General features: G+C 41.1%; 2 protein-coding genes and 2 long non-coding RNA genes across 11 annotated transcripts; 2 read left to right on the top strand and 2 right to left on the bottom strand.

The window, feature by feature from the left end:
• Positions 1–67,532: 67,532 nt before the first annotated feature.
• On the top strand, positions 67,533–72,589 carry LOC122466348. Its single transcript, XR_006291774.1, has 4 exons — positions 67,533–67,584; positions 70,892–70,956; positions 71,370–71,460; positions 72,495–72,589. It is a non-coding gene; the product is annotated as an uncharacterized LOC122466348 (long non-coding RNA).
• A 9,408-nt stretch (positions 72,590–81,997) lies between these two features.
• IMMP2L (inner mitochondrial membrane peptidase subunit 2) lies at positions 81,998–878,493 on the top strand. 8 transcript variants are annotated; one of them, XM_027833115.3, is made up of 8 exons: positions 82,065–82,292; positions 108,853–109,089; positions 109,552–109,639; positions 116,411–116,548; positions 129,171–129,274; positions 653,307–653,372; positions 745,274–745,376; positions 877,826–878,493. In XM_027833115.3, the coding sequence occupies exons 3-8, from the start codon at positions 109,607–109,609 to the stop codon at positions 877,943–877,945; spliced, it is 564 nt and encodes a 187-aa protein (XP_027688916.2). In that variant the 5' UTR covers positions 82,065–82,292; positions 108,853–109,089; positions 109,552–109,606; the 3' UTR covers positions 877,946–878,493. The 8 variants fall into 8 exon arrangements, 7 of the variants coding, with proteins under 7 accessions (XP_043405453.1, XP_043405456.1, XP_027688918.2 ...); XM_043549521.1 differs by lacking the exon at positions 745,274–745,376 and having other exon boundaries at positions 82,060–82,292; XM_027833117.3 differs by lacking the exons at positions 653,307–653,372; positions 745,274–745,376; positions 877,826–878,493 and adding exons at positions 401,095–401,150; positions 402,006–402,741 and having other exon boundaries at positions 82,064–82,292.
• On the bottom strand, positions 122,324–134,045 carry LOC119564938. Its single transcript, XR_005223706.2, has 3 exons — positions 133,492–134,045; positions 127,471–127,619; positions 122,324–123,068 (listed from the first exon to the last, which is right to left on the bottom strand). It is a non-coding gene; the product is annotated as an uncharacterized LOC119564938 (long non-coding RNA).
• Positions 489,951–548,103, bottom strand: LRRN3 (leucine rich repeat neuronal 3). Its single transcript, XM_007070965.3, has 2 exons — positions 547,667–548,103; positions 489,951–501,353 (listed from the first exon to the last, which is right to left on the bottom strand). The coding sequence occupies exon 2, from the start codon at positions 500,990–500,992 to the stop codon at positions 498,866–498,868; it is 2,127 nt and encodes a 708-aa protein (XP_007071027.2). The 5' UTR covers positions 500,993–501,353; positions 547,667–548,103; the 3' UTR covers positions 489,951–498,865.
• Positions 878,494–904,157: the final 25,664 nt, after the last annotated feature.

The following is a 904,157-nucleotide window of genomic DNA, read 5'->3' as shown; positions in this document are numbered from 1 at the left end:
ACCCTGTTAGAATCCAAACAGTCCAAAGATAAAGGATCTCTCTTTGAATCAGTAGTTATAGCTTCTTTTCACAGGCAACAATCTAAGAAGTGTCTGTACCCACACAATGGCCAGTTTCTTTGAATTTAGCTCTCTTCATTTGCATTCAGTGAGTTATTTAGTTACAGGGATATACATAATGGAAATGCTTGTCATTACATTATAATAGGAATAGATAAGTGAAAACAATACAAGTAACATTCCATTAGTTTTTATGAAGTTCTAACACCTGATACACTCTTACATTAATACACAATTTGATCTAGGGTTATTTAATTACTAGGTATGTATAATGTAAATGTAATGTAATAGTAAACAACAGGATAAACATAGGCAAAAACAATACAATTAACATTACCTCTGATCTCTATTAACACACAAGTGAATTGGCCTGAATATATACTAATACATTTAACTCCTTTGATAGTCACACACAAGTGAATTGGCCTAAAGCTCTGGCCTGAGCTGGTCTGTCAGTGTCACAGTACAAACACCCAGTTAAAATTGTTGTCAATGGTTTCATGATTGCTTTTCAATATTAACCAACATCTGTATAACACTTGTGATGGTCTTACTTCCAAATAAGGCAGTCAGAGTGTATCTGGGATCCCATAGTGGTAAGTGCAATATGAACTGGCCAGTTTTTTAGCAGTGCAGTACACTGCAGTTCAGAAGCTAGCTCTCTGAATTTCCAGTTATCAGAGGGGTAACCGTGCTAGTTTGTATCCACAAAAACAACGAAGAGTCTGGTGGCACCTTAACAGATTTATTTGAGCATACACTTTCCTGGGTAAAAAACCCACTTCTTCAGATGTATGGAGTGAAAGTTACAGATACAGGCATAAATATATATTGGCACATGAAGAGATGGGAGTTACCTTACAAGTGGAGAACCAATACTGAAGGCCAATTCAGTCAGGGTGGATGTGGTTCACTCCCAATAATAGATGAGAAGGTGTCAATGCCAAGAGAGGGAAAATTGCTTTTGTAGTGAGCCAGTCACTCCCAGTCCCTATTCAAGCCCAAATTGATGGTATTAAGTTTGCAAATGAATTGTAGCTCAGCAGTTTCTCTTTGAAGTCTGTTTTGTTGAAGAATGGCTACTTTTAAATCTGTTGTTGAATGTCCAGGAAGCTTGAAGTGTTCTCCTACTGGCTTTTGTATGTTACCATTCCTGATGTCTGATTTGTGTCCATTTATCCTTTAACGTAGAGACTGTCCGGTTTGGCCAATGCACATGGCAGAGGGGCATTGCTGGCACATGATGGCATATATCACATAAGTAGATGTGCAAGTGAATGAGGCCCTGATGTGACTGGTGTGGTCCTATGATGGTGTCACTAGAGTAGATAGGGGGACAGAGAAGGCAACGGGGTTTGTTACAGGGATTGGTTCCTGGTCTAGTATTTCTGTGGTGTGGTGTGTAGTTGCTGGTGAGTATTTGCTTCAGGTTTGAGGGCTGTCTGTAAGTGAGGATTGGCCTGCCTGAATTTCCAGTGAAATTTCCAATGATGTTGATGGGCCTTGTGGTGGCCCTCTGCACAGGAGTGAATTTCACTCATAAAAATGTAGCCTTAGCTTTAAATTTAATGCAGATTCTGCCCTCTAGATCTGCATAAAGAGGGGGCCTGCTGCAAATAGAATTTTTCCCCTCTACCATATGGAAATGGGGACTCATTCCCCTTATTCCCAGACCTCAGAGAAGCCTCTTTAAATGGTACCAGTGTCTGGTGCTGAGAGAATAGGCAAAGACTGAGGGGGCCAGGCAGGAATGGGTGGACAGGTATGTGTAAGTGAGTGGGCCAGGAAGGAATTTGGGGGGTGGCGGCGAGTGAGAGAGAGTGAAACACATCACATCATTCCTCTTCAGGCCTTAAGGAACTTTCCTTTAAAAAAAACAAAAAACTACAGCCTGGACTTTATTATCTTTTCTGCACAGCCTCTCTGATCCAGAGGTGGCAGGGTCAGGCATGGCCAGGGTGGATATTTGGAAGCATCACTCCAATACACCCAGGGTACTGGCAGGCCCAAGCTCATGTGGAAGCTTAATACCTCATGACATAGTGATTAAAAAACTAGAATGATTAACATTAACATAGCACACGTTAATTGAATTAAAAGCAGGTTAACTGATAGGTCTCCATGTAATGTAAACAGGGAATCGCCATCAAATGAATGTGTTTCTAGTTAGGTCCCCCGGGGTTCTTGCCCTATGCTTTTTAACATACGTATGAATTACCTGGAAGAAAACATAAAATTATCACTGATAGTGTTTGCAGGTGACTCAAAAATTAGAGGAGTAGTAAATAATGAAGAGGACAGATCACTGATGCACAGCAATCTGGATAGCTTGATAAACTGGGCACAAGCAAACAATTTGTGTTTTAATATGTATAAATGTGTAAATGTATACAATTGGAACAAAATGTAGGCCATACTTACAGGACAGGGACTCTATTCTGGGAAGCAGTGACTCTGAGAAGGATTTGGGGAACATAGTGGATAATCAGCTATACAGGAGCCCCCATTGCAACACTGTGGCCATAAGGGCTAATGCAATCCCTGTATGCATAAGCAGGGAAATGTTGATTAGAAGTAGAGAGGTTATTTTACCACTGTATTTGGCACTGGTGCAACCACTACTGCAATACTGTGTCCAGTTCTGGTGACAACAATTCGAGAAGGGTGTTGCTAAACTGGAGAGAGTTCAGAGAAGAGCCACAAGAATGATTAAAAGATTAGAAAACATGCCTTATATACTAATGAAGTTCAATCTATTTAGCTTAACAAAGAGAAGGATAAGGAGTGACTTGATTACAGTCTAAAAATATCTAGATGGAGAACAAATATTTAATAATTGGTTCTTCAAGAAAGGTGTAACACGATCCCGGGTCTGGAAGTTGAAAGTAGACAAATTCATACTGGAAATATTGTTAACAGTGAGAGTAATTAACCATTGAAACAACTTACCAAAGGTTGTAGTGGATTCTCCATTTCTGACAATTTTTAAATCAAGATTGGAAGTTTTTCTAAAAGATCTGCTCTACAAATTCTTCTACAGCCTGTGTTATATAGGACGTCAGACTAGATGATCGCAATCGTTCTTTCTGCCCTTGGAATCTACAAAATAAAGGAGCTCTGCATAGATGGCTGTGGCTTCCCACAGATCCCTGTGGATCCAGGCAGACCTGGCAGCTTTGGTTGTAGGCTTCATGGCTTTTCTGTAGTGGAGGGACTAAAGCCCAATAAGAGAATATGAATAGAATTCTGCAAATGGACCCTCAAAGACAGTTCCTCCCAGCACTATCCTCCACACAGGATATAGTATGAGATGGGCTAATCTGGGCCACTGTTATAAACCACAGCCATAATTTTTTATTAGGTGTCCTTATAAGGTCCCTGTGCTTTTAACCCAGTTGTTTACTGATATTTAATTCAGCAAACTACATTGATTGGTGGTTTTTGTAAACATTAACGTACAACCTTGACATTAGGTGGACCAAACATTTGAGAGAGGTCTGGGAATCACCTACTGAAGGTTTAGACCTGCATGCCTCAATATACGTTCAATCATCGTCAGCTACATAGAGTGACTATTCCTTGGCAGTGGCATTCCTCTCCTTCTAGTGGTGAAGAAAACAGTAAAAATTCTCAGTTGTGGATTATTTTAATATGGAACACTTTGCATCTGATAGCACAGGCTGCCACCTCTGCAGACTGCTGTACATCTAGCGTACCTGGTGCAAGCCTCCATAGTATGGATGGGTAAACTTTCTGTGCCTAATTTAGAAACCACAATGACCAAAGGAGTTTGATAATGCAGTTCTAATTTGATGCTGTTGGTTTTCCTTTCATAAAAGAAATTATGGGAAGAAAGGAAAGGAAGGGAGGGAGAATTGGAGGTGGAGGGTCAAAATAAGGAGCAGATAAACTCACACTGAAGAGATAATGATGCAGGAACAACTTTGAATCCGGGAAGCCTCACCCCAGCTGGACATGCTTCAGATGGGGGAAGGGCTTACAAGGGAATCTCTTCAGCACAGCAAGGTGGCAGGTGGAGAGAGTTAAACCTGCACTCGCTGCCATGGAGGGACTATGTCAGAAGGGTATCCCCAGGATGAGGACTGCTGCATGAAGCCAGGACTCCCCAGCCTGCAGAGGCCCAGGGGCACCCCAAGGAGGGGCAGTACAGTAGGAAGAGACCATGGGGAGGGAGTTAGCAGGACCACAGGTAGCTTCGTACAGTTGCCCAAGAGGGGCCCTGGGTCAGAACCCGGTGGAGTGGGAGAGCCCGGGTTCCCCTACCACTAGATGAGGCTGCCACCTCAGACTCTAACTGCTAGGTGGGAGCTCACCCACTCACAGGTGGATAATGAAGTAAAGTATTTTTTCAGTCAACCCAAAAACACAGAAACAGAGGATGAAGCTGTGGAAAGAGTTGTGGGGATTTGGGGGTTTTTTTGGGGTGGAGAGGGGATAAATAATTCTAATGAAAAAAAACGAACCCAGTATAGTAAAAACTGTATAGTGTCTATGCTATAGTAGAGTAGGCCACTGTCATAAATATAAAGGGAAGGGTAAACCCCTTTAAAATCCCTCCTGGCCAGAGGAAAAATCCTCTCACCTGTAAAGGGTTAAGAAGCTAAAGGTAACCCTGCTGGAACCTGACCAAAATGACCAATGAGGAGACAAGATACTTTCAAAAGCTGGGAGGGGGGAGAGAAACAAAGGGTCTGTGTCTGTCGGTATGCTGCTTTTGCCGGGGATAGACCAGGAATGGAGTTTTAGAACTTTTAGTAAGTAATCTAGCTAGGTATGTGTTAGATTATGATTTCTTTAAATGGCTGAGAAAAGAATTGTGCTGAATAGAATGTCTATTTCTGTCTGTGTGTCTTTTTTGTAACTTAAGGTTTTGCCTAGAGGGATTCTCTATGTTTTGAATCTAATTACCCTGTAAGGTATCTACCATCCTGATTTTACAGAGGTGATTCCTTTACCTCTATTTACTTCTATTTCTATTAAAAGTCTTCTTGTAAGAAAACTAAATGCTTTTTCATTGTTCTCAGATCCAACGGTTTGGGTCTGTGGTCACCTATGCAAATTGGTGAGGATTTTTACCAAACCTTTCCCAGGAAGTGGGGTGCAAGGGTTGGGAGGATTTTGGGGGGAAAGACGTGTCCAAACTACATTTCCCAGTAAACCCAGTTAGAGTTTGGTGGTGGCAGCGGATATTCCAAGGACAAAGGATAAAATTAATTTGTACTTTGGGGAAGTTTTAACCTAAGCTGGTAAAAGTAAGCTTAGGAGGTTTTCATGCAGGTCCCCACATCTGTACCCTAGAGAGCAGAGTGGTGGAGGAACCTTGACATGGTGGCAGAGTGGTGGGATTAACCTGAAATCATTTTGAGATCAATTTGAGATTTTTTGAACTAGAAATACAGATTTTAAACAGGAAATTTTTTTTTCCTTTGGAGCTGCTGGAGAGCAGCTTGTTTTTCTCTGCTTTGGGGTCAGAGGAGAGACAAAAGGGGATTATCTTTGTGAATTGCAGGTTTTCTTTGCCTGGAGGCAGGGTACTTAACTCCTGCAGGGAAATTCACAGTCTTGGTAAACCAGAAGGTTTTTTTTCCCTAAAAGTAAATGGGGGGGGGGGGTGTTCTACCCATTTGCCTAGAGACAAAAGTGGCAGAGGCTTTTTTTTTTTTTTAGGATTTTGATTTTTTTACAAGGAGCACCGGTTTGAAAAGGATTTTTTTCCCTTTAGGCTGCTGGTAAGCAGGTTTCCAAGTAGTTGGAGGTTTTTTGCTTTGGCTTGGGGCAGAGCAGAGACAAAGGGAATTGTCTTTTTCTGTAGGCTGACAATCACTATCAGAGAATAGGTATTCTATTCCAGCACAGCAAAATTTTACAGCCAAGTTTTGTTTGTTTATTTCTGAACCTCGGGTGTAAAGTTAGTTCAAAACAGAGAGGTTAGGATGACAAAATCCACAGCTCGACAAAAGCTGGAATTAGCCAGATTTCAGGCTGAGGAAAAACAAAGGGAACATGAAAGACAGATAGAACTCATGCGGCTGAAGGAGGAGGAGAGGGAAAAAGAGAGGAAGCATGCACTGGAGATGGAGAAGGTAAAGGCTCAGCAGAATATACCAACAAACCCTAGCAATCCTTCTCCAGGTACCACTCCCCATCCCAGAAAGTTCCCCATCTACAAGGCAGGCAATGATACTGAGGCCTTCTTAGAAAACTTCGAAAGGGCCTGCCTTGGGTACAACATCTCTACTGACCAATACATGGTAGAGCTGAGGCCGCAGCTCAGTGGACCCTTAGCTGAGGTGGCACCTGAAATGCCTAAAGAACACATGAACAAGTATGAACTGTTTAAATCCAAGGCAAGAGTCAGAATGGGGATAACACCCGAGCAGTCTCGTCGGAGGTTCAGAGCCCTAAGGTGGAAACCAGACGTGTCATTTACCCGACATGCCTACCACATTGTGAAACATTGGGATGCCTGGATATCAGGAGCAAGTGTTGAATCTCCAGTAGATGTGCCCTTCCTAATGCAAATGGAACAGTTCTTAGAGGGTGTTCCTGAGGAAATAGAAAGATACATCCTAGATGGGAAGCCCAAAAGTGTAATCAAGGCAGGAGAGATTGGAGCCAGATGGGTGGAGGTGGCAGAGAAGAAGAAAACTGGTCGCAGTTGGAGCGGAGACCAGAAGGGACAACCCCAGACCGCACCCTATTACCGGGGGCCGCCCAAAGCCCCACCTACCTCACAAAGGACCCTCCAGACCCCTTATCGTCCCACCACTCCGTTCTCCAGCAACCCACCTCGCCCCAGTGACCCGTCAGCTGGACGATGTTTTAAATGTAACGAGCTGGGGCATGTAAAGGCCAACTGCCCCAAGAATCCCAACAGATTACAGTTCATTGCACCGGAATCACACCAGAGGTCCGCAGGCCCAGATACCTCCCAGATACCCTTGGAGCGGAGGGAAACTGTGAGTATGGGCGGGAAGAAGGTCACCGCGTGGAGGGACACCGGAGCACAAGTGTCAGCTATCCATGCTTCCTTAGTGGACCCCAATTTAATCAACCCAGAGATCCAAGTGACAATTCAACCCTTCAAGTCCAACTCTTTCAATCTGCCTACAGCCAAGTTGCCTGTCAAGTACCAGGGCTGGTCAGGAACGTGGACTTTTGCAGTCTATGATGATTATCCCATCCCCATGCTGTTGGGGGAAGACTTGGCCAATCATCTGAATCGGGCCAAGAGGGTGGGAATGGTCACCCGTAGCCAGGCTAAACAAGCCGTGAGGCCTAGCTCTGTTCCGGAAACTTCTATCAGGACCCAGTCAGAGATGATGGACCCGGACCCCAGGCCAATGTCTGCAACAGCAGTAGTGGATCCAGTCCCAGAGACCCAGACGGAACCAGTCCCAGAACCAGAACCAGCCAAACAACCAACACCAGACCCATTGCCAGCACTGAATCCAGTACTTGCAACCTCAACACCAGAGGGCCCCACCGAACCTGAACCGGCAGCAGTCAATAACCCAACACAAGAGGCTCAGCCAGAGCCTGAACCCCAACATAGTGTCCCAGCGGAAAGTGGTTCACAGTCAACGGAAACAGCCCCATCCCCTACATCGCTTCCAGAGGGACCAAGCATAGGTCCACAATCCAATGAGGAACTGATGTCTCCAGCATCAAGGGAACAGTTCCAGACCAAACAGGAAGCAGATGAAAGCCTCCAGAGAGCTTGGACAGCGGCACGGAGCAACCCACCGCCTCTCAGCTCTTCTAATCGATCCAAGTTTGTTGTAGAAAGAGGACTTTTATACAAGGAAACTTTCTGGGGGACACCAGAAAGACTGGCATCCTCAGAGACAGTTGGTAGTTCCAACTAAATACCGGGCCAAGCTCTTGATCTTAGCCCACGATCACCCTAGTGGCCATGCTGGGGTGAACAGGACCAAAGACCGTTTGGGGGGTCATTCCACTGGGAGGGAATGGGCAAGGATGTTTCTACCTATGTCCGGTCTTGTGAAGTATGCCAAAGAGTGGGAAAACCCCAAGACCAGGTCAAAGCCCCTCTCCAGCCACTCCCCATCATTGAAGTTCCATTTCAGCGAGTAGCTGTGGATATTCTGGGTCCTTTTCCGAAAAAGACACCCAGAGGAAAGCAGTACATACTGACTTTCATGGATTTTGCCACCCGATGGCTGGAAGCAGTAGCTCTAAGCAACACCAGGGCTAAAAGTGTGTGCCAGGCACTAGCAGACATTTTTGCCAGGGTAGGTTGGCCCTCCAACATCCTCACAGATGCAGGGACTAATTTCCTGGCAGGAACTATGGAAAACCTTTGGGAAGCTCATGGGGTAAATCACTTGGTTGCCACTCCTTACCACCATCAAACAAATGGCATGGTGGAGAAGTTTAATGGAACTTTGGGGGCCATGATACGTAAATTCGTAAATGAGCACTCCAATGATTGGGACCTAGTGTTGCAGCAGTTGCTCTTTGCCTACAGAGCTGTACCACACCCCAGTTTAGGGTTTTCCCCATTGAACTTGTATATGGCCGTGAGGTTAAGGGGCCATTACAGTTGGTGAAGCAGCAATGGGAGGGATTTACACCTTCTCCAGGAACTAACATTCTGGACTTTGTAACCAACCTACAAAACACCCTCCGAACCTCTTTAGCCCTTGCTAAAGAAAACTTACAGGATGCTCAAAAAGAGCAAAAAGGCTGGTATGATAAACATGCCAGAGAGCGTTCCTTCAAAGTAGGAGACCAGGTCATGGTCTTAAAGGCACTCCAGGCCCATAAAATGGAAGGGCCATTCACGGTCCAGGAGCGCCTGGGAGCTGTTAATTATCTCATAGCATTCCCCACCTCCAACTGAAAGCCTAAGGTGTACCATATTAATTCTCTAAAGCCCTTTTATTCCAGAGAATTAAAGGTTTGTCAGTTTACAGCCCAGGGAGGAGACGACGCTGAGTGGCCTGAAGGTGTCTATTATGAAGGGAAAAGTGCTGGTGGTGTGGAAGAGGTGAACCTCTCCATGACCCTTGGGCGTATGCAGCGACAGCAGATCAAGGAGCTGTGCACTAGCTACGCACCAACGTTCTCAGCCACCCCAGGACTGAATGAACGGGCATACCACTCCATTGACACAGGTAATGCTCACCCAATTAAAGTCCAACCTTACCGGGTGTCTCCTCAAGCTAAAACTGCTATAGAACGGGAGATCCAGGACATGCTACAGATGGGTGTAACCAACCCCTCTGGAAGTGCATGGGCATCTCCAGTGGTTCTAGTTCCCAAACCAGATGGGGAGATACATTTTTGCGTGGACTACCGTAAGCTAAATGCTGTAACTTGCCCAGACAACTATCCAATGCCACGCACAGATGAACTATTAGAGAAACTGGGACGGGCCCAGTTCATCTCTACCTTGGACTTAACCAAGGGGTACTGGCAGGTACCGCTAGATGAATCCCCCAAAGAAAGGTCAGCCTTCACCACACGTCTCGGGCTGTATGAATTTAATGTACTCCCTTTCGGGCTGCGAAATGCACCCGCCACCTTCCAAAGACTTGTAGATGGTCTCCTAGCGGGATTAGGAGAATATGCAGTTGCCTACCTTGACGATGTGGCCACATTTTCGGATTCCTGGGCAGACCACCTGGAACATCTACAAAAAGTCCTTATGCACATAAGGGAGGCAGGACTAACTGTTAAGGCTAAGAAGTGTCAAATAGGCCTGAACAGAGTGACTTACCTTGGACATCAGGTGGGTCAAGGAACTATCAGCCCCCTACAGGCCAAAGTGGATGCTGTCCAAAAGTGGCCTATCCCAAAGTCAAAGAAACAGGTTCAATCCTTCTTAGGCTTGGCCGGTTATTACAGACAATTTGTACCGCAATACAGCCAAATTGCCACCCCACTGACAGACCTAACCAAAAAGAAACAGACAAATGCTGTTCAGTGGACCGAAAAGTGTCAGAAGGCCTTTAACAAGCTTAAAGCAACACTCATGTCTGACCCTGTACTAAGGGCCCCAGACTTTGACAAACCGTTCCTAGTAACCACAGATGCGTCCGAGCGTGGCGTGGGAGCAGTTTTAATGCAGAAAGGACCTGATCAAGAATTCCACCCTGTAGTTTCTCTCAGCAAAAAACTGTCTGAGAGGGAAAGCAACTGGTCAGTCAGTGAAAAAGAATGTTACGCCATTGTCTACGCTCTGGAAAAGCTACGCCCATATGTTTGGGGACGGCGTTTCCACCTGCAAACCGACCATGCTGCACTGAAGTGGCTTCACACCGTCAAAGAAAATAACAAAAATCTTATTCGGTGGAGTTTAGCTCTCCAAGATTTTGATTTCGACATCCAACACATCTCAGGAGCTTCTAACAAAGTGGCTGATGCACTCTCCCGTGAAAGTTTCCCAGAATCAACTGGTTAAAATCATCCTTGAGATGTGGAAAATATCGTTAGTCTTTATGTACTTGGTAGTATATTTAGAGATGCATATGTCTTATTAACTCTGTTTTTCCTAGAGCTCCAGGAAGAAATCCCAGCTAGTGTTTCACCCTAGCTGAGATTTTGGGGGGCGTGTCATAAAAATAAAGGGAAGGGTAAACCCCTTTAAAATCCCTCCTGGCCAGAGGAAAAATCCTCTCACCTGTAAAGGGTTAAGAAGCTAAAGGTAACCTTGCTGGCACCTGACCAAAATGACCAATGAGGAGACAAGGTACTTTCAAAAGCTGGGAGGAGGGAGAGAAACAAAGGGTCTGTGTCTGTCGGTATGCTGCTTTTGCCGGGGATAGACCAGGAATGGAGTCTTAGAACTTTTAGTAAGTAATCTAGCTAGGTATGTGTTAGATTATGATTTCTTTAAATGGCTGAGAAAGAATTGTGCTGAATAGAATGTCTATTTCTGTCTGTGTGTCTTTTTTGTAACTTAAGGTTTTGCCTAGAGGGATTCTCTATGTTTTGAATCTAATTACCCTGTAAGGTATCTACCATCCTGATTTTACAGAGGTGATTCCTTTACCTCTATTTACTTCTATTTCTATTAAAAGTCTTCTTGTAAGAAAACTAAATGCTTTTTCATTGTTCTCAGATCCAACGGTTTGGGTCTGTGGTCACCTATGCAAATTGGTGAGGATTTTTACCAAACCTTTCCCAGGAAGTGGGGTGCAAGGGTTGGGAGGATTCTGGGGGGAAAGACGTGTCCAAACTACGTTTCCCAGTAAACCCAGTTAGAGTTTGGTGGTGGCAGCGGATATTCCAAGGACAAAGGATAAAATTAATTTGTACCTTGGGGAAGTTTTAACCTAAGCTGATAAAAGTAAGCTTAGGAGGTTTTCATGCAGGTCCCCACATCTGTACCCTAGAGTTCAGAGTGGGGGAGGAACCTTGACAGCCACCTACCTTATTCCAGCTTAAATGCTTCTGGGAGGGAGTAAGGTAATGGCCCTAATGAATAATTTTAGCTTCATGTTTTTCTTTACATTGAATTGTCCGGGGGTTAGGGGGAGTGGGAATGAAGAGGTGATCATCATAAATTACAGGAGAAAAGAGTCCAAGCCAGTTTTATGATGTTGCCTGTCACTGTTAGAGTTCTTCATTCCAGGAATAAGCTATGTGCTCGCTCGCTTTCTCACTCGCACGCATTTTGCCATAACATTCTCCTCTCAGGGTATTTTAGAGAACAATTCAGCCTCCAAATACAATAGCAAGAAATGGCTGCTGTGATACAGCTCATAAACTGTTGAAATTTCTATGGTAGATTTAAATACGTGTTTTATATCATTGATTTACTATTACTACTGGATCCATTGGTGTACTTTAATTTGCTCCATTTGTTTGAAAATGATATAGCAGGGTGACATATTATACCTCTGCATATTTCTGAAATGTTAGTAACCCTGTTATTTCTTCTCACTGTTCATGGCTTCCCTAGAAGTGTCTATTCAAGGGAAGACTCTCATTTAACAGCAACCCAGACTAAACTCTACAGAGTGTGTTTCTGAGGATCATTTTTGTGGGGGATGCTCCCAGTGCTTAATTTATAATGAAAGAGGTTCCGGGGCTCAAGCAATTTTTACTTTCATAACTGATGCAGCAAGCGGCCAGAGATGTCGGGGCTATGGACTGCCAAGCCAGGAGGTGCCAGGACTCAACCTTGGCTAGCCCTGGCACAAATTAAGCACTGGATTCTCCACAGGCATGTGCAGTCTCCTAGGATGATGATGACAAGGGTCTTTTAAAACATCAGCCAAGGGAGGCAAGGGATGTTTGCCTGTAGAGCGCACGCATTTAAGAATGTGTGTGTTGGGAGAGAGACTGCTCAAGGGACAGGCATTCTAAAATATATCAGGTCAGTAACCTAGTCAAACAGGATAACGTGGTCAAGGCACTGCACAGACAGTGCTTAAACAAAGAGTGAAGCTCAGTACAAAGTGTGCCCTGAAAGTGGAAATATTTGCTCTTACAGCCTGTTATTCCCCAGGCAAAAATACCTAGGGGTGGGGTGGGGTGGGGTGGGGATGAAACAGTTTTCAGAGGGAACACGAAGGAGCTGAGCTCAGAGCAAGCTTTCTGCACTCCCCTGACCCTTGCCCTCCTTCCTGGTCTTCCGGCCAGTGCATCCTTCAAGAGAGGCAGTACTTTGCAGGAGTGCCCAGCAGGAGTGAACAAATGGGTTTCATAGAACAAACTGTCATGTGTGCTTTGAAGCTCATTGCCTGCTGTAATCCAGAGAAGCTTTGCTGTCTGCTGTGAGAGGAGGATTCACTGCATGAGCACTATCTTCAGTCCAGATGGTAACTGAAGCCCACTGCTAGTGATGGTCTGACCAGCATGCTCCTGATCATGAGACACCCCTTCTTTCTGAGACACCCAGTTCACCTGCATTTGTACTGTGGCTGCAATAGAGCAAAGGGGTCTGATCCAATGCTCATTAAAGTCAATGGAAAGATTCCTATTATCTTCAGTGGGAGCTGGATTGAACCCATGGTGAGCTGGGAGGAACCAGCTGCTACATAATGAACAGGCTTCCCAACTGAAGGAAAGGCACAGGCTAATACTGAATACAATACACTTTGTTACTAACGTTTAAAAAAAATCAACACACTCATGAGCTTTTTTAGCTGATGTATTACTGGGAGAAGCAACAAATAGTTAACGTGCCATGCTGTTCTTAGTCTATTATGGAAGAGCAAAATAGTGTACGTTGGACAGAAGCCTTTTCATATTGCCAAAGAAAGCTTTCACACATTTGCTGTCGCTTCCCTCCTTCCCTGGATCTGTACTGCAGAACTGAAGTAGGTCCTGTCAATAATCCTAAAGCCGTATTTTCAAATGGATTCCAGTCTGAGTTTGTTATAGTAGTAAAACCTGACCTGCATGATGATAAACCAGCAAAAATCAAAGCAAGGCAAAAACAGGGCTTCACACATATAAACAGAGTCATCCTCAGTGTAGGGGTCTTTTTGCAATCTCTTCACGGTAATAGTTTATTTCCGGCTGACTACAGTGTTTGATACTTTCAAAGCAGTGGGGCGTGACTGTGTTCTCCAATAGTTTCAGATCTTTCAAAAGAGTTGAGAAATTATGAATATCATGTTAATTTTTGCCGCCTTGTAGAATAATATCAAAGAATGAAGGTTATTGTCCTGATTTAACATCTTAAGTTATTTCTGTATCCATGGGTTTGCAATTTCATACATTTCCACTTCAGTTAAAATTCATATGACAGATTTTTCTCCCACCTCCACAGGAGAAAGAGAGAAGGATTCCTCCGGTCTCTAAGTGGGCTTAGATATTTGGTTGTCTTTTCTCCCCAGAGATGCAGGGCAAAGGGTTGTTCTCAATTCTCCTCACAGAAGATCGGGAACCGAGACAGGGTCTTCTCTCTGTTGGCCCCCACTTGCACAAGAGGAAAGTTATCTCCCGAGGCCAGCAATGCATGTGAGCCTAGCCCAGGGCTGCTGCAGACCACAGTCCAGAACAGTTGTTTTGCCTAACCTAACTCTGGGCCTTGAAAGGTTCGAGTTCAGTTACAAATTCTTAATGCATAAAATAGATTTGAATTTAGGAAAAATGTGTCTGCCCAGCCCTAGTAATAAGTAGCTGGTGTCTAGTGCAAGGCAGGAAAATGTGTTTGCAACTGACAGGTTATCCCCTTAATGCCTTTTAGTGAACTAGTTCATCCCCTCCTGCATTAAATGCCTCCAGAGAGGGCTCTGTGGGAGGAGATGGGTATCACAGAGATTTCATAAGAACAGCCAGACTGGATCAGACCAAAGGTCCATCTAGCCCAGTACCCGGTCTTCCAACAGTGGGCAATGCCAGCTGCCCCAAAGGGAATCAACAGACCAAGTAATCATCACGTGATCCATCCCCTGTTGCCCATTCCCAACTTCTAGCAAAGAGAGGCTAGGGACACCATCCCTAACCATCCTGGCTAATAACCATTGATGGACCTATCTTCCATGAATTTATCTAGTTCTTTTTTGAACCCTGTTATAGTCTTGGCCTTCACAACATCTTCTGGCAAGGAGTTCCACAGGTTGACTGTGTGTTGTGTGAAAAAATATTTCCTTAAGTTTGTTTTAAATCTGCAGCCTATTAATTTCATTTGGGGACACCTAGTTCTTGTGTTATGAAAAGGAATAAATAACACTCTTATTTACTTTCTCCACACCAGTCATGATTGTATAGACCTCTATCATATCCACCCTTAGTTGTCTGTTTTCCAAGATGAAAAGTCCCAGTTTTATTAATCTCTCCTCATACGGCAGCTGTTCAATACCCTTAATCATTTTTGTTGCCCTTTTCTGAGCCTTTTCCAATTCCAATATATCTTTTTTGAGATGCGGCGACTGGATCTGCACGCAATATTCAAGATGTGTGAGTACCAGGGATTTATATAGAGGCAATATGATATTTTCTGTCTTATTATCTATCCCTTTCTTAATGCTTCCCAACATTCTGTTTGCTTTTTTGACTGCCACTGCACACTGAGTGGATGTTTTCAGAGAACTATCCCCAATGACTCCAAGATCTCTTTCTTGAGTGGTAACAGCTAATTTAGACCACATCATTTTATATGTATAGTTGGGATTATGTTTTCCAATGTCCATTACTTTGCATTTATCAACACTGAATTTCATCTGCCATTTTGTTGCCCAGTCACCCAGTTTTGAGAGATCCTTTTATAGCTCTTTGCCGTCTGCCTGGGACTTAATATCTTGAGTAGTTTTGTATCATCTGCAAATTTTGCCACCATTTATTCCTACCATTTCTTTCCTATCTTTTAACCAGTTACCAATCCATAAGAGCCTTTGGTGAGGGACCTTGTTCAAAGGCTTTCTGAAAATCTAAGTACACTATATCCACTGGATCCCCCTTGTCCACATGCTTGCTGACCCCCTCAAAGTATTCTAGTAGATTGGTGAGGCATGATTTTCCTTTACAGAAACCATGTTGACTCTTCCCCAACTACCATATATACTTGTTCATAAGCCGAATTTTTTTAGTGAAAACGGGAAGCACCAGAGAAGGGAGTCAGCTTATGAACGGGTATAGAGAGGGAGAGGTGGGACACAGCCCCTCCCCCCAACAGAGGGATCAAAGAGAGGCAGCAGAGCCAGAAGGGAAGAGGCGGGGCCAGAGTCTCTCCGTTTCTGGCTACACTGCTCTCCCCCGAGCCTCCGAAGCAGCTGCAGCTCCGCGGCTGGCAGGCTGCAGCCGTGCCGCTCTGCCTTGCCCCCCAGAGCAGGCTCTGGCTGCACCGGCTGTGCCACCCGACCCAGCCTGCTGGAACATGCTGCGGCTGCACCATCCAGTCTGACCCGCTGGAGCAGGCTGCAGCCGCACTGTCCAGCCTGCCGGAGCAGCTCCAACCAGGCCAGAGACATCCTCCCCTGACCCTCCCCAGATAAGGTAGGAAGGGATGGGATGGGGAGAGTGTGGGAGTCCTGGGCTAGGGGTGGGGTCATGTGGGGGGTGGTCACAGGGGTTACCCCCCTGAATCCCAGCTTCTCCCCCCAAAAAATTTCCCCACCGGTTGCTGCCCCGGCCCATCAGGGTAAGCAGCTGGTGCGCCGGGATACTTTGTTTACTTAGGTTTACCTCCATGCCTGCAGACGCTCGAGGTAAACAAACCATCTCGACCCGCCGGTCGCTTATCCTGATGATCCGGGAGCCAAAGTTTGCTGACCCCTGAATTATAGGGACGGCTTATGAATGGGTCATAAAAATTTTCCATTTTTACTTACCATCTTGGGTGGGTCAGCTTATAAACGAACCTTATGATCGAGTATATACGGTTAAGTTCATCTATGTTGTCTGACAATTTTTGTTCTTTACTATAGTTTCAATCAGTTTGCCCAGTACTGAAGTCAGGCTTACCGGCCTGTAATTACCAGGATCACCTCTGGAGCCCTTTTTAAAATTAGCGTCACATTAGCTATCCTCCAGTCATTTGATGACTGATTTAAATGATAGGTTACAGGCTACAGTTAGTAGTTCTGCAATTTCACATTTGAGTTCCTTCAGAACTCTTGGGTGAATACCATTTGGTCGTGGTGACTTATTACTGTTTAGTTTATCAATATGTTCCAAAACCTCCTCTAATGACACGAATCTGGGACCGTTCCTCAGTTTTGTCACCTGAAAAGAATGGCCCAGGTTTGGGAATCTCCCTCACATCCTCAGCCATGAAGACCGATGCAAAGAATTCATTTAGTTTCTCCACAATGGCCTTATCATCTTTGACTACTCCTTTAGCATCTCAATCATCCAGTGGTCCCACTGGTTGTTTCCCACATCAGTCCTTCCAGGGGCAAGATTTGTCCTCCAATCCCCTTGGGACAAGGTGGCTGAATCTGTCCCTAAAACTTGGCTGATTCTTGGGAGCTCAGAGCCATATATGCTGACTCTGACCCCTGCGGGAACTCTGCCTGGCACCCTGGAAGCACAGCTCTATTCAAGCCATATGGCAGAGATTCCCTCTGGCTACAGAAGTCCCAGGACCACCATGGGGGTTATGCAGAAAAAGACATACGGCCTTGGGGTGATTTACCTTTTCAGGGCAACGTCTGGGTGGCCCTCCAGGGAAACTCTCTAGCCTGTCCAGTCTCTATTTTACTCCCCTATGTGCACTCCCATTCATAGGGCCTGTGTATGGGGCAATTGTACCATGCTTGGATCTGGGGGCAGAGGAGTAGGTGGAATCCAGACTAGTGTATATAAAATTACAACTGTTAATCATCTGTTTATCTAGTTTATTTTAGTTGTTTTTATTGTAACAGCTATTGATGAAAGCGTTTCATAAATGCCATTAACAGATAGTTGGCACAATTATTTGTCATATCGTTCATGATAATAGTATTACTATAATCCTAACCCTTTCCTCACACACCTCTTCCCTCTTTTTTGCTAGCCTCACTCCTCCTATCATACCCAGAATTAGATTGTAAACTATTTGGGGCTATAAATTGTGGCGTTTTCACTTGTTCTTCAAAGTGCCAACATGCTTTTGGGTTACTGTAATAATAATAATAAATAATAATACGGTATGGTAGGTGAATCCGTGCAGATCGCATCACAAGCTGTCAAAAATACGGTGTAAAATTATTATGCTCCTTTTACTTAGGAAATTACTGCTCCTTTTCTTTGAAAAATGCATTTGGAGTCCTGCATTTATTTGGGTTTGTGAACTCGGCAGCTCCTTGGATTTTGTTATGGTTCTTTTGATTTGGTGTGGTTATTTTTTAAGAACTCATCTGCCATTCTTTCCAGGTGAGTCTTGAGGAGTCATTCTGAGATCCTGAGGCAGCTACAGTGATGTCTCTGCAGAAAACCCTTTGGCTATTTTGCTCATTAGTGACATTTTTATTCCACACAGAACTAGCTACAAGTATCTGACTGACCAGTAATACTCTGAGCAGGCAATAATATGCTTTCTGAAGCAACAGAAACAACAGCACATGGCAGGGTCAGCTTGTTAGCTATGTTTCTCTAATTAAAGACTTTACACATAGTGTAAAGTAAAAATTAGCTGTCAGAAATTTCATCTGATCATAATTGATCATCATTAATAAATCTGTTCCAAACCAGACTTCCAAAATCAGCTATGATCATGTAATCTCAACTAATGAGTAAACTAGTTAGAATAGCTGTCCATGACTGGACACTCTACCTTACACAACTAGAATAGAAATAATTCCTGCCTGCAGGGACAGATGCAGAACTATCTTGTAACTAAGGCTGTCAATTAATCACAGTTAACTCAAAAAAATTAATTGTGAATAATCACACTTTTAATTGCACTGTTAAACAATAGAATACCAATTGAAATTTATTAAATATGTGTGTGTCTTTCTACATTTTGAAATATATTGATTTTAATTACAACACAGAATACAAAGTGTGCAGTGCTCACTACATATTATTTTTTATTACAAATACTTGCACTGTAAAAATGATAAAAGAAATAGTATTTTTCAATTCACCTCATACAAGTACTGTATTGCAATCTCTTTATCTTCAAAGTGCAACTTACAAATGCAGACTTTGTTCATTGTTATATAACTGCACTCAAAAACAAAACAATGTAAAACTTTAGAGCCTACAAGTCCACTCAGTCTTACCTCTTGTTCAGCCAATCACTCAGACAAACAAGTTTGTTTACATTTACAGGAGATAATGCTGCCCGCTTCTTATTTACAATGTCACCTGAAAGTGAGACCAGGTGTTTGCATGGCACTTTTGTAGCCGGCATTGCAAGGTATTTATGTGCCAGATATGCTAAACATTCATATGCCCCTTCATGCTTTGACCACCATTCTTCCATGCTGATGACGCTCGTTAAAAAAATGCATTAATTAAATTTGTGACCAAACTCCTTGGGGGAGAATTGCATGTCTCCTACTCTGTTTTACCGGCATTCTGCCATATATTTCAGGTTATAGCAGTCTCGGATGATGAGCCAGCACATGTTGTTCATTTTAAGAACACTTTCACTGCAGATTTGACAAAACGCAAAGAAGGTACCAATGTGAGATTTGTAAAGATAGCTACAGCACTCGACCCAAGGTTTAATAATCTGAAGTGCTTTCTAAAATCTGAGAGGGAGGAGGTCTGGAACATGCTTTCAGAAGAGTTAATAGAGCAACACTCTGATGCAGAAACTACAGAACCCAAACAACCAAAAAAGAAATTCAACCTTCTGCTAGTGGCATCTGACTCAGATAATGAAAATGAACATGCATCGGTTCTCAACACTTTGGATCGTTATTGAGCAGAACCTGTCATCAGCATGGACACATGTCCTCTGCAATTGTGGTTGAAGCATGAAGGGACATATGAATCTTTAGTGCACCTGGCACATAAATATCTTGCGACACTGGCAACAAAAGTGCCATGCGAACGCCTGTGACAGTGTAAGGTGACAGTGTAAACAAGATGCGGGCAGCATTATCTCCTGCAAATGTAAACAAAATTGTTTGAGCGACTGGCTGACCATGAAGTGGGACTGAGTGGACTTGTAGGTTCTAAAGTTGTACATTGTTTTATTTTTGAGTGCAGTTATTTTTTTGTACATAATTCTACATTTGTAAGTTGCACTTTCATGATAAAGAATTGCACTACGATACTTGTTAGGTGAATTGAAAAAACTATTTCTTTTGGTTTTTACAGTGCAAATATTTGTAATAAAAATAATAATATAAAGTGAGCATTGTACACTTTGTATTCTGTGTTGTGACTGAAAACAAAATATTTGAAAATGTAGAAAATACCCAAAACTATTTCAATAAATGGTATTCTATTATTAACAGTGCGATTCATCGGGATTAATTTTTTTAATTACTTGACAGCCCTACTTGTAACATTAGAATGGTTTCTTGGACTGGACGGTCAGGACTAATCTTTTGGCTGTGGTTATAGTTTCAATCTTTGACAGAGGTCCTGTGATTCTGCATGTATTGTGGGTATAATACTTGACACAGAGGAGTCAGGACCTCCTCTTTGTCTAGTGCTAGGGGAATCTGTGGCCTCTTCAGATGATATATTGATTTTACATAAAGCAGTAAATACTAAGGTTGGATTAGCCCAGACTGTCTCTGAAAACCATGAGATAAATAACCCTGATACCTACCTTGCTTTCCCAGGGCAAAAGAGGCTTCCATTTGGAAAAAACACCAGAGGTCAATGGTAGATTATAAATAAGGTCAGATGATATGTATTATTGAATATTTTAATTGTCTCAAATTTATTCAGGTAAAACCACTTTTCTATCCTTATGCTTATATTTCACCTTCCTACGTCCATTTGTCTCTGAGGGCCAGTATTGTTTTATGTTTGGTGTTTTATTCTGAAGAGTTTTCAGAATGCAACTGGGAATAAATGATCATTTCCTTACATAATATACAACAGGAACCTCTAGTTTGTGTCACTAGAATGTTTTGGCTTTAGGCTAATTTCAATCTACTGTATATTGCTTTCTTTAAGTTCTAAAAATCATCCAATCTAATGGATATATGAAAAATTTATATAAGGCCTGGTAGTCACTCAGAGTGAAATTGCAAGCTGTTTATAATGAACCTATACCATTCATAACCAGGTAGTTCAAAGGCAATCATCTTCCACAAATTACTCTTGAAATGCTCCATATGAGGTTGAGAAGTGAAGCGATCAAATTGCAGTTAGCACATAAGTCTTGGAAGGTATATGAAAAAATTCAGAAACAAATTGATATGACAAATTAGAACTTCTAAAATGCTCTTAGGTATACATGGGCCAGACAGTCCAAAGTCATTTTGGTGCAATTTACAAACATATTTTCCAGGGAGTAAAAGAATTCAAACCCTTATAGCATGCCACATTCTGCAATGGCTTTTTTTCCCCAGAATGGCTAGTATTCTTCTGAAGTATTGCAGGAACTCTAAAAATATTGTTAACGCTTTGAGCATAAAACTCTATAACACTGAAAAGCTACATCTCATCAATACGGAATTCCAATTGAAATGTGAACTGTAAAAGCTTCAGAAAAAGAAATCTTTTAAGTTTAATGATTAGCCAAATAACCGTTTGAAACTAAAGCACCTGAGTTGTGTTATGTTAGTGTAGTTATACTGGTGAGGGTCCATTGACTTCAAAGGAGTTATTCCTGATTTGCACCGGGGCAGACTATGAGCTGATATTTTTTAAACAATTTCCTCTTCATTTACCTTCTAAGTCCTGAGTTTAGTTTTCTCTTTCCCTTGGCATGATTCACAGATTGCAAAGCCAGGAAAGGCCATAGTGATCATGACTTTCTGTATAACACAGGCCATAGGACTTCCCTGAATTAATTCCTGTACCACAGATGGCACATGAGTTTGATGTGTCAAGTCACTTCATAACAATCTTTTAAGAAAGTGGCACACGGATTGATAAATAGTTATTAATTTCAAGAAGGTATGTAAATTAATGAAGTTTGGGAGTGCTGAACTACAGAACATCTTTTAGAAAAATGTGATGATGTCACAGCCACCTAAAAATTGGAACTCTATTGTGGGTAGGTATATGTTGATCGGTGGTTGGGCAGACAGCACCAATCAGACAAGTGGAGAAGTATATGATTTGTAATTATTTTGCTAAATGTACATTGTGACAAAGTTCCTCCCCTACCTTGGTGCGTCTTGCTCTTATTGGTGGATTTGCTCACCTTGGAGCTTCACGGCAGCCCTCAGCTTGGCCGTTTTCGTGAACCCACAGTCCAGGTCAACTCCTGTGTCTGACCAGGAGTTGGGAGGTTTGGGGCAGAACCCAGGGCCCTGTGGAATGCAGCTGTCTAGAGTGCCTCCTGGAACAGCTGTGCGACAGCTACAACTCCCTGGACTGCTTTCCCATGGCCTCCTCCCAACGCCTTCTTTATCCTCACCATAGGACCTTCCTCCTGATGTCTGATAATGCTTGTACTCCTCAGTCCTCCAACAGTCCGCGTTCTTATGCTCAGCTCCTCACACATGCACCACAAACTGAAGTGAGCTCCTTTTTAAACGCAGCTGCCCTGATTAGCCTGCCTTAATTGATTCTAGCAGCTTCTTCATTGGCTGCAGGTGTTCTAATCAGCCTGTCTTAATTGTCTCCAGAAGGTTCCTGATTGTTCTGGAATCTTCCCTGTTACCTTATCCAGGGAAAAGGGACCTACTTAACCTGGGGCTAATATATCTGCCTTCTATTACTCTCCTGTAGCCATCTGGCCCCACCCTGTCACAACATTTTTAGTCTACATGTATATTCCGTTAGGGTGAAATTCACTCCTGTGCTACCCAACATCTATGCACCTTGTAAGTGCTATTTACATTCTTGAAATAGGAAGTAAATGGCACTTACATGGTGCACAGGCCTTTTGCTAGTTCCCTGAAAAGTAGTGAATTTTACCCTTACTGATCTGTGATCTTCAACCATTTTGAAGAACCTCACTAACCTTTACTTTATGAAATGTCACACTTTATAATCAGCACACAAACAGGTTCTCTCCTTGCCTCTCAACAAAGATGTGTCATGAAGTCTCAGATTACTATCATTGCATTATTTGTATGAAGTATATCACAGAACATTCACTAATATGTTACAAAGTATTATTATGAATGATTAAATCTAAACTTCAGCTGACAAAATACTATGCATGAAAAGTTTGTGTGTTGCCTTTTCCTGGCTTTTTTATTGTTCATTTTTAATTGGCAAGTTTTTCACTGTGGGTCTCCCATTCATGACCACAAATAAAGGAGGTTCAATTGTATTTCAAATGCTTTCAGTTTCACCTTTAAAGTATTGGGTTTTTTTCTGCTGTTGATACACAATCCTAGGGATCAAATCTCATTCGACCACAACAAAAGTTAGCATTTCTGATTCTTAACACAAAAAACATTACTCTTTTAGTAGAGGTTATCCGCACACTGATTTAGTTGCAGGATTGAAGTCAGTCACCCAGATTCTCACCTCAGTGATGCCGATGTAAATATGGAGTAACTTCATTGGACTCAGTAGAGTTACCCTGGATTTACACTGCTATAACTTGGAGTAGAATAAGGTATAATATGAAGAGATCTGCAGGACATTGACATTTAGAGAGAAATCCTCAATTAAATCAGCCATCAATGTTAATTTGGAGTCAATAGAATCAAGCAGACGGTGTGAAACATTTGCATTACTCATACATATCTGGTGTTGGAGGATGGAAATGCTTCATGAATATGGCATAAGGATGTTTATACAGCTACAAATTCATGAATAGTGCAGAAGGTAGCTAAGGAGACAGCTACCTGGCACTTGAACGGAGGGAATAAATCACTGGATTCTACCCTGAAGACATCTAAGTTAAGTAGTGGAATCTTCATATTCGTTTGTGGCGGGGGTAGTAAAAAACTGTGTTGTGTTAGAATGTAACCTGGAGGAGTCATGGTAACCGACGCTTTGTTAAATACTCTAACTGGGATTCACAAGGGGGATTTAGGTGCTGACGCTTCTAATTTAGAGGTGCCCTGCCATTTACTGGAATTCACAAACCCAAATAGGCACCCAGGATCTCTATACAATGCATGAGGAGAATTACTTACTAGATGTATGCCCCTCCATTTCATACAGAACATAGGTCCTTCAACACTGTCTTTTATCTTCAGTGAGCTCTTCCTGCAGCCCTTGTCCCAAAATTCTTTCCCTTGTGCCTCCATATTACCTCCAACCTACTTTCCCCAACATCTGGGTTCTTATCCCCACCAGCTGCCTCCAACATCTGTAGCTTCACCACCCAGCCCTGAAAATTATGACCCTTACCCACTGCACTCAACTCCCATCACCATGCAGTATAGCTATCCTGAAGTGCAGCACTCATTACACAGCACTCCAGACAGGAGGGCTGAGTATGATAACAGGACATACGCAAACCTGTGATTGTACCGTTCCCCACCCTACCCCCTTGCCCTTTGTGTTTCCCAAGCAGTTGTGTTTCTTTTGAATAAATGAACTTTTTTCATTAAATGGACTTTTTTGCTTTGAAACCATTCTTTTTTATGGCATAATGTAAAAGATATTTTAGCCAAGGAAAGCTATAGGCACTGCAAATCAGTGTATCATACATAGTAAACACAGATTCCTACTAACATTGGAACCACTGCACTTCACTCCCGTGCAGGGCACCAGACATTACTGGTGGCTTTCAGCCTCAAATTGCTCCCTCAATGCATCCCTAATCCTTGCAGCCCCACGCTGGGCCCCTCTAATAGCCCTGCTCTCTGGCTGTTCAAATTCAGCTTCCAGGTGTTGAACCTCCGAGTTCAATGCCTGAGTGAATCTTTCACCCTTCCCTTCACAAATGTTATGGAGGGTACAGCACGCAGATATAACCGCGGGGATGCTGTTATCGGCCAGGTCCAGCTTCCCATACAGAGAGTGCCAGCGGCCCTTTAAACAGCCAAAAGCACACTCCACAGTCATTCTGCACCGCCTCAGGCTGTTGTTGAACCGCTCCTTGCTGCTGTCAAGGTTCCCTGTGTAGGGTTTCATGAGCCACGGCATTAAACGGTAAGCGGGGTCTCCAAGGAACACAGTGGGCATTTCAACTTCCCCTACGGTGATCTTCTGGTCTGGGAAAAGTGTCCCAGCTTGCAGCTTCCTGAACAGGCCAGTGTTCTGAAAGATGTGTGCAACATGCACCTTTCCAGGCCAGCCTGAGTTAATGTCTATGAAACACCCACAGTGATCCACAAGCGCCTGGAGAACCACAGAGAAATAGCCCTTCCTATTAACGTACTAGGAGGCTAGGTGGGCTGCTGCCAGAATTGGAATGAGTCCCATCTATCGCCCCTCCGCAGTTAGGGAAACCCGTTTGTGCAAAGCCAGCCACAATGTCATGCACGTTACCCGGAATCACGGTTCTTCTGAACAGGATGCGATTAATGGCTCTGCAAACTTGCACCTACACAACTCCAGTGGTCAACTTCCCCACTCCAAACTGGTTAGCGCCCGATCAGTAGCTGTCTGGAGTTGCCAGCTTCCAGACTGCAATAGCCACCCACTTCTCCACCGTCAGGGCAGCTCTCAATCTCATGTCCTTGCGCCGCAGCGTGGGGGGCAAGCTCCTCACACTGTCCCATGAAAGTGGCTTTTCTCATCCGAAAGCTCTGCAGCCACTGCTCGTCATCCCAGACTTGCATGACGATGTGATCCCACCACTCAGTGCTTGTTTCCCGAGCCCAAAAGCACCGTTCCACGGTGGTGAGCATGTCCGTGAATGCCACAAGCAATCTCGTGTCGTATGTATTACTTGCATCGATATCCTCGTCTGAGCCCTCACTGTCACTTTGGATCTTAAGGAGTAACTTGACTGCCAAACATGATGTGCTGACGAGACTCGTCAGCATATTGCTCAGCAGTTCAGGCTCCATTCCCGCAGACCGAAAGGGAAGACAGAATATGCAGTACAAAAAATGTTGAAAGATGGTGCCAATTGTGGGTGGAAGTAGAGGGATTGCCGGGATGCAAACCGATGCATCAGGGGGCGCTGGGACAGCACCGAAAATGTCCTGTCCCCCTTCCCACAAGCCAGAATGGGAAGAGGTGCTCTGTGGGATAGCTGCCCACAATGCACCGCTTCCAATGCCACTGCAAGTGCCTCAAATGAGGACATGCCAGTGCGCTTGCAGTTGTCAGTGTGGACAGACTGCAGTGCTTTCCCTACTGCACTCTGTGAAGGCTGGTTTAACTCAAAGTGCTCTACATCTGCAAGTGTAGCCATGCCCTAAGTCTCTAAGGTGCCACAAGGACTCTTCACCTGGTCCTAATTGAAAGCCATTTCACACACTATCAGCAGATACTATACTCAGGTGATGAGCCTTTGATCTTCAGGCTCTGAAATATTCTTTGCTAAGCCTTAAAGATTTTATTCTGAATGAACTCTACTCAAAGCCTGCTTTAGGGAGAGCTTTAAAAGCTTTCAAGAAGAAAAATATCCCTGTGGAACTTAACGAATACAAGCAGATTGGTAAAAATGACCTGCAGGTACTGCCATCTTGGTGAATTCTTAATGACAAATCTGAAAGCCTGAGCTCAATGTTTCGTTATTGCTTTGATAACGAGGTTGTGTGTTTGTAATACCTCTATAGTTGAAGGTTCCAGAACAGCTTCCAGATGCTTCCCTATTTTACATATATTCTATTCTTATTATCTGATCTTGTGAGATCTGTGACTTGGGGTATGACTACGCTGGCAAAGTTTTTTATTAAAGCGCTTTAATTACAAGCACAGTTGAATGTCTACACTAGCTCCGTGTCGCTGGAGCACATCCACATTAGCAGCTCTTGCAACGACACACAGAGCAGTGCACTGTGGCAGCTATCCCGCTATGCAACTGGCTGCAGGGTGCTTTGGGAAGGGTTTGCAATGCCTCATGGGGCAGGTACAGCCTCACATGATGCAGGTTTCTCAATCCCATTGCCAGCTGCTTTTCAACTGAAGTGGGAGATGGGGGGGGAGATTGTGTGACAGTGAGCGTGTGTATGGGGGAGAGGGGAGAGACAGTGTGTGTATTGGGGGACAGTGTCTGCATGCTGCCTCGTAAATTCAGAAGTAACCAGTCCTGAGATGGGGGAGAGGGAGACCCAACCTCAGCCCCCTGTCCCCCTCCCTAGCTCTGCACAGCACAGTCTCTCGCTGTCACATACATACATATGCACCCCTGCCTCTGTTCCTATTGTGGGAGACAGCAGGAGCATTCCTCATTAATTATTTGCTTTGTATCCCAGAGCAGAGCAGCACCGCATGCCCTGACTGCCAGAAGGGAGCTTTGAAAGGGGAGGGGCCCATGCCTGCACGGCTGCTGAGTTCAAACCAATGAGCAGAGCGGTCACTCCAGGTATTGTGAAACACTTCAGGAGGCCAATTACAGTGATAAAAGCAATCAAGACATTCACACTGGCACTACAGTGTTAAAGCCTCAGTGCAAAAACCTTTAGGACTCTCTTCGGGATGGTTTTATTACAGCACTGCAACTAGGAGTTTTGGCACAAAAAGTGGCTTTTTAGTGTGGACGCCTCTGTTGTTTTAACTCAAATAGCTGACTTTTGGTGCAAAAACTTGCCAGTGTAGACCAGGCCTTGACTTCTTCAGTGGGGTTTTGTAGGGTCACAAGGGTTTGCTTTCCTAGAGCTGATTGCAGGCTTGAGGCCACAGGCTGTGCCTGAAGAGGAATACTTGTGGAAAGTGTGTGGGTGCAGGTTTGTTTTTTGTTTTTTACACAAAGTGAATGGGGAAAAACTTTTACAACTTCAAAAACACGCAGGGATTTCTTTTTTTTTTATCAGCTCTGTAGCCGCAACATTTTGAGGGTTGAAAAAACTAAATTTGGCATGGAAATAGCCCTCATTTCATTTGATTTGTCCATATTTAACATGAGTTTTTGCCAAGCTTGTGAAAGTGTGTGGCAAAGAAAGAGAGTCCTGGCCTGCTTTGGTGTGACCATACTGACCATAATATCATTAAATTTAACATCCCTGTGGTTAGGAAAACACCACAGCAGCCCAACACTGTAGCATTTAATTTCAGAAAGGGGAATTACACAAAAATGAGGAAGTTAGTTAAACAGAAATTAAAAGGGCCAGCACCAAAAGTGAAATCCTTGAAAGCTGCATGGAAACTTTTTAAAGACACCATTACAGAGGCTCAATTTAAATGCCTAACCCAAATTAAAAAACAGGGAGAACCAAAAAAGTGCCACCATGGCTAAACAAAGGAAAAGAAGCAGTGAGAGGCAAAAAGGCATCCTTTAAAAAGTGGAAATTAAATCCTAGTGAGGAAAATAGAAAGGAGCATAAATTCTGGCAAAAGATCAAGTGTAAAAATATAATTAGGAAGGCCATAAAAGCATTTGAAGACTCAAAAAGTAATAGCAAAAAATGTTTTAAGTGCATCAGAAGCAAGAAGCCTGCTTAACAACCAGTAGGGTCACTGGACGATCAAGATGGTAAAGGAGCACTCAAGGACGATAAGGCCATTGCGGAGCAACAAAATGAATTCTTTGCATCAGTCTTCACGGCTGAGGATATGAGGGAGATTCCCAAACCTGAGCCATTCTTTTTAGGTGACAAATCTGAGGAACTGTCCCAGATTGAGGTGTCAGTGGAGGAGGTTTTGGAACAAATTGATCAACAGTAATAAGTCACTAGGACCAGATGGTATTCACCCAAGACTTCTGAAGGAACTCAAATGTGAAATTGCAGGACTACTAACTATAGTCTGTAACCTATCAAATCAGCTTCTGTACCAAATGACTGGAGGATAGCTAATGTGACACTAATTTGTAAACAGGGTTCCAGAGGTGATCCCAGTAATTAGAGGCCAGTAAGCCTGACTTCAGTACCGGGCAAACTGGTTGCAATGATAGCAAAGAACAAAATTGTCAGACATATAGATTAATATAATTTCTTGGGGGAAGAGTCAACATAGTTTCTGTAAAGGGAAATCATGCCTCACCAATCTACTAGAATTCTTTGAGGAGGTGTGATGCATGACCAGAAAGGATTAAGCCTCCTGCAGTATAAATGACTCAAATTCAACCCTTAAAAACATATGGGGAGATGATGTTTGTGTATTTACATATATATTGGCAGGGGTCAACAATGTAATTCAACAGTCCCCATCTATGCTGTATTCTGTTAATTCAGAGATCAAAAGAACTGTAAACACAGAATATTGCTGTATTCATCTCTCTTTAAAATGTATAGCCAATCATCTGCAAATGGTGTAAAAACAGGCAACTGACTTATGTTAATTTGTGTAGCTAAGTACCGGTGATGGACCTACTTCAAAGTTGCCACGATTACCTATTGTAAGTCAAGGGACTCCGACCTCTCAAAGAAGACTTGAAATTGTATAAAAGATTCATAGACACTAAGGTCAGAAGGGACCATTTTGATCATCTAGTCTGACCTCCTGCACAACGCAGGCCACAGAATCTCACCCACCACTCCTGCAAAAAAAACCCTCACACCTATATCTGTGCTATTGAAGTCCTCAAATCGTAGTTTAAAGACTTCAAGGAGCAGAGAATCCTCCAGCAAGTGACCCGTGCCCCATGCTACAGAGGAAGGCGAAAAATCTCCAGGGCCTCTTCCAATCTGCCCTGGAGGAAAATTCCTTCCCGACCCCAAATATGGCGATCAGCTAAACCCTGAGCATATGGGCAAGATTCACCAGCCAGATACTACAGAAAATTCTTTCCTGGGTAACTCAGATCCCACCCCATCTAACATCCCATCACAGGCCATTGGGCCTGTTTACCATGAATATTTAAACATCAATTAATTACCAAAATCATGTTATCCCATCATACCATCTCCTCCATAAACTTATCGAGTTTAATCTTAAGGTCAGATAGATCTTTTTCCCCCACTGCTTCCCTTGGAAGGCTATTCCAAAACTTCACTCCTCTGACGGTTAGAAACCTTTGTCTAATTTCTAGTCTAAATTTCCTGGTGGCCAGTTTATATCCATTTGTTCTTGTGTCCACATTGATACTGAGCTTAAATAATTCCTCTCCCTCTCCGGTATTTATCCCTCTGATATATTTATAAAGAGCAATCATATCTCCCCTCAACCTTCTTTTAGTTAGGCTAAACAAGTCAAGCTCCTTGAGTCTCCTTTCATAAGACAAGTTTTCCATTCCTCGGATCATCCTAGTAGCCCTTCTCTGTACCTGTTCCAGTTTGAATTCATCCTTCTTAAACATGGGAGACCAGAACTGCACACAGTATTCCAGGTGAGGTCTCACCAGTGCCTTGTATAACTGTACTAAAACCTCCTTATCTCTACTGGAAATACCTCACCTGATGCATCACAAGACCGCATTAGTTTTTTTCACCGTCATATCACATTGGCGGCTCATAGTCATCCTATGATCAACCAATACTCCAAGGTCCTTCTCCTCCTCGGTTACTTCTAATTGGTGCGTCCCCATCTTACAACTAAAATTCTTGTAAGGTTATGCATTTAGGGATTAATAACACTTCTCACTATTAAATTTCATCCTATTACTATTACTCCAGTTTACAAGGTCATCCAAGTCTTCCTGTATGATTTCCCGGTCCTTCTCTAAATTGGCAATACCTCCCAGCTTTGTATTATCCGCAAACTTTATTAGCACACTCCCACTTTTGTGCCGAGGTCAGTAATAAAAAGATTAAATAAGATTGGTCCCAAAATTGATCCCTGAGGAACTCCACTGGTAACCTCCCTCCAGCCTGACAGTTCCCCTTTCAGTAGGGCCTGCTGTAGTCTCCCTGTTAACCAATTATTTATCCACCTTTCAATTTTCATATTGATCCCCATCTTTTCCAATTTAACTAATAATTCCCCATGTGGCACGGTATCAAACGCCTTACTGAAATCGAGGTAAATTAGATCTACTGCGTTTCCTTTGTCTAAAAAATCTGTTACTTTCTCAAAGAAGGAGATCAGGTTGGTTTGGCACAATCTACCTTTTGTAAAACCATGTTGTATTTTGCCCCATTTACCATTGACCTCAATGTCCTTAACTACTTTCTTCTTCAAAATTTTTTCCAAGACCTTGCATACTACAGATGTCAAACTGACAGGCCTGTAGTTACCCGGATCTGTAAACCCCTGAGTTTACAGATTCATTAAAAATTCTTGCTAATGGGCTTGCAATTTCATGTGCCAATTCCTTTAATATTCTTGGATGAAGATTATCTGGGCCCCCCGATTTAGTCCCATTAAGGTGTTCGAGTTTTGCTTCTACCTCAGATATGGTAATATCTACCTCCATATCCTCATTCCCATTTGTCAGGCTACCATTATCCCTAAGATCCTCTTTAGCCTTATTAAAGACTGAGGCAAAGTATTTGTTTAGATATCGGGCCATGCCTAGATTATCCTTGACCTCCACTCCATCCTCAGTTTTTAGCAGTCCCACTTCTTCCTTTGCTTTCTTCTTATTTATATGGCTATAGAACCTTTTACTATGGGTTTTAATTCCCTTTGCAAGGTCCAACTCTACTTGACTTTTAGCCCATCTCACTTTATCCCTAAATGTTCTGACCTCAGTAAGGTAGCTTTCCTTGCTGATCCCTCCCATCTTCCACTCCCTGTATGCTTTCTGCTTTTTCTTAATCACCTCTCTGAGATGCTTGCTCATCCAGCTTGGTCTACAACTCCTGCCTAAGAATTTTTTTCCCTTTCTTGGGATGCAAGCTTCCGATAGCTTCTGCTGCTTTGATTTAAAATAATCCCAGGCCTCCTCTGCCTTTAGATCCACAAGTTCTTCAGTCCAATCCACTTCCCTAACTAATTTCCTTAATTTTTGAAAGTCAGCCCTTTTGAAATCAAAATCCCTAGTTGCAGATTTATTTTTGTTAATCCTTCCATTCAGTTTGAACTGAATTAGCTCATGATCACTTGAGCCAAGATTATCCCCTACAACCATTTCTTCTATGAGGTCCTCACTACTCACCAAGCCAAATCTAAAATGGCATCCCCTCTAGTCGGTTCAGCAACTACTTGATGAAGGAGTCCATCAGCTATCGCATCTAGGAAAATCTGAGCCCTATTATTATTACTAGCACTCGTCCTCCAGTCTATATCTGGGAAGTTAAAGTCTCCCATGATCACAGTTTCCATTAGTATTTACTTTATTAAAAACATTAAAAAGGGCTCTATCCATATCCAGATTAGATCCCGGCGGTCTATAGCACACCCCAAGCACTATCCCAGGGGAGGCTCTAATAGTTTTCTTCCCCAATGTAATTTTTGCCAAGACGGTCTCTGTCTATCCATTCCATCGCTTCTTATTTCTTTACATTCTACCTCATCATTGATATACAATGCTACTCCACCACCTTTGCCTTTATTTCGGTCTTTCCTAAACAGCACATACCCTTCAATAGCTGTAGTCCAGTCATGACTACTATTCCACCATGTTTCTGTTATCCCTATAATATCTGGTTTCACTTCCTGAACTAGTAGCTCTAGTTCCTCCACTTTGTTACCTAGGCTCCTCGCATTGGTGTACAAACATCTTAATTTTTGCTGTTTGGCCTTGCTCACATTCTGTACCCTATTAGGCACGGTCATTCTACAGCCAGTATAATCTATTAGACTGGTCTCCACACTGCCCTTCCTCCTTTTATACATTCTCCTACCCACGGCTGTATCCTTTCTTCCTTCATTTTCTTCCCTCTCAATGCTAAAATCCGGCGTGGAGATTACCTGGACATCTCCCAACCATCTCCCTCAAATTCCTAGTTTAAAGCTCTCTTAATCAGTTGTGCCAGCCTCCATCCTAGAAGTCTATTTCCTTCCCTACTCAGATTCATTGAAGTCCATCCTGAGAGAACTGTCCACGAATGCCTCCCGGTGGCCATACATCCAAAGCCCTCCTTATAGCACCACTGCCTAAGCCATCTGTTGATATGCATAATCTTGTCACACCTTTGTTGCCCTTCTCTAGGAACAGGCAGAATCCCACTAAAAATCACCTGAGCCTCGATTTCCTTAAGCGTCTTCCCCAGCCTAGCATAGTCTCCCTCAATACTTTCCAGCGAGAATCTAGCCATATCATTTGTTCCCACATGAAGGATAATTAGGGGATTCTTTCCTGCTCCCTTTAGGATCCTGTTCAACCTCAGGTCTACATCCCGTATCTTAGCACCTGGAAGACAGCACACCCTTCTATTCTCTGGATCAGCTCTGGTTACGGGCCTGTCTATTCTTCTCAGTAAAGAGTCCCCGATCACATAGACCTGCCTTTTCCTGGTGACGGTGCTATTCTCCAGTCTATCCCCTGTTCCCTCTGGCTGCAAGTTCTTTCCATTCCTATTCTCCCTTGTAATCCTCTTCAACCCATCCTGTATCCTCCTGGGGCTCATATTTGGTGTAATCTCCATTGACTCTTCCCCTTTTCTTATAGGACTAGTCGCTCTTCTCTTCTTCCTTGCCCTTCCACCTTCAGTGACTACCTGCTAAGCCCCTTCTTCATTTTCCAACTCTGCAAACCTGTTCTTGAGCTCTATTTCTCCTTCACTAGCCCATCTTTTCCCCTGCCTGGTTCTTTTAGTCACATGCTTCCTCTGACCACTTTCCTCACCCAGTCTCCCCTCAGAATTCCTCAGTCCTGCTTCCATCTGCAAGTCTGAGCTTTTTCCTTCAGATACCTCATGTCTTTGCTCCATAATCTGCTTGAACCCCTTTCTAAACTCTACCAGACTTTCCACCTGCATCTCCAAACCTCGGATCTTTTCCTCCATCAGCTCTATCAGACGGCACTTCATGCAGACAAAACTCTTACCAGGTACCCCCTCCAGGATCATGTACATACCACAGCTTCCACATCCAGTCATCTTCATTGTGTCTTCCACTACATGAGTCACTCCCACTGCTGCCTCTGTATCTGTCATAGCCTTCTCACCTAGGTCCTGTTTGTGTTTCCCAGATTAACCACACCAAAACACCACCACCTACAGCAAAAACAAACCCGAAACAAGCACCACCAGGCAAACTCGCACTGAAACTCCCGTTTACAGCTCTGTTTGCTGACTCCTGTGTAGCTGTCTGTGTCACTGTCTGACTGGCCGCTACCTTTATAAGACCCCTAGTCAGAGAAACCCCGCCCCCTAATCAGGGCTCAGCTTCTCTCCCAGCACAAAGCCCCTACAAGCCTCTACACATACAAATACAAAACCAAATACAAATACCTTCTCCTCCAACAGAACTCCCACTGAAACTCCCCGTTTACAGCTCTGTTTGCTAGCTCCTGTGCCACTGCAGCTGGGTCCTGATCCTGTCATCTCAGATCTGCTTAAAGTTCATCAGTTTGAGTCACAAGATTGAGATCCCAGTTAAGCTGGTACACCCTGAATATAATATTGGACATTGGACCATAACCTAAAGAACTATTTGCAACTACAAAGCTCACCATCTCTGCTATGAATCTGAACCTCAAGAATTGAACTCATGTCTGTATGTATATTGATCTTTTAACCATACTCTCTTTTCTTTTTTAATAAAATTTAGTTTAGTTAATAAGAATTGGCTGTAAGCGTGTATTTGGGTAAGATCTGGAATATTCATTAACCTGGGAGGTAATGTGTCTGATCCTTTGGGATTGATAGAACTTTTTTGTATGATGAAGTAAGATTTTCATTAATCCTCATCATATCTGACTTGGATAAGTAGGTGGGTTATTTTCTGCGGCCCACCAGCTCCCCGCGGCCCCCCCCGCCCTCCCAGCATTTACCTAGAGCGGCTCCGGCCCGGTGCGCACCAGGAGCAGAGCAGGCTCCCTCCCTGCGGTTCCCCGTTCCCGGCCAATGGGAGCTTCAGGGGAGGTACCTGGAGGAGCAGCCAGGGCAACACACAGACCCCTGTGCCCCGCCGCTTCCCCAGGTCCCAGCCGCTTCCCGGAGCGGCGCGGGGGCAGGGCAGGCAGGCAGGCAGGCAGGGAGGGAGCCTGCCGTGCCCCCGGTGTGCGCCGTGCTGGACCTGCCCCCCGAACCCTTCCTGCAGCTGAACCCCCTGCCCTGAGCCCCCCACTGAACCCCACACCCCTACTGTACCTTGACCCCCTGCCCTAAGCCCCCTGCTGCACCCCGCAAACCTCCTGCACCCCAACCCCCTGCCTTGAGCCCCCCCCGCATCCCGATCCCCTGACCTGAGCCACCTGCCGCACCCTGAACACTGCCCCCCTTCACCCCAACTCCCTACCCTGAGCCCTCTGATGCACCCTGCACCCCTCCTGCACCCCCTGGGGGCAGGGAGGGGGCGGAGTTGGGGTGGGGATTTCAGGGAGGGGGTTGGAATGGGGGCAGGGAAGGGGTGGGAAGAGCCGGGGCAGGGGCAGGGGGGCGGGATGGTCAGTGGCGCAGCCCTCGGGCCAATGTACTAGTCTTCATGTGGCCCTCGTGGTCATTTGAGTTTGAGACCCCTGGTTTAGAACTTTTCATATAGGCCTGGATGAGGGGTAGCTAATAAAGAACAATACATGGCTAAGAGAAAGCTGGGGTAAACAGATAACCTTGTGTGTTTCAAGTCAGTGAGTGGAGTCAACATAACTCTGAATGTAATTGGGCATCCTTATCTCAAGTTATAGACACATGAAGTGCTGAGAAAGGCGTCACAGTTAACTCCCTAATGCAGGGAGAAGATAGCGGTACAATACCCCTCAGATTCCAGACAGAGTTCGGGGAGAGGCCTAATATGATTGACATGAGTTATGACACCCTCCCCTCACAGATGTATACCAATCCTAGCCCACAGAAATGCAAGAGTAAAATTATAAACAATTGTTATTGTTATTAAGTACTAATTACTGCTTTTTCGCTTTAAATCTTCAGGAATGTACCTGTTGGTCAACCGGGAGAGCTGCTACCTCATTTCCTTGGACCCCAAAATTAGCATTTAACCTATACACTTCAATAGACATAGTTTGATGGTAATTACCTGTGTCTCAGCAATATGTTAATTTGAGCCATGGGCAGAGCCATTATGTAATCTTTTAGACCATTGGCTTATTGTGCTTATCTTGTCTTGCTGCTAGAACCTATCCAGGGGCTTGGAAAATCCCATCCCCATTGCTTCTCTCCACCCAATGAGCACCCTATATAGTCTATTGTATCAGTTGTTCTGCAGTGTCTCTGAGCCTAATAAGCAAAGTGACACTCTGCCAGTGCTGTGCGTAATAAACTCCTGTGCTTGACTCTACACGGTTCCTTCACAAAATAAGCTGTAATGAGATAAGAGGGAAGTTCCTCTCATAGACTGGTTAAAAGAAAGGAAACACAGTGTAAGAATAAACTGTCAGTTTTCAGAATGGAGAGAGGTAAATAGTGGTGTCAGTGCTATTCAACATATTCATAAATGATCTCGAAAAAGGGGCAAACAATGACGTGGCAACATTTACAGATGATACAAAACTACTCAAGATAGTTCATTCCCAGGCAGACTGCAAAGAGCTACAAAAGGATCTCTCAAAACTGGGTGACTGGGCAACAAAATGGCAATGTTGATAAATGCAAAGTAATACACATTGGAAAACATAATTCCAACTATACATATAAAATGATGGGGTCTAAATTAGCTGTTACCACTCAAGAAAGAGATTCTGGAGTCATTGTGGATAGTTCTCTGAAAACATCCATTCAATGTGCAGCGGCAGTCAAAAAAGCAAACAGAATGTTGGGAATCATTAAGAAAGGGATAGATAATAAGACAGAAAATATCATATTGCCTCTATATAAATCCCTGGTACTCACATATCTTGAATATTGCGTGCAGATCTGGTCGCCCCATCTCAAAAAAGATATATTGGAATTGGAAAAGGTTCAGAAAAGGGCAACAAAAATGATTAGGGGTATGGAATGGCTTCCATATGAGGAGAGATTAATAAGACTGGGACTTTTCATTTTGGAAAAGAGACGACTAAGGGGAGAATATGATAGAGGTCTATAAAATCATGACTGGTGTGGAGAAAGTAAATAAGGAAGTGTTATTTACTCCTTCTCATAACACAAGAACTAGGGATCACCAAATGAAATTAATAGGCAGCAGTTTTAAAACAAAAGGAAGTATTTTTTCACACAACGCAGAGTCAGTCTGTAGAACTCTTTGCTAGAGGATGTTGTGAAGGTCAAGACACTAACAGGGTTCAAAAAAGAAGTAGATATGTTCATGGGGGATAGGTCCATCAATTGCTGTTAGCCAGGGATGGTGTCCCTAGCTTCTGTTTGCCAGAAGCTGAGAATGAGCAACAGGGGATGGATCACTTGATGATTACCTGTTTTGTTCATTCCCTCTGGGGAACCTGGCATTGGCCACTGTTGGAAGAGAGGATCCTGGGCAAGATGGATCTTTTGTCTGACCCAGTATGGCCTCTCTTATGTTCTTAAATGCATGCCTGGACAATTAGCATGGTGGCTGTATGCTAGGGTGTCTTAGTTTCGTCTACTGGTGCAGTGCACCATTCTAGTGCTTTAGTGAAGACACTACTACGCCAACAGGAGAGCTTCTCCTGTGAACTTAGTTAATCCACCTCCCCAAGAGGCTGTAGCTATGTCAGCGGTAGAAGCTCTGCCGTTAGCATAGCACTGTCAACAAGAGGGAGGGGGTTAGGACAGTATAACTACGTTGCTCGGGGTCACACTCCAGTGACATAGTTGTACCGATAGAGATCTATAGTGCAGACCTGGCCTTAGGCTCCTAAGCTCTTTTGAGGGGTGGTGCTTAGGTCACACCACCTGTCCCCAGTATTTATTAACTAGCTTAGGTGGCTCCCCACCTAGAATGTTGGCTTTTGTGGATTCCATTCTTATGTGCCTCTTGCCATGCAGTGTATAGGGACCCTAACTTGGAGCTGTGGATTCCAATAGGCAGCAGAGCCCCTAAAGTTAGGCAGTGCAACTCTGATCCTAAATCTTCTTTGAAGATCTGGCCCTATGTACCCTTTGTCTCCTCTGGCAGCATAAAGAGAGCTGTAGTCAGTAGAAATGGCCACAAAAAATAATCCTTGTGCAAGGGACATCCCCAGCCAGTTTAGCACTGTCATAAAGGGCTCTACACTGGTTCTTCTCCCAGCCCACAGTGTAGTGAATGGATCGGGGCATTGCCATAATGATGTACGCTATGGCTATTCTCTGCTTCCTAGGGCCGATTGGAAACAGAGTGTAAGTTAAAGCAGACAGTTTGCTCTGCATCCCTCCTGCTTGTAACTGAATAGCTTAATAGTGATTTTTTTCCTTTCTCTAGTTCCATGAGCCAGAAACATCTAAACACGAGAAGCTCCCCCTATCCCACCACAAAAGTCAGTGGCTGCCAGCCAGATACTTCAAAGGCAAATGTTATGTCCTGTTGAGGTTCAGTGGACCATTGCAGAAGGAAAGGTGAGCGGTGACGCCAGAGTGAAGACAAAAAGTGGGAGAAGACTGGCACCACCTTAGGTGACAAAAGGCATTCCACACAACATCCACTATCACAGGCATCCCCATCTAAACACAAAAGAACTTTGTTTCTCAATTCTGGAACAACATCTAGATCATGTGAGGCTACTGATGTTGCAGAAATTGCCAGTGAGGGCCCAAAACATCTTTCCAAAGAACAAATGAATTGCACTAGAGCTGCTGGTGTTCAGCACCTGTGAAAAATCACATTACTGTTGTTTAAGTGCCTAATGTTAGGCAGCGACATTTGACAAATTTGGGTAAAGACGCTAGAAAAATATTGCTCAACATACAGGATTGCTGTGCTTTGACATGAGCTTTTTTATGCTATTTTAACAAAAGATTTTACTGTTCTACCAGTGTGTGATAAGAATGTGATGTGTTCTGCAATAATAGAAGGCCACGTAGAAAATTTCCTTCGATGCCCATTCCAGTATATTATATTATATTATATTATACATCTTAAATACCAACTGGGAATTAAATATTTCTCGAATTGGCTGTTACTAAGGAATTCGGTTAGGTGAGCTGGCCTTTGTTTCATACTGAATATTATGGGAACAGAAACACACTTGCTTTTTGTGCAAAGTATGAAAATAATAAATATGGATGTTTGTTTCCATTCAACCTCTGTAGCATAAGACCAGCTTACACTGCAGCAATCTTTAGCCTGAAGTCCCCTTTAAGTCAGATAGGTAGAGGTTGCAGAATTGGGCTCCTGCTCTCCAAGGTTATGGTGAGTCTCATGATTAACTATTTCTGACTCTGTATTTATTTTGGTGATGATGTCATTCAGAAGTGCTGTACATTGTGGAAAGGACCTAACACTTGGAAGCTCAATACAGACCCCAAAAAATCCCATACATCCCCAAAGCTATAACTGTTCTTTGTATTTATTGGTGCAAAATAGATGTCTCCAGTATGGGCTTCTTTCAATGCCATTATGAAGTGAACATTTATGGAGGATATCTCACATGGGAGATCAAAGTTGCAATTTCAAAAATGGTTGCTGAAAGCCATTAGAGGAACTGGGGTTCAAACTGTATTTGCTGATCTGATTTAAAACAGTTTTAAGCAGCTCTGGCTAACTTGATTCCAGCAGGAATTTAAATTCGTTCAGCAAGCAAGATGTGCTTAGAGCCAGGATGTTCTGTCACTTTGCATCAGGGCCTAGAAAAATCTAGCCTATGGAAATGACAGAATAAATGTAGCTGCCAAGTTTTCTAAGCATGGATTCCAAAGTGTAACATTGACTGTCATTTATAAATGTAGTGAATTGAATGTATTACAGGGCCTGAATTAAGCAAAACATAGGCAATTCAAAATAAATAAAGCCCAATGTGGAATAAGTGAGGCACAACCATCTTTAAAGCACCTTTTTATAAAGGCCTTAGCCAGGGTCACATTGTTGACTCGGAATTTATTATATCTGTCCCCTCAGCTCTGTTTCCTTGGGAGAACACTTTGATTAACTAATATACTATTGTGCATGTGTGAAAGGCACTTGTTTCACATTTGTAGACAACAATATTGGACACGTCACTGCTTTGTGAAGTGGAAGAGGGGAGAGTTGGGAGTAAAAGAGAGAGAACTGTTGGTATCCTCCTTGGTATGCAGCACTCAGGATAAGTGTCAATTCAGTAGTTCCACAGGAGTCAGGGCACAGTAGGATTTCATAATTGTACAGCTTAATGGTTCCTGTATATTATGAAAGACTGCTTCAGCCATTTGACACACCCACACTCTCAGTTATTGCTCCAGTTGCCTAACCCCCACATGCACCCTCCTAATTTTCCCACTCCTATTTACCATTATTTAGCCATTCAGGTTTCAGTTTTTAATTTACTCATACTTCCACTGCTCGATCTTTCTGCCTCAGTAATTTTCACCTTGCTACCCTTACTCCCATTTTACTCCCACTCTCTCTTTAAAAGCCTTCTCATGCTGATTTTATGAAATATAGTAGAAGTAAAAGTGTTGTTTTTCACAGAAAAAACCCCACTTTTCATGGAGCAAAATCACAAATCTTACAGGGCAGCATTACATTTCATAAACACATTTTTAATGAACTGCATAGGAAATTAATTTCCATTCACTTTTTAGCTTGTTGGAGCTCATAATGGGGCCCACAGGCCTTTTTTTGGCTTCGTCCTCTGGGCCAGTACAACTTCATCTCAGGTTTGCCTGTAAAAATACCTGTGAGACAGAATGAGGAGTACTTGTGGCACTTTAGAGACTAACATTTATTTGGGCATAAGCTTTCATGGGCTAAAACCCACTTCATCTGATGCATGCAGTGGAAAATACAGCAGGAAGATATATAGATATAGATATATACACACAGAGAACATGAAAAAATGGGGGTTCCCATACCAACTCTAACGAGACTAATCTATTAAGGTGGGCTATTATCAGCAGGAGAAAAAAACTTTTGTAGTGATGATCAGGATTGCCCATTTCAAACAGTTGACAAGAAGGTGTGAGTAACAGTAGGGGAAAAATTAGCATGGGGAAATAGTTTTTAGTTTGTGTAATGACCCATCCACTCCCAGTCTTTATTCAAGCTTAATTTAACCGTGTCCAGTTTGCAAATTAATTCCAGTTCTGCAGCCAAACCGGACAGTGTCTACGCAAAAGAATTAATGGACACAAATCAGACGTCAAGAATTATAACATTCAAAAACCAGTCAGAGAACACTTCGACCTCCCTGGACACTCAATTACAAACCTAAAAGTCGCAATTCTTCAACAAAAAAAACCTCAAAAACAGAGTCCAACAAGAAACTGCAGAACTGGAATTAATTTGTAAACTGGACACCTTTAAATTAGGCTTGAATAAAGACTGGGAGTGGATGGGTCATTGCACAAACTAAAAATTATTTCCCCATGCTAATTTTTCCCCTACTTTTACTCACACCTTCTTGTCAACTGTTTGAAATGGGCTATTCTGATTATCACTACAAAAGATTTTTTTCTCCTGCTGATAATAGCCCACCTTAATTGATTAGTCTCGTTAGAGTTGGTATGGCAACCCCCATTTTTTCATGTTCTCTGTATATATATATATATATATCTTCCTACTGTATTTTCCACTGCATGCATCTGAAGTGCGTTTTAGCCCATGAAAGCTTATGCCTAAATAAATTTGTTAGTCTCTAAGTGCCACAAGTACTCCTCGTTCCTTTTGCTGATACAGACTAACACGGCTACCACTCTGAAACCTATAAGATACAGGAGACTTGCACAGAGGGAGAAGAAATGGTGTTGGCTTCCTGAAGGCAGCTCTTAGCACATCCTCATGCTGAGATAAACTGTTTCCACATCTCTCAGCTGTTTTTACATACATGAGCAATAAACAAACATGGCAGAAAATTTCGGTGGCACCCAAGTTCATATTATGTGTGAAATCTGGGATCATTCTGAAAATAATATAACCCTAAGTGAAAAATAAATCAATACCCTCTGAAGGGGTCTACAGGCCTGTTCACATATAGGGAAGGCCTACAACCCTTTCCACCACACCGCCTCTTGATGGGTCAATAGGATTATGTAACTAAATTGAGCGAGGTTAGATGATTGGGAACAAATTCAGTGGGAACTCATTGCACTCCAAGGTCCAATGGATGTGCAAAAAAGAGGAAACGAAGGAAGTTGCTAACAGAGTGGGGGAAAATCTGGATGCAAACAGTGAAGAACCTTTGTTGTTCTACTAACCCCACAGTGGGTGGACTTTGTTTTGTGCACTATTCTCACTGAACCAGTGGGTGCAGCCTGTGAAATATATGCCTAAAAATATGTGCTTTGTGGACTATATGCTAACCAAAACATGATAATTTATGCTAGTGGCCTGTGGTTGGACAAAGGCCTTGTGCAGAACATTGATTCTGAAAGAGGTCAGTATTATTGCTTGCTACAGGTCAGATAAATGAAGGCAGCTTCTTAACATTGTATCTCAGTTAGAAGTGTGTCAAAAGTGCTGTTGGGTGTTCGGGTTTTAGCACCTATTAGATTTTGATTAGGGCTCTCTTGGATACTTGGTTTTAATGGAATTTGAGGAATTAAAAATGGCTTCACAAATCATTTTTTAATCTGATGAAGCAGGGAATGAAAAACAGGTCTGCTGTCATCTCTGAGTGTTTCAGGAAAATTGTAAATAAAGGAACAAGTCAATGGCTGGTTCACGCTTCATCAACTGCCTAACAACCTGTAACCAGTTAATTACACGTCTTTAAAATGCCCATACAAGAGAAATGAGTCATAATTAAGTTTCTCTAATGAGGGCAGGGGGGAATAGTGATTACTGATGCCAATCAGGTGAGATTTAACTCCTTAAGTAGTCCCTAGCAGAAAAGAATGTCATAGGAAAGGAATCTCATAGCAAATTAATGTTGACTATCTTGTAGTAAGGGTACAGACCACTGGTATTCTAATCTTAGTTCTGACAATGTCTCCTCCCCCATTTGCCCTTCGCTTTTAAGGAAGTCACATCATCTCTCTTCCTTAATGTCCCCAGCTGTAAAACACGGATGATAATGCTTACGCAGCTCAAGTGCATGTTCAAGATTAGTGAATTAATGTTGGTAAAATAAGACAAGCAGATATGCTAAGTGTCATGTCTGAGTTATGTTCCTATTCCTGAATATTTAGGATATTACCACTCTTTACAGAAAGTCCACACACACTACTCCTTAGGGCTGTGGTATTTATATATTTGTCTGCCCTTTGAATTTTGTGGATCTGTGTAATAACTGTGGGTCAAGATTTTCAGATCCATGCTCCTGCCATTTACACCTTCCCCATTTCCCTCAATAAAGAGGTGTTTGCTTACACATTTTTATTCCCCTCTGCCTGAGAATCAACTTCCTAGTCTTATTCTTACCACTTTTTTTCTTCAGTGTATACAATGCCTAATATACACCAGAGCAGTAAATGTGATAGCCAATAGCTTAGCAAGAACGGAGGAATACAGCTGTACTAAGGTTCTCCCAATTGCATTTTTGGTACTTCCACACAGAATTTATAACCTACACCAAATCAGGGTGGAATTAGAGTTCTTTTGGCCTGCATCTGTTTTCAAAAACTGAACCATAGTAATTGCACCAGTATAAATACCAATGGTTTAGGTCCTGCCCTGTATCTACTCTAGCACTTACTAACAGTCCTGGCTGCCCTTCACCTGCACCCCAGAGAGCCCTGCAGATACAATTTGCCCTGCAGACAGGCTGTGTGACTGCTGGTGGCCCTGCATAAAAGGCTACAAGTGTATAGAATTAGCCAGCGAGAAGTTGGGGAACCCAGGCCTAGCTCCCCTGAATGCTAACTGTGGTGTTTCTCACAGGTTTTAATGACACTCGCAACCTGCTTCTCATTTACACTAAGAGTATGTCTACACTGAAATTAAACATGCATGGCTGGGCCATGTCAGCTGACTCGGGCTCACAAGACTTGGGCTACACGGTGTGTAAATTGCAATGTAGATATTCAGGCTTGGGCTGGAGCCCAGGCTCTGGGACCCCGTCAGTGAGGAGGGTTATTGGGGTATATTTTGTTGCATTTTGCTGAGTATGAGGAGTTAGATATACAGCCACATTCATGAAGAATAGTATACCATACATCAAGTTTTTTATAAAAGGAAATAACTTGCTCTTGGGCCATCAACAGCATTATCAATATTTCTTTCCTAAAAAGTGCGGGGGGGGGGGGAGTTCTCTGTAGTGTCTACATTACTAACGCCATTGTAAAGTGTAAACTTCTTCTAGTTGGCAGATTAAAACATGATTAGCAGTTGTAAAAACTTTGCGGGATGGGGGAAAGAAACTGCGTGGAAATGAAGAAGAAAAATATGGTCCTCCTTAGGGCTAAAAACTACTAGAAACTAGTCTTGATCTGCTAGACATTAATATCTCGCTGGACTGTATGTGCTATCGTCATATGTGAAGTTATGAAGTTTGGCTATGTATGTGTTACTGAAACATGTGAGGCTGAAAACACCCACAAGCAGCCTTTCACATACAACAGTAAAAAGGCCAAACAATGTTAATGGCATGTTGCAGAAATGCACACAAGCACAAGGGTTACCCCAAGAACTGTGTACAATGGAAACCTTTCAGAGATAGCACTACACAATGGGAACTGTTTGACCACCCAGGTCACAGCAAAAGAGCTTTCCAGCAAGTGGAAAGAAGATATAAAAGGGCGAAATGACATTATGATGGGACCTCACTCTCCCTATTACAAACCTGGAAACATCTGAGGAATAAAGACTGAACAGGGGGGAAGTGATAGTCCCAGGCTAAGGGATTTCTAGCCTGTGTATGAAAACCAGGGAAACTCAAGCTGCAAAGCCAAGGCAGCTTGTACCTTAAGAATCTGCCAGCCTGTTTATCACTTGAGGTGAGAATTTGTTAATTCATATCCTAACTATCTAGTATGTTAAACTCAGTTTGCAGTTTTGTTTATGTAGCGCCCCCTCTCCACCTGGTTACCTCCTTTAATGCCAATCCGCTTACAGGTTTTGATGACAGGTCTGGGTTCTTTTGGATCCCGCCACCCACTCACCGGGGTGTATTTTCTTTCTCTTTTTTTCCTATGAAATTATTTGGTGGTGCCTCCATCCCCCTTGCCCCTTCCTGGCAGGGTCACCAGGGCAGCTTGGGCGGAAAATTCTATCTACAGAGTAATCCCCTTTTACTTGCAAAATAGTTGGAGACTTCCAAGAAATAACACAAACACATAAAAATATATTCAACACAATAATTATATTAAACAGGAGACAAATACAACATAACAGGGTAAAACACTATTTTTAGGGTCACCGGTGCCCACACTGCAAATACCCGTGACTTGATGTAGCAAATGTAAAATTAGTGTCCCGTTGGTACGCGTACTTTGCTGGGGCCCTTGATGACCTATAACCACAAAATTCTTCTCTGCAGTGGTTTAGCAGTGTGGCTGACTGGGTTCAGTACAGCCCAAAGGACTCACAAGTGGGAGAAGGTGGTAAATATCTCCACAGGTGTAATATGCAGCAGGTTATAAAATCCTCAAACCCTTACTCCCTGGCTTGAGGACACAGTTCAGGAAGTAGCGGGTCCCTAAAACAAATTCCCTGACTAACTAACTAAAAGATGGTGCACTCACAAACTCCATGAATGATCCTCAGGTTTGAAGATGACTCTGGACTCCTCAGTCACTGCAGAGGGGCTGCTCTCTGCTGGTAAGGATTCTCCCTGCGTCGGTCCCAGGATTTCCCCTCACCACAAAGGGGTGCAGGGCTCAAGGTGTAGGTTACACAACTACACTAACATCCAAACTATAGCCTCCTAGGCCAGCCTCCAGTCACACACTCAGCAGGCAGCTTCCCTGGCCTAGCAGACAGAGCAGAGCTGACCATGTGGTTGACTGGTCTCACCTAGAGAGCTGGAGGGCAAACTCAGCCTGGCTGGGAAGTTTCCCAGCAAACGCTACAAATTGGGAATCATCAATGGGGAAAGAAAAACCCAGCTGAGGGATCTGCTGTCAGGTCCCTAGAGGCTGCCTTCTCAGGGGGAACCCTGCATGCAGGCCTGGGACTCACCAGCTCCCTACACAGCCAGTCCTGCCCTTTTCCTGGCTGGCTCCAGACTGACTACAAAATGGCTTCTCCCTGGGAGGGCCTCTCACTCCCTATGGGTTGTGGGGCAGACTCTGAGTTCGCCTTGGCTCCCCCTCCCTACCAGGGACAGTGTGCCTCTCCCTGAGCTGCCAGCAGACAGAGTCCCAGGAATCTATGTAATCTCCTTGGGGTTTACATTTATTTACTAGGTAATCTGCTTTGATCTGTTTCTTATCACTTCTAATCACTTAAAATCTATCCTTTTGTAGTTAATAAATTTATTTTATGTTTTAATCCAAACCAGCATACATTTGACTAAAGTGTCTGGGGAAAATCTCAGCTTGGTTACCACAAGTGTGCATTGTCCTCTTCACATTGAGGGAGAGGCAGACCGGTTGTTAAATCCATATACTGGCCAGATTTGACCAGGGCTGGATGGTACTGCTGGGAGGCTCATGGTTACCGAGCCTGCATGTGACTGCAGCTGGGTGTGTCCCTACCTGTGTGAATGCGGGTGAAAGTGCAAGCTTGGAGGGCTTTGTAATTTGTCACAGCAGCACAGTGTGAGCGGGAGCCCAGGCTGGTGGGTCAGAGAGCTCAGTGGTACCCCAGTTGCAGTTGGCACTCCCGGGGGGAACCTGTCACAACCATAATTAGCTATTGTAGGGTAGACAAAGCTTAAAACATGACAGCTGATTCCTAAGTATCCCAATTAAGGCAGCTAGGTCTTGTTTTCAGTGCATGGAAGCTTAAAGAGCAAGCTGCTGTATGACAGTAGAAAGACAGGGAAGTGTCTATAAAGAGTGAGTGGGTACAGGAAATACTGTAGGTTATTGGAATCCTCACTCTGGACAATAAGGCATTTTATCGCTTGGTTTAAGTTACCAAATTTTAGATTATTTATGTTCCACACTAGCCTAAGGGAAGTAAGTATTTCTTCTTTGACTTAGATACAGTCATGTATTCCATGTGGGTGTGTACACTCCATGCACCAGAGCCAGAGAACTTTGCCTAGCAGTACCTGTAGGGTGTGGCACTCATGCTATGTGGCCGTAGCCACTCCCCTGGCCGTATAAGGATGGTGCCACTGACCCCTTCAATTCCTTCTCATCACCCAGGGCTAGAGTTGGAGCTCTGTGTGGTGTCTTCATGTCACACTTTCACTCTCAGTTCTCTGGAAGCTTTTCTTGTATAGAGTAGTAGTAATCTCTTAGTTTTATCTTAAGTGTTAGTTTAGTGTTAGTAGAGTAGTTGGTTTCCTTGTGTGATGCCCTCACCACGGTTCAAGCATTGTTCGTTATGTCGGGGGGCCATCCCCAGCAGTGACCCCCCAACGATGTGCGGGGGACGGGGGAAGTCCCGGATGACTGGAAAAAGGCTAATGTAGTGCCCATCTTTAAAAAAGGGAAGAAGGAGGATCCTGGGAACTACAGGCCAGTCAGCCTCACCTCAGTCCCTGGAAAAATCATGGAGCAGGTCCTCAAAGAATCAATCCTGAAGCACTTAGAGGAGAGGAAAGTGATCAGGAACAGTCAGCATGGATTCACCAAGGGAAGGTCATGCCTGACTAATCTAATCGCCTTTTATGATGAGATTACTGGTTCTGTGGATGAAGGGAAAGCAGTGGATGTATTGTTTCTTGACTTTAGCAAAGCTTTTGACACGGTCTCCCACAGCATTCTTGTCAGCAAGTTAAGGAAGTATGGCTGGATGAATGCACTATAAGGTGGGTAGAAAGCTGGCTAGATTGTCGGGCTCAACGGGTAGTGATCAATGGCTCCATGTCTAGTTGGCAGCCGGTGTCAAGTGGAGTGCCCCAGGGGTCGGTCCTGGGGCCGGTTTTGTTCAATATCTTCATAAATGAATCTGGAGGATGGTGTGGATTGCACTCTCAGCAAATTTGCGGATGATACTAAACTGGGAAGGAGTGGTAGATATGCTGGAGGGAGGGATAGGATACAGAAGGACCTAGACAAATTGGAGGATTGGGCCAAAAGAAATCTGATGAGGTTCAATAAGGATAAGTGCAGGGTCCTGCACTTAGGACGGAAGAACCCAATGCACCGCTACAGACTAGGGACCGAATGGCTAGGCAGCAGTTCTGCGGAAAAGGACCTAGGGGTGACAGTGGACGAGAAGCTGGATATGAGTCAGCAGTGTGCCCTTGTTGCCAAGAAGGCCAATGGCATTTTGGGATGTATAAGTAGGGGCATAGCGAGCAGATCGAGGGACGTGATCGTTCCCCTCTATTCGACACTGGTGAGGCCTCATCTGGAGTACTGTGTCCAGTTTTGGGCCCCACACTACAAGAAGGATGTGGATAAATTGGAGAGAGTCCAGCGAAGGGCAACAAAAATGATTAGGGGTCTAGAGCACATGACTTATGAGGAGAGGCTGAGGGAGCTGGGATTGTTTAGTCTGCAGAAGAGAAGAATGAGGGGAGATTTGATAGCTGCTTTCAACTACCTGAAAGGGGGTTCCAAAGAGGATGGCTCTAGACTGTTCTCAATGGTAGCAGATGACAGAACAAGGAGTAATGGTCTCAAGTTGCAATGGGGGAGGTTTAGATTGGATATTAGGAAAAACTTTTTCACTAAGAGGGTGGTGAAACACTGGAATGCGTTACCTAGGGAGGTGGTAGAATCTCCTTCCTTACAGGTTTTTAAGGTCAGGCTTGACAAAGCCCTGGCTGGGATGATTTAACTGGGACTTGGTCCTGCTTTGAGCAGGGGGTTGGACTAGATGACCTTCTGGGGTCCCTTCCAACCCTGATATTCTATGATTCTATGATTCTATGATTCTGTGCTTGTTGTGTCTTGGCAGGGGACAAAATAAAGAGAGGTGCTCAATCTTTAAGTTGTTCACAAAGAGGACTCAGGTGGTGAGAGACTTGCAGTTGAAGCGGCACCTTCTGGAGCAGGCCTTGAGGCCCACTTTGGCACTGAGGTCTCATCTGATCAGCAGTTACCTTTGGATCCTGCAAGCGATGCTGCCCCATGCTTGGGCTCAGGCATTTCTCCCAAGAGGAAAAGGGGTTGTTCACCTTCCTCTGATATGGCAAAGAAGAGGTTCCATAAAATGAATCAGGAAAATTCAAAGGCTCAGAGACACTTCTCCTCCTCCTCTTCTTGGAGGAGGGCTGACCATCTTCCTACTCCCTCTGGCATGTGGAATGGAACAGGTCTGTCCAATTGCTGCCTGGTACCACACCAAGAGCAGCAAAGGCCCATACCATCAACTCTAGTTCTGGCTATGGGGCATCTGAGTACGGTACTGACAACATCAGCACCAGTGCCAACACCATTCCAGGACTACTTTGCCTCTCAGTCCTGGACTAACTGCTGGCTCAGGAGTTCTCTGGTGCTACGGCTTTGACTAGTTCATCCTCCGTTGTGCCCCTGGCACCTTCTGGGCACGTTGCAGAGCTGCTAGGTCCATTAGCACGCAGCATTCACTACCTGAGCTATTGACTATGGACTCAAGGCAGGCCTGACACCAAAGGTCCCCTCCATGCTGGTGCATCCTTTGACACACTCATTGTCTTGGCAACAGTTCACCTCTCCCAGTACCAGGTAGGGCTGTGCCACTGGTGTTGATGCCCCACTCCTCTTCAGCATTAATTGCGCTTCCTCATTGGGTTTCAGATGAGTCTGACTGGCTGTTTGCTCAATCAGGGCTGCTCCCCCATTGTCATCACAGAATTTCCAGGATTCCTCAAGATCCAGGTCGGAGTAGTCCTCCCACTTCTCATCAGATTGGCACCAGAGATTGCCCTCAGATCACTATCAGTACCAAGACTGGCATCTGACCCACAGTTGGGACCAGGGGTCTTGGCCTGGTCACCAATGCTTCGTCTGTATACCCAGTAGCCTCCATGGAATCCCAGGAACATTCCTCAGTCCCTGAGGTCCCGCTCCTCAACCCACCCCAGAGAGAGGTTACGAGTCCTGACAGTGACTCCTGCTCCCAAACAATCTCAGCTACAAGTGACTGCTGAGTCTGTTAACCCTGGATGTATGGGGCTCTTCTGACTGGATCCTATGGTACAAGAACAGGATCTGTCATTGGTGCAGCAAACCGCCCCCTCGTTTTCTCTGGATGACTCTACCATGCTGGAACCTTCCTCTCCCTCAGTGTCTGCTGACTTTAAGGTGTATCAGACCTCCTGAAGTGTATGGCCATTACCTTGGATATCCAGGCAGAATTCCTGCAGGAAAATATGCATAAGCTGCTGGATATTATCCAATCATCAGCTCCATGGAGAGTAGCCCTCCTGATAAATGAGACTGTCCTGGAGCCTGCAAAGGCCCTCTGGAATACCCCAGCTTCATTTCCCCCTACAGTGAAACATTTGGAGAAATGGTGCTTCATTCCCATGCAAGGATTTGAGGGTTTCTACTCCCACCAGACTCCTAACTCCCTGGTGATCACTGCAGCAAATGACAGGTCATGGCGGGGAAGGTATAAATCCACACCAAAGGACAGTGAGTCCAAGAGGATGAACTTGATGGGGAGAAAGATTTATACCTCCTCTTCCTGCAGATGGTCATTGCCAGCAGGCGTTACTCTCTAAATATGACTTTGTTAATTTGGCAGTCACATCTATGTTTGCAGACAAGTTGGCAGAACTTCTAGGAAAGAGTTTAAAGTGTTCATTTCAGAAGGCTGTTTGGTGGCCAGTACTTTGTTGCAAGCAGCTCTGGACATGGCAGATGTGGTGGCCAGAATTATGGCATTGGCTGTGACCGTGAGGAGGGCCTGATGGGTGCAGAACACTGGCATTGTACCCAACATGCAACAGACTACTGAGGACTAATTGATTGAAGGTCAAGTTTTGTTTTCAGAAAAGACCACCAACATCTTGCACTCTTTTAAAGGCTCCTGAGCTACTTTACGTACTTTGGAAGTATGTACTCTGGCTGTGAAGAGAATCAACTGTAGTGGTCAGCAGCTGCAGCAGCAATGCTGCTCACATTGTTTTTCCAGACAATCCTCCCTTCTTGTGTGGCAGTGGGACTACACTAAAAAGAGTCACATATCAAAGGAGAAGGTTCTCTGTTTCTGGGTTTAACTAGCCACCCCCACCAGCGTCTAGTAAACACCCATTTTGATTCATCTTTCTGGATTTAACTAGCCATCCCCACCAGCGTCTAGTAAACACCCATTTTGACTCATGTGTCCAGGACAGCGATGCAGTGGTAACCTCTCCCTTCTCCATCCTCCCTATTCAGGGACAGGCTGACCTGCTCTTACACTATTAGGCACTCGATTACAACAGACAACTGGGTCGTCAGATTGGGTTATGCCATACAGTTCCTCTCCATCTATCCTCCTCAGCCTCTCCCACAATGCTTCCCTCTTTAGGGACTGCTCTCATGAGATGCTGCTTCTCAAGCAGGTTCAGTCTCTAATTACACTGGGGGCCCCAGAGGAGGTTCCCTTGCAGCATCAGAGGCAGGCATATTCCCTGGTCCCCAAGCCCAAGGAAGGGATAAGATCTATCCTTTACCTCCGCAATCTCAACAAATACATCAAATACATGAGATTCCATCCAGTCACCCAACAATTATCCTCCCTGCCTTGAATCATGACTGGTTTGCTACCCTGGACCTGCAGGATGCTTATTTCCACATAGCAATTCTGCCAAACCACAGGAGGTTCCTGAGGTTTGTTGTAGGTGGCTGAAACTACCAGTACACTGTGCTGCTTTTTGGCTGGTCTTCTGCTACCCAGGGTTTTACCATGTGTATGACTGTGGTATCAGCATAACTCTGAAAGAGGGGGAATTCATATCTTCCCATATCTGGATGACTGGTTATTGAAGGGCAAGTCCAGAGAGGAAGTTCTCTCTTATGTTCACTTCACATTACATCTACTTTATTATCTAGGTCTCATCCTAAACAGTGGGAAGTCAATGTTGGCTCTAACTCAAAGAGTCAAGTTCACTGGGCCCTAATAAACTATGAGCTCGAGAGTGTTTCTACCAACCAAGCAATTCCAGGCAATCTGCCACCTCTATCTGGAGTTGCAGTCACAACCCTCAACCACATCCTGAGCATGATAGGCCATATGGCCAGTCCAGTATTCCAGGCTGTGCCTGCATCCTCTTCAGATGTGGCCAAAGTTGGTCAGTCATCCAAATCACTATCCCTCGTATATGATGGTCCAACGGCCTCCTGCAATCCTGATGGACAATTTAGGACAAAGTGTGCCAAGACATTCCGTTTGCTTGCCCTCTACCGACCTGGACAATAGTCACTGATGCCTCCTTAATAGGTTGGAGAGCGCATCTGGATTTGTTGGAAGTTCAAGGCCTGTGGTCGGACTGAGAAGTTTTTCTGCAGATCAGTGTCCTGGAGCTTTGTGCCATCTGCAACGCCTGTCAGACCTTTCAGGATCACATCAGGGGTTCTCATACTCACTGACAATACCACTGTGATATATTATGTGAACAGATGGGGAGGAGCACACTCCAGCATGTTTTGGCAGGAAGCAATCTGTAAGAACTTGTGGGACTAGAACCATTTCAGCATTGCCACTGGAAGCTTAGGCTGGGTTTCTGCTGGAGGACCCTGTGAAGCTAGGACCTGCAGGAAGTACTGTCCCGCAGGGCCTGAGTGGCTGCCCCTCACACCCCACTGATTGGCTGAATCTAGTATTTAAACCAGGAAGCAATCATGGGGAGCTGTCTGAGCAACAATGCAGACTGCCTGCTTGATTCCACTCCAGACCTTACTTGCTGTTGACTCTAGACCAGAGGTGGGCAAACTACGGCCCGCGGGCCCCTGAGCTCCTGGCCTGGGAGGCTCGCCCCAAGCCCGTCCCCCGCAGCAATGCTGCCGCGCTGCCAGCACTCATGCAGGGCAGCGCGGCAGCATGTCCGGCTCCAGCCAGGCAGCGTGGCTGACAGACATGCTGCTCTCAGCGGCATGGTAAGGGGGCCGGGGATCCTGAGGGGCAGTCAGGGGACAGGGAGCGGTTGGATGGGGTGGAGGTTCGGGGGCGGTCGGTCAGGGGATGGGGGAAAACAGTAGGCGGTTGGATAGGGCAGAGGTTCTGGGGAGGGCAGGGGATGGGGAACAAGGGGGGTTAGATGGGATGGGATCCCGGGGGGGTGGTCAGGGGACAAGGAGCGGGGGTGGATGGATGGGGGGGTTCTGAGGGGGGCAGTCAAGGGCGGGAACTGGGAGGGGTCGGATACGGGGCGGGGGCCAGGCTGTTTGGGGAGGCACAGCCTTCCCTACCTGGAACCCCGATGTGGCCTTTGGGCCAAAAAGTTTGCCCACCCCTGCTCTAGACTCTGGCATTTTCTTCTTTCTTGCTTCTGTGTCAGAAAACTGCCTTCCCTGTGGTGCTAACATCTGCCAGGAGAGTGTGAGAGTTGTAGGCTTTAATGGCAGAGACTCCTTACGTGCAATTTTCCAAAGATAAAGTAACCCTGCAGATGCACCCTGGGTTTGTATCAAAGGAGGTTTCCAAGTTTCACTTGAACCGAGTTAAATATCTACCAGTGTTCTTCCCTAAGCCACATTCAACCCCAGAGGAGCAATGTCTTCACATGTTGGATGTCAGCCAATGTTTAGCTTTTTATCTGGATAGAACTAAGCCTTTCTTTTCCTTGCCTCATTGGTTTGTTTTATATGCACACCAAACGAAGGGTCAAGTGGTCTCTTCAGTGCATACCTTATACTAAAAACTAGCATAACACCCAGTTGCTATGCTGATTGGCACCACACGTCTACATATTGAAGATTTTTTACACCAGCCCCACTACACATTTAGCATATTGAGGAATATATTCTGTAAAATATAGTGGTTAAGACCATGTTCTGGAAATGGCTTGTGTTCATATTTGATTGCAGTAATTAACATTCATAATGTATTATTTTAGAGAAAAAAGAAAGCACAGGGAAAGTTTTGAGAGGACACAATTTGGTGAGTGACGAGGAAGAAAGGAAGCTAATAGGATAAGAGAAGAACAGTTAGTTACTACTACTACTAATAATAATAATAAATAATAAAAATTGATTCACACAGCGTGCCCTCCCCACCACCATCCTTTGGGGCCAGTACCCAGAGCCTTCTCTAGCCCCCCCCACCCCAACCAACCTCTTTCCCTAGCCAGTCTGCCTCCAGTTGCCTGCTTCTGCCACATCCCAGTCTCCTCCCCCGACTTCCCCAGGGCTGCTATCTGGAGTCTCCTTGGTCCATCACACTGCTAGCTGGATCATGGTCCAATAGCTTCACCTCTTGGCTCCAAGTTCCAAACAACTCACACAGACACCCTGCTTTGCTGCCCAGATCCCAGCCCATAACCATTCCTTCTCCTGCCAGCCCCCATCTCTGCTACTTGGCTCACTGGGGGCACAGAGGAACATTTTTTGTGGGTGGGGCAGCAATACCAGGTGACTCGGCCCAGCCCTGCATGTCCTATTTTCAGTTTAGGGAAATATGGTCCCTCTGGGTGAGGTGGGCAGGGAGCTGGCAGGTGATTGAGGAGTTGTGGTGGTGGGGGTTAGGGGAGGGAAGCTGGGTGGGGGGCAGTTGGGGGGTTATACGCCTACAATAATTTTATTTGACAAAACCAAAGTTAATACTCTTTGTAAACTCAAAACAAATTCAAAACTTAAAACAGTTGTCTGAAAGTGTTTTAATGCTATTATTTGCATCTATTGGACATTTTATCTCCATCAAAGTCTCAGATATATTACATCTTTCTTTGAGGTTATTTTTAGGTTATACAATGGTTTCATTTAATGCACTAAAAAATAAGCAATAGGCCCTGGATATATTACACATCATTGTATGTGTTCATTGAACAGGGGCACGTGTGGTATGACCAATGTTTCTCTGGAGTCTGGATCTTGACAAAAAATAATTGACTAACCCGCCCTAGTGTATATTTTTAGAAAAAATGTCCAATCTTGATTTAAAAATTGTCAGTGATGGGGAATCCACCAGAACCATTGGTAAATTCAGGGCTTGCCAGGGATGAGTCCTGGCATCTCTAGGCTTGGTGGTTCATAGCCCTGACACCTTTGGGCTTGCTGCATCAGAATGGAAACAAAAAATTGCTTGAGTTACTCTTTTATTAAAAATAAAAAAATGGTAAATTGTTCAAATGGTTAGTTACCCCCATAGTTAAAAATTTTCATCTTATCTCCAGTCTGAATTTATCTAGATTCAACTTCCAACCATTGGATCATGTTATACCTTTGTCTGCTAGACTGAAGAATCCATTATTAAATATTTGTTCCTTAGAGGTACTGTGACAGGCTTAGGCCAGACTTGTACTATTCCAAGTTACTACACCACCCAGATCAGCTCCTCCTTTATCCAGTGACGAGGATCATGATGAAATCTACTCCTCCTATCACTCCTTGCTAGCCACAGTTACCAGACAAGGTCCACCAGAACACCATGAATACCACCCCGACCTGAAACTCAAGGGTGCTACAGACACCCACGGATACCACCACCATTGCCATTCCCACCACAGTGGCCTTACTGGGACCCACGGGTGGCATACCGCCAATACTATGCTAAGCCTCCCAGTTCACACAGAGAGAGAGAGTGGGGCATTCCCCATCACCTTCTATACCTGGACCCTCTGAACCTCTGGAAGAAGCAACTGAGGAATTGGAGGAGACTTCAGATCAAGAAGTCACCTCAGCTACCAATTTTTCATCCTCCTCTTTGGATGAAGACATCATGCCCCTCCGGCAACAATTCCACCCACATGTAAAAGGGTCGATAAAAAATATTAGGTTTCCATTTCCTTAGAGGGATTTTTGTTCTCCCATCCCACGCAAAACTCTTTGGTGGTAGAGGCTGTGAATGAAAGGGGCAGACAACATCAAACCAGAACCACTCCATATGACAGGGACTGGAAGCAGTTACTCCTTTTTGGACATAAGGCCTACTTGTCAGCGACCCTACAATTTAGGATTGCCAACTACAAGGCATTGATGGCCAAAAATACACAAATTATTCAAAATGTCTGAATTTATTGATTTTTCACCTGAGGACAAAAAAGAGGAATTCAAAGCAACCATCTTGGAGGGCCACCTTCTTGCTTCAACAGCCTTACAAGCCTACCTGGACTCAGCAGACATGGTGGCATGTTCCATCGTCATGTCTGTAGTCATGCAACAAGCTTTCTAGTTCCAACTCTCTAGATTGCACAAAGTAGTACAGGTTTAAAAATTTTGTTAAAGCTAATTTAAAAAATTATATAATACACAGATTAAGAAAAGAGCGTCTGTACATCTGGGTATAGTGCTTAGATTATCCACAAATATGTTTGTTTTTAAAGTCATAAGATACGTATAGTGCATAATCACCAATAACCCAAATTTAGGTGAATAAATTTAAGAATATAATTTAGATATTAGCATCCAAGTCATGAGTGATGAACCTGAATACAAGTTATACAGAAAGTTGGTTGTGAAAAGCAAATATAGCAATGAGTGAAGATTGTCCCTCAGTAATTGAGAATTTAGGGTAGGTTGTCCATTTAGAAAATACAATCCATGGGGAAAGTATTTCAGTTACTTTCCCGGCTGCGCTTCTCATCAGAACTCCAGCTCATCCCTCCTGATATTGCTGATGTCTGGTGATGTGATCTATGTAGGTGTCCCTCGATCACCTGATGGCATCCGACACCATGAGTTGCCGCATCAGCCGAGCGTAGCGCTGACCAATTATGCATTCTTTCAACACTTGCTCATTGCTGGGGTCCCATTAGCCCAGGGCTCCAATGATCAGCGCATGTGTCTGAATCTGGTAACCCTTAACTCTCAAGGTTTCGGCCAGAGGGGCATATTTCTCCACCTTTTGAACTTGGGCATCGTGGAAGGCCGGGGTCCTGTTCTCAAAGAGCACTGTGACATCCACCATCATGATCTTCTGGTCCTCGTTGGTGATGATGATGTCCGGTTGCTGTTGGCTGCCAGTTCCAGGGATGGCAGAGTTTATTGCCACCTTCCCTACAAGTGGCGGGATGGCTCTGACTAGGTGATCTTGGATGGCATTATGTCGCAGCTGCCAGATTCTGGAATGGGGCTTGCAGCTACACAGGACGTGAGGTCGTGTCTCGTTGGCATAGCTGTACTTCCTGCATCGCTTGTCCTAATTCCCATGACGGACAGCTCCGTTCAGCGGAACACAGTTGAGCCGGGCCCTGTGGATGAACCTCCAGTTGGCAAATCAGGTGAAGCTGCCCCCAGGGAGGAAGTGGTTGCTGGTGTCCCACTTGCACGTTACCTCAAACACCTTGCCCTGATCCGTCTTCCACTTCAGGTTTTCCACATACTGGCAGAAGATGGCATCCTTCAGGGTCCTCACCAGCATGATTCTGGCTCTTGGAGTGATAATTGTGTGGTCCATGTTCTTCACCTGTGGCACCAGGACTCCCAGCTCATGGCGTTCCTCGCACCACGTCCAGCGGCAGCTGATACGCTTCTCCAGTCGTCACATAGCGTTGCGGGCACGAGTCCAGAGCAGAGGAAAGTCTCTCCTGTCTCTTCCAAATTTGCCTTCCAGAGGCAAAGCAAAGTCTCTCCTGTCTCTTCCAAATTTGCCTGCTCAGGTAGGTGGCGACATCTTGGTTGGATGGGGTGCTTGCGATTCTATTCTTGATGACATTCTGCTCAGCACTTTCTGTGATTTTTCTTACCATGGCATCCGGGCACATCAGAAGACAGAAGGTGTGAGTGATCACTGCAACGTCACAGAGATCATCCATACGAGGGACACTGGTGCCGCCCTGCCTGTGCAAGATGTACACCAGTTCACTGCTGGCTCTCTGGGGAAGAAACATCCACTTCTTCACTAGCTGCCTGATGGTGTTGTCTGCCTTGTTAAGAAGTACCTTCACCACGGCAGATCCCCTCAGGACGAATGAGATATGGGGGATCAGGAAGGTGTTCAAAGCATTGATCTTCTGCCATGGTGCCAGTAGGGAGGAGTTGATCCTGGCCACATCTCTAGGATCTCTGCGATGGTATCCTCAGGTGTCTGATGGACGCAGAAACCCATGGGCATGCTGAGATGTTGGTATGCTTGCCCATCTCGAGGAAGATAATGGGTTCACCCTGGATCTGAAACAGTGTCGCCTGGACCAAGTCCCTTCTACTGCCATCAATATGCAGGGATGCACACTTCCTAGCATTGAAGCCTTGGAACTGCTCCCAGGAGCCTCCTGCTTACTATGCAGAGTGGGGGCATGGGGAAAGAGGTGCTGATGACAGGGTGTCCCCCGTATCCCATCTCCACAGAGCGTGGGGGCATGGGGAGGACACGACAGGGCTCAGGATGGAGGGAGCTTGCTGGCAGCTGCTGTTGTCTGAACTTGCTGATCTACATAAAAGGGCAGCGTACTTAAAGTGGACTTAGCATACTTAAAAGTATACATCTCTGTCTCTCTCTCTCTCACACACACACACACACACACACACACACACACACACACACACACTCTGTCTTTCACACTCATCTCCCCACACATATTTGTATTGTTGTTGTTGCTTCTTGATACTTCTTTCAAAGTGTTATTTTAGTTTTTTGACTGGTTTATGCATTTCATGATTTTTATTTCTCTCTTACACTTAAATTTAATTCTTGGAGTAGTGAGTTCTAAAATGTCTAACCTGTCCTGGCTGGAGTAATTATCCCTATGGTAACTTTTAAAAATATATATATTATATCTAGGTTTTTGGTTTCTACTGGTAGCGCACATCTGCATTGTGGAGGAAAAATCCAGTAGGCCTAAACTTCCCAAGTAGGCCTAAACCTTTGGTAAAGCTAACTGCGTGTGTAAAAGCATAAGTAGAGGCTAAGGAAAATTCCATTGTGGGGCAGTTGCAACAGAACAGCTTAAGAAATGTAACCCTAACAGTTAAAAATTAGGAAAGACCCATTAACTACAAAGAACAACCTGTCAATAACAGGAAAAGCTTGTTTTGCTATATCCCAAATAAGGAAAGCTGCTGTTAGAGCTTGCACTATATGCCAAATAAGGAAAAATGCTGTTAAAGGAAGTGTGCTTAACAAATTGTGGTTTTCAGCTATATAAACTCCAGTATTTTCTGCTTACGCAGAGCAGCTATGGCTGACTCTCCCTGTATACATATACTTGAATAAAGATCCTCAGGTGTTTCTGATTTCAAACACAACATGTGGTTAATTTTCCACCACAGCATATTACCTCGATATAGTGCACATAACAAAATTCATTGATGAAAAAAATTAGAGGGAACACTCATACAAAGTACTTCCTTTTGGCTTGTCAGCGGTTCCACAGTTATTCTTGAAAGTCCTTGCGGTAGTGGCAGCTCACCTCTGCAGCCAAGGGGTCAATATTCCCCTATTTGGACAACTGCCTAAATTCAAAGCCTTGATTCAAGAAGAGGCCCTAGAATCTACCCAAAGCATAGTAGCTCTCTTTACACACTGTAGCTCACGAAAGCTTATGCTCAAATAAATTGGTTAGTCTCTAAGGTGCCACTAGTACTCCTTTTCTTTTTGCGAATACAGACTACCACGGCTGCTACTCTGAAACCAACAACAATCAATGTTCTCACCTGTGGAGAGACTGGAGTTCATCAGGGCCTACCTCGACTCTCCAAAGGCTGCAGCCTCTCTGCCTCAGCACAGATTTACCACTCAGAGCAATTAAGTTGATTAAATCCAAGCCAGCCTGCAGACATCTGCCAGGCCCTGCCTCCAACTATTAGGCCCTAGTTCAGCAATGACATTTGTCATCAAGCACAACAGACTACATATGCAATGCCTGCAAGGCTGGCTCAGGGCAGTATATATTCCACACAAAGTATAAACAAGCATCTTATGATGCCAGCCAAAGTAAAGAACTCTCTACACTGGTGGACTGAACCACACAATGTCTGTTCAGGAGTTCCCTTTGTACGGCCCCTCCCCATCAATGATACTCACAATGGACACCTCTCTGCTAGGCTGGGGGGCACACCTGTGCAACCACAGTATGCAAGGTTGCTGGTCCCCATCAGCAGCAACATTACACATAAACCTACTGGAGATGTGGACAATCTGCAGTGCATGCTCATACTTCCTACCCATGATTAGGGACAAAACCATGAAGGTGCTGACAGACAACGTCGCTTGCATGTTTGGCTACAGAAGATGGCTACAGAAGAGTGATAGAAGGCAGATATATTAGTCCCAGATTAAGTAGATCCCTGTTCCCTGGGTAAGGTAACAGGGGCAGTTCCAGAACAAGCAGGAATTTGCTGGAACCAGTTAAGGCAGGCGGGCTAATTAGGACACCTGGAGCCAATTAAGAAGAAGCTGCTAGAATCAATTAGGACAGGCTGGCTAATCAGGGCACCTGGGTTTAAAAAGGACCTCACTTCAGTTAGGGAGAGGTGCGTAAGGAGCTGGGAGTGAGAGGATATGCTGCTGGAGGACTGAGGAGTACAAGCGTTGTCAGACACCAGGAGGAAGGTCCTATGGTGAGGATAAAGAAGGTGTTGGGAGGAGGCCACGGGGAAGTAGCCCAGGGAGTTGTAGCTGTCATGCAGCTGTTACAGGAGGCACTGTAGACAGCTGCAATCCACAGGGCCCTGGGCTGGAACCCGGAGTAGAGGGTGGGCCTGGTTTCCCCCCAAACCTCCCAACTCCTGATCCAACACAGGAGGAGTTGACCTGGACTGTGGGTTCCACCAGAGGGGAAGGTCTCTGGGGCTGTTTCCCCTACCCACATGGTGGATCAGCAGAGACTGCGGGGGTGGGTTGTTCTCCTTTTCCCCATGCTGGCCAGTGATGAGGTTATCTGAGTGAACGGCAGATTTGAGCCAGGAAAGGGGCCAAACTGAGGGCTGCTGTGAATCTCTGAGGCGAGCAAATCCGCCAATAAGCGCAGGACCCACCAAGGTAGAGGAGGAACTTTGTCACTATATATATATATATATATATACAGATAAGGAGAGAGAGCGAGAGAGGAGGGGCATGGTCACACAGAAGCAATGTGACTATGGAAATAGTACATCTGCCATAACATTGACATCTTAGCCTCCTACCAACCAGGATGCCAAAACATCACAGCAGATGCACTGAGCAGAACCTTTTCCCAACACCACGAGTGGGAAATGAAACCAGGGTACTGCAGAATGTATTCAGATGTTGGGGGTTCCAACTATAGACCTCTTTGCAACAAACCGAATGCTAAGTGCCCATACTTCTGCTCCAGAGTGGGACTCGGACTCCGTTATCTCGGCAATGCCTTTCTCCACAAATGATACACATCTGCTGTACACTTTTCCCCCACCCCTCTCCTAGCCAGGGTCATACAAAAGATAAGGACCAACAACTCCAGAGTCATCTTGATAGCTCTCACATGGCCCAGACAAACGTGGTTTCCTTACCTCCTGAAGATAGATGTGTGCCCACCACACACACTTCCACACTTCTCCTGTCTCAGGATGCTGGCCAGGTCTATCACCTGAACCAGGCAAGACTCTACCTGAAGGCATGGCTACTCCAGGGTTCTGACACAGTGAAATGACCTGTGCAGAGGAAGTAAGGGACATTCTTTTAAACACCAGAAGTGTTTATGCAGTATACCTACCTTCACAACTGGAAAAGATTTCATACATAGTGTTAGAATAGGCAAACAATGGCAACTACCTCTCCTCTACCAATGGTATTGGATTACATACTGGAACTTAAGAAATCAGGTCTCTCCATTAGTTCGATTAGAGTACGCCTTGTGGCAATCACGGCATTCCACTACAAAGTGGACAAGTTCTCAATCTTTGCCTACCCTACCAACAAACCTTTTCTCAAGAATCTTCACAACCTCTACCCTGAAATACAAGCCCCCACTCCCTCATGAGACTTCAATCTGGTGCTGCAATGCCTTACAGGGCCCCCTTTTGAACCACTAGCAACGTACTCGCTTCTACACTTCTTGCTATCTGTCTGATGAGTGGGAGAACTGAGGGACCTCATGGCACATCCCCCATACACAATATTTTTCAAAAACAAAGTTACTCTATGACCGCATCCCAAGTTCCTACCTAAAAATAGTTTTGTCATTCCATTTGAATCCACCCATCCATCTGCCATCATTCTTCCCAAAACTTCATGGGAACAAACAAGAAGCAATACTTCATACCCTGGATGTCTGAAGGCTGCTAGCCTTTACACTGAAAGGACAAAGTCTTTCAGAAAGTCACAGTCTTTCCATCACGGAATGATCTAAGGGAGATGCCATATCCAAACAAAGGCTGTCAAAATGGGTCTCTGGTTGCACTGACTTTTGCTATCGTCATCAACAGATACAAACCTCACCAGGGACCCACACACACTCCACCAGAGCTTTTTCTACATTGATAGCCTTCCTCAATAATGAGCCCATTGTGGACATCTGCAGAGGAGCAACCTGGGTCTCTGCCCATACATTCACACTGCACTATGCCATAGAGCAGCACTTGACATCAAACAGTATACTGGGATTTGCGGTTTTATCATCTGCCATGACTGCAACTCCAAAGCCCCTCCCTTCCACGGAGGGACACTGCTTTACAGTCACCTAAAGTGGAGCACCCCCAGGGACAGTCCTTGAAGAAGAAGAGAAGTTACTCACCCTGTGCAGTAACTGAGGTTCTTTGAGTTGCTTGTCCCTGTGGGTGCTCCACTACCCTCCTTCCTCCCCTCTACTTTGGACTTTTCATGCTAGAGACTCTGCAGTAGAGAAGGAACTGATGGATGGGGGGAGGGTTGGTCGCACATTGCTATGGAGCCGCCCTAGGCAGCATGAGATGGGGACAGTGCATGTGCAGCCCAACCAGGTCCTGCTACTAAAAATCTGCGATTACAAGTGCAGAGGCACAGATTTACCTGAAGTGGAGCACCCACAGGGACAGCCATGTTGAATAATCTCAGTTATTGCACAGGGTAAGTAAACTTCTCTTTTCTTCCTGGTCACTGATAATGTTACTCCTGGGGGAATTCTGTGCCATTGCACAATGCAGAATTTTGCAGAAATTAACATGCACACAGAATTTCCTTTCCCCCACATAAATGGACTGCAGTGCTGCTGGCCACCACTAGGGGCCACTGGATCCTGCAGAGCCCAGATCGCACCTAAAAGACACTCTGCCAGGGGGAGGGAGAGGGAACTAGAGCAGTGGTTCCCAAACTTTTTGGCATCACGACCCCTTTTTAATTTTTGAGAAACCCTCACGCCCCCCCACCTCTCCTTTACCATCATCCAACCCCCCCCTGCTCCTTGTCCCCTGACCGCCCCCTCCCGGGACCCCCCAGGGATTCCATCCCTTATCCAACCCCCCCTGCTCCCTGTCTCCTGACTGCCCCGACCCATATCCACCCCCCCATCCTCTGACAGGCCCCCTGGGACTCCCACACCTATCCAACCCCCCCCCCCCCGCTCCCTGTCTCCTGACCGCCCCCCAGAACTTCCGCCCCATCCAACTGCTCCCTGTCCCCTGACTGCCCCCACCCTGGGACCTCCTGCCCCTTATCCAACCCCCTTCCCCCAGCTCACTTACCAGGCTGCTCAGAATGGCAGGACTGGCTTATCGGAAAACCTGGGAGGTGGGCGGGTGCAAGCTGCGCTGCCCTCGCAGCGGCATAGCCACAGGGGAGGGTGAACAGGAGGGGAGGGGCCGAGGGCTAGCTTCCCCGGCCGGGAGCTTAAAGGCCGGGCAGCCTTGCGTCCCCCTTGGAATTTCTTCACGCCCCCCAGTTTGGGAACCAGCGAGGTAGAGGGTCCCTGGCAGCTGCAGTTCCCAGCATACCCTGTGGGAAGGGGACAGTGGTGCGCAAGAAACTCCATGCATGCCAGGGACCAAGCATCAGGCTGTTTCTCCCTCTGCATCCTGGGCTCTGGGGGGGAGGGGATGTGGGTATCTGGGCAAGGGGGGGTCATGTCTGCGATGGGGGGGGAGAGGGTGAAGGCATCTGGGCAAGGGGGGGGCGCAGCTAGGCTCAGGGGGGAGAGGGTACAGGTATCTGGGCTGGGAAGGGCATGACTGGGCTCTGTGGGGAGCGGGTTTGTGTGTATTGGCTGGGGGGCACCATGGCTGGGCTCTATGGGGAAGGGGGGAAGGGAGCAGAGAAACAGGAACTGGGTTATCATAGGGGTTTCTTTAACTCTACTCCTTGGGTATTTTTTGTGAGTGTCTGTTATAGACATACTTGCTGACAGGTATTTTGAAATAAATTACCAAAATAATTGAAACTGGTAGGATTGTGTGTTATTTTGACAAATAAAATTTGCAGAATTTTAATTTTTTTGGCATAGAATGCCTCCAGGAGTAAAATGTTAAATAGTGTAGGGTCAAGAACTGATCCCTGCAGGACCTCACTAGAAACAGACCTGCTTGATAACAATTCCCTATTCACAGTTACATTTTGAGACCTATCAGTTAGCCAGTTTTTAATTAATTTAATATGCACCATGTTAATTTTATATAATTCTAGTTTTTTAATCAAAATATCATGTGGTACCAATTCAAATGCCTTACATAAGTCTAAGTATCTCACATTTATCAATCACATTTGTAATCTCATAAAAAAAAAATCAAGTTAGTTTGACAAGATAACCTAGTCTGATCCCCTGCATAACACAGGCTATTATAATTTCACCCAAGAATTCCTGTATTAAGCCTATAATTTCTGGTTGAGTGAGAGCACATCTTTTAGAAACCCATCCGTCATGGTTACAGTATAAACTACACTTTCAATCCCTTTAGTTCTTTGCAAGTGCATCCCCTAGCTGACATGCCTGGCTTCTTGCACTTCAATCTGGGTGAAACCACAAGATTCAACCACTCTGGGACTTGGTCTCCAAACATCAGCCTGTCCATTTTTTCCAACAGTATTAATGCAACAGGCCCAACTTGATTTGGCACTTGTAAGCCCTTTCACTTTCAAATGAAAGTATTATTTGTTCACCCAAAGGTACATAGCACATAGAGTGAGGGGTAAAATAAATACCCCCCCCCGCCCCCCCTCCCCCGTGTCTCCCTAGACAGTCTCTGGCTGTTCACTCAGCCTCCACCATTTTCTAGGCCAGGGGTTATCTAATATTAGATATCCTCCTTTTGATCCTAGACTTAGCCTTGGGAAGAATAAACCACTCTCAATTTGACTAGTGCCAGGTAGGTATATTCCCAATAAATAATTTCCCAATTGTATCCTCAAGGACTTTTATGTGTGTTATTGTTTTACCTTTCTTGATTGATTCCTTTAAGAATCTCTTTTGATGTACCTGGATAGCAAGTAGCCCTTCAGAAACAAACACAAAGAGAGATGCACCATATTCATTAAAAATAATACAGATATTTCCCAGTTTGTCACAACAGCCAATCTTCATTTAAAGAATTACAATGGATTCCCCATCATTTTATCTCTTTGTCAATTGCCTCCACTCTTAAAATTTTGCAATTTATTTTCAATTTGAATTTGTCTGCTTTCAACTTCTAGCCATTGAAGCTGTAGAGCTGTGAACACATACTTAAACAGGCATTGGGCCAGAGAGAGTGTCAGACTGACTCTGGGCAGGGTACTCACCCAGGATGTAGGAAACCCAGAGTCCAGACCCCCTGCTCTAATTAGTTATACAAAGTGGAATAGCTTTAACAGGAAAGATTGAGGGAGCCCCACATCAAAATAGTCCATAGCTCAGTGGTTAGAGCACTTATCTGGACTCCAGCTTTGGTATTGACTTGACTTGTCTTTGAACTTTGACCACCTCGCTTAGACCTCTGGCCTTCAAGTGGACTCTGGCTATGGTTCTGATTTGCATTTGTCTGTGGACTATGATCTCCGTTTTGACCCATGCCTTCCCCGGTCTGTTCCCAGACCTTGATTCCAGGACCACCCTTGGCCCAGGCCCAAACCTACATCTAGCTGTGACCCATGCTCCAACCACTAGGCCCGATTATTGGAAGCAGAGCCTGACACCTACAGAGTACCCTGTCTGCTAGGCTAAAAGATATGAGGGATGTCCTCCTTCTCTAGCTGTTTTCTGTGGAGCGAGATGGCCTCTGAGCACATCTACTAGATGGGGCCCCAAATGTGACATAGGCAAAAGAGCATCTATTCTCCCCTGGTTTGTGGATCACCAACTGGGGCTTAGGAGTCCAAGCAGAGAGGGAACTTTTACTGCAAAACTTACTTACTGAGTGAGTTTAGGCACCTACAGGGTTAGGCAGTAGCTTAGCAGGGGTTTTATGAATGCCAACAGGGCCTAAAACCAGGACTTAGATTACTAAAGTGGCAGTTTGGGTATATAGGGCTAAATTTTGAAAGGGTAATGGCAAATCTCAATGTCTTTGTTCATTAATTCAAACTTGCTACTTCATTAACTAAGATAACTTGACTTCTCAGGAGAACAAATCAAAAGTATCCATACAAAGGAAGTTAAAACACAAAACATGCAAATCCTCAAACTAATATTCTGAAAACATAATTTAAAAATAAGGGGAAGGTTGTTATGGTAGCTTATAAAAATATCCAAACCCAGTAAGCATCTAAATGAAATGCACAAAACCTGGTGTTTGCATATGTATTAGACATAGGCCCTAGTCCTGTGTTCCTTATTAACGCAAGGAAAATGCAGGATTGGAGCCTTATGCAACAGGTACTGTGTAATATGTTCAGAGCACTTAGGAGTCACTACTCTAGGTGCAAACAAATATGCATTAATGAATTAAAGCTGGTAAAAGCTGAACAAAACTGTTTTTTATTTTTCCAGATGGCATGCTATTTATACAATTTAAACAAAGCGTTTGAACTGAAAAATGAAAGTAGAAAGTTGAAACTTCCAGGAACTAAATTGGTTTCATCAGAATTGCCATGGTAACTGCATTTGTGAGAAACATTGTTGGCAGAGTCAATATGTATTTTATTCTCTCTCTTAATAACTGATGGATCCAGGGTGCAACCAGAATAATTCCTAAGTAGGAGTGCCCAGAATTCTCCCTCTTCTGTGCTGCATCCAGCTCTTTTCCCTGTGCCACTCCCCATACCCAGTTCTGAGTGCTCTCATGCTGCCTTTGCACCTAGCCCCACACTCTCCCTCCTGTCTGTGTGTGCGCGCACACACTCACTCTCTCTCCCCCCTTTGCTGCTCCATACCTAGCCCCATGCTTTTCCCCCTGCTCCACGCACACTCCCTGCCTGTTGGTCCACACCAAGCCCCGTGCTCTTCCACTCACATTGCCCTACACCTAGCCCTGTGATCTCCCTGCCCCACACTCAGACCTGAGCTCGTACCCAGAGAGGCAGTCAGGCTGACGAGAAGCATCCCCACTAGGGGAGAGGCTAGTTCTGGGAGTCTCCGATCCCATCCTCCTTCTGTGTCTTTACTTCCCCGGGAAATGACAAAAGCCTGCATCCAATCTTCCCACCCTCCTGGGGACTGATTGTTCCCCATCCACCCCTGCCCACTCCACTTCTCCCTGAGGGCTGGGGGTGCCTGGTTCCCCTGGGTGCCGGGAGGACTGCAAACATGGGAGGAGGCAACGAGGTGCACAGAGTCGCAGCACCACTAAAATTTGGTTTGGTTTTTCCTATGTCCTAAGAGAGGTGAAACCGAGTGTGACATTTCCCAGGTGCAACCTGAACACTTCAGCCTGGGATGCGTTTTATACTGCTTTGCTAGTGAACAACAAATCCCTCCTGTCATAAATATAAAGGGAAGGGTAACCACCTTTCTGTATACAGAACTATAAAATCCCTCCTGGCCAGAGGCCAAACCCTTTCACCTGTAAAGGGTTAAGAAGCTAAAAGATAATCTCGCTGGCACCTGATCAAAATGAACAATGAGGAGACAAGATACTTTCAAAGCTGGTGGGGGGGAACAAAGGGTCTGTCTGTCTGTGTGATGCTTTTGCTGGGACCAGGTCAGGAATGCTCTTCAGAACTTCTGTTAAATTAGTAAGTAATCTAGCTAGAAATGTGTTAGATTTCCTTTTGTTTAAATGGCTGATAAATAAGCTGTGCTGAATGGAATGTGTATTCCTGTTTTTGTGTCTTTTTGTAACTTAAGGTTTTGCCTAGAGGGATTCTCTATGTTTTGAATCTGATTAACCTGTAAGGTATTTACCATCCTGATTTTACAGAGGTGATTCTTTTACTTTTTCTTTAATTAAAATTCTTCTTTTAAGATCCTGATTGCTTTTTCATTGTTCTTAAGATCCAAGGGTTTGGGTCTATGTTCACCTATGCAAATTGGTGAGGATTTTTATCAAGCCTTGCCCAGGAGAGGGGGGGTGTAGGGTTTGGGTAGGATTCTGGGTGGAAAGATGTCTCCAAGTGGGCTCTTTCCCTGTTCTTTGTTTAACAGGTTTGGTGGTGGCAGCATAGGGTCCAAGGACAAGGCAAAGTTTGTACCTTGGGGAAGTTTTTAACCTAAGCTGGTAAGAAAAAGCTTAGGGGGTCTTTCATGCAGGTCCCCACATCTGTACCCTAGAGTTCAGAGTGGGGAAGGAACCTTGACACCTCCACACTCTGCTCGCAGCTGAGAGCAGGCAAAATCACTCCCAGCTGAGTATATGAATGCTGTGCCCAGCCATCCATGTATCACATATAGGACAACACCCACATATCCCTCAGTCCCAGCCTTGCCCCCCCAAGAAATGTGTCTTGTTCCATTCAATAGCCCACTGGACCATACAAACCCATAAATAGCTTGTCGTTCCTACAATAGGTAATGAATATGCACCAGTCTTGTTGTCTCAAGTGGAGGTATCCCAAACACTTCAATCAAACACAATAGTTTAGATAAACCAATAAAACAAGTTTATTAATTAGAAAAAGACAGATTTTAAGTGATCATATGTGGTGATGCATAAAGGTCAGAATTGGTTACAAAAGAAATAAAAAGATAAACATGCAAGCTAAGTGATCTTGAAAACAAACATAAAAAAGGAGGGGGTGGGTTTCCTCACCCCAAAGCTTACAGCAGTCCGTGCTAGCTGGGAAAGCCTTCCCCTGGTTCCAAAAGCTTCCTTTATTCTTTCACATTTGTAGTTGCTATGAGCAGAGATGGGGAGGAGGTAATTTGTGTGTTGTGAGTTATCCATTCTTATACCTTTCCCCCCCTCTTTTCCAGCTGGGGTGTAGACAAAACAGTCCTGTGTACATGACATGCAAAATGTCTTTTAGGTGAATTGTAAGTTTCTTGCTTATACCTTTTGCATATTTGAAATTTGAGCAGTCTCAAAGATGACATGTATATTTTTTGTTTACAGTCTCTCCTGCTGGCGAATGGTTGTTTCAGCAGTTAATAGTTTTCTAACACCTGTGCTCAGTCCTTTGTTGTCTCTGAGGAGCTAGTCTGTGGACATTCCCCAGAATTGCACCATATTTCAATAACGCATATAGTAAAATATCATAGATTTACACACAGTGTTGTTACACACATTTTAACAGGATAATGATATTCAGCAGATTATGAGCTTTGAAATGCTACCTCACAATGCATACTTTGTACAAAATATATCATAGCCATATAAAAGTGGTGAACATGGGGTAACAGTGTGTCACACTGAGTCAAATTTTCAGCTCCAGCCAGAGACCTGGCAGGGGGAAGGCTGAGTTCCCCAGCCTTAGAATCATAGAATATCAGAGTTGGAAGGGACCTCAGGAGATCATCTAGTCCAATCCCCTGCTCAAAGCAGGACCAATCCCCAATTTTTTTTGCCCCAGATCCCTAAATGGCCCCCTCAAGGATTGAACTCACAACCCTGGGTTTAGGAGGCCAATGCTCAAACCATTGAGCTATTCCTCTTCCCCCCGTATCTGCACCCATCACCAGAAGTGAATGAGGCTATTTGATTGTTCTTTCTTTCTTTGCCAGATTTCCAAATTGTTTCCTTCCCTCCCCACCATTGCATCCCTGGTTGGAGTTATGATTTGGGTGTCACATAAGAATTTGTTCAAGCTCTCTTGGATTTTTGAATAAATATCACGTCTTCAAAAACTATAATAGAGAGCATGTTGTACATTATGTGTTAGTCCTAATAATGCATGAATACAATGTGCTACTCTTAGATGAGACAAAAACATTTTGTTTCATTCTGAGGTCAGTTGTGAAGCAGGGCTATACTACGTAGGGCTGATATCTGCCTCTAGGCAGGATTTATATACCCACGCATTTTGCAATTCTGCAGTGCAATGCTGGATGTCTTTCACTATATTTGGGCATGACTGATTTCATATTTTATATGTACATTCTTCCAATACTCAACAAAACACACCATGGGAACACCAACTTTAATTTTTAAAAAAGAGAGAACCTCTACACCCCTGATAAATGTCATCCTTGATGTTTTAGACAGCCTGCCTACTAATGTACAAGGAAATGTCAAGGGCTTTTACAGTTCCTTGCATTCTGTCACAGTGAAGCAAAAAAGCTAAAAGGATTCTCTGATTTATGGTGTGATCCACATCAATAGGCCTAAGTGACAGTCGAGTTACCACTGCAGAGAAAACATGCAATATACAGTATGTTGCCTCCTGTTGAGGCCTTAAGCTCATTTTCTTTTCAAAAGCAAAATTGCCCCACAGTCCTCGGCAATGATTTCAAATATCATTGAATTCTCATCATGCCATTTCCATAAAAGATTCTAGGTTTTGGAGGAAGTGCTTTTATGATTTCACTAAGTTTTACATTTATATGATGTCTCTCGATGACAGGAAACTGAAAAAAGACAAACTGTCAGAACTAGCTACATCAGACCTCAGATTTTGCTTCTCTAGGAAGCAAGTTTTTGACACTGGATTATCATGGTATCAGAAGTGTTGCTAATAATTAGTTAGTTGACATTTCCATGTAAGACCCTCGGACCTTATTATCCCGGCAGTTACACACACACCACTCCCGTTGACTTCAATGAGAGTTGTATGTGCACAACTGATGAGATAGTAGGCTCATGAGCATTGGAACTTAATGAATGGGCTATTTCAAACTGCATTAGACTGAAACTTCTAAGTAAATGTAGTGATGTTGCTTAGTTCCTTTTCAGAACCAGTGAATTGCACCGCACCTTACAACCTAGGCTAAGATTTTCAAACATGGCTAGTTATTTGGGGTATCCAAATTGAGATGCCATCAAGGGGGCTGATTTTTTGAGTTCTTAATACCTTCTGAAAATTAGGCCCTTTTGAGATGTTTCAAGCCAGGCACTCAAAAATTGAAGCATGCAAAATCACTCATCACTTTTGAAAATGTTGCCCATAGGGATGCAGCTGATTAGCCCTTGTGTGTTTCGTCTTTCCTCCTCCCCCAATTTGGGAACGGGCAAGGTAAGACAATTCTCTTTTGCAAACATATTTAGGGAGGGTGGCTTCCCCCTCACATTCCATTTAGCAGCAGGAAGACACTAAATGCTATTGACAGTAGTGCTGGGTGAATTTTTTGGGGAGTGGGGTAAAAGTTTTATGGTGAAAAATGCAGATTTGGTAACACCAAAACATTTCATGAATTTGTATCAGCTTCACCAAATTATTCATGTCAAAAACCCTCCCCCTCAAAAATTCCAAAAAACTCACATGTTTCTTAAGAAAATGTCAAAATGAAACATCTTGAATTTTTGGTTTTTAAGTTACTTTTTGTTTTAAATTTGTTAACTATTAAATCAAAACCCTTTACATGGTTGAACTTTAAATGAAACATTTAGTTGTGAGCCAATGAATAAAAAAAAAGTTTATTCACCCAGCTCTGTACCACACATGTACAGGAAGAAGGCTACGGTGGGTTGACCTGTCCTGCACCTATTGAATGAAGATAGGTGGCCCACTCCCTTGACGGTAAGTGTTGAGGCTTGCTTGTTTGGTTCTTTCCCAAAATTAAAACTGCAAGGAGTAAATCAGCTTCTGAAGATGCCAGGTGGGGGAAATGTGCTGACTTGCTGCCCTGAAAATGTCTGGAGACATTTGAAGGGAGTTTGCAGAGCACTGTCACAATTACTGTAAGGGTAAAGTGTGTGAAGAAACACAGGGCATATTGGGAATTTGGGAGAAAGGATGTCCAGTTGTCAATGACATTCCCAAATCTTTGAGTATTATTTTCATAGCAATGCCTCCTCTCCCTGCCCCCGCCCCCCAAATAAAACATACAGGTTTTTCATGGCTTGAGCATTCATAATGGAAATTTAATGCAATTCTAATTAGGGTCTTGCTTGCTGTTAAATACAGTCCATTTACCACAAACAGTGTGTGTGGGATAGCGCCAGGTATAACTCACAGAAAGCATGTATGTGTTTAAATTAACCTGTGATAGAGTGTTGGAAGCTAGCAGGTGAGCCACTGAGGCATCAATTAGCTTCCTGGAGAAGGATGATTGGGGATGTGCAAACTAATTGGCTGATCAGGCTGGAAAGCTGGGTAAGCCAGTTAGTCCATGCGCTGAGTGGTATAAGGAGGACTAGGGTGACCAGATGTCCCGATTTTTATAGGGATAGTCCTGATATTTGGGACTTTTTCTTATATAGGCACCTATTACCCCGATTCTTCACACTTGCTATCTGGTCGCCCTAAAGAGGACATAGGAAAGAAGTATAAGGGGGAGTATAACCAGGGCTAGCTGAGCCCAATGTGTTCAGACATCTCAAGAATGGGAACCCTCTGTTCCTTCCTGGCCTGGCAGGAAATGGTTAAAGCACTATATATAATACTGCTGCATGGGACTGTATTGGTAATGGGAATGTAAATAAATCATATGAAGTTGCTACCCAATGGAGAGAGTCTGAGAGGTTTCTGGGGCAGTTGGGGATGAAGTGTGCCTTGTTACACAATCTATTAGAGAAACGACATTTAAATTTTCTGCTATGCTAATTCTCTAGCTCAGCAACTTGGAAATTCTGCTGTGTTGGTGGCGTTAGAGTGGTTGGTGGAATGAAATCTGAGAGCTAAGCATGGAGAATTAGGATGTTGAGAGGACAGCTGCGTCTCTACGAGAATGTCTCATACCAGTTGCTCTGTAGAATGAAAATATAGAAGCACTACTCAAGTCCTATATGCTCTGATATTTAATATGTAAGGAAAACATTATCCCCAAACCTACTGTATCTCAAATATACAAACTTATTATGTTTTCCTCAATCAATTATTTAGTTATTGGAGTTTTTCCTTTTCTTTACTCCATCCTCACTTTTTCTTCCTCTGATGTTTATCTTCATTTCCTAAGGTAAATCTCTCTCTCTCTGTATCAAACTGTCTTCCTCTTTCAGTCTGGCTTCAGAAAGCAGTTTCTCAAAGAAGGAAGAGGAGATTTTGACGGTCAACATGATTGCAATTCTTCCCTCTTCCCATTTAAGTGTGTAAGTAATTATAAAGAAAATCTTCAAAAATATGCTTGGTTTTTATTTCATGGTTTTGTCAATATCTGGATAAACAAATGATAAAAAGATACCAATTGGTAGACAGGGATTGGAAGAAAGGAAAATGTGGTAGATTTAAATAGTGATGAAGTAAACAAAATAGGAAGATAGTTGAGGAGGAAAAGCAAGGTGTAGCGTGGAAAAGAACATGAAGAATGGAGAGGAAAGGGAAGAAGTGGAGAAATACAACAGAAGAACATCAGATACTTATATTTAATGGTTTAAGTGAAACACAAGTATCAAGTTTTTTTTAAACTTTGAAGGCAAGATGGTATGGCTTCAGGGAATGAGCACAAGACTGGGTTTCAGGACTACAGCAGAGTCAGTGTCAGAGCTATGTTTAAAACTCAGGGACTTGCATGCGATTGTCAGAATAATCAGACCCCTGACTTCTGATCCCAAACACTTTACTTTGATTCCTCTGAGGCTTTAGGTAACTCACTTACCTTCTCTACCTTCATTTCCCACTCTGTAAATTGGGATATTAATGCTTACCGACCTTAATAGGGTATTGTAAGGACTGATTATTAAATATTTGAAAAATGTTCAAAGTTTAATGTGCTTTACTGAAGTGTTTTAAATATTATTAAAAGTTGAGCAACTTATTTTACAAATTATACGTACCTGCCTGACCAAACACCCTTACTTGGTTAGGACACACACAAACAGAGATGCTTCTAGAATTCATAGGAGTCCAAAATTTGTAGGTGTCACCTAATTTTGAAGTTGTATTTGCTGACATGGTCTCTGTTTTGGTTTTACAAAAGCCTTTAAAATACTGATTCTATCACCATCTTGTCTCTTGGTAGTTCTTCCTCCCCATGCCCCCAGACACTGTAAACAAGTCTCCAGTTTTTCACCATATAACACCCTTTGGGGAGATCTTAAGTGACAAAACAGTAGCAATGCAACCTGTGTGGAACTTGGAAGGAAGAGCACAGATTGCAGAAAGGAAGAGGTTGGAGAAAGCACCAGGAAGCCAATCTGTGTGCACAGCAGCTCTGTAAATGGCTTTCTTAATAAAGAGCCAGTTTAGGTTTAGAAATATGGAGTCCTCTCGTGTTGTTACCCAGCATGTGGCATATGAAACATGGTGGTAATGGTCAGTCTAGTGAGACCCACAGCAAGAGTGTGTTATTAACAGGAAAACAAGCAACGCCTAGATACAGAGCAAACAGGCTCAGACTACTAGGAATGCTGGATTTCCAGATATTGCAGCACAAGAATGGAAACAGTGGAATTAATTTTTTTTTTAAAAGGAAGGTAATATAATTAATGTCAATCAACATGGATTTATGGAAAAATAAATATTGTCCAACTAACTTTGTGGGGTTTTTTTAAATGAGATTACAAGCTAGGTTGATAAAGGTGATAGTGCTGATGTAATATAGTGGGATTCCTGTAATGCATAGGACTTGGTACCATGTAACATTCTGATTGATTTTGTATCTTTCTAGGATTTTTTTTAATGTGGTACACATTAAATGGATTAAAAATTCGCTAACCGACAGGTCTCAAAATGTAAATGGAGAATTGACTGGGAGTGTCTCTAGAGGTGTCCCGCAGGGATTAGTTCTTGGCCCTACGCTATTTAACATTTTTATAAATGACCTGGAAGAAAATATAAAATTTATTTCTTTTAATGTTAGCAGATGACACAAACATTGGGGAAGTGGTAAATAGTGAAGAGGATAGGTCTCTGGTTCAGAGTGACCTGGATTGGATAGTAAGCTGGGCACAAACAAACAATATGCATTTCAATGCATCTGATCACAGTTTAAAAGTATGTGCGTAGGGAACATAATTTGATAATGGGCTCTTCCATCTAGCAGACAAAAGTCAAAAACTAAAATAACAGCACTTTGAAAGAATAAAATTACAGAGATATCTGTGCATTGCAGGAAGTACCAACAAGTAACAACAACAACAACAACAATATAAGTATGTGTTGGGGGGTGAGGGTGAAAGAGACAGTGTGTGAGCTCAGGGAGTGTGAGAGAGACTGCCCGCTGCCCCTTTAAGAGAACAGCACTCACTAGTCTGAAGGAAAGCTCCTTCAGACACAGCAGCAGCCGCCAGCAGCTCCGTCCCTCTCTTGGTGAGCCCTGTCCCCCCCACCCCACACACACACACCCTGCTCTGTGGAGATGGGGTACATGGGCAGGGGACACCCTGACAGTGGTGCCCCTCCACTCCCACCCCAGCAGACAGGAAGCTCCTGGGAGCAGCTGCAGGGGCGGCTCCAAGGCAGGGGGCAGGAGCCGAGGGGCTGCAGACCTCGGGGGAAGGGCACCCTGTTTATAACAGCGCCCCTGACCTTTGCTTAGTTCGCCCGTATGTAAGGCCGGTCCTGAGAACAACTACCAGGTGTTGTGGTGGACTCTCCCTCACTGGCAGTTTTTAATTTAAGTTTGTATGCTTTTCTAAAATATATGCTCTTGTTCAAAGAATAATGAATTCAGGGAAGTTCTATAGTCTGTGTGTATGCAAGTCAGACCAGATGATCACAGAGGCCTAGTTTCCAACACCAATTTCGGTTCACTGATTTCTGATTCAACATTTTATTTCTTTATTTACCAAGCATGATCTTAACACAGTCCTTAACAAACTATGTCAAATTCAAAACATAGTTTTTCTCAACAGTCTTAGTGACCAAACTTCTTAGGTCAAGACCCCTTCTTCTGTTTTATGGATGCTTCGTTTGTCCCTTCTTGTGCACTGAAACAATGAACACAGAGAGAGAGAGATAGAAAGAGGTGTCTTGGGTGTCTGCCCCTTCTTTTTATAGTCCTGTCCCCTCTTTGAGGAGCGTTTCCAGCTGGGAGTAAAGGTAACAGGCAGTCTGTGTGGAAGGGTATGCCATGCTATTTCTTTCCTAAGATGTAGATTTTTCACTCTGACCCTTTATCCTGCCAAAGAATGGCCACTTAGCAGGTAATGGCCCATTGCCCTTGTTTACACCTGACTGAGGGGTCAGCTTGCCCTTTGTCTGTGAGGAACTGGTTTGGCCACTCCCCAGAGTTGGAACATGTATTAGTAACACCAGGCAGTGGAATCTTAACTTTACATACAATGTTTCCACGCATATTTTACCTGGTCACAGTAGATTAGCACTCTCACAGACTGGAGTAGTCTATCTACCAGACATTCAGGCAAGAACTATAATCAGAAAACTGTAGGCACATTTTGCAAGGTACGGCATAACTAAGGCTGCGCCTTTGTCACGGAGGTCACAGAAGTCATAGATTCTGTGACGGTCCATGACTTCTGCAGCTGCCGGTGTGCCTAGCCAGGGGACGACCTGTGCCGCTCAGGCAGCTACTGAGCCAGTCGCACAGGCTGCTGCTGGGGCAGTCTCAGGCCACCATGCCCCCCTCCCTCAGCAGCAGCAGGAGTTTGGGTGTGGGAGGGGGCTGGGGTATGGGATGGGGTGAAGGCTCTGGGCAGCGCTTATCTTGGGAGCTTGGGTGCTGCTGCGGGGAGAGAGAACTGTGGGGAGTCCTCTCTCTCCACTGTAGCCCTGGGGCATCCTGCATCCCGGCCCCACCCCAAGTCTCCACCCCCAGCCAGAACGCTAACCCTCCCACACTCCAACCCTCTGCCCCAGCCCTGAGCCCCCTCCCACAATCCAAACCCATCAGCACCCCGCGCCATGAATTTTGTTATGTGCACCAATATGGAGGTGATGTCACGCTTTGCCTCCAGCATTTATAATGGTGTTAAATATATAAAAACATGTTTTTAATTTATAAGGGGGGTCACACTCAGAGGCTTGCTATGTGAAAGGGGTCACCAGTACAAAAGTTTGAGAACCTCTGTCCTAGGCAGAAGCGTGGCCAGGCGGCTCTGCGCACTGCCTCCGCCCTGAGTGCTGGCTCTGCAGCTCCCATTGGGTGGGAACAGCAGCCAATGGAAACTGCAGGGCTGGTGCCTGCAAGCAGAGGCAGTGCACAGAGCTTCCTGGCTATGGCTCTGCCTAGAAGCTGAGAGAGGGGGATGTTGTCACTTCTGGGGAGGCACGGAGCCAGGTGGGGAGCCTACCAGCCCTGCCAACGCCCCCAGCACCAGCAGGGGTCCCGGGCTGTGCGCCGCTGCCCCCCCTCCCGAACCTGCGGTGCCCCCTAGGCCTCCCTCCAGTACTCACGGCGCCTCTGGGCCGCCCCCTGAGCACCTGCAGCACCCCCAGGCTGCCCCCTCCCCCCCCGCAAGATTTACTTAGGGGCACATAGTACAAGTTATGGACAGGGTATGGGCTGTGAATTTTTGTTTACTACCCATGACCTGTCCATGACTTTTACTAAAAATACCCGTGACTAAAAGGTAGCCTTAGCCATAACTGACATGCTATGTACAGACAATAGGCCACAGTACATCACAGCAGAATTAAAATGGTTTAGTACTAAATGGAAACTTGAACACAAGATATCTTCCCCTGGGTACCCCCAAAGCAATCAGAAGGCAGAGTCAGCAGTAAAGACAGGCAAGAGACTGATGACAACAGAAAACTGACAGAGGAAGGAATCCCTATCTGGCAATGCTGGACCATCACAATATTCTCTCTCAGGGATTAGACAGTAGCCCAGCATAGGGATTGACAGGCTGCAGAACAAGGACTCTGCTTCCCATGGGGGTCATCTGCTGCAATCCAGTCGAGGAGCAATGGACAGGATACAGAAACAGTTAAAAGAATGCCAAGCTAGGCAGGCAGCCCGTTACAATAAAGAAGCCAAGGACCTGAGGCTTCTATGCACAGATGAGCAGGTCTGGTTTCAACCATCAAATAGCCACACAAAGAAATGGCAAAAGGCAATAGTCCAAACTAAAGTTGGACACAGGTCATATGAGGTAGCTAAGCTACAATCTCTAGCTACAGGTAGAGAGGAAACTGAGGACAATGGTGTACTTCTGGCAGACAGCTGGTATACTCAGACAAGACCAGGGCCAGGAGGACTTAGAAAAAGCCTCAGCCATCCTTTGGCCTGATGTAATCGGGAAAAAATGTGGCTCAAGAGCAATAGAGAGAACCAACAGGACGCCATCCAACAGAAGGAAGACAGCCATAGCGTGGAAGCAAGTTCCCCACCAGTAGCCGTAACACAAACAAGAAGTAAGAGACTGCTTCAAAGACCAGCATATTTGAAAGACTATGAGACCTAGCAGACAGCAAGGGGCTGGAAGTAAAGTCATGTCCCTACAGTGGGCATGTCACCAAATGTCTGCATAAAAAACACAATAATCGTTGAAAGGAAAGCTATAGCAATCAGCATGGAAGTTGGAGGGAGTAGCACAGACTGCAGGAGGGAAGAGTTTGGAGGATGCACCAGCGAGCTTGTCTGTGTGTACCTGGCTTGAATGCTAACTGCAGTTTTAGCATCTCTATAACTAGTTCTCTTAGTAAAGAACCAGTTTAGTTTTAGAAACATGTTGTTATCCAGCAGATGGTATATGAAACAAAAGGTTTCACTTTATTATCAAAAATTTAAAACTTGCTTTCCAGAGAGGCTTGCATTTTATGTTTTAAAGCTTCCAGCAGTTCTTTCATAGACAGCTCTCCTGCTGCGGAAGTGGGGGAGGATCAGTACCTCCTGCAGTAACTGTGCTCACACTTCATTTTTAGCATCTATAGCTATATCTATGTATGTTGCTTAGGTCTTCCTCATTCTCCAAAAATTCAGGCCGTTCACAGTACTGATATCAGCTATTTAATAGAAACAATGTTGAAATAGGGGAGACCAGTGTGGCCTACTGCAGGGGCCTTCTCTCAACCTTTTTTGTTCTGAGCCCCCCTCCCCACCCAACATGCTATAAAAACTTCATGGCCCACCTGTGCCCCAACAACTTTTTCTGCATATCCAGTAGGTTAAAATCCAGGGAGGGCATTAGGGGGTAGCAAGCAGGGCAATTGCCTGGGGCCCTATGCCACAAGGGACCCTGCAAAGTTGAGTTACTCGGGCTTTAGCTTCAGCCTTGCGTGGTAGGGCTCAGGCTTTGGCTTCAGTTCCAGACCCAGGCGGTGGGGTCAGGCTTTGGCTTTCTGCCTTGGGCCCTAGTGTGTCTAACACCAGCACTGCTCTCTGGTTTATTTTGGCGGATTGCCTGAAACCTACTCATGGCACCCCAGAGGGATGCTGACCCCTAGTTGAAAGCTGCTGACCTACTGGATGTAACATTTAGGGTTACCACCTTTTAAATGCAAAAAAAAAAAAAAAAAAAAAAGCCACCCCCACCAAGGCAAGCCTGCTGCAACCCCAACCACAAGGCAACTCTGGACTCCCCACCCACAGCTTTAACAGCCACTTATAGTATCTAGAGAGATAACACATATAGATAAGATTGCTATCATTACCATAACAAGTCTCCTCACTCTCCTGTAAGGTGACCAGACAGCAAGTGTGAAAAATTGGGACCGGGTGGAGGATAATAGGAGCCTATATAAGAAAAAGACCCCAAAATTGGGACTGTACCTATAAAATCGGGACATCTGGTCACCCTACTCTCCTGTGACTCAAAATCCTGTCGCACACACACATGTGGTGCGCTTGCGTGTGTGGGCAAACAGCTGCTGTATTTTCAACAGTTTTGATCTGTTATCGCTTAAACTGCAGCAGTGGAAACACTGCAGCACCTTTAGCTGGACACAGAAACTTTTAATATTAGATATCCCAGTGTATTGTGATACTAATGCAAATCTTTAGACCCACATAAAAATACCCTGGCAGATTACTACTCAGGCAACTGGCAAATCAGTAAAAAAAACCAGACAGGCCAGTCAAATATTAGCCAGGTGGTAACCCTAGGACAGGGGTGGGCAAACTTTTTGGCCCGAGGGCCACAGGTGGGTATGGAAATTGTATGGTGGGCCATGAATGCTCACGAAATTGGGGGTTGGGGTGCGGGCTCTGGGGTGGGGCCAGAAATGAGGAGTTTGATGCGGGAGGGGGCTCCAGGCGGGGCAGGGGGTTGGGGTACAGGGAGGGTGAGGGCTCCAGTGGGGGTGTGGGCCCTGGGGTGGGGCTGGGGTTGGGGGTGCAGTAGGGTGCTCTGGACTAGGACCAAGGGGTTCAGAAGGTGTGAGGGGATCAGGGCTGGGGCAGGGGGTTGGGGCACAGGGGTGGGGGGGTTGTCAGGGGTGCAGGCTCTGAGCAGCGCTTACCTCAAGCAGCTCCCAGAAGCAGCGGTATGTCCCCGCTCCCGCTCCTACGTGGAGGCGCAGCCAGGCAGCTCTGCACGCTGCCCCATCCGCAGGCGCTTGGGGCGGGGGCAGCGTGCGAAGCCCCCTTGCTGCCCCTACACGTAGGCAGGGCTGTCCTTACTCATACGCAAATTACGCAGCTGCGTAGGGCACCAGGAAATTGAGGGCACCAAATTTCCTGGTGCCCTGCGCAGCTGCATGCTGCTCCAGCCCCTGTTCCTGCTTCGCCCCCAATGTGCCCTTCCCCAATGCCCCCACCCCTCCTCATGCCGCCCTTCCCCAACGCCCTCGCCCTCACTCCACCCCTTCTCCAAAGCCCCCACCCGTCCCCACTCCACTGCTTCCCACACCTGATCTGACCCAGCCCCACCCCCACTCCCCTGAGGACTGCAGCAGGGCCGGGCCTGCACTCAATGGCAGCAGGAAGTGCAGCGCTGCTGGTGAGTGCTGGGGGGCAGTTCTGCCTTGCCCTCCAAGCCTGCCCCTCCCATGGAGGCCTGGGGCCAGGCTCCTCCCCCCCCACGAGGTGTGTGTGTGGCTGCATAGGGCCCCAGAATAGCTAGGGACAGCCCTGCATGTAGGAGCCAGAGGGGGGACATGCTGTTGCTTCTGGGAGCCATGCGGAGTGGGGCAAGCCCCTGACCCTGCTCCCTGGCTGGAGTGCCAGAGCGGGGCAAGTCCTGGACTCCACTCCCCAGCAGGCGCTTGAGGGCTGGATTAAAACATCTGGAGGGCCGGATGCGGCCCCTGGGCCGTAGTTTGCCCACCCCTGCCCTTGGAACCCTAGATGAGGACTCTGGAAACCTGGGTTTTATTCCAAGTACTGCCACTACCTGGCAGGGGTGTGCACAGGAATAAAAATCTGGCTGCTTTTGGAGGGAAAATTTCTGTTCCCATTCCCCTCCCAGCCAGATGAGCCGGCTCTCCTCCCGCTCCCCGATGTCCCCAGGGCTGGAGGAGCTGTCATCTCCCATTCCAGCAGAGTTCTGTGCCCCCACTAATGGGGGGGGGGGCTATGCCCCTGCTTGTACCCCTTTGCACACACCCCTGCTGCCTGGGTTTTATTCCCAGCAACCCACTTCCCTTATCTGTGCCTTCCTTTCCACAACAGTAAAATGTGGATGATACTTAATTCCTTTGCCAAGCGCTTGGAGATTTACTGAAGACAAGCACTATTTATTATATTTCAAAAATTGGTGACAACTTGTAACAAAGGTGTCCTATACTACTACTGGTAAGAGGCCAAGACTTCTAGCTTGGTGTCAGCCACCTGCACAAAGGCTAATACTTTTGAAATGTGAAAAGGAGCAGTGCCAGTGGTGATTCGCTCCGTCACTAATAGCTCAGTAACATGCAAACAGAGAGAGCTCTGGCTGTGCGTGCTGGGTCCCCTGCCACACACGCCCACCCTGAATTCTGCTTCATAGTAAGCCTGAACTGTTTGACAAGCTGGCCACGCTAGGGCACGGTCAGGTGTGGGGACAGGCACCAGAGGACACCATTGGCCGTGAACACTCTATTATGGGAATTGAATGACAAGGTCAGAGAAAGCCGCTGTAGACAAATATTTTCCCCACAGGTGCATGCTGCCGTGCTAGGGCCTGTCCTGTTTGCTGCAGCATGAGCCAAAGCGTGTGGCAGGATCAACAAGCCTCTGTTTACGCTGCCATGATTTGGCTGGCGGCCCTGGCCAGGAGCCAGCTGGCTGCAGCAGGTTTCCTGTTGCGGGGAGCTGTGGGGCTGGCAGGCCCCAGGATGCGGAGTTAGCTGAGGCCCGTTGTCCAGGCTGAAGGTGGGGGCTGCCCTCGAGCCCCACCCTGTGCTGAGGGGCTGCTCCACCTCGCCCCGTGCTCGCGCATCTCCAGCTACCGCGCGACACAACCACCGGCCCCACAGCGCCGGGGGGCTGAGCCTGCGCCGCACTGCTGGTCACGTGACCGAGACTAGGCGGTTCACCAACCCCGCGGCCCCAGCCCCCTCTGGAGGACACGTGTTACGCGCACGTAACGAGCGCGTTCCCGCACCTCGCGTCAGTAGCTCGTTCAAACTGGGAGCGCTGAAAACTTGCGGTAAGTGGCGCCGCGCGGCGATGAGGGGGAGGAAAGCGACGGCAGCCGGGAGGGATCAGAACAGTCTGGGCCGCTAGCGGCGCGCACGCTGTGTGTGGGGGAGGGGGCCTTTAGATAGGCGGGGAGGGAGCGGAGTTCCCGGGTGGGTGCATTCGGGGGACCCAAGAGAAGAGGAGGAGGCCGGGGGGTGGGTGGGTGGCGCTGCGGCTGTAGTAATAACCCGGGGAAAGCTGCTCCCTGGCCAGGCGCGGTGCTCGCTCCGTTCGAGCGCTCGCCGCGGCGGCGGCGGTCGCCGTTGTCCCCCAGCGGAAACCCGGGAGCGGCTGCAGCCAAACGGCCCCCACCGACCCGCTGGGCACTAGCAGGCGCCTTGAAATAACAACTCCAGCGTCACGCTTACACGTCACCGGCAGCGGGGAAGGGTCACGACCCGAGAACCCTGCTTAGAAGGTGACCCGAAAATAAATCGTCTTGACAAATGGTTTTATGGGATTTCCCATGTGCACGCCACGGGAACATTTTCTTAAGGACCCAGCCCAACCAGAGCAAAACTGTCCCTTTCTCCTCTACAGCGTATTAGAAAGTTTAGTCTGGCGCGAACATTTGGAGAGCGCGGCCTGTCTGGTCTGGCGACCCCTTCAGGAAGAGGCGAGTCTTGCAAAGTATAAGACTGCAGTGGGTGAGACTCAGCTCATCCTAATCGCTGGCAGAAACACAGGTGCTACAGTGTATCAAACAGTAGGGGTCAGAATGGCATGTGGGCTGCTGCCTGTGATCTTAGAGACACTGCTCTTGTTTGAGAGGTCGTTTTTGTGCTGGCCCACTCCTGCTTTGCTGCCTGCCAGCAAGTTATGTTGTGTTGCTTCAGCCTGCTGGAGTATACAGCCAATTCATAGGAAGTCCTGTAAGTGGGATTTTTAAGAATACATCCTAAAGGGTACAAAACACTGGAAGACCTTCAGAATTGTTCTATATATTTAAAAACAACCCCGCCACTAATCTGACTCCCCCTCCTTGCTGACAGGATCAAGTCTCTAGTAGCTGTTATGTCACAGCAGGACCCCTCCCATCCTTTGAGTTTCTCTGCCACTTACCCTGTTAAGATTCCTTTTTGGTGTTTGACTTCTCTCTCTCTCTCTCGATTTTTTTTTTTTTTGAGAGAAAGAAAGTGTTTAAAGCCAGAGTTGGAGGGGAAAGGAAGAAAGAGTGAGCAAGAGACCAGATGTTGTCATGTTGAGGTATCCTCCTGCTCCCTGTTTGCTATGGTTCATTGAGACACATTGATTAGAGCAGAGGCGTCTGACAAAGGAGTTGCCACTGATAGAGGAGGCGGGAGTAACAATACCCACTATTGGAGGAACAATACAGATATAGCATTATTTTAATTGGAAAAATGGCCTTTATCGTGGGATGTTTTAACAAGGGGCTTTTACTATAGTTTCAACCAGTTTCCCTGGTACTAAAGTCAGGCTTACTGGCCTGCAATTGCTGGGATAACCTTTGGAGCCATTTTTAAAAATTGATGTCAAATTAGCTATCCTTCAGTCATTTGGTACAAAAGCTGATTTAAATGATAGGTTACAGACTACAGTTAGTAGTTATGCAGTTTTACATTTGAGTTCCTTCAGAACTCTTGAGTGAATACCATCTGGTCCTGGTGATTTATTACTGTTTAGTTTATAAGTTTCTTCCAAAGTCTCCTCTTCTGACACCTCAATCTGGGACAGTTCGTCAGATTTGTCACTTAAAAAGAACGGCTCTGTTTTGGGAATCTCTCTCACATCCTCAGCTGTGAAGACGGATGCAAAGAATTCATTTAGTTTCTCTGCAATGGCCTTATCACCCTTGAGTGCTCCTGTAGCATCTCGATCATCCAGTGGCCCCACTGGTTGTTTAACAGGCTTCCTGCTTCTGATGTGCTTAAAATTTTTTTTGCTATTACTTTTTGAGTCTTTGGCTAACTGTTCTTCAAATCCTTTTTTGGCCTTCCTAGTTATATTTTTACACTTCATTTGCCTGAGTTTATGCCCCTTTCTATTTTCCTCAATAGGATTTAACTTCCACTTCTTAAAGGATGCCTTTTTGCTTCTCACTGCTTCTTTTACTTTGTTGTTTAGCCATGGTGCCACTTTTTTGGTTCTCTTACTGTGTTTTTTAACTTGGGATATACATTTAAGTTGAGCCTCTATTATGGAGTCTTTTAAAAAGTTTTCATGCAGCTTGCAGGGATTTCACCTTTTGTGCTGTACCTTTTAATTTCTGTTTAACTAACCTCTTTTTTGTGTAGTTCCCCTTTCTGAAATTAAGTGCTACAGAGTTGGGCTGCTGTGGTATTTTCCCCACCACGCAGATGTTAAATTTAATTATATGATGGTCACTGTTACCAAGCAGTCCAGTTATATTCACCTCTTGGACCAGATCCTGTGCTCCACTTAGGACTAAATCATGAATTGTCTCTCCTCTTGTGGGTTCCAGGACTAGCTGGTGTCAAGAAACTTTATCTCTGCATCATGTCCTGAAGTGACATGTACCCAGTCAATATGGGGATAGTTGAAATCCCCCCTTATTATTGATTTTATTTTAATAGTCTCTCTAATTTGTTTGAGGATTTCACAGTCACTATCACCATCCTGGTAAGATGGCTGGTAATATCCCTATCGGTAATATATATTGGTAATCAGAGTAGCAGCCTTGTTAGTCTGTATTCGCAAAAAGAAAAGGAGTACTTGCGGCATCTTAGAGACTTACAAATTTATTTGAGCATAAGCTTTCGTGAGCTACAGCTCACTTCATCGGATGCATGCAGTAGAAAATACAGTGGGGAGATTTTATATACACAGAGAACATGAAACAATGGGTGTTACCATACACACTGTAATGAGAGTGATCAGGTAAGGTGAGCTATTACCAGCAGGAGAGCGGGGGGGAATAACATTTTGTAGTGATAATCAAGGTGCGCCATTTCTAGCAGTTGACAAGAACATGTGAGGAATAGTGGGGGGGGGGGGGGAATAAATATGGGGAAATAATTTTACTCTGTGTAATGACCCATCCACTCCCAGTCTCCACCAGAAGTTAATGGTGTCCAGTTTTCAAATTAATTCCAATTTAGCAGTCTCTCGTTGGAGTCTGTTTTTGAAGTTTTTTTGTTGAAGAATTGCCACTTTGAGGTCTGTAATCAAGTGACCAAAGAGATTGAGTTCTCCGGCTGGTTTTTGAATGTTATAATTCTTGACGTCTGATTTGTGTCCATTTATTCTTTTACATAGAGACTGTCCAGTTTGGCCAATGTACATGGCATTGCTGGCACATGATGGCATATATCACATTGGTAGATGTGCAGGTGAACGAGCCTCTGATAGTGTGGCTGATGTGATTAGGCCCTATGATGGTGTCCCCTGAATAGATATGTGGACACAGTTGGCAATGGGCTTTGTTGCAAGGATAGATTCCTGGGTTAGTGTTTTTGTTGTGTGGTGTGTGGTTGCTGGTGAGTATTTGCTTCAGGTTGGGGGGCTGTCTGTAAGCAAGGACTGGCCTGTCTTCCAAGATCTGTGAGAGTGATGGGTCGTCCTTCAGGATAGGTTGTAGATCCTTGATGATGCGTTGGAGAGGTTTTAGTTGGGGGCTGAAGGTGACGGCTAGTGGCGTTCTGTTAGTTTCTTTGTTGGGCCTGTCCTGTAGTAGGTGACTTGTGGATACTCTTCTGGCTGTGTCATTCTGTTTCTTCACTTCAGCAGGTGGACATTGTAGTTGTAAGAATGCTTGATAGAGATCTTGTAGGTGTTTGTCTCTGTCTGAGGGGTTGGAGCAAATGCGGTTGTATTGTAGAGCTTGGCTGTAGACAGTGGATCGTGTCATGTGGTCTGGATGACAGCTGGAGGCATGTGGGTAGGAATAGCGGTCAGTAGGTTTCCGGTATAGGGTGGTGTTTATGTGTCCAGGAAGTGGATCTGTTGTGTGGACTGGTCCAGGCTGAGGTTGATGGTGGGATGGAAATTGTTGAAATCATGGTGGAATTCCTCAAGAGCTTCTTTTGCGTGGGTCCAGATGATGAAGATGTCATCAATGTAGTGCAAGTAGAGTAGGGGCATTAGGGGATGATAGCTGAGGAAGCGTTGTTCTAAGTCAGCCATAAAAATGTTGGCATACTGTGGGCAATGCGGGTACCCATAGCAGTGCTGCTGATTTGAAGGTATACATCGTCCCCAAATGTGAAATAGTTATGGGTGAGGACAAAGTCACAAAGGTCAACCACCAGGTTTGCCGTGACATTATCGGGGATACTGTTTCTGACGGCTTGTAGTCCATCTTTGTGTGGAATGTTGGTGTAGAGGGCTTCTACATCCATAGTGGCGAGGATGGTGTTTTCAGGAAGATCATCGATGGATTGTAGTTTCCTCAGGAAGTCAGTGGTGTCTCGAAGATAGCTGGGAGTGCTGGTAGCGTAGGGCCTGAGGAGGGAGTCTACATAGCCAGACAATCCTGCTGTCAGGGTGCCAATGTTTGAGATGATGGGGCGACCAGGATTTCCAGGTAGAATACCGCTAGTGGTGTGTGTCTGTGCGGATTTGTTCTTGTGCTTTTTCAGGGAGTTTCTTGAGCAGAGGTGTAGTTTCTTTTGGTAACCCTCAGTGGGATCAGAGGGTAATGGCTTGTAGAATTTGGTGTTGGAGAGCTGCCTAGCAGCCTCTTGTTCATATTCCGACCTATTCATGATGACGACAGCACCTCCTTTGTCAGCCTTTTTGATTATGATGTCAGAATTGTTTCTGAGGCTGTGGATGGCATTGTGTTCTGCATGGCTGAGGTTATGGGGCAAATGATGCTGCTTTTCCACAATTTCAGCCTGTGTACTTTGGCGGAAGCACTCTGTGTCGAAGTCCAGTCTGTTGTTTCAACCTTCAGGAGGAGTCCACCCAGAATCCTTCTTTTTGTAGTCTTGGTAGGAAGGTCTCTGTGGGTTAGTATGTTGTTCAGAGGTGTGTTGGAAATATTCCTTGAGTTGGAGACGTCGAAAATAGGATTCTAGGGCACCACAGAACTGTATCATGTTCATGGGGGTGGAGGGGCAGAAGGAGAGGCCCTGAGATAGGACAGATTCTTCTGCTGGACTAAGAGTATAGTTGGGTAGATTAACAATATTGCTGGGTGGGTTAAGGGAACCACTGTTTTGGCCCCTTGTGGCATGTAGTAGTTTAGATAGTTTTGTGTCCTTTTTCTTTTGTAGAGAATCAAAGTGTGTGTTGTAAATGGCTTGTCTAGTTTTTGTAAAGTCCAGCCAGGAGGAAGTTTGTGTGGAAGGTTGTTTTGTTATGAGAGTATCCAGTTTTGAGAGCTCATTCTTAATCTTTCCCTGTTTGCTATATAGGATGTTGATCAGGTGGTTCTGCAGTTTCTTTGAGAGTGTGTGGCACAAGCTGTCAGCAAAGTCTGTGTGGAGACACTTTTTAAAAAAGTTCTTTCATGCGGCCCTCATGGCTGCTAGCCGAGGTGGGACAGGAGTGGGCAGGAGAGATTCACATGCCCCTCCCGGCAATATTGCTCCATCCTGCTGCTCCTAGGACCCTCCTAGGGGTTGCACTCGGCAATGTGTCATTCATAAAACTTTTGAGGTCTGTGCCCTGGGGGCCATTCACCTCGGGCAGCTCAGCTCCCTGCAAGCGGTTCCCTATCCTTGGTGTTGCTGGTGCAGCCGTAGAGGAGAGACCCGTGCAGCCATGCTGCTGGCTCTGTCTGCTGCAGGCTCCGCCCCCTGCAGCTCCCATTGACTGGGGGAGAGGGACAGAGATACCATCACTAGCTGCTGGGCGGAGTCGACCATGGAGGCAGCATCATTAGTTGCGGGGCAGAGTCAGCTGTGGCGGCATGAGGCCAAGGGAGCGAGGGAAAAGGGTGGGAAAAGGGCTGGGAGGTGGCGTGACTTGTGAGGCTCCAGTGACAGCGCAAGGGGGCACGCTGCCTCCGTTCCCCCTCCCCGAGCGCTAACTCTGTGGCCAATGGGATAAGATAAGGTGAAGATAAGAAGAAAGGCATTAGGTTCTTTCTAGCTGTTGGCGCTGCAGGTCTGTGTAATGAAATGGGGCCCTTTATTTACTTTTTTACCCAGTGTCCCATGTAATGTTGGTAGGTTGTGTAGGAGAGGGCCATCTTACCAGGAGCACCAGAGGGCACTGAACCTGATGGGAGCATAATCCCAAACACACAGGGAGGGTTAGAACCACCCACTGCCCCATCTCATTAGGATAGTAGCCATGCTTCTCAGCCCCTGCATCTGACCAGTGGGCAGACCATGATTGTGCCGCCTCCTCAGCCGCTTTTGTGCCCAAGAAGGCTCAGCCCAGCAAGGTCCTTCTGTCAGCAGAGCATGTGGTGTGGAAAGTGGAGCATGAGCTGCCTCATGGTAGGATGGTGCTTGGTGATCACTGAGAGACCAGGTTTCTATTCTTGGCGTTGCCTTTGCCAGTGATGTCTTGTGTGACCTTGGGCAAGGCCTCAGTTCCCCTGCTGTCCCAGGAATAATAATACTGCCCCCCCCCCCCCCCCCCCCCCCCGTGTCTGTCTGTCTGTCTCTCTCTCTCTCACACTCACACTCTGCTTGTAAACAGCCTTACAGAGAGATGTCTCAACCTAAAAAAAGGAAAATTGACGACGAACACGGCCAATTCCAAGATAAGTGGACTGTTGATCATTTTGTCATTGAGTACAGACTGCCTCATGCCTGATCTGCAAAGACAAAGTTGCTGTTTTAAAAGACTACAGTATCAAACGACATTACACAACAAAACATGCACAGCAATATGATAAATATCGGGGAGAAGAGAGAGAGAAGATGGTCTTACAATTGAAAAAAGAATTGGCGAAGCAGCAGCAGCTTTTTCAGAAGGCGAGAAAAGAGAGTCAGCAGTTTTGGCAAGTTAGGTCATGAGTGAAATGATTGCTAAGTGTGGGAAGCCATTTACTGATGGTGAATTTATTAAACAGTTCTTTATTAAAGTCGCTGAGATTGTATGTCCCAATAGGCTGATATTGCTAAAAACATCTCTCCTATCTCCAAATACAAGTAGCAGAGCGTATTCTTGAGCTCTCTAAAGATATTGATGGGCAGCTCCTCGAGAAAAGCAAAGCTTTCCACGCATATTCAATCTCAATTAATGAGAGTACCGGTTTTGTTGACAGTGTGCAGCTTGCCATATTTGTGAGAGGCGTTGATGAAAACGTTGCAGTAACTGAAGAATTGCTCAGCTTGTCAACAATGTGTGGTAGAACAATGGCCAGTGAAATTTTTCACTGCCTCACAGAAGCACTGGAACAATATGGTCTGCCATGGCACTTGTTAGCAGGCTTGACCCCGACGAGGCCCCAGCAATCATTGGTGAAAAAGACAGATTGGTGGCACTAGTACAAAGAAAGATGGCCGAGCAAAATGATGAGCAACAAATAGCATTACACTGCATCCTTCACCAACAAGCATTATGCAGTAAATCTTTGAAGTTTGACAATGTCATGTCAGTTGTTGCGAAAAGTGTGAATTACATTTGCTCAAGTTGCTTGTAGCACAGACAGTTTTGTGCTTTCTTGGAAGAAATTGAATCTAAATGCAGTGATTTGCTGTGCTTCACTGAGGTGCGCTGGCTAAGCAGTGTTCTACTTTAAAGAGATTCTTTGAATTGAAAACAGAGGTGAAAAGATTCATGGAAGAAATTAAAATGCATGTACCACAATTTGAAGATCACAAATGGATGACAGATCTTGCTTTCCTTGTTGACGTAACAAGAGATGAATATGCTAAACCTGAAGCTGCAAGGTCCAGGCCAGCTGGGGACAGCAGTGTATGATGATGTGAGAGCATTGACAACTAAACTAAAATTGTGGAAAAATCAGATTTCTCAGGGGAATCTCACTCATTTCCCAGTATGCAAGTCACTTGTGGAAGAGCTTGGCTCTGAAATACAGTTCAGTGGTTCTGAATACACTACTAAGCTTGACCTGCTTTTACAAGAATTTGATCAGCAGTTTGCAGATGTCAGAAAGCACAAAGAAAGCTTCGCTATGTTTGCTAATCCATTTTCTGTTGATGTGAAAACAGCACAATGTGATTTACAAATGGAACTCATTGATATGCAGTGCAACAGATCTTTAAAGATTAAATTCAGAGAAACCAAGGATGTCACCGAGTTCTTCAGACAGCTACCACCATCTTTCCCAAATCTTTGCAAAACCTTCAGAAAAATCATGTCCTTGTTTGCCAGTACTTACATTTGTGAGAAACTTTTTTCCACAATGAATATAAACAAGTCAAAATATTGAACACAACTATCTGATGCACACCTTGCAGCAATCCTGAAGCTTTAACTGTACAGTCACTGAGGCCAAACATCAACAAAGTGACAGAACTGAAGCGTTGTCAGGTGTCTGGCAAACACTAAAAACTCTCTGGCAGGTGAATAATTATATAAAGTTGTATGACAGTTTTAGTATTTCTAAGAAATTCCAAATAAAAAATACAATATAAACTTTTTCTTTTCTGAACACCATCGTCAGTGACATTATTGGCCCGCTGGGAGGATTTGAGGACTGGCACTGGCCCTAAAGTAAATTGAGTTTGAGACCCCTAAATTAGACTTTGAATAAAAGAGGCTTGCAAAATAAGAAAAGAAGAAACCTCACAGGAATTTTCAGAATAAATTAGCAGAATGATTGATAGAGAGGCTTTGGAATTATCTTTGCTGCTCCAGCCTGCATCCAACATCTGTAATTCTTTAAAACTAAACAACATAACTACTACCATTATGATCAGATTTTCAGTCTTTTAAGTAATTTTACTCAATTTTTAATTGTTCAATCATTTTGCGTAATTTTATGTGGTTATTTAAAGAAATTTACAATATTTTGTTGGAGAAATTATTGTATGCTGTATACATAGTATATACAGAAGTGAGAAATATCCAGCTCTGTTAAGCATTGTGCAGTATATGAACAGTTATGAAAAAAAATAAACTCTTCATATTCAGATTGTCTTTTAATGATAAAACTGGTAACTAGCTACAGAGTATTCCTTTGTTCTGAGCATAATTGGAATTTTGATTTGGGATGTTTGGTAAGGACCCTGGGGTTCATGTGCAAGAGGTTTCAAATGGTTTCTGAAATACCCATATCTCCTAATTTGCCTTTGGTTCAGCAGTGGGTTTTCATCTTAAAAAGATAATTCAGTATGTCAGGTGGACACCATTGCATTATGAGATCATTCAGGACCTATTAAGCATAGTGTTGCATTATGAGATCATTCAGGACCTATTAAGCATAGTGACAGTTCTAATTAATGTCTGAAAACTACATTTCCCTACTAACTGATGTTGTTTATAGAGGCTGTTTGGATTCTACCCCTCCCCCATCCCCCAAGTTTTGAAAACTTGGCAGGAACTGATGAGTCTTCAGTTTCTAAGCAATTGCTTCCTTTGTATTGAGGATAAATTTATCAAAATGTGAAGGTCAATTTTCTAAACACTACAAGAACTAAATTAATTGATAATATATATTTCCATGGGATACGTACTAGGAATTATAATTAGATAAATTGAACAATGAAACCTTCCCGTTAATTAGTTATCAAACAGCTTCATTTCAGTCATTGCAGAGTAAATATTCTTGGATGTACAGACGTGTTTCTTTGTTTTACAATTTGTTTATTTTTTAAAAAAAAAGACTGCCATCAGTTGAGGAAAATATAGTCAATTTGAATAGATTGGCATACACGTTAGAGGATCTAAAATATTTGGAAAATTGTGTGGTTCTAACAGTTATATATATTTCCACAAAAAAATGCACAATATTCTGCCGTCTGAACCAAAGAGATCAAATACTTCTAACTGGCTTCTCACTGATCTGTTGTTCTGATCCTTCAATATGAAGGAGAATATGGCATCTCCCATGTTATGAAGTAGGATAATGTATCCTTTGCTTTGTGAAAGAAGTGCTTGCCATCCATCTGACATATTTACAAATGAAAAATAACAACGGCGCTTTGCTCTTGCCTTCCTTCTAATGTCAGGAACATAACTTCTGGACTCTTTAATTCTCTTATGTGTTTTTCTGCAAAGTTAGTATCATACATTTCCCAAAGAATATTTACTACTAATTATTAGGCTTGAGCAAGGTACATTTATCCTTCAGTGTCAAGAAATGGATATGACAACTGGCAAAGCATGCGTCTTGCCATGAATGTCAGATTCAAAATCAATATGGCAGCAAATACCGCTATGCAGAATGCACTGTGGTTGCTATTGCAATCTCATAGTGCCCGCTAATGTTCAAGGATAAAATTAATAAGTCACGGTAAAGGAAATATTTAAAAAAAAAATCAAAATTTGATACAATCGTATGACTTAAGAAACTAATCTGTAGAAACACTGAGTTCCATATTATGACAGTCAATTTGGCATCATTAGCAAATAATGTACAGTAATAATTTGTACCTTGATATCTTGTTGCGAGGTGCATGGAAAATATGTTTTAGTGACTTTATTCTGAGTCTGTCTTTGGTCTTGTATATTCCTCAAGTTTATCCCATTGTGAAATGTTGATAAAAATTTAAAAAGCCCAAACTCCTTCATTACAGAGGTTCTGGGAGGACTAGTTAATTTTTGTAAACGCTCTGCAAATGGAAAGTGCCATCTAACTTGGCATACCCTGTTAAAGAAGTATGGACTGAATGAATGGACTGTAAGGTGGATCGAAAGCGGGCTAGATCGTCGGGCTCAATGTGTAGTGATCAATGGCTCCATGTCTAGTTGGCAGTCGGTATCAAGTAGAGTTCCCTGGGGCCGGTTTTGTTCAATATTTTCATTAATGATAGAGGATGACGTGGATTGCACCCTCAGCAAGTTTGCAGATGACACTAAACTGGGAGGAGAGGTAGATACACTGGAGGGTAGGGATAGGATACAGAGGGACCTAGACAAATTAGAGGATTGGGCCAAAAGAAATCTGATGAGGTTTAACAAGGACAAGTGCGGAGTCCTGCACTTAGGACAGAAGAATCCCATGCACCACTACAGACTAGGGACCGAATGGCTCGGCAGCAGTTCTGCAGAAAAGGACCTAAGGGTTACAGTGGACGAGAAGCTGGATATGAGTCAACAGTGTGCCCTTGTTGTCAAGAAGGCCAATGGCATTTTGGAATGTATAAGTAGGGACATTTCCAGCAGATCGAGGGACGTGATCGTTCCCCTCTATTTAACATTGGTGAGGTCTCATCTGGAGTACTGTGTCCGGTTTTGGGCCCCACGCTGCAAGAAGGATGTGGAAAAATTGGAAAGCGTCCAGTGGAGGGCAACAAAAATGATTAGGGGACTGGAACACATGACTTATGAGGAGCGGCTGAGGGACCTGGGATTGTTTAGTCTGCAGAAGAGAAGAATGAGGGGGGGATTTGATAACTGCTTTCAACTACCTGAAAGGGGGTTCTAAGAGGATGGATCTAGACTGTTCTCAGTGGTAGCAGATGACAGAACGAGGAGTAATGATCTCAAGTTGCAGTGGGGGAGGTTTAGGTTGGATATTCGGAAAAACTTTTTCACTAGGAAGGTGGTGAAGCACTGGAATGCGTTACCTAGGGAGGTGATGGAATCTCCTTCCTTTGAGGTTTTTAAGGTCAGGCTTGACAAAGCCTTGGCTGGGATGATTTAGTTGGGGATTGGTCCTGCTTTGAGCAGGGGATTGGACTAGATGACCTCCTGAGGTCCCTTCCAACCCTGATATTCTGTGATGATCTAACTTAAGCGTCATTTATTGTTTTCTTCCTTTGGTACAATTTTTAAAATAAATGTAACAACATTTACTAAGTTATTAAATTGTCATACACATTGATCCCTGTAGGCCACTTGCACAGGAGAGAGGCTTGCTTTAATATTCTCAAATATTAATTGTCCATAAACCCAGGAGAATTCAGAAACTTCCCATCCCTCTCATGTTATGTGAAGATTTGTTCCTTGTTGCAAAATGTGCTGGAAAAGTCTGATTCAGAGATTTTCATGTTTTGAGTTGGCAGTCTTTCATTTTCATTTGCTTCACAAATATTTACATATTTTTATTTAAGCAAAGGTAAATGGGAAGTATTCACTATTTGGCTTTTGTTTTGTTTTGGATTTGCCTAAATTTGTTCTCAGGAAAGTCTATGTCCAAATTTGTTTGTTACAAACTATGAAAATCACTATTTGCAAGTGTACAGTAGAACATACAAAGGCTTATGCCTTAATTCTGTGAATGTTTCAGTTGCATGGAACATACCATCATGGTCCACTGAGCCTTCTGCATTGTTCTGAAGCAGCCAAACAGAACCTTTAGACAGAGACAAAATGGTGGCTGGTTGGCTGCTGTGGTCTCTGCTCATCTTCTTATCAGAATGGCCCAGGAGAAAGTGCACTCTCTGGGAGTCAAATTATGAATGTAGTCAGTGGGAGTTTTGGTAATAGGACCAAGATTTCACCCCATGAGTTTTAGATTAACCTCTTCTGCTGACTGGTGTTAAAGTGCACAGAACTATTATAGCCCTTATTATTGAGCAGGGCTTCATGCTCTTCCTCTAGGAGGAAGGCAAGTATCAGCTTCATCTCTTTTTACAGAAGGCATAACTGAGTGGTTGCACAAGATCCTTTCTAACAGAAGTAGGCTTAGAGCTCAGTTCTCTATGGATATGTCTACACTGCAGTTATACGTCTGCAGCTGGCCCATGGCAACTGACTCTGGTTAAAAAGAAAAGGAGTACTTGTGGCACCTTAGAGACTAACCAATTTATTTGAGCATGAGCTTTCGTATGCTCAAATAAATTGGTTAGTCTCTAAGGTGCCACAAGTACTCCTTTTCTTTTTGCGAATACAGACTAACACGGCTGTTACTCTGAAACCTGACTCTGGTTAAGGGGCTTGTAGTGGGGTAGTCACCTGCTGCAGACCAGAAAGGGTTAAAACCAGCCTGGGAAAGGGCTTCCCCTGGAGAATGAGAAGCAAAGGCTGATTGGAAAGGCAGCCACAGCTGGGGCCATGCCCCAGTTAGGTTGCAGCTGGCCCTATAAAAGGCCAGTGAGCGAAGCTTAAGACACTCTCTCTAGCTTTTGAGAGGGAGGGACCTGACTGCCTGGGAGCTGAGCAGGGACCTGGGGGAAAGGCAAGAGGGGCTGGGGAGCTCAAGCCTGACAACCCCCCAGGCTGCAGGGCCTTGTGTGGAGCCTAAACCAGGTTCTGGGGCAGCCCGGGGCTAGGCAGAGGCAGCAGGTCCTACCCCCCGGCCCTTGCCAAAGATGAGTGGCCATTACATGCTGCAGTCGGCCCCAGTGAGCGGGGGCTAAATGATGGCTGGCAGTAGGCACTGAGGCAAGGTGGGATTAGGGGGTTGGCAGCGGCAACGACATTGGCCTGCAGAGGGTGCTCCGGAGCTGGAAAACTAGCTAATTTGCAGACAGCCATCAGGAGGCACCCCAGGGGTGAGTCATGCATCGTTACAGGGCTGTTTATGGTTTTTGCTGTTTATGGGGCTGTTTATGTGGTGTTGATGTTGGGCCTGAGACTGTAGCCTGAGCTCTGGGACCCTCCCACCTCAAAGGGTCTTAGAGCCCAGGCTCCAGCCGAAGTCTGAACATCTATATGGCAATTAAATAGCCCCTTAGCCTGAGTCCCACAAGCCAGAGTCAGCTGGTGTGGGCCAGCTGTGGGATTTGAATTGAGGTGTAGATATACCCTTATAGGGAACGCCTAAGTCTCATCAACTTAGGCACACTGCCACAGCCAGTTTGTGGGCAGCAAGACCTACTGGTTAGAGCCAGAGTCTGCAGTCATGAGACAGGAGTCAAGAATTGGCTGGGTCAGGATATTGGGAAGTCAGAACCACAAGGTAAAAAAAGGTAAAAGTTTTGTCTTTGTGAGATTAGACTGGGGGTCAGCAACCTATGGCACGCGTGCCAGTTTTTAACGGCAATCTGCTGTCTGCTGGGGACAGCAGTGTGCAATTAAAAATCCTGCCCGGCCCACTCTTTTCCGCCCCCGCCCACTGCTCTCTCCTTGCAGGGCAGGCAAGCTTCCCCCTCCCCGCCTCTTCCCCCAGTGTTCTGGGTTCCTGCCCCTCCTCCTCTCCGTCCCTGCGGCTGATCAGCTGCCGGCCCTTGCTACGGAGGGGAGAGGGAAAAGTGGAGCCGCAGCGCGCTCGCTTTCTCTGCTCCGGGGACGTTGGGGAAGGGGGTGGAATCGGCATATCCCCTCCAGCCCCCTGCCGTGAGCACCCCCACAACCCCAGTCCATACTCCACAGCCCTCTGCCCTGACCCTGAACCCCCCATACTCCACAGCCCTCTGCCCTCACCCCTGCACCCCCCCCCCACACCCTAGCCCTGCGCCCTGATCCCTGCACCCCCCCACAACCCCAGCCCTGACTCTGGCACCCCCCCCATACCTGGCACCCCCTGCCTGTGTCCTGCACCCTCCTCACACACTCCAAGCCCCCTGCCCTGACTCCTGCACCCCTCTTATTCCCACCCTGAGCACCAAACGGGAGCTCCTGCACACACACCCCCCAGCCCTCTGCCCTGACCCCCACACACCCTAGCCCTGACTCCGGCTCCCCCCCACATACCCAGCCCCCCTACCCCGTGCCCTGACTCTTGCACCCCCCACATCCACATCCCCACCCCCACCCTGAGTACCAAATGGGAGCTCCTGCACACACACACCGACATTCTCACCTGCACCCCTTGCGCCAAATGGGAGCTGCTCAGGTAAGCGCTCTACACCCAAACCTCCTGCCCCAACCCTGAGCCCCCTCCCCCGTTCTAGCTCCTGGCCAGACCCTGCACCCCAACCTGCTCCTTCACCCCCAGCCTTGTTCTCAGTGCACTCCCACACTCACCTCAGTGCAGAGAGAGGAAGAGAATGGGCCAGAACCAGGGAGAAAGTAGGTACCTACTCTATGTGGACAGGGCCGGGACCCCAGACTGGCAGTGGGCTGAGCGGGGCCGGCAGCCGGGAGCCAGCGGATGGAACCTCAGACCAGTAGCGGGCTGAGCTGCTCAGCCCACTGCTGGTCTGGGGTCCCGGCCACCAGGCCCTCTCAGCCCGCTGCCGGTCTGGGGTTCTGGCTGCCGGTCTGGGGTTCTGGCTGCTGGCCCCTTGCCAGCCGCGGTCCTGGCCGCAGGCCCCGCTCAGCCCGCTGCTGGCCTAGGTGAATGGAACCCCAGGCCAGCAGCGGGCTGAGTGGGCCGGCGGTGTAAGATCAGCATTTTAATTTAATTTTAAATGAAGCTTCTTAAACATTTTGAAAACCTTGTTTACATATAACAATAGTTTAGTTATATAATATATAGACTTATAGAGAGAGACCTTCTAAAAAACGTTAAAATGTAGTATTGGCACGCGAAACCTTAAATTAAAGTGAATAAATGAAGACTCGGCACACCACTTCTAAAAGGTTGCCGACCCCTGGATTACACCATATTGAGTCCTTAAGGTGGCTGGTGACTTCTGTTTGCTGCACCAGTGAATGTCCATAATGTTCCATAGATGGACTTTAAGAATTCTGCTGAAACAATTTCAGGGCTAGCTGCACCTTGAATCCCTCTCTGGTGCCTCTAAATGCACCCCCTGTCAGGTGTTAGGCCTATTGCCTTAACCTATCTTTGGGAGAATCATGGGATTCCATCTAGAAGAGACTTGGTCTCCTGCTATAGCGCCCTGTGTACTAACTGATTTTCCCAGCAGAACAAGCTGGGCTTGGAACTTGCAAGACCTCCCTCTGGGAGCTGTGAGCAGGAGTTAATACAGTGACCAGGCAGCTTTCTTTTAAAAAAAGTGTTGTTCAATCTTAGCAGTAAGAACACAGAAAAGGATTTAAAAACAACTAAACAGTGTATGCTCATGACTATTTTACCTGAGGTTTACCATCCCCTGAAAGCTTAGGAAGGCCCAGCTGCTTCAGACCCACTCCGCAGGGCCTGCATGTGTTAGTCTGCCCCTTGTGAGTAGCTCATTGACAGCTGCTCTTGTCCCTTTGCCCCATCAACTTACTTTTTGACAGTATCAAGTCCACTCCCAGCACTGGCAAAACAGCTGTATAACTTTGGGTTGGAACCAAAAAGTCGTATCTTCACAGCTGGAAGCCCAGTTATTATTTCTTAACCTTCTGACCCATTTACTAGGAGGTGTTTTATCTGAACCCATAGTGTTGTGTTCCTGCTTGTTTCCTGATAGCCCTGTTATTAAACTAAACTAATGCATGCAGTAAAATAACACTGTATTATTATACAGTAAACATTCCCATAAGCCAGTCACACACAGTACTCGTACATTAATACAGAGCAGTATTCCTGAATTATTCTGTATCAGCATCATGCCCCGCACACGTGCCATTAGATAAATTGGTATGGTAGAAGAATAGGGGGAAAACTATAGGAGGAAAAAGATTAATAGGCCTCCTTTTGGAACTAGAAAACACTCCCAAATGAAAACTTATGTAGAACTAATATATAGTGACAAAGTTCCGAGCCTTTAATTGTGGGTCCCTCACTTCCTGGTGGATCCAGGGGTCTCAGAAACTCACTAAGACCCCAATGTGACCTTCCTTTCACAGTGTAGTGGCAAGAGTCACAGCCTATTGAGTTACTTTTGTCACAGGCCAGTATGGGAGATGGAAAGGGGAAATACCCCACAGTTTTTGTTGCTCCATAGAGCTTAGTAGGCACAGTTCGGCCTCCTGAATGGACCAAGTCTTCCTTCCCCTCTCAAGGGGATCTCTGTAGAGCAGTGGTTCCCAAACTTGTTCTGCCGCTTGTGCAGGGAAAGCCCCTGGCGGGCCGAGCTGGTTTGTTTACCTGCCGCATCCACAGGTTTGACCGATCGCAGCTCCCAGTGGCCGCGGTTCACTGCTCCAGGCCAATGGGAGCCACTGGAAGTGGCAGCCAGTAGTCCCTCGGCCTGCCTACATATATAGCTTCTGTGTGCCTCAGATATGCACCTTCTCATAAATGAGACAATAATTGTTAAATCTGTATGCATGCACCTACACCAGTGGTGGGCAACCTGTGGCCCGTGGGTGTCACGCAGCCCGTCAGGGTAATCCCCTGGTCGGCCGCCAGACAGTTTGTTTACATTTGCCTGGCCGCCCGCAGCTCCTAGCGGCCACGGTTTGTTGTTCCCGGCCAATGGGAGCTGTGGGTGGCTGGGCAAATGTAAACAAACTGTCTGGTAGCCCACCAGCAGATTACCATGACAGGCCACAGGTTGCCCACCACTGACCTGCACAGTGCAAAATATTGAACATGCCCGTGGTCAGACTACATGATCATAGTTGTCCCTTGTGGCCTTAAAGCGCCTATGAAAGATGACAAAAAAGGCACAAGGATGTAAAGAGGCCACACAATTTTTCTTTTAAGGTAACTGGTTAACAATTAGCTTTATCTCATTCATTACAGCTACTAGAATAGCAATTAACTAGTTTTGCAAGTTGGACCAGTCAGACTTAAAGCAGAAAACTTCTGTTTTCCACTTGTTTTTATATTTCACAGCATGTAGCAAAACCAAGCTCACTTTCTTTTCTGTTGTACTTTTGTATTTTGAAATCTTTCCCTGTTTTCCTTGCAAATCACATAGATGTGGATGCTTCCACAGTGACATTGACGTGCACAAAATTATTTTTCTTCTGATAAACTGACCAAAAACCAGACATTTAATTGGTTTGTGGAGATAAGGTTGTAGCCAGTGATTTTAGTTTATTATTCATTTATTGTGTGATTATAATTAACTAACATGTAATGTCATATATAATCGTATGTTACACAGAGTTAAATTGTAGGATTATAGAAGTATAAAATTGATCATTAGTTAGATATCTAATACATGATTATTCCTTCTAAGTACGTGGGGATGAAATGCAAGGCCAACAGGCAGAAAGATTTTAGCTTAGCCATACTAGGCCTTGGAGCTAAGAAATGCTTGACATAAGTAAGTGACCAAAGAATAACCTGATGCCCTAAGATTACGGGAAGAGATGTACCAATGGGTGATACTGCGGAAAAATTAACAGTAAAAGTAATTACAAGATACCCGGTAATCACATTTTTCTAACACATACCCTAACTGCAAAGTGCACTAAGTGCAGAAATGCTAATTGGGTATAGTCAGAATTACATTATAAAAGAGGGTACCCAGAGTGGGAATATTGAGCTCCCTATAGGAAACTCCAGCAGGAACCATCCGTCTACTGATGATCAAACCATGAGAGACTCATCAGACCCTAACACTACTGTTAAGGATGTGAGTATATTTATATTTGTAACTTGTGCATAGGTCTGTAGAGAATTTCTATGTGCTTGGGTATTCATAACTTTAATTGTAACTTTAATAAAACTTGTAAAGGAGATTAAACCTTCTACTTGTGAATATATGTGGTCGTCACTACCCTTGGTCCTTGTGTTCCTAGAGACTCTAAGTCTATGTCTACACTTGCAGAGTTTTTTCGCTGACAGTTTTGTCGGTGCCAGGAAAGTGCTAAAAGAAAAACGCTGGTTTGTGTTCACAGGCGTCAGAGCATGTTTACATATGCAGCACTTGCATAGCAGATGAGAGGAGTGCACTGTGGTAGCTATCCCATTATGCACTGCTCAGGGATACAAAGCAAATCATTATTGTGGCAGGGGTGGATATATGTTTGTGACAGCCGCCGGAAGCAACCAGTCCTGAGGCAGAAGGAGAGGGAGACCCTGACTTGAGTCCCCGCCTCCCTCCCTGATTCTGCACAGCACGTTCTGTCTGCCTACCTCTGTTTGTATTGTGGGAGGCAGCCGGAGCATTCCACAATAATGATTTGTTTTGTGTCCTGGAGCAGTGACAGCACCGGCTGTCAGAAAGGAGCTAAAGGGGAGGGGGGGCGCATACGTGCAGGCAGGACTGCTGAGTTTTAAAGAGTAGCCACTCCCGCTCTGCATTGTGGGACAGCTCCAGAGGGCAATTAGACCTGTAAAAGCAATCAAGAGTCTTCACTGGCACATCAGCGCAAAAGCATCAGTGCAAAAAGACTCTCGTTGGGGTGGTTTTATTTTTGCACTGAAACTCAGCAGTTTCAGCGCAAAATGTGGATTTCCAGTGAAGATGCTAGCATAGTTTTTGCACAAAAATCTGACTTTTTGCACTAAAACTGGCAAGTGTAGACATACTCTTCTACTTGCTTTAGATTTAGACAAACTTTCACTCTGTTAAGCTTGAAACTGTTACTCCCAGAGCCAAACCCGCAGTGGTGTAATACCACATTACCTTGTAGCCTTTTATTTTATTTAAAGTGAATTTTGTAATGTAAATATGGTCACTTGTTTTTGACCTAAACTAGTTATTTAAGTGGAGAAGAGAGGAAGAAACAGATTTTTTAAAATAAACTGATATAATTTTTGGTTTTGTAGTTGTTTCACGTGTAGGCTGTGATTGCTTGCCTCTTCTCCCCCAGATGCTTTCTTGTAAAGGAACATCGGGGTCATTTTCTTTTCTTTGTGGATGACTGCTAACACCGTGTTTTTACTGCTGTACTTCCCATTGCACTTCTGAGAGTAATTTTTAAGTGCTTATATTTGCAAATATATTGTAACTTGGGGCTTTCTGCATATTACTTAATGGGATTCTGCAGGCTGCTTGATAAACAGTGTCTTCTAATGTGCAGGCAAGCGTAGGGAATCAAAATAACATTTATATGTAGAGAGCAATCTAAATAGCATCTCTGTTCCATATGTTGTAGTACCCACTAGAGGCTCATTATAATCTTGGACCTTTTGTGCACCAAACACTTCAGTCCAGATAATGCTGTGCTCCATCTGCCCTAATCTCTGAGTTGCACAATGTGAACTTCTTTGTACTTTGACCTGTTATGTACCAACACTTGATCCTTGCTATTCTGTGCAGTGTTGTGATTTTAAACAAGTTTTCTGTACTAAATCTCGAGTTAGCAAGGTTGCTGTTTTATGATGATCAGTTGTCTATTACTTGTTTTTACATTTTAAAAAAAAAGACTAATTTGTAAACATTGTGAAAAGGGCACACATTTCCAGGTTATTTCTGTCTACCCTTGCTATTCAATAATTGTTCCTGCAGCAGCATTTTCATGTGCTATGACTTGTTAATATATACAAGGTGCTTCTGGCTGGTTATCGATCCAGAATATGTGCTGTGTTCGTTGAATTGTTTGAAGTCCTCTAATTTATTTACTCCCCCCCTAAGGAATGACTCTTTGGAAGGGTAAATACCTAGCCTGTTCCATTGACACACTAGCCACATTTTATGCCAGCAGGGAACTAGCCTAAATCTACAATTACTTGTGTGCTTCAGGAGCTACATAAACTCTTCTTTATGTATTTCGGGAAGCAGAAGAACTTTCCAGTGTGAAATTTTGAAATCAAAGTATCACAGAAGGCTATTAGATTTTAAAGTTTTCTATAACTTTTGTTTTATTCACTAATATGAATCACTTCTTGTGACTATTTATATGGAGATTTTTTTACAAGAATGTATTTTCTTATTGTCCTGAAGTTTTTTTTTCTGTGAAATTTAATAAAAACCCAAACTGCTCAAACCCATTATCACTTAATGATTTATGTTGTGAAACATCATTAATTTAATCTTTCTATAAGTATTTTGATACACTATCTTTTGTTGTTGAATTTTTATGTTAAGAAGTTGTTTTGTGCATCAGACTTGCAAAATATCTGTTTAATATGGAAACTGAATTATCTTTCATTGCTCTTAGAGTAAAAAGCCTAGTAAATTTCTATGAGCTGTGCAAATGGTGTCCAAATAGTTATGATTAGAGTTAGTTGGGAACCAGAAATTCCATTCTGTGGGAAATTCCTATATTTAAAAAAAAAAAAAAAAAGAAAATTCTGAAAATTGTCAGTTTGGGACCATTGAAACATTTAGTCTTGAGTAATGTTTTTAGATTCATATACAGGGTGGATTTGATTTAAATCACTAGTCAGGAAGACTCGATTTAATCATGGATTTCTACATAAAAGTGCATTCTTGTTGGTTGTTATAATCTTAATGCATATTCTTCACAACTCAGATGTCGGTTTCATTTTTAGAAGGTACACACTATACATTTTTAAAGTGATCTTTTTTGAAAATTTTTCAGATTAGTTTTACAGCTATGCCAGAAAATGAGTGATGGTTTGGTTATTTCGTTTACCAAAGGTAATTGAAGCAGATATTTATGAAGTCATTGGGAGGTGAACTATCTCCAATTCAACAGGTTAATGATTAATATTTGGAGGATTTTCTTGCCATGCTGTATTAGGAGGAGAACATCACCAGACAGACATTTAAATTGTTTTATTTAACTAAAACAACATTATGTATTCTGGATTTTTTTTCTTCAGCAGCAAACATGTAGTAATTTAGCAAAACAAGCATATGCACTTTTGAATTTAGTTAAACATCCAAGTTTTTTAAAATCAGGTTTGTTTTTGTTAAAATTGTTTTTAACTAAAAGAGTTAAATACATTTTTTTTTTTTTAAATATTTCAACTCAACTATGTCAGCCAGGTCATCATGAGAAACTTAAAATATTGGCTTCTACAGCTAACTCAGTCGTCTTCACCTTCATTTTCCTGTGTGTTCATAATCTGGAAAAGAAAAACAAGCTTTCCTGCTTTTTCAGGTCCCAAACGATTTTTCAATTTGGAATGAATTAGTTCAAAGGAACAAAATATTCTTTCTACACTGGCAGAAGCAGCTACTGCTGTTAAAAGTGAGATTACCACTTCAACAGTCTTGTGGATCCAAGTGCTTAAGTGATATCCACCAGTTCATTGGTGTGACTTTCTTTAAAACGTCATCAGCAAACATATCTTTCTTGAATGGTTCACCCTTAGCTCTGAAGTTTATTATAGTTGGCATTATGGAGGGAGGATTGCTGGATGGTTGCCTGATATACATGTCCGTGTCATAGCCAGCTCCTTTTCTTCAGCAGTTAAGGTTTGATCCTGTACCGAGTATTGAGAATATTTGCAAGAAAATGAGCTGGGAAATAGTGCTGTCCCATTGTTTGTTTGTTTTTTTTTTAATGCTTGTAATTTAACTCTGTCATTGCATATTTTTCTTTTTAAGATCTCACTCAGTTTCTTCCAAATTTCAACAGCGTCCTCAATAAAACAGCTATTTCAAGGCTACAGAAATAGGCTTCAGGGTACTCAAAATCTGTTTGACATTTCTCTTAAGCCCAATGTTGAGAACTTTGGGTGTGACAGTGCCATCTATTTTTTCATGATTTTTTTTCACAAACTGTCATCAGATTAGGCCAGTTCTTGATATAGTGCTCAAAACAGTCCACTAATGAATTCCATCACATGTCTTGTGGGAGACTTAGCTTGGTTACTCCCATTTTCTCAGAGCAGCTGCTTCAGAGTGGTTGTTATGGAAATATTTTGCAATTTCAACAACATTAGCCTTTATTTCTGGAACACTGAAGTCTTTGGCTAGGAGGTTCATCAAATGAGCACTGCAACTGTATGTTAGCTTCGGACTCTCTTCTAAATAATTTCTTCTCATCTTGGATACACTGGCAGCATTGTCTGTGACCAAGCTGCGTACTAGACATTTGAACCCCCCCACCCCCAGTTTGTTATAGCTTTTACTGCTGCTACTTGTAAGTATTCTGCTGTGTGTGCATTTCCTGATGTATCAATTGTTTCTGTAAGGAAGACATTCCCTTCTTCTGTTATCACACAAACACGTACAACAGGATCATTGTGGACATTGCTCCACCCATCAAGACTCAAGTTAATAATTTTACCCTCTAGACCTTTTGCACACTGCTCAATTCCTCTTTTATACACTTTGTCCAGCAATTTTTCCTGCGACATCTGCTCTGTTGGGTGGACTGTATCCTAGTCTTAATGACTGAACCATGTTAATGAAGTATGCGTTCTCAATTATACGGAAAGGAGAGTTTGTTGCATAAACAAACTGGGCAATATTTTCATCAATTACCTCGTTTTGTAATCTGATGGTTCTTATGGCAAATTTATCTATGGCTGTTTCTGGATGATGGAGATTTTTTTTTTTTTCTTTTTGCTACGGGTGATATACTGTGGCTATGTGACATACATGATGTGACTGAAACACTATGATTGGCAGATAACTCTGAAACTATAGAAAATGATGGTGATCTTGAAGGTGGATAGTGTTCAGAATCCTGTATGTTGAGGATGGATTCTCCTAAACAAAATAAGTCAGTGCAGTTATTTAATTATTATTACCATACCGCTCATTTAGTATTACTCATTGCATTCACTGACACTCAGTACTACTTTAAAGGTGAAATCATAAAAGGAAGATCTGCCTATTTCAGCTATTTATTTTTTCACAACTGCATCTAAAATGATAGTACCATAGAGTAACAATTATATTTTTTGCTCAAACATGAGAATTGAAGAATAGTCCAGAAGGAAGACAGGGCAGTCCTTAAGAAAGAAGTATGAAATAAAAAAGTTTATCAATCTGAAGATCCTGCATGTTGAGACATGTTCCTTCCATCATATTCAACACAGCTTTCTCCTGAGAAGGAACACTTCTCATGATGTTGTTTCGTACAGGCAAGCAGGCCTTGCATTTCTTTTTTGCACTGTTTGCATTTTGCATGCATGCCTCTCTTACCCACAGGTAGAGGAACTTCATTAAAATATTCCCAAACTGTGTCTCTCTTATGGCATGCTGCCATTATAGGTTTTCCCTTCTAGTGAGAGATCTCAAATCAATGAAGGCTACACTCAGAAAGACCTCAAGACGTCTGGAATATGCTGCTCAAACAGTTTCACTTTTGTTTCTACTGCCTATCCCTCCCTTCTCACATTTATCTCCAGACTTCTTTTCCTTGTCCTGATGTATTCCGCCCCCAACAATCTTCTGTTCATTGAACTTTTTGAAACTTTGCACTTTTAGAGAGAGGTAAGGGATTGACTCTGTGTACACAAATTTGCAGAGGCACAATAGGGTTGTGGTCTGTTATTTCTCACCTCTATATATTAGTTATTTATTTATTTTAAAACATTTTTGCTGTTAACAAGCATGTTATCTCTGGAGAGACAAATCCACAGTTTGAGAACTGCAAAACTAAGCATCTCTGGTATCTTCTAGACTGAGCACTGAGTCCCATTGGGTAGATTAACCTAAATCTATTCAGAAGCCCCTGGAACCCCATAAGATTGGGGTCCCTAATCCATGAACTCTTGGAACTCATTTACAGAATTTTTCTTAAACATTACATGAATATATTGCCTCCTACTATAGAATTAGAATTTATAATTCCTATTCCATGATGAGATATCTTTGAGCTATAATGTATCTTACCTAAAACTATCTTTAGATAGATTGATTTTTTCCTCAAAAAGCATTTTATCAAAAAAATCTGATTTAAATTAAATCCTGTTTTTTTTAATTTAAATTGATTTTTATCCACCCTAGAGTTCTCTTGTAGCACCTGCTCCTAAAACTCCATATTCATTTTCACCTTGATTCACAAGTCCAAACCTAAAATTCTGTACTGTTTGTACTCCTACTGTGAAAGTTATCGGTCTGCTCACATATACTCTTAGTTGCTGTCCATATGCAACTAACATATACTCTTAGTTGCTCTGGGCAAGGGCTTGATGTGAGATGCCCTGCTGCTCCCATTCCGATAATATCACAGGTCCTACAGAAAATCTGTCAGGACAGAACTCTGATCATCCTTATTGCTCCCAACTGGCCGAGACAGTTCTGGTTTATGGATCTGCTGAAGCTCTCAGCTTGGCCACTTATTAAAAATCCGCCCATTTCCAGACCTTCTAACACAAAACAAGGATACTTTTGAGCATCCCAGTCTGGAATTGCAGCTCAAAGCCTGGTATTTGGATGAACATTGGACATAGAGTGCTAATGTTCCAGAATGGTGCAATCCATTCTCAGTCAAAGGAGGAAAGTCTACTAGGAGATGTTATTTAGCAAGATGGAGGCGTTTCCTCTTAACTTGCATTGCTGAGCCCATCTTCAAAATCCTGCTGGGTCCCTGCTGTGCTGGAATATTTATTTACCCTTAAGTCTTTGAGTCTCTCAAAGTTTGAGTCTCTCTTTAGTTCTCTTCAGGTTCACGTAGTAGCAATCAGTGCTTATCATTCTCCAGTGGATAACTGCATGATCTCCATTCACCCTGCTACAGCTACATTTTTAAAGGGGCTTTGTAGCACCTTTCCAGCATTAGTAAATTGAGGTCCCATTGGGGCATGAGCTTTCATTCTTTTGTTTCTCACTAAATCTCCTTTCAAAGCTCAGGCCACATGCTCTGTGGCCTATCTGTTTATGAAAGTGGCCTTTCTCATTGCCATAACATCAGCCAGAAAAGTCAGTGAGTTGGGGCACTCATTGTGGACCTGCCATATACTATCTTCCATAAAGAGAAGGTCTTGCTATGGCACCACTCAAAGTTTATCCATAAAGTAGTTTCTGAGTTTAATATGATGAATCAAACCATCCACTTGCTAATATTTTTTCCTAAACTGCATACTTCTGATGAAGAGAGGATGCGTCATTCTCTGGACATCTGAAGGGCATTGGATTTTTCTCTATGAAGAACAAGAATTATTAGGCACCTAAACTGTTAGTTTCTGTAACAGAGAGCTCAAGTGGTTAGGATATATCTTGATATATATAAGTGCAGAGACTTTCAAAATGTATATCTGACTGTATTATCCTCTGCTACCAACCAGCTCACATCTCTCCCCTGCAGGGGGTGAGTGATTATTCCACCAGAGCACAGACAATCTCTGCTTCATCTCTGAGAGACGTATTGCTACTAGAGATATGTAGGGCAGCTACCTGGCGCTCCTTGCTCACCTTCATGAGACATTATGCTTTGGTTAAGTCTTCTACTGCAGATACAGCTGTGGGAACAGCAGTACTATAGTCAGCTATCACTTCTGTATTATTGCACCCACCTCCTGTTTGACCACTGCTTGTTAATCTCCCATGTGTGGAATACACATAGAGACCATCACTTGTAGAAGGAATGGAGATTACTTACTTGTAACTGGAGGTTCTTTGAGATGGGTGATCTGTATCTGTACTGCACTACCGGCACTCCATCCTCTTTCTCTGGATTTGTAATAAGAGTAGGAATTGGAAAGTCATCAGTCCACACTGTCCTTTCTACCCTCTGGAGCACAAGGAGAGCTATGGTGCACATGTGGACCAACAGACGCTGCTTGCAAGAAAATTTCAGATTCAGGAGCATGGTGCTCATGTGTGGAATACAGCTAGAGACCAAACGTCTTGGAAAAACTTCCAATTACAGGTAAGTAACCTCCATTTACATATAAAACAAAATCATAACATGCTTTTTAGAGACTCAACTTGACTAACAGGTTAACCTCCAGTTTAAAGAAGTTTATCTCACCCAAAGTTCTCTCCAGCATTAATCCTGGGGAAATTCTGCACCACTGCGCAATGCAGAATTTGCGCAGAATTTGCACAGAATTAATGTTCTACATAGAATTTCATTTTCCCCTGCAGAATTGGTGCTGCAGAACTGCTGGCTGCCACTAGGGGCCACTGGACCCAGCAGAGACCAACTCTCCAGTTCGTAAATACAGGACACTGCCAAAGGGGAGTGAGAGGGGGAGCTGGAGCGTTCTGGGCAGCTGCAGTTCCCAGCACATCCTGAAGGAAGGAGGAGGCATGCAGCAAACTCCATACAAGCCCAGGACCCAGCATCAGACTTTTTCTCTCTTGATCCCTGGGCTCTGAAGGGTAGGGGAGTGTGGTTGTCTGGGCTGGGGTGGCACTCTGCGGCTGGGCTCTGGGGATAAGAGGTGTGGGTGTTTGGACTGGGGGGTTCTGAGAGCAGGGGGTGTGCGTGTTTGGGCTGGTGGCGGTGCCCTATGGCTGGGCTCAGAGGGGGGAGGGGTGGTAAGAGGGGTGTGTGTGTCAGAGCCTGAAGCGGCAGAGTTTTTCCTCCAAGATCTGCCCAGCTGACAAATGATACACGCAGACGGAGGTGCCCAGCAAAAGCATAATAGAGAAACAGGAACTGGGTTGTCGTAGGGGTTTCTTTATCCCTGTGCGCGTAGGGGAATCTTTTTTGTATTGTATTGTTATGGACTTGCTCACAGATATTTTGAAATAAATTACCCACATAATTGATATGGGTATGGTTATATAGTGTTATTTTGACAAATAAAAGATGCAGAACTTTAAAATTTTTTGGTGCAGAATTCCTCCGGGAGTATCAGCATTTCCAGTGAAGCCTGGTTGAGATCACACTTTCATGAAGAAATTTTGCTGTCCATTTACTTCCTGGGTGAGGGATACTGGGATGTCGTCTTTGTCTTCCAAATATAGAAGAGCAAACCTTTAATGTGCACCTCAAGATATGGTTCTCTCCTTCCACCATTTTTCTTGTTTCTGAAGTTCTCACAAGTCTTCTTGTTTTCATTCAGTTCAGACAAGTGATAAGAGACCTGTTGTGAACAAGGTGACTCAATTTACATGTAAACAGATAGATGGATACACATCTCTTGTCTGACAGAAAATCTGTTTTTCACCTATACTGGTGACCAACCCCCAGACACAAACTTTAACAACATATTTTCAGTGTATATGCATAACTCCTTATGCAGCATCCATATATGTGTTTCTCATTGATATTGATGACCAGTGTGACACCAGTATTCATTTAAGAGATCAGATGACATGCTTTTTGTGAGCTAGAATGTACTTACCAGACTCGGGACATTTCTGTAACCCAGTGGTGGGCAACCTGTGGCCTGTGGGGTGCACGCAGCCCATCAGGGTAATCCGCTGGCGGGCTGCAAGATGGTTTGTTTATATTGACCGTCCACAGTCACAGCTGCCTGCAGCTCCAATTGGCTAGGAATGGCAAATTGCGGCCTGCCAGTGGATTACCCTGACGGGCTGCCTGCGGGCTGCAGGTTGCCCACCACTGTGTAACCCTTCTGCATCCTCTTTCTAGTTAGCATTAAGGTTCTTGAGTCATAGTATGTTTGGCATGTACTGGGAGGAAGTGAGCAGAGTGCCCTGCAGGACTCCTAAGCTTGTAAGGCACTATTGTGGTGGGGAAATTATGCTTTATGGTGTGATTTAGGGAGCAAGGAACCCAGTAGAGTTTAGGGGTATGTCTAGAGACAATGGGCTTGACTAAATTGGGATGAAAAATGTATCCACGTTTTAAAACACTAGTAAGTTGTATTTTAATGTATTAGTTGGACAAGATAAATGCTAGTGGCAGCATAGTCTGCAACTCAGCAACTTTAGTGTGTGTTAAAGTCTGCACTGCCTTATCCACATTAGAGTTTTAAAATGTGATAACGTGTTAGTAACAGCCTTCGAACAATACATCTTTAAATTCTAAACTAGGAATTTGTCTTGACTATCTCCATGTTTCCCCAGGCTCCTTTGCTTTCATGAATTAGATAACCCAATTTTCTGGCCTCACTTGGCTCCTTAAGTTCTGAATCTTGACTCCTGCTTCCTTTCCCAGCTTTGCCTCCCTGCAAAACTTCTAAATGCCAATGGATGCATTGTGAGCCTTACTATGTCAGCAGGAATCATGGATCTGATGTATACTCTATTTAGGTCCACTTCAGCTCCTGATAACGTTAAACAAAACAAATGCAAAAAAAGGAAGCATATCTTGTACTGGGGGCAGGAGGCAGGTGATTCAAGGAAGCTCAGTAGGGAGCCAGGAGGGTTGCATGCTCTACCGGAGCGAGGAGAAACCTGAGGCTTTTGACTTCTGCAGGCATCTTAAGCTGGGTAGGGAAGGAAGGAACGTGCTGGAGACTTGCAGCACAACTGTCACTGGAGCCAGGGGACTTTGGAATCCTGTTACTTGTATTGAGCTCAGCTTCTGGTGGTGGCTGCTGTTTTTCCATGAGTCACATGTATGCATGGTAACATACAGTATATTCTTAAAGCACTTACGTCTCGCATCAAATCCCTGAAGCTTAGTCAGTGACTGACAAAAATATTTATTCCTCCCACCCCCAAAGTAACTAGATAGTGACTAGGATATACATTGGGAATGCAATATTTTGTCTTAACAACGTTTAGTTTTGCTCTTAAGTCCTTTAGTCATGCTGGTTTCAGAGTAGCAGCCGTGTTAGTCTGTATTCGCAAAAAGAAAAGGCGTATTTGTGGCACCTTAGAGACTAACCAATTTATTTGAGCATAAGCTTTCGTGAGCTACAGGTCACTTCATGCTGGTTATTAATTATCTCACGTAACCAAGAGTGTGTGAGGTGCTTTAAAACACAGATAAGATATGATCATAGGCCAAAAAAGCTTACAAACTAGTATTAGGCATGAAGCAACAAGTAAGCAACAAGACATTAGGGTGGGCTTGTGTAGGAAGGACAGGGGAAACACCAGTAATATCATGTAGTTGGTGAAGGCTAATGCATACGTTGATGGATTAAAGAAGTATTTTTTTTATAAATGTATTTGGATAGTTTCTTGTAGGTATCACAGAAGTGTGTCCTCAAGATGGATTTAAACAAGGAGAGGGTAGTAGTCTGGCAGAGCAACTTACAAAGGGTCATCCGTGCATAGGAGTTGGTGGAGCTGGTGGTGGGGGAAGTGCACAAACAGGGTATTAGGGCTGACATCACTGGAGGAGTGGAGTGGGTGGGAAGGGACATAAGAGCCAAGACTGGATATAGGGAGGTGTAGAATTATGCAGGGTCTAGAAAGTGAAGGCAGAAAACTTGGAAGTGATGGAGTGGAGAAGGGGGAGCCAGTGAGGGGACTGATGAAAGAGGGTGGTATGACATGGTTGGTTTGATGGGCAAGGAAGGTGATCTCAAAGGCTGTATTTTGTATGGAATAGTTCTAGGAGTGAGTTTCAGCTGATTCAGCCAATGGTTTGTTCTAAAACAATAAGATGGAAATACAGTATTTGTTAAATTTGTTTAGGATCAGTAAGTTTTTAACTTTGTGCTTCACAACCTGTTTCAGATACTTTGCGAAAGTAAATGAAGCAAATTGAGAATGATTTCAGAGAAAATGAGTTAATGAACTCTAATGTACAGGGAGAAAAGTCACTGAATCGTAGAGGTAGACATATTAAATCTGTACATCAGTTATGCCTCTCTTATCACCAAGTATCACAGATGGTGATAAAGATCCACATGAGGAAAATCATTTGGAGAAGAGTTTTAAATCTCATGGAAGGCTAACATCAAGAATGATAGAAAAGATATTTCAGTCTTTTGGGTGAAAGATCTTATCATTGATAAAATATTGAAATCTGTAAAGAATTCAAGTGAACATAGGCGGTGAGTTACAGGGGCCTGTGGTGCCCGTGCTCCACCAATATTCAGAGCATGGGGACCTGGCTCCACCAATGTTTGGGGCTGGGCCTCTCCCTCAGCTCTGCCCACTGCCTCCGCACACCTCCCTTGGTACGTCCCTGGGCAGCGGCTGGCTGCTGTTCCCCGCGCAGTTTTCCCTTGCTGGCTGGCTCCTTTCATGCTGTGCCCACCAGCACCACTCCGGCTAAAAGGAAGCGGGGCAGGCTGAGGTGGCGGCTGCTGCTGCTGTGGTTTGCGGAGGGAGGAGGCACATGTGACATGATGGCAGCCCTCCCCCCGGGCCCTGACCCTTCACCAGTCTTGCACCCTGAACCCCTCATCCCCGGCCCCACACTGCAGCCCTCAACCCCGCACCCTCTGCCCTAGACCCCTCCCACACCCAACCCCCCCATCCTAGAACGCTCACCCCCAGCAGAGCCCTCATCCCCCCACACCTCCCCACATTGTGCAATATAGGGAAACTGTTAAACGCTTACTGTTTCCAGTCCATTTTTACATTATTTAATAAAAAAATATCGGCTTACAAGGCAGGTGTGTGGGGGGGAGACTTGGATGCGTTCTAGGCACCACCAAAAATTATACAAACCTGGCGCCCAAGCAAGTGAAAAACGTGCTTATCATTTATTTTGCAGAGCTGGCTCTTGTTACACAAGTTTAATACTTTATGAAGCTACTCTTCCATGTCTGGGACAGAAATGCAATTTGTAATATTATTTAATTAAATATACTTTGACTGTCTTACAATACAAATAGTCTGTGTAGCACAACTATGTTTCTGACAAGGAGTGAACAATAAGAAATTATAATATATAACTTTAAAAATTCTAGGAGTACTTGTGGCACCTTAGAGACTAACCGATGCATCCGATGAAGTGAGCTGTAGCTCACGAAAGCTTATGCTCAAATAAATTGGTTAGTCTCTAAGGTGCCACAAGTCCTCCTTTTCTTTTTGCGAATACAGACTAACACGGCTGTTACTCTGAAACCTTTAAAAATTCTGTAGTTAAGAAGATTGAACCAAATTATTAAAAGAACTACAATATTTTCCTCCAAAAATACTTTGTTCATTCCGCATAGTCATACTGGATGACTCTAGATTTCAGAGGAGGGCCCAGTCTATTCTCCTAACTATGCACAAATAACTCCTATTAAAGTTAGCAGAGTTGCACACATGGCGAGGAGAATAAATCTTATGTTTTGAGAGTTCGGTAAGTTAAAATGCTTCTTAAAAAGTAGCTTTTTCTAGAACAGTGGTTTCCAAACTTGTTCCGCCGCTGGTGGGCCGGGCCAGTTTGTTTGCCTGCCGCATCCGCAGGTTCGGCCGATCGCGGCTCCCAGTGGCCGCGGTTCGCTGCTCCAGGCCAATGAGAGCTGCTGGAAGCGGCATGGGCCGAGGGATATACTGGCCGCTGCTTCCAGCAGCTCCCATTGGCCTGGAGCAGCGAACCGCGGCCACTGGGAGCCACGATCGGCCGAACCTGCCGACGCGGCAGGTAAACAAACTGGCCCGGCCCGCCAGGGGCTTTCTCCGCACAAGTGGCGGAACAAGTTTGGGAACTACTGTTCTAGAAATATGGTATACTGAAAGTGCTGAAGATAGAACTTTATTTAACCAGAGAAATGGGCAAAACACAGGTATAAATATCTTCACTTTGCTCCCCCAGTGTGCTTCAACACTGGGTTTCGGGGAACACTTTTAGGGATGGAAGGATATTTCAGTCGTATTCATACAGTCATTTGTTTCTCATCTGTGAGAGCATCAAAAAAAAGTGCTGATTGTGCTGGTGATCTGTGTGAGAGAGATATGGACACATGTATATTTAGCAGCTGGACTGAGGCCATCAGTTGTATTTAATATATGAATTGCTCTTCTGTAAGTGCTGACATATTGCTTGGTTTTGTACATGACACAAATGTATTAGTCCCAACCCCAAAATCATGAATCAAGCATCCTCAAAATTACAAGTGACTCAAAGTTAGAGATTTTTTTAAAATTAAATTTATGTTTTTGATCTTTCCTGATTTTTTGAACTCCCCCATCCACCTCCTCTGTGTGCGTGTGTGTGTGTGTGAAAATTACAGTGTTGCCAACTCCTGCAAATTTATAATAAATAAAATGATTTTGGCCTTAAGTGCAGAATCTCTCACTTTAGAACCAAACGGAGATTGGGCACCATACAAACACATAGTAAGAGACAGTGCCTCTCCTGAAGCGCTTACTGGTACTGCAAAGCATGGTGATGAGTTTGTGATATGGGAGAGGGAACTGGGACTCACCAAATTCCTCTCATATAAAATCTACCAACTATCTATTAGATGGAAACAGAAATTCAAACTGGATGATTGACAAGGGAAATTCTGTGTTGCTTATAGCAATGCCCTGAGGTAGCCAGTCCCCATTAAGGGCTAATGACATACCTTTTGAGAATGAGGCTTGCTTTCTGGAAAAATAAGTTTATAAAATCAAGTTCTGACTTTTTTGGAGTTTGCACAAGCAGGGTCTTTCGCACTGTGACAGTTTAAGACAGGAAGCCTGAATTTAATATGGTGGAAAAGTGTAGTCAGTATATGGATTCAAAGAGTGAGGTGATGTCGTTAAAATACCAGGCAAGGAAGATGCACTTGGCAGCTGTGTTTTGTGGAGTGGTAGGTGATGGGATGTTACAAGGATGAAAGAGGATAAAGTTTCAGGAGTCAAGACAGGAGACTTGGATATGAAGTGGTGACTTTAGAGTTGAAAAGTCTATTTCATCACCAGCCTACTGAGTTGTCCAATCTTACACTCTGCTTTTAACTTATTAATGTTATGGCAATAAATCAAGGAGTTACAGCAGTGCTGTATGTCCGCGTGACTTATATGACTAATTACATTGGGCTGGTGTCTGAAACAATTGCAGTGGTGTTTGCTACACACTTTGTGTATGTGTTACTGTACGACATTGGGATGAACTTTTATGTCCTGTGTTACAAAATGAATTACATCTTTCATATGCATAATGTAACTCTTTCTCTTCTTAGCCATAGATTTCATAATCTCCAATGGCAGGGAAAAAATATTTGGAAACACTGACATTATACTCTGATTCATTATGCTCCAATTTATTGTTTCCTTATAGTCAATAAGTTTTTGCTACAGATACATAACTGGGTTTTATCTGGCTATATTGCTGTTAACCGGTTTCAGAGTAGCAGCCGTGTTAGTCTGTATTCGCAAAAAGAAAAGGAGTACTTGTGGTACCTTAGAGACTAACCAATTTATTTGAGCACAAGCTTTCGTGAGCTACACTGAATGTATCCGATGAAGTGAGCTGTAGCTCACGAAAGCTTATGCTCAAATAAATTGATTAGTCTCTAAGGTGCCACAAGTACTCCTTTTCCTACTGCTGTTAACAGTTACACTAAGCAAATGGCTTGACTATTACTCATTATATCAAATTTACCTCTAAAAGTAAAATCCACATAAAATGGTTAAAATAGATAAAAAGTTAATGAGAGAATGCCAGACATCAAACTCCATTTGTCTATATCAGCAGATACATAACCTCTGTTTTAATCACTGCACGTTTCTGACTTTTTCTTCTGTTGTATGCATTCATCTTTTCATAGCAGATGCTGAGGAGCACTGACAAATTATAGTTCATTGATCAATAAGAGTTCATTGCTTGATTATGATGAAAAACCCTGCTATTATTTCAGACTTGTTTTTACAGCGTTTCCATTTTCTTCCTTCATCTTTTCAGATTATGGCACAGGCTCAAGGCATGGGGAGGAGATACATTAAAGCCTTTTTTAAAGGCTTCTTTGTTGCTGTTCCTGTGACAGTGACTTTTCTAGATAGAGTGGCCTGTGTAGCAAGAGTGGAAGGAGCATCAATGCAGGTAACAAAGCTTTATTTACTGTTAAATTAAATCCATGTTTTTAGCAAGGCCTGTGTCTCAATTTTAAATAACTGATAACCCAGTTTTAAAGGTGGAGGGTGCAGGTGAGAAGGATTCTCTCTCTCCCCGCCTTCCTGATATTGTGTAGTAAAATGAAATGTATGGACAGGGCCTTACGTCATGGAGTGGTCTGCTTTCTAATATGTCACACGGGTACTCTGTAGTATGGCAAGAAAAGGCTCTTGGGAGTAAAACTTCACAGAATACTATAATGCCAAGGAAAGCAGAAAGGTATTTTTTCAACAATAGATCTTGCTAAAATTTTGGCAAATCCAGACATACTCATTTTACAGTAGTAAAAATTTCAGTGTAGAATTTGGGGTCTGTGGAGGAGTTGTTTGTTTATGAAATGTTCTATTTAAAACACTATGCATTTTAATTTTAAAAGAAAAAACAACTATTACCAGACCTATTATTACTCATGACTGTGTACAGGTATCATTTCAATAAGGAACCTGTGGAACTAGTTGCCGGGGGATGTTGTTAAGGCCAAAACTACAATAGGATTCAAAAAAAAATTAGATAAATTCATGGAGGATAGGTCCATCAATGGTTAGCATTGCCAACATGGTCAGTGATGCAACACCATGCCTTGGGTGTCCCTAACCTCTGACCACCAGAAGCTGGTAATGGACAACAGGGGATGGAACACTTGACGATTGTTCTGTTCATTCCCTCTGAAGCGCCTGGTATTGGCCACTGTCGGAAGACAGAATACTGGGCAAGATGGACCATTGGTTTAATACCCTGTATGGCTGTTCTTATATTCTTAAGCTGGAAAATAGATGGCTTGAAATCGTGCTAATACTTATTTTATTTATTGGGAAAGTGATAGTCCAATGGGGTTATAGTGTATGCTCGTGATATAAACTGGTGTACTAAAGCACATGAATATTCTGATATTTTTTGCAGTGGAAAGGGACATTGAAAAGGAAAGAAAAGATTGTTGCTACTGAAAACCACCGCTGCTTCCCCTTACTGTGTTGTTGGGACTTTTCAAATGGATGCTGTTTCAATTTTGCAATTCTGTCAGAGTGACTCTCTTTGTCCGTTGCTTCATTGCATTCTGATGACCATATTCCAATGTGTGTAGCTGTAGTATCTGTCTTCTTCTGACAGTGCAATCGCCCGTCCCCCAGTGAAAATTACCTTAGTGTAGCAAGGGGATTGTCTTCTCTTTCTTCTTTAAGGATAATAGCGACTAGGGGTGAATCAACTTCTGTTCCATTAAAGTTCCTGGACTTCTGGAGTAGATGAAGATCTCAGGAAGAGCAGAGACAGGTGTTGGGAGAGAGGAAGTGGTCTTGGGGAAAACTCAAGCTATTGTTTCTTTTAGGGCCCAGGACCAGGAGTCTTGTAGTGTAGTGTGGGGCAAGGCCTTCCCTCTCTCCCAGCCAACAGGATAAGCTCTGGGAAAGAGAGCATTATATATGCTTCCTCTTCTATCATAACGAGAGATGCTAGCAGGCGACAGCCTGCTGACTTGGGCCAGCCCAGGAGGGAAAGGACTGAGTTACAAATGGGCCAGCTGGGAGAAGCTGGCTAAGGCTGCAAGGGGCCTGAAATTAGCACATAAGTCCCAGAAGGAGGGCTGTGGGACTCCTGAATGAGGGAGAAGAAATGTGCTTGAATACAGACTCCAGAAACAGGACTGTGGGACCCCAGAACATAGGAGAAGAGACCTAGGTCTTGGAGAGCAGATTTTACTTTTAAAACACCATGCGTTGGTGTTTCTGAAACAAAAATTTCATGGTATTTCCATTTCATAGGAAACTTCAAAAATATTTGGTTTACCAAATTTCGAAATGTTGACATTTCCCACTAAACGAGTTCAAGTTTGCCAGCTCTACTTTTGTTCAATAGCTGAAAAATGTATGTTAATTTTTTAGCCCATTGAGTCAGGACCTCAGATTTACATCTCCTGAAAGGCATTATCTCCAACAATATAATACATTCTAGCCCCAAGCTGGAATACTGGTTTACTGCTGATTTGGAGGGATGAGTGTTACGAGCCAGTCCACGTGATCTTTTGTATAAGATAAGTTTGAATAACACAAAAAACATAGTTCAAAACAAAGTTATACTTCTATGCTATATAACATATCTCACATTCTTATGTCATGACGTTTTTCAGAACACTACAAACCTTAACTAATTTTAAACATTGTAATAAAATATTCAGTGATTTTGATGTGAAGGTTTATTAGATCCAAACAAGACCAATCTTTTAGCAGGTATGTTATTTTAAAGAAATGTATCTCTCTCTCATACTGCAGAGCTTGAGAAAGGAAAACTACAAGTCACTGCTTTAGAATGCCATTTCTTTATCTTGCACTCCAGAAAGTGATTTATGTTGAATGCATTTAAAAGCTATAGGATAGGAGGGAATGTGAAATTCAGTCAGTGTGTAGCCTTATTCACCAATAGCATCAAAAGCTCTCACTGTATGATTTCCAAGATTTGATTTGTACTAGACCGCTTAGACTCCTGGCTTTTTGCACTCATCATTCTGGTTCCTGCTGAGTTTGAAATTAAAAGTTATGTCAAGAAGCAAGGAATAGGGCTTTTTCTTTTCAGATTTTCTGCTTTTTGTTTTTATTTTGAACTTGGAATGTGTGTAATGTTGCTTCATAATCACTAAAGATTGTAACTCTTTTGATACTCTGGCAAATAGACTGCGTGGAGGTCCTCAAGAAAACAGATATTCTCAATCATTACGGCAGACTTCACGAATTTCATTGTTTCATGTTGATTTCACATTTTCACAATGTTGAGAACTACCTGGTGGAACCTTTCTTCGGCTCAGTCACCTCTTTGTGGGTATTCATCACTAATCTGTAAAGTAATGCACCATTCAGTGTTTTGTTTTTTTTTTGACCACACTTTACTGCTTCATCATCTGACTTTTTTTCTTTTTAAATGTCCTTTTCTTTAAACCTCTAGTTGAGGGCTTGTTTCTTAGACGGTCAGAGTTTTATGTGCTCATTTAACATCTTGTTAGTAATACTGGACTTCAAATGGATTTGTATTAATTTACAGCATTGAATAGATGTGACACAGAAACAGCTGGTGTGAAAATTTAGTAATTTACTGTTACGGATCTTGCAGTTTTTCGTGTAATGTTGACTATACACTTATTTTATAGGGTTACTGTCCTATATAAATGAACCTTCATTTTCAGTCTGTATCTGTTCATGGCTTCTCCTGTTGAGTTACAATGCTTTCTGTTTGTCTGATACATTAAAGTTTCTTTATACTTCAGTGGATTGATCATGTTTTTCCTAATGATGTGGAAAAAGGAACCCCCTGATGGTTAATGAATGTAAGAATTCATATATCCAAATTAGCTGCTTTGAAATGTTAGATTACAAAATGAGCTTGTGATTTTATTTCCAAGTTCAGCGACAAACAATTGAGTGTGCTAAACTAGGAATTTAGTGTGATGATCAATAACCTCAGACAAAGTACACCTGCCACTGTAAACTCTACACTAGCAAATATTTTTGAATATTATAATCCATTATGCAGTGTACCTGTTGTAATTACTTATTCTATGGCAATTTCTCCTTACATTATTATTGTAATATTATGATTACCATGCCTATATGCTGCTTTGAATATTTCTCCTCTTCTTCAAGCTATAAGAAAATAAGCCTTGACCTTCTGGTGTCCACCAGCAGCATAATAAATATCAAGTTAATTATTATTTATTGTTAAAGGATGTATTGCTTCCCTCTTACTTACAGAAGCTTGTGACCTGTGAGGCTCCCATCATATGACTGGGACCTCAATTTACATGCTTTTAGTATTAGATTAGTTAGTAATTGGAGAGTCAAAGTGCTGTGTGACTTCTGCACCCTTGTTCTAAATTAAGACCTAGGTGTCCCATTTACACTGAGCTATTAAGGCAGGAGCTTGAACAAACTAGAGAGATTTCAGACTAGAGATATGTATGCAACATTCTTGGATTTTGTTTCCTTAAAAATAACAGCATTTATGGGTCCATTTGTTAACCCTCTTTCAGAAGTAGCGTTAGGTGTGTTTGTGGATTTTTTTTTTTTTGAACTTGGAGTTTTACTGCTAATAAAAAAGCATGGAGTGTAAGTTACCTGTAAACACAATTTTATATATGGTGTTAGTGTTCATGAAAGATGTCACAATTTATACTGTTTGCTAGAAGATTTATTATTGTTTGCGGGATACTGTAATGGTTAACGTGCAATGAAGGTCTTCTCCTTCAGTTTCTCCTCCCTTCTTCATGCCTTCTTCTCCTAAAGAACTGTTTCTATATGCCTCAGTAAGATGTCATTTCATTATATCAAGATGCTGTTGTGGGGTACCAAAGCCTGTTATAAATTTCAGTGTGTCCCTTGGATGTAATGTTAAAACATAGCTATTAATGAATTGGGTACCAAGCCTCTGCCTCCAAACAAACCATGTCAGCTATACATTTTTAAAAACAGTATAATTTTCACAAACTTGGTGTAAGTTTTAGAATGCTGTGGAATACAATGATATTAATATAGCAACATCTATTTAAAATATAAGAGCATGTATAATGTCATTGCTCATTAGAACAGAAGGCTGGGAGGCAACTGCCAGGCTGTAACTTGTGTGTCACTGACTTGCTGTTTGTCCTTGGGCAGATCAGCTTACTTTTCCATGCCTTAAAATCTCCATCTTTAAAATGAAGATAATACTCACTTATCTCACAGGGACCAGGGGTTGTGAGTTTTGATGAATGCTGACTTCGTATTTTGAAAGCTGTGTAAGCATAAGTTGTGAAATGCATCTACTCTTGGAGCCAGAGGCTCAAATTCCAACTGCATCGAACCCACCCTCCACCCTTATTGGGTTTCTTCACACGAAGACTTAGGCTATGTCTACATGCTGACCATTTATGTTGGCAAAATATATGTCACTCAGGGGTGTGACTCCCCCCGAGTGACATAAGTGACACGTCTCCCACTGACGTAAATACTGCTGCTCGTTGGGGGTGGTTTAATTATGTTGACAGGAGAGCTCCCTCCCATCGGCATAGAGCAGCTACACAAGAGATCTTACAGCGGCGCAGCTGCATCGGTACAATTGTGCCATAAGAACGGCCATACTGGGTCAGACCAAAGGTCCATATAGCCCAGTATCCTGTCTTCTGACGGTGGCCAATGCCAAGTGCCCCAGAAGAAATGAATTGGACAGGTATTCATCAAGTGATCCATCCTGTTGCCCATTCCCAGCTTCTGGCAACTGTAAGCTCTCTAGTTTAGACATAGTCTTAGTGTGCAGCAAGCTAGGGTATGAATGTTTCAAACAGCGGTATGTCAAAGCACACTATGGAACTTTTAGTGCATGGCAGCAGGGTCCACACAGTGAGTTAGTGCACATTAGGCTAGTGTGCTGTAGATTTACAACCTGGCTTTCTGTGCACTAAGTCTCCATATAGACAAGCGCTTAGGTAGATAAGTTGAGTACCAGACAGTGCACTTGTGGGAGTCTTTTAGATGAAACTTTATGTAGCCCTCCCCACCGCTTTCCTCCCTGGGTTACTTGGGAACAGCCAACGCTAACCTGTGTGCCTGGGCACCTGATGTTATTGACATTAAAGGAGATCCTGAGTATCCCAGTAGTGATGTTGGATAGGTGGGAATCCTCTGTCCACCCCTCTACTGCAGTCCCTTTACTCCTAAAGGAATTTAAAATTGGCAGTGCCTCCACCTGGCTGGCCCCTGTACACACTCAATGGCGTGCCTTGGGAACCTTCAGGAATAAACCTATTGTTGTAATAGTAGTAACAATAATCTGTGGCATGGGTCTAAGTCAAAAATACCAATTACAAATAATATACATCCAATATACTAATATTAGAGTTAACGTACCTTTACTTAACTACTTAAAGAAACAGAGTTTCTTAACTGACTGAGATTAAATGCCACTACTAATTTAAATCCACAGGGGACAGTTGAATAAGATCAATTAATAAATATAGTGTAGAGTAATAAATGAAACTTATCTAACTGGCATTTACACTGTCACCATTTACCCCACCCCGGAGTGCAGCTCCTTGGGATTTCAGAGTCCTAGACGCTTGCGTGGACGTGCTTGAAGATCTGAAGCTGGAGACAGCACTCTGTTGGTTCTGTGTATCATCCCAGCCAAGGCAACAAGCTGCACAACCCCTCTGAAGATTGGAGTTAGCCCCACCAAATATCAGCAGCTCTTGGTCCTGGTCCGATAGGAAGATCACTCTGCCTCTTTTCAGACTCAGTCTCTCTGCTGTGCCCCTTCCCTTGCAAGTACTTTCCCAAACATGAGTAGGGGTTACTCACAGCTCCTTCATGGCAGACCCACCTCAGTCAGCTCCAGGCACAGCAATAGTCTTTCCCCTGGCTCCAGTGAAGCTACAAACCATCTCTGAAGCTCCTTGCTCGATCAAAGCCCAGCAGGATTTCTGCAGCAGCTCCTGGTATGGACAGGTGTGACAAGATTATGACTATCAACAGATGGCTTAGGCAGTGGTGCTATAAGGAGGGCTTTGTGATGTATGGCCACTGGGAGGCATTCATGGACAGAGGACAGTTCTCTCGGGATGGACTTCATCTGAGTAGGGAAGGAAATAAACTTCTAGGATGGAGGCTGGAACAACTGATTAAGAGAGCTTTAAACTAGGAATTTGGGGGAGATGGTTGGGAGATGTCCAGGTAATCTCCACGCCGGATTTTAGCATTGAGAGGAAAGAAAACGAAGTAGGAGAGGATACAGCCGTGGGTAGGAGGAAGGGCAGTGTAGATACCAGTCTAATATGGTTATACTGGCAGTAAAATGACCGTGCCTAATAGGGTACAGAATGTGAGTGAGGCCAAACAGCAAAAATTAAGATGTTTGTACACTAATGCGAGGAGCCTAGGTAACAAAATGGAGGAACTAGAGCTACTGGTGCAGGAAGTGAAACCAGATGATATAGCGATAACAGAAACATGGTGGAATAGTAGTCATGACTGGACTACAGGTATTGAAGGGTATGTGCTGTTTAGGAAAGACCAAAATAAAGGTAAAGGTGGTGGAGTAGCATTGTATATCAATGATGAGATAGAATGTAAAGAAATAAGAAGCGATGAAATGGATATGACTGAGTCCGTCTGGGCAAAAATTAAATTGGGGAAGAAAACTATTAGAGCCCCTGGGATAGTGCTTGGGATGTGCTATAGACCGCCAGGATCTAATTTGGATATGGATAGAGCCCTTTTTAATGGTTTTTAATAAAGTAAATACTAATGGAAACTGTGTGATCATGGGAGATTTTAACTTCCCAGATACAGACTGGAGGACGAGTGCTAGTAATAATAATAGGGCTCAGATTTTCTTAGATGCGATAGTTGATGGATTCCTTCATCAAGTAGTTGCTGAACCGACTAGAGGGGATGCCATTTTAGATTTGGTTTTGGTGAGTAGTGAGGACCTCGTAGAAGAAATGGTTGTAGGGGGTAATCTTGGCTCAAGTGATCATGAGCTAATTCAATTCAAACTGAACGGAAGGATTAACAAAAATAAATCTGCAACTAGGGTTTTTGATTTCAAAAGGGCTGACTTTCAAAAATTAAGGAAATTAGTTAGGGAAGTGGATTGGACTGAAGAACTTATGGATCTAAAGGCAGAGGAGGCCTGGGATTATTTTAAATCAAAGCTGCAGAAGCTATCGGAAGCCTGCATCCCAAGAAAGGGGAAAAAATTCATAGGCAGGAGTTGTAGACCAAGCTGGATGAGCAAGCCATCTCAGAGAGGTGATTAAGAAAAAGCAGAAAGCATACAGGGAGTGGAAGAAGAGAGGGATCAGCAAGGAAAGCTACCTTATTGAGGTCAGAACATGTAGGGATAAAGTGAGACGGTTTAAAAGTCAAGTAGAGTTGGACCTTGCAAAGGGAATTAAAACCAATAGTAAAAGGTTCTATAGTCATACAGATAAGAAGAAAACAAAGAAAGAAGAAGTGGGACCGCTAAACACTGAGGATGGAGTGGAGGTCAAGGATAATCTAGGCATGGCCCAATATCTAAACAAATCCTTTGCCTCAATCTTTTATAAGACTAAAGAGGATCTTAGGGATAATGGTAGCATGACAAATGGGAATGAGGATATGGAGGTAGACATTACCATATTTGAGGTAGAAGCGAAACTCAAACAGCTTAATGGGACTAAATCGGGGGGCCCAGATAATCTTCATCCAAGAATATTATAGGAATTGGCACACGAAATTGCAAGCCCATTAGCAAGAATTTTTAATTAATCTGTAAACTCAGGGGTTATACCGTATGATTGGAGAATTGCTGACATAGCTCCTATTTTTAAGAAAGGGAAAAAACGTGATCCGGGTAATTATAGGCCTATTAGTTTGACATCTGTAGTATGCAAGGTCTTGGAAAAAATTTTGAAGGACAAGGTAGTTAAGGACATTGAAGTCAATGGTAAATGGGACAAAATACAACATGATTTTACAAAAGGTAGATCGTGCCAAACCAACCTGATCTCCTTCTTTGAGAAAGTAACAGATTTTTTAGACAAAGGAAACGCAGTGGATCTAATTTACCTAGATTTTAGTAAGGCATTTGATACCGTGCCACATGGGGAATTATTAGTTAAATTGGATAAGATGGGGATCAATAGGAAAATTGAAAGGTGGATAAGGAATTGGTTAAAGGGGAGACTACAACGGGTCGTACTGAAAGGTGAACTGTCAGGCTGGAGGGAGGTTACCAGTGGAGTTCCTCAAGGATCGGTTTTGGTACCAATCTTATTTAATCTTTTTATTACTGACCTCGGCACAAAAGTGGGAGTGTGCTAATAAAGTCTGCGGATGATACAAAGCTGGGAGGTATTGCCAATTTAGAGAGAGACCGGGAAATCATACAGGAAGACTTGGATGACCTTGTAAACTGGAGTAATAGTAATAGGATGAAATTTAATAGTGAGAAGTATTATTAATCCCTAAATGCATAACCTTACAAGAATTTTAGTTGTAAGATGGGGACGCACCAATTAGAAGTAACCGAGGAGGAGAAGGACCTTGGAATATTGGTTGATCATAGGATGACTATGAGCCGCCAATGTGATATGGCGGTGAAAAAAACTAATGCGGTCTTGGGATGCATCAGGTGAGGTATTTCCAGTATTGATAAGGAGGTTTTAGTACAGTTATACAAGGCACTGGTGAGACCTCACCTGGAATACTGTGTGCAGTTCTGGTCTCCCATGTTTAAGAAGGATGAATTCAAACTCGAACAGGTACAGAGAAGGGCTACTAGGATGATCCGAGGAATGGAAAACTTGTCTTATGAAAGGAGACTCAAGGAGCTTGGCTTGTTTAGCCTAACTAAAAGAAGGTTGAGGGGAGATATGATTGCTCTCTATAAATATATCAGAGGGATAAATACCGGAGAGGGAGAGGAATTATTTAAGCTCAGTACCAATGTGGACACAAGAACAAATGGATATAAACTGGCCACCAGGAAATTTAGACTAGAAATTAGACAAAGGTTTCTAACCATCAGAGGAGTGAAGTTTTGGAATAGCCTTCCAAGGGAAGTAGTGGGGGCAAAAGATCTATCTGGCTTTAAGATTAAACTCGATAAGTTTATGGAGGAGATGGTATGATGGGATAACATGGTTTTGGTAATTAAATATTCATGGTAAATAGGCCCAATGGCCTGTGATGGGCTATTAGATGGGGTGAGATCCGAGTTACCCAGGAAAGAATTTTCTGTAGTATCTGGCTGATGAGCCTTGCCCATATGCTCAGGGTTTACTGATCGCCATATTTGGGGTCGGGAAGGAATTTTCCTCCAGGGCAGATTGGAAGAGGCCCTGGAGGTTTTTCGCCTTCCTCTGTAGCATGGGGCACGGGTCACTTGCTGGAGGATTCTCTGCTCCTTGAAGTCTTTAAACTATGATTTAAGGACTTCAATAGCACAGATATAGGTGTGAGGTTTTTTGCAGGAGTGGTGGGTGAGATTCTGTGGCCTGCGTTGTGCAGGAGGTCAGACTGGATGATCATAATAGTCCCTTCTGACCTAAATATCTATGACAGAGCGCCACACCAGCAGTCTGGCTCCTTTCCCCCCCACCCCAAAATGGAGCCCACTGCCTGCTCTCCCCGCACTCCCTGGAAGAGAAAGTCTCTCAGCCTTTGCCTAAGGCATCATGGGAGTTGTAATCTCTAAGGCTGGATTGCAGCACACAGGATCTTCCCAGCTGGAACACTCCCAATAAAGTTCAGAGGCCCCTCTAATAAAAGGGCCCAACAAATAAAAAATAGGGTCTGTGCATTCTACATAGACTTCAGAGATTCTATGGCACTTTCAATTAGATTAGGGGTTTGTGCTTTTGTCATTGCTCCAATATCCTTTCTTCTCACTATCATGCAGGATGCTACCGTCCAGTTCAGAGGTGGTTGCTACCCTCCAATCCAGAGGTGGTTGCATTTCAGTGGCCTGAATATAGTTTGTGAATCATTTGCAAAGTAAAGTGCTATGCAAATGTAGATATTATCCTTTGATGAAAGACGCTGCATAAATGGAAAGTATTATAAGTAGGAAATAACATTTAAAAAATTCTGATGTCCACTGAAATATAGTTGTAATAAACTGATTTCCCTTAACTGGTGCTTACTGTACATATAGTTTTTGTGAAATAACTATGATTATATTTCTTTCTAAACATTATAGGTCAAATTCCATTGACCTGCATTGGAGTTTTGCCAATTTACACCAGTGGAAATTTGACCCTGTGAGTTTAAACCTGCAGATAAAAAGGAAACTATCTTTAGTAATTAGTACCCGACTAAAATAATGTATCATAAATAAATATTTTATACCTTGTTCTGATGCTGATGTCTATGCATGATCTTCATTCTTGTTAACGTCAGTATACCTGCCTAAAACCTTGGTGGATCCATTTTTGTCTTATGTCCATAAGCTAATATCACACAAGTCCTATTTGAAATAAATTTTTGTCTGCCTCTGTCTGAAATAAAAGAGGAATGAGGAAACACTGTTTATAATGAATAAAAATGGCATCTGATTTTTAAGCAGCTTTATAAATAGAAAACAGAGTCAAGGAGAGGCGGGTGAGAAAATAGTCAATCATTACAATTACTTTAGTGAAGCTGAATTCTTTGTCAGAAATTCTAGGTAGTCTTTTGATTAGCAACATAATTTGTAAATAATTATTGTGAATATAAGTAAACTGAGGCTACACTGAGTGATGACAGGTTGATGAGAGCTCTAAGACAATGTGTTGTGAGGACTTCATTTCAATGCATTGTGCCCATTTGTTGTGATCATCATAGATATATCCAGTGTGAGCTGGAGAGCCCCAGAAGCTAATAGCTCATTGTTGGTGGAATGCTCCACATAAATGTCAAAGAACAGAGAATTGTAAGGTGGAGTCTAAAGTCTTTTCTGCCACAGATCAAGATACATGTCAGTTAGCACTGTAACAACAACATGACACCTGGAGCTCATTGAATATTTTCTGATGGAACACTTCCATTGGAAAATGCTGATTTGATAGAATCAAGACATTCTGCTGTAGCATAATGATTGTCAAAACTTTCAGTGGAAACCAGGTAGGCCGACTAGCCTTGTTTCCTGCCAGCCTGGGTGCTCCCTGCTTCCCAGAGCAGCTGGGAGGAAGCTGAAAAATTCCATTTTGGTTGTCCTGTGCCTTTTTAAAAAAATGTTTTTTTTTTTTTTTTTACTTTTCCTTCTGATTCAGGACAAAAGATTTTTTTTCAAAATTTTCCACATGATGGAAATGCCATTTTTTCAACCAGCTCTGTTGGCGACTGTCTATTATGTCCTTGAAGAAGAGGTTAGCAGTCTCAAAGCTCTCTCAAGAGGCAGGTATTTGGTTGGACTGATGCCAACCTGACTGAGTACATTCACGAACTCTAAATCTGTCAAGCAAAGAGGCATGCTAGCAGATGACCTCCATTACATATTTCAGGGACAAAATGAGTGATACTTGATACACACTATGGTGGAATGGCTCTTCTAAAAATGGTGTCACTTTTCATGAGAAGTTGTAGTGCAAAGCATTCTTGATTCCTGTTTCTAAGTAACAGCCGTGTTAGTCTGTATACGCAAAAAGAAAAGGAGTACTTGTGGCACCTTAGAGACTAACCAAGCTGTAGCTCACGAAAGCTTATGCTCAAATAAATTACTCCTTTTCTTTTTGATTCCTGGTGTATCCTAATAAGAGTATGGAATTGCAGTTGAATTACAATTTGCATATTGTGCTGTATTGCAAGATGTACGTTGTACTTTACTATAAATATATGGCATTTAACTATATCAGCACCTAATATAAGTAAGTTCCACTGAACATACTCTTCTCACCGGTGATTCAGATTCTGGTCCCATAAAACCAATGGCCCAAAAAATTTCATTAGCTTTAATGGGATCAGGATTGGGACCTCCCAGGAAATGGGAAGGAAGCTGGAGAGGAGGCGTTTTAGGAGAAATGTTGAATTTCTTACTTTTAACCTAAAACTGTTTTTTCCTCTTTCCTTAGCCTTCCTTGAATCCAGGAGAAAGACAGGTATCTGATGTAGTGCTTTTAAACCATTGGAGTATTAGGAATTATGAAGTGCAACGTGGAGACATTGTGTCATTAGTGTAAGTAATTTCAAATACATTCAATTCATATTTATGCACATCTTGAACCGTCAGCATTGTAATAGGTTTCATCTGTAATGCCACGCTGTATTTTTGCATGCTGGCAATAAAGCTATAGAGAAGATTGATCATGTGAGCAACAAATGCATTATTATTGTAAATTTTCACCATACAAGAAATCTTCAAAGGGTTCATTATTTGCTTGAAAGGAGAAAAATGTCAAGTACTGTGTGTTGTTATATAGATGTTTAGAAGAACTGCCAAGAAAAAAAGACATGTGCAGTAAGGTATTTGAGATTTCTAATCAAGTAGAGTGATCAGTTCAATGATAATTATAGATCTGGAATACAGTAGGTAAAAAAATACATGGATTAATGGAGTATATGAAGAGAGTATTTTTTTAAGTCATGTTGCTTTATGGATATATTTAATTCAGGAGGAAAAACCTTCTGTTTTCTTACTGTTTATCACATATCACAGTAACTTTTTTTTGGAAAAGTCTAACTACCACATTTAAGTTTAAGTAAGATCACAAAAACCAGACTTCTCTTTAAAGTACAACTTTATAAAAAATGGTTTACGAATTAGAACATGGAGGCTTATGTATCAAGCCAAAAGGTGGCACTGTTTCTCTGTTGAAAATATTCAAGACCATTAGAGGACAAAAATTCCATTTCAGTCTTAATGTAATATAGAAATGGAATGTCAAAGTGTGTATCACTGACACAATGATATAATACATTCTCATAGTATATGCTTGGATGGCTTAAGCTTAAGGTTTTTAGTTTTTATAAGTAAAATGTACAGTATATAGACTTCAACTGAACTTGTCTTCTAAAGCTAATTTCCTTAGATTCCTTAGGTTTACATCTGTTTTAATGGACCACGTTGTTATGGCTACCTGTCTACTGAGGTGGCAATTAATATCTAAATTTTACTACCAATTGTTTAAGCAAATATAAAAAAATCTACTTTAAGGCATGCTGTTCTTTTGTAGGATTATTTTGGATTTATTTTTCTGGTTCTTGAATGGGCTACTGCATTTTCTGACAGATTTTTCTAAATGCTTTGACTAAAGTAGTATATTATTCATATTTGAGACACCTTACATTTTATGGAGGGCCTCCAAATTAAGGCCAGTTTATTGACTGACTGCGTGGAAGCAGATTCTACATGTGTGTACGTACTTCTGCCCAAGTCATATCTTAGAGGTTACTTTAAATACAGTAGTGTATCTGGTTAGTAGTCATTGGACTGAATAGAAGGTCAGTGAGTTTAACCAGGCACAAAGTGGAATAACAATGTTACGCAGTCATTATGCTTTTAAAGGTTCCCTGCTAAAGTCTGATCCATCTGCATGGATTACTTTCATTTTGTCACACAGTTGCCCTGTTTTCGAAACCTTCTTGTTACCAGCCTTTTACACGCTGGGTTATATAGTTGTGTCCTCATTATTCTTTTGTCTTCTGTTTGACAGGGTTGTTCCCTCAGTTAGTTGGTGGTGGAAAGAATATCCACCCATGTGGAAGAGGTCACATAGTAGCCATGCAGCTGTACTGAGTTTTTTTTTCTTGGGAAGTGTACAGAAAGCACAGAATAGTATGTTCAAAAGTCACTATGAGGAAAACAAAGAGATGAAATTTAAGAAGATTCAGTATGTTTTTTTATGTAGAAATATTAAAGGCTTCATATGTCATTACTTAATTTAGAGAATATTATATGGGTTCATTAGAAATTGAGTTAAACTAGTATGCTGGCCTCTCCAAACTTTGATCCAAATTTTGTGACTTATGCCAATATATCATTATTCATTTTAAAATCTGAGTATAACAATATGATGTGGTGAGCCTTGTATGATGTAGTATCCAGGTGAAACGAAATTGTGCAGGCACATGTTTATTAATTCTAGAGAATTAACTTCTGGTACGTGAGTCTCTTTTATTGAGTAAATGTGTTAATTTCTTTATCCTACTCATCTTGATTCCCCACCTACAGTTATATGATTCAGTGGTCACTACATATGCTGTGTGTGTGTAATTTTACTAGCTTATTCTTGCATTGAGTGTTTGATATGGGCATCGCTATACTGCTTGTTAGAGGACTCCTTTGGATTCCGAGATTACAGGTATGTGTCGCTACACAGTTTACAGAATCAGCAACTGCAAGTACACCCACATGATACATAGTCACTGGTTGTAGATGAGATGCATTATACAGTGGCATCAATCCTTAAAAATATAAATTGACATACATGGCCAGATTCTGGCTCTGGGTGTTGCTCTCCTGTCTTCAATGTGAATGAGTAACTGTGAGTTACTGATGGAAAAATTTGGTAGTAGAGATGAAGTTTGTGTAGTTTGAGGCTTGTAAACCTAATGTGATTTCATAGTTTCCTTTTTAGTTTTAATCCATGCTTATAGATGGATGTGCAACCTGTGTTAGATATATATTAGGGCTGTCAAGCGATTAAAAAAAATAATCGAACTGTTAATAATAGAATACCATTTATTTAAATATTTTTGGATATTTTCTACATTTTCAAATATATTGATTTCAGTTACAACACAGAATACAAAGTGTACAGTGCTCACTTTATTTTTGAGTACAAATATTTGCACTGTAAAAAAAACAGTATTTTTCAATTCATCTAATACAAGTACTGTAGTGTAATCTCTTTATCATGAAAGCTGAACTTTCAAATGTAGAATTATATACAAAAAAACCTGCATTCAAAAATAAAACAATGTAAAATTTAGACCCTGCAAGTCCACTCAGTCCTACTTCTTGGTCAGCCAATTGCTCAGACAAACAAGTTTGTTTACATTTGCAGGAGATAATGGTGGCCACTTCTTGTTACAATGTCACCTGAAAGTGAGAACAGGCGTTCTCACGGCACTGTTGTAGCCAGTGTCACAAGAAATTTACATACCAGATGTGCTAAAGATTCATTTGTCCCTTCATGCTTCAACCACCATCCCAGGGGACATACATCCATGCTGATGATGGGTTCTGCTTGATAACAAGCCAAAGCAGTGTGGCCCAACGCATGTTCATTTTCATTATCTGAGTTGGATGCCACCAGCAGAAGGTTGATTTTCTGTTGGTGGTTCAGGTTCTGTAGTTTCCCGCATTGAAGTGTTGGTCTTTTAAGACTTCTGAAAGTCTTAAATTCTCCACACCTTGTCTCTCTCAGATTTTGGAAGACACTTCAGATTCTTTAACCTTGGGTCAAGTGCTGTTGCTACCTTTAGAAATCTCACATTGGTACCTTCTTTGTGTTCTGTCAGATCTGCAGTGAAAGTGTTCTTAAAATGAACAACATGTGCTGGGTCATCATGCGAGACTGCTATAACATGAAATATATGGCAGAATTTGTGGCTAAAACAGAGCAGGGGACATACAGTTTTCCCCCAAGGAGTTCAGTCACAAATTTAATGCATTATTTTTTAACAAGTGTCATCAACATGGAATGGTGGCCAAAGCATGAAGGGGCATAAGAATGTTCAACATTTTTGGCACGTAAATACCTTGCAATGCTGGCTACAAAAGTGCCATGCAAATGCCTGTTCTCACTTTCTGGTGACATTGTAATTAAGAAGAGGGCAGCATTATCTCCTATAAATGTAAGCAAACTTGTTTGTCTTAGTGATTGGCTGAACAAGAAGTAGGACTGAGTGGATTTGTAGCCTCTGAAGTTTTACATTGTTTTGTTTTTGAGAGCAGTTATGTAACCAAAAAAAAATTTACATTTGTAAGTTGCACTTTCATGACAAAAGTTTGTACTACAGTACTTGTATGAGGTGAATTGTAAAATACTATTTATTTTATAATTTTTACAGTGCAAATATTTGTAATAAAAATAACCTTTGATTTCAATTACAATACAGACTACACTATATCATGTTTTGTCAGAAAGGCGTCACAGTGCAATGCAGTTTGAGACCCCCGTGATATAACCATATACTTAACACTATAACGTATAACAATAATTATTTAACATTTATCATAACCATATATTCAATATTTAACCTTTAATAATTAAACATTAGACAATTTAACAGTTAAACACTTAACACTAATCATCCAGTAAGCACTGGCCAGGCGGTTACTAGATGGGTAGGGGAAGATCTCACTCAGACCACAGAGAACCAGCTTTATTTACAGACAAAATCCACACATTCTAGGAATAAAAAGGTAAAATGGAAGAGTAGACTTACACTCCTTCCCTTTGTGTCCCTCTTATTCATCTATTAAATGGTCCTTCTGTTCTGTCAGTAACAGAGTGCTGTCTGCTCCAGCCAGTGGCTTCCTCCCTGCAAGCTGCGGCTATTTCGGAGGTGAGGAGCTGCCACTGAGGTGAACACTGGTTTCTGGTGGCAGATATGAAGCCCGCTTGGCTGCTGCTGCTGTGGTGGCCTCCTGCTGGCTGGGTAGCTGGAACAGCTGTTGTCCAGGACCACTTTGGAATTCCATGATTGCTGCTGCTGCTGCTTTTATTGCTCCTTTACAAGCAGCTGCTTCTTTGCAGAGTTCTACTGCTGCTGCTTCTGAGGTGGCTTCTTCCTTGCAGGTATCTCACAGCTTCTTGTTCTTCCTCAAGGTCCCGATCCCACTACAAATTTAGCCTTTTGGCTGTTGCTCTTGTATACTGATTGGCTGAGCCTGAGTGACCAATCAGCTTTCAGAGATTAGCATATGTGAGTTTGGCCCTGCCCAGTCACATGTGCCTACACGTAATGGGAAGTTTCATATACTCCTATGGGCTCCTATACATTCATATGGGATTTTGCTGAAATATTCCCCATCGGAAGTGATGCACTATTGTATCTCTATTACATCATCTGGAAATGATGCAACACTGTTCCCCTGTTGCACCATCCCTATACATTCCTATGGGGCTTCTATGTACTCCTATGGGATTTTGCAGAGTCATTCCCCACGGGAAGTGGAATTTACCATTGCGTCACAGGAAGTGAAATTATTACATCATAGGTAATGGCTCCCTGTGTCTCTTAGAAATGGAATCCTCCACTACATCATCCCCATATCTAAAATTTTGGTCAGCCATTTTGGATTTTCTAAATTTAAACTATTAATTCCTATTTATTAAAGCTTTAATTTAAAAACTTATTACTGTTTTAAGCATTCCAGAAGGGTCCTGATTCAATCACCACTCTATAATTGTCCAGCTAAGAGAATTATAACTTTTTCTGATTTTTAAACCCTTTCTGAGGTATTTCTGCAAGTTTTTATTAAAGGTGTTTATGAGGTAATTCAGACTGCTAGAGGCAAAGATCTTTTTCTGCAGTGCATATGTTAAAACATAAACAATGCCTTTCCCCCCTCAATCTCATCTAAGCAGAGCATAAATCCTATAAAAGGTGAGCCAAATTTTCAAAACCATGTTTGAGTCGGTTCAAATTTAGGAAAAATGAATTCAACCATCACTAAAATTTGGCCCTTAACTTGGACATTACTGAATTACTAGGCTGTAATTTAAAATGAATAAGGTCTAATGACAGATTTTTTTCTGGTAATTAAATGAATCTGAAGTAGGAATATGAGGTAAATTCATTGTGTGTGTGATACATGTGGCTTTCTGCCATGGTGCTTTCCTTGCATATTTATGTCGGGTAGCCTGTATCTAAAAATATAAAGCTTTGTTTTCTTTTTTTTTTTTTTAAATGCATCTAGGTTATCTTCAGTGGTTAGAATCCAAGAACTTCATTGATGTGTACACAATTAAAAAAAAGAGGTCATATTAATGGTAAAATAGTCCCTGATCCTGCAATAGGTATCATGGTGACCTCTGTGCAGGTAGAACTCTGAACCTATGTGGAACACCACTGAAATTAATAGGCTCCACTCACACATAGTGTACTGCAGAATTGGAGCCTATTTTGCCATGATGCCTAGTGTAGGTTTGGGGATATCTTGTGTAATATTTTTGTTTAAAAAGACGTTGCCAAGGAATGATTTATAACACTAACATTTACTTTACATGTGTTTGTTGACAATCTCTGGTGACTGGCAATGAAATTTCCCCTCCTCTCTTCCAGAGTTACTGGTATTTTTAATTTATTGTGGAAAAATATGGTTGGAACATTTGCTTTGGAGCCTTCTCCAGTGCACACACTTAGAATTAGTTTTATACGGGCATGGCGAGAAAAAAAAGGGTAGGTCAAATTTTGGGATGAGTAAACTTGACATTATACTTTTTTAATTCAAACTTTAAAAACAGCAGACATATAACATATTTTAATATAGATCTCTCTGTCACAGCTTCTTGTACTACTACATTCAGTTCACTAATGGCTGGGACAGTTTGACTCAGCTTAGTAGTAGAAATAGCATTGCTCTGATTCCAAATGCTGAATGTAGAAACTAAATTAACATTCAAAATGTTGTGCTTAATTTACACACTTAAAAACTGCTCATTTTACAGGGACTTACGACTAAGGAAGCAGATTATAAACCTAGGCATGCAAATGAAATCTTAAAAAAACATTGTGTGCACACTTGGATTCCAGTTGAGCAATTTTCAGGAGCGCTATCTAAAGTGAAAAATGAAACTTCCTATAGTTACAGCATGAAGTCATCCATATGGACTGCTATATATATAATATATATTATTATAAGGGACAACCCTGGAAATATTGAAATAAATGATCTAAAAGATCTTGTTGATGTGTAATTTATATAATTATATAACCTTTACTAGGCTTAGGAAATAAGTTAATGAAAATATTTACATAACACCATTTATCTGGAAACTTTCCCAGATAGTCAGCATTATGTACTTCATGTCCTGAACTACTGTGAAATATTGATGTGCACTACTCCATAGCTTGTGTTTCCCTGCATACTGTTAGTAGCTGCATTTCAATACTCAGTAAAGTATTGAGGAGGGTAATAATTATTAAATAAATTATAACAATACCTACCTCTTATATTGAACTTTTTTTGTAGCTCCTGAAATGCTTTACAAAGGAGGGCAGTATCATTATCTCTGCTTTACAGATGGGCAAACTGAAGCAGAGAGGCATAGCAACTTGCTCAATGTCACTCAGCAGGCCAGTGGCTGAGCTTGAAATTCAAACCAGACCTCCTAAGTCCCAGTCCAGTGCACTGTCCACTAGGCCACACTGTCTCTGGCTGTAGTCAAAGCAGTTTATAGATTTCCTAATAAATTCTAACAAAACCTCTGTGATAAAAGTATGTAGATAGCATATTTGAAATATTGAGTATTATAATACTATATACATTTTACAGACCGGGAAACTGAGACAGGGAGATTTTTCTTGTTTGCGGCTCATGTAGCATGAGTTTCAAAGTCTTCTAGTCTACAAACTCCCAGTCCCATGCTTAATCCACTACACCACTCTGCTACCTGTGATTCCATTTTGTATATCAGTTTATCAAGCACTTTGGGCTCCTGTTCAAATGTACACTTAAAGAATAACTTTAGTTACTGTTTAAATACAATCGTCAGATCATTGCAGTAAATTGCAGCAACTATTTAACAGTTTACATCAAATATGCATGACTAATTAGGTGAGGAAATGAAGAATCTTGTAGAATTCAAGCTATAGATGGAATTTTAGGTATGCAGAAGCCAAACCAGTGCCCTGTGACTAATTTAGCTTAACTACTTACATGTGAGCAAATTCGTAATTAAGAAAATAACAACTATTACCTTCTTTGGACTTGCCGAGAAAAAGATAAAATATGAAAAAAGACCATTTTTAATAAAAGTAAGAATATTTTACTAGGCAAACACACAAAAGCTGTACTGCCTGTAATAGAAAAAATTCATCATTTATAACCTTCTGAGTCATATGTTCACTAAACACAATGTCAATTCACATATAACTAAACCTATGAGATTGTCTGTTTATTTTTCTTTTTGAGATATGACTATTATACAACATGATGAAATTCTGTTTCATCTAGGAGCTTTATACAGTAAATTCAGATAGATAATTGCCTCAGCATGGCCTAGATAAAATTTGATTGTGACTTCCATGCTTTTGAGAGTCTTGCCCATGCACCAGAATCAACTCAACATTAATTTTGTGATTTTAAAAATATAGTATTTGGGAATCATTTGAAGGCACAAAGATGCTGAATGTAAAAATGCTGAGTCTCTTGTGAAATCATCATAATATAGAGTTGTATGAGTGTGTTTTTTACGGTTATTTTGCTTGTCAAATACTTCTGGAGATAGTCAGAGTGCATGGAACCCTGGCCATTCTGTCCCTGTGTGATCTGCTATGTCTCTATAGGTATGTCTACACTGCATCTGGGAGTGAGCCTCCCAGTCCCGCTCCACAGAGTTGTGGTGACAGGGCTCATGCTAAAAATAAAATATGTAGACATTGTAGCTCAGGCTCTCAAGTCTAGGGGTGGGAGTGGAGTGGGCTTGAGAGTCCAAGCTCTAGCCCGAACTGCAAAGTCTACACTACTGCTTTTAGCATGCTAAGGTGAACCATGCTAATGCAAGTCTCTGGACCTGAGCTGGGAGGCTCACTTCTGGATGCAGTTATACACATATCTGATATACTTGTACCAGTTTGAGTATATTTGTTACAGGTGTGTTTGTGACAATCTCTGTTGCTCTCTATCTGACTTCTTTCCACAGGTCAGAATTTCTAAAGGTAGTTGCTATGGTCAGAAAAATGGTCACAATTATTAAATCCCAAACATTTTGAAATAAAGTTGAAATTTATGATACAAACTGAGAAATATGTTAGGCCTTGTAAATTTCATGGAAACCAACATTTTGAGTGTTCAAATCATGAATTTACAAAAGTTTCCTTCCTTGTCATCAGTTTCCACCACCCCCTATATAATGTTCATAAAAGCCTATATATTTTACAGTTATTTTATTAATGAGTCTGTGCCTAAGAAGTAAAAAAAATAATCCATACAAATGTATTTATTGAAAGGTACATTGAATTTTGATCAACCATTGCTACTCTGAACAGTCATTCATATTTTATTTTTAGCGTACTACCATGAGTCCTGTCACCACAACTTCCAAGACTGGGAGGCTAAAGAACCTATATAAATGTAAACTTAGCATTTAGAATGCAGTGTGATGATCATAGTTTATGCTTTATTTCTTAAGATTTCAGAAACTTTTTTCCTGTCTCAAATATTCAACTAGAATACCTCTGCTTGACCTTCTGGAGTCTGCCTATTTCTGTTCTATTATTGTTTGTATTTAGGGCTCAATATATAGTCTTCTCGGATGCCGGACACTGCATGAAGAAGCTGTGCTGACATAGAAGTGAAATAATCTCTTTACTTTTTGGGTCTTGGTGACCTCAAAAGATCCTCCTCTTTTCTTCTCTTTCTTTGGCTGGAGACAGAATTTTCATTGTTTTTTCCTGATAAAAATCATATGTGTAATTCTACTTTTATTATCTTATCTACTTTATGGTCTTTTCTTAGATTAGATATTATGCTGTATATTACAGGTTTTATAGAGTTGGGGAAAGACAAACCTATTGTACCTTGAATTTGTAAAGTGGGTAAATTCTGTTTCCCAAATAATGTTTTCAAGTACTGTACACAATCCTGGGTTTCATTAAAAAAAAATGTTAGAAGCAGGCGTGCTCTAGACAGGCAATTTTTGTTGTACTGTGGAAATTGAAGTTACAGAGGGGAAAAGCTGCCCCAGTTAATCTTCCCTCTTCCTCCTTTCCTCCCCCTGCCCCTCCGGCCAAATGAAGTGAGCAGGCTTTACCAGGAATATCACTTGACTTGATTGCAAGAATCTTTCCTTATGAGTGGAAGGCTGGATTCCTTGAGCCAAAAAGTACCATATGTATGGACATGCTGTGTTTAAAGATTTTTTTAAAGTTCACAATTAATCCTTAGAATTGAAAAGGAGGTAGTCTGTTTCCTGTTAGGTTCCTGTTAGGTGCGGAAATGAATTGTAGATTTAGAAAACTTGATGAAAGGAATGACTGTAATGGAATAATTTGTGGAAAGATCCACTTTCATAGCATGACAGATGGAACGTATGCCAGCCAGTGAGACTACCATATTGTGTTCTATTTTATTTCAGTTCTTGTACTTGACTGGTCATCCAGGTATCTGCTTGCCACTTACTGAGAAAAGTTAAATAGTAAATTATCGCTGGTTGCAATTTTTGTTATCTTATTTGTTAGCACACATTACGGGTTGATAAATAACCGTCACTTCCATGGTTAAGCTCATCTGGGGCTGGCTGAAGCAAGCACTTTGCCTGTTGTTGAAGCTGACCAGAACATACCAATCAATATTAATAGAAGAAGCAATTGTCTTTCTACTGCAGCAACCTCTATTAGATAAAATGATTACATCAGTCATTTGGTATAATAGGTGTAATATAACAGAGAACAGAACTTTGTAAAAGGATCAATATCCTCTACTTCAAAAATAAATGTTGAGGCATTTCCTGTAGCAACAGGAAATGATTACCTTTATTAGCCTTATTCCAATGATATCCCTTAAATAAGGGTATGTCTACACTTATTGTGGATGAATGCTGCGGTCAATAGTGAAGACCTGCTAAATCGACCGCAGATCGCTCTCCCTTCTCTGATACTCCACCAGAATGAGAAGCATAAGGTAAGTTGATGGGAGAGTGTAAACACTGCAATAAGTTGACCTAAATTACATCGACTCCAGCTACGCTATTTACGTAGCTGGAGTTGCGTAACTTAGGTAGACTTAACCCCGTAGTGTAGACCTTCCCTAAGTATACGGACCTGAGTTTGATAGCCAAAAATTCCTGTTTAAAATATATGACTGTGTATACTAATTACCAACATGTGTATATTTGTTTATGGCTGGCTAACTTCTTTACTGGGAGATCGCAGGCTGCAATCCTCATCCAACTAAAGTACTGCTAATGCAGTGGCTGAAGTGTGCTGGAAAAACTATCATTTATTATCACAGTGTGTTTAGTTATTGCTATTATTGCGTGTGTGTGTGTACAGTTTTTATTCTCTCTTTAAAAGGTAGCAATGGGTAAAAAATAAAGTTTTGAACAGGTATACTAGATATAATACAATTATTTCACTTGGTATTTCTACACAGACTGACACCTGTAGACTAATTCAGTCATAACCTCTGGAAAAACTCCCATTGACTGACAGGGTCAGAATTTCACCTGAGGTTTTTATAACCTCATGTGTACAAATGCGCACTTGCCATTACAAAGATTTTGCTTCTGACCTGACTGTGCTCACACTGAAATAAATGGGAGTTATGCTGTTGTCTTCCATGGCAGTATTCAGTTGTGAATGAAAAATAAAAGGATAAGGGTTATATTAAGTTCCCACCAGAAATGTAATTGATTCTAGGAAGTGGGATAGAGGAGAGAAAAAAATTAGGTCTGTATGTGACCATTTGTATGAGCTCAGATAAATGTTATAAGGTGACCAGGTACCATGGTGGTGGGAGCAATGTAAATATACAGGGAAGACCAGCAATTTTCTAAATCTAACTTGTGAAATGAAATCAGGTTCTTATTCTTTTTGGTCTCCTTTAATTTTTTGTCAGTATGTGGGGGGAAAAAATCCAAAGAAATCTACAAATGAAGTAACTTTTATTATTCTTTCTGTTATTCAGTGGAATAGTAAGCAATATAGAATGGGGTTTTCTCTCTTGTTCTTGATGACCAGCAGTCATAGTATTTTGAAGATAGTGGGTCTAAATGGGCAGCCAGCTGTTTGAAATATTGCAGAGATTACATCTGTGATTTGACTGGCTGGAAAGCCATCTGTGATCCTGTTGCTGTGGCTGACTTACAGCATGATGGTTGACTACTCTTTGGAAGTCATGTTGTGCAAATGGAGTTTAAAAGCTGTCCTGATTTCGAAAGATGTCATTTTTACTTTTTGAAATATTTATAATTTAGATCCTAGGAACTTGCTTTGATTTCAGAGGAGCCTAATGCTATATAAATGCCTGCTGTGCTGTATGTACAGTAAGGTAACAGAGTACACATCTTAGACATTTTTTTATCCATATAAAGAATGTGGGTAATTTGGTAGCAGAATTTTTAAAATCAGATAAACCAATAAAATGCTTTGCTGCAGCCAAGTGTGTACAGATTATTTACATAGAGGCACTGGTATGCAGGTACTCTGTTAAAAGTTGTTTACTTCAGTATAATGGATAAAGCATGCTGTGAAGCCATCTGGAATGGCTCAAGAGCATGAGTACCAAACTCAGGGCAGACTGTTAAGAAGCCGGACACAAACTCCAAACAGGTCGGGAGTTCTGTACTTAGATTTTGCCAACCAAGTATCAAGTGTAAATTCCCCAGTCACTGTAATAGGCTAACCATGGAGTCACAGTCAGTTGCCTTGGGTATTCTGATCTATCTTGCCACCCAGGCACTCTTTCTTTTATGATAGATGGTCCCTCACACCAAAAATCACAATTATTCAGATTATTCCCAATTAGAAAGGACCAGTCACTTACCCCAGATTAACTGCAATTTAGATCTTACACCAAAGAAAATGCCTGTAGCCAATCCTATGATTAATTAAAGATTTACTAAAGATTAAGATTAATTTACTAAAGATTTATTAAAGATTAAGAAAAAGAAATGAGTTTTTTACAAGGTTAAAGCAGATAAACATACACACAATGAGTTAGTTTTATGTTTAAAAAGGTGTTAGAAGCTGCTGTAATATGCAAACTGTATATGTCCTTTAGGGCTGACCCAGGCTCAATAGCTGGGGGTTCCTTTCTTATGCTTAGAACAATTGCCCTCCCAAAATCCAAGCAGTATAGAGAGACAATTTCTTCTTTTTGGGGGATTTTTATTTGCTTCCCCACAGAGCTCAAACTGATGGGATGTGTTCATGCTAATGTCTCCTCTTCATGGAGGGGTGGGGAAAGATTGCAATTAACAAAGTCTTTGTTCTTTGTTTCAGAATGGCTCATTTGGTTTCAGTGGCCGTTCTTGGTGGGCAGGACCTAGCACCTTCTGTAGGAAGCAAGCATTTTACATTAATTAAAGCTTCTTTCCTGTTTCATGACTCAAACAATTACAGAGGATTACAATGCAAGCACTTATTATTACCTTTATAATGTGGCATGTACAGGTATTATAAGTGAGATTCATACATGCAGCATCCTACAAGTGTTTCATAAAGTCTAAACACATTTTTATAAATTTAGCATGTGTTTTAATAATGGTAACATACAGGTGAACCAGACTGGTTCCAGCTATATGTTTGTCAGTGCTCAGTTGAGTCCAAGGGACCTTGGCATGAGCTGGCACCTGGTCTGCCAGAGTGTCACACACAATCCTGCACTCAGACTGGCAGCTAAAATGAGTACTTCAGCAACAAATTGAGGATTTCAGTGCCCATAGGAGTATGTGGTGGTCAGTTTAGGTGCCCAGATAAAAAAAACCCACAATAAATAGTAGCTTTTTATATTAGAATAATAAGGGGAACATTGACTTTTTTCTCTACACCTTTGTAGACTTTGTTAAGAGCCAGATTCAGTCCTGCACTGAGCTCCTGCAAGTGCTGGAGAGGGACCTGAAGTGGGGCAGAGAATCTGGTCCTAGGGGGTTACTTAAAATATAGAAAAGCTATAAATTTGCCTCTTTATTATAATAAAATTCCTGGAGTTTTTTTATTTTAAATATTCCTTTTAGCTTGTTACAGAAGGAGCATGGGCCAAGATCTTCCCTCCTTCACTAGATCCATGGGAGGAAACTAACTCTGTATACATTTGGGTGAGAGGGAGGGAAGTCTATCCTCTCTGTGGCCCCTAAACCATGCTGAGCCCCACAGCTACCTGAATAGTGATCTGTGCTCCAGGATTGGCTCTGTGTGCCTCTGACAGCCCCACCCCTCTGCATTGTGGTGAACCATGTTGCTGGGGTCAACCCCAGCTCCAGCTGCCCTCTGCAGAAAAGATTATACAGTCTTCAGTGGCATAGCACCCTTCCACGTGGAGAGGAGGTGAAATATGTGGTTGGAGAGTCTCCTTTGCGCAGGTATCTAAGGGTCAGGAGCTCGGCTTTGTCCTTCACTGATTGTTCCAGGGTGCTAATACCGTCCTGCATATACATGAACTGCCATGTTTTTTCTGTGCAATGTAGTTGTAGCTGTATGAGGCCCATGATATTAAGAGACCAGGCTTCTGTTTGCCAAAAGCTGGGAATGGGTGATAGATCACTTGATGATTACCATGGGCAGCGTGTATCATAGGCTGGGGGAGGCTAAGCCTCCCCAAATAGCCCCGCCTGGCCCCGACCACGCTCTGCCCCAAGGCCCCCTCCTGCTTGTTGCTTCCCTCTTGACCCCAGTCCAGGGAGGCTGCTTCCTTTCAGGGAAGTGTGCTAGGGATGGGGCTAGGGTGGCTTGGGCTGCTTAGCACTTGGGGGCCCCTGGGCACTTGAGCTGCTTGGGCCATGGCACCTAGTGCTCAGGGGGGCTGGAGGTGCTGGGGCTGTCTGCCCTGTGGTCAGGGCAGTCTGGGGGTGCTGGGGCCATGGGGCCTGGCACTCCAGGGCTGAAGGCCCTGGGGTGGGCGGGAGGGGGGGCTGGCAGCGACGGGGGGGCCTCTTGCATGTGGAGGCTGGTAGAAAGTGATTTGGGGAGGCAGTCACATAGCACTACAGGTTGCAGGACTCAACTGCCTACCTTTGGGCTCTGGATCGGAACCCCTACTCACTCTCTGATGAGGCTGGAGGCAAAAAGCCTATCCCTCATACTAGAGGCTCAGGACTAAGAAGTTCCCATATCCCAGAGAATCTTGACTCTGGGGCTTTGGTTGGGTGAAGATTGAGGCTCTTTACAGAGCAGTGGAACTAGCCTTTGTTGGACTCTTTACATACCTCGGAAAGGGTGGGAAGCAACTTGTGTGTCAGATGGAGGGCTGAGTCCCAGAAAGATCACCACAGGACGGGAGCAGCTATCAACAGGGGCCACAGAGCCAGAATGTCATGTCCTTGCCCAACCACTAGGTGGTACCAGTGGGGAGCAGACCTCTTTACAGGTGTATATATGGAAATTGCCAAAAAAGTATCTAAAATTAAATTCTGAGCTACTCAACTTCTATCTTACCATGCAGTTTCATCATTGAAAAACTCTGTTGTATATCTCACGTTCTATAACCTGTGCTTGTGATCTTAATGTTCCTCTTAAGCATAATCTGAGATGCTGCCTTCTCAAAGCATTTAAGTCCCAGTGGTGCCAATGAATCTCCAAGTGCAAAGATCTGCTCACAAAGAGCAGCTTCCTGGATTGTGGCCCAGTTGTTCCTCCTTTTCATTTATTTTAAACGATTTAAGAATTAAATTCAAAATAAAAAAAATCTGTCTATATGTATGTACCACTACAGCAATCCAGTCTGAAGATTGTCCCCCGAAAAAGGATGGAAAAAATGGAACATCTTTTCCTAGCGATGATAACCCTTTTGAGATCACCTCATTTATTCTCGTTTCTGTGAATTTACTCTCCTCTGAAGCATGTCAGTCCCTTGATATCAGGGTTTGCATTTTCCATTGCTAAATTGCTATACAAAATATATTAAAATATTCTGGAAAGGATGGCTCCAATGGCACCAAAGGGTTAATGAAGAAATGCATGTAGAGGGTTTATAATTTGGTTCACTACACTCGGAAGCTAACATGGAGTAATCTCACTTAAGCAACGAAGCATGAACTTTTAAACAAAATACTCAGGTGACTTTAACAGGAAAACAGTAGTTCCCTTGAGGTAATGCTGCTATAAGAATGGAATTGCTTCTACAGTTTGTCGGTTTAAAAAAAATGGATCCTAATAATGTTTTAGTCATGTTTATACGGTTTGTTGGTTTTCTTTCCATACAATCATAGAAATACTGATCTGATATATCACTATATGTGATATTTCTTCACACAGTACATTATTCCAGAAATGACTTAATAATTTACATATCTTCAAAGTCTGTTGCAGCTGACCTCATATCTTTTAGATGAGAAACAAGCTTCCCTTAGGCCATCTTAGTCAGTTATATTATGACCAATCATAAGTATTAATTGCAGGATGTTACTTCTAGGAACCATTCAACAAGTATATATGCTGGGAAAATGAATTCTGCTTACACATCAAAAACATTTATTTGAAGATAAAAGAAAACCCTGGGTCAGGAACAGTAGTGAATAAATGGTCAGTGTGAATATTTTTACATGTAAGAAGCGAGCCTAGTCCTTATTTTGTGTTATGCTGTCCCCTTCTCAAAAAACAAACACAAGACAGTGGCAAAAATCAAGTTTAAAATGGTAATTATGATCATTGCTATATTTTCTAGGCAAGTGATATTAGCCAATAGACATGAATGAAAAATTCATCTTGTCATTGTTTTTAATGCAAATAGTTAGTACTGGAAACCTACTCTACCGAAATACATGCATTGTACATAAAGAAATATTGGTAATGAATGGAACTGGTAAAAACCAAATGAAAAAATCAGCTGATGCAAACCTCAGCAAAGGCTGTATATTTTTATAGCATTGTTTGTAGATTAAACATATTTTAGCAATGGAGATTTTTAAGGAATGAACGAGACATAACTGTGTTGTCTTTTTTATAATATTATCCGTTAGTGTCCAGTGTCTGATATAACTTATACTGACTTTAATTCAGTGGTTTTCAAACTTTTGTGTTGGTGACCCCTTTCACACAGCAAGCCTATGAGTGCGACCCCCCCCCCTATAAAATAAAAACGCACTGTTTAAATATTTAACACTATTATAAATGATGGAGGTGAAGCGGAGTTTTGGGGCGGAGGCAGCCAGTGCACGGCCCTCTACATAATAACCTTGTGACTCCCTGAGGAGTCACAACCCCCAGTTTGAGAACCCTTGCTTTAATTAGTTCTTTTAGGGGAAGCATTATCTCTCATTATGGGAGTGATGACTTCTAGGTTCTGTTCCACTCACATTTATTTGTATTACTGTGGTGCCTAGAAGCCCTAGGAATAGATCAGGACCCTGTTGTGGTAGGTGCTGTACAAATACAGAACAAAAAGATGGTGCATGCCCCAGAGAGTTTACAATCTAAGATGAGAGACACCAGATGGATAGAGACATAGATGGAAGAGTACAAGGAAATAATGAGCTATTACTGACCAGAATGATAGGCAGAGGTCTCAGTGCACTAGCAGCCTAACTGTAAAGTTTTTTTGTAGGCATCATGACAAAGGAGAAATTTCAGGAGAGTTTATAAAAGAATAATGAGGTAGCTTTGTGGAAGTTTATGGGGAGCTCCTCCTAAGTATGTGGGAGAAAGCATCAAGTAGCTTTTTTGAAATTTTAACAAATGGAGTGTGAAGGTTAGCATCATTGGCCCATTGTAGGCAGGAGCTCACATCTCAATAGTGAATGAAATGATCGGTTGGGTGTGTATAGGCCATGAAAGTGAAGGCATCCAGCTTATGTTTGATGCAATAGAAAAGGGGGAACCAGTGGAGGTATGCAGCAGCAGCATTCTCAATGGATATGAGTGGGGGAAGAATTTGTAAAATTTGAATTTCCCAAGGCCAGAGAAAAGGATGTTTCACTAATTGAGTGTGAGATGATAATGTGGATGACAGTTTAGCTTTGTGGATGGATAAGAGAGGCTGTATCTCAGAGAGATTATGCAGAAAGAATTGGCAGTATTTAGAGAGAGCCTGGATGTGAGGACAAAGAGAGAGGTTTCTTATGAGCCAGAGTGACATGCAGGGTGGAGATGTTGATCACGAAAGGAGGCAATAGGGAGGGCTTGAGAGGAAGAGTGATTAGGAGCTCTGTTTTAACCATGTTAAGCTTGAGCTGATGGCTAGACAACCATGAGGAGACATCCAAGAAACAGGCTGAGGTTTTAGTTTGGACAGAAGACTGCTCTGGAATACAAAGGTAGATCTCAAAAAGAAAAGGAGTACTTGTGGCACCTTAGAGACTAACCAATTTATTTGAGCATAAGCTTTCGTGAGCTACAGCTCACTTCATCGGATGCATACTGTGGAAAGTGTAGAAGATCTTTTTATATACACACAAAGCATGAAAAAATACCTCCCCCCACCCCACTCTCCTGCTGGTAATAGCTTATCTAAAGTGACCACTCTCCTTACAATGTGTATGATAATCAAGGTGGGCCATTTCCAGCACAAATCCAGGGTTTAACAAGAACGTCTGGGGGAGGGGGTAGGAAAAAACAAGGGGAAATAGGTTACCTTGCATAATGACTTAGCCACTCCCAGTCTCTATTCAAGCCTAAGTTAATTGTATCCAATTTGCAAATGAATTCCAATTCAACAGTTTCTCGCTGGAGTCTGGATTTGAAGTTTTTTTATTGTAATATCACAACTTTCATGTCTGTAATCGCGTGACCAGAGAGATTGAAGTGTTCTCCGACAGCCTCAGAAACAATTCTGACGACATAATCAAAAAGGCTGACAAAGGAGGTGCTGTTGTCATCATGAATAGGTCGGAATATGAACAAGAGGCTGCTCGGCAGCTCTCCAACACCACTTTCTACAAGCCATTACCCTCTGATCCCACTGAGAGTTACCAAAAGAAACTACAGCATTTGCTCAAGAAACTCCCTGAAAAAGCACAAGATCAAATCCGCACAGACACACCCCTGGAACCCTGACCTGGGATATTCTATCTACTACCCAAGATCCATAAACCTGGAAATCCTGGGCGCCCCATCATCTCAGGCATTGGCACCCTGACAGCAGGATTGTCTGGCGATGTAGACTCCCTCCTCAGGCCCTACGCTACCAGCACTCCCAGTTACCTTCGAGACACCACTGACTTCCTGAGGAAACTACAATCCATCGGTGATCTTCCTGATAACACCATCCTGGCCACTATGGATGTAGAGGCCCTCTACACCAACATTCCACACAAAGATGGACTACAAGCCGTCAAGAACACTGTCCCTGATAATGTCACGGCTAACATGGTGCTGAACTTTGTGACTTTGTCCTTACCCATAACTATTTTACATTTGGGGACAATGTATACCTTCAGATCAGCGGCACTGCTATGGGTACCCGCGTGGCCCCACAGTATGCCAACATTTTTATGGCTGACTTAGAACAACGCTTCCTCAGCTCTCGTCCCCTAATGCCCCTACTCTACTTGCGCTATATTGATGACATCTTCATCATGTGGACCCATGGAAAAGAAGCCCTTGAGGAATTCCACCATGATTTCAACAATTTCCATCCCACCATCAACCTCAGCCTGGTCCAGTCCACACAACAGATCAACTTCCTGGACACTACAGTGCTAATAAACGATGGTCACATAAACACCACTCTATACCGGAAACCTACTGACCGCTATTCCTACCTACATGCCTCCAGCTTTCACCCTGACCACACGACACGATCCATCGTCTACAGCCAAGCTTTGCGATACAACTGCATTTGCTCCAACCCCTCAGACAGAGACAAACACCTACAAGAGCTCTATCAAGCATTCTTACAACTACAATACCCACCTGCGGAAGTGAAGAGTTCCCAGAAGAGTTCCCAGAAGTCTCCTACTACAGGACAGGCCTAACAAAGAAAATAACAGAACGCCACTAGTCGTCACCTTCAGCCCCCAACTAAAACCCTCCAACGCATTATTAAGGATCTACAACCTATCCTGAAGGATGACCCAACACTCTCACAAATCTTGGGAGACAGGCCAGTCCTTGCCTACAGACGGCCCCCCAACCTGAAGCAAATACTCACCAGCAACCACATACCACACAACAGAACCACTAACCCAGGAACCTATCTTTGCAACAAAGCCCGTTGCCAACTGTGCCCACATATCTATTGAGGGGACACCATCACAGGGCCTAATAACATCAGCCACACTATCAGAGGCTCGTTCACCTGCACATCCACCAATGTGATATATGCCAGCATCATGTGCCAGCAATGCCCCTCTGCCATGTACATTGGTCAAACTGGACAGTCTCTACGTAAAAGAATAAATGGACACAAATCAGATGTCAAGAATTATAACATTCATAAACCAGTCGGAGAACACTTCAATCTGTCTGGTCACGCGATTACAGACATGAAAGTTGCGATATTACAACAAAAAAACTTCAAATCCAGACTCCAGCGAGAAACTGTTGAATTGGAATTCATTTGCAAATTGGATACAATTAACTTAGGCTTGAATAGAGACTGGGAGTGGCTAAGTCATTATGCAAGGTAACCTATTTCCCCTTGTTTTTTCCTACCTCCCCTCCCCCAGACGTTCTTGTTAAACCCTGGATTTGTGCTGGAAATGGCCCACCTTGATTATCATACACATTGTAAGGAGAGTGATCACTTTAGATAAGCTATTACCAGCAGGAGAGTGGGGTGGGAGGAGGTATTTTTTCATGCTTTGTATGTATATAAAAAGATCTTCTACACTTTCCACAGTATGCATCCGATGAAGTGAGCTGTAGCTCATGAAAGCTTATGCTCAAATAAATTGGTTAGTCTCTAAGGTGCCACAAGTACTCCTTTTCTTTTTGCAAATACAGACTAACACGGCTGTTACTCTGAAAGGTAGATCTGTGACCTGCCATAAGAATATAAGAACGGTCATGGGGGTCAAACCAATGGTCCATCTAGCCCAGTATTCTGTCTTCGGACAGTGGCCAATGCCAGATGCTTCAAAGGGAATGAAAAGAACAGGGCAATTATCAAGTGATCTAATCCCCCTATGTCCAGTCCCAACATATAGTAGTCAGAGGTTTAGAGACACCCATATTGCATCCTTGACCATGTTGACTAATAGCCATTGATGGACCTATCTTCCATGAATTTATCTAATTATTTTTTGAACCCAGTTATACTTTTGGCCTGCATAATATCCCCTGGAAATGAGTTCCACAGGTTGACTGTGTTGTGTGAAGGAGTACTTCCTTTTGTTTGTTTTAAACCTGCTGCCTGTTAATTTTATTGGGTGACCCCTGGTTCATGTGTTGTATAAAGGAGTAAATAACATTCCCTATTCAGGTTATCCATGCCATTCATGATTTTACAGACCTCATGTTCCCCCTTAGTCACTTCTTTTTTCAAGCAGAAAAGTCCCAGACTTTTTAATCTCTTCACATATGGAAACTGTTCTATACCCTTAATAATTTTTGTTGCCTTTCTATGTACCTTTTCCATTTCTAATGTATGTTTTTTGAGATGGGGCAACCAGAACTGCACACAGCATTCAAGGTGTGGGCGCACCATGGATTTATGTAGTGGCATAATGGTATTTACTGTCTTATTATCTATCTCTTTCCTAATGGTTCCTAATATTCTATGATGTCTCCAAGATCTCTTTCTTGAGTGGTAACAGCTAATTTAAATCCCATCATTTTATATGTATAGATGGGACTATGTTTTCTAATGTCCATTACTTTGTATTTATCAACATTGAATTGCATCTGCCATTTACTTACCCAGTCACTCAGTTTTGTGAGATCCCTTTGTAACTCTTTGCAGTCTGCTTCGGACTTAAATATCTTGAGTAATTTTGAATCAAATGTTGCCACCTCACTGTTGACCCCTTTTTTTCAGATCATTTATAAATATGTTGAACAGCATTGGTGCCAATACAGATCTGTCGGGGACACCACTATTTATCTCTCTCCATTCTGAAAACTGATAATTTATTCCTACCCTTTGTTTTCTGTCTTTTAATCAGTTACTGATCCATGAAAGGATCTTCTCTCTTATCCCATGACTGCTTAATGTGCTTAAGAGCCTTTGGTGAGGGACCTTGTGAAAGGCTTTCTGAAAGTCCAAGTACACTATATCCACTGGATCATCTTGGTACACGTTTGTTGACCCCCTCAAAGAATTGTAATAGATTGGTGAGGCATGATTTCCCTTTACAGATGTCGTGTTGACTCTTCCCCAGCAAAATTATATTAATATGTGTGTCAGCACAAAGTTGAATTTGTGTTTGTGGATGAGATTACCCAGAGATAATGTGTAGCAGGAGAAGAGAAGGGACCAAGGATCCAGCCTTGTGGAACTTCACCAGAAAGTTGGAGGAGAGATGAGGATGATCCTCCAAAGGTCGCTATGAAGGAGTGATTAGAGAAGTAGGAGGAGAACCAGGAGAGGACACTATAATGGAAACTGAGACATGACAAGATTTCAATAAGAGCATGATCAACAGTGTTGAAAGTGTCCAACAAGTTAAGGAAAATGATGGAGTACTGGTACTGAGTTTTGGCTAGGAGGAGGTAATTAAAGACTTCGGGAGTTTCAGTGGAGTGCAAGGGGCAGAAGCTGTGTAGGAGAGGGCCTAGAATAGAATTGGAGGACAGGATCTCCAGACGCTGATTTTAAACAATGCGTTCACATACTTGCTGTATGACCTTGGGCAAGCCACTTCTTCCTTCTCTGGTGCACTTTCCCCATCGTAAAATATATATTACACTTCATAAGCAAAAATCTTTCTTAAAATTATTTAACTTTTGGAAATTTGTAGCTAAGGTTCAAACTACATCTTAACTCTTTCTACGACGGTCTGACCCTTGCCTATCTACCTCAGATTCCATTAGCATTCCACATATAAAATGGAATAGATTCTCTCTCTCCTGCTGTTGTTTCTTAGGCCTTGTCTGCACTACGCAGTTTTGTCAACAAAATGTTAGCTTTCGTCGACAAAACAGTGGTGTAAACACTGTGATGCTCCTCCCACCGATGTAACTCCCCTACAATGACAGAATAAAATCACTTGGATGAGTGTCATAGAGCTTTTTGCAGTGTAGTTAGAGTGATGCAGCATCAGTGTAGATACTGCACTTGCTTATCTCACCCTGACTGGCTGCCAGGAGGTGTCCCACAATGCCCATCTTCATTGTTCTGGTCAGCAGTTTCAAATCTGCTGCCCTGAAGGTACACAGATGTGCACCTTTCCCCCATTTAAAGGCATGGGAATTTTTGAAATTCCTCTTTGTTTGCTTGGCATGCACAGTTCAGACAGCATCTTCCCAGCTGACCATGCTGGCTTTCTGCAGCAAACGCTCTCCCGGATGGAGAACACCGGAACTGTTGGATCTGCTGAGTCTATGGGAGGAGTAGCAGCCGTATGACTCTGTATTCGCAAAAAGAAAAGGAGTACTTGTGGCACCATAGAGACTAACAAATTTATTTGAGCATAAGCTTTCGTGAGCTACAGCTCACTTCATCAAGCTGTAGCTCACGAAAGCTTATGCTCAAATAAATTTGTTAGTCTCTAAGGTGCCACAAGTACTCCTTTTCTTTTTATGGGAGGAGGCTGTGCAGTCACAGCTTTGCTCCAGCTGTAGGAACTTTTGAAACTTATGGGCTTATTGCTTGGAGAAGGGGCATGAGAGGAATACACAGGACTGCCCTGCTAAGAGCAAGGAGCTGAGGCAGACATACCAGAAGGCAAGACAGGTGGCAAAGACATGCTGTTTCTATAACAAGCTGCATGCCATCCTCGGTAGCCACCCCACCTCCACCCCCAGGAGCCCCGTGCATACTTTGCGGGGCTGGAGGCAGCGGCCAGTGTATTCAACCCTAAGGACGAAGTGGTGGACGAGGAAGTGGGAGCTGGAGGATGATGTGGAGCACACAACAGGGTATTTTGTTGTCCGGTGTGTCAGGATCTCTTTTCTACTCCAGAGGGGTCTAGCCAATCCCAGCACTCTGGCTCTGGCATGCAAGATGCAGGAGAGGGGAGCTCCGGTAACTTGCTCATTTTGCTTTGATACTGCACGGTGAGAGGAGATTGAGCTCTCATGTACTTTGTTGCATGGTAGAGCAGGGATAAGGGACAGAAAGTAACAGAGCCTGTCCATCTATGTAGTGGGGCCACAGCGGAAAATTTGTTAATGTACATGGGGATGTCCCTGGAATCCTCCATTGTGATATCTCTAGGAAACTTTCCTGTAGGTTTTCTGCAATCCTCTTCTGAAGATTCCTTGGCAGAGCTGCCTTGCTTTTCCTCCTGCTGTAGGAAACTTTGCCGCGCCACCTGGCAATTATTTCTGCAGGGATCAGAGCGGCACACAGGAAAGCAGCATACAGAGCCGGTCTGAAACTATACAGAGGCAGGAGATGCACTCTTGCATCCTGAGTTACCTTTAGGAGTGAGATATCTGGTTCAATTACCTTAGCCTGTGGAAAAGGGTACCAATATTCAGAATAATCTCCCTAGTCACTTGTAGTAACCCCCTTCACAAACCATCCTTTGTCCCTTCTTGCCCATTCCTCTTGCCACCACTTCCCTCATGAACTCACCATATTTGGGACTCGCACCAACTTGTGTGCTAGCTCAGAGTCAGCGAAAAAGCTGTGTGTAACTTTTGTGATTCATGGCTGTGAGCGCACTCACAATACTGTTTCTGTTCATTATTTCTTTGGCTTCTGCAGATGTGCCTTTGAGGACCCACTCCTTCACACTGGCAGAGCACCTTTGTCAGATAAGGTGGTGAACAAGGAGGAGTAAAGAGGATATGTTTTGCAAAGTGCTGCAGTCATCAGATGCATCACATAGCGAAACAAGAGCATGGAGGGAGACAATTTAATGGAAGACTGAGGCTGGATAGCCTGGAAAGGACTTGGGGGCAGGAGTGGATGATAAAGCTCCTGGAAGGCCAGACAGAGACAGGGAAGTTCCTCATTACTCTGCAATCTAAGCACATTCATGCATGATTTTCCCTGTGGCCACTACAGAACTCCTATCCATACCCTCCCGAAAGTCCTCCACTGTAGTCCTCTTGTGTTCCCTGACCCTCACAGTACTCTGTACCTTCAGTGGATAGGAACCGGTTTCCCAGCAAAAGCTGGAGTTACACACAGCTGTGAGAGCCTTAACTGTGAGACTGTTCCTTATTGTCATGTCCCCTGTTTCACCAAAAATTCGTGTTTTGTCCTGTTGTTAAACTTGAGCCTTCAAAATAAAATGACTGTTTCTTTGTGACATACGTATAGCCACTATGTTTCAGTGATAACACTGCCTGATGTAAATAGGAATATTTGCTCACTACAGTTAACGCTCAGGAAGCGAGCACTACAGGGTTAATTCAACGTGACAAATAATCATTGCCTGGCTAAATGCATAACAAAGACACATTACAGGGAATCATTGTCAAAATGCTCCTTTAAAGCCTCCATGTTTCGAATAGCCTCCTGCTGCACCCTGTGACGAGTTGGATCACAGAAACCCCCTTGGGATTGCCACCTGATGTGCCAAGACTACTTCTGCTCCTGCTTTCCTGCCCTGTCAGCTTAGGACTTCAGTGCCCTGCCTGGTTTGAGCCAGACCGGCTAGCATGCTGCAAACCCAGACCCAGGTCTGAACCACGTCCCCTAACAGCTGTAGGCTTAATTGAAAGCAACTTAGGAAGTGTTCCTGTCCTTGACACTCAGCTGCCCAACTCCCAATGGGGTCTAAACCCTAAATAAATCCTTTTTACCTGTATAAAGCTTATACAGGGTAAACTCATAAATTGTTTGCCCTCTATAACATTGACAGAGGGATATGCACAGCTGTCCCTCCACCCCCAGTATTAATACATACTCTGGGTTAAGTAAAAAGTGATTTTATTAAATACAGAAAGTAGGATTTAAGTGGTTCCAAGTAGTAACAGAACAAAGTGAATGACCAAGAAAAATAAAATAAAACACGCAAGTCTAAGCCTAGTACAGTAATAAAACTGAATACAGATAAAATCTCACCCTTAGAGATGTTTCAGTAAGTTTCTATCACAGACTGGATGCCTTCCTAGTCTGGGTACAATCCTTTCCCCTGGTACAGCCCTTGTTCCAGCTTAGGTGGTAGCTGGGGGATTTCTCATGGGGGCAGCCCCCTTTGTTCTGTTCCACCCACTTATATATCTTTTGCATAAGGTGGGAATCCTTTGTCCCTCTGGGTTCCCACCCCTCCTTCTCAGTGGAAAAGCACCAAGTTAAAGATGGATTCCAGTTCAGGTGACATGATCACATGTCACTGTAAGACTTCGTTACTCACTTGCCAGCACACAGGAAGACTTACAAGTAAAACAGAGCAATCTGCATTCAGTTGTCCTGGTTAATGGGAACCATTAAGATTCCAAACCACGATTAATGGTCCACACTTTGCATATCTACAGTAGGATCTCTTAGTTATATTTCATATTTCTAGTTTCAGATACAAGAGTGATACATTTATACAAATAGGATGACCACACTCAGTAGATTATAAGCTTTGTAATGATACCTTACAAGAGACCTTTTGCATGAAGCATATTTTAATTATATTCACACTCATCAGCATACTTTCATAAAATCGTACAGAGTGCAACGTCACACACCCCTCTAATTGCCTTCGTATCTGGCTGCTCAAAATCAGCAGCCAGTCGTCCACACTGGCGAAACTTTTCCCCCTTCACCTTGCAAATATTATGCAGAGCACAGCAAGGATCACTGGAATATTTTCCTCTTTGAGGTCTAACCAGCCAAAATGACAGCACCAGCGACCTTTTAATCGGCCAAAGGAACATTCAACGGTCATTCGGCACCTGTTGTTGAAGTGCTCATTGCTGCTGCTTAGGTTTGCGGTGTAAGGCTTCATGAGCCATAGGAGCAAGGAGTAGGCAGGGTATGCAAGGATCACTATGGGCATTTGCACATCCCCCATTGGAATTGGCTGGTCTGGAAAGAAAGTCTCAGCGTGCAGCTTTCTATACAGTCCAGTGTTCTGAAAGATGCATGCATCATGCACCTTCCCTGACCACCCTGCATTGATGTCAGTGAAATGGCCCTGCAAGACCATGCAGAAGTAGCCCTTTTGGTTGATGTACTACGTCGCAAGATGGTCGGGGGCCAAAATTTTGATATTGTTGCCCGTTCTCTGGGAATGTGGCCAAGAAATAACTACAAACAAAGGTTGAACTAGAGCAGTACTGAGGATTGATTTATTACTTGCTTCCCTTATTTGCGCAATTATACTCTCACACACATCCCATTCATACTGCTGGCAGACTGCAGGCACGCGGATGTTGGTTTTGATTTCGGGTGGCTGAGACTTTCCAGGTTCCACAGCTGCCCAGAGATCGGCCCGCTAGGCGACGAGAGTCCCCGAAGTCCCTTTGGTAATATTTTGGTTTAAGCCTTGCGATTGGTTTCTTACACTATCTCACTCATTCCTTGCACTAATTGGTTGTATATTCATAAGTATGAATACAATTGGTAATATAGCTTTAAGTAGGCATATAACATTACTGGGGATTTTTCACTGCTTGTGGTTTTGACAGGAAACTGTGCAAATTGCACTTCAAGAGCAAGGTAATGACATTACAGGAAACCTACACAGACTGCATTTGAAAGAGCAAAAGGGGGGAGTTGATGCGGGGGAATGGGCTGCCCCTCCTCCCCATGGAACCGGAGCTGTTGCTGTCTGGGGAAGGCCAAGCCATGGACGGGGCCGCGTCCGGCTACAGATATGCGTTCCATCTATCACCCCGCCACAGTTAGGGAAACCCATTGCCTCAAAGCCATCAATTATTTCTTACACGTTACCAAGAGTCTCATTTTTTGTAGCAGGAGGTGATTAATGGCCCTGCACACTTGCATCACTACAACCTCCACAAAGGACTTTCCAACCCCAAACTGATTTGTGACTGACTGGTAGCAGTCTGGAGTTGCCATCTTCCACACAGTGATCCCCACTCGCTTTTCCACAGTGAGGGCAGCTCTCGTTCTGGTGTCATCTGCCACAGTGCTGGGGTGAGTTCTGTACACAGTTCCATGAAGGTGGATTTGTACATCCAGAAGTTCTGCAGTCACTGCTCGTCATCCCATACATGCATCATGATGCAATCTCACCACTCAGTGCTTGTTTCCTAGGCCTATAGTGATGGTCCACCGTAGCAAGCTGCTCTGTAATGCCAGCAGCAATCTTGAATTATTTGTTTCCATGACAAACAGCAGGGCAGGCATCACTGATTCACTCTCTGTTTTGCAGCTCATGAAATACTGCAGGCGCGCTGTGTTCATAACACTCATCATCAGACTGGTCCGCAGCGCAGAAGCCATGCGGTCAGGCAGAGGTGGCAGGCTCACAGTTTACAAGGGCAGTTAAAAAATTATGTGAAATGAAGTAGGAAGCTCATTGAATGATGGGACGGAAAGACCTGCATCATGAGATGGCATGCATGACCCCATGATGTACCACAATCTGTTCCAAGAGCTCCCAGCAGCCGAGGATGACAGAGGGTGGCAAGTTACACAGTGGGATAACTACCCACTATGCAACGCTCTCTCTGTCGATGTGAAAGCAAAGACTGTGGATGTGAACCGCTGACACAAGGAGTATTGTATGGACGTGCACAACCGATTTTGTTATAGTCATTGACATAACTTAAGTTGACTTAACTCTGTAGTGTAGACATGGCCTTAGTATTGATTTATATTGCAGTGCCACCCAAAGGTCACAGAAATTCCTGACTTACCCCCACCATTGTTCTTACTGCTTTGGAGAAAGAGCCCTGAGACTCTGGCCACATGAAATGTATCTCTGCACTCTTATGAGTGCAGTACTTCACTGAAAGCACTTTTAATTTTGGTTATTAGTATCGACTGTAGCTGTTGTGAGGCCTCTCTTTGTTCAGTTTGTAGGGTGGATGGAATATAAGGAAGGACTCTTGTACATCACAGCACGCATTATCTATGTTCTGGATTTAGCAGTATTCTGGTGTGGTAGTCTGGGAATGCTGCACCCCACCAACTCCATTAGACTATGATGTCTCTGTTGAATTTAATATGAGGATACCTTATTCAGTCAATGCTGTACTTCTTGTATCTTTATTTTTGCTATTCAACTTAAGGAGTTTTACACTGCCTCTAAATTTTGTAAGTGCTGCAGAATTTTGTATTGAAAATACATGACTGCATTGTAGGAACTGTCTTGGGAAACTGGAGACATTCTGACACCTGGAGAGGTGCAGGAGTCTGCTTGGGATTATAAAATAAGATTATCTGGACGTTTTTGAAATGATCATCCATAAAATAACGTAAGAATGTTGATATTTACATTATTATCACTAAGCTTTAAAGTTAGCACCCCATTGAAGTGAAACCATCCTGAGACCCTAGTTCTACTCCCTCTGAAATCAAGTACACACCTCTAGGGAATTTCAGTGGGAACAGGAATGGACCATTAGGCTCTGATCCAGAGGCTGCATATGTCAATGGAAAGGCTCCTAATGACTTCAGGGGCTGTGGATGAGGCCCTATTATTTCAAGCTGTCTGCAGACCCTGTCAGAAATCACTTCACTCCAACTGAGTAAACAACATTGGAAGACTTTTTTCACAACCATAAATGACAAGCTTCATTCAAGTTTATAAATGACAACTTGGATTCTAACACACTGTTTTGTGGCAAGGGTTTGGTAGCTTTATATAGACGTGTGGCCTGTATGGGAAACTTACATTCCAAATATAAGATTGGAAAATATGAAAATGGCACGGAATAGTGTGTTGCCTATATAAAATGCACAGGCTACAGTGGAGTCTCTGGTCTGTTTTGAGGTGGTGAATGAGGAGAAAATGGAGAATGGTGAGAATATATACTGTATATGGCAATGAAGACATGATGTAAACACCTAGAGGATAATAAGGTTATAAGGAGTAGCCAGCATGGATTTGTCAAGAACAAATCATGGCAAACCGAGCTAAGTTGCCTCTTCAACAGGGATACTGGCATAGTGGATAAAGGGGAATCCGTAGATGTGATATATCTTGATTTTTAATAAGGCTTTTGACACAGTTCCATATGACATTCTCATAAGCAAACTAGGGAACTAGTAAATTACTATAAGGTGGGTGCATAACTGGTTGACAGACCATACTCAAAGACAGGTTTCAGAGTAGCAGCCGTGTTAGTCTGTATTCGCAAAAAGAAAAGGAGTACTTGTGGCACCTTAGAGACTAACAACTTTATTTGAGCATAAGCTTTCATGAGCTATAGCTCATTTAATTGGATGCATCCAATGAAGTGAGCTGTAGCTCACGAAAGCTTATGCTCAAATAAATTTGTTAGTCTCTAAGGTGCCACAAGTACTCCTTTTCTTTTTACTGAAAGAGTAGATATCAGTGGTTTGCTGTCAAACTGGGAGGGTATGCTAAAGGAGTCGTAGAGGGGTCAGTATGAGTCAACATTTTCATTAATGACTTGGATAGTAGAGTGGAGAGAATGCTTACAAAATTTGATGATGACACCAAGTTGGGGGGGTTGAAAGCACTTTGAAAGATAGGATTAAAATTCAAAACAACCTGGACAAATTGAGAAACTGGTCTGAAATCAACAAGATGAAATTCAATAAAGAAAATGCAAAGTACTGAACTTAGGAAAGAAAAATCAAGTGTACAACTACAAAATGGGGAATAACTGGCTATGCAGTAATACTGCTGAAAATGATCTGGGGCTTATAATGGATCACAAATTGAGTATAAGTCACCAAAGTAATGCAGTTGCAAAAAGGCTAATATCATTCTGGGCTGTATTAACAGTGTTGTATGTAAGCCACTGGAGATAATTATCCCGTTTAATCACCACTGGTGAGGTCTCAGTTGGAGTACTGTGTGTGTCCAGTTCCGGGCGCCACACGATAAGGAAGATGTGCATAAATTGGGGAGAGTCCAGAGAAGAGCAACAGAAATGATACAAGATTTAGAAAATCTGACCTATGAGGAAAGGTTTTAAAAAAATTGGGTATGTTTAGTCTTGAGGAAAAAAATACTGTGTGTCGGGGGGGGGGATGAGGGGACCCTAGTAACAAAAGTCTTCAAGTACGTTAAGGGCTCTTTTTAAAGAAAAGAGTGATCAATTGTTCGCCATATCCATTAAAGATAGGACAAGAAATAATTTGTTTAATCTGCAGCAAGGGAGATTTAGATTATATATTAGGAAAATCTTTCTAACTGTAAGGGTCATGAAGCTCTGGAATAGGCTTCCAAGGGAGGTTATGGAATTCCTGTCATTGGATATGTTTTTTTAGACACATACCTGTTAGGGATAGTCTAGATTTACTTGGTTCAGGGGGCTGGACTAGATGACTTCTCGAGGTCCCTTCCAGCCCTACATTTCTTAAGATTCTATAATTGTTGTCTCTAGATACAGCATTAAGAGAGTGGTCTGGTTGAAGGATTGGCTTTATGTGAGTAGTAGGTGGAGAGCTAAGGGACTTTGGGAACTGCTGAGTTAGAGCATATCTTTCAGAAAGTTATCCAATGTTGAGTTAAAGATTTCAAGTAACAGAGAATCCAGACTTCACCTTTCATTAAGGGTTCCTTCCTGTGCAGTTTATATTAATATTATGAGTATTATATTTGTTTCACATGCAACTAGAAAGTTTACCTTGTAGTTCTAGCATGTCATTGTTTATCTGTATGGCCATTTCTCATTATTTCATGATCACATTAGTTGTATAAATCTGACATTTGTTGAATGTCTGGGGAGCTACTGTGAAAAAGAATCTGGATTTGAAGATAGTAGAGAATAAATACTTAAATAGTACCTCACTTGCCACAGAGATATGTAGCTTAGTGCCCTTTGGGGCTTCAGTGGTTAAAAATGCATATCTTAAAGCAAATAAAAGTGACACCTTGTGAACATATTTCTTGTGTCACATAGTGTTTTATATGTTTTGCTTTAAGGGACAAATTAGTGACATTTTGAGACAGAACAATAACTTGGATGTTGCAAGAACTAGGGCAACTGTAATGAGAGAAGTGCGGTACTGCAGAATACAATCAGAAAGTACATTGTCAGCAAGCAAATGATAATAGCATCTTGTATGCCCAGAAGGCCTGCTGTGATATTTGTGTCTGCTTATGATCCCCTTTGCCCCCAGAGCAGTCTGTTTTTAAATTTGGTGCTGGGTATGACCTTAGTAAAGAAATGCTGTTGGAACATATTTAAATGCATAATTGTGCATGCTGTGTTCTTCAGTGCTATAGGACGCTGACAACTAAGTTTCCCCTCCCCTCCCACCCCAACAGGAGATTTGTATTAGTGTGCACTTTTCCTGAGTTCAAAGACTTCTCTGCTTAACATTAAATGTGAAAACTTTAATTAAAAATTATGTTTCATATCCTTAATGAAGTAATATTTTGGTTGAAGCCTTGAGAAAAGAGTTCAAATCCTAGTTTCATTTTTTTAATGGTTTGATGGTCAGACATCATGTTAGAAAATGTGTTAACAAACATGTTTCAACTAATAAAGTGTTAAATATGACACAGCACTTAGTGTAGACAAGGAAAAATCGTGTTTTAAAAAATCTTAACTAGTTGTGGTCAATCCTAGTGGACCACAACTTGTCCTTGTCTAGTTCAGTGCTATTTAACATTACCAGTATTTAACATTGCCATTACTTAATACATATTAGTTAATACATTTTTAACATGGTAACTTACCAGTGTAGATAAGGCTTTAGATATTACAGTGCTTGTGAAACAGCCGGAACAGTCTGTATGAAATTCTACAAATAACAGTCTATGGGTTTGTCTACATGGAGTTACATCAACAATCAGCTAGCAGCTAAAGCGGAGTTTTTGTGGGAATTTGGTTTTCAAAGAGAGTGGTGATTTTGTGTTCTGACGGTGCAGTTATTTGTTCCAGGTGTGTGGCTTGCTTCAGTGCTTGCTGGTATCCCTTAACAAGGGGGAAGTACTGACCTCGTTTGTCTCGGTTTAAAACCCAGCCACTAGCAAACATGTGAATAGCTAGCAGCTAACTGTGGGGATTCTTTGGAAGTTTGTAAGTGGGAGATTTGCTCTGGGAAGTGGCGGCAGAGAAATTTTTTTCCTTCTCTCTTGTTTCTTCCAGAGGTAGGGTCTAGGTAAACAATGATGGCTACTTAGGCGGTACCAGAAGTGAACCAATGAGGAGAGGAGACAAATAATATGGTAGGCTACAGGAGCTGTGGGATGTACAGGGTTGCCAAATTTGGTTGGACAAATTCCTGGTGATTTCATCATATGATATCTTTAATTAAAGATTAATCTTTAATTCCTGGAGACTCCAGGACAATCCTGGAGAGTTGGTGACCCTAGAGGCACATCATCCTTGAGTGGGTATCTGATAGAAGGTACCTATGTATGAAATGTCACCTGATAGCACTCATGACAGAGAAGATTCAAGGATTAGCAATACAGCTGGAGATGATGATGGAATTCAGACAGGGATTTGTAGGTATAATGCAGGTGAGGAGAGAGGAGGTGATGCAGACAACTCAAAATTTGTGGACACTTCCCAGGGGAAAAAGGACCAGACTGCCAGAAGAGGAGAGTGATCCATGGACGAGCGTGACCATAAGGACAAGGCAGAAGAAGAGACTAGCTAGTGGTGGTGAAATTGAGTTCAGTTACATGTTTTCTGCAGTGGGGAATGAGGAGGCGATACAGGCAGAAGGTGAGGTGGTGAGGAAGAAAAATAGGCACACCAGTCCCTACAGATGAGAAGAAGAGGTGATGGAGGTAGCCAGAGACCAGAGGCTAAGGAAAAATGAGGGGACTGAAGAGGGGACTGTGAGACAAAACATAACACAGATTCATACCAGCACCAGGAAGAGACAGATCTATGTGGTTGGGGACTTCATGCTCAGAAGAATTGATAGGACTGTCACCAGACCAGATCCAGAGAAGAGAAGAGTGAACTGTTTTCCAGATGCAGGGGTGAACCAATAAGTGGTTATACCATTTTAGATTTGGTAATGGTGAGTATTGAGGACCTCATAGAAGAACTGGTTGTAGGGGACAACCTTGGTACAAGTGATCATGAGCTATTTCAGCTTAAACTAAATAGAAGGATAAACAAAAATAGATCTGCAACTAGGGTAATTGATTTCGAAAGGATACATTTAAAAAAAATTAAGGGAATTAGGGAAGTGGACTGGACTTGAACTCAAGATCTGAATGTGGAGGAGGCTTGGAATTACTTTAAGTAAAAGTTTCAGAAACTATCTGAAGCCTGCATCCCAGGCAAGGGGAAAAAATTCATAGGGAAGGGTTGCAGACCAAGCTGGATGAGCAAGAATCCAAACAGGTGATTAAGAGAAAGCAGAAAGCTTACAAGGAATCGAAGATGGGAGGGATCAGCAAGGAAAGCTGCCTCTTGGAGATCAGAAAGTGTAGGGATAAAGTGAGGACTGCCAAAACCCAAGCAGAGTTGGACCTTGCAAAGGAAATTAAAACCAACTGTAAAAGGTTCTATAGCCGTATAAAGAGAAAACAAGGAAAGAAGTGGGACCACTAAGTATTGAGGATGGAGATAATCTAGGCATGGCCCAACACCTAAACAAATACTTTGCCTCAGTTTTTAATAAGGGTAATGAGGAGTTTAGGGGTAATGGTAGGGTAGCTAATGGTAATGAGGATATGGAAATAGAAATTACCACATCCGAAGTGAAAGACGAACTCATACAGCTTAATGGGACTAAATCAGGGAGCCCAGATAATCTCTATCCAACAATATTAAAGGAACTGGCATATGAAATTGCAAGTCCAATAGCAAGGATTTTTAATGAATCTGTGAACTCAGGGGTCATACACTAAGGCTGGAGAATTGCTAATATAGTACCTATTTTTAAGAAAGGGGAAAAATGTGATCCGGGAAGCTACAAGCCTGTTAGTTTGACCTCAACTGTATGCAAGGTCTTGGAACAAATTTTGAAAGAGAAAATAGTTAAGGACATAGAGGTAAATGGTAATTGGGATAAAATACAACATGATTTTACAAAAGGTTGATTATTCCAGACCAACCTGATCTGTGTCTTTGAGAAGATACTTGATTTTTTAGACAAAAGAAATGCAATAGATCTAATCTAACTGGATTTCAGTAAGGTGTTTGATACAAGTTCCACATGGGAAATTATTAGTTAAATTGGAGAAGACAGCTTAATATGAGAATTGAAATGTGGATAAGGAACTGGTTAAAGGGAAGACTACAACGGGTCATACTGAAAGGTGAACTGTCAGGCTGGAGTGAGGTTCCTCAGCGACTGGTCTTGGGACCAATCTTATTTAATATTTTTATTAATGACCTTCGCACAAAAAGTGGGAGGGTGCTAATAAAATTTGGAGATGACACAAAGTGGGGAGATCTTGCCAGTACAGAGGAGGACTGGAATATCATACAAGAAAATATGGATGACCTTGAAAACTGGAGTAATAGAAATGGGATGACGTTTAATAGTGCAAAGTGCAACGTTATGCACTTAGGAGCTAACAAGAATGTTTACTATAAACTGGGGATTTATCAGTCGGAAGTGACAGAAGAAGAGACAGACCTGAGTATATTCGTTGATCATAGGATGACTACGAGCTGCCAACGTGATGTGGCCATGAAAAAAGGTTAATGCATTCCTGTGATGCCTCAGGCAAGGTATTTCCAGTAGAGACAGGGAAATATTTGTACTGTTATACAAGGCACTGATGTGACCTCATCTGGAATACTGTATGCAGTTCTGGTCTCCCATGTTGAAGAAAGATGAATTCAGACTAGAACAGGAGCAAAGAAGGGCTACTAGGATGATCCGAAGAGTGGAAAACCTACTTCATGAGAGGAGACTCAAAGAGCTTGGCTTGTTTAGCCTAACCAGAAGACGACTGAGGGGAGATATGATTGCTCTCTATGAAAACATCAGAAGGATAAATACCAGGGAGGGAGAGGCGTTATTTAAGTTAAGCACCAATGTGGACACAAGAACAAATGGATATAAACTAGCCATCAACAAGCTTAGATGAAGGTTGAACTTAGATGAAGGTTTCTAACCATCAGAGGAATGAAGTTATGGAACAGCCTTCCAAGGGAAGCAATGGGGACAAAAACCTAACTGGCTTCAAGACTGAACTTGATAAATTTATGGCAGGGATGGTATGATGGGACTGCCTAAAATGGCATGCAGCCGATCTGTAGCTGCTAGCAGCAAATATCTTCAATGGCTGGTGATGGGACACTAGATGGGGAGAGCTCTGAGTTACTACAGAGAATCCTTTCCCAGCTATCTGGTTGGTGGGTCTTGCCCACGTGCTCAGGGTACAACTGATTTCCATCTTTGGGGTCAGGAAGGAATTTCCCCCCAGCTCAGATTGGCAGGGAACCCGGTGGTTTTTTTCCTTCCTTTGCAGCATGGGGCACGGGTCACTTGCAGGTTTAAACTAGTGTAAATAGTGGACTCTGTAATTTGACATCTTTAAATCATGATTTGAGGACTTCAGTAACTCAGCTAGAAGTTATGGGGTCTATTACAGAAGTGGGTGGGCCAAGGGTCTGTGGTTTACAATGTGCAGGAACTTAGTCTAGGTGATTATGAATGGTCTCTTCTGACCTTAGTGTTTATGAGGTGTGGACATGATGCTGAAAAGGACCCTGATGGAAGTGGGGAAAAATTAACTGTGCTGCATCTTGGGATGAATGACACCGCTATATTCCCACTGGAATGGATCAAGGATGACTACACTTGGCTGGGTAAGATGCTTAAAGAAGTGAATACTTCTCGTCCCTAGAGAAGGAGGATGAAGGTGTTATATTAAAAAAAAAAGATCCACAGGTACCTCAAGAATTGGTGCTGTGGGGCTCGTTTTGGGATGATTGACTATTGGGATTCATTCACAGAAAGAAGACTCTTCTTGACTGGTGGACTCCACTGGAGTGATTGGAATGATTGATAAGAAGGGCTTTAAACTAGGAGATGAGGGGAGAAGCATGTGAGGGGCAGGTCACTTGCCAGTATTATCTGGGTATATCTCAATCATTGCTCTGCCATTACAGGGGCCTTGGGCATTGACGTGCCTTGTTCTCTCCCTGTGACCCATTATAATAGTGTGATCTCCTTTGGACTGTAATACTTTGGTCTAATTTTGGTTGTTGGGTTTAGTGTGCAGGTTATGGTGGCCTGTGATAGACAGTAGGTCAATGTAGATGACCTGGTGGTCCCTTCTGGCCTTAAACTCTATGACGTCATGTTAGAACGCAGCCATAATGAGTCACGTTAATGAATGAATTTAAACATGACCATTTCTACCTATACTGAGTGCTAAGTTTTGTTTAAATTTGAGTCAGCAACCATGTGTCAAAACTGAGTTCTGATGTGATGTAATTCTGAATTGCGCACAAGCCCACAGACTCAAGTGGTTTAAAACAAGAATGAGTAAGAATATAAGAGAAGGTCAGAGACAAACAAAAGAAACTGCTTACATAACAGGAATTCTGAATCTCTGCTAGTCTCATCTAGGTTCCCTTTAGGATTAGTAACAGTGACTTTAAAAACAGTACTTTACATTTCTGTACCACACTTCCCCCTTTCACCCAGTCTGTTCTCAACACACTAACTATTGACCCTTATTTCTGTTAAATCCCTCTTTCCTGCAGCACCCACCCACTATATAGCTATAGAGATTTTCTCAGTTGTCTCCCTCAAAAGCTGGTTTCCCTCATGACAATACAGAAAGTTCTGATTCAAAGTAGTCACTGTTCTTTTGTTACTGTTTGAGAAGTGAATATTATTTGTTGAGTGGTATGCGTATAGGCTTTTTCTAGTTGAAATCAGGTTGAAGATCAGGTGCAAAACAAAATAAAATCTGTAAAATGTATGAATGAAGTTAGATGTATTTGAAAATGTTTGTGTTTTGTAAAGGCTCTTTTTTTGTTGTTGTACTAAGGATTTACATAGGGGTTGTAGCTATATGCAAGACAACTCAGCAGGGTTTTTCAGTTCACAGAATTTGCTAATATAGCAACAGTTAAATGACAAGGGAAATTTAAAGTTGAAGGGACTCTTCATCTCATGATTTGTAAAAGCTCTCTTGGGATATTGTTCCAGAAATTTCTGCCAGTAACCATATTTACTCATATGCATTGCTTGAGTGTTACTATATTCAGCTGTATACTGTTTGCTAGAGCCCTTGAGGTAGTACGTTGCACCAACAAATATATTCTCTAGGTACTTGTGCCACTGTTAGCAATCATATGTAACAGCCATTGGCATTCATAAAACATACAGTGAGCATTTAGGCTTCTGATTAGTACAAAGTATTACTTTAGGCTAGAAACATGCCATCTGGGTATCCTTAATCTATTAATTTTAGTCCTGCTTTGTGTGATATCTTAATGCCATTGCAACTGTGACTGTGTCACAGGTTTAGTAAAAGTACTAAGCTTTGTTTTCCACAGTCTTGCAGAATCACATGGCTGCAGTTGACAGGATAGAACAGAATTAAAATAAATACAAATACAAATGAATAATGTGCCATTAATTTTTTGTAGTAAGCTGTATCTTCAGGAAGATAAGACTAGTGTAGTCTATTTATGGAATATTTTAATGTGGATAGCTTAACTCTTTCCTTCCCCTTTAAAAAGCTGTGAAAACAAGTTATGTACTCTGTAACTGGCATGATAGCTAGTTACTTTGTCAACACATGAGACACCTGAGTTTGAAAGCGGCTTCAGGATTTTGATCTTGTCACCAGTGGGGGCAAAAATGTGGCATCTCTGTGGTATCAGCACTACAACGATGCAAAATTATTCTTACGTTGATCAACTTTGTTGGGAACTTATGTTTCAACATTACGACTCAAATGCTCAGCTGGTGTAAATTGGTGAGGTTCTGTTAAGATCAGTGGAGAAATATTGATTTTCACCAGCTTGACTATCTGTCCCTAAGTCCAGTGGCACTGGAACATTTTTTAATAGTGGGGGTGCTGAAAGCCAGCCCCCTTACCCTTGTCCACCCCTTTTCCCCCTCAAGCTGGGGCTGGGAGCAGGGCTGTGTCTCTGGGATGCGGGGACCCAGACAGGGGTAAAGGGGCCGAGGCTGGGGACATAGCTGGGGGTGGGTATGGGGCCAGAGGTGGAGCCCCGGGCGCGGGGTGGCAATCTGGACCCTTGGTGCGGGGACATCAGCAGAGCCTTGGGCGCCAGGTTGCAGCCGGGACCCTGGGTGCGGGACTGGGGGCCAGGACCCTGCATATGGGGCCGGGAGCGGAGCCCCGCATAAAACCTGGGGGTGCTGCAGCACCCCCTGAACCCCTGCTTCCTATGCCTAAGTCCTCCAGTCAACTCCCTGTAGCTTCATTGTTCATAAAAACGCGTTAAATCTCAAACAATATTCTGATACAACAAAAAACATGAACACAAAAGTCTTTTCATTGATTAAGAATATAATAAACCAAAACTTGGTAGATGCTGGTTTGAAATATGATCATACAAAGCGCTATGTTCCAGTATCGTTAGGATTGTGATATCTGCTAACAAATACAAGGTCCTTTGCATACTGATTTGGATAATGCTTATTTTATGTATATAGTAAATGCAGTATAGCCTTTCATTCTGGACCAGTAACAGGGTATTACTGGTTAAAAATGAAAGGCTAGACTGAATTTGTTATATACATATAACAATAAAATAGCTTATTAGGTAAATATTCAATTTTTATACACAGACAGTTCACATCCTGAAGCATTTACCTGTCATGCAGTATCGGAATGGCTCCAAAATGTCACTGTTGTCCATCATGTAAGGACTTATATATGTACACATTATAAAATCATTCACTGCATATTTCCAGTATTTCATAGGAGTAACCTTCCTTTGCCTATAAGTCATATCATCAAAGTGTGGGAGTCCCAGGTGTGAAAAGCTTTGCATTTTATAAGGTTGATATTTATTGATGTCTACAAAGGTCATCTTGCTTTGTGACAAGACAGATAATTTGGTTTTTTTTCCCCACAAGCCAGGAGAAGCTTTTTAGTATTCCTTTCTTTTAGGGCTAAATTGAGTATAGTTTTAGCATAGTTCATAATCAAAACAATTTTAAACAGTTAAAGCTGAAATGTTAAGTAAATTTATTTGCATTTGTTTTGCAGTTTATCAAATATTGTATCAAAATCCAAGGAGGATTTGATTTAAATCATGATTTAAATCACTAGTCAGGAAGACTCGATTTAATCATGGATTTCTACATAAAAGTGCATTCTTGTTGGTTGTTATAACCTTAATACATATTCTTCACAACTCAGAGATATATGTAGGTTTCATTTTTAGAAGGTACACACTATACATTTTTAAAGTGATTTATTTTGAAAACTATTCAGATTAGTTTTACAGATTGTAGAGAGGTTAGCTGGGGCTCGTCTCTCTCCGGGACGGCAGGGAACCACACCGCCTCACTAAATTGTGGAATAGGTCTTGCGGGGAATTAGTCCGGCCACAGGAGTCATCCCCTGTGGCTTTTGTGAAGGTGGAAATACCATAGTAAGCCCAGGCCTAGGTCAGGGCGGGGCACTGGTGAGTCAGGTGCTCAGGCCTTCAGGCAGGGGCTGAGCAATAACAGTATAGAAACAGTAGGCCCAGGCCCTAGGTTCCAAAGGGCCTGGGAGAGGGGGAGACTGCTACCTGCGAGTTGGGTGGCAGGGGGATGCAGGCCCTCCCACTCCACTGCGTCCCAGCCTGGGGCCCTAGCAGTGGCAGAAGACCTGCTGCTGAATCAGTGGCGATCCTGGCCGCAACACACTGACATGGGTTCTGGCAGTGCTGCAGCCAGACTAGGGTTGGCTGCCCTCAGGCTACTTCCAGACAACCCATCCTGAGGTACCTGGGTCACAGTGGTGTCCTCAGGGGGGTCCAGCACCAGGGGTTCCTCAGGATAGCTGGCCAGGGGTGGACTTGGCAACTCCTTCTGGTAGCTAGCGTGGGGCAGGCTCGGCGGCTCCTCCAGGTAGCCAGGCTGGGGCAGGTCGGGTCAGTCCTCAGGTTTTCCTCAGGCCGCTGGGCTTTCCCACTTGCAAGCTAGGCCAGAGGTGTCTGGCCTCCCTGGCGGCTGCTTCCTCAGTGAGCCCTGAGGTCGGGCCTTTATACTTCCAGTGCAACGCCTGACCCTCTCATGGGGCTCCCTGGCTCTGCCGACTCTGGTGACTGGAGGGGCTTGTCTCTCTCCAGGGCGGCAGGGAACCACACCGCCTCACTACACAGCTATATCAGAAAATGAATGATTGTTTGGTTATTTCGTTTACCAAAGGTAATTGAAGCAGATATTTATGAAGTCATTGGGGGTGAACTATCTCCAATTCAACGGGTTAATCATTAATATTTGGAAGATTTTCTTGCATGCTGTATTAGGAGGAGAACATCACCAGGCAGACATTTAAATTGTTTTATTTAACTAAAACAAGAACATTATGTATTCTAGATTTTTTTCTTCAATGCAAACATATAATATTTTAACAAAACAAACATATGCATTTTTGAATTTAGTTAAACATTCAAGTTTTTTAAAATCAGGTTTGTTTTTGTTAAAATTTGTTTTTAACTAAAATAGTTAAATGAAATATTTTTTAAAAAATAACAAAAATTAACTAGACTATGTCAGCCAGGTCAACATGAGAAACGTAAAATATTGGCTTCTGCAGCTAACTCAGTCGTCGTCACCTTCATTTTCCTATTTGTTCATAATCTGGAAAAGAAAAACAAGCTTTCCTGCTTTTTCAGGTCCCAAACAATTTCTCAGTTTGGAATGGATTAGTTCAAAGGAAGAAAATATTCTTTCTACACCGGCAGAAGAAGCTACTGCTGTTAAAAGTGAGGATTATCACTTCAACAGTCTTGTGAATCCAAGTGCTTAAGTGACATCCACTAGTTCACTGCTGTGACTTTCTTTAAAACATCATCAGCAAACGTATATTTCTTGAATGGTTCACCCTTAGCCCTGAAGTTTATTATAGTTGGCATTATGGAGGGATGATTGCTGGATGTCCATGTCATAGACAGCTCCTCCTCTTCAGCAGTTAAGGTTTGACCCAAGTACCGAGTATTGTGAATATCTGCAAGAAAATGAGCTGGAGATAGTGCTTGTCCCATTCGGTTTTTTAATGCTTGTAATTTAACTGTCATTGCATATTTCTCTTTTTAAGATCTCATTCAGTTCCTTCCAAATTTCAACAGCATCAGCAATAAAACAGCTATTTCCCTGCATTTTGTTCAGGACTACAGAAATAGTCTTCAGGATACTCAGCATGTGTTCAACATTTCTCTTAAGCCTGATGTTGAGAACTTTGGCTGTGACATGCCATCTATTTTCCACATGCACAGTAGTTGGAAATTTCTGCCCTAACTGTATCCATAGGGCTGGCTGTGGTGCCCTCTGGAGTGGCGCTCCCATGTGGCTGTATATCAGGTGCCGCTGGCCCTGTGCCCTCTCAGTTCCTTCTTACTGCCCATGACTGTTGGTTGGAGCGCCTTGTCTTGCATTGAAAGAGCAGTAGCGGTTTTCTTCATAGCCTTTGTTCTGGTTGTTGTATATAGTTCTTAGTAGTCATAGCGTTAAGTTAGTTAGTAGAGTCACGGTTGTGTTTAGCATGCAGCAGGCCGATGCCGATCAGCGATCACCATGACAGTTATCTCAAGTGTCTGGGAGAAAGCCACAGAAAGGACAAGTGTCATATTTGCAAGAACTTTCACCCTTGGAACCAGAAGGAGTGGGCTATCCGCTTGAGGGCCCTCCTAATGGAGGTTGCTCTTTGCCCCACGTCGGAGCCCTCCACCGTGGATCTCATGCCGAGTACATCGGCTTCGGTGTGCATTGCAACGCCAGCACCGGTTTGCTTGGCACTGCTTCCCATCACTGGTGCCAGGGAAGCAGCAGATAAAGCGGAGTCCCTCAGCACCGAAGGACAGAGGGTTACAGGCAAAGGACCTGTGTCAGGCTGTTTGCCAGCTTCAGGGCTTCACAGGGGTACCACTGCAGTCAGATCTCCCAGCCCGGCCAGGGATCCACCCAGCACCCCGGACCTGTTGTCTCAGAACCACGGCAGTCATTTGCAACCCAACCTGGCAGCGTTACATCTGACGGCCCGGCTGCTGCTTGGCTAAACATGCAGGAGCAGCAGTGTTCGGCTGAGGTTCAGCGCGTCCTGTTGGGAAGTAGGAAGCCCTCCACCAGAGCGACCTACCTGGCCAAGTGGAAATGGTTCCCCTGCTGGATTGCGTACAAAGGTGTTTGTCCTGAGCGGGCTTCACTGTATCTTATTCTGGATTACCTCCTGCATCTCAGGCTCCAGGGTTTGTCCCTCTAGGTCCATCTAGGTCAAGGTCCATCTAGCGGCTATCTCAGCCTTCCATCCGCCGTTTGAGGGCAGGTCGGTTTTTGCGCAGGATATCACGGTCAGGTTTCATAAGAGCCTAGAGCGCCTCTTCCTGCAAGTCAGGGACCCCATCCCGCCTTGGGACTTGAATCTGGTGCTCTCACAGCTCACGAGTCCTCTCTTTGAGCCTCTGGCTTTCTCCTCTCTCTTTCTCCTTTCCTGGAAGGTTATGTTCCTGGTCACAGTGACGTTGGCCCGCCGAGTATCTGAGATTCAGGTGCTCACTTCAGAGCTGCTGTACATGGTCTTCTACAAGGACAAGGTCCAGCTAAGACCGCACCTGGCTTTTCTTCCCAAGGAAGTCTCTCCATTTCATTCGAGCCATGACATTTACTTACCCGTCTTCTTTCGGAAGGCCCAGAAGTCGGAGGAGGAGCGTAGGCTACATGCCCTGGATGTCCGGAGGGCTCTGGCCTTCTACATTGACAGGACCAAGCTATTCCATAAGTCAACGCAATTATTCATCACTGTGGCTGACAGGATGAAAGGTTGCCCTGTATCCTCTCAAAGAATTTCTTGGATCACTACCTGCATTCACTTCTGCTATGACCAAGCAAAGGGGCCACCCTCTGTGGTCATCACTGCTCACTCTACCAAGGCACAGGCCTCTTTGGCAGCCTTTCTGGCCCATGTGCCTGTCCAGGACATCTGTAAAGTGGCCACCTGGTCATCTGTCCATAGTTTTACATCCCACTGTGCACTGACCCAGCAGGCCTGGAACGATGCTGGCTTCGGTAGGGTAGTACTGCAAGCCGCTAAGCTGTGAACTCCAAGCCCACCTCTGTGGATACTGCTTGTGAGTCACCTAAAATGGAATCGACATGAGCAAGCACTCAAAGAAGAAAAAACAGTTACCCACCTTTTCGTGGCTGTTGTTCTTTGAGATATGTTGCTTATGTCCATTCCATTTCCCGCCCTCCTTCCCCTCGGCCAGAGTTGCCAGCAAGAAGATATACCACCTCATGGGAGCGCCACTCTAGAGGGCGCCACAGCAGGCCCTGCGGATGTTGTTAGGGCAGAAATCTCAGACTACTGTGCAGATGGGCGTGTGCACACGTAAAATGGAATGGCCATGAGCAGCACGTCTCGAAGAACAACAGTTACAAAAAGGTAGGTAGCTTTTTTTTCTACCTTATCAATTTTAAAACTGTGGTCACAGAACTATCAAACATTCAATTTAAAATAAAGGCTACACATTCTTTTTCAGAAACTAAACACTTTAAATTTTATCAATAATATTCAGCGTAATTATTAAGGGAGTACAAACTGAGTCAGAAAAAAAAAAGAGTGTCATTTGAATTCATGATTGTTTTAGGACTGAACCTGAAATGAACAAAGATTGTAAAATATTGAATTAACTCACCCTCAGTTATTTTTCAGTGTTGTGTGCCTTTTGTATTTTTGGAGTCCTACCTGTAAGGTTTCTCATTCAGTATAAATACTAAGATACAATATGAACCATAGAATTTAGTTTTCAGATCAGTTTATAATTGCCGTTTGACTGTGTAGGTCATATTTTATTTTCCAAACTCAGTGTCCATTTGTACAGTACAAAGGTTTGTTCTGGCTTTAAACAGTTTTAAAATAGTTCAGGCTAACAGAGTTTAAAAACTATTTAGTTGACCAGGGTAAGCTAGACACAACCATTTTAAAAGCATGTTTAAAATTTTTCTGCCAGTCAGATTTGAAAAACAAAATATCTAAACACTGTTCTAAAATAACGGCTGGTCTTCAATGACCAGACATACAGTGTATACATTATTTTGAACCAAAACACTAGAAAATGAGCTCACCTCATTGATGTGTAAGCTCAAGAGTAAAAGGGGCTTTTATATTGATCATCAGGGCTTTGAGTTGTAAAATTCATGGGGGAAAGGTTTTTTAATTATTTCAAAGATAAATATATGTTACCCTTTTTGTGAATAACTGTGCTAATGACAAAGAATGGTATATTAGTGAAATGATAATCAAAGGCAATGATAATTTGCTGGACCTCCTTGACTTTAAATGCAGAATAAAGGTACTTTACTGGAGAATTTGCCTCTCGGTGTAAATCTAATTTGGAATTATTCAGTTTCCTAATAATGAACAGAAAATTAGCAATGAATTTGCAATGCAGGGTGGCAGTAAAAGAGGCTAATATAGTTTTGGGCTGTACATTCACAGGCATAACATAAGGTAAGAGAGTTTCTCTATTCAGTTCTGTAGTGACTGTCCCTGGAGTATTGCATTCAGATAGGTATTAATAATCTGAAGTGAGCTCACAGAACAGCAACAGAAGTGATCAGGAGACTGACTTAAGAGGAGAGTGTAAAGGAACTAAGCGCCTCCAGCTCTTGGCTCTTAATGTTCCAACTGCATCTTGGCCCAGGTCGGGCCCAGACCTCATGGAAAAGATGTCACTGGTAGAGGTGGGCAAATAGCAGATTTCTTAGTTTGATGACAATTCCAAAAAAACGGGGGGTGGGAAGGGAAAATGTTTTGTGTCGAACCAGAAAAGAAGTTTTTATAAGTTCTTAGTGAATTGTAAATTTTAAAAAAATGTTTTGGGTTGATGTCAAACAGTTAATGTTTTTAAATTAAAAAAAAATTAAGGACATTTTGAAAAAAGTAATATTGAATAAAAAAATCAAAATGTTTCATTGAAAAAAATATCTGACAGGATGTGTCAGTTTATTTGGAATTCTCATTGGGGTATTTTTTTTTGTCTTTTTTTGCCAAATGATTTGGTGAAATTGACATTAATTCACAAAATCTTTGTGTTTCCAAATCTGAATTTTTCACTGAAAAATTTCAGTTGGAAAATTTCACCCAGTTTTAGTCACTAGGGCAACATACTTACAGACTTCTCTTCTGTATGCAGTTCTACAGAGCTTCAGTTTTTGGACCCCTTCATGGCAATCCATTGCAAGTGGGTAATGAAGGCTGGTATCACTGGCAGAGCAGCGTAGTGGACATCTACAGCTTGATAGTATAATAATAAAAATATATTTGGTTAGACTTCATTTCAATTTATCTAAGGTGTGTCCATCTAAACATATGGATTCTTGGATAAAATATTAGTAAAACTACTCTATGCAAAGTGCAAAATGGACTACAAATCTAAATACCTTTCCCCAGACTGTACCCAACAGTCAACCCTTCATCCCACCCTGCAAGAAAAAACATGGGAGAACAGATAAACTTTGCAGCTGTGTGAAGTGTGAAGCTTACTAAATCTGTATTCTGGTGGGGGGGGAAGTGCATTTCAGAGCTGAGGCCTCTTCAGCAATATCATCCCTTCTGTGTAAAGCAGAGGGCTCTTAGCCCAGTACCTTAGCTGATCAAATGTGGCATGGTACTCATAGGATGAGGAGCAGACTTTGAAAAAGCAAGGACCTAAACTGAGGCCTTGTTCTGCTTCAGAAATGATTAGTTAAAAACAAAATGGAAAAATGTGTGATATTGTTCACTTATTCCTCAAGTCATCTTTTCTACATTGGCCTGAGAAATTCAGTCCTGTAAGCAGAAGCTACCATATTTGTATGGGGTCTGAGTTTATTATTATTATTATCTATTTGTATTGCAGTAGCGCCTAGAGCAGGGGTGGGCAAACTAGGGCCCGCGGGCCGGATCCAGCCCATCAGGGCTTTGGATCCAGCCCGTCCGGGCTTTGGATCCGGCCCAGGGGATTGCCACCCCTGTGGTGCTGCGGGCCCCCCACAGCTCCCAGAAGCAGCCAGCACCACGTCCTTGCGGCCCTGGCGGGGTAGGGGAAGACAGGGAGCTCCGTGTGCTGCTCTCGCCTGCAGGCACTGCCCCCTGCAGCTCCCATGGGCCGGGAACGGGGAACTGTGGCCAATGGGAGTTTCGGGGGAGGTACCTGCAGGTGAGGGAAGTGCACGGAGCCCTCTGCCCCTCCTCCCCCAGGGGCTGCAGGGACGTGGTGCTGGCCGCTTCCGGGAGCGGTGCAGGGTCAGGGCAGGCAGGGAGCCTGTCTTAGCCCCGCTGCGCGTCACTCCCACCCCGGAGCCGCTCCAGTAAGCAGTGCTGGGCCAGAGCACGCACCCCAGCCCTCTGCCCTGAGCCCCCTGCTGCACCCCACACCCGCCCTGAGCCCCCTTGTACACCCCGCACCTCTCCTGCACACCGCACCCCCTCCCATACCCCACACTCCTTCCCTCACCCCAACCTCCTGCCCCAGCCCTACATTCATGGCCCTCCATGCAATTTCCCCACCCAGATGTGGTCCTTGGGCCAAAAAGTTTGCCCACCCCTGGCCTAGAGGTTCTAGCCCCTTTGTGTCAGTCACCTTACAAACATTTAACAGGAAGATTGTCTTGGACCCAAGAGCCCAGTCTAAGTACAATACATGATTATAGACATCAGGTGGATACTACAAATAGATGTGGGGAGCACTGGGTAACAGTGAGATGTTAGAACAACATGATAACTGGTAATGTAACTTTTTGTCAGTCTTTTTTTAGGCATCATGTCAGAGGTGAATTTTAAGGGGTGATCTGACAGGAACAATCTGATGTCCTGTGGATTTTTATGGGTCTTCATCCTATGCATAAAAGAGAGGCATGGGATAAAGTGTAAAGGGGCAAATGTAAATGGGCAATCCAAACTGACATTATTGGCAAAACAGAGGCAGTGATTAGCATGATTAGGCTTATTTGAGTGGTAGCTGTAACTATGCTAGAACCGAACTGTGCACATTTGCTATATTTATGTGCACATACAACTTTCTCTAGTAAATTACATAACTTATAGCAGCAAGAAACCATAAAATGGAAGATCACACACACTATAGCTGATCTTTGTTTTTAGTCTCTGAATATTATAAACATTTGCAAAATTAGCACCTACTCAGAAAATAATTACAAAAAAACCACTTAAGCTGCAAAGATGATTTCTGAGCTGTAGACATACCACTTGCTCACCACTTTTCCATGTGATCAGTAAAGATAGTTCACTTTGTTCCACTTTGTAGATTAGTTTGCTGCAGGCCCAGTATCTGTGACCTACCTGGCACTTGTTAGAATAAAAAAGAGCAGGTTGACCCAGAGGCGGATTGAGTAGATGGAATCCTTTATTGCGATACTTGATCCCCTGGATCCAATTGTCCAACAAGCACTAGATTAATTACATCACACTCTTTTTATTTAAGTTAATATGTAAACACGTACATCTGTTACTGCACCCCAAAAACCCTTATTAAGTAATAGAAACACCCATACTGTTAGTATACCTACCCCTCTCCATTGTTTGCAGCATTACGCATGTCATACAAGCATTTTTATCTTGAAAATATATTTCTTTGCAACAATCTGTTGCCATAAATTTCCCGCAATTTGCAGTTCTCAGGGGAGGGAAGAAGGGCCATGAGCAGTTCTCAGTGGAGGGAGAAAGAGGCCATGACCCAGGGCTCGCTTATGTAACTGGGAAAGGAAGGGAGGAGGAGATAACACTTCTTTATCCAAAAGGTATCCTTTAGATCCCCACATTTTTTATGCAGCTGCAACACTTACCAATTCTTAACAAGGAGAAGGGAGGGGAAGGGGTAACACTTTATCTATTAAGCGAAGGAATAGTGCGTGCTTGGGCCTACTCCCTGATACCATGCCACCACACCAGCGGTTTTCCTTGTCTGTTAGTTACCCCTAACATATCCCAACAGTACTGTGAAACTGTAACAATGGCAGATTTGTGCTGGATAGGGCTCTATAAAAGGGATTCACCACAAATTAAAGCGCTGAGAATTGTAGAGTTTTAAAATTCCTTTTAAGTTTTGTATCAATTCATTCAATCTCTTTCACACACAGCCATAGGACTTTATTTATTTCAGTGGCATTTTATTTCTGTATTAGAGTTAGAAAGCGTCTAAACTTTCTGCTTAGGCAGTACTGTATAGCTAGTGCTGGTAGAGTTAACAAATTGTATTGTCCATCTTCAGCACTGAATAGATAATTTTTAAAAAAGTAGACATAAAGATTGATAAAGCTGTATGACACTTTAAATCTCCTATTTGACTTCTGTTTTTTTCAGAGTTTGTATTTTAATAGGCAGATTCTTCTCACTTTTATCTCACTGTAGCCGTGAATAGCAATTTTGAGTGTTTCAGTCCTTGACTTGCCAAATGTCTAATAGTTGAATTCTGGACACTTGAGATTAAAGCAAATTTTCTGACAAATTTGGCAGTCAAATTCTAAGAATTCTGGTATTTTTTTCCTCTTCCTCCACCTCACACTAGATTATTAAAATATCTAGACTTTATGAATTTGATTCTGTTCCACTTATTTGATTTCCTGGATATTCCTGACTTATTCCTAGTGTGAGTGAGAGGAAAACCAGGTCCTATACCTTTATTTGGTCCTTTATTAAACTAATCTACACACACTCTTATGTAAATTTGCCAAATTTAACCTGATCCATCTGAAATTTCACTGGCCTGGTCTTAGATTTTTCCGGAGAGTCTAAGGCCTTGTCTATATGAACACTTAATCTGTGGCAAGCTGGAGTATAAATCTACACTGTACTAGCCTGCTGAGCACTAATTGTCTGTGTGGACTCTACTGCCACGCACTGAGTTTCCTAGTGCATGTTAATCTACTCCCATTTCAAAGTGTTATAGACCAAACTCATTACTGAACTTCTAGTGTGCAGCAGTATTGTTATACCAATAAAATAAAAACCAGCAGGATCTTATTAAAGGGGAAAAGGCAAAATACCACATTTATTGTGAATACAGACAGAATCATAGTAAGCAGTTAGTTATAGCTATAACATTCCATTCAATCTCATATTTATTCACACATTCATTCATACAAACACACACACACAGGTTCTGCAAGGTTGTTATCATAGTTACCAGCCTTAGAGTTGCTCATGCCAAGCCACTGGCCAGGTGGCCTGGACATGAGGAGGGAGCAGGGCCTTGTCAGATGCTCATCTGATGCTCCTGGAAGTTGGTTTGCAGAATCAGACCCCAAAGTTCTCACTTTCTAGAGTCCGTTTTTATAGGAATTTCTTCCTATGCCAGTCTATGGGAATTGCTTCATCATGCTGTTGCTGAATCAATCAGCATACAGCACATTCCTGACGGCTCCGTGCTGCTAGGTGTTATCTTGTTCTTTGGCTCTCCCATTCTTGAGGCTGTTGGGTGGATTCCAGTCTGCCCTCCGGGGGTCCTCTGGTTTTTTCCACTTGACGCCTTCTTCAGCCGATGGACATTGGATTCTTAGGCTGGCACCTCCCTGATCATTCAGTTATTATCCACACCAAGCATCCATCCACATATATCCTCTATCTCTATTTTAATCACAATTGTTAATACAACAAAAGGGCGGGGAGTCTCTGGGTGCTGTTTCTGTTGTTACAGAGTATTGCTTTGAGTCTCTCTCTGTGTGAATTGCTTTGAGAACAGACTTTGTCTTAGAATGTACTAACGCAATTAGCAGCTTGCAAGTTTCACACATAGAGGGAGAGAAACAGTACCAAAAACCAAGAGACCTCTTAATTAGTAATACCCTGGAATTTAAACTATGGGGAATCAAACTCATTTGTGATTTTAATACAGAACTTCTTTAATATGATCCAACTGTATGGTGCATATGGACACTCAGTGCAGGGTAGATTTATACCCCAACTTGCGCCGAACTAAGTGTTCATATAGACAAGCCCTGAAACAAAACAGGCACAGATGTGATAGTATCATGAATATTTTCCCAAAATGTTTGTTTTTGGTAAATTATAACTCAAAAACAGCTTGGGTTACTGTCTCCAAATATGTTTTAATCTTTTGGTCTCTCTGTGGGCTGGTGCCTTCAGTTATGGCTGTGAAGTTTGAGATAGATAGAAGGAATTATTTAGTAATTAAAAGTGGTTTCTAAGTATCTGTGGGATCTCACAGAATTCTGAACTCTGCATAGCCCCAGATACAGATGTTGCTAGGGGCACGGGTACAGTTGTTTGTAGGATTCCAGTTATATGGGGAATTCTCTTGAGGCTGCAGAGCTCTGAAAGTAACCTTATGGGCCATTAGGAAGTCAGGGGAAATAGGGTCTTCACCCATGCGCAGTCCTCTAGACGGCCTGGTGAAGTAGTGGAAAACATAAGGGAGCATGGTCTGAGAAATGTGGGGTTTCCCTTAGAGCTTAGGGGTAAATTTTTCACAAGTTCCTAAATCCCATTTTCAAAAGTGATGCAGGCACAAAGGAACCTATGTCTCATTGAAAGTCAACAAACTGAGGCTTTTAATTGCCTGCATCTTTGGAAAATAGAATTTAGACTTTTAAGTCACATAGGCACTTTGAAAATCTTATTCTTGCTCTAATCTACTTTAACATGGTCATATCCTACATAAGACCTAAGTATGTGACAGATATGGCAGTTTCCTTCAATATCTTTGGGAGATCTTACTGCATTAAGTTCATGTATTCTTGTGGGCCAGGGATTGTATGTAACCTCTTAAGGGGGGGAGATGTGACAGATGTGAGACCTGGGGTTCAAGGGACTATACTGAACAATGTGTCAGCCAAGAATGGAGTCTTGGAATAAAAAGCGTTAAGTAGTTTTCCTGGGGAATTTCTAGTGGGAGGTGAAAGCAAATTCCCCACCTCAGGTTATGCAACAACCCTGCCTTTTGAAGCTTCAGTGTGAGGAGTGAGCCATTGTCTGCTGATCACCTGTTACATAAGGCCAAGATCAAAGGAATGTAAAGGACCACACCATGAAAAGGAAAGATGGAACTTTTCATGGTTGTTCTGGTTCTGAGTAAGAGACTGTAATGAACTTGTAACTGTGGAGAAAAACCAGTTGTGAGTTTTGAAGGACTGAGACATACCAAATCCTGAGGCTGGGGTTGGGGTGGTCCCTGGTAAGCTTTTAAGCATGTGTGTAGGATCCTTTATTATTTTTAATAGGTTTCTCTGTAATGCTTTCTCTTTAAGAATAAATGTGTTTGCTTATAAAGAGCTGTGAGGTAACTTTGTAACTACTGGCAGTTACACTGTTCATAGCCCATAGAGAGAAATCAAAGCGAAAACACTTGCCTGTTTAGGCAGTCTGGCTTGCTGGAAATATCACAGTAGAGGCAGGGAACAGCCTTGAACATGCCCACTCAGAAGGGAGAGAGATGTGGGTCTTGTTTGAAGAGAGGTGACTGCTGAGGAGTCAGTGGCCTAGAGTAGGTGCTCTCAAGGAATTACGAAGGGGGAATACTGGTGCAGTTGCCCTGAACTGTGACAGTTACTACTAGAGCTGGCCAACACAAGGAATTCCCATCCTGTGAAAAATGTCAAGTTTCCAAAATTTTTCAAAAGTCAAGTTATTTGTGGAACTGAAAATTCTGAGGTATTTCAGAAACTCCAAAACTTTCTTATTTTGATGTTTTTGAAATGTAATATGCAGGCTACAATCCACTACTGCCTGGGCTTGTCCGCCTGCCATGCTCCTGGAGCTGGTTGGCCCCCGAGACAGATGAGTGGATTGTGAAGCAATCAGGGATCCTGGGGAACTAGGTGAGTCTACTTGCCTGTTTTTCATAAATTTTTTTGATGGAGTTGACACATTCCCACCAAACCTTTTGATTCCATTGAATAGTATTTTCTGATGGAAAACTGTTAGAAAATTTTCCACCATAGGGTATGTCTGCACTAGAGTTAAAGACTCGTGGCTGGCCTGTGCCAGCTGAGTAGGGCTAAGGGGCTGTTTAACTGAGTTGTAGATGTTTGGGTTTGAGTTGCAGCCCAAGTTCTGGGACACTCCCACCTTGAAGGGTCCTAGACTTTGGGCTCCAGCCCAAGGCCAAACATCTACACCGCAAGTAAACAGCCTCTTAGCCTGAGCCCTGCGAGCCCAAGTCAGCTGGCACAGGCCATATCCTCAAGGGCCAGAAGAAGGTGTAGGTAACACCAGCTTAGCTACTCAAGAGTCACTTAGATTTATCTCTGAAATTGTCTCCCAAAATGAAATGTCCTATGAGTGTTATGTTTGGGAATGCCATAATAGGGCCTCTTATTGTTGAAATTTAAACATGAATTTAGTGGGAAAAGTTCAAATAAGTATTCCTGGCAGGATAATTTACCCACTACTGTTGTTAATAAAATTTGACAGGTAATGTCTCTCTCCATCCTATAGTATGTGAAATATCTCTTTTTTTCCTCTCCCTACACAATTCTGGGACCTCCTAGTGTGATAGTCAGAAGATTTTCCTTAAAGTGACAATCACTGTGTAGTCTGTTTCAAAAAGTGATATAAAAAATAAAACGAAAAAGAGAGTATGCCAGCAGGAGTCTTTAACGGTACCATATGTTTTTCTTCCTGCCATGATAAATCATCTGTTTAATTAGTTCTAGTAGTACACTAAATGGGTAGTGTTGGCTGTCTTTCATACTGTTTCCATGCTCAGATTTAGATGGGTTGTCTTGTTTGTATTTTTTGTTTTTTAAGTTGTTAAGTTGATAAACCACATGGGGGAAAAAGGTCATAACTTCATGAGTGATCCCTTGGATCACAGATGCTGACAAACTGAAACCTGAACATTTTAAATTGGTAGGCTGCTGTTATCACGCTAACTGAGCCCATTAAAGTCACACAAGAGAGCATAACTTATTATGTAGCTAAGCTGTGACTTTTTCATGGTTTCATTGTAAACATGACAATTTATGGTTGGCATTAATGGTATTAAGTTGACAGAATTAAAGCCACTGTTTATTGATACAGTTCAGTAACTTGATTTAATTAGTTTCTCACTGAACTGATCTAAGAAGGATTTGGAGCAGTATTTTTGTATGAGTGCTTTAAAGGAAAACTCAACTTTTTGTGTCAAGATAAATAGAGAGAAACATTTAATTTAAAAGTGTACGTGTTAAATGCTTTGCTACTTAATATTTAAGCAGTGTGTAAGCTAATTTACACTGGGGGCTGTGCAGGCCCTTGTCATAGCCAGGTGATGGGTGGCCAGACTTATTAGAGCCAGAGTCTGTGGTACAAGACTGGAGTCCGGCTGGGTCAGGATACCAGGAGGACAGAGTCAGGAGACAAACTGGAGGTCAGAATCACAAATCAGATGCCAGGAGTCACGCTGGGTCAGGATGTCAGGAAATCAAACTGGGGGAGCGGAAGAAGGAGCAGGTAGCCCAAGACATAGTCCAGAATAGGGTGGAGCCCAATTGTTCAGCTAGCTTCCTGTGCCTATTGCTGGCTTAAGTAGGGCCAGCAGGACAATCAGCTGCTACCTGACTCTCTCAAATTGGGGCTGGGCTCCATGGGTCCCAGGTAAGCAATCATCAGCAGGCTGCCAGATGGAGAGTTGGAGCGTGGCAGACCCAGGTTCGAGACCTGTGGGTCATGACATCAACCCCCACTCCTAGGGGAGCCCTCTGGGTAATGTGGGTTCAGGTTTCTCTGGGTGGCTCCTATGGAAGGCTCAAATAAGGGCAGAAGCATGAACATTTTTCCTCTGGCTCCCACGTGCATTTCTGTGGGCCATAACCTTCCCAATCTATCACATACCATAATTTGCCATTGGATCTTAATGTCGAGGACTTCATGTATAATATATTTCTCTTGACCTTGTACCTGTACTGGTGTGGGGTGGTGCTTGGGATCTATGGGGAAATGTGCTCTCAGTGAATGGTATCAGAAGTGGACTCTAAGGGATGAAGGGAGCTGAAACTCAAAGGTGACCAGGTTGATTTGTCAACAAGATGTCAATAGTCTAGTTTCTGGGAGGGTCTGTCTGCGTGGAGGTGTTCTGTTGAAAGCCATACCTTTTGTCCCATGGAGTAGGTGGGGGCCCTGTTGTCTGTGTTTGTCCACATGCCTTTTGTAGTCCCTCTTTGCCTCTTCAAGGTGTCTCCTCACTTCCATTTGACGGCAGATGGTAGGCAGAGGAGGGGTGCAAGTTGACTCCTAATAAACACAGGGTCTCGTTCCAGAAGCAGGCAGTAAACTGTCGTCCCAGGTCAAAAGTGATATGATCCAGGAGGCCATGAAGACAGACTATGTTGTTCATCCAGAGCTGGGTGGTTTCCTCAGCAGAGGGTAAACCTGTGCATGGAATGAAGTGAACCATGTTAGAAAAGCGATCTGCCACTCTGAGGATCCTCGTGAAACCACTGGATTCTGGTAGTTCCACCACGAAGTCCAAGGAAATGGCTTCCCAGGGCAGAGATAGGGTGTCCAGGGGTTGGAGGCGACTGCAGGGATTCTGGCAAGGGATCTTGGTGCAGGCATACAGCTGGCAGGAAGCTATAAAGGTTTTTATTGTGGAGCACCTTCGGGGCCACCACAACAAACGGGACATTAATCATTGGATTTTATATCGCCTAAGTGTCTTGCTAAATTGAAGTTGTGGCCCAGTTGGAGACCCACCACCCTTGCAGGTCTAGGAGGAACATAGATGCGTCCTTCACAAACGTGATCTCCTGCTGGGTGTCGTGCAGTCCTTGGTTGACAATGGCCAACTCGGATGGAATTACAGAGACAGAGGTATAGTGGACAAGTGTGATCAGGTCCTGATGACAAGTTGCGTTAAGAAATTGGGATTTGAGAATGTGGGCTGGTTCCAGACTGGGGCCTTGTGGGTCAGGCCCATATCTTTGGGACAAGGCATTTGCTTTGCTGTTCCCTGTTCCAGGGTATAAGTTAGGATAAAGTTGAACCAGAAGAAGAATAGGGGCCATCAGAGCATTGGTTCAGGGCCTTTGCCCTGTGCAGGTACTCCAGATTCTTATGGTCAGTAAACATGTTACGGGCCCCTTGTAAATAGTGTTGCAACTCTTCAAAGGCAATTTTAATTGCCAGGAGCTCCTTGTTCAGGATTTCATAGTTTCACTCAGCAGATCTGAGCTCCCTTGAGTAGTAGGCGATAGGAAGCAGTATATGCGTGGGTCCATGTCTGTGGGAGAGGACTGCTTTGATCGCTGCATTAGCGTCGTCGGCTTCCACTATGAAAGCTTGTGTCATGTCAGGGAGGGACAACATTGTAGTGGCAAAGGCAAGCTTCAATAGCTCATATGCATGCTGAGCCTCAGACTACTAATGGAAATTGGTGTTTTTTCGGAGTATGGCAGTGAGGGGCTTGTTTTGTTTGGAAATATTCTAAATGAAACTCCAGCAGAAGTTTGCGAAGCCTAAAAAATGTTGTAGGTCACACACGTTGTGGGGGGCTCCCTAGTCACAGTCAGTCTGGACCTTGCACGAATCCAGCTTGGTGCCTTGTGGAGACAGGATGAACCCCAGGTCTGATCATACATGTTTTCTAGTTTAGGGTAGAGACTGTGTTGTCGTAGTCTCTCCAGGATGGTGCAGACGTGAATGGTGTGTTGGTCCAGGTCGTCTGAGAATATAAATGTATCATCTAAGTACGCTAACAGGAATTGTCCAGTAGGTCTCATAGCACATTGTAAATGAAATGCTGGAACGTTGCTGGAGCATTAGTCAGTCCGAATGGCATAACTGAATATTCGAAGTAGCCGTACCAGGTCCAAAAGGTGGTCTTCCAGTCCCCACATTCTTGGATATGGATGAGATTGTAAGCTCCCTGAAGATCCAGCTTTGTGAATATGCAGACAGCCACCATGTGGTCCAGCAACTTGGGGATCAGAAGTAGCAGGTAACCGTTTTGGATTGTTATCTGATTAAGGGCTCGGGTAATTGAGACAGTGGCAGAGTCTGCCATCGTTAAAAAAAAAAGGACTGGGATGCCAGCTTGTGAAGTTGATTTGCAGATGAACCTCTGGGCCAGGTTCTCTTGGAGATATTCTTGCAGTGCCGCCAGTTCAGGCTCCAACATTGCTTATATCTGTCCAAATGGGTATCTACTCCTGGGGGGATTCAGCGTCACTGTGTGCATCCAGAAAATGTGTTCCCCCACTGATTTCTTTGCTTCCTTGCAGAAAATGATGGGGAAGCAAAAGGAAACCGCACTGGGGAAGGGCTGGGGATGTCCCTGGGCATAGTTTGGGGGCCATTGCCCCACCAAACAGAGGTGAGATGTGGAGGAGCACATGGGGACATGTGCCACTGCCCCCACTCCATTTCTGCAAGCACATTGCTGCCTGGCTGAAGGAAGGTGCTGCTCAGCTGGCTGTCGCTGACTCTGCAACTGGACGCTGCCTCCTCGGTCCTGGTGCTGGTTGTGGTCCCCTTCTGTGTGCTGGGAGTCATCCTGTTTTCTGTACAACAGTGAGTTCTTGTGGTGGTACAGGGAAAGGGGTGAGATGGAGGAAAGAGACAGTGGGGAAGGAAGCAGGAAAGGATGGGGCAGGGGACAGTGGGGAAGGGGGATGGGATGAGGAAGAGAAAGGGATAGGGGAGTCGGGAGGGAAGTGGTAGCCCGGCATGCCTTTGGCAGCAGCTGCAGCCTCCCCATTAAGCAGGCCTATCAAACCCCCATCCCGATGAGCCCCACCTCCCCTGCACCCAGACTCCCCTGCACCTAGGCCGCCCTGCAGAGTTCTGATGGGAAAGTGATTTTTTATTCTCCCCAGGGAATGAGGGGGTCATGAAGGGTCAGCCAGGAGTTGCCAGGGATCAGGGGAAAATGCAGGGAGTGCATCACATGGAATTGTATTTTTTTCTCTGTTTCCCTGAATAAGGCCTGTAGGGTTACAGTCTGGTCCACAACTGGACCTGAGGACACCAGAGAGCTGTCAGTAGTTTTGATTGTCTGGACTGGTCTTGCGTAGCTGGGGATCTGTAGGGCCTGAGCTGTAGCTGCATCCATGAAATTGTCTGTCACTCCTGACTCGGAGGGCCAGTTGGAGGGGAATCTGTTGGGGGGTGGGGGTCCCCCAGGAATGTGCACCTGCAAATGGGAAGCTTGTGGATGGAGATCAGGGTGTGCCTCAGTGAGGAGTAAGGTATGGGGAAATTCTCATCTCTCAAGATCCTGGCTGGTTACCCTGACCAAGTCTGGGTAGGCTTCTTTCCCCATGCTCTTCGGCGTTCATACTAGGCAGGCTGAGATGACATGGCCAGTTTCACCACAGTAGAAGCACAGATGGCACTGGCAGTGCTGTTCATTTTCTTGAGGTGTCAGTCGCTGGTGAGTCAGACTGGCTTGCATGGGTTTGGTGGGTGATACAGAAGCTGGAGTCATGGTACGTGGTAAGGAAGGCTGCAGGCAACCTCCTTTCTCCTCTTTTTGTTCTCTGAGACTATTATCTGTGCAGATGGTGAGAAACACAAAGGCATCTAGCCCCATTGGCATCTCTACACAGGCCAGTTCATCTCTGATTTGTTCCCACAAGCCCCCTCGTAACTGGTACAGCTGTGCTGCTTCGTTCTTTGTATCCATTGTGAAGCAGCGTAAGTGTGCTGCATAGGAGGCCACTGTGCCTTGCTCCTGCCGGAGCCCCTTTAGGGCAGCCAATTAACCTAGAGGCTGCACCTGCAGGAAAGCCAGGGAATGCTAATGCCTAATTGGCTGATGAGTCCAGCTCGGGGAAGAGCAGGGCCAGGCTTATAAAGCCAGGAAGCTGGCAACAGTGGCAGCTTGCAGGGAAGTAGTCACTCCCTGGGAGAAGGGAGTGTGTTTGAGGCTACAGGGTTCAGTAGGCTGTAGTTACTCCTGGGAAGAGGGAGTCCAGGGAAGGTGCAACAGGGCCTGAGGGAAAGCAGAACCACAGTTGCCAGGTTTATGGTCCCTGAGCTGGAATCTGGAGTAGAGCAAAGGCCTGGGTTCCCTGCCAACCACTGAGGATATGGTACCATCAGGCGGTAAGTGGGAATACTGCCTGAGACTGAGGATGTGGCAATTAGGCAGTGAATGGGAAGACTGCCTAAGTTGGCTGAAAAAAGAATTTGAAACCACAGAAGGGGAAGAACCAGCAGTGACAGTGGGAGGCGTAGAGATACCTGCAGAACTATATGAAGCAGTTAGCTGAAGAGCAGCATTATTTGCTCAAGACTCTCCAGGAGATGAGCAGGGGCAGAGAGGCTGGGACAAGAAAAGAGGCCCCAGGGTCAGGAGGCTAGAAGCCTGAGCAAAGCAGTGTTTCGCTGGTGGACAGAGGGGACACCTTAAGAGAGAGATTTTCTTATTGGGAAAATAAGAAGTCTCGCCCTAAGGGGAAAAAAAGCAGGAAAGCCTCAAGGGGACTGGAGATGAGAACCACAAATCAGATGAACGGAGTCACACTGGGTCAGGATACCAGGAAATCAAGCCAAGGGAGTAGGAGCAGCAAGCACACAGTCCAGAACAGGGTGGAGCCCAGTTATTTAGACAGCTTCCTTTTCGGGCTGCTGGCTTAAGCAGGGCCAGCAGGCCAATCAGCTGCTCCAGGACTCCATCAATAGGTCTGCAGGGGTGGATCCTCAAACTGGGGCTGGGCTTAATGGGTTCCAGGTAAACATCAGCGGGCTGCCAAATGGAAGGTTGGAGCATGGCTGCTCATATGAAGACCCTGAAGACCCAGATCTTAGACTCATGGGTCATGACAGTCCTCGCATAACCCCAGAATACAGGGAGCACAAAAATGGTTTTAAGCCCCAAGTGCAGGAAAAGAGTAATTAAGAATCAGTGATATAGTGGCAGATTCAGGATTTGATCTCAGTACTTGACTATCAACCTTGCTCTCATTTCTCTTCACTGCAAAACTTTTATAGACTGATGAGGTGTGTGACTGGTAGATGAAATTAGTGCCCTCCTCAATTTGTATCTCCTTTGTGTTCAGATGGTGCAGTCTTAAGACCTGGTCTACGCTGCAGAGTTATGTAAGCTGCCTTGCATCACCGTCATTCTAATTATATAAGTGGGCCAGGTTCTGACCTCACCTACACTAATGTAAATCTAGAGCAACTATATTGACTTCAGTTAGGTTACTCTTGATTAACACAGGTGTACATGATCAGAATCTGGTCTTTCATCTACATTCTATTCATGCTAGAATAAATTGAAAAGTTGTTCTTGTTTTTTTTTGTTTTTTGCACAAAATACCAGTTCTGTTTTAAGGCTCCCAGCTCCCATGGAAAAGCCCTCCATCCCAGTAACCTCACTGAAGTCAATATAGTTGCTCTAGATTTACGTTAGTATAGGTGAGATCAGAACCTGGCCCAAGAGGTTTGACATTTGTAATAAAAAATTGATTCAGAATATTTTGAGTTGGCTGTTTGTAAAGCAAATTAATTTAATAAATATTGTTGGAGCTCAGGAAGGTATTAAAGTGATGATAATATATGTGGACCAATGAGAAAAATTAGTGTCTCCTGAAAGGGACTGGTCCGCACAAGCTCCTATAGATGTCAATTAGAGTAATTTCCCATAGGGGTGATTTTATAATATTCTCCCATCATCTCAGCCACAGATTGATAGAGCCCTGCAAATCTGCGGATATCCCGGATGGATGTGGATCTAAATTTTATCGAGAACCCTGCAAATCTGTGGATATCCACGGACCATGTTTGTGGATCAGATGCAGATACAAATTTTGTATCCACATAGGGCTCTACAGATTGGAATGTGGGGTAACTGTGCCTAAAATGGTACCGTTGGTTTACAGCTTTGACATGGAGCTTTCAGCCAGGGGGTGGAGATAAGGGCTGTCAAGGTGAAGATTAATCAGTTTGATGATCTGAGATGTGGTATCACCCAATAACCTCCACATAGGGACTGGTCTCTGGACATTATTCTAGAACTGTAGTATGTCTCAACACTCTACATGAGTGGGGGAAAAATGAGACTTGGATTGGCCTGGAGCTGTTTTAAGAGGTGGGTGAATTACCAGAATTATCTTTGGTCGGCTCTAAATCTTCTGTCGATTGGATCAGGATCCTTCTATTTCCCATGTACTGTGCCCCAGCCCATCTGTCATCAGTATTAGTCAGTCTGGTGCACTGCTAGTTTCCATGTAGGGCTACTAAGAACCTCATTACTGTGTAAACTGGGGCAAGGATTTAGTGCTAATCTTTCTGTCTGTAGTAAGTACTACCTGCAGAAGGCTGGCAAAGAAGTAATAATCAGCTACAGATTTACAGAGTCAGATTTACACTTTTGAACATTTAAATGAAGAATGTTATTGGAAAGTAAAATATGGTCCTGTGAAGTAAGCAGAAGAATTGATAAATTGAAAACCAGAGGACAACTGATGAAGGAAAGTTAAAAAGACTTCATGAAATGACTAATAGAATAAATTTAAGGGGATGCCAGAGTTACACAAGGCTAGTGTACCATTAAGTCGGAAATTGCTTTTAATGGCATTGAATTATATGAAACTTAAAATGGCTTGACAGAGATTTTGCTTGGCATAACAGCATTGTCAGTGAAAAATCCCAGTCATTCTGTAGAGAAAAGTGCACACTTTATTTTATTCTGCTATACTGAGACTACAGAAGAAAATCAAAATACGTAATACCTTTAAACAGAATACTGTGATGCTTGTAAACCTGGAAGGTTTAAATTGAGTAGTCATCCAACATGGTGGAAGTAGTGGAGAAAAATGAGAGCTGGGAATTGGTTTTTATTGTGCTTGTCTTCTAGACAGATCTGTAAACTACCTAAGTGTGAAGTACTGTGTTTGAAAATGTTTTGGATCATGTCACATCTACTGTGGTTTACATAGATGAAGATTTACTTAAATGACGATGTCAGAGTTTTTCCTATTCTCTGGTAAATAAAATTAGACCTTTTAGGGTGAAGTCTGACCTCACTGAAGTCAGTGGGAATTTTCTGTTGACTTCAGTAGGGGCAGGATTTCACCCTTCACATTTATTAAACCAGAATATGGTTATTTGCTGGATCAACAAAGAGGCTTGTAGATTTGTCATTATTTTTTGAAATGTGATAATTCTTTTCCTTCCAACCTCACTTCTTTTTTGCCTATTGCAAAACGTGATCTCCACACTAACAATTAACTTTTAAATCAAATTTTATTAAACAAGTAAAGAACATTGACAGTGGGGGAGAAGGTGTTAGAAGTTGATGCGGCCATGTTTTGTATGTAGATGTGAAGTTCTGTGGACTACTGACAAAGTGGAAAGGTTTCACTGTGTGGTCACTGAGAAATAACCATGCATCCATTAAGTAAATCAGTTCTCTTCAGCCAGTCAGAGTGCAGGAAATTGTATAATTGAGAAATTAGTATACAATTATGGGTCAATAACTGCTCAGCATTCTTGCCTTCTGCCTGAGGCAGTTCTGTTTTCGTATAATGCAAGGAACAGGCTGGAGATGTAACTATAAAGACAATGATGAACATGAAGTTAAAACAATTAAAATGATAAAATACTCTACCCAAATATTATGCTATAGTTGATCATCAGGTAGTACAAAGGGTATATGAACAATTAATTTTTAAAAGCCGTAGCCAAGGCAATTGTATAGCAGAAAAAAGTACACTTTAATGTGAAGTAACTTAAAACAGCTTTGACAATGCTGTCTTTGTAAGTCATGGGCTTTCCTGCATTAATCTTTACAAAGCTGTGCCTATATTATCAGAATGAAGCATAATGTGGCCCCTATCTCCTTTCCATCTGTGTGCCCAACTCTTGTGTATGTCAGTGGGAGTTATGCAAGCAGTAGAGTATAGAACCAGACCCCATGGCTAATGTCTGCTGTATTCACGTTTGTGATGCAGAGAACCATCTTGTGCTAACTGAAATGTATGCAAAATAAATGTATTTATTCTGTATCATGAGCCCTGAGACTAAACTGATATATGGAACTTATCTGCAGTACTTGATTATCTACAGAATACTGACTGGACTCCTAAGTCTAATTTTGCAAAAATACATTTGCTCAGTTTTGCACACTCTGAATGTATGTGTAAGGTTGGGGTTGAATGCATGCAAAAGTATGTGTGCTCTTAGGAAATGTAGGCCTCAATGTCCTGAAACAGAGCTCAGAGTAAAACCTGGAAAGAAATCACTGTGATCGGACTCTTTTTTGTTCCATAGTTCTGTTCAAGAAATTGAAGGAATTTCACTGGGACATTATATTATGTGAGATAGCGCTATATACTCCCGCATATTTTCCTATAGTGCTTGGAAATCAGAGTTCATGTAACACTGTGCATACAGTAGAAGATATGAATAAAAGTGACATAATCAATCAAAATTTAAAATCTTACTACATTTTATCTTGCTAGGGATTCTAACTGTATTGGCTGTTCTTTTTCATCCTTATTTTGTGAATGACATTTTCAGCTTAGCTTCCCTAGATAAAGAACGTATGTATTTTAGTTTTAAGCCAGAAACAAAATGAAATGGACACTTTTTTCCCAATATGTTGGAAAAATGTGAAGCAGGGAGAACAACTTTCCAAATGACTTAAATATGAACGGGGAAACAATAACTTTTAAATGTGTTTGAAATATCTTGAATATTTGGCCTCTTTTGCCTACTCCAAAAATACTTGGGGTTTCAAGTGACAAACTAGCTTGTGCAGCAAAGCACGTGAAGTGATATTGACATTTTCATATTGGTACACAGGAGGGAATTTTCACACATTTTTGGGTAGATTGTCTTTGAACTGCAGTCAAAGAAAATAGAAACAGCACAGACCTTGCTCATTTTGGACAGCACTGTGTTCCCTTGACATATAAACCTACTAGAGAATGTAACAGATTCATGCGTTGTGGTCCTGGGGTAGGCTGCCCCCCGCCTAGACCCTCTTTCAGTCCCCCAAAGTGAACTCTTTCAAGTGGCAGGCCTGTGCCCCTAGTTCTCTTTAGGGTGAGATCTCGTGATCCAACTACTCTCCCACTGGGTTTCTTGGTTAGACTCCTGTGGTTACCAGCTATGTTATTTAGCAGGACTAATGGGCTTCGCACCTGGAAGAGTTTTTCCTCTGGAAGCCTTTGACAGCATATGTTTGTGTAACACATTTGCAGTGAGACAGAAAGTGTTTGCTCTAAAAAAAAGAAAAAAAAGCATGATTTATTTTGCCCAAAAGGAATGCAGCACTTAGAGAAGTGGAGTTCAAATAGCAGAGACCTTACTATATATTCCCTTACCTAAACTTAACCTTTAAACTTCGACTGCTGGATAGCAGAAACATTCCTGAATCAGCACTCAGATCATATCCACATAGCTCAGGTGGGTCCAGCTTACACCCCATCTCTGAGGAACAGCCTATGCCAGTGGTTTTCAAACTATTTTTCTGGCGATCCAGTTGAAGAAAATTGTTGAAGCCCACGACCCAGCAGAGCTGGGGATTAGGGGTTTGGGATGTGGGAGGGGGCTCTAGGCTGGGGGTGCAGGCCACTGTTCCCTCTAAGCTGTGTGCACGCACACAGATTCTAAACCCCGTGCACATGGCGAAACACCGCACACACAAAAATTTGCACAGAAGCACAACAATTTGCACAGAAGAATTTTTTTGCCCACACGGCCTGTCAAAAATTAGAGGGAACATTGGTGCAGGCTCTGGGATAGGGCTGGGGATGAGAGGTTTAGGGTGAAGGAGGGGGCCCTGGGTTGGGGGGGGGGGGCTCAAGGCTGGGGCAGAGGGTTGGGTGCAGGAGGGGGTCAGGGCTCTGGCCTGGGGGTTCAGGCTCTGGGCTGGGGCCAGGGATGAGGGTTTTGGGGTGCAGGAAGGGGCTCTGAGTTTGAGGGGCTCAAGGCTGGGGTAGGGGATGGGGGCATGGGGTTGCGGCACCAGCTTACCTCTGGCGGTCCCCAGTCAGCAGCACAGCCGGGGTGCAAAGGCAGGCTTCCCGCCTGTCCTGGCACTGCAGACTGCGCTGCGTCCCAGAAACAGCCAGTGGCAGGTTCCTGGCCAAATGGGAGTATGGAGCCGGTAGTTCGGGTGGGGGCAGGGTGCGGAGCCCTGTGGCCTCCCAGCCTAGGAGCTGGACCGGTTGCTTGCCACTTCTGGGGTGCAGCACGGTGTTGGAACAGGTAGGGACTCGCCTGCCTTAGCCGGGCAGCACTGCCAGTTGGACTTTTAATGGCCCGGTCGCCAGTGCTGACCAGAGCCGCCCCGACCCAGTACTGGGTCCCAACCCACAGTTTGAAAACCACTGGCCTGTGCTGCTTGCAGTCTTCTCTCTTTGTCTCTTAAAGAAACATTCTTTTTCACTGATACATCCATGGCCACCTACTCTCCCCACTTCCAGTTGATGCCCCAGGCTTGGCAAAACAAAACCTATTAATGGTTTGGTGTTTGGAAGTAGCATCTCCCGCTAATGGTTCTATTGTTCTCTTAGCTGGTTTGAAGGCGTGTACCTGAAACTGTTTTATCCATTGCAATACTGGGTCAGACAAATGATCCATCTAGCCCAGTATCCTGTCTTCTGACAGTGGCCAGTGCCAGACGCTTCAGAGGGAATAAACAGAACAGGCAATCATCGAGTGATTCAGCCCTTTTTGTCCACTCTCAGCTTCTGGCAGTCAGAGAGTAGGGACACCCAGAGCATGGGGTTGCATGCCTGACCATCTTGGCTAATAGCCATTCGTGGACCTATCCTCCATGAACTTATCTAGTTCTTTTTTTATCCCATTATAGTTTTGGCCTTCACAACATCCCCTGGCAACAAATTCAACAAGTTCACTGTGCATTGTGTGAAAATATACTTCCTTTTGTTTGTTTTAAACCTGCTGCCTATTAATTTCATCATGTGACACCTGGTTCTTGGGTTATGTGAAGGAGTAAATAGCACTTGCTTATTCTCCCCATCAGTCACGATTTTATTAGATCTCTATCATATCCCTTCTTAGTCATTTCTTTTCCAATCTGAGAAGTCCCAAACCTTTAAATCTCCCCTCATATGTTCCGTACCCTTAGTTATTTTTGTTGCCCGTTTCCAATTCTAATATATCTTTTTTGATTTGGGGGAGTGGGGATCTGAACTGCACGCAATATTCAAGGTGTGGGTGTACCATGGATTTATAAGGTGAGTCCCTTAATCACTGGGCAATTGGCTGGTATGGGGTGGGGATCTCTTAATACACTGTAGAATACTGAAAGCAATGTAACATTCCTTTCTATCAGTGATTTTTAGTCAAACTCCAAAAATATTACTAAAATAAAAGCTAACACTGGAAAATTATATAGAAATACACAGATTAACCTTTTGTCCCTCTCATTTTGATGTTCTGTAAGTGCAAACTCATGCAGCTCATACCTCTGGGAACTAAGTAAGCAGTGTTTTCCTATGTTACATTGGGGAAACTGAGTTAGAGGTCCCATTACAAGAGTCAGGGCCAGATTTTTAAAGGTATTTAGGTACTTACTAGTGTTTTGAAAATCACTGAACTCTCACCTCAGATGCGGAGGTGGGATTATAACTAGAGCTGAGAAAAAATTATTGGACAAATAGTTTATTTGCCAAGAATTGTAGTTGTGGATCACCTGATGCTATTTGCCGATGTGACTGAATAGTTTTGTAGAAAAACATTTGAGCTAGATTCACAAGGGCACCCATATGCCATAGGAGAAGCTGGTAGTGGCACCCCCATACCCAATATACTTGTGCTTATGGCATTCATATGGCATATGGTTCTGTAGCAGGGAACCAGGTTTCCCCCCCATCCGAGGTGAGTCCCTTAACCACTGAGCTATTTGCTGTTATGGGGTGGGGATTTCTTAATCTTTCTTGTGGAAGCTGTTCTACTTTGTATAAAATACCTCAGTAATCATTGGGCATCCCAGGGGAGTGCCCTAACCACTAGGCTATTAAGTAGGATGGGGGGCATTGCACCACCACCTGCTGTTTTGTCGATCTAGTCCTTCCTTTCATTTGCTTTTTTAAAAGAAGTCGAAAGTGCTTGGAAACGAAATGTTTCATTTTGGGTTAAACTGAAATTAATTTTTGTAGGCTTTTTTGATTTGCTGAAAATTCTGAAAAATTTCAGTTTCAATTCAGATCAAACCATTCCCCCTCCCCCCCCCACCCCCACCAGATACAAAAATCTGGTATTTGTCCAGCTCTAATTAGAGTACAGGAGCCACTGACTTCCAGTCCTGTGATCAGACACACCTCTCTGGTAACCTTAATTAGCCCCATATGAATTACTTGTTTTCCCCAGACCTCTTCTTTCTTGTGGGCCACTATATACTACTAATAGTATATACTACTATACTAATATACTACTTTTGACCACAGGGACTGGTTGAATAGCCTTATGAAAAACTACTTTAGAGATAGTGGCAAAGAGTCCTGTGGCACCTTATAGACTAACAGATGTGTTGGAGCACGAGCTTTCGTGGGTGAATACCCACTTCGTCGGATGCATGTTGTGGAAATTTCCAGAGGCAGGACCTGCATGCATCCGATGAAGTGGGTATTCACCCACGAAAGCTTATGCTCCAATACGTCTGTTAGTCTATAACGTGCCACAGGACTCTTTGCTGCTTTTACAGATCCAGATTAACACGGCTACCCCTCTGATACTTGACACTTTAGAGATAGTAATCTTTCTACTATCATGTGTGAAGCTTCTTTGAATGCTTGTCTCAATTTCCTTTTAAAGAAAGGCACTGTGTAAGAATACTTCTGCAAAACATGAGCAGTGGTGTGGCATTGTTATACTCCACAGCATTATTTGGAATCATTTAAGAATATAGGTCAGTTTCAATTTAACAGGGTCTAGAAGCCAAACATAGTTTATTACATCGTTTGAGTAATTTGCATAACAATGCTAAAACAATGAAAAAATCTGAAATCTTCATTGATAAAATGGGGAAAATAACATACCTACCTTACTGAGGTTTTGTGCAAATTAATTTGTTGTTTTATACATTGCTTTCAAGATGTAAAACTATTTTATTAACAAAAACAATGAGAAATGACAATGTCAAGCTTGAAATTACTATCTGAATAAGTTTAATGAATGTAAATATTCTGGTAGGATTACCTTTTTTCTCAGAGACTCCCAAAAAAGACAATTTACAAATTATGAATAGTTGATGGCATAAGAGGCATCAACTGTACTAAACCATCAGTGCTTGCTTTTTATATCAAGGAGGATGAACATAGGGCTAGATTTACAAAGGTACTTAGGTGCCTAACTCCTATGCACCCTGCTGTCTAATGGAATTTTCAGCCAGAAGTTAGATGCCCAGCCCCCCCAGCACAATGCATGGGAGAAGTGAAGTGCCTAAGAAAGGGATTTTCAGAAGCCAGCAAGCTAAGCAGAGATTTGAAACTGACTTTACGTCCCTAGGTCTCTAGGAGTGCCCTAGTCAGCAGGCTATTGAGTCAGTCTCTCTTTCTTTCTGTACAAAAGACAGCCAAGGCGAGCAGTTTGGGAATTTTTTGGGCTTGGGCAAGTGTGCATTTGTGTCCACAATATCTAATAGCTTGGTGGTTAGGATACTCTCTTGGGAGGCGGGTGACCCAGTTTCAAATCCCTGCTTTGCATGTTTTGGAGTAGGGACTTGCACACAGGTCTACTGCGTCCCAGATGAGTGCCATTACCACTGGGCTGTTAGGTATTCTGGTGACACAAATATGGATGCATGTCCAAATATCCACACCCCTGAGTGATGCAGGTAAGCTGTCCTCACCGCTGGTTTAGTGTAGTGTAGATGTGCTAGTTCAACAGAAGAATTCTTCTGTTGACCAGTTCTTAGGGAACTGGCTTAACTATGCCGATGGGAGAACCCCTCCCTTTGCTGTGGTGAGTGTCTACACTGAAGTGCCTCAGCTGTGCTGCTGTAACGTTTCAAGTGTTGACGAACCCTAAGCAACTTTGTGAATCTAGCCCATAGCTTGTGAAGCAAAGGATGACTGTAGCTTCTTGCCCCATCTGTAAGCCACACTTTGTCCTAATTGGCAAACAGAAAGGTCAAAATAGCTACCCAAACAGGTAAGTTGCCTGGTCCACTCAGGTTGGACACAAGGCTTGGACTCACAGCCCTACATTTCTCCCTTCCCCCCCTCTACAAGTCAGGGTGGAAGAGGGCCACTGATGTGTTAAATTTAAGCAGTCTCCACCGAGGAGTGTCTCTGTCCCAACAAGACACAGAATTCTACATATCCCTTTCAACCATCTCTGCCCAAACGGAATAATAGATTTAACCCACTGCAAAGACTGTATAGTCCCCCAAAGTTGAAAAGACTTAACACAATGAACCGGATATGTCTGAATGTAATTCTGGCTTGACATAAAAAGAAAATAAAATGCAATGGTTAGGAAACATAACATGCATTCCGCAGGGAAATGCATAACATTTCTTAGGGACATGGATCACGAGCTTGCCCCAAACCTTGCACCGCATGTGTGGGTGGGTGGGAATGAAAACCCTGCTGCAAGCAGGAGAGCTTGAATGGTTCTTCACAGCTTGTCAAGCAAAATGTAAAGGGGAATGCAGTTCCCTCCCTCCCAGCCAATTACAGGGTTCCTTAAAGCCTAAGGAATGACCTATGATAAGGTCCCATACAAAGCTATGCTGTGATTGGTGGGAGGGGTGAAGAACCCCCCTAGTCCAACCATCCTTGAGCTGTAAGCTTATGTGAAAGGTATGGGGGGGCTGAACTGAATTCTACTGACAGAGTGTTGCTTATTTCACAGATCAATAATTGTTCATTAGCAAAGTGATTCCACTTTGGTGTTTAGAAACAATACTTCTTGTTTGCCCAAAGAAATATCAGTTTCTTCCCAGATAATAGAATAAGTGTGGCAGAAGAATGAGGGAAAAACTGAATGCTAGAATAATGTGCTTGAAATTTAATGAGTCCGTAGTTTGCTAATTTAAGGGTCTTTAGTCTTTACCATATTTTAAGAATTATAGTCAAGTCACTGTGTCACTTTGACATTGGCATCTGACAGACACCGAAACATTTAATTCAGAAAATAAAGCACACATGGACTCCATTTAGCATAGTCTGTTTATGAACTGCTAATATGAAAGACCATTGTTTTTATCTTTTTCTTTCCACAATACTTTGCAAACTTCATTCATTGTATGCCCGAATAAGGTTTCAATATGTATTGTAGTAGGATAGTTAGTGAGTCCATCTTTACAGTTATTGATTTTTATTTGCATAGTCATTTGTTGACAGATACTAGATAGGCATTGCATGTTGCTCAACCAACAAGTGTAATGTACTGCAGTTTAAATTAACAACTCGATTAATTCACAACTGCTGGGGCACCCCCAGTCATTTTTATTAAATCAGGCCAAGCAGAGTTAAAAGTATGTAAAATCTCAGGTACTGCTTGATTATCCTGTTGGGACGATCAGGGTCCAGACATCCCAAGGGGAGAATGTGGGGTCTGAATCCCAAAGAATAAGCAGTTGAATCAATTGCCTATGTACAATGTTACTGTGCTATAAAAATATACTTATGAGGAGAGGCTGAGGGAACTGGGTTACTTAGCCTGCAGAAGAGGAGAGTGAGGGGGGATTTGATAGCAGCCTTCAACTACCTGAAGCAGGGTTCCAAAGAGGATGGAGCTTGGCTGTTCTCAGTAGTGGCAGATGACAGAACAAGGAGCAATGGTCTCAAGTTGCGGTGGGGGAGGTATAGGCTGGATATTACGAAAAACTATTTCACTAGGAGGGTGGTGAAGCACTGGAATGGGTTACCTACGGAATCTCCATCCTTAGCAGATTTTAAGGCCTGGCTTGACAAAGCCCTGGCTGGGATGATTTAGTTGTGGTTGGTCCTGCTTTGAGCAGGGGCTTGGACTAGATGAACTCCTGAGGTCTCTTCCAACCCTAATCTTCCATGAACCTGGGATCCCCCCCTCTAGCTAGGAGGGAATGCTGGAAAACAGTTCAAAGACAATAGATAAAATCATTTTTCTAATACAAGTTATCTAATATGGAAATGTAAACCCTGAGGTTGCATCTTTATATTTATTTACTGAGTAACGTTTGCTCTTCCTTACTATTTCATCTTTGAATATGTAGTTTTTCTATTAACCCTTTGTTAATTTTTACCCCAAGCAGGCCTCTGTTGTGCAAATTGTGTGGAGTGTGGGGGCCAAAGGAAGCTGGTATCTAGGGGGACAGGTTGCACACTTTTTGGGGTGATGAACCAGAGGAGAAAAGTCTGAATGTGCGGTAGTTAAGAACTTGGGAAGGGTGGATTTGGGGAGATTTAGGACTGGAAGGGCTGTTGGTGTCACCCTGCAAGGAGTAACTAGGCTGGTGGAAGCCAGGGTTAGACTTTGTGCTTTTGGGCAGGCCACTGGGGGAGGGCTATGAGCCATAGCAGCACAGCGTTAAGGCCCCCCAAGTTTATAGGGCAGGCAGTGACAAAACCTCTTACTGATCTGGGTGATCCCCAAAACATCATATCAATGCTTTCTTAGTAGTCCATTAGAGTATCAGTTCTTCTATCACTAACAAAATCACTCAAACAACTTCCTTGGTATTGATAAACCAATAAAAATGTATTATGGCTAATGAAGTCTGAGTGGCAAATAAAGTCTCTAACAGAGAGAGTTAAAAGCTGATCTTTACTTTTATAGGTACAATATTCCTTCTGAAAACCCACAAATCATGTACAATGTATGCTGCAGCATTGAAACATCCTTCTGCTGCCCTCTGTCCCCTCTTGACCTGAAAGAGAATGGCCTCAATGTCTTTTCTGTCTTTGGCCTTTCTTACTGTTGTTTCAGTGACATGGACTGTTGTTTGCTGGAAATTGTATTGAGAAATCATCTTTTTTCTCTTAGAACCTAGCTGTGCTGTGGTATTGCTATGCTGCTGCAAATAGCCAGTGTCTGATGTGCTTACCAGGGTAGATAAGTGTATCACGGTAAGTGCAAATACTGTTTTCCCCGGTTGCAGCATGTGTGTCAATGTAGTTATACCAGTACAAATTTCCATAGTCATTACAAGCCTGTAATCTACCCAGGTATAGAAGGTAAAAACTTTGTCACTGCTGATCTGAGTTGATGATCTAAGAGGAAACTTCTCTGGGGCCCCCATGGTGGCTCGGAGCTCTGGAGGCTGCACCACCTGCAGGGGCTCGGAACTCGAGGGCCCCCACCACTCATATTAGAATTGCATTAGAATGATTAAATATTTTCATGGTAGGAGATGTACAGTAAACTGAATCCAGCTAACTTACGAAAACAAAGCTATAACCTTGCTGAATTATTTTCTGTTCCAGGGATTTTTCAGAATGCTGATGTAGTCAATAAAAGGGCAGTTTCATCAAAATGCATCATTTTTAATTTTTTCAAAAACCACTTCAGTTTAAGCATACCGTACTCAAATTTTCACATGAAGGTGAGGAAATCCTTTAAGCCATTTAAAATTTATGAGGAGACTTGTGATTTCATTCATTATGTTGACGATATGCACAGATTCTTTTGAAAATGGATTGGACCAAAAAAAGGCGAACAGACACTGCTGTAATAGCTCTACCCATAGTATGTGCTGTATTATGAGAGTTACTTTTGCTTATATGTTACCCAAGAGGACTGTTTAATGTGCTTGGTTATATAGATCTGCAAATTTTTAGCTGTGGCTGATAGCCATATTGAGCCATAAATCTGCTGTTGATATATTGCTTCTAGGCAGACTACTCTCATTCTGATAGAAATGGGGTCAAGAAATTGATTTCCTGCTTTAGAATAAGACTCATTTTAGTTTAAAACACAATAAATGGCTACTAGATACTGTATATGCAAGCAGATATGTGTTATAAATATTATATATGCAAAAGAAAAGGCTTTTTCATCATGAGGTTTCTATCACTGGTTGATTAAAAGTTTACACATGGAAACATCAGAGAACGCTTTCTGAATAAAAATAGTATATATCATCATCTGATACATTTCAAATGATGGAAAGTTGTCAGTGTTTATTAACATTTCTGCTCAGTAATGAATGGCATATTTCAGTACAGCAGCTATTTCAGTATTGTGTCACTATACCATATAGACAGAATGTGCTGCGGCTGCTATTTTAGCTTGTCTGTAGCTAAAGTACTGAAGATGAATATTGCCTTAGTTCTTTGTACAACCTGACTACGAAGGAAAAAAGGCAAGTGTTAAAAAGATTAGGGCCTGAAAATTTATCAGACACATACCAGTCAAAAGCACATAGGAAAGGGCATTGAAAGAGGGAGGGCCGTCTATGAGACTGAGGCACAACAGCTTCAATGTCTTGGCAATCGCTGTTTCCTGAGTGCAACCCTTCTGCCAGGTGGAGCCAGCAGCAGCAAGGGCCGGGTTCAGTATCTAGGGGTTCCTTTTCAACAATACAACACAAAACTGGCTCAAGCCCCCACCCAGTGACCTGGCAATACTTCCCCTCTCACAAGCACAGAGTTTGATTATAGCAAAAACTTTTAATAAAAGGAGGGAAGTAACTCAGCATTAATTTGGGAAGACACTGCAACTAGGGTTCATAAAAATAAACCATGAGCAAAAGACCCACTCCCAAGTAAGTTGGGCAGTGTCCTTTCCCCCTCAGGTCCTTAAGTCCAGCAACCCAAAAGTCCCTTTAACATGCCCCACTCACCACTGCACCCCACTCACAGTTGCTGTCCTTGGCCAGTGCAGCCCCAGAGTTCAGAGGTTCAGCCGCAGAGTTCACCTCCCACCCTGAGTGGAAGTGGGGGGCCAAGGAGGCACCTTACACGTTCCACTGCTCCGGCACTCACTCGTCGCCCCAGTGGCCGCTTGCACACCTCTCTGTGGGGCTCTGCTCTGGCCCTCCCCACCAACCACCCTGCTGGCCACGCGTCTCCATCAGCCACCCGGTTGGCCATGATGTCTTAAGGGCCACCCCACTTAACACAGCTCTCAGTGATTTCAGTTGTTAGTGGAGGAGTCTCACTAGCTGGTACACACTGGGTAGTCTCTTGCAATAGAGACTCTGTTCCAAAGTAAATATTTAGATCTAGGTATCAGCGATTTCAGCTTTACAGCATGTAACAAGACTCTCAATTGAGTCTAGCTCTTTTATTATACCATGGAAGGATCAAAAGGTGTCTAAAACCCTTCAACAGGGCCCACAGCACCAAGTGCAAGTAACTATCCCTACCTTCTCTCAATCATTGAGCTTTGGAACCCATGTCCCCTGCCTAATGAGTGCCGTTCAGTTGAGGGTGAGTTCCTCTGTTGGGGTATGCCAGGTGCAGTTCTGCTGCCCTCAGTTCACACAACAAGGGTAACAACGCTTTAGTACTCCTGCCCCAATAACAAGGAGACTGGGGATCCGACACCAGCCACAAATGATCATTTGGGTAAGCAATCCCATCATGCTGAGCACCTAGGCAGGGTAGGTGTGTCCATGCAAACGAGATCAGCTCCTGAAGTCCTTGTCCACAGCTCACCATTAGATGTCGGGGGAGAGCTCATTCAGACTGCTTACATCAGCAACACTAGTCAGATTGACATAATTCTGTTTAGTTTCACTTCTGTCTATAGTGCTCTGAAAAGCAGTGAAATTTACTATGGTTTTGCCATGTCCACTCTGCTGCTGCTTGATAAGGCTATAAGTGGCAGCAGAGAAACTGTCGTTGTCAGTCAGCAGATTCAGGAAGACTTCGCTATATCAATTTAAATTCAGTTCACGTATGGAATGGTATCTGTGTAAACGTGATGGCTGGAAATTTGCTTTTTATAAGGAAGGTTAAAGTGTGCAGAATATATTGAACTTTAGACCTTTTCTCTTCCCAGGGAAAGAATCCTTCTCAAGTGGGCCAAGTGGATTTTTTTTTCAAGCCCTGTAAAAGATTGCCATATTAATTATATAGATGCTCAGTGAATCTATGAATATATATTTGCCTTTTCTGAATATCATTTAAAAATTTATATAGACAGTATTTCTCTATCATTACTTTTGGTTTAGATTTGTTTCTATTCTGTGTAGATTCCCTTTAAACAAAGAGGGAAAACTTAATATATTTTTCTTATGAGTTTTCCATTTATATTGGTTCACTACTGTGTGAATTTTGTAATTGAAATTCCGTACTTTCTGTGAACTAAAGGAAGCATACTGTCTTCTTGTGACATCATATTTATTGGCTGGAGAAATTGTTATATGACAATAGTTTCTAGCCAGGTAATGGAGCATGTCAGCAATGTTTCTTTGACTTAGTCTAATTCTGTTTTTAAAAACCCCCTCTCTACATGGCAGCTTTTGAAATTATTAAAGCTGTCAGTGACTTCACATTTTTAGTAAACACAATGATATTTCTACGGACTTGTCTGTATGGTCAGTGAATGTGTGGCTAGCTAAAATGTAAATCTGTAGCACACAAGCCTGCTACAGTCTGGCCATGGGGACTCTGCTACTACACACTAGAAGTTCTGTTGTGTGCTTTGATCTACTCCCATTTCAAAGTGGAGTAGATCAAAACATGCTATGCATCTTCTTGTGAACAATAGCAGGGCCAGCATTAGTGTGTGGCAGATTACTGTGCTGCAGATTTACATCCCAGCTTGCCATGCACTAACTCACCAGACAGACAAGTCCTATCTCAAAAAATACAGTATTTTATACGTTCAGTATGCATTGTTTTTCAAGATGAACAGTAAATACCAAAGATGGAAGTGGTATTATTTGTAGCATGCTGTAAATGTACATAATATTTACAGAACATAAGAGACCAGGCCTGTTCCCCCAAAGAGTTTATGACCTAAGACTCAGTCCTTCAAGGAACTCCACACTGGTTTAGTAGTGTGTCTGGGTAGAATTCCTCATAGGGTTGGATCATTATTCTAATGACTATAACATTTTGGATAACAGTGCAAATGCAAGAAAAGATGGGGAATCTGTGGGTTGGAAGATCATAATAGGAGGTCTGACAGATTTGAAGGACAAGATAGGAAGATAATTACATCATCAAATGTAATTATGGTGGGGTGGGAGGCTGTTGCAAGCACAGGGGCCTGTGTTAACGAACACCTTCTATAGTAGTTCTATTCACTCATGATTTATTTTCCTTTCTTCAGTTAAAAATATCCAGAATCAGAATTACAGGATTATACAAAAATAGCATGTCAGATTCTGGATCATCATCAAATTTATCTTTTCCCTTTTACTAAAACTGGGGCATCCAAATTACATTTTTTGGAAACACCTCTGTGGATTTTAGATTATTTGAAAAATAAGATGATGCAATTTTTCATTTGGCTGAAAATGATACTTTTCATAACCATCAAGGAATTATATGTAAATTAAAATCACTTCATTAATTTTCCCTTTATGTTTCAAGTCCCTTGAATCTGTTATTTTTTAGTCTTTTTTGGTGTTCATTTTGGGTGACCTTTAGTAAGGTAAAGAAAAAAACATTGCTCAGATTGGGACTCCATTTTTATGCTAAGATTATTATAAGCCATAAGGAGTTCTGTTTTTGTCACTACTTCAGTGGCCTCAAGTAGTAGTTTGGAATCAAGCCTGCTGGATCATAAATGCCTGCAACTACGTTGAGACTGTATACCGAACCTGATTCTGAAAGGGGCATGGAAAGCTGAGCCAGTCCAGTTTTTAGTAGAAGAGGTTGAAGTCATTGAAACTATATGATTGGACTAGTGAAAAGAAAGAAACCTTTATAGAAGTAAAAATTCATATTAACTGAAATGGACTACTGTTTCTTAGACCTATACGCTACTAGATTGTGTCTAGAATTTGGAGATAATGGTATAGTTTTTAGTCCCTGAAGGAGTCCAAGGTAATTTTAGAAGAAAAGAATAAAGTTAGACTTGTAAGCCTACAGAGTGCCCACTTTTGACTTACCCGCTGACTGACAATGTTTCATCTTGGTTGGATTCATCTGTGAGTGACCTATATATATGTTGGTAACTGAGTAAGCTTTAAAGTTACAGGGCACGTGCTTTATGCTGTATTTTAAGCTATATACTTTGGAACCTGTATGGTACATTTTGTAACAAGATTTATTTATGTTCCAAAGTTGTCTTAAGTTTATGGCTTAACGATAATGACTTAAATGTATATATTGCTTTCATCTGGCACTATCCATAAATTCTTTAAATAACAATGACTGAAGAATGATGCAGCGTAATTTCATATGAATAGCAAAGGAGAAAGAAAAATGAAAAAACTCCCTTCTTAAGTTGGCTGAATCAAGGAAGGAAGGAGACCTGAGTCCTTTGCAGACAAATCAACACAATTCTTAAATTTGCATTTGATTCCAAAATACTTGGGCAATGGCTGCGTTGTAAAAGACTGTGTGGCAGAAAGTGAAATGTAATTCAGCTGAAACCACACTGGAGTATTTAAGGTAGATAGAAAATGTGCTCTTTATAGTTGTCAGAGTCTAGATGCCTGGTTTAACATTTCTTATTCTAAAGCATATTCTATTACTTTATGATATTTTTGAATTGATGGCCAACTTCTATAGGAGAATATGGGGCCAAAATCACTGTCAGTTTTAGATGCATCCTTTCTTGTACCCCGGATAGTACTCTGCTCGATTGTTGTTGGACAGTATAGCCCTAGTCGAACCTTATTTGTATGCCTTTCAAAGTGGTATTGTTGGTATGAATATTCTGAGCTTTCCTTGCTGTTAACTGTAATAATGACCTCACAGCACATTAAGCAGTGGGGGCCATTTTCTGGCTTGTTGCTCAAAGGTGTGTGCCCTTTTAAGCACTAGAGAGCTGGAATGGCTTTCTGTTGCAGCTGCAGAACAGGTCAGTGTGGGGACGCTGACCCATCCTTTGCCAGGTGACCGGAAAGTGGAGGATACTATATAGGTTCATGTTGACGCAGGAAAGGCATCTTTTTCCTGGACCAGGCAGAGCAGCACCCACCCTCCCACCCATGGATGTGGTGAAATACTAGGTTTTGTCAGGATCCGCTGTGGGCATTGTGCTAGTTGCTCCTTTCTTAGAGGACTGTGAAGGAATTTTCCCCTCACTGTCAGATTAGCCAAGGTGAAGTGGGGTTTTATTTGCCTTCCCCACAGCAGGTTTGGGGGGCTTAGTCGGGGCAAACATGAGATAGGAGTTAGGCTGTGATGTCACAACTCATTATGTAAACGTGGGGCGGATGTCCAGTGCAGGTACTCTGTGGGGAAGAGATAGAGTGATCAGATAAAATGGATTGGTAAAAGTTTTAAAGGAACTGTTCTTTAAAGGAGCAGAAATGGGGGCGTTCGAGGCTCCTGTGCCTGATATGGCAGGGAGCCTGCCTCCCCCCTTAATCCTCATTTGAGGTGGGGGGATGGTGATGTCCCAGCAGTGGGTAAGGAGAACCAGGATGGGTAAAGGGGGGGGGAAGCTAATGGAAGTCCCCCAGGTATATATTGAAATGATTATGGAATTACCTACACTGTACACTTTTATCGGCCAGTTACTCCCAGACATTTAAGAATAAAATTGTGGCCTAATTAAACCACATCCAGTGTCTTTTTCCAGCATAACCAGACAGTTCCCTTTGAAACTCTCTGTTCCCTTTAAAGCATGTATTCAGGGTACTATCTAAGGATATCTTGCTACCATTTTTTTCTGTTTTGTTCCTTCTGGATTCTTTGTGAGTGTCCATTTGCTGTATTGTTAAAATTTTCTGAACTACTGTATTAATTTAAAATATTTTTGAACACTCTCTTGATTTTGTATGAAATATCAGTCAAAATTAATTTTTAACTGATGGACCATTTGAAAACTCAAGTGTCAGTCAGAGACATGGCCTATAACAACCGTGGCTCCTTCATTTAAGTGGATTAAGTGGATGAGGTTTAAAAAAAATAAACAAACTGATGTTTGTCTGAGGAGGCAGCAAGCTCAGCTCCTAGAGCAGAAAGAATGTGATGCTTTACCCAGTGGCAATTACTTTAGCTAATCAGTGAGTGCAATTTAAGAGCTGAAAAAGTATTTTTTCCCATGCTTAGCTGGAAGAATGGTGTTTATTGTACATAGTCTTGAAAATTTAAGGGAATTTTGGAGGAAGCACAACTGGTAGGAGATGTTCACAATGACCTCTGTTGTGAATGTGGTGGACTCTCTCTTTCCTCAGAGTGGAAAAAAGCCATGGGCTAAGATTTAAAACAAAACAGGAACCTAAATGTAGGTTTTAAATAGAGTTGGGCAAATTTTTTTGACCAAAACTGTTTTTTGGTTAAAAAAAAATGCAGATTCGATGACACCAACCCCAGATACCAAGAAATCTGTTATCTATAGTCAGGCACTCAGATACCCCAAAACGTACTCCAAAGAGAAAGTCTGGGATACCTAAAAACACTTAAAACTGCCTTCACTAAACAAAGACGCCCTACCAGAGAAGAAGATTGCATCATTGAATGGGCCACCCAAATACCCCAGGAGAATCTGCTTCAATATAGTGGGTGGAAACCCCACAAACTGCAGATCCCTAGTTATCACCTGCCACCCTACACCAGAATCCATCATCAAAAAATTACAACCAAGACTTGCTGGGGACAACATCCTGAAAGAAATCTTTCTAGTACTCTCTCTTCCGCCCAACCTCTCCAAGTTCATCATCAGAAAGAACCTCCCTATGGACCAGGACACCCGAGCTCAAAGTTGCACCCAGATCCTGCTAGAACAACAGATTCAAAACCTACAGACATATGTACATAGGTATGATGATCAATACCCCTCACAAAAAACCTTTCAAGATCCATGGGTTATACATATACCTATTCAACTTGTGCTGTACCTCATCCAGTGCATCATATGCCCCAAAAACTATGTGAGAATCACTATGCTCTTGAATGAACCCTCACAGAATAATAATTAAAAAATACACTATTACACATGGGCAGACCCTTTTCACAGAGTGATCATTCTATATGTGAACAATACATCTGGGTGTAAAGTGGGCTTTGTCACCTCCATAAGAAAAATTTCTAAGTAACCTCCTACAAAAAAATTATAGAAATGTTGTTGTTGAAGTTAATTGTATATTTACTCTAAAATCTTCGTTCAGAAAAGTCTCTAGGGAAAACATGAAGTTGGAAACGTTTTGAAGCTTTTGCTTATTTCTTAAATGTTGAAATGGCAAACACTGTTGTGAAATTCATTCTTACAAATATGTTAGCTAATGCAAAGCTTCAAATATAATTTCCTAATACCATTGCTATGTAAATGGTAAAATACTTTAGGTATCCACCTGGAATCTAATAACCTTGCTAAACTAAATAGCCATTTAATTATTGAAAATTTGTTAATAGAAAATTAATTACTGGCATTGCTCAAGCAACTCCTTCCCCCAACTCAGGAAGACAAGAAGAATCATCCTTCCAATATATTCCATGTAGAATCAACAACTCATTTAATAACTATTTAATCTAAAGACTGTGTTTAAGAATTTTTAATTTTAAAATATAGTTTTAAAAACAAAAAAAAGTCTATATAAAGAACTGTAGTATTTTGGCTTTTCTCAAAACAGAATTTCATTTTTATCAAACTAATAAAATTGAAGGAATATCTCAGAGAATGGGCCGAATGAAAAAGAAGATAAAACAAACTTTAAAAGTGATTTTAATGCTTTCCTGCCACAAAATGAATAAAGGCAATTAGAAGAGGGTTTCATACTCGTTAGGCAGACTGCAGATTGAGGAGCTGAATGTGTTACCTAAGGAAACCACTAAAGCATGAAGTCAACGAAAAAGTGACAGCATTCAACCTGAATCTAAGCAAGCCTGAAAGAGGTGTGTTTTCCTATAATTTTCATGGAAACAGGAAAGAGAGGAAGTATTAAATATATATATATATATATATATTTGAAGCGAGCACCCCTCATACAGACCCAACACTCTGTTTAAACAGTACTCATCAACTTATCCTGCCCACCAGTACAAGCAAGCTGCCACAACAGCTAAGAAAAATAGAGAAGACTCAAGAAAAAAACAGCCCAAGGAAAACCTCCCCAAGCCTTAAACATGGATTTGTAAAAGAAAGTTACCTAAAATGCTGCCAAGGTATTAGATTTAAAACTTTTGCTATGACTTTATTGGGGTATGGAAATGCTGTTATAACTCAAAATATTAACAGTTTCTCCTGTTAATCACCAAATGGTTCGACCATGTATTCCTGGAGATAAGACAAGGGCTAAATATTGGTAAACAGAGAGATAAGGGGATTTAATTGAATTTAAGATTATTAAAATTCATAATTGGCCTGTCTCCAAGACAACTCCTTATATGGTTTCTTCTATGTAACTGATTTATTTCCTTTTATTTCATAGAATTTAGTTAAGATTGCTTACTTTACCTGATTATAAACTGTCTCATTATTAATAAGAATAATAAAACAAGTTTCATCTGCCTTTAACAAATTATTTTGTCCCGCCTCTTCTCTCAGGCCCCACCCCCCACTCACTGCAGCCTCCCTCCCTCCATCATTTGCTCTCCCTCACCTCACTCACTTTCACTGGGTTGGGGCAGGGGGTTGGGGTGAGGGTGAGGGCTCCAGCTGGGGGTGTGGGCTCCAGGGTGGGGCCAGAAATGAGGGGTTCAGAGTGAAGGAGGGGGCTCCAGGCTGGGACAGGGGGTTGGGTGCGGGAGGAGGTGTGGGCTCTGGCTGTGGGTACGGGCTCTGGGCTGGGGCCGGGGATGAGGGGTTTGAGTGCAAGAGGGAGCTCTGGTCTGGGGCCGAGGGGTTTGGCATGTGGGAGGGGGCTCAGGGCAGGGGGAGGGGATTGGGGTGTGGGAGAGTGTTAGGGGTGTGGGTTCCAGGAGGGATTTTGGGTGTGGGAGGGGGCTCAGGGGTGCAGAAGGGGGTGTGGGATATGGGCTCTGGGAGGTAGTTTGTGTGCGGGAGGGGGTTCTGACCTGGGGCGGGGGTTGGGGTGTGGTGGGGGGTGCAGGGTCCTGGAGGGAGTTAGGATGTGGGAGGGTGTTCCGACCTGAGGCAGAAGGTCTGGGGTGCGGGCTCTGGCCAAGTGGTGCTTACCTCAGGGGCTCTGGTCAGTGTGCAGCAGGGCTAAGGCAGGCTTCCTGCCTGCCCTGGCTCCGCGCTGCTCCCGGAAGAAGCCAGCATGTCCGGTCCCTAGGTGGAGGCACGGCCAGTGCCTCTGCGGGGTGCGCACTGCCTTTGCCTTCAGGCACTGCCCCTGCAGCTTCTATTGGCTGTGGTTCCCAGCCAATGAGAGCTGCAGAGCCAGCACTCGGGGTGGGGGCAGCATGCAGAGGCAGAGAAATGGCGGCTACTTCCGGGAGCTGCATGCAGCCATGGTAGGTAGGGAGCCTAGCTTAGTCTTGCTGCACCGTCGACCGGACTCTTAATGGCCTGGTCCTCAGTGCTGACCTGGAGCCGCCAGGGTCCTTTTCAACCAGGCATTCCAGTAGAAAACCAGACAACTGGCAACCCTAATCTGAAATAGAGGAAAGACAGATATGGTTGCAATACTCAGCTAGTCAGAGCAGTAGGCTTTGTTATCTAAAAAGAATCCTTGAAGCTAACTATATAAGAGGTTTACTTTTTGGAAGAGAGAACCGCACCTCTGTGAAGGGAACTTCAGAAATACATTGGTTTACTCTGTTCAAACTATTTTTCTTTAAATTATTTTAATTATTTTGTAGCTGTGTAAAGTAGAATATGGGTTAGTAACTCTAGACAGGTAATACATTTATTTTTGTTCACTAGAAATTGAATAAATAGACATTCTGGAAGGAGACTTCCCCCCAGCCCAAACTCTTATCATTTATGCATCCAGTCAGCATTGCTGCCCACAGCCCTTTCACACACATCTGAAGGAAAAGACAGGAAAACATCTGGAATATAGCTTTGATCACAAGAAAAAATATGAATATCAAATTTCTGCTTTTTTAAAAAAAATTTGCACGGAATGTATTATGCACCAAAATGTGAAGTCTGTATTATTTATGAATAGAGAGATGAACTGGAATTTAGGAAGACATACTGGGTGATAAACAGGTCTCTTCTATCTCTTACTTGTATTATTCTGATTTATTTCACCCTTGACTTCAAGAGAAGAAAATTGTACGCTTCTGGCCTACTGTTTAGAGCATTTGGCGAGTGCCACTTATATCTTTATTGTCAAAAACAAATATAGGAATATATACACTGTATTGCCAACCCCAAGCATTCAAAAATCATGACTCATGTCAAATCGTGAGATTGGCTTAAAATTCATGATACAGTACTTAACAAATAATAAGTGGTAGGTTATATTTTGTTGCTTTTTGGTACTGGAATATTTAGGGTTCATGTTTTCAAGCTTTTCTCTGTTTCCATAAGGGCTAACAACTTTTTTTTTTTTTAATGAAAACTGAGCTTCTTAACTAATAACTTGATTTCAGCAGCTAAGACTCTAACAAAAGCACCAGATATTCTGAGACTCATGAAAAAATTGCAAGAGTTGGCAATAGTTTATACAAAAAAATTCAGAATTTCAGCAAAATCTTGAACAATTTCTTTAAAGAGTGCTGTGTCTCTGGTGTAATGTGATGATTACTTGACCATTTTTCAGTGTGCTGCAGCATCTAAGGTATTCAATAGAAGATGACTATATGTAGGGTATTTAAATTGTAACCTAAGGTTGAATTATAAAGTTATACTTAGTGCTCCTAAGCCACTTGAGGAAAGTAAGCCTGCAAATGGCATGTTTTCACTGGGGGAAGATCTACTGGCCCCGGTATATCTAGCTATTTATACCTGAAATGTGTTGTCATAGAGTTCTTGATATTATCCTAAGGTTTCTTCTAAGAGGAAACAATGGTTAGTATAGTATATGGTTAGTTTTAGGACCCTAAAACTTTAAAATCCTGATTCATGAAGTATACCAGGCTGTAATACACAAAAACAAGATATCAATTAAAATTTTAAAATATTTAATATATCTTGTTTTTGTAATATTACAGCTTGTATATATGATGAAAAGTTTGAGAAGCATATTATAATCAGGATTTTAAAGTTTTAGGGTGAGTTTTTTTAAAGCATTCAGTATTGGCCCCAGTGAAGTCAATGGTAAAACTCCCTTTACCTTAAATGGGAGCATTTAGACCAATGCTGATTAGTGCTTTTGAAAATCCCACGCTTCACTATTAAAACAAGTAGTGTACTTTTGGCATCAGCATATGTTGAATACATTGAGTATTCCAGTGCTTGGTCCAAACGTAACACTACTATTTAATCGTTACTTATAACACCTCTGTTGTTTCAGTTTTGGGGACTTTCTTACAGCTCAGCTAGTGCACCTAAATCCTGATTTGGAGCACCACATCCCCTTTTCTAGTCTTGGCAACCTAGCCAATCCTCAGCTATATCAGTACGTATCAGTCCTGGCTTAAAATGTACACAGTATAATAATATACTTCATGAAATAGTGAGAATTCTTTTTAGTAGGACTCTGAAGGGGTCACTCAGAGTATTAACAGCGATGTAGTCCTCTGAAAGCCACTGTGCTTTTTATTACAGCACAACCTGGAAATGCTAGCTGTCTCTTTGTTTGGACATAGTGCCTGTACCCTTTACACAGTCTATTCCAGTAAGTGCTATATCTGACATTTCAAGGAGCAGAGTTATACTCGGTGGAATGTAAGTCCAGAGGGAGGGAGCATGGGTTAATTGAATGTTAAGCCCTTTCAAGATGGGCATTTCTATCCCTGAAGACCTACTTAAGGTGAATAAAAGAATACTTAAAGTTGCAAATTTTCTACTTAGTGACTGAAAATAAGCTGTGCAAGCACACATGAGACCCACTAAACCATAGTTGCCAAAAAGTTGTGAAATTTCCACAAGCTCTAAATGTCTCATCAGGTCAGTAAGGCCGCTGAGTGGGCATATATTATCTGGAGGGTTATTTTCCCCTCTTGTTCTTGAATTTTAACTGTGCTGAGTGCAGCTCCATTTCCTGTTATCAGTTTTTCATCATTCTTATATTGCAGGCAGCCATTCAGTGTAAGATACTTATCAAGTTAGAGGAAGTGGTTTAAGTATTCTTTTGTTTGGTTTTATAAAGCGTAGGCTTTCTAAATGAATTCTGAACTTTCCGTGTTGCCTACTGACAAATACTGTGCATAAGAAACTCATATTATTGTAGGTCACTGAATTCATTTTTAAAATGCCAATTGACATAATTCCTTTAGGGAATTGTAAGTTGCAGTTCATATTATTGTCTAGTACAAATGTGGAAATTCATTGTTTTAGAAGGGATCTCATTTGTACTACAGAAGCAGCTTAACATGAATCAGGTGAGGCCTTTCCAGCTTTTAAATACTACTAAATGGATATAGCAGACTTACTGGAGTTTTCCACTGTCACTGCCTATCTAGCATTCATTAGAAATTTGGGATCACTTTCCTTACCTCTGGCACAGAGCTTCACTACTGTGGTTGATTCTTGTATTTTGCGTGAACAAAAATGGAAGCTGAAGTATCCATAATGGCCTCAGCTGCTTAGTTCAAAATGAAATCTGGGGAACTAAACGCATGGAGAAAAATTACAAAAGACAAGCTATCCAGAGCTATTTGTGTAAATGAGTGGCTTTTGATTGGAAAAGCTGGGGATACTACTGGTATTCGTTATATCCTGCTGACATCTTGCATGCATTTAGTTTCTGACAGATAGTCAAATATAGTGCTTGCTAGATGAGAGACGATAGTTAATAAAATTTGCTTGTGACTTTATTGAGCAGTGCCCAGTAACACTCTTAAAGGTCTGTCAGCAATTCTATTATAAACCTCCATTTTCTGAAGCTTAAATATTGGCTGTTTTTAATCGTTAAATTTTCAGGATTGATGTTTAACTTGCCAGCCTAAATGCACTTTCCCTTCTTGCCTGTACTTACCTGCTTCAGCCTATCATCCCTCATCAAAAAAACCCAACCCCTTAGTAAATATTGTGCTTTTAAATTAGGAGTCATGGGCGTGATTCACCATGCTGTTAATCCAGTGTATTGCTGGTGTAACGTTAATCTTGTGTGCATGTGTGAGAGAGGGAGGGAGGACTATGGCAGTTGTTCAACACTGCGCAACAAATTTGGAACAGAAAGGGACAATGCAAACTGTGTCCAGTTGAAAACTAGAACTTGGCTAGGACTCCAGGGTTAACACATCTCATCTTGTGAAAAATGTTATGGGATCTTTAATAAACAAATGATGTTGCTTTAAATTGTATACTTTATCCGAGAGGTCCCCAACCTTTCCCATACCAGGATTTCTTTTTCCTACCAGGTACCTATGAGAATTCTCTCTTCTCTAGCCATGTCACCACTCTCATTTAGCAAAATAGGAAGGGTGGGGTGGTCACAAGCCCCTTGTACCTGTTTGAGAACCCTTGTCTTATCCAAAAGAAGTACTACAAAAAAACTATTTCTTCACTTATTTAAAACTAGCCACACTAAAACATTAGGTAATGGACAGCAGAGAACAGATCTACAGTGCCAGGGAGAAGGAATGGATGATGTAGCTGGTCTTCTCCAATTCCAGTTCCCATCTCTAATTTGTAAGATGCTGTCCTTGAATAGTTAACATTCTTGTTGGAACATTCAGCAAAAAGGAAGGGCGATATTAATAATGGGCATTGCATTTTCATTTTATAGTCTGCTTTTTAACTGAGATTACTCAACTTAAAAAGTTTTATTTTAGGTTTTGATTGCAGCACATTTAACAGCTACTGCTACTTAAACTTTTATAGCATCTTTGCATGCCAAGGCATTTCAGACCATTTTTATGTTAGCATTTAACTGGTGTTTCATTCAGTATAATTAATAATTATTTAAAATTGGCCTAAAGTCAGTAAAAGAAATATTTGCTCTCTTTATGCTGCTCAGGCAGCGCAATGGTGATAGAAACCTCCTTTAATTCCCTGTTGAAGGTACCCCCAGCATGGAGGAGCCCCCAACATATACAGAGCTGGAGTTAGAACTGATTCCTATGTTGACTTTCTTTTCTCCTTTTGGGCCCTGGCACAGGAGATGGCAAAGGGTAAACTTAAGTGGGGAGGAGAGGCCAACATGTGATGCAGACCAGTAATCCTCAGCTGCCATATGGTTCCTAGGGAACCATACTCAGCTGGCGAAAGTTAAAAGCAGCCGCCCCCACCCCTCCTGCAAAGCTACTGTAACTTGTGCAGAAGATGGAGTTGTGGCAGAAAATCAGGTAGAGAATAATCAGCTCCCTGACAGTCCTCTTCCCTTGGTTGTGGAGATCAATAGGAAAATGAATTCTGCACAGCCAACACATAAGAAATCTAAAAATGATACATTTTGTGAATGGTGATGTAAAAAGACATTAAGAACCTGACTTTAGCTGATAACCAGTAAAGTAAGATGTCTCTTAACTCAGAGGCGATTAGACCTTGTTTCTATAAAAGGTTTGTAAATCAGCATACCCTTATTACTAATAGAAAACTTCACTAGCAAACTGTGCAGCTGGACCAAGACAGGGATTACATGATTAAACCTTTTAACTGTAGTCAGAATTCTAGCTGCTGTGTGTGGTAACTGTTGCCTACTAATCAAATGAGTTGGATTGCCAAGAAAAAGAATTACGATAATCTATTTGGGACACTATAAAGGCATGGTCCAGAATCTCTTCATCATAAAAGGAAAGAAAAGGCTGATAATAGTTCCGCATTAGGAGCGTTTAATATAAAACAAAATTCATAGACATATGTGCCTCTTTGTCCTCCAAGAGGCTGATAAAATAGCAGAAGCAGATGATCTTCAAATAAAGCTGAATAGTAACCTTTTTCATGCTGCTAGCCGGATTCCTACAACTAGTGGCTAAATTGTAGCTGTTTGAAAATGTTAAAGAAGTAGGCTCATTATTACAGACTCCAGTGTATTCATATACTCTACAAAAAAGAAATTCCACTGAAGATTACAGTTGAATTACTATTAAAGAGAATTGAATGCATTTAGCTGTAAAATAAAGAAATATTACTGCTTATGAGAACTCTGGCAAACTGTACATTACTGGGTTGCATGATCTTTTTCTTCTTTAGAAAGATTCGTAGTTATTTCAGATAGCGTTGTAATGTAAATGCTCAATGGTGTAGTGCAATAATTGAATATATTTTGTGGTCCTAACGTTGTGTAGGTAAAACAGTTCTCCTGCAGAGATGGTTAAGTGATGTAGCAGTAATTTAAAGTAAATAAGATCTGATAATGAATAACTATATTGTTTTGTCTTGAGAATATTTCATAACATTTTAGTTGTAATATTTTCAACATAATTCTCTGCCTGTTTTCATGGGATGTTTCCTACGTAAAATATTTTTAAAAGCAATATTGTATATTATGCAACTGTATAAAAACAACAGCTGGGGTGTGTCTTTTGCAGAATTGAAGATGTGTTTATTTAGAAAGAAATGGTGATTGATTAGAGACTTTTTCAAAGGCTGCTAACCTTTGTGCAGTATGACAGTCTGGTTTAGAATAGTTTCATTAGTTTCTGTAATTTGTAGGCAGAAGCATGGTCTAATACTGTACTTAAAAGCAAAGCTCTGTGAGCCAGAAAGATCCTGGCTCTTTTTAATATATGTGGAACACTTGAATCCCTATATAACCTTGAGCAAGTTTATTAAACTATTTTTGTCGGTCACATGAAAAACTCACTTTAGAAAGCATATTTGGGGTAGCGTGACTTTGAACGGAATTACACCGGACCCTCACTAGAACGTGTGTCTATATAACGCGAATTCGGATATAACGTGGTTGGGGCCATGGATCCCAAATTTAAGTACTGTACAGTACAATTTTTTTGAGTATAGATGTGATAAATCGACCGCTGAGCGCTCTCCTGTCGACTGAAGTACTCCACCAGAACAAGGAGCGCGAGCGCAGTCGACGGGAGAGTGTCAGCTATTCACGCTTGATCAAGGTGTTATCGCCATTTTTAAGCAGTACTATCGACGGAACTTGGTACGACAAATGATAGAAAGTGAGTTGTCTGTCACTGATTTTCTGAAGAAGTTGACTATAAAAGACTTCTTTTACATTGGTGACGATTCCTGGAATTTATTATACGCTGAAACGATAAACCGCTGTTGGATAGTGGGACTGAGAGAGTTGTTTGGCCACCAGGTCCTGGAAGAAAATGAAGAAAGCAGATCACAGTCTGATGAGGACTTAGACTTTAAGGGATTTACAGAGTAGGAAGTTGGAAGAACGGACATGGAGTGGATGCAGGAGGTGTGCCAGCAACTGTCCGGGCTCGGGGTAACTCTTCTGCCACAAAATATTGAGTCCTGGATAAGAGGCGACGATGAAGCAGAAGAATTTTGTCCCGTTGCTGAAAGTCGAACGGATGAACAAATTTTTCAGGCAGTACAACCAAACAGCATTCCAGAAGCTGAAGAATTGGCCTTTGCCATGAAGGAAGAAGAGGAAGATGAAGTGGACATCATCCCAACATCAACTGCAACCATAGCCGGCTTAGAGACTGCTTTGAGATGGTTTGAGACACAAGACATTGAGCCTATAAAAATTATGTAGCTACGTAGTCTTTTGCAGTTTGCTAAGCGGAAGTGGCACAGCAGCAAGAAGCAAAAGCAACTCACTGCTTTTTTAAGAAAAACTATTCTAGTTTATTGTAATGTCTACTTTAAATCTCTAATAAAGCAACCCTTTTTTTTCTCATTTATTGTTTCCTTCAAGTAGGAGTTTATTTTCTAAGGTTTTCTATACTTTATGGATGTGACATTTACTGTATACAATAATTTCATTTTAACGCGGTCCCCGCTATAAAGCGGTACTTGGCATGGATCCCAAATCCTGCGTTCTAGCAAGGGTCCAGTGTACCACAGGAGGTTGTATACTCTGAATTATGAGTTGTGTTTTCTCTTCTGTTTCCTGCCACCTTTCTGGAAGAAATCCTGAACACTATACTAAGAAAAAGCTGTAAAACATAATACATTGTAAAATCGTAGTTACACAGGAAAAACTATAGTTTAATCTCTATTTAGCTCATTGAGATGAACCCTAAACTTCCACCTAGGGTTTTCCTTAACCAGCTAAATCAAGATAAAATGACAGTTTACCCTGTTTACACTAGGATTTTACATGTTAATATCACATTGTAAAATCTTACCTTTTCTAAGTGTGGACCTACCCAAAAAGAAGAGAGTGTAAAGACTTAATTGCTACAACACTAATTTAGTGTGGCAAAATCCCAAGGCCTCAGAATAAAACCATATTATAAAAATCTTTTCCCCATTGTGTAAAACATGCATTGTGTATGCAAGTTTAGAAATACTCACTATTTTCTATGATGTGATAATATATTGTACATACAGTAGTTACCCATCTTGGAAACATAGAGGCTTTTATTATATATATATAATATATATAATATATAATATATTTATATAAAACAGATCTGTAGAGTAGTATATATAAATATATATATATATATAAAACAGATCTGTACAGTAGTTAATCTAATAGACTGTATTCAGCTCTTCTGTCTTTAAAAATCTGGGATAATTTTGAAGAACCTCAAATTTACTCAGCTGTAGTGATAGCTTTTTCACACTCAGGTGCAAAAATAAGGTTATAAGTGCTTTTTTTAATCTGAACTGAAAAGTAATTTCAGATAAAACTAAGCATTGTTAAAACACATTTGATAATTTATATTTTGATAAAAATTTGACCAGCCAAACAAAACACAGTTGTAAGGTGAAAGCAGCTTTTTAAAGAGGTATATTTATCAGCATGTAGCAATGTGGCCAATCAGCCACAAAGTGTCCTATAATTTAGCTCTGATCTACACTGGTGGGGCGGGAAATCAATCTAAGTTATGTAACTTCAGCTACATCAATAATGTAGCTGAAGTTTGACGTACTTAGATCGACTTACCATGGTGTCTTCACCGCGGTGAGTCGACTGCTGGGGCTCCCCCGTTGACTCTGCCTGCACCTCTCGTGGTGCTGGAGTACAGGAGTCGATGGAAGACTAGACTAGACGCGATAAATCGATCCCTGTTGGATCGATTGCTGCCTGCTGATCCGGCAGGTAGTGAAGACATACCCTTAGTCCTTTTATTGTGAAGAAACAAGATGCACTTATTTTGAAGATGCCTTGAAGAAGTGTGAAAAGTTTGCTGTCAGGGTTCCTTCCCCACTCTGAACTCTAGGATACAGATGTGGGGACCTACATGAAAGACCACCTAAGCTTATTCTTACCAGCTTAGGTTAAAAACTTCCCCAAAGTACAAACTTTGCCTTGTCCTTGAACAGTATGCTGCCACCACCAAGCGTTTTAAACAAAGAACAGGAAAAGAGACCACTTGGAGACGTCTTTCCCCAAAATATCCCCCCAAGTCCTACACCCCCTTTCCTGGGGAAGGCATGATAATAATCCTCACCAACTGGTACAGGTGAACACAGACCCAAACCCTTGGATCTTAAGAACAATGAAAAATCAATCAGGTTCTTAAAAGAAGAATTTTAATTAAAGAAAAGGTAAAAGAATCACCTCTGTAAAATCAGGATGGAAAATACCTTACAGGGTAATCAGATTTAAAACATAGAGAATCCCTCTAGGCAAAACCTTAAGTTACAAAAAGACACAAAAACAGGAAATACATTCCCTCCAGCACAACTTATTTTACAGGCCGTTAAACAAAAGAAAATCTAACGCATTTTCTAGCTAAATTACTTACTAACTTTACAGGAGTTGGAAGGCTTACGTTCCTGATCTGTTCCCGGCGAAAGCATCAGACAGACAGACCAAACCCTTTGTTCCCCCGCCTCCAGATCTGAAAGAATCTTGTCCCCTCATTGGCCATTTTAGGTCAGGTGCCAGTGGGGTTACCTTAGGCCTGGTCTATGCTACGAGTTTAGGTTGAATTTAGCAGCGTTATCTCGATTTAACCCTGCACCCGTCCACATGACGAAGCCCTTTTTTTCAACTTAAAGGGCTCTTAAAATCAATTTCTTTACTTACCCCCGACGAGGGGATTAGTGCTGAAATCAGCCTTGCCGGGTTGAATTTGGGGTACTGTGGACGCAATTCAGCGGTATTATCCTCCGGGAGCTATCCCAGAGTGCTCAGTTGTGACCGCTCTGGACAGTGCTCTCAATTCAGATGCACTGGCCAGATATACAGGAAAAGGCCCGCGCACTTTTGAATCTCATTTCCTGTTTGGCCAGCATGGTGAGCTCACCTGCACAGGTCACCATGCAGAGCTCATCATCACAGGAGACCATGCAGTCCCAGAATCGCTGAAGAGCTCCAGCATGGACCGAACGGAAGGTACGGGATCTGATCGCTGTATGGGGAGATGAATCCGTGCTGGCAGATCTCTGTTCGAAAAGACAAAATGCCAAAATATTTGAAAAAATCTCCAATGGCATGAAGGCAGAGGCTATAACAGGGACCCACAGCAGTGCCGCGTGAAAATTAAGGAGCTCAGGCAAGCCTGCCAAAAAACCAGAGAGGCAAACGGCCACTCCGATTCAGAGTCCCAGACATGCTGCTTCTATGATGAGCTGCATGCCATTCTAGGGGGTGCAGCCACCACTACCCCAACCCTGTGCTTTGACTCCGTCCAAGGAGTGAGAGGCAACACAGAAGCGAGTTTTGGGGGCGAGGAAGATGATAGCTCACAGCAAGGAAGCAGAGAAACCGTTTTCCCCAATAGCCAGGATCTGTTTATTACCCTGGACCTGGACCCTGTACCCACTGAACCCACCCAAGGCGGGCTCCCGGACCTTGAAGGCAGAGAAGGGACCTCTGGTGAATGTACCTTTGTAAATATTATACATGGTTTAAAAGCAAGCGTGCTCAATGATTAATTTGCCCTGGCATTCACGGCCAGTACAGCTACTGGAAAAGTCTGTTAACGTGTCTGGGGATGGAGCGGAAATCCTCCAGGGACATCTCCGTAAAGCTCTCCTGGACGTACTGCCAAAGCCTTTGAAAAAGGTTTCTGGGGAGGGCAGCCTTATTCCGTCCTCCATGGTAGGACACTTTAACACGCCAGGCCAGTAGCATGTAGTCGGGAATCATTGCAGAACAAAGCATTGCAGAGTATGGTCCTGGTGTTTGCTGGCATTCAAACAACATCCGTTCTTTATCTCTCTGTGTTACCCTCAGGAGAGTGATATCATTCTTGGTCACCTGGTTGAAATACGGTTGTTTTAGTAACCTGACATTCAGAGGTGCCCATTCCTGCTGGGCTGTTTGCCTGTGGCTGAACAGAAATCTTCCCCGCTGTTAGCCATGTGGTGGGGGGAAGGGTGAAGCCATCATCCCAGAGAATTGTGTGTGTGTGTGGGGGGGGTTTAGTTGGGTTTCTGCTGCATGCCCCTCCTTTTAAATTGCCAACCCATTTTAAACGGCCAACCCAACGGCTACTTTGTATGGGAAATGAGAGCACTGCTGTTTGAAGCCCTTCCCACATGTTATGAAGGTTAAAGAATCCAAAAGACTGTGGCTTACCATGGCTGCCTACAAGCCGAATTTTGCTGCCCGGCCCTGCGTGCGTGATCTCTCACACAAAACTGGTATACATAACCAGCTGCATATGTTTCTCCTTCCCAGAGGCTAGTGAAGATTAGAAGGTGAAAAAAACGCACTCGTGATGAAATGTTCTCTGACCTCATGCTGTCCTCCCACACTGACAGAGCACAGCAAAATACATGGAGGCAGACAATCTCAGAGTGCAGGAAAACACAATATGACCACAAGGAGAGGTGGCGGGCTGAAGATGGTAGGTGGCGTCAGCTTGCTGAAAGAAGGCAGGATTCAATGCTGAGGCTGCTGGAGGATTAAACTCATATGCTCCAGCATATGGTTGAGCTGCAGGAAAGGCAGCAGGAGCACAAACCGTTGCTACAGCCCCAGTGTAACCAACCGCCCTCCTCCCCAAGTTCCATAGCCTCCTCACCCAGACGCCCAAGAAGGCGGTGGGCCACCCAGCCGCTACACCCCAGAGGATTGCCCAAGCAACAGAAGGCTGGCATTAAATAAGTTTTAAAGTGCTGTGTGGCCTTGTCCTTCCCTCCTCCACCACCCCTCCCAGGCTACCTTGGCAGTTATCCCCCTATTTGTGTGATGAATAAGTAAAGAATGCATGAATGTGAAGCAACAGTGACCTTATTGCCTGTGCAAGCGGTGATCGAAGTGGGGAGGGGAGGGTGCTTAGCTTACAGGAAAGTAGAGTGAACCCGGGTGGGGGGGTGGTTCCATCAAGGAGAATCAAACAGAACTTTCACACCATAGCCTGGCCATTCCTGAAACTGGTTTTCAAAGCTTCTCTGATGCTCCACACACCCTTCTGTACTTTTCTAACTGCCTTGGTGTCTGGCTGCATGTAATCAGCGGCCAAGCGATTTGCCTCAACCTCCCACCCCGCCATAAACGTCTCCCCCTTACTCTCACAGATATTGTGGAGCACACAGCAAGCAGTAATAACAGTGGGAATACTGGTTTTGCTGAGGTCTAACTGAGTCAGTAAACTGTGCCAGCGCGCTTTTAAACACCCAAATGCACATTCTACCACCATTCTGCACTTGCTCAGCCTGTAGTTGAACAGCTCCTGGCTACTGTCCAGGGTGCCTGTGTATGGCTTCATGAGCCATGGCATTAAGGGGTAGGCTGGGTCTCCAAGGATAACTCTAGGCATTTCAACATCCTCAAAGGTTATTTTCTGGTCTGGGAATAAAGTCCCTTCCTGCAGCTTTTGAAACAGACCAGAGTTCCTGAAGATGTGAGTGTCATGTACCTTTCCCGGCCACCCCATGTTGATGTTGGTGAAACATTCCTTGTGATCCACCAGTGCTTGCAGCACCATTGAAAAGTACTCCTTTCGGTTTATGTACTCGCTTCCTTGGTGCTCTGATGCCAAGATAGGTATATGGGTTCTGTCTATCGCCCCACCACAGTTAGGGAATCCCATTGCAGCAGAGCCATCCACTATGACCTGCACATTTCCCAGAGTCACTACCCTTGATATCAGCAGCTCAGTGACAGCGTTGGCTGCTTGCATCACAGCAGCCCCCACAGTAGATTTGCCCACTCCAAACAAATCTGGTGTATTTCTTGTTTTGATCCACCTGATCTATCTTTATACATCTTGCTGGCAGCAGACGGTGCAGTACGACTGCTGGCCATCGTCATCTCTGGGGTGCTCAGCAGAAGACGGTGCAGTATGACTGCTGGCCATCGTTGTCTCCTGGCTGCTCATTAGAAGATGGTGCAGTAGGACTGCCGGCAGGACTGAATCGCCATGAGATGAAACTTAAAAGGGAAATGACCTGGCTGAGTCACTCCCATGTTTGCCCAGGCGCCCCGACTGACCTCACTGAGGTCGGCTAAAAGAGCACCCTGGAGTACGGCGACAATGGCTACCAGTCATACTGCACTTTCTGCTGCCAAAAGGCAATGAGCTGCTGCTGTGTGGCAATGCAGTACCGAGTCTGCCAGCACCCAGGAGACATACGGTGACGGTGAGCTGAGCGGGCTCCATGCTTGCCGTGTTATGGTGTTTGCATGGGTAACCCAGGAAAAAAGGTGCGAAATGATTGTCTGCCATTGCTTTCACAGGAGGAGGGAGGGAAGGGGGTGCCTGACGATATGTACTCAGAACCACCCGTGACAATGTTTTTGCCCCATCAGGTATTGGGATTTCTACCCAGAATTCAAATGGGTGGCGGAGACTGTGGGAATTGTGGGATAGCTACCCACAGTGCAATGCTCTGGAAGTCGACGGTTGCCTCCATACTGTGGACGCGCTTCACCGGCTAAATGCCAACTAAATGCACTTAGAGCATTTGTGTGGGTACACACACAATCGACTGAATAAAAACACTTTCTACAAAACCAACTTCTATAAATTTGACCTAATTTCGTAGTGTAGACATAGCCTTCGCTTCTTAACCCTTTACAGGTGAAAGGATATGTCCTCTGGCCAGGAGGGATTTTATAGCACTGTATACAGAAAGGTGGTTACCCTTCCCTTTATATTTATGACAGTTGCCCCTTTGAGAGATTATAATTTAGGACATAGGCAGATATGGTCAGAGGAACCAAGCCAAAGTGAAAAGCCTTTTCTATGCTATTGCATCTGTAGCCATCCTCAAAGTACTTTCCATGTTAGGACACAGACTCTCAAATCCTGTGGGTAAACGTTATTTGTAGGAACCTCATTGTATGTGGAAACATTACTGTATTCTGACAATTCACAACCACAAAATACTGCATTCCAAATGACCAAATACCAAATTCTGCATTCCCTTCTCTTCTTTCAGTATTATATGTACAGTAACCTTTAGTATTGAATTGTTGATTCTTTTTAAATGACTTAATTGTTGTAACATAAATCGACAAAATCTGGGAAATTAAAACATGCTACAACCAAGGTCCTAGTTTTTTGCAGTTATTGCCATGGAAATCAGAGCTGGCCAAATAAATTCTGTTAAAACTCAGTAATTACGTTCAGTTTTTTCTGTGCTGTATTCTCTTTTAACCCATATTTTCTTCTCTTATACTTCCTGCCGACTCCTCCCCTCCCTCCTTTTCAGCTGCTGCTTAGCTCAGGTTAATAGAAATCATATGATTAACATCTATGGATAGCTATTCATAGGTTGACAACCCTAATAATTCTAGCTGCCCTTATTATACATGTCTTTGCTTCAACACGACATGCACCCTGAGGATTCGAGCTGAGCTAATATCTCACAGTGAATAATTTATTTGACAAATTTAGCCTCTTTCTGTTTGTGCAACATTTGCAAACAGATTGTGACTTACTTGAATTTATTCATTGTTGAAATTTGACATCTTTTGAATTTTATACTGTTGGGATTGCACACCAAAAGTATTCAAAATTGTTTTGCTAAATTGTGATCAGCCAGTTACATCATATGGTACCGTTTCCTTTTTTCTGATTGGATGAGCACATAAGCTTTTTTAGCCTGAATACTACCATATTAGATTTTAAAATTTGGTTTCTGTGGATAATTATATTTGCTTTTTTAAAGTTTGGTTTAGATCAGTTCGAGCAATATTTATGAAAAACAAAGATGAGATACAAAGTTGTCTAAAGTGCTTTAATATACAATTAATATTGGTTGATATTTCTTGTACGTTTGTCTCAGTTTGTTTGAAAATTAAGAACTTTGGATGATATGGTGCCAAGGACAGGGCACCAATAAAACACTTTAAAATTGGGTAACAATATTCCAGCAACTCTCTTCCCAAGCACCAGAGAAATCTACGTAACATTTCACCCTCTACCAGCCCACACACTTCCACTTCCAATGTCATTAACCTGCTTGCAAAAGACAATAGCACCTAACATGTAAATGTTTTTCTTAATCAACGCCCCTCCCCCAACATAACCTTACGTAAAAGCATGTGAAAGGACATTTTTATGTGCCCGTGGTCCCAAAATCCCAACACCTATCAGACTGTATCTTGATTTTTTTTCTTACTGAGGTCTCGAGAAGAAGCCAAGGTTGAACAAAATCAGCACAGTTTAAAGTTAAAAGGGCCACAACAGTTTGCGATGTTCAGTTTTTAGGTTATCTCTGACTTAAAACGGTCCCCCATATGAAATAGCCCTAAGACAGCCTTGAGTATCAATATTGAGATGACCCAACATTCTAAACCACTTTAGCTATGACTCAGTCTAAAATTATATATTTAGTTTCCAGTTGCTGGAGATTGAACATCTGTGAATGCTTTACAAATAATAATGAAGTCTCACAACACCGTTGTGGAACACCATTGTACAGATGGCAAACTGGAGACGTAGAGTTGTTAAGTATCTTGACACTTGGAGGTCTGTGGCAGAGATTAGAATATATGGGTCTGCTTTTCAACAATGCTCAGCACCTACATCTTCGATATTTCAATAGAAACCGCAGATTATCAGTGTGTTAGAAAGTAATGTGTGTGTCTCCAGGTGTGTCTCCTCTGTGTGTCTCCCTTAGCCACAAGACCAACCTTCCTCTCCTTTGATTCTGACATTTTAGGTGTCTTGAATTCTGATGTGCGGCATCTACAAATAGGACCAGTTCACTAAAGCACATCACAGCTCTCACAGTGTTCTTAACTACCTTGGATTTAATCTGCTCTAGTAAACAAAATTAAAAATTTCAACATCCTCATCTTAACATTCACATCTTCAAAAATACTAAATGAGTTTTCTTTAAACTTGACTTGTTTGCTGGATCTCATTCAGATATATGAAGCAATGTGGACAAACTCTGATCAGCTATTCGATTATCTGTTGTTGTTTTTCTGTTTTCTCTCCCTCCTGTTCCAACAATGGAATGAAAAAAAAATGTCCAATCTGATTCTGTTGATCCTTTAAAAAAAATAAGCTTGCCTTACGCAGAAACCAAACCTGGAACATTTCAGTCCAAAAGGAATTGTTTGGGAAAGTTATAAGCAATTGAAAAAGATGGGGTATGATGGAATTTGCATTTCAGCCATAACTATGCATACATAATCTTTTACGAGGACTGCTGTTACCTAACACTTTGATGTCTTCTATTCCCTCTGGCACCTCACAAATAGTCTTTGGCAGTACAAAATGCAACACCACTGACACCATTCCGTTATATTAGGAAACTGGTTCAACTATCTATGCAAATAAGGCTATTTTTTGTTATTAGGGAAGAAGACATGAAGACCTGATTTTTTTTGTAAAACTAGTTTAGCAGGTTAGTTTTGCCCTCTCAGGCAGCACTTTATTTCCAGTATTTTTAATTTCTGATGACATAATGCAATTTCATAATATTCGAGGGGCAAACCAGATACCTGATTTTGGGATTAGTTTACTGCTAATTAAAGGACTAATCTTTCTGTCACAAATTTACTAGTGAGTTTGTCAAAATATTCAATAGTTCAACAAGCTAAATTGGCCAGGAAAACTTGATTGGGTATTTTCCATTCCACGTAACTTTGGTGCTTATTTTTAAGAGCCATGGGAATAGCTGTTAGTATATGTATTGATTACTAGTCTGCTGATAATATAAGTCAGCTGTATAGCAGAGTAGTGATTCAGGAAGTTAAATTTCAGTGTACTCAAATTTAAAGGGAGGAAAACCCCACCTGAACAATGGATCTGTTGAGTATTTTCATTCTGTTATAGGAATTCTTATTCTATTTCTTTGATGTATAATTTTGTCATTCTGCAAGAGTTCATAATAAATGTGTGTCACAGTCTTACAGATAATCATTATTTAACTGCAAGCATGCATGAAAAGTCAAGAGATTCACAATCTGATTTCTCTCTAAAACTTTAGGCCACTGTGAGATGATTAGTCTTATTATAACTTGGATGTAAATGATATAATTTAACAAACAAAATACTATAAAGCTTGTTGGTGCGGTAGTAGTTAAGTACTAATGTAGTAAAGCCACCACAGCTGGCTTCCCATATGAGCAAATGACTGGTTAAGATCAGCAGCAACCATGCCTAGGAAAAACAATATTGTCTTGATGAGAGGTGGTGCAATAAAATCTCACTCTTCCATCTATTATTCTATGGGTGCTTCACCTGAGAATGTGTGTGCACCCATGCACTCTTGATCTGAGATTTTTAGCCAGCAGTGTCTATGGGTCTGTGCCTGCAACCTATAGATCCTTGTGCTCTGGTGCAAAGATATATGGAGGTGCTGCTGCTGTTCCAGTTCCTTCTCAGCCATCTTCAACTCCAGATGGAGCATTGGGTATCTGCTGGTTAGCGCTACAGCTTTATTCTATTTTTCTCCTTTTGTAGTATTTCTTTTATTTAATTTTATTACTTGTGAACAGGGTCTCTTTCACCTTTGGTTTGTTTGCAGCCTTTCCCTGCTCAGGTTTCAAAGACCCCTGGTTTCAAACCTTGTCATACCTTCCACACGTCTTGTCCCGTCAGCGATGGGCATTCCAGCTGCCTTGGAGAGTCCCATGTCCCATTGAAGAGCAAGGTCTGAGGGAAGATAGACTGAAGCACCTCCAATGGAGCGCTCACTGAAACCTGTGGGATCCGATTATCCCCATCCCAGTACATCAGCCACACTGACTTATGAGGCCTTAGTAAGCAGAGCCCATGGACACCTTTGGACACTTGGAAGCATTAGAAGCATTCAAAAAGAAAAAGACTCCATTATCTTGAGAGAGACTCCAAAAGGGGGGAAAAAAAGGGGGATAAGTCATCTTCAAGGCCAGGGAGCAAGTAGACCTCATGTCCCGGTGTACATGCAGCCAGTGCTTCCATGACACCCAGTATTGAGACACCACTAGCAGCCCCATGTGGCACCATTGTTGATACCAGAATCGAAGCCCTCCCATTATTCCTGCAGAAACAAGGACTATAAGAAATCATCCTCGATACTTGGTCTGATACTGTCTTCCTCTTGCTGTGGTCACAAAGAGCATACAGACCATTCAACCAGACCATCTTTGATACTGCTCAGAGTCACTGTGGATTTCTGCCCAAGCTCATTGGTACTGACCAAGTTAATGTCACATGAGGACTCTGAGTCATGGAGGAACCCCAGTTTCCTTTTCTAAGGCATACCAAGAGAGAATACTCACCAAAACTGAAGCTGGAGTATCTGTCAGTGCACCCCCTAAAGACTTGACCTCCAGTACCAACTCAAGTTTCCAATCACACGTTGGCCACTAGTACTGACACAGCCCCTGGTACCGATCTCAGTAAGTCCTCCATTGGATATAGGAGACGACATCTTCTTCAATTCAGATATTTCCATCCAGGACTCCATCACCTACCCATTCCAGCTCTCCTCCCTACAGGTGTTTCCAGAGGAGGCGATCCCAGAAATGAACTGTTGTCCCCCATGTCAACCCTGGCACTAATATTCCCTTCTCCAGTGCTTCATCACAATGGGCTTTTGGCTCCTTATGGTGATGAGTATTATAGGGGCCCTGGTACAATAGGACCAATACAGACCAACAGCCACCAGTACAGGAGGATCCTGTCCAGAAGCGCATGAACTAGTGATACAGAGGAGACATCGCAGTTCCACAAATCTTCCTCCTCCTCCTCATCTGACAAGGCAGTTATGGCCTGCCCTCCCCCCCCATCCTATACAGATGATTTCAGGGCTTTTCAAGACCTGATTAAAAAAAATAATAGTAGAATCTCTACAGAACCCCTTGGAGGAAATACAAGAACTGCAACATTCCTTGGTGGATATTCTGCATACCTCCCCCACAGAGCAAGACTGCTTTGTCCTTAATGAAGCATTACTCTCACGAGCCTATACAGCGTGGTAGACACTGCTACCATCCTGCCCAAGTGCAAGAGGAATGACAAAAAGTATTATGTACTGTCTAAGGGTTTGGAATATTTTTTTTCTCACATTCCACCCCAAATTAATGTCCAAATTAATAGCAGGGAATACTTGGGGCAGAGGGATACAAGGGCCCAGATCTCTCTGGTTAAGCAGAGTATGGTCCCAAAGGCTATGGCAGAGATTGTGGGGGTGGGTGAAAGCAGATTCCTTGTACCACAAGCTAAAATCCATGTGGTTTGGGAAGGTTTGGAAAGTGTTTTGATAGAACATCTCCTAGTTGACCTGCTTCTTGGTACTGATTTTTTCCGTGTAGCTCAGGTTAAAGTATTTGCCTGCAGCAGGAGGGAGTTTTATGCTGGGACTCCTGAGGGAAAAGGTAAAGTCTCAGGAACTGCTGAGAGAATGGAAGAGTCTCCTTGATTCTTCTGACAGGTTTCAGAGTAGCAGCCATGTTAGTCTGTATTCGCAAAAAGAAAAGGAGTACTTGTGGCACCTTAGTCTCTAAGGTGCCACAAGTACTCCTTTTCTTTTTTCTTGTTTCTTCTGTAGCAGGGAGAAGCCACATGCTTCCAGTTTGGAGGTTGGTTGAGACCAACTCCTGCACTGCAGCAGGAGGCAACACCACATCAGGAAGGGTGTAATGCCTTGCAGGGAGAGAACTGTCCAGATTGTTAGCTGCCAACAGGTCACAGATAAACCAGAGATAAACCCGGCTCTAGGGAGCATAGAGAAATGTGTCCCAGAGGAGAGCCCAGAGAAGGGGCAGGGGATCTCAGAAACCACTGAGGTGGGTGAGGATTCCTGTAACACTCCAACACAGGGAAGCAGGGTGCTTCCAAGTATAGAAGCACAGAATCATAGACTTTAAGGTTAGAAGGGACCATTATGATCATCTAGTCTGACCTCCTGCACAGTGCAGGCCATGGAATCTCACCCACCAACTCCTGTAACAAAGCCCTAACTTATGTCTGAGCTATTGAAGTCCTCAAATCGTGGTTTAAAGACTTCAAGGTGCAGAGAATCCTCCAGACAGTGACCCGTGCCCCATGCTGCAGAGGAAGGCAAAAAAACCCAAGGGCCTCTGCCAATCTGCCCAGGGGGAAAATTCCTTCCTGACCCCAAATATGGCGATTAGCTAAACCCTGAGCATGTAGGCAAGACTCACCAGCCAGACACCCAGGAAAGAATTCTCTGTAGTAACTCAGATCCCACCCCATCTAACACCCCATCACAGGCCATGGGGCATATCTACCACTAGTAGTCGAAGATCAATTAATTGCCATAATTAGGCTATCCCATCATGTCATCTCCTCCATAAACTTATCAAGCTTTGTCTTGAAGCCAGATATGTCTTTTGCCCCCACTGCTTCCCTTGGAAGGCTGTTCCAGAACCCCACTTCTCTGATGGTTAGAAACCTTCGTCGAATTTCAAGTCTAAACTTCCTGATGGCCAGTTTATATCCATTTGTTCTTGTGTCCACATTGGTACTGAGCTTAAATAATTCTTCTCCCTTGGTGCTGTTTATCCCTCTGATATATTTATAGATAGCAATCATATCTCCTCTCAGCCTTCTTTTAGTTAGGCTAAACAAGCCAAGCTCCTTGAGTCTCCTTTCATAAGACGGGTTTTCCATTCCTCGGATCATGTACCTGTTCCAGTTTGAATTCATCCTTCTGAAACGTGGGAGACCAGAACTGCACACAATATTCCAGATGAGATCTTACCAGTGCCTTGTATAATGGTACAAACACCTCCTTATCTCTACTGGAAATACCTCGCCTGACGCATCCCAAGACCGCATTAGCTTTTTTGACGGCCATATTACATTGGCGGCTCATAGTCATTCTGTGATTGACCAATAATCCGAGGTCCTTCTCCTCCTCTGTTACTTCCAAGTAAAGCGTCCCCAGTTTATAACAGAAATTCTTGTTATTAATCCCTAAATGCATGACCTTGCACTTTTCACTATTAAATTTCATCCTATTACTATTGCTCCAGTTTGCAAGGGCATCCAGATCTTCCTGTAAGATATCCCAGTCCTCCTCTGTATTGGCAATACCTCACAGTTTTGTGTCATCTGCAAACTTTATTAGCACATTCCCGCTTTTTATGCCAAGGTCAGTAATCAAAAGATTAAATAAGATTGGTCCCAAAACCGGTCCCTGAGGAACTCCACGAGTAACCTCCTTCCAGTCTGACAGTTCCCCTTTCAGTGTGACCCACTGTAGTCTCCCCTTTAACCAGTTCCTTATCTACTAGTAGCTCTAGTTCCTCCATTTTGTTACCTAGGCTCCTTGCATTGGTGTACAAACATCTTAATTTTTGCTGTTTGGCCTCGCTCACATTCTGTACCCTATTAGGCACAGTCATTCTACAGCCAGTATAACTTATTAGACTGGTCTCCACACTGCCCTTCCTCCTTATATACATTCTCCTATCCATGGCTGTATCCTTTCTTCCTTCATTTTTTTCCCTCTTAATGCTAAAATCCGGCGTGGAGATTACCTGGACATCTCCCAACCATCTCCCCCGAATTCCTAGTTTAAAACTCTCTTGATCAGTTGTGCCATCCTCCATCCTAGAAGTCTGTTTCCCTCCTTTCTCAGGTTAAGTCCATCCCAAGAGAACAGTCCTCTGTCCATGAATGCTTCCCAGTGGCCATACATCCCAAAGCCCTCCTTATAGCACCACTGCCTGAGCCATCTCTTGAGCATCATAATCTTGTCACACCTTTGTTGCCCTTCTCTAGGAACAGATAGAATCCCACTGAAGATCATCTGAGCCTCGATTTCCTTTTGCGTCTTCCCCAGCCTGGCATAGTCTCCCTTCATACGTTCCAGCGAGAATGTAGCCGTATCATTTGTTCCCACATGAAGGATAATCAATGGATTCTTTCCCTCTCCCGTTAGGATCCTCTTCAGCCTCAGGTCCACATCCCGTATTTTAGCACCCAGCAGACAGCATACCCTTTTGTTCTCTGGATCAGCTCTTGTTAAAGGCCTGTCTGTTCTTCTCAGTAATGAGTCCCCAATCACGTAGACCTGCCTTTTCCTGGCGATGGTGTGATTCTGCAGTCTATCCCCTGTTCCATGTGGCTGCAAGTCCTCTCGATTCCTATTGTCCCTTGCAATGCTCTGCAACCCATCCTGTATCCTCCTGGGGCTCATATTTGGTGTGGTTATCTCTACTGACTCTTGCCCTCTTCCAACAGGACTATCTGCTCTTCTCTTTTTCCTTGCCCTCTCACCTTCAGTGACCACCTGCTGTGCCCCTTCTTCATTTTCCAACTCTGCAAACCTGTTCCTGAGCTCTATTTCTCCTTCACTCCCCCATCTTTTCCTCTGCCTGGTTCTCCTAGACACATGCTTCCACTGTCCACTTTCCTCACCCAGCAGTATCCTCTCAGAGTTCTTCGGTCCTGCTTACATCTGCAAGTCTGAGCTTTTCCCTTCAGCCTCCTCATGTCTTTGCTCCATCATCTGATCAAACCCCCTTGTAAACTCAACCAGAGTCTCCACCTGCATCTCCAATCCTAGGATCTTCTCTTCCATCAGCTCTATCAGGCAGCACTTCATGTAGACAAAATTCTTTTCAGGTACCCCCTCCAGGATCATGTACGTGCTGCACCTTCCACATCCAGTCATCTTCATTGTGTCTTCCACTACTTGGGTCACTACCACTGCTGCCTCTGTGTGTGTCATAGCCTTCTCACCTAAGTCCTGTTAGACTTGGAAACACAAACCAAACCAAAACACCCACCCATAGCAAAACAAACCTCCAACGAGCATGAAAACGCTGCCAGAACACCACACACTCCCTTCACTAGCCTGTCTGTTCCTTTGCCTGGCTCTTATTCTTCCCCAAAAACTCCCACTCAAACTCCCCTGTTTACAGCTCTGTTTACTGGCTCCTGTGCGGCTGTCTGACTGGCTGGCTACCTTTATAGGACCCCTAGTCAGAGAGGCCCCACCCCCTAATCAGAAAGATAGATTTTAAGTGATTATAAGTCAAAGCATAACAAGTCAGATTTGGTCAAATGAAATTTTAAAAGCAAAATGCACTGATCTTAACCCTTTCAATGCCCTTACAAACTTAGATGCTTCTCACCACAGGCTGGCTGGTTGCTCTTCAGCCAGGCTCTCCCCTTTGATCAGCGCTTCAGTCACTTGGTGTGGTGTCTGTTGATTTAGGTGAGAGAGAGAGAGGGGGGAAGAGCATGGCAAATGTCTCTTCCTTTTTTCATGTTCTTTCTTGCCTCTTGGCTTTGTCCACCCGCCCCCCACTTCAGAGTCAGGTGAGCATTACCTCATCGCAGTCCCAAACTGACTAGAGGAAGGGGGGTGACTCACTTGAGAGTCCAACAGATCCTCTGTTTTTGCCTAGACCAGTGTCCTTTGTTCCTGTGAGGCTGGGCTGGGTTTGTCCCATATATGCTCTGATGAGGTGTGAACTACCCGTCTGTTCTTGGAGAGTTTTTGCCTGGGCTTGCTTTAAGCCATGAGGACACATTTTCAGACTCATAACTATATACATGAAATTAAAACCTATTACATTACTATAACATTATTATAACAACAATGCTTGGTGCATCTGAGCCTTCCGAAGACACCCAACATGACAAGCTTTGCATTAGATACCACACAATCATATTATAAGGATGAACATGGGGGTGCTGGATGTTGCCCCAAGGTACAGAACATCACACCTCCCCACTTAGTTAATCAGGGCTCAGCTTCTCTCCCAGCACACTGCCCCTACAAGCCTCTTCTCCTCCAATAGAATACCTTCTCCTCCAACAGAACTCCCACTCCAAGTATGGGAGGGGCTGAGACTAGCTCCTTTCCAGCAGAAGGCAACATGCCCTCAGGCACAGGGCCAGGAGAGGTGTTGTCAGTGATTAAGGAAACTGTCCCAGTTGTTAGCTGGCAGAGTTTTGCAGTGAATAAGAGACAGAACCCTTCATAGGGAGCACTGAGAAATGTGTCTGAGTAGGGGGCCCAGAGGAGGAAACTGGGGAAGGAATAGCGAGGGTACAGGAATGTCGCCTCACTAGTCACGTGAGGCAGAATGCCGAGGACGCTAGGAGGACAGCTGTGTCAGCATCTATGCACCAAGGCACTCAACCTGTGACCCAGGTTTTGAGAAGGAGCTGTGTAACTGACCTGCTGGAGAGGAGGAGTCACACAGCTGACTTATCAGGGACAGAGAAAGCGGTGGCGGAGTGTACCCTAATCCAGGGCCCAATTTTTCAGGATGCTATTTCTGATAAGTTTTTGGAAAGTAACTGTGTCTCTTTTAATCAAGGTGCAGCTCCAATGCCAGTGATAACAGAGGGGTTGGGACCAGGAAACTGCCAGGTGGTAGTTTGCCAGAATACGAATAACCCAACTGACAGAGAAGGGGTTGTTCTCCCCAAGGCTGGTGAGACACAGAGAGCAGTTATGGGAAAGCTGCTGGGAAAAAGTTAATCTGATTTAAGGGTAAATGCACCTAGCCCAGAGAGCACAGATCACAGCCCTCTAGGGGGCAGGGAAGGACTCAGTGCTGGGACGAGGAAACACATGGTAACCCCAAAAGGGGAGCTGGATTTTTTGCATATGTACAGTCCTTGGGTTGGGAGACCACTCCCCAAATGGCCAGCCAATGTGCAGGATCCCCCTGAATGCTTATCTTGCTAGACCCTGAGGTACCAAAATTCCTCAGGGAATTAGAAACATAATTAAATTAAGAGCCCACACAAAGGGGAACCCTGGAGGGAAGGAAAAGCCAATGACTGACTACATGGGAGAGAGTCAAAGGACACCATGGGTAATGAACAAGCTAACCTCAAACTAGAATATCTGAACAGAGGGTGTGGATTCATAAAGGTTCTTGTAAATGCACATCTAAGATAAAAATGTAGGTATTAACATTAAGTTTTGGGGATAAGAATTTTGACATGGATGTTAAACCTTATGATGATGCTACTTTTCAGTTAATACCTCTAAACAGGTTTAAAGCTTAGCACAGCAGAGAAACCATAAAAAAACCTGGTTTGCTGTGTGTGAACAGGGAAACGGAGGCACACCACTTCATGGCCCTAATGGCTGGATTCCAAAAGAACTATAACACAAACTGCCTTTGAGGTAGTCAATGACTAACCCTCTTGCAGTAAACTAAGTGGGGAGGTGTGATGTTCTGTACCTTGGGGCAACATCCAGCACCCCCATGTTCATCCTTATAATATGATTGTGTGGTATCTAATGCAAACTTGTCATGTTGGGTGTCTTCGGAAGGCTCAGATGCACCAAGCATTGTTGTTATAATAATGTTATAGTAATGTAATAGGTTTTAATTTCATGTATATAGTTATGAGTCTGAAAATGTGTCCTCATGGCTTAAAGCAAGCCCAGGCAAAAACTCTCCAAGAACAGACGGGTAGTTCACACCTCATCAGAGCATATATGGGACAAACCCAGCCCAGCCTCACAGGAACAAAGGACACTGGTCTAGGCAAAAACAGAGGATCTGTTGGACTCTCAAGTGAGTCACCCCCCTTCCTCTGGTCAGTTTGGGACTGCGATGAGGTAATGCTCACCTGACTCTGAAGTGGGGGGCGGGTGGACAAAGCCAAGAGGCAAGAAAGAACATGAAAAAAGGAAGAGACATTTGCCATGCTCTTCCCCTCTCTCTCTCTCTCACCTAAATCAACAGACACCACACCAAGTGACTGAAGCGCTGATCAAAGGGGAGAGCCTGGCTGAAGAGCAAGCAACCAGCCAGCCTGTGGTGAGAAGCATCTAAGTTTGTAAGGGCATTGAAAGGGTTAAGATCAGCTTACAATGCATTTTGCTTTTAAAATTTCATTTGACCAAATCTGACTTGTTATGCTTTGACTTATAATCACTTAAAATCTATCTTTGTAGTTAATAAATCTGTTTGTTTATTCTACCTGAAGCAGTGCATTTGGTTTAAAGTGTGTCAGAGACTTCCTTTGGGATAACAAGCCTGGTTCATATCAATTTCTTTGTTAAACTGATGGACTCATATAAGCTTGCAATGTCTAGCGGGCATAACTGGACACTGCAAGACGGAGGTTCCTAGGGTTGTGTCTGGGACCGGAGATACTGGCTAGTGTCATTCGATTGCACAATCCAAGGAGCAGTTTATATGCCAGAGGCTGTGTATGAACAGCCCAAGAGTGGGGGTTCTCACAGCAGAGCAGGGTAAGGTTGGCTCCTGGAGTTGAGGATTGGAGTGACCTAGCAGATCACCGGTCCAAATAACACCAGAGGGCAACGTCACACCTTCACACAAAGAATACAGATAAGAGAAAATAGAATTTTTGTAAATATATTAAATATATTTAAGTGCAGTCATTGCCTCAATCTGGAGTTTTGTGTCCGTGTCTAATTCTTAAATTCTACCAGCAGCCAAAGTTGGCTGGGAACTTACACAGCAGTTACTCAAAAGAGTCTGTACCTGCTCATACAAATGGAAAGATTTTTCTTGCTTTTTCTTTTGGAAGGCTTTAATTTACTAGGCTGTTGTGAACTGATAAAAACCGATTTTTGTACTGTGTTGTGAAATTTAGTGGCTTTATATTTGTTGGTGGAAGAGTAATAAAGTGTGGGACAAGGTAACCATTACAATTTGTAGGAGCAAATAAATATACAGTCAGTGTTATAATAAAGGCTACAAGCAGTAAAGATGACTTATGCAGAAGATTCTTGCAACAATAGTGTGTTGTTTTTCTGGAATCTAACACAACTGAAGATGTTGACAATGCAAGTATTGATGAGATCACTTGCAAGTGTTAACTGACCAGCATTGTGATTGGGTTCAACTGAAATGTTAGAATGTTAAGTATATTTGTATTTAATAGGTAATATATTTTAAAATAGTATTTCACTGAATTAACACTGACACATTTCAGCTAAAAGTGGTTTGTAGAGTTGTCTAATCTTTAAAAGATCTTGCTATCATTGTATACTTTGTTCCTGTCTGTAGAGATAAGAAATCATTGGTCAGTGTGCCCAACACAGAAATATCCAGGTAGGGGTGGGGAACATCTGTACAGTCCCTTCTGAATTGTTTCATTAGGGTACAGCCTGCAAATCTTCGGATCTTTTGAGCTCTTCCTGCGGTACAGGGATTCCTACTGATTCTGAGCCCTCCTGGCCTCTGCACCAATTTGACAGGCAATGCAGCTCTGTTGGATACCCATGAGTAGAAGGAGTTGTGCAGTCTGGCTGTGTTAAGTGTTAGCATTGCTGCTGGGTGTCAGGGAATCAATGTGTGCTTGGCCCAGGCACCCCTTTATGACATCCCAGAGAGGAGCCAGTTCTGTATGAGTTCTTTCCAAGTGTGGATCTGAGGGGAACAGTCTGATCCCATGTTAGCACCTTTCTGTTTCTGCTTGAAGGGTGCTAACATGGCAGTAGTGCTGGAACTATGGGTGGTGCCGCACCCTCTGGCTTGAAGTAGAAATAAGAAACACCAAATACATGGTTTTCAGCATCAGCACTCCCACTCTAAAAATTGTTCCAGCACCCTGTAACGTGGTTTCCGTGGCCAGCATAGATAGATCTGTAAGCAGTACTGTATTTTTGTAGTCCATACTAACCTGAAAGTTTGTGTTTAAACATTTTTCTGTAGAAGGATGGTATCATTGTTTCTAACCTCTAATAAACAGGGCCTACATCAAGATTTCAGGGAGTCTGCCTTACATTTTCTGTGGTCATTTCCTGTTCATTATCAATAATGTATGTTGTGTGCTTTTAGTTCTTTAAAATAGGTTCACTTCCCACCTTTCAAAGTAGTTGATTATCCCTGGAACTGGAATATAGTGTACTCTTGCACTAATGTGAGCTATGTTATTTTTTACAATGCTGGAGGATCCATGAGTCTGTTTCTCAAACTACATAACCATCGTATTAGACATCTACTCCATTATGTTGTTGCGTTTTCAAAGATCACAAGTCTATCATCTGGGTAGTCTGAATACATTTGAATTCACCTTTGCCATGGTACTGAAGAAATCAATACTGCAGTCCCACATATAACAAGCGATGTAGAAATCAGATTCAGGACATCATTGTGCTGATTCAGAAAGAATTGATTTGTTGTGTATATGGAGTTTTTTTTTTTTTTTAATATAGATAGATGTTAAAAGTTAATTGAAATAGTGAGGACAGTTAAAGAATATGAATCTACAGTACACATCTGCCTGTCAAATAGAATCAATGATCTTATTTCTTATACATTTGTTTATTTTAAATGAATGCTTGATGTAGCTAATATGATAAAGTTTTTAAAAAAGATCTTACAAAATACATATTAGGTGCAATTATTAGAATTTTAATCTCTTTACAGTAGATCATGTAAGTAGAGATTTACTAATAGTTTATTAGCTTTGCCTTTGGCTGATGTATATCTTTAATTTAGTATAAATTGTTTAACATGTTGCTTATAATGTGACCTGTAAAAAGCATGGATAGTCTATCTTCTATCACACTTTTGTTTTGCAATGTGTGTTCACCAAATCTAGTATTAGTGTTCATGGGTATGGGTTTAAACATTTTGCACATGATTTTTCAGTGCCTCAGTTTTAAAAGCAGATATGTTATGTGCAAAATAAGTGTAATAACAATCATAACTTAGTATTTTTCGTTCGAAATTGAGGCTGAAATTCCCTTCTTTCAGAGGGTCCATACAAGGCTGTGTGGACTTCTGTATGTTGGTAAGGAGTAGTGGGGATTTGACTGCTGTTACCATAAGTTCCTTCCCACTCTCCCCTTTAAAAGGCTTTTCAGTTCTTCTTTGAGTGATTGCACATGTGTATTCCACTCTAGGTGTGCACGCACCCTGAGCACAGTTTCCAGAAAGTTTTCCCTCAGTGGTACCCATTGGGGTGGCTCGAAAGCCCTCTGCTGCCATGCACCTATAGCTCTGGTATAAAGCACTCAGCTGACCCTGTGCCCCTCAGTTCCCTTCTTACCTCCCATGACAGTTGCTGGTACTGCTATCCTTGCTTTGCAAGCTCTTTCAGTGATGGTCTTCCTATTTCTGTACATAGTTAGTGGTAGTAAGTAGTGGTCAGTTTTAGCTAATTTTAGTGAAGTTCTGTAACTTTGTGTTTTAGCAGAGTTTTTGTCCATTCCCCAGTCCCGATGTATGCCTCAGTCACCAGACTTTAAGCCCTGCCCCTCCTGCAACAAGGCTATGCCCCTGATGACCACACTCAAGCCTGAAGTGCCAGAGAGAAGCTCACCCAGGGGAATGCAGACCTGCAGACTGGCAGAGACTTCAAGCCTCGTACTAAGAAGGACCAGGAGGCCAGGATGAAGTTTTTGTTCATGGAAATGGCACTGAGACCTCCATCTGAGCCAGGCCGCTCAGACTCTGCACTGAGTGCCTTGGCGTTGGCAATACCGGGTTTGCCATGGTGCTGGGCCCAGAGTCAGAAGGGGCCCTGGCCAGCCTAATCCCCTGGCCAGCCAAGCCGGCCAGGAAAGCTACCCCCCGCCCCACCTCTTCCCACCCCTGCTCTGCCCCAGCCCTGCCCCCACTCTGCTATTTTACACCCAGACCTGATCTCTCAGGACCACAGTCAGCTGCTGCACCCAAACCTGAGCTCCTTTCATCTAATGGCCTAGAAGCTCCATGGCGAAATCCCAGAGAGCAAGCTTGCTCAGAGCAAGTTCGTCAGGTCCTACTAGGTAGTAGAAAGCACTCCACCAGGGCTACTTATCTCTAGAAGTGGAAGCAGTTCTCTGGGCATCCCAACGCAGAGTCTCGCCCATGCATTCATCAGTACAAGACATTCTTGAATATCTATTGCACCTGAAACAACAAGGCTTAGCAATTGTCTTTATCAAGGTTCACCTTGCAGCAGTGTCAGCTTTCCACCCGAGGGTGGATAACTGTTCTTTTTTTCAAATGATGTCTGTCCGATTCCTTAAAGGTGTAGAAGGGCTAGTCCCTCAAGTAAGAGAGCCCGTTCACCCCTGGCAGCTGAACTTAGTCTTATAGAAACTTATGGGACCACTCTTTGAACCTTTGGCAACTTGCTCCTTATTATACCTCTCCTGGAAAGTGGTTTTCTTAGTGGCCACCACTTCAGCCAGAAGAATTCTGTGCCCTCACATCAGAGCCTCCATGCAGAGTCTTCTTTAAAGATAAGGTTTATTTATGTCCTCACCCCAGTTTCCTACCGAAAGTGATTTCACAATTTCATCGCAACTGGGCTCTCTATCTTTTACCCAAAGCCGCATGTAAATAGGAATGAACAATGTATTCACTCACTGGATATTAGACGAGCCCTTGCTTTCTACATAGGAAGAACTAAACCATTCTGAAGGTCCACAAAACTCTTCATAGCTGTAGCTGACAGGAGGACGGGTTTCCAAGTATCTTCACAGACAGTTTCATCCTGGATCACTTCATCTATTTGTGCTTGTTACAATCAGGCAGATGTTTTACTATCAGCTAACCTGACTGCTCATTTCACAAGGTCACGAGCATCACCGTCCGCATTCTTAGTGCAGATCTCTATTCAGGACATTTGTAAACCAGCCATCTGGTCACTGGTACACACATTCTCCTCCCATTACGCTATCACTCAGCATTCCAGAGATTATGCCATATTTTGTTGAGCTGTTCTCAGTCAGTGTGTCCATGAACTCTTATCCCTCCACCTATTCAACTGCTTGGGAGTCACCTAGAGTGGAATGCATACGTGCAGCCAGCTGAAGAAGAAAAAATCATTACCGTACTAATCTTCTGTAACTGTTGTTCTTTGATATGTGTTGCACATATCCATTGTGCAACCTGTCCTCTTGGCCCTCTACATTGGAGTTTTCTGGAAAGAAGGAAATGACAGAGTGTGGGTTGGCTGGGCATTTTATACCGGTGCTATAGGTGCACAGCAGCAAAGGGCACTCAGGTTGCCCCAACAGGGACCACTGAGGGGAAAAATTTCCAACAACTGTGTTCAGGCTGCACACATACCTAGGGTGGAATGGACATGTGCAGTACATCTCAAAGAAGAACACTTACTGAAGGTTAGTAATCATTTTTTCTCTTTTCTCCGCTTGCACTCACCCCTCTGTACCTTCCTTCCTACTGACAGACAGCTTGATGTCTTTGCGCCCATCTCCAGCTCCAGCTGGTTTCTTCCAGTGGTCAGGAAACCTGACACTTTTACTTGCCCAGGTACTGTTCCTGTCAAGCTTCTGGGCAAGAGAGGAAATTGGGCTGAGCTTTGTTTTTCTTCCACATGGAGGAGTTGGAGAAGGAAGGAAAAGGAGTAACTAGAGGATTATTCAGAAAAGGGCTTGGAGGGGAAGTTGGGAGGGGAAAGAAGGTGCTGCTATTAGAAGTAGAGAAGAGATGGAGTTGGAGGGGAGCCTGGAACCAGAGAGAACAAAAGAAGACAGGTGATACTGGGAGATAGCAGAATGTGGAGCTTTGAACTATATATCGGAATAGTCAGGGGAAGGTGCACATGAAGGAGCCTGCAGTAGGAGGTGGGGTCTCCCTGCGTCAAGAGTCTTACCATCAGATGGGAGTAAGAGGTGGGTACTCACTGATAGTGAAGAGGCAAGGGCAGCATGCTCCACATGCCCTCGATGGTGAAGTACCTGATTTATTGTGGCATCTTGAGACACCATCAGTGGTGCCCTTTATTATTGTGGACCTCTGAATACAAATACAGATTGTCAGATTCATTTGATCTTTCTTACATACTGCATTTTTTATGTTTGTTTGGATTTCTTAGATCCCATTTAGTTTTCAGAGCAGATGTCATAAACGAATACATGGCATTTGAGGCACCTCTTAATACATTAGAACAATTGATACTTTACTAAACGGCACTCATATACCATGGTACTCCTTACAACATATGTTAACTTACTTATATACTATATTTTATTTTCATTTTCAATAGTCTTTTAAGTTTGATGAAGTTTTTAAAAATGAAGTTAGTAGCCTCAGTGTCTAAGGAGGAAAGTTAGCCTATTTAACAAATAATCAGAAATACACAATGCTCTGAGAGCTACGCAAATGGGTACTATGATGGGGCAAGGCCAGATGGCTATAGAAAAGTAGTGGGAAATAGATATATTAGCTCCAGGCTAAACAAATTGCTGGTACCAGAATAAGTTAAATGGCAGCTGCTCCAGATCAGTTAAGACACCTGGGGCCAATTAAGAACTTTCCAGAAGGCAGGGAGAATGCTAGGTTGATTGGGACACCTGAAGCCAATCGGGGACTGGCTGAAACTAGTTAAAAGCCTCCCAGTTCGTCAGGTGGGGGCGGATGTCAGGAGCTGTGGGAGGAGGTTGCGCTGTTGGAGAGACTGAGCAGTACACACCATATCAGGCACAAGGAAGGAGGCCCTGCGGTAAGGGTGAAGTGGAGCCTGAGGAAGTGGGGGCTGCTGTGGGGAAGTAGCCCAGGGAATTGTACGTGTCATATTTCTAAAAAGTCAGCTACCATAGCTGATACTATTAGGGCCCCTGGGCTGGAGTCCGGAGTAGAGGGCGGGCCCGGGCCCCCACTGATTAATCACTGAGACTGGGAGACAACAGAGACTGTGCAAGGGAGGATAGCTTCTCCTCACCTCCCTCGCTGGCTTATGATGAAAATGGCTCAGTAGACTGTGACCCTTGTGTCTAGAGAGAGAAGGGTTACGTGGAGGGTCACAGTGAGCCTCTGAGGCTAGCAAAATCCGCCAGGAAACGCAGGACCCATGGAGACAAGGACAGAGCTTTGTCACAGTACTTATTGCAACATCAGAATGAATTCTGAAGACCAGTTATCTAATGAGTTTGTAATGATTTATAATACACAGACTGTCTTGTTGATTGCAGTATTCTGCAATTAAGTAAGCAGCTTTGGGGTGAGTAAGGATGGAGAGCTTTATTCTGTCCTTGATAATGCATTGCAGAAAAAGGATTTTGAAAGAAGGTAAACAAGGAAGCCATGTATGTTGATTCTTTATTTAAAGTTCCTTGAAACTAGTATGAAAAATTAATGTTGTTTACGTGAGACATCGGGGAGAAATTAAGGAGAATCAGAGAAATATAGGTCTGAAAGGGACCTCAAGAGTTCATCTAGTCCATTCCCTGCATAAGGGAGGGAGGATTATGTATACCAGGATCATCCCTGACCAATGCTTGTCTAAAGGTAAGAATAGGATTGTATGAGAAGGCCTAGTGGCCTACTCCCACTATCTGGTGTGTTCAGGAGGAAGATAGTTCTATTTCCTTCCTCTGGCATCCTCCCTTCTCTCTGTGGCACATAGAAACATGGGAATCTCTTACTATATGTCCTTATCTCTCTCTCTTTTCTGTGCCCATCCTAGTCTTTCCACCCACCCTCTTTCTGAAATTCCTCCGTATCTGTTTTTCCTATTTTTTCTTTGCCTACCCGACTTATATTGCTGGCTGCAACAGATTTTGGTGGTCTTGGTTTTCTTCCCAACTCCAGATTTTATAGTTTCTCTGCCTCTCCATCTCATCAGAAGTTATGGCCTCTCTTTGACTCCTTCAGGAATTGATGTGCACTCTCTTTCTCTCTTCCCACCCTCCCAACATACACACAGGTCTAGAAGATCTGAGTGCTGCGGAAGAGTAGTGCAGCTTCAAAACAAGGGGTGATTTGCTATTACTGTGTTAGGTTACAAGTTTCAGAGTGGTAGCCGTGTTAATCTGTATTAGCAAAAAGAACGAGGAGTACTTGTTAGAGACTAACAAATTTATTTGAGTATAAGCTTTCGTGAGCTACAGCGCACTTCATCAGATGCATAGTTAGTAATTCTTCTATTGCTCTCATGGCCTTGGTGCCACTCTGCATTCTATTCTAAAATCAGACTTTCCAGCAGGAATACAGAGGAGCATATGAGGCAGGGGAAGTGGAAAGCAGTGAGCCAGTATTGCTAACTCTAGTGATTTTTATCACAAGTACCACAATACTTGTTTTTTAATGGTGCCCATTAATTTCTTAATATGAAATTACACCCTCACCCAAATGGGTCCCACCACAGAGCAAGCTCCACATGTCCAGAAGCAACTCACTGGCCAGCATGGCCTTGTGGCTGAGTTGCTCGGCCTTCTCCTTAGTCACTGCCTCCTGTTTGCTACTTCTCTCTGGGTCTTTTGTGGCCTAGCCCTCCAGCCAGGTCACTTAAAAGTTCAGTCCCCCTACTGAAAGTCCCAGAATAAATACTCCTTTTAACAATACTTCCACATTAACACAAACAAAAGTATTTTGCCATTCCTGGGTTCAACTCACCAGTCTCTGCCTCTTTGTGGAACACTGGGCTCCTGAGCATGAGTAACTCAAGCAGCTATTGTCTCTCTCCTTAAGCTCTGTATCCTCAGTTCTCCTCCTAGAACAGGGTGTACCTTAGCCTGGTGTAGGGCTTTAGCCAGCTTCTCCCTCATCTGGCCTCACTTAGTCCTCAGGCTCAGAGAGTTTGGCAGCCTTCTTGTGCTGGTGTCTTCTTTGTTATGAGGGAGTAGGTAGCATATATGTAGGCTTGGAAGGATTGGATTTTTTTGGTAAATGTTGATTTCACCATCCACGCATAAATGGATGATTTTTTTTACAGATAAGCAAAGTAAGAAAAACATTGCATGAAAACTTTAGTAGAGTTTGATTTAAGGCTGTTTTCTCCATATATTTTGACATATGTTGTTGATGGTTATAAAGCTTTAACTTTTGGTATTTTGGAATGTCAGCATCCACTGTCATTAAATAATTATTTAATTTTCCACCACTGTGAAAATTCAGATAAGTAAAAATAGAAAAAAAATGCTTACAACCCATAATTTTGCACAACTATGAAAATTTAAATAGATAAAAAAATTAAATGCTTAAAAGAAACAGTAATATTATCCATTGAAATTATATATATAAAAATCAAATTAAGCCAAGCCTACAAATTGCTAATCTCCATCTTCCAGCTCATTCTCAATTGGTTGAGTGAGAGAGGAGTCTTGCAATGTGCAGGACATAGTGGATGGAATTGTAGCAATGGGGTTCCCAAGCTGCGGTGGAACAATAAATTACATGCATGTCCATATTTTGGCACCTGATCACCTTGCCACAGAGTACATCAATAGAAAGGGCTACTTTTCTATGGTTATGCAAGCATTGGTGGATCACCAGGGATGCTTCACCAAAATGTTGGCTGGCGAGGGAAGGTGCGTGATGCTCCCATCTTTAAGAACACAGGACTGTTCAGAAAGCTACAAGCAGGGACTTTCTTTCCTGACCAGCAGATTACCATTGGCAATGTTGAAAAGCCAGTAGTAATCCTGGGGGACCCCGCCTACACCTTGCTCCCCTGGCTCATGAAGTGATACTCCAGCCACCTCGAAGGCACCAAGGAAAGATTGAACTACCAGGTCAGTAGGTGCATTTGTATGTGCTTTTGGTAGACTGAAAGACTGGTAGTGTTTACTCACAAGATTGGATCGCAGTGAAAAAACATCCCAGTGGTTATAGTTGCCTGCTGTTCCTGCATAATAACTTGTGAAGCAAAGGGGAAAAAGTTGCCACCACAGTGGAGATGGAGCCGCTATCTACTGAGCGAGAACAGCCATACACAAGAGCTATTAGAAGAGTTCTAGATGGAGCTATATGGCTCAGGGAGGCTTTGAAAGAGCAGTGAGCCACAGTAATTTGTTGTGCTGAACTGTGCTCTACCTGACCCTGCTGTTTTGGGGCCTGTTAGGAATTGTGTGGTGCTTGGTGTACATCTATAAATATAACACAATCAGTGCACCTATTAAATTTTCAGTGCCTGCTGTACATTTATGATTATTACACTGTATTTGTTATGACCTTATATGTGGTATCATCCTGTACAGTAACAAGTAAGCTTTCAGAACTGCTAGGTAGTCTGCAGTATATAATGTGAACGAGTAGAGAGGAATTACTTTCCAAATAATAGTTTTATTCAGTGCAAAGAAAACTCTGTGCAATTTAAAAGCAAATACACTAAAAACTTAATATATTAATGGCACAGAACTTAACAAGGGGAAAGAACATTCATGTCCATTTTTAACTTCACATACAACAACCACTTTCACAGATCTGTGTATGGGAACCTTGGTTGGCCTTAATGTCCCCCGGAGGAGTGGTAGGCGTAGGAATATGGCCCTGATGCCATGTGGAATGCTAATGTTGTGTGTAGCGAGGTGCTGTAATTAGAGTTCTCTCTGGATTGCAAAGGAAGGCAAGCCCGTGATTGTTGAACATGTAGGTCCACAAGAGTCTGCAGCATCTGTGTTTGCTGTCAGATAAGTCCCATTACGTCCTAAGACTCCTCTCTCTCCTTTTCTTGCTGGGACTCCAGGACCTTTCTCCTGTCCACTCTTCCCTTCTCCAGGCTGTCTGCCGTGTTCACCCTCTAGACCCTTTGCTCTTGGTCTGATGCAGCGTAGTTCTATGACGTAGTTCTATGGTAGCAGCGTAGATAAAACACACATAGGTACCACTGGCAATATAGTCACAACAGAAAGTGAAAGTTAAGATTCAGAACTCCCTTCCCGTGCTCCCGAAAAGTTTTAAACAAGTGCTTGTGCACTGTGCCACTCACCGCACCAGCCAGAGTGAATATGGGCCTGCTTGGCTGCTCCCTTGAGTCTGTCTCTGATTGGCTGCCTCCTGTGCAGCCTCCCTAGGGATCTATTAACCCCTTAGAGCCCAGTGTGGGGCAGACACCCCACCACAGTGACACAAAAAGTGGCTGCGATTCTCAGAGCCTGGACCAATTGACTGGCTTGCAAGGCTCATGCTATGGGGTAAAACTAGCAGGACATGTTTCTGCTTAGAATAAGCATCTGAGATCCTCCTCCACTACCAGGTTTCAGAGCTGGGAATCGAGCTGGAGTGGGAATGTCTACACTGCTATTTATAACCCCGCAGCCTGAGCCCCATGAGCCTGAGTCAATTGACCCGGCCTCTGAGACTCAGTACTGAGGGGTTTTCTTTGCAGTTTAGACATACCCTGTGAGGGAGATACAGGAGGCAAGTGATGATTAGATTTACGTAGGGGACAGGAGAATGTGAGAGAGCATGGAAGGAAAATATAAGTATCCTGTCTAGGTATGAAGAGCACTACAGTGCTAGAAAGGCAGCTCCCCATACCCTAGGGATAGGAGTGTGTTTGTGGTGTCCCCTCTAAGTAGCAAACTGGTAGGCCTGCATTTTTGTGTGTGTATTTAAGATGGAATATGGAACCTGAGATGCTCCCATGCAAACTGGGGGTGGGGAGCTCTCCCTAAAGGTGAAAAAAAAATCAGAAGATAGGTGGAAAGCATAATGTATTATTTTTTTAATATCATGGTTTTTAAGTCCATCTCATGATTTTGTCAGTTTGACTTATGATGACTGAACGCTTTTGGTTGATAATAACTGAGTGTCCATCCATATCTTGACCATTCGGTATGTCAGGAGATGGTATTACTCTTCTTATGGCAGGTAGAAGCAGCAAATAGAGCCTGTGATGGGTATGTAAAACTCAGGATAGTCATAGAACTATTGGAACAGTTGGCATGTATTGGTGCCTACCATGAGAATTTAAAGTAGTTAAGCGGATGGAGGATGAATAAAAACTCAGCACGCTTACAATTTATATGTTACAACTAAAAGTCTTAGGGTACGTCTTCACTACCCGCCAGATCGGCGAGTAGTGATCGATCTAGAGGGGATCGATTTATCGCGTCTCGTCTAGACGGCGATAAATCGATCCCTGAATCGACGCCTGTACGCCATCTCAGCAGGACGAGTAAGCGGAGTTGACGGGGGAGCCACCGCGGTCGACTCGCCGCCGTGAGGACGGCCAGGTAAGTCGAACTAAGATACTTTGACTTCAGCTAAGCGAATAGCGTAGCTGAAGTTGCGTATCTTAGCTCGGAAGCCCCCCCCCCCCCGCTCCCTCCAGTGTAGCCCAGGCCTTAAAAGGTGATTTACATCTTTGATAAAAGACTAAAGCCAAACTGGTCATCCCCTCAGAAAAGACAGTCCATGCTGTTCTATTATGCTAAATTATTTAAAATATATAAGACCTGGTTGCTGATTGATATCTTCTGACTTTTGCACAGTATATCGAATGGATCAGGGTTAGTTTTCATTGTCAAATTTAGTGGTCAAAATTAATTTTAAATATAGTAAATGTGTGGCAAATGATGTCTGAAATCCTTTGCCTCGCTTCGATTTTAAAAATTATTTTAAATTGTATATTCTTCCAATGCTTGATGCTCACACAAACCTAGTTGCCTGAAGCAATGGTAGAAAATAACAAACAAATCAATACTGTAAGACTGTGTTTCTCAATCTTTTTGATACCAGGGACTTGCTTACTGCCTTCCTAAATTGTGTCAGGGAGATCTCAGGGACCAGCTCCAGTCCATGGTTTGGTTGTTGAGAAACACTACTGTAGAATACGTGGTTGCTGTTATATGTGGTTGGACATGCACAGTTTTGTGTTACAGTATAAAAAAACAATCCTGGAGAGAAACTGAATATGTTATATTAAAAAAAAGAAAGAAAGAAAAGCAAAAGCCAAGTGCTTCTCTTAGCCAGTTCTATACCACTTTTAATTAGCTTAAAATATTGAACATGTAGAATATATTTATATCTTGACAGCACCCTCATTAAAATTTTTTTCATAGCTTGACACATTCCACTGTGAACTCATCAGGGAGTTTTGGTATCACTTAATTTTGAAACAAATACTTTAACGGTTTATTCATTGGATCCAAATTGTTTTGTAAATCTAGTGTTTATTAGAGTGGCTGATAAATAGGACCTAAGGGTTTGTTCTCCCATTAATGTGTGGGGCATGTATGTTCAGAACTTCCATTAGTACTAATAGGAGTTACTGTACCTGCATAATACCCCATACACTGAAACAATAAATCTCTAAGTCTTCATTTTCACTTCTTAGAAATATCGAAGTTCTCAATGCACAATTTTAAATCTAAGTGTTTAGTATTGGAATTCTTAGTTGTAAAGGATGTGCCCTTCAGGCCTGGCTTAAAAAAAATCTAAATAGGTTATTAATTCATTCTAAAAATATTTTCCTGCATATTTTAAATACATGCATAATTTACATGTTGTAGTGTGCAAAACAGTTCTGGCATGCAATTAACAGAACAGCTATATGTATATAGTAAATATGGCAGGCGACCAGCTTGGCTTAACAGTGAAATCCTTGCTGATCTTAAACATAAAAAAGAAGCTTACAAGAAGTGGAGGACTGGACAAATGACCAGGGAAGAGTATAAAAATATTGCTTGGGCATGCAGGAGTGGAATCAAGAAGGCCAAATCACACCTGGAGGTGCAAGAGATCTAGCAAGAGATGTTAAGAGTAACAAGAAGGGTTTCTTCAGGTATGTTAGCAACAAGAAGAAAGTCAAGGAAAGTGTGGGCCCCTTACTGAATGAGGGAGTAACCTAGTGACAGAGGATGTGGAAAAAGCTAATGTACTCACTGCTTTTTTTGCCTCTGTCTTCACCAACAAGGTCAGCTCTCAGACTGCTGCACTGGGCAGCGCAGCATGGGGAGGAGGTGACCAGCCCTCTGTGGAGAAAGAAGTGGTTTGGGACTATTTAGAACAGCTGGAGGAGCACAAGTCCATGGGGCCGGATGCGCTGCATCCAAGAGTGCTAAAGGAGTTGGCGGATGTGATTGCAGAGCCTTGGCCATTATCTTTGAAAACTCATGGCGATCGGGGGAGGTCCTGGACGTTTGGAAAAAGGCTAATGTTGTGCCCATCTTAAAAAAGGGAAGAAGGAGGATCCTGGGAACTACAGGCCAGTCAGCCTCACCTCAGTCCCTGGAAAAATCATGGAGCAGGTCCTCAAGGAATCAATTCTGAAGCACTTAGAGGAGAGGAAAGTGATAGGAACAGTCAGCATGGTTCACCAAGGGCAAGTCATGCCTGACTGATCTAATTGCCTTCTATGACGAGATAACTGGCTCTGTGGATGAGGGGAAAGCAGTGGACGTGTTGTTCCTTGACTTTAGCAAAGCTTTTGACACGGTCTCCCACAGTATTCTTGCCAGCAAGTTAAAGAAGTACGGGCTGCATGAATGGACGATAAGATGGATAGAAAGCTGGCTAGATCATCGGGCTCAACGGGTAGTGATCAATGGCTCCATGTCTAGTTGGCAGGCGGTATCAAGCGGAGTGCCCCAAGGGTCAGTCCTGGGGCCGGTTTTGTTCAATATCTTCATAAATGATCTGGAGGATGGTGTGGATTGCACCCTCAGCAAGTTTGCAGATGACACTAAACTGGGAGGAGAGGTAGATACGCTGGAGGGTAGGGATAGGATACAGAGGGCCCTAGACAAATTAGAGGATTGGGCCAAAAGAAATCTGATGAGGTTCAACAAGGATAAGTGCAGGGTCCTGCACTTAGGATGGAAGAATCCCATGCACCGCTACAGACTAGGGACCGAATGGCTTGGCAGCAGTTCTGCAGAAAAGGACCTAAGGCTTACAGTGGACGAGAAGCTGGATATGAGTCAACAGTGAGCCCTTGTTGCCAAGAAGGCCAATGGCATTTTGGGATGTAGAAGTAGGGGCATTGCCAGCAGATCGAGGGACGTGATCGTTCCCCTCTATTCGACATTGGTGAGGCCTCATCTGGAGTACTGTGTCCAGTTTTGGGCCCCACACTACAAGAAGGATGTGGAAAAATTGGAAAGAGTCCAGCGGAGGGCAACAAAAATGATTAGAGGACTGGAACACATGACTTATGAGGAGAGGCTGAGGGAACTGGGATTGTTTAGTGTGCGGAAGAGACGAATGAGGGGGCATTTGATAGCTGCTTTCAACTACCTGAAAGGGGGTTCCAAAGAGGATGGCTCTAGACTGTTCTCAGTGGTAGCAGATGACAGAACGAGGAGTAACGGTCTCAAGTTGCAGTGGGGGAGGTTTAGGTTGGATAGTCGGAAAAAACTTTTTCACTAGGAGGGTGGTGAAACACTGGAATGCGTTACCTAGGGAGGTGGTAGTATCTCCATCCTTAGAGATTTTTAAGGTCAGGCTTGACAAAGCCCTGGCTGGGATGATTTAGTTGGGGATTGGTCCTGCTTTGAGCAGGAGGTTGGACCTCCTGAGGTCCCTTCCAACCCTGATATTCTATGATTCTATGATATATTGCCATTCTGGAAATCACAGGCATATTGGAAACCTTTGGAGATATCTAAAGAGAGTACTTGTCCTATGGATGGCAGAGGAATTTGATTAAAAGTTGGGAAATTAGCCAAGCTAAGCAACTTAAACTTACACTTTTTCTAATAAAAGAGCAAACTATATTCTGACATTGCAAATTATAGATGACACCATGAACTTTATAGGAGTTGCATTATCTACTGTGGCCAAAAAAAAAAAAAAAAAACGGTGAGGAGGACATACTGAAGTTTCAGAATACCACTATAAATATTTAATATGGTAATCTCTTCCAAATCATGTCCTATTTTCAACTCCTTAAAAAACATTTACACCAGAAAATTACATTGGATTACAACATAACCTGAAGGAATTGTAGCATCTAGCATGGTGTTAAACACTCAGCAGTATAGACAGGGACTGGCATGTTTTACATGGTGTCAACTGGTCAGTTTTAACCTTAAGGGCAACATAACACTAAAATACAAATTCACTGTTTGTTGACATTTGTTACTATACAATACTATCTCAGTATATAACATGCTAATCTGTGTATTTTAGTTTGTAGCTACATTTTAATAGTCCTAGCTGTGTTTTTATTCAGAACTAGACTGTTATTTCATATGTATTTTAATTTGTTCCTTACTTTTAAAAATCCATTTGCCAGTTTTGAGGCCAACATTTCTTTCTTTCTTTTTTTGATGTTGAAAAGTTAGTTGTAACCTGAACTGTGGAACAGCTAATGCTGCTCTGCAATACTAATTTATATTTGTCTTAATGGGATTATCAAGGGACTCCCCTATTCATAATAGTTGTGAGATGGCAACAAAAGCAAAATAATTGACTGAGTCCCCTGAAGCACAACAGAGCATCCTTTCAGTGCTATTTTTGTGCACTGTGTGTGTCTGGCTGGAGGAACCTTTAATTGTAAATTGTTCTATTTTTGCTTTCTGATATTTTCTCTTGCAACCATAAAGGTCCTTTAATGTGGCTTTTGTTAGAGTTGTATGATACTTTTTTCTGGGTCTATTTGATCAAAGACAAAATTGGCATGTGGCATGGTAAGAAAAAATAATCCATCTTTAAAAGTTGCTTTTCTTTTAAACCTCAACTGCATGATTAGAGGGCTGGCCTCAGAAAGGAAGGTCTTAAGTTCTCACACATTTGCTGTCAATCTAGATCAATGTGCAATTATTTCTATTTTAATTCTGAAAATTATTGAACTCCAGCACTTGGTAGTGTCTATTTTAGTATAATTTTCTGGTGAATGCATCTCCATGTCTATTGATAACTGTGCTGCCTTTTTTTTTTAAAGGAAAAGAGAAACAAAACAAAAACAGCAGATGCACAGAATAAGCAGCAGTAATCAGTGTTGGTACATTATACCTCATTAACCATACTGAATTGTAAGTTTAAAGTATTGGAATTAATGTCTGTTGCCTGTTCATTCTGCCTTGTTTTATCCAAGTCTCAGTTATGTCACCAGGGTGAGCCACCAAGTCTTTTATCCAGTTATTTGAACCCCTGTTTATCTGAGTGTCAAAATAGTTTGGATGAATGTGGTTGTAATGAGTAAGTTTTTATATAAAATATTGTATTAACCAATTGAAAAAAGGGGTCACCTGTAGTGAGGTAGCAAAATTTGAGGATGACACAAAATTATTTAGGTTAGTCAAGCCCAGAGAAGTCTGTGAGAAACTTCAGAGGGATTTGAAGTTAATTGTTGATAAATACAAAGTAATGCATATTAGAGGGAAAAAATGAGTTAGTCTTATGTCTTATAGGGTTATAAATTAACTGTATTGAATCAAGAAAAGGAGCTGTCAAGATATCTGCTCAGTGTGAAGCTATGGTAAAAAAAGATGTTAGACTGCATAAAAATGGAATGAAGAATAATGTGGAAAATATTATAATATCAATATATATATATATATCATTGGCACAGCCTTATCTGGAATACTCTGTGCAGTACTGGTTACTCTGTCTTAAAAATGGATATTGCAGAATTAGGGGCAATGAAAACTCTCATATGAAGAGAGATTAAAATGACTGGGATTGTTTACTTTAGAAAGGAGAGGAAATAGAAAAGGTAGATTGGGAACTCCTGTTCTCACTGACTTAAACACCAGAACAAGAGTACATGCAACTAAACTAAAAGGTGGCAAATTCAAAACGAATAAAAGGAAATACTTTTTTACATACAACATAATTAGACTGTGGGATTCATTGCTCTAAGATATCACTGAGGACAGAAACTTAGTAAGATTCAAAGAGGATCTGGATATTTATATGAATAACATAACTATCTAGAGTTATAATCTTTAATGATAACAAAGGAGTATTGAAAGTATTGAAAGAAAAAAGGTGAAATGTGGATGTCTTAAACCAGCCTCTAACTCCTAAGAATAAGGATGAGACTGTTCTGGGGAGCAGCTTACCCCACATCTGCCTTGCAGTGGGGTTTCTTGCACTTTCCTCTGAAGTATTTGGTGTTGGCTGCTGTTGGTGACAGGACATTGGACTAGATGGACCATGAGACTGATGCAGTATGGCGTGTGTGTGTAATGGACTTTCCTATCCTTACTGGTTGGGTGGTAGGTGAGATTTGTGTGATTTGAGAGAGAGGCTGGGGTAGTTAGCAATTGAAACAAAGTGTTTTTGTTGGGGATGGTGCCACCTTTGTGTGCTCTTGTCTCACAGTGGGAATGAACTAAATAGGGCTAACTCTCAGGAAAATGCATTTCAAAGCCTGGGTGGAGGGTATCATAGGCTGGGGGAGGCTGACGTGGCCCTGCCCATGCTCCGCCCCCAGGCTCCCTCATGCAGTTACCACTCTTCCATGGCCCAGGCTGATTGGGGCACCTGGGACTGTGCCACCCGCAGCCCGGTACTCCGGGGCTGGGGGCGCTCGGGTGGCCGCCGGGGGGTGGGGGGGGAGAAGGGGAAGGGAGGGGCCTCAGACAGAAGAGGAGGAGCCGGGGGCTAGCCTTCACCAACAGCCGGTTCACCAACTGCCCATGTTTCAAAGGATGACTGAACTATAAAAGGGAAAAACACCTCAAGTTCTCTATCCCTGTCCATCTCTCTTTCACCTAAGAAAACAAAAGAAACAGTATTTGAACTTCGGGAGCAGATCCTAGGCTGAGAATTTGGTCAACGATGTTACTGGAACATACAGGGCTGGCCCTAGACCAAATGGCACCCCAGGCAAGGAGCATCTTTGGCGCTCCCCCTCCATTTTTTAAACTTTTGAATACCTTATTTTTTATTGTATTCATAGGCAGTTTGACAACTTTGGTGCACAATTTGCATGTGTAATTTAGCCCTGTCATATGAAACAATAAATTTGCACTCTAGGATCTGTAAATCTGTATTTATTCATGCCATATATATCACGAAATAAAAAAAATTGTTTCCTCTAAGCTTATAGAGACTTTTTAATTTTAAGAATAACTGAAATGTACTAATATCAAGAAATTTTACAGTGCACCAACAGGGGGAGGACCAATATTAAGTAGTGTTACAGTAGGTGACAGCCAGAATGTTAATACTAGTCCTTTAGTTCAAAAGGTCGGTTTTCTTGCCTTTGCCCTCATGAACTAAAGCACAGCATCAGAGAGATCCAAAGACTGGCCAATGGCATTTTGAAGTGATAGAAGAGCAAGCGATGTCAGTCTCTCTTTGGCCATTGTTGATCGAAGATATGTTTTAATGGGCCTGAGCTTCGAAAAGCTGCGCTGACCACTCATTACTATGCCCAGCAGTGTGAGCGGAGTCCTCAAAGCTATTCACACATTAGGAAAATTTTCCTTCAGCTCTGCGTTATGATTGAATTGGAGAACTTGGGGTGGAGAGTGCTTCCCGTGTTGCAGAATGTGATGGATATTGTCCAATTTGATATAGAGGTTTTTATCGTTGATGTCCAAACATTCCCTGTGTGTCAGCATCTGCCTAAGGTCCGTTAAGATTGTCCTTAACAATTGTTAAGAGTGTTTTCCTGTCCACCAGCAGCTTACTAAGGTCATACAAACCATCCCAGGTCTTTTCGTGGTGCTTCATTTGTCCAAACCTTTCTTCAATGGACACTCAAGCCGTGTCAATAAGTGAGCAAAAACTCTCCCTCTTTAATTTTTCTTCCAGGCTTCCCATCACCTCATCTCTGCCCTCAAAACCAAACTATCTCTTCTTCCGATGAATACGAGTTTCCTTGAAGATAGGTTCAACTCCTAAGTTTTAAGCCTTTTCTGTGGCAGTAGTGATGGCATCTTCAAATCCGTTGTCTCTGTAGGCCACAACAAAATCAAGGCAGCTTTTCATCAAAGTAGTAGTGGTTGCGAAGTCCACCAACTAAGTTTGTAGTGCCTTCCTTACAACATTTACTTGGAACATTAACTTGTGTCAAACCACAACTGAGACCAGAAATCTGAAGTCAGTGATCTGGTTTGCCAGGCTTTGCTCCTTGTGTCAGATTCTGTCCTCGGTTTTACTTGACTGTGTCAGTTCCAGCAGGGCATCGTAAACCTCAGTCACTTGGTACCTCACTGACCTTATGCTGTCAATGCAGCTCTCCCAGCGAGTGTCACTTAGTGACTTTATGGTCAGATCTGTAACATTGTATATGAGGATCTTCCACCTGATAGTTGAGGCTGAAAACAGGATGTATATCCTCAGGGCCGGCCCACAACATTTTGACACCTGAGGCGGGGAGCTCAAATGACGTCCCAATGCCCCCTCGCTTGGGCTAAAACTTTGAAAGTTTTTAATTCTGCCTTCTTCCTGTTCTACTCCTCACATGGTACTGCTCTGCTACCTACCCAAATAAAGGAGAACTAACAACTTAAAATGCCTTGTTCAAAAATTTTAAGTAACACTTAACTTTTACATGCCTGATCAGCAAATGTAACTTTTCTTGTCTGCATAGTAAACATTGGCATTTTTATCTGTTTGAATAATCAAAGTGGTGCTTTCCATGCCTTCTTGGTTGCAAAGATTTGAACTGCTTCCTGAAGGTCCACAGTCTGGGTCATGCTCTATTGAGATGGTTGCAAGGCCACCCAGCCTCTCCTGTGTCATTGTGGAGCATAGATGTGTTTTTACTAACTTCATCTTGGAGAAGCTGCGTTGGCAACGGTTACAGTAAGTGTTAAAAGTATGTGCAAAGCAACAAAAGCATTTGGAAAGAGGGTGGTAATCTTATTTGTGCACATATATTCCAGAACAGCCTTTGGAGTTGATCCTGCTGAAATGTATCTTGAAAGGGCTTTCAGTTCATCACCTAAATCACTCAGTATCGCGCATGTCATCATGTGTCAACACTGTCTCTAGTGCCCTGCATTGCTGGTGTAGGTCTTCTTCAGGTATAGTGAAGAGTTTTGGAATGTCATACAACATCCCAAATATACTGCTGTGTTCCTTGAGCTGCATGAAACATTCTTCAACTTACTGGATTGCACAATCTAGCTCCTGGTTAAAGAATTGAACTTTGAATTGTTGTTTGGGGTCCCTTATGGGATTATCCCGTTCCTCGTTATCAAAATGTCCTCTTCTTCGGTGACTTTTGTATTCTTGAATGGGTGGGAAAATAGCTTCAGTGTGAAGTTCCTCTGTCAACTTCTGTGCACTCTTCGGAACGTTTTGAAATCCCTCATCTGACCAGTAAGACTGTAGGTATGACTTTGCTTTGTCCAGTTGTTCCATTACTCCAGATATATCAAAGTCAGCATCTTGGAGTCTCTTGCTTATACCATTTTTTTCCAAACAGTATGTCATGCCACAGCACTAAGCCACACAGAAATTTGAAGTTATGTATGTTTCTGGTGATTCCATTTCCTTCTGCCACTGTTCTCCCACGAACAGTTCCTGTCACAGCATTATACTCTATAATGGCAACTATGGCATCATCTGTATTCCCAATTTGGTGTTTGCTAGGCTTTATCGCCTCTACTTGACTTTCCCATCGTGTGGCACTCAGTGGTTTCAGTGTCAGAGAGGATGTTCCCAGATGTTGCTTCAAAATTTTCCATCAGTGGGTTGATGCAGAGAAAAATACATAGACGCTTTGAATTACATTAGAAAATTCAGCAGCCTCACTAGAAGCTGATGCTGCATCACTGACCACCATGTTCAATGAATGAGAACTGCATGGGACAAAAAAAGCTCGAGGGATCTGTGTCTGCACGTTTAACTCTCGGATCCGTGTCTGCACTTCTCTGTTCTTTCCTCTCATGTTGACACCATTATTGTAGCCCTGACCTCTCATGTCAGCTACCGCAATTCCCGTATCTTCCAGCTTTTTAAGAAGCACTTTTGTCATACCAGCTCCTGTAGTATCATCAATGTCAATAAATTCTAGAAAATGCTCTCTGACAGTCACCATTGCAGGGACATTTTCACTAGGTTCTGTTGTTACAAAATGCATTAAAGTAATTTGTTCCGTATGGCTCTTGTCAGGTGTGCAGTCCAGAATAACAGAGTAATATCTTGCTGACTTCAGATCTGCCACAATCTTCTGTTTGACTTTTGTTGCCAGTAACTGTGTGATCTCATTTTGAATTGTTTTTCTGAGGTAGTAGTGTGTGTACATTTCTTGGGTGGTGACTCCTTCTTAGATGGTCCTGGAGTACAGCATCAAACTCAGCCATCAGCTCCACAGTTTTAAGGAAGTTTCCATTGTTTGGCACATACAGCTGATCTGAAGTGCCACGCAGTGCTAGGTTTTGGGAAGCAAACATTCTCACAATGGCAATGTGCCTTTTCAGAACATTTTGCCAGTAAAGAGACTCTGATGCACAATCTTCTCTTGATGCTGATCATCTATGGTGGCCTTTAACCTTAGTCTCATCTCAAGCTCTTTCCATCTACGGAATGCTCTCTGGTGATTTGCTGCCTTTTCATGGCATGCCAGATTTCTAGCCAGATTTTTCCAGTCCTTTCTTCCTGTAGAACCCAATGTGGCTGGAACATTAGACTGGAAGAGTTTGCAACAAAAACAGTAGGCAGCATTCTGGGTTTTTGAGTACATAAGCTGTGGCTTCTCCACTTCGTCACCGTTGGGGATTTTACGCCAGTAATATGTTGGATGGAAACTTCTATTTTCATTGTCTTTGGGGAACATGAAGTTTTTCACTTGCTGTGGCCCATGCTGTACAAGGAAGTCCCTCAGGCTACTGCTCAAGTGGGTCCACAGTCCTGGATCATCTAGACTTCCTAGACTTAAGGAACTAAACTCAGCAGCAGCTGTTTCTTGTGTCTCCACCATGCTCTTCTCTGATCTCCACTTTTCTTCAGGAATGTGCATGGTTACATCCATTTGAGATGGAGCTATGGATGCTGCAGTAGCTGCCAGGTCACCTGCACTCTGACTAACTGGAATATCAGGCATCTCCTCACCACTCACATCCTCACTGGGGCCGGAAGGCTCACCGTGAACATTTGTGTCTGTGTATCTCAGGAGACAGCCTTTCTGATTAGATAGAAAAGCTTCCTTTGCTTTCTTTCTTTTTCTGAATGCTGCCCCAGAGGGGCGTTTTCTTCTTTCACTCATGACTGCTGTTCTGTGCCAGCTATAGTGGCTCTCAACACTCAGTTGAAGGGGACAAATACGCAGGTTGATAGCAGGGCCTGAGTGAGGGAAAATATCTTAAGTCTTAAGGGCCGAACTGGCTCCTACTACGGCAGTTGACTGCCTGTTCTCCTCAAGTGGGTTCAGGGAAGCAGTAGGAAAAGGAAGCTCCCTGAGAAGCTGGTGTTAATCAGTCCATGCTTGTGGGGGTGCTAGAGAGGTACCTAAGAGCCTCCTCCTCCTCTCTCTCTCCCTGCAGCTCCTGCTGCTTTCTGTTATTCCCTCTCACCTTTTCTCCTGCCTGCCTGTTATGTCGCTTTCCTCCAGCACAGCACTCCACCATCTCCATGCATTGAGAGCAGAGAGAATACATATGCACTCGCAGCAGACACAATTTTCTACACTCTGGGTCCTACTGGTGCCTCCCCACAGTCAGGCACTTGAGGCGGCCGCCTCAGTTCGCCTCATGGTAAGGCCAGCCCTGTCTGTTTTGGGCTGCCTAATTATACTTTTACACTTGACTTGCCAGAATTGATGTTTCTTTCTATTTTCCTGGATAGGATTTGACTTCCAGTTTTGAAAGGATGCCTTTTTGCATCTAACTGCCGCTTTTATGCTGCTGCTTAGCCATGGTGACTTTTTTTTTTTTGGTTCTCTTGCTGTTTTTTAGTTGTGAAGAGAATTCTGCTAATGTATGAGGAAGGAGATAAACCTTAGATAAAAATCTCAGTGAATATATTATCTCAGTAGAAGTATATAAGTCAGTCTGCTATGTTAGAGTCTGCTGGGTCAGTAATTGTTTTAATAACTAATGTGAATGGAATAGAATCCATATTAAGGGCATCCTCTCCATATTAGAATCCAGTTTTTCAAAAACTCATATTTTCTTTTAGAACAGAACAAAAGATCATCTATAGCTACCTTTCAGGAGGAAAAAAAAGTAAAACTTGGTGAAAATCCTTCCAGTGCTTTCCACGTCTCAGCATAATAAGCCATTCAATCTGGAACATGTTTTGCCTTTTGTCGAATGAGAAATTTTGAAAGTAGTGATTCATAATGGAAATACTGGCACATTTACAATTACTTCTTGCCATAAATATGAAGCAGCTCTGCTTGTTTTTTTAAGGAGAGAATACATTGAGGTTCCTCATTTTCATCTATTTCCCGTACCTTCTGGAATATGTGCGTTCCCTTTGAATGCCAGCCAAGCTCTGAGGCTTTTATTTGGTTGTTTATTTTTAGATTTTTAAAATGCTTCCATCATAATATCAATGAGTTATTGAAAAGACAAAATACAGTTTTCGTACACTTTCCATGTCAGATACATACCAGCTACCAAAATCACTAATATTTAGTGGAAAAATCTGAGTTATATGCTAGATGAGTGAACAGAGAGGACTTTTATGCATTATTGTTAATAAATTGATTTCAGATGGTTGATGCTTTATTATCTATTTGCTCACTTATCTGTAAACGGGGGTTACAAGGGTTATCCAAGGAGATTGATGTATGGACACCAAATGGTTTAATTTAGAATATGACATGCTAATCCAGTGCTGTTGATTTTTGCATCTGTAATCCTTTATATTCTCCTCTTAGTATTTCTTGTTTGAATAGTAGGATTGGCTGTTAAGTGGCAGGAAATGCAACAGCAGCTTTAGTGTGGTGTGAAATGAGCAGCTTTTTATGGGAAAAGTAATGCTATCTTTCACAAACAGGTGAAATAAAGCATTATGATGTGGGATTGCTGCAAATGATAAGCATAAATAAAAATCTTTTCAATACATAAAATATTCATTATATTCATGAAGCAGACAGTGTTTAGAACTTAAACAGTTTCAAATAACCACCTCTTTCCCCTATATTGTTCAAGTAGAGCAAACTACAGAAGTTCAGAATTATTCAAAGATCATTGCATTCTATTAGTTCCATACTGAATTTAATTTTAAAAGATTAGCTGCAGCAAGGTGAACAACTTACCATTCCAAATCAATGTTGTTAGTTAAGGGATTTTATATTATTTCAAAACAAATTAATTGTGCATTGTTTTCTAACACGATGAAGAACCTACAGTTATTTAAATGTTAATTATTAGGTTGGAATGTTTTGTATTACACCTATGATAATACAACTTCTGTTTATGCATCGAATACAGATTTTGAAAAAAAGTTATGAAGTTTTAAGTTGTCATTTTAAATTTTAATATAATATTCAAAGTAATACTGTAAATAATATATTCCTAGGTACAGTTGATGTATGCAGTGTTGTTGTAGCAGCACTGTCAGCTCTAGGATATTAGAGAGACAGGGTGGGTGAGGTAATATCTTTTATAGGACCAACTTCTCTTGGTGAGAAAGACAAGCTTTTGAGCTTACACAGAGCTCTTTTCAGGTCTGGGAAAGGTACTCAGAGTGTCACAGCTAAATAAAAAGTTTAGCATAAGTAGTTAACACACATTTCAAGGTGAAATGGCCCAGGCATAAGGAAGGAGTGGGTTACAGATTATTGTAATAAACCATAAAATCACTGTCTCTATTCAGTCCATGATTTTTAGTATCTAACAAAGTTAAGAATTTAATCTCTCAGGCTCATCTTTTGAAAGTGTTGTGTAGCTTTCCTTTGAGGATGAGGACTGATAGGTTAGATACAGAGTGATTACTTTGTGAAAAGTGTTCACCCACAGGTGACTGGGTGTTTTGTCTTTTATCATTTTCCTGTGTGAATTCATTTGAAAGCGTAGTGATTGCCTGGTTTCACGCACATAGTTCTTGTTGGGTTATTTAGTGCACTGGATGTTACACTATACCACATGTTGCAACAAGCATGTGTGAGATCCATAGATCTTGAAAGGGGTATTGCTGGAGTATTGATAACTGTAGCAGGGGAGAGATGTCTTTGCAGGTTTTGCATCTGTTTTTCTGACAGGGTCTGGTACCACTTTGAGTTGGTGTGTCCTGGCCTGTGGTGAGCTTGCTTCTGATTATGAGCTTGGAGAGGTTGGATGGTTGTATGCTCATTGAGCTAGTGGGAGTATAAATAGCAGTGCAGCCACTTGACACCTGTGGGTATGTACTTGGCACTGCTCAGCTGGGTCTCTGCTGCCACTATACATGCTTCTGCGGCTACACTGCTATTTATATTTGTGTTAGCTCGATGAGAGCTAGCGCAAGGATGTGTAAAACAGCAGGGGAATCACACGCCTAGCTCACAGTGTAGATGTAGCCATAGTCCCATGTCTTCCCTCCACTCAAAGCAGGAGGTTACTCTAGGCCAGGGGTTCTCAAACTGGGGGGTCGGGACCCCTCGGGGGTCATGAGGTTATTACATGGGGGGTCACACTCAGAGGCTTGCTATGTGAAAGGGGTCACCAATACAAAAGTTTGAGAACCACTGCTCTAGGCCTCTCCTCTCTCTGTTTCTAGGCAGGAGCTTTTTCCATTATGATTTTTGTTTTTACATCCTTTCTTTTACATCCTCTCTTTACATGCTCCCTGCCTTTCTAACAGGGAGAGGATTTTTAGAGAACAGGCGTATGCAAGAAACCAGTATTTTAGAAGAACACACAGCAGTTGTAGAAGGCCCAGCTAAGTTCAAAGGTGATCTTGCATGCAGTCCCACTGCACGATAATGCATGCCCTCATCCAGAAATGTGGGAGGCAAACCCTAAACTGTGTGGGGCAGAAATCAGCAGCAGGAGCTGGCTTTGCAGTACCTCCAAGCCAGCTGGCCATGGCTATTCAATGCTCCAGGACAAGGTGAAGGATGGTAGCAAGGGCTGACTCCAAAAGCAGCACTGTCGCAGTCAAACTTAAGCTGCTTTCAGCAGTAAGGCATGGCATTTTGGAAACAAAAATCCAGAGATCCTTGGGTGTTTTTGCTGTTTTGGCAGAGGTGAAATATGGTGTCCAGGAATGTCTCCAAGGGGGTTTATAAGGCATAGGTGCATGAAAAACCTGTGATTCAGGACCCCACCCCCCAATCACCAACAACTGACATAATAACCAGGTATTTTGTGCTAGCTCTTTGTCAGGGTTTCAAGCCAGTCCTGGCTGTGGTTGGTATCTGGATGTCTGCCCTCCCTCTGTCTGAGGGCAGCTTTGATTCCCCCAGGCTATAAAGCAGGAAACACTGTTTTCAAAAACAAACCAAAAAACCCCACTCAACTTCTCTGTATTTGGAGAGTTAGTAAGTTTGGGGGGCTTATCTATCTGAAATCCTTATGTGCAACTTTTCCCCACATGAGATGATTCTTAGGGCTGCACCAGAATTTTGTGTCCCCACAAAGTTTTTCACATGAGCCCCACTATTTATTTGTGTTCCTTGTGTGCCAACCCTTCCACAACTAGCAGAATCAGTTGCAAACTTTAAATGTAGTCAGGTCATTCAAATTCTGTATATGCAAAACTAATCCTTGATGAAAATCAAATGTACTTTCAGGATTATTTTGTTACCCTAAGAAAAAAGGTGAAGAGCATCCATATCCACTGATTTCAGATGGATAAGTTCAGTAATTTGTCAGGCCTACACATAGTTCATAAAAGATCACCCTCCTGCTGTGGGGGCTCAATTAATCAGGCATGTAACCATTCCTGTGCAGAACAGCACAGTGCTCCACTCAAGTAATGTTGCTGTACGGCTACCTAGTCTTCAGAGTATTCTCTTATCCATCACTTCAACATAGATATGTTGTCTTTGTCTGATATGACTTATGAACAGAGTTTTGCAATCTCTCTTGGTTTTCCTTCATTAAAACCCTTCATATGGTGTTGGAAGGAAAATGAAGAAAATGGAAAACCAAACAAAACTCAAATAAGAGCTGATTTTTCCTCTTGATTCCGTTTTCTTGATGTTTTAAGTTTCCCTCCAATTTGTGGAGATTGGTGTTACAGCTGCCTACTTCACATTGGTAATGGATCATGGAGTGCCAGGTGCCCACAAGGGAGAATGGTAAAGTTTACTTACCCCATTTATGATTTTTCTTTCTCTGAAAAGGGCACTTGTTGCTCTCTGAGACTCCATCCAGAATGACTCCAAATTTTGCATTAAATTCCAGTTAGAGGGAAATTATCTCAATCATTCGTTTTCCCTTATGGAGCATTCATACAGAAAGATGGAGAAATCTTGGGATTCCCTCATATTCAGATGTGAGTTTCATTTCCATTTTTTGTATACTGAATGAATAAGTAGATAAAGTATCCTGCCTGGAGAAAGCTAATCTTTTGTACTGTTTATTAATCAGAATTTATCTTTTGTCTTCTCAACCGGTGCAGTTGGTTGATGAGTTAGAGAGGCAGTCCGTTGTGTGAACAGCTGCACTTGCAAGCAGTACAGGTAGAGGGAGAGGTTTTTAAAAAAAGGAGCTGCATGCTTGGAATACGTGGAGGAACAACCCAGTTGTAACTGATCACAGAGCACCACTTATCCATTTCAGAGATGGATAAATTATGGATAGTTAAGTAAATTTCTCACAAAACTTGTTACCCCCAAGAACAGACTGGAGATCCCAGAGTAGCCCTCCTATTCCTGGTTCCCACGTTGTTGACCTTTATTAATCGCTTCCTGCACAGTGAAAGGAGGGGGCCCGCCCTAGTAGAATTGCTAAGATTTACAAAGGATTTCCCTATGCCCTTCAAGAAACTCCCCAGAACAGACTAGGGAAGTTTGTAAACTTGTAGTTTTACATCAGATAGCAAGTGAAGTTAATAGATTTTCATAGATTCCAAGGCCAGAAGGGACCATTGTGATCATCTAGTCCAGTGTTTTTCAACCTTTGTCTGCAGATCCCTATATGTAAGGGTTGGCGAAGGTTATCATTACCATAAAACAGTGGTTTTCAACCGGTGGTCCATGGAGTCTTGTGGGTCCGCAGACTATGTCTAAGATTTCCAAAAGGGTCCGCATCTCCATTCAAAATTTTTAGGGGTCCGTAAATGACAAAAGGTTGCAAATCACTGATCTAATCTGATGTCCTGTATAACACAGGTCATAGAATTTCCCCAAACTAATTTCTAGAGCGTATAGTGTAGAAAGACATCCAATCTCGATTTAAAAATTGTCCGTGATAGAGAATCCACCACAACCCTAGATAAATTTTTCCAGTGGTTAATTACCCTGTCAAAATTGTATGCCTTATTTCCAGTCTGAATTTGGCTAGCTTCAACCTCTGGCTATTGGACTGTGTTATAGCTTTCTCTGTTAGATTGAAGAGCCCATTATTATTTGTTTTCCCCATGTAGATATTTGTAGATTGTTACCTTGTCTTTGTTAAGCTGAACAGATTGAGCTCCATGAGTTTATTCTTGTGGCTCTTTTCTGAACCCTCTTCAATTTCTCCACATCCTTCTTGAGTTGTGGGTGCCAGAACTGGACACAGTATTCCTGCTGTAATCGCACCAGTGCCAAATACAGAGGCAAAATAACCTCTCTACTCCTACTTAAAATTCCCATGTTTATGCATCCCAGGATCACACTAACTTGTTTTGGCCACAGTGTCACTTACATTCAGCTGATTATCCACTACAACCCCCAAATCTTTTTTAGAGTCCCTATTTTCCAGGATAGAGTCCCCCATTCTGTGAGTACTGCCTCCATTCTTTGTACCTAAGATGTATACATTTACATTTAATTATATTAAAACACATATGGTGTGCTTGCCGTCAGTTTACCAAGTGATCCAGATTGTTCTGGTGGATTCTCTGTAACTTGAAGTCTTTAAATCATGATTTGAGGACTTCAGTAACTCAGCTAGAGATTATGGGTCTATTACAGCAGTGGGTGGATTAGGTTCTGTGACCTGCAGCGTGCAGGAGGTCAGGCTAGTTTATCATGATGGTCCATTCTGGCCTTAAAGTCTATGAGTGTATCAGTGACCTGTCCTCTTCATTATGTACCACTCCCCCAATTTTTGTATCACCTGCAAACTTTATCAGTGATTATTTTGTTTTTTTCCAGGATATTGATAAAAATGTTTGAGGGGAGGGCCAAGAACTGGTCCCTATGGGACCCCACTGGACACACCTGCTTGATGTTGATTCCCTGTTTATAAGTAAATTTTGAGACCTGCCAGTTAGCCAATTTTTAATCCATTCAATGTATGCTATATTAATTTTATATCATTCTAGTTTTTTAATCAAAATGTCATTAAAACCGCAACTACAAGCTGCCTTTTTCACGAGGATTTTACTTTGTTAGCTTAACAGAGTACTGAAGACAAGTCTAGAATGCAAATACTCTGATAGTTTCGCTTTCATTACTTGAACTGGATTGCATACTGTAAGTGTTTTTACAAATAGACAATTTTTCATAGTACCGCTGGAACTAGTTTCCTTGTTTGCCTTATTTTAATCCTTTCCATAACTCTCCTAAACATTTCAAACCTCTCTAAAATGTTATTCATCCAATTAAAATCTCTGTCTTCATAATGACCATTACACATAGATTCATACTTAAAAATTCAGAGAACATTGTTTCTGCTTTCTCCAGAAGCAGTTTTTTGCCTCCTTGCTGTAGTGAAATTATTTTAGTTTTTTAGTAAATTCAATAGCCCAGTCAAGTGCCGTTAACTTCCATTCATGGTCTTGATTTTCAAGACCCAGTCCAGTTGGGCAGTACAGGCAGTTCTCGGACTTACGACACAATTGGTTCCTGAAAATTGCGTTGTAAGTCGAAATATTGTAACTCGGAATTACAATTTACTCCATTGCGGGACCGAGCATCGTAAAGTCGAAACCAATTGTACTTAGTCAAATCAGGGTGTCGATTCAGAAACGTTGTAAGTGCCATTTGTCATAAAGTCGAGGACTGCGTGTATATCCTGGGTGTGTCTGCTGGTGTTTGGTGATACCAGATAAATCAAATTCCTCAGATCCTCTTCTTATATAGCTGGTGTCACTTTATTTTTTCTTCACCTGAAGAACTTGCATTGAAATCAACAGCTTGATATTTCAGTTTCTCTTCTAGAGAGTACGTTCTTCTGTACTATTTAGAGATGGTCCACATAAGTCAGCCACTGAAAGTCTCCATCTTGGTTCATATTTCTAATAATTCATTTGAGGTGTGGTGTTAAACTTGGATAAATTGTTGTGACGTTTTGGGGACCCCCCATTCCAGTAAGGCAATCTGTCACCTCCTACCCTTTATCCTTGCGGGTCTCTGTTCTGTGTACCTGTGGTTTTGATCCATGACACCAGTCGGCAGGCAACAAGCATAAGGTCTTACCCTGGCTGTCACCAGCTCAGTTCCTGAGTTCTTAACTATCACACATTCAGACTTTTCCCCTTTGGTTGATCACCCTCGAAAATGTGAAATCAGCCCCCTCCCCCCCACTCCAAGATACCAGCTTCATTTGGCATATAAACTCCACACAGTTTGCACACCAGAGACCTGCTGTGGATGAAAATAAACAAAGTTTATTTAATAGAAAAAAACGGAGATTCAAAGATGAAATAGTAAGGGAAAGCAAACATATACAAGTTACACAGGAAATAAAAAGATGCAACTTCAGGCTTTACACTCTCATATTAGATAAAATTCCTTTTCTAATCTTAGTTACCTATTGCCTTAAAACAGTTTTCCAGCACACTCCTTAGCTGTAGGAGGAGTTCAGCATTCCTGGACAGCCTCCCTCCTGGAGACAGTCCCTCAAGTTTTGGTTAAAAACCTCAGTCTCAAGCCTGCTTTTTTAAAGGCTTTTTCCTTCTTTTTCTTCTCTCTGTGTATGGTTACTCATGGTTAGTTAGAGTGGGGAAAGTCTTCCTGACTTGATGTTGGAGAGCTCCGATGTCTTTCCATTAACTCTAATGATCCACCATTATCTTTTCCTGGCTGGACAATGGATAGTTACTTGAAGCTGGTTTTGTGTAAACAACTGGTTTGGGAGGTGCAGTTCCCTGCTTGACTGCTCACCATCCTGCTGTGATATGGAGCTGAAGTTGCACCACACCACACCACAGATTTTGAGCCCTTTTTTAAGGTATATGAATACTTAAATTCATAACCATCATCTGTATACATATTGTGATGACCATCAAGTTCAGAACATTACAAACTTTCATAAAGAATTTAATATTTTTAATGAAAGAAAAGGAGTACTTATGGCACCTTAGAGACTAACCAATTTATTTGAGCATAAGCTGCATCCGATGAAGTGAGCTGTAGCTCATGAAAGCTTATGCTCAAATAAATTGGTTAGTCTCTAAGGTGCCACAAGTACTCCTTTTCTTTTTGCGAATACAGACTAACACGGCTGTTACTCTGAAACCTGTCAGTATTTTTAATGGTACAGTAACAGAGTATGCAATCAGTTGGTTTAACTGCTTATTTCTGGGGTGTAAACCATCTCTTCTCCCCTTGTGGTGTCTGGACCCTGATTTTTACAATAGTTTCCCAAGCAGTTTTGTCTTCTATGATAGTAGGCTTCTATATTACTCAAACAGGAATACTGATCTCTCCTTTCTGAGCCTTGCAGCATCTTTTGGAGTTAGTGGATAGATTACAAGAGAGGCAGAAACATTTTTTTTTTAAAAGTTATTTTACGAACTTAAATTCATAACTCTGCTAGACACCAAAAATCATGGTCTCAACAGATGCACTAGTTTTATGGCTCATTACAACAATTTGTAACCTACTAGCCCTTCTTTGTCCTATGACTGCAGAAGTGTTAATTGCTCACTTCATTTTAAGTGGTTTCTTTCAACAACTTCTTTTGCAGTTTCTTACATAAACTGTTAATTCCTAGGGTGATTAGGAATCCTCTTCTTTGACAAATGTTTCTCAAGGTTTGAAACTTTTAGAAAGTTCTAGTTTGATCAAATTGTTGGATTTTTTCCCATATCCTGGAGAATGTTTTTATCTGTTTCATTCAAACTGGTTCCTCTCTTGATCCAATTTACAAGACTAATTTGAGCTGTTTAAAACTTTATATCTCCAACTGCACTTTCTGGGTCTCTATTCTCAGTATAAAGAAAAGGAGGACTTGTGGCACCTTAGAGACTAACAAATTTATTTATTTAGTCTCTAAGGTGCCACAAGTACTCCTTTTCTTTTTGCGAATAGAGACTAACGCGGCTGCTACTCTAAAATATTCTCAATATAGTTTTTGCATCCAACTGACTGGATTTGATTTCAGCCTTAGCATCATATTGCATCTGTTGCCGGCTCATCTCCTATGTTGCTAAAGCTGCTTTGATTTTCTTCTGCCCAGCATTTATTGCCTCCTCTCCAGATTTAATTTTTTCCATCATGGAAGTGAAATTCTCTATTTCTGTTCAAGCAAGAACCGCAGAGCCCTAATAACTCAAAATTTCTCTCCCTGGAAATACTAGTGTGTCCTACCACTTATACCAATTGGCACAATTTCTGAGTGGGTAGAACAGTTTCCTTTTTGGGAGAAAGGGTATTTTATCATAATTTACTTTTACTACCTGTAGTGAATATTAACCCTTTCAGTTGACACATTTCTAATATAGTTCATAATAAAATCTGTGAATATCATAATGTATCTTTGCCATGGTAATTTAAATCTCAAATATGGCTGTTATGGTCTCAGATGGACGAGGCAGACCTTTATATACCAGTAATTAAGAGATGGTTTAATTGCTAACAGAACAGGAAAGTGAAATTAAAAAGACTATTCTGTTCTGAAATAAAACTGGAAAAATTAAAAAAAGCATGATGTTTTTGTGTATGATACCCAAAATTTAAGATTTTGTTTGTTCAGTAAGTCTCAATTACATTCCACAGCCAAAGTCTCTCTCTTTAAAAAGAAATTTTCATTAGAAGCATCTTATAAACAGTGACTCTATTGATGTGAAGCTGTTGATGAATAGGTGCGTAAAGAAAACTCAGACTTTTCTCTCCTCTTATTACAAAGATTATGATAGAATGTGTGTTAGGAGATATAAAGATTTGCATTAAGGAAAATTATAATGAAAATATTATGAGGCTATTTATTCCAAGTGAGTTGTACTATTGATTTTAATGTGTCCAGTTTTTGTCTCTCTGTTTTAGCAGAAAAAGAAAGGATCTAGAAAAAGATCTAAAAAATGACTGGACGCATGCAGAGATTTCTTTACGAGGAGAGATTGTAAAGATTGGGACTGTTTACATAGAGAGGACAGAGAAGTCTGAGGGTATATGATGGAGAGATACAATCTGGTGAATGTTTAGGGAAGGTAGATGAGACACTGATATTTTATATAATACAAGAATATCCATAATTACAGGTGAATAGGATAAACATTTTCCACCCCAAGATTTCTATCATTTTCTCCTAAGCATCTTCAACTGGTCACTTCAATGATAGGAGACTGGACTAAGTGTATCCATTGGTCTGATGTGGAATGGCAATTCCTATGTTCCCATAAAATTCCCTTCTGAAATTGAATTCTTCCTGTACTTTCAGACATCACTGAGGGAATGAAGAAGTCTTCTCCATCCTTGTCTGTCATGCTGTTGGCCAGAATGGTTACCTTATGTTTTTAACTTAACTTTTTTACGAGGATGGGTTGTTGGCCTATTGCCCATCCTGCAGCCTAAAGATGTAGTGCTCTGCTTTTCATCTGGTTCCTACCTTTTGACCTGTCTGGCTTGGGTGACCCTGAAAAGCCCACCAGCACAGTTCTCAGGGTCATTGGAACACATTAGTATGTTAGTGGCACATTATTCCTGATAAAACTGTTCCTGATAAAAAATTGCATTTATCAAAAGTATATAGTAAGAATGACGACCTAGACCCTAAGTTAAAGTGGGCATTCACTTTCATCAGAGATGTCCGTTGGGTGAAGTAATGTCTTTTATTGGACCACGTTCCCTTGGTGGAAGAGGCAAGCTTTTAAGCTTCAGAGAGCTTTTCTTCAGGTCTGGAAAATGTACCAGTGTGTCACAGCTAAATACAAGATTGTTAAATATAAGGGTTAACATGTTGGAAGAAACCACTTAAAATGAAGCTGGCAATTAACACCCTGAGGTGATAGGCCAAAGAATTTCATTCTCACCCACAACAACTTCACATTTAACAATAAACACTTTGTCCAAACCATATCAACAGCCATGGGTACTAGGATGGATCCCCAATATGCTACCTCAGGGAAGAATTTCTGCACTACAAAACTAATAATAATATACACCTCTGTCCTGATATAATGTGACCCGATATAGGGCGGGTTCGCATACAACGTGGTAAAGCTCCAACATGCTGCTCTGAGCAGCGTGTTAAGGGTGCTGGGGCTGAGGGGTTGGATAAGGGGCAGAGGGTCTTGGGGATGGTCAGGGGCTCCCCTCCCCGGGGTCTGGGAGGCAGGAGCTGTTGGGGGTGCAGTTTTGGGGGCCCTGCAGTCCCAGAGTGGGGGATTAGTGGGGGGCTGGGAGCAGCCTGCTCTGCTTCCCTGGCCCCAGCCGTGTTACTTGGGGGAGGGGGCTTGGGGGAAGGGATCCCCCTTGCACTCACTGGCAGCGGCAGAAGTGGAGCAGCCCAGCCCCAGCCCGCTTCACTCCGCCAGCTCCCAGCTGCGGCGCTCCGCTTCCCGCCGCAGGTGAGTGCAGGACCTTTCCCCAAATCCCCCCGCACCCCCAGCGACACGGCTGGGGCCAGGGCAAGGAAAGTGGAGGGCGCCCTTTCCCTAACCTCCCGGCATTCACCAGCGGCCCGGCCCTGCCGCAGGTGAGTACGGGGGCGGCGTCCTTTCTCCAACCTCCCCGCACTCACTGGTGGTGGGAAGCGGAGCACCGTGGCTGGGAGGTGGCGTAGTGGAGTGGGCTGGGCCGGGTTGCTCCGCTTCCCGCCACTGCCAGTGAGTGCCTGTCAGGGGGCAAGGGTGTGGATAGGGGTCGGAGCAGTCAGGGGACAGGGAGCAGGGGGGTTGGGTAGGGGGTGGGGTCCTGGGGGTGATTAGGGATGGGGGTCTCTGGAGGGGGTGGTCAGGGAACAAGGAACAGGGGGACCAAAGCAAGTTCGATATAACTCAGTCTCATCCTTAACACGGTGAGATTTTTTGTCTCCCGAGGACCGCGTTATATCGGGGTGGAGGTGTACTTGAGATACATCAGTGATAGTATCATCCCTTGGACTGATGACCTTAACACCTTCATAGATTTCCACCACAACTTCAACAACCTTCCCCTCCCCCCCAGCCATCAAATTATCTCTAAACACTTGCCCATCAGTACCATCTTCCTGGAAGCCATGATCAGCTTTAACAATGAAACCCACAGACAACTATATACAAGAAACCCATGGATCACCACACTTACTATCACAGATCAAGTAACTACCCCAGATACTCAAGAAATCTGTTATGTACAGCCAGGCACTCATATTCCACAGAATATTTTCCAAGTAGAAAGTCTGAGATACTCACATTAAAACACTTAAAACCATCTTCACCAAAAGAGGACACTTTGTCAGATAAGTTTATTGCATCATGGTATGGTCCACCAAAATACCCCAAAAGAACCTGCTTCAACACAGGAAACCAAAAACACTGACCACACACCCCTACTTGTCATCTACCAACCCACACTGGAACCCACGTGGGGTATTATCAAACAATCACAACCCCTTCTTGATGGGGACCCCATCCTGAAAGAAATCTTTCCTGAACCCCCTTTTCTGACCCTCAAACAACCCTCACCCAACCATATGAAGCTCATCATCAGAAGCAAGCTTCCCACAGACCAGGATACCCAATTCAAAGCAGCACCAGGCCCTGCTAGAACAACAGATGCAAAGCATGCAGACAGATCTCCCTTGCTACAGAGGTCAACACCCTCAACAACACACCTTCCATGCGTCCTACAAATGCCTATCACAACATGTGTGGTGTACCTCTTCCAGTGCATCAAATGCCACAACAACAACTGTGTGCGTGGAAACAGACAACCACTACACTCGAATGAACGCAACCAGAAAAATGATAAAAGACAAAAACACCCTATCATCTTTTGGTGATAGGGTGTTTGGTTCTTTCAGAAAAGAACACTTTTCTGAACAGATCACTCTACATCTGACCTCTCAGTCTGCATTCTCAAAGGAATCCATCACAACACCTTCAAAAGATGAACCTAGGAACTTAAATTCATATCTCTGCTAGACACTAAAAATCATGGTCTCAACAGTGGCACCGGTTTTATGGCTCATTACAACAATTTGTAACTTACTAGCCCTTCTTTGTCCTATGACTGCAGAGGTGTTAGTTGTTCACTTCATTTTAAGTAGTTTCTTCCAACAAGTGTTACCCCCTTATGCTTAGCAATCTGTCCTACCTGGTATATAGCTGTGACACTCAGGTATCTTTCCCAGACCTAAAGAAGAGCTCTGTGAAGCTTGAAAACTTGTCTCTAACACCAATATAAGTTGATCCAATAAAATATATTACCTCATCCACCTTGTCTTTCTTATATCTCGGGACCAACGCAGCTACAACACACTACAGTGTACCATTATAACAATCACATCTTAGTTTAGTTTGCTGTAGATTCATCACAATGGTATTTGTAGCTTAGGGATAAACTTAAAAGAAAATGGCATTGTTCATCTTGGTGGACAGCACTTTGATACACTTAATTACCTTAATTGATTTAATTTGAGTAATAAAAAAAAAGATAAAATGTCTGGCACCAGAGAATTTTAGTAGTCTGTAGATAAGGGAGGGATGGGGCAGGAACACAACATCTAGTTAAAATAGGTTAATTCAGTTGATATTGTTCAGAGTTATAAAAGCACAAACTAATATCTGACATGAATGCATTTAGGGTTGTTAATGTGACAATTACACATGGTTAAAGGCTACACAAATTAGGATGTTTTAACACCATGTAAGGTCATCTTAATCTGGTATGGATGACTTAATTTCATAGGCATTTGCAGATAGTTAATTTTGCCTTGTTGTTGCTTACCAGGAATGGGGCTTCATGCTGAGTCAGTTTTTCCATAGGTACATGGAAGATTTTGGATTTTCTTTTTTAACATAAAAAGAAAAGGAGTACTTGTGGCACCTTAGAGACTAATCAATTTATTTGAGCATAAGCTTTCGTGAGCTACACCTCACTTCATCGGATGCATACTGTGGAAAGTGTAGAAGATCTTTTTATACACACAAAGCATGAAAAAATATCTCCCCCCACCCCACTCTCCTGCTGGTAATAGCTTATCTAAAGTGATCACTCTCAAATAAATTGGTTAGTCTCTAAGGTGCCACAAGTACTCCTTTTCTTTTTGCGAATACAGACTAACACGGCTGTTACTCTGAAACCTCTCCTTACAATGTGTATGATAATCAAGTTGGGCCATTTCCAGCACAAATCCAGGTTTTCTCACCCCCCCCCCCCCTCCACAAACCCACTCTCCTGCTGGTAATAGCTTATCTAAAGTGACCACTCTCCTTACAATGTGTATGATAATCAAGGTGGGCCATTTCCAGCACAAATCCAGGGTTTAACAAGAACGTCGGGGGGGGGCGGGGGGTTAGGAAAAAACAAGGGGAAATAGGTTAGTCTCTAAGGTGCCACAAGTACTCCTTTTCTTTTTGCGAATACAGACTAACACGGCTGTTACTCTGAAACCTTTTTAACATAGTATAGACAAAATAGAGTGTTTGTTTCCCCAAAAGATGTTGCCAACTGCACAAGAGTGTTTACAGTACAGTGTTAAGCAGTAGGTAGAATGTGTTAATCTTTTAAAGAAATTGCAGAGTATATTTTTAAAAATTATATTAAATAAAAAACCTACTGAGTGGAAAGCCTTTGAGTTCAGTGAAATAAGTTTTCTAATTTCACATTATCTACATTTGTCATACTTCTGTAATTTTGCAATCCATAATATTTTCTAGGTGTGGTATCTCACACTACATATAATTTTAATGGAGAAATATTTGTGGCTAGATGCATTTGTATATTTAAATTCATAAAAGGTGCCTATACAGAATTCTCTGTACTGTATAGTCATTAATGCATCCAGAACTCAGTTCATAAAGACCTTCCTCTCCACCAGAATAAATTTTCTCCTTTTCTGTTAATTCCAAAACCCTAGTCAACCCTCTGTGACAACCCAAAGAATGCCAAGGAAAATACTTCATCCTCACTGTGCCCTGAAGGTAATCAAATCTTGGCTGTGTAGGACCATGGAGAAGTTACTTCCAAAGCTGAAGATCCTTCACAGAGCACCATGCTTTAAGACCCCTCCCGTTTACACCTGGATCCATAATTGTCACAGAACAAGTGCCTCAGTTCTGGCTGGGGACGTTCCATGAAAAGAGGCATCATACAAAGAAACAAAATCCTGTTGTGATAGAGTAAAGCATAATGGGATGAGTTACAAGTTTGTTGTTTCTAATGCTTTTTAATACTTAGAGGCAACTCTAGGAAGCCCTGCCACTTGAGAGCTAATTAAGGGGAGCTGGGTTTATGTAAAATTTAAAAGAAGGGATTTTTCTCTGAGAGGAGAGAGACCAAGGAGTTGTGCTGACCAAGAGTAGAGAGCTTTGGGGAAGCATAAAAGCTACATTGTATGGCTTTGGCTTTTTGTATTTTTGAATTTACTGCTTGTAAAATTTTGCAGAAAAAATGCAGCTAGAAACCTTTGTCAAATTTGAGTCAACCGAGAACCCAGATAGTAAAATCCTACCGCAGGAGGGTGATTTTGTATTTAGACTTGAGCTTCTGGTGTACTTTTTTTCTTATGTTCTACCCTGGCTGTGTGACAGATTGATATATTATAAAGCCAGAAGGGGCTATTGTGATTATCTAGTCTTATGTCCTGCATAGCTCAAGCCATAGACATGTATTGGGTACTTGATCTGAATAAACTAATAGGTCAAGGGAACTAATTCCTAGCTACTAAGATTAAGGGAGGAAAGGCCAGCTGCAAGGAAGAGAGAAGCTAAGGGGATGTGACTCATGATCCAGACATGTTGGGAGTTAGGAGAGTGACAAGAGTCACCCACGAGGAAGGATTTAAGGGGCTTACTATACCCTACTCAAAAGATAAATTGACATTGTATTTGAAATATATTGTGCAATATATTTTCCGCACAGAGAAATAGGAAACTATTGGAAGTCTAAGAGCTGGTCTAGTCAAAAGTAGTAGGTTACCCAAAAGGAAAAGGAAGGACAAGTTGAACCCAAGGTAAAATTTTTTTTATTTAAATTGTTCCCTTCTTCCAATCCAAAGATGTCTGAAGTAACCTTACACACCAGTATAAAGACTTGCAATTTACTTCTTTCTTGATTGAGTCTCTCTTTTTCCATGATGGAACAAATTTTGTTTTATTTAAGCTAAATGAAGCTACTGACCATTTTGCAATGATTACTACTAGCTGTTAACATTTTCTGACAACTGAGGAGAGGTTGCAAAGAGTCAGAGCCTTAACTCAGTTTTGACTCTTGGTCAAAAACATGGATTAGAGAGTCGCAACCTGGAAGGCAATCTTGGCACTCTGACTGCGGTCATACCAAAACATGGAATGCATAAGAAACTAAGAAAAACTAGACTGAAGGGGCAAAAATGGTAGCTGTAGAGCTTAAAATCAACACTGTAGACTTCATCAACAGGTAGCCTGTGCAAATCAGAGCATAGGTATAATGTGTACTCCACCAGAGCACAGGTATTATGTATACTGCCTATGAAGGGCAACCTATTACTGAGTTACCTGCAGTTTCTCAATGGTTTTAAATTGTAGAATAATCCAGCCCTGTGGTGGCCAAGACATAGATAACTGTGGGAAAGTCCAAATCCAACATAAAAGGTCTAAACCTTCTTGTCACATAAAAATGATAAAAGCAGTCTTGGCGACTGCTGCTGTCTGGGCATCAAGGAGCAGATGGGATTTCAGCATGACCTGTAGGATGAGAACTGGAGTAACAAGTGGCAGGCATGCCACCTCTGTGCTGTTCCTTCTGTCATTTCTTCCATTTGCTTACCCCAATATATGCACGTTCCTTCAGGCTTATCTGGGCTGAGTCTCAGCCAGTGAGCTCTCAGCCAGACTCCAAGCTCTACCAGCACCTAGGTAAGTTGCTCAGCTGCACCAACTTAATCAGGAGAGAGCTGAGATTCAGTGTTCGTTGTCATCCACAGATAGTGAACATGTCAAAACCAGCAAATTTTAAAAAATACTTGATAATTTTATTTCATTGTATATTCAGTCTCTTTTCTGTTTATTGTACAGTCGGAATCAAATAGACTTGAGAATTTTTTAATATATTCACTCTAGTAATCGCAAATGAAGTATCTCTAATCTGTTTTATAATGAGTTTTCCTGTTGAATTAATTCTGTCAAATCAAGTGACTAGATCATATAGTTCAATATTCAACAAGGCTTTGAACATACTCCTTTGGCTTTAACCACTGCATCACATAGCTGTAAACCTTTCGTCTTCTGTTTTGGACAGTAAGAAGGAATGATTTCAGATGACAATATTCACTTGGCTCTATGCTAGGAGCAATGTGTAACTAAATAGACTAGAGACAAACCCAGCAGACTGTGCTCTGATTCTAAAATTTTGTTTCTCACTCTCAAGAAGTAATGAACAGTGAATTAACTCAGGCTTGGAAGAAGATTGGCTAATTAAACTTGTCTGAATATGTTAAAAAAAAAAAAAAAAGTATAGTAGCACAACTTGATCCCAGATATTCAAACTTGTGTGAAACAGAAGCACATTAATAAGAGACCTGATTTTCAGGGATGCTGACCAATTGTAGCTCCCACTGAAGTCCACATGGACTCGTATATCACTTAAAAATACCCCTATAAAGAAACATGCTCAGGTTGTAGGATATTATCTGATGGTAGTCTTAGATTTCTCATGGTGCTCCTGAAGTGTCCAGGTATTACTAGGTTGAGTTCTAATGACAAAACTTGGTGAACTTGAACTTGATTCTTGGAATCCTGAAACACACTCTGAGCTGGCATCGCAACATAATCATATTGGTTCAGTGCTGCCATTATGACAATGTTACAACATAATAATAATACCTAACTCTTATAAAGAACATTTCATCATTAGATCTTAAAGCACTTTACAAAGGAGATCAGTATCATTATCCCCATTTCACAGATGCCATCACTTTTGCAGATGGGATACATCAAATAAATCATATTTGCAAAGATTTGAGCTCAGTTCAAGGTGGAATAATTAGTGTATAGATGTAGTGGGCTGGAGAATAAGACTGCAGTGTGGTCTGATATAAAATACTTTTTGGTGGGGGGGGTATTAGGAAAGCTGTCATGTCAGGTGTCATTGAAAGAAAACTGATGTTAAAGTAGCTGAACATCATTTCACTGAGATGTGGCAGCCTAATCATATTCTGTTTTATATTAATAAATCAAATGGGATATATTGAGGGGCAATGTAATAGCTGTCTTCCAGTGTATAGGCCTTTGAAGTGTGAAGTGATGTGTAATGGATGTGTGATGCAACACTGATAAAACTGAGATGGACTTGTCACTCTTCATTCACTTAAAATATGTAGCTGAAAGTTTAACACAATATTGAAGGATTTATCAAAAGATAACGCATTGCTGATGCACTTATTTAATAGGCTTTAGTATACATCTATCCTAGGTGACTAGCAGTCATTCACCTTAAGGTGTGGAGCTGAAGAACCTTTTTAAAAACTCAAAATGTACAAGTGTCATGATGGCGTAAGTTTTATCTGGAAGCATGGTAGAAGTGGAGAACAACATTATCTCAATGAATGTGGATGCTCTGTGTGTGTGTATCAGGAGTATACTGCAGTACATTGAAGGGGGGGAATATATATTTCCCTTCTTGACGTTTACTTGATGGGATACAGTCTAGAATAATATCAACCATTTTCTTAAATTGTATGTTTAATTACGTGTCTTAAAAATGTTTTCAAAAGCTTAATCAGTTAATTTAAATGACTTAATTACTTTTTTAGTTTTATTTTAGATCAACGGAATGGTAATTTAAAACTGACATTCACACTGGTGTGGATGGGCCACACAAGGCTCTTGATGCAACTTGAGTGCATGGAACAAGGGTGAGCCACCATGGCACATGGCACAGGTGCTGCATGCTGCAGAAAGAAAAGGGAAGTGGTTTGCCAGAGTACTTAATAGGGTGTTGGTGGGGTGGGCCAGGTAATTTGTGCTTATGCAGATCCAATAGCCCTAATATCCCCTGCAAGTGACACAGATGGGATGTGAACACCGTTCCAGCCTATAGGCTGGAGTATTGTCTCACGGTGTACCGTGTTGCAGCTCCATATCCTTGTCCCAATTTAGAGGCTCAGCTCTCACCTCCAAAAATCATGCTTCCTGCACTTAATTTCACCCAGGATGAATAATTCAAAATAATTATTCTTGGTAAAGTAGAGTATCCATTTTTTTGTGTTTTTATATACAATTCGCCCTTAATCCGTTTTTCTTTATATATTATGTATCATTAACTATCAAAATCTAATATTGAAATAATGCATCTTAAAAGTCCAGGATTCATTAAACTGAAAGTTGAGGCTAACTCTTACCTATCCCACTGTGCATAGCTATAGCATCTGGTAGCACAGATAATAAAGTGAGAACTCAGTTTTGGGGAACCAGATGGCTCAGGAGACTATTAACGGGGTATATGGAGCCTTTAGCTCAGGTCAGTAGTAGTGGGAACATACCTGTGTAAAATGACTTGATCTCAACTCTGACTTGAATGGACATGGAAAGTGCACTATCTGAATCTTGGAGTGAATTCCTTCAAGTTGGGGTTAAAGCACATTTGTGAGGTAGCATAAGTAAGCTTTGTCTGTCTTGTGTTGTTTTGGTTAAATAGGAGGCTTCTGGGTCTGATCTTTATTTACACAAAAAGGCCTCAAAGCGAGTGTAAATGTAATTTAAGCCCATTTTAAGTCCCCTTGCACTGCCAGAGTGTCTCCAAAGCCATTTTTTCAGTATCTTGGATGAAAAATGAAATTCATTTACAAAAGATTAATATTTGAAACAACAAAGAAACCCTTATAGATCTATCTTCTTTTGGCACATTTTGTGACACTTCAGAAGTGTTCAACGAAGTTAAAGCTTTGCAAACAAAGTTCCACATATTATTTTATTTATATATATAAAAAAATAAAAAAAATCTTTGTGTATTCCATATTTTGCCAAAGTGTTAAATTTGATCATTAGGAACTAATGTCCTGTAAATTCCAGAAGGCAAATCTAATGTTATCTGTAACACAAGGCTTATTCAAACAGTTGTTTACTGGAGAGCAGTGGACCACAGAATATGCCTCTGGTGTCCAGACATAAAACGATCCTGTGCAAGTTGAAAATACACTTCAGTCTATGTTTGATTCTAAATGAAGCACAACCAAAACATTTTGCTGTAATGGTGGGTCTCATCAGCGCTTTTTTTATATGCCTGAAATTAATTAGTTTATGGATGTGATAGTGTCAGCCATGCAAAGGAAATAATTAAATCCCAGTTTGATTGTTAATTCACATTCTTGTTGTGATCACCTATTGAAAATTGAAATTGTCTCAATTTCTGTGCCTTTAGTTGGTAACTGTTAATTTTTGAACAAGCTAATGTTTAGTAAAGCACATGATACTGGCAGATGAAAAGGATCTTGCATTATGTAAGAATTGCTGCAGAGAAGACACAAAGAGTCTGAAAAGCGAACAACCAAATGCTGTGAAAATATCCAAGAAATATCTCTTATGCCACTGTAAGGATTTTCACCTTGGTTGATTTTAAACAAGATATATTCCAAATTCTGGAAGCAAGGATAAATTGCAGTGTGGGTGAGGCATTAGGATATTGAAATACCAAATTATATTATTTTATTGCTTTAATATAGGCTGTATGGAGTTTTAGAAAGACAGATTTTTCCCTTCTGTTTTCGTTTATTTGAAAATAGTCTAAGGCTTTAATACAGTTCAGTGACATAGTTACAATAAGGTTTTGTTCTGACTCCACTGTAAGATAAAGAGTTTTAACCATGTTGGGGGACTAATGTGATTTTACAGGGTCATGGAGATTTTAAAGTGTAGACTGGGCATAATGGTATCCAATTTGTAATTGGATCTTGTTACATGTATTCCCTCCTTATACAACTTATACAAGTCTTTTGGACTTGGAGTCAAGAGATCTAGGTTCTATTCACAGCTCTATCATTCAACTGCTGTGTGGTCTTGGTCAAGTTACTTCAGCTCTTTGTGCCTAAGTTTTCTTACCTCTCATGTGGTGATAATAATACTTAATAGAGTTGTGTAGGGACCAGAATTTATGATCTACATAACATTTCAAATTTCTGATTTTTTTTAAAATTCTGAATAGGAAAAAAAGCTGGGAAAGCAAAATTTTCTGTGAAATGGAAATTTTAGAAAAACTTCCATTCAGGAGAACAGAAACAGAATTTAAAAATTTTTTTGAGTGGGGATCAAAAGCTGGCCGGGGAGCTGAGTAGCCCAGGAAACTAGGAAGCCTGGCATCCTGCTAGCCAGGTGGGCGGACTGAGAGCCAATGCAGCCTGGTAGCTGGAGGACTTGCTGGTGGGCGAGCTGGCAGGAAACCAAAGAAGGAAGCAAACAGGCTGGCCTTCCTGACTTCTATCGAATCAGCATTTTCTGATGGAAATCTGTTCTGTTGGAAAATATTTAACCAGCTGTAATGCCTTTCTTTGTAAAGAGCTTTGAGATCTACAGATGAAGAATGTGGTATAAGAGCTAATCTGATTATTTTATTGTTAACTTTTTTTGTACCATAAATCTGTTGAGTATGTATCACTTCTGTTTTGCTTTATTTAAAAACTGCAGTGGAAAAAAGATCTAAAAAATGCACTGTCAGGAAAGATTTTGCACAGGTAGACAACAGAATAGGGGACCTGTTAGGTCCCTTCTTTCTATAACTTCTATCTGATTCTATGAATAAAATCAATTGCTGAAATTTATTTACCTGTATCATTCTGAGAAAAACTAGAAACATAACTAAGAGAAAGCAACCTCAGAAATTAAACATCCAACCTTCCAAATCAAGTTTTGTGACTTTTTCCCAACTGCACAAACTAATTAGTAAAGGAAAAATATAACTTTCATAAACTAAATTAGCCACCTAATTGAATTGATACAGTCCTATGACATAATCACATTAACAACAAAGTGAAACATAGACATTTCTCTTGCTGGAGAAAACCAAACATTTTATAGGCTTTACTTCCTCAGAAGCCTGTAGATCACTGCAAGGAAAGGAGAGTTGTATTCTGTTTGTTCTGTGTAGAATTAGATTATATCTGAAAACAGAAATCACTATTAACATTTTCAGCTATTTTTAATGTTTTAAGAACTCCCCAATGAAACGTAATGGTAGTTTAACTTTATTTGTATTCCTAGCATCTTTTAATTGTGATCCTAGTTGCGAAGATCTTTCATTAATCTATAACTCCAGCATCAATTTCTGTTTAGTAACCATGACTACACGAAGTCGGAAATGTCAGCTGTATTAAATATTTTTCTGCTGCATATTTTTAAGGGGGTTAGGGGAGGAGAAGGATTTCTTTTTTGCTTTTTTTAAAGAACATAATTATGTACATTTTCACCATGATTTACCCACCCGTGAGCAACTCCTAAACTACTCCTGTCGTATTATCTTAAAGTAAGCTGGCAAACATTGGTAAACTATAGAGGAAATGATTAGAGTTATTGAAAACTTTAAATAATTTACCTTCAGAATAAAAAGAAAATATATATGTTAAGCTATGAGAAGCCAAAATCACAACCTCCAGTCTAAAATGCTAAAGTAGTTCAAATTTAGGGGTGGAATGAAAGAGTAGTTCAGTTTTGAATCTGAACTGCTTGCCGTTTATATTTTTGGTTTAAGTGTATTATCATAACTGTAAAGAACTTAGTTTCTGGTTCCAATTTGAATGCAGGTGAAATCCTGCAAATCTTCTGACATTTCCACCGTTTTGGGGTAAAATTAATTAGACTGATTTACAAGATTTTGGTCCCTCTGTGAAGAAAGTGGGAGTTACCTGTGTTATTTTTATGAATGTTTTGTGCATCTGTATTTAACCATTTATTGTATGGTTTCCTCTATGGAACATCATTGTTCTAGGGAGTTCTCCACATACACCCAGGAATGAGGCAAGGACTAATTCAACTGCCAGAGTTCAAATGGACAATACAGCAAAACCACTACTGACAGTTTACCTCCTCCGACTTCCCTGGAGAGATGCATTAAACCAGATTGACTAGGTTCAGGTGTCCCAGAACAAATACAGGGACTTTGAAGTGGATATAATACTGCCTGTTTCCGGGTGGAAAAAGCTGAGGATAAAACTGAAGAGCAGAGGCTACAGGGGTGTAGTTTCTCTTTTCCAGCACTAATACTGGGGGAGTGGTCGAAACAATGGCAAGCTATCTAAAGTTGCAAGGAAAGACTGAAGTTTAGGTAAGATAATAGGCATGTAAACCTGTTGTTTTAAATCTTCCTTCCCTGTTGTGTTCCTAAGGATAAATAAACAATACTTCATTTTGAACAAGCTGTTATCTGTCATTACTTTTCACACTGTTCACATCTCCTGGAGGAAAGTCCATAGCGGGAGCCAAAACCCACTTGGACCTGCTAAGGGTTTGTGGTAGGTGGACAGGAGTGCTAGTCTAACAGTGGAGTGAATTGTGGGATATCACCCTGAGAGAAGCACAGGTAATCACTAGGAAAGGGTGCCGACAGAGCAACTGACTCAGTGGTCAATCAAAAGTACAACTCACCCAGGAAATGCAACAGTAGCAAACGCCGAAACCACGTCCTAGTCCCATCTGAGCCTCAGACCTCAATATAGTTCCTGATAATAGTTGCTCCTCCTCTCATCCTTAGCTAACATTACAATACAAACAGCAGTTCTTTTAAAACAATAATACAGCTAATCAAACATAAGACAATGGTTATTTTTGAAGTTATTTTTACTAGCACAATGCTATAATATTAAGCAGTTCAAGTCATCTAGAATTAAGCGAAAATGCTTTGTTTCAAGTTAAAATATATATTATGCGGTTTCTATATCAACTACCCCTCAAATTCAGAGAGATCTTTATAACTGCACATACTACATGCTTCTTTTTAAAGATCAGGGGAAAAGGGTGTGGAAAAAATTGACAGTAGATACATAAGCAGCCAATCACTCCGATTGACAGGTGCAGTGGGAGAATATTTTAACCTATTAGTGTCATTTGAAGCTTCTGTAACATTATTTGTCAGTTTAGGTTTTGAGGGGATATAGCACAATATACACCTAAATATGTTGTGTACTCTGAGCAGGGCTGGCTCTAGGCACCAGCAAAACAAGCTGGTGCTTGGGGCGGCACATTTCTAGGGGCAGCGTTCCGGTGCCGGCCATGCCCCCCCTAGAAATGTGCCTCTGCCACTCCAGCTCCCCTCCGCCTGCTTCCCTGAGTGTGCCGCCGCTGCTCTGCTTCTCCCCCCTCCCTCCCAGGCTTGCTGCGCGCCAATCAGCTGTTTCGTGCGGCAAGCCTGGGAGGGAGGGAGGAGAAGCCGAGCGGCGGCGCGCTCAGGGGAGGTGGCAGCGGCGGTGGTGGAGTGGAGGTGAACTGGGGCAGGGAGTGGTTCCTCTACCCCCCAGTTACTTCCTGCGCTCCCCCCCACACCCTCGCTCACCTCCACTCTGCCTGCTCCCCTGAACGCGCTGCCTCTCCCTCACCTGAGAGGGAGGGGGGAGAAGCGGAGCGGCGGCTTGTTCCGGGGAGCAGGCGGAGCGGAGGTGAGCTAGGGTGGGAGGTTGCGGGGGGAGCCACAGGAAGCAATGGGTGCGGGAAATGCGGCACGCCCAGGGGAGGAGGTGGGGCCGGGGATTTGGGGAAGGGATTGGGATGGGGCAGAGTTGGGGCGGGGGCAGAGGGCACATGAAAAAAAAGCGGGGGCAGCCAAAATTTTTTTTGCGTGGGCCGGCAAAAATCCTAGAGCTGGCCCTGACACTGAGAATATATTATCTGTATGTATAGTTTTTAAATGTAAACATAATACATCTTTTTAAATTTTATTTTCAGTTTTACAATATTATCTAATTCAACAGTGTCTTCAATTTTAAGTCTTCATAAAATGTATTGTACAAAAATACTTAGCACTTCAAATACTTTTATCTTAAATTCTTTATGAACGTTAATTCTGACAGCATTTCCGAGAAGAAGTCAGTGTTAATCTCGAAGCTGACAATATTTCTAAATATTGACTTGTATCCAACCTCCCTTTTTTGGGAAAGGCCACTGAGAGTTTTGGTGATGCAGCTTTGGCAATTTCTGGAGATTTCAGATTTCCTTAACCTAAATCAATCAAAGCTCAGGAATAGGTGCGGTAGAAAGATTATGTTGGTGGTATTGGCATATATATGTCCTAGCAATGGTCAAAGATGAAGTGTCTGTGCTGATTCTTTTAGATATGTCAGTTGCCTCTGATATTGATTACCACAATTTTATTTTTGTCCCTTGGGAAGGTTAGTATTAAACTCAAGCAACCATCTTCTGGTGTTGACAATCTTGTTAAATCTCCTGCTGCCTCTGCAGCCGCCTTGGATGTAGGAGAAATAATAGAGTGTGGTAGGAATGGGCCTGAGTAGCAATGGAGCAGATTTTATGTGGGAGGAGAGTAGGATAGGATGTACTTATACCCTTAGGGTGACCATATTTCCAAAAGGGAAAATGGGACATTGCTTGGGGCTAGCCTGAGGTGGCCCCCCCCCCCCAATGCAGGGCTGGCCCCAGCTGCTTGCCTAAGCTCCTCCCCCCCACACACCTGTGCAGGGTTGCCCCAAGCCGCTCACCTGAGCCCCCTTCCCCATGTAGGGCTGGCATCACTGCTTGCCCGAGCCCTGCCTGCCCCCCACCCAAGCCCTTCCTCCCCCCCTGTGTGGGGCTGGCTTTGCCACTCACCCCCCCCACCGCATTTTTCTCCGCACCCCACTTTTTGACAAAAGTAGGCATTTCTCCCACTTGCTCTTGCCCACTGATCAAGTGATCCACCTCTGCAGCAGGGGAAGAAGGGCCATTATTAAGAGGGATGCAAGTTATGGAAGCTCCCAGCTGACTCTGAATTGGTGAGGCAGAACCATCTCCCCTCTGTACCTGTGCTGGTACAGGGATGTATCTGGCCCACTGAATCCCAAATTACCCTAATCTGTCACTGATATTTGTTAACAATGCTTTTCTGATTGATTAGCACTTGATGCTTCAAGCACTATGGAATTTGGCCCCATGATCTTTGAGTAGGGTGGAATGGTTTCCTCTTTATTGTCTTGTCTGTGTTATTTCATTCTTATTTTCTCATAGTGCCTGCTTACTTCTGCTTTTTTTCTGCTTATTTCCTTAAATTTCCTGTTCCAGGCATCACAGTCTTTCTTTAATTGATTTTCTTTTTTTCTTTCTGTACGGTAAGCCAGATTCTGAAAACTAGAGAATGTCATTGTAATTAGTGGCAAATATCCCAATTATTAATTTGGGTAACGTGCCAAATGCTGGGTCAGTCAGGGTACTGTTTGGTCCAAGCCTATATGTTTGGGTCATTGGCTTGTTAGGGTATAAGTTATACAAGTAGGTTAACTGGAAAAAGTACCATTTGGAAAACAATATTTAGCATAATTTCCTCAGCACGGAGTTGGGTTACAATGTTTTCAAATACTTTTCAACACTACCTTATATCTTATAATATTATGGGCCAAATCTTGGGGCTTGAGTGGATGATTAAAAAGGTACAATGATGTCGTAAAGCTCACTTTTACATTCTCCTGATACGGATGTGCAGGGCTGGTCCCACAGTATAGGTAAGAGCATTCTGAAGATGGCTCCAACTTACTCTGTCTGGTAATGGCCCCAGCGTGCTGAAACCAGAGTTGGGAATCACCATAGCATAGAGCTGTCTCATTCTTCCCTCCTACACTGGCAGCAGGGAGGTGGCCTCCATAGGAACTTTTATGTCACCAGATTGGAGTGATCATCCTGGGCCAGATATATCAAGGGTGCAATGCAAAGCAGCAACACTGCACTAGTATGTCTGACCCCTGGTCTTTAAATTCCAGTATGCAGACTAACTCCTACATATATCCATCCAGGGAAAAACTCTCATGACCTGAAAGATAGTATAGATTCAAACAGCAGGGACATAGGTTTCCAGATAGATTTCTGTCTTTTGTATAAAAAATGAGTCCTGCAAGGCTGCAAAATCACTACAGTTCCTATTTGTACCTGCAATGGCTACCTAAAATACATTTAAATGAGTGGATCAGATCTCATGGATCTCTTCATTATAAAAGAGTCATGAACTGTTTTCAATGTGTGTAAGTTACTGTGATGGGATAAGGGTCAGCTCCCTCTCCACTCCACTTGGTCTAATGGTCCCCCACCCCAACACACACAGTCACTTGGCATGGCCCTTTAAAAGTTTGAGAGGTTTTATATGCAAAGGAAATAAGAGGTTTTGGTGGAGAGGATATGTTTTTGGGCATAAGACATGTTTTGGAGTCAGTCAATTCCTGTTTCTTTAAGGGCCTGGGACCAGAAGCCTGGCAGAGTGAGCTGGGCAGAAAAAACTGGATCACCAAGAGTTAGAATGTGGAAGAGAGAAGAACAACAAAGCCCTTACTGAGAGTTGGAAGATATTGTCAGTCCCAATTAGAGTATGATGGAAATGAAAGGATCTGTCCCAAAGAAAAAGGAAGATGAGCGTCCCCATTTGTACCAAACATATCACAGACTACTTTGCATACAAAAGGAACAACAGTGGCTTTGCTGAGTGAGCTTCTAAGGGCTGTAGCTAAAACAGCACAATTTTTAATCTGTTTGGGACTCTGAAAGGAGCTTGAACATAGATAACATCCTTAATTGAGAGGGGGGGCTCATCTCCAAAAGATCAGGAGGTAGCCTTTACAAAGTTTAAGCAGGATGAAGCCCCAATTTTGCTGGGTACATTAGAACTGGCTCTAGGGACATGGTCTGAAGGCCCTGAATACTGTGAATTATAATGCGCTAAGGAGTACAGTTCACCAGATGAGTGCTTGTAATAAGAGAAGAAGAAAAAAAGCTTAATTTCCTCATATTTTTGTGAAGAAGATTAGAACATTACTAAGAACTTAATGGACTTTCTTGCAGCAACCAGACAGGAAGTACCCTCCCACCCCCGCCCTGCTGGAGATCATGGGCTGGTGTTAATTTTGATTGAGCCCCTCTTTTCGATATAGATTGCCTGTGTGTATGTGTGTGTCTGTATGAGAGAGAGAGAGATGTGGTAATCTGCCCCCTTAAGGGTAGTGGTACCGAGATATCAGCTTAGCCCCTATCACCTGGCATGGCCTTTAAAGGTTTTAGGAGTTTTTGATATGCAAACACCTAGGAAATAAGGAGTATTGATAGAGAGGAAGAAGTCCCTGGGAATAAGTAGTGTTGTGGAGAAAGTCAGTTACTATTTCTTTCAGGGCCCAGGACCAGGAGCCTTGCAGAGTGGGAGGAACAAGGCTCCCCTCTCATCCAACCAGTTGGGGATCAGCTGAGAGAAGCATAGAATATATGTTTCCTCCTCTCTTATAGCAGGACAGACACCAGCAAGACAGTGTTTGGCTGCTGAGCTCTCCTAGCCTGAAGGCGAAATAATTATTTAGGTGAAAAGGGCCAGCTGGAGGAGAATCTGGCAGAGGCCTTACAGCTGACCTAAATTACCAAATAACCCAAGTTCCAGGAGGAGGGCTGGACTCCTGGCTTAATGAGAGGCAGAGAGTGACTCTTTAAAATACAACCCCAGCTCCAGGAAGGGACTTCTTGAACAGGGGCAAGAAGCCAACTCGGACTCTTTATATGGACGTAGAGTGGACATGAACTCAGCAATTAAGGAAGTGAGTAATTGATTAGAAGAACCTAGGGGGCCGCTGTGTGCAGTGTACCTACAGGGCCACAAAGAGGCATGATGAAGGGCAGCACCCTGTCACAGTTACGTATCCAAATTCTGCATCTTAATGACCTGTTCATCTTAAAATTGTCTGTGTCACAGATGCCCCTTCCCCTTCACTTTGTTATTTCAGATTGGGAAGAGACAAATAGTTGTAGAGAGATTTGGGTTTTCTGCTTGTTTGATCAGACACTTAGGGGATTATGAAGGAAATCTTTATAATAAAAAGTGAACTCATCTATAACGTTAATTTCAGTAAGTGGTCTAGAGCCTTCTGATTACTTTTTCCTTTTCCAATCCATCAAATGAACTGTAATTTCAAAGAACAATTTTCATATTTTAAATCCTTTTGATTGTAGGTTAGAAGCTGAACCATGGCTAAGGAGATTCCACAACCTCCCTAGGCAATTTATTTCAGTGCTTATCCACCCTGACAGTTAAGAAGTTTTTCCTAATGTCCAACCTAAAGCTCCTTTGCTGCAATTTAAGCTCATTGCTTCTTGTCCTATCCTCAGAGGTTAAGACGAATAATTCTTTTCCCTCCTTCTTGTAACAACCTTTTATATACTTTTAAACTGTTATCCTTGATGACTTCCCAAACAGCCAGTACAGACCAGTACTAACCCATATTGGCATGCAAATTCTAGTTCTCTACTCAAAACTGGCACTACACTGGATTTTCAAAAGAGCAGACTGGGCCACTTTCACTATGACTGAAGGCAATATAATCTCCCGCATCCCCCCAATTGTGAAGATTTTTGACCATTTTACTGTGCTCCTAATATCCACTGAAAAAAAGAACATTCTCCAGGGACACAGGCCATTATACACTGCTTGTTGGACTGCAGAGAGCCAAGAGCTCCTCCACAAATAATAAAAGTAAAGAGACACAGAAATTGGAAAAGCTCTTCTGGCATCACTGGATGCAGCAAGGCAGAAATGGTGGCTTGAATGTGTAGAAGATCTAAACTTCACACTCCAGCAGATGTGCCTGGAATTTACTGAGACACCAGGGGGATGCAAATTCCACATATGCCACTAGGCTGCAGGTGACAGTCAATCCCATCTCTGCTCAACTTTTATGGACCCCAAACAGCCAGTGGACAAGCAGTATTTCAGACAAGTCCAGAATCAACTCCCGCAGGTGATGTCTAAACATAGGCACCAGCTCTGTGGGTGTTCTGGGGCTTGAGCACCCATGGGGAATAAATGGTGGGTGCTGAGCACCCACGAACAGCCTCCCATCAGCACCTCCCCTCCTCCCAGCATCTCCTGCCTGCTGGCAGGCCCTCCCAATCAGTGCCCCCCCGCCTCTCACCCACCGCACTCAGCTGTTTTGCAGTGTGAAGGAGCCTGGGGTAGGAGCAAGGACGCGGTGCTCAGGGGACAGGGCGGAACTGGAAAGGAAGAGGCAGGACCTTAGGGGAAGGGTTGGAGTGGGGTGGGTGGCTGCGGCAGATCCGGGGGTCGAGCACTCCCTGTCACTTCAGAAAGTCAGCACCCGTATGCCCAAATGTGCTCTACCATCCCACTGGTCTGGACTCTTCACAAGTAAATAGATCAGTGCAACCATTGCAGCCATGAAATTGGGAAATGCAGTGGAAAAAGATGGTATCTGTCCCAAGTTCCTATATAATCTGGGTCCACTGGCATGGAAATGGATGATGCAGCTTTTCACTAACATCTTAAAGACCAGTCAGACCCCTCACATGTGGAGAGAGGTCAAGGTCTTAAAGCCTGGAGAACCTGCAGACCACCCTTCTAGTTATAGGCCAGTCTCCCTCCCACAATGTGATGAGCATATGATTCTGAACCAAACTGGGCCAATTGTGGATGCCAGCCTACCAAGGAGCAAGCTGATATTCAAGTGCACAGAAATTGCTGCAATCAGGTGCTGGCCCTCACTATAAACATTGAAGCTGGATTCCAAAAAAACTCAGGATCGGTACTGCTTTCCTTGATCTGTCATTGACACATGACACAGACTGGAAGAATGGTCTGTTGCTGAAACTGGCCAAAGTGATCCTGTGTGTGTGGATTCTAAGGCTGCTGAACACCATGCTTAGTGGCCGAAGGATGCGCATATATCTTGGAGGTCAAACCAGCAAGCCACACACTTTGAATAATGGGCTACCACAAGGTTCTATACTTGCTCTGATTCTCTTCAGTGTATACATGAGTGATATGTCTGAAACAGTAGTGTAGAAATGTGCGTATGCTGATGATTTGGCAATCACAACTCAGGCCCGTAGCGTGAAAGAACTTGAAGTGACCTTTGCCTCTGACCTTAAGACCATGGAGGAGTACTTCCAAAAGTGGCAGCTGAGACCAAATCCAGGCAAATGAGTAGTCTGTACTTTCCACCTTACAATAGAATCACACAAAATAGTCTGTCGAGTCTTGTGGTGGAACTGTGCATTATGATCCAAAGCCAACATATCTCGGTGTCATTCTTGACTGAACACTGACCTTTCATGACGATCTCAAGAAAATAGCTTCCAAAGCAAAGACTTTTGTGTCAACATTATTCATAAGTTAGTAGGAACAATTCGGGGATCAATTGCCCCAGTGCTACGGACATTACCCTGGTGTACTCAGTGGCAGTGGACTGTGCGCTAGTGTGGACAAGAAGCTGCCATACCCAACGAGAAATAATTGGCTTAGTTTGCAGCAAGGCAAATTTGTTAGATATTAGGAAAAACTTTCTAACTGTAAAGATAGTTAAGCACTGCTACATGTTATCTAAGAATGTTGTGGAATTCCCATCCTTGGAGGTTTTTAAGGACTAGTTAGGCAAGAATGCGTCAGGGATGGTCTAGGTATATTTGGTCCTGCCTCAGCAGAGGAAGAACGGACTAGATGACCTCTTGAGGTCTCTTCCAATCCTCTGTTTCTATGATTCACCAACTCAGGAGCTACATTGTATCCTATATCGGTGAGCCCAGAAATGTTCCATGCCATGAGTGAACCAGGGCCAGGTTTTGGATCATAAACTTTCAATAGTGTGCTTCCTTAACCTTTTCAGAGGCATCTAGCTAGTGATATTGGAACTGTCCTTTCAAGTAAGGTCAAAGGGTAGGGGAAAGAAATGTTACATAAGTGGAAGAAAGAAGTGGACAGACCGAGGCCAGCAACTGAGCTCCGTACTAATGGAGCTGCCTTAAATGTTGAATTTGTGCTTCGTGATTAGGCTGCATGGATTGATGCTGAATCACAGCTGTTTGTGGAGTCTCTGCACTGGCACTCTTGGTGTTTGGATTTTTAATGAGTCAAGCTTCACAAATCTCCTGTGAAAGGACACAGTTGATTTCTTTTGATCCCTTAAACTAATATGTCACTTAATTCAGTTTGCTTTATTTCCTGAAATGAATAGAATTATCTTGTACTGAGGTGAGTACTGATTTTGTTAGCAGTACCTCTGTGGTAAGTGTTGTTTAAATAATAATAATTCGGTTTGAAGAAAGGATTCCATGTACAAGCCAAGTCCAAAGGGGATAACAGTATCCCATGATTTAAAATTAATTAGCTGTAAATTTATGTAGCAGTGATCTTAGATTAGCATTAAAATCAATCTTAGAATTGTATTCTGTTAGCATTTACTACCTATAGAATTGATTAATGGATTGTTATTTTACATTTTATTTCCAATTTAATTTTACATAAGATAAATTACATTAAATAAACTTGGGAATGAATGGAAACTAATCATAATATTTTCAATACATTATAAAAATAAATAGATTTTTTAAGATTTACCTTTGTGTAAATTTCCTGGTTTTATTATAGGTGATTCTGAGATAATTGCTGCATCCAAGTAATGTATTTCACCCTAATTTATTCACTCTCAATCTGAATGTAGCTTTTCTCTGGGAATTTCCTTGGCTTTTTATTTAATAACATCATACATGAATAGTAAACAAAATATCCAAAGAGATTGTTACCATGTGATATCTTTAATGATATGAATGTGGAGCAGTGATCTTACCTTTTTTAATTTTATGGCCGTATTCACTGGTATGGTCAGGATGTTGTATGTTACTGTGGAGCAGCAAGAGCATAATGGCCAGCTAAGCTTGGTTTTCAGGCTGTTTTTTTCATTACTAGTGCTGCCCAAAGCAGCTGGAATGCATTCCCCATTATCCTCCAATCTCCTGCCTCCACATTCCCCTCTGCACACAGTTGTTTCCTCCTCTGTCCTGTTCCCCAGCACTTATGTTCTGTATCCTACACACCATTTAGATTCTCCATCTGTTTTTTACCCCACATTCTCCTGTGCATATACCAGTATCCTCCCTCATACCTCCGCTGTTGAATAGGTCTGGTAAGACAGCTTTATAAATGAAATATTTGGGATCAAATATATTTTTGGTAATTTTTCATAACTGAATGTTTATGTCTACAGAGGTTGGTGCCCTCATACAAGATGCTCTTATTCAAAAGGCCACTGTCTTCCGTTATTTCCAGTGAGAGTGAAATCAGCAGTCATCTTTATTAAGAGCAAGTGTGACCTCAGTACCATTGAGAACAATAGGAAATAGCCACTTTGAAAGAGGAAAGGTGGCTTTCTCTGTAGTGGAACACACATCTAAGCCCATACTAAAGGAGAAACTTTCACTTGTGAATACAAAAAGGAAAAAATGATAATTTAAAAGACTATAATGCTACCATTTTGGATAGGGATTATTCTTTATACCTAGCAAAGTGGTAGGATCCCTGTGTTAAGTGCAAAACTCAACTCAACCTTAACTGTAGAACACCAAAAAATGCTTTCATAATACTTAGATAAATTTTATGCCTTACTGTACTTGAGGGATTGTAAATCATATGCATCGTGCTTGAAGAATGCTAGGATGGGTAATATTCAGTCCTGGATGAGTGACATGTTCTGTGCATAAGTGTCACAGTTTAAAGGTCTAATATCTCATAGCCCCACAGGGTTAAAAATAAGAGCTTTATGCCAGTGGGAAAGGAAACGACTGCACTTTCTAACTGGATGCAGCAGTTGCTCCTAGGTATGAAAGATCTTGAGACATAAGACTTAAAAATCAAAACTTAAAGAGAATTTATTTTAGTACATTTGTAGAGGATTTTATGGCTCCCTTTAAGCCGTGTACAGTTGAACTAATGGTAATTAATATACCTGTTGGCTGTGTGTCATTGATTTTCTGCATTGTTTGTTAAATATGAAGAAAGGGTTTCAAAAGGAATATAGTATATTAAGTATACAGTTTATATTAAGTAATTTCAGAGTGATATACATTTACTCATAGTTTGATGTATTGGTAAAATAGATGAATACTTTTAAGAATAACATTGGACTGATCCATTTTTGGATACTTTAAAAAACATCCTCTATGGTGTTGTAGCCTTTTTAAGTTAATATTTGTCAATTTCTAATTATACTGTGTAGCAACTAATTACACTATGTTAATCCTGAAGTACATTGGAAATGGATACCTTGAATATGAAGTGGAATTTTACAATCTCATAGTTTATTTTGGTAGTTTCATATATTGTTTGCAGATATTAAGGAACACAATTAAGGTTGGTGTAAACTGGATGGAGTAATGGTGGAGAACTGACAGCATCCCAAGTAGTTAATTTCCACACTTAATTTTAAGGCGTGAAATATTTGTAACGGTGTAATTTTTTTGAAACACACTTTCAACTATAACACTTTTTTAAACGACTTGTTTATAGATTTCTCGGATTGTGACTGGGTAATCAAAGTTTTAATTAGATTACACTGCACATAGAAGAAGAGCCCTGCCCTGATAGATCTAATTTAAGCTCATTGCTTCTTGTCTTATGTTTTTTTTGGCACCAGTTTTCTAGTATTTTCTGATACTTAGATAAATGTGTGTGTAAAGTAAGTCTGAGGGCACAATGAAGTTGTAACAGTTACAATGTGGAACAGTTACATGGGAATTTGTGTAACAATTACTCAATGCTGTTTTGGGTGCAACCAGGATAAAAGAATCCTTTAAATTGTCTGTAAAAATTGGCAGTCTCCAGGAATCACTGCACCATATGTGAATCCTTGGGTGCAGCCCAGTCAGATATTGTTGTCCCCTTACGTGGGTCAATGGTGAGTCTGTCAGGTGAGATGATATATCCCACAAATTCCACTGTGTCCTTATCAGACTTGCATTTCTCTAGCTTCACGCAGAGGTGGTTCTGGTAGAGAGTCTCCAAGTGCACAGATGATGATTGCGGAAGTCCTGACTAACTAGGGGAGTCCTTGCATTCATTGGGGATCTTCTGTGCTTGGACAAACTCCAGATCCATGAAATTGCTTGAGGATTCAAGTCCATCAGCATCTCCATATTGGTGTCAGGCATTGCAGGGTGCTGGCATTGGATAGGGAGTTAGAGATGTACTGGACACTGATTAGTCATCACCAGGGTCCCAGTATATTGGTGCAGACTGCTGGCGAGAGGAGAAGGGCACCATCCCAACCCACATACCCATATTGGGACTGCAGCTTGGTATTTCCTGACCAGAGCACAGATCAGATCTTGGCAGGGCAGCTCGATGCAAAGTGTCCTGGTTCCCCATAGTATAGGCGTAGATCTGATGCCCAGCATTGGTTCTTTTTTGGGTTGGAGAGGAAGGGCCAGACTATATTCTGCACTTGCAAGATGACAACTTGGGCCTGCAAGGTCTGTAGGGCTCCCACTATCTCCATCAGAGAGGTATTGGCCTGTGTAGCATCCATGCTCACCGTATATGCTCTAATTCCCATATTGTTTGGTTTTTTGGGCTGCTTGAACTTCCAGAGATCTGGTTGGGGCAGGAGTCAGCCCTACTGATTAGAGCAGGAGTCAGTGGCCAGGACTAGGAGCCCAGAGACAGAACCAGAGGCCAGATGTCAGAACCAAGGGTCAGAGCTGGGGTACCTGGAGTGAGGCAACACATGGGCAAGGCTGGGGCCAGGGCAGGACCAGGGCTGAGTCCAAGGTGGGAGCAAGGTTGAGAACAAGTAGGTACAGGCACTATTGCAGCCATGGGGCAAATGCTATGAGAAGTCACCAAACTGCTGCTGGCCTGAAGTGCTGATCTGCCGATTTTTCCTACAGTAGGAGTCAGATAGGGCAGCCAATCAGGCAGCCTACAACAGGCCAGCTGCACTCATTAGGTTGCCAGGAGACTTGTTCTGCTGCAGGCCCTAATTCCTGACAGGGAGCAGGTTAACTACACAAGGAAATATGAAATTGACTATATACCAAGTACTGTCAAATGCAAAAGTTAAACAACCTGAAAAAAGAAAGAAATGCTTCTTGGTAAATTATTTCAGTTTTAGTAATCTTATATTTTACAAGTAACAGTAGTAGTACATAATTTTTAGGCAAAAATGTAGGGGGGGTTCAGTTTGATCATGTCCCTTTTATTAAAATCTCTCTTTACAAATTTTATATCTGAGCTAGCTTATATGACAGATATGCTCAGAGTTAGTTATATTTCTAATATTGAAGTCTTTCAGACTCCCAGTAGACTCCCACCCAAGTCCTGAGTGCATGTGAATTGGCATACCTCTGCTGAAATTAACAGAGCTACCTGATTTATTGAACCTGAGGATCTGATTTATTGAGTGTTTTGAAGATGCTGCTAAATGTAGTCTTCCAACCTGCTATGTCCTTCTCTTGTCCAACTTCCGATGAAATAGATAGAGAAAGTGGGCCTGTGAGTGTGTGGCTTTTTCTCTTCTGTTTGATTTTGTTGTATGTTCTTTTTCTCATTACACTGGGAACCATTAAGGAACAGATAAGATAAGCTGTGTGTATATCAAAAGTATGGAAATATTGACTTTAGTAGGTCAAATTGATCAAATTGGTTTAATAATTGTTGAGCTTAAAGTGGCATATTGTATACTTATAAAAATTATAGTATGTAGAAGTATTGTGTGTTGCGGGTCAGTACAGACTGCATTCTGTCTGGATAATATTTTCTGTTTTAATTTAATAATTGAATCCCTTCTACTGCATATATTTAAATATTAGTTGTCTGTTTTTAATTGTATATTCATGCAATTGAATACTTTCAGTTTGTTTGTTTTTTGCACAATATGTATTTTATGTCATTCATTCATAATTCTTTGGTTATACATATTCAGTAGTTTAATAAAATCCTGGGTCCAGTTCTTCTCCCACTGAGGTCCAGAAGAGTTTTGTTATAGGCTTCAGTGAGAGCAAGATAGTGTTATACATATCAAATGTTAGGTTTTTAGAAAAGAGAATGGGCATTGCAATATACTTTCTATATTCATATACTGTTGAGATCTGAACACTTCATGAGTTGCAGAGTAAGACAAAGTGTTCATATTTAATGGATGAAAATAAAAAATTATCTGCTGTCATGTATTCTATGCTATCCTCTGTGTGTTTGGCTATGTCTTTTTTTTTTTAATGAGTTTTGAGTACAAGCTGTTTGGATTAGAGGTTTAGACTAATAGAACATGTCACTCAGGGGGTAAATAAATGGTTTATAGTTCATATAGTTTGCAAACAAAATGTAATTGATTCCTGATTTTTAATTTATTCCTGAATAAGTACATATACAGTGATAGGCCTTAAAAACGTACTAATTACTTATTTGTCTAAATAAGTATTTGCAGTTAAATAACCTCAATATTTGCTTCATTTAAAATATTTCTTATAGGAAATATGAGAGATAAATGCGGTGCTTATCTTAGGAAAGTCTGGCAAGTTTTTAAAGCTCATCTCTCTAGATGTATGTTTATAGGGTCAAAGTCGGACCAGCATGGAGAGAGTAATTGTACAACCCCAGAGTGCACACGTGTTAAGTAAGCTGCAACTTTACAGTTGTGCCACCTTTGGGGCACTTTTCTGCCTTAATACTGACCTTTTAATAATAGAATGTAAATAATTTAGATTAGAGAGACAAAGTGGGTAAGGTAAACTTTTATTGGACCAATTTCTGCTGGTGAGAGAGACAAGCTTCTGAATTTACACAGAACTCTTCTTCAGATCTGGGGAAGAGTTCTGTGTAAGCTCATAAGCTTGTCTTTCTCCCCAACAGAAGTTGGTTCAATAAAATATATTATCTCACCCATCTTGTCTCACTAATATGCTGGGACCAATGCTGCATACAACCATTTAGATTGTCCACTGACAGTATCAGATTGGTGGTATGAGCTACTAGATCTCTCTGCTGCATTAGTAAGATGATAGCCTAGACTGCTGTTGTGCACACAGAGAAAACCTGGAAGAGCAATTCAGGCTTTTTCTGCAGATTCCAGGTATTTGCATGGTCTGTTGGTACAGAGAGACTGGCAACATCAGCAATGCTGCTCTGCTAGTAGCTGAGTAAAGGCATTGGTAGATTTGGTAAAATGCTGGGCTGGACTAGGCTGCTCTTCAAATGCATTCTGTGGGAACCTGGAGGAAGGGAATGCATCAAACAAGCTGCCTAAAAAGGAAAGTCAACAGATTCTGATTACTGAAAATCCAAAGCATTAGAAGAGGAAGTTCTTATGTTGTAAAGTTCTCTATAGTGGAGAAGAGTAAGCCTAAGGCTGCTCTCAGATGGAGGTAAACTGGGGTCAGATAGGGTGCTGCAGTGGAAAAAACCCTAAACTGCCTCCATAATGGTAGAACAAGCAGACTGAAGCCATTAGTAGTGTCTAGACCTGTAGATGCCTATATATGAGAAATAATGTTAAATTTTGTAGGTTAGCTGACATGGCATTGGAGCATCTTTTCTTTTTAATGAGCATCTCATAGATCACACCAAGACATACTGATCACACCTTGCTTTGCTTCTTTCTGTGGCCAAGAAATCAGACACTCTCTAGGAAGTGCCCAGTCACCATTTTTCTTCATTATTATCTCTTCAGTGGTGTCAGTTGGTATTGTTTAGAAAGGCTGTCTCCCCCTAACTCTGTCCACAGGGATTGTAAATTATTCAGCTGTAATGTCTTGACATGAACATTATTAGTATCATTGGATTTTTAGGGCATTGGAATTAATGGTGGAGAAGGTAAAGAAGATCCTTGGTCCTCTCTATTCAGGCAGGGCTGGATTTACACCTTATGCACCCCTAGGCACAGCATCTTCAGTATCCGCTCTCCCCCCACCTACAGCTGACCTTTGTGTTTTAGAAAGGTAAGGCACCCATAGGCACATGCCTGCTGTGCCTAATTGGAAATCTGACCCTACTCAGGAAGACTTGGTATTGTCTTAAGTGTTTGCAAATATGAATTATCATTCATAGCATTTGCTCCAACCCCTCAGACAGAGACAAACACCTACAAGATCTCTATCAAGCATTCTTACAACTACAGTACCCACCTGCTGAAGTGAAGAAACAGATTGACAGAGCCAGAAGAGTACCCAGAAGTCACCTACTACAGGACAGGCCCAACAAAGAAAATAACAGAACGCTACTAGCCATCACCTTCAGCCCCCAACTAAATCCTCTCCAACGCATTATCAAGGATCTACAACCTATCCTGAAGGACGACCCATCACTCTCACAAATCTTGGGAGACAGGCCAGTCCTTGCCTACAGACAGCCCCTCAACCTGAAGCAAATACTCACCAGCAACCACACACCACACAACAGAACCACTAACCCAGGAACCTATACTTGCAACAAAGCCCGTCGCCAACTGCGTCCACATATCTATTCAGGGGACAACTCATAGGGCCTAATCACATCAGCCACACTATCAGAGGCTCGTTCACCTGCACATCTACCAATGTGATATATGCCAGCATCATGTGCCAGCAATGCACCTCTACCATGTACATTGGCCAAACTGGACAGTCTCTACGTAAAAGAATAAATGGACACAAATCAGATGTCAAGAATTATAACATTCATGAACCAGTCGGAAAACACTTCAATCTCTCTGGTCACTCAATTTCTGATCTCAAAGTGACTATCCTTCAACAAAAAAACTTCGAAAACAGACTCCAATGAGAGACTGCTGAATTGGAATTAATTTGCAAACTGGATACAGTTAACTTAGGCTTGAATAGAGACTGGGAGTGGTTGCGTCATTATATTAAATAAAACTTTTTCCCCTTGATTATTCCCCCCCCCCCCCCAACTGTTCCTCAGACGTTCTTGTTAACTCCTGGAAATGTGCTGGAAATGGCCCACCTTGATTATCACTTCAAAAGGTTTTCTCTCCCCCCACCCCACTCTCCTGCTGGCTCATCTTAAGTGATCACTCTCCTTACAATGTGTATTTTTTCATGGTCTGTGTGTATATAAAATCTCCTCACTGTACTTTCCACTTTATGCATCCGATGAAGTGAGGTGTAGCTCACGAAAGCTTATGCTCAAATAAATTGGTTAGTCTCTAAGGTGCCACAAGTACTCCTTTTCTATAAGCATATTAACTGTGATGGGCTGATGTGCGTCCTCCTTGGGGCCAGTGCTTTGTGACCACCCTGCTAGAAATCTTCAAACTAAAACTGCTGTAGAGATCTGAATAACTGTTCAACCTACTGACAAATGTAAGGGCCGAGAAGCAATTGGAGATAGTTGAGGACAAGACACCAGTTGTCAGGTTGCTAATGACACTATGTACTGCAGCACACATTCCTCTGTGCCATATGGGTGACTGGCATTCCAGATCCTGAAATTGCAGAAAATTATTAACACTTTTTTCTTAGCTCTACAACGTATATTGAGCCAGTGAGTTCCATAGTGCTAGAAGTATCCACTTGAGTTCCTTGCTGGCTTCTGGTGTCAGCTCCCAAAATCCGTCCCTATGGCAATGAGACAATGCATCTGCTATGCTGTTATGAACCCTGGGCACATGCTTGGAAGAGGAGCAAATGTTAAGGCTTAAACATTGTAGCCATACCCATACCAACCTCATGACCCTCTATGATCTGGCAATTGATAATGTATCACTACCATGTCGTTGCACCCAAATCACATGCTTTTATTAGCAAACTCCATTCCCCAAATGGCCACTGTAACCAAAATGGGGAAAAATTCCAGAAATTTCATGCCCCATACTATCCTTTTTTGTGTCCAGGTGGAGGGCCATTGCTGAGTGCAAACCCCATCACTCCCAAAGCATCCAAGTGGATTTTTAAATCAGCCTCCAGTAACCATTCCTCTCTTCATAATGACACACCTCCAAATCCTTCTCCATCTCTCTTGTAACTCTTATAAAATGGTGAGGTCATTCTATGCCTGTGATGGCCGCTGTCAGTCAGGCACTGAATGCCTGCCCCGAGGCTACTACCTGGCAGACAAAGTTAAAGTGCCCAATAATAGATCGCAGCTCACAGTGTAACTCACTTGGTTCCGACACCTCTCCTAGTACTGATACCTCTCCCAATAGCTCCTGAAGCTTATCCTTAGTTGCGATATGCCAGCCCTCTTGTCGAGCTTGATCCGCAGGTAGGTTAGTGTAGTGGAAGGTCCTTATGTTTTTCCTCCACTAGGGGTAACCTCAATTTTTTAGCAAGAGTCTGAAAGGTGTCTAACAGGTTAACACACTCATCCAACTTTACCCTGCCCATCAACAAAAAATCATCTAAATCATACATTACTTGCTGTAATCCAGATTCCCGCATTACTGCCCAGTGTATCAATGTACTAAATTTTTGAAATGCAGACCACAATATTGCACATTCCATTGGCATATCTTTATCAAAATAAAATTGTCCCTAGAAAGAGCAATCCAAAAAATTGAAGTCCAACGGATTCACTGGCAGCAGTCAAAAAGCAGACTTGATATCACACTCAGCCATCATTTCCCTTGAATCACAAGACCTAACCATGCACATGGCCTCATCCGTAGAGGAATAGCGCATAGAACACAAAGGTGGGTCTATTCCGTCATCAACTAAGTTACCCCATGGGTATAACAGATGATGAATTAATCCATATTTACCCAGGTTGCCAAGGCAACCTTAATTCAGCCCCCTTGTGTGTATACTTTAAGATATAGTCTCTAATTACATGATTAATTACAATTTTTTCCACAGGACCTCTGCCTTATCCATTGTATAAGACAGATGGTGCTGACTGAATGGGCAATTATTTATTTCTTTTTAGGTTCATCATTCAGTGTGTGACACACGCCTCATTTACTACATGTCATCCAGACTCTGCACTGAATACCGAATTATTAATGTTCTCATGGGCTTTACTGTGTGCTCTCGTTGTAGCACTGAATGCTTCACAAACAATTAATGGATTTATCTTCACAACCCCCCTGTGAGTTAGGATTTACTATTGTCCCCATATTACAGATGGGGAGCTGAGGCACAGATATTAAAGCAAAAATTGTCAAAGATAGCCACTAATTTTGAGCATCTAAATGTTACTTGGTTCAGGAAGAACATTGATAGGAATTTACCAGATGCTCCCTGGCTGGCAACTCTCACAACACAATGACAGTTAAAACAGGAGTTTTCTCCCTCTCCTCTCTGGTGATCAAAATGAAAAAAAATCTGCTCCAAATTTCAGGGTTTTTTTGATACCACCCGCCTTTCTCCTCCCCCCACCTTTTGAAATCCATGGGCTGGCTCTGAACTGTCTGTCTCATGAGCACCAGCACTAAAAAGGCTTGGAACTCCTAAAGGTGGCATTTGCCTGAAAGCCGAGATGGATGATCCCAATAGTTGCAAACTCTGGGATTATTTGCATAAATCTCTTCTCTTTTCTGTACTCAGTTCTGCAACTCTTTCTGGTGGAGACACAATGTTGTTGGGCTCTTTGTTTCCAAGAGGCAGGCTGATCATTGCCTTGATAGGTTAACCTGCTACACAAAGCCAGTAAAGATATGCTCATGCTAATTGGAAGGCCAGAGATACATCATGTCTTATAACTGATATCCTGGCCTTCATAGATCTCACAAAGGTTTTAACCTGCTTATCAGAAAGGGTGTTTTCCAAGTGCTAGAAATAATTGGTTTCCCCGCAATCCTCCTCAGGCTAATTTGATTCTTTCATGATGGCATGAAGGCTACAGTCCAATATGCTGGTAATCAGCTTGACAGCTTTGAAATCTGCAATGGTGTCAAACACTCATGTGTTTTGGCACCAATACTCTCCAGTATATTCTTCTTTTTGCTGCTTTGTCATGCTTTATCACCTAGCACTGAATGTATACATCTCCATACAAGATCAGACGGAAAACTCTTCAACACTACCTGTCTAAGAGCAAAAAGCATATCAAACACTTGGTGATAGGAGAACTTCTTTTTAACGATGACACAGTGCTTGTTGCATACAGTAAAGAGGAGCTCCAGCAACTTTGCAATTGCTTTGCACTAGATGGTGATGAATTTGGACTATTAATTATGGCACAAGGTGTGTTGACTGTACCAAAAGTTTCAATAGCTAACGCCACACTAGAAGTCATGCACAAATTCTTCTATCTAGGATCAACTGTATCAAATAACTTATTTCTTTATGACAAGATTAGTTCTCATTTGGGCAGGCAGCTGCCACATTTAGCTAACTGACCAACTGTGTGTGGGATAAAAGGAAGTGAACATTGAACACCAAGATATAGGTCTACAAGACGTTTCTGAGCATGCTGCTATGTGGGGGCGAGACCTGGACTGCGTACAGTAGAGTCGAGAGAAAGCTAAACACCTTCCACGCCCACTGTCTTCATCATATTCTAAATGTCAAGTGGGAAACCAAAGTTCCTGACATTGAAGCACTTGAGAAAACAAAATTGCCAAGCCTAATTACTGTTCTCAAACACAGATGTCTCTGTTGGCTTGGTCATCTGCACCAGATGGACACATTCCAAAGGATCTCCTGTATGGAGAACTTTCAGATGCCTTAAGGCCACTGAGATGACTCTGTCTCAGGTTTAAGGACGTTTTCAAGAGGTACTTGAAAACTTTTAACATCGACACCGCAAGCTGGGAAGATGCAGCTAGCAACAGGCTATGATGGAGAGCTATGCTGCACCAGGGAGTCTGAGGCTGAAGAGAGGTGGTTGAGAGAAAGGAAAGCGAAGAGAGTAAAGAGGAAAGTGCGTTAAGCCTTAAGCACTAGTCGTGCGATGGCTTCATCCTCTGGCCCTGTATTTAATGGCTGCACTGTTTGTGGCAAGAACTGTCGCTGGGAATTGGGCTTTCTAGCCACTTGAAAGCTGCAGCACAGTAAGTGAACTGCTTTGGCACTTACCGCGTCGTTTATCCAGACAGACAGTTGTGTAGCCACAGAAATTTTGCAATGCATTTATTTCAGCAATTGAATAATGAACAGTATCTAGTTTACTGAAAGCAGAATAACTGAATTTTTTCTAATTTGGTATCCATTTCTGTTTAAATTTAGTTGAAATTGAAATAACTACAAGAAGTCTAGAATATTTCAGGATATATACATGTACTCAAAGACAAAATATTTATTATATCATATGGATTAAATCCCAAACCATTCATGTACAGTATTGCTGTGCCAAAATTATTTGATGCATATAATGCTTCTAAAGCAAAATTCAATAAATGCTGTAATCTCCCTGGAATGGCATTTGAAAAAACTCATAAATTTAGAGTACACAGTTAAGTCAGTGAATTCAAATTAATGAAATGGCTTCCCACACAAACTCCATAGTAATTTACATATTAATTTCCGCTGATGTTTTTTTAGGGATGTAACAGACTTGTACTAGTCATATTCGATAAAATACAACAGATTGTGAAACAACAAACAGTGAGCAGTTGGGTATGATTTATCTTCTGTTCCATCAGATCCTTATTTTTCCCTGAAAATGCTTTATCTACATTATTAATGTCTGACAATTGTTTTATATTTTATGCCCTGAAGCACAATATTTCTTTTTTTTGCATATTGGCTGCTTTCGTAACAAATTACATTTATTTTTCATATTATGACAAACATAATAACATAGAAAATAAAGCAGGACATGTAGAGATGGGCACTAATGCTAAGCAATTATATGTTAGTGGGCAAAAGATGTACTTATTTTAGGATGCAGAATAGAAATGTAATTTCCATTGGTTATCATATACTTCCATTCAATACCATTGTGTTTGTTTTACCCCTGACTTTGAAAGTTTCCCAACAAATGTGGGGAAAGAATTATGTGGTGCCAGAGTGAAATGTGCTAGCAAGGTATTTTCTTCAGAAGATAGCTTACCTCAGCTCATTTCTAGTAACCTCCTACAGAAGTCAGGTCTCTTATCAAATGAATTTTCTTGTACAGTACTACTTGTTTTCTAGGCATTTCTCCAACTGAGTGGCTGTATAGAATAGGTTAAGTTGTATGGGAAAAGTGCTTGTTGTGAAACAATAGGTTGGGCTCCATACAAAATCTTTAGATAATCTGAAATTGCTAAAGCTTTAAAATATCTATGATTAAAAAATTAAAGTAAATGCTGTAAGCTTAAATGACAGCTAAATGTCAAGTAAGGTAAAGATCAGTGTTGTTTTGTTTACTTAATGAATGTCTCAGCATTACATGAACATTCAAGCACTTACTGACATGTAATAGCCATCCTCTAGAGGAGCAGCACTATATATATCTTATTTAGATCTGCACTTTGGGGGGGGCGGGGGGGTCACACAAAGACACTGGGAATCTGAAAAAGATCCCGGGAATGAAATACCCTACTCCTCTGCTGATGTGAACCTCTTAGGAGAAGGACATTTCATAAAATGTCCCACACTGAAAAGAGCAAGTAGGGGTGGTATCAACAAATGTTTGGCATTTGTTCATATAACACTTGGTGAAAGGTATTTTGAGAGATTGGGAAGAAGATACAACATGGGTCTTTAAATCCATTTTGTCCATGAAATGTTCTGTTGGCTTTTGTTTTTCTAGTATCGAATCATTAATAGACTTTTTTTCCCCTTTGGCTCAAAAGATTTTATATCTCATCTCTTTTTACTATTTGTCATTTTATAACACATTTTTATTATGAGACTGTAACTTTTGAATTTCAAACAGAAAATACTTAATAAGTTTTATTAGGGCAGTCAAAGAATTGCAGTTAACGCACACGATTAACTAAAAAAAAATTATCGCGATTAAAAAAATTAATCACGATTAATCGCAGCTTTAAACGCACTGTTAAACAATAGAATCCCAATTGAAATGTATTAAATATTTTGGATGTTTTTCTACATTTTCAAATATATTTATTTCAGTTACAACACCAAATACAAAGTGTACAGTGCTCACTTTATATTATTTTTATTAAAAATATTTGCACTGTAAAATGATAAATAAAAGAAATAGTATTTTTCAATTTACCTCATACAAATACCATAATGCAATCTCTTTATCATGAAAGCGCAATTTACAAATTTACAATTTTTTTTGTTACATAACTGCACTCAAAAACAAAACTATGTTAGAGCCTACAAGTCCACTCAATCCTACTTCTTGTTCAGCCAATCACGAAGAGCAACAAGTTTGTTTACATTTACGGGAGATAATGCTGCCCACTTCTTATTTACAATGTCACCAGAAAGTGAGAACAGGTGTTTGCATGGCACTTACGTAGCCGGTATTCCAAGGTATTTCCGTGCAGATCTGCTAAACATCTGTATGCCCCTTCATGCTTCGACTACCATTCCAGAGGACATGCTTCCATGCTGATGACGCTCGTTAAAAAAATGGTGTGTTAATTAAATTTGTGACTGAACTGCTTGGGAGAGAATTGTATGTCTCCTGCTCTGTGTTTTACCCGCATTCTGCCATATATTTTATGTTATAGCAGTCTCGGATGATAACCCAGCATGTTGTTCCTTTTAAGAACACTTTCACTGCAGATTTGACAAAACGCAAAGAAGGTACCAATGTAAGATTTCTAAACATAGCTACAGCACTCGACCCAAGATTTAAGAATCTGAAGTGCTTTCCAAAATCTGATTGGGACAGGGTGTGGAGCATGCTTTCAGAAGTCTTAAAAGAGCAACACGCCAATGCGGACACTACAGAACCCGAACCACCAAAAAAGAAAATCAATCTTCTGCTGGTGGCACCTGACTCAGATGATGACAATGAACATGCATTGGTCTGAACTGCTTTGGATTGTTATCGAATAGAACCCATCATCAGCATGGATACATGTCCTCTGGAATGGTGGTTGAAGCATGAAGGGACATATGAATCTTTAGCGCATCTGGCACGTAAATATCTTGCAACGCCGGCTACAACAGTGCCATGTGAATTTCTGTTCTCACTTTCATGTGACGTAAATAAGAAGCGGGCAGCATTATCTCCTGCAAATGTAAACAAACTTGTTTGTCTGAACGATTGGCTGAACAAGAAGTAGGACTGAGTGGACTTGTAGGCTCTAAAGTTTTACATTGTTTTATTTTTGAATGCAGTTATTTTTTGTACATAGTTCTACATTTGTAAGTTCAACTTGCATGATAAAGAGATTGCACTACCGTACTTTTATTAAGTGAATTGAAAAATACTATTTATTTTATTTTTACTGTGCAAATATTTATAATAAAAAATAAAATATAAAGTGATCACTGTACACTTTGTATTCTGTGTTGTAATTGAAATAAAAATATTTTTTAAAATGTGGAAAACAGCCAAAATATTTATATAAATAGTATTCTATTATTGTTTAAGAGCACGATTAATCACGATTACGTTTTTTAATCACTTGACAGCTCTATTTTTTATATATTGGGTTGCTGTAAAAAGAATAGAAAAGCTTAATTGCATTTGAAATACATATTAGGTAAACTAGGGAACTAGGCAAACTTCTGGCTGAACGTTGTATAATTCCACAGAATAGAGACTGACAACCATATTTTACTGAGCTATTAGGCACAGTGCATCAGAGTGAATTTTAGAAACTAATAATACCTTATGTGTAATCCATCTCCCACATATTCTAATTATTTACAAATAAAAGGCATCCCTGGTTACCCAGAAGGCTTAATCTCAATTTCACTTAGTTGCCTATAATGGTAAACTGTTTCAGAGTAATACAGTTATTAGTTTACCCTTGCAACTTTCATTAACTATTCATAATTGCCTATCCTTCTTGATGTTTGTGAGATCAGTGAGTAACAGTTTCTCTACTAGATAAAAACACAGTTCAGTGCAATGTGAACAGAAAGATGTAAATTAGACTAATGTGAAAACTAAATATTTCTAGCATTTAAACATTATTTTCTTCCTGTGTAGACAGAATGTAAAAGTCAGTTGGCTTCTTTATCTCCTTGTTGGGCTTTGTCAGCATAATTTGCATATTAATTTGTGTATTTTTCTTTTTTGATTTATTCCATATAGCATGGCTTCCTGCACTAACCAAAGGTGGAGTTTGTTGGATACATCCTGTAAAAGAGCCAGATGGCTGAGTGTTAAATATCCAGGTTTTATAAGCAGCTTCCATGTGCCTATAAAACATCATCTCTGATAGTTCATTAGGTGGTAAGCTTTCAAATGCCATTAGGCTGAGCAGATGGATATCAGGTCTAGTCTTTGCACAGATAATGGATAAAATTGCAGAGACTAAAGAATGCTTTTTCTATGAATACAAGGTAGAGCTCAGGAAAAGATTAAGCCAAATAATTACCAATTATGATGATGATTTTGTTGATGACGGCTATGAGGACAGTGCAATTTTCTAAAGATTTCTAATTTGGTGGGGGAAAATGGTACATATCCTTTACTGTGAATATAATATGGATGATATATATCTATATGTAGGTTTCATATTGTTGCTTTCTATACCTTTCTACCTTTATGTGCTTTCTACCGCACAGAATCATAATAGTGAAATGGTTATGTCTCCATAATGGTCACCTTAAGTTTGAACAGGAGGGGCAGGTTGGGTTTTTTTCAGTAGGGAGTCACAAATCAGGCTAATTACATTTCATCATGTCCTGTTATACTCACAGTCATTTAGTATATCTAAATACAATTTTTACTAAATCAGAGTGTCCTTCAGATTTGTTTTAAAGGCCCACATTTCCAGAAAGATAAAACACTCAAGAACAGTGACAGTAAAAACAAAAAGAGAAAACTAACATGCTTACAAATGTTTTCTTCCCACAAAGGTGCTCTTTTTCAGTATTAGTTGGATTCATAATATGGTGAGGGACCTGAAGCTCTTAAGATGGAAATTATTTGGAAACACATTTGAATTAATGTAGGTTTTATCTAAATTGAATTGTTTTGTAACTTCTCTAGGAAATCAACCACATACAGGAATATTTAAAATGAACTTGGGAATGGTGATCATTAATAACATAGACTACAAAAGACTTTTCTGAAATTCATTCTTAAATATCTGTAAAATTCAGTGATATTTATTATAACCAAATGTTATCTTTGGGTGAAGTTAAAATGTGAATTTTGAGATCATTACAACTTTTATTTAATTGGACAAAATTATTTGATGCCAAGCCTCTACCTTTCCCTACCCACTAGTTTAGGATGCAGGGAATACTGGGTGCATAGCCCCTATTCATCCCCTCTACCCCAATACTTGAGGTGCAATGTGGGAAGCTCCATTCCATAGAGGCATGTTGCACTTACACTTACTTCATTTTGAAGTCTTGTTAGTCTGCGTCGCAAGCTACCTCCAAAATTAGTGTTTCTAATTTGGACTCTGACTTCATACTCTAGGTATTTCCTTCATTTAATCTGTACCGTGCTACTTTTTCCTTTAGCAGCATGTGAACTCCAGCAAGCACTTGGAGCTACTTCTTCACCTGTAATTGTTGTTTGTGTAATTATCCTGGCTTCAACCAGCGTATGGAGTGACTGTTTTTCCAAAATGCATATCCTTCACATGATAGCACTTTGCACTGTCATTGAAGTAATTGGGTTGTTACCAATCAGAAATCCGTTTTACTCTTGATATGAAAATTGTATTGTACATGTCAGTAATGAGACACATACTTCACCAAAATTGTATTTTCTGTATTGGAGGATAGATTGAACATACAAGCAGATCCCATAAAGTATGTCTAGGGCTGTGTTTTGTTTTGCTTTTGCTCATACTTATAACTTAAATGACATATTTATGTACAAAACACTGTGCAAATAGATTTATGAATAAAAGAAGTGAGACAGTTTCTTTGTCCACTAAAGTTTGTTTGAATTTATCATGTTTGATAAAGTTTTGCACATACATAAAAAATGATGCACATTTCAAGTGGTTTGGGGGAATCCTGATGACAAGATAACGTCAAACTAATCAGAGTACAGAAACAATAAGGAAACAATAAGTGGCAGATTGATAAATACACCTAAGTATAAATAAATGAATCACATTTTTGAATTATAGAGTTTTCTCCTAGAACATTGAAAGGAGATTCTATGTAGAACTGCTGAAGATTTAAATAAGCAAATGAGATTTATACATTGTGTTCTTACTCTAGTTTCTCATGCAAGTATTCCTTATAGATGTTTCCATAAAATTATATATCAGGGATCGGCAACCTTTGGCACGCGGCCCATCAAGGAAATACACTGTCGGGCTGGGGCGGTTTGTTTACCTGTAGCGTCCGCAGGCTCGGCTGATCACAGCTCCCACTGGCCGCGGTTCACTGTTCCAGACCAATGGGGGCTGCGGGAAGCGGCGGGGGCTGAGGGATGTCTGTTTGAGTGTGGCTTTGGAAAAACTATGGATAAATATATAGTCTGGTTTAGATGAAACAGGGATACAAATGTAGTTAAAAAATCAGGCTGTGGCCTTAAGGCCACTTTGTCTTTGAAAAATTGGGTATACAGAGGTCTTGCTATCAAGGCCTGAAATTTGCCAACTCTGCTTGCTATGGTTATTGCTATGAGAAAGACCATCTTCTGACAGAGGTGAGAGAGAGACCCCGTAGCTAAAGACTCAAATGGTGGATCCAACGGGACTGCTAATACTTTTATATGGTCCCAAAAAAGAAGTGTCCTTTACCAGAGGGGAAAGACAAACAACACCTTTTAGGAATCTGACAACCATGGCGTTACAGAACACTGACTTTCCTTGAACTGGAGAATGGCTTGTTGAGATTGTTGCTAAAGTGGACCCTCAGGGAACTGTTAGAAAGTCCAGAAGTTTTAAGGTGTAACAGATTCTCAGTCTAAAATGTCCTGAATCTTGGCATAGATGGCTAAACTCCCTGAAATGCAGACCAGATCAAGAAACACTTCCATGTAGCCAACAAAGCTGACCTAGTGGACTGCTTTCTACTATTAAGCAGGATCTGTTGAACCATCTCTGAACAGCCCTTTTCTGCTTGATCTAACCCAGGGGTTCTCTCTAACTGGGGGTCGGGACCCCTCAGGGGGTCGTGAGGTTATTACATGGGGGGTTGTGAGCTGTCAGCCTCCACCCCAAACCCTGCTTTGCCTCCAGCATTTATAATGGTATTAAATATATTAAAAAGTGTTTTTAATTTATAAGTGGGGGGTCACGCTCAGAGGCTTGCTATGTAAAAGGGATCACCAGTACAAAAGTTTGAGACCCACTGATCTAACCATTCAACATCCACGCTGTGAGGCACAAGCTGCTCGGGTCTGGATGCCATATTTGACCATGGTCTTGTGACAGAAGTGGAAGAGGACATGCAAATTGGGTTGAGAGACTGTGAAGATCAGAGAACCAGCACTGTCTTGACTATGCTGATGTAATGAGGATTACCTTGGCGCAACTTGAGGATGATCTGAGGGATTGGGGGAAAGGCATATATTTAGCCTCTGTCCCAGACTCTGCAGAAAAGCGGACCTGGATTGTGACATTCCTGAGAACGAACTGACATTTCTTCTTGTCCTGTGTTGTGAATAAGTCCCCAGACTGAATTCCCCTGGTACTGAAGATGGTCCTCAGCACACTATTATTTAGGTACCATTCATGAATCCAGGAAAAATTCCTGCTGAAATAGTCAGCCAACTGATTCTGGGAGCCAGGTAAATGAGTGACAAGGGGGACAATGTCATCTTTGATGCAAAAATGCTAGCACTTCATTGCTTCCTGACAGAACTGATTGGATCAGGCCCCACCTCGTCTTTTATGTATTACATTGCAATTGTCCTGTCAGTAAGTATCTAAACCAGCAAGTCGCTGATGTTAATGAGGAAAGCCTGGCAGGTGTAGCAAATCATTCAGTGCTTAAGGAATTTGTTATGTAGCAGTACCTCTTGTTCTGTCCATAATGCTTGGGTTCACAAAGTTGCTAAGAATACATCCCAGCGTATCACTGAAGTATCAGTAACTATTGCTTTGGCCAAGGAAGGATGAGAATAAAGGCATACCTCCACATACATTGCTCTGATCTGTCTACCACACTAGGGACTCTAGGACTACAGGATGAACCTGGACCAATTTGTCTGGAGGATGGTGATTTTGGATGACAGACTAACATCAACTACCTCTGAAGAGTGCAGAGATGCAGCCTTGTATAGTGAATTATGTAAGTACATGAGGCCACGTGGCCCAGATGCCTTAAACATAGACTGTGTGATGGAGTGAGACTTGAGAGACAGGAAAAACTGGCGAATTGCCTCAAACCAATCTTATGGGAGAAAAGCCATTGAACTGGTAGAATTGAGTAGGACCCCAATGAACTCGATTTTCTGTGTTGGAACTAATGTGGATTTTCCCTTGTTCAGTGCAAGATCCAGACGATAGAATAGACATAGTATGAACTGGATGGGGCAGAGAATCTGGCCTTCGGATCTGCCTTGCGCTATCCAATTGTTGAAGTAGGGGAAGACTGGAATCCCCTCCCTCCTCAAATAAGCTGCCACCACTGCCATGCATTTGGTGAATACACACAGAATGGAAGACAGGCTGAAGGGGAGTATTGCCACATGGAAGTAAGCATTGTGAAGACCGAGGGTAGTGAACCAGTCGTGATTTAATGAGGGAAGGATTTTTTTCTGTGGTGACCATGCAAAATCTCATATATTTTATGGATTTGCTGAGATTCCAAGGTTGAGTATAGTTGTCAAACCCCCATTGGACTCAGGGATCAGAAAATACCATGAATAAAATCCCTTGCTCCTTTCTTCTATGGCCCCTGAAATGAGTAGAGTCTGAATTTATAGAAGGGGTGACTCATGAGATATGTCTCTGAGAGGCACGGGTGAAAGTAGGCCGTTGACTGGGTGGGTGGGTAAAAGGGGCAGCTGTCCCGGGGCCTGGTGATTTAAAAGGGCCCAGGGCTCCCACCTGCTGTCGCCACTACCACAGCAGCAGCTGAAGCCCCGCCCCCTTTTAAATCGCCGCCGGAGCCCTGGGCGGTGCAGGCCAGGCAGCACGATGGGCTGGCTGGGGGAGGCTGACCCCAGCCCAGCCCCTTCAGCTAGAGGCTCTGCCCTTTCCAGGGGCCCGGAGTCAGGCCCCTGTACTGGTAAGTCTTCTGTGTTACTTTCACCCTTGTTGGGAGGGGTCAGGGTAGGTGGGTGGGGCAGGGGGATGGGGAGGAATTGGATACAGTGTCCCAGTTGAACAGCACTTTAAGTCTCACTTGACTGTGGTTATGGCTTCCCAGACGTTGAGGAAGTGGGACAGTAAGGCCCAAACAGGAGCAAAATGACAGGAAGATCACTCCTAAATGGATTGCTATCCTTGAGGTGGAAGTCAAAAGGGTTGCTTCTCAAAAAAATGATTGAGGACTAGTTGGCTGGCTGGATTTGGAGCCAAAGGGTCTCTTCCTCTGCATCTTATGCCTCCTCTTGGAAAAATCACGTTGTCTAGAAGTATAAGTATGTAGCCTGTAATACTCCTGGGAGCATTGTTGATACTGCTGTGATTGCCAGGCTCTATACTGCCATCTTTTTGTGGCTGGAGTATAGATTCTAACTGTGGTGGGATCCACAGGGTGCAGCCTGGGACTGTGGGACTGCTGTGCCCCCTTAATTTTCCAATCTGGGCTGTCTCTCATAATGTTTTGCTAGTGACAAGCAGCAAACCCCTTTAGGTGCTGTTATCACTCAGCACAGTGGAGCCCCACAGCTAGCTAGATTACATGAATGCACCCAGAGCCACTCATGAATCACACAGAGAAAGGCACCAGCCACATCCCACCCATCTCCCAGCCTTGTATCTCAGGAATATATCGTCTTGCACTGCTCAAGACCCTTTCTTGAGCAATTGAAGTTTATTAATTGATTCACCTCTTCATCGATGGAAGGTGGATATACACCAGCCTTTGTAAACCTGAGCAGATTTATCAAGCACTTCAGGCAAACTCACTGGTAAAGATCAACAGTAAAACAAGTTTATTGATTACAGGATAGATTTTAAGTGATTATAAATGTATAAGATTATATATCAGCAAAAATGTCAGAGTGGTTGCCAAAATAAAATAAAATATAAGCACTCAGTCTAAATCTTAACCCTTATCGTACTAGACAGCATTAGATCAAACAATGTTCTCACCCCACTGGATCTTACAGTCCTTAATATACAGTTTGTCCCTTAAACCTGGGCCAGTCTCCCTTGTTAAAATCTTTTGTCTTCTCAGCATCATTGTTGCTTGCAGCATAGGTGGGGGAAGGAGAAAAGGGGAAGCACGAGGCCACTTGTTCCTTTTTATACCCTTTGCCCATGTGCTTGGAGAACATAAGTCCAGGCATGTCTGATGGGCATTGATGAGTCACAAGGTGAAGCAGTATCCCAGGTGTGTCTCCTGTGAGTGAGTCATTTAATTGTAACTCCTCTGCTGGACAGTGGCTGGTGATGTTTTTTCGGCACCCGCCTGGGCATTGGTTAGCTCGCTTGTCCTCGTCTCTGGGGATCTAATATCTGGGTTATTCCCCAACTCACAACATATTTTAGGGACAACCATACAACACATTCTCATAACTTCATTTGCATTAATGATAAAAATATGTAGAACAGTAGGTTTCAGCGGATCATAACCTTTCCCATGATACCTCACATGACATGTTTTATATGCAATATCACAATTATATACAAATGATGAATATGTGGGTTACAGGGTGCTCCCTTGGGGTGTAGAGTGTCACACTAACTAAAAGAGCATAGTACAGGAGTCCTTTTATGAGTGTAAAGTCTCATCAATTTTTTTTTAGAGCAGAAGTGGGTGCTGCAGTCATGTGCATTGATTTCAGGCTCAATAGCCATTCCGCATATGGTATTGGAGTCAATGATATGTTCCTGTCATGTTACCAGGGAAACATAGGTTGAGATCATGGCTGTAACCTGGGTACCTCAGGATTCCCAGTGATGTTGCGAGCCCTTCTTCGAGGAGGAGGAGGAAGTTTCTCATGGATCAGGAATGGCTCCAATTTGTTTTATGGGTCCTCTATTATGCAGGCTGCATGGAGGAAGATTGGACTCTCTTTATCCAAGGAGAAGAATCTGAGTCCAGAGGCCTGTCAGAAACTACCATAGCCTCTAGAACTGCCTGAGTGACTGGGCAATCAGATGAAGCAGACTTCATGTGGCTGAAGCAGACCTCATCACCTGCTACATGAGGTGCTGTTTGAGATTCAGAACTCTTATCAGCATTTTTTTCTTGAAAGAACAGCAGATACTGTACCTCTTTTTAATGTGTCCCTTGCTGAGACACAAAGGGCAATGTGTGGGTGGGTGGGTGGGTTCAGTATTTGTAATAGCTACCCCATGTGACAGACATATTAAAGCCTGGTGAGTGAGTACCACCAGGCTTCACATGAAACTAACTAAAACTAACTACTGGGTACTAACTACTAACTAACTATTCTTAAGAAAGACAAGGAGAAAACTTGTTGATGCAATAACTGTGCGGTAAACCTCCCGGGGAGTTCCAACTCAAGCCAAGGCAGTGAGAAGGAACAGAGGGAAGTCAGGGTGATACAGCTCTTACATAGCTTCAGGGGAGGCCACAAGGAGGTGCAGAGCACATGCGCCCCAGCTGCAGTACGCTAGGTGTGTGCACACCTGAGTAGAATATACATCTGCAACCAGTCAAAGAAGAACATACTTTTAACAGTTACAGGTGGCTATGGAGTTTGGCAGACAATTCACAATGAATAATTTATTCTGTGAATTTACCTCCTTCTCTTCATGAATTATCCATAAATAGGTAATTAATTTTTACACATTTGTTGACTATTCATAAATGTTTAGCTAGTTGTCTATGTGAATAATTTTCTGACTGGAGACTGACTGCTAACAGTTTTGATGCAAGCATTTGTTCTTTGTGATTTGTTCTTTTTACCTGGGGGTTGAACTAAGTCACAAGCAATTGTTTCTGTTTGCTTATTGAATGATCTAACTTTTTCAAAATGGGGGAGTACCTGAAGAATATAAACCATGTTTCCATTCTTTCAATGGACTGGGGAAGGAAGCATTTTTGGGAGAGAGATATTAAGAATTAAGCTGGTTTAGAGATTTTTTGAAGTTTTAAAATTTTCCCTGCTGTCCTTTGTATGAGAGAGCACATTTATTGTCTTTGGCACTCAGGTTTATTCAGTCTACATGTGCACTACGTTTTTCCCTGTGCATTTTTATTTAGCTATGCATACATCTGCATTACAGCCCTCTTTCCTTTAGAGTGTTGGGATTTAGTTTTTTCAAAAGCCAATCAAATTCTTTTGCCAGGGTTTTGATAGTGCATCTTATATCACTCTGTTCTACATACTTGCGCTTCTTAAAGGGACAATGATAGTTTGCCTTTTTTTAAAAAATAGAAAAGAAAATTAGAACAGATATCAGATCTACCTTTATTCTTTAAATTCAGCTCAGATCATCACAACCATTTCAAGTTTCTTATCTACTTTAGATTTCCTGGTTGACTAGAGTAGTATCCAACAGAATCTTTCGATTGGTATACTTGCGAGATAGTTGTTCAGATTATAATGTACCAAAACTAGCTGCCTCCTATAAATGGATTTGTTGTGTTGCAGCTATTAAAATCTTACTTTTCCATTCATGAGTAGATAAGACACCACCCTTGACCCCTCAGGTAGGATCTAAGGGTCTGCAAAGACGTGAGCCTCTATAGACTTTTGAAAAAAGAATCCATATTTGCTTTGGAATTGGACTTGTGTACTTATAGTCTGTGTCCTGGAACTCGTAATATTTTTGGTGAAGTACAGAAGCAGGCATGAGTACAGTTATGCAATCTAAACATATAGACAGTCAACTACAGGGTATATCCTGAACCAAGAGCTCAAAAATCAGTTCGTCTGAAGCCTCCTTACTATTCTTCAGTTCTATGAATTACATTTACTGCGTTTTTAATCTGATTTTTGCTACTTTACTTTGTTTATTTGATGTTCTTCCTGCTTTAATTCTTTACACTTTAGAGGCTTTGATACCAGACAGCTCAAATTTTCCAGAAGTGATAGTCACTTCTAAGAGTGCAACTCTCCCTGTTATGTCTACGTGTTTTTGTGTACATCAATGTGTGCATATGCATCAGGTACTGTAGTGTACAAAATCAGAGCCTGTCCTATTGACTTTGGAAAAATTGGGCTTGTTTTTAAAACGGGCCAAAGTCACCTGCAAGCTTGGGGTGTTTTTTCTTTTTCATATCAGGTGTACCAGTTGGGACACATCTATAATATTTACCTTTACTGTTTGTAGATTTTAGTGATTAGCTGTGTCTCTTAGTTTACCACACAGCATCATTGTTTATGGTTTGTCTTTCATACTGATGCCATGAGGGATTAAAATCCAGATGGTTTCACTTGACTTCCTCGTTTATTCTGTGGAAATTCAGCAGTTCCCAGTCCAGTAAAAATTAAGTACTGGACAAGTGTGTCCTCTTAATTTGTCTAACTTTGTTTTGACTGTTACAAATTTAATTAGTCTGAACCAAGAGGTTCCCTGTATTCCAATTCCTCCAATAAACTTGGGCAACATATATCAGAATTTGAACTTTAAGTATAAGCATAGGCTTAGCCCTATTTTCACTAATCACTAAGCTGCTTTAGGATACGTGTTTCAGAATGTCATCAAAAACGTTTTTAAGGGCTTGCCTACATTTACAAGTTGTACCACTTTAACTATACCAGTAAAGTGAAAATGGTACAAACCTGTTAATGTGGATGTGGTTCTATTGGCATAAAGATGCTTTATGCTGATGCAGCTATACTTATACAGGAAGGGGAATACTGCTATTTTAAAATAATATAACAATTTTTTTATTTAATAAAATATTTAATTTAATTTAATGTATTTAATTAAATCATACCTAACTGAAACTGTGTGTGAAAGAGGCATATATATGTTACTGATATCATTTGATGAAGTTAATATATTATCATTAAATGCAAGAAGACATCATATTGTAGTGGGATTCCATTTGAAGTGTTTTTATTTTATTTACAACTGTTTTTCCTTGTAAAAACTGACTTATTTTGCAAAAGGTTAAGGAAGGATGATAAATTGACTTGCGCTTTACTTTGTCATTTGGCACTTTTTAATTAAAGAACATATGGACAGTTTATGAGAACTGATGGAGATGTGAGGATTGCGGCAATAATTAGTGCTTCCATAAATGCTATCCAACTAAATCCAACCAGAAGGGTCATTCATTAAAAAAGTATTTGTGGCTTTGAAAGCTTATTCAAAAGCTCGTGGGACATGTTGCAATCTTTCTTGTCTTTAAGTGGTTTAAATGTATTATTGCCCCCTTGGCTCGAACTGTTAGACATTATTTGGGACCTTACCAGGTTATTTCCCAGGATATTAGGAAAAACTTCTTCACTAGGAGGGTGGTGAAGCACTGGAATGGGTTACCTAGGGAGGTGGTAGAATATCCTTCCTGAGAAGTTTTTAACATCAGGCTTGACAAAGCCTTGGCTGGGATGATTTAGTTGGGGATTGGTCCTGCTTTGAGCAGGGGGTTGGACTAGATGACCTCCTGAGGTCCTTTCCAACCCTAATTCTATGATTCCCTTATGGGGAGAAATGGATGATAGAGTCAGATATCTGTTTGGTGTAATCCTTTTATTTATAAAGAGCGTACACAATGTCCTGTTTTCTTGAACACAGTAGGAACAAACTATAGTAGTCAGTTACCTTGTTCAGAAACCCAGGTCTGCTTTCTAGTCAGTGTTGTGCCCCAAGGAACTCTGGCTCTGCTCCCTCTCGGAGTCAGAGTCCTGTCTACTTCTCTGGTTTTCTGTTTGCCTTTCCCTGGCTTTCTGGTTACTCTTTGCCAGATGCACAAACACAGATGCAACAATTCAATTCCCCAGACCCTGCATTTATAATCAATCTCAGGGAAACACGTCTTTTTGTTTCTGAGTTAGTTCTTGATCAGGCCTTCCTAGGCAGCCCAGAGCATTGGGTGGTGATTTCTCTTGTTTCAGGAATTGTAATCCATAAAAGAGCTTAATTGCTTCTTCTGATTAGCTTGATTGAAGGGTGGCTAGCAGGCTTATCAGCTTTAATGAGGTCTGTGATTGACTATAGATCAAAGACATGCTTTCTAGCAGCCATTAATATTTTCCAGTATTTTAGCTCACCCATCATCTGCATGAAGTTTAAAATGGTGATACCCTTAGTGACCGATTCCAGACAGGAAGAAAATAAATCATTTTACAAATTAAAATTCGGGTTAGTGATGTCAAAATACCCCGACAGAACAACACTAGGTAAATCTATAAATAACTACCAATCATTTAACAAATTAAAAGTTCTATGATTCGTAGCTATTTATAGATTTACCCAGAGTTGTTCTGTCAGGATATTTTCACATCACTAACCCATACCAATTTTACTCCCATCCAACTTTCCTTGGAGCTTTTCTCTCCCTGCCTGGTTTCCTTTCAGCCAACTGAGAGATGTCTCTTTCAGTGGACCCCTGATCAGTATTTATGTTTCTGTGGGGTCTTGCTGAAATAAATGTCAATTTTTTAAAAATCTCTGTCACAACTCTTCCATCCTCAGCATCCACACTTACATTCTCATTGTCTGCGGGCAGCCAAGCTGAGATTCTGTCCTGATACCTTTTCAGATCATTCTTGTGAGTTTAGTCCCAGGACCCAATTGTATTCTGTACACCACTTCATTTCATAGATTCATAGATATTTAGGTCAGAAGGGACCATTATGATCATCTAGTCTGACCTCCTGCACAATGCAGGCCACAGAATTTCACCCACCACTCCTACAAAAAAAAAACCTCACACCTATATCTGTGCTATTGAAGTCCTCAAATCGTAGTTTAAAGACTTCAAGGAGCAGAGAATCCTCCAGCAAGTGACCCCTGCCCCATGCTACAGAGGAAGGCGAAAAACCTCCAGGGCCTCTTCCAATCTGCCCTGGAGGAAGATTCCTTCCCTACCCCAAATATGGCGACCAGCTAAACCCTGAGCATATGGGCAAGATTCATCAGCCAGATACTATAGAAAATTCTTTCCTGGGTAACTCTGATCTCACCCCATCTAATAGCCCATCACAGGCCATTGGGCCTATTTACCATGAATATTTAATTACCAAAACCATGTTATCCCATCATACCATCTCCTCCATAAACTTATCAAGTTTAATCTTAAAGCCAGATAGATCTTTTCCCTCCACTGCTTCCCTTGGAAGGCTATTCCAAAACTTCACTCCTCTGATGGTTAAAAACCTTCGTCTAATTTCTAGTCTAAATTTCCTAGTGGCCAGTTTATATCCATTTGTTCTTGTGTCCACATTGGCACTGAGCTTAAATAATTCCTCTCCCTCTCTGGTATTTATCCCTCTGATATATTTATAGAGAGCAATCATATCTCCCCTCAACCTTCTTTTAGTTAGGCTAAACAAGCCAAGCTCCTTGAGTCTCCTTTCATAAGACAAGTTTTCCATTCCTCGGATCATCCTAGTAGCCCTTCTCTATACCTGTTCCAGTTTGAATTCATCCTTCTTAAACATGGGAGACCAGAACTGCACACAGTATTCCAGGTGAGGTCTCACCAGTGCCTTGTATAACGGTACTAAAACCTCCTTATCCCTACTGGAAATACCTCTCCTGATGCATCCCACGACCACATTAGCTTTTTTCACAGCCATATCACATTGGCGGCTCATAGTCATCCTATGATCAACCAATACTCCAAGGTCCTTTTCCTCCTCCGTTACTTCTAATTGATGCGTCCCTAGCTTATAACTAAAATTCTTGTTATTAATCCCTAAATGCATGACCTTACACTTCTCACTATTAAATTTCATCCTATTACTATTACTCCAGTTTACAAGGCCATCCAGATCCTCCTCATTTATTCATGTCAAGACAGTATCTGGTCCCTCCAGATGTTTATCCATCTGAGTGTCCCTACCCTTTCTCCTAGGACTGTGGCTCCCAGACCAGGTGCCTTTTAAAAGTTTACTGCTATGACCTTACATTGTAGTCTTCTCATTTTATCAGAGGATATCCTCATTTTTTTCTCTAGCAAAGATGTGAACTTTTTCAGTTTTGGATTGTCGGGTTTCTACAGAGTCCAAAGGGTCCAAATTCCTTTCTTCCTCTTCAGGTACTCCATACAAGAGGTTTTCTAGGGTTCTTAACTCATGCACAAATATGAGGAGTGCTTTCTACTCTCAGTGACTTCTGTTCTATAATCCATCAAAAGGATGTGGATAAGCTGGTCCCAGTCCCTTTGGTGGTATTCTACAAATGTTGCCAGCTGAACTTCCAGAGTCAAACTGAATCTTTCCACTATCTGATCAAATCGTGGGTGTTTTGGGATGGTGAGAGTTTTATGGATCCTTAGAATCTCACACATTAGATTCAAAATTTTTCTCTTGATTTGCGTGTAACTCACCCAGAATCTGAGATCTGGTGAAACATTCATTCACTATTACCTTCACTACTATCACAGCCCCTTGGTTTCTTATTGGGTAAACTTCAGGCCGTTGTTTGGGAAACTTTTGGCTACTCTGCAGTCCACTCTTGCAGTCCAACATCTGCGGTTCTAGTGGATGAACCAGGAACATTTGTAGTACTGCAAATTATGGGCCAAGAGGAGACAGCAATCTCTTCCTGAGCGCACTCATTCCACCAGAGCAACCAAGTCCTTGCTATCTTGCTTAGGGGAGTGTTTCAGTTCTCCTTCTAACAAGGGTGTCTGGACAAGGCATCAGTATTACCATGCCTGTGCCCAGCTCTGTGTGTGACTGGGAAATCATATCATTTCATTAATTCCAGCCACCTGGTGAATTGCCCCTGAGGATTGCTAAATCTAAAGAACCATAGCGAAGATTGGCCTGCCTATAATTTATACATTTCCTTCTTTTTGGAGCATTTTTTTTTTTTTGCTGTACCAGCATTTAACTTAACTACTTCCCTTAATTATTGCATTTTTGCCACTATCCCCTGATTTACAAATCAAATGTATCATTTTTTCTAATTGTTCGAATGTGTCATGAACCACATAGAATACCTTCTTCAATCACACACATTAAATATAGAACTGTACTTTCAGGGCTTATGGCAATCAACTTCCCTATTTCTCTTTAGCAGCTACTTCCTTTATTGTTGGGTTGCTGCAAGGAAAGATTCAGGTTTTGTGACAAATTCCACACCCTTTTGGCGTATCCTTGATCTCCTTTCACTGATCTTGATCTGTAAGTCCAAGTCCAGTTAAGCATTTATAAATTGATTCATTGCTAATTATCCTGGAAGTCCTCATGGATATCTGGATATGCCAGGAACACAGGTCTCCTTAGGTCCTCTTCCAGTTCAGGTGTTTCTTTTCTTCTCCTTCTAGCTCTTAGCTGTGTCTTGGTGAGCTCGGATTGATTGCTTGATCCAAACTTCATATTAAGAGAGTGTACCTTATCTGGCTAATTCAGTCTTTTTTCTGCCTGTAAATTCTGCAGCACTATCAGATCTGGGCAATTCAAGTTGGCTGCTAGAAACTGTTCACTCTGTTCATCACCCAGCTATACATTTGGGCTATGATGTTGATCTCAAGTGAATAAGCCTCCCAGGGAGTTTTCCCCTGAAACATATTTATATTACCTGGGCTGGGATAGTCTGACCCCCTCCCTTCAGGTCTCGGTGGGTTACAAAGGAGGTAGAAGCATTGTAATCGTCCTGTCTTGCCAAGTTCTCTGACTGGCCGAATTCCCCATACAGGCGGCAGTTTGTGATCCTTTGATTTCCTTCTCAGAAATTTTTTTTTCAAGCTACTTAAGTTTTTGCTGCAGCTCATCTCTGTTAGCAAGTTCCAAGTTGGCCAAAGATTTTCTGGTGTCTCCTTTTCTTGCAGAGCTGTGCCAAATGGCACACATTCTGTGCCTCTCCTAAAAGTAGAGCAAAGACTTTTAGTAAACATAGGTTTCAGAGTAACAGCCGTGTTAGTCTGTATTCGCAAAAAGAAAAGGAGTACTTGTGGCACCTTAGAGACTAACCAATTTATTTGAGCATGAGCTTTCAGAGCTACAGCTCACTTCATCGGATGCATACTGTGGAAATTGCAGAAGACATTATTATATACACAGACACCATGAAACAATACCTCCTCCCACCCCACTCTCCTGCTGGTAATAGCTTATCTAAAGTGATCATCAAGATGGGCCATTTCCAGCACAAATCCAGGTTTTCTCACCCTCTGCCCCCCCCCCCAGACAAACTCTCTCTCTTGCTGGTAATAGCCCATCCAAAGTGACAACTCTCTTCACAATGTGTATGATAATCAAGGTGGGCCATTTCCTGCAGGAATCCAGGTTCTCTCACCCCCTCACTCCCCTCCAAAAACCACACACACAAACTCACTCTCCTGCTGGTAATAGCCTATCCAAAGTGACCACTCTCCTTACAACGTGCATGAAAATCAAGGTGGGCCATTTCCAGCACAAATACAGGTTTTCTCACCCCCCCACCCCCATACACACACAAACTCACTCTCCTGCTGGTAATAGCCTATCCAAAGTGACCACTCTCCTTACAACGTTGTAGGGGGGTGAGAAAACCTGGATTTGTGCTGGAAATGGCCCATCTTGATGATCACTTTTAGATAAGCTATTACCAGCAGGAGAGTGGGGTGGGAGGAGGTATTGTTTCATGGTGTCTGTGTATATAATAATGTCTTCTGCAATTTCCACAGTATGCATCCGATGAAGTGAGCTGTAGCTCACGAAAGCTCATGCTCAAATAAATTGGTTAGTCTCTAAGGTGCCACAAGTACTCCTTTTCTTTTTAGTAAACATAGTCTCACCAGAATGTCTGGAGGCATTTTGAGCCTGATCCTGTGCCCCACTGAAGTCTATTGGAGTGTTTGCTTTAATGAGCACTGGATCTGACACTGTATCTGATAAATAGGCATAATGTCTCTGGCCCATAAGGTAGCACTGTGTATGTGTGGAACCTTCTCCCCTGTCCCCCGCATGAGTCCACGTGTGGAATTTATATGGGTCCCTTTGCATTTAAAATACTTTATTTAATCATAAATAATATATATTACCTTCAGCTATAGAATACAAAGCTTAAACAGACACAAAGAAAATATATTGTGAGTCTGTTTTTTCCTTTGAGGTTCTGGTTTTACATCTTAGTTTATTAATTATACTTTTACATTAAAATTTTAATAGTTGTAAATTATGTATCATGTCCTTAATGCAGAAGGGGGCAAACTACAGCCCGGCTCCTGAGCTCCTGGCCCAGGAGGCTAGTCCCAGCTCCTCCCCGCTGTTCCCCTCCCCCACAGCCTCAGCACGTTGCAATCTGGGTGGCTGGGCAGCGCAGTTGCAGAACCATGGCCTGACCAGGTGCTCTGGGCGGCACTGCTCTAGCGCCACCAGCCACCGGTGCTCCAGGCAGCGTGGTAAGGGAACGGGGGGGTTAGATAGAGGGTAGGGGAGTTCGGGGGTGTGGTCAGGAGTCGGGGGTGTGGATAGGGGTTAGGACGGTCAGAGGGCGGGGAACAGAGGGGCTGGATGGGGCAGGGGTCCCGGGGGGCAGTCAGGAATGAAGGGGGGCAGTCAGGGGTGCGGAGTCCGGGGGTGGTCAAGGGACAGGGAGCTGGGGGTAGTGGATGGGCTAGGAGTCCCGGGGGGGGGCTGACAGGGCACAGAGGGGTTGGATGGGGCAGGAGTCCCGGGGGAGCCGTCAGGGGGTGAGAAGCGGGGGGGTCGCATAGGAGGCAGGGGCCGGGCCATGCCTGGCTGTTTGGGGAGACACAGCCTCCCCTAACTGGCCCTCCATACAATTTTGGAAACTCTGTGTGGCCCTCAGGCCAAAAAGTTTGCCCGCCCTTGCCTTAGTGTCTATTTATGTACATAACAGATTATTAAAAGCAGTCATAACTGGGAAATTATTAGTGCTTTTTCTGTTTAATCTTTCAAAGTTAAATTGACAACAGTCTTACAAGGATGTGACAAATTATTATCTTTATTGGATTATTTGCAGGTGAGATTCGAAGCTTTATTTGATTAATCAGTACTTGAATTAATTATGCACCAGTTTGTAGTCAGCAAAATTAAACATAACAACTCCAGGTGTGAAATGTTGCCTGGTTTTTCAAATGGTAGTTTCACCTAGATAATAACTACTTAAGTATGGTACTTCTTTGGTATTCTTCTTTATTCATCTGAGCTTGTGCAGTCCTCAGACAATCTGGTTGCTTATCACAGCACTACACAAAGGAATGATGCTCGCAGTACCTGGGATGCAATTTATAGAAATTATGTCTATATGTTTTAAGATTTCAGACTAACATAAATGATTATTGGAGAATCTATTTTGGCTCCATAAAGTCCCTCTGTGAAGCTTCCCTTATGATATAATGTTTCAAAGTTTATGACAGATGTACTTTTTCTCATGAGTTCTAAGTAATTTTCTGTCTTTTGTATGATGATATTGTTATAGTAAGATTGGCTGGAAGAAATCTGGTGTATTAAAATCACAGCAGTTCATTCTCCATATCATTAATTTCATAATATCTTTTTCTGTCCAGCCAATTTTTTTCTCTCTCAATCTTTGTCTCCACTTACAAAGATTGAAAGAGAGAGAAAATTGTAGAGAAACTGATATCTTAATTTCCTTCACAAATCCTTGACAGTAGTTTTTGAAATTTAACATTAGTTTGCAGATTTCTTGCTTCTGGGATTTAATAGATTTTATATTATGCTTGTTAAATTTCCCTGCTGTTACGGAGGGAAGGTTATTTCTAAAGATGTAAAATCTGTAATTCCTTTGTGTTTTATTTCCCAGACATTTAGTATTTTATACCACAAACTATCTCCAACTAACCAATTTAGTTTATGATAGCTCTTTTGTTTTTTAAAGACACTGGGAACCTCGTGAGAAAAATGTTAGGAATAATTAGAAGAAATAGCTGTGGACACCTCAACAATGGTTTTCGTAAAACATTGTCTATAAAATTAGACTTTTGGTCGCTTCTCATTTGGGTTAATATGGCCTTTCACTTTCAGAAGCATAGAAGATTAGGATTGGAAGAGACCTCAGGAGGTCATCTAGTCCAACCCCCTGCTCAAAGCAGGACCAACACCTACTAAATCATCCCAGCCATGGCTTTGTCAAGCCAGGCCTTAAAAACCTCTAAGGATAGAGATTCCACCACCTAGGTAACCCATTCCAGTGCTTCACCACCCTCCTAGTGAAAGAGTGTTTCCTAATATCCAACCTAGATCTCCCCCACTGCAACTTGAGACCATTGCTTCTTGTTCTGTCATCTGCCACCACTGAGAACAGCCAAGCTCCATCCTCTTTTGAACCCCCCTTCAGGTAGTTGAAGGCTGCTATCAAATCCCCCCACACTCTTCTCTTTTGCAGACTAAATAAGCCCAGTTCCCTCAACCTCTCCACGTTAGTCATGTGCCTCAGCCCCCTAATCATTTTCATTGCCCTCCACTGGGCTCTTTCCAATTTGTCCACATCCCTTCTGTAGTGGGGGGACCAAAACTGGACACAGTATTCCAGGTGTGGCCTCACCAGTGCTGAATAATCACTTCCCTCGATCTGCTGGCAATGCTTTTATTAATACAACCTAATATGCCGTTAGCCTTCTTGGCAACAAGGGCACACTGCTGACTCATATCCAGCTTCTCGTCCACTGTAATCCCCAGGTCCTTTTCTGCAGAACTGCTGCTTAACCAGTCGGTCCCCACTTTTGTCCATTTCTAATGAGCTAATAGAATATTGGCTGTGAAAGAGGAACATGGAGAGCTGTTTTGGGTTCCTTTCCTGTCTTTCCCATCTAAACTATTTCTTGCATCTCCTTTATAGCAACTATGCCAGCACTTTTGATGTTAGAATCTCAGTGCTTAATGTAAAGCTCTGGGGGATGTTTTTACCAAAATTTTCACGAGATTCCAGAAAACTGCATATTGCAACAAGAAATGAAATGTAGAGTACAAAATTGCTGGTAAGTTGCATAAAAGACAGTGGCTCACTATGGATTTCAAGGAATTTTGACATGTATAGTATTTGCATATTTTACTGGCCAAATTCAGACAGTCCATTCTGGTACATGTAAGGGTAAAAAGAGGCAACTAGGAGTGTAGTATCCAAATGTTAAGTCCCACTCTTGGCTCCTTAAAACTTAGAGAGTTTGTACTCTAGAAATCTACTATGGACACAGTATCAGACGATGTAGTTTGCATGAGTCCTGGGGGTGCTGATGTTGTGTTTTTTACACTATCTATTCTGGAACTAGCTCGGTAGCTGCTTCACATTTTACACAGATTTTTCCTGCCATGGGCAGCTGAGATATGGGCTCATAATGACATTGCTTTTGCAGTATTAATTGTACTCCTGCACTCAGGAAAATTGGTGCAAGGCCTGAATTTGACCTTATAACAATTTACAGATTTAGATAATTTAATATATTAATAATTCATTTCACAGGCACTAACCTAAGTGAGCAGTGACTGTGAGAGAGACTGGTAAAGTATTTTGTTTATGTATAGCTTTTTTGGTTTAAAAGTACTTTAATTGTATATTGTGCAGACATCCAAAGACTTCAATAAATGGACATATTTTATTAAATGAATGTTCTAAACTGTGTATTTGGTTTGGAGAAGGATTGTTTTCTCCTTTATCAACTCTTTCATTCACTGTTATACACAATTACAGTATTTCCCTTCCTCTCTTATACTCTTTTAACTATTATTAACATTCTTACAATATCTTTGTTGTATTTGGCCTCATGGGTTTATGTAGTCCATTTAAAGACAAAGATACATTTTAGCAATAGAATAAATTTGGCTTATTTCTGTATGCATGTGGTTGTAGTAATGTAGGCACGGCATCATGGCAATCCTTTTTCGAGGAGCACTTTCTCTGGTGACTTCCTAGACTCAAATAACCTTCCCCAGAATAGAGTTACCCTTTTGAAATGAATTGGTTTTCCCAGTGTAATGGAATGGCAAACTATATTGTACTATTCAGCCACTAGGTGGCGCTGTGTGTAAAATACCTCATTTACATAAACCTCATCCATATCTGACATTAAAGGATCTTATTACAGACACATCTGGTTTGTATAATCAAGCATTGTGATCAGTCCATATCTGGTACAGAAGAACAGGACAGCCAGCATAACTTTCTTGGCTTGGCCCTTTCTTTTTTGCAAAGCCAAAGACTGGTAGGTCTAAAGTGGCCATTTTGCATCTCTCTTCCAATTAAATGTGTCTCTTATGCTTTCCTCTTCTTATTGCTGAGGAGATGGCACATTTTCACAGAGTATAGACGAAGAAGAAAGAAAAATAACAATATTAAAGCCCAATGTTCGTTATATGACACAACGTGGCTGATGTGATTGAAGAGCCATTGGCCATTATCTCTGAAAACTCGTGGCGATCACGGGAGATCCTGTACGATTGGAAAAAGGCAAATATAGTGCCCATCTTTGAAAAGGGGAAGACAGAGAATCCGGGGAACTACAGACTGGTCAGCCTCACCTCTGTCCCCCGAGAAAAATCATGGAGCAGGTCCTCAGGAATCCATTTTGAAGCCCTTGGAGGGAGGAAGGTGAGTAGGAACAGTCAACATGGATTCACAAAGGGCAAGTCATGCCTGACCAACCTGATTGCCTTCTATGACAAGATAACTGGCTCTGTAGAAAGTGGTGGACATGATATACCTTGACTTTAGCAAAGCTTTTGATACGGTTTCCCACAGTATTCTTGCCAGCAAGTTAAAGAAGGATGGATTGGAAGAATGGACTATAAGGCAGATAGAAAGCTGGTTAGATTGTTGGGCTCAGTGGGTAATGATCAACAGCTCAATGTCTAGTTGGCAGCCAGTATCAAGCGGAGTGCCCCAGGTGTCGGGTCCTGGAGCCAGTTTTGTTCAACATCTTCATTATGATTGGGTGGGTTGCACCCTCAGCAAGTTCACAGGTTATACTAAAATGGAGGAAAGGTAGATAAACTGAAGGGTACGCATAGGATCCAGAGTGACCTAGACAAATTGGAGGATTGGGCCAAAAGAAATCTGATAAGATTCTACAAGGAAAAGTGCAGAGTCCTGCACTTAGGATGGAAGAATCCCATACACTACTACAGGCTGGGGACCGACTGATTAAGCAGCAGTTCTGAGTATTACAGTAGATGAGAAGCTGGATATGAGTCAGCAGTGTTCCCTTGTTGCCAAGAAGGCTAACAGCATATTAGCTGCATTAGTAGGAGCATTGCCAGCAGATTAAGGGAAGTGATTATTCCCCTCTACTTGGCACCAGTGAGGCCACATCTGGAGTATTGTGCCCAGTTTTGGGTCCCGCACTACAGAAAGGATATGGAGAAATTGGAGAGAGTCTAGTGGAGGGAAACGAAAATGATTAGGGGCTGGGGCACATGATTTACGAGGAGAGGCTGCGGGAACTGGGCTTATTTAGTCTGCAAAAGAGAAGAGTGAGGGGGGATTTGATAGCAGCCTTCAACTACCTGAAGAGGAGTTCCAAAGAGGATGGAGCTAGGCTGTTCTCAGTGGTGGCAGATGAGAGAACAAGGAGAAATGGTCTCAAGTTGCAGAGGGGGAGGTCTAGGTTGGATATTAGGAAAAACTATTTCAGTAGGAGGGTGATGAGGCACTGGAACGGGTTACCTAGGGAGGTGGTGGAATCTCCATCCTTAGAGGTTTTTAAGGCCCGGCTTGACAAAGCCTTGGCTGGGATGATTTAGTTGGGTTTGGTCCTGCTTTGAGCAGGGGGTTGGACTAGATGACCTCCTGAGGTCTCTTCCAACCCTAATCCTTTATGATTCTATTATTTTATTACACGTAAAATCCCTATTGCCTATTTATATTGTAATACACCAATTTATTTCTATAAAGTACTTACTGTACAGAGTTCTGTATTTTGGATATTTTGTTTTGTTTGTCAAAACAGCAATCCTAACTAGAAAATGTTTTATTTGCCATATTTCTTTAACCAATAAAAGTAAATTTACTATGATTATGTAGGATCCACAGCAAGTTATCTGCTTTTTTTGCTTCTCTTGCCCAGACCCCAGGATCTCTAATCTTTCTAGTCCCCAGAGTCAACAAAGATTTCTACTCCTTTTGGTCTTCTTTTAGATTTTTAGTACTTCACAGTAAAGCAAGTTCTCAGATATGCAAATGTATCCTAAAATTTTCTTTTATGAAATTCTAATATACTGCATCTAAAGACAGGACCATAGAAAGCTCCAGGGGTTAAATCTTGGCCCCACTGAAGCCAAGGAGAGTTTTCACTTGGGGGGCTTCTGTGGAGTCTGCAGGTTTGGGGTTGGAACAGGCTGGAAATCACTTCTCCCCTCCCCGTCACTCCAGAGCTTAGCTGAGGGGTGGAGAGGCTTCCCTGTGCCAGTGCTGTGCAGGGTGTTGGCACATGCAGGGCTTGGATCCTCCTGGGTCGGAGGGTCTTGGGCTTTCCCAGGGCGGTGGCCCAGCCTTTCTGTGGACTTGGACTTTCTGAAAGTCCAGTTCCACTGTATTCTCTGGATCACCCTTTTCCAAGTAGAGTGAAAAATGTTGCAAATATTTATTGAAGGGGGGTTAAATTATGGATGGTTTGATGGGGCATCAGAGTTTCTCCTACCTTTTCATTCATCCATATGTGGCAAATCGAAAGTAAAATAAACTAACAAAAATCATTTACAATTCTCTCTTTTTTTCAGCTACATATATACTATATGATTAATTCATGCTCTGAAAGAAAGTCTCAATGGGCCATCAAATAATGATATTTGTCACTTCCTCTCTTAACTTTAAAGCTTTTATTTTCATCATGCAAGCCTTGCACTCGATTTCATTTTTCCAAATGAAGCAAGAGATTTGTCCTGGGTGTAATAGCTTCAAATCAAGATGTAAAACATGCTGCTTCTTTGCGCCTTGTTAACACTAAGATGTCACATACCCCTAGCAGCATGCTGGGATAGCACTGACTGCTGGCAGCACACTCGGAAAGCACCAACTTCCAGCCACACACTGAGATTGTGCATCATCTTGTAAACCCTGGGTTAACTTTGCATATTTGGTGCCTTGGCTTAGTTCCTGTTTCTGCCTCACAAAGCAGCAGCTCTAGGTTTTTACCCATCAGTGGTAAATCTAACACTAAACATTATTTTTCTGAGCTTTCTTAAAGTTGCTCAATGCTTTTTTTGCCTCGGTCTTCACAGACAAGGTCAGTTCCCAGACTGCTGCACTGGGCAGCACAGTATGGGGAGGAGGTAAGCAGCCCTCAGTGGTGAAAGAGCAGGTTAAGGACTATTTAGAAAAGCTGGACAAGAAAAGCACGCACTACTTCAGCTTTTTCCACATCACCTGTAGCTAGGTTGCCTTCTCCATTAGATAAGGGTCCCACGCTTTCCCTGACCTTCTCCTTGTTGCTAACATACCTGTAGAAACCCTTCTTGTTACCCTTCACATCCCTTGCTAGCTGCAAGTCTAATTGTGCTTTGGCCTTTCTGATTACATTCCTGCATGCTCAAGCAATATCTTTATACTCCTCCCTAGTCATCTGTCCAAGTTTCCACTTCTTGTAAGCTTCCTTTTTGTGTTTAAGCTCACCGAAGGTTTCTCTGTTAAGCCAAGCTGGTCAGATGTCCAAATATTTCATTATATATTTCCTTAGTGGAAATGTCTATAGTCTTTATATTCTGAGTAAACATTTAAAGAAATATTTTTAATATGCATTTTCATGCATGTTTTACAATGGCTGCAAATGTATATTAATACTGTATGATTCCTTGCAGTGACTAAAACTCACAGTTAGACATTAAAATTTAGACTCCTCTATATAATATCTTTTAATGTTTCCTGGTTAGCTTTATCATTTACCACTAAAAATGAAATTTAGAACACAAAACATCATGCTTAAAGCTTCAACCACACTAAAACAAGGAATTAAGAATTAAGACTAAAATAGTAATGTGTCAGTAACACATTTCACTGTACCAAGATATTTCTGAAATCTCCAATCATTGAGTAGTATTGTCTATCACATGTGCTGTTAGAGTAGAAACTATTAATGAAATCTGTCTGGTTTAGGTTTTTACGTGGTGCCTGTCATGAAGGTATCTAAGCACTATATAAAATTAAGGTATACAAAAGCCTGGAAATAAAAGGTGTTTGTTTCTTTTTACTCCTCCAGGCAGAGGAGCATGACTTTATTGTATACAGTTTTTTTTTAAAACAATTTTTATTTAATAGATTTAAAAAGGAATGTGAACCAACACAGAATGTTTGCTTTTATTCTGTGGAACACTTTTTATTGAAAAATTGTGACCTATGCCTTGAACTGAACGCTGTCAAACTTAGCTCAGTCTGATCTCCCCTAGCAAAAGGTTTCGCATCCAGGATCCTGCCTGAGAGCTGAGTCTGGGTTTTCTGTGTTATCCTGTGGAGTGTAGTTATTTTGGGGTTTGGGTTAAGGTGGCTTCAAAAGGTAGGCAAGTCCCAGTCTGTTCAGTGACCTATGTAAAATATAGGTTTAATTTAGTTGCTCTGAGAAAGTGTGTCTGCTTTGTGTGTCTATTTCTAAAGCTATGTTCATTACTTAAGAAATATTCATCAGAAGAAATTCAGGCTAAAAATATGAGACATTATCATCCTCAAATATTTTAAAATGTTTCTTTTTTTTGATATGCAGCAATATGTTTCACAGAGATAGTGAGACACAGAAATGATCACCCTAATCACATAACTATCGAAGTGAGAGATGCCCCTGCAAAGGAAACCATCTTAAGCAGTGAAAGCCCTCACTTCTCATGTTTCTTTGTAGTGGTTTGGGTAAGAGGAATATAGAAGTGTGTAACATACAGCAGCTGTAGCCCAAATTCATTGAAGTTGTCAGAACAGAACAGAGCAATGCAGGTTTGATAATGCCTCAGGGTGATGGGCAGCCTTTGTTCTTCACTCTGTCTGGTGAACTGTAATACACATTCTCACTGTATGCTGAATATGATTTAATTACTTCATGTAAGAGCAGCAAAACTGAATAGGCTGACTTGTCTCTTTCCACATGTTTACATTTTTAATCCCCATGTATTTAGATAACAACATGACATTTTGATTCTACTGTGTTTCTAAAACATCACCTACTTTACAAAGAAAGCTTAAAAACTATAGTTACTGTAACAGGTAAAGAAGCCAGACTAGCTTCATCCCAGTCTGTTAGCTCAGTATCTTCAGGTAATTGAAAATAAGGACAGAATGGTACAGTTATCTGTTTATTTTTCTTTTACTACTCTTTTTATGTTTCAGAACATGTAATGGTGGGTACTTTTGATACTTGTGACACAATTTGCATTTTTTGTTCATATTTACTATTGTTTGTTTAAGGCTGATTTACAGAAACTGCTGTGTTCATTACAAATGTATTTTCTTGTCCAACGTCATGAAAAGATAAATGCTGTATTAGTCTTGTGGCTTATTATTTTTCTCACTTTTGAAGATGAAGTGAGAATGGAGCAAAGTCACATATGCTTAAAATGGAGCAAAGTCACATTTTCAGAGATGGCCTGTGGGATTTCTGGCACAGCATGACAGAGCTGCTTCTTTGATTTGCTTGTTTTTGGGGGAACTAACAATTATAATAATGGAATTGCATCTAAAAGATCCCATTTTTTTCAGCAAATAATATCATGAATAATTACATAGTATAGCAGATACAGAGTGATAGAACAAAGTTGCTTTATTTGTAATCGGGGATTGAAAAATCCACTTGCCCACTTGTTGGTGAGCAAGAATCTTTCCTGGGCATGTGCCGTCAATTTTAGAATTTAAGATTTTATTTAAAATAAATATGTTTTTACCTCTTATATTTGCACACAAAAACTTCTACATGTAAACCAGTGCAGTGTCATCATCCTGTGTCTGCAGAACTCTGTGGGTATCAGTGAAACTAGATAAGAATCAGATCAATGTCACTATACTGCAGTTTGAGAAGCTATGAGAACAGTGGAGGTAGACACAGGAGCTATGCACTGCGGAAGAAGATTCAAAAATGGAAGTTGAGGTAGAGCTGGATTATCAGAGACCCTCAGACCATTATCTTGCAGCAGCCAGGCAGCTCTAAGGTGGCAAGTATGAAGAAGGTAGAGAGGAAAGAATGGATACCACCCTGGTAGGAACTGCAGAACCTTCCACTTTCACTGGAGCTAGAGTGGGAAGGGACATTTTTACCTTGGTATTGCCCCTAGGCAGTGGGGACTCTTGTCCTAATTTGTTCCACTGACTACTAGGTGCCTTGTACATTTTTAAAACTATGTGCATGAGGGATGGGATGGGTCAAAGAGATTGTTGAGGGGAGAAATGGGGGAGAAAAGTCAATGGGAGGGTCCACAATGCTGAAAGAGGAAAAATGAACACAATGACAGAGAAGGACAGAATCTTAAAACAGTTGGCAAACAACTGTTGTAGCAGGACACCTCCCCAAAAAGATAAAGAATAAAAATAGGAAGTGGAGGGGAAAGACTTTTGGATTCCATTCCACTTTCATATTGCCTGAAACGCTCTCAATAAAAAACTCCAGTACCAAAAAGGGCTTTCATTTCCATCTTCAGCAGATAACCAGAAGTAATACATACCCAACTTCTTCAACCTTGCAATCTAATGTAAAACCTTAACAGTGACTTCATATCATTTTATGAACAATGATCTCATATCAATTATATCAACAAATCAGCACATATGAGTATCTTACATTCCATGCATTAGGGAAATTATTCTGCCATAGCATTTCTGAGGCCATCCCGCAGTGGGTTCAACTTTGTGCACATAATTTCAGTTATAAAATGCTCTATAAAAAACACTACCTGTACATAAATGTTGTATGCTGATTCCTTGATTATTGACTTGCACATTACAGGAATTATACAGTATTAATATACATTTTCAGCCATTTTGAAACATGCATGAAAATGCATATTAAAATATGTCTTTAAATGTTTACTCAGAATATAAAGACTATAGACATTTCCACTAAGGAAATATACGAAGAAATAGTTGGACATGTAAAATCCCTATACCTATTTATATTGTAATAAAGCAGAATTCTTTCTATAAAGTACTTACTGTACAGAGTTCTGTATTTTTGACATTTTGTTTTGTCAAAACAGCAGTCCTAACTAGAAAATATTTCATTTGTCATATTTCTTTACCCAATAAAAGTAAATTCACTAGGATTATAAAGGATCCACAGCAAGTTATCTGCTTTTTTTGCTTCTCTTGCCCAGACCCCAGAATCTTCTAGTCCCCAGAGTCAACAAAGATTTCTACTCCTTTTGATCTTCTTTTAGATTTTAAGTACTCCACATTAAAGCCAGCTCTGAGATATGCAAATGTATCCTAAAATTTTCTTTTATGAAATTCTAATATACTGCAACTAAAGACAGGACAACAGAAAGCTCCAGGGGTTAAATCTTGGCCACACTGAAGCCAAGGAGAGTTTTAACTTCAGCGGGGCCATGATTTCTCCTCGGATGTGAACATCATTGAACTTTGGACCAATCCCAACTTTTATGTTCCAAGTCCATATCTAGAAATAATCGTAACTATTGTATGTAGTAAGAACATAAGAATGGCTATACTGTTGGGCCAACAGTCCAATAGCCTGTCTTCTAACAAAAAGAAAAGGAGTACTTGTGGCACCTTAGAGACTAACAAATTTATTTGAGCATAAGCTTTCGTGAGCTACAGCTCACTTCATCGGATGCATTCAGTGGAAATTCCACTGATTTCCCACTGAATGCATCCGTTGAAGTGAGCTGTAGCTCACGAAAGCTTATGCTCAAATAAATTTGTCCATCTCTAAGGTGCCAGAAGTACTCCTTTTCTTTTTGCGAATACAGACTAACACGGCTACTCTGAAACCTGTCTTCTAACAGTGGCTGGTGCCAGGTGCTTCAGACGGAATGAACAGAATAGGGTAATTATCTGTAATACTGTCTCAGCATCTGGCAGTCAGAGGCTTAGGGATACCCAGAGCATGGGATTGTATCCCTGACCATCTTGGCTAATAGCCATGGATGGACCTATCCTCCATGAAGTTATCTAATTCTTTTTGGAACCCAATTATACTTTTGGCCTTCTCAATGTCCCTGGCGACAAGTTCCACAGGTTGACTTTGCATTGTATGAAGAGGTACTTCCTTACGTTTGTTTTAAACCTGCTGCCTACTGATTTCATTGGTTTCAGAGTAACAGCCGTGTTAGTCTGTATTCGCAAAAAGAAAAGGAGTACTTCTGGCACCTTAGAGATGGACAAATTTATTTGAGCATAAGCTTTCGTGAGCTACAGCTCACTTCAACGGATGCATTCAGTGGGAAATCAGTGGAATTTCCACTGAATGCATCCGATGAAGTGAGCTGTAGCTCACGAAAGCTTATGCTCAAATAAATTGGTTAGTCTCTAAGGTGCCATAAGTACTCCTTTTCTGATTTCATTGGGTGACTCCTAATTCTTGTGTTATGTGAAAGTGTAAATAACACTTCCCTATTTCCTTTCTCCACACCGTTTATGATGTTTATAACCTCTCTCATAGTCCCTGCCAGTTGTCTCTCTTCTAAACTGAACAGTCCCAGTCTTTTTAATCTCTCGTAATACGAAAGCTGTTGCAAACCCCTAATCACTTGTGTTGCTCTTCTTTGTACTTTTTCCAATTCTAGTATATCTATTTTGAGATGGGATGACCAGAATTGCACACTGTATTCAAGGGGTAGGCGTCCTAAGGATTTATATTGTGGCATTATGATATTTTCTGTCTTATTTTCTATCCTAATGGGCCCTAACATTCTGTTGGCTTTTTTGACTGCTGCTGCACACTGAGTAGATGTTTTCAGAGAACTATCCGCAATGACTCCAAGATCTCTTTCTTGAATGTTAGCAACCATTTGGCCCCCCTCATTTTGTATGCATAGGTTGGATTTTTTTTTCCAATGTGCATTACTTTGCATTTATCAACATTGAATTTCATTTGCCATATTCTTGCCTGGTCACTCAGGTTTGTGAGATCCCTTTATAACTCTTCACACTCTACTTTGTACTTATCTATTTTAAGTAATTTTGTATCATCTGCAAACTTTGCCACCTCACCATTTATCCCTTTTTCCATATAATTTATGAATATGTTGAACAGCATTGTTCTCGGTACAGACCTTTGGAAGACCTCTGTCCACTGTGAAAACTGACTATTTATTGCTCCCCTTTGTTTCCTATCTTTTAACCAGTTACTGATCCAAGAGAGGACCTTCCCTTTTATTCTGTGACTGCTTAGTTGCTTAAGAGCTGTTGGTTGGGGCCTTGTAAAAGGCTTTCTGAAAGTCCAAGTCCACTATATCCCCTGCATAACTCTTGTCTATGAGCTTATTGTTACCCTTAAAGAATTCTAATAGATTGGAGAGGCATGATATTCCTTTACAAAAGCCATGTTGATTCTTCTCCAACCTATTGTGTTCATCTACGTGTCTGATATTTCTTTTCTTTAGTATAGTTTCAACCAATTTGTCTGGTGCTGAAGTTAGGCTTACCTGCCTGTAATTGCCAGGATCACATCTGGAGCCCTTTTTAAAAATAAGTGTATATTAGCTGTCCTCCAGTCATCTGGTACAGAGGTTGATTTAAGCAATAGGTTACATACTGCAATCAGAAGTTCTGCAATTTCATAATTGAGTTGCTTCAGAACTCTTAGGTGAATATCATCTAGTCCTGGTGACTTTTTACTCTTTAATTTATCAATTTGTTCCAAAACCTTCTCTTTTGACACCTTAGTCTAGGATAGTATCTCAGATTTGTCACTTAAAAAGAATGGCTCAGGTGTGGGAATCTCCCTCATTTCCTCTGCAGTGAAGACCCAGGAAAAGAATTCATTTAGCTTCTCTGCAATTGCCTTGTCTTTTCTGAGTGAACCTTTTAGCACCTTGTTCGTCCAGTGGCTCCACTGATTGTTTGGCAGCCTCTCTGCTTCTGATGTACTTACATTTTTTGTACTGTTCTTGTGTCTTTTGCTAGTTGTTCTTCAGATTCTTTTTTGGCCTGCATAATTATTGCTTTACACTTGACTCGTCAGAAGGGTTGTCTACACTTACATTTTATAGCACTCAACTTGCTGGTTCCAGGGTGTGAAAAATCACCCCCCTGAGCGCAGCAAGTTTGAGTGCTTTAAAGCACTAGTGTGGACAGGCTCCGAGCGCTGGGAGCCATTCCCCTCATGGAGGTGGATTAACAAGAGCACTAGGAGAGCTCTCTCCCAGCACTTGCGCGTGACCACACTCATGCTTCAAAGCACTCCCACGGCAGTGCTTTGAAGTTTCTAGGGTAGACGTAGCCAGAATGTGTTTGTTTCTTTTTTCCTCAATTGGATTTGACTTCCATTTTTTGAAGTGTGGCTTTTTTATTCTAACTGCCTCTTTTGCTCTGTTTAGCCATGCTGGAATATTTTTGGTACTCTTGTTGTGTGTGTTTTTTTAATTTGGGGTATACATTTGATTTGAGCCTCTATTATGTTGTTTTTTAAAAGTTTCCATGAAGCTTGCAGGCATTTCAGTCTTGTGACTGTTTCATTTCATTTCCATTTAACTTCTCCCTGATTTTTGTATAGTTCTCCTTTTTGTAGTTAAATGCTATTGTGGTGAGTTTGTTTAGTATTTCCCCCCTACAGGGATGTTAAATTTAATTATGTTATTGTCACTATTACTGAACAGTTCAGCTCTATTCACCTCTTAGACCAGATCCTGTATGCCAGTTAGGACTTAATCAAGAATTGCCTCTTCCAAGAATTGCGTTCAGGACTAACTGCTCCAAGAAGCAGTCATTAATGGTGTCTAGAAATTTTACTTCTGCATCCCACTGTGAGGTGACATGTACCCAGTCAGTATGGGGATAGTTGAAACCCCCTATTATTATTGGGTCTTCTGTTTTTTGTATCCTCTCTAATTTCACTGAGAATTTCACAGTCACTGTCACCATCTCGGTCAGGTGGTTAGTAATATATTCCTCCTGCTATATTCTTATTATTCAAGCACAGAATTTCTATCCATAGAGATGCTATGGTATAGTTTGTGCTGTAATCTATCATGAGAATGAAAATTTAAAAAAAATGGAGTGAAGTCAGGAAGGAAAAGACTACATAAAAAAAGGAAGAGACATAATTCCTTAAAAAATTATTAAATTGAAAGATAATTGACAGTATGTTACAACTAAGTATGGTGTATGACAGACATTACACAACTTTATTACATTAAGTTGCAGCGGTCATTTCTCAGGGGAGGCTGGGAGGTTGGGATTGCTACTCAGGTGTTTCACCCGGGTTCGCAGATTTAATCCTCAAGCTAGTAGGCGTTGGGTATTTTTTCAAATGATGGTGACAATCTGTATCTGACTGGACATAATGTATTCTGTAAAAATTGATGTGTAATATTTCATGATGATATAAAATAGCATTTAAGAACATAAGAACGGCCATACTGTGTCAGACCAAAGGTTCATCTAGCTCAGTATCCTGACTTCCGACAGTGGCCAATGCCATGTGTCCCAGGAGGAATGAACAGAACAGGTAATCATCAAGTGATCCATGCCCTGTCGCCCATTCCCAGCTTCTGGCAAATGGAGGCAAGGGAGACCATGCCTGCCTAACATGGCTAATAGCCATTGATGAACCTATCCTCCATGATTTATCTAGTTCTTTTGTGAACACTGTTATAGTCTTGGCCTCACAACATCCTCTGGCAAGGAGTTCCACAGGTTGACTGTGTGTTAACTGTGAAAAATACTTCCTTTTGTTTGTTTTAAACCTGCTGCCTATTAATTTTATTTGGTGGCCCCTAGTTCTTGTGTTATGAGAATAACACGTCCTTATTTACTTTCTCCACACCAGTCATGATTTTATAGACCTCTATCATATCCCCCCTTTAGTAGTCGCTTTTCCAAGGTGAAAAATCCCAGTTTTATTAATCTCTCCTCATATGGCAGCTGTTCCATACTCCTAATAATTTTTGTTGCCCTTTTCAGAACCTTTTCCAATTTCAATATATATATTTTTTAAGATGGGGCGACCACTTCTGTACGCAGTATTCAAGATGTGGGCGTACCATGGATTTATATAGAGGCAATATGATATTTTCTTTCTTATTATCTATCTCTTTCTTAATGCTTCCCAGCATTCTGTTAGCTTTTTTGACTGCTGCTGCACATTGAGTGGATGTTTTCAGAAAACTATCCAAAATGACTCCAAGATCTCTTTCTTGAGAGGTAACAGCTAACTTAGACTTCATCATTTTATATGTATAGTTGGAATTATGTTTTCCGATGTGCACTGCTTTGCATTTATCAACATTGAATTTCATCTACCATTTTGTTGCCCAGTCACCCAGTTTTGAGAGATCCTTTTGTAGCTCTTTGCAATCTGCCTAGGACTTAAGTATCTTGAGTAGTTTTGTATCATCTGCAAATTTTGTCACCTCACTGTTTACCCCCTTTTCCAGATCATTTATGAATCTGTTGAATAAGACTGGGCCCAGTACAGACCCCTGGGGGACACCAGTATTTATCTCACTCCATTCTGAAAACTGACCATTTATTCCTACCCTTTGTTTCCTATCTTTTAACCAGTTACCAGTCCATGAGAGAACCTTCCCTCTTATCTCATTACTGCTTAGTTAAAATTTGTAGTTAAAATTTTATTTATCAAAAAATTGTATTTTAGCTTTTGAAGACAACCTGGAAGAATGTGACTCCAATAAAAGAACCATGGTGCTCAGGCAGGTGGATGTTTTTGATTCGTATCTTATAAAAATAGCCACTGTACTTGAGCTTGCAGTGGTTGTGGCTGAATTTACAAGCCATACAGAGATGTTTGCTTTCATATAAGAGAGCAAGACTGTGACAAAGAATTGATTTTCCTTTTTTAATCTTATAACCTGTCTGTAAATATTGATCATGCTAAGTGCATTGTAGTCTACCTCTTTAGGTTAATTTAATTAAATCTTGCATTTCTATAATGCCCTTTAATACAGAAAGATCCCAGAACACTTGACAAGTCTAGATAACTGTATTGACATCAGTGCATTATGATGGGATTACACCAGCCTAACCAAAATAAGAATTTGTGTCTTTGATGGGGCAGCTGCCGCACACAGGTAGAAGAAAGGTTAAAGGGAGGCTGCGCAGAACCCAGCCAATTAGAAGAGGGCTTATTGAGCCAGCCAATAGGAAGAAGGCTTAGTGGAGCAGCCAATCAGGGCCAGGCTGGCCCATATAAGGAGGGCTACTGAGCAGAACAGAGGCAGTCTCTTCCTGGAGGCCAAGGAGGAGGACTGGCTGCCCTGTAGGGGGGTTGAGAGAGAAAGCACCACGGAAAGAGCAGTACTGGGCAGGGTTAGTGAAAGCAAGACGGAGCTCCAGCCTGACAGCTGCCAGACTGAGGCCCTGACACAAGGGCAGAGAAGCTGCTAGGGCTGCCGGGAAGTGGCCCAGGGAAATAGATGGCGGAGTAGGAGGGGGGCAGTATGTGGCCTCTGGCTATAGGGTCCCTGGGCTGGGACCTGCAGTCGTGTGTGGGACAGTCCTCAGTCCTCCCCACTTGCCACCGAGGGGAGTGGCCGGTGCATGGACTGCAGTTTGCCCCGAGGCAAGTGGCTGGACTGAGGACTGTTGGGTCCCCCAGAATTGGGGAGGGAACTTAATGGGGCACAACTGGAGGGCTGTGTGCAGAAAAGGACGCTCTGGTCTGGGGAGTGACATGGATCCTAGAGATGGAGGCAAGAGTGACGACGGGTGAGACACCACTAGATGAGGGTGCTCCGGCCAAACGAGAGCTAATTCCCAGGACGGCCAGCAGGAGGCGCTGCGGTGGTGACTCCCTCCCCATTACAGTGTGTTTGTGTTTTGGTACGTCTTGTAAATCCATTCTTACTGTGCATATTGTAAAGGGCCATGACCACTTACAGCACTACATAAATAACAAAAATGTAAGACAGCTTTGCTAAGCTTCACTCATCCATTTTCTCGGGGGGAGTAATATTTCTGACAAGTGAATAAAATATCATTGATTTTTTTTATTATCATTGTCAACTTCATAAGAGTGGAGAAGTAGGGGTTGTGCCTGGACTGGTAAATTTCCAAGAGAATTTTACAAGGTTGACATAAAATAAATATTTTTTTTACTTCCCTTTTCCCCTCCACACTGAAATCTAGCCAACTATAGATTTGAAAACAATTGTTCTTTTATTACTCATTGCAACATTTCACAATAATTTAGGCCAAAGAAGTGAAGAAGAATGTATCTAATTCAAATTATAATGAAATTCTAGGTAGGCAGAAGGTAATTACAAGATTTGTACTTTTGAGGGCACTAGTGCTGCTACTACTACTTTTGAAAAAAGTGCCAAAGGTGTGACAGCCACCATTCTGAGTAACTGTGAGGACTGATCTCCATATCTGAAAGAATGAGTCTCCACAGCTGGAGCTAAACGGCCAGGCTCTGTAACAGATCCATATCCTCTATGGATTAGGCACAGATATGGACATGTAGTACAATCTGAACTGTGGGTTACAAGGAATTTGGAGGAATTTAATTTTGCCTCTCATCCAATTGTAAGATGCTCTTTGGGGAGGACCGGCTTTCTGTTCTGTGTTCGTACCGTGCCGAGCACAATGGGGTCCCGATCTGTGACTAGGACTCCTAGGCACAGTGGTTATACCAATAAAAATAATTTATTATTGCTCATAAAAAAAATAAAATAAGACGCCTCCAACAGGACAGCAGCTGCTAATACTGGGACTAGGACTTCAGTACCGTCTGTGGGAAGAACCCCACCTACTGAATCAGTCTTCTGTTCCAATAAAACCTGGAGATTTCAATGGGGCGATCTCTTCCAAGTACTAATGTATCCTAGCTTTGCTTAGCCTGTGAGATTTGACAAGCTAAGATCATAGCCTGACGTTGGAAGAAGCTACTCAAAATTGACCTTAAAGATTATGCTTTTAGCTTAGAATCTAGATGCTTAGTTTATTGCAACTTCAAATGAGATTGAGGTAAGAAAACTCTTTGATTTATTTTTTTACGAATTGTAATTAAATTATTCAAGGAGTACAAATATCTGCTAATAATACAATGCTTTTATACAGTTTTTTTTAAACTTCCTGTAGTAATGAAAAAGCACAACAAGTGCTGATATGTTAAACTACAAACTAATTAAACAGAGGTTGTTGAGAATGACCTTTGCCTGTGGCAGCACTTGTAAGATTCAATTATATTTAAAGGTAAAATATATAATTAATCAACTTGTTTGAAAGGAGTCAGATTGGCTTTCAGTAGCTTTCAGGTGTTTTATCTTGTCTTGTACCCTAGGGAACATACTTCAGTGTTGTAACTTTATGTAAATTTTATAATTGGCATCATTGATTCCTTTATTTATCCTTTGCCACATTAACAAGGCAGGGGGCATCAGTTTTCCAGAGTTCCATTCAGTTCTAGGCCATAATTTATTAGTCTTACTCTTCTGTGTCTTCTTTTGCCCCATCTGTATGAAAATACTTTATTCAGCCCATTTGCAAGACTGCTGCCCTCTTTACATTCAAATTCCTCCCATCTTTCCTGTGATGCCTAAAAGAAACTTGCTAAATTGTCACTCATGAGCATAAGTTACATGCCCTGTTTATTGATATTGAACATAACCATGCACTTCTTCTTCCCCTCCCCCATCCTGCTATCTACTTGTCTGTCTTTAAACTGTGAGCTCCTTGGGACAATGAATGGTATTATGCAGGTACGGTATCCCTTAAGAATGCTACTCTCTAAGGGTGGAATGTAACTTACAACAACATCCTGTTTTCACTCTTGTACAGCCATGTTTGGCATTGTTAAAAATGTGCAAGTACATACCGTTGTTAAGTTATTCTGAATCTCAAGGACTTCAGCTCTTTCCATTTTTCCATTTTCAAACTGAGAAACCATATTTACGTTTGTAGAAAATACAGTGAGCACTAGAACTTTTGTTGTTAGCCTTGTTTTGTGAGGAAAGTGGATGATGAGGATCTTTTTATGGCTATTCCAAACAAATCAATACCAGAATGCATTGCTACCTTTAAATGGCTAACGCCCTACATAACTATACTGCCAGCTGCAAGAAGTTTAATCATGAAAAAAGCTTGTTCATAGTAGCAGACTACAAATATCCTTTATGAATTGGAACCTGAGCCAGGAAAGCTTACCAGACAACTGATGCCTACTACATTTTTTTTTCCAGTTTAACTTCAAGGTTGACAGATGCCATCATAAGAAATAATCTGATGAACATCATAAGAAATAATCTGAACTATTTTTAAACATTAATGCATTCTAACTGTAACTACTCAAGGAAAAAAAATCTGGCTGCTACTGTGGTTCACTCAATGAAACCACCTGAACAATGTTTAGTGATGGTCGAAAAACCAAACAACATATTTGAATGTACTATAAAGAAAGGGGCAGGAAGTAATAATTGCTGTTGTTTATTATTTTGCAATGTACAAAAGTGTGCTAGGTACCTCACAATGCAAGTAAGAGGACATAGTCCCTTTCCCAAAGAACTTTTAAGACATGATGTAACAAAGGTGAGAAAGTATTTAACAAAACTGTAGTTAGTACCTGGGGGTGAAGGAAAATGAAACCTCAATAAGGTTGTGTGGTTATCTCCATTAGACTGTTGATAAGTCATTCCTTCACATCTTTGGAGTCAGAAAACACAGGTTCTTGAAATGGGTACCTATATCTTAGGTCTGGTATCCATAATGAATCCCCTAAGGTCACCTGTTCATTAGAGCTAGTGGAAAAACAGAATTCCTGTCCTGTAGAAAATGCTAAGATTTTAAAATTCCATTTTGTCCTGAATTGGGACAAAACATAAAAATGTTTTTGAGAAATGAAATATATTCAAAAAAAATTTGTTTCTACCTTATAAAAATGTTTTGTTCTTCAAGTATGTATCAGTGTGAATCTCACTGTGTGTGGGTTTGTGTCTCATGCATGTGAGATCGGGGTACTTTAAATATCAGTGTCCATCAGGGCCTGCTTGTTCTCTCATGAGAGACCATAAAGGGTGGGGCAGCTGTGACCCTCCTTCAGTTCCCTTTTACCATCCATGTCAGTGAGATGAACCTGTATCTGACTTGCTAGTCTTTAGCCCTGGCTACATCTCAAAATTCTTCAAAAGCTACAGGAGTCTTTTGATCCAATGATAAAGAACCACCATGAGGGAAATTGACCTCTCTGGACTGAATATTGATGGTCAATGCTCCTTGTACAGGCCATCTTAACATGCTGGATTCTAAACCTGTGGGCTTCAAGCCCTGCCCATCCTGTGACAGATTAATTCTGCTGAAAGATGGGCACAGCAGATGTCTCTTCTGTTTAGAAGAGACCCATATTCCTGTTGCTCTCTGCACATGTTCTCACCTTCCCCAAACAGATCCAGAGCAGAAAGGTCAGCTGCCTCTACCTACAGGACTCAGCCACCATCATACTAAGGGCTCATGGGAAATTAGAAGATAAAAGCAAACACCAATCTCTGTATTTAAAAAAAAAATCTTGTAGTAAAAGAACAATACGTTTGCAAAGTCAAACACTCAAAAGTTGAGAAATGTCAAGTTGAAAGTTGAAACATTTAGATCCATAGCACAGACCTCTCTCTCGGTTGATCTGATGAAGTAATTAATAGTAGCAGATTCTGTTCGGCTCTGTATCAAACAGCCAGTATAGGGAAATGGACATCTACTTTGACAATGGATTTCCCAGATATTGGCTGGGAAATGCAGCAAATACTGTAGAGTAATGTTGAAACTCTGGAATCCTGGATTCAATTTCAGGTTCTGGAGGGGAGTGACTGCTCAAGTGTTTATAGACACTTTTGCTGCTCCTCTCCCAGTTTGTCTCCACCTGTTCCTTTTTCCCCACAGTCTGTTTGTACCCCTCTGCTTTCCCCACCCCACACACATCTGCACCTCCTGGTCTGCCTCTGTCTGTCCCAACCTGCCCTGTCCTCCTCTCTCGCACTTCCATTCAAGCAAGTCCAAGTACGGCCAGCAGTGGGGAGTCTGGTGACGTTGAGATTACAGGAGAGACAGTCTCCACATTCATGGTTCTCAGGCCCAGCCCAGAATGGACCCCTGGCATGCAGAGGAGTAATTGGTAGAAAAGTCTGCTGAGCCCCTATATACTCTGTGGCTCCGATGAAGCGTGCGTAACCCACTAGTCAGTGTGCTATCTGTAGGGATCCTAGAAATCTGATTGCCATGGAAAAATGCAGAATTTACATTTTTACAGAGACTCTTTAGTTTTTACGTTTTGTAAAAAATAAAAACATATATTAACTACAATGGAACCCATTTATCTGATCTAATTGGGACCGGGACCAGATCAGATAAGCAAAAATTTGGATAATCTGGAGAATGGGCGAGGCACTTTAGCCCCAGGCAGCAGACCTCGGGCTGTCAGTCCCAGGCAGGAGCCCTGTTGCTGAGGGATGACAGCAGGAGCCCCGCCTGAATCCCCATTCTCTGGATTATCTGAATTTTTGCTTATCCGATCTGGCCCCAATCTCAATTCGATTGGATAAACGTGGTTCCACTGTACATTGTGGCTAGGGAAATTAATGTTCAGCATTTCATTTTAAGTGCAGAAAAATGTGGATTTTTAAGTTTTGGGGTTTTTTATTGGAGAATTTTGTGTTTTTTTTATCATGGAAAACTAGAATCCCTGGTTATGTGTCTCCCTCTGTGCTTGATCCACAGAGGATGTTTTCTGTTACAGTTCTTAGCTAGAGAGCCTGGCTCGTTAGCTCAAGTTGTAGAGACTCATGCTTTTAGCTCTGGAGATTCCTCGTTCAGTCTGAGGTGTTGATCTAGTTGACAGCAATTATGTGTGCTCAGTACTGTCAACATCTAGGAGCTGTCACGGGATGGAGCATGCTCTGTGTAGATGGTCTTGTCAGAGAATAATACTTCAGCCCATGCGTGCCAGAGATGGCCCTTGGCCCCTGAGCAGAGCTGGGTGGTGTTAATGGCTGGAGTCCCTTCCCTGCTGGTAGGACAGAGGCTGAGCCAAATTTGAGTGAATGGCATTGCTCCCACTTCCCCCTCCCCACACTTTTGCAGTCCATCCAGTGCCCCTGCTGCAGTCCCTGTCAAGCCTCTACTGAGCATGTTCAAACTGTGACTTTCAGGGGTTTATAACTTGTCCAGATTTGGGTGGATTTTCGCAGGAACATCAAAAGGTATAACCTGACAGAAGGGGGACCCCCTGCCAGATTTCAAATTCCTGCTCCAAAGCACAGAGGCCTTCAAGATTCTCAGTGAAATGGTTGTAAGAATCTTATAATATTGGCAAAACAATGTATTTTTCCCTTACCTCATTGTCAGAAACAGCTGAGCCATTTTAGCTGAAACTTTAAAAATAAATAAATAAAATCAACCCGAAGTAGGGACATATCATGGAAAATTTCAGTCTAAATGGTTAAGTTTGGTAAAGTTATAAGCAACTGAAAACAGGGTCTTATAATGGAAAATATTGAAAAGAGTACTTTAACTATGAAAGAAATGAAGAAATATTTAAAATTACCCTGTGTTTTATACTTATAATATAGAGAAGTTACAAGCTAATTATAGTCTTTCTGTGCAGCAGCAAATACTACAGCAGTGGTGTTTCAGATGACTTCTCTTATTGGTGTGAAAATAACAGTTAAAGAATACAGTGACAAATCTAGATGAATAACTTTGGTCAATAGTTTATACGCTGCTTGCTGGAACTGAAGGCTAACGGCTGTCAACCACATCTATATGTGGACATAATTTTGGACACAATTCAAACAAATATCCATCTGAATTGTTGGAGTCTGTTTTATAGTTCCACATAGGAGTGAAATATGTTCACTGGCAGGTACTACATTGCGTCAATTTGATCTTAATGCTTCATGATACTATGTTTCATGATACTATCATAGGGTGTTTAAAGGAACTTAAGCCAAATACACCTGTCAGTAATTTCCCTAAAATCCCTTTCTCCTTTTCCTATCGTTATTTCATTAGGAAAAAAAACCTAAAAAAGAATCAATACTATTTATCATTGTAAACCCTCTGAGCAAGGACTGTCTTTTCATTATATGTTTGTACAATGTCCCTGTCTGGAGCTTGCTACTACTAATTATAATTAATTATCCCTTTCCTGTTAATTCATTCTGATATGAGAAATCCCATTACAAATAAATCAGGTCTGTTTTAGGTCCTTTTATCAAATGATAACTTTTGAAATTGGATGTAACAATAATTAGCGTTTCCCCTTTATTTTCATATGTAGCTTACATTCTCTAATTATGTGGAAGGGATATTTTTCTAAGTAAAACATTTAGGGTCATAGTCAGGTTGTATTCAAATTTGTGGGGGAAATGGCTAAAGATTAACGATGCAGAAGCAGTTTTCTTGTGGCCTGTTTTCTAATTTGTTTGCGGTCCCATAAATTGGTGCTTGTCCAGAATGGTAATAGGGTATGGAGCCTTTCACCTCTGGGACTGTAATTAGGGCTCACTGCATAATGTGATTGTGTGGCTCCAAAGATTGCAGCATAATAACTGTTCTTTTTGATTTTGCTGTTTAATGTGCTGTGGAATCTAAGCTTTCATTTGTTTTTAAAAATAAAGTCTCTAGCCCTGATGATTATCCAGATAGTCCCATAGTGTCTGCTGGGTTTAGTGTGGAAGGAGAAATGGATGGACAAAGAAGTAAATGATGGTGCTTACCTAATTCTCAGACCTGCCGTCTTCTGGCCCTGATGCAGTTTTAACCATGCCAGCTGGTAATGGCCCCTCAAAGGCAATCTGTCAGCTGAGAACACAGTAGCGCTCCTGCCATCTCTCCTGGTATGTTCCCTATACAAACATCAGGACTGGTAATGATGTAGAAGCTTGTTAAACCAGATGAGGACTTTCCTAGGCTAGGCGATTTTCAGCTTGTGAAATACAGCCTGTTTGTGGTTCCTATGCACTACTGGTTTGGGGCTGATAGAAAAATCTGCAGGACTTCCAAAATTTGGTGGAATGTAAAGGAAACTAAATGTAACCTGAAAGTAAACAGAAGGAGGATTGCACTGTATTCTGGGTGAAGAGTGATGGGGAGAGGGCAGGGCTCAACTGCACTAGGGTTCCTGCCAAGTAATTCAGGGTCCCTGCTGCATAACTTGCATCTAATGACGTGTAGTACATTGGGCCTCGACAGTCATTCAGAATTGGACAGCTATTACACATTACAGCTGGTCAGTGATGTCTGTGAGATGAGTTGGTTATCTCAGTTCAGCTCCTAGGAGATAAATATTGACATCACAAAAAGTATCAACACCTTTGGTATAAATACTCAACCTTGTGAGGAGACCAGCAGAGAAGCCAATGGTTAACGGCCTGGAGTGTGAACTATCTTCTTGCACCTGGCTGTGGCCCCTTCAGGACTGGGTTGAAGCATACCAGCATGGCAGTGGGGGAGCAAGAACTTTCATTTCTGCAGCCAATGCTGTGCTTGTTCTGTAGATAAACAGTTTTGATTTCCAGTGCTGTCAATCTATCACTTTACATAAGCAATAAAATCCAATTTTAAAAGCCCATATGGAAATGTACTTGCATTACGTATAAAACCAATCATGGTGATGTGATATATCAGCAATAGAATTTCAAAAACTAATACTGAAGATAAGCACTCAAAATGGAGAAGTTTAATATTGGATTTTTTAAAAATAATATACTGTATATCAGGGGATTTGCCATTTTGAAAAACTGTAGTTGCCCTTTTTATTTTAGTGAAAGTTATTTTAACATTGAGCATTGATTTCTTACCCTACGACAACTATTTAGCATTTAAAGAAAGCTTCTAATTCTGTTAAAAAATCTGCATCATATGATTACTTTAATTCATGATAATAATCCAGACAGACTCTGACTATTAGATCAGTTTTAGTAACAGTGTTTCCCAAAGGCCAATCTTAATTTCTGAGTCATTTGTTGAAGTGAAGCTCTAAGAGTATATCAGAATCCTTAGTCGTCATGTTGCATTATGCTTTTCCAGCATATTCAGGTTTTTTGCTTCAGAACCAACAGTAAGATTCAAGAGGACCAATTTATGTATCTTGTTCTCCATAACATTTATGATTTTCTTTCAGGGATATGCATTTTCAACATCTGGTTGTGGTTTTTTTCCCCCCTCCTTGGCTGCCCAGCAAATGTTTTGGGCTCTGCAGAAAGCCTTTGTCGAATCCCACAAGACTTCAGCTGAAGGTGCTGATTTTCTCTTTTTAGAGAAACTCACTTCATTTGTGGAGAACAGTGAACGTCCAAGTCCTTGAATATCTGTACTTAACTACTATTACACATTTTGAACAATTACCATGTAGATCTATCATTTTCATTCAGGGCTGGATCACTCTAGTTCTGAGGCAAGAGATACTAACCTTTACGTATGCATAGATGGAAAAATTAAGTACTGCTTGTAATATTGTGTTCACATACGTATATAATGTAAAACAAAAAATACATTATCTCCCTTTTAGATGTGCATTATATTTTTCTAATTATGCCCATGTAAGGTCATCATCTTCATTTAGTGTCAGAAATTAGTTGTTGGAAAACTTTGAGAAATTATCCGGCGCAGGACCAAATATCGTCGATTCATAAATTCCAAGGCCAGAAGGGACCATTGTGATAATCTAATCTGACATCCTGCATAACACAGGCCATAGAACTGCCTCAAAATAATTCTTACAGCATATCTTGTAGAAGAACACCCAATCTTGCTTTGAAAATTGTCAGTGATGGAGAATCCATCATGACTCTGGGTAAGCTGTTCCAAAGATTAATTTCTCTGTTAAAAATTTACACTTTTTTTTCCAGTCTGACTTTGTCTAGCTTCAACTTCCAGCCATTGGCTCATTTTATACCTTTGTCTGCTAGACTGAAGAGTCCATTATTAAATATTTGTTCACCGCATAGGTGCGTATACGTAGGCGTGCGTATGGGGTGTGCCGGGTCTGCCCAGGCACACCCTAATGCAGGGGTCGGCAACCTATGGTACGCACGCCAAAGATGGCATGTGAGCCAATGTTTAATGGCATGCTGCTGCCTGCCGGGTCCCAGCCGCTGGCCCCGCTCAGCCTGCTGCCAAACTCAGGCCAGCAACGGGCTGAGCAGGGCCAGCGGCCGGGACCCCGGCAGGCAGCAGCATGCCATTAAAAATCCTGCCCATTCTTCTCTGTGCCACACCCCCACTCTTCCCCCAGCATGCTGGGTTCCTGCCCCTCCTCCTTTCCCTCCCTACTGCCGATCAGCTGTTGGCCCTTGCGAGGGAGGGGGAGAAGTGGAGCCGCAGCGCACTCGCTGCTCCAGGGAGGAGGTGGAGAAGAGGTGGGGATGGGACTTTGGAGAAGGGGGGTGGAATCAGGACATATGCCCTCCAGCCCCCTGCCGTGAGCCACTCTGGGCAGGGGGCTGGGAGCACCCCTATGACCCTAGACCACACCCCCAGCCCTCTGCCCTGACCCCTGCACTCCCCTCACACACATCCAGCCCTCTGCCCTGACCCCTGCACTCCCCTCAGACACCCCAAGCCTTCTGCCCTGACCCCTGAACTCCCCTCGCACACACCCAGCCCTCTGCCCTGACCCTTGCACTTCCCCACACCACAGCCTCCTGCCCTGACCCCTGCACCTCCCCACGACCCCAGCCCTGACTCCAGCACCTCCTATACATACTCAGCCCCCCCACACCCCATGCCCTGACTCTTGCACCCCCCACACTCCCACCCCCATGCTGAGCACCAAAGGGAGCTCCTGCACACACACCCCACATTCCCACCTGCACCCCTCGCACCAAATGGGAGCTGCCCAGGTAAGCACTCCACACCCAAACCTCCTGCCCCAATCCTGAGCCCCCTCCCTCATTCTAGCTCCTGGCCAGAAAGGAGCTAACCCCTAACCCCCAGCCTGCTCTTTCACCCCCAGCCCTGTGCTCAGTGCACACCCACCCTCTGCTCAGTGCAGAGAGAGAGCAGAAGAGAATGGGCTAGAACCAGGGAGAAGATAGGTACCCACTCTATGTGGGCAGGGCCAGGATCCCAGACTGGCAGTGGGCTGAATGGGGCCTGCAGCCGGGACCATGGCTGGCAGGACCCGGTGGACAGAACCCCAGACCGGCAGTGGACTGGCAGTGGGCTGAGTGGCAGCGGGCTGAGCCGCTCAGCCCACTGCCAGTCTGGGGTTCTGGCCGCCGACCCCTTGCCAGCCGGGGTTCTGGCCGCAGGCCCTGCTCAGCCTGCTGCCGGCCTAGGTGAACGGAACCCCAGGCTGGCAGCGGGTTGAGCGGGCCAGTGGCATAAGATCAGCATTTTAATTTAATTTTAAATGAAGCTTCTTAAACATTTTGAAAAACTTATTTACTTTACATACGACAATAGTTTAGTTATATAAAATATAAACTTATAGAAAGAGACCTTCTAAAAAATGTTAAAACGTATTACTGGCACGCGAAACCTTACATTAAAGTAAATAAATGAAGACTTGGCACACCACTTCTGAAAGGTTGCCGACCCCTGCCCTAATGTCTCAAAAAAATAAAAAGTAGCTTTGTGTTTTAATTTAATCGCATGATACATTCTTTTAGTTTTAAAGTGTCGATTGTTGTCTTATGGAATAAGCACCTAATTGCATAATATAGATGTTGTAGAAATGTATAGAAAGCCCGTGTTCACTCACAGCATGCGTCCCCACTACTGCAGCGCCGCATTACCATTGGTCCTCCCTTCCCCCTCCGACTACTAGAAAATTCTTTGACCTGTATAAGCAGCCGCATCAGGCGTGCCCAGCACAGTGTCTACCTCGGACTACCTCTACCTCGGACTCCTCGGTTAAGAATTTACATAGAATCATAGAATCATAGAATATCAGGGTTGGAAGGGACCCCAGAAGGTCATCTAGTCCAACCCCCTGCTCGAAGCAGTACCAATTCCCAGTTAAATCATCCCAGCCAGGGCTTTGTCAAGCCTGACCTTAGAAACCTCTAAGGAAGGAGATTCTACCACCTCCAGATTCTACCACATGAAGATAATGCCGCCACCAGTTCCATAAACTGCAATAAATTGAGTAGTGCAATAAACTGAGTAGTGACCAACAGAAACAGACTTTGTCTCTTAGTTCAGGTCAGTGTAGTTCCTATTCAAAGCCATCAAACATTCCATCTGATGACCCAGTCTCTGATATTCCAAAAAATAGATTAGAATGCCGGTCTCAATTATCTAGAGGTCCGTATCAGCCTAGATTGAGCATGTTTCCTAGAAGTAAAATAGCCAATAAACAAAGAAGTTTTCAGTCCAATTGGCATGAAAAGTATAGGTGGTTAGAATATAGCCCATCAAAGGATGCAGCATTTTGCATTTACTGCCGTTTCTTCTCCTCTAATGATGCAGCAAAAAAGGTCACACTGATCCAGCATTTATTGATAAGGGATTCAGAAAGTGGCATAGGGCTAACGAATGTTTTAAAAACCACCAACTGTCAAAATCTCTTGTGTTGAGCTGTTCTTCATGGTCAAGTTTTAATGAAGGAAAACCTACTGATGTATTCTTGGATGAGGGCAAACAGGCTTATCTGTGTAAACAAGAAGAACAGTGCCATAACCAAAGTGTAATGGAGTGACTGACTGACATTGTTCTGTGTTTGGCGAAAGATGGGAGACCATTCAGGGGTCACAATGAAAAAGCTGACAGTTTTGAGAGTCCTGTCAATATGCTCCAAAAATATGATCCCATAATGGCAAAGGACGTGCAACAATCTCCTCGAAACACTACCTATCTGAGTAATCGCATCCGAAATGATTTAATTGTAGCCTTGCACAACGTTGTGCAACAAAAGATTGTGTCTCCACTAAATGGAAAAATGGTCTCAATAATTGCCGACGACACTACTGACTGTGAACACCATGAACAGATGTCCATTGTGACGTGGTATTTTGACAATGAAAAACATAGTTCAGTTGAACATTTTGTGTCTGTTCAGAGACTATTAACAGTTGATGCTCAGTCTATTTTTGACCAGTTAAATGACGTCCTTGGCATTCTTAAAACTGACTGGTCATCAGTGATATCTGTCTGTTTTGATGGTGCATCTACTATGTCTGGATGTACTGCGGGAGTTCAAATGAAATGTAAAGAAAGAAACAGTGAAATACTCTATGTACACTGCTATGCGCATTGCTTGAACCTCGTCCTAGTAGATGCATGCACTTCAAGTAAACAAAACAGAACTGTCTTTGATTTTTTTGGTGTTATTCAGACTCTTTATGCCTTCATGGAGGGGAGTCCTGTGCGACATGCAGTAATGGAGAAGATTTCACAAGAAGTAGGATCCCAGTCGAAGACTTCAAAGTCCCTGTCACACACAAGATGGGCATGCAGAGCAGAAGCAGTGGCTGCTGTAAAACAAAACTACTCCATCATTTTACAAGCTTTACAAGAGATTATTGAAACAACTCACCTTGCTGACGCTAAAATAAAAGCCAGGGGCCTTATCCATGAACTAAATTCATTCGCGTTCATCTTTGCCCTTCACATGATGCATGCTATTCTCCAGATGGTGGTAAAAGTGAGTAAGGCTCTTCAAGCACCAGATCTCAACTTACTTACTGCAATGACAGGGGTGAAAAGCTTGTGTAACTCTTTGGCTGCGATGAGAAGTGTCCCAGAATATTTTCAATCTATTTTCAATGACAGTGTGAAAATGTGTGTAGAGAATGATATATCGATTCCTCCAGTTAAGAGAAAAACGTCCACTCATATTGATGATGCGTTTGAATCCCAGTGCCACTTTGATACAAAAGAGGAGCAGGAAAAAATAACTTCATTTTACCCACTCCTAGACTCAGTGATTACCGGCATTGACCAGCGATTTGAAGAGGAGACTTGTAAAATTGTGACTGCAATGGGAAAACTGCTGAACTTAGACATTGGCAGGGACGATATGAGAATCATTGCCAACAAATTTGAAGTGTCCTTGGATGAGTTGGAAGCTGAAGTCAGATTGCGTCGGGGTTATTACGGATCTGTTCCTAAAGGTAGCACTACGAACACCACCAGAGAGTGGCTTGATTGGCTAAAGGAATCGTATCGGTCTTCGATGTTCTAGGCCTTTTACAAATATGTTCAATGCTTTGCAGTCTTACCTGTTACAAGCTGTTTATGTGAAAGAGCCTTTTCGAAACTAGCACATGTAAAAAACAAACTAAGAAGTACAATGTCCCAACAGCGCCTTGACTCACTCATGATTTTGTACGTTGAACAAGAATTGGCTTTGTCAGTTAATTACAATGACATGATTGAGGAATTTAAGTCCATAACACCTGGTGAGCGATGTCTCATTCTATAGGACAGGAAGATGAAGAAAGCTTAATCTGTTTTGGTCAATTTGGGTTAGCTCATTATCTGCTTAAAGGTAAAGATCATGAAAATTGACTGTATCTTTGTATACGCCTGGTTATCACTATAGCAAAAATTTGGTATTTTGTGTCTTATTTTTTAAGTTTGTATTTTTTAAGTAAAGTTTAGTTGTTAATTTAAAAAAAATTAAGTTGAGTTAAGTTTTAGTTTCTTTAGTTTGTTGATGAATAAAAATAAAGTCCTTTATGATTGACTATTCAATAAATGTTCGCCTTGAAAAAAAAATTCCCTGGGTGCACACCCTAATTAAATGTGCTGCGCCACGCCTAGATATGTACAGACTGTAATCAAGTCACCCCCAACCTTCTCTTTGCTAAGCTAAATAGATGGAGCTCTTTGAGTCTATAAGACATGTTTTCTAACTCTTTAATCATTCTTGTGGCTCTTCTCTGAACCTTCTCCAATTTACCAACATCATCCTTGAATTGTGGGCACCAGATCTGGACACCATATTCCAGCAGCAGTCACACAGTGCCAAATACAGAAGTAAAATAGCCTCTCTACTACAACTCAAGATTCCACTGTTTTGGACACAGGATCGGACTGGAAGCTCATGCTTAGCTGATTATCCACATGACTCCTAAATTTTTCGCAGTCACTACTTCCCAGAATAGAGTCCCCCATCCTATAAGTACGACCTAAGGTCTTTGTTCCTAAATGTATATGTTTACCTTTAGCCATCTTAAAACGCTTAATCTTTGCTTGAACCTCTCTTATGAAGCAATCCAAATCGCTCTGCATCAGTGACCTGTCCTCTTCATTATTTACCACTCCCCCAGTTTTTGTGACATCTGCAAACTTTATTAGTGATTATATGATGTTTTCTTCCAGGTCATTAATAAAAATGTCATATAGTATAGGGCTAAGAACTGATCTCTGCAGGACTCCACTGGAAACACAGCCGTTCAGTGATGATTCTCTGTTTTCAATTACATTTTGAGAGCTATCAATAGCTTTTAGTCCTTTTAATGTGTGCCATATAATTTTGTATCATTCTACTTTCTTAATCAAAATGTAATTGCGTACCAAGTCAAATGCCTTACAGAAGTGTAACAATATTATATCATCACTATTACCTTTATCAACCAAGCTTGTAACCTCATTAAAAAAAAAAATCATGTTAGTTTGACAGGATCTATTTTCCATAAATCCATGTTGATTGGCATTAATTATATTACCCTTCTTTAATTCTTTATTATTCTTGTCCCATATCAGCCGCTCTTGTCCGGGATCAATGTCAGACTGGCAGGCCTGTAAATATCTGGGTCATCCTGTTTACTCTTTTTAAATATCATGAATAATAGAAATGTACAAATATTTAGGATTATGTTCTGTTCTTCTGAAGGTCCATGCGCCTAACATGCCTATTTGTAGGATAACTGCATATGATACCCGCCTCAAATCGATCTGCTCTTCAGTTTTCACTGATTTTCTGTTTGTAGATATGGATGGGATTCCCAGATCTACACTTCTGCCAAACATAGTCAATGTTTACCCATATGCCCAGATATAGGGCTCTTCTTAGTCATTCTTGTGCCTACCATATGTCTTGCTCTGGCTTTCAGTTCCAAATGGGATTTCTTTACATTTCTTTTACACACATAACATAACACAGTGACTTTGGTGATATATGAGGAATAAATCATCTTTCACTGAAACTGTGGGTTCTGACTTATCATTCAATTTATGTATGAGTAAGAATTTATATGTTGTTCCCAGTTTTTGTACCTAGAGTTGCCAACTTTCTAATTGCATACAACCGAACACCCTAGCCCTCGCTACATCCCCCCCTCCCTTGGTGGCTTGCTCTTCCCACCCACACTCACTTTCATTGGGTTTGGGCAGGGAGTTGGGGTGCAGGGGGGAGAGGGCTCCAGCTGGGGGTGCAGGCTCTGGGGTGGGGCCAGGGAAGAGGGACTTGGGGTGCAGGAAGGCACTCCAGTTTGGGGGGGGGCTCAGAGCTGGGGCAGGGGTTGGGGCATGGGCTTACCTCAGGTGGCTCCCAGTCAGGGGCGCAGTAGGGCTAAGGCAGGCTCCCTGCCTGTCCTGATTCCACACTGTGTCCCGGAAGAGGCTAGCAGGTCCAGCTCCTAGGTGGGCGGAGGGCAGGAGGCTCCATGTGCTGTTGGCCATGGTTCCTGGCCAATGCGATTGCGGAGCCAGTGTTCGGGGTGGGGGCAGTGCATGGAGCCCCGTGCCCCCCCCCCCCCCCACCTAGAAGCCAAGCCTGCTGGCTCTTTCCGGAGTGCAGCACGGTGCCAGGACAGGTCGGGACTAGCCTGCCTTAGACCTGCAGCACCCCGACCAGACTTTAAATGGCCCAGTCTGCGGTGCTGACTGGAGCCGCCAGGGTCCCTTTTCAACCGGGCGTTCCGGTGGAAACCAGACTCCTGGCAACCTTACTTGTACCCTAAACATAGTTGTTAAGAGTCACAAAATACATACAGTCCAAAAGTAAGCAAAGTATCACACTTGACTATTTATTGCAGTATTTTACTGAAGGGATTGCAATATTTTTGGTACTTCTCTTAGTGAAAGGAAGTATTGGAAGTGTGCCTCGTATTTTGTATGAGTACTCTTTTGTGGTCTCTCAATCTTTATGCAGCTTGCAACCAGAAAGCCTGGTGATAGAGAGTGAGGGAGATAGAAAAAGCACAAACAAACAAACCTGTCCTCATAAGAGGACCAGTGTTTGCTATCTTATCTACCATGAGGCTGTACAACAAACAGTGTTATGTTCTCTGTGTTGTTCCATATCTGGGATATTTTGCTTCTTCTGTTCTTTCCCACATCTCTCTCTCTCTTTCTCAGAATAACTGTTCATATATGTTAGCTCCAGACCCCCTTCCCTCCCCATTTATTTTTACTTCTGCCCTCTTTTGTGGTCTCTTTTGTACATTCACCACATCCTGGATCTTCCACCTTGCAGGGAATAAGAACTCTGTCCTCTGTGCAAGGCCCACTGTGGCCCCTTACAGTTGCTGTCAAGCTTGTCTCCCTCTAGTATAGCTGGTTATCTGCATGTCTCTATGACATTAATAGGCACCAGCACCAGAGAGAGCTGCACTTTGCAGAGGCCCAGGAAGGTAGATCTGGTTGGCATTTGCACTCCTAAACTAGAAACTAAACCCACAATTTAGGGGAACCATTTGCATGAAGACTTGTGGGCAGTTTAATTGAATTGCTCGTAGTAAGAAAATATTTAAGTCATGCATGTTTCATCTTTACCCATGTTTACTAAATAAGGCTATGAGAAACTTTTATAACAAAACCTGAAATCAGGCAAAGCTCAGTTTTGTTACTAAAACAAACCTTTTAAATATGTTTGTGTTAAATCTCTCACTAAGAGGTGTTAGGGCCTGTTGTGGGACATCCCGTCTTCCCACTTATCTGTGTTGTAAATTCTGGTGGGGCCCAGTGGACTGAAATTCACCTTCCCATTGAAGACACCTTTCCACAGAAGGCTGCTGCCCCCTTTCTCTCTTCTGAACTTTCAGGTGGTGGCAACAGGCCTGATCCCATCTCATGTCTTCTTGGAGAAGTTAAAGCAGGCTATGCTCACCTACTTTGTCTAATATCTTCTATAGAGTGTGAGCATCTTGTCTGCCTATGGAGTGTGAGCATCTTGTCTGCCTCATCCCACTTTCTGTGTAAATGTAAGTTGACCGTACTTACAAAAGACAAAAGTATGTTTCACTCCTCATATATGCTGGGATCACTTCTACCATCTTTTGATTCAACCCAATACAGGTATATTTATCAGAGTGCAAGATTTTTTCTAGTAACTTAGTGGTCTGAATTAGTCTATCTTTAATTGTCATTAACCTTCTCTTTGAGCAAATGACCAGTTTAGTTATCATCTAAATTCATTTGGGTTTTCTCTTCCATGCAAACATTTTTCATTGCATTACATGCTTGTTCCACTGAACTGTTTGATCCCCTGAACAGGGCAAATTGTGTTTACTATAGCAATATGCCTTAAACAACATTTTGTAATTTTAAAAAACAAATAGATGTTTTGATTCGTGAAATGAAAAACCAGGACATTTCAGGTGTCCCACAAGAAGTTAAGTGGATACTATGGCATCATATGATAAACAGGAATTGGGCACTTTACATAAATAGGACCTGTTGAAATTTAGAATAGGGACTGTTAGTAAGGTAGCAAAGTCAAAGGAAAGGAGAGAGTGCTGGAAGGCTCCCTAGCAGCTGGAGGTAGGTGACATCAGGGAGAGAAGCTGACAGTGACAGGAAAACCTTTCGACCAAGATGTGGAGTGAAGGAAGCTGGTGTTTGAACCTACAGGGAAAGGTTTATGTATTACCTTGTAAATTGATAGTACTGCTGCTGCTTTTGCCGCTGGTGGGACCTAGTAAGAGCCTGCTGCTATTTCCCCATAGAGCCTTGAAAGCACATTGTCCTGTTAGGCAGAACGCTCCAAGAAAAAAAAAAGTCAGAGCAGAGTAACTGGTAGGAGCAAAAGATGCTGAGCAGTTCCACTAAGTCAGATGGGGAGCCTCCAGGGGAAGGGTGATGAATCAGTGGACAATGTCATCTGGGAGAACTGGGGTTGGGGAGAGAGGAGGAGGGAAGTTAGTAGCCACCAACAGGGCAGAGGCAAGCCACAAAGACTCTGTAAAAGAGTGGATACTGCTGTCATTATTCTGCAGATCTTCTAGCCTCTAAGTGTGATCCTTTACTAGGTTCTAAAATTTCAATTTAAGCTTTCCTTCTTGTGCATACAAATTATAATGGCATGATCTCTTGTTGAATGATAATATAACTTGCACCTACCATTCTAGTCTGTATGATTACCAATGTATCTGAAGCCCCCCTTGCGAAGGTGCATAGGTTATGTGATCCATATCTTAAAGGAAAAATGGAGAAAGTTGACATCAAGTTTGTGTTTTGAGGATATTGGGAGAGGAAATGGGATAAAGCAAGGAGTCAGGTACCAGTGTGGACCATATGTGGAGGGTAGTATGTTGTTTATACCCCATGGCGTAGTGGGGAAGGCTGATCTCTAGCTTATAATTAATAAGAGTGTTCAGAATTTTTCTGAAATGGTGGGGATCTGTGCCACTTACATGAAAATTAGTTGGAGGGTTTGTTTGTTTTTCAAACTTAACTTCAGATTTCCTGACTTTCAAATAGGTGTGTTTCTATGTGTTTTCAGCAGTCTTATAATCTTATTTTAAAATTAATAGAATGAGTTAAGTTTATAAATAGCTATCTAAGTAATTTTTACTGTACATTTCTTTATTTAAAAAAAACAGAGCCTAAATCTTTTAAAGTGTATTTTCCTCTTCCTTCTTAAAATCATTGTAAGTATTAATTTTAGAAGGAGTTCTTATAGAAATGAATGAAGAAAATGCCTATTGAACTTTATACTCCTACATGGGCTGGCTAAGCATTTACCATTTAGTGACTTCACCAGTCATTTATTTCTCTGTGACCTTTGTTTTAGTATCAAAAGAACAAAGACTCTCTCAGTTTATGCTAATATGGGCTTAAAAGTAACTGATTTAGATATATATTTTACATATAGAGCTCTGCTTCTCTTTTAATTTTCAAATACTTGCTTCCACTCCTAATTATGAAGATTATTTTATTGTAAAACTGTCAGTGTATTGCACAGTTTTTAGCTGATTTGTTCTTGAGATTTATGTGAACAGATGGTAAGGTGAACATCACAGCAGCACCTAAAATATGAACCGTGGCTTGAAGGTCTTATTCAGGAAAAGGACAAAACTAGTGTTGTATAACTGACAGAAAATGCAATGGTATGTAAATTTTGGAACTTCATTAATAAAATAAAAAAAATCTTGTTTTGAACAGCTGTTTGAAGTCAAATGACTGCAGTGGGAACTAGTTTAATTTACATAATGATTTCATAGGCTAAAATATTAGCTATCATCTCATTGATTGAATTGTCTATTCATTAATGCAAAATATTTATGCAGTTCTTACAAATGTCTGGCATAATCCTTGCACAGAAAGACAGACTGAGTCAAATTGAGAGTGAAAGTAAAACATTTATATTTGATATATCTATGGTGTTGGATTAGTTGCATATCAATTTTGGAAGTATTCATATCCTCCTGGTTGTAAGTGTGTTTGCTGTTTTAAAGAGAACATTAAGTAGTCTCCTTTGTAAATTGATGATTACAAAAAACAATGTTAGAAAATAAAAATCCTTCTTGTAATTTTATGCTAATCCCAATTCCAAATTAATGCATTCTCTGAACTAGTCCTCTCAGTCTCCTTGAATGAGGATTGTTCTGAAGAATTTGTAGTGTAAGGCCTGGATTATGCATTGAGAATCAGTAGTATGGATGGGGTCTACACATTCGTGGCCGTGCAAATTGCATCACAAAATCTGGTCTCTGCTGTGAAATCTGGTCTCTGACCACCCAGTTCTGAAGGCAGAGTGGAGAGCAGCGGCTGCTGGCTGGGCACCCAGCTCTGAAGGAAGCACTGCCACCAGCAGCAGTACAGAAGTAAAGGTGGCAATACTGTGACCCCCTGTATGATAGGCTTGCAACCCCGTTTTGGGTCTGGGCCCTTAGTTTGAGAAACACTGTGGAGAAATCACACATTTTTCGTGGGTTGGTCACGACATAAATGGGAAATTTCGTGGATGTAACCCATCTGCAAAATTTCCAATTTATGTTGTGGACAACCCACGAAAAATGTGCGATTTCTCCACAATTTAAGTAGACCCCTAAGCATGGACCACTGTCCTTCTTGTGCAGTCCAATTGAGTTCATTGGCACAGGAGTCTCATCAAGGCCACACTGGCACAGGGATCCACTCTCATGAATTTCAGAACATAATCAGTCCTTAAGTGATCTCAACTCTCTTTCTTCATGGAAAATCCTAAATTTCTCATTACGTTTAAAAAATAATATGCTTACAACAAGTAAAGTGGAGATTGTTAACTATTTTCCAATGAATTCTCAAGTAATCATTTGTGTATGTGAGGGTGGATTAATCTGGTAATACACCAAATAATTTATCATTGGTATAAAACTTTCTGGGAAGTCTGTCAATGCACATCTAATCTTTCTGGGCTTCCAATTTTATCAAAAGTATTATTCCTCTGGATACTGCTTTCTTCCATTGATCAGTTATGAAGTAACAATTAGGGCATTGAGAAAATGCATTAATGTGTTTTGAAATGTTTCAAACTTCCAGATAAACTATTTTGTTTAAAATCAAGACAATTTCCCCAATAATTTTTAGAGTTTTTCCTTTTTTTCCCTTTTATGCAATATACTCCCTCAAAAGCCAATTGGAAACACATTTTTACATTCCCCAAAATATGTAGCTTGAATTAAGAAAGGTTTGATGAAGGGCAGAATGCAATAGCATCTAAATCATATTCATTAGCTAATGGCAAAATTAGCCCAATGGCATCTAAATCAGACTCATAAGCAACTTCGTGAAGGGATCTTGTCTCCCTATGTGTCTGAAAAGCACCTAGCATATTTGATTCCTAAACTTGCTACTTGTTCAATGCCAGTGGAGGGGGTTCACCTACACAGAGCAACTTGTAGGATTGGTGTTTTTACAGCTCAATTATTTAACTAATAATCGTAACTATGCATTTCATCCTTCTAAATCTTGTATTAAGTATCATACGGCTTATAGAGCAAAATTAATATTTCAAAATAATTACATTTACTATTTTCGTAGGACTGCCCTTCAGTAAAATCTATGTGACAATATTTGATTTATTAAACATCACATTTGTCCTGGAAAACAAATCACATCTTACATATATTTTGTTATTTTGATCATATTCTAAATGCATGAGCATCAGAACGAATATAAATGTGACTGAGCAGAAACAGAATTTTTTGGAGAGTAAATTTATTCCTGGGATCAACTGATTTGAAACAGTGCTCTCACTTAACAGACATAATACTTTTTGGTGTTTGCTTTTGAAAATTATGCTTTTGAAAGTTATGTAACTAGTAACAGCACTTAGATATCACAGTGATAGGCACTTCAGAAGTACCTAAGGCATGGTCTACACCTGAAACGTAGGTTGACCTACCTACATTGGTAAGGGCTGTGAAAAATGTCATGCCTTATGTGACGTAGTTAGGTTGAAATAAGTCTTCCATTGACCTAGCTACCGCCTTTAGGAGAGGTGGATTTACTACAGTGACAGACTGATGTCATTCATCTCTGTAGCACTTGTAGTGTAGGCATAAACCACTGCACATCCTTGGGAAGAGGATAAGTATTTCTCTGTTTTGCATCAGTTAAACTGTATCTGAATTAGTAATCCTATCTGCACCTTTTGGATAATTGTAGGGGATTCATTAAAGGGCCACAAAGATACCCAACTGATAGAATTATTATGGAAGTTATGGAAGTTTATGTATTATCTGATACAGGTCAAGAATACAATAAATAAGAGAATTTGATTTGATTTGCTACATAGCACACTTTGGTAAGTAGTTTAGATGTGAGTTTAAGTGTCTGACTCAAAGAGAATTAAGTGAACAAAATAACAATTTCATGTTGCCCTTACAAAAGGGAGATACAAAAAAAAAAAAAATGAAATCATTCAGTTCAGAACTAACAAACCCAGAAAAACAAAAAACCTATACAACTGAGTACAAAATCCTAAAAGTACTAAAAAGTAATCCAGTGATAAAATCACAGGTTCCTTAACTTTTTTAGCTCTGCCATGTAGTAAATTCTATCTGTAAGGATTAGTGTTGATCCAGCAGTATCTCAGGGGAAAGTTGTTGATTTCTGGCACCAGTAAAGTTCCGTATGTGCATGTTTGCAGATTCAGTCACAGTAGTTATTTGTGGATGCCAAGCACAAAATAATCCTTTTTTGCCATAAATGTGTTTGAAAATGGTGGCAAGCAGTTCAAATGCTAGCAGGAATAGGGTCTTTGAAATATATTCTGATAGGAAAGAGTGTTTGGGACAGATTCTCAGCCCCTGCTTTGCTCCTTTTTTGCCACTCAGGCATTGTAAAGGTGTGGTGACTCACCATTACTATCTTGCCAGTTCCTACGACAACCTTCCTGCAGCTGTTGGCACAGGGATGTATATGATGGGAAGTAAAGAGGGAATGTTGGGGGCTTCAACTGTACCCTGGCAAATAATTTCTTGGGTACTACTGCCAGCTAGTGAAAATTACTTATTCCAATCATTTTCACTACATATTATAGACTTGGTAAGGTGGGTAGTATTATTCTTGTTAGCATAGTTCTGTTAAACAATCCAAAGGCACATTGAACCCCAAAACTATACTAGCTACAGCCATGTTGGAAAACATTTGTTGGAAAACAGTACCATGATTTATTACCCAAGATAAGGAATTTGCAACATGTCTGTGGCCACCTAGCACTTACACACTTGTCACTTTGTTCGATACGTTGGCTATTAAGAACTTCACAGTGATAGAATTTACATCATCCTTCTCTAAAACAAAGGCCACTGCTGATACCATTTGAAGTAGAGGAGAAACATTCTTAGTGGTGAGCCTCTTAGGATAGTTAAGTGGTTTTGATTCAATCCAGTAGAAGACAGAGATACAAGTACATCCTAGTTACTTCATTAGTCTCTTCAGCTGTTTATTAGCTGAACAAAAGCAAGTAATATGCAGGAATGTCATAGCTGTGAGTAGTCTGTAAACTGACTATATATATAATATTGATAGAAACCTGGTAGCATATTTTGCTTTCTTATATTTGATTCTGTTGACAGAGAATGCACTCTGCCAACATGATTAATGACTCTGATTAGGCAAACCTATGTTCTTGCAGAGCACAGACATAATTATACATTTGCAAAAACTTTCCAGTACTAAGTACAGTAGTTTTTAGGAAATGGAAATCTCATTATCATATAGGGTGCATTACACTATAACCCTGAAATAATGCGACGTTTTTCCAGCTTGTGGAATTTTCCACAGTATATCGCTTGATAATTTTGTCACTTGATATGGAGAAATTCAGCAGAAGAATGGCAAGACACATGTGAAGGATGACTTATGTCCTCAAAGGAGTGAATAAAGGAGCCATGCCAGGGGTGCACATCTTACACATGATAACCAGCCTGAATAATAGATCATCAGACACTGTTAAGGTTGATAGGCCCTAAGTTAATATAACTTTAAAAACTTTTATTTTGTGTGGTTTCATGCCACTAAAAAGGAAAAGAAGACATATTATTGGGCAGCCAAAACGTAACAGTCGCATAAATATTTTTCTCACTGAATAGCTGTTTCTTCACGTAAATGTGAGTCAGCTTGTTGGATCATATTAAAGAAGTTCTGTATTAAAATCACAAATGAGTTTGATTCCAGGGTTTTACTAATAGTTTAAATTCCAGTAAATTTACTAATTAAGAGGTCTCTTAGTTTTTGGTCTCTTGTTTTTACTGTTTCTCTCCCTCTCTGTGTGAAACTTGCAAGCTGCTAATTGTGTTAGTACATCCTAAGACAGAGTCTGTTCTCAAAGCAATTCTTTGTAACAACTACTACTCACACAGAGAGAGACTCAAAGCAATACTTTGTAACAACAGAAACAGCACGCAGAGACTCCCCACCCTTTTGTTGTATTTATCTCGCTTTGTTAACAATTGTGATTAAAATAGAGATAGAGGATGTATGTGATGGATGCTTGGTGCGGATAATAAATGAATGATCAGGAAGGTGCCAGCCTAAGAATCCAGTGTCGATCCGCCTAAGAATCCAGTGTCGATCCGCCGAAGAAGGCATCAAGTGGAAACAACCAGAGGACCCCTGGAGGGCAAACTGGAATCCACCTAACTGCTTCAAGGATGGGAGAACCGAAGAACAAGATAACATCTGGCAGCACGGAGCCATCAGGAATGTGCCGTCTGCTGATTGATTCAGCAACAGCATGATGAAGCAATTCCCATAGACTGCCATAGGAATAAATTCCTATAACAATGGACTCTAGAAACTGAGAACTTTGGGGTCTGATTCTGCAAACCAACTTCCAGGAGCATCAGATGTGCATCTGACAAGGCCCTGCTCCCTCCTTGTGTCCAGGCCACCTGGCCAGTGGGTTGGCATGAGCAACTCTAAGGCTGGTAACTATGATAACAACCTTGCAGAACCTGTGTGTGTGTGTATGAATGAATGAATGTGTGAATAAATATGAAATTGAATGGAATGTTATAGCTATAACTAACTGCTTACTATGATTCTTTCTGTATTCACAATAAATGTGGCATTTTGCCTTATTCCCGTTAATAAGATCCTGCTGGTTTTTATTTTATTGGTATAACAAGCTGTGATGTTTGCTGTTATCCAAAACACTTCTGTTCTTCTAGAGTCTAGATGGCTGAACCATCTTCTGAAGATATTTAGTAGCTCTGTACAGTGAGACACCTGCCAGTGGCTCTGGAGGGACAAGTAGCTCTGAGGGAAGAAGTAAGTCATATTTGGGCAGTGGACTGCTGATGGGTGTCTGGAAGGTCTCCAGTAATTATATCGCGGGATGCTAGCATTGCACTGGTCCTCCTGAAGTCTCCATCAGCTCTGGAGAGGGAGCAGGATCCCTGAAGAGTCTAGTTGATGGTGCGAGGGTATGAGGTAACCATGGGAAGTGCTGAGTATGTGGTATTGGTTCAAGACTTTGCCAAGGTCCAGGTGCAGAGCTGCAGTTTCTGAGGTCAGTGAGAATCCTACTTTTGCCTTGCAGTTTGTAGTTATAAAGTTTCTGGCTGATGTTGTATGTTTCAGCAAATGGTTATGGCCAAAAATCCTGTTTGTTTTGAAGGCAGTCAAAGCTATCTAAGCATATTCTCTGCCACCTTTCCTTGGGCATACAGTTTTTTAGATGCTGCCAGCCCAAACTACCTTCTAAGAATGTATATGGGAAATATCAACATAGTATCTGAGTTCCTCACTAATATTAGTGAATTTATTCTCACACATCTCTCTGAGGCAGTGAAGTACTATACACTTTTACAAAGGGTAGCTGACTCACTGAAAAACTTGATGGCTTGCCCATGGTCACAAGGAAATCTGTGGCAGATATGGAACTTGATTCCCAGTCAGGTGCCCTAATCACAAGACCATCCTTCTTCTCTTGTTTCAAAGTAATATGTGAAAGAGGAAGTAAACTTAGTGGCACAGTCTCAGTTTTGATGGGACCCCACAAATGCCCCTCTGCTCATCCTTCATTTGGAAAGAGCACCAAGGATTTTTGTGTACAGGGCCAGGATGGAGATGGATGACATCAGTCTGCACACAAAAAATGAAATGTGACTGTAGTACCAAAATTATAGACAATAAAGGAGAAGGGATGCAGATCATGATAAGTGAAGACTATGTCAGAGATCTTCTGACTAATTCGAATGAATTCAAGTCAGCAGAGCCAGATGCTATTCACCCCACAGGGCTAAAGGAATTAGCTTAAGAAAACTTGGAGCCAATAACAATATTTGCAAAGTCATGGATGACAGGAGAGGTCCTGGAAAACTGGAGAAAGGCTAACATAGTGCCCATCTTTAAAAAGGAGGAGCCGGGGAACTAGAGACCTGTCAGTCTGACCTCGATACCTGGGAAGCTACTAGAGCAATGTAAAAAACATTCCATTTGCAAATACCCGGAGGATGAAGCGGTGATCACTAGCAGCCAGCATGGATGTACTAAGAATAAATCATGCCAAACCGGCTTGGTTTCCTTCTTTGACAAGATAACTGGTTTGGTGCATAGGGGGAATGCAGTGAACATAATATACGTAGACTTTAGCAAGTTTTTTGACACAGTCTCACATGACATTCTCATAAGCTTGAAAAATGTTGGCTCAGTAGAACTATCATTAAGTGGATACATAATTGGTTAAACAACTGCAAACAAAGGGTAACTATTAATGGAATGATGTCAGATTGGAAGGAGGTCTCAAGTGGGGTTCCACTGGGATCTGTTCTGGGTCTGGTGTTATTTAACATCTTTATTTAACATCTGTGTTCCTAGATGTAGGAATAGAGAGCATACTGGTCAAATTTGTAGATGACACAAAGCTGGAAGGGAGTTGCAAACACTGTGAAGGATAGAGCTAAAATTCAAAGGGACTTGATAAATTGGAAAACTCGGCTATAGACAACAAAATGAAATTCAACAAGGACAAATGTAAGGTGCAATGCTTAGAGAAGGAAAACCAAATGCACAAATACAGAATGGAGGATAACTGACTTGGCAGCAGCACTGCGGAGAAGGATCTGGGGATTGTGGTGGATCACAACCTCAACATGAGTCAACAATGCAATGTTGTTGCAAAAAAAGCAAATCTAATTTTGGGTTGTATTAACAGAAGCATAGTATGCAAGTCACGGGAAGTGATAGTACTGCTCTACTTAGTGCTGGTTAGGCCTCAGCTGGAGTACTGTGTCCAATTTTGGTCACCGCTGTATAGGAAGGATGTAGAGAAACTGGAAGGGCAAGCAACAAAGGTGATCAAAGGGATGGAATGTAAGCCATATGAGCAAAGTCTGAAGGAACTGGGTATGTTTAGTTTGGAAAAAAGTAGATTGAGGGGCGGCATGAATACTTGAAAGGCTGCCATAAAAAAGATGGAGAAAAATTGTTTTCTCTTGACACAGAGGCAGGACAAGAGGCAATGAGTTCAAACTACACCATAGCAGATTTAGATTAAATTTGAGGAAAAACATCCTAACTATAAGAACAGTAGGACAATGGAACAAACTGCCGAGGGAAGTCATGGAATCTCCTTCACTAGAGGTTTTCAAAAAGAGGCTGGATAGCTATCTGTCTTGGATGGTTTACACACAACAAATCCTGCATCTTGGCAGTGCATTAGACTAGATGATGCTTGTGGTCCCTTCTAACCCTATAGTTTTATAATTCTGTGATAGTGGGAGCTAATGCTGCTTGAACCATACTTTCAGGGATAGGTTGGCACAGTTATCATAGTTGACTCTGGCTTGATGGACCAGGTTTCTTTCCTTGGGGATCACAGTATTTGCAAGTTGAGAGGGTCTCACTGCAGTGACATTTGCTGTCCGCAACTATCATCCCTTCCAGAGAATATTTTCAGGAAACTCCTTGATGGGAACTTCACTACTTTCTCTGCCGCTCTATTAATCAGACCATTACTTATTGTTCTTGGCACACTATGCTCAAGACAGGCCTAGGAGTGGAATTAACATAGTTGTTTCAGGCCCCACAGTATGCCAACATTTTTATGACTGACTTAGAACAACGCTTCCTTAGCTCTCGTCCCGTAATGCCCCTACTCTACTTGCGCTACATTTATGACATCTTCATCATCTGGACCCATGGAAAAGAAGCCCTTGAGGAATTCCACCGTGATTTCAACAATTTCCATCCCACCATCAACCTCAGCTTAGACCAATCCACACAAGCGGTCCATTTCCTAGACACTACTGTGCTAATAAGTGATGGTCACATAAACACCACCCTATACCGGAAATCTACTGACCGCTATACTTACCTACATGCCTCCAGCTTCCATCCAGGACACACAACACGATCCATTGTCTACAGCCAAGCTCTAAGATACAACCACATTTGCTCCAATCCCTCAGACAGAAACAAACACCTACAAGATCTCTATCAAGCATTCTTAAAACTACAATACCCACCTGCTGAAGTGAAGAAACAGATTGACAGAGCCAGAAGAGTACCCAGAAGTTACCTACTACAGGACAGGCCCAACAAAGAAAATAACAGAAGTCCATAGCTGTCACCTTCAGCCCCCAACTAAAACCTCTCCAGAACATCATCAAAGATTTACAACCGATCCTGAAAAATGATCCCTCACTCTCACAGATCTTGGGAGACTGACCAGTCTTCACTTATAGATAGCCCCCCAACCTGAAGCAAATACTCTCCAGCAACCACACACCACACAACAAAAACACTAACCCAGGAACCTATCCTTGCAACAAAGCCCGATGCCAACTCTGTCCACATATTTATTCAAGTAACACCATCATAGGACCTAATCACATTAGCCATGCCATCAGGGGCTAAATTCACCTGCACATCTACCAATGCAATATATGTCATCATGTGCCAGCAATGCCCCTCTGCCATGTACATTGGCCAAACCAGACAGTCTCTACGCAAAAGAATAAATGGACACAAATCTGACACCAGGAATCATAACATTCAAAAATGTAGGAGACCGCTTCAACCTCTCTGGCTACTCAGTAAAAGCCTTAAGGGTGGCAATTTTGCAACAGAAAAGCTTCAAAAACAGACTCCAATGAGAAACTGCTGAGCTTGAATTAATATGCAAACTAGATACCATTAACTTGAGTTTGAATAGAGACTGGGAGTGGCTGGGTCATTACACAGAGTGAATCTATTTCCCCATGTTAAGTATCCTCACACCTTGTCAACTGTCTAAATGGGCCATCTTGATTATCACTACAAAAGTTTTTTTCTCCTGTTTATAATAGCTCATCTTAATTAATTAGCCTCTTACAGTTTCTATGCAACTTTCACCTTCTCTGTATGTGTATATATATATCTTCTTACTATATGTTCCATTCTATGCATCCGATGAAGTGGGCTGTAGCCCACGAAAGCTTATGCTCTAATAAATTTGTTAGTCTCTAAGGTGCCACAAGTACTCCTGTTCTTTTTACTCTCTCTATACTTTCACAAATACAAAATTAACATATGGGTTAAAAATTGTGTGGTGAGATGGGAGGAATCCTAGGACACAGATAGTGTAATCTTAAAGGTTGACAAGCTGCTTCTCTGATATTTGTTTAAACAGAACTAATATAACATTAAAATACTGTATTTGTTTGTAGGTCTCCTCAGAACATTTTTGTAAGTGGTCAGCAATATTTTATTGACCTTACATAATGACCTTGGTTACTGCAGGGATTCCCATGGGTAGATTGTTCTAGATTAGTATGAATGGACACAGAACAAGCACATTTCTCCAAATGTGATCAGATTCAAATGGAGTGGAAGAAAGCCAGATTTAATTCTGACACATCTCAAGATTAGAATGTCAATGCAAATGGAAAGGCAATGTTGTGCCTTGGTGTTGCTGGTTTGGAGTCTGTGGCTGGGAGATGTCAAGCAGACAAAGCTGTAAATGATAGAGTGTGAGTGCTTTACATACTGATGGGGAAATGTTGGTGTCTTTATTGTTTGCACAGTGTTAATACTTTAAATCATTATACCTTTATGCTTTCTGTGGGCAATCAGGCAAAAAAGGCTTTTTCTATCTTTGTTCCTCTCTCTTGGGAGAGATGTCTATTTGCTTAAAGACTGGTTATTGAATTGAAGGTTGCAAAACAGTAGTTCAGAAAACAAGCGCAGCAGTATACTCAAACATCCTCTTCTCTGGTTTCTGGGATTTAACTATATTGGTGATTTATTTCTGTTTGTTAATTAGAATATAACAGCTATTTTAATTTGGAAAGCTTGTTAGTAACAGCCCAACAGCCCTCTGAGTAACAGTAGATAACCTTCTCTGTCCTGCTTGGGGATTAGCGAATGCTACTTTGGGAGCTTGATTATTATTTTAGTGTAAATGAGTCCAACAGCAGCTTGTCCAAAAAACAAAAGAGGGTAGGGATTTGGGAAAGAAGCAGAAAGATTCTGCTTTTGGTTATTAACTACACTCATCAACCCAAATTAGCAGCAATAAAACCTTTCATACTTCATAAACTGCTAATAATTTAAAACACCTTTATATCCATGATTTTTTCTTAGTTCTATGGATGGGTTATATTGTTTTTACTTACCATGTAGGAATTTCTTATTGTTAAGTTTGAGGTAGAAGCTGAACCTATTTTTAAAATACCCCTTAGACATAGAACTTGTTCAATAGGAATATCCTGGGTAAACTGAAAAATAGCTGTTTATTTTTATAAACACTTTAAAAAATTTTATGAACAATTGTTAAGCAGTGGCATACAGTTTTTGATTTAGACATAGACTGGATTTCCACACTGGTCTAAAGGAGAATAAATTATTGCTCAGACCTGAACAAATTAGGGGTATAGGTAGTAATATATTTGTTGCCTGGTAAGCAGAAAATTTGTACTTGCATTGTGTGTAATTTATTATTGAAAATTTCTCCAGAGCAGAGGTGAGAATGAGAGATGTTGACAGCCTATGGTGTGTCCATCCTCTACTGCGGGGGTGGGCAACCTACGGCCCGGAGGCTGCATCCAGCCCTTCAGACGTTTTAATCTGGCCTTCGAGCTCCTGCTGGGGCATGTGGTTGTGGGCTTGCTCTATGTGGGCTCCTGGAAGCAGCGGCATGTCCCCCCTCTGGCTCCTACGCATACATTCAGTCAGGGGGCTCCGCACACTGCCCCTACCCCAAGCGCTGCCCCCGCAGCTCCCATTGGCCAGCAAATGGGGCCAATGGGAGCTGTAGGGGTGACACCTGCAGATGGGGCAGCGCGCAGAGCTTCCTGGCTGTGCCTCCACATAGGAGCCAGAGGGGGGACATGCTTCTGCTTCGGGGAGCTGCTTGAGGTAAGGGCTGCTCAGAGCCTGCACCCCTGAACTCCGTGCCCCAACCCTTTGCCCCATCCCTGATTCCCCTCCCGCCCTCCAAACCCCTCGGTTCCACCCTCCTGCACCCCAGAGCCCGCACCCCCAGCCAGAGCCCTCACACCTCTGCCCTGGCCTGGAGCCCTCTCCCGCACCCTGAACTCCTCATTTCTGCCCCACCCCAGAGCCTGCACCCCCAGCCCTCCGGCCTCCAGCCTCACCCCCTCCCAAACCCCAACCCCCAATTTTGTGAACATTCATGGCCCACCATACAATTTCCATACCCAGATGTGGCCCTCGGGCCAAAAAGTTTGCCCACCCCTGCTCTGCTGGGTAGGCAAGAAATAATGTCTTGGGTGTAAGTCTAACTTTTTCTCTTATCGTGGCTTTGGTAGTGTTCCCTGGAAATCTTTCGGTAGTTATTTTTGAGATATACTCACAGGGATGAAAGTAAGTTAAAGGACTTACCGGTATGCCGGAGTCCTGAGCAGGGGCGTGGCCTCAACCGAAAGAGGCGTGGCCTCAACCGGAAGAGACGGGGCCTTAAATCCCTGGGCCCTTTAAATCTTGATTTAAAGGGCCCAGGGCTCCAGCTGCGGTAGTGGCAACGGGGCGCCCCAGGCCCTTTAAATCACTCCCGAGCTACCAGAAAGAAGTAAAGGTTGGATTTTTTTTGAAAAACCAAAAGGCTTTTGCTCTTCAGAGCCACACAAAATCCAATACATTGGTACAAGCTAATGTTATAGCTACCACATACAAATGGAACACAAGATGGATAAAATCCCCTTTGCCTCTGCTGACAGCAGTCAGTTCTATAAGCAGTGCGGTTACTAACCCCCAATCACTTCCACAAATCAGACTTCAAGAATTATAACATTAAAAAACCAGTCAGAGAACACTTCAACCTCCCTGGACACTCAATTACAGACCTAGAAGTCGCAATTATTCAACAAAAAAACTTGAAAAACAGACTCCAACGAGAAACTCCAGAACTGGAATTAATTTGCAAACTGGACACCATTAAATTAGGCTTGAATAAAGACTCGGAGTGGATGAGTCATTATACTAACTAAAAACTATTTCCCCATGCTAATTTTCCCCCTAATGTTACTCACACCTTCTTGTCAACTGTTTGAAATGGGCCATCCTGATTATCACTACAAAAGTTTTTTTTCTCCTGCTGATAATAGCTCACGGAAGCTTATGCGCAAACAAATTTGTTAGTCTCTAAGGTGCCGCAAGTACTCCTTGTTCTTTTAACGATAGCAGTTGCTTGTACTACAGCTATAATGTGCACACACTCTCTCATGAGACGTTGTGTGTGTTCTTAGTTGTACTGAATTTTTGTACCTCTAATAAGGAAATGGGAGAAAACACTGAATGGTTTCTAAAATGTAATTTTACGTTATTCTTGGTGGAATCTTAGAAATAATGACTGTTACTTCACCAGTTTTTTCAATAAACAAGACAGAATAATTGAATATACTTACAAAACATCTGCAGATGTTCATTACTTCAACTAAAAATGAGTATAATTAATTTTATACCCTTATAGCCTCAAAATTAATAGTCATTTCTTATCACGCAAATTACTAATACAAATACCTCTACTCCAAACCTCTGTCTCCTTCTGTCTGAACCAAAATCTCAACCTATCTCTCTGATCTCTTTTCATGGATGATTAGACATAGGCTCAAGCTCAATATGACTAAAACAAAGCTCTTAATCTCCCCCCTAAGCCTTCCTCCAATCTCATTGCTTGATCACAATATTACCACCATCCTGCCTGTCACTAAGGCCCATAACCTGGGCATGATCTTTGACTCTGCATAACATCTCCAAGATATGGGCTTTCCTATCCACCCACACAGCTAAAACTCTCATCTAGGCTATCATAATCTCACTTCTTGGTTACTGCAACATCCTTTTCTCTGTCCTTGACAAATGCAATCTTGCCTCATTCATTTCCATTCAGAATGCTGCTGCAAAGATCATTTTCCTACCCTATCACATTGACCATGTCAGCCTTCTCTTTGCATCTCATTGACTCATATGCCAGAAGGGACTCTCATGATCATCTAGTCTGACCACCTACACATTGCAGGCCACAGAACCTCAGGCAGAATCCTTCCTTTGACTTCCCCTTCTCTACCATCTTAAACTTAAACTACTTGTCTTCACTTTCAAGGCCCTTCACGGCCTGGCTCCACCCTACCTATCATTCAGTGTTGAGATGTTGACTCCAATTTCTGATTGGCCTGTGTTACCATCACCCATTCATTAAATTTTCAAACAAGCACCTTTATGCTTTCTCTCATGCTGCCCCTCATATTTGAGAGGATGTAAACATCTGCAGTGCTACTTAAATGTCCTCCTTCAAATCCCTCCTTAAAACTTCCTTTTCCATGATACCTAAAGAAAAAATAACAATGGTTAAGGCGCTGGTGTGCTGATACCACAGTGTATCATGCTGACCAATATTATCTTATTGTTTCTTTGTTCTCCACTTTCTGTCTATATCCATGTGTTGTCTGTTGTCTTATACTTAGATTGTAGGCTGTTCCTTGCAGGGGTCATCTTTTTGTTCTGTGTTCATACAGCATGTAGCACAATGTGGTTCTGGTCCATAACTGGGTTCCTATGTGATATGGTAAAACAAATGATGATGATGATGATATAAGATAGAAACCTCAGACATAAATGTGCTCTTACATAAATTTGCATTAATGTTTGATGTAGTTTTGGACCAATTTTTGAAAATCTTAACAAGACTGCACACTAACTTCACAAATATTTTTCAGAACCTATTGTGGAAAGACACCACATCTGAAAATAAGTTGAAGATATCTAGTGTGCATGCTGCAAATACCTAGCAAACTTAATTTAGTTTTCTATCTAATCTATAATAAATATATGTAAAATTTAAGTGCTATATACACAATTAAGAGAATCAAAATTTCAACCAAACCCCAAATCTCTTCATCCCTCCATTTTCAATATTTTTAAGTGACTGTTGTCACTAGTTTGTCTCCAGAAGGTAAATATTACCAACATTCTGCAGTGATTGTTGTGGGCAGGCTTGTGACAAAGATAGGTTTTATATTGGATTCCAAAGGTGGAAAGAATAGGAGTCATCCTGACTTCCGGGGCAATGAGTTCCGCTATTGGGGGCTATTGCCAAAGAGGTTAGTATCAGGATCTTTAACAAGGTCTGAAATTGAAAGGGGAGCCACTGTAGAGCAAAGGACACCCTCCTGATACATTTTTTCTGGTGTTTCTTAGGTGATAGGTAAGCACAGAAGGGGAGTAGAAGGAGGCAGTTGCTGAGATATTGGTACGAGTCTGAGTGGTTCTGTGCAGAGCATTAGGAGAGCGAGGGGAAGCCTGAACATGATGAAGAAAGACAGGAAAGTAATGGAAGAACAAGGATCCATCTCATGGGGTGAACTACAAGTTTTCTTGTGTTGTGCCCATTACTTTTTTTCAGTCAGATGCATGAAAAATAACTACTACACCTTAACCTTCCAAAAATAGAAATTGGGAGACTGTTCTGAGTTAATTCAGATCTGGCTAGTGAAACCGTTTCAGAAACCCATTTGAATCTAAGATAAAACATGTAATACCTGCTGTGGGTTTAGCAAATAAATCCTCTCATTTCTCAAGTTTATTTTGTAACTGACAAAAGAAAATTCACGAGAGTGAATTTGTAGATCTTTCTGGACTACTTTTATCTCCCTATTAGTGAGGTCGATACCCAAGTACACAAAAATGGAAACTTAAAGTGGGCAAATGTGGCCTCATGAAATGAGATTCCCAGGGCTCTGTGGTCATAGGGGGAGTGAATGGGGCAGTGAGCTAGGAGTAGAGTAGCAGGTTGCAGAACAGTGCCTACCTGATTAGGATGGGATGGGTTGTGTCACTCAGAAAGAAGATAAGGTCCTGCTAGGAATATAGGGGGTAGAATCTGTCTGGAGGATTTAGGAATGATTGAGCAAGGTTAAAGCACCTCTAGAGCTGGGTCTCACATTTTGGTGGATCATAGCAGCATTTAGGCTAAATGCAGCTTGATTTGGTCCCCACAGTCCTTCAAATCCAATTGCTGTCTGGGAAAAAAAATAACAGTACCCTTGAAAATTCATTGGAAACATAATTGGATTTCTTTTGTTTTAACTGTTTTCAATCTGCATTTTCTTTTCAAGCTTATAAACTATTTTTCATGGAGAACCTCACCATTTGATCAATGAAAAGTTAACAAGTGTAGTACTCCTTTCCCATTATTTTGTTGTTAAAAATACAGTATCTTGTCTACAAATTATTGAGAAGAACAGTTAAATAGTAGCTTCTATCATTCAGAGGGTTTATTTAATGATGCAATATGCTCAGTTAAAGTAAAGTTTGGATTCAAGGCAGTTTGCAGTTAAACCAAGCCATTTAGTGCGACATTGCTTTAAAAGTCTGATGTGTCATTTTCATAGGTTCTGAAAAGAATTATTAGAAGAGCTGAGTTTGTACCTGCTGAAACCGTGCAGGCTAGTCCCAAATATATAAGCATTTGCAATATGCCACTTCCTATGACATTAATAATAGTCTGTAAACTATGTCTGACAATGTGCTACATAATTGTGGAACAGTACGTTGTGGGTCGTAGGCCTAAGTAAAATGATTTAGTGTTCTCTGAAAATGTTGATGGAAGCAAACAATTCCTTTCAGTATTTGAAGCAGAATACAGTTTTTTGGGGTTTTTTTGAGTTCCTAAAAGGATGGGGGACTGGGGGTGGGAGGATTTTGTTGTTCTTGTTACCAATTAAGATATTCTTTTTTTTAAAAAATGAAAAGATGATGCATTTTATACCCATGACTGCAATCATTCAGTATATTGTGTAAGTAAATAAGCTGGTATACATAAACACATAATGAGTTTTTAATTTAGAGAGAAAGGAATCAGTGGGGCAAAGAGAAGATGTAGAAGTTGGAAGAATTTGCCTTGTGGAATAACTTATGAATCACTTGAATAAAAACCCAGTGGAACAAGCCTTTGTTGGACAAAAGAATGCAAATATATTAAAAATTAATACTTCAGTGTAATTTGAAACCAATGGTGCCTGAATTGTTATGTGCCAAATTAGGTTGCTGTAAACAATAACAAAATGGTTGAGTGTTCAAATGAATTCATGGAGTTATTTAAACTTTCATTAGCATGTTTAATGAGATGCAGTGAAAGTGGGAAATGTGTAATTTTGTGACGGGTGACCTGAATCAGTCTTTCCTGCAGCATAATATGTTTTTGTATTAATTTTAACTTTAAAAGAAATAACTTAATAACACTACTATAAACAAATTATAGGATTACTTTATTGTGTTTATTCTTAATGAAAGAACAGAACGTCTCAAAGAGCTTGTGTTGGATCCCAGGTAGGTGTACTGCTATTAGGAATAGATTTTTTTAAAAAAACTTTGTATAGAGGAGAAATTTCACGGCAAGTTTAGGAGCGTTAAGGGATAGATCCTGTCTTATTAAATATCTTCATTAATTATCTGGTAGGAGACCAAATAGCTAGTAAATTAAATTCTCAGATGATGCTAAAGTGGGACAAGTTGCAAATACTAGGGAGGCCAGACAAATTATATAATGTGACCTAGAAAGGCTGCAAATATACAGAAAATAAAAAAATGAGTTTTATCTCTCTGGATAGTGCTTGTTAATAACTATAATAACTTTTCATTTCAAACTGATAAGGAATGCTGACATATCTATAACTATACATTTGTCAACTGTAAAGTACATATATTAATTTAGAATTGGAAATAGTAATAATGTAACCTACCTAACCATCTAGATCACTCCGTTTGGCTCCCACCACTTTCATAATAGTGAAACTCCCCTTTTTCAACCTATTCTCTAACCGTTGCTCCCTCTCTTCATACTTATAAACGCAGTACTACATTTGACACTCAGTCATGACATCCTTCTTGATTTATGACACAATTTTCTGGTATCTCAGTCACCTTGTTCTCCTTGTTTGCTCCTACTTTGTCAAACACTTACTTTTTGTGACCTGTGCTTGACACTCTGCTAGGCCTTTCTGAGGATAGATCTCTCTACTAGGAAATCTCTGAAATTTCAGTATTTCATGGACTCCCTTTTTTCTGTCTCATCTTTGATACGCTTCTGCTTTCACTGAGCTCTATATATCCCTTCCTGGGTTTGACCCTTTATTATTTGAATATGATACTGAGAAAACACAGTCTTAGGGGTCAATACAATGCTCTTGATACTTGGACTCAGAATGCTGGAGTTCCCATGTCTGAAGGATTATGGTGGGAGCTCTTTAATAAGAATATCTTACACTTATATGCCGCTTTATCTTTGACTACAAAAAATAAACTGCATCCTAGATCCAAGTGGGGAAGAGGCAGTATTAACTTCCAATAAACCTATGTCCAAAGTGCAAATGTTTTATGATTTGGAGGTTTTTCTTTCTTTCTGATTGAGGATTTGAACTTTGAAGTTCCTAAAGAAATATTCATATTCCCTTTCTATATCCCCCCCGCCCCCTTCAAAGAAACCTTTGCAAAGTATTAGGGAGGTTTTCAGTTTAAAAATTTGTTGTGTCTGTTTTTTATTTCAAGAATGCTTCATGTGTATATTTACTTGAAAAAGTATGCTGTATACTCCATATTACATTAACATTTCTGTTATGTAGGTTTTTAAATCAACATTAACTTTTTCGTTATCCAGAATCCACTAAATGTTTTTGGTTTATCTAGGGGTTTGTATGTTTGCTCATCAACATGATATCTGAGTGCCTTCTACAAGAAAACACAGGGATAGCTCTCCTCCAGCCTTGCTGGCAGGAACAAGCTTAAAGCTATTTGGGGGTTTTATTTTATTTTATTTTATTTGTTTTATAACTATTTAAGGTGTGGGGATGCTGATGTGTTTGAGAGGGTTAATGGGGGAAAGCTAAGTTGAAGAGATGGGTTTTGGCATTGTGTTCTGAATGTGATCATTCTTATTTTACTCTTTATTGTTTATCCAGATATAATGATACTTAATGCTTATTCAACAAATGGCTGATCCTAGATATTGTCTATCAGCCAGCTTGATGTTCTCATTGGGTTTCATATGCCAAGGCAATAACATTTTGATAGTTTTAAAAAATGTGAAGGTTATGGCTTTAATAGTTATCAGAATGGACATTTAATGTAGGTGTGTGTGACCATCTTTTGTTGTAATTGTAGATCATATGCTAGGTGCTAACCACTGTGAGCCAAATTTTCCCCTTGACTGCAAAGGAAGCATATGAGATTGGGTGTGGGAATGCAGAGTGCATTTAGTACCTGAGCACTAATAAGGGAAGTAGTATGCCTATGTAAAAGCATAATGTCTTCTGGATGTCTGTTTGGAGTACACTGGCTAGTGACACTTCTTACGCTTGTACAACAGAAGCGGCAGTGCTGATCAGCTGGTGGCTATTAGGTTTGGGGCCATCTGTACTTCCCCTTGCCCAGGAAACTGCTTCCCCTGGGGTATGCCAGGGAGTTAATTGTATGCTATCCCTGGAGCATTGGCAATACCTCGCAATGATTCTCAAACTGTGGGTCATGACCCCAGAGTGGGTCACGACTCTGCTTTGATGGGATTGCCAGCGCAGAAAGCCACAGGCAGGAGCTCCACAGGTGGCAGGGGGCTAAAGCTGCAGCCGGGAACTCTGCGGTAGGCAGGGAGCTGAAGCTGATCTCTGTGCCTAGTGGGGCTGAAGCCTCCCACCCGGAGTGGGGCTGAAGCCCCAAGCACCACAGGGCTGAAGGGGGGCGGGGGAGGGAGGGTTCTCCATTTTTACTAGTAGGGTTGTCACGATTTTTTAAGTCCAAATGGGATCACCAGCACAAAAAGTTTGAGAAACACTAGGCAATAGCATTATGCTGTCTCCTGTACCAGGAGTGCTGAAAAGGAGAGCGTTAATGGAATTCCTGAATTTATACAGCTCAGCCATACTAGAACCATTTGGTTATAGTATACCAGAGCTGATATAAAACAATATTTGTTATTTTTGTTAGACCTCCTTTGCAACATGGATAGGGTAGGAGTAATTTTTCCAAAATGTATGTGTAATGGAAGGCAGATAGACTGATACGTTTTGTCACTGAAAACTTGTATTTGTGTGTATGTGGGAGCTTATTTCTGTTCTAAAAACCTGTATTGAAAAGGTGCCACTTATATTATTTTTACCTCTGCATTTGATGTATTTTCCTGTTTGAAGAATCCATATACAATTTTAGGAGACACAAGAAGAGATGAAAACTTTTAGGTTTCTATATGAGCACTAGTAACCAATTCGAATTGCTGCTACAGAATTCCAATACACTAGACCCATCGATTATCTAATCAGTAAGATACTGTGTATTTTGACAATCTGCCATTGAGACAGATTTATTTTACCCTGAATACAAAAAGTTGTTTCTCTAACTGTTGCCTCAAAGGATTTTGTCATCTGTGAAAGCTTTTTCATGTATTTTTCTAGCCTTTTCCCCCAACTTCACAGATGAGACAAGCAATGAGATTAGATAAATGTTACTGTGCATTAAGACGAAAATCAAACAATTAAAGATATTCTTAGCTATGTTTTAAGTTGTGTCCTTCCTAATAGAATAAACCTTATAGCATATAGTTAAATGTCATAACTAATGTAACCTGCAAAGACATTAGAAACAGCTTATCTCAAAGGTCCAGTGACAGACTTATTCAACAGTATTCTGTCTAATATTTAGCTGCAGTACATTTCATCTGAGCAGGCACTTGGGTCTCATGGTGATGGGTATTATGTAAGAAACTAAAGAGAACAGAATAAAGAGACTCCATCACATATTTTGAAATGCCAAGATAAAAAACTTTGTTTAACTGTATTTAAGGTTGAAAATACCTGTCATTTACTTGAATATTACCAACTGCACAATGAGGCTTGTTCTTTTGTTTAAAAAAAAATAGAGACGAGATTATAATTTAAATTTAACCTTCAAAAATAAAAATTCAAAAGCAAGAATATTCACAATAACAGCCATGCAAATTACTTTAAATATTCTCTATTATTACTGTACTGTGAACAGCTGAAAATCTGAGACAATGGTGCTGCCCCTCCCCCCCCTTGTTTTTTTAAACAAAGCTCTACATTCTTGTGAGGCTTTAATGCTAGAGTTTGTGATAGGTGCTTTCAGTCCTAATTGTTACTTAATGTTTATGTCTGGGAATTTTCTTTGGACTTTGTAATAAGTTGTAGTTACCCTTTTAATGGGGTTCCTTGTTTATTCAAGAACTAACAGAATTCTGCGACTTGCAGTCTAGGGCCTGTAGGCATGATCATGCACCATTAAAGCCAGAGGGGTTTTTGTAGGGTTGCCAACCCTCCAGGATTGTCCAGGAGTCTACAGGAATCAAAGATTAAACTTTAATTTAAGATTATGTCATGTGATGAAATCTCCAAGGATACATCCAACCAAAATTGGCAACCCAAGGTTTTTGCCATTAACTTAAATTGGAGCAGGAACAGGCCTCTGTGACTACATGCTGGAAATGAAGCTTGCTGGGGGTTGGGATAGAATTATAGAAGGAAAGCTCTTTGCCCAGTCATGGGAGATCAAAGAAAAGACAAGATTTGGAGTGACTGTTCTTTTGGAAAAGGCCTAGGAGGGAAAGAAGGAACCTGGGCTTGGAGTAAATAGTGGTGTAAAAGCCTGCTTGCGAGCACTGCACTGAGGGATAATTTATGATTTAGGGGTATGGTGAAAGCAGGAGAAGAAAATGGATTGGAATGAGAGATGTTATATGGTTTTAGGCTAGTATGTGCAGCTTCTCTTATTGAGGATTGCAGGTCCAGGGGTCCAAAAGAGGATGGCAAGAAACCCCTTCACTCCCCTGTAAAACACCTTACACGTCCCTAGGCACATCTTGGACTGTTTAGCTTGAGGAATATCAAACAACTGTTTTCTTGTTTGGAATTTTCATTACCTCAGATTGAATGGGAGAATTTTGTGGTTTAGAGGGCTAAATAACATTAACTACCTAACCACTGAAGGGAAACTGAGACACATCCATACTCAATGCTAGACCAATGCTAGACTTCCAGAGCTGGATTTCCAATTAGGCGCAGTAGGCACATGTCTAGGGGTGCCTTACTTCTCTAAAACTGTGTAGACCATGAAGGTCAGCAGTAGGCAAGATGCTGTGCCTAGGGACGTGTAAGGTGTAAATCCGGCCCTGCAGACTTCTTAAGGATCACAGGAGTGGGGAGCTAGGATACTGTAGACTTAGAAACCTTTCTGTATATATATATATATATATATATATATATATATATGGTTGAAGTGTTGACAAGACCTTAATGGTGTCTTGTAGCCAAGCTTAGGTCTTGCTCATGATAGCAAGTTACAAAACACTGTTAAGACCCTTCTATGCTACAAAAGAGAATTGTACTGTAACCAGATCTTCTGACATGTTAGATCTGCAGTGTAAACTGGGCAAAAGAATGGCAGAAGAGTCTTCCTCTTTGGTATTTTTGGTACCAAATTTACTCCCCCCTCCCCCCCAATGGTTGTATACTTAGGATTTAGCTTGTTTTTGGCTTTCGTGATAGTTTTCAGACTTATACTGAAATTGTTTTGCCAAAGTAATCTCATACTGTACTGTAAAGGCATCACTGTAATGGGGACTACCCTGGCTTGTATAGAAATCATTTTTCCAGTGCAATCCAACATTGTAATGGTATAATCATAATAGAATCTATATGGACCGGCACTGAAATTGCTTTACTATTGTAATCTCAGATCATAACTGTGTTTTAAACTAGGTTTCTATGGGCAGGCATTGGAATTATTTTGCTATCACTGTGAAAATGTAATAGGTTCTTCAGAGTTACTGTATTTTGAAGTTATTTTGCTATTGCAATCTTGCATTGTAATGGCATTGTAATTTAATTATGATGTTGTCAATAGCATTATGACTAAAAAAAATATGAAGCAATGCGACATATGCTCACCAGCTGTTTGTCAAACTGAATTGCCTTAATGGTTTATATTTTCCAAATTGCCAAATGGAACTAGTACAGTTTAAGCACATGCTGCCAGCAGAATTTTATTTTTAAATATCCATCATGTTTTGATCTAGAATTGGCAAAAAGATCCCAAACTGTGTCCAAGTTTGTTCCCACTTAGAAATTCAAAACTGAGATGACAAATTTAAGCTTTAATAAGAATTGCCATAGCTTAACCAATAAAATAAATACTCAGTTAATTCTAATTCAGCTTACTAGACAAAGTAGCAGAAAAAGAATAAAATCTGTTCTCCCCCTTTTGTCCACCCACCAAATAGCATGCCAGGGTTAAGAAACAAATCTTCAGGGGCGTTCTTTTCTCCTAACTCACAATAACTATGGGGCAGCCTTCATTGCATGCTTTGGTGGATATGGAGGCTCCACTGGGTAATCACTTCTACCCATTGTCGGTAGGAACAGTCATAGTTGGCTTCCCACTCCCCTCGCCCCCACAATAGTCCATTTGAGGCTGGACCAGAGCTGTTGGGAGGCAGCATTTGCTTAATATGATCTCCAATTCCCAATGCAAGGGCAAGTGACCCTTACACTCTCTTCTCTTTGTGGTAGTCTCCCCTGGGGCCTCCTTTTGTGGCCCAGTTAACATCATTAGTGGAGAAGTGACCTTGGATAGTCTTCATTAGCCTGATCTCTGTAATTAGCCCACATAGCTTAATTCTTATTCACAACAGGAATATCTGAGAGATTTCCCAATTCCCTACTATTTCTATGTAACAGGAACGATCAGCAAACGATATAATTCCGTATTCAGGTCCTGATTCACATCTAAGGGTACCTGAAAAGATGGAATAGAGTTAGGTCTGATCTATCTGTAAAAGTTTTGCCAGCATAGGGATGTTGGTCAGGGGTATGATTTCTTTTTACTGACATAGGTATACCAATGAAAACTCTGGTTCTGATACAGTTATACTGGTACTGTCCTCCAAAATATCTGGTTCTTGCCACTATCCAAGATAGGCTATCAAACTGGATGGTGCTCTGGTCTATTCTGGTAAAATGGATGGGCTTTGTTTTTTTTAATGATAAGATAAACCAATACTATACTTTGCTAGTTTTGAAAAATAAAAATGCAATTAAGATGAAGTAAACTTAAGGACAGAATACTTAATTAGAAGAAAATGAATGTACATAACAGGCTAAGCAGAGTATTTGAGGGAAAAACAGATAGCTATAGTAAGTAAAAGATGTTGACCTGGATCCTGCAATGACTTTTGTCTTAACTTTATGCACATGAATAGTGGGACTATTCACAAGCATAAATCCATGCAGGTTTGGAGTTTAAAAATACAGGTTTAAAATTGAAAATTTAATTTTCTCTCTTCTTAGAAAACAGGGAAGCCTTCTTTTCTTCTTTTAATTGAATAGAGGTATGTTTCTCTTACAATTTATGTAAATTATGGACTAATTTTGGTTGTCTGATTAAACTAGAAAACTCTGTGTTGTAGAATAAAATTGACAACTATAATATAGTGAAGCAAAATTAGGGTTTTAAGACAACAAGGGATATTTTGTAATATGATATGCTCACTAAATGAAGCATGATTAATATAAAAGGAATATGGTAGATGTGGTTTGAAGAATTTCTGTTTCCAATACATCAGATATTTCTGTACTTCCAAAGGATTGCTTTATCCAATCATTCCTCTAACTGAGCCTCTGGAGTATAAATGAAGCATTGTATCTGTTCTCCCTCTTATTTTATTTTATATCCTGAACTAGTCCTATGAAAGGTAGATTCGGTTATTGTTTAGTTGAAATGGAATTACTGCAATTCCACAAACAAATTGGACCTCATTTAGATGCACTTTGTTATAAATAATCTTGGAGGAGATTGGATTTCTCTCCTTGCTGATGTTCTTCAGCTGTAGATTAAACTCACAGCATCTAAAAGGGACTGAGTTATTGCTCAATTGAATGATCACTGAACAACATACACTTGTCCTTGTTCTGCCATGTTGTTATCATCTCTATTTCCCTAAAGCATATTCAGCAAAGGTTATAGTAAAAGAATCTCTGTTTTCTAGGATTTTTTTTATTGTTTATCCCAACTTTTTCTTATTCAACTCCATGATTCACAGCCCCGATAGTGCATAATTCTTCATTATCTGGAAAGGAAAGCCATTTCATAGATTGGTTAAGGGCATTTTCCACAGTCAGGTCAGCTGGTAACCATATTTCACATTCAGCGTTAGGCCACTTTGAAATTTAACAGTATGTCTTTACGAGCTGCTGGAAATCCTGCTGCCTTTACATTTTCCATTCTAAATGTTTGCACTTGTTTATTTGGGTGTGTAAAAAATGCTTGTTAAAAAACACACACACACACCGTGCCCGGAGATCTTTAGGACTGCTAACTAATATCTTATTTTCATCCTGAGGTTGTGTGGTAGTGAGAGCGACAATGTAAATTCTTATACTTCTAAGCCAGCTACCTCTAATCTTGTGTTGGTTGGGCAAGTTACCTTCCAAAATACAGTACTTCTAATCTGAGCTATTTTTGCAAAGAGATAATCATGCTAATTAATGTTAAATTATATTTTGTGGTTTGCTGATATAACCTTTCATAGGGGAAAGTACACATTTAATTTAGCTGAGCGTAAAATAGTATCACAAGGTAAAAGAGCACACTTGCAATCATTTAGCTAATAATTCCCACAAAAAAGCAAGTTTGTACTGTGTATATATGAGTAGCAAATCTGGGATGTGCTAGATGCATGTGTTGATCAAATTAGTTTACATTTTATTGCTTTTTGGCATCTTCCAAAAAATTTTTTTTACAAGGAAGTGGAGAAGTGATAATGCCTAATTAAAATGTAAAATAATAAAACAATAGGAGAGTGGCTTTTCTTACTGCTGAGTTAGCTGATTTACAGTGTGTGCTCTCTTTAAGCATTTCATAGACAGCACTTGGAAAACTAACAAAGCACAGCTTCTCTGTTTGTCTCTCTGAGACATACCAATAAATCTGATCAGATAAATAATGTGATGTTAATGTACAGTGTACTGCTGCAGAGACTTCAGTGTGGGTTTTTAATTGTCTTGACAATATCAGATGTGTTTACTGCAGAGGAGAATTTAAGAAAACATAATTGAACAAACCATTAATATGAATCAAATTGATAGGCTACGTGTAGGTGCCAAATATAAAAGGCAGGATGGCAGTGTGAAGTTGTTGAAAGGATGTGGAACTGTTTCCAACATAAAACAATGTGACTGTCACAAACACAGTACATCAGCTTTGTTTGCATTAAAATATGGTGTTCTTCTTCAATTGATTGTCCACACAGATTCCATTCTCAGTGTGCATATACCAGATGCATATGAGATTGGATTCTTTTTAATAGCCGTGTGACCACTGTAGCCAAGGGTATTAGGAGCAGGGCTGCCTCACTGGCCTCTCAATTCCTTCCTACCGCCCCTTGCTGAGAGATGAAACTCTGTGGTGGAACCTCTTAACCAGCAAGAGATTTTTTGGCTTTGTTATTCTAATTCCTAGTAGTTAGCTAGGTAGGTAGGTAGTAGACCCATTAGTTTAAAAGCGAAAACAAGTTTAGATAGAAGTTCCCTGTGGATAGGGTTTCTGTGCACTTTCCCCACCCTCCTGTACAGGGCTAGACCGCCTTGTATATGAGACCAAGATGACTGAAGTAATGACATAACTAGAAGTGGAAATATGGGTGGGCCTCAATTTATAAGAGAAGGAAATGACCTGTTCCTGGGACAATTCATGGGGTTGGAGGCTGAACTTACCTACAGTTGCATGGAGAAGTGGGTCTTCGTGTTTATCTTGGGGCATAGCCACAAGTAGGCCTGGGAAGGCGTGGAGGAAGGGGATGGGGAAGGGAAGGGAAGGCTCCTGGGCTGTATTGCTGTGTTGGGAGGTGGCAGAAAAGCACCTGCCCCACAATGAATCCCTGCCTTGTCCCTGGGACAACTCCAGGGGTTTGGAGACTGAAACCCTGGCTGGGCTGGGCTCCAAACTTTGCTCATAAGGGATACTGCACCTTCTCCTGCATGCCTGTGGGCAGGACTCACCTCCGAGCTGAGTGTAGGATCAGTCCAGGTCCTTGGACTTGGACAGACTCTTTCCTCCCCTTGCTCCAGATCTTCACCACCAGCTGTATTCTGGAGTCAGACTGAGCCTGGCTAAGAGAAGAATCTAGTGCTGGGATGGGTCAGGAGCCCTAGTGGCCCAGCTCTGGCTGTGGAGAGGAAAGGGACCAGGCGTGCTGCCTCCTCCCCTTTTTCTGGAAGCAGAAATATTGAACAGGGTGGGCAGGAGGCAGGAGGCATCGGGCAGGAGCAGATGAACTTTGGGTAGGCCTGCATGCTAATTGGGTGGACCATTGCCATGCCCCAGGCCAAAGGCAAATCTCCAGGATTCAAGATCTTCCCCTCCTGTGACACAGCAGTGCCCATCAGTGATGGTCATGCAAGGTGTTGTCTACTCTTAAGCAAGGGCACGTGCCTGAATGCTGCCTGGTGTGCAAGATATTCTGAAAGCACACCCTGAAAGCCAGTGAGAGAAGACTGACATTAGATGTCCTGGAGACCTCTATTCAAACATCCTCAGATCCAGGTAAGCCAGGTGGGAGACCTTCCTCCCAGCCAGTCCTCCGGTGACCTGTGAGCCACACCGCCATCCCCCTCCAGCTAGGAGGCAGAAGGCCTCTCCTAAGGCTTTGACTTACCAGAGCCTTAAGACAAAGCCTTGTATAATCTCTAAAGCAAAACCAGCACTGACCGTTGATTCCTAGAGTAATTACCATGCTGCCCCTAGTACTGCCCAACCAGCTGACCCTGTACCAACCACACCGACACCAAGGAACCCAACACTGAGCTCATTGGCACCAAACACCATGGAGCGAAAGGAATCTGCATTCTAGAGCATCTTTACTGGTATCGATGGCCTCATCAGCATCATAATGTTTCTTGACATGAGAAGAATTAGCAATGGGACTGGTGCTGGATTCCCTGATCATAGACAAACACAGAGGCAATCAACAGGCCAGGTCCATCCTATGACTTACTGGTGCTGGCCATCGATGTAATGAGACTGGACTCATCAGGCACTGTTCCCCACCAATGGAGGATGATTTTGCTTTCCTAGTGTCTTCAGACAATTGCAGCAGACCATCTTCATCAGACTGTGACCCAGTGGGTGTTGAACAGACAATCCAAGGAGGAATTCACAAGAGGCACTCACAGATCAGCAGATTTCATTAAACAAACACTGAGCTGGTCTCCACCTATGTACCCTCCTTGCCCCTCCCTCAGCCCAGTACCCATATTAACCTTGGCCATATTGGGCCTCTTAGGGAGTAAATCCATACATCAGCTGCCTCAATGAACTCCAAGCCAAGAACATCCTTGCCCAAACACCTGCTGAAACTGGCCTTGATGCCCACTCCTCAACAACTCATAGTAGAGGAAGAACAAGAAATGAGTGTGGATGATCTTTTCCCTGAACACTAACAGCCAGTGCCCATATCCTTCTTGTCCTGGCACAAAGCAGCCAACCCTCTATCCATACCCTCTTTAGACAAGTTGAAAATCATTTAGGACTTGAGTAGAAGTCTAGTAGATACTCTTGACATTCTGTTCAAGATCATACAAGAAAAAAAAGCACAACTTGTTGGACATTCTCTCCAGTCCCCTCAATTAGGTACAATGGCCCTACTGATCGATGAGTGGTTGCTAAAACCAGCTATCTGGCACACTCCTGCATTGAATCCTGCCACTTCAAAATGTGCTGATGAAACAGATGCCAGGAAAATGATTTGAGTACTTTTTTCCAGCGCCCCACCTGGGATATTTGATCACCCAAGCTGCACAGGAGAGGTCAACATAACAAACTAGGTCAATCTCCAGAGAAAAGAATCCTAAGAAACTGGACCTTTTCAGATGGAAAGTGTATTTCTCAGGATCTTTAACTCAGAGTCACTACCTATCAGGTGCTCCTGGCAAAGTACAACTTTCTGCTATGAGATCAACTCTCCTCATTAGCAGACAAACTCCCTAATGGATATCAGGAGGAGCTAAGATCCAAAGGGCAGCTCAGTGCTAGAACTGTGCTCCTGAAGGCACTGGACATGTCAGACATGGCAGCTAGGACCATGGCAGTATTGGTGACAATGAGATGGTTCTACTGGCTGCAAATGTTGGGCATCCCTGACCATAGAGGAATTGCCACTTCAGGGAGACAACTTCTTTAATCATGAACCAGATAAGGTGTGAAAGATGTGAGTGATGGCCCAGCTTCTAGGCATAACACCACCACTGCCACCAACAGCCTCAATCATGACGGAGGGGTGGCTGGGTCAAAACTGAGAGAGGCTGCAACTCCACAGGCCAGATCCCAACACCACTAATTCAGGTTTGGCTGGCCCACCCACCCCAATCTCCAGGCGGCAGGAAAGTGCGGACAGGGTGTTGTGATCGTGGTGAAACCTTTCCCCATGTTGAGCAGACGGGTCTTGATGCTGAGTGGAGCTGCCTCCTACTTTGTATCCTGGGCATGGTCTCTTTCACTGCTGTAAGTAACAAGGACCAGCCCTGGGGCCAGCATGCATAGCAGGTCCTGCACTTAGATTGTGCCCTGGCCTGGGCTCCTCAGTCCGCCTCCCAAGCACTCATTGTTCCATGCTCTCTTGGTATTTATTTTTTGTTTTTTTTTTAAAATATCACACTTACACTAGAGTTTAGTATAGGGCAGCCATTGAATCAGGAGGATACATCCACCCCAGCCTCAAGGTCAAGAAAGACAAATCCACACTGGCTGAGACACAAAGCATCAAATTAATAGGAGCAGTGTCGGGTTGCTAGGTTAGCAAAGGCATACCTAACGGCAACAAAGATTCCCAACAATGACAGATATTGTATGGCAGCTTCACACACAACCAGTAATGCGAGTGAAAACCGCTCTGAAGCTTCTGGGACGCGTGCTGGAGTGTACTTATGTCATGCATCAGACCAGACTTCTCCATTGTCAATCAACTTTTAATGAAGACCAAAACATCAGTGACCATAACATCAGCCAGGAGAATAGGGGAAATCCAGGCCCATATGGCAGATCCTCCCTATACTGTTTTCTACGAGGACAAGGTTAGTTTAAGACTATACTCTACGTTCCTGCCTAACATTGAGTAATATAAAAATCCGAAACAACCTGTTCATTTCCTGGTCTTCTTTCCTAAACGTCATTCTTCAATGGCTGAACCCAAACTTCACACCTTAGATGTGGTTAAGTTGTTGTCTTTTTACTTGGATAGGACCAGATAAATTAGAACCTCACCAAGACTATTTGTGGCATTTGCCGAATGGATAAGAGGACAGCGGATATCCTCAGGGAGACTAACTAAGTCTGTTTTGGACAGAATATGTACCTGCTATTTTCTTTTGAATATAGAGCCATCTGAACATGATAAATCCAATTTGACTCAAGCTTATGTGACTCCTCTTTGAACTATACTTTCGACTGAGATTTGTAGATCAGTGTGGAGTTCAGTCCACATGTTTACCACTCTCTATGCCTTGGTACACTTGCCTCTAGGTCAGATGCAAGCTTTGGCAGAATGGTCCTCCAGTCGATATTCCAGTAGGATGTCTCTTACCTACCTCCAAGAATAGGATAGTGCTTGCTATCACTCAAATAAGAAAGTATTGTTACTTACCATACAGTAATCATAGTTTTTCAAGATGTGTTGACCACACATATTCCATGGCCCACTCTCTGCCCTCGCTGTTAGTACCTTGGCAGTTTTTAGGACACTTGGCAAACTCAGAGGCAGTTGAGACCAACCCCCCACTTATATTTTCAGCTATGATGGTTGCAAGGGCTCCCAGGGTGCAGGTGTGGCCCTAACAGATGCTGCTGTTCAAACAAGAGATGTTGTCCACCCAAATTCATACCTAGTTACTGTAGGTCAAGTAACCATACATTTTGGTATTACCAATACCACTGAAACTCTCTAGCAAGCCTGTAAAGCACTGTGTGTGCACACACATGGATGCAACAGTGCATATGTTTTCACACTACCTTGTGAATGCACTTCCTCTGAGCAAGAACAACATCATGTTGCACTGTCACTGTGTTGTTACTCTGTACTTTTGCCCTACCAGCAGCCCCTGGTTCCATGCATACTACAACCCACCTAGCCAACTCTTCCAAGCTACATAAATGCATAAATAATTAAATATGTATTTGTGTGTGTGTGTGTGTGTGTATACACCGTGGCGGAGGAAGTAGTAGGATTTGGATGTAGGTGAATGTGGGGCAAAGAAGAGGAAGAAGTTTAAAAAAAATCACCACCAACATATGGATGCTAGTGTAGATAGTATCAGAAAATGGAGAAGCAGAGACTGTTTGGAAGGTTAATAATTTTAATAAGTTCATTTTGGGGCATTCAGTTTAAGATGACAAGGAGACATCCAAGAAGTGGTGTTAGAGGCATAGGTTGTGATACGGAATGGGATAGTAGATAGGTCTCAGGGCAGGATGTGGGGGAGACAGACAGATATGTGAGTCATCAGCAAAGAGAGATGGTGGTTGAAACTATCTGATGAAGGAGATTGTTCAGAGGCAGAGTGCAAAGTTAAAAGAGCAGGGATACAAGGACCAGGCCCTTCTTTGTAATTATCATGTCAGAACAAAATAATTTTTTTCACTCATTTTTGATTGACTAAAGTTCATGCCTAGGAGTTTGAAGCATGACAGGCAAAGGTGTGAATTTTTTTCTTACCTCAGTGCAATTTCTATGTTTCAGTTTTTTCAGTGGTCATGTCAAAAACATCTAACTTTAATAAAACAGCCTTTTCCTATTAGAAGAAAAATTCTTTTAAAAACATTTTTGATTACATGTCTGACTCAAATTGCAAACCCACATAAAATGTCAAGTTATTGAATTACCCTTCCAAAAAGAACAGACTTTTAAAGTAATGATGGGTTCCAGTCAGGGTGCTTAAGCAGAACTAGTAAAGAGCCTTTCATTCTGGCATAGTATGACATTGTATTTGTATGGAAAACCCAGCGGCCAGAATGCAGTTTTAAGGCAAGCTTCTGTAATGCATTATCTAGTGTGTAAGCCTACACAAATACTTAACTGGATATTAACAAGTACTTTAGAAAGATACCTTGCATTAAATAGAGAACATTTTGTTATGATGAAAAGTCTACAAGACAGCTCTTAAAAGAATACTGGTGTACCTCTGTCATTCCTTAAAAAGGATAGATATCTTTAAGAGAGAAGATTTTTTCCAATCAGAATTACACACTGCAGACATTACTTCATCTTAAATATTATGTGTAATAAGAATTACTCATTCTCTGGATTAAAAAGAAACTGATAAGAAACATTTGGACATCTATATTTTCTCCACCTAGTCTGTGGTGCTTACAGCTCCCATTAATGGTCATGACACTCCTCCCCGCACCCCAGTAGCAAGCATCTAGAACAAGGCAGAAGACTACTGGATTTTGTTAGCTGCATGAGCCATGAATGTATTTGAGTATACAATGGGAGGTTTTGGTCCATCTTCTTTATGTGTTGGTATGGTAGAATGATCTGGGGGAATAAGCACAGACCTAGATGTTTTGATTTTGGACATTTTTACAAAAGCAAAGGAATAGATTCACAAAATGCTGGGGGAGGAAGCGGTCATTCTCACTCTCTTTCCCTGGCTCAATGACTATCCATTGTCATCATGAATGACTGTGAAGTGCCACTGTGAACAACAGTGAATAGTCATGGGTCCAAGGAGAGAGAACGAGAATCACTCTACAGCCTGATAGTTCCAGAACTCTCCTGAAATGTAGGAGACTCAAGTTCAAGTCTGAGTTCCAATGACTAATTTTTATATGCAATGGAACAGCTTCAACAGGAGAGGCTTGAGAAAGATCTAAAACATCCCACAGCCTTCTTTCCTGCAACATGGGAGATCCAAGTTCAAATCCCTTCTCCACATCAGGCCTTCTTTCCTGCAACATGGGAGATCCAAGTTCAAATCCCTTCTCCACATCAGGCAGAGTGGGGGCAATTGAATCCATATCTCCCATGTCTCAGGAGAGTACCCTAATCACCCATTCCCCATCTGCTTTGTGAGTCTAGTCTTTTGCTTTTGTAAAAATGCCTGAAATCAAAACAAAAAATATTGGGTCGAAAGGAAACATTGCTTCAATCCAACTCAATATTTTTTTTTACTTTACTTTGCTAGGAATTACCCATTTTTGATTCGATCTGAAACAAAACGTATTTTTTTTTTTTGGAATTGCCAGTGAACCAAACAATCTGTTGTTTGTCAAATTCTACTATCAGGCTTCTTGGGCAAGTCATATTTTACCTCACTTTCCCCACCAGTAAAATGTGGATAATACTTAACCTAACTGAAAGAAGTTTGGATTTAATAAATATTTGGATTAGCTGATGTTCTTACACCTGCTTCGAATGTGCAAAATGCTTTTGCACTGTTAAGTCCTTAAGTACAGGTTTTATACTATTTTGGATGGGGTCATAAAACATTTGTCTGAATTTCACTGGAAACAAATTTTTGGCTACAGGTAATTTCCCTAGTTCATCTGCTTCAATTTGCACAGGTCTCATGTGGTTATAGGGAGGATAAGAGGACCTTACTGCCCAGTGTGGCTTTGTAGGACTGGGACCATTTTTGCTCTGAATATTTATAAACTTACCTTTCCTAGCAATTATAATACTAGTACATAGCAAGATCTCTCTCATATGGTATATGGCAGCTAAAGTGATACAACGCAGGAATATTTAAAAGGTATGATTTACAGTGCACCTATGTCCTGGTTTTTCACTAGGTCCTTAGCTTGATATCTCTTTGTATAAATGCTTATTCCCAGCATCTATGTGAATAGATGATACCATTTGGATGAAACACTGATTTCTGACCCTAGCTTACAATTCCCACTCTGCACTAGGGATCCTTGTTTTTAATAAGGGTCCTGAGGGCTGTGGCTTGCAATGCAGGCTCTGGCAGCATGCCTCCATTGGAACTGCACTGTCAGGAAACATGGCACTGTTGAAGAGCTAAGGCTGGCATGCAGCCATGGGGTCTCCAGATATCCTGGATGCTTTGGGGGCAGGATTCATAACCTTTTCTGTGAGGGGAAGGAACAAATCCCATTGCCACGATGAAACAATTGGAGACAAATCTATGAGGAAAACTTAGTGGGAAATTTCCTTTTCCTTTTGCTCTTTCCTATGGGAAGAAGCAATACATACTTTAATTTTTGTAATCGTGCTTCACTTTTTTAGCTTAGAGGCACATAGAGAGTGAACGTTGTAATAGTTATGAAGCTCCCAACGACAATGTAAGAGCGTGAGTCCCAACCCTAGGGCAGACTGTTAAAAACAAACAAGGCCAGAAACCCCAAATTGGTTGTGAGTTCTAAACTTAGATTTTACCAACCAACTTCACCAAATGCAAAAGTCTGCAGGCACTTTAAGAGCCTTAACATGGAGTCATAGACAGTCCCTATGGGTACTCCAGTCTGTCTTGCCACTCAGGTGAGCATATCTCTGTGATAGCTGGCCCCTTACACTAAGAATCACAGCAATATTCATGTTACTTCTAATCCCAAAGGATCAGTCACTTACACCAGGTCAATTGTGCTGTAGGTCTCACATCAAAGATAGCACGTGTAGCCAATATTATACTAAACTATATGAAGATTTATTAAATAGGAAAAGGACATTAGAGAGTTATTTGCAAGGTTAAAGCAAGCAAACAGACACATGAATAAGTTACAGTGTTAGGTTTCAAAAAGTAATATAGGCTTCTATGATTAGCAAGCTCTATTTGTCCTGTAGAGCTAACCCAGGCTAAGCAGCTGGAGATCTCTTGCTTATGTCTAGAAACTCCTTGCCTCCCATAATCCAAGCACAACAGAGATCCTTAGTTCTTTTGGTTTGGGGTTTTATCCCCCTCCTGCCATGTGCTCTGAGCTGCAAACTCAGCTAATAGGAGGAGTCCACTTGAATGATTCATCTTCTCAAGGAGGAACGTAGAACAATAATAAGAGTCTTTAGTCCTTTTTGTTGATGGTTTCTCAATCCAGATGTAGGAAGTTTCCAGTTTTAAGATTCAACCCTAGCCTATCTGGTATCAATGGGTCTCCTCAGTAAGGATGTGTGTAACAATTTCTGTAGAAGAGCAGCTCTTCATGCTGATGTCCTTCTCCTGTATGGAGATTCATACAGTCTCAGAGGCTCACAAAACAACCACTCAAATATTACATTACAATATGGCACACAAATAGTACAAATAAGATTAATGCATGTAGCAACTTACAATCATTCAGTAGTCTAAATACTAAACACTTGCTTATAATTCTGCTACTTATTTTAATCGATATTAATGCACAAGTGAGCTACATTAATTCCAATGATATACCTCCGTATCCAGTGTTACATGGGGACCTTGGCATGAAGTGGCACCTGGACTTCTAGCGTCACAATAGTTAGTAGCATTGGAGTGACCTTTATTTCTTCATAATTGTTAAATATTTGTATAAAAGCAGATGATTAGCATCTTAAATTTCAAAACTAAAAAAGATTTGAAATAACTATAGCATTATATTTGAAGCAAAGCAGCTGACTAATCATTTCTTGTTTTTTATAGACATCACGAAAGAGAAGAGTTTTAAGTACTGATTTGAAGGATGACAATGAGCTGGTTTTGTGGATATGTATGGGGTGCTCCTTCCAATGCCTAAGGTGCAGCATGGGAGAAAGTGCTATTGGAAAAAATTTAAAATGGGCAATGGAGACTGGCATCATTTGTGGAGTGAAAGTGTACTGTATAAAAGAAGTTGTATGGTTTGTGGACAGGTTGTAAAGGCGTTTTAAAAGTGAAGACAAGTAGTTTGCGTTTGATGCACTGGTAGAGAGGGAGCCAGTGGAGGGATGGCATATATACAAGATAGTGAAGCAATCAGCTAGAAAATGGTATTTGCATGCAGTATTTTGAATAGGTAAAAGGTCAGAGAGAAGGATGTTTTAGTAGTCAAGATGTGAGATGATAAGGCCTGGACAAGAGATTTAGCTATATGGATGGACAGGAAAGGTAGATCTTACAGAGAGTATGCAGCTATTTAGCTATGTAACAGGATGTACTCACCGCTAGTGGTGCCTCCTCCTGGCTATGCTGAGAATTAGATCTGGCCAGGCATTGCGCCCTACTCTGGTAGTGTCTATCCCATCATCCTCTCGTCCTGCGGACCTCTCTCATTCCAGGAACTGTAGCCTCCTCTTTGTGACTTGGCCCTCCAGCCGGGTCACCATATGTGTTCCTCTTCTAGGGGTGGTGTAATGAAGTCTTTCCAGGACAAATTTTCCCAGGCAGTCTGCTTTGCTCTGCTGGCCTGTGCCTCACCCCCAGTGGCTGGTAGGGGAACCCAGGCCCACCCTCTGCTCCAGGTTTCCAGCTCAGGGGCCCTCCAGTCAGCAGTCAAGGCCTGCACTGTCCTACCTTTCTGCATTCCCCCTGAACCTTTTCCTACCTTCCTGGGTTCACAGCCTCCGAACTCACGCCTCTCAGGGAGTAACTGTGGACTACCCTTTAGCCCCAAATGCATCTCCCTTCTTCCAGGGAGTGACTGCAGCCTCCTCTGTTGCCAGCTTCCTGGCTTATATAGGTCCTACCAGTTCCTGCCCAGTTGAGCCTGCTTCCAGTCAATTCCCCGCTCCCTGGCTCCTCTCCAGATGCAACTTGTGGAGTTAATTGGCCCACCTGGCCATCTTAACCCCTTCCAGTCCTGTGTGGGATGGACACCTCCTCACAAGCTAACTGTGATTTCTTTTATTACAAAATATAGAACCAGACACATTTCTGACAATTATTTCTAAAGGCAACTCTTGCTTGTAGAATACTGTATTTATTTTAATTTTACAATCTTTAGGGTTTAAATGAGGTACATGAACAGATGTGAAAACTGATTGTTCAGTGCAAATTTTACAGTAGCTATTTACCATTACCACTGCCAGATATATTACTTCCCTCTTGACTTTTGTATGTACAACACATCTGTGTGCTAATACTGTGTATCAGAGTCTACTGTGATGATGAGCATCAGAGAAATGCCTATACTTACATTAATTAAATAGAATGTTTCCTGGAATATATTTCATTTTCAAATTGTATGAAAAATTATCCTGTTATAAATTTATGCAGTAGTATATAGAATCATCATTACAGGCTTTGCAACTTGTGAGAATAATATGTTATATAGTGAGTAAAGGTCATCTGGGATGGCCACCTTTTCTCTTGCTTAGCATACATGCTTATGCAGTCTGTGTTTGGAATTAGTGGTGAACAGCAACAAACTGATTGATTTTAAAAAAATCCTTTGTCTTCTCTCCCTCCTTGATTTTCTTTCTTCTTTAATAGACTCTAATAGATCAGGTGTTAATATGATGATAAACGTAATGAATGTCATCTTTCAGTATGCAGTTTTCTTCAATGTGTGTATGGATGTAATTATTATGAAAAGTCAATAAAATTCTAAGGGTTTTTTTTTAAAAAACTGGAGAGCAAAGCTCTGTGACTTTATAACAACATAATGTTGTAGGAAGTGTAAGAATAGACATCTTTATGTCTGAATGCAGTTGATTTTTAAAAAATTGAAGGATTGGCAGCAATAATTTTGTTGGTATCTCAAATGAATATTTGTAAAGAAATGAGCTTGAATTGACATTAATAGTATTTACAGATGTATTTAGTGTTGTAAAGTCATTCTTGTGCTATGAACATAATGCTCAATTATACTGGCACTTTTATGTTGTGTAGGTAATTTTCTTACATGCAGTGATCCTGTGTTCTATAATATAGTACGAATATGGGCTCAGATTTTCAGAATTGTTCAGTACCGATAATGGGGGCCAGATTTACAAAAGAGCTCTGCTCCCATTTAGCCTCCTAAATGTAGTGACTGGGCTTTCAAAAGTGCTTAGAACCCAGCTATACTCTTTGAGAAGCTGTAATTATTATGGCTGTACAGAGCTGTGGTATACTGAACCCTTAAGGTACTCAATAGTACATGGGTTGAGCCATGACTTGCAGGTAAGTGCTCAAGGCAGTTCAGCTGCTAGCCCTTGTAGGCGCTAGCTCTGGTGAGTTCCAGTAATCACTCAGACACTTGACTAAAGGGAAGGGATATTTTTCTAGGGATGCCAGGTTAAGACAGAGCTTGTAAATACCATAGGTACAGTGAGTTAACCAGTTACACGTCAAGATAAAACATAATGATTCGTAGCTTGGTCCCTGGGAGTAGTCCTATAGAGGGATACAGCTCCACAGGGTGCCCTTTCCTGTCTGTTCCTTAATTAGAGGCAGTTAGGTATCTGTGAGTTTCGAGGCCAGGATCAGTCCATGGTCTGTGTCATATTGTTGAGGGCCCCTTTGGGTTATCTCCAGGGTTGCTAGCTTTGTAATATTTAAAAACCAGACACTCCAGTAGGAGTGCCAGACCCCCCCCCCCCACACCATGCCTCTTCCCCCCAAGGCCCTGCCCCCACCTCTTCCCTGCCCTGCCTCTTTTCCCAAGGCCCCTCCCCAGTTTGCTCCTCTTCCCTCCACCCACATCACTCACTGCTTTTCCCCTCTCCCAATCTATCCAGGTCAGGAGGGACTCACCTGCAAAGCCGGGGCTGGGAGTTGCAGCTGCCCAACACAGGTAGGAGGTGGTGCCAGCTGAGTAGGGGTCCTTCACGGGTGATGACCTGATGCCTTCCTACCTCCCCTGCCCGCAGTAACTGTACTTTGGGTGTCCAGTCAGTGGACCTGACTGGACACCGTCAGGTCCCCTTTGCAACCAGACTTTCTGGTTGAAAACTGGTCAGCTGGCCACCCTAGTTGTCTCCCTACTGTTGTGGCAGTCCTTTCTGTACAGCTCCTGCTAGCAGTCTGCTAACAACTCTGGGGACAATTAGGCTACAAGGCTTCTCCGCAGCTCCTGGTTGTATATAATTTCCTTTTGCAAGAACTGTGCCCCCCTTTCTCTTGGGTGTCACAATCAGAGCACCCAGACGTTACCAGGTTCAACTAATCTCCAGTGTATGGGGCGTTTGGCTGCCATAGTGTTCCTAAGGGTCTCATCCCTTTAAGAGTCTGGGGTGGCTGCTGGCATTGTGTCATGAGAAAGAATTTGCATAGCAAGCATTATTTATAGTTGAAACTGAGTATTAATATATTTTATGCAAGTGATTCAAATCCAGTGGTAAAATTTTGCTCACTAGATAACTAATTTAAAGAGCAGTAGAAATATCAGCAAATAACATTCTACATGATTTTTAAAATAGGTCTGCTAGGTAACTGAACATAAATGGCCAATAAAATGTACTATTAATAAATCTAAAATTATAAACTGGTTGAAATATATGGAGTAAAAGATTTGATGGTAATAATGAAACAAACAGTGAGTGGACCTGCTTGTAGAAGGTGGAGTTTCAGCCTTAACTCTGAATTATCAGGCTTTGTGAGTTTAAATCACAGCTTAATGTTATTGTTCTTTGTGTGATTTGATTTCCAGTGGACTGCTGAGAGGATTTCTGTGGCTGAACTCAGGAGACAAATGGAACCAAGTCATGTACTACTCCCATGTTCTGGGGAAGTCTTTTAAACATTATTTTTATTAAGCATCTTCTTTCTTTTTTTAGTCAGAGGAAAAAGCAAAAGGCTGTTTCCTACTCTACAGGATGGATCTAACTATATTAGTTTTGTGAGGTAAAGCTTTAATTCTTTTGAAAGTCAATTTTTGTCTTCTTGCCAATAGTTGTGTAAAGGACATAAGTCTCTGTTTGCATAAGTGAGTACAACTCCTTTGATTTCAGTGTAATTGTACCTGCTTTCACCAGCAATGAATTTACTCTGAAATATCTGTGGAAACTCTTGCAAATATACTTATTCTGGTCTAAAGTTCCAGTCTGGCAACCAGTGTATAGTTTCTTTTAGGGACCACTCTGTAAGCTACTAGTGTGGGAGATGTATCCTAGGGGTCACTTCATATTTAAAAGCTTCTCTTAAAGTCAAGTATTCTGTACAATACAAATGGAAGAAGTATTATGAGCCAGACTAATCCCTAGAGAAATGTAAGTAACATCAATAAAATTCTACAACAGATAGTTTTGGTCCTGAGGGTTCATCTCTTTCTGGTGAAAAGCTCCTCTCCAGCACTCACCCTGAATTATTTTGCCGCGGCTGTGGAGATCTTTAGGGGAGAATTGCATGTGTCTAATGGCTGAAGTAGCCTGCTTGACTCTCGTAGGTGATGAGGAATCACCAGAGAAGCTGGATGAAGTAGATCCTCAAGCCCTCCTGCACAATACAGAGATTTGCCGCTGAACTGAAGGATCATGCTATATAGGGGAGGTGCACGTTCTATGAGACCTCCTCAAATTTGATTGCTCCTCCCCAGTGCTGCATTTTCTTTGTGCACATCTGAGTGAGTTATGCTATAAAAAGGCCCTCTGCACCTACAAGAGGGGGCATGATTTCTCTGTGTGACTAGTGATTTTGGGAGTTGAAAGCGTTTTCACATGAACATCTTATGAAGTCTCAGTTTCCAGCCAAATTCTTATCTTATGAATATGTAGGCATTTGTTTCTCTTCTTTGATAGATGTATTTCTTTCCCTTTTGTACATTGCGTGCCATGAAATTAGAACATTTTTGTCAAGACAAAAAAAGAAGAGAACAATTTCCCATCTACATTAGTATTGCTTTTAGCTTTTTTATTTTTGAAGTATAGGAGGTGACTCTTTTCTTTTTACTCTTACATTTCATCCACAAGCAGGGCCGGTCTTCTCTCATAGGTGGGTGACATCATTTTTAGTTTAGCAGCCTGGACAGTTGTTATGGGAGATATTTGATGTCAGAAAAACACTGATTGCTTTAAACTTCTGCAGTTAGATTACTATAGTTAAGGTGGGAAAAGCTAAATAAATGGCTTGGATTATTGGATTTAGAGAGAGAACAAATGCATAGGCAGGGCTGCACATTTCGCAGTGTCAATGTCTGCAACCTATTCTGTCTTCAGCAGTTGTCTGATATTAATGAGTTATTTAACTCACAATTGTGCCATTTAAACAAAGCCCCAACGTGGTGACAGGCAGCACCAGGAGATATTCTGTCTCATAGAGATGCATGCCTACTTCTGCATTTCTTTATGAGGTGCAGCTAACATCCTCAGCCCTTGCTGTTGGTCTGTGCATGGGGAGGTATAACCATGGCTCTATCTCCTCCTGTTCCCTTTAAGGCACAGGAAGGGTATGGATGGAGCAGTTCCTATGTACAGGGGAGTGCAGCTCTGCTTGGCCATTATGTGGGTTTTTTGTGCTTCCCCATCCCCACTGTACATCCATGTAAAGGCCAAATAGAGTCTCTCTAAGTGAACACAATGGCCTGACAATAGACATGACTGTGCTGCTTATCTAACATTAGGTGTCTTTACATTTTCATCTTTATATTTTCAACTTCCAAGGTTGAATTGAGAGTTCACTTTCAGTGAGCAGCTGCCGTAGTTCTGGAGTACATGTTGCTGGCTTGAAAACAGCAATAACACAACATGCTATGATTTTCCAAGATATAGCAGTTTTGTGGTACTTTAAAAGTATTCAGTGGATCCATCAGTTCTTCATGGGTATTTTCTGTTGCATTACGTACTTAGAAAGAAAAGTGTAATTTCTATATCTGAAGAGACAAGTAAGATGTATGTCTCTAATTTCCAAGATTTCTGCTGGGAATCAGTTGCTGCTGATTTTTATCTGTCAGCTTGCCCGTGGCCCCCTCAAGGGACGCCCAAATGATAGTACAATCCATCAGGAAAGCATGATGGTTGTCATTGTTAACATGTCATGTGCTGGTGACACAAATAGCAACAGCACACAGATAGTCTCTGTGAGATTGGTGTGGACATTTACCACATTATAAACAATGGGAGTTTTTAGAAGTTTTTGCAGTCTGGAAGAGAAAGCTATGAATTAGTTAAGAGACCACTTTGGCATAATCATAGTGATTTGAATAACTGGATAACTCATATTGGTTTAATGAAAATATAACATATCATTGAAGAACTAAGGAAACTTTATATACAAATACCTCAGTGTTTATAAAGAATAGAAGGAGAAAATTGATAAAATGCAAATACCAAAAGGAATCTTACCTACTGGTATGCAGTGTAGCAACTTATCTATTACATCATTTCTTGGGAAAGCTGGTAGTCTAAAGCTCACTATTGAAACTAGAGTTCTGTCTTACTCTTGTGCTACCTCCAACATTGCCTAAAGCCAGTTAAGGCCCTAGTCCAGCACAGCATTTAAGCACATGAGTAAATTTAAGCATGTGAGGCGTTGCACTGCAGTCAATGCACATGCTAAATGCAGTGTTTGAAGTGGTCTGAAAAAAGTGGGTCTGTCATTTTCTACAAAAATGAAAGTGCGATTACATCTGCCTCTCCCCATCTGCTCTCCCTCCCTAGCCCCCATGTCTATCCTGCCCCTGTCCTCCATCTATTTTGCACCATATCAGTTCCCCCCCCCCGGCTTACTTCTGCAGATCTTGTGGTTCTTCAGCCTGGGGGGCTGCAGCAAGGTACCTTCTCCTCCTTCCAAGGCTCGGTGCTACCCGGAGGAGGAGGGTGGAGCAGAGGAGCTGTTTTTTTTGTTCAGAGGAGGGGAGGGAGAAGAGGGAGCCAGAACTGGCCTGAGCTGATCCCTTCCCTCCTCTTTTGAGAATCTTTAACTCCTGAGGGAGTGGGAGAAAGCTCTGTCTACTTTCAGCAGCAATTATAAGTGGCTGCTCTTCTCCAGGATGTGGGCAAGTGGGGGAAGCAGCCAATCAAAGGGGTGTACCCCTCAGCCATCTGGCATAAATTGTAGAAATTTTATTTCACAGGTCTGTGAAGTGGCAAAACTCCCATTGATTTTAATGGGGCCAGGATTTCGCCCTATAGGTCTAGGGTCCAAGTGAACACCACCTCAGCTATAAAAAGACCCAGATCCTTGTCACAAGAAACTCCTAAATTCAAGGACACCCAGGTTAAATAAAAGTTTTGAGCTGTCACTGATTGTTACTCAAGCACCTGTAACTGACTTTCACCAAATAAAATAAGCTATCATCTTACCAATCATTGCATGCATATTATACAGTTAGCCTTCAAAATATTCTCTCTTCCAGAAATGCTTCCTTTTATTATCTATACTCACAGTTACTTTTAAAGATAGAGGACCTTTTAAACATTTGTCATATCCTTATATGCGATCTGTCTCTGAGTAAAACATGCACGTTTCAGGAATATCTAAGGTTACACCAAAATAAACAAGAAGAATATTGCTGACGCATGCCTAAATCCCCATAAATTTCAGTGAAAATATCCCCCAAATATTTCTTAACTTTTATTAATTATATAATAATGAGTACATAAAACCTATAGGTACCTCGTCCATAGCTTTTCAGTTCTCTCATGACTAAGACATTTATTTTCATAAAGAGTTGTGATACTGGTATGGATTGTGAAGTTTAAATGGGTATGACTGTACAACTTCCATCTTTTTGCTAGATAATTAAGGCACAGCTGGCAGCCCAATGGTATTCTTTGTTATTTATTAAATGGAGAAGTAAAAGAGAACACAGAAAATATTGTTGCCTTTGAATAGTTTTTTCCTCAGAAGAGAAAAAATGAACAGTACAAACCCATTATTAAAAACCTGTTACTCTTACATATCTGAAGTAGATGCCATATGAATATGAAAAAAATAGGTAATTTACAGATACAAAAATAATGAGCTCTGTACAGTAGTGAAGGCTTCTAGTCATTTTCATTTGTAACAAATCTTCTTGTTTATAGTATATAAATTACTTCTCTAGAACTATTTCTTCTTTTTTTCTAGCAACATTATCCTGAAATTGGTAGTTTGCTGCCGGAGATGACTAGTACACATATCCTTTCACAAGAAGAGAGTAGCTATTTAGATTAGTCAAATATAATAATCAAAGATACAAATCCATGAGTACAGTGTAGCTGATTATTGATTCTGTTGTTATATTATGTGTGAAATATACTGATAGAGAGCATCAGCATCATTTTGCCATTGTATTCATGTTACTAATAATTTACAATACTGAATTACAACCAAGGGAAGACTTGCATATCCTGAGAATAGGTGCAGATTAGTTTTTCTGGGTATAATACAGTAGATTTATGGAAAATGCTCTTTGATCTAGTATTCTGAAAATGTTGAGCACCTTAGTTCTATTTCGTTCCTCTAAATTAACATGGAAACTACATAATTATCTTGCAAGAATCACATTGAACGAGTTTCTCTAAGAATTTGCAATTGGTTTAATTGCCTCTTGGATGCAATTAGTGCACACCTGTGTACAGATACTAGCAAACCTTGATATAAACAATAGTACAAAGCAGCATACTCCATTAAATGAACTATTCTGTTCTCTATATACAAAAAGCCCCTCATTACTTGGTGATCTTAAGAGTCAATTTCAAAATGCTTATTGATTGACTGGACATCAGCTATTAAAACTAAGCATTTTGAAGTCGAAGGGCCTCTTTTCTGAATGATTTTCTACTGATGATATACTTACTATTGAGATTTGAACTGTTCCTAGAATAAAACAGCTAAACTATTTACCTTTTTTTATGTAGAATATGTATTGAAATCAGAAATCACTAGGCAGGACAGGCATTTATAGTGAACAGTTATATTTTAATGCATTTTCTTATCAGCTGTATTATGAGCTATTGGTTCACAAATAATGACTCTTTCCTTCTATCACTAGCACCACTTTTTAGTAATTAATTAGGCCAAGATTATCTTTCTGTCCCTAGAGTTAAACAACAGGAGGCTTGCAGCAGAGATGGAGGGACCCCATTTCTGAAATTCATTCCTACTTGTGATCTGCCAAACCTGAGAATGGGGACATTTTAACATGTTTTTCATAAGGCATCTATTATTAAATATGGTGAATTGAGAGTAAGGCAAGGAGCTGTCTGGCTTTGATTCCAACTGGCCATTTTGTAACTGTACTATACAGTTTATTTCTATGTAGCACTGTCATGCAGAGCCTTACAAAAAACAGGATATTGACTTAAAGAAAGACACTCCTAAACTTATGCCTGAAAGTTTTAAGGCAAGATTTCAAAATAAAAGTAATACTCCCTCTTGGGAGGAGAGGAAGGAATTGCAAGTGAAAGAACAACCTCCAGCTAAAAATGAGCTGGGATGGTGAGTAGAGCAGGAGAGGGAAGAAAAGGAGAATGAACATATAATGTCAGATCGGAAGGGTAAGATGAAAACCAGGAAGCCAGTTTTGAAGTAGATTCAGTTATAGCAAGCAAGTGGAGAGTGATGGAAGATAAGAGTGATTTGGTCCCTTTTCCTAAATACATTTTGGCCAGAGCATTTTAGGTTCTAAAGCCATATTGTTCACTTCAAAGAGAAGACAGTAAAAGTGGAAATTATAATAAATTCATTTAAGAATGTAAATTATTTTAGGCAAGAATATAGATTCCAGCCGGAGCAAGGTTGTAGTACGAATGAGTTCTGGCAAGGTTCCAGGAGTGGTGAAAGGAGACTCTCAGACAAGATGTGAATGAGAAAAGAGACTTTACCTTGTGAGATTGAATCAGATATTCCTATATCTGTACATTAAATATATACAAATTGATTACTACCATAATATTTATTCAGAATTAAGGATTTTGAAATAAATAGGTGCCTACTAAATACCATGGACCAAACATATTGTCCCTTCATACCATGCAAAAACTCTGATTTACATTTGTCCTTTTAGTTTTTAAATATTGCTATATACATTTTATAATCATTGTTTTAAGATATTTAAATTTAATAAACTGTGACTAATAAGTGTTCATGGAAACCTAAAACTTTGCTTATTTAAAATTACTTAGTATTTCATTAGTACAATCATTTGATAAGTGGCATTACCCTAGCTTTAGAAGAGGGGAAACTGAGGTACAGAGAGTTTAAATGACAGCAAAACCTTATCTGACCTATTTTATTTTTAGTTTACATAGTGGTGCTTTTTGGTGAACACTAAAAAGAATTCTATATTGTCACTTTTTGAGTATTTAAGAATTTTAAAATCAGTCTTTCAGTTTCTGACATTTTTCTGTTAACAAATGTGTGTCAATGCATAACACCAGCTTTGTTTTTGTTTTAAGCTATGCACACTGAGGCAGGGCCTCAGCCGTAAGGCAATGAATGTTTAAAGCATTTATGCATAAAGTTGCCTCAAAGGATAATTAGATTATTATAATGGTACTTGCTTTGAGATAGCTAATTAAAAAAAAATCTATTGCTCCCAAGCCTAATTATTTGAGTAATGATAACATATTAGCAACTGTGAAACTTCAGTTACTGCCAGCCACGGTTTAAAAAAATAATTAAAATAAGTAAATATGGTAATCAGGATTTCCCCATAAGATCCTAAAGGGGGGCAGCTTTACTACACTTTCATTTAATACTCTTCCATATTTCTGTTTCTAAAGTACTTCTACTCCCTATAATCCTGCACATCCACCTGGTAGGCTCATGTACCTTTATGGTCAGATTCTCTGATGTGGTATGCCAACACCAGAGGATTTTGGTCCTAAAGCCAGCATATCCAGCCCTGGGAGATGATTTCATGGCACCCCATTACACTGCATTGTTTTCAGTGACCAAGAATTAGTGTAGAAGCTCCTATGCCACCCCTCTCTGCTTGCTGATATAGGTGGTGAGGCCTCGAGGCACCAACACTATACTCGTGGCTGCCATTTTGACCATTAACAGCTTGTATATCTATGAAGACTGCTCTAGTTTATGTCTGCGGACCAACCAGCACATAACCAAACCAGGACTGTGGGAGTACAATGGTGTAATTTATGTCGTCTCTGGAAATTAACTTCCACCATATGCTCCTCAGCTATAGCATAAACATAAAAATAAACTGTTCATGGTTTTTGTTTCGTTTTTAGTTTAAAGCTTTCTAATTTTTTCCAATCATAAAGTTGAGGCCATTTCAAAACATTTCTCCACCCTTCCCTGATCGCTTCAGTGTGAACAATCATATTGGACATAAAGGAGAAAGCAAGAAAACTCAGGTTTCATGGATATAATGTAATTATAAGGTTATGCTTTATAGCTGTGATCTCTTCATCTTACATAATTTAATCATTGTAGACATGTAGTTAATGACATGTAGTTAATGACAGCTGTTTGTTTAACAGTCATCCATGATGTCAGAATTCTACCAATCACTAAGAAACTGTCACTGTCTTGAAATCAGACTGTACAAGTATCAAATCAGCTGGAAAGTTAATCTTCTGCGAATATAAAGATAAATGGAAAAGGACAAAGTAAACGCTTTAAAAGTAACATTTTTAAAATGAAGTCTTGTGATATCCAGAAAACTGGAACAGAGAAAAGAACTTCTCAGGAGCAGTTGTTCTAAGCTTCTGATGTATGGGTATTTAGCACACTTTTTTAACCTTCTTGAAAAAGCAGCAATTTCTAACAAAGTCCTAAAGCACAGTATAGAAGCTCAGTTTTTTTTTCTGTAGCCACTCTCAGTCTGATGGTTGGCTAAGTTAAAAAGTACACCTCTGAGGAAGATGGTGGGTGAAATCCTGGCCACATTGAAGTCAATGGCAAAACGCCCATTAACTTCAATAGGAGCCAGGATTTCACCTTGAATCTCTATATTTGCATCTATCTACTATAAATATGTTGGAATTTGTAGTGAGCATGAGGAGAGCGTTCAATATATAGCACTTACTTTATACTCTACTTAGAAGTACTAAATGTTTTTAAAAAATGAAGGAGGCTTCAAAAGGATTTGACAGATTACAGGCTGATGACACTACTATTGCAGTTTCAGTGGAAATATGGCTTGAAGTAATTTAAAAAAAACCTGGAAAATACAAAGACAAAATTGAAAAATGATTTAGAGAAGCTACCACATTATTCAGCAAACATGACTGATACCAAATGCAAGGTCTGAAGACTTAGCCAAGAACAGCCTGAAATGTGAACAGTGGGACATGATCCTGGGTTCTTCCTTCCTTCCTTTTCTAGCATTTAAAATTAAAGATCCAAGTTTCTTCTCCAGATCTATAATTGTGAAAGAGATTGTGTCACACTTTGTTGCTTATAATGGTAGGAAATGGTGGAAGCAAAATCGCCAGAGACAGCACAATTGATGTCAGGATTTTGTCCAACCTGCTCCTCGTCAGTCAAGCTTATTATTGCCACATTCAGATTACCTCAAGTGAATTTTTGTAATAGCTAGGGTTGCCAACCTTCCTGGATTGGCCATGAATCTCCTGGAATCAGAATTAGTCTCCTTGTGGCTACTGAAACCAATATGGGAGATTTTAATGAGCTGCTAAACGTCCGGTCGGCAGCGCAGCGGGGCTAAGGCAGGCGCCATACCTGCCCTGGCTCCACGCAGCTCCCGGAAGCAACCGGCACATACTACACACAGGGGCAGCCAGGGGGTCTCTGCACACTGCCCTGCCCCAAGCTCCCATTGGCCAGGAACCATGCCCAATGGGATCTGCGGGGGCGGTGCCTGCAGGCAGGGGCAGTGCGCAGAGCCACCTGACCGCCCTTGAGCCTAGGAGCTGGATGTTCTGGTTGCTTCTGGGAGCTGCCTGAGGTACGTGCTGCCGGACCAGAGCCTGCACCTCTCACCCTATCCCGCACCCCAACCCCCTGCTTCAGCCCGGAGCCCCCTCCTTCACCCAAACTTTCTCCTATAGCCTGCACCCTGCACCCCCTCCCACACCCCAGCCCCCTGCCCCAGCCCTGAGCTCCTTCCTGCACCCAAACTCCCTCTCAGAGCACACACCCCAAACCCCGCCCCAGCGCTGAGCCTGCTCCCACATCCAAACTCCCTCCCAGAGCTGCAGCCTGTCCCGCACCCGTGCCCCAGCCCACAGCCCCCTCCCACACTTCAAACCTCTTGGCCCCACCCTCCAGCCCGGAGCCTGCACTCCTTCCCACACCACAAGCCCCTACCCCAGACTGGTGAAAGTGAATGAGGGTGGAGAAGAGCGAGTGACAAAGGGACGGGGGATGGAGTTAGTGGGGGTGGGGGCCTCAGAAGGGGCAGGGTAGGGTTGCGGCCTCAGGGAAGGGCAGAGGGCAAGGCAAGGGTGTTTGGGCTTGTGCGATTAGACGGTTGGCAACCCTAGTAATAGCCTTTGTGGTGAAAGTGAAATAATTTGGCGAAAGTGTAGCTAAAGACATACACAAAAAGTGGCAGGTTTAATTTAGTAGGCTGGGGAAATGATTATTTGTATTCTTGTGTTTTGCTCACAGAATTGCAATTTTTTTCTTGGAATAAATATGTGTATGGAATGAGTTACATTCGGTGTGGTTTTGTGTTTCCTTTCAGAATATCTTTGTGGTGTATTTTCAAGTCGCTACCTGAATTTTTTCAATGTCTTTTGTTCAGAAAGGACATTTTTTATCAGGTTGGGGAAAGTATCAGAAGAACCCTGATTGTCACTGATGTCTATCTTTTGGCTAGGACTGAAAGTTTTCAGTGCTAGAGTATTGACTTTCAGCATCAGCCTTTTGGATTGGAAAATATTCAGCATCAGCACTATCACGTTTAAAATTTGATATTTCTGGTGCAAAGAACCTTTTTTCTTTCTAACATGCTAATGCAGAGGGAACTTACAAGTTTTAATTTTGGTGTTTAAAACTTTCCCTGCCACTGATCTCCTAGTCACTGTTCTCCTCTTGCTCCAGGCTGCCACTGCTCTCCTCATGTGAAACCATGTTGTGGTCCTTGTCCATATTCCATCCTAGATAACTTACTTCATGAGATGTTGATCAAATCCTCAAAAACAGTTCTTGAATTTAGAAGTAAGCAATCCATATTAGTCCCTTTAGAAGGCTGACAGGCTCTTTCTTTTCCCTTCAGTATATGCTTCTCTGCATCATCTAGCATCACTACTCTTTAATTAGGACTGGGGCCAGTTTTGCATATTTTAGAACATGTTTTATATCAGTTGTACTTTTACCTCAGTGAATAGAGAGAACAGAAATTCTCCATTGATTCTCATTATTCTGTTTCTTAATGCATTATTTATGTTCCACATATAAGTCTGTGAAAATTATGCTGTAAACATTAGAACTTTAAACAAATTTACTGAAGGGATTATGCAAGAACTTGATTTAAAGATAGTAGTAGTGGGATATGAAGTAGGTGGATACAAAATAAGGCTTCCTTCTGAAATAGTTTTTTTGCAGAAAAGGAAATAATTATTTAAGAGTACTTTATATAGTTACTCTTCAGATAAAAGGATTTGGAGGTCTAACATGAAGAAGGCTTTGTCTTTGGCAAAAGAAGAAACACGGAAATTATTAATTGTAATTGTACAAAATATGTTTTAATAGAAATGAAACCTGTGGTAAGGGTTTACTAATATGTGTGTGTGTAAAGGCAGATTTACATACACTAATATAAGGAGATGTCTTTGGGTGTTCTCTTTTGGTACCTCTTGCACAGGGGCACTGATTCAATCTATATTTCAGTGCAAATAAAAATGAGCTGGTTGAAGATTTTATACGGTTGGCCCAAGTAGATTAAACAAACCAAGAAAAGGGTCATGTGCCTAAATAAAAGGACCTTTTACTCCAAGGTATTACTAAGGAATTTGAAAGATATCATTGTGCTTTCTACTGTGAAAATTGAACAGCATAAGATCAGGTTTATTAATATCTAAATGTATTACATAACTTGATATGACTGCAGATAACCATTTTGAGAATATGGGCTTTGCAAAAACGATGTTGAATGAATCAGACTAGAGAAGAGATTTTAATCTTCTGTTCCTTTTCCTGTAATGTTCTAAACTCTCATACTGTATATATCAGTGAAAGGAATGTTATACCTTTATTAAAATCTCAATATCTGCATTTATATTTATAATGTTAGAAACATAAAATTGAAGCCTGCAAGTTCTGAAGGATATAAAGTAATGTTTTAATAGAGATGCTAAAGTGCTCCTTCCAAGAGCCAATAAAACTGAAAAGCATTCATTATAAATGTAATAAAAACTTATGAGTCCCATTTTATTAAAACTACTACCGCTATTCCTGCTGGATCTGAATTACTTAAGGGACAAACCAGTGACATCTTGTGTCTAGTAATGTGGTTTATGTCTCAGATGATGTCCAGTGAAATGAGATTGGTGGCTTTAACATGATCTCCTAATGGACAGCCCTTTACATCATAAGATTACAACTCCCAGTGTAGAATACTCAGTTTCTGATTATAACAGGCTCCTGACTGCAGACCCTGAATTACTTTTCATTTCTTGATTTATGACAGGGAAAGTGTATGCTTTTCATAAGTGGTATGTTAGCAATATTATTTGCTAGATTCCTAGAACTTATGATAGGTCATATATATAGTGTAATCCATACTAGGTTGCAGTATTGCTTGACTCTCTAGAATAATACCACTTTCAGTTGATTTGTGGACTATGTGATGTTTATAGCATATTGATCCCTTGACAATTAACATGACATGGACTATCTCATGCTGGAGGGTCATTTTTTAAATTTCCTTCCCGAAGTGTCTATTTCCATAGATTTTAATTATCAGAAGTTTTATATGTGGACTGCTTCTCCAAATTTCTTTTTATTGGGACCATTTTCATACTCGTGTAACTGAAACATGTCAAGTCAAATCAATTCTGGCATCAGATCAAAGCATGTGAAATATTGTGTCAAATCAAATCACATCTGGCATCAGTGAAATCTGCTCAGACATTAGCATGCCCAAGTTCAACAAAGGGTGAGAGAAGTGGAAGTGGGAAGTGGAAGTGGAGGATGGCATCACTATGACTGAGAAATAGTGCTGTTCAATAGGAATGTCCCTAATCATCAGGCTGGCCACATGGACCAGGCTAAAGAGCTCTAATTTTCCACCTGTCCAAGTACCTTGGCTTTGGGGGATGGAAGAAAGAGGAGAAGAGGAAGAATGGTGGAGGGAGGAAGAGGAGAGTGATTTTTTTCAGGAGAGATGATAAAGGAAGGAAGAGCCGGCCCATCTATATAGCACTAAGTGGGAAAGAGAGAAGAGTGAGGTGCTGAGGGCAAAGTAAGAAAAAGAAACAAAAGACATGCACAGAATATTCAGAATAGAAATCCCATCATGGCGGGCAGCCGAGTCTGGAGGCATGAGGAATAAGGTAGGACTATGAACAGAGATAAACACAGAAATGGAGCAGGTATTGTGTGGTATAAGATAGCGAATACAGTAAAGGGGCCTGGAACTGGGAAAAACTTGTAAAAGTGGAACAAACTCAGACATGTGAATAGTTTTCTTTCCCCCACCTCTTATCCTGTAATGTACTCCTTTTTTCCTTCTCCCTTTCTGTAGTGGGGAGGCTGTCTGGCCGAGGAGGTAAAGGCCTTTATTTACCCTTCACTATGAGATATGGTTGGTTTTACTGTTCCTTTTGGTTCCAGATACTTACACTATGGGGCCCTTACTACCTGGGTCATATGTGGTCAGACTTACAGCTAGATCATAAAAGACTCCTATTTAAAGGCTTAATACATGAGTTTCTCATTTTCACTCTTACTGGTGAGTGGATGACCGCCCACTTGCTATGACAACATAGAACAATTGACCCCATGTGTACCGTGACCAAAACTAGGAATCCGTGTTGTCCCATGACACTGATTGAACAGCCACTGTTTAAAGTAGTCCGTAATCCTCTTCTGAATTCAACCAAGAAATGCCATTGAAAATTGTGACGGCTTAATATTTTTTGTTTTTGCCGTGTAAATGATGACATTGAAAAAGGGGACATAAGGAAACTTCCCAAATTTTTGTGGAACCACTGGTTCATCATGGTTCCTTTATGTGAACAGTAAATACCAAGGTACTTTATTCAGTGAGTGAATTTTTTGTGGCACAAAAGGTTCAATACAGTGGATCCTCCTTTTCTTGTAAAGCTAGAAGAAATTGTCGGTGTATTAAATGAACTCTTTAAATTATGTCCTTTGTGGTCTGAGAGACCAGCATAGAGAAGAACCAATGTATATTAGGGAGGAGAGTCTAAGATGCCATAATATGGGGACAAACCACACTAGAAATATGGAACAATCATTAACAGAAAGTGAAATGGTAACTTTCTTTTGCTGTTTATTATGAACTTTATCAATAACTGTAAATACACTGCCTGCTAATTTGGAATAATTTTAAATACATTTATTAATTGTTTTGTCACATGCAATGTCTTTCAATACTTTTTGCCTAAATTTTGGTATGCTGCCTGTCTGACCAATGTTTTATTGAACGCAAATGGTGACTGAGTTTAATAGTGTTAAATTTAGGGACTGTTGTAGATTTGACTGTTAGTACAACAAAGGACTCAAGGATCTTATCCAAGGTTGCTTTTGTGCTTTTAATGATCTCTCTCCGACATTTACTTTGACTTTCTTGTTAGTTCTGTGTGTGAGATGGGGCTAAAATGCATGCAGTCTATTAAAATATATTTTTCACTGAAATATTGCAGTGTGACCTTTGAATTTATGTAATTCAAAAAGATAATTGCTTTTAGATGCTTAAGTCTGACACTGTTAGGATCAACTCTATTAATATGTTGCTCGTAGTTCCATACTGTTGAGTCTCTGTTAGTCCCAAAATATCTAATTTTGAGAGTTGTTGGGGAAGTTGAGGGGTTATATTTTACTGAATCTAATCTTTTCTGATTAAAACTATTTTTAAACAACTCAGCATGATGTAAAAGTCAAGCAAACAGAAAACATGTAACTAGAATTGTTCAAAATTGTAACCTATGAAATAATGTAAAGACTGGGTTGCAAGGCAAAAATCTACCCTTGTGTAGCAGTTGACAAAAAGATTTTGATTGAAAATCTGCAGCTAAAAATTGTTGAATCATTTATAATTAATGAGCATATTGCCCTTGTTCCATGAATAGCAACTTTTGAAAACTATCCTGATATGTCTTTGTGCATTCAATGGATCTTGATGTTGTTTGGAAATTAGTGTTTAGAGTCACCCATTTTTCTATCAGTCCAATTTGTACCAGATGTACAGTAGCAGCCATCAAGTGAAATAGAACAGACAACATTCCAAAATCCATTCCCTACAGTGCATCTGATATTCCATAGGTATTAATGAAATTTCAGTTTCCACTATCTTTATCACTGAAAACGGTGGTGAATAACCTCAAGTAGACAGATTTCAAGAGAGCCTTCTAAGTGTACATCAGAATAAGTGCAAAAATGAAAACTTTGAGTTACTGCCCCAGGGAAATTTAAACCATTTCTGACATTTCACACGTATTAAATACTGTTCTGTTTTGTTTCATTTTCTTTAACAAACTGGATGCAGGAAAAATAACCACATTATAATAAAAGGAGACATGTTTATACCACTTCAATGCATGAGTTTTTTAACTCATCATCCATTATGGAAAAAAGGCGGTAGACCTTTTGCTTTGTATGTATTCTGCATTTATGGATGTTACATTTCTAAACATTTAAGTCTAAAGTGTCCACTGCGATTTCCTTACCAAGCTTGGTTTATTAGAGCCTAAATGATGTTTCAACATAAAAACAATGTTTAAATTGACCAGTTTATTATGGGCGGTTCTCTACTATTTTGGATTAGCTGAGACTCAGTTTAAAAAAGATACTCAACCAGATTCCTCTCTCTGGACCACACAGCTTTCTCATTCCTGCTTAAATTTGCTTAGCAAATTGGACAGAATGTGACACTATTAAAACAATTAAATATTAAAAACAAACATAAATATCAATGTTAATCATAATTAGCATACATGTTGTTACAAGACTTTATACATTATCATACTTGTGATTATCATAGGGAAAAGAAAATGGAAATTGAAGAGAATGAGAACGGTAACTTTTTCACGTAGTGTTGTCAGTTTAAAGACTTTCAGCAATGGTTGATGGCTCCTTACCTTTCCCTGGTTGCTCTGTGCTTCCGTACAAATTGGCATTCTCTGTGTACTGAATTAATGAACAGAAACCCTTTGGTATACTTCACACACACACACACACACACACACACACACACTCACTCACTCACTCACTCACTCACTCACTCACTCACTCACTCAATTTATGTAACTAGGGATTTGGGGAAAGATTCTCAAAGGACTTGTGATTTTAGGTGCCTTTGTTTTTGCGTGCCCAACTTGAGACACCTTAAAAGGTAGAAGTTCAGCACTTTCCAAAAATAAGGCCTCTTTAAGGTGTGTCAGATTGGGCGCTCCAATATTTAGGCACTTCAAATCACAAGTCACTTTTGAAAATCATTGCCTTAGCATATGTGCGGGCAAAATAGGAAGGACAGTCAGTCATTCAGACACAGCCATGTAATATTAAGTGTACAGCAGATTACTGTTTAATAAGACAGGATATAGAACTGTGACCTGTTACTTGATTTGTCCTCTAGAGATCTATGTCTTAGAAATAGATTAACATGCAGTGAAGCAGGAGCATTAAGGCAATCAATGAAGTTTTAGAAGGCTATTGTGAGATTTGGGCTAGGAGACCAGGAATCAATTCATGGGTGGAAGACTACAATTAAAATAAGGGGAGGACTAGGCAGAATACGTTTAGCTGAAATAAATTACTGTATGAAGGAGAGTGTTTGGGTCCAGTTGGGAATTAGAAAAGCCAGTGAGCATGGACAGCAGAATGAATTAAGTCTGTTTCAAAATGGTGATACCTTCCTTAACACTTATTACCTGACTAGATGTCTCTCTCTTTGTCCTGAGTCTTGGAAGCATATCCTTCTCTCCTTTCTCTGATACCATATGAACCATTTCCTAGCTACCGTTGCAAAGCTAGAGAACATGCAACTGCACTGCAAAAGGACAAAAGAGGCTCACATTCTGCCTGCCTTATACCTGCTGCGGTCCTGCCTTTACTCCCTGAAAGTACCCTAGGCTCCTCTGCCAGTTGTCTTTTACCACCTGCAGGTTTCCTAATGTGTATCATTTCCCCCTCCTTCCCCATCACCCTGCAGCTTGTGCGCCTCACTGGCCATGCAGAGTAGTTAGCTCAGGTTAGGTTAGCACGGGCTGGCCTAGTGCAGTGGAGCATCCCCACATGCCAGCACCCATGTGGCTACATCCGCTCATTTGCTGGGCTGGATTTCTAGCAGGATGTCATGTGATTCTAGCAGGATGTCACAAGGTGCATTAAACTAGGCCACTCTATGAATTAATTTGCAGTGTATTGTGGAAAAACTTGTCTGTCCTTCCTTGGTTTCTATGTGGAAGTACCCTTATAGGTTTTATGGCTATCATACTACAACTTTACCAGAAGGTTGGTGTAAACTTCTGGCCAACTGGCAGCATGGGAGAGGGATTTCCTGAATGGTATCTGTGTTCAAATGCTTTGGAAGTTCAGCAGAAATGGAGGGGGCAAATGTGGAGTTAAAACACATTTCAGAAGAAGGGAGGAGTTAGACGAGAGAATACAACCCAGGTAGAGTTGTGGGATAGGACAGGAGGACTAACGTTACCCACGCTAGATCATCCTGCATTCTCTCGATGTGCCAACTTAGGCTGAAGTAAAATCCAAGCTCAAGCCTGTATCCTTAGCTGTGCCAGTTAACTTGGGCGTAAATCACCCTCAAGCCTGCTTTAGAGATTTTTCTGTGTGGACGGAAGGGGGGTTAGAGTGACGCCTGGGCTAGTTCTTCAGTAAAGATGTACCCACCGGGGGAGGTAGGACACAGTGGTAGGCTGAGCAGAAGAAGGGTTTGGGTTTTGTTGGCAGTATGGTTGGAGGGACCAGTTAAGTATCAACCCTACGTCATCTTTTAGCATCCTAAAACATTTCCTGTGCCCAAGCACATTATTCATGTTACTTGCAGACAAGACTAACATATCTGCAGCCATCCTCACAGCTAAAACCTGAAGAATGTAGGTTTTTATACATTTGAAAAAAAGTATGCATTTTAAATAAAACTACTTGGACCTGAGGAGAGAGGCAAAGATGGAGGGAGGGAGAAAGACTCTGAAACTAGTTTCCCTGTCTAAGCCCTGGAACTGCATCACCCTCCCACTCTGTTGCTTCTGTGCCACAGCAAGCAGCTCTGCTCTGTGAGGGTAGATTTAGGTCACAGACCCTTGTGTTTTGGTAACAGGCATCCTTTCCTCTGCTCTCCTCTTCTCCCACTCCTACCAGCAGTCTGGCCCCAAATTTTGACGTCAGGTTAGTTTGTGGCTAATATTTGTGCCCAGAGGAGAAGGGTTGTGTCCTGGGGAGGGGGTGGGGGGAAGGGGGGGGAGGGAGGGTGTGCTAGCCCCATTCTCAGTGGACCTTGTTGGTCAGAGAGGGCCTCTCATTATACTTGAGCAGATAGACTGAAACTGGGTCCTCACAATGTGCTGCTGCTGTCATTGGGGCTGAGCAACCACTTGGGTTACAGGAGAGAGTAGAGCATTGTCCAGCAGAACCAGTGTCAGCACTAGATATGGACAAAAGTAGGGCCTGTGTGACATGCAGACAATTCTAGCCAAAGGGCATGTGTCCTGCACCCGAGAGATGGATAGGCCATCAAACCCTCCATCCTTTCCTTCAATATGGGCCAACCCAATTCCTGCCATCCATACTGCTGACCCGTTAGGGCTGTCCTTTCTGGGGGAGCTAGTCCCTCTGGAGCTCCCCATTTTCCAGAATGTGATGCTGTTGGTGTGGTCATATAACAGTCACTGGACAGCTTCTTTGGAGAGTTGTGTTTTGTGCTTGAGAACCTACTAGTTCCAGCTCTGCTGCCCAGCCAACCTCCTCCTGAGGCCCCAGGGAATAAGACCACTATCTTAGACATGAATGATACTTCAGATCTGTCTTTGTCCTTCTCAGGCTCCCAATCCCATAAAAAAGAAGTCTTCAATAAGGTATGAAACATCTACCAGGATTTTCAATGTATCCCTCTCTGCATTTCATTTTACTCCCCATCTGACTCTCTTCCGCAAGAATTTCAATTTAATGCCTTCTCACAGCATTTGATTAAGCTAACCATTAAGCTTCTCCCTAGGCCATTTCATTTTAAACCTCACCCCTCCAGGCATTTCATTTGAATCCCTCTTCTCGACATTAAAAGCCTGTGGGGGGTAGTTCCAGGAGCCTCCCTCCCCCAATTCTCTGTTAATAATGGAAACCTCTTCTTTTTCTGCCCTTCCCCACTGGCTTGGGAGAGGGGCAGCAATGGGGCCTCTCCTCCTGCCTCCCAGGCATGGGGTTGGAGGGAGGGTCACTGCTGCAAGTCAAAGCACGAGGTGCAATTAGAAGCAGCAGCAGGTCCCTAGCTGGTTGTAGCATACAGAAGTATTCCTAGCCATGAAACAAGGGAAGGGGAGAGAGCATTATCTGTTCCATGTGCTAAGGCTCCAAGCTATGGCCCAGAAGACAGGGGAAATGCAAAAGAGTAGCAAACAAAAGGGACTTCCTGTTAGATTAGGGGTTTTCCCTATGTACCTGTAGGAAGGTAGGAAAAACCTTCTCTACAAGGAAAACCTATAGCTTTGGCAGGTCTACATGAGGTGTCAGGGAATGTTCTTATAAGCAGAGGGCATAGAGGAGGGTAGGGGTTGGAGGCACTGGACACAAGATAGCGCAAGTGGGTGGGAACATTTCATTTACGGGCAGAAATATTCCATAACTTTGAAGTATGAGGTATGGGCCACAATCAGAGATATGATATTGGACTAGACAAAATACTAGTCCTCTCCAGTGGGACAGTTCCTCCACAGAGAATAATACAGAGGAAATGATGATAGAAGTGAGAAATAGAGAAAATGGTATGGAGATGGAGAGAGTGAGAGTAAGAAAGAGAGAAGAAAGATGTGAAATCAGGAATAAAGTAAGAAAAGATAAACTCGCAGGTTAATGAATTTTACTTACTTTATTACCGTTTCTTTTTTAAATGTGGTTCCCTGACATACACACTCTGCCTCTACAAGCTTGGGGAGAAAAGAATGCATGGCTATTCTCTGCATTTATACTAATACTTCTGGCTATTCTCGATTCTGTAGTTAAATAATTTGAGAGGAGGTTGCTGCGGTCTTGAAAATTCCCTCTTTCATTTTTATCAGAGTCATTTAAGTGAGGAGTGTCCCTGAAAGTGGGAGGGTTTAAGCCTCCCAAAAACCCTCGGGCCAACTTTGAGCGCAAGAGTCTGAAGTGACTTCAGAGACGCTTTATTATTATTTGCACCACTTCTAACATTGCTTCAGATCCATGGTTTCCCATTAATCAACTTTATCCCTATCGCTAGAAGACACAGAGTATAAGTATTTTATTGGCTCAAGCATGTCTGTTACGACCTTTAGAAGAATGACTTTCCAGTTATCTACATCACATTCTTGTTGCAGATTTTCCACCATCAGATTGTTGAAATAAGAATTAAAGAATGATGCTGAAGTTCCTGCTCCAGGATGCCACTGATTACTTTCCCTTTTGTACATTGTCTAAATCAAATCCACAGCATCACTGGTAACAAAACCATTATCTCAGATATACCATTTAACAGCAGCAACAAAAATCAAAGGTGATAACTGTTGTGGCAGACATACCTTATACATAGGGCTGAATTGGGAAACAAAAGGTGGCGATACAGCTCCAAGAATTAGACCCCCTGGCCTGACAAAGGAAGTTAGTGGTTTTTATGGCCCTCTAATAGCTTAAAGTTGCCCATCCTTGATATGAATGTTCAGAATATGATCATGCATGTTCCTTGGGCTCCAATGGGCTTCCCCTAGGGAGCTCAACTGGACATCCAAGTTAACACTTGAGTTGAATGGGGCAGTTTATATCTCTCAGAGCTATTGTTCCAGGATCTCTGCAGACTCAGATAGATGTCTCTGTATTCCTTACACTTGGCGCACGTTTCTGAGGTTATGGCTACATTTACAGCGCTACAGCATCACAGCTGCTACTACCTCCCGGAGAGGCAGTAGCTGGGTTGATGGAAGAATTCTACTATCAACCTAGTGCGGTCTATACAGTAGGTTGACATAGCTACGTCTCTCACGGGGGGTGGATTTTTCACATCCCTGAGATAGATGTAGCTATCCTGATGTAAGTGTTCAGTGTACACCATCCCTGAGGTTTTCTTCACAACCACAGACTTTCTTAAAAAAAAAAAAAAAAAAAAGAGAGAGGGAGAAATAGAACTGAGATTCTGGAGAACAAGAGGGCAGCTTCAGAGAGGTGCCAGTTCGCCACCGCTGCATATTAGCCCAAGCTGCGTCCTGACTGTACACACAGAGAGTAAACCGGAGTGAATGTGACTGTTCCAGTCTTGTCCTGTTCTGAGACAGATATAAAGCCTGTTGCTAAAAGTGGACTCAGAGGAGTTTTTACATGTTAGTTTTGTCTGTATACAGTGTCGATCACAGGATATTAGAAAGACGAGGTGGATGAAGTAATATATTTTATTAGACCAGCTTCTGTTGGTGAGAAAGACACAGTTCTTCTTCAGGTCTGGGAAAGGTACTCCCAGCATCACAGCAAAATGCAAGGAAACCTGCACAAAAGATGAGCCTGGGAGGTTAACTGCATTACTCTGTTAGACAGTTACCAGAGTCACTGCATTTACAACAATCTAACCATGGGCAGCAGGTATCATAGGCAGGGGGTGGCTGTGCCTCTCCAAGCAGCCTGGCGTGGCCCCACCCACGCTCCACTAGGCCCTCTCCTGCCTGCTGCTCCCTTCTGTGGCTCTGGCCATGCCACCCGCCTGCCCGGGGCTGGAGCCGGGGCCGCTCCGGCCACACTGCCCACCTGCCCAGCGCTGGGCCTGGGGCTGCTCTGGCCATGCTGCTCACCCACCCAGCGCTGGGGCTGGGGGTGCATGGGGGGCAGCAGCTGAGGAGGGCGGTGTGCTCCAGGCTCCAGTCGGAGAGCAGAAGAGGCGGGGCTTCTGGCACAGGGGGAGAGGCACGGGGCTAGCCTTCCCCAAGGGCGCGTTAACCTAACCCACTAACCCCCTCTTTTTTGTCCTATCACTACAGAGGTGTTAACAGAGCACCCTACCTTCAATGGTCCATTAGGATTGTGCTAACTACTTACGCTAAACAATCTGTTCCACCTTGCATTTTGTTGTGACATTGTTAGTACCTTTCCAAGAGCCGAAGAAGAGCTTTCTTAACTCAAAAGCTTGTCCATCTCACCAACAGAAGTTGGTCCAATAAAAGATATTACCTCAGCCAGCTTCTTTCTCTAGTTTTGTCTGTCACTTTCAGATCTCACTAGTCTTGCTACTCTCAGCTGATTATTGTTCACTGAGTAATCATTTGAGGCACAAATTGCCAGGAATGTAATGAAGGCAACACGTATTGTACTTTACAAAAGTGAGTTAATTAAAGCCTGGAGATGGTTGAAATTTTTTTGAGAGAACAATTTTCCATCAGAAAATGGAGTTTCACTGAAATCAAAATGTTTTGCAAGAACATGTTAACTTTAACAACATTTCTGATGTGCAAAAAAGAATCATTTTGACGTCTGGTCATTCTGATTTCCTGTGTTGTTTTGATGAGATAACATGTCATTTCATTTAGTTTCAACTTTATTGTATTATAATAATTTTAATATTACATTTAATTTTAATATTATATGTTATTGTATTACCTTATCAAAATGAAACATTGTGATATTATCAAAACAAAATGATTCAACATTACCAAAATGAAATGTTTTGATGTTTCTGGATCAACATTTTTTAGCATTTCCATTCCATGAGAAATTTTGACTTTTCATTCCAACTGTGGAACAAAAACAAATTTTGAAATATCAGAATTTTCAGTGGAATGGATATGTGATTTCCTGACTAGCTCTACTGGAGCCCAGCTGGAGAATTGGAATGAGGTCCCAACAGATGCTAGCCAGATAAGTATGTCTTAACATGATCTCACCTACAACTGCATATGATTCTTGACACATTGGAAAAAAAAATTGTTTGGGGAGTTATTGAGCAAACACTACTGAGGCAGAGACAGGGTAAAGAGATGAAAGGGAAAGAGAGAGGAGCACAGAGATTAGAGTTAGGATAGATAGCAAATGGGCTGATTGTACAGAAACTTGTATCAAAGCCCACAACAAAATTGATGGGATCCTGGAACTGTCTTATGAAATTGGGCCTTCAAAAGCCTTTTGCCTTTTCAAACAATTAGAGGTATTTTATTAGTAATTGTATTAGCATTTATGTAGCAGTTTTCATCTTCAAAGCACTTTGTGAGCATTTGTGAACAGACTCCTGTGTGGAAGACAAATATTACTTTCCCCATTTTAGAAACTTCTTATCTTAGACTCAGAGAAATTATAGATGGAAAAGATCTATTAGATTATCTTGTCCATCCTCCCGGCAGTGCAAAATTATTTTCTAATGAAGTTTATTTTTTAGTGCTTTGTCCAGTTTAGGTCAACTTACTGCGGTGTCTACACCGCACTGGGCCGATGGGAGACACTCTCCCGTTGGCTTACCTTTCGCTTCTCATTCCGCTGGAGTACCAGAGTCGATGGGAGAGCGATCTGCGGTTGATTTAGCGGGTTTTCACTAGACCCACTAAATCAACCCCCAATGCATCGCTTGCCGAGCGTCGATCCCCTGTATGTGTAGACATGCCCTCAGACATGAGTTTGAGTCTGGAATTTACATATATTTTCTTTGAAGATTTCATTAGCACCCCTAGATACATAACACTACCTACTCAGCCCATTTTCCAAGATGTTGCCCCAGTAGGTTTGTACTCACTTTGAAAATGCCGTTCACGTCCAAATTCTTGCTTGGGAGCTGGAAAATTGATTTGCACACCTAAATGTGTTTTTTTTTTTAGTCATTCAGTGAACACTGCTTTTGAATATCTAGCTCATTCTGCTTAGTGTATACAGTCTGTCTCTTTTGGTGCATGTATGTCTACTACTCATTTTCCAGATAGAGTATACAGAATGCTGTATAGTTTGATCCTAGCTTTTAGGTCCAACACAATTGGTGTTACTTTCTATTTCTCTTATTGATATTTCTCTATTTAAACAATTTATTTTTATGGTGTTTATAATCCCTCATTTTAATAGGATAAAATTTTGGATGTGTATACTTTTGTTTATTTTTAATTGATACTAGTGGGATTTCTGCATAGAAAGACATTGTATTGCAGAATCACTCTGGCAGGTACAGCTAGGGAAAAGTCGTGTCATATGAGTAAGGGAAAACTTTTTTCCCCCCTCCCTCAGATGAGACTAATCTTTCTAAACATAAAAAATAATAATGATCAAATTTACAATGAAATAAGATATAACAGGAAGTGTTGGAAGCCATATACATTCTCGTTAGGGGAGGCAGAGAAAAAGTATTTTGTTGTCATACTAGAGCCTGAAAAATAGATCACACACTTGAAGAACTCACTGAAAAAAGACAATTTCAAGCAAGCTACCCTGAAAAATAAGGAAATGATATAGCTAACACCAAGTAGCTCAGTGTTCAGTGTTCTTAGCTGCTGGCCAGACATTTAATTTAGCGTAAAAAATGGTGTGAAACTGTGCTTTAGAACATAAATCCAGTATCATTGTTTGTTTTGACACACTGACAACCAACCACTTTAAGTAATTTCAACTGGTAATAATAGAAAAAATTATCTCATCAGTAGACACACCACCAAAAGCTGACATTTAGGAATGTCCTATAAATAAAACCTAATGATACATGTACACAGCTTGACATATTGAGGCTAGTCTATGGTAGCAGTTTGTGTGCGCAAGCATTTGGATAGAGGAAGACAGCCTTTTATTTCAGAGGATAAGTCTTCATAACAGGTTTCTTTTAGGACAGTTCAAGAACACCAGCACCTTAGGTATGACAATATCTGGGGTATTAGTATACTGGAACTTTTCTAGATAAAAATAAAAGATGATCATAAACATACAATCCCCCAACTTGTTTGAAACAATACTACATCAGTGCACACTACCAAGATCTACATCGGGGAGTTAGAGCACAACATACTTGTGTGGTCTACAAATCACACCCCCATCGTGTGGTCTCCAGGGTCATGCAGACAAGTCCAAAGATTCATGGGAAGTCTGTGAGCTGGATGAAATGCTATACGTTTGACACCCCTGACTTACATGAATCAAGTCATGGAAGAGCATCTGGACAAGCAAGCACCATAAACAACATCTCAAAGTCATTTTGATTTGGGTTACATATATGCTTGTATGTAAACCTAAACTTTCTGGGAGATTTTCCATTGACTTCAGTGGACTATGGATCAGGCCATTTTGGCACTCTTTATCAGTGGTCTTGTAGCAAGTATTGAAGTATCTATGCAGCAGATAATGAAAACATTAAGAAAAGCTCTATGAAAATATCTCTCTCCTCCATTTATTAAGTGATAGTGCAGTTTTACTTATAAATGTTGGGCAAATTTCTGTCTGGCCAGTCCAGGAAGCTTTTCACTTTTTCATTAAAAAAGAAGGAGCTTATATGTAAGAGACTGTGTAATCTTTTTGTAGTAGTAATTGATGTAGTGGCTTAACACAGCACAAGGATGGTGTATAAAGCCATCTGCCTTTAAGACCTGTAATTCAGCGGCTGCTATATGGAAACCAGAACAGTGGTGAAATCTGTTTTTTTGTAATTGGTTGATGGGATGCAGAGGAAGGGAAGACCAAAAATTTTTTGGGCACTACTAAGTGAGCATGCCAAGTTTTAGCATGTGACTCCATATTGGGGACACTGCAGTCTGAAAGTAGAAACAAGGCAGGTTGTTGGGCTTTCAGTGAATTTGGCTACATTTATTTAAATGAAGAAAAAAGTAAGCCAAAAGGTAAACACATTTTGGAGAGAAATTGAATTCTCCTTTATGGCCTTCCTTGTGCTGATCTCCACTGTCAAAATCTTGTGCCTTGCCACATACCCATACAATCCAAAGTAATAAGAGAGCTGGGATCCAAACAGACGAAACATTTTATTTAACCAGTAATTCCAATAAAAGGACTTGACCGTATCAGGAAAAAAAATCCTTAGGACTGTTGTATTAGAGTCTTAAAAATCCCAAATCCTCTCAGGCTTTATTGCTTATGTTACTGGAATGTTTGTATATTCAAAGGATAGAACTTGCCTTTATTTATCTCTTGTCTGTGCCTTTAGTGGAGTTGCATAGAAGTAAATGAAGGTGGTATTTAGTGCCTAGTCTTTATTAATGTTTTCTGTTACTAAATACATGAAAGACAGATTTAGAAAGGTGAGTACTGTAAATGATTACTTTTATATATTATTGGTGCCCATGGAGAGTCTCATTAACACTCACAGCTTGGAAAATTCCTGCAACTATCCTACTGCGCTCTGGAAAACACGAGTACTGTGCAGACTTTATTTTTTATGCTTCTGTGTTTTGTATTAGTGACTGACAAGGCATTATTGCAGCCTCTTTAAGGCAAGTAGGATGTCATATGGAAAAGAAATTGAACATAGGCTGCAACTGTTTCCTTTTATTCTTTTTATGAAACAGTTTGCATATTTTTAGTATAAATAAGAGAGATTGGTGAGATGAAATGTTTATATCAGCCTTACTAGTTTATATGTCCTTGAAATCTCTTTGGTGATGTCTCTTCTTCAACAGTTGCTATATAGTAAGTCTGAATCATGTGCATACTCCAGCCGGAAATTCTACAGATACTGGACTAGTGTAAGAAGTAATCAATAATATGGAGGCAATGATAAAAAACCCTCAATGCTTTCTTCTCAAGTTAGTTTGTAAAATTATATTTGTGAATAGAACATGCTTTTTGTTTTCTCCTTTTTGACATACTCTACACTAAATGACACTGGTAAGTAGTGTGTGTTTTTTTCTAGTTTTTCTACAGTTTTGTATTTAATCTCTTCCACCTTACTTTAAAGATATGCAGACTAAGTATCTTTACAGTAATGAAGTGAAAATGTTTGTGATACTTCTTGTAAACAGTGACAAGCAGCCCATAAATCCATGCCCCAGGTCAAAGTCTGGCTGAGCTTTTATCTTCCTGCAGGCTCAGAGCAGTATTGCCAACTGCAAACATTCAGAAATCATGAGGAATATCCCTGAAGACCGTGAGATCAGCTTAAAAATTGTAATTAAAAATAATAAATGTGGGTTATTTTTATTTGCCTCCTGGTTTTTGAGCCTTTAGGCTGGTGGGGTACTGAGTGGTAGAAAGTGGCCCAGGGAGGCAGCCATAAGTCACTTGTTCCCCCCCCCCCGCCCCCGACGCCCCGCTGTTCCTCAGAAGTTCTTGTCAACTGCTGGAAATGGCCCACCTTGATTATCACTACAAAAGGTCCGCGCCCCTCCCTCCTCCCCGCCGCTCTCCTTCTGGTAATAGCTCACCTTACCTGATCACTCTCCTTACAGTGTATATGGTAACACTCATTGTTTCATGTTCTCTGTGTATATAAATCTCCCCACTGTATTTTCCACTGAATGCATCCGATGAAGTGAGCTGTAGCTCGCGAAAGCTTATGCTCAAATAAATTTGTTAGTCTCTAAGGTGCCACAAGTCCTCCTTTTCTTTTTCCTGGGTGTTGGACATCATTGCTTCTCACGGGGCCCGGGAATGGAGTCCAGTGGAGAGGGAGGGCCTAGGCTCCCCTACCAACCACCTTGTTATGGAGGGCACAAAAACCTGTTCTTCCAACCCCCCATTGGGGAAATCTGGAAAGGATAGAGACTTTGCAAACTCCATGCTGGGACTGAACAACAACAGGGGTCACTAAGCAGACTGAAGGTCCTCCCCCACCCCCGGGCAGCTGAACTGCTCAACTTCAGCTGCATAGGTAGCTCCTGTGGCAATAGAGGCTGGGCTGGATTTCAGGTGTTTTTGAGTTTGTTCTTGATGAGGATCATGAACAGTGTTCTGTGTATTCATTTATAAACCGGACATCTAAATAAATTATCCCTGCTCAGACAGGCTGTTATTTAATCACATGCAATACTTTCTGGTGTAGAACAACACAGTGGCTAGGAGTCCTTAATCTTATGACTAGAATATACTTTCATGAGATTGCCTTCATTGGCCATAGATAATTATAAGGATGGAAAATGTGTTCATAGGCAGACTGTTTTGCTCTTAGGCAAAATGTCAAAAATAATTATTGATATGCAATACACTCTCCAGAATTAAAATGTATAGACATACTACATATGTAGTAAATTCTCCCTGTTCACAGTACATCACACAGTGTTTTTATAGTGTCTTATATTGTGCCTGAGTTTAAAAGAACACTTTGAAATATTAGAAATAAAACATATTTAAAATAAAATCTCCATTTTATGATTTACGCAGGGTGGATTTTTTTCAGCTTGGAAAAATGAAAATAATCTACCAGTTTTACTTTTGTTTATACTAAATTTCTACTCCATGGTACTTTCTGTCTCTCACGTGGTAGCATATGTGAGAAAGTGGGGATTTTTTGTAATATTTTAAAAAATACTATGTGTGCCTCAGTTTCCCCCTATATTTTGTATTCCCCAGTAGGGGAAAAAAGGATTGTTTGCTCCCAGTGCAGGCTAAGAGATGTATGTGTCATCTAGCTCTCCGAGTGGACTGAATGGATCATTAGCCACGGCCAACCCATATTGATGGAAAGTCCAATCAATGGAAAGTCCAATTGACATCTAGCAACCAACAACCCAGATGGAGGAAAATTTCCCCACTTTTTAGCAGGGAAATGGAGAAGAGGCCCTAGCCTGAAAACAAAGGACTGAGAAGTGTGAGAATAAGAGCTGGCTTCTGGAAGACACTGGGGGCTCGCTGGCCTGGGAACTGACTAAGGGAGGAAGTCAGTGAGAGAGACAGACAGCCTGAAAATGCAGTTCACAGCAGCTTGGCTAGTGGACTGCTCTGGAATGACCAGAATGGCCTATGTTTTAACCTTAATTTCTCTATGCTAATTTAAGGACTTCCTGTGCTGTGTTCCAGTTTACTAGTAACCCCTACTGTTTTGAAAATGTGGTTTGTGTTGCAGTAAATACTTGATGAGGTGCATTAAACCCCAAGTACAAATAGACTCTACCAGGAGTCTGTCTCAGTTGAGCTCACTGAGCAGAGCTCACGGTGTAAAGCAGGAGTGCTGAAGTCCCCGAGGTTCAGTGTCAAGAGGTAATGAGTCTGTGTAGTCTACCCTGAAGGAGGAGTGGGATCCCCTGGGGTCTGTCACATCAAAAGGGGTTTCTCTAAGAGACTACTCCGTGTTGGGGTTGTAGCACCAATATTGTGGACACATGACAGCATAACAATGCAATCCTTGGATTACAAACACTGCAGGGGAATGGTAATTTGTTTTAAAAATGGTCTCCACTGAAACATAAGGAGAAACAATAATGGAACCATAGCTTTTCTCGCTTGGGTTTTTCTAAAGCTTGTTTTAAAAACTTAAATTTGGGGCCAAATTTGACCCTCTCTCTGTCTCTGCATTAATGCTCAGTCTATTTCATAAACGTATTTCCTCTATGGAAATTGTGCAAGCAATTAAAAACAACTTATGAAAACTCTCTTTGGAAAATACTCCTGGGATAGAAAGTGGCTGGCACTGGGCAGGGCGAAAGAAAGAGCACTCTCCTCTCCCGTCCTCCCCATTTAGAGGGGCAAGGCACAATCCCAATCCATGTATGCCCAAAGTTCATGGACTTGGAGCTAGGCTCCTCAAAGGCATTGGGAGGTGTAGCACAGGGACAGGGCCTTAGTTCTAGTGCCCATCCCCTGATAGCCAGGGAATTGCATATTGCACACTTTTATAGGGCATTGCAGCTTCTGTTCTGCAATAACACTCCTCCAAGGACCCAGAGGCTTTCCATTTGGGTCAGTGAGAATGATTCAAGGAGTCCTGCTACTGCTTGTTAGTCCACACAGCCAGTAGATTCATGGGAAGTGAGTTTAGTCTGACTGTTATATGTTTTTAGCATGTTTTAATCGAGAGACGTTAATATTAACCTTATGACAGACCAGTGTATTTCTTAAGAATATCACTTCGGCTCTGTGATGAAATCACCTCTTAATGGTCTCTTTGTTAAGCTAAATAGATTGAGCCGCTTGAGTCTATCACCATAAGGCATGCTTTCTAATCCTTTAGTCATTCTCCTGTCTCTTCTCTGAACCCCAGTTTATCAGCTTCCTTCTTGATGGTTCCCCGTGTAGAGTTTTTAATAATTTTTATGTATTCTCTGTTGATTTTCTATCATTCTAGTTCTTAATCAAAAAGTTGTACTTTACCAACTCAAATGCCTTACAGAAATCTAAGTATATTGCATTAACTTTTATCAATCACATTTGTAATCTTATTAAAACAAGATATCTGTTTTCCATAAACCCATGTTGATTGGCATTAATTATATTATCCTCCTTTAATTCTTTATTAATCAAAGCCATAGCCACTGGCTATAGCTAAACAACCTGGAAACTGTTTCTTCTCCTACACATCCATCTGATCATAGGATCAATATGACTCAAAATCTCTTTATAAAATAAATATATACTAGCTATATACTAAAAAAATACTATTGGTATAAACACAATCAGATTTCTAAACTAGACAGATGTTTAAGTTAGCACAGAAACTTTTCTCCATCATAACTTCTTATTAAATTGATGTTGTTGTTACTTTTGTTCTCACAGCTTTTACAGTAAGATTGTAGATACAGGACAGATGTCATCAGATCAACCAGATTTTTAAAATGTTTACAGATAAAACTTCCATTTTAATGGAGATATTTAATGGAAAATATTTTTTTTTGCTGTTAGACACTAATTTAATATCATTTTAAATATATTCTATAACTAACTATAAATTGGCAATGTTTATATATCAATAGTGTGAACATGCTTCGGCTACATAGTTCCTTGCCCACCAATCCTTTTTTTATCATTACAAACCTATAATTATTATTTGAACATACATTGGTTTAATCATTAGATAAAAGGAAAATATTTGAAGGATAGACAATAGGGGTAGAAAACCGTAAGAGAAGTTGTTCTGTCTGTTTTCATGTGTTATTTGTTTCATCTGTTTATTTTTATATTATCCAAAAACAATTTTCATATTGCTTGATATTTTTCTGTATTATCTTGAAACTTGTACAGTAGTTGTTTGTATGAGGTTGTTCACATGTTCTGCTAGTCTTATGATTCATTCTTCTTTGCTGTTGCTGCACCTCTTCACGATATTAATGTTATTTAGAGGGGAGTTTTTTGGAAGCTGATTCTTATCCACTGTATATTCTCTACCATTCTCTATATTCTCTCTTTAGGTTTATTATAGTCTGAAGTGTACAAATTGTATTATTACTGTTATTTCTGACTGTAACTCTTATTTTGTAACAAAATAGAGAGGGCATGCCACAATGTTTGTTCGGCATCTTTTGCCAGAAATCATGTATTGTAGGAAATGTTTGTACAGGTTTGTGAAACATTTGAAATGAAACTCTCAAATCAAGTAAATCTTTCAAGTTTCTTTTGAGACCTAAACATAGCCAAATGTTTGGGTGTTCAGAAGCCACACCCATATCTAAAGTTCCCCAGTGACCACTATCTTGAAAATGGGGCAACTGAAAGCTGTTGATTGAAATCTTGATACTGAGCTGAATTTTGTGACTTGAACTCATATCTGCTGTTAGATTAACCTGGGCTCAATTTTAAGCAAAACTGAGCAAATGTATATTTCTGATCAAACTTTGATCATCAAAGCCAAATGTGGTGTACATGGTTTTAAACAGGAAGTGAATTTCAGTCCAAAGTCTTGAGAGAGTTTTTTATCTGCTTTCAAGTTTCTGAATCTGATTACTCATTACAAAACAAATGGGGTGGATGCCTATGCTAAGTGTAACCACAGGTAAAGCTAGATAACTGAGCAAATCTAAGTCCTACACTCAACTCAGTGGCATTTATCTGTCTGTTGTGTGGTAAGTTTTAAAAATTGCATACAATCCACTCCAAAATTTCAGGGTATGTTCTAGGTACCAATGGGCAAAACTCTATTGATATTGGCAAAAAACAGAAAGCTTCAAAAGCTAAAGTGAGGACCACACTGTGCTCTTTGGCATCCTCTGTTAGTGTCTACACATATTAGGCTAGAGCTTACTGGAAGGTTACATACACACTTTGTTGCTCATGTAGGCTGAGCTCTGTTATCTAACATTTCTAAGTGCAAATGGAAGCCTGGCTAGGGACCTGGTTGGTAGAGACCGGATTGGCTGGAAGGGGGGGAAGTGGTCTGGCTGTTGGGAGGGCTGGTTGAAGTGGGGATATGAGGTGCAGCTGGGTACACAGCTCAATGTACATGAGCAAAGGAGGGTGTGACCCTTCGGTTATATCAGCTGGTGGCTGTCTGAATATATATGAATAAGAAATAACATGACATCAAAAATAGCAGAACACTGAACTTTATTTATTTATATGGAAAAATATTTATGAATCACTTTCTGTATTATTTGCCCAACTCTGTATGTGTGTTAGTATGTGTATTAACACACAAAAAGTGTCACAGTGCTTATATAACAGTGGTGAGTGCCTTATAAAACACATAGATTATATTTTTGTTATGGTTGCTAATAGATTTGTATATCAGGGAATATTGCAGTTTTTTTAAAAAAATCCTTGTGACCCTTTTTCTCATTTATACTGAGGCCCCTTTACGCTGCTCTGGTGGTGTAAAGGGGCCTTATAGTGGGCATAAATTACATTTATAAGACTACAGGCCTTGATAAGTCTTTGATTGACATAGGAGATGAGATATTTGACAATGCTCTGGACTCAAGCAGCAAAAGCAGGGAAGTTCTTGTAACTGCACACGGTGACTATGGTCTCCCCCCTCCTTTCACTGCTACAAAGACAGGTTTCCTTTAGAAGATCTTGTTTAAGTTAAAGGTTTAATAAAGTTATGTAATCTTGGTCAGAAGACTGTAATTCTTAACTCCATGTTCATTGACCCTCTTCCATTCACAATATTGTCTTATATGGGTTCGTTCACATTTGGTGTGGTAGTATTTTTCAGTCCTAGAAATTCTCATTCCCAGCCAGACACATTCAGAAGGACAATAGAATGGTCCTGCTTTAGGATGTGGTATTTTGGGGCTAAAAAAATGACTTAGGAGATGGAGTATCCTTATTTTTATGCTTTTTCTAATTATAGGATCTGCAATTCACCCTTGTAGTACCTGCTGTAAGAGCAAATGGCTCCTTTTAAAAACAGAAAAACAGGTGTGCAGAGGAAAATAAGATGGCAACTTATCAGGTCATGTGTGCCTTTTAGTGTACTTCTGCGTAAGAAGTTTTGTTAGGAATAGAACCTTCTGAAGAGAGAGTTTGAAATCCCACAATTATCTTTCCATTCCATGGCTTGGATTTTTAGCTGCTGGCTGCTTACTCATGTGGAAGCAAGCACATTTTACATTTAAAAGCACTTTAGCTTTTGCTTGGATAAAGTTTCTCTTGCAACTGGCAAAGTCAGACCAACCCCAAAGCTTTAAAAATAAATGTACATTTGCTGTATTTTGGATAGACAGAATATGTAATTTATAAGTAAAAAGCATTTTTTCTAAATTTCCACAAATTAAAAATAATTTCACTTAAATCATCACATTGGGTAGCATTGAAAGTCTTTTTAAAATCACATTCCTAGTAAAGACTCAAGTTACAAAATGTGGATGCTGACTTGGGTTTTGAACCCTTCCAACTTTTGGCAGTTTTCAGAGCTGGAGCTGTAGGCCTAAAACTTGTAAATATTCATGCACATGCATAAAATTAAGCATTTGAATAGTTCCTTACTCACTTCAGTGAGGCTACTCACATTCCTTAAAGTTAAGCTCCTCTAAGTGTTTGGAAGATTAGCGTTTTATTTTGGACTGTTGTAAAGGTCACTTGCAGATTTTTGATTTTGGCTTTGGTCTGTAACACCTTAAACAAATTTTAAAAATATGAAATGTTTTTTTCCAAATAATTATTTACTTAAATAACCTCTGCATGCAAAATGTTTTTTCCCTGTGAAAGGTGACCCTCACTGGCAGTGCTGGCCCGTGGTCAAGCAGGGGTGTGGCTGGTGGTCCCCCTATTGTCTACAATTCCACCTATTGGCGTCGGTCTCTTCTTTTGCGGCTCACCCCTTCAGTCAGGTCACACATTCTAGTTCAGGGGTTCTAACAACAAAATTTTTGGTGGCCTCAGAGTGTGGCCACCAACATGCTGGTGGTCGCGCTGATAAGTTTTCCTAAAATACTTAATTAACTTTAGGAAAAACCAATAAATATGCACATATACATGTCTGAATCATAATTTATTTATGTAGGGTTTTTTCAGACTCCGTAATAATCATAATTTACAGTTGTCGCTATTCTTCACTGGACCTAAACAGAATAGAAACACAAATAAGGTGCTTTGCATGTTCTTATCTTTTTGTTGTTGTTGCTTCTTTTGCTTTTTTGGTTGCGCTTTTTTTCTTCTAAGACTTGCTAGCTGGTAAGTCTTCTGCTGTGTAAAGTGATATTTGTATGTTTGTTAACAGCCCCGGCAAGCCCTGAGACAGATTAAGCCCTGGATGGGGAGGTGGGCAGGGAGGCAGTGTGGCCCAGGGACAATGACGGGGGTGATGAGCCTGGGGCCAGAGCCTGAAACCAGAGCCTGCCACCACATGGATGGAGCCCGCAGCCCTGTGGCCAAAGCCTGCCTCCCCTATCCCAGGGAAAGTGGGGAATTCACCAGCTGCCTGCACCTCCAGCGTTTGTGTTTCTGGAGGGGGGCAGGGCCCAACCGCTGCTGGCGGCCTTGGGAGAGGGGCCACTGCTTTGAGGTCCCCCCCACACTCACAGCCCCAGAGGCTATGGCCACAAGAAAAAGCCCTGGTGGCTGCGTGCGGTCTTGGTGGCTGCATTTGAGAAACACTGTGGTTCACCTTTTTTATGATATACATAGAAAAAGTTCAATAACACAGAAGTCTTTTCATGCCTGCAGGAGCTTCGGGACTTTCTCCTTAACTCTGGGACCTGGGGTCTGGACCCTTGTGTAGTCAGAGTCTTCTCCAGCTAGATTCCCCACCGATACGTAGACTCCTATTGTTGTCCTACTTTCAGGAGTTAGTAGGGGAGCTTGGGCTACCCTCTCCACTGGGCTCTGATCCAGGGCCAATTGTGGACAGCTAAGTTCTGCACATTGGAGTGCTAAATAGATGCCTCCCTGGATCACTTCTTACCTGAGGTCCCCGCCGTCCCTCTTTTTTTCCTCTGATGGGATAAATTAAAGGACTGAATTGAAAATAAAGTTTCTTCTGACCTTCCCAAGCAAACAATCACCAATCACTTTTGCAGGTGTGCTCATGTCAGTGTGGTCAGGTCTTAGGCAAGAAGAGACCCTGGGCCGTTATTTCCTAAAGCTAAGAGCAAAGGTCTGTTCCCTTCCACAGCTTGCCTTCTTCTGAGCTGCTCTGCTTCCCTTTTAAGGTCCACCTTCAGCTTGTGCTGGGGTGGCTGGGAAGGGCACCATGGACCCAGAGCTGCTCTTTACCCTTGTTCTCCAGTGTGGGGTTTGTACACCCTATCACGTCCCCCCCTCAAAGCCCATTATTTCAGATGAAAAAAATTGCATTCTGAGACCCCACCTCTCTTCCTCAAACCAGATTTCCCTCTGTCTGCTGCATATTTCTAGAAGTGCTATTAGCTCCTCTTGAGGTTCAAACATGCCCTCTAGAACGCATCAGCAATTGCTGTGTATTTGATAAAATCAGCTATTGTGCATATGTGCCAATATGTTCAATTGCATGGCTGATTTCTCAATCAACAGTATATAGCAATGTACACTGCCTTTTGGCAAGCAGGAGTAGTGAGCAAATTGGTCTTTATTGTTGTTGTTTTTTATGTACATTCAGCATGGAAATGATGATGATGTAGGCTACAGAGAATCTTTAGATATTAGCACCCAAAATGTGCAATGCACTTTACAAACAGAGCCTGTTTTAGTCTTTGGAACCTGGAGGGAAATGTGAATATAGATATAAATATTCAATACAAAGTGTCTCTGTTTTAGCTCAATTTCTTTACAATCCCAAATATTATGTAGGAGCTTCATATGGTACCACCTTTTTAAGACCAGGGCTGTCTAAATTATTGTATAGTATTGAATTGATCAAACATAGTTGCTTGAATGAATTATAGTTATTTTGTGTTTTTAGTGCATCTTACATCTTTCTGTTTATTAACTAAAATAAATTGAGAATACGGGACTGTCATTTAAAGTTGTAATGGTTGTAAATAACCATAAACTCCACTTTAACACGTACCTCATGTTTCTAAGGAAGGTCATTACTCAGGTTATTGATTAGGTGAGTGTGTTTAACTATTTGCTATTAGGAGACTCCTGTGTCACCTAAATTCTGTCAAGTCAAGTGGCATGAGCTAGGCAGTGGCAATGAATCTTACTGACTGTTGTGCCATTCAGTGGCTACGTGAAAATCATCTGTTATGCTGTCTGAAGAAGGGTTTCTCTTCACACAGGCCTTATCATCCATCCAGAGAACAAATGATAGTTTTAGCTTGGTCAATACAGTATAATTTCCACTGGGCCTTTGATCTAAGAAATTGTTTTCAGTTACAAAGTTTATATTTTTGGTCAGGGAGATGCAAGGAAATGAAAGGGAAGAAAAAAGAGTTAATGAGTGAGCGAGGTGGCATCGTAGATATAATATACGGGTAGTATACTTCTGGAGACCTGGGTTCCAAAGGGGATTAAGTCACAGGTAAAATGAGTTTGGTCTCAGTTTAGTCTCAGGTGAACATTCATCCTTGTCAAAAAGCTGCTACATATGTTGGTATGATTTTAAGTCTCTCTTCAGAAGAAGCTCAGAACGGATAAGCAGTTGTATTGCACACTAAGGCCCAGAGCCTGTAAACACTTGTGTGATGCTTCACTTTCTTGCCATGAGCAACCCCTTTGATTTCAAAGGGGCTATTCACAGTAATAAAGTTAATAATGGGCATAAGTGTTCGCAGGATTGGGGCCCAAAACTAAGATCCAGAGTTGGAACATTTTGAAGAAGTGGTACAGTTTTCCTTCGTTATGCCTGACTCTGGTAATTACCATCAATCTCACCACCATTAGCACCTTCAAAACAAAATTAAACTACCCTCGAAAAGTCTGGCATAAAAACAACTGAAGCAAAGTTAGTAATCTGAGATCACATTTTCTTCATTACACATTTTTATTGCCTCTGGATGAGGTGCTTTATTTTGCTTTTATTTTCTACTATTTCAGTATGTTATAATGGTTCTTTTTATTAACCTTTCGACTTGTTATATGTATTTTCAATTTACATGGACTGCTCTATTTGAGTACTGCTGTGGAAAATGATTTCAGAGCATATGCATTTCTTTTGATCATTTTCTTAGAGTCAGTGTTTTGTTAAACATGAAAATAGAAGGTGCATTTTTTAATATATGTATTTGCTGTCTGGAACCTAGTAAAAATGAGGTCATTTGGGAGTACAATTTTAATTAGAAGTTTAATTTTGTAAATACATTTTTATTCACAGTCTAATTGCATCATAGCCCTTGGATAAACAGAATCAGTGCTGAAGGAGAGACTGTACTTAGATGAGTGTGTCCAGAGACTTTTTATCACCTAACTGTTCTTCAGTGGAGTACACTGACATCCTTTGTGTATGGCACATGGTCTAATAACAGTGCCTTGGCAGGTTACATTTTCCTTTCTGCCACAACAGCAGCTGTACTTATTCTCAACAAACCAAAGTGAAATTTTAGATCTTTAGATATTTCATTCCATGTTCATGCCACCCCTTGTGCAAATTGACTTTTAATTGTTCTACGCTGTGCTATACCTATTTAAAATGTATTAATATTGTTACCCTTACTGACCCGAACAGTTAGCCAATATTCTGGGTCTTGCGGGTTGTTTGTTAGGAGGAAAAATTGATGATAAAGGCAGGTATTTCTTTGATGCAATCTTGTTTCTTTACAAAGAAGACAAAGTCCTGTTTCCCAGAACACATTAGGAACAAACAGTAAGCCGTTTCTTTGCTCTCATCTCCAAGCTTCTTTCAGCCAGCACTTAATCAAAAGTGCTCCCTCTCTTCCCTTTCTCTCAGGGCCACCTTACTAGTCCTTCTCTGGCTATCTGCTTGACTTCTAGCTACTTCTCTCTGCCTGCTTCTTGGTGCTTCTGCTCACCGACACATACAGCTCCATCAAATAATACCCAGTGAATCACTCTGCCCACGTAGGTCAGTTTCTGACCAACCTTGCATGTGGCCTGGGTTTTTTGGGTTGTGGCTCATATTGCTTCATATTGCATATTGTCTTACTCCAGAAAGGAGCTTAACTGCTTCTAACATTTATCCTGATTGAAAGCTAGCTGTCATGCCCACCAGCTTCAGTGACATTTTTCCTAATCTCCATCATAACCATTTGAACTAGGTTTCTTTTTCATGTAGCAATTCTGGTTCATTATTTCACTCTTAATTTTGTCCTTTATGTTAATTGCTAACTTTTATATATAGTATTTATCACCCAAGTTAAAAATGAACTATAAACTGTTCACTTTCTTTTATACATTGCATCATGACATTGTAGTCTTTCCATTTTCAGACAATGAAGTTGCCACTTCACAATTAAAGAATGTTGGTTGTATCACTTGTGAGTCCAGTTAAGAATGTAAGCTTTTGTGATTTCACATTCTGCCATGGCTAGAGCAGGTGTGCTATTGTTGCTGGCCACGATGGGTATACTGAATGAGGTTGCCATTGCAGTCATATCAGATGTCGTGTTGCACAAGCATGCCAACACTTATTATCAATCCAGCATATTTTCTTCATTGTTGAAAGGTCTGATCAGAAGCTGTACTTGTAAAGTGCTCTGTGTCAGTCTATATGGATAGTTGTTTTTGAGTATGCCTATTAAAAATATTGTCCATTTATACCCTTTCATTGTTGCTTTTTTTAACGTTTCTTATCCATTACTAATAAGTGATCACTATAGTCAGTGCCTAAAAGCTATCACTACTGCGAGAGTGAGTCAAATCAGCCTTACTCTGTAGGAAATAGGTTTAGATTTGACTGAGATATGAGCATTTGAAAATTACCTACCTCATACATATGGTACAGAGTTTTCGGTTATGCATATTAAGTGGGCATGCAAGAAAGGGTGGACAGCACATATAAGTGAAGTACTTAACTCCTAATTTATAAGAATGATCCCAACCAAGACAAATGTTGTGTATATCTTGGGAAGCCCAAGTTTTGGCAAACAGAGCCTTCTCTTACAAGTAGTAGAATAATGGTTTATGGAACTCTGCACAGATCTGGGTGACAGGAGGTCCTGCATTCTATTGCCCCTCTTTCCTGACTGGTTTAAATAATTCTTTGCACTTTGTTATTCCTATTGATGAGGACTTATGCTGCTAATGCTACCTCTTGCAGTTTCACAAAGAATGATCTCCATTTTACAGATGTTTTAAAAAATAAGATTTACACATGTTTTTAAAGTGTTTAGAGAGCTACAGATTACAAAGCATCTGGTAAATGAAAGGCATCATCATTATTCAGATTTTCTAGTTGAGATAAAGGTGCTGAGAATTTGATTGCCCTGGTGGTGTTGTGGAATGGTCGAGGAAGAGTATGTATTTAAATACATATTTCAAATAGATTCTTCTATGCAAGAAGGGTAATTCAGTGGGCATTCAGCCTTCTTACAGCAGAGGGATAGAACCAGAACAAGCTGCCCTGGGCTGCGTGGCAGTGACCCTGGTGCTGAGAGCCTGCAGGTTTAGTTTTGCCTCCTCATTTCCCTGCAAGCTCCTGCAGAACCCCTTGGTGAAAAGCGTAACATTTTCAGCAGCTTAAACTGAAAACTATTTGTGGATTTGGAAAGATGAGGTCCTACTCAGAGTGTACAGCCAGGCTTTTGCAGAGATGAAAAAACATTAGATATTATTCCAGCAAGCTCAGTGAATAGCTCCGAACCAACCCAGACAACATTGCACATGTTTTCAGAAATCCTACAGGCCATTTCACATGTATATCTAAAACCTTGACCTGACAGACCAGACTGGTGTTGGAAAAATGCTTTACAATTTTGTATTGCATAATCTGAGAGGAAGTTTTGTGGTCACATAGAGACTATGTCAGATGTACATAGTCATGGGGCCAGAATAAAACTTGCACATTCAGGCCAAGATTTTCAAGAGAGACTAGTGATTTTGTATGCCTCAGTTCTTGAGTGCCCAACTTGAGATGCCTTAAAAATCATGACTTTCAGAGACTGGGTGCTCAGCACTTTCTGAAAAAATCAGTTTGGGCAAAATCACTGGTCACTTCTGAAAAATTTTGCTTCAAGCTAAATGCTTATACTTTCTGACTTTGAGTGCCTTAACTTTGTAACCTTAATATAGGTTGGTTTTTTTTAAAGCTTCAGTAGAAGGGACACCGTCAATATAAAATTCACATACTATCTGAACATTTGTTTCATATAATTACAAGTAACACAATCATTTTAATTGAAAAAGATTAGAGAAAATATCTCTCTTTTTCAAGTGTACATCTGACAGCACTTTTTATCTAGTCATTTTCACTGTTTCAGTTAGTGAGTTTCCCTGTCTTTTTGTTTGTGTGGGTCTGTCATCAAGTCTTTCACTTCCAGAGAGTCTCCTAGTGTCCAGGTATGGTATTGCAGGGATTGTCTAAGTCTTGTTTTTCTAGGGACCACAACAGTCTGTCATTGTATATGACCTAGCTCTCCAGCCAGGTCACTATTCAGTTCTTTCCCTTTTCGGGGTTAATAGAAAAATCCCCCAAACAGGAAACTCAAAGCCTAATGGCTTCAAAGCCCGTCTCATGGCCTCTGGCTGTTCTTGGCTTCTTTTATCTTTGTCACTCATGCTTCCCATCTTGGTCTAGAGAAGAGGTAGGGGAACCCAGGACCACCCTCTCCCCTGGGTTCCAGCCCAGGAACCCTACTTAGGTTCCTCCAATCTCTCCACCATTTTCTCTGGGCTACTCCTACCTTTATTTCACTCATCAGCATCGTCATAAGATCAGCAGGCTCTGTTGCCCCCACCTTGACACTGTGATTTTTCACAGCTTCTCCTGGGACAAGCTCAGAGGCATCACCTACAAGCCAGTATCAGGATCCTGACAAAGACAGATAGGACCAAGGGTCAGAACAAAGTCAAACCTGAGGCTGGTAGTAGCAGAGGAAGTCATAGTCAGATTCCAGGCCAGGGTCAATACCAAGAGTCAGAGTCTGAGTCTTGTTTCAGGTTCCAGATTAAGAGGCAAAGTCCTAATCAAACCAAGGTCAAAGCCAGGGGTTCAGGAGCAGGAATGCTCCTGGCAGCTACAGGAGAGCCATACTGTTACCTGGATACTTCCTAGGACACCCCTTAGGGTGGAAAGACAATCAGGAACCATGAGACTATTGCCTGTCAGACCCCTTGAGGCAGGACTTCCCATGGTCTGTGTCCAAAGAAGGTTGTGGGCAATGGAGCACAAGGTGGTTACAGCTGCTGCTGTGTGGCAGCATGGAGGTGTCTTTTACCTATCAGCACTGCCTACTGGGCTTAGGTTCTAGACCCACTAGAATTTACACAGATTGTATTACTAGCAGTTCTTTGCCCTTAGCCTTAAGACAGTCATTAGCTTTCTCCTTTGAATACAGGTTCCCCTTCAGCCCTCTCTCTCTGGGACTGGGGTTGTATCTCAGGCTTTTTTGCCTTAGAATAATCTGTATTCCTCTCCTTTGAACAGAGGTTTTCTCTCTGGGACTGGGGTTGTCTCTGTCCTCTTTGTCTTAGAGTAATCTATCTTACTCTCCTCCCAACAGGAGAGTCCCCTGTCCCTGGAGCTAGGGGTGTGCCTCAGGCCCCCTGCCTTACATTAAGTCAATTGCAAGGCAGCTCCCCTTTACTGAACACTCTTCCTTAATAATCTTCCAGTCTGGTGGGTTCAGCAGGCCAGTATTTTGCTATCAACATCTCTCTGCTGAGAGGGAGGAGGCAGTCTTTACGCTGCTCCCCTTCTCCTAGCCCCTTCTCTTTGTTTGGGTGAGAGGGAAGCCTTGCCCTGTCCTCTCTGCAAGGTTTTGGGCCAATTTCCTGATTCCTTCCCCGAGCACCGTTCATTCTCAGGACTCTTAGCTCTCTACATGTATGTTTTGGACTCTTCTAAACCCAGAAAGGGCCAAGCCAGGTTGCACAGTGGGCTGAACACTAGACGCTGCTACCTTCTATGGTGGACTACACCATCTCTGGGTCTTTCTCACAGGAACAGTAGAGGAAGCATTTAAAAAAGAACACAAAACAGGATTACTGGCAGTAAGACTCAAGCAAATATAGTACCCGAAACTACTTTTAACTCATGTTTTAAAATCAACTAGAGAACAAATTAAAGATGGGCCAGATTTACAAAGCTACTTAGGTGCCTAAAGGTGCAGATAGGGACCTATTAGGATTTATGAAAATGCCTAAGCAATTGTGGCATCTACCTCCCAACTCACTGAACTCAATGGAAGTTAGACATCTAACCAACTTAGATACTTTTGAAAATCCCAGTAGGTCCCTATCTGTCTAAATACCTTTCTAAATCTGACTTAGTGTTCTGGACCAATGTTCATATTTATGAGTGTTGCCTACATGGCACTGAGACCAACATGCCTCAGTACAGTGCTGTTCATCTTGTCATTACATACCCAAGAGTGACCAAAGACATTTCTCATGAAAGTGTTCTGACACTTTGAGATTCAGTTAGTGGTAAGTCTATATCTCTGGGTCGTACAATATAATATTATGGAAAAAATTTCTGTTGTGATTGTTATGTTGCTATGTGTGTATGTGGAAGGACAAAAGCCATGTTGCTTCCACCCATGAGTGTGCAACTCAACAAATGCAGGGCAACCTTTTTGCAAAAAGGTATCACAGTTATGACAAATGCAAGGTAGGTAAACTTTGTCACTTTGTTTAACAGTGTGCTAATAATGCTTAGGTCTGTTTCAACACACAATATGTTTTTGTTTGGTGCTGGTTGGTACATAACCTCAATCTATGAAATGCAAATTTTAATGCCACGGTTTACAAGAGCAGCTACAAAACAGGATGTCATTATCGGCAGGTCTTTCTTTGAGCACACAGTTATTCACAAAGGGCTTTTCCTTTAATAAGTGCTTCTGACACCTCTGTTAATGCACTTAAATGAGATGTATTAAAAAATCTGCCTGAGTGGATTTTAAACTTCAGTTTCAGTGATAGGTCATGAGTTGCTTTATCTAACCTTACTTTAAAGAAAAGTCCAAATAACTTATAATACCAGGAGGGTCACATTGTTTTCCCTGTACAGGCTCATCCATGCATTCAACAGAGTTTTTGGATAATATAGATCATTTTATCTGAGGATATAATTTTTCAAGGCGCCTCCAGGAAGAGCTGATAGTTTCATTTTTTATCTAGTCCGTTGCAACTCTGTCTGTGTTTTTGTTCACTGGACTCTTCTTGCAGATATGAAGAAACAAATATCATATCAGCAGTGCTTCGTTGTGATAGAAAAATGACACGATGACAGAGAGGGTATGGTATCCATAGAATTGGCCATCAGTTGGTTGGCAAAATTACTTGACAGTAATTTTCCTCCACTTGACAGTCGAGAGAAACCACGAGTATTATCATCATCATTAGAGCCTTTTTTTTTTTTTTGGTGATCTCCTGATTGTTGCAGGTCTACTTCTTGTTTTTAAAATCCTTTTTCTTATATGTAAGCGTAAAGGCTGCAGAATGTTGGTGCTACTGTATCATTGTGAAAAGTTAGAATGTTTTTGGCAATCGCCACCCTGCACTGAAGCAGGGAGGAGTTTGGCTGGCTGGCCAGGAGAAGAAGGCAATGCTTTCTGGCTTGGGGGAGGAGGGGAAATGTAGGGCTGCTGAGAAAGCAGTCAGCGTGGTGGATGACTCACCACCTAAGAATGAGGGGTTTGCAAAGGTCAGCTGGGCCTGGCCCCTCCCCTCTTTGGCCAGGTACAGTGGGGGTTTTTTCGCCTTCCTTACAGCAGGTTCAGGTAGGCTTTGTTCATGCATAGCATGGGTGGTAGGCCATATGTCGCAACTCTTCATTTAAGTGTATAGCGGATGTTCAGTGCAGGTACTCCATAAATTAAGGCACAAAAGAATGAAAAAATGGCTTGGAAAAGGAATTAAGGAGAGGTGCTTGGTAATCGAGCAAGCCGGGGGCAGCTGGGGACTCCTATGATTGGTACAGCAGGGAGCCAACCCCCTCCCATCGTTATAGTACACCTTAACCCCTCCTACTAGGTGGTGTGGTCCCGGCAAGGGAATTGCTGGAGGGACCTGAATGAAAAGTGGTGGGGGGAGCTGGTGAAAGCTCCCCCTCTCCCCCCCTGGAATTAGTAAGATCCCAGCAAGGGAATTGCTGGCAGGCCTGGATAAATAATGGGGGAGCTGTGGAAGCCCTCCCACCCCCAAATTGTCTGGAATTGGTAAGATCCCGGCAGGGAATCTGCTGGAGGGACATAAATTTTGCACCTGCACTGCACACATTTTATCCATCGGGTTAGTCCCAGACATCTGTCTAATAATAAAGTTGTGGCCTGATTAAACGCATATCTAATGTCTCCTGTCATTCTTTCGGCATAGCCAGACAATGAGCAAACAAGCAATCAAACCAGCTGACTTACAGCAGCTGGTACTTTCAGTGTTTTGTTTCCTGTAACAAACTTGTTAGTTGTCATGTTTCCAGGAACAAATATACCTTGATGTTGAATTTTTCAACTGAATTTGTAAACTTCTCAGAGGAACTATTTTTTCATTTGCTGCTGTGGCATTATTTCTCTTGGTTGTAATAGGGATATACATCAAGGCAGTGACTGCAGGAAATCTCAGTTTTCTTGTCCAATAGCACCCTGCCCCCTAACATCTACTCTGGTTCTCCAGGGAACAGAGCAGATAATAAGCTCTTCATGTGATCAATGCTAAACGATCGATAATGAAGGTTTATGGGTCTACATTACCAGAGACTGTTTTTCTTTTTACATCGGAGCTCATTCGTCTAAGGTGGGTCTCTTCTACAGGGCAGTGCAACATGCTGGCATGGCTACGTCATCATGGTTCTGCCATTCAGTTTATGTAATATGTAATGTAGTTCACTATTCTCAGGTACACGTTGTTCTGGCTTTGAATTAGTATGAGGATCAGGCTGCAGAGTCTTTCAACATAATATCAAGAAAATGAAAGGGAGGTAACAAAAACACCAATATAGTAAAGTTAATACCAGTATTCATGAAATAAAGTTCAGTTTTAGGGCACTAATGGATTTACTGGCTATTTTTCAAAAATCTGATTAGATGGAGAAATCTGATTAGATTTAATGATTAAAAAGCGTTTAAAACATTAAATAAATAAAAACAGTTTATTCATAGTTAAATGTAGTTCATCTGTTAATGTAGAAATACTAGTGATAGAAATTTAGTGGATATCAATAACTCTCTCTCTTTGCAGAGAAACACATGAAAGAAAACCAAGCTGGCTTTGCTGCAATTGGCAAGGCTACTTTCTTTTCTAATGATGTGAGGGTTTAAAATGTACTGACCTACTCTGAGCTTACAAAACTGGCTCCCATCCAAGTCTACTGTTGATAGTTACTGCTGTACTCTTTACTTAGTAACATACTTAATGGGATGATTGTAAATTTGGACTTCCAGCTTAATGAGTTTAAAATGCTTAACAAAAGGAGCAAGGATTCAGGTGAAGGGTACAAAAAAGAGAGACAGACACCCTAAAAAATATAGGTTTGTTGTACATACCAAAATAAAGTTCTGATGATTTTATTACCTTAGAAGTGTAAATGTTTTTTGCCAAGTGCAAGTTTTCTTTTAACAAAGTTGTCTTGGATAAAAACAGCATTGAAAGTAAAATTAATGTGTTGCTTCTGCAATGTCAACAGACAGCAAAATTTGTCTGGTAGAAATCAACAAGGGAATCTCTCGTGATAATGAATGTCCTTCATTCTGTTAGCCAGTTTTTCAAGTAGATTTCTATTTAGTAATGGTAGTCTATGAGCTTGTTCAATTAACTAAGTAGTGTCTGCAAAGCACAGAGAAAGCATAGGAAAAGATCAGTGTCTGTGGCATAAATCAACACATTATAAAAATAAAAAAATCTGTTCTTTATACCTGGGGGAGGTAATACTTTAAAAAATAATAATTCAAACTTGTTCAAATCTGGATTAAGTTTTTGATCATTCCTTTTTCTCTAAGTGTCCCTTTCTATATACAGATCTCAAGTTGTTCTCCTCACAAGATGCTATCTTACTTTTTCAAATGTATTTAACAAAAGAGCTTTTGCTAAGTTTCAAGTCTCAGATAACAACAGAGATATTGGTTGGAGGTTAGTTTGCCTTCACCTTTTATTGAATTTTAAAAAAATGTACCAATAGACTGAGCCTACAACATGAATCCTACATTTTTAGCAGCAGTTTGAACCTAAATTATGTGTTGTTCTTGAACTTTGGTAGATTTTCCATCATTGAAGTCTTTAAATCAAGACTGGATTCATGGGCAGCGGGTGAGCCAGCCTTTGGGGGAAGCTAGCCCCCCAGCCTCTCCCTTTCTGCCCAAGACCCCACCCCTACTCCTACCCTTTTCCCCCATGTCCTCCCACCAGTGCCCAGAGCACCCCCATTGTGACCGCCGGCTTTCCCACCGCAGCCCCAGCTGTCTGAGCACCCCCAGCCCTGGAGTGCCAGGTGAGCAGCCCCAGCGTCCCCAGCCCCGGAGTGTTGTGTGGGCAGTGCGGCATCAGCACTCCCAGCCTGAGTGCCGGGTGGGCAGCATGGCTGCAGCACCCCCAGTCCGAGCCCCGGAGAGTTGGGTAGGTGGTGCGTGGGCGGGGCCATGCCAGGCTGTTTGGGGAGTCTCTGCGTTCCCTAGCCTATGATACCCACTGCCCATGACTGGATTTCTTTCTAAAAGAGACGCTCTCACAAGTTGGGTTCAGTGGACGAAGTACTATGGTCTGTGATACACAGGAGATTAGACTACACAATTGTAACAGCTCATTGGGACTTTGATTTTTGTAGCAAACTAGCAATTCTACAGTAGGATGAAAAGCATTGAAATACAGAGGTATTCTATTGACTTAAATAGAAATATTAATAATATCCAATATCGCATGGCCGTCCTTGATTACATGTAATACTGTGTTTAATTCAATAACAATCACTGTATTTCAATGCTTCTCCAACCATTTCTAGCTACCCTAGAATTTCCAATTTATTGCATAATAAATTGTTGGTGTGTAACAGAAATCAAGGCATCTTGCTATAGAAATTCAGTCCAGTATTCTCTTCACCCCTTTCTCTTCTTCTGTTTAGGGGCTAAGAGGGGACTCAGGAACGAAGGAGGACATGGGGTTTGTTCCACCCTTTTCTTCCCATTTCAAGTCCCAGGTCCTTGTTGGTATCCCTCTGGGAGGAAGTGAGTAAAGGTACATGATCCCCCCTTTTCCTTCTTCCTCACCCAGCAGCACCTATTGGTGTTTGTAGGAGCTACATGGCTTTTTCCTGAGTGGATAAAAATTGATTTTTTTAAAATAGTAATATATATATATATATTAAAATTGGTAGCCTTTATAAAATTTAAAATAAATATGTTTAATTTTTTTTAAAAAATTACTATGACAACCTACATTAAGCCCTAAACTTACTAAAATGTTAAAATAATTTAAATAAAATAAAACCCAAACAGTACCTGTTTACTGCTGAAGTTTTAAAGAAAATCAGACCACTCAACTGGTTAAAGTTGCTTGCTATGCACATGGAAATAGAGTTTGTTAAGTGCTAACCCAGCTTTCGGCAGTAGTGATCTCTTCTGCAGGAGCAGAGAGAATATATTTCTCATTTCAATTTATCCAACTAGTTTTGTTCAATGACTAGCTCATTCAAAGTTGAGAAAGTAATTAGGAGCTAAAAAGCACGAAAGCTTGTTTTCTTCTTCCAATCTATGAATAAAAATTAGGTGTGATACGATGAAATCTACTAATTCTAAAATCTTGAAGGATGTGATGACCAGTCATAGTTGCTAATTATAGATAATACATCTTTTATTTAATAAATCAATTAGTTTTAAATACAAAACATGTTTTGATAAACTTCCTTTTTTTTCTTTTGTATCCAGAATATTGAAAGTAGTTTTATTTAACTAATAGAAAACAAATTTTAAATGTTGTCTTATGTATTTTTAATTGAGCTCCAATTTTCATCTAAATGCAGCTTGACACAAATCACTTCTCTCCGGCCACCAGCTGCCTGTGTGCCCCCTGCTCCTCCTGAGACCTCCGGCCTGCCTTGGCACCACTCGCCGCTGCCTGATGAGCAGCGGCTGGGCTCAGACCACAGGGGTGGGGGGGCAGCCAGGGGATGGGGCTGGCCGTAGGAGCTGGTGCAGAGCCCACAGGCAGGGGCGCTGGCCGGGATAGGTGAGCAGAGATGAGTGTGCAGAAGCTGCAGGGCATCCAGGTGGCTGCCGATGGAACCATACTCCCCCCTCACCTTCAGGCGTGTGTTCAGCCCACGCTGGTCTCTGCCTGCTTCTCCGGGTCAGCCAGCACAGGGCCACATCAAATTTTGAAAAACCACATGTGAAAACTGAAGCAAAATCCTTAGCAGAAAAGTTTGAACAGTACAATATTGCTGTTTTTACCTTTTTGTGGAACCATTTACTTCAAAGAATTAATGCCATCAGCAAATCGCTGCAAAAGGTTGATACAAACTTGTTGAATGCTGCACAATTGTTAGCCTTGGTTACAAGTTTTGTCATAGAAGTTCAAAATGACTATAGCTCGGTGAAAGCAGAGGCACTAACATTAACAGAAAATATAGGTTCCTCTGATATAACTGTTGAGAAGCATAAAAAAACCAGGAAGTTATTTTTCGATGAAACGAGAGACAATGAAATCAATTTAAAAGGGAAAAAGAAGATCATGGTTGAGACAGTTAATGTTATTTGTGACACAATAATAGTGCAGTTGCAGAGTAGAGGTGAATCTCTAAAGAAAACTGTTGATTTATTTTGCGTGTTTTTTGACAGAAGTATGGACGAAAATGCTAAAAGACACTACAGTAAGAAATTAAGTGAATTCTACTGAATGAACATAGACATAAATCTTTTTGAAGATGAAGTGAAGCATTTCATTCATTTAATCGAAAATGATGAGGTTCGTGCTTCGAGATCACTAGTTGATTTGTATAGACTTGTACGTGACTTAATTGATGATTTTGTAAAGAAAAAGTATAGAAAAAAGCTATCGGAATAAATTTTTTTTTCAAATTGAATAAGTTTCTTCAGAGGAAGTTAACTTTTATTTTTCCATTCATGCATCATTTATACTTTTTATTTTTACACATTTTTCACGTTAGCGTAATGCAAATACAAGCTTTCATCTAGACCAGAAGTTCTCAAACTGTGGTCTCAGAACTCCATTCAGGTGGACCGAGGAAAGGTTATTATGTCTTTTTTTTAATAAAGCACTCTTATCCAAGGCACTTTAAATAGTTAGCTAATGATACAAACAATATTTGGAAAGATCATTAAGTGATCTGCCGAGACCCTCAGCACTTTTCAAGTGGTCTGTGGAAAAAAAGTTAGACTACAAAAACAATCAAGGTACCTCACTTTATTTTCATTTACTTCCTATTGCTTATAGTATAGGAGGAGGATGAAGAAAAAAAGAATGAAAAATGGGGATGGGGGCAGAGGAGATAAGAGAGAATGTTCTTTTTCTTGGCTGGGTCCTGTGGGGGGCCCCAAAAATGAAGGCCCAACTAATTCTAAATCCGCCACTGCCAAATTCATTACACTGGAGATGAATTTGACCATTTTAAAAGCCTGTAACAAAGGTGGCTGTTTCAAAAAGCACTTTCAAAGTAGCAAACTTGAAAGTCGCTCATCTAGATGAGGTTTAAGAACAATTATAAATGAAAATGTGTATTCCTATTTTGGCCTAATCAAAATATGGCAGCTGTAAACTGGGGTCATAATTCGTTCTTGTAATTGGTGAGGCTGTTGGTAATAATGGATATTATGGAAGCAAGTGGATTGTTTTCTCACGAGAGTTTCTTACATGATTTATTTCCTTCATCTGATGCTATTTCTCATCTGTTTGTTTTATGTGATTAAGGATATATGTATATCATTTGCAGTTCTAAACCGTATCACTTTAGTCATTATGCTGATACTTAACACAACTGTGTCTTACTCTGAATTGCAAATCACCATGCACAAAGAACAGCAGATGAGTTTTTTGTTTTGTTTTGATTTTTTTTAAATCCGGGCTGCGGGTTGCAAGACACTTTAAATCTGGGCTGCTGGTTGCAGAACAGTTTCCATAATAACTTTCTTTTCTTGATTAACATTCTGATCTTCATCTTTTAGGTGTAAATTTCCCATGATTTGACAGTGCCTGAATGGTCATGAATTTATTTGAAAAGTTTGAGCGAAAATTGTTGAGCCATTTTTGAGAAAAAGGAGAGTGGTATAAAATACACTTTCCCCCTTATTGAAAAAAACAAAAACAAAATAAAAAATCAAACTTTTTTTAAAACCACTCTAGTGTTGAAACAGCTGTGGTTAGAAAAGTTATTTGGCATATTATTGTGTGTAGTTAATGGATCAAGCCCCAACTACATCAAAGACTGAATTTCTATCTATGAACCACTGTGACCGCTGAGCTCCTCTGGGATAGTGCAGATTACAAAGCCTAGGATGAAGCAGATCAGAGCTGGAGACAAAGCACTCTGTTGACCAGCAATAGAACGGTCTTCCAGTGGAGAAGAGATGAATCCAGAGTCTGACCATGTTTGGGAACTATGTAGCAAAAACTTCCTCTTTAAGAAAGACTTTTTACCATAAGTAACACTCACAATTTGAACAATTTTAATTCCTAAGCTCCTCTCAACCCTTCCCAACCAAAAAATCCTCAAAACAACAACCCTCCCCCCCAACAACCTACCTCAAGCAGAATTCTGACCATGTAAAGGGAGAAGTGCCATAAAACAGATAGAAAGAAAGAAAAAAAGAAGTAGAAAGGAATTGAAAGAATAGGAATAAATGGTCAATTTTCAACATAGCAAAATATTAACAGTGGGGTGATGACCCAATTTGCCCACTAAGGGTTCTGTTGTTTGGGAAGGAGGTGCCAGATCAATTTCAGTGTTTACAGATGAGCAGTGGAACCGTATATGTTGCCAAATTAAAATGAACTTTAACCACTTAGTCCAGAGAAGAGCAATGAAAGTAATTAGAGGCATGGAGAGACTTCTTTATGAAGGGAGTTCAGAAACATTGGAACTGTTTCATTTGGAGAGTGGATGAATAATACAATTTATGAAAGAGGTATGCAAAATAATGAACAGCATAATGATAGTAAAGTGAGCATTCTTGTTTACCTTTTGCCAAGAAGAAAGGTACATCCAATAAAACTGAAAAGCAAGAAATTTAAAATTGATTCAAATGGAATTTTTTTTACACAAAGCATAATTAACTTGTGGAATGCATTGCCATAAGGACACGAAAAATTGTTGAGTTCAAAAAAGAATGAGATATTTTTATGGATAATGAGGACATCTTGTTAAAGTAGTTGGGATACAAAAAATATATAGGTCATAAGCCAACCACTAATTGGCAGGACATAAGAAGAAATATCCCCTTGGGCAGGTTATTTCAGAATTGTCCACTAAACGGTTTCTTGCTCCTTCCTCTGAAACATCTGGTACTGGCCACTGTCAGAGAAGAAACTGGGTTAGAAAGATGGTTTATCTGATCTGGTATAAAGAAACTGTGAGGGTTTTTTTAAATTAGAAGTACTGTAGCACTGCCTTGCAAAATTCTACTTGTCCATTCACCATGCGGAAGCTTCTGTTGTTGTTGTTGATGCTAGGTAAAAGTATATTTGTTTTATGATTAATATCTGTCATCATGATAAAGGGTAGGGGAATAGAATTTATGCTGGTTGTTAAATTTTTGTGACAGTATTTCAAAAATGCTGTAGCATAATAGATTGCATTATACAATATTAATATATAACCCTTGAAATTTGTTTTGTATATTTTCTTTTACAGTTTTTAAATTATAGACAATGCAATCTACATATACTGATTTGACCAGTTGGAAAGAATCACATTATTTCTCTTAGTCATACAAAAAAGTAGTAATCTTATTTCATAATTTTCTGATTCTATGCTGGAGCACTTTCTGTGTCTGAATAGCAAAGCTGCAGTAAAATATTCATTTTTTAAATAGAGAAGAAAGAAAGCATTAAAAAGCCTGCATACTATAAGGATTCTAACAAATAGTGATTATAGTAATGTCTTGTAAAGGTACTCACTCACAAATATACTGATCTTTTCTTGGGCTCATACTGGTAGCAGTATTGGTTTCAAATATTTATAACTATAAAATATGTCTATCATTTAGGCATGCCTTTTTTCTTTTGTCTAACACAATTCCTTTGCATTATAGTATTTAGTGAATGGCAGATACTGTGCATTCATGCTAGTGTATATTATTGCTAATGTCTATTCCTCTGTAAACAGATTCTTCTGCTGCGAAAAAAGTGTTTGGTATTAATAAGTAACCAACTCACTCATAATTGAAACCAGCCAATGTATTTGTGATATTAGGGGTAATCTTACAGTATCTTATCTACAGTAGTGTGGAAAATTCAAGGAAAAGGTAGAATCATTTTAATAACTTTTGACACTTACTTAATATTAGTAAAAGACACTTTCATCCCAGAGTATTATATACCTGGACATCACTATTACTACTACTACATACACCTCTAACCCGATATAATGCTGTCCTCAGGAGCCAAAAAATCTTACCGCGTTATAGGTGAAACTGTGTTATATTGAACTTGCTTTGATCCACTGGAGTGCGCAGCCCTGCCCCCGGAGTGCTGCTTTACCGCATTATATCCGATTTCATGTTATATCTGGTCACGTTATATCGGGGTAGAGGTGTATTTCCAGATGTATCCCACTGTTAAGTTTACATATAATTTTTAGTGAAAATTTGTTTTCCCTTTGTTATATTTTTTCTCTTTCTCTTCTCTCACTGTATATATATTTCTCTGTCTATATTTTTAAAAAAAAAAAATGTAAGTGAACAATCCCATTAAGCAATAGACAGTTACTGAAATTTCCCTGGAGTTCACAATTATTGGCAAGCAATAGTCACAAAGGATTTTTTATTTGACATTTAAGCAGTTATTCAAGAAAGCCAAAGTGCTATAGTTTGGTTTTCATTTTAGGGGACTTTTTAAAACAACAATTTTGTGGGTTAACTATGGCTACCAAAGACATATTCATTTGCCAGAGATAATCATTGGGGATGGACACTGTGAAAGTTGTTTTCCACAGTTGTGCCTTTACACTGACTTGCCAAAGCATGGATTTTGAGTCTTTCCTGAAAAGAGACTGTCAGTCACACCAAATGGTTTTGTGTGTGTGAGCATTTTGGGTTTTGGTGTTTTGGGTTTTGTTTTTCTTCTTATGGCTGTATAATAATAATTAGAATGAAAGAAACTAGAGGCATGCTCACCTTTTGTCACATCTTCTTTGGTGCCATCTGTGATGGGGTGGACTAGGCCCAAAGGCCCCCTATTGGAGGGTCAGGGTTCTGCCACACCCATCCCAGGAAAGGAGCAGTGGAGAGGTCCTCAAGTGACCTAGAATGGTTTTGAGGAGGCAACCAATCAGAGGGGCTGCTGGATGGCCAACAGGGACCAGGAGAGCCATATAAAAAGATGCTGCAAAACAGAGCACAAATTGATTGTTGCTTGGAGCTGGAGAAGAAAGGACTGCATGTCTGGCTGGCTGGAAGAGCAGCAGAACCAAAGAGGGGCTCCTGGCTGGCTGCTAGGACTGAGCCAAAGACAGTGTTCTAGCAGGGACTGGGGGAGCAATGAATGAGCTCCAGGCTGGTTGCGGGGACTGAGTAGGGACTGAGCCAGGGAAGGGCTGCAGGAAGATAGTGTCTCCAGGGAAGAAGCCCTGGGGATATGGCCCCATACCGGGGCTGGGACTAGTTAAAGACTGAGCCCAGGGTGGGCTAGAGAGACACCACCAGAAAGACACCGAGATAGGTCTTGGTGGACTGTATAGCCCCAGAAGGGATCTGTTCTGGCTCATATGCAGACAGTGTGTGTGACTCAGTTGGAGGGCCGAGTTGCTTAAAAAAACCCGCCTGAGAACCATCTAAAGGGGTCACTGGAACTGAAAGAACACAGATACACCCAGCCAGAGGGGGCGCTTGCGAGGGTTGGGTGCCGACCCCGTTACACCATCACAATAAAAGACATTTGGACAATTTAGCAGTTATTATCATAGGATCTATTTCAGTGGTCTGTTTCAGTGGTGGGCATGAAATGCAGCTCCCATTGGCCAGGAATGGTGAACCGCGGCCAATGGAAGCTGCGGGTGGCCGTGCCTGCGGATGGTCAATGTAAACACTGTCTTGTGGCTTGCCAGTGGATTACCCTGACGAGCCACAGGGTTGCCCACTACTGATCTAGTTGGTTACATTTTCAAATTCTTTGATCTAGAAATTGCATTTTTGTAATTTTGATTATGTAGAGCAGGGGTCGGCAACCTTTCAGAAGTGGTGTGCCGAGTCTTCATTTATTCACTCTAAGGTTTCACGTGCCAGTAATACATTTTAACGTTTTTAGAAGGTCTCTTTCTATAAGTCTATAATATATAACTAAACTATTGTTGTATATAAAGTAAATAAGGTTTTTAAAATGTTTAAGAAACTTCATTTAAAATTTAACTAAAATGCAGAGCCCCCCAGACCGGTGGCCAGGACCCAGCACCGGGTAGTGTGGGTGCAACTGAAAATCAGCTTGTGTGCTGCCTTTGGCACGTGTGCCATAGGTTGCCAACCCCTGGTGTAGAGACTTCACTGCATGGTACATGAGTCAAATTTTAATAAGTTTCTTACATCAAGATTTTTCCCCCTCCCTACTTTGTGTCCTCTACTTGTACTAGATTAGTTGCTTTGCTATGTATCTTTCTGTTTCTAGCACTACCATTTTAAGAAATAATAGCTTGTTTAATGGGTGTCAGCTCAGCAGCCATGAAACACTTTTCTTCCTATTAGATGTCAAAAGAAACGTGTTCCACTGCTGCTGAGCTGATTCCCATTAAAATAGCCATTATTTCTTAAAATGGTAATGCTAGAAGCAAAGTGATACATTTGGGATGAGTATTTGCATATGAATACCCAGAATGCGCTTCCAGTTCACATCTAGTTCATAAGTATGTATGAACCTGAGTTAACCAAAACATTTGTTTGTTCATTTATTTGTTCTTTCTTGATTTTCAGGAGTGAGAAAGATGTACAATATGGCTATTTACTTTTAGAGTCCCTGTCTTTTGGGGCTATCGGTTGTCCTTTCTTTAAAAAAATAAATACTCTGTAATTTCATGGTACAATAAATCATTTTTTACTGCGCTGCAGTTCTTTTTTCCAAATTCTTTATTAAAACTATGGATACTTGTGATGTTCAGAGCTACCAATACATGTTTCACAGTTTATTTACTAATTTAATAAAAAGGCTAAAATGGAAGAACATTTTTAAATACTAATAAGGATCAGTTTAAACCAGGCGTTTTCAAACTTCATTGCACTGTGACCCACTTCTGACAACAAAAATTACTAGATGACCCCAGGAGGGGGGACTGAAGCCTGGGCCTGCCCAAGCCCTGCTGCCCTAGATGCAGGAGGGGGTGGTGGAGCCAAAGCCCTACTGCCCTGGGCAGGGTTGGGGGACAAAATCCAAGCCCAAGGGCTTCAGCCCAGGCAGGGGGCCTGTTACTTGAGCCCTGCTGCCCAGGGCTGAAGTCCTTGGGCTTTGGCTTTGTCCCTGGGCCACAGCAAGTCTAAGTCAGCCCCAGCAACCCCTTTAGAATGGGGTCCCACTTTGGGGTCCCAACCCACAGTCTGAGAACTGCTGGTTTAAACCAATGGTAGGAAAGCCAAAACTCCCATTGGCTGCAGTGGGGCCAAGATTTCACCTCACGGTTAAAATTGACACAGTGTCTTGGTTTTTGTCTTGGTATTGCAGCATATGTTGTGTGTGAGGATCATACATCTTGATCCTGTAGTCACGTGAGCAAATGCTAAATTTTAGTCAAGTGAGTAGCCCCCAAGTCAGTGGTTGCATGATCAAGGCCACGCTTTATTCTGAGGAACCGTGAATATATTCCTATAAGAGATGAACTGATTATAGCGTATAAATCTTAACTCTGAATGCTATTGCTTTTGTTGTTTTAAGACAGAACATTAACATTATTTAGTAGTTGCTGTTTATTTATTACAAGTAAATGGTTGAAAACAGTAATGTAACCCTACAGAACATATGCTTCTATAATTTTTAATATGGAATATGGAGAAGAATAGAGATTAAGTAACGATTGTCTCATTGTACTGTGAAATTACTGGGGATCCTTTTTTAAAATAAAAGCAAAAAAGCAATGGTACGTGAGAGACTTGTTAGTAAGAATTTGACTGGGAGAATTACTCAATGGAATGTCTCCAGAGTATCAGAAAATGTGATTTCTAGTCCAAAGAATTTGAATAAGGATTTGGAAATGTGAATTTGTTTCTGCTTCATCTAACCAGATTCTGTATAATGTGGTGTGCATTTAGGAAGAAAATCCCTGGTTCTTAATAAGGCAAGAATTCATGCTGAGTGGGATATGAGCAGTCATTTAGGGAACAATTGATTTTACAGAATCTTAGACTTGGTAACTTGTTGGAAATTTGTGCATTTATTATACTGGGTACCATAAAGAAAATATGAAGTTCACATTAGTGTCTGTTTTATTAGATGAGAATTTAAACGTGAAATTTGTTCCCTCTTTAACCGTAGAAATGTTTTTTGTTTACCAACATCTGGAAGTTAAATGAGATAAGAAGGATTTATAGAGATTAGATTAATAGAGAATATGGAGCTAATTATGGATTTAACTGTTGAAGACCCCGTAAAGGAGAGGATCAATAGCAAAGGAATATTCATTGCCAGTCTCAAAAAGGAGCGGTTGACTTTGGGATGAGGAGAACTAGATTCCTGAAGACTCCAAATGTGCCAGGTGACCAAGAGGTAATGTCAAGATCAGTGGCAGCACTGAGGCCAGGAAGACGCAAGATTCAAACAAGCAAAGGCTGTGTCTGGTTTTTTGGTGGGCACAAGGTAGCAAACTCTAAATTAGTATAGTTTATTATGTGATTAAAATGATTAATTAGAGTAATGTCAGAAGATAAAATGAATACTGCATACTTTTTGTTGGATGCCTTTTTAAATTTTGAAAAAGGTGGCAGGGTGGAAAAACAATTAAAATATTGCTCCATTAAACATGCTCCTCAGGACACAATTGGTTTGTGCTATCAAGTTGAATGGTTAGTTACAAGACCTCAAAGGTAGTAGTACAGGTTGTTCTCTTTGGTGGCAGGGACTTCATTTGCATGTGGAGAAAAGAAAAATGATTGGAGCTGCAGTCTGTTTTTGAAGTCTCACAGGAAAATAGGCAAAGTGACTCGTCAGCAGGCATCAGAAACAAGGATCCTAAAACTGATCAATCTTGGTCGCCTGTGATGGTGATGTTGCAGTGTGAGTGCACTATGTGTTATACCTATGACAGAGAAAGTGAAAAATAATTTGGAAAAATCGTGAAATGAATGATTGAAATATTTGGAACTTGGAATGTACAGGTCTCTTGTTATTTATACTTTATATATAGTGACAGAAATTAAATCTGTAAGAGAGCATGTTTAATGCTTAATCTCAAATACTTTTGCCTGTGATAGTTTTATTGATTGAGTTGCTTTAGAAGAGTTTGTGGCACCTGTATTCTATGATGATTTGTTCATTAGAAATACATAATATAGAGATATTCTGCCTGTTTTAGATTAGTGTTTCATGGCATACCGCTCCTTACATTTACCATAAAAGTAGGAGTAAAATATATATCAGTGATAATGATGAGCCAACATAATCTATTTGTGTGTCTGTGTATTTGCTTCGAGAGGTTGACAGAAAATACTTGACCTTGAAAGAGAAATGGGGAGTGGGCAAGTGAGATTTTTTTTTAAAGTTTTGCTTTAAATTATTATAAAGTTTTCAATTTCTCACAACCCCGTTTTCTTTAGTCATCCCCCTGGGGTCACGACCCACCAATTGAGAAGCATTGGTTTAGATAATCCCTCCAAGGCATCCTTAAACAAACTTTTCTAAATTTATCAGAGACATCTTAATTTTTCTTTTCTAGAATTTCCCTTTTCACCATCTGCTAATACTACTACTTCGGACCCGATCATATTCTTACCTAGCCACTCTCCCTATTTTATTCTTCCCAACAGCTGGCCGTGGCCATTTGTTCTCCCTTCTAGCTCATAGACTTTAAGGTCAGAAGACCATCATGATCTGTCTAGTCTGACCTTCTGCATGTTGCAGGCCACATAATCTCACCCACACACTTCTGTAATAGGGCCAATCCGACCCAGGGGGAAATTTCTTCCTGATCCCAAATATGGCAATCAGTTAGACCTCGAGCATGTGGGCAAGACCCACCAACCAGATCTAGGAAAGAATTCTCTGTAATAGCTCAGAGCCCTCCACATCTAGTATCCCATCATGGCCATTGGATATTTGCTACTAGCAGTCACAGATTGGCTACATGCCATTGTAGGCAGTCTCATCATACGGTTCCCTCCATAAATTTGTCAAGCTAAGTCTTGAAGCCAGTTAGATTTTTTGCCCCCCATGTTCCCCTTGGAAGGCTGTTCCAAAAAGTCACTCCTCTGGTGGTTAAGCCTAAAATTTGTATCTATTTGTTCTTGTGCCAATATTGGCACTTAACTTAAGTAGCTCCTCTTCCTCCCTGATATTTATCCCTATGCTGTTTTTATAGAGAGCAATCATGTCTCCTGTCAGCCTTCTTTTGGTTAGGCTAAACAAGCCAAACTCTTTGAGTCTCCTCTTATAGGGTAAGTTTTCCATTCCTCGGATCATTCTAGTAGCCCTTCTCTGCACCTGTTCCTGTTTGAATTAATCTTTCTTAAACATGCTCCTTTTTTTTTTGTCTTTTCTTTTTTTTTTTTAACAAAGGCTTCTTTTTTGTTTACATGTTTTTAATCTCTCTGGTAAAGCAGGGACTTTTTTGCCCTTTTGCTTATGTCCTTGAAAAGGAATAAATATGCTCTGGATGCTAAGTAGAACAAACTTGAATATGTTCCAGCATGCCTCTATTTTGTTGCCTTTAAACAGATTTTTCCAATTAATCCTTTTAAATAAACAATTTTAAAATAAATCTTAAAGTTCTAAATATTTTTCTGGCCACTTCTGGTGATCACTCAGAAAATCACATAACCATATTATGATTGCTTTTGTTGTGTAGTCCCTGAACTTCAAGAACCATCTCTAAGTAGCTCCTTAGAATCTGTGATAATGAGATTCAGCAGTGTGTCCGTTTCATTGGCACCTTGATTAGCTGTATGAGAAAATTCTCTTGTGATAACTAAGGGTTCTCAGCTTCCAATTGATTAAAAACATCCTGTAATGGGGCACACATGGGGCATCCCATGCAAAGCAGGAAGGGACTAATAGGCTACAGACACCTGGAGCAGGAGGCAGGCCTCCAGGAAGGGACTGAAAAAAGAAGAGCCCTGCTCTATTGGAGGGAGAAGGCAGAAAGAGCAGATGTAGAGCTCTCACAGTGAAAGAGAAGGCAGGTCATGACCAGACATGCGCCTAGCAGATCTCCTGGAGGAAGAGTTTATGATTGTGTTGCTTCAGACTTCCTTTGGACTTTGAGTGCCCTACAGAGGTAGAACTGTAAGTGACCTAGCTGGAGGGCTAAGTTTCTACAGTACAGAAGATGTAGGAGAGTGGGCTGAGCTGCAGAAGAACAACTGGGAAATTGAAGCTAATTGGCTGTTGAACTGCACAATACGGGAAAGGAGCACCCTGATGAAGATGTATAGTAACACCTACTAAGACACTCACTTTTCCATTTTTAGCTGCCCTTCCCATTTCAGCCATTAGTTCCAAACTGAGAATTTCCTCCATCACTGCAGAGTTATATAAAACCTGCAAGTGATCTGACATTTCTTGCCCCTAATAAGTAGATTCACTTGCATTCACTGTATCACTAATTGCCAATTGGTGCCATTTGATACATTTAGCATTGTATGTTTCCTTGTTACCTTGCCTTTCCCTAAATTTTAACTGACAATCTCCACAATTTTTATCCTGTTCTTGTTTCTTATCCCATCTGGTTTCAGTAATATTCAATAAGTCGGTCTCTTTGTAGCTGATAATCCAGTTTCTTTCTTTTGGTGCTAAATATTTAAGTCAGGCTTTTCAAAAGTGGTCACTTACATTGGATGCCCAGAACATGGGAAACCCCAGGTCTGAATTTTAGAAGAACTAAGCACCCACAACTCAGCACTCACAAATCAGGGCTAGGTGTTCAAAGTTGGGCACTTTGAATACGAACCCACCCTCTTCTTTCCCGTCCTCTACTGTTTCCCCTCCTCATTTTTCTGATGTATGTATACCTCAACCCCCTTTAACAACTTCCTCGTATCCTCCCACACCCTTAGCTTCCTACTTTCAATCCCTCTCCCTTCCCTGCCTTCTTTCCCTCAACTTTTAAATACACTGTTACTTTCCCTGTCCTAAAACAATATCGGAATGACCAGCCTCTTTCTACATATTGACTCATCTCTTTCCTGCTTTTAATGTCTAATATCTTGGAATGGGCTGTCTTTTCCTACTGCTTTGGTTCCCTGAGCTGCAGATCTCTCCTCCATTACCTCCAGTCTACTAGCTCTGCGTTTCACTGAAACTGTCCTCACATGAATTTGTAAATTTCTTTGCTTAGTCTGAAGCTTTTTTCTCCTGCTCCTTAATTTGTCTGCTGTCTTTCATGCTGGCAGCCACCTGTTTCTCTCTGGAGACGTTTTCTTTCTTGGGCACCTGTGACTCTCTTCAGTGTTATGAATGGATCATCCACCTTTTCTCTCCTGCTTCTCCCACTTCTTTTGCTGTGCTTTTCACCATCGACCTCAACTCCTGTTTTCCGACAGTGGCCAATGCCACGTGCCCCAGAGGGAATGAACAGAACAGGTAATCATCAAGTGATCCATCCCCTGTCGCCCATTCCCAGCTTCTGGCAAACAGAGGTTAGGGACACCATCTCTGCCCATCCTGGCTAATAGCCATTGATGGACCTATCCTCCATGAACATATCTAGTTCTTTTTTGAACCCTGTTATAGTCTTGGCCTTCACAACATCCTCTGGCAAGGAGTTCCACAGGTTGACTGTGTGTTGTGTGAAAAATACTTCCTTTTGTTTGTTTTAAACCTGCTGCTTATTAATTTCATTTGGTGACCCCTAGTTCTTGTTTTATGAGAAGGAGTAAATAACACTTCCTTATTTACTTTCTCCACATCAGTCATGATTTTATAGACCTCAATCATATCCCCATTTAGTCGTCTCTTTTCCAAGCTGAAAAGTCCCAGTCTTATTAATTGCTCCTCATATGGAAGCCATTCCATACCCCTGATCATTTTTGTTGCCCTTTTCTGAACCTTTTCCAATTCCAATATATCTTTTTTTGAGATGAGGCAAACACATCTGCATGCAGTAGTCAAGATGTGGGCATACCATGGATTTATATAAAGACAATATGATATTTTCTGTCTTATATTATCTATGCCTTTCTTAATGATTCCCAACATTCTGTTTGCTTTTTTGACTGCCACTGCACACTGAGTGGATGTTTTCAGAGAAATATCCACAATGATTCCAAGATCTCTTTCTTGAGTGGTAACAACTAATTTAGACCGCATCATTTTATATGTGTTATATTTTTCCAATGTGCATTACTTTGCATTTGTCAACATTTAATTTCATCTGCCATTTTGTTGTCCAGTCACCCCGTTTTGTGAGATCCTTTTGTAGTTCTTTGCAGTCTGCTTGGGACCTAAGTAGCTTGAGCAGTTTTGTATCATCTGCAAATTTTGCCACATCACTGTTTACCCCTTTCTCCAGATCACTTATGAATATCTTGAATAGAACTGGTCCCAGTACAGACCCTTGGGGGACACCATTATTTACCTCTCTCCATTCTGAAAACTAACCATTTATTCCTCCCCTTTGTTTCCTATCTTTTAACCAGTTACCAGTCCACGCAAAATCCTTCCCTCTTATCCCATGACAGCTTACTTTGCTTATGAGCCTTTGGTGAGGAACCTTGTCAAAGGATTTCTGAAAATCTAAGTACACTACATCGACTGGATACCCCTTGTCCACATAGCTTGTAGACCCCTTCAAAAAATTCTAGTAGATTGGTGAGGCATGATTTCCCTTTACAAAAGCCATGTTGACTCTTCTCTAACAAATTATGTTCATCTATGTGTCTGACAATTTTGTTCTTTACTATAGTTTCAACCAGTTTGCCTGGTACTGAAGACATGCTTACCAGCCTGTAAGTATCAGGATCACCTCTGGAGCCCTTTTTAAAAAGTGGCATCACATTAGCTCTCTTCCAGTCATTTGGTACAGAAGCTGATGTAAATGATAGGTTACAGACTATAGTTAGTAGCTCTGCAATTTCACATTTGAGTTCCTTCAGAACTCTTCGGTGAATACCATCTGGCCCTGGTGACTTATTACTGTTTAGTTTATCAGTTTGTTCCAAAACTACCTCTAATGACACCTCAATCTGTAACAGTTCCTCAGATTTGTCACCTAAAAAGAATAGCTCAGGTTTGGGAATTTCCTTCACATCTTCAGCCATGAATACCGATGCAGAGAATTCATTAGTTTATGTACAATTGCCTTCTCGTCCTTGAGTTCCTTTAGCATCTTGATCGTCCAGTGGCCCCATTTGTTGTGTAGCAGGCTTCCTGCTTCTGATGTACTTTAAAAAAAATGCTATTACTATTTGAGCTTTTGGCTAACTGTTCTTCAAATTCTTTTTTGGCCTTCCTAATTATAATTATTTGCCAGAGTTTATGTTCCTTTCTCTTTTCCTCAGTAGGATTGAACTTCCTCTTTTTAAAGGATGCCTTTTTGTCTCTCACTGCTTCTTTTGCTTTGTTGTTTAGCCACTGTGGAACTTTTTTGATTACCATACTGTGTTTTTTTAATTTCGGGTATACATTTAAGTCGAGCCTCTACTATGGTGTCTTTAAAAAGTTTCCATTCAGCTTGCAGGGATTTCACTTTTGGTGCTGTACCTTTTAACTTCTGTTTAACTAACCTCCTCATTTTTGTGTAGTTCCCCTTACTGAAATTAAATGCTACAGTGTTGGGCCGCTGTGGTGTTTTCCCCGTCACAGGGATGTTAAATTTAATTGTATTATGATCACTATTACCAAGTAATATTCACCTCTTAGAATCATAGAATCATAGAATATCAGGGTTGGAAGGGACCTCAGGAGGTCATCTAGTCCAACCCCCTGCTCAAAGCAGGACCAATCCCCAATCAAATCATCCCAGCCAAGGCTTTGTCAAGCCTGACCTTAAAAACTTCCAAGGAAGGAGATTCTACCACCTCCCTAGGTAACGCATTCCAGTGTTTCACCACCCTCTTAGTGAAAAAGTTTTTCCTAATATCCAACCTAAACCTCCCCCACTGCAACTTGAGACCATTACTCCTTGTCCTGTCCTCTTCTACCACTGAGAATAGTCTAGAACCATCCTCTCTGGAACCACCTCTCAGGTAGTTGAAAGCAGCTATCAAATCTCCCCTCATTCTTCTCTTCCGCAGACTAAACAATCCCAGTTCCCTCAGCCTCTCCTCATAAGTCATGTGTTCCAGACCCCTAATCATTTTTGTTGCCCTTCGCTGGACTCTCTCCAATTTATCCACGTCCTTCTTGTAGTGTGGGGCCCAAAACTGGACACAGTACTCCAGATGAGGCCTCACCAATGTCGAATAGAGGGGAACGATCACGTCCCTCGATCTGCTCGCTATGCCCCTACTTATACATCCCAAAATGCCATTGGCCTTCTTGGCAACAAGGGCACACTGCTGACTCATATCCAGCTTCTCGTCCACTGTAACCCCTAGGTCCTTTTCCGCAGAACTGCTGCCTAGCCATTCGGTCCCTAGTCTGTAGCTGTGCATTGGGTTCTTCCGTCCTAAGTGCAGGACCCTGCACTTATCCTTGTTGAACCGCATCAGGTTTCTTTTGGCCCAATCCTCCAATTTGTCTAGGTCCCTCTGTATCCTATCCCTGTCCTCCAGCGTATCTACCACTCCTCCCAGTTTAGTATCATCTGCAAATTTGCTGAGAGTGCAATCCACACCATCCTCCAGATCATTTATGAAGATATTGAACAAAACCGGCCCCAGGACCGACCCCTGGGGCACTCCACTTGACACCGGCTGCCAACTAGACATGGAGCCATTGATCACTACCCGTTGAGCCCGACAATCTAGCCAACTTTCTACCCACCTTATAGTGCATTCATCCAGCCCATACTTCTTTAACTTGCTGACAAGAATACTGTGGGAGACCGTGTCAAAAGCTTTGCTAAAGTCAAGAAACAATACATCCACTGCTTTCCCTTCATCCACAGAATCAGTAATCTCATCATAGAAGGCTATTAGATTAGTCAGGCATGACCTACCCTTGGTGAATCCATGCTGACTGTTCCTGATCACTTTCCTCTCGTGTAAGTGCTTCAGGATTGATTCCTTGAGGACCTGCTTCATGATTTTTCCAGGGACTGAGGTGAGGCTGACTGGCCTGTAGTTCCCAGGATCCTCCTTCTTCCCTTTTTTAAAGATTGGCACTACATTAGCCTTTTTCCAGTCATCCAGGACTTCCCCCGTTCACCACGAGTTTTCAAAGATAATGGCCAATGGCTCTGCAATCACATCCGCCAATTCCTTTAGCACTCTCGGATGCAACTCGTCCGGCCCCATAGACTTGTGCACGTCCAGCTTTTCTAAATAGTCCCTAACCACCTCTTTCTCCACAGAGGGCTGGCCATCTACTCCCCATGTTGTGATGCCCAGCGCAGCAGTCTGGGAGCTGTCCTTGTTAGTGAAGACAGAGGCAAAAAAAGCATTGAGCACATTAGCTTTTTCCACATCCTTTGTCACTAGGTTGCCTCCCTCATTCAGTAAGGGGCCCACACTTTCCTTGGCTTTCTTCTTGTTGCCAACATACCTGAAGAAACCCTTCTTGTTACTCTTGACATCTCTTGCTAGCTGCCGCTCCAGGTGCGATTTGGCCCTCCTGATTTCATTCCTACATGCCCGAGCAATATTTTTATACTCTTCCCTGGTCATATGTCCAACCTTCCACTTCTTGTAAGCTTCTTTTTTATGTTTAAGATCCGCAAGGATTTCACCGTTAAGCCAAGCTGGTCGCCTACCATATTTACTATTCTTTCGACTCATCGGGATGGTTTGTCCCTGTAACCTCAACAGGGATTCCTTGAAATACAGCCAGCTCTCCTGGACTCCTTTCCCCTTCATGTTAGTCCCCCAGGGGATCCTACCCATCCGCTCCCTGAGGGAGTCGAAGTCTGCTTTCCTGAAGTCCAGGGTCCGTATCCTGCTGCTTACCTTTCTTCCCTGCGTCAGGATCCTGAATTCAACCAACTCATGGTCACTGCCTCCCAGATTCCCGTCCACTTTTGCTTCCCCCACTAATTCTTCCCTGTTTGTGAGCAGCAGGTCAAGAAAAGCTCCCCCCTAGTTGGCTCTTCTAGCACTTGCACCAGGAAATTGTCCCCTACGCTTTCCAAAAACTTCCTGGATTGTCTATGCACCGCTGTATTGCTCTCCCAGCAAATATCAGGAAAATTAAAGTCACCCATGAGAACCAGGGCGTGCGATCTAGTAGCTTCTGCGAGTTGCCGGAAGAAAGCCTCATCCACCTCATCCCCCTGGTCCGGTGGTCTATAGCAGACTCCCACCACTACATCACTCTTGTTGCTCACACTTCTAAACTTAATCCATAGACACTCAGGTTTTTCTGCAGTTTCATACCGGAGCTCTGAGCAGTCATACTGCTCCCTTACATACAGTGCTACTCCCCCACCTTTTCTGCCCTGCCTGTCCTTCCTGAACAGTTTATAACCATCCATGACAGTACTCCAGTCATGTGAGTTATCCCACCAAGTCTCTGTTATTCCAATGACATCATAATTCCTTGACATCACCAGGACCTCCAGTTCTCCCTGCTTGTTTCCAAGGCTTTGTGCATTTGTATACAAGCACTTGAGATAACCTGCTGATCGCCCCTCCTTCTCAGTATGAGGCAGGAGCCCGCCCCTCACAGACGTTCCTGCCTGTGTTTCCTCCCGGTATCCCGCTTTCCCACTTACCTCAGGGCTTTGGTCTCCTTCCCCTGGTGAACCTAGTTTAAAGCCCTCCTCACTAGGTTAGCCAGCCTGCTTGCAAAGATACTCTTCCCTCTCTTCGTAAGATGGAGCCCATCTCTGCCCAGCACTCCTCCTTCATGGAACACCATCCCATGGTCAAAGAATCCAAAGCCTTCTCTCCGACCAGATCCTGTGCTGCACTTAGGACTAAATCAAGAATTGCCTCTCCTCTTGTGGGTCCCAGGACTGACTGCTGCAAGAAGCAGTTATTTAAGGTGTCAAGAAACTTTATTTCTGCCTGCAGAAGTTCTCAAATGGGGGTGATGAGATTATACAGGTGGCATGTTGGGTGAGGAATATGATTTTGGTTCGACTTGAAGGATGTAGTGAGAAAACTGAATAGTCCATAATGAAAGAGAATTCAGTACTCAAAGTGAGAGACATTAGGGCTTGGGCCACTGTTTTGGCAGAAAGGATACCATTGGTTTGGATATGGGCGTGAAGGAGTGAATGTGGGTGAATTATGCCAGAGTTGTGAACTTGGATGCTAAAAAAGCTAGTGGAATTATTAAGAGTCGATGGTGTAGTGGAAAGAGGAGATTTCCTTTGACATGTTGAGTCTGAGGCCTTGTCTCCCCAGAGTTTGCTGATATAGCTATATTGTTATAGCTAGACTGGCAAATCCTCCTATTGGAAACAGATTATGCAGGCAAAAGAATCCTTTTGCTGGTATAGTTTATACCACTTCTCCAAACATAATAAGCTATAACACTCTGACTGCCTATACTAGGTTCTTTGCAAGTATAGCTCGATTGGTTGGGGTACTAGATCCTTGAGTCACAAATTTCCTAGAGGGAACGATGCTGTCTGTAGCACCTTCTAGACAAGGTCATACATTGCTCCTTTTCAAGAAAATGAGCTGCCTGCCCTGATGAATCCTCATATGTGCTAGCAGGATGACTTCTCCTCCCCCAATGTGGTTCCTACAACTGAAGAACATAACTACCCAGTATGTGAAACTAAGTATGGCTCCCCAGCCACCTGAAGGGAATTTATTGTCTTCCAACAAATACATGTAACAGATGTTCTCTGACCATTGGTTTAATGAATTGCTAAACAAAAAAAACTTCCACTACAATAATCTGGTAAATTTTGGCAGCCTGAAGGACCTTTTCAAAAAAAAATGAAGGAACCAACACAGCCTACCTCCCTGAATTTGTCAAATAACACTGAATAAGTGGTACATAAAACTAAGAACAAGGAGCAAAAACAGTTTTAATCAGAGAGATGAGTGTTGGAATGGCCTGGGTGATTTCCTGTGTTCTCATCTCTTCAATTACCATTCTTATGCTTAAATTTCCAAAGTTACTTCTGACTCTTTTCAGTTTTGAATCTACAACTATATTTCTGACAGACCAGTCTAGCTCTGTTGATGAGACACATGTTAGTTATCAAATAGTGACAATAAAGTCCAGCCTTATTGACTAGTAAATAGGTATTTATTTGAGCAGCACAATTCCGTTTGTTCCTGTGCTGCCATTTGGAACTCAAACCATCCTCTGTTTTTATGAACCTTTAATTATTAAACCCTTTCAATGAAAGTTAGATGCCTAAACTTCTTAGGTGTTTTTGAAAATCTCAGTAGGCCACCTATCTGCATTTTTAGGTGCTTAAATACCTTTTGAAAATCTGGTTCTGTCTTTTGATCAGTTATTTATTTAACCAATGATTGTGAGCCAAGCGGGCTGGATAATAAGAACTCTACCATCCTCATACAGACATCATACAAGCTGAATGTATATAAAATCACTCTGAGCATGGTGGAAGTATTATGTTGCAGCCAGCTTGTGAAAGCTCAGGGACATAAAGTGAGCTTTGGTTTACAAGAAACTTTGGTTATCAGGAGCTAATTACTTAAATAAGCTATGAACTGTGGAACTGGAATGCAGACTTTTCAGTGCTGCCAGAGTTATTGTTTGCAAATTTGGCCAGGGAGCGTAAAACTCTTCACAGTGCTCTGGCTGGCTCTGAACAGGTAGGGCTGTTCATAATGAGGAATAGCTTGAGAAGTCTACTATTGTGTATCATCTTTTTTATATTATCAAAGAAGGAGTCTGCTTGTGATTATACCTGAAATCTGCACTCGAATCCATAACACAATACAGCCCTTTTGTTTCATGTTGTTCATACCATTGTGCAGAATTAAATAATAAAGAATAGCACAGGGAGAGATAAATTAATAGAGAGAGTAGTCAAGGAAGAAAAGAGATGTTTCAAAAGAGAATTTTAAAAATAGAGGAGTTAATGAGACAGAATGTAGCTGTAGAGAAGAATGTCATGCCACCAGTGGTGAGATTGTGTGGAAGGGCAGACAGGAGAGCAATGCTAAATAAATGGAGGGAGTGAGGAGGGTAATGGAGATCAGTTTTGAAGATTTTAGAAAGGAGGAGGCAATTTTGAAGTGGATTCCTTAGTGACTGGGGAGCCAACAGAAAAAACTGAAGGCAGAGATAATGTAATCATATTTCTATGTATGTGTGAGTGGGTAGGTAGCAACATTCTGCAGATTTGGGACATAGCTATAGAGGAGATAGCTGCATTAATCAAGGTATGGGGAGATAAAGTCATGCAAGTGGATGAGGATTATAGGAGAGCTTGAGTTGAGGCAGTGATGTGAATGTGCTATGTTATAGAGGTGGTAATAGGAGATCTGCAGGAATTAGGAAATTGGAAGAGAGAAAATGTTCAGTTTTACATTGTCCTGAACACCATTGTTAGTGGGTTTGAATTTGTGCCCTTGTATGTGTGCAAACGTATTGTATATGCACATAATTTGTTAATACTTAACATTTATTGGTTTGAAAACTTCTTGGTATTTATGGAATTAAAAAGTGTAGAATCTTAAATGTTAAGGTTGGTAGGCACTTTGATTTTCAAACTACACAAAAAAATACAGAACTGATACAGCTTATCAGAACCATTTTTAGTCTGATGAAGCAGAGATTAATAACAATAATAAATGTTTAGAATTTTATTTTTATCACCAGCTGTCACAGTATTTTTATTAGTAAAATAATTTAAGAAGGTAAATAGCCACCTCACCAACATATTTATCTGTTGCTTTTTTTTTTCAAGAAATATTAGGGCGGAATTAAATTAACAAAACAGACTGCTGCTGTGAATCAGTCTAATTTCACTTAATCCCTTTATTACTTAATAGATAAACTAGACTAGAACATAATGTTTCTCTAATAGTAGTTTAATGAGGATGGATTCCTTATTTTACAGAAAGCAACTTCTGAATGGCTATTTTTATTTTTGCAAATTTATTGGATTCTTTGCATATACTTTAAAAATGATATTTCAGCCAACTCTGTGTATTGTATGTAATGTATTTAAATGTGGTGTATGATAGGACTCCATGATTTTTCTCTTGTGGTTCTGTGTAAATATGAAGTCATTCTGTCATTACTATAACTTCATCAAAGCATTTTTTTTCCTACTGTCTTTGGTGACCTCCCAAACAATAGCTCAGTTTCCTTGCTGATAGAATGTATATAAGCTAAATATATTTAAGTTTAGCTAAAATTCAAACTAGAGGCAGAGAGAAAAACACTAAGTAAATGTTAATTATCTTGAACATCACTTCATACTTAAAATAGGAAATAAGTAGGGCTGTAAAGCGTTTAAAAAAATTAATCATGATTAATCGCACGATTAATCGCACTGTTAAACAATAATAGAATACCATTTATTTAAATATTTTTGGTATATTCTACTTTTTCAAAGATGTTGATTTCTGTTACAACACAGAATACGAAGTGTACAGTGCTCACTTTATATTTATTTTTTATTACAAATATTTGCAGTGTAAAAAACAAAAAAAATTGACCTCATACAAGTACTGTAGCGCAATCTCTTTATCAGGAAAGTTTAACTTACAAATGTAGAATTATGTACAAGAAAACCGGCATTCAAAAATAAAATAATGTAAAACTTTAGAGCAGGGGTCGGCAACCTTTCAGAAGTGGTGTGCCGAGTCTTCATTTATTCACTTTAATTTAAGGTTTCGCGTGCCAACACTATATTTTAACATTTTTTAGAAGGTCTCTCTCTATAAGTCTATATATTATATAACTAAACTATCGTTGTATGTAAAGTAAACAAAGTTTTCAAAATGTTTAAGAAGCTTCATTTAAAATTAAATTAAAATGCTGATCTTACACCGCCGGCCCGCTCAGCCCACCGCCAGCCTGGAGTTCCATTCACCTAGGCCGGCAGCAGGCTGAGCGAGGCCTGCGGCCGGGACCCCGGCTGGCACGGGGTCGGCAGCCAGAACCCCAGACTGGCAGTGGGCTGAGGCGCTGCCACTCAGCCTGCTGCCGGTCTGGGGTTTCATCCACTGGCCCCTGCCAGGCAGCGTCCTGGCTGCCGGCCCCTCTCAGCCCGCTGCCAGTCTGGGATCCCGGCCCCTGCCCACATAGAGTGGGTACCTACCTTCTCCCTGGTTCTAGCCCATTCTCCTCCTTTCTGTCTGCACTGAGCTTAGGGTGGGAGTGCACTGAGCACAGGGCTGGGGGTGAAGGAGCAGGTTGGGGGTTAGGGTGCAGGGTCTGGCCAGGAGCTAGAATGAGGGAGGGGGCTCAGGGTTGGGGTAGGAGATTTGGGAGTGGAGTGCTTACCTGGGCAGCTCCCATTTGGTGGGGGGTGCAGGTGGGAATGTCGGGGGGGGGCAGGAGCTCCTGTTTGGTGCTCAGGGTGGAGGTGGTAGTGTGGGGGGTGCAAGAGTCAGGGTGTGGGGGAGCTGGGTATGTGTGGGGGCATGCAGGAGTCAGGACAGGGGGCTGGAGGTGTGTGGGGGGTGCTGGAGTCAGGGCTAGGGTCGTGGGGGGGTGCAGGGATCAGGGCAGAGGGCTGGGAGTGTGGGGGGGTGCAGGGGTCAGGGCAGGTGGCTGGGGTGTGTGTGGGGGGTGGTAGGGGTCGGGCAGAGGCCTGGGGGTGTGGGCTAGGGTTGTGGGGGTGCTCCCAGCCTCCTGCCCAGAGTGGCTCACGGCAGGGGACTGGAGGGGATATGTCCTGATTCCACCCCCCTTCCCGAAGACCCCGTCCCCACCTCTTCTCCACCTCCTCCCCGGAGCAGCGGGCGCGCTGCAGCTGCACTTCACCCCTTCCCTCGGAAGGGCCATCAGCTGATCGGTGGCAGGGAGGGAGAGGAGGAGGCGCAGGAACCCAGCACACTGGGGGAAGAGGTCGGGGAAGGGGGAGCTCGAAGAGCGGGCAAGGGCGGGCAGGATTTTTAATGGCACGCTGCTGCCTGCCGGGGTCCCGGCCTGGGTTCGGCAGCGGGTTGAGCGGGGCTGGCGGCTGGGACCCGGCAGGCAGCAGCGTGCCATTAAAAATCGGCTCACGTGCCATCTTTGGCACGCGTGCCATCGGTTACCAACCCCTGCTTTAGAGCCTACAAGTCCACTCAGTCCTACTTTTTGGTCAGCCAATCGCTCAGACAAACAAGTTGGTTACAATTTGCAGGAGATAATGCTGCCTGCTTCTTGTTTACAATGTCACCTGAAAGTAAGAACAGGCGTCTCAGGAGAAGAAGAACTGTTATAGCTGGCATCGCAAGATATTTACGTGCCAGATGCACTAAAGATTCATATGTCCCTTCATGCTTCAGTCACCATTCCAGAGGACATGCATCCATGTTGATAGGTTCTGCTTGATAACAATCCAAAGCAGTGCAGGTCAAAGCATGTTCATTTTCATTATCTGAGCCTGTCATAAATATAAAGGGAAGGGTAAACCCCTTTAAAATCCCTCCTGGCCAGAGGAAATCTCCTCTCACCTGTAAAGGGTTAAGAAGCTAAAGGTAACCTCGCTGGCACCTGACCAAAATGACCAATGAGGAAACAAGATACTTTCAAAAGCTGGGAGGAGGGAGAGAAACAAAGGGTATGTGTGTCTGTCTATATTCTGTCTTTGCCGGGGATAGACCAGGGATGGAGTCTTAGAACTTTTAGTAAGTAATCTAGCTAGGTACGTGTTAGATTATGATTTCTTTAAATGGCTGAGAAAAGAATTGTGCTGAATAGAATAACTATTTCTGTCTGTGTATCTTTTTTGTAACTTAAGGTTTTGCCTAGAGGGGTTCTCTATGTTTTGAATCTAATTACCCTGTAAGGTATCTACCATCCTGATTTTACAGGGGGAATTTCTTTATCTCTATTTACTTCTATTTTTATTAAAAGTCTTCTTGTAAGAAAACTGAATGCTTTTTCATTGTTCTCAGATCCAAGGGTTTGGGTCTGTGGTCACCTATGCAAATTGGTGAGGCTTGTTATCCAACATTTCCCAGGAAAGGGGGGTGCAAGTGTTGGGAGGATTGTTCATTGTTCTTAAGATCCAAGGGTCTGGGTCTGTAGTCACCTAGGCAAATTGGTGAGGCTTTTTATCAAACCTTGTCCAGGAAGTGGGGTGCAAGGTTTTGGGAAGTATTTTGGGGGGAAAGACGTGTCCAAACAGCTCTTCCCCAGTAACCAGTATTTGTTTGGTGGTGGTAGTGGCCAATCCAAGGACAAAGGGTGGAATATTTTGTACCTTGGGGAAGTTTTGCCCTAAGCTGGTAAAGATAAGCTTAGGAGGTTTTTCATGCAGGTCCCCACATCTGTACCCTAGAGTTCAGAGTGGGGGAGGAACCTTGACAGAGCCTGATGCCACCAGGAGAAGGTTGACTTTCTTTTTTGGTGGTTTGGTTCTGTAGTTTCCACATTGGAGTGTTGCTCTTTTAACTCTTCTGAAAGCATGTTCCACACCTCCTCCCTCTCAGATTTTGGAAGGCACTTCAGATTCTTAAACCTTGAGTCGAGTGCTGTAGCTATCTTTAGAAATCTCACATTGGTACCTTCTTTGTGTTTTGTCAAATCTGCAGTGAAACTGTTCTTAAAATGAACAACATGTGCTGGGTCATCATCGAGACTGCTATAACATGAAATGTATGGCAGAATGTGGGTAAAACTGAGCAGGAGACATGCTATTCTCCCCCTAGAAGTTCAGTCACAAATTTAATTAACACATTTTTTTTAACAAAAACAACGAGGAGTCCGGTGGCACCTTAAAGACTAACAGGTTTATTTGGGCGTAAGATTTTGTGGGTAAAAAACCAACTTCTTCAGATGCATTTTAACAAGTGTCATCAGCATGGAAGCATGTCCTCTGGATTGGTGGCCGAAGCATGAAGGGGCATCTGAATGTTTAGCATATCTGGCACATAAATACCTTGCAAAGGCAGCTACAAAAATGCCATGCAAATGCCTGTTATCACTTTTTTAATCTCTCATATATGTAAACAAACTTGTTTGTCTGAGCAATTGGCTGAACCAGAAGTAGGATTGAGTGGACTTGTAGGCTCTAAAGCTTTACATTGTTTTGTTTTTGAGTGCAGTTATGTAACAAAAAAAATCTACATTTGTAAGTTGCTCTTTCATGATTAAGAGATTGCACTATAATAATACTTATATGAGTTTCTTTTATCATTTTACAGTGCAAATATTTGTAAAAAAATAATATAAAGTGTGTAGTGTATACTTTGTATCTATGTTGTAAATGAAATCAATATATTTGAAAATGTAGAAAAAACATCCAAAAATATGTAATAAATTTCAATTGGTATTCTATTGTTTAACATTGTGATTAAAAGTGTGATTGATCACAATTAATTTTTTGAGTTAATTACATGAGTTAACTGCGATTAATCAACAGCCCTAGTAATAAGAATACAGGGCAAAATTCTGCACTCAAATATATAAGCACAACACCTGTTGAAATGTGCATGCAAAAAGAACAGAACTGGGCCCTTGATCTACAAAATGAAATAATCCCATGCTATAATGCTTGCTATATGGAATCTACAATAGAATGGGGGGGATGAATACAGACAAACAATGACTGTATGTCATTGCTGTTTCAAAAATGGACTTTCATACCGAATGTTTTCCTTCTTGGTTTACCCACGTGGATCATACATCCCTAGCATGAAACTCAGATTACAGGCATCAATATTATTTTGGGGTCACATGCATACCCATTACATCTGGTCAGGAATTTTCTGATGAATTTATTTATTGAGAGCAAAACATTTTGTGGGTGTTTTTAATTTTATGAATTTTCAATTTTGGGAAAAAAAAGAAAAGAGAAAAACAACATTCTGATGTTGAATGGTTCCATTTTGACATTTTCTGAATAGAATGTTTTAATTTTTATTTCTAAACTACTTTTTGTTTTGAAGTGTCTTTTATATTATAAATATTTAAAACATAAAACTGATGAAAATACTTTCAAACTTGTGGATTTTCCATTAATTGCAGGAATTGATGGAAAGGACAAGCACAGGTCCTGCAATGCATACTAAATGAAGTCCAGAACAGTAGTATATATATACATGGTGCTTGAAAAGTGCCAATTTCATAAACCTGAAAACAATAATGAGCCAAAGCCCGCTGGGAGATAGAATGATGTGAATGATAATACGTCTTTAAGAACACTTTACTAGATACCCCAACAGCCACAATGCTATAATGAAGAAAGAAGACCATATTGGTTAAAAACTGGCCTGGTTTAGAGGGGAAATGAAGACAGCAATAAAAAAGTACTATATAATAAATAGAAGAAAGGGGAATTTGATATTAATGAATATAAATTAGAAGCTGTTCCTTATTTGGGGAAAAAGAGTTATGTAGTCATATCATATAACAACACTCTTTCCATACCGCTAATATAACAGGAGGATGTTAAACGTCAGATACTAAAGTTAGAATTTTTTAAATCAGCAGGCCTGGATAACTTGCATCCCAGAATTTTAAAAGAGTTGGCTGAGGAACTCACTGGTCTGTTAATGTTGATTTTGAATACTAGGAAAGTTCCAGAAGACTGATAGAAAGCTAATGTTGTGCCAAAATGTAGAAAGGGTAAATGTAAATTGTGTAATTATAGGCCTCTCAGTCTGACATCAATCTCAGTGTTGGGGTACAATTACATGCAACTAAATACCAAAGCCCCAAAACCAAATCACCTCAACATTTGTATCAAGAAGGAAAAAAACAGACAAGGTTTGGTCGTTATACAAGTACAAGCTTTTGGATTTTGTTATAATAAAATTCCCTGACAAATCTATGTTTGCAGAAGATAAAGAAATGTTGATCATTAAAGAATCATAGTGTGCTCTCCAAAACCCTCTTTTTTCTAATAGATTAAAGGATAGAGCTGGGTAACATACATGTATTGAAATAAATCTGAAGGATTGTTTAATGTTAAAATTAAAATCAAAATGTGATAACAATATTTTTAATAAGTTTTAATAATGGATAGTGAATGAGTATAGATAAGTTAACACTTAAGACAAACCATGGCCTGGCATGAGTGTGGTTTTTGCCAGTTCTTCTTTCATATAAATAGCTGATTTGTTTAAGATGATGTTATTGATGGCAAAATAATTAATGTGTCACGTTGGAAGATGTAAGTAGGAGGTATACAAACATGAAATGATAAATAAAAAAACCCTTTTGTGAGAACGCTCAGGAACAGGGTGACCAGGATGACTCAACCCAGAAAAATGCAAATGCAGTAGTAAAAATGTAGAAGTTAGGGAACTCAAGCTTGCACCTACATAATGTACAGGTTATTTAATGTGGGTAACTTGTTAAATACTGATTGGCCATTGCTCAGCTTTCCTCCAATTTGAAAATGTGTAATTTTCCAATGAATGTGGGCCTAGAACTGGACAAACACTGGTCCAGAAACTGAAGGACCAGACCAGGAGGCGATTATCATGGAAGGTGCAAGAACTTCTTGTTGCCCCATAATGAGGTAATTTGGGCCCATTTACCCATCTTGTCTGTTATTTGTCTGTGATAAATGTATGTTCAAAATACTGTAAATGATAATAATTCTGTCTGAAATTGTTTAAATAAAGGCAAAAATTGTTTAAGCCTAAATTGGGTGGACTTGTTACTCAGTTTCCCACCTTACACTCCCAGGTGAAATAATGGAGTGGCTCATATGGAACTGAGATATGAGAATTAAACAAGGGTAATATAATTAATGCCAGTCAACATGGGTTTATGGAAAATAGATCCTGTCAAATTAAATTTGATATCTTTTTTTGATAAGATTACAAATTTGGTTGATAAAGAAAATAGTGTTGATGTAATATACTTAGACTTCTCTAAGGCATTTGACTTGGTGTATCATGACATTTTGATTAAAAACGAGAAAGATAATAGATTAACATGGCACATATTAAATGGATTAAAATTTGGCTAACTGCTAGGTATAAAAATGTAATTATAAATGGTGAATTATCACTGAATGGGTGTGTTTCTAGTAGGCTCTCTCAGGGATTGGTTCTTGGCTCTATGCTTTATAATATTTATACTCATGACCTGCAATAAAACATAAAATCATCACTGATAAAATTTGCAGATGACACAAAAATGTGGTTAATAATGAAGAGGATAGAACATTGATACAGAGTGATCTGTATTGCTTGGTAAACTGAGCTTAAATAAATGTATACACCTAAGAACAAAGAATGTAGGCCATACTTATACAATGAGGGACTCTATCCTGGGAAGCAATTGGGGATTGTGGTGAATAATCAGTTGACCATGAGTTCCTATTGTGACACTGTGGCCAAAAGGGCTAATGCAATCCTTGCTTGCATAGGGGAATCTTGAGTAGGAGTAGAGAAGTTATTTTACCTCTGTATTTGGCACTGGTGCGGTGTGGTGTGGAATAGTGTGTCCATTTCTGGTGTCTGCAATTCAAGAAGGATGCTGACAAATTTGAGAAAGTTCAGAGAAGAGTCATGAGAATGGCTAAAGGATTAGAAAACATGTGTTATTCTGGTAGACTCAAGTAGCTCAGTCTATTTAGCTTAACAAAGAGAAGGGGAAGGGGTGACTTGATAACTGTCAATAAGTACATACTTGGAGAACAAATACGTAATAATGATCTCTTCACTATCAGAGAAAGGTATAACATGATCCAATGGCTGGAAATTGAAATTAGACAAATTCAGACTGGAAATAATGTGTAAAATATTAATAATGAGAGTAATTAAGCATTGGATCAGTTTACCAAGGGTCGGGGTGGGCTCTCCATCACTGAGGATTTTTCTAGATGATATGCTCTTGGAATTATTTTAGGGAAGTTCGATGGCCTATGTCAGGAGTGGTCAAACTGGGGCTCGTGAGCTACATGCAGCAATTTTACTGCTAAAGTGTGGCTCACAGAGCCCCGCACGTCTGTCCCCCGTCCCCCGTTCTCCATCTACCAGACTGTGGGAAGCTCATGCAAGCAGGAGGGTGTGATGGGGGGCGGTCTCAGGACTTCTGTACAGCGGGCTGCACCTGCCAGAGTTTGGGGCTTCAGTAGGATCAGGGCTGAAGTCCTGACTGCCGACAAGCACCTCCCACGAGACTGAAGCCCCGAGTCCTGGCAGGCGCACCTTGGCTCTCAAACTTCTGAACATTGTTGTATGTGACTTGGAGGGTCAGTAAGTTTGACCCCGCCTGGCCTGTGTTATTAAAGGATGTCAGATTAGATGATCACAGTGGTCCCTTCTGACCTTGGAATCTATGAATCTGTGCTGTGTGATCACTGGCAACCATATTAATTGTTTTTGGTGCCTAGGAGAAGGCCATATCCTGGACAGATTTTCTGTCTGCTTTGTCGTCTTCATTAGAATCTAAAAGTTTGGGAGGATTGCCTCTATGTTCTATCAATGAATAAGGTTCTTGTTGCCCAGTCAACCAGTTCTGGTATTGAGCATCCAGTGCCACTAATGTTGAAAGATGCTTTCACCCCAAAATTCTGGTCTCTGCAAGTGGCTATTTTGGGACTGGAAAAAGTGGAGTTTTGGTGCCTGGCTTCTCCCTTATTGAATTAGGTAGGAGCATGATGTTCTTTTGTATCAAGCTCTGTGCAGGAGCTCAAGAATCCAACTCAACATTTCTTTGGGATTTTAGCATCAGGACACAATTGTTTCCATCTGGAAAGAAAAGAGGGAGGCATAATGCCGACAGATTCCTCTGCTCCCACACAGTGCCAAGGAAGACGAGATTTTTTTACATTTACATTTGCATTGAGACCTAATCCTTCTCCAACACTTCAGTATTAATGGAGATTGGTACAGATGATGCCTTGGCATTGGCTCCTTTGCTATTGTCCCCTTTACTGAAAACTGTGAAGGCTTTGGTATAGACCCCAAAAACATTGTCTAGGTGGTGAGAGGAACTTGTTCCAGTTATGCCTCCATGGATTCTTTCCGGTTTGGTCAATCCCAGCAAGGATCCTCCTCTTTCTTCCCACTCTTTAAATGTCAGTACTAGTGCCATTCTTTGCAGAGATTAAGACTCTTGTTAATCTTACACCTGGGCAATTCTTGAAGGGGAAAACACAATTATTTACCAGAGTAACTATGGTTCTTCAAGATAATTGTCCATATGGATCGGTGTTCTCTGTTAGCCTTTTTGTTACTTTTTTGTGTCTTCTTTGAGGGATTTCTGAATTAATGGAAGGTTCTAAATGGCAGTTGGGATAATATTCCCATCTATACCTCAACATGAAGGGAGAGAGTGTGTGGACACTGCTTGCTAAGAGCTTCTGAATTTGCATGCCAACAAGGCACACTTCTTGATAGTGAGAATCCTTGTGGACAGTCATCTCAAAGAGCTACAATTGTTATGGGAAGTAATGTCTATCTTTTGGACATCAATGCCAAACTTCCTTTCACAGCTGAGGTAGGGTATGTGACTTTCCCAGAAGCGTAAAGGCTGTTTGGAGCACAGCATGAAATTATCAACATGAATGAGGAACAATAGCTACTTTAGGGTAAGGCAGATGGAGTTGTTTTCCACTCTCGTAAACCGTAACGTTAGAAAGAACATCAGATATTTTAAGACCTGGTAAAGCCCATCTGACCCAAACTGCCTGGCGTTTTCAGCTTTACCTTACTCCCACATTACTGTCACTATTTTTGTCTGAATTGCATTGTATGTTTATGCTTTGCTTCCTTATACGGTGCTTTTTCTCAGTCACTGATTTTAACATTTCAACCAAGTGTTTCTTTTACGGATTGCAGAACTCATTAAGAGGTTTACACTTTTGCTATTCAAATAAAATGTCTTTGTTCTTTTGGTGGGGAGTGGAGGAGTGGAGCGGAAGGGAAATACTGAATTTGAGTGATAATTTATTTACTGAGTCAGACTAGCATCTTCCTAACTGGCAGTAAACATACCTTATATGGTGCTTTTTCTCAGTCACTGATTTTAACATTTCACCCAAGTGTTTCTTTTAAGGATTGCAGAACTTATTAAAAGGTTTACACTTTTGCTATTCAAATAAAACATCTTTTTTTTTATTTGTTTTTTTGGTGGGGGGATGGAGCGGAGCGGAAGGGAAATATGGAATTTGAGTGATAATTTATTTACTGAGTCAGACTAGCATCTGTCCTAACTGGCAGCATGGGGGATGATGTGACAGTGCTGGCAATAATGCTACTGGGAGATAAGCTAGGGAGCAGAAGGGATGTTGGAAGGTAGAGCAATTGAGCAGCTGCATCAAGGCAATACTGTCTGCAAGTAGAGGACTGTGAAATAATAAGAACTGGGAGAGAGAAGGTCTGGACAAGTGAGAATAAGAGATTTGCAAAAGTGCTTATTAGCAAGGAATGAGAACTGTTCAGTTACAAGTCAAGACCCAAGAGGATCTTGGAGGGATCCAACAACTAATCCAGAAAATTTGAGGGGTTTCAATTTCTATTTAGCTTGTTAAGGTTTTGTATCCTAATAACTGAGGTCCCCTTCTCCAGAGGGGTTCCTCAGTGCAAGACGATACCATGATGTCATCTGGAAGGAGGGTCCCAACTATGGGGTTGTTTCCCTAGACCACATTAGACCAGCTTGGCTTAACAGTAAAATCTTCGGTGAGCTTAAACACAAAAAGAAAGTGTACGGGAAGTGGAAACTTGGACAGATGACTAGGGAGGAGTATAAAAATATTGCTTGAGCATGCAGGGGTGTAATCAGGAAGGCCAAAACACAACTGGCGTTGCAGCTAGCAAGGGATGTGAAGGGTAACAAGAAGGGTTTCTACAGGTATGTTAGCTAGAAGAAAAAGGTCAGGAAAAGTGCGGGACCCTTAATGAGTGGGGGAGGCAACCAATGACAGATGATGTGGAAAAAGCTGACGTACTCAATGCTTTTTTTGGCTTGGTCTTCACAGACAAGTTCAGCTCCCACACTGCTGTCCTGGACAAGAGAGTATGGGGAGGAGGTGAGCAGCCCTCAGTGGTGAAAGAACAGGTTAAGGACTATTTAGAAAAGCTGGGTGTACCCACGTCCGTGGGTCCAGATCTAATGCATCAGAGGATGCTGAGGGAATTAGCTGATGTGATTGCAGAGCCATTGACCATTATCTTTGAAAACTCGTGGTGATCAGGGGAGGTTCCGGGCAATTGGAAAAAGGCAAATATAGTGCCCATCTTTAAATAAGGGAAGAAGGAGAACCCGGAATCTACAGACTGGTCAGCCTCACCTCAGTCCCTGGAAAAATGATGGAGCAGGTCCTCAAGGAAACCATTTTGAAGCACTTGGAGGAGAGGAAGATGATCAGGAACAGTCAACATGGATTCACCAAGGGCAAGTCATGCCCAACCACCCTGATTGCCTTCTATGATGATATAACTGGCTCTGTGGATATGAGGAAAGTGGTGGATGTGATGTATCTTGATTTTACCAAAGTTTTTGATATGGTCTCCCACAGTATTTTTGCCAGCAAGATGAATGGACTATAAGGTGGATAGAAAGCTGGCTAGATTGTTGGACTCAACGGGCAGTGGTCAATGGCTTGATGTCTAGTTGGCAGCCAGTATCAAGCTGAGTACTCAAGGGGTCAGTTCTGGGGTCAGTTTTGTTCAACATCTTTATTAATGATCTGGATGATGGGATGGATTGCACCCTCAGCAAGTTTGCAGATGACACTAAGCTGGCGGGGAGAGGTAAATATGCTGGAGAGTAGGGATTGTCCAGAGTGTCCTAGACAAATTGTAGGATTGGGCCAAAAGAAATCTGATGAGGTTCAACAAGGACAAATGAAAGGGGGGTTCCAAAGAGGATGGAGCTTGGCTGTTCTCAGTGGTGATAGATGCCATAACAAGAAGCAATAGTCTCAAGTTGCAGTGCGGGAGTTCTAGGTTGGATATTGGGAAACACTATTTCACTAGGTGGGTGGTGAAGCACTGGAATGGGTTATCTACGGAGGTGGTGGAATCTCCATCCTTAGAGGTTTTAAGGCCCAGCTTGACAAAGCCCTGGCTGGGATGATTTAGTTGGGGTTGGTCCTGCTTTGAGCAAGGGGTTGAACTAGATGACCTCCTGAGGTCTCTTCCAATCCTTATCTTCTATGATTCTGTGATTCTAAGGTACCATAGTTTGATGTTAGTTCTGTTTATTTGGGCAAGTTAATTTTAAGGGTTAGTGTTTGTCTGTTAGATCTCATGTAAACAAATCACTACAGCCCTGATGCTCCAGAAACACATGCTTAAGTTACATGCATGCTTCACTTTATGCATAGGAATAATAACAGTGACTTCATTGTGACTACTGGCACACATATAGTCAAGTATGTATGTAAGTGTTTGCAGGATCAGACCTTACAAATATATTGTTAAAAATGTGCAGCTGTTAGAGAATCCATGTTGAAAGGAAGGAAGAGGAGGCCAGGCAGCATCATGGAGAATGCATGGACATTGCATAAGGGACTTATGGTCAGCAGGGTTTATCCATGGGTCCTCAGGCCCAGTGTAATTAGCAGGCTTACTTTCTTCGTGCGGCTTCATACATGCTGAGTGGAGAACTGAGATCTGTTTAAACTCTTGATTTTTTTAAAGGATATTCCCTTCCAGGGATTTCTCTGGAGAAGGGGAGAATATAGTCTTAAGTAATATCCTTGGTTCTGAAGGTTTAAATCAGACCTTTAAAGTTAGTTTAAGTTTTTGGTAGATTAAGTGCATTATTCATTTATTATAGGTAAATTAAATTATATCTTCAGGGTTATTTTTGATGGGTAAATTTGCTTTTTCTTACATAGAGAGAGACAGTCACAAAATTGGAAGTATTTTATGACACATGAAAGCACACTTTATTTCTAGATATTGAAAGAATGAATGATGTAGTATTTCCTTTGTGTAATAAAGGCAGGCTGCCTTTGTACTAAACTATCTTCTGTATGAATTACAGCAGGCAGAGGCAGGGTGTTTACTAGACAGAAGGCAACATGTTGAAAGAAATTCAGAGCTTCTGTTTTGTGTTTGTTTATTAAACTGTCACCCTCTCATGCATGTGCACAATAGACTAAAGGGGAGAAACATTTAGTGAAAGGAATCTGTTCATTCAGGAAGAATTAATGGTTGTATACCGGATTATAATATATGTTTATGATATCACCACATGTATACAAACACAAGAGAAATATCTCTAAAATGCTTTTAAAAATCTTGGAGGTGTGACGATTCAAGCTAAACTTTGCTGATTCTCATAAGAACATAAGAACGGCCATACTGGGTCAGACCAAAGGTCCATCTAGCCCAGTATCCTGTCTTTCAACAGCGGCCAATGTCAGGTGCCCCAGAGGGAATGAACAGAACAGATAATCATCAAGTGATCTATCCCCTGTCGTGCATTCCCAGCTTCTGGGAATTTGAAGCAGCTTCTTAAATTGTTTGACTCTACATTATTGCAGCTCTCAAAACACTCTACGCCCATTTCCAATCAACTCAAGTTAGATTTAGAGATGTTGAAAAGTTAGTGAGGGTCAAGGAGAATGGAAATAAAACTGCTTTTGACACTGCACCTTCATCACTCAGAAAAATGAGATTGTAATTTAATCTCTCACTAATTCTAGATCCCAGAATATTTTCCTGTTATTTTTGGTTTCATGGCTCTATTAAGCATGATTGCATTAGCATTGTCTGAGATTGGGAAGAAATATGGCATAAAAAGTAAATTTGGAGAAAAAAAATCTAATCTGCTACTATATATGTGCATAAAGTATTTTTTCATTGGCTGTGGAAAATAGTAGTGATAGTATCTTATTGTGGACAGTTTTTTCTGTAGCACAAGCAAGGGAAAACAATATGGTAGACTGTATGACAAGAACTGGTAGAAGAGGGTGTGTTTTAACCCTACCCTAAAGAATAAAATATTTCCACAAGGATTTTATTACTGCAAATTAAACACACAGTTATGTGTTGTGACTGCCTAAAAACTACTGGATGATTGCTTTAAAGATTTACGGAGAAAATTATGCTCTTATATTACCAAATCTGCCCCCCCCCCCAGTATATGATGTGGAATAAAGGCTTGTGTAGCTTTATACATACACTTGCAATAGTAGGTCTGTAGATGTCTCAGTCTATGGTAGAACTCCCATTGTCAAGAGCTATGAAATTGAAGATTAGAGACAGCATGTAGATCCCTGCCCAACAAAGTACGTAAGCATGTGTACAGTGTTAAGCATGTGAGTAGTCCCACAGATGTAAGTGGGACTATCCATGTGCTTAGCATTATGACCATGTGTAAGTGCTTTGCTGGGTTTTCTTTAGTTAAACAGGCTTTTTCATTTTATATTTTCCATGAAGCAAGACTTTGAGCTTGTTCAATATATTTTTCTGTAACTAGGAGTAAAAGGAAATTCCATTGCCACCATTTTTCGGTTTTGCTCAGGTTCTGATTGCTCTGACAAATGCTGATAATAATTACATGGGAGGCAGTGGGCAAAAGCTGTACCACTGCATGCTTTTTCATAGCAGAAGTTAGCCAGTGCTTTCCATTATTCTAAAAACATAGTCCAGATTTGTGATCATTTGGGAGCCATCTCTGTAGTTTTCCTTTCTTCAGATCAATCCTTTTCTTTCTACTGGAGATTGGAAAGCTTTTTTCTATAACAATTGCAGTTTTGTATCCCTCTGTGATAGTGTTGCAATCAACTACATGGAATTGCATTACTTTTGTTTGCAGTTTTTTCTCTTAATTTGTCAAAAGTGGCTTTTGAAAGACATTGCCTTAACCAAGTAGAAGACCATTTTTGTTTTCAGAAAATGTTGTGGTTTTAGCAATGAAATATAGTTTCATAGCAATGAGGCTTCTTGTACTCTGTGTACTATCATATGTTCAATCAGCCACTGTAAGGTCAGTTTCCTTTAATCACTGGCAAGTCCCACTATTACTTTTTGCCATATATACATATATATATATGCATTTTTTAATTTGCTTTGTCTTTGTTCTAATGATATTTTGCATTATGCATTTACTGGTGATAGCTTGAGAATTCTAGCGGACTTTTATTCATGAATAGAATTTAATCACATACATTTTATTTACTCTTTGCACACTGTTTTATAGAGCTAGAGAATAAGAAGTCACTCAATGAAGTTAATGCCAGAAAAATTTCAACCATATAAAAACACTTCTTCACATAGCATTTAGTCAGTCTGTGGAATATGCACAAGGTTTTAGTGTCAGATGTTGCAAGTGGGTAATTTTAAAATAAAAATAACTTTGTAGTCATGCAAGCTAAGATAAGAGTAATCGATTTTATTGCTTCAGGGCACCTTCTGGTTGCAGGAATCAGCTGGTCAGATGCATTGTGGGATTTTTGTCTTCCTTTGAGGCATTGAACAATGCCAGAGGAAGGCCACTGGACTTGATATGGCAAAATCCATTTCCTGTATCCTTCTGCAGAAAGCATAAGAGCAACAGAAATATTGATAATTAAACTAGATTAATTTAGACTTAATGTTCCTCATTTCAGGAGTAGCCTTATTTTGTTTGTCAATAAATTGCCATGAACGCCTATAGCACTATAAGTAATAATTATTAATGACAGCGTCAAACAATGCATTCAGACTTCTCTTGAGTAAACAGAAGTGACTTTGTTTTAGAGAGATTTCTTTGTATTGCTTCCAAAAAAATACATTTCAATCTTTAGTGATGGTGGCTGTTATTAATTTCTTTTATTGAAACCATTGCCATTGCAGCGGAGTGCCTCACAAATATTAGTAGACTAAGGCTCACAGCCTCCCTGTGTGGTAGGAAAGTATAATTGCTGAATAATAATGCCCCATTTTACTGATGGGTAAACATAGGTTTCCCTACTGTCAATCTTTTGTGTTACCCCCAGTTTCATCCTCTCTCGGGATGCAGGCTGGTTGTCAAAGATGCTTTCTTTATAGCATTTGCAGCAGAGCAATATGTTCTGCGTACTAGAGGATATACTTAAATATTTCATTGATGATACTAATAATATTTGCACATGGTGAGTAAAGGATAGGTTTCTGGAAGGGAACGAGGGCTTTGAAATTGGGCATATATTCATATATAGTGTATTATTTTATAAAGCAATTTTCTTTTAACTAGAACAGTTTCAGTCATACTTTAACAGGGCACTGAACAACATTAAAAAGCCGAACTTTTAGAACCCCTTCTTAAAGGGAAAGCAGGCTGTGCAGTGTGGGGGAAAGGGAGGGGAAGCAACTGGGAGGAAGGAGCAGGGAATGCTAATTATTGTTATTATTATTATTATTATTATTATTTATTATTTATTTGTATTACCATAGTGATTTGGAGCCCTAGTTTTGGTCAGGACCTCATTGTGCTAGGTGCTGTACAAACACAGAACAAAATGACAACCCTTGCCCCAAAGAGATTATAATCTAAGTATAAAACAAGAGATGGATATAAGATGACAGGGAATTACAAGGAAGCAATGAGACTATACTGGTCAACATGGTAGGCTGTGATCTCAGCACATCTTTAGCCTAGCCGTTGTCAAGTTTTTTTTGTTGGCATAATGGGAAAGGAAAGTTTTAAGCAGGGATTTGAAGGACGATAATCCGTTAGTTTTGCAGGTGTTTATGGGGAAAGCCTCCCACGCATAAGAGGCAGCATTGGAGAAAACAAAGGTGCTTGTTTTGGGGGCAAAAATTGGGGATTGGACCTGCTTTGAGCAGGGGGTTGGACAAGATGACCTCCTGAGGTCCCTTCTAACCCTGATAATCTATGATTCTATGAAAACTTAACAAGTGGGCAATGCAGGCTGGCATCATGGGCCGATTGCAGGTGGGAGTCAACCTTTCAATACTGAATGAGAGCTGTTAGGTGGGGTGAGACCTTGACAGTGAAGACAAGTATCTTAGAATATGGCAGAGAAGAGGGAGGCAGTGGAGGGATACAACAAGAGACATGACATCGTCAAAGCGACGGGGTAGGACACTGGTCTTTGCAGATCATGACCAGAGCTTTGGCTCCACCCCCACTTCCGCCCCCTTTTTAAAATGTAAAAATGTTAAAAACCTTATTCTTAGTCAGAGTCATCTGAGAGACCAGAAAATCATGTCTTGGGAAACAGAGGTGTGTTTTCCCATCCACTGACTCATTCTTTTATTGATAAAGATCATTTACAATTTGTGAGTGTATAACTTAAACATATATTTAGGTGCCCTTTTAATCAGTGTGTTGGGTGTATTTTTATCTAATCCAGGGCTTTTGTGTAATAACTGGAGTTATATTTTGGCTGCATGTGACAATTATCTAAACTAAAATATATGTGAGCTGTTTACTAGCATTTAAGCAGTGTTTGCCCAAATGTATGCCAGAGTTCTCATATGAAATGCAGCTACTAGGAAGTAGAGTTTTAACCTTATATCAACAGAACACAGTATTCATCGATGTAGTAATATCAGCCCAACAGAAAGAACTTGGGTATTATATGTGTTGTATTGAAAAACTGCATCAACAAGACTTTTCAGTCTTGTCTTGGATAATGCCATTTCTGATATCTTAAAACCAGCTACTGCCTTAACATCTTCTATAGTTGGTACCACATTCCAAAGTGAGGTTTACTTTACTGGTACTGCAGATATTCAAATATGAAGATAAGGAAAATAATTTTCAAATCCTGCTCAGCTTCTGTATTTACTAGTTTGAAACTACAATAACAGTGGCTTTAATGCACTGGATTCCTGAAAGATAACTATTTAAAAAAAGAAGCAAAGCTGTGTAACATAATCCCATTTCCCATCCTTGAAAAAATGAAATATAACCATGTAGTGGTTTGTGCTTACAGTGTACAGAATAAATATGCTAGTTAGAGCAAGATTAGGTAGAAAATAAGACAAGAAAACTTTGAAGTGTTGAAATCATAATGTGGTATTAAAATATAGATAATTCTCGGGAAAGTTCTGAATTTGTGTCAACTATGCAGTTTCTGGTCATATAATGTAGACCTATCCTAAACACACAATTTCAGAAAAAAAAATTTAGTCAGTAGTTTGCTGATCCATGTGATTTATTCTGCCTTTTCTTTTACTGTGGCAATTTGGAAGCTGTGCATTCCCAAGTACTGTCCAAGTCACTCACTGTGCACTGAGAAACTCAGGAATATAATTTCATGAAACTCAGAAAAGTCATGAACTGGAACCATTTAGAGCATATTACACAAAATCCTTGGGTAAATATGAAGTAAGGCATTCATCATGATGTAACAACCACCATTGTAGAGTTAAGATTGCCACTGAATTTCCACAATAAAACTGATTGAGCCCCCTCCTTCCTCCCCACCCACCCGGTCACCTAAAATCCACAAACAAAGAAATACTAGCCTGAAAATTGGATTATATCTGAAGCTAAGTTAAGCCGGAGGCCCCTGAAATAAGACACCTTAAATAGAGGTGTACACCAGAGTCCAAAAAAAGAAAAGGAGGACTTGTGGCACCTTAGAGACTTACGTATTTATTTGAGTATAAGCTTTCGTGAGCTACAGCTCACTTCATCGGATGCATTCAGTGGAAAATACAGTGGGGAGATTTATATACACAGAGAACATGAAACAATGGGTGTTACCATACACACTGTAAGGAGAGTGATCAGGTAAGGTGAGCTATTACCAGCAGGAGAGCGGGGGTGGGACCTTTTGTAATGATAATCAAGGTGGGCTACATGGCTGCTACTCTGAAACCAGAGTCCAAAACATTCTCAAATTTTATTTGCCACCTTACAGAAGAAGGCGGGAGGAAGTGGGCAGAGACAGACAAAAACGTAGATAGATGGAAGTAGATAAATCTAATGTACTGGATTCAGTTCATCAAGATCTAATAGATATGACCAAAGATTAGAATGGACTAAACTTTAAGGGCTACACAATACAGATAAGGATCTACTAGTAAGATTTTAAATAGTAACATCAGACTGGATTGTAATTTTGGATGAGTTTAAAATAGCACAAATTAGCGCTGAACAGCTAAGCTTTCATTTAATAAAAGGAGGGGGGAAATGTAGCCTTTAGCCATATAGCAAAAATCCTTAAAATGTAAATTGAAGTTAATCAGTTAATCTCTCTAAAAATTAAGACACTCAAAAAGACCTATTTAATAGAAAGTTTTTTCTAATACTTTTTGGCAGATTTTAGTTTCAGAACAGAAAGTAGAAGACATTTAAAATTAATTTTATTGCATTCATCCATTTGACAGGGACCATTTCACTTAAGTGAAAAGTCAGTTAAGACTGATTTTATGGTATTGCATTCCAAACTCTAATTTATTTTTAGAAGCAAAGTTGTGTGTAAAACAATTCTATTCTCTATCCTTGAGAAGCTGAAATTTAAGGACTAGTGTGATTGCCTTTTACACTGCCTCCTTTCTCTGCTTTGAGATTCCTCATGCCCTTTTTGAGTCCCCCCACTAGCCCCAAGAACCTCAGGACCTCCTAGTGTGCTCACTTCCTATGGAACTTAGGTAGACTGTAGGAAGTGGGTTAGTGTGATGGCAAATCATGGAGCTTGGAGGGGAAGGACATTCGTGAAGGTGGCTATAGGTAATTCCAGTTGGGTGGGGAAAGTGGTGGAGGAGGGAGAGCAATGGGAATCGGAGCATGTGGAGATAGTGGAAAAGAAGAGCATATGGTGGTGGCATAAGGTGGTGGTAGAGTGGGGTAATGCTCCCCTTTTGCAGGTCCTTTGGTGAATGCCTATGATCTTGGAAAGTTCAGCAGCACCCCACTGCCCTGCTGTGAGCCTGAGTGTGATTGTTGAACCAAGCCTCATTAGGCTTAGAAACAACAACCACCTTTAATGATTCAGACCCTTATTAGGCATGGCAGACCCTGACAAACTTAAATAGCATTGTCAGATCCCTGACAAGCCTAAACAGGATCATTGGGAGACAGCCTATTCTACTTATGTTCATCGGCAGGCCAGTGATGTCATTTTATTTTGGGAGCTTAGAATCTTCCTTAAGACTTTCAGGGAGACAGGAGGGTTTGGTTGAGCACTGGAAATCCTGGGCTTTCAGGAATGTGGGTCTGGGGAGGGACCCCCATCAATTTCCATGCGGGGCAGCACAATGAGCCCCTTCAGGATAGTCTGTGGCTCGTACACTTACTCACATGGAGCTGTATTTCTCTGCACATCCTATTAGGGGACTGCATGTGAAGAAGGAGGAGAGTCACAGGAGGGGCATGAGCAACACCTCTGATTGGCTGTTCCCCATAATCCTCTTGCTCTCCCCTTTCAGTAGGCCATATAAGGCTGCTACAAAGTGTGCACCATCGAAAATCTGCAGGAGAGAGGCTTCACTCCTGCATATCATGGAAGAATAGAACTTTGTGTCTGCAGATCTTATGAAAGAGGCATTTGTTAAATAGCCTGCTCCCACCTCTGCATAACGTTTCCTATTCCCCTCGGCCCTAGATTAGAAATATTTTTGAAAAATTAGAAAGCACCCAGACAAAAACTTTTGCTTTTGAGTTGAGGTTTCAAGTGATTTTAAGCATATACTATCTCATGAGCATTGCGTTAAAAACAACCATTAGTTGTGTGTTTGTACAGCTCCTAGCACAATGGAGTCCTGGTTCATGACTAGGATTTCTAGGCACTCTGGTAATACAAATAATTAATCCTATTAATACTGATAGAAACTAGGAATTTAAAAATAAAGCTTTCACTACTTAAACAAGATGACTCTCACTCAACCAGCCACAACTTTAACTGCACCATTGGACTTAGAGCAACGTAGTAGTAGCCTAAAGAGGAAAATGTTATATAGGAGTTTTTAAAGTTAATCTTATAAAAATATGCCCAATGCAACCATATGTAAGTGAAAGTTTGAGGAAACAAGGCAATGAATGGAGGCCAATGACTATATGATTTATAATGGTACCATAGGAATCTCCTTAATGAATGTCTTTTCAAGATTTTTTGTTAATTTAGTTCTTAAAGGAGTTCAGTGCAAGTGTGGTGTAAAAAGCATTAATGCTATCATTTCTTGGCTAATTTATGTGTGTGTGTGTGTGTGTGTGAGTGAGCATGCACGCACACACTCGTGGTATGGAAATGGATGGAAGAATGAATGAGACCTCCAAATATTATGCCTTTTTGCTTTAGTGGTGTTACTTGTGCATTTGTATTGTGTTAGCTTTTGCAGCTCAGCTCACTTGTGTTGTATCTGCTGGACTAGAGTAAAGTTGTGGTCGCTCTTTGGGTGAGAGTCCATACCTTGTTTGAGAAGTGTAAATTTAATTTTTAATTTCCTTTCTAATTTTTCTTTTTTAATTCAGAAATTCATGAAAGCTAATGAATTTACACTTAAATCACAGATATATACCTTAATACCATTTTGTCAAAATTGTGAGTGGAGAATGTACTATTGTTTGTAATGTGGTTACCGGCTCACTGGGCACCTCCTATGTACTACATACCTATGCACTGAACTGGAATCTTTTTTAAAAAATGGGGAGTGTATCTGCTGGAATGAAATCCTGATCTATTAAAATCAATGGCAATTTTGACTTCTCTGGGACCAGGTTTTCACCTGTGGGTCTTAATCCATCACATTGTTGTGCAGTTGGTGGACAGGAGGGAGGGTAAGGTTTGTTTTGCTCTATTACAAACATGAGTGGAAGCTACTTGTAGTCAGAGACTTGTTTAAAATCTTAATGAGCTGAAATAAATCTTAAAAGCTTTGCATGGCCTCGCCCTTACGCCCAACCTGGAGTTGCAGCTTGCAAGAGATGTTAAGAGTAACAAGAAGGGTTTCTTCAGGTATGTTGGCAACAAGAAGAAAGTCAAGGAAAGTGTGGGCCCCTTACTGAATGAGGGAGGCAACCTAGTGACAGAGGATGTGGAAAAAGCTAATGTACTCAATGCTTTTTTTGCCTCTGTCTTCACCAACAAGGTCAGCTCCCAGACTACTGCACTGGGCAGCACAGCATGGGGAGGAGGTGACCAGCCCTCTGTGGAGAAAGAAGTTGTTCAGGACTATTTAGAAAAGCAGGAGGAGCACAAGTCCATGGGGCCGGATGCGCTGCATCCGAGAGTGCTAAAGGAGCTGGCGGATGTGATTGCAGAGCCATTGGCCATTATCTTTGAAAACTCATGGCGATCCGGGGAAGTCCCGGACGACTGGAAAAAGGCTAATGTAGTGCCCATCTTTAAAAAAGGGAAGAAGGAGGATCCTGGGAACTACAGGCCAGTCAGCCTCACCTCAGTCCCTGGAAAAATCATGGAGCAAGTCCTCAAGGAATCAATTCTGAAGCACTTAGAGGAGAGGAAAGTGATCAGGAACAGTCAGCATGGATTCACCAAGAGCAAGTCATGCCTGACTAATCTAATTGCCTTCTATGATGAGATAACTGGCTCTGTGGATGAGGGGAAAGCAGTGGACGTGTTGTTCCTTGACTTTAGCAAAGCTTTTGACACGGTCTCCCACAGTATTCTTGCCAGCAAGTTAAAGAAGTATGGGTTGGATGAATGGACTATAAGGTGGATAGAAAGCTGGCTAGATTGTCGGGCTCAACGGGTAGTGATCAATGGCTCCATGTCTAGTTGGCAGCCGGTATCAAGTGGAGTGCCCCAAGGGTCGGTCCTTGGGCCGGTTTTGTTCAATATCTTCATAAATGATCTGGAGGATGGTGTGGATTGCACTCTCAGCAAGTTTGCAGATGACACTAAACTGGGAGGAGAGGTATATACGCTGGAGGGTAGGGATAGGATACAGAGGGCCCTAGACAAATTAGAGGATTGGGCCAAAAGAAATCTGATGAGGTTCAACAAGGACAAGTGCAGAGTCCTGCACTTAGGACGGAAGAATCCCATGCACCGCTACAAACTAGGGACCGAATGGCTTGGCAGCAGTTCTGCAGAAAAGGACCTAGGGGTTACAGTGGATGAGAAGCTGGATATGAGTCAACAGTGAGCCTTTGTTGCCAAGAAGGCCAATGGCATTTTGGGATGTATACGTAGGGGCATTGCCAGCAGATCGAGGGACGTGATCGTTCCCCTCTATTCGACATTGGTGAGGCCTCATCTGGAGTACTGTGTCCAGTTTTGGGCCTCACAGTACAAGAAGGATGTGGAAAAATTGGAAAGAGTCCAGCGGAGGGTAACAAAAATGATTAGGGGACTGGAACACATGACTTATGAGGAGAGGCTGAGGGAACTGGAGATGTTTAGTCTGTGGAAGAGAAGAATGAGGGGGGATTTGATAGCTGCTTTCAGCTATCTGAAAGGGGGTTCCAAAGAGGATGGCTCTAGACTGTTCTCAGTGGTAGCAGATGACAGAACGAGGAGTAATGGTCTCAAGTTGCAGTGGGGGAGGTTTAGGTTGGATATTCGGAAAAACTTTTTCACTCAGAGGGTGGTGAAACACTGGAATGCGTTACCTAGGGAGGTGGTGGAATCTCCTTCCTTAGATATTTTTAAGGTCAGGCTTGACAAAGCCCTGGCTGGGATGATTTAGTTGGGGATTGGTCCTGCTTTGAGGGGGTTGGACTAGATGACCTCCTGAGGTCCCTTCCAACCCTGATATTCTATGATATTCTATGATTCAAAAGCACAGGTTGAAAGGGGTGTGAGAATGGGTGCATCTGAGGAGATATGGGTTTAAGCGCAACCCTTCACATCAAAATGAGGCACGTATCTACGTGCCCCACCTGTTTGGTCTTACTCCTGTTTCTGAGTAGAAGTAACTTGATGGCTGTGCAGCCGTGCTCTCTTTAATGCAGGTGTGGATTTCCTTAGATCCCTGTTGTGCTCATCATGCTTCATCTTGTCCTTATAGGCACAACTGTGTGCCCGTACTGTGCAGAATCTAGAATTGACAAGTGGGGAGCCTAATTTATGGCAATGTTTGAGCTTATTCTGTAATTGTTTAAACAAAGTGGCAATGTGGTTTTTGCACATACTTAGTTATGGGGTTGTAACATTCTCATTCTGAGCCCAGGCCTTTTTTTGTTTAATTGCTGTTGAATAGTTAATACATAGATCTCTGTCACCATCTTACCATAGAGCTACTCAAAGAAATATGATCTGAGAAAAAATGTAGCCTCTGTAATAAAACCCTGAAACAAACTTCCAGTGAGTAAATATAAACATTAAGATCAGATACAAGTTTTTAAATGATCCCATCTGCAAACGATTTTCCCATTTAATGTTTATGGTCAACAGAATTTCATCAAAGAAAATGTGACTCTGCTTACTCACTTTCCTGTCAGTTTCAGGAAAATCTCAGACTAAAGCAAATTTGCACTCTGATGGAATCCTACAAAACTATAATGATATTGAAATTTATGATACCTGTATAATGGGATAGTGTTATTTTCCTTAGTGTCTAAATCAACCAGTATCATTTGTTTCCTACTAGTAAACCCTACAAGTTACCATCAAAATCCAGGGTTCTTTAAACTTTCCACTCCTCAGATCAAATCACAAGAGAGAGATCTTTCCTGGGACATCCCTGCTCCCAACGCCCCTGCTCCCAGCCAACCTATTGCTTGGTTCTCAAAACATTTAATTCTACGGACCACCACAAAGAATTCCGCAGGTCTCTTGTGGTCCATAGATCCCACTTTTAGAATCACTGATCTAATGGATAAATCTCATAGTCTTTATGCAGGTAATACTCCCATTGAAGTGAATGGATATATGCTCATTTAAGGATAGGAGTGCCTTGCCCTATTTAAAAATAACACATAGCACTTTTTGTTGGTATACATCAAAGTGCTTTTCAGTGGAAGTTAAAGTTCATTAGAACTGGGAAAAATGAGATGTGGAGTGGTGAAGTGACTTGCTCAGGGTCACACGGGAGGTGAGTGGCAGAGCCACTTTATTGTAAGGAATTTCTCCTTCTCACAAGAGATTTTCCATCTGAACAGCTAGAAATAGAGTTATCAATCTCTCTAATTTAAATGTTTAAGTATATTTTCATATAAAATGATTGGTGTGATTTTGACCAACATTTAGGTATTATATATGTCAGGTATCAGGGTTACAGGAGAGAATGAATGCCCTCCTAACTAGCCAAACAAACATATTTTCTTCACTAATAGAAAGTCAAGACTAGATTTTAAAGAGCATGATGATTTGGTATGAACAGATGTATTTATTCAGCTGAAACAAAAATATTTTTTTTCGTTTCAGTGCTTACCATTAGGTGTTCATTTAGTGTGCTAGTTCACACCATTGTGCTGAGTTTCTGTTGCTTGAAACAAATGAGATTCTCACCTCTGACCTGTATCAGTAACATGTTCTAAATGTAGCTAGATTCCAAAGATTAACATACAAGATACATGAGCAAGTTCTTGCTGACCTATACAGTACTTGCATTGTAATAGGTCATATTTCAACTCCTGTGTTTTTGATAAATAGCTTGGCTCTAAAAGCTCTGTCCAAGGTTCTGAAATCTCTTATGATATATGAGCATGTCTAGCTGATAAATTCTGATGCCAGCCTGTGTGTGATAGTGATTCATCAGGTTTGTAAAATTTGTGTTCAGCAAAACGTATTGAATTTATAAAGATCCAAATTTGGGATATTTTAAAATTAGTACTGGCGTGTTCTCCTTTCTAGTTTTAAACATCTTTCTGAAAATAACTTGCACATGCTCACAAACAACTAGGATTTAATCAGAAAGTGTCAACTTTAACTTGAAAGTAAGTTATTCATTTGTAATATATCAAATGAGATGATTTTCTGTATTAGGAATGCTTACAGACCAATGGCATTATGCAGCAGGCCATGAATAAGTGGAAATGTTAAATGTCTGTTTGCTAGTGGACACACACAAAAATGAACAAGAAAGCACTGGAGAATTTCAAAGTTAGGGTTCTGACCTACACAAATGCTGCCAATAATTCCAGAGAAATGTTTATTTCAGGTGAATTCAGAAGATAAAATCTATTTGATTACAATACTTTAAAAATATTAAAGCATAGTAAAAACCAAAATGCCTTTTGTCCTATTTTTTGTTTCATATGCAAGAGACTTACATGTTATTTTAATAATTTTTAATTCCCTAAATGTACTGTTTTCATTCCCTAAATGGAAACTCCATTTTTCCTTCTGGCTTAGTTCTCTGTATTTGTATACACAACCACTAACTGGAATATGGTATCAATTTTGCTGCTAGGTTCTTCATCTGTCTCTACCACCTGGAGGTCAACACTCCTTTAGCATGTCATATCTCAGTTTTGGACTACTTTTTCCACTGAATCCAGGAATAGTCAGATTTACTCCATCCATATAACAGAATTAGGATTTAAATTTAGAGTCAGCAACAGTGTCCATTTGCTGTTTCAAGGCCCAGCCTGACTCCTAATGAATACAAGGGGAATTTTGCCATGAAGGCCATTGTGAGTGGGATCAAGCATTCATTTTATTTCAGTGTACATCATTCAGCTATTTGCATGTCACATCTTCAAAGCTGGAGAGTTTAATAAACCTTTAATTGGTGATGGTTGCTGTTGTATCAGAACAGAATTGTGCAGACCCATAGAGAGATCCTAAATGTCAACAAGATTGCTAAGTTCTGTTACAAATTGTGCGAGTTTTCTGTGTACCAAGAAACGTAAACTTTAGACACTGTTAATAATTAAATTGGCCTTTTTATTGCAGCCAAAGTATTGGATTTACATTATTTGAGTCTAATAATTAAATCCAATCTTCAGGCACCAAGTGAAAAAATAAATCTAATTCGCTGACAGCAGTAGGTCCCTGTATGTTTCTCCTTTGGGTGAAGAGGTGTGTGTGTGTGTTTGTATGTGTTTTAATGACCAACAGGTAAAATATATAGTTATTACTTCTTAACCGTATGGATAACTGCTTTATACAGGTATTTATTATGTTGTTTATTGCTGTTATACAGCCTAAAAAAACAGCAAAAATTTCCTATGCGGTCAAGCCTGCATTTCAACTGGAAAATATATAAAGAGATTTATAGAGAGAGATTTTATAAGACATGAAAATGAATTTGTTTATTGTCAGAGAGGAGCTCCCAGATGGATTTTCTTTTTTTAAGAAACAAACAAGCCAAAAACTCTTTTGCTTTTAATCAAAAATGTATTTTTCCTCATAAAAAATGTTTCACATACTCACTGTGTCTACTCTACAGAATTTGTCCATTTCATTACACCATGTGTCAATTCTAATTTATCTGGTCACTGCAAAAACACGCTGCTAGTGTGTGTAATACAGCACAGGAAGAGGTATTGCTCAGTTCTACTACTCTTACTTAAATAAAAAAAATACAGAAAATGTTCTTGGCTACTTGCACTGTATTCCAGACTGAAAAGTCACATGGAAGTTCTAAAAAAATGGAGTAATTGTATTTGGTTGGCACAATACCCTTAGAAGCCAGTTAGTTAAAAATCTTTTTTATGCTGAATCAGTACATATTCCCATTTGTCAACACCAGCAGCAATGCCCAGACTTCTGATCTCTAAAGAGTAATACTTTTTTTTGCCTTTTTATTTAGCACAATTGCAGTCTTGTGCTTTTCCAACATTGGTGTTTACATTGATGTTTCATGACATATTCGTTGGTACTCCTATCACAGTTGCTTTTACTTCCAGTGCTGTGCTTTTGTCTTTGCCAGTGTCCCAAAGACTGATTAGAGGAGGATAAAATTCATTGAGTGAAAAGGATTGTTTCTTCAGGTAATTCCTTAAATAGCTGTGTCCTGCATCGCAGTTAATTTCTTGTGAGATGCAACTGTAGAGATATACCACACAGATGACTCCCAAAAGAACTCCAAGGCAGGCAAGGAATCCTGTTATGTTGGTCTTTTCATAATCTTTCACTGCAAGGTCCAATCCTTTTGTGGTGACATTGACACATTGTTTTTTATTCTGCTGGTAGATGGTGGGAATGTCTATACAAATTTCATATTCAGTTGATGGATTTAGATGAGTAAGATTATACACCTTTATATCAGATGGAATTCGAACACTCTGTGCAGCCGGAGAGTTCTCGGTCTTCTGAAATGCAGTCCATCTAATGCTGGATTTCAGAATTTTAGAACTTGCTTTCCAAGACACCAGAATAGAATTAGATTGCACTTCTTTTATTTTAATCTTCAAAGATCCATTGCTGTCTTGGGGGAAGGAACCATCCACTTTCATCATAACTGATTTTAAATCTGCTCCAACTAGATTAGTTGCTATGCATGTATATAGTCCACTTTCTTTTTGTGTAACATCACTTATGTCTAATGTTCCTTCAGAATGGACATAGTATTTATCAGTAACCATATTAGGCAAAAGTTTGCGACCTGATGGTGTTATCCAGTATATTTCAGGTTCTGGTTCTGCTGTTGCTCTGCAGTGTAAAGAAACATAGCTGCCAGTTTCTAAATCCAGAGTTGAGGGAAAACTTTCAGGCGCTATCAGTGGGAGGCAGATTTCCATCATTTCCCTAAAGTGTACCTGCCTCACATTCTGGCCTTGAAATTCTGGAGGATCCACACAAAATAATGAATCTGGCTCCATGAATCGAATGTTGGTTTTATTCATGTTAATCCAGCGGATGACACAATCACATCTGATTGGATTGCTGTGTATACTGATTTCTCTGAGGTTAGGCAAAGAGTCTATTGTATTACGGTATAGGGCACTAAGTGCATTACTATTGAGCATGAGTGATTCTAGCTTGGGAAGTTTATAGAAAGCGTTTGGATGGATGTATGATAATCTGGGGTTATTGGTAGCTTCTATTTTTCTTAAGTCTGGCAAATTGTTAACAGCAAGACTATCTATAGAAATTAGTTCAGGCATGTTATTAATTCCCAATTCTTTTAGGTGCAGCATATTGCTAAAATCTCCTCTTCGTATTCTGTTAATGGGATTCTTATTTAGATCCAAAAATTTGAGATTTGTAACCTTTTGAAGAGCAACATGGGGCACTTTAACAAATCTATTGTCATAAAATGAGATGCTTTCTAAATTGTTAAGGCCAACCAATGCATTATCAGGTATTTCAGTGAGATTTATGCCTGCTAAAACCAGGCTGCACAGATTGATAAGAGGCTTAAAGTTCATTTCTTCGATTCTGATGATTGGATTTTCCCCAATCATGAGAATCTCAAGGTTAGGAATAGCTTCAAACCACTTACTGTTGATCATCTGTAGGCTATTTGAATTGAGATGAAGTCTGAGAAGATTATCAAGGCCTATAAAAGCTCCTGATGCAATTGTGGAAAGCAAGTTGTGATTAATGTAGAGTTCTTGTAAATTGTTCAGTCCAGACAGACATTCTTCAGGCAGCTCAGTAAGTTTGTTTTCCTCAAGGTACACCGAAAGAAGCTGTGGCATCTTTCTAAGGTTAATATTGATCACTGAGGATAAATTGTTTTGAGATAAATCAAGACCAGTAAGGTTCACTGGGAAGTCTACTGAGTGTTCAATTTTTGCAATGTTGTTTGTCTGTAGAAGTAGAACCTGTGTGTTAGCAGGCAGTCTCGTTGGGAAATTAACAAGGCCTAAATCATTACAGTCCACTGTTGGAGCTTCCATGTATATGGATCTTGGGGTAAACCAAGGTCTGATCTCACATGTACATGACTGAGGGCAGTCTACCTTTTCATCTACAGCTTGTACAAATGCAGTGATAGCTAGGCCAAGAAGGAAATGAATTTTGAGTGGCATGTCCTTCATCTTAGCTCAAGTCTTCAGAAAAGTAAATGGCCTTTAAGGATACCACAGATGCTGTTTTTAACTTCAGTAAGAGCTAGTCATTTGATAAAACAAATACTTGCATTTGTCAAATGATGAATGCCAAAGAAGCACAAAGACTTTTTTCCTGAAAATAAGTGATAACCTCGTAACCACCTTGTCCAATGATAACAGGCATGCTGTGGAAATGAAGGTCACTGTCTCCTTGATGCCATAAAACTGATAAGATTTGTGATGATGAAGCATGTATAGATGGTCATAGAAGATTAAGCAATTCATTTATTTACTAGTATTAACTTCAGATCCCATGATTGATTAGTGTTGGCAGGAATGACAGGATGACCTAAAATATAAGAAGAGGAAATAATTAGCCATCTCTCTATAATATTAATTATTGCACATAAGAAAATAAAATGGCTGTGGTTTCTAGAGTATTGCAGTGGCATCTATTCAGCATAAATAAAGTTAATATAGTAATATGTCTTGCAGCTTGTCACTAGGGTACTTAGCTCTCCAGCAAGCTGAAGTTCCAAAAAATAAAAAACAAAATATATCACTGAGATTTTTCCACATATTTCAGGCTATTTTAGAATATTTTTCTTTCCTACTGTTATCACTAAAAGCAGACTCTGCTATATTGGCTTTGAAAACTTAACCACTGAGATAAATCTTGCAGACTATGAATGTTTACTCTTTGAACACAGAGTTTATAAATATAAAGAACACAATTTATATGTAATCAAGGAAAAAGGAACAGTTGCATTAATATACACCCAAAATGAGTGCATCCTGAGACATGCCCATGAGATATTTATACAGTAACATACAAAATTGATAATGCCTGTGTTTTATCTTTTCCTAATTGTTTTATAGCTGCTATTCTGGGAACAAGCTTGATTTTTAAAGATATAATTGGAGGGGAAAGTGTACTTTGTAATAAATTGTTTGTCATATTGGAAATTCAATCTAATTACTGCCCGTCTTATTTTTACTTGAAAAATCTTACATTGCATTAGGATATCAAAGGGAAAGTGCCTTTATTGCAGTCAGGAAAAAAAAACACACTTAGCTGATAATGCTTTCAACTCAGAGTCTGAGCTCCACCATTAAGGTGCCAAGTCTCCGCAGTCCTCACTGACTTCAGTGGGTACTGAGGGCTCTCACTGCCTTCTGAGATGTGCTTATCTTGTAGAATTATACTTTAAAATATAGCCTGTCTCCAGATGAATGGTAGCTCTTTCCCTCTTAAAGAAACTTCTTTGAGCACATTCAAAACTATAGTGTGAGAAAGTTTTGATGTTTTTATGCATGAAATGGGACACATACTACTGCATTTATTTTAAAATAGCAGACTGTGTACCAAAGCTCACCATACAGTGTTTGTCTCTGGAATCAACCATACCTTATACATTTATTTTTCACTTTGTCTTTTACTTCTGGTATTAAAATTCACAATGGCATAGTTTACAAACACTAAGATAAGGTCAGTGCTTCATTGATATTGATAAATGCATTTTGAAATGTCACTGGTATGGACAGACGGAAACACTCCACGCTTGGCAAAAGGTTCCTGTCTTCAGAGATGTAAAGCATATAAAATCTGAAATAGCATCTGATTTGGCTGTTTTCCTGCCATTTGTTGGCACCAAGTCCTTATCTATAAAACTGACTTTCAAGTTACAGATAACTAGTATGTGTTCTGCTAGTGATAAAAGCTATCTCAAATTAAAATTGCTGAAGTAAGCAAGAGAGGCATACTGCGGTTTCTCCGTCCTTTCCTTTTTCTGCTTTAGAAGGAATGCCGATTGATCTTGTGTCAAATCCACTTATTTAAGATCTATGTTACTGCCTATATTTTCCTTTTTTAAAAATATTTGCCTTCTCTTTCTTATTTGCATCTTATCCATTCAATACTGTATATAATTTTAGTTGCTTGCATTAACAAATATATGTGATTTGGTTTTTTTGTGGTACAGTGGTGGCTCTTACAAAGTTGTCAGTTTTATTTAAGAACAATAGATAAGGTTGCTTTAGTATCTTCAGCATTCTCTTCAACTTCCTCATGCTTACTCCAGCAAATACCTTGATTACTGTAAATACCATAGTTAAATAACTGCAAGTAATTAATAATTATCTAAGACATTTGGCAAGTTTTTGAGGTCTGCTCTTTGAATACATGTAAAGATTTTTCATCACTTAACTTTACAATATCACTATATTAATAAAATGAACAGAAAATGTGTGAGCTAAACATACAGAAAACAGTCTGCTGCTTTGGAGTTTTATAATACATTTTTACGGCAATGGTCCAGATCATCCTGAAATGCAAAGAAACCCTGGTACAAAATAAGATAATTAAAATATAATCTGTTCCTTCATTTCTTGAAATGAGGTAAACTTTAGATTTACAAAGAAATAAACATATGCCTGGTCAGTTAATTCTTGTAACTATGGGCTTATCTAGATGAAGAGTTAGTGTGCGAAAAGCTGGGTAGTTAAATATACAGTGCACTAGCATGCTGCACACTAAGTCTCCATGTGGACCCTACTACCGCATACTAACTGCCTAGGTAAATCCTCACATTACTAATTTATAGTCTGGAAGCATAATGGAATAAAATCTCATTCTGTGGGCAAGTTAGTGACAGAAAGGTAAGGAGATATCATTTGATTCAAAAAAATCTACAGAATCCATAATTTCAGTGAAGTCACCCTCTGTGGCATGGCAGGGGGTGGCGCTGTCACCCCCCTCCAACCCCACCCCCAGCTCCAGCTCTTCTCGTTGGTGGAAACTTTGATAATACAATGTGGTCAGAAATGTGTTGAGTTGGGTGTCATTCAAAAGCCCTTTTTCCCATGAGCACCATGGTATCAAACATGACAAATCTAGAACACGTATGTAGATATAAATTAGAGAAAATGTTTTAAAATGAACACTTTTAATTATACTTTAACATAGGGATGCATTGCCCACATAAAAAAAAAGACATTGATTTTGGAAATCTTTGAGAAGACACCTAGCCTTGTAGGGCTGAAAACATTTATTCATCAAAGTCATCATTGGTGTCGTTTTCAGCTAGGCACGACTGCTAGACATGTTGTCACACTGAGCCTCATCCATGCCACACTTGTACATCTTCATACAAGGCGGGCTGTTGGCCAAATATTTGTAGAGTGGTGAGCATCTGGTCTTTGCACAGGAGCATTTTATTAACTGAAGGATTGTTTAAGGAGTGCATGGTATTTCACGCATAACTGCTGTGATCAATCCACCCTGCAAGACCCATCCATACCCTATGGTGGGAGGGGAGTAGTTTTGGATGTGCTTGATCATGTGGAGCCACTATATTGCTTGATAATTTTCCCTCTTGATAGCAGATATAAATGCACCCTTTACAAGTGGCAGTTTTTCTCCAGATACTTCTTGGAAAACATCCACCAAAGTAGGTCTACATGTGTCATAATTTTGGTCTTCAAATGGTAAACTTGGCATATGAATGCCTCCTGTGCATTTATTACCTCATCAGTGTCTTTCTCAGCTATTCCGAGCACCTTCAGAACAAGGAGAGAGTCTTTGGAGGCTGAATCAAAGGCCTTCCAGTAAGATAATTTCCTTCCATTAGTGTCACATCCTGAAAGGGAATGGAAACCTAGTAGTGCTTTGAATGGTGCAAGTGATAGGAACACATCTCTGAGGAATCTAAAATGATTCAGTTCCCCAGCAACAGACACTAAAACAGAATATTAATGAAGTCTTGGGTAGTGTCTAGCACTGGAACGTCTATGTCTTGTGAAAAGATCTAGAGTTTTGTAGCACCTTTCTCTGTGGCAATGATCGCATGCAAGATAATTTTAGTGTCAGTTTTCTCGTGGGAATTATGAAGAAACTCCACTTACCAGTGTGAGGTAGCAGCTTCATTTTGCCATGCAACAATGAAATTCTTTGAGCAATTTTTCGCATGTTGGAGCTTTTTCCTGCAACGTATGCAGTTAACTAGACCTTCATTGGAGTATCAGACAGTGACTTCTTCATTGTGACACTGGAGATGTTCATGGAGTCAATGATTTTGTACTGGACAGGTGCAATACCATGGAATCTCTTCTTTTTGGTAATATTTTAATTGATTCCTCTGCATACATGTCAAACACAAAGTGGACTTTGTCATTGGTCCAGTATTTTCTCTGTAGCTTCATAATGAAGTGTTCAGCCAAGTCTTGGCAGGTATTAACAGTTTCTGGTTTGTTGAGAGCTCACACTGCAAGTGTACCATTTATGATTGCTTCACTGAAAGGTCTCTGCTGGCATAAATTACCCTCACACAGGTGTCATCAGGTGCTGGATTAACAAAAGTATGAATGTGCATTAGTTTTCTTTTGGCCTGGCACATATGCATTGTTCCACTGCATTGGAATATCAATTGTGTTTCTATGCAGAACTTGTACTTTCCCAAAGTGTTATGTAGATCAACATCATGATGGGATCTCAACCTGACCAGGAGAAGAACAAACGATGACATGTCTGTGGTTCGCTCTGTAATTGCCCTGCTACCTTCATTCTGACATTTTTCTTTGCATTTGAGCACAACTTTAGTTTGTTCTTTTTGATTGGATCCCATAGATTGATAAATTGCCATTGGTAAATGCTCCCCTTGCCAATGGCAATTTTTCTCTTTTTGTCTGTTTCTTGGAAAACATCTGCCAACGTTCGGTAAAGTGCCACCAAGCATTGTGTTTAACCAGCTTCTCCGCTGTAGTATTCGCCAAAGATCCAACTACTAGTGAATACTCTTTGGCTCCCCATTGATGCCTAAAAATGACTAAGACCAAAGTAAAAATAAGGACTTTGTAATAAATTACTTTGGGATTGTTATTCATTATGTTTGGTAATGTATGTAATGTAACTCTGTGCATACCATTTGCAGTTGGATTCCAGTAATTTCTGGCTGGATGCTGACATCTTAACCAGTGCCTTATTACAACTCTTTTGTTATAATAAACAAAGCTGATAATCAGTACCACTGAACTGCTTCTTTTTTTTTTTGCCAGTGATAGCAAACCAACTTGGAGCACTCTTTCCATTTATAATCTGTAGCATTAAAAAAATTAATAAAGTACCATATTCTAAGCATTAGCTGATAACACACTACTGTCAGTTGAGGGCCACAATTTAACTTTGGAAAGGTTTGACATGCTTGTGTTAAAAATCAACTTTTTAAAAATTATACTTTAAAACATTTTCTCAAAGATATATTTACATAATTGTTCTAGATTTGTCATGTTTAGCACTATTGTGTTTTTTGGAAGGAAAGAGCTTTTGAATGAAGCCCAACTTGACTCATTTCAATTGACATTATATTTTCAAAATTTCTATCAGCCAGAGGAGTTGGATGCGGGGGCGGGGGGAAGAGGGAGTTCCCCCCATCATGCTGCAGAGGGTAACATCATTGAAATTATAATTCTCTAGATTTTTACAAATCAAATGACACCTCCCTTATCTTTCTCTCATTAACTTGCCCATGGAATTATACCTACTCCCAGACTGTTAGGTCCCAGTCCCGCAAGCTGAGCCTTGCACGCAAACCCCTGTTTCTGTGTACTGCCCCATTTCTAATGGTCCATCTGCAGGGATCAGCTTGCAGTGCCACGTCCTTATAACCAAACTATGTTTCAAAATCACAGACGCAACTCCCTATGTTAAAAACAAGGTTAAAAAGATGGGCCCAGTCCAAAATCCCTGCTTGGGTAAACTTCCTATTGATTTCTGGTATTCTACTTAGGGTTTTTTATTACAATAATTTCTGTGGAATTCAAACCTTTTTATAAGGATGAAAAATGCAAAACTAAACTAGTAGTATTTGAATAGTCATTGGAAATTTTACCTAACTGAGGCCAGATTCACAGAGGGACTTAGGGAAGTCCCAGATTTAGGTGCCACTGGTATTCGTAAAACTCCCACTTAACTGCTGCTGAAGTGTATTGGTGCCTAAACTCAATTGGTGCCCAAGATTTTTCAGTAAAACTCCCCTAGATGCCTATATTCCTCACTCTGGGAGTGTGCACTGCTGCCTCACTCTAAGCAGTTGGATACCTAGCTCCCGCCTGAGCCCCAGAGCAATCCACATGCCTAAGCCCCTTTGTGAATGTAGCCTTAAGGGCTACTCTACACTATCAGTGCTAGCTCGGTGCAGCTATACTGATGCAGCTGCGCCACTGCAGCACATCTGGTGAAGACGCTTTATGCTGATGGGAGAGAGCTCTCTGTCGGCGTAATTACTTCACCTCTGCGAGAGGTAGTAGCTATGTCAGTGGGAGAGCATCTCCTGATGACATAGTGCTGTCCACACCAGCGCTTAGGTTGGTGTAACTTGTGTCACTTGTGGGGGTGGCTTTTTCACACCCCTGAGCAATGTAAGTTATATTGACATAAGCAGAAGTGTAGACCTGCCCTAAGTGACCTCAGAACTGGGCCAAATCAGTGTTGTTGATAATCATTGAGTCAAGCCAAGTCCATTCATTTTCCCCAAAGATAATTATACTCCTACAGTTAGTGTAGGGGTTAAAATTAAAAAACAAGATGCAAACTAGGGGGACTAGATTTTACTCTAAGCTTTTGTATGGGTAATTCTTTAACTTGTCATTTGAAAGCAATTATTGTGTTTCGGCATTTGTTTGTTTTTTCCACGTGTTGTTACAAACCGCTCTATCACTTCGATAGGAATTGCAGGAAATCTAATTGACATTGTTCCACTAGAGACTGACACGATTGATTGATTTCTAAAAACCTGTGTGAGAGGTAACACAAGGACTGGTTTCTTTGTTGTGATTCAGTGAAGAGTACAAATTCAAGTACCACTTTCCCTTGAGCTGAGAAAGTATTAAAACATGTTTGACTCATTTAGTAACACTTACAGTCACTTTTAATATACAGTCACTCATCCCTGTACTGAGGCCAAGCAAGCACTCAGTAAAACAATCTTTTTGCTGATAGCTTATTTGAACTTCTTACACTTGATAGTTAATTGCTCTATACTGGGGTTAAAAAGGCAATGGTATGAATACCATGGCTGAGGATGTCAAAGGAGCCTAAGTGAGTATGTCACCCATCTTTCACTGAGATTTAATGAGTTGGGTACCTGCACCACTCAGACCCCTTTGAAACTCCCAGCCAAAGTGAGTTAGGTGCCCAACTCCCATTGGAATTCATTGGGAGTTGGGGGTCTAAGTCACTTAGACTTTTATGAAAATCCCAGCCATATCTGGAAGGGGGAACCAAAAACCTCTCTTTGTGTTTTATTATAAATATGAATACTTTTCATTTAGACTAGGTAAAATCTTTCACCTGAGGATCACCACACTCTTTGCAGACATCAGTTCAGACTCACTTAGGATAAGTGTTGTTATTCCTTTTGTACAGGACATTGAGGTACGGAAAGATTGTTCTATAACCAAAGTCCAACAGGACACCTGTGGCAGAGTCAAGGAAAGTACCTAAAATACTTGACTCTCAGCCCCGAGTCTTAACCACAAAACTCATCCTTAGCAGATACCATGTTTCATTTTAAAAGGCATGTGGTTTTGGTTTTGAATAATGTTACAATTTTGACAGCTTTGAAAATGTTCCTGGGCAATTTCTGTATCTGAAATGGAGTTATTATTTATTACTAGTATCATATTAAATATTTTATCTAGTACTATGCGTGTGCAGGGTGCTTTACTTAGTGCCCATCCTGGAAACCCTTATGCACGTATTTATTTTTATGCACATGAGCAGCCCCGTTAACTTCAGGGTTTGCACAATCAGGATCATAATGTCTAGGACATGGTCTCTGCCCCAAAGAGCTTACTGACTGACATCTAGCTGCTGCAACGACTTACATTCATGCTTTGCTTTTAATACATGGGTAGTCGGCTTGATTTTAGAAGGATTATTTGCATGAGTCAAGTTAAGCCTGTGTATACATTTTTGCAGGATTGAGCCTTGATTAATCATGAGAAGAGAAGATGCTCAGGTAATAACATGGGTGGGGGAAGGAAATAGATAATGTACAGAACAAGGCTATCGGGGCGTTTGGGTGGTAAAGTGTGTGTCAGGTTAGCGGGTTTTTTAAAAAATATAATTACATTTTTATGTATGACTTCAGGTACCATAATGAATGGGAGAGCAGCAAATCCCTGGATTCCTAATGTAGATTTTCTGGTGCTACACTATGAAACCAAACCACAGAATCAAGTTGTGCAGCATTCATGCATTATGTATAAAATGATATGTAGAAGGTTAAATGTTTCTTACTCCGGCCACTGTGAACTTTCTTTATGTCAGCTGGTTGTATTGATTTTTGGGTGGGAGGGGTGTTGGGTATGATTATTTTCTAACCATGAACAGAGGTGTACAAGGGACTTCAAAGTCAGAAGTCACCTGCAATTTACTGTTTAAAAAACTAACCTGCATATAAATTGATATTTTGCATTCAACATTAGAGTGTGAAAATTTCATTTTCCTTTAAAAAATGAAGCCTTACTGCATTAAATGTTTATATGGGAAAGTAAATACTCTGTAAGGCTTCACTTTTTAAACAATATAAAATGTGCAGCCTCTTTAACGTTGTATGCAAAATACCACTCTGTGTGTGTGTGGGTGTGTGTGTGTGTGTGAAAGAGAGAGAGAGTATTTATGCTTCATGTACCTACTCAAGGTTTATATTGCATATGCAGTATTGGATGAACTATGAAAATAGATACCCAGGTGTACTGGGAGACTTCTTGTGAAAGCTAATATGCCTCTGGCAAAGAGATTATCCAGTACTATTACCTGTCAACTAAAACTCATATACTGAGGAATTATCAGGTTTGTCATTTTCTTGCTGTAGTGCAGTTAGATGCTTCCTGCTTAATACAAATTTATTAGATATGTAGATGATTTTATTCTAAGGTAAGAGTCTCCTGAACACCTTGACCGGTACTCCCTGTCTCCATTAAACATTGCCAATAATAGTAAACAAAGGGTACTCTCCCCACCCCCTCCAATTCCAATACAAATTCCAAACCAAAATTGTCCTACTGAAAATTATCATTTTTTGGTATTAATTACTTCTGATTTTTTGAAGCTGAAATACTTTGGTAAATTAGATCTTTGTGCAGCCCAATCTGGAGTTTTTGGGGGAATTATCCACAAGGCCTTGCTTAGTTTTATTCAATCCATATTCACACAAAACTCCCATTTCAACAGGAATTTTTCCTGAATAAGGACTGAATAAAAACTGAGCAAAATCTTTTGGATTTGTCCGTAATAGAAATGGATAAATTTTAAACTTGCAATTTTGAAAGTAGTAATAAGAAATACAAAGAGAAACCGAAGGGCTAGGAGAATTTATCCTGATCCCATGAACAATGTGTAAGGCATTTGCTAAATTTCTTAAGAACACACTCATTCAAGTAGTGCTGCTTCATCAACATTTAATTTAAATGAAAAATTACACAGTTCTATTAAGTAGGAATTTTCATGTGATAGCTTTTTGTTTATGAGCTAGTGAAGATCTCTCATGTCTTTTATGTTATAAAGAATGCTTAATGCAAGTGAATAGAGTAATCAGTAACCGTTCCTTTAGTGTGTATACAACATTTTCTCATCTAATTCAGTACAGACATATAAGAATCCAAAACAGAGGCGTCCATGATGTCTGCTGCTATTTGCCTAAACCTTTAAGTATTGTTTATAATTTTAATACTGTCTTTATTTACTTAGGAATCTAACTTGAATCTGTTCCAAATCTTTATGGGCAGGTTTGTTATCCTTTTTGGAAGTCCTTTACCACTGGTTGAAATCCACCCAGACTCCTTCATTATAGTGATGTCTGTTGTTTTTTTAAACAAATACGTTCAGTACTCTTTGAAAGTGTGTGACCCTTTTCAGACTAATTATCTGTCCTGTGAGCAATGATTGGTATGCCTCAATTAGCTTTGTTTCACTTTCTGTCATTGATTCACAAGGGGGCGTTACCATTGTTTGAGCTGGGAAAGACATTCAGGGAATGGATAAACTGAAAGTCGTTTCTCATCACTGAAGCAACAGACAGCTAAGAACCAAGTCAGAGTGGACAGAAAGGAAAAGAAGCATGTCAGGCTTTGGCAATCTTTCTTTTCCACTTCAGCAGTTAGAGAGACAGTGATAAAAAGTAAAAATGCAGCAGTTACACTGTAATATGCCCTTTTGGCAATAAGGCAAATATTTCAATTCACAAGGACCAATTTTGAGGTGGCAAGCATTTTCAAAACACAGCTGTTTATACACAGCTACCTTTCAGATATGTCCTGAGAGAGGCATTTCTCAATTCCTGCCATTACAAACATTTTCAGCTGTTTCACTGGACAACAATTCTGAACGTGTCACTAAACCAGAAACAAGGGAAGGGAAGATATTGTACCTTGCTTTATTATAATTATAGCACTATGTAAAGGTTCATTTTTCTAATGAAAAGTGGAAAAGTTATGCATGTCTGAGTTGAGATAGATGGAATTTTGCACATGTTCAATTGCTGAGAATATGTGCTTCTTCCTCATTTTTCCTTTTGAACACACAATACACACTTTCTTTAGGTATATTTCTTGTTGTTAATATTATAAGAAAAATTAAGACTAGAGAAGTATTGTTAACAGGAAGCAACCTTTTTATTTACAACTAAAATCCCTATTTATTTGATGCATTTGAAGAATTATGTTTGGTGTGAGATTGTGATTTTAACAGACAAAGTGGAACAGGGATTTTTGTGATGAGCTATGAGGAGTGCTAAGGTAAGTGATGCAGTTTCAGGGTAAACCAGCAAATGACATTTTATTCAAACAGATATTTTATAATAGGCCTCGTCCTGGGATAAGGGATGGATTTCACCTGCTCAGTCCCTTGTGCTTCAGCTGCTTAAAGTCCAGTTACTTTGGCTTTGTGAAGAAGGTGAAGTGGATTTCAACCTAACTACATTGCCTTGCTTTCTTTCCTTCTCCAAGGTTGGACATGGGAATAGTTTATTTAGAATCCTGCTTCTTTTTATGGCCATGATCCTAACAGTTGAGGAGAAAGGGACTGTTATATGTTCTCACTTGAAAACCATGGGTCAAGATTTTCAGAAGTGACCATTAATTCTGGGTATCTCAATTTTGAGATGTCCAACTTGAAATTCCTTAGAGGTGCCTGCTTTTCAGAGGCTGAGTGCTCAACACTTTTTGTAAATTAGGCTTCTTTCAGGTATCCTTAGTTGGACACCCCGAAATTGAGACACCGAAAATCATTAGTCATGTTTGACAATTTTAGCTCTGGTTATTATTGTTGGTTTTTTTTAAAAAGTTGGTAAATTTCAGGTTCTGTCTTCAAATGGTTCATTTGTGAAACTAGAATTTGCAGTGCTCGGCATTTACTTACATTGTGGGGTGCAAAGAAGACAGCAAAACCCTTTGTATTCAGCAGATTGATATATACTAGAAGGAATTTATAGGGCTGAATTGTTACTTCAGCATGTATGTTTAGTCTTACTTTGTTACCCTCTTACTTCATCCTCTTTCTTTCTCTTTCCTTCCCTGGTCTAGATTTTGCCTAAGGGAAAGCCAAAGGCTTAAAATGTTTTATATGCGAATAAGACAGGATAAAGAAAAGGAGTACTTGTGGCACCTTAGAGACTAACCAATTTATTTGAGCATAAGCTTTCGTGAGCTACAGCTCGCTTCATCGGATGCATACTGTGGAAAGTATAGAAGATCTTTTTATACACACAAAGCATGAAAAAATGGGTGTTTACCACTACAAAAGGTTTTCTCTCCCCCCACCCCACTCTCCTGCTGGTAATAGCTTATCTAAAATGATCACTCTCCTTACAATGTGTATGATAATCAAGTTGGGCCATTTCCAGCACAAATCCAGGTTTTTTCCCCCTCCCCCCCCCCCCAAAACCCACTCTCCTGTTGGTAATAGCTTATCTAAAGTGATCACTCTCCTTACAATGTGTATGACAATCAAGGTGGGCCATTTCCAGCACAAATCCAGGGTTTAACAAGAACGTCTGGGCGGGGGGAGGGAAAAACAAGGGGAAATAGGTTACCTTGCATAATGACTTAGCCACTCCCAGTCTCTATTCAAGCCTAAGTTAATTGTATCCAATTTGCAAATGAATTCCAATTCAATAGTCTCTCGCTGGAGTCTGGTTTTGAAGTTTTTTTGTTGTAATATCGCAACTTTCATGTCTGTAATCGCGTGAGATTGAAGTGTTCTCCGACTGGTTTATGAATGTTATAATTCCTGACATCTGATTTGTGTCCATTTATTCTTTTACGTAGAGACTGTCCAGTTTGACCAATGTACATGGCAGAGGGGCATTGCTGGCACATGATGGCATATATCACTTTGGTGGATGTGCAGGTGAACGAGCCTCTGATAGTGTGGCTGATGTTATTAGGCCCTGTGATGGTGTCCCCTGAATAGATATGTGGGCACAGTTGGCAACGGGCTTTGTTGCAAGGATAGGTTCCTGGGTTAGTGGTTCTGTTGTGTGGTATGTGGTTGCTGGTGAGTATTTGTTTCAGGTTGATTCCCAAAGGATTTTCATTTCTTACAATAAAAATGTTAATATTTTGTCATATATACATTTATCTAAGCATGAAAGTGAGGCATATATAGTGTTGTATAAAAAAACGTATTTTCTCAGAAGTTCAAAGAAAAATAGTCAGAATGTTCAAAAAATACTTTGGAAGGAGAATTTTTCCAAATACTTATAACTTTGGTTTTCTTCTCTAAGTATGTTATGTTAACAATGCTGTGCTGTATGAACATTTCACCACCTAACTGACTTCTCTATGTAGCCAGTAAAGGCTACAGAACAATTATGCCAGATATAGTACCACTGTGGATTGTGTGGATCTGTTATTGGACCAATTTCTGTTGGTGAAAGAAACAAGCTTTTGAGCTTACACAGAGCTCTTCTTCAGGTCTGGGACTAACATGGCTACAACTACACTGCAAACAACTGTGGATTTAGACAATTATAGTTTATTTTAATTTAGGTGCATCCATAGAGGCTCAGCCTTCCTTTGCCAGTCATTATGTCGGTATTGGAAAGCATTTATTGGCAGTTACCAAGGCAAGTAATAGGCAGGGAAACAGTCAAGTTCTCGGTGTGGGTGATTGTAGCCAGTTATCAGATTCTTCAAGCAGATGGCCAGCACTAAAGATAAGAGAGCCACTTTGGGCATGATTATATAAAGGCACCAAATCCATACAGGAGAAATGAAGTGCTTATGGCTGTTAAAATAGTCCAGTCAGTTTCAAACAGTGGCTGACAAAAAGTATATTTGATGTTTTCCTCTTTATGGCTTCTAAAACATGAATGATAAACATGCACCTAACATCTAGAATTGGATGCCCTCAGGTGGCTGCACTATAGATAGAGGGAAAAAAGTCATTTAATTTGGTTATTTGATTTGTGTTTATCACATTACATTTCCCCCTAAATATATTTACTTCTGAATTTTGATTTATCACTCAGCCAAACACAGATCCTTAGGCACTATAACAAAGTAGCCATCATAGCAAAATTTGACTTTATTTTGGTTATTGCTTCACTTATATATTTTTTCAAAGACTAGGGTTTAGGTTTAAAAGAAGGGTAAAGATGTATTTATTATTTGACTATTTGTGTCATGTTCATTTAATTTATTTTATATTGTCAGTGTTTTTAATGTCTGGAATGGCTTTCAGGCCCAAATGTTTAGTTATTTTCCCTTGCAATAATGGATGTAGTGCCAGTTTGAGTCAATTTTAGAGAGAGGCATATGATGTTAAATATCTTTTTCTTTAAAGAGAGAAATCATCTCCAGTGCATATTGTATTGCTTTAAATTGGAAAACCCTTAAAGACCTACAAAGGCATTGTGACTATAATTTGTATCAACAGAATCAACACCCCTTAATGTTTTGTCTCAACATTCTACACAGTTTAAGGAATGTAAATTGAAGTTCTTCGTAAATTGTATCTTTAGGCATAATGATAAGTGGAAATGTCCACCAAATAGCACTATTAAATTCATTTTGATGTGTTAAAAAATAGTGGATGAAAAATAATGTTTTATGTGACATGTATTTTTCCCTGTAATTTAGGTCCAATTTCTTTTACTTTATAATTTGGGGTATAATTTTATCCTGAGCCACAGGGGCAAACAGGTTTACAATGGACAGTTAAACACAAATAGGTATTTTTAACTTTGCTTTAGGCATTGTGAAGAAGTGGATTGATGAAAAGACAGTTATGGGATGCTAAAATTGACAAGTGATCATTTGTAAAGCAGAAATTACTCATTATAATATTCTTTGCTAAGAATGGGAAAAGTAAGTTCTGGTCTCTGCAGTGTTTTACATTAGTTGGAGTGATTTATTCATGCTCATAAATTACCAGCTGGTAGAGATACTGTCATTTCTAATTCCAGAAAGAGTTTTGATTTGTATTTATTTTTAATTATAGTTTTTGCTCAGCTGAGCACTTAATTAATAATAATACATGTTCAAGTTGATTTTTGTACATGATTAGCAAAACAAATGATGTTTCCAAATCTGAAGTTATTGTCATTTCATGCCTATATGAATATATTCAAACTCTTCATCAGCTCTAATCCACAATGTAGGATTATTATGGTTCCTTTCGTATTGTCCCAGGAACAGATACATTAGAATGTAAATCCTTTCTATTTTTTAAAAAAAAAGAGCAAAAGTGAAGGATAAATATACTATATCGCACATATATCTAAATCCAATATCACTTTTCTAGATTTGGTATTGAAGGTGAATTAATCATACACTTCCAGAAACATTGACTGAATCTCCTTAAAGTCTTCTTGCTTTCCTTTTAAACTAAAGGTAATTTGAGTCCAAGTTTGCTAACTCACTTAACCCATTTTACCTCTCTGTGATGTTCAGACTTACAGCCAATTTCCTTTTTTTTTTAGTATAATCCTTTTAGTACTTGCTCTTAAAAGGATTTTTTTCTGTGCTTTGTTTAAATTGACAGGATCACTCAAATCCCTTAATATTAGATGATTTGGCTCACTAGCAATGTCACTGGCCAGGATCACTTTAATTTAATTTGTTCCCTGAAAGGCCGAGGACATATCCATATCATAAATTTGTATTTGATTCTCAGCTGTTCCAGCATTTATCATTTTTACTCAGTCTTTCTGCATTTTGGACACAATGTCTGAGCATGATCTATAGTATAAATTCTAATGTTGGGTCTAATGTGCATGTTCTTGCATAGTTTTGTACAGTATTTTACTGTTAATAAGTTTACCTTGACCCATTGTGTTATCAGTTTGTCAGTTCAAGATTTAGGGATAGATTCTCCAAATTTGTGCACATAAGTGAACTTACACATTGGTGTCATCTTAATATATGATGCAAATACCTAGGCACACAAATAAGCTTTTTGTGCATGAGCATAGCCAACTGGGTATTGCATGCCCATGCATATATTAGGCATGCACAAATGTATGTGTGTAGGTGCGTGTACCTAACTTTGAAAATATGGCCCTTATTACAAATCAATAGGAAGGAAGTACACTAAGAATTCTGAGTTTGGTGTTATATGAAAATACCTCACATGTTTAGTAGTGGGAGTGGGGATGTTAAAGTGAACAATCTTGTTATTTGTTGTGGGTGAAGTGAGAGAGATTAGCCATTCAGATTATTCTTTCTGTTTGTGCTTGTAAAGGTGAAGCCAGATAGTGGATCTAGATAGAATGTTGGGACACCAGTAATGACTATTTATTCATGTCAAAGGACCACTTCTTATAGAACTGTCAAGGAGGATGGATTATGTCAAAGCCTTGTACCAAGCCTTCATTTCTCCATTTTTATTTTTTGTTTCCACATAATTGGTCAAATTCTCCTGCCCATCAGTGGAACAATTTGTCTGAGTAAACTGAGCTAGGTTTGACTTTAGGTATGAGTGATCTTGTTCAGCTATTTATGATTGATCTTATTCAGCCATTTTCTCTGACTTTCTTCTTGTTTCAAGTTACTATGTCTTTCAGAGATTTAGCTACTGTAAATTCACTGTGAAGAAATTATCCAACAAAATTAGCTCTTTTTTCAGTTTGCAAACTATTTGTAACCATGTTATGATTTTTACTCATATTTGCATTTGTGCAAATGGTTTATGCAAACATACTTCAGCCAATATATTGTTCCCAAGCTGTCTGATTCAACTCTGTGATTGATTTATTTACAATTCATTTTTCATGATATGTACTATTGGTAGGGCTGCAGATTTGTCTCAGCATTTTTTATCAAAAATTTCGGACTAGTTATGGTAAATTTAGTAAAAGTCATGGAATTTAGAGCAAAAATAGTGTGTAAAGTCATGGGGTACCATTTAAAGTGCGGGGGCTACATGGTGCATGTCAAGTCCAGCCCATGGGGGGGCGGGGTCGGAGGCCCTGAGGGACTGGGATTTGCAGAGTGGAGCCTGGTCCACACTTACTTCACAGCAGCAACTCCTGTCACTCAGGATTGGTCAGGTTCTGCCCTCCAGCCCATTCCTCTTGCCATAGTGTGCAGGTGGGGCCTGCTCCTGGGCAATGCCTCACCGTATCCCTCCACCTTCCTGGCCCTGGCACCACTGGATTGCCTGCCCTGAGCTGGTCTGTGGTGGCAAAAGTGTTTGGGCCATGTCCCATGTGGGCCTACTGGCTGGGCAGCCTGTGAAATCCTGGGCATGAAGAAGAATCCCACAGAGACAGAAAAATCCCAATATCCATGACATTTTTACTACCATGACAATCCTGCAGCCCTAAACTTAGTCCCCAGAACCATGTGGTATTCTTTCTGTTACCTAAGTGATTGTCTAAAACTTCACTAACAAGAGGAGAATGAATAAGGAATACTGATGTTTTGCATGTTGACTACCTGGATAGTTTTAAGAACAGCCATTTCACAAATATTCCTGAGAATGAAAACCATTAATATTTGTGAAAAGTGAAAATAAAAGGTCATAGACAGAACTGAACTCAGCAAATATTTGAAATTTCCACTCTTCCCTTCCCTCAGCTTACAGAGAATAGCAATATGTTCTTTTGTAAACCACTTTGCCATCTGTGGGTGACAAGTGCTATATGAGATCTAGGTTTTATTATTGTTGGTACAAAATATAGTGTGCCCTAATATATTATTTGTAAAGGCAGGTGAATAGAGGGCACATCTTTTGAAAAACTCAAGAACTGTTCCTCTCTCTGTGTCCAAATGCTAATATTATGGAAATGATCTACACTAAAAAAGGGCTCATAAACAATTCATTACAGAAATGCTATTCCAGTTCTCTCTTAAAAATATCTATATTTAATAGATCTTGGCATGTTGTTCTTGCTCTTTGAATTCACAAGCAATCTTCTCCAGAATGTATAAAGCTGTTGTAAGGAAGAACTTGACTGGCAAATATAGTGAAAAGTCTTATAGTTCTTTTATCAGGTGCCCCAAGTATATGCTGTACCATCCTCAAGGGGGAGGCATACACAGAGGAAGTATATACTATATTGAAGGTAGCAGTAAAGGGATTGTCATCAAGTTTGTATTGCTGATTAAATTGCTCACTTTTGCAGAATAAAAAATCATTGCTGTTTTGAAGGCCATAAGGAAGTTTCTGCACAGGTGTTCAGAGATGTAATGTATATCCAAAATGGAAGAAACATTTTAGCTACACATAATAAGCTAGATGAATCCCTCCTTTGGGAGGGGATCCTGGGAGCAGGAAATTTCCACGAGTTTCCCTTCACAGAGATGTCCCACAATTTCCTTGGGATGTTGACATTTGCCTCTATTATTTCCTGTGGAAAAAGCAGTGGTATGGATCCCAAATCCCACATACTCCCAAGATCTTTTAAAGGCATAAGGCTCTCCACGTAGAGGCCCTCTGTCTTGTGCACCAGCTTCTGCTCTCACGCAGCCTGGCCCCAATGAGCAATGTTGTCATGGACTTTCCACCCTTTACATAAGGGAAGAGTGTCTGCAAGCCAAGCCAATGAAGTATCATAACTTTCTAGTGCACTACCTGTGAAATTTGGAGAGTGACAATGCTCAGCCCTCTTAGGCCTTCCTCTTCCTACACATCAGTCTTGGGGAGCAGGAAAATGGTGTCTCAGAGGTAGCTGATCCCGCACCTTCTCCCGCCCACCCTTTCATCCAGGAAGAGGAGATCCTTTTGGAGAGATGATTCCTCTGCACATGGAGCCTAAGTGGGTTCAGTCTCTTGCAATAATGGGGAATAGCGCCTAAAATAGTAGGCCTAAGTGAATTATGAATGTTTAAAAAATAGCATTACTTGATGGAAAGCTAGGTATTAAATACAGTAGCTAGCCCAGCAATGCCAGCAAATATACAGTAATTCTCAAAGCTGAAGTTGAAGCAAGTAAACTGGTACATTTAGCTTTTCTGTTGTTAATCTCTTACCATTATATTTCTGACTTCCCTATCCTGGTATACTATATCTCCTAGAAAAAGCAAGTTTTGAAAGTATCTCCATAGTTAAAATTGATAATGTGGAACATAACTTAATGTACAGAGCTGCTTAAGCTTCCTAACATGTATGTTTTCATGCTGTGACAAATCAGATGAAATTTTTTCTGTGTAATGGGAAGCAGTGACAATTAACCTCTTTGACCCTCCTTCACTGCCCTTTCTGTATTGGCCTTGCTCATCAAGATTCCATTGCAATCAATGAAATGGCAGAATGTTGCTGATGCAGTACACTCAGAAGCACAGCCCGTGTGTTTGACATGGCATTCCTGGACTATTCAGCAGTAGTCAATTGGGTGAAATTCTACAGCTGAATGACTGGGAACATGGAAAGTATGTTAACTCATTTCTTAAAAGTGATAGGATCTTCTGCTTTTCAAACTCCCATCCTTCATGAGAGACAACATGAGATAAAGAAAGAGCGAAAGAAATATCAAGTAGAGCTTGAAAGTTATTTCAGCTGTCAGTAGAACAAGAAATGATCTACTTGACCCTTTCAGACATTATAAATCTGAAGATAGTGCTCAGGGATAAAAAGCCATGTGGGTAAGGCCTATAAGAATCTGGGCCTTCAGCATTCCAGGATTTTCAGGGTTATTGACTTGATCAATTAAATCACGGTTAATAAATGTGATGTTAACAATATGAAAAATACTCTGAATATCATTGATAAAGGTTAGTCTAAAATTGAATATTATCAAAGAAACACTCCAGAAATTAAACAGTTGTAGTTAAGGATTATGAACTATCTGCATTTGTAGTGTTTTTATCCAGGTGAACTGCTCCCACAATAGGGCTTTCAGAGTATTAGCTGTGCTTCTGCCGGTGCAGAATTGTGATGGAGGCCAGCTTGTTCCCTCTTCCCTTTTTCCCATCTCCCTGAAGTGTGATAGCTAACAAGCAGCAGGTCCTTTATGGGGAAATTGGGAAGCCAACAGTAGCTCTTTCTCACCCTTGCATAGGGTTACAGGTGGCAGCTTGCCCTACTGGTAGTGCTGGAAGTTGTCTGGTGGTGGGAGGGAATCTGTCATTTCCTTGTAGTCACTCAGTGTGTGAATGACTGTGGAGCTGATATAATGCTGGCAGGATTGTGGAAAATTTGGGAACTTTCCAGTCTCATCTACACTACCTTGACATGAAATTAAACTGTCTGCTTACGGTGTTGCTTCTCTTTATCCTACCCATGACCCAATCTACTCTGGGGTGAGCAAAATATTCTTGGAGGCAGAAGGGTCTTTCTGATCCCTCAGAACTACTTTCTCATACTCGTGAGAAGCAGACACTTAGTTACTGCTGATGGGGAAAAGAACCTGAGGATTATCTGTGGTGTCACAGTGAAGAGGCAGGGCTTCACTTGGTTCCTAGGAAGATATGGGAGAGAATTAGTAAACAATGATATGGGGTAAAAAAAAGGGAATTTTAAAGATCAAGATGGGCCTTATCCTTACAGTAGACCTTTTAAAATGAATTAGTTTACTATTTTGGTCCAGCTGCACTTAAATTTTCAAACTCCCACTACTTTTGTAAAAAGAAAAGGAGTACTTGTGGCACCTTAGAGACTAACCAGTTTATTTGAGCATGAGCTTTCGTGAGCTACAGCTCACTTCATCGGATGCATAGCATATCGTGGAAACTGCAGAAGACATTGTATACACACAGAGACCATGAAACAAAACTTTCATGGTCTCTGTGTGTATATAATGTCTTCTGCAGTTTCCACGATATGCTATGCATCCGATGAAGTGAGCTGTAGCTCACGAAAGCTCATGCTCAAATAAACTGGTTAGTCTCTAAGGTGCCACAAGTACTCCTTTTCTTTTTACGAATACAGACTAACACGGCTGTTACTCTGAAACCTGTCACTACTTTTGTGTATTTTATCCCCTAAAGTCATAGAAGATTCTCTGCACAGTCCATCAAGTGCATTGGATCAGACTGGGGACTGGTTTGTGCTAATGTTGCCAACCCTCCAGAATTGGCCTGGAGTCTCCAGGAATTAAAGATTAATCTTTAATTAAAGATGGTCATGTGATGAAATCTCCAGGAATACATCCAACCGGTATTGGCAATATAAAAATAAATGCGGCCCTAGTTATACAAATAACTTGCCATATGCAGTATCAGAATTCATCCATTTTATTAATATTTTTCTTCCACATTTTCTACTGTCTAGCATGTGCAAATTAAATAAAAAAATCATATCCTTTCTATTAATATTTCTGCTGCAGTCCATTTGTGTTGCAGATCTCAAACATGGAACATTTTGTGAAAAAGAAGATAAATGTCTGTGTGGCCTGTTCAGAATGCTGGATTCATAGTAAAAAAGGGTTTCAGCAGAGAATGAGCTGATAGAATGTGGTTCCATCCACTTTGCACTGTAAAGCTTCTCATTGCCCATCTTAGGATGAATCCTTGCTTTGTTAGCTCTGATACTTCTTATAAAGGTCAGTGTTTAAAACAGATCATTTTTATGTTCTGCCTTAGTTAAGAGTACCCTGTTACATCACACAAGAGGTCATTACTAATGGTTGTTAAACAAGTTTTTTAACTAAGGTCTCAAAATATATTACTGAGTTTTTTCAGTTACATAAATCCCATGCTTACATGTAAGAAATCAAACCAGAAGATTATTTCTACATACTGATAAGGTTGCAATAAGGCTGGCTCTCCAGCTGAAAATATTGGCAGCGTTATGTTCTGTGCAAGCCCTGGAAGGTTGCAAACACTGGCTTCACAGCAGGCTGAGCTATTCAAAGGATAGGCTGGTCTGCCTTAGAAACCCCTTTCTTATGTTATGAAGCTGCTGTGGAGTAACAGAGCTTGTGAAAGGTACCTCCAGCACTTGAGTGCTGGGATCTCCCAACTCAGCTCCCGCAACACTGTCATCCATGCTGGCATTACCTGATTAGATAATACACTGTCAGGACCGAAGAACTCTTTTGATACTGTATGTCATTCCACTTCACGGGCACTGTTAAAAGGATAAATGGCATCTAGGTCCATTCTATGAACTAGATTCAGCTAAAAGTGCCCAGAGTAGCTTGTTGTTTGGCTGTCCTTGCCAAAGTGCAGCTAGGCGGTCTCCCTCATTTAGGAATACTTAAGCTACAGCTACACTATGAGTTAGGGGTGTGATTTCTCCCCCCCCCCCCCCCCGCATGTACTTATACTTGTGCTAGCTCTCATCGAGCTAGCACAAGTATAAATAGCAGTGTAGCCACCGTAGCACTAGTGAAGGCATGGCTTAGCTATGCTGAGTACATACCCACTTGGGCTATGTTGCTGTTTAGACTCATGCTAGCTTGATGAGAGCTAAAACAAGTATATGTACACGAGCAGGGAAATCACACTCCTGGCTTGTAGTGTAGGCGTAGCTTCTTCTGGATGAGGGGCAGTAGGTTTGCTTCTCCTGTATTCCCTTTCTTAACCTTCCTGGATGTCTTCTTTAAAAAGAGACCTTAGACAGGGAGAACTTAATTCCTTCAGGCACTGCTTGAAGCTTTCCTCTTGGTTGTCAGCCAGGCAGGAAAGACATTGATCCTGTGTCAAAGCAGCAGGCATGCCTGTGAGTATGCTCATTGGCGTCTCCCAGTGCTGGCCCCAAGAACTTGAGTACCAAGTGCATAATCAGACTCCGGAATTGTGAAGGAGAGGTGTGGCATTATGCATGCGAGGAGCAGGGATGTTTCTCCTCTCTGAATACAGCTAGGGAACACACAGAGCCCCAGAACCTCACTGGCCCATCAGTCTTGCAGTTGTTTTTTGGCCTTGGTGGATCCAATGTATAAACATTGATGATGTATAAACGTAATCCTTTTAATCCAATTACAGTAAGAATGTGTGCACATTCTAATGAAAAATCTCTCTTTCTCTAACACAGCTTAATCAACAAACTAGCTGCTTTTTTCAGACTGTTATTAAGGTTTGACATTACTAACATTAATTAATTTGGTAATTAGTTTAGGCACATAGATTTGCAACAGCCCCATTGCTAGCTTACCACCATTGCACCAATCATACTTTCAGTAGAAAATTCACTGTCAAGGTATTTTTCATAATTACTTTTAATTGTGTTATCTCTCTTTTTAATAATAACTTGGAAGCATGAAGCTGAAAATGGTTTCATTAAAAAAAATCCTTTTACTCCACTGGTACCTCATACTGGTTTGTTTTTGTAAGGTTGCTCGTAAGTGCTGGGCTTCTGGCCTCCTTTGTCATAGAAAGAGTATTTCAGGATTAGATGGATTTAGCAAATAGCTACATGAAAAAAAGTAGGTAATTATTTGGCTCTATCAACCTTGAGAACATCCTTTCACAATAATAATTATTATAATAAGTCTATACTAAATATGGGTTGTTGTGCACAAAATCACTACCTTTGGATTTCAGTGACTTCTATCTGCTGTGATGGAGCTAAGAGGGACACTGACTCTTATAGTAATGTCATAGCTGTCTCGTAAAATAAACTTTGTCAGCAAAATTAAAAATAAAATTTGGGGAGACTGGATGGCTCAGGCAATAGGTAAAGAGCATTCAGATGGAGTCCTTTAGGGCACTTGACTCCAGACAAGGTTAAGAGTGATGTAATTTTATTCCAACTTTTGAAATTTTACTGAACAATTTACCAGCCAGATGCCAAGACAGAAGATCTGTCCTCCCCCTGCCCCGCCAGCAGCACTTCATGTTCCTGGGTGGGGTGTCCATATTCTTTGTCCATTGTCAGCTGCAGGGTTAAGAAGAGTTAGTCACTCTTCTCCCCAACCCAACTCCTGTGAGTTTTTTGTTTGTTTTAAAATTTGGTCTGATGTGATAGTGGATGATGCATGCATCTCAGCTGCTGCTTGGCTTTCTAGAAAAGCAGCAGTGTTATAAGAGATGAGTATGAGTGTATTTCATTATTGTTGACTATAGAAGTGTGAGCACTGCAGCATAAAACAGATGAAATATTGGTAAATTAAACTTTGTTGCTCCAAAACACTATAGGCAGCAGCAACTAAAAACAGGAACTAATTTCTTTCTGGATTATGTGAGTGATTAATAGCAATTATTCATTTGATTTTTTTTTATGTTCATAATTTGCTATTTAAGCTGTGTAACAATAATTTCTATTTGAGTTATTATCTAAATGAAGGACCCATTCTTCATAAACTACTTCCCATACAAAACAAATTTTGTTTAGTAACAAAATAACTTTCTTTCTTGATTGAACAATTTCAGCTACAGCCCCAAAATTCACTTTATTTAACCATTTGTGTGAACAAAACTTTGATCGTACAAACAATTGTGAAATGCAAATAAGATGGTAAAAGCTGCTGAATTTCACTGTGATTCAGGAGATTCTTAAAAATGTTTGCAAATACTTTGTCCCAACTATTCACCCAGCTCTGAGCTCCTGCCCTACACCAGTGTATCTAGAAACATTTGGAAATTATTCCTAGAATTTTGTCATGAAATAAACCATAACAGAATGGACAATTGCACAGTGATTCTTCTGCCTTGAGAGATGTTCTTCACCCAGTCCAAAACAGTACACTAATACCAAAGGGCTCGATTGTGTGTGATCATGTATAGCCCACAGTGAGGGTGGTGCTGAGCTTCACTTCTCCAGGTTGAGGATATGGATATAGAATGCCTTCTGGAGCCCACATGGGCACAGAAGCCAATACTACAACCCTTGATTTCTTTATGTGCAGACACATAAGGGCCAGGCACAATCTGGCCTTAAATCACTGTAGACTTGTTTTTGCTTGCTACCATTGTGAAATAAAGCCTAATTACACTAAGCACAAACATAGCAGCAGAAAGAAAATACAATGTGTAAAACTGTGGGCCATGAAGGCTCCTTGATATGGATGGAATAGGATTCCAGAGATAAATCCTTTAGAGGGTTCATTTTACCTACCAAATTATTGTTCGCTAGCTTTGAAATAACAAGTCTATGACCTTGACATTTAATCAGAGCAAGAATGGCATTTATTGAATCTCATATTCAGGATTATTATTTCAGTAACTTACCAATTAATGTAATTTTTTTTCTTGAAAGCCAGAAAAATGCGCAATGCTTGTTGTTTTTGTACAGACTTCCCACTCATCACCTCATATGCTAGTGATTTCTCTTGGATATACTTATTTGGTCACTTTATTTGTAAAATACAATATAACAATATTTTATCATAAGTACAAGGCATTTTTCAGAATTTTGTGTGAGTAACAAAGGAAGCAAATGCTAGAGACTGGACAGCTATAACTTTACACAGTTTCAAAAGGAAATAAGATTAACTTTCTACTGAAATTTAAGGAGAGCAGATAGTCCTACTGAAGTGGCATTATATAAGGACTAGAAGAAGGAATGTGCTATAGACCTAGCACTGGCTGTGCATAGGGTTACTGTTCTTGAATGATTACATATAGATAGCTCTAGGCTATGGGTCAGATTCAGGCTTAGAAGTACCTAAAAAGCATGCGGGGAACCACAAGATGCAATCTTTATACCCTCCCACAAAATCCATATAGTTTGCACTCTGCAAGTCCTCTGGGAACCATGGAAAGTGTTAGATCCTAATTCACTGAGTACCCCCAACCCCACTCGTCTACTGAGATTAATCATGCACCTGATTATATGTGATCTCCGTGGGAAGTTGTGTAGGGTTTTTTTGGTACTCACAGGATGGCCTGAAAATGGATCTACATTAACCGTACTTTTGTAGTATTAACACACACACTAAGTTGAAATGGGTGCATGTTTGGCTTTATATGTCTATTCTATATATGTGACTAAATTTTGAATTAGGCCTTAAAACCTCATTTAGCTGATGAGTGATATGTTTTGCTCTAACAAGTACTGTATGTACTATTTGGTAGAAATTTCAAATGATATAGTAGTTTGACTTTGGTTTCACTCTTTTCAATAGAAACTTTGATTATATTTTACTAGGATTTATAACCATCAGTAATTGTTTTGCATCTTAATATATAGAGAAGTAGGTTGAATAAATGCATAGCATATTAGAAATGCCATTAAGCAAATGATTCTACATGGAATTGCTGAATTAATGAATGCTTTACCTCTCTTCTGAACAAAACACAAATTTTCCCCAATTATTTTACAATTGATTTCTCTATATTGTGGCCCAAGGGAATGCAAAAAGTCCATTTGTATGTATTTTACTATTCTGTTTCTTTAGTTTGATTAAATTAAACATCAAAAAAATTCATTTTATTATACACTTCTGAAGGTGAATTAGTATGTTTTTCAAGAGTCTAATGACTTTTTATGGTTCTCTGTTTTCTAGACAGGCACATTCTAAGACATTGAATCTGCATTTCTTAATTATGTTTATTGCTTATTTGTCGGCAGCATGGACTTACATATTCTGTTTGTGTGGAAATAAAGGCATGCGCCTTTCACCTTTAGACTACAAGTTTGAATCCAGCAAGTGTGGTAGCCACTGCATGCTGCCATCATCAGATGGCTATTTGTGGTCCTTATGAAATGAACTTCGTCTTAGTCCAGTTCCTGGACAGATTTCCACATCAAATAAACCATCACTACAGTTTTGTGCTAATTGGCAAATTGTCTTGAGAGAGACCAAGTGTGGAACAGGCATGGAAAAGACTGTCCTCTCACTCCGAGAGGTGAGCCTACCACAACATGGTTGAGGCACATTCGCAGAGCAGCATAAAGAAGTATGTTTGTATTCTTGCCAGGAATGCCATATGTGTTGTGGTTTTTTTTAATTCAGTCTTGGGTGTTTGTATTTTATGCAAATTCCAGGCAGTTGGCTGCGCAGGCTGCGTAGACTGTTGGTCCTTCATCAGTTGAGACTGAGCCGATCACAACACGTCTTCCAATCTTCTCTCGCTCTGGCCATCCTTCACCATGCTTGTCCATATCTCCTTCTTAGGAAATCATCCCACCTCTTTGGAGGCCGACCACATGGCCGTTTCTGTTCTCACAGACACGACTCGGATATAGCTGCCATCCATCTGTTGTCGCTGAGTCGGGCCATGTGTCCCGCCCACCGCATTTTGCTCAGCCTGCTTTCAACAACAACGTCTTGCACTCCAGACTGCTGCCTAATTATTTCACTGGGGATGTGATCGCGGCACGAAATGCCCAAAAATGTTCGTTCCATCGCCGTGTGTGACAGACAGTTGATGTTCTTCAATCTTTGTCAGCGACCATGTTTCACTGCCATATAACATCACTGGAAGCATGGTCAAATTAAAAAGATTCGCACAAGTTGTTTTGCTGATCTTTCCTTGGAAGATGTCCTTGATGTCATTGAATGCGCACCATCCAGCTTTTTTTCTGTGCGACAGTTGGCCTTTCTGAACGTGGCGCATGTTGACTTCCTGGCCCAAATAAACGGCAGTTGGTTAAGTTTTTTAAAAGTCCTTTCTCCCCTAGGGGTTGCTATGGATAGATGCAGAAGACCTGTTTCTGAACTTTGCTCCCCCATCTACATGCCTCAGCCACTAGACTCATTCCTCTGGCCCAGAGTCTCTGAGGACATAGCAGAAATCAGCAGAGGCAAGGAAAGTAGCCAGAACAGCTGTATTTGCTCATCTTCTTGCCCCTAATGCTGCAGAAAATGGGGAATGGGGAAGATTCAGGGGGGACTGATTATTTTTCCCTCTTCTCATTTCAGCATGAAAGGGGCACAGACAAAAGCAAAGGGATTATAGGAAGATAGGCAGTAAACATATATGAGAGATGGATGGGGGAACAAGATGGGGATAGAAAAGGGATACAGTGAGGTGCTAGTTTGGAAGCAGAGATGAAGAAGCCTGAAACTACTTCCTCTATGGGGAAGCTTAGAGGAGAAGCAATGCCCCTCTCCTTAAAAGAGGAGAGAAGACCTGAGGCTTCCTGTGCTGAAAGAGAGAGGGAGTGTGTGAGAAAGCCACATGCCTCCCCATCTCCCAGAAAAAGAGAAACAGGAAGATACTTCCTGAAGATACTAGAGGAGAGAATATGACTCCTGACCTCCTTTTAAAGATGCTGAAGTCCACGTACATAAGTAGGGGAAGAGCGAGCATACGCTTCTCCCCTAGCAAACACATGCCCCGCCCCAATCTGAGGTGGCCTTGGGCAGACACATCTTATGAAAGATTTCAAAGGTTCAGATAAGTATCCTTTACTTCTAGATGTTTATCTAAACCCACAGCTTTTACATCCTGGTCCTAAAATTTTAAAGTATATATTTAAAATATAATATATAAAGTTATTTAAAATTTACTTAAAAATCACCTGAATGGACACACAACCTTCTGGTGTCTGGGGACCTGTCAGTTCCTAGACCCCAAGGTTATTTGGAGTATTATGAAGAAATGTTTACATGTTGGCAGTTAGGCTTCCTTTCTTGTATCTCTCCTCTGGCTAAAAAGACTTCCCTCTCAAATGACTAGCAGTCTGGCATCTTTCATGAGCCTGAAATTCACAAAACCAAAATATATCTTCCACAGCATGATGTAGACCCAGGTTCAACAAAATATGTCTGTGCATGGTCTCTGCATGAAGACTTTGAGAAATTAATAAAAACATTTGCCTTTCAGTAATTGGTCATGGTGGGTCAAATTTTCAAAAGCACCCAAGTCTCATTTTCAAAGTAATGTAGTCTCTTAGGAGCTTGAGTCTCACTGCAAGTCAGTGGGATTTAGGAGTACAACTGCCTATGTCACTTTTGAAAATGAAATGTAGGGATAGATTTTCAAAGGCCTAAATAGCAGTTTGGCACCTAATTCCTTGCAAGTCAATAGCAGGCACCCAACTGCAATTTGGGCCTTTGAAAACCTGCTCCTTAAGCCCCTGAATCATGATTTTACCAATATGACCATTTTTGGTAAATATCCCCTTTTAATTTCCAATAGGTTTGACAGGTTTCAGAGTAACAGCCGTGTTAGTCTGTATTCGCAAAAAGAAAAGGAGGACTTGTGGCACCTTAGAGACTAACCAATTTATTTGAGCATGAGCTTTCGTGAGCTACAGCTCACTTCATCGGATGCATACTGTGGAAATCGCAGAAGACATTATTTACACAGACACCATGAAACAATACCTCCTCCCACCCCACTCTCCTGCTGGTAATAGCTTATCTAAAGTGATCATCAGGTTGGGCCATTTCCAGCACAAATCCAGGTTTTCTCACCCTCCGCCCTCCCACAAACAAACTCACTCTCTTGCTGGTAATAGCCCATCCAAAGTGACCACTGTCTTCACAATGCGTATGATAATCAAGGTGGGCCATTTCCTGCAGAAATCCAGGTTCTCTCACCCCCTCACAAAACCACACACACAAACTCACTCTCCTGCTGGTAATAGCCTATCCAAAGTGACCACTCTCCTTACAACCTGCATGAAAATCAAAGTGGGCCATTTCCAGCACAAATCCAGGTTTTCTCACTCCCCCACCCCCATACTCACACAAACTCACTCTCCTGCTGGTAATAGCTCATCTGAAGTGACCACTCCCCCTACAATGTGCATGATAATCAAGGTGGGCCATTTCCAGCACAAATCCAGGTTCTCTCACCCCCCCCCCCACACACACACAAACTCACTCTCCTGCTGGCAATAGCTCATCCAAACTGACCACTCTCCCCACACTGTGCATGCCAATCAAGGTGGGCCACTTCCAGCATAAATCCAAATTTAACCAGAACGTCTGGGGGGGGGGGGGGTAGGAAAAAACAAGGGGAAATAGGCTACCTTGCATAATGACTTAGCCACTCCCAGTCTCTATTTAAGCCTAAATTAATAGTATCCAATTTGCAAATGAATTCCAATTCAGCAGTTTCTCGCTGGAGTCTGGATTTGAAGTTTTTTTGTTGTAAGATAGCGACCTTCATGTCTCTGATTGCGTGACCAGAGAGATTGAAGTGTTCTCCGACTGGTTTATGAATGTTATAATTCTTGACATCTGATTTGTGTCCATTTATTCTTTTACGTAGAGACTGTCCAGTTTGACCAATGTACATGGCAGAGGGGCATTGCTGGCACATGATGGCATATATCACATTGGTGGATGTGCAGGTGAACGAGCCTCTGATAGTGTGGCTGATGTTATTAGGCCCTGTGATGGTGTCCCCTGAATAGATATGTGGGCACAGTTGGCAACGGGCTTTGTTGCAAGGATAGGTTCCTGGGCTAGTGGTTCTGTTGTGTGGTATGTGGTTGTTGGTGAGTATTCGCTTCAGGTTGGGGGGCTGTCTGTAGGCAAGGACTGGCCTTTCTCCCAAGATTTGTGAGAGTGTTGGGTCATCCTTCAGGATAGGTTGTAGATCCTTAATAATGCGTTGGAGGGGTTTTAGTTGGGGGCTGAAGGTGACGGCTAGTGGCGTTCTGTTATTTTCTTTGTTAGGCCTGTCCTGTAGTAGGTGACTTCTGGGAACTCTTCTGGCTCTATCAATCTGTTTCTTCACTTCCGCAGCCAGAGTCCAGCGAGAAACTGCTGAATTGGAATTCATTTGCAAATTGGATACTATTAATTTAGGCTTAAATAGAGACTGGGAGTGGCTAAGTCATTATGCAAGGTAGCCTATTTCCCCTTGTTTTTTCCTACCCCCCCCCAGACGTTCTGGTTAAATTTGGATCTATGCTGGAAGTGGCCCACCTTGATTGTCATGCACAGTGTGGGGAGAGTGGTCAGTTTGGATGAGCTATTGCCAGCAGGAGAGTGAGTTTGTGTGTGGGGCGGGGGGAGGGGGGGGGGGAGAGAACCTGGATTTGTGCTGGAAATGGCCCACCTTGATTATCATGCACATTGTAGGGGGAGTGGTCACTTCGGATGAGCTATTACCAGCAGGAGAGTGAGTTTGTGTGAGTATGGGGGTGGGGGAGTGAGAAAACCTGGATTTGTGCTGGAAATGGCCCACTTTGATTTTCATGCAGGTTGTAAGGAGAGTGGTCACTTTGGATAGGCTATTACCAGCAGGAGAGTGAGTTTGTGTGTGTGGTTTTTGGAGGGGGGGTGAGAGAACCTGGATTTCTGCAGGAAATGGCCCACCTTGATTATCATACGCATTGTGAAGACAGTGGTCACTTTGGATGGGCTATTACCAGCAAGAGAGTGAGTTTGTTTGTGGGAGGGCGGAGGGTGAGAAAACCTGGATTTGTGCTGGAAATGGCCCAACTTGATGATCGCTTTAGATAAGCTATTACCAGCAGGAGAGTGGGGTGGGAGGAGGTATTGTTTCATGGTGTCTGTGTAAATAATGTCTTCTGCGATTTCCACAGTATGCATCCGATGAAGTGAGCTGTAGCTCACGAAAGCTCATGCTCAAATAAATTGGTTAGTCTCTATGGTGCCACAAGTCCTCCTTTTCTTTTTGCCAATAGGTTTGAGTGTATAGGGAAAGCTGTCAAAAGCTTTGAAGCCACTTAGGGATTTTTGAAAATTTTAACACATCAATGTCTGGTACCGATGTAACATTATAATAGAGCAGTAACAAAAAGGGAATGCAGAAAACAACTATGAGATTGGACAAATACACTGTCCCTCCCCATTCAACACTCTTTATTATTTTCTCTGAGTGTCATATACATTATTAGACATAATGAAATTTTGAAACGTTTTGAAATACAAAACACTGATATAAAACTAGCCTTTCTTGAACATGCTTATCATTAAAACTCTTGGGAAATATGTGTACATGTGTCACTTAATCCTCATATCTTTGCAGCATAGAGAGATTCTGATAAAAGTACATGGCAATATTTTTTTTTTTTAGACACTGCTCTGTCTCACAGACAAGCTGAGTAATCTGTGGCAGTTGCTAGGGTAACCAATTTTTGTGATTCACGGAGTAAGTCTAAGAGTAAAACACATGTAAATTGACAATGAGCTACTGCTGTTCTGGAAGACAGTAACATATGTACTCTTGTTTTGTCAATTTGTTTTCTATTAAAATACCTATATAGTATATACATCTCAATATGCAAATGATTGCTCTTTCTCATATTCTGCCCTTTTTTTGCACCACCCATTCCCATGTTGCATAATTGGGGAGATCTTTTTATGCTCATTTTATCATTTTATCTTCAGGTATTTCTATGCCCTCTCTCACCTTGCTATCTAAGCCCCAATCACATGTAAAGATTATTAGTTGAATAATTTCTTTCAGGAAATAATTGTTCAGAAAAGTATTCTATAGAACATTTCATTTGTTCGTGATTAGGGACCAAAACATTAAGGGCTCGGTTGTGCCCTTGTCCTGATCAGTAAAGGGGAGTAAAAGTCCCCTGCGCAGTTACACAGGACCTACCCAGATCATAGGTCTGGATACAGAGATGAGATCAGGAGGTTGTGCTTCTATTATCACCTCTATGAGAGCAAAGCAGAGAGGTGCGTGGACTAGGAGGAGCCATGTCTCCATATACTCATGGTGCACACAGTGCCCTTATTTTAGTAATACTGACAACAGACTTGCTTAATGTAGGAATATATATAAATAATCAAATAAAATTATTGGGCAAATAATTAATGTCTCAAAATATTTAAAAAAAATAGCATGAAAAGCTCCCTCTCCATTCCCTACTCCCAAAGTAGTCACTAATAGAAGAATACTTCAAGACTGTTCCCCCTAAAATTAGTGCTAAGTACAACTCATTACAGTGAGATATATCTTAAAATGGAAATGAAACTTGTCTTACAGTATGGATACCATTATTGAGAATTCTGGAATTTAATGTTTGGGACTAATTTCTCCCCTGATTTACACTCCATACGGCGTTACATACACAGTGGGGTTACAAGTACTGTACTATAAATCAGATCATAATTTGAAATCCTTTGTGTAAAGTAAAATCTTGTCCCTTTTTTTTTAATGTTGGGAATAAAAAGATATTGATTGTCTACATATGGATACTCTAAAACATAGAAAAAACAACAAGGAGTCCTTGTGGTACCTTAGAGACTAACAAATTTATTTGGGCTAAATTTATTTATTTCGTGGGCTAAAACCCTCTTCCTCAGATGCATGGAGTGAAAAATACAGTAAGCAGTATATATATCACAGCACATTAAAAGATGGGAGTTGCCTTTCCAAGTGGGGGTGGGGGGGGGTCAGTGCTAACGAGGCCAATGCAATTAAGTTGGAAGTGGCCTATTCTCAACAGTTGACAAGAAGGGGTGAATATCAAGAGAGGGAAAATTACTTTTGTAGTACTAACGAGGCCAATGCAAACTTCAAAAACAGACTTCAATGAGAAACTGCAGAACTGGAATTAATTTGCAAACTGGATACCATCAAATTAGGCCTGAATAAAGACTGGGAGTGGATGGGTCACTGCAAAAAGTAATTTTCCTTCTGGTGATACTAACACCTTCTTGTCAACTGTTGGAAATGGGCGATGTCTACCTTGATTGTATTGGCTCATTAGCACTACAAAAGTAATTTTCTCTCTCTTGATATTTACCCCTTCTTGTCAACTGTTGAGAATAGGCCACTTCCACCTTAATGGAATTGACCCCCCCCCCCACTCCACTTGGTAAGGCAACTCCCATCTTTTCATGTGCTGTGATATATATACTGCTTACTGTATTTTTCACTTCATGCATCTGATGAAGTGGGTTTTAGCCCACAAAAGCTTATGCCCAAATAAATGTGTTAGTCTCTAAGGTGCCACAAGGACTCCTTGTTGTTTTTGCTGATACAGACTAACACGGCTACCACTCTGAAATCTAAAATTAGGTAACTCTAATTGTATTGTTCATATCTTTTAAATAACCCTAGTAGAAGTATATATACTGGATGAATCTTGATATTGGAGATGACTTCAATTGAGAAACCCAGTTGGCACTAATAAGTCTGTGTTGGCAAGATTTTTTATCTGACACACCCAACAAACAGCTCATTGTAGCCTTGGGTCATGTAAAGTGCAAAGTGGCTTCGATCTGTTGACTGGATTAGTTAAAACACGAATGTAGAAAACCACAGGCTGGCATGGAGTTTAGACCTTAATATGAATATCAGTCCAACAGTATGGAATTATACTTATGCTAATGCCACAATCTCAGCCTTATGTGTAAAACAGAAGTTGATCCAGCCAAAAATTATTGGAACAGGCTGAATACATAGTAGAATGGTGAAGATTGTTACTAAAGGCAAAGTCACAGCTCACGAAAGTTGATGTTCAAATAAATTTGTTAGTCTCTAAGGTGCCACAAGTACTCCTTTTCTTTCTTCAGGAGTCAGACTGTTTCAGAAAATGGTCAGTGCCTGCTCTCTGAATAAAAACAGTACATTCATGTCCAGGCTTTTAAAAATGTCAGTGTAGAAAGGCATTCAAACAAGTTATTGTACAACATTGTGGGAGGTGGAGAAGAAGCTTACAGTGACAGGTTACCCCTCTCTAGAATGGGAAATACAAAAAATTCTCTTCTTGTGAATAAACAGGTGTCAATTTCGTCACAAACATAGGAGCAGAAACCCAGAGCCACAGGACTCAGGTGCCTAACTCCCACTTGAGGTGCTGCCTATATCTAAACTTTAGGCTTCACTGAGATCCTCAAAGCCCCACTTGGTTGCTGCCAAACCCTAGAGGTGGCTAAAACCCCTCGACAACTAAAGTTCCATTGTTAAAGTCCCAGAGGCACCCAAGTTTCTGCCTCTGGGCATGCGCACTGTTGCCTCAGTCTCGGTGCCCAGTCCCTATTTCACACTTAAGCTGCAATGGGATCCTTAAGCCAGATGTAACTAGTTGTATTCCTGACTATCTTGCCTGTGAGGCCTGAGCCAGTAGGCATGCTCAGAGCATGCTTAGACCCACACAAAATGGCCAGTGGGGTGAGGGGAGGAAGAGGCAGAAGTGAAACTCTTAACCTTTAGCCTTCTCATTAGTGGCTTCACCTGGGATGTCGGGGACCCTGATTCAATTCCCCCTGCTGCCAGAAGAGAAGGAATTTGAACTTGAGTTTCTCTCCTCCCTGGTGAGAACCCTTTTGCAAAGCCTAAGTCCCTTTGTGTGTTTGGGCTAAATTGTCTCTGTTCTCAGATTATTCAGTGCTGCCTCTTTGAATCTGAGACCTGAATTATGTAGCAAGCCCCAAGGAGAAGGATCAGAAACATTGCTTTCACCTGTTCCAAGTATATTATGGCTCCCATCGGATTCCTGCCGTGCTGGGATACCCAATCAGTCTCTGTTGCCTGACAGCTGAATCAAATTTGCGGGATGAAACAAATGCTCTTCACTTACCCCATGGAAGGAAAGGACTTTAGCTTTGGGGTTCTGCTGTGTAGGATTTATGTACTCGATCGGAGGCATACAAGCACATACATTATAGAATTACTATAATTCCAAGGCCTTAGCTTATGAAATACTAAACTGACTTGATCTGATCCTTAATACTGGGATTCTCAGAAAATCCCCTGTTCGTTTTGGGTCATATGGATGCAATAAAGTATATTATCTGTCTATCAAAAAGTTTGTTTTATGAGCAGTCTTTCTGCGAACAAGATTGATTTTACAGGAGTTAACATTTTCCTCAATCATGAATATTGGTCAGTGGCATATTGCTGCTCCTGAAAGAAATACATTTCAATGCAGTGACAGGGTTGATGTCATCTATGAAATTTGGTCAGCCCTTTGAAAGTTTATGGTTAGCCTCTGCAAGAGAGGTTAAAAATGGTGTCCAAGGCTTATTCTGTAGCTTGTACACTTATGATTTCCTAGCTCTTATCAAGTAGTCTTGTATCCTGACCCAATTATAAACATTTCTCTGTCATATTTGTGTTGAATATTTATGTTTTTTGTTTACATATAATATCAGTTGATTTTTTTTCTTAACTGTAATGTCATATACCTTATTTAATATTATTGGGGTGAAATAATTACTGCGATTTTGTTATTTGGAAAAAACAATAAAAAGCAAATTAAAGATTCTTAGGGGCTGATCCAAATCCCATGGAAGTCAGTGTAAAGATTCCCATTGACTTCATTGGCCTATGGATCAGGCCCAGAGAGTGTCAGAGTAATGATGCAGAAGAGCTCTTAAAAACCAGAAACTGAAATATAAAGAACACTCCCTCAGTAACATTGTGATTTCTCCAATCAATGCAATAGTAAAAGAACTTTTATTCAGAAGTAGAGAGCCAGATCCCTGGTTAGTGGAAATTGGTACAGCTTCGTTGAATTCGATGGAGGATCTGGGCCAGAGCCCTAAAAGCACTTGAAAGTTTGGAAAACATATGGATAATTTTATAGTTCAACCAATAATTTTTTAAAAGTACACCCACATTTATTACAGTGCTTTGTATAATATGGCTTACTATTGAATGCTACTCATTAAGGCCAACATTTTCAAAACTGGATGTCATTATACTCCTAAATCCATAGTTATATGTCCAAATAAAAGTAATTTTCAGAAGGAGTGAGCACCAAAAATCCCACTGAAATCAGTTGAAACTTCAGATGCAAATCTCTTTTATTTAGATGCAAATCTCTTATTTAGATGCCTAAATATAAATTGGGAGCCTAAATTTAGACACCCAGGTCTGAAAACTTTGGCTTGTGGCAAATACATGATTTTAAGGAAATTATTGTAAAATAAAGTTATTCTATTTCTGTCAAGTTCTGCGATAAAATCATGTTTTTACTGGTGCATAATGTAAGCCTTTCTATTCTTTTTAAAGCATCTTACAACTGCTTTCAGGAGGCAATAGTAATAGGAATCCAGCTGAGAAAAGATACCTCTTATTACATATGTGTACACTATGGATTTATGTAGGTGTCCAGTTTAGACTGAACAATGAAATCAGCAGGAAATACAGAACCTAATGCTGTCTCGGAATAGGTAATAATAGACATGATATCAGCAATGGCACAAAGATCAAGGATAAGCAATCTGATGTTACTCTGATCACCCCTGCAAATATCCTGTAAAAATATACCCTAGAGTTTGCGTATATCTTCGATATAATCTACTATACAGTGTTCTTGTCACATTTACTAAGCATCTGAGCTCACTTCAGTCACCTTTACTCATGCTAGGTAGTGTCTTACTTGTGGCACAATGTAAGTAAAAGTAGCAGAATCAGATCTTATGAGAATTGTTTCTTTATAGAGTTTGGGCCTGATTCTCAGGTTACTAGAATCAGTTTTGCACCAGTGTAACTCCAGTGGAATTATGGCTGACTTACACAAGAGTGAATGATGCAGAATTAAGTCCTTTGTGTAGTATTTGTTTCAGTATTGTAATAACATCTTTTTGAAAGACCAATGAGAAGGGGTTTGTGATCTGATACATGAAGAGCTGAAGGGGTTTGAGTGCTACTTCAATCCCTCTTCCTCTTCCCAAAGGACATAAACTGTTACCAGAGAGGAGAATTCAGGCTGATGGGGAGATGAGAGGGCTTGGTTCAGGCCAGGTTTGCCAAAAGATTCAGAGTAAACCTGAGTGTAGAGTAAATAGAGGCGAAGTTTCATTGCAGGCTTTTGGCATAACCCTGCTTTCAGTATGCAGGGGAATCAAGTTTATAACTCTCATTACTACGAACGGAAGTATAAGGGTAAATCCTTTGTATACTTTCTATAACTACATTTCAATATACTGCTGGAGCACAAAACTTTGTCTCATATTAGGCACCTGGCCACACAAATGTGACGTAAAAGTTGGTTCTTCCTTTTTATGGTGAATTATTGTAGCTTTCAAAAACTGAAATATCCATGAGTGCCCCTCCCCACCTCACCCAGATATTCTGTTGGCTGTGGAAATAATGAAGTGCTTCACTGAAATATGTTTAACTACAGTGCATTGAAATATGCAATATAAAATTAATGAAAAGTGCTCCTTTAGTGTAATGCTAAAGTGTGAAAGCTGTACTGATAGTGATGTTACAGTACTGGACTCATATATGCTCATTTTTGAAATTTGTGTTTCATTCCTCATGAATTATTTTTTCAAGGCTAGACACATATTAAATATTGAGGAGGTTTGGTCTTCCTCATTGAGAATGTAATACTTTAGTAACAGTCGGATGTTCTATTGGCTGCCTTCCTGCACAACTGTTTCCCTCACACATGTGAAGTAAAATGCGCAACAGGCAACCCAAAGTAATCAAACTCCAATTAACCAAAAACTGATTAACTGAAGGCTGGTTATGTTCCCAGGATCTCTCAGAGCACAGCATCTGAAAAACCAGATGGTGGACTCTTCTCTGGATTCTGGGGATGGAGTTCCCGAAGGCAGGCCTTTTAAAGCTGGCTGGCTTGACACCTCCCTCCCTTCATCTGAAATCCTGTTTATCTGAAGGCTTTGGATGTCCTCTAGACCTACGGAGAAATAGGATTGCACTAAAATGTGTGAAATGACTAGGATTTTTCCAAACAATGAAAAAAGAGACTTCTTTGTGTTATTCTTTTGTGTCTGCTACCTTCCTGTATGAGTTCAAATGAAGCAGCATGATGAGTTCTGCTTTCTTAGATGGAAAAATGATGAAAACACCAACAGGTGAAAAGAAAAGGCTCTTAATGCCCCACTCTTGCTTCTATTGATATCATTCGGACTTTTGTCATTTATTACAATGGAAGTAGGATTGGGCCCAGTGGTGGCAATTCTTAGGACCATCTGTGAAAGGATTTTAAATTGCTCTGCTTGTTATAGACGTTTTAATGTTAATAGTTTCATTTTGTTGGTTTTTTAGCATAACATTCTCTTATAATTAGCTTTACACAGAACTCAGTTAAAATGTTGCTAAGGGGAAACAGAAACCAACACAATTAGTGAAAAACAAGTATGAATAAAAGAGAGCAATTTCAGTTAAGGCTTCCGATGATGTTTTTTATCCAGCTCAGTTGTACTGGGATACTTGAACATAAACCAAAATCACCCGGAGTATACGAAATTGCCCACTTTAGAGACAACATGATAGAGGGCCATTTGTGCTGTAGTATCTGTTGCTAATGAGGAAGAATTACGAACATCAACATGAGTTGTTAAGCAAAATTTCCTTGGCTTATACCCCTACTAGTATTGTTTTATTACTCCCTTTTCATTTCTTTCCATTTTGTGAGTTGTATTTAGTAATATAATGTAATTTGTATTGTAGAAAGAAAAATGTACATGTTACAGAATCTGATAATCATATTTAAGGGTATGTTTTCCAGTGGGTGGAAGCCCAACTTCCTCACTGGTGGGTGCATGTTGTGTCTGTATGTTAGTGCCAGCTACAAAGTGGATACAAATGTGACTTACTTGCTCCTCTTCCTACTGGATTTGAACTTGCTATTGAATTGGAAGGGATGGTGAGGTGTGACAAAATGTTGGCACACATTTTGCTCGGAAAAGATAGTACACATTCTGAAAATGTAACTCTTAAAACAAAATGCATGGTCAGGTGTGAAGATTAATATTTTATAGAAAAGCTGAAGAGTTCACACAGTGCCTTAATTGCCTTATGCACTTAGGATAGTTAGTGCCCAATGTTACAGTATAGCTGCACAGAAGGGGCTGGGCTTAGGGAATTTGGTAGGGATCTCCAGGTCCAAACATTCAGAGAATTATTGGGTCTCTGGAAGGGAGGAAGTATGGCCAATGGATCTGTAATTACATGGATCTGCTAGCTATTCTCTCTGCCGCTCATGGATGTGGGATACTGTGACTTTGCTGACACTCTTCGGGACAGGATCCTTTTCCCCATGAATATCTGCAGTGCACAGCCTTTAATTGGGCTATATGGTAAGTACAAAATGTTTCCCTTATTGTAATACACGTGACAAGCAACTGAAGTGTCAGAAGCTGGTATGTGTGTGTGTGTGTGTATGTATACATATCCTTCTGACACTTCAGATATATGTGATACCATATATAAAAAAAATGTCTGAATAAACTACACCAAAGGAACAGTCAGGAGGATGCATAATCTGAGCAGTGTGTGCCAGGTGAATCTGCTTAGCCCTATATTTGCAGGTACATCATTTTTGTCTGTCCTCACATCTCAGCATTGTCCCCATAAAGTAGCATTACTATCATTCATCATTTTGCCTTTCTTAAGGCAGCGTGATCTCTCCACACTTTATCAAGTAATAACCATGCTAGCAAATTCTGTTAAAGGGAATTAGAGTGAATAATGAAATCACCTTATTGCGCACGTGTCATAAAAATAACTATTGTACAAGCTCAGCAGTTGTTTTTCAACTTAATACCTGGCCATGTGGGAAAAAATATACTCTAAAGGGCTTAGTCCAGTAAAAGTATCTGGGATAAACTCTCAGCACCAGGCATAGAGAATTAGTCACACCACTCCTATTTATTGTTAACTGGCATTAATGGGAGTTATGAATCTAATCTGACTCCCACAATGCTGGAAATGGAACTCTGCCTGTCTGCAATATTTTATTTTTCATATTAATAGATTTTTGTTTAGAGCTTTGCAAGAAAAATAAATGAAAATTTGACCCATTTAATTGTTTTCTAAGCTTTAAAATTGGGAGTGGGGGGAACAACTTTTAGGAGTCTGGCTATTTTCCATGATGAACACCTAGAAGACTGCTGTTTTGTGAGGGTTATGAGAGCAGCTAGAGTTTGCTGTTTTGGGTAGAGGGAAGGTTTCTGGGAGTCTGGGCCACGTTGGGATTCTTGTCTAGAACAGGTCCTGACTGGTCCCTCTTCCTTCCTAAATGTTCTACTTCCCTGCACTGCCTGCTCCTGACCTCTCCACCAGGACAGAACCATGAAGGAGGAGAGTGTTTGCATTGGGCCATCAGGCAGATGGTGAAGAGGATTCAGCACACTGCTGCTGGAAATGTGTGTGATTAGGCGAGTGTCAGCACAGGGAAGGCTAGGGATAATGATGGGGGAAAAGATAGCTCAGTGGGTTGAGCATTGGCCTGCTAACCCCTGCATTGTGAGTTCAATCCTTGTGGGGGTCATTTAGGGATCTGGGCCAAAAATTGGGGATTGGTCCTGCTTTGGGCAGGGGGTTGAACTTAGGTGACCTCCTGAGGTCCCATCCAACCCTGATATTCTATGCCTGCTCTGGAGGAAGCCCCTTTCAGGGGTTGATAGGAGAGCCAGGGAAGGTAGAGAAGCACTTCATTAGGAAATAAGGGAACAGGAATGGGACAAGGGAGAGGAAAATATATATAAAATCCTTTTAAATTTAGAACTAACCTTATAATTTTGCAAGGATTGAGAAAACTTCTCTTTACATTTTAAAAAAATTTACGCAGGTGACAAATTTCACACTGATTTTAAGCACAATGCAAATTTACATGGCATATGAAGGAAAGAGAAACTCAGACCTAATGTACAATGCAATATTTTGTTCTATTCACAGCAAAGTTATGTCACAGCTGTGAAACTGAACCATAGGTCTTGATTCAGGAAAGCACATGTATATGCTTAAGTTATCCTTACTCAAGAGAATGCTTGGGTGCTTTCCTGTACTATGGCCATAGTGATGAAGCTAACCAACCTTATTGTCATTTGCAATTTCCTCTAATTGTATAAAATCATGCTAACAGCCCACTAATTTGCTGAACTTGGTGTTAATAGCACCACATTCCCTGCATGAGGAATTTCCCACAAGGAGATTTCTGTTTTCTTTTCAGTGACACTGTCCACTCTCTTGTGGTTTTCGGTCCTAAGAGGCTCAGTAAAGCATGTCCCAGTAGATGATTTTCTGGTGTTTGTGTATATTTGTGTCTCTGTCTCTCTCTGTGTATCTATTATGGTGCATGTTGTTGTTAGTCTCTAATTTATTCAGCAAGCCTTTGCAGAAATTGGCAGCCTCATAGATAAGAATATTGTATAAACAGTCATTTTTTTCTTAATGCAGGTAGCTGGATGTCCAGGGGATTCTTGATATAGTTGAACTTAAAGCTGATATTTCAATTTTTTTCTTGGAAGACTTCTTTAGAGACTTTCATGTATTTCCTGGCAGAGTAGTTGTTATTCACATGAGAAGAAGCCTCCAGTAAAAGACTCCTGGGATAATGCTAATAAACCGTAGGCATTTTGAAAGATTTTTTTTGTCAACTTTTTTACTCAGATTTGCGGACTTTACCTCCAAAGACAGAAGCTTAAGGAGTAAGGGAGATTAAGTATTTATTTTGTACTAATGTTGTTGAAAGCTGTTTCTCAGCTTGATTTAAGTAGAAGGGGGCAGATTCTCTTCTGGCATAATTCTGAAGTCATTGGAGTTACACCACCAGAGAATTTGGCCCAAAGATTGCATTTAATGCCATAAATAGTAGTAACAAAAATAATGTGAAGCCCACAGCCTTTGGTTTTGGACCAGTTTACATTAGATCATAGCTTTATGACCCATGGCATAGCAGCTACAGAAAATGTGCTGTCCAAAAGAAAATATGTTAATGAATAAAAATGTTAGATCAAGAAGAAATGTCTCCATATTGCACTATACCAAAATTTAATTTTTTAATGTAAAATCGTGTGCTTTTATTTATATTTCCATTCAAAATTGGGTCATTTGAATGTATTTATAAGCGTGAATTGCTTTCAAGGCAAACCGATAAGTAGAACTGGGAGTGGGAAGAATGAGCGAGATGCAAGAATAAGCCAGTTTCCAAATGTTTCATAATTTAAGACTAAGCATATAGTTGAAGGGAAAACAGCCTAATAAATGTAATCATGTTTATCAAGTGATGCCTTTGAAAATGTCTTTGAATAATGGAAAAGGATTGCTCCTCCAACAGCAAGTAACTGGAGTCTATGGTTTTTCTTTGTTGTTCACTTTATACTGGATTTTAGGTGTTTTACTATATAGTGCCACATTTTATGTGTATATAAATAAAATTTTATTATTATTTCACTTTTTGAATCTTTCAACATAGCTCTCAACTAGTACAAACTGGAGTCCTATCTGGAGAGGTTAAAGTTAACAAGCCTTTTGAGAAAATTGCAGTTACTGTGTATTTCACTCTCACCATATTGTTCTTCCTCACCAGTTAGGACCCCAGCTACTTTACCTAAAGCCTAAAGTGGGAATAATCCAGTTGAGATCCAGGAGGGATCCTCAACTGATACAAATCGAAATTGCTCAGTGTGTGCCAGTTTATCCCACTGGAGGAAATGGCCCTATATTAGGGAGGTTGATATCAGTGATATCTAGCATGTCTATTACTTTCAAATTGTGTCTTTGTAACCTTACAGTTCATCTAGACCAGTGGTTCTCAACCTATTTATCATTGTGGGCCGCATATGCCTGTTATGTGGGCTGCAGGTTGAGAAGCACAGCGCCCCTCCCAAAAAAACCCCAGCCCCCTATGTTCAGTGCCCCCTGCCCAGAGACACCTCCACAGAGCGGGGCCAGGCAGGCCCTGGGTGCTAGGACAGGCAGCCAGGACCTGAGTCCCAGCTGCCCAGGGCCAGGAGCAGAGCCCAACCTAAAACCACGTGGTGCTGCAACATCCCTGCAAACCCCTCATTTCCAGAGACCCCACACACACATTGCCCAGAGCACCCTCTCCCCCAAACCTGCCCAGAGCCTCACTCTCCTGCACCCTGCCCCACTGTGGCATTCACCAGCCCCCTGCTGGCAGGAGTGCTCCCGCAGGCTGCCACATGCTGTCTCCCCTCAACCAGCCCTGCCCCCAGCCAAATCAAAGCACAAATTTTGAATTTTTTTTAGCACACAGATAGGCCGCAACTGTATGCTAATTTGGCCAGTGGTGGGCCGTGGGTTGAGAATTGCTGATCTAGACTGTGGATGTCTAAAAAGCGTTTTTGGTACCAAAAACATTGAGGAATGCTCATTGTGACCTATAGATGACTTACAATAATAGCATTCAGCTGTTTACAAACTGCTCAGTTGAATAAATAAATAGCATGTACTGCATTTTCCCACTTACAAAGACTTACAATGAACAATATTGATTTCTTTCTCATACTGATGCACCTAATGACATCTGCTGCACTGTTTCTTCTTATGTTCCAATGGCATTTCCACTCAGTAAAGTAAAACATTTTAATTGCTTACTGAAATTTCTTCCCAAATCTATATATGTAACCACAGCCCTCTTATTAAAAGGAAATTTACATTTTTTTTTAAATAACAGTTTGGCTTGAGTGTATTATACAGGAAGAATTGTATAGGTATATTTTAAAAGGTGACCTTCTTTTGAGAAATCTTTTACTTCAAAAAATACAAAAAACAAAAAACAATTTTATGAGTGATTTATGTCAAATCAATTTTCCATTATCCCATTTTGTAGTTTGTCTTTAGTAGTATTTTCAGAGTACAAGGTAGAATAGTTTACAAGTGTCTCTGATAATAATCTAGAGATATTAACTATGCCTTCTGATTTTTATGCTTTTCTTTACCTTAATACGTTATTGGGTAGAAGAGGGATACATGAGTTACTGGAGTCATTGAACTATATTTCTGATGCCCCATAACCTGCTAAAAATGTCTTAATACAATGCAAGAAATCAAATTATGTTTAATTGTCTCTATCTGGAGGCTTTCCTTATTGAAGCAAGATAGTGCTTATCTGACACCAGACTGTTTGTTTTTTACTGCTTATCTTATTCTATTACATTAGCTTCTACAAAAACTTAGCTATTGAACGAGCTCTCTAACTGGCAGCTATTTAAAGTGATAGTAGTTCTTTTTGACCAGCAAAACAGAATTATGTTTGTTCCTGGAATCCATATAAAAATTATTCAGATTAGGTCAAATTCAGAGAAAGTAGGTGCAACTGCATTAATTTGAATTATTCTGATTTACACAAGGTCTGAGTTTTGTCCTCCTCTGTCCCCTGTTAATCACAAGGTGGTTGCAGTACATTAATATTTTTATAAAGCTTCTTATGCTAAACCTATTAATAAGGATTATGCATGATACTTTATTATATGCATTGCAGGTGGCAGCATGTTACAGATGGTCTGGTCTAATATGGTACAAACCAAAAATACCCACATGCTCCTGGGTACTCCAAACAAGAATTGTGATGTAATTCCCAAATCGACCATCTCTGAAAGGGGGTACTTCGAGGGTTGCGATAACAATATCAGCCAGTCATTGTGTCTCACACTGTGATATTATACTTTAGGGAGGCTTTAGGGAGTATTAACCATAATATAGGGTCACCATACAGTTTGGCTGGGTTAATGGGTAAGAATGTCTTAGTTGTTTATCAGGACATCTGTGTTTCCTCTGTACTCATGAGTGCAATGAATGCATGTTTCAAAAGCTGGAGTATCTTTGTAAATAGTGTAACAGTATGTGAAATAGTATATGTGGCAAAAAAGAACAGTGGATCTTAGGTTTAAAGTTATCAGGGTTAACTTTTAATGGTATTGATTATGGAAAATGTGAATGCAAGTAAAGATTCAGAACTCTGGACTGTGACATATAATTCAGAAAAAGTTTTCATGCAATAGTGCTCTCCATGTAACAAGAAGAAACAATACGAGTTCTTTCCTCATTGCACTGCCACATATTGTACCAGTATAAAACACAGGGTTGCAGTTCTCCTTTAAACAACTAAAAAACCCCATGCAGTATGGCTGAAAAGGTAGATTTAAGTAATAAAAGGAGAAGTTATGTTGTATGATAAACCTGTATATGTTCTAAACAGTCTTCCATTCATAAAGCAAGTTTGCCCATAACAGGAGCTATGCTTCAGTACCTTTCATTTTGCACTCTGAAAAGAAACCTTTTATTAAGCTCGTATATTTTCCAGAGGAAAAATAAAATGCTGTGGCATATTGTCAGAGCTGCTTTACTGTCATCATTTACAAGGGTCATCTGAATTAATTGACATCTTCCTGTACATATTGTTACACTACCCCTTTTCTGATATATTTATGAGAAGGTGACAGGTATGCAGCAGTTGACTGTCTTTTCATGTTTGTCTTCACTGTAATTTGAGAAACAAACAATAACTCTGAAGTTGCAATTGTACAAGCAAATAATTACGTTGCTACAGAGGAGCAGATTCCTGTTGGTGTTTTTGTAGGGTGAACGGGGTGAACTGCTTTAATACCTACATGTTATTCCATAAAACAGAAAAGCTATGTAGAAAGCTTTGGAAGCATACATTAGACAGCCAACCTCCCCTTTGCATGGCTGTGAAGTAAAATCTCTTAACCTAGCTTTCGCAGCTGCCTAAGTCACTGATCCATGTATGCTGATGGACTTTACTGAACATGTTTTCATCTTAAGGGAGTTATACTAAAGGCTTTGCTTATATTGGGTGAAAGGTATGACACACAAGTACACATACTAAGCAACACCAAAGCAAGCATGATATTTCATATTGATTATATAGAGAATTTTTAGCTCTTATTCCCCAATCTGTTCCTCTCCCTGTCTCTCTCCCCCCTCCCCAAACATCCCCTGTGCGAGGCTCTTCTCATTCTGATCAGCAACGCTGGGCAAAAACTAGACATATGAAAACAAAGACATTTTCTTACAAATAAACTGAAAAGCCTTCTTGTAGAAAAACAGGCTAGGGGAAATATAGCAATTGATTTGAACAACACTCTTCTCAAATGAAAAATGTACTTTAGAGCCAGCCTGCTGTGGTCTTGTTAATTACCAAAGAAAATTAGAACTCTTTTGTTTAATGTTATTCTTTTTACCTAGTATGTGTCAGTTCCAGCTACAGTAGCAATCAGAGCTTCACACTGTCCCTTCTGACTGTTAAAAAGGGATATATTTTTTAGGGGAAGTCATTTGCCACAATCCCTAAGATGTAACCTGGCAGAAATTCAATAACTGTTTGTGATATGCTCATTCAGCTTTGGTGCTCAGTGGCTTTAGGTCCTGACAGACAATGGCATTTGCCTTAATCCAACCATTGGAGAGAGAGAGGAAAGAATAGCTGTCCTGTATCTTGTTTTATTGGTTTCAAAACACAGGGCAATTGTGTAATTTGATTTTGCGTTGCAAGGACTGGGGAAAATGTTTTGTTTTGTTTTTTTAAATCCTTTGATGTTCTTTCAAGCTAACAAATGCACACATCTCAGAGACCTGCAAACACATTTAGATCATCTGTGAGCCAAAAGGTGGTTGCATTTGTATTCTGAACGTAAACTAAAATTTGGAAAGAGTCTAATAGAATAAGTTGAAGAAAACAAGAAAGCAGTGATTGTGTAAATGAAAATATAAACTGTAGAACACATCACATTATATATATATAAACAAACTTACCCTGCAAGAGTAATTTCAGTGCTGGAGGACTTCTGCATCTGTATATTTGGATTCCTTAGTGCAGGTAACCACATACTTGTGTTAATGCCAGGGTGTGAAGAGTTGCATGTATATATAGCATAGGATACATTTATCTATAGATATCCTACAAAAAGAGAGAATCTCTGTGCTGCCAGCTGAGATCCCTTACATTTGCCAGAGCTCTGTTGCCGGCTGGCTGAGGCTCACAATCCAGTGAAGAGAAAGATGCCTGCTAGCTCTTCTTATTTCTCCTTGTTTCCATGGTGGTTAGAGCTGCATCGTTCACCCGATCAGTTGTCACACTGACATGGTGCTGCCTGCTCAGCGGTCATTAATAACTGAACATCCTCCACTCCCCAGAGAGGAGCCAATAGCTTCAGAGTGCCAAGATGTAGCACTCGCAGCTGCTCCAGTCTGGTTGGCTGAAAAATCCTGTCTGTTATATGACATTGCTGCTTAGGGTACGAATAAAGGGAACAAGTCTTTATATGTTTCTGGGTATCTCTTCTGATTCGGGAGGGGTATGGAGCAGTGCTTTCATATTTTTGTGGGACAATGTAGGATATTTAATTTAATCTTTAAGAGATAGAAGGAGGGTATCTATGCTCAAAGCAACTGATCAGAGATCACTAAACTTCTACCCAGGTTGCTTTAGTTCAAAAGACACCACGTACAGATTGAAGTCATTTGGTAAAGCGTTTTCTTTTTCCTGTATCTTTTGCTGTTTTAATTTTGGACAGTATAGATAATTTACCAATCTCTCTTCCCCCCTTTTTTAAAGATAGAATATTAAAGTTTTTTATGTGAATTGGTTGGCTAAAAATCAATTTTACACATGTAAAATGTAGTATTAATAAATGAACAGATTTGTTTAAAAAAATCATTGGGTTTTTTTTCCCCCTCCTGTCCAGTTCACTGGTTATTGTATGGCCATTTAGTAAAGTGAAGCAATTGACTGCACAGAATTTTCTTTTTTTTCCTCCTTATAATATTTTCTTTAGTACTTTGGGGACTATTGCAGAGGCACAGACACTGTGTTTGTCCGTATCTCTGTAAACAAAAGGCAGGCAAACTATAGTATGCATCTGTGCAGGCTTCTGAGGTTACAGAACAGTTCAGAAAATGTTCGTTTTCTGAAAATTTATTACCACTTTATTTCCCAAACAACAACAATTAGGTGGATCTTGTTTAGAAAAAAACCTCCTCGTTACGAATACTGTATCATGTAAAGAAATGACTTTGTAACGGGGGACAAAGAATAGTGGAATATAAAGACCTGTTTATCAACAGGTCAAAACTAGAAAAGATAAATCTTGCATAAATCTCCTACTATAACCCTGACTGAGATAGACCACCCTCTAGTGGAATAAAATGAAATGTGGTTTTCATTTCATTTTCTTCAGCTTTGTTTGAAGAAAGATTGACAGTCATGTCTAATTGCATGAGGGATCAATATTTGTTTCCTAAATGAAACAGCAACAAAATGCCACAGTACTATTAAAATAATAGTTATTGTTTTGTGAGCACTAAGTATCACATTGAATCTTAGATCATAGGCTTTATTAATTCCCCGAGGAATTGGTTTTATGCTTTATAAAGTTGCTTATTTTATAACATGTGATTTAAAAATAGTGCTAAATACTTGGAATAAAAGTCACTTTGGAATAACATGTTAAGAGCAAATAGGTGCAAAACCCACACATTGCTTGCTGATACTTACATTAGTAGTAGATATAATGACACACACATCTTGATTTTTCAAAAATATGTCAATGCTAATTTATTTTTAATGATGAAAACATCTTTTACAAGTTGTTTAAAGGTATGTGCAGGTCTCTTCTTACTTTTATATACATGCACGTGTGTGCGCACACAATTTCAATGAATCATTCAAGAATACTAAGGAGCTGTACACTTCAGTTTTCTAAGTAACATATAGTGTGTAAGAATCATGCAAAAACTGATGCAATGATTTGATATATGAAATTCAGATTATATTTTTACTACATAAGTGTTTCATTTTGGTTGATTGATATGGGCTATATAATTGGAGGGCTAAATAATTAAATCAATTAGAGTGCACTTGCATAAGGAAAGTAAGTTTTGATATGTAATTAAAATACCTCCTTGATTGACATGTATATGAAACTACAATTTAACTGATATTTATATAAGAATATACTTTTATTTATATCAAAGAAGAGAAATAATTTAATTTTCATTTCAGCTAATACCAAAGATTTTTTTAAAGATGTTTTCAAAATGCTTGCAACGTAAACTACTTTTTATAACTGATACAATTATGATGATTAAGGTTCATTAGAAGCTCTTTTCCTGCTGATTTCACCAACATGTTTGGTAGTTTTAAAATAGCAACGTAATTTATTTCACCAGATTTATATATAGTTTATTAGCTTTCACTCTGCAATTTTTTTCATCAGACTGTGAGTTGAGGGGCAGAGTGAGGGAGAAAATAAGATGTGCAAACACTAAAATGGAGTTTGTTTTCACTGGGTTTTGCATACTAGATGAGTGAGACATCAGAACAAACCCAATAATTATTGGTTGAAATGGAGAGTTAGTTTGATGCAGTAGACCAAGGGTAATTAATCTGGGAGTTGTAACCACTCTTCTCTATAGTGAGGGAGGGAGGTTGAAAATTTTTTGTTGTTGTAACACATAGTCATAGTATGGAAAAGGTTGAGAACCACTTTACTAGACTATTAATGTGTTGTATGTTTATAGTTGTTAAGAGAGTTGATGGTGACAGAACTTTTATTACTGCCATTATTTGGAAATTAGCTCTCTGAATGCACACAGAACTGTGTTGAAGAGATAAGCAGAAGTGCTTAGAAAGCTTAATGGAAATTACATACTAAAAAAATATGTTAAAAGACTGTTTTTTAGGTTGCAAAGTCAAACACTTGAAAGTTAGGAAATGCCAGATTTAAGGTTTCCATGCAACCTTGATTCTGCCTCCTTTTGCATCCAACTTGTGAACTGCATGAGGCAGCGGTTCTGTGGAAAACATAGTTTGTGATTGTGTAAGTAATGCAGAATAATGCAGACACACAAGGGGGTTGAACTGAGGTTGCATGGGCAACTGTAAATCTGACATTTCATAACTTTTGAGTGCTTTTGCAATCTAAGCAACATTCTTTTAATGTAGGTTATGTATATAATTTTCTAGGTGTTTAGTTGTTTAAAGGAAAAAGATAGAAATAAATTCTACTTTTTACAACTATATGCATCACCAGCAGGGTTTGAAACCTGAATCTTCAGTACAGCTTGATCTACAAAACTAACTGTAGCTGACCACAGGAGAAGCCTGTTATCTTTGGTGGGGAAGGGGGAAATGGGCCACTGGGGCTATGTGCTGAGTCTGGTTGGGGAAACTATGCCCAGCTCTTTCTGTCTCCATCCTCCCCCAAGAGTTGAAGGCTCTCCTGTCATATGGGGTGTCCCAGATGGAAGGGTGGCCACTGGGGCCAAGTACTGTATTCAGGGAGGGTTGTGGTGAGGAATAATGACAGCTTTGCCTGGCCCACTCCTCAGTCTTTCTCTACAGTTGATTCAGCAGCTCACAGGAGTTTCCAGTACAGCGGGTGTGCTGCTGTTTGTGTGGTGGCACGGGCCCAGACTTAGAATGTTAATGTTCACAAATTATTGTGGCACTTTGGCAAAATTTTCCTGAGGAACACAAGTGAGGGAAGGGGAATGGCGATTTTTAATAGTTTATATTTCAGCCAAACATGAACAGATTTTTAAGTGAAGAAAAAAAAAAAGCCATGTTTCTAGCCCCAAAGCTTTTTCTGAATTTCAAAGTGTTGCTGGTATTAGAGCTTCTAAAAATGCTTGCTAGAATCTTTTATATGGAAAGAGTTAGGCAACCTAAATATGGGTGTTGCCACCACCTCCTTCTTTGGCAAGTACTAAGGGTTACTGATCCTAAAAGGGTGGCAATTAAGCAGAAGGACGCAAGAAATTTAGTCCACAGTCCTGTAAAAGGGATCCCCTATGGACTTACCATTACATCCATGTAAGGACTCATTAACTTCAGTGGGACTCTGTGTGGGTGTAAGAGCCCACCCAAATATATGTCTTTGTAAGAGCTGGGCCTTAGTGAGCAGCACAATAAGGGCAAATTTCATATATGTTTAAATTTCATATAAGATATGTTTAAATCTGAAGGTGACTTAAGTGAGGTTGAATATGGATTTAGTTAATGATCTGTTGCTTAACTTGATAACCATGAGAGTTTTGCATGTTTCCAGGTGTGCTCAAGTTCTTAATCAAATGGCAACTGTGCTTCATATGTTGGAATTCAAAATAAAGACTTAGGGCAAACTCCTGGGTTATGCCAGAACTGCAGTCTACAGAGCGCAGACAGGGCAAGTTGTCTGCAAGGTTGACATGAAGGCATCTGTCTGAATGTGTTCTGCACTGGAACTGGTCTGGTTCCTGGAGCAGCTTGGAAAAATATCAGAGCTACTTTAATTTATGGCCAAATACCCCAGCCCTAAGTGGGGGATCCATCCATATTCCCTTTCCTTAGAACATGTCCCTTAATTGGGGCTGAGAGGGAGTGGAATAGAGACTGCACCGCTTCTCTGTGTCACCTTGGAATTCCCTTATTCAAGGGGAATCCAGAAGGAGCTACAGTGGTGCAAAGCAGCCAGAACATATCGGAATTTAAGAACCAGAGGTTCTTATGTTTTCAAGCACAGTGTACTCCTTATTACACTTTAAAACTGATTTTGCCTCAGCTGTGTTTGACATTAGATCTTTGAAGACAGAAAGATCTTCTCAGCCACTTCACAGGGATATAACTGAGATGTTTGGCTCATAATATATTAATAATATTAATGAATGTATAATTTATAAGCACTGGACACTGAAGGATTTTAGTTCTCTCGAGACAAAGGCAGTTCAGCTGAAAATGAAACACAAGAATGCTTTTTCCTCGGACAAAATTATTGGATTTGGAATAGGACCCATCCAGAATGTAAAGGTTCTCTCAACAGCCTCAGTCATACTGTATTAGATTCAACAGAACAAAGCCAGCAAGTTCTCTTCCTTCTCCAAAATTGACTTTTCTTACACACACACACACTCACTTTTCATCAGTTTGCCTATCAGTCTGACAAAGTATATAATAGTGATTATAGAGCTGAAATGTACTAGACATAGAGACCATTTTCCAGGTTTCTCCTCCAGAGAGGGCCTTGTTGTTCTATTCAGTATTCTTAGGGGCAGGTTGTCAGGTGGCGTAAATTGTCACATGCGCCATCCTTCTGAAAAAAGCATATCTTCATTGCCCCATTCATCCCTCTCATTATCCTAGAGTTCTTCATCACAGATAGACCATATCAATTTGTGGCTGTGCCATTTTGCCTATCATCTATCCGTGGGGTATTCAGAAGTTGATGATCAACCCTCCACCTTCAGTTTTGGTACACTCCTGACTGCAGTGCTGCATATCTTTCATGCTCACGAGCTGTGTCAGAGCAGTAAAAGTGGAGGGAAGGTCTGATCAAGGAAAGGAGAAAGCCTCAATCTTCTTGGCCTTTTGGTGCCTGTGTTGGGAGTAGAAGGTTGGAATGTTTCTTTTGATCTAAGTCACTTCAGAGAGAAACCACTGTTCCCCAGCAAACAGTTCTCAGTGGCTCAGCCAGTATGTTTGACAGTTCAACTACCCTTTAATGTATGAGGATGTGATGACAGGTTTAGAGGCCTTTAAAAGAGACAGGAACCTCAAGTCCTTGAGATTCAGCCTGATGCTGTTGTGGTATATCTTTGGGGATTCATGTGAAAAGACCCAAAAGGATAAAACCTGCAGCAACAAGAAACCAAGGTGGAGTCTTATCATCAAGAATTTCTCTGCAAGGTTAATTACTACCCCCAGTGGCATTTTGAGGTATGCTCTGATGTGAACTATGGCTTGAGAGGGGATTAGGAAGTTTTTCTTCAGGTTCATTATGAAACTGTGCTCTTTGAGGACATATGCCATTTGAGGAGGTGGCATTTATCAGAAGGTCATCTTATTGATGGTAACTTGTATCTTCCCATTGCTTTTCCCACACCATTAATGAGGTGAATCAATGTGAGGATGTAAAGTTCTTTTCGTTGAATAACCTGAGAAGTAAGGATGGGTCACCAGAAGAACCGACTCAAACCTATTTGCCTAAATGATAGTTTGGTTAAGGAGAAATCAGAGGGACCTCAATTATTTTCCAGACTCCCTTCCTTCATCTTCCCTTCTGCCAGCATCCAATAATTATCCCACCTCTTAGTTTTCTCCCCCTGTGCTGGTTTGCTGACCCATCCAACTTCATCCCAATAAAATGGTCAGCCGCCTTCCCCTGCAGGCCTTGAGGACACCTTCCTCTCATCCCCCTGAAGCCCACTTATGCATGACACAAATTTGAATGATATTTTGCAGAATTCACCTGTGTCTTTTTTGAGTTTTAGCATCTACACATTCAGCGTTGATGTGCTCTTGAATGCAATGTACACCAGCTTTGAAGGAGGAGATTAATGGGACCAGCAGAAACCCATCAAGGGAATCTGCTACAGATCTTTTACTGATGTAGGGGAGAGGAATGAGAGTTTGCACTGAGTTCTGGATGAAATAGGAGAAGATGATTTTCTGGGCGTAGTTGTGAGGGTTCACATCTTTCCCAGATTTTAGCAATGTAGTTAAATTTTTGAATAGATCAGGAATGCAAACAGGTGACATGCTAGGATATTCTCACCTCAGTTATAAACTAAGTGTGTATACTTATTTTTTTTGTTGGTAGGTAATCCAGAAATGTAGATGTAATTTAACTCTGTCACAGTCTTTATTCTGGAGTATTGATTGAGTTTTTATGGGACATTTTCCTCTGCAATATTAAGCTTATTTGTTGTGTACCTGTCTGTGTTGGTTGTCACTCCTAAGGACAGAATTTCAGATGTGATTTTCCTAGCTTTTTTGGCTAAAATCAGATTAACGCTATTTTATCGTAGTATTCTCGCTGCAATGTTATGTAGGGAGATAATAGCAATTCTAGATTATTTACAATTTGCAGCTGTCTTTATGGGAGCTATATTGCTGCCTTGGAAACCTGTATAAACAGGACCACATTCTAGATATTGTAGAGATGATATCCTTATGATTGTATTTACTTTTACTTCTAAGCTCAAAAAGAGTAAAATAATGATTTTTCCCTTATCAATAGCATAAACTCAAACTTACTTCATGGATAATTGTTATGGCATGAACAAGGCAAAACAAGGAACAGGCAGGATGAGTGCAGCACATGTTGAGAGTATGGTTAGCTCAGACTACTAGATTAGATCAAGTACAGTTTAATATATATAAATGTAATGAATGTTGAAATGAATTGACTAGTAATTATGGTACATAATTTTGGGTTTTCAATCCACAGATCTAGCAAATGATTTTTTTTTAAAAGGACACAAATATATTACACTTGTATTTTGAAGAAGGACATATGTTTAATTAGCAAAGCAATACATATCCCCCCACCCTCTATAATTTTGCCATCACAGACTTTAGGGATTCTCACAAGCTGCATGATGTTTTCTGTGAGCCTATCTGTGCACTAATAAACTGGGCAGGGGAGGGACTTACTGGGAGAGGGCTGTTTCAAAGGCTTTCACACAGTTCCCATTACTAAGGAAACCACTTATTTTGTCTGTACATGCTTTGAATAGAACTCTCATTTGAAGTCTGGTGCTCAAACCATGAGGATTGCATTATGGCCCTGAGAAAGAAATGGGGAAAACAAAAGAAGCTTAAAATACCACAACTTTAACGAATGCAATCTAACAATATTGTGCAAGAGGTAGGGTGTGTGTGGCTGGATGTGTGCGTACACAATATTTCACAGATCCTTTAAAAATTGAAGGCTTTGCCTGACCATGTGTTAGTAAACAAAATAGGTAAAGCAGACTTTTTGACCTATACTCCTTTTCTCCCTTGCTATGACACCGCTGAGAAATTCAACATGCAACTTGTGTGGCTCCAAATATGGACCGTGAATGATTTGGGGTATGACTGCACTCCAGCTGGTATCATGTCTTCCGGCCCGAGTGGACAGACACATTCTGTGAGCTTGCGTGCAAAAAACAGCAGTGTGGATGGTTGCTGCACAGGTGGCAGCATGGACTAGCTCCCCAGGAACAAGCCTACCGGACTCCCTGGAGCCTTACTCCGGTAGTTAACCGGGCTGCCACCTGTGCTGCAAAGTCCACACGCCTATGTGTAATGATCTAGCTAGAGCGGAGCTAGTGCATATCTGTCTTCTGGGTTGGGAGGCAAGCTGCCCCCGGCCGTGTAGACATACCTGTACTCTCTGAAACGAAATGTGATACCAGTGTGAAATAAAAGAAGGTGCTGCTGTAATAACAAGGGCAAAATTGTGGTTATCATGCTGTCTGTGGATTCCACAGCTGATCGCACATTCTCTCGGAGATGAGTGTCTGAATGTTTTTGGCAACAGTGCCCAATCCACTGGTAAGGGTAACTGCCAATACACACATAAATACATTTACATTCCATCAGGGTAAGCCAAGCTTCCAGATGCCCAAAAGGTTCATCCAGGTCCCAGAAATGTTGGCCAATGACTCTGAATCAAACCCCATCTTAAAATTCAATTCAAATGTCCCCCTATTATTGACTGCATAGTGCTCAGTTAATATGCTCAAACGTAGGCATTTGAATCTGAAGGCATTGACTCTTAAGACATATTCTGCTATGTACACTCAAAGATAATGAGTGTTCATGAACTAAAGTAGGAAGCATGTAATCAAAGAATAGTGCAAATGGGTTTACTTCCTTCTTTCCCCCTTCCCTACATGAGGTGAGTAGTGGGGAAATCTTAGCATGTGCATCTTGACAAATAAATGTTCTTATTCAGCTTTTCCAAAGTCAGTGCCTGAATTAGCTTAGCAAACATTACATAAGACTGAAGACACAGACAGAAAAAGATATCACATTACTTAAATCCTTCAGTATTGTCCTCGGACTTTTACATGACTTCATGGAATCATATAACATCAAAGATGGTGCTAGGTTTGTCTACAGAAGCTGATTTCCTCTGAAAATACAAACATGCGCTACTAATGCTAATTTTTTTTCTGGTGGAGGTGATGACTGTTTAATTTATTTTGAAATGAGAAGCCTAAAGCTGCCAGCTGTTGGGGGCGTCTGATGTGTCCACAGAGTATTTACTCTAAGTATATATTTAGTAGTTCAGGTGACATTGTTGCTGACAAGAGAATTGTTCTGAAGCGAGTATATATAGAGTAACTGGCTTTTCTTTCCCCACAATTAATAAGCAAATGGTCCCATATAAATTTTCTTTTAACTCCCTGACTTGTGGAAGAGAGGAAGAATGACAGCTGTGGTGAAGATAAAATGTCCTTGGGCTGACTCAGTTGAATATTTCTGGGTGATATAAAGTAGACGACTTTAAATGACACAGAGCTGTATTGTATCTTCTAAGAAATATCAATTTTTAACATTCTAGGGTATATTTGTTGGTTTACTCCTAGACTGGTTATGTTTGTTTTCTGTTTTCTTGTTGTGTGGATTCAGAACGTGTCTCCTGGGACACTAAAAACACCGATATTCATTATCATTATATTTCTGCTTGCAGCAAGAAATAAGGGCACTCCTATTCTAAGGGTACTCCTCAGGATACTCCTGTTCTATAGCCACTACCCCAGCACAACAATGGCGCTGCAGCTGTGCTGCTGTAGTGTGGACACTTCCTACGTTGATGGAGGGGATTTTTCCATCAAAGGAGGTTATCTCCCACTTTGAGAGGCGATAACTAGGTTGATGGAAGAATCCTTCTATCAATGTAGGAGTGTCTATACCAAGAGTTAAGATTTACCTACCTACAGAGCTCAGGTTGGAAAATTATTCACACTCATGAGTGACATAGACAGGTCAATCTGATTTTTTAAGTGTAGACCAGGCCTGAGTGTATGGTAACACTGATAATTGCCATTACAAGCTAATCCCTGCATTTCCAAGACAATGCATAGGGACTTAGCCCATGACTTCCACCAGTATTGTGGCAAAGGAGATGAAACTAATAACTTAAAATATCTGAGATGGAAACCCATAGAAAAGGTTAACAGCCACTTCAGATACAGCTAGCACAGTATTATTTGGTGATAGGTGCTGTTGAACTTGAGACACCGTTAACAGTAGATTGCTGACCCTTGAGTTTGGGAGAAAGGTTTCTGGTAACTTATAAAGAGAGACAGTCTGTCTGGAGATCAGATAAACATGGACAGGTTAAATTGTGACTGGCCACCTAAGTTTGCAGTGAAGGATTTTTTGAAGGTGTAAGGGGGGCTGGGACAGGGGTGTGCCTCAGTGGTGGTAAAATGTTTTTCAGGAATAGCAAAATAATGCTAAGGCCAATCTTGCTGCTCACACTATACTCTTGGGATGTCCCAGTTAACTGGTGGAGGAGGTTATTACTTGTCACCCTACCTGCCTACTATTGTTATATTTTTTTTTCTTCACCAGTTCCAGTGGGTCTACGTCTCATGATTCTGAAGTTGATGATACCAACTATCTAAATGCCCTATGTCTGTATAAGTTTTGAACTGCTCAGTGCCTTGAATAAATTAAGATACTACAAAGTGTTCAATAAGTACTCCAAAACGTTGTCATCATTTCTTTATAAATTATATGGAGAACCTCAGTATATTTACTTACTTACTTTCCATTCTTATTTTTGTGTTTAAAAAATGCTCTGTAGAAGGCTTCTGTTAAACTGAGTTCAAAATTTTATGATCTTGGCTAAGGCAAGGCACAAGTGTTATCCGTTATTCTAGATAGTTTTTATTGCTTTCCCAAGCCATCCTAAGTAACAAATGTTTTTTTTCAATACTGAAAGTACTCAAACAACAAATGAAACCTTTGTCCTCAAACACAAATCACTAAAGAGTTAAGTGCAGTAATCAACCTGCCTCAACACAAAGCAACTGGACAGGGTGCAAAAAAGGTCAAGGTATTAAAATCAAGTATCCTATCAAGCATGCAATTTCTTACACCTATTAGTAACTGTGAATTACTAACTCTTCTTGTGTTAGCTGAATGTAAAAGTGTCATGATCATTAAACAATGTGATAAATAAATCCTTTGAAAAGAGATCTAGGGTAAGAAGGCTCAGTAATACTTTTTGTTACAACCACCAAACCTCTCTTATTTTAGCATCATCTGAATCGTGTCATTATTAAAATCTTCATAAACTTCGTCAAGAGGTTCAAGAAATAGAAAGATTTTTTGGCAATCGAAAGTTAGTTTGTAATTGTCTGAAGACATTCTCTATGATGGTTATGCAGACACCTTGCTTTTAAATGCTGCACAACATCTGTTTCAGATGTTGACACTGCAAAATTAAGTCAACCTAATTTACATCAGCATACAGCCACTGCAGTAATTACATCGCTTGTGTGTGTGTGTACACTTTGCTCCTTGTGTCAGCAGAGCATGTCCTCACCAGGAGCACTTGCATCAGTTGTACTGTGAGTGTTGGGCATTGTTGTATGGCTTCTGAAAGCCAGTAACAGTCAATGTAAGCAATGCAGTGTCTACACTGACAATGCATCAGCCTAACTACATCAACATTGACTCTATGCCTCTTGTGGAGGCGGAGTTATTATGTCGGCGTAACAAGGCATTTAAATCAGCAGGAGCGAAGTTTTAGTGTAGACACTTACATAGTTAGATTGATCTAAGTTGCCTTGCATTGACCTAACTCTGTAATGTAGACCAAGGCTCAGTGGCTTGATTCGTAGATGCCAAGGCCAGAAAGGACTTCCATGATCTACTCTGGTCTCCTGTATGAGACAGGTGATAGAATTTCCCAAAAATAATGCCTAGAACATATCTTTTAGAAAAACATCTATACTTGATTTAAAAATTGACAGTGAGAGAGAATCCACCATAACCCTTTGTAAATTATCCTAATGGCTAATTACTCTCACCATTAAAAAAGTACACCAGATTTCCAGCCTGAATTCGTCTAGCTTCAACTTCCAGCCATTGGATTGTTATACCATTTTCTGCTAGATTGAAAAGACCATTATTAATTTTTTGTTCCCCATGTAGATATTTATAGACTGTAATCAAGATGCCCCCTAACCTTCTCTTTGTTAAGATCAATAGATTGAGCTCTTTGAATCTACTACTGTAAGGCGTGTTTTCTAATCCTTTAATCATTCTCGTGGCTTTTCTCTGAACTCTCCAGTTTATCAGCATCCTTCTTGAATTGTGGGCACCAGAAGTGGACACAGTATTCCCGCAGCAGTCACACCAGTGCCAAATACAGCAGTAAAATAACCTCTCTACTCCTATCTGAGGTTCCCCTGCTAATGCATCCTAGGATCTCATTAGTTCTTTTGGCCAGTGTCACACTGGGAGCTCAGTGGAATTAGGCTTTGAGTACATTTGGCTCTGCTAAAGAGTGGTCTTATGGAAATTAAGCATTTAGTTTCCTGATGAGAAGATGCTAGCAATAGCAGCAATATGGCATTCCTTAGGGCTTGTCTACATTGGAAGTTATTCTGAAATAGCTATGCTTGATTAACTGTTCTTGATTAACTCCATATGTGGATGCTTTTATTCCAGAATAAAAGTGCTCTATCCCAAATTAGCATAATCCCGTCTGTTTCTCCTCCCTCCCAGAAAAAATGCAAAGAAATAAAGCACTCTCATTCTGGAATAAAAGCGTTCATACATGGAGATAATCAGTAATAATCTGCTTTTGCCTGAGTGAGGATTTAAGGATGAGGTCCAATGACATCATGAAAAGTGAGAAATGGTGGCTTGTGTTTAAGTTGTTTCTCCTTGTGTCATCCTGCCAGTTCCCAAATCAGATTGTAAACTCTGTGAGGCACGGTGCTTGTTATTTTTATGCATTTGGAAAACAAACGTACTATGTGATATAATAAATAATAGTGAGAAACACAGGTAAATGTAAACTCTGAGTAAAATCCTAGCTCAATTGAAGTCAATGGAAGTTTAGCCATAGATTTCAATGTGGTCAGAATTTCATCTGTAATTTTGGCATAAGCAGTACTGTGACAATCTGAGGAAGTTTGAAGTCCATTTCCTGAGGGATCCTAAACAGGAAGAGAGATTGGTTTTGAAAAATGTAGCTCGTGGGTTTATTTGCTCCATCTGTATGTGGGTAGATTTTGATTTCACACAGTTTACATTCGCCTCTGGCATGCTTTTTTTTTTTCTTTCTTTTTTTGTATTGTATTTCCAATAAATTTGCCAGAGCACACAGAGATATTTGCTGGTTGGGATCATCTAATTTTTCACCTACTAGATACACAATTGTGAGTTTTGTATGTGCGATACCTATGAATCAAGTTGAAAGCCTTTGAAGTCCTGGCTTCATTGAAGTCAATGGTAATTTTGTTATTGACTTGAGCGGGACCAGGATTTCACTCTCTGGTTTTAGCCCACTTTGAAAATTTGGCTCTTTAAGTCTGTGAGCGAGAGTTTTGCTTTTTCTCTGCCTCTCCAATTGTATACTTTGTTTCTATATCATGCTTTCTCCAGTTATTCTGGAACTTTATCATTCAACAAAGTGTTTAGATCCTCCTATCTATCTAAGTACATCTAGTCATACCATTAGTTTAAATATTTCTAAGGCACATGCCACCTTGGAATTTAAGCACTGAAGTTGCATGGACCTACCTCCCCTTTGAATACAACAACCAAAAAATGATTAGTTTTCAAAATGTTTAGTTCTGCTGACCATCCACCACCTCTGTAGTTCAAAAATTCAGAGGCATAGGTATACCCAAGGCCTCTAGAAGGGCACAAGTACTTGTGTCAGGGCGTTTGCAAAGGATAAAAAAGGGAAGCAGCATTATTTTTCATAATGTACAGTTAATTCTCTTGAATTTTTGAATTTTTAAAAAGTTGCCTCATAAATATGTAACATTGGACTAGAGGATTAAGCCATCCTTGCTATGTACTTATATTGTTAGCTAACAACGATAAAATGAGTTTTATATCTGCTTTTGGAAAATATATATTTTTAAAATGTCAATTTAGCTTGTTTCATTTACATGCAGTTTATTTAATCTTTCATGTTATTCTTAATAGATCTCTTCAAGCAACTATGGCTTTCCCCTTTGCATTTATGAATTTTCTTTCAAAATAAAAAGCAATTCTTTCGAAAGTTTTCAGTTTTGGTGGCTATATGTTCTAGCTATCATTCCATTGCTAACTTTTCTCCCCTGTCAAACAAAGTATGAGATGCTTCACTCAGTGCTGTGATGAGGCTGTTCTTCAAGTGTGGAAGGGTCTATTCAGAGTGAGTGATTTCTGGAAATACTTTGCCAGGCTTGCAGTTAGATCTCTCTATTGTTTTTAGTATAATCAAAGAATCTACATTGACTAATGGAGCCACTAATATTTTATATGGAACGGTTCTTATATGTTTCTTCTTACGGTTCACCTTCTTTCTGATCAAATTTGATACTATATTATCGCAGGCCTGTATCTTAGGCTCTTTATTTCTCTGTGGATGCTCTTTTCCAGTGAGAATTTTTATTGTAGTTCTATACATAAAACATAACAATAACCTTATTTTTTCTAACCATGACAAAACTTTGTGCAGAAAATAAAATCATTATTTTTTGCTAAACTTACTTAGGAATAACTCTAGCTTCCAGTGATATCGTGAAGGAATTTATGTAATTCATTCTCATTATGAAGAGCTTAGATCCTCTTGTAATGGGTCCTATACAAAACATAAGATTGATAAATAGATTCTTATATATGAGAAAAGCAATATTTTGTAATATTTTCTATAATACTGCAGTAGCACTTTTGTAACTTATAATGATTTGGACCATAACTGGAGAATACTGTGGTACAATATTTTTATAAGGTAGTGCACATTCTTTGTCACAGCCTTTGTTCTGCTATTTCTGGTTTTGTCATTCGTATCACTTTATTATTTCACTTTCATACTATTTTTTATGAACTATTTGTTGAACATACCAGGTATTTAAATCCTGAAATTCCTTTGTTTTCAATGATGGAAGCATTAGTGGAATGTGAAAGCGTAGGAGCTATAGTAGAGGCAGGGCCGGCTCTAGGCACCAGCTAAGGGAGCTGGTGCCTGGGGCGGCAAATCAGAAGGGGCGGCACTTTGGCCGTTCTTGGGGCACCACTCCTTCCTCGGCGGCACTTTGGTTTATTTTTCTTCTTTGGCGGCTGCTTTTCTTTCTTTTTTTTTCTTTTTGCTTTGCTGCTTGGGGCGGCAGAAAAGGTAGAGCTGGCCCTCAGTAGAGCACTGAAATGAACTTACTTTTCCTGCTACATTTTTCAAGGCTTCATTAATAATTGGCTTTATAGAATGGTTTAACTTAAATTTAAATAATGGATGGTGACAGGATCATACGTGAATTGGGTTATGAAATAGGCCCCTAATTATTTACAGAAAACATGGAAAAGCCAATCAAAAACTACAAAAAGTAAAGTCTTCGGAAAATATTTTGGATACCAGCAAGATTACTTACTACCAGCGTTCATGTCAGCATTCTTACCATGTGACCTGCAAAATCTCTATTAAAACAAAGTTGAAGATTGAAGTGCATTATGACAACTGCGTGGCTAAAACCCCTAAAACTAATAAAGTATATTAATACAAAACAAATCTTCTGTGCCCAGGGTCAAAACAAGGAACATTCTCAGTACTAGAGAATGATTTTGTTTTTGCTGTATTATATATAAGAAAATAACTTTACACTTATTCTGATTTTCCTAGTAAGAAAAAGTGGGTAGGACATTTTTCTTTTTTCAGAGCCTGATAATGGTTCATGACTGAAATGTAGGCAAGTAATCTAGTGACAAGGATGACACTGCTGAGAATAAATAAAGCAAGTGTTGAGATAGGGAAAGTAAAAGTTTGGAATGTGCCATTCAGTAGCACATAAAATAGTATGAACTCAGAACTTTAAGATGTGTTGATGGTGCTGGGTGCGATGATTCATGATTGACTACTGTGTTTAGGTATCAGAGTAGCAGCCGTGTTAGTCTGTATGCGCAAAAAGAACAGGAGTACTTGTGCCACCTTAGAGAATAACAAATTTATTGGTTAGTCTCTAAATAAATTTGTTAGTCTCTAAGGTGCCACAAGTACTCCTGTTCTGTTTTCAGGTAGTTGTTACTTTCTCAAAATTTGATCTGAAACTTTGCCTGTTTTGTCCTCCTCCCCAATATGAGTTTTCTTGTTTTGTTGATTCCCCTGTTTTTAAGTGAGGTGGGCATGAGGTGAAAACATCTTTGTAATGTAACTTACATCTGAGTTGCAATAACATTTATTTTGTAAATTCAAATTGACACAATAACCAATTTGTTAAATTGTTGAGGAAAAACACAAGTTTCTTTACTGACTGAACTTACACAATAATCTATGCCAATGCATTCTATTGTATATTTCACAAATATAGAATGGTAGTGTTAAATCAGTAAGAAAAATACTGTTCTCATCTAAGGGATATGTGATGGTCCTTATATAAGAGGAATTTGGTGGGTCTCTGTACAGGAATGGTCAAATCAGGGTTGAGCCATGCTGGCAGGGTATATCTTTCTGTTTATTATAAATAAGTTGTTATATGCCCTCGTCACCATGATATCTGAGTGTCTTCCAGTCAGCATTAAGATTTGGTATCTGTGGTTTGTTCTTTCTCTCATCATTTCCCCAGGGGAAGAATAGTGTGTGCAGGGTCGTGTTTTGTTTTTGTGGGTCTCTTTAAAAAAAAATAATAATAAAAAGTACCCACTGCTATGTGTTTGTGTTATAAATGGCAAGGCTGAAGAAGTGTGCCTTACACTTTGAGCGGACGGTGGTGAAACTTGTGAAGGTCCTCAGTGCCTGTGGGAGTTCATTCTGTAGTCTCAGACCAGCTGCCAAGAGCGTTCTGTCTCCTGCATAGATGAGCTTTACCTGTCTGGTGAAAAGTTACCTTGAGCCTGTGGAGTGGAGTTGTCAACCACTTTCTCCACCTCATAGCTGTGCAGTAGGTGTGAAAAAGCTTTCCCTGCTGATACCCTATAGATCAGTGGTTCTTAAACTGTGGGTCGGGACTCTAAAGTGGGTCGCAACCCCATTTGAACGGGATTGCCAGGGCTGGCTTAGACTTGCTGGGTCCCGGAGCTGAAGCCCCAGCCCGACTGCCCAGGGCCGAAGCCAAAGCCCGAGGGCTTCAGCCCTGGGCAGCGGGGCTCAGGTTACTGGCCCCCTGCCTGGGGGTGAAGCCCTTGAGCTTCAGCTTTAGCCCCCCGCCTGGAGCGCTGGGGCTCAGGTGGGCTCAGGCTTCAGTCCCCCGTCCTGGGGTGCTGAAGTAATTTTTGTTGTCAAGGTGCAATGAAGTTTGAGAATCCCTGCTATAGATAAACATATGATGTCATTTACCAGGGTTATCATTCTGATGCCTTTTAACATTGCTAATGTTGGACAATTTTTTAAGCTGAAGTTCTTCTCTATGCAAATATGTAAATTAGCTCATAAATAATTTGTATAAGCTATCCCACATAATGCTGCGCAAAACTCTGCAGTTGTGTTAGCAGCACGGTGTCCATGCTATGCTTTAAGGCAGTGATTCTCAACCATTAACCCTATATTACAACAGAAAAATGTTCTAGATTTCTTCTCCCCTAGTTCTGGAACCTGCTTCCCATCTAGTCATAAAGAAAGAGAGAGTGATAAAGACTCCTCATGACCTGTTCGTAGGCTCCCTGGGGGTTGCGCTCCTATGTTTTATGGCATATGTTTAAGTACTTTAACTAGTTAACCCAAAATGCCACACTATCCTTGTCATGCAATGTGGGTGAAGTAAAGTTTTGAATTTCCTGAATGCTTAACTTGTGAATTTCCTTCTTGGTAAATGCATTTCAAACACTAAAATTCTAAACCACAATACTGCATTTTACACTGCATAGTATTTTATTTGGTTTATAGTCAGCAATTCAAATACAATCACTGAATACTTTGCTAATTATTTTGCTATTACCAAGTGCTAAAACCTTTAATGATAAAAAGGGAAGTGTGAAAGGAAAAGAAATACAAAATAAAGAGAACTGCATTGCAGTGGAGTAAAATATACAATGTAGGTAGTTCCAGTATCACCGGAGTTGAATTGAACACATTTTTATTTACCATGCAACTTTAACCCAGTATATAACTTGCCATAACAATGAAGCAAAAATGGAGGAAGGGGGAAATCATTCTTAAATTAGCACTTTTCAGTGTACAAATCTTACCATACTCTGCCTTTCAAATAGTGTAGGCTCAAACTACAGTATTTCTAAAGTGGTATTGATAAATCAGGTAAGCAACAATAGTGTCATGTGGGAGGGTGTTGATGGCTGCCAGCAAGCATGTCTTTACTATGGACAGCCAGCTTCACCTTGCTGAAGCTAATAGGTGTGCTAGCCACCTATCCTTCAGGCTAAATGACAGAGCAATTTAAAGACCTTTTGAATAGAGATAGCTGAAACAACAGAAGCCATTGCCCAAGGCACTGCACCACATGGTAAGGTGGGAACAAGAACTAACTGACAGAGAATAGGGCCAGGTCTACACTACATCCCTGAGCAGCGTAGTTATACTGACATAACTGCCTCTCAGAGAGGTGGATTAACTATGCCAATGGGAGCAGCTCTCCCCTCAGTGTAGGAGCATCTTCACTAAAGCACATTGCCCGTGTAGCTGTGTGTCAGAATCAGACAAGATCAGAACTCAGAGAAGATGTGTGAATGTGGCCCTCAGAGGAAGCAGAGAGAGAGAGCTCCTTACGGACAGAGTACTGACTGGAAAGCAGGCTTGGATTTCTGAAGAAGAAAAGCTGCCTCCTGCTGCTTGTTCCTACTCTGTTCAAGGAAACAGGACTTTGTGTACATCCTTTGCAAATAAACAGAATTGCACTGAAGAAACGCCCAACCATCAGCAATTTCTCCTCCTAATGGAAACAACTCAGCAAGGTCCTGAATATTGACTAACCACTCAGACCAAAGGATAATAATATTAAAGATGACCTATAAAAGAAAACGAAAAGGGTTTCTGCCTTGATTTTTGCTTTTCTTTGGCACAAAACAGGTCGGAACTATTTCTGGGCGGGGGAGTTTATTTTCTAGCTTATGGCTTTAGGCTGATCAGGAAGGGCTGATCAGACGGTTGCTCCAGCCATGGGTGAGGAGAGTAAAAAATTTTTTTTCCCAAACAAACAAATATTTGCTTGTTTTTATCATTAGAAATACAGGACTGATTTACTCTTTCTAGAGACATCTAAAGAACTACATAAACAAGGTTTATGACATCACAGATATCAAGAAATTGATTGAGAAGGGAAGTTATATTTTTATATACCCATTATACGATATACTACATATAGTCTTTTAGTCTGACCTTTTTGCTGCATGAAGTCATGGTAATCTCTCATGCTTATCTGTCTCACTGTGTACATAGGGGTCAGTTTTTCAAACCTATATATACTTACAGCTGTTTGCAAAGATCACATTTTATCAGTACATATACATTAGCTTGAAAAATTGAGTGTGTTCTGTAGCTTGCAGCACCTACATACACGAGACAGATAATCAAACAATTTGTTTACTCTGAATTGTCAGTAATAAGTTTGGGTTATATTCATCTTGGAAACAAGTGCATATTTATCTTAAACAACCTTTGATTTGTTGGCCTGGTTGAAGTTTATTACTCCTCTGTATGCAAAAAATAAATCAGCAAGTGTGATATGTTATAGACTTTGGTTTTTCATTGGTGAAAGAGATGTTGGCAACTTTTCCAATAGCTTAAATAATGAGGTGATGTTGGCCACTTGTACAGAATTTAGATTTTGGCAAGAATAATCCTTCACCACAAGTACGTGTTAGCCTGCGTGTAGGTACCGTAAGTTGCGTATACAAAAACTCTGTCGTGATGCTGCATTTACTGAAGTAAGCTATTTAAAAAAGTAAATGGTGTGGAGTTGGAATCTCAACTAAAATAAGGTACAGGAATAGAAAATAAAGCTTAAACTGGTAACTATGTCTTTGGCCAGTGGAGAGATTAGTGTTCATGCTTCCATTATAATCCTTAGTTTTCCAATTTTCATAATTTTCTGAAAATTCTCCTTTATGATTAAATCTGTAAATGGTTGGTATATCCCAGAAGTGTGTGTGTCGCTGCGCTCTTGTGACCATGAGAATCTTATTTTTTTCATTCCCTGGCTTTGCTGCATTTAAATTTCTAAACTTAATGGTGCATTAACACTTCCTTTTTGTACTTAATATGTATTTTGAGCTATACGGTAAAGTTATTTAGCACTAGTTTATGATTAGTATTCCAACCCTCTGAGGTGATTGTTTAATTAAACATCAAAGCCTGCCAATATTGTGTCTCTGGAGATTAGAGAGAGAGGTAGGATACATTCAGAAAGAGAGGACTAATTCAGAATTCCATAGTAAAAATGAGAGATAATCTTGACTAGAATTTTTATGTACAGCATAATACCCTTGGGGGTATGCATTTTGAAGATTTAAAGTGCAACTATGACTCTCTATGGACAGGGACTTAAGACCCAATCTTACAGACACTCATTATGGGCTGAGTTAATATTGCTTAGTGCTTATATAAATGCCTTAGTAAGTGCTTTCAGGATCTGGCCCCTTCATTATTGATCGTAAAGTGTTTTACATGGCTGGATGAAAGGCAAGAAATGTATTGCATTAAAGAATTGCAAAGTAATTAGTATTTATTAGTTATAACTTACTTTTATATTGTCTTTGTCTTGCGAGTATCCTGATGTTTGTGTCTCTTTAAAATGTTTTTTCCCCCATAGGCTGGGGAGCGGAGCAGGTGAGGTCTGAAAGGCTCACCAAAGGGTTTGTTCCATAAATTCTCTAACTGGAATCTATGGTCTCTGAGCTCTTTCTGTTCTTATACCTAAATTTACTCCTGGGCAAATTCTGTGCCACTGCATGTTCACAGAATTCAAGCCTCACCTTGTACACCCATACCCCCCTCCCACAGCCCTCCCACCCAAAATCCACCCTGCTGAACCTCAACCCCTGCATCAAGAGCCCCCCTGTACCCAGGCCCCTGCCTCTAGACCCCCACCCCTACACCCCACTGAGCCCCCTGCATGCGAATCCCCACACTGATGAGCCCCACCTTCCTGCATCTGACCACCATGATGATCACCCCCATACCCAGATCTCCACCCCACTACCCCACTGAGACCCAGCTAGCTGCTCCCAGACCCAGCCACATCAAGCCCCACTCCCCCAGCACCCAGACCCCCCCCCCCCGCTGAGTCCTCCACACCCAGACCCCCTCCTGCTGAGACCCACCCCCCTTCACCTGGAACTCCTTGCAGAGTCCCATTACCCCTGCACTGAGAACGCCCCAACAAGCCTATGTTCATCCAGATATCCCCCACACACACCTGGACCCTCCACCGAGCTACCTGCACCCAAATTGTCCCACCCCACACCTGGATCCCCCCACACTGACCCCCTCCAAACTTGGATCTTGCCTTGTTGAGCCTGCCTGCCCTCACCTGACACAGAGGAGCAGGGCCCTGGGGTATTTCTGTGGCAGGCCAAGCCCTTGCACTGTCAGGGTCAAGTGCAGCCTCACCTCTGAGTGCATGTCCCGGTGGTGGGAGCTGCAGGGTGATCTTCCACCTCTGTGCAGCCAGTGGCCTGTGCTCCCTACTGCCATGTTGGAGCCACTACATTTATTTATTGACAAATAAAACTTGCAGAATTTTAAAATATTGTGTGCAGAATGTTTATTTTTTGGGGGGACAGAATTCCCTCAGGAGTACTTAATTCTCACAGGAAGTTATATGGTCACTATGATTAAATTACATTAGGGAAGGGATAAATCGCATTCAAAGTAGGAAGGATGGGCTAGCAGATAGGGCAGTTAATTGGGACTCAAGAGTCTTGACTTCAGTCGCTGGCTCATTCACAGGCTTCCTGTGTGACCTTGAGAAATGTACTGTGAACCTCAGTTCACCATCTGTAAAATTGATATAGTATGCCCCTAATTCACAGCATTGTCATAAGGATACATGCTTTAATGATTATGGGTGCTCAGATATTATGCTGATGAGAGTCAAATGAGAACTGATTTAGATAGGCTATATTTATCAAATACCAACAACCCAAGTCTTGACTAGGTAAGATTACTGGCATCACATGTGCTTATCATAGCACATTTTAGACATGCTATGATTAGTCTGCTGCTCCCGCTTGCTGCTGCGTACCCCTCCGCACCGGCACTCCTTTGTTAATCCTATCCCCAGCTCCAGACAAGCAACCCTCTCACTGCCCAGACCTTTTTCTCACTCCACTTCTTCTCTATGGCATGCACATCATAATTAGAAATCATGTGATCTTATTACTGTGATTCTTGTCTGTCCTCATATCAGTCTCCTCTTTCCTGTTTGTCTCATTCATGATGATAGATCTAAAGTCATTGTGTAAACTCTTTAGGTCAAGGACCATTCCTTTGCCTTTGATCTGTAGGGCAGCTAGCACACTTTTGAGTGCTTTGTAAATGATGAATGATGAGAATAACAGAACCAGTAATCCCCTTCTCCTCAGACTGACCTGTTACCTCTCGCTACCCCATCTCCTTCCATGATGAAGGTTTGTATTTGTGTTAACTGTTCAGCCAATATCAGTGGTCATTATTTGGTATTCAGAAGAATGATTGCACCACACCTTTGGGGGCGAGGGGGAGATTTGTCTGCCTGGCCGAATGAAGGGAACAGTGCGTTATGCCGGGGGGAGAGGGGGAAGAGGAAAACTGCTGCAAAAAAAAAGAATGGGTCCGCGTGATCGCTGATCCATCCCCTGGGAATGAAGGGTTTAAAAAGGGCAGCCCTATGTCTGAAGCCTCCCTTTTTCATGGAGCAGGCTGGGGCAGGACCCACCCTCCCCTTTAGGTGTAAAAATACCAGGTTTGGTCAAAACCTGCTGTGGGCATTGGTCAAGACCTACTATGGGGGCTGGGAAGGAATTTTTCCCTTACCACCAGATTGGCTGAGGTGAAGTCTGGTTTTTTTCGCCTTCCTCATAGTAGGTTCAGGAAGGGCTCTGTTCATGAGTGGCAGGAAGGGTGGTAGACTGTATGTCACAACTCATTCTATAAGTATGTGGCAGATGTACAGTGCAGGGACTCCATAGGGAAGATATACAGAGACCGGAGAAATGGAGTGGAAACTGACTTAAAAAGGCGGTGTTCGTTAAAGGAAGGGAATGGGGATGGGAGGGTTTCTATGATTGGTGTGGCAGGGAGCCAACTCCTCTTTCTTATAGCTCACCTTAATCCTTCTACAAGGGGGCGGGGTGGATGGTAAGGTCCGAGCAATAGATTGGCTGGATGGAAAAAGAAGGGGAGCTGGTGGAAGCCCCTGGGTAATTATGGAATAAGCGGGGTTACCTGCACTGTACACGTTTATCTGCCAGTTAGTCCCAGACATCTAAAAATAAAGTTGCGGCCTGATTAAGCCCATGTCAAATGTCTGTTGTCCTTCTTTCGGTATAGCTGGACAATCCAAAAATAGTAGATTTGTCTCATCTTTAAATCATGTTCTATGTCAAATAAGTTTATGTACCAAATGAATGGAAGAATATAATGTCCTAGTGGGGGAAAAAATGGCCAAAGCTTTTAGCTTTCTCTTTCATACTAGCAGCCTGTTCTATTAGAACTGAAGTTTGAATTAGCTTCAGGCATGCTGGCCGACATATCTCTACGCAGCGGTATGAGAAAAAACTCTCAAATGGATATTAATGTTGTTGTAGAATGTCTGTAAAACTTGTATGTGTACAATTTATAGTAATGTTTTCATTAGTTGTCTTTCTTTTGAAACCAAGATGACTGGAAATTGCCTTTGACTAGGGTGACACCATGAATTAGAAAGGACATGGCTTTAATTTCTCATTGAGACAGCAGTGTGTTATTTTAATATGGCTTTGGAGAGAAACAAAGGAAAGCTAATTAATGTGTTTATGTAAATTCTACAGATGACAGTGTTAAGCCACAGTCAGTTCTGCTTTTCCAGGGAAGGAAATTATGGTAGTCTTGTTCATGCCTGTTGTAATAATTTGGGGCCTACCAAAACAAACAGTTTCAAGAAATATGAACCCTCTGGATTTCAAAGACAAAGCAATGAGACAAAACGCTGAGGAGTAAAATCATCTGACAAACTGATTTCACACTGACTGTAGAAAGAAGGATATTACTTCAAGTGCTGATCAGTAATTGAACTGCAAAATGCTGTGCTGCATTACCATGACAATAAAACATGAAAGCCTTGTCTACACTAGGTTCTTTTCTGAAAAATTTCTCATGGTTGATAAAACTGGCGAGTAGAAAGGAACTAGTGAGAAGCATAGCTTCCACTCCCTTCCTGGACCCAGAGGAAAAGCTCCCCCTTCTCACTGTGTGTAGCTGCTAACAGAATAAGAGAAGCTCTTCTCCCTGGTTGGTGCAGTGAGAGCTCCGCCTCCTGTTTCAACCTATTTTAACCCTTGGATAGACCTCCATCTGTGGTAAAATGGTAGAAGTGCTGTAGACAAGGCATGGCAGCTACTGGTCTTTTTTCCACCATATTGTACAGACCTCTTTTGAGCAGGTTTAGGTGACTTTCTGCTAAAATACCAGCCGGTGCCTGGTGCCCCGGCTGCACTGGTGTGCCTGTTGTTTTTATCACTGATGTACCTGTTAGCGTGTCAGCAACGGTCGGAGGTTTTTCAGGAAAAAATGGCTAGTGTAGGCACATCCTATGATGTATTTATGAGGTTAGAAATCCTCAGTTGTATCACCAAAGAGAAATGTAATTCTATATAGAACTCTGAATATACAGGGCCATTTGATCCCAAGTGTAAAAGGGCACAACTGTCTTGAAGTCAATGAAGTTGTGCCTGCTTACACCAAGGCTGAATTTCTAAGGTGTTGCAGTAAGACAAATTGTCCTTGTGTCCTGGTCTACATCAGAGTGGGGGGATTGATCTAAGTTATGCAACTTCAGCTACGTGAATAACGTAACTGAAGTCGACATACTTAGATCGACTTAAGGTGGTGTCTCCACCGCGGTGAGTCGACTGCTGCCGCTCCCCCGTTGACTCTGCCTGCGCCTCTCGCAGCACTGGAGTACAGGACTCGATGGGAGAGCGCTCGGGGGTCGCTTTATCGCATCTAGCCTAGACATGATAAATCGATCCCCGCTGGGTTGAACGCTGCCCACTGATCCGGTGGGTAGTGAAGACATACCCTGTGTGTGTAAGTTACTATGCTTGTCCTAATGAAGGGAAGCTACTTAACTGGACCTTTTCTTTATAATCTGTAGCACAACAAGCATGCTCATACATTGAATTTCTTTCTTTTTTTCTTCTAAAATTGTATTTTATTACATTTAGTGAAGCGTTCATCAGGCTTGTAATTATTTTATCTTTTCTCTAGATGGGAAGTACTTTGTTGTGTTTGGTCATTGGCTGATAATGTTTAAATGGTGATCATAGAAAGAAAACAAATTGAATTACTGTACTGTCAAATATTGACATTAATTCTGTGGATAACATTAATGTAGCTTTTTTGCATAATTGGATATAATACAGGTGAGAATATACATAGTAAAGCATGTGTAATTGTAAATGTTTCTAATTTTATTGTAACTGTTTAGCTTTTGTTAATAACATGAATGTTCTCAAAGATCAGCATCAATGGTAAATGGACATTATACTCATGCACATACAAAATCAATGTTTTGATAATTTAAAAATCATAAACATAGTTATAAATTGGTAGGTGAATAAAATGCAAAATGTTAAATTAATTCTAAAGTTTGTCTGTTGTTAAGCTTCAAATGAAAAAAATCCCAAATTAAACCCCATACAACCTCAATCAACTTTGAACAACCCAAATTTCGGCTACCAAAAATAGTGACACTGAAAATATTGTGAATCTCTACAGAAATAATGTTCATGCAAACCCTATTGAAAAGGTAATACGGAGGATGAAATGAAGCATCTGAAATCATCATAAAATTCTGTGTCTCTCATTGAAAACTGAGAACCTTGCAGCTGCAGAGTTACAAGCTGACAAACTGTGACCCTCAAAGCTCCTCAGTGTCAACTGACAAAGGGTTCATTGTCCTGTAATAGCAAACCTGACAAACTCACTACTTCTAACACATTGTTGCCATAGTATGTGTCTGTAAAGAAGTTTGTGTAAGGTATCTAATGAAAGCTTATATTATTCTAGTCATCATAAGGGTTGTGTGATGTATGTATGGGTGATAATTGTATGTATGTTTGTAATAATAATGGGTTTAAACCAGGTAACAAGGCAGGGTTGATAAACAAATTTGTCTTAGCCCTGGTCTACACTGGGGTAATGGTGGGGATCGATCTAAGTTACGCAACTTCAGCTACGTGAATAACGTAGCTGAAGTCGACATACTTAGATCGACTTACTGTGGTGTCTTCACCACGGTGAGTCGACTGCTGATGCTCCCCTGTCAACTCTGCCTGCACCTATCGTGGCGCTGGAGTACAGGAGTCGACGGGAGAGTGCTCGGAGATCGATTTATTCCCGCTGGATCGATCACTGCCCACCGATCTGGCGGGTAGTGAAGACATACCCTTAGACAAAGGAAACTTGATTTACCTGTCTGCCTCGGTCTCTGATGTAAATCAAGCAGTATAAATCCAAAACACCAATGGGAGAGACATTTGCATGTCAGGCAACAGGAAAAGCCAGGTTGACGGGGGGATGTGAAATTAGCATGGGAAGACACTGGAGACTAAAACCACATGGGTTTGTCTTATCTCTGGGGTCAAAAACAATGATTTTGGGGGACATATAAGCAGAAGCAAAAAGACATTTTGTTATCCATTGCACTGAGGAAAACTCTTGGATCCTGGTTTTGATTGAAAACCAGCAAGCTCTATAAACAGATTTTCTGGGTGAGAAAACTGCTTTAGCCAAAGGATCGTAGCCTGCTAAAGTTATGTTTCATCTCTTAGAAGTGTGTTATACCCAATTCTGTTTTCACTGTCCTTAGCATCACTTAGCATCTCTGTTCTTTATTAATAAACTTATTATATAGTCACCTCAGTGTTGTAATATTAAAGTAAAGTGTGAATTCTTCCCTGAACCAAACAGGCTGGTATGCTCACTGTCTCTCTGAAGACAGAAAACTTTGTAATTTCTGTGACTGACTGGGGCTGGATACTACAGGGGAATGCTTTTCAAGGTGGCTGGTGATTTGGGTGCACCTAAAATTAACCTGCAAGGGGAAGTAAAGACTGGTAGAGCTTCTGAGTAGATCGTTTGGGTGGCTAGCAGATTGGCGTGACAGGGACCTGACATCAGTTTATCACCAGCTTGCTGAGGCAAGAGGGTAATGAGGTGATTCACAATCCTGGGTGCTCCCAGAAAGTGTCATAAGAACAGCAGTACTGGGTCAGACCAAAGGTCCATCTAGCCCAGTATCCTGTCTTCAGACAGTGGCCAATGCCAGGTGCCCCAGAGGAAATTAACAGAACAAGTAATCATCAAGTGATCCATCCCCCGTCGCCCATTTTCAGCTTCTGGCAAATAGAGGCTAGGGGACACCATCCCTGTCCATCCTGGCTAATAGCCATTGATGGACCTATCCTCCATGAACTTATCTAGTTCTTTTACGAATGCTGTTATAGTCTTGGCCTTCACAACATCCTCTGGCAAGGAGTTCCACAGGTTGACTGCCATTGTGTGAAAAAATACTTCCTTTTGTTTTTTTTCAATCTTCTGACTATTAATTTCATTTTGTGACCCCTAGTTCTTATTATGAGGAGTCCCAGTATGTTTGAGCAGATTCTATTCTTGCAGTTACATTTTTTGTAATCGCATTGAGTTGCACTTGGCCGTGGTTCACCGTTCCTGGCCAATGGGAGCTTTGGGAAGCGGTGGCCCGGCCCGCGCTGCTTCCCGCAGCTCCCATTGGCCAGAAATGGCGAACTGTGGCCACTGGGAGCTGCAAGCGGCTGTACCTGCAGATGCTCAAGTAAACAAAGTATCTCGCGGCCCGCCAGGCACTTACCCTGAACAAGCCGCGAACCAAGTTTGGGAACCCCTTCACTAAGGTAATTGAGTTTGCCTCAGTGGGGACGTTGGCCTGTTATTTTAGCAATGCTTCCAATATTTCTTGTTCAACCAGTAAATTAACTTGTACCACACCATTAAAATGGTGATTTTTTTTTTATTGTGAAGAGTTCTATATAATAGAGATTGGGATAAACATGCAAACTAATGCAGGGGCCGGGGGAGTGTGGAATCTGAAAGTATGTAGGAAAAGTGACGCACAAAGGTATCCTTAGAGTCACTTACAGGATTAGATATAGATCATTAGATATAGAGGCATTTATATCTGATTCAAAAAGCATGATGCTCAGCCAAATGAAATCCACTGAGATTTACCTGTCACTACACTGTAAGTAGCTAAGAAATTTAAATGAGTCTTGAAGAGGCAATGAAGTTCAGGACCAATTGATACAGAATATAGACACTGATGAACTAAACTAATGTATTAATAAAATCCTCTCTGTACTTTATGCAGTGAATATAAACTTGAGAAAGATCAGACCTGTTAAAGGACATTCAGTTCCTCTGAATTTGGCTGTGTTTGAAGGTCCTGGAATGGGATCAATACATTGTTTCCCAGGTCTCTTAGAAACAGTGGTTGCGGCCAACATATTTTATGTTGTTCCCAGAAGTACCATCCCCATAATGCATCTCTTCTAAGACTGAGATTGTAGTTGTAGAAACCCTTCTCAGCTTGATGCCATGATGTCATTCATCTCAAGGCAGCATTTTTTTACTTGAATATCATTGATGTGGATGTTTGATATCCTTGGTACTGCGTGCAGGCATTTACAGATGTGCAGATCAAAATACTCTGTTTTGTCACTTTTTTGCAACATTTGTCATTCCAAAATTCTCAAGTATATATACATTAATAATAGTTTTGGCAAGGGACAGAAAGGGTGATGTGATTTACCTCTCATACAGTGTACATTAGGATCAATTCTATTTCAATGAATAGTGTTTCAAAGTAATCCTGGTGTGAGAGTATAATCAAGCCCAGAAAGTGGAGAATCCCTCATTTAAAACTGCTTTCATGTACACTAATTAAGCTATATTTTGTATTCTCTTAGACATGTGCATTCCTACTGACTGCATGTCACTGAGAACAAAATATTTCCCAGGGATTTTACATATACCAATAACTTGACACTTGCAATGTGTTACTTTAACTGGACAGAAGGAGCTATCATTCTGCCAGTGCAACCGGGAGACAGCATTTGAATTGGGGAACATCGGCTGCCAGTTGAAATAGGCTAAAACCAAGAAAATAAATAAATAAAATAATAAAACATAATGGGAAAAATCTCTCTTCCACAGAGTTTATGTTTTTATGAAGTGAAAAATCAATATGTGTAGGAACGTTAACTTTATTACATGTTGAAACATTAACAGAGTGAGAGAGCTTGGCTTAGTATGTGCTTGGCTGGAATAAAGATGGCTGTGCTGAGTGTAAAGGACTTGAAAGATTTTAGTCCACAGAGCTGCTTCTTTCCCAGGTGTGCCATTTGAGCTTTTGCCTATTACTGCAAATTAGCACTTCAGCGATTGTTCCTGATACTATAGATCCATCTAATTTCACTTTAAAAATGAGATGCCTTTTCTGGGTCACTTTTCCTCAGCAGCTGTAAAGACCTTAACTATTTTTTTTTAAAAGATGCTAAATGTAAAGTTAATTTGTTTAACTTTTAAGGTTTCAAGACTCCATCAATAAGTGATGTTTTATAATGTGTTTGCTCTTTTTTCCTTCTTTTCTAAAGCCCAGAAGTTATCAAGGATTTTTTGATGCTAGATTTCATGTCAATCACATGGTGACCCATAGAATCTAGAATCCCGCAGAGGTTACTTGACTGGCTGTTCTGTGTCTTTGAAAGGTAGTGCTGCAGTTCCTATCTTCTTAGCTTCTCAATTGTATGATCGTCTGCTGGGTTACTACTCAGGTCTGATTCTATAAATAGCTGTTATTGTGCATATTCTTACCCCTGCGTGGAATGACAAGTCACTAGGATTCTCTCTGGGATTGGAATATGTGTGATAGTAACTTTTAGCTAGTCCACAAAGGGACTTAGGTGTTTATGGCATTCTGTGGTGCAGTCCAGACCACTGAGGGGCTATGTCACCCTTTCCCTGGGGTGCCTCAAAATGCTCTGCTGCTGTAGCTCCCAACCTGGGCCCCTCACAAAGAGCAAAACAGCATTCAGGTTACACTCGGAGTGTCTATGTATAGCCACAGCCCTGGTCCAGCAACTCGGACCCCAGCAGTCTTGAGTAAACACCAGCCACACTCTGGCTTCCAGCAGCCTTGGTTACTACATGCAGAATGACCCCAGTCCACTCCCAGTCCCAATTTTCCCCTCAAAATTGTGTGTTCTGCATTGCCGTCCCCTGGACAGTTCAGATATACTAGGTCCTTTGCCCCTCTAAGGGGCTCAGTATACGACAGTGTGCTACCCTATATGGATTTACCCACATAGTTCACAACACTGAATTAGTTTTGATTAGAAGATAAAACAAGTTTATTTAACTACAGGTTTTAAGTGAGTACAATTATAAGGCATTTATGATGGGGTGTACCAGGCCCTTTGAGGCCTCCAGCTGGAGACCTTGATGTCCTACCACCACCTGCCTCAGGAAAGGAGCAGTGAAGATGGGTCCTCCAGGCCTGCTTAGAAAGGCTGCAGGGAAGTAGTCAATCAGAATGCAGCTGGCTCAGTTAAGAGGAGCTACAGGGCCTAAGCAGGTCACTTGCTGGCTGGGACCAGAAGGGGGAAGAAGGACTGGATCACAGAGAAACTCTCCAGGCAAGGAGGCCTGGGAGATACCTTGTTCAAGCAGCAAAAAGACAGAGAACCCAAAAGGTGATGGGACTGAGTGGGAAGCAGCCCGGGGAAGGCAGCAACTATTAAAGGGAAACAGTATGTAGCTGCTGTTTATAGGGTCCCTGTGTTGGGACCCAGAGTAGTGGGCAGGTTGGGGTCCCATCACTGGGGAAGTGGCCTGAGCCTTGAGGAGGGGATAAGGCTTGCTTAGAACCCCAACTGAATGAGAGGACCTAAAGGGACATCAGAGAACCACTGAGGACAAAGAGTCTCCAGGGACAAAGCTGTGGGGACAGTGCTCTAAAGCAGTGCAGCAACAGACTTAAAAGCTGGCCCAGAAGGGGGTGAGAACTGAAACCAGAGACAGGGTTGCACATAATCACAAGGACACAGTGATAGGCCTTGTTGGACCTTTGTTACCCTGGAAGGGCTGAGCCACTAAAAGCTCGCCTGATGAGGGCAACAGCCAATGTGGGGCACCAGGAACAGAGAAAGGAAAGAGTGCATTATTTCACCCAGCCAATGAGGTGCTCATGAGAGGTGAGTCCATCACAGCATTAAAGTCAGAAATGGTTACAAGAGACTAAAACTAGTGCTAAAACTTAATCAACTAGACTTAGTTCAAGGTGAAGTCCCTTACCACATGTTCCCAGTAACATTGCTGACCAAATTCTCAGGCCAGGATCTGCTCCCCAAGTCCAAAGGCTGTTTCTTTTGTCTTTTTGGGTGAAAGGGAGAGAGACTGATAAGGAAAATACCTGGAGTGCTTTTGCTCTTCATTTTCTCTTGAGGGTTACTCCGAGATAAAGTTCCTTTCATCTGTGAGTATGGAGACAAAGAGTCTGGTGGTGAAAGAGGTTGCATTCTGTTGTTTGCTAAGATGCAAATCTCTTTGTTCCTGCCCCACACTTTCTTCCCAAAGAATGGCCATTTGATAGGTGATGGCCCATCAACTTTGATGACACCTTCCAGAGGCATCAGCTTGTCCATTATCTTTGAGAAACAGGTTTACTCACTCCCCAGACTTGTTCGGTAAACACACTTCAGTCATGATTTCCACTTATGCTTGAACTTTACATTTAATGTTGCTACACCCATTTCAGCATATTATTTACCAGTGAGTTATACCTTTTTTTCAAATGATACATCACAAGGCATATTTTAGACAAAGATTATTACATTAGCATGTAGGGTATGAATACAAGGGTGCAGTCCATCAGTGTTTCAAAGCTGAGAGGAGAACAAGGGTTTTGAACAGGGGTTTCCCACCCCTCAGGTGGTGCCCCAACCACTGGCCTATAGAGTCATTCTCACTCAGTGGCCCAATGCATATTTATTATTTATGAAAAGTGGAACAGCTTCAACAGAAGAGATTGAGAGACCAACATCAGAATATCCATTGTCCAGTGACTAGGGCACTGACCTCAGAGGTGAGAAAACATCCTGTTTAAATGGCTTCTCCTCATCCTGGGGGAGGAGGAATTGAACCAGTCTCCTGCATCCTTGCTGAGTTCCTTGATCACTGGCCTAAAGGGAGAGTTCCTCCTATTTTTTGTGGAATTAGGCAGTCTCTGAATATGCCTACTGGATTGGGACCCACAGGCAAGACATCTAGTGAGCTTAGGCACCTGTCTGAGTCCCTTTCTAAATCTGGGCCAAAGCAGCACTGTGAAATGACAACTTTTTGAGATTTAGACTAAGATGGAGAAAAGGAAAAATAAAAATATTTCAATTCTGGCCGAACTGAACTGGATATTACTCTTTCTTAGGTCAGAAAAAAAAGTTATTTTTTTTAATTTTCTAAGATTATTTATTTATTATGTATGCTTCTGCACTTTCAGATTCCAGCTGGGAATTGGAGTGACCAAGAAACCACACAATAGAGACTGTTTTTATGATCTTCCAAAACAAGTGTTGCCATGAAATCTCTCAAGTATCTATTCTTGTGAAATGTTCATCCTTGTTTCCATATCACAGGAGACTAGATGAAGTTTAGATAAGTATACATAGTTTGATATCTATCCAAACTGAATCATCAACTCTTTCAAGGTTTCAGACTAATTCCTACAGTTGTAGTTGGCTAATCAAGTGTAAAGAAGTCATAACACTTTCCCATACTGCTGTTAGTATTCCACAGCAAGAATGAAATTTCTTCCATTAATGTAACAGAAGTTGCCTCTAGTGGCAAAACATGGTAAACACTTATGAGTCCAGGCTCTTGAAAGTGTACTTAGTACTGTAAAGAACTCTTATATTTTAATATTCTGGATGCCTCTTAAACTCTTTTCTTTTTAACATATATTATTATGCAGATATATTAGATGCAAGTTTGCAATGTTATATGGCTGCAAAATTAGTTAATGTAATTTTCGGCTGTGTAGCAGAGCACAGCAGGACCCCCCCAGCTCCTGCCTCTGCTAGGTCCACAAAGTCACTTTGAGACCCTAGGGCTAGTCACCACTGGTACAGTTTATTCACAGGCTTTTTCCCGCCACCGTTTTACCATGTACAGTTGGCCCTTCACTGTCTGCAGGCAGGAGAGAAGAGCTATCTCTCTGCTTCCACTCCCTGCCTTTCCCCTTTCTTTCTGCTCCCTCTGGCTTCCTTCCCCTGAGGCTTTTATACAGCATCCGGCTAATTAGGTGACAGCTGTCTCTGCTTCTGCAATTAGGGCCAGGTTATCTCCAGCCGGCTCTAATTTATCCCCCTAAATGGGAGCTGGCGTGACAGAGGGCTGAATCAGCAACACTTTGCCCAGCACCCTGTCACAGGCTGTATGTGTAAAGGCATCATTAAACAGGAAGGTAATAATTCCTCTCCATGTCATTCTACTGTGACATCACTTGGGTTATTGTTTTCAGGTCTGGCCACTGTGCTCCTGAAAAGATATTTTTATAATTTGGCTAAAAGATTGCTAATTGGGTAGAGGATTGAGGAAGATAAATCTAGAAATAGTAGGTGGATATAAACACCAACGATGGAGAGGAATTATTTAAGATGTTAACAGGGCAGCAGTAATTAGTTGTAATTCATAGGTGCCAACTCCGTGGGTGCTCCAGCCCTGGAGCACCCATGGAAAAAAATCAGTGGGTGCTTAGCACCCACTGGCAGCCAGCTCCCCCCTCCCTCCCTCCCAGTGCCTCCCACTGGCAACAATCAGCTGTTTTGTGGCATGCAGGAGGCTCTGGGAGGGAGGGGAATGAGGCATGCTTGGGGAGGGGGTGGAACTGTTACCCACTCAATTGAGGGCACCCCATCTATACCCTGTGGATAAATGTAAAGTAATGCACATTGGAAAAAATAACCCCAACTATACATACAATATGGTGGGGGCTAATTTAGCTACAACTAATCAGGAGAAAGATCTTGGAGTCATCGCGGATAGTTCTCTGAAGACGTCCACCCAGTGTGCAGCGGTAGTCAAAAAAGCAAAAGGGATGTTAGGAATCATTAAAAAAGGGATCGAGAATAAGACGGAGAATATCTTATTGCCTTTATCTAAATCCATGGTACACCCACATCTTGAATACTGCGTACAGATGTGGTCCCCTCATCTCAAAAAAAGATATACTGGCATTAGAAAAGGTTCAGAAAAGGGCAACTAAAATGATTAGGGGTTTGGAACGAGTCCCATATGAGGAGAGATTAAAAAGGCTAGGACTTTTCAGCTTGTAGAAGAGGAAACTAAGGGGGGATATGATAGAGGTATATAAAATCAGGAGTGGTGTGGAGAAAGTGAATAAGGAAAAGTTATTTACTTGTTCCCATAATATAAGAACTAGGGGCCACCAAATGAAATTAATGAGTAGCAGGTTTAAAACGAATAAAAGGAAGTTCTTCTTCACTCAGCACACAGTCAACCTGTGGAACTCCTTGCCTGAGGAGGTTGTGAAGGCTAGGACTATAACAGGGTTTGAAAGAGAACTGGATAAATTCATGGAGGTTAAGTCCATTAATGGCTATTAGCCAGGATGAGTAAGGAATGGTGTCCCTAGCCTCTGTTTTTCAGAGGGTGGAGCTGGATGGCAGGACAAAGATTACTAGATCACTCCCTCTGGGGAACGTGGCATTCGCCACTGTCGGTAGACAGGATACTGGGCTGCATGGACCTTTGGTCTGACCCAGTATGGCCTTTTTTATGTTCTTACTGAGGGCTCAAGGCATGACCCAATCAATTTAGGCACCCCTACCCTTTCCCTTCCAAGGGCTCAGTGTGTAAGGCACTTATCCTTACCCATGGGGCTTAGGAAGAAACCTGGTCAATTTAAGTACCTGCTCTTTCCCCCTGGGCTCAGGGCTTTATGGGTCTGCGGAACCTTTTCCCAGTGAAAGAGCCTTACACAGTTGTGCTCTAAACATCTATTTATTAGCAACACAGACATACCAAGCAAATCTCTTATGCTTCCCAATCCCAATATACAGACAAATTTCACCCGATGGCCAGTCAGGATTCATTCATCTGGGGGTTCTCTGCACGTCACAGTTGTGCATAGGGGTCAGAGTTCCAGCAGCTTGATGTTGAACTGCAGTCTGGAAGTGGTTCCCAAAGAGCATTGTTTTTCATTTACATTATATAGGTAAAACTAGCTCCTTCCTTCAAATGTACTAAACCTATCACATTATCCCACACTCCTGAATAACAAAAAAATTAACCAATTACGCACTGGCATCTAGGTGTCCTCCTTTCTGCCCAAGTTCTTTACATTTTATCTTTCATGCCAAAATTGTAACTTAATTGTGACCTTCTCTATTTGGTCAGCATAAAATGCTGGTCAGAGCTTATTTTACCATTTGATGAATCTCTTTCTGTATCCTCCCTAATTTCCCAGTGTCTTTACAACCGTGGTGGTTATAACTCTCATTGGGGACATTTATCAGCAGCAGAAAATTCCTTTTTTCAATTTTAGTGATGAACTCCCTGAGTTTCACCCGAGGCTGGTTTAATATGGGATGGAGGGGGGAGGGTATTGAGCAGGTCTCAGGCCTACAGAACAGGGAAGGAATAGACAGGACGCAGAAGTAGTGGGGGGCAGAACGAGGTGGGGCAAGGGGCTTCAGAGAAGGGGTCCAATAGGGGTCGGGGCCTGGGACGGAGTGGGGATTTGAGCACCTCTGGGGCCCGGAGAAAGCTGGCGCCAGTGATGTAATTGATTGAAGTTAAGCCAGGGAAAATTTAGGCTGAGTACTGGGAAAAGCTTCCTCAGAATTAGATGTATCAAACAGTGAGATGATCTCCTGAAAGATTTGGCAAAAGATCCCATTGTACATCACCTTCAAAACTTCACTGACAAAATACTAGAAAATATACCATAGAGAACAATCCTACATTAACAGGCAAATGGACGGGCCTAATTTTATCGTCATTATGGTAAACTGCAAAGGGAAGTAGTCTCCTTGCAAACTGAGCACAACCTGGATCAATCTCTGGCTATGTTACCCCAAAAAATGGATTTGGGGGCATCCCTAGAATAACCTGCCTATCGCCCCCTTCATCTGGTCTTCCCGAGGTAAGGGTTTCTGGGGTAGTTAAGGAAACACTGAAAGGACACAAATGTAACCTTCTGCTAAAACGATTGACACAGGCAGTATTATTTTCCTGAAATAATTTTTTTTATTAATGTAACTAATAATTCCTACTACAATTTATCCTAAATTGAAAACCAGACACAAATCCCTTATTGCAAGTTAAAGAGCATCTAAACTGCAATAGTGTACAGTTTAAACGATTCTAAGCATTGCACTCTGTATGCTGGATGGCCAGTCCATTACAGATCGCTGACAGCAGTTCTTAAAATGTACTTTAATTTTTACATAGGAAAAATAGAAAAATACAATTAACACACACATACATTTCAAACACACCCATTCTAACTCTAATCCTATATTAAACTATAATAAAAACCTAGCGAGCTTCTTCTATCTGTGGACTATGCTGCATTGCTTGTGGCTGCTGCTGCTGCTTTCTCCGCCACTGTCAGCTTCAGTCAGCTCTCAGGTTCTGCTCTGCCTGGTTCTGCTTCATTGTCTTTTCCTTCTTTGGCAGCTTCTCACCTCCTTGTCCACTCGTCTCCTGACTGACTTCCTCTGCTCTGATCGTCTACTTTTATACAGTTCTGTTAGCTATTAGCCCCTTACTGCTCATTCTTATCACTCAGTTGTTTACCACAGAGTTGTGCTGCACCTGTTCGGCTGTCTGCCAATATATATATATATATTTTCTCCAGCTGAACTTTTGACTTGCTGAACTTTCAATCTGCTGAACTTTCAGCTTACTTTACACATTCATTCACAATCTGCTATACTACACATTCATTCATACTCACTGTTTACTTCAAAGTTATGATCTACTGGCTGCTTAGAAATATCATGTTCCCTACATCTTCCAATTGTATGTGATCTGCAGCTTCTCATGGTGGAGTGATCTTGCTTATTCAAAATGGAGGTCAAGAATACAAAATGGAGTATGGGGAATTTCTCTGGTATCGGCTAGGTCCGTAAGGTAGTCTCATTGGATATTCAGATCATCACTAGCAATCTTATTGTGCCATCGAACTTTAGGATCCCACAAGATCACTGGCTGTGAAGTGGCATTCCTTGGTAAACATGCTTCAGAATTCATTGGTCTTTCATTCTAATAATATGTCCATACTAAGAAAACCACCAAAATGAAACCGGTGCGGATGCGGGTAGTTGCTGAGTTCGACTTTGAATATCCTTATTTTTGATCTTGTCTTGCCATTTAATATGGAGCAGCTGACAAAGACGAGGAGACTTGAAAACATCATGTCCTTAGCCTTGTTCAGCACCCACATTTCAGTTGTGTACAATAGAGTTGGTATAACTGTAGTTCTGGAGATCCACAGCTTCTTTGTTGACTGCTTGCATACATTCATTACACTGTAGGTGTGTGCGCCTTGTGTACTGGTGCCAGACAGTTTAAAACTAGTTTAAAACAGTTGAAACTAGTATATACACCCACCGCTGACCTCCTCATGCTGTGATCGATGGTATGAAGGGTGCAGAAGCTTGGCCCCTCCTCCAGTTCCTTCTCATTATCGGTGGTTGAAGCATTGGTGTTCCCTGAGAACAACTAACTACTCAATGTACCTAGTGATACTCAGAAAGTCTGTGGACTTTTGCTTTTCTTTTAAGGTTTTAAAAAAATAATTTTAAGTTGATTTCATTTGATTTAGTCCATCATTTGGGGTTTTCCAGTCTGGTGGGTCTCTGAATCCCACCTGTACCAGGGAATCTATGCCGAGGTCCCTGAGGTTCAAACCTTGTGCAGGCTGCAGGAAGTCCATGCCTGCTAGTGGCCCTCACTCCCTCTGCCAAAAGTGTTTGGGTGAGGTCCACATCAGTTGTAAGGTGCTCTATGTGTCGTGGCTTCAAGACTAAGATGAAGAAGATGAGGGAGGAGTACCTTCAATATATCCTCATGGAGGCTGGCCCTAGACTGGTGGCAGAGTCCCCTTAATTAGTTAAGGGAAGATCTTTGAAAATCCTTCCTGAAGTGGTCCCCTGGCTGTGTCACCTGAAAGAGACTGCAGAAGGTCTCTGAAACTATCCTCTTTGAGGCCCAGGGAATTGGAGTCCCAGTCTCAGAAACACAAGCAGTAGTCTGCAATTGGGTCCTGGTGTGGGGATCTTCGATGGAGTGTCTTTTGTGTACTGAAGGTTGAGCATGCCCTTTGGTCCGCCATGCCCTGGTACTGTCTCAATCAGAAAGACTGAGCCATTGATTCCCGTGCCCTCTCAGGGACTCTCAAGACTGGCTACCTTTCCAATGGCAACAGAACAGTCTTTCCTGATCGCTGTAGGTCAGCAGCCCGGTACTAGCTATGACAGAGGTTAATGCCATGGCTAGAAGCTTATTATGCCTGTCAGTACTACTGTTGCCTTTGCTTCAGGGTGAAGACTCTTGCTTGGCACTGACGCATCCTTCTAGATTGTTGGCACTGGGCTGCTTGTCCATGGCACCACCTTCCTCAGGCTTATACTATCACCTTCCATGGGGCCAACTCAAGATCCCCTATGCTAAGTATTACTGTCAGCTAGGATGCTGTCTGTTCTGCCCATAGAACCATGCTCCAGGAATAGGTCCCAATCAAGATAACCGAAGACCCCCTCATAGCACCACACAACCCTGGTTTGCCAGGAACTCTGAGTTGTCTTTTGACTTTGAAATTGACTCTCATGTTTCCTGGAACCAAAAGTCGAGAGTCCACTCTCGTCATTGTTCTCATTGCCAGGGCTTGGAGAAGGGTCCATCCAGGGAATGGGACACTTGAGCTGGGCAAGGCTGGGGCCAGGTACTGTAGCAGGCCCCCACTGTCTGACCCCAATGGCCCTACCGGTTGCCTTTGGGAATGCCTCAAGCATTCAGAGCAATATCACATTGTATTGTAAGCATAGATGTGCCAAGAGGGATCCCCCAGGAGGCTCTAAGTGGCAGTCAATACTGAATTGATTCCTGTACACTTGACTTAACATTGCTGGCTCGGGAACAGTCACCCGGTACCATAGGCTGTTCAGGTATTGCAAGACTAACACAGAGATCCATCCATTTTGCCTCCAGTTCAATCGTCTTTTCCTCTTCTCTGAATGAGGCCCTGGTACCGGTGGCATCATCCCTGGTACCAGATGACATTAAAGCATACCAGGAGTTACTCAGGAGAACGGCAGCCTGTCCGTGCATTCAAATGGAATTTGTAGCGGAGAATACACTCACACTCACAAGTTCACTGACATTCTCCTTCCCATTGTGGCAGGGAAGGTGGCCTGCCTATAAACAAGATTATCACGCAGACAGCCAAAGTGATCTGGCAGACCCCTTCCTCCATTCCTCCGGTGACCAAACAAATGGAACAGAGATACCAGCTTCTGTCCCAGGGTTTGAACAGGTCTGTCTACATCCCATTCCTTGCTCATTAATCATGGCCATGGTGAATGAGAGAAGTCATCAGTACTACCCTCAAGGACAAAAACAAAAAAGCTTGACATTTTTGGCAGAAAAATGTATTCCACAGCAAGCCAACGATCACACCTTGTTGTTGTATATGACTTTTCCAACTGGGAAGCCATATCACACTCTGTCACCAAGTTGTCACCACTAAAGATTCAGTCAAGCAGTTCCAATTGCTCATGGCAGAGGGTTGCCTTATTGCTCATTCAGCACTGCAGAGTTTCCTGGATGCACCGGACTGTTGCCAGAGCTATGGAAACAACTGTAATGATGTGCTATTCCTCTGGCTGCATAGTAATAGCTTATACTGCTAAGGGAGTAACACCTCCTGATATACTCCTGGCACACTCGACCAGAGGACATTTATCCTTGGTTGCATTTCTGGTACATGTTCCTATTTGTAGAGCAGTGATGTGGTCCTCAATCCATACTTTCATCAGACATTATGCAATGTCTGCTGCCTCAAGGTAAGATGCAAATGTAGTCAAGGTGGTCTGATGAAACTCTGAGCCCCACCTACGAGGGTAACAGCTTGGGAGTCACCTACCGTTTAATGGACATATGCAATCACTTGAAGAAAAAAATGGTTACTTACCTTTCTTGTCACTGTTGTTCTTTGAGATGTGTTGCATATATCTGTTACACAGTCCATCATCCTTCCCGACACATCAGAGTCTGCTGTAAGTTTACACTGCCAAGTAACCGGACATCTCTGGGACATCTCTGCCCTTTTTACTCTTGCACACAGCATAAGAAACTCAATAGTGGGCAGGGTTGTTCCTACAGGTACCATTAGGGAAAACTCTCTGGTGCTGATGCATGAGGCATGCGCACATGTACAGTGTAAGGGACATATGGAACACAGTTCGAAGATCAACAGTTATGAGAAGGTAACTAAACCATTTTATGGCAAGCTTGATGCCATGGCATCTTGACAGAGATTGCTGAAAGGCTTGAAACATGGCAGCAGAAACTGCTGCTGTATGAGCATCCATATCCTTTGAACATCCTCCAGGACTGTCTATGACAGTGCACAAGTAATTAACAGTTCCTTCTGCTTGATGTCCTGTCAGGACAGGTTAATACTGAGCTATTTTTAATCTGGGGCTAGAGGCTGCTTGATGGTAATGGCCAGGGGCTTAGTTTTATCCAGATTAATAACCAAACGAGTGTGCTCTGCTTCTTGTCTGATCAGATTGGCCATCAGCTGAAGTGAATCACCAAACTGAGCCAATAAGACAGTGGCGTTGAGTATTTGAGTTCTTGAAGCAGAATGGTATTCAGCTCAATGCCACCCACAGCTGCCTCCTCAAGCTTATCCACCAACCAATCTATGAATCAATGCTGATATTCAGCAATGATGGTTACAGAATGAAGCCTTGCTGAACTCCCACAGAGATAGGAAACCAAGCTGTGTATCTGCCACCACCTTGAACACAGCTTTTGATTTCATTATAGAACTCTATAATGACACTCCTCTCAGGGATGCCGAGTCACCTCATCAGATCCCACAAACTTGCTTGATGCACAGAAGTCTATAAAAAGTGCTTTGCATGACTTATTAAATTCAGTCATCTTCTCAAAAATCTGTCTTAAGGTAAAGATCTGGTTGACAGTGAAACAACCAGGTCTAAAGCCACACTGACTATATGGGCCTTCCCTTTGTCATGAAGTGTATTATTGATTTGAGACATTAACAGATATGTGAAGACTTTCCTGAGACTAACAAGAGCATAATATTTCCATAGTTCCTACATCCAGCCTTATGCCCCTTTTTGAAAAGATGGTCTGGACGAGTAGTTGACTCCAAGAGTCCATTGACTTCAATAGAACTACACACGTACTTGAAGTTAGGCATGTGCTTGAGTATCGTGGAAACTGGCCATGGCTAAGGTCACAGGAGAACTATAGTACAGGGATCGGCAACCTTTGGCCCTCGGCCTGCGCCACTTCCTGCAGCCCCCATTGGCCTGGAGCGGCGAACCGCGGCCAGTGGGAGCTGCGATCGGCTGAACCTGCGGACATGGCAGGTAAACAAACTGGCCCGGCCCACCAGGGGGCTTACCCTGGTGGGCCGCATGCCAAAGGTTTCCAATCCCTGCTATAGTACAACATTTGTCCAACATTACTCTACAGAATTTTTGCCCCTTTACTTGTGGAGAAGATGCAGAAATGTGTTTACACGTTACATCTATTTTTCTGTTTCAGAAGACCGATTTCTGAATTATCTACAGCATTCATAGATGGCTGCTCTAGTTCATTTGCCCAGATAAATCAATTCAACCTTGGCCTTTATTTGTTTCTTTGGTAGGTTCCTGACTTTGCTATCTCTTATGTTATAGGTATAAGAGCTCAATAGGTCTGAAATCGGAGTGACAGCAGGGCCAACACAAGTACAGTACGCTACTGTGGTTTGGTCATTTGGTTGCATATTACAATGCATACAGAATGATCTCACAAGGTATTTTACAAGGGACAATCCTTGATTAACTGTCCTATAAAACCGAAGACAGAGAATCACTTCTGCAAACTGGAAAAAAGCCCTTTCATAAGGATGCAATGTGAGGTAAAATCTTTAGTTCAGCGTGTTCTATGGTGAAACCTCCTTTTCTCTATTTTCCTTATTTTCTCTCTTTTAATCTATTGCAGTCTCAGTCCTTTTCTTTATTTTTCTTTTACTCTTCCTGGAATTTCAGTTCATTCTGTATGAAACTGTATATTTCTGGTTCACCATATATAGTACTTAGACCAACATGTTGGAAGTTGGGTGCCTAAACTTAGGTTAACTAAAGCCTCATTTTCAGAGGTTCCAAGCAAGCGCACCTTCTGGTGACTTCATTGGGAACTGTGTGTGATTAGTACCTCTGAACTATCAGACCACTCTTATTCAGGAGCTTATATGTAATCAATCAATCTTGAATGTTGTGGCCTTTGCCATTACCCAAAGGCATCCATCTTTCTAAGAGTTATATCACTCATATATCTAAATTTCCCTCTGGTACAAATCTATTGTTGTACTATTGTTTATTACCATAGATTATTGCCATCAGCCATACTAAATCTTGAAACTGAAGCTTTAGAAGCTCTGGATACTAGAAGCGTTCCCCTTCCATTAATTCACTCTTAATTCTTCTCTATTTTTGGTGTAGCTTTCTATATATTAGCCCTTAAAGGTTCAGGAGAGAACCCTTCTGAGCTGAGGACACCCTACCCAAAACTGGTCCCCACAAAGGAACGTGTATCTACTGCAGATTTCATCCTAGAGTAGGAAGAGTTAAACAATTGAGTTTGCTTGGCAGGTGGTCTGAGTTATCCAGTCAATTAATCCTGCAGGAAGCATATAATGTGTCCTAAGAAGGATCTGCTGAGTGATCATAGAAAGCCTACAAAACACAAATGTCTGTGATTTTGGTTTTTTGTTTCCTTTTCTTCCCTTACTAGAGTTTAATGATTAAAGAAAAAGCACCTGACCTGGGACCTGAAGCATAGTCACTGTGCCTTATCTTTTCTTCTGTTCTATAAATAAAGCAGCAGGGGAAACGCTGTGATTAAGGAGAATGAGAGAGACAAAGTGGGACTCACTCATCTCCTGGGACCAACACAGCTACAACAACACTGCAGACATGAATGAGAGCGTCAGATGTCTCTTACTGGACTCACCTAAGTGCTCCTTATGAATCTGCCACAGACTTCGGGTAACACACTTGGGCCTTAGGAAGTTGAAGATTATACCTACAACAATTAGTAGCTGTATTTTGTTTTCTTCACTCACAATCCATGGTAGGGAATGGCTCCTACACTGGAAACAACTTCGTCTTCAATGTAGCTCACTACTCTTGCTCTTGCCACCATTGGAATTCTTCTTGGTATTATACTGGGCTCAAACAAGAGATAGGGGGAAAAAAAGCTTTGTCATGATTCAAAACTTCTTTTTCTTCCTGTAACTGTAGCACAATGAAATGAATTTCAGCATTTTGGAAAATAAACCAGATCACATGGTAGTATCCAAACATTAATTGGCAGTCCTTAAGGCAAAGTAACAAAGAATAGAAGAACTCTGTGATCTCTAAGAGCAGGATTTTTTTAAGATAACAGCTGAATTCTTACAGACAGATAACTGGTCATATTCACTTTTATTTTAGTTCAATTACTAATGATTTGTGTATGAAGCAAGGAAGTTTACTTATAAATTTAAAATGGACTAGAGTAAAAAATCCATTTAAAATATCAACACTTAAACCACCATAAAGGTATTGTTAGTCCACATGAGGCAGTGAAATAACTGTGAGACTTAAGAATTAAAAAGATTGAATTAAATGACTTTTAGGCTGGCATTAAAATATAATTTAAGTGTTTTCAAAGAAGAGTAAGAGCATAACTGCATGTATATAAAGAGAGAAAGAAGGAGAGTTGTCTGGTAGTTAGTACAGGTAATGAAAATCAGGATTTGAAGTTTGTCAATTTTTCATAAATATCTGAGGTTTGAGCGCCAGATTTTATTCATGGTTTGTTCCAAAATGGTCACAGTAAACAGAAGATCTGACCCTCAAAGTGTTAATGATAACGAAAGTAACATGAAACTTAATCAGAGATGCTCAAAATGAAGGTACCAGGTATGCAATAAAGCTATCTCCGTGTCACAAAAATCTTCATGTCTGAAGGGAAAGAACATTGTTTTATCTTTAAACCGTTTAACCACTGAAAATGGTCCAAGTACTACCATAGAAAATTTAAAATGGAATTCCAGTTAGCTGGTTAATTCAATGCATTTGAATTATTATATCATCTGAATAGAAAACATTTTCCCAACTGACTGCTGCAATCCAGATACTTTCCTTTTTCAAAAGATGGTGACTTATTCTACTCTTTCAACTAGTACAGCTTGTTCCTTTGGTATAGGTATTCCTGACTTTACATAAAGTATCAAATCTCATTTCCACAATATGCTCTTCCTTTGGTAGCCTAAATCTGTCTCTTATCCGGTGGTGGTTTGGCAGCAAGAATGAAGGTGTGAATGAATCTACAGCTAACGAAAACTTTCGTCAGATTCAGAATCTGCAGATCAGCCAGCTTGTGTGACACACAATTGCAATGGGGGTAGGTTTGAATTAACAGATGCCAAATTTGCATTTCATTTAACGTTTAGGTATTTTTGGTAGCACGTAAATAAAGCTGTCACAATGTTTCTTGCTAAGTGACTTTGGAACTGATGTTGAACTGATGGCACCCAGCATAGTACCTGAGCCCAGATTCTTTTGTGGGTTATATTCCACATAGCTGGCTAAAAACTGTGAAATAAACACAATAGAGTATTTTCCATTCAGAGAAGCTTTAACAAGTCTTTATAACAAAGAAATAAGGTACACACTACCAATGTTTGGGCTCACTATCTTACCGCAGTATAGTAACGAAATTATTCAGAATCATCACATCTTCCTTTCACACTAATTTTTTTATTAGACAAACTTTGGAGTGTTTTTTTACAAACAAAACTCTTCTGTTAGCCACAAATGAGTGATATATTTACAGGCAAGAACTTATGAGCCCCAGGATAACAATGATTCAATTTCCTTATCCTTGGGGGGGTTTATAAATATCTGCCCTAGCTGCTAATAAATCCTTATGCAGTCTCATCTTTCTGAAGATTTCATATAAAGAGACAGGATGTGATACACAATTCAGCCAGAATGAGAGTATCATTGGCACACACTTTAGATTTTCATTTAACGAATGTTGGTTTAGAGTGGCACTGTGCAATAATTTAGTTATACCAATATTGTTAACACTTTGTACAGCTACTTAAAATTGTATTACGAATAGGGCAAATCTTCATCTGGTGTAAATCAGCATAGCTCCACCAATGGAACTCCATCAGTGGAACTGCATCAGCTGAGGATTTTGCCTATTGATTTTAAAAGAATCACACATTTCTAACTAGAAACTATTTTAAAAATCTAGGTATTGGTTCAATTGAAAGATACTTTAATACCCATACGCCCAGTATTCCTCTCACTGAAGGCCCTGGGATTTTGCCATTGTCTTCGGTGAGTGCAGGAGCAGAAACTACATCTTATGGCACATGTAGCCCTCTGCAACCTTGAGCAATGTAGTTAAGCTGACCTAAATTTGTACTGTACCCTAGCCCTTACTGTCATGTGATTGCTGGTCACAACTCAAGTCCCCTTTAGGAACAGCAAGTAATTAGGAGTTTGTAGTGGTCAGATCTTTTCATTTTACTCAACGGAAACATTTACATGAGGGATAATCAGCCAGATCTGATCCTGTTGCCTCCTGGGTGTGATTTATTTATCATTAACAAAAATAGATCTGAAAATGCCTTGCTAAGTAAACCTGATATTCTTGCCCCAGTCCCTCCTGGAAATAAATCATGTTGTTTGTACAGCATAAGGATTAATAGACTTCTGTGAGACCATATTAGGTAGGAACAGTAGTGGGTTTTTTTTGTTTGTTTATTTGGGGTTTTTTGTTTTTTTTTTAAAGAAACAACATGACAAAGAGCATGGCAGCCCTTACTGTAATTAACAGCTTTACTGCTCATCAAAATGATTGGTCACGGAGTCTCAGCAAATAATGCTGTCAAGGTTTCTTCCCCACTCTGCACTCCAGGGTACAGATGTGGGGACCTGCATGAAAAAACCCCGAAGCTTATTTTTACCAGCTTAGGTTAAACTTCCCCAAGGTACAAACTATTTTACCTTTTGGCCTTGGACTTTATTGCTGCCACCACCAAGCGTCTAACAAATATAGAACAGGGAAAGAGCCCGCTTGGAAACGTCTTTCCCCCCCAAATCCTCCCAAACCCTACACCCCCTTTCGTGGGGAAAGCTTGATAAGAATCCTCCCCAATTTGCATAGGTGAACACAGACCCAAACCCTTGGATCTTAAGAACAATGAAAAAACAATCAGGTTCTTAAAAGAAGAATTTTAATTGAAGAAAAAGTAAAAGAATCACGTCTGTAAAATCAGGATGGTAAATACCTTACAGGGTAATCAGATTCAAAACATAGAGAATCCCTCTAGGCAAAACCTTAAGTTACAAAAAGACACAAAAACAGGAATATACATTCCATTCAGCACAGCTTATTTTCTCAGCCATTTAAAGGAATCAGAATCTAACGCATATCTAGCTAGATTACTTACTAAGTTCTAAGACTCCATTCCTTTTCTGTTCCTGGCAAAAGCATCACACAGACAGAGAGAGCCTTTGTTTCTCCCTCCCCACAGCTTTTGAAAGTATCTTATCTCCTCATTGGTCATTTTGGTCAGGTGCCAGGGAGGTTATCCTAGCTTCTTAACCCTTTACAGATGAAAGGGTTTTTCCTCTGGCCAGGAGGGATTTTAAAGGTGTTTCCCCTTCCCTTTATATTGATGACAAATGCATATATTCAAACAAACAAAAAAGTAAAGAAGGCTACAAACAGAAATTGACAAAATGTGCTTCAAATTGACAAAATGTGCTTCAAACTATTAGGATTCATAGTTTTAAAGAGAAGAGCTGCTGGCCTGCAGGAATGGTTCAGAAGTAGCACAGGAAATAATTGTGACTCTGCTTTAGACGAGAGATGGAGAATGTCTCAGTGATCACAAACTCCGTCTCGCAGTTGGGAATAAGCTGTCTGTTTCATTACTAATACAGTAGCAAATTCTATCTACTGAATCACTGAACAGTTTAATGACAGATTTCAGAGTAGCAGCCGTGTTAGTCTGTATTCGCAAAAAGAAAAGGAGTACTTGTGGCACCTTAGAGACTAACCAATTTATTTGAGCATAAGCTTTCATGAGCTACAGCTCACTTCATTGGATGCATTCGGTGGAAAATACAGTGGGGAGATTTTATGTACACAGAGAACATGAAACAATGGGTGTTACTATACACACTGTAAGGAGAGTGATCACGTAAGGTAAGCTATTACCAGCAGGAGAGTTGGGGGGCGGGGAAACCTTTTGTAGTGATAATCAAGGTGGGCCATTTCCAGCAGTTGACAAGAACATCTGAGGAACAGTTGGACGTGGGGGGGGGGGGATAAACCTGGGGAAATAGTTTTACTTTGTGTAATGACCCATCCACTCCCAGTCTCTATTCAAGCCTAAGTTAATTGTATCCAGTTTGCAAATTAATTCCAATTCAGCAGTCTCTCGTTGGAGTCTGTTTTTGAAGTTTTTTTGTTGAAGAATTGCAACTTTTAGGTCTGTAATCAAGTGACGAAAGAGATTGAAGTGTTCTCTGACTGGTTTTTGAATGTTATAATTCTTGACGTCTGATTTGTGTCCATTTATTCTTTTATGTAGAGACTGTCCAGTTTGACCAATGTACATGGCAAAGGGGCATTGCTGGCACATGATGGTATATATCACATTGGTAGTTGTGCAGGTGAACGAGCCTTTGAACCAGCCTCTGATAGTGTGGCTGATGTGATTAGGTCCACACCACACGATCCATTGTCTACAGGCAAGCTCTACGATACAACTGCATTTGCTCCAACCCCTCAGACAGAGACAAACTCCTACAAGATCTCTATCAAGCATTCTTGCAACTACAATACCCACCTGCTGAAGTGAAGAAACAGATTGACAGAGCCAGACATCACCAGTACCCAGAAGTCACCTACTACAGGACAGGTCCAACAAAGAAAATAACAGAACACCACTAGCCATCACCTTCAGCCCCCAAATAAAACCTCTCCAATGCCTCATCAAGGATCTGCAACCTATCCTGAAGGACGACCCATCACTCTCACAGATCTTGGGAGACAGGACAGTCCTTGCTTACAGACAGCCCCCCAACCTGAAGCAAATACTCATCAGCAACGACACACCACACAACAGAACCACTAACTCAGGAACCTATCCTTTCAACAAAGCCCGTTGCCAACTGTGTCCGCATATCTATTCAGGGGACACCATCATAGGGCCTAATCACATCAGCCACACTATCAGAAGCTCGTTCACCTGCACATCTACCAATGTGACATATGCCATCATGTGCCAGCAATGGTCCTCTGCCATGTACATTGGTAGATTATCACTACAAAAGGTTCCCACGCACCACCACCACTCTCCTGCTGGTAATAGCTCACCTTAAGTGATCATTCTCGTTACAGTGTGTATGGTTACACCCACTGTTTCATGTTCTCTATGTATATAAATCTCACCATTGTATTTTCCACTGAATGCATCCGATGAAGTGAACTGTAGCTCACGAAAGCTTATGCTCAAATAAGTTTGTTAGTCTCTAAGGTACCACAAAAGCAGTCCTTTTCTTTGAACAGTTTAACTGGTAGCTTCTTTAGGAAAATGATGGAGGGGCAGATATGCTAAAAGCGAAACATTCTTTTAAGTTCTTCAGTGTAGACTTTGGATTACCTGACTGACCAGCATGTGGAAATACACAAGTCCAAATTGTTGATAGCTGCTATGAATAGATATATACTTAATAGCTTTCTTGGTTGTTCTCCCCTCCTCCCGCCACTCATCACTTTGAGTAGCGTCATATTTTTGGCCTAACTTAATGCTGACAGGAAGAGTGAAATATTTCATTCATTCATAGCACCTTCTGCCGTTGAGGGTGTATGCCCTCAAAAAGTCAGGTCAGTGTATTACTTTGGAGTTCTTCTGGACTCCTCATTGTTTATAGATATTAAAATAGCTATAGTAGCTAAAATAGCTATGATTCCTTTCTAGTCTTTCTGTGGACAGTCAATCTTCTGAAGTTTTGGAAATTATCATTTTATATTTTAAGCAATTTTACTATAATAGGAATGTCCATTATTTTGCAATGTATTGCTCTTAATCGTTTACAAAAATCTGCTGCACTAAGAAAGTACTTCCAAAAGGTAGGAAATAGGGTAATGGGTTTTTAGCAAACAGCTTCATGCTTGTACAAGAGCTCCAAACACCCTGTCAGGTCTAAACATTAAACAGTCATCTCCCTTTTAATAACCGGATTGGTCAAGTAGTGTGTGGTACTAAACATTTAGCAATGGTATATAATTTATCAACTCACTCTTTCAGATAAATATTACATAGACAAAAATAATTGAGGAATCATAATAATTCTTAAGTATCAGAAAAGAAAAATACTTGAATGGTTTCTAAATGCATTGAAGAGAGGACACCAGAGTTTATTTATGCTGTAAATGTTATTTCACAGTTCAATCAGTTACCTTGCTGTGTAATAAAAGACCCTGAAATTAAAATGACCCTTCTTCATGAAATATAACTGTAGGATTCATTTGCTATGAAGCCGCCTTGATTTGATCTTACTCCGACTGAAACGGAAAATGATATCCAGCTAATGCATCTGAAGTGGGTTTTAAAACCATCCAAGGCACTCTTGTGAAATTAATGACTTCTGCTTTTGGCCTCAATTACATCTTATAATTCCCCAATAGTAGACTTTTCTCCCCTTTTTCTTTCTCCTCTGATTTTATGTATCCCTTTGGTCTTGCTTCAAATCTAAGAGAAATACATACATGAGAGGTATTGTATATTTACAAAACAAAGCACACCTGCCCACATTTGAAGAAATAAGTCTTATAATTAATGTTCTTTGCCATGTGTAAGTAGTTAAAGGACAGCTCAGCCTTTTAAATATTAAAGTAGCTAACAGCTTGATCAAGAAAATCAGGTAACAGCAGAGCAGCATAATGACTGCAAAATGTTAATTAAATTTTTTCTTGTAAAAATTTTTCATTTTCAGTCTGACTGAGCCTAGACAACAGAGTGTTATTAGCTGTAACCTAGATATCTGCTCGTTATTGATCCTTGACATTTAGTTTACGAGAACATTTATTTTGTTGCAAAGCACTGTATCACTTAAAGAATATTTATAAATTAAAGTGTTCCCTTTTAATTGCAATAACCACATGGTGAATTTTGTTGTGGAGTAATATAAGTAATGTACACAACTAAGTGCTCCTTTGGATTTATTCACATTCAAAATTAGTCACCAGTTTCTTCTTTTATCTTTATTGCACAGCTTATCAAACTTGTGGAAGTGTGTGCTAAAAATGTTCCTTTTTAGAAAACGAGCTTGCTTTACAATATTAATGGCAACATTCCATTAACCCACATCTAGATAATTTCCTAGCCAGGAAAAAGAGTGTGAGGAGTCTGATCATGATTCTGGGACTGATTGTGGTAACATCGTAGCTACTCTCGTTTGCAGTCAAATAGCCTTACAAAATACCTCTTGAGCAGGAGAACCCTCTGAAGGCAACTAAATATTGTCTTACGCATCTCCTTAAAACTTTCTAGTGAGTGCATTCCATTACAAATTATCCATGGTGCTGGTATATAGACATGTTTCTGTTGTTAACCTGATGAACAGAGATGCCCTCTAATTTAGCATCATGTGCAAAGTTAATGAAAAATGATGACTATATGTAATATATATCTCCTACCCCAAAACTGAATTCCTTGTAGTGGGTCCACCTAATGTGTATGTCTCGGTTTGGATTATAATGGAAATTCTCCTGTTGTGCGGAGTGCCTGGTTGCAATTCATGTCTCCTGACTGAGCCTAGTTTCTTCTGAGGTTAGGGTCATCAAGCTTTATTGCCCTGTGTAATTTCAGCACTGGCATCGACCTGGTTGGTTATTGTCCAGTGGGTTCAGCTCTGCAATTTATTTGTCTTTCTTAGGTTTTCTCCAGTTAGGGTGGAGGATCTGTTTTATTAGTCTGCTCTTGGAGAATAATGGAGCATTTGGATTTCAGACCCCTGTTAAGAAATAGGGCTCAGCCAGTAGACCTCTTGGTCAAAGGTTAACTTAAAATTATGGTTTTCTGCTGTCATTGACTATATCGGTATGATGAAACACCCTCTCCCTTTGTTCGACCCTCATGTAGTATATGGGTGACGTGTAACAGAGGATTCAAGAAGGAAGGAGGCTAGAGAACTGATGGTAGAAACTGCATTCTGAATCTGAATGATTGTTTCTTATCTTAGCCTGTGGATTTAATGAAGACAAGGAAATGGTTCTTTTTCTCCATTATATATCATCTGCTAAAAGCCAAAGAAATGGAAACTGAATCGTCTCTGCTTCAATACAGCATCAAGTTTTAATCTGTTTCATGGCTTAGGTCACTCTGATTCAGTTTCGATTGACAACCTCTGTGACAGCAGATGTTATGGGAAGGTGGGGACAAATCCTTCTCAGTGAGGTTCTAGAGGAGCTCAGGACCTTCTGGCTGTGATCAGTGTACTGGATCCATACTTCTTTTCATTGGTAAACTCCTGTGGTAGCACATGCATCTGTTTGGTAGAGACTGTGAGTGCGTTCCTTTTGGAGGAGAAGGTGTAAACCTCTCCCAAACGAGTGATTATTAGCCTCATGCTCAAATAACCATCTTTTGACACTGACAATCTCAATGATTATCATCCTATCTCTAATCATTCTTTCTTCAAAAGTTTATTTATTAAGAAGATTGTTGAGACAGCTCTGGCACCATGCTCCGAGAACCTTGACCTCCGTCAGTTGGATTCAGACTTGGGTATGGGCACAAAGACTGATCTGGTCTCATGGTCAGTAGTCTCCTTTTGTTGATCTTGAAACATCACATGTCCGTATTGATTCTTTTAGATTTATGCTACCAGCTGCCTTTGATACTATTGATCAAGTGTTGGTTTTGACACATTTGAAGAATGTGGCAGGGATAGAAGTCATTTTGGGTTAGTGGCTTCATTATTTTCATAGATTCATAGATACTAAGGTCAGAAGGGACCATTTTCATCTAGTCTGACCTCCTGCATAACGCAGTCCACAGAATTTCACCCACCCACTCCTGCGAAAAATCTCTCACCTATGTCTGAGCTATTGAAGTCCTCAAATCGTGGTTTAAAGACTTCAAGGAGCAGAGAATCCTCCAGCAAGCGACCCGTGCCCCATGCTACAGAGGAAGGCAAAAAACCTCCAGGGCCTCTTCCAATCTGCCCTGGAGGATAATTCCTTCCCGACCCCAAATGTGGCGATCAGCTAAACCCTGAGCATATGGGCAAGATTCACCAGCCAGATACTATAGAAATTTTTTTCCTGGGTAACTCAGATCCCACCCATCTATGAAAGCTTATGCTCAAATAAATTGGTTAGTCTCTAAGGTGCCACAAGTCCTCCTTTTCTTTTTGCGGATACAGACTAACACGGCTGCTACTCTGAAACCTGTGCCTAAATTGTAGTTACAATCAAGGTTATATTTTTATTCTTTAGTTTGAAAGTGACTGCAGCTTTTGAAAGAATTCAGAATGACAGCACTGAAGACTGAGGGGAACATATTTAGCTGAAGTAAATTGTCAGAGCTCCATTGCCTTCAATGGGACTATGGCAGTTTCTACCAGCTGAGGATCTGCCCCTGGAAATCCCCCATTTGTCTATTGACGTGGTCCAGCACAGGCAATGACAATGCATTTTTCTCTTATGTACTTCACAACGTCTCCACTTCCATATCCTATTGGTATGATAATGTTAACCCTTGTGACCTGTGTGGCTAGCCAAAGTTCAGGGTCTTGCAGGTTGTTCCAGTTAGGAGGAGAAACTGATGATGGCATCAGGTACCTTTGATACAATCCTGTTTATTTACAAACAATGTACAAAATCATGTACTGAACATAAGAGGAACCAAACAGGAGACAGTTTTCTTTTTCACAGAGCCAAACATCTTTTAATCAGCACCAGATTCAAAAGCCTTCTTTCAGATCCACAGGCTTTGCTTGTCCAGGCTGCCTGGCATTTGCTTCTGTTTCTTTGCTTAGAGAGATAAGAGAGATGGCTTCTACATGCTGCTTTGCTTGTCTTTCACCCTCTCTTCCCACCTCCCCACTCCCCATATTCAAACAATACCCAGTAAAGACATCTGAACACATAGTTCAAATTTCTGAGTGGCCTAGAGGGGTGTGCCCTTGTTTTGGGAGGAATCTGTTTTTATTTCATAAAGGATTTTAACTGTTCCTACTATCTTAAATGAAGAGAGGCATTACACCCATCACCTTCAATGGGGTTTAACCCAACCTATCACAACAGGGTAGTTCAGTCTCCATACTCACGCAGGCCTTGGCTTCTCTGCTGAAACTACCAACACAGCTTCCAGTTTCCACAAGTATTTTTTTTTCCCTTTGTAATGTGGATAGCTCTCCTCTGGGAACTGACACTAAGAGCATCAGTGACTCACTTCACATAAGCTGATGAACATGTATCACTCTCTGACACTGTCCTAGGTGAATGTACATCACTGTTCTCTACTGGATAGGACCATACCTGCTCGAATGTTTATAGTTCGTACATGTCTCATTCTATAGTGGTTGGCTTTCAAAAATGATAGAGGCCATTTTGCTTGTACTGAATGCTGTTATCAATTCTCCAAGAGAAGGATGCTTTGGATTCTGTTTCCCATGTCCTACTTCTGTATTTAACCGATGACTAGGGTGTCTGTATACATATGCAGCAGAGAATCATTGCATACTGTACTAATGACCTGGGCTAAGGTTGCCAACCCTCCAGGAGTCTCCAGGAGTTAAAAGATTAATCTTTACTTAAATACTATGTCATGTAATGAAACCTCCAGGAATATGTCCAACCAAAATTGGCAACCCTAACCTGGGCTGGATTCCAAGTAGTGACCTAGAAGTAAAGTGCTTAGTATCCCATTACCCTGCCCTGAGCTATACAGTCCAACTCAGTATTGCACTTTAAGACATTAGTCCCATCACTACAAATTAAGCAATTTTCTGTTTGCTGCAATATTCCATGAGAGAGACTAATCTTCTTCCCCTTGGTGCTCTGTGTTTCCTCTTCCTTGCCCTCATCCTTTGGTGTTATCTAGTTTAATAACATAATTATTATTATTTACAAATAGCTTCCAAAACAAATGAGAAACAATCATAACCAATATTATAAAAACAATTTAAGATTCATTTAAAATGATAGGTATAGTAGTTTTTAAATAGAAACATTAAATGGTTCTGGACTACAAAGAAAATGATCATTCAGTCGCTCAGTTACTGTAGCGTAAGTCTAGTGTGGTAATACTCTGTTAAATTCTGTGGTATCAAAAGTCAGACAAATGTGACAAATATTAACAATATCACAAGCAACCTAAAAGCCCCCAAAACAAAAACAAACATGGGGTAGAAATAAAGATAATTTAGTTTTCTTCAGTTTTATGTGGAATGATACTGCGTATTTATTGCAATGGCATAAATTCAAATTAGACATTTTACCTCTGAGTTTCAAAGCTCTGGTTGTGGGTCCTAAGAGTCTGAATACCACTGTGTAAAGAGAAGTGCATTGCCTGAATGGAAATGACTGGTGGCATTGTTTGAATATTGAAGTTTATTATTATGTGTAAGAATATGTAAACACTTGTTTATGGAATACACTTAAGGCTCATCAAACATAACTGTTGTGCATTTATTGAATGAAGAAATATTGGGCCAGATTCTGCAGCTCCAACTTAGGACAATAACGTACCATGATTTTTTAAAGTCTATTTTTAAAGTGGATCCCCCATTGACACAAGGATGAAATTTGCTCAAAAATCAATGACACAATAATGGTGCTCAGTTCATACTTAGTCATTTCTTGATCTATAGCTGGGACCTGAGCTGTACAGAGCAGATCATAAAATATTTAGGAAATGGTGAAACAGACCACAGAAAAATATGAGAATTGAGAACATTCTTCCCTTTCTAAGAAGCTACTGAACAAGAGTGAGGGACCACATCAGTTGGATGAAGTGGGAGAGAAGAGGAATTTCCCTCCCTTCTTTTGAACAAATTGCTGCTTACAAGTTGTGCTTTGGGCTTTTATGAGCGTATTCCTTAGCTGCAGTAGGGTTCGCTAAGCCTATCTCAGTTGCTCATTTTCAGCTCAGGAGAAAAATACATGTAGAGTAATTGTTGTTAGAATAATATTTGTGAGATTTTTTGTTTTGTTTTGTTTTTCTCTCAAACTCATTTTTCACAGAGCTATTGTAGAGTTTTTCCATTTTATACCCTGCCTTGCTTTAGATTACAGACATGTCTTTTATTCCTTTTCACTTTTATGTCTTTTCTATGGCAACATACTTAGATATCAGGGGAGGAGAGAAGGCAACAAGAACGAAGGGAAAATTCACAGGGTTAAAAGAAAAAGATAGAAGTTTATTAGTGACATACAAGTCCTTTACAAAGATAAAGATGGAGGAGGGCCGGGGGGGATGATCCCTCAGAGATAATGAGAATAACGGTGATAGGGTTTTTTGGGGTGGGGAGGGTTCACCCATACTAACCTTTATTCAGTAGTGAATATATAAGAAGCTATGCAGAAAGGAGTACGCATTTCACAGAGACTATGATTAGCCATTGGTGTTGGTTTATATATTTATTTTGTTTCTGTAAGAGGATGATTATTAGGCAGATACAATAGTGATGGCAGCTCTAACTCCTCTATGGTGATTGCAATATCAAATTTGTATAATTTGCAGACAAAGTCTCCACTAAGAAAAAATTAATAATTAGTTTGCAGTTACATAACTTGCTGTCAGTGTCTTGTGTCAGAAAAATTAGCAAAGCAGGGAGTGACTAGAAAGTAACTATTGTCGTAGTAGAAATAACAATTCATTACAGCTGGCAAAGTATTCTTTAATGTTATACGTGCCACACTTGGAAAGTCATATTCAATGACTTATTTGCAAACATTAATAAAGATTCATTCTTTTCCCTTGTGGTGTCCTTGTATGCTTGTGCAGGAAAGAAGATTACAAAAGATTGCACGGCAGTACACAAGAATTCCTGCAAAATGCTACTTATATATTTTATCATATAATTTTTTTGACACATATTTAAATAAAGAGAGATTTTTAAAGCTCTTTAGCTATTAAAACACACAGGTCCTTTCTTTATTGAAGGGGTGGACACTTACCCATTGTACTGTCTTTACAGGATGACAGTATTAATTTTAACTTTCAAAGGATGCTGTTTGTCATGGTTCCATTATTAGGACGTTGGGTCTATCATCAATCTAAACCAAGAGGTGAGTGCTCAGCACTTCCTGAAAATCAAGCCACTTCAATGTGTCTCAAGTTGTACACAGAAAAAAATGGAGGCCATCAAAATCACTAGTCACTTTAGAAAATTTCAGCACTTAATTCTAGTCTCTGCAATCACGTTTTCATATTTTGGGACTTTGCCACTTAACTCTAAATATCTGTATTGAACTACTTGTTTTGCTCTGTGTATTTAAAATTAGGAGAAAAGAAAAAAGAAGTGAACATTCTACATTGCACACTATCTCAAGTTTACTATAAAGGCATGTCATCATTGTTCTCTTTAAACTTGGTTCTTGTCTTTGGTCTGTGGTCAGTTTCCCATGCATCTTATGACCACAGCCCAACAAGTGATGCACCTTTATATGAGGAGGGCTCCATAGTCCTTTTTTAAAAAAATCTGAGAATCCCCAAAGGGGTAGAATCCAGACAACCATTCATTCATTACTTCCTCTTAGAGATTGAAGGTTTAATTTCCTTGGGACAGTGCATTAAATTCTCCATACCGAAGTCTAAGACTCAGGTGGTCCAATTAAAATAAAAATGTATTAAGAACAGAGAAGCTGTTCAAGATTAGAAGAAAATAAATGTTCTGCATGTCATATCTAGTCTGACACTCAGCAAGCTCATCTAGATAGGTCTCCTTTGGATTTAATTATAATGTCTAAACATTTTAAGTTTATAGAAAGTCTTTTCTCCTTTCCGAGTGTCATGGCCAAAAAGCATCTTAGAGGGGCAGTCTCTGGTTTCAGGTGTCTTAAGTATCCCCTGTCTCCCTCACATTCCAGTCCTTTATAGTCTGTGATCTTTTCTGATGTTAAAGGATCATTATCAAATCAGCCTTTAAAATATGTTTTTTAAGTGTACCATGCGGTGTGAGGGGGAGGCAGCGGAGAGGGAAGAGTGAGGTCTAACTCACTGTTCTCCATAAAATGGTTATTGTCTCCTATACAATCTAACAACCCCTCTTTTCTCCTGCATGTAAGTCTTTGAAATACCAATTTGATCTTGCATACAGTTTGGGCCTTGTCTATAGAAAGGGCCTTGGATAGAAAGGGTTTGCCAGTATAGCTATATAATAAATAACTCTTTTACTGATATATGCTTGGCGTCCGCTGGGAGGGAGTTATTTTGCATATATTCCTTATATCAAACACAATAAACTATATCAGAAAAAGGACTCTTTTGCACGTATAACTCTGTCTAGACTAGGGCTTTTGCTGGCATAGCCATGTTGGATAGAGATATGTAGCTATGCGAGCAAAACTTTTAAGTGGTGACCAGGCTTAAATTAGCCCAAAGGAATCAAGCTGACTGAATCCTGGTTTGCAGGTGAATTATTTCTGGTTGGAGATGTTAAAATACTGTCTTTAAAGCATCAGTATTTCTGTTTTTAGTTGTTTCCTCTTACTTGTGTTTCTACTCTGTCAAGTATGAGTTATTGCAGTGTAATTGTAGCCATGTTGGTCCCAAGAAGAAGAGCTCTGTGTGACTCCAAAGCTTGTCTCTCTCACCACCAGAAGTGGGTCCAATAAAAGATATTATCTCACCCACTTTGTCTCTCTAAGTATGAGTTATTGACAGATTAAAACCAAATCTGCCCCAAAATGGTTGAATTATTTTTTTAACTCTAAATAAAAGTAAAGGGAAATGGGAACTGGTAATGTTAAGTTTCTTGTTGGTGTGGGAGTATATTTAATAAAATCCGTTGTTTTATTTCTTCTAATAAAGACTTTCTAATGGTTCTGTTTCTTTCTGTTGTTTGTTAGATGCATGGTTGTGGTAATCAGCTTCAAATTGAACTATGCTTAATTCTTGTTTTACCGAACTACTGATTCGGTGTTTTCAGGTACATTCAGAGCTGGAATTTCCTAGCTATTTATATGTAAATAGGCAAGTCTTCTGTAATTGGTACTTGAATAGCCTGCTCCCGGCCCAGTAATGTAATCTAAGTTGCACATTTTTTCTTTGTTATCCATTCATAATGGCATCGGAGGGCAAACAGGCAACATACTTTTCTGTGTAATAATAGAAAAAGAAGGAAACTTTGTTTTAAGGATTAAATGTAGCTATTTTTCAGTACCATACAATGTTAGATATGGCACAACAACTGAAGAGGGAGAAAAAGGTACTATTAGCTTCTAAATGCTAAGAAAAAAGATTTGAATTGTTTGTTTCAGACAGAGAGAGGGGAATAGGAACTGGTGGAAAACTGGGATTTAATTGAGTTGAGAGTCAAGGCGTAGCATACCTTACATCAGGCAGATAGATAATACATCTTTCACTGAGGGCCTGATTCTATGCCCATTGAAGTCAATGGGAAACTTTCCCCTGTCTTCAATGGACTTTGGGTCCAGTCCATATGGAAGATTTCCATTTACTTATTTTGCAGATAGAAATGTTTACATTAAAGGTAAGCCTACTGTGACTATAAAAAAGATGATATCTATGAGCCTACACACAAGTTGCACTGATTTAACTAAAATCAGTTTTTAAAATCTATTTGTTATTCCAATGCAAACCCCTCTGTGTACACACTTAAATTCAGTAACAACTGGTTTACGTCAATTTAGCTTAAAATGTGGTCAATTAACAAATTGTGGGACATACCTAAAGACTCCTTATGTACCCATATTTAAACATGTGCCTAAATCTGGAGCCATAATGGCTCACTTACAGCTAAAAAAACATTGGGTGATAAGTGCCTGAACTGAATGATGCTTTTAACTGTGTGGGCAGAGAAGAGGGCAGCATAACAGAGTAGAAACTTCTAGGACTCATCATAAGAATACAGGGGTCTTCAGATGAGATACACTGTTCCCAGATGCTGGAAGCCTAAACAGAGATAAAAAGGTATTTTTGTTGAGTCACTCTAAATTTATATGAATTTACCTCTCATCTAGGACTTTTAGGCTGTGTACACACTACGCACCTTTTAGCTACACCGCTGTGCTGCTACAGCCATGCCGCTAAAAGGTGCGCAGTGTAGCCGCTCGGCGGGAGAGAGCTGTGATTACTCATAATAGCTGAAATAACTTCAATTCACTATTTGTCCTTGTTTGTCTTTGTTCCAGGGCCTTTTGAGGTGCTTTCACTGGATTTTGAAGCATACTGTTGATGATTAGGCATCTAATTAGTTATATAGGGAGAACAAGGTTTATGTGTATTTGTTAAAAGTACATCCTGCTTTTGCTTTAATTTTCTTTTAGTTTTTATAGCACATGTACCCATTGCAACACTTGAGCTCCTTCTGTAATTGCCAGGGAGAGGAGTTTCTAATAGTATAGCAGAAGGAATGCAATCATATTTACATGTAAACAGACTGTGGAACTGACATATGTTTTATTTTGATTAGCTGCCTCATTACTGTTTTCCATGCATTGAGAACATACTTCTATATATTATCAGAAATGCTACAAAAAGAGGAGGATATGCATTTATCTTTACTACAATACAGTAATAATATGAGATTGCTCTTTTACTGCACAGAAATAAATGTATTCAATGGCTTTGAAGATTACATTGCAATTATAAACACAGAAGCAGCTTTAGGGACTTCATTGTACTCATACATTTTCTTTCCCTGCTTCATAGTGAAATATTGATGTCTCCTTCACCTGTCAACATTTCTGTCTCGCGTCAGAATTCAGATTTTAAGCTATAATCATGGCCCATGTCAAGAACCGAATCATCTATGGAGCTGATCTAAAGGAGACTCCTCAGCCTCCTTCCTACATAGTCATAGGCTATGGCTACACTGGCACTTTACAGCGCTGCAACTTTCTCGCTCGGGTGGGAAAAAACACCCCGCTGAGCGCAGCAAGTTACAGCGCTGTAAAGTGCCAGTGTAAACAGTGCCCCAGCACTGGGAGCCACGCGCCCAGCGCTCTAAGCTAATCCCCTCGTGGAGGTGGAGTACCAGGAGCTCTGGGAGAGCTCTCTCCCAGCCCTGGCGCGCGACTGCACTCGCACTTCAAAGCGCTGCCATGGGAGTTTCGAGTGTAGCCATGCCCACAGCTTTCCAAGGGGATAGTACCCTTTCCAGATCACTGTGATGTGCTGCCCAGTCCCACCCTATTCCCAGAGGTAGAGTCACACAGGACCAGCTCTAGGGACCAGCAAAGCAAGCACGTGCTTGGGGCGGCCCAATTCCAGGGGCAGCATTCTGGCCACCCTTTTTTTTTTTTTTTTTTTTTGCTTGGGCAGTTGTGCTCTTGGCGCTTGGGGTGGCAAAAAACCTAGAGCCAGCCCTGGAGTCACAGAGTCTACCCTACCTATTTCTTGACAATCTGGGTATATAGTGAGCATGCCAAACATCTTAAAGGGAGCAAGTGCCTGCCCGCCTACCTAACATTGAACCAAGATCAAAATGTTATTGATGTCAAGGAGAAGAGACCTTTCTGCCCAAAGACCCCATCAGCCTGCCCCCACTTATTGGTGGGAAAAGGAACCAACATTTTAAGCACAACGTTATGCACAATAATTAAAAATCTGTAAAGTCTGTATCCTTCCTGCTGGGAGTGCGCCATTCAAGGCTGATACTTGGCTTTTAAGACTCACTTCTTTCACAGTGCCAATAAAAAGTGTGGGGTGGGAAAAGTCTTAACATTAAATCTTCCTCTTACACCTTGTCTACACTGGTGGTGATGTGTAGGGGATGTGTAGCTACATGCCACAGTGAAAAGCAGACTGTGTCCATGCTCACTGAGGTGTGTATGTGTATCAACACATGGGGGTGAAAGGCAAGAGGGAAAGGCTCTGGCAGCAGGACACTACACTGCTAAAAATAGCCGTGTAGACAGGGGAGGTACTGTGTGGGCATGTAGAGAGCTATGTAGGATATATACCCTGTGGGTCTGGCTTTCCTTGCAGAAGAAGTGCCTCACCACCTATACTGCTATTTATACCTATGCTAGGGGGTCTCGCAGTGTATGTGCGCTACACGACACTGCTAAGTGTAGACATTGCCTTAGATTGTGAGCTCTTCGAGTCAGGAACAGTCCCCATTTTGTGTCTTGTACGATGCCAAGCACATTGTCAGTAGTCAGGAAATTAATAACAATTTTAATTCTTCAAGGCATGGTACAAACCTTGACTAATTAACAGGTTATTTCAGCTTTAGGGTTGATAGTATAGTAATGATGTCTGAGAACTATTACTCTCAGAAAATAGGGATTTGGAGACAGGAATTTGCTTTTCATTTTTATTTTGTTTTGGCCTCGTGCAGTGGAAAGGTCTTTTATTTGGATAAAAGAGCTTGCTGCACAGCCAATGTATGTGGCCTATAATGCTTTCACACCCTAGAAGGCTGTGTGGGGTTGTTGTTTTTTCCACCAGAGAAGTTCCTGAACATTCACAAGATCAAATGACCTTCTTTCAAATGTCCTTTCAGACAATGAATCGTGGTGAAGCACTGTCACTTGCCAACCAACGTTTAAATGATAAAAATAAAAATTCATGCAAATCAGGTTTGGAAGCATTCAGCTGGGCTTTAAGTCAGAGCCCAGGATTCCTACGAAAGTGTTATGTCAGTTGTTGGTTTCTATTTTTCTTTAGTCATACAGCTGCAGAGATTTCTTACTTTATACTAAATTTTGTCATACAATTATAGTCCAGGACATGCTAACACGGTATTCCATAACTTCTATTCCACTTCTGTGAAACTCACTATGAAATAACTTTAATATTTTGTACAAGAGGTTAGGGCTACTAGGAACTAGGAAGGGATTTATTTGTAAAAAGAAAAAGATAATATACTGTAGCAATATTCATTCAAAAAAGTGGGTTTATTTATGTATCTTTAAAAACTATGTACAATATATGGATATGACTTAAAGACCTCTTGATGCCAACTGCCAGAAGGAACCAGGGCACATAGGATACAAGGGTCCCCTGAATTCTCCAACAGAATGTCATGAAAAGTTTCTAATGAAAGCCTGCATCATACTGGTCAGCATAATCATTGCAAGATGTATGTATAGAAAATATGTGAAGAGTTATGTATACATACCAAAAAATATGTTCTTTAGGTGTGTGAGTTAAGAGGTCTCTAAAAGGTAATCCACATACTCCTGGCAGGCCGGGGGAAGAGTCACTTATCTCACTGGCTGGTCATATGTAAATTGAGTATTATATAATTTTCAATGAATGCTCATATATGTGTATGTGTGTATGCTGTGTGTTAAGCAGAGTGGTGATACAGAATTGAATATTACGAACGGCTGGGTACTATTCCTTTGGGAATAGCAGATCTAAGAGTTCTGTGGGAGTTCAGTGGACTGGGGTCTGAGCACTCCCGAGTGACATTCAGAGGACTCGGAGGTTGGAGTGTGCCTACAGTTACCCTGTACAGAGAGAGTGAGGTCTGTGGAGGCCTGGAAGGCAGTGTTTGTCTTGCCAGAGACTGGGTTATTTTCAGAGAGCTGATGCATAATAAGTACAGACAAGACTACCTAACACTAAAGCGGGGTGCCTTACAACCCAGGGTACACTGGGAAGTGTCACAATGGGATATATGCTGTTACTGAAAAAATAAAATGAGTAATAGGGGTCCATCTCTTTGGCCTCACTTTTCTTTGCTCTGCCTTTGTAAGGCAGCACAAAGCAACTGGAAAGCTACCCTGAAGTGGCAACTCAAGATTTCTCTGGTGTAGAGGAATTGTAGGCTGGCTCAAACCTGCATGTCTGGCTCTCAGTCACCCACTCCTCTTCCAGCATAGTGGGTGAGTCAGGAGCTGGGGGCACACTGCTCTTGAATCATCTGGGATCTAAAGTCCCATTAAAAGTCAGAGTAGATTGCTGTTACACTAGGGGCTGGTTTGGTCCATGGCTCCTCCGTGTTTGGGGGAGGAGGAAATGTGGTTTAGAAGCCAGCATTCTCAGTACTCCTAGGGATTGAGCCCAATGTGTTTCATCTTGAGAACTAGCAACTCTTTCTACAAAATATATAGGAATGCGAAAACCATCTTGGACGCCACTGAAATGCAGCCACTTCTGTAGTGCAATGTTAATTGATTTTGAAGTGTTTCAGGCCTTTAAAAATTCTTTATTAATGCTATCACAATGCTGCAGCAGAATGAGCAAGTTTTATCCCTTCTTCTGAAGCTTTGAGAAGGGTTATAAATGTGTGCATGTGTTACATTTTCAATTAATTCTGTTGTCCTCTCTTGATCACTTTGGAAAATATGTTTAAGTGGCTTTGAGGTGATTTATTTAATCTTACTGAGTCACACACTTAAAAAATATGTGAAGAATTACCCTAAGAGAAGAGCTCTGTGTTCATCATTACTTTGTTGTGACTATGATTTGTAGAGTTAAACAAGTGAAATAGGTTGACATTTCAATAACTGTTCAATGGACCAGACACCTACTAGTCTGTTTTCAGCATAGTTTGATCAAACAGAGATGTGACAAGCATAAAAACAAATTAAATCCTTCACTGGAAACAGTTGTCCATTAATTCATACCCTGATGAAAACTGGTCTTGTAATAATTGTCACTTTAATATACTGAGATTGCCTTATCCTTTCAATTTGTTTTATAATTACTTCAGCTGAATGGGTAACATCAAAGAGTGCATACCATAAACATCAATACATAATTTTCTTTTAAAAACTTTTCTGTGTGTGAATTTAGTACTTGTGAAAGGTATAAGATTAAGAGCTCTTGACACTGAAGTCCTCTATTCACACAGCAGTTACTGCATGGGCAATAGCAGTGCAGGATTGCACATGCTGCCCTTCCGCTCTGCCCCAACCTGGACCTGGAGGTTCACCTTTAAGTATGGAGGATAATTCAGTTTCCATGAGCATTGACCTGCTAGCCTATCTGTGATACAACAAAAAGTGCCAACAACAGTGGTGATTTTAGTGATGCAGCCATTTTCCGGTGAGGACGGCATTAGGCCCACCAACTCAGTTCACATATGCTATCAAACAACCTTTAGATAGTAACAACCATTGGACACTGTTGTACTTGTAACAATAGCTCTTGGAGTCAGTGGATTCTGAACCTGGCCCTATTGGGATATAACCTTTTGTAACCCTGATTTGTGTTGTGTAATTGTGGTGAAGTAATTAAGTAATTAAGTTACTGGCACTTTCATATGTGACACAGTGATGATATAGGCTGAATTCTGTTGGGGATCCCTTAGCATCTCTAATCTAGAGGCTCTGGGTGAAATCCTGATCCCGCTAAAGTCAATGGCAATTTTATTGTTGACTTCAGTGGGGCCTGCTGGGATTTCACCCTTTATGTCTAAACTTTGCAACGTTTCTTTTACCAAATTGTACACAAATTCTTTTGCTGTTTCTGTAGTTCACATGATTACTCTACTTCCTGGTCTCTCTACTCCTCTCCCCATCCCATCTTGAGAGGACAGTTATTTGAAAACTCTATGGTATTCATCTTAATTTTCTGTTCCTTATTCTGGTTTCTCTACCAAAATGAATACTCAGCCCCTCTGTATGTTTTTAATTTTCCCTATTTTTTTAAAGGTGAGAACTCACTTCTCACTGTATAATAGAATTTTGTTGCACATAGAAAAACCATGCTTCCTTATCAGCCATTCAAGAATTCACAAAATTATGAGAGAACTTCAGAGAATCTTGGATACTGACTACCTGGCAAGGAGATAATGGTAAGTTATAGTATGCTTGGGTCTTTGGCTTAATGCAAGGAAGCCAAGTGACTCTGAGGCACCTCACATCAGATAGGGTCACTGAAAATAAATTCCTGAGTTGCCAGATTGATTTCCCTGCATATCACTGAATGGAGGCAAATCTCTTTCATCTGTGTAGTTCATGTACATTTTCATTTATATTGAAACCATGGCAAGATGATCAAATGGGTAAGTCAAAAAAATCACTGCAAAAACTATACTGCAACTTCAGCACTCACACAAGTTATGCTTGTAATGGTAGCAATGGACAGCTAACATTATGGCCATTTTTGGTTCCTATAAACCCATATTTCTGGTGATTTTGGTAGTTAATTTTCAATAAAGTCACAAATAATTCACAAACATTTACTCACCAAGAGGCAGATTGTGAAACCTTTATTCCTGTGGTGACAGGTTACTTACACTAGAATTCCCATTGACTTCAAAGTTGTCACAGTTCAGGGCCACTGCACCTGTATTTCCCCTCAGTGGTCCAGCAAGGGCACCCACTCTCAAGTTTCTATCTTCCCAGCCATTGCCTTTCTGGGTGGAGACATATGTCTCCCTCCCTTCTGACTGCGGTATGTCCAGGTTGCACAGTTCCCTGCTTACTCTGTTATCCTGGGCTTGACAGGTTGCCCAAGGATGTCTGCTTGTTTTCCCTTCAGAGACGGTTAACAGGTGTAATTGACACAGTTATGTGACCACACAGCACTTCCTATGCAAGCCTACTTTATTCTGAAGGTAAAAAGCATTGCAGAGAAATATATTAAAAACAATCAAAGAATCTACACAAAGCTAATAAGCTTACCAAAGTTACCTCAACCCTAACAGGGATTCTGGCAGGCTAAGTCCTTCACCCCCTCATCCAAGGGGATTCCTGGTGGTTAGAGTTCATCAAAGCTTCAGCTCAGAACAGGTATCCAGGCTTATGGGACCTCAGTAGTTCCAGTCCTTCCAACCCTACTATAGGGATTGGGGCCATCCATGGATTAGGGGCCCTGTCTGTTTCCTGGATGAGGAAGAAAGCCCTGAGTCAGTTTAAAACCCGGCTATTTATCTAAAAATACCTCTCTTTGTCTGTTGGACTAGTTTATGTGAACCTCTCCAGGTTAGTGGATTCAAAGGGCTGATAATGGAGGAAGTACATTATTCTCCCCCTTCCATGTTCGAGAAGGTCCGTACAATGCCTCAGTTGCACATACACAAATGCATTTTTAATACAACGGACCACAAATGTATTAACCCTAATTTCATAAATTTTATTGAATTAATGTAAGCTTTATCTTAATTTCATAAGGTTTGTTCAGGGTATTACAGAATATTGTCAGTTTGTCACAGCTCAGCAATGGAAATAAGGGGTTGGCAATCTGGTCCCAAATTATTTGGTTTTAGATATTATTTTTATCAAGTAAAATTCAAAATGCAGCACAGGAGATCATGGCTACTCTCAGATGTGTTGTGTTTTTCATAATTCTTAATTCCATGTTAATGAAAAAAAGTCAAGAGAGAAATAACATGAATAGCTCAAGACAAATGGTTACTGAGTTACATTAAATTAGTGTTTCCTCCACAAACAAATTATAATGAGTAATTTTGGGGTCAATTGTGCAATGTTTACCATGTTGTTAAATGCTTAGTCTCATGAATAGTCTCCCTGATTTTACTGGTTGACTTAAGTGAGTAAGTACTCAGCAACATTAGTAAGTGTTGCATACTGTATTATCCTAATAGATTATTAGAAAATCCTACAGCTCCCTCTGGTATCTAGAATATTATTCATTTATGCAGTAGCTTAATCAATGGAATTCTAAGGGTATCCTGTTACAGTACTATCAAAGGGGGTAAATTATATGAGACTGTCACTTCTTGATCATACATTAATTTTGTACTAGATTATGGTGCCAGTAGTATACTTCCATTTCTTAGCATGGGTTCATATCATCACATTTTAACCTACTGATCTGAGAATCTAGCAGATGAGCCACTGCTGGGGGATAAAACAATCTGAAGTCTTTCTTTCCAGACTCCAATCTAAATGTGTCTGTTTACCTAGGCATTTATATTGTGCTTATCAATATGGTATCTGAGCATCAAAAGCTGTGATGAGAATTTGTGTATCCTGGCACTACCAAAAAAGCATGCTAATCAGCAGTTTTATGGTATCTCTCAGGCAGCGGTATGACATTATCTCTCCAAATATATAACCTATATAGTTTTGGAGAGTTGATCTTTGTACTGCTCTAAAGCTTCTGGGAGAAGATAGTGAAAATGTGTACTTCGCACGTACTCCTTAAAATGATTATATGCAATTTTAAAAAGTGCAATTGAATTGATGATTACAACTTATACTTCAAAACAAGTAATGTTTGTAATCTGCATACTATTACTAGGAACACTTTCACTATTATTTTAGTTTTTCTAAGGAAATATCTTTGTATTAAAGAACAGACCTGCTGCATTTTGCTCTTTGTTTGTAGACTGTTAAAAAAAAGTGAAAGAATACAAATGAAAAAATTATTGAAACCACAATCAAAAAAGGACATACATAATGGCATGTTCGTGCGATAGTGAATCTAGCCTTCCTTAAGGATATCTTTACTCTTTCTTTTGCCACTGACATATTTGGGAAATTTTCTGAATATTTATCTGAAGAAACTGTAGGCATGCTGATACAGTTAAAACCATAGCTGTCCAATTACCGCCCAATTTCAAATAAGCCAGGGGGTAGGTTGGTATAATAGTAGGGATACTGACACAGAGATTTCATGTCTTAATTTCCTATGCAAATAAGGGAATATATTTAAAAATAAAAATATTGCCTTGAAGCAGTGTTACAGAGCACAAACAAGGTTCAGGGATTTTATTTAATGTCTATTCAGTGCCAGTTATATTGATGTCATAACCATAGGATTTTTAACTTGCACTCAAGATGATTTATTTACTCCGAGCGTATTTTCCGTTGTAGATTTATTTAGGGAGACATATTCTTTCTTGATGTGCTGTCTATAAAGTTACCTTAAATTTACTAAATATTGATTTAATTATTATTATTTTTCTTTCCATGCAGTTTGACACATCTGTATAAGGCTCCTAAAACACAATGGGGGCCAGAGTCATTGAAGCTGGCTGGTACGGGAGGGGATAATTTACATCCCCGTGCCGTAGCATGGCCTTCCTTCACACAAGTGGGTAATTAACCTAAATGAAGGGCAGATGGTGTGGTGATCATCTACATTCTCTTTGGGTTTCCACCAGGCTGGGCATCTGCACTGTGGGTTTTTTAGAAGCCCCTTGAGTACAGATTGTTCAGGGATGTGCATCTTATAGCTACACTGGCCATGTTCCCTCTCTACTGCAGGGGACTGGACTAGATGACCTCTCGAGTTCCCTTCCAGTTCTATGATTCTATGATTCTTTGTGTCAATCAACTCCTCCTCCCACTGGAATTCAGTTTTCCCAGAGATGTTTCCTGCATTTTTACAAAAAAGGGTTTTCCCTTTTCAAGAAACAAACAAACGAAAAAGATATTTTATTTTTGTATATTTTAAATTATTTTTTAATTCACTGGACTTTGGAGCAGGCACCTGTCAAGGCTGGAAGGAGGACTTTTCAATGCAGTGCCACTACAATAGGCAGGACTGTGTAAGAAACGGAGCCAGCTGGTGCTCTCTCTCAGATGTATCACTCTGTGATTCCCCAGTGAGGATGGACACATTCTGTAATGCTGTGCCTCATAGAGGGTACTCTAATACTGTGGTGTTGATGGTTGTAGAAAAACAGCTGAATAGACAGGAAGAGGGAGGGCTTTTGGACAATGTGGGAAGGGGGACAAAGAACAGACCCTTGACTTCAGTCCTAGCAACTTCTTAGCTTTAAATAATCAATAATTATTTGACCAACATTTCCATTTGAATTTGACATCCAGTAATTCTTGTGCTCAATGAATAAATTTTTACTTTATAAATACTGACAAATAAATGATCAAAGCATCATATTATTTTACCAAGCTTGTCAGCTGCTCATTAGTTACGCAGATTGTTCCTAATTATAGTTTACATAGTCTTGTAGATGTAAAGCATATAAGAAGGAATTGCCTGGAATGCATATGGAATTCATGAGGACATACTTTGAGTTTGTGGTGTTCTTTTTGAGTACATTAAGGCTAGGCAAAGACTAGGAGGTTTGTCATTTAAAAAATATTTGCTGTCTTCAAAGGGGCCTCTCACCATTAGCCTACCCAGAGGAATTGGAAGCAGGCAAATGAAAGCCTTTGCCTTCACCTTCACAATTTTAATGCTTCCAAAGGGGAAGGAAAGAATTGATTGTGAAATGGACTTCAACTCCCAATCCTACTGCTTCTGGAAACAGAGAAGTAGGACAATTACTGGGTTTTCTACATTATCCTAATGTCATGCTATGGTGGGATTCCAGAACCCCAAAATCCTAGAATTCTATTATATGTCATTTAATTCTAATATTGGGCTTTATTTCTAGCGGCCAGGTAATCTTCCATTCTTTAGGCTCCCAGCAGTGGAAGGTTTGCCCTGGGAGGTGGCTGTGGCTGAAATCTCCCTTCTACTAAAAGCGACGGGCTAGGAAAAGCATTCTGATTGGATATTCATGAGGCAAGGTTGCATTTGTCAAGGCCAGAGAAAAGGATATTGCTGTAACTGAGATGTGAGATGCTGAGAGCCTGGAGGAGATTTTTAACTTGTGGATGGATAGGAAAGGCTATATTTTAGAGATATTATGGAGAAAGAATCTGCAAGATTTAGACATAGCCTGGTTGTGAGGATCTAGAGAGAGGTCCAAGTAGAAGATGACATCCAGATTACAGGCCTGGATGTGACAGGCTGGATGGTAATGTTGTACACAGTGATAAAGATGAGGTTGGGGGAGGACTTAGGAGGAAAGACAAAGAGTTCAGTTTTTTTTCATGTTAAGCTTGAGTTGATGGCTAGACATCTAAAAGGAGATTCAGAGAGACAGGCTGAGACTTTAGTTTTCCACATAGAGATGATAGTTGAATTTGTGCTTGCTGATGAGATTACCCAGAGATAAGGCATGGAGGGACAAGAGGAGAGGATCAAGGGCAGAGCCCTGTGGAACCGCCACAGAAAATTGGAGGGGGGGTGAGAAGGCTCCCTTGAAGGACATGCTGAAGGAGAGATTAGAAAAGTAGGAGAGCTAGGAGAGGACAGAGTCATGGAAGCCAAAGGAGATCAAAATTTCAAGAAGATCATGGTCAACTATGTGAAAGGCATCTGACAGGTCAAGCAGGATGAAGATGGAATGCTGGTTCTGAGCTTTAATAATCTCTTCCTAGCCAGACCCTTTGGCAAGAGCAGTTTAAGTGGAGTGCAAGGGAAGGAAGCTGGATTAGTGGGGTGTCTAAAATGGAATTGGAGGAGATGAGTTCTAGACATTGATTGCAGACAGCATGTTCAATGAATTTTAGAGATGAAAGGGAGAAGGGAGATGGGGTAGTAGCTGGAGAGGCATGTGGAGTCAGGGTTATTTTTTAAGATGGGGGAGACTCAAACACATTTGTATTGTGAGATGAAAGAGCCAGAGGACAGCAAGAGTTTAAGAAGCAGAGTAAGGGAGAGAATGACAGTGGGCAAAAGGGAGCTCAGAAGATGAGCTGAGATGGAGTCACTGTGGCAAATGAAGAGGGTGGAGGAGGAGAGCAGGTGAGAAACTTCTGCATCTGTGATGAGGAGAAGAAAGAGTTGTCGGGAGGGAAAAGGGGATGGGAAAGTAAGCTGAAGAAAAGGGGAATGTCAGTGATGGTCTGTCAATTTTCTATTGAAAGAAATTGTTCAGACCCTCTGTAGAGAGAGGTAAGTGGAGGCAAGAAGATGAGAGAGTTTGAAGAGTGAATCAAAGGTGGTGAAAAGGCTGCTGGGATTGTGGGGACATGAGATTCAGTTAAACTGGAGAAGTAGAGTTGTTTAGTTAGGAAGATGGTAGAACTGAATGAGGAGACAATGAATTTGTAGTGGAAAAAGTCAGTCTGATCATTGGATTTCCTCCCGAGATGCTCCACAGCATGAGAGCAGGAGCAGAGGAAGCGGATGGTGGGGGTGAGTCAGGGATAGGAATTGGCAGGATGGACGGGGCAATGGATATAGGAGCAAAAGAGTTAAGGTGGAAGAGAATGAAGCATGGAGAAAATCAACCACCTTATCAAAGGAGGAAAGGGAAGTTAGGGCAGGAAGGAAAGTGCTTAGGGAGTGGATGTCATGGAAGGGCCAAGTGACAGGGCATGAGAGAGGGGACTGATGGGCAGTGCTATCAAAGACCATGTGATTGATGGTCAAATAGCGGGAACTGAGCAACAGAGAGATCAAAGAGAGCAGTGCCTGTGAAGACCAAGTCAAGTGAATGGACACTGAATTGGAGAGTTGAACTACTGCTGCAGGTTGACTGAAGAGATGAGGAAAGGAACAGTTAAGAGGTTGGATGGATCATCAACATGGGAGCTGAAGTCACTGATGATGAGAGTGGGAGATTATAAGAAAGAGAGAGCCAGGCACCAAAATTAGAGAGGAAGGTTGATGAGAGGGAGTTGGGTGGATGGTAGATGACAGTAATGTGGAGTGGGAGAGGCTAGAAGTCAGACGCAGAACTGCTCAGAAGAGGGGAAAGAGTGGGAAGTGGGAGAAGGGATGGTTTGGAAGTACCAGGAGTGTGAGAGCAGAAGCCCAACACACCCCCATAACATGGTCTGAGTGTGAGGAAAGAGGCTCTCAGAAGAGGCAACTGTAAAGGCAGTGTCAGATGAAGGGGTCCACTCTCTGTAAGAGCCAGGAGATGCAGAGGGAGAGAGATGAAAAGGCTATGGATGGCTGTAATCTTTTTAGAGATGGAGTGAGTGTCCCAGAGACAGCAAGAGAAGGAGAGGATGGAAGGGGGAAGGAGGGAGGTGGGCATGCGATTAGGAATGGAGGCTTATGAGGGGCAGAGTAGTGGTAGGAGCAGATGTTGGAGTAGAGAGTGCCGGGGCTTGGGCAGATGTCATCAGAGGCAAAGAGGAGGAGATGTATATGGAACCTCGATTTGTGCTGGTGGAGAAGAGGAGGAACAGGAGTAGGCAGAGGTTCTGGGAACTGTAGAGGTGTGAATGTAATTGGTTAGGGAAGATGGAGCCAGTGGGGAAAGGAAGGGGGAAGGATGGATGCTATGATCCAGAAAAGGGGTGTATGGCAAGAGCCATTTGTGACTGGGTGAGTTGTCTATTATTTACCAAGAAAACTGCAGATGTTTAGTAGTTTTCAGGAAGCAGTGATATTTCATATTGTCGTACGTGATTGAACATAATAACATGAGGTATGAAAAACATGTAAATTGAGAGTTATGCATTGATAGGTTTTAATTATATCAAGCCTTTCCAATGCCCCACAAAGACTCTGGAAATGCATTTAAACGTTTGCTTTATTGTGCACCATGGAAATAAGATGGTGTTGCTAAAGATAACTTGTTATTTTGAATCAAATGCTTACCATGTCTGGGAAAATTCATTATACAGTTGAATCCTTTTTGATGATCTGTTCTGCATTTAAATTTGTGGACAATGGTTACTTAATCTAAGGGCTGGTCTACACTGAAAACATTGACATAACTATGGCTCTCAGGTGTGTAAAAAATCCATGCTCCTCTGTGATGTAGCTATGCCAACCTAATCACCACCACCCCCTCCCCTGTAGACAGTGCTAGGCTGACATAAGAATTCTTCAGTCAATCTAGCTACCGCCTCTCAGGGAGGTGGATTAACTATAGCAATAGGACAAACTCTTCCATTGCTGTAGTGTCTACACCGAAGCGCTATAGCAGCATAGATGCAGCACTGCAGCTGTACCACTGTAACATTTTAAGTGTAGACAAGGCAAGTCTAATAATTATTTTTCTGGTTGGATGCTCAAGTACCATTGGTCAGTTTTCTTTTTTCATACTCTTTCTCAATACATTTGTAAGGGCCTGGTCCAAAGCGCATTGGAATTCATGGGAGTATTTCTGTTGACTTCAGTGGGCTCTGGATGAGGCCCTAAATGTAGAAGACTGACAATTTTCTATGTCAAAATATTTGAGAATGATACCATATTCGTAAGTTAATATAAGAGGCCCATCCATCTGTTTTTAGTGCACATAATGAAAAATATGTTGTAAACAGTGTATGGTGGGGAAGATATCTCCTCCTCCATAATCTTTGTTGGAAATCTAAACAGAATTGTTTAACTCAATGTAGACCATCAGAATTCAGCCATAGATATGAAATGATGCTACTTCCATAAATTGTAAGACAAAACAAAGTTTTGCAAGTCATAACATTTTCAGACTTATGAACACCAATGGCTTTATATAAATGATACGAAACAATAATTTTAAGAAGGCTCAGATTGTCTTGGATTTTACCTATGTAGAGAGCTGGAAACGGCTGTGGGTTTTGACTGAGGGATACTGTCTGATTGTTCCCTCTGGGCAGAGGGATTGCCTTTCCCCCAACAGTGGAATGTAAATAGGATTCAAAACCTGTGGCTCTCCTGTGAACTCTTGAAAGTCCAGGCCATCTACATAAATGCTCTGTGCTTTTTGCAATGTTTCCTTCTCCCTCTTGTTGAGCCTCCATAATGGAATTGCTTTGGCAGACAATTGATCATCCACTCTGAAAGCCTGGAAAGAAACCACAGATTCCAGAAGAGGAAAGCTTTAATTTGGTCGTTCAGTGGCTACCTTTTAAAAACTTGAAAGTTACAGTTTAGTAAAATTAACTTTACTGTAGCATTGACAGCATTCATGAATTCAGAGATGCCAACTCTCCTGAATTTTCTGTAATCGTCCCAGTTTTTACATGTAATTACGAAATTCAGGCTTAAAGCTACTAATTGTGTGTGTGTGTGTGAGAGAGAGAGAGAGAATCACCACCACTTGGGACCGCTGAACACAGCAAATAACTTTGCCATGGCTGGGGGCACTCTTCTCCACCACCCCTATGGCATGTGCGCAGACATGTGCTATGGCTTCTCCTCCCCGCCTGCAGACTGCTCAGTCAAGGTCTCATAGGAGGCAAGCTGCAGCAATTTTGAATAGGTTGGGGCACTGCTGGATTTACCGCACAAGCCACAAGCTGCATGTTGTGCTTTATTGCCTTGTGTGGACTCTGCTGGGCTACATTAACAGAGCTGCGCCAGCCTGGTCCACCCAGGGCGTTAGAGCACAAGCCCAACACACAGCCTACGGCTTGGTCAGTGAATCCAACAGTGCCCTGAGCACCACTGACAATCGCTGCAGCTTGCCTCCTATCAGAACCTCACTACACAGCCTGTGTGGGAGGAGAATCTGGACAGAAGAGGGAGAAGAGGAGGAGGATCATCCTGGGAAGAAGGTCCAGGCCTGGGGCTGGCCAAGATAGTTAAGGGCCCTAGGAGGTATAGGAGGGCAGGTTTGCTGGGGCTGATCCTTCCTTTCTCCCTGTCTGGGGGTGGGGGGCGCAATGGAGTAATCCAGGGGGTCCAGGTCCCCTTGGAAATAGGAAGGGGAGTGGAGGGGGAGAAGCCCCTGGGAAGCTCCAGGGGAAGAGAGAGATTTAAGCAACATCCCTAATTTTTTTCATAAACATCCTTAAAATCTCAGAGCAAGGTTGACATATCTGTGAATGTGAAATAATGTGGAATCCTGCATTTACAGTGATGCAAATAACACTAAAATTGTCAAGCTCTGAAATGCAACTGCTGAAGTAAGAATGATGCAGAGGGGATTAAATGGAGTGGGCAAAAAAGGTGGAAAAGCATTCTCTGGCCCTATTTATTCCACTGTAGATCTGACATAACTGAGCCCCCTGAAGTGGAGCAGATGAACTGGTCTACCCAATTTAAATAAGGTGAATTTGGACATAAAGATTAAATATGATTAAGACAAAAGAAATGGTTAGACTGAAGACACGGTAACGGAAAGTCATGAAAGTAAAATGCCAAGGAGCCATTGTCGACAGTCACAAAACCCATTTATTGAATTAACAGAAATCTATTTAATCCTGGAATCTGCTCCATGTGGCATAACCAAAATGTTATTCGGTAATGTTTAGAAACAAAAAGTCATTATAAATAATTATATTTTACACATTTAAACTGTCCTTATCAAAGAAATGCTTCCAAACAGTACTGTGGCTGCAGCAGCAAGAGCCGTAATTTGCGAGCTGTGTGTATTTCAAGAACTGGGTTCCCAGTAGGTCCATGATTCTAAAATCATTAAATCTCCAATCCCATATCAGAATCAAAATAGGTAAATAGGGTATTGCTGAAATAATGTGATTTACTGCTTAAGATGATGACTATTTCACACAACAGACAATAGTAACTAACAGTTAATAGCTTTATTAACTATGAAAATAGTTTACCAAATAAACATGACTGGAAGAAATGAATGGCATGTAGGAAAGCAAATTTTTTTTTAAAAAAAGAACAGTGACCCTTCCATTACAAAAAAAATAAGGTCTCCCGTTTCCACTGATTCTATTGTTAAATATCCCTTTCAAAGCACATGTTGTTATGTTAAACAAAACGTCCTTGTTACTTTGAACAGCTCAATGTTACAGGGATGAATTGCCTGATTCTTCTACTTAATAGTTTTGTGGTTTTGAACTGACAAATGCTAATGTTTGGTAGAAGCTTTTCAATATATATAAATCCCCCACTTACAAAGATTTATTGATCGCTCACTAAAGGATGTGCTTTCTGCAATATCTGTGTCCAGTAATGACTCACAACAAGGGCCAGGAGAGTTCAAAACCTTGAGATTTAATCTATGTACTAACCAGATACTGCAAGGCCCAGAAAGTTCCATCTTTTGTAAATACAGGCTTCCTGTTTCTCCTTAGCCCACCTGCATCCCACAGAGCATCCCCCTCTGGTTAAGGATCTGTCTTCATTTTCATGCTAATTGCTTTGTCCCATGTTTTACTGACTTCTTCCTATTGCTGACAACACGTCAGGGCTGGAATTTTGGAGAATACTGGGGGGTATCTTGCATGTAACTGACTTATTGACAATTGTTAGCAGTGGGAATAAATTCAGGAAAATATATCAAGCTAAAAGTTGTGAGTATGACTTTTCTTTCCTTTTCTCTTCCCCAATCTTGGAGTCATTCTGTCCAGGCTCATGCAGTTCTCTTGCTTGTTTTTTGACTAATGGATTCCCTGGTTTTATTATTCTCCCTCTTTTTCCTGGTCTGTCTTACTTTGATGAACACTGTTTCATTTCATGTCATTCTTTATCCCTTTGGTATTTGCCTGCATTGTCTGTTGTTCACTCTGTATTTCCTACTGTATTATGTTGTCTCTTCTCCCTTCCTCCCTGTTGGTCTGTCAGGGTGTTTATACTGTGCTTATCTATGTCTAATTCTTCCAATAGTTTAGTGTTCACATCAGGTGATGGGTTTATGATGGTCATGAGAGCTGATGGTGCTAGCACCTACCTGGAATGTGTGCTCTCACCCCTTGTTTTCCCCGTATTGTCTCTCAGCGATCATCCCACCCATCTCTTTTTGCTTCTCTCCTATTTATCACAGTTCCCATTAAATTCCTGTTGAACACCCATTGTTCATCCTCTCCCTCTGCCCCTTTGAAGTCCAGCCTCCTTTCTCTCCCCTTATTTGGGTTCACTCCTCAGGTTTGTCTTCAGGGCTAAATAGGGTGGTTTTTACAGAGAGAAAATAAATGCACAGTAATCATCTCTCTGCAAAATCCTTTTACAAGTGTCTTGGTGCCTGTTGTCTTTACCATGAGGTAGTTAGGTGAAGTCAGCAGTCTGTCCCTCTGCCTGGAGTTGATCTTGCCTCGTTTATTTTATATAAAAACTACAGTGCCTCATCTCTGCAAGGAATTTATAGAGGGATAGCACACTTTAATTATCCCACAGTAGAAACACATCTCCACATTCTTTTTACTTTTTTCCCACCTTTTCCACTTGGGTCTGCCGTGAAGGAGAGAAGCTGGTGCAATCTTTCCCTGTCCCATTATGTGCAGTAGCCAACAGCTAAGTAAATCATTCATACAGTCATTTCCTGAGGCCTGCTCTTGTGACCAGAGGCTCCACTGGCAAATCAGGGGAGGAGCATGCTCAATTGCACACAGGCCATTGGTGGCTGAGAGGAAACATGGAGAAACCCTAGTTCCATTAGTTAGAAGTCCAGTTTACACCCCCAAAAGAGGAACAACACCGATCCTCCTGGGCTTGCAAGATTGTACCTGGGTGTCTAATTATCATTATTAATTTTATTTTTTGTTATTGCTTAATATTATTTTATTTATTGTTATATATATTCCATAGGTGCCCATCAATATAATAGGTGCTGTTAGATGCATTTAGAAATACAACAATTTTGTTCAAGATTACAAACCATTTCTGACCTTTTCTCCCTCTAATTTTGGTAGAATTACCAAAGTTTTAATAAAAACAGTTAACTTTTAAACAAGAAATTCTAGTGACTGTTTTTAAGCTTAAGTTTGAGTCCTGGCTCAGTGGATATCCAAACGTAATGAGTCACATAAAATAAAAGAATGCGAAAGACTGGCTCTGACAATTGTGATGCTTTTCCTTCCATCCCCATAGATGGCAAAAGGTGCAGTCCTAATGGAAATTAACAATGTATTTTACATTTTTCTGTTCAGAGATCTTGCACATCACCTATACAACATGTACTTTCGCAGGGGGCATCCAAAGGGTGTATGTCCTGCTGTAATTTTACTAAGAGCTGGTGAGATTTCAGTAAAACCCAGGATGTGATTAAACAAATGCAGTTATTGAAACACCTGCAATTTGAATTATTCACGGCAAGAGTAGGTTAGCAAAAGTAAATGCTTTACTATTGTTATTTCAGTGGTGGCTTTTTGCTCATATCAATTTAATCATATAACTATTTAGACAGTGAGCCAGTTTTTGCCTTGTGACTTAAGGAAATAATTCTTTGTCCTCACTATGCGGTTGCTATGCAATATGTTGTTAAATTTTTTTTTTTACTTGTTTTGAAAATTCACAGTATACAAACTATCTATTAAGGGGTGTGGTTTGTCAAGTATAGTATTGTTCGGTTTGATGCAGTGCATTTTGTAAATTAATTAATAATAGTGCACAGAGTCCTTTACATGAATGTAAAATAACTATCCATTTGTGGATAACAACAAGGTTAGGTTAAAGCTCAAGTAGCTACAAGTTGCTTATAATCATCTTTCATACTATATATCCTTTGTGATGCAATGAATATTCACCAAGGGAATGATAATTTTAACTGAGTGATTTGTAGCTGGATGTTAGCCAAATTACTTTGACTCTGGGGACTGAATACAAGTGACATACAAGGACAACACTAATATAGTCACTGTGAAGTTGGCAATCTGAATAAATATTAAAAGTAGTATTATGCCTGAATATATTCTTAATCATAACTGTCTTGATATTGGCTGAAAATTTGGTTACGTTTGGATGAACTATTCATCTGAACAAATGCTTGAGTGATCTTATTAAAGCTGCTTAATGAAACTGCTGTACACTATGAAATTCTTGCCATGATATTTGGGAATGCAGTTAACTAAGATAAAGGTGTAACAGTGGAAGTTACTTTCATAGAAGAAAAAATATTTGTACATTACATTATAATCTTTAGATTACATTCTTAAAGGCATTGCTGTTTCGTTGTGACATTTTGTTAGATGATAATTAAATATCTAGTCTTTGGCATTCTTAAAAGGGATAGTGAATGAATAATTCTCATGCATATTACTAATAACAGTTCTGTGGTGTAAAATGTTGAAACCAGGTATTCCATAGCATATAGGTATATTCTCATTTTGTTGCCTTGGAATCTATACTCACTCACCTGTGGATTGTTAACTCAGATTCCTGAGAGTTTAAAAACCTTTCCTGTCTATTTGGGGGGAGGGATAGCTCAGAGGTGTGAGCACTGGCCTGCTAAATTCAGGGTTGTGAGTTCAATCCTTGAAGGGGCCATTTAGGGATAAGGGCAACAATTGGGGATTGGTCCTGCTTTGAGCAGGGGATTGGACTAGATGGCCTCCTGAGGTCCTTTCCAACCCTAATATTCTATGAAGAGGCAGCAGTTTCTGCATAGTTAAGGTTGTCTTCAGCTCTCTTTAAAGAGCTCTATTTCAGCACTCTTATATCTTTTGTTTTATACTATGTTTGTCTGGAAAATTGCTTTAAAATCTCTGAAGACAAAGACGAATGTTCTAACATGAAAAATGGCTTGTAACTTCCAACTTACCCAGATGGTTAAATCTCCACAAAAACACATGCACTAGCTACATTTAAGAAAATGGTTTATAGTTAAATGAAACTGTTCACAATTTTGTGTTGTAGATAGTTTAAGCCCTATCCCAGTCCCAGGTATTTCAAGTGGGAATTATAGGCCCAATCTTGTTGCAGTTTGTATCAGTGGAAGTTTTCCTACCATTTATTTCAGCAGGGGAGTGTGTGTGTGTGTGTGTGTGTGTGTGTGTGTGTTGTGTTGGAGCTTGTTGTCTTTATTGACTGGGTGAGGTTTTCTATAAAAGACAGTGAACAAAGATCTTGTTTTTTGGCTCAGATGGTAGAAGCCTATTTGTTTGGAGCCAAAGAGCCACAGTTCCAGCCTAGCTTCTGTAGCTATGCATTGATTAGAGAGGTAATAGTCTCTCCATAGTTAAGGTTGCTACTACATGCCCACTGTCAGGCTTATTTTGATCCCTCTGTAATTAAATAAATCTTTATGCATTCATATTTTTAATTTTGTGTCCTTGATAAGTAGAACATTTTCTGAAGATTTTAAATACATTTTGTAGTCTATCCAATACTTAAAAATGGCTCCATTTTGAACATTTTGCCAAGTGTCTATTGTCTCTTTGTGGTCCTCTGCCTACCCTATAGAATCGCATTATACTTCAAAATTGGAAAAAGGTTGATATTTTACATCAGTTTATGTAAGAAGCAGTTTCCAAGAAAAGGGATATTAAAATGAGAATTACCATTATTTGAAAGCTAGGCATTCTGTGTTAATGATCAAGATCCTTCAACAATGTAGCTGATGGAAGAAAAAATAGACTGATTCAAGCAACATGGGTTCCACCATTTTCCTTTAGATAAAATTCCACACTCTCACTTTTAAGATGATTTGTTGTTATAGAGTTTAATATTTTTATATTATGAATGCCTTTTTAATGTAACCTATTTATATTTAAATAAGAAATGTTCCCTTATGCCCAACTCCAGTTACAATTAATTTTGGGTAACTCTTGCATGACAGTTGATACCTCTTCTTAGCCAAACAGTTAATCACACTGTAGTTTGGGATCCCGAAAGAAAAGGTGCAAGAAATAGTAGTAGTAAGTGGCATCCGGGGGAAATCATGACTGGATGACATGGTTGAGAGGTAATATTGTTTAGTAGGTCTAGCAGCATAGACACAAGTCGCCTTGGATAACATTTTTGTCAGAAGTTAATGAAAATAGAGAGAAACTTTTCCCCTGCTTTGCATGTATTTATTTTACAAAGAATGTTAATTAGAAATTATGGGCCAGATTCTCTGCCTCCCTGAGTTTTTGCTCAATGCAGCAGAGAGGGGGCTGTAAGGGAGCTGCTTATGCCTCCTTGATTTTCTGCCCAGCTTCATCCTCAGGATTGTTCTAACTTGCACTAGGGGACAACAGTCCCCAAGGATCCTATCAGCTGAGGATACTTGGAGCATTCTGCTCTCCCTCCCCAACATTTGTTGACATGCCTCCTGTACTGGGGCTGTGGGGGGATGACATAGAAGTTATGGCTAATCTCTAGTTCTTTGCCTCCTGAGGACCCACTAGGACAAGGGAGATTCCTAGCAGAGGAAATGAAGGTAGATTCTGTCCCCTCTGTGCTGCCAAATCTGTGCAACAGGGACAGAGCAGGGCAGAGAATCTGACCTGTATATATATAGAAAGAGCTCTCCTCCATCCTACAGATCAGTGAGCCTACTAACATGTATAAAGTCAAGTACATCCTTAAATGCTTTGCTGGGTCAGAGCTGGAGTTCACAGCACCTTGCAGGCTAGAGCACAAATCATAAAATTTGTGTGACTAGTACATATATAATCATTGTGACAGGTAAATAACATAATATACAAATAATGGGGAATTGAATAGGTTTCAATAATTTCCCATTTGGATGAAACCTTCTATCTTAATTACTTGTATTTTTTAAATTTTAAAATTTAATTTCACTTTTTTAATTGCAAGGATCATTGGGTCTTCAATGATTCTGTTATGAAACTACAGAATAATATTCTTTATTTTACAGAAACTCAAGAGCAGTATGGTCTTTCAACTGCTTGTTGTAAAATGCAGAATGTATTTGTACATTCAAAAATAGGTTTGTACAGGAAAATATTGTACATTGTGAATACATGTCAAATCTGTTTATCGTTTTCTTTTACAAGAATGGACTAATAGCAAGTAAAATTTTACTTGTGAAAATTCACTTAGTGCTGTTTGGGTGCCTTGCAGACAGTATTCTGTAGATTATTTAAATCATGTAAAGTTGCCACAATGGCAATTTGCACTCACTTTGTCTCTCTTTGAGATATTTAGTCATTTCACTGTTCTGGAGGCCAAAATAGCATAGGAACATTAAAGAGGAACATTGCCAGAGTCATAAGTCTTCATTGGCTTGACCTATATCTTGAAGTTTTCTTGTTTTCCCATTTTGCTGTTGTCACTGGGCTTGAAAATCCTTTGTCCGTTCATTTTTACTGGCAAGTAGGGTTAGTAATAATAATAGCACACTTCTCCTCTTCCAATACTTTTATTAAAGTGACTATTAAAAATGTATGTAGTTCTTCCTGTATGTCCTCAAAACAAACATACTGAATTTAACATGTTTGAATTTCATCTTGTGCATACTCATTCTAAATAGTCAAGGTGAGAAGTATTACCTCAGTGTTCATGGAAAAGGGTTCCCTTGTATTTTGTAGTCATGTGAGAAAGGTAAGGGGAGCCTCCATCTGTACAAGAACTGTACAATTTTGAAGCATAAACATTTTTGATACAGTAGTGAAATATGTCAGCTTTATGGGGTTGACCAAGTGGATGGTCATGTAACTCTGGTGGCAGAGCTTGAGAGGAGTGAAAAAAATATGAGATGAAGTACACTGTCCTTCATACTGCATTCAATTCTTCTTATGATGAGCCTTCACCACTAGGGTGGAGCTTCCTGCTGTCCCAGTAGAGAAACTGGAATTCAAATAGACCCACCCCTCCACACTGTCTAATGCTCTCTTTTTTGTTCATTTAGAATATTGTTTGTTTAGAATATTTTAACAAACAAAAAACTTGGGTGTTAGCCAAAAAACTTGGCTAACGGGTTTGTTTAGAATATTTTTAACTCAAATACCACAATAAACAGTGTGAAAAATGAGGGTTTTTTTTATTAAGGATTACACACTTCTGCAATTAAGGGAAGAGAAAGCCCTGAGCCTACATCTCTGTCAAGTTAAGGAAAACAAGATTTGACATTCCTGATATCTGTGCAGTAAAAGACAAGCAGAAATAAACTCTTATCGGGAAAAAGTAAGACTCTCTAAGGGTTTCTGTCAAGGTTCCTTCCCCACTCTGAACTCTAGGGTACAGATGTGGGGACCTGCATGAAAGACCCCCAAAGCTTATTCTTACCAGCTTAGGTTAAACGCTGCTACCACCGAAGTGTTACACAAAGAACAGGGGAAGTGCCCACTTGGAAACGTCTCCCCGCCCAAAATATCCCCCCAAGCACTACACCCCCTTTCCTGGGGAAGGCTTGATAAAAATCCTCACCAATTTGCATAGGTGAACACAGACCCAAACCCTTGGATCTTAAGAACAATGAAAAAGCAATCAGGTTCTTAAAAGAGATTTTAATTAAAGAAAAGTAAAGAATCACCTCTGTAAAATCAGGATGGTAAATACCTTACAGGGTAATCAGATTCAAAACATAGAGAATCCCTCTAGGCAAAACCTTAAGTTACAAAAAGACACAAAAACAGGAATATACATTCCATTCAGCACAACTTATTTTATCAGCCATTTAAACAAAACAGAATCTAACGCATATCTAACTAGATTGCTTATTAACTCTTTACAGGAGTTCTGACCTGCATTCCTGCTCTGGTCCCGACAAAAGCATCACACAGACAGAGAGAATCCTTTGTTTCCCCCACCCCCTCCTCAGCTTTGAAAGTATCTTGTCTCCTCATTGGTCATTTTGGTCAGGTGCCAGCGAGGTTATCTTAGCTTCTTAACCCTTTACAGGTGAAAGGGTTTTTCCTCTGGCCAGGAGGGATTGAAAGGTGTTTACCCTTCCCTTTATATTTATGACAGTTTCTTTATATGTATTATAGAGAATCCCTAATGAGATTACCTTTAAAGTTAATGAAGCAAAGTAGCTGAAAAGTAGTTGGGTTGGTGTTCTGGGGCAGATGATTGTACTTGGTTTAAGGTCTACACCGACTGTGGTGAGCAAAGAGGCATTGAGCTAGTGGGGAGCAAGGACCATTTCGTTTCCCTTGTTGTTACTTATCATTGTTACTGTGCCCTACTACTACAAAATAAATACATGATAATATGAATACTAACTTTGATCTATAATGTGATCCTTCTTATCCCTTGTCTACACTAAAAAACTTGCCCTGTTTTAGCAACATTGATGTTAAAAGAAAAGGAGTACTTATGGCACCTTAGAGACTAACAAATTTATTTGAGCATAAGCTTTCGTGAGCTACAGCTAAGGTGCCACAAGTACTCCTTTTCTTTTTGTGAATACAGACTAACACGACTGCTACTCTGAAACCTGTCATTGATGTTAAAGTGATCTACTTAAACTGGTTTCATCCCTGCTTAAATCAGTTAACTTGCTTTGGCAATTTATGGATGCTAAAATAGTATTAAACTGGTTTAAGTGTATCTATATTAGGAGTTTGCATTTGTTTAATTAAATTGATTTATAACTGAGAGATAGTTGGTTGCCATACACCAATGATTACAAAAGTTTCAGGTTGCTTCCAGTCCCATGAGACCAGTCACTTACCCCAAGTCAATTTGTACCTCAGATCTCACACCAAAAACAATGTTTGTAGCCAATCCTACAGTAAACTAACTAAGGATTTATTAATTAGGAACAGAAATGAGAATGCTATTTACTAGTTAAAGCAGGCAGCATATATACACTGATGAGCTGCCAAAATCTTAACAACCGGTTCCCTCCTCACCCCACGAGGGGGTCGTGGCCCGCCCCTGCCCCCCAGGACTCCTTCTCCATCCAACCCCCCACGTTCCTTGATGCCCCCCCGGGGACCCCTGTCCCATCCACCCCTTTCCCCTGACTGCCCCTGGAACTGGGCAGGAGGGTCTCGTGGGCCACTGTATTGGATGCCCACCCCACCCCACCCCTAATAGCTAGAGGGACCTGCCGGGGGGTGAGGTGGGGAGTCCCGGCGGTGCTTACCTCTTGCTCCTAGGGGCGGGGTAGCGTAGCTAGGGAGGGATCGGGGGAGTGGCCACTCCCCCCCCCCACTGATCACATCAAAAGTGGCTCCTTAGGCGCTGACTCCATGGATGCTCTGGGGCTGGAGCACCCACAGAGAAAATTTGGTGGGTGCAGAGCACCCACCGTCAGCTCCCCTCCCTGCCTCCAGCCCCAGCTCACCTCTGCTCTGTCTCCACCCCTGAGTTATGCTCCGCGCCGCTCTGCTTCTCCGCCTCCCTGGCTTCCCGCGAATCAGCTGTTCGTGTGGGAAGCCGGGGAGGGCTGAGAAGCAGGCGGTGGCTTCGCGCTCAGGCCCAGGGAGGCGGAGGTGAGCTGGGGCGGGGAGCGGTTCCCCTGCGTGCCCCCCGGGTTACCTGCTGCGGTGCAGGCGGCCCTCCTCGTGCCGCTCCCCCCCCAGCTCATTTCCTCTCTGCCTCCCTGGGCCTGAGCGCAAAGCCGCCGCTTGCTTCTCAGCCCTCCCAGGCTTCCCGCGCGAACAGCTGATTCACAGGAAGCGGGGGGTGGAGAAGCAGAGCGGGGCAGCGCGTTCAGGGGCGGAGGTGGAGCGGAGGTGAGCTGGGGCTGGGTGCGGGGTGGGGAGCTGCCGGTGGGTGCTCTGCACCCACCAAATTTTCCCCATGGGTGCTCCAGCCCCGGAGCACCCATGGAGTCGGTGTCTAAGGTGCCACTTTTGGCCAGTTGTTAAATTTAGAAGCCCTTTTAGAACTGGTAGCAGGACAACCAGCTCTAAAAGGGCTTCTAAATTTAACAACCGGTTCCAGCGAACTGGTGCGAACCGGCTCCAGCTCACCACTACATATATACACAAATGAGTTATGGTTACAAAAGGTGATTGAGTAGTTGTAATCTGTCAGCACTGGATGTATTTTAGAGTCCAAACAGCAGAGATGAAAAATTTTCAAGTCAGCTATCTTTATTTCCTTCTTTCAAAATTCAAGCTGACTGGAGGACCTTTCTTGAATGTAGCACCTTCATGGGTGTGTGAGGGCCATTAACCCAGTCTTTGTATTGTGATGTTCTACACTGGCCCATTTAGTTTTGTTAGTCCTTCTTGTTGGGCAGGAGAACTACTCCTGCCTGGGTTCACAAGTTCAGAGCAGGCATTTTTACAGTTATAAAACAAAACTTACCTGTTACGGTAGAGCAGATGTCTCCAAACTGTGAGGTGCACCCCCCTAGTGGGGCACAGAGGAAACACTGGGGGAACACAGTGGGGCCCAGGCCTGCTCCCATGACGGGGGGGAGGGAGCACCACTCAGTCCCTCCCCGCCTTCAGCTCTGCTCTGGTCCTGTTTGCAGCCAGGTCCCGGCTCCTAGCCCCAAGACTGGCCCTATACCCAGCCTCGGCGTGGCTCTGCTTCCAGCCTGGGGCCGAGGCTAGCGGTGGGGGCAGGACCGGGAGCAGAGCCACATCCCAGCTCCCAGCCCTGGCTGGGGGGGGGAGGGGGGCACAGACAAGGGTAAGGGAGGTCATGACCCTCAAAATTTTGGGGACCACTGCCTTAGAGCATGGGATACAGACATTACCAGTATGATTAATGCATGTGTAACCCATGTGCCTAGTAGGGAGATATCTCTTTAAGAGATCGATTGGGGGTGGGGAGGAATAAATGATGTCTGGATCATTGTTGCTAGGCAGATGCACAATTAGCTGTCCACACTCAGAAGTTTCTGGAAGGTGGTGTGGTAGTTTTGGGCGTGGTCATCAGGTTCCCTGTTGGTGGACTCAGACTCCATGAAAGCAGCTGGTTTGCCAAAGGCCTCCTGACATGCCTGGCTTGGGAGAAGCTGAGCCCCAAGAGCAGAAAGCCAGGCTGTCTTCTCTAATTCTGAAGCATTTTGCAGCCGGTTAGTGATATGGTTAACCCTCCAAGCAGGAAGCCCTGACGGTTAATTATAGAAAGGGGAACCTGGAATTGAAAAATATTTTTTATAGTTTAATTCTGTACTTTGGATGCTGTTGGATTTTAGCCAAACTGTTATAAATTGTCTCAACTAGTGTGATGCAGCAGCTTTTTTTTACTGAAATGTGATAATGGGGAAAGAGTAATTTATTTTCCTAGTCTCAACTTTGTGTTTTCTTGTAACAGTTTATATATAGATATAGATATATAGCTAATTAACGGAGTGATTGGTTAATTGGCTAGCTGACTACCTAACTGAGTGATTTTTATGTTTCTTTATCATAAGATTTTATAACGTTGGTACTTAAGAATTAAGTTAATTTCTTTTATTCCTTTGGATTTGATTGTGGGGAAGCTGACCCTGTGCAACCCTTGCTGGAAATCTGCAGTGACTGAATTCTGGGTCTCCAGGTGCTTTACTGTGGGGTTGGGTTTTTTAGGCACTGGAGAGAGGCAGTGAAGTAAACTCTAGTTTATACATGCAGCAACTTACAAGCATTTTATTGAGACTAAACACATCCTTACAAGTCTAACTTCTGTCTTGAACAATACTAAAATCCAGGTGACCTGGTCTGGTTTCCAGCTATGAATTTAGCAGAGCTCAGCTCATGCCTACTGACTTGGCAACAGCTGACATCTGATCTACCAGAATCAAAATCACAAACCTATATTCTGGGTCAGTGAGCAACAAGGCTTCTTTCTAGCTGTTAGAAAGGTCACAAGTGAGAAAAGCCTGAACCCAAATCTTGAGTCTGAACACCCTTGAACTTTGGGGAAGCTCCGATCCAGATCTGAATCCAAAGTTTTCTGCTTGCCCTGAGGCAAAACCCCAGATCTAAGTACTCAAACTTTAACAAAATCCAGATGCAGACTTGGGGTATGTCTACACTTGGAGCTGGAGGTATAATTCCTAGCTCGAGGCAACATACCTACACTAGCTGTGATTGAGCTAGCATGCTGTAAATAGTATAGCCACATTGGTGTGAAGAACTAGCTGCCCCAAGTACAATTTTGTCTGAGATTCTAGGCGTGTCTCTGGGCAGCTAGACTCTCCCACTGCTCTTGCCACTACAGCTACATTTTACCTTTTGCATACTAGCTCAATCAGAGCTAATGCGGGTATGTCTCCTCAACCTGGAAGTTACACCTGCAGCTCCAAGTGTAGACATACTCTTTGTGGCTCATCTCTGCTTGGAAGGTGAACACTCTTTTATGCCTATAAAGTTGTTTAAATGGTCTCATTTTACTCTGTGATTAAGCCAGTAAAATAGCTGTAAAGCCACTGGGAAATCTTTCTCTTTTTTATAAATATCTACTTTTTATTCTTACCCCAAAATTCTCCAACCAATTAAGATACTGCAATGATTTGATATGAATAGTCAGTTGCATGTTTCTGGTAACTGTGTTGCATTAGGATATCAAATTTGTTCTCTCAGAGCACTCTTACCTTTCGCCTAGCCTTACTGGTTTACTGCTAACACACATGTGGGGTTCTTTTGGTGTGACATGTCACTTCAAACCCTAATAATAAAAAGCAAACCAATGACAACTGAAACAGACACTTTATGTATTTGGCCTTGCACAATACAATCATTTCACAACACGATAATGGGGATAGTAACAGTTGTCACCAATGGAGTTTCTTTTGTTTGCTAGCACATTGCATTCAGAGTAGTTTATTGTGGCATGGAGACATCTGCACAATAAAAATAAATTGATCACAGGATGGATGGGTTCTTGTTGCAGAAAATAGCATTCCATCCAGCAAGTAGAAAGATGAAGCTCTGCTACCCTTCCTTGTTTGAATGAGTCTCTTTTCTGAACCATCTGAGGGGAAAATGGGAAAGCGATGTCAGTGCTCAGGAAGGGATGAGGCTAATTCTGTTTCAGTAAGAGAGGAAGGGAAGTGATGTGTACTTAAAAGGCACGAGAATTATATGAAAGCAAGGCCTGTGAAGTCTAATTCTGCTATCAACTGATTCTGTGCCAATCGTCAAGTTATAAGGAGGCCATCAGCCTATAGACAAACCTATGTCTGTAGGAATTGGTTAATAGTTTGTTTAGGAAAGGCTGTGCTTTCTTTGCTCAGTGTGTTTTGTTCAGTCACTGCAAACTGAGAAATAAATTAAATTAACATGCTGAACATCAAAATGTTATTCTGGTCCCTCCTTCAAGTGGGCCACACAGTCTTCACCATGGGAAAACGTATTTCTTTTATAATAACTTTAATTTCCAGGCAACCATATGCAAGAATATTGGGGCACTTTAACTTATAATTGAAACAAATTTTACAAATGATAGTACAATTTGACCTTAGTAAGAACACAGGAATTACCATCCTATATCTGTAGACTGGTCTCTGAAAGCATCCAGTACTAGATGCCTTTCAAGGTAGTGTTTCTTAGCTAGTGGGTTGTGACCCTCAAGGGAGGTTTATGGAAGGCAATCAGGAGGTCATGAGATTTTGAGAATTTACTATAATACTAAAGCAAAGAAAATACTCTAATACTCAACTATGAAAGTATTCTCCCCATGCTTTTAAAAAAAAAGATTTGCATTCTTCTGAGTGAGTTTCTAAGTTTTACTTGGTCCAGCATTCAGGTTGTTTTGGTTTGTTTTTGCCAACACTTGACCAGTCTTCTATACCCTATAAGATTACCTGTTTTTTGTTCAAAGAGCTTTTTAAAAAATCTAAAAGAATTAAACTTTTTATTATGGTCATTTTGTTAAAAGTGACAGTTAAGAGGATATTATTAGGGTTTGAAGTGACATAAAATGTTTACCATTTTATGAAATTGTAGAAGTTGGCTTGTAAGTTCAGGCATTAAGTCTGGGAAGAACCATATGAATATGAAGATGATGGATATACAATTTGAGGAACTTTGATTTGAGTTTCCATTTTACATTACAGCTGTAAATGATTCTTTCATCTGCTCCTATATTCCATGTATACAATAAATAAGTGAGATCATTCTTAGTGTTCTCCACATGGAAATAAAACATGGTGCATGTGGACAAATGCTACATGGATGATTTTTTGGAGTTTGTAGTGGGTGATAAATGGGCACAGGATTTTCAAAAATGGTAGCTGGAAACATTTTGGGTACATTATTTTATGATATAGTTTTCAGTTAAACTATCTGTGCAATAGATCTTTGACGTATGCATTATTTTGTGCACATAGAAAATTATGCACCTACTGGGTGCATGCACATGGTTCTCTAAAAACAGTAATTGTTATCTTAGATGTTTACTATACAGCTTCTCCCAGATGATCCCAAAGTGCATTACAAACTACAGGAATCCCATCACCACTTGAGTCATCTCTGCCACAGAAGGTGCTACCAGGCAGACTGAAATACCCACTCACAAATATTTATATTTAATTAACCAAGAAAAATTATCTGTAATTTTATCTATTTTTCTTGTTAGTACCATTAGCTGCTGTGTTTCTGTTTCCTTGAGCTTCCTTTTTGTTTGTTTGTTTTTTGTGGGGAAAAATAATCTAGATATCTAAATGTGAGAGGGTAGGCTAAAATATTTGTGGGTTACGTATGAGTCCTATAAACCTCCTAGAGAGAATAGCAGAAGATATCCTGATGTTTCTGTAGAATCTTCAAAGGTCTGTTTGGATCTGCTCAAATGACCAAAGTCTCTTAGGGCAGTTTTTGTGCAGAGCTCCCACTGATGTCACTGAGAGTTCTGGACACAAAACAAGTGAAGAATATTGCAATTAGTATCAAATAGAGCCAAAGGCTGCATGACCTTCTGACACAGAAGGTCTGTTTCTGGCTAAAAATACCATATCAAAAAGTACTTCTTAGTGTATTTCTCATTGGTGTTCTTTGCTGGGCAATCATATGCAGGTCATAGTCCGTACTATTAGAGTCATGTCATTCACAGTAGCCCATCTGTGGTTAGTTCAGACTCACTTGATCTGCAGAATGGGCAGCCAAAGCTCATTTTATACTTTTTACCAAATGCTGCTAGTTAGTCTAAAAGCTGTTATTTACAGAAAAAAAATTAGGTTAGCTTCTTTTTATTGAAACAGCTTTTAGATGCTGGCATGTTCAAATATCTCCACCCCTGTCTGTGTATTGCTTATTACAATATTCCAAAGCTTTGCACATGGTAGTTTGCCCATTGATATAAATGTATAGTAACATTCACAATTACTGTTCTAAAAATGTTTGGCCACTTTGCAGGGGATTTACATTTTCTATTTTATTATTACAATATCATGTTGTCAAGGCTATAAATATGGTCTCATTATCTCCAGCTCCTTTTAGAACTGTTATAACTCCTTAGCATTGCGTACAAGGTTTAAGTGAATAGAACATTATACAGCTTCAGAAATACCAGGTTTTCGGTTTTGTTTTTGTGTGTGTTTTGCATATAAACCATATATATAGCTTTTTATGATGTCTTCATACATGATTGTACTTCTATAGCAATAAAAAGGCTGACTTTAAGAAATACAATTTGCCATTACTTTTGTCTTTACCTTTTGATAGCTGGAAAATAATTTGCTTTCATTTTCCTAAGACATAAACACTGAAAAAGCATCTATTGTGTACACCAAACTCTTTTTATAAGAATCATTATAACAAGGGTAAAACTCCTATTGACCTCAAAAGAGCTGTTCTTAATGAGCTTTTCAATGGATTTACATTGACATAATGGCACTACTCTTAAAACAATTTATTTTTTATTTTTTCTGGCAGTCTGAGCATCTTATTTTGTGTGACATCCTGGAATTCTAGTAATGAGAGTTGCAAAGGAGCAGCTGGTTATCTTTTCCATCTCCCAGCCAATGTAGTAGTATTCCCTACAGTATACTTTCAGGCTAAAATCCTAGCCCCATGGAAGTCAATAGGAGTTTTGTCATTGACTTCCATGAGGTCAGGATTTTGCCTTCGGTATTTTGTCCAGTTTAATTTTATATGTCTTGGGCAATAGGGTTCCCACTTTCATGGGAGTCTGTTCCATGAGCAAGTGGAATTTGCGGTTACAAAACTGTACTTGATACCCAATTACACCATTGTAAAATGTGTCTTGCTCCTTAGTGCGTATATTTTTCAAATACTTAAAGAAGGCTTTCATGTCACTTTTCAGGGTCTGATCGTGCATTCTGCTCAGTGCAATCCCCTGTTTGCGGTGCAGGACCCCTTTCTTCTGTGGAAGTAAGATTAGAATGCTGAACACCTCAGAAGATCAGACCTATAGTCTTCATTTTACCAAGTAGCGCACATTTGTATTAGTCTTTCCTTTACTCCATGATTGGAACTCTATTTGCTTTTTGTTGTCTTCCTTGGATTCTCTCCCCTAGGGATAGTTACAACTGAGTAAGTCCCCTCTCTGGACACTGTGGGTGTAAACTAAAAGGTAGTTTCCCTAAATGTAGTCCTCTTTAACAGGGTTAAGTTAACGTGAACTATACAGGGGAATTACAACGCAACATATTAGTGCACACTGCAGTTCACACCCCCATAGTCCAGACTGCTGGGCCGCGTAAACTCATTAGTGCCCAAGTTCTTTTTGAAAATTGGACATAGGTTCCTAAATCACTGAAGCACTTCTGAGAAATCTATCATACACACACATTTGCTACCAATTATTTGTTCAATAATTTGTGGGGATGTTTACGCTAAGAACCTTCTTGAAACCTTGTAGAAAAGAATGGATGTTTGGAAACTATTCATTGTGGTTGTACTAAACCACTATGGATGGCTTAGGATAACACCTCTCTGTTGGAAGCTGGACACTTTGAATCCGAGCAGAAACTAGGTCCATGCTCTGGAAGCATGAAAACACAGAAATGTACATTTTCAGTGTATAAAATACTTTAAAAATAAGTATAGCTAGCTGACAGTTATTACATAAAAAACTCATATTAGAGTTTAGAAATTTTCCATGAGTATTTTATTATTGTTCCTTTCCAGAGGCTTTGATTGTGTACCCTGCAACCTTTTGTAACAGAACTAAGTCATTCTGTTTATGTTATAGCATAAAGTGTTTTGGGAGTTATGTTAAAAATAGTTTAGTTCACACATAAAAGCCTAAGCAACAGGATAATGTGACAGTCAGTCAATAGTTTACTTTAGCATAACAAGCATAAGAAGTCCAGATGCCCTGGTCTCCGATTAGCTTGCTTAATATTAGTTTGGCTTAGAATTCAGCAGGTAAGTAATTCTAAGTGCACTCTCTAAAGCAAAGGTTGAGGTGATGAAATTTTTCAACACTTTAGGAAAAGGTGGAAGTGAGGTGAAATGGCCAGGGTAAAACAGCAAATAATTAATTGAGTCTCTTTGTTAACAGAGAGGAGGTCAAGTACACATAACTACTGCAGTTACATAGTTTGCATTCTAAACAGCTGAGTCATTTAATTTCAGAGTGATTAGACTGGAGGGCTGGGAACTAATTAAAATGAGATTTTAATTCAGAAGAGTAGTTATATTTTCAAGTTAATATAGTACTTCCAGGTTTTCAGATTGACTAGTCACATTGTTTTGCAGTCTACCCATTAATTTTATTGCACTGAAGTGTTTTAATAAGAGCTTTCAATTTTCTTTTTTGTTTTTCTTATTACTGCACTTGAGCCAGTTGGCTGAAATCTGAAAATGAGAGCTCATCTTCAATTGAGCCTGCGTTTGACTTTGCCTTTCAGATTTTCAGAACTACATATAGGATACACAATTTTGATTGCTAGGTCCACTTTTTTTAAAAAGGGGGGGAAAATACCAAGATGGCTTTGCTTGATTCATGATAGAAAATATCCATTTTGTTTCCATACAAGATAGTTGCTGCACTCCTTTTGTGGAGTTGGCTACTGGTAGAGACCCAAATAATCTGGAAAGACCTTCCACCACCAGTCAGAGGTGACAAAAATCTTCCATCTGGGCCATCTCAACTACTGGTGAGACTGCAGCTATGTAACAAGTCAAGGGTATACCAAAGATCTCTGAATCAGTCGTAGAGTACCCAGATCCTCTCATTCTTCCTCTTCTGTCCCACACTTTGGGAATCATTTGTCCCAGATTTGTTAGTACATGGCAAACCATTCCTTCAGACTGCTGTGATTTAGGAATAATCATACTGAGGCACTCTCTTCAGTTTCAGAAATCCCTCTCTCAGGAAACTGCTACATCTATGTGTCTAAGGTACTTAGGTGGCCCCATCACCGCAGTGTTTGAGCTCCTCACAATCTTGAGTATATTTATTCTTCCAACAGCTCATATTACAGATGGAAAACGCAGGCACAGAGATTAGTGACTTTCCCAAGATCATGTAGGCCAGTGGTTCTCAAAGCCAGTCCGCTGCTTGTTCAGGGAAGGCCCCTGGCACGCCGGCCTGGTTTGTTTACCTGCTGCGTCCGCAGGTTCGGCTGATCGCGGTTCCCACTGGCTGCGGTTCACCGCTCCAGGCCAATGGGGGCTGCGGGAAGCGGCGCGGGCCAAGGGACATGCTGGCTGCCCTTCCTGCAGCCCCCATTGGCCTGGAGTGGCCAACTGCGGCCAGTGGGAGCCGCGATCGGCCAAACCTGCAGACGTGGCACGTAAACAAACCGGTCCGGCGTGCCAGGGGCTTTCCCTGAACAAGCGGCGGACCAGCTTTGAGAACCACTGATGTAGGCAGTGTGTAATGGAGCAGGGAATTACACCCTAACTGCTGGACCATCCTTCCTCTTTGCAAGAAAAGGTCTTGGCTCTGTTGAAAATGGGAGTCATATAGGCAGTGGTAGAGTTTACCTCAGGGAAAGTCTTTTATGCCCAAAATGAATAGTTGCTTGCACCCTATTCTGGACCTCCACTAATTTAACAAATACTGAAGGAAAATCAAACTTCATAGGGTTTTCCCTGTGGAGCTTATTCTGCATTCTCAACCTTCAGGACTGGTTTTGGGCCTTCCTCTTTTGAAAACCTTATTTCCATGTCTCATTAAGGCAAAAGCACAGGAAATACTTCAGGTTCATTATGGGCAAGTGTAAGACAGTATCCTGTCAGTCTTCTGGGTATTAACCAAGTACCTGGCAGTTGTAAAATCAAAATCCATAATCTGTATCTGGATGATTGGTTCAAAAGAATTCATTCTCAAAATGGAGTAGCTCACCCCGGCAGGACACTTGTTCCCTCTTCAAATCGCTTGGTCTGAGAATAAACAAAAATATACACATTGATCCAGGTCTCAGGTTTTTCTAACCTTTGTGGAGGCTTCCTAGATCAGGGGTCTTAAACATGTGGCTGGCCCACGGAGTTATTTCCTGTGGCCTGCCATAGGCGCCAACCCCACGGGTAGCCAAGCCCCTCTCCTGCCCTACCCCCCATCCCGGGGCACTGCGTCCTTGCTCCTCCGCCTACCTCCCAGCGCTTTGGAATGGGGACAGGGAGGGGGAGGGAAGAGGTGGGCAGGAGCGGGGCCTCATGGAAGGGGTGGAGTGGGTGCGGGTCTGGGGCAGAGGGGGGGCTTTTGTATCATTGTATGAAAAGGTTTCAGTGATGCGGCCCTCAGGCCAATGTGCTAGGCCTCATGTGACCCTCGTGGTGATTTGAGTTTAAGATCCTGCTCCTAGATTAAACAAGGGCCCTAGTTTGCCGACCCCAGATTGGGTGCTGAGATCTCATCCAGGCACTGGACCTAGAAAAGTTCAGACTAGAAGTCCCAATGAGATTTAATTTGCAAGTATTAGGCCTAATGTTGTCCAGCACCTTTGTTGCCTGCTTTACAAGACTATAGATCAACCTTTGCTAATGTGGGTGAGTCGGCATATAGACTGAACGTGCCAGTATTTCCCCACAGCGGTACAAAGACTCTTTATGGTGGAGGACACTGCCAGAAAATGTCCTGAAGGGGATGCCTATCTCTGAGCCCATTCCTCAGATAAGGATAGACATGGATGTCTATTTCTTGATTAACCTGTGCTCTTCATCGCTCACACTTTCATGAGCATGGCATATACACCTCTACCCCGATATAATGCTGTCCTCAGGAGCCAAAAAATCTTACCGCATTATAGGTGAAACCGCGTTATATCGAACTTGCTTTGATCCACCGGAGCGTGCAGCCCCGCTCCCCCGGAACACTGCTTTACCACGTTTTATCCGAATTCATGTTATATTGGGTCGTGTTATATCGGGGTAGAGGTGTATATGCAAATTTTCCAAATAAAAATTCTACAGTCTAGGTTAGGGAACATAGTTAGAATCTTTAATTGTTCATGTTCTTTGGAAGCTTCAGCAGTCAACGCTTCACAGTATTTGGAGCAGCGTGATCCTTTCTGTGTTGCACCTGGCAGATATTAAAAAACACCAGGGCTGATTCCTCATCCCATTTCACCAAGGAAGTCACTTATAGTTAGTATCCTACCAAAGGGGTGCTATTTGTCACAAAGGAGGAGAAAAAGGGATTATTTATCAATAGCAACTTTTGTTTTCCCAATGAATTATGTCCAAAGAGAGATACTGACCTCCTCCCTCCCACTCTGTTTCAATACCCAAATCTAAACAGGACTTCTGGAAATAGAGGGGAACTAAGGGGTTGCTAGAGAGTGGAGTGCATGTACATCAGAAGTCTGTAGAGCTTGAGGAATAGTATGCACCTCTTAACTGCCAATTGCTGCTTTAAAAGATTTCACGGCTATTTGGCTAGGCACACGACTCCTACAGTGGAGTTTTGTACAGGCAATTAATTTGGATGGTTATTATTTATTATGATTTGTATTACAGTAGCACTTAGAATCTCCAGTCATAGGGACCCATTGTTCTAGTTGCTGTACAAACGTAAAAAAACAAAACAAAATACCCAGTACCTGTCCCAGAGGGCTAGCTTGTGATCTAGGATTATTGCAAGATTTTGCTTTTCAAGCGAGAGGCTTGAATATGAAATGCTAACATAGTTCAGAACATTGAATCGTGGAATTAAAATCAAGAACTACTGTATGCCATTACAAATATAGTTCTTCTGGTATTAATTATATTACTGCAAACATATTTTCCACTGGAGATACAGTGCTAATCAAGCATTGCTGAAGCTTACACTCAGTCAACTGGCACAACTCCAGCCTTAAAGTGTAATGAGACTAAGTTTCCAAGATGGATGAAAAATAGTGGATATTCAGCATATGATTCATTTAATCAGCTTTCATTACAATTGAAGTCTGCTTCTTCAAGTTTAGCCTTCAAGGAATCCAAGACCAATTGAAGAATGTTTTGAGTTGCTCTTACTTTCTGATCATAGTGCCAATATTATGGATGGTTACTTGGCAGACTTTTTATTAGGAAAATTTGCATATATGTCATGCTTATGAAAGGGTGAGAGAAAAGGTGCACAGGTTAAGCCAGAAATTGAGCCAAATGCTGTCATCCCCCTTACCTCTGCTCTGTAGGCAAGAATGGCATAAAACACTACAAAATTGCAACAGTAATGATGCAGTTCAGGGTATCAACCCTCTGGTGTGCCTCTTTCTTCAGCAATGCAGGGGCAGGGAAGAGAAAAGGGTAGGGGAGTAGTCAGTGGATCAACCATCTCCCATATCCATAGGGCTGAAACCCCTGCTAGGGAATGTGAAAGGGATCTGGCTGTAACTGCAGAATGTAGGTGTGGCAGTGGAACGGTAGCAGTGCTGCTCTGTACCAAGGGGAATTTTCCTCCACCCCACCTTCAATCTCTCTGCGATCTTTGGGTTGGTCGGGGAAGGACCTCTTTTGCCCTACAATGCCATCAAGTGCTATAAAGGCTTTCCTACATCCCGTTGTCAATGCACTTCATTTCTGATTTGCAACACCCCCGCTGTTGACTAGTATAACTGTAGCACCCCTCCTGAGCAAAGTTTGTCAATCATAGCAAGATGTGTGATGTATTTTAGTTTTTTTTAAGGTTAATTTTCTAACTGTGAGTTTAGTGCTAATGTGAAGTGGATGCATTCACTTTAGTCACTCTAGAGGACAGGTGCAGCATGGGCACTCCCTCAGTCCTGAGCTGGAGAAATCACTTCTAAGGGTGGGAAGTCAAGGCATTCTGCATGATCTTTCAATTCTTGACCCCTCTGTTGAGAGTGCCAACAAGGTGGGAACTAAGGATGATCTGATGATGGCTTTGTGATGTGGTCACAAACTTCCTATGAACAGATCTGGAGCGACTGTTTACTGTTTTTGTGGTGTCCACTAATGAGGACACTAGGATTTGAACTAGGTTGTCTTGGCACTTCCTATTTCACAGGGGTGTTGTGGGGATAAATACATGAAACTGTGAGATGCTCAAATGCTATGGTAACAGGGGCCGTATAAGTACCCAAGATATGTGAGAAAATGAGTTGCATTAATCATTCTTTCATCTAGCTCCCCTACTTTTTTAAATCTGCATCATGTTACATGATTATTCATTTCACATCCAAGCTTTTACCATGATACAAGTTACATTTTCTTCAGAAAATAGATGGTTTTCCTATAATGATGGCCAGAAAAAGAGGACAACACTAAATGAGGTATTTCTCAAAAGAACATATTAGAAAATACATAGTAAAACATAGGGTCCAATTCTGAAGCAGTTCTTTGAGCTCTTAAATAGGTGTTCCATGCACCACATGGCTCCTAGCAAATATCATAATAGATTTATTATCAGGCAGGCCAAACACAGTACCTGTGCACTGGTGCTATTAGAATGGTCACTCTCCTGTGGCATCACCACTAGAATTTAAAGATGCAGTGGAAACTTCTTGGGAGAGGAACAGTGGGGTAAATCAAGCTCAAAATATTCTTAAAAGCATAGTGTCCTCTATGAAAGATGTTTTAAGTGTTCTGTCTGTTTTGATTTTCTTTGTGTAAATAATAGTCAGTTAAGTCACTGGCTGGCATAAATCCCATCTGGTATAATCTGAAAATAAACCGTGCTGTTTAAACATTCTCAAAGTATACAAGAGCAAAGCCACATGCAGACACATAGGATCTGTAATCTTCAGGCACCTCTCAAAATGAAATTTAAATATCTCTTCTGGGACCTATTCTATATATGATCAGTTGACATCACCAATCAAAAGAGAGGACAATCCCCGCAAATAAAAGCTTACCAGGGAAATGTAATATATTAAACAAGTACTGCTTATCATCAAACGACGCAGTCTAGTTCTATTTAAATTGCATTACATGATTCTTGATGGTGGGTTAATAGTGTAAAACTATCCTCTCTTTGTTCCGTACATGCACCTATAAACCCTGGGTGCTCTTTGAAGTAGATCTTTATTTTATGATGCAGCAGTAATTTAAATGGGCTCTGCTGGCATTCAAGTCTAATTTCTTTATTCTTTTAGTATCAGATACAGTACTAATGTCTGTTGAAAAACATAATTGCTTTTGGCTTGTCCATTGCCTCTGAGCATCAAACATTGTATATGACCATTATCCAGGATCTGTGGGTTATTTTTTATTCTTATAAAAGGCCTCACACTCAGCAGGCTATGATCTTGCATGGTATTTGGAGATATGTGTTCCTATGTCCCTTTGGAGAGTGAAAAATGAAGCAACTGCCTTCTTTCACTTAGCCTCCTGGGACCTTGGGACAGACCGTAATAAGCACTGTCTATGGAAAGGCTTGTCGCAACATCAGTTCCAAGTTCTTATACATAAATTGCTGTAGACAACTATTGGGAAGAAGTTACTAAGATGAATCAAAGAATGAAGGGAATAGTAGAATCTGAAATAATATAAGCAAAAATGCAATGGAAGTTTAATTATAATTGTAAATGAATTTATGAGAATCATTGTTTGAAACTGTGCTAATTGATTTCCACTCAGTGTAAATAGTCTAGATGGGAGGATAAGGCAATTGCCCACCCAACCCCCTGCTGCAGTATAAGCAAAGGCCTAGAGCCTTCAGGTACCCTGCAGCCCTTTAATCTGAGAGCAGACGTTCTAGCTGGTTCTGCAGCTGCTCAGATCCTCTTCTGTCTCTTCCTTCTCCTCTACAATTCTCATCCTGTAAATAGCTTCTCTAACACATTCCTCATACTCGCCCCCTCTCAGCTTGTTGCCTTCCGGATGAGGTTATCTGCCTGGGAACAGAAAACACTACTGCTCCTTCGCTTGCTCCTCATGCTCTGAAATGGGTGTAGTAGGTTGGGGAGGATTCTTCTGCAGCTGTTGCTCTGAAATTCCCTCCTCTTGTCTCCAAGAGAGTCCCAGCATGGGGTGTAAGGGAACATAAGAGCTAGCAAACAGGAGCGGCTAACAGGGGAGTTTTGCGAGGGAGTTTACAGGGGGAATGTGAGGGGGCTAGATACACTTAACAGTCCTTAAACTTCTTTAAACTTAAAGCCACAAACACCCCCCGATTAAAACAAAAAACAAAAACAAAAAAAACAAAGAACAACAGAGGAATGAGCTTTAGGAGTTAAAAGATAATTCAGGCAGAAGTCCAGCAACAGAGTGGGGGCTATCCAGTTTATTGCACCCAATGCAGCATGTATGATTACCTGCCCTATAGGCAGGTGGCCTATGTGTGCATTCCATGCAAGGAGCTCCTGGCCCTCAGGGACCGTGTACGGGCTTTGAAGACCAGAGTGGCTGAACTGGAGGAGCTAAGAGAGACAGGTACATAGACGAGACTTTCCTGGACACAGTAAAATGGTCCCACCCCTAATCTGACAGCCTCTGTGCTGTTGGGGAGGGTGAAAGTCTCACGGAAGGAAAACATCCAACTGGAGCAGAGGGAAAAGATCCCATAGTTGGGACCCTCCTTCCAGATGATGATGTAGTATCCTCTCGCACTGAGGATACCTCTCCGGGTGGAGAGGGAACTCCAGGTGTTAGGAAGAGACAGATATTAGTAATGGGCTATTTGAAAATTAGAAACATAGATAGCTGGGTTTGCGATGACCAGGAGAACCGCATGGTAACTTGTCTGCCTGGTGCAAAGGTTGCGGATCTAGATAGACTTATGTGTAGTCCTGGGAAGGAGCCAGTGGTCGTGGTACATGTAGGTACCAGTGACATAGGGAAGGATAGGAGAGAGGTCCTGGAAACATGGTTTTTTTAAAGGGAAATCATGCCTCACCAATCTACTAGAATTCTTTGAGGGTGTCAACAAGCACGTGGGCAAGGGGGATCCAGTGAATATAGTATATTCAGATTTTCAGAAAGCCTTTGACAAGGCTGAACTAAAGTCTTTTAAGCATTAAGGATGTCAGAGCAGGGAGTTGCTCTTTAGACATGTAAGATCTTTCCTTTTTCTCCGTAATTAAGTTGAAAAGGCTTTGTCTAGTGTAACTTAGGAGAAGTGCAAATCTAGCTATGTTAAGCAAACAGTTTCTTTTGTTGTTAATCCATTTATCCATTTTTTAATAAATCCCATTTTAAGATTACTGTTGTATGGACAATTTCACACAGATGTTCGTAAAGGGAAGAAAACTTCATAACTTGTAAGGACAGTTGCCAAAGAGTTTCTGGAACCTGTTCCCCTTGGTCAGGCTCCGTACAGAGTGTGTACAAAGATGTCCCAGAGAGTGGTGTTGCCATTAGGGTGTGGTGGGTGAACACAAAGGGAGAGACTGAAGGACCAAGTAGGAGACGGGAGTTGGTGGAAGGTGTTGGTCACAGGCATGCCTGACAGAATGTATGTAAATAAACGTGTGAAGGAGTTGCCTATCTCACAGCTAGAGAGAAAAGGGTGAATAATAATTACAAACTTTGCCAACATTTGCACTTAATAATTGTAAATAATTTGTAAACAATTGGGGGAAGGGATAGCTCAGTGGTTTGAGCATTGGCTTGCTAAACCCAGGATTGTGAGTTCAATCCTTGAGGGGTCCATTTAGGGATCTGGGGCAAAAAAAAATAGGGGATTGTGCCTGCTTTGAGCAGGGGGTTGGACAAGATGATCTCCTGAGGTCCCTTCCAACTCTGATAGTCTATGAGTCTAATGTTTTTTCTCACTTTTTGACCAGATCTGAAGCCAGAGAGTGGCTAAAATATTCAGTAACATTCAGTAAGAAAGATTCTGAAGCCAGAAATTGTCTACGTATTTCCTCTTTATATGTCTTCCATAGCCAGTTAAGGTTCCTATCCTTCGTTGAGCACCTTTCAGGTGAACCTTTGTGATTACACTAAGCTCAGTGGAAAACTGTGACCTTAGAATATTCTCTCTCATCTACGGTCTATTATTTTTTATCTTTAGCCAACTGAAAATCCCTTGTTTAGCAGTATCTATATTTTTGCGTCCTGTTAAGTCCAATTCTTATTTGTCTTACATTTGTTTTTGCCATTTAAATGAATTCTAATCAAAATATGAATATAATACTTATTTTATATTACTATATCTGTTCTGGCTTCAGATGTTAAAAAACATTCGTGATTTATAATAATGATGTATAAGGGTTTCTTGAAAGCCTCTTTGATAAATCAGTTTTTTTAATGTGTCCTTACTGGCAGAAAAGTGACCACGTTGAGAATGAATGTTCTTACCTCTGATTTAGAATGATGTTTATTCAAGGTCATTACAATTATTGCTGAGTGGGTGCAAATTAACACAGAGGTCAGTAATTACATTACAAAATGTACATGCTAATCAAACAGAAATGCTTGTGAGGGGAATTCAAAAGAACCTTTAAAAGTAATGTGTGAGATAGAATTTTGAAAGGGCAGACTTAAAATTTGATGGCTGTTTTTATTCAGTCTTTAGCAAACACACACTTTAGCACATACATTATGTATTACTATTTCCCATTGGTTAAAATACATTTTACAGAAGTACAAGTTCATACTTAGCCTAAATGAATAAGAGATGAAATAAATTACCTGTGAAATTTTACAGAAATGGTTTAATTTACATTAATTCTAGTGGGTAAAAAGTAATAGCTCTTCTCTTAGGCCTGATCTCAAGTGAGCCGTGGCACATAGAGATGCTAGTGATGGTAGCAGTGACAAGTACTGTTGGTGCACCAACTACTAGATGCAACTACGTGGACATCTAAAACTTGGTGGGTTCCTCCCAAGAATGACATGCAAAGGGGTCACAAAAACCATCTCTATTCTCAGATTGGTAGAGATAAATTGAAGAGATGAGATGAATTAGCTTGAAGGAAGGGTACTTCAAAGAAGTGTCACATTAACTGACTTTAAATGACAGTAAATAGTATCAAGACTTAATTCTAATAATGACTGAATTATCACATTTGAAATTATGGCCTCACCAGGTTCGAACTGCCATGGCCACATATTGTTCTGGAGAAAACATCCTTTGATCATAGGAATCCTTCCCACATAGGAATTATAATTTCCTTATCTGTGCTGTGCAGATGTCTCTCTGCTTTGATCCCTTTCTTTCTGAGACTCTGGACTGGACCTCTCAGCAATTTGGTCTCTCTTATGCAGACTGGAACTGTGGATTTGAATCTGCATCAGTCCCTAAGATGACATTTCCTTCCTTGGGCTTGTCTTCACTATTGAATTAATATGAAGTATTGTATTATTGTTCCTGTTAACTTGATCCATGCCTCCAAACAAAATTCCATCGTGTGTGTGGAGGTAGTAGTAACATGAGTTGGCATGACCAGGGGTATAGGACAGACCTCAAGTGAATTTCTATTGACAGCTGTTAATTTGACCTGTTGGGTTTGTAGGGTTGTAGATAAGTACTGTAACACAACAGTCTTGGGGCACCAGTTCTCCAGTGTCTCCCATAATCATCCAAGACCTTTGTGGCCCTTTCTTGCCTGTTTCCTAACCATAAGTAAGACTAAGATTTTGTTATGGTTATTTTTAATAAAGGTCACGGACATGTACAGGCAATAAACAAAAATTCATGGAAGCCGTGACCTGTCTGTGACTTTTGCTGCTGTGACTCCATGGTTTCCCCCACCACCATGGTGGCTGGGAGCTGTGGGGTTTCCCCTTTTCTTGTGCCAGCTGGAAGCTGCAGGGGGACCCCCTCCACCCACGGAAGCTGGGAGCTGCAGGGTAACCATATTTCCCAAAGAGAAAATGGGACACCCCCAGCCGGGCACCCGAGGTGCCCCCCTCCCCACCTCTCCTCCTGAGGTTGTTGCTCATTGCTGGAACCCTGAGGAGTCTGTCACCTGTTCTTAGAACCTTGTAGGGTGCCCCCTGTTGCTTGTTGCTGCTATCGCCTGTCACTGGAACCCTACCAGGGCCCAGCTGCCTGACAGCTCCAGAGTCCTGCACCCCTGGGGCTGAAGCAGAGAATGTCACGGAGGTCTCCAGATGTCACGGAATCTGTGACTTCCATGACCTCCATGGCATAAACGTAACCTTAATCATAAGTCATCTACCACTACAAATAAGCCTTCTTGGTATTCTGTCCCCCTAGTTTCATGTGGCATCCAATATTCGTGACTGAACTCGTCTCTGGTGAATTTCCCATCCAAAGTCATCTTAGCTTAGCCTTTGAAGAATGTGCCCTAAGAAGAAGACATGCTGCCAGCTGGCCAGAGGCTGACACCAAGACACTGGTGGATTTCTGGAGTGAGGCTAACAGGGCCCAGGATTTCAGGAGCAGGAACTGTGATGCAAATCTCTGTGATGACATTTCTAACAAGCTGGCCATGCTTGGAGTCTAAAGTACAGACCGTCAGTCAGTGCCAGGAGAAAATCAAAACATGGGCTACCTGATGGCCTTTCTTAAAAGCAAACAAATGAAAACCTATATTAAGAGAACATGGAAAAATTATATTGTTTGCACAGTTAAGTATTTCCAAGTCAAAAACTGGGGAAGTCTGAGTATATCACAAAAAGATACATGATGCTAACGTGAGATTATAGAAATGTTTTTTTATATTATACTGCACATTTAAGTAGTAGTATGAGTGTATATCTTAACGTATATGCAGAAGGGTGTAGAATTCAGGTTGTATATGCAGGCTTATCTTTGCTTCCTGATTATTGCATGCTTAAGTGTGCAACTGTATCACACGCAACATAGTGTTATATGAGAAACAATTTTCAGCTAACACTTGATACATTATGGCACTTCGTATAAAGCTGAAAGTTTTAGAAAATTCTACCTGTTTTTTCTAAACTCCTTCTTTGCTCACCTATGCAAGATTTGCCTCAATTAGTCTGATAAATATTAATCTCATTTTGAGTTTTCTTCAAAGTGAATGAATGACATGAATATTTAAATACACTATACTATTAAAGTTTGATGGAAAATTCAGGTTTATTTACAAAGGTCCCCACATCATCAATAATGGGACATTCTAACTTCATCAGTGTCATTTCCCCATTTCTTCTGCTATAAAAAGAGTGTTTATTATCTTAGACTTTGTATTCAGCTGATATTTTACCCCCAGTTTTTTCATGATGGTTTGAAATAAGAATGATAGCAATAGATTCACTTTAGCTGGAACATCATGATTGATGCTATATCAGGGAGAACATGGAATCCCATAATGACTTTAATAGTGCCTATTTCTTTGTTGAATTTCTTTTCATTTTCTTAAAACAACAGGCACATTACTGACTGTGTAACCTTATCCCTTTCCCAGGTCTCCTAAAAACCCTGAACAGAAGATCATTAAACGAGTGATTGCTCTTGAAGGAGACATTGTCAAGTAAGTATTTTGAGCCTTAATCTGACTTATTATAGGAACACTGTGGCTTTTCAGTAAATTTTGAATGAGTATCCTAAATGATAACTTTCTAGTATTTTCTTGCTATATATTCTTAACAGGAATGTCAGTGTTGTACATGTCAATCTTTTTTAATGAGATAAGAAATGTTACACAAAGGTAACCTTATGAAGGTGCAAATCCTGCTCACTGTATACAGTATTTGATTCCCCCATTGCAAATTTATGCCAGGCAATTGTAAAGGAATTTTTATACGTGAACACAGTCTTTCTGGTAGGACTGATAATATTTATACAGTGGTTGGCAGGTATAAAGTTCACACACTGAGTACAGTGGTTCACACAGGTATCTATCCTCATTGCAAGGTTTTTGGGGGAATATACAGCACCCTTACAGCAAAGCACTGTATCAGGAGGGTTTATAGACGAATTGAGCTCTGAAGAGTCTGTTTCTAGGTTTTGGGATGTCCTTGGGAAATAGGTCTTTCTAGGACTAAGAGAAATTAAGGCTCAAGTTTGTGATGCCTAAAAGTGTTTGCATTTTCCACACATTTTTAAACCCTCAGTAATGATAACGCTTTGCTCTCATGCAGCACTTTTCATCGGTAGTTCTCCTAGTGCTTTGCAGAGGAAGTCAGTATCGTCCCTGCTTTGCTCAGAGATCAAAGGCTGTCATGTTCTCACTGTGTTACAACCACTTCTTTTGCATAGAGTTGGCTCTCCTTACCTAGCTGTTTGGCTCCTCTCACTGTTCTGGTTTGCTCCCCCTGCCCCAGCCAAAAGGTTACTCTTCTACTGTGTGCTGCAATTGGACACTTGGTTTTCTACCTCTAGAGTGGCCAGCATAGCTGAGACTACTAAGCTGGTTAATCAGCTATTCGTCAGTTCCCTCTTCACCGGTATCTCTTACTGCTGTTGTTGCCTACTCAGCACACCCACCTGTCTTTCCACCCTGCCCAACAACAAAAATGAAACCGAGGAAAAATAAAAAAATACAACAAAAAAGGGACTCACAAAATCCTGTTACTTATTCTTAAATCTGGTGGGCCTATTGTTTAATATGGCTCTGGAGGAGACTGGCTCTGAACAGGTTTGTCTTCACACCAGTCATGATTTTATAGACCTAAATGGAGAAAGTAAATAGGGAAGTGTTATTTACTCCTTCTCATAACACAAGAACTAGATGTCATCAAATGAAATTAATAGGCAGCAGGTTTAAAACAAACAAAAAAGTATTTCTTCACACAACACACAGTCAGCCTGTGGAACTCTTTGCTAGGAGATGTTGTACAAGCCAAGACTATATCACGGTTCAAAAAAAGAATTAAATTAATTCTTGAGGATAGGTCCATCAATGGCTATTGGCCAGGATGGACACAGGTGGTATCCCTAACCTCTGTTTGCTAGAAGCTGGAAATGGGCAACAGGGGATGGCTCGCTTGATGATTGCCTGTTCTGTTCATTCCCGCTGAAGCACTTGGCATTGGCCACTGTCAGAAGGCAAGATACTGGGCTAGATGGACCTTTGGTCTGATCCAATATGGCCGTTCATATGTTCTTATTTATTTGAACCTTAAACCCACCTGGCCATTGACACACCCACAAGGGCCACAATGACTCACAGCAGATCTATGGATATGGTAACTGTATGCATTTGCAGCTGGACAAATTCTGTGCTGGCATTAATTCTATTAACTTCAGTGAAGTTAATGCCAGCAGAGAACTTTGTTCAATATATTTAGAATTCCAGAGAGATCCTTAAGTACACTGATAGTTATTTTTGTTATTACTACAGTTAGCTCAGTGTACTGGTCTTCTAAATATATAATAGATAATAAACGGTAAATTTCCAAAGGGTGAAGCCCAACACTCCTTTGTATAGACAGTTATTGACAGAAATCTAAGTATTTGAACCTCTGTCTTCTTGAGAAGTGCAACAGGGCGCAGACTCACCCCATGGCAGCTTCTTGCTGGCTGTCTGGGAATTAGCTCTTTTTACCAGCTCCAGAGCACCCAATGCCAGTGTGTTGCCCTCATGTCCCTCCCAAACCCCAGTGCCCTTTTACCTGGGGTGCTGCCCCTCCAGGCAATATCCCACAGATCTGGGTCTCCCCTCCCCGGGGAACCCCCCACCATCTATCCCCACCTTGCCTTAGCCTATGGGCTAGTGCCAGTCACCATCTAGCCCCCTTTCACTGGGGCCAACTGCAGTCTGTATAAGCCAGTCATCAGAGGCAAGGGGGGTTTGGACCTGCTGCCTCCGCCTACCCTTGGGCTGCCCTGTTGCAACCCCAGTACCCTGTCTTAGGCCATCTGCCAGGCTTGCGAGCCTGGGGTTTTTCCAGCCTGGAGCCTCCCAGCCCTGCTTCACCTCAGGTACCCTGGTACACTCCCCAGCAGCCAGGCCCATCTCCCTCCACAGCTAGAGGAGACTCTGTGTGCTCCTGGCCCACTGCCCTCTTATAAGGGCCAGCTGGGCCCTGATTAAGCCAGCTGTGGCCTGATTGGGGCATGGCCCCCAGCTGAGGCTGCTCCTCCCAATCAGCCCCACCTTTCATTCCCTGCCACAGCCCTCTCCCCGGGCTGTTTTAAGCCTTTTAAGGCAGGAGTGGGTGACCACCCCACTACAATTAGCACCGGGTTTTCCAATAAGATCCCACTACAATTAGCATGCATAATGTGGTTACTCCTTCTGGCACCAGCATTGCCCCTCTGCAAAGCATTCACAGATGCATGAGGACTTGCAGATTTGCTTCTCATTGGAGGAGAAATCTAGACTGCCAGCCCAAAACCATTGTCCAGTTCCCAGGGAACAACTTGCTTCAAGAATTGATTCTACTTCGAGACCAATGTGGACCGCAAACCCTGATGCTGCTCATACAGCTGACTCTCCAGGGACCATTGCTTACACTCAAACCTTGCATAACAAAAAGTAACAAAATTAAGAACAACATAATATGTCTTCCCAAGTCTGAACATTTGCTTACATGCCAAAACTCTATAATACTTGGAAGGCTGTGTGAAACAACAGCACTGAGTGACGCCTTCTATAGCAATCTGTCTTCACACAATGGCTTCTTTCTGTGCCATTTGGCAATATATTTGCCAAAGTGTTGTAGTTAAAAAGGGGACGATTAACAACCAGTTTAGTGGTTCCTCATTCATTTCCATAGGAATGTTGTTAAAAATGGATAGCAAAATAAATCAATCCCAGATTATCCTACTTATTATTTTATAATATTAACATTTTACAATGGGGTTCTTGAGTACATGGGGGGGGGGAGTTCAAAAACATCTAAGGTAATTAGTCATCCAGTTCCCAGAGATACTTTTGAAAAATCCCACCCATGATGATAAATATACACAAAACTCAAATGCCTTCCAATATTGAATGTTTCTTGAACTATTTTGGTTAATTTCTGGTTAGAACCATCCTCAGAAAAATACTTACATTTTATAACTTACCTATACACATTTTGTACCATTGGAACAGATCTTTGAAAAATTTACAACTTTTCTCCTTTAACTGTTGAGCGTAGAAATACATACAGAATATAAATACAGGTTTATATAAGTGTGACAATTTTTCCCTAAAATTTGAGTTCTTTTATTGATTATTTTCGGTTATGGTATTAAAAGGAGATATGTGACTAAAACATGGAAACCAACAGGAAGTCACAGTAAATTTGGTAACCTAAGATAGGTGACAAAAACACAATCAGACATTTTCCTTTTCAGTTGATGAATTTGAAGACAAGTATTTTTCAGAAGCAACATGAAGTTAGTATTGTATCAACCCAATATACTATGTTTATGTATTCATTAATATGTTGTATCAAATTATCTGGCCAGTATGAAATTATATTATGAGTTAAACTAAACATAGATTGGAATATGCACAAAATATATTCATGAGAACTAAATTCATCCTCTGCTTAGTTCATTGAATAATTGCAATGAAAATGTTTGGAAGTCTCGAGCACTTCAGTAGCAGAAAAATTACCCTACTGTACCTAGAAAGAATTTTGCTGCTCTTCAGATTTATCTGTACTTTGAACTATGTTTTAAAGTAGTTTATAGGAGTTATGGTAGAGGTACTGTCCACAGTTGTTTAGAAAACTTGCTTTTGAAAATTAATTGGTTATACACTCTTTTGGTAGGGACAAAACTTGTTATTGTCCTAGAGGTCGAGTGTGCAAGCTGCTCCACTCCTAATTCCAGGGTTTGGAAACAGATGGTTTGTGCCCAGATGCCACACTGGCACTTTCATTGTTTCCCACACCTGTCACTTCACTGATTAATCAGAGCTGCTCCATGTGCTGAAGGACAGCTGTTCCCTCAACACATGGAACAACCCAGTGCTCCCTCTCCTTTTCTTCTGGAAATCACAGGACTGGAGTTGTGCCAGCAAAGAGTAGGCTGCGTAATGGCAGCTCCTGCCTTCTCCACTCCTCAGTCAGCCTAGGGGGTGGAGATCCCCAGGCCTTAGGGTGCATGTGCATATCAGTTGTGAAGAGACCTGTGTGTGGTGTATCAATTGTTGAGGGGGTCTTTGGGCAGTAAGTCAATTGTGGGATGTGGGGGAGGAGGCTGTGTTTGTATTAATTGTGTGTGGTGGGATGATATCAGTTGAGGAGGCTTGTGTGTGTGTGTGTGTGTGTATTGATTGTGGCTGGAGGTCTTTGTGAGGGTGTGTGGGTGGATTTATGTGGAGCTTTGGGTATGTGGAGGGTCTGTAGTGTGTGTGCAGTCTGTCAAACACGAGCAGTTTTGTAACAGGTATGTGTGAGTGTGTGTGTCGTTCTGCATGGGGTGGCCAGTATCAGTTGTAGTGAGGATCTGCATTGTGTGGGGATCTTGTCTGTATCAAGTGCTGATTGGTGAGAGCAGAAATAATGTTGGAAGACAGAATGAAATGGTTTGTATTGTGGGGAGTGCCAGAAAAAATTGGTGTTGGGTGACTGAATCAATTGGTTTGTTATTTCAGTTGTGGCGGTGATAAGAGGGGCTTTGCCAGGGAGTGGAACTAGTGGGAGATTAGCAAGCAGTGCTTCCCCGGGTGGATGATGGGCAAGGAGTTCTTAGCGAAATATGGACTGTAGCACCGCTCTCCCAAACTGAGCATCAGAGAATGATGCTAAGTCCAAAGAGTAATGCCTGGTGAAAGTGTGCACTGAATTCCACGCTGCTACTTTGGACACTTCCACCAAGGGAACGTGCCTAAGGCTCTCATGGAGTAGATTTTAAACCAGGAAGTATTGGTTTCCTAGCTAAGATGTAACAATGTTCTATACATCTCCTAATCCAGTATGAAAGTCTGGTAATGGGTTCTCCCAGGAATCTCTCCTTATATGCTCTGAATATCCTGTTAGATTTTCTAAAGGGCTTGGTCTTTTCCATGCAAAAACAGAACACTTTATTTGCATCTCGGGTACTGATGACATGCTTCCTTTGGTGAGAGTGAGAATTCTGCATTGAGATAGGTGGAAATCTACGACCACAGTAGACGTGAAGCTGAGATGGTGACTTGTCCTTGTAGACCACAGACAAAATAGAGTTACCTTGAAGTACTAAGCTCACGCACCCTCCCAGCAGACATAATCACAATTGGAAGTTCACTTTGATCAATCTCTCACAAGGAGGAATGCCCAGAGGCCCTGTAAGAAGAAAGAGGTATTTACCAGTAACTGTTGTTCTTTGAGAGTTGTCTGGGTATATTGACGCTACTCACTCACCTTCCCCTCTATGTTGGTGGTCTATAGAACATCAGGACCCTGTGATTTCAGAGAAGGAACTCAGGTGGTTGGGAGGTGCACTTTCTCATAGAGAGCAAGGCAGTTATTTCACCCTTGTGCACTCCCCAACAGACACGACTTTTCAAAGCTGTTCTGCAGTTTGACAACAGAGCTGCCATATCCCACGAATGTGAAGGTGCAGAGTGATTTTTAAGGAAGAACAGCTACTGTTAAGTCCCTCCCGTCTTTTTCCCTCTTTTTATAAGTATCAGACCCCCTGCCTAAATTTCCCGTAGTGTAATAATCTGTGGAATTGAACAAATAGGGATTCCAATTAGAGGTGAGCAAAATTTTTCTACCAGAACATTTTTTGGAGAACAATGTAGATTCAGGTCAACCAAAACATTTTATGAATTCTTGTTGAATTCACTGAATTGTTTCAGTTGAGAAATACCCTTAAAAATACCTATTGAAAAAAATCTACGCTTTTATTTACACTTTTTAAAAACAAAACATTTCAAGATTTTGATTCAAAATGACTTTGTTTTAAATTTAAAGTTTTCTTCAATTTTAGTTTTAATTTTTTTAAATGATTTAAAAGCTCAGAATTGAAACAAAACATTTAATTTTGGTGAATTGAAATATTTTGTTCAACTCAAAATGTTTTTTTTTAAATTCACCGAAAATTAAAAAAAAAATTTCAATACAATTTTTTCCTGATTGCCTGCAAATTGAAAAAATCAATTATATGCACAGCTCTAATCCCAACCTACCCTTAATGAAGGGTATCACTGCTGCATATTGTAATAATGGGGAGTGCAAGGTTTAATGTGGTTTTAGTGTTAACCTGGGAAAGGGAAATAGCAAACTCAGAACAATGCTGTGAGACATGTTACATACACAAATAGAAGTGAAGAAAAATGCTTAGCTGAGGTCTTAAATCACACTGTTATCAGATACAACAAACACAACATAATACAAATTGACATAAAAACTGGATTATGTTACCAGTGTAAAGAAATACAGCATCCTGCTTCTTTTAAATTTGATATTATCTAAAAAGCTATCTGCCTTTACAATAACTGTCATGGAACAGCAATATATCTTTATCTTGCTTGTTCTGAATAGACTATACAAAAGTATGTTGACCTATCTTTCAGAATAAGTTGTCATAAATGCTGTGTATTTCATGCCATTAACCAAAACAAGTGTAGCTAGCTTTTTATTATGTCTTGTCTTGAGTACTGTAGACAATGAAAGTAATATTTAGGCAAAGCCGTTACTTCTATGGAATAGGTTTCTTTACAGTTGTTTGTTTTTATATTAATTTGTTATGACCCCTGCTGCATAAAAAAGCTAGTTTTGCGTTCTTCATGTGTAAAAGCAGAGACTAAATATAAAATAATAGATTCATACGCTTTAAAATATACAGGGGTCAGATGTAATTTTGGCAGACCACAACAGAGGAAAGATCAGCCCTGGGACCAGTGTGGCTTTGTTTTGTAGATTTTCCATGTAGTCGAAAATAATAGACCACACATTTTTTCATCCTTTAAAACCTGCTGTGAGGGACTGAAAATACTGCAAACTCAGTGAATAAAAAATCCTGGCATTTCACTTCTGAGAGCTTGGTTCCAGTCTAGCTGGCAGTCCCAATGAAGTGAGTTAGGTGGTGTCTTTTAAATTCCCAGCATAGTGCAGTCCACATCACCAACCCATCACAGACCATTTGACTTTCAGTAGGTAGCAGCAATTCTTCATTGGGAGATTTCAAAGAACAGGCAGAAAATCACCTTTCAGCCCTAGAGAGATGTTCTAGGTCAACACTAATAGCACTGATGGACAGTGTGCAAATCTCACACAGCCCATATCCCATAGACAAGACTTTATTTGTCTTCCATGAATTCACAGCAGAATTCACTTTGTAGGAAGGAAATCATTAAAAAAAAATCACTGGAGACTATTTAAATGATAATTCTTTCAAGAGAGAGGCTACATTACAAAAAGTCATTACCATCTAATTTATTAAAAATAAGTGCTGGTATTAGAAAACATATTGAATCACTAGAAATTAAACATTTTAAAACCAATTTATCTTATATGTGCTGTTGAAGATACAAAAATCTATAGTAATCTATCACAGATAGTTGAGTCATGCTATGTACAGTCCCAGAAATAATGAAGTTTTATGAGAAGAAAAACTGTATCAAAATTGGGTTTTTACTAGTAAAACTTAAAATGATGGCTATTTAATAACCTACTGTACTGCTGTTTTATGGCCATTGCCATAATCTGATGTTATGAGTCTACTTGACTTTGACCATAGTTTGATATTTAGCTCTAGACTATAGATTGACCCTCTTCCCCCACCCCAGGAAGTCTGTATTAAAAACAACAGACAGACTTGTGTCCAGGGGTATCATTAGATTATTAGAGGTCGATGTTCAGAATTCTGAATATTTCAACATGAGATCAATCTATTTTTCAAGTGTTTCTTACTGTTGCTTCTCCCTTTATCTGTCTATCTATCTTCAAACTAAGTGCAAATAACAGTGTAAATAAAGGGTGGTTGTGTGAGAAGTGACTGTGTCTCTTAGGGATTGTATCTCTAGTACTAATTATGGGGTGGGGGAGGCAGATGGCAGTACCACCTATTAAGGTTGCTTGACACCTCCTATTATAGCCATATGTGCTGAAATTTTACACACTTGGTATCTGCATGCTCAGGGCTGGATTTTCACTTCAGTTGCAGAACTGTACTGCTATGGGCTGAGCTGGGTTCAGGCACCTGAAGTGAGAGTACAAATATTGTCTCTCCTGTGCTCTCAGTGACTTCCCTACTGGTGTCAGGCACCATGGAGGAGGAAGCTGCCTGATTTGAATTCAGAGGTGACAAGATCTGGACCTACACAAGCGGGTGAGGAAGTAGATTGGGACAAAGCTTGTAATGACAGTGAGACTGGGACTGGAGGTTGGTGGAGGAAAGAGGGGAGCTGGGGGTTATAGTGGGGGGAGACTGGGACTGGGTGGGCAAGGGGGACTGGGAGCTAGGGGAGGATATGGGTGGGACTGAGATTGGAAGAGGAGCCACAATGAATCAGAAACGAGGAAGAGATGGGACTGGGACAAAGAGAGGATGGAGGCTATGGGGCAGCGTAGTCTGGGTCCACTAGAACACACTCCCCTCCAGAGCCTAGAATAAAACTCAAGAATGCCGAGTCTCACCATTCCTTCTATCAGCAAATATCTGTGAAACCATTGGCAAAGTGTCCCATCCCCCTCTAGAATAATAGAATCATAGAATATTAGGGTTGGAAGAGACCTCAGGAGGTCATCTAGTCCAGTCTCCTGCTCAAAGCAGGATCAACACCAACTAAATCATCCCAGCCAGGGCTTTGTCAAGCCGGGCCTTAAAAACCTCTAAGGATGGAGATTCCACCATCTCCCTAGGTAACCCATTCCAGTGCTTCACCACCTTCCTAGTGAAATAGTGTTTCCTAATATCCAACCTAGACCTCCCCCACTGCAATTTGAGACCATTGCTTCTTGTTCTGTCATCTGCCATCACTCAGAACAGCCTAGCTCCATCCTCTTTGGAACCCCCCTTCAGGTAGTTAAAGGCTGCTATCAAATCCCCCCTCACTCTTCTCTTCTGCAGACTGAATAACCCCAGTTCCCTCAACCTCTCCACGTTGGAGATGCAGGTCTGGTTGAGTTTAGAAAGGGGTTCAAGCAGATTATGGAGCAAAGACATGAGGTATCTGAAGGGAAAAGCTCGGACTTGCAGATGGAAGCAGGGCTGAGGAATTCTGAGGGGAGACTGGGTGAGGAAAGTTGTCTGTGGAAGCATGTGACTAAAAGAAACAGGCAGAGGAAAAGGCAGGCTAGTGAAGGAGAAATAGAGCTCAAGAACAGGTTTGCAGAGTTGGAAAATGAAGAAGGGGCTAAGCAGGTGGTCACTGAAGGTGGAAGGGCAAGGAAGAAGAGAAGAGCGGCTAGCCCTATAGGAAAAGGGGAAGAGTCAATGGAGACTACACCAAATATGAGCCCCAGGAGGATACAGGATGGGTTGAAGAGGATTACAAGGGAGAATAGCAATGGAAAGAACTTGCAGCCAGAGGGAACATGGGATCGACTGGAAAATAGCACTATCACCAGGAAAAGGCAGGTCTATGTGATCGGGAGCTCTTTACTGAGAAGAATAGACAGGCCCGTAACCAGAGCTGATCCAGAAAATAGAAGGGTGTACTGTCTTCCAGGTGCTAAGATACGGGATGTAGACCTGAGGTTGAACAGGATCCTAAAGGGAGCAGGAAAGAATCCTCTAATTATCCTTCATGTGGGAACAAATGATATGGCTAGATTCTCGCTGGAAAGTATTAAGGGAGACTATGCTAGGCTGGGGAAGACGCTTAAGGAAATCGAGGCTCAGGTGATCTTTAGTGGGATTCTGCCTGTTCCTAGAGAAGGGCAACAAAGGTGTGACAAGATTATGACTATCAACAGATGGCTTAGGCAGTGGTGCTATAAGGAGGGCTTTGGGGTGTATGGCAACTGGGAGGCATTCATGGATAGAGGACAGTTCTCTCGGGATGGACTTCATCTGAGGAGGGAAGGAAATAGACTTCTAGGATGGAGGCTGGCACAACTGATTAAGAGAGCTTTAAACTAGGAATCTGGGGGAGATGGTTGGGAGATGTCCAGGTAATCTCCACGCCGGATTTTAGCATTGAGAGGGAAGAAAACGAAGTAAGAAAGGATACAGCCGTGGGTAGGAGAATGTATATAAGGAGGAAGGGCAGTGTGGAGACCAGTCTAATAGGTTATACTGGCTGTAGAATGACCGTGCCTAATAGGGTACAGAATGTGAGTGAGGCCAAACAGCAAAAATTAAGATGTTTGTACACCAATGCAAGGAGCCTAGGTAACAAAGTGGGGGAACTAGAGCTACTGGTGCAGGAAGTGAAACCAGATATTATAGGGATAACAGAAACATGGTGGAATAGTAGTCATGACTGGACTACAGCTATTGAAGAGTATGTGCTGTTTAAGAAAGACCGAAATAAAGGTAAAGGTGATGGAGTAGCATTTTATATCAATGATGAGGTAGAATGTAAAGAAATAAGAAGTGATGGAATGGATAAGACAGAGTCCGTCTGGGCAAAAATTACACTGGGGAAGAAAACTACTAGAGCCTCCCCTGGGATAGTGCTTGGGGTGTGCTATAGACCGCCGGGATCTAATTTGGATATGGATAGAGCCCTCTTTAATGTTTTTAATTAAATAATACTAATGGAAACTGTGTGATCATGGGAGACTTTAACTTCCCAGATATAGACTGGAGGACGAGTGCTAGTAATAATAATAGGGCTCAGATTTTCCTAGATGCGATAGCTGATGGATTCCTTCATCAAGTAGTTGCTGAAGCGACTAGAGGGGATGCCATTTTAGATTTGGTTTTGGTGAGTAGTGAGGACCTCATAGAAGAAATGGTTGTAGGGGACAATCTTGGTTCAAGTGATCATGAGCTAATTCAGTTCACACTGAACAGAAGGATTAAGAAAAATAAATCTGCAACTAGGGTTTTTGATTTCAAAAGGGCTGACTTTCAAAAATTAAGGAAATTAGTTAGGGAAGTGGATTGGACTGAAGAACTTATGGATCTAAAGGCAGAGGAGGCCTGGGATTATTTTAAATCAAAGCTGCAGAAGCTATCGGAAGCCTGCATCCCAAGAAAGGGGAAAAAATTCATAGGCAGGAGTTGTAGACCAAGCTGGATGAGCAAGCATCATCTTAGAGAGGTGATTAAGAAAAAGCAGAAAGCATACAGGGAGTGGAAGATGGGAGGGATCAGAAAGGTAAGCTACCCTATGGAGGTCAGAACATGTAGGGATAAAGTGAGATGGGCTAAAAGTCAAGTAGAGTTGGACCTTGCAAAGGGAATTAAAACCAATAGTAAAAGGTTATATAGCCATATAAATAAGAAGAAAACAAAGAAAGAAGAAGTGGGACCGCTAAACACTGAGGATGGAGTGGAGGTCAAGGATAATCTGGGCATGGCCCAATATCTAAACAAATACTTTGCCTCAGTCTTTAATCAGGCTAAAGAGGATTTTAGGGATAATGGTAGCATGACAAATGGGAATGAGGTTATGGAGGCAGATATTACCATGTCTGAGGTAGAAGTGAAACTCGAACACCTTAATGGGACTAAATCGGGGGGCCCAGATAATCTTCATCCAAGAATATTAAAGGAATTGGCACATGAAATTGCAAGCCCATTAGCAAGAATTTTTAATGCATCTGTAAACTCAGGGGTTGTACCGTATGATTGGAAAATTGCTCACATAGTTCCTATTTTTAAGAAAGGAGGAAAAAAATGTTATCCGGGTAACTACAGGCCTGTTAGTTTGATATCTGTAGTATGCAAGGTCTTGGAAAAAATTTTGAAGGACAAAGTAGTTAAGGACATTGAGGTCAATGGTAAATGGGACAAAATACAACATGGTTTTACAAAAGGGGAATCGTGCCAAACCAACCTGATCTCCTTCTTTGAGAAAGTAACAGATTTTTTTAGACAAAGGAAACGCAGTGGATCTAATTTACCTCGATTTCAGTAAGGTGTTTGATACCGTGCCACATGGGGAATTATTAGTTAAATTGGAAAAGATGGGGATCAATATGAAAATTGAAAGGTGGATAAGGAATTGGTTAACAGGGAGACTACAGCGGGTCTTACTGAAAGGGGAACTGTCAGGCTGGAGGGAGGTTACCAGTGGAGTTCCTCAGGGATCAGTTTTGGGACCAATCTTATTTAATCTTTTTATTATTGACCTCGGCACAAAAAGTGGGAGTGTGCTAATAAAGTTTGCGGATGGTACAAAGCTGGGAGGTATTGCCAATTTAGAGAAGGATAGGGAAATCATACAGGAAGATTTGGATGACCTTGTAAACCGGAGTAATAGTAATAGGATGAAATTTAATAATGAAAAGTGTAAGGTTATGCATTTAGGGATTAATATCAAGAATTTTAGTTGTAAGCTGGGGATGCATCAATTAGAAGTAACGAAGGAGGAGAAGGACCTTGGAGTATTGGTTGATCATAGGATGACTGTGATATGTGATATCAATGTGATATGACTATGAAAAAAGCCAATGTGATATGACTATGAAAAAAGCTAATGCGGTCTTGGGATGCATCACGTGAAGTATTTCCAGTAGAGATAAGGAGGTTTTAGTACCGTTATACAAGTCACTGGTGAGACCTCACCTGGAATACTCTGTGCAGTTCTGGTCTTCCATGTTTAAGAAGGATGAATTCAAACTGGAACAGGTACAGAGAAGGGCTACGAGGATGATCCGAGGAATGGAAAACCTGTCTTATGAAAGGAGACTCAAGGAGCTTGGCTTGTTTAGCCTAACTAAGAGAAGGTTGAGGGGAGATATGATTGCTCTCTATAAATATATCAGAGGGATAAATACCGGAGAGGGAGAGGAATTATTTAAGCTCAGTACTAATGTGGACACAAGAACAAATGGATATAAACTGGTTACTGGGAAGTTTAGACTTGAAATTAGATGCTATCAGTTACTCCATTAGCTCAAGTAGCAGAGGTCTCTGTGGTGGACCTAAAAGTTCCAAGCCTGCTTATGACTCACGTAGGTATCAGTGTAATGCCACATGATGGAATTTCTGTTTTTATTTTGTTTGCTTTAAAAAAAAACTTTAGAAATTTCTCTCTGTCTCACACACATTATGTTAAAGAACATTAATAAGATAGCTCGGGCAACCTTAATTCTGGCACTTCCTAACTTTTGAGTGCAACTTTTGACATTACAACATTAATAATGTTCTGTTAATGTAGGGATTTTTGTGTGTGTAATATGTATGTATAATGAAATTTCACCGTAAGTTAAAAGTTTGTGGTGGAACCACTTTGTCTTCTATCTGTAGTTCACCATAGTTTTAGTTTGGAGTTTTAGCCAACATCCCAGTTAAGGCTTATGCAATACACATATCAACACTAATTTGTAGGTACTGATGGGATCTGTCAAGTCTATAAACTTCAGTTAGACTTAAGTTATAATTCTTGGTCATGAGTCTTCAGCACTGAAACAATCCTGAAAGCTTCCTGGAATTTCCATTGATTTCAATGTGATTTCCATACATGGAGGCCTTGCATGATTGCATCCCATTTCTATAAATGAAAATGATATATGTATTGGTACAGTATCGATAAGCTGGAAAAATATCCTGGCAATGCTTGTGAGAGTTTGTTTAGTTTTCCTGTGTGTACAGTTAGCTTCAAAGGATCAGTTGGCCTGTTGGCTCAGAGACCAAAGTCAGTCAACAAAGCTTGACCTTCCAAAATTTTAATGTACTCAGATCTATTGTTAAGGATCCAGAAGAGATGTGATTGCTTTGCACTTGATTTTTGTAAACTTCTCCCCATATAGAATGTGTAGGCTTGGCTTCTAGTAAAACATTCTCGTTTGTGAAATGAGAATGTTTGAGAGAGAAACCACTGAGAGACAATAAACATGGTACCCCAACAACACTATTTTTACAGAGTTGCTATTCCGAGTAGAACTAGGAGCTCAAACAAAGAACAAATATAAAATTTCTGTGGAAGACAGAACACAAAGTGACGTTCTCGGTAGCATTCTGACTTGATAGCATTCTGTATCGGCGCTGAAACACAAATGGCATCTGCCTCACAGTTGATCCTGCAACAAGGAGAGAGAGAGACTTTTACATTTAAAGAAGCAGTTCGCTGAACTCAATGACAGCATCTCTTTTAAGACTACAAAATTATGAACTGTGGTCTACAAAAATAATTCTAATCTACTATTGTCATTAATGATGATGGGGGAGAAAACTTTTTAAAAGATATGTAGACTTTTAGGCATAGCATTCCTGCTGACTTTATATGGAAATCATATGGCTAAAGCACTGCACGGTTCTTTGCACACTATACACCAGTATGTGGATGCAGTAATGACATAATTCTTTCTCTTCAAACATTTCTCTCAAATATTCAATAAAATATTGTTAGCAATAATGGTGTATAGTACCACATTGCCAATGTGTTAATAAATATTGCATGGAATCTGGAGAAAGATATTGCAGTTAATTTTAAAAAAAAATCCATAAGCTCATATTTCCTTGTCAGAAACTACCTAATGACAAGAACAGCACAAAGTGTGATTCAGGAGGCGAGGGAGCAAAAAAGTGGCTTTGGCCACCCAGACTCTGGCTGTACTAGGGGCTAGTGCAGTCCCTGCTGTAAATTACAGCAGCCCTGGGGCATACAACTTACAGCAGTTTCCCTACAGCTACCTATGGATTGCCATGCAGAACAGAATAGCTATATCACAGGGCACTGTGGTTCTCTTTTCTTCTGGCCCAATCCCTTGCATGCGCCCCACAATTCTGGGCACAGAAAGTGGTGGGAAGTATAAGGGTGAGTATGACTGCCCTATGTGGCTCCTGCACTGGGGGAAGTTTTTCTCTTTGTCTGTTGATACTACCTATGGCACTCACTTGCTGCTGGTATGGCGTCCCAAAAAGCATAAAGTTGATTTCTTATTGAGAAGTTGTGGGGGAGGGAAATACCAGTTGCACCTGGTCTGTTGTTGGTTTTCAGACACATTACCCATTTTTGGTGTAGTGCTTTCTTTGTTAGAGGGTCAGACAGGTATAGAAGTTTTGTCATGATTTCTTTGAGAAAACCTGGGCATGCAATCATTTGTAGAGCTTTTGCTTTCCAAAAAAATCTCTATTTTTCAGTGAAAGTTGATGTAGTGCCAAGATGTCAGGGATTGGAAACAACACACGAGACTAATAATTTCAATGGGAGGCTCAAAAAGATTGTCTTTATGAAGTCTTTTTTTTTTTAAAGATAAGTAGCAAGTCAGTAAAATGCATGAAAGTTTGAGAACTAGGTATTTAATAATTAATAACCATATTACTCTATTTATTTTCATTTCATAACTTATATTATTTCATTTATTATAATCTCTGCAACAGACAAAAATTTTCAAGCCTAGGTGCCCAAACCTAAGCTTCAATAGCCTTATTTAGGCACCTAAATAAAAGATGGCCTGGTTTTTCAGAAGTTCTGGGTACCCTCAGTTTCCTTTATCTAAGTTGAAATGGGGTGGGGGAATTATCACAAATATTGTAGTGACTGTATTAATGGTCAAAGTTGTCATCATTTATTATTATTACAGTAGTGCTTAGACCCCTCAGCCAAGATCAGGGCCCCATTGTGCTGTGCACTGTACAGGTACAAAGTAAGAATCAGCCACGGCCCTGAAAAGCTTAGAGTGTAAAGACTCAAAACTGTGAACACTCAGGCATATGCTTAACTTTAAGCACATGAACAATCCCATTGAAGTCAATGGGGCTCTATGTGAGCATAGAAGCTTTACCTGTCTGAATTTCATTGCAGCATCTAAATAGAAAAGAAAGACAACGCATAGGAGAAAGGAAGTAGTAGTCTGATCGATGGGGAGCTCAAGTACAGAGAGAACAGAATGTCACTTGCCTGAGGTCATACAGAAAGCCTGTGGCACAGCTGTTAGTTGAACCCAGATCTCTTGCTTCCTTATCCCAGTATATTAATCCTCCTTAATGTTGATAAATGCAAGTTTTAGGGTACTGTCTGTAGCAGATTGTAGACAAGCTTGAAATTGTGGGATTTAGGTGTGTTTAAGGCCTGCTCCTACTCCCAATGTATCCAAGACAAAACTCCCATTAACTCTAATGGTGCAGGTTCAGGCCTTTGGTATTTTTACAAATCAAAGGGATACATATGGAACAAAATGAGCACTGTACATAAGTAAATTCTCCTGCTTGTTACTGCAGATGTCAATACCAGGAGAGGGAAAGTTGCTTTTGCAGTGAGCCAACTTTCCCTCTCCTGGTATTGACACCTGTCATAAATATAAAGGGAAGGGTAAACACCTTTAAATCCCTCCTGGCCAGAGGAAAAACCTTTTCACCTGTAAAGGGTTAAGAAGCTAAGATAACCTCGCTAACACCTGACCAAAATGACCAATGAGGAGACAAGATACTTTCAAAGCTGGGGGCGGGGAACAAAGAGTTCTCTCTGTCTGTGTGTGATGCTTTTGCCGGGACCAGAGCAGGAATGCAGGTCAGAACTCCTGTAAAGGGTTAATAAGTAATCTAGTTAGATATGTGTTAGATTCTGTTTTGTTTAAATGGCTGATAAAATAAGTTGTACTGAATGGAATGTATATTCCTGTTTTTGTATCTTTTTGTAATTTAAGGTTTTGCCTAGAGGGATTCTCTATGTTTTGAATCTGATTACCATGTAAGGTATTTACCATCCTGATTTTACAGAGGTGATTCTTTTACTTTTTCTTTAATTAAAATTCTTCTTTTAAGAACCTGATTGCTTTTTCATTGTTCTTAAGATCCAAGGGTTTGGGTCTGTGTTCACCTATGCAAATTGGTGAGGATTTTTATCAAGCCTTCCCCAGGAAAGGGGGTGTAGTGCTTGGGGGGATATTTTGTTTGGGGGAGACGTTTCCAAGTGGGCACTTCCCCTGTTCTTTGTGTAACACTTTGGTGGTGGCAGCGTTTAACCTAAGCTGGTAAGAATAAGCTTAGGGGGTCTTTCTAGGGGTACCCTAGAGTTCAGAGTGGGGAAGGAACCTTGACAACACCTTTTTATCAATTAATTATTGGGAGTGGACTACATCCACCCGGATAGAGTTGGCCCTGTCAACACTGGTTCTCCACTTGTAATGTCACTCTCTTCTCTTCATGTGTCAGTATAATAATTCCTGCATCTGTAATTTTCACTCCATGCATCTGAAGAAGTGGGTTTTTTACCAACGAAAGCTTATGCCCAAATAAATCTGTTAGTCTTTAAGGTGCCACTGGACTCCTCATTGTTTTTGTGGATACAGACTAACACGGCTACCCCCTATACTTTAGGTAACTGCATCTCGCTGCACTTGTAATCAGATATTTGCAGTAGTACTGCCTGGTCGGAGTCATGCTGCCTCAGACGGTTACAGAACACCGTATGACCAACCCCCCCACCCCAGTTCCGTTTCTACCGCCTTTGGCTTGAGATGGAGCACTTAGCAGTGCCTCTGTACTTTAACCTAGTTAGTCTAGATATTTAGTCAATAGTTAGTTTTTGGTTAGTTTTATAGTTACCTCTCCTTCACTGTTTATTTTCTTTCTCCTTTATAAAAAACCAATCTTTTCCCCCTAATATTAGGAAATTAATAGGGATGTCAAGTAATTAAAAAAATTAATTGTGATTAATCACATAATTAATTACGCTGGGATGCATATAATAATATGTCCCTTCCACAGGAGGTTCCTGAGGTTAGGAGCTGACAACTTTCAGTACAAAGTACTGCCCTTTGGACTGTCCACTGCCCCATGAGTATTTTCAAAAATTCTCAGGGTGGTGGTGGCTCATGTCTGCAGACAAGGGATCATTATATTTCCCTTTTTGGATGATCGTTTACTCACACAAAGCATCGACTTAACAAGGGGCACTAGAAGCTACTCAAAACACAGCAGCTCTTTATACATGTCTAGGCCGACAAATAAACACCCAGAAATCAACAGTCACACCTTTGCAGAGACTGGAGTTTTTTGGGGCCTATCTCAGCTCTCTGGAGGCTACACCCTCGCTGATCGACAACGATTTACAACTTTACTAAAGCTAATCTCCATGACATTAGACAGTCCCTAGACATCAGCCAGGACCTGCTTCCAACTGTTGGGCCACATGTCCGCAACGATGTTAGTCGTCAAATATGCCAGACTGCACATGTGATGTCTGCAAGCCTGGCTCCGGACAGTGTATGTTCCACACAGACACAGCATAAACAAATGTCTCATGGTGCCAAACAAAGTAAAAGACTCTCTACAATGGTGGACACAACCAAATGATGTTTGCGTAGGAGTCCCCTTTGCACAGAACTCTCCAATGATGATAATCACTATGGATGCTTCCCTACTAGGTTGAGGGGCACACTTGTACAATCACACTGTCCAAGGCTGCTGGTTCCTGTCGGAATCCATTCTTCATATAAACCTACTGGAGCTACGAGCGGTTCACAGTGCATGTTCCCATTTCCTAACTATGATCAAGGACAGAACTATAAAGATTCGCTCAGACAACGTCACTTGCATGTTTTATATAAACGGGCAAGGGGGGAAGGCACGGTCACACTCCCCAACCATGCTATTGAATTGGTGCATCAGTCACAACATCGACATCTGAGCCTCCAACCTACCAGGAGGCTAAAACACCACTGCAGATGCACTAAGCAGAAAAATTTCCCAGGACCATTAATAGAAAATAAACACTGAAGTACTACAGAGCAGTGCTTCTCAAGCTATCTGATGTGGGGGATCAGCAATTTTTTTTTCCAATGTGCGCACAGACCGGCAGCTGATGGCTCGCAGACCAGCACCGGTCCGCGGACCACCACTTTGAGTAGCGCTGCTATAGAGTATATTCAAACAGTGGGGGTTCCCAACTATAGACCTTTTTGAAATGACCCAAAACACCAGTGCCCACACTTCTGCTCCATAGCGAGATCAAGACACTGTTCCCTGGGTGATGCTTTTCTCATCTAATGGGATGCACCCCTACTGTACGCCTTCCTTCCGACCCCTCTTCTATCATGGGTCATGCACAAGATCAGGACAGACAACTCCAGAGTCATCTTGATAGTCACCATGTGGCCATGGCAAATGTGGTTTCCTTACCTCCTAAAGATGCCCACGTGCCCACAAAGCACTCTTCCTCTTCCACCTCATCTCCTCTCTCATGATGTGGGCCAGGCCCACCACTCAAACCTGACAAGATTCCACCTCAAGGAGTGGCTACTCCATGGCTCCAAGAAATCAAAATGACCTTTTCAGAGGAAGTAAGGGGCATTCTTTTAAACAGTTGCAGACCATCTATGCAACATACATACCTGCACAAATGGAGGTGATTCAATACATGGTGCCAAAATAGACAAGTCATGGTGATTTTCCCTCCTCTACCACTGTTACTGGACTATATATTGGAACTTAAGAAATTGGGCCTCTCCATAATTTCGGTCAGAGTATACCTCGCTGCTATCACAAGCATTCCATCACAAGGTGGATGAGTTCGCAACTTTGCTCACACAGTCACCAAGCATTTTCTCAGGGACCTTTGTAACATTAACCCCCAAATATGAGCCCCTACTCCATCATGGGACCTCAATCTGGTGTTATGAGACCTTATTGGGCCCTCATTGAACCACCAGCCGTGTGTTCACTACTCCACCTTTCAATGAAGGTGGCCTTCCTCATCACCAGCACATCCACCGGGTGTCGGAACTGGGAGCCCTTCTTGCATAACTCCTCATACACAACATTCTTCAAAAACAAAGTTATCTTAAGACCACGTCCCAAGTTCTTACCTAAAGTTGCCATCTTATTCCATCTGAATCAGCCCATTCATCTCCCATTGTTCTTTCCAAATTCCCATGGGAATAAACGAGAAGCAGCACTCCACACCCTAGATATCCAAAGGGCGCTAGTCTTCTACATTGAGAGAACAAAGAGTTTCAGAAAGTCACCAAAATTATTCCTTTCTATCACAGAACAATCAAAGAAGATGCCATATCTAAACAGAGGCTGTTTAAATGGATCTGTGGCTGCATTCACTTTTGTTATCACCAACAATAGTTACAACCACCACAAGGGACCCGCACACACCCCACCATAGCACTATCCGCTTTGATAGCCTTCCTTAACAATGTCCCCATTATGTACATCTGCAAAGCAGTAAACTGGGCGTCAGCCCATACATTCACACAACATTATGCTATAGAGCAGCATTCATCATCAGATGCTTTATTCAGACTTACAGTTCTATCATCCACCACGACTGCAACTCCAAAGCCCCTCCCTTCCACTGAAAGGTACTGCTCTATAGTCGCCTAAAGTGGAGCACCCACACGGACACTTCTTGAAGAAGAAGAGAAGGTTACTCACCCTGTGCAGTAACTAAGGTTCTTCGAGGTGGTTGTCCCTGTGAGTGCTCCACTATCCTCCCTCCTCCCCTCTACTTCGGAGTTTTCACACTGGAGACTCTGCAGTAGAGAAGGAACCATGGAGGGGGGTGCGGGGGGTTGCTGGTTGCATGGCACTATGTAATTGCCTGAAGTGGTTTGAGACGGGGACAGCACAAGTGCAGCTCAACCAGGCAGTGTTACTACAAATCTCCGATTACAAGTCGAGGGGCATGCAGTCACCTAAAGTGGAGCACCCACAGGGACAAACATCTCAAAGAACCTCAGTTACTGCACCGGGTGAGTATCCTTTTCATTGTCCTCTGCTTTGGGTTTGCAAGCCACAACCCCATCCTCTTTTGACTCTCTGAGTCCCTCTGTTTTCTATGATGGGAAAATTAAGCAAAAATTCCACAAGTTTAAACTCAAAGGGTCACATTCTCAGCTAGTGTAAACCGACATAGTTTATGTCACCAGAGTTTTGCCAATTTATTCCAGCTGCACGACTGACTGAACTACTGTTATACTGAGTTTACCCTCTTGCAAGATTTTCCTTGGGAAAGTAGGATGTGGCCTACAGTACACCGCAAAAAGTCACAAGTGCTTTACAGATTTTATTTAGTTATATTTTAAAATTTCTCCATTATGTAAATACCTGGAAAGGGGGAATACAGAATTATATACAGACTAATAGTGGTTTTGCTACCCTTTGTTTTAAAATACAGTGGAAAGGTACTGAAATTCCCTATTTGTTGTTGTTTTTGTTTAATTAAAATTACACTTTGTCAAGTCTATTTAGTACAGGCGCATACATTACTGCATTGTTTGTCAGACGTAAACAATAATTACCCATGTTTTAATTTTTAAACTTTGAAGTGATTGTGTTTATTGTTATGTAAAACTGGCAAATATATGTTGGGAGAAATATTAATTGTAAATTGTTCATTACAAAGACTGCCTCTATAGTTTTGCACTGCAAAGTGATATTGAAATGTGGGTCTGAATGGTTCACACTAGCAGAACTAATAAGGTTTTGAAATTGATCATCCTACTGGTTATGAGATTCAAATGAGAATAGGAGTGAAAATGACTATTATCTTTTTTCATTATTATGGAACTGACTATTGTTGACACTTTCAGTGAAGTAAATTGTGTGATGAAACTGTAGTATATTTGGGGTATGTCAGGTAGCAAGCCGTGAAGTTGGGGCTTCAGCATCTGTATATTAAGGAGCCAAAAATATTTTCTGCTTTGGTATACTCAGTTGGTACTGATTGCACAAATAATTTGTGCTCACTGAGCATTATGCTAAAAGCTTTTTAATATGCAACCTGAAACATATGATGATAAATTCTATGTTCAATATTTCTGGAACTTCAGGTATCTCCAAGGTAACATTTCTAGGAAATAGGTTTAAACACACACACACACACACACACACCCTGTTTAATCCTGTAGCATGAAGAGAAGCAAGTGATACACACATACACACCCTGTTTAATCCTATAACATGAAGAGAAGCAAGTGATATATGCTGAAATAGATTTTAATAGGATTTTCTATAATTGAAAACCAAAGCCTAGTGACCTACTATTAGAGATAGAACTCTAACAAGTGATGGGTCTATAAAGGGAATAGAATATAATAATGGATGAGGAAATCAATGAACAATTTAGAAATAGGTATATACTAAAAAGAAAGGTGACCTTGAATGGACTTTACGGGGTAGCTTTGGGGATTGAACAAATTAATCAGTGCTCCAGTGCCAATGCAACTTTCTGGGCAAAATAAAAATAAAACTGCCTACATAGAACATAATGGAGATGGACTGGAACTTATAATTAGAAGTAGCAATGCTGTGTGCAATCTATGGTATTACAAACCATTTCTTGTCATGTTTCCAATATAATACACGTAGGGTGTGATCATGTTTAAAAGGAGGATTTAGGATTTATAGCAATAAAAATCATTCTACTGTTTCTAAAGCTTATGCAGTTAAAAGTTTAATTATTCAGGTTTGCAAGAAAGGGGAATAGAGACTAAGTTAATAAACCAGACAGATATGCTTTGTAAATGAAGAAGAAAGCTAATTAAGTCAAGCATAGCAGTATAGTATTAATTTTTAAAAGCGCTTCTAGCATATTTGTAGTAAATCTTGCAACAGCTGCTGCATATTTCCTAAGAAGTTATCCTACAGTTTAAGTTTAGCATCTTTGCTGCCAAGGTTTCTTAGCCAGGTAAGAAAATTATATTATTAGGCACTATGCTAATACATATTTCAGTACAGTTAACTCTTTGAGCCATATTGATGAAAAGAAAAGAGAAAAATTGATACGGAAATGTATCTAGGTACCAGAATATTTTACATTCCAGTAAACTGGATTCAGCTAAAACTAATTATTTTCTCTTTGAGAGGAGCCAGAGGTTAGTATGGGGCATTTGCTCCTCTGTCCTAAGAGCTGTGTCATGTGGGGTGCTATAGGGCTACACTTTTCAACCTGTATGTAAGACAGTTAAGGGAGTTAGTGAAGGACTGCATTTCCTTCTATATGACCATTACACCCAGCACTACATCTCTGTTTTATCAGACCTGGATAGTGAAATTGATAGGGCTTTCCAGAGTTTAGGTGAAGTTGGAGCTTTTCTGAAAGTTGCCTGATTAAAGTAGAACCTGGTTAAGACAGATGTACTGTTTGTAAACTGGGAGAAACAACTGGTAGAGATAAAATCTGCTTTTTTAATGCAGAAAGTTTGCCTACATTTGGTTCTCAGGTTCATAGTTTAGGGGTCTTACTGGATCCTCAACTGCTTCAACAGTCCAGAAACAGCGTTAGCAGTGGCCAGAGTGTGTGCTTCATCATCACGTGGCCAGGAGTTTGCAACTTTTTCTGTCAGTCGTGGTCCTCACCACTGTGACCCTCACTTTTACTACCTCCATCTTATTGTAATGTGTTCTGTCTGAGGCTACAGGTGAAGCCCATTCAGATACATTAGCTGGTGTAGAATGCAGTGGATCATTTAAACAGCAGGGCTTCTCACAAGACTGAATTGGCTTTTATGTCACTTGGAGGGGCAATTCAAGATATATTTTGGACGATAAAGCCCTTTAAAGTTTGGATCCTCTGTATCTTAGTTATCAACTCTTTCATGTTGTATCCCTGTGTTTGAGATCAGCTTGAGTTTAAAATCCCTGGACATGTTTGTGTTGAGGCAGAATGTTCTTATTGGAGGGTTATCAAAGTTGGCATTCAGTTTGCTTCCTTGATGCTGTGGAAGCTGGGCCTGTTGAAATTCAGAGCACATTGCAAGGCCTATCTATTTTATTGTTGTTTTTTTCTGAGAAGGGGGTCTGAGGGAGATAAAGAGGGCTAATTTTCTGTTTTCCTGAATCTAGGGGGGACTCTGTCCAAGATGGTCAAAAATGACTGGAGATTTTGGGTGCCCATATTCGGAGACACTTTATAGAGGCCTCTTTATGGTGTTGCATGGAATGTTTTGAAAACTTGAAAATCTTGGTTTCTTTTGACAGTTGGTCTTTATGGCTAAGATCATGTGTATATTTCTGAATGAAATAATTAAATTACATGTGCACATGGTGCTCAGTATAGGTAGGTCTACATTTATCAACATAAATAACCATACAAAATCTGTGGGTACTGTGTTTTTGAAGACTGCATAGGGCTCAGTAAACCACAAAACATAACCTCCATGCTCAGCTAGTTTATACAGCTGGCGTGAAGAAGACCATCAAATAGAAGTAACCAGCCTTTGGAAGTAAATTGATGAAGTAGAAGGCTCTTGCTTTCTTACATTTTCTTTGTAACACCCTTATGACTTCAGTGAATCTTACAGGCTTGGGTTTGTAACTCATTGATGGAGAATGGGAGAGCATCCATTTTGTTTTGTTTTTGTTTTATCCTACTAAAGTACTGGAAGGGGAAAAGAAAGAAAAAAACATCAAAGATCCTTATGTGCTTACATTTTTGAATCAATAACCCTTTAAAAATCTTACTTGATGTTCTGACATCTCTATTTGTGGCATCATCATAAGGGTAATGCATATAGCTAATACGTTTGCTTCTACTGCTTCTAGAGTTCTAGTGTTGCATACTGGAAGATGTTAACATGTAAAAGTGTCTTGTCAAGATATGCTTAGAGCTATTTTACAGCAGTGGGTGGAAATCATACTGTAGCTGATGAAAGCCTACCATACTTATCCTGAGAATCCTCCATGGCTAGGGCATCAAGAATGGTCATGCTAGTAACAGCTATGGGCTGTTCTCAGGGCATTCATCCTATTTTCACCAAACCTTTGATTACTATGTGGTGCAGTTGGGCAGAATAAGGACAGTCAGAGGCTACACATGGGAGACATATGACCTCTATGCCCCCCCGCCCCGCCATTTGCTGCTTGGATTCTACTGAGCATGCTCACATGGACTGAACGTGCTCAGTCTGCATCCCTAATCATCTACAGTGGGAGAAAAGGCTCATATTTCTGTTAGTTCTATTTATTTCTTTATATAAATTGTTCCTTGTCAGTCACATGGCATAGGAGATACAAAGGTGCATTAAGTTACTAAGTCATGCTTGTAGTTTTCCTATGCATTTCTTTCCTTTTGCACCATGTTGAGATATTGTATTTGGTCCTGAGAAGTGGGGAACAATGAAAGATTATGGAATCATTCAAACAGTATGAAAATTTATATATGCAAGAAAAACTTACAAAAGTTTTAAAGAGTGAAAGTGTAAGTTAGACCTGCTGGCAACAAAAGTGATATGTATAACTGAATCATGATTCATTTCAATTATTCACCATTTAAAATCTACCTTGTTTCTCACTTTACAGTGAATGGAAGCTTTTTGCCCAAGTATATTTATAAAGCATAAATTAAGCATATAATATATGCTTAAATGCATTGCGTCTAATTACAAGGACTTCAAAACATCTGTTGCTCATTGAAGACAAATTCTGATATTCTGGTTAGTTTAAACAAAACAGATTGGAGTAACAGACTTCATGTCTTTCCAAACAACCAAAAATTGCTAAGATGTTCTGAAGTACCTGTTGTTCCCCATCTGACAGTCACAGTGGCTAGCAATAAATGCAAATCTGAAAACAAATTACGTTGTACAATTTAAATTGTTTTGTGTGCAGTCTTGTTGTTCTTGAATTGTTCTATTATGCTACTACAATATGATCATCAACAGGACATTGCTGAAAATGGGATTTGTGTCCCAGTAGGTTCCTGGAAAGAACAGAATGTTTTTCACTGATAGTGAAGATGAGACTCCTCCAGCAATTGCCCCTGAAAGTCAGATAAATTTAATATAGTTACTCTATTTTTGGTTTTGACTTCAATTTAAAGTATTATCACTGATAAATATTAGTGTTACCCACTATGGTAGTTATTTCTTCTGTCATACTGAATAAATCTTGGCAATGGTGTAGCTTTTGATTCGTTACTATGATAAATATTTTGACTTTATCTTTGAGGTTATCTTTGTCATTTTAACTGCATTTATAACACTATTAAAATAAAGGGCCATATCATCAGCTGGTACAAATTGACATATAGCGATCGATTTCAGTTTGGGCTAGCTGTTTATGCTGTGTCCCCAAGAAATGACAAGCCTGAACACATTTTCTAGCCAATAAAATTTAATCAGAATTAACTACTGTGACGGGGTTGGGCCAGATGGCTACAGGAAAGTGATAGAAGGCAGATATATTAGCCCCGGGTTAAGTAGGTCCCTTTTCCCTGGGTAAGGTAACAGGGAAGGTTCCAGAACAATCAGGAACTTTCTGGAAACAATTAAGGCAGACGGGCTGATTAGAACACCTGCAGCCGATCAAGAAGCTGCTAGAATCAATTAAGGCAGGCTAATCAGGGCACCTGGGTTTAAAAAGGAGCTCACTTCAGTTTGTGGTGGGCGTGTGAGGAGCTGGGAGCAAGAGGCACTAGGAGCTGAGAGTGAGAACATGTACGTTTGGAGGACTGAGGAGTACAAGCATTATCAGATACCAGGAAGAAGGTCCTATGGTGAGGATAAAGAAGGTGTTGGGAGGAGGCCATGGGGAAGTAGCCCAGGGAGTTGTAGCTGTCGCACAGCTGTTCCAGGAGGCACTCTAGATAGCTGCATTCCACAGGACCCTGGGCTGGAACCTGGAGTAGAGGGTGGGTCCAGGTTTCCCCCAAACCTTCTGACACAGGAGGAGTTGACCTGGACTGTGGGTTCATGAAAATGGCCAAACTGAGGGCTGCCGTGAATCTCTGAGGTGAGCAAATCCGCCAATAAGTGCAAGACCCACCGAGGTAGAGGAGGAACTTTGTCACAATACTAATTAGCAGGCAATAATAAATAGCTTAGTAGAGTTTTGTAGAATATAATATACTTGCAAATGAGAACATTTACACAGCTCCAATACATGAAAGATCACATATGTAATGTGACAGTTCTGCCCTTCTCCACGGGGAGTACAAAGCAGTCATTTCCCTAATCTCCCAGTCATACTTTGCCCTATGGCCCACCCAATTTACAGGATGACAGCTTCATATTTACCAATCATTAATCTCAGCACTACATGCAGACTTCAAAATTGACTTTGTTTAGAGACCTCACTAATAACTCAAACACATGGACTACCTCTTCAGTAGCCAGACTGAATGTTCCTTACCATATGTAACAACCTGGTCCAATCTTACATTCTGGATGAACACCAGTCTCTTGTTAGTGGACCCAACCACTGGATCCCACATGCTTCTAAACCTCTGGGCCTGGATAGTGACTAAAGCTGGGTTAAAATATTACAAGCTTTGATTTTTTTGATATTTTATTTTGAAATTTCCTACAATTTTATTTAATTAAAAAAAGTTAATTACTCAAAATTTAAACAAAATCTTTGTTTGACCTGAAATGATTTCAGAATTGCCAGACGAATCCCGCGCCCCCCCCCCCCCCCAAATCTGTTGTCTGTACGGCTCTACCAGTGACAGATCACAGTTGCTAGCTCTAGGTCTGTCAGTCATACTGACTGGTGCAGATCCTGTGTCTGACACCCTGCTTGGGCAGTGGGACCCTGCAGTCCAGCCACCTAGTGCCCCACCCCAAACCAGTCCCCATCCCTCCAGAGCTCCAAATTGCTTAGACAGGTTCCCTCAGAGTTCCACCTCACCATGAGGTGTCCTTAGCTTTTCAGTTAATGCCTTTAGGGATAATGTGGCAGGCGAGCAAGGAAGACAGGCTTAGCAAAGGACTTTTTTAACCACAGCACTTTAATCTTAAACAGCACTGGAGAGTTACAGATCTTTGAAAAATAAGAGTCCTGAACACTCCCCCGATAGTCTGATCTCACCTTCCTGTGAGCCCTGGGTTAGGTCAGTACCAATAGGCTAGGCAGCCCTTCTTATCTTCTCACTCTTGGGCCAGGTTTCCTTATGTGGCAGTGGATAGTCTCCCTTTGCAAAGAGCACCCCTCCTTTAAATAATGTCTCTGACCTCTTCCAGGTGTCCAGGGTGAGAAACTCCTGTCCCTTCCTCCAGGCAGGCTTCTGTGTAGAGAGTTCACTGCTCTTGTGGATGGGCCAGTAGCTGAGAGACAATCAGAGTTGATGGCACTAGATTTCTCTATGCCAGCTTCTCAGATATATTTATTTCTTTATTTAACATGTTGTTATGATAGTGCTTAAGGACCAGTCAAAAGTGGGGGTCCCATTGTGGTAGATATTATACAAACACAAAGTAGAAGATGAACCCTGACTTGAAGAGCTTACAATCTGCATAGCCATTCAATTGTTATGTTATGCCTCTATTACAAAATGGATGCTCTTATCCACAATGGAGGCTGCATACACCTGTGATTCTCAACCAGGGGTACATGTACCCCTGGGGTACTCAGAGGTCTTCCAGTAGGTACATCAACTCATCTAGATATTTGCATAGTTTTACAACAGTCTACATGAAAAGCACTAGTGAAGTCAGTACAAATTAAAATTTCATAGATAGTGATTTGTTTTTACGGCTCTGTATACTATACTCTGAAATAATACAATATTTATATTCCAATTGATTTATTTTATAATTATATGGTAAAAATTAGAAAGTCAGCCATTTTTTGGTAATTGTGTGCTGTGACTCTTTTGAATGTTTATGTCTGATTTTGTAAGTTTTTAACTGAAGTGAAAACTTGGGTGTACACAAGACAAATCAGACTCTTGAAAGGGGTACAGTAATCTGGAAAGGTTGAGAGCCACTGGCATACACCATGAAGGTCATACTCCAAAATGAATGTTACAGCACAGAGTGGAGCATCTGAAAAGAAATGGCATTCACAAAAGCAGATGGAGTTCACAATCTGACACACGCATGTTTCCAATCTGTCACAGCCACAACCTGCTGGCATACCAAAAATGGCCTGATCTAGTTCTGGATGTCTAAAATAAAAATGCCAACCCCAGTTTGTGAGCAGACCTATTGGAGAGGGGTTTTTTAATGCAACAAAGTTTCCTTTTTATCTTTAAAATTAAGTCAACCTCGGATGAGTTGTCAGATCATGCTCTTCAAGAGGTAATATCAAAATGTGTTAGTACCTCATGACTTGTCACAGCAAATTGAATGTCAGTTCAGGTTAATTCTAACACATCCCAAGCACACCATATCAAAACACATTGACCAACATTTTGCCAATGCCCAGCTCTGAACCAAGCCTACAACCACAGCCCATCTATGTACCCAGTAGACCAGGTGCTGCTAAATATTCAGGCTTTCAAGCTCAAGAAGGGGAACTGTGCACCTAAAAATTAAAGAAAACACAAATAAGTGTAAACACAACTACTGTAAACTACAGCTGTGTTGCACCATCTATTCTGCCATGCAGTTCATGAGAAATCCTGATAAAAGACCAAATGGCCTATAGGAACCAATAAGACTTAATGATCAAGAGCTCTGTTTTGTGAGAATACCCCAACTTCAGTTTTTGACGCAACAATACTGATTTTCACATGTTATTTTTTTTAATTTAAACCCTCTAAACTGCAAGGTTATGAAGGTAAATAAGCTGCCTAGTGTTGTGTGGGACAGAGTTTCCCCATGCACTTCGGCAGAGAAATTACTGATCCTGTATCTTTTTGGTCAGTTTTTGAAAACTGATTACTTAGCTAATGTCTAACTTCTTTTAACTATCTAAATCCTGTGCCATGATAGTGTGCTGCAAAGAATCCCCTGCAGAAATAGGAATCAATTTGCTTACATTCAGGGCACCAAAGAAGGCCAATGACAAGATATTTCTTTAAAAAAAAAAAAAAAAGGTCTCACACCCATTCATGCAAATATTACCAAGGGACCCTCCAAACCAATAAAGCCAATGGGAATTTTTCCATTAACTTCAGTGAACATTGGATCAGGTCCTTACACAACAGCAAGCTCAAGAGGTTTTAAGAGATGGGTTAATGCATATCATTGTGGATCACCATAGTCCTGGCCTGAACTTCCATGTGGCATCAAGCCAAGATACCTCAACATAACATTGGAAATCTGACATTCCTGCATAAAAAATTATATTCCAGTTAGCTATAACTCTCTCAGTCATCTCAGAAATACAGGAATTTAGTTATCACTGACATTTCCTTCTCAACGCCCCATGCCAGTCCTTGTATCTTGTCATCCTGGAAATGGGAGGACACAGCAGCAATGCTATTGTTAATACCCGGAATGTTCCTTAGAGTGAAAAATATGTTGAGTCCCATACAATGCAAAACAAATTCCCTAATAATTTAATTAGCAAGGGAGACTTAGATGATTGATTATGTATTATATAGAAGACAGACAAATTTCCAGGCCAAAATGAAATATGTCTGTTCATTAATTCCCTCTCATCCACCCCTATATAGCCGTTGCACCAAAGATTTGAAAAAAATGTCTCTTACTGTGGCTGCTTACATCCAAGAAGTCCAGATCCTTGTAAAAATATATCAACACCAAGTCACCAACTGTGTCAGACTATATCTGTGAAGTGTGAACCCCACTCTGAGCTCCATAATAAAATCTCTTATTTATTTAGGAATGTCTCCTAACCCAGTAAATCATCGTGCACTACTTTGAGACACTTTGATGAAGTGATGAAGGAATCACATGCTTGCCATTACAGAGACCAACTAAGAACAAAGAGCCCTAGCAGGAGCCACCACCCTCCATACAAAACAAAGATGTTTCAAGAGCGATTGCCAATGTCACAGGGTGACCTTTGCTTTCCGATCACCTCTAAAGTTTTGCAGTTTCAACACTTTTTCCCTAGAAAGTCCAAATTCACCATCCCAGAATCAGTTTAAATCCCTAAGAAAGTTAATATTTGAGAGGGGCTCTCCAATGTCTCAACAGCTAAAGGCCATGATCTGACTATTAATGACCAAAATAAGGCCATCATATGCTGGCAATCATATGAATTATTACTGCATGCAGATAAAAAGTCATCTACATTAAGAGTTACTCAGATCAGACTAGATTCCTTTACCAAAGCCCATTTCAAAGAAACTTAAATCTTTCAAAACTGTTCATTAAACAGCAACAACCTACAGGCAAAGCTTTGTTAAAATAAAAGTTTCCTTGACATTGAAAATCCAGTAAATCAGAGTTCATGATGGACTGGTAACAAGCAAAGTGTACATTTTACATCAGTTTTGCCAGTAATGCTCAAACTATTTAAAAAATGGAGAGACGTATATGTAGTAAAACAGACTGCTACTAGGGGAAGTCCTTGACCAATTCTCCTTTTGGGTACAAACAGGGCTTACACCAAGCATGGACAATTTTAGCCCTGAAAGAATTTTAGGAAGTTAAGGGCTAACACAACTGGACCTAGATTCCACTTTATGTGGCACCATAACTAAGTTAAATGTGCAAATGAATACACTCCCTAACAGATGTTACACTTCTACATTCATATTCTGAACATTCAAATATACCTTTCTAGTCTCCAGGCTGCCTGTTTCCTCATTGACATACACAGACTCTTCCTTCTAATTTGCACCGTTAGCTAAATTTATCTTCTGTGTAATTTAGTTGTCTCTATTTGAAGCCTAAATGTCAGAATAAGTTTCAAAGTGTCTAGGATTTGACTCAATGGCCATTAGCCAGGATAGGCAGGGATGGTGTCCCTAGTCTCTGTTTGCCAGAAGCTGGGAATGGGCGACAGGGCATGGATCACATGATGGTTACCTGTTCTGTTCATTCCTTCTGGGGCACCCGGCATTGGCCATTGTCGGAAGACCAGATACTAGGCAAGATGGATATTTGGTCTGACCAATTATGGCTGTTCTTATGTTCTTATGTTGATTGAATTACTGGAGTTTCCATTTTCTTCAGTGTGGTACAACTGTTTCATATTTTTAAAATGATTTATTTCAAATCCAAGGAAACTAATAGTGACGCAATACATATTTACATAAGTAGAAAGTAATTGGGAAACAAGTGGGCAAAATTTTTTCTGTGTTGAAATGATGACTTGCCAATGACAAGTGAGAATATGAGAATATAATATGTTGTCAATTCCACAATACAAAATCATTCATATAAACTATATCCAAACATTTTCTGTTGCAATTAAAAATTATGTCAATGTTTTTGTATGTAGTGTTGCTGCAACCATGTCGGTCCCAGGATATTAGAGAGGAGCTCCATGTAAGCTCGAAAGCTTGTTTCTGACACCAAAAGTTGTCCAATAAAAGATATTACCTCATCCACTTCATTAATGTTTTTGACATTTTATGTTTAGATTTCTTATTTGATATTTAAGGAGTTATTTAAATTAAGCACCAGTGTGGACACAAGAACAAATGGATATAAATTGGCCATCAACAATTTTAGGTTTGAAATTAGACAAAGGTTTCTAATCATTCGAGGAGTGAAGTTCTGGAACAGCCAACCAAAGGGAGCAGTGCGGGCAAAAAAACTTAACTAACTTCAAGACTGAGCTTGATAAGTTTATGGAGGGGATGGTGTGATGAAACTATCTACAATGGCATGTAGCTGATCTGTAGGGTGACCAGATAGAAAGTGGGAAAAATCGGGACGTGGGGGGGCGGGGTAATAGGCACCTACATAAGAAAAAGCCCTGAATATCGGGACGGTCTCTATAAAATCGGGGCATCTGGTCACCTTACTGATCTGCGACTGCTAGCAGCAATTATTTCCAATGGCTGGTGATGGAACACTAGATGGGGAGGGCTCTCAGTTACTATAGATAATTATTTCCCAGGTATCTGGCTGGTGGGTCTTGCCCACATGCTCAAGGTCTAACTGATTGCCATATTTGGGATTGGGAAAGAATTTTGCCCTAGGTCAGATTGGCAGAGACCCTGGGTTTTTTTTTTTTTTTTTTGCCTTACTCTGCAGCATGGGTCACTTGCAGTGAAAATGGTAGATTCTCTATAACTTGAAGTCTTTAAATCATGATTTGAGAACTCAGAGGTTATGGGTCTAATATAGAAATTGGTGGGTGAGGTTCTGTGGCTTGCAATGTGCAGGAGGTCAAACTAGATGATCATGATGGTTCCTTCTGACCTTAAAGTCTATGAGTCTATGCCATCCTAGCAACAGTATAGGCCTATCACTAGATGGAGGTGGTTAAAATTGTTAATAATGATGCAGAAAAAGGCAGAAGTGTTCAGTACACCTTTCTGTTCTGTATTTGGAAAGAAACAAGACGATGTGCTAATGTAGTGCCCATCTTTAAAAAAGGGAAGAAGGAGGATCCTGGGAACTACAGGCCAGTCAGCCTAACCTCAGTCCCCGGAAAAATCATGGAGCAGGTCCTCAAGGAATCAATTCTGAAGCACTTAGATGAGAGGAAAGTGATCAGGAACAGTCAGCATGGATTCACCAAGGGCAAGTCATGCCTGACTGATCTAATCGCCTTCTATGACGAGATAACTGGTTCTGTGGGTGAAGGGAAAGCAGTGGACATGTTGTTCCTTGACTTTAGCAAAGCTTTTGACACGGTCTCCCACAGTATTCTTGTCAGCAAGTTAAAGAAGTATGGGCTGGATGAATGCACTATAAGGTGGGTAGAAAGTTGGCTAGATTGTCGGGCTCAATGGGTAGTGATCAATGGCTCCATGTCTAGTTGGCAGCCAGTATCAAGCGGAGTGCTCCAAGGGTCAGTCCTGGGGCCGGTTTTGTTCAATATCTTCATAAATGATCTGGAGGATGGTGTGGATTGAACCCTCAGCAAGTTTTCAGACGACACTAAACTGGGAGGAGTGGTAGATACGCTGGAGGGTAGGGATAGGATACAGAGGGACCTAGATAAATTGGCGGATTGGGCCAAAAGAAATCTGATGAGGTTCAACAAGGACAAGTGCAGAGTCCTGCACTTAGGAGGGAAGAATCCAATGCACCGCTACAGACTAGGGAACGAATGGCTCGGCAGCAGTTCTGCAGAAAAGGACTGGGGGTTACAGTGGACGAGAAGCTGGATATGAGTCAACAGTGTGCCCTTGTTGCCAAGAAGGCCAATGGCATTTTGGGATGTAGAAGTAGGGGCATTGCCAGCAGATCGAGGGATGTGATCGTTCCCCTCTATTCGACATTGGTGAGGCCTCATCTGGAGTATTGTGTCCAGTTTTGGGCCCCACACTACAAGAAGGATGTGGAAAAATTGGAGAGAGTCCAGCGGAGGGCAACAAAAATGATTAGGGGACTGGAACACATGAGTTATGAGGAGAGGCTGAGGGAACTGGAGATGTTTAGTCTGTGGAAGAGAAGAATGAGGGGGGATTTGATAGCTGCTTTCAACTACCTGAAAGGGGGTTCCAAAAAGGATGGATCTAGACTATTCTCAGTGGTAGCGGATGACAGGACAAGGAGTAATGGTCTCAAGTTGCAGTGGGGGAGATTTAGGCTGATATTAGGAAAAACTTTTTCACTAGGCAGGTGGTGAAACACTGGAATGCGTTACCTAGGGAGGTGGTGGAATCTCCTTCCTTGGAAGTTTTTAAGGTCAGGCTTGACAAAGCCCTGGCTGGGATGATTTAGTTGGGGATTGGTCCTGCTTTGAGGGGGTTGGACTAGATGACCTCCTGAGGTCCCTTCCAACCCTGATATTCTATGATTCTATGATTCGATCACATGAGGATGAGGATATACCTTCTTATCCATTAGTGAGCAAAGATGATGGTAAACAACATCTACTAAGGATAGATATTTAAAATCAGCAGGCTGGATAACTTGCACCTAAGAGTCCTTAAAGAGCTGGGTGAGGAGATCTCTGGCCTGCTGATCATAATACATCTTGGAATAATGGGGATAATATGGAATACTGGAAGAGTGCTAATGTTGTGCCAGTATTTAGAAAGAGCAAACAGGATGACCCAGGTAATGATAGGTCAGTTAACCTGACATTAATCTCAGGCAAAATATTGGAAAAGTTGGTATGGGATTCAATTTAAGGATAGGAATATAATTAATGCCAGTCATCATGGTATTGTGGTTGGTAAAAGTATAGATAAAATAGACTTTGGAAAGTATTTGACTCAGTACCTCATGACATTCTGATTAAAAAATTAGCACTATGAATATCAATAAAGCATTCGTTAAATATATTAAGAGCTAACTAACTGACAGATCTCAAAAAGTAGTCATCAGTGAGGAATCATCATCGGCGGAGAGTGTTTCTAGTGGGGTTCCGCAGAGATCGGTATTAGGCTCAGCACTATTGAACGTTTTCATAAATGATCTGGAAATTATTATAAAATCACTGTTGATAAAATTTGCAGGTGACACAAATGGTGGAGAGGTAAATAATGACTACAGAGCAGTCTGGATCACTTGATCTATTCAAACAAACTGTGTTTTAATATAGCCAAATGCAAAGTTATATATCTAAGAACAAGGAATGTAGGCCAGAGCTGCAGAATGGGGGACTAAATCCTGGAAAGCAGTGACTCTGAGAAGGATTTAGGGGTCATAGCGAGCAAGCAACTCAACAGGGCAATTCCAGCACTCCCAGATCATAGGGCCATTAAGAAGCCTCAGCCATGTCCCTTTTCCTTGGTCATGCCTCAGACAGCAAGGATCAGGAAGCAAGTTGGTATAGGAAGTGCTAAGAAACACAGAGATGCTCCTAGGCAGGGAGAATCCTCTTGTATGGTTGGACCCTTTAGCTTCAGGGTTTCTGTGCGACAGTGGAGTACCAAAATGCAGCCATATTTTCATAGCGAGTAATATGCCAATTTTAATCTACCAGAAAAGGACAGTTGAAATGTCAATATTTGCAATCTAGATTTGAATGATGCTTAAATCCAATTACTGGAATAAAAAAAAAAATCCCGACATTACTGGTGTCACAAAATGGAATGTAAAAGATGCTTCTGCTGTTCCTGGTTGCTCAGATTATTTATTCTCAGTAATCAGGACTGAGTATCAAATAGTTGGAGTGACCGTTTGAGAATGTAGATTGTTGGTATGCTCAAAGAAATTGCTAGGAGGGCTACTTCCTTTTAAATGCATTGTAAAAGCTTTTGTTGATTTATCATATGGCTCCTCCTCTTCTCACATCACTTTTAGATTTTGAAGGTCCACTGAAAAGTTGAAACAGATTCAAAGACTTCCACTACTACAAAATGTGTGCTTGTGCTTTGGGGGAGATGATTGAAGTGTTTTTTAGTGTCTTGATGAAAACTGACAAGAAGCATTAAATACCTTATTAGATCAGCATCTTTTTTTACTCTTTCTAATGCATTTCTGCCTGAGTCACATTTATACTGAGACATTAGAACTGAGCACTTTTACACAAACAAATTATTTTAGGGATTTGTGTTTTGTTTTTAAAGAAATATTTTATTCTGTTTTTACAAAATGTTCTTATAAGCAGTGTAACTTTTGATTCATAGTTGTAATGAAAGGGCTTTCTCCCTGTGATGGGGTAGCCTACTGTAAAAGGCACTAGTGCTAGTGGTCAGCCTACTCTGCCACCTGGCATGGCCTTTGAAAGGTTTGAAAGGTCCAGTAGAAAGATATATAGAAATCTAAGGGTAATAGGGATAGGGAACAAGCAGACCAGGGAACTAAGACTGCTTGGAGAGGGAATCTTGTTATTGTATCTTAAGGGCCTAGGGCCAAGAGCCTTCGAGAGAGGTTGGAGCAAGGCTTCCCTCTCACCCACCAATTGGGAAGGAATTGGGAGAAGGGGAACAGCATAAAGGCTGCCTCCTCCTCATAGCAGGACTAACACTGAAAGGAGAAGCCTGGCCTGCTGAACCCTCCAGATTGGAAGGCTAATTGTGAAGGGTATTCAGCTGAGGGGAGCTGGCAAAGGACTTGCAGCTGACTAACCTAAGACAAGAGATATAACCCCAGCTCCAGAAAGAGAATGGAGGGAGAATTCCTGCTTGAAGGAGAGTAATATTGACTACTATAAGGCAGAGAAGCTGTCTGAGATATAGCTCCTGTCCTAGAGAGAAGGCTCAGGGCGAACTTCTTTTTGAAGGTGAAGATACTGACTGTCTTAAGGCAAGGGGCAGAGAAAACTACTAACCATACAATCCAGCTGTGAGACTGGCTTTTAGGAAATGCCTCTGTAGCTGACCCAGAAGCTATGAGAAGCTATAACATCAAGGTGGGGGAGCAAAATCTGCAGATCTGGTGAAGATGCCAGTGAGCAAGGTAAAGGCAGGAGTGGTCCAGGGAAAGTGACAAAGGGATTGAAGGAATGGTACTTATCCACTTGAACAGGGTCCATGGGCTGGAACCCAGAGGAGAGGGTGGACCTGAGTTCCCCTACCACCACCCCCAGACCAAGAGGGGAAACATGGTGTTCAGAATAAAAGAGGGGCTGGGAGATGGTTTTGAAGGCTATTAGCTTTTGAGTTTCTTATTTTCTGGACTCTTCTGTTACCTCCTGAAAGGTGAATGAACTGAATAGGGACTGGCCAGAGGGCTAGCCCGTGAATAATGACAGACTTTTGTGGCACCAGCACAAGTAAAAGGGTCACTTGACTGAGAGAACCCCTGTAACACTGCACCCAGACTCTAGCTGGGACTCTGGAGGTGAAAGTTGTGATTACACTCCCCATTGCAGGAGAAATGTGAATAAAATATTTGATTGAACCAAAAATGCAAATATCTCCAACTTCAAGCCAGTCTCTTCTCATGATTACTGTTATACTCTCACCTAGGGAATATAATTCTGGAATATGCTTCTTCTATTCCTGCTAGTCTGAATTCATATCCCTTATTGTACAACACTTGTGTTTATTTCCTTCTCAGCGTTGTTATATTTTGAAGTTCTCCTTCTGGAATACTTAAAAAAAATCAGGTTTACTTCTATAGGGGGAGAATGTACTTTATTCAGATTCTGTTAAAAAAAATTTGAGAGCAGTCATTTTATTTTAAATGATCAGAAAACCATGTTAATTTCAGTTTAGTTGCATTGAGGCAGTGCTAACTGCAGTTCTCCAAAGCGGTTTTCCTAACTTAGCTTCATTTCAATCCATTTTTAAAAAGACAATAAAAGATATTGGCTTAGATCCTTAGCTAGTGTACATGGGCATAGCTCCATTGAAGCCTATTGAAAGATACTTCGAAACAAATTATATGTCTGAGGGTTTTTTCCTTCTCATTTTAGTGGTAGGGACACCAGATAAAGAGAAGATAAAGATCTTCATTTTTAAAATATGTCTGTTCCTGCTGCTTATTCCTCACTGGAACTTTTAATGGGAGCCTTCCTGTATCCAATCCTGTATGTGGAATTCCTTCTCACGTAAAGACTGATCCAAGACCCCTATGACACAATGTGGCTTGCTATCCCGCCTTGTCATGCTCACAGTCTACTAGGGCAGTTGTCCAGCTCTCTCCCCTGTAGGTGCTGACTTTTGGTTTTGCTGGTGGGTGCCCCATCCCAGCTCCGCCCCCTTCCCTAAGGCCCCGCCTCACCCTGCCCCACTCCACCTCTTCCTGTCCCTGCTCTGCCCCCTCCCCTTAGTCCTCTCCCCTGAGCATCTCCTGCCCACTGCTCACTCCTTTCTGCCTCCTCCTGCCTTGAAAGCGAGGTGTGTGTGTTTGGGGGGGCCTCAGCCTCCCCCCAAAACTAGCAATTTTCAGCATATTTGTACACTTCTTTCATATTCTGTTATTGAATGTGTGTATCATTGGCATCTTAATGTAATCATTAAAATAGTAATGAAATATATCATTACACTATCATGAATTACACTATATTAAAATCATTACACTCAGCTACAAGCTGTCTTCACTAACATCCCAGTGGAAAGACATTACATTCGCTCTGGGCTTCACACCTGCTTAGAGCCTGTTTGGGAGCTGAGGCCACTGATGGCTGTGGGAAGAAGGTGGCTGGGAGGGACAAGCAGTAGACTCTTTCTCCTTTCCCTTCCTTTCGCTCTCCCTGCCCCTTTCCCTTCTCTTGTTTCTTCTCTAAGTCCTTGCTCCCCTTCCTGATGTTTCCCCCTTTTGCTTCCCACCCATGTCCCTTTTCCCATCTCTCTCTACTCCCCACCTCCTGGCGGCTCTGTCTAGTGCCAGCTCCCACACACACACACACACACTCAAAGTGGCAGAGGAGATTTCCCCCCACCTTGGGTGGGAAGGTTGCTGAGTGGTTAAGGCACAGGCCTCAGGCTTAGGTATTCAGGATTTGATTCTCTGCTCTGCTACAGACTCCCTGCTTAGCCTTGGGGAAGTCACTTCATCTCTGTGTGCCCTAGATTCCACCTGCCAAATGGGGCCAATAGTGACCCTGCCTCCTAGGCTAAATCCATTCATGGCTGTGTGATGATGGGGGAAATGGAGATACCGAGGTAAGTAGAATTTCTCCACAGCCTGAGAGTGAGAGCCAGCTCCGCAGGGGGGACGGGAGAGAGATACGGGCTCAGGCCAGCTCCACACAGGGTGGGGTTGGGGCTTCAGCCCTGCAGCTTCTGCCAGTAGGATAGCTGGGGCTCCTGAGCCATGGACTTCAGCCCCACATCTTCTGCCAGGGTCCAGGGCTTCTCCTCCCCCTTCCTCCCACAGCGTGGCTCCTTCCAGAATCCAGGGCTTCTCCGCTCCCGCAATGCAGCTCCTGCTGGGGTCTGGGGCTTCTCCTCCTCCCCACCCCCAGCGCGGCTCCTGCCGAGGTCCAGGGCTTTTCCTCCCCCTAATCCATCACTGCACCCAGCCCTAGCCTAGCTGGGCTCCCTTGGGTCACCTGATGCCTGCTGTGGCTGGAGTTGGTGAGCAGGGGCTGGCTATGCTGCTGCTGATAGCCCAGCACTGCTGCCCACGCCTAACCCTAAGGCTTTTTTTTTTTTGTGAGACTCACTCAACCCCTGGCTGAGCAGGGAGGTGGGAAACAGCTGATCTGAGCCTGCCTGCCAAACAGTTGATTGCAGCTGCCACAGGCTGCCCCTAGGAAACAGCTCATCTGCCGAGGCACCCGCAAAACAGTTGATCCCTGGCTACCAACCGTTGGTCATCCCAGTGGGTGCTGAGCACCCCCTATTTTTTTCTGTGGGGGCTCCAGCCCCGGAGCCCCCACAGAGTTGGCGCCCATGCTCTCCTCATTCCACTCTTACTGGCCACTCCCCTACAGAGATTATTTTAGAAAACACAGGGTGAAATCCTGCCCCTATTGATGTCTATGGGAGTTTTGCCACTGAGTTCAATGGAGTCAGGATTTCACCTTTTGTGGTTTGGGGTTTGTACCACTGAAAATAGTTTATATTATATAAATGAACAAGTATACACTATTGAGTATCCGTGGAACTAAATCTGCTGGCCCTATTCTATCTGTGTATATGATTGGAAAACCTAACATATATTTCTACATCCTACTCAAATAAAGGATGCAGATGTCATTTCTGAGCTGTATTTTGGAAGGGCCTCTGAAGATTTGTCACAGTATGGGGCATCTCCACAGCCACAGTATTACATCTGATGGGCAATATGTCAGTAGCAGATGCAATAAGAAATATATTTTTCTCGAGTCTTGATGGCATACTTTGATTTATATAGATATTCCAAAATAGTATTTTCAAGATTTTGATCTATGTGCTGAATGCATCACTATATAAGACATAGTTACTGTAGTTGTAAATAATCCTTAGCTAGTCTTCACAGCTTCTCTTTGCTGTGGTCACTTGCTTCAAGAAAGTGCAGAGCAGTAACCTAGAAAACCCTAGAGCAAATCTGTGACTGCATTACCAGCTCATCATTGGTATAATCAAGTACAGTAGGTTTTACATTTTTCCTTATTTTATTACTATGGAATGGCACAATAATAAATTACACTGCAGGGCTTTAGAGGTTTTAGCCTGGAGGAAGTTTATATTGAGTAAGTTAATTTATGTTTAATCATCCTCATTTACTACTTTATTCTGTGCTGTGATCCATACTGTGTTGCACTGAAAGTTGAAATACTCTGTGTGTTTCAGGGGCTAGTAATAGCCTCTGCCTGAAACTGCTGCTCCATCAGGACACGATAGTTTTCCTGGAAGTGTTAGGTTGGATATGAATGTCTAAAGTGCCTCAGTCTGTGGTAATGAGTGGGGCAATATTTGACCTGAAAGATTTTATTCCGATACATCTGTTATCCATATGTCTTGTCCACAACTAGCTTATCAAAATCTAACTAGATGAGTGTGGTATGTTGCATACATAGTGTCAGAATAATCAATGTAAATGAGCTTTCTCAGATGTGGGATCAACAGGGAGCCGCCTGCCTGCCTGTTATTCTACATATTGTTTATCTAAATCAAAGGTCAAGGTACAAAATCATGCACTCAGTAATATCAAATGGATTTGACACACATGCTGGCAGAGTTTTTGTCAATAAACTGACGAATGGATTACACTGACATTTTTTCCCTTCCATGGCATTTAGATAATGGATGCTCTTTTTATGTAATACGTAAGCTAAGGGCAGCATAACACTAAAGAGTTAATACATGGTTTTAAAAAGAATGTATTTAGGACACCAGGTATGAGAGAATACAGTGCAAAGGAAAGTGATAATATTAAAAAAAATAAGAACATATTATGGCATGCATCAGGCCTTTCCATTTAAAACAAAACAAAACCAAAAACCCAACGTGACATGTCTTTCACTTTATTGATGTATGCTGCAGCTTGGGTGACATATCACAGCTAATAAGCCAGTTTGTGATGTGCTGCTTATTTAATTGAGAAACAGGACATATGTCATAAAATGTTGCAAACCTAAGTGCAAAATATTATAATATACTGTATATTGGTCATATGTGATATATGTTTTTGGGGGTATACATGTACTTACAACAAATAAGACATGGGAAATGAGGACAGAGATTATATAGATCTTATTTTCTTGACATGTGTATGTTGGGACGCCTGTAATATTTGAAAATAGTAATTTTTTGCCAAAAAAGATGAAAGCAGTTACTTATCAATCATGTCTATTGTATGCTGTGCCCTGAAAAGAAATGGCTAAGGAGTTGGTTCTGGATTAAATAGATAGTATGACTCTTCTGGTGAATAAAACAAAATGCATGGAAACCTATACTTGGTTGTGCTATGATTGAGTAAAACATTGACCCTGTTTGCCATATTGACCCTGTTATCTGGTTATGAAAATCCCACTTCAAGGCAGGTCTGCACCTAAAGCAATGGATGATACTGGGAATCACAGCGTTAGAGATGAAATTAGGTTGTTTAGGCCAGCTACCTGCCAATGCAGCATTGTTACCTGACATACATTTTCTATTGATTTGTCTAGTTAAGTTTTCTAGTCCTTAGTGATGGAGCTTCCATCATTTCCCAAGGAAGATTTGCATAATCTAATAAATCTTCCTGTTGGGAAGCTTTTTCGAGATCTGATTAGATGATCACAGTGGTCCCGTTTGGCTTTATAATCTATGTATTCTATTCAGCCTAAATTTTCACTTAATTTTGTCATATTATTTTTTTCTAATGTACATATTTTTATTTTATTATTTATTATTACATCCTTCTTATGCAGGTGGAAACTGATTTCTTCCATCCCTCTCTGTCACTGGCAGCTTCTATCTGCACTGTGGTGTTAAGTTTGACTGTCCTGCCTTCCCTGCTAAGGGTTCTTCATAAGGTTTCTTTTGAGCATCCTTGTTTTTTCCATACCGGTTGGTTTCCACTTGACAGCTTTATGTGGGAGTCTGTTTGTTGGCATGTAGAGTACATGCCCCAACACTTCCTTCTAATTCTAGTGGAGACAGGAGACTGGTTAGTGAGTTCTCTGATCTGTTACTTGGTGATAGTCTTTCCAACAAATGCCCAGGCACTTATTTTCAAAGCATCTAATCATGATTCTAATATTTTAATAGATCTCCAGCTATATGTAAGCACTGAAATTACATTTGACTTGAAAATTATATTCGATTGTGGTGTTGCATATCTTTGATTCCCATACATTGTTGAGTTTACTGAGTGCTGTGGATATCTTTATTTTTCAAGTCACCTTTTTTTTTCTTTTAAGATTTCCATTGGCCAGTATGGGACTGGCAGTCAATTGTCTGGGGAAGGGAAACACTGAGATTGGATGAGGACCTGGGAGGAGGGAAGAAGACTGGGACTGGCTGTACAAGGCACTAAGAACAATTGAGGAGAGCTAGAGTGTGGAAGGGATGGGATGGGAGAGTGATCTGAAATGTAACTGAAGTATGGAGCAAGAACTGGGGGTCCAGGTCTGTCTGGGCAAAGAGACTGGGACAAGGACCCAGTGATGCAGGAGACTGGGACAAGAATTGGCAAGACTGAGATTAGATGAGAAGCCCAAGGAGGGAGACTGGGACTAGGAGCCAGTGGCATCGGGGGAGAGAGAGAGACATTGGATAATGTGATTGGGTGGGCTTGGCCCAGAGGCCCCCTACTAGAGGCCTCAGGGTCTTCATAGAATCTCAAGGTTGGAAGGGACCTCAGGAGCTCATCTAGTCCAACTCCCTGCTCAAAGCAGGACCAATCCCCAATTTTTGCCCCGGATCCCTAAATGGCCCCCTCAAGGATTGAACTCACAACCCTGGGTTTAGCAGGCCAAGGCTCAAACCACTGAGCTATCCCTCCCTCCCTCTTGCCACACTCATCCCTGAGAGAGACACTGGACAATGTGATTGGGTGGACTAGCCCCAGAGGCTCCCTACATGAGACCTCAGGGTCTTGCAACACACATCCCAGGAAAGCGGCATTGGAGCCAAGTCCTCCAAGTGGCCTAGAGAGACTGTGCAGGAAAGCAGCCAATTGGGGGAGGCTGCAAAGGCGAGTCAATTGGAGGGTTCCAGGCTAGCATAAAAGGAGCTGCAATGTAGACCAGAGTCCGTTCCTTGCTGGAGCAAGAGGAGTGTGTATTCCTGGCTGGTCAAAGGGAACTGCAGCACCACGGACAGATCAGTGCTGGCAGGGCTTGGGGGAGCAAGAAAGGGCTCCTAGCTGGCTACTGGGCCTGAAAATAGAAGATCCCTGAAGTAAGGATGAAGCACCTGTGAAGGCTGGAGCCATGGGGAAGTGGCCCGTGGAACTGAAAGGAGTTTAGTTAAAGGGACATGGCATCATGAGGCTGCTATTCTTAGAGTGCCTGGCTTGGGACCCGGACTACCGGGCAGGCCTGGGTCCTCCCCTTCACTGATAGGCCACTGGGGAATTGGCCCACAATTGGACAGCAAGAAACTGCTAGAAGAGGTCACCATAAACTGAGAGAAGTACAGAATGGGGTGCTTGTGAGAGGGGGGTGCCATGCTGTTACTGGGGGGAAACTTGAATTGGGTAAAGAGACTGGGACTAGTTGCGAGGGAAGAAGGAGAGACTGGGAGTCTGAATTGCGTGACTAAGAGGTTGGAACTGGGATGGGAAGCTTGAGGAATGGAGACTGGAACTGAGTAGGCAAGAAAAATGGAATTGAGACAAGAAGTTGGGGTGGGAAGAAATAGGACTGTAAAGGGGTCAATAGACCTATTGTAAAGGGGAGCAGTTTGCGGGGGATGTGGCAGAAGCGTTCAAGTTTGGGAGGAATAGGCAAGAGTATGACCACTAGAAACATTTTCGATTCAGCTGGTACATGATAATGACATTAAGAATTAATTTGAATTATTTTCTGTTGAGAATGAGACTGACTTAAGCAAAATTGGGCATTTGTAGTTAGGTTCTGACAAATGTTTTATTCCAACATTTTGGGTTGGCGTATAGTCATCTGGTTTATAAATATTCAAACTACAGTGTGTAGCAACAGGAGGATTAAAGCCCTGGACTTCTCTCTGCAGTAGTTATGTGCATTTCATTGTCGTGAAACATGAAAAGGCCATGTAGAGCACAATATTTTCAAAAGTGCCTAAGTGACTTGGTGCACTGCGATGTCTAATATATACCTGTACAACTGAAAAAATTGAATGAACAAGGACAATGTGCTTTGGACCCTGAAAAAAATTACTTTTCCTGTTCCATGACCAATTCCCCCTAAAGTTCTGATCAACCTGTGGTAATAAGTTGTCGGTGTTGTCTGCAGTAGTGAATAAGCACTTGAGGGCATGCTGGTTGAAGAAAGGACACAGAACTTTAATTGCATGAGTGTTCAGCTCAGTCTGAGTTTGCTCTATGTCCTCGAAATATCTATTTCATATTGGGCATGCTCAGATGCTTAACACATTCATAGAGGGCTAGATGTTTGAAGTTATTTAGACACCTAAAGATGCAGGTAGGTGTCTAGTGAATTTTCAAGCAGAGTAGGTGCTTAAACACTCGTAGAAATCTGTCCTATAGTCTCCTATACTAGTAACATGATATTAGCAAATGGATGCCTATCCTTACAGTGACATTTTAAATTGTTTGCAATAGGCAAAAACTTGTGATCCAGCCATTCTGTTCCTCTCTATAAAGGGCACATTTTGTTCCACTTTTTTATCATTTAAAAACACAGAGCAGAGAATGTGACTTACTCCTGAGGATAAATTAATTCAAAAGCTTGTCCCACTCCTCCCCATCAGTGGTTTTACTAGGCTTAATAAGCTATGAGCTCTCTTAGGCTTCATAAAATGAGCGGTTGGGTGCATTAAGCAATGTCAGATTAAAAATGCAATCTTGATGTATAATAGGCTCAGCTGACTTTGATTTAATGATTATAAAAGGGTCTTCGTGGAGTCTGTAATGGGCTTAGTCTAATGGACTAATGGTTCTGGTCCTGAAAAAGCCAATACATGATTTTCTGTACAATATACAAAATGGAGACTGTAGGGCATAAATCTGAGGGCTACAAGCCAAACTTGAACTCAAGGCTCAAATCCTAGTTGGAAAATTCTAATTTATATATAAATTATCTCATGACTTTTGAATGCTTAGGGTTGGCAATTCTGATGCTGGCTGCTATGGGGTGAGCGCTCATACAGACCTCAGCTGTAGTTCACTGATTCAAACTTCTCATCTATTCCAACAGTACTTAGCTCACCCACCCTTCCCCCCTCCCCCCCTCCCCCCACAATACACATGCGGTGTGACAGCATGCAGCTACTGTAGGAAGCCCTAGCACCTAGCATTGGCCACTGTCGGATAACAGGATACTGTACTGGGCTAGATGGACCTTTGATCTGACCCAGTATGGCCATTCTTATTTTCACCTGTACCCAGTAGAATCATGATTCAACCCAACCATAATCACACTTTTTGGAATAGTTTGTTCTCTTGAATGTTTGGGGCAGAGCTTTATGGATAAAATCATTCATGCACAGATTAACATGTTCCTGATTTTCTTGTGAACAGGTGTGCTCACTCAAAGATCTTTCTTAGACATCCTGAATATTTTTGCTTTGTGTTAGAGCAGAGCAGTGTGCCTGTGATGCTCAAACAATCTTGTGAGCGATCACTCAGTCAGAAGAGCAGGGAGGAGAAAGTAGGGCAGCAGCATCAGAAAGGTTTCTGGCTTTCAGGCACTTGTTCAAGCTTTAGAGTACAGAGCCAAAGTGCCTGCAGTGTGGCTGTACCTTTAGATTTGGGTCAGAATGGAAATCAGTGCCTGGGAACAACCACAATCCTCTATACAGTACAAGGTTACGTAGACAATCCCGTGGTCACCCTCTGGCACCAAGTCTGAGATTGTTGATAGGGAGAAGAGGTATCCACTCTGCCACCATCACCAGGGGAAAATGGTGGGAAGAGGCCAGCAAGCAAGATTGCTAGTCACAGAGAGGCTGCTCAGTAACACCTACAACAGTTACTGGAGTCGATGGCACAAAAGAGAATGGAATATAAAATCTATTATACAGCCAATAAATTTGGCCTCCCTTTCTTCAGGAAGAAGGATCCCAGCTGTTCTAAAATCTTCAGTCCATGCACATAAGCATGTCATCTTTGTGCATGAGCAGAAAAGACAAAATTTAAAGTGTTTGAACATTTCCTAGGCCTGCTTATCTCTTGCTTTGCCTCCCTCCTTAGAAATGCAATAAACCAGTTATTTTGTCCCCCCCGTCCCTATTTTATAAATATTAGGTCATCCAATCAGGGACCATAACATAAGAATGGCCATACTGGCTCAGACCAATGGTCCATCTAGCCCAGTCTCTGATGGTGGCCAGTACCAGAGCTTCATGGGGAAGTATACAAAACAGGGCAATTTGGAGAGATTCACCCATCTTCCCTTCCTGGGTTCTGGCAGTCAAGTTTAGGGTTGTCTAGAGCATAGGGTTATAGTCCTGACCAACTTGGCTAATAGCCATTGACGGACCTATGCTCCATGAAATTACCGAAGTCTTTTTTTACCCCAGTTATATTTCTGACCATCACAGCATCCTATGGCAATGAATTCCATAGGTTAATTGTGGAAACCAAGCCATGTTGAAATAGTAAATTCCAAATACTGACTGCTCAGAGGTATTTCACCCCATGCAGGGGACCAGTACAAGGCCTGTACACTTTTTGTGTTATACTAATAATAATACTTACACATGAAACAGTGAATGTTAGAGGGAAGAAGGTAGAGTTCCTGGGAATAGGTTGAAAGGAGCTGCATGCTCAGGCTGTACCACTGGGCTTCATTTAGATGGAGCCACTAGAAAAATCTGCTCATATTGCCCTGGACTCTGTTGAAGAGGGGAGGCAGGAAAGCTCTGCTTGATAATAATCACAATAATACCTAGCAGTGTATATAGGAAAAAGACACTCTGCACATTGAACTGAATGCCTAACTGAACATGCAGTTCCATCCTGTCCCTTTGTTCAGTATCATCCCCTCTTTTATGCAATGTTAATGGCTTCTGATAGTTCTGTGCTTCCCACAAATCTCACCCCTTCTTTCGCATAAACAATAGCTTTTAAAGCTTTTAAAACAAAAAACAAGTAGTAGGGAAAATACCTATTTTTAAAAAAAATATTTTCCTAACGCCGGACAATGAAAATGAATTAAAATAAAATATGATTTTTTTCCTTTAGACATAATAATTATGTAATGTTAGCCTCTGAAGCATATGAAGAGAAAAAAATAACTTGTTGCATGAATTCTCCATTTAATTTTTTTCCCATCTGTCTTACTAATCTTTCATTCCATGGGTATCACCATGGTAGAATATCATTATTAGAATGACACTTTACCCTTCAGTAACTTTTTATTTAATGTGTTGTTTTGCTGGGTTTTTTTTGTTTGTTTGTTTTTCATTTGTCTCTGTTGATTTTCAAAAATCCAATCTATCCTTTGGTAATGTGATGTGTGGGAAATGGAGAACAAAGCACTACAAACAGAGTGCTTTTAAATAAATTGTAATTAATTACGTGTGCAAATACATTGACTAAGTTTGGGTTTGCAATTAGATAACTGATTATGTTGAAAATGGCCTTGCATGCTTAAACAGACTCCTGTGCCTCTGGCCCATCCAGTTCTTTCTAGTCTGTTGAGTAAGTGTGCAATCATTTTTTTGCTATTAGGTGCCACCTGTTCAGGCAGCCCATCAAATACAGCACAGAAGTGGGGATGAATGTATTACTACAGCACTTCTAAAAATGACTTTACTGCTGGGGGAATTCTATGCCACTGCGCATGCGCAGAATTTATGTTCCCCGCAGATTTCTTTGTTTCCCCACAGAAAAATGACTTTTTGATGGGGAAGCAAAAGGAATCCACAAAAGCCATCATGCAACCCTCCCCAGCAGAATCTTTCTGGTGCCCAGGGTAGCCAGCCGAGAGGCAAATCACTGTGGGGTGGAGTGGGACAGGGGAAGACACGGCTGGTGGCTCCTACCCTTTGCTAGGCTCAGCAGCTAGTCCTGGCTGGGCTGGGGAGGATGGGACTTCCTGTTCCCCTTCACGGCATCTGGGGCCAGGTCAGACCCTCCCCCAGCTGTAGGAAGCTTGGCAAACTTCCCCCTGCCCCGCCCTCAGTGCTTCCTGCACCTGTCGCTCCGCAGCTGCAGGGGGAGGGATCACTGTACAGGGAGCTGCTCCCCTATCTGTCCAACTCACATGCATCCAGACCCAGACGCTCCCGCTGACCCTCACCCCCCCGTACCCAAAGCCCCCCCTGCACCTGGACCACCCTGACGAGCCACCCGCAACTGGATCCCCACCCTATGGAGCCCCAACCAGCTGCACCTGGATCCCAAACCCACTGAACCCCACTCTCCCAGCATCTGGACTCCCACACGGCCTCCCCCACACCCAGACCCCCCCTTCTGAGCTCTATCCCCCCCACATTCAGCCCCCCTCCCCGCTGAGCACCAACCACCTTTACCTGGATCCCCCTGCAAACTCCCATTACTATTGTACCCAGAACCCCCCAACAAGCTCCTGTGCATCCAGATCTCCCCCCCAAACAGAATTCTCTCAACCCACACCTGGATCCCCCCACACTAAGCCCCTCCACACACAGATCCTGCCTTGCTGAGCCTGCCTGCCCACACCTGGTGCACCTGGCATGGAGGGGCAGGGCTCTGGGGTGTTTCTGGGCAGGCCCGGTCCTTGCGCTGTGTCAGAGTTGCGTGCAGCCTCACCGCTGAGTCCATGTCCCGGTGGGGGGGGGAGCTGCACAGTGATCTCCCACCTCTATGCAGCAAGTGGCCTGTGCTCCCCAATGCCGTGCTGGAGCCTCCACATTTATTTAACAAATACAGTTTGCAGTATTTAGCATAATTTTTTAATTTTTTGGCACAGAATGCCCTCAAAAGTAATCCTTGTACCTCTCCTCATTGTAAACTTTAGACTCTCAACCCTAGCCCTAGTTTTAAGATCCAGCAAATGTCATTTTCCAGTAAAAGGGGATCTGCTGCTCCCCTACCCTTCCATTCTACAAATCCCAATCCTTCCTTACCCTCCTCAGTTTTGTTTCATAAACTTGTTCAATTTTTAAAAATCCCTTTTATATTTCTCTCCCATAAGTGAAGACCTATCTCTCCATGAATATCGATCATGACATCACCCACTGGTTAGATGGCATCAGCAAGTAATTTGCTGATTTGTCCCCCCAGTGGTGGACTGACCTTCTGGTTGTGGTAGAGTAAAAGCTTGGTGGCAACCTGCACACTGTTGTTGGAAGAGCTGAAACCTGTACTAGATTGAAGAACTTGTTAAGGCAAATTTTGATGTAGAATGCTTGTTTACTAAAGTCCTGGTAAATTTGATTCAAAATGATAAGTACTAATTAGATAGCTAATTCTTTGATCGGTTTCCAAACACAGATTAATATCACCTTGCTTTCTTCCACATAAAAGGGGGCTGCTGGGAGCCAACCCATTACTTAAAATTTTAGTGGATATTTTGAGAAATTATTTTTATTAAAATGCATAAATATACACCTACAATTATTTTTACAGAATAGAAGATACTTTGCTTATTTTAAAAAGCAGAGAGATTTCACTGAACATTGTGGACTTTCTGTAAGTTCCCTTGTGAACCTCATTGGCATTAACAGGATTGGTATACAAGAATCCGAGGGCAGTATTTTTACTATAAATTTGGATTATGAAACATGAGGTACTAATATCTTCTATATAAATAAACACATGGGTATTTTTAAAATATAACGTTGTCTTTATCTGCTCATGTATAATCCTGGAATAGCTAAAACTTTATTAGATCTGACATATAGTACAATGTATGTGACCCAGAAATTTCACTGAATAGGTTACCCAGTTGCAGGTGCTTTCTGAATTTTTTTAAAAAAATGTATTCGTAAAATATAACATCAAAATACATTAAAATTTGAAAGAAATAAAGAGGACTAGCATAGCACGCACACATGTTGGTTAGAACCAATGGCTGTCTTGTTGTTTGTATTAAAATGCAACTAATATGTATCTTTTCTTTACTCAATATTAATTATTTCAGTTGCTTTGAAATACGGTCCTGGAGCCTTAAAATCCCTGTACTGCATATGTCTTTGCAGGACATGGACCATCAAATATAGTTCTTTCATTTGCTAATGCACAACATGAGGAAATTAACTTCACCAATTAAATTGGTTAAATGTTAACAACAATTCAGAGTGTTATTCTTTGGAAAACAGTATCTAATGAGGCTTTGAACCATTCTGAGACGCTGTATTTATTGCTGGTTTTATATCACATCCTCTATCCAAAACTCCAACCAAGTAAGACACTAGGGATGACGTGTGAGGCTAACTGAATTTCTGTGCTGTGGTTTATGTCATTGTTCCTTATTTGAAGGCCTTTTGGTATCAAGTTCTCTTTTTTTGCATGTGCAGATTTTTTTCTAGAGTATTTTGAAACAGTCACTGTTTGGGTTTTAGGGCATGTGTACACTATGAAGTTAAGTCAACTACAGGTAGGTTGACATCCAGCCACGACAGTAATGAAGTCAGTCATGTGTGTCCACACCATGCTCATTGTGTCGGGGGAGTTCGTCCTCACTAGTAGCGCTTGCGTCAATACACAGAGCAGTGCACCGTGGGTAGCTATCCCACAGTGCAACTAGCCACAGGTGTTTTTGGGAAGGGCTTGCAGCGCCTCATGGGACCAAAACATTTTGTCGCAGGGGGGCATGGGAACATGGCTTTGGCCTCCCATGATGCAGTTTCCTACCTCCCTCCCTCCTTTGGTATCAAGGGAAAACTGTCCATACTTTCTCGTGCCTTTTCTCGAAAGCCTGGTTTGTCCATGCATACACCATAGCCCGAGAAGCGTAGACTCTGCTCAGCTCTGCACTCTTGTTGTGAGCATTACAAGCATCTCACACCTTATCCTGCAGCATTTCCAGAGTAGAGACAGGAGCTACCATACAGAACATTGTGATGTCCTGCAAGCAGCTCTGCTGCAAGCCATAGAACAAAACAATTCTCGGTTGCTGCTGGCAGTCATGCAGTAGCTGAACATGGTGGAGTGCTGTTTTTTTGGTCCTGGGAGACAAGCACTGACTGGTGGGAGCTCATCGTTATGCAGCTATGGGATGATGAGCAGTGGCTGCAGAACTTTCAAATGTGAAAGGCCACTTTCAAGGAAGTTTGTGCAGAGCTTTCCCCTGCAATGAAACACAGGAACACTAAAATGAGACCTACTTCTTTACTGTCAGAGTGAGTGGCAGTCACCAGGGAATCAATTCGAAGTTGGTAAATCCACTTTGGGAGCTGTTGTGATCCAAGTGTGCAGGGCCATTAATTGATTTCTGCTAAGAAGGGTAGTGACTCTGGGCAATGTGCAGAACATAGTGGATGTTTTTGCCATGATGGGGTTCCCTAACTGTGCTGGGGCACTAAATGGCATGCATATCCCTATCTTGGCACTAGACCACCTAGCCAAAGAGTACATAAACCATAAGGGATAATTTTTAATGGTGTTTCAAGCACTAGTGGGCCGTAGGGGCGTTTCACTGACATCAACATGGGATGGTCAGGAAAGGTGTATAATGCATGCATCTTTAGGAACACAGGTCTGTTCAGAAAGCTGCAATTGGAGACTTTCTTCACAGATCGCAAAATAACCATTGATTATGTTGAAATGCCAAGAGTGATCCTGAGAGACCCAGCCTACCCCTTGCTCCCATGGCTCATGAAGCCACACAGTGGACAGCAGTAAGGAGCGGTTCAACAATAGGCTGAGGAAGCACAGAATGATGGTGGAATGGGCCTTTGGATGTTTAAAGGGTTGCTGGTGCAGTTTACTTACTGGGTTAGACCTCAGTGAAAGCAATATCCCCATTGTTATCACTGCATGCTCTGCTCCATAGTATCTGTGGGGCAAAGGGAGAGAAGTTTCTGCAGGGGTAGGGTGTGGAGGCGGATAGGTTGGCAGCTAATTTTGAGCAATAAGGGCAATGAGAAGAGCCCAGCAAGGAGCTCCGTGTCTCCGGGAGGCTTTGAAAACCCCTTCAGTAATGATCCACAGCAATGTGCACCACTTCTCTGTGTTGTGCCTTCCCATACCATCCCCTCCATTGCATCAGTTTCCCTCTAACCCCACCCCATAATTGGAATATATAAAGAGTATTTCATTCTCAAAACACTGACTTTTATTGCATAAAGAACCTGAAAGAACAGGAAAATAATGTAACCTTGGGCAAATGGTGTCATAAAATTGCGAGGGGGAGAAACCAAGTCAGCTTGTCTATTAAAGCACAGTAGTCTTGCCAATAGATCTTCGAATGGCCATCTTTTGTTCTTACACTCAACACTGGGAGAGGGAACTAAGGGATACTGAACTCTTCTTCCCCCTCTCCCCGCCCCCTCCCCGCCTCCTGGAATGTTTGGGGATGGGGGATTGGGAACAGGGCAATGCTTGCAGGCAGTTCTGCAGAGGGAGTCTAGCTCTTCTGGTTGAGCTTCAAGAAGATGCTTCAACATATCTCACTGGTACTTCATAATGTGCAACATCTCATCATGCATGGCACACTCATGCTCCTGGGATGTTCTCCATGTCCAGTTTTTCAGACAGTGAAATCCTCCAGGCTCTTAGCTCCATGTCAGTGGTCCCAGAGGAGTTCATTATCTCACTGAACATGTCATCATGTGCTCTCTCTTTCCACCTTCTAATCTGCAAAAGCCTCTCTGCCAGCATGCAGGATGTGCTAAACACCAACCTTTCCACTATCAGGTATGCAAAGCACAAAGCAACCATTGTCAGTGCATACCCTGAGTCTAGTGCAAGGTTTCTAGTTTAAAAAAATCACTCCCCTTATTACACTCAAGTGCAAGCCAGAACATAATCAGAATCTTTAGCTATTCAATGAACTCATTTGTGCTTTCAGTAATGGTGAGTATGTTCCAGAAACATGAGCCTTGTGCTGCAACTTGTGGGAAACCCATGTCAGGTGGGCAGGTGGACAATACCCCCTCCACCTAGCAACATGGACGTTGCTTTGAGACCAGGGATCAGTGTTGGGGCAGCGCCTGGCCTGGGAGGTTTGTGACCATGAGAGAATACAGGAAGCATCCCGCCCTTCCCTTAACACTGCTGGTAATAGTCACCTTGGACTTGCAGAATCTGAGTTCAATGCCAATCTCTGCCCACCGAACCACAGGCATGTTAGGGAAAGTGTGGCTGAAGGACCCAGAAGTCACCATTGATAGTGGAGCACATGCTCTATTGTTTGTTGTATGAGCACTTGTAATGAAAACTTCCACCATCTCCTCTGTGTAATATCAGTTTCCTGAGGGTAACAGAGGTGGTAAGGGAGCAGATGCTGCAATTGTCTGGGTACAATTTATGCTGTGTACTGCAATGATGCCAGCAGAGTTAATACTGGAGTGGCATGGGAAAGTGTCCTACTCTGGTGGAAGAAATAAGGCAGCCTTCCCCAGAAACCTTCTGCAAAGGACTGCAGAGTACCTCCATTAAAATTTCCTAGAGTTCTCCATAGAGGTTTCCCATACCATCCTTGTGCACATGAACAGTCTTTTCTTGGGGGCACCCTCTGTATAACTAGAGTGGTCACTGGGAAGCAGATACCCACTGCACCTCACTTTTCCCCCACTTCAGATTAAACAGAATAGCATCTAACCCGTACAGTTTAATTGGAATTCCATACTCATTAGATGTGCCTTCCCCAGCATCACATGCTCCTGGCTCTCTGGGAGAATGTATCCACCACTTGCCTGTCTCCCATTCTCCTCCTCCTCCTCTTCCTCATCCAGGATGTCCTCCTCGTTGCCTGAGGTAGCATGGGACTCAGATTCCTGGGAGGTATCCACGCTGCATTTGGGGGTAGTGGTGGGGTCAATGCCGAGAATCCCAGGAAGATCATTGGAGAAGCAGCATGTCTTTGACTTACTTAACTTACATACTAGGCAATATGCTACTGTCTACACAATGACAAATCAGCCTGCAAACTGTGCTTAAGTGCTTAGAAAATACAGTAGATTAGCATTCCTAAATAAAAGTGCATCTGTAGAAGCGAAAGCAGAGAATCTGCATGACCCTTTCTTGTTTTAGCACTTCATTGTCACCTTTCAACAGATTGTCTCTCTTGCGCTAGAGTGATTTCAACATTCAGTTTTGAGATGTGTCAAAATAGTTTTTTCCTTGTGGTCTCCTTTGGGTTGTCAAGCCTGTTTGTTATTTCAAGACGTAAGAGTCGCATTACTAAGTGGATGTAAATATGTGGGGAAAGCTGCAAACATTGTCAGCCTGAAAAAATGTTAGGAGAGAAGGGAGAACAACCAGAGGCATAACTGAATCAATCTTCTTCCTCCGTCAGAGAACAGGGTGGGTACTGTAGTAGCAATGTATTTTTTTCTTTTAAAACAAATTTTTGTTGATATGGGTTTGAAACATACACACATTTGAGTACATAAATCATCTTATTTCAGGAATGGTGCCAAAGAGGATACAATAAAAGGAATTCTCTATTTTATAGAACTATATTTAGCCAAGTATTCCCATGTTTTTAAACTTCACCCTATAAACCAGTTCTTCATTGGCTGTACATTGTGAAACTTCTGAAACCCCAAATAGCCGCTTTGTATGGAAAAGACACTTAAATCCAATTCCTTACATCCATTGTGGTCTGCAAAAATTGATTGACACCGCTGGAACATGGCATATCACAATATCCTTATTAGGCACTGAAAATCATGTTCTGTTAGTCAGGGAGATGCTCTAGAGTAGTTAAAAATGTTAGTGGATGCTAGGAAGAGAAAAATCAATCTTAAAAATCAAGACCAATTTTGCTCACTTATAAATTATATACAAATATGTAAATTCTATACTACAGAACGCTGCTGTTATTTACTTTGTATTCCAATATAGAAAACACATTCCATCTCTTTTGCTGCACTACCTGAACTGTTTGGATGAAGACTATAATGTATTTTTTAATATTTGTGGTGGTTACATTCTTTGGGAAAGGCGCTCCAGTAGTACTTTTATTTATTCTCTCTTGCCCCTAAATTAAGACTTCATCCAGTTACATTTTCCTACGTTTTTAGAAACTTTGGGGAGTTTTACATGCAGAAAACATTTGCCTCCTCCCTCTCCCCTCACTTACTTGTATGAGATAAAATCCTTAAAGTTGGCCCTGTTGATAGGTGATTTTTAGTATTTTCATTCATAAAATTTTCTTCTTGAGACCTACTTTTTCAATTATCCATTTCAACCTTTGCTAGAAAAGGTAAATGCATTTTGTGATGGGAAAGTCATTATACTGTCATGGGTTGTCCTCTAAAGGACCCACATTTGTTTTGGCTTTATCAATGCATTTCTCATGGTTGACCAGCTTAGTATTCATTATGATAGCTACTATTTGGAGGTTTCTAAACCTGTCCTAGATTTTACTGGTGTTCAAGCTCATCTGCTCAATTATCTTTGTGTGTGTTTTTTTACTCTTTCTGACTTCCACTTCTAAGTTACTGATATGGAAGTTTTGAAAATGATTCGTTGATGATAAGGAGCTTAATTAATCTCTGTAGAAGTCAATTATATATATTTTTTTCTTGCCTTCTATTATTTAAGCAAAATCTCCCAGTTTAATTTTGGAAAATAATGCAGTGACTTAACAAGTCTGGTGTCATGTCACTAGTCTGTGCTACCATGCAGGTCTTCAGAGAAAGCCACCAGAGAAAGTCCAGAGAAAGTCTGTTCTCCCTTTTCACTGCCTCTAGAGAAGGCAAGATAAAATGAGATGCAGTTCTTGGACCACTCTTCCATGCTCTGTGGTAACAATAAGATGATAGCAACTTCCTCCTATAAGCCCATCCATTCCCACTCAGAAAAGAGAAGGATCCCTCTACTTGGCAACCCTCACATTCCCTCTGGTCTCACTTCGGCATAAAAAACTTTTTTTTAACACTAAGCATCTTGAACTGAAGTAAATTAAAATGAAAAAAGTTTTTTTATTTCTCTTCTCATTAAATGTGCAGGTGTGACTAATGATAGAAAGTACTGCTGCATTTCACTGTTTCATATTATCTGGAGTTATTGACTACTGAAAGGTGCTGGCCTGGCAGCCTTGGAGAATAAAGTTGTACTAAACTTACCCACAGAACAGATGCTAGACAAGTAGCACAGGCTCACTATCTCTTAAGCTGCACTGAACATGACAGATTTTGCTTTGAAGGCTTGTAGCAATCAATAGCCCCCACCACTCTGTCCCTTGCTCTTTTCTTTTCCCTCACAAGTGATGTTTATGTACATTCACTAAGGCTCAATTGTATATCGCTATTAAATACTCCAGTCTCTCTCTCTTGCACACACCCTAACAGTTTTAAACAAGAAAAAGTGTCAAAACATTTATCTGTATGATCTTCAGTTCTGTCTGGCATAGACTAGTCTTTTTATAAGGACAGGGCATAATATAAGGAATGTCTGTGTAATTAGGCCTTTACATAATTATTTTGGCAGATCCTACAGTTTATTAATTTAAACTGAATGAAGTTACTAATTGAGACTTTTATTTTGTTTTACCTACTGCTATGGCACCCCAATCCCTTGGTAATGGATGTTCTGTGGCATCAAGGCCTGGTGAAAAGGGTACCATTGGATTAGGAGTCAGGATTCTGTGCACGGTTTTGCCACTGACTTGCTATGTGAGAGTGAGCAAAGCACTTCACTTCTCTATGCCTCTGTTTTCCCCCTTGTGTCCCTTGTCTGTCTTCCTTATGGATTGTAAGCTCTTTGAGATAGGACTGCTCTATCATAGTATAAAAAGGTTAAATTAATCATAATGGAATCTAATCAGGCTGAGGCTGATGTCTCTTCCAGTAAGATGTTATTACTAGGTAACTTTAACAGTAATAAAGGTATCCCATGTAATATTTTGTGGCGATTGTTTAAATGAAGCTCTACAAAGATTAAAAAAATTGAGTTAGATAACTATGGTCTGAATCAAATGTGCAGCGACAGGAAAAGATTCAGTCAGGATCAGTCTTCCCAGTCATTAACTAGTGCTACTAGGCATATTAACAAGGTAAAGAAGGAAATGAATCTCAGCAAATACTGACCTAATCCACCAAAAAATTTTGATTTCAAATTTTGATTAAATAATCCAGGACCACATTGTAATACAATGTGAATATCCCAACATAAAATGTGAATATCCCAACATATAATTCAGACCTCTCAAACATATGTTATTAACCTCTCCGTCAGATGTAACAAAACCTGCTGGCAGATCAAATGTGATAATATCAGAGAAAGAGCTAGTCATGTACTGTACAAACCAGGGATCTTTCTGTAATGTGGCAAGATGAAGTGGATTGAAACGCCATAAATTTCATGAGCAGAAAGATTCATCTGCAGCTGAGCAGCACTAGTTATCTCCCAATTTTCTCAGACAAAATACAAATTTAGAACAGGTCATTAGTTTGATAAATCTTGGACTGAGACAGATGTCTCCAATATTACAGCAACCTTTAGTGATGTGCAGTAGGTACCAGTTTGAAGTAGCTGCAGTGTTTCTACTAGATATAAAAGACAAATTCACCTGATGCCACTGTTTGGAAATAGGAACAATTAATCAGTGTGTGCCATATGTCTGGATGAAATGAATGGAAAACATAACATGGCAAGTGTACATATGCTTATGCAATAGTTGTATTTTTAGACTTTAGTCCATACTATACATACACATGACTAAATGGACATGCTTTTGGTACTTATTTTTAAAGTATAGTACTTTTGAGTATACAGTTTTTTTTTTACAATATTAAAATGCCAAATCACACTGGTATTCCTAGCTTCTGTGTCCATATGGCAGAGGGCATCATTAAACTTCCCCTTTAGTGTCCTTTCAGTCACAGTAAAAAACAGAGTGCTATCATGATGATAGACTTGGAAAAACTGTACAATAATTGCTGGACAGATATTTAACAAAATAATCTCAGTGTTCTGCTGATATAATTTACAGCGGTGACCACAGAAAAGCATAGCCCCATTAGAAACTGAAGATCCAGATATTAGGACCTGCATTTTCCCTTCCAGTCTGTTTCCCTATTTCAGACACAGCATGCATATAATTATATATCTACTGAATGCCATATCTTGGACCCTTAAAAATAATCATGTGTGTGCAGATGAACTGTGACACTCATTTGTATGTGGAGTCCTTTATATTCATTCTACTGTGTCAGAATAGTAAAACCTGGTGAAGGTAAGCAGTTTAGCATATTTTGTTTAAATATTCAAATCTCATAGAGTAGAGTAAGTCTTAATTTATTCCGTAGTGCGCTGGCCTTGAAATGTTTTACACAACACTTGCGTATAATCAAAAACTACTGTCATGTGGACCTTTCATTTCAGACAGTTGTCATAAAAAGTGACATGCACGAAAGTTCAGGCAGTTGAAGGTGTCTTTTGCCCCCGGTGTGGAAATAAACGCTTTGTATGTGATTAGCCAAAGATAGAACTTGAGATACTTAAAAATTTATTTTTAAAGTAAATTCATAGAATAGTAACAACAATCAGTTGGATTTATCTAAAAAAGGAAAGCAGTAAGCTCTCACAAAAGATTCCATTGAAATTCTGTTAAGAACCGTGTCTGACCGGTACACTGAAAGTACAATAGAAAAGTATAGTGTCTGAGATTTTAATGTGGCAGTAAGTAAGTCTGAAATAGAATATTAGGTAATTTGTTCTTGTCAGTTTTTTAAATCTTTGTGTTTTCTCTATCAACTCACTAACATTTAAACTTCTCCAAGAAGAGTTATGTGTAAAAAGGAAGAGATGTTTAAGGGTTGAAAGATCTTACTGTCAGTAGGGCTGCCAACAGTCTTAATGCACAAACCCAAACACCCTTACCCCGTCTCTTCTCTGAGGCCCTGCCCCCCCTCCCTCCATCGCTCGCTCTCCCCCACCCTCACTCACTTTCATCAGGATGGGGCAAGGGGTTGGGATGTTGGAAGGGGTGCAGGCTCTGGGCTGGGGAGTGGGGCTGGGGGATTTGGAGTGTGGGAGGGGGCTCCAGGCTGAGCCTGGGGCAGGGGTGCGAGAGGGGTACAGGCTCTGGGAGGGAGTTTGGGTGCAGGAGGGGGCTCAGGGCTGGGGCAGGGGGTTGGGGTATGGGCTCTGGCTGGGCGGCACTTACCTCGGGAGGCTCCCGGAAGCGACTGGCTCCTTGGCTCAGGGGCATCCACGCGGCTCTGCATGCTGCCCCTGCCTGCAGGCACTGTCCCCCCAGCTCCCATTGGCCACAATTCCTGGCCAATGGGAGCTGTGGAGTCCCCACTTGGGGTGGAGGCAGAGTGCAGAGACCCCTGGCAACCCCTGTGCCTAAGGGGCAGAGGGACATGCCAGTTGCTTCCGGGAGCCGCGTGGAGTCAGGGCAGGTAGAGAGCCTGCCTGAGCTGTGCTGTGCCGCTAACCAGACTTTTAGCAGCCTATTAAAATCTGCTGGATTGCTTTCAATAGCTGCTGGGAGATTGAGGCCGATTCCAGGAGACGCCCAGCCAATCCAGGAGGGTTGGCAACTCTAACTATCAGCTTGCACAAAGTTTAAAAAAAAATTGCTATTAGTATGGAATTTCTGCCTCAGTTAATTACAAGCCTTTCACTATTTCAAAAGGATTGATATATTATACCAAAAAGATTGTACTATGTGAACATGACGGTCCCTGGTTAAGCTAGTGGTTTTTTTTCTGAAAAATCATTAGGGGTTGTATTTTAAAAGTTATTGTGGTTTATTTACTATTGCCTTATACTAGTGTTGTAAAAGATAACCCTTGCCCGGCACTCCAAGCCCCCAGTCCTTCAATTTGTTGCATGTGGTCATTGCAGTTGAGTTACATGATGGTCATTGCAGCATAGGAACCTAAAGAGACAAGACAGATGACTGGTAGGAGAACAGAATTTTTATGATCCTTAGTTTACATATGGGAAAATGAGGCACAGAAAGATGACGTGACTAGGAAGGGTGTGGGAGAGCCAGGAATTGAACCTAGCACTCAAACAGTCCGGTCTGTTACCTTAATTCCAACACTGTTCTTTCTTGTTTGCTGTATACGTTCTGGAAATTCTTAAAAGCCCAGAAATACACTAGTTTTACACCCATTTTCTCTGACCATGCTATTTATGGTAGTATATAGTATGACACTTAGAGTACAGCTACCCTGTACACTCCTTTCAGCGGTGTGTGGAGTACAGGCACTGCACACACTATCATGGGTATAAATAACTCTGTATGCGGTGGGCAAGTGGAGTAAAGATACTCTTGAACCCTACGGGTGTGTACCCTACAGGGTTTTCTCCTCGCCCCAGCGCTGCTACCTGCATACACTATTTCTAGCAGTGTGGTGTCCTTCTACCTCCCCATTACTGGAGACTTCCCCTGCCACAGGGAAAGACTTCAGCAGCAGGGAAAGACTTGTGCTGCACAGAGCTACCGGACCCTTTCCCTACCACACTGACAGATTACTGCAGTAGGGAAAAGCTCCAGCCGGGGAGGCAAGGTTTGGTTACTCTCTGCAGCTGAGCCTTTCCCCACTGCCTCTCCCCTGTCAGATTCTTTCACTGACTGTAGCTACACACTACAGTGTGGATTCAGTCTGCTTTTCACTATGACATGTAGCTACACATACCCTACATGCCACCACAAGAGGTATGCAGTGTAGACTTAGCCATACCATTTGTCTACACTGCAGCTGGGAGTAAGCCTCCCAGCCTGGGTAGACAGACTTCTGATAGCGGGGTTCAAGCTAGCATGCTAAAATAGCAATATGGACATTCCGGGTGGGCCCTTAACCAAAGGGGATTGGATGGGCTTGAGAGCCTGAGCTTCTCCGTGAGTCAGAATGTCTACATTGCTATTTGTAGCATGCCAACTGAAGCCCAGGCTGGGAGAATCACTTCCAACTTCAGTGTAGCCATACTTTTATTGTCCTTAATTTGCAAAGGTGCTGAGCACCTGCAACTCCCATTGATTAAATTAAAGTTGTTGGTGGCTGACTCTTCTAGAAATCAGGTACATAGTACTTAATTTTTAAAAAGATCTCATTCATAGGCATGTAAAATCTACCCCAGTAACTAAGTATTTTTAAAAAAATCATATTGATGTATATGTCTGAGTCCCTCACAATCTGAATTTATCCTTATAACACCCTTAGAGGTAGGGAAGGGCTATATCCTAGTTTTACAGATGGGCACAGAAAAAGTAAGTCGCTTGCCCAAGGTAAGTAAGACTTGTCTACCCTACCGCTTAAGTCATGTAAGTTGCATTGTTCAGGGGTGTGAAAAACCCATCCCCTGAGTGACATAAGTTACATCGACTTAAAGCGGTATCTGCACCATGCTATGTCAGTGGGAGATGCTCTCCCATGGACATAGATTGTTCCTCTCATTGAGGTGGAATAATTATGTCGATGGGAGAGCGCTCTCCTGTCAGCATAGCGCGTCTTCACCAGGCATGCTACAATGGCACAGCTGCATTGGTGTATAGGAAATCTTTGAAAGAGCAGGGAATCAAACCCCAGGCTAGTGTCCTAACCACAGGACCATTCTTCAACTTCTGGAAGTTGATTGTTTCCTAAACCAACCGCCAGCTGTTATAATATTGTGTGTGTAATCCACAAAAAATGTGAGTGCCTTTATCCAGAAAGGCAAGATGGGACTCGGGGAAGAATAGCACAGTGCTACCCCCACAACTGCTGAGGATCCTTTACTTTTCTTCATGCCCAGGTCTCCCTGTAGTTTGCGTTGGCAATGGAAGCCCCATCATGAAACACTTTTGCTGGGAAAAATGCCAACATTTGAAAATTCACCCTCAATTTGAAAAGCTCTGGAGACACAACAGCTGCCCTGATTATAACATTTTGTTTGGTTTTGTATTATTAGGGGATTACAGATTGTTAAACTGAATGAAGGGAAAGTGGCCAAAGATTGGTGGTTTCGGCAATTTTGTTGCCTCAGAATAAAAAGCTCTTTTCAATAAATCTGAAATGCCACAGAAGGTTTTCTTTTCTGCTTGTTACTTGGTGTAAAACAGATATTTTGAGATCAGACTCAGCAATTGGTGGATTTATCTAAGTGACTGCACTTGGCACAGAAACATGGGGTGAAATCCTGGTCCCACTGAAGTCAATGGCAAAACTCCCATTGACTTTAACCAGGGTGGGATTTCACCCATGGAGAGTAATCTACCTCTTGTGTAGAGATGGTCCATGGGACATTGGCATATGAGAGAGTTTTACTTGCGGGGGAGGGGGAGAACATTAATGAATCATATCTGAGAATTAATGCAAACAAATCAGGACATTCAATGTTATAGTTCCCATAGCAACCGTAACTGTATCACATTACACGTTTCTATTAGGGCATCAGGTTTTAGCAGCATGTAGTGTAATGTGCAAGGGAAGGAGCTGTAGTATCTACGGGATCCGTTATTTTGAATTTCTTGACATCCCTACTTTTAAATTCTTCACTTTAATGTTGCATTAACCTTTTTATCCGCATCCCAAAGGCCATCTGGTGTTTGGGAAATACCCTGTTTTGTGGTGTGGACAAACTGTCCACTAGCAACTAGACTCAGACCACCAACTATTTTCAGCAAACTTTGGTCAAATGGTAACAAACTTCAGTCCCCATTGATCTGGAGTGGATCTGAAGCAGTGATTTAGAGGTGAATGCTTTCATGTATCATTAGCTATCCTCTGAGCCACCCAGCCTTAAAAAAAGTTATTTTACTGTTTCCAGATGTAAGCTTTTTGGGACATAGACATTGTCTTCATTTTATGTTTCTACAGTGCTTAACACACTTCGGGCACTACTGGAAATAAGCAATAATAATATCCACTGGAACGTGTGTCTCTGACCTCATGATCTTGTTGGCGTCTCTCCATTTTTACCTCCTTTCATAATTTCTCTACTAAAATTATAGAAGAATTTGGGTACATGACACAGGTGCCTAATATTAGGCAGCCAAGTTTGAAATGTTGTCCTGTCTTCAAATTTTCTGTTGTACTAAGTGTTAGCATGATTAGTATCCAAATGTTTTGCTGCTGATTCCTTTGTGAGCTGCTGTCGGCATGCAGGATATGAGAGTAATCAAAGAAATCCTGGTCTAGCTCTGCCGTCCTGGATCAGACAAGCTGCTGCCTGAGTATTTTCCCCACTTCTAGCCTGAAACTGGGGGTGAGGGGACTGAGACTGCCTAATGGCTCCCTTCTCTGGCCCATGAGGAGAATGGAAAAGAAAAACTCCTCTCTGACAGGCACTTGGGATGAGAGGAAAAATTTCCACTGACTCCCTGAATCCAAAAAGTGTTGATTGTATGAAGTAGCTGGGGCAACAAAGTGGTCTATATAATAACTCCCATGCTGGCCTTGTCTTCCACAGGAGCCCTCCCCTTTTAAACTTATGCCTGGAGTGTGGCATGAGAACTTGCCTTCCTTTTTTTAGAGTCATGACTAAATACTAGCTCGCTCTGTCACCTTTACTTGCTATTCTGAAGGTAGCTGTTGGTCCTAGGGAAATCAGCTCCCCTAATCCGTCTGGTCTGTTTCTTAAGTGGGATGGGTGACTTGTACGTCCACAATCCTCCCCCCGTGCCGCCCTTCCACTCCTGTGGCAGACAAACTCACAAGCTTCCTCCTGGGTTCCATCACTGCTACTAAATCTTTAAACTGTACTCTTAGACTGAGATGCTTCCGAATATTTGGAAATCCATAAGAAAACTAAAGGCAAGTAGGATATAGGATTATATTTGTTCTCAAGTTATTATATTTGTTCTCAAGTTATTATCAACATCTGGATGTTGTGGCACTTTTCTATTCTTATTGATGCTCCATCTACAAAGTCACTTGCTACTAAAGAGGTGTAGGACAGGAGTGATAGGTAATCTAAAGCTCGAAAGTCCACACTGCAGTATTTTTTCCCCTTGCTGCTCTCTTTTATCTGTCTTCCTCCTGTTTCTGTACTTACTCTTTTGTGCTATAGTACTGTTGCTGAATGCTAATGATCAAAATCATGCTATGAAAGTTTTCCTGTAACAATAGATTTTTGGTGTGGAACATCCAGCTGAAACGGTTTTGAGTATCATCATTAGACTCATAGTTTAGCAATTGTGTGGGAGTATATTTGGGCCTCAGCAGGTCAGTTATTGCAATAACCCTACATGTCTGCCCTACACCAATGATCTTTTTGTTTTTTCTTTTCAAGCTGCTTAGCAATGGTGTACATTTCCCTTCCTTCTCATCCCCACTGGAACTGCTTTTCTTTATGCATTTTTGTCATGGTTTCCATCATTTTTTGTACTCACTGTTTTTTTACACCTTCACAAACACTGCTTCCTTAACTCTCAAGGAGACCCTATAGCTTCCTAGGGTTCTGTGGCCATAGAAATGCCCAGAGAGTTGGGGTTTACAGATCCACCTGATAATCTTCTGTCTTCCAGCTGCTGGAACCTGTACTGAGGTGCCACTAATCAGGGCCAGATTATTATTATTTATTATTTACTAGGTTTTCAATTTTGAATAGACAGACAGGAGACTAGCAGGTACAACAGAGAGCCACGTAGCCAATGGGACTTTGAGGAGTGGCTGACTACTGAATATGTATTTTAGAAGGTGCATCTGTGCTGGCCAGTATATGGGAGTAGCTGTAGCTGTGAAGAATGGAGGAGTCTTTTAATGGACATTTAAAGGTGAATGAGACACAGGCCTGTGAAGAGAGAGAAGGGCTCAGCTATGGACCTTGTTGAGAAGAGATGCTCTATGCAAGGGGCTGATATATAAAATGTCCCTGATGTTTCACAAAAATGGCATGTCCTGTCGAAATACATTGGGTTGATACCACAATGTCAAAAGAGGTGCTTCCTCCCTCCAGAAAGTCTCTTCTGCTGCTGCAAAACACAAAGGCTAGCACAGAGCAGATAGACAGTGAGTTGGTGGATGAGGAAGCACAAAGGGTCTGGAAACATGGGAAAGAGAAAGGGAAGGTGTGTGAAGGGTAACAAACAGGAAACAGACGGGACCATGAGCAAAATGAGCCATAACACTTCACAAATGCCTCACAGGGGAATGGCCGCTCAGTTGTTGTGGAATTCTTCAAGTTTTGCTCTCAGGTTGCTAGCAGCACATCACTGCTAGTATTGGTTTAACTTAAAAGTTACTATGAGCTGGCAGAGCAAATGGTATAGGCAGAGCCATCACTTCCTTCCTCTTCCTCTATAAGCCGCTCTTACTGATGCTTGTCACTTCTTCTGTCACAACCACAGCATTACTGCAAATAGCTCTTTAGCTAATTTGTCTTTTCAATGGTGACATTATGTTCACTTTAAGCACTCTGTTGCCTTTCATTGTCTTTCTTTTATGCAGTGGGAGATTAGCCACTAGGCCAATGCGGCCCATGCCCAGGGGCCCTGGCCAATTGGAGGTTCCCGGAAAATGGGCACCTCCACACCCCAACCTGCTCCTGCAGGGGAGCGGGGTCAGGGTGTAGGGGCTTGTCCTGCTCTTCCTGCCCAGCCGGCACTCCTGCTGGGGAGCGGGGCAAACCCCCACGCCCCGACCCACCTCCCTGGCAGGAGCACCTGGGAGGATGCGGGGGACTACTGCAGGCTGAAGGGATGGGAAGGGGCCTGCCGCTTGCCCAGGGCCCCACAAAACTGTAATCTGCCTCTGCTTTAATACAGTAGTTTGTACTGACTCATCAGCCTAGAAGAAGCATAGCAGAGTGAAATGAATGTGTACTGGGGCAGGAGATCATAAACTGCTGCTATCAGATTTTAGTTTCTTAAAATCTGATAGCAGATGATAGTGTGAATATCCTTTCCCTCAAATGCACTATAACTGATTCATCAGATTTGGGGGAGGGTTGATTTTTTTTTCTTTCTTTTCTGCTATCTAGTTTTATTTCCCATTCCAGTTTTCCACCTGCTTTCTCCCATAAGAAAACAGAATGACTTTTACATCTAATTTGTCATACTCAGTGATCCTACACAATTTTCTCAAACAAACTTTCTCAAGAAATCACTAAACAATGTTCTTCTGACACTCACACAACATGATTTCTAAAGATTCTCCATTATGACAGGGAACGCTAATGATTATGGACTAGATTGTTTTCCCTCCCTTAAGTAGCTGAGCAGCAGGGGCAGGATTGCAGTCGTGAGGCTTCGGGAATGCAAGGACTACTACTGAGATGTTTCTGTCCTGGAGCAACTCAGCTTAAAGGAGGGTTGGAACTATATCTCCTTCTGCCACATGCTGGTCAGCAGAACTGGTAAACTGTGCAAGGGGAGTAGGGAAATATGCTGCACCTCCAAAAAAGGGTTGTAAGATGTCCAAATGTATTCTGGGGGCGGGGGAGCATGCCTTTCTCTGAAGAGCAGTGATTGGTCAAAACTGAACATGGGGTTTCTTAGTGTTCTGAGGCAGTACAGAGAATCCTCTTTCTTAGATGCTTGGCTGGTGTGTCTTGCTCACATGCTAGGAGTCAAACTGATAACCAGATTGGGATCAGGAAGGAATTTTCTCCTAAATTAGACTGGTAAGATTTCTTGGGATTGTTTCACTTCCTTCTGCAGCATGGGGCATGGATCATCTCTTACCTAATCAATTTCCTGCCATTTAGGGGCCTCAGGCATTAATGGCACCTCTGTCTCTGCTGTTCTCTGCCTGTAGCACACAACAGCTTAATCTCTTGATGGCTGAAATGCTTTATTCTATTCCATGTTATTAGGCTCAATACAGGGTTAGCTGGGGGAACTTAATGGCCTGCAATATGCAGGATGGCAGACTAGATGGTCTAGTGGTCCCTTCTGGCCTTAAACTCTGTGCACCTGTAACCCACACACCTCCTGAGTGTGGTACTCTGCCCCCCTCTAGTTGTACCGAGACCACTTAGAGATTAATGTGTCTGCTACAGCCATGCAGTAGCGGCTCATGCATTGAGCTTCAGAGGTCCCACGTTTGATCCTGCAACAACCAGGGTCTGTCAGTGTTACACACCTGTATTGGTCCTCCTTATAGCCCAACTAGGGAGCTCTCACTGCTCCGGCTGAAGTAGGGCCACTTTGCATTCTCCCCAGTGCAGGGATATGTCTACATGCCACAGACCCTGTGTGAGTAACATTGTGGTTACAGATGGGTCCACACCTATAAGTGTAGATGGGAGTCTAAACATCCAGTTTGGAAGCAGTCCAAGGTGAGATTTGGACTGGGCTCATCTCTAGTTTAGATTCAGAACATGTGGTGCAAAAAACTGCATTTTAATCTTGATTTGCACCTCTTCTTGCACCGTGATGCATATATTACTCCTAAAACCCAGTCTTACATGTGTTACTCATATGAGTAAGGACGTGCCAAATTGGGCCCATAGAAATAAAGTTATTTTCTTCACAGCAAAACTGATGAAACACTTTTTTTGAACTCCTAAATGCAAATGTGAACAGATGGGATTGGTGATACAGTTGTAGATTATTAGAACAAGGTGTAAAAATTGGTTTCTCTTGATCTATTAAGGTAATCGTTATTGCTATAAAAAGCGAGGAAATGCATGTTTAAAGCTGTCACTATAAAAGGATGCCACATAAGCACTAAAATAGGGAAAGGATAGTATTGTGGTTAAGGTACTGGATTAGCACTCAGGAGATCGGAGTTAAATTCCCAGATCTACCTATGTGATTGTAAAATGGGGATAATGGTAGTTCCTTATTCCCATTCTCTTGTGTGTTTTGTCTGTTTGGATTGTAAACTCTTCTGGTCAGGGACCTTCTCTTGGTATGTATATGCTGAATAGAGCATCTAGCACAGTGAAGCCCTGATTTTTGTTAGGGTCTCTAGGTACTTCTGTAAAACAATTAATAATAAAATATTTGCTATTGTGTTTATTGCAATAAGTGGTGACCAAGAAGATCAGAGTTGAAGACAGGTTTCAGAGTTGAAGACGTGACATCATCGAAACCATAAATACAGCATCAAAGTACCAATGGGAAAGTGGGTATGCAAATACAAAACTTACTGTATGCACATCACTAAGGGCTAAATCTTCCCACTGTATGCAAAGGCCTAGAATACAGGTCTTGTGCCAAAGATCTCTATGAGGGGTGGGGGAAGTTGGAATTTTCTTCTTGATGCTTGCAGCGAACTTTTTTCCCTGGCAACTACTGCACAAGGATCTGGGGGAAAGGATGTCTTCAATCCGTTGGGTCTCAGGTCATCCAATTGCCCTCTGATCCTTTTGGAACTGGCAGTGTGGCTGCCTTGTGCCATGCTTCTTTTGGTTCCCTTGCTGTGGTTGTTCATTATTTCCTTTTTCAGTGTGGCTGAAGCAATGGAGGTGAAGTTAATGGAAGGTGCAGCATCAATTGACAGTGCAGGCTGCTGTGTAATTTATGGAACATTGCTATAAAACATGCTGCTGTAGTGACCCTGGGCTTCTCTACCATAAAAGACACGGGTTACTTGGAGTAATAAAGTCATCCCCATCCCCCCACCGACTGCAGGGCTGTGTTTGTTTTAGCCTCTTAACAAGGGGGGAGGGGAATACAGAAAGCACTCCTGGGCCCTTCTCTACCTAGTGTCCAAGCCAGGTATTTGTTTCTCATTCATTAAATTTACAGCAAGTAAAGCCAAAAAGAAACAAATATTCCAGAATACCCAGCATATCTATTATTTAACCCCTACTAGTCCCAGCTGTCACCCTGCAGTAGATACATAGCTAATATGTTTCCTTTTCAGTGACCACCTTGGGATGGGATGCTTTTGGCACAGCTGGGCTCTTCCCCTGAACCTCAAAGGACTGTTAAAGCCACTCTATTACAAGTGAGAGTAACTCATCCCTAATTTCACTCTCTTCTGACTGGCATATACATATAACCTGTATTTTTAAATGTGCTGTTGTCATGAAAGGTCTGAAGTTATGTGTCGGGGATTATGCTGCATTCCCATCTTTTGCTCTACATGCTCCCCGGCCTCAGTTTTGCATGAGTGACTTTCACCCTCCACTGCGCTCCACAGAAGAGGGGAGAGAAGTGGTTTAAAGACCATAGTTTTCAATAAGTTCAGGGTCATAACCACTTAGTGGAGTTTCCCCCCCCAAAATTAGTCCTAGCTAGACTTATGATTTCAACTTTGGGTGAAACAGATTTTTTTTTTCCCCTGCGGCTGATAAACCCGAAACATGTCTGTTTCTCTGTCTATTAGAATTAAGACTCTTCTTTACTCTAGCTTGCCTGTCATCATTGAATCTTGTTATATTGCTTCTTTAGGATCATCTGATCATGCTAATAACAGTATAGCCACTTCATTCCAGAAAGACCACATGCTGGGTGCCTCAGGTCATATATAAAGGTCTCTCAAATTACTTTTCTATTTTAATAAAACTAGAACAGTTGCAACTGTGTCTTTGTGAAAATAATACAAGATTCATTTTCCTATTACTGTGATTTCATACTAGGGAGAAAGATCCAATATGAAACTATTTTTAAGCTGATTGTATCGTTTTTGTGATATGTTTCTCTGCTCTGTCTTGATTCTTTTCTGCTTTTGTTGATAATTATAGCAAGAGTTCAGGATCAATGTACAAAACTCTAGGCAAGATTACACCAAACCAAATCAGAAATACATCCATTGAAACACTTCATAGTTGCAAAAGAGGAAATGTAAGAATTCTTCCATTCCCTTAGTTCTACGGAATTTTCTCAGAAGAGAGAGAACCAAATAAAAAGCTCAATAGGGGCATGCTCCTGTTCCTATTCAAGTCAATGGGAGTTGTGCCATTGAACTCAATGGACACAGGATTGGGATATTCTGTTGGTATTAAAATAAAGATGATCAAAGTAGTCTGAAAATTCCATATTGAATGAACACTTGCTTGGTTTAGTAACATTAAAGCAGAAAAACCACGCTGTGAGATGGAAATCGGCGAGCGTAATGAGAGATCAGCTCACTCAACACTGTGAGGTTACTGGATGCAGAGAGAATATTTTTGAGGATAATGCCATTTCCTTTTATAGTTGATTTTAGATGACTTGTTTGAGGATCTCCAGTTTGAAGTTTTCACTACTTTTCAGGGTTTTGCAGTTACCAAAGCAATATGGAATCCCAGTATTGAGTTTTGGAAAAAAGAAAACCTCCATTAATGCCTGACCCTAAGAATAAAGGATCTGCTTTTTAAAGGGGTTTTTAGGCTCAACAAAGCACTCTTTATTATTGTCCAATGCTGGATTGCCCGCAAGTGAACTCATTCGGGAAAATGTTTAAAGATGGAATCAAACGACAAGCAGTATTCTACTGTGGAAGGTGTCAGGATAGCCCTAGGTAAATTTTTTCCACTTATGAAGTGCCCCACATTGCTGTAGGTTCTAAGGTCAAAACTGTACAACTATAACAATGTTCAGCAAATATAGAGAGACAAGGAGGGTGACATAATATCTTTTATTGGGACAACTACTGTTGGTGAAAGCGACAAGCTTTCGAGCTACACAGAGCTCTTCTTTGGGTCTGAAGTAGCTCCATGTAGCTCAAAAGCGTGTCTATTTCACCAACAATAGTTGGTCCAATAAAAGATATTATCTCACCCTTCTTCTCTCTAATATCCTATGACCAACATGGCTGCTACAACATGCAAACAGTAAAGATCGGTCTGTTTTTGACAGGATAAATTTCAAATAAAATACTCATGAATACCTGCAGTTCCTGCTGCTATAGGCATGGTTGACGGAAAATAATCAAATGGGATTCCAGATGAGTTATTTTCCACCAAACATTCTGTAGGTACCCATATTTGCCCTTAAATTGAAACACCAAGGGATATCTTAGGTTATCCTTCCAGGGAAAGGGTTTGTTCGATACTAATAACATTTACCTTAAATGATAAAAGTACATTTAAATAGTAAAACCTTCTGGAAAATAATCTAGATTCAATCATTTAAAATACATGTCATTAAAGGATAACTTACTTCAGATACACCTTTCACTGTAATCTATTTTACTTTTTTTAAAAAAACAGGAGCTATAGGAGACATAGATCACCACTTGTCCTGAGTACCGTTACTTGTCCTGTGATTGCTTTTATAGACAGATGCTAGTGGGAGACTTGAATTTTACTTTCTTCCCTGAGGAGGGAAAAAATAACATAAACCAAGACACACAAATTTAAGTTTATTGTACTTTGAAATATAGAAACAGAGAGAGGCTTTCTTTCTGTTCATTTCAATCTGGATTATAGAATGGGTGGAGGGCGGGGAAGAGAAGAATTTGAAACTGTTGCTCCAAATGTTTAGACAGTTGGCTGGAAATTAAAACCAGCTGTTGTGTACTATGTTCTCTCTGTTTTTTGCTTGTACTGAGTGTCAGGCATGAAGATACCAACATCATTTAATTAATGAGTTTAATTAGAATTGTAAAGAAATCATGGAATTAGACACCTGTGACTTCAGTTGTCCAAACATGTTTAGACTCCTCTTCCTGAAATATAAAAATGACTTTATTGGGATTTTTTTAGTCTTTCCCTTCAGTAATTTTGTGTGTCCTCTGTTAGAAATCATTACTGAGGTCTCTTTGGAACACTGTGTATATTAGACTTCAGCAAAGTGGCATGCCAGTGGTGCTGGAACTAGGGGTACTGCTGCACCCCCTGGCTTGAAGTAGTAATAACAAACACCAAAAACATAGTTTTCATCATTAGCACCCCCTCTGTAAAATTGTTTCAGTACACTGTGGCAGATTCTCACTTCAGACAAAATTGCTATGAGCTGTGAAATTGACAAAAATAACAGCCAACAGCCATGTAAGGAAATCAGTGTCTACACAGACACTAGATCACCCTAACTACACCGACATAAGCCCTACACATCCTGTCGGCATAGTAGGGGAGTTACATCGTCAGGAGGAGTACATCTCCGCTGTTTTGCTGACGAAACCTGACTTTTGTCGTCAAATCTATGTAGTGTAGAGAAGGCCTAAATGTTTAGTTTCACGTCTTTTTCTCTTGTCCAAATTTGACTTGCTTGATCTTCAGGCATATCTAAATTTTGGATAGATTTGAATGATCTATCTTCAGTGGAGCCATTAATACACACTATACAACTAGACTGAATAATGTGAGTATCAGAATTAGCCAAATTTCATCGATAATTATTATCTAAAATTTAGCTCAGCTTTTCAGTATGATCCAACACTCATTCAATGGCCATGGCAGAAGTTCCCTATATCTCTGGCAAAAAGGAGAACTCCTTTTGCTGTTTCAAGTGTTCTTTGTTATAGTTTTTATTAAGAATTGCTTTCTTTAAAATGCCCTTCAATTTCTTTGTGTTGTAGTCACATAAGGTGATGGAACAAGTCACTAAACACTTATTGTTTGTTTGTTCAAGCATATTTGTATGTTCCTTAATGTTCCCTGTTTTAAAAAAAAAACAGTTCCCAAACTTCCACCCCTAAAGGATGATTTTTGATGCTAGTGGCAATCAATGAACAGCTCATCACCACCCTGGGGTTGATGGGGTTTTCTCTTCTGTTAGTTCAGCCTGTTTGTCATATCAAAATTCATTCAGTATAATAACCAGAACTCCTCTATACTATTGAATGTACTGTCAAAATACAGTAGGGTCAAGAGCTTTTACAGTAATTTCTGAACATGCTAGTGAGAGGGCAAAAAAGTGTCAAGGCAGCATTGTCAAGAAAAAAAGCTTAGATGAATATAAACAAAAGATTAGTTCTAAGAGGAATAGCTTAGGGCATCATAAAAGACTTGCACATTCTGCAGAATAAATTTGAATGGTTGGGAGAATTTAAAATATATAAAGTTGTGATACTAAATAGATTCTGGGCCAACTCTGCTTTTAGGTAATTGGATTGCATGAGTGTAAGTAACAGAGCAGAATCTGAACCATTACTATAATAAAGAGGGATAGGAGGATTTTGTAATCTACTATTGGAAAGCATTTCTGCAGGAGGTTGTTGGGTCAAATACTGCTTTCACTTATTCTGGTGTATATCTGGACTATTTACTTCTGCTCAGTTGACTTCAGTGGAGTTCCTTCAGACTTTATACCAGTGTACGTGAGTAGAATTTTACCCAATGTATTTTAATTTTAAGAGTAGATCAAATGTAAAAACTGGATATGGATATTTAAACTCTTGACTTATACAGTTAGCAGTATTGTTGGGTTTTGTTTTTTGCTCCTATGTATCCTTTTGTTGTACACTTGCAAAATCTCCAGTTGAGTAACACCATTAGGATTTACTATTTTTATTTAGTTACCCCTGAATATCTAGTAAACATTTTTATGCTGGTAAAATTATGTGGCTTGTGATAATGAATTCAACAGATGGCAACTGTGGTAGCTAACCATTCACAATATTGTACTGTAGTGCTAAACTCAACACAATCAATCTAGCATGTTAATTCCTAATGTGAATAGGTACTGAACTGGTATGATCAGTGGTACTTTTTATCAATAAATAGCAAGCAGAATAATTTTCATAATCATAACTTGGAAGATGGGTATGGCATTGTCAATGAAGTAATAAAGATTTGCAAGTGAAAGAATAAGCATAGTAGAGAGATGACTTTTATTGTGTTCTATTTTTCTTTTGCTGAATCTGCAGGCACATTAGCCATTTAAATTAGCTGATTTTTAAAGGTGAATTGCTGCTATTTTTCTACAGAAAATTACTGTCTTTAAAAACGATATTTTTAAATTAAAGAGAATTATAGTTCTTTTGAGTAGGGGAATGTGCACATCAGTAGAATAAGATAACTTCAGCATCTCAAATAACAGTGAAGATTCATGTATAAATATGTGTAGAAATACTTGTATTCACTTACTTCATTCACATCTTTAGATTGCATAATATAGTGCATATCTTCCAATGTTAACATATTGCACACTATATATAAACAGCAACTTTAATATGTTCCTACACCACTTTTAAATGGAAGCATGCAGTAGTGTCAGATACATGTAACAATGATCATTAATTGAAAGGAGTATGGGCCTGACATAAACATTCCACAATACCCCATTAGTATTGGTCTCATAGCATCAGTCTAACACATCTGGAAATATTCTGCCTTCAGCTGTGCCACTGTAAATCCAAATCAGCAGAACTCCTCCTGGTTTTCTCAAACAAAGGGTTGCGGGAGTACTGGAGTGGAGGAGACTCATAGAGAGAAGGATATCTGTGTTGGGAAGGATAGAAAGACAGTGAAAAGGAGGTAGTTCCAAGAGGTGGGGAAACAGTGTAAAAGGGGTGGTGCAGGAGAGGCAAGAATGACAGTGTTGGAGGAGTGGTGGCGGTGGAAGGGACAAGCTGGTTCTGGGGGCTTCAACAGTGACCAAATTTCTAATGCTAGCAGTTGAACTCTTGGGCCAAAAGAGCAGAAGAATCTCTACTTCCTGGAAGAAGAGTACTAAGAGCATAGGCTTGCTAGATTCCCCCTGTTCATGCAAGCAGAGCTGTGGGGAAGAGTGAGATTCCTTGTGCATTGAGTGTGCTGTATATGACAGGCCAAGTGACTTGAAAGCGGTTTCAGCTGGAATGCAATTGAATGAGTCAGAAAGAAATGTTTTGTGAGAAGGGAGGAAGATGTCATGGAAAGTAACTGAAAGATGAATAAAGATGATCTGACCCAGAGAGAAGTCAATTCTTTAAAATACAGCTCCTCCTGGCTCTGTTGGTTGGTGCCTGATCCTGTAACTTATCTGATTCCAGTAATTATAAAATTACCTGTAGTGGCTTTAGCTTCTATTGCCTAGTCTTTAGTTAAACTGTAGAGTGCGTGGCTGATAACTAGGGGACCCAGTTTACAGTTCCACAGCCAGTTAAGGAAATGTATGGTGGTTTCTCCTATACAGGAAAAGCATTTCAAGGCATGTGCAAAATCTGTGCTCCAGCTGTACATTGCATCATTAAAACTTGTAGCAGAATGATGAAAGACTAAGCAAAGTTATCTACAAAAGGAATCACCCCATGTAACACTCTTGGAAGATCAAATGAATTTTGGGTTGTAGCAGGAAGTAAATGGTATGTGGAGGAGACCATGAGGAACAACACCAGAAAATAAAATAGCCAGATACACAAAAGAAGACTACCATGTGATATAAGATCTGTGATAAAAGGGTACACAAACTGGGCATGGAAAGTAAAGCAGTTTGATAAAATTAAACCTATTAACTATAAATCAGAGAAAAGGGGTGTTTTAAAAGATACAATCCATGTTTGCCAGGTAGGAAAATTTGACCCTGAAACAAATTCTCAGGATATGACTATACATTAAACAGTATAATAACATTATGGATAATGTTTTGGAACCCCAGGAAATAAAGAAATAAGGTATTTTCTTTTATTTTCTTTATTAGCAGTAGTGTTATTGTAGCACCTAGAAACCCCAGACATGAACCTAAACCCTCTTGTGCTAATTGCTGTGCAAAACACAGAACAAAAAGATGGTTCCTGCCCCAAAGTGCTTACAATCTGTTGCCTCTTGTCTTACACTTAGATGGAAACAGACTAGGGGAATACAAGAAAACAATGAGACAATATTGTCAGCATGATTCATAGATTCCAAGACCAGAAGGGCCCATTTGTGATCATCTAATATGACCTCCTTTATAATAAAGGCCATAGAACTTCACCAAAATAATTCCTAGAGCATATCGTTTACAAAAACTTCAATTTTTATTTAAAAATCTGTCAGTGATGAAGAATCCACCATGACCATTGGTAAGTTGCTCCAATGGTTAATTACTTTCTCTGTTAAAAATATTTCCAGTCTGAATTTTTCTAGCTTCAATTTCAATATCTACATGGGTAACATTTATAGACATAATCAAGTCACTCCTTAGCCTTCTTTTTGTTAGACTCACAGAGCTCAATCTATTTAGCTTATCACTGTAAGGCATTTTTTCTAATCCTTTCAGTAATTCTCATGCTCTTCTCTCCACCCTCTCCAATTTATCAACATCCTTCTAAATTGGAGACAGCAGATCTAGACACAGTATTCCAGCAGTGGTCACCCAGTGCCAAAAAAGTGTAAAAATAATCTCTCTAGTCATACTCCAGACACCTCCATTTATGCATCTCAGGATCACATTAACCCTTTTGGCCACAGCATCACACTAGGAGCTCATGTTCAGCTGATTATCCACCATAACCCCCATATTTTTTTTTCAGAGTCACTGCTTCCCAGGATAATTTACCCATCATCAAACATTCTTTGTTTCTAGAAGTATACATTTACATTTAATAATATTAAGATGCATATTGTTTGCTTGAGCCCAGTTTACCAAGTGATCCAGATCGCTCTGTATAGTGACCTGTCCTCTTAATTATTTAGCCCCAATTTTTATGTTGTCTCCAGACTTTATCAGTGATATTTTGTTTCAGGTCATTAATAAAAATGTTAAATAGCTTCAGGCCAAGAACCCCACTAGAAACATACCAGTTTGGTGGTTCTCATGTTTACAATTTCATTTAGAGACTGATCAGTTAGCCAGCTTTTAATTCATTTTATGTGTGCAATATTAAATTGATATTTTTCTAGTGGGGCTGTCAAGTGATTAAAAAAATTAAACGTGATTAATCACGTGATTAATTGTGCTGTTTAAATAAATGGTATTCTATTGTTTAATATTTTTGGATGTTTTCTACATTTGCAAATATATTGATTTTCAATTACAACACAGAACACAAAGTGTACAGTACTCATTTTATATTTCTGATTACAAATAATTGTACTCTAAAAAACAAAAGAAATAGTATTTTTCAATTAATCTAATCTAAGTACTGTAGTGCAATCTCTTTATCATGAAAGTTGAATTTACAAATATAGAATTATGTACCAAAATAACCCACATTCCAAAACAAAACAATGTAAAACTTTAGAGCCTACAAGTTCACTCAGTCCTACTTCTTGTTCAGCCAATTGCTAAGAGAAACAATTTTGTTTAAATTTACGGGAGATAATGCTGCCCATCTTAATTACAGTGTCACCTGAAAGTGAGAACTGGTGTTCACATCGCACTGTTTTAGTTGGTGTTGCAAGATATTTATGTTCCAGATGCGCTAAAGATTCATATGTCTCTTTATGCTTTGGCCATCGTTTTAGAACACATGCTTATTTGCTGATGAGGCTCATTAAAAAAATAATGTGTTAATTAAATTTGTGACTGAACTCCTTGGGGGAGAATTGTATGTTTCCTGCTCTGTTTTACCTGCATTCTGCCATATATTTCATGTTAGAAGTCTCGGATGATGATCCAGCACACGTTCGTATTAAGAACACTTTCACTGCAAATTTGACAAAATGCAAAGAAGGTACCAATGTGAGATTTCTAAAGATAGCTACAGCACTCAACCCAAGGTTTAAGAATCTGAAGTGCCTTCCAAAATCTGAGGGGGATGAGGTGTGGAGCATGCTTTCAGAAGTCTTAAAAGAGCAACACTCTGATGCAGAAACTACAGATCCTGAACCACCAAAAAAGAAAATCAACTTTCTGCGGATGGCGTCTGCTTCAGATTATGAAAATGAACATGTGTCGGTCTGCACTGCTTTGGATTGTTATCAAGCAGAACCCGGCATCAGCATGGATGTATGTCCTCTAGAATGGTGGTTGAAGCGTCAAGGGACATATGAATCTTTAGTGCATCTGGCATGTAAATATCTTGCAACATAGGCTTTAAGAGTGCAATACAAACACCTGTTCTCACTTTCAGGTGACAGTGTAAACAAGAATCAGGCAGCATTAACTTTTGCAAATGTAAACAAACTTGTTTGTCTGAGCGATTGGCTGAACAAGAAGTAGGACTGAGTGGACTTGTAGGCTCTGAAGTTTTACATTGTTTTGTTTTTGAGTGCAGTTAAACCCTACATTTGTAAGTAGTATTTTCATGATAAAGAGATTGTGCTACAATACTTGTATGAGGTGAATTGAAAAATACTATTTCTTTTGTTTACCATTTTTACAGCACAAAAGTTTGTAATAACTAATTTAAAGTGAGCACTGTACACTTTGTATTCTGTGTTGTAATTGTAATCAATATATTTGAAAATATATTTTGAAAATAGAAAAACAGATATTTGAAAATAGAAAAACATTCAAAAATATTTAATTTCAGTTGGTATTCTCTTGTTTAACGATGCGATTAATTGCGATTAATTGTTTTGTTAATCACATGAGTTAATTGCGATTGATTGACAGCTCTACTTTCTAGTTTTTTAATCAAGATGTCATGTGATACCAACTCAAATGCCTTACAGAAACCTAAGTATATTATATCAACACTATTTCCTTTATCAACCAAACTTGTAATCTCTTAAATTAGTTTGACAGGATCTATTTTCCATAATATATTTCCCATGTTGATTTGCATCACTTGTATTTCCCGGGTTAACTCTTATTAATCCAATTCTGTATCAGCCACTTTGCTATCATTCCTGGGATCAGTGTCAGACTGACAGGCCTATTAGCTAAGTCATCCATTTTTAAATACTGCCAAAACATTTGGCTTTCTTCCAGTCTGCTGAAACTTCCCCAGTGTTGGAAGACTTATTGAAAATCAAGTTTAATGATCCACTGAGCTCCTCAGCCAGCTCTTTTAAACTTTTGGACACAGGTTATTCAGACCTGCTGATTTTAAAACGTCTGACTTAATTAATAGCTGCTGTTTAACATCTTCCTGATATACTAGTGGAATGGTAAGAGATATCGTATGGTATGACTACATCATCTCTTCCCTTCCCCCCAATACCAAACAGAAATATTTATTGAACACTTGTGTCTTTTCGGCATTGTTCCTGTAAATTGTTCTACCATTTCCATGTAGTAAGGGACCAATACCATTTTTAGGATTCTTTTTGATCCTAATATACTTTAAAAACTCCTTATTGTCCTTAACTCTGCTGGCCATAGATTTCTGTTTGAATCCCTACTCTAGCCCTCTTGTGCCCAAGGAGATTGGTCTGTTCTACTTAGGTCAGGGCATCCAACCTATAGTTCTGAGGCTGTGGTCTCAGCACACCAACAGCCTAATTTGTTGTCAAGTTTTGCGGGCGTCAGAGGAGGTTAATGAGTTCATCTTGCAGATGTTTCTGCTGAGTCCCCCCAAAGCATGAGGGACAACATGGGAGAAAGCTCGTAAGCCCTTGTTTGAAAATTTAACAAGCAGGCTTTGTGGCGCCAATCAGAGGTGGGAGTTGACCATTCAATAATGAATAAGAGGTGATAGGTAGGACGGGGATAGACCATGAAAAGCCTTGAAAGGGAAGGCAAGGGACGGCATGTTTGATACAATAGACAAGATGAGCCAGTAGAGGGATGCAAAGAGAAGGAGTGACATGGTCAAAGTAATGGGCTAGGAGAATGATCTTTGAAACAGCATTCTGAATGGATCTGAGCAGAGCAAGATTGCATTTGTAAGACTTGAAATGATAAGAGTTTGGACAAGAAGTCTAGCTATATGGATGGATAGGAAAGGCCATATTTTAGAGATGTTATAAAAGACTTAGACTTAGCCTGGATATGAGGACCTAGAGACAGGTTGGAGTTGAAGATGATACCCAGGTTATGGGCCTGAATGACAGGCAATATAGTGGTGATGTCTACTCTGACTGAGAGAGAAGGTAGTGGAGTGAGATTGGGAGGAAGATTCAGAGCCCTGTTGAGCTTGATCTGATGGCTAGACATCTACGAGGAGATGTCAGAGAGACTGAGATCTTAGGATAGAAGAAAAGATAATTTAGAGTAGAGAAAGGTATTCCTAAAAATATTTTTTAGGCAAAATGAACATCGAGCTACCAAAAGGAAGCCTGAACTGGCTTGAAGATATTAAAGTTGGAATCTTTGGACAAAAGATACATTTATGGGCATTACCAACAAATGTTCACATGACTGATAGTAGCAGTCTGAGAGTGATCTGAAGATAGTGACTGATCTTTGAATGTAGAAAGAAACATGAGACAGAAAAGATTTTATATCCTTATTAGAATAAAAAATAAAATAGGAAAAAAATTAAACTTAGCTGATCATTTTGAATATTGAGTAATATAATTACACGATATGTGTGCAGTTGTACATGAAAAGTAGTAGTGGTGATCATGGATCTCTAGTAAAACACTAGACCTCCCAACCCCCCGAAATCTACTTTTTCAGTTATCCCCCACCCCAAAAAATGTTTTGTAATGTAAATCCAATAGCACTGAAGTCCTTTTAGTATTAATACAGTGTCGGCAATAAAACAATTTGTTAGCCACTGAGGTTACCCTATGAAAATGAATTAATGAAACACAAAATACATTTCTTAAGATTTCAAAAACAAATGGTATGGTGTAATTTTAGGTGCGCTCTTACATGAAAAGTGAAATTGTTCATGTTCAACAAACATTTAAATGTTAGTCTTTCCTTTGACTTTAATTGGAACTGCATTCTGTCCCAAAGCACCAAAATATTGTCTTATGTCTAATAGACTATTCAGAGTTTGATTGCTCTTGACACAAGACTCACAATACCAGAAGAGAAAAGATGCAGGAAAATCTGAAATTGTGTAGAGAGAGGCAAAAGAGCAATCAAAATGGTGACACATTTTTTATGGGAAAATATCATGTTGGGCCAATATTATATTGGCATAAGATGAAGAAATTCCAGTAAGTCAATGGACTTGCAACTGCTTAGGCCAAAAATACATTGGTTCAATTGATTCTAGGAAAGTTTAAATAATCCATTAACATTAATCAACTGTTATAGGAAGGATTGTTGAAACTTTTTAGTAATTGATAAGGGCAGCTATAGAGCTTCATTGTAAGCATGGGAGAAAGGTTGAGGATACTAAATTTACCTAATTTTATCTATAAGAGGATAGCTGTTTCTGAAGGAGATCCCTCTCGCTGCATAGTGGCAGAATATGAATTATTCTTTTAACATGAGGAATACCTTATTTTAGTCATTGGATGGGATTTGCACAGAGACAGACAGCAAAGGCTTATTGCCCCCAGCTCCTCAGTTTAATGTTTTTGTGAAATGTTAAAATGTTTGTCTGAATTTTGCTCAGTAATGTATAGTGTCTAGTTTTCCCAGTATCATGCAAACTTCCCCCATTACTCTCCTGATGACACCTCATACCTAATCCACAACATTCCGTTTATTTCAGTCTTGACTCTCTCCAAACCTGGCACTACTAATTGAGTTTAAATAAGTTCTGTTCTGGAATAAGCCTGGAATAGGAACTTGGGCAAATTTCAGTGTAAAATGTTATTAAGGCTGAATAAGAGTCAAGAGACAGTGCTTCCTTTCCTATGGTAAGGCTGGCTCAGATGCTTCCCAATTCAGATGGTGGACAGCATAGTTTGTTTGAGACACTGAGGTGATGAGGAAGCCTAGATCAATTCTGGTCCCTCCCCATAGCAGCGATCACTTTTTCTCTCATTGTCTTTAATTGTAGACCATATTGTCCTCCCCTTGGTCCTTCTGACTTTTCTTTCTTTGCCATCTCCTTCTCTGTTATAACATAAAGAAGTGAATACAGGAGCACTGAGCAACTGTGAATCTGAGCTATGTGCAATCTCTTTAGGCAGGATACCTGACATTCTTCACTTTTTATATAATTTTGCCATTCTTAATGAAAGTGGCAAATAGTTTCATTAGACTTAACGCATTAGATCAATAGCATATGCAAAAGAGCTTTCGTAGAAAGGTGTTTAACATTCCTGAGTACATTAGTCCACTTGATATTTTAGAAGGAAAAAATGATATTTTTGGAAGAAGAAAACTTCTCAGAAATCATTTTGTTGCCAAAATGTTTTTATGGAGAATGGGAGTTGGCTGTAAATCCTGTATGCCCACTTACTCTAGAGGCAATGCTTTCATCTTAATGTTATGACAACAGTACAATATAACTGGAATTAAAACAAAACATATTAGTTGTATTCCATGAGACTATGGACTTTTAACTGTGGAGACTGAGCTTTATTAGTAAAATTGACATAATAAACAATAAAATATAATGCATGTTACAGTCTATTGCTCTGTTTGACTTCTAGTTCAGCTTTAAGTTGAATATTTTTTCCAGCTAACTTGTCTTCAGGAAAATAATAAATTTATTCTGTTTGTTCTGGTGTAACTCTATGGTGGTTCAGTGGACATAGGTAACTATATACTAGGAAGCAGATGAGATCACCTGACTTGTTTTCATTTGAGTATCTTCAGGATGTTAAGACAAATGTCTAAAAATGACAGGGTAGTGCTTTAGTCACCACCATACACAGCTACAACATCAGAAACTAATGTGAAATGATTTAATAGGCCTGTTTTCATTTTGTGTTTATATGTGCTTATGTCCTCCAGTTTTTCTTTAACCGTTTAACAATGAACAGCTTATGTATGTTATGCTTTCGTATAAATTGTTAAACGTATGTTGGATTAAATCCTGGACCCATAATGACAAAACACCCATTCGCTTTGATTTCTATGCAGCCAGGATTTCACCCACTGTTTCTAAGATGAGATTTTGCTTAGGTTACAGTATTTAGCATTGTAAGCTGGTGGGTTGATCCATCAGCTGTGGAAGGTAAAATCATGTTCCAGGCAACTGCTTTACCCAGAGCTATTCTTAGAGCTGACCAGAGGTGACAATTCCAAACGCGCAGCAACTTTTGAAGTTTCAGACTTTGGTTTTATTTCATTCCAATGTGAAACAAAACATTCCAATGCTAGAATGTCCGATGCTAGAATGTCCATTTTTTGGATCAAAACCTGAGCTTTTCTGTTTGGAAAGGGAGGTATGTGCATGTGGGACTAGCCTGGGATATGGGACATCCAGGTTCAAGTCCTTGCCCTGCCTGATTCAGAGCACAGGTTTTTTCATCCTAGGTTACTCTGAGTTAGGTGGAGCAGGGATGTGATTATAGGTCTCTCACATCCAAAACCAGTGCTTTAGCCATCAGGCTATAGATGTGGGAGATTTAATACAACACCTCGCTCCATCAGTGTTTCCTGTGAACTAATTTTCTTTTTTATTTCATTGGTGGTGACTAAAACCATGATCGAGTTTGCAGAGATTTGCTAGATCTCTGTTACAAGAGCTTAGAAGAGGGGCTTTTGCAGTCTTGGGAATCAAACCCGCAAAATCTCAGTTGGATTCTGGGAGTAGAATAGGTGCATATTATTGACTCAGGAATAGTTTAGGTAATGCTGTAAGGGCACTGGCAACAACACTCCAGAGCCCAAAGACAGATGTTTGATCTTTCAAGCCTACCTCATCCTCAAAGATTGCATGTTTTCTCTTGTGCTTAATTCTCAAGTGCTTAATTAAGTTAGCATAAACGTGAAGTTATTTAAAATTTGTCTTTACTATGCAACTTTATTCTCAGTAGAATGTATTCTAATAATAAAAACATCCAGAGTGCCATATATAATCTTCCAAACATTTCACTCCCCCTTCTTTTTTCACCCCCAACTCCAAATGCCCCCAAACCCACTGTCTAAAGAGATGGAAATATCTATTATAATGTATATAACTATTAGGTGTACTTTAGTTTACCTGTATGGCTGCATAGAGTTAAATCAAAGGAGGCTGTCAGGCCTTGTCTACACTACAAAACTTTGTAGTGTAGACAAGGCCTCAGGGGTGAATCAGCAGGAAATGAAACAATGGCAAAGAAAAACGAACTATCGCAGAGAATGTCAAGGGTTCTTGGGGAAACGATGGGGGTAGTTATTGATTGGAAAATACAGTGAGGCTGGTTCGATTTACACCAGCAGCCTGCGCGCCCCCTTCCCCCCCCCAAACAAGCTGTTACAGTGACCAGAGATTGCTGGGGCACTCTGACCGTGCTTGCTTTTCTGTACCTATGCTCCGCTACTAATGTAGGGAAGAAGATGTATGACTGACCATAGCAGCTCTGCGCCACCCAAGTACGTCCCTTACCTGACCACAGGAGGATTTGCCCTACAAATACGTAATAGATTACCTTTGTTACAGAGGGGTTTGCATTTGTTCATTATCTACTGCAGTGGCTCTCAACCTTTCCAGACTACTGTACCCCTTTCAGGAGTCTGATCTGTCTTGCACACCCCAAGTTTCACCTCACTTAAACTACTTGCTTACAAAATCAGACATAAAAATACAAAAGTGTCACAGCACGCTATTACTGAAAAAATTATCACTTATTTTTACCATATAATTATAAACTAAATCCATTGGAATATAAATATTGTACTTACATTTCAGTGTATAGTATATAGAGCAGTATAAACAAGTCATTATCTGTAAGAAATTTTAATTTGTACTGACTTTGCTAGTAGTGCTTTTGATGTAGCCTGTTGTAAAACTAGGCAAATACTAGATGAGTTGATGTACCCCTTGGAAGACCTCTGTGTATTCCTAGGGGTACACGTACCCCTGGTTGAGAACCACTTACCTACTGTGTATAAAGAGGGACTTATTCATGCAGTGTCTGTCCCCTGGTGACACCCAAAGGCACAGAGACTGTCTGATTTCTCAAGGTCACATGAAACTGAAGGTAATCATTCCTCATCTAATTTATCTCAGCCAAGTCTCTCTCTCTGGCTCTCACAGCTAGCCCTAAAAAAGCAGATTCCTCTTGCTTTGTGGGCAGGTGGTTTAAATACCATACAGAGCTCATTTTTGACTGTCAAGATTGAAATTACTTCTCAGCCAAGGGATAGGTATAAGAGCATCTGTTAACTATTAAATCATCTGAGAGAGGTAAAAACATTATGCTGGATTAGAAATGTATCCTTGATTTGCAGTGATTCCATAATAATTTCTTAAACAAATTAATTTCAAAAATATTCTGTGATGCTAAAAATTACCAAAACTTCTGTAGATCCACTGATCCTAAATAGGATTAGTGTCCTCAACATAACAAGTTACTTTTTTTTTTTTTTGGTATTTACATGTTTTAGGAAAGGTGAGGCTAAAATCTTGAAAACTGTAATAGTGAGAGGTTTGATAATATGTGGGCAGTAGTAGCATATGTTTCCATTATAGATCTGCCAGCGATCTGAATCTCTCCCTTATCTCGTCTATTCCTGCACTAAGAACTTACATCAGCATACCTATGTCTCTCAGGGGTGTAAAAAATCCACACCCTTGAGACATACCTATACTAACCTAACTCCCGCTGTAGACAGCACTACAATGGAAGAAATTCTTTCACTGACCTAGCTACCACGCCGCAGAGATGTGGATTAAGTACAGCAACGGGAGAACCCCTCCTGTTGCTACAGTGAGTGTCTACGCTGAAGCACTGCAACAGTGGTTCTCAACCCACGGGACACTTGCGGCCCAATCAGCACACAACTGTGGCCCATGTGACATCCTCAGGGCCATACAGGTAGTATATATATATTGTGTAGATGCAGCCCACATCACATAGAGAGAGCCGCATATGCGGCCCACAGTGGTAAATAGGTTGAGAACCATTGCACTGTGGCGACGCAGCGGCAGCTCTGCTGCGATAGCATTTGAGGTATAGACTTTATATGACTCCCATCACATCTCTAAGTACCTCCATCTGAGCACAGTAGTATCTGCATTCTATGTTATTCCCATGTTGTGTCTCTGAGATGCCCAAGGGACTGAGATGTTGGAAAAATAATTTTTCTTTACTCCTGTTTCAAGATGTAAGGCTTCAGAAATTAGGAGTATTGTTTGTAAAGAGTGATGTTCTTCCATCCAAAATAAGTCTAATTGTAACCCCATGAAAGTTAGTAAAAGATTACTAAATTAAAAAATACTGAATTAGCAATTATTTAAGCTAGTTGTATTCCTAAGAATTCATTGAGACATAATATAAACTTTCCATTAAATGCTTTGTATCCGAGAGCTCACAAAGCGCGGAAGATTTCAGGGAAATGTTGTTAATTGTAGCAATATTAATTCTTAACTAAGGAAGAGGACCAGCCACTTGCATCATTTGCAAAAGTCAGAATGAAAGCTCATTCAATGGACTTTTTGTAATACAAGTCAAGACAGAGGACAAAAAAAAATTACTACTAAATATAATAGTGCCTCAAGTGCTTTATATCTTAATTACTTGAGGGGTTTTCTTTGTTTGTTTGTTTTTGAGAGGCAGAGCTATTGCTTACAGTCTTCCATTTTTTAGAGTCAGTTTCTATCATAATCATCCACTTTTTATTTGTATGGTATTGAATCTAGAAGCTGCGTTGCACTTTCCTGCAGAAGTTTGCTGGAAAAATGTGCTTGACTCTGCACCTTCTTTTTCTGCTTGGAAATGCTGTGGTAAGTTAGTGACTCTGCCTAGGGTGATTATATGAAAAGACAAATGGGGAATTGTTTTCTTTCACTATATCTGCCCAAAACACTTAGCTAGTGAAATGTATGAATGGTGTTTTGATGTACTTGGAGAGAGAGCCTCATCAACCATCTAATAGAAGCGGTCTCCTCACTGTTACTTATTACCAAAGGGGTATTAAATTTCCATGAAGTTCTTGTGAGAAAGCAGCAGAGTCAACAATGAATTGACTAATTTTAATTGTGGGAAATGTGCTAGACTTAAGGAGGTGGTGGTGGCGATGCAGGGGACAGGGGAGAAATAAGCCTACAATTCGTTTTTGCTCTTCTTAAGAAATCTGAAACACTTCTTCACAAAAGTAATTAAAAACTAACAGCTGTCATTAACTAAATGTGGGTTTCTGAACTCTGTAGCCCAGCTTTCTTGCAGGAATGATTTATTGATTTGTTGCACAGTAATTCAACAATGAAATTATCTTGAAAATTAAAAACAGCATTAAGTAATGGATCCAGTTTACACTAGCATGAGTTTACTGTTATAACTTGCTATTAATGTACATAATGAAAGGTACAAATAAACTTTATTCCAGACTTTGGGTTTGCAAACAGTCAAAACCACTTGGGAGGTTAAAAAAGGAACATTACAACAAGACTGAGGTTTGCCCTGTCTATGAATAGAAACAGAAGACTGTTTGAGTAAACACCGGGGAGGGAGAAGTCCTTTTGAATCCTTTCACTGTGGCAGCATCTTCAGGAGCGAGGTGATCCATGAAAAATTGGATTCTGTTTCCTGTGAAGTCAGCTAGCTTGGCAGCAGACTGAAACTTTGGCGGCGGGGTGAGAGGCAACCTACCGTATTAGATAGGAAACTAACTGTTACGGGTAGACTCGGGTTCACATTTTATTATTTTATTTGGTATTGTAAACATTTGCTTCCATGACACTCTTGTTTCTAGTTGAGTCTGTATTCTTTCTTAAACCAACTTTTTGTTCTATGATAAATGCTCACAAGTGCTGTGTGTTATACAGGAGTGGTGGTTTAAGGTAAAACTAGTAAACTGTGGTACACTGCTCCTTTGGGGGCAGAGGATTTGGGAGTTCTGTGAGTAGCCAATGTCAGGAACTGGATATTACAGAGGAATGATTTAAGACTGGGTTGTACCTACTGTGAACCTTCCAGGCAAAGATAGGGCTGGAATAATCTAGAGGAGAGTGCTTAAGTGGCTGAAAGGCTGGTGGTGATAGGGAGTTGACACCCAGTCAGCAAAAGGCAAGATTCCCTCATGCTGGAGGCAGGGAATAACAAGGGGACCTCAGTCCTGGGTACCCAAGAACCATGACATCATTATCCTCATTTAATTTATTTATTTTTTGCTTCTCAATATGAGAATTTTGCAGATTATTTCCTATTAATGACTACAATGTCCATAATCCTCTTACATACAGTAACAAAGATTTTTTCTCTCTTATTTTAGGGGCAGAAATACTTATGCACTGAATATTGTTAAAAGTAAAAAGAAAGACCAACTATAACTCCTATAATCTGTAACAGCTTCCATAGGTGCCGACTCCGTGGGTGCTCTGGGTCTGGAGCACCCATAGGGAAAAAATGGTGGGTGCAGAGCACCCACTGGCAGCCCCCCGTCAGCACCTCCCTCTCCCCCGAGTGCCTCCTGCCTGCCAGCAGGCCCCACTGATCGGCACTTCCCACTCCCTCCCCATGCCTCCTGTCCACCGCAGTCAGCTGTTTCACTTGCAGGAGGCTGGGAACGGGGCGAGGAGCAAGGACATGGCACGCTCGGGGGAGGGGACAGGAAGTGGTGGGGGTGGGGCGGGGGCGGAAAGAGGTGGGGCGGGAGTGTGGAATTGAGGGAAGGGGTGGCATGGGGGCGGGGCCTGGGGCAGAGCTGGGGGTCGAGCACCCACCGGCACAATGAAAAGTCGGTGCCTGTGGCAACTTTCCTTTTGCACTAGGCCCCTGCAGTCTCTGATTGCACTCCTGTACCTATGGAAGCCCCGCTGAGGTAGGTGGAGCTCTGTGCAGGTGTAAGATCCACCCATACAGATCAGATTGCATTTCTGTGTTAATACATATTGGAAACGCTGTTTCTCCTCCCACTCAAGGTGTGCTAGTCATAATAAAAGAGGATATTCTTGGGGGTTTTGTGGTGGCTTCTTGAAGACATTTTGATTAAAAAAACTAGAATGATATAAAATGGCACACATTAAGTGGATTAAAAGCTGGCTAACTGATAGGTCTCAAAATGTAACTGTAATTTGGAAACTTCATTGAGCAGGTGAATTTCCAGTGGGCATTCGCAGGGATTGGATCTTGGTCTTATGCTATTTAACACTTGTATCGGTGATCAGGAAAACAACATACAATCATAAAAAACATAAAGTTTGCAGATGACACCCAAATTGAGGGAGTGGTAAATAATGAAGAGGGCAGGTCTCTGATTCAGAGAGATCTGGATCACTTGGTAAACTGGGCACAAGCAAACAATATGTGTTTTAATATGGCATAATGTAAATGTATAATCTTAGGAACAAAGAATGTAGGTTATACCTAAGGATGGAAGACTCTATTCTGGAAAGCAGCGAATTTGAAAAAGATTTGGGGGTTGTGGTGGATAATCAGCAGAACATGAGCTTCCAGTGTGATGCAGAAGCCAAAAGTCCTAATGTGATCCTTGGATGCATAAATGGGAATCTTGAGGAGGAGTAGAGAGATTATTTTACCTTTTGTATTTGGGTCTGGTGTGACCACTGCTGAAACAGTGTCCAGTTCTGGTGCGTACAATTCAGGAAGAGAAGAGCCACGAGGATGATTAAAGAATTATAAAACATTCCTTATAGCAATAGACTGAAGGAGCTCAACCTGTTTAGTTTAACAAACAGGTTAAGGGCTGACTTGATTATCATCTTTAAGTAACTACATGGGGAACAAATATTTAATAATGGGCTCTTCAGTGTAGCAGAAAAAAGTATACTATTATCCAACAGCTGGAAGTTGAAGCTAGACAAATTGAGACTGGCAATACAGTGTAAATTTTTAACTGAGAGAGTATCCACAACGGCCCCTTCTGACCTGGAATCTATGAACTACAAATGAAGTCTTTGAGTGCCACAAGCCACCCACCGCCCCCATCCCCCCGAGTATTTGTGTGAAGTTTTCCTTCCATTCTGGTGACACACTCTCTCTCATGAAAATAATTTGGGGAAATGTAGGAGGAAGAATGGGAAGGAAATAAAGAGGAGCACTTCTGTAAAAGTGAGCTGCGCTGGAAGATGTCCTTGAGTAGAGGATGTTGCTTTGATTGGAGTTGGGAAAATATTGAATAGTTTGGTTTGTTGCTTCATGCTCTTTTGTGTTCTTTCTATGAACGTATGAACAATCAAATTTTATTAGCAAAAATTTTCATATGGGAGTTAGTATGATCAGGCCAAGAATTTGGGCTACAATGACATCAAGAATAGTAGTACCTTTGTCTTGTTCGTTATTTCCGTTACCTCATTCAGTACATACTCACCAGCCTATGTACTGAATGAAGCAGAGTCTGTGGCAATCATAATATGTGATTATATAATTAATGACCATATTGCACTGCATACAGACAAGAGGGTAGAGTTAAAATATTACTACAGGCTGGTGTTTGGTTTTGTGCAATTAAAAAGTTGGCAACCTTATGTGTGGTACTGGGCAGGTTGGAATTGTGAAAGATGTTGAAAATTGATGTTAAATTCCATGAATGAAATGTAACAGTTTTTTGTATTCAGGATCTTGGGTTTATGTTCTTCTCCAAAATTGACACATCTAGTAACATGGTGCTTCCTAGTCTTATTCTGGGGCACTGGTTCAGTACTGACTTGCAGCAAAGAGTGACCCTTCTTGAACCCCATGTATCACTTCCTGCAGCACTTGGGCTTCCCCTGAAGGACTGCCCAACTCAATCCTGTTTAGCTTATGAAATTTGAGGAGATCATAACCCAAGATCACATGACTGCAGGAGTCTAAATGCTAAATCTGCAGCCAGCGCAGAGCTGTCTGGTTATTTTTGCTAAATAAGATGGAGCAAACATTGCACTGCACACAGGAAATTTGCCTTAAAATATCTTCATATTTAAATACAACATATGATCACCTGAATTCTACTGGAGTGAAAATGTAATGCTTCAAAGAGTGCATACTAATGATTATGGAAAAAGTCGATTACCTGCTTAGTCGTTCAGTAATGTAGATGTCTTTTGTTTCTTGCTGTGTTAAGTATTTGCAAAAAGAAAACGTGTTTAATAAAGAAGGACCTAATACTGGAAACACTAGCACATGTGTTCTCATGTAGTAGGCATACTGAAGTGAATGGTACTACTCACAAGCAGTAAAATTCTGCATGCATTTAGCTCTGTTTGAAGGATCAGGCCACAAGGTAATAAATAACAGGAATTTCTTAACAAAAATGTTTTATGTTTATTTATTTGTTTTGACTTGTGTGTATATATATATATTTACACTGCTAATTGTTGTTGCATCTGTCTTTTAGAACCATAGGGTACAAAAACAAGTATGTGAAAATTCCTCATGGCCATATATGGGTGGAAGGTGATCACCATGGGCACAGCTTTGACAGTAATGCTTTTGGCCCGGTAAGTCACATTCACTATGTATCATTTTATGTTTGCAGTTGGAGAGCAAATCATATCTGATGGGTTACTCAGATAAGTATTCATTTCCAGTATTAGCAGTCATGATTTTAGAGAGAATCCATGTGCCTTGAAATGTTTCTTCTAATCAAGATGGAGGGACAGATCTTGCTCCATTCTCTTTGCACTACCTAAGTGGCACAAATAACAGAGATTGTCTTTAACTCCCCTGCAAGAAGCAGAGGGAAGAACTGGGGGGCGAGGGAGCAGTTTTGAGGGATGGGGGCAGCTGACAGATGGTCCCTTAGGATCTGTTGCCAGCTGATGCAACTTCAAGTTTTTCCCTCCCAGTAGTTCTCTCCTACTTTGGAGCCAGTGCTCCAACAGAATCAGTGGGCTGTAACGATACTCAGCAAATGTTAACTGATAAATCAATATGTTGAAGAAAGTATGAAGTAATGGACACTTTGTCTGTCTAATCAGTTCTCAATGTAAGAGGGAAAAAACTCACCCTAAATGGCGAGATGTCTCCAGTTGCATACAAGTATTTACAAAACAAAAGCTAAAAACTCAGATTTAGAGTTGGAGAATGACCTGACCTGGATACACCTGGTCTCTATGGAAAGACGGGATGTTCTTTTCAGGGTTTCGGTTTTCTGGCTTTTTTTTTTTAATTGCTCACTTTGTCTGACATACAGAAATTTAGGCTCATCTTCTCTGCATTCTGCCCTGGAGATATTAATCATTTTTTTCATGTTATACATGCAGTTTTGTTTACCTCTTTACTTAGAGATGATTCTATTCTAAAATGATAAAATGACTGGTTGTCATGGGAAATTCATGCCAGATTCTGTGACCCTTACTCAAATTCTGTTAGCACTTTACATCTGAAGTAGGGCCATTGAATTTAATTAGACTATCGTGGAGTAGATACTGCTCAATTTAAGTGAGGGTGGCAGAGTTTGGCCTCTGATAATCTACCTCCAATAACGTGACATGAAGAGGAAAACATGAGAGTATCTAAGATTCAAAGACCTCCTACCTGGCTGGACCAGTAGGATGCTATTGCCCTAATCTCTTTCACCTCCCTTGTAGTTTGTCTCACTATCTGCTTCAAGGGCCACATCACTTATGATTTTTTTTTTATTCTCCCTTTCTGCTCTGTCAGTTTTTTGACAGTAGATTTTAGAGTTCCCCTTTTTTTTCTTTTTTTTCTTCTTCTGGCCACTAGACTTTTTTTTTTCCCCACTTGACCGATGCATGTCTCTCCCTCTCTGTATTGTTACTGGTTGTCTTTTTATCCACAGTCTCTCTCACAATCCCATCAATACCCACAATCCCTTCCTCACCATTTCCCTGTTACTTCTTGTATTTTGTCATGGTAACCTCACCAGTGTAAAACTACTCTGAAATATTTAGGCCTTGTGTTCACTAGGAAAAAGGTGTGTTCTTAACTTGCATTAGCTAACACATGTTAAACAACATGTGATAAAATCCTAGTAAAGACAAGGCAGTTAGTAGTTTTCACAGGAGTTGGTAGGTCAAGGTACATCCTAGTCTCCCCCATTGTGCTAATGCATGTGAAAACTATAAACTGCCTTTTCTCTGGGATTTACCTCATGTTTGTTACCATGAGATAAGTTCCCGCCTCTTTTCTGAGTGAATAGGCACTGTCAGACAACTATTGTGACAACTTTTGACAATGCAAGCTTTCTAGCATTCCACACAGATGACTTTGGGATATATGTGTAGAACCATTTAAAAGGTTTGTATAGTTTGAGTTAAATTTTGAGAAAGTATCAAATGTAAATAGATATTTTTCTTCAGATTTAAATTATAGCAGCCCTTGAAAATATAAAGGAAAAGGTGACAAGCGCGCTCTTGTGGGAAGAAATTAGCTATGAGGATTGACTAAAATCATAAATATGTACATCTGCAGAAAAAGATAAAATGCAGACTTAGGGATTCTTTAGCTCCTATTGACTAATGTTTCGCCTACACGTGTTTTGGTTTGTGGAGGCAGACTTACATATGTTATGAACAGATTGGCATATCACAATGTCCATTCCTCTGCCTGACCAATTCTTGTAGGATACTGAATATATTAGGATTGTACTCTCAAGGCATTCAGAGGCATATTCTTTTTCTTTTTAATATCTTTTCTTTCATAAGAATAGAACAGTCAGTCAGAATGAAAAGACTGCACAATGGCAAGAAAGGAACCCAATGTCCTTGCTTTGTTGTAATAGAGGTCACTCCAGAGAGTAGTTTGAATGTTATCTGTGCCACAACTCCAATTTGGAGGAACCAATGCATTTTCCTGGGTTAAAAGGGCCCAGTACAAAAAATTATCTTTAATGTAGATTACATTTTAGGGCTATTAACTTTGATGGTATTCCTTTAATTACAATAAAAAAAAGCTTATATACTATAGATAAAGTCAGACATAGTTGTGTTTTGTGGATAAGCATAATGATTTACATGGGCATATATGTAAATTATGGAATTGAGAACAGATAGAAATCATTTTTTCACTTGTAGAATAATGTGTAATGGCTTAATGGACTAGGTGATAAGACAAACATACTGGGATCATTCAAGGGCTAATTTATATGTCATCTTTGGGGGTTATGAATCCTAAAATGTGAACGACCTTTGACAGATGATGATAATCATTATATAGTTCCTAAAACATTTTATCCATTGTATCGTTTAGCCTTTTTGTATCTATCTGATTTTAGTAGGACCAAGATGAGTATCTCAAGGCATGTATAGATAATTTTCTCAAGTTTCAGAGTAGCAGCCGTGTTAGTCTGTATCCGCAAAAAGAAAAGGAGTACTTGTGGCACCTTAGAGACTAACAAATTTATTTGAGCATAAGAGTGAGCTGTAGCTCACGAAAGCATATGCTCAAATAAATTTGTTAGTCTCTAAGGTGCCACAAGTCCTCCTTTTCTTTTTTTCTCAAGTTTATACATTAAAATACTTTTTTTTTAACTGTAGTAAAAATATATTGCAGAAAAAGTCAAGGGACCCTCAAAATGGCTTTATAGTTCCTCTCTGTCTAGTAGGTTTTTTTTCTGACTTCAATTTAAGCATTAATTTAATTCAAACACCACTACATCTATAAACTGTGCTGAATTAGTAACACTGATAACTGTATAGTATAGCTGGCCGACTACTGATTTAAATGTTAATGTAATCCAGCATGCAAGGAAGTTATTTAAGTAATGCAGTTGTTGAATTTTGTCCTTTAAAAAACTGCTTTGTGCAGCACAGACAAAAAGGTACTGCATTGTTGTTACTTTGATATTGCCTGGTTCAATCTGAGGTCTTCTCTACACTGCCCCACAGTTTGGACTACAGGAGAATGAATAGCAGTGCACACCAAAGTGCTGAGCTGTAACACTCCACATAGGACTCTGAAGGTGTGAACTAAAATTTCTTGTTTGTGGAGCATTATAATAAAGCAACCTAGGAACCTTTAAGTTTGTGCCTGCAATCCACACAGGGGAATTCCAGGACAGCACTTTGGTATGCACTGCTATTCACAACTCCACAGTCTGAACTGTGGAACAGTATAGACATAGCGTAAGTTTTGCAAGTCATGTCTGCCATTTATATTGGCTGAAATCAGCTATTTTAAATGCCAGGCAATAACCACGAAAAGAACTCAGCGATCCTTGCCGCCTTTGTTTGTTTTTTAATTTAAGGGATGAAAAAATTACATCTAGAATGATTTTAGTTAGCTGGACTGGATTAGTGATATGACTTCAGTGAACCAGTTCTGTTTTCAAGCTTTTATGAGGGTAAAGCCAAACATTTATTATATCACCTTATTCTGGTTTAATTGGAATATTACAGAGACATAAGAATGCAGTGTTGGATGATATATGGTTTTGCTTTTAAGAGACTGCTTTATGTTTTTAATTCCAGTAATGCTATTATTCACTTGTGAGTTCATCTAAGAAATGTTTCTTGGGAAAGAATTGTGGCAGTAGTAGTACACAGTAGTAATAACAAATTCTTTCAAATTAAATACCAGGATTCATTTTGTAAATGTACTACTTCTATAGCTACTACTTTACTTTTCAGAATGTTTCCCAGCTTAGGATTTGAAAGTGCTTTACACAATTAATGCCTGATAGAATGCCCATTGAAGTCAAATGGTACTTGTTCAATTGACTTTCATAATGAGCCTGCACATAGTTGGCATCACAGAGACTTGGTGGGATGATACGCATGACTTGAATATTGGTATAGAACAGTACAGCTTGCTCAGGAAGGACAGGCAGGGAAAAAAGGAAGGAAGTGTTGCCTTGTATATTCAAAATGTATACGCTTAAACTGAGGTTGAGATGGAAATAGGAGACAGACTGTTGAAAATCTCTGGGAAAGGATAAAAGGGGTAAAAAAACATGGGTGATGTCATGGTAGGGGTGTATTACAGACCACCTAACAAGGAAAGAAGAGGTGGATGAGGCTTTTTTTTAAACAACTGACAAAATAATCCAAAGCACAGGACTTGGTGGTGATGGAGGACTTCAACCTACTCAGACATCTGTTGGGAAAATAGCACGGCACCGATTATCCAACAAGTTCTTGGAATATATTGGAGAAAAAAAATATTTTGGAAGGTGGAGGAAGCTACTAGGGGAGAGGCTGTTTTAGATTTGATTTTGACAAATAGGGAGGAACTGGTTGAGAATTCGAAAGTGGAAGGCTGCTTGGGTGAAAGTGATCATGAAATGATCGAGTTCATGATTCTAAGGAATGGTAGGAGGGAGAACAGCAAAATAAAGACAGTGGATTTCAAGAAGGCAGACTTTAGCAAACTCAGGGCGTTGGTAGAGAAGATCCCATGGGAAGCAAGTCTATGGGGAAAAACAATTGAAGACGGTAGTTTTTCAAAAAGACGTTAAGGACACAAGAGCAAACTATCCCACTGCATAGGAAAGAGAGGAAGTATGGCAAAAGACCACGCTGGCTTAGCCAGGAGATCTTCAATGATCTAAAAATCAAAAGAGTCCTATAAAAAGTGAAAACTAGATCAAATTACAAAGGATGAATATACACAAATAAACCCAGGATGTAGGGATAAAATCAGAAAGGCCAAGGCACAAAACGAGATCAAACTAGCTAGAGACATAAAAGGTAAGAAGAAAACATTCTACAAATACATTAGAAGCAAGAGGAAGACCAAGAATAGGGTAGGCCCGTTACTCAATAAGGGTGGGGGGATAATAACAGAAAATGTGGAAATGGCAGAGGTGACTTCTTTGTTTCGGTTTTCACCAAGAAGGTTGGTGGTGATTGGATGTCTACATAGTGAATGGAAAATGAGGTAGGATCGGAGGCTAAAATAGGAAAAAGAACAAGTTAAAAATTAGACAAGTTAGATGTCTTCAAGTCACCAGGGCCTGATGAAATGCATCCTAGAATACTCAAGGAGCTGTCTGGGGAGATATCTGAGCCATTAGAGATTATCTTTGAAAAGTCATGGAAGACCCCATGAAGAGAGAGATTCCAGAAGACTGGAAAAGAGCAAATACAGTGCCAAACTATAAAAAGGGAAATAAGGACAACATGGGGAATTACAGACCAGTCAGCTTAAGTTCTGTGCCAGGAAAAATAATGGGGCAAATAATTAAACAATCAGATTGCAAACATCTAGAAGATAATAAGATGAGAAGTAACAGTCAGCATGGATTTGTCAAGAACAAATCATGCCAAACCAATAGCTTTCTTTGAAAGGGTAACAAGCCTTGTGGATAGGGAGGAAGCAGTAGATGTGGTATACCTTGATTTTAGTAAAGCTTTTGATAGTGTCTCACATGACCTTCTCATAAACAAACCAGGGAAATACAACCTAGATGGAGCTACTATAAGATGAGTGCAAAACTGGTTGGAAAACTGTTCCCAGAGAGTAGTTATCAGTGGTTCACAGTCATGCTGGAAGAGCATAATGAGTGGGGTCACGCAGAGATCAGTTCTGGGTCCAGTTCTTTTCAATATCGTCATCAATCATTTAGATAATGGTATAGAGAGTACACTTATAAAATTTGCGGACGATACCAAGCTGGGGGGGGTTGCAGGTGCTTTTGAGGATAGGATTAAAATTCAAAATGATCTGGACAAACTGGAGAAACGGTGTGAAGTAAATAGGATGAAATTCAATACGGACAAATGCAAAGTACTCCACTTAGGAAGGAACAATCAATTGCACACATACAAAATGGGAAATGACTGCCTAGGAAGGAGTACTGTGGAAAGTGGGGGTCATAGTGGACCATAAGATAAATATGAGTCAACAGTGTAACACTGCTGCAAAAAAAGTGAACATCCTTCTGGGATGTATTAGCAGGAGTGTGTAAGCAAGGCATGAGAAGTAATTCTTCTGCTCTACTCTGTGCTGTTTAGGCCTCAGCTGGAGTACTGTATGCAGTTCTGGGTGCCACATTTCAGGAAAGATGTGGACAAATTGGAGAAAATCCAGAGAAGAGCAACAAAAATGATTAAAGGTCTAGAAAACATGACCTATGAGGGAAGATTGAAAAAAATGGGTATGTTTAGTCTGGAGAAGAGAGGGCTGAGAGGGGACATAACAGTTTTCAAGTACATGAAAGGTTGTTACGTGGAGGAGGGAGAAAAATTTGTTCTTCTTAACCCCTGAGGATAGGACAAGAAGCAATGGACTTAAATTGCAACAAAGGAGGTTTAGGTTGGACATTAGGAAAAACTTCCTAACTGTCAAGGTGGTTAAACACTGGAATAAGGGGAGGTTGTGGAATCTTCATCACTGGAGATTTTTAAGAGCAGGTTAGACAAACACCTGTCAGGAATGGTCTAGATAATACTTAGTCCTGCCATGAGTGCAGGGGACTGGACTAGATGATCTCTTGAGGTCCCTTCCAATCCTATGATTCTGTACAAAAGCCCAATGGGAGACTTTCTATTGACTTTTATTGACTTTCTATTGACTTTATCAGTACTCAGGATATAGTTTGAAATGCTCTTTAATTTGATAAATCATTTTCCAGAATCTACAGCATTATATCCTCTTCTACATGGATCCTAAAGTGATCCTGTTTGAGTAGAAATAGAACTTTTCTATAGCTTCACACTACGATTTTTTGACCTATGCTGGTGTTCCTAGCAAGATATACTTGTACTTAATTTAGAAACTCATTGAACGTACATTTTGGGGATTATTTTTGTTTTCTGGGCATGGAGAGTATCTATAGCTCCATCACTACTAACTCAAATGCAGTTTTCAGTTTTGGTGACTGCAGCACTATAAAGAATTATTTTTGACCAGATTTTATTTTCAGATAGGAGAAATGTTACCATGTTGTGGGTTTCTCAGTATTAAAGCAGGCATTTAGTCCATTTGATCTCAATGCCTTGTATAAATCACTAGTAGTCATGTAAAGTGACCATCTTTGTTGGACAGAAATAAGGAAAAAATCACATGAAAAATAAGGGATGACACTTTATTTTAAGGGACACTTGAAGGAAACACCATTTCCCATAGCATACCATGTATATTTTTTTCTCGTGTGTGCTTTTATACTACCCTCAAGTATACATTGCCATCATCATAAGCATCAATTTAATGTTTAAAATAGTACTTATAGTGAAATGTATTAAAACTCATAATATCTTTGATTTTTTTTTTAAATCCATTTATTAAACTCCTTACATGTATAATTTGAAATTAACTTTAATTTCAAGCTCAGCCTTAACAGAATCAATATTTAGCAGGTTTCTGCAATCTGTCCAAGTATGTTTACACAAGAAAAATATTGTTTCCTCTGCTGCATTTGAGCATAAATTCCTCAAGTTTTAAGAAATGAGGAGAAGGAACTGGCTACCATGTTTCAAAGCCTACCCCTTCTCCTGCACACAGTATTCACTGAGCCTTCTTTGGGATAAAACATACTAGTGCCCTTATGTGGCAAGCATGTGCTCTTTATTTCGCCACTAAAGAACCATTCCCTTTCCAGAAGTTTTCTGATTTCTTCTTAGCACTTCCTTACTTACGTTACAAGTACAAAAACCGAGGACTGGAGTGGAGAAATTTCTGAATATGTAATATCATGTTTTAACAAAGTCTCAAACAAGAAGCCACATACATGATTTTTATTGCAGGTGTGCAGTTCAATGCAGTCTTAGGACAATGCAAAAGGAAAATCTTTTTTTAAAGCTTTGTGGCTAGTTTTTGTTAAAAGATTGGTTTCTTCAGTCTGAATTCTACACTGAAAACATTGCTTAGTGCTGATCTGCAAAGATTTGATTCAGCCTTCTCTTACTTATGAAATAAGGGAGTCTAGGGATATCCCTTAAAATAAGGGACAAGTGGTCACCCTAAGAGACAAATCAATAAAATAAGACTGTTCCTTGAAGTAAGGCATGGGTGGTCACCCTATGTCATGTTGTCAGAAATGTATATTTAATGGCAGTGGGTTAAAAGCAAAACATTAGTGAAATATGTGGTACACTGTTAATATAGAATTAGCAATGTTAATAGTTGCATACATTTTGTTCCTTTTAAAGGAATAAGATAAAAATGTTCCCAAATATAAACAAATTGGTTCAATGTAGGGAGAGTTGGTAATAATACAATACTTTCATTGATTAAAAATGGCCATGTAAGTTCAGTCCTTTCAACTTTTTTTTCTGAGCAAGAATATTGATGCAAACAGTCTTGCAAAGTTCTTTCTGTAATGGTTTGTGTGATTTAAAATTATGATATATAGTAGTTGACCTCAATGTTTCTTCCATTCTGAAAGGTTCTATTGGGAGAAAATTGCTGGAACCTCTTCTCTACATTACACGGATGTTGTGAGGATAAATACATTAATCTTTGTTGTGAGGCACTCTCACACTAGGATTGTAGGAGCCATATAAGATAGAGCGGGTAACATTCCTGAAAATAGACAGAAGAAACTTAATATGTTTGACCATGGTACTTGATAATAAAAAAAATTTGCTCTTAAGTGTGAGCAAGTCTGGCAGAAAAGAGGGAAGGAAGAATTTGACTGATCCTTCATGCTTGCTGACAGAATTTCCAGTTTGAGGAGCCATGACCAAACCATTTGGAAACTCCATAAACAACAGGAATTCAGAGATGAATTCATTCACTCCTGATAAAAGGTTTAAGGTTTTACATGTATAGTATTTTCTAGGAAACAGCAGGAACAGGTTTAAGTTTGAGAAACTGAAAGAATTTGTAAACAATGTTGCTTCTTGTAAAAATCCATCCGAAGTGCTGTTGACATTACTGTGTTCATGTATATTCAAACATAGCAGATGTGTTGTATTCAGTGTATTGATGCTTTATGCCCAGATTACTCAGTTCTGAGGTTTTACTGGCCTGTTTTAGTTAAGTGTTGATTACTTTATAAGATCCTTGAAAGAGGTACCTCAAGTTCTTTCTTGTTTATAAAGTATCACATGCAACTATGATGCAGTACAGATAAGTAACAATAAATAATAAACATTCCTCTGACATACAAAGATACTTATTTTATGTGTTGTGAAAAAACAGCTTTTGTGTTGGAAAAGGTTATTAAACTGATCATTCTGTTGAAATAATTCGTTGCCCAGGGGACTCCAAGGCAAAAATTTCACAGCCGGTGCTTAATTGGTAATGAAAGAGGTGCCAGGGCTCAAGCAAATGATTTCATTTTAAATTTTAAACTTGTTATGACTTTGAATGTGTGGCAGTTATTGTCATTAACAACACATTCAGTCATCACAAGTTTATTTGAAAGAGTGGCTTAGATGTTTACAACCACATATTTTACCAGGGATATAACCGGGGTGGGGCGAGCGGGGCAGCTGCCTAGGGTACAAAGCCGGTGGGAAGAGGACGTGCAGAAAAATGGGGTGGGTGGGGGAAAAAAAAGGTAGGGGGTAGAGCCCTGCAGTGGGACTGGGATCCCGGGGATACCGTTACCATACCATGCCACCCTCTCTTCTGTGCTGCTGGCGGTGGCGCTGCCTTCAGAGCTGGGCTCCTGGCCAGCAGCCACCATTCTCTGGCCACGCAGCTCTTTCCTAATGTTTGAAATGAGAGAATCGCTATGCTCTGGAATGAATTCGCAGAGGAAAATGAAAAAAGACAAAAGCCCCCTATATCCTGTGGGTGAACATTTTTCACAAAGAGATCACTCCATATCTGACCTCTTAATCCTCATCTTCAAAGGAAACCTGCACAATACCTTCAAAAGACGAGTCTGGGAATTAGTCATAACTTTGCTAGGCACTAAACATCGTGGACTTAATAAAGACACTGGTTTTATGGCTCATCATAACAATCTGTAAGCTATTCACCTTCCTTTGTCCTACAGCTGTAGAGGTGTTAGCTGTCCACTTCACCTTGAATGGTCTGTTGCAACATGTGCTAACTCTTTATGCTAAATAATCTGTTCCACCTTGTATTTAGCTGTGACACTCTGAATATTTTTCCCAGTCCTGAAGAAGAGCTCTGTGTATGCTTGAAAGCTTGTTTCTTTCACCAACCGAGTTTGGTCCAATAAAAGACCCACCTTGTGTTGCTAACATTGTTTATAGTTATTTTTGTTCACTTGGTCTCAGGGCTTTCAGTGCTTAAAAATTAACCTTTGTCAGAGATTTCAAACAAATGTAATTTTCAGTGAGGGAATCATCTCATTCAGTCATGGACCAGTACCAAAAATTCTCACTGTCCGATCAGGGGAACAGCAAGAGGTTTTAAACTCTGACATATTGTGACCCTTGAGGGCTACCAACGAGTGCTGTGTTCAGTCATAAAACTGGGAATCTTATCCAGGTTCTTGTGGGATTAAACTTGTTCGTATTGTGGACCACATTTTAGAAACGTACTCCTCCTCTCCCATTTATGGTGACATACCACTCTGTGACAACAGCACTTCCTTACATGGAAGTATTTAACGTATGTTTAGCTGCCTTTTAATGCAGTTTAGCATTTGGACTCATAGAAGAGAACCAGCAGCTCTCTACAGATCACTAGCATGTACTCTCTACAACTGTTTGATAACCATAGGTATATAGCATTTATTTCTGAGCTTGTCACATTGCAAGATTTTGAAATATAAAATTGCATTGCTCTAATTACTAACTTTCTTTCTTCCTTCATCCACTTCAGTTCCAATGTGATTTTAGTGGGCACTGTCTTGAAAACTAGTAGGAGAACTGTATACAAGAGCTGTAGCTTTATACCATCTGGAAGCAGGAGATCCACTTTACACATGGTCTGAAGCAGGATCTGGTTATCCTTGTGGGTTTGTGAGATATCAGCTGCTGAATGCCTATCAGATTGAAATGGGGGGAGGAGGGGAAGCAAGATTGTATAAAAATTATGTGATTTTTAGGATTTAATATTTCTTAACCTACTGGGCTAGAATCCCTGGGCAGGCTACCACAAATACACCAGCGCCAGTGCTGGTGCTGGACTAGAAATTGGAAAGGAAAGAAAGATGTTTTGCTATCACCTGTCATGACAGACAATATAAATTGGTGGAAGTTGCATGCCCAGTTATATTAATAGTGAAAATCTGTTTTGTTCATTGCAATTAAAACAAAAAAAAAAGAGATCCTTTGAATTCATATAATGTAAAAGTGATTTATCTAGTATTTTCTTAAGGAGACACTCGATTGCATTTCTTAATAGTAGAGTAAATGATACCTGTAATCATTGCTTTCCACCCTTTGGAGTAGAGTATGCTAAGTGGTACTTCTACCATATTGCACTTTTTTGGAATTTATTAAACACTTTCGTGTATGGATTTCAGAAATGTTGTTTGTAGAATATAGCTTTTTGATTGGCCTGTAGCCAAGTCAAAAGGTTGAAGAGCTACGGGTTTCCACAATGTTGCTAGCACACTCAGGTTCCACTGTAGTTAAACTAGTTGAAAATTTTGAAGTAGGACTGAAAGCTCACCAAATACAATGTTAGCAGTTTAGAGCATTCAGTTTTGTGTTGTGCCAGGGAAGATTGATATATTTTGTTTTAATACCAAAGGTTGGTTATATAGCTTGAAACTTCAGATAACTTCATTTTTCTGAGATTGGGATTTGTATAATTTAGGTGCCAAAGTGATAGACTGTCGGTCTGCTCTATAGCAGATTTGAAACTAGTATCTAACATTGATTTTTGGCCATGTACATGCTATATCTAATATAAGACGAGACACATAAGATCAAAACAAGGTGTAGTACACTGGAAGAAGAGTGGAATCAGAAAAAGTAACTGCCTCCAAAATTCCCTAAAACTGTTGCTTGGAAAGTTTTACCTGTATGGCTTGCCTTTCTGTGATAGCTAACTTCAGATCTCACTGACTTGGGCATCTTTGTGGATCAGTTTTTACATGAGGAAGAACTGTTTTTCACAATTTGCTAGGTTGATCTTGTTCCAAACTCTCATGTTGATTTTATCTGCCTTTTGGATTTTAATTGACAAAAAGTAGTGTTTAGTGTAGCCCTTTTGGCCAACAAAACAGATTTTTCTTTTCTTGGCATGTGAAAATGCAGAGCATTCCCCTTGCTCTCACCAAAGAGATGATAGCTGCAGAGGCTATGATTGCAGCAGGATTTAGGTCTTTGGGAATTCAGTAGGAGGAGCATCAGTATGAGCAGGATGGATTTAGGCAGTAATAAATAAGAGAAATTGTAAAACGAGAAAACAACCTGATTCCAAGCACTTCATGCCAGTGATGTATTGATGATTTTTGAAATGCAGCTGGTCTAGGTTCACCCATTGAAATGAAAATTTTAAAAACTAATTCCTGGATAGGGCCAAATTGCAGACTATATGGGTCTGTGGTGGTCCATAAAGCCCTCACAAACAGCTCTGGTGGTAAGACATTGACACAATAGCTCACAATGAATGGAAAAGCGGGAGGAGGCCGAAAATAGATGCCAAGGGAAGAAGATAAATTACTGGAAGTTTTGAACTCCAAATACAACCCTTTGGAAACTAGCTAGTCCCTGGTTGGGTGTCAACTGGATAATTTCAAATCTATCAAGCCACTGGAGGAGGAGGTAAAATGTTCTGACACTTGGCTGAGGGAACTGGGTGACAGGCTAGGGAGGTGAGAGAGAGCCTGTTGGAAGGAGAAATGAGGGAATAACAGCTGACTGGTAGCCAGGGTTCCTGCTTGTTGGGGATAGGAAGGAAGTGAGAAGAGTACTCAAACTGAAGGGGAACATGAAAGTATACTTTAGTACTTTAAGATAAGCATGTGTGTGTGATTCTCCTCCCCAAACTCTACACATTTGTAACATTGATGCAATGTAGACATATTTTTAGTGCCAATGAATAAAACTTTTCTTGCTTTCTTTCCCTGTATCTTTCAATTTCACATAATTTTTTTTTTAGTCTGTGTATATTGTATTAGGACCTTTGTTGCTTACATTCAGATCCGTTAAAAGTGTCTTCTAAAGGGATGTTTGCTCTTTACATCTAAGTAATGTGAAGCCTGGTCTTTTTTGTTCCATGATATTCTAAGGTGTTTTGTGATGGCTAATACAAGGCAACCTGGTAACTTGTACAAAGGATTCTTGGACCTGAAGGTACGAGGACACTTTCAGTTGACCTGAAAACAATACAACCTCTTTGTTGAAGGAAATAATGCAGAGATAAGAAATCAGAGCACTGTTCCTTAAAAAAATAAATGTAGTAGAGCTGTGCTTCTCTCACTGCCACTAACTCACCTTTCTATCCACTAATGATTTTTCATCCAGGTTTGTCCTTGACCCAATACCTCCTTTAGTTCGTGTAGATTTCCAACTTCTCTGTCCTCGCTCTCATAGCACTGCTCTCATTCCTTTCACACTCATCCATGTACTTACTCTGATACAGCCGTGTTCCCCAATACTCATTCAACTCCAAACCTAGATCTCCACATACAGCTTAAAGCCAAAATTTATATCCTTGCAGAGGTGCCACTTTCAAACTGAAATGCACCAGAATTGCCATGCATATTTGGAATATAGGCACAAATGTCAACATCAGCTTCTAGATGGAGATCAATTATATTGTGAGGATTAGTATGTTCATACTGCACAGTGACGGATAAAAGCTCCCTGTTGTTAAATACATTATACTGTTTCTATTTAGCTGTACTTTGCTCTTAGATAGAATAAAAGCTTGAAATGGAAGCTCCTTTCCCATATTCAAAATCTGTAGATAGAGCCCTGTGTGGATACAAAATTTGTAACCACATCCGATCCACAAAAATAGTCTGCGAATATCCGCGGATATAAAACAGATATCCATGGATTTGCAGGGCTCTATATGTAGGCAGTGGTGAACTGTTACGTGGTTTCATTGTTCTTAGAATCACAGAAGGTTAGGTTTGGAAGAGACCTCAGGATGTCATCTGGTCCAACCTCCTGCTCAAAGCAGGACGAATCCCAACTAAACCATCCCAGCCAGGGCTTGGTCAAGCCAGGCCTTAAAAACCTCTAAGGGTAGAGATTCCACCACCTCCCTAGGTAACCCATTCCAGTACTTCACCACCCTCCTAGTGGAATAGTGTTTCCTAATATCCAACCTAGACCTCCTCCACTGCAACTTGAGACCATTGCTTCTTGTTCTGTCATCTGCCATCACTCAGAACAGCCTAGCTCCATCCTCTTTGGAACCCCTCTTCAGGTAGTTGAAGGCTGCTACCAAATTCCCCCTTCACTCTTCTCTTCTGCAGACTAAATAACCCCAGTTCCCTCAGCCTCTCCTCATAAGTCATGTGCCCCAGCTCCCTAATAATTTTTGTTACCCTCCACTGGACTCTCTCCAATTTGTCCACATCCCTTCTGTAGTGGGGGGACCAAAACTGGACGCAATACTCCAGGTGTGGCCTCACCAGTGCCGAATAGAGGGGAATAATCACTTCCCTTGATCTTCTGGCAATGCTCTTACTAATACAGCCCAATATGCCGTAGGCCTTCTTGGGAACAAGGGCACACTGCTGACTCATATCCAGCTTCTCATCCACTGTAATCCCCAGGTCCTTTTCTGCAGAACTGCTGCTTAGTCAGTCGGTCCCCAGCCTGTAGGGGATTCTTTCTTCCTAAGTGCAGGACTCTGCTCTTGTCCTTGTTGAACCTCATCAGATTTCTTTTGGACCAATCCCACAATTTGTTTAGGTCACTCTGGACCCTATCCCTACCCTCCAGCACATCTACCTCTCCCCCCCAGCTTAGTGTCATCTGTGAACTTGCTGAGGGTGCAATTAATCCCATCATCCAAATCATTAATAAAGATGTAGAACAAAACCGGCCCCAGGACCGACCCTTGGGGCACTCCGCTTGATACCAGCTGCCAATTAGCCATCGAGCTGTTTATCACCACCCATTTAGCCCGACAATCTAGCCAGCTTTCTATCCACCTTATAGTCCATTCATCCAATCCATACTTCTTTAACTTGCTGACAAGAATACTGTGGGAGACCGTATCAAAAGCTTTGCTAAAATCAAGATATAATCACATCCATCCTTTCCCCATATCCACAGGGCCAGTTATCTCATCATAGAAGGCAATCAGCTTGGTCAGGCATGACTTGCCCTTGGTGAATCCATGTTGACTGTTCCTGATCATCTTCCTCTCCTCCAAGTGCTTCAGAATGGATTCCTTGAGGACCTGCTTCATGATTTTGCCAAGGACTGAAGTGAGGCTGACCGGTCTGTAGTTCCCTGGGTTCTCTTTCTTCTCTTTTTTAAATGTGGGCACTATATTTGCCTTTTTCCAGTCATGCAGGACCTCCCCCCGATCGCTATGAATTTTCAAAGATAATGGCCAATGGCTCTGTAATCACATCAGCCAACTCCCTCAGCACCCTGTGATACACTAGATCTGGACCGATGGACTTGTGCATGTCCAGCTTTTCTTTGCTGACTACTATCCATTCTACTTGTGTTATCTCAGTAGATCCGTAAAGGTTAATTAGTCAAACAAGTGCAGAAAAATTAAATTATACTTAATTGGTGGAGTAATTGTTGAGAAGATGTCTGTTTTCCCTAAAGTAATTTATTGCTGGAGAGATTTTTTGCGAAGATATGTATGTTCTGTGATTGCCATTTTTCAGTTTTACATTGGCTTTCAAAATATCCATTGTATTTAGAGATTGAGGCCAGGAGCTTAGTAGGATTCAAAAACAGAGTAGATATTTTAGATGGATAATGAGAACATCCACAATTACATTATAAAGGATAAAACAATTTTTAGGAGGAACAAAATCATCATGATTCATAGTGTAAGCTAATCACTGACCTGTATAGGTTAGGAAGAAATTCCCCTTATTTACAGGATATTGCATAGTGATCCATTATGGGCTTTCTTGCACCTTCCTCTTAAACCACTGTCACAATATCTATGAGATACAGAACTATCTGGTATCATAATAAGGTACATTAGCACGAAGTACATTTAACAAAATAACTTTCAGTTAAAGATGTACTATACCAATATATTAAATAACTGAGGCAACCATTCTACTGCAGTAATGTATTACATTTGCATTAGTAAACTAGATGGAATTCGTATTTCTCAAGTGATAAAGAAATGCAGAATAGATTGCTTCATCTTTAAGCTGCCTCTTTAAATAAATAAGAAAGATAAACAAATTACTTGATCATTTAATATAGTTGGGGAGTCATGGCGATCCTTATTTCACTACACTGTTACAAGGTGCACCTGCATAAAAGAAGACTTGCATCTTAAAAAATACAATGTAACAGAAATTCTATTTTTGTTGGAGGGTTTTGAGAGTTTTGTCCTGGTACATCATACAAAAATTTGTTTGACAGGATCACAAACTGAAAAGCTACTTGGGTTACCTCAACAACAAAGTAGCAATGGAGCCATGTCATTTCAATTTGTCACTCATCGGCTGTCTGTGTGTGTGAAATCTCCGCTCTTCAGCCCATTGCTGTGGGTTACTAGATATGAACAAAGTTTTAGAAGTCACAGAAATATCACACTTCACATAACAAAAAAGGAAAAAAATAGTGTCAAGTGAAGTCTATAACCCAAACATAGTTCCCATTTTCACAGGCTCTGCAAATTCTTTGTGAACTTTAACACCATCTGAATTACATGGGCATGCTGATATCAGTTTTACTCTTGTTGCTATGTATCAACTTATTAGGGTTTTGTTATTCAAAACAATTGCTCTGAAGAACAGTGCATTATTCCTTCCAGCCTGACACACACATTCCATACCACACAAATTTTGCCCACTGTTACAAGCTCTTCTCCTAGCTGCATCACCCCACATCTATTGAGGGCTCACCTTCCTAATTCTCCTGAGAAATTTAATGGAGGCCCATGTTTATAAAACAGCAGCACAGAACCACTTTGTTCACCTAGTTTTGAAAGTTCTGAAAACTCAAAAGAATTAAGAACATACAAACAAGATGAAAGTTTCTGAAAATAATAGAAAAATCTATCCTGACACTCAGTGTTTCCCTTTCTTCTCTACTGTTTGATAAACTGAGAAAATAATCAAGTTATGTTGTACAGATGATAAAGAGTAAAGAACCTGCAGCTGTTAAACTGAGATACTGAGTATTATGAGGTCTGCATATGTCAAATTCTAATAAAGTATCTTGTCGGTTTGCAGAGAAAGTTGAGAATCTGATGGCAGCTTACAACTTAGAAACGGAAAATGAGAGGAAAAATAAAAATCTCTATGCCTTAGCTTCTGCAAAATGCAACTTTTCTGGATTTTCCCATCCCTATTTTCAAAGGCATGTAAGATCACAGAAGACAAATGATCACATCTCATTTCCACAGCACATGTGTGGCCCCCAAAACCACTTACAGTAGATGATTCCTCTCCTGAAACTAATTATGCTATGAATCTATTGTGTATAACAAAGAGCTAGTAAAAACAACCCATCAGATGAAAAGTTTTTGAACAAATCCTTCCACATCAGTGGCTGATATCTGAACGCCAAATTAAGTCATCCGTCTGAGTAGACATCAGCACAGTAGGTTAAATTTGTATGTAATTGCGCTGAATTTTGTTTAGCAACTGTTTTGTAGCATTTAAATGCTAATACAACTACTGTACACTAGTCTCCTATAGTATGTGATGGTTTCTTCTTTGCTTAGTGCCATCTTGTGTTCTAGAAAATCTCTTGCCTCAGTGAGAAATAGCAGTCATGCAAAATTAACCATAACATGACTCTATTTAGGGTGAAATTGTGTTCAAAGGTATCAAATTCACTTGACAAAAAAGTTTTTCATTATTATCCATGGATAATATGAAATATTAATATTAATATATGAATATTCAATATTATCCATGGTTTTATGTGTCAGAATGGGCAATCTCTTTTTTTGAAAGAAAACAATTTAATCCAAGAGAAATTAGTATTGTCTGCAAGTTGAGGTAATTGAAGATCCAAAGATAACCAGGAAAGATAAATTAAATCTTGGGAATAATATCAAAAAGTTTACTCTTCTGCCAGAATTTCACTTTACAAGACTTTCTACTTAGCTGTCTAGAGAAGGTCTCAATCTACATTTGAATGTATGTATTTTAAAATGAGACACAGGGAACTAAAACGATTAAATTTTCATTGAAAAAAATACAGAGTTGCTTCTTATAGTTTCTGAAATAAAAACTTGCATTATGCCTTTGAAATGGAACAGTGCCAGCTTTCTGGGGACTAATTTAAATGATTCACAGAATAACAATATTACACAGCATTAATGACGGTTTTACTTTTCATGTCTTACCATGAGTCTTCATTTCCATGAAATCTTTTGACATTAAGTTTGGAACAGAAGAGAGAAGACTCATATTTTTCAAGCAATTATGTGCTCATCATTTTAAAATTTCAGAAATGTTTGCTAATTAGAGTACCATCAGCTTTGCTGTTAAGGGGAGTGTAGCGGGGTGGTCACCCTGCTCCTGCCTTGAAGGGGTTAAAAGCAGCCCAGGAGAGGGCTCCTGCTGGAGAAAAGCTGATTGGTCAAGCAGCCACAGCTGTAGCCAGTGCAATCAGGGCCCAGCTGGCCCTTATAAGAGGGCAGTGGGCCAGAAGGAGGAGGACACTCTCTCTTGGCCTTTAGTGGGAGAAGGGCCTGGCTGCTGGGGAGCGTACCTGGGTACCTAAGGTGGAGCAGGGCTGGGGGAAGGCCAGAGGAGCTGGGGAGCTCTGGCCTGGAAACCCCCCATGCTGCAGGCCTAGTGTAAGGCCAAAGAAAGGTACTGGGGTTGCAGAGGGCAGCCCAAGGGCAGGCAGAGGCAGGAGGTCCAAACCCCCTTACCTGTGATGAGTGGCTTATGTGCTGCAGTCTGCCCCAGAGAATGGTGGCTAGTTGATAACTGGCAGTGGCCAAAGACTGAGGCAAGGTGGGGATAGAGGGTGAGGGTTCCCCTGGGAGGGGAGATCCAGAGTGTGGAGGTTACTGCCAGGGGGCACCACCCCAAGAGAAAGGGGCACTGGTGTCCTGGAGGAGCACGGGGGCCATGGATGCAGGACACTGGCCTGCAGAGGATGCTCCAGAGCTGGAAACAGAGCTAATTCCCAGAAACCAGGAGGAGGTGCCGCAGGGGTACCAAGTCCCGCCCCTGTCACAAGGAGTTACAAATAACTACTGTAATGTACTTGCTGGACTCCAAATTGGTGCAAAGTCCGACTGTTGGAGTCCAGCAAGGCTGCCTTCTTTTTCCCACACTGTTCAACATCTACTTGGAGCACATAATGACTGATGCCCTAGAAAATCACATATGCACAGTCAGCGTTGGGGGGGGCGAACAATCTCAAATCTTCGGTTTGCTGATTACACTGATGGCCTGGCAGGCAGCGAAGATGAACTTGCCAACCTTGTGAAACGATTGGATGAAACCTTTGAAAAATATGGCATGGAAATCAGTGCAGAGAAAACCAAGCTGGTGACAAACAAACGTGATGGGATCAGCTCACATATCACAGTCAGTGGACAAGAGCTGGAGACAGTGAAACAGTTCAAGTATTTTGGGGCAATCATCACTGATGAAGGATCCAAGGCAGAAATTTAGGCAAGAACTGCGCAGACATCAGCAAATGCAAAGCTAAAGCCAATTTGGAGGAATAAGAACATCTCCCTGGAATCTCCCTGAAACTGCTGCACGCATTGGTCATCTCCATTTTTCTGTATGCGTGCGAGACATGGACCCTTATGGCAGAACCTGAACAGAAAATACAGGTAGTAGAGATGAGACGTTTCCATAAAATCCAAGGCATCTCCTACTTAGACCACATCACCAATGAAGAGGTCTGCAACATCATCATCCAATGCGCTGGGTCATATGAAGACCTCCTGACAACCGTGAAGAAGCACAAACTGAACTGGTATGGCCATGTAACACGATCATCTGGCCTATCCAAGATCATCCTCCAGGGGACAGTACGGGGAAGAGAAGAAGAGGTAGACAGAAGAAGAGATTGACAACACAAAGGATTGACAATTTAAAAGAGTGGACAGGAATGGACTTTGCAGAGAATCAAGCACTGACACACAATCGTCAAGAGTAGAGACAATTGGTTGATTGGTCATCAGTGATGGTGCCCCAACAACGAATGCAGTTATGGGAGTGGTGGTGATGATGATGACTGTAATGTACTAGTGACATTGAACAAACTCTTTGGGAGCTACCAGACTCCATAAAGGAGTAAGAGGAATCTGTTTATTTGCTACAAAGGTTCATTTCTATTGCTCTAGAAAACTTTTGAAATAAGTCAAATATTAAAAGTGTAAACAAAGTTCAAAATTAACTTTTTCAGGGTAGCGTGGCATCAGGGTGTCAAACAGGGTGGAGGGAATGGAGACTTCTGGTCGTCTGAAGTATTTGAAGTAGTTTCATTAGCTGTCCCTATTGCAGTCAATAGGAGTTTCACCATTAACTGCAGGGAGGCCAGGATTACACCCCAATCTTTTCTCAAAGACTTTGGCTAAGACTCCAGGAGATACAGCAGAGAAGTTGCATATCATGGGGAGAAGTGACTTTACAGCACTTTTGGACCTTTGCAATCTGGGGCTGCTATGGCAGTTGGAAAGGCCTCTGTGTGATTTAAACAGTCTTGAGGAGCCTGTCTGTTACAGCAGCTTCCTAAGGTTGCCTTATAGGATGCAATGCTGCTCAAAATCTCCTCCGTGCTATGTGCTGTGTCCCTTTTCCTTGACACACACCTCCCATTCTTAGCTCTGGCCCCAACCTGTCCCCTCTGACTGACCTTGTAAGGGCAGCTTTCAGAAGACATCCTTATGGCTCTCTTCCATAATGCCTGTGCCAAGATTATAATACTGTCAGACAACCTTTCAGATTTGAGAGTTTTTTTTAGTTCCAAAACTTGTCTGTCATTAAATAATTGAATATAAATTAGGTGAAACTTGGTACTGAATTTTTATCTGTAAATATTCAAACCCAAACCTTATCCTGTACATTAGCAGGTTCGCAGACTGATTCAGACATTATGCTAAAAGCTGGTATAAATTACAAATGTATCCTTCATTCAACCTAATCTTATTTGGAGTCTGATTTACCCCAAATCTCTTTCTTTAAAGTAAACTGTGGATATTCATGGTTCCTTTTCTTTCAGCATCTGAGAAAATCTAGATGCATTTGAAAGGGCTGTCTCACGTGATAAGCCTTTGGAAAGGCATTTCATCTCTCAGACACAGCAGCCATTGTTAGTTCACAGGAAAAGGGACTATAGATTTCTGTTTATATAGATGGAACAGAAAATTTGCTTTTATATGGTGTCTTCTATACTTCAAGGTAGTTAAAATGCTTTTAAAAATCCCAGTTGAGTTCAGTCGTAGTTGTAGTGTGTATGAGTAGGCAGTTGCATCTGCCATGAGACAGTGTTCTCAGTAATAGCACATAAGCAGATTTACAAATTAGGAATAGGTTTCAGAGTAACAGCCGTGTTAGTCTGTATTCGCAAAAAGAAAAGGAGTACTTGTGGCACCTTAGAGACTAACCAATTTATTTGAGCATGAGCTTTCGTGAGCTACAGCTCACTTCATCGGATGAAGTGAGCTGTAGCTCACGAAAGCTCATGCTCAAATAAATTAGGAATAGTTTAACTGAGAGAAAGTATATTGAAAATGACCACAGCTAAGACAATAAGAACATCAGGGGAAGTACACCATCTGGGAAAAAACATTAATATTTGAAATGGATGGCATATTTTTCAGCACTTTTTTCCATTTCTGTCTTTCACAGGCAGAAAACACCACAGGGCCAGAGACTGTATAAAACTCATATACTTCATGCAGAGACATTCTCTTCTGTAAAATACCTCTCCGCTCTCAACCTGGTTTCTGGAGTACATGGCAAGATCACAAAAACCACTACTAAACTGGCACTAATTGGCACTCTTCGCAGTCTCATCAGGGAAGCCGAGAACTGAATGAGTATGGAGATTGAACTTACTTTTCACCCCTAGCTGTGGTGATCTCTCTAAGCTTTGTTGAGGTGTGCTAGAGGATTGGCATGTGGAAGCTTGTATTATTGATACCTGTACAGTATCTATTCTGTGGAGTTGTCTCTGAAAGGATGTCACCTTTCCTGAACACTAAACTCACATTAAGGAGGTTTAAAAAACAAGTTAACACCACAACTTTCTTTAGTTGGCAAGCTGCCTGTTTGCTAGAGTCCTTATTATTTATGTCAAAGTCCCTAAAGGGCTAAGGTTGTCCTGTGACAATGTCCCAGCCAATCGTCCATCTGAAATGAATTTGTACTATTTTTTTGCAGGAGGGATGGACAGAGGAGTTTGATAATGTCAGGACTGACAGAAATGTTTACCCAAAGTTGCAGTCAAGCTAAACCTGACTCTTCAAAGAAAATATATAGACCAGGATTTTCACTATCTGAGCGGTCTAAAGCTAGGTTCTTAAATCCATAGTTACGGACCTAAAAAGTGGCCCGATTTTCAAAACTGCTGAGCACCTAGCTCTTTCTATTGACTTCATTAAGAGATGCTGAGTGGTCAGCACTCTAAGAAAATTAGGCATCTTAATAAGGTACCTTACTATGAACTTAATAGTCCAACCTCAGGCTCTCATTTATGAAAATCCAGGCTTTAACTTTTTTTAATTTGAAGTTTTCTGAGCGTCTGGCTTCCTTAGGCTCTCATTTATGAAATTCCAGGCTTTAACTTTTTTCATTTGAAGTTTTCTGAGCGTCTGGCTTCCTCCCCCCCCCGCCCCCCCCACCTCCGGAAGGTGAAGTAGATAAATATTTTAATGTATTTTCTCACATTACTTCTAGGACAGTTGAAATTAAGAAGATGTACTATCTCAGACCTCATAAGGATTTCCACCTGATTTCTGGATCATTGTGGTTTGGATTAGATTTCACACATTGGAATACTCATCTCAACGAAACCAAACATCTACACTCTTGAGATTTACTGATTGCTAATTTGTAGTACATTGCCCCACACTACCATCAGTTGCTGTATGTAGACATTAGCTGTGTTTAAATTAGTAACAACTCTTAAAGTGACTCTTCTTATTTTGAAGGAATATAATTTATCGATAATTTTGAATGATAGTGAGTTCAAGACATGGAGAGAATGATCAGAAATTCCATTAGTGATGAAGAAAACTACTATGATGTTTGTGTAGTGGAACAGGTTTAGATATCAGTGATTATTCCTCTTAGAGTTGGGGTGTTAAGACTGTCGATGAGATTTAGGAGATTTGGGGTTCATATTCTGATTCCTCCACAGAGTCCTTGCATGACCTTGGGCAAGCTCAGTAATCCCTCTGTGCCTCCATTCTCCATCTATAAAATGGGCATAATGATATTTCCTTGTCTCCACCTTTTGGCTGTCTTATCTGTTAAGATTGTAAGCTCTTTCAGGTTGTAAGCTCTTAGGTTGTAAGCTTGTATATTTTCTCAGTGGGGCCTCAGACTGTTGGGCCCTCTAGATGCTACTGTAATACAAATAATAATTATTAATAAACTGTTAGAGAAAGCACGTGCACAGCAGAAAGAATAGAGATTACCACCAAATCTTAATATTTCTGGGTCTCATCCTGCTGCCTTCTGCTGGAACAACTGCAGTATTAGGCACTCCGTTAATGGCATCACTAACAAAATCCAAAGGCATTTTCTTTTGCCAGGTCTCTTTTACCAATATATTAGTATAATCCCTTTAATCTTATTTTTGGCAGGTAGAGGTTTTTATAAAATGCTACTGAGACTGACCTTCAGATATTGTTTGTAGTTCCCTGAATTACCTCCCTTTCTTCCACACAGGGGTGAAAGTAAGTTAAAAGACTTACCGGTATGCCGGAGTCCTGAGCAGGGGGCAGGGCCTCAACCGGAAGAGGCGGGGCCTCAACCGGAAGAGGCAGGGCCTTGAAGCCCCAGGCCCTTTAAATCACTGAGGAGCGCTGGGGGCTCCCGGCTGCCACCGCTACCCCGGGGCTCTGGGCTCTGGCAGAGCTTTAAAGGGCCTGGGGCTCGACTGTGGTAGTGGCTGCCAGGGCCCCGAGCCCTTTAAATCCCTGTCTGAGCCCTGCTGCCCGAGCCCTGGGGTAGCGGCGGCCGGGCTCTGTCAGGAATTTAAAGGGCCCCGGGGCTCCAGCTGCCGCTACCTCCCTGGCCCTTTAAATCTCCTCCGGACCCCGCCGCCACTACCCTAGGGCTTCTGCACCAGAGCTCCGGCGGGGATTTAAAGTGCCGGGGCGGTAGCAGTGGCTGGAGCTCCGGGGCCCTTTAAATTTCTGCCGGAGCCCTGCCGCCGCTACCCCAGGGCTTTAAATTGCCATCTGGGAAAGCCGGTCCCGGTACGGCACACCGTACCGGGATGTACCGGCTTACTTTCACCTCTGCTTCCACCCAATACCTCAAGAAAACTCACAACTTTTGTTTTGCCTTCCAGTGCTGTCCTTTGCACTAGTGATTTTCCTTTTGCCAACTGCTGTCTGAATTGACTTCCCAAGTACTGTATTTTTCTGTCTGAAATGACTGTAATATTCTCAGGGCAGGGACCATGTGTTTCATGTGTCTGCTAAAACCTGTATACACCTTTGACACTCCATAATTATTAATAATTTTTCAAAATTACTGTGCCATTAATGTATAACACCCTTGTCACTTCTGTTACTTTTTGTCAGATAGATGTTATTTGTCATGGCAGAGCTTAGTGCTCAGTAATGTTTGAAGTGTGTGTGATTCATGTTAAACCTTTATCTTGGTTGAGAGTGAAGAGTGTGCACTTAGCATCTTGACAAATTTGAATCTTAATGCAGAAACGTAACACTCTCCAGTCTTTTACAGTAGGGAAGACCACACAGTCCTCCTCTATGCGTTTGTTTGTTAGCATTGTTCCATAGAAAAGGTTTATGTTGCCACTGCTTCAGTTTCCGTACAATCTTCTACAGTGGAATTTAGCAAAGCAAAATGAGGTAGTCATATTTGCATACACACAAAACTGTTTCCTATTGACAGTCAGCTCATTGCTGTAAATAGAAAGCAAAGTTTCTTAGCAGAATCAAAGTGTAAGACACAATGTAGCTTGATAGAAATATTACAGGCTCTACAAAGATACTATCATCTAGTGAAATGTAGAAAGATTAAGATTCCAGTAAAATGCTGACTATTGTAGTGACTTCTGGACTTTCTAGTCATTTTTGCTTTTTTTCCTTTTGAAAGGTAGGAAGAAATATGCCTTCATAATAATAAATAACATAGCAAGGTGACACCAACAGCCCTTCCAGTCCCAAGTTTCCCCAAATCCATCCCCTCAGAGTTCTTGATTACCAAACACTCTGACTTTTCCCCTATGGTTTGTCAGTTCCCCCATGTGAATCCAGACCCCCAGATACGAGCTTGCTTTTGGCACACCACTCCACACAGTTTGCACACCAGAGACCTATTTAGGATAAAAATAAACAAAAAGTTTATTCAATATAAAAATCAACAGCTGAAAAAAGAGGAAATAGCAAGAAAGCAAATCTATCCAAGTTACTCGGAAAATAGACACAACCTCAGACTTTACACTTTCAAATTAGATAAAATCAGTTTTCGAATACAAGTTACCTATTGCCTTTGAATATTTTCCCAGCCTGCCCCTGCCATAGAGAGGATCCAGTGTTTTCATGGAGAACACCCAACAAGTACCTGTCCCTCAGTCATCAGTTCAAACCTCTTCCTTTATAAAAGGTTTCTCTTTTTTCCTTCTTTCTGAGTATGGTCACTTATGGTTATTCAGATTGAGGAAATTCTAGCTGGGAAGCCAGTGACATCCCAAAACCACAATGGCCCATCATTTTTGTCTTTTCCTAGTTTGTACCATGCTAGGTGCTTGGAACTAGTCCTGTCTCATCATGGATGCAGTCCCTCCCGACCTGACTGCCCACCAGCCTGCTGTGGGTTGGAGCTGAATGTTGTAGCACAAATTGAGCACAGTTTTATATATACACAAATACATTCCCTGTATACATATCTTATCATAACCATCGAATTCAGACACTACAAGCTTACTGCGTATACTTTTATAGTACAATAACATTGTACATAATCAGTTCATTCAACTGCTTATTCTTTTGTGGTTCATACCTCCTGTTCTCCCCTTGGAGTGTCTGGACATTGAGTGGGCTTTTGCACCTGACAAAGTGCCCTATACACAGCTAACCAAACCTCGAGTTGCCTCCTCCGCCCCCCACACAGCTACTACAGCGTGCTTCCATGTTGCCAGTACAAAAATCCACAGTGCACTGAAAACAAACGAGAGGAGTGGAATCAATGATTTTAACATCAGAATTAATAACACACAGGTACTACATGGATTGTATTAAGCATTTTTATGTTTAGTTCATAAAATTCTCCATGTTTTAATTTGTCTGTTGCTGCTGCAGAATTTCCAGACCCTGGTGCAGAGAACCCTGCTACAGAAGGGCCATGTTACCATGGAGTACACAGGTCCTTTACTATATAAAGTAAAACACTGGAAAAAGATAAAGGGTTGAACATAATAGTAGACTAATTGTCAAGCTGATATTTTTAAATAGAAGAAATTCTACTTCTATTGGCAAAATGCCTAGCAATTTAAAGAATTCTGTGGTTTATGGTAGATTAGAGTCAGGCTAGCAGTGTGCAGAACATTTATTATTACTTATTATTTTATGTCACCCAGGGGAGTGCTAGACATTTCACAGATGGCACAGGACTCTCTTTGTGTAAATGAGTTTACAAGCTAATGCCCCAATCCTACAAGAAATTTCACGAACCCCCCCATTGAAATCAGTGGGGCTATGGGCTGATGAATTGGTCTTCCCATATGGAGCACATGTGAGGATCAAGTCCTAACTGCTCTTAAGTCAGCCTAGAGCCTGGGGCAAGTTGCCTTTTAGTTCTGCAGGTTTGGGTGCTGATTGCACAGTGTGTGTGTTTGCCTGACTTTTTAAGGAAAATATTGGAGAAAAGAAACTTTCTTGAGAGCTCTTTCTGGGGATGTCATAGGGGACTCTCAAAGTCTGTTTGTGACCATGCTATTTCCTGTTTCATTTGAAATCAAAGTTATGTGTAAATAAGACAATATATATGGTTCTTATCTCTACTTTAGAAATAATGAGCTACTTAAGAAAAGAGAACTAATAGTATTGGTGTATTTTTTTTTCCCAGAGAAAATTTTTGATCTGACCCAATTCAGCTAATTTGGCTATTCTAATCTCTGGTTTCTGATTCTAATTTAAGGCATCTTCAGCTATGCTATTTTGAGTTCAATGTCCTGCTTTGCCCATAAGTTTTCGTTTTCAAGAAAAATCTAATGATTTTCAGCCCAAGCTTTTTTGCAGTTAAAGTGGTTTTCCATTAAGCACTGTCAGGCTCAAGCATGAGGCTGCATGACTACCAGCCATTCTGATTAGGGGGCCAAAAAAGAAAAGAAAAAAAAACCCACAAGAGTCATGCATGGTTTGGGAGAAGGGGCCAACAACAACAGTGGAACAAATTCTGTGACTTCCATGGAGCTATGCCAGGGAATCTAGCAGGGAATTTGGCCTCTAGGTGGTTTCATAAATTTAGATGCAGTTTCTGCATGTGGTGATTTTTAATTTGTCCTTTGAAAAGTTGTGCCTTCCCTTTTTACTTCCTGCTTTCACATCCGTTCCCCCAACGGTGTGCCATGTGTTATCACACTCCTTATTGTGAGAGAACAGCACTTTGTGTCTTGTCTGGCAAAAGCCATATAACTGGCAGACCCTTCCTGCCCCTATGGTTTTCATATATCACCTCCATCACACATACAGCTTCTGCTGTCCTGTGGCTTGTGAACCTGAACTCATATTTCCCAGTTGGTGAGACATCATGCTGCTACTCACCATCTGGCCAGCCAGTGTCTGCATCCAAAGAGGTTTGAATTAGGAGTCTGAAGGAGCTAATTATGTTCAGTGAGTGTTTCATGACATGCTATAATAGCCAAACAAACAAGAAATTAATTGCAGAAATGTTTTCTCCAGAAAGTCCCTATTCAGCTGGTTTCAGTATTTCTCAAACCACTCTTTATGCATATTGTCTATTTTGTTCTATATATTTGAAAGTCTAGTTAGCACATTTTGCATAACTGATTCCTTCATATGTTCTGAATTACAATCCTTTTGGAATTGTAGACAGACAAGCGCACATAATATCTTATGTATGCTTCATTTACAGAGGCCAGTCACTTTCACACTAAGTGCTTTAATGCAGGTTGTTCAGTGATAACATTTCACTCTTGGCTGTGAATTTCAGCGCTCCCAGGCAACATTATGTGCTTGTTATTTTTGCAAAGAATGCTCATTTGTTCTATAAATGTTCACTTTGCCTCCTTCCCAAACTGAACTGCAGCAGGATGAAATGCTCTGTGAGAAAATATATTTGAAGAAAGTTTTGTAAGCAAAATTTAGGTTTGTGGTAATTTTTTAAATTTACATTCAAACATCTTGTCTTTGACAAGTTCCTGATTGTTGATAATAGGTAAACTCTGATTTAAAAGCCCAAGAATTCATTATTACCCTTGGGGCAGTTTTCTGCCTTTGAATTCATGATATAGTTCTCTCTTGATATTCTACACACAGTTTTCATGCAAAGATCCCATGACATCCACAGAAGCCTTATTCATAGCTAGAATGCAGCATGTACAAGAGAGATCTCTGATAAATGTGGGTACAAGATATACAGTATGGGTCAGAGTGAAGGATTTGGCTCTTCGTATTCTTGTGAGCTGTGACTGAAATGTAACCGTGAACGCTAGATATGCATGTCAAATATGTTGTTATTAGTCATTTTATTTTTATTTATTTCAATTTACAAAAATGCCCAAAAGGGGAAGCCTATCCATATGCTCTAGTGCTGACGAGGTCATTTAAACACACATCCTAAGTGTAACAATTTAACATAACGCACTGTAAATCCTCTTCCTCCTCACAATTCTTTACCCAAATAAGTCCCTTCATTTGCATATACTTGTGGGGAAAAGCTGTGCATGGCAACTGTAGGTTGTATTTATATTTTAAATGTGTTCAGAAACTTTTTGAGATGAGTACCAAAACAACTATGATTAAATAGCTATTGAAAATCATTTGAAAAAGACCCTGATAAATTAGTATAACAAAAGTAATTGGGAGTCAGGACAGAGCTACACTACCACTTAAGTCAATCTAAATTATGTTGCTCCGGGTGGTGAAAAAAGCACCCTCTTGAGCGATACAAGTTACAGTGACCTAAGCACTGTCCACACCGGCGCTATGTTGGCAAGAGACATTCTCCCGCCAATATAGCTTCCACCTCTCACAGAGATGGAGTAATTAGGCCGACAGGAGAGCGCTCTCCCTTTGGCATAGAGCATGTTCACCAGATGCACTACAGTGACGCAGCTGCATTGATACAGTTGAGTTGATGTAGCACTTCTAGTGTAGACTTGCCCTCAGACACTGGAGAAGGATGATGACTAGCTGATTCTGAACTCTTATGACCAGGCTTCCTCCAAAATAGATTTTTACCAAATTGATTCTCACCTCAAAGCCTCTATAGCCCTCAGCAAGGTGTCTGACACTCATACACCAAATATACCCTGAGAGATTGATTCTCCCATGTGGCTGGGCTTCACTTGATGTAGGGGGAAAGGAGGGTTGTATGAGCTTGTTGCAGCTGCCTGATCCTGCACTGTCCACCTTTGATGTAAGTTACAACAGCTCAGGAACTGCTCTAATTTAAGCCACTGTCTCTAAATGACCTTACAGTGGAGGGTAGGCAGAGCAAAACTCTCAGTGGTACAAAGCAGCCACAGCAGACTAAAGAATCCAGCCCTAAAAATGGAATCTCATTCATGTGGTCTGACCATGAAACAGGAGGGCCAAGAACAAACATACTTGCCGTTAAAAGCTATGTCAGAGGACATAGCCAGCATTAACTCCACCATGGGCATAGTCCAGTCAATACAGCAAGGTCTTACTGCTCCAATAGAAGAAGTTGAAGACCAGATATCGGCTTTGACATGAACTGCTGAAGAAATAGAGACAAAGGAAGCCAGCCTGAGAGAAACCTAGCAGGAGAAAGCTTTGGCTCTAGAGGGCAGATCCTAGAATCTTCTAGAGGAATGGAGCCAGTTGAATTCCTGTAGCAGATGCTGCTACAGCTCCTGAAGCTACCCAAGGTTGTATACCTGGAGACCAAACAGGCATCCAGATCACTGGCATGAAGCTTGAATGGAGCTTTACCCCACTTACCTTTGTCTTCCCACCATTTATGCCATATCTCTGGAGTAACAGTTGAAAGCATGGGTGGATCAGAAAAAATCCATAGAACTAACACAAATAAGTGTAATACTGAAACCAAATTGGCTCCCCTTACACCTTAGCACATGTTTTGTCATGTTCCAACATTCCAGTTTCTCAGACTGTCAACCTTCAGGGGTTACCTTAAAGCAATATTTGAACACTGTACAGCAAAAGAACCACAACAAACCAACCCAGAATTTGTGTGTTCTAAGGTTTTTCTCCTTTCCTTACAGTTTCCAGCCTACCTTTCCTATGTTAAGATAAATTATAAATTTTGGGAACTTAAAAAGGCTTTTGTTGCAAGAACAACTAATAATAACTTTTAGATAAAATTAGAAATGAATTCTTCACCAATGATCTTTAATTCAAGATGCTTCTACTTGCAATAGTTTGGGAATATATATTTTAATGAAACAGAAATTATTTTCTGTAGCACAGAATTCACAAAACAAAGCAGTGGATGAGGAAAGCAGAATTCTAGGCTTGCTTCATGATCTAGTGATAGTGTGATCACAGGTGTCCAAGTTCAGTCACAAACCTCCATGCTGATAAATCTACAGTAGAGTGTAGTGTCAGAATGGGCAGGTATTGCTTCCTATTGCTGTTTAGAAATCGCCTCTGGCTGTTGCAAGGATCAGTGTTGAAAGGCTCCAGAGTGAACAATATCCAGTCCTTCTGGAGCCCCTCAACATAGGGAAATTTGGAAATTGCAACTCCATGTCCGTGTCATGTTTGTTTGAGATTCTAGTTGTGTGTCCAACTTGATTCAAAGTGCAGTATTTTTGTTGGTCGGTAGCATTTTCAATTTTTGTTTTTATACTATGAGATACGGAATGTCTGCACTTTATTAGCAATGAGTTCCTCAAAATAAATTTAATCATGTCACAAAAACAGGTGAGTGAATCACTCCTTCCTGCCGAATTCTAGCCTCTTGAACATTCCCAGAAGCGTTCCACTAGCTGGATTGCAATATTTCAGTAGCCTGCAGCCCAGCCTCAGAAAATATTTCTTCACATTTGTTTCTGCTAAGTACTGTAGAGTGCTCTTTTTATGGCTCTATGAATAGAATTATAGAAAGTTGTGGTGCAAATGTTTACAAGCTAACAAAAAGCAGATACCTTTGGTTAGATTTCAGATTGTGAGCAGAGAATGCTGGGTTCAATCTCAGTATATTTCTCTGCATTTTGTCATGCCACGGGCGTATGATCATAAACATTCCAGTCTTTAAAAAGAGGTTAAAATAAATAGTTAAATAAAGATGGAAAATAGAGGATATGGATATCTTCAGTTCTTTAAACAGAATTTATTATGTTCCAAGTTGCATCTTGTTAAAAGACAAACATAACATACATTAAAATATTAATCTATCCATGACATTTAGTACTTTGAATTATTCATAGTTTGTTTTTGTTGGTTTTTGTGCAGTGTGGTGGTAGGTTTTTTTGTTTGTTTGTTTGTTTGTTTTAATGAATAGAGCTTTTATCCAGACCAAGGCCAATCAAACTGATAGAAACAGAAAACTTGTCCAGTGGGCGGTTATTAATGTGGAAAATCCCCTTTCAACTTTAGAAGCCCTATTCATAAACTATCAGCTAAGAGTCCTCACTTTTCACCTTCAAAGCCCACTGCTTTCCGCTGCAGAACACCAAATCTGTGCTATCTACTCATCCCTTCGGTCTCAGTGTCAAAATACCACCATTTATAATCTTCCTTTGCACAGTAACATAACTCATAATATCCTTTTTGTTTAATCCTCTTCCCTCCCATAACTTCACCTTCATCTTATCTTCACTTTCTGTTTCTCTCTGATTTAGTCTGTAAGCTCTTAAAGGCAGGGACCATGTCTTTTAAATCTTTGTAAACTGCCACACAAAAAGTATCATCATTTATACAGCGATGGTCTGATCTTAGACATAACACCATTGGCAAGTGCAACAAACAATGGGGGAATAAGAGGATGAAAGTTGTAACAAACGAATGATCTGGGAAAAGGGGTGAACAGTGAGGTGACAAAATTTGCACACAATACTCAAATTACTCAAGATAGTTAAGTCCAGAGACGACCATGAAGAGTTACAAAGGGATCTCGCTAAACTGGATGGACTGGGTGACAAAATGACAGATGAAATTTAATATTGATAAATGCAAAGTAATCCACATTGGAAAATTAAATCCCAACTCTATGTACAAAATGATGGGATCTAAATTACCTGTTACCAAGAAAGCAACCTTGGAGTCATCATGGATAGTTCCCTGAAAACATCTGGTCAATGTGCAGCAGCAGTCAAAAAACCTAACAGTGTTAGGAATCATTAGCAAAGGGATAGATAATGAAACAGAAAATATAATAATGCCTCTATATCCATCCATGGTACGTCCACACCTTGAACACTGCATGCAGTTCTAGTTGCCTCATCGAAAGAAAGATATATTAGAGTTGGAAAAGGTACAGAGAAGGGCAACAAGAATATTTAGGGAGGGGTATGTAATAGCTACCATATGAGTGCACATTAAAAAGACTGGGAATGTTCACCTTGGAAAAGAGAAGACTAATGGGGGATATGATAGAGGTCTGTGAAATCATGAATGGTGTGGAGAAAATGAATAAGAAAATGTTATTTATCCCCTTCACATAATATCAGAGGTGGGGGTCACCCGACAAATGAATAGGCAGGAGTTTTAAAGCAAACTTAAGAAGTACTTCTTCACACAATACACAGTCAATCTGTGGAACTTGTTGTCATGGGATGCTGTGAAGGCCAAAAGTATAAGTGGGTTCAAAAAAGAATTAGATAAGTTAATGGAGGATAGGTCTATCAATGGCTATTAGCCAAGAAGGGCAGGGATGTAACTCCATGCTCTGGGTGTCCCTAAACTGACAGGAACTGGCCATTCTTATGTTCTTAATAGTAGATTGGCTAGTGTACATTTTGATGGTTCACTTATAGATATTTTTAATATAAAATATACCTCACTAGCCTGTTTTAAAATATTTTGCTTGTTTATAAATTAACATGGTCAATAGAGGGACAGGGTCAGTGTGGAGCTAAGGTGTATGAAAGAGGAGAAATGGGAGATGTTAGAAGGAAAAACACAGAGATGGAGAGGAACAGTGGAGAAAAGATTGGAACAAGGAAAAGGAATGGAAAGAGAGGAGAACAGGTATAGGCAAGGAACAGAAGAATGGAAGGGTGAAGGCAGGATGGGCAAGTATAGTTAATTAATGGCATTAAAACAAGTGGCAACACAGATTCAATCAGTTGTTGAAAGGATATGGACTCCTGGAGTGTGGTGGCGGCGGACTGACACTGACTCAGGGGCTTTTTGTAGCCCTCTCAGTAGCACACATGGTGTTTTTGTTCTGCTCCACACGTCTCTTCACACAGTACTCTAATCCTTGCATACCCACGTAAATGTATGCATAATCTTGTCCTACAACAGCAAAGAATTTGCAGGAGGGAAAGAGAAGGTCTGTGAGCTAGGTTAGGGTAAGTTAATTTGAATCGATGTGCGTTAGTCTATTTAAAAACACTAGTATGAAAAACAGTACAACTAGCATGCTTACCTTTTGTCAGTAAAACCTAAAAGGAACAGAAAAAGCCTATTTTTGGTTTCTTGCTTTTTACTGAAATATTATGGCCTCATTATATAATGATCGCTTTACTGTTTATTCTAGGGAAAAAATGGGGAAAACCATAATTTTTTTTAAAAAGGTGAGATACAAATAATGTTTGTTATGTTAATGTTCCTGTAAGTGTTTAAAATATTTAAATTAATGTCAGATTAGTCCAAGGTGACAGGATTATCAGGGTTGATTCCCCCCCCCCCCCAGTATCGTTAGATCAGTTGTTATTTTTTTATGTATGAAAATAAAGCCCTTAGCTTTCTTCCATTAGCTTGCCTTTTTCAACTACAAAATGTGAGAGATTTCCCAAAGATCATACAAGAGTTAGAGAAGCCAGCCATTTTCAAGGACATTTTGAAGTGGATATCTCTTAACAATCTTTTTGTTACAGAGTACAATACAAATTTTCAGCAGAGTAGAATTATAGTAGTCATGTCAAATGTCAAGGAAAACTAGCATTTTTTAGATAGTTCTACTGTGTTTTCCTAAGTAACAACCAGTAAAAAGTAATTTGGTATCACTTTAATACTTTATTAATCATTAAGATAGCACCTTCAATCCAAAGATTTCAAATTACTTTCCAAACACTAATTTAGCCCCACAATGTTGCTTTGAAGTAGGCAAATGTTATCCTCATTTTACAGATTATGACATTGTGGCTCAGAGGCATTGTACCTTGCCTCAGGTGATACAGGAAGTCTTTGACAGAGTCAAGGATACAACTCCAGTATTATGACATCTAGTCCTGTACTCTAACCAGACCTTTCATTGTCACTTAGAAGAAGTCCACAACAAAGAACATTCTTCCGAATTTTAATTAGTTATTGATGTAGATGTAAATTAAAAGTGAATGGTAATTATCAAGGGCTCAAGTTTATATAAGCTGGTTAGCTTTCTTCATGAGCCCGTCTCAGTCCAAATAGTCTTTGATTTTATGACAGTTCTCTTACAGTGCAGTTGTCACTGAAGATACAAGAGATGGTCTGAAATATAGGAAGAAACACTGAAATAATTTATTTCTCAAAATCTTCTACAATGTTTTTCCTTGCTCTGCCTAAGGCTGGAAAGGGATTTATTAAGCTAATTAGATAGAGAAAAATTCAGCAGTCCTTTGAAGTGATATTTGTGTGTGTGTACTTTGAAAAACTTGAAGGATACTTACAGTATAGAAGGTTGCATTTACTTGTGTTTTGAGGCACAGAAAGGAAGAAAATAATAATCCTGGTTAGCAGCTATTCAACTCCAGTATGTTTTTGTTATACACAATATGCTGATTTTCTTATGTTACAATGCAGCCCTTAATATCTAGAAACATACTGACTTTTATACTGGGTCCCTGTGAAGATTTATAATTAATTTATTTGAAAGCTTTTGCATAAGGTCTTAGAGCATCCTAAAAAACAAACTCTTTAGGTGAAGTTTCAGTGGTTTCTATTTATAAAATCAGTATAAAATACATACTATTGTGATCAATATTTTTAGCGGTTAGATATTTTTCATCTTGTTCATCTCCTTATATAACTGCACATCCTATAGGCCCAAATTTTCAAAATTCCGGAGTCACTTGCTTCTACAAGAAATGTAAACATATGCATGGATGCACAAGTACAGTGATCAATCTTAAATATTCAACATTGGCCAATAGATATTATATATGTCTCACAGTTACTTCCTGTTGTACATCTGTGTAAAAAACAAAAATGAGCAACAACAAAATCTAAGTAGCGCTAGCATATAGCAAAAGAGGCATTCATCTAAAGCGCTTCACACTTGTCTGAGCTGTGATGAAAAATCATAATAGCTGTTTATTATAAATTCTTATATCTTTGTTTAGTTTATGAATATATTACCCTTTATCACATTTCTCACAAGAATAATTCTTTGGATTAATGGTGAGTAGATTCAATTTCTAGACTTTTCTATGACACCTTCTTTATTAGTCAGAAAGACCATGCTACTGGTGACAAATCAACAGTTGGTGTTTACAAAACCTTATTGTACTCATTACATTCTGTAAAAAAAAACACAAAACAACATTTTGGTATTTTTCTGTGTCTTTTAGAAATACTCTGTAATTTCTATTTCTGCTGTGAATGATTTTTGTTATCTCATAACAAGGAGCATATTTTTCTGGATTGCTACTTGCAGATATGTTAGAATGCTCTATATTCATGAAAAGAAAAGCGGTTTCTGAATGATACTGTGAAAAGGAAATGTATAGAATTACTGGTAACAAAAAGCAGCTTAAAGGCCTTGATGACAGGTCAGAATAATTTAGAGACAGAAAAGACACGTAAGAGTATCTAGTCCATTTGCTTTCCAGTAGAGTAGAGGATTGTTCTCTACAGCATATTTCCCAGAATCAGGTCCAGTCTAACTGAAAATAATACAAAATATGAAAATAATTGTCTCTTTCAGACTCTTTAACCATTGATTATTTATGTATTTTATAGGGTTTTATTTTTATATTGTTTTTGCATTACTTCATGATATGTCAGTAGTAGTAGCTTGTATTAGGACATGTCATGTGATGTCATGATGTCATATTATACACCACTACTACAGACATGTCATGAATTAATGTAAACATAATATAAAAATAAAATCCCATAAAATGAAATCTGAAACAAAAAAATTTCCGAGAGGAAATTTTAAATTTTTTTAAACTAAATTTTGCAAAATGATTTTTTTCAAAATTACTGTTTCCCAGGAAATTTAGAAAGTATGTTTTTGTTCCAAATGTGAACAAAAACAAATGTCAAAATATTAAAATTATCTGCAGAATGGAACTTCTGAGTTTTGACCAGCTGTAGAAATAACCTGCCCCAGGTATATGGACCCCTTACGATTTACATCATCCTTCCCCTGAGCAAGGGTTGAACCCAAAATCAGAGTGTAACTGATTGGGTTTTCATCATGCTAACGACTGAAATGTGGGTTGGTAACTGGTATAAGAAGGTGCATCCCCAAATCTAACTCCAGTCACCTGACATGCAAAAGGGAGTCATCAAAATGAGGTGATACAGTAGATTGTGCAGATCTTAATAGGATTGTCCCTATCCTTTCATCCTTCCTGTGACTAGCACAGAAATAGCTAACAAGCCATTCCAAATGTGGCCTGCACTATATGAATCTTACTGCTTCCCATCTCAACCACCAACTACTTTTGGTCTGCACATAGTACCGGAAGCCTTGCAGCTGGGAGGTGGATGACTTATTCCTTAATTGTTCTGCTCTATAGTTGTTTGCCTTCCCTCTTCTTCCACTGTTCTGAGGGGCTCTAAAAAGGATACAATGGGATCAAATTCAGGTCACTTTAATTTCCACAATTGGCCCTGAAATTTTGATTCCCTAGCTGCCTCCAGGTATCCAGAGCAGCACAAATGTTGGATTTAACCATGAGAGGAGCTGAATACTGAAGTTTGCATTAAGTTCAGTAGGAGTGGCAAGCACTCATGTCGATTCTGAATCAAGCTAAAAAAGGAATGGGTGTCTGCTTCTCTACGAGAAAACTCCAGTCTCAAGGTGCAGGTATTATGGGGAGAGAGCACTCATTGCATCATTTGCAATGAATTTTTTTCTTCTATAACATTTTGTGGTGACTGTAGTGGTCAGTAGAGCTTCAGTGTTGAGCTTATTCTCACAATATGTGTAGCATAAACAGTAGCAACACAAGTATCACCATACTGCTCTGCTACTGTATATCTAGGGTTGTGAGATTATTTTAGTCTTTAATCCCATTCAGGCCTTCCTTTTATTCAAGAATGCCAAATCGTGGTGATTTTTGTGTTATAGATGCATGCATGGCAGGAATGAAATTGAGACTGCATCTCATTACACAGGCCTCCTGAAAAGCCATCAATTGATTACTTTCCATCACTTCCACCTGTGTTGAATTCAAATCAACACGCTATCAGTGAATAACCCATGATTTAATGATAACATTTTCACCTGTCCACTTAGGGCCGTATCCAAAGCCCTATCCAAAGCCCATTGTGTGACTTCAGTGGGTTTTGGATCAAGCTTTTGTGTAGACATGAGCCTTGATGGCATTGTCCTGAGTGGTCAAATGGATGTGCAATGAGAAAGATACCAAGACTGGTTTATGCAAGGTAATCAATATATATATATTAAATGTATAGAATTGAATAGCAATCTGCCCTACAGTTCTCTGGGTGACAGATCATTTAAGTTACCTAATTACCTACTATTTTGGCAGTACACAGTCATTTAATGAGTCAGATATTTCAGTCCTGCCTCATCTTTAGTATTCACAGATGTTAAATCTGTTCATTCCCGTGTGAGCAGTTATGATTTGATCTACTTAAGAAATAAAATGTGAGTTTGCACATTTTTTAAAGATAAGATATCTGCTTATTTTTGTTCAGCATTGCCTAGCCATCCATTTTTGCTGTTGTTGAGACTTACATGTGATACCAATAGCTCAGGTACCTCAATTTTTCTTCCTCAATAATTTTCATCTTTTTTTTTAAATTAAGATAGAGGAGAATGTAGATATATACTTATAATGGCTTCCCCCCCTTTAACTGTTTGGTAAACATCCAGAGATTCTGAATGTATCTATTTGATAAATGCAAAGAGCTTTTAAGCTCATGCTCATCTGTTTGTTTATTATGTTTTCAGACTTTTCCAATTTCTGTTTAGTATTCAGTGAAATGATATAAAGAAAATTATCTGCACTGCAGCTACAGAGGGATTACCTTCACTTTTGCTTTTCAGTAGGAAACCAAATGTAACCTGGACATATCTCTGGACATTTGCTCTGTTTTTCTCCATTGCTTCATGATAAAGATAAGGGTTTAATGAGTTTTAAGAGACGAGAAGTGGTAGAACTAGCACTTTACTTACGTGAAGCACTTCAAAGGGATGACCTGTAGAGTCTTCATTTTCTGCTTTCTTGTATGCATCCTAGCTAATGATTTGAAGGGACTCTTGCATATCAGAAAAATGCTTGTTAGCCCAAGATAGTGGGACACCCCCCAGAAAGCCAGGAGGCAAAATTTAGCAGAAGAGGACTGAAGTGGGGGGGAATAAGAAGATGAAGTCGTGTTAATATGTTACAAATATGTGAAAACTGAAACTATTTTTCCCTGCGGTACCTTGAACTTTACTGAAGGGTCTGGACAATGTATGCACAGCAAATTGCAGAAAAGCAATCATAGCCAATAATAGCAGTATTGTTTTATTTCGAGAGTCCCACTGAAATTGATGGGGATCAAAGATTGACTTTGATGGGAACCTTAAAGATATTTTAATGGATTCCTTGCACACGCTCTAGAGTTTGTTCCTGTCAATGCATTTGGACCAGAAAGTAAACAAGATCTTGCTGCTGTCCAGAGAAAGACTGGTGTTACTTGATTCGTTTGTGCGAAAGGGGTAAAAATCAAGGGAGTCAATCATTCTCACAGAGGAGGAGATGAACAAGCCAAAGGGGTTATTTAGGCTTCCTCTGCTTCTACAGCCAGGATGGGTTAAGGTTGCTGAGGTTGATGATGCATGTAAGTTATAAACTTACACTGAAAGCATAGTTGTATTTGTTGCATTTTGTGTTTTGTTGCCATTTTTCAACGGTTATTCCCCTCATATCTGTATTTTCCATTTACGGTCCTCAGTGTGTCTCACTGTGCGCACATTAAATAAAATCTCACCAGGAACTTCTCCACAGTTTTCTGTTCTTGGGATTGTATTTTGAACTAGGAGATAGAGATCTGGTATATTAGCTCTTAAATTCCCCTTTGCGGGTAGAACTTAGGTGCCTATTTGATAGAGTTTATTGAATACTTGATATGATTTGCCTCATGTTTAAGGGGCACAAAAGGTCAAAATTCTCATTGATTGAATTTTCAGCATTACATGAATGACTGTTTTGGAAGTATCCATATGAACATCAAGAAAACAGGTGACTGTGACCTTTACAGTAAAGGCCAATTCAGTTTTGGAATAAGCAGACTTAACTCCCAGGGCTTAATTTGTCCCAACATCTACATTTATTTCTCTTTATAATTACTCTAACCAGGTGGTTTTGAAAGAGGTTGTTACCAGACTATACACCTTTTTCTAACACAACATTGTGTGTATTTATTGCTCAAGGAAATCAGAGACTATAGTAAGAATAGAGAACATGTCACTAGAATGGGAGTAACTATGCTAATAGTCCTTAAACCTCTGAGCATGCCCAGTGAGAACAAGTTGTTTCCAGATGCCTGAACAGGTTCAGTCTGATCTGCATACTCATTAAGTTAATAAAAGTTCTCTGCCTTCTCTCATGAGAAATCTGACTCCTGAATTGTGTAGTAAACATTGCAACTAATTAACTCTCTTGAGAAGGGTCCATATATAGTGCAAGATTCTCCCTATGCTCAAGACCCTGTGTGTACTTCTTGCCCAGCTTGACCTAAATTCTAAAAGTCCCTTGGATTCTGGAGCACTGTGCTGCAGTGGATTGCAGATTGAGATAAATTTAAGTGCTCTGTTGAATAATATAGAAGTAATTCAATCAAAAAGAAAAGGAGTACTTGTGGCACCTTAGAGACTAACAAATTTATTTGAGATAAGCTTTCGTGAGCTACAGCTCACTTCATTGGATGCATGTAGTGGAAAATACAGTGGGGAGATTTATATACACAGAGAACATGAAACAGTGGGTGTTACCATACACACTGTAACAAGAGTGATCAGGTAAGGTGAACTATTACCAGCAGGAGAGTGGGGGGTGGGGGTAGGGTTTGTAGCGGATACAGACTAACATGGCTGCTACTCTGAAACCTGTCAATCACTACAGTATTCCTTGTGTTATTCAGTTCAACCTTAAATTTAGTTTGTTACAATGCCCTACATTTTTAATCTTCAAGGCACTGTGGATCTTTATACTACAAATGCAAAGCTGATTTTTATAAATTTTAAGGGAGAGAGCTACAGGTTTTGGTAGTGGGTAGAGGACAATGGGCATGTTTAGCAGCTGGCAAGATTTGGGAGGCAGTTTAGGATTGTGGGATAAGCACAGTGGGTGGATGTTCCTTATAAAAGGATTAACAGTGATATAAACAAACAGTTATGTTTCTCTGTCTTTTGTTCTCAAATCTAAAATGTCTGTTTTCCAAGGCTTATTGTATGATAATTACTGTGGCCAGATTCTGCAACCCAAACACTTGCTGAGTAGCACTTTACCCCACAAGAAGTCCCATTGAAATCATTATGATTACTTGAGCAAAGGTGGCAGAGTCTGGTCTTATATAAACTTAATCCCTGTATCACTGGAATCACAGACATTTTACTACTACTTCGAGGATGTGTCAGTGTGGATCTCACAATAGGTATGCATGCACCTCGCTCTTGTGAGAGGAATTTTTATAATAGCAATGTCCATAGGGGCCGCATGTGTGGCCTGTGCCTCCTTGTGCTCCTGTACAAGAGCACAAAGAGAGGGGCAACTGTGACTCTCCCTCAGTTACCTCTTGGGAGGTGTCTGACTTGCTAGTTCTTAGCTCAAGCTAAATTTCTACAGATCATTCCATCTTTCTGAGCTCAAGATTGTTTTGTGATTGCTCTCAACTTGCAGGGTGCCTACCTTTTTAGAGCTATCCCTCCAGCTGCAAGAAGTGCCTAAGATTCACACTGAAGATCCTAGATTATGTGCTGCTTGTGAAGGATACAGGGCTACCATTTAATTCTCTCACAGTTCTTCTGGCACCAATATTGGTGTGTCACATGCCAGTACAGTTGGATTCAATCATCTCCCATCAAGAGTATCAAAATTCAAATAAATCCTCTTTCATACTTGCCCTCTGGTTAAAGATGTGACTCTCACGTGAGACTTCAGTGTTGTCCTGAAACTCATGCAGCCTCCTTTTGAACTACTGTCAGAGTGCTCAGTATACCACCTTACCAACAAGACTGTCTTTCTCATGGTCATCACCTAAAGATGGTGAATCAGTGAGCTCCAAGACCTCATGTACATCCTTCTGTGTTGACAAGGTGGTGCTGAAATGACAACTCAAGTTCATCACTAAGGTGGTCTGAGAATTCCACCAGAACCAATCAATTACCTTGATGCCAGGGGAAAAGAAATTGCATACTTTGGACATGTTCAGAGCTTTCCTTTATTATTTTGAAAGAACCAAGCCTTTCAAGCAGTCTCCCTGCCACTTTGTTGTTATAACTGGCCCCTCAAAAGGCCAAGCCATTTCATTACACATAATCTAAGTGGACCACTCAGTGCATTTCCACCTGCTTTCAGATTGATGGATTGACAGATTAAACCTCTCCCTTTGAACATAAAAGTGCATTCCACCAGGGCAAAGGCAGCATCTTCGGCTTGATTTAAGAACTTGGAAATTTCTGAGATCTGCAATGTGGAGCAACCTATTGAATTTTGTTAAACATTATGCTTTTTGTTTCACTAGTACAGATGAAACTCCTCACTACCACCATCTAGGGATGATGCAGTTTGCCCCTCACCTACAGTGGGATTCACACTGACACATACTAGAAGAAGAAAGAATGGTTAGTTATTCTACAGTACCTGTGGTTCTTTCAGATGTTATCTGTGTGAATACTGCAAGCCACCCTCTATCCCACTTTTTCAGAGTCCTCAGCACAGGGCCGTCCCTAGGGGGGTTTGGGGCCTGGAGTGGAAGTGATGAATCCGTCACTTCCAGGACCAGCCGCACCCACCAATCACACTGGCCCATGGAGGCCCCCAAAGCGCAGGGCTCGGGGCAGTCGCCCCGATTCACCATACCCAAGGGACGGCTCTGCCTTAACAACATGGGCTTTGAACAGTGTGTGACAAGCCAGTTGTGACTCTACAGATCACTAACTTGCTGAGCACCAACTCACTGCGTGGACCCTGCTAGAGTGCAGTGAAAGTCCTGGAATGAAGCTTAGCATACGATGCTGTCAGGGTTCCTTCCCCACTCTGAACCCTAGGGTACAGATATGGGGACCCACATGAAAGACCCCCTAAGCTTATTCTTACCAGCTTAGGTTAAAAACTTCCCCAAGGTACAAACTTTGCCTTGTCCTTGAACAGTATGCTGCCACCACGAAACTTTTTAAACAAAGAACAGGGAAAGAGACCACTTGGAGATGTCTTCCCCCAAAATATCCCCCCAAGCCCTACACACTCCCTTTCCTGTGGAGGCTTGAGAATAATATCCTAACCAATTGGTTACAAAATCATCAAAGATCCAAACCCCTGGGTCTTGGAACAATGGAAAAATCAGTCAGGTTCTTAAAAGAAGGATTTTATTAAAAAAAAAAAGTAAAAATCATCTCTGTAAAATCAGGGTGGAAAATACTTTACAGGGTATTCAGATTCAAAACACAGAGGAACCCCCTCTGGGCAAAACCTTAAAGTTACAGAAAAACAGGAATAAACCTCCCTCTTAACACAGGGAAAATTCACATAAAACAAAAGATAAACTAATCCGCCTTGCCTGGCTTACCTATACTGGTTGCAATATTGGAGACTTGGATTAGGATGGGTTAGAGAAGATGGATTTCTGTCTGGCCTCTCTCAGTCCGTCCCCCCCCACCAAGATTTGAAAGTATCTCGTCTCCTTATTGGTACTTTGGGTCAGGTGCCAGCCAAGTTAGCTGAACTTCTTAACCCTTTACAGGTAACAGGATGTTGCCTCTGTCCAGGAGGGATTTTATAGCACTGTATGCAAAAAGGTAGTTACCCTTCCCTTTATATTTATTACAGATGCATTGTAGATTTTCACCTGGCTTTCCGTGCACTAACTCACCATGTAGACAAGAACTTAGATGAGAGAAGATGCTGAATTAAATGAATAAAGGTTAAAAAAATAGCAAAGATCAACACTGATAGGTCCTATGCTGACATCCAGCTCTTCTTCCCCCTCTGTAGGGAGGGATTGGCCACTGGCTCACCATTCAGTAGTTGACAAAAGTATTGCCTTTATATATTTAATTGCTCTGATGTCTTCATTTTTATGTTGCCCTCATTGTCTTGACCTGGTCTGTTGGTATTTGTTTTTTCTAAATCTAACTGTCCTCTGATGTGGTACAGAGTCTCCATGTCACTTTGTGCTGCAGCAGTCTGTGCATCTGTTGCCATTTTGTATATAAAGTCTTCCTAGCACTCTTTTTGGACACTTTATTCTTTATGGCCTATTCCTCCTGGATTCAGTGTCTGTGTTCTTGTTCTTGTTTGATTTAGTTTCAGTTTAATTCTTCTATTTCCATCATATATCCTCAGATAAACATTTGTTGTGATGATTATTCATGAATCCCAGCACTACTGCATAAGTTTTAGTAAAAATTTTCTTTACCTGTTTCCGTATCTTGGCAACATTATAAATACAACAGGTGGAAAAAGGCAGAATAGCAAAGCCAGACTTGAGAAAAAGATATCTGTGCTCCACACCAAACTTTGAATTTTTAACCCCATTGTAAAATCAGACTTACTATATGGTACTGAAACTTGGAGACTTCAGACCTTACTACCTAAACTCCAGGTTATCATAAACAGCTGCCTTAGACAAATCCTCAATATCAGATGGACAGACAAAATCAAAAGAGAGAAATAGGGGGAGGACAAAACAGAAACCAATAAGACTGGAAATTATGGAACAAAAATGGAGAGGGCTAAGACATACATGGAGGAAAGACCCAAATAACCTAACAAGACAGGCATTGCAATGGAACCTGCAGAGCAAAAGGCCAAGAATGACAAGTGTAAGCAAGATCTGAATGACCTCTCCCCTGATATCTAGTGATGAGCAGGTTGGGGGGAAGGACTTCAGGGCCAGGTTGTATTTACATGAACACACCTACTCTGCCTAGGTATCCAGCAGACAGCTGTGTTGCCAAAGTGATGAGTATTGATCGGTGTTGCATTACAAATCACCTTAGTATTGAATGCGTAGGTAATGAAATGTTGTTTTTCTTATTGTATGAGTAAAGGGCAGCAGGACTGTATGTAGTATTTCCTGATTGGGGGGCTCACCCTCAACTAAACTGAACTTGTTAAGCAGGGGGTTTGGATGCTAGCTACCAGTGGAGGAGAGAGAGAGAGAGAGTAGGGACAGGTGTTTCTGCCTGGTGGTGTGGGCTCTGCCTAAGAGTCATAGGCACCATTTGACCTGCCCCTCTCTACTGTTTAAAGACAGAGCTGATTAGGCTCCATTGGGAGTCTTTTGTTTTGTTAAGTGATCACTAAAGCTGAAATCACTGACAATCTAATTACCTGCTGTGGGACAGCATTTCTACAGAAGACGTGTGCTAGTAGTGAGGTTCCCCCACTAGCTGCTGAAATCACTGAGAGCTGGGTGTCTGTAGTCTGTCCTGTTTGAGGGGTTCACTCTCAACTAAATTGAACTTGCTAAGCAGGGGGTTTGGATGCCAGAGGTGGAACCTCAGGAGACTGACTCACAGAGGTCACAGTAAAGAGGCAGGTGGCAGCAGAAGGTGACGACACAGGGCCATTGGCAGCGGAGCAGATGATAATGTGGTGGAGTGAATGATGGCACGACGAACAACAGCAGCGGAGTGAATGATGGTGCGGTGGCGGCAGGCAGCGACACAGAGTGGATGGCGGCAACAGTGAGGCAGTTGTTGTGGCAGCGGCAACAGCCGAAGCATTAGTTGATGTTTCTTCCTCTCCTCCGCCCTGGGTGGGAAGTGAACTCTCACGAATGCAACTCTGAACTCTGGGTCTTCGCTGACCAAGGAGAGCAGCTGTGAGTGGGGTGTGGTGAAGGGAGAGGGGAATGGCATGTTAAAAGGACATTTGTTGGACATAAGGTGAGAAACAGAGGCAAAGGACGCCGCCCAATGTATTCTGGGGTGGAAGTTTTGCTCATGGTCAGATGTGTTCAAATCATGGTTGTGATGTTTTCCCACATTAATGCCCGGTTCCTTTTCCCTTTTAATAAAGGTTTTCTCTGCTGTACACAGATTCACTGCTGGCAAGTGGGGAAGTATTGCACCCTAGATTATTGCCCCCTAGAGGCGCCCGGGGTGGTGTTTAATTTTCCCAGATTACTAGGTGGGGATTTGAACTGTTTCTGTGTTGTATTGTTAAGAGGGACCACTGGATATTGAACCTGGTCCTTGTTGCTGCTGACTCCACCTGGCAGAAGAATTGCACATGGAAATGCACAATAAGACTGCAGCAGGAGACCAGCAAAGATGGAAGGCAGTGGTGGAGACCCTGTGCCCCACATGGAATAGAGAGGCATGAGGAGAGAAAGAAAGATCAGCATAAAGTTTTAATGAAACAATGTTCACATTTAAGTGCTGTCAAAAAGAATGCATAATGTAACTGCTGGTTTTAACAGCAAGCTCATACCCCATTAATTAATTAAACATTTTTGTTAAGCTTGTTTCCATGGATAGGAGGGGTTGACCTTTGAAATGTTCCCTGATGATATTTGGATATAATAATAGCCACATCCTGAGAAAGTGTTGCAATTTCAAACTGAAAATAGCCCATAGTTATAGGCTATATTAAAAGGACTCATTCAAATGCTGCTTATTAGGCAGCCAGCGTACTGTGCATAGCCCACATAGAAACACTTAGTGGAGCTTGAAGAATGACTTGGAAAATTAAAAGTTAAAATGAAGTTTTGTGAAAATTCCTTACCTGCACGTAATATAGAACATACAGGTGTATGGATATCGATATGGAGGGGTCTGATTCACTGCTGTGTAACTTCAATTTTGTGCCCATGTATGTAACTATTGATTTTCACTGTGGAGAAATCTATTGACTTGACTATGTAGAAATAGTAGGTCAATTAATACATGAACAGGATAAAATTAATTATTAAAATGGCTGGGATACTGAACTTTTAAAAATCTCTAACAAAAAATGAAAATATTGATGATCAGAAAATAATGGAAATCTTATAAAGTAACAAACAGGCAAAGGAAAATTTGCATACATACAAAGCAGCCATTCAAAATAGTCAGGGTATTAAGGAAATTGGTGTTCAAACCTACTGAACCACCAAAAGTTATTTATGAAAAATCATGGACAAAAGATTAAGTATTGATATAGTGAAATCAAGCAAATACAGAGGCTATTTTCAGATAAAGAAATATTAGTGATCCTGGCAATTACTATTCCATATATCTGCCTTCTCTTCTAAACAAAATAATGGAATTTTTATGAGGGAAAAAAATCACTGAACATCTAGGGTTTGATCTTGTTTTCACTGGAGACAGTGGTAAAGTTCTTGCTGATTTATATGGGAGCAGGGTTGGACTCCTAAAGTATAAAATAATTCTGAGCAATTAGGCAGAGTGGGATTATGAAAAATAATTGTCAGACAAACTTCACCTGCTTTTTTGATAGAATTGCAAAATTAGTAAACAAAGGGAATGTAGTAGATGCAATATATTTGACTTTTTGTAAAGCATTTGAAACTGTGTCCCACTAAATAGTAATTAAAAAATTAATTCAAATTGACTCGGATAGGAATACCCTCATATCCTCTGTTTATGGCTATTTAGCCAATTTTCAAAGAGTAATGCTAAATAGCAATATATTAGGTTGTGGTACTTGACAAGTGGGTTACTACAGGGATTGATTTTAGCACTGGCCTTATCCTCATCTTCATTAATGATATTAAAGAGGGAGCATAGAGCACATCAGTTGTTACCTCAAAAACAGAATTCAAATATTCCCCAAGAGTTTCCCCTGTAAAACAGCCCACCTGTTATAACCAATCTGTTCTCATCAGTGATGCATCTCCAGGGTGGTCAAAGAATCTTGGGCTTGCCAGGTGTTCCCTGTTTCAGAAAGTCCCCAGAACAGCTCACCTATTACCCCCAGAGGGTACAGATACAGCCTTCTGATAAAGGATTGACACAAGTAGTATCTTTTGCAAAACAAAGCACCCGTTAGTGGTCCAAACACAAACCTCTAAACACAAGCTAAAAAGCACCTGAACCACAACATACAGTTAAGATGATCCTAAGTGGCTGCGCCCCACTTCAGATGGCCAATCTTCCACAGGTTGCTGACAGCTGCTGGCAGTAGTTCTTAGCTGTTCTTTAGGTTAAGTCTCATCTCTCTCTGGTTTCCTCTCAGGTTTCTGCTTCTCTTCTTCCTCTGCTGCTTCTCTCCTGCTTCTTCTTCTGTGTCTCCGAGAGTGACCACATTCCAAAATCTATCTGTCTCTGACACTCTCTTTACACACTCTGCTGACAGATTTGATTGACAGTTGTTTTGTTTACTTTTGCTTATATTTTCCTGTCAGAGCTCTGCAGAGTGGGTACCATGTTGCAACATTGTTTCTAATGTACCCAACTTCATGATCAAAAATTACCTCATTATTTGCCATATTGCAACATAGTTTCCAGTGTACCCACTCTCATGATCAACAACTGTCTCACTACTGCTAGATGTGAATCAATGTAGGATTTGGTGGAGATATGCAGGGTTTCTGTAGAACTACAAAGATACTGTGTGGCGTGCACTGTAAAGCCTGCAGTTTTCTCAAGTTTTGATACACTTTTCAGCTAGTGCCATTGTAAATCAATTTTTCAAAATTTAATTTCTTTTTTTCACAGATGCTCTGTGAAGACAAACCTATTAGGAAGGCATTTGAATGCTTCACACTGTTCTATGTAACCAGCTTGTACATATTTAAAACTGGCTTTTCCATTTATCTTTTACAAGGACTATTTCTGAAACACCACAAATTACATTAACATAAAAGGTACAAACCCCATATATACCTGTATATATATAAGAATATACCTGTAAGGCTTTACCATGCAGAATGCATTGTCAGAAACAAAAGCAGTGATATGTTAAATTCTATATCATTTGGGGGCCAGATTCTACTCTCATGTACATGCATGCAGACACAATGGGGCAGTTTCTTTGCCCTGATCTGCTCCTCCTCCATCATTCAGGTGGTGCAAAGGAAACCGTAATCAATTCCAAATTCCTGTCTGGGATTCCCATGGTGTAAGGGAGTCCCAACAAGTGTACAACCAATTGAATTTTCGCCTAAATTTCTCTCCCATTGGGTGACTGGAGGAGCAGGTCTGCAGCAGGAGAGAGAGAGAGTGATTAGAGCACAGTGGGCTTTGGCAATTCACAGCTGGCTATGCTGTAGTCCGTAAGGGTCTAACCAGTGCTAGTGTTGAGGCTGGGACAGAGAATCAGGGAACCACGACGAGCTTTGTCCAGCCCTGCCTGTGTGCTTTGTTCAGTAGAAGCTGGTCATAGCAGACAATCTGCCCCATTGTGTTAAGAGGGATTGTGCATATGTAACCGAGAACAAGAATATGGACTCCAGTTACTTAGTAATAGCTTGCAAATATTACCACAATTAGAGATGGTCAGACTTCCAAGTTCAGAGACCTGATGTGGCTCAAGTGTAATCAAAAGTTCAGTGCTTATCTGAATCTCTGGAATCTGCAAAACTGGGTTGGAAATCTTATGAGAATAAGTTGTTTTATGAGATTGAGCTCCCTGAGATTGAGATTGAGCTCCCTGCTTGCAGTACAGCCATAAAGGCTGCAAAAAAAAGCCTCTCATGTAGGATTTGGCACTTTTGCTTCTAGCTAAAACCAAGAACTTCGCAGGAAGCAAAAATGAGAAATAAAGAATAAAATTATCTGAACTTGTCTAAACCACACTAAAGGTTTGTGTCAGTCTTATTTTGATTTATGGGCAAAGTTTCAAATCGGTTCTTATTGTCTCCAAACTGGTTTGCACTTACCTAAATAAAATTCACAGCTTGTGGGTTACACCGTATCTGTCAAATCACATTAAATTTCCACTATGTAGTGAAACTGCTTATATAGATATTTTTGTGAATTTTGTAGAAAGACTAAAAATAAATTCACTTTCTAGTCTGGTATTTCCCAACTTGCATTTAATGCAAAAAGCAATTTTTTATGAGACTATGAAAACCACCTGTGAAAGTGGAAGACAGATAGCACCCAGCATAGTATGGATCTGACAGTCATTGTCAATCCTAAATGTTCAAAAATCGTGAGTCAGACCCTAGAAAATAATGACATTGGCTTAAATATAATGATATTTAAATAAATAAATATATAGGGTATTTACCTTCTGTTTTTTTAAACCTTTAGTGTGTTTTTTAAACCAGTCCTATTAAGCTGAAAGCATCACTTGTCATACTACACACTACATACGACACACAGAAGCTGTGAACATTCAGTGTGGATCTCAATATGTAGCAGATTTGAATATTAGGCCACATACTGTGGATTTTACCAATTATTTTTCCCGAGACACAAATAAAAAGAGATTACCCCAAACAGAATGCTTCAATACGAAGAAGTAAGCTACTCCAAGAAAACGATGCTCCTTTGTGACAATTCTTGCACATACTATCCATGATAAAGATCTGATAAAAATGATTCAAAAGCCATAAAATATATATTCACCACATCTATAATACAATTAGTAATTTGTTTAGCGCATATGAAGCTTCAAAATAAAAACAGCACTGTAGCAAGTCATATGGGAAGCAAGAATGAGTAAAAGTTTTTGAAGGCATTATGAAGGTGACACATTACTGTTTTACTGAAATTTTTTCTGACAAACCCCATTTCACACAACTGGCTTGTGGTTTTACTAACGCTATGAGCGGTTTTTCATCCTCAGCAGCTTTGACATAATAAATATGGAAGGTTTACCACTGAACGATATTCTTCAGTTTAACTGGCACTACAAAATGAACCTGCAGGCCTAGAAAGCTTATTCTAGGGGATGTAATCCTTGCCTATCACTGACTACTTTCTGGAAGTCAGCAGCACTTTCCAGATCTTTCAAAATGCAATTTCCTGTGTGGTCTTAATAATTGAAAATGGTGGCTGTAGTGTTGTTTCTGTTCTAAGCAAAACATGTAAGAAGGCAGAAGGATTCTGTGCCAAAGGTCAGTAGCCCAGCAGGGATATGAGAACCTTCGGCACAAGGTAGGAATGAACCATTGGTAGCATGGTCATTTCCATCCCCAGTGTTTTCTTAGGCTAGCAAGGCCTAACACCTGGACATTGAGTAGTTTATAATGGAATGAAACCAGTTTTTATTGTGGGAAAAAGTTGATTTGCTTCAAAGTGCAGCTCTACTCTGAAATGTGGTTCTGTAAAAATAGAATTGTGTGGCTCCATGTTAATTGCCTGTAAATGATTTCCAGATCAACTGTGCTCAGTTTACAGTACATTTCTAGCTAACAGTACTGCAGACTCATCCTGGGCTCTGATGGTATGTCAACACAGCAGATGGGAGTGAGTCTCTCAGCCTGGGTAGACAGACTCACGCTAGTGGGGCTCGAGCTAGAGCACTAAAAATAGCAATAGCAATGGGGATGTCTGGCTCAGATGGAAGCTTGGACTGTCACACACACAGAATCCCTTAAGCTTCTGAGCCCAAGCCAGAACATCTACATTGCTATTTTTAGTGAGCTAGTTCAAGCCTCACTAACACAACCCTGTTTACTCAGGCTGGGAGGCTCACTCCCAGCTGCAGTGTAGACATAGCCTGAGGGCCCACAACTGGTTTGTTTCCTTGCCCATCACCCTCAGTGCATGGCCTCATGGGGCAGGATTTCTTTGCTCAAATCCAAGAAGATGCCCTGTGCAAAACAGCAAAGATGAGATTTTAAAGGCGCATCACAGACGCAGCACAGAAACTAAAAGACGCAGCACAGAACTCCCAGGGAAAGGGGTAGCTGAGATGATTTTAAGCCATCTTTGTGCTCTGCCAATGCTGGGTAGCTTTGGGACCCCCTGTGTAACTTAAACAGTCCTGGGGGCCTATCTCCATTGCATCAGCCTCCCATGGTTGCCCTATAGGCTTCAGCACTAGCCAAAATCACAACTGCGCAGTGAGCTGCCCTAGTCCTATCATGCTCCTTCACTTTCAGCCCCAATCACAGCCTAACCTCCACAGTGGAGCTTGTAAAATGGGTAATCAGGATGCAGCCATGTGGCTGTCTTCTCCAGAGCCTGTGTCAGGGGATCCCTTCCCGGCTGGATATGGGGCTCTGAGTTCCCTTTTACACCATTCTGGCCCTTTTACTTGGCAGAAAGATGTTGGAACAGAGGTGAGGCTCTAACCCCATGTTTGGCTGGGTGCTAAGTCCTTTAGCTCGGAGAAAACAGATGAACACGCATATCCATCTTTGTTACTGTATTTCCAAAAGACAGATTTCAAGTACAACCTTTCTACTCTGGTTTTCTCTGTGATGAATTCACTACTTGAGTTCAGTGCATCCTCTAGAGAAGTAGGCACTAACTGTAGTGATGGGGTGCCATTTAAATACTTAGATAGACTGTAGTTCTTAGTTCTGTATGTATGTTTCCAGAAAAGAAGAGAGTTTATAGTTTGAAACTACTTATTTTATTTAAAAAAACACATGAGAGAAGGAACAGAGAAATCCTATTCAGTGCTGTAGCGTGCATGGTTTATGTCTGTTTTATGCCTGTTGCATGTAAGTTGATCATAATAATCCATTTCAGGTACACTAATAACCATGCTTTTTGCTTGCTCAGATGTTATTTGGGCCTACTGTATAACAGATACAATAGAGCAGATAAGTGGCAACAGTGACCAGACCTGTTGATTAGCAGGACTGTGCTATTCCATGACCTATTCTTTATCTGATAATGGAATGACTCTGTTGTGTAAGGATGCAGCTTATTATATCTTAATCCTGGTCTACACTACAAACTTATGTCAGTATAACTACGTCACTCAGGGATGTGGAAAATCCACACCTCTGAGCGATGTAGCTATACCGACATAACCCCCAGTGTAGACAGAGCTATGTCAATGGGAGGGCTTCTCCTCTCAACATATCTGCCCCCTCTTGGGGAGGGGAAGCACCCATGCTGACAGAAGAAACTCTCCTGCCAGCATAGGTAATGTCTTCACTAAGCGCTACAGGAGTGCAGCTGCCCTGGTGTAGCTCTGCAGTGCTGTTAAGTTTAGACAAGGTGTTAATCATTTTAAATGTCTAAACCTCATTCAGCATAAAGACAAACTAAACCACCAGCATTGGTGCAATGACTACAAACACCAGCAGGCAAGTGCCTCCTGTGTGGGTTCTCCAACATTTTGACAACGTACCTGTGGTTGAAACTGAAGAAAACTTGCAGAAGTTGTAATCAGTTCTTCCTCCGATTATCTGAAATGTATTACCTCAAACGTCCTTAATGGAAGCCAGGGAATCAAAACAGCTTAACCAAAACAGCACAGCTTAACCCAGACAGCCATGTAGCATCTCTGTGTCCTGCCCTGAAGTGTAAAATTTAGACAGTGCTGTGGCTTCAGTGCAGTTGATAAAATTGTATATGACAGTTACTACAGAACATTTAATACAGGGGATGATTAATTGCCTTTCTTCTCTTAACATCAACATGAATTTCTTTCCAAGTTCTGTTGTTTTGCACAAGGCAAGCCATATGATGTTGATGAAGATTCAGATTATGTGCGACACTGCAGTTGGATGTTTTTTTGCTATACTTAAAGTAGTTTAGCTTTTTTAAACTGAATTAGTTTTTAATATTACAGGCACCAATTGATATATGGAATGTGAGGCCACTGAAAGAGTGATTTCAGTGTTTGCATCAGTAAAGTCATTGAGTTGGCTACGGTTGTTTGACATAATTGTTTCTTTTAAAAATGCTTTAAGGAAAGTGTAAATTGCATGTATAAAATATTGCATGGTAAAAAGTAAGAAAGAAAGTGAGACAGACACAGAAAGAAAGAAATAGAAAAGTGGCAACAGTGATCAGACCTGTTGATTAGCAGGACTGTGCTATTTCATGACCTATTCTTTATGGGATAATGGATTGACTTTCTCTTGTGTAAGGATGCCGCTTATTATAGAGAACTTGGAAACATATCCCTGAACAGTGTGGGACCAAAAAAGTAGAACACAGTTTGCTGTTACAGAATAAGCATGTATTTTATTCACAAAGTTTCTAATATATCTTTTTATTTGTCATTATCATCACTCATCCATTGTGTGGCATGTGTCATGTTTTCCTTTGAAGTAAGCACTACTAAATTGCTGCAAAGCAATAAATCTAGACTGGTAGGTAATATATATATGTGCAGTGTGAGTATTAACTGTGGCAAAATGATGAGAATAGTAAACATTTTTCGGGACCCCTGAAAGAGACTATCCATCTTTTGCTTGACATAAAGTAGAGTCTCAGGTCTTGGTTTAAAAATCAGAAGTGTCTGACCCTGAGTTGTGGTTATCAATGACAACTCTTCCACCTCTACAGACTTAGTGCTGTTGTTCCCTCCTTTCAGTACCTAACATGTCTGCTTTTGTTTGTGGGTATTGCTACAGCAATTGATCTATGGCTGATATGCCAGTGCTTGAGCTGGCTGTCAGCGGTTAAGTGAGAAGTATGACCAGTTAACTTGTTCCTTCAAGACACCATGTAACCCCTATATAATGATAATAACCATCTTTACTGCCACAAATCCTTGATTCACTCCTGACCCCAAATGTCCTACAAGTTAGTCTTTGAACACTTCAGTGCTTATGTTAGAGACCAAGCCATGTAAGTCAGTTGTGTATTGCAGCATTCACAGTTCTAGATCCCCTTGACAATCTGAATACTACAGTAGCTTGCCTTTCATAGAGATACTTATAGCTTGCATACTGTGATGATGTCTATGAAGTCTTCCCTGAAGTTATTTTCTAGGCATTCCTCTTAATAAAAATATATTTTTACAGTTAGTTTTTTGGACTATTTCTATCATATGATATAGTATAAGCTTATGAATAAGATACTGAGACTTGGGGAGATCTGTTCCTGGTTCTGTCACAGAGTTTCTGTGTGACTATGGGCAAGTCACTTAGGGTACATCTACATTGCAATTAGACACCTACAGCTGGCCCATGCTAGCTGACTTGAGCTCTTGGGGCTCGGCCTAAGAGGCTGTTTAATTGTGGTGTAGACATTTGTGCTTGGGCTGCAGCCCAAGCTCTGGGACCCTCCCACCTTGCAGGGTCTTAAAGTTTGGACTCCAGCCTGATCCAGAATATCTACATCTCAATTAAACAGCCCCTTAGCCTGGTTCCCGTAAACCTGAGACAGCTGGCACAGGCTGTGGATTTTTAATTGCAGTGTAGATGTAACCTAAGTCACTCTGTGCCTCACTTCCTTATCTATTACATGGGCATAGTCATCCTTTTTCAGCTGACTAGCTTGGTGCAATGAGAAATCCATTATTGAATATGAAATGTAGATACTAAAATGAGGAGCACTGTAAAAATATCCTGTAAATAAATTAATTACATTAAAAAGTTTTCATTTTGATTCATTGTTACTTTTAGTCAGCAATTTGGTACACAAACTCACTTTCACCCTCTTTACTTGTCAGAATTATTCTCTTTGATCCTTTTACCAACTTTTCCCCATTTGTAAGAGCTTTCTGTAGTTGGGTCATTCTGCCTAGACGATCTCACTGATTTTCAACCCCAAAGCTGCAACTCAAGGTGATTCTGCAGCAAGAAGTATGGCATTGCTCCATGAGTTTCTGTTAGTGAAATTAGAAAGCACAACACTACTTCTTTGCATTTTGGTGTATATACATTACCTTATTTTCCTCAAGATTGTTCATGGCTGCTCTAACTGGAAAGACATGAACGAATACTGAGTAGAGATGGTGAAAAATGGGGAAAAAATGGTGAACATTTTCACTATTTGTCCTCACATCCCATTTTTGATAGAAATTTTCACAATTTCAAATATTTCAGTCCTCTCTAGTTCTCAAACTTATGACTAAGGCTGCAATATTTTGATAAGCTTGGATTTACCGAAAACATGAAATTATGCAATGGCTGGGAAAACCTTTGCAAAATGTGAAGTTCAGACTTTTCACCTTTCTTTTTATTTTCTTTAAACTGTGCACGACCAAAGGAAATATTCAGCACTGTGAAAGTGATTGATCAGTGTCTCTCACCATGATAGGGATGTATGTGAGTCCAGAGGCAAGTGAGGGTGAGCTGGCTTTGGTGTTAGCTAGCCATCCCTTAGGCCCTCTGATAGAGCCCAAGCCTAATGCTCATTTGAAATCAGTGGAAAGATTCCCATTGACTTTGATGGGCTTTGGTTCAGGTCCAGGCTGAGCTTGCAGATCAGACCTCTGAAAGCAGGAGGAGAAGGGAAAAGGAAACCCAGATGTGGAGAAAGGAACCAACTCTCTCCAAGGACACTACTGTATTTCAGGGCCAGAGAAAGCCTGTGCTCCCAGTCTTCTAAATTCTTGTATTTCTTCTGTCCCTCCTCCCCTTTCTGCTTTCAGTACAGAAAAGTGTGATGGTCACTACATGAAAGTGTGTGAGTTTATAAAAAACAACAACCACCAAGATGCTGTCAACATGAGCAAATGCTGGGGAAAAAGCCTGAAACGTGTGCTGCTTAAATGGAGTGCATTTAACATGTGAAGCACACCTGTCGTTTGGGGGTCATTTGGATGAAATGATCTTGTTGTAGCTCATAAAAATGAAAGTATTCGCAGCTATTTCTGCAAGGTACTGTTTTTGAAGACTCATTGCAAAACCTCAGCATTGCCTTCCTTGCCAGTAGTTATAAGTTGGAGAGGTTGTTTACTTGCTTTTTTCTACCATACAAAATACTCGGATAATTACATCTTTTTCAAAGAGTAACCCATGTGGTGGTGGTGTAGCTTGGTCCTTGTTACTAAACAGCACATGTGACATTCAAGAGGTAGCATTCAACATGCACCTATATTAGGTGAGAGTTCACCTTATGTTTGACAAGATACTGCATTTTGCCTCTTTATTAGAAGTCTTGGAGGGCAGGGGAGCATCTGAGCACAAAGTTATCAACCTCTCCCCACCCCAATTAGGATGTACTCAGAAGCTGAATGACTATATAGAAGAGAATAGTCATTTTTATTTGCCACACTCTTTCAAAGTGTGTGAATTTTTAACTCTTCAAGGCTTTTGTCTTTCCCTTCCCCAGAGGGCCTTGATACCTTAGTTTGATGCTGCAAAAAGGGGAAGTGCAAGCACCTATATATAAATTAAAAGTCTGTGCAGCTGATCAAAAAAAGAAAAAAATTGCATTTCACTTTAAAATGTCTTTTTTATACTATCCTGTCCTGGTCAGATGGTAGCTTTGACATTCATTTCGTGGTTTGGCTTCAAGTAGCTGGTGACCAACATCACCTGGCAAGAAAAAATGCATTAGGCTTCAGTTAACCATTACAATGAGAGCTCTAAATCGAACTGCAGATGTATACAACAATTATATTTTCCCCTCAGTAATATTGTTGGCTTTCAGCATCATGGAGGAATGCCTGATTAAAAGAAAGCCTGCAAGTTAATTCCCAACATGCCCCTTGGCAGCTTTTTCATTTCACTTAGAGGTGGGAGCAGGTGGTGTCATTTAGAATTAAGTACATCATATCTAAGTTGGCAGGAAAACACCATTCAGTGATGAAATGTCTCAGCAATGAATCTCATTAATTGTTCACCAATTTGTGATAATTTTATTTATATGTGCATGCTGTAATGCAAGTACAATGAGGTGTCATGTGTTTGAATTGTATTTATTGTTGAATTTAGCTTAAAGCAAAAGACTGGAGCCACTGAAGGAAAACAAGTTCTTTAGTAGTGCTTTGAGTATTAATCTATTCCCTACATCTATTTATTAAAATAAGGAAGCAATATATTACATTTCTTAAAGTTGCCATGCAAAGGAGACAGCTTCAGACTGCTGATTCTTGATATTGTTGAATAACCCATTCTGAGCATGCTATATTAGCATCTGTGCAACATAAAAATGTAAATTCCCATTCCTATACTATCTAGCTGTTTTCCATGGTATTGCATTATTACAAATCCTTATATTTGCATGCAAAACTGCCCCTGACTTTAGTGGGAGCTATGCATGTTTAAGGGCTGTAGGACTGGGCTAATGCTGTTATGTTGTGGAAAATCAAAAAAGTATTTTTTTGTTGTTTTTTGTTTCTCTCCTCCAATGTGATTTTTGCGGACAAATCACAATGGGATTACCCTAAATATACCTAGAGTGGGCTCAGTGATGCCTTATCGCTATAGTCCTGCTTTGGGATTCTGCCTTAGGGTCCCTTAGTAGCTCACACTCACCTCCCTGCACCCCCAGCTGTGCTGATCAGTGCAGAGGGAAGAGGGGACCACGCAGAGGTGAAAGTAAGCTGGTCCGGTCCGGTACAGTGTACTGGCAAGAGCCAGTGTGCCATGCCAGACCGGACCGGCTTCCCCAGGCTGCCACTCTAAAGGGCCCCGGGGCTCCCCGCAGCGGCCAGAGCCCCTGGGCCTTTTAAATCACCCCCCGGGCCCTACTGCTGGAGCCCTGGGGTAGTGGCGGCTGCCTCTGTAGCTGGTAGCTCTGGGGGTGATTTAAAGGCCCCAGGGCTCCCAGCCAGAGTCCTGAGGCCTTTAAATCTTGATTTAAAGGGCCCGTGTATTTAAAGGTCCCGCCTCTTCTGGTCAAGGCCACGCCTCTTCTGGTTGAGGCCACGCCCCCTGCTCAGGACTCCGGAGTACCGGTAAGTCCTTTAAGTTACTTTCACCCCTGGGACCATGCCACTGCTGTTTCCCTGTCCTCCTTGAGCACCAGGGGAAGTAGGAGGGGATAGCTGTCAGTAGCTTGGGGAATGCATGGACTACTATTGTGCCTGTCTGCTACAAATGGCCCAAGACGGGGAAGGTTTCTAGCATCATCCACTTTAACTATTGGTTAAAGCAGTTATGGCACTCATTTTAAAAATGAATTGAGCCAAAACTCAATCCTTACATCCAAACCTCTCCCTGTTTCTAAAGGGGAGAGGAGAGAATTTAGATGCTTGAATCCATATTTGCACCTATTATTTGATTCCAGGTTGGTCTGTACTTTCTCATTGTGTTCAGTAGAGTTGTGCTTGAGGTAAGTCTATAGGATTTAGGACTCATTTAAGACCACCAAAAACTGCACAGGCGTAGTACAAGCTCCACAAAAACAAGCCTTCTTCCATATTGGCTTGTCCCTGAGACCACACTTCTTCCCCACAGCGCAGAGACATCCAGTGGCCAAACAACACACCTGCAAGTAAATATTATTACATCTTCATGACAGGAAAAGATGGATTCAGGTGGAGAAGACAGTGAACTGAACATTACTAATAATAAAGAGGATAAGCTACTAAATAATAAGCCTAGTTCTATATTGTATTAGTGACAGCAAGTAAAAGTGAGACTACCACCCAATGAGCCACAGTTAGAAGTGTGGTGTTAGAACTAAAGTAACAGTTCCCCTTTATGAGGTCTCACTTTCTGATTTAGTTTATCTCTTACTAACTTAATTAGCCTGATCTGCTACCCTGGTGTTAGACTAAGGAATGCATCACTAACACATGCACCTTTAGGTTCTACCATGATATTATTACAACATCTTTGCCACTCAGACCAGTTCTTTTCCATCTCTGCCCTAGTTGTCTCATTTAGCTAGAATCTTCCTTGCTCTTTTGATGCCTCAGTCTGATTCCCCTCAAAGCGTAACAATGCTATTCAGAGCAACTTTCCATGTTTTATGAAAGCAATTCTTTTAAAGAGCACCCTAATACTTATTTTTCTCCAAATATGTTGTACAGTGAACTTGGTCTGAGAAGTTCAGACACCGGACAGAACAATGATAGCTTGTAGACAATATCTCTTTTACATTTTCTTTTAGGGAATAATTAAGTAAACATCAAAATGCTCAGGAAATATTTGTCTCACTAGCTCATCTCCACATAACTGTTGCCTGAAAATCATCTATTGTGCTTGAATCCTGCTCTTTGAATCTTGTTTCCATCTGTCTAAATTTCATGTTAAAAAGACTCAATACCAGAAGAAAATAGCTGACCTTTATAAAGTGGCACTTTAATATATTGGCATGATTTTAATGCTGTTACACACAATGACTGTAATAATTAATGTTATCATAATGACTTTGCTGTTATTATTATGATCCATTTTTTCCATTATCATCCAATGCCAGAATCTAATTTAACTTACGAGTTACATACTAGACAATTAATGTTGGACTCATAAACAGCCTACTTGCTTCATTATAACTCACTGTGTTTAGTGTTAAGTACAATGAAGAACCCAACAAAGTTTTTAAAACTTTTATGACGTGTTTTATTCAAATATCTCACTTAGAATAGTTAGGTTAATATACACTACAAAAATGCAAAACATTTTAACAAGCAAAAGTCTGTGCATCAAAAGTAAGACATTTAACCCTCAATTTTCAAAGTTGCACAGATATTAGTCACCTCAAACCTACATTTCCAAAAATTACTAGGAATTTTGGGTGCTTCAGTTTTTGTGCCCCCAAGATGAGACACCTTAATGGGACTTGATTTTTCAGGGGTTGGGTGCTCAGCACTTTCTCAGATTCAACCCCTTTAAAGGGTCTCAAATTGGGCACCCCAACACTGAAGCACCTAAAATCACTAGTTACATGTGAAAATGGAGGCCACAACTTCCCACTCACCTTTTGTGGGGTTTGAGGCTAAATCCTTTAAATAGGGATTGGCTAATTTATTTATAAACAGAGAATTGGTGAAGTGTGTTGGTTTCAAAGTCAGGCAGCATAACATAACACAGAACTGGAAGGGACCTCCTTGGTCTTGAAGTCCAGTTCCCTGCTGTTGCCAGCAACCCCACCATATAATTTCATTCATAAATTTATCAATCTCCATCTCAAAAGTATTTAGGTTTCCTGCTACCACTACTATTGGGAGGCTGTTCCAGAACCTCACTCCTCTGATGGCTAGAAACCTTCTAATTTCTGGCCAGAATTTACTCATGGTCAGTTTGTACCCATTTGTTCTTATGCCAACATTGTCCTTTAGTTTAATTAGCTCTTCTTCCTCCCTGGTGTCGTGTCCCCTCCCCGCCATTATATTTATAGAGAGCAATTGCATCTTTTCTTCAGCCTTCATTTTCTTAGGCTAAACAAGCCAAGATCTTTTAGTCTTCTCTCATAAGAAAGGTTCTCCTTTCCCACTGACCTTCCTCGTAGCCCTTCTGTGTACCTGTTCCAGTTTAATTTCATCTTTCTTGAATATGGGTGACCAGAGTTGTACACAGTATTCCAGATGAGATCATAGAATCATAGAAAATTAGGGTTAGAAGAGACCTCAGGAGGTCATCTAGTCCAACCCCCTGTTCAAAGCAGGGCCAATCCCAACTAAATCATCCCAGCCAGTGCTTTGTCAAGCCAGGTCTTAAAAACCTCTAAGGATGGTGATTCCACCACCTCCTTAGGTAACCCATTCCAGTGCTTCACCACCCTCCTAGTGAAATAGTTTTTCCTAATATCCAACCTTGAGCCCACTGCTCCTTGTTCTGTCATCTGCCACCACTGAGAACAGCCTAGCTGCATCCTCTTTGGAACCCCATTCAGGTAGTTGAAGGGTGCTATCAGATCTTATCAGTACCTTGTAAAATGATATTAATACATCTCTGTTTCTACTGGAATTACCTTGCCTGATCTGCCCTTGGAACACTGTTTCAGATTCAAACTGATCATTCTGCCATGAAGGTTTTCTAAATATCCTGCCTATATGTTTCCCTCTTACTTGCAACTCCTTTTACCATACTATAATATTTACTATAAATATTTCTTCTCTGTCCTCGGTGTTTACACCTTTTATGTACAAGGGAAGCAAAGATGGCCAGTGTTGACTGGCATCCCCTCCATTAATGAAAACATAAAGTTATAGTAGTCATGGAGTTCTACAACCCATTAATCAAAGCTAATCCTTTGGCCTTCACTTTGATCTGGGTTACTCCTCTCATCCTCCTTTCCAGCCAGTTCAGCTCTTCTCAGCTGAGTCTGGACTAGTCCTCTCTTCTCTTCTCAGCTGGCTTACTCAGTCTTTTAGCTGCACCCGGAGGCCTGCTCTCACTTCCCTCCCTACATCCTCAGCCTGCTCCCCTGATTTGGAGGGAAGGAGGAGAAAATCAGGGTCCTTTATTTTTCTTTGAAGGGGGAGGTGGCAGGATATTGGCACTACAATATTGGCATCACATTGCCAGGAGGTGTTGGAGATGGATTGGCCATGTACGTCGTATGGAAACTGATTCCATCACCAGAGTAGCAGTAAGATAGACACCTGAAGGCAAGCAAAAATGAGGCTGTCTGAAAACAACATGGTGAAGAGCTGTGGAAGCTGAGCTGAAAAATCGGAGGCCCAGCTGGGGAACCATTGAACGTCTTGCCAGAAACATAGAAACAGACATAAGTGGAGGAGCTTCGTTGCTGCCCTAAACACCAGAGGCGTAATGTGAACATGATGATGATCTATAAAAAGGGGAATTAGGACAACCCAGGGAATTATAGACCATCAGCTTAACTTTGATACCGAGAAAGATAATGGAGCAAATAATCAAACAATCAATTTGTAAGCACCTAGAAGATAAAATCCTGTCAAACCAACCAAATGTTCTTTTTTGACAGGGTAACAAGCCTTGTGGATAGGTAGAAGCAGTAGATGTGATATATCTTGACTTAGTATGGCTTTTGATACCCTCTTTCATGACCCTTTCATAAGCAAACTAGGGAAATATAGCCTAGACAAACCTCCTATAAGGTAGTGAACAACTGGTTGGAAGATGATAGAGTTCACAGTTAAGCTAGAAGGGCATATCCAGTAGGGTCTTGCAGGGATCCGTCCTGGGTCCAGTTCTGTTCAATAACTTCATAGATGATTTGGATAATGGCATAGAGTGCACATACAGTTTGTGGATGATACCAAGATGGGAGGAGTTGAAGCATTTTAAAGGGAGGATTAGAATTCAAAATTGTTTGACAAACTGGAGGAAAGGTCTGAAATAAATAGGATGAAATTCAAGAAGGACAAATGCAAAGTACTACACTTAGAAAGGAATAATCAATTGCACAAATACAAAATGGGAAAAGACTGCCTAGGAAGTTGTACTGCAGAAAACAATCTGGGGGCTTTAGTAGATCACAAACTAAATATGAATCAACAATGTAATACTGTTACCAAAAAATGCAAACAGCATTCTGGAATATATTAGCATGAGTCAAATGAGCAGGACACAAGAAGTAATTCTTCCACTCTACTCAGTACTAAGGCCTCAGCTGGAGTAATGGGTCCAGTCCTGGGCACCATACTTTGGGAAAGATGTGGACAAGCTGAAAAAAGTCCAGAGGAGAGCAACAGAAATGATTAAAAGTCTAGAAAACATGACTTATGAGAAAAGATTGAAAAAAATTGTGTTTGGTTAGTCTGAAGAAGAGAAGATGGGGGCGGGGGGGATATGATAACAGACTTTAAGTACTTAAAAAGTTGTTATAAAGAGCAGTGTGATAAATTGTTCTTCTTATCCACTGAAGATAGGACAAGAAATAATGGGTTTAAATTGCAGTAAGGGAGATTTAGGTTAGGCACAAGGAAAAAGCTGCCTAACTGTAAAGTAGTTAAGCACTGGAACAAATTACCTAAGGGGGTTTGTGGAATCTGTCATTGGAGATTTTTATGAACGGGTTAAACAGACATCTGCCAAGGATGGTCAAAATAATACGTAGTCCTGCCTCTGGGCAGGGGACTGGACTAGAAGACCTCTCGAGATCCCTTCAAGTCCTATTTTTCTGTGATTTTATTATTGTGTTTTTGTTGTGCTTCCCAAAATTCCACAAGTCATTGTGTCTGCTTCCAGTCCAGTGCCTTCCAGAGCTTTCTCCAGGGTGGTCCATCTTCACACTGCTCCCCAGTGTGGGGATATGTCCGTCATAATTACCATGCCAAATAGTAATATTCAGGGTTGACACTCTTCAGCCTAAGCCCTGGGATTCAGCCCATCTCTGAATCCTCTCGCCCTTTCACTGCAAGGGGAAATGAGTGTACACATGCAGGGGTGTGCACACTTAAGGTCTCCCTTTCTTCCTCCAGGTTAATATGGTCCACCAGTCATCTCCCAGGTCTCATGTTTATCTCTAAGACATGGCTCCTTTGAGCCTTTCACCTGCATTGGACACTGGGAGCAAGTCATCATGAAATGACAAACTCGCATACAGCTTTTAAAATCCCTGTCTTTACTTCTTATTAATCTGAAAATGGGCCTCCAGAATGCTTCTAGGAAAATTAAAAGCCACTGGACACCCTGTCAGTCTTATCCGAATGGAAAAATTGCATATGGATTCCAAAACCTGTTGACTGATCAGAGCCAAAGCCTCTGGGCAGTGCAGTTCAGATTATACTGCTATCATAAGGCCAGGCTGCTACTGCATGGCCTGAGGGTTTCACATCTGGGAAGGGGAGGAGCGTGAGAGACAATTAACTTTTCCTCCCTCTGCCACAGCCTAGCCAATGGCAGCAGCGAGAAGCAGAGAATTCTCTCCTTCTACACAGCCCTCCTCCCTGTCCAGGGATGATCTCCACATGTATTTTGGACAGAAGCTTGTCCCTCCCTTCCCCACTCCTTGCAGGACTCTAGCAGTTGTTTTCTCCTGCTGGAGCAGTCAAACATCTCCCCTGACCCAAGATGGGTGTGGAGGAATTTTGGGTTGCAATTGATTAAGGTTCATCATATTGCAAACCCCAACTTTTCAAAAATCAAGAGTCAGACTCCCGAAATCATGATTTATGAGATTTTTAAACGAAGTATTGGTTTGTCTTTGTTTCTTCAGTTCCTCCCCGCCCCCCCCATGTGTGTGACAATTAGTGCTGCACAATCTCCTAAATGCATAGAGGAAGGAGATTCTGGCCCCTGCTGCAGGCCCCCCTACATCGGCCCATCCCCTTGACCCACAAATCAATCCTTTCACCCCAGCCCCCACATCAGTTCTGTCCCCCCAGCCTCACCAGTACTCCTCCTGCATCTCCTGGGGAACTTCATCCCCCTCTCCTAGACCTGGGGTATACTGCAAGGGGGTGGGCAACTCCACAGATTCTTCATCCAATCCTCCTACCTCTTGCATGGCTGGGTGTGGCAGGGGGACAGTGAGAAGTAGCAGTCCAGTTGCTCACAGGAGGGGAATGGGAAACAAGGAGCGGGCAACCCTGAGGTGCTAGGCTGTTTCTGCTCGCTGCTCCCCTGCTGGAGGAATGGTGTTAGTTCCTGAGGTGAAGGAGAAGAGAGCATTGCCTGCCTCCTGCAGTAACCCTGATTGGCTGCTCTTTACCAGGCGCCAGGAAATTGGGGAAGCCAAACAGTCAGAGGACTTTTTCTCCCAGGCAGACCTGAAATCTTCATGAGGGCAGGCCGGACAGGCTCCCAACCCCAGATAAAATCCTGTGACTTGTGAAAAAATCATGGGAGTTGGCAATACTGGCTTCATTGTATTTTCTGAAGCAAACTTCTGCTGTTCTATAATGCAGAAAGATTACACTGGTAGTGTTTCCACTATCTAGGAATATTAATATCCTGTAATCAATGCTGGCACTTTGCAGTTCATTGCTAATTTAGGTTGTAGAGTTTAGTTTCTACTTACCTATATGTAAGCACCTGCCTGTTTTTTATAGTTGGAGAATACTAATTCTCTCCTAGTAAATTTCTGTTCAAAGCGATTATGGAAAATCTGGAGAGAGCAGCCTCTGGTGCCAATTTCCCTCTTTACTAATTCATTTCAAGACCCACAGTGGAACTCATTTGATAGTAGCACGAAGGTATAATTTGACACTTCTGATAAATAGGCATGGTATAGGAGTCTGATCCAAAGCCCATTGCAGTCAATAAAAAAATTCCACTGACTTCAGAGAACTTTGGAGCAGACCTCAATGAGATATATCATACTGCCACATCTCACTGTAGGGCCACTCATTTTTAAACCCAAATTTACCTGTGTCTCAACACAAACCTGCTCTTTATTTTTTTATTTTTTGGTAAATTAATGACATGCAAATACCAAATCTTGAAAAAGAGATTCAGACAGAACTTACGAATAAATCCCATGTCATTTAAAGATTCCTCTCCCATTGTTTGGTGTTTTGTCCTTTATTCAGCAAGTTAAGGGCTATTGCTGATGTAACTCTTCTGCCAGTGATGGTGGCAGCAATTAATGGCCAGGTCCTTACACACAATTTTTTTCTGAAATTTTAATAACTCTGGCTTGAACCCCTGTCCAGTAACCTTGGAATCTACCTATCACACTGGGAGCCATTGATTGGCAAGCACAGTGACCAAGCTTCTTTGGGAGGTGCCCTTGTTATAAAATCTCCCTGGCCAAGACCTTGTATTTTGGGGGGATTACACTGCCTAGCTCGAGGCCTTCCAACAGAGAAATGATGGCAGATGCCTTGATCTGTTGCAGTGCCCCATAGCAATGGCATTGTAGGACTGATACATTCTCACACTTGTGCCTTACCCCCCATATCCAACCGTTGGTTGCACTTCTGTTTCCATCATGAAGTGCCTGTATGGCAGATTCTGCTGGCAGAAATGGAAGAGTGAATTGAACCCTGAATATGCAGAAATCACTCACTCATCAGTAAAATGCACCTGTCTCTACGATGGGATGTGGTAGCCCTTCTACATCATCTGTACCATAAAATAATTTCATTTTTTAAAGGAGAGGAAGCATTTACTTTTCCAACTGAAACAATAAACTTTCTTATTTGTTATGCTGTAGTTTAAAGATGCTGTCTCTAACTCTATCCCAGATCAGGCCATTATGACTGCAAATGATAATTAAACCTTTTAAAAAGGGAGTATAAGTCTTAGAAATTAATATATGAAGCTGCAGTACTTTACATCTGCCATTGTGATGTTATTCTACAGTATCTCACAAAGTGACTGTGCTAGAAAACATTTCATTATATAGACAGAACAAATTTCCTGTAACTTAAAATGTAATGAATAATTCTTTTCAGCTGAGGCTGATATGGCTGGCATGATATGAACAATTTTGATGATAGTTTAATTCTGGAGATGTCACTATAAGCAAAGTTCCCTCTTTCTTGATGGAAACCAACAAAATTTATGCCCGTTTGTTTATTATACACTTGATCAGATTGCTGTGGGGTTTAACAGACTAATATGAGATACCAGGGCAGTAAACTTTTAGAGTATATGTTTTTAGATTTAGGGCTAGATTGTGCCTTTATGAACTTCCCCGGATGAGGGCAGGTGTGTAAGCTGCACCACTCCAGGATTACTACAGAAGGCATTGTGTCTATGACACCCCTCTGAAGCACAGTTCCCCTTCCTTTTTCCCTCTTTCTCCAGGATGTAATAGTAATTTGACGCCATGTCAGCAGCAAATTATCAGGTCTGTACCCGCTGCAAATTATGGCACTGTGTGCACTAGCTTACCTGCACCGGCCAGCATTTTAGGGGGAGGAAGAAGTTACTCACTTTGTGCAGTAATGATGGTTCTTCAAGATGCGTGTCATTGTGGGTGCTCCACAACTCACCTTCCTCCCCTCTACTTCAGAGTTCTTGTCAATGACTCTGTGATAGAAAAGGAACTGAGTGGGGCTAACCAGGGCATGCTCGTGGGGCACGAGGAGAGACACTGCATGTGCCTAACAGACACTGCTCTGATAGCAGCGCAGGGGCCCTAGCATGCTTACAGTGGAGCACCCATAGGGAGACACATCTCACATAACCATCGTTTCTGCTCCAGGTGAGTAACTTCTTCATCTCCTGCCTTTGACTTTACAAAGTGTTTATTTTAAACTCAGGCTATTAAGAAAAAAATAACGATATATATAGCCTAAGTGGTATTTGAACCCAGATTTCAAGAGATAAGAAATCAGTTACATAATCTACTCTGCCAGTGGTATTTTTCAGTTTTGGATTGGAAAGACAAAATATTACACCATAGAAATATAATTTTTACAAAGATTTGTCTTGGGAACTGTCACATTACTGATGACTACCCCCAAACACTAGTAGCAGCTACATTTATTTTGCTTTTCATGTCACACTATTTTTGAAAAAATTTAAAAGGTGAAATGCAGGAAAAGGATATTCAGAATTCTGCAGAGAGACTAGACAACGACTTAATAGGCTTTTATATTATTTGAAAAACCTAATAATGTACATATTTTACATTCACAATTTAATAATATTTAAACATTGAAGGAATATATATTTATAGATATGTGCTGAGATTTTTTTACCCAGAGTAATACACCAAATGAATATAGATGTTCTATGCTATTAAAAAAGAAGATGCGCTGTTCTTTCTTCATCTGTCAAGTTAATAACTTTATTCCTTGGATGCCTTAGGAATATAATAGGGACTAAATTTATCTTGAAAAATCACAGCCTTTTCAGGTGGCTTCTTATTAATGTCACACACATAGTATATGTAAGTAAAAATGGTTTTAGTGGTCCATAAGGAGATCATGCAAAGCTGAGAACAATAGAGAATTGCATTCAGATACTGCAGTGTGAACAACATTATTGGCACAGATGGCACTATGTGTAATATCATGCCTTTCCTTATATCATCATAATGTCTAAATACTCTAGGCTGAGTGTCACATTTTACTCTGAATTTCCTCACTTTTGTCACTACGAATAGGCAATTATGAACAGGGATGGTTATACAAGTTTGGTGAAAATAAGAGTTGGTTGAATCTTCAGTGCAACACTTAAATCCAAATCAGAGTTTTACATTGGGTTTGCTAAAGTCTACAGGTTAGATATTGGAGAGTTTCCAAAGTCACAATTGTCATTTGACAAAATTTTGAACAAAAAATTTGTGATTTTGTTTCATATGCTTTTCCAGCCTCTGAATTTTACTTTAACTGCAATTTCATGGAGATGATTATTTTTACCTCTAAAGTATTCGTTTTCGTGGTCAGTGGACTTGGTTTTGCTCAAAAAGGTAATATCATGAGTAATAGGCCTGTCAGCCTGACTTTGATCCTGGGCAAAATAATGGAATGACTGATATGAGACATGATTAATCAAAAATTAAAACAGAGTAATATAATTAATGCCAATCAACATGGATTTATGGAAAATAGATCTTGTCAAACAAGTTTTGTTTTGATGAGTTTACAAGTTTGGTTGATAAAGGTAATATATTTAGACTACACAAAGGCATTTGACTTGGTATCACACAACCTGTTGATTAAGAAACTAAAAAAATACAAAATGAACATGGCCATATTAAATTGATTACTGGCTAATTGATAGATCTCAAAATGTAATTGTAAATGGGGAATTGTCATTGAGAAGGAATGAATCTAATGGGGTCTCAGAATTTGGCTTATGGCACTATGCCATTTAATATTTTTATCAATGACCTGGAAGAAAATGTAAAATTATTTCTGATAGTTTGCAGATGACACAAAGATTGGTGGAGTGGTAAATAGTGAAATGGGCTGGTCACTGATAGAGAGCCATCTGTATCACTTGTTAAGCGGGGTGCAGTCAAACAATATGCATTTCATTATGGCCAAAATTAAAGTTGTATATCTGGGAACAAAGAGTATAAGTTGTACTACCACAATGGGGGAATGGTATCTTGGGAACCTCTGAGTCTTAAAAAGACTTAGCGGTCATAGTTCATAAGCTCATAGTGTGATGCTGTGGCTAAAGAGCTAACGCAATCCTTGAATGTGTAAATAGGGGAATCTCGAGTAGGAGAAGGGAGGTTTATATTACCTTGTACGTGGCACTGGTGTGGCTGCTTTTGGACTACTGTGTCCAGTTCCAGTGTCCACACATCAAGAAGAAAATTGAAACATTGGAAAGGATTCATAGAAGAGCCACAAGAATGGTTAAAGAATTGGAAAACATGCCTTATAGCAAGAGAATCAAGCAGCTCAATCATTTTAATTTATCAAAGAGAAGGTTTGATTCAGCACTCTGGTCGCTGTCAATCCAATTAGTTTCCCCAGAGAAAGGCCTGATTGAGGAAAGCTGGGGCTAATTACTAGATCAGTCTGAGCTGGAAGAGCTAATGAGCTAGTTAACCTATTAACTGAAATAGCAAAAGGGGGAATGAGAGAGAGAAAGAAGGAGAGGCTAGCAGGGCCAGCATAAAGGAAGATCTCTCTGTGGAGAGAGCTCTTCCCTCTCTTCTCTCTGGCAAAATAGGGTTTGTTTGTGTGTCACTATAAAAGGGATTGCTGCTTACAAACTGTAGGTGTTAAAGCCATTTGTGCAAGAAGACCGGAGTGGAGGGCTGTGCCCTGTCACAATGGGGTGGGGGTGGGGTGGGTTGTCTGGAATCTTTCCTTTATCCATGCTGATGGAGGACCTGATAAGGGAATCGGTGCAAAGGTTTGGCAGGCTCGGCAATGGAGGAGACATTGTAATGGCTTGAAGAACAGCAGAAGATGCAGAAGACCCTGCAGGCCTTCCAGCAGACCTACTTCCTGGAGAGATAGTCCTTGCTTGCCTGGCAGGCTGAGCAACAGAAAAACCTACAACACTGTATTTGAGAGCAAGCTCCTGTGCAGTGTCGGCTAATCCAAGGTATGGTAATGGCAACCAGGCACAGGTGGTGGGTCTTTGTATAAGATGGACTCTGTGGATGACTGCGACATATTCTTCGTCACTTTTGAAAGAGTAGCTATGGGTGCAGGTTGGGACAAGGGAACTTGGGCCCTACAGCTAGGACGCTGTTTGGCAGGGGAAGTGCTATGTGTATGGCTAAAACAGCCATCCTAGATTGCGTGCCTGGGATGTAAATTGCTGGTGGCTGCGATGAGACAAATAAACTACATGTTGGGGTTTACAAACCAGAGGTGTTAGAACCATTTGTGTGAGAAGACAGGAGCAGAGGGCCACACTCTGTCACAATACTACATATGCTTACATAGGGAATATAGATTTGATAATAGAGGGCTCTTCAGTCTAGCAGACAAAGGCATCACAAGATTGAATCACTGTATGTGATAGCTAGACAACTGCAGACGAAATAAGGCACAAATTTTTAGTGAGGATAATTAGCCACCAGAACAATTTACCCAGGATTATGTTGGTTTATCACTATACATTTTTAAATCAAGACTGGCTATACTATATTTCAAACGTAGATATTGGAATTGAAGCAGGAATTAATTCATAGAAGCCTTATGGCCTGTGTTATGCTGGAGATCAGATTGAAGTCTGCAAATCTGTGATGCCCTTTCAGCAAAGTCTTAATTATCCAAACGATGTAGGTATCCTGTGATAGAAAGATCCACTGTAAGAATACCTAGTTGTGTTGACAATTCAGAAGGATCCCAGTTTTGATTTATGAAGATGTTAATCACTTAATAAGCACCCATTCCTTGCTTTGGGCACCTTTTACAGCAGTTACAATTTATGTTCTTTTACTAATATAAAAACTGACAAACAATCTGTTAATTACATCATAAATTCATAACCTCCAACAACTCTCATGATAACTTCTCATCCTCTCAGTCAACCTCCCACTCAAATGCCTCCTAGAAAACATGGTTGAAGTAGCATATCCAAAAGGTTAATAAATCTGGACTAGAGCAAACAGATTGCATAGTCAGTTGCATTGTTCATGAAGAACAAACTGTCAGGAACTCCCTCCCACATATAGCAAGGGCATTCTCTGTTGATTTCAAATAGGATGACTCCATCTCTCCTACCAACGGACATGCAGCCATTCTCAACCAGGAACACTGGAAAACTGTTTTGTTTGTTTGAGGGGATGCAAAGAATAATTTTCAACCTGAAACTATTGATGGAAATGATAGATTAAGTAAAGATGATTACACAAGTTATAGTCTGCTCAGGACAGTAAAATAGTACAGTAATAGGACAGTAATAGTCAAAGACTTGCAAAAAATGCAATGCGATCTTTTAGTCAGGACTTTGGCTTTGGCACCCTGTTCTCCGACGCCACCCCACTTTGGATGAGAAACAGGGTCCACTGTGCCAAGCAGCTGTTTGAGACTGAGCTCATTTTGGACCCAGTTAAAATATATTTTAGGGGTGTGTGTGGGGTTTGCAATATGATTGGTGGCCCCCCTCTCCCCCCCGTGTATGCTTGGAAGGTCTGTATTGCCCACACCGCTGCCAAGCACTTCTTTTTACACGGGCTATATTTTACCTCTGGCTGCTGCAGTGCCTGGGAATTGTATGCTACTGGGATTAGCCGACCCGCCGCGTTTTTCTGGAGGAGGACGGCCCCCAGTGCCTCTGGACCTCAGGACAGCCGGAGGTAAAAAGGTTTGGTTGTACCTGGGAAAGCGAGGGCTGGCGCTTGCAAGGCAGCTCGCTTTAGGGCATCAAAATCAATTTTTTGTGGTTCCTCCCACTGCCATTGTGCTTTTTTTTTTTTTTGAGTAATGCCCGCAGGGGGCGGGTGAGAGTGGCAAAATCAGGAATGTGATTCCGAATAAAATTAAACCCCCCCAAAATGGTGCGCAGTTGTTTTAAATTGGTGGGTTTCTTCATCTCACACAATGCACGGACTTTGGCTACCTCTACTAGCCTCCCGTTTTCCCCCAGGGTAATGCCCACGTAGATGACTGACCGCTGAACCCGTTGTGCCTTTTTTTAGTGATACCTTAAACCCAGTCTCCTCCACTTTATGTAGCACAGTTTTAGTAATGTTTCGCACCGGGGCTTCGTTTCCCTGTTCACTAACAAACTATTTACATATGAAATGACGAGGCAACGGACTTCAGAAGGTAGTTTATCTAGCATAGCCACCACATGTTGGTGTGCAATGGAGGGGGCATTATGGAATTCCATGGGGACCCGCGTAAAGGTAAATTGTCTCCCCCTGAACTGAAATGCAAAGTGGTCCTGGGAGGGAGTGGTAAGGGGTAAAGCAAAAAAGCAGTTAGCTAGATTGATTACCGAAAACCAGTTGTTTTGTGGCTGCACATGCAGCAAAACCTCAGGCATTGAAGCGACCACCAGTGCCATCATGGGGGTATTTTGGTTTATTTTACAGTAGTTTACGGTGAGGCGCCAGGTCTGGCCCTCCGCTTTCAGCACTTAGAAAACTGGGCTGTTAAATGGGCTGTGGGTAGTCCGGAGCACCCCCTGTTTTTCCAGGTTAGCAGTTACTCCCACTATACCCTCCTTTGCGGCTTTGGAGTAAGGATACTGACATTGTGGGGGAACGGGGGACCCTACCACCTCGACCAGTGCCATCTTATGCCTTCCACAGTCGGATGGATACCTTTGCCACACCCCTGGCATGGCCTGTCTCCACTATGCTTCCTCCTCTGCGGTCAGCGCTGCCACAGCAGCGGTTGCAAACCTCCCACTCTCATCTCAGGGCAGAGGTACACACCGCTCCTGCTATAATGTGCCCCCTTGGTCGTAAGGATTAAACCAAAGCCCCTGTTCCAGCAGCCATGGCATCCCCAGAATCGCCGTTTCCATGGAAGAAGGATCAATGGTGAACGAGGCATGAAAAACAGTTCCCATAATGGTAATTGGGGACCCCCCTCCCAGGTATGTCTCTGCTGGGGTCCTGAGTTAAAGGCAGATACCTAAGTAGGGGGTCCCAGATTGCCCTCAACAGGGGTAAAATTTATACCATTACACGTTAATACCACATACACATTAATACCAGCCCCGGTGTCCAAGACGGTCATGCAAGGATGTTTAGCAACCACCACAGCGATTTTGGGGCGGCGGTTTGAATCCCAGGTTTGAAGCAGGACCCCTGGCAGACAATGGGGCTGCCCTAATTGGAGCCCTCCCCGGGATTCCCAGCCCATGGAAGTTGGTCACAGAGCTGGCTATAATCTTCCACCAGAGGGGCAGACAGGGAGGCTGCTGCCATGGGACGGAGTGGCGGCGGCTGATCACCTGCCGTATGTGCCCGAGTCTTGTGGATGCTAGTGACCCATTCCTCCCTTCTGGCCAAGAGGGCCAATAGCCTTTCCACCAGCAGGATGGTGGGCTTTTTATCCCACTGGCTTATATCCTCCCCCAGAGCCCGGAGGGTGCGCCAAGTTTGTGTACACACCCGCACTGCTGTTCTTTCCCTATCCACTTTAGTTACTGGCAAGGGCTGGCTCTCCCTGGAGCACCGATTTGACCGGCTCCCCGTTGATCCCTTTCCCCCTGCTGCCGGCACCCGGTTGGTATATGTGGGGGCACCTTCCTCCCCCAGACTGGCCTGGAGGGTCGCTACTTTTGCTTTTTTCACTGGTTCCCCGAAATGCTTAGCAATTTGCATATTTTTTTTTTAGGGCCTCCCATGTGACCGGTTCACCCTCAGCCCAAAGCCCCAATTTATCCTTCCACCAAGTATTCATCCATTCTGTAAGTTCCCATAACTGAGCCACAGTCCACAGGAGCTGGGAGCCGTGCCTCGTTGATCGGTCAGATTTGCTCCAGGACCGCTGCAATTAAACTTTGTGGATAAAAATAATCTAACCCTGTTTGCCCCGGGGCCTGATCTAGATTGGATAAATATTTTCGTTTCTCCCTGGTGGAGAGAAGGACGTTTGCCACCGTTTGAAAAATAAGCAACCCCTATCCGTGTAAGTTGGCCACCATGGTTCTTATGGTGGAAGCTAGCTCCGGGCTGGCAGCGGTGAGCACTTGCTCAGTTTTTTGCTGGGACAGATTATTTACGTGTATAATGTTTAAGAGGGAAAAGAGCCATTTTAAAGGGACCAAGCTTGCGAGCCAGCATGGAGATGTCCGCCGGGCCCAGCGGACTCTGAATTCTGGCTGTAACATGCTGAGTCTGGATCCAATTCCCCTCCTGAAGTTGTTCAGTGGACCTCTTCTCGGTCTTAATGAGGGCTGCTATGGGGACACAGCAAGGTTCCACCCACACCTGGGGATTCTCACCAAGGGAGAAATTAAAGCCCTCACAAGGGTCACCCGAATCATCCCCCGTGAGGCTCGCCACCTGAACGCACGGCCGATTGATGTTTTAATTGTTCAATCTTCCTTTTATTACGAACACACTGCCGCTGTGGCGTATTCTGAATACAAAGGGTTAATTCTTTGACGAGTCCCTGAAGGACTGGTACTTGCTTAGCCAGTGCTTCCAGGTGGGTGCGTTCTGCCTTTTCCGCCTGGAAGTCCTGTCTCAGGGCCTGCAACTTGTCCTGAACATAGGCCTGGGTTGCTGCCTGGTTAGTAATCTGCTTTCTCGCTTTCTCTGCTGATTTTGCAACAGCGTTAGCAACATATACTACTACTCTGCTTCCCCAAAAAACCTGAGGAAGGGGGTCATTGGGGTGTAACACTCCTAACCCTGCCACCCCAACCCTTGAGTGGCAGCGCTCCTCCTCTTCCAAGAGGCCTGCATTTGTCTGTCGCTCACCGGAGCCATGACAACAGACTGCTTGGGTGCTCACCCTTGCCTGAACCCCTGTCCTGCTTTGATGCTTACCCCTGCCTGGACTTATAGACTGTTACAGCTCTGCCATGGTTGCTGGCCGGAGCCCTAACTCTTCGCTGCCACACATTGCTTAAGGGCTGGGATTATAGCCTACCACTAAACCCACTTTTTCTCTTGAGGCTATCCCTGCCACTCGGACTGTGAGGAGGCATGGCCTTTCTCAGAATCCAACGTGAAGGGACAGCCACACCCGCTTACACTGGGACAGAGGCAATAGGGCTAGCTTTTATTCTTTAAGTTGAAAAAGATAAAAGGAACTTCGTATTGCTAGAGTTAGTTTGCAGTGATGCCCCTATCCCCACTTAAGGTATTCCCACCTTTAAAAATAAGTACATCTAGAAAAGATTCCCACTTCCCTGAAAGTAAGAGGTTCATCTTTTATCAAAACATTTTCTGTACAATATGTTTCCCTCTTCAGTTTTCTGTGGCAGTCCAGATGCATGAATCTAGTTCCTGCATGCCAGCAGATGGTCACAGTTCAATGAGACTTATTAGTGATATCATCCACAACATACAAGGAGCTTGCAGAATGCAGTGGACTCTTCAAAAGTAGATTGTAAAATGTATTTTACAAAGCATAGTATATCACAAAACTTTGAAATCCTCAACTTCAACGTATCTGCTATTTGGAAAAACAAACAAACAAACGAACAACACTGAAACTTTGTAATCTTGAAGGAAGAGGAACTGGACTGAAATTAGCTTCCCTGAGCATGTGCGACTCTGGGCTGCAATGTGCAAAGTGGAAAGTAGTTGCTGGAAAGACATGTGGAAAAAGAGAGGAAGATGTGAAGTAAAAAGTAGTTTCTCTGTTAGAAAATGTGACATGTCTTGGTCCTGCATGTCAATTTTGGTTTGGAAAACTTGTTAAAGAGACAGTTGATTTGGGTTCTACCTTAACAGTGATTTGGTGACATTTCCAGTTGCACATTTGTAATGTTCATTCCACTTCTGAGCCATAACCCACCACTTGGGTGCTTATTGACATATGTCAAACAAATAGGATATCTGGCAGTTTTGGGTGATAAAGGACAAAAATAGAGTTTCTGTCTACACACTTACAATCTGCTGGATAGTCTTAGTCTAACTGTGGGAAGGATTATGTAGTTCACTAGGTTGGAGCATTACACTGTGCAAAATGGAATCACTATGACCACTTGTTTAACATATGCCAATGCATTCTGTTCGAATGAATGGGGTCTTGTTGAACCCACATGGTCCTTGAAAGTATATTATGTGCAGTACTGAAGGGGATAATACAGTATGTTTAAAATAAGACAAGACTTCTCATGACATCTCTGATATCTCCATCTGTAGCTTCCCATCCCCCTCTTCCTTTTCGTTTGAGATTCATTGTCCTATCCCATCCCTGTCTAGAGCTCAATGTTACAGAATATTTCAGATTTAAATTTTTCCATTGCTTTTTTCAAATTGTATTATGTTTGTTTATGCTGATAAAACAGAGAGTCCTCACCAACCCAGAGTAAAGGAACAATTATGAACATTGAACCGGAAGGAGTTATTTGGTGAACAGAATAGCAAAACTCCAATTTTAACAGATCAACCTTGGATTCTTTATCGAATAAAAGGGCCTTTGTGAATTCAAAATCTGTCGGAACAGGACAATTAAACTGATTCAAGGTGTGAGTCATGAGAAAAGATTAACCAGTTTTGACCATCTCTGCTTCTGAAGGTTGGAAATCATATTGGAAATTATCTCACTGCGGTGTCTACAGCATAAGATCCTAATGGAAAAGAAAATTATATATGCCACTGAGCACACAAGGATAGTAACTACTCAAATTCAAAACTATGAGCCCTTATGTAATCCTGCTGGGTTATAAAGTTGTGTAGTATTACGTTGACAAGAAGTGGTGCACATAGGATAAGGCAGCACAATAGGACGAAAGGAGGTGAAGAAGTTAAGCATCAATTTGGAGGACTGTTTAGTAAGTAATCATGATGCAAAAATTTTATAATCTACAATCAGTTCTACAGAGCAATCTGGATTGCATGGTAAATTAAGTTCGCTGGAACAACATATTTTAATACAGCTAAAATGTAAGGTCATACAGCTAGGAGAAAAGAATGTATGTTATACTTAATAATAGGATGGGGGATTATGTCTTGAAAAGCAATGACTCTGAAAGGAGCTTAGGCATCATGGTGGAGAAGCAACTAAGCTGAACCTCTGAGAGTGATATAGTGGCTAAGAGAACAAATGTGAACTTTGGATGTGTAAGCAGGGGTAATTTGAGTAAAAATAAGGGGGTTGGTATTACTGTTATATATTACACTGATATTAGTGAGATCTTTATTGGAGTACAGTCTCCAGTTCTGGTAACCACACTGTAAAAGAAGAATGTTGATAAATTGGATGGGGTTTAGAAAAGAGCTTCAAGAATGATTTGAGGTATGGAAAACCTGCCTTACAGTGAAAGAATAAAGAAGCGCAATCTATTCAGTGTATTCCATAGCAACTTAACAGGTGACTTGATCATATTGAGAAAACCTGGATTTGTGCTGGAAATGGCCCAACTTGATTATCATACACATTGTAAGGAGAGTGATCACTTTAGATAAGCTATTACCAGCAGGAGAGTGGGGTGGGAGGAGGTATTTTTTCATGCTTTGTGTGTATAAAAAGATCTTCTACGCTTTCCACAGTATGCATCCGATGAAGTGAGCTGTAGCTCATGAAAGCTTATGCTCAAATAAATTGGTTAGTCTCTAAGGTGCCACAAGTACTCCTTTTCTTTTTGCGAATACAGACTAACACGGCTGTTACTCTGAAACCTGATCATATTGTGTAAGTGACTACATGGGAAGAAAATTTTTGATAGTAAGAAGTTATTTTATCTGGCAGACAAAGGCATAACAAGATCCAAAGGTTGGAAACTGAAGCTAGACAAATTCAGGATAAAGGTGCAATTTTTTTTTAAATGAAGATGTTTAATTATAGGAACAATTTATCTAGGACCAGTGGCACAAGCAGAAATCATTTCTTGTCGGTACGCTGCACTCATGGGAGCCCTGATCTCCCGGGAACCACAGCCGCGGAAGGAGCAGAACATGGGGCGGCCGGGCGTTCTCACGCCAGCATCTCCTCTAGCGCGGCAGCTGTACCGCCCTCAGGCCCCCACAGCCTTGTCCTCTGGCGAGGCTGCTGTACAGACCTAAGGCAAGAGGACTCAGGCGACACAGCTGCTTGGCTGGGAGCGGGCTTCTCCTGTGTCTTTCCAGTACACCATACTGGCTATAAATATCTTACTGGTTCGGTGTACCATACTGTACCACCATACTTGCACCACTGTCTTGGACTGCGGTGAATTCTATATCACTTGAAGTCTTTAAATCAAGATCTTTCTAAACGATATGCTATAGCTCAAACAGAAGTTATGGCTTTATGCAGAAATCAGTTGGTGAAAATCTATGGCCTATGTTATGGAGGAGGTCAGACTGGATGGTGATGATAATGGTCCCTTCTGGCTTTAAAAATCTATGAAAAACACTGTATAAGCACAGCGACACTCATCGCCACATGGGCATAGCATTTTTTTATAGATTCATAAGGCCAGAAGGAACCTTTAGATCTTCTAGATTGGCCTCCTGTATGACACAGGCCCTAGATTTTTTCACACACTGGCGCTTGCATTGAGCTTTCTCCTTGAAATCCATAACCAGTCATCTCAAAAATCACAACTATCAGGTTAGAAAAAGGAAAGATTAACTGTGTGATGACTGTACACAGTAGATTATGACAGTTGCCACATCAATTTGGGACATTACTTTTGCTGGAAGAGTGTTTGCTGTGTATATGCCCACCATGCATATATTCCCAGGCATAAACATTCCTTATGCTAGGGCTAAGAACATATATGTAAAACTTTTTAAGAAATATCATTAGAACACTGTAATTTTAAAAAAATAAACCAAACATTTGAAAGGCAGTGGAAAGGTGACACTTCACTATGTGAAACATGGTAATAGGAGGCTTAATACTTTGACACTGCCAAATGACCAGAAGTACAAGAGCTCAGAAGAAGTTAAGATGATGGTCTGCTCATATCAAGAAAAGGAGACTCTCACTGTATTACTATAACTATTCATCTCAGTAAACTTAAGTGCCACAGACACAGTCATGTGGGCATTTTCAGCTCACTAAGAAGGAATTTAGCTGGAGGACTACCATGAGTAATGCAAGTAAACTACCACATGAACTTGGGCAACTTTCATACTGTTCACAGTTCATGCATGCTCATGGAAGAAAAGTGTAATATTGGTGAGGCTGGAAAAGCCACAGACCTCATTTTGTCCATGCACTAGCAAAGCAGGTTTGTTCCCTAGGGCAGGCTTTTCAGATTTATCTAATCTCCTTTCAAATAGCTCAAACAATAGGGTTGTCATTTAGAGGCTATCTCATAGTCTAGTACGTCTACATAGTGTTACTTTTCTAAATAATCAGCTAAAAATGGATTTTGTTTAGGTTCCTCCTATATACAAATCTTAGTTATAACTTCTGGACATGCCGGAATAATTCCACACCCTCCTTGGTGTGTTCCTCACCCTACACATTGAAGTAGGGTGGGCAATGCTAATCCAACACATGGAGATTCCTCCTGATCCAGAGTTTGCTGGTAGCTCCTCCTCCTGTAGGAGGAGATAAGTGGAGATGTTTCCTATGCATTTGAGATAAAAAGAAAAATATGCTGCCTCCCCCTCTGCCTCCGACCTCCAAGCAGCCTAATGGGATAGGAATGAGAGATGTTTGACTTTTTTATGCGTGCTTGAATTTAGGTTGAAAATTCAATAGGTAATGCTCCCAAGGACCCCAATCCTGCAAAGACATATGTATGTGCTTAGCTTTAAGTGCGTCAGTGCTATGAGTCAGTTGACTTCAAAGGGAATATTTGAATGCTTAAAACTACACTCATGAATGAATTTTTGCAGGATTGGGGTCACAGTGACATGAGAGGGCGGGTATTCTTACCTCTAAAAATCAGAAGACAGCACAAAAAAATCAAGACATCTGTTTGTTTTCAATTTGATTGGCTGTTTTTGTATTTTATTTATATTCTTGGGATTGACAATGCATATTATATCTCTCCTGATATCCCAAGAAAATGAAAGGCATTGGATGTGCAACTTCCTTCACTTTCAACCATCTTCCTTTCTAAACAGGGATCATGCATTGAAATTACAACCCTGTGCTTATGTTTTATAATCTGTTACCATGGAGATATTACCACACACACAGAGTGATACTTTCATTGCATACAATCAAACAGGAAAAGAATGTTGATTAAAATGGGTGCACAGATCTCATAAGCCATAATAAAAAAATAAATAATGGAAAAAATGAAGTTGATTTGGTTTACGTTTTTTAGCCATTATCTTGATCACATAATTGTTTATATTTTCTGCTCTAGATTTCCTTGTGTTTGCATTAAGTATATTATATGTGGTATATATATATATATTTCTTTTGTTTTAAAAATTCTTAATTTAGGTGGCTAACTAAACAGTATTAGGACAAGGAATGTCAGCCTGACAGCTATGCTATAATTAAGTTGTGTTAGTATTTCCATTATAGAACTCCATGATAAATATTCCCTGTGGCCTTAAATTGGATCTGAAAGTGAATTTTTTTCACCAAATCTGAGAGAGAACACTTCCCACTGTCTCCCCTCCCCAATTCAGCCCAGTTTTAATTATGAAAATGTTAAAACAAAAATATATTTTGGACATTTATAAATTTTTGATCAAAAGCATTTCAGAATTTAACACTGGCAACTCAAAAGTAGTGTGGGTTTTACAATGTGTCAGTTTACCTGTATGATGACTGTCCTGGACAAGATGGAATATTTCTTTGCTGCTACATTAACCCATTTTCCAAAATCTATATTTCTCATATAATATACACCTCTTCCCAGCGTGGTGTGTATGTGATGCTTCCCTGGAGTGCCCAGCATTGTGAGGCACCTGCTCACCTCCTGCACTTAGCATGAGGAAGTCTTGTGCATGCTTGCTGTGGATCAGCTCCCTGAAAACACCAGCCTCTAGCCACACAAACACTGCCTTCCAGGCCCCTGGAGGCCTCGCTCTCTTTGCACACATTAGCGATAGGACAAAACAAAGACTCAGACCAGACAAGTTAGGAGATTCGGAGGAGATGTTAGTATTGAATATTTTTATTATTATTTTACTCTTCCTTGTTTTGTCTTTTATATAATGTTGGGGTGCAGAAGGCATTTGAATTATGATGCATTAGTGGGCTGTTAGTCTGAAGGGTACTTGGAACACTCAAATTGAGAGGTGGTACCCTGCCAGTTCGGCAGTGTGAAGGAAGGTACAAAAGTGTCCATGGGAGAAGAAGAAAGAGGACAATGGAGCTGTCATCGTTTATGAAATAAAAGATGCAAAGTAGGACATGAGATTTAAATGTATATACATCATAATGAATTTCCGCAAAAGGGCAAAGGTAGGGTGCCATGTAAACCTTATCTCTGATTCTCATGACTTTCATGGGTGTAGATTAGAACTTGCACATTCAATTAATTTAGATATTTTGGCTTTGTTATATTGTAGGTGTAAATCTGGAATAGAAATTTATTACTGGGATGAACCAGCTGTTCTGCTGCACTTCAGAAATTAATGCCTGGGAGACTTAATTTACAAAGCTATTAATATGTAGCATCTCCTACTTTGGCTAAGTAGTGTCTGACTTGTGAAGCCTTAAGTGAAATACTTGGTGATAATGTTTGACCCTTTTCCCATGTAGGCTCTATGGTGAGGCCCATTAGTGTGCTTAGAAAATGAGTTTTGTTTGGGGAACAGGGGCACTATTTAATCTCTGCAGGCTTATATAGCCAGTAACTTGAGAGACCTTGTGTTAACAGTTCTCTGCAAGAAACCCTGCCGTTTTCTCTCAAAGCACATCCAAAGTTACCTATTTTGATACTATGCCAACAAAGAGTTCTTGTTCATAACTTCATTCTTATTTCCCTTGTAAGACCCAAATTGGCTGAAAATGATTGAAAAGTATGTGGAAATATATTGAAAGCAAGACTGAATGGAATGTGGAACTTAAAAGTCAGACAAAAGAAAATACATTGCAAATAGCCAGTCTGGATGAAAATCCTTTTATTTTTTAGTATTCACCCAAGAGTTCTGAAGGAACTCAAATGTGAAATTGTAGAACTACTAACTAGAGTTTGTAACCTATCATTTACATCAGCTTCTGTACCAAATGACTGGAGGATAGCTCATGTGACGCCAATTTTAAAAAAAGGCTCCAGAGGTGATTCCCAGTAATTACAGGCCGGTAAGCCTGACTTCAGTATCGGGCAAACTGGTTGAAACTATAGTAAACAAAAATGTCAGACACATAGATGAACATAATTTGTTGGGGAATAGTCATTACGGTTTTGTAAATGGAAATCATGCCTCACCAATCTACTAGAATTCTTTGAGAGGATCCAGTGGATATAGTGTACTTAGATTTTCAGGAAGCCTTTGACAAGGTCCTTCACCATAGATTCTTAAGCAAAGTAAGCTGCCATTGGATAAGAGGGAAGGTCCTCTCATGGATTGGTAACTAGTTAAAAGATAGGAAACAAAAGGTAGGAATAAATGGTCCGTTTTCAGAATGGTAAACAGTGGTGTCCCCCGGGGTCTGTACTGGGACCAGTCCTATTCAGCATATTCATAAATGATCTGGAAACAGGGGTAAACAGTGAGGTGGCAAAATTTGCAGATGATACAAAACTACTCAAGATACTTAAGTCCCAAGCGGACTGCAAAGAGCTACAAAAGGATCTCACAAAACTCAGTGACTGGGAAACAAAATGACAGATGAAATTCAATGTTGATAAATGCAAAGTAATGCACTTTGGAAAGCATAATCCCAACTATACATATAAAATGATGGGGTCTAAATTAGCTGTTACCATTCAAAAAAGAGATCTTGGAGTCATTGTGGATAGTTCTCTGAAAACATCCACTCAATGTGCAGCAGCAATCAAAAAAGCGAACAGAATGTTGGGAATCATTAAGAAATAATAAAGATAGATAATAGAACAGAAAATATCATATTGTCTCTATATAAATCCATGGTATGCCCACATCTTGAATACTGCATGCAGATGTGGTCGCCCCATCTCAAAAAAGATATATTGGAACTGAAAAAGGTTCAGAAAAGGGCAACAAAAATGATTAGGGGTATGGAAAGCTCCATATGAGGACAGATTAATAAGACTGGGAGTTTTCAGCTTGGAAAAGAGACGACTAAGGGGGGATATGATAGAGGTCTATAAAATCATGACTGGTGTGGAGAAAGTAAATAAGGAAGTGTTATTTACTTCTTGTCATAACACAAGAACAAATGAAATTAATAGGTAGCAGGTTTAAAATAAACAAAAGGAAGTATTTTTTCACACAATGCACAGTCAACCTGTGCAACTCCTGGCCAGAGGATGTTGTGAAGGCCAAGACTATAACAGGGTTCAAAAAAGAACTAGATAAGTTCCTGGAGGATAGATCCATCAATGGCTATTAGCCAGGATGGGCAGGGATGGTGTCCCGAGCCTTTGTTTGCCAGAAGTTGGGAATGGACGACATGGAATGGATCACTTGATGATTACCTGTACTGTTCATTCCCTCTGGGGGATCTTGCATTGGCCACTGTTGGAAGACAGGATAGTTGGCTAGATGGACCTTTGGTCTGACCCAGTGTGGCCATTCTTATGTTCTTATGTAAAATAAAGAACTAAAAATTCTTGGCCTTTTGTGGTGTTTTCTGCATCCATATTTTCTTCAGTCATCAGTCTAACAGGTAAAGTGCAATAAATTACCATGTCTACCTTTTGGCAGTAAGTATAGATCAACACAGCACCCCATCCTCATAATTTGTTTAGCTTAGCAATACTCACTTTTCACTGTAGGCTGGACTCTATTACCATTTACCTTCAGGAGAAGTGTTTGTATACCACTACACTTGTAACTACATGAAATGATAAATTTAATACATTTGATGCATTTTTCAATGTAAATACATAAAATATTACTATATTGCTATTTTCTGTGACAACCAGCATATTTTCCTCAGCAACAGCACTGAAAAAAGTAAAACACAGACCTTTTTGCTGGTATCTCCTTGTTATATGACATTTATTTTTCAAATATTTATAAACAACAATTTATTTGAACTGGTATGAATTGGCGTAATTGATATAAATCAAAATTTTATTTTCTTATTCAAATGCAGTGTTCATTTTGAATTATGTGCCTTGCTGTTGGCACTGTAGTGCTTATTCCCGGAGTAAAATACATTTTTATTTTGAAGTCTGACAATCAAGGCATCCTACTCATCAAAGTCACTCTCGTCAGACACCTCATCGTTGTGGATGACAGGATCAGCAGCTTTTTTGACAATGTTCTCGCACTTCTGACACTTATACAAGTCTGTGCAGGAAAGCCTAGCAGCAAGACAGGAACACCTCCCTGTTTGACATTTCACATGTTAGCAGGCACAGTGGACTGCCTGCAACATTCTAGCTGGTGTTGGATGACTTGTCATCCCAGTGATGGCAAGCTCTTTGTTTTCTAAATGCCATCCATGGCCAGCAGATGAAGGAACATTCATCCTGTTAACAAGAGAGGGCTTCTTTATAGCAGGCTGGTAATTTGCTTGTTTGCTATGTTGATGTAGAGCATCACATGCTGGTGGCATGCTGTGTGAAGTCAGTGAAGGTGATGCTAGACAGAACACCTTGTACATGGCATCATTGAATCCTATGGTGAAGTTTGGCCATACAACTGGCGCACACATTTCTCAAGCATGAGGAATGTTGCACTTGAATTGTGAAGTTTTCCCCAAGGTCTGTGAAAACATCAGGGAACTCTTCACTCTGAGGCCACCGCAAATGCCTTTCTCTTTCCCTTCCCATAGAGGGCACTTGTGAATGTGTGGAGTCCAATAAGGGAGGTTCAGACCTTTGGGCCTAGAGCTGAGATGATTATCTCCAAATCAATAATGTGGCCTTGATTGCCAACACCAGAGAAGAAATGCAAATTGACTGGCAGTTGTGACTTAAGACTGATGCTTATGACAGCAACATTTGTATCTGGGCTCCTAATTATCACATTCTGATAGTCCTTGGCAGTATGTTTCAAATGAAGAAATTTACATGTCGCATTCTTTACGGTCACAACTTAATTCATCAACAGCTGTGACTGTCACTGAACGATTCTGTACAACCAGGCAGTGACCATCCTCTCCATGGGCTATGAGTCCTTGCCTACAGCTTGCAAATCTGCATCCTTCCACATGGAGTATAAGAATTTCTGAATTGCTTCCTTATTGTTGCCATCAGGAAGAAACTTCTTTTACTGACTGGGGTTTTCTGGTCCCTTCCATAAATGTGTAGGGTTTGGGAGCCACAAGCTGCTCGGTGTGACAGTTCCATATTTTTGGTGCTCACATCGGGATACTGATCTATGACAAAATACAAATGAATATACTTGTACTTTCTTGCAAGCTTAATCATGTACGCTAAAATGGATTTTTCCGTTTGTGTACCTCTGCAGTCATGCCTGCCATCACTTCACACTGTCTCATTATAGCAGCTCTCTCACGTTCAGCATCCGCCTCCTCCTCCTGGTATGACAGATGGCCACCATGGCCAGCACCTGGAGGAGGTTGACAAGGAGGTTTCATGACTTTGTGGATACATGGATAGGGTGTGCAAAAATCCCCCTCATGCCACAAACGGTACAGATGTTAGGGTGGGGGTGAACTGTACCAAGTACACGGCCATGCTCATGGCTCTGTGAAGGAGCCGCCAACCAATGTTCCTGGTGGTTGACAGACCTGCCCACTGGAGTTATTCATCCTCCACAGGTGGTAGGAGGTCCCACTACTCGGTGTCAGGGCAGGACACAAGGGTGAGGAAATGAGAGGTGTGGAGCATGAGCACGTACAGCTGTTTCCTAGGTGCGGTTTGGAGATTATACAGCCGGCTTGGGTCATGCAGGGGAGGAGTGGGGCATTCGTGCGGTACAGGCCAAATGGCAAGGGCCAGAGGTGAGCAAGGCTTGTGTCATGGCTAATTACTGTATTCCAAGAAGTATAAGGTCACAGTTTGTTTAGTATGGAAACCACTTGAGATGATCCCATCAAGTGTCTAATTGTCAATACAAGGCAAAGTGATTTAGGTGTCTGGTTTTGATCCTTAGATGCGAGGTAAATAATATCTTGGCAAAGTGATATGAGTTTAAGATCCAGATCATCTGGAAGATCAACATAACCAGCCAGAGTTGGTGCCTGTGCTGCTCCAGTAATCCAGGCAATCAAATTGTAAAATTCAACTGGCATGACAGACTTCGCAGCATCAACACTTAAATTGATTGATGTTGGTGGCCAGGGACAACTCATTCTAGAACTTTCATCCAGTGTTCTCTTTACGATCAGTGCTGAATTGTACGCAGTCCTAGTTGACTGCATATCAGAACTAGTGCACTCGTTGTTGATCTGTGTGATGGTAACTCAGCTTGTGGTTGAGAATGAATTTGGTCCTTTTCACTCAGAATCATCTTTGTAGCTGCTCCTGCCTCAGATTGATAAGGAAGTCTATTAGTAGGCATAGTTGCTGATAGTGTGTCAATGGGCACCATCTTACTAACATTCTTATGGCATGGTTAATGAAAGGTGAGGTGAGGAAAGTCATGTTTCAGACAACATTTCAATCTGTCAGCTCTGTAATATGAAAACTTGCATGATTTCTAAAAAACAGGATTCTGGAGCACAGGAACACTGATTGTAGTTTTGATGCATGGGTCTTGCTACTGTGTTTTAAATGTATATTTTACTATTGTTTTCAAAGTTGACTACCAACTTAAAGGTTAGAAAAATGATGTGATGTTTAAATTTCCATTTGTCTTTACCATGATTTTTGCCTAAATGATTATGAAACAGTCTGCCTATACAATGACTTACTTGTAATGTGAAGAATCAAGACCTTCATGATTTATTAACATGAAACTGTGTGTATGTCTTGTCAACCGCAACACCTCCCGGTCTACATTGAACCTTTGGTGGATGATAATGGCACAGGAAATCTTGTAGGCTTCACTGTACATGTGCTCAGCACAATTAGTCTTATCCTGATCTACTGCCTTGTCAAAAATCTTGGCTAGTCTCTGTAACATATTTTATAGTACCAGACTTCAGTTGCCACACAATCTTATCCTTGTATGTGAACGGCAATGCTCTGATCCTCTTTCAACTCTGCAGCTCTTTTTACCTTTCCTGAATCTGTGCTGCCTGCCTAGATTAGATGATCCTTCCTGTGTTTATGGGCCCCAGTGGTGTATCACTCTCTTTGCCTGTTTATGATGTAGATGGCAGGAAGGACTTGTCCAGATGCATGAACAGGGAGGCTAGATCTTGACCAAAATGTCATCCTGGGGCTGAGCAAAGGTGTGAAACTGGTGCTGGAAGAGGTAGACTGTCCATCAGCCTGTTTCCCTGTAATATTGACAGCTGAGCACAGCATTTTCTTGCACTCTCTATGAACGTTTTGCCTATAAAACGGCTACAGCAGGTGGGGTAGAGCCCTGTGTCACTGGTGATGTAATCAAATTCTTTTGACAGGTGCTGTTAAAATGATTCAGCAATGTATCAATCATCCTCATGCAAGTCCAACCAATGCTTGAGCACATTCATGGTATTTATCCCACCTGGTGTGTAAATAGTTACAGCAGACTCCTTGACTGAGGCTCCATGCATCTAACAATGCAAAACGGTTATAAAATTGGATTTCTTGTGAATCTTAGATGATTAAGAAAGGATTTCCTGGTCTTTGTCACAATCCTTGAGTGTAACCCAACAGCACCCTAACTTGGGAGGGGTGGTGGGTGGGCAGGGGGCCATGTCTCTCCCACTTTTTAACAAAATAAACATACGAGTTTGGCCCCCCCAAAGGTGCCTGATTTCCCATACCCTGTTCATCTGGCAATTCCTGGGTCACAGCTCCCTCGTTAATGCCTTGGCCAGCTGTGAGCCCTGGGCTTGCAGGTAAGTGCTCCAGCCATAGCAGCAGAGCCCAAGCCGTTGCTCTGGCACAATCATTCCCAGGAAGAATAGAAACTCTGAGGTGCTGGGGACCAAGACAGAAGCCACATCGGAACAGGGGCTGGTTGCTTATTGGGTGTCCCTGCTAATTGGGCGTGGGGTGCCTGAGTTATTCACCTAGCCGTGAGCTGGGCTGGACAAAGCCTTGGCTTCTTGGGAGTGAGTGGAAGAAGACAGCACTGGAAGCTGGCGGCCACTGGCCCCAGCAAGGCACGAGTGCCAGGAGAAGGGGCCTCAGAGCTGGCTTGCAGCCATGGGTAAGAGTCTGAGTGCGTTGGACTCAGGAGTGGGTAGGCAAAGCTCTCCTGCAAATGATTGACCGCAGCTGCTAGAAGAGCCTGGAGCTTGAGTCCTGTGCGCATGCCCCTTGTTCACACCACTGTGCCATGGCCACCTCAAGGATGACCTGCTGCAGCAGCTGGAGTGCTCCAAGCCGCTGGAACTGGTTATTGTTAGCGCTCCCGCATCTTATGGCTGTTGGCTTCTCTGCACCAATGAGGCATATTGGCCTGTGTTTTCCTGTGCATTTTTGGGGGGCGTACTTTATAAAAGCTTATGCCTCAAACGCCGAGGTCCTTAGCATGTAGAGCTTTGCCTGAGAAAGGGATCAGTATCTCTTTCTCCAGACATCAATCGATCACTATCTCCCCATATCTACTTTCTAAGGTGCTTTGAAAAGTTACTAATTCTCTAGCTCCCTTCAAGCAGCTGTATTGTACCTGCCAATGAAAATCACTACTTTAATTAGTTTTTATTAAGCCATTCATTACTGGCATTAGCTGCATAGCTCGGTGCTCTTTCCTTGTTCCTGCTGTTATATTTTGTATAAAAATGTGTCTGTCACACAAAGGGTTAACCTCTCTTTGTTGTGAGAATCTGCAGAGATAAGAGATTGTTCCCCCACGAAAGGTTAACTCTGATCTGAGGGCTGTTCTCTAATGGGATGCTGTCCAGGTTCCTTTCTCCTGTTCAGTCTCCTTGGTCATTATTAATGGGATGTGCACCCCTCTCCAAAGCACTCTAGAGCCCCTCCCTAGAGCATGACATCCGATCGTGAGCCACCGCTGAGGCTGAAAAAGCGAGACTGGGAACTAGATAAAGGTGCAAGAGGAGTTAGTGCCTTTAAGGGAAACTCCAGACCCTCCACCACTGGGTCTGGAACTGGGGGGGGGGGCCTAGGGCCATGGTCCCCCCCAGTTTTTAATAAAAGAAACATGAATTTCCCACCCCCAGAGGCTACCCATATCTGCCCATAGTGGAGGAGGGGTAGTGAGGGCAGCAGCTTCAGCAGATGCTCAGTCCATCTCAGCCTGCTCAGTACAAGCAAAGTGGGAAATTTCAGGGGGCACAGGACCCTAAATTCCCCCCCATGCATCGCAAGGTCAGTACTGGGTTAACTGCATTTCTTCTCTGGTGTTGGCAATCAAAGCCACATTATTGATTTGGAGAAAATCATCTCAGCTCTAAACCCAGTACAGACCTTTGGCCCAACTTTCCAACATTTTCACACCCAATGCTGAACAGCAAAAAGCAAACAAAGAAACAACTAGGAGACAACAGTGAAGTCGCTTCCTGAAAATATACATGGTTGACAATGTACATGGTTGTGCTTGCAATATCACATAAATATTAATTATTGTGAGGAAAATGTGGTGGTGCAAGCAGCTTTTACTGTGTTCCCACTCTAACTTTTTTTGTTAGAAATTAAATTTATCATCGTCTGAGACATCAAAACCTCCCTGTAAGTTATAAAGACCTTGTGTGCTATTTTTCTACAATGCTGACACTAAGGAAAATATGCAGTTTGTCAGGAAAATACATGCAACTATGAATCTTTAGGAAGAAATTAATTTAAAGTATCAGTCATTTATCATCCAACTACTTTGCCTAGAGTTAAAATGGAACACATTAATATCTATACTGAACCATGAGTATTACTGATGATAGAAAAATTGGCGGTGAGGGGTAATGTTTTGCCCCAGAAATTGTACCAAAATAGAGAGATATGGCTGGTTATTGCACATTTTCTGTTTTGCATGATCAATGAGAAAAAAATTAGTGTATAATATGCACTAGATGGAACAGAATTCTGGGCTTTGTAAACAATTTCATACATAATTCAAAGATAAAATAAAGGTTTATTGAGCATTTTAAACATGTTTTCACCTGTGTATCATGTTTTAACTGTATGATGCTTTCACTAATCATTTCAATACATTTTTGAATATATTTCAAAATCATTTTGAACCATCTTGGGCCTAGATTAGGCAAATATTGTGGAAATTATAGCAAAAAATTCTTTAATCAGTATCGTATCAAAATTGGTTGACAGCCAGATAACTTTGGATGTGCTGTGACAGAAAACTGCAGGGTTTCCTCTAACTTCTAACACAAGATCTTTCAGGTTATTGCCTACATAACATTGGATAGGATTGTGGTGCCCCTTTTGCTGGAACAGAGTGATACAATAATGGGCCTCACCATATGGCCTAATGGATGTTCAGCATGTTTTAATTTTGATTCCTTTTCTAGTGCGATAACGAAACCAAAATTAAATACAATAAAGCTACTAGAATGATGATGAATATGTGTCTTTTCCTTCATTAAAAAGTGAATCTGTAATAGAATATTGAATTTTAAAGCAAATGTGTTGTACTTGGATCTTTCATTTGTTCAACAGAAACATTTTATTATATTTCATTTTCTCAGAACTTCTCCAACTTTTACTTTGTTGTGATGAATACTGGGGTTTTGGTGACTCTCATGAGACATGGGAGTACAGAAGAATACACAAATGATGGCAGTAGATAAACAGAATGTCCTTTACTTATTCCTCAGAGGTAACCTAGTTTGTGAAGGCATACATTCTGCAAACTGGAGCCACCACCACTGCGAGCAATACAGAGAATCCAAATCTGCCAGTGTATCATATCAGTACTGTGTGTGTGTGTGTGTGCGCGCGCACATGTGCACAAGCATGTGGGTGTGTAAAAACTAATATGCTGGCAAGAATACCAATAAGTACAAAAGTGAGCCCAGAATTCTCATGCTTCTCTAACTCTGACTCTTGAGGTCCATTATAATGTTACAGAAGGCTCTTCAGACTTTAATTCTGGATAAAGCAAAAATTAGTAAAATAATGTGATAGTGGCAATTTATCTTTAAAATACAATTGAGATCTGTTGCTTTCTGACAGTATCTTGTTTCATTGAAACAAGCAGCACTGAAAATACCATTTTATTTCCTGTAGCTATTTCAGTAGTTCAATAAGGGGGTCTTAATTTTGCATCCTGGAGTTTTGCAAGTCCACTTCTGAAATGCAGTTGACTGCACTGAACATGGGAACTCACCCATTTGAGTCTGCAAAACTGGGGGCTGGCATAGGTTAGCTGAAAATTTTATTAGTGACTGGTGGGTAGTTTGAGAGAATAATTCATTATAAACATTCACTTAGTTAAAATGTAATTTAATCTTTTAATTTAATCTTTCCAGTTGGTTTTCATACTCTACCATTATAGTTCCACTGGAGATGTTCACAGCAAGAATCATTAGAATGGCTTATCTAATAGATCCTTCAAAGAACATATTTGAAGTTTGTACATCTTGTGCAGGAAACTTGCTTCTGGCAGTCACTGGTGGCAGCCCCATTGGAGTTAATATTGCCACAAGTTTCAGAAAGCAGATGATAACCTTGGTGTCTTGGTGTCCTTGACACTCTTACTGGAAAAAGGCTGAGATTTTTGAGATATTTATTGAGGACACAATGGCTTAGAATTCTTCCTTTGTACCAGTTTTTAACTGATTGCCTGGTGCTTAGAGGTAAATCTTACAGTTGTAAGTTCAATGTAAGACTAAACACCTGTAATAGAGATAATGAGTTGATGTATAAATTGGAGATTACTAAAATAATCACATTACTAGCTTTAAACTACTAGTTTGTTTTCTTATTATTTATTAGTTTATTTGTACAGTGTCCCAAAGTGTGCTAGCCTCAAAATATCCATCAGAAGGGACCTGAAATGATACTGTGGATCATATTCACAGCATCACCATCTTGATGTAAAATCCAAGCTGGCAGGATTGTGAAGAAGGCAATGTAGTGGAAGACTCTCTGCATGATTCACTTGTTATCTTGCAAGTGTACTTACATTTCAATGCTAGAAATAGAAATTTGTGTATAAGGAGATAGACCCTAGTGGGCAGAGGGCAGATGAGTTTCCTGAATGTTCAGGAAGAATGCTTTGCACTTTAAATGATACAAACTTTGTGACAAGCAAGAGAAAATCTCCAGGTTGTCTCAACGTTGAGCATTTTGTCACCAGGTTTGGCTGAGTGGGAGTAGGTAAGGTGACAGGGAGGTGTAAATATCGTAGAGTATAGAAGGACGAGCTTTTTACCAAAAGCCATGCTTGTCTCTCTGGATTTCAGGGAGCCAGAAATTTCATGTTTGGCACCCAAAAGAACTTTGGTTTGTGAGTGAGTCATCGTTTGATTTCGTCATGGTGTGTTGGTGGGGTGAAGGGGATGTGGCTGTGATTGGCTGAAATCCTTCACTTAGCTATAATACTATTGCTATGCTCAGAGGTATCTTTGCACAATATATATCCTTAAAACTCTACAGCACACGTTTTCCCATCGTAAATCTGGCAATTATTTTATGCTTTTTGTGAAGTATTTTAAGTTTTTCAACTATTTGTTCTTAAGTTTAGGCTGCACATAATGCTTCTAAGCAGAGACCAAAGAGAAAGGGATTGGAGTTTATGGGATAGTGGAATCAGTTTTTAATTGCACTCTTAATAAATGTATTGGTTTGGAATTAAGACTAGAAATATATATATTTAAATCTGTTTTGCAGTCCTTTCTGTAACACTCTTGGAAATTATTTCCACACCATGGGGACCTCTTCTGGGAGGGTGTAGCAACCACAAAGGCCCCCCACAGCTGCTCAGTCACTGAGAGTTTTGTACTTCTAAGGAATGTGTAATTTCTAATTATGAGGGCAGCCTTAGCTTGGCACAGAACTTGTAGACTCATCTGTTGCTACCAGACATTTGCTGTCCATATTGCACTATAAGATCTATAGGACAAAAGCTGCCTTAAATCACCATGGAAAAGTGGTGTCAATTGTTAAAGGATACTTTCAACCTGAAAATCACACTTCCGTCTGAATGTGCTAGTCTCATTCTTGCTATAAATAAGACCTAAGATTACCAGGACTTGGTGAATTTTCTCCATGTTTTTAGAGTGTTTACTTTGTGTATCTCATAGCACTTTATATATATTCAGTAAAGCTATATATTTAGACCCTGATCCTGCAGTATGTTGCATATAGGCGGATTGTTGTGCCCACATGGTGCTCCAATAAAGTCAAAGAGGATCTGTGCAGATGCAGCTGTTCACCCCCATACAGTGAATTTCAGGATCAAGGCCTTTGTGAGTTTCCCCTGTGCTGAAAATACCCCTTTTTGCACCTGAGTATGAGAGCAGAAAACATTTTTGGTTTGTTCTTTTTTAAAAGGAATTAAAACAACAAAGGAAATCCAGTACATGCTATTTTAAAGGTGCTTTATCAGAAACTGGATTTTTTTAAAAAGAGAGTCCATTTTACAAAATTCAAGTTGGCTGTTCCCGTAACAGGAAACCTTCATGCAAGAAAATTAGATGATACATTAAACAAGTGCTATTCGAAATGTGTTGCAGAAACCTTCAAAATCACACTGTTGTCTCATAGTCTTTTGTAAAAAATGATACATTATTAATTTAGTTTGGTTTGTCAAGCTGAAAATTGAATAAATGCAATTAAATAGTATACTGTATGAATGTAGTAAATACACAGGAAAATGTTTTATTCACTATGAAATTTTCATTGCTCTGTTCTCTTAGTACAAAGGCATAACTTCCCATTGATGTTACTGGAAATTATGCATGCATATTGTAGGATAAATACAGTGCCAGAAGGCCTGATTCTGCGTTCCTTGCATACCTCAAACTTGCACTGATTTTTCAGCTATTCAGCGGGAGTTTAGCGTACGCAAAGAGTGCAAGATTGTTAACAAAGCATCAAATCACTGCTTTCCATTCTACCGCAGATCTCTCCCATTCCTTGCGAAGTGCAAGGTTTTGGCCAGCCCTTTCATGGCCAAGCTGTGATGGGATGGAGTAAGGAGCCTTTTCTCCCAGCCCCTTACGTAGCTCATGTAAAGGCCTACCAGAACTGCAGATCATGTTCTCAGTGGAGTACTGAGCTGCTTTTAGTGAGATGCTTCTCCATAAGGAACAATTAGGTTCATAGGGGATAGGGTTACCACATAACTGGTATTTGACTGGCCAGGCAGGTTTTTTTATGGATTTGCCAGTTGCCAGAAAAAAATAATTTAATCTGCAAGTATTTTTTATGTGGGTCTAAAGATTTGCATTATTATCACAATACACTGGGATATCTAATATTAAAAGTTTCTGTATCCAGCTAAAGATGCTGCAATGTTCCCACTTCCACAGTTTAAATGATAACAGATCAAAACAGTTGAAAATACAGCAGCTGTCTGCCCACCAACATGCAAGAGCACCATGCGTGCGTGAGAGCGGCTGTGAGTCACGCGAGAGTGAGATGTGCTGTGTTATCAATCTTATCTATACGTGTTATCTCTCTAGATACTATAAGTTGAAGAGGCAGTTGCCGGGTTGCCTTGTGATTGGAGGCTGGGGTTTCGGCGGGCTTGCCTTGTGGGGGGGGGGGGTGCCAATTTTTTTTGTATTTGAAAGATAGCAACCCTAACTGGGGGCAAAGGCCAAGTATGTGGCACCATAACTCCCCCCCCCCCACCCACCACAGAGTTTCATTAGCAAAGAGTGAAGTTAAATGCAAGTTAAGTTGAACAAGTGGAACGTTAGTAAATCCTGTGCGCTGTCCATGTGGTTGCATTGCTTCCAGCCCATCTCCTCACATTTCCTGTTTTCCTGGTGTCTCCTCAATAATGGTCCCTCCTGGGAACAAGGGCCCTCTGACTCTAGTACCAGGGATCATGATACAATGAGGATATCACCTCACCTACAATGAGGATATTATCTGCAATTATTTTCACACCAAGGAGTCCTGTCAGTGCTTGGGTGAGTCTTCTTTGGAACATCTCTGGAGCTGGGTTTATGCTTATTGGCATGCATAGATATCTGTAGTGACCAAATAGTGTTGCAAAGGCTGTCAGTATTCTGGACTCTTTATTCAGGTTTATGTGACAAAAGCTGTTCCTGACATCACAGACTATAAAGATTCTGACTTTGGAGAATTCTGACAAGATGTCATCCATTGTGGGCAGTAGATAGTGGCATCTCATGTCCATCTTAAGTCCAGTGAATTTGGACAAATATGCAGATGTATAATTTCCCTGATGGCTTCTTTACCATCATGCTGCTTACCCAGCATATACTGGCCTCTGCAGGCAATATTGTAACCCTGCTCTGCACACTTTCAAGCTCCTTATGTACTGGATTACACAGTGCCACTGGAATTTTCCTTTGTGGTGTAAACACAACTTCCACTGTGGGGTCTACTTCCAGTTGCAGCTTTCTTTCAAGGTGCCCATCGCCTTTGAGAACTTCCTATATGCTTTTAAAATTGTTTCCATTGTCTATGGCCTGTATGGTTGTATTCCCCAAGAGGGATCTGGGGTGCTTACCATCCACCACTGCAAACTGCAGTGGTGCTATCTCTTATTTTTTGGTTAGTTACTATGAGGTCACAGTTTTCCGGTGGGCTGCATTATGCTCTTGTTGTACATTAGACTGTGCCTTCTCTTTGTAATGCATGTGTTCAAGTCCAATTTACTCCAAGGAATCACATTGCAGGAGGCTTCACTATCCAGCTGAAATCACACAGGGCATTTCCCTGTTACCGTTGTCACATGCACAGAATTTTGCACTGTCCTCTGTTGCTTTCCTATCCTGACGGCCTGAACTCGATATGCTCAGACTCAAGGATAGAGACATGGTATCATGACCACTGTCTTATGTGCAATTCCCCTCATGTACATGACTGACTGAATCTTTCTTTCTGAGAACTGCTTCTGCTCTTGCACACACAGCTAAAATGGCTCAACTTGCCACTTTCTTGTAATGCTGTTCTAGTGCAGGGCACTTCTTTACCTGTTCATGCTGTCTCCCACGTAATGCATCTCACCATGGTATGGAACCCTTGCCACCTGCTCTCCTTTGCTGTTGTCTCATGACATGTACTTCTGGGGGTACTGTGCCTCATAGGGCTTTCATCCTTTCTCTTGAGGCCTCCGCTGCATGCCCCATTTCTAAGCATCTGTCTAATGTGAGATCACCTTCCTGGAGCAGCTGGTCCCACAGGTTGTGATCCCAAGTGCCACAGACTATCCCTGTTTTGAATTAGGGAGTCTGTCAAGTCCCCCACTCCCTCTCCTGTAGCAGCCAGTAAGACAATAAGAAAGGGATCTATACCCTTCCCCTTTGGATTGGTCTTTACTGAAAAACCTGTGTCACTCCGCAGTTTTGTTCTGCTTTGGAGACTGTGATGGGGTTCACTCGCCGCTGCGGCAGCCCCTGCTGGATGTCTTGGGGATCAGCTCTGTTCACCAGTGCGCCCTCTTTTGGTGGTGTCTCGCCACCATCACTTCTGCTCTAGGACCCCTATCACTCTACAGGACACAGCCCTCCAGCAGTGCCGCACTCTGTGCTCCTCACTTCCGGGGGGGGTGTACTGCAGTCTGATGATCCAGCCACTTCCCTCAGTGGCAACTGCTGCCCAACGTTTGGCCACATCCTTTATGGTGATCGACCGTGTAGATGGCCGCCACTTGCTGTGTCCCCTCAGACTCCTCTGTAGATCTCCCTGGGCCACTTCCCTGCAGCCCCAGCACCCTCTTTGCCCTTGCCTTAGGGCCTCAGCCTGCAGATCCTTGCAGCCCACCAGAAGCTGCCTTTAGCTCCCTGGGTCTCTGCCACAGCACTGCTCTGTCTGGGATGCCTGCTGCCTTCAGCCTGCAAGGCAGCCCTTCCACCTCCCTCCTCAAGCTCCAGGGAGTGACGGAAGCTGCTCTGCAGTCCTTCTTATATGGGCTAGCCTGGCCCTGATCGGCTGCTCCTCACAGCCCTTTTCTGATTGGCTGTCTCCCGCACAGCCTCCCTAGGGCTCTGTTAACCCTTGAGAGGCCAGTGTGGGGCAGGTGCCCCATTACAGAGACAAATAGTTCCCCAAAGCTCCTAGGTGAGCTTCAGAGTGGTGCAGACTTCTCTTCCCTTTTCCCCAACAAGGTAAAATAACAGTTTGACTTTTCTGCTATTGCCATCCTCTTGCATGGCCAGCTCTGTGTACAGCTCAAATTCCTCCTTCCACTGGGTCCATCTCTGGGCTAGGTTTGTGTCTGCAAAATCCAGGGGGACTTCAGACCAAGTTCCATAGCTCATGCTGCCAGCTGCTGCACTGCAGAGAACTCACAGCTCAGATACTGTCACCATGTTTCATTAGCAAAGCGTGAAGCTGAATACAGGTTAAGCTGAACACGTGGAACTTTATTCAATCCTGTGCACTGCTCTGTCCATATGGCTGCACTGCTTCTAGCCCAACTCCCCACATTTCCTGTTTTCATGGCGTCCCCCCAATAACAATCCCTTCAGGGAACATGGGTCCTCTGATTCAGTTCCATTGATCATGATACACTGCACCACTTAAAAGGGTGTTATGGATTTCTGTACACCCCACGCAACTGGCTCTCCGTGGTGTGCTGCTGCTCTGCCTGTGAGTCACATGTCCCAAACTAGCTCTAGATGATTAGCCTCCCCTTGAACTATCAGTCATTCTTCTGGCCCCATAGAAACTAATGAGATTTCTGCAATTGACATCAGAAGAACTAGTATTTGGTCCTTCACACTTTATTAAAACAATCTTACATCAGAAGGTTTCTGTCATTAACTTGCTTTTGGGTGCCAATCTGGATCTATTTGTTAACCTGTTGTAATATATTATGTGTGTTCTCTTGGTGTACAAAAAAGAATTTCTTTGAGCATTGAGCTATGAATAATATTGGTGTTATCCTAGTTTCTCTTTTCTTCAATACTCCTATTTTTGTTTCTTCTGGATGTTTCATCTCATTTCCTTGAAGCTTCTTAATTGTGCTTGGCTGCTGAATTTTTTTAAAATTTGTCTGTAAAAGGCTTGAGGAAAGGAGTTGGAATGTCTAGACTAAAGAAAAACAAAGCAGAGTTAACAGAAGGCTGAAAATATATTTTTGAAAGAGCATGTAAGGTAAGGCATCTTTCCCATAAATCTTTGTTACTCTCCTTATGTAGGCTCCAGATATTGTGTACGTTATTTTAACATTGCATACTAAAACTTTGTGAAACTACTGGTTTATTGATTTGCCAGTGTTCACATGCAAACTATGACATTTTCAAATGAATTCATGAAAATTTGTCTTTCCCTCTGGCAAGCACAGTTTTTTTTTTTCCCTATTGGAATTTGTGTTCAGACATGAAAGCTTCATAATTTCCACAAAAGGGGCATATCATTAGCATGAGCCGATTTCTGGCAGGTCTTAATCCTATGGAAGACCTGGTGCTGGAAGTCATCAGCTAAAGTGGAGTTTTGTGTGGGACTAAGTTGGTGTGAAAGATGAGTAAACCTTGATGCCTAAATGAGAGTAAATGTTATCTACAGGATAAAGCACTGGATTGGGTCTCAGGAGACCTGGGTTATTTTCCAGGCTCTGACAATGACCAGTTGGAAGACCATGGGTGAGTCACTTTTCTGCTCTGTGCCTGTTTCCCCAATTGTAAAATTGGGATCATAATACTTTTTGCTATATGAGCTAGGTATTATTACTGTTATTTTATTATAAATACTGCCCTGGAATGCCGTTTGTTTGTAGTTTTAGAGATAGAAGTCCTGTAGTTTGGAAGCGAGCCAATATCTCAGCGTATAATTTCTACCCTGCTGTCACCTTACAGACAATACCTTGTTTTCATTTGCATGAAGAGGTGCAGTTCAAGCCAGAATTTTGCCCCCAAAGTTTTCAGGTTTGTTGTTTCACTGGCTGTGATAAGTTTATTTTTTGTTTGCACAGTCCTGTTTAAAACAAGCCTCCTATGCTATTACGAAAGTGCTAGTGAACTAAACTGACTAGCAAGTCAGTCCTCTACTGCTGTGAAGTAGCTTTGCATTGACAAATATGCTCTTCCAACTGTTTCCGATAGGCGGAATGTGTTTTTGTGCTGCTCAAGGCATATCAGTATACAGGAGCTGTAACTGTGCTTTCATTTTTTAGAAAGCGTGAAAAGTGTATACTAGAGAAGGAAATATGCCAAAAGAAATCATTACTGTCACTTCAGATTTGGCCTCACCTTCAGAATCCTCAATAAAGCAATCCCTGCAACATTTGGATACTGGAAACTTTTATTTCAGTGGAATATTTCTGCCACTGTAATTAAAAGCCAGCCAAACTTACTCAAAACTCTTTATTTGTGAAGTGATGGAACGTCTACATGTATCTGAGCTAAAAAAGTGGCAGCTAATTGTATCCTGTCAACAATTTATTTTACAACAAACATTTAATATTTTTTGCCAAGCTTTAGATGTATCAGTTGGTGGCTTTAAATTGCTTTCTCTATTCCTACACTAAGAGATCTCAAAAAGAGCTCTGAGTTTTGTCATACACAATTTTATCCATCCAGTTTTGGAGTGTACCATGTCACAGCGGCAAATTATATGTTCCGTGATTGCTATAAGGTGACATGTAGGAGGCATATATGCTACAGGGTAGACTGACAACCTTTAAAAAAATCATCATTAAAATAAATGTCCTAGAATAGTATTAGTCTTGTGCTAAATCTAATACATGTCTTGGGGTTTTTTTTTTCTATCTATCTACATTTAACAAAGGCAGTCATGTTTGAATTTTTATGACATTTTATACAAAATAAGTAAATACATATAATAGGAACTAGATATTCCGATAATAGAATGCACAGTGAAGTACAAGGAGCTATTGACATCAGGCCTATTCCAGGAAGGGATAGACAACTGAAGGCAATCTATTTCCAAGCAGCCAAGATTTGGTGTTAAGCTGGCAATCAGATTTTGACCTGTCCACTCCAGCTTTTCCCCTTTATTTACGGGGGGAAATGATCACTGGGATTTAGCTTTTTTTTTCAGTCCTTCCTAGCTCTGTCAGAAGGAAGAACCCTGCTGGTATATCAGAAAAGGGACTGCAAAAGCATAGTCTCTCCTGATCTCATTCCCCAAAGCCTATTTGTCACATCGGCAATGGGATATTGTAGTCATAGACTTCACCCCTGGGAAGGCAGAAGAATTGGATGGTTGTGTACACTGCTGCCTCATACGCAGTGTCTTTGCTGAGCTTTTACTTTAAAATTTGTCGGTAGTATATATCAGTGGTACAGATCCACTGGAGGGAGATTTAATGTAGATAAGGTGCCATTTCTATGTCATTTAGTCCTGCCAAGATCAAGTCTAGCTGATAAGGTCATAAAAACTCTGCAGGTAGATTACTACTCTAGATCTCCTACCGTTGCTGCCACTGGTGGAACTCCACTGGTGGTGGGAATTTTAGGAAGTCCATGTTTACAAGACCATAGGGAGCATCTGCATTCATGATAGGAAGTAGCCTCTATGGCTTCGATATGTGTAAAGAAACTATTTCAACCCTGGTGACAGATGGTAAAAGCATCAGTGGATTGTAACTGTTGTGGAGGAGTATGGGGAGAGGTGGTTGCTAAAATTGCTGTGTCCCAAGCCCATTTTTGGCTGAATAAATGGTAACTCACATTGTGAACTGCACTTACAAGCCCAAACAAGAGCCAAAGCAGAGCGCAGACTGTAAGTGGTATCTACTCATATTATACTAACCTGCTTATAATACAGAACTATGTATTCCACACAAACTGTAGCTTCTGAGCAGCTTCAAGAGTGAGCATATGCAAAGCATATCACAGTAGTCCAGGCAGATGCGTCAGAGGCATGGATAACTATGGAATGGTCTGCTCTGGGAAAAGTCCGGGGGAGGGATAGCTCAGTGGTTTTAGCATTGGCTTGCTAAACCCAGGGTTGTGAGTTCAGTCCTTGAGGGGGCCATTTAGGGATCTGAGGCAAAAATTGGGGATTGGCCCTGAGCAGGGGGTTGGACTAGATGACCTCCTGAGGTCCCTTCCAACCCTGGTATTCTATGATTCTAAGTCACGTGTGAATCCATGAGCAGTACTAGATCTAACAGGACCCGGTGTAGGTGGGCTTTTGGGGGGAAGGGGGTATCTTGGCTAACTTGCTTAAAAGTAAACAGAGACCAAGACTCATTTTCCATATACCAGTGAACAGCAATCAGACTGTAATGCCTTTCATTCAGTTCTGAATCTGTAGGTCAGAGGTGAAAGTCTCCATATGCTACTGCTGAGACATCCAGTTCCTTCTCATCACAGTCAACCATCTGAAAGTAATGCTTTTAGTTATATTTTTGTTAGGCACTCAAAAGACTTCTGGTTGGAATGTCATATGAATTATTTATTATGATTATTATATTATCTGTTAAGAATAAAACCCAGTTTAATGTGAAATTCTTTCCTAAACATATTTCTACTGGAATCTAAATCTGTGCTTTTGAATGCTTTACTGAAGATTTAGAGAAATATGGCAGTTAGCATTGCTGGGTTTTCATTTGAGGACCCAAAATACAGTACAAGATATTCAATTTTATATCTCTCTGTCTATCTGTTTGTCTGGATTGGGATCTGTTGATTTACTTGATGTATTCTGTGTTGTGTGATCTGTTGAGTACCTGATACATGTTTTTAAAATTATGTAAATATGGATAGTCTTAATCAACTATGGGGAAACTAATCTAGTGTAGCAAATAAATACAAAACTATATATTTACAAAGCACCTAAATACATAATAAGCCATAACAGCTGGAGCTCATGTTTTCTTCTGTATACTATACATCTGTGACAAGAAGGGGAGTTGACAACCAGGACTTCTATACTGAATTTGTTCCGATACTAATTATATATGGGAACCCCTCTCCCATATAGGTCTGCTCCCTAATACTATGTTAATGTAATGTTCATGATCTAGCTTTAAAGCAAAAAAAACGGGAAAATTCAAAGTTAACGATGTAGCACTTTCCTGGAATTAGCTACTTGATTTCATCTGTTGAAATCCCTTTGCACAGGTAGCAGGGTAAGCTCTAGAGCTGCTCAGGAATTTTTAAACTGAATTTTTTTTTTTGCTGGAAAATGCCATTAACCAAAACTGAACCCTTTTCCTGGAAAGGGTCTGTTTTGATAAATTTCTCAAATTGAAATTTTTTGAAAGTTTCTAAATGTTTTGTTTTGACTTTTTCATAGATATTTTATTAGATATTAAGGTCAGAAGGGACCATTATGATCATCTAGTCTGACCTCCTGCACAACGCAGGCCACAGAATCTCACCCACCCACTCCTGCGAAAAACCTCTCACCTATGTCTGAGCTATTGAAGTCCTCAAATCGTGGTTTAAAGACTTAAATTGATAAAAATTCGTTTTTCACTTTAAAATTATTTTTTTGTTTTGAAATTTAAGCTAATTATAGTAAATGGTCAAAATTGAAATGAAATATTTCAATTGACCCAAATCTTTTTTTCCCCCCAGATTTTCAATTCATAAACATTTTTCTGATCGACTTTTTGTCCCAATTTGGAATGGGATTTTTTTTTTAAATCTCTAATTTTCACAGAACAGGAAAAATTGTTCTCATCCAGGTCTCGTAAGGGCAATTTATCATCCTTCATTCTAAACATCCGAATGTTTAAGGGATTAAGCAGAGTCATTAAAAATGGATAATGTGTCACAGCAAATTGTTTTTAAATTCAGCATTTATATAAATGTTATGTGTTCTACCTTTTTCATTCCTGGCATTTATTTTTTAATATTCCCCAGCAACCATAAAATTCTGACATAGTTATTTCCACAGTAACCAGTTAGTGATGAAGAATGAGAAAAGAGAAGAATATAGGGCATGTAAGTAGGATTTTTTTCTAAATAGAAGGATTCTAAGATGTTTTTTGTCAAGGGGTGTCAGCTATAACAATATTTCTGGAACATGCCTTTTTGTAGGAAACTTTATTTTCTGCATCCTGCAGGGGATGAAACGAATGAATAAAGAAAAAAGTTTGCCATCTCAAGGCCACAAGTTACATGCTGCTAAAATGATTTGGAGATGTCAAGGGCAAGAGCTTTTTGTACTTTTACTTGAGGAGTTATTAATTACATTTGGTATATTGCTGTATTCACTTTACATTAGTCTCCTTGTTTGCTGCTTTCAGTGTTCCAGGCACAGAAGTGGGCATTGTATAGAATCCTCTGGGAGTTACCGATATGGGGAGTTACTCAGCCTGGTGTAAATGGCACAGCCCCACTGTTATTGATTAATATCAGCTGATTTATACCAGCTGAGGATCAGGCCTGGATATTTAATAAGGGACTAATTTTACTGTCCTTATGCACACAGAGTAATACCTTATTATGTGAGCCAACCTGTGTGTTTCAATGGGATTATTGGTGTAGTAATGTACTACCTGATATGAATAGGGGGAAGAGACCCTTTCCCAAAATGCTGAATAATCAGTTTGGGACAGATCACACACTCATATGACAAACACCACAGAGCTCAATCACTCCCTATTCCTCCTCCTTCCTCTGGCCACTCTGTCAGGGTTTCCCCTGACTCCTGCTGTCTTGGGACTGTCCTCCAGAAGATTTCCCCAGTAGGGGGTGGGGCTGCAGAGAAGTCTGATACTACACCTTAACTTTTCACCAGATTCCATATGGGATCCTGGGGGAGGAAGATGTGCATACCCTTGACCTTCAGTTTGTGCTCTCCTTGATGAAGATGTTTTGTGCCTATGAACAGTCCAGTATAGGGAGACAGACTGCGGTAGTGGTGTATTAACCCCATTCTATGCAAGATGGGAAGGATCTGTGTGGAGGCTCCCCTGCCAGCTACTGATCAGGGTCTGCCAGGTTTGCAAAATTTATATCATCTTCTATCACTGAATAAGTCTGAAGCACATCATGCCATTGCTAAATGATTTGCTTTGACTTCTTGCTGATTTCCATATAGAGTTTGGCTCTGTGGATATGGGGAAAGCAGTGGATGTGATATATCGTGACTTTAGCAAAGCTTTTGATATGGTCTCCCACAGTATTCTTGCCAGCAAGTTAAAAAAGATGGATTGAATGAGTGGACTATAAGGTGGGTAGAAAGCTGGTTAGATTGTCGGGCTCAATGGATAATGATCAACGGCTCAATGTCTCAATGTCCGGTATCAAGTGGAGTACCTCTGGTTGGTCCTGGGGCCGGTTTTGTTCAACATCTTTATTAATGGTCTGGAAGATGTTGAGGGTACAATCCATCCCAAGTTTGCAGATGACACTAAGCTGGGGGGAGGGAGAGGGTCCAGAATGACCTAGACAAATTGGAGGATTGGGCCAAAAGAAATATGATGAGGCTCACCAAGGACAAGTGCAGAGTCTTTCGCTTAGGACAGAATAATCCCATGCACCGCTACAGGCTGGGGACCGACTGGCTAAGCGGCAGTTCTGCAGAAAAGGACCTGGGGATTACAAGGGGTGAGAAGCTGGATATGAGTCAGCAGTGTGCCTGTGTTGCCAAGAAGGCTGCCATAAATAAAGGGAAGGGTAAACACCTTTAAATCCCTCCTGGCCATAGGAAAAACCCTTTCACCTGTAAAGGGTTAAGAAGCTAAGATAACCTCGCTGGCACCTGACCAAAATGACCAATGAGGAGACAAGATACTTTCAAAGCTGGAGTGGGGCGTGGGGGGGGGGGGGAACAAAGGGTTCTCTCTGTCTGTGTGATGCTTTTGCCGGGACCAGAGCAGGAATGCAGGTCAGAACTCCTGTAAAGAGTTAATAAGCAATCTAGTTAGATATGCGTTAGATTCTGTTTTGTTTAAATGGCTGATAAAATAAGTTGTGCTGAATGGAATGTATATTCCTATTTTTGTGTTCACCTATGCAAATTGGTGAGGATTTTTATCAAGCCTTCCCCAGGAAAGGGGGTGTAGTGCTTGGGGGGAAATTTTGGGGGGGAGACGTTTCCAAGTGGGCACTTCCCCTGTTCTTTGTGTAACACTTTGGTGATGACAGCGTTTAACCTAAGCTAAAAATAAAATAAAAATAAAATAAAAATAAAGCTTGGGGGTTTTTCATGCAGGTCCCCACATCTGTACCCTAGAGTTCAGAGTGGGGAAGGAACCTTGACAAAGGCTAACAGCATATTGGGCTGCATTAGTAGGAGCATTTGTCAGCAGATTGAGGGAAGTGATTATTCCCCTCTATTTGGCACTGGTGACGCCACATCTGGAGTATTATGTCTAATTTTGGGCCCTCCATTACAGAAAGGATGTGGACAAATTGGAGAGAGTCCAGCGGAGGGCAACAAAAATGCTCAGGGGGCTGGGGCACATGACTTACGAGGAGAGGCTGAGGGAACTGGGTTTGTTTAGTCTACAGAAGAGAAGAGTGAGGGGGGGTTTGATAGCAGCCTTCAACTACCTGAAGGGGGGTTCCAAAGAGGATGGAGCTCGGCTGTTCTTGGTGGTGGCTGACGACGGAACAAGGAGCAATGGTCTCACATTGCAGTGCAGGAGGTCTAGGTTGGATATTAGGAAACACTATTTCACTAGAAGGGTGGTGAAGCACTGGAATGGGTTACCTAGGGAGGTGGTGGAATCTCTATTCCTAGAGGTTTTTAAGGCCTGGCTTGAGAAAGCCCTGGCTGGGTTGATTTAGTTGGTGTTAGTCCTGCTTGAGCAGGGGGTTGGACTGGATGACTTCCTGAGGTCTCTTCCAACTCTAATCTTCTATGATTCTATGTTGGTCTTGACTGCCTCTTTCCCTGTGTTATGAAGCTGAAATTGTTACTGGTAGAGAAATTTACTGGTTACTGGTAGAGAACCCCCTTATTTGAAAAGGGCGGGGGGCTGCTAGTGGGGCACTTTCTATGAGGGGCACTTGATGTTGGAATTTACTCCACACCTTTGTCTGAAACAGCATGAATGTGCTCTGTTTCACGGAGTACAGCAAACCCAACTATTTTCTCAGGGTTTGGAGGACCGGAAAGATGGTTGCAGGATTTCTCAGGGACAGCGCTGTGTGTACAAGCTTTAAGCCTTTGGTTGATTAAGCTTGGCTATGAATTTTATTTAAAATTATCAGAATTTGGGGATAGGTACTTTTAAATTTGTTTATAAATATACATTACTAATGAGTGAAGTATGAAAACTGTATTAAAGAGCTAGTTTTAAGATGGTCTGTCATAGTTAGAGCGGCAAAGGATCCTGTAGTACCTTATAGACTAGCAGATGTATTGGAACATAAGCTTTCGTGGGTGAATACCCACTTCGTCAGATGCATGTCGTAGTTAGGTGCCCTCTGAATGCCTGTCATAGTCTCACTTCACCAGTACAGCAATCATTTTGTAGATTATTAACTAAAATTGTCTGAATTAGGTTTTCAGCATTACCTTGCCACTTGCAGTATCATTGCTTTGACAAGGGAAATACTTTGCACTTTCAGTTTAGGGGAAAAAAACCTCATTAACTTCTGCATAACAATTTAAAATTCCAAATAAAGTATGTATGCCTGCTAGAGTACATAATAAAAAGCGTATCACATTACTTTATCAGTTATCCAGTTTAATTCATACTGTTTCTTGCCTCAGTCTAGATGAATTCATGTGAGGTGTAGCATTCTAAATGTTTGTTTCTAGTGGAGTTTATTATAAGAAAAAATAATGCTCATCTATCCTACCCTTAGTAAGTATTATATCTGGACTTAACAAATCTACCTCAATATTACTTCATTACAAAATGTATCCTTAAACTCTGAAATTAATTTAAAAGGATGCATAGTTAAATTACTCAACTAAAAACATGATTTAAAACATGAAACTTCAATATGTATTTCTCCTTGATTTAGCTTTTTCTGGTAGTGCAGTTATTCTCTGTTAATAAAGGTAAATATCCACGAAGAATGGCTGGCCATAAACTTGAACTTTAATACAGTAAATTTATTATTTTATGTAGCTTTTCAGGGATACTGTTTGTAAAATCAAGCATTCCATTAATTAAATACTTAAAAAACCTGTAAAGTCAGCACTGAGGTCTGCAGGAGAGTGCCCTTCTGTCCTCCCCACCACCACCACCGCTCCCGCTGTCTTGACAGCAAAAGGCACCCACTCCTTTCTGTGACTGGCCAGAAGACTGCACCCTAGTCTATTGGACAGAGTCCTGGATATGGTGATCAATGCATTTGTGTCTTCTTAGATGGATTATTGCATCCCATTATATCTAAGAATGAAGCCACACACCTTCAAAAGGCTCCAAAACATGAGTGAGTGCCTGGTGGTGCTTGGATACTAGAGAGAAAGGTAGCTAGAAGCACCACTCCAGTGGAACTTTGGATTTCTGCAGCGTCGTAGACTCAGCACTGTGCAACCTTTGAGTATGGCAAGACTAAAGCCTGAATCTCCACTCTGATGGAATTTCATGCAGTGTCACTGGGAGGGACATACCAGTGTTTGGTTAATTGGAGTTCAGAAATTCAGGGTTACAATGAAATTGCAGAATGGTTGAAAGTAAAGAGAAAAATAATTAAAGCTACAAAGTTGCAAATCAGGAAAATTTATGTTGTGAAACCTTTTGTACAGAGACCGTAAATCTCCTTGGCTGACAAGTTAAAATTTCCTGCAGTTCTGTTCTCTGCGCCAGTTTGAAACATATTTGTGCAATGAGCTGCAAACCCTAGAAGTAGTTCACTCATAGGCGGACAAGTGGTAGAAATGACTTCTGTCTTGTCCTCAAAGCTTCCAGCATGGAAGGGCAGCTTTGATCTCCAGCAAAGATTATCTAGTGGAAGTACAGAATTAATATATACCCAGTTGTCCCAAACTTTGTCCCTTCGCTGCCCAATACTGCCCTCTTTTAGGTGGTGTTACCTGAGTGAGAGCCTCCTAGTGCAGGGGCCATTGTAGCTGCATTTCTGCAATCTTGTTCCACAAAGTGGATGTTTTCATGGCTTGAGGCCCTCTACCAGGGTCTGAAGTGGGTTTCTATAGAGTAGTGGTGTTTCTAGAATCTTGACTTTCTTGGCATCTGTTGCTTCTTTAGCATCACGCAGTTGTAATGTTATATCCTTGAAATGCAAATAACAAGATACTTAGCGAATACCACATAACGTAAGAAGAACCCTTTGTTTTTGATTTAGCGCTATAAACATGCCTATGCCTATTGACCCCCTAGGGCCAAACTGTCACCTCTGCTCAACTATCTTAATGTTGAAATGGAGGCATTGCTTTCTTTTGCGGGATATCCAACAATGAGTAACCTCAACTTAAGGCACTAGAATCCAAATTCACTATGTGTTAATAAAGACCTGCCTATCTGAGAGCTAATGGAGACAATACAACAAAATGTAAGGTAGGTGAGCACACCTTGAAGTTGCCATTATGGAATAATACTTAGGGCATGACTGAAAAAGCCTGTCTTTGACTTTCAGCTTTGTCTCTTGTCCCAATTATGTGAAAAAGAGCCTCCTTTTTAGTCCAGCTCATCTCTTCCTCTCTAGCAAAGTCATGCTATCCCTTGTTTAACTTAGGCTCATGTGGCTTTCTGATTGACTGATTTTTCAAAGTCAATTAGCCTTTGGGCCTTTCATCAAACCACCAGGTGGTAGGACCAGGCTAAATCCTGATTGGATGATTCTTTCTTTCTTTCTTTCTTTCTTTCTTTCTTTCTTTCTTTCTTTCTTTCTTTCTTTCTTTCTTTCTTTCTTTCTTTCTTTCTTTCTTTCTTTCTTTCTTCCTTCCTTCCTTCCTTCCTTCCTTCCTTCTAAGGAATGTAGTTTACTAGCATAAACAGTCTGTGTGGATTCTTATAGACCTGTAGAAATTACCAAAAGGTTATAGTGGGGACCTACTAGGTCAGAATAAAATATTCGTACACTAACAATAAATGCAGAGTTGCAACATAAAATTTTAAATATATCCACCTCTTCAACCTTTTCTCAGTTTGTAACTCCAGAAAATGCTCTCTAGTTAAATTATACAAGTAGGGTGAAAGAGAACTAAAATTCAAACCCTATTAGGATTAACATAACTATATAAAATGTTATAAAAATAATAACCATAAACCATTACAAAAGGTTACATTTTCATTATCCCAAAGCAAAACTATTCTGCAGTGCGATATTGTGATGGAGAGATAGTCACATTGGACTCGAGCTTCCAGACTTTTGACAGTAACTCTGTCAAGTATCTGATAATGAAACAGCAAACTATTTATATTGGCCATCTTATGCTCATTCCACGTCAATCATTTCTTCCCTTGGAGCAGGTCTTGATGGAATTTCATATTTGCTATTTTAATACCATTTATCTAGACTTTTCATGTGGGAGCTGGATGGACACCTAAGGCTGGGCACCTGTGCTCTTGCTGAGTTGGAGCACCCTGGGCACACCAATCTATGGCATTGCCTTGAAATTGTCTCTCTATCTACCAGCCCCAGCAGTACAGCCAGGGGGTTCTAATGTTTTTGCCTTTCAGTGTCTGTGGACTGCTTGGTGTCATTTTTAGGCCTCAGACTTGAAGTATTTAGATAAAACTTGGTCAACTGGCAATTTTGCAAGTAGTATGCGTGACTGACTGAGAGTTCAGGATCGGGGCCTTAGACAAAATGTGGACTATCTATTACACAGGCAATGAAATGTAAAAAAAAGAAACACTAGACATTAAAATTAAACCAATAATTTTAAAGAGATATTTTAGAATTTAATTATGGGCAATAATTCCTTTGTTCTTTAAACAGAGTTGTCTTGTCAGTAGAAATGAATATCTTTAATTCAAGCCTTATACCAGCCGGCTTTATTTTTAATGGAAGTATGTTACCATGACACAGAACACAGACAGACAATTCTGACCAGCATACAGCAATGTGTTTGTGATGGCTGTGATGAGGGTATCTCTACCACTGAGCTGTGTTGTTTCTTGAGTGAAAATTTTAAAGCCACGCAACTAGATATAACAAATATGTTATTTAGACGGGTTGTGAGTCATTTTATGTGTCTAACCCAAGGCTTTGGCTTTAATATTCTCATACTTCCTCACTCCCAGAACTGTTATCTGGTATAATGGTATTTAATGAATTGTATTTGGGAATCTTTTTTCTCTAGTCAAAGGCACTCAGATTTCAACACTCCCCCCCCCACCACCACCACGCACACAACCTTGCCTTGATGATCTATTGGCAGGTGTTGTTATTGTCCAGCTATACCAAAAGAAGGACAGGAGACATTTGACATGGGTTTAATCAGGCCATAACTTTATTATCTGTCTGGGACTACCCGGCAGATAAAAGTGTACAGAGCAGGTAACCCCATGTTTATTCCATAATTCCTCCGGGAGGCTTTTGCCACCTTCCCCTCTTTTTCCATCCAGGTCCCTCCAGCAAATTCATTACCGGGACCTCACCATACACCCCACCCCCATCGTAGGAGTGTTAAGTGGGCTGTAAGAAAGGGGGGGGTTGGCTCCATGCCGTACCAATCATAGGAGTCCTCAACCGCCCCCAGTTTGTTCCTTTAATGAACATTCCAAGCCATTTATCCAGTCACTTTATACCTTTCCTATGGAGTACCTGCATTGGACCCCCACCCTACCCGCAAATAATGAGTTGTGACATACAGCCTACTGCTCTTCATGCCAGGGATGAACAGAGCCCTTCCTGAACCTGCTGTGAGGAAGATGAAAAAACCCTGACTGCACCCAGCCAATAAGGTGGTAATGGAAAAATTCCTTCCCAGACCCCCTAAAAAGGGGGCGGCCAGTGCAATGGCCACAGCAGGTCTTGACCAAACCTGGTATTTCACCACCTAAAGGAGAAGGAGGGTGGATGCTGCTTCAGCCTGCTCCATGTAAAAGAGAGGCTTCAGATGCAGAGCCACCCCTTTTAAACCCTGAATTCCTAGGGGATGAGTCAGTGACCACACTGACCATTTTACAGCAATTTTCATCTCCCCACCTAGCCGTAAAGGACTGTTCCCTTCATTTGACCAGCCAGCCAAATATACCCTCAACCCCCCTGCTTAAAGGTGCAGGGCAGTCATTCGCTTTTAACTTTGCACAATAAAAAGGAGGACTTTTGTTATACTTTTTTCTGAGGAATAACCAATTATTAATGAGACTGAGAAATGTAGTATTAGTGTATGTCTACACTGCAAAGAAAATCCTCCAGCACTGAGTCTCAGAACCCAAATCAATTGACTTGGGCTCTTGGGGCTCAGACTGCAGGACTAAAAATAGCAGTGTAAATGTTCCCCCTTGGGCTCGAACTCAGGCTCTAAGAGACAGACACACACACACGCCATGAGGTTTCAAAGCCTGGGCTCCAGCCCAAGTAGGAACAGCTACACTCCTATTTTTAGCCTCACAATCCAAGTCAATTGACCTAGGCGCTGAGACTCGGTGCTGCATGTTTTCTTTGCGGTTTGGACATATTCTTAGAGACTGTGCACGGATCCTGCAGCAATGAAGTCCAATGGAGCTTTGCCATTGACTTCAATAAGTTTGGGATCAAGTCCTTTGGGAAGTGATGCCAACTTGTCCATTTTTTTTATGCTACCTGATGTCTTTTCTCTATTTCATATCGTCTGTCCAAATAGCTTTTGTTATGGGGAAAATTAAATTTCTGTTAACCTAGGATTAAGTTCCCAATTTACTAGAAATCTCATTAGAAGAGCAGAACTCAGGATTTCTACCATCCAGGAATGGTGCTAATATCAGAACTCACATACTAGCCTTCATTTAGCCTCAAATCTGAAGCCTGAGCTCTAGCCTAAACCTAATTCAGATCCAAGTATTCTGGCTTTGTCCAAATAATCATAATGCCTTTATCCAATGATCACTGCACTTCCCAGTTTATATATTAGGAATCAAAGCATACTTAAATTCCAGATCAAAGTTTTCATTTTTCCACCCACTACTTCTACTTTTTTCCCCACCAACAGGACTGGCTCTAGGCACCAGCAAAGCAAGTACGTGCTTAGGGCGGCACAATTCCAGGGGCGGCATTCCAACCACCCTTTTTTTTTTTTCGCTTGGGCGGTTGCGTTCTCAGAGCTTAGGGCAGCAAAAAACCTAGAGCCGGTCCTGCCCACCACCCTAGATGGCTGGAATTACATATGTTTGGACAATCGGGAATCTTACTGTACATAATTTATTAGCCTTCAAAAAGCTCAGTAACACTCAGATTTTTGTGTCAGATAGGGTAATTCATGGATGTAACCAGTTGATTTAGTCAGCTGCTTTAAAGAAGGCATATTAACACTACACACCCTAAGTTCAGACAAATTTGAACCACACAAAACTGAATCAGAAAAAATGCCAAAAGAATGCATAAACCTTGGGTAGCAATAATAAATAGTCCTGTTGCCAAACATTCCTCTTCTCCCCTCCCCCTTCACTTATGGATGTGTAGCCTTGAATACTTAATACAAGGGCCTGACCTAACTCCCATTGACGTCAGTGGGAGTCTTTCCATTTGCTTTGATCATACTAGGGATTCAGTGCCCATTGAAGTAAACGAAAAGATTCCCATTGAATCCAGTGATCACTAAATCTGGCTTATGGTGCATTTTATTTTTAGTGCAATCTACAAGTGTCACAGTAATCTGCATTACACACCAGTAGCTGTCCCAGTCAAATGTCTCTGATGCAATTGGCCACCATTTGGGTCTTATATTACTGGACAAGTGACACTGATGTCTTCCATGTTTTTTTCCTTCCCACTGTTTGAAAAATAAAGACTTCTTTTATGGTAGAAAAGCATGTTTTTGGAGTGAGTCTCCATGATCAGAAACATGGGTTTAGTATGCTGACAAAAAGATTTCATGGCATTCAAATTTTTACTGCCAAACCTAAAGTGTTCTGGAAAAAATGTTGATAAAGCTGGCAAAACCTAGAATTCTACTGAGACTTGCCCTTCCCATATATTTATTTCTAAAGCTAAGTTCACAATACTTCAGGAAGGTTATTTTAAAAGTCACTATCTACTAGTAACTTCCATAAATCTCCTTCTGTACTCATTAGAAAAGTGCATGTTTCCATGAGATGTCATAACATGGTATGGCACTGCTAGATGTCATACCCATTGGAAATAATATCCTTGGTCAAAAGCAATATGCAGCACAATAATGTACTGTTGTCCACTTACCTTGGGGTAATGGTACTGACAAGTCTTGCAACTACTAGTATTCCACGTATTATCTGTTGAAACCAGTAGGATTCATGAGGTTGGGTTGGACAGATTCTTCTTTCTTTCTCTAAAGAAAATTAAATCCAAAAATAATATATTTTGGGGGCCTGATTTTGATGTCCTTACTCAGGGTGAATAGCACCTTAATTCTATTAGTTCAATGGGACTCTGCCAAGTAAGTACTCAGTATGAGGTTTGCACGCTCAGGCCCTTAATGTTAAAGTTGTGTTCTAAACTAATTGATTAAGAAATTCAGTTCGAGGTGACAGTTCATCTTTAAAGTTATACCATTATTCTAAAGGAACACAGGAATATATTTTTGGCTATAAATAGTTTTGTTTTTTTCATCAGGAGAGGGTTAGAGTTTAGACCAGCAGTCACAGGAGATATTCTATTGAATTGCCATTTTTTGTGAACTGAAGACAACAGTCGCCATTATGGATTATAATCACAATCAACAAAAGAGTAAAAACCCTAATGGGATGTGTGTGTTTAATTCCATCTTTAAATTTTACTTTCTTTCCTGCTAGTATGATTAAACAATCAGAACATTAGTTTTATTTTAGTATTTGACTTATTTATTCTTATTGCCGTATATTCACAGACTTTTAACAAGCATGAAGTATATTTTCTGTAAACTAAACAAAAATTCAAATACATTATTACAGAAGTAACTCTAATGCTTATTATTAGCATTTATATATTATAGTTTTGCTTATTCTAAGCAGCTGGTTATGACGAATAAAGTGCATTATATTTATGAATGAAAATATTGTAGAGATGGGCTTAAACCAAAATTTCCCCAAACTTTGAAGGCTGAAGGGATTTTCAGAATCCAAACTCTTGACATCCTTTAATGTCCCAATGTCACGAGAAACTTGCAAAGTCCTGATTGATGCGGTGTGACACCCAGTTCACCAAGTATCATTGTACTGTATCTCCAGATGCTGGCATCCTAATAAGGGGCAGAATTAAGGGTGTATGAATGTGTTGTGGGGCAAGTGCTACCTTAACTATGCACTTCCTGGTTTTCTTATATTTTAACACCCAACAAGGGATATGCTATGGGATCTAAAATGAACATTTCCTGGCTGACTAACATTTGAGTTTATGGTGTCTATGTTTCATATTCTGGAAGACTAAAGGGAGCATTTGTAATGGCGGCAACCATAACTCCGTCTTTACAAAATATTTTTTGTAAGTGAATAAGTAATACTAGTCACTTTTTGGTTTCTAACTGGAGCAACATATCAAGTATAAAATAATGTGACATGTTGTTGTCTGAAAACTATTTCTGACATGGCTTTAGGATCCAGTCATAAATTATTTATAAGATATCATTTTAGATTATTTACAAAAAGTTCTGAGTGTGACTTCTTGTTTTGATATTTTTAAGCCTCCTAAAGAGTTGCTGCTAAATCTGGGGGTTAATTTTGCCTTGACTCTAAGTAACAAATCACAAATGATATTCATCATACTGAATGAACTTTTATTGTGTAGCACCCATAAATTCAGTAGAACAACTAAGGCAAGGCTTGATGTACTGTAGGTTTCAGATATAGGGTCTGATTCTCCGTGGCTTTGTACCTTGGATAGATCCTTACACCAAATCAGATAGCATTTTACACACACATTGCACTAATGTAAATGACTGCACGAAATACAAAGTATTGGGGATTAGGCCTGTAACCAGTTGTTTGTTTGATTTTTACTTTTATCCTACTTTTGAGGTAAACCTTAATTTTTTTAGAGAAGGGCTCTGCTTATGTCTAATAGGTTCATGTGTTTCAACAAGTTACTTTAGGCTTTTCATTAATAAGTAGTTTCTGATGATGAAGGTGTTGGTTGTAATTCTGTAGTTTAGGCTGCACGGAGCTTCTCATTACGTGTATTTTATCATAAAGAGCTAGCTAGGATAAATTGATTTTTTTAACAGAAATTGAATAGGTTTTATAATGTCAGCTTTTTAAAAAATGAGTTAGGTTTTGTTTTGTTTTGTGTGGTGAGAATGATCAACATATGTTAACTATATTCCTTGTGTGTAAAATGTGTAATTTTCTGCTCTGTATACTTGTTGCTATAATAAGGGCCCCGATATTCCCTGATTCTGTGGCTGCAGAATTCATCCCTTGGCACCGGCTTGTGCTTCTGAATCTCAGCTTAAGAAAAAGTATCCTTTACAGCTGAGGCGGCGACCTTGAAAATCTGATCTGAGGATAAACAGATGAGTGAGGTACCTGCCTGGGTCTACAGAAAGTTTGAAACAGTAACTTTGAAGATGTGTCCTGCCCCATTAATCTCAGTCAAGGCCCTGTATATTCTATAATTCTGTGGACATAGAATTTAGTATTTTTCCAGGATGCTATAGAATTACCATTTGGCTGCAACCAGATACTGGGCATTTTGTTTTCTGACTCACTGCTCTGTCTGGACTCGCCTGCTGTGGCATCTTGTTCTCCAGCTTTCCCCACAAAGGGGAGTTAATTGGTTTACAGTGGATGCACTGTTCCATAGAGCCAGCCAGCCAAGGATCAGGGAGCCAGAGCTGGAGTCCAGCTCTACCAGGGAGTGGGGGAAGCTAGAAGTGTAGGCTGGTGAGCTGTGCTGCCTTGGGAACAATGTAGTAGCCAAGGCCCAGGAAGCCTGGAAGATGAGCCACTGAGGCTACCCTTTTACTGCTTTTAGCAGAGGAGGACCTGGACAGCAGGGAATGAGAAAAATCCAAAATGCATGTGTAACAGGAAGGAGGGGCTGCCCATTCCCATTCCCTCCTTCCTTCCATTTTCCACTTTGCCACTGGCTGAACAAAGGGGTGGCGTGGAGTCAGCTGATTGGCTGCTGGGTGCCCCCTTGCCTATTCAAGCTAGCCATGGCTTTTCAAAAAGCCTCTTTCTCTCTGCTTAGCTGCCCTGCTCTCCCTCCCCTTAAAAGTAGATTAGAAGCTCTACTGCTTATGATGGTATGTTTCTGAACAATCTCCTGTTTTTAGGGAAAGGGAAGGAATTTTTCCCCTGGGGCTAACTTAGTATGTGGTCTGGTGTTTTGTTTTTTTTTAACCTTCCTTGCAACCTCTTGGAGGCACAGTTGGGTAGAAATGATACGATTCAAAGTTCATATAATGCAGTTGAAATTACTGACTTGTTGCAACTTGGGGCCCATGTGCTGTGTGAGCAAAGGCTAAAAGGGCCAGCTCTCAGAGGTAAATGAGACTTGAGATAGTATAGTTAGATTTTGTACTCACAGAAGGAGAGTAGCCTGAAGTCTTTGCAGAATGAGGTTCCTATCACTCCACCTCCTTCCCCCTTATTTGAGGGGTGGAAAGAGAAAAGTTTTCACAACAGTGCTGAGTCTGTAAGGAGGTTCTACCCTGAGTTGTTGTTTGGTTTGTGGTTAAAGCCCTATAACTCTCAGTGGAACAAATTAAAAGCCTGATACTTGAGAGCAGGCTGAGGGCAGTGTGGTGCACCTCCCCAAGGTTTAATTAATAAAGTTGCCGTTTGCCATTTAAGCCAATCCCATGTGTCTGCCATTAATTTGCCTGCTTGTCCTCGTCAACAGCTACCTGTCACCTTCTTTCCTGGCACACTTGTGGGAAGGAGGTTCTAAGCTGGGCTCCTAGGACAACATCACAGGATCAGTGGCTCAGGGAGTGGAGCCATGGTGACTGGAAAGTATAATGACAAAAACATGCTCAGAAATAATCAGTGTCAAAAATAATTTTTGACAAACTATATGTCATTGAGCAGTAGTTGTGTGGGAATTGGAAGGGATGGGAATGAAACTATTTGATAGTGGTGGAATAAATTAATGTTGGTGCAGAATTTGGCAGTTGTTGCAGTGGACTTTTAGAGAGTGTTATTGGAGAATTTAGGGATTGTTATTGCTCAGTTTGATCCCCTTGTGCTGTGCTGTCCTCTTCAGAGCTTGATCCCCCTACTTGAAATCCTGGGACTGGTGAGAGGCGTGTCCAAATGCAGCTGGCACCTGCCAAATTTCCATTCTGTACTGGGAGCTGCATCAGGGACAACAGATTTTCTCCATCTTCAGAAAGTTATCAAAGTTAAAATAAAAGTTCAAGCAACTCTGTAATCCCATCCAAAATTTTGATTCTATCTATGTCTTACTTAATTCCAGCTCCCTTCAGATTCTTGCCTTGGCCTGGTTTTCCTTCAGTTCTTGTAAGAAACACATTTTCTTCTATCAAAAGATACATGCTTAACCTTTTCAAATTCTTTATTTAAAATGGCATGATTTTGACTCACAGTATGTAGTTCCTTCTCAAAGGTTAAAACTATATCCTATAAGTCTGGAAACATAGGGTGCATATACCTCCAGTTCTTCTTTCTTCAACTGTATTAATGGTGTATAAGATCATCTGGTGTGAGACTTCTGAAGAGAAGGCTACTTCTCATTCACCTCTGGCTGACTGTGACTCCTTTCAGACTGGAGACTGAAAATACAGCGGGAGAATGCTGTTATACTGAAGCACAGGGCACTTACTGCTATTTGCTATACAGAAGCTTTGGTGGCTAGTTTGCCTTTTCAGGGATCTTCCTACAATAACCCAACAGAAAAAGCACAAAACATCACTGTGAAGAGAAGACAGTATAGTTTTTACCAAGGACCAAATGTCCTAAGCAAAGTCGTTTAGTAGCTGAGGAACAGGAGCCCCCTACAAATAGTTCTGCACGCCTCCATTAGTAAAGTAGCAGTTTCAGCTGCAGTCTTTCCCCCTTTACCTTAAGAATAGCTGAGGTGATTCTATGACTCTTAAGAGCAAACTGGGAAATCTGTGTTCTATTAGTGATCGTCTCAGAAACATCTTGATTTTGATATGTGGATCATCTACTTTATTTGTAAGACTCTCAAGATCCCTGAAACATAATTAAACTTCAGAGTGAGTGTACAGGAGCCCTAGATTTTTTTTCCGCTAGAGTAGAATAATGAAAATTTGTCTGATCATGTGATCTATGCATCTCATTACTGCTGTCTCCTCAGCTAATTTCTCAGATGCTACTAGATCTCCAGGCATTGCAGAAATAGTGATGGATAGCAGTCTGTTGTTGATCTAAAATGTGATTTCAAGCCCCAAAATATTAAGATACAAAATAACTCCTGAGTTTTACAGCTGCCAGAGGCAAGTGCATATTGAATAGATTTGTGTTACTTAATAAGTCAAACATTTAAAATTCAGTTGGATTTAGTTGATATTTTGACAAGAAGTGAAAGAGCTCCACGTGATGATTTACAGTGCAACTGTATCAGGAAGTACTGATATTTGTGTAAATACTGAGAAATTCAGTGGTTTAAGAGGTTAACAAATTAAGACCAGTTAGCTCAGAACCAGAATGTAAAATTGATTTATTTTATCTTACTTAACTGTGAGAATGTGCTTAAGTGCTTTGCTGAATAGAGATGAACCTTATGCTTCAGGTTAAGCACATGCTGAAGTGGGGCTTAATTGCTCAAGAATGATTACAATAAAATATTTATTAACTACGCAAATAACTGAATTCATTAATCTTCCATTGCAAAAAGGTGAACAGCTCTCTGTGTGTGTATTTAAAAGTAGAACCTAATATCTCAGTGAGAAAAACATAGCTTTTTAGGTTTCAGAGTAACAGCCGTGTTAGTCTGTATTCGCAAAAAGAAAAGGAGTACTAGTGGCACCTTAGAGACTAACCAACTTATTTGAGCATAAGCTTTCGTGAGCTACAGCTCACTTCATTGGTATGCATCCGATGAAGTGAGCTGTAGCTCACGAAAGCTTATGCTCAAATAAATTGGTTAGTGTCTAAGGTGCCACAAGTACTCCTTTTCTTATAGCTTTTTAGGACACGGTGGTAGCTTAAATGCAATGATAATGTATGGAGAAGGAGGGAGATATCCATATTATGTATTTTATGTAGAGCATGGCTCTCAGTTTACCTGCCTGATGTGATTCCGTCTGACTCCACCGTGTTAAAGCAAAGAAGGTAGTTAGGGAGAACAAGCAGGAAATGAAACAGACAGAGATAAGATACCTCCAAGGGTCTTTTAGAGAACAATGGGGGACTGTTAATCAGGGAATGCTTACCTAGCTCTAGCCAGGTTAACACATTTATTTTCCCAAGGTCAGAGCTTAGGATCAAAGGGACACTAAACTATTAAGCCCTTCCATCTATTTCAGAAGAGAGCATCAGCTGTTGGAGGTGAGACTGACAGAGACACTGCCAGAATACAACAGCAAAGGTTTTCTCCCAGCCCAGAAGTAAGGTCTCTGGACTCAGTGGGATGTACCAAAAACTTTCAAGCAAAGGATAAGGTTTAGATCAGACACAGGCGTATAGGCTTTTGTTGTTTTATCCATCTTCACTGTCTATTATTTACCTTTGGGTGAATAAACATGAGGTTTGTTCTGATAAAACTGTTTTGAGTCACTTTAATCAGCCAATGGCCACAGGCTCCTGAGAGAAATTTCCTTGCAGGTGCCAAACACAGTTGGGCCTATCATGTTTACATGATTCAGAAACAGGGGTCTGTAACCAAGCGATCCAGTCCAAGAGTGGCTGGACCATGGTGTACCACATTTGAGAGGTGAAGGAAGCTGAGCACGTCATCTCAGAGGGGCACTTGAGAGGGTCTGAAAAGGGGTCTAAGACTCCCATTGTAACTCTGACAATATATATAATAGGAAATATTTTATTACTGCCATGACTGATGAAATAGAAAAGATAGTTATATAAAGTTTAAGTTTTTATATGGATATGAAATGAATAAATATGATAGTCTATGCTTTTAAACACTACACAGTAAAATATCAAGAGAATGCAATATCCTTCCTTCTCAGCCTTCACTGATAGAATATGTAGATATGTAAAAGTTAGGGCACCATCAGGTGATACTAGTTCTCCAGATAATGTAGTACCTGAACACTGGAGTTGAGCCAGGGATAAATTTGGCCTCCTGTATTTCTAGTCAAGAACATACTTGAACATACTTGAACTATTGATATGCCAAATGTGACTCCCGTGCTCAATGAGCATAAAAAATTGCCTTAGCACCTCAGTCTGGCTGGACTCTACATTCATACAGTGGGGCTCAAATCCTGAGAGAGGAGATTGCCTCTTCACCAGTTCCTTTGCTACCTCCCACTAGATCCCTGTGTGAGAGGAGGGTCTTTCTTGCTAAACGACAGCTGGAAAGGATGCAAGAAGGTTAATTTCTTCTGCACCCTTCTCTGCACCTAACCATCCTTCAAGGTATTTAAACACTCTTTTGAGCTGTCTATTTTAGCTATGGTGTGTGTGTTTTGGAGTGGAATCAAATATCTATTAAGCATATTTATATGTTTCTCCCTGTAAATCTTTCAGCTCAGTGTGAGTATATATAGACTGCAAATGGTTTTGATAGAATGTACCATTTTCAATGAGCTGTGGGCATCTTCACACAGAGACCTATATCAGAAAGTCTTTTACAATGTTAATAACATACCATGCAGCTATCTAATGACACTTTGATATCTTAGCTACCCATCAAATATCTGCTCCCTATTGCTTTTCAACAGCATGTTTTCTGTAAGCCAGACTGCTTTTGTATGTCATTATATAAGAAAATATAAACAAGCCTCACAGTAGGGCTTTTTGAAAGATTTAATTAAGTGGAATGGTCTGCTGAGTGTTTTTTTTTCTGCCGAGTAAGAAAAAATCAAAATGATTCTGATAAAAATATCCAGAGAGCATGATTCATGTCAATCAAAAAACATGAACTTGCATAGTACGTAAGAACTGGGAAAACTATGAGTGTGATTACAGATCTGTTTGCTGCAACCTACAAATGTGTTCTTTTGAAAATTTTAAAACAATTCATCTACCTTTTAAAAATCTCCTTCTTACCAGGCAAAACTGTAGTATCATAAACATGCTTTTCCAATTTGTCTTAATAAGGATAAAATGTCTATTATCACACCCATTTTTTATTAACAGAACTAGGTACTCTAGCTACTGCTTAGTACTGTCATACCAGAGGAAACAAATTATGGTCATAGGTCATGATTTCCTATGTATAGTTGGTAACGCTATTCTATTGCACTAGTGCCTAGAAATCCCAGTCAGGATCAGAGGGCCTGATCAGGGAATAGTAATTCTCAGAACAGATTTTTCCATTTAAATATATCTAGGAGGTTGTAACTGTTTCTTCAGATGTGAACCTAGCTAGCATCATCTGTGTCTTTGTCACCTCAGGGTTAGACTGCTGAACAGTATGATTTACAGTGGTTGTCAGTTAACTTCCAGGCAGAATGTAAGGTAGTGAAACAAACTAAATGGCATGAGACCTATCTACTTAGAGACGTTCTCTCTCCCAATGCCAGATACTACCACAGTTATCATCAGTGGAAACATTCAAGTTGGAGCCTCCTAGTATAAAACAGAGGAAGATACACGCAGGATGCTGTCCACTAAGGGTTCCTTAACATTGAAATCCACTCCTCTCCTTGGTCCTAAATAGTCATAATTTGTTGCAATTCAGGGTATGTTGTAAGAACCGGCTACTTTCCTGGGCTTGGGGGGCAGATAGTGGGAACAGAGGGAATGGGCTGCTGATTTGTTTTTTAATTATGGGTGAAGATTAAGGGATAATGCTTACTGGGATGCTTTATTTTATTGTTTAATTTTGTATGTAATTTTAAACGGATCAATTTAAATGGAGCTTTTGATAAGTCCCATCTTGTTTTAAAAATAAAAATAAATAAGTACACTCTATAAGGAGGGCTAGATTTTGAATTCACCCAGAAAGCAAAGCTAGTGCGCAATTCTACAGTTTGTATCTTGGTAGAAGCATTTTAACAGAGGTGCGCTATGATCTGCACTGTCTGCCGGTTGCTTTGGTTGGAGTTTAAGGTGTAAATTTTGTCCAGTAAAGCCATAAATGGCTTGAGACCTGCCTAACTAAAAGATTGCCTGTCTGTCTTCTTGTGTTAGGGATGTTGATCACCAAAGGCACTTGAGCAATATCACCCTCAGTTAAACTAGTGAGGGGCATTCTCTGTGAGAATCTGTTTTCTTTGGAGCTTCCCCACTTTGGTATGAACTAGCCAGTGCCCTCAAGGTCAAGAGGTATGTAGCAAAACATTTTTATTCTCCTCAACTTTTGAGCAGGTTAGGGGATTAGGAGTGTGACGAGTGGTGGATAAATTGTTCTTGTTTTGTTTTGCTTGCTCATTGTTTGGTGTGGGTGAAGGTGTTGGACTTGTAAAACATAAGACTAGTGTGTTTAAATATTGATAAGACAAGTATGAGCACCCTTTAATCCAGGGGTGGCCAACCTGAGCCTGAGAAGGAGCCAGAATTTACCAATGTACATTGCCAAAGAGCCACAGTAATACGTCAGGTTTCAGAGCAGCCATGTTAGTCTGTATTCGCAAAAAGAAAAGGAGGATTTGTGGCACCTTAGAGACCAACAAATCTATTTGAGCATAAGCTTTCGTGAGCTACAGCTCACTTCACCGATGAAGTGAGCTGTAGCTCACGAAAGCTTATGCTCAAATAGATTTGTTGGTCTCTAAGGTGCCACAAGTCCTCCTTTTCTTTTTAGTAGTATGTCAGCAGCCCCCAGTCAGCTCCCCCACCCCACTCCCAACACCTCCCACCCGCCAGCAGCTCTGCCGATCAGTGACTGCCCCTCCCACCTCCTGATCAGCTGTTTCGTGGCGTGCAGGAGGTCCAGGGGCAGGGGGAAGGAGCGAAGGCACAGCAGGCTCAGGGGAGGGGGCGGGAAGGGGTGGAGTGGGGGCAGGGCCTGTGGCAGAGCCAGGGGTTGAGCAGTGAACAGCCCCCGGCACACTGGAAAGTTGGCGCCTGTAGCTCCAGCCCCAGAGTCGGTGCCTATACAGGGAGCCGCATATTAACTTCTGAAGAGCCTCATGTGGCTCCGGAGCCACAGGCTGGCCATCCCTGCTTTAATCTTTTCTCTTCTGAATTTAAATAAAAAAGAATAAAGTCATCAATATTAAAGATAACTTCCTGGAATTGTGCTGTAGGACATCTCCTGTTAGCCACTCAGGAACTGGAAAATACGCATACTAACTAATGTAGAACATAGTGTGTGGGGGGAGGGAGGGCAGAATATTATTAATAGAGCATAAGGTCTGGGTGTGTAAGGTCCAGATCTCAGTTTTCTGTCAGAGTGTTCCTGGACAGGAAAAGAACTCTTTTCTCAATAGTGAAAATTGACCCTGAAATATAACTCCCCTCTCTACTTCTTAAAAACCCAATGAAAACCTGATTTGTATTTTAACCAGTTTACTCAGCTCAGCAACGCTAGTAACACTCACACTAAAGACTGGTTTTCTAAGAGCCAAACTCTGCCTGACACTTGTGTGAGTTCATAGTGGAAGCAGAGGGTATAATCCCACATTGTATACTCTTGCATATGGGCCAGTCAGAATGAGAGTTTGTGGACTCTAAGGAATACGGGAACAACTCTATTTATATTCCCTGGGGAGCACCCAACATCACAAATGGAGGGGAAGCCATGGTCCTATATCCTGCCTGCCTCCTGTGCCAAGCACCGGCCAGCAAGGGGGAAGAGGCCCTTCCTATAAAGGAGTGATGCAATGGGTGCATGTGCAGCTTTTGGGTGTCCAGGAGCTCCAAAAGCAGTTTTTCAAGTGTTTCCTGGGGACAGCAGGATTCCACACTGGCCCTAACTATGTCATGCCTAAATGGCACAATTAAGCCTTATATTACTGACATGCAGCAGAACAAATATGTTAATCAACTTCATGTGTAATGTACAGCATTTCTAAATGGGGTGTTCAGTCAAAGCAGACAATGTTATACAATCAGAGGCAGTATAATCAGGTGAAAAATGTAACTAATACTGACACTCTCAGAAGGAACTGGTGCAAAGTATGCTTGACTGGAATTCACACAGAAGTTTCAAAATTTGTATGCATTTTTGAATAATTAATATATATAGACTTGGGATGTATCTGCTACATTCTATTTGAAGATAATAAATGTATTGTAATGACAATTTCCTGCCACTTAAATTACCAGTTCTTTACATTTTTGAAATGCATATAGACTAGTGCTTTTTAATCTGGGGCTGTTTCATAAAGACTATTAATACGTTCAGGTCTTCTGTTGAGTAACATGACATAGTGACAGCCTTATTTAGGCTTAGAGTTTTGATGCATCAGTCAGTGAAATATTAAACAGCTCTAAACTATTAAATGCTCATTTTTTGGTATATGCAGCAAGCAAGCATATCATGCTGTGCACTAAAGCAAAGTCTGTCTTAATTTTTGCAACTCTTTGGGCTAAAAATCTTTAAAATAGTAGAATGGTTTATAAATCTTTCTGTAGGCCTATCTAGAATAATAGTTCTGTAAATCATAAGCAAGGAAGAATCTCACAAATAATTTCTAATAAAGTTATACTTATTGGAGATAAAAGACTAACAGTAAAATATTGTAAATTAACCTCACTTTAAAAAAAGGACTTTTGAAAAGACAGAGGAAGAAATGGAAAAAGAACATTACTAGTTATTGCTGTCCTCTCAATAACATATCCTTGACAATTCCAAGAATTCAGTGCATTCAGTCAGAGGAATGTATGTCCAGGCCTTTTTGTTAGTTTATCTAAGTCAGTCATTGGCATTCGTAGCTGCTTCTTTATGAAAGTGCAGGGAAAAATCCAGCATATTTCTTAATGTCCTTAAATCCCCAGTACTTTGATACTGTCATGAATGTAAGTGATGATAAAAGGTTAACCAAGCTCTCTCTCGCCTCTGTAATATCTTCATCTATGTGTGAAATTTATCATTTGATAACTAAAAAAATTCTTTGTTTTGCCCCTATTATAACTCAGGCCTAATCTAGCCACTCAGCTCTGATTGACTAAGAGAACACAGTTCACTTATTTTGTTACTTAATTCACTACCCTATTTTGATTCAGTCAAGAATATGAACCTTATTAAGAATTCAGTTAGTGCCCATCTATTCTGATATGAACATCTTAATTTGCAAAGACACATTGGAATGGGGTAGGTACAATTGTTCTACAAATTTCAAATAGCTATTCTATGCCACACTGAATTTTATTCATTCTGAGAATTGGTCTTAGCATTTAGATTTTGAGATCTCTAAAATGTATATAGATATAGATGCATGCACGTACACACAAACTCATACAGTATGTATACAGCATTTTGTGCGTGTATCTATCCACCTCTATTGCATATGCAAAATGTTAAAACTGGTTTTCAGAATGAATACTCTTTATATTTTGTCACAGAATACCTGTCTGAAATTCATATAATAATGATTATGACTACACCATCCCTCTGTGTGTGTGTATGTGTGTGTTTTGTTTGAAATTAAAATGATCTCATTAGAATATTGGGAACTCCAGCTGAATCCTTGTTTGAGTCTACAGTAGGGCCTTTGAATGGAAACACTAATGTTATGCTTTATCTATGTTGGAGCTACTGCTCCAGCTATAATACTAACAAATCACTTAGTACAGGTTGAACCTCTCTAGTCCAGAACCCTTAGGACCTGACCGGTGCCAAACCAGAGAATTTGCCGAACCATGGGAGGTCAATATGTAGCGAGTGGGTCTCTTTTTATTTTTATCTCGCCGAGGCGAATAATCGGAACACTTGCAATGCCACCTAGCCAAGGCTTACCGGCTCTCTTCATAACAAAGTGTTAGTGTTGTTTCACAATTTTACTGTATTGGCACAAGGAAATAAGTAGATAAAGCAAAAAAAACCCCAAAAAACCGAAAAATAAAATCATGCCAGACCATGGATGTTGCTGGACCAGAGAGAGCCAGACTAGAGAGATTCAACCTGTAACAACAGTAGTGTCCTGCGTGCTTTTCTTCATCAGTTGATGGCTCTATTAGGTTTGACTTGTAGGAGTGGGGTAAGGCTGGGGAGAATGAGTGAAGTTGTCAGTATGTTGCCTTTCTTACTGTAGTTGACACACGCTTACTGCATTTTTATTGTGATAAACAAGGTAGCATCTTGCAGCAGTAACAGCCAGCAGGATCATTTAAGATGAACAATTTGAGGTGCCGTGTGCTTTTTAAATAAAATAATTCCTTAGTTCTCACCTTAGTGTGTTTCTTACATGCATGAAAGAAGATCAACATTTGCTTCTTCTACTCTTGTTCATTACCACAGGTACTTCAGCTGGAAGAAGTGGTTTCTCTGGGATACTACTTTAATCCACAGGATTTTATGTGTATTGAGCTTTTCTCCTGCTGCTATACTTGGGAGAGGTTGATTCAAAGTTCAGCAATGTACAAAAAATGAAATGTAATAGCAGTTTACTTTCCATTAAACTATGGATTTTTTTAAGAGGCTAATTTACTGAGAAAATACTCGGAGACAGTTTTACATCTACGATCTAATATCAAAACCCTGTGTAATAGTCTTTCTTAAAGACAAACGATCTAATTTGACACATAGCTATCCTGCACAATACATTTTGGTTAGTATTATACCTGGCACACTAGCTAGTTGCGGAAGTGTTTCCATTCTAAGATCCTGTTTTCAGTTTGCTCCATAACTTTCCGAAGCATTCATCTTTGGGGCTGAAATTTTTCCAGTGTTTTTGTCCCTTTGCATATCAGTGTCCACTTCATGTGGCATACATGTAGGGGTTGTAGTTGTTTGATGATACCTCATATGGGTTGCAGTGTGGGGAGGTAGGTGACAGCTGTATTGAGTCCGGTTCTCTTAGGGCATTTGGGTGGCCTCTTCTATGATGCAATCTACTTCTCTAGTGGAGTGTCCTTGTTCAGTGAAGATGGTTTTGAGTGTGTTACGGTCCAATAAAAGATATTACCTCACCCACCTTGTCTCTCTAATGGGACCAACACACCTACAACAACACTGGATAAAACTAATTTGTGATGGCTAGAATAGTTTCTTATGGACCTTCCTGCTGGCTGGAGGTCAACAAAATGCATAACACCCTAGCCCCACTCTGAAACACCTTCTCTGTGGCCCAAATGCCCCCAAAATGCCATTAGAGAAAGGGGCCCAGATATGCCAACTTTACGCCAGCCCAGGATTTCTCCATGTTGGAGGAATTTTCCCTTGCCCTTTTAAGGCTGTTTTAAGGCCACTTTGTGCAGTGAAATTTGTGGGATGCAGGATTCAGCCAACAATGTTTAGCCTGAATAGGACCCCCAAATAGTTAAACTAATCTAAAATAACAAAAAGTATCCAAAATTGTCCACTGTCTGTCACAAGGTAACAAACTGCAAGCAGAAAATCTAAAATGTAACAAGAATTCCACAGAGTTGGACCTGCACATTGCTCCTTTATTAAACTTATTTGCAGAAAAAAAAGTGTTTAATGAATATACTACTTCAGGGGAAAGAAACCCTAATTAGAAACAACAACTTTTATTGATCTTATTGTTTTATTTGTTCCAAGCTTGGGTGAATTTTACTCTTTGTGCTTTGTTTATCATTGTTTTGAAGCACTTGGAATGCCTGTAGCATATAGATAGATTATAACTCAAATTGAGGGGTGAAAACACGAGAGACACGTCAGAGTCATAGGTTGGCATATGCTTTTACAATGTTGTTTTCTAAGAGTTGATGGAATTTCTCACATACCATATAACCTGTGGCATTAGTAGTATTTCTTTCTGGTTTTGTTTTTAAAGAGTTTAGAGTTCCTCTCTGCCAATGGCATTCTATAGGCTTCACACAGTTTAAATACACATTAACAAGACTAAAAGACAAAACACAAATTAAAAAGACTAAACTTCTTACAGGCTTGGAAGTGATAAAACAAGATCAGTCAGAGTTAATGTTTTTAATTAGTGTTTCTCAAGAAGAAGCACATTCTCATTAGACTTTTCTTCTTCAAATACAGCTCAATAAGGGAACAATGTGCTAAACTAATGCTGAGGAATTCGTGTTATGCTTTAGATTTTGTGCTTGTGGTTTGCTACCTTCTGACAGAAAGTGGACAATCCAAGATTCCCCTTACATTCTATTGGAATCTTTAGTATAATTATAATAGGGTCCTAAGACTTAAGTAGTCAGAGGCCAAAAAGGGATGGTATGCTGTAGAGATACATAGGTAATTCTGCCCTTTCCTCTGATTGCGCGTGACTCTACCTCTGTATTGCTTCATGTGAGCAAATCAACTGCCCATGTGTATTAGCAATAAAGAAACTGCTGTGAGGACCATGCTCTTGGTTCCTCATTGGAGTGTCTCAGTTAAGCTGTGTTCCCCAGTGCTGTTCTTTCTCACCTCGTGTTTTGGTGCAGAAATCTGGGTCTCAACCTAGTCTCTGCCGTTAAAGACCCAGTGGCAGCATCCAGGGATTGAGGGAGTAAAGCAGCAGAAGATGGCAAAGGAAGTCAGGGGGGAGCATGCACAGTAGAAGGAAAATGGAGGCATGAGATTCAGAGTGCGGGGTAGAAGCAGGAGCAGCAGAATGGGGAGTAGGAGCTGAATTTAGTCTTCCAATCCAGCATTTTTCCAGAAATGCCCATTTAACACAGGATACCACTAGTCATGTTCCTCTGTAAATCAGCTTTATTAGGAAGAGGTTTTGTTTCTTGAAACAAGTCAGAAGATGGTCAGTAGAAGCAATTTTCAGGGCATGACATTCTGTCAGTGTCATGGGGCCACTGGCCTTTTAAGGAGAGTCAGGGCCTAGCTTACCCATGGCGGCCCTCTAAAAACCATCTGGGAGTAATTAGTTGCCCTAGGTAGTGTTTAATGTTCAATTAGTAGAGGAGCATCTGCACCCTAGAAAACAGGCTGCCTGAGCTCAGTCAGTGAGTGTGCTCAGGAGGAAAGTGCTCTGAAGAGAAAAGGCTTATAAGGGGAATGCAACCCCAAGAGAGAACAGGAGTAGCTTAAAGGGAGAAACTGGGAAGGACCCAGAGAGAGAGAGAGACTGTTCCTCAGGTGAAGGGAGTAGGAATATCCTGAGAGAAGGATCTAGAGACTTTCCAGGGGAAGGAATAGTGGTTCTGAAGGTAGGAACCAAAAGTTTGCTCTCCAAAGAGAGTTGTGCTGTTGCTGGCACCCAGTGCCGAGAGGCAAAACAACAGCAGGGGTTCGTTACCCGGTGTGCTTCACTCAATAATCACAACGGGGTGAAGAAGCAGAAAAGTTTATTTGCAGCTGCAAACAAGGTACAGGGAGAATAGAATCTCAAATCCTGCACACCAGAGCAGGTCATTACACACACTTTTATATTCCTTAATGCTACTGCACTACACATCAGCCAATTAAAACTTTGCACAAATACTCTGCCTTCCTTATATGGGTTACAACAATGTTTATTTCCTGCAACCTCTAACAAGCATTCCTAGCAACTTAAACAGCCAACACATTCTGTCTGGCCTTGTAGCTCTCTCCTATTATCTTTAACTTGGCGTCAGCAAACCTTACACTATAAGGCATTATCTGCGGCTGCAACATTGTTTTAAGAGCAAAAGAGCTTACTTAAACCAGCCAGGCCTGAATTCTATTAAGGGGGGTTGAGAAGAAGCCCTTAGGCCTTCAGCAGGGAGACTTCCTCGACCCTTATGGCCTTCCATCCGCTCGACTTAACTAGTGGCCATGCCCTGGGGTCTCCAACAGTACTGAGGCTGGGATGGTGAATGCCTTGGGGAGTACCAGAGTAAGTCCTTGCTTAAGTTTATATTAATTTCTGTTGTCAATAAATGAGTCCCTCAGAAGGGGGTACTCTTTAATACCCAGAAAGTCTGTTTGGACTTGTCTGTACCTGGCTGAGGAGAAACTAAGGCACAGCTCCCCATTGCCTGAACACTAGGGGACATGCAGCCAGAAGCATTGTTCACAGTCAGATTCAAATATATTTTGACTCCATTATTTATGTTCTCTGTGTATATGGAGAAATTCAATTGAAATCAACAGGTGACCATGTACTGAGAAGATACAGGATAGATGTGAGAAGAGAACTTAGTCCTCCACAGCAGTAATACATCTTTGCTTCTTATATGCTGCACTGGTGATTGCATCCATTTTATTATTTGTAGCCAACGCTGTAAAAGGTATCATATAATGTGATTAACTAAGAGTACAAATCCCTGTGATGATAGTGTGCTGCCATGGCATCTGAACTCCAGTTAGTGAGATAATTCAAATAGAGAATATTCTTATGCCCAAAACACTCAACCAGCTATCCAGAACAACAGCAATACTGAAATCAAAATGTAACAAGTCTATCAAAAAGAAGCTACCAAACAACGATCACTCAGAAGCATGGACTTAGTTGGCCTCCCCCTTAACATAAAAGGAAAACTGCAGTGTTCCAAGGCAATCAGCAAGTGAAATAAGATATTGCAAAGTAATTTCTGTTAGATACTGTGGCTTGTTAACTAACCAAATTATATTCAAGTAATTCAGCACCTGCTTAATCAAGCTACAAAATATGGAATTAGATATCGGCCACTTCAACTTCAGTGATTTGATTATGTAGAAGAGAGAGATTGGTGTATATACATCTAATCCTATGAAATTAAATCAGGAAAATTAGCTGAAGATATTCGTAGGGGTCTGTTTGGTGTCTATTTGCATAAAATGTCAAAATACCTACTTATTGAAAGAATTCTTTTTGTGGTGAGAAGTGACGATAGAATTGAAGATACGTGTCTGTAGTTGTATTGGGTTAATAATAAAGAGGCTAGGAAGGTACCCAAAGTGTATTCTGATTAAACATAAATCTTGTCTGGGAAAACTGCTTTTGCATTATAAAAGAACTAAAATTTGTGAGTAACTGTCAAGACTCAGAGCTTAAAGGATACAAACTGTGTCCAATTATCAAATGTGGGTTAAGTTAGGTGCCCAAATTTTTCGTTTTAGCCCTTAAATCAGCACATAGTCAACCAAAATTCCCATATTTGCTGTCCAAATATAGTGTTTAGAATTTTTGAAATTTTCTAAGTAGAACAATAATGATGACTTCTCTTTTGGTTTGCAGACATAAAATAAAAATGACTGAGTGAATGACTGTTAAACACAATGTGGGAAAACTCTGTTGAACTCCAAGGTCTGCAAAATCATTAGAACTTAACATAAGTCTTTTTAGGTATTTTGCAAATAGCATTTACATTTCTCTTCCATTATGTCTGTAGCACAAGTCAACACAGTTCTAAATTCTTTGCTTTGTTTGCCCTTATTTCTCTTATAAAATCATTCACTATATATTATTTCAAAAAATAATTGTTACATTTTATTAATGTCTGTTGTTGGTGCAGGTTTCTCTTGGGCTTTTACATGCTCGTGCTACCCATATCCTGTGGCCTCCAAGGCACTGGCAGAAGTTACAACCTATGCTGCCCCCAGAACGTATACCACTTCGCAGTGATCAAGAATGACGTACATGTACATGATGGAGAAATGAAATATTGGTACTAGGATTAACCGTCAAGAGGGGTTGATGGTGTAACACAACGAATAAGAACACCAATTGTACTGTAACAGATACTGCTGCAGCAGAAATTCCCTTATGTTAAGGTGTCACTTTAAAATCACATGGTGCATTATTTTGTCTTGGAGTAATTATTCTCTGATTGTGGGGTATTCCAATGTTCAATTTTCCAGAAACAGTAAAATATGAGCCATTGTCTGTTCCAGTGCTCCTGTTGATAAGACATTATAACAGTCTATAAAATGTTTTAACCTTTTGGTTTTGATTTCTTTCTTTAACAGCTTGACAGATCCTTGAAACTTAATATTTTGTTAAAAATGTGAAGTCAATCCAGTACTTCATCATTTGAGTTGTCTGAATATGTAGAAGCATTTACTCATAATATATCATTTTGAATTGCACTATAATTGTTAAAATTGAAAAAGCAGCATTTCTATAGATGAAAAGCTAATTGTACAATTGTCCAAAAAAAAATAAAAATGCATCTTTAATCCAGTTATTTTCTTTTTCATTTAATGCAGCTTGTTGTTTTTATTAATAAATTGAATACATAATATTTTAAATTTGTTTTTCATTAATGTTTAATATAAACATTCCTTTTATATCCATTTGTTGAGACAGAGTTCCAAACAAAATATAATACTCATTACACCACAGCATCTATACAAAATACACTCTGTTGGTTTCTTAAGTACAATCACTTAGTGTTAATATTGATTGCCACATTTATTTGGAAATTTGTAAAAAGCTCCTTTAATATTATAAACACATTCCTCTACTAATGCACAAGTTTCCAGAGGCTGCATTATCAGTGAAGGGGCTTTGACTGATTTCCATTGACGAGTGACATTTCATTTCCTACATACTGAATTTTACTTCAGAGGGGATAATATTCAGAAGGATTCAACAGCTGGCACACCTGCGCTAGAGTTATGCAACCTTTCTCATCAGACTCCAAAACAAGGTGAAACTAGGTCTGGTGTTGGGTTTCAGTGCTAAGCTGAACTTCTGAGAAGACTGAAGTTAGCTATTCTATTCTATACAGGTTGCTCAGTAACTCCCGCCACAGCTAAATCTATCTACCCTATCTACTTATTATGGCTCCCAGCACTTTGGTATCCTTGAACATCATAAACCTAGACCAGGCTCCCCTTCCTTCCACCAAAGCCTCTCCCCAGTGTGTGACTCCCCCCCCGCCTTATTAAAACCAATGTGGTTTGCTTCGTTGTTAATTACAGACAGTCTTTGATTACTTGGATTTATTTAGGGAGACTGAAAACATTGATTTGTAATTCTTTCACATACTAGAATGGATTCAAAGAATTTGCCACAGCTATAATTAATTTGGGAGACAAGGACATACAAACTTACATTAAAGAAAAAGACGGAGGCGGGGCAAACAAAAACAAACAAAGGTAGAACATGTTACATGAATGTCATCTCTGGTGTCATTCTAGGTCTGTCATTCTTTCTGATTCTCTAGTTCAGTCCTTTCATCCTTATTTGTCTCTTGGGTATCAGCTAGGCAGTAGCTCTCACGTATGTTGACAGGCTGGCAGAGTCCTCTTTGCCCTTTTGGTTCACTGACATCCATTCTTCAGCAATGCCAGGCAGTTGTCAGCACTAAAGTCCTTTTAGTTCATGAAGAGCACCATGATTATCTTAATTATAATATTTCAATTCAAGTCAGTTGCACAGCAACAAGAACATTTGATAAGATTCCTTAGGTTCGCAAGCCTATTCTTCATGTAGCAGAGAGTGGCAGAAAGGCAGAGCATGGAGATGGGAGAGATTTTAGGGGATTGAGCAAAGGGTAAAGTAAATTCTGTCCCATAGACTCAGATGTGATATGCTTCAAAACCTCCTGGTATTTAGTTAACTTAAGCCCCAATTTATACAACTGAGTTTGTGCAGGCAGACACTTGCACCTGTTGCATTCACTTCAGTGGGACTCATCACAGGTATAAAACTCAGCATGCATGGACCCAACTGTGGGTTTGGGGCCTCAAATACTGTCTGCTTTGACCAACACAAGAAACATTACATTCAAATGAAAGAGCTGAAAATATTTGGTCTTCAGTATATTGACCTTGCTAGGTCTGCAAAACTAGTTCTTGCAACAGAAAAGTGCTTTGCTATAATCTTGACACCAGATAAATGTGGGTGACATATTCCCCTATGTCCTAATGCAAATGATGACCAGAGATTATTCACAGCATGACACAAAACTGCAACTAAGGCCACCTAAAAATCACTAAATTCACATCACTGAATATGAAGGTTCGACAAAGGAACACACAGCAGCAGCCGCATTTTTTGAGACACAAAAAATGGGAGTGAGGTGGGAGGAAGTTTTGTTTCATGGTCTCTGTGTGTATATAATGTCTTCTGCAGTTTCCACGATATGCTATGCATCCGATGAAGTGAGCTGTAGCTCACGAAAGCTCATGCTCAAATAAACTGGTTAGTCTCTAAGGTGCCACAAGTACTCCTTTTCTTTTTACGAATACAGACTAACACGGCTGTTACTCTGAAAAAAATGGTAGGTTCCTTCACCCTGGCCATGCCTCGACCTTCTCTCGTGTTGCACTGGTTCCACTACACAGAGGAGAGGGCTGGCTGGGGTTGGCCTTATGGGCCCAGTCAAGCCACCATGAAGTCCATAAGAGTTTTGCCATTGACTTCAATGAGATTAGGACTAGACCCTCAATTATTGGGGCAACACCCACAATATTACAACAGTAGAAGAAAAATACATACGTAGATCTTAGTTTCTTTCTGTGCAGGGAGCTGCATAAGTGCCCTGAATAGGTTACTTCAGCCATGCATTCTTCTCCTGTGTGCACCTCCCTATTATGCAGCATTGCTACTCTGGCCTGGTGCTGAGTTCTAGATTTCAGCCACAGTGAAAGGCAGGGTGTACCAGCCAAGCTATTGGTACTACTGGCAAACATGAGCAGCAACATCTGAGGCTGACAGAATGAAATTACATACAGCTGCAATGCATCAATACACTGAAAAGAAGCAATAAAGAAACTGGAGAGCAGGTGCAATGGATTGTGTTGGTGCTCTTAATTTGTCTTTCAGGATTTCCCTTCAACAGAGAGACATTAATTGTCAGAGCAGACAGAGCAAGCTCCCTCTTACAGTCATTCTTCCTGTAACATACCTAGAAATGTAGCAAGAAAGTTTAGCATAGCATTTCACAAAGCACCATGTGTTCGGTGGTGAAGCCTGTGCTACAGGAAGAATTCACACAGTGGTAAGGGGTCAGTGTAGCGCTAGAAGGGGCAACATAGGGCCTAGTTACAACACACTGTACTTTAATAAATAATGGCTTACTCCACTGTTACATGGTTCCTGAAGCACGAACACAAATGGAATACTGCTCCCCTGTTAGGCATCAGAGACCACTGCACCGACATACAAACTACGCGAGCGCAAAACAGGAAAATCAGTTGCTGTCCTGCTGAATATTTGTCTTTGATTTTTCTTTCACAAGGTTTTTTTTTTTTCAGATTTTTTCCCCCCCAGAAAAATTCATAAAGAGTGTAAGCTGTGTGCAAACAGCATTGTCGCTTGCTGTGTTTTTCAGAAACAAACTACAGTAGGTGTAACGCATGGAGGTCACAAATTTACTGTAAGTGCATGGAGTCAGAATCTAGCCATGGCTAGACTGCTGGCACAAGCCCTTTGAGCCTGTGCTATATCCCTGACTGTCTCCTTACCTAGTGTATCAATGATACTGTTTGGCATATTTAACCAATATTTCAGACACAGAAAAATTACTAATCCATCCTGTCACTAGCCAGTGTTCCACCTTGTGTGGCCTATTAAATTACTTGCACAAGGTCACAGAGAATGTCTGTGATGGAGCTAGGAATTAAACCAAGATTTCCTGGATTTCAGACCACTGTCTTAATTGAAAAACTATCCAGCCCGCTGAGCAGGTAACTATTGCAGATTGCTCAAGCCCCTTATGCCAGGTTGCTGAAGGAATGAGATGATGCTTTTCAGTGGTATGGTTTCTATTGGCAGACACCCTGGGGGTTTTTCACCTTCCTCTACAGCACGGGTCACTTGCTGGTTTAAACTAGTTTAAACTAAATGGTGGAGTCTCTGTAACTTGATGTCTTTAAGCCAGGACTTCAGTAACTCAGCCAGAGGGTCAGGGTCTATTACAGGAGTAGGTGGGTGGCCCGCAAAGTGCAGGAGGTCAGACTAGATGATCACAATGGTTCTTTCTGACCTTAAAGTCTCTGACAATATACCACTGTAATGCAGTTGCTGTCAGAGTAAAAGACTTGGGAAAAGTCCTTCATAACCGAACGTTTATTATATGGCAAGGGTGGGCAAACTATGGCCTGTGGGCCACATCCGGCCCATGGGATTGCCACCCCCTGTGTGCTGCGGGGCTAAGGCAGGCTCCCTGCCTGCCCTGGCCCCACGCCACTCCCGGAAGCGGACGGCACCAAGTCCTTGCGGCCCCTGGGAGAGGTAGGGAGGGGCAGAGAGCTCCATGCACTGCACTCACCTTCAGGCACTGCCCCCCCACAGCTTCCATTGGCTGGGAATGGGGAACTGCAGCCAATGGGAACTACAGAGGAGGTACCCACAGGCGAGGGCTGTGCGTGGAGCCCTCTGCCCCCCGCTCCTGGGGGCCACAGGGATGTGGTGCCAGCTGCTTACGGGAGTGGTGCAGGGCCAGGACAGGCAGGGCGCCTGCCTTAATCCCGCTGTGCATCGCTGCCACCCCGGAGCCTCTCAAGGTAAGCAGCGCCAGGCTGGAGCCCACACCCCAGTATCCTGCCCTGAGCCCCCTGCTGCACCCCTCCTGCACCCCAACCCCTTGCCCTGAGCCCCCTGCCACATCCCTGCTGTACCCCAAACCCCTCCCCTGAGCCCCCGCATACACCCCGCACTCCTCCTGTGCCCCAATCCTTTGCCCTGAGCCCCTTCCTGCACACCACACCCCTCCCACACTCTGCACTCCCTCCTGCACCCCCAACCCCCTGCCCCAGCCCTACATTCATGGCCCTGCATGCAATTTCACCACCCAGATGTGGCCTTCAGGCCAAAAGGTTTGCCCACCCCTACTATATGGAGGCTTATCCAACCATCTCTAAGAAGTCTGGGTCGAAACCTTTAGGTGCTTTAAGGCTTGAGTTTTAAGGTAAGAAAAGAGGCTAGATGCTAGTGGGGAGAGTTGAGATTGGCATACATACAGGCATTTGCAGCCTTTGGTCATGTGTTACTGAATGTTGCAGTAAATTTGGTGTCAATTTTTTAAATTTAACCTTTCCTGCTGAGTGTCAATTTTTTTAATTAAAAAAAAAAGTCGTGTTGCCTGGAACAGTGGTGCTCAGCCTTACCAGTTGGGCGGTGAAGGTTTTTATATTTTGTTTTGCTTGCAAATGTACTAGCTTACAAGGTAAATCATCACCACTGTCACTCAAGATTCACCTTGTAAGATAGAGATTTGCATGGCAAATATTGCCATTAAGCAAGCAATTTTTCTGTCCAAAGTTGTTTTTTGCTGGGACTTTTTTGTAGGCTGCTTTACTATCTTTTAACAGCTCAAAACCTGGACTTTAATTATTTTTTTTAAAACAGCAGCTATTTCTTCATTGAGTTATGGTCCCTAAGTAGATTCCAAAAGTGGGTGCGCATGTCCATCATGCACCGGAGCCAGCAATGTTCGTAGTAGAGACTGTTGACCCACATGTGCGTCATGCATCACCCGTGTGGCGCATTCGAGGCTTTAACAGGCTGTGCGGGTCGACACTGCTCCAGTTCCCTCTTACTGTCACATGGCCAGAGTATGAACCCTCAGTGCTCTTAGCTTGCTAAGAGAACTGCTCTTTGTATATAGTTTTAGTTCTTAGTTGTATTTAGTTGTCCATTTGTAGAATGTTAGGTCTTTTCTTGGACTTTCCCCCTCTGCATTTCCCTGAACTATGCCCCAACGGGACAGTTTTAAAAACTGTTCTTCATGTCCGTGCACCGTCTCTGTGAGCGACGAACACCACCATTGTCTTTACTGCCTTGGCAAAGCCCACACTGTCACCTGCTGCTCCATCTGCCACTCATTCCCATCCAGAATTCGAGCAGCCTGAGAACTTCTCTTCCTCAAGTGTGTCGTGGAGGAGGCTATGCGCCCACGTGCACAGTCAAATCCAGCACCACCGGCTCCGCCGGAGTGGCACGTGTCACCATCAGTGCGTGTCTCCCTGGGCCTTTCCCATGTAGTACCAACAGTACCGGCACATCCGTCAAAGCCTCACCATGCATCTATAAGAAGCATGGCCATGGGCATAAGGGTGGAGCCCCATTGGGGAGCACGTCCAAATACAGCATCGTCTCCCTGAGCCCTGCCAAGTAGGGTGAGAATTCATGCATCGATGCAGATACCCCTGCTGCAAAGAAGTTTCATACGAAGCACAAGCTGCTCCACAGATGCCATCCTCAGCTCTGGGGCCTGCACCACCATCCTCTGCTCTGGCACTGTCGACACTTCTGGGACCATCCGGTCTTTCATGCCCAGACCCATGTACACCGGGGTGCTTGTCCCCTTTTATGCCAACAGATGAACTTATGCTGGCTCTCCTCCATGCACCAGTCCTCTGCCCGCTTCAAAACTTCTGTCTCCGGCAGATGAGCCCCTCCTACTCCTCTAGCATCCTCTCTGACCTTCTCTGCCAGTACCCCCAATGGATGAACCCCTTCTCCTCATATACCGTCCTGCTCTGCCAGTGGCACCAGCAGCCCCTCCTCTGCCACACCTGTCTTTGGCCTTGGAGTGGTCCTCTGAGCCAGACTAGCCTTCTCGCCTGCCCAATCCTACAGCCCGGACTTTCTGCATTGTCCCTACCTGTCAGTCGCCCCATGGTTCTGCTACCTGTGTGTGCTGCCGATGCCTAGTGATCCCTAGACCTGGTCTTACTGGCCTGCTTGGGACCACTACAATGACCATGGAGTGCAACCATGCCCACATCACCAGTCAACTATGACCCATGCCACTGCTGCTTCCATTTCTGTTGGCACCATTCGCACCAGTGGCACCCCCAGACCCCACTGGCACTTCCTCATCACTGGATGGTTTGCTTCTATTCCATCCTTTCCCTACCCAACTGCCATGCCCAGTACCATGGATTACTTAGCTGCATGGGTGCAGCTCTCAATCATCCCGTGGAGGACATCCAGGGCCCCCAGAACCAATTCTTGGACACTCTGCAACCCCTGGGATCATCCCGTACCACACTGCCGATCCACAAAGCCATCTTATACCTGGCTCAGACTATCTGGCACACCCCAGCCTCCTACACCTCTACCCTGAAGCAGGCAGAATGCTGCTACTTCATGCCATCCGAGGGTATGGACTTTTTATTTACCCACCCGCTGCCTAACTCCCTTGTGGTAAATGTGGCCACTGAGTGTGCTGGCCAGCAACATTTGCGGTCCACACCTCCTGATTGGGCTGCGAAGAAGCTGGATCTTCTAGGACATAAAGTCTATTTATCTGCAGGCCTGCAGTTCCACATTGCTAGCTATCAGGCCATCTTGGCCAACTATGACTTCCTTTCATACTCTAAGGTAGCAGACTTCCAAGCCTTCCTTCCTCTGCGGAATCAACAGGACTTTCAAGATCTCCTAGATGAAGGCAAGTTGGTTGCCAAGATGGCTCTCTATGCTGTGGTTGATGCTGCTGACGCTGCATCCCCACCTTCTAGCATCCGGGGTAGCGCTCTGCCACCACTCTTCAGTCTAGCGGGCTTCCGAAGGAGGTACTCTTGACAACCATCAGTTGTTCAGTGATGAGACTGATAAATCCTTCTACTCCTTCAAGGACACCTTCCGGTTGCTAGGCATCTATATCCCAGCTCCTGCGCTCAGACAACAATGGTCAATTTTCCGACCCTGTCACCATGCTGCCTACTAGCCCTACCCTCAACAGACGCCTGAATTGTCCTGCCACCAACTACACTTTCAGCGCCCACATTACGCCTGTACTACTACCTCCATTGACTCCACCTTTCCACTATGTCTGTCTAAGCAGTCCTTTTAACTCTTTGCTCGAGACCTTTGAACCTTCTTCCATCTCTCCAGTCACACTGCAGATTATCTTTGGGAGTCATCTTGCTCTCCCTCTTTGCCCACCACTGGGGCAAGATCACCACCAATAGCTGGGTGCTCAACATTGTTCACCATGGGCACCTCATTGTATTCCTCTCCTTCCATCCTTGCAGCCCTCCCACTGCACGCCCTCTAGATCCTTCCCAATGCCACCTCCTCTGGGAGGAATTGACTGCCCTCCTCCAAAAGGGCGCCATAGAACATGTCCAGTGATGCTACCATGGCCGAGATTTCTACTTCCCTTATTTCCTCATGGGTGGCCATTGCCCCATTCTGGAGCTCTTGTCATTGAACACATTCACCCACAAGCCATTTCTGTATGCTCCTCCTCCCACTTATTATTCCATCTCTTCCCCATGGAGCTTGGTTTGTGGCTCTTGATATGAAGGATGCGTATTTCCATATAGTCATCCACCCCGCTCATCACGTTCCTCTGTTTCATGGTGGGACATTTCCACTATCAATTCCAGGTCCTTATCTGTGTAATTGCCACCACTCCCCATGTCTTCATGAAGGTTTTTGCCATTGTGGTATCCTACATGCAGCACCTGGGTCACTTTGTCATTCCCTATCTGGACAATTGGCTCCCTGTGGCCCCATCCCATGCCCGCCTCCTTACCACTTTACAGACCCTCCGCACCCTCCTCAACAGTTTAGGAATTTGCATTAATGCGGAGAAATCGGTCCTCGTTCCTACCCGCACAGTAACTTTCTTAAGGGCTGTCATAAATATAAAGGGAAGGGTAACCACCTTTCTGTATACAGTGCTATAAAATTCCTCCTGACCAGAGGCAAAATCTTTTCATCTGTAAAGGGTTAAGAAGCTAAATTAACCCCGCTGGCACCTGACCTAAAATGGCCAACGAGGGGACAACATTCTTTCAAATCTGGAGCGGGGGACGACAAAGGGTTTGGTTTGTCTGTGTGATGCTTTTGCCAGGAACAGATCAGGAATGCAAGCTTTACAACTCCTGTAAAGTTAGTAAGTAATCTAGCTAGAAAATGTGTTAGATTTTCTTTTGTTTAATGGCTTGTAAAATAAGCTGTGCTGGAGGGAACGTATATTCCTGTTTTTGTGTCTTTTTGTAACTTAAGGTTTTGCCTAGAGGGATTCTCTATGTTTTGAATCTGATTACCCTGTAAAGTATTTACCATCCTGATTTTACAGAGGTGATTCTTTTACCTTTTCTTTAATTAAAATTCTTCTTTTAAGAACCTGATTGATTTTTTCATTGTTCTTAAGATCAATGAAGGGTTTGGGTCTGTGTTCACCTGTATCAATTGGTGAGGATATTATTATCAAGCCTTCCCCAGGAAAGGGGGTGTAGGACTTGGGGGGATATTTGGAGGGAAGACGTCTCCAAGTGGGCTCTTTCCCTGTTCTTTGTTTAAAATGCTTGGTGGTGGCAGCATACGGTTCAAGGACAAGGCAAAGTTTGTACCTTGGGGAAGTTTTTAATCTAAGCTGGTAAGAATAAGCTTAGGGGATCTTTCATGCAGGCCCCCACATCTGTACCCTAGAGTTCAGAGTGGGGAAGGAACCTTGACAGGGGCTCACCTGGACTCTGTTGTGGCCCATGCCTTTCTTCCCTCTGACACCTTCCGTCGACCTCATCACTCTCATTGCGCAGCTCTGCTGTCATCCACATACGTGCGTCCATTGGTGCCTTTCCCTCCTGGGTCATATGGCAACCTGCATCTCTGTCACACCGTATGCTCATCTTCATATGCATTGTCTCCAGCTGTGTCTCCGCTCTGTCTATGATCTCCAGTCCGACCACCTAGACAAACCGGTCCTGATATCCCCCTCTGTCCTCATCGCCTTATCTCCCCCCATACCACCTCACCCCAGTTGCCTTACTTATCAGATGGGGCAGTCATTTGGATTGCCACACAGCTTAGGGCCTCTAGTCACCCAGGGAAGTACGGATACACATCAACATCTTGGAGCTATGGGCGGTCCACCTTTCCTGCTGGGCCTTCCTGCCTTTCACCTAATCCTGCCATATTTAACTGGTGTCGGACTACATGACGGTGGTTGTATATATCTACAAGCAGGGCGATTGTACATATTGACAAGCATCCTCCTTTGTAACTGGTGCCTCTGGCATGGGGCCACTTTACACACCGTCCACCTTCTGAGTACCAGCAACTAACGGACTGGACATGCTCAGCCACTCCTTCCATGCCTAACATAAGTGGGAGCGCCACGACCCCACTCTCTGGTCCATCTTTCGCCTATAAGGTATGCCGCGTTAAGACCCCTTTGCCATGCCAGAGAACCACAAACTTCCTCTTTTTTTTTCCGGGGGCCCTCAGCCCAGGTTCCCAAGACAACACCCTTCCCTGGACCACCAAACTCCTCTATGCCTTTCTGTCCAGCCCTCTGCTTCCCCAAGTTCTGTGCAAGGTGTGGTGCGACTGGGTGATGATTATTCTCATAGCCCCCTCTTGGCCTCACCAGTACTAGTACAGAGATCTTCTTCATCTCTCCACTCGCCCTCCGAGCCACCTCCCAGGCCGTTTGGATCTCCTCACACAGGCGCATGGTTGGCTGCAGCACCCCAACCTGAGCCCTCTCCATCTCATAGCTTGATATTTGGATGGGACTCATGTGTAGACAGAGCATGCTTTGCCCCCGTCCACGACATCCTTACCCATAGCAGAGGTCTGTCCACTCGGGCATGTTACTAAGTTAAATGGCACCTCTTCATCACTTGGGCACTCCATCACCAACAACCTGTGGACTCTGTCTCCATTCCCGTCCTTCCGGACTATCTCCTCCACCTCTGCCAGTTGGGCCTCACCCATTCCTCTGTCCAAATCCATCTGGTGGCTCTCAGTGCCTTCCTTCCCCCTGTGGATGGCTTTTCCATCTTCACACACCTGACTACCTCCCGCTTCTTTTGCGGGCTTCTCAATGTCTTCCCCGCTGTGAGGAAAGCTATTCCCTCTTGGGACCTGAATCTTGGCCTCTCTACCCTCACTAAACCACCATTTGAACCACTTGAAACCTGCTCCCTCGTTCACCTTTCCATTAAAGTGATCTTTTAAGTGTCACCTCATCATGGCAAGTTGGCGGCCATGATGGCAGGACCCACCATTAGACAAGATCTCCCTGTGTCTTCATCCCAAATTTCTCCCCAAGGTGGCCTCCCCGTTTTCCCTCAACCAGTGTGAACACCTCCCAGTCTTCTCCCCAAAACTGTACACCTCCTTCCAAGAGCACACATTTCACACCCTCAATGTATGCCGGGTATTAGCCCTTTACCTCCACTGAGTCTTCATTGTGGAGAGCTACCAGGGCCTCAACTTCTCTTCTCAGCGACTCTCTAAGTGGATCGCTCGTTGTATCGTGGACTGCTATACACTCTCCTGTGTTCCCCCCTCTGGGAGTCGCAGCCTACTGTACTTGAGCATATATTGCAATGTCAGCCTTCCTTGTGGCTATTCCATGGCAAGACATTTTTAAGGCAGCCACTTGGCCCTCTGTCCATCTTATCCACCCACTATGCCATCACTCCTGCCACAGCGATGGATGTGGCAGTCGGTCAGGTGGTCCTTCAAACTGTGTCTTCTCAAGAGCCCTCGCACCCACCTCTGCACTGAACACTGCTCACTACTCTCTCATGTTTGGTATCCACATAGGGACCATCACTCAAAGAAGAGGAAGTTATTTACTGTAGCTGAAGGTTCTTTGAGATATGTGGTCCCAATCTGGATTCTAATCCCACCCTCCTTCCCCTCTGCTCTGGACTCTTTTGCTTCCTGGTATGATAGAACTGGAGCAGCGTCGACACGCACAATCTCTTAAAGCTTTGGATGCACCATGCAATCAACACATGATGCAAGTGTGGGTCAACGGATACTACCATGAACAGTTCCAGCTCCAGTGAAGGGTGCGCATGCGCACCCACATTTGGAATCCAGATAGGGACCACACATTTCAAAGAACCTCCAGATACAGTAAGTAACCTCCTCTTCCAAATATCAGGCTGTTTTAATAATACAGTTGAAAAAAACCTGAGGGCTGAGAAAACATTTTCATTTTGGCTAACTAGTTGAAGTCATGCTGAAACTGCACATTATGCATTCTCATGTTTAACCCAGTCACAGATGGCTCTGCATTTTATTTAACATCTAACTTTGCCCCATATTTTTCTAATTGACTTTAAAATTGAATTGTACATCCTTTGGGGGCTGCTATAGATCACCTGCAGGATCTTTCTTAAATATACTTCAATTAATAAATGAAGCAATTGACAGAAATTTGTTTTTAACATTCCCCATAGCCTTACACAGTTGATTATTACAGGGGCTCATCATACAAATTATTACTAAATCATTCTGGAGTGCTTTGATGCCTAAAGATCTAAGAGCTGCATATACTACTTGAACCTGCTTTTCACATGGCTACAATTAAAGAAATGTATTTTCTTTTTTCTCTCATTGAGCCCTTCATTATGAATTTAGGTCCTGAAAGGGACATAGGAATGAATTAACTCACTGGTTCAGATTGTGGTCAGTACCTGATGTTCCCTATCATGAACAACTATGTATTAACTCGCCCATAGGGGAAGTTTCTTTCCAACCTCTGGTAATGTTAGTCATATGCCTTCAGGCATGAACGTTTAACTTCCTTATTTATTTTTGATCCTTTCTAATGTAAATATGGATGTTCTCATTATCTAGATACTTGTCTAATCCTTACTTTCAACCACAGTATAGGAAAAATCTGTCAGCAGATATGTTTCAAGTGGTGGCTGGCTCACTAGAGTTTGAAAATTTTAGTCTCAACCACTTGTAAAATGGAGCTAGATAGACGTACCTGGCTCTCATATCCATTGTATCTGTGCACCTCACCATCATGAATACATTTTAATCGCAACCAAAGGTAAGAAAGTATTGTAAAGTGCTTTGAGATATGTAGGTGAAAAATACTATATAAATGCAAACTATTAATATAACTATAATCATGATAGCTTATACCATAAGAATACAGCTGATGGAGATCAAAGGGATTGGGGCAGAGTGTGGTCACATGTCAGATTCCTAGTCTTTTGTTATCCCAGTGTCTTAGTCTTTCAGCAGCCATTTGTGGACAATCCTGGAATCGCTAGCTACAGTATCTTTCATTAAGAAATTATCAGCTGCTGTAAGGATTCTTTGGAAAATAAAGCTTTGACACAAAATTTGCTTGCCAGTTGAGTAGAACTTGTAATGGTTAGAAAAGTTGCTTCTGCAAAGTCAGGCATTGCACCTGAAGTGCGGAGCCACCTGGGTGCAGTATACCAAGTACTGATGCCCAGGCAAAGGCACATAAGTACCAAGCTCCTGTTTCAGGGTATACATTTTTGTGGAAAATGAAATCTCTTGTCATATACCAATTAACAAGACATTATTTTAATGTGTCACCATGGTACCATTGACAAGACTCCAAGCATGACTTTACAATGGCAAATTATTCCCTGGAAATGTCCAGCAGGGCCTATGCTAACGTCAGAGATGCTGAGGCCCGGGAGTTAGGATGGCTCTTACTAGGGTTTCATTCTCAGTACAAAGACGGTTAAGTCTCCAAAGGGAAAGAACCATCAAAAATAAAAATAGAAAAAGGGAAAACTTAAAATAAAGGAATTCACAAAGACGGACAGCATTATGACTATGATAGAAAGCTCTGCTTTTAAACCTTTAGACATTTCTTGAACTTTATTTCAACAATTATCAAGATTTCCTCCTGCTGCCAGAACTCTAAAGGGTCACTAGGTGCATTAAATGCCATGCAGTGATCTTCACAAACAGTTCTTCTGAAAAACTTTTAAGCAAGGGGAATTGCATTCCCATTCTGTTATAACTTTTAAAATCCATTCACACCTGAGGCTTTGAAGGACTAATTGGGCTAGAGTTCAAATCTCTTCTTTTTTAAATCAACCTTATTGGATGTGAACTGACTCCCCAAGAGAAAAGCGAACACTTGATTAGCACTACTTGAATGTAAATGCTCCTTGAATGTTTTCAGCTATGAAGAAAACTAACGATATTTGGTCCTTTAAATAATAGTAATTTAAATTGCTGCTGCCTTGTAAGACAAAGGAGACTTAAAAACCTATTATAAAACCCCACTTTGTAATTAGAAGTGTCAGATCACGCTCATCAAGATATACAGAACCCACCACAGTATACTTGCAGACTATCCTAGCTCTTCATATGACTGGAATTTTACAAGGCAAGTTACTACAAAATAACTCAGAGATCTGTCTAAGAAATTAAAAATGTAACCTCCCCCCCACAACCATCTGCCAGCTCATTCTTGGGACCTTTTCATATTACTCAGAGGAATCATTGAGCTTCCATTTGAACCCATCAGAGCAGGCAAATTAAGGTGTCTGTCTTGAAAACTAGTTTTTGCTTTCAGAGGTTTTTCCTGCAAGAATTAATTACATACTTAAGTGACAGGTTTTTTCCCTTCCTGAGAGTATCCAAGGGGACACTGATTTTAAAATCAGGTTTTTCTTTTCTCCACAAACTAATCTCTCCTTTTCATATAAATGTTTAAATTCTTCCCTGGACCATATGTGTTCGTTGGATAGATTACATCACATTGTGGAGATGAGAAATGCATCTTAGGCACGTACTATATAGGAAAGAGCAAGAGTTCAAGAGATCACACAGAACTAGATTCATAAAAAAACTAAGGTCCCTAAGTGCCACTTTAGGTATGTAAATCCTAGAATCAGGCCCTTGCTGGGAGTCACAAAACCCCACTCAGCTGCTGCTGAACCCTATAGGGGTCTAAATTTTTTCAGGAAAAGTTCCCTAGGTGCCTAGGGCTCCGTTTCTGTGCATGCAGACTGCTGCCTCACTCTAGGCATCCAGATTCTAAACCCAGACTGATGCATGATCCAGGGAAAGAGAGGTATTCTTCTGCCTATCTCCTGCAGGGCCCGATCACTAGGCGAGCTCAGAGCTCACCTAATGGATCTGGCTCCCGTAGGCAAACCCACACAAAACAGCGGGCATGCGGAGCTCCCGCCTCATAACTTTTAACTCAGTGTTTAAGGTACTCACCTGGGATGTAGCAGACCCCTAGTCCTCTGCCTAAGAGGAAGAAGGGATCTGCCACCTCTCAGGTGAATGCCCTAGCCTCAGGGGCACTTACCTGAGAGGTGCCAGAGCCCAGTTCAAATCTCTTCTCCCCCTCAGGCCGATGGGGGACCGGAACTGTTTTTTCCCTGCATCCCAGGATATTACCCTAACCACTAGGCGAAACTTATGAGGGAGGTTGTTGTCCTCGCTAAAACAGCATAGGTGCCTATTTCCAAGAGATGGTTTGCAACTGAAAATCCCACACAGAGAGGAGCCTCCCTGCAGCCCAGGCTTTGTCGCTGAACTCCCTGAGATGGATGGGGCTTAGGGCACACCCCTCCCATTGGCTCACTTAAGCGGGGAACTGCCTAGCATGCTGGTTTTCGTGATTCCCATTGTCTGGTGCCCCATTCATTGTATATGAAGTGTGGACGCCTAACTCAAGCTTTGGGAATTCCAGTGATTTTTCTAGGCACCTAAAATTTAGGCATGGTGATGCTGAGGTAACACGAAGTAAGGAAAAGTGGGATAATGTGTGGAAGAATTATTGTTTGTGAGCCTGAATGATGGTCCCCTCCCCCAGCACATATTCATCAGTTTTCACCTCACTGTACTGAGCAAGGCTTCTCTTTGCTTATTTTGCGTTCTGTGTTTATCTATTGTTGCTTGAGACATCAGAGCAGAGGTTAATGTTTCCCAGCTTGCTTTATGCATGAGGACAGTGGTGTCTCGGTCCGAGGGGCAGAGATAAAGCTATTAAAAACTCTCAAGTCACAGGAGGCTTACCTGTCTGTGCTGAGTGGGCTTGAGGGAAAAGAGTCTTTCCTTTATAGCAAATAATCCCATGTCTTGGATGAGATGCTGCACCAAATAGTTATGTGATATGCAACTATAATATTTTTGAACTTGTTCCTCTCAAACGTGTTCCTTATAAATATTAAACCTACAATTCTCCTGATCACAGCTAATCCATTACTACAGGTATGCAAGGAAGAGTTTACAGTAAAAGGGTGAATTCACCTTGTTGTAGAGGGCCTTATGCAAGGGGGCTACAAGGAGGAGCCTGTGACCTTTGTGCATTGCAGATGGGGTCCAGGCATTATCCCACATAGGGGCAGTGGTGAAGAAAGGCAACAGGAGCCATTTTTATAAACTTCAGTTACCATAATAAACTGTATAAGATGAACATGGGCTGTGAATACCATAGTGTCTGGTATGCCATAGTGTCTGGGGGGTGGAAAGACCCGGCTGCACTGCATCCCCTATCTAGGATCTGTGTTAGGGCTTAATTTTACATCCCCAATCTTCCCCCACCCTTGTATTTCTCCAGAAGAGGTGACACAGGGTGAGAGAAGAACTGCCAAAGGATGGGAATAAGATAGGGATGAGATTCACACACAATAACATCATCTTGCGTTAATTAGGGTTCTTTTGATCTCGTGTTATTTCTGCTTTATTTTATACATTGTAATTTTAACATTTTAATTTTCTCCTTAATCTAGCAAAATACTGTGTCACTAATGCTGTATCTTTTAGAAATCACAAAGTCGTAAATGTTGCCCTTTTGATGTCCACACCTGTATTTGTCTGGAATTTCTATGGACATTACAAGAAGCAGCACCCAAATACTGTGTTTCACAGAGGCATTGTTCTTCTTTGAGAGTTGCTAGCGAGCGTGGATCGGAGGTGCAGTGCTCATTTTTCATTTTGGTCTGTTTAATTTGAGCTTTCCTTACATAGCAATTTACACAGCCAAACTATGTCTGACAGATGATACATGGCCTACCGGTTGGCTAGACAAAGCTAATGTACGTCCTGATTCAAAAATGGTACTTAGTCACACGGCCAACCCTAAGCATGTGAATAATCCCATTGAATCAAAAGGGCTACTGATGTGCTTGAAGTTCAGTGTGAGCTTAACCAGCTGGCTGAGTTAAGGCCCTATTTTAAAAAAACCCACAAAACACAAGGTAGAGGTTGTGCTACCTTTGATCCTGATAATACATCAGTTTGATACAGGCAGCCCCAGGTTCATCTGCACAACCCTATTGACATCAGTGGGGGTACCCAGGGGCTGCCTCAGACTTCTGCATGGATCTGGTTGCAGGATCAGGATCTATAATTTGAATGCCTTACATTCAATGTACGCCTGCAGCTTTAGAGGCTGGGATGAGGCTGAATGAAGCTATTGCACTTTGAGGTAAAGTGTACTCAAAATTACACTGCAGTCAACTCCCATACACGACACAGGTAAAACAATTGCATTATTTTGCTATCTTTCAATGCTTAACTATCACAGAAAACATCCACAAAATATAGTATTTCTAAAATTTGTTACTGTATAGAATAAGCTCCCATTAATACAGGAAAGACCATGTATCAGCTCTCAGGATAACTGAGTTCCTCTGGCTGTCCTGAAGTTAACTCTCCAGTCACAGACAGATATAATGGCTATAATGAAATAACCACCTGGGACTTCTTGCATTTTAACAGGCACACAGTAAATAGCTGCTCCTAGCTTTTGGCCTTTGTGGCTTTTAGTCATGGCGGTGGATCCTGATACTATTGCCCTTTGATTCTCCAGTCTTCATAGCATACTTTTTATCCCAGCATCACATCTGGTCCTCTGTGGTGTCCTTTAGTTAAAATCTCTCTTTGCAGAGAGCTTTCGTAATCTCTGCACTTTTAAAATGGATCCTGATTATTTTCCCCTCTGTCTTTCCCCCAGGGTTTCAAACATATCATCTTCTCTTATTTTTCCTTCCCAACTTCCTTTTAAAAAATCCTCCCTGAGATCGACTCTTTCTCATTCCCAGGTTTTTCTGATCTGCTCTACTACTCCGTCCTTCTCTCCTCTAGGGCTGCTTTTCTTTCCTAGCAGCCTTGGAAAAATCAGCTCTACTTTGGCCTTGTCTGCAGGTCTGTGGGCTCTTTCTAAGGGCAGCAACAATGTCCTCTGCTTACTGTTAGTTCAGCTCCTCTGCACCCAGACACAGTCACCAGCTGCAAACACTGCACAAATGATGGCTTTTGCAAATCTCCCAGATCAGCAAAGGCAACCACAACTTTAAAGGAAACACTCTAATAGCTGTGTATTTTTTGCAGTATCACTGTAAAAATCAATAAATCAACTGAAACGAGATACACCATTTACTAAATCATACACTCACAGAGATGGAAAAGAACCTTCTCTGTGCTCAATCCTGCACAGCGCTGAGCACTCTTGGATGAAATTCACTCCTGTGCAAAGCACCAGCTCAAGGCCAATGCCTCACTAAAGTCTTTAAGAGGGCTTTAAAGTGGGTCATAAACCTCGTGTTGGCCCTCTGCATGAGGGTGACTTCCTTGTGAGGAATTGAGCGAGACTTCATTGGGTAATGAGGGTGCTCATCACTTTGAAGGTGTTCTCAGCACCTTGCAAGAGTGAACGCTGACAGAAAATACTAAGCATGGAGTTTTCTGTTGTTAGTTTTCAATTGTCCAATAGCTACAGTGGCTTGCTCAGATGACAAGTGAAATGCAACCAAATTCTGACTGGGTGGAAATGTTAAACTATTCTAAATTAGCATATAGATGCAAACTCTTTAATTATGGACTGAATGGTTTAGAATTACAGACAATTAATTAAAAAAAACCCCACACTTTCAGCACTGATGCTGCTCCCGCTCTTTAAACACCAGCCCATTAACTAAATTGGAGATATTGAACTGATGAACAGTGTTTATTTCCAGTAATCTTCCCTTCAGCCTTCGAATGGGTTCAAATACACGTTTTACTCATGTCTAGCTGCATGAATGAAAGGTGACTATGTGAATAAAACTAATTTGCTACCAGGGGGAAAACTACACTGTTACATAGCAATCAAAGTTGATGGGCCTCATCGAAGGTTTAGCATATTACAAGACTTGCCAGTGCTTGAACAGGAATAGTATAATTCCCTTAATTAATGTAGGTAGTTAGTATTCTGTTGAGAAAGGAAAAGGCTGCAATGGAAAAAGAGAGAGATTTTATTTTTTGGCATGAGAAAACATAGACATTTATAATATCCAAGCAGAAATGTCTTTTTACCTTGGTACAATTTCCAGTTGCAGAAGAAGACTCTGAATAAATATCATAAAAAGAAAGTCATTCCATTAATACATACTTTCCATTCTCCCAGAATATAAAATAAATAACACATCTTTGATGTTCAAATACTTATTTTTTTTCTGAGTTTCCTTTAGAAGATCCTCTGTCCTCTCAGGACTTATACAATGATAGAATTTCCTTGGATTTAGTTGTGGTTTAACACCATTAAATAGTAATAAGTGCTACAAATACTGGACTGTCAAATTATATTTAATTAAAATAAAAAATCCAAGCACTTGCTATTTATTTATTAAATAATATGCCATGTGTACTCCCAGATGATAATATGTTCAAAGGAAGAATAATTAAAAGTATACTGTGGAATACTATAACTTACTGGGTCTGATGTCAATCTTCCTGGAAATCTGGTGCTCAGTGTATCTAATTGTCTAAAAGTATATGTGTGGCTGTATACTCCATAGGTGAAATTCACATCACTTCTGCATGCAGTATGAGTATTTGAACTTTGTGCCAGGAGGTAAGTACCAGTTGGTGGGGATGGAGTCCGCAGTGCAACCACTTTGTAGCATTTTGTGACTTGCCCTTGGCTTAGAATAGCAGTGCTTGCTCCTCTGTACGGGGGGTTCTAAGCTTCAGGATCTGCACAAGCCTGCTGATATTGTCCTGCCCGTGGTGTTCCCCACCATACTGGCAGAGAGCCCACTTCCCTAACATGCAGAGGGTGCACAAGTCACCCCTGCATGGCTGACCTACATGTGCCCTGGCAATGGGGTTCTCTAATGCCCTTCTCTAACGAGTGACTTTCACCCTCAATGTGAGGACTTAGGGCTTGATCCAAAGCTAAGTTAAGGTAATAAACCCATTGGCTTTATTGGGTTTTGGATCAAGGGAGCATAATGCCAGCACATTATACTTTTTTGCTTTTCCCTTTTGAATTAATAAATGGGTTAGTATATTCAAATAATCATAGATATTCAGAATTACACATTCTAATACACAGAAGTGGACTCTGCAGGAAAAAAAGACAGCAGAAATGTGATTTAACTCTGCCACAGCTGTATTAAGTAACACATCTGGGAGCTATCTGGAAATAACTCATCCAATGTAGGTCATTTTTCCTTTGTGATCGCTCTGTCTGGCAGTGCCCATCAGCACCCCACCCCTTTAATTAGTCCCAGTATCATTACTGGGATCCCACTGCCCTCCCCTCATATGAGGGTTAAGGGGCTTGGGAAGAGGTTTTGTTTTTTTCCCCTCACAATGCCAGTCAGTAGAAGCCCCAATCCCATTTTAGGAGATGCATCCTCCTAAACTGCTTCCAATTCCAGTTTATCAGGGAATTGGATCCCTTATTGAAGGGACTTATTGAACTGCACTGCACATCTGCCAAGTTGTGACAAAATGAATTTTACAGTATAACCTTTCCCCCAGGTGCCTGGGCTGCTAAGAGGAAGGTGAAAAACTCCCAACCCACTCAGGCAAATCTGGCAGCGAGGGAAAAATTCTTTCCCACCACAAAAAAGGGAATGGGCAAGATGCCCACAGCAAGGCCCCCAAACCTAATCCTACTCTGATCCCAAAGGGGAAAGGGGGAAACTTTCCTTTCCAATGCAGAATGGCACCCCTTCTCCCAGGTAGGGGGATGGGCTTATATAAACCCTCCCTTTGGGTCCTTGGAAGCAAATAGGCTTATACAGTACCTGTCTGTCTAACCAATCAGCCACAGAGACCCCCCCTCCTCAAGCCCATGAAGAGACCGAATGGCCACTAGACGAGTGTGTGCACATTCTGTATAGGAGCCAAGGTTTTGCTTTCATCTGCCAACCCAACAAACCTCACCACCTCTGAGGCTATGGAAGGGGAAGCATTTCATAGGCAATACATTGGTGAGAATACAGCACCTTCTACATTAACATTATTCACCCACATTTTCAAACCAAGAAGCCAAAAGTTAGGCCACTAAAATAATGTTTAGACACTTAAATAAATGCAGCTTTGTTTGCATCATTGTCAAAAAAGGACACATTTTGAGAAGGTTTTTTTTCAATAAGTTGTTTTTTCTTGCAAAAAAAATCATAAAAGGATTTTGTGCATTGTACCATAACTGAAGAGAGAGAAAAGAACTGACATGCTATAATCTAAGCGAAAATAAGGAAAACAAAAAATTAGCTTGTATTATCTGTTTTGAGGAGCTACTATTATTGGTAGTTAGTGACTAAAAGCTCTTCTGAGCATTGGCCAGTTGTGTAGGTGTCTAATGGTTGATTTAGAAGCCTAACGTGCAGCTTCTAATTTTGAAAATGTTGGCATATACCTTTAAGTGTATCATTTTTTTCCATTGCTTAGAAAGTTGTTCCTGATACCTTGTCCCCCTCTGCTTATTAGAACAGCACAGCGCATTATACAATTGAAATGATGACAGGACTAGAACATTTATTTCGTTTATTATATAACAAGAATTAAGCAAAATTGCCATTAACAGCAGTGAAACGTTTGCCCACATAAAGAATGCAGGTCCCATCTCTTTCTTTTTGTTTATTTATTATCCATGTATTGCTTTTCATTTATTAGCTCCTTCATTTACTGTACCTATCTACAGCTGTGCTCAAGCATACCTCCAGCAATAATTAACTGTCCCACTGCTTGTAAACTAGAGATGAAGTGCTAGTATTTCATGCTTTATGCATGCACTTGCTCCAACTTTTCTTTTTCGTATTAAACAGCTATTTTGAAAACTTAAGCTTTTGCTAATACCCTCTGCTCCCAAATCTGTGTACCTGCTGATTTCCACTGAGCCTGGAGAGCCTGCAGTCGGTGATAAATCTTGGTTTAAACTTTAATGTGGTATTCTGTGGATGAAGAGGATAAGTCACATAATCATCCCAGTCACGTGCAACATGGCTGAATTATGGTTTACATATGAATATACAATGTTGCTGCAATCTGCACTCACTATGAGTTTAAATCTGAATATGAAACTCTCTGGGTGGAAAAAGAGGAATTTTATCATTGCAGTAACTATTAACAGAGATGTGAGATCACGACGATGGTATTATTTTCCACAGTCCAGCTCCCCTTGTTCCATACATGAAATGATGCAAGAGAAACCAGCAGAAGAAAATAATTAAATGGGTAACATTAATGCCCCCCAGTTAATTTGAAGTGACTGTGAGAACCATTTTTGTTTACTAGTTTTGCCGTTCAAAAACAAAAATCTTTGCAAGCTTTTCATGAAAAATACCTGTCAGTTTCCAAAGGCTAAATGTACATTTTTAAATTCAGCAGACTGTTTCATCTAAGAGGAAGCTTCTTTATAGGCTATCAGTGCTGAGAAAGCTAAATATTATATTGCTGATGTAAAGAGAGATTTACTTCTGTATACTCCGCTCTGGCTTCCAGAAGGATTTCTTATGCTTTTCAAATTCTGTCACCCTAAAGCAGCAATGTCATCTGTCTTTGCCTGTAGCTATCTACATGCTGTAGCGTTCAGAAAAAAACCCCATAATTGACAGTCACTGGGATCCCAAGGGCAGCTCCCATGATCAATTATGTAAACAGGCTGGCAGTTACCAAAGTGAACAGAGTTCATGAATCTAACATAACGAGATTTGTATATGAAAAGATGTTTACTCTGGATGGCATAGGGTCATTACCTGACCCAGAGCTTCCCCATACTACCTCAAATATGTATTTAATGAAGCTGTTGTTGCAGTGTGAAAAGCTTTTATCTGCAATTTAATTTGGCCCGGATTTGGACACCCTTACTCATACTGAAAAGTAACATACTCCACGAGGCGGTGGATTGAAGTAAATGGACCTACTTGTGGGGTAAGGTACTACTAAACTGCAAAAAAGTATAAACATCTGGCCCTTGAATTTTATATGAAAAAAATCAGCTGTATGTGTATTGTACAACTGAGAAAGTGATTCTGTTCATTGGATAAATGTTATTTGTTTTGATCCACAACAACCTTTTTAACTGTACAATAAGCATGGTAGTCTCATGACCCTAATAAATACATGTAATCAGGGTTTAATGCTTCTAAATTTGACTGCTGGAGTAGACTGTGATGTTTTATGCCCGTTAGAAACATGGAGAAGAAATATCATTTGGGATATTTCTAATGGGAAAGAAAAGCTCAAAAGCCCATTAACCACATATGCATGAGTCTGTAACATTTAGTCAACATTTGATAGCTGTTGTTTCCCATTTCTGATAGAAAATTTCTCAGCTGAGTTGTTTCTTATATTTGTAGACTAGATATCAGCTATCAGCTTTCATTACAGGTGTGCACGTTATCTGAAACCAGCACAGTCAGCAGGTTTTGATGAGCAAATAAGGGCCTATCTGAACAATGTGCACAAATACACATCTCTGTGTTATTCTATTCCTTATATCACACCCATCACCAAAGTGCTAAAGAAACTTTGAGAAAAAATCCAGGTAAAAGTTAGGTTTAGTGTTGTTTTAAAACACACTTAACAAGATATGGTGATACTTTATTGGACAGCCTAGCCACATGCTAACTCTTTCTCAAGCCGGATGGTAAAGTTTTTTATACTAGAAAAATGAACGATTACATCTTAATTACATTTAAATATATATTTAATTGAAAGTGAAAGGCTGAGGAAAAAACTTTAATGACACTAATCTTGCTACTCAGATGTTCAGTACACAATGTGCTCATTATCCTGTATTGTTCCTCTATATGGCATCTGATGATGGCCCATAGAAGACTTATATTCATTGATAGACAAAATATACCAGGAATGGGTCCTTTTCTTTATGTTCATGTTAAGTGAATAAGGTGAGTCACTTTTGTAATGTTTCATTAAGTTGTCATTTCCATGTTCTTACTTTGGCTTTCATTCTTCAAGATACAGACATATCTTCTGTCTAAAAGGACTTTGAAATCCCCTCATTGTGAAGTTTACAGGGAGACATGCCAAACTTCAGCAAGGGAAATCAAAGAGCTATGGAGACACGTTATCCAGATGCTGTATCTCAATTTCATTTGGCTATATTGTGCAACATCTCAGGAACGCGTGCACTGAGTGTTACGAAGGGGCCGAGAAAGCTCTATAATCATGGCAAAAGTGAGTACCTTGGCAGATAAGCTCGAAAGAGACAAAGTATTCTTTTTATATGAATAGCTGTTTGTAGAAAATGGATGATCCATGAGACTATACCAGGGTAAAGTTGGAGATGAGACTTTGTATTGGACACTAAAGTAGAATCTTGCCTCAGTCGTGAGTAGAAAGGAGTAACAAAGGACATAGCAATTTATAATGGTCAATAACATTGTCATTTTTACTCTATAAATGACTAAAATAAAGGTATAGTTCAAATGTATGTCAGGAATGAGGGGGAAGGAAAGTGACATGAGACATCTGATACCAGAGAATGAGTCTCTGATATGTTGGCCTGCCAATGGGTTAGGAAAAATAGAAGCAGAAGAGAGAATGGCTTGAAGAAATTTTAGGTATTGTTATTGCCTGTAATGATAGCTATCTTAATTAGCTGTGTTATGCTATGCCTTTATTTTGTTTTAATTTGATTTTTTCTATATTCTTAATCTTGTTTTACTACATCCCATGTGGTTCTAAGAGGTTTTACACTATGATTTGTGAAATTTCAGGTGCCCTGCCCTGGGGAAATTAAGCAACTTGCAGCTCCTAAAGAAGTAGTGAAGGAACAGTGTCTGTGAACTACCCCAACTGGAAGGCTTCATCAAGAGGGCATGGAAAAGGAATTCTCTCCCAAAAGAGTATGACTTGCAGGGCTGCGTCCTAATGCAGCACAGGAAATGCTTAATAACCACAGGGGAGAACCACTTGAGACTTGGGTGCAAAGTGACCCTGTGAGATTTTCAATTTGCCATTCAGAGATTTCACCTCACTTCTAAGGTGACCAGAGAATTTTGATCTGAGGGAAATCCTCATTTCTAAAACTAGGATACAACTATCATATGGGACAAATTATAGATAGTATGACAGTTTCCATTAGCCAGGAGATCCTCACAATGTAAAAACATACATGTTGATTGCCAGCCAAATGTGGCTCTTCAGAAATTAATATGCGGCTCTGTCATAAATAAAAAGGGAAGGGTAACCACCTTTCTGTATACAGTGCTATAAAATCCCTCCTGGACAGAGGCAAAACCCTTTCACCTGTAAAGGGTTAAGAAGCTAAGATAACCTCGCTGGCACCTGACCCAAAGGACCAATAAGGGGTTGAGATACTTTCAAATATGGGGGGGGGGGTGGATGGGGAGAAGGCTTTTGTTTGAGCTCTTTGTTTACGTGGTTGTTCTTTCTTGGGACTGAGAGAGGCCAGACAGCAATCCATCTTCTCTAACCCATCCTGATCCAAGTCTCCAATATTGCAACCAGTATAGGTAAGCCAGGCAAGGCGGATTAGTTTATCTTTTGTTTTATGTGAATTTTCCCTGTGTTAAGAGGGAGGTTTATTCCTGTTTTCTGTAACTTTAAGGTTTTGCCCAGAGGGGGATCCTCTGTGTTTTGAATCTGAATACCCTGTAAAGTATTTTCCATCCTGATTTTACAGAGATGATTTTTACCTTTCTTTTTTTTTTAATAAAATCCTTCTTTTAAGAACCTGACCGATTTTTCCATTGTTCCAAGATCCAGGGGTTTGGGTCTTTGATGATTTTGTAACCATTTGGTTAGGATATTTTTCTCAAGCCTCCACAGGAAAGGGGGTGTGTAGGGCTTGGGGAGATATTTTGGGGGAAGACATCTCCAAGTGGTCTCTTTCCCTGTTCTTTGTTTAAAATGCTTGGTGATGGCAGCATACTGTTCAAGGACAAGGCAAAGTTTGTACCTTGGGGAAG

This window comes from Chelonia mydas, chromosome 1 (assembly GCF_015237465.2).
Source record: "Chelonia mydas isolate rCheMyd1 chromosome 1, rCheMyd1.pri.v2, whole genome shotgun sequence".
Lineage (NCBI taxonomy): Eukaryota > Metazoa > Chordata > Testudines > Cheloniidae > Chelonia > Chelonia mydas.
The sequence above is the reverse complement of the archived record's forward strand: the minus strand, read 5'-3'. Positions and strand labels throughout refer to the sequence as shown.

Coding starts and splice junctions, on each gene's coding strand:
- LRRN3 (XM_007070965.3), bottom strand. CDS start 500,992: ATGAAGGACATGCCACTCAAAATTCATTTCCTTCTTGGCCTAGCTATC.
- IMMP2L (XM_027833115.3), top strand. CDS start 109,607: ATGAAGAAATTTTGCTGTCCATTTACTTCCTGG. Junction 116,549..129,170: donor TGGAAGGAGCATCAATGCAG/GTAACAAAGCTT, acceptor CTCTTTCCTTAG/CCTTCCTTGAATCCAGGAGA. Junction 129,275..653,306: donor GGAGACATTGTGTCATTAGT/GTAAGTAATTTC, acceptor TCCCTTTCCCAG/GTCTCCTAAAAACCCTGAAC.